Below are 1021257 nucleotides of genomic sequence, written 5' to 3'. Positions count from 1 at the left end.
TACCCTTTTGTTTCCACCGTCCTTGGTTTATTCTCAATCCATACTGAGTGCTCTTTAGAGTGTTCGTCACGTGTTCATTTAGTATCAGATCCTTTAATCAATAGATCCTAACTTTTGCTAAGGATACTAATGTCATCCGCGAATCTTATCACTGATATCGCTTCACACTGAATTTTAATCTCACCCTTGAATCTTTCATCTACTTCCGTTATTGCTTCTTCGATGTATACATTGAGCAATAGAAATAAAAGACTATATCTCTGTCTTATAACTTATGTAATCTGTGCACTTCCTCCTTGGCCTTCCATTCCTATTTTCGCTCTCGGAAAGTGTTCATATTGGTACCAGTATGTTCCAAAAAACCGCGCTAGAAAATCCGATTTTTCTGGAGTAGTGCCTCGGGTTCTGTTCATCACATACAGAAGCGGTCAAATGTTATGGACAGCACTTCGTCTAGTGGCCATTTTTATACCCACCGGAAGAATGGACACACTGTCGCTATCCTACAGTACAGAGTCCAGGAAAATTAAAGTGGTTGGTTCTTTCGCATTACATGTGGTCTAGGGTGAGCGTTAAGGAGCTTATAGGAGCGCATTTGTTCATGGGCGGTTTTTGAGAAAATCCCAAAAATTATTATTTTTGGGTACGAGAAGTACCAACTGTGAGGAGGACGGCTTCCCTAATTTTCTTCGAATTTTTACCACATATTGGTAACATGATGTTTCCTGGAAGCTTCGAAACTTTTCCGATATCTTTATCCGTTACCGTGATCCAGATGTTCAAAGCTACCGTACTTATGGAGATAACCGCAAAAACGGCTTTTATCCGTTTTTGTGCCGTGGGCTGTAACTACCTAAATGACTAACCACAGCATATGGTTCAAATTTCAAATGTAGACTCTTCAGGCATTTATCAAGGAACACCATTTCCTCATTTGCGAAAATCTATACCCATTGTAAGGATGCAACCGAAGAAACATGGCTTTTGAGTACCAAGCATGGGGATAGCCACTTCTGTAATTTGTGTTCACGGCAAATGGTCGAAATTTTTACGTTATTTTTTTTAAAATGATATTCTTGGGGAACTTTGAAACTTTTGTCGATATCATGATACGTTACCGAGATCCAGAGGTTCAAAGTTACCTTAACTATGTACGTAATATCTGCTCTGGGGCGTAAATGTGGTTTTAACTGACACAGTAAACACTTGGCAGAGGTTCTGATGTCATCGCAAGGGTTCTGAGGTAAACAAACTATGTTTTAGTCGCCATTTTTTCACCAATAAGACGTTACGAAGCTCTGATTCCGTGTAACGGGCACTTGACGCCAGTACAGGCTGCTTTGATCTCGAAATTATTCGATGGTGCAATCTGGCTGCGTAAGCACCTTACAAAAATTGATTTTTTATAAAGAAATTCTTTGTACTTGCAAATATTGTGGATTATGATGTAAAGTGAACCTCCTTTGGATGGGAGACGATTTTTTAAGGTTGTATTATGGGTGCATTTTACTGTTGTTTACATGTGATGATGATGATGTTTGGTTTGTGCAGCGCTTAACTGCGTGATCATCAGTGCCTCCGTAAGGTCCCAAGTTTTTCCGTCCAATTTCTTTTTCCGCAGACTAATCTAGCCACTGTTACGAACGATGAGGATATTGATGAAATGATGATAACACAAACACCCAGTCCCCGGGCAGAGAAAATCCCCAACCCCGCCGGGAATCGAACCCGCAACGCTAGCGTGTCCCAGTATTCCGTCGAAGTACATAAATAAACTGTCAAAACTTTACTGACCTACGGAATTCGTATTATGTAAACAGGACGTCCCTTCTTTTCCCTACGAGTCTTTATTCGCCTTTCTTTGGGCTCCCACAGGAGGGTTTTTCAGGCGGTTATATATTACTCGTATATCCCTGTAAGTTGCACCTATTTTTCTCAGAATTTTTGGCACCATGCATCATTTTAAAGGCCTGAGCTTTTCATAGGTCGATAAATCCAATGATATGTAGGAAAGAAAGGGTAAAGAGATCTCGCATAGTCTGCGTCAAGACAGGAGACTGGAGGAGGAAATTAGTGTTTAACGTCCTGTCGACAACGAGGTCATTAGAGACGGAGCGCAAGCTCGGGTGAGGGAAAGATGGGGAAGGAAATCGGCCGTGCCCTTTCAAAGGAACCATCCCGGCATTTGCCTGAAGCGATTTAGGGAAATCACGGAAAACCTAAATCAGGATGGCCGGAGACGGGATGGAGCCGTCGTCCTCCCGAATGCGAGTCCAGTGTGCTAACCACTGCGCCACCTCGCTCGGTGACAGGAGACTCAGCCAATCGTCGTTTAAAGCTTGCTTTGAAAGAGTCACTACTCTCTGGGTCTTTGAATTTATCAGGTCCTATCTCTCTTCAGTATTTATCTGCAGTTAGGATCAATAAATTATCGTGAGATTGCATCTCTGCCACTGAAATTTTTTTGAAATTGAAATCTTCGTAAGTGTCCAAGTCTCTGTCATATATACAACCTCTGTCGTGATCCGTAAACCAAGTGTTAGCAATGATTAAATCACTCTGTGTGCAAAATTCTAACCAGTGGCTTCCCATTTAGTTCTTCTTCCCTAGCTCTTGTTCTTCTAATACAGCACTCTCTCTTCTCCTCCCTTTCTTCTGTCTAATTACCATGTCCCAATACTTTAAATTTTTATCTCCCTTAACTAACTTAACGAGTTATGTTATTTCATCATACAGTTCTTCAGTCTCTTCATTCTTCTAATGCAGCACTCAGTGTCCCAATCCTTAAATTTTTATCTCCCTTAACTAATTTAAGGAATCATATTATTTCTTCATCAGAAGCGTAGTTAGTAGGAATATACACTGAGGTAAGAAAGTCGTGGGACAAGTCCTAATATCATGTAGGATCTCTTTTTTCCTTGTGTAGTGCAGCAGCTCGACGTGACATGGGCCCAACGCGTCGTCGGAAGTCACCTGCAGAAATAATGAGTCATGCTGTATCTGCAGCAGTCCATATTTGCGAAGCCCCTACAGACATACTGAGCCAAGCTGCCTTTACAACCGTCCACAATGTGAAAGTGTCGTCGCTGCAGGATTTTCTGCACAAACTTACCTTACGATTATGTCACAAATATGTTCAATGGAATTCATGTTGAGCGATCTGGGCGACCAAATCATTCTCTCGAATTGTCCACAGTTTTCGCGGATGTTAGTGGCTTGCTGACATCTCGCATTTCAACCAATAAGAATTCCATCGTTGTCTGGGGACCTGAAGTCGATGAATGGCTGCTAATGGTCTGCAAGTAGCCGAAGATAATACACTCCTGGAAATGGAAAAAAAACACATTGACACCGGTGTGTCAGACCCACCATACTTGCTCCGGACACTGCGAGAGGGCTGTACAAGCAATGATCACACGCACGGCACAGCGGACACACCAGGAACCGCGGTGTTGGCCGTCGAATGGCGCTAGCTGCGCAGCATTTGTGCACCGCCGCCGTCAGTGTCAGCCAGTTTGCCGTGGCATACGGAGCTCCATCGCAGTCTTTAACACTGGTAGCATGCCGCGACAGCGTGGACGTGAACCGAATGTGCAGTTGACGGACTTTGAGCGAGGGCGTATAGTGGGCATGCGGGAGGCCGGGTGGACGTACCGCCGAATTGCTCAACACGTGGGGCGTGAGGTCTCCACAGTACATCGATGTTGTCGCCAGTGGTCGGCGGAAGGTGCACGTGCCCGTCGACCTGGGACCGGACCGCAGCGACGCACGGATGCACGCCAAGACCGTAGGATCCTACGCAGTGCCGTAGGGGACCGCACCGCCACTTCCCAGCAAATTAGGGACACTGTTGCTCCTGGGGTATCGGCGAGGACCATTCGCAACCGTCTCCATGAAGCTGGGCTACGGTCCCGCACACCGTTAGGCCGTCTTCCACTCACGCCCCAACATCGTGCAGCCCGCCTCCAGTGGTGTCGCGACAGGCGTGAATGGAGGGACGAATGGAGACGTGTCGTCTTCAGCGATGAGAGTCGCTTCTGCCTTGGTGCCAATGATGGTCGTATGCGTGTTTGCCGCCGTGCAGGTGAGCGCCACAATCAGGACTGCATACGACCGAGGCACACAGGGCCAACACCCGGCATCATGGTGTGGGGAGCGATCTCCTACACTGGCCGTACACCACTGGTGATCGTCGAGGGGACACTGAATAGTGCACGGTACATCCAAACCGTCATCGAACCCATCGTTCTACCATTCCTAGACCGGTAAGGGAACTTGCTGTTCCAACAGGACAATGCACGTCCGCATGTATCCCGTGCCACCCAACGTGCTCTAGAAGGTGTAAGTCAACTACCCTGGCCAGCAAGATCTCCGGATCTGTCCCCCATTGAGCATGTTTGGGACTGGATGAAGCGTCGTCTCACGCGGTCTGCACGTCCAGCACGAACGCTGGTCCAACTGAGGCGCCAGGTGGAAATGGCACGGCAAGCCGTTCCACAGGACTACATCCAGCATCTCTACGATCGTCTCCATGGGAGAATAGCAGCCTGCATTGCTGCGAAAGGTGGATATACACTGTACTAGTGCCGACATTGTGCATGCTCTGTTGCCTGTGTCTATGTGCCTGTGGTTCTGTCAGTGTGATCATGTGATGTATCTGACCCCAGGAATGTGTCAATAAAGTTTCCCCTTCCTGGGACAATGAATTCACGGTGTTCTTATTTCAATTTCCAGGAGTGTAATTTCCTGTCTATGATCGGCTCAGCTAGATCGGAGGACACACTCCATTTGATGTAAACACACCTCACAAGGTAATGGAGCCACCTCCAGCTTCACTGAAAATCTGGGTCCATTGCTCTCCGGGGTCTGCACCACACTCGAATCTACCATAAGCTCTTGCAAACTGAGCTTGAAACATGACCAGGCCACGGTTGTCCTGGCGTCTAGGATCCAACCCAAATGGTCAGGTGTCCAGCAGAGGCACTGCAGCCGAAGTGCTGTTAGCAAAGGCACTCGCGTCAGTCGTCTGCTGCCATAGCCCATGAACGTCAGATGTCACCGCACTGTCCTAACGGATACGTTTGTCGTACTTTTCGCATTGATTCTTAAGGCTATTCCATGCAGTGTTGCTTGCCTTTTAGCACTGACATCTTCAGGCTGTTCTCGGTCGTTAAGTGACGGCCATCGGCCACTGCGTTGCCCGTGGTGAGAGCTAATGCCTGACATTTGGTATTCTCGGCAATCTCTGATACTGAATTTGCGAAATGGAATGTCTCCAACTGTAATTCCGAGATCAGGATCTTTCAGTTTTTGTCGTGCTGCCATAATCACATCACTAACCTTTTCACATGAATCACGTGAGTACAAATGATAGCTGCACCAATGCACTTCCCTTTTAAACCAAGTGTACACAATACTACCGCCATCTCTACGTAGAGAGCAAAGGCCGCAAGAGCCGGCCGCTGTGGCTGAGCGGTTCTAGGCGCTTCAGTCCGGAACCACGCAGTTGCTACGGTCGCAGGTTCGAATCCTGCCTCGGGCATGGATGTGTGTGATGTCTTTAGGTTAGTTAGGTTTACGTAGTTCTAAGTCTAGGGGACTGACGACCTGAGATCTTAAGTCCCATAATGCTTAGAGCCAATTGAACCATTTTGAAAGACCCCAAAGTTCGAGTTTCGGTCCGGCACACAGTTTTAATCTGCCAGGAAGTTTCGCCATCTCTACACGTATATACCGCAATCCCACGCCTCTGTCAGGTCAGGCCGGCCGCGGTGGTCTAGCGGTTCTAGGCGCTCAGTCCGGAACCGCGCGACTGCTACGGTCGCAGGTTCGAATCCTGCTTCGGGCATGGATGTGTGCGATGTCCTTAGTTAGGTTTAAGTAGTTCTAAGTTCTAGGGGACTGATGACCATAGATGTTAAGTCCCATAGTGCTCAGAGCCATTTGAACCATTTGTCAGGCCAGTGTACTACTTCAATACTGTGGGGGGTCTTGGCGTTGTGTCCGCGTTGGTTACGATTGTCCGTTCACTATGCTCGCCATAGCCGTTTACTAACATTATTATTTTCCTGCTTTCTGTTTCATGAAGAGCTAATTACGAGAAAGCTTCCTACAAGATAGGAGGCGCGTATGTTATGTGCTGACTAGAATCATATTTTTAAACGAAATTGCTTAAAATATGTGCATGGTATAAAAATTAAAAAATTCGCTTTCGTGCATCGAACTGATACTATTGATGAGACTTCCTACAATGTAGTCGAACATGAAAGACGGAGGCACTGTACCGAAACAGTCGATGTCGATTCCATCTCCTAGAAATCTGTGATGTGAAAGTAGTTCGTCTGTTTCCATTATCTTGCTGAGAGTAAAACAATAATTTGGGGATAATATGCATTCAAATGTCATTGCAGACGTGAAATTTCGCTTCCAAATGTTAAACTTAATTCGATAGAAAACTCCACCCATAAATCTGAACATTAATGATATCACGAATACTATAAATAAACACATCGTTACCAGTCACATAACTTCCACTTTTTCATCTTTAATTCTTTATTATTAGGTGGTGGGTTTGGTTTTTGGCTCATTAGCGTCGGTTTCATGTAAAAATTTCTATAAATGTTATAAATTTATTATTTTGATTGGTGTTGCATTATGAGTATTAACAAAATGAAACACTTTTTGTGCTAATGTTGCATATTTGCCGGCTTTTGCTCTCGAAATATTTTTCGCTGTTTCATTTGGATTCTGAATTATATTGTATACATTAAATTTGATTTTAATACTTTTAGTTGGGAAAATAGCTGTACTGGAAACGCTGTAATAAAATTAATTTCGGTCGACTGCATGGTGAGGTTTTAGGGTACAAACAAGTTTTGCTGCATTTCCTCATCACCTTTCTTTGTTTATAGGTTTTGGTTTCTATTGATATGTGATGTATCTAAAGTATTTAGCTCTATGTTGTTCGCTTGCGTACAGAGAAATACCAGTGCTTCATGCCAGGCTGATGTGTTTATCTCCATAGTTTTATCCCTCTCACGACAGCAGCCTATAAAATATGCTTCTGCGTTAGAGAAAAGAATTATTCTGTTTTTATGATATTTCTTTTTCCAGTAAGAGTTATAGTTTAAATACCAGAAATACTTAACATACTGCATAATTTATAGGTATAAGATAGGGAAAGTAATTAAACTATCCTCTATCAGACTCAACGTTTGTAAACACTTGAGTGAGAGAGAAATCGTTTCAGTACTATCTCAGAACACATATAATGTAGGAAGATGAGATATAAAATTATTAGACGTAGAGTTTTGCAACTAAGATGTGTTATCCACTGTCTTGTTTCATGTGGTCAGAAAAAAGTCATTGCATGTTAGTAGATGATCTAACTGCGTCGAAACATATGATCTTGCACGATTTTCAGAAGCTTTTACTCAAGCCTACCGTGTCATAAGAGGAATGATCGCCAAGAATCAAGCTTCCTGCCAGTTTATTGCTGACGGAAACATAATCGCTAACGCGATCAGTGCAGTGAGGTCATCAAGCTGTCAGAGGCCTGAATCAAACAAGCAGTCTCGGGTAATGTGGCGGAAGTTACTGTTGCTTGCCAGTCTGGCTCAGTGGACACTGCAGTAGCGCGAGCGCTGTTATAATTTATATTAGATCTGCAATGAACTTCGTTATGCCCGCAAGTTTCTATGAAGTGCGACACTCTTGCGTTTCAGGCGATGTATGCACGACTAGACTTGGAAACTGAAGTTAGTCAACGTGTGTTGAGAAATTTGTCAGCTGATTTTAAGCTTTTAAGGCGATGAAGGTATAAGGGACACCCAAATTAAAACGAAACATAGGGGAAAACAGTAAGTAAATTGTTTATCATTTCGAATGTTATCGCCATAACTGTTAATACATTTATTGCACTGTGAGAAAAGATGGTCAGTGGCTTCATGGGGAAACGTTTGCGGCAGCCTGCGGTACCATTACTGTACCCGGGTGTGGTGACCCTCCTGGTCCGAAGGAAACCGAGGGCCACAAATGTCCTTCTTCAGGGCTTCACGTACATGAAAATGGCGTGGGGAGAGAGACGGACATTATGGAAGACGTGTAAGGGCTTCCCAGCGAAACATCTGCAGCATAAACGAGGTAACCTTGGCACTGGAGCTCTGAAGAAACACTTTCGTGGTCGTCAATTTACTTTGGAATAAGAAGTGCACCCCTGGGTCTGATAATGGTTCCGTTGGCAACCGCAAACCTTTTCCCATGAAGACACCGGTCCCTGTCTCACAGTGGGTTAAATGTGTCAACAGTTACTGTGATTACTTTCTAAATAATAAACCGTTTATTTACTGTTTTTTCAATCTCTCTCCTCCTCTCTCTCTCTTGTAACTGATACGCGAAAAGATTAATTTTTCACTTTACTATAATCGTAAGTTCTACCACCACTGTCTCAGAAATGTGACTATCAGCTTGTGTGACATAAAAAGTAAGCTTGTATTCCAAGGTCGAGTAAATGGAGATAAACTGAGTTTGGCACAGGCTAATGAAACTTTCGTCACAACATCAGCTCTGCTGGTACCAGATAATGATAAGTTTCTGAGAGGGTACGTCTGGTGCACGGCAGTGTATGGAAGTGAAACAGAGAGGAACGGAAATCGGAGGACAAAAACCTGAAAGCATTTTAAATATGTCCTTTCGGAAAATTGTTCAAACTTATGTTGTCCCATAACGCATTAAGACAGGGAAAAAATTAGTGAAAGTGAAAAAAAGATGTTATCATTGAATACGAGGATCAGGCTGGAACATCATCGACAAAATTTCCCAAAACGAAAAGATGGGAATATAAGTTCAAACTAAGCAAAGTATCTGTGAGTGATCTCTACATATGACGTACATAACAAAGTTGAAAAGATGAAGATACATCAGTTAATGACCTTTCTTTGCCTGTATAAGAAATGGGGACGTTGATATATCGCTCAAAATGCAACGATATCATGAAGTATTTTCGGCCTCAGAAAATTGTTGCAGTTTTTATCTGGCAGGGGAATAGATCTAATTTCTGTCTATAAACTTTTTAAACGTATTTTATTTTAAAAAATTTATTATAAAAGCTTCTAACTTTATTTTCAGACGAAGTGGCTGCTGGCGAGTGGAATCAGGACTCTTTTTAAGAATGAAAATGTGCTTTTCTTTCATTATTTTTATTTTTTCGGCTGAAAAGATTCATTTTGTGGATTCTTGCAAGCGGCATTGTGACTTATTGTGATGGGTCTCTTCAATTCGTTGTTTTTCGTTTCCTTCCACTTCTGTGCATTAAGATAGTTGGCATAATTTTTCAGTTATTTACCTGCATCGAACTTGTCACCGATGATAGTAGTAAATTGTAACCGACGCTGCTGGTATAAGAGTGAGTAATAGGCATCAGCACAACTGTCACTTTTTTCTTTTTTCTTTTTTTGTCGTCAGTCTACTGACTGGTTTGATGCGGCCCGCCACGAATTCCTTCAACTCAGAGTAGCACTTGCAACCTACGTCCTCAATTATTTGCTTGACGTATTCCAATCTCTGTCTTCCTCTACAGTTTTTGACCTCTACAGCTCCCTCTAGTACCACGGAAGTCATTCCCTCATGTCTTAGCAGATGTCCTATCATCCTGTCCCTTCTCCTTATCAGTGTTTCCCACATATTCCTTTCCTCTCCGATTCTGCGTAGAACCTCCTCATTCCTTACCTTATCAGTCCACCTAATTTTCAACATTCTTCTATAGCACCACATCTCAAATGCTTTGATTCTCTTCTGTTACGGTTTTCCCACAGTCCATGTTTCACTACCATATAATGCTGTGCTCCAGACGTACATTCTCAGAAATTTCTTCCTCAAATTAAGGCCGGTATTTGATATTAGTAGACTTCTCTTGCCCAGAAAAGCCTTTATTGCCATAACGAGTCTGCTTTTGATGTCCTCCTAGCTCCGTCCGTCATTGGTTATTTTACTGCCTAGGTAGCAGAATTCCTTAACTTCATTGACTTGGTGACCATCAGTCCTGATGTTAAGTTTCTCGCTGTTCTCATTTCTACTACTTCTCATTACCTTCGTCTTTCTCCGATTTACTTTCAAACCATACTGTGTACTCATTAGACTGTTCATTCCGTTCAGCAGATCATTTAATTGTTCTTCACTTTCACTCAGGATAGCAATGTCATCAGCGAATCGTATCATTGATATCCTTTCACCTTGTATTTTAATTCCACTCCTGAACCTTTCTTTTATTTCCATCATTGCTTCCTCGATGTACAGATTGAAGAGTAGGGGCGAAAGGCTACAGCCTTGTCTTACACCCTTCTTAATACGAGCACTTCGTTCCTGATCGTCCACTCTTATTATTCCCTCTTGGTTGTTGTACATATTGTATATGACCCGTCTCTCCCTATAGCTTACCCCTACTTTTTTCAGAATCTCGTAGAGCTTGCATCATTTTATATTGTCGAACGCTTTTTCCAGGTCGACAAATCCTATGAAAGTGTCTTGATTTTTCTTTAGCCTTGCTTCCATTATTAGCCGTAACGTCAGAATTGCCTCTCTCGTCCCTTTACGTTTCCTAAAGCCAAACTGATCGTCACCTAGCGCATTCTCAATTTTCTTTTCCATTCTTCTGTATATTATTCTTGTAAGCAGCTTCGATGCATGAGCTGTTAAGCTGATTGTGCGATAATTCTCGCACTTGTCAGCTCTTGCCGTCTTCGGAATTGTGTGGATGAACTGTCACTTAAAAGGCAATAAAAAGTGTTTGGATCGAGTTTTCAGATTTTTTATTTGTTGTCAACCGATTTCGGCCCTTTCCTCGGACCATCCTCAGACTTACACTGCCATTACGGCTGCTGGCGGCGGCAGACAAAGCGATAGCCATAGAAGTACGGCTAAGATGTGACAACCATACTTCTATGGATCTCGCTTCGTCTGCCGCCGCCAGCAGCCATAATGGCTCTCAAATCCTGAAGATGGTCCGAGGAAAGGGCCGAAATCGTTTGCTAACAAACAAAAAAATCTGTAAACGCGATCGTGACTGTTTTTATTGCTTTTTAACATTTTATATCGATCTGTGTGGTCCAGTTAAGAATGCTTTCTAAAATTTTCAACCGTCACCGCTGAGAAACTGGATTTCACCTAACGAATACGAGGGGACTTGAGAAAGTGTGTTACATATTACTCTGACAGGAAAAGTGTAGTACACTTCAAAGAGAAACGAAAATTGAGAGTTCGTAGGAGGCATATAGACAGTCGTTTCCCCTTGCACTGTTTGCGAGTGGGACAGGAAAGGAGATGATTAGATACATGACTGTATCTCAAAATATTCACCAGGTCTGTGTAAACAACGATTGGAGGGGCACTGTACCAATCGTTCGCTTCCTCGTCGACAGATACGCGATGTTGGTCACGGAACAATCGGGACCAGCTAGGTGAAAGTCCTCATCGTCGGAATATCTGCGATTGCTGCTAATGTTCCTCCATTCCCTCGACATTGTTGTGTGTGATCTGATATCCCGACCAGTATCACTCTCGTGTGTGCTACCTTCATCAAATTGTTGCCAGCACATCACTATCGCTGGATGGGACAAAGCATTTCGTCCACACTGCGCCAGAATTCCACGACGAATTTGTGCGCTATTAAGACGATTTTTCCACAACAATCATCCAGTTTCAAGTACTTCAGCTTTGGATTACGTTTTGAGTTGCCGTGCCGTTTCACTCCCATTAATACCGCAGCATAACTGTCTGCAGGAAACCCAGAACCTACTCTCTCTTACACTACCTGCTGCACTTTCCGTGGCAGACATGTGCATGTTACTTCTTGAAGCCCACTCGAAATCGTTTGTCGTTTCTGGGCTCAAAATACTGAACTGAGCGTATGAACTTCACTGTGCCCTGACCGAAACAAAACTTTGCCTGTTGAGACGTCCGGTTGCCGAGAGAGAAGGAAACCCTTCCGCAGGTGGTCTGCTCTAGTCTCGCTAAGATTCTGAGTGACAGCGGCCATCGGTATCGATTCTCCTCGTGAATATTCACGAGCAGGTCCATCCCGGACCATGAGCCGAAAGACAGTGAGCGGAGGGAACCGAAATGAGGCAGGGGGAAGATAAATTGCTGGTCTACTATCTGGGTGCTCCTTCCTCCATCGCACTGGAGGAAGTACAAAATGAAGAAGCGGAAGGCAGGCACGGGAGAAGCAGAAGAAGAAAAAGAAGAAGTAGATAAAGGAGGAGAAGCGAAGGGCATTAAAAAGTTCGTTAGCCAGCGGGGGGTAGGGCTTCCCTCCATTACTTAATGGAGAGCGGGTGCACGCCCGTGATCGGATCGGACGCCAGAGTGGGGAGCCGCTAAGCCAGAAGGCGCAAAGTGCGATACCGGCTGCTCTCCCACAGCGGTAATAAACCTGAGAGCAAAGAGTAGCGACCGCTGCAAACTCATGGCGTGGTCCCGCTGTTTATTTGCTCAGCCAGCAGACCTGGCTGTTTGATGTGGTTGCAGAAGCGAGCTCCTAAGAGCAACAAGGGTTCACACCGAGCCAGTGTGGTGAATTATGTATGTCTGCACGTGCACACAGAGCCGCGGGACTACTTACAATCAATATTAATGATTTTCTGCCCTATTCCATTAGCATACCGAGCGAGAATAAATTATTATTCAAACAAAAACGAAATTTTAATTGACACAGGCTAAAAAGTATAAAATAAGAGGGCGTGCTGAAAAGTAGTGCCTCCGAATATTTTACGTGAAAACACTACAACTTTCTAAAATACAATAAACTTTATTAGCATTCTACATATTTATTCTTCACGTCTACATATCTGAGCCCTCTGTCGCTAGACGTCTCCGAACTGAGTAGCGTGTAACATGCCAGTGTATGAGGTGACTATATAGAAGGGTGAGAAACAGGGAGCTGTAATCTAGATTCGAAAAAAATGTTTCAAATGGCTGTAAGTACTATGGGACTTAACATCTGAGGTCATCAGGCCCCTAGACTTAGAACTACTTGAACCTAACTAACCTCAGGACATCACACATCCATACCCGAGGCAGGATTCGAACCTGCGACCGTAGCAGCAGCGCGGTTAAGGACTGAAGTGCCTAGAACCGCTCGGCCACAGCGGCCGGCTCGAGATTCGAATTCGACGTGTTCGTCCAGCGATGCAGCAGCCTTTTGTGCAGCATGACAGCGCCAAATCAGACACGAGACGTTTGCAACAGTCGCCTTGCGTTCACTGTCATCGATCATCCTTTATACAGTCCCGACTTGGCCCCGCACGATTTTCACCTTCAACTTAAAGAATACCTTCGAGGACTTCTCTTCGGCAGTGATGAAACGGTGTTAGCAGAAGTGGATAGTGGCTCCGTCAACAAAGTCAGACTTCTACAGTGACGGTGTAACAAAGTGTTCCCTCGTTGGGAGAAATGTGTTTGTCGCCGGGGTGACTATGATGAGAAATAAGAAAGCACACATCAAAAATAAAGGTGTAGACTGTTAATAACGCTAGTTTTATTACAAAAGATTTAAGGGGTTCACATAAAAAAATCGGAGGCATTAGCTTTTCAGCACGCCCTTGTAATTTCTCCTAGATCCACTCAGCTCCACCCCACACAGATAATCTTGAACTTACTTGTAAGGTTTAAAGCAAGAAACGTGGGGTATATGCCATACATAATTGATGCATTAATACCTCCTTACTATTATCTATTGCATGCCTCCCACGTTTCAGTCCTAAATATTGTTCAAATGTGTGAGTGATGACCTCAGCAGTTTGGTCCCATAAGATCTTGCCAGTGTCTTCATGTGTGTGAATTCCTAAGGAACCAAACTGTTGAGGTCATCGGTCCCTAGACTTACATACTAATTATAGTAACTTATGCTAAGAACAACAGACACACACCCATGTCCGAGGAAGGACTTGAACATCCGGTGGGAGGGGCCGAAATATTACTAATATTTAAATAACTGCCACAAGTTCACATGCACAATTTTTCATGAGTATCTGGTATGGAATTAGGAATTTGTATGGGGCTAGGAGAAATTGTTTTATATTTCTAGTAGGAGTTAAAAACGTGATATATTGAAAATTGATTCGTATTGAAAAAATTTTCTTCTTTTTAGTTGTGTGTATGGAATGTCTCAGTAGATTTCAGATATTTAGATTAGATTACAGCAGAGACATGAGGAAAATTTCGGGTTTATTTCGGTTACTCTTCACCTGAATCAACCAATATGTTCCTTTCTCCCACGTTTATCTCAGGAAAGGTCGTTAAGATATAAAACTACTGAGGTACGAGCCCACACTGATGCGTACTGCAATCGTTCTTCCCGCGAACCAGTCGCGACTGGAACAGGAAAAGGGAGAAAATGTCAGTGGAAACGAAGTACCCGCCACGTCACACGAGACAAGAAAGCGATTTAATACTGCACTGCCATCCAGTCCTGAGGTATGGTAAGAGTCTAAAGTCTCTAGGTCATCGGGAACATAAGCAACACATGGACGAACATAAAGTTCTGTTATGCGGTATTTGAGATTTAATAAAAAGCTCAATATTTTGTAGTAGTGTGCTGGAAAATCATTTGAAGGACCAGCGGAAGAATGCTCGTCTCGGAGCACACAACGACGAAAATGTATCTCATTAAAAGACTATTGGGAACCAGCTGCTACATTCCTCATCCTGTCTTCCTCACCAAAAATTTTTGCATTGGAAAATATTCGCACTCTTTTAACGTAGAACATTCTAAATCGTTTTACCAGGCTCTCTTTGCAGTTAAGCCTTCATACTCAGCGCCTCCTCTTACTGCCAATGTCTATATACTATGTCTTTCTCCCAATGTCTACCTCCTCTCTCATTAATTCGCAGTATACCTCACTTCCATTGCCTCCTCTTTCGTTTACACTGTCCTCTTTCACCTTTACTTTCCATTGCTACTGTCTCCACCATAACTCGGCTGTTCAAAAATTCTGAGGAGGACAGTGATTGGGTGAGGGGGGGGGGCGTTTGGGGGGGGGGGAGTGTGCTTAACATTTTCCCCTATATCCATGTGTTCAAAATATCAATCTGAAACGATCCATTCTCTGTACCTATGGGTTAAAGACTAACGGTTTGCGTGGGTCCAGACAAGTCATCCACTCACCTGTATTTTTGATTTGCACTGACTCCTCCTTTTGATCCTAATGCTTCTATCTCCACCCGTCTCTCTTTAATTTTTATTTCCTTTGTCTCTTAATGACCATCAATATTTCGTCCCTCTTTGGCTCCCACTGCTATTGTCTTCAAGCATCTCTCTTTGTATTTCGCTGCCAATTTCTATCTTTAGCCATCGCTAGCTTCGCTCATTCTCTCCCACTGAAGCTCTCTCCTCTTTCTTCCACCGCCACTGACTCTCTGCTACCCTCTTTCAGTTTCCATGCCAAAGGTTTGGTTAGAAAGGCGGATGAGCATTGGGGTAACTGGTTCTCCACTTTACTGTCAGGGTCCTTTAAAGAGAAATATATTCGCTTTTTCTGTTCTCCGGCAGGGAATTTTTCCGCTGTGGGCCTTCTTTTTCGGTTACAGCAGTGTATCTTGCATATTTTAAATGAATTCTACAGGCCACTAAAATTTTAAGACTTAAAGTTTGAGACCGAGGACTGTAATTGCTTTAAATTTATTTTGTAAACGGTCGCTGACTACGCAGCCATGTTTAAAACCTTAACATAAGTATGTATCATACAAAGTTAACACAAAATCATTTGCCTTACGCTTTTTACGATGCTTTGTTTATCGATCGCAGTTCATCGAAAAGGACTGGCTTATAACTTGTACCTTAGAGGAGTAAAGAAATTATGAGAAACACTTTACTGAATTTGCAGTCATTTCAGTTTCACACAATTTTTGGCACACATTTTAAATTCGTTGTAGACATGTTAAAGTCTTTTTAGCTTATTTTTGTCTTTACAGCACCACTTTGGGCATATTTGTATTGATGTGAAGGGCACATTATAGGATGACAGGTCGCCATAAAGTTATGTTTCTGACAAAACGCTCACTAAAAACACAGTTTGAACCCCTGCGATTATGTCTTCAGAGTAAGTAGGGTAACTTTGAACTCCTGGATCGCGGTAACGGAAAACGACATCGAAAAAATGTTTCGAGCTGCCTCGTGAAAATCAAGAACGTATGGCAACAATTTCGACGATTTGCCATGAATATAAACTATGGAAGTGATCATCCCTACAATTGATATCGCTTTAACTGGTACTTTCCGTATTCAAAAACCATGGTTTTTTGGGGTTTTCTTAGGAACCATAAAATAACAAAGGGTGCTCTTAAAAGCCACGCAAGGTACACCATGTACTACACCTAATGAAAAACATCCAACCGATTTCATCAAATTATTTGTGCTGGAGGAAGTATGTAATGTTTAAATTTAGATCCTGTGCAGCAGGACAGACGTAGTATGCCCGCTGTTCCAATGGATATACAAATGGCTGCTAGGCCAAGACCTACCCAAAATTCATGACCACTTACTTCTGTGATCAGTAGACCAGGGTTGCGTCCCCCGCCAACATCACATTTTCGCGCGCGGCATTTTAGACCACATTGGCACCGTGAACTGTCGTATACGGACCGGTATACACGTTTTCCTGTGGATATTCTACGTTGTATGACGTTGATGAACCACAGTGAGTTACTGCGGCATCATAATTTGTTGCACAGATAATAAATGATACCATAATTGCAGACATATATAATTTTAAGAATGAGATTTTCACTATGCAGCGGAGTGTGCGCTGTTATGAAACTTTCCTGGCAGATTAAAACTGTGTGCAGGACCGAGACTCGAACTCGGACCTTTTCTTTTCGCGGGCAAGTGCTCTACCATCTGAGCCACCCACTACCCGTCCTCACAGCTTTGCTTCCGCCAGTAACTTTCCAAATTTCACAGAAACTCGTCTGCGAATCTTCTCTCCTGGAAGAAAGGATATTGCGGAGACATGACTTAGCACAGCCTGGGGGATTTTTCTGCAGAGTGAAAATCTCATTCTGTAAAGCTGTGAGGACGGGGCGTGAGTCGTGATTGGGTAGTTCAGATGGTGGAGCACTTGCCCGCGAAAGGCAAAGTTCGCGAGTTCGAGTCTCGGTCCGGCACACAGTTTCAATCTCCCAGGAAACTTTCATATATAATTTTGCTAAATCTGTAATCTGCAATTACGCCCAGAGAACTGCGCTATGCAGACCAGCCCCCTGTCATCCTCTTCCAGATGATGTCATTTGGTTGCGGTTCGGAGAGGCATGAGGTCAGTAGATCGCACTTCCCAATTCACAGAGCCGCTACCTCTCAAGCAAGCAGCTTCTCAGCTGGCATCAAAAGGCAGAATGGACTCGTTCCCCTCCTACCATGGAGGGAAAAATCCCTGACAGCACCGGGAGGTGAACTGGCGTCCTCCGCATGGCAGTCAGACCTGTTAACCACTCAGCAATGAAGGCATATTGCACAGGTTCACTATGAATTCAAGTGTTTTTCGATTTACAATAAGGAAAAAAATCGTAGCAAGTATAAATTGCAGCATTTCATTCACGAAGAACACGTAAACGGTCATATAAACAAGAGCCTATTAAACTGGTACACCTGCCTAATATCGTCTAGGCCCCCCGCTAGCACGCAGAAGTGACGAAACATGACGTGGAATGGACTCGACCAATGCCTGAAGTAGTGCTAGAGGGAACTGACATCATGAATCCTGCAGGGCTGTCCATACATCCGTAAAAGTACGAGGCGATGGTGATCTCTTCTGAACAGCACGTTGCAAGGCATCCCATATATGCTCAGTAATGTTCATGTCTGAGGAGCTTAGTAGTCAGCGGAAGTGATTGAAATCAGAAAAGTGTCCCTGGAGCCACTCCGTAGAAATTCTGGACGTCAATTGTCTTGCATTGTCTTGCTGAAATTGCTAAAGTCCTTTGGAATGCATAATGGACATGAATGCATGGAGGTGATCAGACTGGATGCTTACGTACGTTTCACCTGTCAGAGTCGTGTCTAGACGTGTCAGGAGTCCCATATGACTCCAGCTGCACACGCCCCACATCATTACAGAGCATGCATCAGCTTGAACGGTCCCTTGCCGATATGCAAGGTCCATGGATTCATGAGGTTGTCTGCACACGCGTACACGTCCATCCGATCGATACAATTTGAAACGAGACTCTTCGACCAAGTAAAGCTATGGTCCGTACAGTCATTAAGGGTACGCAAGTGGGCCTTCCGCTCCGAAAGCACATATCGATGATGTTTCGTTGAATGGTTCGCACGCTGACACTTGATGGCCCATAACTGAAATGTGGAGCAATTTGCGGAAGGATTGTACTTTTGTCACGTTGAAAGATTCTCTTCAGTCGTCGTTTGTCCCATTCTTGTAGGATCTTATTCTGGCCGCAAATATGTCGGAGATTTGATGTTTTACCGGATTCCTGATGTTCACAGTACAATCGTGAAATGGTCGTACGGGAAAATACCCAGTTCATCGGTACCTCGGAGATGCTGTTCCCATCGCTCTTGCGACGACTATAACGCCACGTTCAAAGTCACTTAAATCTTGATAACCCCCCATTGTAGCAGCAGTAACCGATCTAATAACTACGCCAGACACTTGTCTTATATGAATGTAACGCACAGGGAAAGATAGATAATATATAATGTACGCGAGAACCAAGAAGGAACAATAATAATATAACACCAATAGAGAAGTATTCTGATTGAAAAATGAGTAATAAGGCGTAGCGGTCATCCCTCTCTCCTGTAAGATCTGTATGCAGAAGAAACAATTACGAAAATAAAAGTTCAAAAGTAGGACTAAAATTTATGGTGATTAGATTCACTCATGAAATAGCTGTCTTCTATGAGAGTGAGAAAGATTTCAAGGGCTGTTAAATGGACGAACAGCTAGTGCGTGCAGAACATTGGTCGTAACTATACTAAAGATAGACCGATACTTATTAGGAGCAACAGGAGGAGACTAGTAACAAACATCAAAATTGTGGACCACGTAGCGGAGTGAGAAAAGAAATTCTGCTTCCTTAGAAGAGAATGCATTCTTCTTAGTGGTAGCAAACACAGAAAAAGGGATTTGTAAGAGAACGCATATGTAGCGCAGCATTCTATGGAAGGAAATCAGGAACTGTAGGAAATTACACAAATTCATATTACGACGGCTTGCATGCTTTAAGTTCAAAAGACAATGAATATTGCTTATAAGTCAAAAAATTGTGTGAAGGTGTAGTTTTTGTGAAACGGGTGCACGGAGCGTTTACCTTCACCGTATTTCTACAACAAATAATATTAAATTGTTGTTGGCGTGTGCGCCGTCAAACAGTCCATTAATAAAAACGTTTTAAGGCAAAAATTTTAACTGTCGACAGTACTACGTATTTTAAGAGACGGAGAAATGAAATTCCAAGGAATAACAACGTCAGTGGTGCTGTGACGCATACGTATGGCACAGAGGTGAGACTTAATACAGCGATGACGAACGGTGTGGGATACGTCCTAATAACGCGTCGGTCCTCCTTTTGCTCGGCGTAGTGCAGCAACTCGACATGGCATGAACTGAACAAGTCGTTGGAAATCTCCTGCAGAAATGTTGAGCCAATTGCGAAAGTTTTGCCGATGAAGGATTTCTAACACGAGTTAATCTCTTGGTTATGTCCCATAAATGTTCGATGGGTTTCCTGTCGGGCGATCTCGGTGGCCAAATTTCCAGAATATTCTTCAAATCAACCGTGAAAAATTGTTGTCGGTGACATGTCGCATAAAAATCGCATCATTCTGTGGGAGCATGAAGTCTCTGGATGGCTACAAATGGTCTTCAAGTAGCCGAACATAACCATTTCCAGTCAGTGATCGGTTCCATTCCATGTAAACACAGCCAGCATCATTATGGAACCACTGCCAGCTTGTAAATTCCCTTGAAAATATTCTTCTCGGGTATGCAGCCGGATCATGACGTCTTCAAGACACAATATTTCTGCGGTCCAACTGGCCGCCATCATCAAGTGAGAGCGCTGGTGCACAATCTCGCCGGAACTGACTTCCCAGCGCAAGCGGCAGCCCGTATATAGGCCGCAGAAGACCCACAACGCGTGCGCGAGAAGGTGCCGTAGTTGCCCTCTAGTGCAGTAAACATGCCGCGCCGCCGGTGGTGGGAAGAGGCGAAATCGAGATATCGCTGTCAAAAATAAAAGAGATTTAAAAAAAAAAATTCTATTCCGACGATTGAGACGCAGACCGTTGTTTTTTAATGTCAGATAACACCGGGTCCCAAGTCTTACTTAAAAGATAACCCTTGTCTCTATTAATAAGATTGTCAGATAAACGAATCTCTATTGATTCTTTTAAAACACAGTCCCAATAGCGAGATGCAGGGGCAACCATTTGTGTCGCATCATATTGCATTCTGTGTCCCTCGGTGAGACAGTGCTCCGCCACTGCGGATTTCTCGGGTTGAGGCAGCCGTGTGTGCCGCTGATGCTCAACACATCGGTCCTGAATGGTCCGGATAGTCTGACCTATATATGCCTTCCCACAGTGGCAAGGGATCTTGTACACACCGGGCTTCCTCAAACCCAAGTCATCCTTAACAGAGCCAAGAAACGCTCTAAGCTTGGCCGGCGGACGAAAAATACTTTTGATGTGATATCTTTTTAGAATTCTTCCTATCTTCGAGGAAATGCTCCCAGCAAAAGGCAGAAAAGCCACCGATTTGCAGGTATCCTCTGGTGGTTCTGGCGATGGTCCAAACTGGAAAGCACGACGGATCTGTTTATCTGTATAGCCATTCTGCTTGAACACAACCTTAAGGTGGTCCAATTCTTGTGTCAAGCTTTCTCCATCTGAAATGGCATAAGCTCTTCTCGCCAACGTTCGCAGGACCCCCGTATGCTGGAACGATGGATGACAGCTAGAAGCATGCAGGTAACGGTCCGTGTGCGTACACTTTCGATAAACACTGTGTCCCAGTGTCCCATCATCCTTTCTGTACACCAGAACATCCAGAAACGGAAGCTTTCCATCACTCTCCACCTCCATGGTAAACTTGATGCTAGGATGCAGGGAATTAAAATGATCTAGGAGGCGGTCAAGAGCCTCTCTCCCATGAGGCCACACCATAAACGTGTCGTCAACGTACCTCCAGAAACAGGTTGGTTTTAAGGACGCCGTCTTCAGCGCCATGTCCTCCAAATCTTCCATAAAAAGGTTGGCGACTATTGGGGACAGTGGGCTCCCCATAGCCACTCCGTCAGTCTGTTCAAAATATTTGTCATTGAATAAAAAGTACGTCGACGTCAGCACGTGGCGACAAAGTCTGGTTGCGTCCTCATCCAGTTTCTCACCAATTAATTGCAAGGATTCTTCCAGAGGAACCCGGGTAAAACTGGTCCACGGTTTCGTTTGTACCACCCTCGAACATTACCGTCATCTCTTACGAACTGAGATCGGAACCCATCTGAACAAGCAACGGTTCTCCAGTCGTCGAGGGTCCAACCGATGTAGTCACAAGCGCAGGAGAGGCGCTGCAGGCGATGTCGTGCTTTTAGCAAAGACAGTCGCATCGGTCGATTGCTGCCACGGCCCATTAACATCAAATTTCGCCGCAATGTTCTAACGGATACGTTCTTCGTACATCCAACTTTGACTTCTGTGGTTATTTCAAGCAGTGTTGCTTGTCTGTTGGCACTGAAAACACCACGCAAACGCCTCAGCTCTCGGCCGTTAAGTGAAACCGTCGGCCACTGCTTCGTCGGTGGTGAGATGAAATGCCTGTAATTTGGTACTCTCGGCACGCTCTTGACGCTATGGATCTCGGAATGTAGAGTTCCCCAACGATTTCGGGAACATAATGTCCCACGAGTCTAACTACAATTCCGCGTCCAAAGCCAATTAATTCGCGTCGTGCAGCCGTAATGACATCGGAAACCTTTTGACAGGAATCACCTACTTGCAAATGACAGCCCCCCCCCCCCCCCCCCCAATGCATTGCTCTTCTACATCTTTTCTACCGCCATCTATATATGCGCATATGTCTTGCCCATGGCTTTCGTCACGCCACCCCAGTATACTGTTATTCTAAATGATGGACCCATTTTCAAAACTTCGTATTTATTCAAGTACAAATCCAAGAAGAAAAAGCTTTATACCAATGAAAGGAAGTTTCAAAGCTTTTTTCATAATGTTTGATATCAGTTTAATAATTTGTAATAATGTTTAATTATTTAGTTTTCTGTTGTCATTTAATAATCAGAAACGTAATAAATGTTATAAATGTTCAATGGCACCCACCGTTGGCTGCACGGCAAACATCGACGCCGTAGCCAAACTCGTCCTACACACGCGAAAGCGTATCTGCTGTTATTGAGTGCACGGCAGTAGTGCCCCGGTCCCGCAGATCGTTCAGACTGGTTGGTAGAGGCAGGACGTAAACAGCTTCCTTCACATTACCTCACAATAAACAGTTGCAGGGTGAGAGATGGAGATCTCGGCGGCCAGAAGTACAGAGCCAGGTTCTCAAGCCTCTGTTATCAATCCAGTGCTGAGGAAGGGAGTCATTCAAGAAGCCTCGTACATCACGGTGCCAATGGGGCGAAACTCCGTCCTGTTTGAAAATGAAGTCATAGGAATCTTCGATAACTTGAGGGAGCAGGTATTGTTCAAACATGTCCCGGTACGTGATTCCCGTTATAATTCCTGTTACAAAGAAACGTGGTCCATAAGCCGTTGTACGAGATACGGCACAGAACACGTTGATCTTCGGTGAGTCTCATTCGTGTTGCAATGGTGAATTTGGATTTTCCAATACCCATATGCCAACATTGTGCCTGTTGACTTTTCCACTAAAGTGGAACGTCGCTTCATCGCTAGAATTTACACGTTGTAGAAATGCGTCATCCTCCGTCTTTGCTAGCACGTAACCACAAAATGCGGGACGCTTCACCTTGTCATTGAGTTTGAGAGCCTGCACGAGTTGTAATCAGTAGGGCCTGTACAGCGAACGCCGTCTCGGAACTTTCCATACGGTTGATGGCGGTATTCCAAGTTGTCGACTGGCTCTATTGATAGACTTTCTGGAACTGCGCGCAAAACTTTTTTCAATCCTTCGGACATCATCCTCTGACTCGCACGGTCGGACTGTGCTTTTTCTTTTTCACACACTCCCAGTCTGTTTAAATTGCTTAAACCAACTGCTAATACGTCGAGTTGGTGGTCAAATACCGAATTTGTTACGAAATGCCCGCTGCACTGCAATTTGCGACTCACTTTTCGCGAACTCGGTAACACAGAAAACCTTCTGCTCCACAGTCGCCATCTCACTGACAACTGACAGTGACTGTCACCGCCTGCCCGCCGCCGCCCGCCAAAAGCTATGAAACTTCCTATTTTCATTGGTGTAAAACTTGTTCATTCTGGATTTGTACTTGAATACGTACGAATTTTTGAAAATGGGTCAGAATAGCCCTGTATATTAAGCCGCATACTGCTTTCGAATTAGATTCAGATGAATCATTTTAGCGTCAAACGTAGTATCTAGAGACTTAGGTTATTGCTACATTGTATTATGCTTATCCATTAAGGATTTTTAGAACCGTGACTGTATATTGAATGTGTGGTGTCACCGCCAGACACCACACTTGCTAGGTGGTAGCCTTTAAATCGGCCGCGGTCCGTTAGTATACGTCGGACCCGCGTGTCGCCACTATCAGTGATTGCAGACCGAGCTCCGCCACACGGCAGGTCTAGAGAGACTTCCGAGCACTCGTCCCAGTTTTACAGCCGACTTTGCTAGCGATGGTTCACTGACAAAATACGCTCTCATTTGCCGAGACGATAGTTAGCATAGCCTTCAGGTACGTCATTTGCTAAGACCTAGCAAGGCACCATTATCAGTTGCTATTGATATTGTAAAGAATGTACAGACAAGAGCTACGTTCAACATTAATGGATTAAAGTTAAGTATTCCACCAAGTACCACCTTTTCTCTGAAGTCTACATTCCTTGTCCTGTTCCAGACCTCACGCCAGCCTGCGTGAGCTTAAACGCGTGCCTTTTGGCTTCCTCCAAACTCCGTGGGTTGGCTCCTGCCAATCCACAACAGAATGCAAATAAGTTATACAAAACTGCAACTAGTCAATTTTTTGACTAATTATGTTTTATTCCATGAACCGCTTTTCGAAACTTTTCAGGCTCATCTTCAGATGGTTTCAGGCAGTTACACCATTATTGCTAGCATAATGGTGGGAGCCGGCTTGCGACAGTATATGCGGCTTTTTTAGGCTGGTATCCATCTGTCTGCCTCCATTTTGATGTTCAGTTGTTATATCACTACACAAACTATATTAATTTACACTCTGACAGCGAGACTTTTCCAGCATCCAGCATGCGCTTTACAACTGTAATGATACCAGAGCTCCTTCATTCCTCCTTGCGACAGTCAGATTACAAATGCTCTCCAGCTGGTAGATTTCACAACTGAGTAATACTTTCCCACAGCATGTGGCACGATGTTTACAATCTTACTGCGATCACACACATCTTTACTCTAACCTCTACATTTGACGTTCTGGTACATGCCCTTCCATGAATATGATGGATCACTACACAAGGTGGACATAAAAACATGACTGTCACTGGCAAAAAGTGCGTTCCTGGTCAAGAGAAATCTACTAGTATCAAACATAGCCATTAATTTGAGGAATAAATTTCTGAAAATTTACGTATGGAACACAGCGCTGTATGGTAGCGGAAAATGAACTGTGGGGAAACCGGAACAGAAGAGAATCACAGAATTTGAGAAGAGTGTTGAAAATAAGATGCACTCCTAAGGTAAGGAGGACGTTCTCTACAGAATCGGTGAGGAAAGAAATATATATGGAAAACACTGACAAGGAGAAGGAGAAGGGAGAGATGATAGGAATCTGTATTGGGTAAAAACTATAGAGCAAGACAGATACTGGAACGCATCCAGCAAATAATTGATGAGGTAGGTTGCAAGCGCTACTATGACATAAAGTTTGGTACATGAGAGGAACGCATCCAGCAAATAATTGATGAGGTAGGTTGCAAGCGCTACTATGACATAAAGTTTGGTACATGTGAGGTACTCGTGGAGGGCTGCATCAAATCAGTGACAAGAATTGCGACTCAAAGTAACAGTTCTCATTTTCGATTCAGAGACTTTAAAACCTGAAAATAATAACAGACACGTGTGTGTGTTAGGCACAAGGTGAGTCTTCATTCCACTAACGAAATGCATTCTCTCTGAGAAGCTCCATTACTTTGACCCAATAACCGTAAAAGTAACTAAAACAACTTAACAAGGAGCCTTACAAGCCGTACATTGGCTCGCATTCGTGTTGGGTGGGATTCATGTCCAGTTGGGAACTATTTGTGTGAACTAAGACAGATGCATAACATGTTCGTTGTTGAGTGCACTCTCTTCGAAGGTTAACCTCAACCAAGTTACCCCTTAGTCGTAGGCAGCTGGGCACACTTTGTATTGGTTGTGATCCGTACTTTCTGGGGGACACAACATTATTACTATTACTATTATTATTATTGTTGTTGTTGTGGTCTTCAGTCCTGAAGCTGGTTTGATGCAGCTCTCCATGCTACTCTATCCTGTGCAAGCCTCTTCATCTTCCAGTACCTGCTGCAGCCTACATCCTTCTGAATCTGCTTAGTGTATTCATCTCTTGGTCCCCCTCTACGATTTTTACCCTCCATGCTGCCCTCCGGTACTAAATTGGTGATCCCTTGATGCCTGAGAACATGTCCTATCAACCGATGCCACAAAACTCCTCTTCTTCCCAATTCTATTCAATACCTCCTCATTAGTTATGTGATCTACCCATCTAATCTTCAGCATTCTTCTGTAGCACCACATTTCCAAAGCTTCTATTCTCTTCTTGCTAAAATAATTATCGTCCATGTTTCACTTCCATACGTGGCTACACTCCATACAAATACTTTCAAAAACGACTTCATGACACTTAAATCAATACTCGATGTTAACAAATTTCTCTCCTTCAGAAACACTTTCCTTGCCATTGCCAGTCTACATTTTATATCCTCTCTACTTCTACCATCATCAGTTATTTTGCTCCCCAAATAGCAAAACTCCTTTACTACTTTAAGTGTCTCATTTCCTAATCTATGTCCCTCAGCATCACCCGACTTAATTCGACTACATTCCATTATCCTCGTTTTGCTTTTGTTGATGTTCATCTTATACCCTCCTTTCAAGACACTATCCATTCCGTTCTACTGGTCTTCCAAGACCTTTGCTGTCTCTGACAGAATTACGATGTCATCGGCGAACCTCAAGTTTTTTATTTCTTCTCCATGGATTTTAATACCTACTCCGAATTTTTCTTTCGTTTCCTTTACTGTTTGCTCAATATACAGATTGAATAGCATCGGGGAGAGGCTACAACCCTGTCTCACTCCCTTTCCAACCACTGCTTCCCCTTCATGTCCGTCGACTCTTATAACTGCCATCTAGTTTCTGTGCAAATTGTAAATAGCCTTTCGCTCCCTGTATTTTATCCCTGCCACCTTTAGAATTTGAAAGAGAGTATTCCAGTCAACATTGTCAAAAGCTTTCTCTAAGTCTACAAATGCTAGAAACTTAGATTTGCCTTTTCTTAGTCTTTCTTCTAAGATAAGGCGTAGGATCAGTATTGCCTCACGAGTTCCAACATTTCTACGGAATCCAAACTGATCTTCCCTGAGGTCGGTTTCTATCAGTTTTTCCATTCGTCTGTAAAGAATTCGCGTTAGTATTTTGCACCTGCGACTCATTAAACTGATAGTTCTGTAATTGTCACATCTGTCAACACCTGCACTTTGGGATTGGAATTACTATATTATTCTTGAAGTCTGAGGGTATTTCGCCTGTCTCATACATCTTGCTCACCAGATGGTAGAGTTTATTATTATTATTATTTCTTTACTTTCTCAGACTTTTTAGAAGTCTGGTTAAGAATGGAGTGACGCGGACCTTTATCAAGCGTCACTTCCTTTTTGCTGTACGGTACATGTTATATTGCATTTAGGAACTTTCGGGTATTTGAACATGTATCAATAATTACGGATTTCTGTAATTGTATATATATGTTTGGATGTAGCTGTATTGCATTGATGTATTGGTGGATATTGTGTAGTATGACTCCTGTAGTTGATAGTATAATTGGTATGATGTCAACTTTATCCTGATGCCACATGTCTTTGACTTCCTCAGCCAGTTGGATGTATTTTTCAATTTTTCCTCCTGTTTTCTTTTGTATATTTGTTGTATTGGGTATGGATATTTCGATTAATTGTGTTAATTTCTTCTTTTTATTGGTGAGTATGATGTCAGGTTTGTTATGTGGCGTTGTTTTATCTGTTATAATGGTTCTGTTCCAGTATAATTTGTATTCATCATTCTCCAGTACATTTTGTGGTGCATACTTGTATGTAGGAACGTGTTGTTTTATAAGTTTATGTTGTAAGGCAAGCTGTTGATGTATTATTTTTGCGACATTGTCATGTCTTCTGGGGTATTCTGTATTTGCTAGTATTGTACATCCGCTTGTGATGTGATCTACTGTTTCTATTTGTTGTTTACAAAGTCTGCATTTATCTGTTGTGGTATTGGGATCTTTAATAATATGCTTGCTGTAATACCTGGTGTTTATTGTTTGATCCTGTATTGCAATCATGAATCCTTCTGTCTCACTGTATATATTGCCTTTTCTTAGCCATGTGTTGGATGCGTCTTGATCGATGTGTGGCTGTGTTAGATGATACGGGTGCTTGCCATGTAGTGTTTTCTTTTTCCAATTTACTTTCTTCGTATTTGTTGATGTTATGTGATCTAAAGGGTTGTAGAAGTGGTTATGAAGTTGCAGTGGTGTAGCCGACGTATTTATATGAGTGATTGCCTTGTGTATTTTGCTAGTTTCTGCTCGTTCTAGAAAGAATTTTCTTAAATTGTCTACCTGTCCATAGTGTAGGTTTTTTATGTCGATAAATCCCCTTCCTCCTTCCTTTCTGCTTAATGTGAATCTTTCTGTTCCTGAATGTATGTGATGTATTCTATATTTGTGGCATTGTGATCGTGTAAGTGTATTGAGTGCTTCTAGGTCTGTGTTACTCCATATCACTACTCCAAATGAGTAGGTCAATATTGGTATGGCATAAGTATTTATAGCTTTTGTCTTGTTTCTTGCTGTCAATTCTGTTTTCAGTATTTTTGTTAGTCTTTGTCTATATTTTTCTTTTAGTTCTTCTTTAATGTTTGTATTATCTATTCCTATTTTTTGTCTGTATCCTAGATATTTATAGACATCTGTTTTTTCCATCGCTTCTATGCAGTCGCTGTGGTTAACCAATATGTAATCTTCTTGTTTAGTGTGTTTTCCCTTGACTATGCTATTTTTCTTACATTTGTCTGTTCCAAAAGCCATATTTATATCATTGCTGAATACTTCTGTTATCTTTAGTAATTGGTTGAGTTGTTGATTTGTTGCTGCCAGTAGTTTTAGATCATCCATGTATAGCAAATGTGTGATTTTGTGTGGGTATGTTCCAGTAATATTGTATCCATAATTTGTATTATTTAGCATGTTGGATAGTGGGTTCAGAGCAAGGCAGAACCAGAAAGGACTTAATGAGTCTCCTTGGTATATTCCACGCTTAATCTGTATTGGCTGTGATGTGATATTATCTGAATTTGTTTGGATATTAAGTGTGGTTTTCCAGTTTTTCATTACTATGTTTAGGAACTGTATCAATTTAGGATCTACTTTGTATATTTCCAATATTTGTAGTAACCATGAGTGGGGTACACTATCAAAAGCTTTTTGGTAATCAATGTATGCGTAGTGTAGAGACCTTTGTTTAGTTTTAGCTTGATATGTCACCTCTGCATCTATTATCAGTTGCTCTTTACATCCTCGTGCTCCTTTGCAGCAGCCTTTTTGTTCTTCATTTATAATTTTGTTCTGTGTTGTATGTGTCATTAATTTCTGTGTAATGACGGAAGTTAATATTTTGTAGATTGTTGGTAGGCATGTTATGGGGCGATATTTAGCTGGGTTTGCTGTGTCTGCTTGATCTTTAGGTTTCAGATAAGTTATTCCATGTGTAAGTGTATCAGGGAATATGTATGGGTCTGCAATGTAACTGTTAAATAATTTAGTTAGATGTGAATGTGTTGAGGTGAACTTCTTTAGCCAGAAATTTGCTATTTTATCATTTCCAGGGGCTTTCCAATTGTGCGTAGAATTAATTGCTCGGGTGACTTCATGTTGCAAAATTATCACTTCAGGCATTTGTGGTATCATCTTGTATGTATCTGTTTCTGCTTGTATCCACCGTGCATGCCTATTATGTTGTACCGGGTTTGACCATATGCTGCTCCAGAAGTGTTCCATGTCTCTTATGTTTGGTGGATTGTCTATTTTTATGTGTGTGTTATCTATTGTTTGGTAAAATTTCTTTTGGTTTGTGTTGAATGTTTGGTTTTGTTTCCTTCTATTTTCACTTTTTTTGTATCTTCTAAGTCGTTTCGCCAAAGCTTGTAATTTTTGCTTCTTTTCATCTAATTGCTCTATTGCTTCTTGTTGTGAGATTTTACCTAACCTTTTTCGTTTTTTGTCTGATATTTCATTTCTTATAAATTGTGTTAACTGTCCGATGTCTTTTCTCAGTTTTTCTATTCTGATCTGTAGCCTGTGTTGCCATGCTGGTTTTGTGGGTTTCTTCTGTGTGTTGGTTGGTTCTGATATCTGCCTAGTGTGTATATTTAGTGTAGTGAGTGCTCCTACATAAACCAGTAGTTGTAACTCTTCCATAGTTGTGTATTCATTTATTTTGTTGTGTATGATTGTGTTGATAGTTTTTATTGTTGTTTCGACTTGTGGGCTATTTGGTGGTCTATGCAAGAATGGTCTAATGTCTGTATTTGTGTCTTTGTATTCTATATATGTCAACTGAAATTTTTCTTCTATATCTAACATGTGTGTCACTTCGTGTTCTATTTGTGCTTGTGCTGGTGGCTGTCTTAAAATTTCATTTTCCTCTGATTGTTTAATTGATGCGTGTTGTTCTTTGTTTGTTTGCTCTGGGATGTTTGAGTCCATTACTGTATTTTCTTCTTCTTCTTCTTCTAATTGCACATTATTTTGTTCCAGTATTTGTTGTACTTGTTGTTTGATGTTTTCTAATTCTGACTGGGGTATCCTGTTATTTTTTATTATTACACGAATCTGATCAGCTAGACGTTGTTCTGTTAAAAATTTTAATTCTGGGTATCTGGTAATAAATGTTGTGTATACTTGTGATCTGTATCCAGTTGTGTTGGTTCCTAGGTTTGTTGCTTGGTAATAACAGAACATGAGGTGTCGATTAACTTCATCTGACCATCTCATCCTCTGTCTTTGTTTTCCTTCTAGGGTGGTTGCAGGAAGCATATCCTGCAAAACACCTCTATTTGGATTTAAATCATTTTCCAGTTGGCTAGCAGTGTCATTACCATTGTGGACGGGCATAGGGTTCAAGCGCCGTCCCCGACCATGACGGCGCTTGTCCGAGGCTTCTTTAGTTCTGTCCTGAACCAAGTAATCACACTAAAAGGGGGGTTAGCCCTATTAGTGGTTTGTTCTTTTCGTCGCCTTTTACGACTGGCAGAACATACCGGAGGCCTATTCTTTTCCCGGGCCTCCACGGGATATTATTATTATTATTATTACTGTTATTATTGTTGTTGTTGTTCCTTTTCGAAGAAACTGGGTTAGCAGAGGCGAGTAAAACTCTGAAACTCGATTTCTCGGAAATGCTTGACAGCAACATCACACTAGAGCAGCTCATAATGTTCAGTACTACAATCGCGTGAACGACGAACAAATGCGGTGACTCGTAGAATGTGTTGTTCCACCGTCAATGAGTGCCTGGCGCTAGACCGAGCGATGTTGTGGAGTTTCTCCTGAAGCAGCCACGGCCGTCGCTGCCTGCTTTTGCACAAGTTGCTGACGTCAGCAGCAAGGCCGACGTGGGGATCGGAAGCCGTGGAGTTGGCGTTACCGGCAGGGTGGGGAAAACACAGCCACCAGTCGTATAATGGCCGCGGCCGCATTGGCTGCTTCCCTCTCCCCTCGCTCCCCCCCCCCCCTCCTCTACCGTTCCCATGTCTGCTCCCCTCCGGAGTTCTTTTAGCCTTTAAGTCTCAGCAGCCTGCCCCTCCCTCTACTACTCTCAGTTTTCCACAAAGCAGAAATGTCTCTTCATTCTTCGTGCCCATTTCGCCTACTCACAGTGAAACGAAGCTATTCATTTGTAGCCCTTCCCTAAGCAGGAGGGATGAAAATACATTGAACATGCTTAAATTGTCTTTGTTGCGATGACTACGTTGTACTGCTTCCCGCAATCATCGTAGCACAATATCTGTGATAATAACAGTAACAGGTAACATGAATATTGCAGTGGATGCACAAGAGGCGACGGTTACGTTCCTTTTAGACTTCCAGAATTCATCGGAGCCTTTAACACTGTTGAATTCGACATTTTTCTAGTCGAACTTGAAAGCCTAAATTACTGGCTAAGTGCAGTGCAGTGATTTCGCTCATACCTGACGTCTCGCCAGCAGTGCGCCTTGCGCGGTGTCGGAAATTTACAATGGAATTAGAATTATATAATACCGTCAGCTGCGCACGGGCGTTGATATAGATCAACGGGGACAGGTGAAAATGTGCGCCCCGACCGGGACTCGAAAACGAGATCTCCTGTTTACATGGCAGATGCTCTATACAGCTGAGCCACCGAGGGCACAGAGGACAGTGAGACTGCAGGGACTGTCTCGCGCACGCCTCCCCATAAGAGTTCGGGGAATATGTGTGCATCCGCACAGAAGAAGAAGGTCATGGCCGGTATCGCCAGAACTATATATTTATATGGATATGGTGTCTATTCTTTCGGGGACTTCGAAGAATGTCTTCCACGAGTAATGAGTGTGTTGGGGTGGGATAATACGAATGTAGTGTGTGGACATACAAGGTGGGAATGTGAGACTCGCGGGAGGCGTGCGCGAGATAGTCCCTAAAGTCGCCCTATCACCTGTGCCCTCGGTGGCTCAGATGGCTAGAGCCTCTGCCATGTAAGCAGCAGATCCTGGATTAGAGTCCCGGCCGGGTCACACATTTTCACCTGTCCCCGTTGATCTACTGTATATCAACGCCCGTGCGCAGCTGACGGTATTAATATAAAACTTCCTGGCAGATTAAAACTGTGTGCCCGACCGAGACTCGAACTCGGGACCTTTGCCTTTCGCGGGCAAGTGCTCTACCATCTGAGCTACCGAAGCACGACTCATGCCCGGTCCTCACAGCTTTACTTCTGCCAGTATCTCGCCTCCTACGTTCCAAACTCCTTTCTTTCAGGAGTGCTAGTTCTGCAAGTTTCGCAGGAGAGCTTCTGTAAAGTTTGGAAGGTAGGAGACGAGATACTGGCAGAAGTAAAGCTGTGAGGACCGGGCGTGAGTCGTGCTTCGGTAGCTCAGATGATAGAGCACTTGCCTGCGAAAGGCAAAAGTCCCGAGTTCGAGTCTCGGTAGGGCACACAGTTTTAATCTGCCAGGAAGTTTCATATCAGCGCACACTCCGCTGCAGAGTGAAAATCTCATTCTGGTATTAATACAAATCTAATTTCGTTCTAGACGGCTGCTGGTCATCAATTGTGTCTGTTCTTTCGGACATGTCCGAGGCAGGCAGTAACAGTCGTCCCCAGTATTCAGTATTAAGTCCTATACTATCTTCATAATATGTCAATGATGTGTCATCAGTGTTTTCCTAATGAAAATACCACATGTACGCTGGAAACTTCCCTTGTATCTAAGTGCAGAACGAATAAACCTGAAGACGGCTGCAGACAATCTCAGTGCCGCCCTTTGTGTGCTGTCAAAACTGGCACACAATATAGGATTAAAGCTCAAACCATCCATAACCCAAGCAGTACTGGTTGGACGTTGTAGGCTGATTAGCTAGAAACATCGAGATCCTTACCAACTTTAAGTGGGACAATTATCAACTTTGTTCCTTCTCCAGAGAATCTAAGAGTGATAAAAGAGGAAAACCTAAATTTGCTCCAGGAGTAATAGCACACCATCTTTTTCTTTTCTCTTTATCTGACAAAACTATAGAATGGCGGACGTTGTGGTCACGTTTTTTGCAATAACCAATGAATAAATGAAAATAATAAAATACGCCTTTATTCCTTGCGGACATGCCAGAGAAGTAATTCAGCCAAATTTCAGGATGATATCGTTATTAGGTTGCCCATAATAAATTCTGTTAGCATGAAATACAAACTACATCTTTGTTTTAAATGTCCGCATTTTTATTATTTGGTCAAATTTCAAAAAACTTAGCTCTTAGTCCGTGCACAATATCATGTATACAACAAAAATTATTTTTCGATTTCATACAAGGTTTTCAGACTGCGGGACTTCCGTCACGAACACACCTCATTTTTAACAGAGCAGCTTTAACTCCTCGGATGATAACTGCATCTTTGGACAAAGATCGCAAAATGTTGTCCAAGAATCAATAAATGATATGCAAAAAGATTTACGTTGATTATTTCTTCAGTTTTTTTCCACAGAAATAGTAAAATTCTCTTATGTTGTATGCTCACTAAGGAAAATGGAGCCATCCTACCATCTTCTAAAACATTCATTTTTCCTGTTGAAAAAATTTATGTAACTAATTAATCGAAAAGAAAATCTTACAACTTAACAACAGTCACTGAACACTTGACGACGTTTCTGTATTTAGAAAGACTGAAAATTATCTCAACATGAAAAGCTAAACAAATAAAGAGGAGAGTTAAATGCTTCCAGTGCGCGTTTGGTAAGCTGAGCAGAATTTGCAATATCAGCCCGGTTTTGTGTGTGTGTGAGTGTGTCACCAGTTTCGACCTGTGGCGGCAAGAGACGTGGACTTTTAATTCGAAAACCACTAAAAGCTCAGTTTTACTCATTGCGCAAAGAATAGATGGGCGATGGAAATAACTATGAGAAACGAAAAACTAACACGGGAAGGAACGGACCTGTTCAGAATTTATAATTAGTATTTCCTACCTACACTGAGCCAAACTGCCGCTTACGCCGGACGCCACGGTTCTGTATGACAGTACGAACTTTGCAATAAGACAGATGTACGTTTGATGCTAGAAATAGAGAAATACGTGTTCCAAATATTGTAATTTCTGTATGTCGTTTATTGAGGACTTCCTTGCTCTTCATCTGTATGGAATCACAATCAAGGTAGAATGAGATTTTCACACTGCAGCGGAGTGTGCGATGATATGAAACTTCCTGGCAGATTAAAACTGTGGCCGGCCGCGGTGGTCGTGCGGTTCTGGCGCTGCAGTCCGGAACCGCGGGACTGCTACGGTCGCAGGTTCGAATCCTGCCTCGGGCATGGGTGTGTGTGATGTCCTTAGGTTAGTTAGGTTTAAATAGTTCTAAGTTCTAGGGGACTTATGACCTAAGATGTTGAGTCCCATAGTGCTCAGAGCCATTTGAACCATTTTTTAGTTTAAAACTGTGTGCCGGAACGAGACTCGTACTCCGGGACCTGTGCCTTTCGCCGGCAAGTGCTCTAGGAGGTACTGACGGAATTAAAGCTGTGAGGACGGGGCGAGAGTCGTGCTTGGGTAGCTCACACAGTAGAGTGCTTGCCCGCGAAAGGCAAAGGACCCCAGTCGAGTTTTAATCTGTCAGGAAGTTTGAGACTTGAGGTACCTAAACGGTTCCGAAGATTTTTAAGAGGAACAGGTACTGTGAATCACAAATTACGGAGTTTGCAACTGATTACCCGTTACAGACTTTGAGGTCAAGTTCCTTACACCAAGGAAGAGAAAAGTGTCTAGTAAAGACGAGTTCTAAAATGTATGCTTTAAGAGCTGTGAGAATTTACTCAAATTCGCTACTGTGAAACACATCTCTTCTGTTCAACCAGCACTCATAGATCTTAAGGTGTGTTTATTAGACCTTTTTTCTTATTTTGGTGTAGGGAACATGTCCTCGAAGTCTGTTAAGAGAATGTAGTTACACCCTGTATAAGAGACCATTTGTAACACTTTTCAGTTGCGACTAAATTTCCTAACGTGCAATTTTGGATACGTTTTCTTTAAATATTATGTACACAATTGGTAGTAGAAGCCCACAACATTCCCAGTTACTACCAAGGAACTATATTTTCATTTTCCCACACTCACGCAATTAATGTGGAGCCCCTACAAAACGGAACAAGCTGGCACATTACTAAGACACTAGACTCGCATTCGGTAGAACTTCGGTTCAGATCCCCGTACAGCCATTCAGATTGAGTTGTTACGTCTGTAATTTTTACTCTTCCATAGGTATGGTTTACATTCTAGCGATGCGTTGTCTCATGTCATCCTTGTACTGGGTTTTCACGTTAGACTGTAACTTACAGCATTATGACACGTGGCAGATATATTTCGATCCAATTCTTAACATTTTTAAATGTTTCTGTTGACCGTATACAGCTGCGTGGACACCACTACGTCTTTATATTTATCAGTTATTTGTTAGTTTCCAAGTTCATGATCTTTAGAGAAAAAGAGACGCTAATGTATTAAGATTTCTTGTTATAAATTTGGATGAAACTTATCGTAATGTACTTGTTGATTACTGCGCTGCTTAGACAAACGGTGATTATGTTTAATAGAGCTCTCTTCACAACACACAGGATCTCTGCATTTTGCACTATCAGTCAAATGGAAATAAAATATTTTCATCGAAGAACAGTTAAATAATTACAGTTCGCAATCGCTTTCCAATGAAGTTTATACAATTTTTCAAAAATATTTTTTGCTTCTTCAAAACTATAATCCACCGATTTATTTCAAAGATAAAAGATATTTTTGGTTATGCGCTTTAAAAAGTATCCACCATTACAAATCCATTTCTGTTCAGAGTCATAAATAGTAATATTACAATTCTTGTACTAATTTAAAAGAATCCACTACAGCAGTATTTTAAAATACTTCAATCTGGTTTATTTAATACCACATAATACAAAATAATGCCACGTAGTTAAAACGTTAGGTACAGTGAATACCTATTTGAGTACTATACTGCGACCAAACGTAAAATGGTTACGGCATTAAAATCGGAATTAAAGTTTTTTTTTCAAATTAACTTCGTTTTATTATTACTAATAGTAATCACAGAAAAGTGCCACAGCTTCGGGCTTCTCCTTGTGGTAAGCCGGCCGCGGTGGCCGAGCGGATCTAGGCGGAACCGCACGCCTGCTACGGTCGCAGGTTCAAATCCTGCCTCGGGCATGGATGTGTGTGATGTCCTTAGGTTAGTTAGGTTTCAGTAGTTCTAAGTTCTAGGGGACCTAGTGAGGATTTGATCCAGTGACGTGAAGTTCCTGTGCCACGTGAATAACAGTCATCAGCTCTCGCCCGATCTCTGCGGCGCTCACGCAACAACAAAACGCAGAGAAACACTTTGTAGTTTTATGTTAAATATTAAAGAAAAGTTACTAACATTTATACACGTCATGTTGCATTGCACATAGAGGGTGCGAGCGGTATAAGTGCAGACATTTTTATTGGTGACCGAGAAGAGGCTACAGAACAACATTATATTAGCATATACTTTTTTTGCACACTAATAATCATAGTTATTAGGTGCAGTACTTAGGTTGGTTAACACCTCCAAGCACATGTGGTAAAAGCAATTCACTAATACATATTTTCCTCTGGGGAGCAGACAAGAGGTTGAAGTGTGGACACGCGGGCGCTATACAGTTAGTTCATACCGAGCGGTGTGTTCTGCTTCACGGTGCAGTTACGACCGTGCAGCAAACATCGGGTAGTAATTATGTAGCTTATTTGCGGGAAGATGGGTAGACGCAGAGAAAACCCACTAACACACTGAAGTGGGTACATTGGAAGGTACCAATGATCACAGTACCGGCCCTTGGAATGTTATGTACTCTGATGCTTGCTTATGATGCTTTTATTGTGTGCAAATATATCTAATGCATCTGTGCTTCTAAATGGACCATGTATGTTGTATGAATAATCAACATCCATTAAGCAGAACCGGAGGAAGTAGTAAAATGAAATAATAAAATGACATAAATTACTGGGAGAATGTTTCCATTTCCAGTGGCTGTAAGCAGTTCTGAAGAAAGACATGCGTTACGCGAAAGAAACATCAGGACGAAGTAGTTTATGAATGCCATTCGCAGTGCTGTGTTTTCAGATCATCAATACATGGGTTTGCGACAAACGAAGAGCTGTTGGTGGCTTCAAGAAATGGAGACGCAGTGGTCGTGCCCGCCTGGATTCCTGGGCGGCGCGTCTTGCCTCATTAGTGGCGCCGAGCAGCCGAGGCGCGCGCAGATATTTCAATATAGGGCCCAGCGCGGGCCCGTCTTATTGCCTCTTCCAGCGCCTGCCAGCCAGCCGACAGGCAGCCCGCGTAACTCTGCAGCTGGCTTGGCTGCCGCAGTTGCCGGGGCAGGTTATGTTCGCCGCTCGCAATTTACCTACGGCTGGCGGTTTCGTATACTACACATCCAACACTTCATTACAGTTTATGTGCTACGTCAAACGAACGTATCGAATTGCAGAACCTAGTTACTTCTTCTGCTTCTGCGTCTTCTTCTTCTTCTTCTTCTTCTTCTTGCGGATAATGTATGGGTGGCGGCGCTTCTCCGCCCCCAGTCGACATCTTCTTCTGTCTTGACTTCCTCGACGTTCATATTCCTTTCTTCCATCGACTCCTACACATCAGTTTCTCAGCTGAATGGTGGGCGACCCCTTTCCTTCCGCTGTGATGGTATGCATCGTAGTATCCTATTTGGTATCCAGTCTTCGTTCATTCATTGAGATATTTGTAATATTTTGGCACTGACAACAATATTTATAATAGTATAAAAAACGGAACACTATTTCACTGCGGTACCATTTTCTTCGGAACCACTAATTGCACAGCTTGGAAAAAGAGTACAGACCACATTCACATAAGTGTTTTATGCCTCCAATTTCCTTCCCTGATGCTGTCCCAAATTTGCGAGTTTAACTTCAGTCATTTAGGAGAAAAGTGTACCTGAATGATGAAAATTCAAGTTTTCGGTAAATCGAAAAAGAATATTTACAGATTTATTAATTTACCACTATGCTGGTTTAGAACATTCCTGCTGCATACTCCAGCTGTTCTCCTATATCCTTATCCTCCATATTCCTTGCCTTCATTCTTTTCTTTATCCTTGAATCCTTGGTAGCGCCTTCTGCAGCTGTCTCTGCTTCGTTTACCCGCCAATTATCAATAGAAGTTAGAGCTGAAGCCATGTTCCTTCCCGTCTGGACGTTCAGTTTCTTCATAACATTGATCCTTGAAACTGCACCGTCATTGAATGTTATTATTGCATCCATTACACCAATCTTCAGCACTGTTAGCCCAATAAATACAGTTTTGGGTATTCTCCCTCATCCACAGCTGCTGAAGCTTTCATTTGCATTCTGAGAGAGACCATGCATGCATTTCCTAAGTAGATCTTTATTTGCCAGATCTCTATATATAGGCCTACTTACCTCCATTACGTCAAGTGGTAAGGAATGCTTGTGGGCATATGGTTTGCTTGTGGCATTGCTCAACCATTACTTGCACCACGAATCTTCCCCTTTTGGACACAAACTATGCTGTGGGGTTTGCTGACACTGTGAAACCATGTTGCCCAAACAGCTCGCCTCATGTTCTCCAAATCTCCTACATTTCTCGTTATTGCTATCCTATGAGTCAAAGAATCAATTTCACTTTTTGTAAGACGACATGGACCACCTATGTGTTTTCTGTCTGACAGTTCTTTTTCCACTGAAATCTTCACACAATATTCTCACCCGAGACCCCATTCTTTTTTGAACATACCCAACACATTCAAGCTTTTCTGTCAGAGTGTAACCATATGATCTTGACTAACAACAGTTGTGTGTCCTTTACAGTCTCCATCCTCAAGGTAGCCTACATACCTGACACCACGACTGACCTCTGTTTTTTAAAAAAATGTTTAGAACTTTCATTTCGATGTTTTCACTAGGGCCATGAAAGGTCTTTACACAAACAAGAGTGGCAATAAAATTGCTTGAACAACCCTGGCATTGCCTTGTTAGACATTCATAATCTAGTATCTTACCAGTATCAATAAATGTAGCAATTACAACCCTATTCAGAGAAGTATGACCTCTCTTCTGCCAAGATCCATCAAATGCTGCTACAACGTCTGTATTCTCAGACCAGGCTACAGCTTCTTTTGCTGCTCTTTTCATTGAATGTTCAATTACATCACATAAAGCATTGCATAATAATTTATTGTATCTGTCAAACCTCAGTTCAGGTGGAGACAAATCCATCACTGCACATAAAGTCTGGGCAGTTCTCCTACCCCCTTCCAATACATCGAATTGCATAAGCAAGCTGTATGTTTACACTGTAATGTCGACTCTCTGTTAATGGCGATGTCATAGTATCACTGTGCATCTAACACGAATTACAGGCAATCACTTACCGACTTGAAAGACCTCCCTTGCTGAAATGTCCTCCGAAACGTCAATACTATATTCACAACTGCAGTACTTACATTTCCCAGCAGTCTTCAAAAGTAATGACAACATATTTAGGTCCAAAATAACATTTCCGTCGTTATATGCTGCTGACAGTACTACTAGTCTTGTTCTTACTACATTCAAAAAGCGAAAGTTTACGTCTAGAATCATTGCCTGTAGACACAGTTTCCGCAGGGTACTTTTGAAACAACTGATGTGTATTATTCGATTGTATTTGGAACTGGTTGCCGCGAAACTTTCGTTTGAAGCTAAATTTCTTTACTCTCGGCATTTGTAGAACAGGAAAGACACACACAGAAACAAAACAACGCACAATAACTACAAAACCATATGCATATGAAATTCCGAAATCATATATTCTCAGATCTATGTTTACATTCGAATCATTGCCTTCTAGACGTGCCTGTACTTTGGTTCCGGCAGTTAATGCCTTCTAAAATACACCTGTGTTAACGATCCGCTACTAAAAACAGAAAAATCGGAAGAACAAAGTAATGCGTTACGCATTCTGATGCACTTCAAAGTTTCACATGGGCGTGGCCCCTGTACAACATTACATTCAACCTCAATTTTAGAACTAACGGAAAATGGTAATGCCCATAAACTATACATTTTTGAAATCTGCATTAAGTGCTCTTTTCTATAGACCAAGAAAACTTTTTTCAAATTTTTGGTCGTTTTCACGAGCATGTCCCATTAAGTAATCCACCTCATTGGCAAGCAGTTTATTCTTATTATTTTTCTAACTGTGCGTGGTGAGCAGTAGAAATGAGAGGATGAATGATTACTGAAACGCTTGGGTAAATCCACAGGACAGAATAGATAGTTGGAATTGCGTAAACGGGACAAAAATGAGCGGTTGTCAGTGACACTCGAACACATATAACTTTATTTCGTTGCCCAAACATTACAGCGCAAATTTCCGACCTTAAGTATTGACTGGTCACATAATCTTATGGCTTAAGGGCACAACCTCATTCATTTTTTAAAACGGCTGAAGGCACATGATTTAAAACACAACTACAATAAATTTTCAAAAGACAGAAAGCCCAAAGCATTACCCAAAAATATTTTAAATGAGGCTAAAGGCCCAAACAATCTAAGACTCAAGAAGTACCAAATTTGAATTTTAAGACGGCTGAATGCCCATGATTGAAAAACACAACTACAATGAATTTTCAAAAGGCAGAAGGCCCCAAGACTTTATCCAAAAAAATATTTTGAATGAAGCTGAAGGCCCAAACAATGCAAGACTTGACAAGTAAGGAACTTCAAATTTTAAAACGGCTGATGACCCATTATTTAAAACCCAACTAAAAGCATTCAGATTCAAACCATCGGCTATGCGCTACTAAAATACACAAACACCAATAAGCAAGGGCAGTACAGCCAGTGGCGCTCAGAAGTTTCCGGGGGTCGGTCTGCACTTGAAACATTAACGTTCACTTAGGGGAGACAGGTAGTCAGCCCAACTATATCCGATCCGCCGGCAACCCAACCAAGAGACAGTCAACAGACCCACCGACAAGACGACTTGCTTTCCACCAGACCAGTACTCCAGTGCCAAAACGTAAAAGGCGTAGCCGCCCACAACCAAGTACGCATAAGCTGTCAAAACTACAAATACGTGTTGGACAGCGACAACAAGATGAGGAAGGGACACTGCCTGAACTTTACGTCAGCGGCCAGGGCAGGTAACAGGAACGCTAACAGCTACAAGGCAGTAAATTCCGCTGGTGCTCTTCGACTTCAAATAACCAAAATACAGTTAAACTCCACCGGATGGTGGCCAACGTTTCGCCAACATGAACACTCGCTCTTGCTCACGGGAATATCCCCCCCCCCCCCCCAACAAACAACCCCGAAAACCAACGGCACAATGTGAACAGACTGGCTTCGGTAATTAAATCACCACTCAAATTTGATGTCCTGGGTCGGTGAGCGACGAACCTGGTAGCAATCGGAACAGCTCCCACACACCATGAAAACATTTTCTCTTTACATAATAACTATCATTATCATTACTAGTTGTGTTACTCTTATTGTTATTATTTCTTTACTTTCTCAGACTTTTTAGAAGTCTGGTTAAGAATGGAGTGACGCGGACCTTTATCAAGCGTCACTTCCTTTTTGCTGTACGGTACATGTTATATTGCATTTAGGAACTTTCGGGTAATTGAACATGTATCAATAATTACGGATTTCTGTAATTGTATATATATGTTTGGATGTAGCTGTATTGCATTGATGTATTGGTGGATATTGTGTGGTATGACTCCTGTAGTTGATAGTATAATTGGTATGATGTCAACTTTATCCTGATGCCACATGTCTTTGACTTCCTCAGCCAGTTGGATGTATTTTTCAATTTTTTCTCCTGTTTTCTTTTGTATATTTGTTGTATTGGGTATGGATATTTCGATTAATTGTGTTAATTTCTTCTTTTTATTGGTGAGTATGATGTCAGGTTTGTTATGTGGCGTTGTTTTATCTGTTATAATGGTTCTGTTCCAGTATAATTTGTATTCATCATTCTCCAGTACATTTTGTGGTGCATACTTGTATGTAGGAACGTGTTGCTTTATAAGTTTATGTTGTAAGGCAAGCTGTTGATGTATTATTTTTGCGACATTGTCATGTCTTCTGGGGTATTCTGTATTTGCTAGTATTGTACATCCGCTTGTGATGTGATCTACTGTTTCTATTTGTTGTTTACAAAGTCTGCATTTATCTGTTGTGGTATTGGGATCTTTAATAATATGCTTGCTGTAATACCTGGTGTTTATTGTTTGATCCTGTATTGCAATCATGAATCCTTCCGTCTCACTGTATATATTGCCTTTTCTTAGCCATGTGTTGGATGCGTCTTGATCGATGTGTGGCTGTGTTAGATGATACGGGTGCTTGCCATGTAGTGTTTTCTTTTTCCAATTTACTTTCTTCGTATTTGTTGATGTTATGTGATCTAAAGGGTTGTAGAAGTGGTTATGAAGTTGCAGTGGTGTAGCCGATGTATTTATATGAGTGATTGCCTTGTGTATTTTGCTAGTTTCTGCTCGTTCTAGAAAGAATTTTCTTAAATTGTCTACCTGTCCATAGTGTAGGTTTTTTATGTCGATAAATCCCCTTCCTCCTTCCTTTCTGCTTAATGTGAATCTTTCTGTTGCTGAATGTATGTGATGTATTCTATATTTGTGGCATTGTGATCGTGTAAGTGTATTGAGTGCTTCTAGGTCTGTGTTACTCCATTTCACTACTCCAAATGAGTAGGTCAATATTGGTATGGCATAAGTATTTATAGCTTTTGTCTTGTTTCTTGCTGTCAATTCTGTTTTCAGTATTTTTGTTAGTCTTTGTCTATATTTTTCTTTTAGTTCTTCTTTAATATTTGTATTATCTATTCCTATTTTTTGTCTGTATCCTAGATATTTATAGGCATCCGTTTTTTCCATCGCTTCTATGCAGTCGCTGTGGTTATCCAATATGTAATCTTCTTGTTTAGTGTGTTTTCCCTTGACTATGCTATTTTTCTTACATTTGTCTGTTCCAAAAGCCATACTTATATCATTGCTGAATACTTCTGTTATCTTTAGTAATTGGTTGAGTTGTTGATTTGTTGCTGCCAGTAGTTTTAGATCATCCATGTATAGCAAATGTGTGATTTTGTGTGGGTATGTTCCAGTAATATTGTATCCATAATTTGTATTATTTAGCATGTTGGATAGTGGGTTCAGAGCAAGGCAGAACCAGAAAGGACTTAATGAGTCTCCTTGGTATATTCCACGCTTAATCTGTATTGGCTGTGATGTGATATTATCTGAATTTGTTTGGATATTAAGTGTGGTTTTCCAGTTTTTCATTACTATGTTTAGGAACTGTATCAATTTAGGATCTACTTTGTATATTTCCAATATTTGTAGTAACCATGAGTGGGGTACACTATCAAAAGCTTTTTGGTAATCAATGTATGCGTAGTGTAGAGACCTTTGTTTAGTTTTAGCTTGATATGTCACCTCTGCATCTATTATCAGTTGCTCTTTACATCCTCGTGCTCCTTTGCAACAGCCTTTTTGTTCTTCATTTATAATTTTGTTCTGTGTTGTATGTGTCATTAATTTCTGTGTAATGACGGAAGTTAATATTTTGTAGATTGTTGGTAGGCATGTTATGGGGCGATATTTAGCTGGGTTTGCTGTGTCTGCTTGATCTTTAAGTTTCAGATAAGTTATTCCATGTGTAAGTGTATCAGGGAATATGTATGGGTCTGCAATGTAACTGTTAAATAATTTAGTTAGATGTGAATGTGTTGAGGTGAACTTCTTTAGCCAGAAATTTGCTATTTTATCATTTCCAGGGGCTTTCCAATTGTGCGTAGAATTAATTGCTCGGGTGACTTCATGTTGCAAAATTATCACTTCAGGCATTTGTGGTATCATCTTGTATGTATCTGTTTCTGCTTGTATCCACCGTGCATGCCTATTATGTTGTACTGGGTTTGACCATATGCTGCTCCAGAAGTGTTCCATGTCTCTTATGTTTGGTGGATTGTCTATTTTTATGTGTGTGTTATCTATTGTTTGGTAAAATTTCTTTTGGTTTGTGTTGAATGTTTGGTTTTGTTTCCTTCTATTTTCACTTTTTTTGTATCTTCTAAGTCGTTTCGCCAAAGCTTGTAATTTTTGCTTCTTTTCATCTAATTGCTCTATTGCTTCTTGTTGTGAGATTTTACCTAACCTTTTTCGTTTTTTGTCTGATATTTCATTTCTTATAAATTGTGTTAACTGTCCGATGTCTTTTCTCAGTTTTTCTATTCTGATCTGTAGCCTGTGTTGCCATGCTGGTTTTGTGGGTTTCTTCTGTGTGTTGGTTGGTTCTGATATCTGCCTAGTGTGTATATTTAGTGTAGTGAGTGCTCCTACATAAACCAGTAGTTGTAACTCTTCCATAGTTGTGTATTCATTTATTTTGTTGTGTATGATTGTGTTGATAGTTTTTATTGTTGTTTCGACTTGTGGGCTATTTGGTGGTCTATGCAAGAATGGTCTAATGTCTGTATTTGTGTCTTTGTATTCTATATATGTCAACTGAAATTTTTCTTCTATATCTAACATGTGTGTCACTTCGTGTTCTATTTGTGCTTGTGCTGGTGGCTGTCTTAAAATTTCATTTTCCTCTGATTGTTTAATTGATGCGTGTTGTTCTTTGTTTGTTTGCTCTGGGATGTTTGAGTCCATTACTGTATTTTCTTCTTCTTCTTCTTCTAATTGCACATTATTTTGTTCCAGTATTTGTTGTACTTGTTGTTTGATGTTTTCTAATTCTGACTGGGGTATCCTGTTATTTTTTATTATTACACGAATCTGATCAGCTAGACGTTGTTCTGTTAAAAATTTTAATTCTGGGTATCTGGTAATAAATGTTGTGTATACTTGTGATCTGTATCCAGTTGTGTTGGTTCCTAGGTTTGTTGCTTGGTAATAACAGAACATGAGGTGTCGATTAACTTCATCTGACCATCTCATCCTCTGTCTTTGTTTTCCTTCTAGGGTGGTTGCAGGAAGCATATCCTGCAAAACACCTCTATTTGGATTTAAATCATTTTCCAGTTGGCTAGCAGTGTCATTACCATTGTGGGCGGGCATAGGGTTCAAGCGCCGTCCCCGACCATGACGGCGCTTGTCCGAGGCTTCTTTAGTTCTGTCCTGAACCAAGTAATCACACTAAAAGGGGGGTTAGCCCTATTAGTGGTTTGTTCTTTTCGTCGCCTTTTACGACTGGCAGAACATACCGGAGGCCTATTCTTTTCCCAGGCCTCCACGGGGTTTATTATTATTATTATTATTATTATTATCATTATTACTATTATTATTATTATTAGTAGTAGTAGTAGTTGTAGTAGAAGTAGTCACATGTTACATCTTACATTAATTACTTCGTTTAATCTTCACTACCAAAGGAGCGGGTTAGTTATTGAGCCACATACCTAGCAACAGGTTACTTTTCAAAAAAATGGTTCAAATGGCTCTGAGCACTATGGGACTTAACATCTATGGTCATCAGTCCCCTAGAACTTAGAACTACTTAAACCTAACTAACCTAAGGACATCACACACATCCATGCCCGAGGCAGGATTCGAACCTGCGACCGTAGCGCCTAGAACCGCTAGACCACCGCGGTCGGCTTACTTTTCAACTGAGAACAATTGCCAGCATATTAGTAACATCAAACAGCTTACTTTCAAATTCTTTTCCGATCTGAAAAGTGATAGACAGCTCTGGATTGGAGATCATGAGGTCACAATGCTGCTAACGGTTATTGATGCCTCATGATGGAGGGATTAATATATCCTTCCTATGCCATCCATTTACTGAATTATAAAATTAGGAAGTCCGGTGGTAAAGCCATAACTGATAGTTATTCACGGTTACTTCTGGTCTGAAAAGACAAGGAAGATGTAATTCCTATATACCACTAAATCTGAGTGAAAAAATTCTTAATTAATGTCATTAACTTTATCTCCATCTTTAGATCGCATAATGCGAGGGCTTGCTGAAAATTAATGCCTCTGATTGTTTTTATTCTATTCTCAATATCAGCTGAGGCTTTTCATGTCATGCATATAGTTTCGTTGACGCCAGTTGCAATCCTATGCTGCTAGAGAGCTCCGTATTGTAGCGTGCAGCATGGATGTGTGTAACGCAATTAAATTGCTGCGTGAGAAGCAGCGTCCTGTAATCGAGTTTCTACACACAGAAAAGGTGCCTAAAATTGACATTAGTAGAAGAATGAAAGCGTTTTGAGCGTGAGGTCGATGAGTTCCTTAAAAACATTGCGAAAAGTAATGAAAGATGGTTTCACCATTTTAAACCTGAAAACAAGAGAGCATCTACAGAGCTCCGCCACAAATGATCACCGACGCCAAAAAGTCTTCAAAACCCTGCCACCAGCAGGCAAAATCATGCCCATAGTGTTCTGGGATCTTCAAGGTGCGGTGAATTTGGAATTCATGCCTAAAGCCGGCACCATACACTCTGTATGGTACTGCGAAACCCTCAGAGAATTGAAAACACGAATCTGAAGATTTCGTCCACAGATGGAGTACGCTATACTTGAGCGCGATAGTGCCAGACCACACACGAGTGCTGCGACATCTACAACAATCCGACGCCTTGCTTTCACTGCTATCGACCGTTCTCCACACTGTTCCGGACTTGGTTCCACCCGGATTTAATCTGCTTCCAAAACAAACAGAGCATTCAAGGACTTCTCTTTGATAGTGATGAAACGGTGCAAGCAGAGGTGACGTAGTAGCTCCCTCAAAAAAATCAAACTTTCTACAGCAGCGATATCAACAGACTGGTCTCTCTTTGGGAGAAATGTTATTCGTCAGGTCTACTACGTTGAGAATTAAATACGTATACACGTATAATAAAGTTGTAGAACGACAATACAAATATATTACTTACATTGCCTTAAGAGTTTTCATATAAAGAAATTCGGAGAAGCCACTTTTCTGTTCACACTCGTTAATTATTCGCCAGCATATCTCTGCTGTGACCTCTGACACTAACGCGCAGTTACTCCTAGTACTGCTGTTATCATCAATAAAACGCCGCACGCAAAAATGCACAGTTCATAACGTAATTCATTTATGAGTATTCAAAACTATTATGTCCTGAAAGTGTGTTTTGACACTACAAGTGGAAACTCATTATCTGAATATTCTTATTTTAAAGGTGTGCAGTAGACATCATCATGTTGCGGATAGGGGAACTGAAAACTCAGACGATTTTCTGAAAATGTTCTCAAAGTGATGCTGTAGCAGATTGTATTAGTACTGTGTCTACATTTGCTTCCTCCCGATCAGTTTCCAATGCATTATGTAACAACAAAATGGTTCAAATGTCTCTGAGCACTATGAAACTTAACATCTGAGGTCATCAGTCCCCTAGAACATAGAACTACTTAAACCTAGTTAACCTTAGAACATCACACTCATCCATGCCCGAGGCAGGATTCGAACCTGCGACCGTGGCGGTGGCGCGGTTCCAGACTGAAGCGCCTAGAACCGCTCGGCCACACCGGCCGGCTCTGTAACAGGAACAGGCACTGTAAAATGTGAGGTAAGCAGTTGTCACCACGTTTTCCTTGCACTACTCTAGTGCAGCGATAGCTGTCTGTTACCGTCGTGGAACGACGCTAAACAGTGGCTGCTGGAATTCTGGCTAGTCTTTGTTTATTTGATATTGTTGCAAACACGTGACGTTACACAAACCATTCCACTAAACTACACTCCCGGAAATTGAAATAAGAACACCGTGAATTCATTGTCCCAGGAAGGGGAAACTTTATTGACACATTCCTGGGGTCAGATACATCACATGATCACACTGACAGAACCACAGGCACATAGACACAGGCAACAGAGCATGCACAATGTTGGCACTAGTACAGTGTATATCCCCCTTTCGCAGCAATGCAGGCTGCTATTCTCCCATGGAGACGATCGTAGAGATGCTGGATGTAGTCCTGTGGAACGGCTTGCCATGCCATTTCCACCTGGCGCCTCAGTTGGACCAGCGTTCGTGCTGGACGTGCAGACCGCGTGAGACGACGCTTCATCCAGTCCCAAACATGCTCAATGGGGGACAGATCCGGAGATCTTGCTGGCCGGGGTAGTTGACATACACCTTCTAGAGCACGTTGGGTGGCACGGGATACATGCGGACGTGCATTGTCCTGTTGGAACAGCAAGTTCCCTTGCCGGTCTAGGAATGGTAGAACGATGGGTTCGATGACGGTTTGGATGTACCGTGCACTATTCAGTGTCCCCTCGACGATCACCAGTGGTGTACGGCCAGTGTATGAGATCGCTCCCCACACCATGATGCCGGGTGTTGGCCCTGTGTGCCTCGGTCGTATGCAGTCCTGATTGTGGCGCTCACCTGCACGGCGCCAAACACGCATACGACCATCATTGGCACCAAGGCAGAAGCGACTCTCATGGCTGAAGACGACACGTCTCCATTCGTCCCTCCATTCACGCCTGTCGCGACACCACTGGAGGCGGGCTGCACGATGTTGGGGCGTGAGCGGAAGACGGCCTAACGGTGTGCGGGACCGTAGCCCAGCTTCATGCAGACGGTTGCGAATGGTCCTCGCCGATACCCCAGGAGCAACAGTGTCCCTAATTTGCTGGGAAGTGGCGGTGCGGTCCCCTACGGCACTGCGTGGGATCCTACGGTCTTGGCGTGCATCCGTGCGTCGCTGCGGTCCGGTCCCAGGTCGACGGGCACGTGCACCTTCCGCCGACCACTGGCGACAACATCGATGTACTGTGGAGACCTCACGCCCCACGTGTTGAGCAATTCGGCGGTACGTCCACCCGGCCTCCCGCATGCCCACTATACGCCCTCGCTCAAAGTCCGTCAACTGCACATACGGTTCACGTCCACGCTGTCGCGGCATGCTACCAGTGTTAAAGACTGCGATGGAGCTCCGTATGCCACGGCAAACTGGCTGACACTGACGGCGGCGGTGCACAAATGCTAGCGCCATTCGACGGCCAACACCGCTGGTCCTGGTGGGTCCGCTGTGCCGTGCGTGTGATCATTGCTTGTACAGCCCTCTCGCAGTGTTCGGAGCGAGTATGGTGGGTCTGACACACCGGTGTCAATGTGTTCTTTTTTCCATTTCCAGGAGTGTATTTTTGAATAATTCTATCGAATGGGATCGCAGACTTCCGATATAAAAAAAATATTTTCAACGACGAGCAAACCTGATTTCTTTTTTCGATTGAGCTCTGTAGGAAACATGAAATGAATGGCATTTATCTAGTTTGATTCCACGCATTTATTGAAAATACGAAGTTGCCTTTATTAGCCGAAATTTAAGAAAAAAAGTAGATGTGGACTCTTGGGAGAGACACGAGGTAACAGGGCATGCAGAAAAAAAAAATAAAGCGGAGGAAGTAATATCATAACTCTGATGAAATGGTCTACGATAATGAAGAATACATGGTTTAGATATTGTATATGATCATAATAAATGGACAACTATTTCTGTATATTTATTAACATCTTCATATTAGAATGTTACCCTGCGAGGTTGATGCTTACGACAATTCAAGCTTTGGAATACATTATAGGAGATCATGTTCCACATAATGTCGCAAATCCTTACGCCGTCAGTCACCCTTATATTTTCTGCTGAAATTTATCACATTAAGAGGTAATAGTCACTGTGGTTGCACACTGACATTAGTGCCTCACTGTGATCATTTCGAGAATTTCTTATAGTATGTGAATTTAAGCATCCTTTAGCTTACCAGCGAAAATGCACAACCACCATTAATAGGAGTTAAGTAACACCTTTGTTACTTCCCAGAATGAGGTCTCAGAATAATTACTGCCATAGATTAACATAGACACAAATTCATATGGTGTAATTACTTCACTATACAACTCACTAAACGCAGTAATAATGTTCAATGCTTTCTAGCAGATTGAGCTGATGTTTTCTGGGAACTGTGATCAAGTGTTGGGTGAATATTCCCTCAAAAATTTTACTTGCTGTGCGAGGGCAAGTGCTGACCATACGGCATATGCGTAGCGTTCACAGTGGCAGTCTCAATGCGCTCTGAAAAATAAGTGTTGCCTCGTCGATGAAAGATGCCGCACGCCATGCAGAAATTGCTCAATCTCCAGGCCGATGAAGCGTATTTTGAATATGGCACGCTCGCTACAGCTAATACCAGTCAGCAAGGACTACAGCTTCCAGTGAAGATGGTACTTTTAAACTGCCTGTTAAGAGATTCTGTACACCTACTGAAATAATCTTCTGGCGATTATATTAGAGCGGTATGGCAAACTAAACGTCTAGAAAGGAAACTTACCAACCTATAGAATTCTGGATACTTTGGTGTGTGGAAAGCGGTGGGGGGAGTAGGCGAATGGTAATTGGTAATTTCAATCCAGTTCCCTGCGGCAACAGAGGCGGATTCCGTTAACGGTCTTCGTCAATTGGACCTGACCCCCTTAGAGAACAGACGTCCAGCTCAGTCACGAGTAGCCCATTTACCTCCACACGTTGAGCTCGGGTAGAGTGTTGGACGGAGGACTAACAGCTATGCAGCAGATGGTGTAAACTCATATTTTTATGGTAGGATTTGCTGATTTATTATATCGTGTCGTTGCTTTGTACACCTTTGAGATACAATATGTTGTGGCATTTCATTGGGATCTAACTTCACTAGAGATGCAACTGCACTGTCTAATCACATTAATGTGATCACCTATCTACATCTACATCCATACTCCGCAAGCCACCCTACGGTGTGTGGCGGAGGGTACCTTGAGCACCTCTATCGGTTCTCTCTTCTATTCCAGTCTCGTATCGTTCGTGGAAAGAAGGATTGTCAGTATGCCTCTGTGTGGGCTCTAATCTCTCTGATTTTATCCTCATGGTCTCTTTGCGAGATATACGTAGGAGGGAGCAATATACTGCTTGACTCCTCGGTGTAGGTATGTTCTGGAAACTTCAACAAAAGCCCGTACCGAGCTACTGAGCGTCTCTCCTGCAGAGTCTTCCACTGGAGTTTATCTATCATCTCCGTAACGCTTTCGCGCTGCTCTCCGTTGGATCTTCTCTATCTCCTCCATCAACCCCATCTGGTACGGATCCCACACTGCTGAGCAGTATTCAAGCAGTGGGCGAACAAGCGTACCGTAACCTACTTCCTTTGTTCTCGGATTGCATTTCCTTAGGATTTTTCCAATGAATGTCAGTCTGGCATATGCCTTACCGACGATCAACTTCATTTCATCATTCCATTTTAAATCACTCCTAATGCGTACTCCCAGATAATTTATGGAATTAACTGCTTCCAGTTGCTGACCTGCTATATTGTAGCTAAATGGTAAGGGATCTTTCTTTCTATGTATTCGTAGCACATTACACTTGTCTACATTGAGATTCAATTGCCATTCCCTGCACCATGTGTCAATTCCCTGCAGATCCTCCTGCATTTCAGTAGAATTTTCCATTGTTACAACCTCTCGATATACCACAGCATTATCTGCAAAAAGCCTCAGTGAACTTGCGATGTCATCCACAAGTTCATTTATGTATATTGTGAATAGCAACGGTCCTACGACACTCCCCTGCGGCACACCTGAAATCACTCTTAGTTCGGAGGACTTCTCTCCATTGAGAATGACATGCTGCGTTCTGTTGTCTAGGAACTCTTCAATCCAATCACACAATTGGTCTGAGAGTTCATATGCTCTTACTTTGTTCATTAAACGACTGTGTGGAACTGTATCGAACGCCTTCCGGAAGTCAAGAAATACGGCATCTACCTGGGAACCCGTGTCTATGGCCCTCTGAGTCTCGTGGACGAATAGCGGTAGCTGGGTTTCACACGTTCGTCTTTTTCGAAACCCATGCTGATTCCTACAGAGTGGATTTCTAGTCTCAAGAAAAGTCATTATACTCGAACATAATACGTTTCGAAAATTCTACAACTGATCGACGTTAGAGATGTAGGTCTATAGTTCTGCACATCTGTTCGACGTCCCTTCTTGAAAACGGGGATGACCTGTGCCCTTTTCCAATCCTTTGGAACGCTACGCTCTTCTAGAGACCTACGGTACACCGCTGCAAGAAGGGGGGCAAGTTCCTTCGCGTACTCTGTGTAATATCGAACTGGTATCCCATCAGGTCCAGCGGCCTTTCCTCTTTTGAGCGATTTTAATTGTTTCTCTATCCCTCTGTCGTCTGTTTCGATATCTACCATTTTGTCATTTTTAGATTAGATTAGATTAGTTTACGTTCCATAAATCCGTGCTGTGGAGATCCTCGTGGATGTGGAGAATGTCTTTTTTTTTTTTTAGCTGAAATAACAATACTAATAGTATGAATATATACATCATTTGTTTCTATTAAAAAATTCGCCAATGGAGTAGAAGGAGTTGGCCACTAGTAAGTCTTTCAGGCTCCTTTTAAACTGATCTTTATTTGTAACTAAATTTTTTATGTTTACTGGCAAATTATTGAAGATGAGTGTTCCTGAATAGTGGACCCCTTTTTGAACTAAAGTAAGTGCTTTTTAAGTCCTTGTGCATATCATTTTTGTTCCTGGTATTGTATGTATGAACTGAGCTGTTTGTTGGAAAAAGAGATATATTATTTAGGACAAATTTCATTAATGAGTAAATATACTGAGAGGCAGTAGTTAGTATACCCAGTTTTTGAAGAGGTTTCTACAGGACGTCCGTGAATTTACTCCACAAATAATATGTATTACACGCTTTTGGACTCTGAAAACTTTTGTTTGACTTGAAGAGTTACCCCAAAATATTATACCATATGACATTATGGAATGAAAGTAGGCAAAGTATGCTAGCTTTTTCATTTTTATGTCGCCTATGTCTGCTAACACTCGAATTGCAAATACAGATTTGTTAAGGCGTTTCTGCAGTTCTGTGGTGTGCTCTTCCCAACTGAATTTATTATCAAGTTGTAATCCCAGGAATTTAAGACTGTCAACCTCTTCTATCTGCTCTTCTTCGTATTTTATGCATATGCTGGGTGGAAACCTCTTACAGGTTCTAAATTGCATATAGTGAGTCTTTTCGAAGTTTAATGTCAGTGAGTTGGCTTTAAACCATTTATTAATATCCATGAAAATATCATTAGCAGATCTTTCTAGAACTACACTTGACATACTATTTATTGCAATACTTGTGTCATCTGCAAACAAAACGAACTCTGCTTCTGGTAGTGTAACTGATGAAAGATCATTAATGTACACAAGAAAAAGCAATGGCCCTAAGATGGATCCTTGTGGGACACCACATGCAGTTTCTCCCCATTCTGATGATGACTGATGACTTAATTCACTAGTCCCTTGCACTGACACCCTTTGTTTCCTGTTAGTGAGGTATGACTTGAACCATTTTGCAGCACTGCCTGTGACACCATAGAATTCTAATTTACTTAAAAGGATGTTGTGGTTCACACAATCAAATGCCTTTGACAAATCACAGAAAATACCTGCTGCTTGTAATTTGTTATTTAATGAATTAAGTAAATTTTCACTGTAGGTGTAAATAGCCTTCTCGATATCAGAACCCTTCAGAAATCCAAACTGTGTTCTTGATAATATGTTATTTGTGGTCAGATGGTTGAGCAGCTGCCTGTACATTCCTTTTTCTAAAATTTTTGAGAATGCTGGCAAAAGTGAAATCGGTCTGTAGTTTGATGGTATCTCTTTATCCCCTTTCTTGAATAGAGGCTTAACATATGCATATTTTAGCCAGTCAGGAAATGTCCCAGTTATAATTGACTGGTTACACAAGTAACTTAGAATTGTACTAAACTCACAAGAACATGCCGTAATTAACTTTGTTGATATTTCATCGTACCCACTAGAATGCTTTGTTTTTAAAGATTTTATTATGGACGTTATTTCTTTTGGTGAAGTGAGTGATATATTCATGTACTTGAAGCTATTTGTGAAGGCTAGTTTCAGATATTCAAGGGCATTATTTACCGATCCTGAAAGTCCCATTCTTTCAGTAACGGATATAAAGTACTTGTTAAATAGATTTGCCACACTATGCCCATCAGTTACTAATGTGTCATCTACCCTTAGTGCTTTTTGCTCCTGTTCCTTTCTGGTTCTACCAGTCTGCTCTTTCACTATATCCCATATTGTTTTTATTTTGTTCCCTGATATTGCTATCTTCTTCTCGTAGTGCATTTGTTTAGACGTCTGAAATACTTTTTTTAATGTTTTACAGTATTCCTTGTATTTAGCTAAATCATCAGCATTGGAGCTATTCTTGGTCGACAGATACATTTCCCTTTTTGTCTTACAGGAAATCTTTATTCCTTGTGTAATCCATGGTTTTATTATAGACTTCTGTTTAATTTGAGTAACTTTAAGAGGAAAACAGTTTTCAAACATGGTACTGATATTGTTCATGAATGTGTTATATTTTTGACTCATATCATGAGCACTATAAACATCTTTCCAGTTCATATCTTTGAGCAGTTTTCTAAAACACTCAATTTTTGGTTGATTGACTACTCTCCTGTACTCAGATTTAGCAGTCATGATAATCTGCTTAGAATTTACATCTAAAACAAGGAGCTGCATGTCATGATGTGATAGTCCATTTATAACAGGTTTTATGATATGATTTTGTTCCTTTGACTTGTCTATAATAATGTTATCAATGGCTGTCCTTGAGGATTTAGTGATCCTAGTTGGAAAGTTTACAGTGTGAGTTAGATTGAAAGACATTACTAACTGCAGTGAATGTTTACTGGAAGATTGAATCAGAAAATCTGTATTAAAGTCACCAGCAATCAAAATTTCTTTGTTTCTTCCTGTTAAATAACCCAAAAGAGCTTCTAGATGATCTAAGAATAGATTATAATTTCCTGCAGGTGCTCGGTAAATAGTTATTATTATATAGGATCTGTTATGGAACTCTTATTCTGTTGCACATGCTTCTAGATGCTGCTCTAAACAGAATTTATTAATGTCAATGTTCTTGAATTTATGGCAGTTTTTGATAAATGTGGCAACTCCTCCTCCATCCATATCTACTCTGCAGAAGTAGGAAGCTAGCTTAAATCCTGAAATGTCTGCGCGACAATCTAGAGAAGGAACTACAGTGCAGTCTTCCTCTGTGAAACAGCTTTGGAAAAAGACATTTAGTATTTCGGCCTTTAGTCTGTCATCCTCTGTTTCATTACCATTTTGGTCACAGAGTGTCTGGACATTTTGTTTTGATCCACCTACCGTTCTGACATAAGACCTGACTGACTACTTTCGGCAGTTCGGACCGCTGCCAGGCGCTCAGGAAGAGAGTCAGTGAGGTTCCGGAAGATACCGACAGGAATGTGGAGCCATGGCGAATCCTGTTCTGTGGGCAGCTGTTCAGGATCCACGGCGCCAACAACCCGATCGATGTTCCCCCACCGATTCTCGATCTGGTTTAAATCCAGGGAGTTTATTGGTCAGGGGAGTAAGTGAACTTATCCTGCTGCTCTTCAAACCACGCAGGTACACTGTGAGCTGTGCGACACGTTGCACTGTCCTCATGGTAGACGCTATTGTGCCGAGGAAATACAAAATGTTTGTAGGGTGGACATGGCTCCCCAAGATAAATGCATACTTGTGTTGATCCAGTGAGCCTTCCAGAATGGTTGGAGCACTGAGGGAAAACCACGAAAATGTTCTCTAGATGATAACGATCCGTCCTTTGGTCTGGACCCTTCCAACAATTGTTGCACAGTGTTTGCTTGCTGTCCTGTGGAGCATGAAACGTGATCCGTTTGAAAAGGCCACTCCTCGTCATTCAGTCGACGTCCAGTTGCGGTGATGGCTTTCCAATCCCACCCTAACCTAATAATTATTTGTTCTATCTATTTTGTGGTTGGAATCAAGTTAATGAAGCTTGCCAATAAACAAGATTTTATTGTAACCTTTGATTCCATTTCGTAGTTCGATGAAATCCCTTTCTCATTATGTTTATCCTAGTAATGGTACACGTATTTGATATGTAATAAACCCACCCTGTCGAAATTAAGCTCTTTCACATAATTTCTCATCATCTTATGGAGAGCAGTCTGTAAACTCTGGGTTGAGAGCTTGTTAGTGTCTCAGGGGTATGCAAAATGCTCAAACGTAGTCTCACACGTGACAACAGCAGCCTTATAGACAGCATGCTCCATCCTGCCCTAGAACTTTGAACGGTTCAAGTTTGCCGTCACCATGATTAATTTTAGTTTTACTTTCTGTCTTTCATTGGGATTTAATTAATTTAGTTTTCAATTTGGACGTAAAACACCACTGCGTGCAATTTATTTCACTTTCGACTGCGATGAAAGTGGTAACTGGTGTCCAGCAACTATCTTTTACTTATTCACTGAATTATTTCTTTAATAAAATTATTAAGTTATTCAAAAATCTTAAGCATATCTTTACCGATACTTTCAGAAAAGCAATGGCCCGCAGTTTGCTTGGTAACAATTCGTTTAGTTCAATTCTCTGATCGCGTCTGTATTGACTGTAACTGTATGAATCTTGTAGTTCGAAATGACGATCTCACTTCTGAACGAATGAAAGTGTTTGCAAGTTCTATCGTATTTAAGGAATAAAAATTAATACCGCCGTAATTGGCCACTGGAACTAAACGTTACACCATTTATCTTACGTTTTGTAATAGTTCTGAAGTTACATCTTTAAATAATTCCAAAGAAAAGTCTAGTTGATAAAATCAGGTTAAAATTAAACACTAATTCTTCCACACAACTATCTGCGAAATAAAGTGCGACAACTCAAGTTGCCAATGCCAATGCCAATGAAAATGGAATGTCCGATTTAGCCATTGTTTGTTCGTTTTACAGTAAGTACACGTAAGGATCTTTTTGTAGTTTTTCCTTTACTTTACAATGATCGTAGCGCAATGTTTATGATGGCCGCTAATCTTTATTCACATATTAATTATTATTTAATTTCATGTTAATTACAATTTTGATTATTTGCAGGAACAACATGAGGGAAAATGTTTTTCTAGTGTTGCTGTGATGCCATACAACTCCCCTAACTAAAATTGATGTGTGTTTGATTTAAACTGACTTGTACACATTTGCTTTAACGAAATCCTTTACACGACAGAAAAAAATAATGTTTTTATTTTTAAAAAAACTACAACTCGGTGCTGTAATAGTCCGCAGCTCTTGGTCGTGCGGTAGCGTTCTCGTTTCCCACACCCGGGTTCCCGGGCTCGATTCCCGGCGGGGTCAGGAATTTTCTCTGCCTCGTGATGACTGGGTGTTGTGTGCTGTCCTTAGGTTAGTTAGTTTTAAGTAGTTCTAAGTTCTAGGGGACTGATGACCATAGATGTTAAGTCCCATAGTGCTCGGAGCCATTTGAACCATTTTTTTGCTGTAACTCTCTGAATAATAAATAATTAATCTATGTTCATAGCTCCCTCGAAAGAGGAACATTTCTTTCCCTTACTCTTTTGTAAATTACGGAGAAATCGCCCCACCCTGTTTTGTAATCTACGGGGTAGGCCAATATAATGCAGCTAGCCCCAAGATCAGACGGAAAGCAAATTTTTGTAAACGAGACTGTAATATCGCAGAGCACCGTCAGCATGTTATTTCGGTGCTGGTGACACGCTATTTGCAGAAAACGTCACGTCCTACGCAGGCGAACAGTAACTCCAAAGGGAGAAACCGCCGAGCCAGCTCTAAAGTAATAAAAATGAAGGGTGCTCTGCAAATGCCGCAGCTCGTCTTAACGGCAGAGACATGGCGGGAGTAATTCTGCGAGCACTGGAGCCGAGCAACGCTGCCGTTATTAATTACGACCAGCCGAGAGCGAAGAACTCGGCTTGCTCAGGCAGCCTATATAGGACGGCGACCTCACTTTACTTACTTATTCGCAGAGGGGCATTTCAGTAAAGCCGGTATTTTACTCCTCATGCCGAATGGCTCCCCGGATCGAAAAGAAAACTGCTCTGTGCTGCAAGTGATAGCGAACTCGAAAAAGAAACAGCTAAAGTCAATCAGAAATGCGTAAAATTTTTACATGAAAGTTGTTGGCATTCCGAACAATATCATCATAATTATCATCAGGAGTAGCAGCAAATATCTGACATCCAAAGTAGGAAAAGTACTTCGTCTAGATGTATGCAGGCATTGCACGGTAACTGTCTTCAACTGTGAGGTGTATTTTATTTTCTTAAAGCCGCAATATTGTAGACTTAAAAGTAATTCCATTTTCGATTTTTGGAAAGAAAGCAAGTCACAAGGTGAACGGGGGGGCTGTTGAACAAAAAGATTGCCTTTCGAGGTCAAAACGCCGTGATGGAAGTGTCCCTGTGATACTAAGCGCTGTTATGATGCAGCAACCATTTGCTTCCTGTGACCGGTCTCACTCGTTTCACTCTTTACCTGAGCCCGTCAAGAACATCTTCATGAAACACTTGGTTGACTATAAACGTAGCCTTCGCCGGCCATTGTCACAGGCAATATAATTTTTCTTGGTTTGAGACCGCACTGTCAATATGTACGAGGGCTATTCGTAAATTAAGGAACGATAGGTCGCGAAATTTGAAACCACAGTGAAAACCAAAACTGTTTTATTTGCAACAGCTGCACCTTCCAGCTACTTCTCTACATAGTCGCCGCTCAGACTTAGACGTCGTAGCGTTGTACCAACTTTTCAATTCCCTCGTTATAGAAGACAGCCGCCAGTGCTTTCCGACAATTTTCTACTCTGGACTGCAGCTCGTTGTCTGTGTCAAAATATTGTCTTCATAGCCAGCTGTTCATCCGAGCAGAGATGAACCTCAGAGGTAGCCAATTACGGGCTGTATTGTGGGTGATCAAACACTTCCCATCGAAAACGCTGCAGGAGCATCTTCATTGTCCCTGCAGAGTGCGGCCGAGAACTGTCTTATAGAACGAACTGCTAGACAGTTGTAGTATGTAGCTTCAGGCGAAATCTTTCGCCAGGCACTTGTACTTGGCGGGAGACGCTAATTTATAGCCATCTTTACGTTCTCACTATGGGCTCAACTGAAAAAAGCCACATGATGTGATCGACGGACGTACTAGACACAGTGCCCAACGCATCTGTGCAAAGCTTCATCACACTGTATTTTCCATTTCGCGACCGATCGTTCCTTACCTTCCGAATAACCCTCGTAAAATTACGGATGTTTCGGTCACTGTTGCAAGTGACCTTCTTCATGGTGTTTTCTGTTACTGAGTGGGAAAACTTTGTTTCTTGTGTACCTCCAGGCGTGGCTGTTATTAAAGCAGTAATGCAAACACCAATCAAAAAGGCCAGGTTTCCACCAATTAAAAGAAATACACTCCTGGAAATGGAAAAAAGAACACATTGACTCCGGTGTGTCAGACCCACCATACTTGCTCCGGACACTGCGAGAGGGCTGTACAAGCAATGATCACACGCACGGCACAGCGGACACACCAGGAACCGCGGTGTTGGCCGTCGAATGGCGCTAGCTGCGCAGCATTTGTGCACCGCCGCCGTCAGTGTCAGCCAGTTTGCCGTGGCATACGGAGCTCCATCGCAGTCTTTAACACTGGTAGCATGCCGCGACAGCGTGGACGTGAACCGTATGTGCAGTTGACGGACTTTGAGCGAGGGCGTATAGTGGGCATGCGGGAGGCCGGGTGGACGTACCGCCGAATTGCTCAACACGTGGGGCGTGAGGTCTCCACAGTACATCGATGTTGTCGCCAGTGGTCGGCGGAAGGTGCACGTGCCCGTCGACCTGGGACCGGACCGCAGCGACGCACGGATGCACGCCAAGACCGTAGGATCCTACGCAGTGCCGTAGGGGACCGCACCGCCACTTCCCAGCAAATTAGGGACACTGTTGCTCCTGGGGTATCGGCGAGGACCATTCGCAACCGTCTGCATGAAGCTGGGCTACGGTCCCGCACACCGTTAGGCCGTCTTCCGCTCACGCCCCAACATCGTGCAGCCCGCCTCCAGTGGTGTCGCGACAGGCGTGAATGGAGGGACGAATGGAGACGTGTCGTCTTCAGCGATGAGAGTCGCTTCTGCCTTGGTGCCAATGATGGTCGTAAGCGTGTTTGTCGCCGTGCAGGTGAGCGCCACAATCAGGACTGCATACGACCGAGGCACACAGGGCCTACACCCGGCATCATGGTGTGGGGAGCGATCTCCTACACTGGCCGTACACCACTGGTGATCGTCGAGGGGACACTGAATAGTGCACGGTACATCCAAACCGTCATCGAACCCATCGTTCTACCATTCCTAGACCGGCAAGGGAACTTGCTGTTCCAACAGGACAATGCACGTCCGCATGTATCCCGTGCCACCCAACGTGCTCTAGAAGGTGTAAGTCAACTACCCTGGCCAGCAAGATCTCCGGATCTGTCCCCCATTGAGCATGTTTGGGACTGGATGAAGCGTCGTCTCACGCGGTCTGCACGTCCAGCACGAACGCTGGTCCAACTGAGGCGCCAGGTGGAAATGGCATGGCAAGCCGTTCCACAGGACTACATCCAGCATCTCTACGATCGTCTCCATGGGAGAATAGCAGCCTGCATTGCTGCGAAAGGTGGATATACACTGTACTAGTGCCGACATTGTGCATGCTCTGTTGCCTGTGTCTATGTGCCTGTGGTTCTGTCAGTGTGATCATGTGATGTATCTGACCCCAGGAATGTGTCAATAAAGTTTCCCCTTCCTGGGACAATGAATTCACGGTGTTCTTATTTCAATTTCCAGGAGTGTATTATAAACACCAATAAAGAACTAACATCCCTTTATCCTTAACAGCCTATCAGAATTAGATAACAGCAACGTCTGCAGGTATATAAGAAACAAAGTTTTCTCATCCAGCCTTAAACAAAACCAACCTGAAGAAGGTCACTTGCAACAGTGACCGAAGTGTCGGTACTTTGACACACTGACAATGCGGTGTTAAACCCATAAAATTTTTACTGACTTGGTTGACTGTTTCCTGGAGGAACAAATTCTGTATGCACGATACCCCTGCTGTCAAAAAAACAAATCAGAATTGTTTTGATTTGCTCATTCTAGCTTCTTTCGGTCCAGGAGAGGTCTCACTGTGCCACTCCCCACTTCGCTGCTTTGTCTCAGGATCATACTAAAAAATACACGATGCATCACCTGTGATCACATAACTCAACCATTCGTGGCTATTGGCAGTCCTCTGAAGAAGATCAACGCACACGTTCTTCGATTGCCCATCTGCTCAGCTGTGAGGGTTTTCCACACCGTTTTGGCACATGTGTAAAATTTCGGCCAAAATTTGATGTACGGTGGAAGTGTTTAACAGGTCACCTATCACCTTAGACGCATCCAACCTGCTTCTGTCTGTTTTCTGAGATCTACTCAGCTTCCATCAATGCAGCGTAGACATTTTTGGTCTACCTGGTATTAACTCGCCAGCATCCATTTCATGACCATTATAGCCATAATTATCCCTTCCTCTCCGCTCTCTACTCAGATCTACATGATTGTTTTCCTCATTCTCCTAGGTTTTTTCGTCAGCCTAACTGTTTTGATGCGGCCCGCCACGAATTCCTCTTCTCTGCCATCCTCTTCATGTCAGAGTAACATTTTCGCGCAACGTCCTCAATCAATCATTAAACATATACCAACATCTGTTCCGCCTATAGTTTTCATCCTCTACAGCTCCCTGTAGTACCATGGACGCCATTCCCTATTAACATATGCCCTATCATAGTTCCTTCTTCTTCTTACTGTTTTCCACATTTCTTCACATCTTCTGTGCTTAACCTCCTCCCTCTTTATTTTATGCCCACCTAATTTTCAACATCTTTCCGTAGTACCATGTGTACGCTTCGATTGTCTTCTTGTTCCGGTTTTGCAGTGTCCATGATTCACTAGTATATGTGCTGAGCACCAAACGTACATTTTCAGAACTGTATACGTCAAATTAAGAGCTAATGTTGATAGCAGTAGACTTCTTTTGGCCAGAAATGCTCTCTTCGACTGTGCTAGACTGCTACCCTTTGTCGCCTATACTTCCTGCATCGTAGGATTTTTGCATCTGAGATAGATGGTTCAAATGGCTCTGAGCACTATGGGACTCAACTGCTGAGGTCATAAGTCCCCTAGAACTTAGAACTACTTAAACCTAAATAACCTAAGGACATCACACACATCCATGCCCGAGGCAGGATTCGAACCTGCGACCGTAGCGGTCGCGCGGTTCCAGAATGTAGCGCCTAGAACCGCTCGACCACATCTGAGATAGAGTTCCTTACTTTCGTACGCTTCGTGGTCATGAGTCTTGATGTTAAGTCGATCGCTAATCTCATTCCTGCTACTCATTGCTTTCGTCTTTCTGCGATTTACTCCATATTCTGTGCTCGTTAGAATGTTCATTCAGTTCAACAATTTTCTATAAATTTTCTTCACTTTAAGACACGACAGCAATGTCATCTACTTATCTTATCGATCATATTATTTTTACCCAAAATTTTATTCCCACTTTTGAACATTTCTTTTATTACCATCATTGTTTCTTCAGTGTATAGATTGAACAGAAAAGGCGAAAGACTACATCCTAATTCAAGCACCTCGTTCTTGGTCTTACAATTCGGGTAACCCCTACCTATTCTGTAGCTTACTCCTTTTTTTCGCCGGATTTCCAACATCTTGCTGCATTTTATATTATCGAATGTATTTCCTATGCGCGCAAATCCTATGAATGTGGTTCTATTTTTATTAAGTCGTCGTTCCATTTTCAAACGCAACTTCAGACCTGCTTCTGCACAGCTTTCAACACTGTCTATTCTTGTCAGCAGCTTTAATAGATGAGCTGTTAAGCAGATTGTACGATAGTTCTCGCAACTTCTCTGGTCCTGCTGACTTCGGAATTGTGTGAATGGTGTTTTTCCTAGGCTCTGTGGGTTTGTCGCCACTTTCACAGATTCTACATGGCAGCTTGGACAGTACTTTGACTGCTACTTCCCCCAATGATTTTAGAAATTACAATGGTATTTTATCTGAACCTTCTACCTTATTTGATCTATAGCGATAATATATTTTCCAATTCCACTCTCTTTTCTTCTTCAGTCACGCGATCAGACATTTCTTCCAACTCGTACAGGCAATGTATGGCCTCTTTCCATCTATCTTCTCTCTGCTTTGCGTTTAACAGTGGCATTCTTCCTGCACTCCTAAGGTTGACACCCATCATTTTAATTTCATCGAAAGTAGTTCTGTCTTTTCTATATTCTGAATTAATACTTCCGGCAACGTTTACTCGATCGATTTTTTCACTATTTTCCAGCCTCCGTTTCGCTGTACACCTATTTATTTCATTCTTAGGTCACTTATTATGCTCTATTCTTGTCTTTTTTGTACGTTTTTGTACCTTCCCCTTTCGTTGACCAGTTACACATGGGTTCTTTGCAGCTACCGTCGTTGTAACGTTGTTTGTTTGTCCAACGCCAGTGATTAACACTTTTTGGAGATACATTCATTATCATAGTATCTACACTCTCAGAGAACTTGAAAATCATTTCATCTTCCTCATTACTTAAGCATTCCACTTGTTTTTACATAGATTGAATAGCCCTTGTCTTTGGGCCATTTCCTCCGCTTCAGATGGATGTGTTCGCCATTACTAGCTGAAATTTGCTACTAAACTCAAACTATATTTTCTCTTACAGCTACTACAAAGCCGACCTCCTCCCTTTACTACTGTCACTGGTGAGATCATTTGACACTTTTTCAATGACAGGCGACACCTCCTTTAGGTCCACATAACGTATTTGTAATACAGTGGTTTCTGCTGCTTTCCGCACCCTCATGCAAATAATCTTTGCTGATTCCATCCGCTACTACCCCGTTCAATTCCCCCATGATTATTTGATTTTTGTCTCCCTTTACACATCACATATTTGTTCCATCTCTTCATCTTCTGTTGTTTCCAATGAGAACGATAATGTCACTGAACAGTTCACTGTAATTGAATCCTTACTCTAAAGAACTCCACATCCGTTACACAATTATCCGTTGCTGTTGATATTACTCTATAGTTCTTACCTTCTTTCCATTTCACTTCACTGTTCCCCACTACACTGAGCCTCCATACTACATTCAAACTTCTGACGTTCCACTCCTAGACACATAGAATCTTTCGGTGGTTGTTCCATCTTTTTTTAATGGTCATCTCGCTCTTGGCAAACCTAACCCAGAGATACGAAAGAGGTACGGATCCGGAATCTATTGCCACTGGTGGAATTAATATGAAATTGCTTCAGTGACAGGCCACATATCCTGTGTGTACATATTTGTATCTTTAATACAATGTTTTCTGTTGCCTTCTGAACCCTGATGCCAGTAAACGAGAGTGCCCCGAACATCTATCCGTTCCTCCGCCTTCTGTAACGAGGTCACTGGCAGAGAAATGGTGACTCCGTAAATTAAGATCCTCCGACGCCTTAGTTGGTAATTTTTATTCAGACCTAAAGCTGTGGCTAGTTCTAACCCGAGACTTAAGACATTTCTACGCTGCCTCTAGTCCACTTGTACTGTCTGGCTATGCTTGATATACGGGAATTAAAATTTAGCGTAATAGGATGGTAGTAATAGGATTCGGGTATGACATTGCTATCCTCAATGACTGCGAGGGAGAATTACAGGACCTATTTTTAAATAAGTAAGGTACAGGAAAGGAATGGTGATTTTTCTTTAGCTTTGCTTTGCGATATCAGCTCGATGCTACCAATGATATCAGCGAATAATTTGGCACACTGATGTTTTAATGACATTGTTACATTCAAGATTTGCACCTATCATCATACAGAGAGGAGGGAACTGAGCCATGATAAAAATTGCTGTTTTGAAGAGCACGCCGCAGCGCGTAGTGTGAAGGAGTCGCCCTCCGTTTTTGGCGGTGGCGCCGCTGTGGCTATCGCAGCTTTGGTGTCTTCCTCTGGTGGTAAAGGCGGAAAGTTTGCCTGTTCACGTGCATTTAAGGGGCGCTATGAGCTCGCCAGGGGTCAGTCTGGGTCAGTCTCTCGTCCCCAGCTTGCTAGTCTGTCTCTCGTCCGAATTTTTGAGGCAGTTAGTGTCTGTCTGTCGTCCGGATAAATGAGAGTCTTTCCACTCCGCCAGTTAGAGAACTCAGCGAGTGGTCGTCCGGTCGGGGCTTAGTTCCTACATCTGAGTCTGCGCGTTAGGCCACCAGTCTCCTGGAGTCGCTCAGGCAATGGTCATTGGCGGTTGGATCGATCGGTTGGTCGGTCGGGCACTGAGACACAAGATGACTTGTGCGTCTTGAGCGTCGGCGCATGTGAGGTCGCCACGTGAGTCCAGTGGGCCGCGCCGTATAGCGAGGGGTACGATTTGGGGGTGCTGCGCCAGGTCTTCTCCAGAAATCGCAGTTTATTAGAAGTTAAGTGATTGGTGATATGTTGTTTCATTTACTTGTTAAATTCTAATTCTTTTTTTCGTGAGGTCACCAGCCGCTTTGTTTTGGGGTCGTCCCACCACTCATCTACGTTCGCCCACCCGCGGGAAGGTGGTTAATTATGAATTGGGTGGTAGGTTTTTCCCTTGTGGAGTAGGGGCGGGTCAGGGCAACCTGCGGTTCGGGTTGTTGGGTAATCTCCCTATAAATTTGCCGTACGTTAATAGCTGCCTCTGTCATGTTTGTCGGATTTGGTGTGTTAACGAATTTATTGCCTGGAGTGTAACGGCCTAATCCCTGAAATGTATTTTGATCTTGCCTATCATCTTGAGAGGCGGTATCTGTGTACTGTAGAGCATGTAAACTTGTTTGGCCAACCTTGTATAATTTTATATAAGATTGCATTTCATGGGCTTTTATTTAAATGGTCATTTTAGTATATAATGTTGCCACCCTTCCACCGTAAGGCTTTTCTTCGAAGTTAAAATCAAGTTGCACCTTCGGTGGGAAAGTTGATATTTTTATTTTAGTATTTTGTACCATTTCCATCCCTCCTACGCGGTTCATAGTTTGTGTGGTTGTGTGAATTGTAAAACTTTTAGTTTAAAGTAATCTGGTGTGCTGCAGATTTGCGCCAGTGTAGTCTTTCACAGGTTGTTGTGAGCGGTCGTAACTACGACCGTGTCAAAAGGGAGCGGCAAAATTCTCAGCCCGAAAGCTAATACATTCAAAAATTTCTTTCTTTCTGCCTCTGAATAAATTGTAACTTGATATTTAGAGGGTGCTTTTTGATTATAATTTTAAATCTGTTTCTTTTAAAAAATGCTTTAAGCACCATTAAAGTGAATAAATTACCATTTGTTAAAAAGGAATTTGCGTATGATTTCATCACTTACTCCCTGGCAACTACTTCCACGCTCACATAGTGTGATTAAATGTTTTATTGTTCTTGATGAATCGCGAGTAAATAAAATAAATTTTTAAGAATATTCCTTGAAAGTAAGTCAAGGTTCAGGAACCTTTTTAAACTTAGAAATGCACCAGCAGAGAAATCTACTTAATTCAAAGACATGAAGAAAATATTCAATAATATACTCGAAGAAACATTAATATTGTCATTAGGAAATTGAAATTATGTAATTTTTTTTAAATTACTGCTACCAGTCACAAACTTATGGGATTTTAGTGTTTTGAATGGCTGTAGTTAGGAAAAGTGTTGAACGTCGTTCGCTCCTCTTGACTGGCGGTTGTTAGCTCAGGAACTCGCTGGACATTGGCCACATACATTTCAAAACGCGACAGCCAAAAGGTCGTACACATAAGTCACCTCCCGTCCTTTAATGGTGAAACACGCGCCATGAAAATCAAGCTCCTGCAAACATACTGTGCGGCAGCCCGCTACCCTTTCTGTATAGCGTGTAGCAGCTACGGGGGCCGGCCACGGTGGTCTAGCGGTTCTAGGCGCTCAGTCCGGAACTGCGCGACTGCTACGGTCGCAGCTTCGAATCCTGCCTCGGGTATGGATGTGTGTGATGTACTTAGGTTAGTTAGGTTTAAGTAGTTCTCAGTTCTAGGGGACTGATGACCACATATGTTAAGTCCCATAGTGCTCAGAGCCATTTGAACCATTTTGAAGCTACGGGGGCTGTGTGTGTTGCAGGCCTCTCTGCGCATTGTTCGACTGTGTGCACGGGCTTCCTGCGTTTCCGCAGTTCGGTAACCGCCTTGAGTGATCCGTGACAATAGCCCACGTGGCCTGTGTGGCAGATGAAAACAGACGGGTAGCTGCACGTATGAAATTTGAAATTAATGTAATGGCTTGTTTTCTACTGGAAACATCATAACGTTTGTTCAGACGGTTAAATACAACCATTTACATTTTTTACATATGTGCATTAGGTAGCGGGTAGGAACTCGTGTGCCAGTGAAGGATAGTCCTATCTCAGTGATTTAGCGACCCTGCCTCCCACGCGAGTTCCTGGTTGCTCCTTAACCAGGATGAACAGTGACGTTACCGCTGACCCTAACCACTTCTACCTAGTCCTTTATATTTTACTCTATGTTTGCAACGGACAGGTGAAGGCAAATGCGTGCACAGTGCGTTTGTGGGCTCATTCATAGTATATTCTAGCCACAGGGGCTATGTATGTTCACAGAAAATTTACCATGGATTTGCCTCCTGTTAAACAGCCTGGAGGTATAAACAGTTCCCCACTCGGGTTTGCGGGAGGAGGGCGAGGAGGGGGGAAGGGGAGGGGGTAGGCGACAGTACGGGATAGCCGCATGCAAAACTATGAACATCCAAAGGAATATACACAAAATTGCGACTTCAAATATACCAGGATTATGCCAAGTTTGAAAGTTACAGATTGCAGAAAAGGATTACCAGAGAACTAAACTCTCTACATTATTATTAACAGAGACTCACTGGAAAGGCACTGGGCACTTTGAAACAGGTAACTGCAATACAGTATATTTTTCTGGTAGGTCAGATGACTCCATAAATGGCGTTGTTAGTACATAAGGAATGGAATGCCGCAGTGATTCAGTACAGGCCTGTCAGTGACTAAATAATACCAGAGATTGCAAGCTAAATGTAATACAGGTGTACGCACCAATTTCAACGGCTGCTGATGAAGATTTAGAAAAAAATTATGCGTCTCTTTGCAGCTGCCTACGGTCAGTATCCAGAAAGGAGTTACCGTACTGTAAGGAGATTTATACGCTAAGGCAGGGAAATGGGACTCGGCAAATGAAGTTCTTGGCTGTCACGGTTTGGGCAAAATCAATGATCGTGGAGATTAAGTGACTCATTTCTGTCAGGCGTTATAAACATCTGCTTCCAACACTATCCACGAATGTTTTACACCTGTATCACACCAGGTGGAACATATCGTATTCAGACAGACTGTTCATTGATTGGCTTAAGATGGAGATCGTCAGTAAAAAACATGAAGGCTGTTTCTGGTGCTGACTATGGTTCTAACCATCAGCTTCTAAGTTTTAAACTGAGAATGAAACTGTCGACATGTAAAGGGACAACTTCAAAAGCAAGATGATTAGGCCAACAGTCTGAAACAGAAATTATTAGGGATCTAGTCCAAGGGACACTTTCAACCCATCAGTGAGATAACACATCTGCAGAGAAATGCAATTTGGTAAAGGAGACACTAGTTATAACGGCTAATGAAGTAGTCAAGGATAGCAGAAAGATAAAGAATAAAAACAACGGGTTTATTAACCACGAAAATCATTGAGGACACGGAGGTACTCAAGATGAGAGGATTACTTGGAACTCAGCAGTATCGCAAGTTATTGGCATTAATACACAGAATCTGCGATGAGACAAAAATAATTCCGTCAGAAAAACGTGAGGGAGAATTGAGAAACTCAGAGACTGCAGTGAGACCAGATGCATATTAAACGAAATAAAGAGACTAACAAGATACTTCAAACCAAGAACGTGGGTTCCATAAGATGGACATGGCTCACCTCAAACGAACATAGAACTACCTGACGAGCAGTGGAGAACTTATAGCAACAAGTTTTACGTGGATAAAGAAAGAAAACTTGGACGTGCAAGTATACCAGCATAGAAGAAACCTAATATCTTAAAAATGAGAACCTAGAGCTAAATCGGAAGATAACAAAATACCTGGACCTGACCTTATTATTGCCAAAATGATCACATCTGGAGACTTTGGTTTGAAAATTATGCACGAAACATGAAAGAGCATATGGAATAACGGAACGTGGATAGAAGACTGGACTATATCGGTAATGATTCTGTTTCATGAGAAAGGAAATGAAAAGCGACGTGCAAACCATTCAACTGATTCCACGTACGAGCAAGTTTCTTCTAAAGAAAGAATTAGAGCTGTGAGGAAGAGGCGTGAGTAGTGCTTGGGTAGCTCAGTCGGTAGAGCAATTGCCCGCGAAAGGCATAGGTCCCGAGTTAGAGTCTCGGTCTGGTACACAGTTTTAATCTGCCAGGACGTTTCATATCGGCGCACCCTCCGCTGTAGAGTGAAAATCTCATTCTAGAAGTTTCTTCTAAATGTCATGCGTGAGAACCTATTTGTATAAACAAGCATCACCATAGCAAACTGGGTTTGTGCGTAATAAAATAACACGGGAGGTGGTTCTCAGCATCAGACAGCAAACTAAAAAATATAGGGGATTCAGTATCCAATTAGTTCTTGGTTCCGTGGACTATAGCAAGGCTTTCGACTGCGTTCGATAGAAAGAACTGTGGAACTTACTAGCAGAAACGGGCCTTCCTGATCGTCTTGTTACTCCCATCGGAAATCTCTGATAGCAAGCGAATTATTAGATTAAATAAAACCATTTCAAGAGCTTTCGAACCATCGCCGGTTCTATTTAACATCTATGTTACGAGAAAAAGTCTTCTGACTAGACTTGCGGGATCCGGATTGGAAGACGAAGAATGAATAATTTAAGATTGTCTGATGACACCACACTGTGCGCAGAATCACAAGTGAAAATGAAGGAGTTAATAGAGAAAACAAGAACCTTGGATTGTCAGTAATCAGAATATGAATAGGTTGATCACTTTGTCGAACTGGTCTTAATGGTTCAGAAAGAGGGTCTCTAAATAGGAAATAAGACGTAGGATTGTTGTGGGTGGGGATGCTGCATCGAAGTTACAGAGCCATAAAAAGACAAACTAAATTGAAAGTGCTGAAATCTCTGGTGATTTCAGTTTTCCTTTGTGGCACTGAAACACTGACAATAACTGAAGGGGACCGCAAAAGAATTGACGCTTTTGATATGTCGACATATAGGATGTTGCTGAGAATAATATGGAGGGCCAAACGGAGGCAACAAATCAATCCTTCAAGAAATGGAGAAGAGATTGTGCAGTATCTGTTTCCAGCGAATCTTACTGTTCCTTGGTCACTTAATTCAACTACACTAGGATAACTTGGGAAAGATGATCATCTAAGGCAAAAACGGAGTATATTGAAAGGAAGACCACTAAGACGATGGACAGGCCAGAGAAAGGAGAAAACAAACCACAATGGACCAGCTACGCCGAGATACAAAAGACTGGGACAAATAGGCACAGACTGTTGACTGTGTGATGGGTCACTAGCTTTCAACTATGAAAGACGAATAATATATTTTAAAAAATTTGAAACAAATGAACGAGGTGCAACTAGTCTGAGGACTAAACAAACGTCCGTCGACTGGTTGTACCTTGGGTTTCTTCTGTTTATTTCAGATAAACGTGTTTTGGAACGGAAGCTCCTTCATCAGGTTTGACAGCAATCACACGGGACTTTCCGTCATGACCGGGCGAAGCAGTCACACCTTAGAGACATTACGTGTATATAAAAACATGTAAGGGCCAGTAAAAGACACAACACAGTGCTTTAAATAACGGCATACTGAGATAATCTGCTTCACCGTTGGACCATGGCTATATTCATGAATTCATATAAACTGCTGACTTTCATTGCATGCTATTGTCAATAAACGAAGCCTTGAAAGCAATGAAAATAAACGTTCTATCTTACCAAAGTTATTTCCTTAAAGTATTTGGTTAAGGTCTCCTTAAAGGTTAAATCTAAAGTATATAGTTATTTTACACAATCTGTAAATCATCTAACTGTAATTTCTGATGCATTAAAGATTTATATCCGCTTCCTGCAGTAAACTTGCCATTACAGTATTAATTTCAATATTTTTCTCAGAGTTTTAATCTTTGTTGGCGGGACATTTTCGTGAACTTCTCCCAAAGTTTTCTTTTATGTTTTCATTTAGTTTTACCTGCAGCAAATTTAGAACAGGCCTATGTGACGTGGTTCAGATCTGAGCCGCCTTCCGTATTTTCACTGCGTGTATGAGAGTCTATCACTCCGATGCGGTAGAGGTGCTCAGGATAATACGGGCGCGCCAACTTTATTCGCATAATTGCTGTCACAAGTCTCCTCGTAAGATTACAGGAGGTGTACGTAAACTCTTTTCCTGCGGTGCTGTTCGCCATTGCTGTTCCAGTTGCAGATGTGCCTGATTTCTTGAAATTTGAAGAAAGTCTTAATACGAAAGCTGTGTAAGTATCGGTCTCTCGTGTTTGGTTCTGCTTTTTGTAATGCAATCTGCATCTTAGTTTTACCGAATTCCTGAGTGCTCATTAGTCACGTTCAATGAGCTGTTTATTTTTTCTGGACTTTCGTTATTAATCCCACCAAATATAAACACATATATTGATATATAACTTCTAGTTCCAAGTTTTCAATTGTGCAAAATAAATCACATAATTAAAAAGAATCAGAGAATCAGACATTTGCTCTGGTTTTGGATAAAAAATAAGTTGCTTCTTTAACTCCGGTTACCTTTTGCCGTATAAGGCCTATTTATAGTGGTAATTAATTCTGTTCACCGCGTGCAACCCAGGGCAATAATACACGTTGTGTACTTCTTTAGCATGTTAGAAATGTTTGGAGAGCATGCTAATTGGTAACCAGCTGAGTAAAAAAGAAATAAGGGCATCAACTGCAATGGGAAAGCAAATTTTCCATAAAAAGAAACGCTTATTATGTGCAAATTTGCACTAGAGTTAAGAAAAAGGTTGGTTAGATGTTTCGTGTCGAGTTTTTATTTATACGGCTGTGAAATCAGAACCTCGAAAAGGGCAGAAAGAGATAAGGGTGAAACATTGCAGTCATAGGTTTGGAGGAGAGCAGACAAAAAGAAATGAGTGAACCAGTGAAGTTGTGAAAGGTGAAGGAACCAAGAACACTCCCAAGTCTGGTTAACAAGAGGAAAGAGTGAGTAGGAATTCTAATAGCAGCTATCGAAGGTACAGAGATGGGTAGGAGGGAACAGGAATGAGAATAACAATGCTGTATGAAGTACAAAGAGGAAGATACCAGACTGCGAAGTGGCTAGCGTGGACTCGCATCGGGTAGAGACAACAATGTTCTCAGGAACCATCCAGAAGGCAGAACACATGTATCCTGTAGGCACAACACTTTTTAGTGTGAGTGTAAGGAGAGAAGATTTTGCCACCATACATGAATAATTTTGACAGTTCATATTTCATTTACTCAGTATGGGATCGCATTTTTAGGAGGGGTTGTCGAATTATTATTGTTTGATACTGGGTAGCCTCATACTAACATTTCTGTAGAGATGCATGCCTTGAGTGTAATTTCGTGCTAGCTACGGCAGCAGAACGACCGTGGGCCTTTGCGGCCCCTGTGATAGACACGGAACAAGGGCAGCAGTGATGACGGTTTTATGGTTCTGAAAAGAGAACGTCGGGCATTTGTTGCCTACGACCGCTGCCTGACCGTGATGCCGGCGCAAAGAGGCTTTTCACAACGGAGCTATAGGCGCTAAGAGGAGGGGAGCAGATGTTGCTGAAAGCATAAGATCGTAAACATAGCATCTTAAAAGCGCTCGGACCAGCATCTTTTTTAGCACGAGGAAAGCACGTGGACTGCCCGCTGTAGATACGTGCAAACCGTCGCAAAAGTTCTCACCCGTGACGCCAAGGCGTACTCCTGCCAAAAGACCCAGAAACGCACGTGGTTGGCTGAGCAGTGGACAGATGAGGGGTCACAGTTTCTCCTACGAGTTTCTGCCGCAGTGAGTATGACCTGAAGGCGACTGGCGGACAATTTCGTGACTTGTAGGTCGGGAGGGATACCGCTTGTAACTGGCGCAGTGACGGGCCGCAAGAGGAGTCCATGCTAAAGAGGCGAGGTTTGCTCTAAACCGGGCTTTTTACGGAGATGAAAACTCTGGAGGCTGTCGGTAGGACGCACTTAGCTGGATAGCGTTTTGAGACATTGCTGGCAAGGCGTCAGTGAACAGTCTTACCATTAGACTCGAAACTGCTTTCGCCACTAGCAGTGGCATTATTCGTGCCCATTTGAACAGAGAAACGAAACTGTGCTTCTTTTTGTAGACTGAGGCACTCTGCTTTTTTACGACTATGCACGTTGTATTCTCTTTCGCCGCTTTTATGTCGTTTTCTCTGCAGAGCTGAACCATGGGAAGCAAGAGGAGGAGGTTGGTTGCAGGTCGATATACTCCCTCTGTAACACAAAGCACTCCGTCTTGAGGCCACGAGTGGCCTACCGGGACCATTCGACCGCCGTGTCATCCTCAGAGGAGGATGCGGATAGGAGGGTCGTGGGGCCAGCACACCGCTCTCCCGGTCATTATGATGGTATTCTTGACCGAAACCGCTACTATTCGGTCGAGTAGCTCCTCAGTGCAAAATGGCTAAGCAGGGATGGCTAGAGGACAAATGTAAGCATGTATAGGCTTATCTCACTAGGGGTAAGATGGATATTGCCTACAAGAAAATTAAAGAGACCTTTGGAGAGAACCGCTTGTATGAATATCAAGAGCTCAGATGGCAACCCAGTTCTAAGCAAAGAAGGGAAGGCAGAAAGGTGGAAGGAGTATATAGAGGGTTTATACAAGGGCGATGTACTTGAGGACAATATTATGGAAATGGAAGAGGATGTAGATGAAGAGGAAATGGGAGATAAGATACTGCGTGAAGAGTTTGACAGAGCACTGAAAGACCTGAGTCGAAACAAGGCCCCGGGAGTAGACAACATTCCATTAGAACTACTGAAGGCCCTGGGAGAGCCAGTCGTGACAAAACTCTACCATCTGGTGATAAAGATGTATGAGATAGGTGAAATACCCTCAGACTTCAAGAAGAATATAATAATTCCAATCCCAAAGAAAGCAGGTGTTGACAGATGTGAAAATTACCGAACTATCAGTTTAATAAGTCACAGCTGCAAAATACTAACGCGAATCCCTTACAGACGAATGGAAAAACTGGTAGAAGCGGACCTCGGGGAGGATCAATTTGGATTCCGTAGAAATGTTGGAACACGTGAGGCAATACTAACCTTACGACTTATCTTAGAAGAAAGATTAAGAAAAGGTAAACCTACGTTTCTAGCATTTGTAGACTTAGAGAAAGCTTTTGACAATGTTAACTGGAATACTTTCTTTCCAATTCTGAAGGTGGCAAGGGTAAAATACAGGGAGCGAAAGGCTATTTACAATTTGTACAGAAACCAGGTGCCAGTTATAAGAGTCGAGGGGCACGAAAGGGAAGCAGTGGTTGGGAAAGGAGTGAGACAGTGTTGTAGCCTCTCCCCGATGTTATTCAATCTGTATATTGAGCAAGCAGTAAAGGAAACAAAAGAAAAATTCGGAGTAGGTATTAAAATTCATGGAGAAGAAGTAAAAACTTTGAGGTTCGCCGACGACACTGTAATTCTGTCAGAGACAGCAAAGGACTTGGAAGAGCTGTTGAACGGAATGGACAGTGTCTTGAAAGGAGGATATAAGATGAACATCAACAAAAGCAAAACGAGGATAATGGAATGTAGTCAAATTAAATCGGGTGATGCTGAGGGGATTATATTAGGAAATGAGACACTTAAAGTAGTAAAGGAGTTTTGCTATTTAGGGAGTAAAATAACTGATGATGGTCGAATTAGAGAGGATATAAAATGTAGACTGGCAATGGCAAGGAAATCGTTTCTGAAGAAGAGAAATTTGTTAACATCGAGTATAGATTTAAGCGTCAGGAAGTCGTTTCTGAAAGTATTAGTATGGAGTGTAGCCATGTATGGAAGTGAAACATGGACGGTAACTAGTTTGGACAAGAAGAGAATAGAAGCTTTCGAAATGTGGTGCTACAGAAGAATGCTGAAGATAAGGTGGGTAGATCACGTAACTAATGAGGAGGTATTGAATAGGATTGGGGAGAAGAGAAGTTTGTGGCACAACTTGACTAGAAGAAGGGATCGGTTGGTAGGACATGTTTTGAGGCATCAGGGGATCACAAATTTAGCATTGGAGGGCAGCGTGGAGGGTAAAAATCGTAGAGGGAGACCAAGAGATGAATACACTAAGCAGATTCAGAAGGATGTAGGTTGCAGTAAGTACTGGGAGATGGAGAAGCTTGCACAGGATAGAATAGCATGGAGAGCTGCATCAAACCAGTCTCAGGACTGAAGACCACAACAACAACAACAGCTCCTCACGAGGCTGAGCGCACCCCGAAAAATGGCAACAGCGCATGGCGGCTGGGTGGTCACCCATTCAAGTGACGGCCACGCCCAACAGCGCTTAACGTCGGTGATCTCACGGGAACCGGTGTATCCACTGCGGCAAGGCCGTTTCTGTTACACGAACTGCACCCAATTAATAACTAGGTTCTTTATTCATAAACAAAGACTTAATTTTCCATATGATGTGGTACAAACTCTCTTCTGTATAGTGCACGAAGCGTCAATGCTGTTGAAGTTCGCTATGTTCACTATAAGGTTGCTATTTGCTGCCTCTCTCTGTGCTAGAGGCTAAGTCTGCAGCTCCCCCTCAGTGGCACGCTGGGACTCCACCGCATACAGACTCAAACTATCTGATCTCACTCGAATGAACAGGCTGGGACTAACTGGCTAAACTGTTCCTTCAGTCTGCGGCGGCGATCCTAAGTACTGGCGAGTGAGAGGGCGTTGGCGGCGTGTTTCCAGCGAGTCTTGTCGTTGGTTTCTATCGAATCCCTCGAAACCTCTTTGACGCATGGTATGCTGACGCCAACGTAACTGCACCTGAGTGAAATCTCTGCTTCTGGTCTATGAGCAAGTAGAAATCCTGATTCTTGTCCCGTATTGTGCAGGATAGCTTCGAACCTGGGAGTTTGTAGACGGTCTTTCACGTCCTCTGTGTAGTCAGAAGTTTCAGCTATGCAGCGCACTTCGTCTCCACGACTGTCCGCAGCAGTGAGGAGGCCATCGCTGCAAAATTGCTCTTCATAGTACTCTAGTCAGTAACGCAGGCACCAGGAGTCGGCTAATAGAGGATCTTTAAGAGCAAATGCGTTCCATTGGTTTTATCGCAGAGCGTTTTACTGCCCTATCAATCAGGGCAGAGGCTTCCTTGGCATAGGAGTTTTGTCAATTTCAAATTTAGGTTAATAAATAGGAGCTAACTTTTCCTTTGCATATGTTTCTTAAGTAAAATACTTATAATAAAAATACAATCAGTGCCTAACTGTTCTACACTTCCAAGGATTAGACTCCAAGTACCAATTATGGTCAAGTTGGAGGGAAGTATTGTCACAACTTGAAGAATCAACCCACGCGTTACTCCTGATTGCAGGCTGTCAATGGCAGGGCTATCTTAACTAACTTTTTAATCGTGACAACCATCACACTTAAACTCACACAGTTAGAGTGTGTAGTGTTGTATAATGCAGCTTGATAATGGCCAAGGAGGTGAAATGATGTAAATTATAAGTGATGAAGTAGTGTGTTTATTTCAGTACTAGCTTCAGGCCCGCTGCTTTGCTCGCATAGATTGTATGCCCGGCTGATTTTTTTTTTTTACTTTTGAATACATTGTGGGAGTGAACAGGGATCAATGTGTTACAAATATTTACTATCAAAAACAGTCTTCATCACAGTTTATTTATTACGGTGACCAGTTTCGACCACTACTGTGGTCATCTTCAGACCAATGAGTGAGAACCTTCTGGTGGTAAATCACCAGTAGTGCTCGCAACGGGTCAGCATAATAAAGAAATCAAATAGGTGATCAAGACTGTGTCTTATATCAAATATTTGAGACTCTTTTTGTTTTTATTTATTCGAATTTTTACGTTGTTGACAAATTGCAACGCCTTCTAAACTTTTCAAGCTTATTCTCCGGATCTACTTCTGACAACAAAGCGATTCTGGTATCTGGAATCCAAGGTTTTTTTTTAACCATGCCTTCTGCGTCCTTGCGGCGATATTTTCATAGCAACTTTCATCCTCTAGCGAGCATATCTTCATATCTAACAGAGAAGTGAAATATCAATTTTCATAAATTTAGCATCAATATTTTTCTAATGTAACGAAATACTTTCTTAAAAATTTTCATCCTCTATTGCACTCCCTTAGGGGTTAAAATTCCAGAAATACTGAAACACGTATTTTCTTTTTTTTTTTTTTCGAGAAGTCAAATACCAATTGTCACAATTGTAGCTTAGAAAGCCCTTAGTAGTTCTTTAGTAATTATTTCTTTTCAAAACAACTTTCACTCACGCATGTGTTGAATTTCCGAATACAGTGACAAGCTCTATGTTTTATTTCTAAGAGAGAAGCCAAATACCACATTTCTTATAGTTAGCATCAAAAGTGCTTGCACACTAAATATTTTCATAACAAATTTCATCTCCGTTTGACCCCCATAGGCGCTGAATTCCCAAGAAATGGGAAATATATATTTCTTTATTTCCAACTGAAAAGCCAAACTTAAATTTCCATATACGTAGCTTTAAAAACGCTTTCGTAATAAAATATTTTAATAAAAATCTCATCCCCTGTTTCACCCCATTAGGCGGTCATTTCCTAAAACCACTAAAACACATTTCTTATTCGTGACCGGGAAGGAAAATACCAATGTTCATAGAAGCAGCTTTAAAAATAGTTTTCAAAAAAAGCTTTGACCACCATTTCACCCCTGTAGGGTTAAATTTTCGGAAATGCTGAAATACGTATTTCTTTATTTCTGATCGAGAAACCAAATACCAATTTTAGAAGTTCAAGCTTCAAAAAAGCCTTAATAGCGACATTTTTCAATTCTTCATACCGTCTTTCACCGATTAGGGTTGGCATTTCGAAAAATCCCTTCTTAAATGACGTCTACAATATAAGATCCACACCTTTTCTAAATTTCAAGTTTTTATCATTAGCGTATTGGGCTGGGCATGATGAGTCAGTCAGGATGTCATTATTGTTCGCAATATAATAATGAACCAGTGGTCAATGTCTGAACCTAGCCAGTTTGGGGCTGATGCGTAGTTGATTCCAGTTTTCTTTACATAATTTCGACGACCAAGATATTCATCGTCTTCAGATTTTGCGACCTGTGTTGTACGCGTAATCGCTTCCTCGATTCGAACGAAATTGTGGACTAACACCATTTGCAGCCGAGGTCGACTGCCGGGCCTCGCTACATCCTTTGACGATGGTCTGTTTTACCGAAATCAGTGTTACTATTCCGTGAAATGCTCCTTTTCTTATATTTTACAACTCTGGTGGCCGGTGAAGTTTGAATTCAATGGAAGCTAAGACCCCAGCGCTAATAAGACTACCGCGTCTACTCGTCACCACTGGTTTCGTCTGCAGGGCTTGGCCAAAAGCGAAAGTGACAGAAATGGGAGCTCTAGATGGCCAAGTGCTTAAGGGAATAGATGTATTCTTGGCGCGACTCGTGCTGCGTGTTAGCAATTTATATTAGCTTCGTATCCAGACAGCGGTTTGTGCAGTGGACTGCGTACAGAGCAGTAATACGAAGTTAGTGGGTCGAGTATCTGTGCGGAAACTCTTCTATCCATTTTTTTTTATTTTCAGTTTTTAAACCTAAACAATGTACAATATATTGTATTTGTTCAGCTCTTCATCAAGGGTACGAAAAGGAAAGACAAGCGAAAATTTGGGATTGCAAATCATTTCCAAGAAATACTTACAGCGTCCACGGGGACTCTGTAAATAACCTTCCAAGAAATGATTTATTAAAGCATCCAGGACTCCTGTTGGTTTCAGTCTGACCTTCGAATGTCCTGGCCAACAACACACGAAAAATAAGTTCCTCAGGTTTAAGGTGAGTATCACCGCAGCACGTGTAAATCATCAGCTTTAAAATAATGCAACACTCCAATTTTACATACGAAGTTCTCGTGTACACCTTGCGATCCCTTAATGGAAATTATTTGTAATCCCAAATTTTCATTTGCCTTTCCTTTTCATACCTATTACGAAAATAGTAGCTTAGATTCCACTACACTGCAATACCTTACGAACTTTCGACGTTAATTAAGGCCATAGAAACGTGGTTTCTTTCGAATGTACTTCTGACGAAATCTGCTTTCATAACCCTTAACTTGTGAGGTGACGTTTCTGTAATGTATACCACGAGGTGAAGTCTCTGTGAGCCGCTATGTTTAAACCGAGAATAAGGCAAAAATTATATGAAATTTTTAATTTTTGTTATATAACATTTACATTCACAATCATTTGAGTGTTGTTTAAATGTTTCTAGTTTATTTATAAATCATAGAGCGCAGCAATCAGTCGTCCTTTTTTTGTAGGTCGACTGACTGCTGCGCTCTATAATTTATAAATATTATCACAGTCGCTGAATGCACCAACTTTCCTAATGGAAGGTAAACTGATGCTTTTAGTTTATTTTATTGCACCAAACAAAGCCTGAAACATTTTACTATTTATCACACAAAATCACACAATTTCTAGTGCTTATTGTAAATAGCACACATACGTGAACTCTTAGGGTAGTGAATTTCACATTCTGAAAAATTATACAATCTCTGTACCAAATAAATTTCTATAGAGAACTGCAGGGTTCAAATTTGCGCATAAAGATTCCACCAGATAACTACAAAAAGAAACTCTGTCAAATTCACTTGGATTGGTGGGAACTACATTTTTCTTATCACCACACAGAACACATCCGATTTTAATAGACACTTCAAGTAATTCTTTGAAGAAACACACAGATCCCTATCACAACTTTCCTGAAGTTCTTCCTCTGAATGATACTTTTGAGAACTGTATCACTGGCTGTTGTATAATCTTCATCTTTTTCGTTTTCTTGATCTATACCACCGACACTTTCCACTGTAGAACGACTAACAATGTCATCTCGGGAAATGTAAAACTGACACATTCGTGTGAACACATTTTGAGCTGTACGGTACCGTACTGAAGAAAACAGGTACGCAGCTCACCAGGCGCGGTCTAGGAGACTCCAACACCTATCAGGAACACGTGTCAACAATAAACACGGAAATCGATAACGCAACCGACAGCAAAACATCGTAGGCTTGGCAATTTAAGGATGGTAGGGAGAGTATAGAAGCATTCCACCGCAATTGGCCTTGGAGAGTGAGTTCGAAAATTTTCGCGTCGTCTGAGAGACCACACCTCGTGAGTTAAGGGTCAATGAAACATGTCCTGGGAATTTCATCCCCCTGTGGGTTGTATTTTAACAGACACTGAAACGCGTATATTTATTTTTCTAACTGAGGAGCCAAATATCAATTTTCATACATTTAGCTTCAAAAACTTTTATAATTAAATGTATTCAGTAAACTTTTCATCCCCCATACGGGTGTGAAACTGTAAGACTGGAAACGCATAAGCAAACTTTGCTGCCTCCGCTCACGTTCAAATTTCGTCGAATGTTTTTGTACGGTAGCTGAATGTTTCTACCTGCACACGAGAGCAAAAATTCAGGTTGTGCTGCACTACAAAGGGACGTGATCACGTTCAACTATGTTGCATCCTGACAGTATCCTTAGAGAAGATTGGAAGCGTCCGGGAGTGTCAGCAGCATAAAGTTTGTGAACAACGTTATCCTGTTGTTCATCACACGGACAACTGTGGTTTCCAACAGCGAAATGTGTGGGTATCGTCATACCAATGTGAAGAAGTGGTTTTATTGACGCCCTTTGTGATACCCTCTGAGCACTTTTGTGTCAATTACGAGCGGTGGTGTTTCTGCAATCTTTTTTCTGGGAAACACATATGAAATCTACATTATTTCAACTTGGGGTGTCGCTGTTCTGACCTTCATCGCAAAGGTGCAAAAAGAAGCGATGAAATGTGGATAAAAGGGTGTGTGACGACCTGTGATTCTTCTGTTCCACAGTGTATTATCTGCCCCTGGAGTGTCGTAACACTCAGTTAAGCTGTGTGAACATGGTGCCTAAACAGGAGGACCGTGTACTCTGAATACCGACCGTGGTCCCCAGAAGTTGTCAGCAGAACTTGGGAGCTGGGGCAACCCTATGGATGCCATCACTTCCCTACAACTGCCTACCTCGCAAGGTAGCTTCGCTCTTGCGTTATGCTAAGTAACGTCCAATGCAGATGAGGCCACGACAACATATCACAGCAATAGATCGCAGGTACGCTATCCACCAACCATCTCTTCCATGTGGGCTTTGGAACTGCGCTGTATGCTGAACCTAAGAAATAAATCAGCTATTTCTACGCTGTAATTGGATGAGTGCCTGTTCCTGATACTGAATCCGCACAACTGAGATGATGTACTCGAATTGACTGCCCTGACAAGTCATCTTCTGACCTTTGCACTCTCAAATGGGGTCAATGCTAACCGGCTCTGCTGACGCTGTTGCATTTGGTAAATAGCTCATCAAATTCCCGCGTCCAGGAGGCCGGCGCGGTGCTTCGAGCCAGGTTTCGTAGTGGTAATGCGTGGTTTGTCTGGTACCGAGCGCCGCGGGTTTCGAATCCGCCCCAGACGGAATGGAACTCGATGACCACTAGAGGTGTCTGCAGCAGTCGCGCCGTAAGCTGTGACTGTGAGCGCTCCTGGTTCCGAGTCTAACGTGAGGTCGCCACTGTGGAGCACGTTTTTCCAGCGGCCAATAGCGACATACCCTGTCATGTATTTGCAGCTGCCTCTCACTCAGCGAGGTCCGCCCCGCCCAAATTCTGTAAGTCCCTCCATATCCTCGAGCGCCATATACTCCGCCTCGCCTTCCATATCCCCCTCCCGTCCCCCACACGGATCTTCTATGACATGATTCCTTTCCCCCACCTGTTCCTATTCCTCAAACATATCCTCTACACCTCCCGCCGCCTTGAACCCCCTCATCCCCTGCTTGCTCCTCTCCTCTCAACCCCCGCCCTCTGCCGCGCCTTCACTGTTGTGTCCCCGCTACCCTCCATCTCTCTCTCCTACCGAGCGAGGTGGCGCAGTGATTAGCACACTGGACTCGCATTCGGGAGGACGACGGTTCAATCCCGTCTCCGGCCATCCTGATTTAGGTTTTCTGTGATTTCCCTAAATCGCTTCAGGCAAATGCCAGGATGGTTCCTGTGAAAGGGCACGGCCGATTTCCTTCCCCATCCTTTCCTCACCCGAGCTTGCGCTCCGTCTCTAATGACCTCGTTGTCGACGGGACATTAAACACTACTCTCCTCCTCCTCCTCCTCCTCCTCCTCCACCTCTACACCATTCATCTCATTTCCCAAGGTGGCTTCCGTCAACTCACCCTCCTGGATCAAGCCCTCTCTCTCTCCATTTATACCTCCTTTTAACTCTTATCCTCACCTCCCCCTCCTTTCCTTTGTCCTTTACCTGGGCTCTCTCTTCCCCTCCCCCTCCCTTTCATCCTGTTTTTTCCCCACCTACCCTCTCTCTGCCACCCTTCTCTCCCCAAGTCCATTTGCGTTTCCTCCCTCTCCCTCTGCCTTTCCTCATTCCCTCTCACATCTGCCCTGCTCCCCCCTTCTCTCCCTTCGTCGGTCCCCCCCCCCCTGACTTCCGTTTTTCCTGTCCTCCCCCTCCCCCCCATCTACCCTTGGCCATGGTGTGTCATCTTCGTGCCGACTTTTTAGTGCAGTGTTTCCAGTGATTGTTAAGTGTTGTGCGTATTTTCCGAAGTGTTACGAACGGACATCATACTGAAGTTAAAATCTTCGGGGTTATTAGGCCGCGTCATGTTTCTTCTAAAATGATCAACGTTTCGACCCCACTGCTGGGATCTTCCTCCGTATCTTCTGGTGTCCACTACCACCGTCGCAGGGTGTGATTTACATATCTCTTGCGAACAGAATCCAGACTGTCACTGTGTTTTATAATTGTCTGTCTACTATTTTGCCCGTCTGCTTCCTGTGTGATCGCAGCCACTACTTCAAAACATGACACGTGGCTCAGAGCGGTGATCCAGTCCTGCTTTACAAACAAACTACAGCCATTTGATGTTGCTGCTCAGACAGTGTGAAGTGTCTTTCTGGAAGTGAATACCTGAAAAGAGCTGGCTGGCTGCTCTCGGCCAAGGAAGATACCAGTAACTGGAAGGGTCCCAGTTCCACCCTATGCCCACCTGAGCAGATGGTGATCCGAACGGTGGGTGGCCCCATAGAATGATGGACGGTGGTGACCACACCATTGGACTGTGATAGAGAAACATTGCTTTTTGGGCCAAGCGGCAGTACTCCTCTGCACAGCAGTTCATCGATTCGACATCTCTTCCCAGCTGGCTGCCCAGTCAGGGTCAGGCGTGTTGACATGCTGATGCCACAGGTATCACGTAGCTCCCATGTCGAAACACTGCTGGAGTGTCCTGGATTACGCAACACCATTGGTTTTACAGAGTGTAGTGTCTAGGAAGCCTGAATACTCGGGTCTCTAGACACACAATCAAACTAGACGTATTAATAAAATTACAATATAGTCAACACAGTGGTGAATGCGATCTGAAGGTCTCGGGAGCAAAACCAACGGACTTGCACATTGACTAGCTTCTATGGGAGCAATAGGTCCGCTACCTTGCAATTCTTTAAGTTCAGCAGCTACTTTGTCCTGTAATGCACTGGACCAGTTCTGGTCCATAGCATCGTGAGGGAGGAGGGGGGGGGGGAGGGAAGGGGAGGGGGAAGGAATGCTACAGCGGAAAGTCAAGTGCCGACACACAGAGGATCGACATGATGGCTAAATGTTGCACCACGTGGCCAGGGCCGGCGTCGATAAATATGGAACAATGTAATAGTAGTGGAGTAATGAACCATTCTTGTCTCTCTAATCCTTCGTGAGAGCGTATTAACGAAATTTCCAAATTCCTTAAATGAAAAAACAAAGTGTCGAGTCATCACAAGTTCGACTGGGTAGGTCTTCGTAGTATTTCACGGAAGATGAAACCAACGTTTTGGAAGGGAGCGAAACCGCACCGTTAAAATCGTCCTGCTTCGAGTCCAAATTGCCTCTCACGGCCCGCTGCTTTAGACTGATTTCTAAATTTAGTGAAGTAGAAGCGCGCCCAGACCGGCGTGTAAAGGTAGCCCCGGCTCTGTTAACGGGCGCTCCACAGGTAGCCGATAGCGAGGAGCGCAAAGTAGTTGGCCGGCGCTGTCACCGCCAGCTGACGGCGCGCCTGTCAGGCGCATTCGCACCACCGGCACGACTCGGCGCGCCCAGCTAATTATTATGCTTCATCGCCCAGATCCGGCGCACAGAACCAGGCAGACCCTCAAATTAAAGTCGCTTTGCCCTGCATGGCGTGGTCCATCATTCGCCAACTGGTTTTATACTCTGCCGGAACAAAATGCTACTCCCTCAGGTAGAAGTTCATTTTATTGACACTGAGGTGGTAAAAGTCATGGAATAGTGATGTGCACATACACAGACAGTGGTAGCATCACATACACAAGGTATAAAATGACAGTACATTGGCGGAGCTGTTATTTTACTAAAGCGTTTCATGTACAAAGTTTACGGACGCAATTATGGGGGCACGACGGTAATTAACAGTCTCTGAGCGCGGAATGGTAGCTGGAGTTAGACGCATGGCACATTCCATTTCAGAAATCGTTAGGGAATTTGAGATCCACATTATCAAGAAGGTACCGAGACTACCAAATTTCTGGCATTATCTCTCACCACGGACAACGCAGAGACGACAACATTCACTTAATTGGCTGAAAGCAGCGGCGTTTCGTACAGTTCTCAGCTCTAAAAGACAAAAAATACTGTTTGAAATAACCGCAGAAATCATCGTACGTATCCACTAGGGCAATGCGGCGAAGTTTTGCGTTGATGAGCTATGGCAGAAGACAACCGACGCGTGTGCCTTTGTTAACAGCACGACGTCGCCTTCAGCGCCTCTCCTGGGTTCGTCACCCTATCGCATGGACAATAGAGGACTAGTAATTCGTGGCCTCTTCAGGTGTCCCGATTTCAGTTGGTAATAGCTGATGGTACCAACTGCCTTGCCGCAGTGGATACACCGGTTCCCGTGAGATCACCAAAGTTAAGCGCTGTCGGGCGTGGTCGGCACGGATGGGTGACCATCCAGGATGCCATGCGCTGTTGCCATTTTTCGGGGTTCACTCAGCCTCGTGATGCCAATTGAGGAGCTACTCGACCGAAAAGTAGCGGCTTCGATCAAGAATATCATCTTACGACCGGGAGAGCGGTGTGCTGACCCCACGCCCCTCCTATCCGCATCGCATCCTCCTCCGAGGATGACACGGCGGTCGGATGGTCCCGGTAGGACACTCGTGACCTGAAGACGGAGAGCTAAAAAAAAAAAAAAAAAAAAAAAGCTGATGGTAGGGTAAGAGTGTGGCGGAGACCCAACGCAGCCATGTACACAAGTTGTCAACAAGACACTGTGCAAGCTAGTGATGGCCCCATCATGGTGGAGGCTGCGTTCTATTTGTACTGGATTCTTTGGCCCGATCATTGACTGGGAATGCTTACATTCGGCTGCTTGTAGCCCATTTGCAGCAATTCGTGGACTTCATATTGATGACAATGCGCCATGTTATGGGGCTACAATTGTTCGCGATTGGTTTGAAGAACATTCTGGGCAATTCGAGCGAATGATTGAGCACCCAGATCGCCCGACATGAATTTCATGGAAGATTTATGGCTTTCGCAGTTACGGACTGCTGGAGTCGCAGCATGGGTCAGTATTTCTGCAGGGCACTTCCAGCCACTTGTCGAGTCCATTCCACGTCGAGTTTCTTCACTACGCAAAAGGAGGTCGGACACGAAATTAGTAAGTATCCCATGACTTTTCACGTCAGTGTACAATTCGGGGAAAATACGATGATCTCAAGGAGAATGCCATTTTACTGACAAGTGAGGCCACAGGTAGTTCGTCGTCATAGCAGTAGTACGTGATAAGGAAATCAGACATGGCAGAGGAAAGGGTGCCTATAAAGTCTCATCAAAACACAGTGTACCTCTCTCTCGCAGTAATGCAGGAGTGTAAATTCGCGTGCAAACGATTATAAAGTGCCGAGTGGTATCGTGCGACAGATTTTCCCAAGGATTTCGCGCCTTTTGTTGAAATTCGGCGATGGTTCTTAAAGATCCTGGAGAACGAGTAACTTTCCGCTCCATCATATCCAGTAGATGTTCAGCTGGCGGAAGTTCTGTCAAACTCGTTGGGTAGGGCAGCTGTTGCACACCGCGTGGAGCACGTTGCGTCGCAACTCGTCAGCTGTGGACACCCTTTATCATGCAGAAGAGCGTCATCTTTCTACCGGAGACATGTCAGGAGCACGTAGACAAAGCCTGCGCAATGTAGCCGATTATTTTAAAAACAGAACTCCGTCCGACTAGGCCTTGAAGATCCAACGGTAGCGACCGACCACCGTGTCATCGTTACCTCGTAGGCGTCTCTGGTTTCTTTCCCCGAGTTGTACCTGACGGCCTTCCACGCCACGAACCCAGGGGCGGGTGAATGCGCTCTGGAATGGGCAGCTCATTGGGTCTACATGGGTTCATCCATCACTGGCAATCAAACAGAACCTACTTTCATCACTGAAGGCAACATAACTCAATTCCACTCCCCAGTCAACTCTTTCAAGAAATCTGAGTAGGTAGCTGGGCAGTATCGTGGTGTCATGGTAGCATGGCCTGAACAACACGCGACCTTAATCCTGATGCAAGCACACGGTTCCCAATGGTCCCTAACACAGCAGGTGCAAAGTGTGACCGTATTTCGTCCCTGGATGACGTTCGGTCACGACAACCGCTGCTCGTCCAGTGCATCGACCTTGCTGTGCGTATGTGCTACGTGGACATCCAGAACCTGGTCTACAGGTGCGAGAATGTTAGAAATACAACTGCTGAAAGCAGTGACACGCCATCGACACACAGTCCCCAACGTGTGCAGCAGTCAGTCGACATGTCCTTACTGCTTCCCGCAGGCCCTTCAGTGCGATCCTATTCAAATGGCTGAAGCTGTTCAACAGGAGTAGGTACTCGTCGATGGGGCATAGTTGTAAAGAATGAATGTTGCAAAGACTGTTCAACTTAACACAGCACACTTACTGCCTGCATAGTCAAAACAGAGGGTACAAAGACAAGCTTGCTGAGCGCCATTTGGTCGCCTATGACCGTGACAAATGAATCACTAACGTTACAACTTCTCAGTATCCACAAGCTATTTCCTGGGGCCACTAAACACTTTGAACGCCTTGCATTATTTTATTTTTAGTAGTGTATTTTGTTACCTCTAGGATGGCAAGATACTGAACATTAATTCTGTTCAAGAGTGTTATTCATAAAGTAACTTCCATTAGCGGCTAAAAATTAAGAAATGCTTGTAACTTCAGGGTGTGTGCTGGTTGGAAAAGGAGACATAGAAATATATATATTGCGTCAATATGTTTGGCTGGTCAACGTGTGAGCACCAAGTTGCTGAAGTGGACGGTGTTTCCACTTCTTCTGCCAGTTGCGAGGTACGTTCTGTCTTTCGCTTCCTGCAAGTGCAAGGAGTCAATGAAGCCGAGCTCCATCGTCCGATCGGTGCTATGACAGATGGTGTCGTGGTGTAATGACGCAGAAAATTCAACGCAGGCGTGCACGATGAGAACAGCCGTGGAAGACATTCAGATATAGCTGAACTTATGCAACACATTGACGAAATTGTGCGTATTAGTTGTCAGTCACAATTCCAGAATTTTCAGAAGATGTGCCTCAGATTTCAAGGACAGTCCTGTTTAACATTCTCGCTGAGAGATTTAGCTGCCATAAGTCTTGTGAATGGGGGACACCAAAATGTCTAACCGATGTTCAAAAAACCGAAAGAACATTACTTCCGTGTCACAATGAAGACAACAAGGAATTTCTGAACAAAATCTTGAGTGGGGATGAGATTGGGCGTAATACGTGAACTCCGAAACAGGGGAACAATCCATGTACACTCCTGGAAATTGAAATAAGAACACCGTGAATTCATTGTCCCAGGAAGGGGAAACTTTATTGACACATTCCTGGTGTCAGATACATCACATGATCACACTGACAGAACCACAGGCACATAGACACAGGCAACAGAGCATGCACAATGTCGGCACTACTACAGTGTATATCCACCTTTCGCAGCAATGCAGGCTGCTATTCTCCCATGGAGACGATCGTAGAGATGCTGGATGTAGTCCTGTGGAACGGCTTGCCATGCCATTTACACCTGGCGCCTCAGTTGGACCAGCGTTCGTGCCGGACGTGCAGACCGCGTGAGACGACGCTTCATCCAGTCCCAAACATGCTCAATGGGGGACAGATCCGGAGATCTTGCTGGCCAGGGTAGTTGACTTACACCTTCTAGAGCACGTTGGGTGGCACGGGATACATGCGGACGTGCATTGTCCTGTTGGAACAGCAAGTTCCCTTGCCGGTCTAGGAATGGTAGAACGATGGGTTCGATGACGGTTTGGATGTACCGTGGACTATTGAGTGTCCCCTCGACGATCACCAGTGGTGTACGGCCAGTGTAGGAGATCGCTCCCCACACCATGATGCCGGGTGTTGGCCCTGTGTGCCTCGGTCGTATGCAGTCCTGATTGTGGCGCTCACCTGCACGGCGCCAAACACGCATACGACCATCATTGGCACCAAGGCAGAAGCGACTCTCATCGCTGAAGACGACACGTCTCCATTCGTCCCTCCATTCACGCCTGTCGCGACACCACTGGAGGCGGGCTGCACGATGTTGGGGCGTGAGCGGAAGACGGCCTAACGGTGTGCGGGACCGTAGCCCAGCTTCATGGAGACGGTTGCGAATGGTCCTCGCCGATACCCCAGGAGCAACAGTGTCCCTAATTTGCTGGGAAGTGGCGGTGCGGTCCCCTACGGCACTGCGTAGGATCCTACGGTCTTGGCGTGCATCCGTGCGTCGCTGCGGTCCGGTCCCAGGTCGACGGGCACGTGCACCTTCCGCCGACCACTGGCGACAACATCGATGTACTGTGGAGACCTCCCGCCCCACGTGTTGAGCAATTCGGCGGTACGTCCACCCGGCCTCCCGCATGCCCACTATACGCCCTCGCTCAAAGTCCATCAGCTGCACATACGGTTCACGTCCACGCTGTCGCGGCATGCTACCAGTGTTAAAGACTGCGATGGAGCTCCGTATGCCACGGCAAACTGGCTGACACTGGCGGCGGCGGTGCACAAATGCTGCGCAGCTAGCGCCATTCGACGGCCAACACCGCGGTTCCTGGTGTGTCCGCTGTGCCGTGCGTGTGATCATTGCTTGTACAGCCCTCTCGCAGTGTCCGGAGCAAGTATGGTGGGTCTGACACACCGGTGTCAATGTGTTCTTTTTTCCATTTCCAGGAGTGTAGTTGCTGCGTACTCATTCTATCACGAAGCCCAAAAAATGAAGCAGGCGTTCTCAAAGCGCTAAATGATAGCTACAGTTATTTGTAAACGCACAAGATTTGGTACATAGATCATCCGCAACTGATAGGCATGATAATTTAGTGACATCAGTAAAACTCAAGCGTCTCTCTCTAAATCAATTATTTTTGCAGTCATAAATGAACCGTGATAAGAGATTTCATGAAAATACGGCGACTTCACAGGTTTATTGTAAGCCTTTTACGAAAGTTGGGAGATCAGTTAAAAACAAACGCTACGAGATATTTACCGCACACTGCAAATATAACGGAGAAGAAACTCGGAGATTTTGCTTGGAATAGTTTTCAACATGTTCCGTGTAGCCTGGAATTGACACTAAGCGACTTTCATTTCTACCTCAAGATGAAGGCGTGATTGGCCAATCAGCACTTTACGACCGACGATGAGGCCATGGACGCTGTCAAGCTTCAGATGAAGCACGGTAGGATAAATGCTTGAATTTCGGTGGAAAAGGTATTGAGAAGTAATGTCAACGTATAAGAATGGATTGTGACTCGTGCGCTGGTTGGGCATCAGCACGAAAGTGTGATATAACCTCTTTAGCTTAGTAGCTAAGTGAACACCTCCTTAGCAGTCCACCAGGGAGCACACTTAATGGTGTCCCGCACGTGTTCGCTCTTGTGGGTTACCTCCGATAAATGCACGATAGCCATACAAGGACAAGTACTGTCAGTTATGCGACATTTGGCTACTACACTCCTGGAAATTGAAATAAGAACACCGTGAATTCATTGTCCCAGGAAGGGGAAACTTTATTGACACATTCCTGGGGTCAGATACATCACATGATCACACTGACAGAACCACATGCACATAGACACAGGCAACAGAGCATGCACAATGTCGGCACTAGTACAGTGTATATCCACCTTTCGCAGCAATGCAGGCTGCTTTTCTCCCATGGAGACGATCGTAGAGATGCTGGATGTAGTCCTGTGGAACGGCTTGCCGTGCCATTTACACCTGGCGCCTCAGTTGGACCAGCGTTCGTGCTGGACGTGCAGACCGCGTGAGACGACGCTTCATCCAGTCCCAAACATGCTCAATGGGGGACAGATCCGGAGATCTTGCTGGCCAGGGTAGTTGACTTACACCTTCTAGAGCACGTTGGGTGGCACGGGATACATGCGGACGTGCATTGTCCTGTTGGAACAGCAAGTTCCCTTGCCGGTCTAGGAATGGTAGAACGATGGGTTCGATGACGGTTTGGATGTACCGTGCACTATTCAGTGTCCCCTCGACGATCACCAGTGGTGTACGGCCAGTGTAGGAGATCGCTCCCCACACCATGATGCCGGGTGTTGGCCCTGTGTGCCTCGGTCGTATGCAGTCCTGATTGTGGCGCTCACCTGCACGGCGCCAAACACGCATACGACCATCATTGGCACCAAGGCAGAAGCGACTCTCATCGCTGAAGACGACACGTCTCCATTCGTCCCTCCATTCACGCCTGTCGCGACACCACTGGAGGCGGGCTGCACGATGTTGGGGCGTGAGTGGAAGACGGCCTAACGGTGTGCGGGACCGTAGCCCAGCTTCATGGAGACGGTTGCGAATGGTCCTCGCCGATACCCCAGGAGCAACAGTGTCCCTAATTTGCTGGGAAGTGGCGGTGCGGTCCCCTACGGCACTGCGTAGGATCCTACGGTCTTGGCGTGCATCCGTGCGTCGCTGCGGTCCGGTCCCAGGTCGACGGGCACGTGCACCTTCCGCCGACCACTGGCGACAACATCGATGTACTGTGGAGACCTCCCGCCCCACGTGTTGAGCAATTCGGCGGTACGTCCACCCGGCCTCCCGCATGCCCACTATACGCCCTCGCTCAAAGTCCGTCAGCTGCACATACGGTTCACGTCCACGCTGTCGCGGCATGCTACCAGTGTTAAAGACTGAGATGGAGCTCCGTATGCCACGGCAAACTGGCTGACACTGGTGGCGGCGGTGCACAAATGCTGCGCAGCTAGCGCCATTCGACGGCCAACACCGCGGTTCCTGGTGTGTCCGCTGTGCCGTGCGTGTGATCATTGCTTGTACAGCCCTCTCGCAGTGTCCGGAGCAAGTATGGTGGGTCTGACACACCGGTGTCAATGTGTTCTTTTTTCCATTTCCAGGAGTGTATAAGCATGTGCCAAAGCTTTGTATGGCTTTGAGCGCCTGTGTGATTTTCTATTCTGTTATTGTACATGCCCGAGAAGCACGTCGCTCCGATTTAGCGTGAGGCGGCCTAAGAGTTTTGCCTGCTATTGGAGCAAGCAACTGGGATTAGTGAGCCTCTGACATAGACGCTTGTTGGACTTATTTGGTGAGCGTCTTAGTGTGTAGACCGTATGAATAGCTAAACACTGTGGCTCAATGTTCTTGAAACTGTTTGCGCTATGCTGTTTTAGAACTGAGTAAATCCCAGTTTGAGTAATTTACATTACTACAATTATTAACGTAGCAGTTATTCGGGGCAGGGTGTCTAGTTCACGTCTGTCGGATGTGAACCCTATTGATAACTTATGGATATTATTTGTGCTGATTATGTGTAATTTACTTTATTCTTAGGATTAATATTAGTTTAATTTTACTACCACCTGTTTTATTTTAAGCCATGTGGGCGTTGTTGTTTAAGTTTTATTCATTTCTCTTATTTGACTTACCACAACTTGAAACCTGTTTAAGTACATTGCTTCTTTCTGTCTTACTTGAGGTTTGCATTCTACCTAGTCACATGTTTGGTTATTTTCAGGCTATTTTTGGAGACAACGACTACACGTTTATGAAAGTTCAAACAGTGATATACATTGTTTTCATTCTTGCTCATTGCCTGTTGTAATCTGGTGTGTTTACAGGTATTAACTGGTGTGTTAACCAAATGTTTATTCATGCTTGATGTGTTATTTTCGGATCATATTTTTAAAAAATCTCTTATTTTTAATGTCCATTCTGAAGGTAATTTGTGAATAGCCTTCGGATTAACCATGAAATTATTTTCGACATGGCTTAGTTACAGGAAACAAAATGTTTATTAATGATTACAATATCTGTGCTAATACATGGATGTACGGATGTTTGAAAGAAATTATAATGTTAAGGTATAAACACAGACATTGAAACCATTCCTAATGTACCCATGCCTTGCCGGGCGAAAATGACGATTAAGTATTTGTCTCTCCCGGTCGACGTACGGAAGTTTAGATTAGTAGTGGAGGCGGCCTCAGGTAGCGAACTTTGTTATGGTGACAGCTCGCGATAAGCGGGAAATTCAATTTAGGCTTCCAGTGTCGCACAAATTTCATGTGTCGCAGATAGCTGACATCAATCCAAATCCTCAGAATTCGAGTCCGTTTCTAAATACAAGTATTGGCAGCTCCACGTGCATAAATGTGAATAGAGTACTCCTCCTTCGCCGTCTGCTGCTCCAGGGTAGCGTCTAGGCCACAATCAATTGCTACTTTAGGAAACTTTTGTGACGGCATACGAAGTCCATGCCATGTTCTATCCAATTTTCTCTCTACTGGATTGCGTTTTGTGCTATAGGTAGCATCAATAACTCTTCCTTCAGTACTTCATTTCTAACTTTTCTTCCCTAGTGCAGCCTTTCACAGAGCTTAGAAGCTTCATAGCTGATGCTTGCTGTTGTCGTAAATCTTTATTTCTCAGCGCCCAAATTTCCGCTCCATATAGTGAAGCGGGGGCTGCCATGATTTTATAAAATTTCAGTTCTGTATGTTTTGTTATTTTATTTGTGGTGTCACCGCCAGACACCACACTTGCTAGGTGGTAGCTTAAATCGGCCGCGGTCCATTAGTAGATGTCGGACCCGCGTGTCGCCACTGTCAGGATCGCAGACCGAGCGCCACCACAAGGCAGGTCTCGAGAGACGTACTAGCACTCGCCCCAGTTGTACGACGACATTGCTAGCGACTACACGTACGAAGCCTTTCTCTCATTTGCCGAGAGACAGTTAGAATAGCCTAGGCTACGACCTAGCAAGGCGCCATTTGTAACGTTACATGTACCTCAAGATAGAGTCTCACTTGTATCATCCAGAATGCTGTATACCAAAGGACAATATAAAAGTTAAGTGTTCTAGTAGCTACGTTCTTTTCTTTATCACATTCATTACGAATCCTGTTCCAGACTTAACGCCAGACGGCGTGAGCTGACGCGTGCCCTTTCGGCTACTTCACTGTGGACTGGCTGCCTTAACAGTCCACTACATTATTCTTAAGTGTACTTGTTGTGCCTCATGCACAAGGGTAACTAGTAGTTTTATTCCGTATATCTATACCTTATTCATACGATACGTCAGGCGCTAAATATTAGAAATGGGCTACTCGCTGTATCGATTTATTATTGAAGACCATTTTCGTTGTACTGCGGAGTACATAAAAAAGCCATGGTTTTAGTCTTTTTTATAAGATACAGTGAGATTCCATCTTTCTTTAGGTCCTTTTACCTTGTTTCTCTAATTGATCGTCGCTGTCTTGTATGATAACTTGATCTTACCCAAATAGCCGGCCGCTATGGGCGAGCGGTTCTAGGCGCTTCACTCTGGAACCGCGTTGCTGCTACAGTCACAGGTTCGAATCCAGCCTCGGGCATGGATGTATGTGATGTCCCTAGGTTAGTTAGTTTAAGTAGTTCTAACAAGGGAACCTCCCCATCGCACCCCCCCCCCCCCCCCCTCAGATTTAGTTATAAGTTGGCACAGTGGATAGGCCTTGAAAAGCTGAACACAGTTCAGTCGAGAAAACAGGAAGTAGTTGTGTGGAACTATGAAAAAAATAAGCAAAATATACAAACTGAGTAGTCCATGCGCAAGATAGGCAACATCAAGGATAGTGTGAGCTCAGGAGCGCCGTGGTCCCGTGGATAGCGTGAGCAACTGCCGAGCGAGAGATCTTTGGGTCAACCCTTCCCTCCAGTGAAAATTTTATTTTCGCAAAGTTATGATCCGTTCGTTCACTGACGTCTCTGTTCACTGTAATAAGTTTAGTGTCTGTGTTTTGCGACCACAAAGCAAAACCGTGCGATTAGTAGACGAATGGACGTGCCTCTCCAATGGGAACCGAAAACATTTGATCGCAAGGTCATAGGTCAACCGATTCCTCCACAGGAAAACACGTCTGATATATTTTATACGACAGGAATATGTTGTCGACCCACCTAACTAGTACACTTGGCGAATGGGTAAAAAGATTCTTCTACCTTGCTCGATTTAGGTTTTCTTGTGGTTGTGATTATCATAAATAAAATAAAATAAACTTTTCATTCGATAGAAGGCTTGAACCAACGACTTCTCGTTCCGCAGCTGCTCACGCTAACCACGGGACCACGGCGCTCCTTAGTTCATATTGTCCTTAATGTTGCTTATCTTGCGCATGGACTACTCAGTTTGTATATTTTGCTTATTTTTTTCATAGTTCCACGCAACTTCTTCCTGTTTTCTCGATTGATCTGTGTTCAGTTTTTCAAGGCCTATCCACTGTGCCAACTTATAACTAAATCTGAGGGGGGTGCGATGGGGAGGTTCCCTTGTAAGTCTAGGGGACTGATGACCTCAGATGTTAAGTCGCATAGTCTTCAGAACCATTTGAACCATACCCAAATAACCTCATGTTAATATACACGGAAGCACCAAAGAAAGTTGTATAAGCATGCGTATTCAAATACAGAGATATGTAAACAAACAGAATATGACGCTTTGGTCGGCAACTCCTATATTAGAGAACAAGTGTCTGGCGCAGTTTTTAGATCGGTTACTGCTGCTACAACGGCAGTATATCAAGATTTAAGTGGGTTTGAACGTGGTGTTACAGTCGGCGCACTAGCGATGAACCACAGCATCTGCGAGATGGCGATGGTGCCGGATGGTTCAAATGGCTCTGAGCACTATGAGACTTAACTGCTGAGGTCATCAGTCCCCTAGAACTCAGAACTACTTAACTAACCCAAGGACATCACACACATCCATGCCAGAGGCAGGATTCGAACCTGCGACCGCAGCGGTCGCGCTGTTCCAGACTGTAGCGCCTAGAACCGCTAGGCCACTTCGGCCTGCGAGATAGCAATGATGTGGGGGTTTTCCCGTATGACCAATTCAGGAGTGTACAGTGAATATCAGAAATCCGGTAAAACATCTCAGACATCGCTGCGGCTGGGAAATGATCCTGCAAGATCGGGACAAACGACGACTGAAGGGAATAGTTCAACGTAACAGAAGTAAACACTTCCTCAAATTGCTGCAGATTTCAGTGATGAGCCGACAGAAAATGTCTGGATGCAAATCATTCAGCGAACACTCATCGATATGGGTTTACGGAGCAGAGGGCCCGCCCTTGTACCCATGATGGCTGCACGACACAAAGCATTACGCCCCAACTCGGCCCGTCAACAATGACACTGAATTGTATATGACTGGAAACATGTTTCCTGGTCGGACGAGTCTCGTTTCAAAATGTATCGAGCGGATGGACGTGTACGGTTATGGAGACTGTTGTGTTGGCAGAAGAGCCAACACCGTGTTACGAATAGTGGCCGTAAGACACGCGTTTTAGCTCACGCAGGCTGGCGTGAAGAGGGAAGAACTATACTGACGTGAGGTCTGGAACATGACAAGGAATGAGAATTCAGAAAGCGGACATAATTAGTTTCATTAATGATGAACGTCGCTCTTGACGGTACATGATCCACAATATTAATATCAATAGTAATTGAAAATGCCGCCTTGCTAGGTCGTAGCAAATGACGTAGCTGAACTCTATGCTAAACTGTCGTCTCTGCAAATGAGAGCGTATGTAGCCAGTGAACCGTCGCTAGCAAAGTCGGCGGTACAACTGGGGCGCTCGGTCTGCAATCACTGATATTGGCGACACCTAGCAAGTGTGGTCTCTGGCGGTGACACCACGGAGACAACCACATCAATACATGGACTCTGCATGTCAGGAGGGAACTGAGCAAGCTGGTGAAAGCTTTGTGATAGAGTGGCGTGTGCGGTTGTAGAGATATGAGTCCCCTGATAGTCTAGATACGATGCATCCTGTCTGATCAACTGCATCCATTCATGTCCATTGTGTATTCCGATGGATTTGGACAATTCGAGCAGGACTGTGTGACACCCCACACGTCTAGAATTGCTACAGAGTGGCCACCAAACTCCCCATACATGGACATTATTGAGAATATCTGGGATGCCTTGCAACGTGCGGTCCAGAAGAGAACTCCAGCCTCACGTACCCTTACGGATTTATGGACAGCCCTGCAGGATTCATTGTGTCAGTTCCTTCCAGCACTACGTTACACATTAGTCGAGTCCATGCCAAGTCTTTTGCGTGCTCACGGGGGTCCTACACGGTATTAGACAAGTGTACCAGTTTATTTGGCTGTTCAGTGTATTGATTCAGTCCAGTACTTGTGCCTCATGGGTTTTTTTCTCTTTTCCATTCTCCGATCATGTCATCTACATACACTGAAGAGACAAAGAAACTGGTACACCTGCCAAATATCTTGTAGGGCTCCCGCTAGCCCGCAGAAGGACGTGGCATTGATCTGAGTTGTGCTGGAGGGAGATGACACTATGAATCCTGCAGAGCTGTCTATAAATCCATAAGAGTACGAGGTGGTGGATTAATTCTGAACAACACGTTGTAAGGCATCCCAGGTATGCTCTATAATGTTCATGTTTGGGATTTTGTGGGCAGCGGAAGTGTTAAAAGAAGAGTTTTCCAGGTGCCACTACGTAGCAATTCTGGACGTCTAGGGTGTCACATTGTCCTGTTCGAATTGCCCAAATCCGTCGGAATGCACAACGGACAAGAATCGATTCAGGTGATCAGACAGGATGCTTACGTACGTATCATTTGTCAGAGTCGTATCTAGACATATCTGGGGTCCTATACCACTCGAACTGCACGCGTCCCACACCATTACTGATCCTCCAACAGCCTGATCAGTCTCCTGCTGACATCCAGGGTCCATGAATTCATGTGGTTGTATCCATTCCCGTACACGTCCATCCGGTCTGTAAAATTTGAAACGTGTCTCGTCCGACAAAGCAACAAGTTTCTGTCATCAGCAATCCAGTGTCAGTACTGACTGGCCCAGGTGAGGCGAAAAGCTTTGTGTCGTGCAGTCACGAATGGATTCGCTGCACTGCCGAGAACGCAAACTGAATGATGGCTAAAACAATCTTTGATACTTTCTTTCCAAAAGTACTACTAAAAGGTTATTTTACCACTTCTCGCCCTCCTACCATCAGCAATAGCTTAAAATTCATCTCTTTACGCCTGAAATTAATATTTTAGCGGGGAATGTGACTGTTCCATTAAAGCCTGAGAATCAAATCAAATGCTACGACGCCCCCTAAATCTATTACAACAATCTACTGCAACAGTAGCATGGTGCTGACTGCAGAAAGTGGTGTAACAGGTGACATAGGCAGTTTTTCCATTACAGATATAACTAGCAGCAAAGGTATCGCTTAGGTGTCACCTCGTCAGTTCGAGTCATAACTGTATACACTGAACGGAGATGCAATACTCATCACTTTCGAAGTCCGGTGACTCCAGGGCATGCTACTCTCTCGTCTGAGACAAATGTAGTCCTGTCCCCGACGTGCACCAAGAAACGTCGTCTTTGAGGCCCTCGTGACGAAATGTGTCGGTCCAATGATACATACAGTCCTGGTGTTCCTGTCATCTATACGTCAAGTTGTGCAACAGTTTACTCCACTATCCAAGGAAACTATCCCACAGAAGTAATCGAAAGCGATGTGTAGAGAACAAGCACAAGCTCAGATTGGGCAAGGAAACCAGCGATGCCGTTTCAAGTGTACTAGCCAAGTGTTCACTTCAGTGATCTAGGGAAATGACAGAAAACGTTAAACTGGATGGTCGTTCAGTGATCTGAACTGCTGCCTTAACGCTCGCTCTACTCACTGTGGTATAAGAAACACGACGTCGACAACCCATTTTCGTTGCTGAGGAAAGAAGGCTAATAGGACATTGCAGTAATCTGTTCCTTTCATTGTATTCATTACGGACTGCCCGGCGTATGAATGCACCGGGGTTACTGCAGTTATAGCTTTTTAAGATCGTTAGGAATTTATTTCTACTAGGCCCAGTACCTGTAAAGTTTTATGGAATCAGTGATCGGTTGTTACTTTTTCTAATTAACTTTTATGAATACATTCACGATTTATTTTCAGTAACTTTGGGCAGAGTGCAGTTTTTAAATCTCTTCTAGAAGCTACGACAATCATTCGATCATTTTAATTAACATTTTGTGCTTTTTGCGTTCCTTTATGGGACTAAAAATTGTTAGTGTAGTCGGATACTAAAGCCTAGGGCCCTAGTTTTGTTTTTCGTACTAGTAACATACGACGGCTGATCATCAAAGACTGAGACAGATTTCTTTTTTCACAGATGTTAATACTCCATTTCAGTATTTACATTATCTTTTTTAAAGTACTCCAGTCCTACTTGAAGCACTTTTTATCGCGTTTCTGTCAGCCCTCGAACACATGGTGCAGGCCATTCTTTGTCAGGTCGTCGAGAATCGCCTCACTTTTCTTGAGTACAGCTTCACAGTTCTCGAATCGAATGCCTCGAAGCTCTGGTTTTTGTGATGGGAATAAATAAATCACAGTGCGTAACATAGGGGATAGAAGGTGGATGTGGTACAAAGGCACTGTTGAAGTGAGCCAGAAATTGCACGATTCAATATGCGACGCGAGGCTGCGCATTGCCATGATGAAGATGCCACCCTGTCCTGGTCATTTTCTTGCAATCTGTTTCCTCAGTTTAGCCAATACTGATGTGTCGTAACAGTAGTGTGAGGCAGAAATGCTTACTAGTAAATCATTCCTTGGGGGTCAAGAAATATGATCACAGTGACCTTCCATGCAGGTGAAACAACTTTCGTCCGCTTTAGTGTTTGGGAACTTGGCGATTCGCACACAGTGATGGCTCGTTTTCCTTCAGGATCATAACGCTACTAGTATGACTCATCAATGGTGATAATCGATTCCGGAAACGCATTCCCTCCATCAACAGACAGACACAGCACCTCACGGCAAGCCTCCAGCGCTAAAGACTTTGTTCGGGTGTCAACAAACGTGACACGCAACGGACACAAACACGGCTCTCGTGGAGATGGTAACGCAGGAACGTAAAGAGACTGCCACACGAAATTCTGTACACTTCACTGGGGTTACGTAACGTTATTCGCCGAAGCTCACTGACAATCACAGCAGGAGCCAAAACACTAGGTCTATCTTGCATTAACTCAGATTGACCTTCTTTGAAGTCCTTGAACCACCACAACACTGATGCACGAGGTTCTGCATCTTCACCGTACGCTTGCTGTAGGTTTTCTTAAGTTTCAGAGGCCGGGTAGTTTAAATGAACACAGAAGATTACTGCTCCTTACTGCTCCTCTAGCGTCACCTCCACTGCTTGGTATGCGAAATGCAAAGAGCGTCTACAAAACAGAGCATTACTATCAACCTACTAATAAGAAATTTCTGCTGCCTATGGACGTTATACACAAAAACCCAGTCTTTTTAAATATTTATGGTACAGACAGGAAATGCTAAAGGAAAAATCAGTATGAATCTTTGTAGACCAGTTCTCGTACTTTTCCCATTCGGTTTTCATTTAGACCTCTTACTGCGATGATTGTTGAGAAGAAACTTATGAAAAGAACATAGACGGGACGGTAGCTCTTCAAGATGCGAGACAACAGTAATTAACATTTAAACAGATTAAAAGCCGTCGGAAAAGGGTTGGCCACAAGGTTTACACATCTTCATGATCTCATAATTCTGGTGCTGATTATGCGATTGGATGGATGGTAAGATAAAATTCTACCTATAAGGTGAGACGAAAGCCGGGATGGTTCCTTTGAAAAACTTTCTGTATTCTTGTTCATTTGGAGCTCCTGCCCTGTCTCTAAGTACCTCTTTCTTCTCAGAAAGTTAATTCCTAATCTATCGCCCTCTTTTCTTCTACCGAGGTGTTTCGGAAGCCTAATTTATTTAGGTCAGTGTAGAAGTAACGTAACATACGTTGCACTTCGGTAATTCTGAGCATCACTAGGCAAATCGTTTGATGGGTGGGCATTTCTACATCTATACTCCGTGAAACGCTCTGAGTTGTTAGGCGGAGAGTATCTTTCATTGTAGCATCTATGACGATTTCTTTCTGTTTCTGCATCTCTGTTGATCTTTTCGTCCACAATGCGTTAAAACCTAAAACGCCATTCTCCCTTCCTTCCGTTCCTTTCCAGTGGAGAAAACAACAACTCGAACACTTTCGTGCGAGCAGTTACATATGTTGATGAACTCGACGTCCCACACACACACACACACACACACACACACACACATATATATATATATATATATATATATATATATATATATACAGGGTGTTTCAAAAAAGACCGGTATATTTGAAACGGCAATAAAAACTAAACGAGCAGCGATAGAAATACACCGTTTATTGCAATATGCTTGGGACAACAGTACATTTTCAGGCGGACAAACTTTCGAAATTACAGTAGTTACAATTTTCAACAACAGATGGCGCTGCAAGTGATGTGAAAGATATAGAAGACAACGCAGTCTGTGGGTGCACCATTCTGTACGTCGTCTTTCTGCTGTAAGCGTGTGCTGTTCACAACGTGCACGTGTGCTGTGGACAACATGGTTTATTCCTTAGAACAGAGGATTTATCTGGTGTTGGAATTCCACCGCCTAGAACACAGTGTTGTTGCAACAAGACGAAGTTTTCAACGGAGGTTTAATGTAACCAAAGGACCGAAAAGCGATACAATAAAGGATCTGTTTGAAAAATTTCAACGGACTGGGAACGTGACGGATGAACGTGCTGGAAAGGTAGGGCGACCGCGTACGGCAACCACAGAGGGCAAGGCGCAGCTAGTGCAGCAGGTGATCCAACAGCGGCCTCGGGTTTCCGTTCGCCGTGTTGCAGCTGCGGTCCAAATGACGCCAACGTCCACGTATCGTCTCATGCGCCAGAGTTAACACCTCTATCCATACAAAATTCAAACGCGGCAACCCCTCAGCGCCGCTACCATTGCTGCACGAGAGACATTCGCTAACGATATAGTGCACAGGATTGATGACGGCGATATGCATGTGGGCAGCATTTGGTTTACTGACGAAGCTTATTTTTACCTGGACGGCTTCGTCAATAAACAGAACTGGCGCATATGGGGAACCGAAAAGCCCCATGTTGCAGTCCCATCGTCCCTGCATCCTCAAAAAGTACTGGTCTGGGCCGCCATTTCTTCCAAAGGAATCATTGGCCCATTTTTCAGATCCGAAACGATTACTGCATCTCGCTATCTGGACATTCTTCGTGAATTTGTGGCGGTACAAACTGCCTTAGACGACACTGCGAACACCTCGTGGTTTATGCAAGATGGTGCCCGGCCACATCGCACGGCCGACATCTTTAATTTCCTGAATGAATATTTCGATGATCGTGTGATTGCTTTGGGCTATCCGAAACATACAGGAGGCGACGTGGATTGGCCTCCCTATTCGCCAGACATGAACCCCTGTGACTTCTTTCTGTGGGGACACGTGAAAGACCAGGTGTACCGCCAGAATCCAGAAACAATTGAACAGCGGAAGCAGTACATCTCATCTGCATGTGAAGCCATTCCGCCAGACACGTTGTCAAAGGTTTCGGGTAATTTCATTCAGAGACTACGCCATATTATTGCTACGCATGGTGGATATGTGGAAAATATCGTACTATAGAGTTTCCCAGACCGCAGCGCCATCTGTTGTTGACAATTGTAACTACTGTAATTTCGAAAGTTTGTCTGCCTGAAAATGTACTGTTGTCCCAAGCATATTGCAACAAACTGTGTATTTCTATCGCTGCTCCTTTAGTTTGTATTGCCGTTTCAAATATACCGGTCATTTTTGAAACACCCTATATATATATATATATATATATATATATATATATATATATATATATATATATATATTACGTCACACTCTCCAACAGTACGGATCGAGCAGTAGCTTTTTGGAGAAAGCTCTTTTGTAGGCAACGTTGAGAATCCTATAAATGAATGGAAGTCAGCAGTTTTCCTGTCTTACAACTGAATTAATATGATGGTTCAACTGCATATATCTCTACACATTGCAACTGCCGAACATATTTTTATAACACCCCGTATAATCGTATTCAGTTGTTACTCATCAATCTGCAGCAAAGGACTGATACAGTTATCTATAGATCGTGAATTTAGATTTCTTTAAGTTAAGAATTTATCACCACTCTTTTGTGTCATCGAGATCATCTGAGATTGCTGATACTACTATCCAACAACTCATCGATGTAAAACATGAAAAATATCTATTATAATTCCCCTGTATTTATTTATCTCTGCACCAATACTTGCACCTAAAATGTGCTTTATTTTCTTTCAGGTAAGCCACGGCGCAGCGATGAAGTCAGGTAGTCGACATTCCTGCGGGACCGATGGAATTGGTTGTGGCCATTCCACCAAAACTCCTTTCAAAACATATTACAGTATTCTGGTAAGTTGCTACTGGGCAAAATGCTAAAAATACAGCACGAGAAAGTATATTTAGGATCGAAATCCCTAGAGACGAAGCATAAGTTCGAATCTAACGAGTATGGGAAATGAAACCTAGTGTTGCGTTTTCGAAGGAATCATTCAAAAGATGGTAAAATCACTTTGGCTCATGCACTGACTTCCTACATACTGGGATTAGCGTTTTCAAGAGAATCATTCAAAAGATGGTAAAATCACTTTGGCTCATGCACTGACTTCCTACATACTGGGCAATCTTTCCAAACTATCAACTATCCTCGCTAGAAACATTTCACACGTTACCAGACACCTTATGAAACATAAGGATGCCCTTTTCAGGGCTGACGAAGCCTGCTACCTAAATTATTATGCGAACATACGCTCCCAGTCAAGATTTTTCGATCACCCATGAGAAAACCTATATACTTCACTTCTACGTACAAGCACATCGTACAAACTAAATTGACCATCGAAATAAATATTTAATCTCTCTGTCATTAAGTTGGTTCAAATGGCTCTGAGAACTATGGGACTTAACATCTGAGGTCATCAGTCCCCTAGAACTTAGAACTACTTAAACCTAACTAACCTAACGATGCCTAGACCTCGGCTCACATTTCACTCCCTGCTAACGCGCTGGCACAATCAAAAGTTTCTGCCCCATCATAAAGACATTCCAATAACTCTGAAACATGGAAACATTCGGCAGAACCTTTGACTCACTTACACATAAACAATTGTATTAATAACGTGCATGCTTTAAAAACGGCAACATAAAATCATTTGATTGCAAGAGACACAAAGCACTAGTAAAACCGAGAAAATTTTCAAATAACGGCCACCATTTAACTAGACCAACTGAGCTCTTCCACACCGTCTTAAGTCTCACCATAATAATAAAGTTTAAAATCTCTGAGTGCGTCGGTGAACAAACAATTACGACGAGTTACTCCATAACGGACACACAATACGAGGGAGCTGGGTCAACAGCTTTACCGCTTCCCTTCAAATTTTGTTCCCAGTGAAGTCACAGAACTTGTATCACCAAGCTGCCCATGTCGGCAAAACGCCCAACCAATTTCACACCACAGCATGTAACGGTCATCACGCTTGTTCGGCAGCCGTTGACACTCGTCTCCCCGCGAATGTCACGAAATCTCGAGGGTTACCCGTCGAAGGCTAACAACCAACTCGGTTCACCTGCCAAGTCTCAAGACTCGCGAAAAGTAAAGATAGCTTACCTCAACCACAGTCAATCTCAACGATACATGAACAAAATAAGACTGGCGCCAGCTCGCCACGGCTCAATTTCTATAAAAATCAAACAGCTTAGTCAGCTAATATGTAAATGCAAGGGAAGTGGGATGGTCTTTCCCTAATCTCTGTGCAAGTTAACTAGCTAGCATTAATCATTACTACCAATTAGGTGCGCAGTGCTGCAGTATTACCTCAAACTACTTCTCTTCAAAAACAATCACATTAACCAAATTTATATTCTTTTCACTTTTCATTGTCTACGTCATAATCCTCCTTGCTGTCCTTTCTTCATCTAACACATAAAATCACAAGAGCACACAGCACAACTACATGCGTCCATCACCTGCCACACTTCAACTAAGAATGAACCAGACTGCGCATAGGCAAAGACTGTGTCACCATAAGACCAAGGACTGTTTAACAGTAACGTAACTTTATTTCTCTCTCTCTCTCTCTCTCTCTCTCTCTCTCTCTCTCTTTCTGACGTACACATCGATAAAGTACAAAAACGAAACTGACATGACCACCTTACACACAGACAGTAGAAGGAAAGAGCCCCGGTCGAATGGAACCGTCTTGGAAAAGGCACGTACGTGTTGCCGTGAGTACTCATCAGCGCCTCTCTAGGCGAACAGTCAAATGTACAACATAGGTGGTTACTCTTTACATGTTTATACTAGTTATATTATTAGAATGGAGATATAATAGAATATTCAAAAAGTTGTAGCCCCTACTTGTGGGGCCGGCCCCGGGGGCCGAACGGTTCTAAGCGATTCAGTCCGGAACCGCGCTGCTGCTACGGTCGCAGGTTCGAATCCTGCCTCGGGCATGGATGTGTGTGATGTCCTTGGTTAGGTTTATGTACTTCTAAGTCTAGGGCATTGATGACCACAGATGTTAAGTCCCAAAGTGCTTAGGGTCATTTGAACCACTTTGAACCTCCTTCAGGGGGTCATTGAAAATTTTTGACCGGTAGCATAACTGCAGATGGCGGTCGCCAACCCACTGTGTTCTATACTACATACGAACAGGCCTCGGAAATCCAAAAGTTACCGATCGACCGCCGTGTCACCCTCAGCGTCTAGGCGACATTGGACGCGGATATGGAGAGTCAGTACACAGGAATCCTGGCCGTTGTCGGTTTGCGTCACCGCGGCCACTAAGTGTCGGTCAAGTAGCTTCTGAATCGACCTCACACGGGCTGAGTGAACCGAGCTTGGCAACAGCACTCGATAGACTCAAACGGTCGCCCATCCAAGTGCTGGCACAGGTCGACAGCGCTTAACTTCGGTGATCTGACAGGAACCTGTGTTACTACTGCGGCAAGGCCTTTAGCACAGCGTTCTAGTTAAGAGCCAATAGCTCTCCAGCGATCGACCTCGCTAGCTGCGTATTCGTGGAAAACGGACCAGGGCTGGAACATGTGTAGGGGGTTTTCCGGGGCAGCATGCGACGGCTGCATCGATTGGCAAGGCGCGATACTTTCCACACGGACGTCAGCAGACCGCGTGGCGCGTGGGAGGGCCCCACCGCCAACCACCTGTTGTCCCGGCAGCTGGTGGCCGACCAGGCGGCCCCGTACAGCTGACAGTGGCGCTCCGGGCCCGACTCCGCCACTCAACGTAACACCTGCCCACTCCCCTGCAGATGCAGCTCCGTGTCCATAGCCTAACTGACCAATCGCAATGTGACATCTACAGACCCAGCGCGGATTGATTTGGGAAAATGCAAGGTGGTCGTTGATGCTGCTGCTGTGAGCTGCGCTGAGAGAAGAGAATCGCAACACCGAAAAATAAACCCAGATAACCCTGACGTCCTTCTGGAAGGACGACGTAACTCACTGTTGAAATTATTTATTTTTGCGAATAACGCATTGTTGCAACGGACTGTGACGCATTGTTATATGAAGTAGGCATAGTCAGTTGCGCACTGCGACAGTCAGTTTGACGCTGTCGTTCATAGTGAGTGAGAAACTGTGTCTTGAAAATAGTGCCGATTTTACCATGGATGAACTAACTGACCTTGTCATCGATGGGTATGTATATTTTCTTTCATATTGCGTCAATAATTCTGAAACTTTTCATATAATATCTTAAAGAGTTAATCTATATTATTTATGGGCACATATTACGATTGAAAGTTTTCGTCAGTTGTAATTCAATAATGTTTTCAGCCGTCCTTCCAGAAGGACGTCAGGGTAATGTGTTGTCATTTTGTATTCACAGAAAACGATGTACACTTATGGAACGTTTGGACATGTTAGAATCAAAAGATGAGGAAATACCTAATACTGGTGTGAATGTAACATTACACCCTCCTCTAAATTCAACTGATGACGTAACAGATGAAGATTCGAGTGCTGAAGAAAATCCAAGTGTAGGTAAATTACCAGCAAGTCAGCTCAATGTACCGGCGCTACATGACCTAAAAAAGAGGGGCGTGGAAGCAACTGGAACAATAAGAGGAAACAGCGTTAAGAATTATACTCTATCATTTGTAGATAAAATGATAAAAGAAAATAGAGGATCATATGAAATTAGTTCTGACTCAGCATCCGGGATTTCCACTGTACGTTGGAATGACAACAATGTTGTTACTGTACTTTGACAGAGTGCAACCACTACGCTCTGTAGCAAGATTTTCCAGGGAACAAAAGAAAAGAATTAGCGTGCTTCAACCTAACTTATTACACTCCTACAATACTCATATGGGAGGCATAGATCGAACTGACCAAAATGAATCCCTATATAGATGCTCTATAAGAGGGAAAAACGGTATTTCCCGTTCACTGCACATTTTGTAGACATTGCAGAGCAAAATGCCTGGGGTCTTTACAAGCACAACGAATAACCCATAGATCATCTGACATTTCGTCGTCGAATTGTCACTGCAATTCTTGAAAGTAACAAAAGAGTCACTACCAGCAGAGGATGTCCTAGTAAGAGAGCAAAACTAGATTCTAGATTTGATGGAAGAGAACATTATGTTGCTGAATTACCAATTGACGAGATAACAAAAAAGAAGAAGCAGCTGAAATGTCGAAGTTGCCACAAAAAAACTACTACTATGTGCGTAAAAGGTGACGAACCACTTCATGTTTGTTGCTTTTTGTCTTATCATACTAGTGCATGAAATATGTGTATAGGTTATTTTCTTTGTTTTTTGAATTTATTAGCTGTTTTAGCCCATAATTCAAATTTATTTATGTTTATTTGAAAGTATAAAAACAAAAACAAGTTAATTGTGCAATGTCATATAGTTTAAAAACATGTTCCCTTATTGTCCTGACGTCCTTCTGGATGGACGCCCATTTTTGGAAATACTAAATAAAAATAAATACTCAAAATTGTTTTTACTTTCTTCCTTATAACCTTGTGAATGAATGTAGATAAGATATAAATCAATTTTGAAAAACAAATAATTCAGGACTATCTGGGTTAATGTAGAGTAATAAAATTTGAGAATGTGAAGTACTGGTATGTTAATAAATGGTACAACCACCAGAATGTTAAATTCAAGGATACAAATATGCATGCATTGTGTTGTACACGTGCCGGATGTCAGGATGTGGCATGGGTTCGTAAGTAGGCGAATGTAGGAACAGTTAATGCTGTTTGTGGATGATACTGTAGCCCAGTGATGTCCCATATGTGGTCGACCGGAGGGATATCTGGTGATGGAGCAGGACAAGGCAACATGTCGACACTCTGTGGAGCACGTTGGGCTACAACAGCCGTACGTGAGCAAACGTTATCCTGTTGGAAATCACATCGTGGAATGCTGTCGCCGGCCGCTGTGGCCTAGCGGCTCTAGGCGCTTCAGTCTGGAACTGCGCGCCTGCTATGGTCACAGGTTCGAATCCTGCCTCGGCCACCGATTTGTGTCATGTTCTTAAGGTCTTTAGGTTTATTTAGTTTCTAAGTGTAGGTGATTGATGACCTCAGATGTTGAGTCGCATACTGCTTAGAGCCATTTGAACCATTTGAATGCTGTTCATGAATGGCAGCAGAACTGGTGGTAGCAACAGATTTTTAGTCGGGGTGCGTGTGATAACCACTAGAGTGCTCCTGCTATCATACGAAATCGCTCCGAAGACCATAACACCAAGTGCAGATACGGTGTATCTAGGCCTCAGACAGGTTGGTTGCATGCCCTGAACTGGCCTCCTTCTAACAAACACACGGCCATTACTGGCACCGAGGCAGAACCAACTTTCATCAGAAGACGCAACAGACGTCCATCCTGCCTTCCAGTGAGCCCTCGAGTAACACCACTGAAGTTGCAAATGGCGGTGGTTTGCTGCTAGCGCAATGCACGCTACAGCGTCTCTGGCTCGGAGCTGCTCTCTAAGTAATCGATTTGTAACAATTCATCGTCCGTCCGCATCTCGTGGTCTTGCAGTAGCGTTCTCGCTTCCTGCGCACGGGGTCCCGGGTTCGGTTCCCGGCGGGGCTGAGGATTTTCTCTGCCTCGTGATGACTGGGTGTTGTGTGTCCTTCATCATCGTTTCATCATCAGAGTTGACTCGCAAGTCACCGAAGTAGTGTCAGCTAAGAAGAACTTACGATACGGCGGCCGAACTTTCCCGCATAGTGACTCCCGGCCAACAATGCCATACGATCATCATCATCATCATCATCATCATTTCATTGTCTCGCTGTGTGTGACAACTGCTTCTCAGCTTGCTGCTGCGGATGCATTACGGAGCGCCAGAGTCACAAGTCGACCACAGTGGTCTTTCCTCTCGGCAGTGCCGCGTGGCCATCCGGAGCACGGTCTTCTTGAGACCGTTCATTCTCGTGACCACCGCTACCAGCAATCATGCACAGTGGCTACATTCCTGCAAAGTTTTTCTGCAATATCGTAGAACGAACTTCTCGTTGCACTATTACACGACCTCGATCAAACTCAGTGAGTTCTTCATAATGGCGTCTTTGTCCCTTTAAACGCATTGTTGTCTCATCAACTCACCACGTTAAGTGTATTCGAAACTGCGAATAACGACACATCAACTGCAGAATGGAATGACGACAGTGAAAATCTATGCCTGAACGGGACTGTAACCCGGATATACTGCTTTTCACGACCGTCCGCCTTACCATTTGGCTATTCGGACACGACTCACGGCCAGACACAAATGCTTATATGTCGTCAAACACACTTCTACGACCTGTATTCGTACATCCATTATGTACACTACTGGCCATTAAAATTCCTACACCAAGAAGAAATGCAGATGATAAACGAGTATTCATTGGACAGATATATTATACCAGAACTGACATGTGACTACATTTTCACGCAATTTGGGTTCATAGATCCTGAGAAATGAGTACTCAGAATAACCGCCTCCAGCCGTAATAACGGCCTTGATACGCTTGTGCATTGAGTCAAACAGAGCTAGGATGGTGTGTACAGGTACAGCTGCCCATCCAGCTCCAACACAATACCACAGTTCATCAAGCGTAGTGACTGGCGTATTTTGACGAGCCAGCTGCTCGGCCACCATTCACCAGACGTTTTCAGTTGGTGACACATCTGGAGAATGTGCTGCCAGGGCAGCATTCGAACATTTTCCGTATCCAGAAAGGCCCGTATAGGACCTGCAACATGCGGTTGTGTATTATCCTGCTGTGATGTAGGGTTTCGTAGGGATCGAATGAAGGGTAGAGCCGCCGGTCGTAACACATCTGAAATGTAACGTCCACTGTTCAAAGTACCGTCAATGCGAACAAGAATTGACCGAGACGTGTAACCAATGGCACCCCATAGCATCACGCCGGGTGATACGCCAGTATGGCGATGACGAATACACGCTTCCAATGTGCGTTCACCGCGATGTCGCCAAACACGGATGCATCAATCATGATGCTGTAAACAGAACCTGGATTCATCCGAAAAAACGAAGTTTTGTCATTCGTGCACCCAGGATCGCCGTTGAGTACACCATCGCAGGCGCTCCTGTCTGTGATGCAGCGTCAAGGGTAACCGCAGCCATGGTCTCCGAGCTGATAGTCCATGCTTTTGCAAACGTCATCGAACTGTTCGTGCAGATCATTGTTGTCTTGCCAACGTCCCCCATGTGTTGACTCAGGGATCGAGACGCGGCTGCACTATCCGTTACAGCCATGTGCATAAGATGCCTGTCATCGCGACTGCTAGTGATACGAGGCCGTTGGGATCCAGCATGGCTTTCCGTGTTAGCCTCCTGAACCCACCTATTCCATATTCTGCTAACTGTCATTGTATCTCGACCAACGCGAGCAGCAATGTCGCGATACGACAAACCGCAATCGCGACAGGGTACATTCCGACCTTTATCAAAGTCGGAAACGTGACGGTACGCATTTCTCCTCCTTACACGAGGCATCACAACAACGTTTCACCAGACAACGCCGGCCAACTGCTGTTTGTGTCTGAGAAATCGGTTGGAAGCTTTCCTCATGCCAGCACGTTGTAGGTGTCATCACCGGCGCCAACCTTGTTTGAATGCTCTGAAAAGCTAATCATTTGCATATCACAGCGTCTGCTTCCTGTCGGTTAAATTTCGCGTCTGCAGCACGTCATCTTCATGGTGTAGCAATTTTAATGGCTAGTAGTGTATATTCCAGCACAGTTCAAACGTTGTACATAAAAATCGCCCGGCATCAGTATGTAAAAACGATGTTGCAGTGCATGTGTTATTCTGAATACGATGCAAAGTTCATTTGAATATGCGTTCATGTCGAAAGGAACTTTGAATCGTAATCAGAATAACACCGCAATATCGTATCAACTCTCCACATCCAGTCTCAAAGGAAAGTAACGCTAACGACCGTTAAAACGTGTATTTAAAACACACCAGATTTACATTCTCGTAGTGGCGCTGTCGGCGATATTCTAATTTAACTGGCGTGAATTTGAGCAGACATCATCTTTCAGTTGTAGAAACACGCCAGCTTTCGTGTATGCCCCACAACTCTTTCTCGGTGTTGCGATTTTCTTTCCGTCATTACATTAGGGACGATAGAGAAGGGCAAATGGGTATCAGAGTTGTATTTAGTTAGCTCCATTAATGTAATCTGTAATTAGCTAGTTTTCGCAGAATGGGAGATTTATATAATTTTATTGCAATAGTTATAATTAATTCTGCACTTGAGTGCGGTATTTGCTATTTATAACAAATATAACTGGCATTAGGAATGTCAATAGCGGTATTATTGTATTGCCGTACATCTCGTTGGTATGGGTAGAACACTGGAACCACAATATAACCGCTCTAAAATTAGGAGGGCACAGCGCTTAATCAATCAATTTTCAGCTAGTGAAAGCTTACAGGTCGACTATTCTTAGCCCACGTTTCCGTTAAATCAGTAGTGGCCAAGGGTTGCGCTCGCAGAGCGCACTCGGCTAACGTAGCCGTCCGTGTGTGCTCAGCACTCCGGCTTCCCCAGCCACTGCCCTATTCAGAGCAGGTGTGGCAGTGAGACGGCTGTATGCTAAAGGCTGCACACGCGGAATGCTTAAAATTCCGTATTTGCAACACAATGCGACTACATCTAAGAGGCGAATATTGCAGGATACTTTTATAGGCAGCGTTTTATCATGTGTGCTTCTCTTCAACATTTTATTTCTCAAAAAATGGTTCATATGGCTCTGACCACTATGCGACTTAACTTCTGAGGTCATCAGTCCCCTAGAACTTTATCTACTTAAACCTAACTAATCTAAGGACATCACACACATCCGTGCCCGAGGCAGGGTTCGAACCTGCGACCGTAGCGGTCGTGCGGTTCCAAACTGTAGGGCCTGGAACCACTCGGCCACTCCGGCGGGCCTTTTATTTCTCAGCTAAAACAATAACTTTTATTCTTCATGAAATAAATACGTTAGTTAGTGCTAATATGATAAGCAGAACTACAAAAGGCTGTCAATATACACTTTCTGGCAAAAAGAAGCAAACGAAGTTGAGAGGGTGTATGTGATGTTTTATACGTTTCAGGTTTAGAATACGTAATATATCTGGAACTATACAGGCCAGAGATTGCCCTTGGTGTAACATTTTGTAAAATTCTTGTAAATTTCTGGAGTGGAGAACAAGTCGCTGAGATGTGTCGCACGCATTGTGTCTATGGGTTGAAGTTAGGAGTAATGAGGTACGTTAGCAGCAAAAAGTGGGAGAGGTCTCACACTTACTTTACTTTTTCGTGTCCGGAGATTTGTTTCAAAGCCTTTCAGCCCAATGTCGGGCCAAGTCCAATGTTTCTCTCTTCTCAAGCCATAGTTTGTCAAGGGTATACCTTGTAGGGCAGATGGAACACTGTAGAAGGTGTTCCATATCCTGAACTTCACCACAGTCGCATTTGTTGTCTCCTTCGTCCTTGAAGCCCCATTTGACTAGGTTTGCTTTAACTGGTGCTACGCTTGTTCTGATGCGGTTCAGTGTTCTCCAAATCTTCCAGCTTGATGTACTGCCGCTGGGTATTTCTCGTGAGGCAGGGTAGTCCTTCGGAGGCTAGTTCAATTCACTAGTGAGAAATCTCTTGCGGGATCTAAGTCTGCTACGTCCACATGAAGAACCATGCAGCGGGTGGCTCTCGTCGAAAATCTGTTTAAATTTTCTGTATGTTCGTGCGCAATTCTTTGGGATTCAGGACATGTTTCATTAAGGACTGTAGTGAGTTTTTTGGCATGTGTGGATCGGGACCATGCAGGGCATGCATATTCTGCCGTGGAGAAGCAAAGTGCTTGAGCAGTTGTTCGTAATACAGTCGGACTAGCTCGCCATTTACTGTTCGTCAGTTTTCTTAAAATATTGTTCCTGGCAGCAACTTTTTGGCAGGTTTTTTCACAGTGATATCTGTACGTCAGTGATCTACCCATCACGACACCAAGGTATGTTGGTTTGTCCGTATGGTCCAACCTCGAAGCTATTTCCTTGCGCTGTAATGGCCAGATCATCGGCATACAAGAAATGGGTAGTACCTTCCGGTGTTGGTTGATCATTAGTGTATAGGTTAAATAGTAGGGGGGCCAGCACACTGCCCTGGGCGAGACCGTTCTTTTGTCGACGCCATCGGCTTTTATTTTTCCGTCCAGCATTACATAGAACTGTCTGTTTTTCAGTAGATATTCAATGATTTTTGTGAACTGATGATCCTTAAATGTACAGTACAGTTTTTCCATGAGCTTTCTGTGGTTGACGGTGTCGTATGCAGAACTTAAGTCCACCAATGCTACACCTGTTATTTGTTTGTTTTCAAACCCTTCCTCTATGTGTTCTGTAAGTGCTAGGATTTGACTGGTGCATGATTTCCCGGGTCTGAATCCAGCCTGTTGGGGAATGAGCTTTTGGTCTGCGATATTTGTTATGCGGTTTAGGATTATTCGTTGGTATAGTTTGTACAGATGGCACAGGAGTGCTATTTGGCGGTAGTTCTTCGGTTGACCTGCGTGTTTCCCAGGTTTTAGTAGCGCCACTACCTTTGATTTCCTCCACATCTTTGGGATCTAACACGTTTTTAAGCAATGATTAAAGAGCTGCAGGATCCATTGCTTGGCACTAGGTCCGAGCTGTTTGATCTGTTCCACGCATATATCGTCGGCTCCCGCTGCTTTCCCGCTTTTCATTGAGTTCATTCCATGAGTAAGATCTTTCATGGTAAATGGTATTTCGAACATGCTTGACACTGAATTCTGCTGATTTTTATTTTCTGACATTTATTTTTGAGTTTTCTATTTAGTAGGAGCTGATGGGCAATTTGACTGGGTGTTACTGAAGAGCATTGCGTAGCTGTCCCAAAGTCACAATTAAGTTTTTTTATTAAGTTCCAAGCGACTTTGCTGCTGTGGGTCATATACATTCATTCCAGAGTTTCGACCCATTTCCTTTGTCTTGATTCACTAATCATTTCCATTAGTGTTTCTCCACATTGGACTACTTCTTCACTGAAGGGGTCCTGTTCGTAAAGCATTTCGTACTCCCTTAGGATGTTCTTTGATTCATCAGAGAGACCTGGGATGAAATGCTCTCTGCAGCCTCGGGCTATGTGTCTTCGAGAAATCGTTTGGAGGGTCTCTACGAAAGTTTGATAATTTTCTGGAATTGGGTGTAGGTTTTTTATTTCTGCACCGAGTTCCACAGCATATTCTGTCCATTTAGCTTTTTTAAAGTTGAAGCGTCTGCGGAATGGTATTTTCGTTGTTCTCAAAGCAGCTTATATTTGGATTCCGATAGGTCGGTGTTGTGTTTTAGGAAGAGGTGCGTGTGCAGTTTTTAAGCATCGGTCTTCCACGTTTGCGCTTACAAAACAAATATCAGGATTGTATTCGCGCTTCCAGATTTTTCTGCTGAACGAGCATGGTAGCTTGGGGTCATGGATCAGGGATAAGTTACTTATTTCCGCCCACTGCTCTAATTTATGTCCATTGTCGTCTATATGTTTGTAGCTCCATGATGTGCTGTGGCAGTTGAAGTCTCCTAAGATGAACTGTGTTTTCTGGTTGTTGAAGTTTGGCGGCAAAGTCAAGTTGAACTTCTCTCCGGGCGGCTTGTATACTGACGTTACGGTGAAGGTGCTACACTTGACAGTCAGTAATTCTATGTTATTGTATGTACTTCTGTTAGTTGATATTATGGCCATCTCAGGTTTTGTGAAGACAGCGCTGCCATACTTAGGATGTGGATTTTCTATGGCTAATATCATTCCTTCTATTTCTGGTCTTATTGCCCCTTCTTTCTTGTGTGTTTCTCGTATACACAGTATGTCCCATTTGTGCGCGCAGCAAAGTTGTGATATGATTCGTTTTTTTGTTTTTGGTGATACCCTCTACGTTTAGGCTTGCAATCGTCAGAGTTGGCTCTGAGAAGAGCCCATTCTTTTTGCTTTTCCGGTGTTGGAAGGATTGGCCGTTGTCTTTTATTGCAACGTTTCCGGGGGACGCCGGCATTATCTGACAGATGATTCTCGGTCTCTTATCTCAGATAGTGCACGTCTTTAGTCGTGCAGTGTCTTCGAAATTCTTTGAGATATCGTAATGAAACGTTTCAATTACTGAAACGCAGTCAGTCGTGTTTGGTCCACAAATGACATCCTTGAATTACAGGAAAGTTTCTATGTCAGGAACATGAAGGTGACTTTTTTCATAGGATTAGCTGACTTTTTTCAACAGCATCAATCTTTTCCGCCATATCTGTTACAAAATGGTTGTCCTCTAGCATTAAGACTCTTAATGAATTCGAATAACTCGTGACGTCAATCATAAAATGTTTTGTTAGCACTATACTAACCGTTATCTCAGTTTTTTTCCAAATGTCCACCTTCCAGTTCGTCCAGCAATCACTGTCTTTCGTCAGAAACAAGTCCACCATTGTAATGACGCTCCAGTAAGTGTATTTCAAGCTCATAGTAGTGCGACACAATATTAAGAACTTCGTAAGGCCTTCAGCCGATACGAAAAAGTAACGTAATTGCCACTCGGCATTGGACAATGAGGCTTCGCCCCTTTCCTTTTATTTATTAATTTTTTTTTGACGAGTATATAGACGCCACAGTATTACAAACGCTGAACGTAAATTTGATTTAATGCAAACAGTGCTGTCAACAAACAACATGGCGTCTGACAACTCGACTGCTTTGCTCTAGCGACGTCCGGATGCAGCCTTCATTTTCCTGTTCCTCCTCATCCCTCAGACCCATTCTCCGCTGTGTTAGCAGCGCTACGCAGGAACACGCCCGGAGCGCTGTTTGGCCAATAAAGTCAGTAGGAAAGTCTGTAGCACTGCCCCAAAAGATAATTCCATAACATAACAGCGACTACATTTAGGTCAACATAAAGAGCTACTTTTAAGGGCAAATTTGTTTGTTGATTCCTCTTTACTTTGCAGTCCAGTTGGAACACAAATAATTATACAAATAATTGTTTCTAAAGTATGTTTTTGCCGCTGACAAGGTACTCTGCTAAAATAGCGAATAGCCTGTGTTCCAAATATAAAAGAGTAACAAGAGTAACAATAAAATATTTAACGAAGGTCGTTATGTCCTCTTAGGCTGTCAATATACACTTCCTGGCAAAAAGAAGCAAACGAAGTTGAGAGGGTGTATAATGTCATTCCACTGATTACAAAATGGAACAACTTGGTAATATGATCCCACTTATCACTATGACGTTGCATTCCTTCCGATCTGACTGTATACACTGTAAGTGTTGGGAAGGATATCATAAAATCGTTGTATTCTCTCCTGAGGCGAGATAGTTCATAACTATTGTTCCTGGTCCTCGAGAACGTGATGCCAATCCTGAGCGGTCCATTCGGCATGTTGTTGGGCCCATCTGTACCGCGCTGCATGGTGTTGTGGTTGTAATGATGGACCTCGCCACGCACTTCGGGAGTGAAGTTGCGCATCATGCAGCCTATTGCGCACAGTTTGAGTCGTAACACGACGTCCTGTGGCTGCACGAAAAGCATTATTCAACAAGGTGGCGTTGCTGTCAGGGTTCCTCCGAGCCATAATCCTTAGGTTGCGGTCATCCAGTAGTAGCCCTTAGGCGGCCTGAGCGAGGCATGTCATCGACAGTTCCTGTCTCTCTGTATCCATGTCCGAACAATATCGCTTTGGTGCACTCCGAGACGCCTGGACACTTCCCTTGTTGGGAGCCCTTTCTGGCACAAAGTAACAATGCGAACAGATCGAACCGCAGTATTGACCGTCAAGGCATGATTGAATTACATACGAGCCGTGTACCTCCTTCCTGGTGGAATGACTGAAACTGATCGGTTGTCTGACCCCCTCCGTATAATAGGGGCTGCTCATGCATGGTTGTTTACATATTTGGGCAGGTTTCAAAAAATGGTTCAAATGGCCCTGAGCATTATGGGACTTAACATCTATGGTCATCAGTCCCCTGGAACTTAGAGCTACCTAAACCTAACTAACCTAAGGAAACCACACAACACCCAGTCATCACGAGGCAGAGAAAATCCCTGACCCAGCCGGGAATCGAACCCGGGAACCCGGGCGCGGGAAGCGAGAGGCAGGTTTAGTGACATCTCTGAACAGTTAAAGGGACTGTGTCTGTGATACAATATCCACAGTCAGTGGAACAAGGGTGATGCAAAACTTTTTTTTATGTGTGTATAACGTGGATTACTTTTCACCAAGACAGAATAAGATACAATAAAAATTTGATAGTTGCACAAAATACTTTTTTGCAGATTTGTGACATTGCTTAAAAGTAAGAGCAGTACCACACTTGCGGAAAGAGGAGCAGCAGATTTGCGGTGTGAGCAAATGTAAGCGAAAAACTGCTTATCCATTAATATGAGTCACCGTAACCAATAAGAAAACGTAGCACCCTTATCATTTATGGTTGCAATTTGCGTCTGTTTATAGCGTAACACTGACATACACTGTTAGTATGATACACCTACTTCCATAAGCGTGCTTGGCGGATGCACGCTAAAGGTAACGGGTGGCCTATTTTTTAATGTTACACTGCGTACCATACGTTAGCCGTCATAGAGAAAACATTTCGAAAATTTTTTCTAAAGAAAATCGTCAGACAGTCGCATAAAAAGTGAACCGTTTTAATCCGTAATGGGGAATAACTCGGGAGGGAGATGAGCAATAGAAAAATGCTTTAGATGAAAGTTATAGGTGGCAAAGAGGGTCACACATAGCTATTAATGACTGTGACATTGAACATGATTTTCAGGGTAATTATTTTTTATAATAGGAACAATAATACGTGAAACAAGAGTGGCAAATTTTACGTAAAAAGTGATATACTGTTCAAGATCATGGCTAGGTCAATAAAGATCAAATACACAAATATGTTTTTAGTTCTAGTAGGGATTAATTTAGAACAGAGGGATACAGGAAAATACAATGCTAGACGCAAACTGGAAGGCGCATCCCGAGGAATGAGAGGCGAGGGGACTCATTCATCTACTCGTAAATTAGTTATCTACGTGTTATGTTTTCTCCGTCTTGTAAATGTCACAATCACTTTTATTCGCTGTGATGTATTTATTTTTCCCAATAAACACATTAATTAAAACAAAGTTCAAAACACTGTTTGCTCTTTCCAAATCCGACGTCACATAAAGGGCTTTCTATACATCAAAATTCAACCTTCGAATGACCTTCGATAGTTACATTTAAAATCATTATTATTGGTACAAAAATGGTTCAAATGGCTCTGAGCACTATGGGACTCAACTGCTGTGGTCATCAGTCCCCTAGAACTTAGAACTATTTAAACCTAACCAACCTAAGGACATCACACACATCCATACCCGAGGCAGGATTCGAACCTGCGACCGTAGCAGTCGCACGGTTCCGGACTGCGCGCCTAGAACCGCGAGACCACCACGGCCGGCAATTATTGGTACATATGTGACCCTTATGTACCTGCCAATCCGCATCTAACATTATATTTAACTGTATCGCTCTGTTCAGAGTTAATCCCTATTAGAAATAAAAACGTATTTGCTTATATTACCTTGACTGAACCGTACCACGACCTCGAATAATGTATCATTTTATAAGTGAAATTTCTTCAATCAAATACTAGGCTTCCCAAAAAAATCACTTTAACACCCAAATCATCTTCAAAATCACGTTGAAGTTAACGGCAATTAGTAGCAATGCATGACCGTCTTTACCATCTACAACTGTAAAACATTTTGCTATGTTTCAACGTTTCATTTCCATCGCGAGTTATTGCCCATCAGGGATTAAAATATTCCACACTGCATTGTGAGAAATTTCTTTATTCAGACTACTAGTTTGGGCATCTCAATAATCTTTTTTAAATGTTTCCTACAGAAGATTTTAAATATTTACTGTGATATTTTGATCGTAGTATGACGGGAGGATGACGGTACTTCGTACCAAACGTGTGGTCATTCGACAATATAAAATTGCGACTAAAGAATAAAACAAGTAATTTTTTTCCTGTGTGTATTGGTCTCTGTTACAACCGACTGTTTGTCGACAGTATGTTTCGCTTCTGTTAGACGTAAAGTAAACCGCAAATCTAAATTCATTAGCAGTGTTGTCAGAACGAACCACCAATTTTCGTGGGAATGATCGCTAAACCGTGTTCACAGCAGTGCGAACCACAAACTGTGTATAATGCGATATAGGCTGCTGATGCCAAAATGGAACTGCACTAGAGCGTAATGACGTGTGGTAACCCGCATCGTTATAAATGCTACGACGCACTCTTCCACAACTATGCCAGTCATTAATTTGGATATCAAATTGATTGGAAAATTATTCACTCTACTGTGAAAGATTGGCGGACCAGGGCATACGTTGCTATCTCATCGTGCATAGACTAGTAAATGTGTTTAGCACACGAAAGAAGACAGGAAAAATTAGTTTCGTGCAACATCTGATACGTCAAGAACACTAGTTTGACTCAGTGGGCCAAAGAGAACTAGTTACTCCTTTAGTTGTGACCTAGACGGGAAATTATCTTCACTGGCAAGAATTTTGGCCCTTGATTTGTAGTCGAAGTCCGTAAGTATACAAATGCTGCACCACATTGCATTTTTGGTAGACTATATTCAGAGAACAGGAACCGAATTAAACAGTAACGGCCACGAGGCAGTTTGAAACCTAAGGAAGGCAGGAATGGGTTATGACTGTGGACGGGGCCCGAATCAAATGGCACTATGGGACTTAACTTCTGGCCGGCCGGAGTGGCCGAGCGGTTAAAGGCGCTACAGTCTGGAACCGCACGACCGCTACGGTCGCAGGTTCGAATCCTGCCTCGGGCATGGCTGTGTGTGATGTCCTTAGGTTAGTTAGGTTTAAGTAGTTCTAAGTTCTAGGGGACTTATGACCACAGCAGTTGAGTCCCATAGTGCTCAGAGCCATTTGAACCATTTTGAACTTAACTTCTGAGGTCATCAGTCCCATAGAACTTAGAACTAATTAAACCTAACTAACCTAAGGACACCACACACATCCATGCCCGAGGCAGGATTCGAACCTGCGACCGCAGCGATCGCGCGGTTCCGGACTGTAGCGCCTAGAACCGCTCGGCCACCCGTGCCGGCAGGCCCGAATCAGTTGGTTTGCCTTGCACTTTCAATCATTTATTTCTAATAAATAATTTTTGGAAACAGGCCAATGAGGTCGCAATCAGAATTCTAAGGCAAGTAACCACAATCACGGCTGAAGGCCTTTAACGCGAAAAATCGCAATTATTTAAAATTTTACAAATTCTTAAAATACAGACAGTCAATAATTCTGAATACAGGCCAATGTGGTCGCGATCAGAATTTTAAGGCAAGTAACCACTAACACGGCTGAAGGCCTTTAACGCCCAGAATGGCAATTATTAAAAAATTTAACAAACATACATCAAATACAGACAGTAAATAATTTTTCAAAAATAATCCAATGTTGTCGCAATCAGAATTTTAAAGCAAGTAACCACAATCACGGCTGAAGACCTTTAACGCCAAAATGGTAATTATAAAAAAAATGAACAAATATACTGTCAAACGGCGAATGGCATTGCAAAAGTTAATTTTTAAAAAATCAATCAACAAGACACCAAACAAGTGAGAAAAATAATGATCACTTAATAATACAGTAATGAAATAAAACACAAGGGCCAGTGACAGACTGTGCACTAGGAATCGGCTTCTTAGTAGGTGACACCAAAAACACTCTTGCGAGCGAGTAGAAAGGCAGCCAAGAGTTGCATTCAGATCACAAGATGGTAACTCGAACTAGTGGCAGTCTAACGAGCAACTAATGATAATCTTTGTGAGGCTACCTGTCATCCAACAAAACAAGTGCAGGATGTAAAATTACCCCAAAGCCGGAACCGGCGGTCTGGGCTCCGCCCGAAGAATACTGTGCTTAGAGCGCCCGGAACATGAAGGAATGACTAGCACTAAGGTAGGAGAACGCCACCCAACCTGCAATCAAGAAGCTGTCAAACTTACACGCCTCACCGGACAGTGGTGGCAAGGCGAGGAAATGTACACTGCCGTTACACACACTAACCCCCAGGGCAGGTAACTGGGAAGTTAGCGGTTGAACTTAACAATGTAAGAAGCTGAAAATAACAAATAGTAATTAGAAGCTCAGGAAGGCTAATCAGATCCGCCCTCCCCAGGTACTCCACTCACTGCTTTTCGCCTCGGCGACACTACGAGCAGCGACACTAATCCAAATCAATGGAGTATCGTGAGATTTCACAATGGTGGAGGTTTATATACGCGAATCGCAATGCACTCAAACAGTCGGCCTATGTGGCCGAGCGGTTCTAGGCGCTTCAGTCCGGAACCGCGCGACCGCTATGGTCGCAGGTTCGAATCCTGCCTCGGGCATGGATGTGTGTGATGTCCTTAGGTTAGTTAGGTTTAGGTAGTTGTAAGCTCTAGGGGACTGATGACATCAGATGTTAAGTCCCATAATGCTCAGAGCCATTTGAACCATTTGAACCAACTTAAACATGCAGGATCCGTTTTCTACGAGGTCATGCACCCTCGTGACCACTGCCCTTCGAGCCGGAAGTCCATACACGCCGCCAACGGTTCCAGCGTGTTGCCGCTCTGCGCGGACCTCGCTGCTCCTGCGCCCCCAACCGAACTCCCCACTGACACCACACGGAAAAAGGCACGAGGTCGCTCCAATGATAGGGCAACAGAAATACATATCGATAAGCGCCGCTGCTGCCACTAGCGGACAGGCAACGCTTACGAAATCGAGTGGCGCCAGTGAACACGAGAAGAAGACAAACAACGCAACCATGCCAACTAAACGATACGGTCTGGCTGAAACCTACACACGGCACCAACGCGAGCCGCAGCACGGCTCACTGTTGATGGAGCGAAATATGGAAAGTATGAAATGCGCTGGAGTACTGAAATCGCAGGCCTCATCTTTGGTTGATCTCACTCGCACATTCTGTCTGCTTCAGTGCCGGGAAATTTACGTAAACGTGGAATGTGGGCGAAAGTGCACTTAACACTAAACTGCAGTTCCACCTTTCCTTACCACTAGCCCAAATCGTGTTGGTTGACACTTTCTGCTGGCTATTCATTACAGTTGAGGACGATATTTGAGAGCAGGGCATTAATTAACAACGACAATGATAAGCTGAAGAGAGGCTAGCATTAACACTCCGGTTATTAGCAATCTGGGATATATGCATTAGTGATTGTTTCGCAGTTCAATAGCCGCTATATGTCAGATAATTTCTCATGTTTGCACTGACGGAAGTACTTTAGAGATATTATTAAAATATGTGTCGGGAAGATACGCCAATAAATATATGACGAATGAAATGTGAAATATACATATTTGTCATATATGCTAAAATCTGCAATAGCGTCCCTAGTCCCTGATAATCTCACAATCACCGTCCAGTTACCAAACTATCCAACAGGTAGCTTCCACGATCCCTTGAGACAGACTTGACATACAAGGAAGCACTTGAGTGCGAGGCTGCAAAAGGCCAATGACGTTTACGGCATTCGACGCCCCACATATTGTGTACCATGCAACCACGATGTTGGCTGCTAATGGCAACACGGGGGTGGCCGGTGTGGCCGGTGTGGCCGATCGGTTCTAGGCGCTTCATTCTGGAAACGTGCGACCGCTACGGTCGCAGATTCGAATCCTGCCTCGAGGATGGATGTGTGTGATGTCCTTTGGTTAGTTAGGTTTAAGTAGTTCTAAGTTCTAGGGGACGACCTCAGATGTTAAGTCCGATAGTGATCAGAGCCATTTTTGTGCAACACGGGACGGGACTGGAGGTATCCATTGGTGAGAACAGCATGAGGCTGAGTAACGTAGTTGAACTGCTTAATCGACAAGTAACTCACAACATTGCTAGTGGTGTTGACACAGAGCAGAGAAATGCCAACGATAAACAGGAAAAAAAAGAAAAAACATTGCATTACATCTACTACAAGAATTGCCGAAGTTGGCATTTCCTCAGAAAGGAACCTAACGAATTTCACAGAGTGAAAAAAAAGTAGCAGATTAAATATTAGCGTTCCTACAAGGCGATTTAGTGAAATGTGTGGTGTCGTATATGCTAGACTGTGCGTACAATGATGATACGTGCTTAACAAGGCAAAGTGTTACTGAAACAGGTGTCGAGCCATGTATTTCGTTATTCTCGTCTGACAGGAAGCCAAATATCCCGTCTCCAGTGAAACGTAGTAAAGGACAATCGTTGTCCAAGGAGCGGATACTAAACGTAATTACGTACATAGAGATCATACACAGCATATTTTTAAAAAAATATGGATTTGGAATATGTTCCCAGCAATATGACCGTGTAGTGCATAAGAAAAAAATGCTGATATTCAGGGGAGGACAAGACGCGTTCGTTACAAAAACTGGTGTTTGCATGTTTCAAGGGAAGACTGCGATGGTCCGCATCTTCGGCACGAGCATTTCGGAAACTACTTGTTCGGTGTTCGAGGAGTGCTGTGGTAAAACCACGTCCAGACGTCGAAGTGTTGGGCAGTCACACCTCATTACGGATGTCGGACGTCGTAGGCTGGGCGGATCAGTGAAACAGGGCAGGTGGCGAACTGTGGCACAACTAACATCAGGCTTTGATGCTGGGTAGAGTGCAAGTGTGTCTGAACACACAGTGCACCGAACACTTGTAACGGGCATCCGCAGCCGACAACCCATCCGTGTGCCTTTGTTGACATCACATCGGCACGGGCACTTGAGCAACGGCATTGGGCGTTGGCGCAGTGGGATAGCGTTGCGTGGTCTGATGACACCAGACACCTTCTCTGTCATGCTGATGGAAGGGTGCCAATCTGGCGTCGTCCAGGGGAAGCGCAAGGAATATCGCAAACTGGACGCAGACTACGAAAACCCCTTCATGATGATCAGCGGCATTTGCAACAAGATAATGTGTCATGTCCCAATACCAGGAGTGTGTTGGAGTGGTCCTAGCAACATAGTGGCGAGTTCCAATTGATGCTCTGGCCCCCGAACTCGCCAGATCTGAGTCCGATCGGACACACCTTGGAAGTGATTCAACGTGGTATCAAGGCTCATCGCCCCTTTCCCTGGAATTTGCGGATATTAGGTGACTTGTGTGTTCAGATGTGGATCCAGCTTCCTCGAGCTACCTAACAAGGTCTCATTGCTTCCAGTACTCGTTGTTATCCGTGCGAAAGATGGACAGACCGGCTATTGGTTTGGTGGTCGTAATGTTCTTGCTGATCAGTGTACACACATCCATTTTTATAATGTGTGTGGATTTACACCATTAACAATTATCCTGCCTGAAACTGGTAATATTGTCAAAAGTTAACAGAACAGTTTCTAGGATAATGCGATATGTTTGTAACCGTACCCTAGGTGCCAACTTAGCTAATAAGCATTAAATCATCCAATAATGAAACTCTTTGGCTTGGCAGAACTCTAATAAGTAGGTGCGAGCAAGTACTTTGCACGGAGACGTGGGACGGGATATCGTCTCCTTGAATGCCAAACTGAGGTTAACCGCGCTGTCAGAACAATGTTTCGCGCCGCTATTATTGTGATGCTCTTTAGTCAGGTTCTGTATATCAGATCACTCTGAAATCCTCGCTTTAGACAGCCACAGAAAAAAAGTATATTGGTCAATTACACTCAAGCGCCAAAGAAACTAGTATAGACATGCGCAATCAAGTACAGAGATAAGTAAACAGGCAGAATTAGACGCTGCGGTCGGCAATGCCTATATAAGACAACAAGTTGTTAGAGCGGTTACTGCTGCTTCAATGGCGGGTTATCAAGATTTAAGTTAGTTAGAACGTGGTGCTGGTGCACGAGCGATTGGACACAGCATCTCCGAGGTAGCGAAGTGAGGACTTTCCCGTACGACCGTTTCAGGTGTATACCGTGATTATGAGGACTCCGATAAAACATCAAATCTCCTACACCGCAGCCGGAAAAAGATCCTACAAAAACGGGACCGACGACGACCGAAAAGTATTGTTCAATGTGACAAAAGTAACTGTTCCTCAAATTGCTACAGATTTCAATGCTGGACCATCAACAAGTGTCAGTGTGCGAAACATTCAACGAAACATTATCGATATGGGCTTTCGGAGCAGAAGGCCCATTGGTGTATCCTTGATGACTGCACGACACAATTCTTTACGCCTCGCCTGGGCCCATCAACACAGACAGTGGACTGATGATGACTGGCAACGTGTTGCCTAATCGGACGAGTCTCGTTTCAAATTGTATCGAGCGGATGGACGTGTACGAGTATGCAGATGACCTCATGAATCATGGACCCTGCATGTCAACAGGGGACTGCTCTAGCTGGTGGAGACTCTGTAATGGTGTGGGACGTGTGCATTAGGAGTGATATAGGACTCCTGATACCTCTAGAAACGACTCTTGACACGTACGTTAGCATCCTGTCTGATCTTCTGCATCCTCTCATGTCCATTGCGCATTCTGACGGAGATGGACAATTCCATCAGAAAAATGTGACACCCCACAGGTCCAGAATTGCTACAGAGTGGCTCTAGGAACACTCTTCTGAGTTTAAACACTTCCGCTGGCCAGCAGACTTCACACACATGAACATTATTGAGCATATCTGGGATGCCTTGCAAAGAGCTGTTCTGAAGAGATGTCCACCCCCTCGCACCATTACGAACGTGTGGCAGCCCTGCAAGATTCATGGTGTCAGCTGCTTCTAGCACTACTTCAAACATTAGTCGAGTCCATGCCACGTCGTGTTGCGGCACTTCTCCGTGCTTTATGGGGCCCTGCACGACATTAGGCGGGTGTACTAATTTCTTTTGTTCTTCAGTGCAAAAACCAATATCTCTTTCATAATTCGGCAGCTACAAACGTTAAAAAGTAACTGCGTATATCACAAGATTCGCTACGTAGTCCGATATCTCGTAAACGAAAATTTCACTCACAATATTTACTTGTTCTGTGTTTGAACTCGACTGTCTTAATTGAGACATCTAGTACGTCCCAATAGTTTCCCGCAACACAAGAAAGATGGTTGGTGAACCAGACGTCAGAGGAGAAACGCGTAGCAGGAAGGTTAGAGACGTCATCAAATTAGTGCATTATAAGCAGAAAGATAATTTGTGCAAGATATCAAGCTAAATACAACTACTGTGTAGGGAGACACCGCGTCCATCGATCGATTACACCGCAACACTCAGAAATTATACCTGAACAACGTCAGAAATTCTGCCCATGTAGTTCTGGTTTCCTCCGTACAGGATTTTGCATCCCATTATCTATTTTCTGGCCACGCCGTCAGCACAGCACTCAGAGTGGGAAGGGGGAAGGGGATGCACAAGTTCTGCGCTGCACAGCGGCGGCATTACCATAAATTCCGCCCACGCACTGCGGCGTTTGATCCACCCCCTTTTTTTATAGCTATTAATTCACCCTGGCCGACGTCATAGCTGCAATATCCTCGTTGTCAATTGGACGTTAAGCGCCCTACGCGTTAGTAGTTAATCTCATCAGGCAATCAAACGCCGGTCATAACAGCGGCACATTGAGAGAAACGGATGGCACACAATTCCTGTTAAGCCTGACGTAATAAACGGTCGTACCCCCTCCACCCCTTCATCCCCCCCCCCTTCCCACCTATTATGAGTCTGCATTTCCCCTCACCGATCGCAACCCACGCATTCCATTCATGCACACAATTTAGCGTGTACTAAAACGTCTCATGCTTGCATACATACACACACACACACACACACACACACACACACACACACACACACGAAGCAGAACAAAACTTTCCCTTGGTGTGATAAATAGCAATTTTGTTTTAAATGGTGGTAAATGCAAGGTAATTCCCATAACGAATGTAAAGGAAATCGATAGTATAGGATCTAAAATTTAGCAGCGACCATCTGCAGCGCATCACATCGTTTAAATTTTCAGGTTCAACCCGTAAAAATCCCAACCCCGATTCTTTAAAGAATCGAACACCCATTCATGATGCAGGTTCTGTGCTTCAAATTTTGGATGTTAAGCATGCAAGCGATAAATAAATATAGAAAAGGTTGGAAATTATGTTCAAAAATTTTTGGAAGCCGCGAAGTGCTGTCCTTGTCAAACTTTGTATAGCCTTTCTGAGTTGCGCTCTATTTTGTATTTCCACGCATCTCAATGTTCAAATGGTTCAAATGGCTCTGAGCACTATGCGACTTAACTTCTGAGGTCATCAGTCGCCTAGAACTTAGAACTAATTAAACCTAACTAACCTAAGGACATCACACACATCCATGCCCGAGGCAGGATTCGAACCTGCGACCGTAGCATCTCAATGTAATAACATCATATCCCCTGAACTATTTGTCCTACAATGATATAGTTTTCCAGGTACGTTAACTGGTACATGTGGCTACTGTCTGAGAAATGTATTGTGAGTCCAGTTAGCAGTAAAGAAATACTCTTAATACGTTACACCCGACGACGCAGTTTAGCTGCACGAACTGCGAAAATGTACTAAGCGATAAACTACTTCTCCTTCCATAGTTTTGTGGGTATGTTTCTGCGAGAAGCTATTCTAAAAGTTGGAAATTATGAGTACAGTTCGTTGAAAGACACTAAATGCTTTCAATCTCAAATAGTTTGCGTAATTTGTACGCCTTTAGTTACAGTGCCTGACGTTATGTATACCGTTTCTGACTGTTTTACTTGTTTTACTCCGAATAGGCTATGACAACATTTTACATTCTTACATTCGGTCAATAATTATATAAAATATACGAAATATGATTTTTGTGGCGACAGTCGCAATATTTGGAGCAAATATAACGTTTCCCTCACGAAACCATATTGATCTTACAATTAAATGTTTCCCTGAGAAATTTGTCTCTTTTTATTGTCTACGATAATGGTTAGCATTTTTGCCTAGCAAGCAAGAAGACCCGGGTTCAAGTCGCGGCCGCAGCACAAATTTTAATTCATTTCGTCTGCTTCGATCATTATCGTAGAAACCATATTGGATAAATTAGAGACACCGCATTTGTCATGCAAATAATGTTGCGACCATTATACATAACTCTGCAAAATTTAGGACGAAATAGATGAAATAACATAAGATATTAACTACTCAGTGGAAATGAATGAAAGTGCGGGAGCCTGAGGGCTCCCAATGATAAAAGTTGGAAGTCAGATGGCTTGACGTCCGCGCGATTATTGCGCCAAATGCAATTGGTCCCGCAAAATGACGCCGTTGAACGAGTGGTAAATGAGACTGTGTGTCAATAAACGAGCGCTTATAGTGCGTTGTAGTTATGTTACATGGACCGCAGAATGAAATTTTCACTCTGCAGCGGAGTGTCAGCTGATATGAAACTTTCTGGCATATTAAAACTATGTGCCTTGGAAGTTTCGCAGGAGAGCTACCGTGAAGATTCGAATGTAGGAGGTGAGGTACTGCCGAAAGTAAAGTTTTAAGGAGGGGGCGTGAGTCACGCATGGATAGCTCAGTTGGTAGAGCACTTTCCCGCGAAAGGTAAAGGTCGCGATTTCGAGTCTCGGTCCGTCACACAGTTTTAATCTGTCAGGAAGCTTCATGTAACTTACGGGTGATTTCTCAAGAGGAAGGATCTTCGTGAAACTGGAAGAAGGAAGAAATGTGACGAACGTAGCCCAGTAGTTTGCTGTTTCTAACAGCATTGTTTCACGTGCGTACGGAGTGTTCCGAACCACAGGTACTGCTGCTTGAAGGAGGATAGGCGGTCCACAGCAGCAAATGACTACTACACTGTGCCAAAAGAAAGAAGGGGCACAGGCCAAACAACAGGTGCAACTGCAATCACATTTAACAGGACTGCAGGACACGCAAATTCGCGCTCCACAGTGGCACGGCGACTGTGCGGGGGGTAGTCTCTGTACCCAACGACTAGTGTGTCAAATTTCATTGAAACCCGCGCGTTGGCGGAACCTATCGTGACAATAGAATATAAACTGGATCAGCTAGGAATGAGATCGTCTGTTCTTCTCGTATGACAGAAGATTGAGTCTGAGTAGTGATTCCGGACGTACAAAAAAATGGTTCAAATGGCTCTGAGCACTATGGGACTCAACTGCTGTGGTCATCAGTCCCCTAGAACTTAGAACTACTTAAACCTAACTAACCTAAGGACATCACACACATCCATGCTCGAGGCAGGATTCGAACCTGCGACCGCAGCAGTCGCACGGTTCCGGACTGCGCGCGTAGAACCGCGAGACCACCGCGGCCGGCTCCGGACTTACACTCTTACGGCGCGAGTTGGAAACACGTAATGGACCGAGGAAAATTGTCGATCCTGATTTGTTTGTTGGGCCCGGTATGAGAAGGCGTAATGTCAGATGGGCGTACTTACACCCAAATCTCTGAACACGGTACTCATTGTTGTGACACTGATTCTCTTCCTCTAGTACGTCAAGGGTGTTTCCGGCTCTCACTTCATTTTTTTTAACGACAATTTGCGACCGCATCGAACAGAGCAGCTAGAGGAGGTCTTGGAAGGTGACAATGGTCGGCGAACGGCCTGGCCTCGCCGCCATCGAGCAAGTTGTCAAGTGCGCAAGTGGAGGAATGGAACGCTCTGTCACAAGAACTCCTTAACAGTCTTGTTGCCAGCATGGAAAGTGTTCCGTCCGTGGTGATCACACACCCTATTAAGAACCATGTGCAGCCTTTTGTAATGTCCAGAGAAGCATTATATATCGTCCCGACATCAACGTCATTATCTTCTTTGAATACAGGTGTCATTTCTCTTCGTTTCATTGCCTATTTCCTTCAGTTACCTTTTTTTTACTGTACGGTTGCAGTTCTTTGTATGGCTGGTCCTGGTTCTATCGAGCTATGATACTTGGCGGTGACACATCATGCGAAAGGTACTTTCATCCTTAAATTTTGCAAATCGTTGTCTACCTCCAATGAGGATCATGATAGTAAGAGAACTTAGGACGCGTGCAGAAGTAAAAGGAGAGTCCGCTTCCCATCGCTCAGAAGGAGTGGAACATGTCGCAAAAGCACTAATACTGGTACGTAGTTCCTTGAATCACGAACCGTACAGTGGCTTACGAAATTTTATATAGGTTTTTCTTGTTATTGTTGCTGCACACGAAGGGTGAGAGTAAAGGATAATCAAACGAACAAGTGAACCTACTAAACATAGGTGGGGAAACCAATGATTTCCCTGATAGTACATGCCAATGTTACGATACTGTTTATGTCTAAGGCTACGTTTCATTCGAAACACCGTAAATGAGATATAAATTGGTCTCATTAGTTTTTATCGGCATTCCGAATATCTTTGCGCTGCTAGAAGGCGTTTCTATAACAAAACTATCGGTTGTGACTCACCAATGGCTTGACTTCGCAGGCCGCTGACCAGAACATGTTGATTATTTTTTTTTTTTTGGGGCGGGGGGGGGGGGATGGAGAATAGCTAAGAGCATCGTGTTTTCCTGTCTTTTCGATAGTGTCGATGAACTCGAGGAATGCATTGCGTGGGGTTGTCAATTCAGAACACGCCTGGAATTTTAGAACGTATATAGGCATCGACAAGAAGACATGATGAAGCCTACCTTCATATGAATGGCGACCATGCGGAAGAGCTATTGTAATTTGTTTGCTCTCAGATGCACATCTGCAATCTGGGTCCTCTGTTACAAGGTCTTCATTAACTCAGTAATAATACGCCATATCGGAGAAACCATTGGTACCCAGAGCTATGTTTATTAGCTTTATTTGCTTGTTGCATTGTACGCTACTCACCCTTTCGTTTATGACTATAACAGAAAATTAGCGTAGTACCTGTATGTGTGGACGTATGCGCAGGCACGCGCACGCACATGCACACGCACGCACACACACGCGCACACACACACACACACACACACACACACACACACACACACACACACACACGAGAGAGAGAGAGAGAGAGAGAGAGAGAGAGAGAGAGAGAGAAAGAGCAATAGTAAGTTAAGAACTAAAATCTGGCCTCAAAATACGACACCTCTCGGAATTTTCACATGAACAAAAGGAGAGGCAAGTGAAAAGTGAAAACTGTTGAGACCTCCTGGAGATCGAATCTAGGATACTAGAATTTGTATCCAGTCATAATGAGCCACTGAGCCTCAGTTTTTCATGATGTAGGTGAAAAATGTTACACTTGCTAAAAGTTGCATATTACCATCTGAATATCAGCTTACACACACTCGTTCATTCGACGAAACGGCCACGATTCGCAGAACTTTTAACATGCCCATTCCGTACTGTCGCTGTCTTTTGGATCCTCTCGTAAATGGAAACAACATAAAAATTCAGTAATACAATCACTGTTTATGAACACAGAGACCAATGTCTTATTTTCTCTTTGTGCAAATTGATGCCATTCAGAAATTCGAAAAAAAACTTCACAACATTTATTTATTATTGAGGAATTTAGTAACACAAGTAACAGAAAATAAGCTGCGTGCGAGTGTTGGAACCGAGGAATACCGAATGTCTCACGCAAAGACTTCTAAGCGTATTGCCGCTAAGTGAAGTGTTCGAGACTACATTTTGCTGAGTATTTCATTCCATGCTACGTAATTAAATCGCAGGCTGTCACGAATGGCGATCTGCTGTGTTAGGTCACGCTCTGTGTACCCTGGAAGTAGTCTACAGCAGAAATAACAACAAACAGTGGAAGCTGTAGAGGAGATACAAATCTATTCATGCCACCTTAGGTAAGAAAAATGTGGTTATTAATTCGTACCCTTCTTTTTCTGAAATACGGGAACATAAACGATGATAATGCAGAACACATTGACCTACTGCCTTAACGAATATCCACATATCTACAATACATGTGACGAATCCGCGGGAACGTGGTCTTTTTGGAAGGGGGACAGAAACACAAGGTACCATGCCTAATACGGCGTAGGAAAATCGTTGGCATTATAAATACCTTCCATTCGTCTCGGAATGGATAAATGTGGATCCTATGTCGTACGCAAAAGAACTTGTACTATTCGTGCTGTAAAATTCATTGCGCTAAGGAAAGGTATCACCGTTTCTAAATCGAGTATAATTTTAAAATTTGGCTGAAAGGTGGCTACAATCTCCCTGTAACGGTGTTAAAGCATGCCGCGCTGCGACGTCCCACTCCATGCTTCTAACAGCAAAGCGTAGAAAAATGCGAAAGAAGTCACAGCACCGAAGTTCATGCCACGTATAAGATTGGTTAATGATGTCACATTGTCACCAAATTTCACCACAATTCTGTCCAACGCCATCGTGCGACGTGTCACCACACGGTAGGATGGTAGCCACACCCGCTCTTGCCAACATTTCACTACTTTTGACGCCTTCTACACGGAGGTCAGAGCGGCAATACCCAACACTGAAATGACGCTGTTTCCTTACGGGTAGCCGGTTAGAACATTTCACACACCGTGGCTCCGAAACGACAGGAAAAGCCATTGGGGTAGCCCATGAAAGCACTCCAGACACCCCGTCGAATCGACACGAAAACCCCTCAGGGAGTTATAAAAGTTGTCAATGAAACCACCTCTTCCCCTGGGGCGTTGGTTCCCACCATTAAACGTTTAAACCTGTGGAAACGACAGTTCGCATTGCAATGAGCAACAGGCAATAGGACGACGCTCTTGACAACGATCGATGGTATTATTAACGTGGATGCGTATAGGAACTTCATGAAACTATAGGGGGTTGGAACGGGAATATGATGACCCACAACGAATTTCACATTATTCCAACCGAGACTGGCCGAGAAAGAATGTGTAGCATTACTTATTGAACGCCCGTCGCAACATACCACCGATTGAAGTCTTCAGGAAATTGTTAGTAAAATACTAGGTGGTTTATTAAAGAAGTTCAGCCTAGGGTAATTAATAAAGGAGCCGAGTTACGGAACAGAGTGCAACGAGTTTGCATCTTGCTGATTCCGAAAAAATTTTCAAGTTTCGCGTTTTCTACACTGTGCAACAATGAAACTGTAAATCGAATAAAAATAGCCAATTCCTATCAATTCTAATGTGCTGATCGCGAATTTCACAAAGACAATTCAAAATTAGCTCTAGTTTTCATTTTACACTGTTCTATTACGGTGAGACAATTATAAACGTATTTTTATGTCAAGTTTAAAATCAAATATTATAATGGCTTGTCAGAGACCTAATAACCAGCGACAATGGATTACATTATTGTCCCTGGTCTTACTTGTGCGCAATATTTTGGATATAAACATTTTGATACCAAATTTAGTGAACTTTTAGTCTCCCTCCTCTTCAACTTCAGTGACTTTATTAATGCATGTAATAAGTATTGCACATTTGTTTCCAGATTAACTACCAGTTGTTCAAATGGCTCTGAGCACTATGCGACTTAACTTCTGAGGTCATCAGTCACCTAGAACTAATTAAACCTAACTAACCTAAGAACATCACACACATCCATGCCCGAGGCAGGATTCGAACCTGCGACCGTAGCGGTCGCTCGCTTCCAGACTGTAGCGCCTAGAACCCCACGGCCACTCCCTGCCGGCTACCAGTTGTTCAAGTTGATTGCTATTGAAGTGAACAGAAATGCCACGAGTTTGTGTTAACAGTGCTGACACATTTTGCTATGTGTGTGGAGAAATGACATTTGCTTCACAAAAACAGCAAATTACTCCATTGATTAAAAAAGCTTACAATTGTAAATTTGGGTGCAAAATAGGTGATCAGGATAAACCCTGGGCTCCACATGTGATCTGCGAAATCTGTGCCAGCAACATCAGGAATTGGACGCATGGGAAAGGACGTTCAATGCCTTTAGCAGTGCCCATGATCTGGCGTGAGCCAACTAACCATGTCAGCGACTGCTACTTTTGTATCGTTCCTCCTATCAAGAAGGGAATAGCTCAGATGAAGAAGCGGACAGTGATCTAACCTAACATTCCATCTGCCATACATCCAGTTCTACAACGGGAAGCATTGATAATACCTCAACCACCGACAGAGTGCAAGATAACTTCTGATGGTTATTCTAAATGTCCTGAACCGTGTACATCACAAGATCCAGAGTTTTTTCCAAATATATCATCAACTGATGATCCACAAAAATTGTCTCAAAATGAGTTAAGTGATCTCATTAGAGATTTGGAACTCTCTAAAGCTAACGCTGAGATCTTAGCATCAAGATTGCAGCAGCGCAATTTTCTGGAAAGCGATGTAAATGTTTCATTCTACCACAGAAGAGAGCTACAATTCACTCCCTTTTTTTAACATGCAAGATAGTCTTGTGGCATGTGTAGATATAAGTGGTCTAATGAAGACTCTTAGAATTAATTACGACCGTGATGAATGGAGATTCTGTAATGATTAGTCGAAGTTGAGCTTAAAAGCAGTGCTTTTACATATTGGTAATGAGCTTCCTTCTATTCCAGTTTGGCATAGTGTGCATATGAAAGAGTCGTACCAAAACATGGAAATTTTACTAGTTGCCATCAAGTATAATGACTTTCAATGGCAACTTTAAAGTGACTGAACTGCTTTTAGGTATTCAGTTAGGGTACACTAAATATTGCTGCTTTCTCTGTAAATGGGATAGTCAAGCTCGTGCATCAGCTGATATCGCTACTGACTGGACATTAATATCTTCCTTTTTGAAATGAATTCACATATTTTTCTGCTCCTTCTTCATATATTAGACAAATTGCCCTTTACGGTACCTATCTCTTGCATGGTCTTGCTACATTTCTTTTCCAGTCCACTTATAATTTACAGCGTTTACTGGAAACCTTTCTCCACCCATACGGTCTACGTTTCCCTTTATTTTCCCCTATTTTCCTTTATTTAGTTTATGTATTCCTAAATCTTTTCTTATATTCCCTTTTCTTTTGCGACTTTCCGTTGTATATCTTTCCACTTTCTTAGAAATCTCCTTTATGGGCCTGTGTTCTATTTTCTTGGCGTCTTGTTGTTGCCCATGCTTCAGTTCCATAAGTAATGGTTAGTATTTTATAAGAATTCAGCTGAGTCTCTTTCCTGTCTTTATTTCGCAAACTTCTTACGACGGTTCCAAACGTGGAAGTAAATTTATTTCATTTTTGGTCCACGTCATCGTTATGTTCGTAAATGATGTAGCATCAAAAATATTTAAAATGTTTTACTTGATCCAAGATTTTATTCAATATCATTTACGATCTTACAGGTTGTCTGCCCTGAAATACCATCATTTTCGTTTTATCTATCGACAATGTTAGGTTATAATTTAAGGCTACCTGCTGCAGCCTTTAGACTCCCATCTGAAGGTAATTTTCATTCTCTGTAATCAGAGTCAGGTCGTCTGCATACAATATTACATTGTGTATAGTGTCACGAACTAGAAGAACTCCATTTACATTTAACATTTTCCGTTTGCTGAAAACATCTATATAAATACACATATTCAAGAGGGTTGGAGAAATACAGCATCTTTGTCGTACTCCTTTGTTTGTATTCATTGGCATTGTTGTTATATTTCCCATATCAGTAACAATTTTGGTGTTTGTGTGTACACTCTTAACAGCGTTTATGAGGTGAGATGGATAACCTCGTTCAGTCTTGATATTTCATAGCATATCAATATCCACATTATCGAAAGCTTTCTAAAAATCTACAAAAGCGAGGTAGGTTTCCCTATTGAACCCTCGTCTTTGTATTATAACTTATTTCAGTGTAAAATCATTGTCAATTTTTGATCGTCCTATTCTAAAACTCGAGTGTTCCTCAGATATCAACTATTCCGTGATAAATTTAAGTCTTGCATTCAGGATTTTGGCGTATGACTTATACGCTGAATCCAAGAGGCTTATATCTCGACAGTTAACACATTTACTTTTTTCGCCCTTTTTAAAAGACAGATATTACTTTTGCTCGCAGCCAGTCTTTTGGAACCTTCTTATTTCGCTAACATTGATCAAATGTGTAAAGCAGTCTTAGATGCAGGCATAACGCTCCATATTCCCACAGTTCCATACTAATACCTTCAGTGATCCGTTACCCCATTCAGGGAATCAATTAAAGTACTTTCAGTACTCATTTTACATATACTAAATACATATCAGCGTCTACTACTTGTGACAAATGAAAATTCGTGTCCGACCGGGACTCGAATCCTGATTTCCCGCTTGTCACTAGCGGCCACCTTACCAGCTTTAACTGTCAAAGCACATGCCCAATGCCGGTCCAAATGACCGTATGTAACGTAGTCGCAGTCCAGCTGCCCGCACTTCCGTGACAACTGGAGAACGCTACAGTCGCAAATCACGGTAAACAGCACGTCCCACGTGACGCGGCGCTGTCTCGTGAGGCTGGATTTCTCTCCCTGCCGAGGTCAACGTCAGCTGCCTAGTCCCATGCGAGGACGACTTTCAGGGTGCCTCCAGTGTCGCCGGAGGTGGCAGTGGCGTTGGCGGGGGCGTAGCGGGGAAGGGGTGCTAAACACGATTACGGAGGAAGCGGAGCGTGGGGGTAGCATCACCCTACTCCATCCCCGCCAACGAAAGCAGCCCGCACGACGCTTTTGCTGTCAGGGCGGTGGGACATCTCGTCGATATTTTCCACCCCGGCACCGTTTGACGCCGGAAGGGGGTTTAGGCCCCCCTAAGTCTCTTTCCTTTGCTGTATCGTTGTGACAGGCAGATGTAGGATGCTACGCGAGCAAGCGACGTACTACAATGGCGTGCACGTAAAAAGCCGTATGGGAGGGGGATGCTCAGCGCCATGAAGCAGCGTACCACTGGACGCTACAGCTAATAGCGTCATCGTGCCGCGTCAGTCTGTAGCGTGCGCCTCGGGTTGTGCATAAAATTTTGACGTTAGTTGTGGTATAGTGACAGTATGTAGCCAGTGCTCATTGTGGGTGACATAAAACAAACGTATAAAATACACTGAGGTGACAAAAGCCATACCATACCTCCTAATATGGTGTCGGACATCCTTCTACCCATAGTGCAGCAACTCGACGTGGCATGGACTCAACAAGTCGCAGAAATCCTGAGCCCCGCTACCTCTATAGTACTCCACAATTGCAGAAGTGTTGCCGGTACAGGATTTTGTGCACGAACATAAATGTTCTACGGGATTAATGTCGGGTGATCTGGGTGGCCAAATACGAGGGTCCCTCCAAAAGAAATTCACACTATCTTTGTAAAAATACAGTTTTCATTCTGCATGTGTGAAAGTTTTACAGTGTGTAGATACATCCTTCCCGCTTGTTTTCAAGCTGAGTTCAACCTGTTCCCGGGAGTGGCGCCGTCACAGCATGTCTTCAAGGTGGCTGCTACACTTGACGTTCGTCAGAAGCAACGTGCTGTCATAGAATACCTGTGCTGTGAAAACGAGACAGTGGGAAAGATCCATAAGAGGTTGGAAAAGGTGTATGGAGATGTTGCTGTCGATCGCAGTAAGTCGGTGGGCAAGCAGGTTACGTGATGAAAGCGGGCACGGCAATAAGGAGGATTGTCCTCGCAGCGGCCGGCCTCGTACTGCACACACTCCAGACAATGTGCAGGGAGTTAACGAATTGGTGACTGCTGACAGACGCATATGTGACGTCACTGAAGAAACTTCAAGCTCGTCTCAGTCGTGTTCCAATACATAGGCAAAAGCAGGATGTTTTGCTGTTGCACGACAATGCACGGCCACATGTCAAGTCAGAAAACATGGAAGCGATCACAAAATTCGGATGGACAACACTGAAACATCTGCCTTTCAGACCTGACGTGGCTCCATGTGATTATCATCTCTTTGGGAAACTGAAAGACTCTCTTCGTGGAACAAGGTTTGAAGATGATGACTCCCTTGTGCTCACTGCCAAACAGTGGCTCCAACAGGTTGGTCCAGAATTTTACCGTGCGGGTATACAGGGGCTGGTTCCAAGATGGCGTAAGGCAGTTGAGAGGGATGGAAATTATAAGGAGAAATGAACATATTGCTCCTAAGGGATGTATCTATACACGGTACGACTTTCAAACATGTAGAATAAAAGATGGATTAAAAAAAAATTGTGTGCATTTCTTTTGGAGTGACCCTCGTAGATTCGAATGGTCCAAAATGTTCTTCAAACTAATCGCGAACAGTTGTGCCGCACTGACACGACACCGTTGTTTGGAAGCATGTGGTCGAGCGGTTCTAGGCGCTAAAGTCTGGAACCGCGCGACCGCTATGGTCGCAGGTTCGAATCGTGCCCCGGGCATGGATGTGTGTGATGTCCTTAGGTTAGTTAGGTTTTAGGGGCCTGATGACCTCAGAGGTTAAGTCCCATAGTGCTCAGATCCATTTGCATTTTTTGGGAGCATGAAGTCCATGAATGGCTACAAATGTTCTCAAGTAACCGAACAATGATCGAATCGGTTTGACCAGAGGAACAAGTACATTCCTTGTAAATACAGCCCACACCTTTATGGAGCCACCACCAGCTTGCACAGTGCCTTGTTGACATTTTGGTACCATGGCTTCGTGTGGTCTGCGTCACACTTGAACCTTACCGTCAGCTCTTACCACCTGAAATCGGCACTCATCGAGCGAGGCCAGTCGTTTAGGGTCCAAAGGATATGGTGAGGATCCCAGGAGAGGCGCTGCAGGTGATGCCATGCAGCTATCACAGGCATTCGCGTCGGTCATCTGCTGCCGTCGCCCATTAACGCCAAATTTCGCTTCAGTTTCCTAATTGATACATTCATCGTACGTTCTGCAGGTATTTCACGCAGTGTCGATTGGGTGTTAGCACTGACAAATCTACACAAACCCCGATGCTCCCGCTAGTTATGTGAAGACCGGCGGTCACTGACTTGTCCGTGGTGAGAGGTAACGCTTGAAATTTGCTGTTCGTGATGCACTCTTCACCCTGTGTATTTCGTACTAGTGAATTCCCTAAGGTTTTCCGAAATGGAATATCCCATGCGTATAGCTCCAACCACCATTATCGTTCGAAGTATGTTGCTACCCGCCGTGTCGCCGTAATCACGTCGGGCACTTCGCCACACGAATCACCTGAGTAAAAATGACAGCTGCGCCTCTGTATTTTTTATACCCTGTGTGCGAGATGCTTCAGCCATCTGTATAATGGCATATTGCTATCCTATTAGTTTTGTCGCCTCAGTGTCTTAGGTTAAGTATTACGGAGAATGATCGACCTGAATTTGCTGTGAGAATTCTACGAAAGTGTCTCATCTGTAAAAGAAGGTATTTAAGGAACATTTGAACGATCGGTTTTTGAGTACTGCTCGACTGCTTGGGATCCACACTAGGTCGGATTATAGAAAGACGACGAAACAGTCAAGACGCAAGCAAGATGAGACAAGATATGTCTCGTACGGAAGCATATAGGCAACCACTCAATTTGCGATTAGAACAGGAAATGGAATGACAAGCACTGGTGCAAGGTACTCTGTGGCATGCATCCAGTGGTGGCTTGCGGAATACGTCGCCACAGAAGGTGGATAAAAACTTAGGAACACGAAAAACACAACACATTAAGCTGCATAAAACTGTGTAGGAAATCCGTTCGCATTCAAAACAGTTGTAGTCGTCTCGGAATGGATACGTGCAATCCTTGTACGGTTTTTAAGCGCATTTCATATCATTCTTCCTGTAAAATAGCGGCAAGTACAGGTACGCATCCTTCTGTGTCGACCCACATGGTTGATAGTCTGTTGGACTTACGTAAAAAAAGGAAACAGCTGCAGCCGTCGTTTTGATGTTATTTTATTTTATTGCAACCAGTTTCAGTGACCCAATACACCATCTTTAGGCCTTAATTGACGCTGAGGAGCTGAATTTCAATCGTATATTCGATCCCATCACGACCCAACATCTATGAAATGGCTTCCGTAGTATTCTGTAAAAGCGATGTTGTGCTTGCAACCAGCATGGTTCAATGCATCACCGTCAATTAAATTTGAAGTTGGCGTACTGAGTCAACGAAACTTGTTGCAACATAATAAAATAGCATAAAAACGACTGCATGTCCTTTCTTGCAAAATCAGATCTCGACGATGAGAGCTGTGTGAATAGGGGCCCCGAAATGTTGGAACACAGCATCGCCAATGGGGAACAAACGTTGTACCTTACGATGGGCCAGATCAGCCAAATTGGTCACATACTCCTTGGCAGTAATTGCAGAGTAACCATGGTACCCATGTAAAACAACGATATGTCAGAACTTCCAGCGAATCCAACCATCTTTCTATTCTTGGAGTGTAACTTCCGCCTGAAGTTTGAAACTGTGTGTAGCAAGACTCACTCGCCCAAATGATTTTCTTAGATTGCTCCAAAGTCGAGGTTTTATGGCTTTGGCACCAAGTTTACCTGTTGAAGGTTTTGGATCACTCAAGAGTGGTTTTGCATTCCAGCTCGCCCTCCAGTTCCCAGCTTCTGGAACTCATTTCGTGTTGCTTTAACAGTGTTCAAGAGTGCGATATTCAGTGCTACAGTGACTTTTGCAGCTGTAGCCCTCTTCTTTGTTTCATCACAGTTCTCTTCAATGACCGTCTGTCACGATCACTCAACACAAACATTCTCGTCGCCAGCCGCTGTGCCCGAGCTGTTCTAGGCGCTTCAGTCCGGACCCGCGCAGCTGCTACGGTCGCAGGTTCGAATCCTGCCTCGGGAATGGACGTGTGTGATGTCCTTAGCTTATTTATGTTTAAGTAGTTCTAAGTCTAGGGGACTGATGACCTCACATGTTAAGTCCCATAGTGCTTAGAGCTATTTGAACCATTTGAACCACACTCTCATCCACGGTTGATGTAAATGCGCTTTCCTCGTATGTGGTGTGTATCTTAGAAACGATGTCTCTTGAAACATCAAACACGTTCGAATTCACACAGCTCCGACATAACGCACTATCAACAACACAGAACACTTTTCAGAACACGACTGAGACTTGCGACGTATTGAGGCCATTGCACAGGTTTCGCGGTCAAACACAGCAGTGCAAAGGTAGGCTTAGCTACCATCTGTATTTATTTCCAAGCATCCACTTCTCCCAATGTTTCCATATTTCTATCGTGCCCCTGTAGACGCAAAGGGAGCTTTTGATGTTGCTAAGCAACAGTCACACAATAATTTTTAAAAGAACACATCGCAAATTTACTGTACTCTTGTTTATTGAATTACGACCCAGCTTTCGGCCTTATACACTATGTGATCAAAAGTATCCGGACACCTGGTTTAAAGTAACTTAGAAATTCGTGGAGCCCTCCAGCATTAGCTACAACTCAAACTCAATGTGCTGTTGATGATAGCTTCAGCTCTCGCAGGCATACGTTCAATCAGGTGCTGTAAGGTTTCTTGGGGAATGGCAGCCCATTCTTCACGGAGTGCTCCACTGAGAAGAGATATCGATGTCGGTCGGTGCGGCTTGGTACGAAGTCGGCGTTCCAAAACATCCCAAAGGTGTTTCATAGAATTCAGGTCAGGACTCTGTGCAGGCCAGTCCATTACAGGGATGTTATTGTCGTGTAACCACTCCGCTGTAGACCGTGCATTATGAGCAAGTGCTCGATCGTGTTGAAAGATGCAGTCGCCATCGCCAAACTGCCCTCCAACAGTGGGAAGTAAGAAGGCGCTTAAAAGATCAATGTAGACCTGTGCTGTGATAGTGCCACGTAAAACAACAAGGGCTGTAACCCCCTCCATAAAAACACGACCACACCATAACACCACTTCCTCCGAATTTTACTGTTAACACTACACACGCTGGCATATGACGTTCACCGGGCATTCGCCATTCGCACACCCTGCCATCGGATCGCCACTTTCTGTACCCTGATTTATCACTCCACACAACGTTTTTCCACTGATCAATCGTCCAATGTTTACGTTACTTACAAAAGCGAGGCGTCTTATGGCATTTACTGGCGTGATGTGTGGCTTATGAGCAGCCGCTCCATCATGGTATCCAAGTTTTCTCACCTCCCGCCTGTCATAGCACTTCCTGTGTGATGGCCTGGATAGATGTCTGCCTATTACACATTACGACTCTCTTCAACTGTCGGCGGTCTCTGTCAGTCAACAAACGAGGTTGGCCTGTACGTTTTTGTGCTGTACGTGTCCCTTCACGTTTCGAGTTCACTATCACATTGGAAACAGTGGACCTATTGATGTTTAAATGGCTCTGAGCACTATGGGACTCAACTGCTGCGGTCATTAGTCCCCTAGAACTTAGAACTAGTTAAACCTAACTAACCTAAGGACATCACAAACATCCATGCCCGAGGCAGGATTCGAACCTGCGACCATAGCGGTCTTGCGGTTCCAGACTGCAGCGCCTTTAACCGCACGGCCACTTCGGCCGGCTATTGATGTTTAGAACTGTGGAAATCTCACGTACATACGTATGACACAAGTGACACCCAATCACCTGATCACATTCGAAATCGGTGATTTCCACGGAGCGCCCATTCTACTCTGTTACAATGTCTAATTACTACTGAGATGGCTGATATGCAGTACCTGTCAGTAGGTGGTAGCACAATACACCTAATATGAAAAACGTATGTTTTTGGGGTGTCCGGAAAATGTCATTAACATATATTGTAGTACATCGATTTTCAGTTTGATGTCCTGCAATATATTTTACGTACATAAACTCAGTCACTTGAAAATGGCATAAAAGGCTGAAATCTGGGTCGTATTAAATAAAGAACAATACAGTCAAATTGTGGTATGTTCATTTAAAAAAATGTAAAGGAAGCGTCAGTGATAGTATCCTGTGCAAATAATGTTTTCTAATGTGACACGAATGCAGAAACTGTGGCGCTATGTGGTGTTTATCCTATCGTTGCCATTTACGAGGATGGCGTGTGGAAGGGGAAAGAGACAGAAAGCACATTGGCGTCACGCCGCCGCCTTGTTACGGTGCTTGCACACCACTAGAAGAGATGCAATTTACCTGCGCTGCAATGAAATGATGTTGAGCGTTGCATTCATTCACGGTTAGGCTGTAATGTCACGCTTTTTGCCCTTTCAGTGCTTCAGTGTCTTGCCACCGATGGATATAAGGTTTGGAAACACTTGTTACTGTAATATAATTTTACTGACTTCTCCACTCTTTTCGTAAATCAAAAAATAGATTGCGAGGATTTGATCTATTGCTTTAGAGAGAATCTACTTTGTTCGTCATAACTTAAATATCAACGAAATGAAAGTAGATTCTAAAGTAGTAGTTCCAAACTTACCTTTCTTTTACCATTGACCACTAGACTGAAGAAAATCGACTTGAATGAAAACTAGTAACACATACATAAAAAGTCAAAACTAACATGTATTAACAGCACTATTATAAAAGAAAAACGTTTTTAGTGGAATAAAAGTGGTTTGTATCAGTGTGATTTATGAAGGCGCATCTTCTGTTGAACTTCGTTAATCCTGGAACTAATATTATTTTCAATCCTACACGCATACCATCATTTATTGTCAGTCGATTCCTGGACATGTTTTAATTATCAGCAACGCAGAAATTATTTGTTCGCATAAATATGTTTTGGAGATAAGAATAGGATATCGCAAGGTGGTTTCTTGAATTTTAGTGTATGAAATTCCTTTCTTACTCAATCACTGCTGAAGAAAATCAAATCACAGCTTCACCGCATGCATTTGGCTTGTAATAATGACTCATCAGTATAGTTCACGCTAGCGCCGCGCGCACTTTCATGCTGTCTACGACATGGTCCCCCTCGGTCCCAATCAGTTTAATCGTAGATTACCGCTTTCAACGTACTTACCTCTTTGTATCTTGACGATGAGCGATAGGACTCAACTCGAAGCAGTTTTTTGAAATCTCTGACAGCTTCTTCTTACACCTAACATTTGAAGATGCACCTCTTTTTATTCGAAAGCGATAGTGACTTTTTAAGTAAAAGTATTTTAACAACCAGTGCGGAAGATTTTATCTACCATGTTGTTCGATGGAGGTTTTTCCTTCTTTTTCTTGTTGTGCGACACGTTTTCAATTGCGCTGTTAATTTCGATATCTCGAATGACATTAGTATTGTTTCCTAAAATAATGCAAATCTTGTACTTCTGGGCGTGATTTCAATTTTGTTTTCAGGTTATCTTTCCTACAAAGAATTCTGGTGGTACGTCAGATAGATTATAATGGGACGTTCCTAAGAAGCACTTTAAATTCGCCGGCTTCGAGGAATCATTTCCGCGAACGGTTCGGCGTATAACGCTCAGCGGGTTTATTAATAACCAAATTCAGCTCTTGCTAATTATTTATTGGGAACCAATAATCTGAAATAGCTTATCATATACGGTTATATACAAAATGTAAAATTATTCTTCCCTTTCCATATCAAACTTTCCTGTTGTATTACCTTAACGGTTTTTTCATGTAATTAAAGTTTTCGTATTTGGTTTCCCCTTTAGAAATTATCCCGGGCATTGTTAACATATACTGCAAGCCAGAACCATCTACACTACTGGCCATTAAATTGCTACACCACGAAGATCACGTGGTACAGACTGGAAATTTAGCCGTCAGGAAGAAGATGCTGTGATACGCAAATGATTAGCTTTTCAGAGCATTCAAACAAGGTTGGCGCCGGTGGCGATACCTACAACGTGCTGACATCCGCAAAGTTTCCAATCGATTTCTAATGCACAATCAGCAGTTGACCGGTGTTGCCTGGTGAAACGTTGTTGTGATGCGTCGTGTAAGGAGGAGAAATGCGTACCATCACGTTTCCGACTTTGATAAAGGTCGGATTGTAGCCTATCGCGATTAAGGTTTATCGTATCGCGACGTTGCAGCTCGCGTTGGTCGAGATCCAATGACTGTTCGCAGAATATGGAATCGGTGGATTCAGGAGGGTAATACAGAACCCCAACAGCCTCGTATCACTAGCAGTCGACGTGACACGCATCTTCTCTTCATGGCTGTAACGGAACGTGCAGCCACGTCTCGATCCCTGAGTCAACAGATATGACATTTGCAAGACAACAACGATCTGCACGAACAGTTCGATGACGTTTACAGCAGCAGGGTCTGTCAGCTCGGAGACCATGGCTGTGGTTACCTTTGACTCTGCATCACAGACAGGAACGCCTGCGATGTTGTACTCAACGACGAACCTGGGTGCACGAATGGCAAAACGTCATTTTCTCGGATGAACCCAGGTTCAGTTTATATCATCGTCATGGTCGCATCCGTTTTAGTGAAATCGCGGTGAACGCACATTGGAAGCGTGTATTCGTCATCGCCATACTGGCGTATTACCCGGCGTGATCGTATGGGGTGCCATTGGTTACACGTCCCGGTCACCTCTTGTTCGCATTGACGGCACTGAGTAGTGGACGTTACATTTCAGATGTGTTACGACCCGTGGCTCTACCCTTCATTCGATCCCTGCGAAATCCTGTATTTCAGCAGGATAATGCACGACCGCATGTTGCAGGTCCTGTACGGGCCTTTCTGGATACAGAAAATATCCGACTGCTGCCCTGGCCAGAACATTCTCCAGATCTCTCACCAATTGAAATCGTCTGGTCAATGGTGGCTTAGCAACTGGCTCGTCGCAATACGCCAGTCATTACTCTTGATGAACTGTGGTATCGTGTTGAAGCTGCATGGGCAGCTGTACCTGTACGCGTCATCCAAGCTCTGTTTGACTCAATGCGCAGGCGTATCTATGCCGTTATTACGGCCAGAGGTGGTTGTTCTGGGTACTGACTTCTCAGGATCTATCCACCCAAATTGCGTAAAAATGTAATCACATATCAGTTACAGTATAATATATTTGTCCAATGAATACCCGTTTATCATCTGCAATTCTTCTTGATATAGCAATTTTAATGGCCAGTAGTGTATAAGTGACAGTAATATAACAGGTTTTGTGTGGGATACTTTCCACGGACTAAAGCCGCAAAGCCTGATGTGAGTGCACTGTTCAACTTACTTTTCATCATACTGTTTATAAAAAAAAATTGAAGCAACTGATATACCATGGTCGATATATAAGGTCCAAATACTTCGAAATAAGTTGTTTGTTTCGCCCAAAATACGATTCTTTAATTACAATCAATTAACTACACCGCGATAAAGTATGAAACACTTTGCGTTAGCAGTTCCCTAGCCCAGATTTCTAAGCAAAGAATCAAATCGAATCTTTTGATGTACATATCAAGCACAGTGTTTCATTTTTATTTCGGTACTTCTGTAATTATCGTCTTTTTTAAGACCTTCTTCCCGACGTCAACATGGAATAATCAATGTCTTACGAACTAAAACTGATTTGCATGCAAACAGAACCGGTAATCTATGAACTGAAAATTCGCCTTCGGTGTTATGGGCAGTTGTATGTTATGGGAAACTGTACAAATGATCATCTGATTCAAAAGACATTTCTGATGGGTATCAACCGTCCATTCCACGGCGTATTTTATCGAAGTAGATGTGATTTCCCAGACACATCTGACGATGTAATACGACCAGTATGGGTAGCAGCCCATGCTAGCATTTTCACATGGGATAACACTAGACGCAGAGAGGCTAGGGTACACAAATCCCTTCGAAGATGGCGTGATGGGAGCAGGGGGGTGGGATGAGGTGGGGGAGGGGGGGGGTGACAGAAAGGGCATCTGGCCATACCCTACCACTAATATTGCTAAATGTGAAAATTAACGTGATGACCGAAGGCGTGAAGTCACGGCATAAAGGGCAGCAAAAAGGAATAAAGAAGGAAGATCTGATGATTTACACGTCATGGTTTTTTGGATTTGAGAGGCATCTGTTATAAACTACCAGTTAGTAAAATACTCAAGATGTCAGTAATCCTTTATTTAAAAATGTTGAGCAGTTTCGGCCCTTATGGTGGTCATCTTCAGATCTAACGTACTATATGGCTGCAGCCGGCAGTGCACGGGACGATTCCGTGAAATCACATTTGTTCAAACGAGTGTGATTTTACGCAACTACGGAACATCTGTGTGAAATCGCAGTCGTTTAAACGACTACGATTTAACGCATCATTTCCGTGCACTGCCAGCTGCCCGTAAGTTGCGTTAAGGCTGCAGGTGGCCAGCAGAAAGATTGAAACCGGTCATCACTTTAAAATATATGACAATTGCTATCTTGACAGTTTTATTAACTGAGATCTGATGATGAAATATGTATGTAGAAATCGAGCCTAATGTTGCGTGAATAATCAATATCCACACAGGATAGTCAAAGGAAGCCTGTGTTCTTTCACGAAATATAACACGGCTGCGTGACTGCGCGATGCGGTTGTCAGCAACGATTGCGAGATTTAAAATACTTTGGATCGATATGAAACGTAGATGTAGAAATGGTCCCCCCTAATAAAACTGCTGTTCGTGCCAGTTTGTCATTTTAATCTAATTTCACCCTCTCAAGAAGCTCTCAGGGGTTATCAGTGCTCACAACACGCTACGAAAAGTTTTTACTGCCTCCCAGCGAACAGCATCAGCAGCAGCAGACAAACTCGCAACTCTGCCTGCAATTTGTGCGAACCTAATGAGGTTATCTCGACGCACCGAATCCTTTTTCCTTCTTCCATCCTCCCGGTAGGGCGCGGCTGTCTGCGATGTACAATGACGCCGTTACTGCCGCAGTAACTCAGGTTGCGCCCACGCACGTGATTTCCCGACGGAGTCTCGATACCCCTGAGGCCGCCCGCCACTACCGGCGGTAAGTCGCAACTTCGTACTTCGTTAATTGCGGAATAATTAACTCACCTCCTGGAGTGGAATATTAACACCGTTTCCGCGAACTATTTCCAAGATGCAGCGTGAGAGCGTAATAAGATAAAAGTCATGTACGTCGGACAAAATCATCTTGTAACTTCCGGAGAAGAGAAGCGCAAGAACCGTTGCGTGGCAAATTACCTGCTATATCGCTACTGCAATGAGCTCGATCATTTTCGTCCAGTTGGGTTTTTGGTCCATCTCTCTTGTCATGACTCAGCGGTATGCAAACTGAAGGTGGAGAGGGGAAGAAAGGAAAGGAAAGGAAATGGAGGGAATCGCTGCTGTGAGCTGCATCAGGGCCTTACGTGGAATCAACGCACCGGAATTCGAACCCGGGATTCCCTGTTTACTAGGCAGGTGCGTTAACCACTGTGCCATTCGGGACGCAGCGTTATCGCGACTGCGCGTACTATCTCGGCGCGCCTCACTGTCAATCCACACTGCTATCGACTGCCACATATCTGCTGTCCCTGTCGACGTACTGCATGTTGGCTCACTGAGATTCTCATAGGAGGTCGGTCGTATAGGTGCATCCACACTGAAGATGGTGCATCTATTGCCCAGCTAGGCTAATCAGATTATATTTGTGTGGTGTTTGTTCTTTCCGACATGTGCATTTATCGTGACTCCAGTGTACAGGGTGATTCAAAAAGAATACCACAACTTTAAAAGTGTGTATTTAATGAAAGAAACATAATATAACCTTCTGTTATACATCATTACAAAGAGTATTTAAAATGTTTTTTTTTTCACTCAAAAACAAGTTCAGAGATGTTCAATATGGCCCCCTCCAGACACACGAGCAATATCAACCCGATACTCCAACTCGTTCCTCACTCTCTGTAGCATATCAGGCGTAACAGTTTGGATAGCTGATGTTGTTTCTCGTTTCAAATCATGAATGGTGGCTGGGAGAGGTGGCTGAAACACCATATCCTTAACATACCCCCATAAGAAAAAATCGCAGGGGGTAAGATCAGGGCTTCTTGGACGCCAGTGATGAAGTGCTCTGTCACGGGCTGCCTGGCGGCCGATCCATCGCCTCGGGTAGTTGACGTTCACGTAGTTACGGACAGATAAGTGCCAATGTGGTGGCGCTCCATCCTGCTGAAATATGAATTGTTGTGCTTCTTGTACGAGCTGAGGGAACAGCCAATTCTCTATCATCTCCAGATACTGTAGTCCAGTTACAGTAGCACCTCCGAAGAAAAAGGGACCAAAAACTTCATTGGCTGAAATGTCAACGTTTAATACACCACCTATCAGGAGGTTTAACACCATACTTCGTTCGAAATGCACGCTGAACAACTGTCGTCGATTCACTTCTGCCGTACTCAATAACACAAAAAGCTTTCTGTTGAGCGATCGCCATCTTACCATCAACTGACGCTGACGCCTAGTCAACAGCGCCTCAAGCGAACAAATGTACAACTGAATGAAACTTTATAGCTCCCTTAATTCGCCGACAGATAGTGCTTAGCTCTGCCTTTTGTCGTTGCAGAGTTTTAAATTCCTAAAGTTGTGGTATTCTTTTTGAATCACCCTGTATAATAAGGGTAAAAGAACGGACCCGCAAAATTACAAACCAATATCCCTAACGTTCGCTGCAGAATCCTTGACTATATTCTCAGTTCGAATATAATAAATTTTCTTGGGACTAAGATGCTTATGTCCACGAATCAGCATTGTCTTAGAAATCATCGCTCATGCGAAATTCAGCTTACCCCTCTTTTCATATGATATACGGCGAACTATGGTTGAAGGGCAACAGGCAGACTCCATATTTCTGGATTTCCGGAAAGAAATTGCCCCCGTGCCCCATTTCAGGCTGTTAATGAAGGTACCAGCAGTTCACAGATATGTGAGTGACTCCACGACATCTTAAATAATAGACCCAGTATGTTGTCCTTTATGGCGACTTCATCAGAGGCAAGGATATCGGCAGGAGTGCCCCAGGAAACTTTGACAGGACCCCTGGCCAGCAGTGGTGGTCGAGCGGTTCTAGGCGCTTCAGTCTGGAGCCGCGCGACCGCTACGGTCGCAGGTTAGAATCCTGCCTCGGGCATGGATGTGTGTGCGTGATGTCCTTAGGTTAGTTAGGTTTAAGTAGTTCTAAGTTCTATGGGACTGATGACCTCAGAAGTTAAGTCCCATAGTGCTCAGAGCCATTTGAACCATCTGGACAGGACCGCTGTTGTTCTTTACACACACAAATAATTTATCGGACAGGGTGGGCAGCAATCTGCGGTTCTTTGCTCATGATGCCGCGATTTACGGTAGGGTGTCGAAGTTGAGTGACTGTAGAAAGATACTATACAACTTGAACAAAATTTCGAGTTGGTGTGATAAGTGGCAACTAGACCTGAATGAGGAAACATGTAAGCTAATGCGGATGAATAGGAAGATCAAACCTGTAATGTTCGAATATAGTATTACTAGTGTCCTGCTTGACACAGTCAAGTCGTTTGAATATCTGGGAGTAACTTTGCAAAAGCCATATGAGATTTAACGAGCATATGAGAACTGTTGTAGGGACGGCGAAAGGTCGACTTCGGTTTATTGCGAGAATTTTAGAAAAGAGTGGTTCAGCTGTAAAGGAGACCGCATAAAGGTGCGACCTATTCTTGAGTACTGCTCGATTGTTCGGGATCCGTACCAGATCGGACTGAAGGAAGCCATCGAAGTAATTCAGAGGCAGGCTGCTAAATTTGTTACCGGTAGGTTTGAACTACAAGTAAAGAACTTGAATGGGAATCCCTAGTGGGAGGCAACATCCTTTTCGGGAAACAATACTGAGAAAATTTAGAGAACCAGCATTTGAAGCTGACTGAAGAACGATTCTGCTGCCGCCAACATACATCGCGCGTAAAGACTACGAAGGTATGAGAAATTAGGGCTCATTGGATGCATATAGATAGTCATTTTCCCTGCGCTCTGTTAGCGAGTGGAAAGGGAAAGGAAATGACTAGTAGTGGTGCAGGGTACCCTCTGCCACGCACCGCACGGTGGACTGCGGCGTATTTAAGTAAATGTAGATCCAGACATAGATCTAGAACAACAGACACCGCAAATTCATATAATTTCAGAGTGAGGCGGCGTACGTGTAATGTAATCAAGCCCATAACACACTCAAAGGTTTATACACTATATGAAATGCTAGTATACCACAGATTTTTTTCCATCAGAAACTTCGTGTCCCACGACTGTATTAATGAGATACAAGATCAGAGGAAGGGCAGCATCGCTCGTAAATATTTAATTTGTTTGTTGCAGATCGATTTCAGCTACTGTGTTGCTATCTCTAGTGCAGCTGCGTCCATCGCCGTGTCTTGTATACAATTGCACTGAAGATAGCTACACAATAGTTGAGATCGATCTACAATAAAGAGATTAAAGATGTACGGCTGATGCTGCTATTCCTGGGCGTCAGAGTTAGTTTGGTACATCAGCTCCTGGTGCATCTTTGACTGCAAATATATTCAAAATCGGAATATGGTCACTTCAGATATCTTTGCATACTGAAACACATTGTCTGCTTTCCAGAGAGTACGTTATTGAGAAAAGCGCTGGAAAGCTAGCAGGCAACAGTCGAGTCGAGTCGCAGCATGAGGTACTAATAACTGTGGAGTCGTGGAGAGAGGATGTTGGGTCATAGCGGAATGAGCAACTTCGATGGCGGAGGTGCTGCGCATTGATATGATTGGTTGGTTTAGGGGAGGGGAACAAACAGCGAGGTCATCGGTCCCATCGGATTAGGGAAGGCCGTTCCATTTTTAAGGAACCATCCCATCATTTGCCTAAAGTGATGTAGGGAAATCACGAAAAGCCTTATTCAGGATAGCCGTATGCGCGTTTCAACCGTCTCCCTCCCGAATGCGAGTCCGGTATGCTAACCAATGCTCCACCTCGCTCGGTGTACACTGATTTCTATCAGAGGTAATCCTCTATGTATAACTTAAGAATGAAGGATGATTTTTAAGATTATCATAAAAAAGAAGGCACTTTACGAAAAATTAACTCAGCTTGAGTTTGTTAGCTGCAAGCGCGACTTCAGTGAATACTGCTGTGCAAGGATTTCATTTTGTCCAGTAATGTATTCGTGCTGGTAATCAGTGAGAACTGTTAATCATGTGTTCAGTATTCTAATTCGCCCTCCCCCATTTAGTTTAGTTAAATAATAGAGTAATATTATTTACCTAAGTCAAGAAAACAAATTTTTGTAATAGAAGTCTTTGTAGAAGCAGATCTTACTAAGTATGACCATGTAGAGAAAGAAAATGCTGACTATTCATGTTAGTTGAAATTTACTTTTGTGTCATTAAAACGATTGAATGTCAAAGTACTTCGTTTTGTCATTTAGAAATGTATCAGAAAACACACCACCACTGTTCACAGAAACAAGTGATTCTCCACCACGGTTATTAGTCATGACAGGTGTTTATGTGCAAAATGATTCAACTGCCCCTACCACTGGGTTTTATGCAACCCACAATGCCTTCAAATTCCATGTGCAAAATGTTTGTATTCCTTCGTTTGGTACACGCAAACTATTAGCCCGGCAGGACATATTTGCAGGAGATCTAGTAGTTAAATTTTGTGTTGGTATGCGTTTTCCCTACGTGTAATAGTTTTCGAATTATTCAAGAAACCGTCAAACGCGTTTTTTTTTCCAAAAAACATGAAAACCGTGGCCTCCAGTGCTAATGCATCCCAGTACTAATATAACTGCATTAATTTTCCTACAGAAAAGTGTTGATCATTTTTTCTTACCGGTCTAAAAGTTGGCACGTAGCAACTGAGAGAACATGAAAATCATGTGCGTAATATTTGAAGGTATTGCTCGCTGCATAAAACCCAGCGGTAGGGGCAGACGAATCGCTCTGCGCGCCAGTCGGTATTATGAAAACAGCGTAGCCAGGTAGGTAGACATGGAGACGTGACAGGATTGCCTAAAACAGCAGTCCTGTTTGTATGTACCCGTCATCATACTGTGAACAAAGTTGCCCCATTTGTTGCTGTTCCAGCGCGAGCGGTTGAATATGTCTTGATATAAGGAGAGTGGTCACAAAAAGAGAAAAGACATTTACACTCTCAAAATCTTAAGGTGTCGAAATATTAGTAACAAAGATCCAGAATTTACTGCCCTCCAGGAAATTTCTCGCGCTCAAGCTGTTATCAAAACCGAGAGCTGGCTGAAAGTCGAAGTAGAAAGCTGTGACTTATTTAGAGTGTCATGGAACGTATATCGGAAGGGCAGGTCACACGTATAAGGAGGGGAGTATCCATGGCAATTGGCAAAATTTTGTCTCTATTGAGGTCGAAATTGAGAGCGACTTTGAAGTTATCTTGTTGTGTATCACAGGTCTAGGTGAAATGAAGTTAATTGAAAGTTTACATCCGCCTCTTGATTCCGCTGTGACAATTTTAGAGTCATTCAATGAAAGTCTACAGTGAGTAAAGGATGCAATATTAGCTGGAGGTGACTTTATCCTTCCCATTATAGTCTGGGTCATCTATGGATTCAATGCAGGGATGCAGAGGGTGCAGTCTTGTGAAGTACTTTTGAAAATGTTTACCGAAAACTATTTTGGGCAGCTAGTTCGACAGCCCGAATGCAGTCGAAATGTTCTACACCTTTTAACTTCAAACATGCTTCAACTTACCGACGGCCTCAGTACTTGGGGGAGGAGGAGATTATTGTTTAACGACCCGTTCACAACTAGGTCATTACAGACGAAACACAAGCTCGGAGTAGAGAAAGACGGAGAAGAAACTCGGCAGTGACCTTTCAAATGAACTATTCCGGAATAAGCATCAATCAATCAAGGGAAATCAGCGAAAACCTAAGTCTGGATGGGTGGACGCAGATTTGAACCGTTGTCGTCCCGAATGCGAGTCCAGTGTGCTAACCACTGTGCTACCCCGCTCGGTGTCAGTACAGAAACAGGAATTGGCGACCATTATCTCATCGCAGTGAGTATGGTTACCAAACTCAATAAATCACTCAGTGGGGTTAGGAACGTATTTCTGATAGAAAGAGGAGATAAGCATTTGTTAGAATCCCACTTATACATTGAAGGAAAGAAATTTTTTTTTAATTTCTTTATTTCCAAAAGCTTATTAATTATACAATATATCCCACTACCTTATGTGATTAGTGGGCCGAGGATACTTATACATTTATACAAGTTGCAGCTATTCTAAGTGTGATTTAGTAACTAGTTGGTAGGCAAGCTATATGGATACTGCAATGGGCAAATTAGTATGTTAATTGAATACTAAGTGGTAACCTAACTAACTATCTATAAACTAGTCACTAAAGCCTGCAGCGTTACAAATGTGTCAGCTGAAAATATAAACCTACTATAAGGCCTTGCTCATTGAGCTAGCCCCAATGAGCGTGCCCCTGACACTGGGCAGGCCATGGAGTTGGTCGCTGCAGGTTCCTAAGAATAGTATGAACTATGTCCTACAACTAAACTTATCCTAAGCCCAAATTAGGTGCGTTGTCTGGATCGGTGAAGTTGCACCCCACTCCCCCTGATCCCGAGGCACGGCGGATTCTAGACTGAAGAAGTCGGCCTTTCCGCGCCCAGGCGGTTTGGGAATAGGGTACTAGACTTTATCGGTATTTCAGTGGGTCTCTAATAGTTGCTAGTTTGGTTCTCTCAGGTAGTCTTTTAAGACTTTCTGTGATACCGCGTTAGCCAGTTTGTTAATAGTCTGAAAGGTGTCGTGATGTCTCAGTAGTCTATACGTGTCATTATGGGGTAGTTAAGGAAAGAAATTGCATCACCAAAAAGGAGTTGCATCACGTAGACAAAAGTTGGTAGGCGTGTATCTACGTGTGAAAGATGATGGCTATTCAGAATTCGCGATAGTCGCATAAGGGTGGTTCCAGTAGCTCAAATATGAGAATGAAAATCAGGTTTGCTTTAAATACACGCTGTAACGTCCGTGAGCGTAACTTTGATACTGGACGTGATGAGTTGATGTTCGTCAAGAATGCCTGTAAGGCGAAAAAAACGCCGAGTTTAAACTAGGTCATGTAATACGGATACGAGAAGCTGGATGTTCTTTCCGCTATATTGCATAAAAACTTGGAAGAAATGTAGCGACTATACATGACTGCTGGCAGCGGTGACCACGATGATTGCAAGACGACCGAGCTCCGGACGTTCGGCGTATTTCTCTGGCGCATCGTACTGCGCCTGCAGCAGTAGTTTCAGCAGTTGGCACTACTGAGACACAACGACCTGTTAAAAATCGAATACTTTAAGGACAGCGCCGAGCCACACGCACTGTAATGTGTATTCCACTGATCCAAACCACCGCCGTTTGCGGCATCAGCGATGTCAAGCAAGAGCTTATTGGATTGTGGTCTGAAGGTTTATTGTGTTTTCGATAAAGGCCGGATCTGCCTTGATGCCAGTGATGGCCGTGTGTTGGTGGAGGAGGCCAGGTGACCGACTGCGCTCAACCCGTCTGCGGCCTAGACAGACTAGAACTGCCCCTGGAGTTGTGGTCTGGGGTGCGATTCCGTGCCGGCCGCGGTGGTCTCGCGGTTCTAGGAGCGCAGTTCGGAACCGTGCGACTGCTACGGTCGCTGGTTCGAATCCTGCCTCGGGCATGGATGTGTGTGATGTCCTTAGGTTAGTTAGGTTTAAGTAGTTCTAAGTTCTAGGGGACTAATGACCACAGCAGTTGAGTCCCATAGTGCTCAGAGCCATTTGAACCATTTTTTTTTTGCGATTCCGTATGAAAGCAGGAGCACTCGTGGGTATCTCATGCACCCTGACTACAATTTGAACGTCAGTCTTTTATTCAACCTGTTGTGCTGCCATTCGTGAACGGCTTTCCAGGAGCTGTTCTTCAACAGGATAACGATCGCCCACATACTGCTGTTGTAACCCAACATAATCCACCTTGGCCGGAACAATCACCAAATCCGTGTCCAATCGAGCACATATGAGACATCTTCGGACGACAACTCCGGCGTCATCTACAAACAGCGTTAGCCGTCTCTGTACTGACCGCCGAAGTATAATAGGCATGGAATTCTGCAAAAATTAACGTCCGGCGCCTGTACAGCACAATTCATGCAAGAGTGCGTTCTTGCATTCGACACTGTGGCGGCTACACCGGCATTAATGTCCCAGTATTTCACATTTGCAACTGCTTATCACTTAAAAATATCACCTACACAAATGTATTCCTGAAATATAATTTGCCAACGTTAATTACCTTTTAGTGTAGCGATTTTTTTTCCCGCCAGTGTACAATGAATTGACGTAATTTAGTTTCCGTATTATGAATGTAGAGAAATTGTGAACAAAGTTTACAGGGATTGTGAATCGTTCTCTGGAGAAATATGTGCCGATTAAGCGAATTAAGGATGGAAAAGACACGCTGTGGTTTAACAATGAAATTCGGGAAATGGTGAAGAAGTAAAGGGTTTTTCACCAGCGGTACTAAAGGAAACGCGCAAAATGACGACAGGCAAACGTAAGTAGAGACCAGTACGTCTGTAAATCCAGTCACTCCATGTCCAGTCGGGTGTGGCAGTAGAATATAGCAAAAAGGAATCCGAAGTTTTAAATACAGAGTGTAAGGTATCGTTCACGTAGGAGAATCGTACGAACATACCGTCGCACAGATATCCGTAAGGAGAGCGTGGTAATAAGGATCCCTGGTGTAGAGAGACAACTGAAAGAGTTGAAAACAAACAAGGTGCCAGGTTCGCATGGAATCCTAATTCGGTTTTACAAAGAGTGCTTTACGCCATTGGCCCCTTATCTTTAATTTATCGCGAATCTCTCGCCGGTGCAAAGTGCCATACGATTGGAAAAATGAGCAGGTGACTCATGTATATAAGAAAGGTAAAAGGATGGATCCGCTGAATTACAGACAAGTATCCTTCTGTTTGATGCAGAATTGAACCTATTCTCGATTCAAATATGGTAAATTCCCTTGAGAGGAAAATCTTGCATCTACGAATCAGCACGGTTTTAGAAAAACCTCGCCCATGCGAAACTCAGTTTACTCTTTCGTCACAAGAGATCCTGCACACTATGAATAAAGGGCGACAGCCAGATTCTATGTTCCTAAATTCCCGTAATGCGTTTGACATGGCGCCCCACTGCAGAGCCTTCAGGGAGGTATGGGCATATCGAATACGTTCCGAGATATGTGACGTTATGTCACTAATGCAGTAGGTGAGTGGCTCGAAGACTTCTTAGATAAGAGTTCAGTACATAGTCCTCGATGTCGATTGTTCGTTAGAGACAAAGATATCGTATTATTTTCTGTATACGTAAAAGAGAGGGTGAGCAGCAGTCTGCAGCTGTTTCTTAATGTTGCTGTAGTGAACACAAAGCTGTCGTTGTTGTTGAGCGACTGTAGGAGGATACTAGATAGACAAAGTTTCCAGTTGGTGTGATGAATGGCAGCCAGCTCTAAATGTAGATAAATGTAAGCTAGTGCAGATGAATATGAAAAACAATCCCGTAATATTCCAATACAGAATTAGCAGTGTCCTGCTTTACACAGTTACGTCGATTATATGTTTGTGTTATGTAGCAAAGCGATATGAAATGGAACGAACTTGTAAGGATAGCAGGAGGGAACGCGAGTTGCCGACTTCGATTTATTGGGAGAATTTTATGAATGTGTGGTTCATCTGTGAAGGCAACCGCTTATAGGACTCTAGTGCGACTCATTCTTGAGTTTGGGATCCACACCAAGTCATACAACAACGACTACCGTAGCCCTACTCGTCACATGTTTCCTTACGTCGTGGCCCACATTCAGCCAGTACTTGCTTGTTCTCGCTCAGAGGTCCCCCATGCAAAAAACGACACGCATCCCATCGACCGCCACATCGACAGAGGAAGACGTGCCGACAGACGTTGTGGTCAAACAGTATCGACGTTTCGAAAAGTCGTTGTTTATGCCCTGCGTGCCAGAATCGAGCATGAAATACTGACATTATGACAAAGGCGGTGTGGTCGGGCTCGCTAGTAGCCGTCCTGTGATGCGGTGTGGGCAGCTACTGCAGTGGGGACGTAATTTTGCTCACCGGAGTGGGGAGAGTACCCAGCCAGATGGAGACGGATATACAGTTGACCGAACCACGCTACTGGGTGCGCGACCTGCAACCTCAATACAAAACACTACAGAAATGTACCCCCTCCGTCCCACTTCAAAATCTGGGATTCGACTTTAGCTATGAAACTGACAATTCGTTTTAATTATAGGTGCTAAAAATAACACATGGAACTTTAGTTAGAAGAAACTTACATTGATTTTCGAGTACAGTAACTTTCCCCTTCCAAAAGATACGAGGACATGCTGAAACGTTATGCATCTAATTTTATAGTGAAGATTTCTAAAGTTTTTTACATAAAACAAACGTTATTAACACTCTACATCTTTATTATTCATGTCTGCGTTTGCAGCTCTCTGCCGCTAGAGGACTCCGAACTGTACCGTGTAACAGGGCGACACGTGACGTAACTGTGACGTTGCTTGGGAAACAGCACGCTGTAGTCAAGTTTCGAATTGGAAGAGTTCGCCCACACACTGAGCACCCTCCTTTAGCATGACGCCGCCAGAGCACACACGAGCGCTGCGACATCTGCAACAGTACGACGGTCACCCTCTACCCTCCATATAGTCCTCACTTGGCCCCATTCGATTTTCACCTGTTTCCAAAATTTATAGAACATATTCGAGAAGTTCACTTTGGTAGTGATAAAGAAATGCGAGCAGAGATGAGGTTGTGGCTTCATCAACAAATCAAACATTCTATAGAGACGGTATCAACAACCTGGTCTCTCGTTGGGAGAAATGTGTTCATCGCCAGGGTGACTGTTTCGAGGAATAAATACAGGGTGTTTCAAAAATGACCGGTATATTTGAAACGGCAATAAAAACTAAACGAGCAGCGATAGAAATACACCGTTTGTTGCAATATGCTTGGGACAACAGTACGTTTTCAGGCGAACCAACTTTCGAAATTACAGTAGTTACAATTTTCAACTACAGATGGCGCTGCAAGTGATGTGAAAGATATAGAGGACAACGCAGTCTGTGGGTGCGCCATTCTGTACGTCGTCTTTCTGCTGTACGCGTGTGCTGTTCACAACGTGCAAGTGTGCTGTACACAACATGGTTTATTCCTTAGAACAGAGTATTTTTCTGGTGTTGGAATTCCACCGCCTAGAACACAGTGTTGTTGCAACAAGACGAAGTTTTCAACGGAGGTTTAATGGAACCAAAGGACCAAAAAGCGATACAATAAAGGATCTGTTTGAAAAATTTCAACGGACTGGGAACGTGACGGATGAACGTGCTGGAAAGGTAGGACGACCGCGTACGGCAACCACAGAGGGCAACGCGCAGCTAGTGCAGCAGGTGATCCAACAGCGGCCTCGGGTTTCCGTTCGCCGTGTTGCAGCTGCGGTCCAAATGACGCCAACGTCCACGTATCGTCTCATGCGCCAGAGTTTACACCTCTATCCATACAAAATTCAAACGCGGCAACCCCTCAGCGCCGCTACCATTGCTGCACGAGAGACATTCGCTAACGATATAGTGCACAGGATTGATGACGGCGATATGCATGTGGGCAGCATTTGGTTTACTGACGAAGCTTATTTTTACCTGGACGGCTTCGTCAATAAACAGAACTGGCGCATATGGGGAACCGAAAAGCCCCATGTTGCAGTCCCATCGTCCCTGCATCCTCAAAAAGTACTGGTCTGGGCCGCCATTTCTTCCAAAGGAATCATGGGCCCATTTTTCAGATCCGAAACGATTACTGCATCACGCTATCTGGACATTCTTCGTGAATTTGTGGCGGTACAAACTGCCTTAGACGACACTGCGAACACCTCGTGGTTTATGCAAGATGGTGCCCGGCCACATCGCACGGCCGACGTCTTTAATTTCCTGAATGAATATTTCGATGATCGTGTGATTGCTTTGGGCTATCCGAAACATACAGGAGGCGGCGTGGATTGGCCTCCCTATTCGCCAGACATGAACCCCTGTGACTTCTTTCTGTGGGGACACTTGAAAGACCAGCTGTACCGCCAGAATCCAGAAACAATTGAACAGCTGAAGCAGTACATCTGATCTGCATGTGAAGCCATTCCGCCAGACACGTTGTCAAAGGTTTCGGGTAATTTCATTCAGAGACTACGCCATATTATTGCTACGCATGGTGGATATGTGGAAAATATCGTACTATAGAGTTTCCCCGACCGCAGCGCCATCTGTTGTTGAAAATTGTAACTACTGTAATTTCGAAAGTTTGTCTGCCTGAAAATGTACTGTTGTCCCAAGCATATTGCAACAAACGGTGTATTTCTATCGCTGCTCGTTTAGTTTTTATTGCCGTTTCAAATATACCGGTCATTTTTGAAACACCCTGTACGTAGACATAAAGAATAAAGACGTTGAAAGTTAAGCCTCGCACGGCTCGTGTTCATCCCATTAATTGTTTGTCATCTTCTATTACTGTAGTGCAGCCTCGTTTTCTTATTCCATTTACTGCCTTAGTTGCCCGTGAGTGGCAGCAGCAGCATGTATCGATAAGCGCACTGTCGTACCATCTCTGGAGCGACCGATAGGATTTTCGGATTGTCGTGTGTCGGGTAGTGAGTGACTGGGAGACGCACCAGCAGTGCAGTCGCGACGGAGCAGCTGCCGCGGACGGACCTGCAGTCTAGTCGGACAGTTGGCGTGGAGCAGCAAGCAAGCAATCCCCAGTCGCGCAGAGTCGGGCTGGAGCTGCTGGCGGCGTGCACGAGCGGTTGGACTGTGAGGTGCTGCTTGCGAGTGCTACGGAGTTTGTCGCCCACCGATCTTGGACATTAAAGTTCATTCCTCACTTAACTTGCTATCGAGTCTCAACTGTTTACATTTCTTCGTGTGATCCTGGTTGTCGCCTTTGGGACATTGCCGCGAGCAACAACGTGTGTGTATTTAAGTCGGCTAAGATTCCAGCCATCTTCCTGTGAAATTTAACTTAATTTATTCCCTGTTAAGGAAGTTCACCAGCGGTATCTTCTGCCTTGTTGCCGTTGACGTTCCAGTTACCTGCCCTGGTAGTTAACGTAATTTTAGACAGGGTATTTTCCTCAACGTATTGTTGCTGTCGAGCGCGACGTGTAGTTAAGACAGCGTTGTTGGCCGTTGTGGGCGCCTATATTCTGTGTGTCGTGTATCGAAATCTTGTGGTCGTTTTGCTGGTTGCGTGGAGCGGAACTGATTTGGTTGATTGGTCGGTCGGATGTCTGTCGGTTGGGTGGCCTCCAGAGTAAGAAGTTGTTGGACAGGCTGCCATCCTCACCTAAACGGCCGATAGTGTTACAATCCCAGACTGACCCTTGGAAACTACTGAGCGCCGTTCCTTGTAGTAATTTCCCTGTTTGGATTTTAGTTATTTGATTGATGTGTGGCTTTCTGCCGTGCATCAGTATCTCTTAAATTAATGTCCTTGTCTTCCCCTTAAGGCATGAGATTGTTACTCTTTTATATGGAGCCTTCAGCCGAATTTTACTTGAGAGGTTTTAAGATAAGGCATTCTGCCTTTTAGATTGAAACTCTTTCTAGGTCTTAAGCCATTAAAAATATTTTGTTGACATGTGGCCTTCAGCCGAGTATTAATATCTCTTAAATTAAAGTCCTCGTCTTGCCCTTAAGGCATAAGATTGTTCTGCTTTTGAATGGGGCCTTCAGCCCAATTTGCATGAAATGTTTTAAGATAAGACCTACTGCCTTTTGATTTAAACGCCTCTTATTGCTTAATAAGCCGATTAGATTGAAGATTTAGAAAATATTCTCGGGTGAAACCTCCAGATGAACCTTGTATTTCAATTTTGCTTAAGCCTTGTGTCTTCGATTTTGAATGTGGCCTTCAGTTGATCTAATCAAAGGAGTTCGATTAAAGTTTTGAGCCTTTTGCATATTTGTTGTAATACTATGTGTTGATAAATAAAGTTTGTATGTTGAGTGCAACTGACAGGAACTCATTTTGGCCCCTTTCCACAACCAAATCCGCTCTGTCCCGCTGCCCCGGCATTTCAAATGTTAAAAACGTTACTATTATGCAAAAAGCTCCAAGGTTTTTCACGTAAAAGATTCGGACGCATTACCTTACAGCACACACTAATAGTTACTCGTCAATCAATTTGAAATTCCTATTAAATTCCTTAGAAAAACTTATAGTGCTGTTCAAGATTTTTTTCTGCATTCATCTGAGCAATAGTTTGGGTAGAAGAAGCTGAAGGTTTTTACTGTGGCTACCATTCACTGTGTTTTACTTCATCATCGTTATCATTATCATGATCTTCCATATGTAATGCGGCCTCTTTGAGTCGCCGTGCAATGTAGGACCCCTGTATGTTCTTCATTTCTGCCGATCTTGAGTTTCCCATTGCGTTCAATCTGGCTGTCTTTCTTAAGTGTCTGTCCCATCTGCCTGGATGTCTTCCGTTGGTCTTATTTGGTGCACTGAGCTTCAGTATGGTACTTGTTTTCACCAACTGCCACCTTTTCATCTAGGGCCATGACCAGCCCACTGCCATTTCAAGGTATTGACTCATTCCATTGTATCTCTGATCTTTGTTGTCTGTCTGAGATAAATTTCTTTCGCTCTGTCTTGTGTAGCCCAATATTGATCTTTCTATTCCTCTTTGGGCTACTATTAGTTTTCCGACAATGAACTCATTTAACACCCACGTTTCACAGCTATAAGTTATTACTGACAGTACACATTGGTCAAAATCTGTTACTTCAACGGTTGACATATTGGACTTCAGAACCGAGGAGTTTCTTAAGTTTCCTAGTCTAATTTGACACGTCAATACACGTCAATATATTTCTGGTTTTAGATCTCCTTTCATATTTAACGGTTGGCCCAGATGCACATATTCTGTGACCCTCTGAAGTTGAGTACTTCCAACAGATATATTGCCCTCCAGTGTCCATTCGTTCATAACGATTTGGTTTTATCATAGTTCATTTTTAGGCCAACTTCAGAAAAGACTGACGCAAGTTCACTAATCAGTATTTGAAGGTCTTCTGTACTATATGCACAGTACAATTTCATCAGCGAACCTCACGTTATTTAATCTCTTTTCCATAATTTTGATTCCCTTTGTTTCCCAATATAATTTAGACATTACTTTTTCGAGGACTGCTGAAAATAGATTTGGAGATATAAAGCCGCCTCGTTTTTCGTCCTTTTCGATCAGTATTTCATTGTTTTCTTCCATCTTATTCACAAACGCTGTGGAGGTTTTGTATATATTGTATAAAACTTCAATATACGCCTGTTCTGTTCCATGCACTATTATAGCGTCGAACACAGCTGGGTGACTGGTCGATCTGAATGTCTTTTAAAAACCTACGAAGGAAAGACAAAGAGGTAAATGGTACTCATTTGTTCAAATAATTGTTTCACCTAGATTGAGGATATGATCAGTTGTACTAAACTCTGCGTGGAACCCAGCTTGCTCAATGGTTTGGGCCAGAGCAAGTATAGTGCTCAATCTGGTAGTCAAAATTCTAATAAAAACTTTCTACAGTATGGGCAAGAGGCTGATAGGGCGATAGTTCTCTATAACTTTAGTGCTATCTTTGTAGGATTATTTTGGTTTTATTCCTATCTGTTGGTAGTTTTCCACAGTGTAAACAATTTCAAAATATTTTAGCTAAATGCTTTACAGAGTCGTCATCCATCAGCCTTTAAAATATCTACTGAGAGGTCACCACTATCTAAAACGGTTCCTTTTTTCATCTCGTGTATGGCATGTTTGACTTCCGAGGGAAGTATTTTTGGGATTTGGAAACAAAGGCACCCAATTCGTGTACGATTAAGATATCGTAACTGATTTTACTGTACAGTTCACTATAAAAATTCTCGATATATTCTAATATTTGTTTCTTATCCGTAATTCAACCTTCGTCTGTGTCTAATGCTATTAGTTGACTCTTTCCAGACATGAGCTTCCGCTCAGCTACCTTTAAACTAGATTTATTTTCAAGGCAGGCCTTTAGTGTATCTTCGTCATACTTCTCGCTGTCTTCTTTTAAGCTCTTTCTGAGAGCCTTGTACAGTTGTGTATATTCTGTCTTAGTTACGTCTCTATCTACTTTAATTTTTCTTCTCTTGTCCAACAACCTTCTCGTTCTATTTGTCATCTTCTTTGGTTAGTTTTGAGATTTTCACTACCAACCCATTTCTTCAGCTATTGTAGTTAGTATCTTTGTTACTGCTTCTGCTTTAAATTCTTTTAATTTTCTCTACATTCTTTCTTGAAATTCCTCTTTGAGTTCTTCCAGATTTGCGAAATTCAGGATTTTTATTTTTCCCTCAGTTGGTTTCAGTCTTTCATCTTTGTATTCATTTCAAATCTTGCTCTTATTAATCGATGGTTACTGTTTGAATTGAACCTGCTCAGAGACATCTTTAACGTTTTAAGGTCAGTTGGTAAGAATGAAGTCTATTCCATTTTTCAGTTCAAAGTTAGGGTCCCCTCCAAGTCAATTTCCGATTAGGATGCTTCTTGGAGAATGTACTCATAATAGATCTTTTCATGCATTTTGCATATTGGACCAGTCTCTCGCAGACGTCATTTCTTTTATGTGTTTCACATTTGCCAATAACTGTATCACCTCCCTTGTACTTTCCAACTTTGGTATTAAAGCCACCAATTATAAATTAATAAAAGCAATCTTTACCTTTTTCACATGTTTCTTTCAGGCACTCGTGGAAGGATTCTATTTCCTCATCCAAGTGAATAGAAGTGAGTGTAAATGCTTGAACTAGCTAGATATTATACCTTCCCGACATTTTGACGACGAAACGTGCAATTCTGCTTGAATTTCCTTCTTATACTGCTATCTTGTGTACTAAAATTTTGTTTACTAAAAACCCGACTCCATTTACTTTTCCATTTCGTTACCACGGTGATAGAAAAGACTTCCTAAATTCCGTAGAAGGCATTTTCACCTTAACGATGTACTTCACTGGAACCAACAGTGCTCCAGTTAATTTTTTTTTTCTAATTTATCTTCTGTTTCGGTCAAGCTGTCGTTTCCCACTAGCGAACGACAATTATGCGCGCACATTTGGAAGCATCGCTTCTCTCGTTTTGTGTACTTACGGTTTTGTGATACTAAAGCAGCTCCGACGCGGAGATCCGAATGTGGGGCTAATTTAACTCCGGAACATCTTACCTTTCTGTCTCACATCATGACTCGAAGGTAAAGTAAGAAGCTTAATTGCGATACTTGCTTCAGAACGGATCGGCCGTCCCTATCGTGGAGTCCAACCAGACGCCTTTGGTTGGCCGCTCCTCTGGAGTACAGACGCCGGTGATGCTGCTAGTTTTGGTCCACCCTGGCTATTTAATTTCCCCGGTGGCATCCATATGTGGAAGGCTTTCTCTGACACACATGGGGAAGAGTCCGATAGGGGACTGGCTAAATGATTCTTGTAATTAACTTCTGTGTGTGTGTGTGTGTGTGTGTGTGTGTGTGTGTGTGTGGAGGGGGGGAGAGGTACTTGCGAGTGTGTTTTAATGTGAACGACGAGTAACTATGCGAATGCGTGAGTGAATGAGTCGTGTTATTGTTGTTAATTCTATTGCTCAGAGCAGGTATTTAAATTGAAGCGACTGCGACAGTGCTGCTTTCATATACGCTACCTGGCGAAAATTATCCAGACACATATTAGTGGTCTCTAGCCTCTATGATGGCTAGAACACTATGCTGGGGTGACTTTCAGTGAGGTGTCCGAATGTCTGGAGGAATGGCGTACCATCCTTTCTGAAGAGGCGAAACCAGAGAGTGTACGGATGTTGGACGGTGACATGTGGATCGAAGACGACGTTCTGTCTCGTCCCAAACCTCTTCCATTTACAGTCTTCTGTCTCGTCCCAAACCTCTTCCATTTACAGTCTGGAAACGCGAGACCGCCACGGTCGCAATTTCGAATCATGCCTCGGGCATGGATGTGTGTGATGTCCTTAGGTTTAAGTAGTTCTATGTTCTAGGGGACTGATGACCTCAGAAGTTAATTTCAAATGGTTCAAATGGGTCTGAGCACTATGGGACTTAACTTCTGAGGTCATCAGTCCCCTAGAACGTAGAACTACTTAAACCTAAGGACATCACATACATCCATGCCCGAGGCAGGATTCGAACCTGCGACTGTAGCGGTCGCGCTGTTCCAGACTGTAGCGCCTAGAACCGCTCGGCCACACCGGCCGGCAGAAGTTAAGTCCCATAGTGCTCGGAGCCATTTGAACCTATTCCAATGGGTTAAGGTCGGGACTCCGGGCAGGCAAGCACATTTCGGAAATGTTATTGGGCACAGACCACTGCCTCACAGATTGTGCTTTCTAACAGGATACATCGTCACGCTGATATAGGCAATGGTCGTCTCCGAAATGTTCCTCTACTGTACACAGTACGCAATGCTGTAAAATGTGTTCAAATCCTTCTGCATTTAGTGTTTTCTTAAGTACTATATGGAGACAACTACCTAACTACGAAAAGCACCCCCATACTCAAAATGGTTCAAATGGCTCTCAGCGCTATGGGACTTAACATCTGTGGTCATCAGTCCCCTAGAACTTAGAACTACTTAAACCTAACTAACCTAAGGACGTCACACACATCCATGCCCGGGACAGGATTCGAACCTGCGACCGTAGCGGTCACGCAGTTCCAGACTGAAGCGCCTAGAACCTCACGGCCACACCGGCCGGCCCCATACTCAAGCATCACCTCTTCCGTACCTCACTGTTGGCACTAGACATGGGTCTTCACACATTGACCAAAGATACAGCTTTCCAAAGAGATGTAACAGAGTATAAGCTGAGTCATCACTCCAGACCACACGTTTCCAGTCATCAACTGTCTGCTGGCTTCGATCACTACACCACCTAATGTGTCGCGTAGCTTTACAAGACGAACGTGTTGTCATGATCAATGCTCCACTATTGCTCGACTTTTTAATTCCATAAGCACAATTATTGTGCTAGCTGGACGGCTGGTAGTACTTTCGAACTCACGATCGATTCCTTGCACTGATTTAATGCTATTATTTACAACCACCCTCCGCCATGCTCGATGGTCCCTCTCCGCCAATACAGGAGATTTGCCTGGTCTCGGTTTAGCCTTGGCTGTTATTTCGAGTTTCCGCTTCACAATCACATCATTAACAGTCGACCTGGCCAGCTCTAAATGGATTCAAATGTCTCAGAGGGTTCAGTTACTCAGCTGATATCCGATGACTAGTCCATGTTGGAATTCCCCCTTCCTGGAGTTACTGCTGCTGAACGCGACACAATACCCTCCGCCACCTTCTATACTAGCGGATCCACCTCTCCTGACATCTAGTGGAAAATGGCGCTTTACAAAGGGCGTGCAGAGACCTTTGATTGAGTGGCGTTGACTTCCTTTGCCTTTGAACGTTCTATGTGCTGTCCTCAGCGTTTTGGTATTATTGTGGTTGGGGAACTAAATTTACATATACAGTAATTCCGATACATGTTATCGTCCGTAACACTTTTAGCTACCGTAACAGCGAACAGCCTGATTGCCAACTATTAGAAATTACAGGCTCTTTGAGTGGTGGAATTGACGTTAAAGGGTGTCGCTGCTCTGCATAAACATTTTATTTTGATACACAGGTTGTGAGGACAGCTGCTCACAGGCCTACTACATTAAAGTTCTGCGTATTAATTTTCAACTGCTTTCTTTTTTTAAAATAAGTGCGAATGCCGTAGTTGGCAAGCAAATATTGGTACTGCAAATTTTGGTAGTATGTGTATTTCGAAAAGAGCACTCCCGGCGCAATGCTCCTAATTTGTAACAATAAAAAAATACAATGAAACGAAGAGTTAGGCTGTGTGTGCATGAGTTACGAGGTGATGCTTTGTTGAAAATTATAGCTGAAGGTATGATGAAAAAAAGAACTACAGGGGTAGGCCAAAACAGGAGTATAACAGTAAACCCACTGCCCGCCGCCATTTCTTTGAAGAAGAGAACTCTCATGTATAAAGCAGTAGTGTTTTAATAAAAGCTAACATTTAACGCATCTCAATATTTGCGACGTCATGTCGGCTGAACTGTGTAAAGAAGTAATAAGCTAAACTTCACCGCTGATGCTAATATTTCACTGCACGAATAGCCAAAATGTGGTAAGCGGTAAGTTTTTCTCTCCATACATTGTCTTGTAAGAGGAGAGGGTATATGAGCGAAGAAAAGTTTCGAAAAAGTTGGGAATTACGTGAAAAACGTATTGGAAATTCGTGATTGCTCTGATTCTCAAAATTGGGTAGTATAGCCTGGCTCATTAGCACATCATGAATTGTGCTGCCTCTAGACATTTATGCTGTTTCTTATAGTAACACTTGCCGGCCGCGGTGGTCTTGCGGTTCTAGGCGCTGCAGTCCGGAACCGCGGGACTGCTACGGTCGCAGGTTCGAATCCTGCCTCGGGCATGGATGTGTGTGATGTCCTAAGGTTAGTTAGGTGTAAGTAGTTCTAAGTTCTAGGGGACTGATGACCTAAGATGTTAAGTCCCATAGTGCTCAGAGCCATTTGAACCATTTTATAGTAACACTTGACATACTGGCCGGCCGCGGTGGTCTCGCGGTTCTAGGCGCGCAGTCCGGAACCGTGCGAATGGTACGGTCGCAGGTTCGAATCCTGCCTCGGGCATGGATGTGTGTGATGTCCTTAGGTTAGTTAGGTTTAAGTAGTTCTAAGTTCTAGGGGACTAATGACCACAGCAGTTGAGTCCCATAGTGCTCAGAGCCATTTGAACCATTCTTTTGAACTTGACATAGTGTCTTAAAATTTTAACGTAAGAATAGACCTCTTAATTTGTGTATTTTTAACATAACTTTAAATTTTTAAATTAGATAACTAATTGTTTAAAATATTGAGAGTCAAATTTTTGTTGCTCCTTGAAGCCGTTAAAAAGGCAGTCTGTAAGAGGTACCTGGCAAACGCTGCAGTTGTTTAGGGATACAGATAAGGCACATTATCGACAATGTGGGAAGCAGCAGTTAAGCTAAGACGAACAGGGAAGCCAGTAACAAAATGGTTCAAATGGCTGTATTCACTATGGGACTTTACATCTGAAGTCATCAGTCCCCTAGACTTAGAACTACTTAAACCTAACAAACCTAAGGACAGCACACACATCCATGCCCGAGGCAGGATTCGAACCTGTGACCTTAGCAGCAGCACAGTTCCGGACTGAAGCGCCTCGAACCGCTCGGCCACAGCGGCCGGCAGCCAGTAACAGCAGGGATGGTATGCTGCATCAAACCTCGTCTTCGGCTCACGAGCTGAACAGCAACGGTACCGCAGGGAACGAGACTTGGCGAACGCGCCCAAACGCCAGTGCAGGCAGACGAGGATGCTGTAGTCCGGCTGAGGCACGCGTGTTATCGCCGCCCGAGGTCGCAAGGTCGCCACGCGGAGCCGTGCTGTGCTGTTCTGTTTTGTCAGCCGGCAGCAGCCCACGGCGCACAGCGCGCAGCACGCCGGGCCTTGGACGTTATCCGGTCACAGAGTACGCGACGCGGCTAAGCGAGGAGGGGTCCAGTCCACGCGAGTCGCGTGTCAGTGCAGGCCGCTGGCGGCGCACACGGCTTCGCTATGCACCGGCTCGTCTACTACCGCCACCTCGAGCTGATCAGCGCTGCAGGGTGAGCTTACGCGGTCCTCCAGGGCAGAGCAGTGCGTCACATTATCAATATGACAGTGCCATTGTGACTATCATTTTAAACGTTTGTCTCACAGTGGAGACTCAGTGTTTCAGAAACGAAAACTGAATTAATGTAAGAGAGAAAGAGAGACTTAGCGAGTGTAACAATATTCGAGAGAGAGATTCATCGAGTGTAAGACTCTCTCTCTTTGTGTGTGTGTGTGTGTGTGTGTGTGTGTGTGTGTGTGTGTGTGTGAGTATATGTGTGTATTTGTGCGTGGGTGGATGGATGGGTGGGTGGGTGGGTTTGTGGTTGCGTGGATGCGAGGGTGGGCGGGTGAGTGGGAGACTGGGTGAAGCAAAGAGAGAGAGAGAGACACAGAGAGAGAAAGAGAGGTAGCGAGAGAGAGAGAGAGAGAGAGAGAGAGAGAGAGAGAGAGAGAGAGTGTGTGTGTGTGTGTGTGTGTGAGAGAGAGAGAGAGAGAGAGAGAGAGAGAGTGAGAGAGGGCTAGTGTAACAGAGTCATAGAGAGGGAGGAAAAGACTGAGCGAATGCAGTTCAGAGAGGAATTGACAGAATGAAAAATAAATTGGGTAAGAGTGAGTGACTGAACGAGTTTAAGATGGAAAATGAGAGGGGGAGTTCGTGATTGCGAGGATGGGTGAAGTAGGGAGGAGATTAGCTGAATGTATGAGGGATATGGAGGTTGAGGGATTGTATGAATTGAACAGAAATACAGAGAATAATATCATAAATGCACGTGCCGTGGAGGACGCATTGTAATCATCAAAACATAGGCATTGTAGTAACATAAGTGAATGTGACAAGAAAAGGTTTTTTCAACGAAAACGACGAGTCACTGATTTTATATCAACCCAGTTTTAGTACCTTCTTGACCTGTGAGACACGTGCACAGATAGCTGTTGAAAGATGAACATGTGGTCCAGCGAATCGTTTTGACCTTTCACTTTAGCGAACAGTCGTTTTTCCATCTTTTAGCGCGAGCGTAGTCTGCTACCTGTACGTGGAAATAATGAGTCAGGTCACATTACTAATGGACTATTTGTCGTGGCGTACTAGTGCGCAACTGAGGAAGTGCCTGCAGCAAGCGGTGCGAGTGACACGTCTTGTTTGTATCCGCATATAATCTATGAAACTGTTACTGCTGTCATTCTTTTTCTGTTAACACAGTACTGTGGCCATATGAGTACTGGAACTGTATATGATAAGTGGCAAACATTTGCAAAAAAATGTTTGTAACCAATGACAACCTTTTACATCGGTATGCACATGTCCGTGCAAGTCTTCATTTTAATAAGAGCGATTCAGCTCAACAGATTGTGGGATATTTAATGCTTGTTGCTTGATACGCACGAAAAAGAATAATAATTTTATGTTGTTCTGAAGATGGCTCGTCAATGAGCTGAAACTAGTTATCAATAAAGATATTTTTCACATCTTGAACTGGGTTTTTTAATCCATACATTCTAACATCGCTTGTCACCCTATTTGACAATGTGAAATAACAGCAAAATAAATGAGACTAGTTATGATTCTTTAATCCGGTATTCAAAAGATACCAGGGCTTTAAGTTTCGTTTAGTGCACTGCTTTGCAGCTCAATATTTTATGAGCAAGTTGTCAGTCTTTACATCGGACTGATATTTATTCGAGATGTAACATTATATTACTGGAAATTTTAAAGGATAGAAGCCGACCGCTTTGGCCTATCAGTTCTAGGCGCTTCAGTCCGGAATCACGCTGCTGCTACGGTTGTAGGTTCGAATCCTGCCTCGGGCATGGATGTGTGTGATTGCCTTAGGTTAGTTAGGTTTAAGTAGTTCTAAGTGTAGGGGACTGATGAACCTAGATGTTAAGTTCCATAGTGCTTAGAGCCGTTTGAACCATTTAAGACATAGACTTTACTTGTGCAATGTGGCGGACAAAATATTTCATCCACTTCAAGATAGGCAGCCCAAGTTACATCACCTGCCGCAGGTGCGGATGATGTAATGTGGGTTGCCTGTCTTAAGATACATGAAATATTTTTACAACCAGTTTTACTTTGTCCAAGCTGTTGGCAACAGATTTATCTGCGATAAGCTTCATATTGCAATTACTTCTATCCGACAAGTAATGAATAATATGAACACTCTGCTCGGGCACTCCAGGTATTCATGTCTCTTATGTGTTTGGTGAAAATCTTTTAGAAAGTCTGCATTTTTTCGTGTCCCAGCGTGGTGCGGCTACAGTGCTTCTTCAACGCCATTGGTTACTGTTGTGACTTGTCGATTATATAAATGGCAGCCGTTGCTGCAGTCGACGGCTTCTTGCCTTGTTGGCAGTAATCCGGAATCTTGGCGGGAACTGGGTCTGAGAGAAGCTGGCTCGGTCTTTGCGCCTTATAATACGTACGCCACGGCTGCAGCGGCGAAGTAAGTTCTCCGCAAAGTTGACAAAGAACCTTTTGTTCAAAGTTGAGCCGTCTTCGCCGTTCCCCACAAAAACGTCCCATGGTTCCTATTGCAGAACTCTGTGTCATTAATTGCTTTCAGCAGGATCGCTGTCAGAACTCAGGGTGCACTTACCATTCTGCGTGTCACCGGCACACACAGTTTTGATGCTGCTCTACGTGTACAACTTTTAACGGGTTTAAATAACGTCTATCCACTCTACAAACATTAACTCTCTTAGCGTCAAGCCCGTAGATTGTACGGGCCAGCGTATTTTGTTGACTAAAAGGCGCTGCACTTTGTCTTCATATCTCTGGCTGTCGATGTACGATATTTATACCGTTATTTATTAGTTTCGAGAATAGATGGCTTGAATGGGAGTCTTGTTTCCACCATATTTCGTTCGTTTTTCGTCATTGTTTTCGTATTCGGATAGAACTCATTATTGGTATTCTGTGTAAGAGAAATGGCCCGCCATGGTTTATCTGATGAAGAAATTGCCGATTTCTTAGTTTTTTGTCAGATAGATATTGAAGATAATTCCGGCGACACAGGTGTCTTTGAAAGGAACGGCAATACCATGTGTTCAGGCACAGAACTGTAAAACAATGGCGGAAACGGTATTTTCATTTGCTCTTACTAGGAGTATTGAATGCCTTTTGATTACAGCGTTCCTTTCAGACCAAGAAAATGATAATATCTGGTTTCATTACAAATTTTGCCAACAGCTCCAAATAACCAAAACGAACCTGTAGGCTGACTTACACAGAGACGTTTCCTGTAACATTTACCTCCCACAAGCAAAAAACCTGTCTCCAGTGTATGCTATGTTTATTCTTCAAAATCAATGTTATGTTCTTTCTTCAAAATCATAGAAAGAAAGTGGGAAAGCAAATAGACATGTTATTGGTGGGAACAGTGTTGTGTGGTGTTATGTATGGAACCCTGTTTTAAACCACTTTATACGAAAATGGGGTATCAATCTAAATAGAAAATGCTAATGTATTTAAATACGCTATTCATCACTGATCGTTATGTATTCATGAAGTCATTTTCTCTCTACATATGAATGTGCAACTTCTTTTAATTTTACGAAAACAATGTCATGTATAATAGTATAATTTGTCAATGTTATACCAGACATGGTTTTGTTCATAACTGCATATTAAAGAAGACAAAATGGGTTTAAAATAGTATTAATTTTGTGTTTATATATTCGATGTTTTCCAAGACATAAATTTTTGAACACAGCTAAAACTACCTGGGTTCTGCGGACATTGAGAAATATTGGGCGGCACTGAGAGCGTTATGCCGTCGAGTACTGCCTTTTCATACTTACGTAAAGTGCGCTTAACTTCCGTAAGTTGGCTACCACCACGTTCTGATGACACATGTGTGAAATATCGTCCAACACACAAACATATGACTCTTCACCAGTTCTATATGAACGCCGTAAGTTCATGTATAGTCCGTGACTGAGGTTACTCTTATCAGTTCCTGACTTTTTCCATTCGTGTGTAAGGAGACGAATAACTGACGTGTGTAGCTCCGAACGCGCCGTAATCCTCTTCTTTTCCTCATCACTCTCCGGCTCCCACCCCCATCTCCGCGTCTATTTCGGTAACTAGTTCCCTGACTTCGTAGCTGGTGCCTTCCACGACTTTCTCTCTTGCATAAACTCAGAGCAAAGCTCACACCCAACAGAAGCAACGTAATACCACTGTACGGCTGTCTGGTTGCGGAGTCTAACAGAAGTTCCCAGCGAACTGTTGACAATTCTGCTCTACACGGTACCTTCAGTAAGAGACTTACTACTATCAGTCTCGTTCGTTTCCATGAATGCCTCGTTGGCGCGTTGGCTGTGCTGTATTATGTTGAAAGCTACGTTTTCGGAGAATCTTACCCGGTGCTGTACTGTATATAGATTTTTGGGATATTAGCTTCGTTCACTCGCTTTTAGCAGGAACATGGAGTCATTTGGTTTGGTGTATGGAGTGCATACGAATAGCCGTTTTACATAAAATTATCAATAAGCCGTTTCTCGCTTTCTGCATTCGTATGCTTCAACGTGTGGTCTCTGTGACATGGGAATAAGTAGTATATTCATATTTAAACTGACAGCTTATTAGTTTCTGCACAGCTTTGAATCTTCTACGTTCTCTACGAAAACATTGTTTCCAAGACATTCAAAAAATGTATAACGTATCATACGTTAATGAGGTGCATATACTTGTAAATACGTTTTATAATCTCAAGAAATTATATCTAAATTTGATAGTGTCATGTGAAGGAAAAGAAACTTGTACCAGTTTTTCAGTGTAATTGCTGATTAGTGCACCAAGTGGCCATAAAGATTTTTTTTTTTAGCCATCTACAGCGGAACTGCCGTTATAGATGATATTCGAATAAAACGGTTCCGCCATTTCAGAAGCGGCCACTTTAGCACGTTAATAAATACTTTTGAACGTTTTTAGGAACGCTGTTACTGCCTTCGAGAGGAGAAGGTAGTAGTCTGTCCATAACTTAAATTTCTTTGTTTCTCGAAAACAATCTTACGCACAAGTTGTCTACCTGGAGTAGCGACCCACTGATTAATCTTGTGCTTCATCAACAGATAAGAAAACAAGAAGCCAGAATATTTTAAATGGCGTCAAAGAACTCTCTTAAAAGTTGGTGACCGAGACACAGACATTTAAGGAACTTTCTAATAGTAAACAAAATAGTTTTACACCGATAATTCTCATTAAAAATAAATAAGTTATGCAGTACTGGGCCTGGAGAATATTAACTCTTTCGTGGTTGATGGGTCATATATGTCCCACTAACTTTTAGCGCCAATACTAATGTCGGGATATATGTTATCCAGCTCTGCACAGCGCTGCCATCTAGGGACGACTATACCGTACATGAGAAAAAATTGGGACTGGACTGCACAGGCGGTAGAGAAATCTTTGACTACTTTTGCTAATTGGTGCGTTCATATGGCCGCTGGAACACCACTGATTTGTATCATTCGACAATTTTCATCATTTCTCACTATTCAGAGATGTCTGACGTATTCGTCTTGTGCCGGCCGGAGTGGCCGTGCGGTTCTGGGCGCTACAGTCTGGAACCGAGCGACCGCTACGGTCGCAGGATCGAATCCTGCCTCGGGCATGGATGTGTGTGATGTCCTTAGGTTAGTTAGGTTTAATTAGTTCTAAGTTCTAGGCGAATGATGACCTCAGAAGTTAAGACGCATAGTGCTCAGAGCCATTTGAACCATTTTTTTTTTTCGTCTTGTTGTTAAAGTTATAATAATTTCTTAGTACAAATATATTGTCGATCGTACTTATCAGAGACTGTATTATTTTATACTCGAAATAAAATTAGGGGTACACAGGTATTGACTGGCTCTGAGCACTATGGGACTTAACTTCTGAGGTCATCAGTCCACTAGAACTCAAAACTACTGAAACCTAATTAACCTAAGGACATCACACACATCCTTTCCCGAGTCAGGATTCGGACCCGCGACCGTAGCGGTCACGCAGTTCCAGACTGTAGCGCCTAGAACCGCTCGGCACTCCAGCCGGGCACAGGTATTCCAGCAGGCTTTATTTGTAAAATTATTTATTGGTTTGAAATATAATCAACCCTTTCATAGATAAAACGGATTTTTTTTTTGCAGATTTTTAAAATATGAAGGTGATACTTTCTTTTCAACCTCATTATTATACTTGCAACGAGAAAATATCTTTTAGTTCTCCATTTTTTCACAATAGGAAGTCGGACACATGTCCCACGAACGAGTTACCCTTTCTGTTGACTGATTACCTAATTTTATTTTTTAGACATAAACAGGCTTTTGTTGAGAATAAAATAACTACAAATTATACATTCATTTAATCTTTTATTTGTTTAATGCTGGCGTAAAAAATATTATTACATTTGAGTTTTCATGAAAGATGATCAAAACTTACAGAACCTTATACGCCATGAAACGTGGAAAAACATGGAGTGGCAGAAAATGGTACGCCACAATCGGTGCAAACAACTTTTGTTCTATTCTCTTTAGATTTTGTGCTGCAGAATCTGCATCGCTTCCTAGTGTCACTCAAATAGCTCTGAGTATTATGGGATTTAACATCTGAGGTCATCAATCCCCTAGAACTTAGGGACATCACACACATCCATGCCCCAGGCAGGATTCGAAACTGCGACCGTAGCGGTATCGCGGTTCCAGACTGAAGCACCTAGAAGTGCTCGGCCATAGCGGCTTGCCTAGTATCACTGTCTGTCGGTACATGTTTGCCTACGCTCCCGAGTCGGACATAATATGGCACAGTAGAAATTCCTATCTTTGCTGGAAAGAATGTGGGCACTGAACCGCTCTTTTTGCTGGATGAAACCCGTTAATCAGTTGTCTTGTTATCGGAGGCGAAAGGTTAATTGAGCACACTCGAACAAGAAATGAACTCAAGAAACAATGTGCAGTAGCAAGTTATGATTTTCTAAAACACCAAAAGATGCTTTAAACAACAGATAAAAGTTTCTTAGACTAAGCACTAAACACCAGCCGTTAACACTTGCCTCTGCAGTTGAATTACAGAATGATCTAACTTCACTTCCTCATTAGTTACAAAACAGGGAAAGTAATGCATTCATCATCTGCTTCAATAAAATGTGGGACTTAACTGCTGAGGTCATCAGTCCCCTATAACTTTAACTACTTAAACGTAACTAACCTAAGGACATCACACAAATCCATGCCCGAGGCAGGATTCGACCTGCTATCGTTGGGGTCGCGCGGCTCTAGACTGTAGTGCCCAGAACCGCACGGCCACTCCGGCCGGCGAATGGGACGGAAATTGGTAGATGTTATGTACGTGTACAGACAAACAAATGATCACAATTTCAGAAAAATGAATGATTTACTGAAGGGAAAGAGCTTCACAACTTTAGAAAGTCAATAACGTGACGGTCTCCTCTGGAAATGGAAATGAGCGTTTGGAGCCATTGGCTGGGAGGCCCCTTACGTAACAGGTCCGGCCACCTTGGTGCAGGTCTTCGACGTCACATTGGGCGACCTGTGCACTGAATGGGGATGGAATGATGATGAAGGCTCTGAGCACTATGGGACTCAACTGCTGAGGTCATCAGTCCCCTAGAACTTAGAACTACTTAAACCTAACTAACCTAAGGACAACACACACATCCATGCCCGAGGCAGGATTCGAACCTGCGACCGTAGCGGTCGCGCGGTTCCAGACTGTAGCGCCAGAACCGCTCGGCCACCAGCGGCCGGCAATGATGATGAAGGCAACACAACACGCAGTCCTTGAGCAGAGAAAATCTCCGGCCCAGCCGGGAATCGAATCCGGGTCCGTAGGACAGCAATCGGTCACGCTGACCACTGAGCTATCGGGGCGGACTTGGTCCCCTCCGCTCCTTATGCAAGTAGTCATTCGGCTTGGCACTGATTGACAGAGCAATTGGATTTCCTCCTAAGGGATACCGTGCCAAATTCAGGCCAACTGACGCATTACATCGTCAAAATTCCCAGATGTTCCAAACGCTCTCCATTGCGGAGAGATATGACGACCTTGCTGAGCAAGGTGTGGTTTCACAATCACAAAAATGAGCAGTAGAAACTCTCGACGCGTGCGGGTAGGCATTATCTTACCGAAATGTATGCCCAGGATGGCTTGTCATGGAGGGCAACAGAACAGTGTGTAGAATATTGTCGACGTGCCGCTGTGCTCCAAGGTTAGCGTGCTTGATAATCAACACTTCTGGCTGTCGGCCCGCAAGGCTGACGGTTCTCAGGTTGCTACCCCATCGCTATCCGGAACGTGTCCAGTCACTTCTTCTGCCTGGAATCTCATTGACTAGAGAAGATTTGTCTCCAGTGAAGACTCCCGCTTCGAATTGAGCCCCGAAAACTTGCGAAGACCTGTCTGGAGATGCTCCGGGCAGCAGTGGGATACGAACCTGACTGACACCCGACATATGGCCTGACAACCAGGAGGAAAAGTCTGCGGTGCCGTTTCTTTTCGTAGCGGGACCCACTTGGCTGTAATCCGCGGCATCCTTACAGCTGAGCGGTACCTCGACGACTTTCTACGCTCCATTTTGTTGTTCATGACGACCCATCCTGGGATTACATTTCAAGAAGATAATGCACGCTTGCATACAGCGATTATTTCTGCTTCTTTTCTTCGTGTTTACCAAATCCTACCTCTTCCAGCAATGGCGCCGAATCCTCCGCAATTGAGATTCGGATCATTATGTGCAGGGCTCTCCAACTAGTTCTGGGTTTTGATGGTCTGGCGCGACAGTTGGACAGAATTGGACTCGATATTCCTCAGGAGGGCATAAAACAACTCTGTCAATCAATGTCAAGCCGATTAATGTTTGCATGGAAGTCAGAGGTCCACCAACGCATTACTGACTTGTTCAATTTGTGATGCTCTTTCTCTTGAATACGTTATCCAATGTTATTGAAATTGTAATCACTTGTTTGTGTCTACATGTACATCACATCTACAGATTTCCGTCCATTTCGGATAATTCCTTCGTGGTACGTCGCCCCCCCCCCCTTTTTTTTAAGAGTACCATTTACAGTTTGTACAGAAACCAGATGGCAGTTACAAGAAACGAGGGGCATGAAAGGGGGATACCCCATCCCCGATGTTATTCAGTCTGTACATTGAGCAAGCAGTAAAGGAAACAAAACAAAAATTCGGAATAGGAATTAAAATCCATGGAGAAGAACTAAAAACTTTGAGGTTCGCCGATGACATTGTAATTCTGCCAAAGACAGTAAAGGACCTGGAAGAGCAGTTGAACGGAATGGACAGTTTTTGGACAACATTGTTGTGGAGAAACAGCGATAGCTAAAAATTATCTCAGTATTATGAAAACAGTCTTAATCGCGATATTTTTTATTTTATTGTTTGTTTATTTATTAATAAAAATCGGGATTAAGACTGTTTTCTTAATACTCCCCCGTCGGGTAGACCGTTCGCCTGGTGCAGGCCTTTCGAATTGACGCCACTTCTGCGACCTGCACGTCGATGAGGATCAAATGATGATGATTACGACAACACAGCACCCAGTCCCTGAGCGGAGAAAATCTTCGACCCAGCCGGGAATCGAACCCGGGCCCGTAGGATTGACAGTCTGTCACGCTGACCATTTTTTTAAATTTATTTTTTATTTTTTTTAGGACGTGAGTAAATATAACTTTCTTGTAATTATCTACAAAAAGATCAAGACTAGTATTGGCGAACTATCAACGAATGTCGCGCCAAGCGTCAGAGATTGGGCCGGGCACAATCTAATACCTCCTTGCATTTTTTTTCCTACCCCCCCCCCTCTTTTTTTTTTTTTTGTCAGGTAGTGGGCTGGCGGAGGCAAGGTGGGCAGGGGTCGCGACCCGTGGCCTGTCCACGATGTCTCCCCCCTCCCATCCTGGGGATGTGAAGTGGTACAAAGGATGCAGTTGGTGTATTATTGTGATTTTTGTTTCTTTTATTTATTCATTTATGTATTTTTAATTTTTAATTTTTTTATTCTTTTTTTATTTTATTTTTTTAACAGTAAGGAACTGAAAACTAGTAAGTGCACTCTTTGCGTCGAGTTGGGGACGCACATAACTAAAACCATGCTAATAGTTGTAGAAAAAGGCATAAAGAAAGAGAGCAAAGTGCAGGGCGAAGGAAACCATGAAACGAAACTGAAGGATGGAATCCATACCACCATTAACCAGTGCTACATCTTGCACCGGATGGGAAAACTAAAACTGCGAAGACCTTTTCGCACCGGGGACAAAGAGAGGAAATGGGGCAAATACTGCTACAGAGTGTGAGGGTTCACAACGAAACTCTCCATCTGCTGTATCATCCAGGTATGACTTCTCGTAATGATGAAAGTAGATCCCACGTTGTACCGTGTAGTGTTCTATCATCGTATTGTAATTTTAGCTTCTCTTACCCGTGATGTTCCAGCTACGTGGAGGGTCGTGGAACGCACTCCACAAAATATTGGAAAAATACTGTCGATACTTAGGGTTACGGAGGATCTTGCAATGTCGTTCCTGCAAATAGTTCCAAAAGTCTAAAGTGTTCTTAGTGCCGTCTTGAAACAAATAATGCACTGCATGTCCACGAAGCCACGTCATTGCATTAGTTTTAGTGCGTGGGTAATACGTTTCATCTGGGAATAAATCTTGGGGTCGATATGATTCGGCGTTACCCGAAGGAAGTATGCTGACATTTGCCTCACTAAGTGCCACACTGCCGTAGACTCGCCACAGCTAAGACGGTGTTCGTCGTCGTCTTGAACGCCACAGCTCGTGCACGTGGGTGAGTCTACCGTGTGGATCGCATGTAGCCTTGATCTGGTAACCTGCTTAGCGTTGACAGTGATATACCACACCGCCGTGACGTCAGTGTCCAGGGTTACGTGGTGAATTGTCCTCCACACTACTCGCCAGTTGACGTTCGGGTGCTTCCTCTCCACGACGTTATCGGGTCGTCCACGTTGCAGGACCCTATAAACCGTCTTTGCCGTCGCCAGTTGAGTCGCTGGTAAGGCAAGTCGAACGTAACTGAGTTCGAGGTAAAAGACACCGATGTAGAAGAGCGAGGAGGGGACGTGGTGTATCGGCACAGGCGGCAACAGGGAGGGCGGTGCTAGTTCTTCTATTAACAAACTGGTCAGACTGTCCGGACGGCGGTGCCATAGTTTGACTAATGTGCTCACAAATAGGGCGACCGCTCTGTCATAAACGTGATAAAGGCCAAGCCCTCCCCGATCCGGGGGAAGGGTGAGAGTCTCATATTTGATCTTGAAAAGCATTCCTGAACTCACGAAGGACCCAAAAGCCGCAAGTATACGGCGAGCTAACATCACCGGTATAGGTAATATCTGGGCGATGTGCGGAATGCGTGACGCTAAATGTGTGTTAACATACTGGGTCCGTTGGACGATATCCAGGGCTCGTAGGTGGTTGTTGGCAATGCCTGTCCGAACATTCCGTAAAAGCCGTCGAAAGTTGTGAGCAGCGGTCCGTCGTATAGCGTCTGTAAATTCAATGCCGAGACATTTCAAACTATCTCTGAGCTGTAAGGGGGTGACACTGTTCTCAGACAATCCGACCCCGACGTTCATCGCCACCGATTTTGCGACGTTGATACGACTACCAGTGGCCATGCCATATTTCGTTATCCAATTTAGTGCGCTAGCGGTGTCGTCACCGCTGCGGATGACAATCACCAGGTCGTCAGCGTACGCTTTACACCGGAAAGTGTGGCCTCGTAACGTCATACCCGTTAGTCGTTGGCGCAGGCCGCAGAGGAGAGGTTCCATGGCCACAGCGTAAAGTAAAGTGGACAGAGGGCAGCCTTGGCGTAGCGATCGAGAAATGGTGAGGGGCTGCGAAGGTCGGCCGTTGACGATCACCTTGGACGTCGCGCCACGGAGTAGTCGCATGACGACAGTGACGAATGGCTATGGGTACCGCATATGTTGGAGGACCGCTTCCAAATAGTTGTGGTCCACTCGGTCGAAAGCTTGACTAAAATCGATTGCCGCCAGTGCACCCTTCAGACGACATGCCCTCTCCAGTGAGATCAAGTAACGATATTCACTGAGTGCTGTTTGAATATTATTGTCGCCTCCTAATGACGTTTGATCGGGTGAGATAACATTTCGTAGGGTCTGGCGTATCCGCGCCGCCAACAGTCGAGAAAAGATCTTAAAGTCGCAGTTCAATAGCGTCAACGGGCGGTAGTCCTGCAGTCGTGAGCCACCGGACGGTTTGTGAATAGGAATAATCATCCCTTCCACAAGGGCCGCAGGGAGCGGCACGTCCGAGGATAGGAGTTCGCGACAGATGTCCGTCCATCGCGAGGCTAATAAATATTGAAAAGTCCGGTAAAATTCCAAGGGGAGGCCATCAGGACCCGGAGACTTGTTGACAGCTCCTTTTCCAATGGCGTCGATCACTTCTTCTTCTGTAATTTCTTCCATCAAGGCCGCTTCCATTGCCGGGGTGACGGTGCCGTAAATCGTCTGAGAGACGTCCTCCAGTGCTGTCGGATCAGGGGTCTGAGCGGAATAGTGTTGGGAATAATGATTGTAGAACGCTGTGTTTATGTCTTGTTGCGTGGTGAGGCGATGACCGTCCTCCGTGTCGATGAAGCGTATCAGCGCTCGTTGGCGTCGTTTACGTTCACGAAGGATGTGGAACATTGACGGGCGTTCGCTAGGTATCCGATCCTGCGTCCTCGAGCGGATGACTACCCCCTCTAGGTGGCGTCGCACATGAGCGAGGATCTGAGCCTTAGCACGGTGGACCGCCGTTTGTCGTTCCGGAGACGGCGCCATAGCATCGCAGTCGCGCAGGACCCGGAAGTAAAAGTCGAGTGTATGTCTTCGCCAAGTAGCGTGGTCACGACCGTAGGTTATCAACGTTCGCCTCAGTGCCGGTTTGGCGCAGTCCAACCACCAGCGGATCGTTGTGGGATATGCACGGAGGCGATTTTCACACGAATGCCACGTATCCTCAACGGCTTGGCGGCAATCCGGGTACGACAGGTGAGCGATGTTTAATTTCCACGGGCTGCGGCTTCTCCACACTTGTTGCCGCCGCAGGGTGACGGCACAAATGTAAGCTGAGTGGTCCGAGAATGCTGCAGGCCACAGTTCCGCATCCTGTGTTCCAGTGGCGAGAGAGCGTGAGACATAAATCCGATCGATACGACTGGAAGAGTGACTTGTGAAGTGCGTGAATCCCGGTCGGTGGCCGTGAAGATGTTCCCAAGTGTCCACCATCTGCAGGTCTCGAATTAGCGTCCCGAGTTCCGGGCACAGATTATGTCGTGGGAGTTGGTCTCTGGGCGCCAGTACGCAATTGTAGTCACCTCCAAACACCAGATGGTCGTGGCGGCCTGAGAAGAGCGGGGCGACGTCCTCCGCAAAGAATCGTGAAAGTTCGCGACGTTTGTCCGTCCCGGAAGGTGCGTAGATATTGATAAGGCGGACACCCAGTACTGTGAGTGCCATTCCTCTTGCCCCAGGCAGAAACAGAATATCGTCCGCCACTATCCCTTCCCGAAGAAGTACAGCGACACCGCTGCCTGTTGGGGAAGCTGGAGAGACGCAAGCATCGTAACCGTACATGCCTGGGAAGTCGTCGACGTACACTTCCTGGAGAAGGGCTATGTCGATGGAAGCAGAGTTCAACATATCCTATAGCAAGGATAACTTAGCGCGCGTCCGTATAGTGTTGATGTTTATAGTTGCAACGCGATAAGTTTGAGGTCTATCCACAGCTTCCGTGTTGGCCATCAATACCCTGGTAAGGCTGTCTCGTCACTGTAACTGACGGCGGGAAAAGATCAACAATGGTAGGCTAAATTTCCCCCCGTGTCGTCCGACACGATGGGCAAGGAGTGTTCTTCACAGTCGTCCGCCCAGTCGCCATGAAACACCATCGGCTGTTGGTGGCTGTTAGTGGCTGCTGCGGCACTCGGCGCTGACTCCATCGGCTCTGCTGGCTGGGAATCGGCAGCGGTTGCCTGCTTGTGATCCTGCTGTGCTGTGGGGTCTGAGGGGCTGAAGCCGTCACCACGGCGATCTGTTGAGTGTGAAGTTACAGCGGCCTCTGTACCGCCGGTACCGTCGTCGGAATTTCCACAGTCCATGTAAGACGATCGCTGCAAACACTCGTCCGATGGAGCACGCCGCCGTCTCTTGTGTTTTCGCGGGGAACGCTGTTTACGGACGTGTGTTTCAGTATCTGAATGTGGGTGGATTTCGTCAGCTGCTCCGGTGTCTGGAAGAAAAGCCGCTGTCGGCACAACCCGTGGGTCAATGTCCATCCTGGCATCCACGCCTTCTTGCAAGGTCGATCGGTGATTATCTTCAGGTGGGGGCGCCGTTGTAGAGGCCGGATCCTGTACTGCAGAAGCCATTTTGGTCTCTCCATCGGGGGCGGCTATCGGACTAATGTCGTCAGCATCGGAAAAGGTTGCTGCCCGTGTAACTTCGGCGTAATTGAGAGGAAGGGTCGCCACCGTAGAAGGAGTCATAGATTCACCTGTCGGGATTTGAGTAAGCCGTCGTCGGAGACAATCCGACCGGACGTGCCCTACTTGGCCACAACCAGAGCAAGTGCGTGGCTGACCGTCATACATAATGATCGCCCTACATCCGCCGATGACAAGATATGACGGAACATGTTTGGTCAGTTCAATTTTAATCTGTCGTACCCCGTTAAGAACGGGGAACGTTGTAAAGGTGGTCCATTTTTCGGCCATATGGCTGATCACTTTGCCGTAGGGCTGGAAAGCCGCGGTGACTACGTCCGGTGGTACTTCGAAAGGGAGTTCGAAGACGCGTATCGTACGGAGGCCAAGACCCGCGTGATCGATAGAGACCGCCCCAATATGGCCATCAGAATGTTTGAATTTAAGATCGTTCGCATGTGCGCTCACGATTCTGTTGCACACCTCGTCACTTACTAGCTTGACGTAGACAACACTGCTCGTGATAGAGAGATGGATACCAATTATGTCTCGCGGGTCAATTTTAACGTCGTCACGTAGAAAACGTTCCACTTCAAAAGCTCGCGGTCGTGCATGATCGGTTTGAAAACTGATCTTGATGGTGGTTTGTCTGTATGAATGTGCCATGTTGCGTCGGTAGTGATGGACTCTAAACTAGCGACAACGCAGTAGTAAACAACTACGGGCACTCGCGACCGCGCGGACGGGACGTAAACAAGACGTCCTCGCCGCAGCGCTGCGGAAAGCAGACTGCGTCCATTCAGCTACCGGGAGCGGACTTTCTTAATACTGAGGAATGGACAGTGTCTTGAAAGGAGGACATAAGAGGAACATCAACAAAAGCAAAAAGAGGATATTGGAATGTAGCCAAATTAAGTCTGGTGATGCTGAGGGAATTAGATTAGGTAATGAGACAAAGTACTAAATGAGTTTTGCTATTTGGGGAGCAAAATAACTTCATATTGTGGGCAAGCGGAATGAGGGCGTGGCCGTTTCCTTGACTCTGATGATGGTCGAAAAAGAGAGGATATAAAATGCAGGCTGGCAATGGCAAGGAAAGCGTTTCTGAAGAAGAGAAATTTGTTAACATCGAGTATAGATTTAAGTGTCAGGAAGTCGTTTCTGAGAGTGGTTGTATGGTAGTCACATATGCAAGTGAAACATGGACGATAAATAGTTTGGCCAACAAGAGAATAGAAACTCTCGAAATGTGGTGTTACAAAAGAATGCTGAAGATTAGATGGGTAGATCACATAAGTAATGAGGAGATATTGAATAGAATTGGGGAGAAGAGGATTTTGTGGCACAACTTGACCAGAAGAGGGGATCGGTTGGTAGGACATGTTCTGAGGCATCAAGGGATCACCAATTTTGTATTGGAGGGCAGCATGGAGGGTAAAAGTCGTAGAGGGAAATCAAGAGATGAATGCACTAAGCAGATTTAGAAGGAAGTAGGTTGCAGTACGTACAGGGAGTACAGGGAGATGAGGAAGCTTGCAGAAGGTAGGGTAGCATGGAGAGCTGCATCATACCAGTCTCTTGACTGAAGACCACAACAACAACAACCATTTTACTACATCTCTCTTCTTTCACAGAAACTCTGTAAAGCCAAAGCTCGATCAAAAAGTAAAATGCTGCAACGAGAAACGTTTTATCCAGGAAATGAAACTGATACACACTACTAAGATATTGGTACGTAATTATTTTCTACGCGATCATCGTTGTAGTCAAAAGATTTGTTCCAGCGGCAAACCAAATTTTCGGGAAAGGCATAAAACGAAACAGGATGCGGGTTTGGTTGTCCCCTCAAAGCATCCTGCTGAATATCAGCATAATTTCTTAAGGAACACAAGTCTAGTACATTCTTAATGGTCTGAGAAAATGAAAATCGCTTGATGCGAGATCCGAGGTGTGTGCAGGGTGTTCTAAGGCAGCCGGACCAGATCATGTATGACCGATTCCGTATGCAGCCTGATATTATCGAGCAAAAAGACGGTACTTTTCGAAACCAACACCGGTCGTTTCCGCCGATTCGCCTTCAGCTACTATCATAGTGTGACACAATCTGTGGCCGAGCAAATCATCCACCAGCACACCCTGCGTGCCCCGAAAGGCTGTGGTCGTAACTTTCTTCGCGGGTGCCGTCGTTTTGAACTTCTTATGGTGGATAAGACGAATGAGAACGTGGTCGTTCCCTTGACTCGGAGGCTTTCTTCGCCTTATAGGTCGAAGTGCGTCTCCTCTTCGTCAATTTTCGGAGGGATCAAGGAGGTTAGCGTGGGTTAGATTACAATCTTTTCTATCAAGGAAGTTAGATAGAGTTTACTTTAACCTACTTGTACAGGATGGATGGCACGACACCTCTGTCCTTGGAGACGGATAATGAACTGTGGCTTTTGCTATCAAAAAAACGCCAAATGCAGGTGAAAAGCTGTATTGTCTCAAAATAAGAAAATCGTGACGAGTTCTGTACGCTCTTTTCTCAGTTTTTGGAATAAGCAAACTAGTTTTACGAATATGTGAGACGAAAATAGAAACGTTCCATCACATATCCCAGATTTTTCGTGCTGACAGTGAGAAGCAAGACTACAAATACTCCGCATAAACTCAAATAAATTCAGCAAAACAGATGTGTGTCAGTTAACTTTCAATGACTGTCTTTAAACATATTTGTGGAAGACAAACAGAAATTTTAGAATAAGGTACTCTGAACACCTGAAACACTGAAAAGTGGAAATACATACTCCACATTTGCAAGCCAACTCATGTAATGGTATCACCGCCCTTCTGCCATAAAAATATGCTACAGGTGGTAATAATAATTCGTGTAGAGCTAACGTCCGCCTATCAAAAGCTCAAGAAAAGATCTACAACAGTAACTTTAACCATATGATTCGTCACCCTTCTCATTTGAATGAACTATTTTGGAGGATATAATTGACGCCTAAAACTTCCGATAAGAATTTTGCCCACTTGGAGTTTCCAGTGAGGCTGCGATTTTAGTCCATATCCCAATTATGATATGTTTCATCCTCAGAATGCCGCAAAAACACCTTCTGTATTGCACTAAACACATCAGTCTCTCGAGGGTGATATTTCGTGTGTGATAACGTCAGCCGATTCGACAGAAGAAAACAAAATGAGTTAAATATCAACGGTTCTCGTCTGATGCCTGTAAATTCAGTCGATAAGATCGGCTGCGCTGTGAACGGTCTGAAGAGAACGGCTGCCTTCGAACCATGTCGATCGCGGGCGAAACCCACCGAAGTCGATACCACTGTGACCACAGTCTAAGGTTTCGTAAAACAAGACCATGTTTCGTTTCCTCTGACTATACTGTACAGGAATATAACAACACCAATCCGATAGTTCGCTAATAGCTGGAGAGGTAACATCACTCACTTGGCTTTATTCTCGTGTGACATGGAGACACACGAACGTGTCAAATTTTAAGGAGAAAAAGCAAACTTGAAGGATATCAGCCCCAGCAGTAATTCCCGCCAGAAAATTTGAGCCATAATTCTGACGTTAAGCAGTTCAGACCCTCTGAATATACACCTTTTCAACTTTCAAAAGTACCATATGTTTGTCACTCTCTCCGCCCCACTGTAACCGAATAATACCCTAGGCGAAGTACTGTACAGTCGAGTGACGACCAGAGCCCATCTATTTACGGATGTTGAAGGCGAGGCAAGAGGACACGATGGAGGTGGACGTGTCTTGCAGGATTAAGGTGGCGTATCTATCCAGTATGACGCGACATCGTGTTCGACAACAGTTGTTATTCACACGAAAAATAGTAAATCATATGACAACGTAATTTGTGAGTTTAAAGCTCATATAAATTTTGTATTGTTTTAGCAATGTCCCCTATTGATATTATGCAGCCATGAAATACAAATGAATAAAGCAGAGTAACTTGTACACTACTTAGCTATCGGGCATAAGCGGCTGTAGGGGGGTGAAGTGACAAACAACCGCTAAGTGCGAAAGTTTAAATGCCGTACTTTCAAAAGATCATAACTGCTTAGTGTCAGAATTATGCCCCAAATTTTCACACGGGCTGGGTTTCTGTGGCTGATATCTTGCACGTGTGCCTTTTTGTCCTTAATATACGAGATCAAGTTGGTGATGTTTCCTTCTGACAGTTGCCGGAGTACCCTGCCGATAGCCACTACACTATCAATAGACATACTGGATCCGTGTGCAATCTGCACCACATGAGTGCTACAATTAGCTTTGATCATTCATTCTAAAGGGGAAATGTTCTCCTCTGAGATAGAAGTGCTTTGACGTCCTGATACTGGCACGTCTGACACATCCACGCAGGTCCGCCTCGGTAACTGTGGGGTCAGCGCGGCGGATTGTTAACCAAAGGGGCCCGGGTTCGATTCCCGACGGGGGCAGATATTTGTTCTACGGGGTGTTCTGTCGTCATTGCGTTAGTATTGCCGATATTGACGAGAAAATCGCCTCAAACACGCTGTCGCATCGTCTTTCCACTATTAAAATGACTGGACGGGCAAGAAACGAAAGCAAATAAATTGAAATACAAAGAAATTTTTTCTGCGTTTATCAAATTCCTGACACAAAAACCATGATGTTTTCGTGACATTGCATTCGCTCTGTAAACTTCCACTAGCTGGCAATGAATTGCAGTCGAGAAAGCCGACCTTGTGGCCGAGCGGTTCTAGGCGCATCAGTCCGGAACCGCGCTGCTGCTACGGTCGCAGGTCCGTATCTTGCCTCGGGCAAGGATGTGTGTGATATCCTTAGGTTAGTTAGGTTTAAGTAGTTCTAAGTCTATGGGACTGATGGCCTCAAATGTTAAGTCCCATAGAGCTTAGAGCCATTTTTGAGCAGTCGAGAACGTCTACTTTAAGCGCAAGAATCTTATTACACTTAACACTTCTCTCACCAATCACGATCCGTCAACAACTCTATCTTGGAACAGAAAGCTGTTTCTACCTGAGACATTCGAAAACTGTTTCTGTTCTTTTTTATTTTTCCTTCATATCTTTCTTCTGATGTGGATAGACTTCACAGTGTCTAGCAAGAAAATTAGGATTATGTCAGTATATTCGCATTGTGAAGGGACAGATCAAGATAAGATGGATAGTTTGTATGAGGCACTCAGTGATGTAGTTGTTAGAGTAAAGGACAAGGACAGTGTTCTGCTCATGGGTGATTTTAACGCCAGGATTGGAAATCGAACAGAAGGGTATGAAAAGGTTATGGGTAAATTTGGAGAGGATATGGAGGCCAATAGGAATGGGAAACAACTCTTGGATTTCTGTGCCAGTATGGGCTTAGTAATCACAAACTCCTTTTTTAAACACAAGAACATTCACTGGTATACTTGGGAAGGCCGGGGAACCAGATCTGTCATTGACTATATAATAACAGATCAGGAATTCAGGAAGGCTGTGAGGGACACACGTGTATTCAGGGGTTTCTTTGATGACACTGATCATTATTTAATCTGCAGTGAAATTGGGATTGTGAGGCCGAAAGTGCAGGAGGTCAGGTCCATATGTAGGAGGATAAGAGTGGAGAAACTTCAGGATAAGGAAATCAGGCACAAGTAGATAACAGCGATCTCAGAATGGTACCAGTTAGTTGAATGTAGTCAATTACAGTCATTGGAAAAGGAATGGAGAAGGTACAGGGACACAGTACTAGAAGTGGCTAAAGAATGTCTTGGAACAGTAGTGTGTAAAAGTAGGATGAAGCAAACAGCTTGGTGGAATGACACAGTCAAGGCAGCCTGTAAAAGGAAAAAGAAGGCGTATCAAAAATGGCTACATACTAGAACTCAGGTAGACAGAGAAAGTTATGTTGAAGAAAGAAACAAAGCCAAACAGGTAATTGCAGCATCCAAGAAGAAATCTTCGGAAGACTTTGAAAACAGGTTGGAGACTATGGGTCAAGCTGCTGGAAAACCATTCTGGAGTGTAATTAGCAGTCTTCGAAAGGGAGGTAAGAAGGAAGTGACAAGTATTTTGGACAGGTCAGGAAAACTGCTGGTGAATCCTGAGGATGCCTTGGGCAGATGGAGGGAATATTTTGAAGAGTTGCTCAATGTAGGTGAAAATACGATCAGTAATGTTTCAGATTTCGAGGTAGAATGGGAAATATGATCACTTTTGAGGAAGTGGAGAAAATGGTCAGTCGACTGCAGTACAATAAAGCAGCTGGGGTGGATGAAATTAAGTCGGAACTTATCAAATACAGTGGAATGTCAGGTCTTAAATGGCTACACAGGATAATTGAAATGGCCTGGGAGTCGGGACAGGTTCCATCAGACTGCACAAAAGCAGTAATCACACCAATCTTTAAAAATGGAAACAGAAAAGATTGTAACAACTACAGAGGCATCTCTTTAATCAGGTATTGTTGAAAGGAAAGTGCGAGTATTAGTTGAGGACCAATTGGATGAAAATCAGTGTGGGTTTAGGCCTCTTAGAGGTTGTCAGGACCAGATCTTTAGCTTACGGCAAATAATGGAGAAGGGTTATGAGTGGAACAGGGAATTGTATCTATGCTTTATAGATCTAGAAAAGGCATATGACCGGGTTCCTAGGAGGAAGTTATTGTCTGTACTACGAGATTATGGAATAGGAGGCAAACTTCTGCAAGCAGTTAAAGGTCTTTACATGGATAGTTAGGCAGCAGTTAGAGTTCACGGTAAATTGAGTTCATGGATCAGAGTAGTTTCAGGGGTAAGACAAGGCTGCAACCTGTCTCCACTGTTGTTCATATTATTTATGGATCATATGTTGAAAACAATAGACTTGCTGGGTGAGATTAAGATATGTGAACACAAAATAAGCAGTCTTGCATATGCGGATGACTTAGTTGTGATGGCAGATTCGATTGAAAGTTTGCAAAGTAATATTTCAGAGCTAGATCAGAAATGTAAGGACTATGGTATGAAGATTAGCATCTCCAAAACGAAAGTAATGTCAGTGGGAAAGAAATATAAACGGATTGAGTGCCAAATAGGAGGAACAAAGTTAGAACAGGTGGACGGTTTCAAGTACTTAGGATACATATTCTCACAGGATGGCAACATAGTGAAAGAACTGGAAGCGAGGTGTAGCAAAGCTAATGCAGTGAGCGCTCAGCTACGATCTACCCTCTTCTGCAAGAAGGAAGTCAGTACCAAGATTAAGTAATCTGTGCACCGTTCAATCTTTCGACCAACTTTGTTGTATGGGAGCGAAAGCTGGGTGGATTCTGGTTACCTTATCAACAAGGTTAAGGTTACGGATATGAAAGTAGCTAGGATGATTGCAGGTACTAGTAGATGGAAACAATGGCAGGAGGGTGTCCACAATGAGGAAATCAAAGAAAAACTGGGAATGAACTCTATATATGTAGCAGTCAGGGCGAACAGGCTTAGATAGTGGGGTCATGTTACACGCATGGGAGAAGCAAGGTTACCCAAGAGACTCATGGGTTCAGCGGTAGAGGGTAGGAGTCGGGGCAGACCAAGGAGAAGGTACCTGGATTCGGTTAAGAATGATTTTGAAGTAATAGGTTTAACATCAGAAGAGGCACCAATGTTAGCACTGAATAGGGGATGTTGTTGTTGTTGTGGTCTTCAGTCCTGAGACTGGTTTGATGCAGCTCTCCATGCTACTCTTTCCTGTGCAAGCTTCTTCATCTCCCAGTACCTACTGCAACCTACATCCTTCTGAATCTGCTAGGTTTATTCATCTCTTGGTCTCCCCCTACGATTTTTACCCTCCACGCTGCCCTCCAATACTAAATTGGTGATCCCTTGATGCCTCAGAACATGTCCTACCAACCGATCCCTTCTTCTGGTCAAGTTGTGCCACAAACTCCTCCCCAATCCTATTCAGTACCTCCTCATTAGTTATGTGATCTACCCATCTAATCTTCAGCATTCTTCTGTAGCACCACATTTCGAAAGCTTCTATTCTCTTCTTGTCCAAACTATTTACCGTCCATGTTTCACTTCCATACATGGCTACACTCCATACAAATACTTTCAGAAACGACTTCCTGACACTTAAATCTATACTCGATGTTAACAAATTCCTCTTCTTCAGAAACGCTTTCCTTGCCATTGCCAGTCTACATTTTATATCCTCTCTACTTCGACCATCATCAGTTATTTTGCTCCCCAAATAGCAAAACTCATTTACTACTTTAAGTGTCTCATTTCCTAATCTAATACCCTCAACATCACCCGACATAATTCGACTACATTCCATTATCCTCGTTTTGCTTTTGTTGATGTTCATCTTATATCCTCCCTTCAAGACACCATCCATTCCGTTCAACTGCTCTCCCAAGTATTTTGCTGTCTCTGACAGAATTACAATGTCATCGGCAAACCTCAAAGTTTTTATTTCTTCTCCATGGATCTTAATACCTACTCCGATTTTTTTCTTTTGTTTCCTTTACTGGTTGCTCAATATACAGATTGAATAACATCGGGGAGAGGCTACAACCCTGTCTTACTCCCTTCCCAACCATTTCTTCCCTTTCATGTCCCTCGACTCTTATAACTGTCATCTGGTTTCTGTACAAATTGTAAATAGCCTTTCGCTCCCTGTATTTTACCCCTGCCACCTTTAGAATTTGAAAGGGAGTATTCCAGTTAACATTGTCAAAAGCTTTCTCTAAGTCTACAAATGCTAGAAACGTAGGTTTGCCTTTCCTTAATCTTTCTTCTAAGATAAGTCGTAAGGTCAGTATTGCCTCACGTGTTCCAGTATTTCTACGGAATCCAAACTGATCTTCCCCGAGGTCGGCTTCTACTAGTTTTTCCATTCGTCTGTAAAGAATTCGCGTTAGTATTTTGCAGCCGTGGCTTATTAAACTGATAGTTCGGTAATTTTCACATCTGTCAACACCTGCTTTCTTTGGGAGTGGAATTATTATATTCTTCTTGAAGTCTGAGGGTATTTCGCCTGTTTCATACATCTTGCTCACCAGATGGTAGAGTTTTGTCAGGACTGGCTCTCCCAAGGCCATCAGTAGTTCCAATGGAATGTTGTCTACTCCAGGGGCCTTGTTTCGATTCAGGTCTTTCAGTGCTCTGTCAAACTCTTCACGCAGTATCGTATCTCCCATTTCATCTTCATCTACATCCTCTTCCATTTCCATAATATTGTCCTCAAGTACATCGCCCTTGTATAGACCCTCTATATACTCCTTCCACCTTTCTGCCTTCCCTTCTTGGCTTAGAACAGGTTTTCCATCTGAGCTCTTGATATTCATACAAGTGGTTCTCTTATCTCCAAAGGTCTCTTTAATTTTCCTGTAGGCAGTATCTGTCTTACCCCTAGTAAGATAAGCCTCTACATCCTTACATTTGTCCTCTAGCCATCCCTGCTTAGCCATTTTGCACTTCCTGTCGATCTCATTTTTGAGACATTTGTATTCCTTTTTGGCTGCTTCATTTACTGCATTTTTATATTTTCTCCTTTCATCAATTAAATTCAATATTTCTTCTGTTACCCAAGGATTTCTACTAGCCCTCGTCTTTTTACCTATTTGATCCTCTGCTGCCTTCACTACTTCATCCCTCAAAGCTACCCATTCTTCTTCTACTGTATTCCTTTCCCCCATTCCTGTCAATTGTCCCCTTATGCTCTCCCTGAAACTCTGTACAACCTCTGGTTCTTTTAGTTTATCCAGGTACCATCTCCGTAAATTCCCACCTTTTTGCAGTTTCTTCAGTTTCAATCTGCAGTTCATAACCAATAGATTGTGGTCAGAATCCACATCTGCCCCTGGAAATGTCTTACAATTTAAAACCTGGTTCCTAAATCTCTGTCTTACCATTATATAATCTCTCTGATACCTATTAGTATCTCCAGGATTCTTCGAGGTATACAACCTTCTTTTATGATTCTTAAACCATGTGTTAGCAATGATTAAGTTGTGCTCTGTGCAAAATTCTACCAGGCGGCTTCCTCTTTCATTTCATAGCCCCAATCCATATTCACCTACTACGTTTCCTTCTCTCCCTTTTCCTACACTCGAATTCCAGTCACCCATGACTATTAAATTTTCGTCTCCCTTCACTATCTGAATAATTTCTTTTATTTCATCATACATTTCTTCAATTTCTTCGTCATCTGCAGAGCTAGTTGGCATATAAACTTGTACTACTGTAGTAGGTGTGGGCTTCGTATCTATCTTGGCCACAATAATGCGTTCACTAAGCTGTTTGTAGTAGCTTACCCGCGTTCCTATTTTCCTATTCATTATTAAACCTACTCCTGCATTACCCCTATTTGACTTTGTGTTTATAACCCTGTAGTCACCTGACCAGAGGTCTTGTTCCTCCTGCCACCGAACTTCACTAATTCCCACTATATCTAACTTTAACCTATCCATTTCCCTTTTCAAATTTTCTAACCTACCTGCCCGATTAAGGGACCTGACATTCCACGCTCCGATCCGTAGAACGCCAGTTTTCTTTCTCCTGATAACGACATCCTCTTGAGTAGTCCCCGCCCGGAGATCCAAATGGGGGACTATTTTACCTCCGGAATATTTTACCCAAGAGGACGCCATCATCATTTAATCATACAGTAAATCTGCATGCCCTCGGTAAAAATTACGGCCGAAGTTTCCCCTTGCTTTCAGCCGTTCGCAGTACCAGCACAGCAAGGCCGTTTTAGTTATTGTTACAAGGCCAGATCAGTCAATCATCCGGACTGTTGCCCTTGCAACTACTGAAAAGGCTGCTGCCCCTCTTCAGGAACCACACGTTTGTCTGGCCTCTCAACAGATACCCCTCCGTTGTGGTTGTACCTACGGTACGGCTATCTGTATCGCTGAGGCACGCAAGCCTCCCCACCAACGGCAAGGTCCATGGTTCATGTGGGGTGGGGGGGGGGGGGGGAAATAGGGGATCATGGATGAATTTTATAAGGGGGCTATGATCCAGACTGAACGCTGAAAGGCATAATCAGTCTTAAATGATGATGATGATGATCTTTCTTCCCCCACCTTGAAAGTTGGGTGGGCTGTCACAAAACAAAATTTGTTCGAGGGAATTCCGTGTGTTTGCTTGGCAGCCGAGAATTAATATTAGCTACCGAACTCACAGCAGCTTTATTAGATACAACAGAAACAATGAAATCGTTATGACATATACACATCAAGAGGCACTTTCTCCTTTGTGAGGCGAAATGAATAGGACCTTTTCCGTCTTTCTCCATTCATTTCCTCTTTTGAAGGGGGTAATCTTGGGTGACACGAGTTTCTCTCTGTCACAATGCCCCGAAGACCTCGTTCTGCCGGCCGTTGTGGCCGTGCGGTTCTAGGCGCTTCCGTCTGGAACCGCGTGTCCGCTATGTTCGCAGTTTCGAATCCTGTCTCGGGCATGGATGTGTGTGATGTCCTTAGTTAGGTTTAAGTAGTTCTAAGTTCTAGGGGACTGATTACCACAGATGTTAAGTTCCATAGTGCTCAGAGGCAATTGAACCATTTGGCCTCGTTCTCTCAGAAAAATTAACAAACAAGTTGCCATGGTTATCGGCTGTACTTCTGGATGCCTGATCCAGTCGTCGACAACTACTGAACGATATGAAATGAAACTGTTATGACTTCTGAATGGTTGCGTTATGACGTTAGGACGTGCAAACTGCACGGTTGGCCTCTGGACATGATGGGAATTTGTATGCATTGAATGGTTTGGTTTAGTGATGATAGCCATTTTCATTTGGATGGGTTGGTCAATAACCAAAATTGACATATTTGGGGGACTGAGAATCCGCATTTCACGATCGAAGTCTCTTCGCCCTTAACAGGTGACTGTGGCGTGCAACTTCCAGTCACGAAATAATCGGTGCGATATTCCATGGTGGCATGGTGACTAGCGAACGGTACGTGAGGGTTTTGGAAGATGATTTCATGCCCTTTATCCCAAGCAACCCTGATCGACAGGATGTGGTTCATGCAAGACGGAGCTCGAACCCATGGAAATACTAGAGTATTGTCCAAGAGGAGCAGTTGGGGGACGACATCTGGCTCTGGGGTACCCAGAGGCCACTGGCATGGGCCTCGATTAGCCGCCATATTCTCCGGATCTGAACACATGCGACTGTTTTTGTAGTGGTATATTTAAAGACAAGATCTGCAGCAATAACCCCAAAAACTTTACTGAGCTAAAACAAACAATTCAGGAGGTCATCGACAGTCGATGTTCCGGCACTTCAGCGTGTCATGCAGAATTTCGCTATTCGTCTACGCCAATGTTGGCAGACAGGTACATCGAACATATCATAACCTAAATCCGAATATCTGTAGTGACGTTTACATGTTGAATAAAGTGTATGCACTCTGTAGTTTGCATATAGTTCAATAAGTGTTATCCTGTATTTCGGCGAACAACCGTTCTGCCACATCAGGTGCTGATGGTTCAGAGTTCGGGCCTCGGTGGCCCCCTTGCCGTGCTCGGAGGTTGTGGTGGTGGAGGCACGCCGGAGGATTGTAGTTGTGATAGTGCGTTTAAACCTGTGCGCCTTGAAGCTAGTCGCAGTGCGACTGTTCTTACCTCACACGCGTCCACAGCTCGTGGTCGTGCGGTAGCGTTCTCGCTTCCAGCGCCCGGGTTCCCGGGTTCGATTCCCGGCGGGGTCAGGGATTTTCTCTGCCTCGTGATGACTGGGTGTTGTGTGATGTCCTTAGGTTAGGTTTAAGTAGTTCTAAGTTCTAGAGGACTGATGACCATAGATGTTAAGTCCCATAGTGCTCAGAGCCATTTGAACCATTTTACCTCACACGCAAGTAGAGGCACCTGTGTTGATTTCATGCCTTTTCCTCAACATGTGCATGAGAGTGATTCCTTTCACACCTGGGTGCTTATACTTTCGTGTGAGGTCAGCTACAGCCTCAAGACGACTAGCCGCGAGGCCCACGGGTGTAAAATCACCTTGTGTTTGTTTGTGTGTGTGTGTGGGGGGGGGGGGGAGGGGTGGACTCGGTTACCTTCCACCCGCCGTCTGTCGCATCTCGCGTTCGGATGTCGTGCTCTGCTTTGATGGAGTTATGGAGTTTTGTACCGGCTCCCATCTCCCATGCCTAACCCAGCTGCAAGCGCGTGTTCCTATTGATTAAATTATCAGTCACACGGATTTCAATTGTTTCTCTGAAAATGCAGTTCCCGCAGTTTATTGGTGGTAGCCAGAAGTTTCGTTTGCCGAGAATTCATTTCATGTCCAATTTGGGTGCAGTGCGTTGTTCCGCTGTTGCAGACCTGTTGGGCTGCAGTAAGCGAGTGTGGTGCTCACGTTCTGTACATAGATCTTCAACTTGCGGATCGTTTATGCAATACGAAACTTGGTACAGCCCGGTTTTCTGAGATAGAGGTCGTTTTTCGCTGTCTGTAATGAAGCTCATATACTGGCTGGCGGGTGGAAAACTGGCATTATTTGGTGTTTTCTCAATATTTTTCCAATTTTTGACGATACATTGCCAGCAAACGGCAGAAAAGCGATCTTATCAGCTCATTCCTTGATTTCGTCCTCCGTGAAGGTCTTGGGGCTCTTCCGCAGCTACTGCCGTGGAAGATGGATTCTCGGTGCCGCAGCTCTGCCGCCAGACTTTATCTCTTCCGCAAGAGATGATGGCAGCTGTAGGCATGGACATACAAAACTGTATGCGTTGGCTTGCGGTATGCCCTATGGGTCAGAGAGCTGTCGTGCTGCCTAAATTAGAACGTCGAGGAAAGGATGTTGGACATTTCCTTTTTGAGTGGTAAACTGAATGATTTCATCGATGAAAATTTTCGGTAGTTTTTTGGGTCCATGTGGCATGGAACAAAGGTTTCGTCGAAATGCCGAAAGAAAGATACAGGTTTTAGTTTAGCGGTTTCTAGTGCTCCGTTCTCGAAGCACTCTAAGATCAAATTTGCTACAGATGGCAAGAGGGGCTGCAGATGGCTATGTCATCGGTTTTCTCATAGTATTGCCCATTGAAAACAAAATAGGTAGATATCAGAAAATGTCTAAAAAATCTGTGAGCTCTTGACTGAACTTCTCGTTGATTCGTTTTATGGAGTCTTCCTAGGGGACTAGAATGAAAATGGAGACGAAGCTGTAAATAACGTCGGACACACTCTCGTCTTAGCCCCTTCAGACAGCCGATGAAATCACCCGAGTTTCGTGTATGTACACTTAGCGACATGAGGGCTTAACAGATAATCCGTATGCTTCTTCAGTGGACGTGTTGGCGCTGGAATGTTTCTCACTATTGATCGCAAGGCTTCCTTTTTGGCCTTTGGCAGGCCGTATAATCAAAGTTGTACAGCAGTGCGCCCCGTTCATTAACATGGCGGAGGTGCCTAGCTGCACTTCCTTCGTTGGATCGGCTTCATCTTTCGCCTTTCTGCTTGGCAGACATTGCTTCGTGGTGGAGCCGAATTGGTGAGAATTCAGCAGCTTCCCCGACGAATTGGCTTCTTAAGTAATAGAACCCAGTACGTTGTCCTCGATGGTGAGTGGTCATCGGAGGTGAGGGTATCATCTGGAGTGCCCCAGGGAAGTGTGGTAGGTCCGCTGTAGTTTTCAATCTACATAAATGATCTTTTGGATAGGGTGGATAGCAATGTGCGGCTGTTTGCTGATGATGCTGTGGTGTACGGGAAGGTGTCGTCGTTGAGTGTCTGTAGGACGATACAAGATGACTTGGACAGGATTTGTGATTTGTGATTGGTGTAAAGAATGGCAGCTAACTCTAAATATAGATAAGTGTAAATTAATGCAGATGATTAGGAAAAAGAATCCCGTAATGTTTGAATGCTCCATTAGTAGTGTAGCGCTTGACACAGTCACTTCGATTAAATATTTTGGCGTAACATTACAGAGCGATATAAAGTAGAACAAGCATGTAATGGCAGTTGTGGGGAAGGCGGAGAGTCGTCTTCGGTTCATTGGTTGAATTTTGGGAAGATGTGGTTCATCTGTAAAGGAGACCGCTTATAAAACACTAATACGTCCTATTCTTGAGTACTGCTCGAGCGTTTTGGATCCCTATCAGGTCGGATTGAGGGAGGACATAGAAGCAATTAAGAGGCCGGCTGCTAGGTTTGTTACTGGTAGGTTTGATCATCACGCGAGTGTTACGGAAATGCTTCAGGAACTCGGGTGGGAGTCTCTAGAGGAAAGGAGGCTTCCTTTTCGTGAATCGCTACTGAGGAAATTTAGAGAACCAGCATTTGAGGCTGACTGCAGTACAATTTTACTCCCGCCAACTTACATTTCGTGGAAAGACCACAAAGATAAGATAAGATAAGAGAGATTAGGGCTCGTACAGAGGCATATAGGCAGTAATTTTACCCTCGTTCTATTTGGGAGTGGAACAGGGAGAGAAGATGCTAGTTGTGGTACGAGGTACCCTCCGCCACGCACCGTATGGTGGATTGCGGAGTATGTATGTAGATGTAGAATTCCCTCTGCAGTAGATCCTTGTACTCCCCGTATAGCCTGCTCCACAGCACTCACAACCTCGACGGTTGGAAGACATGTAAGCGTCGGCGCGTTTACCCCTTTCTGCAGTGCTGCCGTCGCTACGTCGTGCAGTGGTTTTTCCCGTAAGTTTCATCGCATCTTCTTGCGACCGATGAAATGGAAATAGAGAAGGGTTGGCGATTTCTCTCTGTTGGTTTCTTGTACGTCCAATCCAACAAGGCCAAAGTGACTCCGCCCTCCCATTTCCATGAATCTGCAGGATGAATAGAGGATATCCGGAGATGAAGCGTTAAGAGTTCTCTGCCGTTAACATCGAGTTGTCCATAAATCATGCGGATCCTTTTCTTTGTCAGCGCCACGATGGCTCTTCGTTAGATGCGATTAGCTGCAGGGGTGCTGATGTTATGTACCATTTTGATGAACGTAGATATAGCACTATCATCCCGACACCTTAGTAAAAGTAAACAAGTAGTCAACATACAAAAAAGTTACCAAATGCTGTCATTAACACATCTATGTAACGCTGCAAAAGTTGCCTATGTCCTTGCGATACAAATTGTGTTGTATAAATTTCAATGAGTGACATGTGATCATTTGTGCAGTAAGGAACGATTTACTGTTGGTGTATCTGATGTTGTTTTAATTGTTTAATTGTTATGCCTACCACATATTCACTGTGTGTCGAGGTTGTCTGTAGAGAAAAAATGTTAAAATTCAACTGCCAACTGTTCCCAATAGTAGACTGCTTCTCACAACTATTAACACCAGACTGGGAGAACAGATGGTCAAAAATCCTTAAGTAATCATAACACCATTATGAAAGTTCACTGTTGTCTAAGACATCAGTAAAAGTCCAGTCCTGTCACGTATAACACTAACATAGGCACCAATGGGTTGCCGAACCCCCTCGTACTTTGCTTCTTCCCTAACAACGAACGCCAAATTTTGACAAATAATTTGTTACTTGCGCTTCTTTACTTTATTTGTAACAATTCTGAGATGCATGATAATGATTGGCGACTACGTTCATAGAAAAGGTTTGTCGTCAATCACTGCGCATTTGGTACTCTTGAGTGATCTGTGTAACTTGAGTCACTTTTCATAGGAAAAATTTCAAGATTGCGTTAATAATTGTCCCTCGGTGTAATCAAATAAAGTTGGTAAGAATACTAAAAAAGGACATTTGTAATAAACCTTTCGGAATATGTATCACCGGTTCCTGCAGTTAAATTCTACACACACTTACGCTTGAGCGGATAAAAAGTCTTACGAACTGTAATGTGTTGGCAGAGTAATATGCAGAGTGTTATAAAACTATAGCATCAAACTTCGATGTGGTTGTGGGGGGTATCGTGAGGAACGAATTCAGGATAGCAAAACGTCATCCAACGACGCTACAAAGCTTCGAAGCTATAGAAACCCTGTAAAATCTGCAGTGTTTTTCGGGATGCAAGAGAAAATACGGATGGGAACCTGCGTCCAGAACCGCCACCCACCAAGGCCACAGACCATCGTATTCATAAGAGACAAAGACTGTCCACGCAGCAAGTACCTTCATCTTCTCCACTCGCAATCATGGCGATCAGAGTTTATCGCGGAATAACAAACAACATTGCGACATGTTCCGCCTATGGTCCATCAGCGTAAAAAGTTAAGTTTGCTGCCTAGCAGCAGGTGCCGTAGCCTACAGATTCCACGCTCTATAGCGTCGCTAGGTGAAGTTTCCGGACACTGGTTCTCCTTTTGTTCCTCAAGACACCCTCTATGTCTCATCCAAGTATGGTGGTACCGTTTTTGACATCCTTCATGTTTCGAGTGTTTGGGCGTTGCGAGCTAACATCACAAAGATGTTCGGGCGGTTCCTCTTGTCGAAATGCCTTGGCTCAAACTCGTCTAGAGGTTGAACCGCCCTAAATTAGACACTTGTGACCCTTTGGTGAAATTTGCTGTGTGATGGCAACTTTGCAAAATACAAAGTTTACTTAACAAATAATAACAGAAATTATAATATCGTAAACTAAATTAACGACCCATCAATGATGTAGGCCACACAGTTGCAATTTGGTTAGAATAATGCTTATTCAGAAAGCAAACTAATAGCGGAAGTGGTCGTATTTAGAATTACTATTACACTCTAGCGCACATATATTTGACACAGTCCGATCACTCACAGTCTCATCGCGCAACACAAGTCCAATACTCCACATCGATATTTACACGAAAAGTTCACACCAGGCGCGCGGCTGCTCACCGCTGAGAGACTAAATCCTGCGATAACACACAACGCGGAAGTTTCTAAGTCGTTTCTCTTCGTAGCTGCCTAAAGACCGACTGTCCGCTTTCGCGTCTCAATCCGAACTGTCCCTTTGGTGTTTCCATCCCAACTGCTCATTTTCGCGTCTCCATCCAAACTGTCCCCTTTGGTGTCTCGAGCTGAACTGTCCATTTTCGCGTCTGCACCAGCACTGTCCGTCCTCGGCCGCGTTTCCCACGTGCGAATGTCCTCGCTCAACTGACTAGCGCAGTTCCCTTTCCTGAAGGAGTGCATCTGATTGGCTATAGCTTATTCTACATTATTTTACATTTCATCATATTTAAATAATCAAATCTTGACCACTTTCACGTTCTAAATACAGTAACAGTAATATCCATTACATAATAAACGTTAAATTTTTTACATAAAACCAATACAGCTTTCTTGTTGACTTTGAATGTCACGGCCAATAGCTTTGCACCAATGTGCTTCCAGATAAATAAATAAATAAAGAACAAAAGTAACTATTATGCACTAAACTTTACAACAAATATTCTATTACCTAAGCATTCAATAAAATGTCATGCTGCCATCGTTCAATGTGTTTGTGTGGAGAAAATGGTGATCTGATGTTGAACTGAAAATACTGCTAATTTAAATTTACTATATCTTTTAAACAAATAAAATTAAAGAGTTGATATTTACAATGTTTGTCATTTTAATGATGTGGTTCTATGTGAAATGTCACTCGTTAAGATAGACCAAAGCGTTCAGATTTTAGCGATCAGGTCTTTGTTACAATACTTCTTAATTTCACTGTAACTGTAAATCCTAAACTGTTATAGATGAATATTCAAGTTTTCTTGGGGTCAACATGAAAAATTATGGAGGATGGCAGATTAAAATTACTGTGTCTTGATTCCCTGCATTTCTACAGAATTAAATAGTTTTCATAAATTTTTTCCTTTATGGCCGATTTTTAGGTCCGCCATATTTAACACTGCTACGTCCCCTTGGGAACAAACGATTTCTACTGGTTTCTCTATGACGTAGGTTCTCGTCTGTCTCACTTGCACACTACAGCGCTTAGGCCTCCGCAGACAATAGATGCCTGTGAGTTTCCCCATCTCGTGGTGAATCTGCGCCCTTTGTGGCATGCGGTCCTGGACGAGAGCGTTCGTTTCATAATTGCTGAAGGCTGACTCTTTCGGCCATATATTTAAATGAGAGTACGATGCTCATTAACTCACAGCGTATGCCATCTGATATATTCAGCGGCAACCCCAGAAGCTCAAGCATAAACTAAATCACTTGCAATATTGAATAGTTGAGGTAGCGAACAGTGGATTTCAATAATAAAGTATTGAAGGCAATGACAGAGCCGCTTAGGTGGAGTTTGAGTCTTCAGTACGCTCGAAAGCTCCTTAAGCAGTACACAGGGTCACAGATAGTGGATGATCTACGCGGGCGAAGTACACCAGATTCCACTACGTCGTTTGGAACATATCTCTGCTTCGAGGCAAATTAAAGCGTGTAGATAGCCAAGGCTGTTGACAACACTTACTAGCACCACAGCTGCGGAACAAAATCAAGGGCTCGGGAAACAATGTAAAGAAGCAGTTCGCGACCGACATTGTAAAATTACTTCAGTGAATTAATGAATGTAAGGGCATTATACATAACGCCATGATTAAACTGGAAAGTTGATAACATTGCTGCCGTGTCCTACTCTCGCTATAGGAAGTGGTATATGATTTCAATTTACAAGTGTAATGTATGTTCTTACTTGGCCTTGGCGAGAGAAGAGGCTGAACCATGTCTTGTATGATCGTGCGCTACAGCGGCGTGAATATATTCAGACTCATTTTCAATGCCTTTGCCGCAGTTTAAACTTTCAGTTCAGTACATATGTTGGTCCAAACAGATTCTGGTGGTATGTAAACTATGCAAGCATCAAGAATAATCAATACCTACACTACGTGTTGACAGCTGTAATGTTACCGACGACTGTGCGAGTAAAGCGGAGTTACTACACATGGTTTTCCGAAATTAATTCACCAAAGGAGACGCAATATATATACAGAATTCTGTTGAAGAATAGCTGATTAAATGTAATTGTGTTGTAGATCCCCTCAGTGTAACGAAGCAAATTACTCATTAAAGTCTTTTAGTCAATTTGTTATCGGATAGGTTCCTTTGGCACCATATTAATCAAAAAGCTCCAGTTTAGCAGTCATATACATCCACTTCCTAGACGAAGATCCGTACCAAAACCCTGAAAAAGTACAAAGGTAATACCAACAGACAAGTAGGGATATAAAAGTAATTATAGACAAATTATAGATATATCGTCGACATTGTTCTGCAAAAGTATTTTGGAATGTGTGCTGTGTTCCATCATTAGGAAACCACTGGAAGAAAACTGTTATGGTCGTACAACCAACATCCAGAAAATATAGTTGTTAAATACCTGGCTCTTTGTTCAAGTAGATTCCAAATTCCTTGATAAATCCATAAAAACGGTTTAGGAGAAATTTGAGCCGGCCTCTAAGATATTTTGCAGATGGCGATGTCGATTTCCATCTAGTAACATCATCAGAAGATCATAATGAATTGCAGAATTATTTGGACACGACGTCTGTATGGTGCGAAAAGTTGCATTTGACCCCCCAAAAAAGAAATTTTAAGATTCTCCAAATAGGTAGTGAAATTCCGTTAAATTCATTCAGATGATTCTGCAGGTCTTCGTAGTAGAGATCTGAATCTTTCTTCTTTCTCTGTCAGATCTCTTCTATCAAACTTCAGCCTCACTGTGATCTTGACTGGAGACCTAAATGCAAGAATAGGTAAAGAACCCATACACCAGTTGATCAGAAGCAATGGACAAGATGCCATTAATAACAACTGAATAAATTTGAGAAAATTTGTTAGTTTCAACGAATTTATTTAGTAATTTAACCACAATAGTCCACGAACGTAATTCTGACTGAGGAGAAATCATGTATGGGGTTTCCCAAGGCTAAGTCTTAGGTCCACTATTGTTCGCATATAAATAAACGTTCTTCCCTCTAATATTCAATATAAATTAGTTCTTTTGCAGATGACACTATTATTTCAATCAATCCAAGCATACATACAGAAACAGAAGAAATGGTAAGCAAAATTCGGAAAAGAATCGTTGACTGGTTTTCAGTGAACGGACTCACCCTCAATTTTAAAAAGACAGAACATATTCAGTTCTGCACATCTAGGGGTACTACACCAGTGATAAGTGCAACATATGGTAAGGAAGTAATAAACATTGCGTGAACTTAAAATTGCTTAGACATTCATATTGATGACTATTTAAACGGGAGAAAGCACATTTTGGATGTTGTGTCGCTTCCCTAAAGTCTCGACACAATGAGTGGCTAGAAGCACGCGAAACTAACGCAGACGGGCGTAAATTCTGAAACAGGAGACTGGATGAAAAACTATAAAGAAAAGAAGAGAGATTTTAATATACTTAACTTTAATGTAGTCTTGTTCTTGTTGAAATACATCTCTTGCATAGTAGTAAGCAATTAGCAATGATACACATGGCGCCTTGCTAGGTAGTAGCGATGGACTAGCTGAAGGCTATTTAATCTGTCTCTCGGCAAATGAGAGGAATACTTGGTAGGTCTAGTCGCAAGCTATGTCGTCCGTACAACTGGGGCGAGGTCAAGTCCGTGTCTTGTGACCTGCCCTGTGGTGGCGCTACGTTTGCGATTACATAGTGGCGACACGCGGGTCCGACATGTACTACAGGACCGCGGCCGATTTAAGTTACCACCTAGCAAGTGTGGTGTCTAGCGGTGACACCACATTCCTCCCCCGCAAATCGGCGAACGGTCGTGAGATAAGGTTTCCGCCCGCCGTGGGGAGGACCCCATGTTGACGTATGCGATGAGGTGGGGAGCCTAACAACAGGCGAGGCTGTGCCACCCGCACCCGGCCATTCGGTCCGAGGGGAGCTAGGAAACGCCTGCAAACCTAGTCCAGGGTGCACGTCAACATGAGGTGTATGCGCACGTAATGAGACAGAAGGGTCGACCTCCATGTGGTCGGAGCACCCGACGGGCGAAGACGACATCTGGTCCGGAGCGGGCAAGAGGTCCATGGCGGAGGACGGCTGGTCACGGGAAGCAAGCGGCGGCGCGTGACCCAGGGAGGCGCGAGGCGGCTGCAGCGAAGCGTCCGCTGCTGGCGGCGCCGGCGGCGGCTGCGGCGGCGCGACGCCATGAGGCAAAATGGAAGGCATCGTCGGTAACACCTGGGGATGAGGCGAGCCAGTAGATGGGTCCCCAGGGCGCTGACCTGACGGCTCCGTCGCTGAAAGCAGACGGGGAGCGGCAGAACCCAGGCGACGACAGAGGCGCAGCTGATTGAGATGCCGACGCACCTCACCAGAGGCCCCCAAAACCAAATACATCGCGCGGCCAAGGCAGCGAAGAATGCGCCCTGCGAGCCAACGCCGTGAACCGCGATAGTTGCGATAAGAGACAACGTCGCCAGGAGCAAAAGCAGGAGTCTGCCGCTGCACAGGAACCTGATGTGGCGGATGCAGCAAAGACATCAGAGTTCGATGAGGACGACCATGGAGCAACTCAGCCGGCGTGCGACCATCGCGGGGCTGAGAGCGATATGAGGACAAAAAGAGCAACAAAGCGTCCTCCCGAGAATGCGACTCTTTCAACTTCAACATCTGTGACTTGAAAGTCCGGACCAATCGTTCCGCGGCACCGTTTGACTGAGGCGAAAACGGCGCGGATGTCAGATGTTGAATACCATTGGCCTTGCAGAACGACTGAAATTCTGCGGACATGAATTGTGGGCCATTGTCGGAAACAATAGTCTGCGGAAGACCTTCAATGCAAAAGATAGCGGATAAGGCTTGGATGGTGGCAGAAGACGTCGCGGAAGACATCCGGACAACAAAAGGAAAATTACTGAAAGCATCGACCACAACCAACCATCGAGCATTCCAGAAAGGACCAGCAAAATCGATGTGCAAGCGTTGCCAAGGGGAAGTGGCTTTCGGCCATGCAAAGAATTTCCGCGGCGGTGCGGATTGTTGTTCGGCACACGCCACGCAAGAGGAGCACATATTCGTAATCGCAGCATCGATTCCGAACCAAGTACAGTGCTGACGAGCAAGCTGTTTCGTACGCACGATACCCCAATGTCCTTGGTGAAGAAGCCGTAAGACAGAGGACTGTAACGAACGTGGGACCACGACTCGGGATTGATCATTATCGGAACGCAACAACAAAACACCACGGCGGACAAAAAGTCTCTCCTTGTGAGCAAAAAAACGGCGAACCAAAGGATCTTCGATCCGTGACTTTGACAAGGGCCATTGCGTAGCAACAAAACGCAAAACGGGAGCAAGGACAGGGTCAGCAGCTGTGGCTGTAGCTACACGACGAAAATCAATCGGAAACGATGCGACCACGTCATCGGCTTCCGAATCAATGAACATGCAAGCAAGTTCGGAAGAATCGAATGCTTTATCCTCAGCAACAGGCAAACGGGACAACGCATCAGCGTTTCCGTGCTTAGCAGTGGACCGATACAAGATATCGTAGCGGTACTGCGAGAGAAAAAGTGACCAGCGAATGAATTTCTGCGCTGTACGTGGAGGTACAGGCTTGTTCGGATGAAAAAGCGATGTCAAAGGCTTGTGGTCCGTGATGATGGTAAAGTGACGACCATACAAGAAATCGTGAAACTTTGTTACACCAAACACAAGAGCCAAAGCTTCCTTCTCTATTTGGGAATAATTTCTTTGCGCAGATGAGAGCAATTTTGACGCAAAGGCAATAGGGCGATCATGCGAACCATCTTTGTGCGCAAGCACAGCACCGATCCCGAAATCCGATGCATCTACCATCAACAAAAGGGGTTTTCGGGGATCGAATGGCGTAAGGCAAGTATTTGAAAGTAACGCCGATTTCAACTGGCGAAAGGCGCGTTCGCATTCCGTCGTCCAGACGAACGGAACACCTTTACGGCGCAAGCGATGAAGCGGAGCTGAAATGGAAGAAGCATTGCGCACAAACCGATGATAATAATTTACCTTACCCAGCACACTCTGTAGCTGTTTTAAGTTCTGCGGTGACGGCAAGTCCTGAATGGCACGAAGGTGCTCTGGACTCGGATGTATACCTTGGGCATTTATGACATGCCCCAGGTACGGTAAATCACGAGCAAAAAACACACATTTGTCCTTCCTCAAGCGAAGACCATTCTGACGCAATACCTGAAATAATGTTCGGAGATTCTGCAAATGTTCGGCTTCTGTCTTTCCTGAGATTACAATATCGTCCAGATAGTTCGCAGCAGTAGGGACCGACGCACAAATAGTTTGTAAATATTGCTGAAATAAAGCAGGGGCGGATGCACACCCGAATGGCAGTCTTTTGAAGCGATACAAGCCAAGATGCGTGTTAACCACTAAGACGCGCTGGGATTCTTCGTCCACAGGTATTTGCAAGTACGCATCTGCTAGGTCCAATTTTGAAAAATATTTTCCCGGGCACAGTTTGTCAAAAAGATCTTCCGGGCGGGGCAAAGGAAAAGTAGCAGTCACAAGTTGTGGATTCACAGTTGCCTTGAAGTCCACGCAAAGTCTCAATTTTCCGGAAGGTTTGGGCAAAATTACTAAGGGTGAGGCCCAGAGAGAAGCCTGCACTCGTTCAATGACACCGTGAGATTCTAATTCGGCTAATGTTCGTGCGACCTCATCACGCAATGCGTGGGGAACATTGCGCGCTCTGAAAAATTTCGGTTGCGCGTTGTCTTTCAGTTCCAAATGCGCTTCATAGTTCTTAGCGCAACCAAGGCCCGGTGCAAAAATGTCTGCAAATTCTTCACAAAGACTAGAAACACTGGCGGAAGGCACAGTCTGATTCACTGATAGGACCTGATTCACTATAGACAAATTAAACAATTGAAACAAATCTAAACCAAACAAGTTCACGGCACTAGAGGAACGAAGAACATAAAATGACACAAGTTTTGTTTGTCCCTTGTATGTGGCAATAAGGCTGCACTGCCCTAACACAGGTATATGCTGTCCCGAGTAATTAGTTAACTTAACATTTGCGGCACGCAATGGCGGGGCGCCCAGTTGTTTGTACGTGTCGTGATTGAGCAATGAAACTGCAGCTCCGGTATCGAGCTGGAATGGTATCACTTTTCCTGCAAAGTCTAAGTCCACAAAAAGTTTATTGTCTTGTTGACGACAAGAGCGACTGTCTCGCGCAATTTGAACTGATACAGGTCCAGAAGCACTTGCAACTTTACGGGATTTCCGGCGACGTCGACGCACACGTTGGGTGGGACGAACACAGTCACTGTTAGCTAAAGTGTCACTGGACGGGTGGGAATGAACGACATGAATGTCCATGGGCGAAGGTCCACGAGCCTGATTGTCCTGGGTTCGATGCCGGCGCGAAGCAAAAGGCCTGGAATTATTGCGAGTGTCTGATCTAAGCTTTTTCTGGCAAACACTTTGTACATGTCCTTTCTTTTGACAGTAAAAGCATATAGCTTGGCGTGACGGGCAATTTTCACGCGAATGTCTAGTTGCACACCGCGGGCAAGATTTCACTGCATTTGCTTGCTTACGCGGCGCACGTGGTTGCAAGCTAGGCGGCCGCAGCGAAGTCGGGCGCGAGGGCCGCTTAGCGTCCCGTGCAGCGGGCCGGGCGGGCCGATTAATGTGACACACTGCTGGCGAAGTTTCAAATGATGCCTGAGCAAAGTCAAGTGTGTCTTGCCTGTCCAATATGTCTATCACTTGTTGCAGGGAGGGATTAACTAGCTTCAAAATCTGTTCCCTTATGCGAACATCAGAAACGTTCTGTGCAATTGCATCACGCACCATAGTATCTGAATATGGGAGGCCACATTCACAGGCAAACGCGCAGTCTCTAGTAAGGCCTTGCAAAGTTGCAACCCACTCCCTATTAGTCTGACCGGCCGTACGTTTTGTACGAAAAAACGTATACCGTTTTGCAACTACATTTACTGTTTCTTTGAAATAGGCATCTAAAGCCGACAAAATTTCCTCGTAGGTCAGAGTTGCTACGTCGCGTCGGGGAAACAATTTCACTATCACACGGTAGGTAGACACACCGACACAAGAAAGCAAAAACGGCTGCCGCTCTTTACCTTGAATTCCATAAGCAGTGAGGTGGAAGTTGAACTGATCGGCCCACTCAGTCCAGCTTTCGGTTGTGGCCTCAAAGGGCCTAAATGGCGGTGCGACAGCGTTGTGTGGCTGCGGTAGCGAAGAAGCGGCTGCCGCCGCATCGGTTTGCAGCGCACGTTGACCCTGGACGAGCTGTCCAAGGGCTTCCAATAACGCCTGCGTCTGCTGATTCTGCAAGCGAAAAAATTCGGACAGTACATCTGGAGAATGCGGCGAAGCCATGACACAAGCAAATTAGAGCAAGTATAACACAAAGACTGCAACGTGGGCGCGGCATCCCATCCTCGTCGCCAAAATATTGTTGTGTCGCTTCCCTAAAGTCTCGACACAATGAGTGGCTAGAAGCACGCGAAACTAACGCAGACGGGCGTAAATTCTGAAACAGGAGACTGGATGAAAAACTATAAAGAAAAGAAGAGAGATTTTAATATACTTAACTTTAATGTAGTCTTGTTCTTGTTGAAATACATCTCTTGCATAGTAGTAAGCAATTAGCAATGATACACATGGCGCCTTGCTAGGTAGTAGCGATGGACTAGCTGAAGGCTATTTAATCTGTCTCTCGGCAAATGAGAGGAATACTTGGTAGGTCTAGTCGCAAGCTATGTCGTCCGTACAACTGGGGCGAGGTCAAGTCCGTGTCTTGTGACCTGCCCTGTGGTGGCGCTACGTTTGCGATTACATAGTGGCGACACGCGGGTCCGACATGTACTACAGGACCGCGGCCGATTTAAGTTACCACCTAGCAAGTGTGGTGTCTAGCGGTGACACCACATTGGAACTCCTAAAACAACTCATTTCAGCCACAGTAACACTTAGGATCATAGCACATCCAGGAGAGAGACATGTACGTAAGTGGGCAATTTTTTTGTTTTCAGTCAATGTGGTGCCCACCCACGATCATCCTATAGACATCTGTTTAAGGAGTTGGGGATTCTGAGTACTGCTTCAAAGTATATTTATATCCTCACGGAGGTTATTGTAAATAATCTGTTACAGTTCAAAAGAATCAATGAGGTGCAAATTACAATAGCAGAAGGAAAAACTATTTTCATTATTAGGATTGTCTTTAGCACAAAAATTGGTGCACAATGATACAACATAAATTTTTGATCACTTACCCCGCGAGATAAAATGTTTCACACACAGCAAAGTAAAATTTGAAAACAAACTGTGAAAGTTTCCCATTGACAACTCTTTCTGTTCCGCAGAAAAATTCCTATCATTGCAGTGTGTGAAAGCTGGTGCAGTGTTGATGTGAATTGACTCATTACGATCTATAGTTCAAAATAACCCATGAAACATGTAAGTTACTAACACTTCTAGAATTTAGAATGCTCCGTCTACACAACATTTGTTGGCATATGGACTACATACCAGAAGAATGGAGGTGCGCTAAGGTTATTTCACCGTTTAGAAAAGGAGATAGATGTTCTGCCACGATGAACAAGTTTTCTGAAGCCATCACGGAAGACGTTCACTCTGTTTCCGCAACCACTGTCTCACAATTCTCTCAACGTCTTCATCAGAAGCATAATGATGTCCCTGCAGATCGTCTTTCATCATCGGAAACAGATGGAGGTCAGACGGTGCTAAATCTAGACTGTGTAGAGGATGCCGTACGGTGGTGAGATTCAGTCTCTGAAGTTCTGCAGTGGTGGCACTTGAAGTGTGCAGCAATAATGTGACACACGCGTTCTTGTCAAATGCCGATTGTGCTTGATGTTTCTCTCTGTGTGATACGACGATCGTCCTGAATCAATCTGTCAACATTTTGCTTGTGAAACTCGGTGATTGCTGTTACAGGACGTCCAACACTTTATTTGTCACGTAGGCCAGATGTTCCCGCCTCGCCATCTTTAAGATTACTTGCCCAACGACGCACAGTACTCACATCAACGCAATCACCATAAACTGCTTTTATTCTCTGATGAATCTCCTTTCGGGTGACACCTTCTGCCTTAAAGAATTCAATGACTGCACGTTGCTTAAATCGCACTGACCGACCGTGTGCTCAGGGTACCATACTTTACACTGTAGCAACCCAACGTTTCTATGCTAAGGCTTCCCGCCAACTGGAGCTATAAAGAAGAGGATACGGAACAAGCCAGTACCTGCCGCATACCAATGCTGCCAACAGTTGAAGAGTTACGAAGGAAAAGGCATTTCTTTTCAGTCAACCCTCGAAATTAATGAAAAGCTTCGAAGAATTTCTGATTTAATTTTCTTTGAGCAGCAAGCAGGCTTCCGGAGAGGAAGATCTTGTGCTGACTATGGTTTCACTCTCGAACAAATTATACAAAAACACGAGATTTCAATGTGCAAAAAAGACGAGAATTCGAATTGAAGAGAAGTGTAGCATTTATTGACTTTGAGGACGCATTTAATCACATGTACAGAAAAACGCTCTGTGTAGTAATGGAGAAAAGAGGTTACCCCAGATACCCCATAAAAGTATGCCAAGATTTATACAAAAAAACACCGAAATAAGAATTGATTCCGGTAAAGAGCTGGAACGAAACGTACGGATAAACCAGGGAGTAAAGTAATGTAGTGCGTCACCTACACTGTTTAACATGAACTACCTGGTCAGGGATTGGATGATGGACGGAATACCTCAAGGTTTAAGAATTACGTCAGGGAAATTTCTAAATATAATGCTTTTTGCCGACTATCAGGAAATCATACAGGACAGTAAAGGGGTACTTGGATTAAACAATACAAGCCTAAGCTATAATCTAAAGATATTAACAACAGAAACAATCACCTTTGTAGAAAGGTATAAAAAGAGCACTCCGTCTGCAAGCCACAAGTGGCCCATCGGGACCATCCGACCGCCGTGTCATCCTCAGATGAGAATGCAGATAGGAGGGGCGTGTGAACAACACACCGCTCTCCCGGTCGTTATGATGGTTTTCTGTGACCGGAGCCGCTACTGTTAGGTCGAGTAGCTCCTCAGTTGGCATCACGAGGCTGAGTGCACCCCGAAAAATGGCAACAGCACATGGCGGCACGGATGGTCTCCCATCCAAGTGCCGGCCACGCCCGACAGCACTTAACTTCGGTAATCTGACGGGAACCGGTGTATCCACTGCGGCAAGACCGTTGCCCAAAGTACTCTATAAGGACTAACATAATCATCAATAAGATAATATAGAACAGGTTTCCCATTTCCGTCATCTACGATATGATGTAACTATTGAGGAAGAGAAAGATGTAAATAAGAAAATTAATACCTATCGACTTACATGTGGCACGATAAGATGAATGTTAAAGGATAAAACTAGAAGAGGAACCCAAGGGAAATATTATAAAGTCATCATACTACGTACAGTACTATATGAAGCAGAAAGCTGTACCTTAAGAGCAAAAGATCTAAGACAACTTGGAACATCAGAAATGAAATATCCTAGATCATTGAAACGTTGCACAATAGAAGACAGAATAGACAGAATAAGAAATATAATGAAAGAACTGGGGGCACTGGCAAAGTAATCCAACGAAAGCATGTTTCAAAAGCGCGTGTATTGCATATGTCTTCTCAGAGAGTCCCTCGACAAACAATGGAATACCGTCCTGCACGAAGAAAAAGCGGGGGAAGGTCGAGGAAGAGATGGTGATTCTGGATCAGGCTCAGATGGTTCAAATGGTTCTGAGCACTATGGGACTTAACTTCTGAGGTCATAAGTCCCCTAGAACCTAGAACTACTTAAACCTAACTAACCTAAGGACATCACACACATCCATTCCCGAGTCAGGATTCGAACTTGCGACCGTAGCGTTCACGCGGGTCCAGACTGTAGCGCCTAGAACCGCTCAGCCACTCCGGTCGGCTCTGGTTCAGGAGTTAATGATGACACCTAATCCTCGATTGGCAGAAGGAGACGAAGAATAATAAGAAGAATAATTCCGTCTAATTTTGGTTACAAAGAAAATTATTACGCCGAAGTCAACACGATTGATGATGGCCATTGGACACTATAAAAGGGGAGACATGGTTCTTAATAGGATGTATGACCACCACGGACGGCATTGCATGCTATCCAACGTAATCACACGCTGAGCAGAGGGGTTCGTATGCAATTGTTGTGGTAAGTAGTTCGTCGCGCGGGATTAGCCGAGCGGTCTAGGGCGCTGCAGTCATGGACTGTGCGGCTGGTGCCGGCGGAGGTTCAAGTCCTCCCTCGGGCATGGGTGTGTGTGTTTGTCCTTAGGATAATTTATGTTAAGTGGTGTGTAAGCTTAGGGACTGATGACCTTAGCAGTTAAGTCCCATCAGATTTCACACACATTTGAACATTTTTTTTGGTAAGGAGTTCCATTCTAACAAAGCGGCTGGGAACTGATAAATAGTCGTTGGTGAATGTGGACGTGTTACAGTACCTCTTCCCATCGCATCCCAAAAGTGCTCGATGGGATTTAAATCGTGGAAACATACAGGGAAGCCCATTCGCCTAATCTCCTGGACTACCAAAACGATGATATTCGGCAATGTTCCTGGGTGCATTACGTACACTCATATGGCCAGAGCTAGGAACTCGTAATGCACGCGGGAACATTTCCGGAAACGATCATGTTGGTGGTGAAGCTGTTCTAGAGTGAGCAGGCATAATGTTACGTAGGCGTTCTGACCTCCAAATCTTTAAAAAAGGTTGACTGACCGATCAACGTTATTGTGACACTATACTCCTTCCCCATGTGCCTGTTTGCAGGGGTGAATTCGGGCCCGACTTTATTTTTATGGATGGCGATGCGCAATCACAAGTGGATGATGTCTAGGAACGAGAGGATATTAAACCAATGGACTAGCCTTCCAGTTCCCCCGAATTGAACAGCATCTAGTATGCGTCAAATGCATTGTGGAGATGTATTCCAGCATGTCCATATGCTCCAATGATCACCACCAGTTGTCGAACGCGCTGGTGCAGGAATGATACGCCCTAATACAAGTCCTTCTGACCAATAGCACCGTATTGAGAACCATGTCCTTCCTTTTATAGTGTTTGGGGAAATATTATAAATCGCAGTGACATCAGTCTAATTATTATCTTCGATAAAAGTGTCATTACTATTGATGTCATGGCGTACTTTTTCAGTTACCTATTGTACTATATTGGAGCAGTTCTTTCTATCTATGGTCCACGTTCTGTCGAACTATTTTACTTGGCAGTGACACATGATGCGAAAGTGACTTCGATCCGTAAGTTTTCACAGAAGCGTAGATTTTACAAATAATTCTGTTTCCTTGTTTTTTGCTACCACCTGTCGAAGTGGCTTATGAGGGTCTGAAAATAAGCAAACTTTACTCTAAAAGTAGACCGCTTAGTCTGTGCACATACATTTATGGAACACTGCTATAAAGTATTTTTGGAACACATTAAAGTTTAGAGCCCAGTGACGTGTGGTTTAAAATGCTTAACTGATGAACGACCACAGGCAGTTAAAGCCGATTTATGAACCTCCGTTGATGTTTTACTGCTGCCTCAGACGTGTCTAGGGAAGGATACCGCCAGCAGATCACCTATTATGCTAGTCTTTGGCACTACTGTAGTACATACAGGGTGTTTCAAAAATGACCGGTATATTTGAAACGGCAAAAAAAAACTAAACGAGCAGCGATAGAAATACACCGTTTGTTGCAATATGCTTGGGACAACAGTACATTTTCAGGCAGACAAACTTTCGAAATTACAGTAGTTACAATTTTCAACAACAGATGGCGCTGCGGTCGGGGAAACTCTATAGTACGATATTTTCCACATATCCACCATGCGTAGCAATAATATGGCGTAGTCTCTGAATGAAATTACCCGAAACCTTTGACAACGTGTCTGGCGGAATGGCTTCACATGCAGATGAGATGTACTGCTTCAGCTGTTCAATTGTTTCTGGATTCTGGCGGTACACCTGGTCTTTCAAGTGTCCCCACAGAAAGACGTCACAAGGGTTCATGTCTGGCGAATAGGGAGGCCAATCCACGCCGCCTCCTGTATGTTTCGGATAGCCCAAAGCAATCACACGATCATCGAAATATTCATTCAGGAAATTAAAGACGTCGGCCGTGCGATGTGGCCGGGCACCATCTTGCATAAACCATGAGGTGTTCGCAGTGTCGTCTAAGGCAGTTTGTACCGCCACAAATTCACGAAGAATGTCCAGATAGCGTGATGCAGTAATCGTTTCGGATCTGAAAAATGGGCCAATGATTCCTTTGAAAGAAATGGCGGCCCAGACCAGTACTTTTTGAGGATGCAGGGACGATGGGACTGCAACATGGGGCTTTTCGGTTCCCCATATGCGCCAGTTCTGTTTATTGACGAAGCCGTCCAGGTAAAAATAAGCTTCGTCAGTAAACCAAATGCTGCCCACATGCATATCGCCGTCATCAATCCTGTGCACTATATCGTTAGCGAATGTCTCTCGTGCAGCAATGGTAGCGGCGCTGAGGGGTTGCCGCGTTTGAATTTTGTATGGATAGAGGTGTAAACTCTGGCGCATGAGACGATACGTGGACGTTGGCGTCATTTGAACCGCAGCTGCAACACGGCGAACGGAAACCCGAGGCCGCTGTTGGATCACCTGCAGCACTAGCTGCGCGTTGCCCTCTGTGGTTGCCGTACGCGGTCGCCCTACCTTTCCAGCACGTTCATCCGTCACGTTCCCAGTCCGTTGAAATTTTTCAAACAGATCCTTTATTGTATCGCTTTTCGGTCCTTTGGTTACATTAAACCTCCGTTGAAAACGTAGTCTTGTTGCAACAACACTGTGTTCTAGGCGGTGGAATTCCAACACCAGAAAAATCCTCTGTTCTAAGGAATAAACCATGTTGTCTACAGCACACTTGCACGTTGTGAACAGCACACGCTTACAGCAGAAAGACGACGTACAGAATGGCGCACCCACAAACTGCGTTGTCTTCTATATCTTTCACATCACTTACAGCGCCATCTGTTGTTGAAAATTGTAACTACTGTAATTTCGAAAGTTTGTCCGCCTGAAAATGTACTGTTGTCCCAAGCATATTGCAACAAACGGTGTATTTCTATCGCTGCTCGTTTAGTTTTTATTGCCGTTTCAAATATACCGGTCATTTTTGAAACACCCTGTACTTAGGTCTAAGAAATAGTTTAACAAGCCTGTAGAATACCATGCGATAGCGCCACTAGTCGAGCGGCGGCGTTAGTGGAACTGGCTAAGGCGACAGAATAAAAGTCTATCCGTATTTCGTTGGAATCTCTTCATTCCACATCTTTATCACTACTCTGCAATTCGCACTTCAGTGCCTTGTACAAGGTTACTTAGAGCCACCTACAGAAAATTTCTCTACCATTCCACTCTCTAACAGGGCGTCAGAAAAAATGAACATTTAAATCTTCCTGTACAAGTGGGATACGAAAGTACTAAGGAATGACGAGATACGCTTGATGTTTTCTAAGGCTATAGATACAGCAATAAGGAATAGCTCAGTATTCAGTACAGTTAAAGAGGAATGGACAACCCTAAAAAGAGCCACGACAGAAGTCTTGAAGGAAAACATAGGTACAAGGAAGGTAACTGCGGAGAAATTGATCGATGAAAAGAAGAAGTACAAAAATGTTCGGGGAACTGAGGAATACAGAAATACAAGACGCTGAGGAATGAAATAAGGGAAGTGCAGGGAAGCTAAGCTGCAGGAAAAATGTGAAGGCATGGAAAAAGAAATGATTATCGGAAGGACAGACTCAGCATACAGGAAAGTCAAAACAACATTCGGTGACAGTAAGAGCAAGGGTGGTAACATTAAGGGCGCCACGGGAATTCCACTGTTAAATTCAGAGGAGAGAGCGGATAGGTGGAAAGAATACATTGAAAGGCTCTATCAGGGGAAGATTTGTCTTATGTGATAGAAGAAACAGGAGTCGATTTAGAAGAGATAGGGGATTCAGTATTAGAATTTAAAAGAGCTTTGGAGGACTTAAGTTCAGATAAGGCAGAAGGGATAGATAACTTTCCACCAGAATTTCTAAAATCATTGGGGGGAGTGGCAACAAATCGGCTATTCACGTTGGTGTGTAAAGTGTGTATGAGCCTGGCGACATACCACCTGACTTTCGGAAAGGCGTCATACGCACAATTCAGAAGACGACAAGAGCTGACAAGTGCGAGAATTATCGCACAATCAGTTGGACAGCTCATGCAGTCAAGTTGTTTACAATCCCGCGTCCGGCCATCCTGATTTAGGTTTTCCGTGATTTCCCTAAATCACTCCAGGCAAATGCCGGGTTGGTTCCTCTGAAAGGGTACTGCCGACTTCCTTCCCCATCCGTCGCTAATCCGATGAGACCGATGACCACGCTGTCTGGTCTCCTTCCCCAACCAACCAACCAACCAAGTTGTTTACAAGAATAATACACAGAAGAATGGAAAAGAAAATTGAGGATGCGCCAGATGACGATCAGTTTGGCTTTAGGAAAAGTAAAGGCACGAGAGAGGCAATTCTGACGTTGCAGTTAATAATTTAAGCAGGACTAAAGAAAAATCAAGACACGTTCGTAGGATTTGTCGATGTGGAAAAAGCGTTCGACAATGTAAAATGGGGGAAGATGTTCGAAATTCTGAAATATGTCGGGGTAAGCTATAAGGAGAGACAGGTCATATACAATATCTAAAACAGCCAAGAGGGAATAATAAGAGTGGACGACCAAGTGCTCGTATTAAAAAGCGTGTAAGACAAGGATGTAGCCTTTCGCTCCTATTGTTCGGTCGGCCCCAAGGTGTCATATTGTTGCAAATGTGACAGCGCTCGTGTGTGGTCTGGCATTGTGGTGCTGAAGGAGAAGTTACTTCATGTGTGGACGAACTCCTTGAATTCTTAATCCCATAACAGCTCGTTGTTCCTGACGCACCAACATAGTTACGTTAGACATCGTCATGTTATACGCTACAATTCGGAGCCCTCTGGCGACAGCAGGCTGCAAATATATAGACATGAGAATAAAGATGTAGAATGTTAATAACGTTTATTTTATTTTAAAAGTTTTAAAAGTTTTCATGTAAAAAATTCGGAAGCATTACTTTTCAGTATGCACTCGTACAATAAAAGGGAACATCCCAGCAAAAGCAAGAATTACACAGGCTCAATGTGGTATCGAGTGATTCGTAACCTTCAGACTGGCATCGATACAGTCAGAGTAGAAGAGAGAAGAGAGAAAATCTCCCGAGTCATGCGTCGGTGGGTGGATGAGTGGCAGGAAATGACTGACAATAAGCTCCGTTTAGCCAAGCCCATGAAGCGTGTGTGGTGTGCTTCCTTCCAACCACGTAGATGGGACGAGGGTCTCCTTACTCGTCTTCGGATAGGCCACAGACCTATGACACATGGCTTTCTGCTCCGGCGAGAGGACCCTTCGTTGTGAGGTGCTTGTGGCGTCCAGGTCACTGTGCACCACGTTTTATTGGACTGCATTTTATTTTCTGACCAGTTGGCCGTGGCTGACTTGCCGGCGGATCTCAAACGAATGTGGTTAAAGTTTTAAAGTTCTCTGACTTGTCCAATGTTTTTACAAAAATTTTAGGGAGAGAGTCGTAATTTGTTCACAGGGTGACTGGCTCGCCCATATTTTACGTAAGTGGCCAGGCAGTGACAATTCCCAGTGGCATCGGTGACGCTCCTTTCTCGTTTACCTACGTTTCCCGCTTTATTTGCGTGTATGTTTCCATTTTATTATATTTGTGCACATTCGTTTCTTAATGCGAGTCAGGGCGCTGATGACCCCGATGTTGAGCGATCGTACACACACACACACACACACATAAATATATACAGGGTGTTACAAAAAGGTACGGCCAAACTTTCAGGAAACGTTCCTCACACACAAATAAAGAAAAGATGTTATGTGGACATGTGTCTGGAAGCGCTTAATTTCCATGTTACAGCTCATTTTAGTTTCGTCAGTATGTTCTTCCACCTACGCTCAATGGAGCACGTTATCATGATTTCATATGGGATACTCTACCTGTACTGTTAGAACATGTGCCTTTACAAGTACGACACAACATGTGGTTCATACACGTTGGAGCTCCTGCACATTTCAGTCGAAGTGTTCGTACGCTTCTCAACAACACATTCGGTGACCGATGGATTGGTAGAGGCGGACCAATTCCATGGCCTCCACGCTCTCCTGACCTCAACCCTCTTGACTTTCATTTATGGGGCATTTGAAAGCTCTTGTCTACGCAACCCCGGTACCAAATGTAGAGACTCTTCGTGCTCGTATTGTGGACGGCTGTGATACAATACGCCATTCTCCAGGGCTGCATCAGCACATCAGGGATTCCATGCGACGGAGGGTGGATGCATGTATCCTCGCTAACGGAGAACATTTTGAACATTTCCTGTAACAAAGTGTTTGAAGTCACGCTGGTACGTTCTGTTGCTGTGTGTTTCCGATCCATGATTAATGTGGTTTGAAGAAAAGTAATAAAATGAGCTCTAACATGGAAAGTAAGCGTTTCCGGACACATGTCCACATAACATATTTTCTTCTTTTGTGTGTCAGGAATGTTTCCTGAAAGTCTGGCCGTACCTTTCTGTAACACCTTGTATATACAGGAAAATCCTTTTTTGGGACATTCTACAACTAGCTTGAATATCGCTTATGCAGCCAGAGGGTTGACCCTTCGTGTGGATTTCTGCATTTTGTCGTATTGTGATAGTTTCGTACTGAGAACACCAAACCTCGTCACCCGTAATGATTTTTTCCAGAAAAAAAATTTACCGAGTTTTGTATTTCAGGAAAGCCGCGGCAGGCATCCACGCTTCGTTGTTTCTGTTCGGTAGGCAAAGTGTGCGGGGCAAACTCTGAACACACTTTTTTTCCTCTTCAAACCATTCTGCAGAATGTCTTGACCGCCCTTATTTAGGGATGTTACTCCATTGTGATTCCTGATACAACAATGTTGACACACTACGGTCACACGTTCACTACCTGAGACTGCCTGCTCGCAGGTAACTGGTCGTATGTTCATTTATTGTGTACGTTTGTATGAGTTACGAGTTCGAGCTGTCACCGCAGTTACTCTGCTGACGTCGCTTACACACCAGGAATAAAATAATTCTCGGAACTTTTTGGACGGATGGGTTATACTCGGAAAACCATTGTACAGTGTACAGCGGAGGGAATGTCACATCAATAGTGTAGATTATCTTGAGGACGGTGCATGATCGTAGCTGTGAGCAAATAAATACCACCAGAGCTGCAAAACATTGACGACACTGGTGATCGTGATCTTTGGACGATGGGGTATTCCAAAATAAAAACATTTATTACTTCTTCTGTAGCAGGAGAGTAGACGCCTCCGTGGTCTAGTAATTAGCTTATTGGTTTCTCCACAATTGGAAGATGCTGATTTTATGATTGTGGTAGATTTATTGTAAATTGGCTACATTTGCTTAATTAGGACTTCATTAAGTCCACATGGCCGGTTTTCGGCCTTAGTATTTGTTCTTTATCAAGTGTAAAGCTGCCAAATATTAATACATAATATGATGGGCATGTAGATACTATTTTAATAGTGGAAGATGACATAAAATGCTCATATTTGTACAGTACATGTGCAAAAGGAATATACAGCTCGCACAACTTGCGCTATGCTGTACAGAATCAACATCAAATGATAAAAATATGTCAGGTGAATTTAAAAAGTTTGACGTCCAATTACGCGATGAGAGAAATGAGCGTGCTGTAATTATAAAACTTTTACAATACGATACATTAAAACTGTTCACATGGTTTAACATAAAAAGAGTTTTCTGACGTGTTTCAGATAAACTGCTAAATGTAAGCGATAAAAAAGTAAAAGCTAAATGAGTAACGTCACTAGCCACAGATATTGAATCCCATGTTCGGTATCTGGCGGCCATCTCGCCCTTTTCTGTGGTGGAATCATGTAGAATTGGATCTACTCAACCCCCGAAGGCCAAATGAGAAGCCGCTTTATGATGTAACTAACAAAAAATAGAACTCAAGCCGATGAAGTGGCGCGAAGAAGAAAGGGCCACAAGTACATTACTTTATTTAGATGAAGTGTGTTAAGTGTAGTGGAACCGGGAGCGTATTGCCGCGCTGGAGTGAGAGGTGACGAGATCAGGAGAGTAAATTAATGAAACCGGTATTTGTCGAAATGAATCGCTGGCGATTTTCAATGTTTTATGTATTTCACTCCCAACATGTTAACTAAAACATTTATGACTAAGAACTTAGATAATTTCAGAGTCGAAAATAATATTTACTCTTGGATACTGAGTATCGTGCTGAAACCACAAGTGCTTCATTTCAAAATCTCGACCAACAAATCGTTGTTAATAAGGAACAGTACGTGTGAATAAATATATTATCCATCTCAGTTGCGTGGATTCAGATGTAAGTGACACTTACTTTAAATCACTTACTGGTCCGCCTTGTTTACTCTGTACAGAGACTACCCCAGAATACTGTAGCGAACTATTACGAACAAAAGTATGCGAAACACTGTCAGACGAAGAAAATTAACTACCCAGAAGCGGAGAAGGAAACGAAAGGAAACTTCATGGCGTGAGAGGATATGAGATTTCATTTCGGAGGTTCCAATTTATGACCAACTTGGTAATATAAACCCACTTATGGGTATTAAGTGGCACCTCCTCTATCCTGGAATTTTGCCCTGTTTCTGTTGGGAAGACATCATAAAGCCGTTGTATTCTCTCCTGAGGTAATCTGGCCCACAAAGGTTCTAACTGGGTCTTGATATCCTTGATGCTGACGCTGAGACGGAGTTGACGTCAGAGCTGTCCCACAAATGTTCAGCTGGTGACAGACCTGGGGATACTTCAACATGAGGCAGACAGTTCATAGAGACACATGCGTTTGTGAAAGAGAATTATTCTATTAAAAAAAAAATGACGCCGTGGTATTGTCGCATGAGAGATAGCACGTGAGAACAAAGGATGTGCGTGACGTGCCTTTGTGCCGTCAGTGTTCCCCTCAGTCAACATCAGCTGTAACCTGAAATCATACCCGGTTCTCCCCCACACTATGACGCATGGAGTGAGGCCGCTGTGCCTCACTAAAGAATTGGAAGAAGGGGCCTCTCCCCTGTAGCCCCAAGTTCGTCGACGATGATTGTCCAGGACAGAGCAGAATCGCTGTTCATCGTTGAACATAAAACTGACACTCTTTATCAGCAGTCCATGCTTCGCATTCAGAGCACTACTCTAAATGCAGCCGTTTGTGTCGTGATGTTAACGCAGCTCACGTTGTTGTTGTTGTGGTCTTCAGTCCTGAGACTGGTTTGATGCAGCTCTCCATGCTACTCTATCCTGTGCAAGCTTCTTCATCTCCCAGTACCTACTGCAACCTACATCCTTCTGAATCTGCATAGTGTATTCATCTCTTGGTCTCCCTCTACGATTTTTACCCTCCACGCTGCCCTCCAATGCTAAATTTGTGATCCCTTGATGCCTCAGAACATGTCCTACCAACCGATCCCTTCTTCTAGTCAAGTTGTGCCACAAACTTCTCTTCTCCCCAATCCTATTCAATACCTCCTCATTAGTTACGTGATCTACCCACCTTATCTTCAGCATTCTTCTGTAGCACCACATTTCGAAAGCTTCTATTCTCTTCTTGTCCAAACTGGTTATCGTCCATGTTTCACTTCCATAGATGGCTACACTCCATACAAATACTTTCAGAAACGCCTTCCTGACACTTAAATCTATACTCGATGTCAACAAATTTCTCTTCTTCAGAAACGATTTCCTTGCCATTGCCAGGCTACATTTTATATCCTCTCTACTTCGACCATCATCAGTTGTTTTACTCCCTAAATAGCAAAACTCCTTTACTACTTTAAGTGTCTCATTTCCTAATCTAATCCCCTCAGCATCACCCGATTTAATTTGACTACATTCCATTATCCTCGTTTTGCTTTTGTTGATGTTCATCTTACATCCTCCTTTCAAGACACTGTCCATTCCGTTCAACTGCTCTTCCAAGTCCTTTGCTGTCTCTGACAGAATTACAATGTCATCGGCGAACTTCAATGTTTTTACTTCTTCTCCATGAATTTTAATACCTACTCCGAATTTTTCTTTTGTTTTCTTTACTGCTTGTTCAATATACAGATTGAATAACATCGGGGAGAGGCTACAACCCTGTGTCACTCCTTTCCCAACCACTGCTTCACTTTCATGTCCCTCGACTTTTATAACTGCCATCTGGTTTCTGTACAAATTGTAAATAGCCTTTCGCTCCCTGTATTTTACCCCTGCCACCTTCAGAATTTGAAAGAGAGTATTCCAGTAAACGTTGTCAAAAGCTTTCTCTAAGTCTACAAATGCTAGAAACGTAGGTTTGCCTTTTCTTAATCTTTCTTCTAAGATAAGTCGTAAGGTTAGTATTGCCTCACGTATTTCAATATTTCTACGGAATCCAAACTGATCTTCCCCGAGGTCCGCTTCTACCAGTTTTTCCATTCGTCTGTAAAGAATTCGCGTTAGTATTTTGCAGCTGTGACGTATTAAACTGATAGTTCGGTAATTTTCACATCTGTCAACACCTGCTTTCTTTGGGATTGGAATTATTATATTCTTCTTGAAGTCTGTGGGTATGGGACGGTAATATCCAAAACCGGCAGGTGCTGGTCTCCAACAACTAGTTCCGCTAGACAGAATGTTGTAGGGAGTCCATAACTGGTCCCACGTTGACAGGCGAAAATGTGAAGGGCTCATGATATGCCTTGTGAACAATTTGACGATCGTTCACTGGGGCCCACCAGAATCTCGACAAGGAGTATGCCTACCCTCATCTTTTCATGTACTCCAGCATTCGATCACAGTCACATTCTAACGCACCACAAATCTGTATATTATACGATTCAACCAGCCCGCCAAATGTCACCTTTACAGCTCTGGCATCTGCTTATACTGCTTTCTCACACTACTTCCTAGCGTCCTTTACTCTTTGGTCACTCAACCTCTGGCGCTGTTCAAATCCACTTCTAAACCCTACCGCGCCTGCCAACAACACGAAACACGAATAATACTAATTTATTCTGACGACCGTTCTTAGCGTCACAGAGAATTGCAGCTCTTATAATTTTTATACCTGTCGATGATGTGCGAAGTTTCATTGACGTCCGATCACCTCTTCTGAGTGTTTCACTTTTGTTGCCAGGGAATATTATTTGCGTTTTGGAAAATGAAGAAACCGTAGGATAATTGTTAATTCACAACATTTTATTGTGTGCAGAGGACCAGTTTCGGAACAGCTAAAGATCCATCATCTGTTCTAAAAACTAAAATCTCTTAATCAAAAATGTTCAAATGTGTGTGAAATCTTATGGGACTTAACTGCTAAGGTCATCAGTCTCTAAGCTTACACACTACTTAACCTAAATTATCCTAAGGACAAACACACACACCCAGCCGCACAATCCATGATCTCTTAATCAATTCAGGCCATTCTCACCTCAATGTTGGCATGGAACCGAAGGTTCCGTGTCGGAAGGGTCATAGCGATTTAATACCATAACAACCGTTATGACATGGAACCTTTAATTCCATGAGAATATCCTCAGTCGATTAAGTGGTATTAGTTTTTACACCAGATTATGGACCTTCCGATAAAAGATTGTGGATTAAGCAACTGTCCTGCGGTTTCACTATTTTTCAGAATCGAATTGCAGACTCTTTCAGTATTCTTTGCCTCTTCACTTTATTCCTAAAGTGAGGTTTTATTTCTCTGGTAATGTTCCTAAACCAAGACAATCCACGAGATCGATAGTATCATAGTCTCCGTTTTACGTTGTCCTATACATCTACATGTACACTGAAGAAACTGGTACACCTGCCTACCATCGTGTAGGGTCCCCGTCAGCACGCAGTAGTGCTGCAACACGACGTAGCAAGAATTCGACTAATGTTTGAAGTAGTACTGGAGGGAACTGACACCATGAATCCTGCAGAGCTGTCCACAAATCCGTAACGGTATGAGGGGATTAGATCTCTTCTGAAGAGCACGTTACAACGCATTCCAAATATGCTCATGTATGGGGAATTTGGTGGCCAGCGGATGTGTTTAACTCGGTGTTCCTGGAGCCAGTATGTAGCAATTATGGGCGTGTAGGGTGTCGCATTGTCATGCTGGAATTCTCCAAGTCCGTCGGAATGCGCTGTGGAGACGAATGGATGCGGGTGATCAGACCGGATCCTTATTTCATCACCATCATCACTCGTGACAGTCGCTAGATTGGATGTGGCAAAAAAAACCTGACTGTGTAACAATTGGGACTTGGTACGGACCCTGATGACCGCGCAGTTGAGCACGCCACAAAGCAAATACCATCAACACCTGCCAGAGTCGTATCTAGACGTATCTAACTGCACACGCCCCACTCCATTAAAGAGCTTTCACCAACTTGAACAGTCCCCTGCTGACATGCAGGAACCAGGGATTCATGAGGTTCTCTCCATACCCATATACGCCCATCTTCTCGACACAATTTGAAACGAGACTCGTCCGAGTAGGCAACATGTTTCCGGTCATCAACAGTCCAATGTCGGTGTTGGCGGGCCCAGTCGAGGCGTAAGGCTTTGTACCGTGCTGTCATCAAGGGTACACGAGTGGGCCGTGGGCTCCGAAAGCCCATATCGATGATGTTTCGTTGAGTGGTTCGCATGCTGAGACCTGTTGATGACCTAGCATTGAAACCTGCAGCAATTTGCGGAAGGATCCCATATGTGTCACGTTGAATGATTCTCTTCAGTCGCCGTTAGTTCTGTTCTTGCAGGATCTTTTTCCGGTGGCCGAGATGTTGGACATTTGATGTTTTAGTGGATTCCTGATATTCATGGTACACTCTCGAAATGGCCGTACGAGAAAATCCCCACTTCTCTGAGATGCTGTGTCCCATAGCTCGTGCGCCGACTATAATAGCTCGTTAAGACTCACTTAAATCTTGATAACCCGCCATTGTAGCAGCAGTAACCGGTGTAACAACTGCCCCAGACACTTGTTGTCTTATAAAAGCGTTGCCGACCGCAGCTCCGTATTCTGCCTGTTACGTATCTCTGTATTTGAATAGGCATGTCTATACCAGTTTCTTTGGCGCTTCGGTGTATGTCTAAGTCAGTACATCGTATTCCACCATACGGTGTGTGGCGAAGGATACATCATGTACCTATATCACTCCTCCTCTTTGCTGTCCCAATCGCGAATGCTGCGCGGCAGAAACAACTGTTGAGGGAGCTCCGTACGGATTACAATCTCTCTACTCGCGAGATATACATATAAAGAACCAATACGTTTATTGACTCTTATAGAAAGTATGATCTCGTAATTTTAATCTGCTCTGTGACTCAGAACGCCTTTCTTTTCGCGTCTGCTACTGAGTTGGATGATCATCTTCGTGACTCCTCAGCTCCTACTAATTGAACCGGTGACAAAAGTCACTCCTTTTCTTCGGATGTTTGTTATTTCTTGTATTTTAAATCGAAGATCTTAGACAGCGTCGCAGTACTGTAGTATTGGTTGAACGAAGGTTTCGTAAGCTACCTGCTTCGTGGATGGGATAACTCTGCCTGAGGAGGCTTCCAGTGAATCATAATGTGCCGTCTCCCATCCCTTTGATTAATTTTATGTAATCATTCCACTATAAATCACTCCGTACGCATAGTCTGAGAAATGTAAAGAATGTTTCTATTAGCAGTGATTGTTCGACGATCGTCTAATAAAACAATGACATGAGTCTCTGCTGGTATCTTAAATTTGCACAATAAAGCTTAAAATCAGCCTCATTAACAGAGTCTCGTGATAAACGTACATTCTGAAAGAGGTAGGTAACAGCTTTCAAAAGTGGTCGTTTACTTGTTTCGTCCTTCGATGTGTGTGTTCGGGCTGCTCTGGAATTGTACAGCGAGGAGTTAGTTCCACTGGACACATGGCAGTACAAAGTTAGCACGCTGAGGCGCGTTACTGTCGCTCTAAGGGCGCCATAATCGTGGTGTGGGCAAAGTTCTGCTGCTACAGTAGAGCGTGAGTGCGGTCGAGATGCTTCTCTCAGGGAGATTACAGCACAAGTTACCGAACCATAGCTGAACTTCAGCGCAGAGGACGCGAAGCGAGTGAGTCTGGAAGGGGATGAGGCACCATGAAACCCGAGTGGTGGTGTCGCAGATGGATGGTTCCCTGCCGCAAGCCGGCGTGTGTGGTTGACACATAACAGGAGACGTCAGCATGTAGAACAATATCAAGGGAGAAGTATCCTTAACTATCTTCCAGAATGTCTCAGATTGTGTGCTTCTATCCTTCTGTTTTATATCAGCGCAAAAATAATAATTTCCAGTAAAAACCCGCTGGTACAGTGATAGGATAAGCTTAAATAATTCTCAGTACCTTGAGAAACAGAAGTGAGATAGATGAAAATATCTCAAAATGTGTAATAGCTATTTTCTGTTTAGCTACATTTTTTTTTCGTAGGTTACTCGTTCTTTCTCGTTGGCACACCATATCTTGCGGTATGGTATTTCCGGCATTTAGCAGTAAATTTGGAGTCTTGTTTGGTTATACATTTTACACGTCCTTTTGTATAGAATTTGCCAATTGTAATAAACTTCTCAAAATACGTCGAACCGAAATATCTTAGTTCATTCCATCAGCCACGCCAATCTCAAATTCGAGATATCTTTCTACTCTCTTTACTCTGCACAACACGTGCCCACAATTTTGGCCAAAGATGCACTAAGCTACACAGAAATATTACTCGAGACTATCATCGATGGTAACACATTACGATAACTTCGTGTGTAAATAATGATTTCGATCTGGTTATTTTAAATGCACAATATTCATGCTGTTAGTAATGATTGTGAAAATAGTAATAATAATAATAATAATAATAATAAAAAGAATAGGCCTCCGGTATGTTCTGCCAGTCGTAAAAGGCGACGAAAAGAACAAACCACTTATAGGGCCAACCCCCCTTTTAGTGTGATTATTTGGTTCAGGACCGAACTAAAGAAGCCTCGGACAAGCGCCGTCATGGTCGGGGACGACGCTTGAACCCTATGCCCGCCCACAATGGTAACGACACTGCTAGCCAACTGGAAAATGATTTAAATCCAAATAGAGGTGTTTTGCAATATATGCTTCCAGCAACCACCCTAGAAGGAAAACAAAGACAGAGGATGAGATGGTCAGATGAAGTTAATCGACACCTCATGTTCTGTTATTACCAAGCAACAAACCTAGGAACCAACACAACTGGATACAGATCACAAGTATACACAACATTTATTACCAGATACCCAGAATTAAAATTTTTAACAGAACGACGACTAGCTGATCAGATCCGTGTGATAATCAAAAATAACAGGATACCCCAGTCAGAATTAGAAAACATCAGACAACAAGTACAACAAATACTGGAACAAAATAATGTGCAATCAGAAGAAGAAGAAAATACAGTAATGGACTCAAACATCCCAGAGCAAACAAACAAAGAACAACACGCACCAATTAAACAATCAGAGGAAAACGAAATCGTAAGACAGCCACCAGAACAAGCACAAATAGAACACGAAGTGACACAGATGTTAGATATAGAAGAAAAATTTCAGCTAACATATATAGAATACAAAGACACAAATACAGACATTAGACCATTCTTGCATAGACCACCAAATAACCCACAAGTCGAAACAACAATAAAAACTATCAACACAATCATACACAACAAAATACACTCCTGGAAATGGAAAAAAGAACACATTGACACCGGTGTGTCAGACCCACCATACTTGCTCCGGACACTGCGAGAGGGCTGTACAAGCAATGATCACACGCACGGAACAGCGGACACACCAGGAACCGCGGTGTTGGCCGTCGAATGGCGCTAGCTGCGCAGCATTTGTGCACCGCCGCCGTCAGTGTCAGCCAGTTTGCCGTGGCATACGGAGCTCCATCGCAGTCTTTAACACTGGTAGCATACCGCGACAGCGTGGACGTGAACCGTATGTGCAGTTGACGGACTTTGAGCGAGGGCGTATAGTGGGCATGCGGGAGGCCGGGTGGACGTACCGCCGAATTGCTCAACACGTGGGGCGTGAGGTCTCCACAGTACATCGATGTTGTCGCCAGTGGTCGGCGGAAGGTGCGCGTGCCCGTCGACCTGGGACCGGACCGCAGCGACGCACGGACGCACGCCAAGACCGTAGGATCCTACGCAGTGCCGTAGGGGACCGCACCGCCACCTCCCAGCAAATTAGGGACACTGTTGCTCCTGGGGTATCGGCGAGGACCATTCGCAACCGTCTCCATGAAGCTGGGCTACGGTCCCGCACACCGTTAGGCGTCTTCCGCTCACGCCCCAACATCGTGCAGCCCGCCTCCAGTGGTGTCGCGACAGGCGTGAATGGAGGGACGAATGGAGACGTGTCGTCTTCAGCGATGAGAGTCGATTCTGCTTTGGTGCCAATGATGGTCGTATGCGTGTTTGGCGCCGTGCAGGTGAGCGCCACAATCAGGACTGCATACGACCGAGGCACACAGGGCCAACACCCGGCATCATGGTGTGGGGAGCGATCTCCTACACTGGCCGTACACCACTGGTGATCGTCGAGGGGACACTGAATAGTGCACGGTACATCCAAACCGTCATCGAACCCATCGTTCTACCATTCCTAGACCGCCAAGGGAACTTGCTGTTCCAACAGGACAATGCACGTCCGCATGTATCCCGTGCCACCCAACGTGCTCTAGAAGGTGTAAGTCAACTACCCTGGCCAGCAAGATCTCCGGATCTGTCCCCCATTGAGCATGTTTGGGACTGGATGAAGCGTCGTCTCACGCGGTCTGCACGTCCAGCACGAACGCTGGTCCAACTGAGGCGCCAGGTGGAAATGGCATGGCAAGCCGTTCCACAGGACTACATCCAGCATCTCTACGATCGTCTCCATTGGAGAATAGCAGCCTGCATCGCTGCGAAAGGTGGATATACACTGTACTAGTGCTGACATTGTGCATGCTCTGTTGCCTGTGTCTATGTGCCTGTGGTTCTGTCAGTGTGATCATGTGATGTATCTGACCCCAGGAATGTGTCAATAAAGTTTCCCCATCCTGGGACAATGAATTCACGGTGTTCTTATTTCAATTTCCAGGAGTGTAAATGAAAACACAACTATGGAAGAGTTACAACTACTGGTTTATATAGGAGCACTCACTACACTTAATGTACACACTAGGCAGAGATCAGAACCAACCAACACACAGAAGAAACCCACAAAACCAGCATGGCAACACAGGCTACAGATCAAAATAGAAAAACTGAGAAAAGACATCGGACAGCTAACACAATTTATAAGAAATGAAAACTCGGAAAAAAACCAAAAAGGTTGGGTAAAATCTCACAACAAGAAGCGACAGAGCAATTAGACGAAAAGAAGCAGAAATTACAAGCATTAGCCAAACGACTCAGAAGATACAAAAAGAGTGAAAATAGAAGGAAACAAAACCAAACATTCAACACAAACCAAAAGAAATTTTACCAGACAATAGATACACACACATTAAAATAATCAATCCACCAAACATAACAGACATGGAACACTTATGGAGCAACATATGGTCAAACCCGGTACAACATAATAGGCATGCACGGTGGATACAAGCAGAAACAGACACATACAAGATGATACCACAAATGCCTGAAGTGATAATTTTGCAACATGAAGTCACCCAAGCAATTAATTCTACTCACAATTGGAAAGCCCCTGGAAAAGATAAAATAGCAAATTTCTGGTTAAAGTAGTTCACCTCAACACATTCACATCTAACTAAATTCTTTAACAGTTACAGTGCAGCCCCATATACAGTCCCTGATACACTTACACATGGAATAACGTATCTGAAACCTAAAGATCAAGCAGACACAGCAAACTCAGCTAAATATCGCCCCATAACATGCCTACCAACAATATACAAAATATTAACTTCAGTCATTACACAGAAATTATTGACGCATACAACACAGAACAAAATTATAAATGAAGAACTAAAAGCCTGCTGCAAAGGAGCACGAGGATGTAAAGAGCAACTGATAATAGATGCAGAGGTGACATATCAAGCTAAAACTAAACAAAAGTCGCTACACTACGCATACATTGATTACCAAAAAGCTTTTGATAGTGTACCCCACTCATGGTTACTACAAATAATGGAAATATACAAAGTAGATCCTAAATTGATACAGTTCCTAAACATAGTAATGAAAAATTGGAAAACCACACTTAATATCCAAACAAATTCAAGTAATATCAAATCACCGCCAATACAGATTAGCGTGGAATATACCAAGGAGACTCATTAAGTCCTTTCTGGTTCTGCCTTGCTCTGAACCCACTATGCAACATGCTAAATAATACAAATTATGGATACAATATTACTGGAACATACCCTTACAAAATCACACATTTGCTATACATGGATGATCGAAAACTACTGGCAGCAACAAATCAACAACTTAACCAATTACTAAAGATAACAGAAGTATTCAGCAATAATATAAATATGGCTTTTGGAACAGACAAATGTAAGAAAAATAGCGTAGTCAAGGGAAAACACACTAAACAAGAAGATTACATATTGGATAACCACAGTGACTGCATAGAAGCGATGGAAAAAGCAGATACCTATAAATATCTAGGATACAGACAAAAAATAGGAATAGATAATACAAATATTAAAGAAGAACTAAAAGAAAAATATAGACAAAGACTAACAAAAATACTGGAAACAGAACTGACAGCAAGAAACAAGACAAAAGCTATAAATACTTATCCTATACCAATATTGACCTACTCATTTGGAGTAGTGAAATGGAGTAACACAGACCTAGAAGTACTCAGTACACTTACACGATCGCAATGCCACAAATATAGAATACGTCACATACATTCAGCAACAGAAAGATTTACATTCAGCAGAAAGGAAGGAGGAAGGGGATTTATCGACATAAAAAACCTACATTATGGTCTGGTAGACAATTCAAGAAAATTCTTTCTAGAACGAGCAGAAACTAGCAAAATGCACAAAGCAATCACTCATATAAATAAATTGGCTACACCACTGCAATTTCATAACCACTTCTACAACCCTTTAGATCACATAACATCAACAGATACGAAGAAAGTAAATTGGAAAAAGAAAACACTACATGGCAAGCACCCATATCATCTAACACAGCTACACATCGATCAAGACGCATCCAACACATGGCTAAGAAAAGGCAATATATACAGTGAGACGGAAGGATTCATGATTGCAATACAGGATCAAACAATAGACACCAGATGATCCCAATACCACAACAGATAAATGTAGACTTTGCAAACAACAAAGAGAAACAGTAGATCGCATCACAAGCGGATATACAATACTAGCAAATACAGAATACCCCAGAAAACATGACAATGTAGCAAAAATAATACATCAACAGCTTGCCTTACAACATAAACTTATAAAACAACACATTCCCACATACAAGTGTGCACCACAAAATGTACTGGAGAATGATGAATACAAATTACACTGGAACAGAACCATTATAACAGATAAAACAACACCACATAACAAACCTGACATCATACTCACCATTATAAAAAAGAAATTAACACAACTAATCGAAATATCCATACCCAATACAACAAATATACAGAACAAAACAGGAGAAAAAATTGAAAAATACATCCAACTGGCTGAGGAAGTCAAGGACATGTGGCATCAGGATAAAGTTGACATTATACCAATTATACTATCAACTACAGGAGTCATACCACACAATATCCACCAGTACATCAACGCAATACAGCTACATCCAAATGTATATATATATACAACTACAGAAATCCGTAATTATTGATACATGTTCAATTACCCGAAAGTTCCTAAATGTGATATAACGTATACCGTACAGTTAAACGGAAGTCACGCTTGATCAAGGTCTGCGTCACTTTCCATTTTTAACCAGACATAACGTCTGAGACAGGAAAGAGAAAGAATAGTAATAACAGACACTGGTAGCCAGAGAATTTGGTGTAAAGTCTAAATCACCAAATCTAATTCGTGAAACACTTACATACACAGTATGGAAAGTGAGATTGATGGAGGAAACATCTCATTACGAAATAAATTCGCATATTGCGACCGTGAATTGACGTCAGGTGACATGAAAATTTTTACCGGGACGTGGCTGGAACCTGGATTTCCCGATCATTAGGAGCAGTCACCTTAACCACTTCGGCTAACCGAGCACACCTCCATGACTGGTCCAAACTCCCGTATGTCACGATGTCACAACACGCATTCTCTTACAGTTCGTCATTCCCGCACAGGACAGGAAAAGCGCAGGTGACTCCTGTACATAAGAACGGAAAAAGAACGGACCCAAGAAATTAAATACGTGTATGCCTAGCACCGGTTTGCAGCAGAGTTCTTGAATACATTCTCAGTTCACATATTATTAATTTTCTTGAGACTGGAAATCTTACTTTCACGAATCAGCACAGGTTTACAGAGCGCTGCTCGTGCGACACTGAGCTTAACATTTTCTCACGTGATATACTGCGAACTGTGGATTAAGGGCAAAATGCGGATTTCATATTTATAGATTTCCGGAAAGCATCTGACACTGTGCCCCGTTGCAGGTTGTTAACGAAGGTACGAGCATATGGAATAAGTTCACAGATACGTGAGTGGCTCGAAAACTTCTTAAGTAATAGTACCCAGTACCAGGTGCATTCAAGTTCTAAGGCCTCCGATTTGTCTTCTAATTAACTACTCACCCGAAATCGATGAAACTGGCGTTACTTCTCGACGTAATCGCCCTGCAGACGTTCACATTTTTCACAACGCTGACGCCATGATTCCATGGCAGCGGCGAAGGCTTCTTTAGGAGTCTGTTTTGACCACTGGAAAATCGCTGAGGCAATAGCAGCACGGCTGGTGAATGTGCGGCCACGGAGAGTGTCTTTCATTGTTGGAAAAAGCCAAAAGTCACTAGGAGTCAGGTCAGGTGAGTAGGGAGCATGAGGAATCACTTCAAAGTTGTCTCGGTGAAACAGTATACGTGCAGCCCTTCCTGGACGTTTTTGTTGCAGTACAGGAAGGAATTTGTTGTTCAAAACATTTTCGTAGGATGCACCGGTTTACCGTAGTGCCCTTTGGAACGCAATGGGTAAGGATTACGCCCTCGCTGTCCCAGAACATGGACACCATCATTTTTTCAGCACTGGCGGCTACCCGAAATTTTTTTGGTGGCGGTGAATCTGTGTACTTCCATTGAGCTGACTGGCGCTTTGTTTCTGGATTGAAAAATGGCATCCACGTCTCATCCATTGTCACAACCGACGAAAAGAAAGTCCCATTCATGCAGTCGTTGCGCGTCAACATTGCTTGGCAACTTGCCACACGGGCAGCCGTGTGGTCTTCCGTCAGCATTCGTGGCACCCACCTGGATGACACTTTTCGCATTTTCAGGTCGTCATGCAGGATTGTGTGCACAGAACCCACAGAAATGCCAACTCTTGAGGCGATCTGTTCAACAGTCATTCGGCGATCCCCCAAAACAATTCTCTCCACTTTCTCGATCATGTCGTCAGACCGGCTTGTGCGAGCCCGAGGTTGTTTCGGTTTGTTGTCACACGATGTTCTGCCTTCATTAAACTGTCGCACCCACGAACGCACTTTCTACACGTCCATAACTCCATCACCACATGTCTCCTTCAACTGTCGATGAATTTCAATTGGTTTCACACCACGCAAATTCAGAAAATGAATGATTGCACGCTGTTTAAGTAAGGAAACGTCGCCATTTTAAGTATTTAAAACGGTTCTCATTCTCGTCGCTAGCGGTAAAATTCCATCTGCCGTACGGTGCTGCCATCTCTGGGACGTATTGACAATTAACGCGGCCTCATTTTAAAACAATGCGCATGTTTCTATCTCTTTCCAGTGTGGAGAAAAAAAATCGGAGGCCTTAGAAAATGAATGCACCTCGTATGTTGTCCTCGGCTGGAAGTGTTCAGAGGCATGGGTACCGTCAGTAGTGCCCAGGGAAGTGTGATAGGATAGCTGTTACTCTCTATATACATAACTTATTGGCGGAGAGGTTGGGCAGCAGTCTGCGGTTGTTTGCTGACGATGCTGTGGTGTATGGTAAGGGGTCGAACTTGAGTAACTGTACAAGGATACAAGATGAGTTAGACCAAATCTCTGTTTGACGTGATGAATGGCAGCTAGCTCTAAATGTAGAAAAATGTAGTTAAAGCTAATGGGTGGGAAAAACAGACTCGTAATGTTCGGATACAGAATTATTAGCGTTCTGCTTGACACAGTCACATCGTTTAAATATCTTGGCGTGACATTCCAAAACGATTTGAAATGGAACAAACATATCAGGATTGTTGCAGGGAAGGCAAATGGTCGACTTAGATATATTGAGAGAATTCTAGGAAAGTGTGGTTCATCTGTAATGGATACCGCATATAGGACGCTAGTGTGATCCATTCCTGAGTACTGCTCGAGTGTTTGGGATCCGTACCAGCTGGGATTAAAGGAAGAAATCGACGAAATTCTCGCCTAGATTTGTTATTGGTAGGTCCGAACAACACGCACGTGTTACGGAGATGCTTCAGGAACTCAAGTATGAATCCCTGAAGGGAAGGCGACGTTCTTTTCGATGAACAATATAGAGAAAAATAGAGAACCGGAATTTCAACGACGCTAGAACTTCCAACAAACATTGCGCGTAACGACCACGAAGATAAGATACGTGTAAATAGGGTTACACGGAGGCATATAGCTACTCGCTTTTCGCTCTCTATTTGCGAATGGGACAGGAAAGAAAATGATTACTAGTGGTAGTCGAGATACTCTCCGCCACGCTCTGTACGGTGGATTGGGGATTATTTATGTAGATGCAGATGTAGATGAGTAATATATTGTCATTTTAGCCAGTCGAGGAATGAATACATCACTGATGGTTGCAATGTCTTTGTTTGTACAGTGTCTGTGTCTTCAGAATACAATGTCCTTCAAACGTGCATACATGCCCTTCTGTTTCCTGCGGACGTTGTCTTGCCTTTATAAACATTTTAAAGGAAGAGTCATTCAGTGCACAACAATATTCTAGCGACAGTATCTGTAGAACGTGTCCAATGAATTGTTCATGTATACTGAGAACTTGAGGATTTCTGCTGCACTTCCTTCGGGTACATGCTAAGTATGTTATTCTCGTTTCTGTTCCCTCTAGAATAACGTACAATGTTCTGCATTTCAAAATTAATCTAGCTCATCACATATTTGAGATTTGAGAATATACTCCACACGGTGACGTCCTAAGCACACTCAAGTCAAAATCCGGAAGCAGGATTGTGACATGCAACAGTTGTCACTGGAAGTACGTTTGCTACGAGCATAAAAGTACAGCCATAACAAAATTGAATTCTTGGACAGAAATTGCTGTTAGTCATGCAAATGCTGAATGTTCCATAATGCTGGTGTTTATACAGACATCGAATATTACACCATATACAAATTTTACAAACATAAGGTAGTGCAAGAACCTTCGAGAAATGACAGATGCTGAACCAGTAATCGCTGGTTTGACTGACGACCTGCAGCGCTACAGGCAGCTACGCTAACCACTAGGCCGCACTGCAAGCGCCAGAGCTCGCTGAGATGTATCTAGATCTTCAGCCATAGTACGATACACTTGATAGGTTCGCGCTATACTTAAACTTGCCTTTGCAAGCATTAGGTTGATATCTGAGAAACTGGTAAAACTTATTTTGATAAGGAATTATGTAAATTTCTGTGCAGGGCAATAGCACTGCGTGAAAATTAAATTTTGGATGGAAATATGCGGAGCACACTTTACACGATGCGAAATGTAACCGCTACATGAAGGATCTCGTCTGCGAAAAAGCAATCGGTTTTCAATGAAATTTACATATGCCATCTGACTGCAAAACAAAATGAGTCAGATTAAAATGTTCGCCGTGAATATTTCTGATCCTTATATTTAGTCTTGCGAACAATCACTATATCAGAACTGCTATTGTAATCTGACATTCTGATCACACTGCTTGAAAATTTACAAGGTAGCACATTACTGAATTCTTGTACTGGTATTAAGCCTCTGAATATTAAGCCTGTGAACTTCTACTGATATTTTGACAAATACTCTCTCAAAATCACTATACCTTGCAGTGGACATGAATTTTGATGATAACTAAATTCGTTTCTGTCCGCCCCTCGTGGTCTCGCGGTAGCGTTCTCGCTTCCTGAGCACAGGGTCCCGGGTTTGATTCCCGGCGGGGTCACGGATTTTTCCTGCCTCGAGATGACTGGGTGTTGTTGTGCCGTCTTCATCATCATCATCATTCATCCCCATTACGGTCGGAGGAAGGCAACGGCAAACCACCTCCATTAGGACCTTGCCTAGTAAGGCGGTGCGGGTCTCCCACATCGTTCCCCTAAGCTCTGTAAAGAAGCATGGGACCTCATTTCATTTCATTTCAAATTCGTTTCTACACCTGTGCGCACGGAACGCCACTAGGATATAGTGATGAGACTGAGATAACTCAGATTTCATTTGCCGTACTTGCGATGTGCAATGCAAGACGGTATTTACCAATTTTTATAAAAATGCTTCTCAGTATACAACTGTCGATGTGCAGTGCGAGTACGCGAAGACAATCATGAAAATAAAGAATGAAAAATGAGAAACTAAACTTAACGACAATGAGAACAAAGACTCCAGGTACAAATATGCTTCACTAAGCAATAACAGCAATACACCTTTCCATAAAGTTCTCTCACCTAGACAAATTAGCAAAAATATTTCTTAATAATTTTCTTGTGCAGAGTTGCTTTCCTTGACACTTGTTTCAGCTATCCATTTGCTTCACTATAAAATTTCTGCAGCAAACTTTAATCTTACTCAATGCTGTATCAACAACAAACTACACAGTTACAAATATAAAAAGCTTGGACTACCTTAAAAATTGGCTTTCTCATTCTTGTCCTCGTATCATCTCATTTCCTCAGAACATAAAATGGTTGAAATGGCTCTGAGCACTATGGGACTCAACTGCTGAGGTCATTAGTCCCCTACAACTTAGAACTAGTTCAACCTAACTAACCTAAGGACATCACAAACATCCATGCCCGAGGCAGGATTCGAACCTGCGACCGTAGTGGTCCTGCGGTTCCAGACTGCAGCGCCTTTAACCGCACGGCCACTTCGGCCGGCTCCTCAGAACATATTGTTACAAAAGTAATGCTTCGTGCACTGCAAGGAAGGCTTCAATTCTTTTCAAACAAAGTAAATTGGTTGAAAATGGCTCTCAGCACTACGAGACTTAACATCTGAGGTCATCAGTCCCTGGACTTAGAACTATTTGAACCTAACTAACCTAAGGGCATCACACACATCCACGCCCAAGGCAGGATTCGAACATGCGAGGTTCGATCCCGCGTCCGGCCATCCTGATTTAGGTTTTCCGTGATTTCCCTAAATCGTTCCAGGCAAATGCCGGGATGGTTCCTTTGAAAGGGCACGGCCGACCCTTCCCTAATCCGATGAGACCGATGACCTCGCAGTTTGGTCTCTTCCCCCAAACAACGCAACCCAACCCTGAACAAGCGACCGTAGCAGGCGCGCAATTCCAGACTGAAGCGTCTAGAACCGCTCGGTCATATAGGTCGGCAAACCAAGTAAATTGACAGACTGTCCAACACACACGGATACTCTCTTAAAAGAGATAATCACTGTGATCAACATGTGTGGTCACAAAAACAAATTCACAGAGAATATGAGTCTATCGATGCAACAGGGGTCGAGCACGCTTATGAAATTCACAGCTTCATTCACATTTATGACCAAAACTAGCTGAAAATAGTCATGGCAAATAGGACAGTCTCCTTTCACACTGTCGAATGTAATCCGGAAATCTAGGCAGAGGAAAGTTATCGAAAATAGCTATTACAATTGTTTGATGCTACATACAGCGAAATTTTCTTTTCATTGCGGATGAAAGGAGATAAACATTAATAGGCACGTTCTATTGATGGGACATAACGGCACTGCGGAGTTACTGCGGTGCACGTTTTAGTCGCTGGGTGACGTTTTCGGCCGTACATGTCCCCCGCGCCGCTGCTGCTGGCCCGGCCGCATCCTCCCCCGCCTCTAACAGCCTGCTCCAGCGCTCCATCGCTCCAGCGCTCCGGCTGTCCCCTTTGACAAATGGCGCGGCATCACGTGACCGCCACGTGGCGCCTCCCAACACACAGCCCGTCACGCTAAGCCGTCGTTGGGCGATTTGGCTCCATCGGTGTGACAGCCGCAGCAGCCGTTGCCCAGCAGCGCCGCTATTGATCTGATCGTGCAAACATTTGGTTCGTACGGAACAGCAATTCCCTGTTTTATTAAAATTATGTGAACCGTGAATTTACTTTCAAAATGTTTTCTTAAAGAACTAGGTGCCATGAAGTAACTGATGGAAAATTGCCTTTAACAAATGTGGATTTATTTCTAAAGGCTTTTTCAATACAAATTTAAAATTGTAAGCAGAAAAGCACACTCCAAATATCATGTTACAGTTTTATTTCGAGGCAAGAACACTATTAACAGTAGGAGCCTTCGGGCTGAGAAGCTTGCCTGCTCCCTCTCAACATGGCCGTAGTCATGACCGCTCACAACAACCTCTGAAAGAGTACACTGGTGCAAATCTGCAACACACCAGATTACTTTAAACAAAATTTTAACAACTCATACAAACATGTAAACTATGCTCCCCGTAAGAGGAATGGAAATGGTACAACCCTCAAATTATTTTCCACCGAAAGTGCATTTTTTTAATTTTTTTAAAGGGCTCTTACGATGGAAGGGTGGCAAGCTTATAACCTAAAATGACTAAATAAAACCCATAAAATGCAGACTTACATAAAATGTACAACATGCTCTACATTACACATATACGACCTCGCAAGATGATAAACAAGATAGAAACATATTTCAAGAATTCGGCCTTTAAGCAATAAATTCGTTAACACCGAATCCGACAAACATGACAGAGGCAGCTATTAACGTATGTCAGATTGACGGGGGGGTTGCTAAACAACCAGAACCGCAGATTGCTGTAAACCTCCCCAATTTCACAAGGGAAAAACGGACCACACAATTCACAATAACCAGCTTCCCACGGGTGGGCAAACGGAGAAAAATAGTGGGACGACCCCAAAACAAAGCGGCTGGTGACTTCACCAAGAAAGCAAGTAGAATTTAACAAGTAAATGAAACAACGTATCTCCAATCAGTTAACTTCTAATACACTGCGATTTCTGACAAAGACCTGGCGCAGCACCCCCAACGCTCTCCCGACCCGTCCGCTGCCATCCGCTTCAACGGACGCAGGAAGGCGCGCCGATCTCCCGTCGCACGGCGTCGCAGCTCGCCTCGGCCAGCCCGATGTCGTGGTTCCGCTCCTGTTGCTCTCTTGTGAACCGCGGAACCGCGAAGCCACTACCCTTTTCTATATGGCGCTTCCCACTGGACTCACGTGGGGACCTCACATGCGCCGACGCTCAAGGCGGTCAAATCATCTCGTGTCTCAGTGCGCGACCAACCAACCGACCAATCCAACCGCCAAAGTAGACTGGCGGCCTAACGCGCAGACTCAGATGCAGGAACTCAGCCCCGACCGGGCGTCCACTAGCTGAGTTCTGTTACTGGCGGAGTGGCAAGACTCTCATTTTCTGGCTTAAGCTTTGATCCAAACGACAGACATACTCGCAAACCGACGACTGACAGACACTGACTGCCCCACACTGAGCCGACTTACCAACTGACTAGACTCGCCTCGACTGACCCTACAGAGCTCATAGTGCCCCTTAAATGCACGTGAACAGGCAACCTTTCCGCTTTCCCACCAGAGAGAGACACCAAAGCTGCGATTACCACAGCGGCGCCACCGCCAGAAACGGACGGCTTCACATAACTCGCTGCGGCGCGCTCTTCAAAAGAGGAAGTTCTTTACCACGGTTCAGTATGTACTGTGGAAGGCATGCAATGGGAATCTATTCACATATGTTGGACGAATGATATGAAAACAAACACTCCAAACGGACATTTCACGTAAGTCACATCGAGTGAAAATATGTCTGCATGTAATAATGTGTATTTATATTTTACGACAATTATTCTGTAAAAAAACGCAACATATGTTGAAAGGAAAGCATGTAAACCATCTGAAGGTGAACCATAACGATTCGAAACCGGTAACGGTACCCTTTGAATAAAGGAACTGAAAGTAAATTTGTGGCTGGTTGCTGTCCTAACACTACCAACATTTGTCGTCAAATAACGGCCACGGTCTCCAACCATGTCATCGTATGACAAAATTCCAACACAGACATTGCTCTTTCGTATTTATTAGCCAATACCAGACCATGGGCAATAAATACATCCTTTCTGGGCGGAACAAGTGCACTTCGCCAGCATGGACGACGACATATGGAACTTTGGGTCTGGGCGTGATTCGCGCACGGATCGCCGAAGCGTTTCAGGCGACTGCACGCGTAAAGATGGAAATCTGGTTTCAAGACCTAGTCCGACGCAAATTTTCACTGTCATAATTCCACTATACAGCCGATGGACTTCAGCCTACTCTTCATCACTACTATATTGTGATCTGAGTCTATATCTGCTCCTGGGTACGCCTTACAGTCCAGTGATTTCGGAATCTCTGTCTGACCATGATGTAATCTAATTGAAATCTTCCCGTATCTCCCGGCCTTTTCCAAGTATACCTCCTCCTCATGTGATTCTTGAACAGGGTATTCGCTATTACCAGCTGAAACTTGTTACAGAACTCAATTAGTCTTTCTCCTCTTTCATTCCTCGTCCCAAGCCCATACTCTCCTGTAACATTTTCTTCTACTCCTTCCCCTACAACTGCATTCCAGTCGCCCATGACTATTAGATTTTCGTCCCCCTTTACATGCATACTGCATTACCCTTTCAATATCCTTATACTCTTTCTCTATCTGTTCATCTTCAGCTTGCGACGTCGGCATGTATACCTTAACTATCATTGTCGGTGTTGGTCTGCTGTCGATTCTGATTAGAACAACCCGGTCACTGAACTGTTCACAGTAACACACCCTCTGCCCTACCTTCCTATTCATAACGAATCCTACACCTGTTATACCATTTTCTGCTGCTGTTGATGCTCAGAGATCTGCTGCTGTTGATATTACCCGATACTCATCTGACCAGAAATCCTTGCCTTCCTTCCACTTCACTTCACTGACCCCTACTATATCTAGATTGAGCCTTTCCATTTCCCTTTCCAGATTTTCTAGTTTCCCTACCACGTTCATGCACGTAGCTGCGAAGAAACCATGGGTAACAGAGGAAATACTTCAGTTGATTGATGAAAGGAGGAAGTACAAACATGTTCCGGGAAAATCAGGAATACAGAAATACAAGTCGCTGAGGAATGAAATAAATAGAAGTGTAGGGAAGCTAAGATGAAATGGCTGCAGGAAAAATGTGAAGCCATCGAAAAAGATGTGATTGTTGGAAGGACAGACTCAGCATACAGGAAAGTCAAAACAACCTTTGGTGACATTAAAAGCAACGCTCGTAACATTAAGAGTGCAACGGGAATTCCACGGTTAAATGCAGAGGAGAGAGCAGATAGGTGGAAAGAATACATTGAGAGCCTCGATGTGGGTGAAGATTTGTCTGATGTGATAGAAGAAGAAACAGGAGTCGATTTAGAAGAGATAGGGGATCCAGTATTAGAATCGGAATTTAAAAGAGCTTTGGAGGACTTACGATCAAATAAGGCAGAAGGGATAGATAAAATTCCATCAGAATTTCTAAAATCATTGGGGGAAGTGGCAACAAAACGACTATTCACGTTGGTGTGTAGAATATATGAGTCTGCCGACATGCCATCTGACTTTCGGAAAAGCATCATCAACACAATTCCGAAGACGGCAAGAGCTGACAAGTGCGAGAATTATCGCACAATCAGCTTACCAGCTCATGCATCGAAGCTGCTTACAAGAATAATATACAGAAGAATGGAAAAGAAAATTGAGAATGCGCTAGGTGACGATCAGTTTGGCTTTAGGAAAAGTAAAGGGACGAGAGAGGCAATTCTGACGTTACGGCTAATAATGGAAGAAAGGCTAAAGAAAAATCAAGACACTTTCGTAGGATTTGTCAACCTGGAAAAAGCGTTCGACAATATAAAATGGTGCAAGCTGTTCGAGATTCTGAAAGAAGTAGGGGTAAGCTATAGGGAGAGACGGGTCATATACAATATGTACAACAACCAAGAGGGAATAATAAGAGTGGACGATCAAGAACGAAGTGTTCGTATTAAGAAGGGTGTAAGACAAGGCTGTAGAATTTCGCCCCTACTCTTCAATCTGTACATCGATTGAATATGATGGAAATAAAAGAAAGGTTCAGGAGTGGAATTAAAATACAAGGTGAAAGGATCTCAATGATACGATTCGCTGATGATAGTGCTATCCTGAGTGAAAGTGAAGAAGAATTAAATGATCTGCTGAACGGAATGAACAGTTTAATGAGTACACAGTATGGTTTGAGAGTAAATCGGAGTAAGACGAATGTAATGAGAAGTAGTAGAAATGAGAACAGCGAGAAAGTTAACATCAGGATTGGTGGTCACGAAGTCAGTGAAGTTAAGGAATGCTGCTACCTAGGCAGTAAAATAACAAATAGCAAGAAGGACATCAAAAGCAGACTCGCTATGGCAAAAAAGGCATTTCTGGCCAAGAGAAGTCTACTAATATCAAATACCGGCCTTAATTTGAGGAAGAAATTTCTGAGGATGTACGTCTGGAGTACAGCATTGTATGGTAGTGAAACATGGACTGTGGGAAAAACGGAACAGAAGAGAATCGAAGCATTTGAGATGTGGTGCTATAGACGAATGTTGAAAATTAGGTGGACTGATAAGGTAAGGAATGAGGAGGTTCTATGCAGAATCGGAGAGGAAAGGAATATGTGGAAAACACTGATAAGGAGAAGGGACAGGATTATGGGCCATCTGCTAGGACATGGAGGAATGACTTCCATGGTACTAGAGGTAGCTGTAGAGGGCAAAAACTGTAGAGGAAGACAGAGATTGGAATACGTCAAGCAAATAATTGAGGACGTAGGTTGCAAGTTCTACTCTGAGATGAAGAGGTTAGCACAGGAAAGGAATTCGTGGCGGGCCGCATCAAACCAGTCAGTAGACTGATGACAAAAAAAAAAAAAAAAAAAAAAAACCGATGGTGGGTGATGTACGCAGTTGCAAATACATTTCTTGTACCCTTTGGTTCAATTGACATTCAAGAATGACAACCGAAAAATTACCGTGCGACTCCTTGGCGATCAGGATGCTAGCTGTATGAATAAAGTGGCTGAAGATATCAAAAGAGATACGGTAAGATGCAAAGCGACTATTGCAGCATTGTTAGATTTCACTAAGTTTATCGACACTTTCAAACTGGATATGCTGTATATGAAGGTGAAACGAATTCATTAGTAATTTCCAGTCCTTGTCTTTTAGGATGTTATCACGACCACTATTTTTCAATTGTGCTGTGTGGCTGTGAGTGATGCATCATTCCTTGTAGACACTATGAAAAATCCGTGTTGACACAGCAACAAATCGTGCAACTTCTTTCACCGTGTGGTCACGTGTGCGTCCAGGCATGTCAGTACCTTTCTGCGTTGATTCGAAACAGCCGTCTGGTGCATACACACCGCATCCTGCTACGAATTACGTCAGCGGTGGAGGGATATATGACTGGTACCATTTCTGTGTCATGTAGTGAACAGCGCAACGAGCAGAGTAACTACATTTTATCGGGAGGGCTTAATATTCCGCAGTAATATACGTATATACAGGGAGAGAAGCAACGACTGGAGGTCTGAACAGTCAGTCGATACATCTGAGATCACATGATTCAGATATGATTTCATCTAACAGGTGAATCATTGATATCTGTTTTCAGGTAGCAGTAATTAATGTAGCTTTGAAATGAGACGATATGTCATTTAGTGAGGACTTTCCTACAATTCATCTGGATGAAAACAGAAATACCATTTGTCAAACGCTTCTGGAAACATCTGACGTGAACTGTTTCTTTGAATCACGATATTAATAAGTCACCACCGGTTTAGACCACTTTAAGAAACACACCTAGACTGCAAACAGCAACTACGTGTATAACGAGAGTCTAGTGAGCATCCTTAAAAGCTGGGATTTTGAAACGGATCGCCGGTCTCTGTGACCGAGCTGTTCTAGGCGCTTCAGTCTGGAACCCCGCAGCTGCTACGGTCGCAGATTCGAATCCTGCTTCGGGCATGGACGTGTGTGATGTCCTTAGGTTAGGGTTAAGTAGGTCTAAGTCTAGGGGACTGATGATCTCAGATGTTAACTCCCATAGAGCAATTTGAACCATTTCTCTGAAACGGATCTCATCGTAAAACTTATTTAGATCAAAAAGGTACATTTTCAGACTCGAAATTCTAATCAACACTTTTTCGCTAAATTCCTCTATATACCCATTAAAAGCCTGTAACTATCCATGTTTACCACTATTGTGGCTGAAACAAGAGAGCTCGAAACCAATTTTGCCTTATACTAAAAAAAAAAAAAATGTTCGATGACTAACTGCGGATTACGTTGTGCAATTGAACTTACTTTGTCGAAGTGTATTCCACAGTACGGTGGTGTATTCCAAGTTGAGAGCTGTCAGTTTCTTTTGCTGGAAAACCAGTGTGTCCCAGGCATTGATGGGCGCTTTCAGAATGTCTACGGAGGCCTGGCAGTGAACAAAAGCACGGTGGGTCGTTGGTCGAGGAGTCCTGTCATCATTGTAACAACGTCGGGCTAACCTGTCCGATCTCCCACGTACCGACCGGCTGCACACAGCTGTGGCTCCTGCAATGTTGGAATGCACGGAACCTCTCATTCGAGGTGATCGATGTATCATATCAAATACCCCGCTGCACCCTCTGTTGATAATGCTGACGCACTCATCCACCAGTTGCGGTAGTGAAAGGAGTGTGACCGCTGGGTTCCTCGCCGGCTAACAGAAAATTATAAAGAGCAACGAAAGGACGTCTGTGCGGAATTGCTTGCGCGGTACGACGCTGATGGTGAAAATTATTCGTTGGGCATCATCGCAGGTGATGAAACATTGGTTCATCATTTAGAACTGGAAGCAAAACAGCAGTACGTGGAATCATGGCACACCACCTCTCCTCCGAAGAAAAAGTTCAAAACTGCATGGTCAACCAGTAACGTCAATGCGACGTTCTTCTGGGACCTTCAAGGGGTTATCCTGTTTGATGTCTTCCCTCGTGGTGCGACGATGTACTTTGTGCTACCATCAGCAAATTCGAGAATCCAGTTCAAGGTTGATATCCCCCGCTATGCCCGCAGGAGAGGACAGATAGTTTAATTTGTGGAAAGAGGCCAAAATGAGTGGCTGTCAGTTGCACTCGAACATACTACTTTATTCATTTGACGAAAATTACAAGAGTTAAGAAAACATTAAAAACAAAGCAAGCCAAACATTAATTTTAGAACTTAATTCCCGGCTAAATGCACCATTCAGTCTCACTCCTCAAGGGCAAAACAACTTTAATTTAAATTCGGCTGAAGGCCAACAACTTAAGGCTCAAATCAGGAATTTGCATTTTAAAAGGCAGAAGGCCTAACCCTAATATTTCTTTAAATCAAAGGATCAAACAATTTCACGCCTTAAGGGCAAAACAACTTTAATTTAAAATCGGCTAGAAGCCATAAATAAACAAATACCAAGGGCAAATAAGAAAAGCCAGCATATCAAAAGGCGCTCAGAAGTTTCCAAGGGTCGGCCTGGAATACAAACACTAACGCTCGCTTAGGTGAGACAGGCCGTCGACCCAACAATTCTCAATCTGATGCCAACCCAACTGACAGACAGTCAACGCTCTACCCGACCAGCACACAACAGGGAATTCAACGAAACAACGCAGAAGGTATCGGCGCCCATAACTAATTACAAATTCAGCTGTCAAACTACATGCCGCGCTGGACACCCACAACACGACGAGGAAAATGGCTCAGAGCACTTTGTGACTTAACATCTATGGTCATCAGTCCCCTATAACTTAGAACTACTTAAACCTAACTAACCCAAGGACATCACACAACACCCAGTCATCACGAGGCAGAGAAAATCCCTGACCACGCCGGGAATCGAACCCGGGAACCCGGGCGTGGGAAGCGAGAACGCTACCGCACGACCACGAGCTGCGGACGAAGCGACGAGGAAGATACATTGCCTGAATTTACGTCAACGACCAGGGTAGGTAAACGGAACGTTAACGGCCACAAGGCAGACGAAACCGCTGGCGAATTTCAATTCGAAAACAATCAAGTTTAGTTAAACTCCACAGGAGGGCGGCTAGAGCTTCTCCAATTTGAAAACACACGTTGTTGCTCACGGGAATGTCCCAACAGATCAATAGCTTTGAGCACTAAGTGACTTAACTTCTCAGTTCATCAGTCCCCTATAACTCATAACAAACCTAACTAACCGAAGGACATCACACACAACCATGCCCGAGTCAGGATTCGAACCTGCGACAGTAGCGGTCCTGACAGAAGCACCTAGAACCGCTCGGTCATAACGGCCGGCGCCTACAGGAATGTACAGGAATATTACTTGTGCGTCGGGTCTCCTTATTTGTCACCCACAGCTGAAGCGTATACTTTGGTACCGAATTCCAGTCAGCAGTCTACGTCAACTGATAAAACTAGTGTTTCATGCAGTGCCAGATATTCCACAAGATGGTACCGGAGACTTCGTTTCTATGGTATCACGAATACAAGATTATATTCGTACTTGCGGGGGTACAACTCATAGTAATATTCATGACTGACGAATGCAATTAAAGTTTAGTCCTTAAACGACAATGTAAGCTCCCCACTACGTGTCTGTGTGAAATTTAGTCCAAATATACCTGTCACCGATAAAAGTATATTTACTACCAAACCTATGTACCCACAAACTGTTCCCAAGCTTAAACTCGTATGCTAACCTTAGACTAAACAGAACCTAATTTGAACTGAACTGTAACTGGTCTGAAAACAGTTTGTCTTTATATTATATGCTCAATTCAAATAAAACAATTATCTGGCCCTAATCAAACTTTACACTTACCTTGCGTCTTGAAAATATCGTTGCAGATTTCTCGAAAGCACAGCAGCAAAGAGCAAGCAGACAGCGGATAAGCTAGATTTCTATTTCAAGATATTCAAACTGTTGTATAGTGCACCATCCAATGTAGTAAGGCGTAATGATGGGCTTTCTTTAAACATAGAAAAGGGGAGAGTAACTATTCCTATGAAATTATATCCCAAGACAACGATTTTAGAATGAACTGTGTATTCAAACACACACAGTAAAATTTCGCTTGATCTTCACACACGGCAGTGGTCTGAACAATACTATCCTTAGCAAAGTGAACATCTGTTTGAAGAGGGAACAAAGTTAACAAAACGTTTCTATAAATCCAAACAGCTTAATTAACTGGTATTTTGATATTTTAATGCGCTGCTCAGGGAAGTTTGTTGGCCTTCCTCTCAGCCCTGAGAAAGTTAACTAGCTGACAATAATTAACCACCAAATTATCTGCGCAGTTCCGCAGTCTTAACTGAAACTTCTTCTCTTCACAAATAATAACATTATCCAAATGTGTATCCTTTATGCCTTCCACTATATATATCTTATTCATCTTTGCTGTTCATTACTATAAATCTTTCTTCATATAAGAGATACAATCAGAAGTGAACACAGGACTACTGAATACGTCCATCACCAACCACATTTAAACTAAGAATGTATCAGACTGCACAGAGGTGAGGACTGTGCCAGAACAAGGCCAAATATAGTTCAACAGAAACATAACTTGCTCTCTCTCTCTGACGTGCACATCAGTAACTTAGAAAAATCAAAATGGCATACCCATCTTACAACAGCTACAAGATGAACATCGCAATAAAGTGCAGTACATATCGGAGTGGTGGTTCGTCCACAGCTCGTGGTCGTGCGGTAGCGTTCTCGCTTCCCGCGCCCGGGTTGGATTCCCGGCGGGGTCAGGGATTTTCTCTGCCTCGTGATGACTGGGTATTGTGTGATGTCCTTTGGTTAGTTAGGTTTAAGTCGTTCTAAGTTCTATGGGACTGATGACCATAGATGTTAAGTCCCATAGTGCTCGGAGCCATTTTTTGGACTGGTGGTTCATGGTGTAAAACTTCCACCACAGGCCTTTGCGGGCCCAACAGTATTTAAAATTTTTTAAGTAGATTTTATTTGTTGTACCTTTTGTATCGGGGTTTACCAAAATTTTAGTATTTATATTACTTGTCTCGATTTCTGAACGACCGCTGTGCTATCCTGCGCAAGTCTCGTCATTGAGTGCGCTTTGGGGTGGTGTGGAGTCAGCACACCGCACTGCTGATACTCGGGAAAGTAGCTCTTCTACTGGCAGCACGAGAGTGACTGCACCCCCATCCCGTCCTTCCGACAAGGAAACGTACCCGACTGTACCGGGAATCGAACCAGTGCCCCCCGCATAGCCGTCAACCTCGCTGAACACTGAGTTACACAGGCGAACGCTTCATAATGTAGCAGTCGCCATCCCTCACAGCGTACTGAAACATTGCTATCGGCAGTCATTTGTCATCTTAACGTGGCATAAGATATTTAAAATCGATCTGTTTAAGGATAAGAATTGTTGTAGACGATCGTGAATACCTTCTTCTTTCGTGTGTTAAAGAATTTTCTACTAGTCGATAAAAAATAACGATGGCTGCAGTACTAGATTGGAGCCATCATCTATTTCGCTTCCATTCCCACCTTTGCATAAAGTTTGTCTCGCTGGTACGGTGCTGAATATTAGTTGCAGTAGACCGAATCCCCACTTCAGTATAGCACCTCTTTCGAGTGTTCCTCCAGCCGTACTTTATGAGGATCTCTTTTGTCTTTTCATTCCTCCTCCACCATTTATAGACTTCGTTTCCTCTCTACGTGGGATGGTGGTGGCAAAAGTTAATTCCAAGTCTCTGTCTCGGCACAAAATTAAGATTTTATACCGTTATATCCTCGGAATAAAGTCTTGGCCCCTAGGCGCCCATCAGTGGCAGAAACTACTCTCACACAGAAGGTGGGATAAAATGACAGCAGTGCGGACAAAAAGGCGCATTTATTTTTATTCGGGGAGTTTCATTATACGGAGTATAATCACAGCACAACTCATCCAACTTCCACAAACTGAAGCGTTATTTAAATTCTCATTTTCTCCTCCCCCGCCGACCGCTGTGCGTCTCCCTGGAGCTGCAGAAGTCGCTTTTATTTCCCTGCCACGTCACATCGTGTTTTAGAGTACCCCACAAATATCCGAGGTAAGGTACGTTCTGATATTTCTCATACAAGTAAGCATCGGTCGTTCTGTTTTGATACTAATGATATCACAATCGCTGCCAAGAATCCGATAATTTCATAATATCGTAAGAAACATCAGTAGTATTGGTCGCAGAAGTATGTACTTATGTTGGGTGAAACATTAATATTTTTCAACTACTTTCAAGAGAGTTACATTGTATGCAGCGCACGTTTAGTACAAAGGAAACACAACTGTAGTAGTAAAACCTATGAACCATGTGCGTAGTATGTAATAAAGTTAGCAAATTTGGGAGTCAGCCCGCATCTCGTGGTCGTGCGGTAGCGTTCTCGCTTCCCACGCCCGGGTTCCCGGGTTCGATTCCCGGCGGGGTCAGGGATTTTCTCTGCCTCGTGATGGCTGGGTGTTGTGTGCTGTCCTAAGGTTAGTTAGGTTTAAGTAGTTCTAAGTTCTAGGGGACTTATGACCACAGCAGTTGAGTCCCATAGTGCTCAGAGCCATTTGAACCAAATTTGGGAGTCACATACCAATAATATTAACTCTGTACCACAATGGAAAATTTTTGTTCGAGCATAGTTCCAATAATTTGCCTCGTTTTCTAAATGAGGGCTTTTGTATTAAAAAGAAGCTTATTGTACGAGAGGTCATACAGCTATTATTATCATTTGCCTGCATTGACCTCGCACAACTATGACATTTGCGCTGCGGCTGAAAACGAATTACTGCATGATAGTTGCTTCATTTTATTATGGCTTCCTGGTGGTGTGTTGCGGAATTGTAGTTGGGGTGGGGGCTTTCATTTATTTACTACAGAATTAATTACGTACCTTTACTTTTTCTAGATAATGATTAAAACCTGAAAAATGAAATCTTGTCTCTTAACGAAAGATTTCTTATGATTTATTACTAGCGCGTATATTAAGGGTCCAAAGCCTTATTTTTGGCGACATTCTTAGTTTAGGGCTAGTGATCCTGAAACGTCCTTGAACCCGGGTTCGAACGCAGCACATCCTAAATTTTTAATAAAAATCATCAGTAAAGGCGGCCGAAGACTTCCGGTGTACGCAGTACCCTCGTTCTCTCAAAGGTCTTATTAAAGAGAGCGGAGGTGCGGACTTAGTTTCAAAGCAACCTCTAGGTTCTGGGGCGGTAATTGGCTCCTCAAGTGGTACAAATGGCTGAAGATCAGTAATCAGCCTAGGTGGGGAACCCGAATCACTTTCGGAGTGGACACGGGCTGGGAATGGATATTGGCCTCGTTCTTTTTCAAGGATCCATCCTAGTATTTGCCTTAACCGATTTAAGGACTACGAAGTTCGTAAATAACAGTGGCTGGAGTGAGAACTGACTACTGTTCCTCCATAATGAGCGTCAAGTGTTTGAATTACTGTGTGACTTTGTTTGAAATCAAAATATATTTCTTATCATACATTCGGAAAGTATTCGGCTGAGTGGGGAATGAAAACTACTTTAGTGTACCTGATCCTCTGAGGACTTAGTGATTGATCATCACAAAGATAATATGATCTATCCAAGCGGCAGTTAATCACGAAATTCTCTTGTAATTTTGCATTTCAAATGGTTCAAATGGCTCTGAGCGCTGTGGGACTTAACTTCTGAGGTCATCAGTCCCCTAGAACTTAGAACTACTTGAACCTAACTAACATAAGGACATCACACACATCCATGCCCGAGGCAGGATTCGAACCTGCGACCGTAGCGGTCGCGCGGTTCCAGACTGTAGCTCCTAGAACCGCTCGGCCACTCCGGCCGGCAATTTCGCAGTACTCTTAGGATGATGTACATCTATAAATACACATCGGAAGTCACTGTATGATTCCTGGAAGGACATACTTGGTACCAACAGTATCGTTTCTTTCTGTCCTACACCACTTTCAAATTTAGCGGCAAAAAATGACTGTCTGTATGACTCTGTAGGAGCCAAAAATGTATCTTTATCTCTTTCGTCCACAGATTTATACTTAAGTTTCCAGGAAATCTCTGTTATACTTCGTATAGGTTACAGTGCCATGTTACAAACCAAGCTGACGCCTGTTAATTGCTTATAATCATTTTTGTTTCATGTGAACTCTAGCTACTGATTCATTTCATGTAGTATAGTTTCACAATATTATTTCTAATAAATGTAATGTTATTTCACAGTAAAGTATTTAACAAGGTTCAAAAGTAATCACTAAAGTTGTCATCGAATACTGTTCGAGTTTTTCTCATTCATACGGATGTATGTCATTCATTATGTCACAAATCGTACACTCTGTGTGTGTGTGTGTGTGTGTGTGTGTGTGTGTGTGTGTGTGTGTGTGTGTGTGTGCGCGCGCGAGGGGGGGGGGGGGAGAGAGAGAGAGAGAGAGAGAGAGAGAGAGAGAGAAAACAAGCACTCACTTTTGCCTTGCAGAAAAAGTGACTTTCATTTGTTGAAGTTCCTGAATTGTATTCCTTTTTGTCTTGCATTGCTGTGAGTTTGAAATGTGTGCGAAATAAAATGTTGCAACAGTCCCTCTTTGTGTGTGTTTCAGGTAAGAGCCGGGCGCCGCTGTGTATGCCACTTCAGCACGCAGCAGAACTAGCCGTGAGTGACATTTACCTACGGCGGTCTGACATTTCCAACCCTGGAGGAGTTTCCTGCGCCTGCGTTTTAACCGCTGTCCGGTCCTGCACTGCCCCACAGCCGTAAAGGCTGCTGACACTGTCTCATTCCTCAGCTCAGTTTTACTACATTCGCGTTCTGCTACGACGTAACGAGTCCACTCTCGATGTTATCTTGTATACTCCGTAATCCACGGTACAATGCATGACGGAGTCAGTTTCGTAGTCATATTAACGATTTTCGTACCTCCTCCATTCTCTTATTGACACGAGGGAAAAATATCGTTTATACGCCTCTCCATGAACCCAAATCCCTTCTTTTCTCATGGATCGTACGCGGTGATTATGAAATTTTTCTGTAGTTACAGAAATTTATTTCTAACACGCTGTAGAGCTGTACTATACAGGGTGGTCCACTGATCGTGACCGGGCCAATTATCTCACGAAATAAGCGTCTAACGAAAAAACTTCTAAGTACGGAACTTGTCTAGCTTGAAGGGGGAAATCAGATGGCGCTCTGGTTGGCCCGCTAGATGGCGATGCCATAGGTCAAAGTGACATGAACTGCGTTTTTTTAAATAGAGACCCCTATTTTTATTACATATTCGTGTAGTACGTCAGGAAATATGAATGTTTTAGTTGGACCACTTTTTTCGCTTTGTTATACATGGCACTGTAATAATCACAAACACATGGCTCACAATCTTAGACAAACAGTTGGTAACATGTAGGTTTTTTAAATTGAAATACAGAACTAGGTACTTTTGAACATTTTATTTCGGTTGTTACAATGTGATACATGTACCTTTGCGAACTTAGCATTTCTGAGAACGGATGCTGTTACAGCGTGATTACCTGTAAATACCACATTAATGCAATAAATGCTCAAAATGATGTCCGTCAACCTCAATGCATTTGGCAACACGTGTAACGACATTCCTCTCAACAGCGAGTAGTTCGCCTTCGTAATGTTAGCACATGCATTGACAATGCGCTGACGCATGTTTTCAGGCGTTGTCGGTGGATCACGATAGCAAATATCCTTCAACTTTCCCCACAGAAAGAAATCCGGGGACGTCAGATCTGGTGAACGCGCAGGTCATTGTATGGTGCTTCGACGACCAATCCACCTGTCATGAAATATGCTATTCAATATCGCTTCAACCGCACGCGAGCTACGTGCCGGACATCCATCATGTTGGAATTACATCGCCATTCTGTCATGCATTGAAACATCTTGTAGTAACTTCGGTAGAGCATTACGTAGGAAGTCGCTATACATTGCACCATTTAGACTGCCATCGATAAAATGGGGGCCAATTATCCTTCATCCCATAATCCCGCACCATACATTAACCCGCCAAGGTCGGTGATGTTCCATTTGTCGCAGCCATCGTGGATTTTCCGTTGCCCAATAGTGCTTATTATGCCGGTTCACGTTTCCGCTGTTGGTGAATGACGCTTCGTCGCTAAATAGAACGCGTACAAAAAATCTGTCATCGTCCCGTAATTTCTCTTGTGCCCAGTGGCAGAACTGTACACGACGTTCAAAGTCGTTGCCATGCAATTCCTGGTGCATAGAAATATGGTACGGATGCAATCGATGTTGAGTAGCATTCTCAGCACCGACGTTTTTGAAATTCCCGATTCTCGCGCAATTTGTCTGCTACTGATGTGCGGATTAGCCGCTACAGCAGCTAAAACACCTACTTGGGCAACATCATTTGCGCCATGTGCTTTCCCCCATCAAGGTAGACGAGTTTCGTTTTTTGTAGTTTTTTCGTTTGATGCTTATTTCGCGAGATATTTGGGCCGGTCACTATCAATGGATCACCCTGTATACAGCTACGTTGTTTGTTAGAAACTGTAACCTAACTCAAAAAACGTTTTTTGTGGACGCACTCCTACAAGTGCTCCATTCTTCTGCCTGTAGTACGTCAATATTCAGTTTCTGTCGCTGTATTTGTCGACATCTCATCCTTCACCGCCTCTGCAACGTATCGTATGTTTACCGTAATAGTTTCCAGTTCAGAAACTGGTGAACTGAACACTCTATCCCGCACGCAGTCACACAAGAAAGACTGTGGGGATGATGTATGATAAACGTGGCGACCATGATTTTCCTCAGCTGTTACCTACTTTGCGTAACAGCCTGTGCGGTGAGCGCAAAATGCTCTGCAGTAACCTTGTCTCAGCAATCGAATATCTCGGAGTAGCAACATCAGCGACGACTTACCCTGTTTACTGTAAACTTGTTTTTCACATTAAAACTGAACAGAGGATGCCTGTACAATGTAATCTTGAAATACAGTTTCAGTCGTGAGCAAGAAAAGTATCTCCCCTTGAAAGGGACTGAAAATTCCCATATGCATGCAGGTCCACGTCGTTGAAATCGGTTGTACCGAGAAAAGGTGCAAGTTAATGAATTCATGAGATCTGACTGCAAGCGATATACAACATAATTTCCAAAAAGACAAACTACACATTTTTTGCCGGATTGGCGATGGATGAACGTCGAGTATGAGTAGTTAACATACGCTCCGGAACAACGTTTCAAATTCAGAATCAAATAATATTACAAAACCCGTGAAGATTAGGAGATAAATATAAAGTGGCACCAGTAAGGGACTTCGGTTTACGAGTCCCTGATTCGAAGACGGTTTCAGATCAGCACGTGTTCTAAATCAAACAGAATCTGACTAAAATGGTTCAAATGGCTCTGAGCACTATGGGACTTAACATCTGAGGTCATCAGTCCCCTAGAACTACTTAACCCGAACTAACCTAAGGACTTCACACACATCCATGCCCGAGGCAGGATTCGAATCTGCGAACGTTGCGGTCGCGCGGTTACAGACTGAAACTCCTAGAACCACTCGGCCACACCGGCCGGCTATACGAGACTACGGCACAGAATTTAATACACTAGAATCGCCATAGCACTGGTAAATAAGGGGTCACTTTAATACCGATTGTGATTTCTCTATATGTGTTAGATGATATATATTTATATATTACATGAACTAAAAAGTATCTATCCTACGTCTGTAAATCAGCCAATAACTTCTCGAGATTTTTGAAACCGGCATTTCCCCTTCATGTAATTCTGTATTATGTTGTTGTTGTTGTGGTCTTCAGTCCTGAGACTGGTTTGATGCAGCTCTCCACGCTACTCTATCCTGTGCAAGCTTCTTCATCTCCCAGTACCTACTGCAACCTACATCCTTCTGAATTTGCTTAGTGTATGCATCTCTTGGTCTCCCCCTACGATTTTTACCCTCCACGCTGCCCTCCAATACTAAATTGGTGATCCCTTGATGCCTCAGAACATGTCCTACCAACCGATCCCTTCTTCTGGTCAAGTTGTGCCACAAACTCCTCTTCTCCCCAATCCTGTTCAGTACCTCCTCATTAGTTATGTGATCTACCCATCTAATCTTCAGCATTCTTCTGTAGCACCACATTTCGAAAGCTTCTATTCTCTTCTTGTCCAAACTATTTATCGTCCATGTTTCACTTCCATACATGGCTACACTCCATACAAATACTTTCAGAAAAGACTTCCTGACACTTAAATCTATACTCGATGTTAACAAATTTCTCTTCTTCAGAAACGCTTTCCTTGCCATTGCCAGATACAGCCTCTGTCCATCTGAATGTTTGTTAGAGCACCGTTTAGAAATCTGAAGAAAATGAGTAAAGGACCTTTGGAAGTTTTTGGAAATAACTTTAAACAACATCTTGTCTTTATATAATAGCATACGTTACAGTCATGCAATTAAATCATCCCTCATTTTCATGCCACGTGCTTGGTGAGGGTTATCCATATTTAATTCTTTCAATGAGTAGCATTTTAATCATTTGCATCTCCTTACGTAATTTTGTAAATATCAAAGAATAGAATGCACAGGGAAACAAGTATTACGAAAGAAATTATGTTGGTGTGATAAATGACTGTACAGTGAAGGTTGAAAACCAAGGAAGGTAAAATAATCTTTCGTCTGCCAGCTATGCAGCTTGTCGATGATGGCGACGGGCCCCTAATATTCCTGTGGATGCGCTGGTGCAGTGGCATGTAAGCGCTCCTTCAAGACGAGAACAATGAGCCTCAATACTGTCTGACATTTTGCAAAATTATCTCTGTGTTAGAGGCCATAATTTAATATCGCCATCATGTTAATAGTTATTTGCACGTACATCAATTCTCGCTGACGCTAGGAGCTAGTCCGGTCTCTGCGGTGTCACCATTCTGTAAGTATACATCAACCTTTCTGCTCCTTTTTGAGTTATGACTTGGTGGGAGTAGCTAGATAATCTGTAAATCGGCAACTAAAAACAGCAATAGAAAGGGAAGAAAATGGAACGGAAATACAGTTTCTCATGTAGCAGAGCTGAATAACGCAATGATGCATACGTGTACTGGATAATCTCTGTTCTTTTCAATCGGCAAGTTTATTTCAGCGCTGTGCACATAACCGTCTAAAAAATTTAATAGTAGCCTCGGGGGGATTTGCAGAACACACTGTGACGGAATTATTACACTGGTTATTTTTCGTGGTTTAATGCTAATCCATTTGCTGTTTGTTCTGAACGTTATTGCTTAAAAAAGAAAATAGGGGGGAGAGAGAGAGAGAAAGCAAGTGCTATGAATCAGTTTCTGTTGCTGATGCCGATACAAACCGCATTCAAACGTAGGTTTATGTAGCTCATATTTGCAGCAGAAATTTAAAACTCTTCGTTCCGTGTTTGTCAGTTATGGAGGAAGCGATAACTTCAATTACATTTTCTAAAAGAAATTGTATTATTATATACAAAATATATGGCCTGGTGCATAATTATCTGTGGTTCAAACTGAAAATTTATCGTATGTGTGGACTGTCATATGGGTTTTGTGCCACTCATCGCCTTTATGGCGGCTTTAGTTCTGCTGCGGACGGTGGAATCTGAAGCGAAGTCGACGTTCTAACTCGTCTCCAAGATGTTTCGTTTAGTTCGGGAATTTGTGCAGACTAGAGCATTTCACGCACGTTACTGTCCACAAACCATTGCCTCACAGATGGCGCTATTGTCATGCCGATAAACAATCATCGTCTCCGAATTGTTCCTCTACTATATGCAGTACACAACACTGTAAAAATGTTTTCATATCCTTCTTCATTTTGCGTTGACTTAAGCGTAGCTGTTGGCACTACACATGATATCATATACCGTTTTCCAGGTAATCGCCGAATCCAAACTATTCCTTCGGATTGCCACAGTGTGCATCGTGATTCAACACTCGCTTCCAGTCATCCGCTAGCGGTGTTCATTACACCACATCAAGTGTCGCGCTCTCTTTTTTTTTTTTTTTTTTTTTTTTTTTTTTTTTTTTTACGGTTGCTCTCCGTGACGCTGAACGCTCCCTGTCCGTCAGTACACGAGGCCTGCACTGTCTTAGTTTAACTGTGGTTATTCTTTCGCGTTTCCACTTCGCAATCACACCACCACTAGTCGACGACCGAGCGAGGTGGCGCAGTGGTAAGACACTGGACTCGCATTCGGGAGGACGACGGTTCAATCCCGCGTCCGGCCATCCTGATTTAGGTTTTCCGTGATTTCCCTAAATCACTCCAGGCAAATGCCGGGATGGTTCCTCTGAAAGGGCACGGCCGACTTCCTTCCCCATCCTTCCCTAATCCGATGAGACCGATGACCAAGCTGTCTGGTCTCCTTCCCCAAAACCAACCAACCAACTAGTCGACTTGCGTAGTTTTAGAAGGTTCTAATGGCCCTGGTGGATTTGTTACTGAGGTGACATCCATGATTAGCCCACGTTCGAGGTCAGTGAACTCTCCTGACCGAACCCTTCTACTGTTACTGTTTCTCAGCCGAAAATGCAATATTTTATACTTCCTTCTATTCAGGCGGGTCCGCCTCTTGTGACATAGGGCCTACAGTGGTCCGGATCAGGTGCGTGCTGGAAGCACCTCGTCAGTATCGATGGTAATTTCAGGGGTTTGTAGTGTTGGAGCAATATCTTCCAACTTGTCGTCTAGTCCACTTGTCAGCATTTTGACTAAACGTTCTTCCGACAAGACGATAACGGACCAGAACACTGCACCGTCCTCGTCAACACTTTCCTCCAGGGGGCGGATATTGACCAAATTTAATGCCACGCGATGTCTGCTTACACGAACCCGATTCTGCCTGAGACCAGCTGAGACTTGCGGCGTGTCTTAGAACAGCAGCAACGTCTCGACCAGCTCAATACAGTACGCAGAGGAGGATACAAATAGTGTCGAGTAAAAAAGGTGCAGCGATAGGATACTGAACGTTGTCTAGCAACACTATCGAACAGACAACCTATATTTTAATTATTATCTTGGTTTTATTCCACTGCAACCATTTTCTTGTTGCGAATACCTTATTCTTTCATCTCCTGCTCCGTTTGAGCAGATGAACAGCATGTTTCAGAACTACTTTTACAAACTTTGAGCACAGGACCCTTACACAAAGATAGGAAAAACAGTTGAAATATACCCTACGTCCGAAAATTCTTCGTTTTCCAGTTATTAATGAAAGTTTACGACTTAGGTAAAAGTTCCTGGTAGATTGAAACGGTGTGCCGGACCGAGACTCGAACTCGGGACCTTTCCCTTTCGCGGGTAAGTACTCTACCAACTGAGCTACCTAATCACGACACGACTCGTCCTCACTACTCTACTTCCCTCACAAGGGAACCTCCCCATCGCACCCCCCTCAGATTTATTTATAAGTTGGCACAGTGGATAGGCCTTGAAAAACTGAACACAGATCAATCGAGAAAACACGAAGAAGTAGTGTGGAACTATGAAAAAACTAAGCAAAATATGCAAACTGAGTAGTCCATGTGTAAGATAGGCAACATCTAGGAGAGTCAAAGTTCAGGAGCGCACTCTCTGTGTAGTGTAATAAGTTTAGTGTCTGTGTTTTGCGACCGCCCCGCAAAACTGTGCGATTAGTAGCCGAAAGGACGTGCCTGTCCAACGGAAACCGAAAACATTTGATTGCAAGGTCATAGGTCAACCGATTCCCCCACAGGAAAACACGTCTGATATATTCTATACGACAATGGTCACGGCATGTGCGTCACATGACAGGAATATGTTGTCGACCCACCTAATTTGTACACTTGGTGAATGGGTAAAAAGATTCTTCTACCTTGCCCAATTTACGTTTTCTTGTGGAAGTGATAATTACTCCCAAAAAAGTGTGAAAACATAAGAGTTTGTCACATAAACTGCAACAAATGAATGCAACAGTTTCACAGTGGCACAGTTTTGTCTGTGCTCTGTCAAAACATATGTTTTTAACGTTTTCAAATTTTTCCGTGTGTAGACCGTCAAATCCTGCATATGTCCAAGCAAATCTTAACATGTCCTGGAATTTTGGAGAGCGAAGTTGATTATATGTGAGTGCCTGAACTTTGATAATTGTCTGAAAATAAAAAATTAAAATTTTCTCCCGAGGGAAGACTTGAACAAAGGACCTATCATTCCGCAGCTGCACACGCTAACCACGGGACCACGGCGCTCATGGGTTTATACCCACCTGGATCTTGCCTATCATACACATGGACTACTCAGTTTGTATATTTTGGTTATTTCTTCATAGTTCCACACAACTTCTTCCTGTTTTCTCGATTGATCTGTGTTCAGTTTTTCAAAGCCTATCCGCTGTACCAACTTATAACTAATTCTGAAGGGGGTGCGATGGGGAGGTTCCCTTGTCAGTACCTCGTCTCCTACCTTCCACACTTCACAGAAGCTCTCCTGCGAAATTTGCAGAAGTAGCACTCTTGGAAGAAAGGATATCTGCCAGGAAGTTTCGTATCAGCGCACACTCCGCTGCAGAGTGAAAATTTCATTCTGGAAACATCCTACAGGCTGTGGCAAAGCCATGTCTCCGCAATATCCTTTCTTCCAGGAGTGCTAGTTCTGCAAGGTTCGCATAAGAGCTTCTGTGAAGTTTGGAAGGCAGGAGACAAGGTACTGGTGGAGGAGGTGTGCGGACGGGTCGTGAGTGCTGCTCAGTTAGTAGAGCACTTGCCGGCGAAAAGTAAAGATCCCGAGTTCGAGTCTCGGTCCGGCACACAGTTTTAATCTACTAGGAAGTTTCATATCAGCGCACACTCCGCTAGAGAGTGAAAATTTCATTCTTACGACTTAGGTAATTGGAGGTCATCAACAAACAAACTTATTATAAATATTCGAAATGTGATCCTCCTGCTTCCAAACACGTATGCGCTCGTCGTATCATGGAGTGTCGCAGCCTTTCAAATAATTCCTGACGGTTTCGAATGGTTTCACAGGCTTCCTTGACATGCTGATTAAGAGTTTCAGAATCCAGATGAACTGCTGCATAGAACAAATATTTAAGTTCCCCCAGAGATAATAATCCAAAGAACTGTGATCGGAGAAACGCGGGCCATGGAACTGGTCCTCTTCTATCGATCCGTCGTGCTAGATATCAGCCAATGCATCTGGAACATTGAGATAGAAACGTGCTGGAGCTTTATATGCATAAACCACGTGTTTCATCTTATTTTCAGTAGGTCATGGATGGCGGTCTGAATTAAGTCTCTCTTACAGCACCTGTAAGATGTGCTGGGAGAACTTCAGTCAGCTGTAAGTCCAGCCCACACATTAATCTTAAATATTGATGTCTAGCCCCTACTGTAGCATGGGGACTACAATCGGTCCATACGTGTTGGTTGTAAAATTTGTTATTCTATCTCTTCCATACGTTGCCTCGTCTGTAAACAAAAACTGAAGAGACAGGGATTGACAGTTTATGCAACAAACCACTAGCAAAAGCTCCCACATGGTGAGTGATCGGTTGGCGTAAGGCCCAGCACCGAGTTGAAGACGGTACGGGTACAAGGGGTGCGCATGAAGTATCCTGCTTGCTGAACTTGGCGATTTATCACATGTCGGAGCCATGTGTTTTACGCTGATACCTGGCTCTTCTTCGACACCCCACGGAATGCGCTCTCCCATGCCAGGCGTAGGAGCTACACGTTGTCTTCTTCGTTCATTATTCTGTGGTGCTACAGATCCTGCCTACACAAATCGACGAAACACAGCACCAAAGTTTGATGACTCGGCTGCCTTCGGACTAGAAACGCAGAGATGCAGCCTCGTGTCTATTGCATTCTCGCGGCCGCACATAAAAATCGTGTCTACCTGCTCACGAAATGAATAGCCTGCCATGTTTGAAAGGAGCACTTTCAGTTAACTGTCTGTAGCATATGTACACGATGGACATACTGAATACGTACAGAAGACGAGTATAAATAAGTTGCCGTGGTAATGCAACGCCATCACGGATACAATGAGTCAAACAGGAGCATAAATAAGAGAACTTGGTGGATTGTACCTGGAAAGTGGTTAAACTCCAACTTTCATTAATAACCAGAAAACGAAGTGTTTTTGGACACATATTTATATGAGCTGTTTTTCTTGTTTTGATGTAAGGAACCTTCTGCCAGAATCTGTAAAAGTATTCTTGAAACACAGGATGTTATGGGTGTAACTGTAGATAGTTTTAGATGTATCACGTTAATATGTACACATATCACTTTGTCGGTTGGTATTTTTTCTTTTTCCTCTGCATTGAAGTCACAAAATTGCAACCTGATATTTTCTGCTCAGTTGTAACATGCTCTGTGATCTGCACCACTAAGCGGACAACGCCTGTCAGTATAGACTTTCCATTTTGCATCCATGCGTCCATATTTCAGTACCTGACCTGCTGTCCAGGGGAAAATAGACATTAATGGCTTCCTTGTGTCACTTGTATGCGGAGGTGCTACACAATCTAATAATATACGACTTGTAATAGCTATAAGTATTAGTCTACAAATGACTTAAATGTAATGTTGTTCAGTATACCGCCCTCATTCACCAATAGAGGTATCAGCACTTCTACGCGTTACGCCCTGTACTTATGATGAAAACTTTCTTGAAAAGTTTATATTTACATGTAATGTAAAGCATATTAGTATTATTAGTATGTGAACTGTCTCAAAGGGTAGTTATCAGTAAGCGCCCGAAGTTTGATTATAAATTGTCTGTCTGCAAAATACCTATCTGTTGGTACCATAACCTGTGGCTCAATAATTTTCTTACATCAGGGATAGGGAAGAAATCAGGGGGAGTGCCAAATCTGTTAAAATAGAAGACATTTCAATAATTACTTTTCACATTCCTCATTCTAACCACCATTGTGGATAGTTTTCAATGGACACCCCTTATAACATATTTGTCTTCCGTGTTACCTGCTGAATAATCCTTTATATACCAGTAAACACTGTCCGTAGTCTTCAGTTCCTCAACCTCTTTAAAAAAAATTGTTTTCACGTCTAATTCGGCCACAATTCAATAAAAGCAACATCCATATGACGAAACGTTCTCTGGTAATTCTCTACGTATTCTTCCTCCATTGATGCGTATGAAGTGAGATATTTCACGTCATTTAATCGCTGACCACCCATTACCAAGTTTTACAGATTTTCGATGCTTCCATCTGTGTTCGATGTTTGGAATATTTTTAACGTGGATCATTTTCACGGTAAGTAGGGTCACGTTTGAAGTTTAGTACTCTCTGTCGGTTGAGTAAGCCCTCTGTGATATTCACACCATACGTAACATAACTAGAATGATTTTGAAATCTAACAGACTCATCGAAATTGGCTTTCTCGCCGAGATGATACGTGCAGATAAAGAAGCATTCGACAACTTTGCTTACGTTCATTGAAATTACATATATTATGTCAGTAGGACACTGATTAATTTCATGAAGTGGTTAGTATGGATGTGTGGAGAGCGAAATCTGTGGAAAGAGACTTGGATAAATGAGCCTGCGATTGTCCACAACTGCGATGTCTCAGAGATGCTGGAAGAGCAGTAAGCATAAAAAAATCGATTTGTTTCATTCATAAGAAATTCGTAATTACGGATTATGTGATTTCGATGCAATTCGCTTGTAATCCCAACAGTCTGTGTTTTATTTGTAGGAAGTAAAGATTCTAGATGTGACGCAGTATAAGGTAATAATTAATTCAGTGTGAGCGTGTGGACCGCCGAATTAGTCGAAGGTCACTGAATCGCAAACATGCGTGTTCGGAGTAAATTACTGTTTGAATGATTTAGCATGCACAGTATTTTCCTGTGTGTGATGTTTGAACAGAAATTATCAACTGACCGCACAGCACGGTCGAATGGATATTTTACAGGGAACAGTAATGTTGTCGTTGGCGTTAGCGGTTAATGCTACACGTTAATGTAAAAAATGCCTAAGCTGTCAGTAGCATCAAATTTTTATTCCTTTTTAGGTCCTAATGTAGCTGTTCTGGGCTGAAACCTGTATGGTTTATTTACCTGAATTATAAGACAATTAACACGTAGTGTTTTGTAGGTTTACGATGATTAATACATTGCGTCTAATATTTAATTCTGTGTGTACGAGGAAGAGTGAAATGAAAATTACAAGTTTGTAATTAAGAAGCGTAAAATAAGGGAATGCAGACTGACTTCAACTTGGTAAGCATGTTCTTAGCAGTGTGAAAAATGTTCGCCAAATGCCACTATCGTGTAGATGCACTTAAAAGCTCTGTATTGATAAAGTATGGCAGTCTTTTCATCTCCAGTCGCCGCCACCTGTAGTTCGTGATTGGCTGAAGTTGCGTCACGTTACAGTTTCTATCATACTGATCTCTTGGGCTACACGTGTGGCGTACGATGTGTTACGTTTCTTCAGGAGTTTCGAGTGGGATAACACTACTCTACTAGGCTGTCCGCTGCACGTCTTGGGTCCAGAAGGGAAGGGAAGTTAATACGAGGCCTGTTCAGAAAGTAAGCTCCGATTGTTTGCCAAATTGAAACCACAGTGAACATCAGAAATGTTTTACTTGTAACAATTAGCTACACCTTTCAGCTACTTCTCTACGTAGTCGCCGTTCTGACTTAGACTTTTGTCATAGCGTTGTACCAACTTTTCAATAGCCTCATCATAGAAGGCAGCCGCCAGTGCTTTCCGCCAATTCTCCACGCTGGCCTACACCTCGTTGTCTGTGTCAAAATGTTGTCTTAAAAGACAGCGGTTCATGTGACCAGAGATGAAACTCAGGGGGAGACAACTGCGGACTGTATTGTGGGTAATCTCACATTTCCATTTGAAAACGATGCAGGAGCATCTTCATTGCCCCTGCAGAATGCGGCTGAGAATTGTCTTGAAGACGAAACAGCACGACAGTTATGTAATGTTAGCTGCATAGCTTCAGGCGAAATTTCTCACCAGGCCCTCGTACTTGGCGGCAGACACTATTTTCTAGACATCTTTACGCACTCACTGCGAGCTCAGAAATGAGAAGAGCGACGTGATGCTAACTGGGGTTATACTAGAGACACTACCCAACACATCTGTGCAAAGCTTTATCGGATTTTCATAGTCGTTTCCATTTCGCGACCGATCGGAGCTTACTTTCTGAACGCCCCTCGTATATTCCTGCTGAAAGGAGACATGGAACGGGAGGAATTGTTATATATTAACTTAAATCGTCTTAATACTTCGGATTCTCCGATGAGTTTAACATGTAATAAAGAGCTGCGCTGTTTTAACAGAGTAGTTCCGTAACGACGTGTGCTTAAATTATTATATCAGCTATGTTTTCTGTCTGCAAATAATTGAATTGGGTCAGATTAGTACGTAGTTGATCTTCAATTCTTGAACATTACTGCATGCTTTTCTTACTCTTTTACTTGTTACGGAAAAGCACGTGCTCGGAAACCGAAACGTCATGCGATCGGACTACGAATATTTTTAGTCAGCCTCCACCTCTCAACGATTTGAGGAGTTGACAGAAACGACAGGTGGTTCGGATTGCCAATTACCAGGAAGGGTAGGGGTTCGATTGTTTTTGGGGAAAGAGACCGAACTGCGAAGTCATCCGTCTCATAGGATTAGGGAAGGACGGCGAAGGAAGTCGGCCGTGCCCTTTCAAAGGAGTCATCCCCGCATTTGCCTGGAGCGATTTAGGGAAATCACGGAAAAACTAAATAAGGATGACCGGACGCGGGATTGAACCTTCGTCTTCCCGAATGCGGGTCCAGTGTGCTAACCACTGCGCCACCTCACTCGGTTACCACGAAGGCATTTGCGTTTTGCACAGCAATATGTTTCACTAGAAATTCAATTTTGTAAATATGACAATATTATTTCACACGTAGTATATACTATTCTGTGATTATCTGTAATAAATAAGATCTTACTACATCATTGCTAAAGGAAATTTTAACTAAGAAAAACTTTGCATCTAATGAACTTCTCGTGGTCGGGGTTCACAATCATGTAGAATTTTTTAAAGGACATCATATCCACCGTTGACTGTAGAGATTATTTATTTCTCTGTGGCACTTTCGAGCTTTGTGCCATTTTCAACTGGTACTGCAAAAGCTAAACAGTAGTACATTACAAAAAAGGTGAAAATAATATATTTTACATATTTCAAAACATAAGTGATGTATTAGTTTTACCATTTTTGTAATGTACTGCTGTCTGAATGACATGCTTGTGTAGTTCTGCGCTATTCTTTTAGCTTTTGCACCACCACTTGCAAATGGCTTAAAGGCCGAAACTGCAATAGTGAAATACATAATTTCTACAGTCAACGGCGAATAAGATGTCCCAGTCAAACTTTTAATCTGTTGTTTTAAATTCTCTTACGCCTTGCCGCTGCAGGAGTACGGTTTCTGTAATGATGAATTGTTTGTTCCAGTCAGTTTCTTTTAAATTTCTCGTACAAAAGTTGCTCCAGAATTTTTCCAAGTGGAACTGAACCTGCCATTGGTACTGCATAATGTGACTGATAAACATGTTACGTAATAGGGAATGAAAAACAGAGCTTAGATACGTACAGTATCACAGAATGAATATATTATTTACATTACGCTTTAGAGAAACAACGTGAACTTTATATATATATATATATATATATATATATATATATATATATATATATATATATATATATATATATATATAGTCTTCCCGTTATTTTCTTGAATATTTATCATTCCTCCTGGGATACCCTTTATTTCCGACAACAAACGCAATGTGTGTGATGAATTACTCAATTCAGTACTTGCTAAGCATTTCATTTTACCCCAAAATAGAGAGTTCTCATTGTTGAACAGTTTATATCCAGTCGTTGGTATGTAGATTTCCCGCGGAAAGTACTCAACCGCTACAGAACCGAACATCTGAACAACACCGCGATTAATCGCCCGCTTCCGGAAATGCGGGTCTGTTGCAGACAAGAAGAGAACAGTGTCACCGGCCGTTTTCACGGATGTTTAACTGTCACAAGTGAGGCATGTGATGCTGCCTTCGCCTTGAAAATTTTTAATGAGATTATCTGTTCAGTCTCACAATACGGTAGAGCTCAGAAGATCATACAAAGGGCAAAATATTTGCGTATCGGGTGTGTAGTGTGCAGAATATAAGGGCGCCGAGTAAAGACAAGTGTTAGCGTGCTAAACATTGTTTCTTACAATTTTTTAACATCCGTAGTATCATGGAAATGAACCATGTTTTCTTCACTGAAGAGATGTGGTTTCACAGCAGTGGATACATGAATAGTCAAAACTTAAGAATCTGGTAAACCGAAAATCCACATGTATTTCGAGAAAACTTGGACTGTCATTTTTGAAGTGTGCTGTGCCTTATCGAGTCTTCAAATAGCTAATTCTCCTTCTTGGAACTTCAGTGGAGAGTTGTGTACCGATACATAATTATATAATACATGGAATGAAAACAGGCACCACTTGAGGAAAGTAGTGGTGAGAATGTCTTGACATAGGTTTCAACCCGTATAAATGTGTCTTCTTCAGACCATGATAGGCCCCCAATAGGTTTAGTCATAATTAAAACTGACAATCGTAAAAACAGCCGTCAATTTTACTTCTGAGTATTGGTCAGCACGTAAAACGTAATAAGACTTCGGAAGAGGCCATTTATACGGGGTTGAAACCTAGGTCAATAACTTTTTATTAGTACCTTCCCGTAATTGGTGGCTGTTTTATCCATTGTATTACATTTTCACAGTTGCTGCTGCAGCCATCCTTAAGATTCTATCATTATGTATGGAATAAAACAGCTACCAATTGCGGAAGGTATCAGCCAAAAGCCAAATGATAAAACACTTTATAGGAGACTTTTTTGATAATCTACTAATCTGTAAAACGTTTGGGCCCTTACGTTCTCTCGATTTAACAACGTCTCCAGACCTCTTCCTGTGATATGAATTAAGGGCCTGAAAAACAGGCATCAGAAAGTGGTGGACCTATAGGTTAACGTAACAAAATCCGTATCAACGTGCGCCTTAAATTGACCTGAACGAGATAACGATTTTGAGCACATATTATAAACAGTGTGTGAGAGTTCGTGTGAGAGGGTGGCCGGAAGTTTTTCCTCTATTCCCCTCCTCCAACCCCCTCCCCTCCCTCTAGGTGCAGAAATTGGGAATACTATCTGTGTCCGCATAGTATTGTTCATACGAAAATGGGATGGTAGGAGCGGTAGGGAGGTTATAATGTGCGAAGCACTTCATAGAGATACCTTAAAACGGATTTATTGTTATTCTCTTCAGAACTTTAAACGCTTGAACACAGACGGCCAGTTCAGAAAACTTTAAACAAAGTGTAATAGTCAGCATAAAGAACATTATTAACTTTACAATTCTGATTACTGACTTGCAGACACTTCAGATTAGAAGTATCTATCCCACCAATGCAAAAAATAGAACATGTCCTTATGAAATAATTCCGGATCAACAGCAGTGCAGACTGTTTAAGCCAGTTACTCGTATTCCTCACGCAATCAGCAAGCCAGCTGTTGGTTTACATATATCTCCTTGTTTTACGGGAACTAACAGGGTTAGCTCACTGAATCATACAAGAATTATAGACACTCACCCAGGAAATGTTTACGTAATAAGTAAGTAAAAGGAACTCCCTTTAAAGCACAAAATATCTAAAGTACGGCAAAACAACAAGAATAGCACACGTTAGCTCTTTAAATGTGAACACCATACTAAATAGTAAATTACAGCCAACTAAAATTAAATCATTTCTTAACGGGCGAAAGAAACTTGAATAGTAAAACGTGCGCAAATTATTAACATAAAATCACTTAGGTCAACCAGCTGTTTCATAACATACACTCCTGGAAATGGAAAAAAGAACACATTGACACCGGTGTGTCAGACCCACCATACTTGCTCCGGACACCGCGAGAGGGCTGTACAAGCAATGATCACACGCACGGCACAGCGGACACACCAGGAACCGCGGTGTTGGCCGTCGAATGGCGCTAGCTGCGCAACATTTGTGCACCGCCACCGTCAGTGTCAGCCAGTTTGCCGTGGCATACGGAGCTCCATCGCAGTCTTTAACACTGGTAGCATGCCGCGACAGCGTGGACGTGAACCGTATGTGCAGTTGACGGACTTTGAGCGAGGGCGTATAGTGGGCATGCGGGAGGCCGGGTGGACGTACCGCCGAATTGCTCAACACGTGGGGCGTGAGGTCTCCACAGTACATCGATGTTGTCGCCAGTGGTCGGCGGAAGGTGCACGTGCCCGTCGACCTGGGACCGGACCGCAGCGAAGCACGGATGCACGCCAAGACCGTAGGATCCTACGCAGTGCCGTATGGGACCGCACCGCCACTTCCCAGCAAATTAGGGACACTGTTGCTCCTGGGGTATCGGCGAGGACCATTCGCAACCGTCTCCATGAAGCTGGGCTACGGTCCCGCACACCGTTAGGCCGTCTTCCGCTCACGCCCCAACATCGTGCAGCCCGCCTCCAGTGGTGTCGCGACAGGCGTGAATGGAGGGACGAATGGAGACGTGTCGTCTTCAGCGATGAGAGTCGCTTCTGCCTTGATGCCAATGATGGTCGTATGCGTGTTTGGCGCCGTGCAGATGAGCGCCACAATCAGGACTGCATACGACCGAGGCACACAGGGCCAACACCCGGCATCATGGTGTGGGGAGCGATCTCCTACACTGGCCGTACACCGCTAGTGATCGTCGAGGGGACACTGAATAGTGCACGGTACATCCAAACCGTCATCGAACCCATCGTTCTACCATTCCTAGACCGGCAAGGGAACTTGCTGTTCCAACAGGACAATGCATGTCCGTATGTATCCCGTGCCACCCAACGTGCTCTAGAAGGTGTAAGCCAACTACCCTGGCCAGCAAGATCTCCGGATCTGTCCCCCATTGAGCATATTTGGGACTGGATGAAGCGTCGTCTCACGCGGTCTGCACGTCCAGCACGAACGCTGGTCCAACTGAGGCGCCAGGTGGAAATGGCATGGCAAGCCGTTCCACAGGACTACATCCAGCATCTCTACGATCGTCTCCATGGGAGAATAGCAGCCTGCATTGTTGCGAAAGGTGGATATACACTGTACTAGTGCGACATTGTGCATGCTCTGTTTCCTGTGTCTATGTGCCTGTGGTTCTGTCAGTGTGATCATGTGATGCATCTGACCCCAGGAATGTGTCAATAAAGTTTCCCCTTCCTGGGACAATGAATTCACGGTGTTCTTATTTCAATTTCCAGGAGTGTATATACTCAGTAGTGCAATCAGTACACACGATAGTACTCATACTTCTGCTGTAACCACGCTATGGCATACACTAATGCTTTAAAGAGCCTTCAGCCACCAAACTAACAGTCACCGCCGTTTGTGAACACCAGTGCAAACTGGCCCCTCGGACACTATTACAGTACTCCCGTCGGACTCTCACTCAGCGACCAAGCCGGTTCTGCACAGTCGCAGCGGACAACACAGCCCTCACTCTGCCAGCTGCCTCGTAACCAGCCACCTCCTGAAGAATCGTCGCCCCGGCGCGGAACCAAACTCTAAGGACTCGAGAGAGTGTTTAAATAACCTCCCATTCAATGACCCTAAGATCAGCGTCTGTGATCAGAAGCCTAAACGACGGACCACCATCGATAACCAGGGAGGCTACACTCTACCCGCGAAGCAGTGCGCACGGCTCAGATAGTGCACGACAATTTCCTAAATGATTCTGCCGGATATCAGCGGCGTTCTCGAACGGTACTTCGACAACGTGGTTCATCATCGTCAGGTGATGGAGATAACGAGTCACGTTGTCGAAATATCTTGCAAGAGCTACACTGATATCCGGCAGGATACGCGACACCGCAAGATGTCGACAGATCGCCTTGGTGTCTGAAGAATTACGTTTTGTAAAGGGCTGCGAACTATATAACTAGGTAGGGACGTGGGTACCAGCCCAATACTCATCTAGTCGTATATGGAAAACAGGAGGATCGGATAGAGGTTCAGGGCACTCTCTTGTCCTAGGGGTGGGAAATTACCCCTAAAGGCGGAAGAATCAGCAATGATCAACGACATGAGGATGCAGAAGGCAATGGAAACCACTGCATTAAAGACACGTAACGTGTATCCATAGGACATGTGGCCTGTAATTGAAGAAGTGTCATGATGATCTCTCCATTGGCAAAAGATTCCGGAATAGTCACCCATTCGGATCTCCGGGAGGGGACTGCCAAGGGGGAGGTTACCATGAGAAAATGATTGAATAATCAACGAAAGGATAACGTTCTACGAGTCGGGGCGTGGAATGTCAGAAGCTTGAACGTGGTAGGGAAACTAGAAAATCGGAAAAGGGAAATGCAAAGGCTCAATCTAGATATAGTAGGCGTCAGTGAAGTGAAGTGGAAGGAAGACAAGTATTTCTGGTCAGATGAGTATCGGGTAATATCAACAGCAGCAGAAAATGGTATAACAGGTGTAGGATTCGTTATGAATAGGAAGGTAGGGCAGAGGGTGTGTTACTGTGAACAGCTCAGTGACCGGGTTGTTATAATCAGAATCGACAGCAGACCAACACCGACAACGATAGTTCAGTTATACATGCCGACGTCGCAAGCTGAAGATGAACAGATGGAGAAAGTGTATGAGGATATTGAAAGGGTAATGCAGTATGTAAAGGGGGACGAAAATCGAAGTCATGGGCGACTGGAATGCAGTTGTAGGGGAAGGAGTAGAAGAAAAGGTTACAGGAGAATATGGGCTTGGGACAAGGAATGAAAGAGGAGAAAGACTAATTGAGTTCTGTAACAAGTTTCAGCTATTAATAGCGAATACCCTGTTTAAGAATCAAAAGAGGAGGAGGTATACTTGGAAAAGGACGGGAGATACGGGAAGATTTCAATTAGATTACATCATGGTCAGACAGAGATACCGAAATCAGATACTGGATTGTAAGGCGTACCTAGGAGCAGATATAGACTCAGATCACAATATAGTAGTGATGAAGAGTAGGCTGAAGTTCAAGACTTTAGTCGGGAAGAATCAATACGCAAAGAAGTGGGATACGGAAGTACTAAGGAATGACGAGATACGTTTGAAGTTCTCTAACGCTATAGATACAGCAATAAGGAATAGCGCAGTAGGCAGTACAGTTGAAGAGGAATGGACATCTCTAAAAAGGGCCATCACAGAAGTTGGGAAGGAAAACATAGGTACAAAGAAGGTAGCTGCGAAGAAACCATGGATAACGGAAGAAACACTTCAGTTTATTGATGAAAGGAGAAAGTACAAACATGTTCCGGGAAAATCAGGAATACAGAAATACAAGTCGCAGAGGAATGAAATAAATAGGAAGTGGAGGGAAGCTAAGACGAAATGGCTGCAGGAAAAATGTGAAGACATCGAAAATGATATGATTGTCGGAAGGACAGACTCAGCATACAGGAAAGTCAAATCAACCTTTGGTGATATTAAAATCAACGCTGGCAACATTAAGAGTGCAACGGGATTTCAACTGTTAAATGCAGAGGAGAGATCAGATAGGTGGAAAGAATACATTGAAAGCCTCTATGAGGGTGAAGATTTGTCTGATGTGATAGAAGAAGAAACAGGAGTCGATGTAGAAGAGATAGGGGATCCAGTATTAGAATCGGAATTTAAAAGAGCTTTGGAGGACTTACGGTCACAGAGATAGATAACATTCCATCAGAATTTCTAAAATCATTTGGGAAAGTTGCAACAAAACGACTATTCACGTTGGTGTGTAGAATATATGAGTCTGGCGATATACCATCTGACTTTCGGAAAAACATCATCCACACAATTCCGAAGACGGCAAGAGCTGACAAGTGCGACAATTATCGCACAATCAGCTTAACAGCTCATGCATCGAAGCTGCTTACAAGAATGATATACAGAAGAATGGAAAAGAAAATTGAGAATGCGCTAGGTGACGATCAGTTTGGCTTTAGGAAAAGTAAAGGGACGAGAGAGGCAATTCTGACGTTACGGCTAATAATGGAAGCAAGGCTAAAGAAAAATCAAGACACTTTCATAGGATTTGTCGACCTGGAAAAAGCGTTCGACAATATAAAATGGTGCAAGCTGTTCGAGATTCTGAAAAAAGTAGGGGTAAGCTATAGGGAGAGACGGGTCATATACAATATGTACAACAACCAAGAGGGAATAATAAGAATTGACGATCAAGAACGAAGTGCTCGTAGCCTTTCGCCCCTACTCTTCAATCTGTACATCGATTGAATATGATGGAAATAAAAGAAAGGTTCAGGAGTGGAATTAAAATACAAGGTGATAGGATATCAATGATACGATTCGCTGATGACATTGCTATCCTGAGTGAAAGTGAAGAAGAATTAAATGATCTGCTGAACGGAATGAACAGTCTAATGAGTACACAGTATGGTTTGAGAGTAAATCGGAGAAAGACGAAGGTAATGAGAAGTGGTAGAAACGAGAACAGCGAGAAACTTAACATCAGGATTGATGGTCACGAAGTCAATGACGTTAAGGAATTCTGCTACCTAGGCAGTAAAATAACCAATGACGGACGGAGCAAGGAGGACATCAAAAGCAGACTCGCTATGGCAAAAAAGGCATTTCTGGCCAAGAGAAGTCTACTAATATCAAATACCGGCCTTAATTTGAGGAAGAAATTTCTGAGGATGTACGTCTGGAGTACAGCATTGTATGGTAGTGAAACATGGACTGTGGGAAAACCGGAACAGAAGAAAATCGAAGCATTTGAGATGTGGTGCTATAGACGAATGTTGAAAATTACGTGGACTGATAAGGTAAGGAATGACGAGGTTCTACGCAGAATAGGAGAGGAAAGGAATGTGTGGAAAACACTGAGGGAGGAAGGACAGGATGATAGGACATCTGCTAAGACATGAGGGAATGACTTCCATGGTACTAGAGGGAGCTGTAGAGGGCAAAAACTGTAGAGGAAGACAGAGATTGGAATACGTCAAGCAAATAATTGAGGACGTAGATTGCAAGTGCTACTCTGAGATGAAGAGGTTAGCACAGGAAAGGTATTCGTGGCGGGCCGCATCAAGCCAGTGAGTAGACTGATGACCAAAAAAAAAAAAAAAAATGGATAACAGCCACAAAACCACATCCAAGCTTGCAGCACACCAGCCGTCGACCTTAATGCTGGCCTGCTGCATATCTCGGAAGCGGCGTGCTGACACTCGTGGCTATACCGGGGGAGGGGGCGGAGGAGGAGGTGATGGTACCACAAACAGTATGTGCCCTACAGATACTTGAAAAGGAGTTTTATTTCAGAGCCAACGATATCTGCAGACGAACTGAAATTTTATTAACTACCGGTTTCGATAAACTGATCACATTTAGGCACCTCAAAATTATTTACTGCAGCCTGTGTTGCCTGTATAGCCAAATAAAAGTAATAATCATCCTACTTCACTGTCGTCAATAGTGAAATGCTTTTGTACAAATATTGCGCTTTACTGTTGAGAAAAGTGACGCAGAATGGTTTTTAAAACGGAATAACCACTCACGAATTTGGTCTTAGGCTTGTTCCGACTTGCTGGCTGCCTAGAAGGGGGCTCGAGAGCCTACGTCTGATCGTGGGACAACGTGAAGTGCATGACCCTCCAGCTGTTATTGTCAGAAGATGAATCCTAGTGTAGAAGCTGCTTCTTTATTCAAGTGCCTCCACATTTGGTCCTACGAGGTTGAATGGTCCCCATTACAGACCTTCCTGCCTCAGAAAAAGTAGCTACGAGGAATCGAACCCAGGTCGTTCAGCACCGAGGGCAGCGACGCTAAACAGTGGGCTATAGAGAAGGTCGAAAATGTTTTTTCACACAGGAGTAAGAACTTTGCCATATTCCTGCCATATTCCTGCAAATAAACTTATGATATCTGAAGGTCATCATATTATTGAATACGGTAGCTAATAAAGTTTTATTGCCGCGCGGGATTAGCCGAGCGGTCTCGGGCGCTGCAGTTCTGGACTGTGCAGCTGGTCCAGGCGGAAGTTCGAGTCCTCCCTCAGGTATGGGTGTGTGTGTTTGTCCTTAGGATAATTTAGGTTAAGTAGTGTGTAAGCTTAGGGACTGATGACCTTAGCAGTTAAGTCCCATAAGATTTCACACACGCAATAAAGCTTTATTGCATCAGGAGGTCTTAGCGATTCTGAAATGTGACGCAAAAAACAATATTCCTGCACTCTTTATCAGCCCTATATGGATGGGATGTACATTGCTATCAGATATTTGAAATCGAACTGACATGAGGGGATCCAACTTCAGGCTTTGAATGTAAAGTTAAGAAAGTCCATTTTTTGTTCTTGAACTTTCGTGTCACGAACCAGATCAAGTTTCGCCCGCGTCTTCTAAGACTAAGCCGGCCAGCATGCGATCCGTCGTTGCATGGCGGGGGTGGGCATGGCAGCACGCGAAGTCGTTACGTACTGGCGGGCAGCTGCCTCCAGGGGTAATCACCCACTGCCGGGCTACTTCGTTGCTCCCCTGCGATCTGTCCTCAACAGGGTAGCCATCACGCGCGCCTCGAGACCTCAAGGTTAATGCGAATATCACGTGCGATACAGTGAGGTCATGTAACAAGCCATTTCGTTTTCATTCGACATCTGTATATGATTCAAAAGACGAAAAATGTGAAATTAAGGGGGTGTCTAATAATTCAGGTGACAAGAGCTGTCACACGTGTATCAATATCTTGTGAGAAATAAATTACATTTCCAGATAGAAGAGACAAAACAAAGTTTTCAAACGCCGACAGAGGATAGGGATAGCGGTCTGTTGCACTTCGAACCACAGTTTCAGGATGGAGGGATTGAAAGATACATGGTCGCCGATTGACGTATAACATGTAGTAAGATTTGGTATTTAAAGAGAAAGTCCCAATGACGATTCATCGTCAACTAGTGGAAATTTACTACGTACGTCCAGTGTCACGAATACAGGTGTGGTTTAGTAACCAGAAATTTGATAAAGGCAGAACAGACGAGCGAGCTGAGCAAAGGTCAGAACGATCAAGGTCGGCCACCTCAGTTGACAACGGCTGCCGTGTCAAAAGATTAATTGAAGTTGATCGTCGGGCTTATGCATAGCCAATTTAAGGAACGTCGTGAGGAGCGTGTTTGACTAACGGGATTGCTGGGTACCGCAACAGTTATCTGACGAAAATAAAGCCAAGCTAACGGGATTGTCACGCCAGCAGTTAATGAGGTATCTGATGGAGGGTGTTCCACTCCAACACTGTGCCCTCACCGGGGAAGAAACCGGAGTGCATTGTGTGGTATCCGACGTGAAGATAACATCGTTTTCATAGAGGCAACCCTCCCTCCCCGTCACCCTTCCATAAGAAGTATCCGCCAACAACGTTATGGCAGCCGTCTTTTGGGGCACGCAGAGTATGCTACTTGTTGATTTCGTCACCTCTGCCTAAGGGATAGACAAATGGAAAGGAGATAGAGAGAAAAATGGGAAAAAAGTCACTCATTATCATTTCAAAGATAATCCTCATAACTTAATACTTTTTTCCCCACTTTAGACACGACGGTCAGTGTTTTTAATGGAAAATGTTTGCGGTTCAGGTCCGAAGCAGATAGAGGGCCACGAATGTCTTTCTTCAGGGCTCCAAAAATATGGAAATCGCACGGAAAGGGATCACTGTATGGACTTCCCATTTAAACTTCTACAGCGTGGTCGAAACAACCTTGTCAACATGTGGGTCCGCCCGTAAACACATTCCATTCGTGGCGACGATTTGATTCGGATAAAGAGATGCACGCCTGTGTATATTCATAATTCCGTAGGCAACCGTAAACTTTTCCACTTATCACCTTGTCTCACATCGGAGTAAATGTATTACTCTTATGACGATTACTCTTGAAATAATAAATAATTTACTTACCTTTTTCCTTCTGCCTCGCTTTCATTTAACTGCCCTGTTGCTAGTTATTGATACATGCTGGAAGAGCTGCACGACCCAATTTAGAGGAAGCGACCGGCATTGTGTCCGAAAGGGGCAGTGTAGTTGCACGACCACGTTCGATCGCATATTGTATCTCTTATTCATGAATTCTGCCAACATTCCCGTGTTGGAATAACCTCTGTACAGTTGATTTCGATAGACTGATTATGAACGAAAGAAATGTTTGAACATAGTCACTGAGTGTAAAGCAATCTATACCATTTTTTTATTAAAAATGAAATTCCTCCAGCTGTATTTAAGATTTTTTTATTTACTTCGCTACTAGTTTTGACGTTGCGTCAACGCCATCTTCAGGCCTGAAAGCGTTGACGCAACGTCGAAACTAGTAGCGAAGTAAATAAAAAAAATCTTAAATACAGCTGGAGGAATTTCATTTTTAATAAAAATTATATCAGCTGTGTCCCACCTTCATCCAGTTTAAATATGGATATACAAATCAGTCTATACCTGTACTTCAGAGTATTTCTCTAACTTCAGGAACAAACCTTTTATCGCAGACTGCTTGTCACTATACTTATTGAACTGACGTCTGAGTGGCGATTTATTTGAGACTAATACGCAACCAGTCGAATTTTTGAGTTTCTGCTACGTGTTATTTGCTGTATCATCAATTAGATTTCAAGCCACTGTAGTATCACCATCAGATGGACGTACTACAGGAACATTATATTCCTGATCATGTGCAGCAATACACTGTGGTCTTGGTGCTGGCGAAAACAACGGAAATTTAGTTACTAATAACTAGAAGTTTATGAAATGAAGAAATTTTTTGTTTCAGAATACGTACAGCCTCGTGGTACCCACGCCAGTTTTATTCTGATAATGTGTATTTTGGGGGTTAAACACACACACATACACAGTTTTTCCTTGTGGGCCCAAACTGAATCAGCACAGTTTTTTTTTCAAGACTTTCCAAGCAATCCTGGCACCAAAAAAATCTTCAAAAAGCCAGTCATAAGATATATTAATCACCCAGCATAAATTATTATTCTCATATTCACGCAACAACTGAGGCACTCAGTTTCCTTACTCATTACTATTTTGAACTTTTTTATTTATGATACCATGGTTCAAAAAAGAAAAGCTCTGTGACATATAATAGCAACTCATCCTCTCTTCAAAGGACACGGCCGACTTCCTTCCCCGCCCTTCCCCAATCCGATGAGACCGATGACCTCGCTGTCTGGTCTCCTTCCCCAAACAATCCTCATCCTCTCTTCAACTATGTAGTAAATATTATATATATTTAACATGTTAATCCATACAGCATGGCCGCGCCGGGTAGCCGCGCGGTCCGAGGCGTCTTGTGACGGTCCGTGCGGCTCCCCACGCCGGAGCTTCGAGTCCTCCCTCGGGCATGAGTGTGTGTGTTGTCTATAGCGTAAGTTAGTTTAGGTTAGATTAAGTAATGTCCTTAGGGACCGATGACCTCAGCAGTTTGGTCCCATAAAACCTTACCACAAATTTCCAAAATTTCCAAACTTTCCATGCATCAAGTACATTGTCAGCTTATCAGCATATCTGTAGGTTGTAACGTTCACCTACAGCCACCATCTCTTCTTGTAAACAAATATTCTGTAACGCAATGCATCTTAAGTCGAAACATACGATGCGGCAAAGGGTGGTATGTACCATATCGACATTCTTTGCGCTTAAGTTCAGGGTTTACTTACCATGAATGAGTGTGACGCCAAATGCTTCTAAATAAAGTGAACCTGTATGTATAACCTGCAAAACGTACGTTATCAAAATGAATTTGCCACGGAGACCACGAGGCAGTGCAATGTATGTATCCTAAAGCGTAGCAATCTTTTCAGTTCATAAACTTTTCATAACCTGCAATTAAATTTCCTGCAATTAAATTACCTGCAATTAAATCTTGCATTTCGAAAGAGCAGCAACATACTATCAATGCGCCAGTATTATTATCACCATGTTGTTGTTGTGGTCTTCAGTCCTGAGACTGGTTTGATGCAGCTCTCCATGCTACTCTATCCTGTGCAAGTTTCTTCATCTCCCAGTACCTACTGCAACCTACATCCTTCTGAATCTGCTTAGTGTATTCATCTCTTGGTCTCCCTCTACGATTTTTACCCCCCCCCCCCCCCCCCACTCTGCGCTCCAGTACTAAATTGGTGATCCCTTGATGCCTCAGAATATGTCCTACCAACCGGTCCCTTCTCCCTTTGCTCAAGTTGTGCCACAAACTCCGCTTCTCCCCAATTCTATTCAATACCTCGTTATTAGTTATGTGATCTACCCATCTAATCTTCAGCATTCTTCTGTAGCACCACATTTCGAAAGCTTCTATTCTCTTCGTGTCTAAACTATTTATCGTCCATGCTTCACTTCCAAATAGGGCTACACTCCATACAAATACTTTCAGAAACAACTTCCTGACACCTAAATCTATACTCGATGTTAACAAATTTCTCTTCTTCAGAAGCGCTTTCCTTTCCATTGCCAGTCTACATTTTGTATCCTCTTTACTTCGACCATCATCAGTTATTTTGCTCCCCAAATAGCAAAACTCCTTTAGTACTTGAAGTGTCTCATTTCCTAATCTAATTCCCTCAGCATCACCCGACTTAATTCGACTACATTCCATTATCCTTGTTTTGCTTTTGTTGATGTTCATCTTACACCCTCCTTTCAAGACACTCTCCATTCCGTTCAACTGCTCTTCCAAGTCCTTTGCTGTCTCTGACAGAATTACAATGTCAATTATGCAAATCATTTTTAGACGTATATCATAGGCTTCCAGCGCCATATACGTTTCAATAATTGACTGCTTCATTGATGACTAATAGGTAAAAACTGTTTTTCTACCAGCTCTAGCAATCCCCCCCCCCCCCCCAACCCACACGACACTTTGCGCAAATATAAACTCTCGATAAATCCTCTGTTATTTACTATGACGTGTCCGCATATTGTAATTATGCCTCGGGCTTATGGGTATTGCTAGGATCTGAGTGTAGGAATCGTACGTCCTACTCGAATCTCTCGGTTAAATGCTGGAAACAACTGCTCTACGTCCACGGTAACGTACCTGCTGAGGAGAACACTCTTCACAGACACTGACCTGAAACACGGGCTTCTGAAGTCCGTTGTTTGCGACGACAAATAAAATGCGACGTTGCGTGTCGGCCAGCGATATCCCAGCATGCATAAACAAGAACGACCACTCGGTATCGTTACGCGGTGTGCTTTGCGCAAAGTGGATGACCAGCGAGGGGAGAGAGTGGTGCTTGCTGGAGGCCCTCGTGCAGAGAGCCAGACGGCCCGTAATGGCGCGCCTGAGGCATTGATCTGGCCGGTCCGCCCCCAGTCTTGGCTTTCAGCCAACCATCCGGAAGACCTGAGCTGAGCCGGCTGCTGCCGCCTGCTCCAGACGTACCGGGAGGTGGAGTTCGCGGGTGGTGGGGGGGGGGGAGGGGATGCTGAGAGAAGGCGTGCGCCCTGTCTCCCTGATCTGGGCGCCGCGCCACCCCTCAGCTTTGCAAACGACTTGCTCTTGTGCACGCCTCACTTTACCGTTGGACACCGTCCTCTTTCCAACCTGTATCAGGAGCTTTCTGCGCTGTGAACTCATCCTGAAACGTTAGATTGCGCCTCAGTCCTGTAACCAACAATGCAAACGCAACAAAAAATATGAAATCATCAAAAACATAAGATATCACCATGCTTTAAATGTATAAAACCCAAGACGTTCCAGACAGCTCCCACTCGTCCTGGGACGGTGAAATACAGTTCTTGTACGGTTCTGGTTGGGATACCATTCTTCCTCCAAAATAATGGCAAGTTCAGGTGAGTATTATGTAGAGAGTTATCACGCACCCTTCTCTCTAAAATCACTCCTCGTGCTCCTGCTTCTCCTCCTCTTCCTCCTCCTCCGTCCTATAGGCCTTGGATAGCCCAATGGCACCGCCATGTATCCTCAGCAGATAAGCGTCACTGGATGCGGATATGGAGGGGCACGTGGTCAGATCATCACTCTCCCAGCCGCTGTCAGTCTTCGTGACCAGAGCCTCTACTTCTCAGTCAGGTAGCTCTTCAACACAAGGGCTGAGCCACTCTGCTTACCAAATGCGCTTGAGAAACCCGGACGGCCGGCCGGTGTGGCCGTGCGGTTGTAGGCGCTACAGTCTGGAACCGCGTGACTGCTACGGTCGCAGGATCGAATCCTGCCTCGGGCATGGATGTGTGTGGTGTTCTTAGTTAGGTTTAAGTAGTTCTAAGTTATAGGGGACTGATAACCACAGCAGTTAAGTCCCATAGTGCTCAGAGCCATTTGAACCAACCAAAACCAGGACTGTCACCCATCCAAACGCTAGCCAAGCCCGACAGTGCCTGACTTCGATGACCACCGTATTACCTCTGCGTCAAGGCAGTTGGCAAAGTAACCACTAAGATCTGATGATTGTGAGGATCCAGGGGACGTACACTTCATTCCCGTGTACGTAAAAACAGTCCAGGACCTTGTGACACGCGCAGACAGAGGACCTGTAGTCTCAGAATACAGCATCACCGTTGGGGAACACTGTACCACGGGTTGGACCTAGACAGCCAAAATTTAAGTAAAGCGAACTTGCATAGTAACCATTGGAGCCGGCTGCTGTGGTCGAGCGGTTCTAGGCGCTTCAGTCCGGAACCACGGGGCTGCTACGGTCGGAGGTTCGAATCCTGCCTCGGGCATAGATGTGTGTGACGTCCTTAGTTAGGTTTAAGCAGCTCCAAGTCTAGGGGCCATGTTCAATTATGTTCAGATGTGTGTGAAATCTTATGGGACTTAACTGCTAAGGTCATCAGTCACTAAGCTTGCACACTACTTAACCTAAATTATCCTAAGGACAAACACACACACCCATGCCCGAGGAGGGACTCGAACCTCCGCCGGGACCAGCCGCACAGTCCATGACTGCAGCGCCCCAGACCGCTCGGCTAATCCCGCGCGGCCATGGGGCCATGGAATACCGCGTTACGGCTGCACGAATCACCACAGAAATCACACGATCTTTCACTCTTGGGACGTAAATTCAGCCAGAATCTGCAAACAGTTTGTTTGAAAATTCATCCACCCAAATGACTTTCCTCTAGAGTTGAAAAACTACCTTAGACTACTGTAGAGTATAGCAAATAATCGTAGCCCAAGATAGTTTTCGCAGTAACCTTGGCCAATTAAGATCGTAACCGCGTCACCTGTACGTTTGTTCTGTACCTATCAGGCTTGACGTCATTTCGATTGCTTTGTATACGTATGACATGATTCCCCTAGAAACCGGAACCGGTGAACCGTCTAGAAATTGAGTGAGAATATACAAAGGGCCTTAACCTACGGAACATTTTCGTTCTATGTATTTATCCTCCTGTTAATCCAAAATAAAGAGTATTTGTAGCAAAATTGAAACAGTCAACATTTAATTCGGCGAAAATTTTTGATTCATAACGTGAAGCAGAGGGATGTAGTTGTAAAAATAGTAATAAAAAACACAGAGCTAACATGCGGAGCCAGAAAACGCAACTTCCCCAGAGTAGAGTAAAATTAAAAAAGATGCAAAGCAAAAGCATTTCAAACATCGTTCCAATTCTTCGTCGACCTTGTATAAATCATGTTTCTGTTATTCAGAAACTATTTTCGCACTTATCAATAACAAGAAGATAGACCTGCCTTTGATAATGATGAAGAACGATAGAAAACAATAATATAAACTGTGCAGAGGTTACGCGATCATCGAAATTTTTTTACTTCTGAAATGAAATTTATGTTTTGTAAGGATACGGAACACACAGTGGACGAGCACTGCACGATTTACGGTTCAAATTATATGCAAAACAAACAGAAAGAAATCTTCGTCCCCCACTTTCTCTCTCTCTCTCTCTCTCTCTCTCTCTCTCTCTCTCTCACACACACACACACACACACACACACATATATATATATATATATATATATATATATATATATATATATATATATATATATATATATATATTGTAAAAAAGCGACCGAACCATAGTTTTGGTATAGCACAGTTCCACTTTCTTCCATTGCTCCATACTCCCTGTTTTACAGCTTCGCCGTCGTAAGATAGCGTTCTCGCTTCCCGCGCCCGGGTTCCCGGGTTCGATTCCCGGCGGGGTCAGGGATTTTATCTGCCTCGTGATGACTGTGTGTTGTGTGATGTCCTTAGGTTAGTTAGGTTTAAGTAGTTCTAAGTTCTAGGGGACTTATGACCATAGATGTTAAGTCCCATAGTGCTCAGAGCCATTTGAATCATTTACAGCTTCGTCACCCGTTTTTCCGGTTTCGAGCCTTTGCACCACGAGTGGTTTTTGAATTCCTCCTCGCTCTGCAATTTTCTGCGTATGGTACTTCCTTCGTGTTTAGTGTTGACAGGGTTCACGGATTCGACATTCAGTTGTGCAATGACTTTTCCAGCTGTTGCCCTCTTAAATGTAATCACAATTGTCCTAAATGACCTGTTGTTACGATCACTCAACACAAGCATTCGCCTGTGTTGCGATTTAGCGGACGACTTTTTTCCGCTTTCCGTTTATGCCGCATAAAGCCATGATACGGTGACATCAAACACTATTGTTACTATGGTTACGGACGCACCTACCAAAAAGTTTATAGTTACCAGATTATCATCTCCTTTCACATACTGAGTTACCCGTTCTCTGCCCTTATATCAAAAGTATCCGGACATCCCCAGAAACATACGTTTCTCACATTAGGGGCATTGTGCTGACACCTACTGCCAGGCACTCTATATCCGCGACGTCTGTAGTCATTAGACATCGTGAGAGAGCAGAATTGGGCGCTCCACGGAACTCACAGACTTCAAACGTGGTCATGTGACTGAGTGTCACTTTTGTCATACGTCTGTATGCGAGATTTCCACACTCCTAAACATACCTAGGTCCCGTATTTCCGATGTGATACTGAAGCGGAAACGTGAAGAGACACGTACAGCGCAAAAGCATACAGGCCGACCTCGTCTGTTGACTGACTGAGACCGCCGTCAGTTGAAGAGGATCACAAAGAGTAATAGGCAGACATCTATCCCGACCATCACACAGGAATTACAAACTGCATCAGGATCCACTGCAGGTACTATGACAGTTAGGCGGGAGGTGAGAAAACTTGAATTTCGTGGCTGCCAAACAACGCCTCGCTTCGTGTAAGGAGCGTAAATATTGGACGATTAAACAGTGGAAAAACGTTGTGTGAAGTGACGAATCACGGTACACAATGTGGCGATACGATGGCAGGGTGTGGGTATGGCGAACGCCCGCTAAATGTCTTCTGCCATGTGTAGTGCGAACAGTGAAATTCGTAGCTGGTGGTGTTATAGTATGGTCGTGTATTTCATGGAGGGGCTTGCACCCCACCCCCTTGTGGTTTTACGTGGCACTATTACAGCACAGGCCTACATTGATGCTTTAAGCACCTTCTTGCTTCCCAATGTTGAAGAGCAATTCGGGGAAGGCCACTACACAGAGTCCTGACATGAATCCTATAGAACACCTTTGGGATGTTTTGGAACGCCGACTTCGTGCCAGGCCTCACCGACCGACATCGATATCTCTCCTCAGTGCAGCACTCCGTGAAGAACGGGCTGCCATTCCCCAAGAAACCTTCAACACCTGGTTGAACGTATGCCTACGAGAGAGGAAGCTGTCATCAAGGCTAAGGGTGAGCCAACACGATACTGAATTGGAGCATTACCGATAAAGGGCGCCACGAACTTGTAAGTCATTTTCAGTCCGGTGTTGGGATACTTTTGATCACATAGTGTACGAGGGGCGTCCAGTAAGTGAGTTTCCCTATTTTATAAAAAAAAAGCATTACACAGAGTTTGTCATGTTGAAATGAATTATTGCCATTGTACAACGCTCATGTTACTTTTCTACAAACCAGTGTTGTACTAGGTCGGCTCCCGTGTTAGTCACCAGCTGTTCACTGTTGATATTACTTCATCATCGGTGTTACAGTGCTTTCCTTCAAGATGACCTTTGAGTTGGGAAAACTAGTGGAAATCACTGAGGGAAAGTTCTGGTGAGTATGGAGAATGCGAGAACATTTCCAGGTTGAATCTTCCGACCTATTCCTGGGTAGTTTGAGCAGTATGAATCCGATCATTGTCACCTAGAAAGAGAACTTTGCGAGACAGAAGTTCAGCACGCTTTCATTTGATAGAAGCTCGTAAATTCCTCAAGACGTTACAGTATATATCGGCATTGATTGTGATGTTGCGAGGCATGTAGTCAATGAAATATGGTTGCTATACCTTTCTCCCTTTTTCTGAGGGCGCTTTCTCCAGGTTTCTTCAATGCTTTGCCCTGAAGTTTTGTCTTAAGAGTCGATGATGGGCCCAAGTCTCATTCCCGGTGATAACCGTTTGAAGAGTATACCTCCCTCTGTATGACACATTTCCAGACACATTCTGCACGAATACATCCGTTTCTGCTTGTAGATATCAGTCAGCAAATGTGGCACCTATCTTGCACAGTATTTGCGGAAGTGGGCGGTCTGTCACGATCTTTGTGACGACTGGGCGTCCAATTGTCACTCCAGAAGGTAGCCGCATTAGGGTTCCGTTACTGGTAACGCGACGATCTTCATTCACGACATGGTGAATTCAATAATAGCATCATCGCGTGTCGCTATATTTGGCGTTCCTGTGCGCCGTCCGCCACGTACATTTTCGCGCCGTTGCACAAACTGTACACGACAACGTCGAACCATTCGAACGGTTGTACAGCGTTCCCTATACACAAAGGTTAACACTCGATGGAGATCAACGGCGGAGCGCATCTCACGAGCCGAGCGGACACACTCTGTAGTGGTTGCTCCATAATGACTGGCACCATACTGACAAGATACTGCTGTATGCATTGTCAGTACATACAAGTAGAAATCACCAGTCCTCACATTTCATGGGCACATTAACTTGTGCATAGAAATAAAATAACGAAATTTACTTATTGGACGACCCTCGAACTTTCTACTTCTCTTCACCTCCTGCTTGTGACGTCGACACGTATGCCTAAACTTTTGTTGTAACTCGCTGGTTTGCCATCGATTCCGATGAGAAAGATCTTCAGTAAATTGTTCGTAGTAACTATCTGTCTTCCCATTCATAATTTATCCTCGAAGCTACTACCAACTATAGAAAATGTCTGGAAGGAATACGACCTCAAAGGAAGTTCCAAAGGCTTCAAAAGCGCTCCGTCTGTGTTCTGCTCCTTCCACATCTGAAGTGAGAGGAGAGCAAACCGGGCGTCGTGAGTACGGAGAAACTGTGCTGTATTTGTTCTCCTGGTGTCATTACTCCACCTGGGAGCTCCAGTACAAGATCCGGAACTCTGAACTCACCTCCAGCTCGCCATCTTAGCCCCCAAAATGGGCAACAAAAGTTAGTCCCTTTATATTTCCACAATGTCTTCTCCTAGCAATTACATTCTTTTGAGTTTGGGCACTAATTAAAATATACAGCATGCTTAATATTTCAGTAATGTGCAGACATATTCGCTTATTTATTATAAGAATGGAGTTGTAAGACGTGTGAATTTTGCTCACATTGCTACGCAACCGTTTGTTGGGTTTTAGTTGCACCTACTTCATCTTATTTGAGTAATAAACCAAACGCATGCACTGTCGATCTACAAACAAACGTATTTCCTATTCAGCTTAAACGAAGTTCGTACTATTACTAATACTCCCAATTCTTGATTACAGTGATGCTATTTTTTAAGGAAGTTCATACGAGAGTTTACGCCGGATGCCAATGGCATACATTGTGTCGTTCGTTTTGTTGACAACATTTCTCCTGCCTACGTTCAGATAAACGTAGCAACTTTCGTACTCTACTAGTTCTACCACTCTCTCAACCATTTCTGTCTTTCTCAATTACTTTCGTCTCATACACTTCCTGGTTGAACAGCACAACGGGAACACCCAGTCTGGAGCAGGATCTTCTCTACCTCACTACGTAATACAGCCGCTTTCTTAGAAACCTTTTGAGAAATTTCACTGCTGTCCAGTTTCAGGAGACAGGTAATGGTATCCGTTTTATCATAATAGCTGTCTTTTACATATAATCCCCCCCCACCCTCCCTCGTGCCACGCCACTCACCATTTAACTTCAGTTCCCTCCTAATTACAGACGCCTTCCCTTTGTTAACAATGAACACAACTGTTACTTCACTCTTCTCCGTCTTCATTACTCCTGTTTCTAATTGTATTAAACGTGACTATAAATGTACTAACCAAATAAACTTTGTTACTGCAAATGTTTGTTGTTATTGTTATTACACTGGATGGGAACTTCAAGGACGAAAGTAACTTTCGCATGATATGTCACTCCCACATCTCGATGAAATTTGGACAATACATGCAAATAAGTGCTACAGAATAGTTCTGTACTGTGCAGGAGGTAAGTGAAAGATATACGCAGTGAGGCGAACTGAAGTGACACTTTTCTTCAAAGACAATAATCACATTCAAGTCACCGCAATTCATGAGGGTCCACTGCCACATTACGAGCTGCTTGACATGGCTTATAATAAGCTGCGAGAACCACGGACGGCAGTGCATGCTCAGCAACGAGCTCCCATGCTGGTCACAAGATTAATAAGCTTGCCTTAAGGCGTCCCATTCCTCCATCAGTGTTTGACAATTGATGGATATTCGTTGGCACAAGTGGAGGTGCTTCAGTACGTCTCCCCAACGCATTGCACACGTGAGCTGTTTAAGTACGGGCAACGGGCACACCACTCCATTCATCGAACCTCTTCTCGTTCCTAACTTGCGCTGTTCGAAGCGGTCGCGGATTGTCATACTTAAAAAAATGTAGTCAGAGCCAAATACACCCATGAAAAGACACGTATTGGAAGGAGCACAATGTCATAATATAGTTAATCGCTGTGGGTGACTTGTTCAAAGTTTAGGAGGTTGTGCCACCTCACACCTGCAACAGCAAGACGATCGTTTTCGACAATGTTCCTCGTTACAGTACATTCCTACCTCTCATCATATGAGGATACGTCCGACATTGTCAAACACGACGGTTTTGATGGTGCAGATGTTGTGGTGTGGTTCAAAAAATGGTTCAAATGGCTCTGAGCACTATGGGACTTACATCTATGGTCATCAGTCCCCTAGAACTTAGAACTACTTAAACCTAACTAACCTAAGTACATCACACAACACCCAGTCATCACGAGGCAGAGGAAATCCCTGACCCCGCCGGGAATCGAACCCGGGAACCCGGGCGTGGGAAGCGAGAACGCTACCGCACGACCACGAGCTGCGGACTGGTGTGGTTCAAATGGTTCAAATGGCCCTGAGTACTATGTGACTTAACTTCAGAGGTCATCAGTCCCCTAGAACTAAGAACTACTTAAACCTAACCAACCTAAGGACATCACACACATCCATGCCCCAGCCAGGATTCCAACATGTGACCGTGGCGGTCTCGCGGTTCCAGACTGTAGCGCCTTGAACCGCTCGGCCACTCCGGCCGGCTGTTGTGGTGTCGGAAGGCATAATATTGCATGGGCGTAATGACCCCAAATCTTTGAACAAGGCACACCCACCGTTCATTGTCGCTCACACTCTACTGCTTTTCCGTGTGCGCCTTTTAGGGGTGTGTTCCGCCCTGACGTCATTTTTAGGGTTCCGTACCTCATTCGGCAAAAAAGTATACTTTATGGGATCACTTAATTGTCCATCCGTCTGTCCGACTGTTAGTACCACTTTTTCGTAGGAATGGGTAGACGTATCAAGTTGAAAGTTATGTCACATACTAAGATCTACGATGCCTTAAGCTTCTAAGTAGATGAAATCAAAAGATATGGCGATTTTTTTAATACTCATTACAATCTAGAGGGTACTTCTCGCTGACGTAGGATCATTAAATTTGGCAAGAAGCTAGGTTTCACAGTACAACTACAGGAAAAGTCCTAAAATGATTAATTTGTCTATTCTATCACTTTTTTGCCATTACAAACTTACATTGCTTGCTTGTTTTGTCACAAATCTGGGACTCACTGTAGGGGCTTTATCTGCTTTTCAGTAATAGGTAGAGTTATTCACGAGGTAGGTTCGTGTATAGAATTTTCAAGTGTTTCGTGCTAATTGGCTGAGATAAAATGAGGTGTAGTCCCCTGCCATCGTGAAAACGATCCCTTTGCCATCTAGCGGTGATAGGCATGGAAATGGAAATGCCGTGTGGCTAGGGCCTCCCGTAGGGTGAACCGTTCGCCTGGTGCAAGTGTATCTAGTTGACGCCACTTCGGCGACTTGCTTGTCGATGGGGATGAAATGATGATAAGGACAACACAATACCCAGTTCCTGAGAGGACAAAGTCTCCGACCCAGGCGGGAGTCGAACTCGGGCCTTTAGGTATGGCATTCTGTCGCGCTGACCACTCAGCTACCAAGGGCGGACGGTGATGGGCATAAGGCCGCCTGATTACCGCACCACACTGGCACTAGTATCAGTAATGTTTCAAAGCAAAGCAATACTGATAATTCGTTTCATGATTGCACTTCCATTATTTGGATGAGGTTCCGATATCCCATAAAATACTCGTTGAAGTGTTCAACAAAACAATTCGACATTTTCATAACAATAATAGCCCAGTGGGCGCCTGTACCGTCTTCTTCACCGGAGACTTCCGTCAAATTTTACCACTAATCGCAACAGGGACGGGTGCAGACGAAGTCAACGAATCTGCAATGGCCAGTTTGCGCAGCGTGATAATATAGCTTCAAAATTTAATAAATTAAATGAAAAGTTAGAATAGTGAATGCGAAATTACACAAGAAGTTTAAACTTAAAACTTGAAATTAAAACATGTTCCCAAATATTGGAATTCCTGGTGCTCTTATTTTGCCAGTGTCGAAACCGATAACAGGTAAAAATTATCAAGATTCTCGATTCCAGGGTTGTTAGAACTCGGCATGTACATAATTAAGTTTCTATTAAGCTCGCAGCACGAGTCCTATCCTCACTAGTTCAGTTCGTGATTACGGCAATCCGCGACCGCTTCGTACATCGGAGTATTTCTTGGAACGAAAGGATATTCGGCGGATGAATTGGTCTCCCCGTCTTCTCGACATAAATCCCATCGAGAACGTGCTGTATGCGTTGGCAAGACGTTTCGAAGCACATCCATATGCACCAACGACCACGCACCAGTTGTCAGCCTCACTGGTGGACGAATGGAACGCCTTACCGTAAGAGGTCCCTATCAACCGTGTGGCCAGTACAGGAGTACAGTCCAGAGCACTCATCTCTGTCCGTGACGACCACACACCCTATTTAAGAACCATGTCCCCTCTTTCTAATGTCCAGGGTGTTGTGTCTAGGAATCCTGCATACACGTTTCACTAGACAAACAATTAAGCACCTCCTATTAATGAATTTTATTACAAGTACAAATACTTAACTTTGATCTGAGAATCCTTGTAGTCCTTTATACATGATCATCAACAAGTGCAGTTACACAGATTTGTTGCAAGCAAAGGGCGACATACAAAAGAATGAGCCTTCTTCAGAATAGACACACACAAGTAGCACTTCTGGTCCTAGCGACCGCTTCTAACAAAAGTCTGTCAACTGAACTGACTGCTGTTCTCTAACTATGCTACGTAGAGATTACTAATGATAGAGGCGACGATGCATTGGCTAACGAAATGGCTAACGTTGAAGCTGCTATCGGAGTGGTTGCCAGCAGTCGGGTGCAGCGCTTATATCGTCTTCACCTAGGGAGCACTGTTGTAGCGTTGTCGTCCTGGAAGGAGGTCGGTCAGTGTGCGATTGGCTGACGTCTTCTCACAGCCTTTTCTTCTCACTCGTTCCCGACTGGTGTGCCGGTGCGGCCTTTACGCCATAACACAGTGGACCAGCATTAATTGGTGCGTCTTTAGTGTAATTGTTTTCCACGAATGAAAGTGTTATTTCTATTCGACTCATGCGTATTTCTTTCAGGTTCTGTGTTATACTGTAACAGTTCTTTCTATGTATGGTCCACGTTTCACAGAGCTGTGTTGCTTGGCAGTGACATACGATGCGACACTTGCTCTCGCCCATACGTTCGCATATCAGTCTATAATAATAATCATAATTATAATTATTAGTATTGCTACTATTATTCGTGTTAATGCTCTATTTGACCACAGATATCGGCTTTTTAAGTTTTGTCTTAGCTTTCCTCTGTGCCATTTATTTTCATTCTCTCATAAAGGGCTCGTTTGCTATCCTCAAACTTAGTTGTCTCTTCTATATTTTTCTATTTCTTACTTTTCATTCATTTATTTCTGTTTTTAGTCAGACCTACTGCGCAGTTATGAATTATGCACGTAAACGTTTTTTTGTCTGGTTTGTGAAGTGGTGTTCTTTTACATCTACTGCGACTTACTTACAGTCTTACAATCAGTCTAGTTAATCTGGTTGGTTATATTCTCTTAATATTCCCGCATAATCATTGCACGTTCACGCTGAACGTTGGAGGTGGTCACATTAATGTGACTCGACTGTGTATAATCTCACAATATAGGCTTAACCCTCTAGCGGAAGTATTACAGTAAGAAACTATGCGTATGTCTTATGACATCTGGGCAACGGCCTTTCCGCAGTGGATACACCGGTTCCCGTCAGATCACCGAAGTTAAACGCTGCCGGGCGTGGCCGACACTTGGATGGGTGACCATCCGGGCTGCCATGTGCTGTTGCCATTTTTCGGGGCGCACTCAGCCTCGTGATGCCAACTGAGGAACTACTCGACCGAACAGTAGCGGATCCGGTCAAAGAAAACCATCGTAACGACCGGGAGAGCGGTGTGCTGACAACACGCCCCTCCTATCCGCATCCTCAACTGAGGATGACACGGCGGTCGAATGGTCCCGATGGGCCACTCGTGGCCTGATGACGGAGTGCCTTATGACAGCTATTCTTGGGTACCATGTGCACACCTACATGTAGTTTGTTTTCCTCGGCAAGATGGCATCTACAAGGAAGACAATGCTGTGTGTCACACAAATCGCATTTATACAGCAATCTATTGCGAAAGATCATTAGAAAAGTAAAATACATAAATGACGGTGCATGGGTCTTATGAAAAATAAAATTCCACAGGTCACGCACAGAAATGACGGAATGGAGAATTGTTACTTCAGGGAATAATGTCAATTACCTGTATGTAAAATGGTTCAAATAGGGAGTAAATTATATGGAATAGGTTATTATATTCAAGCAATACAAATCCGTTAAAATGTTGCGATGGCGCTACTCTAGTTGCCCACTGAGGATATGCACTGGCAGACGCTTTTTCGAGTGTATTGAGATTCAGGATCTTGATACGTTTTGCTCTTGTTTAAGTCGAGAAGTCATCGGAGATCGATGTGCACCTATACAGATGGCTGTAGGATATACCTTTTCTAAAGGGCAGTACGTTGGCGGAGCTGTCATTTGTACTCAGTATTTCATGTTAAGAGGCTTCCGACATGAATACGGTCGCATCATGATAGTTAAGACTTTGAACGCCAAATGGTAGGTGAAGCTAGACACACGGTACATTCTGTTTCCGAGATCCAAAGTGTCACGAATGTGCCGACAGCACCAGATTTCAGGCAATACTTTGCGCCACAGACAACGCAGTGGCTGATGACCTTCGCTTAGTGACGAAGAGCAACAGCGTTTGCGTAGAATTGTTAACATCTACATCTACATCTACATGACTACTCTGCAATTCACATTTAAGTGCTTGGCAGAGGGTTCATCGAACCACAATCATACTATGTTTCTACCATTCCACTCCCGAACAGCGCGCGGGAAAAACGAACACCTAAACCTTTCTGTTCGAGCTCTGATTTCTCTTATTTCATTTTGATGATCATTCCTATCTATGTAGGTTGGGCTCAACAAAATATTTTCGCATACGGAAGAGAAAGTTGGTGACTGGTATTTCGTAAATAGATCTCGCCGCGACGAAAACGTTTTTGTTTTGATGACTTCCATCCCAACTCGCTTATCATATCTGCCACACTCTCTCCCCTATTACGTGATAACACAAAACGAGCTGCCCTTTTTTGCACCCTTTCGATGTCCTCTCACCTGGTAAGGATTCCACACCGCGCAGCAATATTCTAACAGAGGACGAACGAGTGTAGTGTAAGCTGTCTCTTTAGTGGACCTGTTGCATCTTCTAAGTGTCCTGCCAATGAAACGCAACCTTTGGCTCGCCTTCCCCACAGTATTATCTATGTGGTCTTTCCAACTGAAGTTGTTCGTAATTTTAACACCCAGGTGCTTAGTTGAATTGAAAACCTTGAGAATTGTACTATTTATCGAGTAATCGAATTCCAACGGATTTCTTTTGGAACTCATGTGGATCACCTCACACTTTTCGTTATTTAGCGTCAACTGCCACCTGCCACACCATACAGCAATCTTTTCTAAATCGCTTTGCAATTGATACTAGTCTTCGGATGACCTTACTAGACGGTAAATTACAGCATCATCTGCGAACAACCTAAGAGAACTGCTCAGATTGTCACCCAGGTCATTTATATAAATGAGAACCAGCAGACGTCTCAGGACGCTTCCCTGGGGAACACCTGATATCACTTCAGTTTTACTCGATGATTTGCCGTCTGTTACTACGAACTGCGACCTTCCTGACAGGAAATCACGAATCCAGGCGCACAACTGAGACGATACCCCATAGGCCTGCAGCTTGATTAGAAGTCGCTTGTGAGGAACGGTGTCAAAAGCTTTCCGGAAATCCAGAAATACGGAATCAACCTGAGATACCCTGTCTATAGCGGCCATTACTTCGTGAGAATAAAGAGCTAACTGCGTTGCACAAGAACGATGTTTTCTGAAACCATGCTGATTACGTATCAATAGATCGTTCCCTTCGAGGTGATTCATAATGTTTGAATACAGTATATGCTCCAAAACCCTACTGCAAACCGACGTCAATGATATAGGTCTGTAGTTCGATGGATTACTCCTACTACCCTTCTTAAACACTGGTGCGACCTGCGCAATTTTCCAATCTGTAGGTACAGATCTATCGGTGAGCGAGCGGTTGTATATGATTGATAAGTAGGGAGCTATTGCATCAGCGTAATCTGAAAGGAACCTAATCGGTATACAATCTGGACCTGAAGACATGCCCGTATCAAGCGATTTGAGTTGCTTCGCAACCCCAAAGGTATCTACTTCTAAGAAACTCATGCTAGCAGCTGTTCGTGTTTCAAATTCTGGAATATTCCATTCGTCTTCCCTGGTGAAGGAATTTCGGAAAACTGCGTTCAATAACTCCGCTTTAGCGGCACAGTCGTCGGTAACACTACCATCGGCACTGCGCAGCGAAGGTATTGACTGCGTCTTGCCGCTTGTGTACTTTACATACGACCAGAATTTCTTCGGATTTTCTACCAAATTTCGAGACAATGTTTCGTTGTGGAACCTATTAAAGGCATCTCGCATTGAAGTCCGTGCCAAATTTCGCGCGTCTGTAAATTTTAGCCAATCTTCGGGGTCAGTGCTAACAGACAAGCAACACAGCACGAAATAACCGCAGAAATCAAGGTGGGACGTACGAAGAACGTTTCGGTTAGGACAGTGCAGCGAAATTTAGCGTTAGTGGGCTATGGCCGCAACCACCGCTGTGAGCGCTTTTTTTCAGCGACACGACATCGTCTGCAGCGCCTCGACTCGTGACCATTTCGGTTGGACCCTAAACGACTGCAAAACCGTGACCTGGTCAGATGTGTCCCGATTTCAGTTGATAAGTACCGATGACAGGGTTCGAGTGTGGCGCAGACCACACAAAGCTACATACCCAAGTCGTCAACAAGGCAGGTGGTGGCTCCATAATGGTGTGAGTGTTGCTTACATGAAATGGACTGAGTCCTCGTTATATTGAGCTACTTGGAGACAATTTGCCACCATTCAGGAACTTCATGTTCCCAAAGGACAACGGAATTTTTATGGATGAAAATGCGCCATGTCATTGGGCCACAGTTGTTCATGGTTGGTTCCAAGAGCATTCCGGACAATTCGAGCGAATGATTTGGCCACCCATATCGCTCGACATGAAACTCATCGAACTTTACGGGACATAATGGAGAGGTCGGATTTTGCACAAAATACTGGACCGGCAGCACTTTCGCAATTGTGGCTCAGTATCTCTGCGGGGTACTTCCAACGACTTGTTGAGTGCATACCACGTCGCGTTTGAGCACTACGCTAGGAAGAACAATGTCCGACACTGTATTAGGTAACAGAAAGTCATGGAATATATATATATATATATATATATATATATATATATATATATATGTGTGTGTGTGTGTGTGTGTGTGTGTGTGTGTGTGTGTGTGTGTGTGTGTGTGTATGGATCTATCCCTGAAGTTATGGCTCTAGCGCCACGAATTAGTTGAACGATAAATAGTTGAAACGATCTTTTTCATCATGATGTTCCTTTCTTGGATTTATTCACTGTCTCTGTTTCTATTTAAAATGAGTATTTCTGCGCCATAATATGCATTCTGATTTAGTAACTGTGTTCTAGTTTTATTAATTTAAAAAATTAAAGAAATAAAGTGAAAAGTAAAACTGCATCGTTGCAACATCAAAGGACAGGTGCTGTACGAGTAGTTACAGAACAGAGCCACACTGCACCAGCTCCAGTAAACGATGGGGCCGCTTCCCTACGTAGCCGCTCTTCTGGCGTCACGCTTCTGCCGCTGCCTCTGTCCCCGTTAGGCTGCGCAGGCCGCGTATCGGAAAATGAAAGCGCTTCGCACATACTGATTAATCAGCTAGTTAATTAAACTTGACTAATGGACTGAAGCTGTTCCTGCGTGAAACAAGCGCACATATTATTCCTCGCTAACATGTGTGTAGATAATTTTTTCCCTGCTACCTCCAACCTCGTCGAACTTGAAACCGTATTTCTGTAACAATTTGTGTGTTCAGTAAAAATCAGATTCCAGCAAAAACGAGAGAACGGTTTCATGCTACAAACTGCCGGTAGGACGTGCTGGAGATATTCGCCACGCAGTATCATCCCACCTGAGGTACTTAGAGCGTGATCACTTGGCGAGATCCCGCCAGGGTCTGGAAACGAACTAGAGATTAATTGATTTATTGACTCAGTATCATAACTTTGGTGGTTCAAATGGCTGATGATCATGTAATTCGAACTGCATTCCCCATGCTTTGCTGTGGCTCGGACTGCTTAAATAGGAAAGAAAGAAAAGACTAAGCACATGTTTCGAATATGTACACTCCTGGAAATTGAAATAAGAACAACGTGAATTCATTGTCCCAGGAAGGGGAAACTTTATTGGCACATTCCTGGGGTCAGATACATCACATGATCACACTGACAGAACCACAGGCACATAGACACAGGCAACAGAGCATGCACAATGTCGGCACTAGTACAGTGTATTTCCACCTTTCGCAGCAATGTAGGCTGCTATTCTCCCATGGAGACGATCGTAGAGATGCTGGATGTAGTCCTGTGGAACGGCTTGCCATGCCATTTCCACCTGGCGCCTCAGTTGGACCAGCGTTCGTGCTGGACGTGCAGACCGCGTGAGACGACGCTTCATCCAGTCCCAAACATGCTCAATGGGGGACAGATCCGGAGATCTTGCTGGCCAGGGTAGTTGACTTACACCTTCTAGAACACGTTGGGTGGCACGGGATACATGCGGACGTGCATTGTCCTGTTGGAACAGCAAGTTCCCTTGCCGGTCTAGGAATGGTAGAACGATGGGTTCGATGACGGTTTGGATGTACCGTGCACTATTCAGTGTCCCCTCGACGATCACCAGTGGTGTACGGACAGTGTAGGAGATCGCTCCCCACACCATGATGCCGGGTGTTGGCCCTGTGTGCCTCGGGCGTATGCAGTCCTGATTGTGGCGCTCACCTGCACGGCGCCAAACACGCATGCGACCATCATTGGCACCAAGGCAGAAGCGACTCTCATCGCTGAAGACGACACGTCTCCATTCGTCCCTCCACTCACGCCTGTCGCGACACCACTGGAGGCGGGCTGCACGATGTTGGGGCGTGAGCGGAAGACGGCCTAACGGTGTGCGGGACCGTAGCCCAGCTTCATGGAGACGGTAGCGAATGGTCCTCGCCGATACCCCAGGAGCAACAGTGTCCCTAATTTGCTGGTAAGTGGCGGTGCGGTCCCCTACGGCACTGCGTAGGATCCTACGGTCTTGGCGTGCATCCGTGCGTCGCTGCGGTCCGGTCCCAGGTCGACGGGCACGTGCACCTTCCGCCGACCACTGGCGACAACATCGATGTACTGTGGAGACCTCACGCCCCACGTGTTGAGCAATTCGGCGGTACGTCCACCCGGCCTCCCGCATGCCCACTATACGCCCTCGCTCAAAGTCCGTCAACTGCACATACGGTTCACGTCCACGCTGTCGCGGCATGCTACCAGTGTTAAAGACTGCGATGGAGCTCCGTATGCCACGGCAAACTGGCTGACACTGACGGCGGCGGTGCACAAATGCTGCGCAGCTAGCGCCATTCGACGGCCAACACCGCGGTTCCTGGTGTGTCCGCTGTGCCGTGCGTGTGATCATTGCTTGTACAGCCCTCTCGCAGTGTCCGGAGCAAGTATGGTGGGTCTGACACACCGGTGTCAATGTGTTCTTTTTTCCATTTCCAGGAGTGTATTTGAATTGGATATACGTCCTCGTCTCCTTCTCCTGCCTGTCTCTGTCCGTTCCCCCCTTCCCCTTTATTTGTCCCTCTCTTCTTACTTCCCTCTTTCTCTGTCCATCTTCTCCTGCCGCGTCTTTCTGCCCATATCCTAGTTCCCGTTTTCTGCGTCCATTTGCTCCCACCCCTGTGTAACGTTTATTACAGTAACATATCATGTAAAAATTTGAAGTAAATTTGAAAGGTCGGTCTTGAGAATTTTGGTAACAACTTTTTGCTTTCGTATACTACATAGAAATGTATTTGTGTTTCACATGTATTAAAATATTCATATATTACAGAAATAGGTATCTAAAAACATGCTCGTATTGGAATTCAACGTTGTGTCAAAATATCATAGCAATCGGTCAAGAACTCTCGGAGATTAACAGTTTTGAAAAAACCAATATTCGATTTTCTAATGTTTCACTTTTTATATCATATATATTACATATTATATTACATATATACCAGATGGCGTTCCAGTAGGTACCAAAGACAACTGAGAACTCGAATGCAACGTTATTCCAAAATTTCAAACTAATCTTTCGAGAACTTTCGAAGGTTTGAGATTGTGAAGAAACGAACATGAACGATTGTACTTGTGTAGAGAACTTAGATGTTCCTAATTACAAATCCCCGAAAGTTTCTTACTGAAACCTTTGAAATTTTGTCACAACGTACCACTGGAATACACAAGAGTTTTATATATCTGTTTTTAACATATATACAGGGTGAGTCATCTAACGTTACCGCTGGATATATTTCGTAAACCACATCAAATACTGACGAACCGATTCCACAGACCGGACGTGAGGAGAGGGGCTAGTGTAATTGTTTAATACAAACCAAACAAAAATGCACGGAAGTATGTTTTTTAACACAAACCTACGTTTTTTTAAAATGGAACCACGTTAGTTTTGTTAGCACATCTGAAGATATAAACAAATACGTAATCAGTGCCGTTTGTTGCATTGTAAAATGTTAATTGCATCCGGAGATATTGTAACCTAAAGTTGACGCTTGAAACCTCCGACGTTCAGTTGCGTGTTGTAACAAACACGGGCCACGAGCAGCATCTGCAGGGACATGTTTACCATGAAGACCGTGTTTACGAGTGTGGCTGTAGTGCAGTGTTGTGGTTTGGTCTAGCTGTCGCAGTGTCCGCGTGTAGCGCTTGCTGCTGTTGTTATTCTGCATTCGTCTCCCCACACTGACCAACTGTAGTACACCGTTTTACCAGACGTCTGTGATAGTGTAGTGTTGTAGGAACTGTGACCATGGTGTATTCGAACTCTGAAAAGGCGGAGATGATACTCATCTATGGCGAGTGACGACGAAATGCAGCTGAAGCCTGCAGGGTGTATGCAGAACGGTACCCGGACAGAGAACATCCAACGTGCCGCACATTGGAAAACATCTACCGCCAACTGTATGCAACAGGTATGGTCGTAGCACGCAGACGGGTCCGTAACAGGCCTGTCACAGGAGAAGCGGGTGCAGTTGGTGTTCAAAAATGGTTCAAATGGTTCTGAGCACTATGGGACTTAACATCTGTGGTCATCAGTCCCCTAGAACTTAGAACTACTTAAACCTAACTAACCTAAGGACATCACACACATCCATGCCCGAGGCAGGATTCGAACCTGCGACCGTAGCAGTCGCGCGGTTCCGGACTGCGCGCCTAGAACCGCTAGACCACCGCGGCCGGCGCAGTTGGTGTGTTAGCTGCTTTTGCCATGAACCCACACATGAGTACACGGGACATTGCGAGAGCCGGTGGACTGAGTCAAAGTAGTGTCATGCGCATACTGCATCGTCACCGCTTTCACCCGTTTCATGTGTCGCTACATCGGCAATTACATGGTGATGACTTTAATCATCGAGTGCAATTCTTTATTATCTATGTGCTCTTTCAAACTGAAGTTGTTCGTAATTTTAACACCCAGGTACTTAGTTGAATTGAAAACCTTGAGAATTGTTCTATTTATCGAGTAATCGAATTCCAACGGATTTCTTTGGGAACTCATGTGGATCACCTCACACTTTTCGTTATTTAGCGTCAACTGCCACTTGCCACACCATACAGCAACCTTTTCTAAATTGCTTTGCATTTGATACTAGTCTTCGGATGGCCTTACTAGACGGTAAATTACAGCATCATCTGCGAACAACCTAAGAGAACTGCTCAGATTGTCACCCAGGTCATTTATATAAATCAGGAACAGCAGACGTCCCAGGACGCTTCCCTGGGGAACACCTGATATCACTTCAGTTTTACTCGATGATTTGCCGTCTGTTACTACGAACTGCGACCTTCCTGACAGGAAATCACGAATCCAGGCGCACAACTGAGACGATACCCCATAGGCCCGCAGCTTGATTAGAAGTCGCTTGTGAGGAACGGTGTCAAAAGCTTTCCGGAACTCTAGAAATACGGAATCAACTTGAGATCCTCTGTCGATAGCGGCCATTAATTCGTGCGAATAAAGAGCTAGCTGCGTTGCACAAGAACGATGTTTTCTGAAACCATGCTGATTACGTATCAATAGATCGTTCCCTTCGAGGTGATTCATAATGTTTGAATACAGTATATGCTCCAAAACCCTACTGCAAACCGACGTCAATGATATAGGTCTTTAGTTAGATGGATTACTCCTACTACCCTTCTTAAACACTGGTGCGACCTGCGCAATTTTCCAATCTGTAGGTACAGATCTATCGGTGAGCGAGCGGTTGTATATGAGTGCTAAGTAGGGAGCTATTGTATCAGCGTAATCTGAAAGGAACCTAATCGGTATACAATCTGGACCTGAAGACTTGCCCGTATCAAGGGATTTGAGTTGCTTCGCAACCCCAAAGGTATCTACTTCTAAGAACCTCATGCTAGCAGCTGTTCGTGTTTCAAATTCTGGAATATTCCATTCGTCTTCCCTGGTGAAGGAATTTCGGAAAACTGCGTTCAATAACTCCGCTTTAGCGGCACAGTCGTCGGTAACACTACCATCGGCACTGCGCAGCGAAGGTATTGACTGCGTCTTGCCGCTTGTGTACTTTACATACGACCAGAATTTCTTCGGATTTTCTACCAAATTTCGAGACAATGTTTCGTTGTGGAACCTATTAAAGGCATCTCGCATTGAAGTCCGTGCCAAATTTCGCGCGTCTGTAAATTGTAGCCAATCTTCGGGGTCAGTGCTAACAGACAAGCAACACAGCACGAAATAACCGCAGAAATCAAGGTGGGACGTACGAAGAACGTTTCGGTTAGGACAGTGCAGCGAAATTTAGCGTTAGTGGGCTATGGCCGCAACCACCGCTGTGAGCGCTTTTTTTCAGCGACACGACATCGTCTGCAGCGCCTCGACTCGTGACCATTTCGGTTGGACCCTAAACGACTGCAAAACCGTGACCTGGTCAGATGTGTCCCGATTTCAGTTGATAAGTACCGATGACAGGGTTCGAGTGTGGCGCAGACCACACGAAGCTACATACCCAAGTCGTCAACAAGGCAGGTGGTGGCTCCATAATGGTGTGAGTGTTGCTTACATGAAATGGACTGAGTCCTCGTTATATTGAGCTACTTGGAGACAATTTGCCACCATTCAGGAACTTCATGTTCCCAAAGGACAATGGAATTTTTATGGATGAAAATGCGCCATGTCATTGAGCCACAGTTGTTCATGGTTGGTTCCAAGAGCATTCCGGACAGTTCGAGCGAATGATTTGGCCACCCATATCGCTCGACACGAAACTCATCGAACTCTACGGGACATAATGGAGAGGTCAGTTTTTGCATAAAATACTGCACCGGCAGCACCTTCGCAATTGTGGAAGGCTATAGAGCAAGCGTGGCTCAGCATCTCTGCGGGGTACTTCAAACGACTTGTTGAGTCCATACCACGTCGCGTTTGAGCACTACGCTAGGAAGAACAATGTCCGACACTGTATTAGGTGCCATTCCATGACTTTCTGTTACCTATATATATATATATATATATATATATATATATATATATATATATATATATATATACAGGGTGTTTCAAAAATGACCGGTATATTTGAAACGGCAATAAAACCTAAACGAGCAGCGATAGAAATACACCGTTTGTTGCAATATGCTTGGGACAACAGTACATTTGCAGGCGGACAAACTTTCGAAATTACAGTAGTTACAATTTTCAACAACAGATGGCGCTGCAAGTGATGTGAAAGATATAGAAGACAACGCAGTCTGTGGGTGCGCCATTCTGTACGTCGTCTTTCTGCTGTAAGCGTGTGCTGTTCACAACGTGCAAGTGTGCTGTAGACAACATGGTTTATTCCTTAGAACAGAGGATTTTTCTGGTGTTGCAATTCCACCGCCTAGAACACAGTGTTGTTGCAACAAGACGAAGTTTTCAACGGAGGTTTAATGTAACCAAAGGACCGAAAAGCGATACAATAAAGGATCTGTTTGCAAAATTTCAACGGACTGGGAACGTGACGGATGAAAGTGCTGGAAAGGTAGGGCGACCGCGTACGGCAACCACAGAGGGCAACGCGCAGCTAGTGCAGCAGGTGATCCAACAGCGGCCTCGGGTTTCCGTTCGCCGTGTTGCAGCTGCGGTCCAAATGACGCCAACGTCCACGTATCGTCTCATGCGCCAGAGTTTACACCTCTATCCATACAAAATTCAAACGCGGCAACCCCTCAGCGCCGCTATCATTGCTGCACGAGAGACATTCGCTAACGATGTAGTGCACAGGATTGATGACGGCGATATGCATGTGGGCAGCATTTCGTTTACTGACGAAGCTTATTTTTACCTGGACGGCTTCGTCAATAAACAGAACTGGCGCATATGGGGAACCGAAAAGCCCCATGTTGCAGTCCCATCGTCCCTGCATCCTCAAAAAGTACTGGTCTGGGCCGCCATTTCTTCCAAAGGAATCATTGGCCGCTTTTTCAGATCCGAAACGATTACTGCATCACGCTATCTGGACATTCTTCGTGAATTTGTGGCGGTACAAACTGCCTTAGACGACACTGCGAACACCTCGTGGTTTATGCAAGATGGTGCCCTTCCACATCGCACGGCCGACGTCTTTAATTTCCTGAATGAATATTTCGATGATCGTGTGATTGCTTTGGGCTATCCGAAACATACAGGAGGCGGCGTGGATTGGCCTCCCTATTCGCCAGACATGAACCCCTGTGACTTCTTTCTGTGGGGACACTTGAAAGACCAGGTGTACCGCCAGAATCCAGAAACAATAGAACAGCTGAAGCAGTACATCTCATCTGCATGTGAAGCCATTCCGCCAGACACGTTGTCAAAGGTTTCGGGTAATTTCATTCAGAGACTACGCCATATTATTGCTACGCAAGGTGGATATGTGGAAAATATCGTACTATAGAGTTTCCCAGACCGCATCGCCATCTGTTGTTGAAAATTGTAACTACTGTAATTTCGAAAGTTTGTCTGCCTGAAAATGTACTGTTGTCCCAAGCATATTGCAACAAACGGTGTATTTCTATCGCTGCTCGTTTAGTTTTTATTGCCGTTTCAAATATACCGGTCATTTTTGAAACACCCTATATATATATATATATATATATATATATATATATATATATATATATATGTGTGTGTGTGTGTGTGTGTGTGTGTGTGTGTGTGTGTGTGTGTGGATCTATCCCTGAAGTTATGGCTCTAGCGCCACGAATTAGTTGAACGATAAATAGTTGAAACGATCTTTTTCATCATGATGTTCCTTTTTTGGATTTATTCACTGTCTCTGTTTCTATTTAAAATGAGTATTTCTGCGCCATAATATGCATTCTGATTTAGTAACTGTGTTCTATTTTTATTAATTTAAACAATTAAAGAAATAAAGTGAAAAGTAAAACTGCATCGTTGCAGCATCAAAGGACAGGTGCTGTACGAGTAGTTACAGAACAGAGCCACACTGCACCAGCTCCAGTAAACGGTGGGGCGGCTTCCCTACGTAGCCGCTCTTCTGGCGTCACGCTTCTGCCGCTGCCTCTATACCCGTTAGACTGCGCAGGCCGCATATCGGAAAATGAAAGCGCTTCGCACATACTCATTAATCAGCTAGTTAATTAAACTTGACTTATGGACTGAAGCTGTTTCTGCGTGAAACAAGCGCACATATTATTCCCCGCTAACATGTGTGTAGATAATTTTTTCCCTGCTACCTCCAACCTCGTCGAACTTGAAACCGTATTTCTGTTACAATTTGTGTGTTCAGTAAAAATCAGATTCCAGCAAGAACGAGAGAACGGTTTCATGCTACAAACTGCCGGTAGGACGTGCTGGAAATATTCGCCACGCAGTATCATTCCGCCTGAGGTACTTGGAGCGTGATCACTTGGCGAGATCCTGCCAGGGTCTGGAAACGAACTAGAGATTAATTGATTTATTGACTCAGTATCATAACTTTGGTGATTCAAATGGCTGATGATCATGTAATTCTAACTGCATTCCCCATGCTCTGCTGTGGCTCGGACGGCTTAAATAGGAAAGAAAGAAAAGACTACGCACACGTTTCGAATATGTATTTGAATTGGATATACGTCCTCGTCTCCTTCTCTTCCCTGTCTCTGTCCGTTCCCCCCTCCCCCTTTATTTGTCCCTCTCTTCTTACTTCCCTCTTTCTCTGTCCATCTTGTCCTGCCGCCTCTTTCTGCCCATATCCTAGTTCCCGTTTTCTGCGTCCATTTGCTCCCACCCCTGTGTAACGTTTATTACAGTAACATATCCTGTAAAAATTAGAAGTAAATTTGAAAGGTCGGTCTTGAAAATTTTGGTAACAACTTTTTGCTTTCGTATATTACATAGAAATGTATTTGTGTTTCACATGTATTAAAATATTCATATATTACAGAAATAGGTATCTAAAAACATGCTCGTATTGGAATTCAACGTTGTGTCAAAATATCAAAGCAATCGGTCAAGAAGTCTCGGAGATTAACAGTTTTGAACAAAACAATATTCGATTTTCTAATGTTTCACTTTTTATATCATATATATTACATATTATATTACATATATACCAGATGGCGTTCCAGTAGGTACCAAAGACAACTGAGAACTCGAATGCAACGTTATTCCAAAATTTCAAACTAATTGTGGTGTCACCGCTAGACACCACACTTGCTAGGTGGTAGCTTTAAATCGGCCGCGGTCCATTAGTACATGTCGGACCCGCGTGTCGCCACTGAGTGATCGTAGACCGAGCGCCACCACACGGCAGGTCTAGAGAGACGGACTAGCACTCGCCCCAGTTGTACGGACGACATTGCTAGCGACTACACGTACGAAGCCTTTCTCTCAATTGCCGAGAGACAGAATAGCCTTCAGCTAAGTCCATGGCTACGACCTAGCACGAGTTGAGCGCGCGATGCCGAAGAGTGCGGACAACGGAACGCGCGCGTCCGAGCCAGCCGGCTCGGTCGCGTCGGGGCCGGCCGCTGGCCGGTCGGTGGGGCCTGCCCCGCCGGCCGTCCCGGCGGCCGCTCCCCACAGGACGGATACAACGGTGACGACCCCTGCAACGACAACGGATTCTGACAGGCAAGATAATGACAGGACCACGACGAGCGATATGCGAATGCAGAGCGGAGGACACCGTACGTCAAACCCCTGTGACGAGAGAAATCAGCTAACACAGAACGATCGGCAACAACGGGAACTAAGACGTGAAATACAGCACATGATTCTGCAAAGTCAGGAAGTATACGACAACCGGACTAGTACGGTTCCCACTTCACAGCCTGAAGAACAAGTAGGCGACGTGGAACAATTTTCTCCACCGGAAGACGACGACGAAATGGAGGGAGTCTCCTCTGGAGAAGTTTGGACCATGCAGCCCACCGACGGAGAGGGCGATTTTACACTAGTTCGCCAAAGAAAACGACTCAACGCTTCTCCTAAGCAGAACAACTCTCGGAAGCGACAACGTCCAGAAGAACTGAAAACTTCCAACCGTTATGCGGCTATTGCGACGGAAGATACTACGGATGCTCCAGAGCGTATGGACCAGACGCGTGGCGTCAATCTCCAAGCAGATAAAGAGGGGACAGATGGCTCTGGCCGTAACTTACTACGCAAAGTCCCGCCCGTTACTATTTACCATACCAAGAACTACATGGAACTCAACAAGGCGCTGAAAGCGAATATTGACGGCAGTATTAAGGCCATCTACCAACGAGACAGGATCGAATATCATTTTGACTCCTACGAAGATCAACGGCGGGCCATCAATTTCTTTGTGTCGAATGACATCCACTTTTTTACACATCAGGCCGCAGAGGACAAGGACCTCAAAGTGGTTGTCAAACGTCTACCTGCCGAAGTTACGGAAGAAGAACTGAAAGACGCACTGATAGAGAAGGGTTTAGCTGTCATCAACGTCCACCAGTTTAAAAATCGAGACGACAACACGAAGGAATTACGACCTCAAGATGCTTACTGTGTCACGTTGCCAGCCCAAAAGGTAAACTACAAGATTTTAGACATCAAATACCTTCTATATACTAAAGTCGTTATTGAAACCTACAACAGACAGGAAGGACCTGTTCAATGTCGCCACTGCCAGCGATTCGAACATACGGCTAATTATTGCAGCTTGCTGCTCGCTGCGTTCGCTGTGGAGGTCAACACCGATCTTCAGCCTGTACTCATCCCCGAGGGGCTCCGCCTAAATGTGCTAACTGTGAAAAGGACCATCCTGCCACATGGCGTGGCTGCCAGAAGTACCAGGAACGTCTCAGGAAATACAGACAACGGTCTTCCCCGCAGCCCTCTCAACGGAGGACTCGTGTAATACGAAACTCCAACCTGACGCCACACCCTCCGCCCCATCGTCAGCAACCGCCACAAGAACAGCCGGCGGCGACTCGGCAGCCAGTAACACAGCCTCCTCCTGAAGCACTTCCACCTCGACAGCACCATCAGCATTATTCATACGCCCACGCAGCATCACCACGCCGACCGGAACCGGAAACCTACGTCTCACCAGCTCATTTGATGGAATCCATAGCTCCAGCGCTCTCTGATGTCGCGAAACTTCTCACCGCCGTGCAGCAACAACTAGTGGGGATACTTTCTTTAATCGAAAGTGTATTGACGGCCTTTGGAACACCTTAAGATGGATCGCCTGGGACCACGAGAAACCTGAAAATCTGTATATGGAACGCCAACGGAATGAAACACAAGAAAACAGAATTCACAGAATTTTTACAACGTCACAAAATCGACATCGCACTTGTATCGGAGACGCACCTTCGTCCAACAACTGAGCTCAAATTTCGTAACATGTACGTCTATAGAACGGACAGACAAGGCCAACGAGGTGGAGGGACCGCAGTTCTGCTTAAAAGGGAACTGCGGCACCATCATGAAACACTACCACACCTCCAACATCTGGAGGCAACAGCAGTAACGGTTCGATCGGCGACAGGCAACATCACTTTCATTGCGGCGTACAACAGCCCCGGTAAAAACCTGGTGCCAGACGACCTAAGGAGTATCTTCACCAATTTTGACAAAATATTCCTCGGAGGTGACCTCAACAGCAAGCACGTCGCTTGGAATTCCCGACGTACGAACCCTCGTGGACGAACTTTGATTGCCATGGAAGAAGAACTGGGCATCACAGTCCATGGCCCACGAGAGCCGACACGGATTCCTTACGTCGATCGGCAAGAAGCAGACGTCCTCGATATTGCTATCATCAAAAATATTGAGACGAACCTCAAGCTCCGCACCGTCGACGATCTTTCGTCTGACCACCGACCTGTTATCGGCCTAGTGGAACACGCAACGGCCAACCTTCCGCCCCCAACCTCACAAACTCTGAACTAGGGTCAATTTCGGACATATCTTGACAACAATATCTGCCCGACGCAGGACGTTTCAACACCGGAAGCCATCGACATCGCGGTACAAACTTTGACGCAGAAGATAAAGGCAGCCAAACGGAGGGCAACTACTCACACGGTCTACCCTTTAGTAGCTTTCGATGAGTTCCCGCCTCTACTCCAAGAACTGGAGACACAGAGAAACAGGAGTAGGCGACGTTGGCTCCGCTATAGAAACCCGATCGATCGACGAGAAACACACGTCTTAACACGAGAACTGCACAGGAGAGTGGCCGAGTGGCGACAGCAGGTCTGGGAAGATAAGATGGATGAGTTCTTACTTCTAACCAAGAACGAATGGCAGGTAGTCAAGAACATACGACACCAGCGGCCACCTAAACGAGCCATCAGAGGACGGCCTCCTCTATGACGAACTCGCCCAGGCGGAGCTATATGCTACGACTTACCAAGAACAGATGTCTACACCAGCGACCCCCATGAACGACGTCCGCCTGCAAGAACAGGAAGCCGTCGTTACAGCAGAATGGACTGCTTTTCGTGCTGCGCCTGTGCAGAGCCGCCCACAACTCACCACACCAGCAGAGATCCGTAAAATTATCCGGAAGACTCGGAATAATGCGCCGGGCAACGACTCCATAAGCAACACCGATTTGAAACAGTTGCCCAGGAAGCCAACTGTGCTCCGTACCCGAATTCTCAACAGCTGTCTTCTGCAGGGATATTTTCCTACGGCATGGAAGACGGCTCGAGTAGTACCAGTACCCAAGCCAGGTAAAGACCCAGCAGAACCCAACAGTTACCGGCCAATTAGCCTCTTGCCGACCCTTGGCAAGGTGCTCGAGAGAGTGCTGCTGAAGAGGCTCCATGACACGCTTACAGCGCATGATGTTATACGACCCGAACAATTCGGTTTCAAGGACAAGTTATCTGCCGAACTTCAACTTTTACGGATCACCGAACGGATACAAGAAGGATACAACAAGCAGCACTTCACGATTGGTGTCTTCCTTGACATCGAAAAAGCTTACGATAAGGTGTGGCGGCCCAACCTTATCGTCAAACTGCATCGCACTACCCCTATTGCGGATTGTTACATTAGACTCATAGACAGCATTCTGCAGGACAGGAAACTGTATGTCCGAGTCGACGACACAAACTCCGAAATGAAACTGATCTCCGCAGGAATTCCGCAGAGCTCTGTCATTTCGCCTCTGCTTTTCAACTTATATATAAATGACATCCCAACAGTCCCCCTTGCTACGGCGAGTTTTTATGCGGACGATACGGCTTTTCTGACAACTGGACGACACTTGGACCAGCTAATCGCTAGGATGCAACGGCAACTTGCTGTAATGGAACGCTGGGCGCTGCAAAATAAGATAACGATCAACCCGACGAAGACGGCAGCCGTTCTGTTCACACGGAGGAAACCAGTTCTGAACGACAGACTCCAAATGGCTAACCAATTTATCCCATGGTCGCCGGGAGTGAAGTATCTCGGTGTCTACCTTGACAAAAAATTACTCTTTACGCAGCATATTGACGACAAGAAGACGGCAGCCCAGAAGATGGCCAGGTCATTGATTCCGTTCCTGAAGAGTAAGGATCTCAACCCTAAGACTAAACTCCAATTGTATAAGGCAACAGTGGAACCCACAATGTTGTATGGCTCCACCTCGTGGGGAACTACATGCGTCTCCAACTACAACAAACTCCAAGCGCTGCAAAACATTTGCTATCGATGGATCACAGGAGCTCCATGGTGGACAAGAAACGTCGACATCCGCACCGCACTCCACGATACCACTATACAAGAGAAGGTCCATGACAAGGCTCTACGAGTTTTTGACAAGATCGATGCCCTTAGGGACGAAGTTCGACAATTAGAATCGGTAGCAACGGTAAACCCTGCAAGATGGCACAAGTATCGAGTACCGAAGTCAATAACGTTTCACCCCCCCATAGGCAATCTGTCATAACACGAGGAAGCAGTCACACATAACAGCCTTGACACATTTCACCCTCCACAGGAGATAGACATCACCAAAGACAGCAGGCTAAAGGACCCATTGCGTGCCCAAGCCTAACTGAATGTGTAATAAATAGTTTTCCTTTTATCCTTACATCCCATCCTAGAAGAATAAGTCATCAAGGATGATCTCTTCAGTCCACACCACACACTATATTAAAAAAAAAAAAAAAAACGACCTAGCAAGGCGCATTAACCATATCTGGAGAGAGTCTCACTTGTATTATCAAGAGATATGTACCACAAGGAAATTAAAGTTAAGTATCCGAGAAGCTCCGTTCTTTTCTTTATAGCTTTCATCACGTATCCTGTTTCAGACTTAACGCAAGACGGCGAGAGTTGACGCGCGCCCTTCCGGCTACTTCTCAGTGTGGCGTAGCTAGCTTGTTACGCCACAACACTAATCTTTCGAGAAATTTCGAAGGTTTGAGATTGTGATGAAACGAACATGAACGATTGTACTTGTATACAGAACTTAGATGTTCCTAATCACAAATACCCGAAAGTTTTTCACTGAAACCTTTGAAATTTTGTCACAACGTACCACTGGAATACACAAGAGTTTTATATATCTGTTTTTAATATACACTCCTGGAAATGGAAAAAAGAACACATTGACACCGGTGTGTCAGACCCACCATACTTGCTCCAGACACTGCGAGAGGGCTGTACAAGCAATGATCACACGCACGGCACAGCGGACACACCAGGAACCGCGGTGTTGGCCGTCGAATGGCGCTAGCTGCGCAGCATTTGTGCACCGCCGCCGTCAGTGTCAGCCAGTTGCCGTGGCATACGGAGCTCCATCGCAGTCTTTAGCACTGGTAGCATGCCGCGACAGCGTGGACGTGAACCGTATGTGCAGTTGACGGACTTTGAGCGAGGGCGTATAGTGGGCATGCGGGAGGCCGGGTGGACGTACCGCCGAATTGCTCAACACGTGGGGCGTGAGGTCTCCACAGTACATCGATGTTGTCGCCAGTGGTCGGCGGAAGGTGCACGTGCCCGTCGACCTGGGACCGGACCGCAGCGACGCACGGATGCACGCCAAGACCGTAGGATCCTACGCAGTGCCGTAGGGGACCGCACCGCCACTTCCCAGCAAATTAGGGACACTGTTGCTCCTGGGGTATCGGCGAGGACCATTCGCAACCGTCTCCATGAAGCTGGGCTACGGTCCCGCACACCGTTAGGCCGTCTTCCGCTCACGCCCCAACATCATGCAGCCCGCCTCCAGTGGTGTCGCGACAGGCGTGAATGGAGGGACGAATGGAGACGTGTCGTCTTCAGCGATGAGAGTCGCTTCTGCCTTGGTGCCAATGATGGTCGTATGCGTGTTTGGCGCCGTGCAGGTGAGCGCCACAATCAGGACTGCATACGACCGAGGCACACAGGGCCAACACCCGGCATCATGGTGTGGGGAGCGATCTCCTACACTGGCCGTACACCACTGGTGATCGTCGAGGGGACACTGAATAGTGCACGGTACATCCAAACCGTCATCGAACCCATCGTTCTACCATTCCTAGACCGGCAAGGGAACTTGCTGTTCCAACAGGACAATGCACGTCCGCATGTATCCCGTGCCACCCAACGTGCTCTAGAAGGTGTAAGTCAACTACCCTGGCCAGCAAGATCTCCGGATCTGTCCCCCATTGAGCATGTTTGGGACTGGATGAAGCGTCGTCTCACGCGGTCTGCACGTCCAGCACGAACGCTGGTCCAACTGAGGCGCCAGGTGGAAATGGCATGGCAAGCCGTTCCACAGGACTACATCCAGCATCTCTACGATCGTCTCCATGGGAGAATAGCAGCCTGCATTGCTGCGAAAGGTGGATATACACTGTACTAGTGCCGACATTGTGCATGCTCTGTTGCCTGTGTCTATGTGCCTGTGGTTCTGTCAGTGTGATCATGTGATGTATCTGACCCCAGGAATGTGTCAATAAAGTTTCCCCTTCCTGGGACAATGAATTCACGGTGTTCTTATTTCAATTTCCAGGAGTGTATATACAGGGTGAGTCACCTAACGTTACCGCTGGATATATTTCGTAAACCACATCAAATACTGACGAACCGATTCCACAGACCGAACGTGAGGAGAGGGGCTAGTGTAATTGTTTAATACAAACCAAACAAAAATCCACGGAAGTATGTTTTTTAACACAAACCTACGTTTTGTTAAATGGAACCACGTTAGTTTTGTTAGCACATCTGAAGATATAAATAAATACGTAATCAGTGCCGTTTGTTGCACTGTAAAATGTTAATTACATCCGGAGATATTGTAACCTAAAGTTGACGCTTGAAACCTCCGATGTTTAGTTGCGTGTTGTAACAAACACGGGCCACGGTCGGCGAGCAGCATCTGCAGGGACATGTTTACGATGACGACCGTGTTTACGAGTGTGGCTGTAGTGCACTGTTGTGGTTTGGTCTAGCTGTCGCAGTGTCCGCATGTAGCGCTTGCTGCTATTGTTATTCTGCATTCGTCTCCGCACGCAGACCAACTGTAGTACACCGTGTTACCAGACGTCTGTGATAGTGTAGTGTTGTAGGAACTGTGACCATGGTGTATTCGAACTCTGAAAAGGCGGAGATGATACTCATCTATGGCGAGTGTCGACGAAATGCAGCTGAGGCCTGCAGGGTGTATTCAGAACGGTACCCGGACAGAGGACATCCAACGTGCCGCACATTGCAAAACATCTACCGCCAACTGTATGCAACAGGTATGGTCGTAGCACGCAAACGGGTCCGTAACAGGCCTGTCACAGGAGAAGCGGGTGTAGTTGGTGTGTTAGCTGCTTTTGCCATGAACCCACACGTGAGTACAAGGGACATTGCGAGAGCCGGTGGACTGAGTCAAAGTAGTGTCATGCGCATACTGCATCGTCACCGCTTTCAACCGTTTCATGTGTCGCTACATCAGCAATTACATGGTGATGACTTTAATCATCGAGTGCAATTCTGTCAATGGGCATTAACAGAGAATGCGTTGCAGTTTTACCTGTTTACCGATGAAGCGGGTTTCACAAACCACGGTGCAGTGAATCTACGGAACATGCATTACTGGTCCGTGGACAATCCACGCTGGCTGAGACAGGTAGAGCGACAGCGACCGTGGACTGTAAATGTATGGTGCGGAAACATTGGCGACCACCTCATTGGTCCTCACTTCATTGCAGGGGCTCAAACAGCTGCAACTTACATCGCGTTTCTACAGAATGATCTGCCAACGTTGCTCGAGAATGTCCCAGTGGAAACGCGTCGACGTATGTGGTATCAGCATGATGGTGCACCTGCACATTCCGAAATTAACACTAGGCTGACCCTTGACAGGATGTTCGACGGACGTTTCATAGGACGTGGAGGACGCATAAATTGGCCAGCCCGTTCTCCTGATCTTACACCTCTGGACTTCTTTCTGTGGGGTACGTTAAAGGAGAATGTGTACCGTGATGTGCCTACAACCCCAGAGGATATGAAACAACGTATTGTGGTAGCCTGCGGCGACATTACACCAGATGTACTGCGGCGTGTACGACATTCATTACGCCAGAGATTGCAATTGTGTGCAGCAAATGATGGCCACCACATTGAACATCTATTGGCCTGACATGTCGGGACACACACTATTCCACTCCGTAATTGAAAACGGAAACCACGTGTGTACGTGTACTTCGCCCCTCATGGTAATGTACATGTGCGCCAGTGAAAAAGACCAATAAAAATGTGTTAGCATGTGGACTTAATGTGCTGTTCCAGTCTCTTCTGTGCCTAAAGTCCATCACCGTTCCCTTTGGATCCCTACGTAATTCGGTGCTCTCCGATACACACGATCGAACAGCGGAGGAGTGGTACTCAAGCGTCAACTTTAGGTTACAATATCTCCGGATGTAATTAACATTTTACAATGCAACAAACGGCACTGATTACGTATTTGTTTATATCTTCAGACGTGCTAACAAAACTAACGGGTTTACATTGAAAAAAAAACGTAGGTTTGTGTTAAAAAACATACTTCCGTGCATTTTTGTATGGTTTTTATTAACCAATTACACTAGCCCCTTTCCTCACGTTCGGTCTGTGGAATCGATTCGTCAGTATTTGATGTGGTTTACGAAATATATCCAGCGGTAATGTTAGGTGACTCACCCTGTATATATATATATATATATATATATATATATATATATATATATATATATATATATATATATATATATATATATATAAACGTTGGTGCGCATGATAGTAAGCTCACTGGGCAACAAATTAGCCACACCTAGAGAAATCATTGTAAGCATCATTTAATATCGTGTTATTCTTCCCCTGGACTTTTGGATTTCATAATCTACTGGATTCGATTTTGAAGTGTGTCCATAAAGTTATGCAGATACGTGACGTACAGATTAAGCCATTAGTTAAGGATTTCATTGTGCAATTACAACAAACTGCGGGGACGTTGAGGTCGGCATTTTACCCGCTATTCCAACGTGTCCCACATATTTTCTATGGCGTGTCAAATCAGGTAATGTTGCAGGCCAATCAGATGTAATAGAATGCAGGAGGCGGGGGGGGGGGGGTGTTAAGAAAACCAATTACATATTCTTCTTGCCCGATGAACTCTGCTGTTGTCTTGAAAAATAAGAGTATCAACAGCGCACACATCATACAGATGTTGAGTGAAAGACATCATCCGATCATACAGAATGTTTAAACGGTGGTACATTAATGAGCTAGCCTCCTAATTAATGATAAAAAATACCCTGAAACATCAATGTCTGACCCCCAGCTTGAACCTGCTCTTGCACACATTCAGTATCAAATTGTTCATTTGGCCATCGGTGAGCTCGACGACATGCACCATTTTAATTTATGATTCGTCAGACCACTTTACTTTCCGGGAGTCAGCTTTGCGTGCCTGTATGGGCAATGGCCTCTTGTGAGATGACCGACCCCAAATGTTGATTGCCCTCAGTTACCGTTGCAAAATTTTGTCGCTGACAGGGTGAGGGATGGACTTTCACACACTGCCTACAGCAATCACTTTGGGGTTTAAAAGCGATTTTCATTCACAAGCCGTGAAACGCGTCTCCTGTCCCTCTTAGTCCAGATACTTTTTTAGACAACAATTTGACGTCGTGTATTGTAATTACTGTTGTTACACCACTACTTGTAGACACGCTGAACAGTCCGTCTAGAAACACCAACACATCCTGCAACGTCATACACCGTATAGCCATGTGTGTGGCCAAATATAATTGCACCTTTCTATAGTCCGCCCCTGGTAGCTGAGTGGTGAGTGCGACGGAATGTCATGCCAAACTGCCTGGGTTCGATTCCCACCCAGTGGTAACCGTTTCTGACTTTGACAGTCCTCCTCATTTTGTCGCATATCGTTATGCGGTCTACGGACACAGTTTCGTTTGGTGAAATAGATGTAAACAGATGACGTTAGCTCGTGGGATAGTTCACCAGACCGGATACAGTGGGAATTACGAACTTAACTTGCACGACCCAAAACGAAGCGAATAGTAGGTGTAAATACCGCAGCAAAGGGCGGGGGGAAGGGGAGGAGGGGGGTGCAGAGAACAGAGAGCGTTATTCACGGAGTCTGCACCTGTTTGTTTTAAACGTCCGTGTCAATACTGCTCAGCTGCTAACACTGCGGAGAGTTATCGCGCGATTTTGGTGGACCACCATTAAATTTGCTCAAAATCCATCACGAGCGCTTCTCCCTGCACTGTGACGTCATTGCTAACTTGTAACATTATGTTATGCGCCACCGTTGTTCATTCCAGTTGAGTACTAGAATGTGAGAGGGAGCTAACACACACAGACAAGGGACTGTATTTTTCTTTCTTTTTAGTTCTTCTGTTTCCGCTTAAACGTGTTTCAGTATTTTCCCTTTATTTTTGTGTGGAATAGCGAGTAAAGAGTTGCGCGATATAACATATAGTTTTGGAATTGTGTCATTATATTCATAATATCGTAAATATACAGGTTGATTCACAGTTCCTAATACAGTCTTAAAGGCGTTGTAGATGGGATCTAGTACAATAAGTTTTTGTAAGGAAATCGTGCCCAGAGATGTACCGTTTGAATTTAAAATAAGTTTGAAGGTCGGATGACTTCCTTATCTCGCACTTTACATTTCGCACTCCAGTTGGGAAGAGGACGTTGTCGTCAGTTCCTGTTGTAATTATGACACCACGTACAAATTTTGTGAGTGTACAACAACGTTAGTGAGGAAACGGTACGTTCGTAAGTAGGGGAATGGACTGTGGTGATCCATGAAAGCGCTGCACTGTCCAATTTGAAGCGGACGTCTATCGTCGTGTAGCGGAGAACCCGATAATGAGTACTTCAAATAACGCGCATGTCACAGGCTTCTGTATTGTACACAGAGATAAGAGTCGTTTGTCACCGCTGTATATGTACGACGAAGCGGGAGATTTGAAAGTCATACGATATTCAAACTTATTTTCCATCCAAACAATATGTTTCTCGACATGCCTTCCTTATCAAAATGTTCATATCCTCTTTGTAAAGTATTCGGTCGACAGTCTGTCCTGCAGGGACAATTTCTTTATGCAATATACACTACAGTGAAGAAAGCGAATCAGCATTATTTTAGTCTTTGATTTCCTGATTCGAGCCTTTTTTTCGGCCGAGGATATATCCTCATTTTGTCGCTTTGTTTCAGGATCGTACTCAAAAATCCAGGATTCATCACCTGTGGTCACATACAGTGGATAGGAAAAATGATGTGAACAGTGGTAGTAATGGGATGGTTGTGTCTGACGGCCCACAACGCAGGTAAGGCACGTGTCGAGCTGGATTGTGCTTGATCCGTACGGATTAGGGGTCAGTGAAGATTGTTTACGAGTAGGGCACACTTCGTATTTGCATTCAGAGGCCAAGGTCGATGTGCCATGAAAAACTTAACAGACTTCCAGAGAGGGCAATTGTGGAGTACCGATCAGCTGGAGCATCAGTAACCAAAGCACTCGATCCGGGTTTACGTCCGGAGAACGCCAAAAGAAGCCTACAATCCTGACTGATTCATTGCAACGGTTAAGAATGAAGATGGAAGTATGATGATGCGGGCAGGCATATCTCGGTATTCTCCCGGTCTCATAAGCCGTTACAGCCAACGATTACGTGAAGTACAGGATGATAAAAAAGTCAATATAAATTTGAAGACTTAATAAACCACGGAATAATGTAGATAGAAAGGAAAAATTGACACACATGCTTGGCATGACATGGGGTTTTATTAGAACAAAAAAAGTTTACAAAATGTCCGACAGATGGCGCTGGACAGCAAAACTGCTACCGCGACGGGTGAGAGGTACGCCGATATGTTACAGAATCGCATCATTTCCAGCTTGGCTGATAAACACCTGCTCGAACGTACGATGTTTATGCAGGATGGCGCTTCACCCCATATTGCTAGTCGCGTGAAAGATCTCTTGCGTGCGTCGTTTCGTGATGATCGTGTGCTTAGCCGCCACTTTCGTCATGCTTGGCCTCACAGGTCCCCACACCTCAGTCCGTGCGATTATTGGCTTTGGGGTTACCTGAAGTCGCAAGTGTATCGTGATCGACCGACATCTCTAGGGATGCTGAAAGACAACATCCGACGCCAATTCCTCACCATAACCCCGGACATGCTTTGCAGTGCTGTTCACAACATTATTCCTCGACTACAGATATTGGTGAGGAATGATGGTGGACATATTCAGCATTTCCTGTAAAGAGCATCATCTTTGCTTTGTCGTACTTTGTCATGCTATATGTTGCTATTCTGATCAGATGAAGCGCCATCTGTCGGACATTTTTTTAACTTTTGTATTTTTTTTTTGTTCTAATAAAACCCCATGTCATTCCAAGCATGTGTGTCAATTTGTACCTATCTACATTATTCCGTGGTTTATTCAGTTTTGAAATTTATACTGACTTTTTTATCACCCTGTATTTAGGTGACCAGGTACACCCCATGATTCAAATGTTGTTCCCCAACAATAATCCCGTATTTCAGGACGATAATGCACCCATTCACACAGCCAGGACATTACAATAATGGTATGAGGAGCATCTATCTGAACTGCAGCGTCTTCCCTAGCTAGCACAGTCCCAAAGTCCTGGGACGTTATCGAAACCTTGTGGGCGGTGTTGGAGCGCAAACTCCGGAGCAGATTTACACCTCCCACGTCAGCAGACTTCCACCTCCCCGGTCACTACAGGAGTTAGAAGAGTGGCATAACATTCCGCTGGAGACTATAGAATCATTATATGCCGATATTACAAGAAGAATCACAGGTGCATTACGGACAAAAGGGGGATCCAATCCCTTATTAATAAAACCATTCCCAAGTAAGTACAGGTATCCACATTCTTTTGACTATCTCCTGTAACTGAATCCTTCAGTGTCATTAGCAATCGTCCCAAGAAAATGAACGCACACTTTACTTCGAGTGCCCACGCTCTGAGTTGCGAGATTCCTCGGCATCATGTTGTCACAAAGTTTTCGCATGTGCAAATCTTTGGTCAAAATCTGGCAGGTCACCTATCAGCCTTATTGTCTGTCGTTGGTCTGGACTCGCCACAGCACGCTTAATTTCAACGTTTCCTCACTTTTTGAAGCTGAAGGTCTCCATGAGCGAGGTTCATCTCCAACGTGTTCTCGGCCTTCCAAAACATTTTTGTGCCAGAGGAAAACTAGGCCTACTCAAAGGTCACACTCACGGAGGATTTCCCAAGTTTAACACAACAATTGATTCCATAACGTTGCTTTAAATTTCGCTCTTCCATTTCCGACACATAACAAAAACATCACTAAAGGCTCTCTCAAAAATCACGTGATGACTGCACGGAACTGAATTCGGTATGAGCATCTGGAAGGGATGAAGACAACGGTCTACACAAGTAGATCGGCACACATTTTTAAGTCTCATTGCTTTTCTCGTTTGACTCTAATAGTTCTGAAAAAGGGCACACTAGAGGCCATTGAAACATCCAAATAATCTTAATACACACATACGGAGACCAATGGTTTCCCCGATGCGTCGTATTAAAACAGAGCAGATGGACAGTTGGACACCTTGTAACTGAGTCCCTGGGGATCCAAACTCCAGATACGAGGTGTGGCTAGAAGAAAACCGGACTAGTACTGGTGAAACAATAAAACGAATGCAATAAGGCTGAAAGTCGCGTGGCCTGTCACGTATCTCTCGCTCCGCCTACTGCTCGAGTTTCATCTGCATCCTGCACTCAGTCTGCCCGTGACGTCTGTTTTAAGTAGTTGACGTTTCGTCTGTGCGTCGGAAAATGTTGAGTGTACAGAAAGAACAGCGTGTTAACATCAAATTTTGTTTCACACTAGGAAAATCTGCAAGTGAAACGTTTGTAATGTTACAACAAGTGTACGGCGATGATTGTTTATCGCGAACACAAGTGTTTGAGTGGTTTAAACGATTTAAAGATGGCCGCGAAGACACCAGTGATGACACTCGCACTGGCAGACCATTGTCAGCAAAAACTGATGCAAACATTGAAAAAATCGGTAAACTTGTTCGACAAGATCGCCGTTTAACAATCAGAGCAGTGTCTGAGTTAACAGGAGTTGACAAGGAAAGTGTTAGGCAGATTCTTCATGAAAGTTTCAACATGAACAAAGTGTGTTCAAAAATGGTTCCAAAGTGTCTCACAATTGAACAGAAGGAACGCCGAAGAATGATTTGTTCTGACATCCTGGAAAACATTGAAAGTGATCCCACCTTCTTACAAAATGTTATTACTTGCGATGAATCGTGGTTTTTTACTTACGATCCCGAAACTAAACGCCAATCGATGCATTGGAAAACTCCTGGTTCTCCACGACAAAAAAAAGCACGAATGTCAAAATCGAAATTCAAGGCAATGATGATTGTTTTTTTTTTGACATCAAAGGGATTGTGCACATTGATTGGGTACCAGAGGGACAAACAGTGAATCAGCATTACTACATTAGCGTCCTGGCTACCCTACGTGAGCGAGTACGGAGAAAACGGAACGATTTGTGGAGAAAAAAGTCATGGATCCTTCACCAAGACAATGCCCCAGCTCACAGTGCGTTGTCAGTGAAGACGTTTTTGGCAAAACACAACATTCCCATCTTAGATCATCCACCCTACTCACCTGATTTGGCCCCCTGTGACTTTTTTCTTTTCCCTAAAGTCAAGTCAGCTTTGAAAGGAACTATATTTGAGACTGTTGAAGCAGTAAAAGAAAAAGTGACGGAAGTAATGTATGGACTTACCGAAAATGATCTGCAGCATTGCTATGAACAGTGGAAAATTCATATGGAGCGGTGTAGAGACGGAGGAGGAGAGTACATTGAAGGAGATAACATGAAATTGTAAATAATTGTAAATAAATGTTTTTTCCAGCATCAGTCCGGTTTCTTTTCTAGCCGCACCTCGTATGGGGACAAATACGTTACAAGTCTTCCAGATGGCTATTAGCTTGCCTCCTCACAGATACACACAAATTCACAAATCTCAGGCGCGTTCCGAATGGACTGATAACCTTCCAGAATGGTATCCCAGAGTTCATCGACACCATCAATAGGTGTAGAATACAACAAAACTTATGAGTATCCTCAGACAACATGCGGGGCCGTGAATTCGCGAAGCACGAACGATACACTTGTTGCCGAAGATTTGTCACACACTCCCGAACAGCTACGTAGAAGTGTGTCTGTGCACCATCATGCATGTATCGCAAAATGGTTCAAATGGCTCTGAGCACTATGCGACTTAACTTCTGAGGTCATCAGTCGCCTAGAAATCCTCGCTGACGTGCTGTTTCAATAGTAGGATTTGGTTTCTCCTAAGCACAAATGTATGTGTTGTGGATGTTCAGAATACCGTCTCAAAAAAAGCAGGCTTCATCTCTAAAGAACACTTGCATGAGGAATTGCGGAATGTGCCCAAATTGTGTAAAGATTCCTTGGCAGAAGTTATCCCGGGCTGGAAAGTCAACTACAGTAGGGCTAGCACAGTTTGTGCATTGTATGGGTACAACTGTCCCTCTCGTAATTTAGGGAAACTACTTCCTTATAATTTTAAGCAGTAGCTATGTTCGTTTAAACCTCCTTGTACTAGGTAATTTCTTCGTTACTGCTCTATCACTAACCAGGGTCCCGGGCCTTTGTCCAGTGGCTGATTGTTTCTTGAAATTACACGACGTCTTCTCATTCTTCCTCTTCGTTGCTCACATGAGCTTATTTATTGTGTATTAACCTTTTTCCAGGTTTTACAACATCTCTTTGCCCTTTTGGCTCGATTTTTAAAACTTTATTTTCGCTCTCATGGCATTCTCTACAGCTGTACATCCCATCTTCTTCCATTGCGTCCAACTTTTCTAGAATTTAATTCCCTCTGTTATTTCCTCTTTTGAACCCTCGAGTTCTAATTAGACATCCACGACTCCGAAAATGTTGCTAGCGTTAATTTCGCAGCTGGTGCTTCTGTCGTTTAATTTGGCTACACTGCGTTACGGCAGGCACCCCATAGAGATTTCTTTTTTCCTCTCTCTAAGTTGTGGGAGCGTTCGTCAGGATTCTGTGGAGCGAGAGTTTCATCACACATATTTGCGCTGGGGCTCAAAAGCGATTCGCCCCAGGACCTACTAATGCGTTGTTATTAAACGAAATAGCCGGGGCCACGGGTCAGTGGCTCTGTGGACACGACAAATATTGACGGTTCTTTTGAAGTGCCACTGAATAGGAAGTCGATTGTACGTTTACTGACGTAGCGAACGCCGCGGACTGTGTTTTGAAACAATTCGAAATACTCTGCCGGCAGATGAAGTCCGCCATGGCTTCTCTGTGTCCATGCAGTAACCTGAGGAAAGCGAGACCAGGGTGTAATGTCCCGTTGACGTCGACGTAGTTAGAGACGGAGCACCATCTCGGACTGGGAGAGCGATTTGGAAGACAATAAACAACGTCTTATCCAAAGGAAATTTCTCGGTATTTTCCTTAAGGGGCTCCGGAACGCCCTATACTTGCAATGTTAAAATAACGCTTATAAATTACATCTTTCCTCACAAAGTATTTGAGGTAGGAAGTTTAACGTTTTACAGATTATTTATTGGAATATGGGCTACAACTTAACACAGGGATTTTACAAAATTTTAGTTCAGTTATTAAAGATGATTTTTTTTCAATTGTAATGAAAATTCACAACATTTTTTTGCAATTTTTTATTTATATATTCAAAAATATACAGTTTTTTGGAAAAAGGCTGTGTTAAATTATGCAGATGGTACTGTGTAACATTTACTGAAAGTTTGAAACAAGTATGTTTGGAAGATCCTTAGAAAACATGTAATTAGTATGAGAAAATAAAAGTTTTGCGAATCGAGCGACAAAGATTGGATTAACTTTTTAGTGCATTCCAGGTCCATAGGATGGATTATCTTCATCCTCTGCAAACTCCTCCTCCAGCTTCCTCTTGTTCCTCCTCCTGTTTACTCTTGCGTGCATTTCTAGACTCTTTACAGCCCTGTCTGCAGCCCGAAGGCGTTCCTTGTCTAAAGCAAGCATCGCTCGTACCATGTTAGAACCTATCTTCATTCCCATATTTCTAAATACCTTTGGCTTTCCAACATTTCTCCTTTTCTTAAAAGCCTTCAGAGGATTTCTAATAACTTTACTTTTACTCATTATTATACTTCAACAAAACAGAGACTCAAGAAACAGAATTAATTACGAATATTTTCGAGATAACGACAGAGTAAATAAACATGAAACAATCGACAATCACACCAGCGATATATATTGAACCATCAAAGGTTAGCCACAACACATACTTTATCTCACATCACTAAAATGTACCAGCAGTTTAACAGCGCCACAGTGGGTCACGCCCATGTAGAACACATTTCAAAAAAAATTTAAAAATAGTTGTAGTCTTCGGAATTGAATAAATTATATATCTATTAAAAGGTAATAGTCTGCAGATTCAGAAAACGCAAAAAAGTAAAAATTGAACTTTTCATGATTTTGAGCCTTTTCGGAGTCCGTTAAGCGATTTAGGAAATCCGTGTTTGGTGTGATGGATGTATATTTGAATCGGGGTCCTCTTTCCAAGCGCCTATGCAGTGTTTTGTCACTGGGCCCTATTACTACTGCTTCAGTGGTCAAAACGGCTGGGACGTTTGCTAAAATTAAATTTCGTATCTCAAGAGCTGCAGGGCGTAAAACTAGGAGATAATTACGTAATTTTCCTTGTTTGTGGTCGAGGACAATCCGTCGACGTCCATGGAAACCCACTGCGACGAAGCAGAGCTGCGCAGTACCTCGCCTTGATGTTGGATCCTGGCTTAACATGGCGCCGACACATTCAAGAGAAACTGGGCAGGGCGCAACGCAAGCGTCTCCACCCGTTACTAAGAATGTGTCAACTTACCGCAAAGTTCTACACAAGTCGCTCCTCGACCGGCATTTTTATTTATTTGTGTAGTCTGCTATTAGATCATACTGACCACACAGCCATCTATGTATTGTCATATTTATTTACATCAATACAAGAAGTTTCAGGAGAGATACTAAACACCAGAGGACAACCGAATCTTTAAACTATCGAACTCTTATGTATAAAACAGCCTCAAACTTCTGATTACAAATGAATAAATCTGTTAAATATGCAACATTCAGCATGTAAGCGAGAAAAAGTTTAGAAAATTTGTGAAATCATGCTTAAAGTTTATTGGATTTTGGTAAGTGGTCCCATTAAGAAACACTGGATGAATATAAACGCTCCATTTTAGGCAAAAGGTAGTTTTTCACGTATGTCGATGTTTATGACGTCTTATATCCTGAACTATGTTCGCATAATGACACAATTTTGCTTGTACATTCAGTGGTACATGTAGAAACAGCCTCCAAAGTGTGTTGCAAGTAGTGTTAGCAGTAACAAAGTAATACATTGTGACGTCAAGCCCAATGTTGAAATTTTATTGAATGAACGGTGAAAATGTAGTAAACGATAAACTTGTATTGTATTGTATTGTATTGTACGTTAGCCGGTAGCATAGAAACGACGGAGAGGCTCCGTCGCCGCCGCAGCCGCAGTTATTCCACAACCCCACGACGACTACTGCAGTCCACTTCACCCCTCCGCCGCCCCACAACGAACCACTCTTTCAGGGTTATAGTGCGGTTCGGCCCCCGGTGGACCCCCCCCCCCCCCAGGCAACGTCTCACACCAGACGAGTGTAACCCCTATGTTTGCGTGGTAGAGTAATGGTGGTGAACGCGTACGTGGAGAACTTGTTTGCGCAGCAATCGCCGACATAGTGTAGCTGAGGCGGAATAAGGGGAACCAGCCCGCATTCGCCGAGGCAGATTGAAAACCGCCTAAAAACCATCCACAGACTGGCCGGCTCACCGGATCTCGACACAAGTCCGCCGGGCGGATTCGTGCCGGGGACCAGGCGCTCCTTCCTAATCCTGAAAGCCGTGCGTTAGACCGCACGTCTAACCATGCGGGCAGCGATAAACTTACTTCCTTTCTATCATATTGTGGGGGAGATGGGGGGCGGGAGGTGTTATCGATAAAAAGTTTCGTGAAAGTTTGAAAGTATGTGTAAAGATTGTTGGGTGCTGACATGCTCAAATACTGGATGAATAAAGTCAGTGTATTTGCGCGCAGTCAGTTAGGCTGCCTCAAGAGGAACAAACAGTTTGTGGCTGTAATACTTATATCATTGTACTAAATTTCTAAAATTAAATTATACTTCTTACGGAGTAGATAAAGACAGGATTTTAAATTAGGTCAATAACTACGAGAAATATTAAAAAAATCAGATGTTTCTTGCCCCTGGAAACGCTATACACGAAACTTGCTAATAGCACTGGGTTACCAATTCCGAAATAGCGATGTAGATTTTAGGGTGTTATAGTGCAGATTATTTCGAATAAAACCTTCATATGATATATGTCTGATTTTCATTGATTACAGATATGCAGTTGGTCGTAAAGTTGTGATTCAGTTTACATAATTGAATTTTTCAACTGTTTTTATGATACTGATTTGGTGCTCAGTTCCTCTGTGTGGTTTAAGCACGCCGAACATACAGGGAGGTTCCAATTTAACTTTCATTACTTCAACCAGTGTAGAGGAAAACTCTTTACCGTATGTTGGTACCCAACTTCGTAGCGATGATGCACTGTGCGCTGTAGAATTTGCGTTGTTTGTAGCGTTAGTATCACGATTTGCCGTCAGGCGTATTGACTGGCGAAGTAGGGTGAAACACAGGCTCAGTGTGCATTACGGCTACTACAGCTGAAGACAGTCAATATGGTCCTGGACAAGGTGAGAAGGGCTCTACTCGTAAAGCTGTTTATCAAAACAACAGAAAGAGTGCTATAGCTCCGCCCGAGTGTTTTAAAGGAATGTGGAGAGATTATTCTTCCGCATCGGGGTTGATGAACATGTTTCTGAAGTTCGATTTAATTAGCCAGCCGTTGTGACCGAGCGGTTCTAGGTGCTCCAGTCCTCCTGCTGCTGCTGCTGTCGCAGGTTGGAATCCTGCCTCGGGCATGGATGTGTGTGATGCCCTTAGGTTAGTTACGTTTAAGTAGTTCTAAGTCTAGGGGACTGATGACCTCAGATGTTAAGTCCCATAGTGCTTAGAGCCATTTGAACCATTTTTTTTTTTTTTTTTTTTTTTGCTCCTTCAAGCTCGAACCAGAGGAGGCTCTTGCAGTAATGCTAGAAACCAGGTTTCAAAGAAGTCTAGCTAACGGGTTCGTGTAAGATGGTGCGGAAACGCAATAGGTGAATCTGCTCTCTATCATGCCACATCACACATTTACAGGTAAGAGTAACTGAAAATTAGCACTCTTCTTTAGCACTCTTCTATAGACTTGCTTCATAGAGTATGGTTTGGTGTATCACCGAGTCACACACCTGCTTACCAGCAGACTTATCACTTTCATGATAAAGTTGGTTATGCCCTCTTCCACATATTTCAATATGTACTTGTTAGTGGAATCTGTACGGTATATTACACTAGACTCATAGTTTAGTCCATTTAAAATGTTTTACTAAGTATGTGGTAGCTTATGAAGCTGTGCGTGGTCGATTACATTCGTGTGACCGACATTTTGGCGGATTCCTTTTAATGCTCATGTGAACTACACTCCTGGAAATGGAAAAAAGAACACATTGACACCGGTGTGTCAGACCCACCATACTTGCTCCGGACACTGCGAGAGGGCTGTACAAGCAATGATCACACGCACGGCACAGCGGACACAACAGGAACCGCGGTGTTGGCCGTCGAATGGCGCTAGCTGCGCAGCATTTGTGCACCGCCGCCGTCAGTGTCAGCCAGTTTGCCGTGGCATACGGAGCTCCATCGCAGTCTTTAACACTGGTAGCATGCCGCGACAGCGTGGACGTGAACCGTATGTGCAGTTGACGGACTTTGAGCGAGGGCGTATAGTGGGCATGCGGGAGGCCGGGTGGACGTACCGCCGAATTGCTCAACACGTGGGGCGTGAGGTCTCCACAGTACATCGATGTTGTCGCCAGTGGTCGGCGGAAGGTGCACGTGCCCGTCGACTTGGGACCGGACCGCAGCGACGCACGGATGCACGCCAAGACCGTAGGATCCTACGCAGTGCCGTAGGGGACCGCACCGCCACTTCCCAGCAAATTAGGGACACTGTTGCTCCTGGGGTATCGGCGAGGACCATTCGCAACCGTCTCCATGAAGCTGGGCTACGGTCCCGCACACCGTTAGGCCGTCTTCCGCTCACGCCCCAACATCGTGCAGCCCGCCTCCAGTGGTGTCGCGACAGGCGTGAATGGAGGGACGAATGGAGACGTGTCGTCTTCAGCGATGAGAGTCGCTTCTGCCTTGGTGCCAATGATGGTCGTATGCGTGTTTGGCGCCGTGCAGGTGAGCGCCACAATCAGGACTGCACACGACCGAGGCACACAGGGCCAACACCCGGCATCATGGTGTGGGGAGCGATCTCCTACACTGGCCGTACACCACTGGTGATCGTCGAGGGGACACTGAATAGTGCACGGTACATCCAAACCGCCATCGAACCCATCGTTCTACCATTCCTAGACCGGCAAGGGAACTTGCTGTTCCGACAATGCACGTCCGCATGTATCCCGTGCCACCCAACGTGCTCTAGAAGGTGTAAGTCAACTACCCTGGCCAGCAAGATCTCCGGATCTGTCCCCCATTGAGCATGTTTGGGACTGGATGAAGCGTCGTCTCACGCGGTCTGCACGTCCAGCACGAACGCTGGTCCAACTGAGGCGCCAGGTGGAAATGGCATGGCAAGCCGTTCCACAGGACTACATCCAGCATGTCTACGATCGTCTCCATGGGAGAATAGCAGCCTGCATTGCTGCGAAAGGTGGATATACACTGTACTAGTGCCGACATTGTGCATGCTCTGTTGCCTGTGTCTATGTGCCTGTGGTTCTGTCAGTGTGATCATGTGATGTATCTGACCCCAGGAATGTGTCAATAAAGTTTCCCCTTCCTGGGACAATGAATTCACGGTGTTCTTATTTCCAGGAGTGTACTTCACACTCTCCGTTATTTGGAGTCAGTTGTCATTTTTAGCACCGTATAGACATCTAGTACCAATTATTTTGCTATTTGTTTTGATCATCTGATGATTATAAGACAAACTACAGCATAATCTGCAAACAATCGAACTGCTTACATTATCTTCAAAATAGTTTATGAAGTTCAGGAAGAGCAAAGAGTCCATAACACTTCCTTAAGGAACGCCAGGTATTACTTCTGTTTCACTCGACGACCTTCCGTCAATTACTACGAACTGTGATATTTCTGACACGAAATTACGAATCCAGTCATACGACTGAGGCGATGTTCTACAGCACGCAATTTAATTAGAAGTCTGGCTCGCCAGGAACGGTGTAGAAAGCCTTCTGGAAACCTGAAAGTATTGTTTGAATTATGCGTCTCCTACCGATAGTACTCATTAACTTGTAAGACTAATGAGCTAGTTGTGTTTGACAAAAACGATATTTTCTGAATACGTGTTACATATTTGTCAGTAAATAGTTTCCTTCGAGGCAGTTCATAATGTTCGAGCACAGTACATGTCCCAAAATCGTTCTGAAAATCAACATTAGTGATATGGGTCTGTAATTCAGCGGATTACTACTAATTACATTCTTGGGTATTAGATTGACTTGTGCAGCTTTCCACTCTTTAGGTGCGAATGTTTCGAAGAACGAGCAACTGTATATGACTGCTAAGTATGGAGCTCTTCTAATGGCATACACTAAAGCTATTGTATCAGCATACTCTGAAAGGAACCTGACTGGTATACAATCTGGTCCTGAGGTCCTTATTCATTAATTTAAGCTGCTCCGCTACGCCAAGGATAACTACTTTTATGTTATTCATGTTTTCAGTTGTTCTAGACTCGAATTCTGGAATATTTACTTCATCTCCTCTGATGATGGAATTTTGGAAAACCGTGTTTAGTAATGCTGCTTCAGTGACACTATCATCATTGTTATCGCGCAATGAAGGCACTTATTGCCTCTTGCTGCTGGTGTACTTTTCATGTGTCCAGAATCTCTTTGTGTTTTCGGTCAGATTTCGAGACAGGGTTGCCCCTACAGAGTTTCGCCCGTAGAGGTGGTTGAAACAGGGAATTTACAAATAACAGATAAACACAAGAGATTAATAGATGGTTAGGATTCTAACTCGTGTTGTCCTCGTAGAGAAACCATGAGACGACCTTAGAGGAGCAACACGGGTTGTAGGGAAGCAGCCTACTCACGCTGTAGTAAATTCACATCAGTCTTTCCATTGTGTGCCAGCCAGTTCGCTGTAACTAGCTCTGACGTCATAAATGTTGCGCAATACTTTAAAAATCAAGCAAATAACCTAAAATGTTTCTAGCATGTCAGGAGTAATACTAAATCAACGTGAGTTGAATATCAGTTCGATAACTCTAACCATTTTCGAAATTTGGACGTTTTTCTGTAAAAATCATTGGCGCAACAGAAAAGAGCTAGAGACTTAAAAATTTATATTTAGATTCCTTTTCCATAATAATTTAATAGAAACAGTACTTTGGATCTCACAAATTAAGATTTTAGTTGAAATTCATAATTTTCTGGTTTTTGTCTTAAAAATTAAGGAAGCAAGATAGATTAAGTAGGCTAATAAATAAGGCTAGGATGTTTATATTTAAGTAGAATGGAGATCCGCTATAACCATAAAGATGTGAGAAGTTTCATTTGAATAACTATAAAACTATAGCGATAGCGTATCCCCAAAGGGCAAGTTCAGAGCTCGTCTACTGCGTGCAGTGTAATGAAATTAATTCTCTCGCCCAAAATATTTAACTTAGCCGCGTCAAACTTTTATTATGATTACTTACCTGTGTGCTGAATGCACATTTAAATTGAGAGCTTCATTTGCCGTCAGCAAAAGAAGCTATGATTTATTCAATAACTTAATGTGGTGCATTACTAGCCCAGCGGCTAGTCGGGAGAGCCGATTTGATCAGGCGTTCCCTTAGCCGTCCGCACCGCGGCTTTATATATAAGAACGCTGCGAGGGAAAGCAAGGTCCCAGTTCTCTCCAGACGCTGAATAGCATACCATGTGTGTCGGGAGTCGCGTCGCGTCGGTATCATTGCTATAAACAGCCTCGGATGCCGTATTAAGTTACTCGGGATATGCGTAACCATGAAATCATTTTCGAGTGAAGTGTTAATTCTGGGATGACTTTAATGATCGATCTTCAGTTTGCGTATGTCGTATTTTCACGTGCTGTTGCGGGACAGACATTCCACCATTATTTGGCATTCACTTAAACATTTAATTTGGACAGTTTTAGTTGCATCAGCGCATTACTCTGAACTGCTCTGTTAGTCAGATTGTATGGATTCTTCTTTTTTTTTTTTTTCATCTGAGACTTTCATAATACAGAGAACGTTTTTACACGATCGTGTTTTGATTATGAATCCCAGACAATCTCCTAATTCCTCAGAGCTATAAGCTGTAGCTATAAGTGTATTTCTCAGATGAAGTGGGCACTAGGAATTGTAATTACAGGCTTCACGTTTTGCTAATCACTTTCTGGTTGCCAAAATTGTAGTTAGAGAGCCAGTGTTGAGAATGGCGAAAGACAGCATAAATAACATTCAAACATTTTATATAATAACATTATTCCCACCCGCCGCCCTTCATATGGTGCATCGGCCGGGAAGTGTTTCTACATTACATTCTACATTTAAATAAATAACATTATTTTCCACCCGCCGCCCCACAGGGTCAGAGTGGAGCCAACTCTAAAATTATTCATTTGCCTTTGCTTAACGGCTTCCATGAGTGTTCGTTTGGGTTATATTCTCGGAACAGCTATCTCTGTAGCCAGTAAAAATTGGACACACTTTATTTGAAATGTTTTATTCGTGTCAGTCTATACCACCATCTAAACTATTTGCTATTTCTCCTTCAACCACCTTAATTTTACAGAATGCTTCTTTTATACTTGTACAACAGTTTCGTTTAAATGAATACGTCAGATTCATAGAATAATTCATTTCCTTCGTGGTTAACAAACAGTCAACGGCAGTTGGTAGCTGTCTGCCATGTTCTATTAAAAAGGTAAGCAATTCTTTCTAGTGTGTGTCATGCCGTTTGCGAAAACAACATGCTTCAAGTCGCCTGTAAATACTCCATCACATTCTCAATATGGCGACCAAAAACACTTGATGCAATGCATATGAATAGGAAGTGAAATATTGTTCAATCTCATTCTTATCAACGTTGTTGTATGAGTTTTTGTTTCTTTTAAACGAAGATTTTCAGGGACTGCCAATACGTACATAGGTATAACGAAGACCTCCTGTTATTTTACACTGATTCGATTGGCAAACTCGTGGTCTTTGGTAACATAATTTCAATTCGTGACCGTCTAAAGTCAAGTGCTTGTGGTACGTTCGTACCCTCTTTTACTAATCTCACCGCATTCTTATTAAATATTATTCCTGAGTGGAGTCTTATCCACATAAATTACGCCTGTACTTTTTTCTCGAATCTTTTATTACACTGGAGTGTACACAAAGAGTGAAGGACATTTTTACCGCACATAGACTAGGAGAGTCGCAGATGAGTAGAAACTTGTTAGGTGAGTACCTTCTATCATAAAACACTGTTTCTGTGGTGAAGACAGTTGTAACTTTGAGGAATTCCATGAGATAGTAGCAACTATGGAGAGAACATTCAGATGCGCAAAATAGAGTTGTTGCTAACGTACTTTGGCAGTTACACGACTATGATGCGACTTAACAAATCCATAAGCGTCCTGCAGCTTTGTAATGCCAGTTAATTGCTAATACAGACAGATCCCGACCAAAAATATTGGTGGTTTTGTAGATGGCTTCACAGGAAGCCTGAAATTTTGCATTCGATGTGGGCGACAAACCTAGGTTACAGCTCTGAAAAGAGAAACGCAAGGGAATTTTGCTTCTTTGTTACGAGTTTCACAGTTCAGATGTCGCTACTTGTTTTTGTTGTAGGGATAGAGGTACAGCCACCGCTATTTTGTTGGTTTCGCACTGGACGTTATCGTATTGCAGAGTCTCTGTTTTAATTAATTAGAGCGCGGTGGCATGCGAAGGCTTCCTAGTACACCAAGTACAAATTATCTTGTAAAACTTCGCATTTCGAGCTATGACAGGCAGCAAATTAGAGCATTGTCATACTTTAAATATATTTTTTTTACGAACTAGGTTATTTGGTCTTTTAAATATACAGTACGATCATTTTAATCATAGGAACAATTACTACTGTAAAATAAGTCAAATGCTTTGAAATTGAATAAAACGAAAGTACTCAAACTGTAGTGTACAAATCTTATCTAAAGGTGAAATGTGTATATTTGCACCGAAGTGACCTGCAACACAGTCCCACATTACTCAATTTATCCAGCACTATTTATTTTTCGCACAAGAAGCGAAATTTAACAGACTCTTTTTGTCATTCTGCAAGACAATTGAATTTCTGTGTATCGTGTTGTAGATTTACAGTTGCGTGAGCCAGTTACATGTACACTACCCCATCACATGTATCAGAACAATTACTGGTGGCTGGCGTGAACTCTACTGGAGACACTGTCAGTGAGGGTGTCTGAATGTCTGTGAAGGAACGGCAGCCCATCCCTGCTCAAGAACCAAAGCAGAGAGGGTAGTAATGTTGGACACTTTGGGTCTGGAGCGAAGTCGATATTGTACTTAACCCAACGGTACTCCACTGGCTTAATGTTGGGACCCTGGGAGGGACACTTCTGTCCTGGAATGTCACTGTCCACAAACCATTGCCTGACAAGTGTTGCTTTAGGACGGATGCGACGCTAGAGGTGTTGCAAAGTGCGAAGCCACTGGAAAGTCGATGATTGGAAGAGAGTGATCTGGAATGCCGAATTACGATATACCCTGTGGCATTGCGAAGAATGGGTTAGGGTTTGACGAATGCCTGGAGAACGTTACCTGTTAACATGTGACGTGTGTAGTGGCAACAGTGACCTACAGAGGATATAGTGCTGCAGTATGGGGGTATTTCTAGTATTTAGTGTTATGTCCCCTTGTTTTGGTTAAGAAAACACAAAATGTACGAACTCATTTTATTGTGCACTGTGAACAGTAGAGGAAGAATTTGGAACGGTGATTGATTTTACCAGCATAAAAACGCACCCTGTTATATAGCTGCATCAGTGAGGCAATACTCTCTAGCCAGTAACGTTCCCAAAGTGGACTGGCATGCCTACAGTCTCGATTATAATCCAATGGAACGACTTTGTTCAGTCAACAGTGTCCAACATTACTACCCTCTCTGGTTTCTACTCTTCAGGTAATGGGTCTCTTCAAAGACATCAGACAACGCATTGAAAGTGTCCCGGGTAGAATTCAAGCCGTTGTAAAGACGAAGGGTGGACCTACCATACATTGATAGCTGCCAATAGTTGTCCGGATACTTTTGACCAGATGTTGTTAATTGTCGTGACAACATTTAATTCTTGTCTTACTAAGCAAGGTATATGAAATATAATCGATATTAAATTATGATTGTAAGAAATACGAGATAATGGGCAAAATGTAGCGTCGTTCGTAGCAGACGTAGCAACGAAAAGCAAAATGATGCGACTATTTTCGTTTGGTGTTAGCGTTATTCGTAATACGCTATGCTTCGTAATCTATGAGGTGTGGTGTCACCGCCAGACACCACACTTGCTAGGTGGTAGCTTTAAATCGGCCGCGGTCCATTAGTACATGTCGGACCCGCGTGTCGCCACTGACAGTGATCGCAGACCGAGCGCCACCACACGGCAGGTCTCGAGAGACGGACTAGCACTCGCCCAGTTGTACGGACGACGTAGCTAGCGATGCACACTGACGAAGCCTCGCTCATTTGCAGAGCAGATAGTTAGAATAGCCTTCAGCTAAGTCAATGGCTACGACCTAGCAAGGCGCCATTAGCCTTACATAGCTTGTATCTAAAGAGTCTCACTTGTATCGTCAAGAGCGATGTACCACAAGGATGGATTAAAGTTAAGTATTCCAGGAGCTACGTACTTTTCTTTATAGCATTCATTACGTATCCTGTTTCAGACCTATCTCTAGCCTGCGTGAGTTAGCGCGTGCCTTTCGGCTCCTTCCGAGTGGCGTGGCTGTCTTGTTACGCCACAACATGAGGAATGCGCCAGACGCTACGTCCAGATGATACAATGTGTCCAGAATCATGTAGTGTGGTTGGTACACCGGTTTGGTACCCCTGCCTAACGCCGAGGGGGGTATTGTCGAGCAATCAGAGATGCTAAGGCACCCTAACGACAGAATCGAAATGGGCGTCCATCAGAGTAACATGTTACCTCGGCGGAACCACTGAAGCCATCACCAGTAAACAGGTGGGCGTAGCGGCACTAAAGCACAAGCAGTCGAAAGTACGAAAAGTACTTTGCGAATACATAGAAAGAAGGATCCTTTATTGTATGATTATATGATAGCGGAACAAACACTGGTAGCAGTTACTTCTGTAAAATATCTGGGAGTATGCGTGCGGAACGATTTGAAGTGGAATGATCATATAAAATTAATTGTTGGTAAGGCGGGTACCAGGTTGAGATTCATTGGGAGAGTGCTTAGAAAATGTAGTCCATCAACAAAGGAGGTGGCTTACAAAACACTCGTTCGACCTATACTTGAGTATTGCTCATCAGTGTGGGATCCGTACCAGATCGGGTTGACGGAGGAGATAGAGAAGATCCAAAGAAGAGCGGCGCGTTTCGTCACAGGGTTATTTGGTAACCGTGCTAGGGTTACGGAGATGTTTAATAAACTCAAGTGGCAGACTCTGCAAGAGAGGCGCTCTGCATCGCGGTGTAGCTTGCTCACCAGGTTTCGAGAGGGTGCGTTTCTGGATGAGGTATCGAGTATATTGCTTCCCCCTACTTATACCTCCCGAGGAGATCACGAATGTAAAATTAGAGAGATTAGAGCGCGCACGGAGGCTTTCAGACAGTCGTTCTTCCCGCGAACCATACGCGACTGGAACAGGAAAGGGAGGTAATGACAGTGGCACGTAAAGTGCCCTCCGCCACACACCGTTGGGTGGCTTGCGGAGTATGAATGTAGATGTAGATGTAGATGTAGATGTACTTAACCAAGAGTTTAGAGGCACGACTTTAGAGTCTGAACGCCAAGGAGAATCGGGGAACCATTTACACCACCTGCAACAGCAGTAGATGGCACTACTCTTGGTTATGTTATTACCTGGAATTCATTTTGGTCACCTATGGTTACGCTTAGCTAACGACTATTTATGCTTTGTCCACGGTTTAGGTGAACGTTTCGCTCACGTTCTGCAACTGCCAAAGCTCGAGCTTTCTTATCTTGTGCGGCACTAGTCTACTCCTCGGTTACCCTTGGTATGATCGAGCATGGTTTGCAAGTTTCTTACTCTCTGTATAGTCCCGCACCATTGGTCTAACAGCAGGCGAACCTGGGCTTTGCCCTTGCATGAGTAAGCCGCCGTCAACGCAACAACACAAACAACGGAAACTCCACATAGCACCCCTCTCAGATTTAGTGGTAAGGTGGCACATTTCATAGTCCGTCGAAAACTGAACACAGATCAAGCATGAAAACAGTAACGAGGTTCACTGAACTGTGAAAAAAGACGTGCAATATCGAGAGACTTTGGAAAGCCACGGCGTCGTGATTATGTAGCTACGGTGTTGGACTGCGAAAGAGGAGATACGTGTTCGAATTTCCCCCTGCCCAAAGTTTTCCTCACAAAGTAATGAACTGTCCGTCCGGTCACTAACGTGTCTGTTCGCTTTATTCAAATTTGTGCCTTTGTGGTCGTTTAATATCCGTTTCCAACATCGAGGTGCAAGGAAGGAACCCCAGACGTACGTACTTATTTGTTCTACACAAATACCTCGAGTTATGACTATTTCGTTTCGTTTTGGAAGTTTTGACAAATTTCTTTGTTGAACCATAGGTCTAACCCGTTAATTTGTTGTTTCCATTTTTGTGAGCGCTCTATGTGGCATCTCGCCTGTCCTACTATTCATCACATTTGTTTGTGTTGTGTACATAGTTCCGCATAGTCAGCGCGTACACAACTTTCCCACTAGAGCGCGCCCCGCTAAGCACAACAGCGCAGGCGCAGCGCTCGTCCGTCTCCGCACTACGAGATGGCGCTGTCTTAAAGACGGACCAAATTCTGCTTCCGCCGATCCGCGTATTAATATGTAACGCAGTCAATGAGATTGCTGCTAACGTAGAACCTTTTCTCCTCGCGGATCACACAAGCACAGTGATACATGAACGCGCGAGGTATTATAACGAGTGTACAGACCTCCGATTAGTCAGTCTGCATTTGTCTGCACCAGCCTGTACCAGTCTGCATTAGTCTGTACCAGTCTATAGTCAAGTTCAGTCTGCGCCTATTAAGATTATCATATTCCTGTACATAGCCATGAAGAGAAATGTATAGACACTTTGTCAAGTATCAGAGATATGTGAGAATAAGGTTAACGTACCAAGACCAAAGGAACTTCAGATTGTCAATTGTAAACAGCATCCTGAATCAAGTTACGTAATATCTATGATTGTTATTATTTTAATAAATGTGTGTGAAAATTAATCAAGTTCTGTTTAAAGTTGGTCACCGTCAATCTGCTACTCTAAGCGTGCAAGTGGCATTTCTATCGTCTGACCTAACGGCAGAAGATAAACACGCCACGATAAGACCACGAGACATATTGCTGACACTCGCCTACTTCGTTAGAGCGACAAGTCAAATAATCTGATGGTGTGTGTACCGAAGGTCCTACAGTACGCACACCACAGTTTTCGACGGTAATATATTCTTATCACCTCACACCTGTATTCTATAACCAGTTTATTGTATGACAACTTCCAGGCGTATAGAAGGAGAAGAGACACGTCACTGACCAGACGAGCAGTTCATAACTTCGTGTGAAGAAAACAAAATTGGGGCCCGATGGCGATTTCAACACGGATGCACCACTCTGGAGTCCAACACCTTGACCACAACCAAGTCGCCGCGGTTTTTCGTGTTCACTCGATGTTTTCAACACTTGAGCTTGGACCGTTCACTGTTTCTATTTTGAATCTTTTACGCAGTTGAGTACACGTTCTTCCTGTTTTCATGCTTGATCTGTGTGCAGTTTTAGACGGACTATCCACTGGAGCATCTTACCACTAAATCTGAACGAGGAGCGATGAGGAACTGGCTCTGAGCACTATGGGACTTAACATCGGTGGTCATCAGTCCCCTAGAACTTAGAACTATTAAACCTAACTAACCTAAGAACATCACTCACATCCATGCGAGAGGCAGGATTCGAACCTGCGACCGTAGCTGTCACGCGGTTCCCGACTGAAGGGCCTATCCACCTTGCGGCAGCCACATGACACTTGACAGACGCCTGCATTTTGGAGGTAATCAGGTGCATCCCTTTTCCGTCGGAAAAAGTCTTTTCATTCGTTTTGACTAAAGAAAGGTGTCTGAATACCATTTTTCTTTAAAATTCCGCTTATGCGGTCAGTAAACAGTCGCCTTAGTAGATCTGTTACTTTATCTAAGTGTTCCGCTAGTAAAACGCAGTCTTTCGTTTGCCTTCTCTACATTTTCTAAGCGATCTTTCCAAATTATGTTGTTCGTAATTGTAATTCCCAGATAGTTAGTTGAATTTACGGCCTTTAGGTTTGACTGATTTATGATGTAACATTTTAGCACTCATGTGGATGATCTCACACTTTAAATTCAGAATTACAAAAGTTTAGCAGTATTCCCCGCACATTTAGGTAAAAACTGCAGAATTTACATCAGACCTCTTCTGCCGGCGTGTCATCGAAATTTAAAAATACACTACTTGCCATTAAAATTGCTACACCAAGAAGAAATGCAGATGATAAACGGGTATTCATTGGACAAATATATTGTACTAGAACTGACATGTGATTACATTTTCACGCTATTTGGGAGCATAGAGCCTGAGAAATCAGTACTCAGAACAACCACCTCTACCCTTAATAACGGTCATGATACGCCTTGTTATTGACTCAACCAGAGCTTGGATGGCGTGTACAGGTACAGCTGCCCATGCAGCTTCAACACGATACAACAGTTCATCAAGACTAGTGACTGGCGTATTGTGACGAGCCAGTTGCTCGGCCACCATTTATCAGACGTTTTCAATTGGTGAGGGGTCTGGAGAATGTGCTGGCCAGGGCAGCAGTAGAACATTTTCTGTATCCAGAAAGGCCCGTACACGACCTGCAACACGCGGTCGTGCATTATCCTGCTGAGATGTAGGGTTTCGCAGGGATCGAATGAATGGTAGAGCCACGGGTTGTAACACATTTGAAATGTAACGTCCACTGTTCAAAGTTCCGCCCGTGGCAAAAAAGGTGACCGAGACGTGTAGCCAATGGCACCCCATACCATCACGCCATCACGCCAATATGGCGATGAAGAATACACGCTTGCAATGTGCGTTCACCGCGATGTCGCCAAGCACGGATGCGACCGTCATGATGCTGTAAACAGAACCTGTCATCCGAAAAAATTACGTTTTGCAATTCGTGCACCCAGGTTCGTCGTCGAGTACACCATCGCAGGCGCTCCTGTCTGTAATGCAGCGTCAAGGGTAACCGCAGCCATGGTCTCCGAGTTGGTAGTCCATGCTGCTCCAAACGTCGTCGAACTGTTTTTGCTGATGGTTGTTGCCTTGCAAACGTCCCCATCTGTTGACTCAGGGATCGAGACTTGGCTGCACGATCCGTTACAGCCATGCGGATAGGATGCCTGTAATCTCGACTGCTAGTGATACGAGGCCGTTGGGATCCAGCACGGCGTTCCGTATTACCCTCCTGAACCCACCGATTCCATGTTCTGCTAACAGTCATTGGATCTCGACCAACGCGAGCAGCAATGTCGCGATACGACAAACCTTAATCGCGATAGGCTACAATCCGACCTTTATCAAAGTCGGAAACGTGATGGTACGCATTTCTCCTCCTTACACAAGGCATCACAAAAACGTTTCACTAGGCAACGCCGGTCAACTGCTGTTTGTGTATGAGAAATCGGTTGGAAACTTTCAGCACGTCGCAGGTGTCGCCACCGTCTCCAACCTTGTGTGAATGCTCTGAAAAGCTGATCACCATCTTCCTGTAGGTTAAATTTCGCGTCTGTAGCACGTCATCTTCGTGGTGTAGCAATTTTAATGGTCAGTAGTGTACTTCTGCATTATAGTGTTGATTATGTTAACATATTAACGGTATTAAAATCGCCACAGCAAGAAGGAATTATCGACATAAACGGAAGTTCATCTTAAAGATGATGTTTATTCTAATTTCGTGCCTGTCGCGTAAGAGTGGCGCTAGTAGCATCACTGTCAGGATACAAGTCAGGTTAGTTTTAAATACACGCTGTAACGATCGTGAGCGTTAGTTACATTTGACATTAGACGTGGTGAGCCGATGTTAGTCAATAGTGCCTTTGAGACGAAGATGCCATTATCAACACCTCACTGAGTTTGAACGACGTCGTGAAATAGGGCTACGAGAAGCTGGATGTTCCTTCTCTGATACTGCAGGAGCACTTTGAAGGAATGTAGCCACTGCACGCGACTGCTGGCAGCGATGGCAACGAGAATGTATGGTCGCAAGATGTCCACGCTCCGGACGCCCACGCGTCACTGCTAAGAGGGAAAGTCATCGTTTCGGCGTCCGGTTCTGGCGCATCGTAATGCATCTGTAGCCGCAATTTCAGCAGCAGTTGACTCCACAATGACAGAGTGAAATGTTACCCATTGGTTACTTGAAGGACACTTCCAGAACAGTCGCCTTCTATAGTTCGTTTTACCGGCCCCAAAACACAGCTATTAGCTACTTGAGTGGTGCCAAGCGAGGGCTCATTGGAGGGCTGGTTGGAGGTCTGTTGTGTTTTCTGATGGAAACTGGTTCTGCTTCGTTGGCGTTGATTGCCGTGTATTGGTTAAGGGGAGGCCATTTGAAGGCCTGCAACCAGTCTGCGTTCTAGCCACAGTGGACCTGCACCTGGAATTACGGTCTGAGGTGCGGTTTCGTTTGTCAGCAGGAGCATTCCCGTGGTTATCCCACGCACCGAACAGCATAATTTTTTACCTCACTCTGGTGATTATACGTGTTGTGCTGCCATTCATGATCAGCATTCTAGGGGGTGTTTTCCAACAGGATAACGCTAGCTTGTAATGCTATTGCATGTATAATACTGCCATTAATCTGTATATTTTAAAATTTTTTGTTCCGTAATAATTTTGAAATTATTAAGTAAATACTATAACTAGAGTAAGCTTTTGTTAAGTGTAGTTTATCTGTTTAAATTAACCTCTTTGAGGTAGGTGGAATAAATGTATTAAAACATATTTTGTAAATAATTATGTAATATTTCAAGTACAACTGTAATTAATAATATCAATTTTGTATGTATATGCCGTTATACAATTGTAGATGGTTCATACTTAGGTTTTTTGTAAGCAGAAGTGTAAATTGAAAAGGTGTAGGGATCATAGGTATAACGGAACTCCGTTCTGTGGTGGAATGGAAAAGGTGGTGGGGCGCGCGAGTGAGATTTTGGCGCGCAAGTGGCTGATACAGGCTGTAGCTGCCCTGCAAGTGGTGAACACGCATTACATTGGTCAAGCACTAGAGGCCCCGAATTTACTTGAAAGACTGGGTTCTTGGCCTCGGACGTGTTCTACATGATTGGCGCAGTACGGCAATAAATTAATAGCTCAGAAATTTGTAATCTTATCGTCGCCACCAAGAGGAAGACAGAGCTATGTACATCAAGAGCCGTACCTGCGCAATGTTACTACGCAGCACCGCCTCACGCCACCTTCGACATCAGTAACAGGCAAAGTACTTTATTTAGAGGTGTATCACAGTATGAACCATCCATCTTCAATCAGTGGAATATGTGTTAAACGTACCTTTGTGTTTAACCGTGATTTTCCTATGCCATTTACCTCAGTAGGGTCCTTACCTAAACGAATTTATTCCCAGTATCCTGATGTTTATTGAAGCTCGAATAATAGTAAATTACTGGCAAGAATACTGTTTTGGTAGTAAATTCTGAAAATCATTATTAAATACTAAAGTTTGCACGTACCAGTTTAAGGGCCACCGCTTTGCGTGACCATGAGGATAAGTTTTCAATAGCATTTCTGAAAGTAAAGTAACATAATTGTTTAACTGCAACAATCTTAACAGTAATTGTTCGTATTGCTTCTCCATATCAAAGAAAGCTAGACAAATATTGGTGTTAGTAAAATGTTAACAAATAACAGTCCTAAGGAAATGAAATTTAGTCGTGTTAAATAATAGTTTTGGTCATATTAACGATAGCTATAAGTATAATATTTTTTTTTGTATTCTTCTTGAAACATATGTGTGTCTTCGTTAAATAATTACTGAAGTATAGTGATAAATTCCATAAGTAACAGAAAGTGGGGTTAATAATACTTACTGCCAAGTGACCATAGTAAGTGAAAGTATTTATTCAGTGTCGAAAATTGACTTCATCTTTTTGTGTACACACTGTGCCCGATTTGTGCTGGCGACCGTTTTATTAAGCGAAACACTTTATTGTTATAACAGGCTTTGTCTTATAAAAGGTTTCCAAAAGTAATTATTCTCACTGCTTTTCCCCCATACTGTATGATTCGGAGAAAAATAGTTCGATACTTTACCATTGGGTTGAACACAGTTAAAATCTCTCTCCGAGAGTCGATGGTTTGGAGTGTTATTGCTGCGTAATTTTGAGGTGGTGTTTTTGCCGCTATTTACTGCACAGTTCTGACATTCCGAACGCGAAAGTACTGTTGCATGCTCACATACCGCTGTTGTTACCCAACATGATCTACAGAGAGTCGTCACGTTGTCTTGGCCTTCTCGATTATCAAATTTGTCTCCAGTCGAGCACATGTGAGACACTATCGGACTACAGCTCCAGTGTCATCCACAAGCATCGTTAACCGTCCCTGTACTGACGGACCAAGTGCAACAGGCGTGGAACTCCATCCCACAAATTGACAATCGTCACCTGTACAACACAACGCACGCATGTTTGAATGCCTGGATTCAGCATTCTGTGGTTACACCAGTTATTAATGTACCAGCATTTCATATTTGCATTGGCTCGCCTAGCGTTTACATTAACCTGTTGTTGTGTACATAGTTCCGCGTAGTCAGCGCGTACACAACTTTCCCACTAGAGCGCGCCCCGCTAAGCACAACAGCGAAGGCGCAGCGCTCGTCCGTCTCCGCACTATGAGATGGCGCTGCCTTAGGGGCGGACCAAATTCTGCTTCCGCCGATCCGCGTATTAATATGTAACGCAGCCAATGAGATTGCTGCTAACGTAGAACCTTTTCTCCTTGCGGATCACACTCGCGTAGTGATACCTGAACGCGCGAGGTATTATAACGAGTGTACAGACCTCCGATTAGTCAGTCTGCATTTGTCTGCACCAGTCTGTACCAGTCTGCATTAGTCTGTACCAGTCTATAGTCAAGTTCAGTCTGCGCCTAATAAGATTATCATATTCCTGTACATAGCCATGGAGAGAAATGTATAGACACTTTATCAAGTATCAGAGATATGTGAGATTAAGATTAACGTACCATGACCAAAGGAACTTCAGATTGTCAATTGTAAATAGCATCCAGAATCAAGTTACGTAAGGTTTATGCTTGTTACTATTTTAATAAATGTGTGTCACATCCAATCTGCTACTCTAAGCATGCAAGTGGCATTTCTATCGTCTGACCTAACGGCAGAAGATATACACGCCACGATAAGACCACGAGACATATTGCTGACACTCGCCTACTTCGTTAGAGCGACAAGTCAAATAATCTGATGGTGCGTGTACCGAAGGTCTTACAGTACACACACCACACCTGTCATCGCGCTATGTTAATAGCTTAAGTAGGTTACGCAGACAAATGTATTTCCGAATATTCATTGTTCTACATTAATTATTTTTTGGTGTTGCGATTTTTTTCAGTCAGTTAATATACTCAGAAATTGGTCGTCAGCATAGGATTCTTATTTATTATTAACTTTTCGGATGTAATTTCAAGTACCAACTCGTTCCATGACCATAGGGACCGCCTCCTCATTATCGGTCAATAGAACTAGGCGTGTGAAACACAATGAAAAAGTAAATAACAAACACACCGTAAAGACTTCTGGAGTCGACGATCTAAAATTACATAAAGTTCTTTCTAATGAACTTTTGCCACTTATAGTACTTTCCGAATTAAGCCAACACTTCCTAAAGGTAATGAAGAATATTTAGAAGAGGATGAGGAGGAGTTTAACGTCTTGTCGACAGAAACGTCAAATGGTTCAAATGGCTCTGAGCACTGTGGGACTTAACGTCTGAGAACGTCAGTCCCCTAGACTTAGAGCTACTTAAACCTAACTAAGCTACGGACATCACACACATCCATGCCCGAGGCAGGATTTGAACCTGCGACCGTAGCAGCAACGCGGTTTGGAAGCACCTAGGACTGCTCGGCCACAACGGCCGGCTTGGAACTCATTAAAATGGCTCTAAGCACTAAGAGACTTAACTTCTGAGGTCGTCAGTCCCCTAGACTTAGAACAACTTAAACCTAACTAACCTAAGGACATCACACACATCCATGCCCCAGGCAGGATTCGAACCTGCGACCGTAGCAGCAGCGCGGTTCCCGGCTGAAGCGCGTAAAACCACTCAGCCACAGCGGCCGGCTAGAAAGGTCATTAGAGACGAAGCATAAGCTCGGCGTGGGGAAGGGTGGGGAAAGAAATCGGCCATGCCTTTTGAAAGGAACCATAATGGTGTTTACCTAGAGTGATCTAGGCAAATCACGGAAAACTTGCCGCGCGCGATTAGCCGTGCGATTTGGGGCGCTGCATTCATGGACTGTGCGGCTGGTCCCGGCGGAGGTTCGAGTCCTCCCTCGGGCATGGGTGTGTATGTTTGTCCTTAGGATGATTTAGGTTAAGTAGTGAGTAAGATTAGGGACTGATCACCTTAGCAGTTAAGTCCCATAAGATTTCACACACATTTGAACATTTTTATCACGGAAAACTTAAATTAGGGTGGCCAGAAGCAGGTCTGAACCGTCAACCTCCCGGTGCCTGCTAACCATTACGCCACCTCGCTCGGTAGCAATATTTACAAAAAAATGTCGGTATTTTTACGACAGGATTCGGTTTTGGATCATAATGAAGGAAACATTTTACTTCCATAGAACTAGTGGAGGAACGAGACGTCACCAGCTGGTGAGCGTGTGTGCCAGCGGGCAGCAGAGGTCGAGTGATAGACAAGCCACGTATCTGAGAGGTCAGCCGCCGCGATATCTCGTGTCACACTCGGCCGATCGATGGCGCTGACTGATGGAACGCGACCGCCAATATCTGGCGCCGGCCTATCTGTGTAACGGCCGGAAATCAGATGCGACGCCGAGGCCGGCCTCCCATTTGTCACTGCGAACTTCCGCAGCGGCGCCGATGTTTCAGGTAGCGCAGCGACGCATAGCAGCCGCTCTGCCTCACTTGTTCCAGAAATGTGTCCGGGCTGCTGTTTGTACGGCGCGGTTGCGTACCTGTAGCCGCGATCATGTTTCGATGTCCCTCACGGTAGCTGGGCTGTCAGCCCAACGGACGGCTTAGCGGAGGGGACCGGGTTCGATTACTAGCCGGGTCCAGGATTTTCTCTGCTCGGGGACTGGGCGTTGTGTTGTTGTCCTTACGCTCGTATCCTCATAACTGATTACATTGTTGATATGGATAAATGGGCATTGCCCGAAAACTAAAGAATTGAAAAAAAGTATAACCCATTTTAAGGTCAGTCCACACTTCTGCGGCAGTCGTATGGGGAGTATCGTGTATACGACAAATCGCCGCGTTTGCCATACTTTTATCCTATTGCTGTCGATCACTTCCCAGTCTGTTACAACGTATCCGTACGAACTTCCCTTCACCGGAATGAGATTTTCACTCTGCAGCGGGGTGTGCGCCGATATGAAACTTCCTGGCAGATTAAAATTGTGTGCCGGACCGAGACTCGAACTCGGGACCTTTGCCTTTCGCCGGCAAGTGCTCTACCAACAGAGCTACCCAAGCGCGACTCACGCCCCGTCCTCACAGCTTTACTTCTGCCAGTACCTCATCTCCTACCTTCCTTCGAGTCTCGGTCAGGCACACAGTTTTAATCTGCCAGGAAGTTTCATATCAGCGCACACTCCGCTGCAGAGTGAAAATCTCATTCTGGAAACATCCCCCAGGCTGTGGCTAAGCCATGTCTCCGCAATATCCTTTCTTTCAGTTGTGCTAGTTCTGCAAGGTTCGCAGGAGAGCTTCTGTAAAGTTTGGGAGGTAGGAGACGAGGTACTCGCAGAAGTAAAGCTGTGAGAATGGAGCGTGAGTCGTGCTTGAGTAGCGCAGTTGGTAGAGCACTTGCCGGCGAAAGGCAAAGGTCCCGAGTTCGAGCTCGGTCCGGCACACAGTTTTAATCTGCCAGGAAGTTTCCCTTCACCGATTTAATTCGTCCTGACAGGGAGTGTAGGGAACCACTAGGACCTCAATTTTTGCAAATAGGGAGACGCAACACTCAATCGATTTTGAGATAATCAAGTTTGAATATTATAGGCGTGTTCATGCTCTGTACCTCGTAGGGTTGCTAGTGTTCACGGAATCCGGAGCCGAAAACTTTGCGCTTCGTTTCATAAGTGCGAGGTCTCTGGATCGAATCTCGCTGGTGGTACAACTATTTCTGTGGATTATTTGCTGTATTCTTGGACACCGTGAAATTGGGTGAGACGTAGAACCACTTATGAAGATAAACGAAGTTCGGTTTACAATAGATCTTCTGAAAAAAAAAAGACATGGACATGCAAAATTTCTGCCTTTGTTACATATGCTGTAAATCGCGATTATTATTGTTATTATCCATGCTTCTACGATCAGTATCATCCTGATTCGTGCAGTGATGCATATGTTACAGATTTTACTTGTCATTAATGTAGATTTTTTGGGGGTTCATCAGTTTTCTGATTGTTCTGATGCGGCCCGTCATGAATTCCTCTCCTTTGCCAACCACTTCATATCAGAGTAGCACTTGAAGCCTACGTCCTCAATTGTTTTCTGGATGTATTCTAATCGCTGTCTTCCTCTACAGTTTTTGCCCTCAATAGGTCCCTATAATATCATGGAAGTTACTCCCCGATGTCAGTTTTTCCCACACATTCCTTTCCTCTCCGATTATGCGAAGAGCTTCCTCATTCCTTACCTTATCAGTCCACCTAATTTTCAACATTCTTCCCCAGCACTGCATCTCAAATGCTTAGATTTTCTTCTGATTCGGTTTTCAGACAGTCCATGTTACACTACCAAACAATGCTGTGCTCAAGAAGTACTTTCCCAAAAATTTCTTCGTCCAATTAAGGCCCATTTTTAGTACTTGAAGACATCTCTCGACCAGGAATGTATTTTTTGCCAGTGCTTGTCTTCTTATGATATCCTCCTTGTTCCATCCTTTATTCGCTATTTTGTTGTCTAGGTAGCAAAAGAATGGTTAAAATGGCTCTGACAAGGGAACCTCCCCATCGCAACCCCCTCAGATTTAGTTATAAATTGACACAGTGGATAGGCCTTGAAAAACTGAACACAGATCAATCGAGAAAACAGGAAGAAGTTGTGTGGAACTATGAAAAAAATAAGCAAAATATACAAACTGAGTAGTCCAAGTGTAAGATATGCAACACAAGGACTATGTACGCTGAAGAGCGCCGTGGTCCCGTGGTTAGAGTGAGTAACTGCGGGACGAGAGGCAGTCGGCTCTCAGCCGTGGCAGCGTGCGGACGGCCCCGCGCGCCGGCCAGTGCTCCGCTGCAGGCGTTGTTTACTTCCGCGTCGTAGCTTTAAGGCTTGCGTCCGTCCACCGTGAACAACATGTCGAGCGCTTACCGCCGTGCGACCCTTAAAGTTTCCTTCCCAGCTGAACATGCGCGACCTCGTGCACATGAAGTTGAAACGTTCATACGTGAAGAAGTTCGTTTAGATCCTAACCACGTTATCGGAATCCATTTTTCGATCACGAGTAGTGTCGTTCATATTAAAATGACAAACACCGAGGTGTGTGAAGATGTTATTCGCCGCCATGCCAATGGACTTAAGTTCAAATACTCTGATGGTCACGTCGGAGCTGTAACACTTGCACTCGCAGAGTACGGTCAACGCACGATTAGGGTGTTTGAACTACCTTTTGAAGTGCCGAAGGACGAAGTTGTCTCTGCGTTACAACCATACGGTAACGTCATCGGTTACGTAGAGGAAAAATGGCAAACCTTCACGACCTACTATGTCCTTAATGGTTTGCGTCAGGTCAAAATTGAACTGAAAAAACATATTCCATCATACCTGACCATTGGCGGGGTGCGAGCCATTGTCATGTACGACGGCCAACCCCGAACATGTGCGGGTTGTGGACAAGAAGGCCACGTCCGATCCGCCTGCATGCGACGCCGCCTGATCCAGACGCCGGTCAGCGAGGAAGCGTCCCCAGCGGTGATCACTCAGATCCCTGTCACATACGCCAAGGTTGCCCAGGAAGGTAGCACGTCAACACAGAGTCTTCCTGCTCCATTGACGTCGTCTGATCAGGTAGCTGCAACCGCTCCTGAGATTCCTTCTGAGGTGCCCCAGACGCCAGATCCTAACCTGCCGAATCATCGCAGCACTGTGACTGAAAATGCTACTGAGATGGACGTTGATCCGGGAGTGGTACCTACTTCTGCTTTCCTTCAGACTGGTCCAGAGTCAGACGAAAGCCACCCGCAATCGGACTCTGATGTTAGAACACAAGGGTCGACACGAAAGAGAAAGAAACGTAGCCGTACACCCCCTGATGAATCCACTCTACGGATGGATACCAGGGATGCAGACCCGAAGATGGACGACAAACCGCTCTTTGATGACCAAAAGTCTGATGCGAAAGACCCGCCACAGGCGGCCACTGGCAACGAACACCCCTCCTTACTGACGCCGTCGCCCCCACAGGTCGACGTTGAAGAGAGCCTATCCGATGAGACGGAAACTACGTCTCCTCTCCACGCGGATGACGTGCACAGCCGATGCCCTACCGCAGTATCAGTCTCCTGGGCAGACGACGTGGAGATCGAAGGGACTGGGATGGACGCTGCTGATGATGGGGCACCCCCATCGCTTGCGCCCGCGCCCGCAAACTCTCCACAATAGCAGCCTCTTCAGCGGACCGGCATCCTGAAGAAGAAGCCCCACCTGTGCCTGTGGGACTCCAACACCAGCATTATCGTGTCGCAACGATTAACCTCGCGACCATTCGTGCGCCCCACAAACTAGCGCTGCTCCGCGATATGATTTATGATGCGGACATAGATATTGCGCTTTTTCAGGAAGTGCATGTCGCCGATTTTTCACCACCACATGGCTTCACGGTGCATCTTTCTCCCGCTTCGGACACCGGTAGTGGTGTTGCCATAATCTTACGCGAAGGTCTTCCTGCCGAAGATGTACTATACCTCCCCAGCGGCAGAGGTATGGCCCTTACTCTCTTTGGTGTACGCATCGTCAACATTTATGCGCCGTCGGGCTCCAGCTACCGTCGTGAACGCAATGCCTTCTTCGCGAATGAAGTCACACCCCTTTTTATGGGACCACACTATGACTGGGTCATGGGTGGAGACTTCAACTGCACCCAGCGACCTCAGGATCAATTGCCGCGTCACTCACCATGCGCAGCTCTGGAAACAGTCGTCACGCGGCTACAATTTGTCGACACGTGGAGACATGTTCACGGTGATCTTTTGGGCTTTACGTACTACACTGCGCACTCCTCTAGCCGACTGGATCGCATCTACATCTCGCGATCCCTACTTCAACACACTCGACAGGCTGAAATCTGGCCTGTTGCTTTCTCAGACCATGAGGCTTACTTCTGTGATGTTGTTCTCACAAGACAGGCAGTATGGCACGGACGTGGTTTATGGAAACTGAACACAGCACTTCTTAATTCACCTGACTGTCGACTTCTAATAGAAGATACTTGGATTACATGTAATAGACGCCGACCCACGTATCCGTCTACCATATCCTGGTGGATCCAGTGTGCAAAACCTGCTCTTCGAAAAACTTTAATCCGGTATGGCAAAGATGTTGTCGCCTGGAGGAAGAGCACTATGGACTTTTACTACAGGATCCTACGAGAATGCTCCACGATGCCAGCCTCCCCTGAGCGCCATACAAGGATGAACCAAGCTAAGGCCCAAATCTCCAATCTCATGCGACGGCATTTTGAAGGAGCGATAGTACGATCTCGTACTGCTGATCGCATGCCTCATGAACATCCGTCGATGTACCATATCATCCAAGAACGACAAAATCGACGCCGAAAATTGATTCACGTCCTAACGGATCAAGAAGGGCGTCGCTACGTAACCCAATCTGCAATAGGGAATGTGCTTCACGCCCACTACCGGCATCTCTACGCCGCAATTCCACATTCCCCAGAGTTGATCGAGGAAGTATCACAGCTCAACTTCGGTGGTATCCCAGGAGATGCGGCGGTTGACTTGATGTCGGAGGTGACTGATGAGGAAGTCCGCGATGCGATCTGGGCAGGAACCATCAATCGCTCCCCAGGACCCGACGGTCTTCCCCTCGAATTTTATCGCACCTTCCGTGATTTGTTAGAGTCCACCTTCACCTCCATCTGTCGGGAACTGATGTCTCCGGAAGTACCCGTACCGGACGCTTTCATGGAAGGAATTATTATTCCTGTACATAAACCGCACGGTGGCAACAATATCAGTGATTATCGGCCCCTCACCCTCCTTAACAGTGATATGAAAATCTTCACTCGCCTTTTGGCAGCACGACTTAAAAACGTTGCCCGATATGTTGTGTCGCCAGACCAAGCATCTTTGGGAGGAGATAATAATATTCGCACGGCTTTATGCCGCTACAGGAATATGATCGCCGCTACCCAGGCACAACGCATCTCTGGGGCACTTGCGTCTTTGGACTTTAGTCAAGCTTTTGATAGGGTTGACCATTCGTTCCTTACGGCCGTTCTCCACCATATGGGTTTCCCAGTCGCCGTTATCACAGTAGTGATGCGCCTTCTGCGGGGTGCCTCATCCAGGATTATGTACAATGGCAGACTCACTCCACCGATAATAATAGGTCGATCCGTACGTCAAGGTTGCCCTCTATCAGCAATTTTGTACGCCTTTTCCTTGGAATCCTTGCTATGTGGACTAAGACAACGTTTGGTAGGGTTGTCCATAGATCGCTACCGATTCTGTTGCACGGCCTATGCTGACGATGTAGTCATCTGTTTACGTCATGCCGACGAGGTTCGAGCTGTTTTGACGTGGGTAGCGACTTATGGTGAGGCGTCGGGTAGCTCTTTAAACGTACGTAAGTCACAAGTTATGTTCATTGGCACGGGACTTCCCGTGGAGTGCGTTACACCTCTCACCATCGTTGATACCATTCGTTGTTTGGGAATAGATTTTTCATCTGATCTCCGGCGTTCAGCCACCATCAACTGCCGACGCCTCCTTTTAATGATCAGAGCAGGTCTTATGGACCATCGCCTTCGATCCCTAGATATTCTCCAACGAGCTCGATATGTCAATACATATATCGCATCCCGAGTTCCCCATGTAGCGCAAGTTCTACCTTTCCCGCTTACTGTGGCACGTCGCATGTTGGCAGCGATGGCATCTTTCGTCAGCTCTGGGATGTTGTTCAAAGTTAACTATGCAACCCTTACTCTTCCCCGTGAACGAGGTGGGATAGGTCTGTTTCACGTGCCGGATAGAGCTCGCGCCCTATTTATCAGCTCCCAGATGACGGTATGGACACGTTGCCCAACGAGCCTCACTGGTCTCCTCCTGTCGGCATACTCGCCGGTCTCACTGTCAGCCCAGTGATGATCTCGGATGTTCCGGGCCAGTTCCATTATATCCGGTACTTCTTTCTGGAACTCAGTTATCTACGCCTCACCTTACCAAGACAGCATTTACTCAAGACAAAGGCAGTATACAATGACCTCCAATTAGGTCGTCCACCCAATTGAAGTTCCCCCAGGTTGACTGGCGTCATGTATGGCGCGCGGTGTTCGCCTGTTACCTTGACACGAATGTTCAATCTGTCTGGTACCTAACTGTCAATGGTAAGCAAATCAACCAATTTCGCCTTCATCGTATCCACCTCGCCCAATCACCTCTATGTTCCACGTGTGGAGTGCCAGACAATGATGAACATCGGTTTGTTTGCGGACCGGCGGCGGAGGTTTGGCACTTGGTTCGACGTATGGTGGCTTTTCTAACGCGGGACATTCCGGATCGGATTACTCCCCTTTCATTATTATTTCCGGAACGTGACTATTTTCCTCGGGCAAAGACCAATGCTGTGAATTGGATTCGCGGACATGCCATTCACTACTTATTTGGACAAAATGTAGACTCTGTACTCGATTTTTGGACATACCTCAATGACCGTCATTATGTCGCTGTCCGTCACCCAAAATACAGACAATTTTTCTCGAACTTCCTTGGGAGTGCTTTCCACGAGCCGCCTCGCAGCTGGAATGTATTAAGCCAAGAGAGAAGAAGGTTTCCTGTTTGAACCAATGAACATTTCTGAACAATTGAACGGAACACATCAATTTCGAGAAGACGTGACTCAACATATTACCAGCGGGGCGCAGAAGGCCTCTGATCAATTACACAAAAAGAAATACAAAAAAAATACCAAAAAATTAAGTAAATAAATATAAAACAAAAAAAATTAAAATAAAATTCAGAAAAAGGAAGATTTTGTTTTGTTTGTAAGGATAGCCCTAACCTTGATTTCCCATGTTTCCCCTTGTATATAGGCAGCTCTCTGGGGTAGGTTTAGTCAGGAGCCAACGCCTGAAGTGGCCCAGATTTTTTTGTTATAGGATTAAAAGTGGCGGTGGCACTTGTTTTTTTTTAGTTAAAAAAAAAGAGGTCCTTGGTTCGAGTCTCTCCCTCGAGTAAAAATTTTACTTACTTTATTTTCGCAAAGTTACGATCTGACCGTTCATTCATTGACGTCTCTGTTCACTGTAATAAGTTTAGTGTCTGTGTTTTGCGACCGCACCGCAAAACCGTGCGATTAGTAGACGAAAGGACGTGCCTCTCCAATAGGAACCGAAAACATTTGATCGCAAATTCATAAGTCAACCGATTCCTCCACAGGAAAACACGTCTGAAATATTCTATACGACACTGGTGACGGCATGTGCGTCACATTACAGGAATATGTTGTCGACCCACCTAACTTGCACACTTGGCGAATGGGTAAAAAGATTCTTCTACCTTGCCCGATTTAGGTTTTCTTGTGGATGTGATAATCACTCCCAAAAAAGTGATGAAAACATAAGAGTTTGTCACATAAACGGCAACAAATGAATGCAACAGTTTCACATTCGCACAGTTTTCCCTGTGCTCTGTCAAAACATACGTTTTTAACGTTTTCAAGTTTTTCCGTGTGTAGACCGTCAAATCCTGCATGTGTCCAAGCAAATCTGAACATGTCCTGGAATTTTGGAGAGCGAAGTTGATCATGTCTGAGTGCATGAACTTTCATAATTGTCTGAAAATAAAAAATTAAAACTTTTCACTCGAGGGAGGATTGAACCAGGGACCTTCCGTTCCGTAGCTGCTCACGGTAACCTCGGGACCACGGTGCTCCTCAGTGTACACGTACCTTGATGTGGCTTATCTTGCACACGAACTACTCAGTTTGTATATTTTGTTTATTTTTTCATAGTTACATACAACTTCTTCCTGTTTTCTCGATTGATCTGTGTTCAGTTTTTCATGGCCTATCCCTGTGCCATCTTATAACTAAATCTGAGGGGGGTGCGATGGGGAGGTTCCCTTGTGAGCACTATGGGACTAAACATCTATGGTCATCAGTCCCCTAGAACTTAGAACTACTTAAACCTAACTAACCTAAGGACATCACACAACACCCAGCCATCACGAGGCAGAGAAAATCCCTGACCCCGCCGGGAATCGAACCCGGGAACCCGAGCGTGGGAAGCGAGCACGCTACCGCACGACCACGAGATGCGGGCTCCTAGGTAGTAGAATTCCTTAACTCCATCTACTTCATGACCGTCAATCCTGATCTTAAGTTCCTCGTTGTCCTCATTTTTTGCTGCTTCTCATTACTTTCACCTTTCTTCGACTTGCTCTCAATCCATTATTCTCGTCAGACTGTTCATTCCATTCAGAAAATCATGTAATTCTTCCTCATTTTCACCCAGGCTAGCAACGTCATCAGCGAATCCTATCATTGATATCCTTTCAGCTTGAATTTTAGTGCCACTCCTGAACTTAAACTTTATTTCCATTATTGCTTCTTCTATGTATAGATTGAACAGCAGAGTGGAAAGGCTACATCCCTGTCTTACACCCTTTGTGTACCGAGCGCTTCGTCCTTGGCCAACTACCCGTATTATTCCCTCTTGTCTCTTGTAGGCTACATGTTGTATATTACCCATAGCTTACGGCTAATTCTCTCAGAATTTCGGACATCTTGCACCATTTCAAGGCCGCGCGGGATTAGCCGATCTGTCTGAGGCGCTGCAGTCATGGACTGTGCAGCTGGTCCCGGCGGAGGTTCGAGTCCTCCCTCGGGCATGGGTGAGTGTGTTTGTCCTTAGGATAATTTAGGTTAAGTAGTGTGTAAGCTTAGGGACTGATGACCTTAGTAGTTAAGTCCCATAAGATTTCACACACATTTTAATATTTTTGAATCATTTCACGTCGTCGAACGCTTTTAACAGGTCGACCGGTCCGATGAACGTGTCTTGATTTTTCCTTAGTTTTGCTTCCATTATCAACCGCAATGTAATAATTGCCTCTCTGATACCTTTACCTTTCCTAAAGTCAAACTGATATTCATCCAACACATCCACTTTTTTCTTTTCCAATCTTTGGTATATTATTCTTGTCAGCAACTTGGATGCATGAGCTGATAAGCTGGTAGTACCATAATTCTCGCACTTGTCAACTCTTGCACTCTTCGGAACTATGTGGGTGATATTTTACCGAAAGTCAGATGGCATGTCGCTAGACTCATACACTCTACACACCAAAGTGAATACAGCCCGCATCTCCTGGTCGTGCGGTAGCGTTCTCGCTTCCCACGCCCGGGTTCCCGGGTTCGATTCCCGGCGGGGTCAGGGATTTTCTCTGCCTCGTGATGGCTGGGTGTTGTGTGATGTCCTTAGGTTAGTTAGATTTAAGTAGTTCTAAGTTCTAGGGGACTGATGACCATAGATGTTAAGTCCCATAGTGCTCAGAGCCATTTTTGAACCAAAGTGAAGAGTCGTTATGTTGTCATTTCCCCCCAATGATTTTAGAAATTCAAATGGAATTTTATACATCCCTCCTGCCCTATTTCATCTTAAGTGCTCCAAAGGTGTCTTAAATGTAGATGCAATGATATAATTAAATGACTATACTGATTTGATTGAAAGTTCTCGTGTATCCTTTCATTTCCAGCGAAAAGTAAATTAAAAAGTTCTTTCAATTTAATTCGTGTTACTGATTAGGAAAATGTAAATGAATCATCAAAAAAAAAGTCTTCGAACTTTTCATGGTCATACTAAATCAGTCAGAATTGCGCGAGAATGAAAAAGATTACCAGCAGTGACATTCGAACCATAGACGTCGCTCTTATTAAATTAAGCCCTCTGTCTGTGATCAGTAGTGGCCCAAAAAAGCATACAGCGTAAACACGCCTATAACTTTCAAGTTCGTTTGTCCTCAAAAAATATTGACAGTTGCGTCTTCCTGTTCAGGTGCGCTAAACTCTTGGCCATGTCCTACACCCCATGTCAGTATGAAACAAATCGGTGAGCAGAGTGAATGTTCTGTTAGCACAGGTTCAGCGAAATGGAAGGTGGACAGACACTAGCATGGGTTATAGTTTATCGTCCCTTACAAAAAAAGAAACAGAGTACATTAGATTTCTCCAATTAATTTAAAAAAGAAGAAATGCGGGGGTTTCGCACCTTAGTTAAAGAGCCTGCTACAGATTTTGAAAAGTTCTTCCACTGTATCAAGATTCGACGGCGTACGTGGATGACAAAAGAATTTTTTACAGCACAAGAACCCCTTCTTCAAGGAATCATTTCAGCCCTCACAAATATTAGCTCTCGCCATCAGGTAAATGAAATAAAAATATTACTTCAGTGTACGGCAAGGTCTTAATAATTTGTACGCGCCACATCATATTTCATAAGATAACTAACTAGTGTAGGAATAGAGGAGTGAAGAAATAGGTTACTTAAAAGCAATTTGTTCAGTTATTTCATTTAAGGTCGAGTAAAAATTCTTCAAATATGTTTGAACTTGGTCCACGACTTTCCTTAAGACATTGTAAACGCCTGTGTCGTTTTACGTAACTTCGTGCCTGACGTACAAGTGCAGGCAAACAGCCACGTACACTGTAAGACAAAAAAAAGAAAGACGCACTATGGATCAAGTATCCGAACTGGACGGATATCCGGAGAGGTAGTTTACATGTACGTACAAACGACTGCTTTTCCAGGAAATTTGGAAGATTCATTCAAGAGAAATAACTTCATAAATTGAGCATGTCACTTATGTGTTAGTCACCCTCTGGTCCCTATGTGAGCAGTTATTCGGCTTGGCATTGATTTATAGTTTTTGGATGTCCTCCTAAGGGATATCGTGCCAGGTTCTCTCGAACTGACGCGTTAGATCATGAAATACTAGATATAGTTGGCGAGTCCTGCCCATAATGCTACAAACGTTTTCAATTGGAGAGAGATTTGGCGACCCTGCTGGCCAAGATAGGGCTTGGCAATCACGAAGACAAGCAGCAGAAACTCTCGCCGTGTGCGGGCGGGTATTATCTTGCTGAAATGTAAGCCCAGCATGGCTTGCCATGAAGGGCAACAATATGGGGCGTAGATCGGCGTACCGCTGTACTGTGAGGGTCCTGCGGATGGGAACCAAAGGGGTGCTGCTATAAAAAGAAATTACATCCCTGACCATTATTCCTGGTTCTCCGGCCGTATGGCAGGCGACACGTCTTCACTTGTCATCGGGGCTTCTTCTACCACTTCATCAGATGAGTCCTTCCCCTGATACTGGCCCTCAATACACTCTTTCCATCTATCTGTTCTCTCCTATGCATTTTGTGGTGTCACAGCCAGACACCACACGTCCTAGGTGGTAGCTTAAATCGGCCGCGGTCCTGTAGTACATGTCGGACCCGCGTGTCGCCACTGTGTGATCGCAAACCTAGCGCCACCACGAGGCAGGTCTCGAGAGACTGTCTCGAACTCATCCCAGTTGTACGGACGACAGAGCTAGCGACTAGACGTACGAAGCCTTTCTCTCTCATTATTAGCCGAGAGACAGAATAGCCTTCAGCTAAGTTAATGGCTACGAACTAGCAAGGCATGGATTGCCTCCCAGCTGATGTATCAGGCTCCCTTTTCGTGGACGATTTTACCATCTATTGCAGCGCGCAGTGTCCACGTGTCTTGGAGCGCTGTCTTCAGCGTTCTCTTGACCGTCTTTACTCCTGGAGTGTCGCCAATGGCTTCCGTTTTTCTGCCGAGAAGACGGTCTGTATTAACTTCTGGCGCTACAAAGAGTTTCTCCCACCGTCCTTACGACTCGGTCCCGTTGCTCTCCCACTCGTGGAGACAATCAAATTTTTAGGCCTTACCTTTGACAGGAAACTTAGCTGGTCTCCACATGTGTCATATTTGGCCGCCCGTTGTACCCGTTCTTTAAATGTCCTCCGTGTTCTCAGTGGTATGTCGTGGGGAGCGGATCGAACCGTCCTACTTCGTCTATATCGGTCGATCGTCCGCTCCAAGCTGGATTATGGGAGCTTCGTATACTCCTCTGCACGGCCATCCATCTTACGCCGCCTCAACTCCATACAACATCGGGGTTTACGACTTGCGATCGGAGCATTTTATACCAGTCCCGTCTTCATGCTGACGCTGGCGAATTGCCACTCACCTACCGGCGCGATATACTGCTTTGTCGGTATGCCTGTCGGCTACTGTCAATGCCCGACCATCCTTCTTATCGTTCCTTTTTTGACGACTCTCTTGACCTTCAATACGGGTTGTATGTCTCTGCCTTGCTACCCCCTGGAGTTCGCTTTCGTCGCCTCCTTCAACACCTTCATTTTTCACTCCCTGCAACCTTTCGAGTGGGCGAGAGCCGCACGCCACCTTGGCTCCAGGCTCAGGTCCGCGTTCACCTCGACCTCAGCTCGCTCCCAAAAGAGGTCACCCCCGGTTCGGTCTACCACTCCCGTTTTTTGGAACTTCGTTCGAAGTTCAACAACATGACTTTCATTTATACAGATGGCTCTAAGACCAATGACGGGGTCGGGTGTTCCTTTATTGTCGGGGCACAAAGTTTCCAATACCGGCTCCATGGCCATTGTTCGGTCTTCACAGCTGAGCTCTTTGCCCTCTACCAGGCTGTTCTGTACATCTGCCGCCACCGACATTCTGCTTATGTCATCTGCTCAGATTCCCTGAGCGCCATCCAGAGCCTCAGTGATCCGTACCCGGTTCACCCTTTCGTACACCGGATCCAACGCTCTCTTCAGCAGCTGGTGGACGTCGGTACGCCGGTTAGCTTTATGTGGGTTCCTGGCCATGTCGGTATCCCTGGGAACGAAGCTGCAGATGCCGCGGCCAAGGCTGCGGTCCTCCAGCCTCGGACAGCTTCTTGTTGTGTCCCTTCGTCCGATTTTAGCAGGGTCATTTGTCGGCGCGTTGTGTCGCTGTGGCATGCCGATTGGGCTGCACTTACCGACAACAAGCTTCGGGCCTTAAAACCTCTTCCCGTGGCTTGGACGTCCTCCTCACGCCCTTCTCGGCGGGAGGAGGTCGTTTTAGCAAGGTTAAGAATTGGACACTGCCGGTTCAGCCATCGCCATCTGCTGACGGCTGCGCCGGCGCCGTTCTGCCCATGTGGGCACTTGCTGACAGTTCGTCACATTTTAATGTCCTGTCCCGATCTTAAAACACTGCGCCTCGATCTTAACCTGCCTACTACTTTAGATGCCATTTTAGCGGATGACCCACGAGCAGCTGCTCGTGTTCTTTGTTTTATCAATTTGACAAACCTCGCTAAGGACATTTGATGTTTTTTAATCCTATGCCTGTCAGTCTGTCTTTTATTGTGTTTTCCCTTTTAGTTGTTGTTGTCAACTTGTGCCTCGCGGTGCATTCTTAGAGTAGTCAGGGCGCTAATGACCATTGAAGTTGTGCGCCCGAAAACCACAAAAAAAAAAAAAAAAAAAAAAAAAAAACTAGCAAGGCGCCATTAGCCTTACAGTGATTGTAATTAGAGTCTCACTTGTGTTCACCATAGCGATGTACAAGAAGAAATTAAAGATAAGTATATGAGAAGCTCCGTTATTTTTTTCATAGCATTAATTACGTATCCTGTTCCAGTACTTCACGCCCGTCTGCGTTAGTCTCGCGTGCCTTTTTAAGCCACCTCTATCTACAAGGTGTTGGCCCAGCTGCCGACACATCACATTTAAAAGTGAAATTTCTATTGCACTCTTAATGTTACCACCCTTTCTTTTTTAATTTCACCGAAGGTTGTTTCCACTTTTTTGTACGCTGAGTCAGTCCTTCCGACAGTCATTTATTTTTAGTTTTCTTTCAATTTTTCATGAAGCCATCTCACCTTAGCTTCCATGTACTTCCTGTATGTTTCATTTCTGAGGGGCTTGTATTTCTGTTTTCCTGAAATTCCCTGAACACTTTTGTACTTCTTTCGTCGATCAATTGAAGTATTTATTATAGTACCCATAGTTTTTCGCAGTAATCTTACATGCACCCATGTTATTCTCTCCATATTCTGTGATTCCCCTTGTAGAGATTTTCATTCCTCCCCAGCTCAACTGGCTACAAAGCAGTTCCTTACCGTAATATCTATAGCCCCAGAGAACTTCAAGCATACCTCTTCATTCATTTGTACCTCCATATCTCACTACTTTGCGCACTGACTTTTCGTGAGTAATCTCTTACACTTCAGCCTACTCTTCATCACTACTAAATTATTATCCGTGCCTGTATCTGTTCCTAGGTACGCGATTTCAATTGAAACGAGAGGCGGTCTCGCATTCAGCTCGAAGACGTTGAGGACCACAATGAATTCTTCAAACCTCATGTATTCCTTAACTCCATCACTTCTACAGTTGGATTATCGTTTTAAATGCATGCACATCAAGTAATATATCTATCGTTTCTTACCTTGCAGTGTCTTACTGTGATCAGAGGGCAGTAAAGTCCACTTAAAATGCAAGGCCTTCTATCCGTTCCAGATGCTCTAATTTTGGTTCCTGCGCTCCTTTTCCCTTTATAAATCCAACAATAACACGTTTTAAATCCAAAAGTCTTTTCAGGCATGCTCCTACACATAACCAACATACTTTATAGTAATACATAAATTCTCCATACGCTTTAATTCCATCGAAAACTGTTGCAGCAGACACTGGAATAACGCCTACCACCAAACTATACACGTACTCCATACTAGCAAATTTATCACAAACTGAATCTGCACATAACAATGAATCTGTCTATCTCTGTAATATTTTGCTCTCCCAGTGTCAACTAAATCTTTAAATTTTTTCTGCGTGATATTGTATTGTCATTTCATAGCAAATCTGTAGTACCCATAGATTATGTGACCACATAATAGGTACTGAGAATTCTGATCCCTCTGTCCTGCTTGTGGTGATAAATCGCGAGACTGTCTTATTTTGTGCAAACAGCCGCTGCAGCTGTAGACGTCCGTCATGCAGCGAACAAGTAGCGAAGGGGAAACTCCGCTGACACCACGATTCCGCCGAAGTGGAGGGAGCTGTGCCGACCGCAAAATGCCACACCGCAATAATAATGAAATGTCGCGCAGTACAAGGTACTTCCGAGAAGCAACGAGCAAAGCCGAGATTGGCCGAGCCTCGGTCAATCGGCGGCTCGGACACCCGGCGCGCGTGTGGTAGGGCAGCAGCGGCCGGCGCTGGTTTACCCCATCCCTGCTTGTGATGCACACTTACGGTAAGTTCAGTGCACATTTTTTCCCTTTATTCCAGAGAAGTCAGTTAAAGCACCGTCTGCAGGTCGTGGTCTATCATCTACTTGATGCGGTCACTGCAGCTCAGCGCATTTGCTCAGGGGCTGGTCATCGTGATCGTTTTATTTTATTTTATTTTTATTTTTTTGGAAAAAAATGTTCGAGTTGGGCACAGCTCCCTTCACATTTTTTTAAAGAAAAAGGGTCGGTGAGAACAGTCCAGTGTATTCGAACCTGGAGGAATAACAAATTTATCAATGACACTTCAACCCTTCTGCGTCTGTCGACTGTTAGTACTGTGATTGTGAAGCGGAAAAGCGATGGAACAACAGGTAAACCAAGCTCAGCAGGCAGTCGTCGTGAAATGACGAACAGGGACCGTCGAAATTGCGGAGATTTGGTATTGACCAACGAGTCGATCACTTCTGCTATTGAAATGAAGCGGTCCACAATACCGCAGCCAGAGCGAGAGCACCAGCAGCAGCGAGTACTGTTTGTATAAAGCGTTTATTTTGCATTTTGTTTACGACCTTCCACTAAGGAAGGGATTCTATTAGTGTTTATCTGCTCTGCATAGTAACTAACAGTTCTTGATAAAACTTTACGTAGTTTTCGTGTTAGATTTCTTAGTGTTTTCTTGATCGTTTAGAACAGAAAGCGCCCTAAAACCGTCTTTTGTTTGTTTCGCGGCCGTTAGCCACTAGTCACTTGAATCAGCAGTTGTCTTGTGACAGCCAGAGCGAGAGCACCAGCAGCAGCGAGTACTGTTTGTATAAAGCGTTTATTTTGCATTTTGTTTACGACCTTCCACTAAGGAAGGGATTCTATTTGTGTTTATCTGCTCTGCATAGAAACTATCAGTTCTTGATCGTTAGGAGATAAATTTATTTTGTACTTATTTGCTGCGCTTAGCTTTTAAATAGTTTTTCTGGGAAAACCTAGCGTAGTTTTCGCGTCTCGTATTTCAGTGAGTGTTTCTTGATTATCAGAGTAGCTCATCAGAAGATTATCTTGGGAATTTGTCACCGTATAGAGTAGGGTAAACATAGTCATGTGTAGGGACTGTGGTTGTTGTGAGCGGACGCAAGGAGAATTGGCCACTCTTCGGGGGCAGGTGGAGGCTTTGTCTGTTAGGCTCATCGAGCTCGAGGCGCAGGCGTCGGCTCGTAGTGGCGTTGGGGCAACTGTGGTGAGATCTATGCCTACTTCGGTGGCCTTGGAATCACATGGAACCCCTGATGTCGCTGCGTCTTCCGGCAGTGAGCATCTTACCGGTCAGCCATCACTCCAGGGTGAATGGCGGACAGTGGTGGGCTCGCGCGTGCCTGGCCGAAAGGCGAAGGTGGGATCTGGCCGCGTGGCAGCTGCCTTACCCCTTTCCAACAGGTACGGGGTGCTTCCTAGTGGTGATGACATCGTTTCCGAGCCACCACAGGATGCCTCGCCTGTTGGGCCAGTGGCCGATTCTCCGGCAAGGTCCCGACAGTCACAGAGGGCGGGCCTATTAGTTATAGGGAGCTCCAACGTTAGGCCGGTTATGGAGCCCCTCAGGAAAATAGCGGGTAGGTCGGGGAAGAATGCCAGTGTGCACTCGGTGTGCTTGCCGGGGGGTCTCGTCCGTAATGTGGAGGAGGCCCTTCCGGCAGCTATTGAACGCACTGGGTGTGACCGGCTGCAGATAGTAGCACATGTCGGAACGAATGACGCCTGCCGCTTGGGTTCTGAGGCCATCCTTGGTTCCTTCCGGCGGCTGGCTGATTTGGTGAAGACAACCAGCATCGCACGCGGAGTGCAAGCTGAGCTTAATATCTGCAGCATAGTGCCCAGAGCCGATCGCGGTCCTCTGGTTTGGAGCCGTGTGGAGGGTCTAAACCAGAGGCTCAGACGACTCTGCGACTATAATGGTTGCAAATTCATCGACCTCCGTTATTGGGTGGAGAACTGTAGGGCCCCCCTAGACAGGTCAGGCGTGCACTACACACCGGAAGCAGCTACTAGGGTAGCAGAGTACGTGTGGCGTGCACACGGGGGTTTTTTAGGTTAGAGGGACCCCCCCTTGGGCGAAACGATAAAATACCTGACGGCTTACCAGAGAGAACATCAGCATCGTTGATAAAGAACGTCCGTCCTCAGAGACCAAAAACAGGAAAAGTTAACGTAATATTGGTAAACTGCAGGAGTATCCAGGGCAAGGTTCCTGAATTAGTATCGCTTATTGAAGGAAATAGTGCGCATATAGTATTAGGAACGGAAAGTTGGTTAAAACCGGAAGTGAACAGTAACGAAATCCTAGACACAGAATGGAATATATACCGCAAGGATAGGATAAACGCCAATGGTGGAGGAGTATTTATAGCAGTAAAGAATTCAATAATATCCAGTGAAGTTATTAGCGAATGCGAATGTGAAATAATCTGGGTTAAGTTAAGTATCAAAGGTGGGTCAGATATGATAGTCGGATGCTTCTATAGACCACCTGCATCAGCAACCGTAGTAGTTGAGCGCCTCAGAGAGAACCTGCAGAACGTCGTGAAGAAGTTTCGTGATCATACTATTGTAATAGGGGGAGACTTCAATCTACCAGGTATAGAATGGGATAGTCACACAATCAGAACTGGAGCCAGGGACAGAGACTCTTGTGACATTATCCTGACTGCCTTGTCCGAGAATTACTTCGAGCAGATAGTTAGAGAACCAACTCGTGAAGCTAACGTTTTAGACCTCATAGCAACAAATAGACCGGAACTTTTCGACTCCGTGAATGTAGAAGAGGGTATCAGTGATCATAAGTCAGTGGTTGCATCAATGACTACAAGTGTAATAAGAAATGCCAAGAAAGAAAGGAAAATATATTTGCTTAACAAGAGAGATAGGGCACAAATCGCAGAATATCTGAGTGACCACCATCAAACGTTCATTTCTGAGGAAGAGGATGTGGAACAAAAATGGAAAAAATTCAGAAACATCGTCCAGTACGCCTTAGATAAGTTCGTACCGACTAAGGTCCAAAGCGAGGGGAAAGATCCACCGTGGTATAACAATCATGTACGAAAGGTACTACGGAAACAAAGAAAGCTTCATCATAGGTTTAAGAGTAGTCGAATCATAGCTGATAAGGAAAAGCTGAACGAAGCGAAAAAGAGCGTAAAGAGAGCAATGAGAGAAGCATTCAACGAATTCGAACATAAAACATTGGCAAACAATCTAAACAAGAACCCTAAAAAGTTTTGGTCATATGTAAAATCGGTAAGCGGATCTAAATCCCCTATTCAGTCACTCGTTGACCATGATGGCACCGAAACAGAGGACGACCGAAGAAAGGCAGAAATACTGAATTCAGTGTTCCGAAACTGTTTCACTGCGGAAAATCGTAACACGGTCCCTGACTTCAGCCGTCGCACGGACGCCAAAATGGAAAATATTGAAATAAACGATATCGGAATTGAAAAACAACTGCTATCACTTAGTAGCGGAAAAGCATCCGGACCAGACGAGATACCCGTAAGATTCTACAGTGATTATGCTAAAGAACTTGCCCCCTTTCTATCAGCAATTTATCGTAGATCTCTGGAAGAACGTAAAGTACCTAGCGACTGGAAGAAAGCGCAGGTCGTTCCCATTTTCAAGAAGGGTCATAAATCAGATGCGAATAATTATAGGCCTATTTCGCTTACGTCAATCTGTTGTAGAATAATGGAACATGTTTTATGTTCTCGTATTATGACGTTCTTAGATAATACAAATCTCCTTCATCATAACCAACATGGATTCCGCAAACAGAGATCATGTGAAACTCAGCTCGCCCTATTTGTCCAAGAAATTCACAGTGCCGTAGACACTGGCGAGCAGATTGATGCCGTATTCCTGGACTTCAGGAAGGCATTTGATACGGTTCCGCACTTACGTTTAGTGAAAAAAATACGAGCTTACGGAATATCGGACCAGGTTTGTGATTGGATTCAGGATTTCCTAGAAGAAAGAACACAACATGTCATTCTTAACGGTTCAAAATCTGCAGATGTAGAGGTAATTTCGGGAGTACCGCAAGGAAGCGTGATAGGACCTTTATTGTTTACAATATACATAAATGACTTAGTTGACAACATCGGTAGCTCCGTGAGGCTATTTGCAGATGACACGGTTGTCTACAAGAAAGTAGCAACATCAGAAGACTCGTACGTACTCCAGGAAGACCTGCAGAGGATTAATGAATGGTGCGACAGCTGGCAGCTTTCCCTAAACGTAGATAAATGTAATATAATGCGCATACATAGGGGCAGAAATCCATTCCAGTACGATTATGCCATAGGTGGTAAATCATTGGAAGCGGTAACGACCGTAAAATACTTAGGAGTTACTATCCGGAGCGATCTGAAGTGGAATGATCACATAAAACAAATAGTGGGAAAAGCAGGCGCCAGGTTGAGATTCATAGGAAGAATTCTAAGAAAATGTGACTCATCGACGAAAGAAGTAGCTTACAAAACGCTTGTTCGTCCGATTCTTGAGTATTGCTCATCAGTATGGGACCCTTACCAGGTTGGATTAATAGAAGAGATAGACATGATCCAGCGAAAAGCAGCGCGATTCGTCATGGGGACATTTAGTCAGCGCGAGAGCGTTACGGAGATGCTCAAGCTCCAGTGGCGGACACTTCAAGAAAGGCGTTACGCAATACGGAGAGGTTTATTATCGAAATTACGAGAGAGCACATTCCGGGAAGAGATGGGCAACATATTACTACCGCCCACATATATCTCGCGTAATGATCACAACGAAAAGATCCGAGAAATTAGAGCAAATACGGAGACTTACAAGCAGTCGTTCTTCCCACGCACAATTCGTGAATGGAACAGGGAAGGGGGGATCAGATAGTGGTACAATAAGTACCCTCCGCCACACACCGTAAGGTGGCTCGCGGAGTATAGATGTAGATGTAGATACCAGTCCATTCCACGAATAGGGGACACGGGTGCTTTCTATTGATGCTCTAAAGGAAGTACAAACAGAGTGGACAAGACAACATTTTATGAGAAACGGCCGTTGTTGGGTACTGGCTGAAAGAAATTCAACGGAGACAAGCGAAAGTTTGTGCCTGACTGATAATCGAACCGCGGTTTCCCTCTTTACGCGAACAGTCGCCCTAACTGCCTCGCAGTCCAGACAGGTTTCCGGACATGTTAGACACAAGTCACCACACACGTATATATACAGTAGTGTCTATGAGCATAGATTGGTTACGGTAGTTTCATTGCGGATGCACACTACGTGCGAACTCCTTCACGACTCAGCCAAAAGGTGCCATCAAAGATGTAAAGTTGTGAATGGACAGTGGACGTTACTGGGTTTGGGTCGGATGGGAAGCATGTTCTGATGGACGAGGCTGTTAAGCGACCACTCGCGTAGAGCAGGAAATCCAGGCTTGAATCCCGGTGCGACACAAATCTTCACTTTTCACCACTGAATTTATTTCAGTGCCCAGTTGCGGACGAGTTATTCGTTTCGCTTAAAATCTTACACACAGCAGTTGCATCAGAAATTTCGCAGCTAGACTGAACAAACGCCACACGTATCTATACCGGATGGTTATAATCAAAGTGCAGTTGCTCACAGAGGTCCAGGGTTGGTTGTAAATATCGTATAGCAGCGAAAAATATATTCTTATGTAGTAGTATATATACTCTTATGAATTAGTAAATATTCTTATGCATTAATGAAGAAACCGTTTACTATGGAAGAAATTAGTTCCAGTTTTGGCCATCAGGTGCAAATCTGGCGGTCGCGCGGTTCCAGACTGAAGCGCCTAGAATCGCTCGGCCACTCCGGCCGGCCTGGAGGGTTTGATTTTAAGGAATTTCCCTGTGGGTACACTGACATGGCGTTTAGAGCACATTCAAGGTTGTGTTTTCCTTTTTGAAAACTCTTTCTGCGGCTGGTCCCGACGGAGGTTCGAGTCCTCCCTTGATCATGGGTGTGTGTGTTTGTCCTTAGGATAATTTAGGTTAAGTAGTGTGTAAGCTTAGGGACTGATGACCTTAGCAGTTAAGTCCCATAAGATTTCACACACATTTGAACATTTGAAAACTCTTTCCTTGAGCTCGGTGGCCAAACTGACGGCCAGAGCAACTGGGGTCGTGTAGTCTTGTATTCGTTGGGATACAAATTGGATAGGAAAGGGGCCAGCAGACAACCCCGGATCAGCCCGTTCCAGAAATATTTATGGGGTGAATTGTTACCCGCCATATGTAATGAAGCTGCTGTCGGTAAATATTTTCCCAAATAGTCCAAGCAGTGCCTGGAATACTAATGCTGTGTGTTCCTGGTGACGAGAATTTATATCGATCGGTCTCAGTAGACAGACTCTGCAGTGAATGCCCGTCTCGCGTGGCCGTAATGAGCTGCAGTGTGTAAACGTCCGTCGCCGCTTGCGTTTCTAAATTGCTGCCAGCTGCAGCTGAGCGTTACATTGTGGCTCTGGCTTCCGCTCAGCCGTAGCTGGCACATATGTTTACCCGTTGTTTGCACTCCTAGCTCGAAGGGCTTTCTCTATTACAACACAGTCGTCAAGCGCAGTCCAGAGTTTGACTAGCCTCTTGAGTAACGCATGTAAGCGTTAGGTATCGATGAGTGGCTTTAGGGCATCAGACTAATGCTGTAGACGAGATGTCAGCCCTGCGGAATTCGAGTCTCTTCATTTATTTATTCTTTTTCTATTTTTCCACAAATCACTTCAATCAATGCTGTTATTAACTGCTGCTAATACAATTCGTTCAGTTAGACCACCGGAGATGTCAACGACGTGCTTTAGAGCTCCAGATTTGCACCTGATGGCCAAAATTTAATTTTTTTCCAGCGTTAATGGGTTCTGCACAAATGCACTAGAATATTTACTGTTTCGCTGCTATACGATATCAACGACTCTTGTTTCTCTGCAGCGGAAGAATAACGACACTCCTGGAAATTGAAATAAGAACACCGTGAATTCATTGTCCCAGGAAGGGGAAACTTTATTGACACATTCCTGGGGTCAGATACATCACATGATCACACTGACAGAACCACAGGCACATAGACACAGGCAACAGAGCATGCACAATGTCGGCACTAGTACAGTGTATATCCACCTTTCGCAGCAATGCAGGCTGCTATTCTCCCATGGAGACGATCGTAGAGATGCTGGATGTAGTCCTGTGGAACGGCTTGCCATGCCATTTCCACCTGACGCCTCAGTTGGACCAGCGTTCGTGCTGGACGTGCAGACCGCGTGAGACGACGCTTCATCCAGTCCCAAACATGCTCAATGGGGGACAGATCCGGAGATCTTGCTGGCCAGGGTAGTTGACTTACACCTTCTAGAGCACGTTGGGTGGCACGGGATACATGCGGACGCGCATTGTCCTGTTGGAACAGCAAGTTCCCTTGCCGGTCTAGGAATGGTAGAACGATGGGTTCGATGACGGTTTGGATGTACCGTGCACTATTCAGTGTCCCCTCGACGATCACCAGTGGTGTACGGCCAGTGTAGGAGATCGCTCCCCACACCATGATGCCGGGTGTTGGCCCTGTGTGCCTCGGTCGTATGCAGTCCTGATTGTGGCGCTCACCTGCACGGTGCCAAACACGCATACGACCATCATTGACACCAAGACAGAAGTGACTCTCATCGCTCAAGACGACACGTCTCCATTCGTCCCTCCATTCACGCCTGTCGCGACACCACTGGAGGCGGGCTGCACGATGTTGGGGCGTGAGCGGAAGACGGCCTAACGGTGTGCGGGACCGTAGCCCAGCTTCATGGAGACGGTTGCGAATAGTCCTCGCCGATACCCCAGGAGCAACAGTGTCCCTAATTTGCTGGGAAGTGGCGGTGCGGTCCCCTACGGCACTGCGTAGGATCCTACGGTCTTGGCGTGCATCCGTGCGTCGCTGCGGTCCGGACCCAGGTCGACGGGCACGTGCACCTTCCGCCGACCACTGGCGACAACATCGATGTACTGTGGAGACCTCACGCCCCACGTGTTGAGCAATTCGGCGGTACGTCCACCCGGCCTCCCGCATGCCCACTATACGCCCTCGCTCAAAGTCCGTCAACTGCACATACGGTTCACGTCCACGCTGTCGCGGCATGCTACCAGTGTTAAAGACTGCGATGGAGCTCCGTATGCCACGGCAAACTGGCTGACACTGACGGCGGCGGTGCACAAATGCTGCGCAGCTAGCGCCATTCGACGGCCAACACCGCGGTTCCTGGTGTGTCCGCTGTGCCGTGCGTGTGATCATTGCTTGTACAGCCGTCTCGCAGTGTCCGGAGCAAGTATGGTGGGTCTGACACACCGGTGTCAATGTGTTCTTTTTTCCATTTCCAGGAGTGTATAACGATAATCACAGTGGTACAATTGAGGCAAGGTATATTAAGCAGTCGTAACGACATGAATATGTATTTATTTATCGACACATTCTTTGTAGCAACCCAAGTCACACATACTTCGAATAGTGTACTCTGTTTCTTCTCAGTGGTTATAATTAACGTGCAGCTAATGTGTGTGAATTCCCAAGGGACCAAACTGCTGAGATCATCGGTCCATAAACTTACACACTACTTAAACTAACTGAAACTAACTTATGGTAAGAACAACCCAGACGCGCACACACACACACACACACACACACACACACACACACACACACACACACAGGCCCGAGGGAGGACGCGAACCTCCGGCGGGAGGGGCCGCACAAACCGTGACATGACGTCTCAAACCATGCTGCCATGCAGCTAATCACAGAGGTGCAGCGTAAGCGGCAATTAAAGTGTCGCAGCGAAACTAGGTAGATATTCTAATACGTTTATGCGGAAGCGATTTACGTTGGGAAATCGTTTCCAATTATGACCACGAGGTGCAAATGTGGCGCTGTGAATGCAAGAAAGATTTATAGAAACGTTTCCGGGTGCAGTGGATCAGGAAAGGGACGTGGGCAGAAAAGTTGAAACAAGTGAGAAAGGCATAATGTTAACGCTGCAATGAACTGCTGCTAATACAGTTCGTTCAATTTGACTATCGGAGGCGTCAACGGCCGCAGGTTCGAATCCTGCCTCGGGCATGGATGTGTGTGATGTCCTTAGGTTAGTTAGGTTTAAGTACTTCCAAGTTCTAGGGGACTGATGACCTCAGACGTTAAGTCCCATAGTGCTCAGAGCCATTTGAACCATTTTGAAACCCTCCAGACACACAAGTCATCATCTTCCATCTTCACTCAAAGCAAGCAAATCAAAAGCCGTATATTACATGGTATGCCGTCACTGGAAAACACACTCTCGAACAGCGCGCAGGAAAAACGAATGCTTAAATCTTTCCGTGTAAACTCTGATTTTTCTTATTTTATTACGATGTTCATCCTTTCTACGTAGCACCGAGCGAGGTGGCGCAGTGGTTAGTACACTGGACTCGCATTCGGGACGACGACGGTTCAATCCCACGTCCGGCCATCCTGATTTAGGTTTTCCGTGATTTCCCTAAATCACTCCAGTCAAATGCCGGCATGGTTCCTTTGAAAGGGCACGGCCGACTTCCTTCCCCGCCCTTCCCTGATCCGACGAGACCGATGACCTCGCAGTTTGGTCTCTTCCCACAAAACAACCCAACCCTCTTCCTACGTAGGTGAGCGCCAGAACAATGTTTTAACACTCTGAGGAGGTAGCGGCCGATTAAAATTTCATGATAATATCCTGCAACAACGGGAGACGCTTTTGTTTCAATGAATGCAACCGCAATCGGCATATCATATCCGTGGCACTACCCCCCTTTTTTCACGATATCACAAAACGAGATTCCCTCCTTTGAACTTTTTTGATGCCCTCCATCAATCCTAACTGATGGCGGCCCCCACAACGCACAACAGTACTTCGGAAGTGGGGGGACAAGCGTAATGTGAGCAGTCTCCTTAGTAGACCCATTGCATTATCTTGTATGGATATGGTGTCTATTCTTTCGGACATGTCCGAAAGGACAGAAAACATATCTACATAAGTATAGAGTTCTGGCATTACCGGCCATGACCTCCTCCTTCTGTGCGGTTGCACACATATTACGCGAACTCTTACAAGAATTGGTAAGAATGTCTTCCACGAGTAATGAGTGTGTTGACGTGGAACACTACGAATGTAGTGTGTTGACATACATGGTGAGAATGTGGGTCTCGCAGGAGGCGTGCGCGACGTAGTCCCTGTGGTCGCACTATCCTCTGTGCCCTCGGTGGCTCAGATGGATAGAGCGTTTGCGATGTAAGGAGGAGACCCTGGCCGGCCGCGGTGGTCTCATGGTTCTAGGCGCGCAGTCCGGAACCGTGCGACTGCTACGGTCGCAGGTTCGAATCCTGCCTCGGGCATGGATGTGTGTGATGTCCTTAGGTTAGTTAGGTTTAAGTAGTTCTAAGTTCTAGGGAACTAATGACCACAGCAGTTGAGTCCCATAGTGCTCAGAGCCATTTTTTTGAGGAGATCCTGGTCGGGACACATATTTTCACCTGACCCCGTTGATATATATCAACGCCCTTCAGAAGCTGAAGGTATGACTATAGAGTTCTAATTATTGCATTATCTGTGTGTTCTGCTAATAAATCGCAGTCTTTGGTCTGCGTTCCCCACGGCATTCCCTACGTGATCTTTAGAGTTTAAATTATTTGTAATTGTAATCCGTAAGTAATTAGTGGAATTGACAGCCTTTAAATTCGTGGTATTTATCGTGTGCCAAAAATTTAGTGGATTCCTTCTGGCATTCATGTGGATGACCTCACACTTTTTCCTTAGGCCTATTTAGAGTTAACAGTGACTTTTCGCACCTCACAGATATTTCTTCTAAATAATTTTTCACTTGGATCTGATCATCTGATGACTTTACAAGACGGTAAATGACAGCATCAGCTGCAATCTAAGTGGGTTGCTCAGATTGCCTCCAAAGTAGTTCATGTAGATTAGGAACAGCGGAGGGTCCGTAACACTTCATTGGCCAATGCTTCATATTACTTCTGTATTAATCGATGACTTTCCGCCAGCTACTACGAACTGTGACCTCTTTGACAGGCAGCAACAAATCGAGATAAATCGACATAACCGGGTGTTGTACTGAATCGGTCACTGAAGTACAAACATCATGTGAGAAGACCCGTCATCAAGTCGCATCGAAGAAAAATTTACTGGTTGGCAGCAATTGGTGGAGATAGACGAAAGGTGCTAAGAACCACACTGTACTTCTCAATGGCAGACCATGCTCGCGCTGTAGGGCTCAGATACGTTCATGCCAAACACGTCAACGTAAGCTTTAATTAAACATGTAACTAATAACACGTTGCATGAAACCCATGCCACTTTCTGACCCATACAAAGCGGTCAGGCTTACGAAAACTAGCTCACGAAGAGCTAATAATGAACGTACTGAGAAACACACTGTCGATGAACGCCAAACCTCATTTGGAGTTTATTGTTAACCCGGAAGCCTTCAGTTCCGCTACAGTTTCCTGAAAATAGAACTCAGTGAGGTTCCAAACGATTACCCACCACTACTGGTCACAGCCAGCGACGAGACACTGAGATGCAAGGTTTGGGGGAAACTAAACCGCATAATAAGGGCGTAGTACCAGTGGAAGCAGAACGGATAAATCGTTGCCATATCGGTGAATAACAAGAAAGATGTGATTTTAGCGAATATCAGGGTACGGAACTTTTCCTGACCTATCCTGACTGTACCAGCAAATGCACTGTCGATGAATTATGGTGGCCCGAAGGCTGGTTTGATGTAGCTCTCCACGATAGCCATTTTCTTTTTTTGAGTCATCAGTCTTCTGACTTGTTTGGAACGGCCCGCTACGAACTCTTCCCCTGTGCCTACTTTTCTTCTCAGAGTAGCACCTGGAACCTATGTCCTCAATTATTTGCTGGATGTATTCCAATGTCTGTTTTCCTATACAGTTTTTACCCTCTGCAGTCATTCCCTGTTGTCTTAACCCGATGTCCTATCATTCTGTCCCTTCTCCTTACCAGTGTTTTCCACATTTTCCTTTCCCCTCCGATTCTGCGCAGAACCGTGTTCCTTACCTTATCAGTGCAGTCCACCTAGTTCTCAACATTCGGCTGTAGCACCCTATCTCAAATGCTTCGATTCTCTTCTCTTCCGGTTTCCCCACAGTCCATGTTTCATTACCATACAATGCTGTGCTCCAGAGGTGAATTCACAGGAATTTGTCCTACAAATTAATGTCTATGAGTGACACTAATAGACTTCTCTCTGCCAAGGAATGCCCTTTTTGCCAGTGCTAGTCTCCTTTTGATGTCCTCCTTGCTCCGACCATTATGGGTTACTTTGCTGCCTAGGTTGCAGAATTCCTAAACTACATGTACTTCGTGACCATCAATACTGATGTTAAGTTTCTCGCTGTTTTCATTTCTGCTACTTCTGGTTAGTGTCGCCTTTTCTTGGTTTACTATCAGTCCCTATTCTGTACTCATTAGACTGTTCATTCCATTCACCTGATCCTGTAATTCTTCACTTTCATTCAGTATACTAATGTCATGAGCAAATCCTATCTTTGATATCCTTTCACCTTGAGTTTAATTCCGCTCTTGAACCTTTATTTTAATTTCTATCATCACTTCTTCTATGTACAAACTGAACAATAGAGGCGGAAGACTGCATCCATGTCTCCATCCTTTTTACCTGAGCACTTCGTCTTGGTCATCCATTCTTATTGTTGCCCCTTGCCTCTTTTACACAACTGCACATTGAATTACCATTGTTCATTATTTACACGAAATGGAACCTTTAATTAACTTGGATAGACTCCATGCGTTGTGGTACAGGCTCATCAGTAATAGTTCTCTTGCAGATTGATCTAAAGTACAGTTCTGGGTGGCGTAAATTGGTCCCGCTATAGTCACTAATCTCGTCACTGTGCTCTGCCGTAGCCTGTGATGAGCTAAACCCACTATGCTAGTGAACAGACTCCAACTGGATGAATGATTGAGTGAGTGAGTCAGGCCCTACGGTCAGCGGCGACATACACGCTGTTGGAGGCTTATTGTTTGTGGGTGTCTCTGGCCTCTCTCGCTCGATCCAGTGCCTAATGATCGAACTTAGCACTTCATCCTTGCCGACCGGAGTGCTGGCGATAGCCTACGCCAGCAAAAGTTTTGTTAGGAGACATTTACCGACAGCAAAAATGGCTGGATCTGTGTCAGTTTGTCTCAGATGGATTTTATCACTTTATCTTCCCTAAATTTTCTCTAGAGTCTACCCCAGGAATTGGAACATATGAGAACTGTATTTCGAAAAAATGGATACTCAGAGTGGCAGATTCAACGTGCTCTCCGCCCAACCACTGCAGCACAACCTGTTGAGATGGACGAAGTCACGAGGGAGGAGGTAGGTACTGCATTTATTCCATACACAGGCGCACTCTCGGGGAAAATCGCCCGCATTCTGAAGAAACACCTGGTCGGAACTGTGTTTTGTCCTCCGAATAAAACCCGTGCACTGGTGGGGAGCGCCCAAGACGACCTCGGTTTGAGGAGTGCCGGCGTGTGCCAGATTCCGTGTCAATGTGGCGAGTCGTATATTAGTCAGACGATGCGTACCGTCGAGGATCGATGCCGTGAACACCAGAGGCACACTCGACTGATGTATCCGAGCAAGTCGGCGGTCGCTGAACATTGTTTGTCGGAAAATCACGCTCTGGAGTATGACCGCACGAGGATTCTGGTACAGACGTCGAGATACTGGGACAGCGTTGTTAGAGAGGCCATCGAAATTCGCACCAATGACGACCCCATAAACCGTGACTGTGGCTATGAACTTAGCAAGGCGTGGGAACCAGCGATTGGGTTAATCAAGAGTAAATCGAGCAAACGTATATTTGTGACGACCACGGCAGACAGAGCCATCACACCGACGTCATCTCAGACGCCGTCGCAATCTGTTCCACCGCGCGACCGTGGCGCGGGGCGCGGACGGCGGAGGGAGCGCGCCGCGGGCGGAGGGTATTTAAATCGGCCGCCGCCGCGGCCGAACCCAGTTCCCTCTGAGCAGCCATAGCGTACGGATCTCCGTGCCGGCACGTTCACAGGAGCTCAGTCCGTCAGTTCACCTGATGATGGCGACATGTATGATCGCGGAAATATTGTACCCGTTGGACACTATAGACCGGCGGCACACCGGTGGATATTTTGACTATGTTGTTGTTGTTGTGGTCTTCAGTCCTGAGACTGGTTTGATGCAGCTCTCCATGCTACTCTATCCTGTACAAGCCTCTTCATCTCCCAGTACCTACCGCAACCCACATCCTTCTGAATCTGCTTAGTGTATTCATCTCTTGGTCTCCCTCTACGATTTTTACCCTCCACGCTGCCCTCCAATACTAAATTGGTGATCCCTTGATGCCTCAGAACATGTCCTACCAACCGATCCCTTCTTCTGGTCAAGCTGTGCCACAAATTTCTCTTCTCCCCAATCCTATTCAATACCTCCTCATTAGTTATGTGATCTACCCATTTAATCTTCAGCATTCTTCTGTAGCACTATACTATACCGGAATTCCGCCTCCAGTGACGTCAACGACGATCTTCGAATGTTTTCTAGCATTCCCTCTGTTTGGTCAGCATCACGATAGAAATCTTTTTTCTAGCATTGTAGCTAATATCTCTCCATCATATAGATCGCACACCCTCAGTAATGGGAAGTGCTGTCTGCTACTCCGAAAATTTATCAATCGTACCAGCAAAAAAGTTACTAAGTCTCCTCAGAATTCACCCGATACGGATCTTCTTAGAAGACAGAACCCAACATTCGGAGAACCATGAAGGTTCGGTGCCATCGGTAGTATTACCGGATACTTTTTTGTTACGATGTCAGGTTTTTGGATGTAAATGTCAAGATTTGTAACTTCCTGTTTACGTTCTCCCAGTTAATTGTTCTATTAATCCCCACGGTCGTAGTAAAAAATTTCTGTAAACTGAATAACTGGTGTATAAGTTTGTATCGTTTTCCCGTAAGTTTAATAAACACCAACAGAAGAGAGACTTCATTCATCAATAATATATTCTCCTTCACTGTCCATAACAGTCTCACAGCGATGGAGTAGCTATTCAATTCCATGACGATAGAAATCACGTGATTTCCAGGCGAAAAATTCGACGAACCATGTTCGTAGCCCATTTTCATCCGGAAAGGAAGTCCCTTAAAGATTGTTCGATAGAGAGCGGAAAATATGAAAACCTATGGGTGCAAGACCAGGTGAATGAATCGGGTGCGGAATGACTACCTCACTCAACTCCTGTATACTGGTTTTTGTCAGTGTAGCATATCGTGGGCGGGTGTTATCGTGTAACAGCATCACTTCAAATGGTTCAAATGGCTCTGAGCACTATGGGACTCAACTTCTGAGGTCATCAGTTCCCTAGAACTTAGAACTACATAAACATAACTAACCTAAGGACATCACACACATCCATGCCCGAGGCAGAATTCGAAACTGCGACCGCAGCGGTCGCGTGGCGCCAGACTGTAGCGCCTAGAACCGCTCGGCCACCCCGGCCGACAGCATCACTTCATGCAGTGTTCCTGATCGTCGTTCTTCGATTACATTTGTTGACAATTAGCAGTGATGTCTGTACTTCGATGATGCAATTCTTAGTACACCAGACGGTCGCACTTTCACCAGGTGCGTAACATTATCTTTTCTGGATGCGCGCAGGTATTTGTACGGAGAGTCGCTGCGTTCGCGCTCAACTACTGCTCTCTTTTCGTTGTTGTAGAATAAAAACGCCATTTCTCGTCACCAGTAACGATACAGGACAGGAATGGTCGGTTTTTCTCACGCGCCAATTGGTGCTGAGCATGCAGAGGTGTACATATGGCCACCCGCTGATTTTTGTAGTGTTGGCTTACAGCATGGGGTATCCATACACCAGATTCTAAAACCTCCCGCACCCCACCCTGCATGAAAACCTTACAAAAACCTTTGCTATTTCTTGAGTAGACTGACGTGCATCATTGTGGATTAATGGTTTCAACGATCTCTATCAATCGCTGACATTCTACCTGAACGTGGAGGGGGCCTAATGTAAAAACCATCCTCCTCGAAACGAGAAAATCTTTTTCTTGTTGAGCCTTGTCCAATGACATTTTTACCATACACGGCACAAATGTTTCTGGCTTCCTCCGCGACTGTCACGCCTCTATTAAACTCACACAGAAGATTAAGTCGGAAATGTTCCGATCTCTCCCCTTGGCACTCCATTTTCTATCATCCACAGATCCATTCCCTATCTGCAAATGACAAATACACCCATAGCAATCGGAATATAAACAAGCAAAACAGAAAAGCTACGAACTTCTACGAACTTATGTACCACTGTTATGCAAATTCCTTTCAACTGGTAATCTATTCGCAGTATCTGACTAGTGGGTTCTGTTTGTCATTGTGAGAGTGTTTACAGGAAAGAGGGCTCAGAGGGAAGTAGGAGGCAGAGAGAGAGAGAGAGAGAGAGAGAGAGAGAGAGAGAGAGAGAGGCGCAGCTTTCAGACAGGAAATGAAGCGCAGTTAAATCTCTTATACATTGTTCAGTGACAGGCTGCAGTTGCCTCTGAAATGCTGGAAACGGATGGAATATCGTATAATCGGCAACCGTACCGGAAAAGCGTAGACCGTACGATTTTTAAAGCAGATGTGAAGGAACTCCCATTCCGGACTGCGCTGGCTTTCGAAATTATCATTATACGCGGGATACCGCTTGAGAGTGGTGAGGTGCGTTTAATCCCGTGTAATGGGAAATATGTACCGTTATGTAATGTATAGAATGAGTGAGACCTAACAAAGACTGCCAGTGAGATATTTATTTCATACCACGCCAAAGTATTACGCGCTAAACGCCTTTGTTTTACCCGTCACTATAAAATATTTTCTAAAGCGTAATTTTTGAAATTCAAGATCACTGAATGACTGTGACTGCACTATTGAAGCAAGATTAAACGGACTTCCGTGTGTCACTGCTGTGTCATAGTATCAAATAGTCATCACGATAAACCTTACCCAGTCGCTGTTGTGCATATTGCTTATTCTTCAAAGTTTGCTGTCACTAACAGTAACTACCATTTAACCGATTACCGATTCACAATAATCTGTTGACACTCCGTCGACTGGTCGCTTAAAAGCCCACGTTAATCGAAAGAATACAGGTGTGAGGCCCAAAAAGATGATTTCCACTAAGACGAGGTGCACACGTTAAATACTTTGCGCAGTCACGTTGTGTCCACGTATCAGAAGGATGAAGAACCAATATCTGCAGCGTGGACTGCTGCTACACGTGTAGAGAGAGAGAGTCAGTGAGCTTCTGAAGATACCACAAGAATATGGACCCACGCTATGATGGCCAACGGCCTTGCCACAGTGGTAACACCGGTTCCCGTCAGATCACCGAAGTTAACGCGCCGTCGGGCTGGGCTAGCACTTGGTCGGGTGACCATCCGGTCTGCCGAGCGCTGTTGGCACGCGGGATGTCCTCAGCCCTTGTGAGGCATACTGAGGAACTACGTGGTTGAGACGTAGCGGCTCCGTCTCGGAAACTGACATACGGCCGGGAGAGCGGTGTGCTGGCCACATGCTCCTACATATCCGCATCCAGTGACGCCTGTGGGCTGAGGATGACACGGCGGCCAGTCGGTACCTTTGGGCCTTCATGGCCTGTTTAGGAGGAGTTTGAATATCATGCCATGTCCAACTGCGCTAGATTTCTCGGCTGAGGACTCAAGGCTCTGTCAGCCCAGATTCTAAATTGGAATGCAATCGGAGGTGTTTGGTGGTCATAGGTGTATGGTAAACTCATCCTGGTGCTCTTACAAGGGAACCTCCCCATCCCACCCCCCTCAGGTTTAGTTATAAGTTGGCACAGTGGATAGGGCTTGAAAAACTGAATACAGATCAATCGAGAAAACAGGAAGAAGTTGTGTGGAACTATGAAAAAAATAAGCAAAATATACAAACTGAGTAGTCCATGCTCAAGATAGGCAACATCAAGGATAATGTGAGCTCAGCAGCGCCATGGTCCCGTGGTTAGCGTGAGCAGCTGCGGAACGAGAGGCCCTTAGTTAAAGTCCTCGCTCGAGTGAAAAGTTTACTTTCTTTATTTTCGCAAAGTTATGATCCGTCCGTTCGTTCATTGACGTCTCTGCTCACTGTAAGAAGTTTAGTTTCTGTGTTTTGCGACCGCACCGCAAAACCGTGCGATTAGTAGACGAAAGGACGTGCCTCTCGAATGGGAAACGAAAACATTTGATCGCAAGGTTATAGGTTAACCGATTCCTCCACAGGAAAACACGTATGATATATTCTGTACGACACTGGTGACGGCATGTGCGTCACATGACAGGAATATGTTGTCGACCCACCTAACTTGTACACTTGGCGAATGGGTAAAAAGGTTCTTCTACCTTGCCCGATTTAGGTTATCTTGTGGATGTGATAATCACTCCCAAAAAAGTGATCGCATCGGACGGACAGATAATAATTCTCTTAAAATAAAAAATTAAACGTTTCACTCGAGGGAAGACTTCAACCAAGTACCTCTCGTTACCAACTGCTCACACTAACCAGGGGACGACGGCGCTCCTGAGCTAACAGAATCCTTGATGTTGCCTATCTCTCACATGGACTACTCAGTTTGTATATTTTGCTTATTTTTTTCGTAGTTCCACACAACTTCTTCCTGTTTTCTCGGTTGATCTGTGTTCAGTTTTTTAAGGCCTATCCACTGTGCCAACTTATAACTAAATCTGAGGGGGGTGCGATGGGGAGGTTCCATTGTTAGAAGAACGCACGTACACTGCGTGCTGTGAAACACATTGATCCGATTTTAAATGCGATCGTGCCAGAAAAACGGACTGCATGTAGGAGGTAGACATGGACCCCGAGGGTAGATGAGTACTTGAGTAAATCCACTGTAAATTCATTGTACCCTCCAGAATGACGCGATCACTCAGGGAGTGCCATGACGGTCCCTCCTCCGGCCTACACCATCCCAACGATACAACGGCCATCTGCACAATGAGACAGAAAACGTGATTCATCTGTAGCTACTCATCGGTAGCTGCTCAGTGGACTTCCAGTTGCGGTACTGGCGTGCAAATTCCAGCCGTCGTCACGGACGAAAAGTAGTCGGCAGTGGAGCCCGATACAGGCGCCTGCTGCAGAGGCTCAAACGCAACGTTCACTGAACGGTCATTGAGGAGACAATGTTGGCACCCCCTTGGTTCATCTGTGTGGTCAATTGCTCAACAGTTGCTTGTCTATTCACCCGCTCACATCTCCGCAGACATCGCTGACCTGTGCCATCTTTGGCCCCGCACCACAGTTGCCTCGGCACCGGTTTTGGACAGCGCCATTCTGTTTAGCAAGGTATACTTTATTCACGGTGGCACCCGAATAGCTTACAAACTTAGCCGTTTCGGAAATGCTTCCACCTCTGGTCCAAAAGCCAATGCTCATGCTCTCATCGACGTCAATGAATCGCCCCATTTCCGCCTTTAGACAACGACTGAATTGAGAATGAGATTTTCACTCTGCAGCGGAGTGTGCGCTGATATGAAACTCCTGGCAGATTAAAACTGTGTGCCCGACCGAGACTCGAACTCGGGACCTTTGCCTTTCGCGGGCAGGTGCTCTACCAACTGAGCTACCGAAGCACGACTCACGCCCGGTACTCACAGCTTTACTTCTGCCAGTACCTCGTCTCCTACCTTCCAAACTTTACAGAAGCTCTCCTGCGAACCTTGCAGAACTAGCACTCCTGAAAGAAAGGATATTGCGGAGACATGGCTTAGCCACAGCCTGGGGGATATTTCCAGAATGAGATTTTCATTCTGCAGCGGAGTGTGCGCTGATATGGCAGAAGTAAAGCTGTGAGTACCGGGCGTGAGTCGTGCTTCGGTAGCTCAGTTGGTAGAGCACTTTCCCGCGAAAGGCAAAGGTCCCGAGTTCGAGTCTCGGTCGGGCACACAGTTTTAATCTGCCGGGAAGTTTCAACGACTGAATTGGTTCCCCCTTTCCCTCGACATACTTCATATGCCATCCGCTGTTAGTGCTGCTTGTCATCGGTTATTGCGTGTTAAGGTCGAACATAGGTGGCAGTTACATTGTGACTTGGCGGTGTATGAGCAGTCTTTATGTGGATTTACTATATCCCACAAATTACAGAAACGGTATTGAAAAATCGGGGACAGCAGACAAAAGAAACTGAACGTCATTTAGTTGATAGAGATCTTAACTCTCTGATGCAAGCAAACAGTGCACATAAATGAATATTACGCGTGGTCAGACGCCTTGAATGGGAAAAACTTGTGAAGGACTTGGCTGTGCTTTCGGGTGTTGGTTGGTTGGTTCGGGGGAAGGAGCCACACAGCGAGGTCATCGGTCTCATTGGATGAGGGAGGGATGGGGAAGGAAGTCGGCCGTGCTCTTGCAACGGAACCATCCCTGCATTTGCCTGAAGCGATTTAGTGAAATCACAGAAAACCTAAATCAGGATGGCCGGATGCGGGTTTGAATCGTCATCCTCTCGAATGCGAGTCCAGTGTGCTAACCACTGCGCCACCTCGCTTGGTCTTCTGGGTGTTCACCCAAGTTTTTGCTTCCATTTAATGCACAAGATTTCGACGACTGACGGAATCAGCGTCTTCAGATGCTACGAGCTATGCTGTTATGCGTACTTGTGGCCTGGGCTCCAACCAGACTATGAAGTATGAGTGGTTATTTATTTATCCACTCCGGGAAACACTGAAACATAAAATAATACACTCTAATAATAATAACTGGGAGAATTTAGCGTCTTGCTAGTCCGATGTTCTGCAGTCACATGGTATTGTCCTACACTGCAGACGGACGGCCGCTGTGGCCGATCGGTTCTAGGCGCTTCAGTCCGGAACCGTGCTGCTGCGTAGTGCAGCAGCAGTGCAGTAGGGAGTCGCATATTTAGCTTTCATATTTGTTTTGTAGTTTGATTCTTAATTTCTTTCCGAGTGTTGTGCGCTTGCATATTTGATTACATAAAATCCTTGCATATTCTCGTATTTGATAGGAGTTATATTGCTTATTGATAGCTGTAAAGTATAAATTCGCGGAGTCGTTAGTCGTTTATTTTGGACAGCGAATGCTTTCTGTTTATTTAGTAGGTTCAGTTAGCAGCAGACAGAGGCCAGTGCAGTTTCATCTGTGCTTGCAGAGTGACATGTGCGAGCAGCAGTAGCAGAAACTAGTCGTATATTCAGTTTTTCGTATTAGTTCCGCAGGCTTAATTCAAATTACTTCGTGTGTTCGTGTGTTTGTGTGCTTGCGTGGTGAAATTTTTCGGACCTTTGCTTATTTTCGAGTTATAAAGGGGTAGTATCAAATTTTAATAACGGTAGAGTGTAACATCGAGTAGGCGGTTGTCATTTGTACTAAGACAGGTGTAGGATCGCATTGTAATATCTGTATAATGGCGTAGTCGTGGTCATTTGATTGCTTAGTTGGTAAGTAATTGTTTATATATCGCAGCTCAATCTGGCGTTGGTGACGCAAATGTGCAGTCGCATATTGCTGTTTTATCTGTCGCAACTCTATACGTCCAGATACTAGCAGTAGGATGGATAGGGTGTGTGCGTGCTGTGTGCGGGTGCAGGAGGAACTGGCGCGGTTCGCGAGCAGCTGAGCGTGCTGTTGGCCACGGTCAGCCGCCTTCAGGCTGCTGCCTCGAGGTGCAGCGACGGCGGAGGGTCTGCCGCGTGGCTTGAGACACCCCAGGTGTCGCTTGCTGCGTCCGCTGACTCAGCCGCCGAGGCACCTTCTAGTGTACCCGGCGCATTGCGGCCGTCCACACCTCAGGGTGAGGGGCGGACTGCAACGCGTCCGCGTCGCTCGAGGCGGCGGGCCAATGTGGAGGCTGGCCGGCTGGCCTCGCCCGTTCATCCTGTCAGTGGGCAGGTGGCCACTCCTTCAGCAGGGCCCGAGCAGGCACACGGGGGCAAAGGCTTGCTGGTTATTGGGAGCTCCAACGTTAGGCGGGTGATGGAGCAACTTAGGGAAATAGCGTACAGGGCTGGAAAGAATTCCGACATGCACTCGGTTTGTCTGCCGGGGGGTCTCATCCAAGATGTGGAGGAGGCCTTGCCTGCGGCTATCGAGCGTACGGGGTGCAGTCGTCTGCAAGTAGTTGCACACGTCGGCACCAATTATGCCTGTCGTTTGGGTTCTGAGGCGATCTTCAGTTCGTACGGGCAGCTGGCGGATTTGGTGAAGACCGCTGGCCTGGCACGCAGGTTGCAAGCAGAGCTCTCTATTTGCAGCATCGTTCCCAGAGTGGATCGGCGTCCTCTGGAGTCGAGTGGAGGGTCTCAACCAGAGGCTTCTTCGACTCTGTGACGGTCTTGGCTGCAGATTTCTAGACTTGCGCTATTAGGTGGGGAATTGTAGGACGCCCCTAGATAGGTCAGGGGTGCACTACACAAAGGAAGCGGCTACTCGGGTAGAGAGTACTTGTGGCGTGCACGTGGTCGTTTTTAGGCTAGGCAGTAGTGTGAGGTGTCCTGATGAACACTCACCAGTCGACGAGCAGGCAGGGAAATCAGGACGCACTTAGTGTAAAGACACTTCAGCTATCGAGATATTAGCAGTAAATTTTCAGAGTGTTCGGAATAAGGTTCCTGAATTTACTACCCTCCATTAAGCGTGTGGCGTGCAAATTATTCTCGGACTGAGACCTGCCTGAACCCTGAGATAGGAAGTTCTGAAATATTTAGTGAGGGTTGGAGTATGTGACAAGCAAGATCGTAAGAGTTGGAAAAGAGCCACCGTGGTACAATAACCGAGTTAGAAAAATGCTACGGAAGCAAAGGGAACTTCAAAGTAAACATAAATATAGCCAAAGCCTAGCAGACAAACAGAAATTACGCGAAACGAAATGTAGTGTGAGGAGGGCTATGCGAGAGACGTTCAATGAATTCGAAAGTAAAGTACTATGTACTGACTTGGCAGAAAATCCTAAGAAATTTTGGTCATATGTCAAAGCGGTAGGCGGATCAAAACAAAATGTCCAGACACTCTGTGACAAAAATGGTACTGAAACAGACAGAGACAGACTAAAAGCCGAAATACTAAATGTCTTTTTCCAAAGCTGTTTCACAGAGGAAGACTGCACTGTAGTTCCTTCTCTAGATTGTCACACAGATGACAAAATGGTAGATATCGAAACAGACGACAGAGGGATAGAGAAACAATTAAAATCGCTCAAAACAGGAAAGGCCGCTGGACCTGATGGGATATCATTTCGATTTTACACAGAGTACGCGAAGGAACTTGCCCCCTTCTTGCAGCGGTGAACCGCAGGTCTCTAGAAGAGCGTAGCGTTCCAAAGGATTTGAAAAGAGCACAGGTCATCCCCGTTTTCAAGAAAGGACGTCGAACAGATGTGCAGAACTATAGACCTATATCTCTGACGTTGATCAGTTGTAGAATTTTGGAACACGTGTTATGTTCGAGTATAATGACTTTTCTGGAGACTAGAAATCTGCTCTGTAGGAATCAGCATGAGTTTCGAAAAAGACGATCGTGTGAAACCCAGCTCGCGCTATTCGTCCACGAGACTCAGAGGGCCATAGACACGGGTTCACAGGTAGATGCCCTGTTTCTTGACTTCCGCAAGGCGTTCGATACAGTTCCCTACAGTCGTTTAATGAACAAAGTAAGAGCATATGGACTATCAGACCAATTATGTGATTGGATTGAACAGTTCCTAGATAACAGAACGCAGCATGTCATTCTCAATGCAGAGAAGTCTTCCGAAATAAGAGTGATTTCAGGTGTGCCGCAGGGGAGTGTCGTACGACCGTTGCTATTCACAATATACATAAATGACCTTGTGGATAACATCGGAAGTTCACTGAGGCTTTTTGCGGATGATGCTGTGGTATAACGTGGGGTTGTAGCAATGGAAAATTGTACTGAAATGCAGGAGGATCTGCAGCGAATTGACGCATGGTGCAGGGAATGACAATTGAATCTCAATGTAGACAGGTGTAATGTGCTGCGAATACATAGAAAGATAGATCCCTCATCATTTACCTACCACATAGCAGGTCAGCAACTGGAGGCAGTTAATTCCATAAATTATCTGGGAGTAGGCATTAGGAGTGATTTAAAATGGAATGATCATATAAAGTTGATCGTCGGTAAAGCAGATGCCAGACAGATTCATTGAAAGAATCCTAAGGAAATGCAATCCGAAAACAAAGAAAGTAGGTCACAGTACACTTGTTCGCCCACTGCTTGAATACAGCTCACCAGTGTGGAATCCGTACCAGACAGGGTTGATAGAAGAGATAGAGACGATCCAATGGAGAGCAGCGGGCTTCGTTACAGGATCACTTAGTAATCGCGAAAGCGTTACGGAAATAATAGATAAACTCCAGTGGAAGACTCTGCAGGAGAGACGCTCAGTAGCTCCGTACGGGCTTTTGTTGAAGTTCCGAGAACATACCTTCACCGAGGAGTCAAGCAGTATATCGCTCCCTTCTACGTATATCTCGCGAAGAGACCATGAGAATAAATCAGAGAGATTAGAGCCCACACAGAGGCATACCGATAATCCTTCTTTCCACGAACAATACGAGACTGGAATAGAAGGGAGAACCGATAGAGGTACTCAAAGTACCCTCCGCCACACACCGTCAGGTGGCTTGCGGAGTATGGACGTAGATGTAGATGTAGAACGTGTATCGGGAAGACAGATTAGACACCGTAAGAGGTGGTGTCTTCATTGCAGTTGACAAAAATATTGTGTCTACTGAGGTCGAAGTAGAGTGTGATCGTGTAGTTATCTGGACACGTTTAACAGGGCTAGGAGAAAAAGTTAATTCTTGGGTGTTATTACCGGCCGCCAGGTTCCACCGTGACAGTTCTAGAATCATTCAAAGGGAGTCTACACTCTGTATCGCAGAAGTACCAGGATCATGCTATATTAGTCGGAGGCGACTTCAACCTACCTAGTATAGACTGGGATGTCTTTGGAATCATTACAGGAGGTACAGACAAGCAGTCGTGTTAGTTACTATCCGAAAACTGTCTTTAGAAGCTAAATCGACAGCCAACGCGCAATGGAAATATTTTAGATCTGGTTGCCACGAACAGTCCAGAACTCATCGATGGTGTCAGTGTTGAGACAGGGATTAGTGGACATGATGTTGTCATTACGACTATGGTTACGAAAGTTAAAAAGTCGGTCAAAAAGGCTAGGAGACCATTCTTACTAGAAAGAGCAGAGAAGCAGTTGTTGGCATTCCACTTAGTTCAAAATGGTTCAAATGGCTCTGAGCACTATGGGACTCAACTGCTGAGGTCATTAGTCCCCTAGAACTTAGAACTAGTTAAACCTAACTAACCTAAGGACATCACAAACATCCATGCCCGAGGCAGGATTCGAACCTGCGACCGTAGCGGTCTTGCGGTTCCAGACTGCAGCGCCTTTAACCGCACGGCCACTTCGGCCGGCCATTCCACTTAGTAAATTGAATCGACTTCATTTACTTCCGGTACAATGGACGTGGAAGAATTATGGGCAAATTTTAAACACACTGTAAATCACGCATTGGAGATGTATGTGCCGAAAAAAGTGGATTACGGACGGAAAAGACACACCGTGGTTTAACAGCGCAATTCGGAGAATGCTCAGGAAGCAAAGGCAGTTGCACTCGCGGTACAAGAAAGATCGGGAGAATGAGGACAGGCAAAAGTTAGGAGAGATTCGTGCTGCTGTAAAAAGAACGATGCTCGAAGCATACAACCACTACCACCGTCATACCTAAGCAAAAGATCTTGCTGGAAACTGAAGGAAATTCTGGTCTTACGTAAAAGCGGTAAGCGGGTCGAAGGCTTCCATCCAGTCACTCACTGATCAGTCTGGCCTGGCAACGGAAGACAGCAAAACGAAAGCTGAAATTTTAAATTTAGCATTTGAGAAATATTTCACGCAGGAGGATCGTACAAACATACCGGCATTTGAGTATCGTACAGATTCCCGTATGGAGGACATAATGATAGACATCCCTGGGGTTGTGAAGCAACTGAATGGGTTGAAAATAAATAAATCGCCAGGTCCTGATGGGATTCCAATTCGGTTTTACAGAGTACTCTACTGCAATGGTTCCTTACTTGGCTTGCATTTATCGCGAATCTCTTGCCCAACGTAAAATCCAGAGCGACTGGAAAAAAGTGTAGGTAACGCCTGTTTATAATAGGGGTAGAAGGACGGATCCTCAAAATTACAGACCAATATCCTTAATATCGGTTTGTTGCAGGATTCTCGAACATATTCTCAGTTCGAATATAATGAATTTCCTTGAGACAGAGAAGTCTCTGTCCATGCGTTAGCACGGCTTTAGAAAGCATCGCTCGTGCTAAATGCAACTCGCCCTTTTTTCATCATGGATGAAGGGTATCAGACGGATGCCATATTCCTTGACTTCCGCAAAGCGTTCGACTCGGTGCCCCACTGCAGACTCCTAACTAAGGTACGAGCATATGGGATTGGTTCCCAAGTATGTGAGTGGCTCGAAGACTTCTTAAGTAACAGAACGCAGTACGTTGTCCTCGATGGTGAGTGTTCATCGAAGGTGAGGGTATCATCTGGAGTGCCCCAGGGAAGTGTGGTAGGTCCGCTGTTGTTTTCGATCTACATAAATGATCTTTTGGATAGGGTGGATAGGAATGTGCGGCTGTTTGCTGATGATGCTGTCGTGTACGGGAAGGTGTCGTCGTTGAGTGACTGTAGGAGGATACAAGATGACTTGGACAGGATTTGTGATTGGTGTAAAGGATGGCAGCTAACTCTAAATATAGATAAACGTAAATTAATGCAGATGAATAGGAAAAAGAATGCCATAATGTTTGAATACTCTATTAGTAGTGTAGCGCTTGACACAGTCACGTCGATTAAATATTTGGGCGTAACATTGCGGAGTGATATGGAGTGGGACAAGAATGTAATGGCAGTTGTGGGGAAGGCGGATAGTCGTCTTCGGTTCATTGGTAGAATTTTGGGAAGATGTTGTTAATCTGTAAAGGAGACCGCTTATAAAACACTAATACAACCTATTCCTGAGTACTGCTCGAGCATTTGGGATCCCTATCAGGTCGGATTGAAGGAGGACATAGAAGCAATTCAGAGGCGGGCTGCTAGATTTGTTACTGGTAGGTTTGATCATCACGCGAGTAATACGGAAATGCTTCAGGAACTCGGGTGGGAGTCTCTAGAGGAAAGGAGGCGTGAATCGCTACTGAGGAAATTTAGAGAACCAGCATTTGAGGCTGACTGCAGTACAATTTTACTGCCACCAACTTATATCAGCTTATATTTCGGGAAAAGACCACAAGATTAAGAGAGATTAGGGCTCATACAGAGGCATATAGGCAGTCATTTTTCCCTCGTTCTGTTTTGGAGTGGAACGGAGAGAGAAGATTTTAGTTGTGGTACGAGGTACCCTCCGCCACGCACCGTATGGTGGATTGCGGAGTATGTATGTAGATGTAGATGTAGATGCTCCGATCGCAGGTTGGAACCCCGCCTCGGGTATGGGTATGTGTGATGTCCTTAGGTTAGTTAGTTTTAAGTAGATCTACGTCTAGGGGACTGATGATCTCAGATGTTAAGTGTTATAGTGCTTAGTCATTTGAACCATTTTGAACACTGTAGACAAGAGTTCCATGTCACAGGTTTCACTCAGATTACTGCAAATTAAAAAGTGTTCAGTGTCCTTTCTTGTCACTCAGTCACACCAGGTTCATCGTCACTGATATCCCAGTACTTCAAATTAATTCTATATCTCCTCACTCCTCAATCTGTTGAGAGTTTTCCCAGTCCTGTATTGGAGACGGTAGCGTGATGGCAGCTTCTCTTTTGATCACAGAATGAAGTCTTTCACGACTGGATGACATAGTTGCTGGTAACCCTTTCGGAATGTCAGGTCGTGGTCCAAGAAACCCTTCTGTTCCTGACGTTTCGTCCAGCACCGCGCTGGACATCCTCAGAGGCGCTTCTTCGCTGAGTCTTGCCGACTTCTCTTTTGCTGTCCATAATACTCCAGGTGACCTGTCTTTTGCTGAAGATGGTATCGGAGTAGTTGTCAGAAGAAATCTGTTTCAGGATTTCAGTGGTGATGGGTCCACACGAGTTCCAAACAATGGAAGCTTTGGGTGTGTTTCTTGGTTTTGCTACTCAGTTTTTTGCTACTGCCGTTCTTGTTATATTTGGAGGTGCTACTCCAATGAATAGAAAGACCTTATCGACTTGCACATCTTGTGGTTGTGCGGCTTGTCACGTGAAAAGCCGCATCAGCGTGATTAGCATGTGGAGATTTCCTCCAGGCTGGAGCTACGTGCTTCGCAGGAAAGAGACGCAGAGCAAGAATGAATGTGCGGAGGAAGCTAGACTGTGCTCTCCACATATCTGTCAGTCTGTGGCCAACAAAGCATTGTTTGTTAAGTTAATGGCAAGGTCATATTCTATCCGGAGACATTTTGGTTGAACACAGTGATTTAAAATACTTACATTCCAGATAATAAGCAGCATCCTTCTTGCCTCAGTGACTGAATGATACACCACCAAAAACGATTCTACTACACTGCTTTGCAAAACGTAAGGACGAGCTAGGTAAAGAAACATGTAGTCTATATGAAGTTGGTATCTGTCCCCGAAAGAACATATACCATCGATGACAGTGCAGCTTCTCTAGAATGAAATTATAATTAAATCGAAACCCTTAGGTGCCGACAGGTACACCTATGGGGACAGCTGACAATGTGTGCCCCGACCGGGACTCGAACCCTGGATCTCCTGCTTACATGGCAGACCCTCTATCCATCCTTTTCTTATCTCATTTTACTCTATATTGTTCGTTGAATTTGCTCATGACGGACGTCCGATGACACCCATTCAGGTTCTTTGTTGAGCCGTTCACTCAGTTATTTTTATTACAGAGAGTAGCTAACCCTCTGACCGAGTCGCGATCTGAGACCTCTTGTCACGGGTCGCGCGGGTTCCCCCGTCCGAGGTTCAAGTCCTCCCTTCCCTCGGGCATGGGTGCGTGTGTTCTCCTTAGCGTAAGTTAGTTTAAGCTAGATAAAGTAGCGCGTAAGCGTAGGGACTGATGACCTTAGCAGTTTACTCCCATAGGAACTTACCACAAATTTCCAAATTTTCCAAAGTCGGCATATAATCATCAGCGAATTCACAGTCTATGGTCAGTTCATTAGATTTCAATCGCGGTGAAAATGTATTTTGTTGAACATATCCATTCGTAAATTTACTGAGCACTCCGTCTTCAGGCCACAAGTGGCCCATCGGGAGCATCCGACCGCCGTGTCATCCTCAGCTGAGGATGCGGATAGGAGGGGCGTGTGCTGAGCAAACCGCTCCCCCGGTCGTTATGATGGCTTTCTTTGAGCAGAGCCGCTACTATTCGGTCGAGTAGCTCCTCAATTGGCATTACGAGGCTGAGTGCGCTCCGAAAAATGGCAACAACGCATGGCGGCCCAGATGGTCACACATCCAAGTTCTGGCCACGCCCGACAGCGCTTAACTTCGGTGATCTGACGGGAACTGGCGTATCCACTGTGGCAAGGCCGTTGCCCATATTTACTGAAACTTCGTGTAAATGGTGTTACGTGTACTACTAGTTGAAACTAAATGAAAATGTTGGACCATGTTGCCAAAGGTCTCACATATCACATGTTGTCAGTGTGACTAGAGCGCCAAATGGAGCGAGCCCTGCAACATGAGGCAGGTGAATGTACTGGTAAAGACAGCGTGTGTCAACCAGCAAGCAGTTTCGGTTCACAGTGGTGGCGTTCTTCATTACAATATGGTCCGGAGACATTTGGATGCCTTCCCCCGAGCAAAAATTGGCTCTGAGCACTATGGGACTCAACTTCTGAGGTCCCCTAGAACTTAGACCTAAGGACATCACACATATCCATGCCCGAGGCAGGATTCGAACCTGCGACCGTAGCGGTCTCGCAGTTCCAGACTACAGCGCGTAGAACCGCACGACCACTTCGGCCGGCGCCCCCGAGCAAGAACCATCGGGAAACTGGAAGAAGAATGTAACAGGTGTTTGGTATTACTCACAAAATTATTTTGCTTGCATGGGGAGCGTTCCGAACCACGTTGATCGCTCTCTGAAGGACAGAAGGATGTCGATCACGATAAAGTAGAACATCAGATGACCTCAACATTGTGCAACAGCCACGTCAAACAGTGGGTGGAATTGTTACCACATTTTCACAGGACTGGGCACGCAGTCACACGCTCCACAGTGAAACAGCGACTGCAAGTGAGTGGTCTCCTTGCACGACGACCAGTACGTAGCGTTCCGTTGTCACAATGGCAAATTGACTGGCCTCCCCGTTCCTTCGAAATAAATCTTGCAGAGAACGAGTGTAAGGCGTTGAAAAGACCTACTGCAGCACGTCAACATTCGCCAACGTCCATCCAGCACTTGTCAACCATGATAGCAGAGAAAAGGAGCCGGCCACAGTGGTTCTAGGCGCTTCAGTCTGGAACCGCGCCACCGCTACGGTCGCTGGCTCGAATCCTTCCACGGGCATGGAGAAGAGGAACGGCCTGCCACAAAAACTGCTTATCAATCTTGTGCCCAGTATGGGAGCATGTTACAGAGTATGCCTTGCTATCCGTGGTGATCACACAGGCTTTTAATCAACATGTCCCGTCTTTGGAATGTTCATAAATTGCAATAACACAAGTGTAACTAATATCTTTGCGTAAAAGTGTTATATCTGTTCCTCGCTTTGCAGATTTCTTACATCTCCCTTTTGCTTTACACTAGAGCCCATCTTCCTATGTATGGTCCACATTTGCTCGAGCTATGTTACTTGGCAGTGAAACGTCATACGAATGTTACTTTCGTCTTTAGATTTTACACGCCAGTGTACAATAGTATTATTGGTGTTATGCCTCTATTCGTAACTGACTTTTCCTTCCGGCGCCCTTCAGGCCGTTGATGCTTGTTTTCCGGAGCCGTAATTGGCAGCATTTTCCAGTTGGCCGGCGAGATCTTAATAAATTGAGTGCTGTTTCTACAGACACCCTAATTAAGCTGTTTAACGCTCGGCGGAACACACGAAAGCACAGAATTAATCAGATTCGCCGAGAAAACCTGGCAGATCATGTGACGAATCTGTTTGCTTACTGCTTGCAGTTAATAACAAACAACACCCAGTCTCATCGATGTTGGTGGCACAGTGTTGAAAAACAACAGCGTAATCTGTCATGTGTACTCGATGGACTTATCTACTGTTTACAGTTCTTATCAGGTTGTCAAGGGCGGTGCATTACGTATTACAGCACCCTGTAGACATGTATCCAGCTTGTCAAGGGCGGTGCATTACGTATTACAGCACCCTGTAGACATGTATCTAGTTTGTGATTGAATGTACTGTGCGGAAATCACAACGAGTGTGTGGAGAAAAGTTCCGCGAAAGGCGCCATCGTAACTAGAAGATATTCAGGGCCACGAATGGAAACTTTCTAGAAACTGATTCCTTAAAGTCACAGAGAGAAGGAAGGTTCTTTACAAAGAACTATTCGTACACTACAATTTAAGAAGATCATATTGCATCGTGTGGGGAAAGGTTTAGAAGTAAGCAACCGCAAACTGGCGTCGTGCAACTTCACTTGAACTGCTATGGTAAACAAGGCGTCCCTAGGCTTAAGGGATTTTTTAACCTTGGATTCAGTTCTATGAAAGCATTATGTTGTATGGAACGTCCTAAGACTGGCAGGCAGTATTCGGTGCAGCTGTTATGACTCTGGAAATTTTTGATAGAAGATTTAAATCGGTTATGCCAATAAAAAGCTATATATTTACAGCCAGTCATTGTGTAACTTACAGACATGTTTCGTGTAACAGTGCCTCGTCGAATATCTTCATTAATAATACTGCTATGATTACTGAATGTTATAAACAGTTTTTAGGTATTGTATGCAACACAGCAGAATATACTTTTTGTTCTGTTAATATTTGTAAGCACTAAGTTCAGTTTCGATTTTCAGCGTTTTAGAATTTATGAGCATCATTATCGTAACATAAAGCGGTAAACTACACCACTTAGAAGAAGTTTCAGTACGTTTACAAGTGGAAATTACCAACAAAATAAAGATACACCTTCGCGACGCTTGAAACCTATTGAACTGATAATAGATTGTGCATTGGCTGGTTATATATTGTTTCTGGACTTTACTTGTTGACTACGTGGAGCTAACTGAATGACACATAGGTTAGCCACGACTAACTATGACTTTGTGCAAGAAGACAATTATAGACGCGTGTATTACAGAAGTCGCAAAATGGTAAAATACAGGACTATTATATTCTGCATGTTATTGTAAAAGGTAGAAAAAGTGAAAAACACACAGATTCAGTACGCGCTGAAGCAAATTTATTTTGTCAGAAGCTTTATAATTAGAAAATGGCAAAATAATAGATATTACTTTGTTATAGGGAAGACTGAACGTGCTAGAGAATTCCCAAAGTTCACCAACAGTATTCGAGACAGTGATATTTTATACTTGGAACGGTTAACAAACTAACATGTTATTTTAGTAAAAGTACGAAATTTTGGAAAAAGAAAAAACCGATTTACAAGATTATAACGCTGGATTTTGGAAAGAATTAAGTCTAAATATTGGAACATTCTGGAAGAAGAAAGTATTGAATACCAGTAACTTCTGAAGCATTACATTTTCAGAAATAGCAAAGCGTTTGCTTGAAAGAGAGAAATGAAAGTTTTTAAAGGCTACGTTAATCTTCAAACACACACTTTTTAGCAAGGTAGAATTCTGACACGTCAGTGGTTTATTAGTGTTGTAAAGTACGAACTATATACGTTATTGCTCGAACAGTCCACCGGTATACTGCCAGTTCATAGTGTCCAACGTGCACAATATTTCGGCGATCAGACATGTCGCCATCGTCAAGTGTGCTGACGAACTGAGTTCCTGAGGGCGGGCGGCCGATTTAAATCCCCTCCCCCCGCGGGCCGCTCTGTCCGCCATCTGCGCCTGCGCGCCGGCGGTCGCGAAGATGTGGGCGTCGGAATCTGTCGTAGCGTCGATGTGCTTGCTACGTCCGCCCTGGTCGCCAGTTCGTACTTCTTGCTGAGAGTCTTCTTAATTACATTCATTGCCGGGTCCCAAGCCTTGCTGAGACTGTAGCCGCAATCTCGGTTGATAAGATCTTACCTGCTGCGAATTTCGATAACCTCCCTTATAACGCTGTCCCATTATTTAGAGGTCTGACCCAGGATCTCGGTACGCTCATAATCCATCTCGTGTTTCTCGGTCAAACAGCGCTCTGCTACCGCCGACTTATTTAGATATTTCAGTCGAGTGTGCCTTTGATGTTCTCGGCAACGATCTTCGATGGTGCGTACTGTTTGTCTTCCCACACTCACAGAGAATTTGGTATATGCCGGCCTTCCTCAAACCGAGGTCATCTTTCACACTTCCCAGTAATTCCCCTGTTTTATTGGGGGGGGGGGGAAGACGGTTTTATCTCGGTGTTTCTTTAATATACGGCCGATTTCCCCGATAGTGCGCCATTGTACGGAATAAAGGCAGTGGCTACCTCTTCTTCTGTGACTTCATCCGTCTCCACAGGTTGTGCTGTGGTGGTAGGACGGAGAGCGCGTCTAATCTGCCATTCTGAGTACCCGTTTTTTCGGAACACGGTTTTGAGGTGTTCCGATTCCTGGGGCAGATTCTCTGCGTCTGAGATGCTGCGCGCACGTGTACTGGTGTTTTTAGTACTCCATTCCTCTGAGAAGACTGGTGGCAGCTGTCTGCACGCAGGTACAGGTCAGTATGCGTTTTCTTCCTGTACACACCGTGGCTCAGGGTACCATCAGCTCTTCTCTTGACCATGACGCCCAGGAATGGTAATCTTCCTTCTGCCTCGGTCTCCATAGTGAATTTGATGTCTGGATGTATGGAGTTCAGGTGTGTAAGGAAATCCAGGAGCTTGTCCCTACCATGGGACCAGATGACGAACGTGTCATCGACATAAAGGAAGAAACAAGTAGGTTTCCAATTGGATGACGCCAAGGCTTCCTCCTCGAAGTACTCCATGTACAAATTCGCGACCACCGGCGAGGGTGGGCTGCCCATAGCGACTCCATCCGTTTGCTCATAGTATTCCCCATTAAACAAAAAAAACGTTGAGGTCAAGACATGCCTAAAGAGTTCAGTGGTCTTCTCGTAGAGGCACCCTGGTGAATAGTGAAACCACGTCGAAGCTCACTAGGATATCACTGTCTTTCAGTCTGAAGTTGTCGAGACGTTTCACGAAATCCACGGAATTACGGATATGGTGAGGGGATTTACCTAGATAGGGGCTAAGTAATTCAGCCCGCCCTCAGGAGCTCAGTTAGTGAGCGCACCTGACGATGGCGACATATTTGATCGCCGAAATGTTGGACACTATGAACAGGCAGTATACCCGTGGACTGTTCGAGCAACAAATACGCCGGGAGAAACTGAAGAATCACATATACGTTATTGTCATGAGCCTGTAAATTACAAGATGAATAATAACATTTAGTGAAATAATGCGTGTCTAAGAATTTGGAAATTTTGTGTAGTACATACGAGCTCTTCGCCCAGGCTGTAAAGGCGGAAAGGATACCGACCGGCCGTCATGTCACCATCTGCCTTGCGACTTCATGCGGATACAGTGTTGCGGGGAGGGGTTGGGGGAGGCATGTGGTTGGCACACCGCTGCACCAGCCATTTCGCCGACTTCTCAGACCATGGCGCCGGTACTACTCCATCAAGTGACTCTCAGTTCGCATCACGAGGCTGAGTGCTGAGTACCAATGCTCCCACCAAATAAAAATCACAGGCTGCAGTGGGAATCGAACACACGCGGCACCCATCTGCACGAGTCACTTAGCCACGGAAGAAGCACTTATAGTATATGCATTACTAATGAAAAGGAAGAAAAAGTTATGTTAGCGTCAGGACTGGTATAAGAACAATTGCACCACTGCAATTAGTTTCTTTTTCTCAAAGTACTCAGAGTAGGATGCTTATCCAGTGAACTTTTCTGAACTGAATGTCAGAATAGACTAGGAAGTACGATTAAGTGCAGTAAGAGCCCTTAAAAGTAGCGGTGGCTGTTCTCCTTCTTCTAATTCTAATGAAATTGCGACATTTCAGTAGTGAGACAAGACTCCTCTTCCAAGCTTTACGCTACATTCGTTCCAGATAACGAATAAAAATTGACATTCCCATGAACAGCGCGTTCAAAATCTGATTTGCTAATAGTGATCAAATGACGCTGAAAATCCGCAGAGTACTTACGGGGCCGGCCAGTGTGGCCGAGCGGTTCTAGCCGCTTCACTCTGGAACCGCGGGACAGCTACGGTCGCAGGTTCGAATCCTGCCTCGAGAATGGATGTATGTGATGTCCTTAGGTTAGGTGTAACTAGTTCTACGTTCTAGGGGACTGATGACCTCAGATGTTAAGTCCCATAGTGCTCAGATTCATTTGAACCATTTTTTGAGTACTTACGGGGACACCTTGAGTCGTCCCGAAGTCACACACCCTGAAAAATAACGTACACAGTCCGTGCCAAACGACAGATGACGGATTTTATACTCGCGTAACTGCTAATTCCATCTGTGATGTTTTTAAATTTCACAGCGGTAGCACCACAAACCGCTCGAAATAAAAAAAAAAAATACTTAAAAGTTTGTTTGAACTTCTGTCCTGGAAGGAGCAGTGGAGCAACATGTGAACTTTGATTTATGTAGGTTAAAAGTGCAACTTTTCAAATGATACACACTCTTTACGGCAATGAAGCAGTGCACCGTAAAAACATTTCTAAGCTGTATTCAAGGTTTAGTGATGCTAGATGGAGCACTGCAGACAATCCACATCCGTCAGCATCATGACAGTTACATTCAAAGTAACTGTTCAAAAAGTGGCTGAAATTCTGCGAAGATCGTTATGCATCTACCAGGTTAACTGAGGAGCTAACTACAATTCCAAAACAACGGTGCGTAGGGTTTCCACTGAAAATTTATACAGAAAGAGGATTTATTGTCGCTTTTTGTTCGACATTCACTCACAGATGATCGAAAAGAATGCAGAGTAGAACACAGTAAGAGACATGAAGAGATAGGTCGCTAGGGACCCAGATTTCAGGTTTTTCATCGTAAAAGGTGTTGCAACATAGTTTTTTGAATGCAAGCCACTTACAAAGGGCCAATGCTCAAAATGGAAAGGTCCATAATCTCCGAGACAGAGAAAAGTGCGCATGCAGGAAAGTGTCGCTGTTTTCTTTGATTCGAAGGAAATTATCCATAAAGAATTCGCTCTAGAAAGTCAAATGATGAATAAAGATTAGTACTTCGGCTATCCCTCAGGTTTTAAATCGTTTATCGGCAATGATCTTTGGCATTAGACGTGAATACCCGAATCAAGGAACGTGGTGGGTGCTGCATGAAAGTGCACTCGCTCTCACAAGCAAGATCGTACACGGTTTCTTGGCTCAAAAATGTATCGTGGCGCGTGAACACCCTCCTTATACGCCTGATTTGTCTACGTGTGACTCCTAATTATTTCCACTACTGACAACGGCAACGATCATGTTAACCAGGCAACTTCAAAGGTTGAATATATGTAATGTTTCGAATAACTCCTCCACGGCTTCCAGTTCAGTATTGACACACAAGGAGAGTATTTTGGATCCAAAGTCATGCATACTAAAAATAAAAAGAGCCTCTTGTATTTTATTTCACGTCAGCCACCTATCCTGCGCGTCGGACTGTGTATGTTCACGATGAAAACTCTGTTTATGGTTTCTAAATATTCATTGCAGATAGCGCTCTCTCTCTCTCTCTCTCTCTTGTTTTACAAAATTCCGTTTACCTGTATTTTTAGGTAATATTACTACAAAAGGCTAGACTTGAAAGACTCACAGACTAGCTCAAAACTTTAATCTTCCATATGTTTCTCCTACAGTGCTATAGTATTGCACATAATCAGTTAAAACGAATGCTTGTAGAAAAGTTAATATGCCGTAATACGTGATAAATTAATCAGAGAAATATATTTTTTCATCTTTTATTACTTCCCATGTGACCTGCTTATGTATTCCTTTCTCCCTTTCTAATTTAATTATTCCGTATCTTTTGTCAACGTGCATTTTATTTCCATTTTATTTCTTTTCGAATGAGAAGTATTCCACAACCGCTTTGCCTGGATAAGAAAACCAGCTATTCAGTTGCGCGAGACTGAATTAATTTATTGCGTTAGGAACCAGGTGCACGTTCTATCCGAAACGAAATTCAAACTCGCAGCGGCAGATATGGCCAATGTTTTTAAATGAAGGAACGAGGGAGTTAACACACCCATGGGACACCATCCGTTTTCGCGAATTCGTGCTCTACCTATAGATTTCAGACCGGTCGAAGGTGGTCCGCACTGAAACACAAATGAAAATTTATTTTAATGAAACAGGCAAAATAAAAGTGACCCTACACGTTTCTTTCGCAGCGTCCAGAAATGTCTATATACCTGCGTAGGGGCGGGGCGTCGGGGACATAATAGCCTATTGTGTCGTTATCATGGAACAACATAGGGCTCTTACGTTACTTCCACAGAAATGTTCGTCACTGAAGCAGTACCGCTTTTCTTTTTTCTGTTTCTTCTTCTTTTACTTAAGAGTATTAGCCTTCATCTATATCAATAATCAGTCAACGTGTGTTTTTATTCAGCTTCAGTTTAAAGTATCTATCAATAAGACAACGTGCTCTGTTTGCAGGAGTGTCTTCTTTCCATCTAGAACTCTAATAGGATCATTGTCGGGCTATATTTCTAGTGATCTTTTCTCTTCAGAGTGTGTCAACATAAGCTGAGTATGTAAGAGAAAATCACTCTAAAATGGCAGTTGAGAAAATCCGTCTCCACAGTCGTGAAATAAACGTTTGTATTGGTGTTCTTGTCTACGTACTTGTCAGTGTGAGGGAGTAAGAGAAGTAAAGGTCTGCTTCAGGGATGCATTTATTCATTGCTTACTTCAGCGAGTTTACAGACGACCGCTAAAGATATCTGGCAACTTAATCACAATGCTGCCAACGCAAAAGTACTTCTCTTAATACTCACTAACACAAATTTGTCCCGTGAAAATAGCAGCGATGCTTCAAGTACTTTGTAGCACTGCCTTAAATTAACTGCGACATATCAGTTTTTCAATTGATACTAGCAAGATCTCGAAGGGGTTATACTGGTTGTGGATATGGCAAAATTAATCATCCCACTATTTTAGACCTATTGCAATATTATAAGTCATCTTTCCTAGATAAGAATACCATTCCACACTTATCCTGGAGCAGAAGTCTTTGCAGGTGAGTGATCAAATCCCATACGTTTCTTGCAGAGATCCCGTGTTTGATGTCGTGTCAGGCAGAAGTTTGTTTGCTGCAAGACTCTGATACTGCTGCCCGGAGAACACTCCCCCATTCTAAGGACAACCAGTTGACGTCATTTACCTATTATGTGAAGCTCGTCATTCATTACAATGATTGTATTTTAATTTTATTTGCTTCAGTTATTTTAAGAAATAGTTTTAATATACTTAATTTTATAAGTTATCAACTTTACTGTTGATTTATTATTACTTCATGACGTTTTTTAGTAATTAGGATTAGTAGAATTTACGCAATTTCTACATCAAAGATTAAAAATGTTCTGGCGGTTAGGAAAAAACGAAGAGAGCACGTAACCCGGTGTTCGTGACATCTTACGAGCAAAGTGTACCACACTTTTCCCGCAACCGTCTCTCGTTTAAAATACTGGCTCGAAGAAGAAGCGACTGCAGTTTCTCGAAACATACTTAACTTAGAATTTCAGATTTTGCACAAAAAGGCGTTAGAAAATATACTTCGAACTGGAATACAGTTTTTGGTGTGATCTTCAGAACACAAATGGAAAAATACCGCTCTCATCAAAGTAGGTAATGACACACTATGTGCAGGGAAAACACCATTAAATGTGTTTACCCTCTATTTTATTCGTGTACTTCCGGTTAGTTTAAATGTTCTACTTTCCTTGTGTAATACTAAATCCTTACTCTGCAACATTACAGTTTAAAATAAATGAATGAATCTCTTCCATCACCTGCTTGAGATTGACGCTGGATAAAATCCTCCCCCAGACACTTCCTTTCGACGCAGTCCTCAGCTTAAGACATATATTTTGACCTACATGTCTTCTATTGTCATCTGTCCACATTTCATTATGTTGCCATCTTGGTCTTTTCTTCTGTCTTGGAATCTACGTTCATTTAACAATTATACGCCTCGCTATATATCACGCCAAACTCTACGCTGCATCTTTACCCTTATCTGTAACCTGATGCATTAGTTTGTTTTCCTGTCTCTGCTACTAATTTCCATTAGGCATCCTTCAATTGCTTGCTTAGAAACCCTCAGCTTTTGAATGGCTGTCGCATTAAACGTTCCTGTCTCACTGCTGTAAGTCATAACAGATAGTAGACCTTGGCCTTGCCTCGCGGGGTAGCCGCGCGCTTTCAGGCGCCCGGTCACGGTCCGTGCGGCTCACCCCGTCGCAGGTTCGAGTCCTCCCTCGGGCATGGGTGCGTGTGTTGTCCTTGGCTAAGTTAGTTTAAGTTATATTAAGTAGTGTGTAAACTTAGGGACCGATGACCTCAGCAGGTTGCTCCCATAACATCTTACCACAAGTTTCCAAAAAATTTTACATTGACTTTCTCTCTTTTCCAGACACACAGGTGGCTTAATTTGAAAATTCTCTTTAGTTTACCAAAAGCACTGCCTTTTTTTACACTTATTTTTCCTTTACTGCCCATCCGGACGTCACCTCAAGTTGCCATAAACAAAGCGGATAAACAACCATTTCTACAAATCCCCTGTTAAACTGCGCTACTTTACATTTGGTGTAATGCTTATTAATTATTCCAGTCTTATTATAATTGATTTTCAGGCACGCTTCGGACTCGTTCTATTAGAGTTTTCGGTTGTTATTGAAGTCTGTCCGCCCGCATCTCGTGGTCGTGCGGTAGCGTTCTCGCTTCCCACGCCCGGGTTCCCGGGTTCGATTCCCGGCGGGGTCAGGGATTTTCTCTGCCTCGTGATGGCTGGGTGTTGTGTGCTGTCCTTAGGTTAGTTAGGTTTAAGTAGTTCTAAGTTCTAGGGGACTGATGACCATAGATGTTAAGTCCCATAGTGCTCAGAGCCATTTGAACCATTTTTTTGAAGTCTATCCAGCCAAATAGTATACGTCATCAGCAAAACGAAGGTCACTGATGTTTGTTCCACTATTTGTATTCTATTGTATGTTAAATCGGGACCTAGAAACGTCGGAGAGGCTCCGTCCCCGCCGCAACCGCAGTGGTCCACAACTCCACGACGACTACGGCAGTCCACTTGACCGCTCAGCCGCCCACACCGAACCCAGGGTTATTGTGCGGTTCGGCCACCGGTGGAACCCCCAGGGAACGTCTCACACCAGACGAGTGTAATCCCTACGTTTGCGTGGTAGAGTAATGGTGGTGTATGCGTACGTGGAGAACTTGTTTGCGCAGCAATCGCTGACATAGTGTAACTGAGGCGGAATAAGGGAAACCAGCCCGCATTCGCCGAGGCAGATGTAAAACCGCCTAAAAACCATCCACAGACAGGGCGGTTCACCGGACCTCGACACAAATCCGCCGGGCGGATTCGTGCCGGGGACCAGGCGCTCCTTCTCGCCCGGAAAGCCGTGCGTTAGACCGCACGGCCAACCGGGCGGGGTTGTTCTACTAACACATTTATATTTTCCCAAGTTTATGAAATCTTCCTTTAAGATTGCTGGGAATAGCATGTACCTAGTATCATTATCTCCTCTTACAGACGTCAGATTTTCATTATCTGGATGAAGTCTAATGTAAGCTGTGGTGTCACCGCCAGACAAAACACTTGCTACGTGGTAGCTTTAAATCGGCCGCGGTCCATTAGTACATGTCGGACCCGCGTGTCGCCACTGTCAGTGATCGCAGACCGAGCGCCACCACACGGCAGGTCTCGAGAGACGGACTAGCACTCGCCCCAGTTGTACGGACGACGTAGCTAGCGATGCACACTGTCGAAGCCTCGCTCATTTGCAGAGCAGATAGAATAGCCTTCAGCTAAGTCCATGGCTACGACCTAGCATGGCGCAATTGCCATGTATCTACAGAGTCTCACTTGTATTGTCAAGAGCGATGTACAACAAGGATGGATTAAAGTTAAGTATTCCAGAAGCTACGTACTTTTCTTTATAGCATTCATTACGTATCCTGTTTCAGACCTCTCTAGCCTGCGTGAGTTTAAGCGCGTGCCTTTCGGTTACCCGTCACTGTGGACTGGCTGTCTTGTCGGTTCACAACATAAGCAATGGCGCTGAAGTACATATTCTGTAGTATTCTGAAATATTCTAACATACAGGGTGATCAGAAAGTCAGTATAAATTTGGAAACAAAATAAACCACGGAATAATGTAGATAGAGAGGTAAAAATTGACATACATACTTGGAATGTCATGGGGTATTATTAGAACAAAAAAAAAAGTTCACAAAATGTCCGACAGATGGTGCTGGACAGCAAAACGTCAGTGACTGCGCATGACAATCGTCTATAAAATGAGCTGTAATGAGAAAATCAGACGCGCCAGCAGTCGCAGCATGTTGACGTTACCTGAAAAAGCGCTTTTAGTGAAGCTGTATTATCAGAATGGGGAATGTGCTAGTTCAGCGTTACGATCCTATCGCCATAGGAAGGGGATTCGGCCAGCCTTGGTTGCCGAGCGGTTCTAGGCGCTTGAGTCCGGAACCGCGCGACTGCTACGGTCGCAGGTTCGAATCCTCCCTAGGGCATGGTTGTGTGTGATGTCCTTAGGTTAGTTAAGTTTAAGTAGTTCTAAGTTCTAGGGGACTGATGATCTCAGATGTTAAGTCCCATAGTGCTCAGAGCCATCTGAAGGGGATTCGAACGGGTAAACGTCCGTTGACAAACGTAGCTGTGGCGAGAAGTTCGAAGCCCCGGGTTGTTTAGACGATAGACCCCGTAGTGGCCGACCGAGCACAAGGCGTAATGCTGCTGAGACCTTACCATCTACACGGCTGTAGGAAGAAATGGAGACTGTAGCGGGTTCGTCTATGCACGGGGAAGTCAGCGCTCGTGCAGTCGCACGTCGCACCGGCATTACATACACCACTATTTGGTTGGCACTTAGGCGTACCCTCCTATGCTACCCGTACAAACTCCATCGGCATCATGAACTGTTACCTGGCGATTTAGTGAAGCGGAGGGCATTTGCGGTGTGGGCGTTTCAAAATATGGTGGAAGATGACGATTGGTTGAGTAACGTGTTGTGGGTAGACGAAGCTCATTTCACGCCCCGAGGGTCTGTCAGCGTCCACAACTGCAGAATTTAGGCTACCGAAAATCCTGGAACTGTCGTGGAAACTCCATTGCATGACGAGAAAGTCACGGTATGGGTTGGATTTACCGCATCTACCGTTATCGGGGCTTTTTTCTTCTAGGAAATGCGTGATTGTGGTTTTGTAACTGGTACCGTGACGAGTGAGAGGTACGCCGATATGTAACAGAATCGCATCATCCCCAGCCTGGCTGATGAACACCAGCTGGAACGTACGATGTTTATGCAGGATGGCGCTCCACCCCATATTGCTAGACGCGTGAAAGATTTCTTGCGCGCGTCGTTTGGTGATGATCGTGTGCTCAGCCGCCACTTTCGTCTTGCTTGGCCTCCCAGGTCCCCAGACCTCAGTCCATGCGATAATTGGCTTTGGGGTTATCTGAAGTCGCAAGCGTATCGTGATCGACCGACATCTCCAGGGATACTGAAAGACAACATCCGACGCCAATTCCTCATCATAACTCCGGACATGCTTTACAGTGCTGTTCACAACATTATTCCTCGACTACAGCTAGCCGGCCGAAGTGGCCGCGCGGTTCTGGCGCTGCAGTCTGGAACCGCGAGACCGCTACGGTCGCAGGTTCGAATCCTGCCTCGGGCATGGATGTGTGTGATGTCCTTAGGTTAGTTAGGTTTAATTAGTTCTAAGTTCTAGGGGACTAATGACCTTAGCAGTTGAGTCCCATAGTGCTCAGAGCCATTTGAACCATTTGAACGACTACAGCTATTGGTGAGGAATGATGGTGGACACATTGAGCATTTCCTGCAAAGAACGTCATCTTTGTCCTAATTATTGCTATTCTGATCAGATGAAGCGCCATCTGTTGGACATTTTTGAATTTTTTTTTGTTCTAATAAAACCCCATGTCATTCCAAGCATGTGTGTCAATTTGTACCTCTCTATCTACATTATTCCGTGATTTATTTATTTTTCAAATTAATACTGACTTTTTGATCACCCGGTATATTCGATCGGTACTCGACATCTACACGGCTGTATAGCGCCGCCTCTTTTTCTCGGCGCAACTGAGTAAAACAGCGCCGCTGCCACGCCTGTTGCCAAAAGTCTTGGGAGCGGACGAGCGCAGAGTAGACCAAAACACCACTGCTACGGTGTACAGTTGCTGTGTTGCTCAGTAACACGATGCAAGGTTTCCTCGGACACGCATCCATGTGCGAAGGAATAGGCATTGCGGCTACCGCAGTCGTTATGAAATTCACTAAATGTATTCGCTTTTGCGAACATGGACAACCATCAGCCGTACAATGGAATATCGCTTCTTTTGTGGAACAGAAATGCAGATTAAACAAAAATCTTTATTCTTGCAATGGTGCCCTTCTAGGGGTAAACAAGTTAACTAACAAAAAATTTAAAGAACAATTAGAACGTAAAGGCCGCCCTTCTGTTGGAACCAAAATCAGACACGACACCCACAGCTACCACCGATCAACATGTTCATTGATCCTTCTAACCATCATTCAGGCCGGACAATTCTTCACGAACAAAGGGTTCATACGATTCTGTTAGTTTTTCTGGTCCATTCCCTGGAATTATCTTGCACATAAGATCAACTTTTCATACCCGGCATACACCAACTGTGAGGAAGGATCAAGAAGACACAACCAAGGCCGGCCTGAGTGGCCGCGCGGTTCTAGGCGCTACAGTCTGGAACCGCGCGACCGCTACGGTCGCAGGTTCGAATCCTGCCTCGGGTATGGATGTGTGTGATGTCCTTAGGTTGGTTAGGTTTAAGTAGTTCTCTGTTCTAGGGGACTGATGACCTCAGAAGTTAAGTCCCATAGTGCTTAGAGCCATTTGAACCATTTGAACACAACCCAGATAATTAGCAAAGTAATGGCGGTAACGCGGTTGACGTCGTAGAAGAGTGAATCATTCCAGTAGAAAGGTCCGAAAATCGAAAAATTGTTTTGTCATCATCACAGTAAAGATTAATTATGCTCAGGCCCTTGATCCATATCACTGTATTCATCTTAGTATGTGGATAACACTTCATATCTGGGATAAGAAGGGATGTCGAGGTCAGTGCTGTAGGGGTCGTTCGCTGAATGAGGGCCAACATCAGTCTCATCAACCTCCACGCCTCCACGGCGGACCCACATTCCATATGTGTTTATCTGTATCACGTAGATGAAGCTGGGGAGATTGAGAAGAATCAGCCATACATATGGAATGGAGTCTCTGGTGATTCATAAATTTGAGGTTGACCACCAAATAACAGACCGCTCCTGCATCGGAGTCGAGAAGAGCGCCATGCAATCTACGTCAAACCATCAGCTTTGTAACCAAGGGTAGACAGCTTTCAGTTGGATTTCGGGGATGGCCTCACATCATATGGCAGTACACAGACTGCAACGCTTCGCCCAGCGCAGCACGAATGACGGCCAGATCCAAAAGTCCATATGTCGTTGTCTATTTGTCGCAGTATTTGTCGCAGTCTGCTCTCGAACGTAACGTATATTGCCGTTAAGGAAGGACATATTCATTGACAGTTGGAGTACTGGTATTGGTGAGTAAATACGAAATAGCAGTGACTGCGTGGGTGTCCGAAGCATCATTTCACCTCACGTCTTAATTTAGACTAGATTAAACTGAGTTTTCGTTCCATAGACCCAAAAATGAGATGATTCTTGTGAGTGTGTAACATGTCAGAAAGTACAACGTAAAAAACGTAAAATATTTGAATATAATATTCACTACTCTGATCATCTGTGAACAGATTGCCAAAATATGTAAATAAATTACAGTAAACAGGAACTGTTAATATCTACAGAATTAATATACTGTCAGTATCAAACACAGTTACACACTTTTAATAAATTTATCACACACAAAATACTTGATCTTAACTTGTGACTAAGTGCTGTCAGAACTGAAATCCAGCAGACATTTTTAATTAAGCTGCTATAACAGCCCCTGTTAAGTTATTCGTCTATAGAATTGAAGGAGTTTTCTATCACAAACCCTTTCGAACACTGTTCAAACTATGAGTTATCCGAAATCATCTTTTTAGTGATTACGTGAAATTTATTGAAAATATGTGTTCCTGAATTTTGTACCGCTTTTTGGACCAAGGTAAGTGATTTTGGGGTTCTTATGTAGATTGCTCTTATTGCTCCCCATGAAACTTGGACCTTGCCGTTGGTGGGGACGCTTGCGTGCTTCAGCGATACAGATGGCCGTAGGTGTAACCACAACGGAGAGGTATCTGTTGAGAGGCCAGACAAACGTGTGGTTCCTGAAGAGGAGCAGCAGCCTTTTCAGTAGTTGCAGGGGCAACAGTCTAGTTGATTGACTGATCTGGCCTTGTAACACTAACCAAAACGGCCTTGCTGTGCTGGTACTGCGAGCGGCTGAAAGCGAGGGGAAACTATAGCCGTAATTTTTCCCGAGGGCATGCAGCTTTACTGTATGGTTAAATCATGATGGCGTCGTCTTGGGTAAAATATTCCGGAGGTAAAATAGTCCCCCATTCGGATTTACGGGCGGGGACTACTCAGGAGGACGTCGTTACCAGGAGAAAGAAAACTGGCGTTTTACGGATCGAAGGGTGGAAAGTGAGGACTCTAAATTGGGCAGGTAGGTTAGAAAATTTAGAAATGGAAATGGATAAGTTAAAGTTAGATATAGTGCGAATTAGTGAAGTTCGGTGGCAGGAGAAACAAGACTTTTGGTCAGGTGAATACAGGATTATAAATACAAAATCAAATAAGGGTAATGCAGGAGTAGGTTTAATAATGAATAGAAAAATAGGACTTCGGGTAAGCTACTACAAACAGCATAGTGAACGAATTATTGCGGCCAAGATAGATACAAAGCTCACGCCCACCACAGTAGTACAAGTTTATATGCCAACTAGCTCTGCAGATGATGAAGAAACTGATGAAATGTATGATGAAATACAAGAAATTATTCAGATGGTGAAGGGAGACGAACATTTAATAGTCATGGGTGACTGGAATTCGAGAGTAGGAAAAGAGAGGGAAGGAAACATAATAGGTGAATATGGATTGGGGGTAAGAAATGAAAGAGGAAGCCATCTGGTAGAATTTTGCGCAGAGCTAACACTTGGTTCAAGAATCATGAAAGAAGGTTGTATACATGGAAGAATCCTGGAGATAGATTATATAATGGTAAGACAGAGATTTAGGAACGAGGTTTTAAGATGTAAGACATTTCCAGGGGAAGATGTGGACTCTGACCACAATCTATTGGTTATGAACTGTAAATTAAAACTGAAGGAACTGCAAAAAGGTGGGAATTTAAGGAGATGGGACCTGGATAAACCGACTAAACCAGAGGTTGTACAGAGTTTCCGGGAGACCATAGGGGAACAATTGACAGGAATGGGGGAAAGAAGTACAGTAGAAGAAGAATGGGTAGCTCTGAGGGATGAAGTAGTGAAGGCAGCAGAGGATCAAGTAGGTAAAAAGACGAGTGCTAGTTGAAATCCTTGGGTAACAGAAGAAATAATGAATTTAATTAATGAAAGGAGAAAATATAAATATTCAGTAAATGAAGCAGGCAGAAAGGAATACAAACGTCTCAAAAATGAGATCGGCAGGAAGTGCAAAATGACTAAGCAGGGATGGCTAGAGGGCAAATGTAAGGATGCAGAGGCTTATCTCACTAGGGGTAAGATAGATACTGCCTACAGGAAAATTAAAGAAACCTTTGGAGAAAAGAGAACCACTTGCATGAATATCAAGAGCGCAGATGGAAACCCAGTGCTAAGCAAAGAAGGGAAGCAGAAAGGTGGAGGGAGTATATAGAGGGTCTATTACAAGGGCGATGTACTTGATGACAATATTATGGAAATGGAAGAGAGTGTAGATGAAGATGAAATGGGAGATACGATACTGCGTGAAGAGTTTGACAGAGCACTTAAAGACCTGAGTCGAAACAAGGCCCCAGGAATAGACAACATTCCATTAGAACTACTGATGGCCTTGGGAGAGCCAGTCCTGACAAAACTCTACCATATGGTGAGCAAGATGTGTGAGACAGCGAAATACCCTCAGACTTCAAGAATAATATAATAATTCCAATCCCAAAGAAAGCAGCTGTTGACAGATGTGAAAATTACCGAACTATCAGTTTAATAAGTCACAGCTGCAAAATACTAACGCGAATTCTTTACAGACGAAGAACTGGTAGAAGCCGCCCTCGGGGAAGATCAGTTTGGTTTCCGTAGAAATGTTGGAACACGAGAGGCAATACTGTCCTTACGACTTATCTTAGAAGAAAGATTAAGGAAAGGCAAACCTACGTACCTAGCATTCGTAGACTTACGGAAAGTTTTTGACAATGTTGACTGGAATACTCTCTTTCAAATTCTACAGGTGGCAGGAGTAAAATACAGGGAGCGAAAGGCTTTTTACAATTTGTACAGAAACCAAATGCCAGTTATAAGATTCGAGGGGCATGAAAGGGAAGCAGTGGTTAGGAAGGGAGTGAGACAGGATTGTAGCCTCTCCACGATGTTATTCAATCTGTATATTGAGCAAGCAGTAAAGGAATCAAAAGAAAAATTCTGAATAGGCATTAAAATCCATGGAGAAGAAATAAAAACCTTGAGGTTTGCCGATGACATTGTAATTCTGGAAAAGCAGTTGAACGGAATGGACAGTGTCTTGAAAGGAGGATATAAGATGAACATCAACAAAAGCAAAACGATGATAATGGAATGTAGTGAATTAAGTCGGGTGATGCTGAGGGAATCGGATTAGGAAATGAGGCACTTAAAGTAGTAACGGAGTTTTGCTATTTGGGGAGCAAAATAACTGATGATAGTCGAAGTAGAGACGATATAAAATGTAGACCGGCAACGGCAAGGAAAGCGATTCTGAAGGAGAGAAATTTGTTAACATCGAGCATTGATTTGTCAGGAAGTCGTTTCTGGAAGTATTTGTATGGAGTGTAGCCATGTATGGAAGTGAAACATGGACGATAAATACTGTGGACAAGAAGAGAATAGAAGCTTTCGAAATGTGGTGCTACAGAAGAATGCTGAAGATTAGATGCGTAAATCTCATAACTAATGGGGAGGTATTGAATAGAATTGGGGGAAGAGGAGTTTGTGGCACAGCTTGACCAGAAGAAGCGACCGGTTGGTAGGACATGTTCTGAGGCATCAAGGGATCACAAATTTAGCATTGGAGGGCAGCGTGGAGGGTAAAAGTCGTAGAGGGAGACCAAGAGATGAATACACTAAGCAGATTCAGAAGGGTGTAGGTTGCAGTAAGTACTGGGAGATGAAGATGCTTGCACAAGATAGAGTATCATGGAGAGCTGCATCAAACCAGTCTCAGGATTGAAGACCACAACGACAACAGCTCTTATTCCTTGTACGGGTACTATGTATTTAGCTGTTGGTTGGAAATAGGGGAATATTACTTGCAACAAATTTCATTAAGGAATGAATATACTGACAAGCAGTGGTTAGAATACAAAGTTCCTTAAACGGGTTCCTACACGATGTTCTCGAATTTACACCAGAAGTTATTCTTATTACACGCTTTTGCACGCTAAAACCTTTTGGTCGGTTTGACGAGTTACCCGAGAAAGTGGTCCCAAATGACATAACAGAATGAAAGTAAGCAAAGTATGCAAATTCTTTTTTATATTTATATCTCCTACATCTGACATTATTCTCACTGCAAAAACAGGCTTGTTTAGGAGCTTCAGCAATTCTGTGGTATGCCGTTCCTAACAAGATTTACCATCGAGTTGTGATCGCAGACATTTAACTGTCAATCTCTCCAGTCTGCATGTCTTCACAAGTTATACACATGCTGGAAGAAAATCTCTTGCAGTTTCTGAACTGCATATTTTCCTTCTTTTCACAGTTTAATGGCAGTGAATTAATCATGTATTAATATAAGTGAAAATTTGATTAGCTGCCATTTCTATATCTGTGCGTGCCTTGCTACTTATTGCGATTTTTAAATGAACACATCGCGATGTAACTGTATTGTTGTTTATTCAATTGGGACCCAGTTGTCGGCCTTTGATGCCAATCTCAAGTGATTGAGTTTATGGCATTAATTTATATTGCGGGACATCAAACTCAAAACTGGTTTGAGTTTGATGTCCTGCAATATATGTTAATGATATAATCTCAATCACATGGAAAGGGCGCAAAAGGCCGAAACCTGCGTCGTAATGAAATAAACAACAATACAGTCAAATAGAGATGTGTTTATTTCAAAATCATTTTGGTTCAAAAATGGCTCTGAGCACTATGGGACTTAACATCAGTCCCCTAGAACTTAGAACTACTTAAACCTAACTAACCTAAGGACAGCACACAACACCCAGCCATCACGAGGCAGAGAAAATCCCTGACCCCGCCGGGAATCGAACCGGGGAACCCGGGCGTGGGAAACGAGAACGCTACCGCACGACCACGAGATGCGGGCTCAAAATCATTTTATGACTTGCTCAGCACCATCAAAAACTGTTTACTTATTGCAATATTTGTATCATCTGCAAACAAAACAGATTTAGCATCTGGCAGTGTAACAGACGAGAGGACATTAAAGTACATAAGAAAGACCAACTGACCCAAGATGGAAACTTGAGGAACACCATATGTGATTAATTTACAGTCAGGTGAAGACTATATGCTTACTGCACAGGTATTTCGCAACGACACCCTTTGTTTCCTGTTAGTTAGATAAGTCTTAAATCATTTCGCAGCTGCTCATGCATGATTGTTTACATCTGTGGGCGGGTTTACTGACATCTCTGAACAGTCAAATGGTTCTAATGGCTCTGAGCGCTATGGGACTTAACATCTGAGTTCGTCAGTCCCCTAGAGCTTAGAACTAAAACCTAACTAACCTAAGGACATCACACACATCCATGCCTGAGGCAGGATTCGAACCTGCGACCGTACCGGTCGCGCGGTTCCAGACTGAAGCGCCTAGAACCGCTCGGGCACTACGGCCGGCTCTGAACAGTCAAAGGAACTGTGTCTGTGATACTCTATCCACAGTCAAAGTCTATCTTCAGTAGTTCTGGGAACCGGGGCCATTCAAATCTTTATTTGATGTGTGTATTACTTGCAGTCCGATGCTTAAGAAGATGCTTGAACAAAACCGTTTCAAATCGTTTTTTAAAATGTCCGGCAAAAGTGAAATTGGTGTCATGTCAAGAAACTTTACTTCAGCATATTTGAGTCAGTCTGGAAATTTTTTGCTGGTAAGAGATTGACTACACAGATAGCTCAACTCACATAAGCACTCTTTGGTTAACTTAATTGATATGTTATCATAACCACTAGAATATTTTGATTTTAATGATTGTATGATGGATGTTACTTCTTTGGGAGACCTGGATGTCATCTCCACTTTACGAAAGTTATTTGTAAATCCATTGCACCATTTAGCAAACCTGATAATCCGAAGCTGTCAGTAACAGAAACAAAGTGCTTGTTTAAGAGGTTTGCAACACTACATGCTCTTGTTACGAATGTCTCATTTATTTTTAGAGCCATCTGTTCCCCTTTCTTTTTGACCCCACCTACCTCTGTCTTCATTATATCCCGTACAGTTTTTATTTTGATACCTGTATGGGATGTAGTGAGGACACTAAATTTTCGCCGAAGTTTGGAACTGGCTGTGATTCGTGCACGGATGTCCCAAGCGGTTAAAATGACCACTCGCGTAAAGCGGGAATCCTGGCTTCGAGTCCCAGTGCGGTACAAATGTAGCCTCACTTAAATCGTCCCACATTCTGCACGTAAAGACACGACAACACTGTTTGTATTACAGTATTTAAATGATGTTGTCATAGAAAGTCTTCAAGCGTCTCAGAAGCTGTAAGAGACAGGTGACGCTGAGCGGCTGAAATGTGAAGATCTTGTGACGACGTTACGGTGGATGAATAGATTCAACACGTTGAGGATTGTATAAGCTCTGTATTCAGGACGTTGAATAGTGTTATGCAGAACACATCTGACAATAAAAGCATTTTGACAAACACAATAAAGTTCAGAAGTCAAAGAATAAATAAATTTTTATTGTTCCATATTTCGCGTTATATTCTTAAAATCAAAAAATATCTTTTAGTACACACATTATAGAGGATCCTGTGCTCTTAGCGTTCAAGCTATCTTCATCTGAAATTTTATCAGCATCGGTTTAGCTGTTTAGTCGTGAAAGCGTAACGGACTGTCCGTTTTTTTCATTTACAGCAGTACTCGTAGTATAGATTCTTCTTTTCTAGGCTGCCTATCCACAGTACGCAAAAATTCTGTATGTGCTGTCTTTCCTGACGATGCAGTTTTGGCAGCACAAAATTTCACACCGAACCTTACCTCGCCTGAACTGCATATACGGGCCGTCCCACCTAACTCTGCCACCTCATGTATTTCCGAAACGGAACGAAATCGATGGGCAGGAATGCACAATCCCCAAAAGTAACACACATCACTTTGAAGACAAAGCTTTTTTTTTTTGTGCGGAGATGAAAACTAGAGGTACGGCAGACTTGTTTTCACTGTTCTAATACTCATGCCATCTGAAAGACATAAATTTTAAAGGATGGCAACGTCGCCGCAGTTTCTGTTATAATGTGCAAGGCGAGGGTTGCCTGCAACAGGCTTCAGGACAAAGCAGGCAATCCGCATTAAGAGTAATACAGCATTACGGCAGAAACGTGGCACCGGTTCCCATTATTTAAAGTATAAGTATTTCAGAAAGTATGAGATTTAGAACAGTGACACCAAGTCTGCTCTCACTAACTGTCCCTCCAGTTTCCATTTCGGTAGTAGCACATGTGCCATAAAAAAATCGTAACGTTGTATTGAAAGTAATACTTGTTTACTTGTAGGGATTGTATATTTCTACACACTGTGTGATCCCCTGACATAGGTGCATCTGTGAGAATTTGCATTTTTCACATTTTGTTTCATTTCATAACTACACTCCAGGAAATGGAAAAAAGAACACATTGACACCGGTGTGTCAGACCCACCATACTTGCTCCGGACACTGCGAGAGGGCTGTACAAGCAATGATCACACGCACGGCACAGCGGACACACCAGGAACCGCGGTGTTGGCCGTCGAATGGCGCTAGCTGCGCAGCATTTGTGCACCGCCGCCGTCAGTGTCAGCCAGTTTGCCGTGGCATACGGAGCTCCATCGCAGTCTTTAACACTGGTAGCATGCCGCGACAGCGTGGACGTGAACCGTATGTGCAGTTGACGGACTTTGAGCGAGGGCGTATAGTGGGCATGCGGGAGGCCGGGTGGACGTACCGCCGAATTGCTCAACACGTGGGGCATGAGGTCTCCACAGTACATCGATGTTGTCGCCAGTGGTCGGCGGAAGGTGCACGTGCCCGTCGACCTGGGACCGGACCGCAGCGACGCACGGATGCACGCCAAGACCGTAGGATCCTACGCAGTGCCGTAGGGGACCGCACCGCCACTTCCCAGCAAATTAGGGACACTGTTGCTCCTGGGGTATCGGCGAGAACCATTCGCAAACGTCTCCATGAAGCTGGGCTACGGTCCCGCACACCGTTAGGCCGTCTTCCGCTCACGCCCCAACATCGTGCAGCCCGCCTCCAGTGGTGTCGCGACAGGCGTGAATGGAGGGACAAATGGAGACGTGTCGTCTTCAGCGATGAGTCGCTTCTGCCTTGGTGCCAATGATGGTCGTATGCGTGTTTGGCGCCGTGCAGGTGAGCGCCACAATCAGGACTGCATACGACCGAGGCACACAGGGCCACCACCCGGCATCATGGTGTGGGGAGCGATCTCCTACACTGGCCGTACACCACTGGTGATCGTCGAGGGGACACTGAATAGTGCACGGTACATCCAAACCGTCATCGAACCCATCGTTCTACCATTCCTAGACCGGCAAGGGAACTTGCTGTTCCAACAGGACAATGCACGTCCGCATGTATCCCGTGCCACCCAACGTGCTCTAGAAGGTGTAAGTCAACTACCCTGGCCAGCAAGATCTCCGGATCTCTCCCCCATTGAGCACGTTTGGGACTGGATGAAGCGTCGTCTCACGCGGTCTGCACGTCCAGCACGAACGCTGGTCCAACAGAGGCGCCAGGTGGAAATGGCATGGCACGCCGTTCCACAGGACTACATCCAGCATCTCTACGATCGTCTCCATGGGAGAATAGCAGCCTGCATTGCTGCGAAAGGTGGATATACACTGTACTAGTGCCGACATTGTGCATGCTCTGTTGCCTGTGTCTATGTGCCTGTGGTTCTGTCAGTGTGATCATGTGATGTATCTGACCCCAGGAATGTGTCAATAAAGTTTCCCCTTCCTGGGACAATGAATTCACGGTGTTCTTATTTCAATTTCCAGGAGTGTATATGAAGTGGTAAAGTTAGATGGGACACCGTGTACAGGAAACGCTAAATGTCAGTATAAAGCGGCTGTTCTCCGTACACCTCTAGTGAGGTGGCGAAGCTAAAAAGCGAATCCTGGAACGCAACAGCAGCAGGTGAGGGAGTGAATTGTGGCAAAGGCAACACCCAGCGCTTTGCGCTCTGCGTGGTAGCTTTGTGCGCTTTGCGCGCTTTTGTGTTTCCGGGCGAAGCCTGGTGCTATTTCCTACGTGTGCTATTACAAAAGGGTGGCAGAATCGACGCCTTGTGTGTAACCCAAGCGCTCCATTGTGAGACCAGTATTCCAGCTGACACTCTGAAAACATTGACACGTCAAAGGCACACCGAGAGCGCCTGCAGTTTCACGCACCTGGACTGAAGGAATAATTACACAACAGCGTCGCTGTATCACCCTCAGTGACAGATATCTTGTTTTATGATTTTGCAAAACAAAGGGCAATGTAAATCGCGTTTTTTATTGATACGGCCAGTTTCTGCTGTAATAAATGACCTTCAGGTCCGAGAGTAAAATGGGCGAGCGATTATACTCTGCTGAACCCCAACTTAATGGCCACTGCTCACCGCGAGACGCAGAGTGCCTGGTATCGTTGCAGGAGTATTGCGATGTAAGGGAAGTACACTCATGCTCATAAATTAAGGATAATTGCAGAATGTGGTGCCACACAACGTGGTACTACACAAAACTGGTGTTAATGGCATAGGCACATAGGGAACCCACACGACACAGGTCTGTAAGTCCACGGTATTGGTGATAAGTTGAGGAAACCGTCCCGAAACACATGTGCTACAAAACGCCACTGTTTCCTGCGCATGTACCCTGACATCAATATGTGATATGGTCACCATGCACACACACACACAGGTCGCACAACGGGTCGGCATCCTCGGGATCAGGTGGTCGAGCAGCTGCTGGGTTATAGCCTCCCGTTCTTGCACCAGTGCCTGTCGGAACTCCTGAAGTCTCGTAGGGGTTTGAAGTCGTGCAGCAATACACCGACTGAGAGCATCCCAGACGTGCTCGATGGCGTTTAGGTCTGGAGAACAGGCAGGCCACTCCATTCGCCTGATATCTTCTGTTTCAAGGTACTCCTCCAGGATGGCAGCTCGGTGGGGCCGTGCGTTATCATCTATCACGAGGAAAGTGGGACCCAATGCACCACTGAAAAGGCGGATATACCGGTGCAAAATGACGTCCCGATACACCTCATCTGTTACAGTCACTTTGTCAAAGACATGCAGGGGTGTAGTGCACCAAACACTCCACACCATCAAACCACGGCCTCCATACAGGTCCCTTTCAAGAAAATTAAGGGGTTGGTTTCTGGTACATGGTTCACGCAAGATGAAAACCCAGTGAGAATCACCGTTCAGACTTTACCTGGACTTCTCTGTGAACATAACCTGGGAGCACTGTTCCAATGACCATGTACTGTGTTCTTGACACCAGGCTTCACGGGCTCTCCTGTGACAAGGGGTCAGTGGAATGCACCTTGCAGGTCTCCGGGTGAATAAACCATGTTTGTTCAGTAGTTTGTAGACTGTGTGTCTGGAGACATCTGTTCCAGTGGCTGCAGTAAGGTCCCGAGCAAGGCTACCAGCAGTATTCCGTGGCCGTCTGCGGGCACTGATGCTGAGATATGGGGTCTTCTTGTGGTGTTGTATTCTGTGGACGTCCAGTACTGTAGCGCCTGGACACGTTTAGTATCTGCTGGAATCCTTGCCAAAATCATGGGATCACACTTTGTGGCACACGGATGGCTGTGTTTGATCAGCCTCCAGTCGCCCTAGTATTCTACCCCTCATAACGTCATCAGTATGTGTTGTTTGAGCCATTTTCAACACTCAGTCACCACTAACACGTCTGAAAACGTCTGCACACTTACTCGCTGCACCGTAGTGTGACATGCACCAAGACACCTCTACGTATGTGGACTGCTGCCAGCGCCACCGTGCGACGACAGCAGGTCAAATGCACCGCATGATCATACCCCGAGGTGATTTAAAGCCGCAAACCGCCTACCAGAGCGTCGTTTCACCATGTATAAGCGTTATCTTTAATTTATGAGTATGAGTGTATTACTCGGTAAAGCGAAGTGGTAACCTCGCCAATTTGGCTTCACCGTCTTGTTTATCCCCGAGAAACAGGGAGACGGAAGTAGAGCAGGATGCATGTATGTCTGTATATGTTAAACTGGGGAACTAGAAACGACAGAGAGGTTTCGCCTCGCCGTAGCCCTCTGTGGTTCACAACCAGACGACAGGCCACAGCAGTCCACCTACCCAACCGCCTACCTACACCGAACCCAGTATTATTGTGCGGTTCGGCGTCCAGCGGACCCCACCAGGAACGTCTCATACCAAACGAGTGTAACCTCAGATGTTTACGTAGTATAGTAATTATGGTGTACGCGTAAGAGGAAACGGTGTTTGCGCAGCGATCGCCGACACAGTGTGACAGGCGGAATAAGGGGAACCAGCCAGAATTCGCCAAGGTAGACGGAAAACCGCTTCAAAAACCATCCACAGGCTGGCCGGCACACCGGACATCGACACTAATCCGCCGGGTGGATTCGAGCCGGGGACCGGGGCGTCTTCTTGCTCGATAAACAGCGCGTAAGACCGCGCGGCTTGCCAAGAGGCCTAGGGCAGTAGGTACAGGCGTACACTCCCCTGTTCCTAAAAAGCAGGCCGGTGTCACACTGCCCGTCTGTCACCACGTTATCACGCAACACAACTTGTGGATGACGAAAAACTATTACAATTTCGAAATTCGAATGAGACGTTCCCTGTCGTATTTACATGTTTGGCATGTATCCACTTTGCTTACCCGATCACATATCGGTTTTCGAGTGTCATCTGCCTAACACGAGCGGAGTATGTAAACATGCTGTTCCGATTTAGTGAACCTTGTGGAGTGAGATTGTCAAGGTCTTCGTAGTATTTTTATGTTGTACAGACAGGATATTGTTCAAGAAGACATGTTTAAAAACCTTATCCGTGCGAGACTGTAGTATTACTCCATCCACATCGTGTGCATTATGTAAAATAACTGCAAAGTGATCACTGGTTGAACATTATTTTAATCAAACATTTTGTACACGAGCCTAGATATATATGGAATGGCTAAAGGCATTGCGAGTAAGCATCAAGACTAACTTCTTGAAACTCTAGACCCCAAAGCATTAAAGCCAATAGTGTTCTTCTGAGTAGCATATACGTAACAAGCATATACATGAAAAGCAAAAGTTGTGAGTTCGATTCTCTTCAGCTGCTTTGCAACTTCTTATTTTTAAACTTTTGTCAAAATGACTACTCGTAATTTTTATTTAATTAATTACATTCATTTTATTTCTAATACTTTTCCAAGTGATTTCACCATCGTATTAACTTATTTACGAGCGTATTTGCGCACGACCATCTAGAACGTTTTAAACAGTTGATCCCCCCTCCCGTTGTAAGTTATCGAATATTTTTTCATCAGCAAATGATTGCCCCCTTGTGTTTCGGCCAGCAAGAGAAAGTGGGTACAATAATTTACAATACAGTCTGTTACGAAGGATAATACAGTTATCACCATTTACTTTTGTTTTGCTAATTTAGAAAATAGTTCAGCATTTGTGTCTCTTGCTGTCTCCAAGATAAAATACGACAACCCTCAATTAAATAAAGAAAAATTTCATGGTCTATTTCTGGGTGAGAATCAGAGTCACATATGAGAATTGAACACTTAATGACAAACAATTAAACGCTGACTGGCAGTTTCATCCGACAATACTCCTCAATCACTGTCACTTTCCAACACTTATTTACAGTGTAACCTGTTAGAATCGATGTTTCACCAAAGTAATCAGTGGCCTCTTTGCTTTTGATGCTTCATTCGTTCGTAAAATCCTAACGCAGTATGCAGGTTTTTGCAAGTATGTCCTCTTGTTCGCACATAACGAGTTTATTTTGTCAGTTAATAACACAAAATTTCATGGACGGAACAGTTTTTCTCTAAGAGCCTCCTTGCTAGCGTTGAAACTCGGCTGTATGTGACAACATATATCGCAAAAGTTGGTATTTTTTTATATTGCTGGTAATTGTTGTAACCTGTTGTGACCGCGACCGGAACGGTGGCGGGGTGGCCGAGAAAGCGCGGCGGGACCAAACGAAGAGCGGCCCGTGCACAAACAAACGAACGGAAGGAACGGACACGAAACAACGACGGTCGATCGAGAAAGACCTTACGACGACAACACGCAAGACGCGACGGAGTGACAGAGACAACCAAACGAATCCGAGACGTCCACGATTAACGAGATCAAAGTACGATAAACACGCTGTCTTGGCGAGGTGATGTGTCGAGACTCACGCAATGATTAGACTCTCTGACAGAGCTTCTTTTTATTGTGATTTTGCACCTCATACAAGGTGGGCTGTCACCAGTTAATTTTACTCCGCTCTTCAGCCACAAGTAGTATAATAAGCGAAAAAACCAATGAGGACATAAAATTAACATAATGGTGGTTAAAAATCAGTAGATACCGTAATTAAAAAAAAATGAAGCCGTTCACACTCGACGGAAAACAAGAAAATTGGCGGCACTGTGCACAAACACTCATGATGTAGATGATACATGTGAACGAAGGAACGTGGATGGCGAAAAACACTGAATCACAAACACGACGGCACACACAATAGACCGATGGCGATGATCTACGGCGCGCGAATGTCCACTTAACGTGTGCGAGTCCGGGGACCTGCCAAGAGGTGGAGAAGGTGGTTGGGGAGGGAGAGGGGACAGCAGAGACGCCAATGGCAGAGGAGATGAGGGGAGGAATGAAGGTATGGGGGGTAGGGGAAGCCCGGTGGATGAGGGGGAGGAAGGGAGAGAGGGTGCCCTGAGGAAAAAACATAGGAAGTGGGAGGGGAGGATCAAAGTTGATAGGAGGGTTAGATGGAGGGGAGGAGGGCATCATCAGGGAGGGGGAGCTGGCGGAAGCCACATTGGGAGAGGGTAAGGAGGGTGGAGAGATGGAGAGCAGGTGTGACGTGGGAATACAGGTGTGGCAGCGGATGGGGTGGGAGAAGATGGGAGAGACAAGGGGGTGAGGGGGATCTAGTTTACGGGAGGTGTAGAGGATCCGTTCGAGGACGGAATAAGGTCGTACAGGATCCGCGTGGGGGAGGGGAGACGGATGCGATAGGCGAGGCGAAGAGCATGGCGTTCGAGGATTTGAAGGTATTTGTAAAAGGTAGGAGGGGCGTAGATCCAGGCAGGGTGGGCGTAGTAGATGATAGGGCAGATGAGGGATTTATAGGTGTGGAGGATGGTGGAGGGGTCCAGACCCCATGTACAGCCAGAAACGAGCTGCTGGCAAAGCTAGAGGCCGGCTCTTAAATTGGGGGCACAGCTATTGGCCGCTGGAACCACGTGTTCCACTGTGGCGCCCTCACACTACATGCAGGACAGTACGCGCGCGCCGCCACAGCTTACGGCGCGATCATGCAGAGACCTCTAGAGGTCTTCGACGTCCATGACGTCTGGCGGGGATTCAAATTCCGCGGCGCGCGGTAACAGAGTAATGGCGTAGAAATTTCTGCCTGTTACTACATTTATCCTTGTCGCCAATGCAATACCTATTGCTTGCATGTTTTTTGTTATATAGACTTTAATTCCACTCTACTCAGCTTCGTATCACTCCTTCCGTGATTCCCAAAGCATCTTGCTGATCAACTTTAATATTTTCGCTGCACGTTTCATCGCATTCTCTGCCGGCACTATAAATCCCTTATATATCTCTCATCGTCAACAAATTTAAGGACGTCAACCGCAAGCCGTCGCGCTGGTCCGCGAAGACATTTCCCGCCCCCATCTCCCGTGCTTGTACAACGACATAACAATGCGCACTTATGCAGTGTGCTAGCATATACAGCGACCAGCAAGAACGTTATTGCTACCTACATAATAGCCGGTACGTCCACTCTTGGCACGGATAAGAGAAGCGACGCGTCGTTGCATGAGGACTTGTAAGTCGCTGGAGGGTGTTGGCACCACATCTGCACGCGCAACTCTCCTACTTTCCGTAAATGCTGGGAGGGGGCCGTCAGTTCTGACGCCACGTTCAATCACAGTGTGTTCGATTGGGTTCAGATCTGACGAGCCAGGGGCCAGCACATCAATTGGACCTGGCCACTGTGTTCCTCGAACCTTTCCATCACACTCAAGCTGTTGTCACATGACGCATTACGTTGTTGAAAAATGCCACTGCCGTCAGGAAGCATGAGCGTCAGGAGGGGTGTACGTGGTCTGCAACCTGTGTATAATTCTCCTTGCCCGTCATGGTACCTTACGCAAGGTCCACTGGGCCCATGGACGTCAACGTGTTGTTCCCCAGAGCACACTGGAGCCGCCACCAGTCTGTCTCACTCCCCTAGTACAGGGGTCAAGGAGCTGGTAATCTTACCCTCCCACACATCACTATTAAAATTCTCTGTCTTTGCACAAATTTTGAAAGCTTTGAGAGGCGTAAGATATACAAAACTTTTTACTTATCTTTATTATCTCGATGTTGTTGTTGGGGCGTAAAAGTTTTGTCTAGGACTTCATTCTTGCAGATGAAATTTCGATTTTGCAGTTTCTTCCCTGTATTATTCTTGAATTTTATTGTTTGTCACATCTTTCAACATCACACCGTTTTTACATTTTCCACATTCAGAAGAACCACTAATTACATAGTCGGTGACAAAACGTATACTTCCATCAGAGGCAAGCCCACCAATGCTTACATTCTGCGGTACTCACCTTATTCCAAAGAGTTTACAAAGCAAAAGAGGACACCGAATTTCTTTACCAAAGAAGACTCTTCACCAAATCAGATCATTATTTTATAAATACATTCAGAAATAAATTTTATAATTACAGTTAGATTGTACAATTAATAATATGAATTTTAAGTACACCAGAAATTTCGTGCCAACGGCCTTGCCGCAGTGGTATCACCGATTCCCGTCAGATCACCGAGGCGCTGTCTGGTTCAAAAATGGCTCTGAGCGCTATGGGACTCAACATCTTAGGTCATAAGTCCCCTAGAACTTAGAACTACTTAAACCTAACTAACCTAAGGACATCACACACACCCATGCCCGAGGCAGGATTCGAACCTGCGACCGTAGCAGACCCGCGTTTCCGGACTGCAGCGCCAGAACCGCTAGACCACCGCGGCCGGCTCGCTGTCTGGCTGGGCTAGCATTTGGGTGGGTGACCATGCTGTCTGCCGAGCGCTGTTGGCAAGCGGGGTGCACTCAGCCCTTGTGAGGCAACCAGAGGAGCTACTTGACTGAGAACTAGCGGCTCCAGCCTCGTAAACTGACATGCGGCCAGGAGCGCGGTGTGCTGACCACATGCCTCTCCGCATACGGATCCAGAGACGCCTGTGGGCTGAGGATGACTCGGCGGCCGGTCGGTACAGTTGGGCCTTCACGGCCTGTTAGGGCCGAGAGAAATTTTGTAGTTTCAAATAATTTTTTAAAAGAAAAGTAATTTTAACTGTTAGTGCATATCGATTGTAAAACATTTATTTTTTATACATTTTATCCTGAAATATAATACATCGTATACAAAATCATGTGAATACTTTTAGCGAAACAGTTGAGATAATTTTAACCTATATAAGAATCGATAGTATATGTGGTACCGGTTATCTCTATTAAAAAAATATAATGTAAAAATGGTTCAATTGGCTCTGAGCACTATGGGACTCAACTGCTGTGGTCATAAGTCCCCTAGAACTCAGAAATACTTAAACCTAACTAACCTAAGGACATCACACACATCCATGCCCGAGGCAGGATTCGAACTTGCGACCGTAGCGAAATATAATGTAGAGGAGGGTGATTCATTATAAGCTGTTCCCGTGTTCGCGCCCTTCCATCAGCATGATAACGTAAGTATCGGGATTTATCAGACAAAGCAAAGCTCTGCCAACGTCCAGTGTCCATTTCAGTCGTACTTGCCGATGTCGTGGTATTAATATTGCCACATGCGTGGGTCGTCGGCTGCGGAGGCCCAATGTTAGGAGCGTTCGGTGTACTTTGTGTTCAGACACACTTGCTCTTTGCCCAGCATCAAAGTCTGATGTTATTTCCGCCACAGTTCGCCTGCTATCCTTTTTGACCAGCCTACGACGTCCGACATTTCTAATGAAGTAGGCCGCCTAACCCCACGACGTCTGCAGGTGGTGTCACCTTGGTTTCGCCATATACTGAAGACACCGCAGCACTCCTCGAACGCCCGACAAGTCGTGTAGTTTCCAAAATGCTCGTGCCAAGCGTCGGGGCTAATACAATCCACCCTTGGTCAAACTCAGATAGGTCACGCGTCTTTCACAGTCTACACACGGACAGCACGCTCACTGACACTACACGCGCCGTGGGTGTGTCTGACCAGAAGTTATTCTTTGCCAGGTGTCGCTACTATCGCCTAGACGGGTACATATCGATGGTAGGACAGTGTTCTGGCTGGTCTTCAACAAGATCGACAATTTCTGGACAGCCTTTGTAGCAAATCGGCTGCATAGGACTCTTCCACCAACTTTAGAGCCAGATATATATACATATTTCAGAATAAATTTTGGATTTTAAGTTTCATGTGACGCAAACTGATAAGCTCGGCACAATATGGAATGCTGGGTGACCCGGGAAACGAAACTGTTGAATGCACAGCGTATGAAAGGTAGCGTGCGCTGCATGATTCGTTCAGTGTTCGCGTCGCTCGCCTGGTCCTCGGGCGCGTGACCGTGGCCCGCCGCTCTGTCGGCGCCTCCGGCCAAAGCCGACTCCTCCGCTGGTCCAGAGCCACCAGACCGAGGTTTTGGCTCCGCCCTGCTAACGCCGGTAATCTGCTTTCCTCCGGGCGCAATGCGGAAGCTAAGGGTGGGAAAGGGAGGGCAAGGGGGGTGAAGGGACGTGGCCGCTGCTGCCGTGCGCGCTACTCTCAATAGGGAACTGAGGGCAGCTGTGCAAAGGCGGGGCCACGCTGATGACGTAGTGTTACTTGGAGGCTTCCCATACATGTCACTTGATGTTTACCGTCTTCTACTAATGTAAACTCCTTCAACAACGAATCAAGGAGTGATAACAGATGAAATTGTGAAAGCCGGCCGAAGTGGCCGCGCGGTTCTGGGGCTGCAGTCTGGAACCGCGAGACCGCTACGGTCGCAGGTTCGAATCCTGCCTCGGGCATGGATATGTGTGATGTCCTTAGGTTAGTTAGGTTTAACTAGTTCTAAGTTCTAGGGGACTAATGACCTCAGCAGTTGAGTCCCATAGTGCTCAGAGCCATTTTTTTTTGAAATTGTGAATTGTCTGATCATGTAACAAAATGAGCAAAAAAGTATCAACATGTCTCCATGCCCTACAAAAATATAGAAGTCTCTTCCTCCTTGACCTGAAATAGAAACATGTACAAACACTGGTACTTCCAATTATTGCTTACAACTATGTTGTCCGGTAATGACTTTCACAGGAAAGCTGATGGGGCCTGGAACTTGGTATGAATGCCTGTGTTCGTCATTCCTGTGATATTCGATTTTCTGGTCATATTTCACAATCATGTGCACGTCTATCCTGTCTGAGTGGAGCCAAGTGCAAAGATTTTCATAACCTCTGTCTCCTCTACTGTCTTATCAAGAAGCACTGTATCCTATCTGCCCTCGGCCTTAACGCTCTTGTACGAACATGGCAGAAACACCCGTTCTCACCAGAGTAAAATCTGTTCTGCCTCAATCCATCGTTCAGCCACTTCCTCGAAGTCCTACTCAGTAGCAGGAACCCGACTCTGGAACGAATGGCTCTGAGCACTATGGGACTTAACATCTGTGGTCATCAGTCCCCTAGAACTTAGAACTTCTTAAACCTAACTAACCCTAGGACATCACACACATCCATGCTCGAGGCAGGATTCGAACCTGCGACCGTAGCAGTCGCGCGGTTCCGGACTGAGCGCCTAGAACCGCTAGACCACCACGGCCGGCACTCTGGAACGAACCACCCGCATTATATTATAGAAATGAATAACATATGCTACTCTAGAAGGCGGTTGATGACATATATATTAAAGCAACAATAATGATTACCATCGTACCTGTACGCACTCGTTATCCTTGTACATTCTTTGCTCCATCCAGATCTTCTTCATTTCCCAGTACTCTTAGCTAGTGGATTCTCCTTACGATTCCTTTCCCCAGAGTTCGCTATATCAGAAAAAATCTATCTTGTACATCTGTCTTTTGTCTTTAGCTATCACTATTGTTATTGATGCTACTGTTATTATTGAGACGTCGTACTTACTGGAATTAAGGAAAACGGGGAAGGGAGGATCCACCAATATAACTTTATTTTCACACTCCCTGTTTATTTGACAATATACAACTTTTTTTACAAAATGAACAACTTAGCAAAATTTACGAGACGGCAGGACCTGCAGCCCGCCCGTTATCGGGTCAAACAGCGGTGTTTACTATCGCGCTGGACACAGTCTCTCTTATTAAATGCCCTTCTGCACACAAAACTATATAAGCACCATTGATGACAAGAGTGATTTAGTTACTCAAAACAGATAACGTAACTTTTAATTTGAAAGCTCTATGTCCGAAAAGTTCGAGGTTAAGATGCGCATCTGTGCTTAAAGATTAAACAGATTAGGAGAGAATATGACAATGATAAGGCTTATTTCTAAGCAATCAACTTCTTAATTCCAATCGACAAGCAAGGTGCGACTGGATCCAAACGCGTCCCTTTTGACAGGCTTATTTTTACTAAAGCCCTGGTGACAGTAGGCTGTTAATATTATCAACGTTAAACTGACTGTCAGTTTTTAAGACCGCTCTGTAGGAACGACTTACAACATTATTTCCGAACACTTATTACAAGAGGACTCATTCGGCGGAACCACAAGATGCAGCTAAAATACACCAATAATGACCCGGTCTTTCAAATACAGCAACGCAATGCTTGGTGCAACAGGTTGTTCAGATTATAGCTAATGAATGAAAAATGTAATTACAATCAAAGAATTGAACCGGTTAACATCGAAATCTAAACACAAGGCCCCTCTTTTGTTTAACGCCAACCTGTGTCTTAGTACAATTGTTCCGGCAGTATTTACGACCGGGAGATGATTCATTAGAACATTAATGATCGGGTACAAACCATAAAGGAAAGGCAGTATAATAGCGAGACAAATTTTCAAACGACAGCTAGCTAGTATCTCAGGACAATACTACGGTCTATATTTACCAACAAATAGCCGACAGAGTAAAACTCTGAGGGTCGGTTACAAAGCAGAAAATAATAAGGAGGGCAGGTAGACAATTACACAGATCACCACGAGGATTACAGATTGTTACTCCACTTTAGGAGCAAGCAGTTCCATGGATCCACGATGCGTCGCAGCGGTTACTGAGTGGTGCCGATGAACGCCGGGTAGAAGAGGTCAGCCAGGCCACGAGAGGTCGTCCGACACGAATGTTGCCAACCAGCCGACGGGATGTCGGCCTGCTGCTTGTAGTCGACGCTAACCCCGGTGAAGTAATAAGGTGTCTTCACTGTGCGTAGGACGCCCTTGCGCAGCTCGTCGCTTCGACTGCTCGGACCTCTTATCTCGACGCTACCGCCAATCCCCAAACTTCGTGCCTACTCTCGGGCCAACGAACCCCGTTTACAAAGTGGTCCATTGATAGTGACCGGGCCAGATATCTCACGAAATAAGCATCAAACGAAATAACTACAAAGAACGAAACTCGCTATGGTTGGCCCACTAGGTGGCGCTGTTATAGGTCAAACGGATATCAACTGCGTGTTTTTTAAATAGGAACCCACATTTTTATTACATATTCGTCTAGTACGTAAAGAAATATGAATATTTTAGTTGGACTACTTTTTTCGCTTTGTGATAGATGGCACTGTAGTAGTCACAAACGTATAAGTACGTGGTATCATGTAACATTCCGCCAGTGCGGACGGTGTTTGCTTCGTGATACATTACCCGTGTTGAAATGGACCGTTTACCAATTGCGGAAAAGGTCGATATCGTGTTGATGTATGGCTATTGTGATCAAAATGCCCGACGGGCGTGTGCTATGTATGCTGCTCGGTAACCTGGACGACATCATCCAAGTGTCCGGACCATTCGCCGGATAGTTACGTTATTTAAGGAAACAGGAACTGTTCAGCCACATGTGTAAGGTCAACCACGACCTGCAACAAATGATGATGCCCAAGTAGGTGTTTTAGCTGCTGCCGTGGCTAATCCGCACATCAGTAGCAGAAGAATTGCGCGAGAATCTTGCGCGAGAATCGGGAATCTCGAAAACGTCGGTGTTGAGACTGCTACATCAACATCGATTGCACCCGTACCATATTTCTATGCACCAGGAATTGCATGGACAGATAAGTTTTAGATTCTGACGATAATTTATGGATTTCTAGTTTTACCTTGATGTCGACTATGGACAAACGATAGATACTGTTATTCTGGAGAAGGTTGGGTCATCCCGACTGAAATCCAGGTAAATTTCTAGGTATACGGTACAACTGAGGCTGTTCCTTATTAAAATTAAATTACTTTTGAATACATTATGGGCACAACAGTGATCAATGTCTTATAAATAATTACTATTAAAAACAGTCTTGATCACAATTTATTTAACAAGGTGACCGGTTTCAACCACTACTGTGGTCATCTTCAGACCATTGAGTAGGAACCTCTTTCCTTGAAGAAGAGGTTCCTACTCAATGGTCTGAAGATGACCACAGTAGTGGTTGAAACCGGTCACCTTGTTAAATAAATTGTGATCAAGACTGTTTTTAATAGTAATTATTAAAATTAAAATTAATATTTATACATTTGCTGACAGGGCCGCAAAATGTTGAAGATATTTTAGTAGTTGTAAATGTCTGACTCGTGTCCTCCTGGGGGCTTCTAAGATCATCTTTCAACACTTGTTTCTTAAGGTCCGAATTCGCTGGAGGGTTGAGTTGTAGATGGTGTCTCATGAGGGACGACCATATAGTATTGCTGGCAGATCATTGCTTGATATAAGTGCTATTTTGTGTGAGTGTTGATATGTGTGGCCCAATAGCCAGTGATCATTCCCCCTAAAAATCGCTCTCTTTCGGCATTGTAGCATCTACTGCACTGTTTTCTGTGTGACCCCAACACACTTCATATAACACATAATGCTAGTGCTGCCACCTGCGGTCTGTGAGTGATTATTTCACGTCGGTATCGAACATAGGCGATGGTCACAATAATGTGGCTGGACCGTTTAGAAACCCAGTTGACGAGTTTTGCCTTAGTTTTTGTAATAAGCATGTTTTATTGTCATTATGATTACCGCAGTGGCAGTAGCTAGTTGTTCTAATGGACAGTTTCGGCTAATAACGAAGTCAGAGTTGAGCTGGGGCGCCACATAAAACCGCGCCAGAGTCCGGCCACACTGTGGACGGGATGCACACCATTCCTCCCCTCCCCGCGCCACGGCCGGTAACGAAGCGCCTAATGACAGGCGGCGCGAGCAAACACGACCATAGCCAGGTTAATGAGGGGCTGACGGGGCGCCGACCATGACGCACGGCAGGCGGGGACAAGCTACGCCAGCAGTCCGGACACATCTCTGCCAAACCTAAGTGGCCATAGCACGCCCTTTCGTTCTGCTTTATAAACTCCCTGTATTGCTTACTTTCGTTAAGAGATGACTGCAGTTAAATGACAATATTCAGACACAATATGTCCAAGAAATCACTATTCACAGCCTACCGAAGATCATGTGATTTTAACATGAACAATTCTACAGTCCAAAAATGCCTGGGGAACAGTCGGTGTTTGGCTCCACATGTGGGAAAATTTCCAAACTCCACCTTCACGATCCTTACCGTACGATCCCGGAAAGTGTCGAAGCTGTTCAGCATATTAGCTGGCTGCAGTCTGACTAAGATATGCGATTATACAAGGTAGAAGGGAAAGATAACACTCCTTCGGAATTTCTAAACTACTATTATACGAAGTGGCAACCAAAAGACTAAGGTTGTGTATAGGATGTCGAAGACTGCAAATATGCCACTGTTCTTTCAGAAGAATATCATTCACTTTTACCTGAAAAATAACAATATGCCGAAGAATCATCCTTTATCCCGATATAGTGTTAATCACAGACTTGAGTCCGGCCAGAGTGGCCGAGCGGTTCTGGGCGCTACAGTCTGGAACCGCGTGACCGCTACGGTTGCAGGTTCGAATCCTGCCTCGGGCGTGAATGTGTTTGATGTCCTTAGGTTAGTTAGGTTTAAGTAGTTCTAAGTTCTAGGGCACTGATGACCTCAGAAGTTAAGTCCCATAGTGCTCACAGCCATTTGAACAGACTTGACGCTGGGCACTTGACAGAAACGGTCTGTGAGTAAATATACATAAACACAGCTTCTGGTGGTTTCATGACGGCCTTCTTGATTTAACACGTTTGGTGTGGATAATTTTAACTTATTTATGGTAGTTAACAGTCTACGCTGTACCCGTCAATACCCGATTCTTTAAAGAATCGAACCCTTCTGTAGAAAACAGATTCAACCTTCAGTTACTTTACAAATGAATTAATGTGTTAAGCATTAAACATGTAGGCGATGAAAGTTTTGAAATGGTGTCTTAAGTTTGTTGGTGATCCCTAAGTGCTCTCGGTTCGAACAGAGGATGAATATGGACGAGTATTGTACCTGCAACATAGTGTGTAGTCTACTAGGAACACACTTTCGTGGTCGGTGGCTCAACCTAGTGACAAGTTTTTGAATGTCATGAAGTAAAGCGCAATAGAAACCGCCATAAGCTGTTTCCAGCATTTCGCACTGTTTTTATTGTTATGAGACATGATGTTGCGTTATCTGAAGCGTTTGTAAATATTGCGAGTTCAGCATATTTAAGTGCAATTTAATGTACAAGTATTAAAGCTACTTTCAGGTACTGTTAATTCCTCAGCTGCAGTATTTTATGGTGAATAAAATCCGTTACATTTTTAAAATTGCCTACGTAACGTGCTGACGGTTAAGACATTCTTCGTCGATCTTGTACCATCTTGCACCCTGAAAGATAATATCACTTTACCACCGAAGATGTGAAACTCGCAAATGGCGTTCTGTTTTAATGTGTTTTAACTTTTAACTGGTTTTTGATAATACTTCTTCATTTTAATTTCCTTACCGATTATTAGTATATAATAGAGTAACAATGTTATAGATAGAGAGTTAAACACAATATTCACCACATTTTCGTTATTGCAACGGTTTTAAATTTGAAGAGAATATTTGATCCTAGATATGACTATTATTTTCCAATAGTTTTGTACAATTGTGAAAACCTTAACTTTCCAGAGTAATTGTTGCAATTTCAGACAAAGCACAGAGATAGTGAATGCTAGCATTTACAAATGGAATAAGAAAATATATTAAAATTCTGTTGTGTGGTTATCTAGAGGCAAAAGTCTGAAAATGTCCTGAGGTACAACACTCCCCCCTATACCTGACAATATTTTCGTCCTATTTTAAGAAAAGATAATTTTTAATGCTTCTCAATATTTATGCCTGTATCTTCCGAACTATGTGTAGTACAGTGATATAATTTGGCAGGTACATTCAATGGTACATTTGGATTCAGTCTACAAAATCTGTTGCTAACAGATTTAGAAGTAAAGAACTAATAAAATAAAACGTAATACCTGATGCTGCTATTGCACTGCATGAGCAGCGAAAATGTAGTACGCGATAAAATTCTTTTCTTTTATCACTTTGTGGGGAGGGGGGGGGGGTCAGCAAGAAAAAGTTTCTTGAAGGTCTGCTATTATGTTTAAAGTTTCTTGCAAGTCGCTATGTTTTCTCTTTGTCAGACACTGGTTGAATACATTCTGAGGAATTTTCGCACCGTGAGTTACCCTGTTTTAAAACACATAAACAGGTTTTCATTTTAATATTTATTTGTGAGCTCTTACCGTAAGATCCCACCTGTTAGTGAGTAGATTATGAAAGTATTTTAAATTTTTAATTTTGGTTCATAATGATATAAGCTACTGCAAGTTTATTTATTTTTTTTTCCTCTAAGCTGTTAGATAGGGAACCTGCAACTTAGACCGTCCATTTTGAAGCAAATTAACTGCTTCGTAACATCGATATTATCCACGCAATCCAGAAAATATCAGTGCACTAAAGAACTTTCCTTTAACTTAGTGTAATGTTTATCTTTGACTAGAAAACGGCAATTGACCCAAACCGGTCGCCTGTGAATAAATATATGTGCAAGGTGGCTATAATTTAGCACCTTACTAGCACTCATACACATACTTCGCCGTGAACTACAACCACAATTAGGTACCATTTGATAAGTTATACGTCGTATATATGAATAATTAAAGGAGACTGGCATTGTCACGTATGCCTTGTAAATAATTGTTAACGCTTATTGCATGAAAGGTGTCGGAGTGTCTTTATTAACAGAACGGTGTAATGAATGATTGCCTATACTAGTAGAGGTTGGAACGTCAGTGGAGATGAAACGACAGGCAGAACCCAAACTCCGGGTGGAAGGCCCTCACAGGTGTTGGTCCTGCTTAAAAACAGGAAGTAGCTAGACGGACGTCGTGGCACCTGAGCTCTGGAGCACAATAGGGTGACAGCTGGCCGCTATTGTAGCAGGACCGGAAGAATAACCGGGAACTCTGCAAATCTTGGACGCAGGTGAGAGGAACGAAGAAGTGGCACGTCGGAAACCACGCAGGCTCGGCTATTACCAAGGATTTTTACTCAGAAGCGCACCATTGTACGAGTATAGCCTTTTCCTCGCAAACTTTCCGCGCTGGACAACAAAAGACTAATATAAGGTTGGTCAGCGCTAATACTCCGTTGTTTCAGGAATGTGATTCGTTTTCGGAATTACGAGAGTGGGGAGCCGAGCCTTGCTGGGAAGCCAGCAGTGAAGAGATGAGGACTTCCGCTGTGAGTGCCTGTGTGTGGTGGTCGCTCGATACATATGGACATGCTCTTTTTGCTTTCAGGAGAGTTTATAGTTAGAACAGTTAGGCACTGTACTGTTGCGAACCTATAAGATTCTGGACTTCACTTCCGGGTTGGAAGTCGTCATTGAGTAAGCAGCGTTTATTAATTGAGAGCACTTCTTCTGCCTATACTTACATTGAGACGTTATCTGAACTCCGTCCTTGTGGCTGGGAGTTTGCAATTTTAGCCTGTAGAACACAGGGAGAAGAAGACAGTATTGGAGTACATTAGAGGACCGCCTTCTGGGGTCCTAATGTTTGAAAGCGTTTATCTGTGGCTGGAGTTCTTGTATCGTCGCAGGCGAGTACGAGAACCATCACTTCAACGCACCGGACGTAGTACATACGGTGATATCGCAAATTTCTTCGGCTTATTATGTCTATAAAGTTAAATAGATGTGATCACGCTAGTTTGTTTCCACTGAGGTTCCACACCACCGAAGATCATCTTTGAAAGTAGTGTCTTCTAGTGTTTGGTACGTAGTGATGTCACTCATTTCGCGTTAGTAATACACTCCTGGAAATTGAAATAAGAACACCGTGAATTCATTGTCCCAGGAAGGGGAAACTTTATTGACACATTCCTGGGGTCAGATACATGATCACACTGACAGAACCACAGGCACATAGACACAGGCAACAGAGCATGCACAATGTCGGCACTAGTACAGTGTATATCCACCTTTCGCAGCAATGCAGGCTGCTATTCTCCCATGGAGACGATCGTAGAGATGCTGGATGTAGTCCTGTGGAACGGCTTGCCATGCCATTTCCACCTGGCGCCTCAGTTGGACCAGCGTTCGTGCTGGACGTGCAGACCGCGTGAGACGACGCTTCATCCAGTCCCAAACATGCTCAATGGGGGACAGATCCGGAGATCTTGCTGGCCAGGGTAGTTGACTTACACCTTCTAGAGCACGTTGGGTGGCACGGGATACATGCGGACGTGCATTGTCCTGTTGGAACAGCAAGTTCCCTTGCCGGTCTAGGAATGGTAGAACGATGGGTTCGATGACGGTTTGGTTGTACCGTGCACTATTCAGTGTCCCCTCGACGATCACCAGTGGTGTACGGCCAGTGTAGGAGATCGCTCCCCACACCTGTGTGCCTCGGTCGTATGCAGTCCTGATTGTGGCGCTCACCTGCACGGCGCCAAACACGCATACGACCATCATTGGCACCAAGGCAGAAGCGACTCTCATCGCTGAAGACGACACGTCTCCATTCGTCCCTCCATTCACGCCTGTCGCGACACCACTGGAGGCGGGCTGCACGATGTTGGGGCGTGAGCGGAAGACGGCCTAACGGTGTGCGGGACCGTAGCCCAGCTTCATAGAGACGGTTGCGAATGGTCCTCGCCGATACCCCAGGAGCAACAGTGTCCCTAATTTGCTGGGAAGTGGCGGTGCGGTCCCCTACGGCACTGCGTAGGATCCTACGGTCTTGGCGTGCATCCGTGCGTCGCTGCGGTCCGGTCCCAGGTCGACGGGCACGTGCACCTTCCGCCGACCACTGGCGACAACATCGATGTACTGTGGAGACCTCACGCCCCACGTGTTGAGCAATTCGGCGGTACGTCCACCCGGCCTCCCGCATGCCCACTATACGCCCTCGCTCAAAGTCCGTCAACTGCACATACGGTTCACGTCCACGCTGTCGCGGCATGCTACCAGTGCTAAAGACTGCGATGGAGCTCCGTATGCCACGGCAAACTGGCTGACACTGACGGCGGCGGTGCACAAATGCTGCGCAGCTAGCGCCATTCGACGGCCAACACCGCGGTTCCTGGTGTGTCCGCTGTGCCGTGCGTGTGATCATTGCTTGTACAGCCCTCTCGCAGTGTCCGGAGCAAGTATGGTGGGTCTGACACACCGGTGTCAATGTGTTCTTTTTTCCATTTCCAGCAGTGTATTAGACCGCGCAATTAGCTAGGAAATATAGACTGTTGTACTTAAAGAGTTGATTGTAATATGATCCTAAGAGCTGCTTCAGCGGGTAGTCAGACAAGGCCAAATTATTTTCCGTTGCGCACATTCATTTTTACACCCGCCTGGAGTAGCATCTTCGACACGTTAAAACAGATTTTCGTCGTTCATGATGTTCTTCAATCAATATGTTCCTGGAACTTACTACATGGTTGGAATGGCCGGTTCTAACCTATTACTCGTAGTTAAGAGCTTAGCCAGCTCCATACTGCAGGGCACCCCCCCCCCCTTATCGACTGCAGCCCTACTGGTCAACAGCCGTGTCTCTGCCCCACCAGGCATGCCGCCGTGGAGGAGCCTGACGACCCGGCCGTGGTGCCGCCCACGCCATCGCCTCCGCCCCCGGCCACAGCCGCTCCCAACACCGCCCCCGCCGCCGCCACTGCTGCCTCCGTGTCCGCCTCCGCAGCGGCGCGTGCACGACTTAACGGCCACGCTGGAGAGGACGACGAAGCCAACCGGGTGAGTACAGTAGCACTTGCCTGCCCCGCCGTATTTCTGTGATAACAGATGGCGTCAAAAAGCTCCACATATACACTACAGGCCATTAAAATTGCTACTCCAAGAAGAAATGCAGATGATAAACGGGTATTCATTGGACAAATGTATTATACTAGAACTGACATATGATTACATTTTCACGCAATATGGGTGCATAGATCCTGAGAAATCAGTATCCAGAACTACCACCTCTGGCCGTAATAATGGCCTTGACACGCCTGGGCATTGAGTCAAACAGAGCTTGGATGGCATGTTAAGGTACAGCTGCCCATGCATCTTCAACACGATACCACAGTTCATCAAGAGTAGTGACCGTCGTATTGTGACGAGCCAGTTGCTCGGACACCATTGACCAGACGTTTTCAATTGGTGAGGAATCTGGAGAATGTGTTGGCCAGGGCAGCAGTCGAACATTTTCTCTATCCAGAAACGCCAGTACAGGACCTGCAACATGCGGTCGTACATTATCCTGCTGAAATGTAGGGTTGCTCTGGGATCGAATGAAGTGTAGAGCCACGGGTAGTAGCACATCTGACATGTAACGTCCACTGTCCGAAGTGCCGTCAATGCGAACAAGAGGTGACCGAGACGTGTAACCAATGGCATCCCATACTATCACGCCGGGTGATACGCCAGTATGGCGATGACGAATACACGCTTCCAATGTGCATTCACCGCGATGTCGCCAAACACGGATGCGACCTTCATGATACCGTAAACAGAACCTGGATTCATTCGAAAAAATCACGTTTTCCTATTCGTGCAGCCAGGTTCCTCGTTGAGTACACCATCGCAGGCGCTCCTGTCTGTGAAGCAGCGTCAAGGGTATCCGCAGCCATGGTCTCCGAGCTGATAGTCCATGCTGCTGCAAACGTCGTCGAACTGTTCGTGCAGATGGTTGTTGTCTTGCAAACGTCCCCATCTATTGACGCAGGGATCGAGACGTGGCTGCACGATCCGTTACAGCCATGCGGGTGAGATGCCTGTCATCTCGACTGCTAGTGATACGAGGCTCTTGGGATCCAGCACGGCGTTCCGTATTACCCTCCTGAACCCACCGATTCCATATTCTGCTAACAGTCATTGGATTTCGACCAACGCGAGCAGCAGTGTCGCGATACAATAAACCGCAATCGCGATAGGCTACAATCCGACCTTTATCAAAGTTGGAAACGTGATGGTACGCATTTCTCCTCCTTACACGAGCATCACAAAAACGTTTCACCAGGCAATGCCGGTCAACTGCTGTTTGTGTATGAGAAATCGGTTGGAAACTTCCCTCATGTCAGCACGTTGTAGGTGTCGCCACAAGCGCCACCCTTGTGTGAATGCTCTGAAAAGCTAATCATTTGCATATCACAGCATCTTCTTCCTGGCGGTTAAATTTCGCTTCTCTAGCACGTCATCTTCGTGGTGTAGCAATTTTAATGGCCAGTAGTGTACATCTAGAACTAACTTACAGTTCCACACATTTAACGCCCAGTATCTGCGCTAGTAACCTTTACATGGCAATACCATGAAAGCAGCGTGCAATAAACGCATGAAGTGTACTGCATGTTAGATTATGCAAACGATCTGCACTATTTCACTTCTCAAGGCTGTAGTTCACAGTCGTGCATTAATTTTTAAAAGACATCTTAGTCGCAGTTTATTTCAGTATTGGCATTTTGGCTTTAAGGCCATTATGAACTGGAGGACTGCAAAAGGCTGTGCTTCAGCACATGTCAAATTTTAAAAATCTTCCGACACTTACTCATGCTATCGTCGTGTCTAAGACTATCCACAACGTTACTATCTACAGCATAAATCACAACAAACCGCTGTTCTTGTGCACAATTTACATGATACGTCTTTTAAAAAGATTAGCATTTTGGTGTAATCGCACAGTTTAGGTAAGAATAACGTCATTTAATGTTTGCATATAAAGCGAGATCAAACAGCGGTTTCTCACGCAAAAACGTACATTGATTGTTTGTGAGAAGCAAACCGTCTGCCGCCGTACGCACAAGTTTCGACACTGACAGGATCGTAGACTGTTGAGACAGCGATATATTTATCTGGGCTGGTTCGCCTTCACTTGGATCACTCGAATGTCATGAGAATATGGCATCATTGCGCTCAGAGCTCCATAGTCAATGCGAAGCAGGAGCTCAACGGCCCCGTGGGATTAGCGCCCGAGAAGATAGACATATTGTTCACTTAGCTGTGCAAGAATGTACAGCCACCTCACGCAACCTTAGTCTGGGAATGGTCTTGTTTCCCGTAATATTATCATTCACACGTAAACTTTTTTACAATTTATACACACATCAAAAAAAGTTTAGCACCACCTCGGTCCGAGAGTTCCGGAACCTGTACAGAAAATAAGAATAGAGATTAACATAAACATCATTTCCGACCTTTTTAGTGCTCATGAAAACCACATATTACACATATACAGCGAGATCTTCAGAGATGGTGATCCGGATTGCTGTACACACCGGTACCCCTAATACCTCTTGCATGCCTGTATTCGTCGTGGCATGCGGTTCATCAAGGCGCTGTCGGTCCAGATTGTCCCACTCCTCAACGGCGATTCGGCGTAGATCACTCAGAGTGGTTGGTGGGTCACGTCGTCTATAAACAGACCTTTCCAATCCATCCCGGACATGTTCGATAGGGTAAATATCTGGAGAACATGCTGGCCACTCTAGTCGAGCGATGTCGTTATCCTGGAGGAAGTCATTCATAAGATGTGCACGATGGGGGCGCCAATTGCATTCCATGATGACGAATGCCTCACCAATATGCTGCCGATTTGGTTGCATTGTCAGTCGGACGATGGCATACAAGTAACGTACAGCCGTTACGGCGCCTTCCATGACCACCAGCTGAGCACGTCGGCCCCGCATAATGCCACCCCAAAAACAGCAGGAAACCTCCACCTTGCTGCACTCGCAATACAGTGTGTCTGTGGCGTTCAGCCTAACCGGGTTGCCTCCGAACACGTTTCCGACGATTGTCTGGTTGGAGGCATATGCGACAATCATCGGTGAAGGGAACGTGATGCCAGTCCTGAGCGGCCTATTCGGCATGTTGTTGGGCCCATCTGTATCGGGATGCGTGGTTTGTGGCTGTAAAGACGGTTCTCGCCATGGCCGTTGGGAGCGAAGTTGCGCAGCATGCAGCCTATTGCGCACAGTCTAAGTTGTAACACGACGTCCTGTGGCTGCACGAAAAGCTTTATTCAATATGGTGGCTTTGCTGTCAGGGTTCCTCCGAGCCGTAATCAGTAGATAGCTGTCATCCACTGCAGTACTAGCCCTTGGGCGGTCTGAGCGAGGCATGTCATCGACAGTTCCTGTCTCTCTGTATCTTCTCCATGTCCGACCAACATCGCTTTGGTTCACTCCGAGACATCTGGACACCTCCGTTGTTGAGAGACCTTCCTGGCACAAAGTAACAAAATTGTTCAAATGGCTCTGAGCACTATGGGACTTATCATCATCAGTCCCCTAGAACATAGAACTACTTAAACTTAACTAACCTAAGGACATCACTCACATTCATGCCCGAGGCAGGATTCGAACCTGCGACCGTATCGGTCGCGCGGTTCCAGACGCGTCTAGAACCGCTTGGCCACACCGGCCGGCACAAAGTAACAATGCGGACCCTTTCGAACAGCGGTATTGACCGTCTAGGCATGGTTGAACTGCAAGACAACACGAGCCGCGTACCTCCTTCCTGGTGGAATGACTGGAACTCATCGGCTGCCGGACCCCTCCGTGTAATAGGCGCTGCTCGTGCATGGTTGTTTACATCTTTCGGAGGATTTAGCGCATCTCTGAACAGTCAAAGGGACTGTGTCTGTGATACAATATCCACAGTCAACGTCTATCTTAAGGAGTTCTGGGAACCCTTGTGACGCAAAACTTTTTTCGATGTGTGTAGTAATTTGCCTGAATAATGTTTAAATGGTCCCTAAAATATTATTACAATAAAGTACACTTTATAGTTATCTACTTTGCAATGCTGTTAGGTACATTAGCTGTTTTACAATGCATGTTTGAATTTGCAGCCAGTCTGTTGATACGATAATTTAGTTATTGATAGTTCGTAGCGTACAGACATATATCTAAATGAATTTCAAGGTTATCACTACTCTGGGGAGACAGACCGGTAGAGCTAGGAAGAAAACTTCCCATTTTTCAGTATCTTTTACATTCCCTGATCACTATATCTGCCTACTACTAGATACACAATGCAGCTGCTTTCAGTACAGCTGCTTTGTGACACTTATGAGGATGTTATTAGTTAATAACGACTACTGGCCTGTTAAAGTCAAACTCAAAGTGCACTCATCGCCCTGTTGTGCAGACCGGTGACATCAACCGGTGAGGTATCTGTATCGCGTCCACGGCCGAGTCGAAGATTATGCTGAAGTTACGTATTCAAAAAGTCGTTCCATGCTGTAAAGAACGCTGAATTGCAGAGTTAATTTAAAATTATGGAGGGAGCCTGATCTCTAAGCCCGGCCGCCACTTCTCATAGTATAAGAGCCTGGAGGAAATGATGAACAGTTGCATATGAGAGTGAAGGGCTACTTTTTACCATACTTCACCACCTTATGCCCATCTTCTCTGGCTACATGCAGACAAGCTCAGCAATTCACACATTCATTTCTTTACTATCAAGTCAGTCTGATGACATGCTTAGCCTGCCGCCCAGATGTAACAGTCGCCTGACGTTCGAACCGCACCCCTTCACAGGCCAACCATCTCTACCTACCCACCCACCCTGAATGGGTCGCCGACCCATCTGACTGTGTGTGGGCAAGCTGCGACCTGTGTAGTGGGACCTACTGTGCCCAGTTGCGTGGCAGTTTTCACGTTGCCAAAACAGAAGAGAAGAGGACGGCCTGTGGTGTCTTGTTACTAGGATGTTGTTAGAATAAAAGTAACATTAATACTTACCGTCCACACACAATAAACAGGTCAGGGCTCATTACCATAATCTATAGAGGAACGCATTAAAGGCTGTGGGTCACATACTCCAATATGAGATTCCGGGTTGTCACATTACACGTCATTTGTGTGAATACGGCTAAAAGCATGAGATCCACATCATAGTCCTTGTCTGGCACAAATTGTTACTAGTTATATGATATATTCATTACATTGCGCTTTGAGCATTTTTTTCCGGGTTTCGTTAATACGATGTTATTTAAGGTATTTTCACTGATTTCATCCGCATCCATAATTTACTTCAGAAAATTTAATTGCATTCATTAGTGAAGAAGTATCTCATTCCACGTTAGAAAAACCAGTTACATGAGCACAGATGATGTCTATCTGACGATCTCATTTTTGCCTCCACCCCCCCCCCCTCGAGTGATGTACTTGTTACGTCGTTGTTGAAGTAAAAAAGTAAAAAAGATATCATGTGTTTAGATAGTCGAATCAGCTCTCAGTAGGATTTTTGCCACTTTCAGTGTTGTCAAAATAACGACTGAGGAATCTTCAACGGTACTTCGTCACAGGTGAATGCAGGAGATGGTCCAGCAATTAGAAATACAGGATTTTCGATTGGGCAGCCACAACTTGGGAAATGCACCATGGTACGACAAAACGATCCCTTGATGAACTTCCGCGGCGTTTTGTCAAACTGCCCACTTCAGCCGATGAATAAGGCTGGTCCGGTACAATAAAGTTGTACGGCAGTCTTGAGGTAGGTATTACACCAGCACGATAAGGTCTCTCTCCAACAAACTGAAGCTATAACATTTTTGGATGATTTCTAGACACGGAACTTCTACGTTCGCAGTGAACCTGTGTGGCAGCGTTCCGTCGACTGTTCCTTGGTTTTAAGACTATAAATGTGGAGTCAGGTTTTTATGCTCAGTTACTAATTTAGCCAAAATATCTTTTGTAGTATCATAATGGTTCAAAACCAGTTCTGATGTCTCCATTCGTTCCTTTTTCTTGTCACTTTTCAAACATTTCGGCATCTATTTTGCTGAATTCATGTCAAAATGGTTCAAATGGCTCTGAGCACTATGGGACTCAACATCTTAGGTCATAAGTCCCCTAGAACTTAGAACTACTTAAACCTAACTAACCTAAGGACATCACACACACCCATGCCCGAGGCAGGATTCGAACCTGCGACCGTAGCAGCCTCGCGGTTCCAGACTGCAGCGCCAGAACCGCACGGCCACCGCGGCCGGCCGAATTCATGTCATGTTACCGCCTACGTCAGTAGGCGCCCACAAGATATCTTCGTTGGCTATCTTTATGTCGGTTAATCGCTGGCCCTCAATAATCGACTTTGCTCGTTCGTGTGTCTTTCCACGTAGTAGTTCACCCACTGCGGCGTTCGTCTTCAAACAACTATTCAGAGCCTTCTCGTTCTGTAGCTGTGTTTCGCGCTATGTTATTTTCCACCAAATATTTGTGCCTAATACCGACACTTACAATAGCCCACAGATACACGTCTGAGAAGCTGTGGAGAAGTGGGAGGAAGAGTGTGTAATCTCCAGTTGTAATACTGAGACTATACACGTTGATAATATTTTTTGCTTTTTGCCGTTTTTCTGTATTGACAGTTCCATATTATGTGCTACATGACAAGTTCGTAGTGCCATTTATTGGGTGTGTATGTAACTTGTTGCGACATGTAAGTTTTAAATTTTGTAAATTGTCATATTCAGATTTGGTTTGTCTGTTATACTTGTGCAATCCCTTGTCATGAAAGTATAATAACGCAATAAAAGGTTTGTAAAGTACTTACTTTTCAAGTGGTCAGAAGGTCATTATAACACTTTTGAAATACGTAACTGTTTGATGCGAGATGGAGGAGGTGCAATAGGAGTGTGGCTACCTACGAATGCGAGCTGTTATGTGAAGATGTAATGCTGATATTCGGTAAATTTGCAATATCGAGGAAATTACCTGTGTGTACAACATGCACATACCATTTATCGAAGAGATGCAGTGCAATTAAGCAAGCGTGGATTTGTTAACTGACGAAGCTGGAGGAGCTAGCAATATCTCTCTTCATGTCAACAGCCGCTGTATCTGAGTTTCGTAGACTGATCACTCAGTAACTTTATGCATGTTCTAACTGAGAATACAGTTTCTTATATTGACTTTAGCTGTGTGTTTTTCCGCATGTACACACCTCAAAAATAGTTCCAAAAATCATAGTGTTCACTACCTCTTATCATACTGCCAATGAGGTTCGTACAATACATTATTAACAAAACGTAATCGCTAAAATATTTCAGGGTTTGTGACCGCATTGTCAATATGTAAAATTACCGACGTTTTAGTCGCTGTTGCAAGTGACCTCTTCCATGCTGGAAAACTAGATATGGATGGCTGGGAGAAGGTCGACATGGTAACCTTTCAAGAGGCCACAAGGTCGAGCGATAGTACCGCCATCTATCAGACGTGGAAGATCGACAAACTGCAGCAGAAAACCACCGAGAAAGGACAGATGCTGGACACTCGACGGGCGGTAGTTAACCTTTCCAGCCACATCTTAAGCCAGGGGTGGGCAGGAATCCTGCACGTGTGCGGTGCACTTGCCGTGTGCAGTTAACAGTTGTTCTGCGTGCACACAGGGGCAAGCTGGCCACCCGCTTCTCTCCCCTCCCCACCATACCGTCTCTCCGTTTCTTCCCCTGTAACGCGTTTTGTTTTCTGGCCTGCTTTATTGAATGAGGGTTCAAATGGCTCTGAGCACTATGAGACTTAACATCTTAGGTCATCAGTCCCCTAGAACTTAGAACTACTTAAACCTAACTAACCTAAGGACATCACACACATTCATGCCCGAGGCAGGATTCGAACCTGCGACCGTAGCAGTCCCGCGGTTCCGGACTGCAGCGCCTAGAACCGCAAGACCACCGCGGCCGGCTATTGAATGAGGGAATAAGGTAAGTAGGAGTGCTTGAAAGAAATCATGGTTTGAAAGAGTACCTATTACCTACGATACGTTTTATTTGTCAAAGGTGGCGTTTACAATGCGTTTAATGTCTGGCACAAAATTCCTACATACAGGCAAACGCAAACAGTTACGTAAATTTTCATTACTGATGTTTGCTCTTAACCGAGACTTATTAATTTTCATAACAGAAAAAAATCTCTCACAAACGTATGTCGAGCCAAACATTGACATTATCTTCGCGGCTTCACGATGGAGACCAGGAAACTCTTGCTGTGGAAAGTCGTGATAAAAATCTACTGTGCGTCTTGCCAAAGGGAACTTGTCTCTCAGACGAGAATTACGCTGTAGAGTGTAGATCTATTAATTCCATTTGCAAACTGGGATGAGTAACATATAAAGAAACAGCAAATTGTCTCGAGAACTATTCAAAACCTTGGGATAAGTATGATATATCCCCAAATCGCTTGAGAAATTCCTGTTTTATTACACTAAGTTACGGGAACGTATTGAAATTTATTATAATGGCGTTCAATATTAAACTTCCGCTGACCAGCGAGAATACTGTCACATATTATACATTTCGAATTTTCACCTTTTTGCACAATGAAAAAATGATTCTCCCATTCCTTTTTAAAAGATAGCAAATCTCCACTTCTCCGTTTCCTTGATTCACTCTGCATTTTCCGGTTCTTGAAATACAACGTTCACTACGTAGTGGTCGCTTCGCTTCAACGTCCGCAGCTTAGCCTGGCACTACACTGCTGCAACCTGCCGGCTGTCGCCGCTGCCCCGTTCGACGATTGCACGCGAGCAGCACACGTGCAGCGCTGTGTGCTCATGAGCCGCGTGCAACGTTTGCCCGCCCCTGTCTTAAGCGATGCTGCACCACAAATTCTGGCTGAATGGATGAATTTCGCAGTCGCACCGAAATGAGTTCCGAAAGAAGACATAATCGAATCTGTCGTGGCTTCGATTCGTCATCTACCACAATCTGAGGCGGACAAGATTAGATAAGAAACGATAATGGGTCCTGACTCACGCAATATCTCCGAAACAAAATATCAGCAAGGACAAACTTCTTGCTATCGCAGAAGTGAAGAACAGTTCTCATTCAGTAATAACATGAGCAGAAAAGGGAAATGCGACCGTTGTGTTGAACACTTAAGATTATAACAAACGAATGGATCATCTTCTGAGTGAACCCATTTACAAGAAGCTTAAGGGAAATCTGATGGCCAAGGTAATCAAATCGTCGCAAGCACTGCTGAAGCAAACTAGTATGAATTTGGACACGGCCAGAAGACTCATCCCACAAGTTCAAAAATTGCTCTGAGCACTATGGGACTTAACAGCTATGGTCGTGAGTCCCCTAGAACTTGGAACTACTTAAACCTAACTAACCTAAGGACAGCACACAACACCCAGTTATCACGAGGCAGAGAAAATCCCTGACCCCGCCGGGAATCGAACCCGGGACCCCGTGCTCGGGAAGCGAGAACGCTACTGCGAGACCACGAGCTGCGGACCCCACAAGTTCCCCAGGTACCATGGGTACATGGTGTACCAAAAATCCATAAAGAGGCCTTTCCTTTACGATCGATTGTGAGTGCCATTAATTCATCGACGTACTGTTTAGCAAAGGAACTGCCTCCAAAACTCTGACATTTGGTGAGCCATACAAATTCGTACGTTAAGGACTCCATCTATTTCGTGGAACTGCTAAAAGAAAAGTATATCTCGGCCATGGACCTGATGGTTAGCTTCGCCGTGAAGTCTTTATTTACGAATGTACCAATACAAGGCACCATGAACATCTTAGAGGAAAGAATGGCACCCGATTTCTGCGAGATGGCCGGCCGATGTAGCCGAGCGATTCTAGCCGCTTCAGTCTGGAACTGCGGGACCGCTACGGTCGCAGGTTCGAATCCTGCGTCGGGCATGGATGTGTGTGATGCCATTAGGTTAGTTAGGTTTAAGTAGTTCTAAGTTCTAGAGGACTGATGACCTAAGATGTTAAGTCCCATGGTGCTCAGAGGCATTTTTTTGATTTATGCGAGCTTGTGCGCCTCTATTTAACGACCACCTATTTCAGGTGGAAAGGGGGGATTCTATGAACAGACAGATGGTATAGCTATAGGCTCTCTCGCCTATTGCATCATGGAAGCATTTGAAGAAACATTGCTCCAGTCCGTACCATTACGCCCAGAATGTTGACTCCGAATGTCGATGATACCTTCGTTATCTGGCCACATGGGGAGGAAGAGCTACGAAATTTCCACCAACACATCAACCAGCAGCACAACAGAATCTAATTCAGTATGGAGATAGAAAAGAATGGGTGGTGCCTTTCCTCGACGTGGAAGTTTACAGAAAGCCTGATGGTAAACTGGGCCGTAGAATACATAGGAAACCAACCAGTACTGACAGGTATCTACACGCCTACGCTCATCATCACCCTACGCAGAAAAAATCCGCCCTGCACACTTTAACTAACAGGGCTCACAGGATCAGCGATAAGGAACATCAAAATGGTGAAATACAAAACCTCCATTTTTGGTGCTAATGGGTCTGGATGAAACTAATAGATAAAACTATGGTGACAATGAATGAAGGCAATAAAGGAGAGCAGAAGGAAGCACAAAACATTGCTCTATTACCGTATGCTCAAGGTGTCACTGCACGGGTGAGCAAAATTCTCCGCCGAGCAGGAATCAAGCCGATTTTCCGAAGCAGCAAGAGAATAAAAGATGTTCTTCGCACTACGAAATCTGCAGTTGACAAACTACATGCTGCTGTAGTTTACGAAATCAGGTGCGAATGTGGATTAGTGTATGTAAGCGAGACGCGACGACCAATCAGCACACGCATATCTGAACACGAAAGATATATCCGACTAAACAATACACCAAGTGAGCGGTAGCGGAACACCAGGATGAGTGCAGCAAACAGATTGATTTTGGTGCAGCTAGGGTACTGTTGAAACAGCCTCTTACTTTCAAGATAAAGATTAGAGAGACAATAGAAATAGCCAAGTGATCCGCCAACAAGAAGACAGGTATCGACTTCCGACGTCTTGGCTGCCAGCAATAATAGCGTTACGGGACGACAGCTCGCGTGAAGCAAGACATATAGGCCCATGAGAGAGCACAGCGGCCGCAGATACATAGAGTGCTGGTGTGCCTCAGCCGGCGCTAGAAAGCAGGAAAACAACGCCACGTCACAGTTGCCGCCTAGTTTTCCATTCAACGATTTTCACCAATCACAAGCACTAATGCAAACACCAATCAAAACATAGTAAAACAACAATAAAGAACTTCTGATATCCTTTTCCTTCATCCTTAACAACCCATCAGAATTAGATAACAGCCACGTCTGGAGATACATAAGGAACAAAGTTTCCTCATTCAGCTGTAAACAAAAAAAAAAATACCTGAAGAAGGTCACTTGCAACAGTGACCGAAACGTCGGTAATTTTACATATTGACAATGCGATCACAAACCCAGAAAAATTTAATTGATTGTGACAATGGCCGCAAAAGCTTACGTTTATATTCAAACATGTGTTGGCAGAAGAGCCAACACCGTGTTGCTAGAGGAGACCGAAATGCACGCGTTTAAACTCACGCAGATTGGCGTGAGGTCTGGAACAAGGTAAAGTAATTATCCTATGAAGAAAAGAACGTAGTTGATTGAATACTTAACTTTAATCCATAATTGGAGAACATCGCTCTTGATGATACATTAATTACAATCTCAATATAAACTGGTAATGGCGCCTTGCTAGGTCGAAGCAAATGACGTAGCTGAAGGCTATGCTAACTATCGTCTCGGCAAATGAGAGCGTTGTTTGTCAGTGTCGCATCGCTAGCAAAGTCGGCTGTACAACTGGGGCGAGTGCTAGGATATCTCTCTAGACCTGCCGTGTGGCGGCGCTCGGTCTGCAATCACTGACAGTGGCGACACGCGGGTCCAACGTATACTAACGGACCGCGGCCGATTTAAAGGCTACCACCTAGCAAGTGTGGTGTCTGGCGCTGATACCACACAAACAAACATAATTCCTTCTGAAAACAAGAACGACTTTGGTTAGTTACACAAAACAAAACATCTTCAAAATAAAAACAGTGAAAATGATGATTATCAGCCTTTAATAGTGAGTATGTTCTTTCAATCCGCGAGGCACGCTCTGGATCAGACCATCAAGTTTATCTTGGGCTATGAGGTCCCACTTCTCAATGGCAGCTTCAGTGATGCCCTCAGGCCGGCCATTGTAGCCGAGCGCTTCTAGGCGCTTCAGTCTGGAACTGCGCGACCACTACGGTCGCAGGTTCCAATCCTGCCTCGGGCATGGATGTGTGTGATGTCCTTAGGTTCGTTAGGTTTAAGTAGTTCTAGGGGGACCGATGACCTCAGATGTTAAGTACCATAGTGCTCAGAGCCATTTGAACCATTTGATGCCCTAAAGATAGCCAGGTGAATTCGGAAGCTGTGCAATGACCACCTTCAACAGGTCCCATACATGCTCAGTTCCATTCATGTCTGAGGACTGTGCTGGTCGATGCATTCGGTTGATGTTGCATCTTTGAAGATACCGAGACCTTGCCTTGTCAGCGACTTCACGTCTGTAGGGCCTTACAATCGTTTGTAGGACATCTTAAGGTGTCGGGAACCAGTGAAATTGTCATTGATGGGAGTGAGAGGGGCCTGCCGTTCCATCACTATTGCTGCCCAGAACATTACAGTTCCACTAGCAAACGGATGGCCTTCCTGAACATATTGGCGTTCCTGGTGTCGCCTAACACTTCCCCAAACCCTAACACGTAAAGTGTCCATTAGCAGACCAATCCTAGTCTCGTCAGCAAACATGACGTTACTCCATTTTGCAATGGTCCAATGTTGATTTGCAAGAGCCCAGCTCCTTCGATTGCGTCGTTCGGCTGGTTCGGTGTAAAACTCGTTGGTCTTCTGGAATGAAGAACACCCTGATGCAATTTTCTAAGCGCTGTTTGGTCTGAGATACGAATCCCTGTTGTCCGCAAGAAGTCGTTTCCAGTCTTTCTGGCAGTCGATGTTAGGCGCCTGCCAGCCGATGGTTGAAGGAAACGGTCCTACTGTGGAGTGGTACAAGAACGTTGTCTATCGTTCAGTTTTTCCGTCTCTCTGCACTTACAACATACCTTAGACAAACCACTACCCGTGCGGTCTTAGACGCCTTGCCACGATTCGCGCGGCTGCCCCCGTCGGAGGTTCGAATCCTCTCTTGGGTTTGTGTGTTGACCTTATCGTAAGTCAGTTTAAGTTAGATTAAGTATTGTGTAAGCCAAGGGACCGATGACCTCAGCAGCTTAGTACCATAGGAAATTACCACAAAATTAAATTTCAAAACAAGCCATTCTGACTGACATGTAACCGATCGGCAACATCTTGCTATGTATGACCTGTAGAAAGTAAAGTCACTGTCCTGACTCTATCAAAGTGTTGCATGCCTCTACGTGCTATTTTACTGCTTGATGAACACGAACTGAATGACGCTGTTGTTAATACTGGACTGCTCGCGTTGTGCCGCTGGGGCAGCGGTATGTTTACGTGACTGGGAAACGGCCACAAACCATCCCAGTAGTAAACACCATCTAGTTTATGGGTTCTAACTGGATAATTCGTTGGTTGGTTGGTTGGTTGGTTTGGGGAAGGAGACCAGACAGCGTGGTCATCGGTCTCATCTTTAGGGAAGGATGGGGAAGGAAGCCGGCCGTGCCCTTTCAGAGGAACCATCCCGGCAGTTGCCTGGAGTGATTTAGGGAAATCACGGAAAACCTAAATCAGGATGGCCGGACGCGGGATTGAACCGTCGTCCTTCCGAATGCGAGTCCAGTGTCTAACCACTGCGCCACCTCGCTCGGTGGATAATTCGTGAAGTGCCTAGGTCAATGAGACTTCTAGCATAGCAGACTACATGTTACGCTAGTATTCTAAATTGTTTGAACAGTGTATTGTATCCTAGACTGCCGGCCGCTGTGGCCGAGCGGTTCTAGGCGCTCCAGTCCGGAACCGCGCGACTGATACGGTCGCAGGTTCGAATCTTGCCTCGGGCATGGATGTGTGTGATGTCCTTAGGAAAGTTAGGTTTAAGCAGTTCTAAGTTCCAGGGGACTGATAACCTCAGATGTTAAGTCCCATAGTGCTCAGAGCCATTTGACCCATATCGTAGACAGAAATTTGTGCCTCTGTCTTGTATTATAGTCATAAACATGTACCATTATGAACCATTATCGTTTCATTAATCCCTTGAATTAAATAAAGTCCATTCAAATAGTGACTGCCACAAAGTTTTATGAAATGGTTATCTTGCATTGCAGCGGGCAACTTGGGCAGTGAAATTACGACATTTTTTGTCACTACATGGAACTTAAAGTAGATAACATTGCTCTAATTATTTATGATCAATGTAGCATCGTTGCCAGCACATGAATACTTTGTAGGTATCCTGAAGCGAGTGGAGAAGCAAATGTGTTTCTGTTTGCTGTCTTACTGCTACACTTCATTTGGTGCGATAATGCAGTGCTCTGACAAGGGAACCTCCCCATCGCACCCCCCTCAGATTTGGTTATAAGTTAGCACAGTGGATAGGCCTTGAAAAACTGAACACAGATCAATCGAGAAAACAGGAATAAGTTGTGTGGAACTTTGAAAAAATAAGCAAAATATACAAACTGAGTAGTCCATGTGCAAGATAGGCAACTTCTTGAATAACATTATCTCCGGACGCCGTGGTCTCGTGGTTAGCGCGAGCAGCTGTGGAACGAGGGTCCTTGGTTCAAGTCTTCCCTCAAGTGAAAAGTTTAATTTTTTATTTTCAGTTTATGTGACAAAGTCTTATGTTTTCACCACTTTTTGGGAGTGATTATCACATCCACAAGAAAACCTAAATCGGGCAAGGAAGAAGAATCTTTTTACCAATTCGCTAAGTGTACCCGTTAGGTGGGTCGACAACATATTCCTGTCATGTGACGCACATGCCGTCTACAGTGTCGTATAGAATATATCAGAGGTATTTTCCTATGGAGGAATCGGTTGACCTATGACCTTGCGATCAAATGTTTTCGGTTCCCATTGGTGAGGCACGTCCTTTCGTCTACTAATCGCACGGTTTTGCGGTGCGGTCGCAAAACACAGACACTAAACTTATTACAGTGAACAGAGACGTCAATGAACGAACGGACAGATCATAACTTTGCGAAAATAAAGAAATAAAAAATTTCACTCGAGGGAAGGCTTGAACCAAGGACCTCTCGCTCCGCAGCTGCTCACGCTAACCACAGGACCACTGCGCTCTTGAGCTAAAATCATCATTGATGTCACATATCTTGCACATGGACACTCAGTCTGTATATTTTGCTTATTTTTTTCATAGTTCTACACAACTTCTTCCTGTTTTCTCGATTGAAGTGTGTTCAGCTTTTCAAGGCCTATCCACTGTGCCAACTTATAACTAAATCTGAGGGGGGTGCGATGGGGAGGTTCCCTGGTGAGTAAATCGGCGTTGCGAAGGTTTGTGCTCACTTAAATTACATTTTATGAACAGTGTTTTAGAAAATGTGTTTGCTTTGTTTCATATGGTTTTGTGGACGTTAATTTCTATGGAGTGTTTTATACAAGTTTGCGGCTTGTGTGATTATGCACTGATGAAATTCGTGGCCACACTTAGTCCAGATAATGGCCTGAATGCATTCCGTAATCAACTTTTTGGGTCAAAAATAAAATCAAACATATGTTGCTCAACCGCACAAACTGGGATTCTTGAGAAACAAATATTGACAACAGCACACGACTTACAATTTTGAGTGAGTGTAGCGTTACTTTAACACGGTCTTCCTTTAGTTGTGCGAACTGCGTGTTAAGACAGTTTTCAACAGAAGTTTAGTAATTAAATCGCATAGTACTTTATGCATTGTTCGAGATCTGTTCCGCCTCACAGTGTAGCGTTTCTGTTCGTCAGCAACGGTATTTTTATGCCTTACTGGAAACCTGTCGCTTTCACTGTGGAGACGATAACAGCGCTTGGAGAATGGAATGCGCGGCGAATTCAGCAGGCGCCAGACAAGGAGGAGATCTTAATTAAATACCGAGCTTCCGACGGACAGAAATGCCCTTGTGCTTCACTTATTGGCTTTTCAGTGCTGTTACCGTTACACAAGTTCTGTGCCGGCGATTATTCTAATCAGGGAGAAAAAAAGGTTATTCTGCTTGTGCCCCGAAATCGGAAACACTAAATTTTTTTGAATTTTTTTATTGTTTACTTCATCCTCTAGTTATACAATGTGTCAAGTCATCACCAAATAATCTGTTTAAAAAGAGAAATACGTGCACTATAGGATAGTAGGAAAGTAAATTACAATTCAGAGTTCTGTATACAGGGTGGTCGGAAATTCCCGTTACAGACTTCTAGGACTTGTAGAGGGGAGTGAGTACATTTTATTTTGAATAGGAACCCACGTCCTGAAACGTCATCCAACGAGACTACAGAGCGTCAAAGTTATAGACGCGGGCGTCTGTAAATGTGCGTATACACGGGATGATTCCGTGATGATGTTACAGACTTTCTAGGATGACGGAGAACGATAAATGTATTAATTTGAAGTAAGGATTCCTGTACCGAAAACGAACGACTCGAAAATTATAAACGAAAACCGTTCTGATACCTCTGACACTTGCTCAGCAGAGGAGATGTGTTTCATATTAGCGAAGATGAACGAATGGTCACAGCTCCTCAGGTATGCAGTTTAGAGCCCACGTTTATTGGACATTTTTTCTCGTTTTTGTCCACGCTACCACCGCCGAAAGTTATCAACCCTACACTCTTCGCAACACAAGAACCGGTACATTTATTCAACTGTCAGAGGTATCAGAACAGTTTTCGTTTATAACTTTCGACTCGTTCGTTTCCGGTACAGGGATCCTCACATCAAATTAATACATATATAGTTCTCCATCGTCCTAGAAAGTCTTTAACATCGTCACGGAATCATCCCGTGTATACGTACATTTACAGACGCTCGCGCCTATAACTTTGACGCTCTGTAGTCTCGTTGGATGACGTTTACGGACATGGGTTCCTATTCAAAATACGATCTACTCACTACCCTCGTCCTAGAAATCTGTAACGGGAATTTCCGACCACCCTGTATATTTTAGTACTCTGTATAGTAACTCACTCGCTGAAGGCATCCGGATAGGCGCTCACTATGTAATATTAAAACGTTGGTAACTTAACTGATGGCCAATGGCCTTGCCGCAGTGGTAACACCGCTTCCTGTCAGATAACCGAAGTTAAGCGTTGCCGGGATGGGCTAACACTTGGATGGGTGACCATCCGGTCTGCCGAGCGCTGTTGGCAAGCGGGGTGCATTCAGCCCTTGTGAGGCAAACTGAGGAGCTACTTGATTCAGAAGTAGCGGCTCCGGTTTCTAAAACTGACATACGGCCGGGAGAGCGGTGTGCTGACCACATTGCCCCTCCATATCCGCATCCAGTGAAGCCTGTGGGCTGAAGATGAAACGACGGCCGGTCGGTACCGTTGGGCCTTCATGGCCTGTTCGGGAGGAGTTAAGGTGTTTTATTTTTATTTTTTAACTTAACTGATGATGGCCAACATGGAGAGAATATAGAAGCAGACTGGCAACAGCGAGGCAAGAATTTCTGGAAATGAGGAACAAATTAACATCGACGATAAATTTGAGTGTTCTTTGAAGGTGTCTGCCTAGAAGTATACTGAAGGAGGTACCGAATTTAACTCAAAGGTAAAGAAATTTATAGCACAGATTGGCTAAGAGAAAGAATCGGTTGATAGGACACAGACGGAGGCATCAAGGGCTTATAGAACTCTTAAGCTTGTTCGAACACCGCAGTGCTTTACTAGGCTGGATCCTACTTTAGGTGGAATGCCCTTGCCTTCCTGGTGCCTTTGAACTGACTTACTCAGCAATTGAAGTGGAACCTGCATTTTAACCTGGACTCAGAGCGGAGGCACAACTTGGGTATTTTCACATAATTGCCAGATATGAAAGGAGCTCTCTATAACAAACAGTCGTAGAAATCATCAGAATTTGGAATCTTTGGCTTTGTACTCCGCAACTGAGCCACATTGGAAGTTCGATCAGGATGAGCGTCTTTCTACGAAGAGAAGTTGACGTTTATCTACTGTTCACCATCCTCATCATCATCATCTTCTTCTTCTTCTTTTTCTGCTTCTTCCTCGTCCTCGTCCTTCTCCTCCTCAGCGGTTTTCCCGCAGTGCAGTCATCCACTTGACGGGATCTTCTGTTTGGTCAGAGTGCAGACCAGCTACCGTGACACTGTACGTACGAATTTAGCCAACGTAGACTCAGTTGCCTAATACGTCTTTTACCACCGATTTTCAACGAAACTTCTCGTTTTGCTATACCTTCTTGTTTTCCTAGAAATACTTGTCCACACCACAATATATGGCCCTTCCCTCATCATTCGAACGATATGTGCTGCTCTTTAGCGCCATTGAATAATTTTGGTTTCCATTATGTAAGGGGTGCAGGCTCGGTCTATATACACTCATATGTATACACAATGGTGGAAAACAGTGTAAAGACAGGGTTCCACGAAAGTTTTAGTACGGTGTCTGAAGTACACACGTATGGAATTTATTACGGAAGTAGTAGATACATATAAGAATAAACAGTCATAACAAATTACATAGTTTCTTTCATAACACGAGTAACAAAATAAGGCGTTTGCATTTCCTGCACGGAAATTAGTATAAAGGCACTGACAGTCCTATTACGGTATTGCAGTTCTTCTTAATGACCTCAAAAATTCTCTTCGGCATTGATTCTGTTAGGATTTGCACTTCTTGAAGTGACATTGTCGCCCACTCTTTTCGTATCGCTCTTTTCACTCCACATACGACCTGGATTTGCCTTCCACTGCGGTAAGCACGCCTTGGAAGTATTCCCTAAAGATTTTCGATGGTTTTCAAAACTGAGCTACGTGCAGCCTAGGGCAAGACATCGATAACTTCGTTTTCAGACAACTTTGTTGTTGTAGCAGAAACCTGCGCAGGTACATTATCTAGATGAAATATTAGACTTTCGTTCCCCTATGTCCTTATAGTAATCAATACTGTCTCTATAATCTTTGTGTACATGTCAGATTTCATTCTAGTGTTCAGCCAAGCAATGCGTGACTCACCTTTAGCGCAGAAGGCTGTCCTAAATCGTAACACTTCCATCATAAAAATTTCTTATCTGCTGCTCTGTTCTCAGATCATGGCAATGATACTGAAATCCACCCTGTCCATCTAAATCAAACTTCTTCTCATCACTGAAGATCATTTTATCCCATTCTGAAGTCCAACTCGAATCTGGCCTGCTTTATGTCTGAAAGTTAGAAAGTGTTTCTGCATTAATTTCTTCAATGCAAGATGTTTCATCAGGTGACAAAATTTGTCGTACACGTTTGGCCGTTGTGAATTAGAAACAAGCTGAGAAGAATAACAGTTTGCTGACCTTGCTTTACGCGAAAGCAATCATTTCTATGCCTCAGATAATTTTCCACTTTGTCCATACCGTGCGCACAGTCTAACGCAATTATCAGTCCCTGTAGCTGAATAGTTAAACTTCTTGCCGCTTTGATAGTTAGAGAGTCCTATTTCTTTGTACGCACCGATTTTTGCTTTTCCGACGCATGATAACGTTTTTCAGTGTGGCATTGTCACAATCGTGGTTTATGTACACAACAAGCACTGTCGCTAAAGGTGTTTGTTTCCTAACTGCAGTAAAGGCACGAATGCGCACACTAACACTGCACAGAGGTGACTGTCTAAACCGAATCCCAGTCTCTACCACCTGAATCGCTGATGTCTTGTTATATACTGTACGACCGACGTCAGATTTCTCTTGTCCATATACTGGGTTTCATACTACTGCATATACATTGTGCAAAAGTATTACAATCGACAATGTTAATTTTCCTGCAAATATCCAAACATTTATACTGATCTCCACTACTGTAGTAGGAATAAAACCGATCCCAAAATATGCTTAGATATATATCTGAGATGCACTTGTGACAAATATTAGACATGAAAAGAATTATTAACTGATTGGTTCAAGTTAGTTTTATGAACTGTGGAAATAACAACTACATACAACAGAGAATTGGGAAAATAGATTTTGTTCCAGTATTACCTTAATTAGTGAAGGGGAAATGAGATGTTCCATGTGTCTAGCTGCAACTTTCATTCCGCGTTAAAGTCTCTTAATTCCCCTCTTGCGGCCCTAGTCACGTGGTTAACCTTTCGACATGAATCACCTGAGTAATGACTGCTCCGCCAATGCACTGCCCTTTCATGCCTTTTGCACGCGATACTGCCGCCATCTCTATATATATGTGTATCCATTCCATGACTTTTGTCAACTCAGTCTAGATCAGTAGGACAGGAAGATGGTAAAAGCACACTGGGCAACACACTTAACACAAGTTTTCTGAGTATAGATTCAGGAGAGACCGGAGAAAATTGACGAATGGGGAAAGGTGACTGATGACTCACTTAAAGTCGATACATTCAACATACGCTCTTCTGGAATAGCTGATAAGATACTTTTTTATCCTTAACTACACGTGTCTACCTTAAGAAATATTCGTCTCACATTCGCTATTTACTAATCCCTCATTCATATTAATCCTATTCCAAAAATCACACACTTTTAACACGGTCGACTGTAGCAACTTGACCACTCCGTCATATACTGAGCACTGCTTACGTCAAAGCAGCTATGGTCAGTGGTTTTAAAGACTGTGGGATCGAACCACGTGTTCGCCCTTTGCTTACGGACCATGATTCTGCTGCAGCAAAACCAAAGACCGTGTTATTATTTAGGGCCATCGCCAAATTCAAAATACTCCTCCCGAAGTTGCAGCACCTGAAGGTTAATGCACAGAAAACCATAATCCGTCTTCAAATGTTGAACATAATTAAGGGCCAAGCTAAAACCGCTGATTCTATTAAGTCAAAGTGGTATCGAAGTATTATCGATTTAAAGCCATTGCCGAAAGTTAGGCAACGAGTGAGAAAACGAAAAAGTCACAATATGCAAGCGGTAGATGTTTTTACTAGTTCACATAAAATCGATGTCGACTGATAAGGAAGCACACACGATGGAACACAGTTTAAAAGACTTCGAAAGGAAGTACAACTTGGTTGTTTTTTTTTTTTTTTTTTTTCCACAGACCCACTCTTGAATCCGCCACACGGTTTCTGCCCACATCTGTCACACCTACGTTTCTCGCAACCTAGCGCGCTGAACTGTGTAGGAGTCTTAAATATTACTGAATAAATTGTCAGTTTAGAGAAATAGCTGCTTAGCGTCGCAGTTGACTTTTCAAAAATTAAGTTCGTAATAAATATTTGAGAGCAACAGTCGCGCAGCTTTTTACACGCGTGCCACATGATGCTTCGCTGCCTCCACTCTTCTCCCAACGAAGTAGTCTGGCCCCTGCCCGACAAGGGCGAATTTAATTAAAATTCATGGTCCCTTGGTTCTGTCGGTGTTTTCCTCACGCCCCCTCCCCATCACGGCGTTTTATTTTTTTAATTTTCATACGGCAGCAGAAAGGGCGCAACTTTAAATTGGTGCCCCCCAGCAGTCCAGCGGCCGGTTCTGGTCAAGCGTGGGCAGGCTGTGACGTCACAGACAGTGGTCCGCGCCACAGAACACCAAAATGTAAGAAGTGCAAAGCCCGCGTTACGACACGGAAATGGAGAACGACAGCAGTGCTCCCAGAGCCCTGTCAGTGAACTCTGAATATGAGAAAAAATATTGCGCGCAAATCCGCATTTTTTTTTATTCGAAAAAAGCGATTTATATGAGACTCTTTTTCATTCATTCTTTCTTTCTGAGTGGAGCTCGTAGCCTAGCAGCAAAGTTTGTGCCCGAAAACCGAACGATTTTTGTGACCTTTCAAAGTAATATAGTCAAGAAGTCCCAATCAGAAAGTAGGGTTAGCTTCTCGTAGCTGAGATTCACAGCCTTGTAAGATTTTTGAAATGACATCATACTCGATTTTTGATTGCAAAATTGTTTATTCGTAAAACCAATATTGCTATTTCAACAGTGTGGCCAGTATTAAGCCGAAATAATTGGGACTTTGCACATGACAAAACTTAAAACTCATTTAACATGACATGTCGGAGCAGTTGGTTTGCTCACATTATGTTGCTGATTACGACTTCTTGTGTGTACTGGTATTGCACTTTCTATATCACATTGTCAATATCGTAAACCGGATATACTTTGACCTCCGTCATTACTTTGACTACTCACACACCAAAAGTTATACAGCTCTCTGCTGGCTCTCACCCGAATGTTTAGTATATACTATTTGGTGGTAAAATTCCATCAATATACGCTAAATGGCGCCATGTAGTGACTATTTTCTTGCGCAAAAGTTGGTGAACCTATTTCAAGTTACAGTTGTTTCATAAAACAATACATTAAACTCAGGTTGTGCAAAATCTACCGATATCATTTAACTGCAAAGCGATCGGTGTTTTCAGTTAAACAAAGTATGGTACTCGATTAATTTTCAAATAGACCATTGATTAGTTTTTTGTTCGCATGTATATATCTGCCACTCTATTACCATTTCTGAGGTCATCTGCATGATTTCTCTGTTTCGGGGCTACTTTTACCACTGGTCATTATTATTCCATGAGTATAGATACACAATTTATTAATGTCAACGACTGTGTGGAACTAAGGAATACATACATTCACCACTGGTATAATGACGAAGGCTCAGTTGTAGTAGTTAATGAGCCTACAACTAACAAAACCAATTGTCAGTCATTAGGAGATAATATGATACGAATCTTATCAGGTATATATTCGTATCATATTATCTCCTAATTAGACGGAAGCAGGAGACTGGAATTGAAAAACGTGCTGTACTTGTACCTCTGTATCAGGAATGATATTCTAGTAAGACAACTTCAAACAACTTTGGCACATCCCAAACTACAAGAGTCTATACGTTACGGCGTTTCAAGCAAACTGGTGCCAATGCAAGCGTTTCGCGATCTGGAAGACAGTGTAGCAATCATTTCTCTTTCGTTTACAGTTCACATGTGCACAGAGTAACCATCAAAAGATTCGTAATGCATCCGAGATTCTCGAGGAAGTAAGTAGTATGCGAGCAGCTCCAATCTCTGTATTAACAGCACAATGCCACTTTTGTGAAGAAAGTTTTAAGGTGTCTACATCTGCCAAAAAGCATTTATTGTGCAAAAAAAAAAATCAGATGAAACATTTGTAGTGGGCTCAGCAACATAAAAACTTAAGCATACATCAATGGTCCAAGGTATCATTCATAGACGAATAAAAGATTCAACTTATGACGACAACGGTGAAGCATGGTGGAGTTTCGGTCATGGTGTGAGGACGTTTAACGGGCGATAAGGTCTGTCACGTAGAAAGAATTTATGGAACATTACAGAAAAAACGGTATCACGGGATATTGATCAACAATGCATTTCCATCTGGCAAGAGACTTACCAGGAGTGAGTTCATTCTACAGCAGGACAATGATCCCTAACATGCTTCTACATTGTACAGAGAGTCAGTCACCCGACTAGAACGGCACTGAGCTATTATCGTAAAAAAATTGTGATATGGTCTTATTGGATCAAACTGCTGAAGTATCTGGAAACCACCGTCCCTGAGCTTACGCACTACTTAATCTAACTTAAACTAACGCTAAGAACAACATACACACACACACACACACACACACACACACACACACACATGCACCATGACCGCGCGGGGTAGTGCAGCTATTAAGGGATAAGCTGACTAGTCTCTTAAACTTGAGCATAACTTTTCTCATTAGTGAATTGTGATCTGAGACTGTATCTGATCCTCGGTACGCCTAACAATACATTATCTGATTTCAGCGTGTCTACCTGACCATGACGGAATCTATTCATTCTCTCAGCGACCACACCGGCACCGAAACGGAAGATAACAGAGAGAAGGCCAAAATACTGAATCCGGTCTTCCGAAGTCGTTTCACTGCTGAAGATCGTAACACTGTCCCTCCTTTCAGTCGTCGCAGAATTGAAAAGCAGCTACAATCGCTTACTAGTGGAAAGGCTTCGGGACCATATGAGATGCCTATAAGATTCTATAAAGATTATGCGAAAGACTTTCCTCTCCTTCTTACAAAAAATTATTGTAGATCGCTGGAGCAACGAAATGTACCTAACGACTCGAATAAAGGGCAGGTCATTCCCGTTTTTAAGGAAAACCATAAGACAGATCCACACAACTATAGCCCCATATCCTTGACGCCAATTTGTTGTAGAATTATGAAACATGTTTTATGCTCAAGAACTAGGACGTTTTTGTAAAATGAACGTCTTCTCTATAAAAATCAATATGGTTTCTGTGGTGTCACCGCCAGACACCACACTTGCTAGGTGGTAGCCTTTAAATCGGCCGATGAATGGAGCAGACTGTCAGTTGGCCCTGAACGTAAATAAATGTAACATATTGCGCATACATAGGAAGAGCAGCTACACTATTGATGACAAACAGCTGGAGACAGCGCTTGTCGTAAAATATTTAGGCGTAATTATCCAGAGCGATCATAAGTGGAATGACCATATAAAACAGATGGAAAGGCAGACACCAGACTCACATTCATCGGAAGAATCTTAAGGAAATGTCACTCATCCACGAAGGAAGTGGCTTATAAGGCGCTTGTTCGCCCGATTCCTGAGTATTGTTTATCTATCTGGGATCCCTACCAGGAAGCACTGACAAAGGAGATAGAGAAGATCCAACGCAACGAAAAGCGGCGCTTTTCCATACGGCATCGTTTAGCTGGCGAGAGAGCATTACGGTGATGCTATAAACTCCACTGGCAGACATTACAAGAGAGGTTTTGTGCATCACGGAGAGATTTACAATTGAAATTTCGGGACAGCACTTTTCAGGAGGAGTCGGACAACATATTACTTCCCCCCACATAAATCTCGTGTTCTTTATTTACTTACACGTCAAGTTCCTTAGGACCAAATTGAGGAGCAAATCTCCAAGGTCATAGAACGTGTCAGTACATGAAATTACAATATAAAAGTAATAACAGATAAATATGAAATGTCTGTGAAGCCGTAGAAAGTCAGTCCATAAGTTTAAGTAAACGCAATCAGTACAGCAAGAATCAGCTTACTTTTTCAAGGAACTCCTCGACACAGTAGGAGTGACCCATGAGGAATCTCTTCAGTTTCGATTTGAAAGCACGTGGATTACTGCTAAGATTTTTTAACTCGAGTTGTAGCTTATTGAAAATGGATGCAGCATACGGCACACCTTTCTGCACAAGAGTTAAGGAAGTCCGACCAAATGCAGGTTTGATTTCTGCCGAGTATTAACTGAGTGAAAGAGATTATTCTTTGGAATAAGCTTATATTGTTAACAAATGACAGTAAGTAATATATATGTTGAGAGGTCAATATCAAAATACCCAGACTCGTGAACAGGGGTCGACAAGAGGTTCGTGGACTTCCACCACTTATTGCCCGAACCGCCCGTTTCTGAGCCGAAAATATAATTTTTGAATGGGAAGAGATACCCCAAAACATAATACCATACGACATACGTGAATGAAAATAAGCAAAGTTGACTAATTTTCATATCGAACGATCACTCACTTCAGATACCGTTCGAATAGTAAAAATGGCAGTATTAAGTGTTTGAACAAGATCGTGACCGTGGGCTTCCCACGACAGCTTACTACCTATCTGAACATCTAGAAATTGGAACTGTTCAGTTTCACTAGTCATATGCCCATTCTGTGAAATTAAAACTTCAGGTCTGGTTGAATTGTTTGTTAGAAACTGTAACAACTGAGTCACTGTGATTTAACATTAGTTTATTTTCTACAAGCCATGAAATTAGATCATGAGCTGCACTAACTGAAACCGAGCCAATGTTGCGCACAACATCCCTTACTACCAAGCTAGTGTCATCAGCAAACAGAAATATTTTCGAGTTACCGATAATACTAGAGGGCATATCATTTATATAAATTAGGAACAGGATTGGCCGCAACACAGATCTCTGTGGCACGCCCCCCCCCCCCCCCCCACCCGTAACTTCACCGTACCCCACTCAGACCTCACACCACAGCCATTCTCAACATTGTGAATAATGACCTTTTGTTGTCTGTTGCTAAAGTAATACATGAACCAATTGTGAGCTACTCCCCGTATTCTGTGATGGTCCAACTGTTGGAGTAATATTTTGTGATCGACACAATCAAACGCTTTAGTTAAATCAAAAAATATGCCTAGCTATCGAAACCTTTTGTTTAACACATCCAGTACCTAACAGAGAAAAGAGAATATAGCATTTTCAGTTATTAAGCGACTTCTAAAGCCGAATTGTACATTTTATAGCAAATCGTGTGATATAAAATGATCAATTATCCTTACATACACAGCCTTTTCAATAACTGTAGCAAACACAGATGGCATAGAAATAGGTTTAAAATTGTCTACATTAACCCATCTCCCATTTTATAAATCGGCTCTACTACTGAGTACTTTAATCGTTCAGGAAACTGACCATTCCTAAAGGAAAAAATTACAAATATGGCTAAATACATGTACAGCACTGTACTTTACTATTCTGCTAGGCACTCCATCATAACCATGAGAGTCTTTAGTCTTCATTGGTTTAATTATTGACTCTTTCTCCCCCTTGTCTGTATCACACAGGAGTATTTCAGACATCAATCTCGGAAAGTCATTTGCCAAGAGAGTTACATTTTTTCCTGTAGAAGCTAAATTTTTATTTAATTCACAAGCAATGCTCAGAAGATGATTGTTAAATATTGTACACATACCTGATTTATCAGTAACAAAAATATTTTTACTGTGTACTGACTTTATATCGTCGACCAGACACTTCCTTCACAAGTGACCATATGGTTTTAAATTTATCCTGTGAATTAGCTATTCCATTTGCATACCATATAATCTTTGCCTTCCTAATAACATTTTTAAGCACCTTGCAATACTGTTTGTAATGGCCAACTGCAGCTTGATTGTGATTACTTCTAACATTTTGATATAATTCCCGCTTTGTTCTACATGATATCCTTATCACACTGGCTGCCTATTACTGCTAGTACCCCGTTTAGATCGTTCTAATATAAAGCAACTCTCACCTCGAGTATAAAATTCGGAAATTAGAGCCAAACACAGGCTACCGACAAGCATTCTTCCCACGCACTATTCGCGAGTGGAACAGCGTTGGAGGGATCACATAGTGATACCGAAAATACCCTTCACCGCACACCATTAGGTGGCTTGCGGAGTATGATGTAGATGTAACAGGAATCTTCCCCCATCTCCCGGCCTTTTCAAAGTCTACGTCCTCCACTTTTGATTCTTGAACAGACTATTTGCTATTACTTGCTGAAATGTGTTGCAGAACTCACTTAGTCTTTGTCTTCTCTCATTCTGACTACCAGGCCCTATTCTCCTGTAACCCTTTCCTCTGCTCCCTCCCCACTACCAAATTCCAATATCCCATGATAATTAGATTTTCAACTCCCTTTAAGTGCTGAATTACCCGTTCAATATCCTTATATACTTTCCCTATCTCTTCATACTCTGCTTGCGACGTCGATATGTGTACCTGAACTACTGTGTGAATGTTGGTATGTTGTGGATTCTTATGAGAACAACCCTATCACTGAACTGAACTGTGGCAGTAATTTATTCTTTGCCCTACCTTCCTGGCCGGCCGGAGTGGCCGAGCGGTTCTAGGGGCTTCAGTCGGGAACCGCCCTACCGCTACGTTCGCAGGTTCGAAACCTGCCTCGAGCATGGATGTTTGTGATGTCCATAGGTTAGTTAGGTTTAAGTAGTTCTAAGTTCTCGGGGACTGATGACCTCAGATGTCAAGTCCCATAGTGCTCAGAGCCATTTCAACCTACCTTCCTATTGATAAAGAATCCTACTCCCAGAATACCTTTTCCTCTAGTCGTTTATATTACACTGTATGCATCTATCCATAAATCCTTCTTTCCATTTAACTACACTGACCCCCACCATATCTAGATTGAGCCTTTGTATTTCCCTTTCCAGATTTTCTAATTTTCCTACGACATTCAATGATGTGACCTTTCACGGTCCGACTCATAGAATGTTATCCCTTCTGTTGTGTATGACATCGTACACAATGGTAAGGAGAGGTGGGCTGCTGAGTGGTACGGAAACCGTCGTACCAGAAAAGCTGGACAGGAGGAGAAATTATTAGAGAACAAGTTAACAGAACAAACAGAGGATTTACTTAACTTTTTTTTCAAGCATATGAAGACTCATTACAATTAATGAGTCCAGCTATCGAGGTCAGCAAGGAAGAGGCTGGCTGTACTAAGCACGAACGATGGTGTCTTAGCGATGACGGTCCACGTGGGGTGAGTGGCTGCCTCTGGCCATCCTATATTGTGGAGGTAGAGAGCGCTCGTAGTGCAGAGCCGCTGGAAGCATGGCTCAGCAGGTGTGCACCACTGGGTCCACCACATCCCCCACGACTGCTGCTGGTATCTGATGTAAACTTGCAACTCCATTGCCAACTGTATGATACCTGTGGGATTGTCTTGATATGCGATACCACAACTTTGTTAGTTATTCCATAATTCTCTCATGGTCACACCCCCTTGGCAGTCCCCTTCCTGAGATATGATTGGGGGAATAGTGCGGATCCTTTTTACGATCGAGAGAATTACAAGCTACGTGTCCAGTGGATACAGATTGTATGTCTTTAATGCAGTGGTTTCCATTGCCTTCTGCATCGCTGCTGATTGCTGATTCTTCCTCCTCTTAAGGCAGTTTCCCACCCCATGGACCAGAGAATGCCCTGAGCTCTGGCCGCTGATCTCTCTGCCTTCATTGACAAGGCCATCAGCAGAACTAGATCGACTTCTTATGCCAGAAAACTTCAGCCGCCATTTCTGATAATTTTTATTCAAAATTTAAGCAGTGTCGAGGTTCGGAACTCAGCACGTTTTGATTACTGGTCGGAGACGTTACCCCCTTCTCTTTATTTATCGACCTCCCGATTTCCATGCATATGTTTTATCGATTTGTTGGGCTCCACCTCACTTTTTACTTATCAGCATCTTCCAAAAACCTTCGCATATAATTTCAAACATTTTCAAAAAGAATTTCTTCGCTGACAGTCCGCACAAGATAATGAAAGGGTAAAAGTTTACCTCTTACTATAATTGCGCTGTTCGTACGGTAAAACTTCGTCATCAGACATGACGTTTTAAATCATTACTTGTTCATTTCCGCCTCTATTCGCAACACAGTTTGCATTCAGTATCCACATAAACCACTAAATATACCTGCATACTTCTATCGTTGTAGGACACGTAGTTCTGCGAAAGTGACTTCATAGACATTTATATGCGTGAAAAACAAGCTTCTACCTAAAATGGTGCAGAGAAAAATTTGAACTACTGGCATGACGTTTTACTATTTTACTTCTTTAGTACTGACTCACACCGCAATACATTTTGCAGACAGTATCCACATATATCGCCGAAAGTATCTGAAAAAATATATCATTGTACAACAGAAATAAAAAACAGGTTCAAGAATGCAATTAAAATTCAGGTTTAAAAGATATAAATGATAAGATCGGCTGATGTCATTGCTATCCTCGAAAACGCAGAAGAATTACAGGACTTGTTGAGTAGAATGAATACGGTAATGACTATAGAATATGTATTGCCAGTAAATCGAAGAAAGACGAAAGTCATGAGAAGTAACATAAACGGGATTATTGGTAAACTTAACATCAAAATTGGGAACCGTGAAGTAAGCGAAGATAAGGAATTCTCCTAGCTACGAATAGACAAATAACATATGAGATTCGAATCATAGAGGAAATAGAAAACAGCACAGACAAAGGAGGCATTCCTGGCAAAGTGCACAATGATGTTAATCTAAGGAAGAGATTTCAGAGAATATGTAAAATGAAAGTGGAGGGAAAAATTTCACTGCTGGCTCGGCATTTCCAGTCAGTTTGTCACACGAGAGCGTATAAAACATCTGATACAAAGGCTGTGTGCTCGCGACCGTAATTTTTACTGCCGGAAACTTTAATAACTGGATCTGCTGTGTTTGCACCTGTTTTCCGTGAAACAAGCATGCAGTCTGACAAAAAGCGCATATCACGCCGCGGCCAGACAGTGGAGGCTAAATGTCACCAGCGTCAGCCAAATGTCACCCCGAGCCCGTGACGTCACCTCTTTATTTACCCTCTGCACATCCATCACTTTGTCGACATGTTCCATCAAATATGTACCACGTACAGCACTACAGAGGCTTCCCTGTTTTCAAACACATTGTCAGACACTGAAGGTGTCTTCTGAGGTATTACGTACGACTATGTTGCTCGTTAATAAATTATTTACAGATGCAGGTATGGTTTGGTGGAACATTCATAACTTTTATTCAGCACTATTATTACTGCATTTTTGTAACGGCTTCTTTGCCGGTCTGACAAGGGGGTTAAGGTCTTTGAGATATCTGAACACTGTGCACTGCACTGAGATGTGCACTAAACAAACTATGACCATATATATATATATATATATATATATATATATATATATATATATATATTTCAGGTACCAAAGTCATAGAATAGCGATACGCACATGTACAGAAAGTGCTAGTTTCGCGTACACAGGATATAGAAGGGTAGTGCATTTACCGAACTGTCTTTTGCACTCACGTGATTCGTGTGAGAACAAGGGTGACGTGATTACGGCCAGACGACAGGAATCGACAGACTTTGGACGCGGAATGGTGGTTGGAGCTAGACTCATAGGACATTCGGTGTAGGAAATCGTTAGGAAATTCAATATTCCGAGATCCACTGTGTGCCGAGAATACCAAACTTCAGATATTACCTCTCACCAAGGACAACTCCGTGCCCGACCAACTCACTTAATGACCGAGATCAGTGGCGATTGCGTACAGTTGTCAGTACTACCAGACAAGCAACGCTGCGTGAAATAACCGCAGGAATCAATGTGGAACGTACGATGAATGTATCCTTTACGACAGAAAGGCGCAATTTGCTGTAAATGGGCTATGGCAGCAGACTGTGGACGAGGGTGCCGTTGCTGACAGCACGACATCGCCTGCAGCTCCTCTCCTGAGCTCATGGCCCTAGACGACTGGATAACCGTGGCCTGTTCAGATGAGTCCCTATATCAGTTGGTAAAAGCTGACGGTGGGGTTCGAGTGTGGAGCAGACCCCACGAAGCAATGGACCCAATCCGTCAAGAAGGCACTGTGCAAGTTGGTGGTGGCTCCATAATGGTGTGGGCTGAGTTTACATAGAATGCGCTGGGTCCTCCTATCGGACTGAACCTATCATTAACTCTAAATGGTTGTGTTCGGCTGCTTGGAGACCATTTGTAGCCGTTTATGGACTTCCTATTCCTAATCAACTATGTCATGTCCCCGGGACACAACCGTTCGCAATTGGTTTGAAGAATGTTCTGGACTTTTCAAGCATATGATTTAGCCAACCATATCGCCCGACGTGAATCCCATAGACCATTATTGGGAGATAACATAGAGGTCAGTACGTGCACAAAATCCTGCACCGGCAATTTAGCTATTATGGATGCTATAGAAGCAGATGGCTCAATATTTCTGTAGAGAACTTCCAACGGCTTGTTGGGTGCTTGCCACGTCGAGTTACTGCACTATGCCGGGAAAAAGGAGGTCCGACAGAATTTTAGGATCTACTTCCACGATATTTGTCACCCCATTGTACTTTGGGCGGACGACACTGTAGCCGAACTTCGGTCTAACTCTACAGTTCCTAACTAACCCCCAAGCTCCCACGCCCACCATCGACACACCTCCACCCCCCCCCCCCCCCCCGACACATATCCGTGCATTATCAAAGGATGATTCCTTGATGCCACAGAAAATGTCTTATCAACCGATCCCCTCTTTTATAGAGTGTATTCCATAAATGTCTTTTTCCCAGATTCTACTGAGTAACTCCTCCTTATCCAAAATAAATACTAAAAGTATTTATGGAATTTTCATAACGTCCACCCCAGGACACTCAATGAAAATAACACGGGGTTCCAACGGAAAAAGCGTGTGGACGTTTTAGCTTGACAGTCACAAATATGAGTCACGCCATTCGAAATGACCTTCCCCACGGGTGAAAACCTGTTCAAAGTAAAACTAAGAGCAGATCCACGTGATAGCATTGAAAACAGATTGATTCGAAGGAGCGAAGTTAAGTTGGCCCTAATTACCAGATCCACCAAGTCATGATTCACCTAAGAATAAATACTGTGAACCGATTCGACTTCGCTTCCAGTCACCAAGAAAAACAGTTTCGCATATATCTCGGGCAATCACTAAGTTTCACAAGCAAAATGTTAACAGATTGATTCAAGACGATCGTCGTATCGCTCAGAGAGAAATTGCAAGCACAATTGGCATTTCACAAGAACGTGTGGGTCAATTATTGCTTTTCTTGGCTATTGGAAGATCTGTGCATGACATTGCCAAACCACGCACTTCACGCGCCACCACAGCAGAACTTCAAAGACTGCATCTCACCACCATACGGCATCCTCCATACAGTCCAGATTTATAACCGTCTGACTTCCATCTGTTCCCGATAATGATGACGATCTGCGGGGACATGACGTTGAGAGAACTGTGAGACTGAGGTTGCGAAAACAGTCTGTCGACTTCTTCCGTGACGGCTTCAGAAAACTTGTTCATCGTTGGCAGAAATGAACCAATTGGATGTACCGTCTCTGCACAGGAGCATCGGACGGTGGCGGCCCAATAACTTAAGTACGAGCCCACCAATACCTCAATATGGCGTAAATGGGTAAGGTTCGGAAACGTTGCCTTCCAATCTGGGCCGCAGAGAGGCCTTCTTGCAAGGAGACGCTTACGCAACCTGAGCGCCAGGAGTTCTTCACGCTCCTCCGTCCGAGAAGCCACAGAAACCATTACGGATATAACACTCCAGGCAGCCAGGCAGTGGTAGCCCGGATGAAACGGCCGAAATGTTGAGCAGTCGGTTTAGTCAGCCAGCTTTAGCAGCCAGCGGATGGTCGGACGTTACCGATCACCGAGCGAGATGGACGAGGAAGATGCTGTAATTGTTTACTTTCGTCTCATAAGAAACGCAAAGACACTTTATTCTTAATCGTTCAAATGGCTCTAAGCACTATAGGACTTAACATCTGAGGTCATCAGACCCCTAGACATAGAATTACTTAAACCTAACTAACCTAAGGACATCACACACATCCATGCCCAAGGTCAGATTCGAGCCTGTGACCGTAGCAGTAGCGCGGTTCCGGACTGGATCGCCTACAACCGCTCTGTCACAGCTGCCGGCTACACATTATTCAGCTTCACTTTGCTAAAATAGTAAATGTTATTTTTTTTCATCATTTTGCTTGCTTCATGCGACGCGGATTCTATATAGGCGTTGGAACATACGGAAATTCTTGTGTTTGATCTATTTTTAAGCAATTAATTTGGCATGTAAAGCTTATCAATAAAAATGTATGAATCCAGGAGAAAAGCGCCTCGTCAAAGAATAGAATACCCTAATGAGAGAAGCTTATGTCACTACTGTAGGTAAAGATGAGACTCAAATTTCTCAAAAAGTAAAGTACGGATGCCGTACGTCGTTGCCTGAGGCGAGACACTTCGCATATCTGAAAATGTAATACGTCCGTATGGAGGAAGGTTTTGACAAACAGAAGAATCTTTAACCAGCTATTGTCTCGGACTGGGTGGTTTTGTGGAATGTACTTCAGGCATTGTCGAAATTAAACTGGAAATTGTCCATCGCCCAAATGCACTGATAAACCAAAACACAGCGATGTTGGATGCCACCTGATGGCGTTGCAGGCAAGTGACGCCGTGACGAAAAAGCGGAGTAGACATGGACAGGGGATTTTCTTAGCGGAGATATGGGCTGCAAATGGGAAGATACATCGAGATAAGCGACTTGGACAGATTACTATTACACAGATCCTGTGAACAAGTATCTACAAGTATCTCGAAGCTGGTCGAATGTTCATATGCTACTGTCGTCAGCCATTACGCAAAGAGATAGAAAGACCGTGAGCCGTGAGACCACAACTGGCGCTAAATGGTTGGACGTCCACGACTCTTCACAAAACGGTGGGTTCGTAGGCTCGTCTGTTCGTAGTACATTGTAGAACATGGAGCTCCGAAGCAGACCGCCCTTCGTGTTCACATGTTGGCCCAACGATATCGTCAAATACGATTGCAGTGGGCATGGGACCATCGGGATTCGACCCTGCTCAATGGAAGTTCCGCGGTTCTTCAGGTAAATCATATTTTTCCTTCAATAGGTCGATGATCGTCTCCCCAACTTCCCTCATCGAGGTGAAAGGCGTCTCTAAAGATGAAGCGCGATACGGACTCAGGCTGGGAGGAGCATTATTACGATATGGGAGACATTCTCCTGCGCTTGAATGGGACGTGTGGTAGCAAACAAAGAAACGCTGACAGCTGCGAGCCACCTGCGTCCTTTAAGGTGTGATGTCTTCCCCGACACCGAGCGAGGTGGCGCAGTGGTTAGACACTGGACTCGCATTCGGGAGGACGAAGTTCAATCCCGCGTCCGGCCATCCTGATTTAGGTTTTCCGTGATTTCCCTAAATCACTCCAGGCAAATGCCGGGATGGTTCCTCTGAAAGGGCACGGCCGACTTCCTTCCCCATACTTCCTAATCCGATGAGACCGATGACCACGCTGTCTGGTCTCCTTCCCCAAACCAACCAACCAACCAACCAACCAACCTTCCCCGACGGTGATGTCAGCTTTCAGCAGTATAACTGTCCGTGTCTCGGAGCCAGAACCGTGCTACAGTGGCTTGAGGACCATTGTAGTGAACCCACGTTGATGTCTCAGCGACCAAATTCACCTGATGTAAATCTTATGGAACTCATCTGGGTCGCGCCATCACCGCGTACGTAAATATGTGGCCCATTATTTACGCGACCTACACGACATGTCCGGAGACATCTAATGCCACATACCTCTACAACCCAATCAACAAACTGTCGCATCATTTACGAGGTGCGACGATAAAGTAATGCGACTGATTTTCTTTGCAAGATGTGGCAACGCTGCAGGCTTGGGTAGGCACAATTTCTTTGACCTTGGTCTGTAAGCTGCTTATAGTGTAAGTGGCACATCGATGCAACTGCTCAGTCATGAGTTGTGCTGTAATAAGTTAACACGTGTTTGCGTCTCTCGTTACGGAAATGGAACCGCGTAATATTGCGCAACGGTATGCCATTCCTTTTTGCGTTAAATTGGGTGAAAACGTGAAGACAGCTAGCGGTAAGCTTCAGAAGGCTTTTGGAGAGGAGATTATGTCAAGAACTCATGTTTTTCATTGGTATAAAATGTTTAGTGAAGGCAGAACGAACGTTGAAGATGAAGACTGCAGTGGACGACCATCAACCTCACGGACGGAACTCAGCTTGGCCAGGGTGCGTGAACTCGTACGATCTGATCGAAGATTATCCGTGAAAATGATTGCAGAAGAACTGAACATCAGTCGAGAAACGGTTCGTCTAACATTAACTGAAGATCTAGGTATGAGAAAGATTTGTGCAAAAATGGTCCCCAAAAATCTCACACCACAACAGCGAGAAACACGGAAAAATGTTAGAGCAAACAGAAATCAACCCAGAATTGTTGAGCCGTGTTATCACTGGTGATGAAAGTTGGTTTTTTCAGTGAGATCCAGAGACAAAACGCCAAAGTTTGCAATGGTGCTCAGAGGGATCACCCAGACTAAAAAATGCTCGTATGTCAAAATCAAAGTTAAATGCATGCTTGTGTGCTTCTTTGATTCCAAGGGAATTGTTGATAAAAAGTGGGTGCCTCCCGGACAAACAGTTAACCAACATCACTTCAAAGAAATTTTATAAAGACTTCATAAAAGAGTTCTTCGTGTCCGTTCCAACATTGCTGATAATTGGGTTCTGCATCACGATAATGCGCCATCCCATACTGTTCTGTCGGTACAGCAATTTTTAACCTCAAAACAAATTTCGGTACTACCACAGCCACCTTATTCACCAGATATCACTCTGTGCGACTATTTCTATTTCCAAGAGTCAAAACGGCGGTCAAGCGACACCATTTTTAAACCACACAAGGTGTCCAAAAAGCTGTCACGAGGGTTTTGGAGGATATTACAGAATATGAGTTCCAGAAATGTTACCATCAATGGCTGGAAAAAGTGTGTGCAATCAGAAGGGCACTACTTTGAAGGAGACAACACTAAACTTGACTAAAACTGTAAGCAACATTTTTTTTCACATCAGTTTCATTACTTTATTGTCGCACCTCGTATACGCAGAATCAGTGATGTATTTCGTTCCAAGGGCGGGCAAACAAGCTATCAAGCAGGTCTCACCATATTTTGGCTCATCACTGTATGTGCGAGAAAGAGATGGCTATAAATTTGAAGACAGACATTACGTCCCTTCATAACTGGAAATTCGCAAGATGCTACAAGCAATCGACAGTCGTCGTGAATTTTGTTTTAGGAATCCAGGCAAGGTCTAGCTCAGGGCCGCACAAGGTGCATGCACCGGTGCATCGCACAGTGCAGAGTGCAGAACACGGCTGCGCTATGTTGACGACGCTGCAGACCCCCCACTCCTCGGCTTTGCGCAACAGCGCTGCCCCTCACTTCCTTAGCTTGTGTCGCTCGCGCCGCCTGTCTCGACCTGTTTCAAAGCTTTTACCCTGTTGTCTTCGTCATTGCCAAATACTAATGTACACTAGGTGGAGAGCTTAGTTCGGTGTACCGGTACAAAAGAGATTTATATAATAACTGTAATGGTAACAATTTTAAATTTGGTTTCAACACAAATGTATCTTCCTATGTGCTCTTTATTTTATTTGCAATTATGCTGCTAGGATCTGGAACAAGAGATTGGCTGACAGAAATTCTGAGAGAATTTTTTAAATTACGATTAGAAATACTCGCACGCAATCTAGTTTTTGTACAAGACAAAACAGAAAAAAACTTATCACATACACAAGTGGAACCAAACATAGAAATAATCTTCGCTGCTTCTCTTGGGAAATTCTTCCTTCGGCAAGTTCTGGTAGAATTGGAGCAAACCTTTTGTATTGTAAAACACATCCTTTCGGTGAACATCGCTTTGCAAATCAATTAGTTCGAAATGTAAATCTGAAGGCGCACTTTCAATACCCATCGAAAAAGGTTTCACAAAAACATCGAAAATTGGCTGCAGGTATGTAATTTCCTGAAACAATAACAATGCCAATGTTAATAAATGAAAGTAATGTAAGCCGTTGTTTCGAAGTACTAAAATGCGATAGATTTTAATAAACATGTAATGTGTACTATTGGTTTTAATGTAATGTTACACTTGCATATGTAACGCAATCTTCTTTATTTAGCTGCATGTCATATACCGGCGCATTACCTGGAATCGGTCGTTACACGCATTTTCAAGGGATTGTAGCACCTCGACGTATTTTTAAAAGCGCGCTCCTTCCTGCACAGATGCTGTCAAACAAAAACATAGTACCGTTTTGATTAGAGCGGTTATAAAAATCAGGCTATTTTAATAAAGGTACAATTTATATCTCGCTTACCTAGTTCGGCAAAGTGTTGCGTATTTTTCTCTGAAAGGTTGTTTTTGAGGAGCTTCAGTTTATACTGGTCAGCGTTTATTTTGCTGATCATATCGTTGATGAGACTGTTTTCTTTTTGGAGTTTCAGACTTAAATCATTTAGGAGAGCCATAATGTCTGCTAAAATTCCTAAATCAGCCACCCATTCAGGGTCATGAAAAAGTGGCTCCGGACGTCCTTTGCTCTTCAAAAACTGAGCCACAGTGTGGCGTAGTCGAAAAATTCGGGAAATCACTTTCCCTTTGCTCAGCCAGCGCACCTCAGCTGGTAGGGAATATCTGGATATTCCTCTTCAAAGGAAATCAAAAATTATTTGAATTGACGATGAGTGAGTCCATGAGAACGAATGTAGTTCATGATACGCACCACTACCTTCATCACATCTTGAAGACCGATAACTTTCGCACAAAGAGCCTCTTTTTGTGCAAAACAATGAACGGAAGGTAAATTCGGCATGTTAAATTTTATTATGCAGTAGGCCAATAAACCCTTTTGCTTTACCGCACATTGCTGGTACGGAAAACAGCTTTTCCCAAGGGACTCCTATTCCTTCAGCTGCCATTTCAACAGCTGCTAAAATATCCGGCCCTGTAACAGTGTCCTTCAACGAAATCATATCCAGGAGCTCTTCCGTTACCTGTAGGTCGTCGTCCACGCCACGCAAAAATATTGCTAACTGAGCCGTGTCGTTAATATCCGTGGACTCATCAAGTGCGATGGAGTACGCTAGGAAGTTTTCAATTTTGGCTGCCAGTCGTTCATGCAAATTCCCAGCAATGACGTTGATTCTCCGACGTATTTTCATTCTGGAAAGTGGAATTCTGCTGTACGCGGGAGCTAATGTGGGATTCATTGTCTCTACTACGTCCAAATAATGTTTTTTATTAATGGCCCATCCATAAATGGCCTCCCAGCTCTTGCTATACGTAGAGCAACTTTGTAACTAGCTCTGAGATCCTTTCGCAACACCCCTCATCTTCTTCACCCTAAAGTAGAGAAAAAAGATATGTTAGAAATAATTTATGCGAAAACGAAAACTAAGGAATTTAAACAAATGTTATTTCGTTTCGCATAACCTTTAACCAAAATATACATGCTAAAGTACTTGCAACAAACCTCGTTTGTAGATACAGAATTCTCTTCTGCAAGAGTTTGCAACTTCCGTAATTCTTCCTCTCTGGCATCCCCTGTTATATCACTATACTTTTCTGAATGCAATTTGCTGTAACGCCTTTTCTGACACGCGTAATTAGTGTATCGCAGATTAGACATTTGACTTTATCGTCACAACGCACAAAAAAGTAGGAGAGTTCCCATTCCGGTTTAAATTGACTTTCGGCAATTTTCCCTTTTTTTGGAGCAGATGGTTCCATTATTCCGGTAATTGTCTTCCGCTTACGTATTCCAATGTTGACTAAGCCGTCTGGCAGCGCATTCGGCAGCTCACAGCGTCGGCCGCACCCAGCAAGCCGAGTTGAGGCGAAGTATGCCGAGTTGAACCGATGCACTGTGCAGGCACTCGCTGCACCTCGCTTTGCACGCGTGCGGTTTTCCGTGTTTGTGCGGCCCTGGTCTAGCTGTTTCGGTTAGTGTGCGGAGGCTGTCCTCATGCCACATGAGGACAGCCACATACGTTTTCTACGAGATACTTTGCTCACAGTTGGCTTTGCGGATCCAACTGGCTGCCGTGCAGTCCAATGTATTTTAATGGGTGCAGCAACCAGAAAACCGTAGCTGCCTAGTGCGTAGGCTGCAATGAACCATCGTTGTGTTATGGGCTGCCAGAGCCAGGCTGTCGCAGCCAGCGTACCTTTTGCGTTACAGCCCTGAACAGGTAGCCTGCATTACTCTGGAACAAATCTCCTTGCAAGCTGGCTACACCGCTTAACTCGTTTCACTAAATTAAATTTTCTAGGAACTGAACCATTGCTTATTCCTTGACTTAAGTTTTTCTTGTGTTATTTACATATACTACAGAAGAGTGGCTTCTTGACGAGTGATCCAAAATTGTGGATGGATGCCGTCCCTTGCTGTGCCAAGGCTATCTCGCATTTAATCCGTTTTTTATTGTCAATATGCACAGATTACTTGCGTTGGCTGATCCCCTTTTATTCCCCCTGTCTCTTATGTCACTTATTCCGGCAACAGAAATACCCGTAGTGAGATAGGGGTCCGATGTCTCAACGATCAGTGGACAGTAAGACTTGCAGGTAAAATCTCCCTTGCTGTTAACAAGGAACCAGCATCAGACAGCACAGCTAATTCATTTACATTTCTTCAAAATACATGCACTACACACTGTCCCAAACAAGCCAGTTAGCAAATAAGGAACCTTTTTGTTTATCGATCACGGGGTCCTGGGCTCGATTCCCGGCCGTGTCGGGCATTTTCTTCGCCCAGGGACTGAGTTTTGTTGATCTCATCATTTCACCTTCATTCTGGAAAGTGGCGAGACTGGACTGTGCAACGATATGGGATTTGCAAGGGCGCTGGTAACCACGCAGTTGAGAGCTCCATCAAACAAATATCATCACCACCATACTGTTTAACATGAATTCCGAACCATCGCGCAGCTTGGCATTCTTCACATTGGTAAACCACTGCCACAGATCAAAGCGGTAAGGGACAAAGAAACATCCTCGGGCTGACTGAGCACTGTAACCCACTTACCAACTGAGATATTTTCCCAGATTTTAATAAATCAGTTACAGCACCCTAATACACAATGTAGACGATGTTCAAATAGATATTATGTAAAATACCTACTCTTTTCAGCTTCCATTCCAAGTAAAAAAATACAATCTATTCTTGCACTTTTTTTTTTATTTTCGTGTGACAAGGGTTTTATCGACCTCACGCCTACTCTACGAGGCTCTTCCACTTTTTCCTTTCGAGTGTAAAATGGTTCAAATGACTCTCAGCACTATGCGACTTAATTTCTCAGGTCATCAGTCCCCTAGAACTTAGAACTACTTAAACCTACCTAACCTAAGGACATCGCACACATCCATGCCCGAGGCAGGATTCGAACCTGCGACCGTAGCGATCGTGCGGTTCCGGACTGTAGGGTCTAGAACCGCTCGGCCACACCGGCCGGCTTCTTTCGAGTGCACGGTTTGTCCATCAGTGTTGATGTTCACTCTAGCTATGTGTTCCGTGATGTTATCTTGCCACAAAACGCTGGTCTTCCTCTCGTTCAACATACTGTCCTGCCGAACGCTATTTCACGAGTGTATCTTCCGTCATTCTTGCTACATGATGTGCCCAGTTCAATGTTCTCTTCTTTAACACGTCGACGATGTTGCCGTGTTTGTACAGCTCCCCTAACACTTTCTCTTATTCTCCATTGCATTTTCATCGTATACCACTTTCTCTTCATCTTTCTTTCTAAATACCGCGTGGTTATTATTAAACTTTCCATATATACCACGTGATAACACACGGAAACTAATTACTTACGAGTACCAAACTTGGTAGCATTAATGTTTATAGTATGGGGTGAATGATTTCCATGCGTCACAGCGCCACCGTCCAGTTCCAACTATGGCCTCCAGGTGCGTCATCAGTCATCGTGATTCATACTCTCACAAACCTGATTGACCAGTTGTAGTGCACTTGTTGACGTGTCAACTTGATCTTGGACAAAAGAAGCAGGACGTTGTTGTTGAAGCTCTATTATCAAAACATCAGTAATGCTGCAGCTGCACTTCGTGAATATCGCCGACTGAAAGGATTACGAAAGTGTCCTCTCTCTCCACCTGTTGTTCGGATCAACTGGAGATATGTTCTTCGCTACGGGAAGAGGCCGATGACTGGTTGCACCGCAGGTGGTTGATCAATTCACTGCCGCTGTGGCAGACAACGCTGCGCACAATTCCCGATCGCCAGGCAGTGCACGTGCTGTGTGACGACAGTAGAACATCCCGTGGTCCACTGTACGGAAGGTGCTTAGAACCATTCTCAAATGGTATCCGTACAAGATCCATATCCTACAACAGCTTGCACCACAGGACGCACAACGACGCCTTGACTTCGCTCTCCACTTTCTCGCAATGATTGAAGTTGACGAGAGCTGGCCCCGGCCCATCATATGGACATCTACATCTACATACATACTCCGCAATCCACCATACAGTCCGTGGCGGAGGGTACCTCGTACCACAACTAGAATCTTCTCTCTCCGTTCCACTCCCAAACAGAACGAGGGAAAAATGACTGCCTATATGCCTCTTTACGAGCCCTAATCTCTCTTATCTTACCTTTGTGGTCTTTCCGCGAAAAGTAAGTTGGCGGCAGTAAAATTGTACTGCAGTCAGACTCAAATGCTGGTACTCTAAATTTCCTCAGTAGCGATTCACGAAAAGAACGCCTCCTCTAGAGACTCCCACCCGAGTTCCTGAAGCACTTCCGTGACATTCGCGTGATGATCAAATCTACCAGTAACAAATCTAGCAGCCCGCCTCTGAATTGCTTCTATGTCCTCCCTCAATCCGACCTGATAGGGATCCCAAATGCTCGAGCAGTACTCAAGAATAGGTCGTATTAGTGTTTTATAAGCGGTCTCCTTTACACACGAACCACATCTTCCCAAAATTCTACCAATGAACCTAAGATGACTATCCGCCTTCCCCACAACTGCCATTACATGCTTGTCCCACTTCATATCGCTCTGCAATGTTACGCCCAAATATTTAATCAACGTGACTGTGTCAAGCGCTACACTACTAATGGAGTATTCAAATATTACAGGATTATTTTTCCTATACATCTGCATTAATTTACGTTTATCTATATTTAGAGTTAGCTGCCATTCTTTACACCAATCACAAATCCTGTCCAAGTCATCTTGTATCCTCCTACAGTCACTCAACGACGACATCTTCCCGTACACCACAGCATCATCAGCAAACAGCCGCACATTGCTATCCACCCTATCCAAAAGATCATTTATGTAGATTGAAAACAACAGCGGACCTACCACACTTCCCTGGGGCACTCCAGATGATACCCTCACCTCCAATGAACACTCACCATCGAGGACAACGTACTGAGTTTTATTACTTAAGAAGTCTTCGAGCCACTCACATTCTTGGGAACCAATCCCATATGCTCGTACCTTAGTTAGGAGTCTGCAGTGGGTCACCGAGTCAAACGCTTTCCGGAAGTCAAGGAATATGGCATCTGTCTGATACCCTTCACCCATGGTTCGCAAGATATCATGTGAAAAAAGGGCAAGTTGCGTTTGGCAGGAGTGATGCTTTCTAAAGCCGTGCTGATGCATGGACAGCAACTTCTCTGTCTCAAGGAAATTCATTATATTCGAACTGAGGATATGTTCGAGAATCCTGCAACAAACCGATGTTAGGGATATTGGTCTGTAATTTTGAGGATACGTCCTTCTACCCTTCTTATATACAGGCGTCACCTGCGCTTTTTTCCAGTCGCTCGGGACATTACATTGGGCAAGAGATTCGCGGTAATGCAAGCTAAGTAAGGAGCCAATGCAGTAGAGTACTCTCTGTAAAACCGAATTAGAATCCCATCAGGACCTGGCGATTTATTTATTTTCAACCCATTCAGTTGCTTCACAACCCCAGGGATGTCTATGACTATGTCCTCCATACGGGAATCTGTGCGAGACTCAAATGGCGGTATGTTTGTCCGATCCTCCTGCGTGAAAGGTTTCTCAAATGCTAAGTTTAAAATTTCAGCTTTCGGTTTGCTGTCTTCTGTTGCCAGGCCAGACTGATCAGTGAGTGACTGGATGGAAGCCTTCGACCCACTTACCGATTTTACGTAAGACCAGAATTTCCTTGGGTTTTCAGCAAGATCTTTTGCTAAGGTATGACGGTGGTATTGGTTGAATGCTTCGCGCATCACTCTTTTTACAGCAGCACGAATCTGTACTAACTTTTACCTGTCCTCATTCTCCCGATCTTTCTTGTACCGCGAGTGCAACTGCCTTTGCTTCCTGACCATTCTCCGAATAGCTCTGTTAAACCGCGGTGGGTCTTTTCCGTCCGTAACCCACTTTTTCGGTACATACGTGTCCAATGCGTGATTTACAATGAGTTTAAAATTTGCCCATAATTCTTCCACGTCCATCGTACCGGAAGTAAATGAAGTCGATTCATTTACTAAGTGGGATGCTAACAACTGCTTATCTGCTCGTTCTAGTAAGAATACTCGCCTAGCCTTCTTGACCGACTTTTTAACTTTCGTAACCATAGTCGTAATGACAACATCATGTCCACTAATCCCTGTCTCAACACTGACACCGTCGATGAGGTCTGGTCTGCTCGTGGACAGACGAAGCTCACTTTTCTCTGACGGGTGAGGTGAACACACGGAATTGCCGACGGTGGAGATCTTCACCTCCAGCCACTTTGCATGGAATTCCACTGTATGGTGAACGTGTCGCCGTATGGTGTGGCTTCATGACTACGTTCATCATCGGCCCATTCTTTTCTAAACAGGTTGGTGCTCAAGGACCAAAGACGTGCAGTGTCACTGGCTAGCGTTACTGATATATGCTTCGCCAGCGTGTCATACCTGTCCTACAGAAGAGAGACGCATTGAACTCAACAGGTTTCATGCATGATGGGGCCCCACCAGACGTAGCCCGTGAAGGTCACCTGCTTCTCCGAAAGACATTTGGAAACGATCGAATTATCAGCCGATGGTTTCCAAATGCTTCGCTAGCACGGTCACCTGATCTCACACCGCGTGATTTCTGGTTGTGGGGCTACCTGTAGGACAGGGTTTACCAGATGAACATTCACACATTAGCTGATCTGAAGTGCAGCATTCCAGGAGAGGTAGCCAGTATACCTATGGACATGCTTCTTTCTGCTGTAACGAATGAAATCCTGGCTTTCAGACTATTCTGGACACTTATGTGCGCCATATTGAGCCCCTTTCGTAGCAGTAATGTTACCGTTATGTAATTATACGATGTCCCGTAGTAGGACATTGAAAGTGTTTCAGTTGAATTTATTCTGCATTACTTCTCTCCCCCATGTTCTTGACATTAATGCAACCAAGTTTGGTACTCTTACGGTAGTTAGTTTCCGTGATAAAACGTGTTAAATAGGGGATGTTTAATTATAACCATCCAGTATTAATGCTTCACAGCCTTGTAATGTTACACGCACATACTCGATTGATATAAGCGGGTTTTGAAGTTAGTACTAGGTGATCTTTTCTTTAGGATTTTGATGAAAATAAAAAGTGCTTTGTTCGCTGTTTCTATACAGATGTCTACTTCTATATCTGTTCTGTTCTTGTTACTAAAAAGACCCCATAAGCACTTGATATAGTCAACTGTGTTGAAAGTGAATCCATCTCACTTACGGCCAGATGATCTGTCTCTTCTTCATTAACATGCGATCCTGTTTTCTCCGCGATTATGTAATAATTTTGCATCATTCTGATTAATTCCGCTTTGGAACTACTTATTAATACCACATCAATAGCGTACGCAAGTCTGATAATGTTCACCTTCTCCATTTGAATCTCTTATGGAGTAGTTTCACATCTATCGATCTTCTCGAAGACGAGGTTAAGTAGAGTAGGTGAAGTGGCGTCCCCTTGTCTGACTCCAGTGAACACCTTAAAATTTTCAGTCTCTCCTACAGCTGCCTTTATGCGACATAAAAGTTTCGTCAGCACAGATTTAAACTAATCTGATTAGCTTTGATAGTGTTTCAGATTCCCTCGTTATATTTAGGAGTGTCTGTCGGTGTATGCTACCGTGACCCTTTTTGAAATCTAGAAATAATATGTGGGCATCTAGGTTGAAATCCCACGCCCTCTCGGTTTTTTGTCTTAGAATGGATAAATGATCTTCTGTGGGTCTATTCCTGTGGAAACCACTTGGATGGTCGCCAATTAGTTCTTCAGTTAATAGGATGAGTCTGTTTTATAGACACATCGATTTATTAGGTGACATCCAATGGAGCGATTCGTATGTAGTTACTGCACACAAGCGGATCAGTCTTCTTAAATATGAGCTACATAACTGCTGTTTTCCAGCCTGCTAGTATAATTTCCGTCTTCCAGATTGTTTCCTTTAAGGACTGTAGTTCTAATTCCAGCAGCAGTCTTCCATTCTACAATAATTCAACTTATATCTGGTCTTCACCAAAAGCACTGTTTTTCAATACTTTCGTCATTTACTGATGGAATGGTGACCTGTACATGTGCTTTCATTATTTCCATTTGTTTAATCTCTTCCACCGTGGGTTGGTAACACCAGCGCAGTTTCCCATTTATGAACGACGCGACCGTGTGTCAGATTAAACACACATACGCACACGCACACACACACACACACACACACACACACACACACACACAGGTGACTTGCAGTTTCAGCCCGGCGTGTGCTGCCGGTATTCAGAGGCGGATACGCCACGCTTACCAACTACCCGCCGTCAGCAGGGTTTCCCCTACCTCGCCTGTAGCGCTTACTTGTTAACAGCTAATGCTGCCCTCCGCTTTTCACTCCCATTATCCTCACCGTTCAGTGACGAGGGCGCTGGTATTACAGGAGGATTGCCGTCGGAAGCGCTCCAATAGAGCCAAAAATCGACCTGCCACGGCTATCTGCGAGCCATCCACCAGCTAAAGCACACAATATAAACGCGAAATTGTGTGGCACGGTCTTCTTTCGAGGGGAGTGGGGAGGAGAGTGGCAAGAACTAAGCGGAATTAACCGTGGGCACCTATCTGATGAGCGCCATTTGATGCTTGAAATATGACTAGCGCGATGACAATGAGCGAACGGCAAACCGACACATTTAAAAAAAATGAATGCATATTTATCCATGATGTCATTGTCGTCGTTGTTGTTGTCCACGTGAAACGTCCCCTTAGAACATTTATACAAGACTGTGCTTTAACTGGCGCACAATATTTTTAGCGCAACGCAATCTGACTTTCAATAATCTCTACAAGAGAATGGCCCTGACTAACATTAACCTGTACTTTTCACAAATCACTTACCTCACAAAAATCTTCGTTACTCCCACTACTGCAATACAGCAAGCGCCACTACTGCTAGCTAAATAAAAGATTCAAACTATGGAAGGCACTAACTACTAATAGGGATAGTTAGCAAATGAAAGATATTAATAGAGAACAAACAATGTATTTACCTTGATATCATCATATATAAATATAGCAGTTCATGACAAATTTCAAAACTCCGCCATCTCTCTCCCCACATCCACCACTGCTGGCGGCTCACCTCCAACTGCGCAACGCTACGCGCTGTTCACAGCCAGCTGCCTAACACTACAATGGCGAGTATTACAACAATGCAAAGCATCCACAGACTGCACACAGCACAGCCAGTGATTTTCATACAGAGGCGGCGTTACCTATAAAAAACCTAAACAGCCTACTTACATAGCCCCCATGCTCCCCACAAAAAATTTTAAAAATTGTTTTGGGCACTGGGCAATACAAATTTGTTAAAATTTTTCATAATCGTAATTACAATAACAAAGAAATCAAATGCACACACTTATTGATACAATGTTGGTCAAAAGCGAAATGTTCTCACAGTCCATAAAGACAGTCCTGATCATTCATCACATTGCAGTGTTTTTCTCAAGGTCTGAGCAGCAAAAGAAAATGCACACGGAAGTAGTGGATTTCCATGCAATCTTGAAGAAGTAGTGTTGTCCTTCCAACGGAAAGACAGTGCTGACTCTTGACATGCAGACAGGTATTGGTCCACATCAGAGCAAACCCACAGCAGAGTCAGTCGAAATTTTGAAGAGTATTGGTGGGTAGGTCATCACAGAGCAGACCAACTGTAGTCCTGGTAGAGATTACGGTATTGGTGGGCCACCAGAGGTGCAGACCCACTGCAGTCCTTGTAGAAATAATGGTATTGATGGATCATCAAAGATGTAGACCCACTGTAGTCCTTGTAGAGATAATGGTACTGGTGGGTCATCAAAGATGCAGACCACTGTAGTCCTTGTAGAGACGGCCAACAGTCATCTGTTGCGACTGTGCAGGTGCAAATCACCATCAAAGAGTCTTGTGGAGAATATAGCAAGTCCATAACCACCACTTGTGCACTCACAAAGTTTTTGGAATTGTCCTTAGAACCAGCAATGCTGTTATCCAGTCCCTTGCTGAATTATTAACACACGTGCAAACACTAACAGTCCCTACGTGTCACATATCGTCCATATAGTATGACCAACAGAAACGTGTGCAGTGAAATGGAACTTACAAGTTACTTAATTTGATGAACTGCTGTCAATTACAATTTTATAACATAAGAATACAATTACAAAGGTACAAAATACATCATTAAAGAACATAACAATACAGATAACATTTGTAGTACAGGTTTTACAATAGAATAGAAATAAACATATACATCAGTGTTACAAAAATAATGACATAAGTACACACATAAAGATCAGAATAAATTTTGAAACATCAACTTCACACATGAGCATTAAAACAAAACAGAATAAATAATGTCTAAACATCTTTACAAAGAAAATAACATATTATTAATGCAAATTATATGTGAGGATAACAGTATTCCTCATCGTAGTGAATGTAGCTTAGTATTAGAAGAGAAAAAAAAATTCTATGAAACAGTACACAGAGATAGGAAGAAAACAAATACACATGGGTACACAAACACATAGTGGGATAACACAAGGAAAGGACAGGGTTTCTTTTACTGCAGTATTTTGCAAACAAAACTTTCTTTACTTCTCGGAGATTTCCCTTCGTTCCTCATTATTTCCAAAAAGTCCTATCAATACCTGCTTTCTCTACTCTGTTCATATTTCTTTCAAAATAATTACGGATCATTGTACAGAGCCAGCCAGCGCACGCAGCTGCCTGCTGTGCGAGTCATTGTCTGCCTCTTTGTTGGCGCGCATCGTTATTGGGATTTGGAGACCTAACTTCTACAAATTCGCCTTGCCGAGAGGGCCCAGCTCTGTTTGAAGCTCGCCAGTTCTGATGGAATTCAGGTCTGTCGTTTTGTTGGTAGTTCACATAGTTTCTTGTTTGTCGGTCATGTGGTGCAGAATTTCTCCCGGAATCGTAACTGCGCGCTGAACTGTTGCGTCTGAAGTTATTTTGTCTCCCTTGATAATAACTGTTTTGGTTTCCATATTGTCTGTTTCTCTGATTGTCTCTGTAATAGTCATTACCGCGGAGAGGTGATCTTTCCCTGTAATTATTATTACTCTGCCAATGGTTGTCATACGGGTGGTGTCTGTTTTGGTCACGATTTACGTTATAAGAATAGCCTTGTCGTGTATTATTTCTGTCATCGCGGAATTGCGACGGATGTGATCTGTAATTGTTGTGCTCCTGCGTTCCTCGATTGTCAGTGTCAATTTCCAGTTCTTGTAACAGTCCCTGAAAAGCTTCAATGTCGTCTTTGCAACGTCCTGCCAAAATAATATGTCGTAAATGTTCAGGTAATTTGATTAAGCAAATTCGGATGAGTTCTGAGGGGCTGTATGGGTTTGAAAGATACTGATTCTTATGCAACATGTCTTCAAAATATTTCACAAGACTGGAAAATTCAGATTGTTCGCAATGTTTCATCATTATGATGCCATGTTTTACTCGGTCTTGTGTGGCTTGAGACCAATATGCTGAGAGGAAGGCATGGTAAAATTCTCCTTCACTGTGGCAATCGTGAATGACCGATCGCATTCTTACAGCTGGTTCATTCTCTAAGTAGCCACACATGAATTCTAATCAGTGTTCTAACGACCAGTTGGGAGGAAAACAATGAGAGAATTGATGGAGCCATGCTTCTGGATGAATGTCGTTGGCAGAATTCTTAAATGTTTTAAATTTACGTGTAGTAATGAACAGCTTATAGTCAAAATCATCATGTCGGCGAGTCGCATAGCGGTCATTGTTACGTCGTGTCGGCGGTTCCATCTCAAAATTCGGTGTGCCTTGCCAATTTCTTTCATAATTTCCGAAGTGTCCTGTGTTATTATTTTGTGGTTGTTCCGTATTTCTATGTCCCTCTTCCCGTGTTGGAGCGCGAGTGTCCTCTGAAATACGTAATTCTTGTATTACCTGTGTCAGCTGATCTTGTACTTCCCGGATTTCTACTTGGTGTTGCGTATTAATTTGATTCAGATTTTGTTTCAGTTTCCTAATTTGTTCGCTCTCTTCTGTGTCATTAAAGACTACCGGTTTTGTGTCATTCAGATTATCATCTACCTTCGTAGATAAATTATTTAGCTGATCCGAAAGTTCAACTACTTTCTCTGATAATGTACTAATTTCCTCCATGTGTCTTTCTACTGTGTCCTTTAAGTTTTCCTGGGTTTTTGCAAGTTGCGGAACCGAATCGGTAGATGCAACTGAGTCAATTTTAGCTTGCAAGGTCTCATGATTTTCATGAACAATAATTTGCAGTTCTTTTATGGCTGCTTCGTGACTCTGTAATGCATTTTCATGCCGCGAAAAAATAGGTTGAAAATGCTCACAAATTTGTGTTTTTACATCATTACAGACTTTTTGACATTTCGATTCAATGTTATGTAACTCGGTAGTTAAATCTTCATGTGTTTGTTCAAGCTTATTTTCCACTGAGTCTAACTTTTGAAGCTTTTGTTCCAATGTGTCTAATTTTTGAAGCTTTTGTTGTGTTTGTCTCTGATTTTGTTCCATTGTGTCTAACTTTTTAAGATTTTGTTCCACTGTGTCTAACTTTCGAAGATTTTGTTCCATTGTGTCTAACTTTTGAAGCTTTTGTTGTGTTTGTCCCATTTGTTGTATTAATTGTAATAACAATGCACTGGTGTCTGGAACATGTTCCTCAGTGCTTTTCGGCAGTGAATTTGCACCGAAAACATTCACATTTTGACAAGCAGAAAATGTGTCTTGACTTATTTGAGAAAACGGTGAGGATCCAAAACCTGAATCTACAGTATTTGCGAGATCGTGTCGTGTCATTTCGGATTCCTGAGCCGAGCTATTGCCGACCGATCGATCGATAATGCTTCCCTGCTCACTAATTGTTTCACTGCCTACGCCATTGTTTGCCGCCCGCTCCATTTCCCTATGCACAATTACCAAATTACTACTTTGAACATCAGTTAATTCATTACTCGGTGGCGCTAACACACTGCTTTCATTTTCACTGTCATTTCTCAGTTTACTTTGGAGCCTAGTATTACGTTCTTCACACGCCGTTATTGTCACAGTATTTCACACGACAACACAGAAAAACACAATTTGACGAACAAAAATAAGGGAACACATTAACATAGCACTGAAAATAATATCTAGTTAATTGCAGCTGCGAAATACTTGGTGCAAATCTACATGCATACCACAACTGTTTTACTGTACAACAATGAAAGACTGCAACTACAAAGGAGATTTTCTCTACAATTACGCGCTAGCAATAAACAAAAGCTACACTAATTACACAAACTACAAGAAAAAATCAGAAGATTCCAGTGAGGTATCCTCGGCTAAGGGTCGACATATGAAACGTCCCCTTAGAACATTTATACAAGACTGTGCTTTAATTGGCGCACAATATTTTTAGCGCAACGCAATCTGACTTTCAATAATCTCTACAAGAGAATGGCCCTGACTAACATTAACCTGTACTTTTCACAAATCACTTACCTCACAAAAATCTTCGTTACTCCCACTACTGCAATACAGCAAGCGCCACTACTGCTAGCTAAATAAAAGATTCAAACTATGGAAGGCACTAACTACTAATAGGGATAGTTAGCAAATGAAAGATATTAATAGAGAACAAACAATGTATTTACCTTGATATCATCATATATAAATATAGCAGTTCATGACAAATTTCAAAACTCCGCCATCTCTCTCCCCACATCCACCACTGCTGGCGGCTCATCTCCAACTGCGCAACGCTACGCGCTGTTCACAGCCAGCTGCCTAACACTACAATGGCGAGTATTACAACAATGCAAAGCATCCACAGACTGCACACAGCACAGCCAGTGATTTTCATACAGAGGCGGCGTTACCAATAAAAAAACCTAAACAGCCTACTTACACACGCTAGTCTATTCTTTGCCACTTGTGGGTATGAGAAGTTATAATGTCGTTTCTGCGACTATGGATCATGGGATTCTAAATTACTTTGACGAGCATACAGAAAGTGAAAGACATTTTTAAGGTTTTTAATTTCTGATAGTGAAGGGAGACGAAATTTAATAGTCTTGGGGGACTGAAATTCGATAGTAGGAAAAGGGAGGGACGGAAACGTAGTAGGTGAATCTGGAATGGGACTAAGGACTGAAAGAGGAAGTCGCCTGGTAGAATTTTGCACAGAGCATAACTTAATCATAGCTAACATTTGGTTCAAGAACCATGGAAGAAGCCTGGAGATACTCGAAAGTTTCAGACAGATTATATAATGGTAAGACAGAGATTCAGGAACCAGGTTTTAAATTGTAAGACATTTCCAGGGGCAGATGTGGACTCTGACCACAATCTATTGGTTATGAACTGTAGATTAAAACTGAAGAAACTGTATAAAGGGGGGAATTTGAGGAGATGGGACCTGGATAAACTGAAAGAAGCAGAGGTTGTAGAGAGTTTCCAGGAGAGCATTAGGGAACGATTGACAAGAATGGGGGAAAGAAATACAGTAGAAGAAGAATGGGTATCTTTGAGAGATGAAATAGAGAAGGCAGCAGAGGATCACATAGGTAAAAAGACGAGGGCTAATAGAAATCCTTGGATAACAGAAGAGATACTGAATTTAATTGATGAAAGGAGAAAATACAAAAATGCAGTAAATGAAGCAGGCAGAAAGGAATATAAACGTCTCAAAAATGAGATCGACAGGAAGTGCAAAATGGCTAAGCAGGGATGGCTAGAGGACAAATGTAAGGATGTATAGGCGCATAGCACTCGGGGTAAGATGGATACTGCCTACACGAAAATTAAAGAAACCTTTGGAGAAAACAGAACCACTTGCATGAATATCAAGAGCTCAGATGGAAACCCAGTTATAAGCAAAGAAGGGGAAGCAGAAAGGTGGAAGGAGTATATAGAGGGTGTATACAAGGCCGATGTGCTTGAGGACAAAATTATGGAAATGGAAGAGAATGTAGATGAAGATGAAATAGGAGATATGATACTGCGTGAAGAGTTTGACAGAGCACTGAAAGACCTTAGTCGAAAGAAGGCGCCGGGAGTAGACAAAATTCCACTAGAACTACTGATAGCGTTGGGAGAGCCGGACCGAACAAATGTCTACCATCTAGTAAGTAAGATGTATGAGACTGGCGAAATACCCTCAGACTTCAAGAAGAATATCATAAGTCCAATCCCAAAGAAAGCAGGTGTTGACAGATGTGAACATTACCGAACAATCAGTTTAATGAGCCACGGCTGCAAAGTTCTAACGCGAATTCTTTACAGACGAATGGAAAAACTGGTAGAAACCGACCTCGGGGAGATCAGTTTGGATTCGATAGAAATGGAACATGTGAGACAATACTGACTCTACGACTTATCTTAGAAAATAGATTAAGGAAAGGCAAACCTACGTTTATAGCATTTGTAGACTTAGAGAAAGCTTTTGACAATGTTGACTGGAATATTCTCTTTCAAATTCTGAAGTAGACAGGGATAAAATTTACAATTTGTACAGAAACCAGAAGGCAGTTACAAGAGTCGAGGGGTTTAAAAGGGAAGCAGTGGTTGGGAAGGGAGTGAGACAGGGTTGTACCCTATCCCCGATGTTATTCAATCTGTATATTGAGCAAGCTGTGAAGGAAACGAAAGAAAAATTCGGAGTAGGAATTAAAATCCATGGAGAAGAAATAAAAACTTTGAGGTTCGCCGATGACATCGTAATTCTGTCAGGGACAGGAAAGGACATGGAAGAGCTGTTGAACGGAATGAACAGTGTCTTGACAGGAGGATATAAGATGAACATCAACAAAAGCAAAACGATGGTAATGGAATGTAGTCGAATTAAATCGGGTAATGCTGCGGGAATTTGATTAGGAAATGAGATGCTTAAAGTGGTAAATGAGTTTTGCTATATGGGCAGCAAAATAACTGATGATGGTCGAAGTATGTAGGATATAAAATGTAGACTGGAAATGGCAAGGAAAGCGTTTCTGAAGAAGAGAAATTTGTTAACATCGAGTATTGACTTAAGTGTCAGGAAGTCGTTTCTGAAAGTCTTTGTATGGAGTGTAGCCATGTATGGAAGTGAAACGTAGTGATAAATACTTTAGACAAGAAGAGAATAGAAGCTTTCGAGATGTGGTGCTACAGAAGAATGCTGAAGATTAGATTAGATGGGTGGATCACACAACTAATGAGGAGGCATTGAATGGAATTGGAGAGAAGAGAAATTTGTGGCACATCTTGACAAGAAATTCGGTAACTGTGCGACACACTGACAATAACAACGGACATACAACAATGAAATATCCGGCAGTTACATAACACTTAACTCACGAGGTGTGGTCTCTAAGACAGCGCGAAAATTTTCGAACTCGCTCCCTTCGGCCAGTTGTGGTGGAATGCTTCTATACTTCTCCTACCCTACTTAAATTGCCAAACCTACGATGTTTTGCCGTCGGTTGCGTTGTCTCCTTCTGTGTTGATTGCTGACACGTGTCACCGATAGGTGCTGGAGTCTCCTACACCGCGCCTCGTGAACTACCTATCTGTTTTCTTCAGTACGGTACCGTACAGCTCAAAATGTGTTTCCACGAATGTGTAAGTTTTAACTTTCCCGAGTCTGATGAGATTGTTAGTCGGTCTATGGAGGAAGCTGTCAGTGAAACAGATCAAGAAATAAACGAAAAAGACGACGATTTTAGATTAGCCAGTGATCTGGTATGGAACAGTATCATTCAGAGGAAGAGCTTAAGGAAAAAATGTATTTCCCAGCAATGAATTTCAGTTTGACAGAATTCTTTTTGTACCTATCGGGTGGAAATTTTATGAGCAAATTTAAACCCTGGAATTTAGTTTTATTTCGAAATATATTTGCTACAGAAATTGTATAATTTTTCAGAATGTAAAATTCAGTCCTCTAACCATTTATCCGTACTATCTAAAACAATCACAAAAAATTATGTGCTTTTGTATGATAAATAGTAAAATTGTGCAGGTTTTGTTTAGTACAATAAAATAAACTAGAAGCATTTAAACAGCACTTAAATATCTGTAAAAATAAATGTTATATACCATAAATTAAAATTTTCAAATGATTTTTGCCTTAAATCTCGGTTTAAACAGTCACCTCGACAGTTAAGGGTTAAACACATACGTGTGCAGGGATACCAGCCGTATTTCCCTCGGACAAACCATTGGCGTGAAATAACGAATGTTCCGGAATTTTTTGAACAGAGCTCTTATACTCTGACAAGTACCCGACTGTTGCAAATGGCTTGCAGGCCAGAAATTGACCAATCGTGCGAACTTTGGTAAAGGGTATGCTTGTAGAAACACTCGAGGCGGAAGGTTTTCAAAATTGTCTTTTAACAAAACAAGGGTGTGGTTCCCTACATGAAGAAAATGTTCCAAAAAGTAGCCTAGGACCTGATACTCGCCATTTACATTTGATTTGAGCATATTTAAGCTCACCTGAACTAAAAAATAAAGTCATATTCCGTACTTTTTAAGGAGTAAGGATATAAGGGTGATAAACCACCTGTCACTGATAGCTTGCGTACCGTCAACTGTTGATAACAAAATTCAGCTGCGAGAATACGTAGTGGAATCTAAATGCGAGAATTCTAAGAAAATCATGTCGTATCTGAAACTTATTGTTATCACATAATCTGACCATCAACTTTGATGAAAAAAAGGCCATGCAAACTGCTTTCGTAGCTACAGCGCATCTCAGTAACAGAGCTACAAACTCGTAACTACTGAGATACGCAAAGATGCAATATATTCTCTAAAACCATTGCTATCATTCTTCGTCCATAATTTTTGACAACAGTTTAAATAACTTGAAAATTAATTGAGTCTTGGGATGTGGACAATGACTCTGGGTTAAATGGACTCAATAGCGGTCTCATATCATTTCATTTAATGACTTTTAATAAAACTTTAATAACAGTTAAGCTTTCTCTGAAATCACGTAGCTGTAATCCAAGGATTACAAAAATTAAACTTAACTTTTACATCATTTCGTTAAACAAAATTCCAAAATCTAATTCCATTTATCTCACAATGGTCGGTAAGTACTAACAAAAAAATGAAAAGAAAGATATGCCTTATTTTGATGTTTGATGAGCTAAGAATTCTGCATTATCTGACCTCTGCTCTAAATAAAACAAACTTAATCATTACCTGTAATCCATTTTTCGCAAAGAGTCTAATCGTACCAATGTAATAATCAGTTCTTTCTTTCTCCACAATATATTTGCCATCAGTTCAGATACATCGAGACTATCACCGTTATGGCCCTTCTTCTACTAACATCCTGACAAGACCCAATTTTGTCCAGATTTTCCAAATACCGATTCAAGTTTGGCTCAAGTAATGAAGTAACGCCATCTGTTAGTGCAACTTTTAAATGCAGCCTCAGCTAGTTTTATTCATGTCAACAACTTTATCTTGACGGTACATTTCGTGGAGACAATACCAGGGTGCGGCCAGAGGAATATGTTTCACCAAATTAAAAAGAAGTAGCAAAAAATGTAGAAGCAACTGGATGCCCTGGCCATATTCTCCACAATACCATGTATAGGGCATATCAGAAAGAATCATACGTATTGGCACGTCTGCATTTCTGAAACTACTAAAAATATACAATGAATTTTGTTTCCTGATGAACGGAAAACTCAAAGATTTTTCACTACCTTTTCATAGGTGTTCAGTACATCCCCTTTGAGATGCGTGGCATACGTCAATGCGGTATTAAAATTGTTCTCCAATTGCAGAGAGCATATCTTGAGTTACAGCTTCCACAGCTGCTGTTATGGAATGTCTTAGTTCATTTGTTGTTGTTGGGAATGGAGACACATAAATAGAATCTTTTATAAACCCCACACAAGAAGTAATAGCATTCAGGCAGGTCCGATGACCTTGGAGACCATTAACGTAAGAATGAAGCATTTGGTCCAGCGCGACCGATCCATCATTTGATTTAAACATCCCGTACTTCCAGACGCCGGTGTGGCTGCCTCCATCCTGTTCGACTCAGTCTCCAACTGTGGCAAAAGAAAGTTCTCAAGCATACCGAGCTATGTGCCTCCTGTAACACTATTCTCGGCAAAGAGAAATGGACCATATACCTTTTCCCGTGAAACTCCACAAAAGATGTTAATTTTTGGTGAGTCCCTCTCATATTGTACAACTTGATGTAGTTGTTCCGTTCCACAATTTCTCACATTATAAAGGATCACCTTTCCATTTAAATAGTGTTGCCTCGTCACTAAACACTAAGCGTGGACGAAAACTGTCATCCGCCATCTTGCCAAAAACGAAATTAAGAACCCCACACGTTTTTGTTGGTCACCTTCGTATGATTTAATGTGTAAACGTCGACGCAGCACACACCAGACAGACATCGCGGGCATGTTGAGCTGTCGAGCTGCTCGGCGAAGGGATTTCTGCGGACTCCTTGTGAAACTATAGCGAATGCTTTCGACGTCTGTGTCAGACATACGAGGAAGGCTTGGCGATTTGCCTTTACACAAACAAACGGTTTCTCAGAATTGTCCATGCTCTAGGAGGATCCACACCATACCCAGTACGAAAGTCACGCTGAACGGTTATTACTGACCCGCATTGCGCAAAACGTATAATACAGAGCTCTTTCTGTTGCCCCGAAACCATTTTTGCTGGAACTGAAGTGAGCGCACACTGCTGCTACGTAGCGAGAACCGTGTTACTCGAGAGATGGCTCATTCCATCAGTACGTGGTTCACGCACAAACCTCAAATAACATAATAGTTATGCTTTTTTTTTTTAATCGGACGATTATTTTTGATGCGCCATGTATATCAAGCGCTTCTGAAGTCTTCACCATCGACACTGAAATAATCGTCATGAAAATATTCAATTACTTGTCAATATACTCGGTAAGAACAGAGGAGCTGAAAGGGTTTTGCTTATACGTCGATGTCAATCATGAGACTCTTCTATCTCGCTCACAGGCTGTTAATTCTCGCAGTTAGTAGAATTCTTAAACTTTGGATCCCATTAAAACGCCGAAGGGAGGTATTCTAAAATAATATAAGATTTTATCAGTAGTCCGATCAGTGTAATTGACTTCATGGTTCTCCAATCAAACTTGGCTATGTCTGTAAAATATATAAAAACATTGGAGAAGAATTAAAGTCTCCATAGTTGAAAAAAGAAATCATTAATCGACACTCAAAGATGTCTGAATAACGGGAAGACTGCCGATTTTATTGACACGCAAACCAAGATGAATTTGAACAAGTTAGAGAATGAGGACCCTAAGCAAGAAATAATTAATTTGATTTCGAGCATTTAGGAAGAAACAATGACTTTCTATACCATAGCATTTGATTAATTAGAAAACTGGGCTGTATCTTTTAATAAATATCAAGTATTTTAATGGATGACGCTATCTGAAACTGCACATTGCGTAATGATTGAAAACACTATTATATACGTGGCTAAAAATGCTGTGAAGATCTCAGGCGACAATTTTTGTCATGAATATCTGTATCTGAAAAGACTGCAGGTATCGACTGATGCCTGGGACCGTGGATTCTATCCTGCAGTGCCGGTTTAACCAAGCTGACTTGCATGGAATTTTATAAATACGTGAAAGGGAAAGAAGACTTGCTGAAAAAGATGAAATCTTCCCAGAAATGTGTAGTACCAACTACTTCTGCCGCAACAAGTTTTATATAATTATGTTATAAATAAAGATTAATTACATTACATAAATTTTTTACTTCATTTCTATACCCCCATCTCAGAGTATCCCGACGAAGTCCCAGCTAGATATGTCCCAGCTCGATATGGCAACTCTATTCCACAATAAATAATCCATTAATCCGTAATATAATTCCCAAAAATCTCCATTGTTTGCTGCTTACTGCTACTAAACCAAAACTTTTCTCTCCTCTCTTCTGCCCTCCTCGCGATCAGCAGGTAAATCTGGCGCAGAGCAAAGATCAGCTTTAACTCATCTCTGTTTTGCATCGCTGCTTCTCTGCCGAGGCTGCAAGCACACGTCCAAGCAATTTAAGCCTCACGTGCGCGATTCCAGACATCCAAAACAAGAATATTTTTTCCCACTGGAAACTGAGGCGTACATTTTTGGATGCTCAACCTTTTCATATGCACAAGTGCTGCCAACTGTTGGGCATCACTATGAAAGCACCAGTAAAGCAGTGGAGTAGTGCACAGCAGTTTGTGACCACCAAAATGCACGAATGTGGTTGATTCACTATATTCCACTACACAATTGAATACAGTTATTATTACGACCATTTTACAATAATCATTTTACAATAGAGAATATTTCATAATTAGTGATTTTAGTCCATAAAATGGAGCCAACTATAGAAAGTATGTTTTGAAAACAGGTACACATTTTTATACAGATCTCGCCTCTAAAATCACTAAAGCATTAACATAAAGGAAAAACTTTCCTTCTTCCAGAAAAAATTCAGGTCTGGAAAGGTTAAATCGTACTCAGTAGTGTGTCATACTTAATTTCCGTAGCTGTGCCAGACGTGCAGGAGCCTCGCCGTGTAGTGACGGTGGTCTTTGCTGCTTTGCAGCTATGCGTGAGCCTAGAGGAGCGCCTGCGGCTGTCGCCGTCCCCCGAGGCGAGCCGCTCTCCGTCGCCGGTGCACCAGGCCGGCCCTGTCCCTGGCTCAGGCGCTGCTCCTGCTGCTGCTGGCCCCGGTGGCGGCGGCGGCGGTGGCTCTGGTGGTGGCGAGCCGAGGCCCATCTACCCCAACTTCCCGTTCAGCCCCTACGGCAGTCCACGGGCAGCCAGAAGGCGCGCGCCACTCAAGGAGTCCCGGCGCGTCTCCATCGACAAGAGCGGCCGCTACCTGCAGCTCAACCAGTACCGTCTCATGGACTCCATAGGACAGGTCAGCCCGTAGACATTTCTGTAGTCGTAGTAGTAATACAGTTCATCTAAACTCCGTTTTACTTTTACCCCACTTCTCTCTTGCGTGTTGTACATACTCCACAGGAATTAGAAATTTAGATTTTCTTGTCATGAAATAGTATGTGCCAGAGAGCGACTGTCAACAAATTTCCTCAAAATATTTGGTTTGATTACATTCAAAAAAATCTGAGCTTTCCAAGATATGATATGATAATTGATTGGACACCCTATCTGCAAACTGGCGCCGCACGAGATTAGCCGAGCGGTCTCGGGCGCTGCAGTCATGGACTGTACGGCTGATCCCAGCGGAGGCTCGAGTCGTCCCTCGGGCATGGGTGTGTGGGTTTGTCCTTAGGATAATTTAGGTTAAGTAGTGTGTAAGCTTAGGGACTGATGACCTTAGCAGTTAAGTCCCATAAGATTTCACACACGTCTGAACATTTTTTGCAAACCGGCGTTGATATACTTCATTAGGGACATGTTGAAAATGTGTGCCCCAACCGGGACTCGAACCAAGGATCTCCTCCTTACATGGCAGACTCTCTATCCATCTAAGCCACCGAGGGCACAGAGAATAGTGCGCCTGCAGGGACTTATCGCTTGCACTTATCCCTTGCATGATGGGCAAACATCTATTAGGCGGACTACGAATGTAGTGGTGTGGACCTGTTGGGAATATGGGTCTCACGGGGAGCGTGCAAGGGATAAGTCCCTGCAGGCGCACTATTCTCTGTGCCCTCGAAGGCTCAGATGGATAGAGCGTCTGCCATGTAAGCAGGACATTTTCAACATGTCCCCAATTAAGTATATCAACGCCGGTTTGCAGCCAGGGTGTCAAATTTATTATCATTTCATTTCTAGCAAAGCTGCATGGTCATCAACGGTAACTGTTCTTTCTGGAACAGATACTACCGTCATATATAGTTCCCAAGATATCTTTGTTCCACGTTTCGTCTCCTCCACACTTTCTTTACACTCCACATACTTCTCTAAATTCCCTGTTCTTTCTTTCTTCCTCCTAGTCCCATTTTTAAAACTCCACATTTGCTAAATCCTCCTACTGCACCTTCCTTTGGTTTTTCTTCATCTCCCTCTCACTCTTCTTTCTAATACATCTCCCCCCTTTTCATCCTCCTGTTCTTCCTTCTCTCCTTCTGCTCACACTTTTGCGTATATTCCCTTCTCTTATGCTCCTCGTGTTTCTTCACATAATATTGCGCCGGCCGTTGTGGTCGAGCGGTTCTAGGCACTTCAGTCCGGAACCGCGCTGCTGCTACGGTCGCAGGTTTGAATCCTGCCTCGGGCATGGATGTGTGGGATGTTCTTAGGCTAGTTAGGTTTAAGTAGTTCTAAGTCTAGGGAACTGATGACCTCAGATGTTAAGTCCCATAGTGCTCAGAGCCATTTTTGAACATCCAAAGGAACGGTGCCTCGTTATTCGGAATTCCATGGGCACTACAGTATCGTACATATCCTCCGAACCCGGGCAAATGACTGTCGAGTAAAATGTCTCCCAGTACGGGAATATACATAATGCATCTACGAGTACAGGTTGTAGACCCATGTTTGACGACATTTGGAAGTTTCGATCTGGCACTGAGTCGTGCTCTGATAGCGAAGTGTTTAGGCGGTCGTCGAGATAGCGAGAAATCCGGGTTCGAAGCCCGGTCCGGCACGAATTTTCTCTGTCATTCCATCATACAGCAGATGGTTGTCCATATTCGCTACTGGGAATAGATTTCGTGTATCGTCTGTAATTGTCATGTCCCCTTGTTTTCTGCCCTATGGGTCATCTCTTACGATCAACTGAACCGTGAATTTACTTTTTTTTTAAGAATTTACTGTATTTACTAGCGATTCATCAAGAACATTAACACATTTAATCACGCTATGTGAGAGTGGATGTAGTTGCCAGTGGGGAACTGATGAAAACACATTAAATTTCTTTCAACAAATGGAAATCTGGAAATTTTATTCCTAAAAGCCCTCTTTTTTTTGAAGACAGATTTACAATTATAATCAGAAAGCACCATAAAAATATCAAGTTACAATTTATTCAGAGGCAGAAAGAACAAATTTTGACAGTATGAGCTTTCGGGGTGAGAACCTTGCCGCCCTCTTTTGACACGACCGTAGTCACGACCGCTCACAACAACCTCTGAAAGACTACACTGGTGCAAATCTGCAACACACCAGATTACTTTAAACTAAAACTTTTAACAACTCACACAAGCACAGAAACTATGAGAGCGATAGAAATGGTACAAAACACGAACATTAAAAAAATTAACTTGCCACCGAAGGTGCAACTTGATTTATAAAAAAGACTCTTACGGTGGAAGGGTGGCAACTTTATATACTAAAATGACCATTTAAATAAAAAAAAATGAAATGCAGTCTTACATAAAATATACAAACATGCTCTACATTACACATATACCGCCTCTTAAGATGACAGGTAAGATAAAAACATATTTCAGGAATTCGGCCTTTACACTTCAAGCAATAAATTCGTTAACACCGAATCCGACAAACGTGAGAGAGGCAGCTATTAACGTATGGCAGATTGACATGAAGATTACTGAACAACCCGAACCGCAGGTTGCTCTAACTCGCCCCTTCTCCACAAGGGAAAAACGGACCACACAAATCATCAGTAACCACCTTCCCGCGGGTGGGTAAACGGAGAAGAATGGTGGGACGACCCCAAAACAAAGCAGCTCGTGACCTCACCAAGAAAACAAGTAGAATTTAACAAGTAAATGAAACAACATAATTCCAATCACTTAATTTCTAATAAACTGCGATTTCTGGTGAAGACCTGGCTCAGCACCCCCAACGCTCTCCCGAACCATCCGCTGCCAGCCACTTCAATGGACGCAGGAAGGCGCGCCGATCTCCCGTCTCACGGCTCGCACCGGCCAGCCCGATGTCGTGGGTTGACTCCTGTTGCTCTCGTGTCGACCGCGAAGCCACAACACCTCGCTGTACGGCGCGGCCCACTGGACTCACGTGGCGACCTCACATGCGCCGACGCTCAAGGCGGACAAGTCATCTTGGGCCTCAGTGCGCGACCGACCAACCGATCGATCCAACCGCCAATGACCGTTGTCCGAGCAGCTTGAGCAGACTGGCGGCCTAACGCGCAGACTCAGATGCAGGAACTCAGCCCCGACCGGGCAACAACTAGCTGAGTTCTGTTACTGGTGGAATGGCAAGACTCATTTTCCGGTTTTAAAGTTTGATCCAAACGACAGACATACTAGCACTCCGACGACAGACAGACACTGCCGCACAAATACGAACGAGAGACAGACCAGCAACTGGTGACGCGAGACTGACCCAGACTCACTCGGACTGACCAACCGCCGCTGGAGAGCTCATCGCGCCCTTAAATGCGCGTCAACAGGCAACCTTTTCCCTTTCCCACCAGAGAGAGACACCAAAGCTGCGATTGCCACAGCGGTGCCACCGACAGAAACGGAGGGCGACTGCTTCACACAACGCGCTGCGACGCGCTCTTCAAAACAGCAATTTTTTCCATGGCTCATCAACCATTTTCATTCTCTGTACTTTTTTCTGTTATTTTGCCTCCATTATGCCAACTCCTCTTTCGTACTGCTCTCCATACTTCTGCACCTCATCATCTTCCTCCTACCCCTCCTCCTCAACCAACAACTGCTGTTGGTGCTATTACTACTACTACTACTACTACTAGTAATAGTAGTAGTACCAACGCCTCCACCACCACCATCACCACCACCAACACCTCACCAACTTCCTCCTCACTCTCCTCAACCAACAACTGCTGCTGGTGCTGTTACTACTACTACTAGTAATAGTAGTAGTACCAACGCCTCCACCACCACCATCACCACCGCCAACACCTCACCAACTTCCTCCTCACTCTCCTCAACCAACAACTGCTGCTGGTGCTATTACTACTACTACTAGTAATAGTAGTAGTACCAACGCCTCCGTCGCCACCATCACCACCACCAACACCTCACCAACTTCCTCCTCACTCTCCTCAACCAACAACTGCTGCTGGTGCTATTACTACTACTACTAGTAATAGTAGTAGTACCAACGCCCCCGCCACCACCATCACCACCACCAACACCTCACCAACTTCCTCCTCACTCTCCTCAACAAACAACTGCTGCTGGTGCTATTACTACTACTACTAGTAACAGTAGTAGTACCAACGCCTCCGCCACCACCATCACCACCACCAACACCAACTTCCTCCTCACTCTCCTCAACCAACAACTGCTGCTGGTGCTATTACTACTACTACTAGTAATAGTAGTAGTACCAACGCCTCCGCCACCACCATCACCACCACCAACACCTCACCAACTTCCTCCTCACTCTCCTCAACCAACAACTGCTGCTGGTGCTATTACTACTACTACTAGTAATAGTAGTAGTACCAACGCCTCCGCCACCACCATCACCACCACCAACACCTCACCAACTTCCTCCTCACTCTCCTCAAACAACGACTGCTGCTGCTGCTGCTGCTGCTGCTACTACTACTACTACTACTACTACTACTACTATTTATACCACCATCACCACCACTGCACGACTAGTATTGCATGCTATTTGGGAATTAAAGAATACTGCATTTACTTGTCTGCCTTGAGCCATGTCTTTCAGGACATCGTGTGAGAAGAACGCGATGTATGCCTCATGCAATAGTTGTTTTCAGAATCCTTGCTGGCTGACATGTCGAAATCATTGAGCTTGCGATATCTCAAAATACCTTTGCTTATGAGAGATTACACCGCAACAGCGAATTCCGATCATGTTACTTTTCAAGGTCAGCACATTCCTCTGTTACTTTCACGAAAAGTTTCAACTTAAACAATCATTATATCATTGTAGACGTCTTTTGAAGAGCTTTAGAATGCCATTAGAAAGCACATCGTCTCACTAAAAAAGTATTTGCTGAATATCCATGTTTATACAAAAACTATGGGTACTTGCTACTCATAGGCCGTAATGAAAATTGCTTCAGCTTCTGCGGACTGATGCCCACTGAAAATCTCGTTCCGATATTTTGAACCACTCACGAAGTAAAATGGGTTTTAGGTGACTGACTTTGTACATGCATATGTTAGTTTGTTAGTTTGCTTGTTCGATAGCTCAGATTAACTATGAAATTTATGATGGGGAATATGTTAGCAGAACAAACGTAGAACACTCAGTGAATATACAATGATATGAAGAACAATATTTAGATGGTTGCATGCTGACCATTTACAGATTTTTTTCTTTAATGACGAATTATCTCTACTCAAGACTTCTGTGGAATAGAAGGAATTGTTAAGGAAAAATCTACATGTGAAAATACTTCTGCTATCTGTCCGAATTTTTATTTCATCGGTAGACTGTCAAAGAATTTTTAGTTGCATATTTCCTCTTTTTCTGCGCCAAAGTTAGATTCATTAAAGAATAATGCAAATGATTTTTCCTTTTAGTGTCGTACTTCTGAACATCTGTGTTACTCTCAAACTTAAATAGTTTATTGACAACAAGTTCATAAGTGAATAAATATATTGTGATACTGTGGTTAATGGTCGTAGCTGCTTAAAGAGATACCTGCAACGTGTCTGTGTGTGACTTCCACACATAATTATAGTTACTTTTTTTGTGCAGTGAATACTTTCCGAGAAACGAGGATTTACCCCAGAATATTGTCCCATTAGACATCGATAAATGCAACCATGCAAATTATGTTAACTTTATCCCCAACATTGGCCATTATCCTTACGATAAAAGTAGCGGACCTAATTGTTTTAGCAGGTGTTCTATAAGGTTTTCCATTTTAAGTTTACATTAGTATGTACATCTAAGAAATTATACTTTTCTACACTGTTTGCTTTCTTGTTGGTATACTACATAGACGGGGGTAGTACTAGTAGTAGTAGCAGATATTCTGCCGTACGGTAGGTCTTGGTTCAAATGGCTCAGAGCACTATGGGAATTAACATCTGTGGTCATCAGTCCCCTAGAACTTAGAACTAGTTAAACCTAACAACCTAACGACATCAAACACGTCCATGACCGAAGCAGGATTCGAACCTGTCACCGCTACGGTCGCAGGTTCGAATCCTGCATCGGGCATGGATGTGTGTGATGTCCTTAGGTTAGTTAGGTTTAAGTAGTTATAAGTTCTAGAGGACTGATGACCTCAACTGTTAAGTCCCATAGTGCTCTGAGCCATTTGAACCATTTGAACCATATCTCCCCCCTCCATGAACCATGGACCTTCCCGTTGGCGGGGAGGCTTGCGTGCCTCAGCGATACAGATAGCCGTACCGTAGGTGCAACCACAACGGAGGGGTACCTGTTGAGAGGCCAGACAAACATGTGGTTCCTGAAGAGGGACAGCAGCCTTTTCAGTAGTTGCAGGGGCAACAGTCTGGATGATTGACTGATCTGGCCTTGTAACACTAACCAAAACAGCCTTCCTGTGCTATTACTGCGAACGGTTGAAAGCAAGGGGAAACTACAGCCGTAATTTTTCCCGAGGGCATGCAGCTTTACTGTATGGTTAATGATGATGGCGCCCTCTTGGGTAAAATATTCCGGAGGTAAAATAGTCCCCCATTCGGATCTCCGGGCGGGACTACTCAGGAGGAAGTCGTTATCAGGAGAAAGAAAACAGGCGTTCTATGGATCGGAGCGTGGAATGTCAGATCCCTTAATCGGGCAGGTAGGTTAGAAAATTTAAAAAGGGAAATGGATAGGTTAAAGTTAGATGTAGTGGGAATTAGCGAAGTTCGGTGGCAGGAGGAACAAGACTTTTGGTCAGGCGAATACAGGGCTATAAATACAAAGACAAATAGGGGTAATGCAGGAGTAGGTTTAATAATGAATAAAAAATAGGAATGCGGGTAAGCTACTACAAACAGCATAGTGAACGCATTATTGTGGCCAAGATAGACACGAAGCCCACGCCTACTACAGTTGTACAGGTTTATATGCCAACTACCTCTGCAGATGAAAAAAATGAAGAAATGTATGACGAAATAAAAGAAATTATTCAGATAGTGAAGGGAGTCGAAACTTTAATAGTCATGGGCGACTGGAATTCGGTAGTAGGATAACGGAGAGAAGGAAACGTAGTAGGTGAATATGGATTGGGGCTAAGAAATAAAAGAGGAAGCCGCCGGGTAGAATTTTGCTCAGAGCACACTTTATCATAGCTAACAAATGGATCACGAATCATAAAAGAAGGTTGTATACATGGAAGAAGCCTGGAGATACTGACAGATTTCAGATAGTTTATATAATGGTAAGACAGAGATTTAGGAACCAGGTTTTAAATAGTAAGACATTTCCAAAGATGTGGACTCTGACAACAATCTATTGGTTGTGTGCTGTAGATTAAAACTGAAGAAACTTCAAAAAGGTGGGAATTTAAGGAGATGGGACCTGGATAAAATGACTAAACCAGAGGTTGTACAGAGTTTCAGGGAGAGCGTAATGGAACAAATGGCAGGAATGGGGGAAATAAATACACTAGAAGAAGAATGGGTAGCTTTGAGGGATGAAGTAGTGAAGGCAGCAGAGTATCAAGTAGGTAAAAAGACGAGGGCTAGTAGAAATCCTTGAGTAACAGAAGAAACATTGAATTTAATTGATAAAAGGAGAAAATATAAAAATGCTGTAAATGAAGCAGGCAAAAAGGAATACAAAATGAGATCGACAGGAAGTGCAAAATGGCTAAGCAGGGATGGCTAGAGGACAAATGTAAGGCTGCAGAGGCTTATCTCACTAGGGGTAAGATAGATACTGCCTACAGGAAAATTAAAGAGACATTTGGAGAAAAGAGTACCACTTGTATGAATATTAAGAGCTCAGATGGAAACCCATTTCTAAGCAAAGAAGGGAAAGCAGAAAGGTGGAAGGAGTATATAGAGGATCTATACAAGGGCGATGTAGTTGAGGACAGTATTATGGAAATGGAAGAGGATGTAGATGAAGATGAAATGGGAGATATGATACTGCGTGAAGAGTTTGACAGAGCACAGGAAGACCTGAGTCGAAACAAGGCCCCGGGAGTAGACAACATTCCATTAGAACTACTGACTGCCTTGGGAGAGCCAGTCCTGACAAAACTCTACCATCTGGTGAGCAAGATGTATGAGACAGGCTAAATACCCTCAGACCTCAAGAAGAATATAATCATTCCAATCCCAAATAAAGCAGGTGTTGACAGACGTGAAAATTACCGAACTATCAGTTTAATAAGTCACGGCTGCAAAGTACTAACGCGAATTCTTTACAGACGAATGGAAAAACTAGTAGAAGCCAACCTAGGGGAGAACCAGTTTGGATTCCGTAGAAATATTGGAACACGTGAGGCAATACTGATCCTATGACTTATCTTAGAAGGTAGATTAAGGAAAGGCAAACCTACGTTACTGGTATTTGTTGACTTAGAGAAAGCTTTTGACAATGTTGACTGGAATACTCTCTTTCAAATTCTGAAGGTGGCAGGGGTAAAATACAGGGAGCGAAAGGCTATTTACAATTTGTACAGAAACCAAATGGCAGTTATAAGAGTCGAGGGACATGAAAGGGAAGCAGCGGTTGGGAAGGGAGTGAGACAGGGTTGTAGCCTCCCCCCGATGTTATTCAATCTGTATATCGAGCAAGCAGTGAAGGAAACAACAGAAAAATTCGGGGTAGGTATTAAAATCCATGGAGAAGAAGTAAAAACTTTGAGGTTCGCCGATGACATTGTGATTCTGTCAGAGACGGCGAAGGACTTTGAAGAGTAGTTAAACGGAATGGATAGTGTCTTGAAAGGAGGATATAAGTTGAACATCAACAAAAGCAAAATGAGGATAATGGAATGTAGTAGAATTAAGTCGGGTGATGCTGAGGGAATTAGATTAGGAAATGAGACACTTAAAGCAGTAAAGGAGTTTTGCTATATGGGGAGCAAAATTACTGATGATGGTCGAAGTAGAGACGATATAAAATGTAGACTGGCAATGGCAAGGTAAGCGTTTCTGAAGAAGAGAAATGTTTTAACATCGAGTATAGATTTAAATGTCAGGATGTCGTTTCTGAAGGTATTTGTATCGAGTGTAGCCATGTATGGAAGTGAAACATGGACGATAAATAGTTTAGGCAAGAAGAGAATAGAAGCTTTCGAAATGTGGTGCTACAGAAGAATGCTGAAGATTCGATGGGTAGATCACATAACTAATGAGGAGGTACTGAATAGGATTGTGAAGAGGAGCTTGTGGCACAACTTGACTAGAAGAAGGGATCTGTTGGTAGGACATGTTCTGAGGCATCAAGGGATCACCAATTTAGCATTGGAGGGCAGCGTGGAGGGTAAAAATCGTAGAGGGAGACCAAGAGATGAATACACCAAGCAGATTCAGAAGGATGCAGTAGGTACTAGGAGATGAAGAAGCTTGCACAGGATACAGTAGCATGGAGAGCTGCATCAAACCAGTCTCAGGATTGAAGACCACAACAACAACAACAACTTTTTGCACCTCCCCTTTTTCTCTCCACCATTTCTTCAATTCTATCCTTCAATAAACCGTCCCTTCTCAGACAATGTCCAATCCCGTTTCGTTTATTCTTTCTAATGAGTTTCAGCATGTTTCTTTCTTCTCCAACCCTTCTTCATTCCTTACTCGGCGTTCACAATTCACTTTTTCAATTGTTATACATATCCACATCTCTAGTAGCTAGAATATTCTGCATCTTCCTTCCTCAACGTCCAGGTCTCCGCACCATACAAGGCAACGCTGCTGATGTAACACTTGGCAAGCCTTTTCCTCATATCTTTGTTTAGTGGTCCGCAAAGTAAAGTCTGTTTCCTCTTGAATCCTTGTTTTGTCATTGCGGTTTTTTTCTGGTTTCTGTTGTGCAATACATATCATCCATTATTACACTTCTCAAATAAGTGAAGTTATTCACTTGCTCTATCTCGTCTCCACCTATGTTCATACAGCACCTTCTCTCCGTTCCTCTAATTACCATACTTTTCGTTGTCTTCTTGTTAATCTCCTTTCCATATTCTTATAATTTTGTGTTTAGATCATCTAACATTTGTTCCATCTATCTTGCACTCTCTGCCATCACAACCACGTCGTTTGCAAATCTTATACACTCCACTCTCCGACCCCCTATACCTACTCCTCTCCTTCCATCAAAACTTTCATTAATAATTTCTTCCAGCTAGATTTCCCGACGCAGGGGGGGGGGTTATTTTTTACAGTAGGAAAATGGGTGAACTGCGTTTTATTTCGAAAGTTTAAAGCTAACTCGTTTGTGCAGAAGTATTCGGTAACTGTCACGAAAGTCTCACTTACTACCCTGCCGATGCTTCTACGCTCAACTAATACAGCCTCCTGATTCAAGTAAAAGATCATTAACAATGAAGCAAGAACAGCAATCAGCCCATGATCGAATCCTGTGGGAGATTCCCATTGTAATTATGTAGCTCATATCAATGAGCTCGTGAATGTTGTTTTTTAATGAGGAATGAGAGAAGAAACGGGCGAGCAGATAGCCTGCAGCCTCGGGCTCGACACGCCAGAGGACAGCGGCGCGAAACCCAGCCTCTAGCGCAGAGTGCTCCGGTATTGACGTCAGGTTCCGGTTTCTGGAAACACGGCCGGCTCGCTTCCCGACTGGAGCTGGAGTGGCCCATCGACACCGGAGTCGCTGCCGCCTCAGTCTCCGTGCACCGCGCCACTTTCCGGAGCAGCCAGCGATACGCAGCGTCGTGTCCCTCGCTGGTATCGAGGGCTGCCAGAAGCAGCAGCAAGTTCCTCGCTGTTGGTTCGTCTGACGCACGTGCGAGCGCCAGAGGTCGATATGCAGGGCGTGGGAAGTGCGGGGGCGGTAGAGGCTGCTCAACGTCTGCTCTGTTATGCACCCCGCAGCTCAGTACTGTGTGTGTGTGTGTGTGTGTGTGTGTGTGTGTGTGTGTGTGTGCGCGCGCGTGCGTGTTTGTTTTGGTTGCGAGGCACCGGCGGTGGCGGATGCCTATGCACACGGAAGGCACGGCAGTTTCATATACACTTTATCGTAAGTAGATGTAACACACAAGCGTCCCAAGTTGCAAGCTTTCACCTAACAATTTCGATCGTTTTATGCTCTACAGCTTATTTATGATTATGTTAATGTAACTAAGAAACACCGTAGCTGTTCTGAAGGTACGTTTATTACATCACTTCTGAGTATTACCAACTCCCTCGCAGGCCGGAGTGGCCGAGCGGTTCTAGGCACTACAGTCTGGAGCCGCGCGATCGCTACGGTCGAAGGTTCGAATCCTCCATCGGGCATGGATGTGTGTGATTTCCTTAGGTTAGTTAGGTTTAAGTAGTTCGAAGTTCTAGGGGACTGATGACCTCGGAAGTTAAGTCTCATAGTGTTCAGAGCCATTTGAACCAACTCCCTCAAACAAAACTCGTGACGACACAATTTAGCGCTTTCCACATCCGCTCAACACAGAAAACAGGAAGCTCAGCGTCTCCATGGAATGACAGCAACGTGGAACATGCAGACAAAACACCATAGAGTTGAAACTTCGTGGCAGATTAAAACTGTGTGCTGGACCGAGACTCAAACTCGGGACCTTTGCCTTTCGCGAGCAAGTGCTCTGCCATCTGAGTTACCCAAGCACGACTCACGCCCCATCTTCACAGCTTTACTTCCGCCAGTACCTCGTCTTCTACTATCCAAACTTCACAGAAGCCCTCTTGCGAACTTTTATTACAGGAGTGCTAGTTCTGCAAGGTTCGCAGGGAAGATTGTGTGAAGTTTGGAAAGTTAGAGACGAGGTACTGGTGGAAGTAAAGCTGTGAGGACGGGGCGTGAGTCGTCCTTGGTTAGCTCGGATGGTAGAGCACTTGCCCGCCCAAGGCAAAGGTCCCGAGTTCGAGTCTCGGTCCGGCATACAGTTTTAATCTGCCAGAAAGTTTCATATCAGGGCACATTCGGGCGCAGAGTGAAAATCTCATCCTGGAACCATAGAGTTGGTTGGCAAAAATTTGGAAAAAGCGGCAAATGCGATCTTCAAATACACGCAAACTGTTAAACATCTATGACAATGCAGACTGAAGCTACGAATGAAAATTTTTGCCAAGTCTGGGATTAAACCCGCATCCTCTGCTCACTAGGCAGATCCGCCAACCACTACGCCACCCTGTCACAGTGGCTTTGCAAACCTGCACAGACTACCGTAACACGCCACCCTCCTCATTCGAAATTCTGATTCACACCTCAGGCCACTTGGTATTACCCCTAAACTCGAACAACTTTTAAATGCTAGCCAAATCTCAAACCTGCATGTTGTGCTGCTGCATTTGACCACGAACGGCACCTTTGAAATGTCCTCAATACGTAGTAGTTGTCAGTCGTGGTGTTTGTAGCTAAGTGCATTATGTCGGAGCTGAGTTAAATCGAACGTGGGAACAGTGTTAGTGCTCATACGGCGAGGGCTCCTGTAATCATGGGAGCCAAGTTGTTAGGTGTTTCCAGTGGCATCGTTAAGTTACACCGCATGCAGAGAAAGCGGAAAAACATCATCCTCTAAGTCACAGCAAGGACGAAAGTCTGTATTGAGTGATCGTGACAAAAATGTGTGTGAAATCTTATGGGACTTAACTGCTAAGGTCATCAGTCCCTAAGATTACACCCTACTGAACCTAAATAATTCTAAGGACAAACACACATACCCATGCCCGAGGGAGGACTCGAACCTCCGCCGGGATCAGCCGCACAGTCCGTGACTGCAGCGCCTGAGACCGCTCGGCTAATCCCGCGCGGCGAGTGATCGTGACAGAAGGTCGTTGAAGAGGATCGTGACTAAACGTAAGATGTCTCAGAAGAACATAATGTAGCATTCGCGAACACTGTCAGCACGAAATCAACACTAAGGGAGCTCCATAAGAAAGGAATTGCTCGTCGAGCTGAAATTCCAAAACGACTCGTCACTCATGAAAATTGTCGTAACAGGAAAACGTCGTGCCGAAGCCAAAACACCTAGATATGGAGCCGTGGAACTACTTACTTCCGTCGACTGAGTCTTTTTCGCACACTGTTTTGAACTTCTTCCACTTCTAGCCAAGTTCACGTCATTAGAGTGAAACATTGTGGGCGTTCAGTGATGATTTGGGCAGACTTATCATGGTACTCCATGGACCCGTGGGCACTCTCCAAAGTCACATTACTACCGGCGTATGTGACTATTGTGTATGATCAAGTCCATCTGCTCATACAATATTTGTTATCCATTGGCGACGTTGTGTTCCTAGGTAACAAGGCCCCCGTTCACAGAGCTCTCATCGTGCAGTATCAGTTTTTGTGAGCACGGAGATGAATTTTGCACCTCCCCTGTACACCACAGGCACCACATCGCCGTATTATTCAGCCTTTACGGCCTAGTTTAGAGAGGAGGCTGCGTGATTGCTATCCGACTACACTGCCGTTACCTAAAATTGCTATTATTTTGTTGGGACACTGGTATGATATTCCCTTGAAAACGATATAGGACGTGTATTTATCCATTCCGAAACGTCTGGAAGCTGTTTTGAATGTTTGTTTCTTTTCACACCGCACTAGCCATGGTGCTGTGGCTTTGGTATTACCATATTTTAATCAGTGTCGTGCTGGATAGATCACTGACATACAAATAGCATAGCGAGTACTCCCGCCAAAAGAATACAGCGAGGAGCCTTGAGGAAACTAGCGAATAGTAAATGAGGAGCGAGACCAATTGCAGCAAGAACAGCTAACCAAGCCCTTTGATTTTCCACCGCGTAATGTGAATGCCTAGTACACTCCAGATGCACACTTTCTGGAAATGTCAGTGTATGTCAAAATGACACATGCACACTGCTATGGTGCTCAGGGGCACCAACCGCTGCACACATGACGATCATAACGCGCGAGTCACGGAAAGCAATGCTTGCGCACTCCATAACAGTCACGATGGATTTTCAAGTATGCCACCAGGTCGTCAGGGGGCGGAGCGCGAGCTATGGAACACCATGTACCTCGCCGGTCAACAGCAAGAGGTTGCTGGCCGTATCGCAAGACCACGCCTAATTCCGGTCGGGGAGCGGTGGGAGGGGGGGGGGGCGGGGGGAAAGAGTTCAGCACGTCTCTTCCCGTAGAAATTTCACAGTTTGCCGATGATATGGCTTTTCTCATCAGCGGCAGACGTATTCACTCCAACATTCGACGCCTTCAGTTTGAACTAGATGCCACAGCCGCTTGGTTTAAGATCAATAAAGTCAAACTAAATTCCGCCAAGACGACAGCCGTCTATTTCAGCAAGAAACGCCCCTCGATGTCTACCAACTTGAGACTCCATGGACGGGATATCCCCTGGAGGCAACCGTGACTTACCTGGGGCTCAATGTGGACAACCACATCATTCTCCATAAACGTTTTCACTTTTCGGTATGGCCAAAAAACACCTTTTTTCAGGAGTACTGACCTCAGTACCACAACAAAACTTCGATTATATAAGATACTGTATGGCAGCTCGGTTTGGGGTCTTGCCAGTCCAACACAAATTGGTCGTTTACAAATCTTATAAAATATGGTAGGCAGGTGGATACTTCGTGCCAGCAGCTATATCCGCATCTTTGACTTTCACGCTGCCTTTCATATGGATAGGCCGGCCCGAGTGGCCGGGCGGTTCTAGGCACTACAGTCTGGAACTGCGCTACCGCTACGATCGCAGGTTCGAATCCTGCCTCGGTCATGGATGTGTGTGATGTCCTTACGTTAGTTTGGTTTAAGTAGTTCTAATTTCTAGGGGATTAATGACCTAAAAAGTTAAGTCCCATAGTGCTTAGAGCCATTTGAGCCATATGGATACAGTACCAGAAGCAGTTCGCAAAAGGACCTTACACGACAAATTAGAGACTTAGCGTAACTCGGTGTACCACATAAGAACTGTGGGCAGCACACTCCCACGGCATCGACTTCAGGTACCACGTTCCTTGCCACTATAACATCGTAACCCATACCACCAACTGGCGGTATCTTACGGACCGATATACAGGGCCTAAGAAGTTGACCCCAACAGTCTATTCATAATAAATTCAACCCAAGCACCGAATTACATTCCACCATGAATTCTGGATCATCATCAGCGATGGCACTTCAATTTAAAGCGTGTCAAAGAAAAACTGTGAGATGTTCCCGTCGACGAGAGATGGTAGACTGATGCGACGACTGCTCGCAGTCCCTCAATTAAGCTCCCGTCGACGTGCGATCGGTGACGACAGCGGAACGCTGAGAAATAGGCTTCTACGCTGGAAAAGTGTTTAGTTCTCAACAAATGTGTGTGAAATCTTATGAGGCTTAACTACTAACGTCACCAGTCCCTAAGCTTACACAATACTTAACCTAAATTATCCTTAGGGCAAACACACACACACACACACCCATGCCCGAGGGAGGACTCGAACCTCCGCCGTACGTTTAGTTCTGGCTCCAGAGAGTTAGATGGAGCCAAATCCAAAGATCCGTAGTTTGTTTGGAACCGCAGGAGAGGAGGAGTTAATTTGGAATTATAAAGTGTGACGAATGGATTTTTGGTTTTCGGGAGAACAATAAAGAAGCCATTGTACCCCTGCTGCGACTCTTTCAACTAGGAAAAATAGACAAATTTTGCACAGATCAACAACAGGATGAAAGAAACACACACCATCCGGGACGCTACATAAAGCGGTCGGATTCTCAGATCCAGAATCCCGAAGAACTGCACATGAAAAAAACTTGAACAGACTGAAGATGAGCACCACCCTTTACACGGTGCTTCATGCTGACCTGGTGAGAGAGTTCTCACTACTGAGCTAAGTTAACGACCGAAAGACTACCCTGCCTTACAAGAGAAGCCCAGTCATAACACACCAGGCTGAAAGATTTGAAGAATATGGAACCGCTGCCTTGCCGAAAGGACGTGCAGCAGAGCAGCAGCAGCACTTGTCTGTCTGACAAACTGTAAATTAATTTTAGTCTTGGTTTTCTTTCACGTGCTTCTGCAAAGAAGGGAACTTAACGTGTGTAGTTTACTGTGCAGACCAGTGGTTAGAAAATTAATCGCAGTTTTGGTTTTTGCGTAAGTCTTATGAATATCCTTGTGTGGGGGAGCTTCCTAGAGTAAATTTTCCCGTTTCCGGAAACACCGTCACTCCACTAAGTTTTAATTTTGTACTAGTAGATAGCACACAGTTTAGATCAGTGCTTTCTACTTTGAATATTTATCTCCTGCAGTAAACAGGATTTCTAATAATAGGTGTCTGTAAATACATCAACTTCTGTAGAGAAATGTATTTCTTTTTAATAGCTTGCGGTCTCAGAGTACAGTGAGAAGTCTTCAGAGTAACTTTTAATGTTACTTTATTCTCCTTCGGTATATTTTCAAACTCAGTAGCGCCATTTGACATCTTATATCTATTTTATACGCAGTACGATATGTCTAGGGACTGTGCCTGTTGTGAGCGGATACAAGAAGAGTTGGCTGCTGTCAACAAGCTTCTGACTAATGCTGAAAGTTGCGGTGACGTCGGGGCGCCAGTGACGAGACTTGCGACACCCTTGGTGCCACTGGAATCCCCTGGTGACCCGGACATCGCTGCGGCTTCTGATATGCAACTTCTGACCGATCCGTCCACACTCCAGAGTGGGTGGCAGACAGTGGTGGGTTCGCGTGTCACTGGGCGGAAGGCGAAAGAGGGAGCAGGCCGTGCGGCTGGCTCCCTACGTCTTAGCAACAGGTACGAGGTGCTTCCCAGTGTTCATGATTGAGCCAGCATAGGATGCCTCTCCTGTTGGGCCAGCGGTCGATTTTTCTGCTCAGTCCAGACAAGTACAGAGGGTGGGTATCCTTGTCATTGGGAGTTCCAATGTTACGCGGTTTACGGGGCCCCACAGGGAGATAGCTGGCATGGCGGGAAAGAATTTCAGTGTGCATTCGGTATGTTTGCCTGGAGGTCTCATCCGTGATGTAGAGGAAGCCCGGCCGGCGGCTGTCGAGCGCACTGGGTTCAACCGGCTGCATGTAGTGGCACGTGTCGGCACGAATGACGCCTACCTCTTGGGTTCTGAGGCCGTCCTCGGCTCCTTTCGTCGGCTGGCTGATTTGCTGAAGATAACTAGCAATGTACGCGGGGTGCAGGCTAAGCTGTCTATTTGTAGCATCGTACCCAGGGTTGATCGCGGTCCTCTGGTTTGGAGCAGAGTGGAATGTCTAAACCAGAGGCTCAGACGACTCTACGACGGTATCGTATGTGAATCTCTCGACCTCTGTTGTCGGGTGCACAATTGTAGGGTTCCCCTTAATAGGTCAGGCATCCTCTACACGCAGGAAGCGGCTACTAGGGTAGCGGAGTACGTGTGGCGTGCACATGAGGCTTTTTTATGTTAGAGAACCCCTCCCTTGGAATCAAAGACGATTTGCCTGTTAAATCAGCCACAGCGACCTCAGAGAATCTTGCTAATCCCAGATCAGATATAGAAAAGATTAATACGAGTTTAGTAAACTGCAGGAGGTGGTGGTGGTTGGTGGTGGTTAGTGTTTAACGTCCCGTCGACAACGAGGTCATTAGAGACGGAGCTCATGCTCAGGTTAGGGAAGGATTGGGAAGGAAATCGGCCGTGCCCTTTCAAAGGAACCATCCCGGCATTTGCCTGAAGAGATTTAGGGAAATCACGGAAAACCTAAATCAGGATGGCTGGAGACGGGATTGAACCGTCGTCCTCCCGAATGCGAGTCCAGTGTGCTAACCACTGCGCCACCTCGCTCGGTAAACTGCAGGAGCGTCCAAAGAAATGTCCCAGAAAAAGTATCGCTTACTGAAGGTTATAATGCACAAACAGTGTTGGGAAAAGAAAGCTGGTTGAAACCCGACGTCAGTTAGAACGAAATCCTAAGTTCAGATTCGAATGTTTATCGTAAGTATAGATTAGTCACCAATGGTGGCGGAGTGTTTATTGCAGTAAAAATTTCGATAAAACCTAGCGATGTTATCACCGAGTCCGAATGTGAATTAATATGGGTGAAATTGAGTATCAACTAACGGTCAAAAATAGTGATTGGATGCTTTTATAGACCACCTGGATCAGAAGCTGTAGAGCGCTTCAGACAGAACTTGCAGAATATCATTAGTAATTCTCCTCATCATGCCGTTGTTATAGGGGGTGACTTAAACTTGCCACGTATAGACTGGGAGTGTTATGCCAGCAAACCTGGTGCCAGAGACAGGGACTCGTGAAGCATTGTTCTAGACGTCTTGTCCGAAAATAACCTTGAGCAGATAGTTTGAGAACCAACTGGTGAGGGTAACGTCTTAGACCTCCTAGCAACAAACAGACCTGAACTTATCGAATCAGTTAACGTAGAGGAAGGCATCAGTGATCATAAGGCTGTGACAGGATCTATGACGACGGGTCCCACAAGGAATGTTAAGAAAGGTAGGAAGATATATTTTCTCAGCAAGGAAGACAGCATACAAACTTTAGAATACCTCAGCAGTCAGTATCAAATATTCAGTGATGAGGACGAAGATGTGGAGAACAAATGAAAAAAATTCAAAGGCATCGTTCAATATCCCAGTAAGGTTTTAAGGGGCGGGAAAGATCCACAATGGTTTTATAGCCGTGTTAGAAAATCGCTAAGTAAACAAAAAGCACTTCATCTCAGATTCAAGAGAAATAAAATCCTAGCTGCCAAACAAAAGCTGAACGAAGCGAAAATGAGCGTAAGGAGAGCAATGAGAAAAGCGTTCAATGATTTTGAAAGTAAGGGATTTTCAACCGCCGTGAGTAAAAACTCTAAGAGATTTTGGTCGTATGTAAAATCAGTAAGTGGGTCGCAATCATCTATCTAATCATTCTCCCAGCGACCACACCGGCATCGACACCGAAGATAACAGAGAGAAGGCCGAAATACTGAATTCGGTCTTCCGAAGTCGTTTCACCGCGGAGGATCGTAAAACTGTCCCTCCTTTCAATAGTCGTACGAACATCGAAATGGCAGGTATTGAGATGACCGACTGTGGAACTGAAAAGCAGCTACAATCCCTTTGTAGGGAAAGGCTTCAGGACCAGATGAGATACCTATAAGATTCTATAAAGATTATGCAAAAGATCTTGTTCCCCTTCTAGCAGAAATTTATCGTAGATCGCTTGAGCAACGAAAGGTACCTAACGACTGGAAAAAAGCGCAGGTTATTCTCGTTCTTAAGAAAGTCCGTAATGCAGATCAAGACAATAGTAGACCTATATCGTTGCCATTATTCTGTTGTAGAATTTGGAACACGTTTTATGCTCAATAATTATGACGTTTTGGAAAATGAACAACTCCTCCATAAAAATCAACATGGATTCCGCAAACAGAGATCCTGCGAAACTCTACTCGTTCTGTTCCACCATGAGATCCACACCGCAGAGGGCAACGGCGCTCAGGCTGATGCCGAGTTTCTTCATTTCAGTAGGGCATTTGACGCCGTCCCGCATTGCCGCTTAATGAAAAAAAATACGACCTTACGGAGTATCGGAGCAGACCTGCGACTGGAGTCAAGACTTTCTTGCAGATAGAACCCAACACGTCGCTCTTAACGGAACTACATCGACAGATATAAAGGTAATATCCTGACTACCACAGGGACGTGTGATAGGACCGTTGCTGTTTACAATATGCTCTTTAAGGCTATTCGCAGATGATGCAGTTGTTTATACCAAAGTAACAACGGTAGTAATAATTTGCAGAACGACCTGCAGAGAGGATTGATGAATTGTGCAGACTTGGCAGTTGACCCTGAACGTAAATAAATGTAACATATTGCGCATACATAGGAAACGAAATACACTACTGTACAGCTACACTACTGATGACAAACATCTGGAGACAGCGTGTACCGTAAAATATCTAGGCGTAACTATCCAGAGCGACCTTAAGTGGAATGACCATATAAAACAGATAGTGGGAAAAGCAGACACAAGACTCGGATTCATCGGAAGAATCTTAAGGACATGTAACTCATCCACGAAAAAAGTGGACTATAAGGCGCTGGTTCGCCCGATTCTTGAGTATTGTTCATCTATTTGGCATCCCTATCAGGTAGGACTGATAGAGGACATAGAGAAGGTACAACGAAGAACGGCGAGTTTCGTCACGGGAACGTTTAACTAGCGAGAGAGCGTTATGGAGATGCTAAACAAACTTCACTGGCAGTCGTTGGAAGAGATACATCGTGCATTACGGAGAGATTTACTTCTGAAATTTCGGGACATACACTCCTGGAAACTGATATAAGAACACCGTGAATTCATTGTCCCAGGAAGGGGAAACTTTATTGACACATTCCTGGGGTCAGATACATCACATGATCACACTGACAGAAACACAGGCAACAGAGCATGCACAATGTCGGCACTAGTACAGTGTATATCCACCTTTCGCAGTAATGCAGGCTGCTATTCTCCCATGGAGACGATCGTAGAGATGCTGGATGTAGTCCTGTGGAACGGCTTGCCAAGCCATTTCCACCTGGCGCCTCAGTTGGACCAGCGTTCGTGCTGGACGTGCAGACCGCGTGAGACGACGCTTCATCCAGTCCCAAACATGCTCAATGGGGGACAGATCCGGAGATCTTGCTGGCCAGGGTAGTTGACTTACACCTTCTAGAGCACGTTGGGTGGCACGGGATACATGCGGACATGCATTGTCCTGTTGGAACAGCAAGTTCCCTTGCCGGTCTAGGAATGGTAGAACGATGGGTTCGATGACGGTCTGGATGTACCGTGCACTATTCAGTGTCCCCTCGACGATCACCAGTGGTGTACGGCCAGTGTAGGAGATCGCTCCCCACACCATGATGCCGGGTGTTGGCCCTGTGTGCCTCGGTCGTATGCAGTCCTGATTGTGGCGCTCACCTGCTCGGCGCCAAACACGGATACGACTATCATTGGCACCAAGACAGAAGCGACTCTCATCGCTGAAGACGACACGTCTCCATTCGTCCCTCCATTCACGCCTGTCGCGACACCACTGGAGGCGGGCTGCACGATGTTGGGGCGTGAGCGGAAGACGGCCTAACGGTGTGCGGGACCGTAGCCCAGCTTCATGGAGACGGTTGCGAATGGTCCTCGCCGATACCCCAGGAGCAACAGTGTCCCTAATTTGCTGGGAAGTGGCGGTGCGGTCCCCTACGGCACTGCGTAGGATCCTACGGCCTTGGCGTGCATCCGTGCATCGCTGCGGTCCGGTCCCAGGTCGACGGGCACGTGCACGTTCCGCCGACCACTGGCGACAACATCGATGTACTGTGGAGACCTCACGCCCCACGTGTTGAGCAATTCGGCGGTACGTCCACCCGGCCTCCCGCATGCCCACTATATGCCCTCGCTCAAAGTCCGTCAACTGCACATACGGTTCACGTCCACGCTGTCGCGGCATGCTACCAGTGTTAAAGACTGCGATGGAGCTCCGTATGCCACGGCAAACTGGCTGACACTGACGGCGGCGGTGCACAAATGCTGCGCAGCTAGCGCCATTCGACGGCCAACACCGCGGTTCCTGGTGTGTCCGCTGTGCCGTGCGTGTGATCATTGCTTGTACAGCCCTCTCGCAGTGTCCGGAGCAAGTATGGTGGGTCTGACACACCGGTGTCAATGTGTTCTTTTTTCCATTTCCAGGAGTGTAATTTTTCAGGAGTCGGACAACATATTATTTCCCTCCCCCCTCCCCCTCCCCTACATACATCTCCTGTATTGGTACCGAGGAGAAAATTCGAGAGGTTACAGCCAATACAGAGACTTACCGACAGTCATTCTTCCCACGCACTATTCGCGAGTGGAACAGGGTTGGTGGGATCACGCGCTTGCGGAGTATGATGTAGATAATGAAGATGTAGATGCATCAGAAAGGGTGTAGCTACAGTTAAAACAAATAAAATCAGATTGGGCCTCTAAGACGAAACAGGCAGTAAATGTGACTTTGATAAAGTCCAGGACATGGAGCATCTTCTGTATTGTCACAAATACCACACGAGATGAAGCCTTGACGATCTATGGCATGACAAGAAAGAAGCACCGATATTGCGCTGAAACACTCTAAGGAAATTTGCCGGACACAATCGTTTTCGTTCAGTTAACATCACCAGGTGAGCTGCAGTTCAATAAAAACAAAGGTTAGGCTAAAAGTTACGGAAAAATATACGTAATAAATTATGTGCAACTCATGTTTAAAGTTCACCTACAGACATCTAACGGATTCTTACAGAATTGGGTCGATAACGTGACTGAAGAAATCTAACCGTCTTTCGTAACGTTAAAGGCACGTTCTGGAACTTTGGGATCACACGCAAATACTCCGCAGTCCAACTGCCACAAGGCCATCCAGGAGTGAGTGCAGGCAACATAACATGCTCTGACCAGACGGGGCTCCTCAACGAAAGATGTAAAAATCCAGTGATCCTGCCTGGCATCCCTCGGGCGCGAAAAATCGATTGTAGGATATCACAATCGTTTCGAATAAAGATAATGAGCTTAAATTCAGGAATGGCATTCACGTAGAAATGACAGCGTACAGTTATTTACATACAAAATCACAATTCCCTCTGTGCAACTACTAGAAAATACGTAATTTATGTCACCATACTATCAAAAATCTTTAAATATATTATATAATAAAGAATTCTTCTCTCTCTCTCTCTCTCTCCCTCTCTCTCTCTCCCTCCCTCTCTCTCATACACTTCAACCCCTTTTCTCCCTCTCATTACTAACTCAGTCTCTATTCTCCTACTTTTAATTCACTGTTCAGTACTTTTACCCGTATTTAAATTGTCAGACATCACACTGCTCATCCATTTATTGACACACGTATTAATATAATTAAAACGACATAACACACATATGACATGTTTAACGTGACACTTCGCGTCTGCAATTTTGTTGTCATAGACCATGAGTTAGCACATGTGTTGTGAAGCTTCAGGCTTGTCATAAGTGCTTGATAATGACTAACGGTCGAAATTGATAGCACGGCAAGAATCAGATTACAGATGCCTGAAACATGTTTTTGTTCTTTAAACATACCGAGTCTGTGGATCCGACCACCTCCCCCTCGCCCCCCCCCCTCCCCTTCCACAAGAACAAACATTACATTTGACTGCAGAGGTTAGCAGTGATTGTTCACGTTTGTTGGCTAGACCGATTTATATACTTATTCTCAGTAGCCCGTATTATTCCTTAGTCGATGACTGCATCGGTAAGTAGTAGAAGCAGTGATCTCTTCAGATTTCCTTGTAGAGGAGGAGGAGAACTGAAAAGATGCCCGTTCCTACTACACACTGACGGAACCATTGGCTTAAGAGTAATATGGGCTACTGAGAATGAAACAAGTGTTTAAATCGGCCTAGCCAACAAGCAGTATACGTCAGCAATGACCATTAATTCGTTCAAGTTGCCAGTTGATGGTTGGAGAGAAGACATCGTAGTTACAGTCGCGCTTAAACCAATTGCTGGCCACTGAGGCGTGGACCGTGATAACCACTTCAGTGTCAACTATGACCTGAAGATGGTGCACTGAAACGTCGAAACTGGTAGTTACACAATAAATATCACCAAAAGCACGGCTGTAGGTGCTTCATTCTCTTACAGCAGTAGAGCAGTCCCTGGTGCCGATCCAGGGTGTCGTGGACGCAGATGTTCGTCACACTGAGCAACCTGGAACGTCAACATGGAACGCAATCAACAAATGGTACCCTCTCATGTGAAAACTAGAATTTGTTTCTTTCAATGGTTTATTTGTTATTTCTCTTCTGCATGTCTTTACAAATATTTCCACGAAGTCTTATTGTCCTACGATCACTGGTCTTTCATGGGGGCCGTCCCAAGAAGCGAATGTTTCACTGTATCAGTCCTGCAGGTAAGTTAGCGCATCGAGACGAAAATCCAAGTTAAATGGCAGACCTTTGAAAACTATTTGAAAGCCTTAGCCACGACTTGGGTTCAAACGGAAATGAGCGTAGCGGAAGAGAATTTTATTGTCTTCTCTTTCTTTTCGTGGTTTTAATGGAGAGACAAATTCACTTTTTGCCGAGTGCATAATCTCACTTTTGTTTCTTTTAGCAGTGGATCTTTCTGTTTCTCAGTGGACGAAGAGCCTCTTCTGTTATTTGCGATGTAAGTACTCTAACACAATCAAAAGATCTAACAGAATTAATCTTTTCAAAACAAGAGGAATATTCAGTAGTGAGGTTTCATCTTTTCATTTCTACTTAACTACACGTTTGCCTGCGGAAAAGCGTAGTAACAAGATAAATCGATCATAACTGTGAATCTGCAGAACTAAGGCGATTTTGTGTGTGTGTGTGTGTGTGTGTGTGTGTGTGTGTGTGTGTGTGTGTGAGAGAGAGAGAGAGAGAGAGAGAGAGAGAGAGAGAGAGAAATGATTGCCAATTTAACATTTGCGCGGTCTCGCTCTACTCACTGGAAATCGTCTCGAATCCCAGCACTAGAATAAATTTTGACTGCTAATCTCTGGCAACCAGCGAGAAGCGGTAACAGCAGTGTTCTGTCGTAGGAGAGGTGTAGAGATTGTGGACCATACGCCAATTCTCACTGTTAAATTCCAAACCTCTCCGTAGTGCGCAGTGGAGCGACATCGGGTGCTATTGGTGGTGATCTGCCTGCCTTATGGGTCGCTAAAATCGGAGACCCTCTTACTGCTGTTCGAGAGCAACAGACTCTTTCTCCTGCCTCTTCGTCATGAAGCTTAAGACTAAGGTCTACACGCAGTCATAAGTTTGCGCCTGACGATCTCTCTCGTCACACAAAAATATGTGAAAAAGTTTTGATGTTTCTCTGATTCTAGCATTTCCATCATTTTCATCACTTAGCTGGTAGTTGTGAAGAAAGAAACTGGAGGGTTGTTGTTGTTGTTGTTGTGCTCTGCATTCCAAATCCTAGTTCGATTCAGCACTCCATGCTAGTCTGTCCTGCGCGAGCCTATTCATCTCCGAATAACTACTGCAACCAGCATCCATATGAACCTTCCCACTGTATTCGAGCACTGGTCTCCCTCTACAACTTTCACGCCCCCATTGACAATTTCTTGAAGCCTTAGGATGAGTCCTATCAAGCAAAGCTTTCTTTTTCCCAGTTCGATTCTGTATTTCATTTGTTATTAGATTTACAAGTGTATAGTACAACATCCCAAAAGCTTCTATTCAGTTCTTGTCAGAACTGCTTATCGTCCATATTTCAATTCCATGCAAGGCTACACGCCGGACAAATATATTCAAAAAACTTCGTAACACTTAAACCGATATTAGGTGTTAACAAGTTCCTCTTTCGTTTTTATATCGACATCTTCATCTACATGTATATCTGCACACGTACGTCGCAACACACCATGCGGTGCACGGCGGAAGGTACCTTTTATCACTATTAGATATTCCCTCTTCTGCTCTATTGATGATATAGCGGGGATAAGACGACTGCCTGTACGTCTTCGTACGATCGATAATTTTTCTTATCTCCGCGGTTCTTTGGCGAAATGTACATTAGCGGCAATAATTCGTCCTGCTCTCAGCCGCAAATGCTGGTTATCTAGTTATTTTTCAATAGTGTTACGCCAAATGAACGTCATTTTCCTTCCATGGTTTCCCAAAATGAGGTCGTGAATGTTATCCTTAATACTCACGTGTTGATCGGACTTACCGGTAACAAATTTAGCAGTACCCCACCGAATTCCTCCGACGTCTTCTTTTAATCCGACTTGGCAGGAATCCACAATACTTTAAGAGTACTCAAGAATGGGTCGCACTAGTGTTCTAGACGCGGCCACCTTTACAGAAGAGCTGCACTTTACTGAAATTATCACAATAAACTGATGTTGACCTTTCGCCATCCCTAATACCGAGCTTACATGCAGTTTCCGTCTCATTTCACTTTGCGACGTTAAGCCTATATATTTAATCGACGTGGCTATGTCAAGCTGCACACAACTAATGCTTTATGTGAACATTTTCCTATTCATCTGCATTAACTCAGCCGGCAGGGGTGGTCGAGCGGTTCTAGGCGCTACAGTCGAACCGCGCGACCGCTACGGTCGCAGGTTCGAATCCTGCCTCGGGCATGGATGTGTGAGATGTCCTTAGGTTAGTTAGGTTTAAGTAGGTCCAAGTTCTAGGGGACTGATGACCTCAGAAATTAAGTCCCATAGTGCTCAGAGCCAGTTGAACCATTTTTTTGCATTGACTCATATTTTTCTACATTTAGAACAAGCTGACATTCATTACAACAAATAGAAATTTCGTCTGTGTCATCCTGTAGGCTCCTAAAGTCACTCAAAGACGACACTTTCCCCTACTCTGCAGCATCATGAGCAGTTAGTGGCAGATTGCTGGTAACCCTTTCAGTTACGTGTGTGAGAACAACAACGGTCCTATAACACATCCTTGGGACACTCCTCACCATACCTTCGTCTCTGGTGAACTCACCGTCGAAGACAACATACTGGGCGGTTTTACGTGATAGGTCTTCGAGTCACTCGCGTATCTGGGAACCTATTCTGTACGCTTGTGCCTTCGTTACCAGTTTGCAATTGGGCACCGTGTCAGACTCAAGGAATATGGAATCTGTATGGTGCTCTTCATCAATGGTTCGCTTTATACACACCTGGAAATGGAAAAAAGAACACATTGACACCGGTGTGTCAGACCCACCATACTTGCTCCGGACTCTGCGAGAGGGCTGTACAAGCAATGATCACACGCACGGCACAGCGGACACACCAGCAACCGCGGTGTTGGCCGTCGAATGGCGCTAGCTGCGCAGCATTTGTGCACCGCCGCCGTCAGTGTCAGCCAGTTTGCCGTGGCATACGGAGCTCCATCGCAGTCTTTAACACTGGTAGCATGCCGCGACAGCGTGGACGTGAACCGTATGTGCAGTTGACGGACTTTGAGCGAGGGCGTATAGTGGGCATGCGGGAGGCCGGGTGGACGTACCGCCGAATTGCTCAACACGTGGGGCGTGAGGTCTCCACAGTACATCGATGTTGTCGCCAGTGGTCGGCGGAAGGTGCACGTGCCCGTCGACCTGGGACCGGACCGCAGCGACGCACGGATGCACGCCAAGACCGTAGGATCTTACGCAGTGCCGTAGGGGACCGCACCGCCACTTCCCAGCAAATTAGGGACACTGTTGCTCCTGGGGTATCGGCGAGGACCATTCGCAACCGTCTCCATGAAGCTGGGCTACGGTCCCGCACACCGTTAGGCCGTCTTCCGCTCACGCCCCAACATCGTGCAGCCCGCCTCCAGTGGTGTCGCGACAGGCGTGAATGGAGGGACGAATGGAGACGTGTCGTCTTCAGCGATGAGAGTCGCTTCTGCCTTGGTGCCAATGATGGTCGTATGCGTGTTTGGCGCCGTGCAGGTGAGCGCCACAATCAGGACTGCATACGACCGAGGCACACAGGGCCAACACCCGGCATCATGGTGTGGGGAGCGATCTCCTACACTGGCCGTACACCACTGGTGATCGTCGAGGGGACACTGAATAGTGCACGGTACATCCAAACCGTCATCGAACCCATCGTTCTACCATTCCTAGACCGGCAAGGGAACTTGCTGTTCCAACAGGACAATGCACGTCCGCATGTATCCCGTGCCACCCAACGTGCTCTAGAAGGTGTAAGTCAACTACCCTGGCCAGCAAGATCTCCGGATCTGTCCCCCATTGAGCATGTTTGGGACTGGATGAAGCGTCGTCTCACGCGGTCTGCACGTCCAGCACGAACGCTGGTCCAACTGAGGCGCCAGGTGGAAATGGCATTGCAAGCCGTTCCACAGGACTACATCCAGCATCTCTACGATCGTCTCCATGGGAGAATAGCAGCCTGCATTGCTGCGAAAGGTGGATATACACTGTACTAGTGCCGACATTGTGCATGCTCTGTTGCCTGTGTCTATGTGCCTGTGGTTCTGTCAGTGTGATCATGTGATGTATCTGACCCCAGGAATGTGTCAATAAAGTTTCCCCTTCCTGGGACAATGAATTCACGGTGTTCTTATTTCAATTTCCAGGAGTGTATTACGCGAGAAAAGCGCAGGTTAGTTTCGCACGAGCGATGCTTTCTAAGTCCGTACTGATTTGTGAACAAAAGCTTTCCTGTCTCAAATAGATTTATTATATTTGAATTTAGAATCAGCTTCAGAATTCCACAGCAAACCGATATTCAAGATATTAGTCTGTTCGCGGGTTTGTTCTTGTACCCTTGTTATACGAAGAAGTTATTTGCGCTCTTTTCCAGCCGCTTGTGACTTTGCTCTGGGCGACGGATTCGAGATAAATGGAAGCTAATTACGAGGCCAATAAAACAGAATACTCTTTGTGAACCCTAATTAGGATCCCATAGGGACCTGTCGATTTACTTGTTTTCAACTAATTGCTTCTCAGTTACAGCAATGCCTGTTTCTATGTCCTCCACATGTGAATTTGTGCGTCGGTCGAACGATGGTCTGTCTGTCCCATCGTCCTGGGTGAATGTTTCATTAAATGCGAAATTTACAACTTTCGTTTTACTGCCTTCTATTGCAGTAGCAGACTAACCGTCAATGGGCTGGATGGAAACCTTCGACCCACTTAATTACGTAGAATTTTTTCGGGTTCTCGGCAAGGTCTTTTGCTAAAGTCTGACGGTGCAAGACGTGCATGTCGCCATGGTTCTTTTTATACATACTTACTAGGTTGGCCACACAAACTGAAGTCCGTTTTTGGCCTCGCCAATCAGCCTCCGCGGTCCATGCATTATTCTCCAGCTAATCCCATCTTACACGTATCCTCTCTGACGCCGTCAGTCCATCTCAACTTTGGTCCTCCCCTCCGTCTGTTGCCCCTGATGTCTTCTTCTACCAGCTGCCTAGTGATCTAGCCATCTCGCCGCATTACGTCTCCGTAGCACCTCAGTCCCCTCTTTGTAATGATAGTCACTATGTCCAGCGACTTGTACAATTCGTTCATGACTTTTCCTTTTTCTCCAGTCGTCGCCATCCTTCGCTAGCCCAAAAATCTGTCTCAGAACAATATTCCCAAATATCAGGAGTTTCCTTTCTATTTTTGTGTCATAATGGACTACAGAGTATATTAGTAATTTTTGTGGATCTCTATAGAAGCTGCGACTTCTGTAGCTTTCAGGGTGCAAACCTTCACCTGTCTCCTGCCAGGATTCTTGCAATTATTATTCTTATTATTATTTACTGGTCTGTCTCATTCCTTTCACTGAGTACTGCCCAAAGATATTTGAATTTTACCCTTCCAAAGATTTTACCATCTACATCTAAATGTCCGTCATCGTTATTTCTGTTCATAACGAGCTATTGGTAAAGTCCATATTTAGCTTCAGGTCTGTTCTCATTGCCTCTTCCGTTAATACGAGGGTGAGTCAAATGAAAACCTTAAACATTTTTTAAAATATTATTTATTGTGCAGAAGTGGTGCAAAGCTGTATCACTTTTCAATATAATCTCCACCACGCACAATGCAAGTCCTCCAGCGCTTACAAAGTGCATAAATTCCTTTAGAAAAAAATTCTTTTGGTAGTTCGCGTAACCACTCATGCACCGCGAGGCGTACCTCTTCATCAGAACGGAACCTCTTTCCTCCCATTGCGTCTTTGAGTGGTCCAAACATATGGTCCGTCACTATGGCTTCAACTGCTTCAATGTTCTGTGGAGTCACAGCTCGTTGTGCCTGACATGGACGAGGAGCATCTTCTACTGAAGTGACACCATTTGCGAACTTCCTACTCCATTCGTAGACTTGCTGCTGTGACAAACATGCATCACCGTACTGAACCTTCATCCGTCGATGAATTTCAATAGGTTTCACACGTTCACAACGCAAAAACCGAATAACAGAACGTTGTTCTTCCCTGGTGCTGTCTCTCTCCACGCTGCGAGGCTTTCTAATGCTGCGACGTCCTTCTGTATGTCATCTTCCCACTGTGTGTGAGATCAGCTCAATGGTATTGTTGTTTGGAGAGTGCTCCCAAGTGTCTTCTCAGGAATTCTGTTGGTTTCTATTGTAGTCACATGCCCAGCCCAATGCAGTCGCCTATTTTTTAATTTTTGGGCGATAATCGGTTGCTTCATTAACTGATAAATTTCAGTATTCTTTCGAACTCTCCATATGCCTTTCTCCAATGCAGGTCCTCATCACTTTTCTTTCGAAAACATTCCTTTCTTGATAAGGCTCCAGCGTTCCGAACCATACAGTACTACTGGGCAGCTGATTGCGTTATATTTCTTCATCTTAGTGGTGACTGACCAACGTACACTTTTGAGTGGGATGCTTGAGCTTTCAGACATCTTGATCCTGTGGCTATTTCCTCGTTTATGTCCAGAGTTATGATATTTTTATTACTGAAGCGCGATCCATGGTATTTAAACCGAAGAACTTTCTGAATCTAGAATAGTGGTCAATTTCAAAGTGTGTATTTAGGTTTGTGACTCGACCTGTTTCCATATATTCGGTGTTTTCTTGGTTTATCAAAAGTCCCATTTTGCTGACACTGTGCCGGAGAGATCTGTACATGTCTTTCGGCTTTTCTTCTGTTTCTGTGAGTAACACTATATCATACGCATATGCCAGGAGTTTTACTTCACTGTGTTCGAATCGGAGACCATTGAATAGCTGTAAATTACTCTCTCAAACCACTTTATCTAATGCAAGCTCGAAGAGAACACATGAAAGAGAATCTCCCTTTCGTAAGCCTGTTTTGACTGGGAAGTTAGGGGATATGATCCTCTGAACTTCACTACTGCCTGTGAGCCATCCATGCACAGTTGCGATAAAAATGTTCAGCCTTCAAGAGGTTGGTACTCCAAGCTAAAATAATATAGATTTCAGGAAACAACATCCCGATACAGGAAATAACGATGAAACGATAAACTAGATGGATGTAGAAGTATAAAACAATGATAGGCGCAGGTGATGATACCTATGTTCACCTGCAAAGGTAAAATAAATCTCATAAAGTAGAGCCTGTACAAATGTGCGATAGGCAACGAAGGTGAAGTGTAAGTAAAATGCTGCTTACGAAAATGAACCATCATTAGACAAATGAAGGATTGGGAAAAGGGAAAATTAAATTATTATATAAACTTACTAATGTCGTAACATTGTCGTGACGACTGAGGCACTGTGTGACCGCAGAAACTGGAACTGATCTACAGACATACACTACCAGACGGGAAACACGATATACAGTATCACTGGCGACACTGATAGAACAGCAATACGGCGGCAAGGGCAAATGACGTGTAAAATACTGTTCATTCACTGATAAAGCACTGGTAAGAAATGGGAATAAACTGATACAACTACGTTATCTTTAGAGTTTTGTCATAAAGGTCAATATATGCGTCGTCTTGAGTTGTCGTTTTTCGTGCAACAACGGAATGTGAAAGAACAGAACATGTCTCGTTGGAATCATATGTGGAAACATCTCTTGTGTTTTTGCTTTTGTGCTGTATGTAAGCCTAAATACATTACAGTTTGTCTTATCCGAAATGCAGGCAGTATTTAAATAGTAGGATGTGAGGTCCGCCAGTTATGCAAAACACCCTTTGTTTCTCAGCTACCCAAACATGTTTCAGCATCACTGTGCCATCATCAGTGGGTTTCCGTTTTATTTAATCTTTTACTTGGTGCGCATGATGTTTCAGGACCACTTGTACGTTATTTATTACAGGTAGCTTGTCATGTTTTCGTGTGGTCCTGAAAACTCAAGCACACCAAGTGTGAAGATTAAATAAAACGGAAACTCACTGATGATGGTACAGCGGTGCTGAAACATGTTTGGGTACTTGAGAATAAAACGGTGTTTTGCATAACTGGCGGACCTCACATCCTTCAGATTTAACTGCAGACACGGGAAACACAAGGAGCTGAAAACCCAAATGATGAGTATTTAAATACTTTGTGCATATTTTAGGGGGTTTAATAATCTAGTATTAACAGACGTAGGTTAATTATGTGCTTTAATTTCGATTCTTCTTCTAATATTATGATCTATACGAAGGTGCGCCTACAAGTAGTACGTGCCATTTGTCGTTGTTAACAAGTGTCTCTATTCATTCGAGTGTTCTTACAAAAACTAAACTCTACTGCAGGGGCGGGCAAACGCTGCACGCGGCTCATGAGCGCACAGCGCTGCACGTGTGCTGCTCGCGCGCAGGCGTCGACCGGGGCTGTGGCGACAGCCGGCAGGTTGCGGCAGTGTAGTGCCAGGCTAAGCTGCGGACGTTGATGCGAAGCGAGCACTATGTAGTGAACGTTGTATTTCAAGAAACGGAAAAGTGGAGATTTGCTATCTTTTAAAAAGTAATGGGAGTATCATTTTTTCTTTGTGCAAAAACGTGAAAATTCGAAATGTTTAATATGTGGCAGTATTCTCGCTGGTCAACGGAAGTTTAGTATTGAAGGCCATTATAATAAATTTCACAAGGACGAGTACAATTTATTGTCGGATTCTGAGCGGATGGGGAATTGACTGAGCTTAAGAAGAGCGATCTGACGATACCAGATGAATCTGTCGTAGTTGGCCGGCCGGAGTGGCCGAGCGGTTCTAGGCACTACAGTCTGGACCCGCGCGACCGCTATGGTCGCAGGTTCGAATCCTGCCTCGGGCATGGATGTGTGTGATGTCCTTAGGTTAGTTAGGTTTAAGTAGATCTAAGTGACTGATGACCACAGCAGTTAAGTCCCATAGTGCTCAGAGCCATTTGAATTTGTCGTAGTTTCTGTTGTCACGAGAGATCTGCGACTTTCTCTCGTCATGTCCCTCATCTAACTGATTTAACATTTTATGTAGCACTGTTTTCAAGTTTTCAGGACGACAACAATAATAGCCCAGCGGTATGTGCAAGTTATAAGACTGCGCTTAATATAGCGAGAGCTGGAAAACCATTTGCTGAATTAATAAGTCTCGGTTAAGAGCAAACATCAGTGATGAAAATTTACGTAACTGTTTGTGTTTGTCTGTATGTAGAAATTTTGTTCCAGATACTAAACGTATTGTAAACTCCACCTGTGATAATTAAATAAAACGTATCGTAGGTAATAGGTACTCTTTCAAACCATGATTTCTTTCAAGCACTCCTACTAACCTTATTGATTCACTCAATAAAGCAAGCTAGGAAACAAAACGCATTACAGAGGAAGGAGCGGACAGAAGGTATGGTGGGGATGGGGGATAAGCGGGTGGCCAGCTTGCCCCTGTGTGCACGCGGAACACCTGTTAACTGCACGCGTGCAAGTGCACCGCACATGTGCAGGATTCCTGCCCGCCCCTGCTCTACTGTAAAGGCGTATATATGTAACTTGATGCTCTTTTTGTAACACGATTTTACACTGAATGTGTTAAACTTAACTAGTACGCAAATATTTCCTTAACTGCAGAAATTCTTTAAACCACCTCGATAAAGCTTAAAATGCCATTCGGTTTCATAAAATCGTGTTAGTACCACATACAAACTTCTTGACGACGCCATCTCAACTCACTGCTTTGCCAGTCTAGTAATGTAAATCTGTGAACTGATCTCAGCTGGGGTGGGGGCCGAAGAGAGACACGGATGCATGTGCCTAAGAACGTATGCAACGAGAGACGAAATAGGAACTCAATCATAAACAGTGACAGGGAAGGTTGGGTAAAATCTTTACATGTAATTTTGGAAGTGAAAGGTAGAGGAACCCGAGATACAACTATACATTTATTTTCAAAATTCACCTTGCCAGATGAAAGTAGGTTTCATCACCTGTACATATCATTGTTTTATTCTTTCACACTCAACTAATTTAGCTTTTTATCCTTACTTCCTGTATCAACATGATGATTCCTGCATTCTGCCGCAATTTATCATGTACTGACCTCTTGACGGCTGAACATTTTTGTCACAATTCGCAGATAATGATGGCTCATCTACAGGTTATCTCTAGAGCTAAACCTTGAGATAAATGTAAATACATAATTTTCCTATATAGTTTCGTGTGCTGTTGAACTACGTTTTAACCGAAACATGATCTTTATACTTTTTGCTGTGTTTATATATATTGCACATAGAAAATCCTCGCCCGCATCTCGTGGTCGTGCGGTAGCGTTCTCGCTTCCCACGCCCGGGTTCCCGGGTTCGACTCCCGGCGGGGTCAGGGATTTTCTCTGCCTCGTGATGGCTGGGTGTTGTGTGCTGTCCTTAGGTTAGTTAGGTTTAAGTAGTTCTAAGTTCTAGGGGACTTATGACCGCAGCAGTTGAGTCCCATAGTGCTCAGAGCCATTTGAACCATAGAAAATCCTCATTCCTTACTTTATAAGTCCACCTAATTTTCAAATTCTGCGACTCTCTTCTGTCCCGTTTTTCCCAAAGTGTATATTTCACGACCATACAATTCTGTGCTCTAAATGTACATTCTCAGAAATATCTTCCTCAAATGAAGGCCTATGTTTGACATTAGCAGAATTCTCTTGGCGAGGAATGCCCTTTCTGCCAGAGTTGTCTGCTCTTTCTGTCTTTGTTGCATCGTCCACCGTGAATTATTTTGCTGCAAAGGTAGCAGAGATCCTTAACTTCGTCTAGTTCATGATCAACAATTCAGCTATTATGCTTCTTGCTGTTCTCATTTCTGCTACTTCTCATTACTTTCTTCTTTCCTCGATGTGCTGTCAAATGTGTGTGAAATCTTATGGGACTTAACTGCTAAGGTCATCAGTCCCTAAGCTTACACACTACTTAACCTAATTATTCTAAGGACAAACACACACACACACACCCATGCCCTAGGGAGCACTCGAACCTCCGCCGGGACCAGCCGCACAGTCTATGACTGCAGCGCCCGAGACCGCTCGGCTAATCCCGCGCGGAGATGTACTGTCAATCCATATTCTGTGGTCATTAGACTGTTCAATGCACTCAGCAGGTCTGGCAATTCTTGTTCACTTCCACTGAGGCTAGCATCTCAACACTGATATCTTTTCATCTTGAATTTTTAATTTCACTCTTGAATATTTCATTTATTCCGTCATTACTGCTTCGTTTCATAGATTGAACACTAGGAGCGAAAGGTCCGTATCATATACCCATTTTGGTTCGAGTTCTTCGTCCTTGGTCTTCCACTCTCACTGTTACCTCTTGGCTCTTGTGCGTATTGTATATTTCCCATCTTTCACTACGGGCTACCCCAATTCTTCTCAGAATTTCGAAAATCTTGCACTTTGTTACGTTATCGAACGCTTTTTTCAGTTCGGTAAATCCTATGAAAATGTCTTTATTTTTCTCCAGTCTTCCTTCCACTGTCAACTGCAAAGTCATAACTGTCTCACCGGTAACTTTACCTTTTCTAAAGTAAAACTGATAGTCATCTGACAGACCTTCAGTTTCCTCTTTCACTCTTCTGTATATTACTCATGTCAGCAACTTGGATGCATAAACTTATAATCTGATTGTGGGATTGTTCTCGCACTTTTCCGCTCCTGCTATCTTCGGAATTGTGTGGATGATGTTTTCCCGAAAGTCTGATGGTATAATGGTAGTCTCATACATTCTACGCGACATCAGTTTGCGTCCTGTTGACACTTCTCCCAACGATTTTAAAAATCCCAGTGAGTTGTTAGCAATCCCTTCTGCCATCTTAGACCTTAACTATTCCAAAGCTCTCCTAAATTCTTATTCCAATACTGAATCCCCTTCTCTTCCCTGTCAACTCCTGTTTCTTCTTCCATCACGTCGCCGGCCAAGTCCTCCTCATAGAAGGGCTCAGTGTACACTTTCCACCTATCCGCTCTCTCCTCTGCATTTAACAGTAGGATTACCATTGCGGTCTTAACGTCACCGCTCTCTGTAACACATCATGTTACGACCACTGCCAAGAATGCAAATGCCGTGACGAGCACGTGGGCGGCCGCACCATGCCAAAAGGAAAGAATGAGTCGAGAGGTCATTAATGAACGTGAAATCTAGTGGCAGTTTCTGGTTCTTTTAAAGAGAAACAGACCACTATTCTATCCATAATCTGCATACAAATTTTATTTCGAAATATCTTAAGGTTCATCCGCGAACTAAAACACCTTACTAATTACAGAAACGAAAGAAACTTTGCAGATCTAGCTTCCTCTGTACGTGGGGAGTTATTGTTACAAACAGATTTCGGTTGCCCTCATTTTGAGTAGAGTTAATAAATTTTTCAATATGGCAGAGCCGTTAAAAAGGTTAAAGTTCTTGGTCCTGAACCGCGCGCGAAGGAACAAAAGCCTACCATCGCAAGGGCCGAGACTGCGCCACGTTAGCAAGCATCTCATGCAAAAAGGGTGCGGCGATTTCTGTGACGGAGTAGGCGACAGCTAGCCGCTTCACCAACCAGCAAGCTGGTAGCAAAATCACTCTTTTCATGGGTGGGCGCACTGGTGTGAGGTGCCGACCAGCTAAAAAAAAACCCTGGGCATCGCCTTTCCGGTTCATTATGCAGCGCAGCGTCTTCTTGGAAGATCCACAAGCACACTCGCTTTCGCGCCTTGTCGACGGGCACGCTCTGCCATGCTGCGGTAAAGTTGTAGCCGTTCGTTACTGCAAGCGCAATCTAATCGAATTCAAATGTCTCTAAGCGCTATGGGACTTAACATCTGAGGTCATCAGTCCCCTAGACTTAGAACTACATAAACCTAACTAACCTAAGGACATCACACACATCCATGCCCGAGGCTGGATTCGAACCTGCGACCGTAGCAACCGCGTGGTTCCGGATTGAAGCTCGTAGAACCATAATCGGATTCGATCGCTGTTTCGGTAATTTGGCAATCGAGAGTAAGTATTTAGAGATACTGATGAAGAGCAGCAGCGTCAGCCGTGCCGTAAGGTTCACCAAAATCTGTCACCCACTTTATGTTTCCATAACCTAGTTTTTATGATTTACTATTCTCTCTCCGGATTGTTCTCGAGTGAAGCTTGTGTATTTGTAGATCGGCGCTTTCTCCGTACATCGATTCTATGATGGTGTGCGTCTCAGTGGAGTCTGAAGTCCATTAACAGTGCGTTGTTCTGTGATAATTTCAGAATATATCTTTTTGCGTTAGTTTCTGAATCCTTTGTATTGCGACTTCTACAATCCTTCCCCCGGTATCCATTCAGATCAATGGCTCCTTAGAAGTACGATCGCAGTCCCTACCTCTCCACGATATGATCCTGGATGTTGTTGTTGTTATTGTGGTCTTCAGTCCTGAGACTGGTTTGATGCAGCTCTCCATGCTACTCTATCCTGTGCAAGCTTCTTCATCCCCCAGAATCTACTGCAGCCTACATCCTTCTGAATCTGCTTAGTGAATTCATCTCTTGGTCTCCCTCTACGATTTTTACCCTCCACGTTGCCCTCCAATACTAAATTGGTGATACCTCGATGTCTCAGAACATGTCCTACCAACCGATCCCTTCTTCTCGTCAAGTTGTGCCACAAGCTCCTCTTCTCCCCAATTCTATTCAATACCTCCTCATTAGTTACTTGATCTACCCATCTAATCTTCAGCATTCTTCTGTAGCACCACATTTCGAAAGCTTCTATTCTCTTCTTGTCTAAACTATTTATCGTCCACGTTTCACTGCCATACATGGCTACACTCCATACAATTACTTTCAGAAACGACTTCCTGACATTTAAACCTATACTCGATGTTAACAAATTTTCCTTCTTCAGAAACGCTTTCCTTGCCATTGCCAGTCTACATTTTATATCCGCTCTACTTCGACCATCATCAGTTATTTTGCTCCCCAAATATCAAAACTACTTTAAGTGTCTCATTTCCTAATCTACTTCCCTCAGCATCACCTGACTTAATTCAACTACATTCCATTATCCTCGCTTTGCTTTTGTTGATGTTCATCTTATATCCTCCTTTCAAAACACTATCCATTCCGTTCAACTTCTCTTCCAAGTCCTTTGCTTTCTCTTACAGAATTACAATGTCATCGGCGAACCTCAAAGTTTTTATTTCTTCTCCATGGATTTTAATACCTACTCCGAACTTTTCTTTTGTTTTCTTTATTGCTTGCTCAATATACAGATTGAATAACATCGGGGATAGGCTACAACCCTGTCTCACTCCCTTCCCAACCACCGCTTCCCTTTTCGGTACAAATTGTAAATAGCGTTTCGCTCCCTGTATTTTACCCCTGCCATCTTCAGAATTTGAAAGAGACTATTCCAATCAACATTGTCAAAAGCTTTCTCTAAGTCTACAATGATACTGGATAGAATAACAAAATAAGATCCCGATGGCCTACCAATATTTATCTCGGCCACTAACTGGAGCAACTGTGCTGAGTCAGTCCTTCCGACAATCATTTATTTTTCAGTTTCTTCTCATATTTCCTGCAGCCATTTCGCCTTAGCTGCTCAGCACCTCTTATTTATTTCGTTCCTAAGCGACTTATTTTTATGTTCCTGAATTTCCCTGAACATTTTTGTTGTTAATTCCTTTGTCGATCACCTATACATTTCTTTTTTTAGCCATGGTTTCTTCAGAGTTACCTTCCTGGCACGTATGTTATCCTTTCCAACTCCTGTTATTGCCCATTTTAGAAGTGCGTACTTTGCTCTTCCTTATGGAAGTATCTGTAGACTCAGAGAGCTTCACGCTTATCGCTTCATACCTTGTAACTCACCCTCTGCCCCATCTTCTTATTCTTAACGAACTCTACTCTGGTAATGCGGTTTTCGGCTGCTGCTGATGATATTACTCTTTATTCGCCTGAACCAGAAATCCTTTGTCTCTTTCAGTTTCACTTCACTGACCGCCCTACATCTAGACTGAACCTTTCCATTTCCCTTTTCAAATTTCATAACATCCCTACCACGTTTAAACTACTGACATTTCACGCCCCAGCTCGTAGAACGTTACCATTTCGTTGGCTGTTTAAACTATTTCTACTTGTCACCACCCTTTTGGCAGTTCCCTTCCGGAAATCCGATGGGATACTAGTCCGAAATCTTTGTGGGTGATCATAAATACACTTTTGTTAATTACAGGGTACATGTTCTGTGTAAACACATTACGTGTCTTTAATGCGCTGGTTTTCACTGCCTTCTGCATTACCATACCGTTGATCATTGCTGATTCTTCCACCTTTTAGAGGCAGTTTCCTAGTTCACGTGCAAGAGTGTGCCCTCTGTCCTCTTCGACAACACTGACTTCTTATGACACCGCCAATGCTGAAGACTTTTATTCAGAATATAAGTAGTGGTGAGGTTCGAACCTACGACTCAGGATGTTTTATTAGTGACCAATGACGCAACCTCCTTTTTATTCCCTTCATGTTGTTCGTTATTGTTCGTTTTATTTGGTCTTGATGGTCGCCACATGACACCCGTTCAAATTCATTGTTCATCCTTTCAGTTTTTTAATAGGGAGATAAGCTAGCTGGTTATGCATCTCCGTAGATGAGTGGTCAGCATTGCCGACTGCCATGTAGGGGGACACGGGTTCAATTCCCTGCATTGCCAGAGATTTTTCGACGGTGGGAGGACTGGTACGGTGTTCACACAGCTCCATGAGGGCATTTAAGGAGCTACCAGACCAATTAGTAATCCAAGCACAAGAAGCTCGACAACGGTTGGGAGAGCTATACGGGGTGCTTTTGTGATGATGTTACAAACGTGCAGGGTGAAAAATGGTAACTATATCAATCTGAAGTAATGGACCTGCTCGATAAACGACCGGGTGGGAGGACTGGTACGGTGTTCACACAGCTCCATGAGGGCATTTAAGGAGCTACCAGACCAATTAGTAATCCAAGCACAAGAAGCTCGACAACGGTTGGGAGAGCTATACGGGGTGCTTTTGTGATGATGTTACAAACGTGCAGGGTGAAAAATGGTAACTATATCAATCTGAAGTAATGGACCTGCTCGATAAACGACCGGGTCGAGAGCTGTAGGGGAAAATCGTTGTGTTTTATCTGACAGTGTAACAATTTTACCGGTACTGTTGTTGCTAATAGAGTAAAGTCGAAAACTTTCAGAGGTGTTAGTACGTACCAAAACAAGATAAAATTGTCTAGTAAACATTGGCTTCGGTCGTCTCCGGACCAGGGTCCCTTACCTCAGATTGATACATTTATCCGTCATCCCCGAGAGCCTGTAACATCAATCAGCGAATAGAATTTGTAAGCATTGCGTGTAGTATACAATTCTCAGAGGATCAGAGGTTCAAATTCGAAGTGAACAGAATTTTTCGTGTCATCACATGCGTATATTAATCGAGTTGCGATGTCCTCATTGTTTTCACACGAAGTTTATTCATTTGCTACGGATATATTTCTTGTACGATATTGTGATGTTTATTCCTTCGCATGACTCTACAACACTCACGGCTTCACTATGATTTCGAGCACAACACACTTCTGGACGTTACCCCGCCGCCTCGCCTACCCCTCGCTCGTTTCAGACGTCCCCGTTTCATGTGCAGTCGTTATTCTCGATCTTCGCTTCTCTTTACATACCACTGACTCCCATAAGCACGCCCCAAACTTTTTTATGAGAACGATGCCAGTCGTAAGGCGTGCTGCCTTCGAAATGGGTCTACTGCCCCAGTCTCTGTGGCCCTGATGTCCTTCCCGGCAGCTGTTTACAGCTTTGCAGTGCGCGAGACATGTTTTCCGTGTCGCATTGTCGCCTTTATGGCACTGCCTGGCCCCTCTTCTTTTACGGCTTCACTTACTTCACATTGCCAAGAACAAACACCGGAAACGAAAAGTACGTAGTTGTCTCCGTCGTTCCTTGTTTGTAACAACAGTTAAGTAGGCTACATCTGGTACATTTATTTCCTCCAAAGGGTGTAAAGTGCAAGGAAAGCTGACTCGAATAACTTTCAGACACAAAATCACGGACTGTCATTAACGCTTTAGTTAGATCTTCTCAAGTTTGACCAGCGTAAAGCGTAGAAATTCTTGTCATCTTTTCTCGACCCTTCTCAACTGTTAGCTGAGTGCCGCGTGATTGAAAGCCACATCTCTATACTATCCTCCACAGGTCAGAATTACACGGACAGAAGACGACCTTAGGTTGAGTTTTCTGCGATAAGGGAATAGTGGCCGAAAATGAGGATTTCAGGCGAAACGAGGCATTGAATGAGCAAAGAAAGATGATAGATTGGTAAGACAATAGAATGGCATTCCAGAATCCAGATCTAGAATATCCGGAAGTTTCCCCAAAATATTAAAGGCGAATTCCGGGATGATTCACTCTGAAAGGACACGACCCATTTCGTTTCTCGTCTTTTCTCAACTCGAACCTATGTTCTGTTTCGAGCCCAACGTCGATGAATGTCAAACCCTAGTATTCCTTCTTCGGGTCAGCAAAGCGCCTAAGACACGTATTTGGAAACTGTCTGTGTTTCGTAAGAAGTACTTTTCGCGCTAACCACAGCCTGGTCCACAGTCACAACAATCTTGCTCATTTCTGTTGTACGACTTTACCACGATATTACTGCTCTTGGTCTCTCGTGGCCGTTACCGGAAACACGCGGCGACGTTACATTAATCAAGTACAGTGGTGGCCAAGGAAAATGCATCGCACTGTGAATGATATCAAGATAGATATCCTTATACTATCGATTGTTCCAGCGTGTACATGTGAAATATCACGATAAAAATTCACAATAAGTCGACCGAAGCGCCCTCAATCTCAGATGCAAGAAATTATATCGTATTCGACAAATACACAGCTTCGTTTATATTAGCTTGTAATATTATTTGTACAAAAGGCAACGTACTCAGCGCAATAAACTGTAGCTATAGCGAAACGAGCTCACAACCTTTGCCATTCCCCACGTTCCCTAACGACCACAAGAGGTATGAAAGAAGAACATCACGATACTGTTTAGTTATGATTTTCTTCTATACTACAGATGTTTGAGGAAGAATGACATGTCTTTTAACAATAAGATCAGTAAACGTCAGAAGACATGATGAATTACAGAAAAAAGCGGTAATGAGACACGATAACGTAAGGTCTTGTTTAGTTAACTTTGAAAGAAACCAGTTCATGGATGTCCAAAGTAGGAAATGTATGGAATTAACGTACCAGATACGACACTATAACTTGTACACCTAAAGAAAAAACTACGCACAGCCGTAATAAATAAAAGGGCTCACTCAAAAAAAAAAAAAAAAAAAAAAAGCAATGCGCAATTGTTGCTACAGCAGAGCAACAAATATCAGATTCCTTCAGCATGGTTATCTTTCGAGTAACACGTACATAATGAAGAAATAAAGGGATACAGACGCAGTCAAGAAATCAGTACGTCCTCGGTGTCGGTTTCGAACCTCGCCACTGTTTAAATATTGAATAAAAAACCATCAGCAATGGCTGCCGATGACTTCCGACATAAGAGATCACCCTCTTTCTGCCAATGTCCTTGTCAAAGAGGGCGGAGGTGAGGGCAGAAGTTTAGGGCAGGAGCCCTAGAAGGCGGAAGGATCAGCAACGATCGGCGACACGGCAATGAAGTAGCCAATGGAAAACACTGTGTAACCTCCCCCTCACTTATCGACCTTAATGACAGTGAAAAATTAAACCGCGTGTACCTAATGGAAATTTGGGAAAAGCAATCGTCACCGAGGTTAATTTGTCGGTAAAGAGGGAGGAAAGGGTTCCATCTAAATGAAAGGAAAAATGCTAATGAAACTGGTGGAAATTAATTTTGAAATAGGGGTAAAGTTAATAAAGAAAGTAAATGTGCGGCCGTTACGTTAACAATCAACTAGCGGTAATTAGATATTTGAGATTTGGGGGAAATTACGGTCGCCAGTCCTAAGGACAATTACTATAGTAACTGAAAAAGAAAGATTATTGCACATATAATTAGCACTAGAAGCGTGGCAACTGAAGGTTGACAAGTGTAGTGTGAAAACTGAAAGTTTGTCAGAAGTAATAAATTTCGCTACACTTAATTTAGCAAAAGAATTAATAAAACTGGAAAATCGAAAGTTAATTTAGTGACTGAAGTTAATAGTGAGCTTTCTTTCTGAAGCACATCGAAATTCAGTAAAATACGGTTAGTCTTGGACTACCTCAACAATCATTTCAAAAGCTACTTGAACCTACGCAATTTAGAAATAACAGATTTAACTTTGAACTTGAATTAAATGATTCTGAACAATTAACAATAGTAAAATTTAGTACGTACCAAGCTGAGCTGCAGTCACAGGTAAGCTAAAATATGGTAACAAAACTAGCACTCTTAATTTGTGCTTGTTTAATCTAAGTATTGTAGCCAGCTATGAATACTTTAACTGAACTTTGAAATTAAAGCAGTGAAATGGAATTATGCTGGCGTTTGAATTTCAACGACACTCGGGTTCATTTCGGAAAAGGAAGGGACCCTGCTTGGTAATGCAATTGGGACAATGAGCAACAAAGGTTCATGCTAAGTAGCTGTAATTTTGTGATGCAACAATTTTAAAAGTTTGAAAAGCTGAGTTCTGCCATACAGTTCTAAAACTTTACGTGCTTCCAGTCTTCCTTGTTGGTTGATTGAAGGTTTGAAGCCGTCGATCGAGGATGTGGCGACAGTCACTCATTGTCGGCCATCGCTGTTGCAGAAACTGGATGTTGGCGCGCCTTCTTCTCGACACGGTCACCAGACGAAACGGGCTCTTGATGTGCGCCAGCTAATGTTTCCCGTCCACGACACCATGTCAGAAACTATCATCGCAAGTCGAGCGCAATTACATGCTGCCAAACCCCGAAAGCGCGGCAACTCGCGAGAGCTTCACACCACCTGCTCCACTCGCTACTCCCGCCAGACTCTCCCATGCTCTGCCCGCGCTCCACGCGGCAGAGTTAACACTACCAAAGATCCTAAACACTTTGGTTCTCCACACGACCTATCGATGTATTCGTTCGATAGCATAGTTTTCCCTAGGCCAGACCCAGCGTATAAATACAAATAATATTCACAAAACAAAACCAACATAAATGCATGAATATATATATATATATATATATATATATATATATATATATATATATATACAAACAGTAAAACAATTACGATATATAAAGAGACAGAAACGTCATATCTTGAGGTAACTAACCAAGGAAAAAAAATTATAGTACAATAGATGGAAATAGGAGGATATGCATTTCCGGCGTTACAACTGGACTAAACAAGTAATGTACATCTACAGGACATTACAGGACATATGGTCTAACTTGAATAAATTGTCGTGATGATGTCTCCACTGGCAAAAGATACCGGAATTTTCCTCCACTGAGATCTCCGGGAGGGGACTGCAAGAAGAGAGGTGACCCTGGGAAAAGATTGAATAATCAACGAAAGGGTAATGTTCTGCGAGTTGGAGCGTGGAATGACAGACGTTTTGACGAGGTAAGGCAGTTATAAAATCTGAAAAATTCTCAATCTAGATATAGTGTGGGACAATGAAGCGAAATGGAAAGAAGAAAGCGATTTCTGGTCAGATAAGTACAGAGTAATATCAACAGCACCAGAAAATGGTATAACGGAAGAGGGATTCGTTGTCAGTGGGAAGGTAGTGCAGAGAATGAGTTACTGTGAACGTTTCAGTGACAGGGTTGTTACCAGAATCGACAGGAAACCAACACCGACAACAGTACTTCAGGTATATATGACGACATCGCAAGCTGAAGATGAAGAGTTACAGAAAGTATATAAGGATACTTACGAGTAATTCAGTACGTAGAGAGAGATCAAAATATAACAGTCATGGAGTTGTACTGGAGGGCGTAGAAGAAAGGGAGACTGTGGAATATGGGCCTGGTATTAGTAATGAGAGAGGAGAAAAATTGAGTTAAGCAATAAAATTCAGCAATTGGTAGTGAATACTCTATTCATGGACCGCAAGAGGAGGGTGTATACTTGGGAAAGGATAGGGGAAGATTCCAGTTGGATTACGTCAAGGTCAGCCAGAGATTCTGAAATCCGATATTGGATAGGATGGTGCACCTAGGAGCAGATATAGTAACATCTACATCTACATCTACATCTATACTCCGCGAGCCACCTTACGGTGTGTGGCGGAGGGTACTTATTGTACCACTATCTGATCCCCCCTTCCCTGTTCCATTCACGAATTGTGCGTGGGAAGAACGACTGCTTGTAAGTCTCCGTATTTGCTCTAATTTCTCGGATCTTTTCGTTGTGATCATTACGCGAGATATATGTGGGCGGTAGTAATATGTTGCCCATCTCTTCCCGGAATGTGCTCTCTCGTAATTTCGATAATAAACCTCTCCGTATTGCGTAACGCCTTTCTTGAAGTGTCCGCCATTGGAGCTTGTTCAGCATCTCCGTAACGCTCTCGCGCTGACTAAATGTCCCCATGACGAATCGCGCTGCTTTTCGCTGGATCATGTCTATCTCTTCTATTAATCCAACCTGGTAAGGGTCCCATACTGATGAGCAATACTCAAGAATCGGACGAACAAGCGTTTTGTAAGCTACTTCTTTCGTCGATGAGTCACATTTTCTTAGAATTCTTCCTATGAATCTCAACCTGGCGCCTGCTTTTCCCACTATTTGTTTTATGTGATCATTCCACTTCAGATCGCTCCGGATAGTAACTCCTAAGTATTTTACGGTCGTTACCGCTTCCAATGATTTACCACCTATGGCATAATCGTACTGGAATGGATTTCTGCCCCTATGTATGCGCATTATATTACATTTATCTACGTTTAGGGAAAGCTGCCAGCTGTCGCACCATGCATTAATCCTCTGCAGGTCCTCCTGGAGTACGTACGAGTCTTCTGATGTTGCTACTTTCTTGTAGACAACCGTGTCATCTGCAAATAGCCTCACGGAGCTACCGATGTTGTCAACTAAGTCATTTATGTAAATTGTAAACAATAAAGGTCCTATCACGCTTCCCTGCGGTACTCCCGAAATTACCTCTACATCTGCAGATTTTGAACCGTTAAGAATGACATGTTGTGTTCTTTCTTCTAGGAAATCCTGAATCCAATCACAAACCTGGTCCGATATTCCGTAAGCTCGTATTTTTTTCACTAAACGTAAGTGCGGAACCGTATCAAATGCCTTCCTGAAGTCCAGGAATACGGCATCAATCTGCTCGCCAGTGTCTACGGCACTGTGAATTTCTTGGGCAAATAGGGCGAGCTGAGTTTCACATGATCTCTGTTTGCGGAATCCATGTTGGTTATGATGAAGGAGATTTGTATTATCTAAGAACGTCATAATACGAGAACACAAAACATGTTCCATTATTCTACAACAGATTGACGTAAGCGAAATAGGCCTATAATTATTCGCATCTGATTTATGACCCCTCTTGAAAATGGGAACGACCTGCGCTTTCTTCCAGTCGCTAGGTACTTTACGTTCTTCCAGCGATCTACGATAAATTGCTGATAGAAAGGGGGCAAGTTCTTTAGCATAATCACTGTAGAATCTTAAGGGTATCTCGTCTGGTCCGGATGCTTTTCCGCTACTAAGTGATAGCAGTTGTTTTTCAATTCCGATATCGTTTATTTCAATATTTTCCATTTTGGCGTCCGTGCGACGGCTGAAGTCAGGGACCGTGTTACGATTTTCCGCAGTGAAACAGTTTCGGAACACTGAATTCAGTATTTCTGCCTTTCTTCGGTCGTCCTCTGTTTCGGTGCCATCGTGGTCAACGAGTGACTGAATAGGGGATTTAGATCCGCTTACCGATTTTACATATGACCAAAACTTTTTAGGGTTCTTGTTTAGATTGTTTGCCAATGTTTTATGTTCGAATTCGTTGAATGCTTCTCTCATTGCTCTCTTTACGCTCTTTTTCGCTTCGTTCAGCTTTTCCTTATCAGCTATGATTCGACTACTCTTAAACCTATGATGAAGCTTTCTTTGTTTCCGTAGTACCTTTCGTACATGATTGTTATACCACGGTGGATCTTTCCCCTCGCTTTGGACCTTAGTCGGTACGAACTTATCTAAGGCGTACTGGACGATGTTTCTGAATTTTTTCCATTTTTGTTCCACATCCTCTTCCTCAGAAATGAACGTTTGATGGTGGTCACTCAGATATTCTGCGATTTGTGCCCTATCACTCTTGTTAAGCAAATATATTTTCCTTCCTTTCTTGGCATTTCTTATTACACTTGTAGTCATTGATGCAACCACTGACTTATGATCACTGATACCCTCTTCTACATTCACGGAGTCGAAAAGTTCCGGTCTATTTGTTGCTATGAGGTCTAAAACGTTAGCTTCACGAGTTGGTTCTCTAACTATCTGCTCGAAGTAATTCTCGGACAAGGCAGTCAGGATAATGTCACAAGAGTCTCTGTCCCTGGCTCCAGTTCTGATTGTGTGACTATCCCATTCTATACCTGGTAGATTGAAGTCTCCCCCTATTACAATAGTATGATCACGAAACTTCTTCACGACGTTCTGCAGGTTCTCTCTGAGGCGTTCAACTACTACGGTTGCTGATGCAGGTGGTCTATAGAAGCATCCGACTATCATATCTGACCCACCTTTGATACTTAACTTAACCCAGATTATTTCACATTCGCATTCGCTAATAACTTCACTGGATATTATTGAATTCTTTACTGCTATAAATACTCCTCCACCATTGGCGTTTATCCTATCCTTGCGGTATATATTCCATTCTGTGTCTAGGATTTCGTTACTGTTCACTTCCGGTTTTAACCAACTTTCCGTTCCTAATACTATATGCGCACTATTTCCTTCAATAAGAGATACTAATTCAGGAACCTTGCCCTGGATACTCCTGCAGTTTACCAATATTACGTTGACTTTTCCTGTTTTTGGTCTCTGAGGACGGACGTTCTTTATCAACGATGATGATGTCCTCTCTGGTAAGCCGTCAGGTATTTTATCGTTTCGCCCAAGGGGGGGTCCCTCTAACCTAAAAAACCCCCGTGTGCACGCCACACGTACTCTGCTACCCTAGTAGCTGCTTCCGGTGTGTAGTGCACGCCTGACCTGTCTAGGGGGGCCCTACAGTTCTCCACCCAATAACGGAGGTCGATGAATTTGCAACCATTATAGTCGCAGAGTCGTCTGAGCCTCTGGTTTAGACCCTCCACACGGCTCCAAACCAGAGGACCGCGATCGACTCTGGGCACTATGCTGCAGATATTAAGCTCAGCTTGCACTCCGCGTGCGATGCTGGTTGTCTTCACCAAATCAGCCAGATGAAGAGTGGGCGGAAATCTCACTAGTCATCAAAAATCAGTGCCCAAAGAAGTGGAGTACGGGAGGGCTAATGTGAAGACGCAAGCTTGAAGTTCCCCGAAGATCTCCAGTATCTATAGATACTGAGTAGGCAGTTCAGTTGAAGAGGAACAGACACATCTAAAAACCGGTAATCACAGAAATTGGAAAGAAAACGTAGGTACAAGGAACTTACCTTGGAGGAAACCATCGATAACACATACTTTAGTCGACCGACGAAATATGGACGTAGAAAAGTGTTAAGGAAATACAGGAACAACATTACAACTCACTTAAGAACAAAATAAATGGGAAGGAAAGTTAAAGCAAAATGGCTACATGAAAAATGTGAAGAAATCGAAAAAGAAATGACTGTGGGAAGACCGAGTCAGCATTAGAGAAGTCAAACAGCCTTCGGTGAAATTAAAAGCAAAGTTGTAACATTAAGATAGCAATGGGAATTCCACCGTTAAATACAAAGAGGAGAGCGGATGTGTGGCAAGAGTATATTGAAGGCTTCTATGAGGGGGAAGACTTGTCTGAAGATGTGATAGGAGGAGAATCAGGACTTCATGTGGAAGAGATAGGGGATCCTGTATCTGAATCAAAAATTAATAGCAATTTGGACGATATAAGGTCAAATAAGGCAGAAGGAACAGATAACATTTCACTGGAATTTCTAAAATCATAGGGGAGTGGAAAAAAATGTTCATATGTGTGTGATATCATATGGGACTTAACTGCTAAGGTCATCAGTCCCTAAGCTTACACATTACTTAACCTAAATTATCCTAAAGACAAACACAAACACCCATGCCCGGGGGGAGTGGACACAAAACTGCTATTCACGTTGATATGTACAATCGATGACATCTCATGCATCCAAGTTGCTGGCAAGAATAATATAAAGAAGTATGGGAAATAAAATCGAGGTTGCACTACATGACTATCAGCTTGGCTTTAGGAAAGGTAAAGGGCATAAAGGCAATTCTGATGTTGCGGTTGATAACGGAAGCAAGACTCAAGAAAAATCGAAACACGTCCATAGGATTTACAGACCTGGAAAAAAAATTCGACAATGTGAAATGGAGCAAGAGGTTCGAAATTCTGAAAAAAGTAAGTGTAAGCTATAGGTGAATACGGGAAAATACAGCTTGTACAAAACACAAGAGCGAATAATAACAGTGGAAGACAAAGAAGGAAGTGCTCGTATTAAAAAGGGTGGAAAACAAAGATGTAGTCTTTCGCCCCTAATATTCAGTCTATGCATCGAAGAAGTAATGAGAGTAAAGAAAGGAGGTTTGAAGTAGATGATTAAAATTCGAAATATGTCTATGATAATATTCGCAGATGACGTTGTTATCCGCAGGGAAAGTGAAGAAGAATTACAGGACATGCTGAATGGAACAAACAGTCTAATGAGTACACAATATGGATTGAGAGTAAATCGAGGAAAGACGAAGGTAATGTAGCAGGGATGAGAACAGCGATAAATTTAACTTTAGCATTGGGGATCGGAATTAAGAAATTCTGCTGCCTAGGCAGCAAAATAACTCATGAAGGACAGACCAAGGAAGACATAAAAAGCAGATTGGCACCGGTGAAAAGGGCATCTTCAGTGAAGATAAGTCTCCTGGTATCAAACATAGGTCCTCATATGAGGAAGAAATTTCTGAGAATGCACGTTCGGAGCACCGCATTGTATAGCAGTGACACATTGACTGTGGGGAAACCACAGCAGAAGAGAATCGAAGTCTTTGATCAAATATGGCTTTGAGCACCATGGGCCTCAACATCTGAGGTCATCAGTCCCCTAGAACTGAGAACTACTTAAACCTAACTAACCTAAGGACATCACACACATCCATACCCGAGGCAGGATTCGAACCTGCGACCGTAGCGGTCACGCGGTTCCAAACTGAAGCGCCTAGAACCCCACTGCCACATAAGGCGGGGGAGTCTTTGAGACGTTATGCTACAGAAGAAATTGATTTGCAAAGTTCGGTCGTGATCACACAAATTTTACAATTCACTATTACCGGTTTCGGCTACTGCTATCTGCAGATTTGTTACAAATAGAAAAACTGCGCTGTAACCAGCTACGTTCTGTTAGCTGAACCGAACTCTATAACACACCTGGTGATACATAAGAAAAATAAAAACATAAATGTTTTACATGATTAACAGCCATTCACACGAGCTATGCATATCATAAAATATTCTGATGTATATATCGACGTCAAGAAACGAGGATTGGAACTTTAATAGTGACAACTATTTATTTACAGTTCGTACAAAATAGATACGTGTTTCAAAGTTTTACTGGCCTTCAAAGTCGTCACCAGCTTTGTGTATAACCGTTGCCAGCGACGTGGAAGTCGTGGGATACTCTTAGCAGTGCCAGATGTGTCGACAGTTCGAGTGGCGCGGTCTATTGCCCGACGAATTTGTAGCAGTTCTGAAGCGAATGCCGTGAAGTGTTTGCTTCAGTTCAGAAATCGAGGGTTTAATTCAGGGAAGTGCAGTAGGTGGTATAGCACTTAGCAGCCCCATCAGTCAAACAAATCAGTAACAGCTTGCACTGTACGTACTCGAGCACTCTCCTGCAAAATGAAGGTCAGGTCCTGCAGAAAGTGTCATCACTTCTGCCTCTACGCTGGTCGTAGGTTGTGTTCCAAAAATGAACAGCATAAAGACAGAAGTGAGTTCAACTCGATTTCTAAACTGAAGGAAACACTTCACGGCAGCTGGCCTCTGTGGCCGAGTGGTTCAAGGCGCTTCAGTCCGGAAACGCGCTGCTGCTACGGTCGCAGGTTCGAATCCTGCCTCGGTCATGGATGTATGTGATGTCCTTAGGTTAGTCAGGTTTACGTAGTTCTAAGTCTAGTGAACTGATGACCTCAGATGTTAAGTCCCATAGGGGTTAGAGCCATCTGAACCACTGAACTTCACGGCATTCCCTTTTGAACTTCTACAAATTCGTCGGTCAATAGACCGCGCCAAATGGCTCTGAGCACTATGGGGCTTAAAATCTGAGGTCATCAGTCCCCTAGAACTTAGAACTACTTAAAACTAACCAACCTAAGGACACCACACACATCCATGCCCGAGGCAGGATCCGAACCTGCGACTGTAGTAGTCGCGCGGTTCCGGACTGAACCGCCTAGAACCGCTCGGCCACAACAAACCGCGCCGCTCGAACTGTCAACACAACTATCACTGCTAAGAGTATTCTACAACTTCCACATCGCTGGCAACAGGTTATACAAAATTCTGGTGACGACTTCGAAGGTCAGTAAAACTTTGAAACACGTTTCTATTCTGTACGAGTTCTAAATAAATAGTTACCACTATTAAGGTTCCAACCCTCGTATAGATATGTAGGTACACAGTAAGCGTTGTAATGGGCTGGATGAATCTCGTATTTATACAAATAACTGAGGCCAGGGAACATGAGTAACCAATATCGTAATAGTTAAATGCAGCACGCGTAGTCATTAATTAAAATTACTTCACATGGCAAAATGAACGTCTGACAATAAAACGTGCACTGACGTTCGATACGTGAAATGAGATTCATAATTAAAATCCGCATAAAAGGTGTAAACAAAAAATTTCGAAGCTCCTAGTCGGCAAAATAAATAACGTACAGCTGTATAAAAAGCAGAATATAAAGATTAAAAATAACATCACATCTATATATCAAAAAATTTCAGTATGACAAAACAATTAAACCATGACCATAACCGTAATTGTAGGGCAATTAACAAAACAGTGACTATTAATTAGAAACTCGATAGCCGATAGCACATTCGAAGTGGGATCTAAATGGCGTCGCCTTGTGGCTTCTTTATGTGAAGTTCTTGTCTTCCCGTGGCGGTATTTGAGGAAGAAGCTCCAGTCTCCTAGCCGCTGCTGCGGTATCATTAGGTCTGGTACAGATTTAGTTTCAGCCAACTGAACTTAGTTGATTACACGTGTTTTTATCTGTAACAGATCTGAAAATGGCAGTAACTGAAACCGGTAATAACGAATTGTAAAACTTGTGTGATTAAGGCGGACTTTTACAAATGAAGTGCCGATATGACCGCGGATTCATTTACAGACTTTGTCATCAAATAATAAATTACAGCAGAATTTTGAGAATTAGGTGGACTGATAAGGTGAGGAATGAGGAAGGGACAGTGTAATAGGACACCTGTTAAGACGCCGGGGAATAACTTCCACGGTACTAAAGGGAGCTGTATAGGGTCAAAACTGCCGACGAAAGATTTGGATACATCCAGGAAATAAGTGAGTACGCAGATTGCAGCCGGCCGCTGTGGAAGAGCGGTTCTACGCGCCTCAGTCCGAAACCGCGCTGCTGCTACGATCGCAGGTTCGAATCCTGCCTCGGGCATGGATGAGTGTGATGTCCTTAGGTTAGTTAGGTTTAAGTAGATCTAAGTGTAGGGGACTGATGACCTCAGATGTTAAGTCCCACAGTGCTCAGAGCCATTTGAACCATTTTGAACGTAGATTGCAGCTGCTACTGTGAGATGAAAAGGTTGGCGCAGGAGAGGAATTCTGGGTGGGCCGCATCAAACTAGTCAGAAGACTGATGACTCAAATGTCAGGCGGTTGCAACATTCGGAGTAGTGCGTTTCACGATTATATGAGGATGTGCTTACAAGTAATGCCTGCCAGTTTTGTATATGACAGCTCTTAAAACTTTTTAAATAAAACAAACATTATTAACAGTCTACACCTTTATTCATTATTTCCACATATTTGAAGCCCTCTGCCACTAGAAAGCTCCGAACTCTAGGGTGTAACACGGCAGTGTGTCACGTAAGTAAGTCGGCGCGTGGGAAAGTGTGCTGTAATCAAGTTTTGAATTCAAAGGATTCGTTCATACGAGCGTTGTCCAGAGAGTAAGTTCCGGACGGTAGCAAAATGGAAACCACAGTGAAAACAAGAAACGTTTTATTCGCAACAGTTAAGCACACCATCCACCTACCTCTCTACATAGTCGCTGCTCTGACTTTGAGTGTTGTCGTAGTGTTGTACCAACTTTCCAATATCGTCATAGAAAACAGCCGCCTGTGCTTTCGGCCAGTTATCTGCACTGGTCTGTAGCTCGTTGTCTGTGGAAAAATTTTGTCTTCATAGGCAGCGGTTCTTGTGAGCAGAGATGAGAATCAGGGGGAGCCAGTTACGGGCTCTATTGTGGGTGATCAAACACTTCTCACAAGGGAACCTCCCCATCGCACCCCCCTCAGATTTAGTTATAAGTTGGCACAGTGGATAGGCCTTGAAAAGCTGAACACAGTTCAGTCGAGAAAACAGGAAGAAGTTGTGTGGAACTATGAAAAAAATAAGCAAAATATACAAACTGAGTAGTCCATGCGCAAGATAGGCAACATCAAGGATAGTGTGAGCTCAGGAGCGCCGTGGTCCCGTGGATAGCGTGAGCAACTGACGAGCGTAAGGTCTTTGGGTCAACCCTTCCCTCCAGTGAAAATTTTATTTTCGCAAAGTTATGATCTGTCCGTTCGTTCACTGACGTCTCTATTCACTGTAATAAGTTTAGTGTCTGTGTTTTGCGACCACACAGCAAAACCGTGCGATTAGTAGACGAAAGGACGTGCCTCTCCAATGGGAACCGAAAACATTTGATCGCAAGGTCATAGGTCAACCGATTCCTCCACAGGAAAACACGTCTGATATATTCTATACGACAGGAATATGTTGTCGACCCACCTAACTAGTACACTTGGCGAATGGGTAAAAAGATTCTTCTACCTTGCCCGATTTAGGTTTTCTTGTGGTTGTGATTATCATAAATAAAATAAAATAAACTTTTCATTCGACAGAAGGCTTGAACCACCGACTTCTCGTTCCGCAGCTGCTCACGCTAACCACGGGACCACGGCGCTCCTTAGTTCATATTGTCATTAATGTTGCTTATCTTGCGCATGGACTACTCAGTTTGTATATTTTGCATATTTTTTTCATAGTTCCACACAACTTCTTCCTGTTTTCTCGATTGATCTGTGTTCAGTTTTTCAAGGCCTATCCACTGTGCCAACTTATAACTAAATCTGAGGGGGGTGCGATGGGGAGGTTCCCTTGTCAGCGGAAACGCTGCAGGAGCGTCTTCATTGCCCCTGCAGTGTGCGGCCGAGAATTGGCATGGAGAAGGAACTGCTCGGCCGTTGTGTTATGTGGGCTGCATGACACAGGCGAAATCTCAAACCAGGCCCTAATACTGGGCAGGAGGTGCTATTCTCTACGCATGTTTATGCTCACTGTTCACTCAAAACTGAAAGCGACGCTACACGATCGACTGGCATACTAGAGACACTTCCCAGCACATCTCTGCAAAGCTTTAAAGGATTATCCCAGTGGTTTCAATTTCGCGACCGATCGGAACTTCCTTTCTGGAAAACCCTCGTATATGGAGCATTCTCTCCTTCAACATGACAATGCGAGACCATACACGAGCGCAGCAGTATCTGCTGCAATCCGACGCATTGGGTTCACGTGATGGATCGTCCGTCAGTCCCGATTTGGCCCCATCCGATTTACTTCTGTTTCTTACACTTAAATAACAGCTTCGAAGACTTCACTTTGATAGCGATGAAGCGGTGCAAGCAAGCAGAGGTGAGGCTCTGGCCCCACCATCTCAAGCACACAGTATGAAAAAACTGGTCTGTCGTTGGGTGAAATGTGTTCGTTGCCAGAGTGACTATGTTGACGAATAAATATGTATACATGAAGAATAAAGGTGTAGAATGTCAATTACATTTGATTTTTGTTGTGTGCATAGTTCCGCGTAGTCAGCGCGTACACAACTTTCCCACTAGCGCGCGCCCCGCTAAGCACAACAGCGCAGGCGCAGCGCTCGTCCGTCTCTGCACTACGAGATGGCGCTGCCATAAAGACGGACCAAATTCTGCTTCCGCCGATCCGCGTATTAATGTGTAACACAGCCAATGAGATTGCTGCTAACGTAGAACCTTTTCTCCTCGCGGATCACACCCGCGCATTGATACCTGAACGCTCGAGGTATTATAACAAGTGTGCTAAGCTGCTGCCGGTCCGCCCCCTTCGGGGGGAATTGAAATTCAATATAGGAAAAAAAAAGAAACAAGTGTACAGACTTCCGATTACTCAGTCTGCATTAGTCTGTAGTCAAGTTTCAGTCTGCGCCTAGTAAGATTATCATATTCCTGTACATAGCCATGAAGAGAAATGTATAAACACTTTGTCAAGTATCAGAGAGATCTGAGAATAAGATTAACGTACCAAGACCAAAGGAACTTCAGATTGTCACTTGTAAACAGCATCCAGAACCACGTAAAGTTATTTTATGCTTGTTATTATTTTATTAAAGTGTGTGAAAAGTAATCAAGTTGAGTTTAAAGTTGGTCACCGTCAATCTGCCACTCTAAGCGTGGAAGTGGCATTTCTATCGTCTGACCTAACGGCAGAAGATAAACACGCCACGATAAGACCACGAGACATATTGCTGTCACTCGCCCACTTCGTTAGAGCGACAAGTCAAATAATCTGATGGTGTGTGTACCGAAGGTCGTACAGTACGCACATCACAATTTCTTTCAAAGGTTTAAAGAGTTACCACATAAAACATTCTAAGGCATTACTTTTCAGCATAGCCTAGTAATTATGTGTTGGACTGTGTCGCTACCTACAGAAAGAACAGGCAATCGTGTGTGATATGCCCGCAGTATTTATCACTGTTTCCAGTTCATTAGTGATTCCGAAAATGAAATATTAGATGTTTCACAGACCTACAGGCAAGCATTTAATACAGGATAGAAATTATCGCTCTATTAGACAGCTACGAGAACTCCCTGGCACATTAAAACTGTGCCGGGCCGAAACTCGAATCTGGGATCTTTTCCTTTCACGAGCAACCGCTCTTCTGACTGCGCTAGCCAACCTGTGGTTAAATCTCCGCAGCGTCCTTTCTTCTAGGAGCGCTAGTTCCGCACCTTCTATGAAGTTACGAAGGTAGGAGAAGTACTGGCGGAAATATAGCTGTGAGTCGTGCTTGACCAATTCAGTCGATAGAGTACGAAACCTGGAAAACCAAAGATCCCGTTTTTGAGTCCAGGTCCAGCAAACAGTCTTAATCTTCCACGAATCTTCGATGTTGACAATGCTACAGAAAGCTAGTCAAGATTGTCCCATAGCAGAATTACGCAGACGGTGCTGGATCATGTGAGAGAAGAATCATCGATAACCACTAGTCAAATTGTTTTTGGGATGCTCACTTTGAAGAATACTTTGTGGAGTGTACTGGTGGAGTGGTAAATAAATCTGAATAATAAATAATTTGTGCAAGCAAAGGCATTAAATTAATTTGAATTCAGGGTTCAGTTCAGTTAGTAACGAACGTTCTACAATTATGTAGTGTTCCCGAATGAGATCCACGTCAGAAATCATGATGTTTTCAGCCGCCGCAATAGCCGCCTCCGTAACGGTGAGAAACCATACGCTGAGATGACGGTCAATTATTCTGTTTTAACTTGTGAGCTCGAATTGTACATGGTCGATAGAGAGCACCAATGTTGCTGAATGGAAGATAAACCTCTTGTAAAAAAGTGTTTGCACAATTCCTAAAGACTGTACCTCTTCTTGTCCTCTAGAAAGTGTGAGTTCAAGCACGAGGGTGAACCATTACCATTCCGGTTTCGATATGAAATTCCGAAGCACCTAAACAACGGATATCCTAATGTTTGGGTTGGAAAGGAAGGTCCTGCGTATAGTTGCCATGATCCTACACATTTTTTCGAAAAGGTAGTATATTAGAAATCTCACGAGGAACTGATTTTTTTTTTGTCGTTGGACCTACTGAGCACTACATGAATTAACTTATGCCTTCTTTCTTTTCTCATTTCTTTCTCTCCAGTACTTTCTCATTATTTCCTTGAGTTGTTCTTTTTTATTTTGGCCATATTGCATTCTTCATTTCCTGGAAGCCCTTGTAAATTCTTACTTTTACCCTGAACTTTTCCCTTTCTCATATTTTATCCTGCGTTATTCCCCATGGGTCTGCTATAACTACTTTGATCCACGTTGTTCATGTTTTTGGGTTTCTTTCAAAAAGGTTAAAAATTATTTTCTTACCTTCTTTTTCTCTAGCCCCCTTAGTTACTATACACTTTCATAAAATTGTTTATTACATATTAATTACCATTTCGCAGTGTTACATTTTGGTCGCAAGATTTTTCTTACTGTTTTTCTTCCTTTATTTCCTATTGCATCTAATTGCTTGGTTTTATTTAACGGGAGAATGTCTGAAGCATAAAGGTGATCTGGTGTAGTGACAGCGTCGTAGTGAATGAGTTTCACATTTATAGACAGAGTTCTTGTTACAACGTTTTTACCGATTGAAATGCTACCTCCACTCTCCTTGCTCTTTTTAAGTTAATTTATTGTCCAAGGCATACAGTTGTGTTGTTTCACTTAGGTGTTTAAATTTTGTAACTTTTTCATTCTTCAATAATCATGTCATATATTCTGATCATTTTCAAATATATACTCTACGTAGTCCTGATCTCGAAGCTGCTTCTTGTGCAAAGTTTATCTGCATTGTTGCACATTCTATATACCGCGTTAATATGGCAAGTTCGTCTGCAGAAGCCATAGAATATATTCTCAGTTTATCCCCCTTTTCTTCAAATTAGGTTTTTTTAAATTCCTTTTTCTGTTCGTTTCCCCCATTCCTTAATTACCTTTTCTAGTAAACATATGAACAGAAATGGGGTCACCATTCTCCAAAGGTTCTGAGGTTTCACCCAGAATTTTAATTTTGCTTTTTGTATTTGTTAGTGTGTCTTTTATGATTGCAACTAAGTTCTTGTCAGCTCCATATTCTGTAAAGGTACTGATTTTTTTCTCTGTCAGTTAAACAACATGTTTTTTTGTAGTCGGAAAATGCTTTTGGCTCTCAGTTTTCTGTTTCTAAATTTATGTTTACTGGGATGTACCATTCCCACTACAAACATTACCATTACGCCCACGACACTGGCCCCATCTGTGACAAAACTGCCGTCCGTGTGGGGATATAATTTGGATCTGAACCCACCAGAAAAGATCGCAGAGTTCTGCGAACTCTATTGATTTTGCGTCTTCACTCCAAGCAGCTGTTTCAACGCAGCGCAAATCGAGGCACCGGTTCCCGAACATGCTTCTTTACACAAAGATGACTCATAATACGTATATTAGTGTTATTACCTGTCAAAAGCCTGAATAAGCACCTTTCGCAGCGCGGATCACTGCGAGAGACGCTGGAACAATGTCAACGACATTTTGGAAGATACCGACAAGAATGTTGTGCCACGCCAACTCCACTGTCTTGGATAGCTGCGCTAGGTTTCTCGGTTGAGGATCAATGGCGCGAACAGTCACGTCAAGGTGATCCCACAGATCTCAATGGTTCAATGGCTCTGAGCACTATGGGACTTACCTTCTGAGGTCATCAGTCCCCTAGAACTTAGAACTACTTAAACCTAACTAACCTAAGGACATCACACACATCCATGCCCGAGGCAGGATTCGAACCTGCGACCGTAGCGGTCGCACGGTTCCAGACTGTAGCGCCTAGAATCTCTCGGCCACCCCGGCCGGCCCCACAGATCTCGATTGGGTATGAATTCGGGGAGTTTGGTGGCCAGAGGACTAGGTCAGACTAATCCTGGTGCTCTTCGAACCACGCACATACACTGCGAGGTGGACACGGATCCCAAGGATAGTCGCATACTTGTGTTGATCGATTGTGCATTCCAGAATGATGAGAACAACCAGGAAATGCTACGAAAACATTCCCCAGACCATAATGCTCCTTTCTTCGACCAGTATCCTTCCGGTGATCCAATGGGCATCAATCCTAAGGAGTTTAAAATGTGATTCATCTGAAGAAGCCACCTGCCGCCACTCACTTGACATGCAGTTGCGGTATTTCTGTACGAATTCCAGCTGACGTCACCTATCGCCCGTGGTGCACCAGAGTCTCCTCGGAATTGGTTTCGAATAAAGCCATCTTGTCATGCATGTTATAGTGTAGCTACGGTGGCACACGAACAGTTTACAAACGTAGCTGTTTCAGAAATGCTTCCACCCTTAGTTCGAGAGGCAATGATGACATACCTTAGGACGCCAGATAAATATCCCTGTTTCTGTCATACGACAACGATTGCACTGTTTATCGCGTCCCCATGACACGCTTTACATACCTTCCACTGCTAGTACTGCCATCTGCCGTTTGTGAGTGGTAATAGCACGTTGACGTCGAACAGCGGCGATGGTCCCATTAATGTGACTGAACGGTGTATATGTGTCTTGGGTATTAATTCTCAGTCAGAATATTGGGTAGTACAAATTTCAAACGGGATGCCAAATATTTTAGTCATAACATCGTGTGCGTACATCGATAAGCGACTTACAAATGCACACGCAAAATAATCCACACAGTAGCTGTGTTTTTCAAAGACAAATGAGTAATAAATTTCATGTCATTGCCGTAGTCGTGCTGGTGTTCAGCCACTGCAGATTTGCTGTGTTGTCCTAGACGAATGCAGAGCTCTTGTTCCCGTATGCGCGTTGCTGGACACAGAGTATATCGGAATACACATACGGCCATGTATCTGCATGCCCAATCCACCCGCCACTGAGCGCATAAAAACTAAGTTGTTTGTTCTTGGCACTGGCAGGCAGCGCCTAAGTGATGCTACAAACATAAGGCTGCGCACAAGGTTCTTCATCAGTGACGACAACCATAAATCGATCCACACAGCCATGGCAATGAACAAACGAAAGTTAATAAATCGACAAACTGCAGCCAGCAAAGCACGTACCCCATGGGAAAAATGTCGCTAATCAGATCGGTAAGCACCTTCCCCCAGTTGAAATCCCGCCTCTCTTCTACAGTAGACGCAAGATCCATGATGTACTAGGCACCACCAAGGGCAAGGTAAATGCTTCATACACTGCAGACGTGTACAAGGAGCAATGTCAGTGTGGAGAAGTATGACAAGAGTCAAAAGGACTTTACAACTTTGGAATGATATGGGAATTTATTGACATAACTTACAGGATCGTTAGCTACGTCATTTTCTAGCAAATACCCTCAAGTTACACATCAAAATTCAAGTGTCATTTTGGTTCGCTGTGACTAGTCTTTGTCGTTCGGCAAATATCAATTTCTTCCCTGCAAATCGGGCGAATTTGTGCAGCGGCACCGTAGATCCGGTTTCTCAGTTCGGCTGATTTTTTTTTATTGGTGGAGGAACATACACACTGTCTTTAATGAAAATCCAGACAAATAAATCAGGTGGTGTCAAGTTTGGGGATCGAGGTGGCAATGGAACTGGCCATTCACGGTCCAATCACCGACCTGAGAAGCGATTATCGAGGAAATCTCGAACTTGCGCAAGGAAATGAAGTGGTGCACTATGTTGAGGGTAGTAAACCCTCCTTTCTCCGTCACTTCATTAAAAAGTTTTCTAGCATATCCAAATACACAGCGAACGCGCTCTGCATCTGTGGAGGTAGCAGTTTTGACTATGCACTAGGGTAGCACTCTTGGAGGTGGAATGGGATACAGCCGGCAGGTGTGACCGAGCGGTTCTAGGCACTTCAGTCTGGAACCGCGCGACCGCTACGGTCGCAGGTTCGAATCCTGCCTCGGGCATGGTTGTGTGTGATCTCCTTAGGGTAGTTACGTTTAAGTACTTGTAAGTTCTAGCGGACTGATGACCTCAGCTGTTACGTCCAATAGTGCTCAGAGCCATTTGAACTGTTTGAATGGGATACAGATGCACTACGTGAATCACCACTGAGGTAGTTTGCTACAAAATGACACATCTACCGATTTTGTAAGTTATCACAATAAATTCTATATCATTCCAAAGTTGTAAAGTCCTTTTTGGCTCACTCTGTATACACCGGTGAGACCAGCAAGCCAATAGCAAGGTGCATCCGTGAAACCGATTGCTACATTCGTCTAGGGCAATACAGCAAATCTGCAGTTGCCGAACACCAGCAAGACCGCGGGAAGAAAATGAAATTGAACGAAACCAGCGACCTCGCCAATCAGCCATTTGGTCAAACGCAAGATCAGGGAAGTCATGAAAAATTAAAACACCGTAGCAACATGAGTAGAAGATGGAATCAGGCTTGCCTCATCCTGGCTGCCAGCCTTCAGTAGTTCATCAGGCCGCACCAGCAACACGAGACGATAGCAAAAAAAAAAAAAAAATGGTTCAAATGGCTCTGAGCACTATGGGACTCAACATCTTACGTCATAAGTCCCCTAGAACTTAGAACTACTTAAACCTAACTAACCGAAGGACATCAAACACACCCATGCCCGAGGCAGGATTCGAACCTGCGACTGTAGCAGTTCCCCGATTCCGGACTGCAGCGCCAGAACCGCACGGCCACCGCGGCCGGCGAGAGACGATAGCACTGCCTGCATCCGACAGAAGGAAAACTGGAGCCCTCACCACGTTCGCCGGGGACTACCTGTTGTAGCACACAATCTAAGAAGCAATAGACAACGGTAGATCCCCGCTCCCTACATCTTAATAACCTACTACAATAAAGTTTCCACACCTTCCGCCTCAAGAGACCAATTAGATCAAATATATTTTTTTTTTAATTCTGACGTAATGTCATCTCACTGAGCAGCAGCGACAAAGCACAGCTGAAACACACCAAGAGTCCCAGAAGAATTCCACTGTAACACTGGCATAAATGTTGGTTTCTCCAGTACAGTTTATACATTGTGATGTGGTATCATACTCAGAAAACTTTTATGTCAATCTTTCATATGTTTCAAATACTATTGTCAGATATTTTACTTTAGTACCACTTTATATCTCATCGATAATAGATGCTATACACTTCTGCAAATTTCTATTTGACATCTTATGTAACAAATAATAAGTATTAAAGTTATAAATTCTGGTGCTCAACCAGAGCCCCAGTAGCCAATGAAAAAAAAAATTTCGAGTGACTGGGGTCACCCGTTTGGTAGACCGGTCGCCTGGTGCAAGTCTTTTTAGTTGACGCCACTTCGGCGACTTGAATGTCAATGGGGATGAGACGATGATGAAGACAACACAGATAATCTGTGAGTGGAGAAAATCCCCGACCCACCCGGGAATCAAACCCGGGCTCCTTTGCATGGCATTCTGCAGCGTTGACCACTCAGCTATCGAGGCGGACAGTAGCCAATCAGAGAGGAGAATTGTTTCGCCGGTGCCACGTCAGCTAAGTAAATGAGTCTATCGAATTACGATGCCGTGTGCAAATATACAAGTGTATCGTTTCATGGTCGCATACACCAATCAATATTTTCTAATGACGTCAGCTTCCTGGAACATTGAAGAGGATGCTTTGATTCATAGTAAACTAATCAAGAGTGCAAGAGCCAGAAATGTAAAGCTACAAGGATATTTCACGATGTGCGAAAAAAAAAGTGTGTGTGTCTGTCCTACTGCTTGATTGAGAAAGGTGGTCCATCACTTTGAACACTAAATATCAACTAAAGATGCTGCTATACAGTGTAAGCTGTCTGTCTCCAAAAAAGCTAAATATTCACTTACAATCATTAATTTATTACCTCCGAGTTCTCATTATATCTCTACCCATCTCCAAACGTTTCTTTCTAATAGCTTGGGACACAGTTTAATAGGCAATGTTTCCATATCGCTCACTTGCACTGAGCTGCAAGCCAACTTTTTTCTTGTGATCGTTTTACGGTATTCTGACCTCAGTCGCATCTTCCATTAAGCAATGTAAAAATCATCTGTACTCGTGGTGCCAGAGGTGCCAACTAACGTTATTTTTATTGAAGTTCTTAACGCATATTTCCGTCACGATTTCTCGAAGTGGTGTAGAGTGTTCTAGTAATGTTTTTATTCAGTACCGACTTTTTCCTAGAAGCGTAAAGACTCTTCTAGTGCATTGTCTGCTACGGAGTCGGCTAAGTTAGTCTGCAATGAGCAGCGCACTATTTCTTCGTCAATGGTGTTCTTCTTTTCGACCCCTACTGAATAGCCCCCGATATGTAACAGACAGTAATGTTTTTCCAGAACATTTAGTTCTTGTGAAAAGTTTATGGCCTCTTTGAGACGGCTGTTACTCGATGTACTAGGACGAGGGAATCTACCTTTTCGCCTACTTCCTATATTTGCAAGGTACATGAGCTCTAAGCTGTGTTTCACACAAATTATGTCTCCAGATTCCGTGCAGATTTTTTGCAGATGCTTCAGAGTTTTAAGGAACCTTACTGTATTTATACTTATAAAATGTTCTATGATTGTGTAACAGACAGACTTTATGGACGCTGGTGTATAATTTTGCACATCTGTTGTTATAACCTTCTTAACAGGAGCATACATTGCTGCTTCTTTGTGATGTAGAAAACTTTCCTGGAGCCGAATTTGCCACATACGTGGGCTAAGTAAGGGCCTAACTACCAAGCGTAATTCAGATAAGCTGTCAACTTCAGATATTTTCTGAACAGTTTAAGAATCGTAATGCTGTAGTAATTTACTTCTGTTGCTACTATCGTAGTTCTAAAAGAGACAAATTTGGTGGCGTTTCACCCTTCAACAATATCCTCATAAACATGTTCCTAAAATTTCATTTATCACGTCAACTGTTCGAAATTGCCACCGTCTATATCAAATTATGCTATTTATATATTTTATTTAACCTGATGTGTTAAGGCCCTCTGGCTGTTGTATTGGACCAGAATTTCACACAGTTTACTAAGAAATAAAATTTTTAATACGACAAATAGTTTTAAAATGATTTGAGTATCTGAAGCGTGAGTAAATAATACTAACTATGAACGAATAAAATTTATTCTGGTAGTACTTGTATGACTGCAGTTCCTGCCACTAACATGATAATAGTAATAACAATAACAATAATAAACAAAAATGAAATCACAAAGAATATCCTTATAAACACTTTCCTAAAATTTTATTTGTCACATCTACTGTTCGAAATTGCCACCGTCTATGTCAAAAGACCATTACAGCCGCTGATGCAAGGACTACTGGACAGACTGAAAAGATTCCATCGCTATCATTGAACAGACTACACGAATGCTGTTTCAAGTCCTCTTGGAGCGGACCTCGTCTTTGAGTTTAACCCAGAAAAGAAAGTTCCAGAGGTGACAAATCACAGAATGTGCAGGACAATTGATAACGCCTTTGCATACCATGCAACGACCAGAAAAGGGATAGTTGAGTCTTTCCTAGCAACAAACGGTTAGTGATGCAGGCACCACATAAAGCTAAGTACTTCAACTGACACTTTGTCTAGGACAGCGATTAGTGTTTCTTCAGTGACGTAAGGACCACTCACGTGGTCTCCAATACTCCTGTACCACATATTCACCCTCCACTGCCCCTGACGTTCAACCTGTCTTAGCCAGTGCAAATATTCAGCGGTACGTATTTCTTATGTTCAGTTTTCCATGACTTTCATCGGTAAAGAGAATTCTTTGAAGAGAGAACTTATGGTGTGCATCATCTGCAGTCTCACTGGTTAATATGCTGGTGGAGCGATACATGATACGAACGGGGAGTGGTTTGTGCGCAAAATATGAACGATGCTGTGCTGACTTATTCCGGAGGCACTTGCAATTTTTCTGGAGCTGGCATGTTCATTACGAGCAGCAGCTGCCAAAACATCCATTTTCTTCCTTCCCTAGTTGCAAGCATAGTATTCCTTTGCCCTTCCAAAAATGGTTTCTTTTTTTTCATATTCACTGAATCGTCTTTCTTGTTGGGCACCGTCTGTCGGGATATCTTTGTGCGTACAACTGCGCTCTTTGCATTCTAGCTGCATTCTCTGTAAAGAAATGACGTACCTACCTTCTCTTGATTTGTGGAAGACATTTATGTTTTCGAACTAACCTCCATTCGACAAGCTACATTTCTTCTGTGCTATTCTATATCGGTATCACGGCAGTGTAACACAGGCTTTCCACCTTATGCGACGTGAGGTATTTCCCTAGTGAAATTTGATACCACAGATTAAAGATAGGCATCGGTTAGTCATGGAGCAAATTGTTTTGTATACAGGGATCCTTGAGCAGAAAGCCACAAACCTCTTATTAAATATTTGTTTTGGCAAAGACACAAGACTAATATTTTGCGTACTAGAACGACCATCCCACTGGTCATTAACATATTCAAAACAAAGCCTATAACGGGATTTTGCCCTCAAACAGTTAATAAGTTAATAGTTGTAAACAAACTTTTAAAACAATCTTAAGAAGGAATACCGGGGTTTGGTCCTTATCAGCTGAGAATTTAAACAGCTATGAAATTAACAAAAGATCTCAACAAATGAGGCAAGCAATTAGAAGGCTCTTGGGTTCAAAATGGTTCAAATGGCTCTGAGCACTATGGGACTTAACCCTAGCATTACCAACGTATTTTTTGTTACATGTAATACCAACGGGGGCCCATAAAGAATACCACAATTTATTTTATCATAAATCAAGTTTATTTACTTCTGATACCTCTAATAACAATTGAAAATGCTTAGACATTGTTTTTGTATACTGGATAATAAAAGATGTTATTATAATAGGAATAAAATGAACAAATCACGAGATTCAGTTTATATATTTTTTGGAATAATGTTTCAAAATAGTGTTTTCTTATAAAAACGACTTTTTTAATTCGATACACTACATGAAGCAAACAAAATTTACTGTCTCATTCTGCAACGCATTTTTCACACAACACTGTCTTCCTGCAGTGTTTCCCACAGACGTGTTTGTGGCACTGAGAGCAGGTAACAGTTGACTTTCCCAGCTTGTTGTACTTGATCTTTTTAGATGCAGCTTCTTGGCAGCATAGGTGGCACCGTCCACGTGTTCCTGGTTCTGCTGTTGAGGATGATGGTTCTACAGAGCAGCTGAGCTTCCGTTGTGTGATGCTTTCCATTGCCATTATTACTGGCTTCTGAAGTCCATACAAATTTTGTGCCCGTTTATCTACTTGAGATCTTATTAGTTCGAGACCTAAGTTAGTGATAAAAACTCTTCTGCGGTTTAGCAAATTCTTTTTCCAATTCGGAAAGTTGAGGAGGAAGAGTGAATATGCATTTATTGCTGCTATGTCAATGAGTGTGTAGAAGAGGGACAAAGGCCATCTTCTTGTTCCTCTCTTTGTGCTGTAGTGTCTTGCCATCTGGTCTATGGTGTCCACGCCTCCCTTTGTAGAATTATAAAAAAGATTTATGTTAGTCTTTTTTGAGTCTTCATTCAACACCCCTTCTGAGTGATAAGTTGAAAGCATCAACAGCAGTCGTTTTGGCTTCTCGCGGACTAGCGTTGATGCAAGAGTAACTGGTGGCCTCTGTGTCTGAGGGTCAGTATAAGCAAAGATGGAAGAGTGTAAACTGCGGCCAGTTGTAGTCTTCAGCTCTTCAGGTATGTGTCGTCTGTTAGACTGTAGGGTGCCAACAAGTGTGAGGTGAAAATCATTCCATAGAGTCTCAGCAAGCTCCACTGAAGTATAGTACCGATCTGTGGTAACATTACGGCCTGATTTTTCAATAGGTTTTATTAGTCTCTTTACAATTTCCATCGGTCCATTTGAATGCTGTGTATTTCCTGACTTGCCTGTATAGGTGTCCATGCTGATCACATATCTAGTCTCAGAATCAGACAGCATTCGAATTAGAATGCCGTATTTTCCAGGTTTTTCTTTTAGAAACACCTTGAATGGACAGCGACCACGGAACAAAGACAACATCTCATCCACTGTTGTATGTAGACCAGGAATGAAATACAATGGAAGTGAAGAATTGAAGCGGGCGGCCGAAGTGGCCGTGCGGTTAAAGGCGCTGCAGTCTGGAACCGCAGGACCGCTACGGTCGCAGGTTCGAATCCTGCCTCGGGCATGGATGTTTGTGATGTCCTTAGGTTAGTTAGGTTTAACTAGTTCTAAGTTCTAGGGGACTAATGACCTCAGCAGTTGAGTCCCATAGTGCTCAGAGCCATTTGAACCATTTTGAAGAATTGCAGCTTTCAAAAATTTCCCTCATTGGAGCAAACTTGTCAGTCTGGCGACGAATTTCTCTTGTGTTCTTATCATCAAACCTCAATATTTTAGTCAATTCGAAAAATCGGGTCCGACTCATTGATCCATAGTACACTTGTCGGCCCTGAAGCAAAGACCATAAATCTTGGACAGGTATCTTATTGTCATGATTTGAACCCATGATTAGCAAGAGTCCTATATAACAAAATAACTCATCTTCATCTGTGTGCTGAATACCTAGTCGAGAAGCCTCTTCATTTGAGTGTAGTTTTATTAGATTCATAATTTGAGGTGTAAAAAAGAGCTCTATAGCCTCTTTCGGAGACGCAATTCTTCCTTGTTGTCCTAGCCCCATTCTTTCTCGCACTATATTTTGTACAGAACGCCGATATTGTCGAGATGGCTTCGTAATATACTCTCGTCCACTTTTTGCAACGAATTTATCACATTCCGTATCATTATCATCTGGTGGATTGGCTTCAACCTCATCTTCATTCTCAGACGATGAATCAGTTCTAATTTCTTCCACATCATCATCCACTTCACTTTCCTCTAAATCTGGTTCGTTCAAAACTTCTTCTAGCACTCTTTCAATCACGTAAACGATGTCTACTCATGTTGCTGGTTCAACAGCAGCAGAAACACTGAAAATAACAATGGTCCGCTTCATAATAATATGTCTGAAGGCAACAATGCCAAAATTCGTTTCATGGTAAGAATTTGAAACGAGAGACTCAACCTCGTAAATCTTTCCTTGCTATTACCAACGGGTGGGCTTCTAAGGCCCACAGAGAATTAAATCAAGTAAATGAATTTTAATTACATTTTTATTCCGAAATTCTGTAATGACTCAATAGTACATTCAATAACGAACAATTACCTTTGCTTTCAAGTTCATATATCAAAGGGTGTGGATACAACATAGAAAAACTGAGTCAGTGGGCCTACGAGGCCCCCCCGTTGGTAATGCTAGGGTTAACATCTGTGGTCATCAGTCCCCTAGAACTTAGAACTACTTAAACCTAACTAACCTAAGGACATCACACACATCCATGCCCGAGGCAGGATTCGAACCTGCGACCGTAGCAGCCGCGCGGATCCGGACTGAGCGCCTAGAACCGTTAGACCACCGCGGGCGGCTAGGCTCTTTTGTACGTTAGGTAAATATTCAGTTATTTGAATTGCAGCTGAAGAGGTATGCTGTTACTTTTAATCAAAACACAAACTTTGAAGTAACATAAGGAAATAGTGCACGGCACATAGTCACTATTTGCTTTCTCCTATTTAACAAATTTTTCCCAGTTAACAGATTAAATATTAATCCAAAGCTCCAAACAATATTAATAAAAAATACTGTGTACACGATAGTAAAAATGTTCACGAATACAATCTTTTGCTGAAATTACATCCGACACTGTGTTATACCAAGCTGTACAAATTTTCATTCACAGGCAAACGTTCGGGAAAATGGTGTCTGCTTCGTCAAGCATGGCCGAAGTAACAGTTTCCGACAACAACATGTGTCGTCCACCAGTGTGTCACAACCCACGCCAAATTAATTTAATGCTCACAAATACTAGAGAGCTTCTGCAACAGAGAGAGCAACGCAATTAATTACACGTAGTAAAACAAGTTAATTGCACAAGGATTGACACTATCGGCTCGCCCAGGCAAGCAAATGGCTGCAGTTGGCAGTCAGCGGGACAGACAGTTAAACAAATCACGACCGCATTGGTCAACAGCTCATCAGAACCAATAGAATGAGTATTTACAGTTCAGTACAGACAGAGCGCACGCTGGTACCTAAATATTTGCTGAGCGCAACGTGCAAGATTGTGCTTTAATCAAATTCGCCAAATAACGGCCTATCGTTCGTCGGTAACATCCCACACACTAGTCACAAAATAAATTTAAGAGTTCAATGTAGCTGAAGAAACTTGACTTTAGTGCATAGCAAATTCCTTCCGTTAACCAGACGTCGGAAAAGAGAACGAAATTTCATCTTTCAGCCAATTGCGGCTTACGCACCTTGCTTTATTTGTAAAGGACCGTCTTCATCCCATGAATCGTACAATTCACAATTACTGGTTCCGTCTATTGCCATCTAGAGATCTGTTACAAATATAAAAACAGTGCTGTAAACAACTAAGTTCAGTTAGCTCATGAAAATCTATAACAGGCCTACTGATACATAAGAAAAACAAGAATATTAACATGATTAAGAACCATGCAAACCAGCCACATATACCGTAAAGTATATGCTGTAGGTTCAAATAGCTCTGAGCACTATGGAACTTAACTTCTGAGGTCATCAGTCCCCAAGAACTTAGAACTACTTAAACCTAACTAACCTAAGGACATCACACACATCCATGCCCGAGGCAGGATTCGAACCTGCGACCGTAGCGGTCGCTCGGTTCCAGACTGTAGCGCCCAGAACCGCACGGCCACATGGGCCGGCTTGAAGGTATCCATATCGATGAAGTATCTATTAACATAGAAGTTACGAAGTCGTTATCTGAATGTACATGAGAGAAAAACCTTTGATAATTTAATGAAGTGAGTTGCCGAATCTGCACGTTTATGATAGCTGAATAAATATTAAATAAATAACTTGGCCATATTTAACTGTTGCCCAACGGATAGCAGTAGGACGTAAAGCAGACATTTGGATGGCAATACGTAAGCATGCACTCTGTAAAAATATCACTTTTAGTCAACAACAACTGAACAAACTAACAGGTCTAAGCTAAACAACTAATAAATGAATGAAGGTTACAGTTCTTCATAAAACTCTCGGAATCACATTTACAACTACGTCTTAGAGACCCCCAGCACGATTTATAATTAATTATGGAAGAGTCAGAGGAACCTTTCAGTGGCGGTATTCACGCATAAATACACATGTAATATATATTTAGGACAAACATAAGAACAAAGAAAAACATCACCAGTATGCAAGTCGTTGGCAAACCGTCGTTCCCTTGGTTTGAGTGCATGAAGCAAGTGAACAAGAATTCATCGATGAGAATAAACTGTTAATAGTTGCACCATAGAAGAGGTTCTGAAACTAATCTGGAAGTTTCCGCCAACACATGGTAGTCAAAAACAGAAATTCTGCACAAAATGAGAGCTAAAATTGAAAACAGGAAAGCAAATCGGAAAGGATATGTTACTATGAGACACGATCTGCGAACTTAAGGCTCTGAGATCCGTACTTAAAATGTGCTGAGACAAAGACACGTGGAAACTAGATTACGAGATTACGAAATGAAATCGAGATTAGCGAAGTCTCAGAAACTGTTCAATTAAACTATACACGTCAATCAACAACTAACTAAATTTTACTGAACTGAGACGATGCATCACGCGTCAAAGTATTTGAACAAGAGTAAACTCCAATCACGCTTTTCATTCATCAGGTGAGAAGAGGGACGGATGTAAAAACTGACATACAGCACATAGATGTATTGAATATTCGTGTGGGGCTCCGATAATTACCAAAAATATTACTAAAATGAAGGTTATATCCCTTGTGGCGACTATAAACACAATCAGCTGCACTGTCTTTCTTTTTTTTTCCCTCTTTGCGTAGTTTAAAGTTTGCGCCCAGAATTGAGGTGCCATATGTGGGTACATGGAAAACGTTAATGATTGACCAGTATTTTAAAATCAGAAGTGCCAACGACCTTACCGCAGTAGTAACACCACCAGTTCCCGTCAGATCACCGCATTTAAGCTCTGTCGGTCTGGGCTAGCATTTGGTTGGGTGACCATCCGGTCTGCCGAGCGCTTTTGGGAAGCGGGATGCACTCAGCCCTTGTGAGGTAATCTGAGGAGCTACTTGACTGAGAAGTAGCGGCTACTGTCTCGTAAACTGACATTTGGCCGGGAGAGCGGTGTGTAGACCACATGGCCCTTCCATATCCACATCCAGTGACGTCTTCGGGCTAAGGATGACACTGCGGCCGGTCGGTTCCGTTGGGCCTTCATGGCCTCTTCGGGCGAAATTTAGTTCTGTTTTTAAAATCAGCTGTTATAATTCAGTATGCATAGTCATTCATTACAATTACTTCATATTGTAACATTGGCGTCTGACAGTAAAACATGAACTGACATACAAAACGTGGGAATAAATCCATATTTAAAATCCACACCACATAAAACTTTTAAACGCTAACAATACGAAACTCCTTGGGTGGCAAAGTAAATAGGCAATAATTGAGTAAAAGTCAGAATAAAATAAAAGTAACATTGCATCTATAAATCGAGATCTTTCACCATGGCGAAAAACTAAATGATTCAAATGGCTCTGAGCACTATGGGAATATCTGAGGTCATCAGTCCCCTAGACTTAGAACTACTTAAACCTAACGTAAGGACATCATACACATCCATGCCCGAGGCAGGGTTGGAACCTGCGACAGTAGCAGCAGCGCGGTTCCCGACTGAAGCGCCTAGAACCGCTCGGTCATAACGGCCGGCCGAAAAACTAAACGTAATTGTAAGTGTAAGATAATTAGCAAGACAGTGAATTTTGAAATCCGTCTGGTCGGTGACACATTCGGAGTGGAATCTCAGTGGCGCCCCTTGTGACTTTTTTTGTAAGAAGTTTTTGCTTTCCTGCGGGCGAACTTGCGGAACAAAACACAATCTCCTCGCCTCTGTTGCTGCGGTTTATAGCTATTAAACTGATTCAGCGATATTTGTTACTGTTGTCCTCCCTTGCAGTCTTCGGTACATTGTGGATGATATTTTTCCGAAAGTCAGATGATATGTCGCCAGACATGTACATTCTAAGCATCGATGTGAATAGTAGTTTTTACCAACTCCCCCCCCCCTCCAACCCCCATCATTTTAGAAATTCTGATGGAATATCATCTATCTCTTTTGCTTTATTTTATGTTATGTCCTCCAAAACTCGCTTAAATTCTGATTCTAAAACTGGATTTCCTATCTCTTCTAAATCGACTCATGTTTCTTCTTCTATCAAATCATCCATATCTTCCCCTCATAGAAGCATTTAATGTACTCTTTCCATCAATCCGCTCTCCCCTCTTCATTTAACAGTGCAATTCCCGTTGCACTCTTAATGTTAACACCCTTGCTTTTAATTTCACCGAAGGTTATTTTGATTTCTCTAGTGCTGAGTCCGTCCTCCGACATTTCTTTTTCAATTTCTTCATTTTTTATGCAACCATTCCGTCTTAGTTTCCCGGCACTTCCTATTTATTTCATTCCTCATCGACTTGTATTTCTCTATTACTGAATTTCTCTAAAAACTTTTGTACTTAATTCTTTCATCGATCAGCTGATGTGTTTCTTCATTTAGCTATGGTTTCTTCGCTATAACCTTGATTTATGTTTTTCTTTCTAACTTACGTGAATGTCCTCTTTAGAGATGACTATTCCTCTTCCACTGTACTGCTTACTGAGCAATTCCTTGTTGCTGTATCTGTAACCTTAGAGAACTTCAAGAATATCTCGTTATCTCTTACTATTCTCGTATGCCACTTCTTTGCATACTGATTCTTCCCGACTTATCTCTTGAACTTCAGCCTACTCTACCTCACTACTACATTGTGATCTGCGTCAATACCTGCTCCTGGATACCTATGTCTCACCACGTTGTAATCTAACTGAAATAGTCCTGTATAACCGGCCTTTTCCACGTGTACCTTCTCCTCTTGTGATTCTTGAACAGATTATTCGCTATTATTATCTGAAATTTACTACAGAACACGATTAGTCTTTCCCCTCTCTCATTCGTTGTCCAAAGCCTATATTCTCCTGCAACATTTTCTTCTACTCCTTCCCCTACAATCGCATGTAAATTATCGGATATAAATTTCAAGGCCATAAAATGCCCTCTTTCTTTCATCTTCAGCCTTGATACCTATGGTAGACAGCATTTCAACAATACGTGTACCTGCTGTGGCTCTCTAATACCATAACCTTCCAGCTCCCCCGACTTGAACCGTTGTATTATTACGTGCGCGCGCGCAGATTGCTAGGCTACAGATGATGATGGACCAACGTTCTGTACACAAATAATACATATACTTGGTGGAATAAAACGCTGACGCTTCTTCAGATGCGACAAAAGGCTCACGAATTATCTTTCGAGCCGAGTGAGGGCATCGTCAGTAGGCCCGCAACACAATCGACACCGAATGCTCAATATCATTAGCATCGTTTGTGCTTTACATTCCTTTAGTTTCAAATGGAAGCGGCCGCACACTCCTAAAACATACCTTACGGAGTCTATACAAGCAGATCAAGAAAACCGGAAAATGTTTCAGGTCGCCCTAAATGAACGTTACTTACTCACAGCACCGAATACCACATACTTGCAACATACTGTATGTGAGAATGAAGGAACTGACGTACCGACAACGCCAAGGTCACGGAACATAAGGGATAATGCAGGTTGGTACAGGCAGCTATGCAGGATGAATCACCTAACATTACCGCTGGATGTATTTCGTAAACCACATCAAATACTGGCGAATCGATTCCATAGACCGAACGTGAGGAGAGGGGTTAGTGTAATTGGTTAATACAAACCATAAAAAAATGCACGGAAGTATGTTTTCAACACAAACCTACGTTTTTTAAATGGAACCCCGTTAGTTTTGTTAGCACATCTGAACATATAAACAAATACGTAATCAGTGCCGTTTGTTGCATTGTAAAATGTTGATTACATCCGGAGATATTGTAACCTAAAGTTGACGCTTGAGTACCACTCCTCCGCTGTTCGATCGTGTGTATCGGAGAGCACCGAATTACGTAGGGATCCAAAGGGAACGGTGATGGACCTTAGGTACAGAAGAGACTGGAACAGCACATTACGTTCACATGCTAACAGCTTTTTATTGGTCTTTTCACTGACGCACATGTACATTACCATGAGGGGTAAGGTACACGTACACACGTGGTTTCCGTTTTCAGTTACGGAGTGGAATAGAGTGTGTCCCGACATGTCAGGCCAATAGATGTTGAATGTGGTGGCAATCATTTGCTGCACACAATTGCAATCTCTGGCGTAATGAATGTCGTACACGCCGCAGTACATCTGGTGTAATGCCGCCGCAGGCTGCCACAATATGTTGTTTCATATCCTCTGGGGTTGTAGGCACATCACGGTACACATTCTCCTTTAATGTACCCCACAGAAAGAAGTCCAGAGGTGTAAGATCAGGAGAACGGGCTGGCCAATTTATGCGTCCTCCACGTCCTATGAAACGCCCGTCGAACATCCTGTCAAGGGCCAGTCTAGTGTTAATTGCGGAATGTTCAGGTGCACCATCATGCTCATACCACATACGTCGACACGTTTCCAGTGGGACATTTTCGAGCAACGTTGGCAGATCATTCTGTAGAAACGCGATGTATGTTGCAGCTGTTTGGGCCCCTGCAATGAAGTGAGGACCAATGAGGTAGTCGCCAATGATTCCGCACCATACATTTACAGTCCACGGGCGCTGTCGCTCTACCTGTCTGAGCCAGCGAGGATTGTCCACGGACCAGCAATGCATGTTCCGTAGATTCACTACCCCGTGGTTTGTGAAACCCGCTTCATCGGTAAACAGGTAGAAATGCAACGCATTCTCTGTTAATGCCCATTGACAGAATTGCACTCGATGATTAAAGTCATCATCATGTAATTGCTGATGTAGCGACACATGAAGCGGGTGAATGCGGTGACGATGCAGTATGCGCATGACACTACTTTGACTCAGTCCACCGGCTCTCTAAATGTCCCGTGTACTCATGTGTGGGTTCATGGCAACAGCAGCTAACACACTAACTGCACCCGCTTCTCCTGTGACGGGCCTGTTACGGACCCGTTTGTGTGCTACGACCATACCTGTTGCATACAGTTGGCGGTAGATGTTTTGCAATGTGCGGCACGTTGGACGTTCTCTGTCCGGGTACCGTTCTGCATACACCCTGCAGGCTTCAGCTGCATTTCGTCGACACTCACCGTAGATGAGTATCATCTCCGCCTTTTCAGAGTTCGAATACACCATGGTCACAGTTCCTACAACACTACACTATCACAGACGTCTGAAAACACGGTGTACTACAGTTAGTCTGCGTGCGGAGACGAATGCAGAATAACAACAGCAGCAAGCGCTACATGCGGACACTGCGACAGCTAGACCAAACCGCAACACTGCACTACAGCCACATTCGTAAACACGGTCGTCATGGTAAACATGTCCCTGCAGATGCTGCTCGCCGACCGTGGCCCGTGTTTGTTACAACACGCAACTGAACGTCGGAGGTGTCAAGCGTCAACTTTAGGTTACAATATCTCCAGATGTAATTAACATTTTACAATGCAACAAACGGCACTGATTACGTATTTGTTTATATGTTCAGATGTGCTAACAAAACTAACGTGGTTCCATTTTTAAAAAAGTAGGTTTGTGTTAAAAAACATACTTCCGTGCATTTTTGTATGGTTTGTATTAAACAATTACACTAGCCCCTCTCCTCACGTTCGGTCTGTGGAATCGGTTCGTCAGTATTTGATGTGGTTTACGAAATATATCCAGCGGTAACGTTAGGTGACTCACCCTGTATGGTCAGTGTCTTGGCAGGTTGTATAAAATTAGGACGCAGGCATTTCGGTGGATTTCAATGACGAAATCTTCTCGGGTTATCAGCCGCGTCGTAGCGCCGTGTGTCCTATCCGTCACCTTCAGGCGAACTATTGGTTTCATGTCCAGTTCTATCCTTTATAAGTACTGGACAACACATTTCTCTGCTGAGCCGTCCTGAAGAGAACTCACCGCCGGTGGCAGGAGCTGTTTCCTGGGCATAGTCATGGTGTTGCCTGTCTGTGAAAATATGTGTGTCACTCCTCAACACTCGAGAATTGTACAAGGATACAGTCAGAATGCTATTCCCCATCGAAAATACACAGAGAAGGAGTTCCTTTACGTCCCCTAGTTAACACTATAAATTCGACGACATATTCCATGTCTACGTATCCTTGTCCACACTACGTAAGGAAGTCGATATAGTTTGTGAAAGTGCTTGACGTGATACATCTGGAAGTGATCTTGCCAGATTCGATGTTACATCCCAATCCACAAGGGTATCGCTAGAAGATTCCATGATATTAGAAGAGAGTGACTTCGACAGGGATACTGTTAAACTATTTCTACACCCTCTCACCACCACCTGCCTCCCATACGTGGAATTTTTTTATGAACAGACAGAACCATCATGGGAACCCCCCCTCCCCCCTCCCCCAAATGACAGGCATCGCTAACTTTTATAAGTGAAGTGACAGGAAGTTCGTTGGGCAGCCGTAAGGTGTTGGGACCACAAAATAAAATATACTTAAAATTTAGTATCAGAGGCAATAAAGAACTTTACAGTGAGAAAGCACGCTATTAAATACAATCCTTGGGATGCGTGGGATGATAATTAAGAAAAGAACAACCAAGATCGCACCTTGTTGTTGAGCCAAAATATATTATCAGAATATTTTAAGTCCTAACCAATTTCAACCAAATTATTCATTTCCATATGGCGTTGCTCATTAAGACACTTACAGGACAAGAACATTAGTAAATGAAGGAAAAAACTATAGTTAGCAACTGCACAAACGACTTAATGACCAATGATACTGCAACGAAGCCGAAATAACTTAATATTTTAAGTACTTGCAGAAAATAAACAGACAATTACAGAAAAACTACGTCGACTAATCAGACAAATAACAACTACACTTAACAACTTCACAAATAGACTTAAGGTCCAATGATAAACTTCTGCCATTGCAAAGCCACTTCAAATTATATAATTTCATATGAGATTTCACTAAGAAACACGATGCCTCAGCCATAAAGATCAGTTAAAGGCAACACTGACCAGTCTTAAATGAACAGAATTTCACTGCAAGGAACTTTAATAGAACAAAGGAAGGTATAGGATAAATGAAGTAATGGTCAGTGGCAAAGCAAAGAAGCTTTAATATAGGTAAAAATGCTCCAGGATGTACAGAAAAGTTTGTTAAAATACAGGACATCCACCATTGTCAGAGACCTTAAGCTTACGTCTGAACACGCTGTCACGGTCAGGCAGGTTATAGGTCTTATAAACACAGTGACTTTCCTTTGCAATGGCCAACCTAAACATTAGGCTTAACTTCTACTAAATACCCCCTGCAAACTTATACTGGAGTTAAAAGGAATCAGATGCTTTAAGTCATATACAAATGAAATATAAAACACCAAAGCGATGAGTAACTGGTACACAATAACGGCAGTAACTGACAAAATATATAGATGGAATGAGTTAAGCCTTGAAGATAAATATAAAATACTATAACACAGACGGCTAGTTCGGAAAACAGCTAATGACCATATTCAGCAGGTCAGCTATCATACCAAAACAGATGTACGAGGAATTTACAAAATGATATTGTGAATGCCACACCAAAGTATACAGAGAGACCCCTTTCTGGGTTCGCCCCATTGTCCGATAAATAATCTCGGCTAATGTATCCTGTAACAGAGACGTAAGAGCAGATTTTTAACACTATTCTAATAAAATAAGAAACAAATGAATAAAACAAGGTCGACAGTCACTGAATGCAAGTAGCTTATAGTTAACGTTAACAGTTATGTGTGTAAAACACTACTCTAATAAAAAGCAGACACATAAATACACTAAAGAAGGCTGGCACGCATTCAGTAAATACTCCAGACAGGTAGCTTGCAATTAGAATTGAGAGAGAGCGTAGTCTTGCATACACAAACTACGCAGCTACACTATCCAGTGACGTGGCGAGTAGACAACAAAAATAAAATTATAATCCACGTTCGCATCAGATCGTGAATACCTGTCTGTAAGAATCGGCTAAACACAGTCTGGCAGAAAAATACAAACGAGCGCCTTCTTTCAGAACAGGAAATCGGACGAACGACCACAAGTACTAGCTAGACTTGAAAGCAACCAGTGGGTTACACATCAACAAAGCACATAATTTCTGCCCTTTCCAAAAGGCCTCACCATACAGGTGCGTAATGGTTCCTCGAGCAGGCTCGCTTCCTCCAACACCAGAGTACCTGACAGTTAAAATCCAGCCGGTGTGATGGTGACAATAACACTCCACAGGGCTTCCAGCTATGTTTGGCTTAACAGTGTGCTCCCCCACACTCGGAAAATCCGGACCTGTAACTGTGCGCGCCACTTCTAGCAAGTCACTTCTATTCTGCATGCGGTGCTTGCCCCTGTATTGCAGTCCGGCTCTATTTACGCGCCATTTCAATGGCCGGCATTGTCTAGTCCCACAGAAAAGGGGCAAATACAGGGTGTTTCAAAAATGACCGGTATATTTGAAACGGCAATAAAAACTAAACGAGCAGCGATAGAAATACACCGTTTGTTGCAATATGCTTGGGACAACAGTACATTTTCAGGCAGACAAACTTTCGAAATTACAGTAGTTACAATTTTCAACAACAGATGGCGCTGCGGTCGGGGAAACTCTATAGTACGATATTTTCCACATATCCACCATGCGTAGCAATAATATGGCGTAGTCTCTGAATGAAATTACCCGAAACCTTTGACAACGTGTCTGGCGGAATGGCTTCACATGCAGATGAGATGTACTGCTTCAGCTGTTCAATTGTTTCTGGATTCTGGCGGTACACCTGGTCTTTCAACTGTCCCCACAGAAAGAAGTCACAGGGGTTCATGTCTGGCGAATAGGGAGGCCAATCCACGCCGCCTCCTGTATGTTTCGGATAGCCCAAAACAATCACACGATCATCGAAATATTCATTCAGGAAATTAAAGACGTCGGCCGTGCGATGTGGCCGGGCACCATCTTGCATAAACCACGAGGTGTTCGCAGTGTCGTCTAAGGCTGTTTGTACCGCCACAAATTCACGAAGAATGTCCAGATAGCGTGATGCAGTAATCGTTTCGGATCTGAAAAATGGGCCAATGATTCCTTTGGAAGAAATGGCGGCCCAGACCAGTACTTTTTGAGGATTCAGGGACGATGGGACTGCAACATGGGGCTTTTCGGTTCCCCATATGCGCCAGTTCTGTTTATTGACGAAGCCGTCCAGGTAAAAATAAACTTCGTCAGTAAACAAAATGCTGCCCACATGCATATCGCCGTCATCAATCCTGTGCACTATATCGTTAGCGAATGTCTCTCGTGCAGCAATGGTAGCGGCGCTGAAGGTTTGCCGCGTTTGAATTTTGTATGGATAGAGGTGTAAACTCTGGCGCATGAGACGATACGTGGACGTTGGCGTCATTTGGACCGCAGCTGCAACACGGCGAACGGAAACCCGAGGCCGCTGTTGGATCACCTGCTGCACTAGCTGCGCGTTGCCCTCTGTGGTTGCCGTACGCGGTCGCCCTACCTTTCCAGCACGTTCATCCGTCACGTTCCCAGTCCGTTGAAATTTTTCAAACAGATCCTTTATTGTATCGCTTTTCGGTCCTTTGGTTACATTAAACCTCCGTTGAAAACTTCGTCTTGTTGCAACAACGCTGTGTTCTAGGTGGTGGAATTCCAACACCAGAAAAATCCTCTGTTCTAAGGAATAAACCATGTTGTCTACAGCACATTTGCACGTTGTGAACAGCACACGCTTACAGCAGAAAGACGACGTACAGAATGGCGCACCCACAGACTGCGTTGTCTTCTATATCTTTCACATCACTTGCAGCGCCATCTGTTGTTGAAAATTGTAACTACTGTAATTTCGAAAGTTTGTCTGCCTGAAAATGTACTGTTGTCCCAAGCATATTGCAACAAACGGTGTATTTCTATCGCTGCTCGTTTAGTTTTTATTGCCGTTTCAAATATACCGGTCATTTTTGAAACACCCTGTACATACACAGGGGAGGTACAATCGATTACTGTGCGCCAAAAATGTCACACGCACACGGCACTATATGGAACGCTTCAAAGAAACTGATCTGGAAACCGCATGACTGAAAACGAAGATTTTCTACATATATGTGAACAACACGTTCGTGGTTTGGTCGCTTGGTGAAGGAAACCTACAAGAATTATTGTGCCATCATAAAATCACACGCGACAGTATCCGGTTCTTCATGGAGGTGGAAAGCAAGGAGTCCATCACCCCTAGACATTCTAATGAAGAAGAACCCTGATGGCATGCTGCGACATTCCGCCTACTGGAAAAAGACACGCGGACCTGTACCTAAACGGCAATAACTGCCACCAACCAGCGCAACGAAGATCTGTGCTTACAACCCAGGTACACAGGAAAGGAAGTCTGTTTAGCCGGCCGGTGTGGCCGTGCGGTTCTAGGCGCTTCAGTTTGGAACTGCGTGACCGCTACGGTAGCAGGTTCGAATCCTGCCTCGGGCTTGGATGTGTGTGATGTCCTTAGGTTTAAATAGGTCTAAGTTCTATGGGACTGATGACCTCAGAAGTTAAGTCCCATAGTGCTCAGAGCCATTTGAACCATTTGAAGTCTGTTTATCGGCTTACACCATCTGCGTGAAAATATTTCGCCAATATAGCTACTCTGAGAGACAAATAATACGCAGTCTACAGCCGAGCAAGAAGAAGAAAGATATAAATAGAGAGAATGAAACCAAGTGCCTAGCTTTTCTTTCGTACGCAGGGCCGGCCACAGCTCAGATTGCCAGAATAATAGAGGAGCAAAAGATAAACTTCTTTCACTCATTGGTTACAATTTCAATATTCTTTGGTCGGTCAGAGATCAGCTAGGGTTACGGGCTCCTTGCGTTCACAGCATCAGTTGCGAGTGTGACAGCCAGTACATTGACCAGATGCAGCGGTGCATCTCGCAATGCTGATCAGAAAATGTGAGGAGCGTTCGCCAAGCAGTACTTTTTTTTTTAAAAAAAAAAAAAAAACAGACACCGGTAACTTGTCACGCCAATGGGTTCTAGGACTTGTCTGTGAAAGAGGTATTGGAGGTAAGAGTACATAAAAATCTAGTAAACTGAGACAGTAGTTCCGAAATGAACTCCGCATGGGTTATGACGTTAGCAGATTTACTTCATTAACATTCTGATATGAAAGTGGTGGAGGCATTGGATGGAAAAGATGGGCAGCACCAGCACTCCACGCAACCGAACCCACTCTACTCTGCTGGGGTAGCAGGGGAGGGGTGGGGGGGTCGTGGGGGGGAGGGCATGGCATCTCTTCCAGAGTATGCATTTGCCCACGTCTTAGCCCCAAGACGACAAGAGGAAACTCATTGAAGCCTTGCAACAACACAACTTCTTGATAGCTGATGGCTGGACAGGATCAAATTTTCTGTTGTATGTATAAAGCAGAGTTTATGTGTGTACATCTGGGATCTCCTTTCAAACCCGTCAATAGATTTCAACCAAATTTGGCACAGAAACCGCGGGCCTCGTATCAGCACTGTGGGGTTTATATTATCCTAACTCCAATAGGAGTTCAGTCGTGAAAGCGGCGTGATTGGACTGAGCAGAGGTTGGTAATTTGTATGGGCGCTGATTACCGCGCGGTTGACCACAAAAAAAACATCGTCGTCATCATCATCATCATCATCATCATCATCATCATCATCATCATCCAATAGGAGCAGCTGTTTTCGAGCCCCTGGCGTATATGATGCTCTTTATGACAAGCACATTTGGGAGTAGTATCGGCCTACCAAATCTACCTACAGTGCTTGACAGCTTTCACATCAGAGACAGAAAAAAACATGTAGTTTGCCCTGCATGACAGTCTAGTTCTTTCTCTTACTTTCAGCAGAATAAGCTGCAAATATAGACATATTCTTGGATGTGTTGTAACTTATGTTATTGAATCAGTGTGAATCGGCTGTTTTTATATGTATTTCACGATAATTCACGTCTCTTGCTAATTTATTAATGCACGGAACGCAAAAGTATAATAACTATTCCGTTAATTAAATATAAATAATTAAAAATAAGCATTATTATTACGACGCATGTGACTGTCTGCTTTCTCATCGCTTGGGGCGTTAGTGTCGCTCCAGCAGTCAAACTGTAACAGCTTTCGCATTAGAGTGTGTCGTGACTGTAAGATTGTGTGTACTCACAAACATCAGTAGAATTCATATATACAGTCCAAAACGATAACATCAATACACCATAATATCCTAAGTCTATGACAGCAACTGTAACCGTACAAACATCCATGGTCAACTGTCACAGCTATCAAATCTGACGATAAAACATAGTTATAAAAATGAGCAAAAACTGAAAACCACAAAACAGCTCATAACATAAGTGTCCTAAATCTCCACCACACTGTAATAGAATACAAAGTGACAGAAACTATTGATGATGTATGGACGTAAGAACAGAATTTGTATAACTGAAAACACGGTAGCGAACATTACAATAATATAAAATAAAAATATTATGTAACTTTCGCAGATGATCTGCAGGTGACAGTCTAGCCGAGGTGGATCAATAGTAATGAAAACACTACACTACTGAAGCAGCAATGTGGATTTTGTTACTTAATGTCTCTGTACTGATTTGCAGACAAACCGTTCCCAACGCAAGGACTAGTGGCTTGTGCTGCCTTAGTCGGACAGGTGGTTCGCGCCCTATCACTTCGAGACCTGCTGTCCTGGAGGCACAGTGGGGAGGAGAGAGAGAGAAAGAGAGAGAGAGGCAGAGGGAGACAGAGAGAGCGAGAGGACGCTGCTGGATGGAGATAAGGCACGCGGCGGCCCGGGCGCTGCTCTGGCCGAGATAAGCGCCGAGCTACGAGGCGACGGAAGCACAAATTAAGGCAGCGCTGGCCGCGATTCTGTTAATGAGCAAACTGCACTCGGCATTGCTGCGGCTCTGGGAAAACACGGAAAAAAAGGAAAACGGGTGGAAACAGAGCACTCTGACGTGTAATCTCGCAGGGAGACTTTTCATATCCGCGCTCAGCATTGCTGTTCCTGGTTTAGCATTTCCGAAGAATTTTTCGCTTCACATCTACTCGTGACTGTAAACTCTGTGAGCCACAGCACAGCGACTGGATACCGGATGACCCTTGGTAGCAATAGTAGAGCTAAGCATAAGTAAGTGTAACGCGCGACTATGGATACCAGCGGAAAAGTGCTCCTATAGGAACACAAAAAAGGGGAAAATGCTCCTGTTTAAAAGACTGAGTAGAAAGTAGGTTGCCACCCGCCCCATTCTACCTTCCTCAGCGCCTTCAAATATTTTCTCAAAAATTATGGCATGAGAACATATTCGCACTCCTTTTAACATACGACTCCTCTTCTCACTCCCCCAAACTCCCACTCATTCATTCATCCCCACAGCTGCTGTCTCTTCACACTGTCACAATCTCACACTTCCTTGTTGTAATTGTCATAGACTCTGTCTCTCATTAACACTTTGTCTTACACACTTCCACATTCTCCTTCTCTTTATTCCTCTTCCATTGGAACTATTTACTTCACTCTTTTCCTAGCATTGTTTTGTTACTGTCTGGTATGTTCAATTGCCACTGTGTCCCTCTCTTTCTCTCATACTGCCATTGACTCCACCGATCCTTCTATATCACAACCACTACTATGTTCCGGCGTTTTTTACACCTCTTTCCCGTTCCCGTTATCTCCTTCTCTCTCAGAGTAAAACAGCACGAATATGTCAGCTGCCAAAATTTTTGTTACAGTTTTTAAAGATGCTGAGGAAGGTAGAATGAGGCAGCTGATACCCAAATGCTGAGTCAGAGATTTTTAAATATAAGCATATTTTCACTTTTTTTCGTCTGGTAAGAGCATTTTTCTGTTGTTTCCCTTATTTTCCTTGTCACTAGTATGAAAAGAACTTTATTTCCAGTAAAATATTGTTATTTTATTTTTGTGATATTTAAATAACCCTAAACAAATAATTTTATACCTCGTACCGTATTTTACGTCCACAAAGTTTTTGTATGTGCTTCAGTAAAACCACATTTTGTTCCCACAATCCTTCTAATGATAATAGAGGAACTTAACAGCATATTTCTCCGTGCTATGTCACTTGATAAACTACGTATTTGGCTCACATCGGATTTGACGCGCTTTTTTCTTGTACAAGTAAGGTAGCTTTGAACGTCTGTATCTCAGAAACAGATAAATGTAGGAAAAAAATTTTCATGTTTATTTGTGGTCTGGATCTTAGCAATATTTCGTAGATATTAGAGCCGTTTGTTGTTTATAGCCGTCTTGGAATCCGCGGCTAGGTTGTGGCACAAAAAAACCATGTTTTTGGAGTTTCTCTCAATGACGGATGAATATTTTTGAAAATGGGAAGATGACACTTCTAGATAGATGCATAGAGAACATCACATTAAAATTTGAGTTATTTGATGTAGTTATTTAGATATCTGCTGCTGACGGCCAAAACATGGTTGAAAACGGTTTTTTTTCTGTTCGTGTTTTCTCAGGAACACTCCATGTATTAATGGTGACACCATAAGCCCCTTAAGGTGCACGGTAGACTACATCTAATGAAGGGAAAAAAGTTACCAACAGATCTGGTTCGTTTCCTAAGTTGGAGGAAGTCTGTAATATTCAAACTTCGTCGCTGTACTGTAGGATAGTAACAGTAAGGCGATCCTTCTGTTGGGTATACATATAGCCTCTAGTCCAAGGTTGTCCAAATGACCTGAGCCTATCTTTCTATCACCAATAGCACCCGACGTATGAGGCCCGGAAAAATCCCGTTTTATGCTGTGCGTTTTGGAACGTATTGGTAAGCATGGTGTCGCATGCGTACCAATAATGATCCGACATCGCCTGACTATTTAATAACGCTTGATTACTTAGTATCACCCTACTAATTGCTGTTTTCACAAGGGATATCTTAATGTCAACAAGAATGGAAGACCCAGAGACGGATCACAGGTCCGCAGTCTTTCTCCTCAACAGTTTAACGTCCATATTGAAGAAGACAGAAAAGAAAGCTTTGGAAGTGAACTCATAGTTAAGAGTGAAATTACACCAATGATAAGAGAGAAAATCCTGACGGCCTGCATCAAACCTGTCAGAAGACTGACGATCGGAAAAAGAGCTTTCAAATTTTACACCGTTGGACTTTAGCAGAACGCTTGCCTAATTTGAACCCAAAATTTCCGACCTAGGAAGATGACAAAGTAGTTAAAGTGCTGGGATAAAACTCACTGCTTTCTGTAAAGCTTTTAAGGCAAATGCTGTTGTGATTCCTATGAAAAGGACGCCACCAGCATATTCCGCTCCCCTCCCCCTCCCCCCGCCCAATCCGAGAAGCCAAGTTGTGTCTCCTATCACCGCGTGGTTAACGATATGTTTAATCTGAAACCTACATTTTTTAATGATCGGATTACTATATAATTTTGTCGTATAATGCTGAGATATAGACGGTCTGAGGGCATGGATTCGAATTCTTGTGGGGAACTAAAATTGTTGGCCGTCAACAGGAAATGCGATACGTTACAACTCTATTCATCACCCCAGTGTTTTCTGTTAAATTGCACTCGCCTGGATAATTTCTCGTGGTGTGAGGGCATGTGAAGCTATGGAGAGATCTGTCCATTGGTACGGACGTTTTGTTCGGAGGTTCTCTGTCTATGGTCTATCTTTCGATTTCTCCATTCCATTCATTCTGTATTCTCCTGTAAAATGCTGACTTTAACATTAAACTACAATAACCAATGACTCATCTCAATCATGCAACACATACACAAACTAGAGATGTAATTGGAGTCGGAGGATATGAACAATGAACCACTTCCACTACGGGTTCCACAAAACAGCAAGCAGCGATTCCTGCATTGTCTTCAATCCATCGGAATTTGCCTTTCGAGGCCCGTTGTTTCCCGCCACTGAGTACGTGTAATTATATCTAGGCACAGTCTGATGGTAGGAACATTTTCGAGCTCTAACAGTACGAAACGACTTACAGATGTTCTCTTGTGTTCACAGGGATCGTTTGGCATCGTAAAGCTGGCCTACAACCAGGAAGACGATACGCACTATGTGAGTACCATACTTTTTACATCATCCACAAGACACTCGGGTTCAAGGCAGAGATACTGAATACAGAGTGATTTTGTGTTGTTAAAATACTACAGTACTGTGTGATATGAGGTTTCCCCGACGCAGGAAGATTTTGAACAGAAGGACTCGAGAATTGACGCTGACAAAGACAAGGGTCTTATTCCCAGACTACCAGCCTCTCCTAGAATTTACGGTGTTCCAAAGATACATAAGGAAATTTATCCTTTGAGGCCAATAGTGAATGGGATCAATTCGCCTACTTACAATTTGAAAAAGTATCTAGTCAGCAAATTAAGACGTCTATTTGGCAAGAAGGACTCTTGTGTGAAGAACTCGACGCACTTTGTAACCTCCCCCTCACTTATCGACCTTAATGACAGTGAAAAATTAAACCGCGTGTACCTAATGGAAATTTGGGAAAAGCAATCGTCACCGAAGTTAATCTGTCGCTAAAGAGGGAGGAAAGGGTTACATCTAAATGAAAGGAAAAATGCAAATAAAACTGGTGGAAATTAAGTTTGAAAAAGGGTAAAGTTAATAAAGAAAGTAAATGTGCGGTCGTTACGTTAACAATTAACTAGCGGTAATTAGATATTTGAGATTTGGGGGAAATTACGGTCGCCAGTCCTATGGACAATTAATATAATAACTGAAAAAGAAAGGTTATTACACATACAATTAGCACTAGAAGCGTGGCAACTGAAGGTTGACACGTGTAGTGTGAAAACTGAAAGTTTGTCAGAAGTAATAAATTTCGCTGCACTCTGACTTAATTTAGCAAAAGAATTAATAAAACCGAAAATTTGAAGTTAATTTAGTGACTGAAATTAATTGTGAGCTTTCTTTCTGAAGCACATCGAAATTCAGTAAAATACGGTTAGTCATGGACTACCTCAACAATCATTTCAAAAGCTACTTGAATCTACGCAATTTAGAAATAAGAGATTTAACTTTGAACTTGAATTAAATGATTCTGAACAATTAACAATAGTAAAATTTAGTACATACCAAGCTGAGCTGCAGTCACAGTTAAGCTAAAATACGGTAACAAAACTCGCACTCTTAATTTGTGCTTGTATAATCTAAATATTGTAGCCAGCTATGAATACCTTAACTGAACTTTGACATTAAAGCAGTGAAATCTAATGATGCTGGCGTTTGAATTTCAACGACACTCGGGCTCATTTCGGAAAAGGAAGAGACCCTGCTTGGCAATGCAATTGGGACAATGAGCAACAAAGTTTCATGCTAAGTTGCTGTAATTTTGTGATGCAACAATTTTAAAAGTTTGAAAATCTGTCTGCCATACAGTTCCAAAACTTTACGTGCTTCCAGTCTTCCTTGTTGGCTGATTGAAGGTTTGAAGCCGTCGATCGAGGAGGTGGCGACAGTCACTCATTGTCGGCCGTCGCTGTTGCAGAAGCTGGATGCTGGCGCGCCTCCTTCTCGACACGGTCACCAGGCGAAACGGGCTCTTGATGTGCGCCAGCTAATGCTTCCCGTCCGTGACACCGTGTCAGAAACTATCATAGCAAGTCGAGCGCAATTACATGCTGCCAAACCCCGAAAGCACGGCAACTCGCGGGAGCGTCACAAAACACACCTGCTCCACTGCACTACCCCAGCCAGACTCTCTCTGCCCGCGCTCCACGCGACAGAGTTAACACTACCAAAGATCCTAAACACTTTAGTTCTCCACACGACCTATCGATGTATTCGTTCGATAGCACAGTTTTCCCTATGCCAGACCCAGCGTTAAAATACAAATAATATTTACAAAACAAACTAATTATGCATCGACATAAATGCATATATATATATATATATATATATATATATATATATATATATATATAAATAGTAAAACAATTACAATATATAAAGACACAGAAATGTCATATGTTCAGGTAACAAAAGTAAGGGAAACAAATTTATAGTACAATAGATGGAAATAGGAGGATATGCATTTCCGGCGTTACACGTGCCCCACATTGTCTGAGGATGTTCGTGTAACCTAAACAGACTCAGAAAATGACCCAAAAAAGAAACAGCGGAAATGCATATTCTCAAATCATCAACAATATTTAGCATTCATCTAATTAACCATAAACCAATTTTTAGACCATAATAATTGAGTGGAGACACTCCTAATCTTATTCCACTCTGTCATCTTACACAAAAGGAAGCGGGTTGACAACATATTAAAATTCATAGAAAACATAGAAAATCGATTAGCTATCCTAAAATCATCAAAATTCCTAACAGTATCAAGAAATGGAATACTATTTACAAAATTAATCAGAGTACATGGTCAAAAAAAACAGATATATCAAAACAGGCAAATTAATAATTAATTGCATAGAGTACACATTTTATATAACCTTTTCATAATTAATATTCTCGTCATGAGAATCCACTTAATGCTAAACAAGAGAATAATATACAGCAGATCGACAAAACATAAATATTGACAGCAGAATTCTTTCACATCAGCTGTCCGGGAAGAAAAACAACTCCGCCTTTCGTACCCCCAAGTACAAAGAATGCAGAGAGCGGCACAAGAGCCGACATCGGCTCCGCCTCGCCAGTATTGTTGCGCCCGCCTGTGCGGCACGCTTGATCTCACTCGCCCTTGTAACGGCATTTCCAGAACGTCCGTTTCACTGAATTCTTTCGGAAAAACTCACTCCCGAGTAATCTCAAGGAGTCCATTAACACTATCACAGTGGATAACTCAACACTGTCCATCATCATATGCATGTACTAGCTTGAAACTTAAAACTGCGTCTAAGTACATCGACAATGACTAGTAAAACACACATCCATGAAATCTTACAGCTAGTTACAAAATCATATTTACATTCCTTAATCTACAGTGACTCAGCTGAAAACTTAAACTAGCAGCTTGGATTTTTCAAATGATTACTAATCAATTCCTCTTAAATCATTCAGTCAAAACTAATTACTTATTAATTACCACTTCTTTAATGTCCTCTTGGCCAGGCAAAAGCATGGCAATCTAGCAGACCTTAAATCTTACACTCTATATTTACATACTGTACAAATTACCCATTGTGTGGTATTAATCGATCCAAGGTTGGTACAATTTCAAGTATACAATGTTCCGTATACCTAATAGTTTTCCAGAGCTTGGATACTCTAAGCAATAAGCATTTGTGTGAGGTGTACCAATGACTTTATATGGTCCATTATAAACAAACTTAAATTTAGAGATTTCATTGTCTATCTCGCTAGATTTCTCATGAGCTTTTACAAGTACTAAGTCTCCGATTGCAAACTTAGCAAAACGCGCTTTAGCGTCATGACGACGTATGCGAGCATCGGCTTTTAGCTTCATTACTTCTCGCAAACGATCTTTTTTCACACCAATACAAATGTCAATTCATGGAGGGAATTTGATTATCTCTTCCACTAAACTTCTGTCACCCAACAGGATTTCCTCTGGAGAAAATCCCGTAGATTCATGTGTCAAGGTGTTCATAATTCTCTCAAATACTGCTACATATTTGCCCCATCCCCTATGGTTGTGATGGCAATAGGTACGGCAAAGTCGGCCTAGCTCGCGCATATACCTCCCAGCGGGATTCCCAGCCGGACAATAAGCTGAAATATGGATCACCTCGACCCCATTACTTTTCCATGCCTTTATTCCACAACTTAGAAGTAAATTGTGCCCCATTGTCTGATAGAATCGCCTTGGGCTTACCAATATGAACAAAATAATCGTTAACAAGCTTGCTATAGACCGCTTTAGCTGTAGCTTTCCTAATCGGGTATAGTTTGATGAACTTGGAAAAAGCTTCTAGCACTACTAAAATGTAGGCAAAGTTGACTTGGGCAAAGGTCCATACAAGTCCACGCACAGTAATGCAAAGGTGTCGTTAGGCCTTATACTTTGCATAGGACCACGACTCGTACAGTTGGTAACCTTCACCTTCTGACATAAATCGCAAGTTTTCACTCTGTCAGTAACGCGTTTTAACATGTTGTTAAAATGCACTACTTCACTCAGCTTTTCCGTACATTTCTTTGGTCCACAGTGACCATACGCCAAATGGTAGTAGTCTATTATTTCCGTGACGTATTTGGTGGGCCAGCATACCCGCCAAATATTACAATCTTCATCCTTACGTATGTACAAGATATGATCGTATATTTTGTAATACTTCCTTAATTTCTCTCCTTCTGGACTCCTTTCGTCATATCGGGTTTTCACCATATTTAAACAACCATCCTCGTTCCGATGACGACGTAGATTCTTACAGATGTTCACTATTAATTTGCGTCCCTCAACTTCTTTAAATAGTATAATTTGACCACCCCATCTGACTCATGTTTCAATAGATCTTGATTAGACTCGGGCAACCGCGACAGCGCATCCGCAACGCAATTGTCGGTCCTTTACGTAACAGATGTCATAGTTAAATTGCTGTAAATACAGCGACCACCTAGTCAGTCTTTCGTGAAGTAGTTTACAGTCCTTCAGATAAGTGAGCGCCTTATGGTCCGTATGAATAATCACTTTACGGTCTCATAGGTAACCCTTGAGCTTCTTGAATCCCCACACGATAGCGAGACACTCTTTCTCAGAAATCGTGTAGTTTCGCTCACTTTTTGATAAAGTTCGACTCGCGAACGCTATCGTCCGGTGTTCCTTATCCTCTCCTTTACCAACTTCTTGGAACAGTTCTACCGCCACCCCGTAATTCGACGAATCCGTTCCCAGATGGAAGGGTAGCGATAAATCAGGATGAAATAGTATGTTAGATCTTAACAACTCGTCTTTTAATCTCTCGAAAGCGGCCTGACACCCGTCAGTCCACACAAACGGAACATTTTTGCGTAAGAGGTTATTCAAATTTTCATCATTAAACACTTGTCCTTCTACAAATTTATGGTAAAATCCTGTGAGCCCTAGAAAACTATTTAACTGTTTCCTAGACGTGGGTGGAGGACAACTCCTTATTGCCTCTAGTTTCTCTGGGTCTTTCGTAATACCAGCGGTGGTAATTACATGCCCTAAAAATTTCAGTTCCTGCTTCACAAATTCGCATTTCTTTAGCTTTAGAGTCATTCCGCCATGGCGCAATGCTCTAAAAACTTCATCTAACAGGTCACAATGGTCATGCCAAGTGGCATTGGCCAACAATAGGTCGTCAACATATACAGTTAATCTTGAACTCAAAGCAGTCCTAGCACTTTATCTAGGGCCCTGATGAATACGGACACAGATATATTAAGTCCAAACGGCAGTACTCTATACTGATAACACCTGCCCGCAAACAAGAAGGCGGTGTATGGCCTAGATTCTTCTTCGAGTTCTATTTGCCAGTAACTAGCCGTCAGATCGAGGCTAGTCATGAACTTAACGTCATGAAAACGTTGCAAAATCTCCTCCATACTCTCTGATCTGTCTGTTTCACCTTGAACGACCCTATCCACCGTGCGTGCGTCAATCACAATACGCACACTACCATCCCGTTTTGCTACAATGACCAAACCGTTACTGTGTGGACTCGTACTTCTTTCAATCAATCCCCATTCGATCATCTTATCTATCTCCCGTTGCACTGCTTCCTTTTTGGACAGCGGTATAGCATACGGTCTCACGAAGAATGGTTCGTGCGGAATTACATGCAACTTGCATTTATATCCTTCCACAAGTCCCGATTTGTCTGAAAACACACTCTTATTCCTCATTATTACTTCATACAGGCCTCGTCTTTGTTCGTGTGTTACGTTTGACACACCGTCTACAATACTTTCCAATTCACTTTCTACACTATTGTCAATGCCGAGATTCCTCACATTACAGTAGTTCAAATTCATACCTACGTCAATAGCATCCGGCCAGTTAACAATGTGTATAGGCTGGTATTGCCTATGCACACCGTCTCCTACCTCGTCAAAACTAACTACTACTGTTTTATCTTGTGACGTACATGTCAAAGTTGTGCTTTCGCAATTAATCACTGCACGGTACTTTAATAGCCAATCTAACCCGATAATTACTTCCGTAGTTAAGTCTGGCACGACGACAAACTCTTGTTCGTATATTGCCCCACATATCTCGAAGTTGACAAAAATCTGTTTTGTGACCGGTTTACTGGCCTTCCCAGTAGCACCGATAATTTTCACTCTTGTTACTGGCATAACTACGATGCCGGGTCTGTCTTTCAGTAACTCAAATATTTTCCCAGATACAGCACGCAATTCTGCACCGGTGTCAATCAACACGTTTAGTTGTAGGTCGTGCATATTAACAGACACTACTATCTGTCTACACTTGTCCTCGACTGTTTCTTTATTTTCCCACAGTAAATCCTCGTCTATATCCAGGTCATTCCAGAAAAAACCATCCGGCTTTGATCCTAAATCCGGCGGCTTTTTCAGCCTCTGTTCGCATACAGTTTTAATTTCAACCCGTTTGTCCTGAGGATTAGTCTGTAGCTTCGCCTCCAATACCGAAACCTTTTCCTGTAACTCGTCAACTAGTGAGTGTTGCTTTGCTATCAATTCACTAATTGTCACCTTCGTTGATTCCACTTTGGTCAGATTGATCTCATCTGCCAATCTACCTGGAGGAATGTGCCCAGTAGTATCTGCAATTACTTCCTCTGGATCTGCGCAACTCACACTGCAACCGTCTGACTGTATAACGTCAGCTGTAACCTCATACACGCTGTAATCTACGTGCTTTTCTACCAATCGTGTCCGGCTATCACTAAAATTTTCGTAATCTGTGTCCTTAATACTCTCGCAATGTTTAAACTGGAGGTTTGCGTCGGACGGGTCGGCTACTTCTACCACTACAACTTTCGGTAAGGTCTGCCGGTTAGGGCCAGAACTTTCCGTTACTACTTCAACATCTAACTCCTGCGGGACGAAACACGACGAATCTTGCTCGTGCTCCCCATTAACATCAACTGTTTCTAGTAAAGTCTGCCGGTTAGGGCCAGAACTTTCCGTTACTACTTCAACATCTAACTCCTGCGGGACGAAACACGACGAATCTTGCTCGTGCTCCCCATTAACATCAACTGTTTCTAGTAAAGTCTGCCGGTTAGGGCCAGAACTTTCTATCACTTCACAACTACTATCTTCCTGTGGGACGAGACGCGGCAAATCCTGCCCGCGCTCCCTATAAACACTCCTCCCGTACAGGCCCCTACAATCTCTTAGTTCGTCGTATAAGCAACCAAACTGCCTTAACCAGACCTCATCCCTCTATGCATCCCCTCGCTCAATGACGGACGTGTTATCCGACATCTGATCTTCTCTCAACAATTGCGAATCATTCTTAAACTCAATCTTCATTTCCGCTGTGGGTGTTACAGCTGCCACTTTATAATCGTTTTCCGGAACACTACTTAAATTGTTCTCACTGACAGTGAATGTATTTTCTACCGCCGTGTCTACAGCTGATCTACTACTTGTGGCCGCACTCCTTTCTCCTAACACTGGCACACTCTCCCGCCGTTGAATATTCCATACGGAATATTCATAACGACGACACCTGGGCTTTCTCTTGTTATTGGGCCTCCAAAATTTCTCCACGCCCAGTCGGCCCCTCACCGGCGCGGCTAATGGTTTCCCTGTCTCGTCTCAGCAGATACGCTCCCCGGATGCTGCTGAGGCGGCTGATCACACCGTCTGGCGTTATTACTATTCTGCGAAGCCCGTATCACGCTAGTATGATACTGGTTTCCGTCATTCCCGTTATTATTTGCATTGTACCGATTGTCATTACGGCCCGAACCACTATTGTTATTGCTGCCAAGATTGCGGTATGCATTATTCCCATAGTTATCGTTGTTGTGGTTGCTGTGGTACCCGTTGTTGTTACCACGGACTCTACCACTGTCGCGACTATTGCGCCAATAGTCCTCGTCCTCAACACTTTCCAGGAAATCATTGATTGTCCTGTAATTGCTTCCTACGTAGCGTTTTGTATCATCTGGAAGCTTCTTGTAGAGTTCCCAGACTATTTCGGATTCCGTGCGGCGATCACGCAAATATTCCAACTTGCGGATCCAACCCTCACAAAACTCCTTCATCGAGCCGCGCGAATTCGCATCGAAAGGCCTCGATACGACAAATTCGCGCCAGACACTTTGCTGTTTTTGCTCTGACCAGTATTCAGCCAGAAACAAATTTTTAAACTCGTCAAAAGTCAGGTTCGTAATGTTGAGGTTTAAGCCCCAACGCTTGGCATCACCAGCCAACACATCAATAACCGCATTAATTTTTCTCTCATTAGTCCATGATCTGGGTAAAACTCTTTCACAGTTTTTAATGAAATCCGTCGCGTGTATACCGCCTTTTTTCAAGGGGTCGAACCGCTCCTCTTTCGTCAACAATTCCGAACTATGTGCACAGATTGGCACATAGCTCTGTTTTTCGTCAAGTTTCTTTTCTAATTCCGACACTCTCATAATTACTTGGCAAGTGGTTGTCGCAAGCGTTTCTACTTCCCTTTTTTTCTCTTCGCAGGTATTAGCCTGCTTCGTCACTTTGGTATCTACTTCGGATACTAAAGCCTTTAAAGTTTCCACCGCCGGCCGCTGGTGGCCGAGCGGTTCTGGCGCTACAGTCTGGAACCGCGCGACCGCTACGGTCGCAGGTTCGATTCCTGCCTCGGGCATGGATGTGTGTGTTGTCCTTAGGTTAGTTAGGTTTAAGTAGTTCTAGGGGACTTATGACCTCAGCAGTTGAGTCCCATAGTGCTCAGAGCCAAAGTTTCCACCTTCTTTTGATCCTCCTTTTTCACTAATTGAATTTGTTCCGTCACCTTATTCTCGATGATCGGAGCAACTGCTTCTCCTACACTTTTCTCGATTCTGCTAATTTCGGAATTAAAACGAGTATTTATGCTCGCAATTTCCGCCTGTACGCCTTTCATTTCCTGTTTAAGATTACCGATTTCGGTATTAATCACAACAATATCTTCTTTGATTTTATCAACTTTTGTGTTAACAACTCCAACATTGTTCTTAACAACTTTAATAGCTTTGTTCTGATGTCTAGCTTTCGTTCAATTTTTTCAGACTGAGCTTCTAGCTTGGCAGCCTGAGCTTCTTGCTTGGCATCATGAGCTTCTTGCTTGGCAGTCTGATCTTCTTGCTTGGCAGACAGAGCTTTAATTTCTGCCGATTGACTCTTGATTTCGTTAGTCAAAACATTCAATAAATCAGTTAAATTCCCGGAAACTACCGGTTTTACTTCCGTAGCGGCTTCCTCTTTAATTGTCCCCCCGTATTCGTCAGCAAGAGATTCAGATTTGATTTTCACTTCCGATTCCGAAACATTTTCTAAAGTTTGGAATTCCATTTCTGCTCTTTGTTGCGATTCGGCGGTCGCGTCTTTCATGCTAGCCGCCTGCCCCTGAACAATGGGTACCGCGGTGCGCGTTTCCCACTGTTCGACCGATTGTTCCGTATCCAAGTCTACCAAATTTTGGCAATTGTTGCCTTCACTCATTTTAATAATTTTCAATATAAATGCCAAATCTCAAATCTAATTAGGATTCCTCACACTAATATTCTCGCTGACGTATCGAACATTTCGTAACCAGTACTTTGTTACGAGATTTGCACAATGCAAAATTCGTGTCCAGAACAACCTCAAATCTGAAGATTGTCCTGTCACCAGGTCGCCACGTGTAACCTCCCCCTCACTTATCGACCTTAATGACAGTGAAAAATTAAACCGCGTGTACCTAATGGAAATTTGGGAAAAGCAATCGTCACCGAAGTTAATCTGTCGCTAAAGAGGGAGGAAAGGGTTACATCTAAATGAAAGGAAAAATGCAAATAAAACTGGTGGAAATTAAGTTTGAAAAAGGGTAAAGTTAATAAAGAAAGTAAATGTGCGGTCGTTACGTTAACAATTAACTAGCGGTAATTAGATATTTGAGATTTGGGGGAAATTACGGTCGCCAGTCCTATGGACAATTAATATAATAACTGAAAAAGAAAGGTTATTACACATACAATTAGCACTAGAAGCGTGGCAACTGAAGGTTGACACGTGTAGTGTGAAAACTGAAAGTTTGTCAGAAGTAATAAATTTCGCTGCACTCTGACTTAATTTAGCAAAAGAATTAATAAAACCGAAAATTTGAAGTTAATTTAGTGACTGAAATTAATTGTGAGCTTTCTTTCTGAAGCACATCGAAATTCAGTAAAATACGGTTAGTCATGGACTACCTCAACAATCATTTCAAAAGCTACTTGAATCTACGCAATTTAGAAATAAGAGATTTAACTTTGAACTTGAATTAAATGATTCTGAACAATTAACAATAGTAAAATTTAGTACATACCAAGCTGAGCTGCAGTCACAGTTAAGCTAAAATACGGTAACAAAACTCGCACTCTTAATTTGTGCTTGTGTAATCTAAATATTGTAGCCAGCTATGAATACCTTAACTGAACTTTGAAATTAAAGCAGTGAAATCTAATGATGCTGGCGTTTGAATTTCAACGACACTCGGGCTCACTTCGGAAAAGGAAGGGACCCTGCTTGGCAATGCAATTGGGACAATGAGCAACAAAGTTTCATGCTAAGTTGCTGTAATTTTGTGATGCAACAATTTTAAAAGTTTGAAAATCTGTCTGCCATACAGTTCCAAAACTTTACGTGCTTCCAGTCTTCCTTGTTGGCTGATTGAAGGTTTGAAGCCGTCGATCGAGGAGGTGGCGACAGTCACTCATTGTCGGCCGTCGCTGTTGCAGAAGCTGGATGTTGGCGCGCCTCCTTCTCGACACGGTCACCAGGCGAAACGGGCTCTTGATGTGCGCCAGCTAATGCTTCCCGTCCGCGACACCGTGTCAGAAACTATCATAGCAAGTCGAGCGCAATTACATGCTGCCAAACCCCGAAAGCACGGCAACTCGCGGGAGCGTCACACAACACACCTGCTCCACTGCACTACCCCAGCCAGACTCTCTCTGCCCGCGCTCCACGCGACAGAGTTAACACTACCAAAGATCCTAAACACTTTAGTTCTCCACACGACCTATCGATGTATTCGTTCGATAGCACAGTTTTCCCTAGGCCAGACCCAGCGTAAAAATACAAATAATATTTACAAAACAAACGAATTATACATCGACATAAATGCATATACACACACACACACACACACACACACACACATATATATATATATATATATATATATATATATATATATATATATATATATATAGTAAAACAATTACAATATATAAAGACACAGAAATGTCATATATTCAGGTAACAAAAATAAGGGAAACAAATTTATAGTACAATAGATGGAAATAGGAGGATATGCATTTCCGGCGTTACAACTTTATACACTCATGCTCATAGATTAAGGATAATTGCAGAATGTGTTGCCACACAACGTGGCACTACACATAATGGCGCTAATAGCATAGGCACATTGGGAACACACACGACACAGATCTGTAAGTCCATGGTATGGGTGATAAGCTGAGAAAGCCGTCCCAAAACACATGTGCTACAAAACTCCACTCTTTCTTGCCCATGTACCCCGGCATCAATATGTGATAAGATCACCATGCACACGTACACAGGCCGCACAACGGGTTGGCATACTCTGGATTAGGTGGTCGAGTAGCTGCTGGGGTATATCTTTCCATTATTGCACCATTGCCTGCCGGAGCTCCTGAAGTGTGCTATGGGTTTGAAGACGTGCACCGATACGTCGACCGAGAGCATCCCAGACGTGCTCGATGGCGTTTAGGTCTGGAGAACTGGCAGGCCACTACATTCGCCTGATATCTTCTGTTTCAAGGTACTCCTCCACGATGGCAGCTCGGTGGGGCCGTGCGTTATCATCCATCAGGAGGAAGGTGGGACCCTCTGCATCCTTGAAAAAGCGGACATACTGGTGCATAATGATGTCCCAATGCACCTGACCTGTTACAGTTCCTCTGTCAAATACATGCAGGGGTGTATGTGCAGCAATCATAATCCCACCTCAAACCATGAAACCACGATTTCCATACAGGTACCTTTCATGGACATAAAGGGGTTGATATCTGGTTCCTAGATCACGCCAGATGGGAACCCGGCGGAATATACCTTGAGTCGTCCGTGAACATAACCTGGGACCACTGTTCCAATGACCACGTACTGAGTTCTTCACACCAGTCTTTACGGGCTCTCCTCTGACCAGGGATCAGTGGAATGTACCTTGCAGGTCTCCAGGCGAATAAACCATGTCTGTTCAGTCATCTCTAGACTGTGTGGAGACAACTGTTCCAGTGGCTGAGGTAAGGACCAGAGCAAGGCTACCTGCAATATTCCGTGGCCTTCTGCGGACACTGATGGTGAGATATCGGTCTTCTTGTGGTGTTGTACAATGTGGACGTCCCGTACTGTAGCGCCTGGACGCGTTTCCTGTCTGCTGGAATCGTTGCCATAATCTTGACAACACACTTTGTGGCACACAGAGGGCTCGCGCTACGACCTTGCTGTGATTGACCAGCCACCAGTCGCCGTAGTATTCTACCCCTAATAACGTCATCAATATGTATTCTTTGAGCCATTTTCAACACACAGTCAACATTAGCACAAAACGTCTGCACACTTGCTCGCTTCAACGTACTCTGACATGCACCAACACACCTCTGCGTATGTGGACTGCTGCCAGCGCCACCGTGCGACGACCGCAAGTCAAATTCACCGCATGGTCATACCCAGAGATGAGTTAAACCAGCCAACCGCCCACCAAAGCGTTGTTCCACCATATATCAGCATTATCCTTAATTTATGAGCGTGAGTGTAGAACGCCTAAACGGAGAAACAATTTTACCTACGGACATCATGGTCAGCTTTGAAGTGAAGTCACTGTTTACGAACGTGCCAATAGATGAAACTATCCGCATCCTTCAGGAGCATGTTCCGCCAGACATATGCTACCTGGCCGGCCAGAGTGGCCGAGCGGTTCTAGGCGCTACAGTCTGGAACTGATCGATAGCCACGGTCGCAGATTCAAGTCCTGCCTCGGCATGGATGTGTGTGATGTCCTTAGGTTAGTTAGGTTTAAGTAGTTCTAAGTTCTAGGGGACTCATAGAAGTTAAGTCCCATAGTTCTCAGAGCCATTTTTTTGTGCTTTGCTGTCCATGGTGGTTATTAAGAACTACGGTCCACCAATAGTAATTTCCAGCGGGCCATCATGAACAGCGGTGACCTACTGTCTTTGAATAAAATTGTTATTTGAGTTCGTCTCATTTCGTATTTCTTGCAGTTGCCTTCTGTACTACAGTGAATCAGTTCTTTCTACGTATGGATTCAGTTTCAAAGAGGTATGTACTTGGCAGGGAAACACCAATCGAATGATACTTTCGTCTACACAACCGTTTATGTAACAGAGATGTGAAGAAAATAGGTGTCATTCATGGTCAGTGAGAAAGTATTGCTGACAATAGAGGTGCATGGCGGATGGCTGTATGAAATGTAATTCAGGCAGCAGAGGAGAAAGTAAGTAACGAACTCACTGTATAAAGAGTAAAGTGGAGAAAGAGAGCAGTTTCAGTCAAAGCGCCTTCAAACTTTGTTTAAACTGTGCGAAGAGCTACCCTCCAGAGTAGGTTCTAATTAGCCACTCCCGGGAATTTACCAATTAAATCTTAGTCTGAAGACGGACGGATCCCTAGTTGCCTTGAAGTCTTTTTTTATTATTTTTCTTTCTGCTATGAAGGTGGTGAAATGGTATGTGACGCACTCCTGTCGACAGCGTTGGATGTGAAACTGTTGGAGCCCAACTGTTAAGCTACTCAAAACGGAGAATCTGACGAAAGAAGAACGAAAGGGGTTGGTTTTAGAAATACACTATGTAAATTTCTTCCGATTTCACGGTCTGTAAGACGTCAGGCTATGCTGTGGAATGTATATGACAGAAGGCATAATGACCTAACATGATATTCGTGTTCTCCGCCAGAATGAGTCACCGGGTCACCAGAGAGGATTGTGAGTGTTGGTCTAAATATGTTGTCCCCAAGCTTTCTGAGACCTTACCACTGAGTGCGAACAGATTTCCATCATCAGCACTGGGGCCCAGCTAAACCTTGATATAAAAAAGATTTGTCTTTGAACACTTGCATTTTTAATCTGACTAAAATAAATAAGATTTAGTTTTTGAAAGATTTGTTAAACACCTCCTGCGGGTCCAGGGATTAGAATAGGCCTGAGGTATTCCTGCCTGCCGTAAGAGGTGACTAAAAAGAGTCTCACACGTTTTGGACTTTATGTGATGGTCCCCTGTCAGGTTTGACCACAATCTTTCTAAATTTATCCGAAGAGCGAGCCAACTGAGGAAAGACACCTTTTAAGGTGCATCAAGTCGATCATGCATTGAGATCTATAGCCCATTTTCTCGTCGTCGCATTGCAGTCCCACCAATTCTCCATCTCTTGGGCGAGGACACCTTCCTCGGTGCCTTTTCCACCATGGACTATGCAGTGTCGCTTTCTGCGCCTACGATGACCATGGACTTCTTGGGACCTCACATCCAGCACGGTAGGCAGTCCCTTGTGGTGGGGCCACCATGTACCCCGTTGGTTGTAGCCCCTGACAATACATGATTGCTCTGCTGATGCCTGCGCCGTTAAATCCCCACGTATGCCATGGAGTAGATGCCCATCCCCCTGGGGCACTGGGACTCCCAGCAATGACCATCCTGCCAGGTGGCCCTTGCTGAGTCTGGGTGGTGCCTGTCGAGAGGGCCCCTGGTCAAAGTGGGTGGCATCGGGGCGGATGACACGACGTGAAGAGTAGTACTTCATTTCTTGCTGGTGGTCCACTGCTAGCATTCTCTAAGCAGGCAAAGTCTAACTTCAATTGTAAGCAGTATGACCCCAAATCGCCAAGCTAAGGATGGCAGAGAAGCTTATTCACCCCTGTACCTCGTATGTACGAGAGTTGAGGGGAATCTGTCATGTCCATGAAGCCTCGGATTTTGGTGGAGCATTTGAAGGACAAGTTTGGGGAGGTGAAGGGCTTGTCCAAAATGCGCTCTGCGTCAGTCTTGATAAAAACAGCATCCTCTGCCCAGTCACGTTCATTACACCTTGTGACAAGTTAGGGGATGTTTCTGTTACCGTCACACTCCATAAGAGCTTAAATATAGTCCAGGGTATTATATTCCTCAGAGACCTTCTTTTGCAGTCTGAGGACGAGCTGCTCGCCAATTTAGAGCGGCGAGGTGTTTATTTCGTCTGGCGCGTCCATCAGGGTCCAAGGGATAACCAGGTTGCCACCAGTGCATCTTGGCCTTCGAGGGTGACACATTGACCGAGAAGGTCAAGGTGATAGTCTACTGCTGTGATGTCAAGCCATGTATCCCTCCCTCAATTCAGTGCTTTATGTGCTTGAAGTTAGGCCATATGTCTTCCCACTGTACTTACAGTGTCACATGTCGAGATCGTGGACCTCCATCACATCCCAGTACTCCATGTCCCCCACCACCTCCCATCTGTGTCAACTGCAGACAGCATCATTCATCTGGCTCACCAGAATGCAGGATTTTAAAGGAAGAGAGGAAAATTTTGGAGTATAAGACCCTGGACCGACTGACCCACACTGAGGCTAAGAGGAAATTTGAGCGCCTACATCCTGTGGCTGTGACCTCCACATACACTGCCATTACGAGAACAGTTCTCACCCCATCACTTCCTCGCATTCCTGTCGCCTCTCAGAACCAGAAGCCTACACCTGCCCCTTGATGACGGGGGACTCTTCCCTCCCTGTTGCTCCCACACCACCTACTTTGGGAGCAACACCCTCTCAATGATTGGGAATATCAGTCCCCACTTCTGAGCCAGAGAAGCGTAAGTCTTCTTTGGCTCCACTCGCTAGGAAGGGGTCCCTTGTGACACTCCCTTCCCAGGTTTCTGATAGTGGGAAAGATGACACCCACCAGTGGCTGAAGAGTGCAAGAGCAGGTGGTCGTTGGGCTTCATGATCATCGTCAGTCTCAGAGACTGAATCAATGAAGTCCTTCCAGCCACGGAAACCCAAGGAGCAGTGAGAGAAATCCAAAAAGAAGGTCCCCAAGACCAAGGGAAGTGCGGTGGCGTCCACATCACCGCTACCTACCCGCTCTGTGTCTGCAGATGAGGTGGAGATTCTGGCGTCTGCTGAGTACCTAGATCTCGCTGGATCCCCAAACACAATGGATATAGTCTGTGCAGGCAAAAAGTCGGTGGCAGCAGGTGACCATGAGGCGTAAATTGCCTCATTGAATGTTCCATGCCTTCTCAGTCTCACGATGACGTCATCCTCCAGTGGAATTGAGGCGTTTTTTTTTTCCACCGCCTGGCTAGGCTACGGTAACTGTTAAGCTTTACACCTGCTTCCAGACCCCCAGGAAACCTGGTTGCTTGTAATGTGGACCCCGGCCCTCCGCAGCTATAAGGGATACTACAGGAACTGTAGGGACTGTAGGGACTATAATAGAGTTTCAGGTGGAGTTCGCGTTTATGTCCTAAACTCTGTCTATAGTGAAACTGTGCCCCTTCAAACCACTCTTGAAGATGTGGCTGTCAGAATAAGTACGATGCAGGAAATAACTGTCTGCAATGTATATATTCCTCCAGATGGTGCAGTATCCCTGAATGTATTAACTGCACTAATTGATCAACTTCCTAAACCTGTTCTAATTTTTGGGAGATTTTAATGCCCATAACCCCTTGTGGAGTGGCATAATACTTACCGGCTGAGGCAGAGATGTCGAAACTTTACCATCTCAGCTCGACGTCTGCCTCTTAAATACTGGGGCCGCCATACATTTCAGTGTGGCTCAAGGTAGTTACTCGGCCACTGATTTATCAGTTTGCAGCCCAGGACTTCTCCCATCTATCCATTGGAGAGCACATGGTGACCTGTGTGACAGCGACCACTTCCCCATCTTCCTGTCACTACCCCTCCTCAAACAAACGGACGCCCAGATGGGCTTTAAACAAGGCGGACTGGGAAACTTTCACCTCTGCTGTCACCATTGAATCTCCCCCACACGGTACCACCGATGGGATGGTTGAGCAGGTGACTACAACAATCCCATCGCCGGTATTGCCAAAACTTTTTACTTATGTGGATATGATGTCTGTTGTTTCGGACATGACCTTCTTATGTGCCGATGCACACATATTGCCCGAACTCTTACTGGACTAGTAATATTTCCTTTAATGTGTGTAAAACTTAGTTAAATCCCTGGCTACTTTATTGAAGTTGTGATTTACATTACAAATAGACTATCTAAACTGCACATGCCGCACTGTGTCTCTAAGAAATGACCTCATACCTAGCAAATATTTGAAATAGTAAGGAGCATTGGATGAAAATATAAGATGAACCTTATGTACAAAACACCAATATTTTTTATTACAGTGGTCATTATGGTCAGAAAACATCTACATGTAGGAGGAATTATGCAATATTATATGCCAGATACAAGGTAAAGTTAACAAGAGGAGCAACAAATGGTCATGAAAATCTACACGAAAAACTAGTATGCACACAATAATAGAAAATGCTCGTTACTCATAAGTAACAACTGATTTGTTAAACATAGGAACAGATGTAATAAAAAAAATTACATGAAAAGCATAAACGCAACTTAAGAGGAAGAAGGTACATGCACCAAAGGTGGAGGACAAACAAACAAATGTATCGTGCCAGAATGAGATTTTCCCTCTGCAGCGGAGTGTGCGCTGATATGAAACTTCCTGGCAGATTAAAACTGTGTGCCGAACCGAGACTCGAACTCGGGACCTTTGCCTTTCGCGGGCAAGTGCTCTACCAACTGAGCTACCCCAGCAAGACTCACGCCCCGTCCTCACAGCTTTACTTCTGCCAGTACCTCGACTCCTACCTTCCAAACTTTACAGAAGCTCTCCTGCGAACCTCGCGGAACTAGCACTCCTGAAAGAAAGGATATTGCGAAGACATGGCTTAGCCACAGCCTGGGGGATGTTTCCAGAATGAGATTTTCGCTCTGCCGCGGAGTGTGCGCTGATATGAAAGTTTGGCTCCAGTGCTCAGTTATACAGCGCGTCGTATGTTCACTGTCTTGTGTGTAAATGCATTTTTGTACAAGGAAATAATCACCAAAGTAGACCATATGAAAATATTTGCAATGGTAACTGTCACCTTTCTGTATCCACAAAATTTCTTTCGTATGCCACGAAGCCCGTTCATGTTGCAGTTGCGAGTAGAAACTATATTCTCGCTGAAAATCACCTAATTGCTTTGAATACATACCAACACAGATAGTGGCAAAATATATAGAAGAGTGGCCAAAATCATCGCACTTAAATTTCCTTTCACTACTTGTTAGCTGATCGTCTATAAGCTGTTCCAAAGCTTTAAATTTGTCTGTATGTGCGGAACAAACTAATAAAATGTTATCTGAGTTTCTGCTTCTGTTATTTGAAATGATATGTATTTGTTCGTGTTCTTCACGGTTTGGAATATCAAGATATTCGACTTTTTTCTCTCCATGAGCTGTGTTGGTACAGGATATTACTGTGTTTTCTTTGGACAATTGTTCTGCTTTACCACTGCGTGAATTTGTGTCACAGTTTAAACTTGTGTCGGTTAATTTTGTGTTAGTATTTACTTCACGTTATCGTTGTATAGTTTTTAAGTTATTTTGTTCAGTATCAAGGCTGCATAGCGTGGCCTTAAGCCTCCTAATTGATTTTGTGTATTGCCTATTACGTGCTGTCTTCCTTCTTTCTTTGTCGTCTTTTCCCGTAGTTGCAGACATACAACTTGTTTTGTCCATTTTCTGTAATTGTTCTGTTCTAGTGTTTTGTCTATTTTCTGAAGCTGTTCAAGTGATGTTTTTCATTTTTAGTAGCAACTCTAACAAAGCTAAATTATTGATTTCCGCGTTCATGTTTACTGGGTTTTCAACGACTGTGTGTGTACTGTCAGTAACAGATACTGCCTCGTGTAACGCTTGATTAAGAGAAAAGGAAGCAAAACCTGAATCAACTGTTTCAGTAAGTGAAATTTCTTGTTCACTGTTGGAAATATGTTCTCTGGCATTTCGTAATAAAGAACCCATCTGTGTTGGACAGTTATTTGCATTCTCTGAAATCTCAAATAAATTATTCTGTGTAACGGCTGTTGTGCTTCTTCTGTTTCGTTAAAATTCCGTCATTACTTCGTGATATGGTCTGAGATCTACAGTAGTAGCACGACAAAATATTGTGTTGCTAGCCATAATGTTCAAATGTAGAAACTGAATTACCAAACAAAATTTCTATTTGTAGCTAAATAAACGAAAGTAACAAATTACTTTACGTAGCAGAAATACCTGCGAAAAATCTAGCTCACACTGAAACAGTTCACACAGCTTGAACTATTGTCTCCATAACACAAAGAAAAAATCCTCGCGCCCAATATTTTTGCAGAAAGAGCAGAAAAAGTTCACACACAAAAAAATTCAAATGGCTCTGAGCACTATGGGACTCAACTGCTGTGGTCATAAGTCCCCTAGAACTTAGAACTACTTAAACCTAACTAACCTAAGGACAGCACACAACACCCAGCCATCACGAGGCAGAGAAAATCCCTGACCCCGCCGGGAATCGAACCCGGGAAAAGTTCACACACAATCACACACAAATATGATCATGTAATTGCAGTAACTCAAACAGAAAATACAAATGTTAGTACATACAGACGTAGCGCTAATTAGCTTTAGAGAACCTGAGTTGATATCTAACTACGTGATCACAGAAAAACCAGAGGACTATCCTAGGTGAAACCGGTCGGCATGTGTAAGCTTGCTGTTACAATTCATGACTGTATGTGAAAGAACTGAATACACTGATTTCAAAATCTTTCCCGTCATGCAAGACAACGTATTAAAGTGCTGAACAAGACTGAGTGTTGGTTGGCCCTGTCTTGACGTGAAATAAATTTTTTGAGCTTCTTGGAATGCAAAATAAAGAAAACGAATCCAACTTAATGCCAAAGTAAAGTAATTGAGTGCTCAATGAAAACTGTATAACTATAATTCAGTGCCGAAGCGCGTTGTGAACGAAGCGTAATGTGAAGTGCAGTTTTAGACTAAGAATATCCACAAAAAATAAATTACTGCTCTACTCGGAAAAAATAATTATTTGAAATTATCAACACTCTTCACTGAAAATCAATGTACTTACTAGCACGACGCCTGACAATTCTGAGTACACGCTTCTTGCACAAGAATGCAAGGTTAGATAGGCCCTTCAATAAAAGTGACTTGCTTCGTGCTGTTTTTGTGTGTGGAGCACTGACGTTCTCGAAAGCAAATACAAATCAGTAGATGGAGCAGTTAGAGGTAAATAATCTACTCTTACTTCGCGTGGCGTAAGGTGCATTGTATACACGATAAAAATTCTAGCCTTTGCTATGAGTCATGGAGGTGGGTTTTACTTTAACGAAAATCTTGTCTCTAAAATAAAACTCTGATCATAGGAAAAAGGACTGAACATCATAAGAAGAATATAATTACAAAATTCTCTCTTTACAAAGACACTGTGCGAGACGCCTGTAGAACATCTTTGAATGCACAGAGAAGCGCAGTATTATTCTGTAGCGACGAGGGCACGGACAACCTGCTTTACTCTTTGATTTCTATGACCTTTGTATTATTTAGATGTTTCAGTCGATTGGTGTTTGAGTTTAAAGAAATAAAAAGTTACTGCCTGATTACTTCGTTGCATCACTTTTGCAGACAGAGATAGGCGGTACTTCGCTAAAGACAACAAACAGACCGTTAAAATTCGTCCAAGACATTCTCAATCAATAACATGAACAAGGAAGTATTAAATGAATTTTTATCTCCATCATAAAGTATTACAGATAGCTTCTCTCAGATTCACAATGACAGATGTCATTCCTTGAAAAACTCAACTGCTCGCTGCTATGCCTAAAATAAGAATGTCTTAGTGCTGCACACTGGCCCTTTAATAAGTCAATCACAGATAAAACTGAACACAGACTCGAGAATCTCATTCACTACTCCTACAGTGTAATCATTCATCTTTGTCCTATAACAGTAAATGTGAATTACACTCGTACTAATAAATTAGGACAATGCTGATACATGGTGAAACAATGGTCTGGTGGGCACTTTGCGGGTTTAAATCACCTTGGGGTAAGACCATGCGGTGCATTTGACTTGCGGTCGTCGCACCTTGGCGCTGGCAGCAGTCCACATACGCAGAGTTGAGTCGGTACATGTCAGAGTACGGTGCAGCGAGTAAGTGTGCAGACGTTTTCAGACGTGCTAATGGTGACTGTGTTGAAAATGGCACAAATAACACATATTGATGACGTTATGAGGGGTAGAATACTACGACGACTAGAGGCTGGTCACACACAGAGGTCGAAGCACGGGCCCTCCTTGTGCAAAAAATAACTGGTTCAAATGGCTCTGAGTACTATGGGACTTAACATCTGTGGTCATCAGTCCCCTAGAACTTAGAACTACTTAAACCTAACTAACCTAATGACATCACACACATCCATGCCCGAGGCAGGATTCGAACCTGCGACCGCGGCGGTCACGCGGTTCCAGACTGAAGCCCGTAGCCTCCGTGTGCCACAAAGTGTGATCTCAAGATTATGGCAACGATTCCAGCTGACATGAAACGAATCCAGGCGCTACAGTATGGGACGTCCTCAGTGTACAACACCACAAGAAGACCGAGATCTCACCATCAGTGCCCGCAGATGGCCACGGAGTACTGCAGGTAGCATTGCTCGGGACCTTACCGCAGCCACTGGAACAGTTGTCTCTAGACACACAGTGTACGACTGAACAGACATGGTTTATTCGCCTGGAGACCTGTAAGGTGCATTCCACTGACCCCTGGACACAGGAGAGCCCGTAAAGCCTGGTGTCAATAACACGGTACATGGTCAATGGAACTGTGGTCTCAAGTTATGTTCACGGACGAGTCCGAGTATAGTCTGAACAGTGATTCTCGCCGGGTTTTCTTGTGGCGTGAACCAGGAACTAGGTACCAACCCCGTAATGTCCTTGCAAGAGACCTGTATGGAGGTCGTGGTTTGATGGTGTTGGGTGGGATTTTGATTGGTGCACGAACACCCCTGCATGTCTTTGACAGAGGAACTGCAACAGATCAGGTGTATCGGGATATCATTTTGCACCAGTATGTCCGCCTTTTCAGGGGTGCAGTGGGTCCCACCTTCCTCCTGATGGATGATAACGCACGGCCCCATCGAGCTGCCATCGTGGAGGAGTACCTTCAAACAGAAGACATCAGGCGAATGGAGTGGCCTGCCTGTTCTCCAGAACCCCATCGAGCATGGCTGGGATGCTCTCGGTCGACGTATCGGTCCACGTCTTCAAACCCCTACGACACTTCAGGAGCTCCGATAGGCACTGGTGCAAGAATGGGAGGCTATACCCCAGCTGCTGCTCGACCATTTCATCCAGAATATGCCAAGCCTTGTGCGGCCTGTGTACGTGTGCATGGTGATCATATCCCATATTGATGTCGGGGTACATGCGCAGGAAACAGCGGCATTTTGTAGCACATGTGTTTCGGGACGGTTTTCTCAAATTATAACCAATACTGTGGACTTACAGATCTGTGTTGTGTGTGTTCCGTATGTGCCTATGCTATTGGCGCCAGTTTTGTGTAGTGCCATGTTGTGTGGCACCACATTCTGCAGTTGTCCTTAATTTATGAGCATGAGTGTATTTAAAATTGCAGAAAGCGTATGCGAACCTTAGAATGTTACCAAATACACCTTTATCTTACTCAAATTAAGCACAAAAAACACATCATCATATTGTCTACCGTTTGCATAAAAAGAACCAAAATGTCGGACATGAAAACAAGCATCCTGGGGACTTTTGATTCCGCTTTGAGAGCTTCAATAACGCGTGCGCCCTCTATGACCGCTTGAAACCTACGTGGTATGCTCCCTATAAGTATACAGAGATGATCCCGTTGTATCGGTTCCCATTTACGAATAGCCCATTACAGACCTTGGAGAGTCTGGAGTAACACGACGACCACGATCACATGTAAGCCTGTGCTACACATGCACGAGCGGGTCGGGAATCATCGCCGACCATTCCAGTACTTAAATTTCCAGGCTTCGTACGACATACCTGCCGGTGCCTGCCACATAGGCCCTGGCACGAGAAGGTATTCTGCGGCACCACTGTATGCGGCAGGCATCACATGGTCCAACAGGATCTGCCCGATGTGCAGCCGGACTGTAAGGTAAACTTGGACAATAACAAGATCCGTAAGGCTGTTAACACTGAAGCCTCCCGCAATGTCATAGAATCTCAGAAATTTGTCGATTTCCTGGACAACATTTGCCAAGTGCCGCTGACCACGGGTCTCTGCACACGAGCACGGACACGTTTCGCCAGTAACGAGGATGCCAATTGACATGGCAGAACTGAAGGCCAGCTGCAAGATGATATCGTGTCAGAGAACTCGAACAGGCCCTTTCCTGTAACCTGTTCATTACAGTGTGATCGGACACCGCGGCTCAAGTGGTCATTCTGAGGTCGTCTTGCAGTGCTCTAACCCGGAGACACCAGATATCGGTCTTCACATGGAGCTTCAATGGGTCGCCGCCCTTATCCAACTTGCCTCATGTACTGATTTGTCTCCCTGTAGCGAGTCCACAACCTGTGGATGGCATATAGAGAGGCATTGGCATCTGTAGCAATGGTCGAATGTCCTTCCTTTTCGAATCCAACAAAATGCCCTTGCAACTTGCACTGCATTAAGATGTCGAATTGCATGGTTGAACACAAAGTCCACAAATAATAACTGCTATCTGCCTACCTTACTAGAAAACACTGGGACACCGATACTCATTCCTGCTGAGGGCTCACCTGACACTGTAATACATAACAGTGCCAACAGATTGCTAATAATTTCAATAGTTGCGCACATTGAAAGCGAAGACCACAAGCCGTAAGTAAGACCACAGCTACGGCCTGTATCAAATACATATAACATGCCAGACGTTGATACACATGCTCCCTTAATTCTTTTGAACAGTTTACTTTCTTCAGCACTTCACATACTTATAACGCTGCCATTCAGATTTCAGTCCCCAGCGGGTGGTGATCAAAATGGTTTGGCTCGGACAGTACTTTAACGAAACGTGGCAGTCTTAAGTAACAGCGGGTATGACATTAGCGGTAAACTTTACTACATCTTTTCCAATTTAAAAGTTAAGGATGTCATGGGATTCCAAAACTTCCTGGCTGATTAAAATTGAATGCTGGACCGGGACTGAAACTTGGGACAGTGTTACCATGGGAACTAAATCACGCAAGGCAAGGAGGCTTTAAGAATCAGACTGGCACAGGAAAAGAAAGCATTCCTCGACAACAGAATGGATAAATACACTAGCACAACCAACTCTGACAAAGAGCTGAGTGTTTGTACCCCGCCCAATGTAACGGGCATCTCAGAAACGACGAAGTGCGTTGTTCGCGTTCTATTTTATTGAAGATATGTGGAAGGCGGTTTAACGACTGTGCAACCAGAAACGGCGGGCAAAGAGCTGGATTTTCACTCCTCATCACAGAAAAACGGGGATCGGAGGCTTGCCATCTCTGTTAAAGCAGGATAGACGGCAGTCTGTGGCAAATGTGACGACAGAGTCAATTTAGTCCAGGCATGAGGGTTTCGGAGCACACAGTTCAACGCAAGTACTGGCACTAACTTGGAGGGGGATTGAGAGGGGCATGGATTGTGGGAAAAGCGAATAAGATAAGAATTCTCGTAGCTCAGAGGTGAAATTTTTTAATTACTTTTGAATACATTATGAGAGTAGCAGTGATCAATGAGTTACAAATATTTACTATTAAAAACAGTCTTGATCAAGATTTATTTATTAAGGTGACCGGTTTCGACCACTACTGTGGTCATCTTCAGACCATTGAGTAGGAACCTCTTTCTGCTGGGGAATCACTCCAGCAGAAAGACGTTCCTACTCAAGGGTCTGAAGATGACCACAGTAGTCGTCGAAACCGGTCACCTTAATAAATAAATCGTGATCAAGACTGTTTTTAATAGTAAATAAAAAGTAGAAATTTTTTAATTTTGAAAAAATGTTGTGATACTCGGGAGAACTGGCAGAGATATGAATACGCGGAAACACCAGCTGGAAGAAGGGACACGATAAAACATACACATCAAGATGCCAGGTAATAAATTCTATGACTTTAGAGAGACAGGCAGAGGGACAGAGAGAGACCACAAAATATAGAACAAATCAATTAGGATGCTGTTTTTGAATGAAGCTACTAGCACGGAACAGGAAATCATGAATTAGATTTCACGAAGAATAGCGGCGGCCCATAGAGACAACGGGAAATTTCTGCTATTGTCTTCCGTAAAAGGAGCCGTTTTCGCTCGGCCCAGAAGTAGTGCGTCGGTCTCGCAGAAGTTTCCGTCGCTGCGACCCGACGCTCCGGTTCCCTTTGTTCGTTTCGTCGGGTGCGGCGCTTCGCCACTGGAGCTGGGGGGGGGGGGGGGGCGAGGAGAGTGAGTGGGAGTGGAATTTATGAGGTTCTGCAATTGGACGAATGGCTCCCAGTGGACGGTGAGAAATAATCGAGTCAAAACGTGCACAGACGTTCCGGCTTGGCGGCTGGAATTCTGTTCTAGCAAACCAGGAGAGAGTGAACTGTCCGGAAAGAAAGAAGGGTAGATTAGGGATTAGCGTCCTGTTGACGACGAAGGCATTAGAGACAAGGTGTAAACTTAGATTGGCGATAAGGAGGAAATGAAATAGGCCATATGGTTTTCAAAAGAACATTTATCTTACGCGGTTTAGGATAGACACAAAAAATCTGAGTCGGGTAGGACTGATGGAATTTGAACCGGTGTTCTCCAGAATGTATGTTGAGTGCATCGTATCTCCAAGTGTAATTGGAAAATGGTTCTGGGCTGGTACATATGTTGTCTGATGAGATATCTACTTAACCTCTTCAGTGCTGGTGATGAAATTAATAAGGAAAATATTTTCATCGTGTGTTTTGTTGTTAAACATAATTACATTCTCAATTATCACTGTTTTCATTTTTATTTTTTATACTTTGTAATATATTTAAGGTACACACATGTGTATACTTCGTGTATTAAACAGTAAAAAAAGCATATTGCGTACCGAATAATAACATTATTCTTTTGTTGGCTGCTAAAGGACAAACACTGGTAGATATCTGAGGACGAAGAATGTACAAGGAACAGCATGCTTCTAGGAAACCACTGTTGTGGAATGGTGCGCCAATTCTGTGCTGGTCGCAGTTCGACACAAGGCGTCGGTCAACCTGGGAGGCCAGCCTTATCCATGACAGACAAGAGGCTCGAGCGCAGCCCTGCAGTCCTCATCTCTCCCCACGCGATTATCATGCCTTCAGTCCCTTAAAAAATTCCTCAACAACACCACACGTCTAGGACAGGAAAGGACAAACATACTATTCACTCGAACATTTAGGACCGTACGGCCAAGTCACGATTCGTTAGTGATGAAACAGGCTTGGTCGCCCGAAGACAAGTATCCACACGGACGATGAGGCAACGTATGGAACACCATGGATCGTCAGCGAGGCAACCATTGTTGCAGCTTCCCTTGAGGCACGTCCTCAGTCGTTCACCGAACGAGAACACTAAAAGAGGAGTGTCACCACGTTGATTATACAGACGTGTCCTAGTTCTGTACCGAGTGGGGTGGTGCAGTGATTAGCACACTGGACACACATCCGGGAAGACAACGGTTCAGACGCGTTTGGCCATCCTGATTTACGTTTCCATGCACTGCAGGCAAATGCTGGGTTGGTTCTCTCAGGAGCTGAAAACGTCTGGTCATGAGCCAAGAGACTCGCATAGTTCCACACGCCGGTCACTAAGACTGTTCATCTGTGGCATAGAGTTGAATAAGCATGGAATGATACATATGTGTCTTCCGTTGAAGCTCAGTTCGACTTGATGGTCAGCCAGGTTAAAGTCATTATCGCTGCCAGTCTTTATAGTCCCCAATCATCTGTAGATTTAACCATGTATCCTTTCTACTGTGCTTCATATGCACAGTAAGATAAATTTTATTTTTTCTATCTTTTATGGTATAATAATTGTAATGGCCAGTTCAGTAAATTTTTGGGCACACATATTTCCCACTAGTTCATTAACCCTCCACTGTGGAAATGTATGGTATGGCATGTAATGTCACCCTTGAGTTTTATTTTGCAATTCACTGCAACATTACAAAACTTGTTAAGTGAAAATTGGTCCAGTGTTATGTGTTAACATTCTTATTAACATATTAACACTTAGAGAAATTTAATAACGATTACTAGAACAATTGTGCTTTATGAGAAACAAGATATACGACTTTCTTTTCTATGATAAAATTCTCTGGGGCTTCCAGTCACGTTAAGTTGTTTAAAATCCACGAGCTTTCGGCCGAGTAGCCCTCGGTCATTGTCAAGTCTTTTGATTGCTGCTACCGTCTTTACGCATCCGCACACGCTTCTTAGACGCCGCTGGTACTAGATCCGGCGCCATATAAGGCAACGTTTTCGTTACGCGCCCGGATCGCTCGCTTCAGCCCTCCAATGGTTGAGTCACAAGTTGTGCATAGCTTCAGGCCGCCGTATTTACTGAGAATGTTGCCACTAATGTTGATCTCGATCGCTTCTTTTATGACACTGTCGCAGAAATTATTAGTCCCTGTAGAAACAGGTGTCTCGTCGAATCCAATACGATATGTCTTTTCTAGAACATGCTCTGCTACCGCTGATTTCTCAGGGTATCAGAAGCGAAAAAATATCCCGTGTTCTACACAGGGCTGTTCAATAGCATGCACAGTCTATCCGATATAAAACAGTCCACAACGACACGGCATTGCATATACGCCTGGCGTCCTGAGGCCTACACCGTCTTTCGCAGACCTCGTGGGTTGTTGAATTTTTGCTGGAGCCCTGAAGACCTTTGAAAGACGATGCAGGCCTCAGAAGGCCAGGAGTATATAAAACACCGTCTGGGGGTGGACAGTTTTATGGTGGACGGACTGCGCGTGCTACTGCGTATAACACAAAAGAAATATGATGACAAAATCATAAGCAAGGTAGCTAAAACCAAAGGGAGCAGAACACGAGAAGAAGACAAAGAAGCCAAGCTTCCACTGGTACACTTACCATACGTAAAAGGCTGCAGTGAACGGCTAGGCAACGTCCTTCGCCGACGAGGTTTCAAACCGATTTTTCGAAGTAATCACAGGATCCACGAAACGATAGGTTCCACCAAGGATGTAATCAACAATCTAAACACTGCAGGTGGTTACGTACTACGGTGTGAGTGCGGAGCGGCCTACATTGGAGAAACAGGGAGACCTGTCAGCTTACGAGTAGCAGAACACGAACGCTATGTACGATTACAACAGCATAATAAATCGGCGATAATGGAACACCACCGTGACTTTGGACAACCTATCAGGTTCCAAGGAATCTCGAGTACTGGCGAAAGAATCGTGGATGTTAGAACGCAAAATACGGGAGGCGATCGAAATTATTAAACAGCCTGAGAACATCAACAGAGAAGATGGCTACAAACTCCCGGCGTCCTGGCTGCCGGCCATCCCAGTCCAACGGTCCGCGGGTCAGAAGCTACACGGGACACTGACGTATCTGCACAAACAGCTGTAGAGCAACTGTCAGTCCACTTCCGCGCACACCAGGAGGAAAACTTGCCGACCAGAAGCCGAACGCTGATTGGCGGACAGCTACCAATCGTTGACGACATGGACATCCACAAATAGCCTCTTTCTTTCCATCTACCCTTACGTCATGACTACCCAATCAAATTACAGGGCCGATTAAAAGTTTTACAACAGTGACGTCAGACATCGATAGTCTGTAATAAATAGAGGCACCTATCCCATGCAAAACCAGTCGTGCCCTGAGGAAGGCCGTTGCAATTCGGCCGAAACGTCGGTTTTAGTTTATTATTGTTGTTAGTTTTTAGCAATGTCGTGGCATAATACCCAGAAGAATTTTAATCACTATAACACAAAAGAGGTTTTCGCCTTCGGTACTCTGAGATATCAGCGGCAGCAGAGCATGCTCTAGAAAATGGACATTGTATTGCTTTGACAAGACATCTGTTATGACCGAACTAATAGATTCTCGGGCAGCGTCATAAAAGAAGCGATCAAGACAAAAATTTTTGACGGCGTCCTCAATAAAGACGGTGGCCTGCAGGTAAGCACGGCTTGAGTCCCGGCCATCGGAAGTTCTGAACGGGGCGCGCGACGAAAACATTACCTTATAACGGCGCTGTAGCCGGCACCAATGACTTCACAGAAGGCAGCATGGCTAGCTAAGGACGGTAGCAACAACCCAAAGACGCTGACAGGGTGGCTGGGATAAAATAAATGACTTCACAGAAGGCAGCATGGCTAGCTAAGGACGGTAGCAACAACCCAAAGACGCTGACAGGGTGGCGGGGATAAAATAAAAATTAAGAAAAAAAATCCAAAAGGCAGTCACAAGTGGCCGAGGGATACTCGGCCGAAAGCTCATGGATTTTAAACCTCTTGACGCAGATGCAACCCGAAGCGAGTTTTATAAGTACGTATCACCGCGAAACCCCTAACGTTCCTTTTGTATGGTCACTGCATGCAGGCCAACCACATTTCACACAAGCTGTTTTCACTTCTATGTCTGTGTCTCTAGTCCGGATTAGCGCTGCTTCTACAGTCGCAGGTTCGAATCCTGCCTCGGGCATGAATGTGTGTGATGTCCTTAGGTTATTTAGGTTTAAGTAGTTCTAAATCTAGGGGACTGATGACCTCAGATGTTAAGTCCCATAGTGCTCGGAGCCATTTGATTTTTGTGTGTCTCTCGAGCACAAATGAGAAGTTGCTTGTTTATGCAGTTATGTGGGCCTTTGTTCTTTCTCTTGGGGATCCTTTGATCTCTTCGTTCCCAGAATTAATGTTACACTCACCGACTGGTCCAAGTGGCAAATTTTTCTGTAGGCGCCGTTGCATGTGTGCTGAAGCTGAAGCTGATGCAATTGAGGAAAGAATAAAACTATTTATCGCTGTCTAGTCCAAAATTCTATAAAACATGTGAAGTGGCCAGCATCGTGTACTCCTTGGAACAGAGTATGCTATATTATTTCCTGAAACACGTTCTGCTCTGATGCTATTAAAAAATTCTACGATCTCTGGTTTCTTCATCGTCTGATCAATACCAGGTGCAGTGGTGCTCATTCCATGAAACGAAGGGCATGAATCAAATGGTTCAAATGGCTCTCAGCACTATTGGACTTAACTGCTGAGGTCATCAGTCCTCTATAACTTAGAACTACTTAAACCTAACTAACCTAAGGACATCACACACATCCATGCCCGAGGCAGGATTCGAACCTGCGACCGTAGCGGTCGAGCGGCTCCAGACTGTAGCGCCTAGAACCGCTCGGCCACCATGGCCGGCGGGCATGAATCATTTCTTTACATTTTACTCAGGAATAATTATATCATTCATTTACCTTGGTGTACACTTAAATCTGTTTCCGAGTACAGTATTATATGTAATACTGTTGTACTGTCGTATGTTTTAACGTTATAATTCTTGCAGTGCGTTCGAAGATCTTCTCAGGAAAATAAACAATAAGCAATAACAGCTTACCAAGAATCACTTTGTAATACACGTAGCATTTCTGTTGTATTCCGACAGTCTAGCGCGACAACTTCGTTGATGTACCGTCAGTAGCGTTGCGCTGTTTTTCCGAAGCACCTCGGAGGAACCCGACTCCATTCGGATCTACGCAACGAGTTTTCTCAAGCAATTCCAGCGTTTGCAGTTATCGGCAGCTGTGTGAATAATCTTTACTTTTGTGGGTTTTCATTACCAAAGAACTAGAGTAATATTCCGCAAGCTTAAAATACATAAAACTATCAGTTAATATAAATATGTAATTAAACCACGACTTGGCTGGAAGTTAATTCTATCTATTTAGTCGTAGCCGCTCAGAAGCGGGGAGGAAATGAACGGCCATGTTTCGTTCTGCAAATGAAGGTGACTGCCACCGAGAAAAGCAAGACCAATGCTGCAAGAGTGCGGAAGCATATTAGACATTCTTCTTATCCGGGCTTTTGGAACGCAGTCCTTTGAAGAGAAGAAAAAGATACTGGCCCGCGGAAGATCGCCTTCTCCATTGCCAAATACAAAAATGATAACAAAAAGATATGGTCGACTTTTCAATGCCGAATACTATAATAAAATAAAGTGGTCATCTGGAAGTATAAAGAAGTCAAAATTATATTGTTGGCCATGCATGCTCTTTTCTTCTTTCAAACGAAAATAGTGAACGATCCTCCTTAGGATTCGACGACTTGAATAACCTTATAAAAGGTGCAAATAGTCCTGAGCAGGCACAGTCGCATGTAAAGGAAGAAATTTTTTTCATTCGTTTTGGTACCGCAATAACTGATTTCCAATTGGATCAGCTGAGGATGGTAGACATCCTTGAACACAACGTAATTGTAATGCAAATCAGGAAAGTAATCCAATGTTTCATTGACGTAGTTATCTGTATCGCTCAGAAAGAACTTCCATTACAGGGTCACGCAGAAAATGAACATTCCACAAATCGTGGAAACTATGTTGAATTGGTTTTCTTGTTAAGAAAGTACTACTAAACGTTGGCGCCACCGTCTACAGATGGCAAGAGTGTTCTCTGAACTATCCAGCCACATTCAAAATGACCTAATAGATTCAAATGCTACAGCTCTACCGAAAGAAATTAAGAAAGAGATAAGTAATGCACACTTCATGGCTATCATTGGGGATGAAACCAGCGACGTATCGAAGCACTCTCAACTTTTTACTGTACTGTTGTATGTGTATGTTAGTGGTGAAGTTCAAGAAAGATTTGTTGGTTTCACTGATACTGGTGTAAGCCGTAGCCCAACTGCTCTGGAAAAATCATGTCTAGCTTACAATCAAAAACTATGAATGTGGTTCAGAACTAATAGTACGTACCAAGATAATAATGGCATCCGTCCATCCTTGAGGGATGGTAGTGTAGCATGCTTGGTTCAGAGTCTGCAGCGTCTGCTGTGGCTAAAGCGTCCCACTCGAGAGTGGCAGTCCCTACTGCAGTTTGGACATGTGAAATTTGAGGGACTTCCAACATAAGCCGCTCTTTCTCTTCGCTTTGTCCTCTTCCTGATTTGTTCCTGTGTGCGTTCGTCCTCTGAGAGCTTGACGCCGTTCCGCTCAGTTACTCGCCACTTGACACGGTCGTCTGCAATGCTTTCCCAGCGACTTGGATTGATTCTGGTCTTGGTCAGGTCTCTCTTGCAGACATCCTTGAAACGAAGATGCGGTCGTCCCACTGGCCTCACACCCTCCTGAAGTTCTCCGTACAGCAGCTGTTTCGGTATCCGTTCAGGATCCATGCGCCTAACATGTCCCAACCTTCTTAGACGTCGATGACTCAGGAGTGCAAAGATGCTGGTTGTGCTTGCACGATGAAAGACTTCCGTGTTGGGTACTCTATCTCTCCAAGCGATCTGAAGGATCTTCCGGAGACAGCGAAGATGGAAACTGTTGAGTCGAGATTCATGCCTAGAAAGAGTTGTCCATGTCTCACAGCTATAGAGAAGGGTGCTTATAACACAAGCGTTGTAGACTTTTAATTTAGTTTTTGTGGTAAGCAGTCATTTGTTCCATACTCTGTTTTCCAATCTAGCCATGACAGATGATGCCTTTGCGATTCTGTTAGTAATTTCAGTATCCATGGACAAGTTGCTACATATTGTGGATCCCAAGTAGGTAAAGTCATCAACTACCTGGAGAGGATTGCCATCAATGCTGATAGATGGAAGGTTGATAGTGATCTGCGCCATGATCTTAGTCTTTTGAAGGCTGATGAATAGACCAAATTTTTCACAGGCATTTGATAATTTGTTGATTATATACTGCAGCTCATCTTCTGTGTTCGCTACTAGAGTTGCATCGTCCGCATATAACAACTCACGGATAACAACTGTATTTACTTTTGTCTTGGCCTTGAGGCGAGCAATGTTGAAAAGATTTCCATCAGACTTCGTATGTAGATACACTCCCTCCTCACAGTCTTCAAAGGCAAATCTGAGCAGAAGGGAAAAGAAAATCCCAAATAATATAGGAGCTAACACACACACACACACACACACACACACCCCTGTTTCACACCGCTATTGACAGGGAATGCTTCTGATGTTTTACCGTTGAAGCAGATTGTTGCTTGTGTTTTCTCATGGAAAGAGACAATTATCTGTAGTAGTTTAGGTGGGTATCCAATCTTCTGCAACAGTTTGAAAAGCCCATTTCTGCTCACTAAATCAAACGCTTTAACAAGCTCAATGAAAGCAATATAAAGTGGCCTCTGCTGCTCACGACATTTCTCTTGTAGCTGTCTTAAGGAGAAGATCATATCTACGGTTGATCGGCCGGGCCTGAAGCCATACTGAGATTCTGGGTAGATTCTGGAAGCTAAGATTTGTAATCGCATTAGGATGACTCTTGCATAAGCTTTCCCGGCTACACTTAGTAATGAAATGCCTCGGTAATTGTTACAGTCACTTCTGTTCCCTTTCTGTTTATATAGAGTAACTATCCTCGAATTCCGCATACTCATCGGGACATAACCTTCTTCCCAGCTGGTTGTGATAATTAAATATAAATGTTTGAGAAGAACAGAGGTGTTATATTTAATAACCTCTGCAGGGATCCCATCTTCACCTGCGGCCTTTCCGTTAGCAAGAGAATCTATTTCTCTACTAAGTTCTTCCATAGTAGGCATTGCATCTAGTTCTTCCATAACTGGCATTTGTTTGATGGCGTCACATGCATCCTTGCTAACTTCATTCTCGGCTGCATACAACTGGAGGTAGTGTTCAACCCAGCGTTCCATTTGTTTGCCTTCATCAGTAATGACCACCCGTCTTGGACTTCAGAGGAGCTGTTTTTCTGACAGTTGCTCAAATTGATTTCTCCGTGTGGGCGGGAGAGTTTGTGTGCTCCAAGGAACCTTGCCGGGCAGGTCTCAGCAGAGGAGCCAGACAAAGTGTGCCTCACAACGACCCGTCTTATATCCTATATATCCTATATTTCCTATTCCCTACCCTCTCCTCAGTTACCATTCCTTCTCTTTCTCTAATTACCTTAACACACCACTGCCTTGTGGTTGGTCTCGGGAGGGATGAAGGCTAAGGGAGAAAACCCTGAAAGAAAATCCGGAGTGGGGCCCCAAAGGCGGTAGGAAGGCGCACTACGTCCCCTTCCGGCAGCTCCTGCAACCGAAGTGATACCAGACGTATTGGCTTGCCTTTCCTCTGGATATTAAGTCGAGAGGGAGACCGTGATGATTGGGCAACTCACGTGTCTTCATATTTATCGCTCAGGCTTGTAGCATCCTTGAGAGGACACCAAGATAATACCGCTGTGTTAACGGGAGAACTGAATGGCCTTCAGAAGACAGCAAAGACAAATAACCTGACGCAACGTTCGTGCACTCTCTTGCTGCTCATAGGTTAATGGTAGAGCTTTCTCACCCCGTATCCTTTACACAGGAATGCAAAATATTTTCATGAGACTAAGTAGTTTTACTGCGTTTTTCTCTGATTCCACATAGAAAACTGCTGCTCTGGACAGGATTGTTAAAAAAAAAAATATTTCCGAAAGTGCGCCTCACACATAAAAACTATGATGGACGGGTATTCGAAACAGTAAAATAACATAGTCTCGACCCTTTAAATCTGTTCGATAGCATTCTTGATAATCTCGATCCGTACTACGGAGATCGAAGTTTCAGTAATGTTCTTCTAGAATATGAGTTTCAGTTCTTATCACGAAGTCCTCGGACCATGGGTCATTCACCTTTACAGATTCCGTACTTTAAAGGCCAATGAACGCTAGTAAAGAAATCTCAACTACGTAAGCGGTAACAGGGGTGATATCTAACGCAAAACATTATTCAGTCTCAGGTAGGGCCTGAAGGAAATTGATTAACGGAACGACTGACCAATTATTTATTTACGCAACGATGACAAAGGAATAGATAGGCGAGAAAGGAAAGTAAAACCATTGTATCCAGCGTTAGAGAGGAAACAAAGTATCGCTGGAGCGAGCATCACCCTTTTTACTCGAACCATTGGAGGGTTAAGAATACAGACGTAGTTCACAGCTGGGTAGAAGTAAAGAAATGAACGACACAAACTGCCCTGGACGAATATTGTCGAGGATAGTTGATGGAGAAAAGCAGTTCACCTCAGACCCATGGGTCTCACGCGGAATTAGTCGGAGCAGCAGGAGCACAAATCAGAAACAGCAACTGAAAGCGATGTTGACTTTCATCAACAGGCGAGGTGATCAATATTTGGCTTCCAGCTTCATCTGCGTTAAGCTCGTGTTCGCCTTTCGTGTTTGACGTAAACAGGAAGCAGCTACACCGTCGTCGCGCATGTGTGTCTAACTCGGTAGATGTGTTTCGATCCGCTGCAAATAAGCTCCGCAATGCCAAATGCCGCTTCACCGATTTTATTGCGTTAATTGCGTCGGCCGAGGCGCTCTGTTCACTTTCCGCGTGCGTCGTCCGCGATTTTCAGGCCACAGACAGATATATGCCGCTCCTGCATTAATTTGATTGCGCAGTGACATTGTCTGGGTAACGAGGCTGTGACCCACATTCGCAGCCGCGCTTCCATTGTTCTGTGTCCGCCCGGAGCAATGTGGTACTCTGAAATTGCGACACGGAAGAGATCGCTGTACCGTGAGGTAATCCAGTAAAAGGAGAGTGACCGCGAGAGCTCCAAGCACGTATCTTCACCGCACTGACGGAAATAGGCATGTTACACCATGAAATACCATTTACCAAACTTCGTCGAGTTGTTTATCACATGATAAGTACTAAATGAATCAGCTTTCATTCCATTCGGAATTAATTTTCTTCATAAACATCGGCATCAATTGCATTCCCCATATGTAAGGGAACAAACAGTTTAGGAATGTTGTCTAGAAAATTTCTTGCCAAGTTTGAAACACAAGCTGTGTCAGTTCGTGAAGGCTAATGGCTACAGCCTAGTATGACAGTAATAAATATGTCTTCCCATCACGTCCCAGGCGTGCTCTCTGGATGACAAATCAGGGGACTGGGCAAATATGTCAGGAATCCGTACATTGATCTAGACTTTTTCGTGTGAACTGAAGTGTGTAGTCATGCAGTATGTTGCTGCTATATGCCGTTTGGTACACTGATTATGAATGATATGGCAGCAAATCAAAGCGACAAGCGGCAATTGTTTAATGTGCTCAGCATTGAGTGTGACCACCTCTGGCAGCAATAAACGCTTGGCAACGACGGGACATGCTTTGAGTGATGTCATCGGTCTCATGTTGAGGCAATAAAGCCCATTTCTCCGGCAGAGCTGTCCGCAAGTCTTGGAGAATGGTTGGTGGATGCTAACGTGATGCAGACTGTCTCCCTAGTGCATTCGAAGCATGATCTATGGCCTTAAAATCCGAAGAGCGAGCAGGGCTCGCCGTGCATGCATTATCCTCCGTTTTCAAGAAAACATCAATCACCTGTGCTTTATGACGTCGAGCATTATCGTCCATCAATAGGAATTCTGGACCCACACCACCTCGCGACGACCGCGCATTAAGTCCCAAGATCTCATCAAGATACCTGACAGCAGTTAAACCTTGCCGATTTACCGGTACAATTTCATGAAGAGGTGTTCGAATGGTCAACATAATCCCTGCCCGCACCATTAATGGTCCTTCTCTAAACCAGTCTCTTTCCACAATGTTTGGATTCCGAAATTGTGTCCTGTGGTCCTCCAAATGCGAATCCGTCGAGAATCACTCTCCAGACCAAATCGGGACTCACCTGCGAAATGAATATCGACCCAGTATTCGATTGTCCACGTGGAATGTGGACGACTGTACACGTTCCATTCTGTGAAGATGCATCAAAGGTACACATACAGAAGGTCTCCGACGATAAAGGCTACTCTACCGAAGCCTTCTCTACACCGTGTGTCTCGATACGACACGTCCAATGGATGCTAAGAGGTCAAATGTCAGTCGCCGTGCAGTAATAAGGCGGTACCGTCGTGCCGTTAGTGTCAAATAACGCTCCTCTTTTATTGATATCACGCGTGGTCGGCCCTGCCCTGGTCTTCGGGATACAGTTTCGGTCTCGATAAGTTGTCACTACCTCAGAGAAACAACAGAACGATTCACATTAAGCCATCGGGCCGTGTCAGTTTGCTACTGTCCTGCTTTCGTTTTTCTCTTGGCCCTCCACCGCATAGAATTTGGTAGGTGTCTTCTTTCTACCATACTGCACCGCCTGTGACTGTGTACATATCAATTGTGGATATGGCACTAGCCGGCAAACACTACCCCGTTTGATAGGTGCCGTGACGTCATCGTTGACGTGGTTGTCAGTTTACCGGAATGCCATCTTCCGTGCAAAACACGACTGTACGGACATCTGTTGACATTTTGAATGATTATACCGTGAATTAGACAGTAGACAAGCAAATAGCGGTTTCTTGTTTTAATTTTGGACACCAGTTTATATACCGCCGGACGTTTAGGCTGCCTTCAACAGTTACAAAATCTGTCCCGTTGTTATCCAGTAGTTTCCCTACATCCTGCGACCTTTCAAGAGAGCAGAGACTTTAAATTGGGTTTCTTTCGCAATTTTGGGCAAAAATATATGGTTTGGAAAACATTTGGAGAAAAAAGAACCTCAGGGAACTTTTTGGGCAAACACATTTCGATATCGGGAAATCTGCCTACTAGTGCCATTTCTGATTTTTTAGCTCAAACAACACGTACCTAGTTTTCTAGACATTCATTCCCTCTCCCTCCTCAAAGCAGTCTATACACTTTTCCTTTTGTCGTCTCTGGTCTTGGCTGCATATCGCTGGATGCAAGATATCAGAATACCCGTCGCACGTATCGAAGTCACGTCGTGTTCTGAGTTTGTTAACCGAAGCTGGCAGTCCATGCAATACCTAATACAAAACTTTACTTCTCTCTTACCGAACCAAAGAGAGATTTGTGTTTCTGTTATTTATAGTTTTGTGGGCGTAAACAATAGTAAGCATTGATTTCGGCCAACATTAGACAAGTGATTGTCATTTCACCAAACTTAATTACAAAAACGTAAGGCTTCAGTATTGCACACTGCGTCCATTTCTGGTTCTTCTCTTACATTCATCACAGAAGTAAACTGTTACGAACACAGTTGCCGTAACTTGCGGGTATGGATGTTCGTTTTGTGGTGATTCTTTTGTGGGTGTTTTGTTTATTGTGGAGTCGGCGTGTTTTTGTCTTTTTTATGGTGTACTGACTGAAAGTGATGAAGTACACATCTGTTAACCAAATTAATGATAATGTAAAGATTTCGGCTGCATGGAAGTGGAACGAAAACTTTTTGGTAAGTTTCTAAATTTACGCGGTTTCTAGTCGCTTTATTAGATGCAAACTGGAGTTTGTCTTATCTAAACTAAATCTAAAATGTGCAAATAAACGATTCTCATTTACTTTTTAGAATGAATACAATTATGGCGAACCATGCCGTATGAAATCATACCATTGCGATACCTACTCCTTGAATGACATCAGTGACTACTTATTAGAGTGATAAAACATCTAAGGTGGTTTTGGCTGTCGGTTTGTGTTTTTGTTTATGTTGAGTTGGCTGTGAGGCTTTTCGTGTTTGTCTGTGTACCATTAAAATTAAAAGTGACTCGGCGTATTAGTGGAAATAGCATTGCTGGTGTTGTGGTTTTATTTCCGTTTTGGTGGAACAATAGCTGCCTTATCTATTTCTAAAGTTAGCATACAGTCTAATAATAAATCTATAGAACAATGAAAACAGCATAAAGAAATCAAGTGTGGCGCCCCTATAGCAGGGTTCTTTTTCTTATTTTTCTCGTCGTCAGTCTGTGTGTTTCCACCTACAAATCAAAACTTTTCGTCTGTGTACCACAACTTTTGATATGCAAGATAATTTTACGGTCCTGATTGCATGTCTGCTGTGGTGAATTTAGAATCCTCAATCTGTAAACGAGTACATCAACGTCTGTCTGGACGCCACAAACAGAATCGAGACCAAAAACGTAAACGAGACCACGGAAATAATCGAGACTTATCTGTCAACACCACAGAATGGCACCTAGTGACCCAGCTGACTCCGAGATTCAAGTTTTCGTTTTTGATTTCCGTTTCAGAAACTCAACATTTAGTTATTTATTTGTGTGTAGTTGATTAATAATCACTGAAACTATTTTAAATCCGCCTTTGTAACTATAAGAAAGTGCGTATTTTTGAAACGCGTTTCGTTTCATTTAAATAACATAAAATCAGTTGTGGTATTTTATGTCTGATTTTCGATTATATCAGGACGCGTTGTCAGTTTGCAAGGTTTTGAGGTATTCCTTCATTTGGCATTGTTGACTGTGGTCTAACGTCATATTGCTTTGCAGAACTATGCATGCATTGATGTGAAACCCCACACAATATTTTCGTGAAATATAGCTCGAAACAGAAATAGCAGAAGGAAAAATGTCTGTGTTTCCCTGAAGTACTGCCAGTGTGGAGATATTGTTTCCCCTTAAATGCTTTGAGAATTATGTTACTTGTATATGAATATCTTACGATTTCACATTGACAGTTAACTTCATTTAAATATTTCTTAGATGGGATCTTATGATGGCAGTAGCCAAGCTATGAGATAAAATGTAAAGATGAACTATAAATTATTAGACCAGCTAGACTATATTTTTGGCCAAAGTTCTTACTGACTGCAGACAAATTGCAGGAATTTATTCCCTTTCTTAATCATTTCAGAGACATACCTCTAAGAATAGGCTCTTTCATTCCTGCATACAGAAGAAATTTATATCCTCCGCGAAGATGTGTCCTTCCAGTAAATCTAGAATCTGCCTTTTTCTATGTATCACTTTTCATTTTTTTCCATATAATTTTCTTACCCATGTTTTGAATAGAATTCATTAGCAAAGTTTCTCTACCGTCCAGTATATACTTAATTAAATATTATCTGACATATAACAGACTTTTCAGGATATCTTGCCACATTTTGCTTCTCTCGACACGTTAATGGCAAAACTTTCTAACCATTTTACACAGTCTCTGTGTTGTACAATCTTATCATGGTTCTATTTCTGTTGTAGGCAATGAAGATCCTATCCAAGAAGAAGCTGCTGAAGAAAGCTGGCATGTTTGGTGAGTCCACAGACTACATGCTACTCTTGCTTTTTTCTGCTCGTTTTGTTAAACTTTGCTTTCTGCACAACACCTCTTTTGTGAAACCTGCATGTTTTGATATTTGTAAGGACAACTTCGAGTACACCCACCGATTGTTAAAGCAAGTAGAAAAAATTACTTCTTTCATCTAGACACGTGAACTGGGTTCATCGGGTACGCACTTCGTTTTCACTGATGTTTAGTTTCTGGTGGATCATGTTTCACCCACAGTTGCAAATCAGCGCATGTGAAAATTAGTTCGTAATTTTCTAATGTCCCAAACATTTCAAAGAAATTTGTTTTGACATATTCGTGTAGTCTACATTCAGAAAATGAATCACTTATCTTACACGAAGCTTTCTCTTATTTAATTCCTCGCGTGAAATGCTCTCTCATATTATCTTCAATTATCCCATTCTCGAGAGTCGAGCTTGGACAGCTGAGGGCCAAATCTAGCACTGTTTGCATGACAACTGTCGTATCATTGGAACTACTCCACACCAAGCCTTCCAAGTAATTTAATTACCGAATCAATAATGCAGGACGAAAAACCGTCAAGGCACACAAGGGCTCTCACAAGATACCCCTTGAGTGCGAGGTCGCAAAAGGTCAGTAACTTTTACGGCATTCGACACCCCACATGTCTGCCATGCAAACCACAAATATTGTCTGCTAATAGCAACAGGGGACGGGACTGGAGGTATGCAATGGCGAGCCATAATAAGGCTACAGAGTGTAGTTGAACTGCTTAGTCGACGATTAACTCACAACAGTGCTAAAGTGCTAGTGGTATTGATACAAAGCACAAAAATGGCAACGATAAACAAAGTAAACATTGCATTATATTTACGACAACAGTGACCGAAGTTGACATTTCGTCATAAAGGAATCCAACGAATTTCTCAGACTGAGAAAGAAATGGCAGATGAAATATTAGTGTTACTGCAAGGTCAGTCAGTGGAATATGTTGTGTCGCATACGATCGACTAAGCGGACAATATACACTCCTGGCAATGGAAAAAAGAACACATTGACACCGGTGTGTCAGACCCACCATACTTGCTCCGGACACTGCGAGAGGGCTGTACAAGCAATGATCACACGCACGGCACAGCGGACACACCAGGAACCGCGGTGTTGGCCGTCGAATGGCGCTAGCTGCGCAGCATTTGTGCACCGCCGCCGTCAGTGTCAGCCAGTTTGCCGTGGCATACGGAGCTCCATCGCAGTCTTTAACACTGGTAGCATGCCGCGACAGCGTGGACGTGAACCGTATGTGCAGTTGACGGACTTTGAGCGAGGGCGTATAGTGGGCATGCGGGAGGCTGGGTGGACGTACCGCCGAATTGCTCAACATGTGGGGCGTGAGGTCTCCACAGTACATCGATGTTGTCGCCAGTGGTCGGCGGAAGGTGCATGTGCCCGTCGACCTGGGACCGGACCGCAGCGACGCACGGATGCACGCCAAGACCGTAGGATCCTACGCAGTGCCGTAGGGGACCGCACCGCCACTTCCCAGCAAATTAGGGACACTGTTGCTCCTGGGGTATCGGCGAGGACCATTCGCAACCGTCTCCATGAAGCTGGGCTACGGTCCCGCATACCGTTAGGCCGTCTTCCGCTCACGCCCCAACATCGTGCAGCCCGCCTCCAGTGGTGTCGCGACAGGCGTGAATGGAGGGACGAATGGAGACGTGTCGTCTTCAGCGATGAGAGTCGCTTCTGCCTTGGTGCCAATGATGGTCGTATGCGTGTCTGGCGCCGTGCAGGTGAGCGCCACAATCAGGACTGCATACGACCGAGGCACACAGGGCCAACACCCGGCATCATGGTGTGGGGAGCGATCTCCTACACTGGCCGTACACCACTGGTGATCGTCGAGGGGACACTGAATAGTGCACGGTACATCCAAACCGTCATCGAACCCATCGTTCTACCATTCCTAGACCGGCAAGGGAACTTGCTGTTCCAACAGGACAATGCACGTCCGCATGTATCCCGTGCCACCCAACGTGCTCTAGAAGGTGTAAGTCAACTACCCTGGCCAGCAAGATCTCCGGATCTGTGCCCCATTGAGCATGTTTGGGACTGGATGAAGCGTCGTCTCACGCGGTCTGCACGTCCAGCACGAACGCTGGTCCAACTGAGGCGCCAGGTGGAAATGGCATGGCAAGCCGTTCCACAGGACTACATCCAGCATCTCTACGATCGTCTCCATGGGAGAATAGCAGTCTGCATTGCTGCGAAAGGTGGATATACACTGTACTAGTGCCGACATTGTGCATGCTCTGTTGCCTGTGTCTATGTGCCTGTGGTTCTGTCAGTGTGATCATGTGATGTATCTGACCCAAGGAATGTGTCAATAAAGTTTCCCCTTCCTGGGACAATGAATTCACGGTGTTCTTATTTCAATTTCCAGGAGTGTATGTGAGAAGTACAGTGACATTGGTATGTGCTTAAAAGGAAGCGTAGTGTTGAAACATGTGTCGAGCCGTGTAGTTCCTCATCCTCGCTGGACAGGGAGCCAGAAATTCCATCTATAATGAAACGTAGTAAAGGCAATCGTTGTCCAAGTAGTGGGTAATAACGTACGCGTAAGATAATCCGCAGCATATCAGAAGAGATTATAAACAAATTTCCGCAGCAATATGACCGTGTAGTGCATAAGAAAAACTACGGATATTCAAGGGAGGACAAGCCACTCTTGTTACAAAACATGCTCTTTGCGAGTTTCGAGGTTGCACGATACAGGTTATAGGATTTGCATGATAGTGACTTATTAGGTTATGCATATCAAACCGCGCGCCATGTAGATTACGGTGATTTGAATTGAATCAGTAGATGGGTGAATAACTTCAAACAGCGCTGCAAAATTGGAAGACGTAAGATAAAGAAATTTCAAACAAAGCATCTACTTGTTGACGCACAGCAAACTGTGGAAGGACCCATCATTCAGTAAGGATTTTTTTTTTTCAATTCCAACCAGCTGGGATTTAAAGAGGAAATGCGTATGAAAGGAAACTTGAAAATTAGAAGTACCAAGAAAGCTGTATCAAGATCAGCTACTATCAATGTCTTAACGCGTTCGTATGCAGTTTTGTCGACTGTTAATCTGGATGATAAACTGGCTGTGAAGTTATTTATTGCGCTGTGAGAAGTTGAAGGAGCTGTGCCCCTACGATTCTTTCTCATGTGCGTGAGCTTGCAAAGGCGGTAGGGAATATTTACGTCATAGTAAGCAAGAATGGGAAAATGGGTTTATGAGAACTAATACTAGTGTATGATCACTGCTTATATGAGCACTGCTTATAGTCAATAGCTGCTCAAAATAACTTTCTGTTAGCTTGATTCCTGGTCTACGTATAAAAATCATACTCGTTTAGAGCAAACTATCCCTCGTGAAAAGCGTGAAATTGCATTTCATACCACCTGCAACCAGTGGACAAATTCAGCTTCTGGATGTTTATTTTCTCAGTGCCTACAAAACATCGTACCACACAGTTTGCAACTATGCCTTAAAGGAGAGCCAGTTTCACGATAAACTCCACGACAGACTTTTGCATTCGCTTGCTTCCCATTACAGTCTATCAGTTCTCATCATCCCTTTACATCATTATGATTCAATATGCCTTCTTTAAGAATGGATACCTAACTGAACGTACTGCACGGTTTGTAATTCCAAAGGAGCTCGCCTTCATTCTTGATGGGGAGAATCTTTGTGATTACTGTAATGCGTCATTTTTCATTTCGTGTTCGTGGTGCAAGTTAATGGTTTATTTCGAACATTTCTTGAATGTCGACGATGTCCATTTTGTGAAGTGTAATGCATAGATCACATAGACAGTTGATCTTAGCATCCCCCGGACAATCATTTTGTATTGCCCTCCAATTCCGCATGGTGAGTTATTAGCAGCTAATATTTTTCCTGTCGTAACTGTTAGCTCAACACTTTCAATGAGCCTTCCTAGATCTTACTTACGACCTCGCACTCGCGGAGTTCCTTTCGGCTGCTACCTGCAACACTTCAGCCTTAGCTATAAAATCAGAACGACACAAATAAATAAAATTATGTAGTGCATACAACTACAGAACCCATATAAACTTAAAATAAACATATGATCTTAAATTTGAAACCAATCTTGCTTAATATGCACGAGCAATAGACCAGCTGGAGTGCTCGCTTGGTATGACACAGAGTAGTGATGGGAACAACCGAATGGAAACAATCAATTCAGCCAGGTCTTAATACAGTCGACTCATTCGGTTGTAATTCTTTCGAGTGTCGTCAGTCTGTGGGGGCAACCGACTGAAAACAGGCAACGCAGCCCGGCCCATTCACTTATGAGCAAAAATAGAGGGTGGTTATAAGTAAACTTTTGCTAATTGAGCCAGAGAAAACGGAAAACTATTTACCGTATAGGTACTCAATTTATAAGAATGTGTTCAGACTGTGCACTACAGGATTTGCGTTAATAGTAGCGTGTGTCGTAACTTATCGTTAGGTGTTGGTTCTGGTATGGTGACATAGTATTGAAACAGAAGCATCAGTGTGCGCTACTGTTGCAGACATTCAACATGGGTCTGGACAACATCACCAGAGCTTCACTCGTAAAGCTGTTTTATCAAAACAACAGCAATAGTGCTGCAGCTTTGCGTGAGTATCAACGCTCTGGAAGAATACGCAGAGGTTCTCTTTTCACAAGATGGATTGAGAAACATGGTTCGAAAGTTCGACGTAACTGTCGAGATAGGAATGATGTAAACTGAAGGTTGAGGAGGAGAAAGGAGGGGAAAGGAAACTAACTATTACCGGCCGAAGTGGCCGCGCGGTTCTGGCGCTGCAGTCTGGAACCGCGAGACCGCTACGGTCGCAGGTTCGAATCCTGCCTCGGGCATGGATGTGTGTGATGTCCTTAGGTTAGTTAGGTTTAACTAGTTCTAAGTTCTAGGGGACTAATGACCTCAGCAGTTGAGTCCCATAGTGCTCAGAGCCATTTTTTTTTTTAAACTAACTATTGATGTCGGCTGTGCAGGCCACTCCATTAAAGGGATGTTAATGTCGTGTGACCATTCCGCCTCAGGCCGTGCTTTATTAACAGGTGCTCGATCTTGTTCAAACATGCAGTCGCCTTCCATGAAGCAAGAAGATGCTTAAAATATCAACGTAGGCCTGTGCTGTGATAGTGCCACACAAAACAACAAGGGGTGCAAGCCCCCTCCATGATAAACTCGACCACACCATACCACCGCCACCTCCGAACTTTACTGTTAACACTACATATGCTGGCAGAGGACGTTAACTGGGAATTCACCATACCCACACCCTGCCATCAGATCGCCACATTGTGTACCGTTATTCGTCACTCCACACAACGTTTTGCCACTGTCCAATCGTCCAATCTTTACGCTCCTTACACCAAACCAGACGTCGTTTAGCGTTTACCGGCGTGATGTGTGGCTTATGAGCAGCTGCTCGGCTATGAAATCCAAGTTTTCTCACCTCCCGCCTGTCATAGCACTTGCGGCGGATCTCGATGCGGTTTGGAATTCCTGTATGATGGTCTGGATAGATTTCTGCCTATTACACATTACGACCCTCTTCAACTGTCGGCGGTGGCGGCCGAAGTGGCCGTGCGGTTAAAGGCGCTGCAGTCTGGAACCGCAAGACCGCTACGGTCGCAGGTTCGAATCCTGCCTCGGGCATGGATGTGTGTGATGTCCTTAGGTTAGTTAGGTTTAACTAGTTCTAAGTTCTAGGGGACTAATGACCTCAGCAGTTGAGTCCCATAGTGCTCAGAGCCATTTTTTTTTTTTAAACTAACTATTGATGTCGGCTGTGCAGGCCACTCCATTAAAGGGATGTTAATGTCGTGTGACCATTCCGCCTCAGGCCGTGCTTTATTAACAGGTGCTCGATCGTGTTCAAACATGCAGTCGCCTTCCATGAAGCAAGAAGATGCTTAAAATATCAACGTAGGCCTGTGCTGTGATAGTGCCACACAAAACAACAAGGGGTGCAAGCCCCCTCCATGATAAACTCGACCACACCATACCACCGCCACCTCCGAACTTTACTGTTAACACTACATATGCTGGCAGAGGACGTTAACTGGGAATTCACCATACCCACACCCTGCCATCAGATCGCCACATTGTGTACCGTTATTCGTCACTCCACACAACGTTTTGCCACTGTCCAATCGTCCAATCTTTACGCTCCTTACACCAAACCAGACGTCGTTTAGCGTTTACCGGCGTGATGTGTGGCTTATGAGCAGCTGCTCGGCTATGAAATCCAAGTTTTCTCACCTCCCGCCTGTCATAGCACTTGCGGCGGATCTCGATGCGGTTTGGAATTCCTGTATGATGGTCTGGATAGATTTCTGCCTATTACACATTACGACCCTCTTCAACTGTCGGCGGTGGCGGCCGAAGTGGCCGTGCGGTTAAAGGCGCTGCAGTCTGGAACCGCAAGACCGCTACGGTCGCCGGTTCGAATCCTGCCTCGGGCATGGATGTTTGTGATGTCCTTAGGTTAGTTAGGTTTAACTAGTTCTAAGTTCTAGGGGACTAATGACCTCAGCAGTTGAGTCCCATAGTGCTCAGAGACATTTGAACCATTTGAACCAACTGTCGGCGGTCTCTGTCAGTCAATAGACAAGGTCGGCCTGTATGCTTTTGATCTGTACGTGTCCCATGACGTTTCCACAGTAACCGTGAAATAACCAAAGTTTTACAATATTTTTGGTAATTTTATGGTTACTTAAGCTACAAGTGTTTTTTTCTTTCTCAGTTAGGGTGCTAAGTTTTTGCTACTGAAAGTGTCTTCCTGTTCAGGTGTATTTGTACTTCTGATGAAGGTATATTTAGAAATACCGAAACCGTGGTCAAGGATTTCAATAATTCATTATCCTGCAACTGTTTCAGCCATGTTTAAAATCTTGTGACTTTATGACTGTTGGAGAGCAGAGTTATGTGGCAAATACTTGTAGGTTCCACGAAATAACGTCTTTCTTTACGTGTACCTTGTACATATAAGAAGTCCCTGAGGAATAATTTCTACGAGAGCTTCCCTAAAAAACTAACTAAATAATGCACTATTACGAGATTTGCTACCACAGAATACCTGCCGACTTCTGTAACGGTAACATCTTAGCAGAACTCAGAGGTACAGGTGCGTAATGAAGCGTACATATTGCTGTGTGCGATTGTGTTCTAATAATAAATATCATTGTAACAGCGTTGGCATTAAGACAACTTCTCAGATGTCCACAAATAAAACAACTGAATAGTTTTTCGAAGTTATTAATAGGTTATTGCGGATCTGTAACCGTGATCTTCGTTAGGGAGGACAGCAGGTGCAGAGTCTATCACAAAGTGAGCAGTAAAGCTGTTATGCGGATTATATTACGTTATTACAGTCTCTGGCGTCCGCACGATAGGATTCTTAGTAACGTTCCTAATATTTAAATATTAAATTATGCATACTACACAATAATTTCCGTGTTTAATGTATCCGCTTCATTAAGTGCCTGCGAACCAGTCCCTCCACCCACCCATACATTTTTCCTTTTTTTGTTACGAATAATGAACTTTGGATAAATGCTTGAAACATATTTAAAGTTTCTAAACGTGAGTCAACACAGAAGAATGACCGTGAGGGGCAGGCTAACAACTGCAGGGCAAGAGATACCTCTTCAGCTGCGTGAGCCGCAGTGGTCTGATACAAGTTTTCCTACAGCACGCCGCTTCAGCGACTTCCGTGTTCCTAATGTACCGCAGTTATCTAGCTGTTTAAAGGGGACCTTTAGCTCAATGAGGGATCCGAACCATGTTTCTTTCCAGGCGAATCCTCAAATCGTTGAGAGGTGGAGGCAACACTGAAAGTAGACTGAAAGTCTTCATGGTCTGACTGGGATTCGATCCCTCGAAATTGCGGTTTCCAGGCAGTGATTTACTGGTAGACCACCAGTCCCGACTTTCAGTTGGCTAAAGATGTATGCACAAAATCTATCTCCTCTCAAGCAATTACAGCACTGGTCAAAGTGACTCGAGGAAATCAGATGCGATCTGAAAGAGTATGAAACTGTGAACAGACACACGTTTCAAGAGTATTTTATATATCCCCATCTGCAGAGAAAACCAAAAAAGGAAAGTATAGCAAAGTTGCCAGAAGTCGGAAACAGCAGCACTGTGATTTAATGAAAAATTATTTCAATAACCCTAAATTAAATCGGAAGGAGTTACTTACATAGTCCATGGAAACCCAAACCGATTAAAAAAAGTTCATAGAAATTGACTAAAAAACCATATCGCATTACTCTAAGAGGCGTAACTGTAGAATTTATCGCCGGCCGTGGTGGCCAAGCGGTTCTAGGCGCTTCAGTCCGGAACCACGCGGCTGCTACGGTCGCAGGTTCAAATCCTGCCTCGGGCATGGATGTGTTTGATGTCCGTAGGAGTTAGGTTAAAGTCGTTCTAAGTTTAGGGGACTGATGACCTCAGATGTTAAGTCCCATAGTGCTTAGAGCCATCTTTTTTTTTTGTAAAATTTATCGAAGTAAGTAGCCATTGACGATTGTAGACATACATGAGAAGACAGATTTTCACTCTACCTGTAATACCTCGACGTCTACCTACTGTTACGTTTAGTATTGTTGACAACACAAAGGGAACGCTACATCATTATACTGATCGCGTTTCGTGCTCCGACGATGAACTTTGTGATCCATGACGTCGACGTAGAGCTTTCGACCACAGATATTTTAGCCGCAGCTTTTCCGAACGTCAAAGAAAAGCGCAACAATACCAAGGCTCCGAACCGGTTGATGTTACCCGTGGCTTTACAGGCCATTTTGTAATAAGAACATCCCTTGACATTTCATTCAAATAAAATACGGAAGATTTAATTTCTGCGATTCAAACGAACAGAAATGGTATTTGTGTTTTGCTTGTCAAAAATATTTGGCTATTCATTTCCGAATATTGCTTTTTCTTAGCTTATAGTTAGGCAGGAACTCAATAATAACTCTTAAAGTGGAATGAGCAGTAATACCGGTACTTAGATTCCCGGCGGGGTCAGGGATTTTCTCTGCCTCGTGATGACTGGGTGTTGTGTGATGTCCTTAGGTTAGTTAGGTTAAAGTAGTTCTAAGTTCTAGGGGACTGATGACCATAGAAGTTGTCCCATAGTGCTCAGAGCCAATACAGGTACACACACCTCTATTTCGAGTTCGATTGGAACCATAACGGAAGGGGAGGCTCTGGTCGGAAATGCCACTGTGCACATCTGGTTGGTCGGAAGTGCCATGTTACCTGCGGCACCGACGGGTCGAAAACGCCGCGGTCGGAAGGAGCTGTAGACAGTTACTTAGCAGATTTTATAAAATCCATAATGTTTTTTATCTCCTCGCATTATCTACTGACAGTGTGAAAATGAATACTGCCTGGTAGAGACAGTTTACGGCATTGTAAAACGCTCATCTGAGCATAAAATATACAAAATAAAACAAAGAAATCCCTTGATCTCCATGGACAGTGTGCCATTTGTTTCCAGTTTTGATGTTATTCTAGTCGTTATTCTCCTATCTACAATACTCCATCATCTTCTTCTTTACACTGTTTATCTTCCAGAAATAATCCTTGCTAAAAAGTCGTCTTTTCCTTTCAAAAGTTATGCCTGTCCTAGAAATGGCCGTAGAGTGCACACTTACGTGAATCTTAGGATTGATTATTACTGCTAATTTTTTGACTGAAAAGTTTTACATTCTAACTGATGGGGATGCTTAGACCCAAAAGAGTCAGCCAACCCGGACTTGGGGTGAGTTTTGCTGATGACTGCTGCACGTGTGTCTGTAGGTCGTGTGGCGCCGCAGCGGAAGTCGTCTACGGGGAAGCTTGTGAACCCGGCGGAGCGAGACCCGCTGCAGAGGGTCTACCGGGAGATCGCCATCCTCAAGAAGCTCGACCATCCCAACGTCGTGAAGCTGGTCGAGGTGCTCGACGACCCCATGGAGGACCACCTCTACCTCGGTAAGTAGGCCTGCCTATCATCACAGTCTAATCGCTCCCGTACACTGTCAAACATATTTGTCAAATTCTCCCTTATTTATCCGCGGGTTGGTCAAACAAACCCGTACAACATCCAACAATTTTGCTAATCTAACCTCATTTTTGAAGAAGACCTTGTTCATGTATGCAGTATTTTTAAACCATTCTTAGTTACTTTATGTTCTGCCTTACGGCAGCTCTTGTCATGGGGGAAGCCTCGTCAGAGAGGTCCACCGCATGAGCTTCTAGGCAAGTGATTCCAGTGGTGGTTTCCCGTTGCCTTCCACTGATGATGATGAAGAAATGATAATGAGGACAACACCCAGTCCCTGAGTGGAGAAAATCTCCGACCCAGCCGGGAATCGAACCCGGGCCCCTCGCCGTGACAGACCGCCGCGCTGACCACTTTTTTTAATTAAACATATAAACACAGAAGCACAAAAACAAAATAATGAAGTACTGGAACTGTTTCAACACGAGTTGTATCCTATAATAGACTGAAGAACACATGTCAATATAGTGCCATTTTTAAGCTTACAAAACATAACAAAAATTTTAAAGTGACAACAGCACCGTCAGTCCAGACAGAGACATAGAACCAAAACGCAAACATATTAAAAACTGACTGTCTTAACTAGAATTGCAGTTCTGTCAATTGATACACAACCGTCCAAATTCTTCACAGAAAGTCATTTGGAGCATACAAACTAATAACAAAGACATGCACAGGCAACATAAATTAAGAAAAACGTCAAATGAAGTTAATAACATCGTTGAGAAGTCGGGAGCAGTCCTGGGAACAGGTGTAATCCCTTATTCGTTGTGTATTGTGTCCGCTGCATCGTCGTGTATGTGATTTGTGTCCTTACCGGCGTCGAGAATTACCCTACGCCTTGTTTTTCAAAAATTATGTCTTAACATGTTACCAAACCTCGTCCTGAAATTTGGGTAACGTTTCATTTTCCAACGTGCCGTTCTCATATAAGCCTCGAAACTATTATCTTCACTATTGTGGATGATGGTATACGTCCCACACCGTCCTAACAGCCACATCACCGTATTGTTCTTTGTAGCGGGAAAATGTTTAATGCCCGGCCAGAGCAGGATGTCGGTACAGTGGCTGGCTGGGGTGCTGCGGGTAATTAGGCCTAGCCTCTGCTGCACCCATTTCCAGTTAATGAGATGACCGCCACAAGTGAAGCGATGGCGTTAGGTGTTGACCAGATCACAGCGGACGCATTTATCACTGTCGCATAAGCTGTTTCTATACAACCTTTCATTAGTGGGTACAACGTCGTTTACCACTTTATACCGTGTGGACGCCACCTCAGCAGTGTGGACGGTTAGACTTATATTGTCCCAAACTGCGTTCCAATGAACGCTCGGGTATTTAAGTTCAATGGGACTCAGGACTATTGGAGATGTCCATCTTTTTAATAACAGGTGCGTCGTCGGTAAATCCTGCGTTAGATAGTTTCCATCAATATAGCTTACTTCAAGAAAAAACTGCTTGACATGTCGTAGTTTGTAATGCATATTACCTACTTCAGTAGGTGGGTGCATATCGGTGGGTTGTAAGGTTCGTAAGAGCCAACTGGTTACGCTGAGAGGTTACTTGTCCAAGAAGTGGGTGATTCGTTTAATATACAGGGTGTTACAAAAAGGTACGGCCAAACTTTCAGGAAACATTCCTCACACACAAATAAAGAAAAGATGTTATGTGGACATGTGTCCGGAAACGCTTAATTTCCATGTTAGAGCTCATTTTAGTTTCGTCAGTATGTACTGTACTTCCTCGATTCACCGCCAGTTGGCCCAATTGAAGGAAGGTAATGTTGACTTCGGTGCTTGTGTTGACATGCGACTCATTGCTCTACAGTACTAGCATCAAGCACATCAGTACGTAGCATCAACAGGTTAGTGTTCATCACGAACGTGGTTTTGCAGTCAGTGCAATGTTTACAAATGCAGAGTTGGCAGATGCCCATTTGAGGTATGGATTAACACGGGGCAATAGCCGTGGCGCGGTACGTTTGTATCGAGACAGATTTCCAGAACGAAGATGTCCCGACAGGAAGACGTTCGAAGCAATTGATCGGCGTCTTAGGGAGCACGGAACATTCCAGCCTATGACTCGCGACTGGGGAAGACCTAGAACGACGAGGACACCTGCAATGGACGAGGCAATTCTTGGTGCAGTTGACGATAACCCTAATGTGAGCGTCAGAGAAGTTGCTGCTGTACAAGGTAACGTTGACCACGTCACTGTATGGAGAGTGCTACGGGAGAACCAGTTGTTTCCGTACCATGTACAGCGTGTGCAGGCATTATCAGCAGCTGATTGGCCTCCACGGATACACTTCTGCGAATGGTTCATCCAACAACGTGTCAATCCTCATTTCAGTGCAAATGTTCTCTTTACGGATGAGGCGTCATTCCAATGTGATCAAATTGTAAATTTTCACAATCAACATGTGTGGGCTGACGAGAATCCGCACGCAGTTATGCAATCACGTCATCAACACAGATTTTCTGTGAACGTTTGTGCAGGCATTGTTGGTGATGTCTTGATTGGGCCCCATGTTCTTCCACCTACGCTCAATGGAGCACGTTATCATGATTTCATACGGGATACTCTACCTGTGCTGCTAGAACATGTGCCTTAACAAGTACGACACAACATGTGGTTCATGCACGATGGAGCTCCTGCACATTTCAGTCGAAGTGTTCGCACGCTTCTCAGCAACAGATTCGGAGGCCGATGGATTGGTAGAGGCGGACCAATTCCATGGCCTCCATGCTCTCCTAACCTCAACCCTCTTGACTTTCATTTATGGGGGCATTTGAAAGCTCTTGTCTACGCAACCCCGGTACCAAATGTAGAGACTCTTCGTGCTCGTATTGTGGACGGCTGTGATACAATACTTCTCCAGGGCTGCATCAGCGCATCAGGGATTCCATGCGACGGAGGGTGGATGCATGTATCCTCGCTAACGTAGGACATTTTGAACATTTCCTGTAATAAAGTGTTTGAAGTCACGCTGGTACGTTCTGTTGCTGTGTGTTTCCATTCCATGATTAATGTGATTTGAAGAGAAGTAATAAAATGAGCTCTAACATAGAAAGTAAGCGTTTCCGGACACATGTCCACATAACATATTTTCTTTCTTTGTGTGTGAGGAATGTTTCCTGAAAGTTTTGAATGTCAACGGACCGCCAATTATTTTCATAGATGGCACCTTGCATTTTATTGGTGACCTGCTTGCAACTTTATGCATTCATTTTTAGCGGGCATTTGTCGCTAATCATCCCCATAGTGGTGTGGGCTTCGACACACTTCGCCCAAGGCACAACAACTGCGTCGAATCCTCGAATGTTGACGAAGGTGCATTTATCGGCGTTGATTTTAGCACCGGAAGCACGACAGTATTCGTCTACCGCGGTCTTGAGGGTTGATACGTCTCCGTCGTTGCGCAGTAACACTCCGACGTCGTCGGCGTAAGCATTACATCATGGACAGAGATTCCGATATCAGATACTGGATTTTAAGGTGTACCCAGCAGCAGACATAGACTCTGATCACAATTTAGTAGTGATGAAGAGTAGGCTGAAGTTCAAGACATTAGGAAGAATCAGTGCGCAAAGAAGTGGGATACGGAAGTACTAAGGAATGACGAGATACGGTTGAAGTTCTGTAAGGCTATAGATACAACAATAAGGAATAGCGCAGTAGGCAGTACAGTTGAAGAGGAATGGACATCTCTAAAAAGGGCCATCACAGACGTTGCGAAGCAAAACATAGGTACAAAGAAGGTAACTGCGAAGAAACCGTGGTCAACAGAAGAAATACTTCAACTGATGGATGAAATGATGATGATGAGGTCCCATACTCCGAGGAGCGTGGGGAACGATGCGGGAGACCCGCACCGCCGACTAGACAAGGTCCTAGCGTAGGTGGTTTGCCATTGCCTTCCTCAGACCGTAATGGGGATGAATGATGATGATAAAGACAACACAACAACATCCAATAACCTCGAGTCAGGGAAAATTCCTGACCCCGCCGGGAATCGATCCCGGGACCTCGTGCGCGGGAAGCGAAGCGAGAGCGCTACCGCAAGACCACGAGCTGCGGACGATGGATGAAACGAGGAAATAAAAAATTAATCCAGGAATTCACAAACAGAGAAATACAAGGCGCTGAGGAATGAAATAAATAGTAAGTGCAGGGAAGGTCAGACGAAATGGCTGCAGGAAAAATGTGAAGACATCGAAAAAGAAATGATTGTCCGAAGGACAGACTCACCATACGGGAAAGTGAAAACAATCTTCGGTGACATTAAAATCTATAGTTATAACATTAAGAGTGCAACGGGAATTCGACTGGTAAATGCATTGGAGAGAGTGGAGAGAAAACACTGAAAGCCTCTATGAGGGGGAATATTTGTCTGATGTGATAGAAGAAGAAACAGGAGTCGATTTAGAAGAGATAGGGGATCCAGTATTAGAATCAGAATTTAAAAGAGCTTTCGCGGACTGAAGATCAAATAAAGCAGAATGGATAGATAACAGTCCATCAGAGTTTCTAATATTATTGGGGGAAGTGACAACAAAACGACTATTCATGTTGGTGTGCAGAATGTATGATTCTGGCGACATACCATCTGACTTTCGGAAAAGCTTCATCCACACAATTCCGAAGACGGCAAGAGCTGACAAGAGCGAGAATTGTCGCACAGTCAGTTGCTCATGAGAATAATATACAGAAGAATGGAAAATAAAATTGAAGATGTGCTAGATGACTATCAGTTTGGCTTGAGGAAAGGTAAAGGCACGAGAGGCAATTCTGACGTTGCGATTAATAATGGAAGTACGACTAAACAAAAATCAAGACACGTTCATTGGATTTTTCGAACCGGGAAAAAGCGTTCGACAATGTAAAATAGTGCAAGATGTTCGAAATTCTGAAAAAATTATGGATAGGCGATAGGGAGTGACGGGTCATATACAATAGGTACAATAGCCAAAAGAGAATAATGAGAGTGGACGACCAAAAACGAAGTGCTCCTATTAAAAAGGGTGTAAGACAATGATGTAGCCTTTCACCCCTACTGTTCAACCTGTACATCGAGGAAATAATGATGGAAATAAAAATGAAAGTTCAGGAGTAGAATTAAAATTAATGGTGAAAAGATATCAATGATACGATGACAGCAGATGTCATTGCTGTCCCGAGTGAAAGTGAAGAAGAATTAAATGATCTGCTGAACGGAATGAACAGTGTAATGAGTACACAAGTATGGACAGAGAGTAAATCGAAGAAAGACAAAGACAATGAGAAGTAGTAGAAATGAGAACAGAGAGAAACTTAACATCAAGATTGATGATCACGAAGTATATGAAGTTAAGGAATTCTGCTACACAGGAGGTAAAATAACCAATGATGGACGGAGCAAGGAGGACATCAAAAGCAGACTATCAATGGCAAAAAGGGCATTCCTGGTAAGGAGAAGTCTAGTAATATCAAATATCGGCCTTAATTTGAGGAACAAATTTCTGAGAATGTACGTCTGGAGTACAGTATTGTATAGTAGGGAAACATGGACTGTTGGAAGACCGGAACAGATGAGAATCGAAGCATTTGCGATGTGGTGCTACAGACGGATGTTGACTATTAGGTGGACTGATAACGTAGGGAATGAGGAGGTTCCGCGCAGCATCTGAGAGGAACGGAACATCTGGGAAACACTGACAAGGAAAAGGGACAGGATGATAGGACATCTATTAATACTTGAGGGAATGACCTCCATGGTACTAGAGGGAGCTGTAGGAGGCAAGAACTGTAGATTGTCAAACATCCAGCAGATGATAGAGGACGTAGGTTGCAAGTGCTACTCTGAGATGAAGAGGTTAGTACAAGAGAGGAATTCGTGGCGGGTCGCATCAAACCAGTCAGAAGACTGATGACAAAAAAAAAAAAAAAAAAAAAAAAAAAAAAAAAAAAATCTCCTGTCTAGGTGAACAGATTGACAGCTTGACCAGCCAGCCGGGTAGTCGAGCGGTTATAGGCGCTTCAGTCTGGAACCGCGCGACCGCTACGGTCGCAGGTTCGAATTCTTCCTCGGGCATGGATGTGTGTGATGTCCTTAGGTTAGTTAGGTTTAAGTAGTTCTAAGTTCTAGGGGACTTATGACCTCAGTGCTCAGAGCCATTTGAGCCACAGCTTTACCCAGTCTGCCATGGTAGCTACGACGTGACGTGTGACGGAATGGTTTAGTGAAGTTGTCTTTCAGCTTACTATTGAGCTCACTATTCGAAGTCTTCCGATTTCTTCGGACCAACAAGGGAAGGGTATGCCCAAGAGTCAATGATTTTGTTCGTCTTTTGCTCTATTGTAGTACAGGGGATGATCAAAAAATGAAAACAGCGCAAGAAATGGGTTCTTGAACATAAATTAAGAAACTAGCCAAGCCCTTAGGTTGCACTGTTATATTTGACTACAAACGGCACCTATGCAATGACTTCAATAAGAAGCAAGTGTCGGTGGTGATCAGTACAGTAGTTGTCAGTGCCTTATGTTGGAACCCAGTGCAGTCGAACGCGGACAAATTATTGGTGCTCGTATGCGGAATGTTACCGTAATAGGGCTGTTATTTTTTTCAGCAATTTTCGGTAAAAGTTTGAAATTATTCTTTTGTAATTGTAGTAAAAGGTGTGAAGGAGTCGTACTACTTCCTAAGCTTTCAACATCATGTCCATTGTTTCTCTTTGACTGTGTAAAGCAAGTACAGGTGGCGCAAAAGAAGAAGGCGATTGCAATGGGTGGAGGGGGCGATGTGACTGGAATAAAATTTTTTAACACAACTGGCGGCTATTACTTCATAATGGCATTCTTTACAAACAGTTTCTGAAAATGATGAACAAAAATCTAAATGACAAATTGGTCTTTGCGGTGGTAGGAGACGTGAGAGGGGGAAATTCTGACGTAATCGGCGCTCTGCGCTGCCGACACACAGCAACGTCTATCTTCGCCATGCAGTTTTGACACTGCAAAAAGTCGACAAGAAGTGTTCCAGAGATATCCGACATGTGACGAGACCGACGGACCCATCGAACACCTTTTATTGTAGCAGTGCCATTGTTAGCAAAGTGTTTATCGCCAAGCGTCAACGTGCATCGTTTTCCTTTCAGTTCTTGCTCTAAGGAGGATAAGCAGGCTGCTAACTTGTTGATGTACGGTATAGCTAATAATAAATCAATACTTAAACGTACAGCTCTAAGACCTGCAGTATATTTGCTTTGTGCAGCCGATATTTTTTAACTCCCCTGTCGATATATCGAAGCCTTTTTCGATATATCGGGCGGCGGCAACGGTGTATCGGAATCCGGATATTTTTAAAAAATATCAACAGTGCTGTACCGTAACCAAGGTAGCGTAAGTGTTTGGTGTCTCAATACGCACATATCGAAGGTTTATGCTGCATATAGGGAAAGAAGAGAAACAACACCCACTACGTTACAATATGGACAAAAGTTTGTGTAATTGTAACGGACGCTCATTAAAGAGAATTGTGACAAAAAGTAAGGGGACTGCAGCTACAAAAGTCACTGCATAGTTGCATGTTACACTCGCGAACCCTGTCAGCACCAGAACAACGCGAAGCTCCCTGCAGATGTAGAGAACTGCAGGTCGAAACGGAACTCCGAAAACACTCATCAGTGATGTAAACGATCGTAACGAGAAACGTGGCGCGAAAGCTGTAAAATCTGGACTATGGAGTAATGGCCGTAATGGCCGGCTAGAAACCGGGAGCGGTTTCTAGCCGAGTTTACGCCCCAAGCGTGAAACATTGGCGACGGTTCGGTGACGACTGGGGCAGCCATGTCGAGGTATTCCATTGCCGCCCGGTTACTCTGCAAAGTCACTTGCTGCCAAGAATTGTGAACCGTGATTTATTTTCAAATAATATTGTTAATAATTTTTACTAGCAATTCATCATGAACATTAACACATTTAATCACACTATGTAAGCGTGGAAATAGTTGCCAGGGAGTAACTGATGAAATCATAAACAAATTCCTTTTAATAATGGGAATTTTATTCACTGTAATAGTGCCTAAAAGCATTTTTTTAAGGAAACAGATTTAAAATCTTCTAAGAAAAGTCTTACGGTGAAAGGGTGGCAACTTTATATACCAAAATGAGCATTTAAATACAAGCCCATGAAATGCAATCAAATATAAAATCCTACAATGTTGGCCAAACAATAGTTAAGATGCTCTACAGTACACAGATACCGCCTATCAAGATCATAGGAAATAATATCAAAGTTTCTAAAGATCAAAACATATTTCAGGTATTAGGCCGATACACTCCAAGCAATAAATTCGTTAACACACCAAATTCGACAAACATGACAGAGGCAGCTACTAACGTACAGTAGATTGATAGGAAGATTACCGAACAACCCGAACCGCAGGTTGCTCTAACCCACTCCTACACCAGAAGGGAAAAACGGACCATCCAATTTATAAATAACCACCTTCCCGCGGGTGGGCAAACGGAGAAGAATGGTGGGACGACCCCAAAGCAAAACGGCTGGTGACCTCACCAAGAAAACAAGTAGAATTTAACAAGAGTAAATCAAAAAAGATATCACCAATCACTTAACTTCTAATAAACTGCGATTTCTCGAGAAGACCTGGTGCAGCACCCCCAAATCGCTCTACCGAACCGTCCGCTGCCAGACGCTTCAACGGATGCAGGAAGGCGCGCCGATCTCCCATCTCATGCCGTCGCAGCTCGCACCAGCCAGACTGATGTTTTGGGTTGACTCCTGTTGCTCTCGTGTCGACCGCGAAGTCACTACCCCTCGCTATACGCCGCGGTCCACTGGACTCACGTGGCGACCTCACATGCGCCGACGCTCAAGACGGACAAGTCATCTTGTGTCTCAATGCGCGACCGACCAGCCGATCGATACAACCGCCAATGACCGTTGCCCGAGTAACTCTAGCAGACTGGCGGCCTAACGCGCAGACTCAGATGCAGAAACTAGGCCCCGACCGGGCGACCACTCGCTGAGTTCTCTTGCTGGCGAAGTGGAAAGACTCTCATTTTGCCGGCTTTAAAGGTTGATCTGAACGACAGACATCCTAGCACTGCGAACGACAGACAGACACTAACTGCCTAACAATTGCGGACGAGAGACAGACTAGCAAGCTGGGACGAGAGACTAACCCAGGCTGACCCCTAGTGAGTTCTTTTTTTTTATTATTGTTATTGTCAAACCCGTACAAACAGGCAGGCTGTCAGCAGCATGTTACGCCGCTCTTCAGCCATAGAATAGATAAATAAACAACAGAATGAATACACATAAGTGACTTTTTTTTTTTTGGTCATGTCTACTGACTTTGATGCGGCACTCTTAATGTTACCACCGTTGCTTTTAATGTCACCAAACGTTGTTTTGACTTTCCTGTATGCTGAGTCTGTCCTTCCGACAATCATATCTTTTTCGATGTCTTCACATTTTTCCAGCAGCCATTTCGTCTTAGCTTCCCTCCACTTCCTATTTATTTCATTCCTCAGCGACTTGTATTTCTGTATTCCTGATTTTCCCGGAACATGTTTGTACTTCCTCCTTTCATCAATCAACTGAAGTATTTATTCTGTTACCCATGGTTTCTTTGCAGCTACCTTCTTTGTACCTATGTTTTCCTTCCCAACTTCTGTGATGGCCCTTTTTAGAGATGTCCACTCCTCTTCAACTGTACTGCCTACTGCGCTATTACTTATTGCTGTATCTATAGCGTTAGAGAACTTCAAACGTATCTCGTCATTCCTTAGTACTTCCGTATCCCACCTCTTGGCGCACTGATTCTTCCTGACTAATGTCTTGAACTTCAGCCTACTCTTCATCACTACTATATTGTGATCTGAGTCTATATCTGCTCCTGGGTATGCCTTACAATCCAGTATCTGATTTCGGAATCTCTGTCTGACCATGATGTAATCTAATTGAAATCTTCCCGTATCTCCCGGCCTTTTCCAAGTATACCTCCTCCTCTTGTGATTCTTGAACAGGGTATTCGCTATTACTAGCTGAAACTTGTTACAGAACTCAATTAGTCTTTCTCCTCTTTCATTCCTCGTCCCAAGCCCATATTCTCCTGTAACCTTCTACTCCTTCCCCTACAACTGCATTCCAGTCGCCCATGACTATTAGATTTTCGTCCCCCTTTACATACTGCATTACCCTTTCAATATCCTCATACACTTTCTCTATCTGTTCATCTTCAGCTTGCGACGTCGGCATGTATACCTGAACTGTCGTTGTCGGTGTTGGTCTGCTGTCAATTCTGATTAGAACAACCCGGTCACTGAACTGTTCACAGTAACACACCCTCTGCCCTACCTTCCTATTCATAACGAATCCTACACCTGTTATACCATTTTCTGCTGCTGTTGATATTACCCGATACTCATCTGACCAGAAATCCTTGTCTTCCTTCCACTTCACTTCACTGACCCATACTATATCTAGATTGAGCCTTTGCATTTCCCTTTTCAGATTTGTAGTTTCCCCTACCACGTTCAAGCTTCTGACATTCCACGCCCCGACTCGTAGAACATTATCCTTTCGTTGATTATTCAATCTTTTTCTCATGGTAACCTCCCCCTTGGCAGTCCCCTCCCGGAGATCCGAATGGGGGACTATCCCGGAATCTTTTGCCAATGGAGAGATCATCATGAAACTTCTTCAATTACAGGCCACATGTCCTGGGGATACACGTTGCGTGTCTTTAATGCAGTGGTTTCCATTGCCTTCTGCATCCTCATGTCGTTGATCATTGCTGATTCTTCCGCCTTTAGGGACAATTTCCCACCCCTAGGACAAGAGAGTGCCCTGAACCTCTATCCGCTCCTCCGCCCTCTTTGACAAGGCCGTTGGCAGAATGAGGCTGACTTCTTATGCCGGAAGTCATCGGCCGCCAATGCTGATTATTCATCAAAATTTAGGCAGTGGCGGGGATCGAACCCGGGACCGAAGACGTTTTGATTATGAATCAAAGACGCTACCCCTTTTCTTTTTTTTATTATTATTGTTTTGCGCCAAGTAGTAAACAGAAATTTTTATGGTGCACAAAAGACTATCACTTCATAGTTGAAGGAAAGTTGCTCCGCTGCTCTGCGAGAGAAGGGAAATGTGAAAAAACGAAAATGGGAAAGAAAAAAATGCCTTCTGCATTGGTGAGCATCTGAATACTATTGTAAAATTCCGACAAGAACTAAAGTCCCAGGAAGCAAATAGGATTCATACCTACAGGTAACTGGCAAAACTCTGCTATCCGAAATATTATATTTGAAGCATTTAACCGTTAATTATGATTTTCAGCATATTTCCAAATATCCTCCTGTAGTCACAATGTTGTCTCATTTTAAAGTGTTCAATTTCTATGTAATAGTCGAGGAAAGTAGCATGCCTATTCTGCATCATAAACGATGCTGTGTGGCCCATGATCCACGTTGCAGCGTTGTTTTTTGCTCGTTGTGGCTGAACGATCTCTAAAAGGTCTACACCACAGGGCGTCGTACGGTCTATCACCGACAATCGTTGACGAAGAAATGTAGTAATTTCTTCTACAAGTCCGCACGTGAACCTATGAAGAAGCGTATCGACTCTTCCGCATGCGTCACAGTTGGGCGTTGGATGAAGGCCAATTTTATGTAGCTTTTCATTCGTTGCTACTTTATCGTTGACTGTTAGATACCAGTCGGCTATGACGCGTGACGGTAACACGTCACTGTGCACATTTCGCCATACTATACTCCAATGTGTATGTGGATGTTTTTCTTCGAGACGATTCCTGTGGTTTGTTGTCATGAGAAGGCCATAAAGCTTCCTGTTCGTCAGGCTTCCGCTATCGACGATGTTGTGTCGAATGTAGCTCATTTCCATGTAGTACAGTCGCACATGTCGGTAAGAAAGTGGAATGCCGGCGATATTAACGGGTGGGTCAAGGCTATGAGGCTTCCACCGCTGAATGAGGTTTGCGATGATTCTGGTCCTCCGGGTACGGAACTCCTTCCTGATGCGATTTAGGAGCAGGGTGGCACATTTTTTGTGTACTTTAATGAGTTTAAGGCCACCTTTGAACGAAGGTAAGGTTAAGGTATCAAATTGAACTTTGAAAATGTGCCCCCTAAAAAGAAACCAACATAACGCTTGTTGTATACTCTTGGCTAGATGGTCGGAGAGTGGAAGAATTTGCGCCAAATAATTCATCTTGCTCGTAATGGCGATCTCGATGGTCTTAACTTTCTGTAGTATGTTCAAATCACGGTCGGAGTGAAGTATCGAAGCAGCACGTAATTTATTAAGCATGTGTGACCAGTTCTTCTTTGGCCTCAAAGGTAACACCGAGGGTTGTGTGATAATCCTTGACCTTGCACCAGGTAATATGGGATATGTCTCCGATACCGCCACAGATCTGCAAAGCTGTGGTTTTAGTTCTATTTAGTATTGCTCCTGAAAGAAATGTGAATGTTTGTAAAAGAGTTTCCGCTGACAGAAGTTGTTGCGATGATGAGACAGTTACGCATACATCTTCAGCATACGCAATGCAAGGGATAGTGACTGACTCGACGCTAATCCCGATCCCGCTATGCGCTAAGTTGTAAAGTAGCGGCTTTACTGCAATGGCGTTCAAAATCATTGACAGAGAACAGCCTTGGCGGATGGATTGCTCAATGGAAACTTCTTTTGTAAAATGACCATTAATGAGAATCCGTGGCGTTTGTAGTAATTTTGCGAATTAATTATATGAGATGAGGTCCAAATCCTAGTTTCTTCATGCTTTTAATGAGGAAGTCATGACGTAAACGGTCATAAGCCTTCTCAAAATCTAGAAATATCAGAGCGCCCTGTCCTTTGGTTTCAGCATATGAACAGATGATGTCCCTCAAATCGCAGGCAGCTGAGATTGCACTTCGGCCTGGCACTGCACTGTACTGGTAACTGCCCAAAACCTTGTACATAACGGTTTTGCATCCTTAGCTTAATCGATCTGGTGATTTTGAAATCGGCATTCAGGAGTGTGATGGATCGCATGATTTCGACCTTCCTGCTGCTCCCTTTTTTCGGTAAGGGCAGGATGATACCTTCCGTAAATGCCTTGGGTATAACGTCCAGGTGCCAGAGTTCATTCGCTATCTCGAGGAGTGTCGGACCGAGGAGGTTCCAGTAACGCTGGTAAAACTCAGCGCTGAGACCGTCGGGTCCTGGGGACTTCCCTTTCTTTGCACTGTGGACCGCCAGTCGGATTTCGTCCTCTGTGAAAAGAGATGCCAGATTTGCATTATCCTGTTGTGACAAGCGACAGCTCAAGGACCTAAGAAAATCGTCGCACGAGTGTTCATCAACGTATTGCTTCTTGTAAAGTTGACTGTAATAGTCGTAGACGTGCGAGATGATGTCACGTTGCTTCGTGATGGCATTCTCAGCGTCATCAACGACGGCTTCAATCAACATGGCTTTACACCGTTTCGTCGTTCTCAGGATGTGGTACAGAGAGGCCCGTTCTTCGGCGGCAACGTCCTTGGGATGGGCTCGCACGATGATGCCTTGCATTCGTTGGCGTTGTATCGCCGTGATTTTCGCTTTATATCGTTTGATTTTTACGTCGATATCGCGAGAAGGATTGTTAGAGCGACTGTACAGTTCTCTCAAACAGCGATAATAAAACTCAATAGTCTGTTTCTGCCAATAGCTTTATTGTCGGGCGTAGCTCATAAGGGTGAGGCGTAATGTAGGCTCAGCACACTGAATCCACCACTGGAGAACGCTATCGTAACGACGTCGTTGCCGCTGGAGTTGTTGCCACGTTATGTTCACCTCCTCTTCAAGTTGGGCATCCTGCAGAAGGCTGACATTCAATTTCCAGTAGCCTTTCCCGCGGTATATTTGCTGGCGTTGTAGGTTAAGGTAACACTGATACGCACAATGGTCGGAGATGTTGACAGGAGCTATGTCACAGTTCACAGTGTGTCGCTGGAGGGCATCGGACACACAGATCCTATCCAGCCGCCTGGCAGAATGACTGGTTACGAAGGTGTACGTTACCCGTTCACCGTGCAGTTGTTGCCATGTATCGTGAAGACGCGTGCCATACATCTGTTCGTATTATGAGTTTGGTCTCTGTCGTTAAGCACACAATTGAAGTCACCACCGAGGATGAGATGTGCACGATAAGCGCTAAGAAGAATGGGAACCTCGTTTTTATAAAATTTTGAACGATCTCTCTTATGAGTGCTACCTGAGAGGGCGTACACGTTAACAATCTGCACACCATTCACTCGAAGAGAAATGCCACGACCACTAGGCAGCCGCTGCACATCCGTAAATGGGATACCGTCGCGCAGAAGTATGGCAGTGCCTACAGCATCCTGGAGATTGATGTTATCAATGAGAACGTAACCGGGCACTTCTAAGTGACTACCTCCTGTAGGAGGGCAATGTCAACGCTGGTACCATACAAGAAATCAGTTAGCGAACGGAGTTTCACCGCACTTTGAATTCTATTGACGTTAAGTGTGGTAACGTTGTAGGTTTGGCTATCGCACATGATGGTTCAAAGGACAATGAGCTCGGAGTGTTGGATCGTCCTTCTCGACGGCTTTGAACAAAAACTCGTCGGGAACGTCTGGTGTACGAAACGAAATGTCAAAACCAATAACGGGTCAGGGAGTGGAAATGTCGCAGCGCGATGGTCATACGCGAGAGCAGCTACTGCTGCATCTCCTCGTTCTGCTGCCACCACGGCTCATTGCTGTCGGGGTGCTTCGCGGTGCGCGCGCCGCCCTGCCCGCCACCGCCGGCTGAGTCTGTCAACGTGGTCGCGTCCGCCTGGCCACCACGCGGGGCTGCCACTGACGTCACCGAATTCCTGCGGGAGCGCTGCTGCAGCTGCTCGCTACTCTGTTCGCTCTTCCTCTTAGCCGTTACGGTGCTCTGTTCCCTCTCAGCGCTCAGTAGTGCCTTCAGGTGTTTGGTTTGTTCACGGATGCGGTCTTGCCTCGCGGTGTCCTCGCAGCGCACGGAGCAAGAAGATTGAGGTTCAGTCTCGCTGCCACTTTCTGACATGTGTACGGGTCTCAAATCATCCGACTTTTCCTCTTTGCTACTATTCCCTTTGCTTCTCTTTCGGCGGCCTTTCTTCGTTTCTGCTGCAGTCTCTACCGATAGGGGTGGTTCAGGCAAACTGATCTGCACCCACTCCTGTATCTCACACGGCTTAGTTTCAGACGTGGCTGGCTCATCGTTGCTATCCAGCGGTAACTGCCCCGGTGAGGATGACGGTGCCGAATCGACGTCCGTCCTACCGCGAATGTCTTTGGCACTGCATTCCACCTGAACTGGCATCTCCGCCTCGCTAACACGTTCCGGCTGCCGGGGTGGTTGCACAGTCCCCGCGACTACCTCACTCAATAGCGGAACAAGGTTTTCAGTACCGTCCGAAGGACGTTCCCGCGGAAGTTGAAATGGACGTCGACGTGTACAGTTCATCCGCAGATGTTCTGTTGAATGGCAGATCGAACAGGTAGGGGGTTGTCCAATGTAAGTTACCTGTGCACGACAGCCGCCAATGGTAACATACGAAGGTATATGCTTTTTTAAGTCTACACGTACACTTCGCACCCCGCTGTTAACTTGGTAGCGACATGCACTCGACCATTTTTCATTTGTAACTGACAAAACAGCGCCGTACAGCGACAGAGAACGGGCAATCAGGTCATTAGGGCACTCAGGTGGCACATTAAATACCCTGACGGTTCTCACTCCGTATCCCGAAGGCACGATTTGGACATTACTAATACTGCCATCATTATAACGAAATGGTCTCACACCAGCATGCTCCTCAACGAATTTCTCATAAGTGTCACTCGAAATAAATTTGATAAATAACGAGTACTGCACAAAGTCCAACTGGAACGTGTCGACTATATCTTCAGGCAATTTCAGATCCTCAAAGATCCACTCATGAATGTCAAAAGCCGTCGGTCGCAAGGCAGCGCGATCGAAAACACACTGAACGCTGTTCGCTCTGTTAATTGTCGACATCTTACTTACAACAGTTATACAGAGAGAAACGTTAACAGCGCTCGCACTCGCTGCTCAGCTCTCCACTTCAACACTGCTCGCGACGTAAACACTGGCCCGCGCGACCGCCCGTCACCGCGCGATGTGCACTGGCCGAGTGCCGGAACACGACTGCCCCTAGACCACGGCTCTCCTTATAAGTGACATAACGGTGGCTAATAAAACAGTAGACACAGAAAGACAAACACGGAGCCGTTCACACTCGACGATAATCTCTCGGTGTACATGCCGCACCAATTCAGGATAAAACTCCAAGCTTTCGACCACTACCTCCATGGTCGTCGTCAGGGCTAAAACTGTCGTGAACTAGCGAGGTTCCCACTTTTATATGCAAAGGACGGCTTCTAATTGGCTGGAATACGTCAGCGATATGGCGCGTAGTGAAGTGGTGCCCTCTACTTCCGTAGATGTAGTTGCTATCCCGCGTTGCTTGCAGCGCCATCCCTTGAATCAGGAGGTAATTTCGACTGCTTCCCGGCTCACAGAGTCCCAGTAATTCGAAATTAGACTTAGCGATAATAACTTTAATAGAGACAACGGCTATTCACTTAGCAACACTTGGAAGAGTGCACTGCATAAAGAAAAAAATCGCAGAGAAAAACTTCTCGCACTTTACCTCCTGATTCAAGGGATGGCGCTGCAAGCAAAGCGGGATAGCAACTACATCTATAGAAGTAGAGGGCACCACTTCACTACGCGCCATATCGCTGAAGTATTCCAGCCAATCAGAAGCCGTCCTTTGCATATAAAAGTGGGAACCTCGCTAGTTCACGACAGTCAGTTTTAGCCCTTACGACGACCATGGAGGTAGTGGTCGAAAGCTTGGAGTTTTATCCTGAATTGGCGCGGCATGTACATCAAGAGATTTTTACTCAAGAAATACGTTGCGAAAGACTTCGTAGCCACACTACAAACTGTTGACACGACGCACAAACACTGAAGATGGCGATGGCACAGGTGAACGATGGAGTGCGACGGTGAACACTGAACACTAATCACGACGGCACACACGAGACACTGATCGCGATGATCTCCGGTGCCCGAATGTCCACGTGGAGTGTGCGAGTCCGGGGACCTGCCAAGAGGGGAAGAAGGGTGAGGGGGGGAGAGGGGAGAACAAAGATGCCAATGGCTGAGGAGATGGGGGAGGAGTAGAGGGACAGGGGAGGGGAAGCCCGGAGGAGGAGTGGGGAGAAATGGACAGACGGAAGAGAGAGAGAGAAGGGAGGTAGGGTGCCCAATAGAGCAAACACAGGAAGAGGGAGGGAGGATCAAAGTTGGTAGGAGGGGTAGATGTAGGGGAGGAGGGCATCATCAGGGAGGGAGCTGGCGGAAGCCACCGTGGGAGAGGGTAAGGAGGGTGGAGTGGTGGAGACCGAGTGGGACGTGGGAATACAGGTGTGGCAGCGGGTGGGGGTGGCAGAGGATGGGGGAGACAAGTGGGTGAAGAGGATCGAGTTTTCAGGAGGTGTACAGGATCCGTATCCATTCAAGGAAAAGGAGGAGGTGCGGGAACGGAATGTCGTACAGGATCCGCGTGGTGGAGGGGAGACGGATGCGATAGTCGAGGCGGAGAGTATGGCGTTCAAGGATCTGAAGGGATTTATAAAAGGTAGGGGGGGGGCGGAGATCCAGGCAGGATGGGCATAGCAGAGGATAGGGCGGATGAGGGATTTATAGGTGTCGAGGATGGTGGAGGGGTCTAGACCCCACGTACGGCCAAAAAGGAGCTTGAGGAGACGGAGTCGGGAACGTGCCTTGGCTTGGATTGTCCGGAAATGGGGGGTCCAGGAGAGGTGACAGTTGAGGGTGACGCCAAGGTACTTAAGAGTGGGGGTGAGGGCGATAGGACGGCCATAGATGGTGAGATAGAAATCAAGGAGGCGGAAGGAAGGGGTGGTTCAAATGGTTCAAATGGCTCTGAGCACTAAGGGACTCAACTGCTGAGGTCATAAGTCCCCTAGAACTTACAACTACTTAAACCTAACTAACCTAAGGACAACACACACGTCCATGCCCGAAGCAGGATTTGAACCTGCGACCATAACGGTCACGCAGTTCCAGACTGTAGCGCCAGAACCGCTCGGCCACCAGCGGCCATCGAAGGGGTGGTTTTGCCTACAATGATCACCTGGGTTTTGGAGGGATTGACCTTGAGCAACCACTGGTTGCACCAAGCAGTGAACCGGTCAAGATGGGATTGGAGAAGGTGTTGGGAACGCTGCAGGGTGGGGACGAGGGCAAGGAAGGCGGTGTCATCGGCGAACTGGAGAAGGTGGACGGGGGGTGGCAGTGGCGGCATGTCCGCCTTATACAAAAGGTACAGAAGTGGGGAGAGGACGGAGCCTTAGGGCACACCAGCCGAGGGAAAACCCCTGGCGAGCTCATAGCGCCCCTTAAACGCACGTGAACAGGCAACTTTTCCCCTTTCCCCCCTGGGGGGCACAAAAGCTGCGATTGCCACAGCGGCGCAACCGCCAGAAACGGAGGGCGACTGCTTCACACTACGCGCTGCGGCGCGCTCTTCAAAACAGCAATTTTTACCACGGCTCAGATTTTGTGACGACTTTGGCGAATCAGGTCCATCCCATGGAATAATATTTGTACTCCAATGGTGATGTTCTGTTCCAAGACGACACGGCACCTATTCACACAGCTCGCATCACGCAGGACAGTTTTTGTGAGCACAAGGATGCACTACAGCACCTCGCCTGGACATCAGTTAACAAATATTCGTATCACTGTGTCTTTATGGCCTATTTTGCAAAGAAGGCTTCGTGATAGCTATCTACCTACTGTACTGTCACCTGAACATGCCAACATTTTGCAGTAAGAATTGTTTAAGATTCCCTTGAATACCACACAGGACCTCTGTTTATCCATTCCGAGGTGACTGGGAGCAGTTTCGAACACCAACCGTTTTCTACAGATTTTTAGGCTTGGTAACGTGTTGTGTTCGTGGTGTCCATATTTTTGTCCACCTCTTTCACTACTTCAGTATAGATTTGTGCACATGCTGGGTATCTCCATATATCTAGTTAAATAAATCGATATTAGATTTTTCATTTCGTGTTCACGATCTTCCGTGTTTTGTACTTATAAATATTCTGTGACAAGTTGCATTGCTAGTGTCCGAGCAAGCTACCCCTCTACAACAACGACATTTTTGTGGTTGAAGGTTCACTTTCTGTTTCTAGTATAGTCGGTGCCAGACTTGCTTTGTGGAGTTGAATATAGTACCTACTTGCACCAGGCACATTTAATGATTGTCTCTTCCTGACATAAATATTTTGAGCCGTGATAAAAATTGCTGTTTTGAAGAGCGCTCCGCAGCGCGTAATATGAAGCAGACGCCCTCTGTTTCTGGCGGTGGCGCCGCAGCGGCAATCAGTAATTAACCGTGAATTTACTTTCAAAACTTTTTCTTAAGAATTTACTTTATTTACTAGCGATTCATCAAGAACATTAACACATTTAATCATACTATGTGAGCGTGGAAGTAGTTGCCAGGGAGTAACTGATGAAACCAAAATGAAATTGCTTTTAACAAATGGGAATTTTATTCCTAAAAGCTTTTTTTTTTTTTTTGAGAAACAGATTTAAAATTATAAGCATAAAGCACTCTCTAAATATCAAGTTACAATTTATTCACAGGCAGAAAGACACAAATTTCTTAATGTATGAGCTTTCGGGATGAGAACCTTGCCGCTCCCTTTTGACACGGCCGTAGTCACGACCGCTAACAACAACCTCTGAAAGATTACACAGTTGCAAATCTGCAACACACCACATTACTTTAAACTAAAAGTTTTAACAATTAACACAAGCACACAAATTATGCGCCCCATAGGAGGGATGGAAATGGTACAAAACACTAAAATTTAAAAAAAATTAACTTTGCCACCGAAGGTGTAACTTGATTTTAACTTCTAAGAAAAATATTACGGTGGAAGGGTGGCAACTTTATATGCTAAAATGACCATTTAAATAAAAGCCCATAAAATGCAATCTTATATAAAATCCTACAAGTTAAGATGCTCTACAGTACACAGATGCCGCCTCTCAAGATAATAGGCAAGATCAAAACATATTTCAGCAATTAGGCCGTTAAACTCCAAACAATAAATTCGGTAACACGCCAAATCCGACAAACATGACAGAGGCAGCTCCGAACAACAGACAGACACTAACTGCCTAACAAATGCAGACGAGAGACAGACGAGCGAGCTGGGGATGAGAGACTGTCCAAGAAAACAAGTAAAATTTAACAAGTGTAAATCAAAGAACATATCACCAATCACTTAACTTCTAATAAACTGCGATACCTCGAGAAGACCTGCGCACATTTCACTTTTACTAATAATAATGCAAATGTTTACATAAGTAATTTTCGTATCATCACATTCTCCAATTAAACTTCACAAAAATTATACTTCTGTAAGTCGAGAGATTTTGCTTTATTTTCATATCCAACTAAATTCAGAAGAGAAAATGTACTCGCAAAACACTGACGTGAGTACTTGTTTCATATATGAGAACCTCGTCAGGATGGTTCAAATGGCTCTGAGTACTGTGGGACTTAACATCTGAGTTCAACAGTCTCCAAGAACTTAGATATACTTAAACCTAACTGAACTAAGGACATCACACACATCCATGCCCGAGGCAGGATTCGAACCTGCGACCTTAGTGGTCGCGTGGCTCCGTACTGAAGCCCTAGAACCGCTCGGCCACAACAGCCGGCTACCTTGTCAGGAGGGCAGTGAACAGTCGAGCAGTAAACTATTTTAGCTTTGCACTTTTGCGGATCTGTTAATTAAATGTAATGGAAAATCTTACGTCTGTGTACAAAAGATGGAAAAATCTATTCTGTTATCGTTATTATATAGAAAAATTTCTGAAACATCGCTTACTTTGTGTCTCTTGATACATTTTAAATCTAACCAGCTGTAACTCTCTAAAAAATGCTTCCACACACCCTGGAGGGCATACTGGTACCAATCGGCCGTTGCGTCATCCTTTGCCAATAGCGTCATTGGGTGCGCCATGGAAGGCCGTCTGGTCAACACACCGCTCTTCCGGCCGTTGTCAGTTTTCGTGACCTGGAGCCGCTGCTGCTCGGCGAAGTAGCTACTCAGCTGCCATCAGGAGGCTGAAGTGCAGCCCGTTTCAGTCCTCCCACCAAAGAAAAATCTCTGGCTTTACTAGGACTCGAACATGTGTCCTCCACTTGGTATGGTTCAAATGGCTCTGAGCACTATGGGACTTAACATCTGATCAGTCCCCTAGAACTTAGAACTACTTAAACCTAACTAACCTAAGGACATCACACACATCCATGCCCGAGGCAGGATTCGAACCCGCGACCGTAGCGGTCGCGCGGTTTCGGGACTGAAGCGCCTAGAATCGCTCGGTCATCACGGCCGTCTTGAATCAGTGTGATTCGGCTGTTTTATATGTATTTCACGATAATTCGTGTCTCTTGGTAATTTGTTAATGCACGGAAAGCAAAAGTATAGTAACTATGCCGTTAATTAAATAGAACATAATTAAAAATGAACATTATTCTGACGACGCATGTGAGTGTCTGCTTTCTCATCGCTTGGGGCGCTAGTGTCGCTCCAGCATTGAAACGGTAACAGCTTTCGCATCAGAGACTGTCGTGACTGCGTTTGTTAGACTGTGTACCCACAGATATGAGTAGAGTTCATATATACAGTCCAAAACGATAACATCAATACACCATAATAACCACAGTCTATGAAAGCAACTGTAACAGTACAAACATTCTTGGTCAACTGACGATAAAACGTAGTTATGAAAATGAGCAAAAGCATAGAACAACAAAACAGCTTATAACATATGAGTTCTAAATCTACACCACACTGTAATAGAATACAAAGTGACAGAGACAATTGATGATGTATGGACGTAAGTACAGAACTTAGAACTACTTAAACCTAACTAACCTAAGGACATCACACACATCCATGCCCGAGGGAGGATTCGAACCTGCGATCGCAGCGGTCGCGCATTTCCGCACTGAAGCGCGCAGAGCTGCTCGGCCACAGTGGCCGGCTCCACTTGATAGTCAGTCGCTCTGACCACTCAGCTCTGCAGTTGTGCAACTGGCTACAAACAAAGAAATAAAAGTTTTTTTTTAACATTACTATGAATCACTCAACAGTTATAGGTATTAACATTTTGCATATAAGGAGATTATGAAAGAAAAAATCAGGAACATTTTCCTCTCAGGAAATCCATGTTCGTGTCTCGGTCTGGACCGACTGTCGTTTGTCGTGACGCACACGTTAAATTATGGTTCAAAAATGTTCAAATGTGTGTGAAATCTTATGGGACTTAACTGGAAAGGTCATCAGTCCCTAAGCTTACACACTACTTAACCTAAATTATCCTAAGGAGAAACACACACACAAACACACACACACACACACACCCATGCCCGAGGGAGGACTCAAACCTCCGCCGGGACCAGCCGCACAGTCCAGGACTGCAGCGCCTAAGACTGAAATTATAGTAGGTTTGATGTAACATGATCGAAAGCACCACTGATGGTATATCTGTAAGAAAGATTGCAGTTTAATACTATTGTTAATAGCCAACCGGACGTGTAATGGCTGTGGTTAGAGTAATATTGGTGACAGTAATAATATTGTGCTGATCAATGGAACAGAAAAAAAAAGAATCGGTTCTGGCAGCACAGGAACGATCCATCTGAACTAATGATATTAAAGCCAGTCTTGAGAAAACACTATGAGATACGAAATATATATCTTACAAATCAGTTAATAAAACAATAGCCAACAACATGAGCTGTTGCAAAATAATAGCATAAACAGATCAGATGCTACGATGAGGCGCATGTCGAGATGTCCCCAAGATTTGAGTTAGGGGGAGAGAGTGGGGGATGGGGAAGGGGGACAACCGTATTTTCGCGGTGAATGGCGATATGGTTTTGATATTACATGACAAATGGCTCTGAGTTGATTTGCCACTACAGTCCAATTTATGAACGCTGGCGGTTCGCGCAGATCGAGACACGCACGGGGTCCTTGTTGTTGCCGGTTCAAATGGTTCTGAGCACTATGGGACTTAACGTCTGAGGTCATCAATCCCCTAGAACTTAGAATTACTTAAACCTAACTACCCTAAGCACATCACACACATACATGCCCGAGGCAGGATTCGAACCTACGACCGTAGCGGTCGCTCGGTTCCAAACTGAAGCGTCTAGAACCGCTCGGCCACACCGGCCGGCTATTACCGGTTGCAACCGACAGTTGCGTTACGAGCGTACACGTTATCGATGAGAAAAATTGACAGCTTAAAACTGATATCGGTATTTTAATTCTGCATAACCGGTATTTTTCGGTATTTGTTTCACCTCGGTTGCAACAGGTACTTTTTTATTTCTGATAATAACCAAGCAAAAAAATTAAATATAAACTAGCCCTAACACCAGTCCTAAACTTTTTCGTTTCCAAACAAACCTTAATCATTTTTATTCGTAAAATGTACATTGGTTTGAAATACTGCGTTATTATAGAAAATTCGAAAAGTGATCAGTCCTATTTAAATAACAATGCCGACAGCAATGAGCAAGAAAGAAGAACGGGCCCAGTGGATCCTGATACTGTGGATTAACGTATGCGTGTACTTGCCGTGTGCACCTAGTCCATACGGTAGTTTCTCGCTATCGTGACCCGACATCCATTGTAATGCACAATGACACTAACTCTAGTTCGGAGATATTTCTACGAAGTGACGCAGCAATGAAGTACAATGCTTCATTAGCTTTAAAACATTAAAGAGATGTCTTCCATTTCTACGAAAGAGGAAGTAAGTTAGGGTTACTGTAATTAATGAAAATTTTAACGATGATTCATTCATAGCATACAATAAAAGTAAAAAGTAGCTGATATGTTGCCTATGTCTACGTAATATGCCTTTATCTGTTTGTAGGCCTCGAAAACAGACAAATCAACACGAAAAACAGAGTAATTCAACCTCAGTTTTCACCCATTAGCACTGACTATTCATAATGTCAAAACGGTGGTATGATCCGTGATAACAACATGACTTTTGAGCTGAGTTCTGAACATTGCAATTGTTAGGACAATACTCTTCATTTTTTTTAGTATGCAACAATTTATCAATTTTTGAGAAAAGCTGCTCAAAATTGCTCAAATGACTCTAAGCACTATGGGAGTTAACATCCGAGGTCATCAGTCCCCTAGACTTAGAACTACTTAAACCTAACTAACCTAGGGACGTCACAAACATCCATGCCCAAGGCAGGATTCGAACCTGCGACCGTAGCTGCAGCGCGGTTCCGGACTGAAGCGCCCAGAACCTCTCTGCCACAACGGCCGAGAGAAAAGCTGCGAGTGGTGGACGGACGTAAGTTTCCTTTTATTTGCCTTGGGAGAGAGAGTCAAAATTTTTCAAGCTTTGTTAGATTCCTACATTTAATGCACGAAATGATAGGAATGAATAGCTGAAAACTATTAATTTCAGAAACCAGTTATTTGGAGCAAGCAGTCAGTTTGAACTAGCAAGGGGAAAAGAAACGATATAACCGAAACCGACGTTTCAGCGATAGCCGCCATACCTAGTTTACAAGCGCTTTGCGCCTGAACAAAGCATGAAACCTGCTAATTAAGCCTCTCGCTTGCTTATGTAGATTTTGTCTCTTACCATCATCATCATCGATGGGAGCTCCCAACAAATGGAATAAAAACAATTAACTCGCTATGATCACGTTTGCATTGGCTGCGACTTTTACAGTGCCCAGGACACTAATGAACGCTCACTGGTTATCGGAGAATATGTGGCGCAGGCGCGCAGAACAAGCTGTAGCGTTTATAAAAAAAAAATGAAAATGTTTCCTTACTTGATTCCGTTAACGGAGGTGTGAAACAAGAAATTCATTGATAAATACCAGTATATTAACTGTAACAATAAATAAAAAATCCCAAGTACTTCAGCATGGTTTAAATCAATCACTGCAATCAAGATAAATGAACATGTGTGAAAGTAAAGGCTATTTATTTCAATAATAAAGTTTGCGAATATGTAATACTGCCGCTTTTACCGTCACTGGTGATCTATTCTCGCAGCTGCGTAATTCCAGAGATCCTGAAACGCCACAACATATTTGAGCAGAAAAACGGTTCACATTTTCAAGTGATGAAGGTCTGGGCTAACTACCAAATATGTTGGCGGAACATTAATCTTTTACGTTTTAATTGATTCCTAGATGAGGATTTTCATACAATTATGTTATCACGACGATCGCTATGTCTTCTTTTGCGTATCTTCTTATGATATCGTAAATAACAGATATAATTTACAAAGGATGGCCCTAAAGTCATTTTAAAACCCTCAATATTTATTTTACAAAAGCTATAGAGCTTCCACATTTTTAGTTTGTCGCAAATGAACGAATAAATCACCAGGTGTTTGTGACAATGTCACGTGCCTCGTTTGTTGTTCCAAGAATGTCTAATCGATATTCGATTTCAAGCCATACGTTTGACCACTTGCCTTGTAAAATACTAGCAAGAGCAACTGTTACCCTTTTCCTTAAATTATCCAAATCAACTACTTATGTAACGTAGATCTTGTTCTTTATGTAACCCCACGAAAAGAAACTTAAAGGCTTTATGCCTGGTTATCTCACAGGCCAGCCAGTGGGACCATCGCGCCCAGTCCACATGCCAGAAAATGTTTCGTTAAGAAAATTCCTTACAGGCTGGTGCACCATTTTGTTGGAAAATCACATCAGGATGCAAGTCTCTCAGATGCGGTTCCTCAAACTGTTGTAGTATATCTAGATATATTGTCAGCTGTTGCCTGTTTTTCGAAAAAAACGAGAGCGCCAATAACTTTGTTGTGCATTAAATTTCGGCAGGCATCGTTTTAAGGGAATGATCTAGGGCAACGTGTAGACTTCCCGAACGCCATATCCTCACAGTGCACTGGTTAACTTTATGTGGTATGTGGGAATTAGCTTCCCCTGAACAACAAATTCGTTGAAGGTAATCGTTACTGGCGTCCATTCGTGCCAGTTATCCCAGTAGCAAAAGCTGCTCAACGAGTTCCATCATATGGCTGTGACTCGTCTCTTATCTGGACTTGATGTGCGTGCAGGTGCCATATGTTGCGGCACAATTCTTTGAACTGTGGTCCTCCAAATCCATAATTCACGAGGTGCGTCTCGAGTATATATGGAAGGCTTTGTAAGACCGCCTGTTGCACAGCTCCGACACTTTCTTCACTGGCCGAAGGCCTCCTCTCTTCGCTGCCGGTCTGTTTAAATTTAATTACCAGGTAACAATACTTCCTCTATTAGTTGCTCATCTTCCGTTTTGTCTTCGAAAATTTCTCTTGCACAGTAATGCGAGATTTTATCTTGTGATATCACAGAACGCACTGCGCCATCTCCTCGCCTGACGCCATTTACAACAGGGTCTGCAGTGTTCTCTACTCATAGTCTACCTGCAACAAAGATGCAAATAAACTTGATGATTTATTCTCATTTGTGGTAAACGACAGATTTGTAAGTTGTTTCTTTTTTTTAGAAGATAAATATTGATAGTCGTATTGACCTAACGGCCACCCTGAATAAAGTTTCCAAACTGGTACAGAGTATCCAATGAGAGACAATGTAAGAAAACTATGGTTAAAAGTTTGGATGGTAGGAGACGAGATACTGGCAGAAGTAAAGCTGTGAGACCGGGCGTGAGTCGTGCTTCGGTAGCTCAGATGGTAGAGCACTTGCCCGCGAAAGGCAAAGGTCCCGAGTTCGAGTCTCGGTCGGGCACACAGTTTTAATCTGCCAGGAAGTTTCATATAAGCGCACGCTCCGCTGCAGAGTGAAATTCTCATTCTGGAAACTATCGTTACTTACAAAAAAAAATCTGAATGTTCTTGATAAAACAAAACACTAGTGACATTCAGTCAACGATTTCGGCTCAGTAAGTCGTTATACGAGTACTTACAGACCACTGGAAAAAAGTGCGAGGGAGAGTCAAATAAAAACCGTAACGTGTAATCAAAAATGGACATTTGGTGCTAGCCGGCCGCGGTGGCCGAGCGGTTCTACGCGTTTCAGTCCGGAACCACGGGACTGCTACGGTCGCAGGTTCCAATCCTGCCTTGGGCATGGATGTGTGTGATGTCCTTAGGTTAGTTAGGTTTAAGTAGTTCTAAGTTCTAGGGGACTGATGACCTCAGATGTTATGTCTCATAGTGCTCAGAGCCATTTGAACTATTTTGAACCATTTCGTGCTATAGTTCTGTACGTTGGCAGCACTGTTACCATTGATGTAGGGAATGCCCTACAGGCGGCAGCACACTACAGGAAAGCGAAAAGTGCTCATAACATCGGTTCAAAATGGCTAACCCACTTGTGACGTGTACCAAGGAGGAACAGCGTTCTGTCATACGTTATCTGAGCAGTGATGGTACGAAACCTATTGCTGTCCATTGGCGGATGAAGTTCTAGTACGTTGATGGATGTCTTTAATAGCAGAAAGTGTGTGAGTAGGTTAATAAGTTCGGGAATGGCGTGACTTCTGTGATGGACGCTCAGCACAACGCGTTGTGACACCAGTCTACTGCACCAGTGAAGCCACTGTGGTGGAAAATCGCTGTGTGACGATGTATGAAACAGAAGTTGATTTGAACATTAGTCACGGCACAGTACATCACATCATTAAAGAAGTGCTTAAATTTCGCAGTGTGTCAGCAAGATGGGTGTTACGGCACCTCACTCCAGAACTGAAAGAGCGATATGTTGATGTCTGTGAAGAATTTTTTTGCACTTTGAAGCAGAAGGATATCGCACTGAGTGATTACTACACGTCTGGTCCATTCAAAGAGATGGTACGAAGTTTAGTTCTGATAAAGAGGTGCAGCAGATGGTGCTCGAGTGTCTGCACACACCAACAATTTTTTTTCTTTTTTTTCAGAGGGATCCGTGCACTTCCAAGGTGCTGATAAAAAGAAATTCGTTGAACGACTGGGAGACTACGTCGAAAAATAATACAGTTATATTCGAATTTCGTTCGATAAAAAAAAATTAAAAAAATGTTAAGTTTTTCACTTGACACCTCCATGTAATAATATTGGCTTCATTTCATTTTGCGAAGCCCTATAATCTCCAGGGTTCCCACTATATTCAACATTTTTTACATTTTCTGTCCTTCAAACTGGGACACATGATGTCTGGCAGTTTAGGAGTAGAGTACGGTTTGCGTGGTACTTTACTTTGTTATTTTTTTCCTTCTAAGTTAAAGGTGAAGTGGGGGTCTGCTGCCCATCCCTTGTCCTCGTCAGATATGCTGTTGGCAAATTCTACACTGAAAACTAGACCAGGTGCATCATCTCCTAGTAGCAAAGAGATGGGGGATCATAAACCAGAAAAACGGGTCACAAATGGTCAAGAGAAACTACTGCGGGCTTATGGCTTCAGAACATTCGAATACTGCAACACAACATGCCTGACATCGCAACTGTGAAGAAAAATAAAATTTGGTCCTTCGATGTGACTGTTGCAGGCTACAGCAGAATCAATAATAAACATTTGGAAAATCTTGCAAAATACGAAGACATTAATTGTCGAACCACAGCGACTCAGGCAGAAATTAGTGAGAGAGATCCCCATGGTTCGTTGCACAATGGGTGAAGTATAATATCTACCTGCCAACTATAAAAGTTATTCTTACGGGGCATGCCCGCATTATCCTTCCATGCATGACTCATGTGTAGGTTCTTGAGAATAGTCCTATCAACCGATCCCTTCTTCTAGTCAAGTTGTGCCACAAATTTCTATTCTCCACAATTCTATTGAACAGTAATAATAATAACAATAATAATAATAATAACAATAAACCCTGTGGAGGCCCGGGAAAAGAATAGGCTCCAGTATGTTCTGCCAGTCGTAAAAGGCGACGAAAAGCACAAACCACTAAAGGGCTAACCCCCATTTTAGTACGATTAGTTGGTTCAGGACAGTACTAATGAAGCCTCGGACAAGCGCCGTCATGGTCGGGGACGACGCTTGAACCCTATGCCCGTCCACAATGGTAACGACACTGCTAGCCACACGGAAAATGATTTAAATCCAAATAGAGGTGTTTTGCAGGATATTCTTCCTGCAACCACTCTAGAAGGAAAACAGAGACAAAGGATGAGATGGTCAGATGAAGTTAACAGACACCTCATGTTCTGTTATTACCAAGCAACAAACTTAGGAACCAACACAACTGGATACAGATCACAAGCATACACAACATTTATTTCTAGATACCCAGAATTAAAATTTTTAACAGAACAACGACTAGCTGATTAGATCCGTGTAATAATCAAAAATAACAGGATACTCCAGTCAGAATTAGAAAACATCAAACAATAAGTACAACAAATACTGGAACAAAATAATGTGCAATCAGAAGAAGAAGAAAATACAGTAATGGACTCAAACATCCCAGAGCAAACAATCAAAGAACAGCACGCATCAATTAAACAATCAGAGGAAAACTAAATCTTAAGACAGCCACCAGAACAAGCACAAATAGAATAGGAAGTGACACACATGTTACATATAGTGTACCCCACTCATGGTTATTAAAAATATTGGAAATATACAAAGTAGATCCTAAATTGATACAGTTCCTAAACATAGTAAAGAAAAATTGGAAAACCACACTTAATATCCAAACAAATTCAAATAATATCACATCAAAGCCAGTACAGATTAAGCGTGGAATATACCAAGGAGACTTATTAAGTCCTTTCTGGTTCTGCCTTGCTCTGAACCCACTATCCAACATGCTAAATAATACAAATTATGGATATAATATTACAGGAACATACCAACACAAAATCACACATTTGCTACACGTGGATGATCTAATACTATTGGCAGCAACAAATCAACAACTCAACCAATTACTAAAGATAACAGAAGTATTCAGCAATGATATAAATATGGCTTTTGGAACAGACAAATGTAAGAAAAATAGCATAGTGAAGGAAAAACACACTAAACAAGATGATTACATATTGGATAACCACAGCGACTGCATAGAAGCGATGGAAAAAACAGATGCCTGTAAATATCTAGGATACAGACAAAAAATTGGAATAGATAATACAAATATTAAAGAAGAACTAAAAGAAAAATATAGACAAAGACTAAAAAAAAAATACTGAAAACAAATTGACAGCAAGAAACAAGACAAAAGCTATAAATACTTATGCTATATCAATATTGATCTATTCATTTGGAATAGTGAAATGGAGTAACACAGAACTCGAAGCACTCAATACACTTACACGATCACAATGCCACAAATATAGAATACATCACATACATTCAGCAACAGAAAGATTCACATTCAGCAGAAAGGAAGGAGGAAGGGGATTTATCGACATAAAAAACCTACATTATGGACAGGTAGACAATTCAAGAAAATTCTTTATAGAACGAGCAGAAACTAGCAAAATACACTAAGCAATCACTCATATAAATACATCGGCTACAACATTGCAATTTCACAACCACAGATACGAAGAAAGTAAATTAAAAAAAGAAGACACTACATGGCAAGCACCCGTATCATCTAACACAGCCACACATCGATCAAGACGCATCCAACACATGGCTAAGAAAAGGCAATACATACAGTGAGATGGAAGGATTCATGATTGCAATACAGAATCAAACAATAAACACCAGATATTACAACAAGCATATTATTAAAGATCCTAATACCACAACAGATAAATGCAGACTTTGAAAACAACAAATAGGCACAGTAGATCACATCACAAGCAGATGTGCAATACTAGCAAATACAGAATACACCAGAAAATATGACAATGTAGCAAAAATAATGCACCAACAACTTGCCATACAACATAAACTAATAAAACAACACGTTCCCACATACAAGTATGCACCACAAAATGTACTGGAGAATGATGAATACAAATTATACTGGAACAGAACCATTATAACAGATAAAACAACACCACATAACAAACCTGACATCATACTCACCACTAAAAAGAAGAAAATAACACAACGTATTGAAATCTCCATACCCAATACAACCAATATACAGAAGAAAAGAGGAGAAAAAATTGAAAAATACATCCAACTGGCTGAGGAAGTCAAGGACATGTGGCATCAACATAAAGTTGACATTATATCAATTATACTATCAACTACAGGAGTCATACCACACAATATCCATCAGTACATAACGCAATACAGCTACATCCAATCGTATATATACAACTATAGAAATCTGTAATTATTGATACATGTTGAATTACCCGAAAGTTCGTAAATGCAATGTAACATATACCATACAGTTAAAAGGAAGTCGTGCTTGATCAAGGTCCGCGTCACTTTCCATTTTTAACCAGACATACCGTCTGAGAAAGGAAAGAAATAATAATAATGGATGTCAAATAACAAGAAGGAAAAGACAGTAATAGAGACAAGAGTGTGTAAAATCGAGAGGGCCTTTCAGGCAACAAGAAACATGTATATTAAAAAATCTTTGTCCTGGAACACAAAACTGAGACAGTATGAAACAGTGGTAAGACCAGAAACGCTCTTTGCTGCAGAAACTCTTAAACTAACCGCGATGGGAGAGATTGAAAAATTATAAAAATTTGAAAGAAAACTCCTCAAGAAAATACGAGGACGCGCAGATTAGGAACCAATACAGAAGCATGTATGAAAGTTGAAAAGGCAACGCATGTAATGAGATTCTAAGAGATCAGATTATCTGGGCACATATGCAGGATTAATAATCACAGAATAAATAAACAAGTCTTTCAGTTACCAAGCAATTGCAAATCTAAAATTACGTAACTGAGAGATACAGGGATACGGAAAATGGAGGAGTCAATTTGGACGCAATGACAAACGGAACAGTTTTTATGGAATCGACAGGATCTCAGGACAGAAAAATATCAAGAATTGGAAGCAATTGGACACAAGAAGAAACAACAACATCTAACAACGAAAGAAGTATGTGCCCAAAGGAAGTTCCTGTTGAAAGCAAAGAAGCAGAAACAATAATGATTTATCGTGCCCTCCAAAAAGGATATTTGAAATAAAGAATAACAATACTCAGTGGAGGAAGGAGCTACACAAATTCTTGGAACGAATGTTTTGCAGATAATGCTTCCAACTGAATACAATACGCGGCTGTAAATTTTGCACGAAATAGTCATTTGGAGTAGTAGTGTTGGTGCTGCATTCTATTTGTAACTGTCGCTCAAAGCGCATGTTACATATAGTCTCGTTCCGACGGTCACTTAACCTTACTTCCACTAGTATTGATTCGTCAAACTAGCAGCAATGCTATCTTAAACGACTTTTTATTTAAGTAGGAAATAGAATTCCTTTAAGCACTGATTTAGAGGATTTATTTTCTTTCTTAGTATATGCCTTCAGCAATTGCACAATTTAAAGTAACTTCACGCCGAACGTCACGAAGTTACTTTTGAACACATAATACTGTAGCAGTGTGATTTCAGCAGCAATTGAGGAACGTGAATAAGAGCTACGACTTAACAAACAAAGTTAGGCGTGATTTACGGCTCTAGCATTTAATAAGACTTGCTGCAAGTAATAAAAGTTTCTGATTAGCTTTAGAACCCTAAAAGCATTCTTGGGTACCGCAACAAAAAGTACACTGCTACACTGGAAGTTTGCATGTTACCTTCAGCTGATACTGTGACCGTATAGAAAGGATAGAAAATAGTTCACGAATATGGGACGTTAATACCGTTGGGGGCGTTACAGCCTTTTACAGCCTAGATGCTGATGCTTGTGAAATAGCAATTACCCAACTTACGTTCCTAAAAGAGCAAGAACTTCGATGATTGTGATGTCTCCCAAATTTCTTTCGAATTCATAGCATCGCACCTGTTGTGAAAAATGTAAAAAAAGAAACACAGTTACGACTTACCGATTTCTTCTCCATGTATTGCTAGTGAGATTTGACAGTTGCTGAGTGGAGATGTTGTAAACTGTGTGCGTTCGTTAATGAGTAACAGATATGCCATTAACCTCAAAGTAGCGATTCTATGCTAACAAACACGTTTACTTTACGGGTGTTTGAAGTTGATGAATCATCGATTTCAACGAAGATATCTAAATACTGATGACCGATAATAACCGATCTTAAAATGTTGATTTTGCTTCCAGTTTAGGTTCAGTTAGGAACTGGCTTATAGATCAACACATCACTTACAAATGATACAGTATTCATTAACGAGTAATTACAGCACTATTAAGTATTACATATACTTTCCTATTTACTTTAACCCGAAGAAGTATGGTGAAGATTTTGTTGAACTACTTGTATGTTAGGATCATCTAGACCCAAGTTAAATGGTTCAAATGGCTCTGAGCACTATGGGACTCAACATCTGTGGTCATAAGTCCCCTAGAACTTAGAACTACTTAAACCTAACTAACCTAAGGACATCACACACATCCATGCCCGAGGCAGGATTCGAACCTGCGACCGTAGCAGTCGCGCGGTTCCTGACTGAGCGCCTAGAACCGCTAGACCACCGCGGCCGGCCCCCAAGTTAAAAATAAAATAAACTCCTTCATGGAATATTTCGTCGTTACTTCAACGAACATGTACATATTAAAAACTTAAATACACGGTATTGATTCACCACAGTAATTATTATTTTTTAGTTCGTTATGAGCTGGCTTTCGGGCCTACTCAGATAACTTAAGACTAAACAGATAGTCTACATAACTTCAGCGAGGGTTCATAACTGTATAAAGATTGTTTTTACAAAAATATTTGATCTTTTACAACTATATACCTATACAGAAACACAAACATAACATAGCTCACTAAGAAGCTATAAACATAAAAATATTAAATTACTTTATACTCAGAGATTAAAAGTATGTGAATGTATAAGCCAAAAACGTTTACAAGTCAGTAGACTGCTGTGCTATATATACAAAATAAGTGGTGGTGGTGGTGGTTAGTGTTTAACGTCCCGTCGACAACGAGGTCATTAGAGACGGAGCGCAAGCTCGGGTGAGGGAAGGATGGGGAAGGACATCGGCCGTGCCCTTTCAAAGGAACCATCCCGGCATTTGCCTGAAGCGATTTAGGGAAATCACGGAAAACCTAAATCAGGATGGCCGGAGACGGGATTGAACCGTCGTCCTCCCGAATGCGAGTCCAGTGTACAAAATAAGTGGTGAATATGATGAACAGGTCGAAAAAGTGCGGGAGAGTGAGGTGGAGGAAGGCAAAGAGGAGAAAGAAGCGTGTAGAATGTGGGTGTGAAACAATATAATGATGAGAAAGCATATTAACTGGCTGCTGCAACTTTAGTAAGGCTGAACGATAAAACTATCTTTAGTCATTAAGGGTTAGATCAAAATTCTTTGATTGGTATTTATTAATATCCAGAATTTCGAGTAAAGTTAGTTTTCTGCTTTTAGCTCTTCTATGGAGAACATCACATGTAATTAGAGAGACATTGATTCAGGGCATATTCAGCAAACTTGGAATATTTCTTTCAGTCTCCAACTCCTTTTATGCACAGCCGTCTAATAGTTATACCTGACTGACTAACATACGATTTGCTGCACAGATTACAATTTCACTCAGTTCTAAGTGATGGAATATTTTCTTTACTGTGGAACAGAATGTGGGCAATAGTATTCCCAGTCAAATGAAACCGTATTGTTCCAGAGAACTTTTCAAGTCTCCAGTGTAGACTGAATCGACGAATGAAAATTTGTACCATGGCCGGGATTCGAACCCGGGTCTCCTAATCAGTAGGCATATATGTGCTAACCACAACGCCACCCTTTTCGAGTTTAGGAGGAATACCAAGTGAGCTGAAGAGTGAATGGGAATTTCGACTGAAGAGGGAGGCATGCTACAGTAGTGGAAAATTGAAAATTTGTGGTAAGTTCCTATTGGACCAAAGTGCTGAGTTCATCGGTCCCTAGGCTTACACTCTACTTAAACTAACTTAGCTCGAGGGAGGATTCGAACCTCCGACGGGGGTCAGCCGCGCGAACCGTGGCAAGGCGACCACGCGCGGCCCAGCTTGCTACAGTAGTCTGTGCAGTTGTGCAGAACTATTGTGCCATTGTGTCGTAGTGATTGGTGCATCTGCCCAGATCCAGGTTCATATCCCAGCCTCGGTATAAATTTTCATTCGTCGGTACAGTCTGCATACACTCAGTATTCCGAGTGTAACAAGGTGGAGCATGTATTCTGGATGTTAATTTGTTGTTTTAGGCGGCGGTCAAATGAAAAAGAGACAGACGGGTAAAAGTAAGTTACGCGTGCATTATTTCTGAAGAAAGCGTCGTAAGTGTTAATACAGTTACTCAATTTACCAGACGAGACGGTCAATGCCTTCATGGAAAAAAGTCTCCTGCAACCTACGGAATCATGACTGTATCCAGGCGTGTGCACGTCTTCGGACGAAGTAAATCGACCGTCTTTCTTCAATGCTCGAAAAATATGGAAATCGTATGGGGAGAGACCAGGACTGTATGGAGGATATGTAAGGGCTTCGCAACGACACTTCCAAAGTGTAGTCGAAACAACCCTGGTAACATGTTTTCCGGCAAGCCACAGTACACAGATGAGCTCTGCCCACCGCGACGCTGAATGCCGCTCGGCACGTAACGCGGTAACAAAAGTGTGTAAGCGGAACAGACACGGATGGAGTATCACCCTAGCAAAGATATGGACTGCAAATGGGAAAATCCATTGCGATACTTTGACAAAGAGCGGATTACCATTACGCAGAAGCTGTGAACGAGTCCCTCGAAAACGGTGAAGCTGGTCGAATGTTCACGTGCTGCTGTAGCGAGCATCTATGGAAAGCTAAATGGTTGAACTCCCACGACTCTATACAGAACGTGGGGCTCAGAGGCGTTTCTGCTCTGTAAAGTAGAATAGATGGCGATCAGCAGCATCTGTGCCGAAAGAGCACAGTGCTGGAGCACGCGCGCACATTGGTCATTGTACGTTGTTGAACAGCGAGCACTGCAGCAGACCCCTACGTGTTCACGTGTCGATCTAACTACATCATCAATTGCGAATGCAATGGACACAGAACCATGTGGATTCGACCGTAGATCAATGGAAATGTGTCGGGTACTCGGGTGTATCACATTTCTGCTACGAGTCAGTATTGGCATAGACTGCTGTCTTATACATACAAAATCAATGGTGAATGTGATGAACAGGCCGAAAAAGTGCGGACAGTGGGGGTGAGGCTGGAGGAAGGAGGGTAAAGGGAGAAAGAAGTGTGTAGAATGCCTGATGGTCGTTTCCACAAAGGCCGTCATCGAGGTGAACGACGGCTCAAAACACACAGCGCGCCTCGGACGCAAGCTGATGGGAGCTGTGTTATGCTGCGCTTGCATGGGACCTGCGGTAGTAATCGAAGACATGCTGACAGCTGAGAACCACGTGCACCCACCCCTTCATGCTTGATGTCTTCCACGATGGCGACGTCATCTTTCAGCAGTATATTTGTCCGCGTCTCGGGACGATAACCGTGTTACAGTGCTTCGAAGAACGTTATAGTGAACTCACGTTGATGTTTCGGCGACCACATTCGCCTGATGTAAATCATGTGAAACCCTTATAGGTCGCCGGCCGAAGTGGCCGTGCGGTTAAAGGCGCTGCAGTCTGGAACCACAAGACCGCTACGGTCGCAGGTTCGAATCCTGCCTCGGGCATGGATGTTTGTGATGTCCTTAGGTTAGTTAGGTTTAACTAGTTCTAAGTTCTAGGGGACTAATAACCTCAGCAGTTGAGTCCCATAGTGCTCAGAGCCATTTGAACCATTTGAACCTTATAGGTCGCTATAAGGCGCCGGCACCGCGTGCGCATATCAGCGGTCCGTTATTTACGCGAATGACATGACCTGTGTGCAGACAGCTGACGCCACACACCTCCACAAATCTACCAACAAATTGTCGGATCCCTGATATGCATAAGCAGTGGTGAAGTTTGTCCCAAACAAGCAAGCTATTAAGGCGCTCCGGAAAGGCTCAAAATCATGAAAAGTTCAATTTTTACTTTTTTGCGTTTTCTGAATCTGCAGACTATTACCTTTTAATAGATATATAATTTATTCGATTCCGAAGACTACAACTATTTTGAAATTTTTTTTTGAAATGTGTTCTACATGGGCGTGACCCACTGTGGCGCTGTTAAACTGCTGTCAAATGGTGTTATTATTAACGTCCGTGTTCATCAGGTACATTTTAGTGATGTGAGATAAAGTATGTGTTGTGGCTAACCTGTGATGGTTCAATATATATCGCTGGTGTGATTGTCGATTGTTTCATGTTTATTTACTCTGTCGTTATCTCGAAAATATTCGTAATTAATTCTGTTTCTTGAGTCTCTGTTTTGTTGAAGTATAATAATGAGTAAAAGTAAAGTTATTAGAAATCCTCTGAAGGCTTTTAAGAAAAGGAGAAATGTTGGAAAGCCAAAGGTATTTAGAAATATGGGAATGAAGATAGGTTCTAACATGGTACGAGCGATGCTTGATTTAGACAAGGAACGCCTTCGCGCTGCAGACAGGGCTGTAAAGAGTCTAGAAATACAAGCAAGAGTAAACAGGAGGAGGAACAAGAGGAAGCTGGAGGAGGAGTTTGCAGAGGATGCAGATAATCCATCCTATGGACCTGGAATGCACTAAAAAGTTAATCCAATCTTTGTCGCTCGATTCCCAAAACTTTTATTTTCACATACTAATTACATGTTTTCTAAGGATCTTCCAAACATATTTGCTTCAAACTTTCAATAAATGTTACACAGTACCTTCTGCATAATCTAACACAGCCTTTTTCCAAAAAACTGTATATTTTTTAATATATAAATAAAAAATTGCAAAAAAATGTTGTGAATTTTCATTACAATTGAAAAAAATCATCTTTAATAACTGAACTAAAATTTTGTAAAATCCCTGTGTTAAGTTGTAGCCCATATTCCAATAAATAATCTGTAAAAATTTCAACTTCCTACCTCAAATACTGTGTGAGGAAAGATGTAATTTATAAGCGTTATTTTAACATTGCAAGTATAGGGCGTTCCGGAGCCCCTTAAGCTGATTAATAACTTTTTGGGCCACCAGCGGATGTCGCATGGCTAAGTACATCTTGTACCAACGCTAGTCGTTTCATTTCCTGTTCCATTCGAAAATGGAGCGAGGGGAAAACGACTGTCTACATGCTTCCGTATGAGCTGTTGTTTCTCTTGTCACAGTACCCTCAAACTTCAAACTTAATGGCCAGCCGCTGTGGACGAGCAGCTCTAGGCGCTTCAGTCTGGAACCGCACTGCTGCTACGGTCTCAGGTTCGAATCCTGCCTCGGGCGTGGATGTGTGTGATGTCCTTAGGTTAGTTAGGTTTAAGTAGTTCTAAGTTCTGGGGGACTGATGACCTCAGAAGTTAAGTCACATAGTGCTCAGAGCCATTTGAACCATTTTTTTCGAATTGGCAGCATCACTACTCAACATTTCCCAGCGGTAGGGAATCAAGCGTCTGTAAGTAAACACTGCTTCACCATTGCTGAAAGCTGACTGATTTTGGTAAAGCTTGTTACATCGCAACACAGGCGCTGTCTTTCTTCTCAGCGACTAGCTCTATTGTGTTGAGCACATGCAACCTCTTCTTTGTCGAAAGAGTTTTCGTTGTTAGGCTAACTTTACCCAAAATGCAGTTATAATGTGGAGCCAGGAGTCCTAGTTGGCTCACTTTCATGCGAAACCTCCTTTGTACGATGAAATCAAGAATACTGACGAGCACGTCAATCAGTATCAATAATCAAAAGTGAGCAGAAATTTAAAGAAGTTCACGGACACTGAACTGTTTAAAATAATAAGAGTTTGTTCATCGTAGTCAGCAGTTCAATAAATACAGTGAACAGGATGCTGATTAAGTACTTATGCAAATAAATATGTTAAATATGCTGATAATAACAAAGGAATTCCACCTTCAGCATTACCGACAAAAGTTAAGCAGCTTCCTCACACAGTTACGTTCTCTACTTCACACGTAACTAGGCCAAGGTCCATCACTTACAGTATGTGCTGAAATATGACCTACTCTGCTCTGCTGTATTACTCTAAATGTCGCAGTGTTCTACAAACATTATAGTTCCGACTGACGACAAACTATTCACGCTAGTAATTCAGCAATAGCTCCACAAAAATCAGTGTCACCACGGATAATGCAGATTTCTGTGTCCAGCACTACCGCTATGCAGAAAAGGATTCAGAGTCCAAACTGACCTGACGAATTCTGTCCGCACGATAACTTCTGGCGAACTTACTACGCCTATGTCAGAAACGTCGCTTCTGACTCAGCCTAGAGGGTAATGATTTCCAACGACAGCCTGCCATTTCTTTTCCTCGTTTCATCTTCGTGGCTCAGTGACATTCAATAATGGCTCTCCATGTTTTCCTACAACAAAAGCAACTTCTTTATTTAGCGGGCCGATCTTTTACTGTGAAGCTCCATCAGAAGCGCTCTGACGATTTCAGTAAACGTATGATTCTCGGTCCCTTTGTAACTTCATAGTTTTAAAGTTACATTAAAATGACGAAACAATTTACTACAAAAATAATAAATATTTTATTGAGAAATTTATGTCACAAACCGTATTTACTATAGCAAGTACATACACGAGTCGTTAGTAATGTTTACCCTGCTTTCCGTTGAGGCGTAAATATTTAGTATACAATAAACAGTATACCTAGTAATTGCTAATTGGTGCATCATTCACTCCGAACGGATAAAACCCTTTGACGATGATTAAAATGAATCATATAAATAAAATAAACATGTCACACTGTATGGTTTGGTTAGTTTTGCCGCTCAGTGTTTAATTTGCTCTTAATTGACAAATTAAGTAAAAATGTATTGCTTTCATATTACAATTCAGATTTACGGGTAGATACCGTCGGCAGGTGCCTCCAGCTTGTTGCATTGCTTTTTCCCTTTTAAACTACGCCTCGTACATTTATGTAAAAAATTAATACAATAGTGAAAATTAATTAAAATGATATGAATTACATTTTAAAACACATTGTACAAAGTGTGGGTTACTCTTGAAATACAAGGGCATGCTGAAAAGTAATGTCACCAAATCTTTTATATGAAAACTCTTAAAGCTTTTAAAGCTTTTTAAATAAAACAAGCATTATCAACATTCTACATCTTTATTCTTCGTGTGTACGCGCTTATTTCTCAACGTGATCACCATGGAGAAGCACATATTTCTCTCAAGGAGAGAGGAGTTTTTTGATACCGCTACTGTAGAATTTTATTTTATTTTTCCTTGCGGAGCCACAACCTCACCTCTGCTTGCACCACTTCATCACTATCACAGTGAAGTCCTCGAAGGCGTTGCTTGAGTTTTGGAAGCAGACGAAAATCGAATGGTGCCAAGCGGGGACTGCATGGAGGATAATCGATGACAGGGATCCCAAGGTGGCGGATTGTTGCACATGTCGCAGCTCGCATCTGTGGCCTCGCACTCTGAGGGTTCCGCACAAACTTAATTGTGTATGGACAGCTTACCCATCCAGGGAACCGAAAATAACGACGATTTTTTCCTGTTCTCGACATTCATAGGGGCAAGATAATGGTTCCTGGAATTACAAGACTTTCCAGTGTGTTTTAATTGTAAGTCTGAACTCGGCTAACGAAGAAAAACAACTTTTTTCGTGTGATATTATTAGAAATTAACAATTTTTTCCTTATGTTTTCCTTTACTTGTACCGCTAAATCCTGCTTCTTCCAAATTTCAGGGTTGTAGATCGACGAAAAGTACTCTAAGAATGAGTTTTCGAGTATCAATATACGTGACTTAAATAGGGGTATCTTTTGATTACATTGACTTAAAAGCTTCAGTTTTTTACACCGCCAAGGGACCGTAGACCTTATTACGTGACACAAATTTGAAGCTGATACGTTTATCCTCTCATGAGGAAACAGAGTTTTTAACAGTCGGACAGACAGACAGACGGGCAAAAACTGATGCTATAATAGTGCCGCTTTTACCGACTGGGTTACGGAATCCTAGGAAAGTCACAGAATTCGCCAGCCATCTTCGTAAAGCTATGTTCCCCTGTCTGCTTGCAGACATGGGCTGTGCTCCCTAGTGTGTGGTGTTTTCTGACGACAGATTTTCGTTTTTGTTTGCACAGTGTTCGAGTTGCTGGAGCGCGGAGAGGTGCTGCCTGTGCCCACGGAGAACCCACTCAGCGAGGCGGAGGCGTGGCGCTGCTTCCGGGACGTCGTGCTCGGCGTGGAATACCGTGAGTACACAGTCAGCTCTGCCTTCCCTGCTGCTCCTGCCCTTGGAACACTTACCCAGCATAAAGCGCGTACCCACTGACCTACATCTCGTGAAGCAGACTGGGCGAGCGTGCGTTGCAAGGTTGTTTAAAAACGCTTACAAAGTACTTAATCGATACATATTATAAAAACGGACGTACGTATTTATGTATGTAATTTGCACATTTGATGCTAAATCACTGGCGCGATTTAAACAACACTTGCGTCACATATCACTTATTCTCTTGAATGAACCACTGTGTGGGATGGGAGTAGGGCAGAAAAAGCTGTGTAGCCCACGGCACGCGAATACCCATGGTGCAGTCATCTAGTATTTGGAAACGAGGTCACTTAGTGACTTGCAACGGACTTACACAAAATTTCAAACCTATGCAAAACATTTCCTCGGCGACAGCCCCCACAAAAATGTTCGTCGCTTACTACGTTTCCGCTGCCGTATGGTAACGGGATAACGGTGGTAATGCCGCCCCCCCCCCCTCCCTCCTTTGTGGTCGGGACAGCGCCGTAGCGAAAGTGCAGATTCACAGCTTAAGCCTTCACACAAACGCCTGTCTCCCATAACTACAGCTAGCGAGTCTGCAAAAGATCATATCGACAGGTTACCCCAGTACGCCAAATAATTCGACAAGTTGTAAGTAGGCTGTTTGCTATGTAAGTAGGCTGTTTAGGTTTTTATGCTGGTAACATCACGTAGCGCTCTGTATGAAAATCACTGACTGTGCTCTGTCCAGTCTGTGGCTGGTTTGCATTGTTGGAATATTTTCTATTGTAGTGTTGCGCAGTTGGATGTGAACAGCGCGTAGCTTTGCGCAGTTGGAGGTGAGCCGCCAGCAGTGGTGGATGTGGGGAGAGAGATGGCGGAGTTTTGAGAGCGGATGTTCTGGGCTTGTGTCCATCAGAAAGAGTAAATTTGTAAGACTGGATATCATGAACTGATATGTATATTATGACTTTTAAACACTATTGAGGTAAATACATTGTTTGTTCTCTATCAACATCTTTTATTTGCTAAGTATGCCTATCAGTAGTTAGTGCCTTCAGTAGTTAGAATCTTTTATTTAGCTGGCAGTATTGGCGCTCGCTGTATTGCTGTAGTTCGAGTAACGAAGATTTTTGTGAGATAACTGATTCATGAAAGGTATAGGTTATTGTTAGTCAGGGCCAATCCTTTGTAGGGATTATTGAAAGTCAGATTACGTTGCGCTAAAAATATTGTGTGTCACTTTAGTGATGATCAGAATAAGTAAAGAGAGAAATGTCTGAATACGTTCAGTTTAGCTCATCTGTTTGAAAATCAAATAACGTAAGAGGTTTATCAGCACAATAATTCATTAATTTTTCTAAGGGGTCGTTTCAAAGTGAAGTGTTTATTACAGTACTGCAAATGATTCAAATGGCTCTGAGCACTATGGTACTTAACATCCGAGGTTAATCAGTCCCCTAGGACTTAGCATTACTTAAACCTAACTAACCTAAGGACATCACACACATCCATCCTCGAGGCAGCATTCGAACTTGCGACCGTAGTGGTCGCGCGGCTCCGCACTGAACCGCCTAGAAGCACTCGGCCACCGCAGCCGGCTACGGCGCTACAAACGCAATGGTTGCAACATTACACTGAGATGGCAATAGACGGAACGATTTATTTTCACCACGCCAGTCTTATACACCTTTCTTTCCTTTCTCTTTTTGTCGTGTTACAATTAACTTCTTCTGCCGACACACAGAAGGGTTTACACAGTTTCGCCTCACTAACACGCTAATACAGTTGCAGTTGCGACAGACTCGTGAAACAGTCTATTACTAATCGGACAACTGCGGAGAAGTTAGGTCATCTGCTGACGAAAAGCTCACGTTCGATGTAAAAATAAAAGTGTAATTGATTCATATACTTTTTTACAAACCCATACTAACTTCATCGGATCTTAAAGAATTACATTATTTCATTAAAAAACTGTAGTTCGTCGCAGCAGAAAATAAAATGTCGGTTGCTAGCTACGTGACTGAACACTCTCCATTTTGCACAAAGCTCGCAGTTCAGTGTGCGACAGGCAACTGAGGCGGCCGTCTCTTCGGAACAGAGTGCTGCACTCACCCAGCACTGACAAGGGAACCTCCCCATCGCACCCCCACCAGATTTAGTTATAAGTTGGCATAGTGGATAGGCCATGAAAAACTGAACACAGATCAATCGAGAAAACAGGAAGAAGTTGTGTGGAACTATGGAAAAATAAGCAAAATATAGAAACTGAGTAGTCCATGCGCAATGTATACAACATTTAGGAAAGTGGCAGCTTACGAGCGCCGTGGTCCCGTGGTTAGCGTGAGCAGCTGCGGAATGCGAGGTCCTCGGTTCTAATCTTCTTCGAGGAAAAAGTTTAATTTTTTATTTTCAGACAATTATCAAAGTTCAGGCTCTCACACATAATCAACTTCGCTCTCCAAAATTCCAGGGCATGTTCAGATTTGCTTGGACATATGCACAATTTTACGGTCTACACACGGAAACATTTGAAAACGTAAAAAACATATGTTTTGACAGAGCACATGGAAAACTGTGCGACTGTGAAACTGTTGCATTATTTGTTGCAGTTTATGTGACAAACTCTTGTGTTTTCATCACTTTTTTGGGAGTGATTATCACATCCACAAGAAAACCTAAATCGGGCAAGGTAGAAGAATCTTTTTACCCATTCAGCTAGTGTACAAGTTAGGTGGGTCGACAACACATTCCTGTCATGTGACGCACATGCCGTCACCAGTGTCGTATCAGACGTGTTTTCCTGTGGAGGAATCGGTTGACCTATGAACTTGCGATCAAATGTTTTCGGTTCCCATTGAAGAGGCACGTCCTTTCGTCTACTAATCGCACGGTTTTGCGTTGCGGTCGCAAAACACAGACACTAAACTTATTACAGTGAACAGAGACGTCAATGAACGAACGGTCAGATCGTAACTTTGCGAAAATACAGAAAGTAAAATTTTCACTTGAGGGAGGACTCGAACCCAAGACCTCTCATTCCGCAGTTGCTCACTCTAACCACGGGACCACGGCGCTCCTCAGCTTACATTCTCCTTAATGTTGCATATCTTGCGCATGGACTACTCAGTTTGTATATTTTGCTTACTTTTTCATAGTTCCACACAACTTCTTCCTGTTTTCTCTATTGATCTGTGTTCAGTTTTTCAAGGCCTATCCACTGTGTCAATTTATAACTAAAGTTGAGGGGGGGTGCGATGGGGAGGTTCCCTTGTGAGAATGAGAATACGCTTTGGCGAACGGGCCAGGTAATCTTGCGCGAGCAGAACGCCGCACTCAGTGAATTGTGGCATTTCAGCTGAAACTAAAGCACCATTAGGGACGCATTAAAGATGGCTGTGGAACAGTAGAGTAACACTACGAAGGACAATCACGACCAGTGATCGGGTCCACATCATCACTTTATGAGCAGAAGCAAGCTTGTCTACCAGGGAAGTTGCTCGATGTGTGCACACAAGTCAGAGATGTCGTGTAGACAGGCAACCGTTTTCAATTCAAAGGCTGTGAAGAGGACTTACACTGAACAGGCCTCCCACTTTCATGACTTTTGTGTCAAAGGAACCTGGGCGGATTTCTTCGGAACTGAACTAGGCATCCGAAGAGACTGCGGGATGTCATGTATCCCATCAAACTGTTACGAGACGATTGCGTGATGCGAATCTTCATTCCTGATTATGGTGGTGGTGATGAAAATGATGAGCATCACGTCGTCCATCACAACACTGTGCCATCCCTTACAGATGGTAGAGAAATGCTGCAGACTGCAAACCCCAAGACTGGCATTGGGTGTTGTTTACAGGCGAAACACAGATCTGTTTGTACCCTGATAATCGCAATCAGAGCGTCTGGAGACAACTTGGTAATATCAAATGCCTCCAGCAACATGTCCAACATGTGCAAGAAGATGGTGCAGCAGACATATTCTGGGGTGGCATTGCATGGGGCCACCATACACCTGTCGTGGTTGTTGGGGACTACCTCGCTGCCAAGCTTTTGGTGGAAGTTTCATCTTGGTCAATAATTAACTCTCGTGATCATCGTGCTATTCTCGTGAACACCTCCCTTCGGTGATCTGAGATCAGCGCAAAGGAGTGGCCTATCTGTTCCTTGGACGTGAACCCCATCGAACATATGTGGGATCCGTTGAAGCAGGCTATTTCTAGACGTAGGCAACGACTACATACTCTATGGTACGAAGAATCGCCATTGAAGTTTGGGATAACTGGGACTAGTCCTGCCGTGGCAATCTCGTCTTTGGTATGCCACGTCAAATTCATGCCTGCAACCGAATAATCAAACGTTTCACCACGCATTGACTTAGCTCAGCAGTGCTGCCAACCCCCTTACCGCGCCCTCTCTGTCCCTCCACCTTCCCATGGGAAACAATATTTTGTCGTTACACACGTTTCCTTTTTTTATTTGATGGTATGGACACAACGCAGTGAATATTGATAAATATATACACATGCCTCAGACCTAGCTTTTGTTTCAGGTGCAATGAATTCAGAAATAAACGGGTGACGAAAAACATTTGTCGATGTTGTATATAGCGATAACTTCATGTCCAAAGGCCATGAGCCTAAAAGTAATTAAATGATTTTAAAAAATATCTCTGTTGATGTTAGTTGCCGTTGCAACCAACTTACTGATGTGCACACCGTTTTGTGATGAAGTTACGTGCAATACGTCAGAGCAACCATGCAGTAATCGGTCGCAAACAAAACATCTAATGAAAGAGAGAAAATGAAATTCAACTAACCTCTTGTCTTGCTGGGAAGTTCCGCCAATACAATTTGTAGAAATGACCATAAAAATTAGTAGAAATTTCCGACATACATTGCGTTCATTACATTGTATTACCTTGGTTACAATAAACTTCTGATGGAATAAATTTAGAACTGTTTTTCATCTTTTAGTACCTCTAGACGAAAATATGCTTATAGTCGTCTTGTCTAGTCGCGTTTTAGTGCACGGGTAACTAATTGCAAAATGGTTAAGAATCCAAAAACAAAAAATTAATTTCCACTCTAATAACATCAAAAATATTTTTAATTGAAAGAATCTACTCATATGTTACAAAATGACTGTCACCAACCGCCGGTTGCAGGTAGCCTACATATAGGCTTCCACGAGTAAAAAAAAAATTTATTGTAATTATTTCGTATAATTATTGACCAACTTTAAAAACAGAAAATGCCGCCATACTCTACTCAGTAAGATACTAATCTTACGCTCTATGTTTGACACAGTAAGACAAGCATTCAAATCTCATTCTGGAGACAAGCATTCAGTTTGAATCTGTGTTTATGCCTTGAGGCTGCGTAACTGACCGCGCACTTATATTCATCCAATATTTGGGAATGTGACCACTTAGTGACCTCCAAGAAACCTTACACATAACAAACTTTTTCTCACTGACAGCCCTTGTAATATAAGGAATGGAAACAAGTTTATCCTCTATTACATTTTCACTTTCATGCAGTAGAACTATCACATTGCCCATGACGTTTTAACTTATTCCTTCATTACCACCAAATCTATTCACAACAAAGTGTATCCTCATAGACCACTGAATGTACCTGCCAAATTATGTCATCACATGACACATAGTTCAGGAGATTTGATGTCATAAACATTGGCACGAGTGAAAAATTGAATTTTGGCTTAAACTGGAGATCACAGTGCCCAGACTATACTGATCTTGTGTTTAATAATGAGAGCACTTAGCGACTTCCAACTCTCCTTAAACATAATTTCGAACAACTAAAATTTTTCTAGCTTATGTTCTTGACGCCAAGTAGTTAACACGGTAACTCATTTAAAAAGTTATCAGCAGTTCGAAGCTGCTTTGTAAATGGGATTTCGATTATTTAAAGAATCTGCGAGGGTAAGAGAAGGAGGTGGGCGGAGTTGAGGTGTTATGGGTGATAAATATGAGGAGATTCCTCAGCTACAGTAAAACTCCAATACTCATGATGATACAAATTATCTTTCAGTTATACATGAATTTTCTTACAACGTCCCATTTAACATATTTGCTAATATCATTCACCTTAATATATACAGTAATTACAGTCAGTACAAATAATCTCTACTTTCTTACAATTCTTATCCTGTAGAAATCTCACAAACAAAAGAGAGGCTTTTGAAAAACCCCATTTTAAAAACTGCTATTCAACGATGATATTTTACAAAAATTGCTAATCACTCAGTCAGTGATACTGATGGTTCTTCTCTGAGATTTTTTCCTTCTTAAACGAGACAGTTGTCGCTGGTCAATTTTTACCACTTGACATCTGGCGACAGAAAACATATTGGCGGGTTCCTTGCAGCGCCGCTAGAATGCGCCATCGTTTGATTGTTTATGTTGTTATACATGAAAGTGAAAGACGTTGCAACAGAATCAGCAGATGTTGCTAGCAGCTCATATCCAGCTTTAAATTTAATTTAACTCCAACAAAAAGTCTCTGTTCCAGATGTTTTGGATAGTCAAAGAGCACACATATAAGATCAATTACAAAACCCAAAAAATGATACACAAATGAGGTCAAATGAAGGTGCTATACCAGTGGACAAAAATGTACTTTACAGTGCGTGGATCTTAAGTATGATACGTTTATACATATATACGTAGCCCTACACGTGAGAGCACTTCATACACAGGTCAATGAAGAAAGACAATGTAATGTGTATTGGAAGGAATTAGTGAACAAACGAATTGGCTAGTGGCATCTCCATGTCTTTAATCGTGCTTACCTAACATCTTGTGCTGTTCATGCCCTTTTTATGCCCTACCACTTCTGGTAACAAGTTTAAACACGAACAACATTAACGAGCTCTGATGACTGCTCTTCCTCTGAAACACAATCTCATTCGCATATCCCCTGATTGTGGTATACGTGAACTATTCTACATTGACAGCGAACCATGTCTTCTGGGTGCTTCACTTTCATTGTGAGGCACTGTATAACACCACGCGAAATAAGGTAAAGTAGCTCTCGCATTCCAGTGTCAGAGACAGTGGAGCACGTTTTTATTGTGATGAAAGCAGGAGTCGTTTTCCACATAGGATCTTGAACGTCATACTTCCAAGTAAACCTTCTACTTTGAACTCAATCCTCACATCATGACGTTATGGAAAAATGTCTGTTTTTGTGCTTGACTCTAGTTCTGATATAACGAAAATACGAGAGACGAAGCAGGCTTCACCCATATAGCAAAATGATCAGTTGTCAGCGTCGCAAAATTTGGTACATTTTGCTTCTAGAGTTCATTGAGCTGTAGAATCTAAATAAATGATGGGGCAGTGATTAGAATGCTGATCAACAGGAAGGGACAGCATTTTATATGATAGAAAGTACAATTCCAAATTCGACCAAAGGAAAAATCTACATCTCCTGCATGATATGGGTGCAGCAGTACAGCTCAAACATCTTATGTATATAAAGCCAGCCATCCTCCCAAAGACCTGGATTGAGTTCAGCCAAATTTGGCACAGAAACAACAGGAATCACTGTGGGGTTTATAAACTCCTAGATGCAGTAGGAGCAGAGATCTGGGCAAAAGCATGGTTTTTCAGTCCCTGGCATGTAAGCTATGCTGCATGAGAGCCATGTTGTTAGGGAAAAGTATTGGCCTGCCATATCAACCTGATGTACAGGGCAGCCTAAATGTCAGTGACTAGAAATGGTTTTTTGGGCTCTCACGAGTAGGTTGCCCTGCATGACAGGTGTGTGGTGGGAGTAGTATTGGCCTGCTTTAAGGAATTGTATTGAAGGGGCTACATGTCCCAATGAGCATATCTGGGGCCAAGTTGAGATCGATAAAGGAGGGGATGGAAAAAGTGAGAGGGAAGAGGAAATTGATAGAGAGAGGGGAGGATGGGGAGATGAATAAGGCAGGTGGAAGGTGTAGAGGGGTAGTGCACACGAGGAATAGGAAAAAGAGAGACAGAGATGGAAAGAGAGAGGGGGTGAAGGATATGGTCAGAGGAAACGAAGACATGGGCAGAGAGAGGGCTGAGGGAAATGAAAAGGAGAGGGAGAGGAGAACGTGAAGATATAGGATGGGGAGGAGATGATACATAGAAGAGGGAGGAAGAGATGGACACAGAGATGGGGAGGAGATGTGTTTAGTATATATTTCAAATGTATAATAGGATAAAACCCTGGGGGAAAAGACTAGTTGAGCAATAAATTGCAGTTGAGGTGGGAGTGGGTGCGTAGGAGAGTGGTGAATTGTAACTGAATCTGTGTATGTCACTTTATTAAAAAAAGGCAGTTTCAGTATTCATATATACGCTCAATCTGACAATAACTGTTGACCCAGGTTATCAACTAGTTTGTGTGTGTGTGTGTGTGTGTGTGTGTGTGTGTGTGTGTGTGTGTGTGTGTGTGCGAGAGAGAGAGAGAGAGAGAGAGAGAGAGAGAGAGAGAGAGAGAGAGAGGTTGAACGTAAGTATAAATATGTGTAAGTAAAATTAGTTTAACACAGTCATGAGAATAGTCAAAATATTCCAATATTTTTTATTAGACATTGTACCAAAGTTGTAAAACTGATTAGTTCCAAATCATAGAAAGACTTTTTTTTCAGTTATCACTCTTTTGACTGGTTTCATGCGGCTCATCACGAAGATTTCCTCCCCTGTGCCATTGCAGCCACCGTCGTCAATTACTCGCTGGATGTATTCCAATCTCTGTCTTCCTCTACAGCTTTTTCCCTCAATAGTTCCCTCTAGTACCATGGAAGACATTGCCTGATGTCTTAACAGATATCCTATCTCCTGTCTCTTCTCCTTGTCAGTGTTTTCCACACATTCCTTTCTTCTCCGAGTCTGCGCAGAACCTCGTCATTCCTTACCTTATCAGTCCACCTAATTTCCAATATTCGTCTGTAGCACCACATCTCAAATGCTTCGATTCTCTTCAGCTCCTGTTTTCCCATAGTCCATGTTCCACAGCCATACAATGCTGTACTCCAAACGTACATTCTCAGACATGTAATCCTCAAATTAAGGCCTATGTTTGTAACTAGTGGACTTCTTTTGGCCAGGAATGTCCTTTTCTGACAGTGGAAGACTGATATTGGTGTCCTCCTTGCTCCGTCCATCATTGGTTATTTTCCTTCCTAGTGGCAGAATTCATCTACTTCGTGACCATTAAGTCTCTCGTTGTTCTCATTTCTGCTACTTCTCATTACTTTCATCTTTCTTCGATTTACTCTAAATTCATATTCTGTACCCATTAGACTATTCATTCCATTCAGCAGATCCTGTAGTTATTCTTTACTTACATTGAAGATAGCAATGTCTTCAGCGAATCATTGATAGCCTTTCACCTTGAATTTTAATTCCACTCGTAATAATAAGACTCCTGTTTCTTCTTCTATCACATGAGACAAATCTTCCCCCTCATAGAGGTCTTCTGTGTACTCTTTCCACCTACATGCTCTCTCCTCGCATTTAAGAGCGGAATTCCAGTTGCGTTCTTAATGTTACCACCCTTGCTTTTAATTTCACCAAAGGTTATTTTGAATTTCCTATACGCAGAGTCAGTCCTTCCGATAGTCATTTCTTTTTCGATTTCTTCACATTTTTCATGCAACCATTTCATCATTGCATCCCTGCGTTTCCTATTTATTTCAATCCTCAGCGATTTGTATTTCTGTGTTCCTGAATTTCCCTGAATATTTTTGTACTTCCTTCTTCCGTCGTTCAGCTGAAGTATTTCTTCTGTTGGCCATGGTTTCTTCGCAGTTTGTATCTATGTTTTTCTTTCCAACTTCATGATTGCCTTTTTTAGGGATATCCATTGTTCTTCAACTGTACTGCTATTGGGTCATTTCCTATTGCTGTATCAATTGCCTTAGAGAACTTCAAGCGTATCTCGTCATTGCTTAGTACTTCCATATCCCACTTCTTTGTGTATTGATTCTTCGTGACTAATCTCTTAAACTTCAGCCCACTCTTCATCACTACTACATTGTGATCCTGGGTACTACTTTCAATCCAGTATCGGATTTCGGCGGAAACTTTGTCTGATCATTATAAAATCTAACTGAACTTTTCGTCTATCACCCGGCCTTTTACAAGTATACTTCCTCCTTTTCTGATTCTTGAACAGAGTATTCGCTATTATTAGCTGAAATTTATTACAGAACCCATTTACTCTTTCTCCTCTCTCATTCCTTGTCCCAAGCCCATATTCTCTCGTAAACTTCCCTTCTACTCATTCCCCTACAACTGCATTCCAGTCCCTCATAACTGTTAGGGTTTCATTTCCCTTTACGTACTGTTTTCGATATTCTCATATACTTTCTCTATCTCTTCATCTTCAGCTTGCGACGTCGGCATGTATACCTGAACTGTGGTTGTTGGTGTTTATTTGCTGTCGACTCTGATAAGAACAGCCATATCACTGAACTGTTCACAGTAACACACTCTCTGCCCTACGTTCCTATTCATAACGAATCCTGCTCCCGTTATAGCGTTTTCTGCTGCTGTTGATATCACCCTTATCAGAAATCCTTGTCTTCTTTCCATTTCACTTCACTGACCCCTATTATATCTAGATTGAGCCTTTGCATTTCCCTTTTCTGGTTTTCTAGTATCCTTACCACGTTCAAGTTTCTGACATTCCACCGCCCGACTCGTACAATGTTATCCTTTCGTTGGATTTTCAACATTTTTGTCGTTACCACTTCCCCCTTGAAATAATAATGATATTCCATGAAACATGCACATAACTGATCAAAACTGCTCTCAGAAATAATGGTCCTCAAGTGAAAAGCTGCACAGTGCTTTTTTCGTCACAAAAAGATGTCGGATTAAGCCTCCTTTCGTATCATCGGGAAGACTGACAAAAGAGGAAGTGATCATGAGATAAAGATGAACCGGAAGAGTAGCTAGAAAGCCTGAGAAGCGAAATGAAGATGCTGAATGTAACATAGTAGGGACAAGTGAAGTGAAATGGATTTTTTCAGCCGAATGTACGGTAATATTAATTTCATCAGAAAATGGCACAACAGGAGTAGGATTCGTTATAAAAATGAATGATATGAAAGAGTGATTTAGTGTCAACAGTTTTCATCCTGTAAGATGTCTCTAGTACTATAGACGTTATTTTCTGTTGTCCCAAACAACATCCTGCTACCGTTTTCCACAAGGACCACCATTCTCCCCTCATTGTCTTTCCTTGCGCTCACCAAAGGTGCCTTCGTCGGCGAGTTTGAGTGCTTCAGTTAAATTAAAAAGTAAATATCATGTTCCGACAAAGGGTGATCCATCATCTTTTCTCCTTTGTAGCAAGGAAGAACGTAATAGAGAAATAAGTGGCATGAAATAAAATTATAATTGCTCCTCAGAGTTCATGTGCCGTGACGGGAATTCCTTTTTGAGGACTGAAACCTTCATTATGTGTAGCAGGAATAGAATGTGGTTTCTTCATAATGCAAATTTAGATACAAATATCTTGACGTACTGTTCTTCTTAACGCAAAATAACAGAACGAAGGACAGAACGCAGTTGCCAGCAGATGGTTGAACTAACAGTCCGTCATTAGAGTTTAAAGCCTGGAGTTACTTGGGTTCAGACGGAAAAATAAAATATTCATTAGACGCTGTACAAAAATTGTAATCGTTATCCAAGCACTTCGTCGGAAACATTTTACTGTGGATAGCAACATAATTATTAGAATTATATATTAACACCTTCAGCTGCTGACGGGCGTTCATATGTGTCCACGGGGACAGGTGAAAATGTGTGCACCGATCGGGACTCGAACCCGCGATCTCCCACTTACATGACAGACGCTCTATCCATTTTTTTTTAAATCTCATTTTCTTCGCTTTTGTTCGTTGCATCTTCTCGGGGCGGACGTCGTAAGACATCCGTTTAAGTTCGTTGTTGATCGATTAACTCAGTTTTATGTTATTGCAGAGGACAGCTAACCCTCTGACCGAACACGCTGAGCTACCATGCCGGCAGTCCATCTGAGCCACCGAGGGCACAGAGTGACTTTTTCTTTAGAGAGTATTTTTCTCTTTACTTCTGCCAGTCTCCCTCTTAAACCCACCTTATTTCGTCCGCCAAGCATTATTTTGTTGGCCATCAGTGCTCAATTCGAAGCGGTACTTGTCACTGAAGACAATTCCTTTCCAGTCAATGAGATTCCGGGCCGAAGACATATCTGGAGATGCTCCAGGCAGCGGTGGGATATCACCCTGGTTGCCAGCCGCGGTGGTCGAGCGGTTCTAGGCGCTTCAGTTCGGAACCGCGCGACTGCTAGGTCGCAGGTTCGGATCCTGCCTCAGGCATGGATGTACGTAACGTCCTTATGTTAGTTAGGTTTAAGTAGTTCCAAGTTCTAGGGGACTGATGACCTCAGATGTTAAGTCCCATAGTGCTCAGAGCCATTTGAACCATTTTTGACCCAGTCTCCCGCCATACGGCCTGACAACCAGAACTGGGATGCCATTTCATTTCACAGCATGATCTTTGGTTGTCATCCACGGAGGCCTTACAGCAAGGTGGGAAACGACAGCTGCTATCTTCACAATAATAATGTGCTCCACTGTCTCTGACACTGGAATGCGAAAGCTACTTTACCTTATTTCGGGTGATGTTATATACTGCCTCACAAAAAAAGTGAAGCACCCAGAGGATTATGGTCTGCTATAAATGTAGAATAGTTCACGTATACCACAATCAGGGGGTATGCGAATGCAATTGTGTGTGAGAGGTAGAGTAGTCAACACAGCGCATTAATGTTGTTTTTGTAGGGCATAAAAAGGGCATGAACAGCACAAGATGTTAGGTAATCCCCATTGCCACTAGCCAATTTGCCAGCTGGAGTGGCTGGTAAATCCACAACGACTCTTTCGAATTTTTTTTCTTTATTGTGATTTCATTCCCCTTCCCCATATGGGTCAGGGGAGGGCTGTCAGCGGCACAATCCGCCGCTCTTCAGCCGAGTGACACGACAACTAAAACAAGAATAAAATGATACATACAAAAGGAGTTAAAAAAGGGAACATAAAACAGAGTAAGGGGAGAAAATGGAGTTAAAAATACACTAACATGGAGACGTTAATGGGGGACAGTTAAAAAAGTCACCAGAAAGTTAAAAAACACAGTTGGCGATTCTTAAAACACAGAGAAGACACTGAATGCGCATGCACAGATTAAAAGTTGGCCACAGTATTAAAAACACTCTGAAACAACACACTTAAAACCCACTTGGAGCACACATGACGAAGAATAAAACTACCAGTTGGGACCTGCTGAGGGAAAGGTCAGAGAGGATGGAAAAGGAGGGGAGAGCATGGAGCAGCTGGGGAAGCAGCGGGATGAAGAGAGGAGGGGCAACCTACGAAGAGGTAGAAATGTGGGGCGGGAGAGGAAGAAGGAAGACAGGGCAGGAGGGAGCGCAGAGACACTGAAAGGAGGCACAAGAGATGGATGGGGAGTAGGAGGGGGAAGCCGCTCAGGGGGAGGGAGGGGGAGGAGAGGGAGCCCTGAGGAGGGGGCAGGAAGAGGGGATTAGAGTTGGTAGGAAGGGTAGATGTCAGGGTAAAGCTCATCATCCGGGAGGGGTAGATGGTGGAAGTTGTTTTGGGAAAGGAGATGGTGTGGAGATGGAGAGAGGGAGGGACACAACGTTACCGTTGTTACCTTTACAGGCGTGGCAACTGGTTAGGGGTGGAGAGGAAGGGAGTCACCAGGGGGTGAGGGGGATCAAGGCGGCGGACAATATATAGTGCGCGGATGTGTTCAAGGAAAAGGAGAAGGTGAGGTCGTGGAGGATGCGCGTGGGGGACGGAAGGCAGATGCGGAAGGTGATGCGGAGCACATGGCATTCGAGGATTTGGAGGGCTATATAGAACCGGGGAGGGGCGGAAATCCAAGCGTCGCTGGCATAAAGGATGGGGCGGATCATGGATTTGTAGGTGTGAAGGATTGTGGAAGGATGCAGACCCCACGTCCGGCCAGACAGGAGTTTCAGGAGGCGGAGGCGGTTGTGAGCTTTGTTTTGGATGGTAAGGAGATGGGGAGTCCAGGTGAGGTGGCGGTCGAGTGTGAAGCCAAGGTATTTGAGGGTAGGAGTGAGGTGGATAGGACGGCCTTAAATGGTGAGGTAGAAACCATGGAGGCGGAAGGAGTGGGTGGTGTGGCCTATGATGATCGCCTGGGTCTTGGAGGGATTAACACGGAGGAACCACTGGTTGCACTAAGCGGTGAATTGGTGAAGGTGGGTTTGGAGGGTACGTTGGGACCATTGAAGGGTAGGATAAAGAGCTAGGAAGGCAGTGTCATCAGCGAACTGGAGAAGATGAACAGGAGGGGGAGGTTTGGGCATATCAGCAGGGTACAGGAGATAGAGGAGAGGGGAAAGGACAGAACCTTGGGGCACGCCGGCAGAGGGGTAGAAAGTACAGGAGTTGGAAGTGTGGATATTCACATAGGAGGGACGATGGGAGAGGAAGGAAGCAACGAGACGGACGAAGTTGATGGTCTGGAGTTTGAAACTCTTTCGAAAAATTTTACCGACTATTTGAACATTTTGTCCGATCCGGACTGCCGATGACGCTCATGGACGTGGATCATCTTCAGTGATCTCTCTGCCCTCAGGGAACTTCGCATACCACTTAAAAGCATTATCATAAACCGTTTGTAACACTTCAAAGTGTCTGTGGAACTTTTGCCCAATTTAAAACAAAAGTTATTGTTTGCGTGTTGTTCCTTTGCTCTCTTCGCGGCTGATATTCAAAACATGCTGTTGTTACGAGCAGTCTGTGATGCCAGCGCTGTTAAATCTAAAACGAGAGGTAGTCGAAACTCCACGCTGGTGAATTCATGTTTCCGTTCACAGATGGCGTTAGTAGTTACGCCAATGTAAAATACGGGCTGTGAGCAATCGCCTGGCATTCATGGTCATGACCTCCGTCAACGGTGGAGAACCATGTAACGGCTTGGTACCGATTCAATAACTTTGCAAAATGGACCAGTATGATCTCATAAGAGAGTGCCTAATATATAATCTGATGAGCTTAAAATCTTCGCATGTTGTTGCTTTTGAGGGTGAGTGACGTCACGGAGGCTGAAGGGCAGGTCGATGTTGCAGTGCACTACCAGCGCATCGTGCACCGCGACATCAAGCCGTCCAACCTGCTGCTGGGCGAGGACGGGCGCGTGCAGATCGGCGACCTGGGCGTCTGCAACGAGTTCGACGGCGCCGACGCGTCGCTCAGCAGCACTGCTGGCACGCCAGCCTTCATGGCGCCAGAGGCCATCACTGGCGCCAGTTTCAGCGGCAAGGTACAGTACGCTGTTGCAAGGGTCCACACAGAGTGCCGGGAAGGTCTTTCCCAACGCTTCCTTAAACTACTCATGATTTGTGTTATTGGGGCCCGAAAAATATTGCCTTACCAGTAATACAAAGGTGGGCACGAATGTAGCTTTCGCATGATTTGTCACAGCCAGGTCACATTGTTGGATGAAATTTAAACCACACATAGAGCAGCTACAGGACAGTACTGAAGATTACTGAAAAAGAAATACACAACTAGACAGACAGAAATGGCAATTTTTAAGATTCAGATTAAAACGGGGCGTCGAACCGAGTACTGAACTCGGTACTTTCGCCTTAAGTAGGCTAGTGCACTACCAACTGAGCAACACAAGCACAGCTCACGATCTGCCCTTCCAGCTTTACATTCGCCAGAAGCTCGTATCCCACCTTCCACATCAGCGCACACTCCGCTGCAGAGGGAAATTTTTTATTGTAAGATAATAATTACTTTGAAGTCACAAACTTTACAATGGTCCTCCGGGCATTACAGTGGACGGGACTTGATTCTTAAAGGGCCTTGTGGTCACCACCGACAGCGGTGCGTGCTCTGAGATGGTGAGGAGTTCCTCCACCTGCACAGTTCACAACTGCTTGTTGTTGGTGTATGTAGACTTGCTGCAAAAGGTCCCCCCAACGCATCCCACACTTTCTCGCTGGGGTTTAAGTCAGGGAAATGGCAGGCTAGGCCATTCACCAGACATTCCCTGGTTCCAACAGCATCTCCACCGCGCATTTCGATACGGTCGCCCATTGTCTTACACAAATTGAAGTCATACCCAAAGGCACCTCCGGAAAAGCGTGTATGTAGGAGGAGGACAGTGTCACAATAACCCTGGCTGGTGAGGGTACCGTGTTCAAACATTTGGAGGTCAGTAGGCCCATGAAATATTATACGAGGGTCACGCCAAAAGAAATGCACACCATTTTTGTAAAAACACAGTTTTCATTCTGCATGTGTGAAAGTTTTACAGTGTGTAGATACATCCTTCCCGCTTGTTTTCAAACTTAGTTCAACCTGTTCCCATGAGTGGCGCCGTCACAGCATGTCTTCAAGTTTGCTGCTACACTTGACGTTCGTCAGAAGCAACGTGAAGTCATACAATTCCTGTGCTGTGAAAACGAGACAGTGGGAAACATCCACAAGAGGTTGAAAAAGGTGTATGGAGAAGCTGCTGTCAATCGGAGTACAGTTTTAATCTGGTGGGCAGGCAGGTTACGTGATGAAAGCGGGCACGGAAATATTGAGGATTGTCCTCGCAGCGGCTGGCCTCGTACTGCACACACTCCAGACCATGTGGAGAGAGTTAACGAATTGGTGACTGCTGACAGAGGCATCACAGTGAACGAATTGTCACGCTACGTTGGGATAGGGGACGGAAGTGTTTGCAGAATACTGAAAGCGTTGGCGTTAAAAAAGGTTTGTGCCAGGTGGGTTCCCAGGATGTTACCAGTGACTCACAAAGAAACAAGAAAAACGGTATGCAGCGAACTTTCGGAACAGTACGAGAATGGTGGAGATGAATTTCTTGGAAGAATTGTGACAGGTGATGAAACGTGGCTCCATAATTTTTCACCATAGACGAAGAGGCAATCAATGGAGTGGCATCATGCAAATTCACCCAATTCAAAACCACACCTTCTGCTGGAAAAGTTATGGCTAAGGTGTTTTTCGATTCCGAAGGACTCTTGCTTGTGGACATCATGCCAAGTGGAACCATCGTAAATTCTGATACATACATGACGGCACTGAAGAAACTTCAAGCTTGACTGGGTCGTGTTCGACCACATAGGCAAAACCAGAATGTTTTGCTGTTGCACGACAATGCAAAAAACCATGGAAGCGATCACAAAACTCGGATGGACAACACTGAAACCCCCGCCTTACAGTCCTGACCTGGCTCCATGCGACTATCATCTCTTTGGGAAACTGAAAGACTCTCTTCGTGGAACAAGGTTTGAGGATGATTACTCCATTGTGAAGGCTGCCAAACAGAGGCTCCAACAGTCTGGTCCAGAATTTCACCATGCGAGTATACAGGCGCTGGTTCCAAGATGGCGTAAGGCAGTTGAGAGGGATGGAAATTATGTGGAGAAATGAAAATATTGTTTCTAAAGGACGTATCTACACACTCTGAAACTTTCAAAAATGTAGAGTAAAAGATAGGTTATAAAAATATAGTGTGCATTTCTTTTGAAGTGACCCTCGTACATCCCCAGACTATGATACCTGTTCCACCACAACGATCGTGATCCACAATGCTGGACTTCCCGTCGTATAGCGAGAGGTGGCAACATGTAATGCACCCAGGAACATTGTTGAACATGGTAGTTCTGGTGGTCCAGGTATTACGGGGTGGACAAGAACAGTGTTGCATGGGAGTACTAACTTCGAGATCATTGAACACGGTGCACTCAACGTTACTGTGACTGTACTCCTCCCTCATGTGAGGCTTTTCAGAGGTGCGTTGTACACTGACTTACTTTTTATGGGCGACGACGCGGTCACCCCAGGTGGAGCAGCTGTTGGAACGAGAGGATATTCGGTAAATGGATTGACCTCCCCATCACCCCCGACTTAAATCTCATTGATCACGTGTGGGATGCGTTGGGGAGAAGCATTGCGTCACGTCCACATCCACCAATGGCCATGCAGCAGTTGTCACTGCGTTGGTGGAGAAATGGAACGCCGCACCACGAGAACTGGTTATCAACTTTGTGGACAGTCTGGAAGGACACTGCAAAGCACGCGGTGTCGTCCGTGGAGACCGCACTCCATATTGAGAGCCTATTCCCACCTTTTGTAATGTCCAAGGGGCCATTATAAATCGTGGTGGCTGCAGCGCAATTATTGTCTTTGAATAAAAGTGTCATTCCTGTTCGTCTCATTGCGGTTTTATTTCAGTTACCTTATGTACTTCACTGTGGCAGCTCTTTCTGTGTATAGTCCGTTACAACAAGCAGTGTTGCTTGGCAGTGACTCGTCATACGAAGTTACATTCATCTTTTAGTGTTGCGCACCTCGTGGTATTTCTTTCTTCGCATTTTATAGTGTAACCATGTTGTTGTTGTGGTCTTCAGTCCTGAGACTGGTTTGATGCAGCTCTCCATGCTACTCTGTCCTGTGCAAGCTTCTTCATCTCCCAGGACCTACTGCAACCTACATCCTTCTGAATCTGCTTAGTGTATTCATCTCTTGGTCTCCCTCTACGATTTTTACCCTCCACGCTGCCCTCCAATGCTAAATTTGTGATCCCTTGATGCCTCAAAACATGTCCTACCAACCGATCCCTTCTTCTAGTCAAGTTGTGCCACAAACTTCTCTTCTTCCCAATCCTATTCAATACCTCCTCATTAGTTATGTGATCCACCCATCTAATCTTCAGCATTCTTCTGTACCACCACACTTCGAAAGCTTATATTCTCTTCTTGTCCATACTAGTTATCGTCCATGTTTCACTTCCATACATGGCTACACTCCATACAAATACATTCAGAAACGACTTCCTGACACTTAAATCTATACTCGATGTTAACAAATTTCTCTTCTTCAGAAACGCTTTCCTTGCCATTGCCAGTCTACACTTTATATCCTCTCTACTTCGACCATCCTCAGTTATTTTGCTCCCCAAACAGCAAAACTCATTTACTACTTTAAGCGTCTCATTTCCTAATATAATTCCCTCAGCATCAGCCGACTTAATTCGACTACATTCCATTATCCTCGTTTTGCTTTTGTTCATATTCATCTTATATCCTCCTTTCAAGACACTGTCCATTCCGTTCAACTGCTCTTCCAAGACCTTTGCTTTCTCTGACAGAATTACAATGTCATCGGCGAACCTCAAAGTTTTTATTTCTTCTCCATGGATTTTAATACCTACTCAGAATTTTTCTTTTGTTTCCTTCACTGCTTGCTCAATATACAGACTGAGTAACATCGGGGAGAGGCTACAACGCTGTCTCACTCCCTTCCCAACCACTGCTTCCCTTTCATGCCCCTCGACTCTTATAACTGCCATCTGGTTTCTGTACAAGTTGTAAATAGCCTTTCGCTCCCTGTATTTTATCCCTGCCACCTTTAGAATTTGAAAGAGAGTATTCCAGTCAACATTGTCAAAAGCTTTCTCTAAGCCTACAAATGCTAGAAACGTAGGTTTGCCTTTTATTAATATATTTTCTAAGATAAGTCGTAGGGTCAGTATTGCCTCACGTGTTCCACCATTTCTATGGAATCCGAACTGATCTTCCCCGAGGTCGGCTTCTACCAGTTTTTCCATTCGTCTGTAAAAAATTCGAGTTATTATTTTCCAGCCGTGACTTATTAAACTGATAGTTTGGTAATTTTCACATCTCTCAACACCTGCTTCTTTGGGATTGGAATTATTATATTCTTCTTGAAGTCTGAGGGTATCTCGCCTGTCTCATACGTCTTGCTCACCAAATGGTAGAGTTTTGTCAGGACTGGTTCTCTCAAGGCTGTCTGTAGTTGTGTAACCACAAAGTTTTAAGTATCGCATCGAAAAATTAGAGTCAAGTAATTTTTTTGTTGATTGAAGGTAAGTGTCCTCAGTCCTGGTAGGCTTTGCAATCGTCGCCACCACAGTACCTTAGCAAACCACTAGAGCAACCAAAACAAAACGGCGTAGCGTTGATCGAGTAGAGTATCCTGTCGTAATTCGTTTTCTGCGGTTAGAGAATTGTTGCAGCGGCGTGCTACGGTACTGTGGTAGTGACAGTTGCAATGTGTACCAGGGCTGCAGACCTGTACGATAGGATTTCAGGAAGTAAGTGTGGTGCATTGAGATACCACACAAGAAGACTATGCGACAGTTGGTACCAGACGTACCGTGGATGTCCGTGCACAGCAGGAACATCGTTGAGCACAAACCCATCACGCTGCCCGCGAGACTCATTCCCCCTGGAGCGGCAGCGCCACCGGGAAGAGCGAGGCGCGTTTAAGTAACCATGTAACAGCAGAAGGGTCAGTTGCAAGTTGTAAGTTGGTCCAAGTCTTTCTTGGGAGCTCATGCAGAACGTTCGTCCCATCTTCAAGTCAAGTCTTGGAGTGAGATAGAAGCAGTAGCCGATAAAGAGACAGTGGCTGGTCTCCAGTAGAAACAGAACAATGAACAGAATGATCATGTATGAGCAGAGACCGCCTGCCTACACATTTAAGTGAGTACCGCTAGTTTGGAACTGTTGTTCGAAGCGTACATCAAGACAAAAGATTTGTTTTCTTCCTACTTATTTCAGAGACCATTATTAAGTTTGTTTCGTTGAACTGTAGTTGACGCTGGAACAGGTAGGCTGACCATGGATTCTACAACTGTTGTAGCTAGCGTTACCAAAGTTGAGTACTATATTTTACTACTCGCTATTCTGTGTTTCTTTCATTGTGTGTTTGCTGCCCCAGAGTCCACGCATCCGCATTTTAGAAGCCCGATAGTGCGTTGCATGCCTTTGTAATACTGACTTTCAAATCGTTTTTTGAAAGAAAAACACCTGAATACAGTATATTTTCGTTACCTTAGAGCTAGTGGGATGGGGGAGGAGGGGCAGTGCCCCCTCCTTCCCCCTTGCCCATAGGTATGAGGGTCGGATTTCAGCTGAATTACAGCAACAGTATCACACACGATGGAGATGTTTACTATAGGATGTCCAACACGACGACGTCACGACGGTTTAATGCCTACAAGTGAACCGATTTTCTCAAATTTAGCTATATCTCATCACAGTTGACTTATTCGCCGCATACGATGATCAGACCCAGACGGTATCCCCGTAAGATTTTATGTTGACAATGCTACAAATGTAGCACCATTCTTATCCGTCATCTATCAGAGATCATTGGAACGGCGGAAAGTTCCACGGAAGAAGGCCCAGGTCATAGCAATCTATAAAAAGGGTAGAAAATCGAATGCACATAATTACCGGCCAATTTCACTGATATCGATTTCTTGTAGAATCATGGAACATATTTTGAGTTCAGACATAATGACCTTTCTAGACTCTGAGAAGCTCATCTGCAGAAACCAGCACGGTTTTAGGAAACAGCGGTCTTGCGATACACAGCTGGCCCTCTTTGTGTATGATATAGAACAGGCTCCAGATACCGGCTCCCAGGTTGATGCCATATTTCTCGACTTTCGAAAGGCGTTCGACTCAGTTCCGCACTGTCGCTTACTACAAAAAGTGCGCGCTTACGGTCCGTCCAATGACATATGCGATGGGATAGAAAGTTTTCTAACAGACAGGGAGCAGTATGTCGTCCTGAACGGGGTAACTTCAACAGAAATAAGAGTAACTTCAGGTGTGCCCCAGGGCAGCGTAATAGGTCCTCTGCTTTTTACGATTTACATAAACGATCAGGTTGATGGTATTGACAGCGGCCTTAGGCTGTTTGCCGATGATTCTGCAGTCTACAGAAAAGTAGTATCACACGAAAGTTTTGAACAAATCAATGAGGATTTGCAGAAAATAAATGCGTGGTGTAATGACTGGCAGTTATCTCTCAATATTAGTAAGTGCAACCTACTGCGTATAACAAGACGAAAAATGATCAGTCTTTGGAAGCGGTAACATCAGTCAAGTACCTGGGTGTGACTATTCGAAATGATCTCAAATGGAATGATCAGATTACAGAAGTAACGGGTAAGGCGAACTCTAGATTGCGGTTTATTGGTACAATCCTGAAGCGATGCAGTCCTTCAACACAGGAAACAGCTTACAATACGTTAGTTCGTCCAGTCTTAGAGTATTGTTCGTCTGTATGGGACCCTTACGAGTTGGGTCTGATTCAAGAGATTGAGAAGGTCCAAAGAAGAGCGGCAAGATTCGTCACTGGTACATTTAGCCATCGCGAGAGCGTTACGAAACACATAGAAAGTTTGAAGTGGGACACACTTGCAGATAGACGACGCGCTAAACTGAAGGAGCTGCTCACTAAATTCCGAAATCCAATCTTCGCCGAGGATGTAGAGCATATATTATAACCACCAACTTTCAAATCGCGTAATGATCATCATTCAAAGATAAGAGAAATAAGAGCTCGCACTGAGGCGTTCAGACAGTCGTTTTTCCCTCGCGCGATCCGTGAGTGGAACGGTGGTGGGGGGTGGGGGGGGGAGGAATAATATGACTTTGGCGCGAATTCTTCCCTCCGCCACACATAGCTTGGTGGCTAGCGGAGTATATATGTAGATGTAGACATTCCCCAGAGTTTGTAAAAACAGTCTCTGCACAACATTCACCATATTTGTAATAAGTTTTCACCACGGAAATATACTGATCCGTCGAGGAACGCTCCATTACTAACTGCAGAGATGCAACTTGTACAATGTTCAGTGTTGCCAAAGTACTAGAACAGAAATGGCGGGCGCTTCAATAGTTGCATTGTTCATGGGACACCTTTTAATTTCAGAAAGACTCCCAGATCTGACCACTAGATTAGAAAACGTAGACCGGTCAAGAAATCGGTGCGTCTGTAGGGTCTGGATCTGGATGAGATGGTGGCGTTGAGCTTTGCCACAGTGTACAGTGTTGGCGGTGGTGGTGTTGCAGGCGGTGGACATCTGGTCGATGGGTGTGACGCTGTACGCGTTTGTGTTCGGCGACGTGCCTTGGCGGGACGACAACGTGGTGGCGCTCTACCGCAAGATCCAGACGGAGCCCGTCCGCCTACCGCCCAGGCCGGCCATAAGCCACGACCTGGCCGACCTCATCCGCCGCATGCTGCACAAGGACCCCGAGCAGCGCATCACCCTGCCACAGATCAAGGTGAGGACTCTGCCCAACGCTCCCATACCTCTCATCCTCTCGGCCTCCCTCCCCCCTCCCTGTCCTTCTCTCTCTCTCTCTCTCTCTCTCTCTCTCTCTCTCTCATTTATAGCATTTATTCACTTTTGCTGACAGGTTCCCTGCAAACAAGCTACTAACCTCACTGCAATTGTTTGGATATTAGTTCCTTTCTACAGCGCCACTTGTCTTTGGTATTATTTTATTTACCTTTGGGTTTTTATATAGGTTATTACTTACAATGCTGCTTACATCCACTTACATTTTCGTTTATGCCTCATGACAATCATAGTTGTGTAAGGTTTCGTTGCATTTATATTTCGTACTTTTCCTGCAGCATGAGACAAATGCATGTCTTTAGCTAATTAGCTCCAGTTCTGGAATGATGTCTACATGTGTTGCTTTGCTTCCTTGTACATCGCTTTTGTACAGGTGCTATGAATCATATGTGAGCATTTGCGAGCTCTCTATCTGTTAATGGCTTCTATATTGTATTACATATTGTTATTGTATTTTCTTAAGACCACAACAATGTGCTTCATACATCTTATTTTTGACTTTCACAAATAATGCAATAGTTACAGGCACGTACAATTTTTTATCTTAATTTTTTTCAAATTTAACTTTTCATTCTGAAATCTTAATAGTCTTATCTGACCTGTACTTATTTGAGGTATATTTTTCTGTATAGATTTCTGGAGAACGGCACAAAATGCCTGTAACCAGTTAAGGAAATGAAATTTCTTTTATGCAACTAGTGGCTGATTATTTCAATAAATATTACTACAGTTGCTGAAGATGGACAAAATACTAAATGTATACATTGCTTGACAAAAAAGGTAAAGTGCCCAGAGAATGAGAAAGAAACGAAATGTGACTTCATGGGTTGAGACAATATGTGATTGTATTTAGTGATTACAAAATTGAGTCAAAGTTACAAAGACCATGTCAGTACTAGCCCACTTTTCATGATGTTGGTTCCCCCGGCATGAATCCATGGTCTGATTCAGTTGGGAATGGTGTCATAAAGACATTGTATACTCTCTTGAGGAAAACTGGCTAGTAAGTGTTGTAATCGGTCTGTTATATCATGGAAACTGGCAATGTGATAGTTTTGATGTCTTGCTGGTCACACACATGTTCTATTAGGAACAGCTGTGGATTGCTTGTTAGTCATGGGAGTACCTCAGCATCAGCAGACAGTTCATAGAGACATGTGCCATTTGTGAATCAGTGTTGTGTTGAAACATGTCACCACAATACTCCTGCATGAGAAGTAACATAAGGGAATACAGTTTGTCTGTGGCATGCCTCTGCGCCATTAGAATTCCCCTGTCACTAGCAGCTGTGACCAGAAATAATAGCTCATGGCTCCCCACACCATGATGCTGAGAGGAACACTGCTCCATGTCACAATCATGCTCATCAATGATCATCATCCAGAGTACATGAATACAACATGCTGCCATTCACCAGTGGTCCATTCTTCCTGGTTTCAGCACAACTTCAAACATAGTCATTTTGTGTTGTGGCATTAATGGCAGCCTACACATGGGGTGGTAATTTCTATTCGAGCTGTTGCTAGATTCCAACCAACAGTTAAGGATGACACAGAATGTTGCCAGGAGTCCATTTCTTGTTCTCAGATGGCTGGTGCAGATGTGAATGTGTTATGGTGCGCTCAGTCACTGCGCGGTATGGTGATATGGTGATTCCCCCTTTTTGGTTAAACATGATTGACTGGAACATTGACACCAAGTATGCCTGCCCTCACATTCCCTTGCAGTCCAATATCAAGCCATTGTCACATCTGAATGACCCATAAATCTGGGTATTGCAGGACTCAACCAGTTGGCCAAATGTAAATCCACAATGAGACCTTTGTCAAACTCTGTCAGGTGCTGGTAAAGATGTCTCAGACAAATATGTGTCATCTCCATGTCCATCATAGTGATCACTCAACATCTTATGCTCTTCACATCCTTTTTATGCCCTATCACATTTGATAAGAACACAAAACAAGTACAACAGAAATAAATTCTGGTGGCTGTTCTACGTGTCACAGAGAATGGCAGATCTAATTATTTACATATCCACATGTTCATGTGTACTACATTGCCCTGACATGTGTTCATGTTTTCTGGGTGCTTCACTTATTTAGCCAGGCAGTGTAATTAGTGTTGCCTCTTAAAGTACAGTGAAAAACTTTCAACACAAAAATGCTTAACAATGCTGTCATTCTTGCAAAATACTACCCATAAAAAATGAATGACCTGAAAGGAAGACAAGTGATGAAATTTTACTGACTGTGCATACACAACCAAGTAGCAACAGTACAAAATTATACAGGACAAGAAATTTAGTACATAGAGCTGCTACATCTGGCAGCCTCTAACCCAGTTGGGCATGGAGCTGAACTGAACTTGGGTGTCACATATGGATATGACATTCCATGCAGCTTCAATTCCACACAAGAGTGTATAGTGGCCATCGATTGTTGGTGTGCCAGTATCATGGCAGTCCATGACCAGATTTCAGTGTGTGAGAAATCTGGAGAATGTTCTGTGTAAATTACAAGCAATAATAACCAGAGTCGATAGTGTTGTGTACCCAGAGGCACTCCTATACTATCACACAAATATTTCACTCTGTATGACAATAACGAGTCCTGTTGCCAACATTTGTTCTTCTGGCAGCCTTGGCACATGGATATGTTTATTATGATGCTGTTTGCAGAACCAGGACTCATATGAGAAGATAGTGTGTTACTACTCCTGTGTCCAATGTTGTCATTGAGTCTGGCATCCTGCATTGCTTGTCATGCCTGAAACATGTGGCGCGTCTGTTGGTGAATATCGTTGGTCAGAAGCTGGTATGAAAGTTTATCTTCCCAATGTCATATCCCAGACATGCTGTATGAGCGATAAATCAGGGGACCAAACAGACCAGTCAAGGATTCTACATACTGTCAGTGCAACTCCCTTTGCTTCTGTGTCAAAGGAAATCACTGCATTACTCACCATGCTGACAGTCCTTGTTGATCCAAATGTCATCACATTATTGTGAGCACTTCTTCATATTCTTTTTATTTAGTATAAAACCCTAAGTTTCATTTGCAGCAACACACCATTCTGCTCTTCTGCCTGCCTTCCTCTTTGTTTCCAGATACGTAGAATATTCCAAATCACTCATCATTTAATACATTTATGACATCCTCATCAGTAGCACCAAACGTCCAGGGCTTCTAGTCATTTCCTCTTTTCTTTCCCTATTGTCCATATCACACACACTTAGAAAACCACACTTGAAATGCTTTCATGGTCTGTTTCCTTATTTCCAGACCGGTGCTCCAACTAGTGAGTAAAATCTTTCTAAAATAAAATGATAAATCATCTGCTGTGTTCTACTCACAATTTATTTTTGGCTACTATCATCTCTTTTTATCTTGCTTCACAAATCTTTATTCTCTTGCTTCACAAATCTTTATTCTCATACTGTATCAATTACAGAAAATTGTTTCCATTGTGCTGAGGACCTTTCCTAAATCGTCTTTCATCTCTGTGACTCTCCAGTACCTTATTCAGTAGCGGGATCCTGACCAGTGCGAAGAGCAATATTGTGGAATGATGAACCAGTCTTGATTAGTCACAGTAACTTTGTTGTCAAATTTTGATCCATGCGTCTGCACATTTCTCCTTCTTCTCACAAATTAACAACATTTAAATACAATTTCTGAATGAGAAACTTGTTATGCAATCTTACCGTATGTGTATGTCATTACATCTGCCTACTTTGTCCAAAATTGCTACATATAGTCACTTGTTTTCTGCAAACAAATTAGATCTCACAGTACTTTCCTATCAGGTATATGTGGGAAAGAGTTGATAGACTTAAGAAAACAAATTAGTATTGAATCGTCTGTAAATACAGGCCAAGAAAAGGAATGTGAGAGTGTTAAAAAGTGTTTGAAGTGAAGCTAATCAAGTTTTACCAACTATGATATCAGTAATAGATTTGTTGCAATTGATGTTGCTTACAGTAATTTCACAATAATATGTGATTAATATCTACAACAACTATGAAACTGGTTTATTTTACTGCAGCTTACTCAACAAAACCTTATGCTTTACAAATACAAATGCTTCATTCACCTTTGAGGATATTTACCCAAAATCAGTGTCATCAAAGCTAAAAAAATAAATACATAAGTAATTAAAAATAGTTAGGCAAGTATCACTGTGTCCAAGGAAGGATCAATTGATTGTAGGGTAATAATCTGTAAGGATGCAGTTCTTATGGATGTGAAGGGCTATCCTTATCTTTTATTGAGAAAGGTTTAAAACCTCAATGTTTTACATAATGAGGTGCTAACAGCTCAGGAGACAGTGGATTTACATTCACTTAGTAAAGACTTCATGAAGGAATACATCCTGATATCCTGATTGTGATGGGTAGGCCAGACAATAATATTGACACAGATCCTGGGTTCACTGTAAAGCATGGCCTCCTAAAGACAGCATCAGCAGCAAGACGTACCAGTGTTGAGTTTGTATCTTTTTAAGATGCCATGACCAATCTCTTTAAGATGCCATGACCAACCTCATTTCAACTCTTCTGTCAGGAGAGTTAATTTGGAGTTGGAACAACTGCTTATGTCGGATTCAGGGTCAGAGCAGTCTGACCAGAGTGACCAGAAATAGTGGTTGTGTGTGCATGAGTCATGCCTACATGTGTCAATGTTGTTCTTTCTTTTCTGAAGATGGTTTTGGCCAAGAGCTCAGTGTATGACAATCGATTTTTTGGGCCGGTCTGCAACTCAGCATATCTTTGTGCTGAGTAGCAATCTATCCTTTTCACAATTGTTAATATTCTGACCTGGACTGTCCATTCCTTAAATCTACATTTATTTATTAGTATGCATTGGAGGGCAGCAAAAGGAGTCCTTTATTACCTCAAGTGTACTATGAATTAGGCATTGTGTTCAACAAAGAAGATTTTAAAGATTGGCTTGTTACTGATTTTATTGACTCAAATTTTGCAGATGCTTTAACTACTAGGTTGTTACAATAGCGGAGTCCTCATCAATTGGAGAAAATAATTTTTTTTTTTCATAACCAGAGTTCTGTTACCCTGCTTACAAAGTCTTGTGGTATATTCTAGATCAAAATGTGTTCATGCTGAAGCACATTTTATTACTGAATGTGTCCAAACAAATGGGCCTGTTGTTAAGCACTTGCACTAAAAGGGAACACCTGCTGAGATATTAGTTAAACCACTTGCTAGGGAACAAGGAATGTAACTTATTGACAAGTTGAAATTGTCACCAGGTTATGTAGTAGTGTTGCTACATTGGTAATCCGGCAGCTTATTTCATCTCTGATGTAACTATATACAAGTTGCTAGACCTTTTTTTTTTAGTTCATTTGTCATCTGTTTAAATGATGTAATGTTGATGTGTGAGTATAAGTATAATGAATTACATAATCATTGTTTATCCACACCATAATAAACACCAGCACATTCTAACAAACTGTCATGAGTGGTGAACACCATTAGTTACATCTGTCAGAGCAGCATCTTGTTTTAGGGTAGGGAGAAGAGAAAAAATAAAGTTTTGAGAGAGGCTAGGATTGAAACAAATCTTCAGTTTGAGAAAGAAACTAAACAGAGTAATTCCAAAACACTGCATTGGCACAATAGAGCACTTTCTGTCATGTGCCTCAATATAAAATGCTAAATGGTTTTGAGACATGTCTAGTGCAGTTGAGCTTTAGTGAATTTTTGGAAAGCTGGAATTGCTGAAAGAAACTGTAAACATTCTGGATCTGTCAGCTTCTGTAGAAGCTTGGGCTGCAACTTTAGCTGTTGTCTCCAGAGCTTGAAACCCCTTGTCATTCCTTGTTGGAAGTCTCAGCAAAGTAGCCTGACAAGTACTAGTCCAGCACAGGGTGGAATGCAGTTCCAGAAAAGTCCTTATTGTCACTGTTGTAAGTGTTCTTCTTCCACAACAGAGATTTTATTGAGCACAAATTATGTACAAATAAATCACAGAAAGTAATAACTCCTGACTATAAGGGAAATAATGAACATGAAACTTATGGAAGTGGAGACCTCTCATCCAACACAGTACTCTGGAAGTATGTTGAATAGCTCACAAATTAGTGCAGGAGAATACTGATGGTAGGTTCAATTGATGAGCATTCACATATGAGCCACACTCTCAGTTCACCCATATATCTTCAGTTTGTTCTCTGAAAACACAGCTTTTGATTGCACAGTAAGTGAAAGCAGTTCTGCATTATGCAGGTAGCAAGTGTGTGCTAGCCAGACACTGACACTAGATAAAAACAATGTCCAAATAACAGTCCAGGAGAAAACTGGACATGACAGGTTCATCATCAATAGGTACACAAGAGAGCTTGCAGTTAACTTCAGCTGGTTGTGGCAAGTTCTGCCAAATGACTTGGTACCACATGATGTATCCTTCCATGCCACCTTATCAGATGTATGCGTAATTATGTTGACAAATTTATTCATATGGCCAGCGGGATTACAAGAAATATGGTAAGCCTCCTGTACTTTCTATTTATGACCTGATTTTAACTTGTAGCCTTGATGTAACAGGAGCACCCCTGGGTGACAGCACATGGGAAGAGCCCCCTTCCAACTGAGGAGGAGAACTGTCAGCTGGTCGAGGTCACCGAGGAGGATGTACTGCGTGTCGTGCAGTCCATCCCCAGGCTCGACACACTCATCCTTGTCAAGACTATGCTCAAGAAGCACTCCTTCCAGGCAAGTATGCCTTCCATTCTTTTATGGCTTCCTTATTGAGTCTGAATAACAGAAAAGGCTATAGGAATGTTGTATGAGCCACTGCCCATCAGGCCAACATTAGTGAATGACAGAATGAGTTTTCCAAAAAAAAAAAAAATGCTTCTAAGCTATGTATATAGCTCAAATTGAATTCGCAAAAATCTTGTGTTGGAGAGGGTGAGCGGCACTTGATAGTAAACCCTTTAACTGCTCTGGACGCGTTAATGCATGTGCCTTTGTACCTGTCCCTGTGTGCTCTGAACATGTTTACACGCACCACCAGTCCTTCTGCCTGGTACTCTGAACATGTCTACACAGGTAGAAAGACTGGTGGCACGTTCAGAGCACACAGGGACAGGTACAAAGGCATGCGCGTTAACACACCCAGAGTAGTTAAACCATTAAATGATGTTTTCAAATATGAAAATCTGAGCCGTAATCTGTGTAGAAGTTGTTACCACATGCTTGAATGATTGACTGTCATTAGCATGCACTATCAAGTCTGATGTGAGTTCAGCAGTACAGCTTCTGTCTCTGTCCAAGAAAATGAGCAAACACAAAATACTTAATTTAGTTCTTGATATTCATTGTAAGCCAAACTGCATAGTTAGAAACTTCAGGCTCACAGACTCATCTTTGCAGGAGATCACACAATGCATTTAATTGCTATAAAAACACTGGCCATTAGTTTCAATAGTCTTTGTGATGCATTGAGGTTATTTGCTCCACATACATCTTTGAAACTTTAAAGTTACTTCACAAGTGCCAACATTGAAAATCATAACAACTAATGTGGACTCTAAAAATATGTCTGCCTTCTTAAACATCCAATAAATATTTCATTGTTATTTAAACAAATTGTACTTAGTCCAATGTCAATACAAGTTTTACTTTTTACCTTCTCAATGTAAGTTGGATTTATGTTAAATATTGAACAGATGCATGACATCTGACATTTCCACTTATTTGAAGTGATGATACCCCATAAAACTATAATTTAGAATTCCTGTTTTCATCAGTTCAAGGAATATGATCTTGGCAGTGGCTGATACATATAAAACTGTCCGACTACAAATCTGAAAGTCTTCTTCTGACTCCATTTGAGTGTAAATTATCTATCGTAGCTTGTTGATTCTTTCATCTATGGCTCATTAATATGAAAAACGCCAAGTTTCACCATGATTTAGAGACCATATTAAATTCTAGGTCCAACTATAACTGGCTGGGTAAGTCAAGCCTTAGGACAGGGAAAAGAACTAAGTGTACTTTCTCCAGTAACACCATGCCTAGTAAAGCACTGCAACATTCAAACCATCCTCTGGAATCGAGGACAGTATTACATTTTTTTAAGAGAAGTTAATGGTTTTTTGTAGGATGCATTCCAACTCACAAACTACACCTGACTACCTTCATAATGATTCACTAACAGCATTGACTGGGGGAAGCATGGTGGATATATGATGTATATAACTTTATGAAAAGATCAGCTTTATGAGTGCCATTTTATAATCAGTCTCTGAGGTGGATTCACAAATTTTCAGATGTGTTGCATATGTTATTTCACATTCCCAAAATAAACTGAAATTTATGCTTCTCTACTAACATTAATCTCAGTCATGTTCAGTAAATTTCATAGTGACAGAAAGCTGAAACCTACAAATATAACAGCTTAGCAAGTAAAATCTTACAAATATAATAGTTTAGCAAGTAAATTGTTCTTACTTACATGTCAGAAGCCTTAAAAGCCTTGTTGTTAACTTACAGAATCCATTTGGTCGTGGAGGTCTTCGGAGAGGAGGTGCTTCTGTGGGAGCTGCTGGTTCAGACAAATCAGACAAATTCCAGAGGTCAGGACGGTCACATTCTGCACCAGGCTCCTATGATGTTGCAGCTGAAAGGTTAGTTTTGGTTTTCTTTTGGTAGATATCAGTAGTTAGATATATCTGTACACAGACCTGCTCACTGCCATCAACAGAAATGGGACGTGTTATACCATGATGGGACGTGTTATACCATGGAGTGCCAATCAGATATTTACAAAAATTTGTGCAATTTTTATAGCGCAGCACATGTAAACACCAAATGTTGATTTTACCTGAAGTTATGTATTCATAAACAGGTTACGGGGCTTTTTATAACCCCCCACCTCTCCCCCTGTGTGCATTAGTTCACTCTTTTATTTATTTTGACATGGAAGAAAACTTCTACAAATTTCATGTTAAGGAATTTCTTGGCCTCTCTGAAACACACACTACAGCAGTTCATGAAGTTTTAGCTGCTGTGCAAAAAACAGTCTCTTGTCAACTGGTGAAATGAAATACAAAATCCTTGTATAACTTGTAAGAGGAGACAAAACTTGGATACATTGACACAAGCCAGAAACTTAGGCATTGTCACTGTTTGGATGTTGCAAGATGAACTGAAACCAACAAAAGTGATTCATTTATGAAGCATATCCAAGAAAGATACAACTTACATTTTAGATTACACTGGACATGTCATGACCACTGTTTTAGAATAATGAAGTGTAGTTAGTGGTGAATGGAGACAACTATTTGCTTGCCACAAGTCAGTTGTGTAATCAGGAAAAACCACTAAAAACGGTGCATAATTCTTCATCACGAAAATTCACATCAAACAATTGGCTCTATGGCAGAGAAAAACATCAAACTAATGTCTGATTGCCTTCATTCACTTAATTTTTCATATAACAATTTCTATTCATACCATAATTTCAAACAATGTATATAGACAGTGATTTTCATCATGTCAAGAAACTGCCAAATCCTTCAAAAACCACTAAAATATGAGGTACCGACATTAGAGCAGAAAAAATGTTTACATAGTTAATATCAGATGTAAAAGTGTATAAATTTTTTTGAGAAAAATTAAACAATTCATACCAAAATAATACCTTTCTTTTACATTTTGAGCGAGAACTTCACTGGTGCCTTTCATAGTAATGAAAATTTCCCTGGAGTGGGAGTCTTGTGAAACTGTATTCCATTAACAATAATAATTTTTGTGAAGTTACTTCAGTGTAATGCTTATAGATTGATGTTCTTCCTGCAGGAAACTTGTTTGTCAGGAAGCTCCTCTTCTGCCTTCACTTAAAGAGTCAGTGGTACCGCCAGAGACCACTCCCCCTTCAGTGCCCCAGAGTACACATGATGAGCAGAAGAGGTGAGGTCTGGGCTGAGGCAGCTGATGCCAGCTGCCTGGCCCTTCCTGACCATTCTCCTTGCAGCTGCCAAGTCTTGGCTGTGAGGAAGACCTCACAATGGTGTGGCACATTTAATCCTGGTAACCCCATGGTGTTTTCAACAAGGAATTGTCTTTTTTGACATGTTAATTGATATCTGTACTAATAAAATTATTTTTCTGCACTTGTGATACCCATCAAGTATTTTATACAATTGTCTAATTTGCAACAAAACTTACAATACATATAGTTGATGGAACTATAATGTCAGCTGCCAGATGATGTATTTCATTCAGTACAATACTGATAGGTGATCAGAACCAGATTACGTTATGAACCACTTTTGTCATATATTTAGATTCTGATGCGGTGAAGTATGTACCATGCAATAGACAGATGTTTCCTAAGCTGCAACTTAACAGTGAAATGTATTTTGACTATATAGCTTTTTGCTGTCAATATTTGCTTCACAGAAAGAGTGTGTGGTCTAGATCATTTTCCCAACAAGTTGCAGAATCATAGGAGAACAGTAAACTGTGTGAAATGGGCTGCTTCCATCTTCAATTTTGTGAGAAAGAAATTAATGTAAGTTAAAATTCTCAAGAAAGAGAGAGGTAAAGGGCTGCAGTGGCTGAAAAGGAGGCTCTTGAAAAGGACATGGCTTAGAACTGACATTAGATAGATCATTTCATTAAAAATGAGCTGGTTCTTAATATATGCACTGATACCCTAAAAAGATGCAAATTTATTTCCTTTTTTCACCACAAATCTCTCCTATATTACTTCCTGTCCATTGTGTTTATTATTTGGTATTCTATATCTCAGAATGTTTTCAGCACAAATTATGATGTTTGGACATTTACATACTTTTATGGTGCATCACAATTCACCCTTATAAGAGACATCTTCAAGATGTAACTTGTTCCTCTTTGGTATTGGGAGAATGGGAGGTGATCTATCTTCATGGAAATTTAACTACAGCAATCCTTGTAGGAAAATCTTGAGTTGATTTCAAAATGTTCTGCCATGTGCTAAAATTTGATCTGAATCCTTTTCAGTCAGAATGGGTGTGCAGTGCCTTGCTGTAATGAATCTGATGTCAGAATCACAAATAAAATAATTGCCATCAAAAGTAACAAGAGTTCATTGACATTTCAAAATTACTATATGCAGACACTATGCAAGCTACAATGTTCTTAGTTGAGCCCATGGGTGCTTGGAAATTTTCTTACCAACTATAGGTGAAGGCGAGTTGACATTGTGAAGCACAGCTAAAGCTATTGCTGGGTGGAAATTGTACACTCGAGCAGAAAACAGATGTCTTAAATCTCATGTATATTTTCTGTCATGTTTACTTTTCTGTACAACAAATTCTCATTTCCACAATAATGCACCAATTACAACCTTTACATTTATGTTGACAATGAAACAAATCAGCGGTGCCAAATCACTAACTGATTTAAATCTAAAATTTAGCTAATATGGTTGTCCATAAGCAGGTCTTCACGGTATATTTGTAGACACTTACTGTGGTTTTTTATATTTTTAAAACTGATCCAAAGGAAAGTATGTAATATAATTGAATTTCTTAGTTTTTGTCTTGGATCATGCAGCTGTTAATGGCAAGAAGGAATGAAAATCATAAATTGTTAATGGGACCCCCACAGAGACTTTATACTGCTGTGATAAAGTTATATAAAAATGGTAGTTTGCAGTATTTGAAACTGGAACTGTTGAGCAGCTCTGGTGCTTGTGTTATGTTAGCAATAAACAACAGACATTTATCTAAGGATCCAAACTTGCTGAAATATAATCAGTGGTATATTATGTGCTCATTGTTGTTCTACTGACAAGTAAAAATAACATGGAATTGAAATTAATATCGAAGCATACAAGCTATATGGAACAATTTTTTAATGTTTGCAAAAAATAAATAAAACTGGTGGTATTAATTGGGGACCAGAATATAAGAACATTATACAAAAGTTATAAGGCTCTGAAATGAAATAAAGGTATATTGCATGCTGCTAAAAGCCTTTGTCAGTGGTATTTCCAGTGTTGATCTTCCATTTCTATTGTTAATACTGAAGTTATAAGCAGTTAGAAATTGTTACGCACATTTCAATTTATCCATATTGTTGGAAGGCATAACAAGAGTCAAACTGCACATAAAAGGTACGAGGTGTGTTTTAAAAACATAAGGACCAAGGTAGAAATTTTATTTTGAATGATAGATGTGTCTGAATTTCAGTGCAATCCTACAGCACTAAATATGTGATTGGTATCTGAGAGACTATAACAATATGCTTTTCATCTTGCAGACACAGAGGTGATAGATACAAATTTAATCTTAGAAGACTTTTCTACAGGTTTGTTAATAGGGAAAGAATGATACAGAGATCTGGTTTTATGTGAAACAGTAAGCCTCTTGTTAATTCTTCTCATAATTTTCCCATTAATATGTGCTTTTATAAAATTTGACTCATTAAGGATTGTTAAATAAGCACGGAATTAATCTTTGCACTTTAGAACAGTTTATATTTATTTTTAAGTACACGCACAATTGAATGTTTTCAGTGGTGAATGCATTTCAAGCAAGAGCAAATTAACTTTTAAAATATATATATTTTCAACATGTTCTGTAATGTAGCCACAAACTGGCATTTTTTTAAAAATAAAGGTGCTTTCAATTTCTAAAGTGTTATCTCATACCTGCAGCAGATAAACCAAGCAAATATTTTAAAATTTCTCTGTTTGTCACCATTATTTCTTTTAGTGTAAACTGATTATTTTACTACATCTGCATAACTCAAAGCATGCATTGTATATGTAACCACATCTCATTCGAATTGGTAAATATTCTTGTGATGTCTCAGCTTATCTCAAAAACTTTATATTTGCCTCTGAAATAACAACTTCTGTCATTGTTTAAATGTGCTACTATGTCTTTCAGTCCTGTGATTAATGATGTCAGTGGCTGCCTCACACACCTTCTTGTTCTTGTTCATAATTAGGTACAAAATAAAATGTAACTGTTTTGTGGAGTGTGCCACTGGAGAAAGGAAACAATGATTCTCAGCTACATGTATTGCTCTCACTTCTTATGTCTTTTGGACTTTAAGCAGTATCTGTGTACATAAATGTTCGTGCACTGTTCTTTTTTCATGCACATATTTCTAATAAACTTCTGTAATATTAGACAATCACTGTCTAGATGTTTTATAGCATTTTTTATCCTAGTCATCAATAAATGTTTACAACATTTTGCATATTTATAAAAATCAATAAATATCTCTGCATTTTCATTGTTAATAATTCTGTGCATTTTCCAATTTCCTTCTTGATACACAGTGAAACAACTTCATGGACAAATTGAACTTTCCTCAGCTTCATTTTAAGCCCAGATGAGCTTATCAGTAACTCAAATGTAAGACAGTTTATGGGAAACAGTTTAAAATAAATGACAGATTCAAATATGCACTAATAATACCAAGTTGAAGATTACCACATTTTTAGTGTGATCAAAACTTGGGTTTGTTGGTGGAAGACATAGGTACCTACACAAGCACAAACACTGGATTCATTTAACTATGGAGTTATTAAAATACCCAGACTCACCACCATTTTGTGAACAGACATCTGAAGATCCTACAGCTTATATTGAATGAAACATACTACATTTGCTAACATATACCTACATAGAGCCACTGCACTACAAATTACTCTGATCATGACATCATACCTGCAGAAATATAAGTATACTACTTGTCAACAACTACAACACATAGTCAACAAAATTGCCATACTCTACTCTCACTACTGTAGAAAAAAGATTTCAGTTTAATAAGTCAATGTGATCATGAATATAATGATGATGATGATGATGATGATAGAGAGAGAGAGAGAGAGAGAGAGAGAGAGAGAGAGAGAGAGAGATAGACAGTAGAGAATAATAGGTATCTTGAATACTTTTACGCTCCTACTACTTGTACAGGAGAAGATGAAGTAAATATTTGCTGTCACCACTTGACAAGCAAGGAGGGGTGGAAGACCAAGAGACAAATGACAAACCTCAGATTAGGCATGGAGAGTGATGGGAATCAAACATAACATTTTGAAGGAACCATTCATACATTTGTCTGGAGCAATTTAGGGACATTGCTGAAAAACCAAATCTGGATGACCAGATGGGATCTGAACTGTCATCTTCCTGAATGGAAATCCAGTGTACTAACCATTGTGTCATATGCCCACTATCCACTAAATAGCAGAGGGCTTCCATTTTGTGTATTGAAAACTGAATGAGCCAATTGAGAAAGAGTGGAAAGTGTCATTTTTCTTTTTGGATGTTTGTCTCCTTTTCTCAACTAATTAATCGATTAATATTGGAGGTTTGCAGATATCATGCATTATTCTTTGACAAGTTCTGAGCAGATATACCTGTTGCCATTTTTGTTACACCATTATACAATATGTTAAATTAGTAATCATGTAGTGTGTGTGTGTGTGTGTGTGTGTGTGTGTGTGTGTGTGTGTGTGTGTGTGTGTGTGTGTCATGTGATGGTAGTGAGTACTTATAAAATTTAGTATTGTGTTTTTTCTGTATGAATGAGAGGATTCAGGATAGTGTATCATGATGCAAGCAAATATCTTCCTGTTCTTATAGAGAACCATCCACTGTACAATTACCATCTACAGTGCTCAGGAACAAAATGTAAAGAGGTTTAATTTATTTTTAAATTCAAGACATTGATGCACAGTCTAATGAGCAAAGCAAAAGCATTTGCCTTCCACTCACATGGAAATGGTCAGACTTTTTACACCAGAACCTGCAAAGTGTGCCCTTTTCTCTAATGTGGTTAACATCAGTTAAATCCACATGCTAAATTTTATCTGCTAATTTGCACTAATACTGGTGTTTATTTTAAGAAGAGCCATACATACCTGATCAGATTTAGAAACTAATAAGTTTAAAACTGACAGTTTACTAGTGATTTAAACTGAAGGAGAGTAAAACTGGCAGTTTACGATTGATTTCAACTTGAGAATATCATTGTGATGCTAGACTGGAAACTGCAGTGATCTGTTCATTAATAAAATTGTTCTCCTTTATTGTTTTTTAAGATGCCTTCAACTAATGAAATATTCTGCATTTAATGACTGGAGTACATTTTTCACACTAGGAGGAATCTGAGGTATCCCTAATTCTGTTATGTCCTGACCAAAAGAAGAAGCAAGAATTTGTTCCTGCAGAGCAGAAGGGAAGTGTGGAAAATCAAAAAGTACACTATCCTCATTCATCATTTTCCCTGATTTTGAAGATACTACAACAATACAGTCTATGTAAAACATTGACCAATTTGCACATGGTCCAAAATGTTTGGTCAATATTGCACAGTTAACAGTTAACCACGCAGATTGATTACAGGCATTATTCTGCGTGAATGTCTTAGTACAATCACAGACTGAACAGCTGCCTCTGTATGGTTTAACCCCTTTTCATTTAAAGCAGCCTTTCAGCTTGCATTCCTTTTGCTGCATGGTCTGATCTATGTTGTGAATTCAAGAGTCATTAAAACTAGGTATGTTATGCTTTGTTTTTGTAGTAAAGTCATTCATCTCTTCAGTATCAGTGTTCACGAAGATAACAACATGTAACCACTGTCAAATTAGTCATAATGCAATGTAAACGCTAACTTATCATGAACAAACTGTATCACACATTATTTACAAGCTGATCATCCCAATATTATGTGTGTCAGCAAATATGGAAAGCTCTCAAAGTAACCACTGCAGTTTTGCTGTCATCATTTCAAGACTGTCACTAAACCAAATTACAAGAAGGTGCCAGACACTACAAGAGCAACTATCAGAATCCATTCAGCCAACTACAGCTTATCTCTGTCTGCTAAAGAGAGCCAATGAACTATGACACAAGAAAATTTTTAGCTCAAACATGAATCATCTGAAAAATCTAAGTCAATACAAAGAATACTAATAATTTTCTGACCTGTTTCTCAATAAAAATTGTTATTTTTCTTGATGTAAATGCATAAAATATTTTAATCCAACAATTAGAAGTTTCATCTTCTGCTTGTGATATTTTATTGTTCACAGAGTAATTGCATGAATACTGATGCTTATAGCTCAACAAATCCATTTAAAAATAATTTTTATGAGAATATTTCCATAATTCACAGACTGGTGCTAACACATGTAGATAGAATGTGGAATGAGAAAATCAGTGGCTCTGACTGAAGCAACACTTACAAAAGCAATTAGGTTCAGTCTTTTCAGTACACATTTTAATTTTTCAAAAACTGCCATGTTTCAAAAGCTACCCATAATAAAAGGTCTCATTTTACAGAATATTCAATTTTTAACTGGTCATTATTTTCAAAATTCTATTGTAGCCCTAATTTTTCTGATCGCAAAAATTGTATCTCTAAAATGTATTTTTTGTAGTGGGACCTAGGTTACTGTTTCCTGGTTTTGTTTTGTTTTATGTATTACCATAAATTCTGGTCAAAAGCTTGTAAAATTGACACGTTCCATATCCTGTGATAGTGTCACAACATGGATCACCGGAACAAGAGATAAATAAGTAAATAAATAAATCCCACTTTCATTTGAAAATAGTGTTAGTTTGCTTAAGTCTAGCAAATTCCATATGTTACCCATTTTTGGTGGAAATTGTGAATCCCTGTAGGAGTATACATATTGTTCATAATATAGTCCATTGTCAATTCTCCATTTATCCAAATCATAGTTAAAACTGATTACTCCTTGTGTCACTGTAATTCTGTATCCACTAATGTGTACCCACACATGTAAAGCAAAAGCCGGCCGGAGTGGCTGAGCGATTCTAGGCGCTGCAGTCTGGAACCGCGCGACCGCTACGGTCGCAGGTTCGAATCCTGCCTCGGGCATGGATGTGTGTGATGTCCTTAGGTTAGTTAGGTTTAAGTAGTTCTAAGTTCTAGGGGACTGATGACCTCAGAAGTTGAGTCCCATAGTGCTCAGAGCCATTTGAACCATTTTGTAAAGCAAAACATAATAACAAATTTCAAATTGTATTCATATGCTTTCCTATAAATAGTTGTGGAGGGCAATATCTCAGTCAGGTTGCACCTGATAATCAAACTGTGAACAATAATGTGATATCAAAGCATAAATATTTTTATAAATTTCTTTGAGTTGATCCATAGTTTGCATTCATTTCATTAACATCATGTAACATGTTAGTCAGTAGGTATCACTGAGAAACTTCTTTGTGTTTGCCCTTAATTCATCTTCAGGAAGATAACAACATGCAGCCACTGTCAAATTAGTCATAATGCAATGTAAATGCTACCTTGTCATGAATAAACTGTATGAAACATTATTTACAAGCTGACATCCCAACATTATGTGTGTCAACAAATACGGAGAGCTCTCAAAGTAATCACTGCAGTTTTGCTGTCAATATTTCAAAACTGTCATTAAACCAAATTACAAAATGGTGCTAGACACTAGAAGAGCAACTACCAGATCCCAGAAGACTGGTTAATCACTTAGCCAACTACAGCTTATCTCTGTCTGCTAAAGACATCCAATGAAGTAGTCAGGCAATAAGTTTTTTAGCTCAAACACCAATCATGTGAAAAATCTAAGTCAATACAAAGAACAGTAATAAAAATCAAATAGGAAAGAAGCCTGTTCTTGCACTTGTCACCACAGAATAGTGCTGCACCTCATTGTGCACTCACAGATGTTCTTCTGGTGACCCCACATAGAACACTCTCCCCCAAGCAGAGTGGAGATCTGGGAATGAAGGGTATTTATGTTTCACCTGACGTTCAGCTCTCATGTGTACTGGAGGCATTGCTTGAACTTCTCCAGCCTCTTGTGTTGGCAGCGATGGTACACTTTCTCTTGTGGTGCCAAGATAGCATCGTCCATATCCAGTAGTGTGGAAGGTGACACTTTGCATTCAGCGTGTATGTCCTCTTCAGTCAGTAACATATGAGTAGGTTTGACCCATTCCAATGATACCACTTAGCTCTTCCAATTTTGATGTATATGCAAGGTATGTTTGTCCCAGGGGAGTGTTCTGTAGGGCACAGAATATGGCATCTCTAATGGTGACTTGACAGTGTCTGTCCATAGCATCACATGTGCACATGACCATAGATCTTTGTGTATGAACATAGCTACTGCCCCATGTCTCAAGACAGCAATTGGGTGAAGTCTGTCCATATCCTCATACACCGTTTACAGTACGTCAGGCAATTTGGTCTGTCATTGATCAGTAAAGAATTCTGTGGGCAACCATAAAGGTTCACCGAAATGAGTTCTACAGTGGATGCTGCTAAATTCACTTTTAATACTGTGCAAAGGCCTGACAAAACCAGTGGCAAAGCTGACAACAAAGACTGTGCATGGCACATTAGTGCAGCTTGTAACGTACTATGTTAGCATTCCATCATTCCATTGCCTGTTGGGTGATAATATGTGGTGTGATGATGGTGAAAACCACAGAGGTTGGCCATTTCTGAGAACAGTGTAGATTTGAGTTGATGCCCCTGCTGATGTATAAAGGGCAGCTGAAACATGCAATCAATGATGAAAGAAACACCCATGCCACAATTTACACAGAAATGTCCAATAATGGAATTGTCTCTGTGCATCTGGTGAAGTGGTCCAGTGCATTGAGGAGATAACAATATCCTTCCGATGGGAGTAGAGGTCTAATGATGTCCTACTGCTTTGTGCACTTGTCATCAAACTTTGGCACACTGACAATCTAAGCACATTTTTGCACAACTATAGTAGTTCTTCTTTATGTTATGCCACACAACTCTGTCTGTCATCAGTTTGATGCTGGCATTTGTTCTCAGATGAGCCAGCCCAAGCTTGCTGTCAAATAATTATTCGCAATTACTCAGGTACAAAAAGTCTTGATTTTCCCTGTGATACATGCCACAAAACTCAGAAAGGTTCACCAGCAGCCTGTATTTGCTGCAGACATAACCTAAAGTGCTCTCGCAATGGAATTCAGTGAGTTGTTGGTCTGTCTCTTGCACAGAATCTAACTCCTTGTAGTCAACAGTCTGAGAGATCAATTCTAAGGAAATTAGCCACAATGTTCTCATCTCCTTTCATATGCTGCAGGCCTTTTGTGAACCATGCAATGAATTCAAGTTGTCTAAATTGTTGCAGTGAGCAGCCATCCTTGTATCTATTGAAGGAAAAAGTAATTGACTTGTGGTCTGCGAAAACCATAAATGATCTGGCTTTCACTTTTGGCCATAAGTATCTGACAGCTTCATAAATCTCCAACAATTCCCTATCATAAGCATTCTATTTAATTTGTGATGATATAAGCTTATAAGAATCCCAGGTGCTGCCAGGTGGCCTTCAACATACTGGTGTAGAGTTGCCCCAATGGCTTGCTAGCTAGCATCCACAGCAATTGCCAGTCACATCTGAGCAACCGTGTATGCCAACATGGTTGCCTGATGTATGCATGTCTTGACGTTATCAAATGCCATCAACATCTATGGTGTCTACTGCAAAGGTCGTTTGTTCACTGTGTCCTTGGTGGATAGTGCTGATGTTAATGGTGCCTGGATGGCCACCACATTAGGCAGATGTCTGTAGAAATTAACTGCTCCAAGAAACTGGTGTAATTGGTGATAATCAATGAGGTGTGCCATCTCTTCGATAACAGCATGTTTATCTTGCAGTGGGCTGATATCAGCTCCTGTCACTGAGTAGCCCAGGAATGGCACCTGCATTTGTCAAAGTAAACATTTTTGATTCATTGACCAAAATGCCATATTCATCAGTGCATTGTTATACAGTCTTTAGGTGCAGTTCATTCAACTTCTCAGATACCAAAAAGATGAGGATGTTGTCAAGGTATGTGAAGCAGTACAGTAAACCTCTGAGTACTTCATCGAGAAACCATTGCTAAATTTTCGCTGCATTTTTCAAACCAAACTGCATATGGAGGTATTTGAATAAGCTACATGGTGTCATGACAGCTGTCTTCTGTGTATCAGCAGGTGTGGCCAGTATCCCATGATATGCCCTCTCACACTTAAAATGGTCGCACTTGCCAGTGTGTGCATAAAATCTCTAATATACGGTATTGGATAATGATCAGGAATGGTGTGGGTATTGAGTGCCCAGTGGTCTCCAAGTCCTATCTTTCTTCTTTATTAGATGAAGTGTTGATGACCATGGGCTACTGGATCTACAGGTGATTCCCGAATGCAATAGTTCTTTGAATTCTGCCTTTGCTGTGGTGAAACAATGAGGAGTTAACAAATGCAGGTTCTAAGACTGTAGTTGACTGGGTGTAGTCCTGATGTGATGGACTGTGTTGTGCTTAGCTTTCTGTGCACATGGCACTGATTCACAGTTTTCTATGTGTGGCATCACCCACGGTCTGTCATCGAATGCAGGCCAAGAACATCATCCAAGGTTGCCTTCACTGCACTGTGTACCCTGGTTGATGCTCAACGAACCTGTAACTACTTCAACTGCATAATGAAACAAGAAATCCACAACCAGTATTGCATCTGACACATTGAAAATTATGGAACTCCATTGTGAATGTTCTTGGAAATAAAGGTCTACATCTATTTGGCATTTTCAATAAGTCATTATTGAAATTTGGTTTCCTGCTGTGAGCAGCTTTACATCACAGCTTGTAACGAGCAATGCAGTGATATCCAAACCTGAGTCAAATAGATAAGAGGGTCTGGGTTTAATGTCTGTGACAAAAAGCTAATGGGACAATTGGGGGTAAAGATGAAGGGTTACTCACCCATCATCGCTCTCACCTCACTGTGGTAGACACTGGTGCTCAGACTGATGACTGACGGAACCTGTCACTGGCTGCTATTGCCATTTGGGCGAGTGCAGGGTGATGTCCACCATGTCACCTTATTTCTGAAGTGGTGGTGGTACCAGCAGATACACTCATGCATTTCCATATTGTGCTCTTCTTGTATTTTCCTACCTTGCCTCTGAGCAATGTTGATATCTGTTGCTGCAAGCCATCAATATTATTTTGTAGCTCATCCAGTTGTTGAGTAACACATATTTGTTGGCATTTTTGTATTGCTAAAGCTTCCTGGAGCTACGTACTGCTGCATTTGAATGTCACAGATGACCTACACCCTGCTTCTAATGAGGTATTAAGCTTGTCAGCTAGTGAGAGCAATGTTAGAATATTGCATGCATCGGAAAGTACCACAGCTGTTGTAACTGCCTCTCACAGCTGAACATACCATACATGTTGCAGTGTCATGTCTGGCAACTCAGTGTCATTGACTAAGCTTTGTAGGTGCCCCAAAATTCCAAAGGTGACTTATATCCCCTCTTTTCACTATGTAGGGCTTGTTGGATACATTGTTTCACTGGCCAACATAGCTGCTCAAGGAGTAACTGTTTAAAATGTGTATAATTCTGCATGTCGGGTGGGCTGGGTATTATATCTGCACTGATCATGGCTGTCTTATTGTCAAATGCACTAATGGTGATCATAAATTTGGTATCTTTGTTTACAGTGCCATGGTGCTGGAAAGTCAGATCAAGCATTGCAAGCCTTAATTCAGGTTTATCAGGAGTAAACTATGGTGGGTGTATCTTTATCTTGCTACTGTTATGAATGGCCATTCCTTGATGCAATAGAAAAGTTCTACACAGAATTTTCCTGCTTTTCAATGTCATATTGTAAATCTGTTATGTGCTTCAACAATGCATTATGCCGATCTGTAGTACTCTGTGTGTCACGTTGAGGTGCCAACTCTGCATCGGGCAATACTAGAGCACTTGCCCATGAAAGGCCAAGGTTCCGAGTTTGCGTCTTGGTCTGGCACACAGTTTTAATCTGCCAGGAAGTTTCAGTACTAAAAAGAGCTGCCTTTGTTCATCTACAATGGGATTCAGTATACAGGGTCACCATTTTAGCCAGCTACAGCTTATCTCTGTCTGCTAAAAAGATATGACAAAGTAGTCAGGCAATAACCTTTTATTTTTTTTAGCTCAAATGTCAATTGACTGAAAAATCTCAATCAATACAAAGAATAATAATGAAAATCAAAGATTTAAGAAGATTGTCCAAGTACTCATCACCATGGAACAATGCTGCACTACACTGTGCATTCACAAATGCTCACTCCTCTGGTGACTCTCACAATCATGTCACACCTACAATAGGACAAATGTAAAATAGAGAAAGAGATTTAAAACAAACATTCAAAAACATTAGAAAAGTAGCATAATATTGTAGCAAGTGAACATTTTGAGACATTAATACTTTCACAGTACCATCATAACTATATGTCCAGCAATATGAACCATGCATTAGCCTTTGAGAAAACCTACATGAAATTGCACCACTCTCTATGAAATCTATTTTAATGTGAACTCTGAATAATGCCATCTATTATTTGCTGCAATGTGCACAGTCACATTAGAGGGCAGTGTGCAATCCCTCTTTAATAAAAGGATGTTCTGCATATCATAATGTAGTTGAGGTGGCTGCATATTTATCTTAAAGACTGCATAATTGTAGATGATACAATTATTTCAATCTGAATTGCCCAGCCTAATTCAGAAAACAGTTTCAAATTCAATATCCAGCACTCTTCTGATTGGCAAGGAGAGCTTGGTGAAGATGGCTGAGATCTCACACATGCTTTTTAACTGTAAATCTTGTCTGAAGAAGGTTGGAAAAATTCCATTGATTGGAGAGTTTCTAGGAACTAACCTACTGTATATTTTGCCTCATTGCCAGTCCACTGGCTGTTGTCTTCTAAGTTCTGATGGTGCTATGTCAGATAAGACATTATGTCATGGAACTGGTGTTGATTCCAGCACACTAGTGACAATTCTGATTGTATCATTTAGCCAGACATCAATCCTGGTGACATGACTGCTTTTAGCGCACACAGGAGCATTGTATTCAGTAACAGAATACACAAACAATTGTGCTCCTACTTGTGCTCCCTTAAGTAGTGTGTGGTGCATAGATGTCCTTCACGGCGATACCCTCCAGACAATGTTCTGCAAGGAAAGAGCAGCTAAAAGTGAACACAAATGGTCACCAAACAACATACCATGTTTCATCTGGTCAAAGAAAGCTACAGAAAACCAGGAAAGGACACTATCGATGCAACCAATTCTACAGAAACGTTCCATGTTTGGAGTCTTTATTACACAGACATGGAAACAGACAACAAGCAATTTCTAGTCCTTGGTAGGTTTCTGGCAGGATGTGACACCACATGTCTATGTACAGGTCATGTAATTATAGTAAATTACAGGCTGGTGCCCAGTAGCACCCCAGATGAGATCCATCAGGTTCAGAGAAGCAAACTTGTGATCAAAGCATCAACACGAGTCCACCATCACACTCCTCAAACCTCATTAGCAAGATTCCATTCTTGTGAGACAGACAGCTATCATTTATTTATTTATTTAATTTTTTTGCATAGAGTCAACAAAAATGATGACTATTACAAATGTCATCACTCTGGAAGATGCCATCTCTATTGGGGAGTACATCAAGAACAAAGGAATGTGGGTTGTCAGCAACAATGTTCATGCACTCCACAGCTGTCATGGTGCCTTTTATTGCTCCCACAGGTTCATGGAAGGCCATGTGGATGACCTGCATCACAGTCACAATTCAAGCAGCCATTTGCCTGGATGTTGCATATGCAGACATGATCATCAGTCTTTTGTGACAAGAAGTGTGACTCATTCAAGCAACCAACATATTTTTATTAATCTATTGTCCAGCCTTGATGTTCTGTGCCCACCACAATCATAGCTGACAGTGTCACTGGTTCAACACAGTAACATGTGGGGGTTGTCTGCTGTTCAACATTGTGTGGTGAATGGTGCACTCTGAGAAGCTTATGCCTGCACCAGGATTGTGCCCTGTCATTAGATCTGACACAGATACTTTCCTGTCCCACTTAACAGAGTAAGCAGATTTCCATGTTTTTTGATGGAGTGTGGATGTCTGAAACCTTATTTCATACTCAGTGTTCCACTATCATTCAACCACATTCTGAGGATGCTCATGGCTGTAGCACAAGAACAGTGAAAAATCTGTGCTGGTGCTGAAATGGTTTCTAGGTGCTGGACCATAACATCTACTTTTTAGTGAATTCACTTATGTTAGTAGATTTCAAAGTTTTTGGTCTGTACCTTGCTAGAAAATTGCCCATTGGTCTACACCCAACTTTGTTTACTGTGTCACCTGAGCCACAACACCAGCAGGTGACATTCAATCTCATCATGAACAGCGATCATAATGTTTTATTTCCTCAATGTTCATCTCACATAGGGATCTTGAGAATAAGATAACAGAGATTAAGATGCATACATAGGCATATAGATAGTCATTTTTCACTTGCTCAAATGCAAATGTAATATGATTGAAAACAGATAACAATGGCATGAAGTATACTCTGCCGTGCACTGTACAATTGCTTATGGAGTGTGTATGTAAATGTAGAATTTTTATTTTGGTGCCATATGCTTTTCAAAGACATACAGTGTGTAATATGAAGAATTAAAACTAATTCCATTTCATACTAACATTTTAAATATAACCTAGTATCAACAGGAACATAATATGTGTCTATGTGTCTATGATGCACTCCATGAGGTTCCTGAAGAGTAAGATACATAGTCTTTATATCCTCATTTTTTAGCTGTAGAACTATTGAATACTACATATTGTTCCTTTTTTATGCTCTTAAAATAATGAAGTGGAAGATGTTCATAGTGACATGGTTGAGTGCTTCCTAGGGAAAAAGTCATTTCTTCTCAATGACCTGCAGTTTTTTTTTTTTTTTTGCAACCTGTTGGTCCTCCTTCACATTTTGTCAGACTTTCCTCATCCAGAAAATAAATTTTGTCTCTTGCATTTACTTTTTCCTCTGAATGTCACACAATTTACTTGTGTCTCTTCTTACAGGGTTAGAATTTTTGCTTCTTCTCTACAGAAGTTGAATATTCATTTGAAACATTTTATGGAATTACTTATCAGTTTCAAGATGAAGTGATATGGCATGAATTTCTGTATTATATTTGTAATCGGTCATAGTTCTCTAAACAATATCGGATTTTTTGTCTCCCATCTAAATGAGTGAGTTGCTTCACACAAACCTGGGGTGGAATTCTTCTCTTCTTATCTTCTTAAAAATATGCCTAAGTGCAAATTTTTATCCTGGAAGACTCCTTCTGCGTTTCTTTGGTTATGTATAGAAGTTAAATTGTACTGGATCTACCAGGAGAACCTGGACTCCACCAACAAAATTTTTAAGGTCATTCAGGAATATTTTTGAAGTGTTTTGATATAAGGAATCCATGGCCTCTGGCAGCTCATTATATAGTAATAATATAATTATTTACCTAACTGGGCTTACTGCTTTTGGCAAACAAAGGGACTGTCTCTTAATTTTTCTTATTATACATTACAGCCTCAGGTCATACAAATGGTATCATTTCTGGCTTTGACTTATTATCAAGTCATCACCAGATCTGTTTAAAAAAGAAATAAAAAGGGGCCAGTACAATACCAGGAAACTAAATTACAAAACCAAACTAACTTCTAAACACAACTACACAGTTTTGAAAACAGTACATAATAACTCTCTAATTTAACAGGCCTGGAAAAATGCTCATATTGTAAACATACCTGCACTCTGATCATTGGAACTGATGGCTGCAGTTGGCTGCATAAGAGTATGAAACTAATAAGTCTTAAATCTGAAATATAAGATTAAAAATATTCACAATATGTAAAGATTTGTAAGAAAAAGCATTATAGAAACTAAAACTAGTAAATCATTACTTGACTAATGGTATAGATAAGCTAGACATGCACTAGAAGCGGTACAGATAATGCTGCATTAAGCAGTGAATGGCAAAGTAGCAGCTGGTGATCACAGGTGTTCCCTAACTCAGTGTAGTGCCCTGATTCTAACAATTAATATTATTTTCACATTGTTATTTTGCATTGTCAAATGGGAAGTAGGAATCTGTTATGTTAAAATATGTGGCTAAAAATCCTAAGTCAAGATTGCTAAAATTCCTTTATTGATTACTAGTTTGAGCTCATTGACAAATAATCTTCAGATCAAGAAATATTATTAATTCATTCATTGTGTATGAGCCACTAGGTATTACACATCAGCACAATCCAATCTGTGCTGAATCTCTCTTGTTGTCATGTACACATTAAAGTAAGTCATCATGGTAACTGTCAACATTTGCTTATGGAAAAAAAATTGCCCAGTACAAAAGGATTTACACAAAGTGACTAATAAACTCACCTAAAAACTCTGAAAGACCAGAATGGCGTGAGGTTTCAGAGCATGTCATACATCTGAAACAAAACTCGATGCATAAGAAGACCAGTGTCATTGCAAAATTGGGGGGCACATTTTTAATACCACTGCACAAGGAGCTTGTGATACACCTGTTTTGTTGCTTTTATAATTACTTGATCCATGGTGTGAAGTTTGCATCTCCCTCCTGCATAACTATTCTGCACAGCCACTGCCTTTCTCTGAGGCATCACTCACCCTTCCTCAACCCTCACTCCCAACACCTGCCACCATTTTTTTCTCTCTACCTTCCCCTCCCATCCTCTTCCCTCCTCAACAATATCCCTCAACTGTACTGCAGCTCCATTGTGTTTAGAGAGAGAGAGAGAGAGAGAGAGAGAGAGAGAGAGAGAGAGAGACTATTTTAAAATCAGAGATGTCCTTTCTCACATTGAGCAGTTCTCATGATTTAAAGACTTTATCCAATATATGAAATCAGCTGGTCATAACTGCCAAGTATATTTGAAAATAAACTTTTTTTGACATATAAAAAAAAAATGGTTCAAATGGCTGTGAGCACTATGGGACTTAACTTCTTTGGTCATCAGTCCCCTAGAACTTAGAACTACTTAAACCTACCTAACCTAAGGACATCACACACATCCATGCCCGAGGCAGGATTCGAACCTGCGACCGTAGCGGTCGTGCGGTTCCAGACTGTAGTGCCTAGAACCGCTCGGCCACACCAGCCGGCTTTGACATATCAGATTCAGATTCACTGCAACTGGGTTTGTTTTCATCACAGATTCGAATATCATGCAACATATTAAAAATCTTATCTCATATAATAAAACAGAACTTGATTTTAGTGTGACCAAAAAGAGAGTGTACACAGTATTAATTATATTCTTTATATTTAATCTGTTTCCTTTAGTCCATTGTATAATGTTAACTGCCATAGGACATGTGGTGTATGGCTGTCAACCAAGTGAGTATTGAATCTGACAATCTGATAATCCTGTGCCATGTGAAGGACAGCCTCCAACACTTCCCAGATGCCCATGACATAAGTGTAACAGAAGAAAGGATTAACAGACTCTCTGGAATTCTTAATTAAAGAAATATTAATTTGTTAAATCATTATATTGTTTGTGTACTGTACCATATATCACCTAAGTGGAGAACTTCTTGGTGAGGTTGCACACTTTTTGTATCACCACAATCCGCACCTGCTTTTGGAAGCTAAACAATACAATATTGTCCTGGATGCAAGGGTGCCCATACATGAGCTTGCAGATGAGGCGTAGACCTGGGATATGGAATATTTTTAGTTTTGAAAGTAGCCACAGAAAATTCCAGTTCAGACATTGTTAAAAACCTACATGATACCAACATTTAAACCATTTTCTTGAAAGAAAAAAATCTGACTAAGCAATGTTTTTTCCTCTCCTTGAGAGATATGGGCAAGCAGGGAGGGGGGGAGGTGCCACTGTCTTCTATCTTTGTGATGTCATTGATATAATGAAAAAGCTGTTTCACAATATCATTTTATGTTTATGTATTGTTGCATCCTATACATGGGATTGCTGGTTTCCAAAAAGACTGCCATATCCGAGTGTAAAACAGGCTTCATATTTCTACAATAGATTGATGCCAATGATATGCCTATAGTAATGTGGGTGTATTGCATGACCTTCTTGGAACTGTGCACTTTTGCCAATCATTTGAAGCATTTTGTTGGTTCAGCATACTGTGATAAACACGGGAGCCAGGTCATTCACGTAATGTGAAATGTAATTATACAGATATCTAAGCAAGTCAAGTCACTATCCTCTGTTCAGCAAGTGTACTTAATTTTTTTGTATTCCGTGATTACTCACCTCAGTATCTTTTATTTCAGCATTTGTATGTTAACTGACAGGAGGAGTCACGGGATGATCTTTCTTAGAGAACAATTTTGTATGACAGGATTCTGTATTTTTATTTTCCCATTGTCATCCTCTATTTCAGTGCCTGTGTTATCACCAAGTTGATAGTGGACTTTGACGCAATTACTGACTTCACATAATACCAAACCCTCTTAGGTCTTTTTGTCACATCAACAGAGAGGACTTTACTTTCAAGTTCTTCAAATGTTTCTCACACTGCTCTCCTTCACACTCTTTTTGGCTTCATACAGGTACTGCTTTTATTCATCAGTCTGCTATTTTTACATCTGTGATGAGACACCCTGCTTTTGCAGAAACTTTCTGACACAGTAACTGCATTACAGCATGCCTTTTCCATCCCTCATAATATTCCTCGCTACATACATACCTAAATCATTTTGTACAATGCTCTCAAATTTTATTCATTGATTCTCCATATTTTTATCTCCAAAGGCAATTTGTTTGATGTCCACTGTTCAGATAATTTGCAATTTTTACCTTATTGCACTTGCTTGCCAGAAATATTGTCCTACATTTCTTAAAATTCCTCTTAACACCTATAGTTGCTAATGTTATAACAGCATTATGATCACTGATTCCCTACTCTACGTTAACTGAACTGAAAACTTTTGATCTGTTTGTGATCAGGAGATCAAGGGCCTTATGCTTACAGTCGGCCATATGTTAACAGTCAGATCTCTACCTATCTGCTCATGGCAGTTTGTAGATAAGCAGTTACTTCCATCACAGGAGAATTCAGTTAAGAAACTATTAAAGTACAAGTAAGTGGAATGTCTGACCAGTACATTGCTTCAGGAGGTGAAGTTTCAAGTACTGCCCATAGAAACATTGGAAAAAATACTATCCAAGTTTTCAGAATTTTATTTTCTTTCAGGATAGAAGAGAAAATGGATTGATAGGGAAAAATTAGAACAGAGGGAGCAAATCATTCAGATCCCTTGAAGTGGACCCACCTTCAAAGATTATCTGCCCTTCATTTCAACCCTTCCTGGCCAATCCCCGTCTCCTCCCTAAGAGTATCAGATAACTCACACTCAACTTCAGGTTTGATTGATATACCCCTCCTTTCCAACCTTCCCCAATTAATCCCTTTATCTTCCATCATGAAAGAGCTTAAAGGTTCTAAAAGCTTTGAATATTTTTCTACTTTTTAGTGTTTTTATTGGCAGTGCTTGGAATTTTGCCTTCTAAAGAGAGGTTCTTCTCCTGCCCACAAGGAAAGTTACAGCTGCAATATTGCTGTTAATAAATGGGATTAATAGGGTGAATATGTATAATTTTTAAGTAACTAGCTATTGTAGCTGGCATCTTGTTGTTGGTCATAGAGGTGTGGATCTTAACACATATAGGTACTATCAAACAAAACATCAAATAATCTTGGAAAGACATCATATTCACCCTTGAATGCAGAAAATTATATCACTACTGCAATTTTGGCTTTTGAAAGCTGAAAAATGTACATGAAATGAAGCCCAGAGTCATACAAACATGCCACCAGACAGTAGTACATTACAAAAAAATAGTGAAAAAAACACGTTACTTATATTTTGCTTCAGTATGTCATGCTTTAAAAATCCTCTGACATATGTACATATCATCACCAAAACTAAGCCCTTTCCCCGTAGGAATACAGCAACATCAAACAAGTGCAAAATTCTGTTGATTGTGAAATTATGTAAAAAAGTGAACATCCTTAACACAAGTTGCTATAAATCAATGTTCTAACACACCATTTACATATGAAAAGAGACTGTTGACATGGAAAACTTTCACAAATCATATTTTCTTTGCACTTATAAGATATATTACATTCCAGCAATAATGATTATGAACATCATATCATAATGTCATTTTAGATCTGTTGATAATATACAACCTTCTATGCAATGACAAACTCATAAGCCACAAGCAGACATGATATAAAAACTTATTTACAATAGACAGGCTTGAAAATATATATATCTGTCCTAAAGGTCTTACAGTGACTTTAGTGCTCATACAGAACATGCTTGTAATGTTATACTTTGTAGAATGATAATTAAAAGATCAACCACCACGTGAGATGGCTCAGTGGTTAGCACATTGAACTTGCATTCACGAGGATGATGGTTCAAACCCACATCCGGCTATCCTGATTTAGGTTTTCCTTGATTTCCCTAAATTGCTTCAGGTAAATTCCAGGATAGTCCCTTTGAAAGGGCATGGTCAACTGCCTTCCCCATGTTTCCCTCATCTTATGGGGCTGATGACCTCGCTGTTTGGTCTTCTCCCCTGAATCAACCAACCAAAGATTAACCAGTATATGTCATTGCACCTACCATATTTCAGCTAGCATACCTCCTGTGGTGCCCCTGCATGGAACACAATGTGCCTCCAGACAACCATGGCAGCATCAAAACAGAGGATGGCAGCAACATCATGCAATCACCATTTAGAACAGTAGTAAATAATACACCAGTACAATGAGCCCTACAACTGGCCACACAAGGCAGGAGTGCACAAAACTTAAACTACCGTATTCTGGACCTCCTGACCAGAACCCTGGTTCCTGCATGTGGAAAGCATTTTTTTGTCAACCCAACATGAAAAGCGACACACTGCAAAGCCACTGCATTTTAACTCACCTCAGTGATGCTCAAACAATCATAGCAGAGAATGCCATAGGCACACATAGCTATGCAGTGCTTGAAATCTGCCTCTTTAAACAATGAAAGGATAATGTTCTGTGAGTCAGGGCATGGAATGCCAAAACTTTGAATGCATTAGCGAAGCTAGAAAATCTGGAAGAGGAAATACTAAGGCTCAAGCTATGTGTAGTAAGTGTTAATGAAGTGAAATGGAAAGAAGATAAAGATTTCTTTCATATAAGAATAGAGTAATATCAATAACAGCAGAAAATGGTATAACAGGAGAGGCATTTGTTATGAATAGGAAAGTAGGACAGAGGGTGAGTTACTGTGAACAGTTCAGTGATAGGGTTGTTTTCATCAGAATCGACAACAAACCAACACTAATATCAGTATTTCTGCTGTACATGCCACCATTGCAAGCAGAAGATAAAGAGATGGAGAAAGTATTCAAAGATATTGAACAAGTAATTCAGTATGTGAAGGGAAGTGTAAATCTAATAGTCATGGGGGATTGGAATATGGTTGTAGGAGAAGGAATAGAAGAAAGGGTTATGGGAGCATGTGGGCTTGGTAGTAGGAACGAGAGAGGAGAAAGACTAATTGAGTTCTGCAATAAACTTCAGATGGTAACAGTGGATACTCTTTTAAAGCATCATGAAAGGAGAAAATATACTGGAAAAAGGCAAGGAGATACAGAAAGTTTTCAGTTAGATGACTTCACAGTCAGAGAGAGGTTCTGAAATCAAGTATTGGACTGTAAGGTGTACCCAGAGGCAGATACAGACTCAGACAACAATTTGGTAAGGATGAAGAGTAGGCTGAAGCTTAGAAGATGAGTCAGGAAGAATCAAGACACAAAGAAGTGGAATGAAGAAGTACTAAGGAAGGAAGAAATACACTGAACGTTCTCTGTGGTTATTCATACTGTGATAATGAATAGCTCAGTAGGCAGTTGAGCTGAAGAGGAATGGGCATCTCTAAAAAGAACAATCACAAAAGTTGGAGAGGAAAACATAAGTCCAATGAAGGTAATTGTGAAGGAATCATGTAACAGAAGAAATACTTCAGCTGACTGGTGAAAGAAGGAAGTATAAATATGTTCAGTGAAATTCAGAAATACAGAAATACAAGTCACTTAGGAATGAAATGAATAGTAAGTGCAGGGACGCTAGCGTAAAAGGGTTACATGCATGAAAATTGTGGAGAAATTGAAAAAGGAATGATTGCCAGCAGGACTGACTCAATATGCAGAAAAGTCAAAACGACCTTCAGTGGTATTAAAGGCAAGGGCAATAACATTAAGATTACGATGGGAACTCTACTGGTAAATGCAGAGGAAAGAACAGATCAGTTAGTTAGTTAGTTGGTTGGTTGCATGTTCCATTGATCAATTACATGGTACGGAAGCCGTTAAGATGTGGAGCGCACAAGAAATGCACATATGATTCAAGATTTTTTTAAATATATATATATTAATAATATCATTCGCCCCATTCCCTTAAATGGTACAACATGCATATACTATATTAATAAATTTATTCATTCCTATTCAAGAATTCATCTATGGTATGGAAGGAGTTGTCAAGAAGATATGATTTCAATTTATCTTTGAAGCTATTACTGCTGTCTGTCCGACATATTATTTCATCTGGTAATTTGTCAAAAATTTTTATAGCAACATATTTTAACCCTTTCTGTGTCAAAGTCTTTCTTTTTTCTGGTTTTATGATCATGAACATCACTGTTGTTTTTAAACTGGTCCATGTTTTTGAGAAGAAATTTCATTAGTGAGTATATGTACTGTGAGGTTGTTGTAAGAATTTGCAATCTTTTAAAAGGATGTGACTATGAACCCTACACAGTATTCTAACCACTTTCTTTTGAGAAGTGAATACTTTTTGTCTAAGTGTTGAGTTACCCCAAAATATTATTCTGTATGACATCAGAGAGTGAAATCATGCAAGGTATGTTAGCTTACTAATTTCTATATCCTTAAAATTGTCAATTATTCGGACTGCAAAAGTTGCTGAACCTATGAAACTTCCTGGCAGATTAAAACTATGTGCAGGACCGAGACTCGAACTTGGGACCTTTGCCTTTCGTGGGCAAGTGCTCCACCAACTGAGCTACCCAAGCACGACTCATACCCCATCCTCACAGCTTTACTTCTGCCAGTACCTCGTCCCCTACCTTCCAAACTTTACAGAAGCTCTCCTGCGAACCTTGCAGAACTAGCACTCCTGAAAGAAAGGATATTGCTTAGACATGGATTAGCCACAGCCTGGGGGATGTTTCCAGAATGAGATTTTCACTCTGCAGTGGAGTGTGTGCTGATATGAAACTTCCTGGCAGATTAAAACTGTGTGCCGGACCGAGACTCGAACTCGGGACCTTTGACTAGTCGCTTTAAAAGATACAAAACACAAATTTTACAATTAAGATTCTCATCTATATGTACACCCAAAAACTTAGTATGCTCTACTGTGTCTATTGACTTCTGTTGATGTGTTATGTTTATTGAAGGAACTGTACTTTTTTCACCAGAAAATTGGATGTACTGTGTTTTCCCAAAGTTTAGAGCAAGGCCATTTGCAGAAAACCTGTTAAAGACTTTTCCAAAGACCTTATTTGTATAATTTTTATTTTGAGTTTCTTTTACTGGATTAATAATGATGCTTGTATCATCAGAAAACAGTGTCAGTTCAGCTTCTTGTTTCAGATAAGAAGGGAGGTCATTCACATATATCAAGAACAGAAGGGGACCCATGATTGAACCCCATGGAAGACCTAATGTAATTTCACCCCAGTTAGATGAAGTGGCAAACTTATTTAAATCACTTGACCCATAGAAAGAAACTTTTTGTTTCCTGTTCCTTTGTATGACTTAATGCTATGACTCATATGCTATTCCATTTATAGGATAGAATTGTAATTTGTGTAACATAATGTCATGGTTTACACAATCAAATGCTTTGGACAAGTCACAGAAAACTCTTATTGGTGACATTTTACTATTTAAAGTCTCTGTTATGTGGACAGTGAAATCGTATATTGCTGTCTCAGTGGAACAGCATTTTTGAAATCCGAACTGTGATTTACCAAGTAACCCATTACTGTTGAGATGGCTAACCACTCTTGAGTACATTATTTTGTCAAAGAGTTTTGAAAATGCTCTAAGCAAGGATACTGGCTGATAATTATTGACATCAGTGGTGTCCCCCATGTTGTGGAGAGGCCTGACAATGACATATTTTAACCTTGAGTTAGTGATACATTACGTATGTAACTCAGAACATCAGCTGTAATTGCTCCACATTGTTTTAATATCTTATTAGAGATGTCATCTACTCCAATAGAACATTTATTTTTCAAAGATTTAATAATTTTACTTATTTCACAAGAAGTTGTTAGGTGAAAGTTAACATGACTAAAATTTTTCAAAACTCTCTCTTCCATATACTGCCTGGCATTTTCTTTTGAACTATTCTCTTCAGTTTTTTTTTTTCAACACTTAATAGGTGCAAACAGTGCACTGAGAGCCTCTATGTGTGGGAGGCTTACCTAATAATGAGAAAGAAGAAGAAATAGGAGTCAATAGGGAAGAGATAGAGGATCCAGTATTAGAACAGGAATTTAGAAGAGCTTTGGAAGATTTGAAATCGAACAGGGCAGAAAGGATTGATAGTATTCCATTAGAATTTCTAAGATCCATGGGGGAAGTGGCAACAAAATTATTAGACATGCTGGTGTGTAGAATGTACAAGACTGGCGCGATACACCTTCAGCCTTTCATGAAAATCTTATAAACACAATTCCCAAGATTGCGAGAGGTGACAAGTGTGAAAACTGTCACACAATCAGCTTAAAAGCACATGCTTCAAAGATGGTGACAAAAATAATGTAGAGAAGCATGGAAAAGAAAACCGAGGCACTGTTACATGACAATCACTTTGGCTTTAGGAAAGGTAAAGGCACCAAAGACAGTTCAGACATTGCAGTTGATAATGGAAGCAAGTTTGAAGAATAATCAAGACACAGTCATGGGATCTGTCAATCAGGGAAAAGCATTTGACAGTGTATAATGTTTGAAATCCCAAGAAAAGTAGGGGTCAAATATAAAGAAAGACATGTAATACACAATCTGTACAAGAGACAAGAGGGAACAATAAGAGTAGTTGATCAAGAATGAAGTGCATAGATTAACATAAATTAAAAAGTGTGTAAGACAGGTATGCATGTAGTCTTTCATCCCTGCTGTTCATTCCATATGTTGAAGAAGCTATGATGAAAATACAAGAAAGATTCTAGAAAGGGATTAAAATACATTGTGAAGGATACCTATGTTAAGATTCACTGATGACATTGGTATCTTCATTGAAAGTGAAGACTTACAGGACCTGTTGAATGAAATGAGTAGTGCAATGAGTACAGAATAAGGACTGAGAACAAATCAGACAAAGACAAATGTAATGAGAAGTATCAGAAATGACAACAGCAAGAAACTTAACTTCAGAGTTGGTGAACACAAGTAGATGTATGCAGCAAAATAACTACAATGAATGGAGCAAGGAGGATGTAAAAGCAGACTAGCATTTGAAAAAAGGGCATTCCTGGCCAAGAGGAGTCTATTAGCATCAAACTATTTTAATTTGAGGAATAAATATCTTAGAATGCACATCTGGAGCAAAGCATTGTATGGCAGTGAGACATTGACTTTGGGAAACCATGAGCTGAATAAATTTGAAGAATTTGAGATGCTGTGCTACAGAAGAGTGTTGAAAATATGGTGGACTGATAATGAAAGATATGAGGAGGTTCTCTGCAGAATTGGAGAGGAAAAGAACATTAGAAAACATTGACAAGTGGAAGGGACAGGATGATAGGACAGCTGTTAAGACATCAGAGACTAAGTTCCATGGTACTAGAAGGAACTGTAGAGGGTAAAAACTGTAGAGGAAGACAGAGACTGGGATACATCCAGCACATAACTGAGGATGTAGGTCACAAGTGCTACTCTGAGACAAAAAGGTTGGCACAGGAGAGAAATTCCTGGTGCGTCACATCAAACCAGTCATAAAACTGATGACTTAAAAAAGAAATGGTGCCTGATTACAAGCTCCACAGATTAATTGCACACAATAAATTAGGAAACATTGTCACCAATCCAGCTACTACATAACCTCTGCTCACTGGTGAGACCCAATTTAATTTCTGAGCAGACTGTCTATATAATATGGTTCAGCCGACTTCTAGAGAACATGAGGCTTATACTAGCAATGGATAAAAATGCTTCATTACGAGTGCTGGCAGACAAAGATGAAAACATGACCGCTTACATTAAAGAACAATGTAATAGCATTAATTCAGCCAACAGCCCCAGACAGAGCATATCAGCAGTGGTGGCAAACACCTGCCCTAAAGTGAGCTTTCTGGGGGAAACACCTCACTCTTCCCAGCATAATTAGTCTTAGAAGTATAACGACTTGCAGCACAGGTGGCATCAATAAACAGAGTGCAGCACTCAGCAGAAAAATGCCAAGGCTGGCAGGAAGACTATGAGGAGTTAGCCAGTGGATGGCAATAGAACAAGAAGAGTGGTTGGTGATGCTATCACCACTGGTTCATCAATGAGGCTGGCACTTTCTCCCCTCCATGACACTTCCCAAATGTCCTGACTGCTAATAAAAATCATGGATTGCCACCAAGCATGAGTAACAAGACTCACTCCCCATGCTGCAACTGCCATGCTGGGTTATAAGGAATTACCTGCTCATGTCTGTGTCCACAGCATGGGCCTGGCCACACAACCTGCCAAGATGTCCATGTTAACATTGGCTCCATAGCCCTGACTCACAGAAATGACATCTTGTATACATGTGCTCCCAGTAAGAGGTTACCCAATCCACAATGAACAAGAGCATTGAGTTGACACTCAAACAGCATTTTTCAGTCGATACCAGGCACAGACATAATACATGTGCACTGAAATTACATTGTTATTATGACAAGTAAAGTTGCTGCTCACCATATAGCAGAGATGCTGTCACAGATAGGCACAACAAAACAAGGAGACTTTCACAATTAAATCTTTTTGCCATTAAAGCCTTCATCATCAATAGGCGCGCGCGCGCACACACACACACACACACACACACACACACACACACACACACACACACACACACACACACACACAACTCACACACACATCAATAGGCGCGCGCGCACACACACACACACACACACACACACACACACACACACACACACACACACACACACAACTCACACACACGCGATTGAGTGGGGGAAGGAGGAGGCTGGGGCAGGGATGGGGAGGGATAGTATGGAGGGGTGGCAGATAGTGAAGTGCTGCAGATTAAAAAGTGGGCAGAGGAGAGCTGGGTAGGGTGGAGGAGGGCAAGTAGTGGAAAAGGGGAGAAATAAAAAGACTTGTGGTGAAATGACGGGTGTGTAGTGCTGGAATGGGAACAGGGAAGGGGCTGGATTGGCGAGGACAGTGACTAATGAAGGCTGAGGTCAGTAGGGCTATAGGAACTTAGGATGTATTGCAGGGAAAGTTCCCACCTGCATGGTTCAGAAAAACCAGTGCTGGTGGGAAGGATCCATATGGCACAGGCTGTGAAACAGTCATTGAAATGAAGGATATCATGTTTTCCAGCATGCTCAGCAACAGGGTGGTCCATTTGTTTCTTGGCTACAGCTTGTTGGAGGCCATTCATGTGGACAGACAGCACATTAGTTGTCATGCCTACATAGAATGCAGCACAGTGGTTGCAGCTCATCTTGTACACCACATGACTGGCTCCACAGGTAGCCCTGCCTTTGATGGGATAGGCAACTTTAGTGACTGGGCTAGAGTAGGTGGTGGTGGGAGGATGTATGGGACAGGTCTTGCATCTATTACAGGGGTATGAGCCATGAGGTAAGAGATTGGGAGCAGGGGTTGTGTAAGGGTGGACGAGTATATTGTGTAGGTTCAGTGGATGGCAGAATACCACTGTGCGAGGGGTGGGAAGGATAGTGGGCAGGATACTTCTCATTTCAGGTCATAACAAGAGGTAATCAAAACCCTGGCAGAGAATGTAGTTCAGTTGCTCCAGTCCTGAGTGTTACTGAGTTACGGAGGGAGTGCTCTTCTGTGGCCAGATGGTGCGACTTTGGAAGGTGGTGGGAGACTGGTAAGGTATAGTATGGGAGATTTGCTTTAGTACAAGGTTGGCAGGATAATTGCAGTCAGTGAAGGCTTCAGTGAGACCCTCGGTATGTTTCTAGAGGCTACTCATCCCTGCAGATGCAATGACCATGGGTGGCTAGGTTCTAAAAATGGGACTTCTTGGTATGGAATGGGTGACAGTTGTCGGAGGTATTGCTAGTTGTTAGTAGGTTTGATACTGACAGAGGTACTGATGTAGCTATCTTTGAGGTGCAGGTCGACATCTAGGAAAGTGGCTTGTTAGGTTGAGTAGGACCAGGTGAAGCAAATAGGGGAGGAAGTTGACATTCTAGAGGAATGTGGATAAGGTGTTCTCACCTTTGATCCAGATAGCAAAGATGTCATCAATGAATCTCATCCAGGTGAGTGGTTTAGGATTCTGGCTTTTTAAGACTTCTTAAAGACCTTGTCTCCTTCTCCTGGTCTCTGCAGTGGAAACACTTTTTCGTCACCAACCCTACCAATCAGACTCAACCAAAGGCCAATACTGAATGTTGCCTAACTAATTTCACTCCTCCATCCAACCATGATCCACCCCACTGCCAACATACCACCCCCGTTTACTTTCCAGAATTTCTTAACCCCAAACCTTACCTCACCATTATTCCCCAAAAGCCTCACCCCAACAGATCAGGCAGGTGAATTTCAATTCCTACTTAACCATTGATGTTCATCACATGGGTGACAGTAAGAGCACTGTCACCAACTATTTATCCAATGGTAGGGTGGGACCACATTGCTCAAGTACAAATACTGGACAAGGAATTGGATACACTATGGGAGTAATGAAGCTCAAGTCTACTATTTTGATGAGTCAAATCAGCACAGGAAAATGTCATTCTGTTGTATGACATGGCACACAGCAACACATGTGCTTACATTCCACATGACTTTCAGAGAACTGTTTGTACTTCCTCCCATGACCCTGCACTTCCTGGAGTACAAGCTATGGTTAAGACTGGTGAAGAGTAAAGAGTAAGATAGTGTGATCTGGGTCTAACAGAGATCGTCATTTTACCTGATGGCTGGAGGCCATCCAGTTGCAGGCACCATTGCAACTACCACTGTGAAGACAATTCTAGGTGGTTCAGTAGCAAGGTTCAGCATACCATCTTCAAAGACAGACAGTTTATGGCATCTATGTTCCAGGAAACCCTACATACACACAACCAGCTATCATTCAGACAGTACTGGTATGGTAGAGAGGTTCCGTCATACCTTGAAGATGACACTGATGCATGCTGGCACTAGGGGTTGGGTGCACTCCCATTCATCCTCTTAGGTTTGTAATCAGCAGTCAAGGAAAACCTGCAGTATTTAATGGGGGACAGGTGGTGTACCATGAAGAGTTACGTCTACTGGTGGAACTATTTACAGACAGGCCAACTGACCTTCCTTCTCCAGCCTTCCTGGCTACCACCTGCAGGACACAATGGCTCAAATACTACCCCCCTCCCCCACCCACCCTTCTGCACTGCAGTCTCATGGGAGATTAGTAAGTCTTCATACACAAGGACCTATACAGCTTGCCTTTTGTCTGGCTGAGAGATGACTCAGTCAAACCACCCTTTGTACTGCCATACAGTGGCCCATATAATGTCTTACAGGAAGGACCACACACTTTTAAATTTCAACACTACAGGAAAGATGAGATGGTTTCTGTGGAATAATTGAAACTGCCATGCTTGGATCTGAAAGTGACAAAGGACACCATGCCAGTACCTCCCACTGCACAACTGACCACCCCTGCTCAATGCTCCTGGGCAGACTATCACCAGCATGAAACATGCCAGAACAGGCACTGAAGACTACAAGATCTGGACAAACTGTAAAATGCCAGATTCCCAACATACCTTGGGCTCTATGTTTTTTTTTTTAAATGGGGGGGGAGGGGGGGGGTGTGCTGGTGGAAATGATCTAGCAACACAGGATGAAAACAAGCAATAGCCCAAAGACAATGCATAATAACCTCGATAGAAGTACAATGGTCTTATCCTCTTGATGCAATGTTGCTTACTTTTAATGTTCTCCAATGTAGAGTGATGTATAAAGTAAAGTAATAGAAAGATCATCAAGTGTACATCTATGCATTCACCATACTTCTAGTATCCCTACAAGACCTTTTGGACAGATAAAATAATCATTTTCAAGCCACTCTGTTGTAAATAAATTATTCTATCCTGCCCCCTTGTACCTTATGACTATGTCATCACACAGAAAGTTGTATGTTGTCAACAAATTTAAAATGATGCTTTAATATGAAGCTTACCATTGCTACAACTGGAATGTACTATCTCTAATATATAAACAGAAAATATTACTTATGAATTTATTTTTGTGCCAATGGCCCCAGCTCACTTGTAAACAGCTTGTTATAACATTGGTTTGTAGTGATTAGTGTTAAGGATGTTAACATTAATAACAGTTCACCTAGTCCACAGCTCATGGTCTAGTGGCTAGTGTTGCTGCCTCTGGATCATGGGGTCCCAGGTTCAATTCCTGTCTGGGCTGGGGATCTTCTCTGCCCAGAGACTAGGTGTTTGTGTTGTCCTCATCATCTCATCATCATTCATGAAATTGACTAGAATGTACTGTGTGAAGGTTGGGACATTGTATATTTACTGATGGCCACACAGTTGAGCACCACACAAACCAAACATCATTATCATCATCAACAGTTCATTTACTTTTTATCATTTTGTGATCTACAGAACCTTGTGCATTTCTTATGTTACTGTATTACAACATTTAAAAGGTTTAGTTCTGAAGATGATATGTATACATTCAGAGGATTTTAAAGGTCTGAAGTGTGCTAAGACAAAACGTAAGTTGTATGTTATTTTTACATTTTTTGTAATGCATTATTGTCTGATTGCATATTTGTGTAATGCTGTGTTTCATTTTTTGTATATTTTTAGCTTTTGCAGTACTACCTGATAATTCCCTAAAGCCCAAAATTGCAGAAGTGAAATAAACAGTTTTCCACAGTCTATGACAAACATGATGATTGGCACAGGCCCTTACGTACATAAAGAACATATTGTATACATTCTTGCTGCTTTTGCAGTTACAGATTTATAATGAAGAAGTAAATACTCAAAAAGTTATAAGTATGTCAACAAGATCTGCATAAACAAAGAAAACATCTGAAATATTTATTTTTACAGTGAATTTAAAGCCTCTCTATACAAAAGACATGAAACTTTATGCTTACACTATCACCTTTGAAATAAGAAAACTATATATGTAATATTTAAGTAATGGAGTTTGTTACATTTAAAAAAAATGTATTGATGAATGTATAACCAATTAAAACACAAAAGTGATCCAAGTAACATAAAATATGACTTTGTTCATAAACTCCTGAACAATAACCAAAATGTTCCTGTCATGACTCCACATGTAACAAGGCAAAAAAATCACACAGAAAGCGCAACATAAGCAATACACAGAATAATTGATGTGAGTGGTAGAAACTAAAAGAATATAATGAGAGTTGAGTCAGTATTGCTCCATGCATATGTAGGTGCGAATTGGTGGTAGCTGGAGCAGCAGAGACTGTGCCATGTGCACGCTTCATACAGGTGGTCTCTAGTAGCTGGGCTGTGCTGATACAGTTTGCAGTTGATTTAAGTACACATGCACTGTTACACTACACTAGGTGCACTCACATGCACTAGTAGCACGATACAGCACACCTGTCACTCCCAGGCTACAGATGAGATGCTGACAGCCTGATGATAGCTTATCCATCAGATCCTGAGCAGTGGAAGCCAGTGCTAATGGTGGGGTAGGACAATGCACCAGAGCACAGGGCTGGAATGCACAGAGATGCAAGCTTGCTTGAGGGTAGTGGTCCTGTGCAGTAACCAATGACAGGACTTGGAAGGTGGGTGCCATCACCATCTCTGCATCATTGTCAGTAAGCAGGTCCCATTGCAGAGGAGATGGGGCTGGACCCAATGGCAACAATGGCTGAGGCAATGAAGGTGAAGGGGCCATTTGAGGCAACCCAAACAGGATCGCAGGCTTCAGCAATGGACCAAAGGCCAAAGATGGATCGATGCCTGGCACCAGGAAGCATGGATCCCAGGGAGCCACATGAGGTGGAGGCAGCCATTTTGATGGAGGTGCCTACACAGCAGAGAATGATAGGTTTGAGATGGAGGCTGGTGGGGTGTGTCTTGGCAATGGCCATGAGGGTGTCGCAGAGATGACATCCCAAGTAGCCAGTATCCACTTGGGCCAGTGACCAAAACCTCATGTGCACACTGGTGATCCCAGCCCAAAGTGGCCAGATGAACCTGACTGTGGCAGATACAGCACAGGCTGCAGAAGGTGGAAGAGTATTAGGGCCTGCCAACCATGAAGCAACTCAGACAGGATCTTCTCCCCAAAGGCATGAAGCAATAGGTGCTCAGGAAATGGAAAAGTGTGTTGTCCAGTGAAGAACCAACAACTAACTTTTTCATTTGGGATTTGTATTCACTAGTTATTCCACCTTGCCATTTTGTTGAGGGTGGAATGGTGGAGCTGTAACAGGACAAATGCTGTGATGGGAACAAAACAGCTTGAAGGTGTGTGAAATGAACTGGGGCCCATTATTGGAAACAAAAGTAATAGAAAAAATTCTCAGAAGCATATGAATTGTGAACTCAACTGAAGTCAACACACACAAGAAAGGAGGAAAAAGTATCCACAACCAGGAGCCAATATGAATTCAAGAAGGGGCCTACAAAGTCTTCATGAACGCATTTCCATGGCTGACATGGAGCAGTTCAGTTTATGAAACTCCACAATGGGCCTGGTGGAGAAGGCATAGATCCATGTACCTTAACATGGCAGAAATGACTATTCTGGGAGAGAGATCTTCCATGTACAATAGAAAAACACCACCAACAACATAGAGGTAATACGACAAGGAAAAATAGTTGTACAGAGGGTCTGAAATCCAACCCTGAGGTTTATCTGGCCAGCCCTGTTGAACAAAGCAAAACACCTGGCAGAGAACTGGGCCACTACTTTGCGTGATCTCATATTTGGGAAACCCTCGACTGTGGACTGCATTTCAATATCAAGATGGAAGCTAAGCAATTTTTCATGATCAAACCTAGGATCAGGATGCACAGGAAGATGTGATAAGGCATGTTTAGATGTAGGTCAAAAACAGATTTTAATTTTAAAAAGGTACTGGCCACCTGGTATTTTCACTGGCCACACAATATTTTCACCAACAGTTCCTCCTGGCATGGGAGAGGATACAGTAGTACTGAAGTCACAGAGGTGAAATTTTGCCAACTGCTTCCAAAATACTACCAGTGGAAACAACCATCCACTAGCCATAACCGGTTGCATCACCACTAGAGACTGAAGTCTGTCGAATTCTGCTTTCACTTCATATTTGACTGCAAAAAGAATAGGATTCACATGACAAAAATGAGGAATAGTCATGGATTTCAACGAAACAAGAGTAGAAAAATCCATAGCACACCCTATACCTTCCAAAAACAAGTTCAAAAACTCATTACACAATGTTTTCCATTGAGAATATGTTTCCTGATCAGACACAAGTTGAGCTATATCAATGACAGAAAATTCAAATGTCTGAAATGTGTCCGTATTGAACCAGTGAACCAGTTGTCAACACAAGCATCATAAACCCCCAAAACCATAATGGAATGAACCACTGACTCAATAATGTTGCTGCAGTGCCTGTGTTGACCTGTAGCTGGAGCACTTGGGAGGGGAGAAAGAGAGAGAGAGAGAGAGAGAGAGAGAGAGAGAGAGAGAGAGAGAGAGAGAGAAGAAGAAGAAGAAGAAGAAGAAGAAGAACACTTTATAAATTTTACTGTAGATAATGGTCATCTTCAGATCTGTAGTAAAATTACATAAGTGCTACAAAGTGTTATAAAAATAATGCAGCATTCACCCATAGAAGAACAGCATGACAACATACCTTTATGAAGGTTTTTACAAACTTCTTGTACCAGCTACACACAAAATCTCTATATCCAATTTACAGGTACATAAAACACGAAATAAGTGATGTGTTGGCATGTCAAAGTTAAAATTACTATGTACATCACTATTCACCAAAACATAACACAACATGCCTACAAGGGTGCCACAAGACTAAATGTCAATAGACAATGCATAAGACGAACTGACCAGAAGCGCAACAGGTGCTGCCGCAGTAGTACATAGATTCTATCCATAAAAGTAAAAAATGTAACATGAAAAACAACCATGATTCTGAAATGTTAATAAAATAATTTTGATGAATTCTTCATGACAGAATGCTGCTAAGAAACCTAACCCACCATATTTACAATCCTTTTATTATATCATTACAAAACTGCAAGTGCTTCTTTTGACAGTGTTACTAAGTAAGCAACAAAAATGGTTACAAAAGGAAAATAAAATTTCTTAAACTTTATTATAAGAACCAGAAGTTTGACTCTATGCTAAAAAAATTTTACTACCTTATGAAAATCAAAATACACCAGTATTCAAACCAGTATCTTAACCTAGCACAACCAGTTGTGAGAATTATATCCTTAGAGAGGAGTGCATCATGTTTAGTGCACCAAGAAATTAGCAAAGTTATAGCCTATATCAGGACTATGAATACTATGTAGGATACCAACAGAAAACCATAAAAAATATTACAATCTGCATCTTAGATTGAGTGCATGGACGTTTGTAGCCAAAGAATACTGAAACCAAAAATGCAGTCCTGACTCAAAAACCTTAGAAAGTTCATTCATTGGATTATACTAATAAAGTTACAGACAAATATGTAACTAAATGCCTAGGGAGACAGGAATGTATCCAACCATCTTCTTTCATACATCAACCTACATAAAGGCTATCCGATATGGATGGAAACTTGGATAACCCATAGGATACCCCACAGACCAGTAAAAACCCAAAATTATTAATAAAAGAATATTCAGATGCTTCTGTTAATAAAATGTTTTATTACAAAACCATAGTTTAAGCTCTACGTGCAGCAGCATAGAACTGAAAGTACTAAAGAACTAACACGTCATCTGGCCATCAAACTCCCCAGATATGAACATGATTGTGTATATCTGGGTTGCCTTGCAACATACCTTTCAGAAGAGGTCTCCACCCCCTCATAATCTTACAGATGTATGGACAGCCCTGCAGGATTCATGGTGTCAGTTCCATCCAGCACTACGTCAGGCATTAGTCAAGCCCATGCAATATCATGTTGCAGCACTTCTGCATGCTCGTGGGGCCCCCACATGATATTTTTATTTATTTATTTATTGTTCTGTGGGACTAAATTAAGGAAAAGTCTCCATGGTCATGGAATGAGTCAATACATGAAATTATAACACAACAGTAGAAACAGATAAAATGAAATACAAGAAACATATTCAGGCGACAATTCGTAAGTTTAAATAAAGAAAATCGACAATGTAACACTGGAAATTGATTAATTTTTCAGGTCTTCCAGGAGCTCCTTCACAGAATAGAAGGAGTGAGCCATGAGGAAACTCTTCAGTTTAGACTTAAAAGCGTTTGGGCTATGGCTAAGATTTTTAAGTACTTGTGGTAGCTTATTGAAAATGGATGCAGCAGAATAGTGCACTCCTTTCTGCACAAGAGTCAAGGAAGTGCATTCCAGATGCAGATTTGATTTCTGCCTAGTATTAACTGAGTAAAAGCTGCTAACTCTTGGGAATAAGCTAATATTGCTAACAACAAATGACATTAAAGAAAATATATACTGTGAGGGCAATGTCAGAATTCCCAGACAATTGAATAGGGGTCAACAAGAGGTTCTCGAACTTACACCACATATAGCTCAAACAGCCCGTTTTTGAGCCAAAAATACCCTTTTTGAATCAAAATAATTATCCCAAAAAATAAGACCATATGACATAAGCGTATGAAAATATGCGAAGTAGACTACTTTTCGTGTTGAACTGTCACTTATTTCAGATACTGTTCTAATGGTAAATAAAGCAGCATTTAGTTTCTCAACAAGATCCTGAACATGGGCTTTCCACAACAACTTACTATCTATCCGAATGCCTAGGAACTTGAACTGTTCCGTCTCACTTTTAATATACCCATTCTGTCTGATCAAAATATCAGTTCTTGTTGAATTGTGAGTTAGAAATTGCAAAAACTGAGTCTTACTGTGATTTAGCATCAAATTATTTTCCACAAGCCATGAACTTATTTCAAGAACTACATTATTTGATAATGTTTCAATATTACACACAAGATCCTTCACTACCAAGCTGGTGTCATCAGCAAACAGAAATATTTTTGAATCACCTGTAATACTAGAAGGCATATCATTTATATAAATAAGAAACAGCAGTGGCCCCAGCACTGACCCTTGGGGAACGCCCCACTTAACAGTGCCCCATTGGGACGGAACATCACTACCACTCTCAATACTGCGGAGAATTACCTTCTGTTTTCTGTTCTTAAAGTAAGAGGCAAATCAATTGTAAGCTACTCCCCTTACTCCATAATGGTCCAACTTCTGCAGTAATATTTTGTGGTCAACACAGTCAAAAGCCTTCGTTAAATCAAAGAAAACACCTTGCATTCACAACCTTTTATTTAATTCATCCAAAACCTCACAGAGAAAAGAGAATGTAGCATTTTCAGTTGTTAAACAATTTCTAAAACCAAACTGTACATTTGACAGTAAATTATGTGAATTTAAATGCTCCAGTAACCTTGTATATACAAATTTCTCGATTACTTTATCAAACACCGATGGCATAGAAATAGGTCTATAATTGTCAACATTATCCCTGTCTCCCCTTTTATAAAGTGACTTCACTACCGAGTACTTTAATTGGACAGGAAACCGACCACTCCTAAAGGGAAAGTTACAGATATGGCTAAGTACTGGGCTAACATACATAGAACAATACTTCAGTATTCTGCTCAATACCCCATCATATCCATGAGAGTTCTTGGTCTTTAACGATTTAATTATTAACTCAATCTCCTTCTTGTCAGTATCATGGAGGAGCATTTCAGGTAACAGTCTCGGAACACTTTTTTCTATGAGCGCTATATGATTCCCTGTTGGGACTAGGTTTCTATTTAGTTCACCTGCTATATTCAGAAAGTGATTATTAAATACTGTACATATATGTAACTTATCAGTAACACGGACATTCCCACTATGCACTGATTCTATATTCTCTACCTGTCTCTGCAGACCAGCCACTTCCTTTACGACTGACCATATGGTTTTAATTTTATCCTGAGACTTAGCTATTCTATCTGCATACCACATACTTTTTGCCTTCGTAATAACCTTTTTAAGCACCTTACAATACTGTTTGTAATGGGCTGCTGCATTTAGATTTTGAATGTTTCTAACGTTTTCATGTAATTGCCACTTTGTTCTACAGGATATTCTTATCCCTCTGGTCAACCACCCAGGCTGCCTGTTTGTGCTAGTACCCTGTTTTGAATGTTCTAATGGAAAGCAACTTTCAAAGAGCATGAGAAACGTCTTGAGGAAAGCATTATATTTATTATCTACTGTATCAGCACTATAAACATCTTGCCACTCTTGTTCCTTGATAAGGTTTACAGAGGTCTCTACAGCAACTGGATCAGCTTTCCTAAAAAGTTGATAACTATATTTAACATGTGTTGCAGCACAAAAATCTTTTAGAGCTGAAATTTGTGCATCATGATCTAAAAGGCCATTCACTTTTTTGCTAACAGAATGCCCTTGTATTAATGAGGAATGAACAAAAATGTTGTCTATTGTTGTTCTACTGCTTCCTTGCACTCTCGTTGGAAAGAATACGGTTTGCATAAGATTATATGAATTAAGGAGGTCTACCAGCATCCTTTTCCTTGCACAATCACTTACACAATTAATATGGAAGTCACCACATGTAACTAACTTTTTGTATTTCATATAAAGTGAACCAAGAACCTCCTCTAGCTTTAGCAAAAATGTTGTGAAATCAGAGTCTGGAGATCTATAAAGAACAACAGTTAGAAGTTTAACTCCACTAAATTTAACCACACCTGCACAACATTCAAACACCTTTTCAGTGCAATACTTTGAAACATCAATTGACTCAAATGGGATACCATTTTTCACGTACATGGCTACTCCCCCACACCACAAAGAACTCCTAGAAAAGCTGCCAGCCAACATGTATCCTGGTAAAGGAAGCCTCTGAATTATCTCCTTATTTAAGAAGTGTTCAGGTATACCAATAATTTCAGAGTCAACATCTATAAGCAGTTCACTAACTTTATCTCTAATACCTTGTATATTTTGATGAAATATACTAATTTCCTCATTACTGAGATACCTGAGCTTTGTCGAAAGTGGTTTCTTTGTTAGAGAGACTTCCCTTAAGCAGGAATACCTATCAGCTGACTTCAATCTAAAACAGGTGCAGCTCTAACACCCACTAGTACAGGAATTTTCCCATGAGTGGTCCCACCACCCCCACCTATGCTGTCACCTATAAGGTTTGCCAACCTCCCCTTTCCATACCTGTTGAGGTGCAGGCCATGTCTAGTGAAACCCGTCCTGCTGATAGACTCCACCAACACCACTGAAATGTGACTCATGCCTTTTGTCATCAGTGCACCCCCAAGTCTCATGTTATTACGCTTGATGGCTGTATTAAGATGAGGCCGATCGTGACACTGAAACAGTTCCATGAAATGCACATTCGTGTTGCCAGTCTGAGTGGCTATCTTTTCCAGGTCACCATGTATGTCATACTCCCCATCCCTAACAAAACTATTACCAGCCCCACCCACAATCACTACCTGATCCTCTTTAGTAAAATCCCTACATAACCCCCCTATGTTAACAGTCACCTGAGCCAAACCTGCATTAGGCTTCACAATGCTGGTGACCTGGTACTCACTCCCCAACACTTCTTGCAACTGCTGGCCTACACCTCTACTATGAGAACTACCTAACAGCAGAACATTCTTCTTTCTCTTAGGCTTTGCAACTGTCCTAGCCACCGTAACTGCTGAGGTCTGCTGCATACTTCCTACATCTACAGCTACTAGAGATTCCTCTCCACTGGACTCTGACAGTTGGTCATATCTATTGCAAACACCAATAGTAAAACTATCTGAAAATCTCCTTCTCCTAGCAGATCTTTTGCCAATAGCCAGCTACCATTCCCCAACCCCCTTCTCCCTCCTCATCCTATCTAGCTCCTCCTGTGCATTTTTCAACTGCACCTGAAGGGCACAGATCTTACGCTCCTGCTCCTCTATCAACTTACTCTTGCTACATAACCTGCAGTTCCAGGAGAGGATCTCACCAGAATGCTCACTGGCTTCCCCACTGCATTCCCCCCAGTGAAAATACTTCGAACAAGTCTCACATCGCAATCCACTACTCACAAACCTACGGCAAAGCCCACACTTCTCACTCATGGTAAAATTTTACAGTTATTGAAACAAGAAAACTACTTTATCTAAGTTCTGCTAGTACAATAAGAAGATGTTAAAAAACTGACTACAATAATCACAAACTTACTCTAAAAGGGAAGTAACTACTATTATTAACAGTATTAATCAACAGCAAATGAGAATATAACAAAAGACTAACACAGAAAGAAAATCAGTAACGAAACTAAAAACAGTTCCCAAAAATTTCTTCTGAAATTATTTCACCATAAAACACAAAGAACACCGGATGAAGGCTACTAAAGTTCCTAAATAAACCACTATACACAGAACAGTTAATTAGTACTTAGCTTTTGATGCGCCGCCACAGCTGCAACTGGTCAGCGCGGAATGTAAACACAGGTAAGAGGTTAAGTTGCTCGATATGAAACACACAAATATCAGGTCACAACACAAGAAAGGTGGAGGTGAATAAAGAAACCACTTATAAGTCACTTATATAGTAAATATTATCACAAAAACCGTTAAAATATGTATCTGAAATCTAAAAATATATGAAAACATAGAGAGCGATCTCACATGCAGGTGTATTAGTTTCTTTGGCTATTCAGTGTATTTCAGGATAAGTGATGGACTCTAACTTTTAAAAACTGTCGTGCAGTCAGCTTTGAAGGTAATCTAGAATATATAAGTTCATAATCATGGAATTTTGACGTTTCGTCCTGAAGGAACCATAACTATTTTTTGTGGATTTTTGGTAGTACAACTGAATGCTTGATGTTGGTTAGCCTGTTTAAACTCCACACAGACTGATATTATTCCAATAATAAACAGTTGTGAAATGTGAGAAGTGATACTTGATTTTCCGCAAATAAATTGAGATTGTAGAAAATCAAAACTCATTGAGAAATGAACATTAATTCACCACAACTTCCTGCCTATATGTATTAAATTTATGAATGACTTTATTTAGGATGAATTTAAGACATGTGTTGACTGGTTCCTGGATAGAAATGTAGCCAACATTTTGAAATCCAGTCACACATTGCAGAGGCCCTACAAACAGTAATCTTCTTGCTTTTCAGTTCTTTATTCATGCTAGTGCACATGGGGGCTCATGAGTCACTATTTGGCAGAAATCACAGTGTTTAACTTCAACCTTAGATTATTATTTGTCCATCAGAGTCGCCATGAAGAACTCATCACCATTAACTTTCATCATATATCCACTTGGAAGGTCAGAACCATTTGTCGATCATTCTGTAAACTGTAACTGGCTTCTGTCATTGCTGCCTTCTTGTAAACAACTGCATCAATTGTGAAAACCCTCAAATAACTTCCAGTGCATTCTACTAGTCCATTATATAAATTGTAAACAGCAACGCTCCTAACACACTTCCTTGAGATACTCTGAAATTACCTTCATGTCTGTCAATTTCTTTCCATTACCAGTGTTGTGTTGAAGTCTGTCTCCAAGGAAATCTTGAATCCAGTCACAAATCTGATCCAATGCTTGGTAAGCTCATACTTTATTTACTAAATGGCACTGATGGACAGTGTCAAATACCTTCCTGAAGCCAAGGAACATGGCATTAACCTGAGCCTCATTGTCTACAAGACTGTGGATCTCATGCAGGAATTGAGAGAGCTGAGTTTTGCAAGCTCTCTGTGAAATCCACATTGATATTTATAGATGAGATTTTCATTCCCTAAAGAAATGTCATAACACATGAACATAAAACATTCAGTAACTATACAACAGGGTGATATCAATGATATAGGGCTGTAATTATGTGAGAAGTGATACTTGATTTTCCGCAAATAAATTGAGATTGTAGACTTTCCAGTCACCAGATACCCTTGTTGTTCCAGAAGCCTATGATAAACTGCTGCTAGGAGGGGAGCAAGCTCTTTCACATAATCTCTGTAGAATCTTACAGGTTTGTCATCTGGTCCTGATGCCTTTCCATTACAAAGTGATTGTAGTTGGTTCCTGTTTTGCAGTTGTATCTCTCAGTATCTGTCATTTTGAAGTTGATACAGTGATTCAAAGCGGGGACTATATTATGATCTTCTGTGGTGAAACAGTTTCTGAATACCAAATTCTGTTTTTTTGGTCTTCTTTCTGTCTCTTTCCTTTTTGGTGACATTATGGCCACTGAGTGACTGAAACATATTATTTAGGATTGCTTGCCAATTTTTTCTGCAGTTGTATTTCTCAGTATCTGTCATTTTGAAGTTCATACAGTGATTCAAAGCAGAGACTATATTATGATCTTCTGTGGTGAAACAGTTTCTGAAGACCAAAATCTGTTTTTTTTTTTTTTTTTGTCTTCTTTCCGTCTTTTTCCTTTTTGGTGCCATTATGGCCACTGAGTGACTGAAACACATTATTTAGGATTGCTTGCCAATTTTACATAAGACCAGAACCTCTGAGGGTTTTTAGTCAAACTGGTTGGCAAAATTTTAGTTTCAAAGTCATTGAACATTTCTGTCATTGCTCTCCTTACACTAATTTTCACTTTGTTCACCTTTTGTTTGTCAGAAATATTATGACTTCTCTTGCATCTATGATGAAGCTTTCTTTGTTTATGGAACAGTTTTGTGACACAGCTATTAAATCACAGTGTGTCTTTCCCATCCCTTAAGACCTTGCTTGGAACATACTCATCCAAGGCATACTGAATGATGCTTTCAACTTTTTTTTCCATTTGTGCTCCACATCTTCATCCTAAGCACTAGATATTGGCTATTGACTACTCAGATACTCTGCAGTTTACATTGTATTACTCTTGTTAAGTGCAAATTTGTTCCTACCCTTCTTAAAATTCCTTGTAATACCTGCAGTCACAGATGCTATCACAACCTTATGATCCCTCTTCATTAATCGATTCAAGGTGTTCAGGTCTGTTTGTTGGTTGAAGGCCCAAGACATTACCTTCATGAATTGGTTCTTTCAATATTTGCTCAAAGTGCTTTAAAATTCATGCTTCTTATCTAATGGCAACTTGTTACAGACTTTTGTGCCAGAGTGTAAAACAACTTTCTGTAGGCTAAAGATAGGTACTGAGTCTACATGAAAATTATTTTTACTTCTAGTATTGTGGCTGTGAATTGCAGACTTTATTCCAAATTGATTCTTGTTATGAACCACAAATATCATCAAGAAATATAAAGTGTTGGTATGTATGTGTAAGGATGCAAGATCACACTGTGTTCTTACTGCACATTTCTATAGCTATGTTGTCCCAGAAGATAATGCCTTAGAACAGCACTGAGTAGGAGTATGTAGAAGATGCTTACTAACACTCTCATTTCTAGATTGACACAGAGAGAAAGATTTTTAAGTGTGAAATAAGCACCACCAAACTTTTAGGTTAACTTACTCTTACGCTGGTGCATCCTGAGTTTAATACCCATCTGGATGCCTAGGAACTTCACACATGGAGCTGACTCCAGTGTATGCCCATTGAGTTCTACTTTTTTTACTGGTTGCTTGTTTATTCGTTATTTATTAACCCTCATTTAGGGAAGGATATCTTAAATAACCAGCTGCACATTAGCAGTTCAAGAATAGTTGCGCTTGATTAATACCTACTCATAATGATGATATTATAGCAGGTGTCTGACAGTGTTACATTAGTTGACTAACATAATAATGAATCACAAAATATAAATTATTATAAACCATGTCCATACTAGGAAATGGCAAACAGGTGTTATACTACTATTAAGACTAGTACACACACACTCACCCCCACCCCCACACATACTCTCACACTCACATGCACCCCCCACACACTCACACTCACACACTCACTCACACACACTCTCACTCACACACACTCTCACACTCACTCACACACTCTCTCACACTCACTCACACACTCTCTCTCTCTCTCTCTCTCACACACACACACACACACTCACACACACACACACACACACACACACTCACTCACTCACACACACACACTCACACACACACACACACACACACACACACACACACACACACACACACACTCACACTCACACTCACTCTCTCTCTCTCTCTCACACTCTCCCTCTCTCTCTCTCACACACACACTGTCTCTCTCACACACTCACTCTCTCTCTCTCTCTCTCTCTCACAATCTCTCTCTCTCTCTCACACACACACACTGTCTCTCTCTCTCTCTCTCTCTCTCTCTCTCACTCTTCCTCTCTCTCTCTCTCTCTCTCTCTCTCTCCCCCTCTCTAAAAAGACTAGTGCCGCAACACATCCAAAGGTAACTGACACTACATGTTATCAATGGAAAAATTACTAAACAGTTGGTGAGACAGCATTAACTCTGGCCCTCTGTTTTTGACAAGGGAGAGAGAAGGAATCCGTACACAAATCAAGCAAAAGCCTCCATCTCTATTTATGGGGTTTTACTTGCAAGATTAATTTTAACTGCTTCCTTAATAACACTATCCCAATGACTGGAGGTACATGCCAGAAACCTCACGTTGCTATATTCCATAGGATCACCAATGCCAAGGCAACAGTCTGCAATAGATGATTTGCTCAGCTGTTGTTAGAGTGTGTGACATTATGTCAGTACTCTAGACCTCCTTGATCCTGATAGTCTAATCAATATATGACATGCCATGACTGCAAGGAATATGACAGACACCCACCTTGCACAAATCAAGATTATCCATAGGGGAACCTAAGAGGACCCGGCAAAAGGGATATCCTCCTCCAGCTTTATTTTTCCTCAACATTAGTAGTAGATACCAGAAATATTATGTGAATTTTGGACCGGTCAGTATTATCTCAGTTGTTTTCTTGAAAAACTTAATATAATTTTTACATAATATGTTGTATTTCAAGCCAAAATCTATGAAAAGGAATTACTTGGTTTTTGTTGTTACAATCAATATATACTAGCTCTGAATGTACAGTTAAAATGTTTTAGAAACATTTGAAATTACAAAATATTTGACACACTTAAAATTTCTATTATTAATTATGCAATCTAGTGCTGTTTGTTATGTTTATTTCCAGATTCATTTACAAAATAATAATCTAAACTAACAGAAATTCATTTGTAAGGAAAAATTGTAAACCCTTTGGAACATTGTTATTACTGCAGAGTGTTTTGTATTTTGGACAACAAAATAATTTTGGCTTTGTTAAAGAGGAATTTCAAAAAAAAATTATGGTATAGTAAAATATGAGACATTAAATCATCATGAAAACAAAAATCCTGCAAAGATATTCTTCAAAATTATTTAGACCAATTGAATCATGAGAACCTAAAATCTGAGAATTTCAGCTTCAAGAATCAGACTCCTAGACATGAAAAATTGGAGTCAGCTGTGTGAGAAAAGATAAAAAAAGAGAGAGAAATGATGGAGGCTGACCAACAAAGCAAATCATACCAACAGTGATGATGTACTACCAGTAATGATGGACTGTATCAAATGAAAGAGGACTTTACAACTACAACCAGAGACATAAAAATGGAAACATAAGGACAATCTATTCCTGAAGTTAATTTGTTTGTGGACTCATGTGCCTGTTAGCAAAATGAATAGGGATGAGGGTAAGCGTGAGGCAGAAATGAAAAATGCAGGATTCAGTCAGGGCATGTCTTAGCTGAGTGAAATCATAGTCAGTAAAGAAACAGTAAAAACTGATATTTTGCAGTTCATTTTGGCAAAATTAAAGTATATGAAGACAGATATCAATAGTAAGTTAGAAAGAGTACAAAATCAGATGGATCAGCTTAGTAATGAAGTTTCAGAGTTAAGAAATAGGTTGTCAGAGGGATTGAAAAGTGTGAATGAAAAAGTTGATGTTGTAGAAAATAAATGTATTGTTTTGGAAAATCAGTTTGTAGCTGAGTCAGAAAAACAATCAAAGAATGTTGATGACATCAGAGTTGAACAGAAGGCTGTAGCAGAAAAAATGGGACAAGATGTCGCCAGGTTAAACCAAAAAATTTTTGATGTTGAAAACTATAAGCAAACTAATGTAACTGTTTTAGATGAGCAAATTTCTGCAGTTCAGGAAATTTGTCTCAACCAAAATCTGTGTGCAAACAATGGTATTGCATGGTCCAACTCTCCAATCAAAAGTTTTCCATCAAACAATTTACATCCAGTAGATTTTCTGCACCACTGCAGAGATAGTTTTGTGTCAGGCATGAATGAAAAAAAAAATTAAGTTTGTTTAAAGATGCATTGAATGTGAAGCTCTGTATTGGGTAGATTTAAGTCAGTGGGAAACATATCAGAGTTTTGAGAAAGGTTTTCTAAATAAATTTTGGTCTGATGCTGAACAGGATAGAATCAAAAATGAATTTTTGAATGGTCCTAATTATAGAAATAGGAATAGCACTTTGAAAGAGTTTTGCAAGAACCAACTTAAAAAATTAGCATACTTTCAGAAACAATTTGATGAAATGACCTTGATTTTTGCTCTTAAAAAAAGAGATTACCGGAAAGATTGCAGTGGGATTTAGCACACGGACCTGACGATCATCCTGATAAATTTTTACGATATTTTGACTGGCTGGATAGGGCAGTAGAAAGAAGTATCTTCCATACGAATCAGAATGCTAGAAATCACAAAGGGAGTAATTACAGAAACAGAGATAATCATAACTTATATCAAGATCAAAGTGTTAACACAGAGAGAAATTTTGCACATCAGCAGGATAGGTTTAATGGGGATAACCATGGACATTTGAAAAGTTTTGTGTAGTACAGAGGACTCTTCAAGGACTTCAGAGGATGTGATATTTCTCTTCTTGCTCTATTTACTGTTCCTGCAATGGAGATTGATTTTTCTTTCAATTTTTTGGCTAGTTTGAGTGAAGTAATTGTAGTGACATTTCTGACCCTGCCCAGAAATGGTTCCATAAGACGCATCACTACATAATCTGAAACACTTTCATCTTGGGATAATGCATTATCTGTACCAAGATAATGGAAACCATTGTGTATATACTGGCTTTCAACATCTACAGCTAACCAGTATTTTTGCCCAATATCTGTCAGAGTTTGAAACCATGAATTGTGTGAATAGGCACCTAGTTTTACTTGGGAAGCGCTGCTCATCTATTGTTATGTCACTCCTAAGTTTGTAACACCTTGTGCAGTATTCTATGAATTTGTTCCAGACAGCAGAAACCAATGAAAACTTATCATTCTGTAATTGTACAGAGCATGTAGACTTCTTGTCGAACCTCAGGAATCTCATAATATCACAGAGTCTACTTCTACTCTTGGTTTCCACACAAAATGGTAGACCCCAGGAATCTGACCATAAGCTGTGAAGGTCTGTACTTTAGCAACCACGCACACCATGAACATAAATTTTTGCAATAAATGATTCTAGTTCTTCTGTGGTCATTGACCAGCTGTCATTTCCTAGTACTCTGTGTGCCTCTCTTATAGTACATTTCAAGATATATTTGATTATATAATTGTCTATGAACAAATGCCAAGCACTTGATACCAGTTCATCACTTACATTTCTTTTTGCATGTGGAGTAGTGTAATGCAGCAAGGTATTACGAGATAACATTTGTTGCATTAAGGCAAGCAGCTGTCTGCTTATTTTTTTTTTTCCCCCTCACTCTGTTCATAGCACAGCACAGCTGACACAGCCTGCCATGAGAACTGCATTCAGTTGATACAAAGACTCAAACCCTCTATGAATCTACATAATGATTTTGTTCAAATTTGGTACACAGCCTTTTGTTATTAATAAAATGATGCTGTCAAAATTTTTTTTATTACAGTTCCAGAGATAAGCAGAATTACCTAAAAGTCCTAAAACCTATGCTTGTTTTTCCAACACCAAATTAGGAACAATAACAGATTGACTTTCATTACTATTTGAAGACATTAAAAAGTTGTCAGTGCATAAAAATCAGTTAATTAGAATTTTCTTTTTAAAAATTTAATCACTTTGTATTATGCAGAACAACACTCAGTCAAAATTATTATTTGATTATATTTTGGTGAGTGGGGGCATGAGAATGATTGAGAGAGTGTATGTGGGACATATGTTAAAATTTAATATTTCATTTTACATAAACCTTGTACAAACAAACTATGGGAAACTTATGTTGCAACCAGGACTCAGGTGATGTATGTCTGTGTGAGTATGCTTTTGTATAAAACCAGCCAGAATGGAATTTAGAGACAGAATAAGTTTATTAATCAATTTGAAGAATATATTGCACTTTGCTTATTTTGATTAGACATGATACAAGGAATGTAAATTTTGCTGATGTTAATTACTATCAAATTAGTGACTGGATAACGCAAGATTTGCTGCAAGAATGATCAGAAAGGAAAGTTCTGATTGGTCATTTAGTTCAACGGCCAATCAGAACTAAGTGGTTCACCCACAAATAGAGTAGTGTGCAGAGAGGAGAGTTCCTCTAGAGAGTCGTTTGCTAGCCAGCCTATGGATAACACGATGTTAGATTGCTCCTTAGAAATACTCCATAAAATGAGGAAATAGTGAGCTAATTTTGGTTTGAACATATCATGACTGAAGCAACTTGAGTTACAAATATTTTAATGAAAGTTTGGTGTTTCCAAGTTAAATACTTTAAGAGATATGAGCGTGTGAACTTTCTGGTCGTAGTAACCATTCCTGTGGCGTGAATCTATATACATAAAAAACAGAGTTAATCTAATTTTAAATGCTTTTCTGCAAGTAGACTGTATATCCTGAACGCCTGATTTTTTAGTCATGAACTTTCAGGAACTGACTTTCAACTAGAGTTACGCGGCCTGTGTGTGGTAGGTATTAGGTAGTGGTTTCATCAACACTGCTTGACACTACCTAGCACATATCTGTTACCTGAGAGTGAAGGGACAACAGCAAGAATCCCATTGAGGTAGGTGGACTGAATTACAGCATTACCAACAACACAGACAACCGACACCACCCCTCCATGCTAGGTCCAGGAGATTCTCTCCAAATATTGTGATTAGGTAAATGCCCACCTTGTGAATTAGGCACTGGTTCTACCCAGACTGTTCCATCAGGAGCAACTTCTTTATGTCTTTCATCAGATGATGAAGAAGCAGTCACTTGTTCTACACTCTGAGGAAATGGATTATCTCCTCCTCTGTTAGATGATTCTTCTTGATCAATAGAGCATGAATAATAGAACAAATGTAAGAAGACTACCATAAAATATGAATTAAGTACAGTAACGTTATATGCAGATAAGAATAAGATGATTATGAATTAGCTGCAATAATAATAATATACTGGGTGATCAAACAGTCAGTATAAATTTGAAAACTTAATAAACCACAGAATAACATAGATAGAGAGGTAAAAATTGACACACATGCTTGGAATGACATGGGGTTTTATTAGAACCAACCACATCTACCATTATCATTACTTTTTTCTTCGAGGAAATCCATGATTCTGGTTTCGTAACTGCTACAGTGACGGGTGAGAGGTATGCCGATATGTTACAGAATCGCATCATCCCTAACCTGGCTGATAAACACCTGCTGGAATGTACAGTGTTTATGCTGGATGGCGCTCCACCCCATATTGCTAGACGCGTGAAAGATCTCTTGCGCGTGTCGTTTGGTGATGATCGTGTGCTCAGCTGCCACTTTCGTCATGCCTTGCCTCCCTGGTCCCCAGACCTCAGTCCATGCGATTATTGGCTTCAGGGTTACCTGAAATCGCAAGTGTATCGTGATCGACCGACATCTCTATGGATGCTGCAAGACAACATCTGACGCCAATGCCTCACCATAGCTCCGGACATGCTTTACAGTGCTGTTCACAATATTATTGCTCGACTACAGCTATTGTTGACTTATGATGGTGGACATATTGAGCATTTCCTGTAAAGAACTTCATCTTTGCTTTGTCTTACTTAGTTATGCTAGTTATTGCTATTCTGATCAGATGAAGCGCCATCTGTCGGACATTTTTTGAATGTTTGTATTTTTTTGGTTGTGATAAAACCCCGTGTCATTCCAAGCATATGTGTCAATTTGTATCTCCCTATCTTCATTATTCCGTGATTTATACAGTTTTCAAATTTATACTGACTTATTGATCACATGGTACTTACTGGACTATAAACTTCCATTATCTGTATCTGAAGAATCAGAATCATTGGTATTAGATGATTCATCTTCTCTCAATGTTTGTGGTAAAAACTCTTCTTCTGAATCATCAGTAAAAATTTCTCCACTATCTAAATCACACCCCATAACTCTTTGTAACTCTGCAATAATCTCTTCATCTCGTAAATAATCTTTCTGATTCATTTCAATCTTCAGCTCACAATTACCTTTGAAAGACTGGTTCTTACAAGAGAATAATGAACAATGATGAACTGAGTTCATTGTTGTCATTTCATGTGGCTATAATATGAATGAAAGTAAATTATTGTGCTACAGAATAAGGTAGCCGAGGGTTGAGAATGCATGAGATAAACGTATAGCATAACTATAAACAGAATTATAGCTTTTTCCTAATGGGGTCAATGTGATCCCTCTGAGTGTTTTAGGTAAAACTGGAAAAACTGATAATCAATTACGTGAAATGCACAGTTTTTTAATATAATGAAAGCACATGCCAAATAAATAAATGTCACAAAAGTAAAAGTTCCCTGAATCATTCTGCAAAACATAGCTAGCACTTAAAAACTGAAAATGGTCATTTTGACCCATCTGGGCATTCGAGTGTTGAAGAAACAATCACAGAAGTAACAATGCGGCAAATGGCAGTTTCCCTCAATGAAGGTCCACAGTTCTGGGGCAAGGATACATAAGAAGCACAGGACCCCCAGGTTACATGTACAATTAGAAAAAAATAACAGAGTCAATGATATGGCACATGTACCTGAAATTGAACAGAAGGAATATCAGATTTCTCATTTACATTTTGCTCAATAGCTTTGGGATACTATGGGTAATTATAGTGATGTATGTGTTAATCACAAACCAAAATGTGAGAGTAGTTACAACTTTGTTGTGGTGCATACTAATGATTTCTTCTCTTGGTCAGAAAGCAGTGTTGTTGATGTGTGTAAATCAGGTAATGACTATATTGGATCTGAACTAAGTGATATTTTGGAATACCAGTCCAATCAAAGCAGTTCTCATTAATGTCATGCAGAGTAATGATCCAAATGGTAAAGGTGAGGTATCTGTGAGCATAGAGAATAAAAGTAAAAACTTTTTGAAGTTTGTTTGGGACCAGATGGATGATAACATAGATAAATGTGCATACTGGCATAACTTAGCCATGGTTAGTGAGAATTTGTCTATCAACTGGTGAAATGAAGTGGAAGAAGATCTAAATAGGAAGTATAATTTTGACAGTAATGTATTTTGTGTTCCTTCTGTAACAAGTGATGTTAGTTGTGCCATGGAATCTATTCACTGTGTTCAATCTTTACCCAACAACATGAGTGACCAAAGTAATGCTATGATACCAGTAAAGTTGATAAAACCCTGCAAAGACAGTGTGATTGTAGCATTTGATGAAACTGGAAGTGATCTTTTGTGTGAAACATCTGACAACAGAGAAGATGATTCAGATTTTGTGTGTCCTTACATTAAAATTAAGATTGATCAATGGGAAGGTAACTGGTTGACTGATACAGGCAGCCCAATTTTTGGTACATCTGAACAATTTAGGGACAAAATCAAGTATAGTAAGTATTTTGTGAAAATGCCCATCGTAGGTGTAAAAAGCATAAGAAGATCTAAAGGTAATCAAAGTAAATTGATAAAATCTAAGATACTTTTAACTTTTAGTATAGGAGACAAGACCTTTGAACATGGATGCTTAGTGATCCCTAATCTGGAAGAAAATATAATTCTCAATATGGATTGGATAGTGAAAGTTGAGGCTTGTTTTGAATGGAATTCTAAAGTATTGTTTATTTTGGAACATAAAAGTAATATTTATATGAAAACTAATTTCTTTATTTTAAATTGTGGGGAAAGTTGTAACTATTTGCAAAACATTGTGAACCAAGGTGAGTACCAGGTCTTTGATGATGATATAAATTTTGATGAGACTGAGGACCAGGATTTTGAAAGTGGAGTAGGTTCTAAAGTGAGTGAAGCTACAACTCTTAATTACCAACAAAAGGAACAACATGGGAATTTGTTATTGAAGTTTACAAATGTGTTCAGTGGAAGACTGAGGAAACTGAAAGGCTGTCAGTGCATGCTTTACCTTAGAGATTATCAACCTTTCTTTCTCAAGCCATATAATACACTATTTTCAAAAAGGAAAGATGTTGAGAAAGAAATTCAGAAAACGGAAATGTGGGGGGTAATTGAGAGAAGTAGTAGTGCTCACAATAATCCTTTAGTTGTAGTAATTAAGAGAAATGGTGGAGTGAGAATTATTTTGGATTTGTAGGCATTGCAATCAGTTCCTTATGAGAGACAATGACTGTCCTGAGAACATGGATGAGCTGTTATACAAATTTGATTATGTAAAATACATGAGTAGTTTGAACTTGACCTCTGGATTTCACCAGAGCCCACTTGAAATTCATTCTAGAAAGTATACTGCATTTTATGTGGACTTAGGTGTTTTAAATACTGTGTGGTGCACAGCTGAATTTGTAAGAGCTCTGGATTCTGTTGTGGGAAGCGATGTGAGTTCAGAATTAATTGTGTATGTTGATGGAATCTTGGTCACTGAAAAGACTTGGGAACAACATTTGGATCTGTTAAGAGATGTTTTTTTTTTCATAATTGGAATCAGTAGTATGACTTTGAAAATAGGTAAGTGTAAATTTGGTGTGGAAGAAGTTAAATGTTTAGGACATGTTATATCTGGGAAAGGAATTGCACCTGATAAAGAGAAACTTGATGCTATTGCTAATTTTCCTACTGCTTGCAACAAGAAACAGCTTAAATCTTTTTTTGGGTTAACTGGATTCTATATAAAATCTTACAGCAGCCAAGCTTTGAATGTTTCATGCGATGTGAACTTTTGAAGGAGAATACTGTTTGGAATTGGAATCAGGATTGTCAGGATGCTTTCAATGAGATCAATGGACAGTTGTGTCAAAGTCAGTTATTGTTGAGACAGGATTTGTCTCTTCCTTTTTGTATTATGACAGATAGTAGCGATGTCAGTTTGGATGTTCATTTATTTTACAAGGTTGGACTTGAACATGTTATTGAACATAGATCTCTTGCATTTGCTAGTAAAGTATTGCAGAAGCATGAAAAGACATGCACTGTAACCAAGGAAAAACTTTAGGTTGTACATTGGGCATTCAACCACTTTAAAAATTATTTACTAAGTCACAAAGTCATCATCTATACTGATCACAAAGCATTATGTTATCTCCAGGTGTGTAAGCTGTACTATAATAGAATTACTCTTTGGGCCTTGTTTTTACTGCAGTTCAATTATGAAATCAGACATTAAGGGCACAGATGCTGTAGTTGCTGATGCTTTGTCTAGGTTACCTTTAGGGAGTGAATCATCTAACAACTTTGGAGAAGGAGAGAAAGAGTTTAAAATTATGTACTTGAGAGGTATGAAAGAGGAAAAAGAGATCTTAAAAATTTGCGAAGAGTTCAGCAGGTGACAAAATCATGATCAAAATTCGAAACTGGTTAATAGCAAGTTGCATAAGAAAGGAGGAGAAAAGACAGAGCAATATTATGAGGTACACAAGGGTATTTTATTCTGGAGACATATTACTGACTCAGATGATTGGAAACTATGTTGGCTGGAGCAAACTGTTGATACTTTAGTTACTTGCACACATGGGAGTTTTGGTCATTGTGGATCAACAAAATGTACACAATAGATTCAGGAAAACAGCCATTTTTATAACGTAGGAATGAGTCAAAAAGAATGTTGTCAATTGCAACAGATATGAAAGGGTGAAGGTAAGTAACCAAACAATTTGAGGCCAAATGCAAAACATACTGAATAAAAGTAACCTAGATCTCAAGTCTGTGGACATTTATGGACATTTGCCTGAGTCTAAGAATGGATTTTGTTATGTTTTTGTGCCAGTTGATGTATTTTCAATGTTCATAAAGCTGTTTCCTCTTAAGAAAGATACCAGTAAACAAATCATTTCTAAATTTGAAAACACATATTTTCATCAGGTGGGTGTTCCTAAAACAATTTTATCTGACAATGGTTCTCAGTTTATGTCACAAGCTTGGAAAGATTTTGTTCATCATACAAAAATAAGACATATTCTAAGTCTGTGTACCATCTGTTGAGTAATCCTGCAGAAAGATATATGAGAGAAATTGGAAGGCTGTTTAGAATGTATTGGAGAAATACCAATTTAATAGACTATATCATCGATTTTGAGGATGTTATGAACAGCTTACAACATCCTTCAATGGAGTTGTCATGATTTGAAACCATGTTTAACTACAGACCAGCTAAATGTATTTCTGAGAATGTTGAGTTTTCACCATGTAAAATTCTGTCAGCATAAGAGAGAGAAGATGAAAAAGGAGGGGGATAGGAAAAAGTAGAGCCTTGATGGTAAAGTCAGATTTTCTAAATTTGAGGTAGGAGATCTTGTATTGGTGAAAGCCAAAGAGAAATCTAAAGTGTTGACATCTGAGATAAAGAAATTTTATGATATTTATATAGGACCATTCAAAATTCTTGAAAATCCACAGTTTAATGCATACAGACTTGTGTATCCTCAATCTAAGAAGTTGTTTGGATTATGCAAGATCACTGAACTGAAAGCTTATAGATATGATCGATAAGTATGTATATTTTTTTTTTGTTTCCTTTTCTTTCTCCACTGTCAGAAATTTAGCATGTATGATGATGTGATTTCTCAAGTTCAGTCTTATCTCTTGACTGAGTTTAAATCTATGCCACACTATATTTGCAGGTTCATACAACTATATAGTTATGTTTTGTGATAGATTTGTGGTTTATAATTTGATACATGTATGCTGTGAGACTATATGAGTAGATTCTTTTACAATTTTGAAATGGGATGATGTCATTAAATATCTAGTGATAAATTTTCTTAACTTAGAATACTATTACTGTTAAATATTATGATTATTCCTAAGTACTCTGCAGAGAATAATTAAATTTGTCATGAACTCTTTTGAGTAAAGTCGTAGGTGTTGTGATAAATTCAGTGAAGACTTGTTTTATTCGTATTTACTATAAAAATTAATAATAGTATCTTAGTATATCTGCGTATACCACCTTACCATCTCATTTTTTCATTGCATTTAGATATGTGTGTTAAATTCTCATACGTGAACACTTTTTAATCCATTCTGATGTAACCCCTGTATACTAGTTTTTTCAGTATAAGTAGGAAGAGCGTACGCCATGTGCTGTGAGGGAGGTGTTGAACAGCATACTCAGTACACAAAACAGTGTTTCAGGATTTGATGTGAAAGCTATACAGGAAGTAACCTATCTACTGGTGTGTGTGAGATGAGAAATCTAGGGAGGAAACTGAAAGATGTGGGTAGATCCACTCCCACACATCTGTATGGCTGCACCCCTTGCTATTCCAGTCAACTTACAAGATATCATAGGTGCTGAGTAACGTACTCAAGCATCTGCCAACTACATCAGTGTTGTAACTGACACTTGTAAATCTGAAATTTGTAAACTGTTAACCAAGAAATTATCCTATGTGAAGAATTCATGGAACTATTTGTTTAAGAAAGTTGACACTGCCATGGACACTGTTATTGCACACAACTGTATATTTTTTTCAAGTAAGGGGATTAACTTTCCTATACATTATGCAACTTGAAATAATGCTGTGAAATACTGATGTTCTATGACTGATAATTTGTTATGCAAAAATTTAAAGAAGTTCAAGAGTGCATTCTATGAACCATGTTGTAAATAATTATCAGAATCTTATAAAATTAAGCATTATTAGGTTAGTAGTCATACATTTGAATGATTTTCATATCTCAGCACTCAGTTTATATGTTTTTATCAATTGCAAAGTTTCATATCAGCACACACTCCACTGCAGAGTGAAAATCTCATTCTGGAAACATCCCCCAGGCTGTGGCTAAGTCATGTATCTGCAATATCTTTTCTTTCAGGTGTGCTAGTTCTGCAAGGCTTACAGGAGAGCTTCTGTAAAGTTTGGAAGGTAGGAGAGAGGTACTGGCAGAAGTAAAGCTGTGAGGATGGGGTGTGAGTCATGCTTGGGTAGCTCAGATGGTAGAGCACTTGCCTGCGAAAGGCAAAGGTCCCGAGTTCTAATCTCGGTCCGGCACACAGTTTTAATCTTCCGGGAAGTTTCATATCAGCGCACACTACACTGCAGAGTGAAAATCTCATTCTGGAAACAAAAAGTTTCTCAAAATTATAGCTTTCAGCCATTAAAGCCTTTGTCAACGATAGACACACACACACATGCAAACACAACTCACACACACAGCTGTTGTCTCAGGTAACTGAGTGTGGTTTCAGTTGCCTGAGACTGCAGTCTTTTGTGCAAGTTGCATTTGAATGACTCTGTGTGTGTGTGTGTGTGTGTGTGTGTGTGTGTGTGTGTGTGTGTGTGTGTGTGGATCTTTTTGTTGTGCCTATTCAGCATCTCCGCTATATGGTGAGTAACAACTTTCCTTCCCTAATATTGTTACAGTCCATCTTGGATTTTCCATTGATTAAAATTAGCACCTCCATTCGTATGCCAAGTGGTAGTGTCAGAGCTTAATTTATTCTGTGGATTGTACTAGTGTCATAACAAACAAATAATTACAGTTAAAATAAGTAGAATGGTACCTACACTTAAACAGTAAACATTTGTTTGACAGAAGGCATGTATTCTAAGTGAATGGACCAAGAATACATCTCTGATCATTTTATATAGTAAAGTAATTTAAAGTGACATTGGCAGAGAATATTTGTACTTCTAAAAGGTCTCAACACTAAAACAGTTGGGTTTTATATGGGTTTACAGAGGTGAGTAACTCAGTTTTAGTATAAGTAGCCCAAATCAATAGGATTCTGCCACACAATGTGCTAAAGAGCTAAAATATCTACTAATGAACAGTGATTGTACATGTCTATTAATTAAGTGAGATTCTTGCAGGCGGAGTGCATACTTATGACCAATAATTCTCAATGAGTGAAGGAATGAAAATATATTGAGTTTACCAGTCTTGTGGTGTGATTTGATACTAACTACATTTATTGAGATTGTATGAGCTATGTATACTTGAATGTTAAACAATGTTATTTTTTATTATGTGGTACCAGTCATGGATCAGGTGACAAATATCAATAAAACACAGTAATTCTCTTTTCTGGAGAAAAGAAACAATGTATGACAGTACTATTCATTAGTGAATATACATTTAGAAAAGAGGGTGTGTAATCCAATCTTAGGGGGCATAATTCTTGAATGATGAATAAGTAAACAATCACAATAAGAAAAGAGTTGTTGTAACCAAGGAAACATCAAAAGACTTACTTTCTGAATATGTTGTGACTAGGTTTTCTTTGATATTAAAATAGCAATAAAGTTTGTCTCATCATATATTTAAGATGATGTACCTAAGTTAGTTATTGATCACCTTAGATGAAACAGTAGAATGCAAACTTCTAGTCTAGCAACTGTGTGTAAATTATGGGTCAAGGAATAATAAATTTCATCCTAAATTTTTCTTTAGTTTAGGTGATGTACTCATATAAAGGGTGGTCTGACACAGTCTGAAAAGCTTGTAAGGGTGTTGTATATCAGGTTATACTGAAAAATAATTGTTGAGAAACAAATTTGATATGTTGCCATTTCTGAGTTAATTAGCATTGAAATTAGCCAATGAGGCCATTGCATGTGCAAATTTCTTGAGCATCACAATAGCTGCTGTTGCCAAATGTGTTATTTGTTTGGTTTCCTAAAACTGAACAAGAGAGCGATATAAAAATTAGACACTGGATGTTAGCAGGCGTCAAACCTGAACCAAAGGCTGAATAGCCTTATGCACAGTTACATAGACTATGAGAACAACTGTCACTAATTATATCTGGTGGGCCTCTTGAATTTGTGTGCAATGGCTTGACACACTACATTCAATGCTAATTACCTTGGTTATGATGCAACATATTGAATTTTTTTCTTAAGAACTTTTTCTCAGCACAATGTACCCTGCAACACTTTTACCAGATTTTTAGACTGTTTCTGAGTACACTGTATACACATGTGTAAATGTGGGGACCTTGGGGGTTGACACCAAGCTATGCCTGGGATGAGCATGCCCATATAGTTGTTCAAGCGTACTTGAGTAATAAAGAATTGTCCTGTCTACAGACTGTCTTTATGCAACCACCCTCTATGGACTCCTGTCTCCCTTGAGAGAGGTATAAACCCGAGACATCAAACAGGAGTTGAAAGCCTCCTAACAAACAAGAAGATGGCTCTCACCACCACATAGTGGTCATTCCACCCATGAATCAGCACAGTTCTGTGGGCAAAGTTTTACATCCCTTGCAGTTTTTTCTTGAATTTCTGCAAAGCTAAGATTGTACTTCCAACTGTAGTGAACTGAACATTGTCATGGCAATTATTGGAAAGATTTCACTTGGTTCTACCTGTTGATAACTTGGTGAATTTTTATCTCTCCCTTTTGAGTGTTTATCTGTATCTCTCAACACTTTCTGAAATGACTTAGGTCTTTAGTTGTCATGGATGTGATATCATTTCTGCCCTCTTTTGCAGTAATAGCTCATCCTTGTAGCCTGATGAATGACACCATAGGTGTAGTCTATAGGCAGCAGACTGTGGAATAGAACATGGTGTATAGTTACTAGATATTTGTCTGTAACTACTCTCATCAATATCATCAGGAAATGTAATACATGTGACAGATTCTTACATACATTCTCAGTTTTTCTGCTTGAGGAAAGTTTGTATTCGATTGCAAAAACCAGTGAGTCTACAGTTTCTACATAGTGTTGTCATGTATTTCTGTTCAGGCTACATGTTGTACACTGAGCATTTCTTCCATTTATTTTCATTTTATTCAAGATGAACCATTCCTTGTCTTTCACAAATAGCACAAGTAATACCATAATTGCCTTGGTAGAGTTATTTCCTTTGGCAATAAGAGCAGTGTCATTGGCCATTGTAGTGCATGACCATCTTGGTTTTGATCATTTACAAGGATGAGAAAGAGGAAATGGACTAAGTCAGAAGACTTTGGCAAATAACTTCAGCTCCTGAGATATTGGCCCTTGGACTGAAACAATTTGCTGTCTGTGTTCTAAGTAATGCTGATGGGTATCTTGTACAGCACATCACACACCACAGTATTATTGCTTTTTGAGTAAGGTTTTGTTGGGGATGCTGTCAAACACTTTGCTATCACACAGTGTGAATGGCACAGTCTCTCCTCAAATGCCAGCATTGTTTTTGTTAATAAGTCCAGCAGAGCAGTATTTATCTTTAAAAAATCATGTTGTGTACCACAGGAGATATTTTCTTTCCTCAAAGTAATGCATAATCTGATTTTTCATGACAGATCCCATTACTTTAGCTAGAACTAAAATGATTGAGATTGGTCTATAAAGTACACTAAACACAGGTGTCCTTTTTTGTAAATTAGTTGTCCATGCCATTTCAAGAAGTCTGGGAAGACTCCTATGGATAAGTAATTGTTTATTGCTATGGCTAATACCTTAGTGATTGCAAAGACTCTTTTCTGAAGAGTGGTACAGGGCATCATTATTGTTCACTTTTTCCAGTTTTCCATTTTGCATTGTGTTTTATTTGTTAAGTTAATGACAGGATCCACACCCAGGTCCGGTATTTAACATACAGTGTTTTTATATAACTTTAATAAAAAAGCTCTTAAAAGAATTGGAGCTGCAAACATTTAAGGGGGAGGTGGGCTCTTTCCTATGCTTATTCCCTGGAGCTCAGGCTGTTTTGCAAGCATTATTGACTTCTTTTATAAATCTATAATTCTTCTTCCTTGCTTTGTCTACTTCTTTTTGTACAGATTTTTAGCATGTAAGTAATTACAGTGAAGTATGATGATGGTTTCAAAGTCTGTGGCTGCTATAAAATTGTAATTTAAGATTAGAACATTGCTTTTTAAACCTTTACCTACCATCGGGCCTCAGAAATATCTTCTCTATTAGTAACTATAAATTTTATTTCAATGAGACTTTATGACATTTTCCAATTTGTCAGGTCGTTCATAATTTTGGAAAAAAATTATAAAGTTTTGCTATGGCTCTGTGTTAAAGTATTGGGGCACATTTCCCCCATTGTGGGCCTCACAGGCCCACACAGTTAGAAGCAATTTTTGAACAACCAGATATCTCTCTGCACTGCATCTGTTATGTTATTTGCCATTGTTGACTCACACTGGTGTTCTTTTGATGATTAACATCCTTCGCTGTGATAAGCCCACGTTTATTTTGGTGCATTATGTCACGACAGTTACCTGGTCTACAATCTGAAAGTGTTGAAAAAGTGACAGAGAAGAGGAGATAAGGGAACTGTTGGAGCATCTTCTGATTCTGATAACCCACCTACAGAATGTGAATCTTCCAATGATGATGATAATGAGGTACATGTTGCTGAAATCTGAGAACTACATAAAGATGGATGATTATGAAGCATCCCTTTACAAGCATGGAGAACAACAATTTAGTGCAAATTCTACTGAATGTGACTTACTATTTCTTTGTAATGAAAATAAAACATGGACAACAGCCCCTCAAAATGGAATTTGTGATAGGCAAAGCAAAAACCGTTCAATGAAGTTATGTCTTGCAACTTCTTCCATGCTCTTGTGAGGGTGTTGTACTTTGACAGTGCAGCAGCCTTACATGAACATAGATGAAACCAATAGAGATGTTTTCGGGAAATGGGAAATTACTCTTAGGGATGCCTACATTCCTGGATGGTGCATCACTGTTGATGAACAGTTAGTCACATTTCAAGATCACTGCTTTTGCAGCAATACATCCCATTAAAACCTGGTAGATATGAAATAAAGTTCTGGGCACTTTGAGAAAATGCAAAAAGCTACTGCTGGAAGATGAAATTGTACTTGGGGAAGGACAAGGAAACCAGAGCTGTGTGACTTGAAGAGAATTTTGTGAAAACTTTGGTGATTGACGTTGAAATGCCTGGATAACTGTTTACATCTCTCAATTCATCTCTTTATTTGCTATCAAAAGATCTGACATTAGTCACTGCTGCAAAAAAATGAAAATAAAAACTGAAGGTGAACAACCTGCCAGGCTACCAATAAAGAAATGAGACATCTGACTTTCATCATAAATTTGGGAAAACAACTGGTGGGGATAAAGAAATCAATGAATTCATTAGTAGCACCAGATCCATTAAGGGCAATGAAACCACCAGCTAAAAACAGGAGCCAATGCAGATATTGTGTAGAGAAGAAAGATAGAAAAAGTCAAATTATGTGTTATCAGTGCACCAAACCTGTATGGTCAGAAAATTCTGCTTTTGTCTGCAGACCCTGTGCAAATCTGCATTAAGAATAAAAGTCAACACCAAAATTACAAAAAAAAATGTGTTTTAAAAACGAAAACTTTAAATAAATTAAATTATTATTTATAATTTGGCTGTCATTTATTTGACCACTGATATCTCATAGTCTTCATCTGTCACTCCATAATTAATGTATGTTATCTGCTAACACTGAATCAACTACTTTTACTTTTTAATCCCAGCTGTTTATGTTTGTGATAATTGTGTCCAGACAGGCATCATCTGTTGGTGGAAGTTTATTTGCTACAAAAAGCCCACAACCATTTGCTAAATTCTAGAAGACTCCATCTTTTGCACTTCTGTCACTTGTGTGTACATGAAAAGTGCTGCACAATACTACAGTTGATATAAAATGTGTTAGGTGAAATAAACCACATTCCACTTATGTGATAAAGTTTTCAAAATTTCCATTTGCAGAATGGTACACTATAAATACAGCAGAAACTACTAAATCCAAATTGAGAAAAAATCCCGTAAGTCTACATCTGGTGTTGACACACCCAGACATGCCACCATGGATAATAGTTTCTCAGTGTCATGAACTCTCCATGTGAATGTATTCAGTATATCTGTAGTACTTGTCCTTTTCCTTAGCTAGTCACCATTCACATACATGTAACACAGCAGACCTAATGTTTTCTGCAAACAATAGTAACAGATAACATTTAATTCTCAGGCACTGCACATTAACAATTGCTTTAAATATGGGCTCATTATTTTGGTGAAAGTCTTGTCAATCTCTTCTTAGTGTATATGCACTGAATACTCTTCAGAATCAAAAATACCACAATATTGTTGTGTCATATAGGTTCATTATTTCACCTTTTAGTTTAAAATTAACACTAATCTTGAAGCTGCTATTTAGCCTTTTTGTGCCTAGTTTCTCTAGTTCAGACTTATTGTGGCCTGAAAAAGAATTTAACTGTGAACAGTTTGCGTTTTCTTTTTTGATATCACATCTAAATTTCCTCATATAGAAGGCTACTCACTCACTCACTCCCCCCCCCCCCCCCCCCCCATCCCCTACGTGGCACTCCTTGTTCTCTACCAGTATTTATTATGCTTGTTATAGTCTTTTTAACTCTGAATCTTCATGTTAGAGGCATTGCAGATGTTTTAGGGGTGGCATTTTCAGTGTTTCCACTTTGTTTGGGGTTCTGAAGTGCATTTTTATAATACTGTTTGTTCTCAGCGACTGTTACAATTTCACAATTCTGAATGAGGACAATGCAAATGGTAAATATGAATAGAGCTACGATCCTATGTAAGTTGTTGTAAGTAAATGTTTTGGTAAATTTAGATAGTGCTATGCTGTTCTGAAAGGTGCTGTACTTAAGTATTAATGTAAATATTAATGGCGCTATAATGTTATGAAAGTTTTTAATCAAATACTTTTGTGGCCTATGTCCAATGATGAAGTCTCACTAATTTTCAATCTTTTTGTAAAAGGAGTTTCAATGTGCAAACTTTTTGGGAAACACTCATAATTTGTGTACAATTTTATGCACAGCTGTATATAATGTCATCCTAAAGGTAAAAAAGAAGAAAAAGCTGATAATGCCATGATGGGCCTGTTTTGGCCATCATTTCCAAAATCTCCCATATGTTTAGTTCAAAATCCTAGGAAATCTACTCCTGCATATTACTCAGTTTTAGAAAAGTGAAGTTGCTGTGATCATTTTATAAATGCCACCCATGCTGAAATCTTGTTGTACACATACATGTGCATGTTATATGTTGGCTACCTTGTACATGTTGTGTTATTTTGCTCACAAAACTTGTGTTGCTGACTTCATTATGGTACTTCCCGATAGAGGATCTCTATGGAATGACAACAAGAGGGGATGGGTGTGTGTGTTGTGGGAGTTGCAGATTCACTGAACTTAAGACTATAGAAGCAGTTGGCTGGTTGTATTTGGACATGTGGTTTAATACATCTAGTATATAATTAAGTGCAGTGTTGAAGGCAGCTATAGCTTAGGTTAAATATACAGAGAAAATACATCTTTCACCCATCATTAGTTTATAAATACAGTACCATATACTGATAGCTACCTGTCAAAATCTGAGCATCAGAGTGCATGAAAAACTAATTTCTAATGTACATGAGGCACTTTGCCAATACAACGGCTGAGGTGGTACCTTTTATTTTTCCTGATACATATCATACGCTGAAGTCCCTCATCCATGCAATAATATCCATAAATACAACAGCCAATGTTTGAGCAGGCACTTTTGGTTAATGCAAGGGCCCGTTTTTCAGATATCCAAAGGGCACCCGTGATCTGCTGTGTGCACCTCATGTTAGTTTCACAGGAGTGGGATGGCTGGAAAACACAGTTACTTTCAAAATAAAACACAAAACTGTTGAAAAAATTTTGTTTATTCATCACCAAAAATACAAGTTATAATTGGTACATAGTACCTGCAGTGTACTTAAATGACAGCCTAAAAGTAAGCTTTCAGAACCCAGAGTCTTCAGGAATTTTCAGTCAGAACAACAAAAGCCAAGAGAGTATCCAGGGAAAGGTGGGGTAGGACAGCCTTTCCCCCCATCACCCCCTTCTCCTTCGTCCCCTTCCCAGAAAACAAAAAGATATTTGTGAACTCTCATGCCTGCTTTCCATGTAGATTGCTGTTTTAATTCAATATGAATCTGAGGAAAGAAAAACTCTAATGGGTTTTGACTAGTAGCAAGGATAGAGATATCTCAAAACTATTTCACTGTTCACTGCTACTCTCCTTGCAAGTCAAAAATACTAATTTATTTATTTGTAGTTCTGTTTCTTGTCCATTTCCATTTTCTTCTGAGAGCATTGTTCCTCATTATACAAAAATACACCTCATTGAAAATCTGATCCTCCAATATCCATCCTGTTCTCTGTAACTTTGTTCATGGCATTATTTTTCATCACGTTTTGTTGAAAATCTTCTTCTAGTCTCTTGAACCATTGAATACAGCTTTCACACCACCTCCATGTTCTTAATGAAGTTTCACCAAAAGAAGTAATTAAACTAAATCAAGACAATCAATTGCATGGGCATCTACACAGATTTGTCCATGGTTTGGGGGAGGGGGGGGGGCAAAGGGAGAGGGATGGTACTGTGACCAGAATATGAAATATCTGAGTTCATCAGTTACAAGATGTTTCATGCAAAAAGTACTAAGGTTCCTAGGTGGAAAAAAAAAAACCTTTATTACGTCCAAAAGAACAGATGATTATCTGTTCACTTCTAGAAGTGTATGACAAGTGCCCTCTAGGAGATACCTGGAATGGACTATCTTTTCTTCAGCAAATACCATAAGTATTCAGGTAACACAAGCTGAGGCAAGAAACTGAACAGAAATTAAAGACAAATTGCTTGTTCATCCATATCTCGCAGTATTTTTTAACTGCTGATGTAGCACTTTCAAGGAACTCCATTAGCAGTTCTCTAAACACACTCCATCTAAGATATTGTCTTTGATTAGTACTCAAAATGCAGCTGGTACCAGGTTCAAATCGCTTCACCACTTAAATTTTAAATAAAAATCATTAGCAATGGAGACTGAAGACTTCTGGCATAAGACATCACTCTCATTCAGCCAACAGCCTTGTCAATTGGGATGGAAGAACAGAGAGAGGTTCAGGGCACTATCTTGTCCTTGGGTGGGAATCTTCCACTAAAAAGTAGAAGACACAGCAATGACTGATGGCTTGAGGATGCAGAAGACAATAGAAATCACTGTACTGGTTGGTTTGTGGGGGTTGAAGGGATCAGACTACAAAGGCCATTGGTCATCACTGCATTGAAGATACATAATGAGTTTCACAGGTTATGGGGAAACAGGGGCTTGGTACTAGGAATGAGAAGACTGGGAGATGCCAGATGGTTTCTCTTAAATTACATCATGGTCAAACAGAGGAATAGACATCACTGACAGAGGGCAATCACAGAGTTTGTAAACAAAAACATTGGTACAAGGAAGGTAGCTGGAAAGAAAGACATACTCAGTTGATCAATGAAAGAAGGAAGTGTAAAATATTCAGGGGAAATTCAGGAATACAGAAATACAAGCCTCTTAGGAATGAAATAAATAGGAAGTGCAGGGAGCTAAGGTGAAATGGCTGCATGGAAAATGCAAATAAATCGAAAAGGGAATGATCGACAGAAGGAGTGGCTCAGCATACAGAAAAGTCAGACCAACTTTCGGTGAAATTAAAAGTAAGTGCGGTGATATTAAGAATGAGTGGGAATTCAATTGTTAAATGCAGAGAAGAGAGCGAATAGCTGGAAAGAGTATGTTGAAACCCTCTATGAGAGGTAGGGCTTGTCTGATAACATGATAAAAGAAGGAACAGGAGTCGACAGGTAAGAGACAGGGGGCCCAGTATTAGAAACAAAATTTAAAAGAGCTTTGGGAGACTTAAGACTGAATAAGGCAGAAGTGGTCAATAACATTCCATCAGAATTACTAAGGTCATTTGGGGGGAGTGGCAACAAAACGACTACTAGAATGAGATTTTCACTCTGCAGTGGAGTGTGCGCTGACATAGAAGATTAAAACCAGTCTCGGTCCGGCACACAGTTTTACTCTGCGAGGAAATTTCCAAAGGACTACTGTTGTTCACTTTGGTGTGTAAAACATGTGAGACTGGCAATATAGGCCACCAACAACTTTCGGAAAAACATTATCCACACAATTCCAAAGATTGCAAGAACCGGCAAGTGGGAGAATTATCACAGTTCATGCAACTGAGTTGGTAACAAGAATAGTATGGACGAGAAAGGAAAAGAAAACTGAGGGTCTGTTAGGTGATAGTCAGTTGGTAACAAGAATAGTATGGACGAGAAATGAAAAGAAAACTGAGGGTCTGTTAGGTGATAGTCAGTTTGGCTTTAGGAAAGGTATGGTAAAGGCGCCAGAGAGACAGTTCTGACTGTGGTTGATGATGGAAGCAAGGCTAAAGAAAACTCAAAAGACACCTTTGTAGAATTTGACAGCCTTGACATAGGGTTCGACGATATAAAATGGTGCAAGATGATCGAAAATCTGACTACAGTAGGGAGAAGCTATAGGGAACGGCAGACAATATACAATATGCACAAGAACCAAAAGGTAAGAAGAAGAATGGGAAACCAAGAACGAAGTGATTGGTTTAAAATGGGTGTAAGACAGAGATGTAGTGTTTTGCCTCTACTGTGTAGAGAAGAAGCAATGCCAGAAATAAAGGAAAGGTTGCGGAGTGGAATTAATGATATCAGTGATAACATTCAGTGGTGGCACTACTATCCTCAGTGAAAGTGAAAGTGAAGAAGAATTACATGATCTGCTGAATGTAATGAACTGTCTGATGAGTACAGAATACGAACTGAGGGTAAATTGAAAAAAGACGAATGTAACAAGAAGTAGTAGAAATGAGAATAATGAGGTACTTATCAACAGGACTGGTGAACACAAAGTACATGAGGTTAAGGAATTCCGCCATCTAGGCAACAGAAAAACCGATGATGGACAGAGGAAGCAGAACATGAAAAGCAGACTAGCATTGACAAAAAGAGCATTCCTGGCCAAGAGAAGTCTACATATGCCTTAACTTGAGGAAGAAACTTCTAAGAATGTATATTTGGTGTACAGCAGTGTATGGATGTGAAACATGGACTGCAGGAAAACCAGAACAGAAGAGAATCGAAGCATTTGGGATGTGGCGTTACATAAGAGCGTTGAAAATTAGATGAACTGGTAAGAAAGGGACTGAGACAGTTCTCCACAGAATCATTGAGGACAGAATATATGACAACCAGTGACAAGAAGGATGGTAGGACATATGTCAATACATCAGGGAATAACTTCCACGGTACTGGAGAGATTTGTAGAGGGTAAAAACTGTAGAGGAAGACACAGATTGGAATACATCTAGCAAATAATTGAGGACGTAGGTTAGTGCTACTCTGAGATGAAGATATTGACACAGGGGAGGAATTCGTGGTGGCCTGGATAACATCAGTCAGAAGACTAATGACTCAATAATAAAAAAAACTGTGCAGAACTGGTAACAGGTGTTCATGTGACGTCCAAGCTCTGGTTGCAGCTATGGCAGTGAAGTGGTGTGTATGGAATCAATACAGAAATATAGGTGGTATAGAGATGTGATAGAATGGCTGAACAGAGCTGTTATGTTTGGATGTACCCATGACCATACCGTACATGAAGTGTCCCCGATTTGTTTCTATATCAACAAGGACTATCCAGGACATCTGCAAGGAATGCTGTAGCAGCTACAGTCATCTTACACAGTGTAAGCATAATGGTTGTAAGAGGGTTCGAAGTGAGAGAGACTGGATACCAGTGACAACTGAATTCCTACTGTCTGTGAACGCAGATCCCGCCCAACCAGTTTCCCAGTGACCAGTGTGAAGGGAACTAAAAAAAAGGTTCAATTGGGTCTGAGCACTATGGGAGTTAACTTCTAAGGTCATCGCTCCCTTAGAACTACTTAAACCTAACTAACCTAAGGAGGACATGACACACATCCATGCCCGCGGCAGGATTCGAACCTGAGACCGTAGCGGTCACGCGGTTCCAGACTGTAGCGCCTAGCCCGGCTGGCAGGGAACTCCATGCAGTGGACATCTGGGGAGGGATACCTCACAAAAGACCATTTCTCAGAGTGGCACATTCAGCTGCACGTCGTCAGTGGCCTAAAAACGCAGGAAATGTGTGGAGGAATGTAATATAGTCCAACGAGTAGTGATTTTGACTCTTTTTAAGTTGTGCAAGTCACTGGCTGCACTGGACGTCCAATGAGTCATTTAAGTCACAGTATTTGGAGGTCGAAATTCACGCTGGAGTTGACGTTTCCTGAGTGTTTTTCGTATCATGACTTGAGCCCACTCTCGAGGTTACCAAGACACAAACCGAGATCTTCATTGCAACATTCACTATGACAAGGTGTTGTCCTTTCTTATGTACAGGGTGTTGGGGTTACAAGTGCTAATATTGTGATAAGTGGCACCTTAATATGTACCGACTTCAGTCTCTTAGTTGATTTTCCTCTGCGTCTAATGGTATTCCCACAAACACATCACAAATCTTACGTCCTGATGTCGGTCGTAACTGAACCGTGAAGTGGACTTCTCCTGTCAGTATAGACATTTTGTATTGCGTCCAAGTGCCCACACTTAAATAACTGACATACTGTCATCCTTACTTGGAGGTAATAACCAACCTGAAAACGTACGACCTGTAATAGCTGTAATTATTTTTCCGAAAATGAAGTAAACATTTATCTAATGGTGTTCATCACACTGTCCTCAGTCGTCAATAGAAATATGTGCACTTGTAACCCCAACACCCTGTATCTTTATGAAGAGTGTGCTGCGATCGCTCTCGTTTTCCAAGATGATAAATGTTATGTTCACAGTTCAGTGCACATATGAGGTGCGACAGCGAAGTAATGGAACTAATTTTCTTTCCTCCCTAGAGCGGCAATCCTGCACCCTGCTACCGGAGACAGTGTATGTCTTTTCCCATCACAACTGCAAGTGGCGTGCATCTTCTGTATTTCATTCAAGAGTTACAGCTTGAAGAATGAAGTCCTGTGTTTACTCGTCGCGACAGCAATGGATTCTCGAAATATTTTGCAGCGGTGTGCATTTCTTGCTGAGTGAAACTCGGCGAGACTGCCGCAGTAACAAACGGGAAGCTTCAACAGGCTTAAGGAAACGAGCTTTTATTAACGTTGCAGGCGTTTCACTGGCTCAAAATGTTTCCCGAGAATAGAACCAATGTCGAAGACAAACGTTTGTAGACGACCAGAACTGCACGAACAGATGACAACACAGCCAGGTTGAATGAACTTGTGCGAGTGAAATGATTGCAAACGAACTGTATATTAATTGGGAAACTGTTGGTCTAATACTGACTGAAAACTTGGAATAAGAACATTCTGCTCCAAAATGATTCCAAAAAATCTCACACAGCAACTAAAACGTCAACAGAGGACTTTGGCTGCTGATCTGTTGGAACAAGTGGAAATGAATCCAGATTTACTGAACCAAGTTATCATTGGTTACGAAGGTTGATGTTTCTAGTATGATCCCAATACGAAACATCAACTTGCGCAATGGAGTTCGAAGGAGTCGCCAAGACCAAAGAAAGTGAAGTTGACCTAGTCAAAGGTGAAATGCGTGCTTCTCTGTTTCCTTGACTTGGGTACGTATGGTACAAGAAGAGTGGTTGCCTACAGATCAGATAGTAGACCAGTACTACCACCGAGAAACTCTCGAAACAATTCAAAAACTGGCCTCTTGTGTTCTTCCATTATGGTTACTGCATCAGGATAATGCATACTGCATGTATGTTATCCAATTTCTGGCGCCTCTGTCCAACGCGTTAAACCGTAGTCTCGGGGTAGCGTATTCGAATAGTAAGCAGAACGTCCTCGGTCCTGCCGCCGCTTAAATTTTGATTAATAATCAGCATTGGCGGCCGAAGACTTTCGTCATAAGTCGCCCACATTCTGCCAACGGCCTTGTCAAAGAGGGCGGAGGAGCGGACAGATGTCCAGGACACTCTTTTCATTGGGGTAGGAAACTGCCCCTAAAGGCGGAAGAATCAGAAATGATCAACGGCATGAATATGCAGGAGGCAAAGAGGCAGTGCATTATAGACACATAACGTCTATCCACAGGACATGTGTCCCGTAACTGAAAAAGGGTCACGATGATCTCTCCATTGGCAAAAGATTCCGGAATAGTCAAAGAAAGAATAACGTTCTATGAGTTGGGGCGTGAAATGTCAGAAGCTTGAATGTGGTACGGAAATGCAAAGGCTTGATCTAGATACAGTAGCGGTCAGTGAAGTGAATGGAAAGAAGACATGGATTTCTGATCCGATGAATATAGGGTAATATCACCTGCAGCAGAAAATGTTATAAAGGGTGTTCAAAGTGGTTCAAATGGCTCTGAGCACTATGGGACTCAACTGCTGTGGTCATAAGTCCCCTAGAACTTAGAACTACTTAAACCTAACTAACCTAAGGACAGCACACAACACCCAGCCATCACGAGGCAGAGAAAATCCCTGACCCCGCCGGGAATCGAACCCGGGAACCCGGGCGTGGGAAGCGAGAACGCTACCGCACGACCACGAGATGCGGGCTATAAAGGGTGTAGGGTTCGTTATGAATAGAAACGTGGGGCAAAGAATGTGTTACAGTGAACAGTTCAGTGATAGGGTTGCTCTTGTCAGAATTGAAAGCAAACTACCACCGACAATGATAGTTCACGTATACGTGCCGATGCCGCAAGCTGAAGATGAAGAGATGGAGAAAGTATATGAGGATATTTAAAGGGTAATACAGTACATGAAGATCAAAATCCAACAGTCATGGGTGGCTGGAATACAGTTGGAGGGAAAGCAATAGGAGAAAAGGTTACAGGAGAATATGGGCTTGGGACAAGGAATGAGAGAGGAGAAAGATTAATGAAGTTCTGTAATAAATTTCAGCTAGTAATAGGGAATAAGCTGTTCAAGATTCACAAGAGAAGGAGGTGTACTTGGAAAAGACCGGGAGATATGGGAAGATTTCAGTTAGATTACGTCATGGTGAGACAGAGATTCTGAAAACAGATACTGGATTGTAAGGCTTACCCAGGAGCAGATGTGGACTCAGATCACAATGTAGTAGTGATGGAAATTAGGCTGAAATTTAAGAGATTAGTCAGGAAGAATCAATACGCAAAGAAGTGGGCTACAGAAGTACTAAGGGATAACGAGACACGCTTGAAGTTCTGTAAGGCTATTGATACGGCAATAAGGAATCGCTCAGTAGACAGTGCAGTTGAAGAGAAATGGACATCTCTAAAATGGATAATCACAAAAGTTGGAGAGAAAGACGTAAGTACAAAGAAGGTAACTGTGAAGAAACCATGGGTAACAGAAGAAATACTTCAATAGGTCGATGAAAGAAGGAAGTACTAAAACGTCCAGGGAAATTCAGAAATACAGAAATATAACTCGCCAAGAAATGAAGGAAATGGCTGCATGATAAATGTGAAGAAATCGGAAAAGAGATGACTGTCGGAAGGACCGGCTGAGCATACAGGAAAGTCAAAATAATCTTAAGAGCAAGGGTGGTAACATTAAGAGTGCAATGGGAATTCCACTTTCAAATGCCGAGGAGAGAGTACGTTGATGGCCTATATGAGGGGGAAGACTTGTCTGATGTGGTAGAAGAAGAGACAGGAGTCGATTTAGACGAGATAGGGGATCCAGAACTAGAATCAGAATTTAAGAGAGCTTTGGAGAACTTCAGATCAAATAAGGCAGAGGAGGTGGATAACATTCAACTAGAAAACTAATATCATTGTGGGAAATGGCGACAAAACGACTATTCACGTTGGCATGTTGAATGTATGAGTCTGGCAACACACCATCTAACTTTCTGAAAAATATCACCAACACAATTCCAAAAACTGTATGAGCTAACAAGCGGTACAATCAGCTTAAGATCTCATGCATCCAAGTTGTTGACAAGAACAATGCGCAGAACGTGTTAGATGATGATCAGTTTGGATTTAGATAAAGTAATGGCACAAAACAGGTAATTCTGACGTTTCGGTTGATAATGGAAGCAAGACTAAAGAAAAATCAAGACACGTTCATAGGATCTGTCGACCTGGAAAAAATGTTCGACAATGTAAAATGGTGCAAGATGTTCGAAATTCTGATAAAAACAGTGGTAAGCTCTAGGGAGAGACAGGTAACGTACAATAGAGGGAATAATAAGAGTAGACGACCAAGAACGAAGCGCTCGAATTAAAAGGGTGTAAAACAGGGATGTAGTCTTTCCCCTTAATGTGTAACCTGAACATCGAAGAAGGAATGATGGAAATAAACGAAAGGTTGAGAAGTGGAATTAAGATTCAAGGTGAAACGATGTAAATGATACGATTCGCTGATGACATTGCTACCCTGAGTGGATGTGAAGAAGAATTACTTGATATGCTGAATGGAATGAACTATCTAATGAGTACAGAACACGGACTGAGAGAAAATCGAAGAAAGGCGAGAGTAATGTGAAATAGCACAAATGAGAACAATGAGAACTTAACATCGGCATTGACGGTCCCGAAGTAGATGAAGTTAAACGAATTCTCTCACGCCGGACGGAACAAGGAGGACATTAAAAGCAGACTAGCACTGGCAGAAACTGCATTCCTGGCCAAGAGAAGTCTACTAGTGTAAAACATAGACATACATTTCTGAGAATGTATGCCTGAGGCACAGCATTATGTGATAGCAAGACATGGACTGTGGGAAAACCGGAACAAAGGAGAAGCGAAGCATTTGATATGTAGTGCTAGACGACTGTTGATAATTAAGTGGACCGATAAAGCAAGGAGTGAGGAGGTTCTGACAACGAAAAGGGACAGGACGATAGGACATCTGTTTAGAGATCTGTGAATGACTTCCATGGTACTAGAGGGAGCTGTAGAGGGAAAAAACTTAGAGGAACATAGAGAGTGGAAAACATCCAGTAAATAACTGAGAACGTAGGTTGCAAGTGCTACTCATAGATTTTGGCACCGGAGAGGGACTCGTGGCGGGCTGATCACCGAAAGAAAAGTCTAAAGTCTATTGCAGTGCTACCACAAACTTCCCATTCACTCGACATGGACTGGTGTGATTTTTTAATCTCAGAAGTTGTCAGTCGCTAAAGGACACCATTTTGCAACAGTGCAAGACACCCAAACAACTGTGGAAGGGCCTTATTTCTATGCCAGAAGATGAGTTAAAGATCCTAACAAGAATGGAAGCACCGATGGAGTAAACGTGTGCAGGCACATGAGACTTACTTTGTGGGTGGTACCAGTGCAGATGGTTAAAATGCAAGTAAAGTTATTTTTCTAAAGGCTCTGCTTACTTAATCGCCACGTCTCATATATTTATGGTTTGATGAAGATTCAGTCACCTTATCGCTACTCGAGTGGCTTGGAAATTACCTGATCTCAATCCCATGCAAAACACCTGGGACTATTGGGAACCGTGCGTGAAACATAGAAGCCAAAATCACAGCAAACTTATTGCTCTTTGGGGGCTAATCAACACTGAAGGCTACAGCTGAATATGGCGTTGCAGAAAAAGACTTGTGGGCATTCTCCTTTATCGTACTGACGCCTTAAAAGGCTAGAAGGGTTCAAATGGCTCTGGGCACTATGGGACTCAACTGCTGAGGTCATTAGTCCCCTAGAACTTAGAACTAGTTAAACCTAACTAACCTAAGGACATCACAAACATCCATGCCCGAGGCAGGATTCGAACCTGCGACCGTAGCGGTCTTGCGGTTCCAGACTGCAGCGCCTTTAACCGCACGGCCACTTCGGCCGGCGGCTAGAAGGGAAACGGCGGAACGCCTACATGAAAAACGTGAAGAAAGCGAAAAGAAATGATGTTGGAGACACAGACTCATCATGTAAAAAAATGATTCGGTGAAATTAAAAGCAAGGGCGGTAACATTAAGAATACAGTGGGAATTCCACTGTTAAATGCAGAGGAGAGGGCGGAACTATAATAGGGGGAGATTTTATCTCATGACATGATACAAGAAGAAACAGGGGATCCAGAATTAGAATCAGAATTTAGACTTAAAACCAAGTAAGGCAGTAGGCATGTATAGCATTCCGTATGAATTTCTAAAATCATTGGGAGAAATGGCAACAACACAATTATTTACGTTGATGTGTCGAGTGTACGAGACTGGCGATGTATCATCAGACATTCGGTACACACAGTTTACAAGATAGCAAGTGTAGGCAAGTGCGAGAATTATAGTACAATCAGCTTAACAGCTGATGCAACCAAGTTGCTGACAAGCATAATATACAGAAGAATGGAAAGGAAGACTGAGGGTCTGTTAGATGACGATTAGTTTGGCTTTAGGATAGGTACCAAAGACGCATTTCTGACGTTGCGGTTGATAATGGAAGCAAGACTGAGGAAAACTCAAGACACGTTCATAGGATTTGTCGAGCTGGAAAAGCGTTCGACGATGTAACATGGTGCTAGAGGTTCGAAATCCTGAAAAAAAAAACGGCGGAGAAAGACGGGTAATATGCAATGTGTATAAGAGTCAAGAGGGAAAAGTAAGAGTGGAAGTCCAGCGCAATGAGGCACTCGGATTAAAAAGGGTGTAAGACAGGGATGCAAGCTTTCGGCCCTGTTGTTAAGTTAAAGAAGCAGTGATGGAAATAAAAGAAAGGTTAAATAGTGGGATTAAAACTCAAGGTTAAATGATATCAGTGTTAAAATTTGCTGATGATATTGCTATCCTCAGTGAACGTGAAGAATTACAGGATCTGTTGATAGGAATGGACACAATATGGACTGAGATTGAATCGAAGAAAGGCGAAAGCAATGAAAAGTAGCAGAAATTAGCCGAGCAGTCTAAGACGCTGCAGTCATGGACTGTGCGGCTGGTCCCGGCGGAGGTTCGAGTCCTCCCTCGGGCATGGTTGTGTGTGTTTGTCCTTAGGATAAGTTAGGTTAAGTAGTGTGTAAGCTTAGGGACTGATGACCTTAGCAGTTAAGTCCCATAAGATTTCACACACATTTGAACATTTTTTGAGTAGCAAAAATGAGAACAGCGAGGAACTTAAGATCAGGATTGATGGTCACAAGTAGATGAAGTTGAGGGCTTCTAATACCTAGGCAGCAAAATAATCCGTGGCGGAAAGAGCAAAGATGACATAAAAAGCAGACTAGCAATGGCAAAAGGGGAATTCCTAGCCAAGAGATCTCTTACAGCATTGAACACAGATCTTAATTTGAGGAAGAAATTTCTTATAAAGTTGGTTTGGTAGTGAAACATGGATTGTGGGAAAACCGGAACAGAAGAGGATAGAAGCATTTGAGATCTGTCGCTACAGAAGACTGTTGAAAATTATTCGGTCTGATAAGGTAAGGAACGTTGGAGGTTCTTCGTAGAGTCGGCGAGGAAAGGAATATAATTATGGAAAACACTGACGAGAAGAAGAGACAGGATAGGATAGCTGCTAAGACAAGAGGGACTGTCTTCCATGGTACTAGAAGGACCTGCAAAGGCTAAGATCTGTAGTGGTAGAGGGAGATAGTGGTACATCCAGCAAATAATTGAGGACGTAGTTTGCCAGTGTTGCTCTGAGATGAGAAGACTGGGAAAGGAAAGGAATTCGCGTTGACATAAGAGAGGAATTCGTGGCGGGCCTCATCTAAACAGTAAGCAGAGTGATTCTTTTTCTAAGGTTGTTTTAGACGGCATTAGGGTGATGGCTCCTGATGGTCGACTGACCTTTTACTCAGTGAGATTGTTAGCAGTCACTCTTAGCGCACTTCGTACGGTAGCACTTTACAAGCCGTTTAAAGATAAGTAGCATTGAATACTCGTAGGTGGAAGGCTACGTATGTTGTAGATGTTGAAGTGTAACCAGGAACTTCACGTAGTTCACATGACATTCAGCTGCTGATGAGAATCAACTCGCCCATCGTCGCTGGTGGTCGTGGTTAAGCCAGCCAGCTGGCTGGCCGGACCACCTCCGTGTCGTCCGGCAAGCGGCGGAAGCCCGGCTCCTGGCGGCAGTAGAGCTGGAAGGCCCACAGGCTGAGGGCCAAAACCTCCAGCAGCGTCAGCACGTTCACCACCACTGCGGAAGAGAAGGCGGGGTGTAGCTGCAGTTGTGGCACGGCAGGGCAGGGGGACCAGCCGCGATAACAAGCCGCACCAAATGGCGCCGCCTATATTTACACTCTGTGGGGTGCGTACTGTAAGACCTTCGGTTCACACACCATCAGATTATTTGACTTGTCGCTCTAACGAAGTAGGCGAGTGTCAGCATCACGTCTCGTGGTCTTATCGTGGCGTGTTTATCTTCTGCCGTTAGGTCAGACGATAGAAATGCCACTTGCACGCTTAGAGTAGCAGGTTGACGGTGACCAACTTTAAACAGAACTTGATTAATTTTCACACACATTTATTAAAATAAATACAATCATAAACCTTACTTAACTTGATTCCGGATGCTATTTACAGTTGACAATCTGAAGTTCCTTTGGTCTTGGTATGTTAATCTTATCCTCACATATCTCTGATACTTGACAAAGTGTCTATACATTTTTTCTCTTCATGGCTATGTACATGAATATGATAATCTTATTAGGCGCAGACTGAAACTTGACTACAGACAAATGCAGACTAATGCAGACTGGTGCAGACTAATGCAGACTGACTAATCGGATTTTTTTTTCTTTATTGAATTTCAATTCCCCCCGAAGGGAGCGGGCTGGCAGCAGCTTACTACGCTGCTCTACAGCCTACAGACTTTTTTTAAATAAAGGAAGAAGAAAGAAACAAGGTAAAACAGGCGATAAAATGGTGATTTAAAGTGTAAAATGGCGTAAAAGTGCGGAAAGTTAAAACAGAAAGCAAAAGGGGTTGGCAATGTAGATAAAATACACAGGAATCAGACAAGTAACATAGTAGACACACAATTAAAAAAACACGGCGACAGTCTGGTTTCTGTTCGCAAGAGATAAAAGGCACACCCAGCGACAGTATGATGGCCGTTCGCAACAAGTCCCAAAAAACACAACACGGAACACTCACTGTAAAACACGCACTGTAGAACACTCACTGGAGAACACTGCACGAAAGTGGCAGCACAAAGATGACACTCCCGAGCCAAAGGCAGATGGGGGGACTAATCGGAGGTCGGTACACTCGTTATAATACCTCGAGCGTTCAGGTATCACTGCGCGAGTGTGATCCGCGAGGAGAAAAGGTTCTACGTTAGCAGCAATCTCATTGGCTGCGTTACATATTAATACGCGCATCGGCGGAAGCAGAATTTGGTCCGTCTTTATGGCAGCGCCATCTCGTAGAGCGGAGACGGACGAGCGCTGTGCCTGCGCTGTTGTGCTTAGCGGGGCGCGCTCTAGTGGGAAAGTTGTGTACGCGCTGACTACACGGAACTATGTACACAACACACTCATATCTACGGCTACTACACTTTGTAAACGAATGGGAAACGCATGACACAGCCTACTGCCCACTGTATCATTTATTAAAATTTCTTGATGTTCCGTTCGCGCTTGGAACGTGGCGACTTAAATGCCTCTGGACGCGCTGCAATCAATCTAATAAAGAACGATAGGAACATAGCAGTTAGCTGCAATCCCATTTTTAAAACATTATTGCATATCCAGATTTCAGCTGTAGCCATCTGCATTGCATTTGAGTGACTTATAATCCAACAAACTTGCTGCAGTACGTGTCACCAGATGACTTGCCTGGTATACAGGCTGGTCCATTGATCGTAATGGCAGTTGTAGGGAAGGCGGACAGTCGTCTTCGATTCATTGGTAGAATTTTGGGAAGATGTGGTTCATCTGTTTAGGAGACCGTTTATAAAACACTAACACGACCTATTCTTGAGTATTGCTCCAGCGTTTGGGATCCCTGTCAGGTCGGATTGAGAAAGGACATAGAAGCAATTCAGAGGCGGGCTGCTAGATTGGTTACTGGTAGGTTTGATCATCACGCGAGTGTTACGGAAATGCTTCAGGAACTCGGGTGGGAGTCTCTGGAGAAAAGGAGGCGTTCTTTTCGTGAATCGCTACTGAGGAAATTTAGAGAACCAGCATTTGAGACTGACTGCTGTACAGTTTTACTGCAGCCAACTTACATTTCGCGGGAAGATAAGATAAGAGAGATTAGGGTTTTTTTTTTCCTTTATTGTATTTCAATTCCCCATCGGGGCGGGCTGGCAGCAGCATAAGCGCTGCTCTTCAGCCGAAAGACATAGAACAAAACAATAGAAGACATTTAAAAACAGCAAAGGAGAGAATAAGGTGAACATAGATATAAAAAAGGGGAACATAATGGAAGGCAATAGACAAAAAACGGGGTGACCGTAAAATGGAGATAAAAAACCGTTTAAAAGTAGCACACACTAAAAGCCACACACTGCGACGGTTAAAAGAACACAAGGCACAGTATGACTGGAGCATAAATGTAGCGACGGATGGCATAGCACATAACGTAACACTGACGGCGGACCTCAAGGCAGGACACAATTAAAAGCACACCTCTTGACGCACACGAAAAACAGCACTAAAAAACACTGATGTGGCACACTGATGAAGAGCAATATAGAGGATCTGCCAGGCGCTAGGAGATGAGGGAGACCTGGAGAAGGGAGGGAGGGGAAGAGATGAGGGAGGTGAGCGGGGGGAGCGCGGAAGAGGGACAGGTAGGGAGGGATGCGGGAAGGAGAGAGGCAAGTATGGGGTGCAGGGTCTCAGGGGAGGGGGGGGGGAGAGATACAGAGGCATATAGGCACACATTTTTCCCTCGTTCTGTTTGGGAGTGGAACAAGGAGAGAAGATGCTAGTTGTGGTACGAGGTACCCTCCGCCACGAACCGTATGGTGGATTGCGAAGTATGTATGTAGATGTAGCTGTAGATCGTGACCGGGCCAAAAATATCACGAAATAAGCGTCAAACGAAAAAACTACAAAGAACGAAACTTGTCTAGCTTGAAGGGGGAACCCGGCGGCGCTATGGTGGTCCCGCTAGATGGCGCTGCCATAGGTCAAGCGGATATCAACTGCGTTTTTTTTTTAAATAGGAACCCCCATTTTTTATTACATATTCGTGTAGTATGTAAATAAATATGAATGTCTTAGTTGGACGACTTTTTTAACTTTGTCACAGGTGGCTCTGTAATAGTCACAAACATGTGGCTCACAATTTTAGACGAACAGTTGGTAACAGGTAGATTTTTTAAATTAAAATACAGAACATAAGTACGTTTGAACATTTTATTTCGGTTATTCCAATGTGATAGATGTACCTTTATGAACTTATCATTTCTGAGAACTCATGCTGTTACAGCGTGATTACCTGTAAATACCACATTAATGCAATAAACGCTCAAAATGATGTCCGTCAACGTCAATGCATTTGGCAATACATGTAACGACATTCCTCTCAACAGCGAGTAGTTCGCCTTCCGTAATGTTCGCACATGCATTGAGAATGCGCTGACGCACGTTGTCAGGCGTTGTCGGTGGATGACGGTAGCAAATATCCTTCAACTTTCCCCACAGAAAGAAATCCGGGGACGTCAGATCCGGTGAACGTGCGGGCCATGGTATGGTGCTTCGACGACCAATCCACCTGTCATGAAATATGCTACTCAATACCGCTTCAACCGCACGCGAGCTGCGTGCCGGACATCCATCATGTTGGAAGTACATCGCCATCCTGTCATGCAGTTAAACATCTTGTAGTAACATCTGTATAACATTACGTAGGAAGACAGCATATATTGCACCATTAAGATTGCCATCGATAAAATGGGGGCAAATTATCGTTCCACCAATAATGCCGCACCATACATTAACTTGTCGCAGCCATCGTGCATTTTCCGTTGCCCAATAGTGCATATTACGCCGGTTTACTTTACCGATGTTGGTGAATGACGTTTCGTCGCTAAATAGTACGCCTGCAAAAAAATCTGTCATCGTCCCGTAATTTCTCTTGTGCCCAGTGGCAGAACTGTACACTTCGTTCAAAGTCGTCGCCATGCAATGCCTGGTGCATAGAAATATGGTACGGGTGCAATCGATGTTTGTGTAGCATTCTCAACACCGACGTTTTTGAGATTCCCGATTCTCCGGCAATTTGTCTGCTACTGATGTGAGGATCAGCCGCGACAACAGCTGAAACACCTACTTGGGCATCATCATTTGTTGCAGGTCGTGGTTGACGTTTCACTCGTGGCTGAACACTTCCTGTTTCTTTAAATAACGTAACTATCCGGAGAACGGTCCGGACACTTGGATGATGTCGTCCAGGATACCGAGCAGTATACATAGCACACGCCCGTTGGGCATTTTGATCACAATAGCCATACATCTACACGATATCGACCTTTTCCGCAATTGGTAAACGGTCCATTTTCACACGGGTAATGTAATACGAAGCAAATACCGTCCGCACTAGCGGAATGTTACGTGATACCATGTACTTATATGTTTGACACTATTACAGCGCCATCTATCACAAAGCGAAAAAAGTGGTCCGACTAAAACATTCATATTTCTTTACGTACTACACGAATATGTAATAAAAAATGCGGGTTCCTATTTTTAAACAACGCAGTTGATATCCGTTTAACCTATGGCAGTGTCATCTAGCGGGCCACCATAGCGCCATCTTGTTTCCCCCTTCAAGCTAGACGAGTTTTGTTGCTTGTAGTTTTTTTCGTTTGACGCTTATTTCGTGAGATATTCGGCCCGGTCACGATCAATGGACCACCCTGTGTAGGCAGTACAGTATTAAATAATATTTTTCTAGATTTAGAACTAGTTCCTATTCATCACACCAACCAGAAATTCAGTTTAAGTCATCTTGTGTCCTCCTACAGTCACTCATCGTCGACAGTTCCCCATACACAAACAACATCACCAGCCAGCTGCTGGAGATTGCTGCTCACCCTATCCATCAGATGATTTATGTACATAAATAATAATAGCGATCATACCGTACGTCCCTGGGCCATTCCTGACGATACTCTTGTCTCTGATGAAGACTCGCGGTCAAGGACAACGTTTTGAGTTCTACCATTTAAGAAGCCTTCGAGCTAGTCATATATCTACTAACCAACTCCGTATGCTCACATCTTCGTTAACAGTTTGAAGTGGGCCACTGTGTTAAACGCTTTTCCGAATTGTAGGAATGTGGAATCTGCTTGTTGTCCTCCATCCATGGATCGCAGGATATCATCTGAGAAAAGGGCAAGCAGAATTTCGCCTGTGCGATTATTTCTAAATCAGTGCTGATTTGTGGGTGAAAGCTTTCTCGCTTCAAGGAAATTTATTGTAATCGAACGAAGAATATGTTTAGGAAGTCTGAAGGAAAGTGAAGTTAAGGATATTGGCCTGTAATTTTTCGGGTCCGTTCTTTCACCCTTCTTATACACAGAAGTCAGCTCCGCCTTTTTCCATCGTTTGGGACTTTGCGCTGGAAGCCTTTGTCGTAGACTACTCTTTGTTCAACCGAATTGGGTTTCAGTCCGAACCTGGCGATTAATTCGTTTTCAACTGTTTCAACTGTTTTTCTATACGAGGGACAACTATTACTATTTCCTCCATATCGGAGTCTGCGCGAAAGTCAAACAGCAGTACGTTGTATGATCCTCATGCGCGAACGGTATCTTAAACGCTAAAGTAAAACCTTCACCTTTCTTATTGCTGTCTTCTATTGCTACACCAGTGACTGGATAGAAGCCTTCGCCCCGTTTAGCGATTTTGCCAAGAAACAAGAATTTCCTCTGATTCTCAGTAAGATCCTTTGCCAAGGTATGACAGCGGTACTCGTATGCTTCGCGAATTGATCTTTCTACAGACACACTAATCTCTATTAATGTTTGTCTATCGTCATTTGGGTGTTCGCTTTTGAACCGGGAGTACAACAACCTTTGCTTCCTCAGCATTTTCCGAATGTTGTAAGTAGACCACGGTGGGTCTTTCCCGTTCTTAATCCATTTATTCGACACATACTTCTCCAGAACGCGATTTACAGTCCGTATCAAAGTTAATTACTTCCATAGATATTGGCTCTACATTGGTATCAGCATTTCCAGTTGAGCTATATAGGTCAGGTGACATTTTCGATAGGGCATTTCGTTATTCATAGCAATTTTTGACTTTGTATATATTCATATTACATTTTGGCTTTCTGTATTGGCATCGACGTATTAAGTTTAACTATACAGCTTACATCGTGTTTTCGATACCACCTTTTCTTAGTTTTAGAGATTTTTCCCATTGTGTATACATACCGTCTTTTGGATTTTTGTAATACCTTCGGTATTTGGCTTCTTGTGTTGGTATCAGTGTTTTAACTTGAGGCATGACGTTTTATACCGCTTTCCGTTAGCTTTCCCAAATTTTTTTTTCCATGTGAGTTGGTGTTGCCTTTTTGTAATGCTTTCGGTATTTGGATTTTTGTATAAGAAATAGCGCTGGAAGTAGTGCTATATAGCTCATCTGCTGTTTTCGATGCCGCCTTTCGTTATTTTGTGCGATATTTTGCTATGCATATGGGTTTCTTTATTGGTATCCGTCTCTTGGCTTTTTGTATTAGCATCGGTCTGAAGGTATAATGTCAACCGATGCTTTCGATACAAGCTGAAGCTGGTTTGCATCGATATGGAGTTTTCTGCATTTTTTAAAAACTAATCCTATATCGTCTCTGATTGTTTCGTTTTGTATATTGTACTATTACTGTGATTTTCTGGTTGGTATTTTAGATTATAGTTTGTCCCGGCCCAAAAACCGAACTGTTCGGTAAGTGTCAAAATTTATTATTAAGAATTTGTATGAGTCTGCATTTCATGCTTATATTTTTGCAAAATGGAACGTGTAATAATATCGAGAGCCATTTTCTAATTAAGATTTTGTAGCACCTTAAGACTTGATATATCTTTAGTGAAAGTCAAAGTTTGATATCGAACGCTCTGGTTTATCCTTTAACTGTGGTTTCTGTTTCGTATACAATTTCCTATGACTTAGCATAGGTTGTGAAGAGAGACCAGTAACCGCCCGTAGCTGACTTGGACGTGGGTGGGATCACTACATTGCGAGACCACTCCCGTTATTTCAATATTTGTTAAGTGTAATTTTGTCTCAATACAAAGATTATCAAGCACTACTATTAACTGTTGGTCACCCCATAGCTGTGTGGTCAGCTTAGGTGTCTGCCGTGTCCAGAATCCAGGCTTGATTCCTGATAATACCAAGGAATCTCCCTCGGAGGGAGGACTGCTAAAGGATACACTCAGCCTTTTGATGCCAACTGAGCAGCTACTTCACCGAGTAGTGGCTGCTCCACAGTCTGGAGAGCTGGGAGATCATTCTACTGACCACATGCCCCTCCATACCACATCCGCATAACGACGCAAGGCAGGGAATTACATGGTGGCTGGTAGACATCCCTTGGACGTTCACGGTCTGGAGAGGAGCTCGTTTCACTAGTAACTGTGTTTCAACCTCTACACTACATCCCACCACACGTGACACATTTATTTACATAACGAAGAACTGTGAGGAACGTAGAGACACAGTCTTCACCTGGTCCCACTCCTTTGGCTTCTCCTAGCCTATTTCGAAATAGACAGGGAAGTATTCTTGTTATTTCATTCATCACCTGTGATATCTTACTAGACTCTGCGAAAGGAGATCCCTACAGCTGCAGTGGGCTAGGCACAGTTGCCTCGTGTGCCTGCCTCAACCACAGGTAATGTAATAATGTACACTTCTCTATGGCAACGCCTCAACATTGTCGCAACTGTGTAGACGACTATTGTTTTCGCATGCAGTCATTTGCACTTCACAGCTGAAAGCTAGCAACAGCGCCGTGAGCTGCCAGGGATTCTCTTTCGCCGAATCTGCTACAGTCTCGGTTACAGTTGTTGAGTCACCATTCTCAAGACGTAGTCCAAAACATGATGGCCATGGTATATAGAGCTGCAGATGTCTACCTGTCTTGATTGAGTGTAGCTTTCCCTTTGCTGAAAATGCGTGCATTCTTCACTCAGCACACAACACTTTATTTTGCTATCTCGTTCTGCAGAGCATTTCTCAAGTAATCTGCACTGTCTATCAGATTAATATGACCACGTATCAAAAGCTAGAAAAACTACCTTTCACAGAGCGAGACGTGTAGGAAGAGGATCAGTGAGGTTCTAGGAGGTACTGATGGAGATGTGGAGCCATGTCGGAAGCAGTGCTGTTGCCAGCTGCGCTAGGCTCCTCCGAAGACTATCCAAGGCACGAACATTCCGATGGAGGTGCTCCCACTGATTCTCGATTGGGCTGAAATCCAGGAAATTTGGTAACCAGGGGAGTACGTTAAGCTCACCCTAGTAGTCTTCGAACCACGCATGTACTCTGCGAGCTGTGTGACATGTTGCATTGTCCTGCTGGAAGATGCCACCATGCCGAGGAAAAACAGCATAGACGGATGGACATGGTACACAAAGATAGATGCATACTTGTCTTGATCCACTGGACCTTCCAGAACGACTTGATAAGCCAAGGAATGCCACGAAAACATTCCCCAGACCAGAACACAATCTCTTGATTGCAGAGTCTTTGCTTTCAGTTTTCTCACTCTGTACGTGCCAATGACAATTTGTCTGATGGAGCATAAAACGTGGTTCGTCTGGAAAGGCTACCTGTCGTCACTCAATGGTTGTTCGGTTGCGGTACTGGCGTGTAAATTCCAGCCTTCGTCGGCAACGACCAGCAGTCAGCATGCGTGCACGAACCTGGCACTTGGTGTGAGGCCCACAAGCAGCAGGGTTTGTCGAGGAGACACTGTTGGTGCCCTCTGGTCATATGCTCAACAATTCCACGTCTATTCGCCCGTGCAGATCTCTGCAACCGTCGTTCGACGCTGTCCTCCATAGCAGATAATGCACCACAGTTGCTTCGGAACGAGGTGCGGACAGCGCAGATTTTCCGTGCACGGTATACTTTAACTACGGTAGCATGTAAATACTTTACAGGGTTAGCCGTTTCGGAAACACTTTCGCCTTTGGCCCGAAAGCCACTGGTTAAGACCTTTTGGACGTCCGTTCCACGTTACGACAACGTCTTTTTTCGCGACACACCGACACACTTTATATACAGGGTGTTTCAAAAATGACCGGTATATTTGAAACTGCAATACAAACTAAACGAGCAGCGATAGAAATACACCGTTTGTTGCAATATGCTTGGGACAACAGTACATTTTCAGGCAGACAAACTTTCGAAATTACAGTAGTTACAATTGTCAACAACAGATGGCGCTGCGGTCTGGGAAACTCTATAGTACGATATTTTCCACATATCCACCATGCGTAGCAATAATATGGCGTAGTCTCTGAATGAAATTACCCGAAACCTTTGACAACGTGTCTGGTGGAATGGCTTCACATGCAGATGAGATGTACTGCTTCAGCTGTTCAATTGTTTCTGGATTCTGGCGGTACACCTGGTCTTTCAAGTGTCCCCACAGAAAGAAGTCACAGGGGTTCATGTCTGGCGAATAGGGAGGCCAATCCACGCCGCCTCCTGTATGTTTCGGATAGCCCAAAGCAATCACACGATCATCGAAATATTCATTCAGGAAATTAAAGACGTCGGCCGTGCGATGTGGCCGGGCACCATCTTGCATAAACCACGAGGTGTTCGCAGTGTCGTCTAAGGCAGTTTGTACCGCCACAAATTCACGAAGAATGTCCAGATAGCGTGATGCAGTAATCGTTTCGGATCTGAAAAATGGGCCAATGATTCCTTTGGAAGAAATGGCGGCCCAGACCAGTACTTTTTGAGGATGCAGAGACGATGGGACTGCAACATGGGGCTTTTCGGTTCCCATATGCGCCAGTTCTGTTTATTGACGAAGCCGTCCAGGTAAAAATAAGCTTCGTTAGTAAACCAAATGCTGCCCACATGCATATCGCCGTCATCAATCCTGTGCACTATATCGTTAGCGAATGTCTCTCGTGCAGCAATGGTAGCGGCGCTGAGGGGTTGCCGCGTTTGAATTTTGTATGGATAGAGGTGTAAACTCTGGCGCATGAGACGATACGTGGACGTTGGCGTCATTTGGACCGCAGCTGCAACACGGTGAACGGAAACCCGAGGCCGCTGTTGGATCACCTGCTGCACTAGCTGCGCGTTGCCCTCTGTGGTTGCCGTACGCGGTCGCCCTACCTTTCCAGCACGTTCATCCGTCACGTTCCCAGTCCGTTGAAATTTTTCAAACAGATCCTTTATTGTATCGCTTTTCGGTCCTTTGGTTACATTAAACCTCCGTTGAAAAGTTCGACTTGTTGCAACAACACTGTGTTCTAGGCGGTGGAATTCCAAAACCAGAAAAATCCTCTGTTCTAAGGAATAAACCATGTTGTCCACAGCACACTTGCACGTTGTGAACAGCACACGCTTACAGCAGAAAGACGACGTACAGAATGGCGCACACACAGACTGCGTTGTCGTCTATATCTTTCATATCACTTGCAGCGCCATCTGTTGTTGAAAATTGTAACTACTGTAATTTCGAAAGTTTGTCCGCCTGAAAATGTACTGTTGTCCCAAGCATATTGCAACAAACGGTGTATTTCTATCGCTGCTCGTTTAGTTTTTATTGCCGTTTCAAATATACCGGTAATTTTTGAAACACCCTGTACCTGCCACTACTAATACTGCCACCTGGCGTTTGTGAGCTGTTGTTACACGTTCGCTCCGAACGTTGGCAGTGGCAACATTAATGTGGCTCTACTGTGTAGCTGCTTGTGATATAGTTTCTAGTAGCTCCATCTGTTCTGCAACACGAGTTAATTAGTTGACAATTTGCGTGGTCGAAACCCACCTCTGTTCTCCGACAACTTCTGCATAAGAAAGACCCTGGAAGGTAAAAAGCTACTGAATGCCCACCTCATACACCTATTCACATTCCAGGGTTAGCATTTTCCGTATCTGTTACAAATCCTCGTATATTTCATGTTATCCATGACCTGATAAAAAGTGTAAAAGTCCTTTAGTCGACTGAATATATTTAATTTTCGATCTCTCTCTTACCGAGGGAATTGTACTGTTAATTCTACTTGGTGATGTAGATTCTTCCCGTTCTCGTTGTCATAAATCCATTGTATGATATTTGATATTTTGATAACTGGTGTCCATTATGTCTTCTACTTTCATAAATTCATGTGAATTTAGCAACCAAATGGTAGTCCTCTAACGACTAAGTCAATCGGACAATAATGTAGGATCCGCAGCTGAAAGTATGCAATCTTCAAAAATAAACTGCAAAGAGCTATAATACGTTCTTTCAATAGCAGTACCGGTTTCACAACATCAGAGTTGCATATTTAGGTACATCTAAATAAAGAATAGTGTATGAGGGATTTATAAATAAAAAAAAGAAGAAAAAAGGAACTGTTAAGAATCCAGAGGAATTTGATATTTTCATAAATGGCGTCCATTATTTTTTATACTTTCATAAATGTCAGTTTAGCAACCAAATGGTAGTCCTCTAACGACTAAACTAAATCAATCGGACCAACAGCCAATTTTATAATATAGCCATCCGCAGCTTAAAGCGTGCGTTCTTGAAAAGTAAGCTGCGAAGAGCTGTTCTAAGTTCCTTCAATAGTGCCACCGGTTTCACAACGTTAGAAATGCATCTTTAGGTACATCTAAATAAAGCAGAATAGCGTACGAGGGATAAAAAAAAAAAAAAAAGGAACTGGCAACAATCCAGGGATACTGGAAATTTTCAGATCTTTCACATGAGAAGTTTGAATGCACTGGACGTCCCATCGTTCTCAGTAATGTTATAATCAATTCGTCGAAATAGTGGTGAAAGCCAAAATTTAAAACAGGCGGAATGAAGAGAATGGTTATAAAAGCAAGTCAGCTTCGAAAGGCCAATAAAGCTGTAAAAGGGGCTTGACAATGAACAATTATATTAAATAGTAGTTGTGACCATAAGACAGGAAATAGTGAAAACCACGAAAAAAGGTCATGAAAGTAAAACTGGAATGGATAAAAGAACGGCAAAGAGATGTAGAACAAATAAACAAGTCTTACCGGAAACCCACGCGTTCAGTATTCTGCTTGCAGCTGCCGTGACGGTTCTTGCTAACATGCATTAGATCCGTTCCGGTAAGACTAGTTTGTTTTTCACCTCTTTACCGTTCTTTTATCCGTTCTAATGTTATTCTATGGCCCTATTTTGATGCTTTCCACTGCGTCATACCTTATGATCACGACCACTTTTTAATATAATTGTTCATCGATAAGTCCCTTTTCCTTGCAACTTCGTGGCAGATTAAACTATGTGTCAGACAGACTCGAACTCGGGACCTTTACCTTTCGCGGGCAAGTGCTCTACCATCGATCCAAGCACGGCTCACGACCCGTCCCGACAGCTTCAATAATGCCAGTACCTTGTCTCGTAACTCAAACTTCACAGAAGCTCTTCTGTGAACCTTGCAGAACCAGCACTCCTGGAAGAAAGGATATTGCGGAGAAATGGCTTAGCCACAGTCTGGGGGATGTTTCCAGAACGATACATTCACTCTGCAGACTCGAACTCGGGCTTTATTGTCCTTTAAGAGCTGATCTTCTTTCATGGTCTTCTTTCTGAACATTTTGAATTTTGACTTTTGTCTCTGTTTAGACAAATTTATTGTATACTGACTGAGAGTGATGGGACGCGCAATGAGCTGTACTTTTTCATATAAATGATTCGAAGACATGTAAGGTGACTACTGTACATAAATGTGTTTTGTAAGCTGTGTGTCATATATCGTTTTATCCAATGAGGTGACGAAAGTCGTGGAATACCTCCTAAGACCGTGTCGGACTTCCTTTTGCCCGGCGTAGTGCAGCAACACTATGTTGCATGGTCTCAACAAGTCGTTGGCAGTCCCCTGAAGAAATATTCAGCCATGCTTCCTTTATCGCCTCCCATAAATGCGAAAGTGTTGCAAGCAGAGGAGTTCCCGCACGAACTAACCTCTCGATTAAGTCCTATAAACGTTCAATGGGATTCATGTCTAACGATCTTGGTGGCCAAATCATTCGCTCGAACTGTTCAGAATGTTCTGCAAACCATGGCGAAGAGTTGTGGCCAGATGACGTGACACAATCGTTGTTTGGGAATATGAAGTCCACGAATGGCTGTAAATAGTCTCCAAGTAGCGGAATATAGCCATTTCCAGTAATTGATCGGCTAACAAGGGGAGGCCACCAATTGTGAAATTCAGATTCGATTCATACTGCGCATAATAAAAGCTCATGGCTAGAGGTGTAATGTGGCAAAGCACGAAGATGCACTTCTCAGCCGTTGTCGAGAAAATCGACAGTTAAAATAAACCGTTGCGGTGAAATACTCTCTACGGTTAACAGTGTCCTACAGCGCAGTGGCGCAGCGGTTAGCGCTCGGTTTCGTAATCTGAAGGTTACCGGGTCGAATCTCACGCCTGTACCAAAGCTCTCACGTCCGCACTGATTTTCGACGGTGTTATAAGTTGCGCTAGGGACCGCATCTACCTTCTTTCGAAGTTAGCAGGCAACTACGCTGTTATGCGGCGGCTCGTTTCGGCCCATTCAACATCTGTCCTTCAAGTGTAACGAGCGATTAACGGAGTTTATATTTATTACCTGCCACAGCAAATTTGTGTTCGTGGGGTTTCTATTCTAATTCGAACATTTGACTTACGCTATACGTATTCGTTTCGGAATATCGTTTCTACGTCTTCCGTTAACTATACGTGGTTAACATTATGAAGACAATTAATAACATTTGTGAAATACAACTTTGTTTGCGGAAAACATAATGATGTTCGAAGTCGCCAGTTTTTCCACGACAAACGACTTTCAACAACTTATTATATGCATAATTGTTGCAACCTGTTGCCGGGAATATATATATATATATATATATATATATATATATATATATATGTGTGTGTGTGTGTGTGTGTGTGTGTGTGTGTGTGTGTGTGCGTGTGCGTGTGCGTGTGCGTGTGCGTGTGTGTGTGTTTATACACACATTTGAATTACAAAAAACAAATACTAAAAAAAAAAAAAGTTGCATGACGCGAGATTCGATCCGCCGACCTTCGGATTACGACCCCGAGCGCTTACCGCTGCGCCACGGCGCTGTAGAAAATTATTAATCGTAGAGAGTATTTCACCGCAACGGTTTATTTTAACTGTCGAGTTTCATGACAACGGCTGAGAAGTGCATCTTGATGCTTTGCCACATTACACCTCTGGCCATGAGCTTTTATTACGCGCAGTATGAATCGAATCTGAATTTCACAATTGGCGGCCTCCCCTTGTAAGTTGGACCACAGGGCACAGTCCATTTCATGTAAACAAATCACACACCATCATGGAGCTACCACCATCTCGCACAGTGGCTTGGTGACAACTTGGGTCCATGGCTTCCTGAGATCTGCACCACACTCGAACGCTGTCATCAGCTTTTGCCAATCGAAATCGGGACTCATCTGACCAGGCCACGGTTTTCCAGTCGTCTGGGGTCCAACCGATATGGTGACGAGCCTAGGAGAGGCTCTGCGGGCGATGTCGTGGTGTTAGCAAAGGTGCTCACATCGGTCCTCTGCTGCCATAGCCCCTTAACGCCAAATTTCGCCGCACTGTCCTAACGGATACGTTAGTAGTACGTTCCAAATCGATTTATGCGGTTATTTCACGCACTATTGTTTGTCTGTTGGGATTCCCAACTCTACGCAAACGCCGCTGCTCTCGGTCCTTAAATGAATGCCGTCGAGCCACTGCGTTGTCCCTGGTGTTGTGTAACGCCTGAAATTTGGTGTGCTCGTCACAGTCTTGACACTGTGGATCTCCGAATATTGAATCCCTCAAAGATTTCCGAAAAAAAATGTGTCATGCGTCGAGCTCCTACTACCATTCCGCGTTCAAAGTCTGTTAGTTCCCGTCGTGAGGCCATAATTGAATCTTACACATTTTGAGATAAATCTCCTCAGTACAAAGAACAGCTCCGCCAGTGCACTGCCTTTTCGTACCGTGTGTACGCGATACTGTCCCATTTGCATATGTGCATATCACAATCCCCAGACTTTTGTCACCTCAGCGTATTTTTTTTCTCCCTATATCCTTGCCGTATCTATGTCTTTTTTATTGTAAATCCCTCAGCCGGCGGGTGTGGCCGAGCGGTTCTAAGCGCTACAGTCTGGAACCGCGCGACCGCTACGGTCGCAGATTCGAATCCTGCCTCGGGCATGGATGTGTGTGATGTCATTAGGTTAGTTAGGTTTAAATAGTTCTAAGTTTCAGGGACTGATGACCTCAGAAGTTAAGTCCCATAGTGCTCAGAGCCATTTGAACCATTTAAATCCCTCGTGTCCAGTTCTTCTTTATTTATATGTACCTGAAAATGCAGCTCTAACGTTTCGCGCGAGGGTATGTGTATGTGTATAAGCGCGCGCGCGGTCGCACGCGCGCGCACGCGCGCGCGCGCGTCTGTGTGTGTGTGTGTGTGTGTGTGTGTGTGTGTGTGTGTGTGTGAGAGAGAGAGAGAGAGAGAGAGAGAGAGAGAGAGAGAGAGAGAGATATGGGACTTACGGTTGGCCCAGAAGACGGGAGTGAAGGGCGCGGAGCAGAGGAAGAAGCTGGCGGCGTACCCGGCCACGAGGTACTGCAGCTGCGGCAGCAGCACAGTCAGCTGCAGCGCCAGGAACTTGTGGGTGGCGTGGGCCACGACCAGCGCCGAGGACAGCCCGCGGGCCACTGACAGCGTGCCCCACGTCGCCAGCACCAGCGACACCAGCTGCACCGCCACCAGGTACGGGTAGGCCGCGTCCAGCAGCGCCTGTCCACCACAGGTACAGATACAAGGGGTGGACGAAAATAGGGAAACACCAACAAGTGCAGGTCTGCAACATTACTGCTGTTGGTGGTCTGCAGACGATACATTTGTGTGGTGGCTCCATGGAGTAAAGACGTTATCTACACTACTGGCCATTAAAATTGCTACACCACGAAGATGACGTGCAACAGACGCGAAATTTAACCGACAGGAAGAAGATGCTGTGATATGCAAATGATTGGCTTTTCAGAGCATTCACACAAGGCTGACATGAGGAAAGTTTCCAACCGATTTGTCATACACAAACACCAGTTGCCGGCGTTGCCTGGTGAAACATTGTTATGATGCCTCGTGTAAGGAGGAGGAATGCGTACCATCACGTTTCCGACTTTGATAAAGGTCGGATTGTAGCCTATCGCGATTGTGGTTTATCGTATCGCGACATTGTTGCTCGCGTTGGTCGAATCCAATGACTGTTAGCAGAATATGGAATAGATGGGTTCAGGAGGGTAATACGGAACGCCGTGCTGGACCCAACTGCCTCGTATCGCTATCAGTCAAGATGACACCCATCTTATCCACATGGTTGTAACGGATCGTGCACACATCTCGACCCCTGAGTCAACAGATGGGGACGTTTACAAGACAACAACCATCTGCACTAACAGTTCGACGACGTTTGCAGCAGCATGGACAACAGCTCGGAGAACATGGCTGCGGTTACCCTTGACGCTCCATTACAGACAGGAGCGCCTGCGATGGTGTACTCAACGACGAGCCTAGTTGCACGAATGCCAAAACGTCATTTTTTTTTTCAGATGAATCCAGGTTCTGTTTACAGCATCATGATGGTCGCATCCGTGTTTGGCGACATCGCGGTGAACACACATTGCAAGCGTGTACTCGTCATCGCCATACTGGCGTATCAACCGGCATGATGGTATGGGGTGCCATTGGTTACACGTCTAGGTCACCTCCTGCTCGCATTGACGGCACTTTGAACAGTGGACGTTACAGTTCACATGTGTTACGACCCGTGGCTCTACCATTCATTCGATCGCTGCGAAACCCTACATTTCAGCAGGATAACGCACGACCGATTGTTGCAGGTCCTGTACGGGCCTTTCTGGATGCAGAAAATGTTCGACTGCTGACTGGCCAACACATTCTCCAGATCTCTCACCAATTGAAAACGTCTGGTCAATGGTGGCCGAGCAAGTGGCTCGTCACAATACGCCAGTCACTACTCTTGATGAACTGTGGAATCGTGTTGAAGCTGCATGGGCAGCTGTAACTGTACACGCCATCCAAGCTCTGTTTGACTCAATGCCCAGGAGTATCAAGGCCGTTATTACGGCCTGAGGTACTGATTTCAGGATCTATACACCCAAATTGCGTCAAAATGGAAGCACATGTCAGTTCTAGTTGTCCAATGAATACCCGTTTATCATCTGCATTTCTTCTCGGTGTAGCAATTTTAATAGCCAGCACTGTATGTTTCTTCGGCATATGCTCTCCATTCGAAGTTTCACCATGGAAGTGGAAAGGGGTGCCACCTTACCGATCCTTGTTTTCACTGTTAGAAAACGCTGGGACAAACACTATGTGATCAAAAGTATCTGGACACCGCCAAAAACATACATTTTTCGTATTAGGTGCATTGTGCTGCCATCTACTGCCAGGTACTCCGTATCAGTGACCTCAGTAGTCATTAGAGATTGTGAGAGAGCAGAGTGGGCACTCTGCGGAATCACGGACTTCGAACGTGGCCAGGTGATTCGGTGTAACTTGTGTCGTACGTCTGTAATAGAGATTTCGTCACTCCTAAACATCCCTAGCTCCACTGTTTCCGATATGATAGCAAAGTGAAAACGTCGAGGGACACGTGCAGCACAAAAGCATATAGGCCAATCTCTTCTGTTGACTGACAGAGACCGCCGACAGTTGAAGAAGGTCGTAATGTGTAATAGACATTTATTCAGACCATTGCACAGTAATTCCAAACTGCATCAGGATCCACTGCAAACACTGTGAAGTTAGGCCGAAAATGAGAAAACAGATATCATGGTCAAGCGGCTGCTCATAAGCCAGACATCTCGCCGATAAATGCCAAACATCGCCTCGCTAGGTGTAAGGTGCGTAAACATTGGACGATTGAACGGTGGAAAAACGTTTTGTGGAGTGACGAATCACGGTACACGACGTGGCGATCCGATGGCAGGTTGTGGGTATGGCGAATGACCGGTGAACGTCATCTGCCAGCGTGTGTAGTGTCAACATTAAAATTCGCGGTCATGTTTTCATGGAGGGGTTTGCACCCCTTGTTGTTTAGCGCGGTATTATCACACCACAGCCCTACATTGATGTTTTAAGCACCTTCTTGCTTCTCATTGTTGAAGAACAATTCTGGGATGGCGATTGCATGTTTCAACGCGATCGAGTGCTTGTTCGCAATGCATGGCCTGTGGCGGAATGGTTACACGACAATGACATCACTGTTATGGACTGACCTGCTCAGAATCCTAACCTCAATCGTATGGAACACCTTTGGGATGTTTTGGAACGTCGACTTCGTGCCAGGCCTCACCGACCGACATCGATACCCCTCCTCATTCAGCGCTATGTGAGGAATGGGCTGCCATTCCCCAAAAATTCTTCCAGCGCCTGATTAAACGTATGCCTGCGAGAGTGTAAGCTATCATCTAGCCTAAGAGTGGGCCAACACCATACTGAATTCCAACATTGCCGATGGAGGGCGTTACGAAGTGATTTTCAGCCAGGTGTCCGGATACTTTTGATCACTTATTGTAGTGTTTTCTGCAAAGCAGCCCACACAGAATTATTTTTTCAGGCCACATGTTGTCATCATTCTGCACAATGCGGTAGTGTCTTACGCTTTCTGGTACATAGAGTATATGTGGTCTCAGATAGTTTGCCTGGCGAGCTACAACACCAAAGAACAGTTTTCAAACAGAATGATAATTCTTAAATACAGATACAAAATGAATTCCATTTCAAGCAAGATCAATACACAGATGTATATGAAGATGCAGAGGCACCGATCACAATGGCTTTCTTCCGTATTTTCGCGTCATGCCTACGAGAACAGAAGGAATCCTCTAGACACATCAACTGTGTTTTTGGTACACCAGCAAAGTTGAGGAATTCGCTGTGTTCGATCAGAAACGATCTTGGCCTTAGGAAACGTGGCGTACATGAGATCCTTTGCCAATGTGAGAATTCTCATATTCGGCATATATATCGAACCGTCCAAAAATTCTATGCTGAACATCATCGTCGTACACGCCTTGGCCACCCTGATAAATCAGCACTACCGGAGCATTGCCTGAACACTGAGCATCACGCGTTTTACAACAAGACTGAAATTTTATCCTCAGCGTCATCATTCTGGGACCTTGTTTCTAAGGAAGCCTTGCACATCCCTGCGGCGGGTAATGTTAGCAACAGCGATGCAGGTATTCAGTTAGGCGCCGCCTTGAATCCAACACTGGCTGACATTCAATTAAAAGAGCAGAAACAAGAACTGACGATTTACGACCGGACGCAGGGCACTGTAGAGACTTAATTTAGCTTTTAACCACAGGAGTAACCGACAGTTCAGCCATTGCCCACAGAGCACGAGTGGAATGCCTTTCTGAGGCTTCCGGCAGGGGGTCACAACGATAGCGCTTTCATCCAACTGCGAGCGCCCTCTCGCGTACGCGTATTTTCTTCCCGTTCCTGGCCTGATAAATTCCGACGGCGTCGCACGATTATCATCGGTAGGGTCTTGCAGCTATGACGTCAGAAACTACCATTACCTTAAGATGTAGAACAGTTGCAAGGATGAAATATTTTGGTTTTTGCACAATACTATCCGGCGGTAAACCCGAAAAGCGTATTTGCAAAAACACAACACATTGCCAGGCCTAAAACGGTATAGCAAACTTGCTGCCATTCAATATAGCTTCCAGTTGTTTACGAATGGATAAATACAGGTCCTGTACAATACTCATGGGAATCTTACGCCATTCTTCGTACAAAATACAGTAAAGGCAAGTTCAAATGACGATGAGAACGTGGATTCCGATCGCTCGATATTCTCTTCACACTTGATCAGAAAGCTCAATAATATTGAGATCTGGTAACTGTGATGGCCCGAGTAGATGCAACAATTCATCCTCGTCCTCGCAGAACCAGTCCTGGACGATGCGAACTGTTATTAATAGGGGGCCTATGATCTTGGAGCACAGAATCACTATTGGGGGACAAATGGTGCGCCATGAGATGGACTTGTCCAGTCAAAATGGTCGCCTAATCATTCGCAGAAATGCGACCTTGCAGAGTAACCCTGCAGCCTGTGGAACACCATGATGTGGCCGTTCAAAGTATCACCGAAACTAGTTTCCCTAGGACGTAAACTCGGCCAGAAGTTGGAAACAGTGAAACAAGACTCATCCGACCAATGACATTTTTCAGTTGCTCCACACTTCAGGTTTTATTGCTTCGGTAACATTCTTTAGTTTTGCGGGAATTTGTATCACTGGTTAGAAATTCCAGCTCGGCTTGCAATTCCCTGCTTATGGAACTGAATTCGTGTTATTTTGGCCCTCATTCAGTTCACGCGTGCGACTTTCATTCCTGCAGTGACATTTGCGGCAGTCGTCCTCGTAATTCTCGTCACAGTCCTCTTCAATGACCGACCGTCACCGTCATTCAACACACACTTTCGTCCGTGTTGTGATACAGCGCATGATGTACACTACTGGCCATTAAAATTGCTACCAAGAAGAAAAGCAGATGATAAACAGGTATTCATTGGACAAATATATTATACTAGAACTGACATGTGATTACATTTTCACGCAATTTGGGTGCATAGATCCTGAGAAATCAGAACAACCACCTCTGGCCGTCATAACGGCCTAGATACGCCTAGCCATTGAGTCAAACAGAGCATGGATGGCGTGTACAGGTACAGCTGCCTATGCAGCTTCAACACGATACCACAGTTCATCAAGAGTAGTGACTGGCGTATTGTGACGAGCCAGTTGCTCGGTCACCATTGACCAGTCGTTTTCAATTGGTGAGAGATTTGGAGAATGTTTTGGCCAGGGCAGCAGTCTAACATTTTCTGTATCCAGAAAGGCCCGTACAGGACCTGCAACAAGCGGTCGTGCATTATCCTGCTGAAATGTAGGGTTTCGCAGGACTCTAATAAAGGGTAGAGCCCCGTGTCGTAACACATCTGAAATGTAACGTCCACTGTTCAAAGTGCCGTCAATGCGAACAAGAGGTGACCTAAACGTGTAACCAATGGCACCCCATACCATCACGCCGGGTGATACGCCAGTATGACGATGACGAATACACGCTTCCAACGTCCGTTCACCGCGATGTCGCCAAACACGGATGCGACCATCGTGATGCTGTAAACAGAACCTGGATTCATCCGAAATAATGACGTTTTGCCATTCGTGCACCCAGGTTCGTCGTTGAGTACACCAGCGCAGGCGCTCCTGTCTGTGATGGAGCGTCAAGGATAACTGCAGCCATGGTCTCCGAGCTGATAGTCCAGGCTGCTGCAAACGTCGTCGAACTGTTAGTGCAGATGGTTGTTGTCTTGCAAACGTCCCCATCTGTTGACTCAGGGATCGAGACGCGGCTGCACGATCCGTTACATCCATGCGGGTAAGATGCCCATCATCTCGACTGCTAGTGGTACGAGGCCGTTGGGATCCAGCACAGTGTTCCGTATTACCCTCCTGAACCCACCGATTCCATATTCTGCTAACATTCATTGGATCTCGGCCAACGCGAGCAGCAATGTCGCGATACGACAAACCGCAATCGCGATGGGCTACAATCCGACCTTTATCAAAATCGGAAACGTGTTGGTACGCATTTCTCCTTCTTACACGAGGCATCACAACAACGTTTCACCAGGCAACGCCGCTCAACTACTGTTTGTGTATGGGACATGGGTTGGAAACTGTCCTCATGTCAGCACGTTGTAGGCGTCGCCACCGGCGCCAACCTTGTGTGAATGCTCTGAAAAGCTAATCATTTGCATATCACACCATCTTCGTATTGTCAGCTAAATTTCGCGTCTGTAGCACGTCATCTTCAAGGTATAGCAATTTTAATGGCCTGTAGTGTATTTCCACTTACTGTGTATGCGCTAAATATCTTCCATACAGTGCCTCTTGCCACATCTATGGTCATCAGTCTACAAATATGTTATTCTATGTATACTGCCTTCCGCTACAAGGGTTCATCTCTCTCCCTTATGTGGTAAAATGCTCCGAATGCTCGTTTTCGAAGCACTCGGAATAGTTTTCATATAACGTGGCTTAAAATTTTAATTCCTTACTGAACCAAGTCGTTAGCGAAATTTATTTGCCTGCCTTGTTATTATTCTTCGTTAATTTGATTACTTTGTTAGCCCTCTTATTCCTACCAATTTAGAAAAAGAAAAAAGAAATAAATGAACGTACTTGAGAATCGAACACAGTTTCTCTGCTCCCAAGCCAAATGCGGCGCTTTCATTGCACAGGGTTGATCTTACGGGTACATAATTGCCAGTCAAAAAATTATTTTTCATCGATTTCTGGTAAATGACGCGTTCGCGGATCCCATATATTATGATGAAAAGCGCTGAGTTTCCAATTTTCTACTGATCTTGTCAAATTTGAGCCGAGTGCTTTTCATGAACTTTATGTTTGTTTTTCTCAAAAAGCGGGGGAGAGGGTAGGTATTGAGCCTAACTACCTTACAGTCTTTCATTTCAGGTTGTTCGCAAGCGAACTACGAAATGTGAGAAATATGAGTCGAATCGTTTCGCCGTGTCTGAATCCTTCCTCTTGCTAGTAACCATGCTAAACCTATGGAGAATTCAAACTGCCCACTGTATCCATGCACCCCGCATACTAGCCCCACACCATCGTGGGTGAACCACTGTGGATCTAGGCCTATGGGCATGTGTCTGTGGCTAGTGCAGCATTCGTGTTGTCTGTGAACTGCGCACGGGCAGTCCCGTTGATGCCACACTGCTCACGATAAAATGTGGTTCAGATTCGAATCTCAGTGCGGTACAACATGGCATGTACCACGAAAAAGAGGAGAAGTGCCTTAGATCATTAGCGAGATTATTTGGACTGCATTTTAAGAAGAGTCACCTAGGATCATACGGTGCGGATGGGATGACGACGATCACATTCGCCTAGTGGATGGGGAAAGAAAAGTTTAGAGAACTGACGTAAGGGATATTTGTCACTGTGGATGTCTTGACATGGAGTTGTATACGGTGCAAACATGATGGGGAGGACGTTCATGTTGGTGTTGGTGCGGCAAAGCCTGTGTGGTGGATAGAGTTTTAGAGACGATGTAATTCCACCAACTTTTCTGGGGTCATATGATGCAGGACGTTTTGGAGTGAAGGAAAATATGTAAATATTGGAGAAAGCACATAGTAGAAGGTCGAATGTAGTTAAAGGAAATGGGTAATTTTGAGTAGTGTGGTGACAGGATGATTATCTGCCGGCTGGGGTGGCCAAGCGGTTCTAGGCGCTACAGTCTGGAACCGCGCGACCGCAACGGTCGCAGGTTCGAATCCTGCCTCGGGCATGGATGTGTGTGATGTCCTTAGGTTAGTTAGGTTTAAGTAAATCTAAGTTCTAGGGGACTGATGACCTTAGAAGTTAAGTCCCATAGTGCTCAGAGCCATTTGAACCATTTTTGATGATTATCTATTTTGTACAATGGAGTATGCAAGTATTTTTCACATGTTGCACAGTTAATGTATGGAATGACTAAGTGGGCTACTTCTGGCTACAGAAGGCCGTGGTAGTGTTGTATTTGCTCACCTCGTCTTCAGACCAGAGGGCGTAGCAGACGCCGTACATGATCCACAGCACCACTGGCATCTGTAGCACGGCCAGCCGCAGTTTCAGTAGCGACCTCCTGGAACAAACACAGTAAAAGATTGAGTGTCGGATTTCGTGGGAAAGATATTTACTTCAACGGAAAACGACTTCCACACATAAACCAGCGATAGCAATAAATGAGTATACAACTGGCTTGCAGAGGTCAATAATAAAAAGATCACACAGGGACGGTCCCTAACTTTTCATTACAAGCGACCACTAGATGGCACTACTGCAATTTAAAATTAATAATAGTAGTGTGGCTGTGGAGGTTTTGGCTCACTTTGGCCGACATTGGACCACTGTTGTCACTTGCGCAGCTCAGTGCCCCATCTATGATGTGCCAAGCCAAGCCCCTTCTACCTAGGACATCATCATCGCCATGTGAAAACCGCACCCAGTCTTGTCTATGATGTTGTTCACAATCATATTTCTTCAAAAATGGTTCAAATGGCTCTGAGCACTATGGGACTCAACATCTGTGGTCATAAGTCCCCTAGAACTTAGAACTACTTAAACCTAACTAACCTAAGGACATCACACACATCCATGCCCGAGGCAGGATTCGAACCTGCGACCGTAGCGGTCGCGCGGTTCCGGACTGAGCGCCTAGAACCGAATCATATTTCTTGATGACGGTCATTAAAACAGCCAGTCATTTACGATATTGCAGTGCATGTGTTGTGCGTGCATCTCCATATGAACATAGCATCGTTCTTCTTAAGAATACAGACACTCCTGTATCTTAATTATCCGCCGATACCAGGCAGCAACTTTCAATCAAAATATCCTCCCCTGTACGGGAATCATATAATGTGTGTACGAGTACAGGTTGTGACACAGGGACGACGATATGTGGAAGTTTGGGTCTAGCTGTAAGCCGCGCGCGGATAGCCAAAGCCGTTAAGGAGGTCGCTCACGTAAAGCGGGAAATATGGGTTCGAGTCCCGATCAGGCACAAATTTTCAGTGTCGTCATTACCTCATACAGCCGATGATTGTTCCTATTCGCAACTGCGTATATATTTCATGTAATCCAATCATATCTCAGTGTTTTAATGGCTGTTAAAACGAAACTCGCAATGTATCCCCAGAGATTCCATTTTCAACATGTTTAAAAGTATCCTAATAATCTGAATTTTTTGTGCCATGTTTAAAATTATTTGACTGTTTATCAAAACTACAGTATTATATTGACAGTAACCGCGTATCTTGGCACTGGTTGTCTAATCTATAGATTAAGCAGCATCTGTCAATGAGCTCAGTTCAATTAATGTACCAAATTTGGTGTAAGGCATAATGTACCCTCAAGTTAAATATACTACTGGCCATTAAAATAGCTACACCAAGAAGAAATGCAGATGATAAACGGGTATTCATTGGACAAATATATTATACTAGAACTGACATGTCATTACATTTTCACGCAATTTGGGTGCATAGATCCTGAGAAATCAGTACCAAGAACAACCACCTCTGGCCGTAATAACGCTCTTCATACGCCTGGGCATTGAGTCAAACAGAGCTTGGATGGCGTGTACAGGTACAGCTGCCCATGCAGCTTCAACACCGTACCACAGTTCATCGAGAGTAGTGACTGGCGTATTGTAACGATGCAGTTTCTCGGCCACCATTGATCAGACATTTTCAACTGGTGTGACATCTGGAGAATGTGATGACCAGGGCAGCAGTCGAACATTTTCTGTATCCAGAAAGGCCCGTACAGGACCTGCAACATGCCGTCGTTCATTACCCTACTGGAATGTAGGGTTTCGGAGGGACCGAATGAAGGGTACAGCCACGGGTCGTAACACATTTGAAATGTATCGTCCACTGTTCAAAAGTGCCGTCAGTGCGAGCAAGAGGTGACCGAGACGTGTAACTAATGGCACTCCATACCACCACGCCGGGTGATACACCAGAATGACGATGACGAATACACGCTTCCAACGTGCGTTCACCGCGATGTCGCCAAACACGGATGCGACCATCACGTTGATATAAACAGGACCTGGATTCATCCAAAGAAATGACGTTTTGCGATTCGTGCACCCAGGTTCCTCGTTGAGTACACCATCGCAGGCGCTACTTTCTGTGATGCAGCGTCAAGGGTAACCGCAGGCATGGTCTCGGAACTGATAGTCCATGCTGCTGCAACCGTCGTCGAACTGTTCGTGCAGATGGTTGTTGTCGTGCAAACGTCCCCATCTGTTGACTCGGGGATCGAGACGTGGCTGCACGATCCGTTACAGACACGCGCATGAGATGCCTGTCATCTCGACTGCTAGTGATGGGAGGCCGTTGGGATCCAGCACGGCGTTCCGTATTACCCTCCTGAACCCACCGATTCCATATTCTGCTAACAGTCATTGGATCTCGACCAACGCGAGCAGCAATGTCGCGATACGATAAATCGCAATCGCGATGGGCTACAATCCATCCTTTACCAAAGTCGGAAACGTGAAGATACGCATTTCTCCTCCTTACATGAAGCATCAGAACAACGTTTCACCAAGCAACGCCGGTCAACTGCTATCTATGTATGAGAAATCGGTTGGAAACTTTCATCATGTCAGCACGTTTTAGGTGTCGCCACCGGCGCCAACCTTGTGTGAATGCTCTGAAAAGCTTATCATTCGCATAACACAGCATGTTCTTCCTGTCGGTTAAATTTCGCGTTTGTAGCACGTCGTCTTCGTAGTGTTGCAGTTTTAATGGCCGGTAGTGTATTTCCAGATGTAAAATGTCTGTCGAAGAACATAGAGGATGAAATATAAAGTGTTTTGACGTCTAAATTGTTCTATGACTATACAAAACATACGTGCTCTGCCAAAGTCGCGTTGTGTAGCCGCGCGGTCTTAGGCACCTTGTCACGGTCCGTGTGGTCCCCCGTCGGAGGTTCGAGTCCTCCCTCGGGAATGGGTGAATGTGTTAGATTTAGATTAAGAAGTGTGTAGGCTTAGGGAACGATGACCTCAGCGGTTTGGTCCCATAAGACCTTATCACAAACTTAAAAAAAAAAAGAGAAAAAAAATTGCTCTGCCAAAATAACATGTTAAATAGGCAGCCGACATTTCGTCCTACATGTAAATGAGACTTTTCCAGCTATGAAACTGACCAAGCACCATTTTAGGTGGCTAAAAATTAATGCAACATGATCTGCACTAGGAAAATATTGTCGATTTTATTGACAAGTTAATGTATTTTTTCTGTTACGTACTTGTGGTAGCATGTTTATTCACCAAAATTACGTTTTCTGACACTTTAACATAACAAACCATACTAAATATCGTTTTGACGGGATGTAGCTGGCATTAACAAACAGGCAGTCTGAGTTACTGTTCTGTTGGCGTGTTAGAAAGTTCTCTTTTTGTAGTACGAAAATATATAGTTGAAGTGATACAATGCATTAAGGATCTTTTCAAAATGCATCATTTTAAGTATGATTTCTTGTACTAAAATGTTGCAAAGTCAACATCGGTTGATAAACATGCCACCACAGGTATATCCGAGATCAAATGTGATTAAAAACTTATATTAGTCAGTAACGTCGATTACATTTTGCTATGGTAGAAGATGATGCATATGTTCTCCCCCCCCCCCCCCCCCCCCCCCGGTGCTTGATGAGGTGAACCATTACTGAAGAATATCACAATTTGATCTTTGTGCTACTAGTACATAGCTTCAAGTATGCCTAATTTCGAAATGCGAATGTCTTCATGTATCTTACATACAATGGCGTCAAGGAATTAGAATTGTGACATTAAATTACAGAACCCAGTCATGTTTAAGGCATCCGTTGAACTGTAGTAATGACACTATGACACATGGTATAAACATTGGACGTATTGCTACTGCATTTTTGCCAAATATTTCCGACATAGAACAACTTTTTAGAGAGTCTTTTTCTGCACAGTTTCGATCGGTAAATGTTGCGGCATTCCTAGAAAATCAATTTTGAGGCACCGGCATAACGTAATTTAGGGCAAAAAACGAAACACATCAGTTATATTTTTGAAGTGTAGACCATGACACAGTATCTTCTTCCCTCCAGAAATAGCGTTTGGTAAGAGTAGTGTCCGTATATAGTCCGATTTTGACCTAGGATGAAATGTCGGCTGCCTGCTCAGCATGTTATTTTACCAAAGCACATGTGCTCTGTATAGCTATAAAACAATTTAGGTGTGGAAATACTGTAATTTATACTCTTTATGTATTTTGACAGATATTTTAGATATGGAAATATTTAATCTGATTGTCCATTGCACCTTACACCAATTGTGTTACATTAATCGCACATAAACATTGACTGTGTTGCTACTGTATTTGAGACAGAAAAAAAGCAGAAGACTGGGGTTTAACATCCCGATAACATTAGGAAAGCACAAACTGAGATTGATTCAATGATAGAGCACGAAATCCACCGTGTCCTTTCAAAAGAAAAAAATGGTTCAAATGGCTCTGAGCACTATGGGACTCAACTGCTGTGGTTATCAGTCCCCTAGAACTTAGAACTACTTAAACCTAACTAACCTAAGGACATCACACACATCCATGCCCGAGGCAGGATTGGAACCTGCGACCGTAGCAGTCGCACGGCTCCGGACTGCGCGCCTAGAACCGCGAGACCACCGCGGCCGTCCTTTCAAAAGAAATATCCTTGCATTTGCTTGAAGCGATTTACGGATCATCTGAATTTTTATTTTACAGATCCGTCTTGATCACACAAACTTTCACACTTCACTATTATCGGTTTCGGCTACTGCCATCTTCAGATCTGTTACAAATAAAAACAGTGTGTAACCAACTAGGTTCAGTTTTCTGACGCTAAATCTACAAAAGTCCTGGTGCTACATAAGAAAGATAAAGTGTTTACATGATTGACAGCCATGTATACCAGCCACACATATTATAAAATATTCTGACTTAGTATCAACGTCAGACTAAGCACGTAGGCACATAGTAAGTGCTGGTGATGATCAGAATGCGTCTGGTATTTATACAAGGAATCTGAGCCCAGGAGAGGGCACTATAGCTATCTATGGTACATGATTAACCAGTATCGCAAATGTAATGGTTAAAATGCGGTATGCGTAGTCATTAGTTAAAATTACTTCAGATGTCAAAAACTAGCGTCTGAAAATAAATTATGTACTGACATACTATACCTGGAATTGTATCCATACTTAAAATCCACACAAAAAGTGCAAAATACTAAAAATGTGAAGCTCCTGGTCTGGCAAGGTGAAACATACAGTTGTATAAAGCCTTGTATAAATATCAGACGCATTCTGATCATCAGCAGCACTTACTTTGTGCCTACATGTTTAGTTTGACATTGATACTACATCAGAATATTTCATGGTGTGTATGGCTCGTATACATGCCTGTTAATCATGTAAACACTTTTTACCTTTCTTTATCTTTCTTATGTATCACCAGGGCTTCTATAGATTTAGCGTGAGCAAACTGAACTTAGTTGGTTACACACTGTTTTTGTTTATGACTGGTCTGAGAATGACAGCAGCCGAAACCGGTAATAGTGAAGTGTAAAAGTTTGTGTGATCACTGTAAAATAAAGTGCCAAAAAAATGATCACGGACTCATTTTCAGACTAAAACCTAAATCCAAATGGGTGCATGTGGATCTGAATCAGCATTCTCATGGATGCGAGTCCATTGTGCTAACCACGGCCCCTATTCCCTTGGTAAGTTCAATGAAAAATGCTGCTTAACGTTTAGGTTAGACCACCAGTGCCAAGGTACATAGGTGCTGTCAATATTCACATATCCATACATGTAAAAATGTATCTATGTATTTATGTACGTCTGCATGTTCCATACATCCTCCTAAAGCACAGAACCGATTTTAACCAAACTTGGCATACATATCGCTTTTAGTCTGGAAACAATTTGTGGATAAGAACCAACTGTCTCTTACAGGGGTGGGCATGGGGTTGAAAACGCAGTGCAGTCCACGAGGTGGGAAAAGCCACATTTTATTCACAAAATGTTGGAGAATGAAGCATTTAGTGACTTGCAGCAAACTTTACACATAATTTCAAACCTTAACGAAACTTCTTCTCGATCATGACCCCCAACAAAATGACGCAAGAAACAAAGTTTGTCGCTAACTTCATTTTCACTGTTCATGCAGTGTAACTGGCACATACATTTATTACTTTTTATTGCTGCGGGCCGCGGTGGTCTAGCGGTTCAGGCGCTCGGTCCGGAACCGCGGGACTGCTACGGTCGCAGGTTCGAATCCTGCCTCGGGCATGGATGTGTGTGATGTCCTTAGGTTAAGTAGGTTTAAGTAGTTCTAAGTTCTAGGGGACTGATGACCACAGATGTTAAGTCCCATAGTGCTCAGAGCCATTTGAACCATTTTACTGCTAATTGTATGTGCGTGACATTTTCCAGACGATATTTACCACCAAAATTATATCATTGTGTGACACATAGATCAGGAGAAATAGAGTCATAAACACTGAGATGCGTGAGAAATTGCCACATGATACATACCGTTTTAATTTATTACTAACTAATTCAGCAACACATTTCGCTGACAGTAGCAGCTTATACCACTTGATGTAGCCACAAAATTATATCGTCGATAGTTTATCAGATGTGTCATAACAATTTGAGCTGCGTGGAAATGAAACAGCTGGGATAAATTCTCTAGAGATACGTGTTAAATATGTGTAAAAATACGAATGACACATGCATACATGTGCGTACACAGGCAAAGCCATAGGTAAAAAGCTCCTCCTAAACTCGTGGACAGGTTCCAGCTAAATTTGCTATACACATTGCTGGCTGTAAGGAAAGAAATGTAAAGGGGGGGTGTAAGAACCAGCAACCTTCTACTGGCTTGGGGGTGATAACGTGGAGAGGGAAGGGGGGAGGAGGAGATGAACAGACAGAGAGTGTGAAGGTGGAGATGGACGCAGATAGGAGATAGAAGGAGAAGGACAGAGAGAAGGAGACGGGTAAATGGACAGAGAAAGGGAAAAGATGGACAGAGAGAGGGGAGAGGACAGAGTGATGGGGGAGGAGGAGGTGGACAGAGAGAGGGGAGAGGAGACGATGGACATAGAATGGAAAGTGAAGGAGATGGACCGTGAGAGGAGAGAAAAGGAGTTTAACAGCGAGAAGGGTAGGACGATATGAACAGGGAGAGTGGGAGGAGGAAGGGAGCATATGGTAATAGGAAGAGGTAGGAGCAGATGGACAGAGAGAGGACTAAGAGAAGATTGGCAGAGAGTGGAGGGTGGAAGGATTAGGCAGACAGAGGCGCAAGAGGAGATGGGCAGAGAGGTAGGAGGTGAAGAGAGAGAGGAGAAAGGAGATGAAGTAATAGAAGATTGTACAAGTACATACCCGGAAAGTGCTGAACACTTAACTAGGTTTTGATAAATAATCGTAAACTTTTGAAAAATGGCTCAAACAATGCAGATAGGTAGGATAATTTAGAACATGAGCATTATGGCAGCTTTTTTTTTTTTTTTTTAAATGGCGAGCTTATCGAGAGCTGGAGCAGATTTTGGAATGGATTGAACACAACACGTCGCTCTTAACGGAACAGTATCGATAGATGTAAAGGTGATTTCCGGACTACCCCAAGGAAGTATAGTAGGATCGTTACTGTTTACGATATTTATAAATGATCTAGGAAAAAGCATCGGTTGCTCTTTGAGGTTGTTCGTAGGTGATGCACTTGACTATAATAAAGTAGTAACGTCAGAAGCTAGTAGCGACTTGCAGAATGACCTCCAGAGAATTGCTGAATGGTGCAGGCTCTGGCAATTGACTGTGAATGTAAGAAAATGGAGTATATTGCGCCTACATAGGAAAAGAAATCCACTTCTGTACAGCTGTACTAGTGATGAAAAACCGCTTGACACAGTATTTACCATAAAATAGCTAGGAGTAACCATCCAGAGTGATTTTAAATGGAATGACAACAAAAACAAATAGCGGGAAAAGCAGATGCCGGACTCACACTCTTAGGAAGAATCTTAAGGAAACGTAACTCATCCACAAAGGCGCTTGTTCGACTGAGTCTTGAGTATTGCTCATTTTTCTGGGATCCCTACCAGGTAGGAATTATAGCAGAGAACATCCAACGAAGAGCGGCGCGTTTCGTCGTGGGATCGTTTAGCCGGAGCGAGAGCGTTACGGAGATGCTCTAAAGAACTCCATTGGCAGCTGTTACAAGAGAGGCGCTGTGCACCACGGAGACATTTACTATTGAAATTTCTAGAGAGCACTTTCGCCGAAGGGTCGGACAACGTGAACGTGTAACTTCCCTCCCACATACGACTCGCGTAATGACCACGAGCAGAAAATTCGAGAAATTAGAGCCAATACAGAGGTTTAATGACTATCATTATTTTTTAATCTGCAGATTAAGTTTTAATCTGCGAGGAAGTTTCATATCAGCGCACCCTCCGCTGCAGAGCGAAAATGTCATTCTGGAAACATCCCCCAGGCTGTGGCTAAGCCATTTCTCCCCATATCCTTTCTTCCAGGAGTGCTAGTTCTGCATGGTTTGCAGAAGAGCTTCTCTGAAGTTTGGAAGGTAGGAGACGAGGTACTGACGGAATTAAAGCTGTGGGGAAGGGTCGTGAGTCGTGTTTGTGTAGCTCAGATTGTAGAGCACTTGCCCGCCAAAGGCAAAGCTCCCGAGTTCTAGTCTCGGTATGGCATAAAGTTTTAATCTGCCAGGACGTTTTAACTAAAATTGTTTAAAAAATTCTCATTTCTTATTGTTTAAACAATGGCAGCCTAGTAGTTTGTTTACAGGAAGCATTGAAAGGAACTGCGTTGTGAAAATTTGGAAATTTCATGTGAAAGTTTCGGTTGGTAATTTTTTATGATTTTCGTAATGAATAAATCAACTACAATGACTCTAATCGCTTACTTTTTAGTAATCAGTCATATTCAGTGAAGACCTTGGAACAGCTTTTCAATTCGTTGTTCTCGTGCTTCCGGCAGCGCTGCATTTCGTGAAGCTCAACGACAAATGGTTCCCAAGCTCTTCGATATTGTGAGCAAGATGGCTAAAGAGCTTCGTCACGGCATAAAGGCATTCTTCCGGCTACCGAAGACTGTGTAGCACATGCAGTTTTGCAAGAATATTCAGTTGTGAAAAAGATCTGTCTCCGATTGATTCTTCTCTGTTTAACTGAAGCTCAAAAGAGGATCATGTTAATTGCGGAAAGAAAATGTTTACACGCCTTCACATCCGAGGTCGCAAACGTACGGCCATTCGGTAGTGCTCAACTCAGAGGTATGCCGGTTCGAATCCTGGTGGTGGATAGCATTTTAACTGCCAGTATTTGGCCGCCAACGTAGGCCAGTAGTGCTAGTGACAATGTTAAAAATGTTCAAATGTGTGTGACATCTGCTAAGGTCATCAGTCCCTAAGCTTACACACTACTTAACCTAAATTATCCTAAGGACAAACACACACACTCATGTCCGAGGGAGGATTATGTTCTCTGCAGTGACTCTAGAAGTGGGACCATGTGACACTCTTGACGTTGATCCTTTTTCTGATGGGGATGCTAAACTTGGCGGTCCCGTTAGCTCTTCGAGCGGTGTAGGCTAAATGCCAGCACCGGATCTTACCTTCTCCTTTCTGTCATCATCATATAATGTAAACATAATAATGCACTTTACACCTATGTTTTACATTCAACAACTCGAACGCATATACGACAGAACTTTTACGTGTCCACAAGAATGCAGAGTTCTTGACCATGTTCTGAATTCGAATGTAGTAAATTTCTTTAAGACATAAAAGCTTCTGCCCACAAATCTGTCCACATGCGAAACTCAGCTTGTCGTTTTCTCGCGTGACAGTGGATGAAGGGCAACAGGCAGAGGCCATATTCCTAGATTTTCGGGAAAGCTTTTGACATGGTGCCCAGCTGCAGACTATTAGCGAAGACACGCGTATGCGGAATATGTTCTCAGATATGTAAATGGCTCGAAGATTTCTTAAGTAACTCAACTCACCATGCTGTTCTCGAAGGCAAGTGTTTATCAAAGACAAGGTTATCGTCAGGAGGTCCTCAGAGAAATGTGATAGGACTGCTCTTTTTCTCTATACGAGGTGCGGCTAGAAAAAAACCGGACTGATGCTGGAAAAAACATTTATTTACAATTATTTACAATTTCATGTTATCTCCTTCAATGTACTCTTCTCCTCGGTCTCTACACCGCTCCATACGAATTTTCCACTGTTCATAGCAATGCTGCAGATCATTTTCGGTAAGTCCATACATTACTTCCGTCGCTTTTTCTTTTACTGCTTCAACAGTCTCAAATCTAGTTCCTTTCAAAGCTGACTTTAGGGAAAAGAAAAATGTCACAGGGGACCAAATCAGGTGAGTAGGGTGGATGATCTAAGATGGGAATGTTGTGTTTTGCCAAAAACGTCTTCACTGACAACGCACTGTGAGCTGGGGCATTGTCTTGGTGAAGGATCCATGACTTTTTTCTCCACAAATCGTTCCGTTTTCTCCGTACTCGCTCACGTAGGGTAGCCAGGACGCTAATGTAGTAATGCTGATTCACTGTTTGTCCCTCTGGTACCCAATCAATGTGCATAATCCCTTTGATGTCAAAAAAAACAATCATCGTTGCCTTGAATTTCGATTTTGACATTCGTGCTTTTTTTTGTCGTGGAGAACCAAGAGTTTTCCAATGCATCGATTGGCGTTTAGTTTCGGGATCGTAAGTAAAAAACCACGATTCATCGCAAGTAATAACATTTTGTAGGAAGGTGGGATCACTTTCAATGTTTTCCAGGATTTCAGAACAAATCATTCTTCGGCGTTCCTTCTGTTCAATTGTGAGACACTTTGGAACCATTTTTGAACACACTTTGTTCATGTTGAAACTTTCATGAAGAATCTGCCTAACACTTTCCTTGTCAACTCCTGTTAACTCAGACACTGCTCTTATTGTTAAACGGCGATCTTGTCGAACAAGTTTACCGATTTTTTCAATGTTTGCATCAGTTTTTGCTGACAATGGTCTGCCAGTGCGAGTGTCATCACTGGTGTCTTCGCGGCCATCTTTGAATCGTTTAAACCACTTAAACACTTGTGTTCGCGATAAACAATCATCGCCGTACACTTGTTGTAACATTACAAACGTTTCACTTGCAGATTTTCCTAGTTTGAAACAAAATTTGATGTTAACACGCTGTTATTTCTGTACACTCAACATTTTCCGACGCACAGACAAAACGTCAACTACTTAAAACAGACGCCACGGGCAGACTGAGTGCAGGAAGGAGATGAAACTCGAGCAGTAAACGGAGCGAGAGTCACGTGACAGGCCACGCGACTTTCAGCCTTATTGCATTCGTTTTATTGTTTCACTAGTACTAGTCCAGTTTTTTTCTAGCCACACCTCGTATAGTGATCTCACGGCCGGGGTGCACCAATCTGCGACTGCTTGCTGATAACACTGTGGTGTATGGAAAGGTCTCGTCGTCAAGTGACTGTAGAGGATACGTGATGACTTAGACAAACTTTATAGTTAGTGTGATGGGCGGCAGCTTGCTTCAAATGTAGGAGGGTGTAATTTAATGCAAATGAGTAAGAAAAACAAACTAGTGTTGTTCAAAATGGTTCAAATGGCTCTGAGCTCTATGGGACTTAACATCTGAGGTCATCAGCTCACTAGAACTCAGAACTATGTAAACCTAACTAACCTAAGGACATCACTCACATCCATGCCCGAGGCAGGATTCGAACCTGCCACTATAGCAGTCGCGCGGTTCCGGACTGAAGCGCCTAGAACCGCTCGGCCACCGCAGCCGGCTACTTTTGTTGTTCGAATATAGCATTAGCAGTGCGCTGCTGAACACGATCGCGTCGATTATACAGCTAGCTGTAACGTTGGAAGCGCCACGAAATGGAACGGCCACATAAGGAAGGTACTAGGGAAGGCGAATGGTCGACGTCACTTTGTTGGGAGAATTTTGAGGAACAGTAGCTCATCTATAAAAGAGACACCGTATGGAACGCTAGTACAGCCCATACTTGAGTGTGTGAGTTCCGCACCAGGTGGGATTAAAGGAAGACATCGAAGCATTTCAAAGGCGTACTGCTACATTTGTTACTGACGGGTTATATCAGCACGTAAGTGTTATGGAGATGCTGCGGGAACTCAAATGGGAATCCCTGGACAGAAGACAACGCTTGTTTCGCGAGACACTATTGAGAAAATTTAGAGACTGACTCCGGAACTATTCTAGTGCCACCGATGTACATTTCGCGCAAGGACCACAAGATAAGATAGCAGAAATTAGGGACCGCACAGAGGGATACAGAAGAGTCGTTTTTCTCTTACTCCATTTACGAGTATGAGTGAAGTCGCTAGTAGTTGTACCCTCCACCCCGCATTGTATGTTGGTTTGCGGAGTATGTATGTAAACGCAGCTGTGGATGTAGACGTAGAAATAGGTCAATGTGCGTGGAGGAAGATGAATCATTCCGGCAAGCGGCTCACCTAGATTCGTGGGACATCCCAGCTATACGACTCTTTTTACGGAAATGGTGCGCCAGTTTCAATGCTGGTCGCTGTTTGACACAACACCTCAGTCGATCTAATAGGCCAGCCTCAACGTTTACAGACAAGTGAGATAGATTCGAGCAAGCATCCTGTAGTCCTGCTCGAATGAGATTATCACACACCTCGGTCCCTCATCAAAGACCTTGAAGGGCAGACGATTCCTGTCAGGTGAGGATGTGCAGTAAGTGGCTACAGACTTCTTCACGGAGCAACACACAGTGTTCTACCAGACAGGTAACTTCAACCTGGTGCATCAATGAGATGAGTGCTTCCGTACTGACACAGATTTTGCCTCATTGACGTACCGATTCAGGAGAGTATGGCCAACTGGAAACTCTTTGATCGCTCCTTACACAATCCATTTTCTCTATTTTGGAGACAGATGCAGATCTTGTTTCAAGTTTAAAGAAAAATTGAATGTGTTAGCTACATTTCGCATCCAGCAAAACGTGATATAACATGGACCACACACAATCTCATAGCGACCCCTATTCTTTATTGCAAACTATTCTAATTTCGTACAGAACTTTACTAAATATAGGAATGTGGCTTCGTATGACTTCAAACACAACAGTAACGAGATGTGAGTTACGAGTGGTACGGCAACTGCCGTCATAGAACGGCTGGTTGGTCAGCTTAGAAATAAGTTAACATAATAAACAAAAGATTTACTCAACTTATGTTTTCCTAGAGGCACGAAGACTCATTACAGAGAATGCAGCAAGAGACAGAGTCTAGCTATCACAAGGTCAACAAAGAAGAGGCAAGGAGTACTAAGGACGAACGATTGTATTGTAGCCAAGTGGCTATAGGTATAAGTAAGCTGTCTGGGTCCCGGTGACCTTCCTATATTTCCAGCAGCAGAGGGCACTTGTGGTACAGGGCTATTGGAAAATGGCTCAGTGGTCGTGTACCATTGGCTCTGCCAGATACCAAGTGAACCCTATTGTCATATAAAAGAGACTTGCAATCCCATTGCTAACTTCGCGACGTGTGTGGGGTGGTATTGATACAAGACACCAAAAACATCACAATAACGAAATTATAGGCAGTTCTTCATAAGGCTGACGATTGAGGCTATGAGCCGCGTGAGAATCATTTATTTTACCGAATAGTTTCTTTAAAATCACTTGAGAAAGGCTGCGTGCAACTGGTATGTACAGACCTCCATTCCTGCAATGTGTCTGAGGTGGACAGGGAGAGTTTCATTTGTAACGGATGAAGCAAACAGCTCAGTATGCGACAGGCAACTGAGGTAGCTGCGCCTTTGGCACAGAGGGGTGGACTCCTCCAGAACTGAGAACAAGAATGCTTTTCTGCACACAGGTGAAGTAATCTTGTATGAGCCCTATAGTAGCCGTTAGGAAGTGATTGTTAAGCTCTACCTTGTCAAACCAGTAGAAAGCACGTGTGTAATGTAAGAACATTGTGATAAAGGCTCCTTCCATCCTCACGGCCAATCTCTCTGCAGCTGATACTACGTTGTGCTTTGGTAGGCAGGACTTGCTTCCTCCGCTTCTTGCACATCCCTGAAAGCTCAGCCAGTAAGTTGTGGACAAACTATAAACACTCTGAATGGCTAACACAGTACAGATGATTAGCAGACATGTTGATCAGCAAAACAACAAAAAAATCGTGTAATCTGACTCTTTGACATTAGACAATTTTTGAACACGTCATAGCAAGGTGGAGTCAAGCGGAAAACGGTCATTAGGATCGTCTGAAAATGTCGAAATATCGCACCATTTGTACGACTTTGTCAACATGAGTGCCCGAGAACATTACAAATCTGTGTTAGGTGTCAAAGAGCTGGCAGGTACCTGGTAAAGCTCATGGGGTGACAACAGCTGCGACGGAAGCGCAGCCTCCAGAAGGCCCCACAGCCGGTGGCAGCGTGGGTGGGGGCGGCCAGCCCCCCAGGGCCGACGCCCTGCTGCTCGCAGTAGACCACCAGCAGGCAGAACATCTGGTACACCGAGATGGCGAACAGGTCCTGCTCCAGCGCCGCCATCAGGTAGAACGAGCGTGGTAGCATCACCGACATGAACGCCACCACCGACGCCACCTGGAATCACCAGCTAACCAGCTGACTGATGGCTTAGTTCCCATGGTGCTCGGCGGATGCATCCCAACAGGATCAGAGAAAATAATACATCCAGCTATAAAACTGAGACATCTGGAAGGAATTATCACTAAATTTGTCATTTTCGACTTTGTGACCTCCCCAGCTTCAATAAATTTGAAGAAGATCATTATTCCACCTCGTTGTTTCTAAAATTATTTTGTTTGCGCTACTATTTAAGAAACTGCCCATTCTTAAGAGCATCTAAACAACATACACTCTATAAAAAGGAGAGCTGGCAGATTAAAACTGTGTGCCCGACCGAGACTCGAACTCGGGACCTTTGCCTTTCGCGGGCAAGTGCTCTACCATCTGAGCTACCGAAGCACGACTCACGCCCGGTACTCACAGCTTTACTTCTGCCAGTATCTCGTCTCCTACCTTCCAAACTTTACAGAAGCTCTCCTGCGAACCTTGCAGAACCAGCACTCCTGAAAGAAAGGATATAGCGGAGACATGGCTTAGCCACAGGCTGGGGGATGTTTCCAGAATGATATTTTCACTCTGCAGCGGAGTGTGCGCTGATATGAAACTTCCTGGCAGATTAAAACTGTGTGCCCGACCGAGACTCGAACTCGGGACCTTTGCCTTTCGCGGGCAAGTGCTCTACCATCTTTTTTTTTTTAATTTATTCAGCTAAAGCTCTTTTTTTTATCTCATTTTGTTCTGCACTGTTCGGTGAATTTGTTCGGGGCGGACGTCCGATGACACTCGTTCATGTTCTTTGTTGATCCATTCACTCAGTTTTTTTATTACAGAGGGTAGCTAACCTTGTGACCGAGCACGCTGAGCTACCGTGCCGGCAACCATCTGAGCTACCGAAGCACGATTCACGCCCGGTACTCACAGCTTTAATTCTGCCAGTATCTCGTCTCCTACCTTCCAAACTTTACAGAAGCTCTCCTGCGAACCTTGCAGAACTAGCACTCCTGAAAGAAAGGATATAGCGGCTGTGGCTAAGCCATGTCTCTGCTATATCCTTTCTTTCAGGAGTGCTAGTTCTGCAAGGTTCGCAGGAGAGCTGCTGTAAAGTTTGGAAGGTAGGGGACGAGATACTGGCAGAAGTAAAGCTGTGAGTACCGGGCGTGAGTCGTGCTTCGGTAGCTCAGATGGTAGAGCACTTGCCCGCGAAAGGCAAAGGTCCCGAGTTCGAGTCTCGGTCGGGCACACAGTTTTAATCTGCCAGGAAGTTTCATATCAGCGCACACTCCGCTGCAGAGTGAAAATCTCATTCTGGAAACATCCCCCAGGCCGTGGCTAAGCCATGTCTCCGCTATATCCTTTCTTTCAGGAGTGCTAGTTCTGCAAGGTTCGCAGGAGAGCTTCTGTAAAGTTTGGAAGGTAGGAGACGAGATACTGGCAGAAGTAAAGCTGTGAGTACCGGGCGTGAGTCGTGCTTCGGTAGCTCAGATGGTAGAGCACTTGCCCGCGAAAGGCAAAGGTCCCGAGTTCGAGTCTCGGTCGGGCACACAGTTTTAATCTGCGAGGAAGTTTCATATCAGCGCACACTCCGCTGCAGAGTGAAAATCTCATTCTGAAAAGGAGAGCTGATTGAACGTTGCCTGCGAGAGTGGAAGCTGTCACCAAGCCTAAGGGTGGGCCAACACCATACTGAATTCCAGCATTACCGATGGAGGGCGCCACGACCTTGTAAGTCATTTTCAGCTAGGTGTCCGGATACTTTTGATCACATAGTGTAGCTGCCCCTTCGGCGCAGAGGGGTGAACTTCTCCAGAATTGAGGACAAGAATGCTTTTCTGCACAAATTTGAAGCAATCTTATACCAGCAGCTGTTATTAAGTGATTGTCTGGAGTTACAGTGGATACAGCGCTATACAAACACATTAGTTACCTATAGTAACTGCCAAGCATAACTGTGCACAGAACGGTCGTCAGCAGTCCTCATCTAAAATATAAGGTGCTTTACATGATATTGTTTACGAGAACAATAGCATTACTATTAAAATACTACATCCTGTCAGAAGCAACAAGAAAACAAACCTTGTAATGTGTACTACAAATCACGTGCAATTGCCATATGTGCATGACTGTGTCGGAAAATTCTGAAGTTTCGTAGAATGTAAGTGCAAGAATCCAGCTGCACTATCTATACAATTTCAGAGTTTATGTCTCTCTTGTACTAACAATTGTATGGGAGACATTGGTACTTACATACACGAATCATGCTTTTAAGACAATTGTCAACACTTATTTCATGGGTGAAACATAAGTATTTATACGATATATAATTGATAAAATATTAGTAGGTGATCCACGAGTATATATTGTCAAATCGCAAAACTAATATCTCGGTACATGAGGCTGAAGAATGGGTGATATTATACCTACTTCTTTATTGTAAAACTACATCACAGGGAACCCGATAACAGCAGCACAGCACATCACAGTATGGGGAACAGACATCAGAAATGAAGTGCAGGCAAAACGAACATCTTAACCACATACTAACCAGTGCCAACATAGAGAATAATGAAGATAAAATGAAGGGTTTATTTCAATAGTGGTACAAGTCCATTACCTCTACTTTCCTGTCTATAATGCTTCTGACATTAATGGTCCAAACAAACAGAAAGAAAGGTTTATCTCTAGCAAGAAGCCATATGCTAGAATATTTCTGGTATCTCTTCTTCTTCTTAAGTTGCCAATCCTAAGATTGATTTGCAGCAGCTCTCCATTCAGTGCGATTGTCGGCCAGCCTCTTCAATTCCGTGAAACTTCCGCATCCTAGGTCCTGCATTATCTGGCTTATGTACTTTCTTCTAGGTCTGCCTCTTGCCCTTTTGCCCTCCACAAGGCCTTCCGTTATAGTGTGGAGAAGAATTTCATGTCTCAGAATGTGTCCCATCCATATATCTCTCCTCTTCTTGACCGTCTTCCAAAGAAGAACTTCCTCCGCTCTCTGCAGGACTTCTTCATTTGTCATCCTGGCCGTCCATGGAATTTTTAACATCCTTCGCAGACACCACATTTAGAATCCTTCAATCCTCCTTCTTTCGTCCTCTCCAAGTGTCCAGGTTTCGCTGCCGTAGAGAAGCACACTCCCAACAAAGGTCTTTATTAACCGCTTCGTTAACGACAGACTTATCATATTTGATGTGAGGAGTCCTTTCCTTTTATAGAATGCAGTCTTTGCCTGATTTATTCTACTTATTATTATTATCTGGTATCTCAACTGCAGATTTTTCGGCGCTCATTTAACTTTAGGACTCTGTATCTCAGAATGAACAAAAATGGACTTGTAACACTATTGAAATAATCCCTTCAAACAATAGCAATGAATCTAAGGTGAAACAAATAGGTGTGACACCGATTTGTGTATATAAGTCTGCATATATCCCACATCTCAAATATAAATTTCAGTACGACAGAGAGATATACTCTGAAATTATATCGACAGAACAGTAAGATTCTTGTATTTTTATTCTCTGACTGACAGTCAAAAATTTTCTTACGCAATCGTGCACATGAAGGCATATGTAGTGTGATCTGAAGTAGACATTACAATGTTAGTTTTCCTAGTGCTTCTGTCTGGGTATGGTATTTTAATAACGAAGTAATACTATTGTTTTTCTAAAGACTGTCGTGCCTCGTATTGTGGATGAGGATCATTGACGAAGAAATCTCCACCCCACCAAATTTCTAAAAGGTTCCATCAAATCCTCAAACGCTATGCGCTTCTTCTCGCTTATGCTCTAGTTTACCGTCCCCCACATGGGTCATCTACCATGTCATCAAATTCCTACACTTTTTTACCCACATCGAACACCTCCGCATCTCCTATACTACCAACAAACTATGTTCTAACAAACCCATTGTTTCCCCTCTGATCACCAACCGTGGTATGCTGGGGCACCTTTATAAACAACATCCTACGCCTACACATACTCCACATCATATACCAACGCAACTTTAACCAGGTCCCTCTCCCAGGTAATGAAACCCGCTCCGATATTTATCCATCCTACCAACTATAGCTTTTTCCATCTGTTTCCATTGCACTTTAGGGCTCCCTCTTCTTTCCTCCCTCCCCATTTCACTCCCTCCCTTCGCCTCCTCATACTATGGCCCTGCCCACCCATCGAACTCATCCTTTCTATTTTTGCCGCTATCCGCCTTACAGCCTACCCTTTTTCCGCAGATGTGTACTCACAACCACACTAACGTTTAATCTTCTCGCAACGTCTTCACCCAGTGCAGGTCCTTCAGCTTTTTAGTGAAAGTATAGTGCTTCTCTTTAACGAACGTTGCTGTTTCATTTTAATGTTTTTAAACGTCTATTTCGTCTTTTTACCTTTATCTGCCACATTTTTTATTTCCTTTTTAAACTTTAAACCAAGAAAACATCACTGTGTATTTATAATCAGCACTATATTATATTTTACAACCTTTACAATTTTGCATCCATAGACATGTTTTGTCATTTCTTCATTTATTTTCTGTAAATGGATAATCTGAAGAGCGGGATACTGCACCACTAGCCGCCCAAAAGGGGCGAGGAGGTTGAAATGACAATAAGAACAGTTGACGACCGCTGTGCACAAATAAGCCTAGTACGTGATTTTTTGATGAAACGAGGACGATTGATCCCTATGTGTTCCTATAGGTAATTAATATGTTTGTATAACACCACATCCACTATATGACTTTCATATTTTAGCTCTGCTTTCTATGGTGTGTCATGGTTTTTAGATGCAGTTGAGAATGATTAGCGTCAGAAACTAGTAGTGCAAATACAATAATTTAAAACAGCCTGATGGAACAATGTCCTTCTTCAAACAATGTTTGCGTTGTATGCATAGGCTGCACTTTGAAGCCTCTATAATTCTCCGTCATGCATAAGTTACTTCATCTGTTTACAACTTGTGCAACTTATCTCCAACATAGCCTGCTCATTGTTATTAGCCTTTTCCTCTCTTTACGGTTTTTACCTACTACGTCAATCCGGCACTAAACGGACTCTTTCTTTCTGCTTCAGATGTGTTCTACAAACATATCCTTTTTTATTTAAGTTCTGTCACATAGTTTGTCCCTGATTAGATATAGTACCTCTTCATCTGTTAACGCATCTACCCATCAAATGGTCACCAATCTTCTGCATCACCACATTCTAAAACATTCTGTTCTCCTCTTGTCTTTACTGTTTACCACAAATGGCTCACTTTCATCTACGCATGTCCGAAGGAACTTTGCATCGTAATTCGGAATAACACAAGCACTGCAATATCGTATCATATCGTACGTTATTATCTTGTCCCGTTTCTGTTCTGAGGATTTCGTTCTTAGTCATTCTTATTTTGCCCTCTTGGTTCTTGTACATATTATTTTTTAATCACCTTTACCTACAGCATACCGTACACCTATCGCGCCCCAGTTTACATTGTAGAACATTTTTCTATGTTGACGAATCCGATGAATACGTCCTGATTTTTCTTGCATTATCAAGCACAACGTCAGAACTGTCTCTTTGGCATCTTTACCGTTTCTAAATCCAATATGATCGTCATAGAATGGATTCTCAATTATCCTCTCCATTCTACTCTATGTTATTCTCATTAGCAACATGAATTCATGAGCTGTTAAGCTGGTTGTCTACCATCGGAATTATGTGGATGAAGCTTTTTTCAAAATTCGTATGGTACGTCTATAGTTTCATAAAATTTGCACATCAGCTTGAATAATCGTTTAGTTGTCATTTCCCTCATGATTTTAGAGCTCCCTGGAGTATGTTATCAATGCCTTTTTGACGGCAAGTCTTCCAAAACAAACAGATTCCTATTTCTTCTCGCATCACGCCATCAGTCAGCTTCTCTCCCGTGTTGCAGCAATTGATGTACTTTGTCCACCTGTCTGCTCTCTTCTCTGCTTTTAACAGTACCATTTCTCTTGCACCTTAATGATGATACGTCTACTTTTAATTTCATCGAATGGTCGGTAAAATTCTTCAGGGGGTACGACTGCATTATCGGTGTGTAAAATTCAGCGACGTTTCGGTCACTGTAGTGAATTTTCTTTCCACAGGATGTTTTTTGCTAACTACTGAATGAGAAAACCTTGAGTTCAAATGGTTCAAATGGCTCTGAGCACGATGGGACTAAACTTCTGAGGTCACCAGTCCCCTAGAACGTAGAACTACTTAAACCTAACTAACCTAAGGACAGCACAAACATCCATGCCCGAGGGAGGATTCGAACCTGCGACCGTAGCGGTCGCGCGGTTCCAGACTGTAGCGCCTACAACCGCTCGGCCACTCCAGCCGGCCGTTGAGTTCGTATATGTTGACGGAAGAGGCCGTAATCATAATCTGATAGGGTGATGAGAATGAGGAAGAAGTGTGTTACAAGTCCTTTATCGATAATCGCTATATATCTTGTGACTGGTGGATACAGACCTTCTTAACTGGTGTTGGCTTAATTGGTTGCCAGTGGTTGGTGGAAATAAGCGAAGGAGAAACGGGCGGCAGTTGTACTGCTGTTTACTTGTTACCTAGTGCCTAGTGGCCACCTCTGTGTATTGCTTCATATGAGCTGGCGCTCCGTAGCGCTGCCAAGAAGACGGAAGTCGGTACCCGCCCTGTTTCCATGTTTACTTGTCACTTGGCTATTTCTGACTTTGCCCTTGATGGTAAGAGGTTGTTTCACCAATACCCAGGCTTCTCGAAATTCTATCTATTTGCCGCTGTTATCCTGGCGTCCTATCAAAGCTGACTTGGTGTACATGAACCAACCAAGGACATCTGCTGCCTTTTTCTGATTTTCATGCTTCATTGCTTCGTAAATGAACTGAAGTATTTCTTTAATTACCGAATGCTTCTTCGCAGTTATCTTGTACCTGTATTTTCGTACCCCACTTCTTTCCAAATTTATTTTTCCGGGCGATTTTCTTCAGTCTAATCTTGTTGTTGTTGTTGTTGTTGTTGTTGTGGTCTTCAGTCCTGAGACTGGTTTGATGCAGCTCTCCACGCGACTTCATCACTAATAAATTGTGGGGTTGGGTTGGGTTGTTTGTGGAAGGAGACCAGACAGCGAGGTCATCGGTCTCATCGGATTAGGGAAGGATGGAGAAGGAAGTCGGCCGTGCCCTTTCAAAGGAACCATCCCGGCATTTGCCTGGAGCGATTTAGGGAAATCACGGAAAACCTAAATCAGGATGGCCGGACGCGGGATTGAACCGTCGTCCTCCAGAATGCGAGTCCAGTGTGCTAGCCACTGCGCCATCTCACTCGGTAATAAATTGTGATCCGAGCCCATATCTGCTTCTGGGTACACATGATAATCCCGTATATGATTTGAATATATTTCTTACTATCATGTAACCCTGATAGTACGTTCCCGCGTCTCCAAGATTTTCCCCATTTACATCTCATGTGAATTTTTATCAATTTATTCTCCGTTACCAGCCGAAGTTAATCGAGGAACTCATTTCATCTCTCATTCCACATTTTCCCGTAGCTATGGAAACGTTTCCGTTCAAAGCGCCACACTAAATTTTTGCCTACGTGTTGGTGCTTATAAGCCCGTGTCGAAGTCGTGCTGGATTCCATATACGCTGCAGTGACGCAATCAAACGGAAAGTTTTTGATCGTCCCATATACTTTCTGAATGACCCGTTTAACGTGCTTAAATACTTTGTCTATACAAGACAAGCAACCTCTGACCTACCGGGTATATGCTGATCACATAGACGGTAGGTCCCGTGAGCTTGGACGCAGGCCCAGACAGGACATGCCGCAGGCTGAGGATGTACACCCCCATCGTGGAGAAAAACGCCACGGTGGAAATCACTATAGCCGACACCAGCAATGGACCGAGAGCTGCAACAAAACACTCTTGGGGCTGTTGAACTGCAATCGCATATTTTACATCAAACATGGCCAAAAAGTTTTATCAATAAAGCAAATAAAATCCGGTGTGAGCCCACGTTCATTGTGAATATTTTAAGAATAAATATTTCAAGATTGCTAAAAAATAGTCTTTATTTTCTACGACGTTTCACCGTCTGGCATCATCAAAAATGGTTCAAATGGCTCTGAGCACTATGGGACTCAACTGCTGTGGTCATAAGTCCCCTAGAACTTAGAACTACTTAAACCTAACTAACCTAAGGACAGCACACAACACCCAGCCATCACGAGGCAGAGAAAATCCCTGACCCCGCCGGGAATAGAACCCGGGAACCCGGGCGTGGGAAGCGAGAACGCTACCGCACGACCACGAGATGCGGGCTGGCATCATCAGATATCTGGACAAGATAAAAGGCATGTAAAGAGTGACATGCGTTTGTTGTACAACATCATTCTCCAAAAATTAAAAAAAGTAATAAACATTTTTAAAATTTTCAGTCTCTAAAAATCTTCTGAATTGTGAAACGAGATCAAAATCTATACTTATCTGGGCGTCAACTAACAACTAATTTTAAAATTAGACAAAGATATAAGTTTTAACCGACAGGTGACGCTAGTGGTACGGGGAGGGAGAGTCGGGGGATCACCTTCCCTTCAAATTTTACTTTAATTTTATTATCATCCTAAAAGGTAGACAGATTGGAGAATTGCGCAGGTCGCACCAGTGTTTAAGAAGGGTAGTAGGAGTAATCCATCGAACTACAGACCTATATCATTGACGTCGGTTTGCAGTAGAATTTTGGAGCATATACTGTATTCAAACATTATGAATCACCTCGAAGGGAACGATCTATTGATAGACAGTCAGCATGGTTTCAGAAAACCTCGTTCTTGTGCAACGCAGCTAGCTCTTTATTCGCACGAAGTAATGGCCGCTATCGACAGGGGATCTCAAGCTGATTCCGTATTTCTAGATTTCCGGAAAGCTTTTGACACCGATCCTCACAAGCGACTTCTAATCAAGCTGCGGGCCTATGGGGTATCGTCTCAGTAGTGCGAATGGATTCGTGATTTCCAGTCAGGAAGGTCGCAGTTCGTAGTAATAGACGGCAAATCATCGAGTAAAACTGAAGTGATATCAGGTGTTCCCCAGGGAAGCGTCCTGGGACCTCTGTTGTTCCTGATCTATATAAATGACCTGGGTGACAATCTGAGCAGTTCTCTTGGGTTGTTCGCAGATGATGCTGTAATTTACCGTCTAGTAAGGTCATCCGAAGACCATTATCAGTTGCAAAGCGATTTAGAAAAGATTGCTGTATGGTGTGGCAGGTGGCAGTTGACGCTAAATAACGAAAAGTGTGAGGTGATCCACATGAGTTCCAAAAGAAATCCGTTGGAATTCGATTACTCAATAAATAATTCTCAAGGCTGTCAATTAAACTATGTACCTGGGTGTAAAAATTACGAACAACTTCAGTTGGAAAGACCATATAGATAATATTGTGGGGAAGGCGAGCCAAAGGTTGCTTTTCATTGGCAGGACACTTAGAAGATGCAACAAGTCCACTAAAGAGACAGCTTACACTACACTCGTTCGTCCTCTGTTAGAATATTGCTGCGCGGTGTGGGATCCTTACCAGGTGGGATTGACGGAGGACATCGAAAGGGTGCAAAAAAAGGGCAGCTCGTTTTGTATTATCACGTATTAGGGGAGAGAGTGTGGCAGATATGATACGCGAGTTGGGATGGAAGTCATTGAAGGAAAGACGTTTTTCGTAGCGGCGAGATCTATTTACGAAATTTCAGTAAGCAACTTCCGAATGCGAAAATATTTTGTTAAGCCCAACCTACATAGGTAGGAATGATCATCAAAATAAGAGAAATCAGAGCTCGAACAGAAAGGTTTAGGTGTTCGTTTTCCCGCGCTCTGTTCGGGAGTGGAATGGTAGAGAGATAGTATGACTGTGGTTCGATGAACCCTCTGCCAAGCACTTAAATGTGAACTGCAGAGTAATCATGTAGATGTAGATGTAGACATACCTCGAATTACAAAGATGCGGATTCCAACTATAAAACTAGTTTAAATGAATTTAACTACTCATTAATGACATTTCAGATGCGGGCATTCAGTTCATGTGGAATAGAGTTAAATGTGACAAGTATTCGTTGAATCTGTTAATAATGTCTAGACAGCAACAGAATTCCTCATTAACGGCAAACTGGGTGGCAGATGGACACACTGACCCCAGAGCTATGGAAGCGCACCCTTACTAATAAACACAATAAATGTTCTGGCCCATCAGTAAAGGAAACATTACTAAAAAGGTTGGCATCGGTTAAAAGCAATGACAAGGAAAGATGTCATTGGACTCTGTTAAAAAATGCCGATCTTCTGTATAATGGCTATGTCACGGTCAAATAAAATTTATGCTTGTATTGAGACCATTGCGCAGGAAAAGTAAGGGCTACAGTGGCAAGTTGATGAGCGGGACAAAGTGACTTTTCACGTGATGTAACTTCATTCTTTTCAGTAACTTCATCATACGCATACTACTGACAAATTGCGCGATGTGAAATTAAAAATTCAAACAGTGAAGCCGCTGTCACTAGTGTCTGTTAGATAACTGTCGTGCAAGTCGCCTGTTTTCTTGTGATTTTCAAAGTATTCAGCATAAACTCTTTTGTCTATAGCGGACGTATTCACTTAGAGAGAATTCAGCAAATGTGTTGATATTTAAAAATTTATGCATCGTTCCGTCTCATTTACCCTTGTTTTTCCCAAATGACTAGATTCGGTCACTATTCATCTTCAGATCTATGTAGTTGCTTGAGAAATCTGTCTTGTCGGTGCAGGAATTACACATCAGAATACTGTATTAAGTGATTAAATAGATTGCATGATAATATTGTTATAGAAATTTGCCGTAGTTAAAGTGCGACTGAGACGGAAAATTAAACGATATGTAAAGTTTTGATTAAAGTCTCTCAATTATAATACCTAAGAATTTGGTTATTGTTTGCTATATACGACTATAGTAATATGAGTTCCACAACCACTATCTTAAGTGTGAAACTGCCAAACATTCTAAGTGCCATATTTTCACAAAAAGCGCTTTCAGTGCTATTGTGTTTTGATATTCTGTTTCATTTACCTAGACTTGTTCCAAATACCAGATCACGGAGGAGATGTTTGAAACATTCATTACTGGATGGTGCATGGTCCTGTTGCCTGTTGGTACTCCGCGTTGGATTTCGAAGTGCTATGCGTCAAGGTCTCCTCCATTTCAGCTGATGGACAACTCGTTCTATTAAGCAGAGTGCATGTAACCTTCTATATGTATAAAAAAGAAAATTATTTGTAATTCGAGGAGGTAATTTGGGTTTGAAAACAGTAAAACAAGTTGGAGAACTGAACAGACAAAGCTTCACGCCTCTTGTAAACGCTATGAAAAGCCATTTCTTCCTTAACAGCACAAGATGTGCTGATCTCAAGAATGCAACTGTGTAAGAAACAGAAGTTAATATGGAAATAAATTTTCCTTCCACTTTGTTATTCCGTTTTAGGAATTTCAAAGCATATGAGAGATGAATTACGTTGACTACAATTCTGCTAGTTACAATATTACTGCCCCACTGTTTTTGCACTAGCATAAATAAAACGTAGTGACTCAGTATTAGTGGCAGATGAAATAAAAACCTTAGAACCAGCCAGTTTACCGGTATGGTACCCAGAACATTCATCATAAATTATTTGTTTTGTAATTTGTCCCACTATTTATTGCAGTGATGATGTTAGCAGCGTAGTTCTATGCTACCAGAGTACCATCTCAATTTTTTTTGATACAGTTATGCCATACACAATAAATAATGAGTAATTTTTTTCTGTTAGCAAGTTGGTTTTATTCAGACTTCCAGTTCAGTATTTTTTTCCCCACTCTTTTGGCTGCAAAACCCTGTTTTTCAACATACCTAATTTCAGTGCGAAGGCTTTATGCCGCCATAATGGAAGGGCCTGCATGATAACATTCTACTAGTTGACGCCGGAGCTAACGTACTGCTGCATTAATAATCGACATATCATCCACGTACAGTACTGGACATTAAAATTGCTACACCGCGTAGATGACGTGCTACAGACGCGAAACTTAACCGACAGGAAGAAGATGCTGTGATATGCAAATGATTAGCTTTTCAGAGCATTCACACAAGGTTGGTGGCGGTGGCGACACCTACAACGTGCTGATTTCTCATACAAAACAGCAGTTGACCGGCGTTGCCCGGTGAAACGTTGTTGTGATCCCTCGTGTAAGGAGGAGAAATGCTTACCATCACGTTTCCGACTTTGATAAAGGTCGGATTGTAGCCTATCGCGATTGCGGTTTAGCATATCGCGACATTGCTGCTCGCGTTGGTCGAGATCCTATGACTGTTAGCAGAATATGGAATCGGTGGGCTCAGGAGTGTAATACGGAATGCCGTGCTGGATCCCAACGGCTTCGTATCACTAGCAGTCGAATTGACAGGCATCTTATCCGCATGGCTGTATTGGATCGTGCAGCCACGTCTCGATCCCTGAGTCAACAGATGGGGACATTTGCAAGACAACAACCATTTGCACGAACAGATCGCTGACGTTTCCAGCAGCATGCACTATGAGCTCGGAGACCATGGCTGAGGTTACCCTTGACGCTGCATCACAGACAGGAGCGCCTGAAAAGGTGTACTCAACGACGAACCTGGGTGCACGAATGGCAAAACGTCATTTTTCCGGATGAATCCAGGTTCTGTTTACAGCATAATGATGGTCGCATCCGTGTTTGGCGACATGGCGGTGAACGCACATTGGAAGCATCTATTCGTCTTCGCCATACTGGCGTATCACACGGCGTGATGGTATGGGGTTGCATTGGTTACACGTCTCGGTCACCTCTTGTTCGCATTGACGGCGCTTTGAACAGTGGGCGTTACATTTCAGATGCGTTACGACTCGTGGCTCTATCCTCCATTCGTTCCCTGCGAAACCCTACATTTGAGCAGGATAATGCACGACCGCATGTTGCAGGTCCTGTACGGGCCTTTCTAGATACAGAAAATGTTCGACTGCTGTCCTGGCCAGCACATTCTCCAGATATCTCACCAATTGAAAACGTCTGGTCAATGGTGGCCGAGCAACTGGCTCGTCACAATACGCCAGTCACTACTCTTGATGAACTGTGGTATCGTTTTGACGCTACATGGGCAGCTGTACCTGTACACGCCATCGAAGCTCTGTTTGACTCAATGCCAAGGCGTATCAAGGCCGTTATTACGGCCAGAGGTGGTTGTTCTGGGTACTGATTTCTCAGGATCTATGCACCCATATTGAGTGAAAATGTAGTCACATGTCAGTTCTAGTATATTTGTCCCATTAATACCCGTTTATCATCTGCATTTCTACTTGGTGCAGCAATTTTAATGGCTAGTATTGTATGATCACTCATTGGGACAAACAGACGAAATTCTGAGGTGCGCCATCCGGGATGTAGGTTGGATGAAGAATAATCTTTTGAAATTTTGTGAGTCTATATCGGCTGCGCAGGCTTGCGTAAGGCCTTGCGTTGTCACGGAGAAGTAGTTGGTTTGCTTTTATAGCGACGATCCCGCTGAAGTCGTTTCTTCAATTTTCTGAGGGTAGCACAATACACTTCCACGCTGACCGTTGCACCTTGGTGGAGAACATAAATCGGAATAACCCCTTCAGGCTCTCAGGATACTTTCGCAATGACTTTATCTGCTTAGGATGAGGCTTTGAACTTTTTCTTCGGGGGAGAGGTGGTATGACTCCATTCCGTCGATTGCCGTTTCGTTCCCAGTTCGAAGAGATGAATTCATGTTTCATCGCCTTGGACGATGTTCGAGAAAAATTTGTCACTAGCTGGCACGCAACGCGCAAGCAATCCTGCACAGATTTTCTTTGCTCTTTTGATGAACCATATGTTAGTATGATCTCTCCACAGATGGTTGCACCTACGATACAGCTATCTGTAACTCACCCACAAGAATCCTGGCTTGTGGAAATGCATAGCTATAGTTAATTAGTTATTGTACTGTATTACGCCTCATAAGAACAAAAGTGTATTTAACTTTTATCATTGTCATACAGAATTACCTTGAAATTTTCAAAATAATAAGAATTTTTATATAATGTAAAAATTCATACTGTGAGGGGCCATTTAGTTTCATTTTTTCTTGAAACTACAGGATGAAGGGAAATTTTATCGTTTGCAAACAAGTTGTGGGTGAGCATACAGAAGCTGATGATGCTTACTTGTTCTTCCTTCAAATTCTTTTTTGAGTAGTAAATGTGACAGAAATAAACATAAACGTGTGTAGTTTTTGTGTGCCTTACGTGACGAGAAATGACTAGAGGAATTACCATTCGTCAAGTCACTGATGCAGGCTGTCATAGCAAAAATCCGCTGAGTGAGATCGGAGTACCCCTGATGGCAGCATTAAGATGACAGCATTGAGACGAACGATGACAACAATAGAAGTGTTAAGCTGTAGTTTATGGTCTAAAACGGAAAACCTACAAAACTTTTGTATTATATGCTATAGTAGTAAAATCGAATTCCGCGGAAGAAGACACACAGGTGGAGGGTACTTTGATATGAGGTTCTGAGTACACAAGATTGGTTGCTGACGCAACTACTTGATGTGAAGGTGATCCGGAGTGACCGATCTAATTAAAAACATGCAACAGAGGAGGAACAAAGAACGAGAATTATCTTAAATATCACTACAGTTGGAGAGGATGTTGGTTACAGTGGATATGTGGGTATGTTGGCAGACCTGCGTAGAAGTCGCTAGCCGAGGGCAGCTTGCTAAGCGTGCAGTTGGTGGCGTTGCCCGACAGTTCTCCCAGCAGCCGCTCGCTGGCGGTCCAGAAGAACTGGAACACCGGCTGGTACTCCCTGATCATGGCCGCGCCCTCACAACTCAAGGACAGCGCTGTACCCCGCCGCAGGCCGTGGCATCAAGGAAGCGGTGCGCAACAAACCGTCTCAGCTGACCTGCTGTGTCCACTTGTTTGCTGTTAGCGGGAAACCTAAAGGGAAAGAGAAACGAGTCTCAAACATTTTTTTGTACAAGTCGAGCTGTAAATATCTGTAGACACCATTCCAAAATTTGTGGCCATTATGCTGACGGGAGAACATCCTGAACAGTGAGTTTTTTTGTAGATGTCTGATGTCGAACTCCGAGGCTGTTATTCAACTGAAGGCTGTTGGGGGTGACCGCAGTCAGCCACAAATACTTTTAAGAAGCTTTATTTTTTTTGAGTGACTGTTTCCGGTTAATCTCCAAATTATTGCAATTGTTTTAGTATGGTGCTAGAATAGCTAGTAGTATATCATCAGCTCGTGTACTGCATAAAATAACTTTACTCAAAATTAGATAGCACCGCTTTACGTGCAGTATGTGTGGTGTCATCGCTAGACACCACACTTGCTAGGTGGTAACTTAAATCGGCCGCGGTCCTGTAGTACATGTCGGACCCGCGTGTCGCCACTGTGTACTCGCAATCCTAGCGCCACCACATGGCAGGTCAGAATACACGGACTTGACCTCGTCCCAGTTGTACGGACGACATAGCTTGCGACCACACGTATCACGTCTTCCTCTCATTTGCCGAGAGACAGATTAAATAGCCTTCAGCTAGTCCATCGCTACTACCTAGCAAGGCGCCATGTGTATCATTGCTAATTGCTTACTACTATGCAAGAGATGTATTTCAACAAGAACAAGACTACATTAAAGTTAAGTATATTAAAATCTCTCTTCTTTTCTTTATAGTTTTCATCCAGTCTCCTGTTTCAGAATTTACGCCCGTCTGCGTTAGTTTCGCGTGCACCTAGCCACTCATTGTGTCGAGACCTTAGGGAATCGACACAACAATATTTTGGCGCCGAGGAGTGGTGCCGCGCCCACGTTGCAGTCTTTGTGTTCTATTTGCTCTAATTTGCTTGTGTCATGGCTTCGCCGCATTCTCCAGATGTACTGTCCGAATTTTTTCGCTTGCAGAATCAGCAGACGCAGGCGTTATTGGAAGCCCTTGGACAGCTCGTCCAGGGTCAACGTGCGCTGCAAACCGATGCGGCGGCAGCCGCTTCTTCGCTACCGCAGCCACACAACGCTGTCGCACCGCCATTTAGGCCCTTTGAGGCCACAACCGAAAGCTGGACTGAGTGGGCCGATCAGTTCAACTTCCACCTCACTGCTTATGGAATTCAAGGTAAAGAGCGGCAGCCGTTTTTGCTTTCTTGTGTCGGTGTGTCTACCTACCGTGTGATAGTGAAATTGTTTCCCCGACGCGACGTCGCAACTCTGTCCTACGAAGAAATTTTGTCTGCTTTAGATGCCTATTTCAAAGAAACAGTTAATGTAGTTGCTAAACGGTATACGTTTTTTCGTACAAAACGTACGGCCGGTCAGACTAACAGGGAGTGGGTAGCAACTTTGCAAGGACTTACTAGAGACTGCGCGTTTGCCTGTGAATGTGGCCTCCCATATTCAGATACTATGGTGCGTGATGCAATTGCACAGAACGTTTCTGATGTTCGCATAAGGGAACAGATTTTGAAGCTAGTTAATCCCTCCCTGCAACAAGTGATAGACATATTGGACAGGCAAGACACACTTGACTTTGCTCAGGAATCATTTGAAACTTCGCCAGCAGTGTGTCACGTTAATCGGCCCGCCCGGCCCGCTGCACGGGACGCTGAGCGGCCCTCGCGCCCGACTTCGCAGCGGCCGCCTAGCTTGCAACCACGTGCGCCGCGTAAGCAAGCAAATGCAGTGAAATCTTGCCCGCGGTGTGCAATTAGACATTCGCGTGAAAATTGCCCGTCACGCCAAGCTATTTGCTTTTACTGTCAAAAGAAAGGACATGTACAAAGTGTTTGCCAGAAAAAGCTTAGGTCAGACAATCACACAAATTCCAGGCCCTTTGCTTCGCGCCGGAATCGAACCCAGGACAATCAGGCTCGTGGACCTTCGCCCATGGACATTCATGTAGTTCATTCCCACCCGTCCAGTGACACTTTAGCTAACAGTGACTGTGTTCGTCCCACCCAAAGTGTGCGTCGACGTCGCCGGCAATCCCGTAAAGTTGCAAGTGCTTCTGTACCTGTCTCAGTTCAAATTGCACGAGACAGTCGCTCTTGTCGTCAACAAGACAATAAACTTTTTGTGGACTTAGACTTTGCAGGAAAAGTGATACCATTCCAGCTCGATACCGGAGCTGCAGTTTCATTGCTCAATCACGACACGTACAAACAACTGGGCGCCCCGCCATTGCGTGCCGCAAATGTTACGTTAACTAGTTACTCAGGACAGCATATACCTGTGTTAGGACAGTGCAGCCTTCTTGCAACATACAAGGGACAGACAAAACTTGTGTCATTTTATGTTCTTCGTTCCTCTAGTGCAGTGAACTTGTTTGGTTTAGATTTGTTTCAATTGTTTAATTTGTCTATAGTGAATCAGGTCCTATCAGTGAATCAGACTGTGCCTTCCGCCAGTGTTTCTAGTCTTTGTGAAGAATTTGCAGACATTTTTGCACCGGGCCTTGGTTGCGCTAAGAACTATGAAGCGCATTTAGAACTGAAAGACAACGCGCAACCGAAATTTTTCAGAGCGCGCAATGTTCCCCACGCATTGCGTGATGAGGTCGCAAGAACATTGGCCGAGTTAGAATCTCAAGGTGTAATTGAACGTGTGCAGGCTTCTCTCTGGGCCTCACCCTTAGTAATTTTGCCAAAACCTTCCGGAAAATTGAGACTTTGCGTGGACTTCAAGGCAACTGTGAATCCACACCTTGTGACTGCTACTTTTCCTTTGCCCCGCCCGGAAGATCTTTTTGACAAACTGTGCCCGGGAAAATATTTTTCAAAATTGGACCTAGCAGATGCGTACTTGCAAATACCTGTGGACGAAGACTCCCAGCGCGTCTTGGTGGTAAACACGCATCTTGGCTTGTATCGCTTCAAAAGACTGCCATTCGGGTGTGCATCCGCCCCTGCTTTATTTCAGCAATATTTACAAACTATTTGTGCGTCGGTCCCTACGGCTGCGAACTATCTGGACGATATTGTGCTCTCAGGAAAGACAGAAGCCGAACATTTGCAGAATCTCCGGACATTATTTCAGGTCTTGCGTCAGAATGGTCTTCGCTTGAGGAAGGACAAATGTGTTTTTTTTGCTCGGGACTTACCCTACCTGGGGCATGTCATAAATGCCCAAGGTATACATCCGAGTCCAGAGCACCTTCGTGCCATTCAGGACTTGCCGTCACCGCAGAACTTAAAACAGCTACAGAGTGTGCTGGGTAAGGTAAATTATTCTCATAGGTTTGTGCGCAATGCTTCTTCCATTTCAGCTCCGCTTCATCGCTTACGCCGTAAAGGTGTTCCGTTCGTCTGGACGACGGAATGCGAACGCGCCTTTCGCCAGTTGAAATCGGCGTTACTTTCGAATACTTGCCTTACGCCATTCGATCCCCGAAAACCCCTTTTGTTGATGGTAGATGCATCGGATTTCGGGATCGGTGCTGTGCTTGCGCACAAGGATGGCTCGCATGATCGCCCTATTGCCTTTGCGTCCAAATTGCTCTCATCTGCGCAAAGAAATTATTCACAGATAGAGAAAGAAGCTTTAGCTCTCGTGTTTGGTGTTTCAAAGTTCCATGATTTCTTGTATGGTCGTCACTTTACCATCATCACGGACCACAAGCCTTTGACATCGCTTTTTCATCCGAACAAGCCTGTACCTCCACGTACAGCGCAGAAATTCATTCGCTGGTCTCTTTTTCTCTCGCAGTACCGCTACGATATCTTGTATCGGTCCACTGCTAAGCACGGCAACGCTGATGCGTTGTCCCGTTTGCCTGTTGCTGAGGATAAAGCATTCGATTCTTCCGAACTTGCTTGCATGTTCATTGATTCGGAAGCCGATGACGTGGTCGCATCGTTTCCGATTGATTTTCGTCGTGTAGCTACAGCCACAGCTGCTGACCCTGTCCTTGCTCCTGTTTTGCGTTTTGTTGCTACGCAATGGCCCTTGTCAAAGTCACGGATCGAGGATCCTTTGGTTCGCCGATTTTTTGCCCACAAGGAGAGACTTTTTGTCCGACGTGGTGTTTTGTTGTTGCGTTCCGATAATGATCAATCCCGAGTCGTGGTCCCACGTTCGTTACAGTCCTCTGTCTTAAAGCTTCTTCACCAAGGACATTGGGGTATAGTGCGAACGAAACAACTTGCTCGACAGCACTGTACTTGGTTCGGAATCGATGCTGCGATTACGAATATGTGCTCCTCTTGCGTGGCGTGTGCCGAACAACAATCCGCACCGCCGCGGAAATTCTTTGCATGGCCGAAAGCTACTTCCCCTTGGCAACGCTTGCACATCGATTTTGCTGGTCCATTCTGGAATGCTCGATGGTTGGTTGTGGTCGATGCTTTCAGTAATTTTCCTTTTGTTGTCCGGATGTCTTCCACGACGTCTTCTGCCACCATCCAAGCCTTGTCTGCTATCTTTTGCATTGAAGGTCTTCCGCAGACTATTGTTTCCGACAATGGCCCACAATTCATGTCCGCAGAATTTCAGTCGTTCTGCAAGGCCAATGGTATTCAACATCTGACATCCGCGCCGTTTTCGCCTCAGTCCAACGGTGCCGCGGAACGATTGGTCCGGACTTTCAAGTCACAGATGTTGAAATTGAAAGAATCGCATTCTCGGGAGGACGCTTTGTTACTCTTTTTGTCCTCATATCGCTCTCAGCCCCGCGAGGGTCGCTCGCCGGCTGCGTTGCTCCATGGTCGTACTCATCGAACTCTGATGTCTTTGCTGCATCCGCCACATCAGGTTCCTGTGCAGCGGCAGACTCCTGCTTTTGCTCCTGGCGACGTTGTCTATTATCGCAACTATCGCGGTTCACAGCGTTGGCTCGCAGGGCGCATTCTTCGCTGCCTCGGCCGCGCGATGTATTTGGTTTTGGGGGCCTCTGGTGAGGTGCGTCGGCATCTCAATCAGCTGCGCCTCTGTCGTCGCCTGGGTTCTGCCGCTCCCCGTCTGCTTTCAGCGACGGAGCCGTCAGGTCAGCGCCCTGGGGACCCATCTACTGGCTCGCCTCATCCCCAGGTGTTCCCGACGCTGCCTTCCCTTTTGCCTCATGGCGTCGCGCCGCCGCAGCCGCCGCCGGCGCCGCCAGCAGCGGACGCTTCGCTGCAGCCGCCTCGCGCCTCCCTGGGTCACGCGCCGCCGCTTGCTTCCCGTGACCAGCCGTCCTCCGCCATGGACCTCTTGCCCGCTCCGGACCAGATGTCGTCTTCGCCCGTCGGGTGCTCCGACCACATGGAGGTCGACCCTTCTGTCTCATTACGTGCGCATACACCTCATGTTGACGTGCACCCTGGACTAGGTTTGCAGGCGTTTCCTAGCTCCCCTCGGACCGAATGGCCGGGTGCGGGTGGCACAGCCTCGCCTGTTGTTAGGCTCCCCACCTCATCGCATACGTCAACATGGGGTCCTCCCCACGGCGGGCGGAAGCCTTATCTCACGACCGTTCGCCGATTTGCGGGGGAGGAATGTGGTGTCATCGCTAGACACCACACTTGCTAGGTGGTAACTTAAATCGGCCGCGGTCCTGTAGTACATGTCGGACCCGCGTGTCGCCACTGTGTACTCGCAATCCTAGCGCCACCACATGGCAGGTCAGAATACACGGACTTGACCTCGTCCCAGTTGTACGGACGACATAGCTTGCGACCACACGTATCACGTCTTCCTCTCATTTGCCGAGAGACAGATTAAATAGCCTTCAGCTAGTCCATCGCTACTACCTAGCAAGGCGCCATGTGTATCATTGCTAATTGCTTACTACTATGCAAGAGATGTATTTCAACAAGAACAAGACTACATTAAAGTTAAGTATATTAAAATCTCTCTTCTTTTCTTTATAGTTTTCATCCAGTCTCCTGTTTCAGAATTTACGCCCGTCTGCGTTAGTTTCGCGCGCACCTAGCCACTCATTGTGTCGAGACCTTAGGGAATCGACACAACAGTATGCATGAATTTTTTAATATAGAAAACTAAGTTAAAAACGAGACAAACGGAAAAAGTAAGTAAACTGTTTATCATTTGAAAAGTTCTCATCATAGTTGTTAATACGTGTATCCACTGGGAGACAAGACGATCAATGCACTCAGGGAAAAAGTTTGTGGTTACCTTGGGAGCTATGATTGTACCCAGACGTGCAACATTTCGTTCGAAACTAATTGACGGTCACGAAAGTCTTTCTTCAGGGCTTCAAAAATATGGAATTCGCATGACGAGAAATGGAGACTCTATGGAGGATATGAAAGGGGTTGCCAGCTAAACTTCTGCAGCGTAGTCGAATAAACCTTGGATACATGTGGACAGCTCTTTACACATTTTCTGTGCAATACTGATCTTCTCCCAAGCGATTTCTGTAACTTTGAAGTCCTGAGGAAAGACATTCCTTACCGTTGATTTATTCGGCCAAAGTGGTCTACGACTTTCATTGTTTTAATATCAGAGATTGAAACACAATTATCCGACATGCTATACTACTAATCTACTTTGATATTGTTTATGTTTGATTAAGAAATCTACACTATTTTATGCACATTTACAAGGCTTGTCCAGAAAGTAAGTTCCGATCAGTCGCGAAATGGAAACTACTTTGAAAACCAGGAATGTTTTATTTGCGACAGTTGGCTTCACTTTGCAGCTACTTCTCTACTTAGTCGCCGCTCCAGTTAGGACATCTGTCGAAACGTTATACTAACTTTCCAGTACCCTCGTCATAGAAGGCAGCCGCTTGTGCTTCCCGCCAATTATCTAGGCTGGCCCATTGTCTGTGCGAAAATGTTGTCTTCATAGCCACTAGTTAATGTGAGCTGAGATGAAACACAGATAGAGCCAATTGCCGTCTGTAGTGCTAGCGGTCAAACACTCTCCATCGATAACGCAGCAGGAGCATTTTCATTGCCCCTGCAGATTGCGACCGAGAATTGTCACGAAGTAGGAACCGTATGACAGTTCTGTAATGCGGGCAGCATAACATCAGGCGAAATCTCTCACCAGGACCTCATACTTCGCGGGAGACACTATTTTCTACGCCTCTTTGTGTGCTCACCAAGCGCTCAGCACTGAAAAGAGTGAAGTGATGCAGGGACACTAGAGGCACTGTCGAACAGATATGTCCAAAGCTTTATGAGATTTTCACAGTGGTTTCCATTTCTAGACCGATCGGAACTTAATTTCCGAATATCCCTTGTATATCGTGATTCCATAGGCAGTCGCCAACGTTTTTCCATGAGTGCATTGACCATCTTGTCTCATTGTGGGATAAATGTATTAACAGATATGGGGATCATTTTTGAAATAACACATTACTTAAATATTTCCATTTTTTCGTTTTCATTTGACAGACCCTTATACACACAGTGCAGTCACATTAATGTGACCACCGCCTCTGTGAGGCGTCAATGTGTAATAACCACTCAAAGACAGCAGGTGGCAGTTCTAGCAGTAAGGGGTACGTAAAGCATCTCCGGGGATCGCGGAAAACAGTTCAGTCACTGTCATAATGTGGAAACGGAGTGATTTATCTAACGTCCAAAAGGGAATCATAATTGGCTTTCGTAACAGGAGTAGAGGCACTTCCGGAACGGCTAATTTTAAACTATTTGCATGCCATCGTGGTTGAAGTACACAGTGCATGGCAAAATGGCGCTATATAAAACCTGCGCCAAGGCAGCAGTGGTACAACATGAGCCAAAGATACCAGGGGTGGACGATAACTTGCGGAGATGTGTACGGACGAATAGACGTGTAAGCGTTAAGCAGCTGACCGCTCAGATGAAACAAGGCGCTATCAACTGTGTCTCAGTATCATCCGTTCTTCAATTGTTTTAACATCAGATGTTCAAACACAGGTATCCAAACTTTTCACAATGTTATATTTGCGTGTCTGACATCGCCATCTCTATTACTGATCTTGATTCATACTGTTTATGTCTGATTAAAAAATCAATGCTTTTATTCTTATTAGCTCTTCACTATTTTACGTACATTTATATTTTACCTGACATGTGTCATGTGAAACTTAAGATTAATGCCACCCCCTGTTTTCATCCTCCCACCCCCTACCGTCTCTGGAAGATTATATACTTTGTTTTTTTTATGGCTTGCTTTACACTAGATTTTCAGGGTTACATCTTATTTATTGTAAATCTTTAATTTATTTTCTTCTAAATTATATCACCGTAGCTCAGACATCGATAGAAAAGCTATCTGGCCTTAATTTAAATCGACAGAACGTTTTACCTGGTATATTTGTTTATATAAAATTTTCTTCGTAATTAACACTTTGTTCTTTCTTTACTATACAGATGATATTTTAAAAATTGTATTTAGTGTATGCAGTTGTAATTTATCTTTTAGGTTTGTGTTTTAACATAAAGAAAAAACATTTGACGGACTGTATTAGCCCAAATGAACAGAAGTATCTACAGCAAATATTTAGGTGGCCAGTACTCCTTACGCAAATGTATAACCATTTGTGTCTACGCAGTAGATGAATAATACAGATATACACATAATTATTTTACGAATGTGCTAATGGGGATTTGTTTACCAATAAGTATGTAGATATATATCTTTCCACTGTTAATATTTCATTTACCTCATCACGACGCAGATCGATGCAGCCCGCACATTCATAGGAAATTTAAAACTGACGGAACAGTCATGCCTGAATAAAATTAAAGATCCGTTGTTCTATATGCTATACGAGGCACATGGTATTCCATGTAATGCTTAACTCACGTTTTTGAATCGTTATTGGATCACTTGTTTCTATTTGGAATGTAAAATATTTTGAAATTGCAATTAAATCAATACCATTAAACGCTGACAGGCGTTGGTATACATCAACGGGTACAGTTAAAATGTGTGCCCAGACCGGGACTCGAAACCGGGATCTCCAGCTTATATTGCAGATGCTCTATCCATATCTTTTTTGTTTGATATTGTTCGTTGCATTTGTTCGGTGCTGATGTCCCACGACACCCGTTCAAGTTCAGTGTTGAGCCCTTGACGCAGTTTTTTATTACAGAGGGCAGCTAACCCTCTGACCGAACACGCTGAGCTACCGCACCGGCATCTGAGCCACCAAGGGCACAGAGGATAGTGAGACTGAAGGGATTTATCGCCGGCATGCTCCTCGTGAGACCCACACTCTCAACTTATAGTCCACACACTACGTTGGTAGTGCCCCTGCCGTTATACCCATTACTCGTGGCAGACAATACACGAAGTCCCGAAAAAGTTCAGGCAATTCGTGTGCATCCGCAATGAAGAAGGTCGTTAGCCGGTTAGCCTTAACTACATGAAGATGGCATCTGTTCTTTCGGACATGTCGGAAAAAACAGATGCCATCTTTATATATGTAAAATATTTTGCTCTTTTCTGGCGCGCCAGCATCGATACTTATGCTCTCTGGCAAGCCGTAATCGATAGCAGTCAACATCATGTATGAAGGAAGTCTTTGACAACATTAACAGCTGATCGTAACTGTCAGTTTACATACCGAGTGGCTACAGCTTACGGGCACTGCCATGTGTTTATGCAGACGGAATGACATCCTTTCATTTACGTGTAATATTGGATATTGGCTACTTAAAATGTGGCTTCATGTACCGCACATAAATTTTAATTACGCGCCACATCTTCAGTGATGTGTCATATGATGCTTATCTACGAGTACGTAGAGATATAAGTTTATATCATGTCTGTATCCAGACTGTTATTATTCTTCCATAATAAGATTTTCACTCTGCTACAGAATTAGTGCTGATGTGAAACATCCTGGTAGACTGACACTGTGAGCCAGACCTATACTCGAACTCGGGACCTATGGCTGTCTCGGAAAAATGTTGTACCGATTCAGCAACCAAAGCCTACCACAAAGCTTAGTACTTTCCCTCAAAAGGCAAAGATCCCGAGATGGAATCTCGGTCCGGCAAATAGTTTTCGCTTCGGAGTGAAAATCTCTATCTGGAAACATACCCCAGGCTTCGGCTCCGCAGTACCATTTCTTCCAGGAGTGCTAGTCTTGAAAGTTTCGCAGGAGACCTTCTGTGAAGCTTAAAAGGTAGAAGATGGGGTAGTAGTAGAAGTAAAGATGTGAGGAGGGGACATGAGACGTCGAAAGGTTCAAGTCCCGAGCTCGAGTCTCGTTCCGACAGTTGTAATCTTTTTTACGAGATCTCATTGTTATTATGTATTGTAGGTTTTTTTAAAAGCATGTACTGATATCATATGTTATAAGTTGGTATGGTTCAAATGGTTCAAATGGCTCTGAGCACTATGGGACTTAACATCAATTAGAACGTAGAACTACTTAAACCTAACTAACCTGAGGATATCACACACATCCATGTCCGAGGCAGGATTCGAATCTGTGACCGTAGCAGTCGCGCGGTTCCGGACTGAAGCACATAGAACCGCTCGGCCACTGCGGCCGGCTATAAGTTGGTATGTTTCATTTTAAGTTTTTGATTATGACGTAATTGTCAAAATCGGCCCATAGTACAGCTAATATAAAATAACAAAAGACTACAGCGGAGCATGCTCTTCTTCATAAAGAGAAACATGAGCGTGAAGTTACGGTGCATGTGCTGATGTTCAAGTGGACAGAGGCTTAAGCAGCTCACTACCCTCAAGGGCTCTGGAGAGAAATATTTTTTCCACTGGGTCAGTGCCGACAGCACACACACGCTGTTTACTGCCTGCATCTGTGCTACAGATTGCGAACCTTTAAATGACCTTTGGTGCCATGTTATAGCTTTGCATGTGATACTGAAAGTCGCTGTCGGCACATGCAATGTCAAGGAAGGGGAGGGCAGGGGCGGTGAGGAAGGTGGGGTGAAAGGGAGATGGAGAGGTTGTACTGTGTGCATCGAGCACCATCCCACTCCCCCATTGCTGTCATCCATAGGAATCATTCAAGATCTGTGCCCTGCGATGGGACGACCTTCCAGTCAATTTAAAAAAAAAAAAAAAAATCATCCAGTATACCGGAGGGATTCGTCGCAATACCAGCGTGACTTGCAATGCCAGCACCGATGCTGACGCTGAAATCGAAGCCGTAATTATGCAACGCGAAGCGGATAAGCAAGTTTTCCGGAGTGCCGACGGTGTCTGTCGTGTCACGACTCCGAAGTTTCCCCTGGCCTCACCTCGCACACACATGTTACGGTTTTTCTGCGACTGTGGTACCGCGCGATTTTTGCGAGCACACCGAGATGATGTCCTTGGCGTCGCTATGCTGGTGCATGCCAGCTGACAGCCATTATATGCGGAGTAATGGAGATTATTAAAAAAACTTAACCGGATTATCGAGAAGTATTTCATTTACCTTGCCTGGAAGCCACAGATCGACATTCTGATAATGAACACCGTTTGCATTATCGCCACCGGAATAACCGACTCCAGCCACTACCCGAAGTAGAGCACGTAATTGTTCAATATCAAGTAACATTAATGTGACCACATGACAAAAGTCTGAATAACTAGCTTTTACAGTGCGTACCCCTGCGAGACCATGTCAATATAACAAATATACCCCTATAACAATTTGCTAATGAACAGTTACAGAGCATACAGATAATTCTGTAACTGTTCATTTACACTTTGTTATACGAATATATTTGTTATCTTGACATGGGTCTTATATTTTGAGGAAAACCATTTTGACTATCTGGATGATTTGAAAATGGCTCTCTGCCCATAACTAGTATCGAGTAGCCGGCCGGAGTGGCCGTGCGGTTCTAGGCGCTACTGTCTGGAACCGAGCGACCGCTACGGTCGCAGATTCGAATCCTGCCTCGGGCATGAATGTGAGTGATGTCCTTAGGTTAGTTAGGTTTAATTAGTTCTAAGTTATAGGCGACTGATGACCTCAGAAGTAAAGTCGCATGGTGCTCAGAGCCACTTTTGAAGTATCGAGTAAACAAAACTGCAATTTACAACCTTCTCTGGTTTCGGCTACACTATGTGAGCAAAAGTATCCGGACACCTCCAAAAACATACGTTTTTCATATTAGGTTCATTGTGCTGCCACCTACTACCAGGTACTCAATATCGAGGACCACAGTAGTCATTAGAGATGGTGAGAGAGCAGAATTGAGCGCTCTGAGGAAATCACGGACTTCGTACGTGGTCGGGTGATTGGTAGTCACTTGTGTCATACGTCTGTACCCAAGATTTAAACACTCCCAAACATCCCTAGGTCCACTGTTTCCGATCTGATACTGAAGTGGAAACGTGAAGAGACACGTACAGCACAAAAGCATACAGGCAGACCTGGTCTGTTGACTGACAGAGACCTCCGATAATTGAAGAGGTTGGTAATGTGTAATAGGCAGACACCTATCCAGATAATCACACAGGAATTCCAAACTGCATCAGGATCCACTGCAAGTACTGTAACAGTTAGGCGGGAGGTGAGAAAACTTGGATTTCTCGGTCAAGCGGCTGCTCATAAGCCACATATCACGCAGGTAAATGCCAAAGGACACCTCGCTTGGTGTAAGGAGCACAAACATTGGACGATTGAACTGTGGAAAAACGTTGTGTGGAGTGACGAATCACGGTACACAATGTGACGATCCGACGGCAGGGTATGGGTATAGCGAATGTCCGGTGAACGTCATCTGCCAGCGTGTGTAGTGCCAACAGTAAAATTCGGAGGCGGTGGTGCTATGGTGTGGTCGTGCTTTTCATGGATGGGGCTTGCAATCCTTGATGTTTTGCTTGGCACTACCAAAGCACAGGTCTACACTAATGTTTGAAAAACCTTCTTGCTTCCCACATTTGAAGAGAAATTCGGGGAAGGCGATTGCATCTTTCAACACGATCGCGCACCTGTTCATAATGCACGGCCTGTTACGGACTGGTTACATGAGAATATCATCCCTGTAATGGACTGGCCTGCACAGAGGCCTGACCTGAATCCTATAGAACATCTTTGGGATGTTTTGGAACGCCGACTTCGTGCCAGGCCTAACCGACCGACATCGATACCTCTCTTCAGTGCAGCACTCCGTGAAGAATGGGCTGCCGTTCCCTAAGAAATCTTCCAGCACCTCATTGAACATATGCCTGCGAGGGTGGAAGCTGTCGTCAAGGAAAACACCATATTGAATTCCAGCATTACCGATGAACGGCGCCACGAAATGTAAATCATTTTCAGCCAAGTGTCCGGATACTTCTGATCACATAGTGTATAATGATTAACACAAGTTGCTGCCCTGCAATAAGTCCAGCATGCTGGCAGTTCGCGTAAGCGTCTGTAAACGCGTCAGCACCGTGAGTTTCATCCAGCTGCATGAAATGCAAGTCGAAAGTCTCCACCATGAACAGTCTACTACGTAAACTGGCGGGAGCACTGTGATGTAGTCAACCTGAAACAATCCGAACATCTGCAATGGCACTATGCTATTTATCGGGAGAGTATGTCTGTCCTGCTTGGTATGATAAAACTCATGCCAAACAGGTGGATGTAGCTCTCAAGGAAACCTGCAGGATTAGAACAGGTTGCTTGAAACCCACTCCAGCCGACTGGCTTTACTACCTCAAACCAATAGCACCACCACCTGTTCGAATAGAGATAGCTGCGAATAAGGCAGTGGAACAGGAAATTACACATCCTCCGTATGGACATGAACCGCATTCGCAACGAATGAAGTCAAGGAAGAGTTTCCTCAGGACATCAAAGGAACTGAGAACCACTGCTGAAAATACAAGGTTACAACTATGGAGGGCTAAGACGTACTTTCCACCTTGTTGGAAAAGAGTTGAAGCTTTACTTCCAGGCCATGACAGGGAATGGATAACTTCCTGAATTGGCTGAGACCCGGAGTTGGAAGATCAAAAGTTAATCTGGCAAAATGGGGGTACCCTGATCCAAATGATATTCGGCGTGACTGTGGAGAAGAACAGACAGTCCGGCACATGCTCCGGTGTCGACTGTGTCTAGTCTCCTGCACAGAAGATGACCTTCAACAGGCAACAGAAAATGCTCTGGAAGATTCCAAGGTTTGGTCAAAAGTAATTTAATCATAACTGTGTAAGATGTATGTACATGTACCTGTATATTTCTGACTCGAGAATAATAATAATAATTAGAAAATCTGCGTTATAGTGACATTGAAGGATTATCGTTAGATGAGTGCGATGTGTTTTGTAATGGATCAGTGCAGAGAGTGGTTTATTCCATGTAAGCATTCTCTCTCCCTATGTGATACTTGTCCAGACCCATGTTGACTGTGCACAAGTATTTTACAGTATTGAAAAATAAACAGTCTGAACACCATTCGTTAAAAGTTTTTCTTTTGTTATTTTTTCGTCTACTCTACCTACAGTATCGGATGTTCACTTATAACCATCTTATGAAAACTGCTGTGAAACACTATCATCAGGAGAATACTGAAAGTAAGGATTTGTGTTAGCGGACTGATCTGCGAGACCCCACTATCACCTATTCCTGAGATCGAGGATTCACTAGAATACCTTAAAAAGAGTAAAGACACATTGTAGCTGCAATACTGATGAGCGCACTGACATTCATGAAACAAACCTAGTGTCTGCTGTGAGTATGTCTGTGGTACATTGTAAGTCCCTGAAGTACAACATTGTTGAAGTAACGTAATTATATTTCAATAAAAGAGCATGAGCCGTGTTGCGACTCGCGTTTCTCATTTTCTTCTTGTGTTTACTGGCGCCACTACGTTTGCTAGCGTTGTCTGTCCACAAGTGGCAGCAGCAGCGGTTATCGATAACTAGTAGGGTGGTACTATCTTTGGAGGGACGTCCAGTTTTCCGGGTCGGAGTGTGTGGGGCAGTTCGGTTGGGATGGAGCAGCAGTGAAGTCCGAGTCCGATGGCGGCATGCAGGCACTGCCGGATCGAGAGGCTGTAGTTGCGAGAGTCACATCCTCGTTGTCCACCGGACCCGGGACGTCTGAGCTGAGTGAACATTAACCCAGCAGTGAAACCTCCACTATTCTGGGAACAGAATAGTGGAGGGTTGCTGCTCGCAGGGTCGCTGAGACGAAGAGCAACGAGTGGAATGTTTGGAGTTGGCGAAATTAGTTAGCCGTCTGCCACTTCTTATTATTAATCATTGAATTCCTTGTGTTATTATTGGTGAAGTTCAACCAGCGCTATTTTTGTGCCTAGTGGCCGCTAACGCCCCAATTACCTACCCTGGAGGTTAGCGTATTTTCGCGGCAGTGTACCTTTCCTCGTCTTGCCGCTGCTGTCCAGTAAGGCGTGAAGTTCGACAGCCTCCTCGACTGTGGTCGAGATATTTTCTTTCTTTTGGACTACATTGGTTGTAGGGTTCCTTCTGCTTCTGGATGTTCTAAACACCCAATTCTGAAGACGCAGTGCTGTCCGTCGGTTCCGCCTTGCCTGGGTTATTCCATAGTTGTTATCAGGCCCTAGGTAGATTTTGCAAGAGTGTTGGTCTGTGTTAAACTGTCACTGGGTTGAATTTCCATCCGGTTAAGTGACTACAACTCTTGGCTGAGTGTCTCATCGCTTACGTAGTTGAGCGTCTTTCCCGGGTCGATCCTTGCAGCACTGTCTGAGGCTCACTTCTCTCTTGATTTAGTCAGATTGTGATGATTGTTTTTTTTTTTTAATTTTAATTTTGAATTATTACTGTTGGGGTCTTCAGCCGACTAAGAGTTTGAATTTCTTTTTAATAAAACCTTCAGCTGTGAGTGTAACTTGTATTAATAAATTTTAGTTAGATAGAATAAATTAAAACTGAAATGTAGATGAGTTTTCTTTAAAATATTTTAGTATGTCTCGAAGAAGTTTAAATGCTTCTTCAAAATTTGTTATCTGGGCCTTCAGCCGTCCAACTATCCCTATTGTACAATGCCAACATACCAACGGCACCAACGAGAGCCGCAACACGGCTCAGAGCAGCTGTCAAGTCACCGAAGGCATAATCATCAATCAATTTTTTTTAGAAATTTGTGTAAATGGAGGAATAATTCACCAAATTCACTTGCAGGTAGAGAGCGTTACAATCGTCGGTGTCGTGAAAATGGCGCAATGTGTTCTGTGCTACTTTGAGGCAATAAGGAACGAATATTGTCGGTATACGAAGTTTAACCAGGCCGGAAGTATGATGATTCTTCTGTAAATAAAGTGTCAGGCGTCCTACCGGATGTACTCGACGTGCCTCTCTCATGAATTAGATGATGATGATGTTTGGTCTGTGGGGCGCTCAACTGCGGCGTTATCAGCGCCCATACAAATTACCAACATTTTCTCAGTCCAATCTCGCCTCTTTCATGAATGATGATGAAATGAGGAGGACAACAGAAACACCCAGTCATCTGGAGGCAGGTGAAAATCCCTGACCCCGCCGGGAATCGAATCCGGAGGGAAGCGAGAACTCGACCGCGAGACCACGAGCTGCGGACTCATGAATTAGAGGCTCCTAGGACCAGGTCTACATGATGGAAAGTGTCGAACAGCGTTTTTTGCAGCTGAGACATTGGCGCCAGTGTTGAGCATCGTGCACCGTGGGCGCGATGGCCTTCGTTATTCTATACGCGCGCCACCAACATCTGATTGACACAATCAGCAACCGTCCCATCTTCCGTCAGCAGCAATACGGTGAGCCAGAGAAAGAAAAAACATCTTTCGAAAAAATAAAGCGTCAGAGTAGTCCAGTTATTTGTTTGAACCAACGCACTCCGCTTGGAATACCGTCTTAATGCTTTTCTGCTAAATAACAATAATAATACGCGATCGTAATTTCTCACCAGACGCTCCACACTGTGTGTTTTTGTGTGTGTCTGTGATGAGACGACACGAGATGGGACTTTTTTTCATTTCCTTACGCAGCCTATAGACGCATATATATACAACTTTTGGCCGTAAAACAAGGGGGTTACATATACAGTGTAGATAATTCCAATTCTCATTCGCTGTTCTTACATGTTCTCAATTGACGAGCCACATGGGTCGAGAAGGGACTGTAACAAGTGTTTTTCCTGCAAGCGTCCCTCACGGGAATACATTAACAGTCATTTTAATCAATTCTATAAAGACATGATAGTGGGAGAGCGTGTGGCAGTTTATTCGGATTACCCAGCAACCAGGTGATGAGCTGTGTGACTATTGTTCAGCAAATAGCTGCAGTGCATCAGAAAGGTATGGAAGGTGGCTTCCCGAGACAATGGGCTGTATTTGCTGGAATTGTATACCTTTTCTGAAATCACTACTCCTCTCCCACCACTCAACAATCTGTGGTGAACACATTGAGAACGGAAAGACATGACGATATGTAAGTCTGCAGGCTTTCGTGGCAGTTCTCACTATAGTTAAGATCTTCTGAGTTGCTAGCCCGCGTCATAGTTCTTCAAACAATCGGGATTTGGACACGTCTACTGCGATCTTCTTCTGGACGTTGTTGCGTCTACTGTAGATCGAAGAAATATGTCGCGGCCTATAAACCCAAAGGATTTTAGCTTCAATATTGGTGATAGTTTACTCGGGTTAGCCAGCAATCGACAATGAGGGATGTTTCTATGGGACCAAAGCGCTGCGGCATCGCTCCCTAGACTTACACACTACTTAATCAAACTTAAACTAACTAAAGCTAAGGACAACACACACCCCATGCCCGAGGGAGGACTCGAACCTTCGGCGGGGGAGCCGCGCGAACCATGACAAGGTGCCTATGACCACGTGGCTATTCCGCGAGGCTAGCCAGCAATCAAACCAATCGAACGACATACGTGTGCGGGGATACAGGTCTGACAATGGAATCAGGCCGTGTAGTGGCACAACAGCTGTTTCCAGCATCACGACTTTTTTCTAAAGATGATGGTACTGCCGTCGATGTAAGGTTTTACTGACGTATCAAGAACAATATTTACATACAAAATTGTATTCCCCTCAACCTCAACCTATAAATAGTAGCTCCAATTCTTTATGAACGATGGTTCAATATGCATAAAAAATGTTTCCTCTTTTTCTTTCCTAACCTCGTCATACGGACCTTTCATAAGCACATCTTTCCGCCGTGAATTCTGTTCCTTTTGTCATCTTTGTTAAAATATAACAATTGGCCCTGATGTGTTTCGTTTGATGAGACAAGTTCTTTTTTTTATTTTTTGTTTAAAATTTATTTCTTGTCAGTGGTAAATTAAATGATAAGGAAAATTTGTCATGTCATGTAACCGAAAAGGTAATAATACAGTAAAGTCCCTTGTGATTACATATTCCTTCACTCTTAAAATGTAAATTACGCTTCTTCTGAAATCCTTCATGTGTCCTAAAAATGAAATTTATGCTTTTTTGTAAGTACATGAATTCTGATTTTTTTTAGAAATCCAAACATTCCGACATCTACAGAAAGTGATGTTCTTTTTTCTTATTAATGGAAAAAAAATAAAATTCTCCTCCTTCGTTGGAAAATTTATTTTTTTACCGCCTTTATCCCACCTCCAATGCATAAGTTGCATTCAAAGTAGGTAACATAATGGATAAAAGTAGCAATATAAAATAAAAACTGGAGGAGCCAACAGTCAGTACACTGGTCGTAATATCTCAGATGTAATTTGTAAAATTGTTACGATAATTCCGTTTTTTCTGCAGTTTACGATGTAGTGTATTTAGTCTACTCTTATGTTCTTTTGAATTAGCTCTTATTTTACGACGTGGGGTATGAATTGGCCCGATAGCCAGGTTATCATACTCTTTTCTGGCCTTGGCCTCGCTTTTATTCTGGTGTCATCTTGTAGCATTTTGTCACATCACATTGCCATTCTCAGAAGTGTTGCAAGGTTTTGTTGCGTCAGTTCCCAGATGCAGCGTGCAGGATGACATGTGAGTCCGTGTATAAGTGTGTCCTCTTTATTACATTTGTTATAATTGGGTGAATCCGTATGGTGGATACAGTATGTGTGCACTGGAATCGTTTCATTGAAAGCTTCTTATACAACGTTATCCTAAAACCCCTAGACCACTTACGTCTTTCCAGATAAGCTCATACAGAGGTTTACCAACAGTGTGGCTCCTGAACACCATTCATGACTCGAACAAGGGACGGCGGAAATGAAAATGTTATCAGAAATACCATCCAAAAATGGTTCAAATGGCTCTGAGCACTATGGGACTCAACTGCTGTGGTCATCAGTCCCCTAGAACTTAGAACTAATTAAACCTAACTAACCTAAGGACATCACACACATCCATGCCCGAGGCAGGATTCGAACCTGCGACCGTAGCAGCAGCGCGGCTCCGGGCTGGAGCGCCTAGAACCGCACGGCCACTAAATATTCATTTCTGAACGTTATTCACGGCCACTAAATATTCATTTCTGAACAATATTCTTTTTATCTCAGTGTAATGAGTTTAGGAATTCCAGCTGCCTATACGATTTGCATCATAAAATTTTCGAAATCCCTTTATGCTGGGAGGTGATGCTATAATTTAACACATTGTGAAAAAAAAATTTGATGCAGTGTGTTTGGTTAGTGGGGCGCTCAACTGCGCGGTCATCAGCGCCCGTACAGAGTCCCAGTATGACCCCAGTCCAATTTTTTCACAATCCAATCTAGCCACTGTCACGAATGATGATGATGATGACGACAATACAGACACCCAGTCTCCGGGCACAGAATATCCCCGGCTGGGAATAGAGCCCGTGACCCCGTGATCCAGAGGCAGCGTGCTAGCCACTGGACAACGAGCTGCGGACTTGATGCATTGTGATTCGTGTATAACAGGGGTGTCAAACTAGAGTGTCATCACCTAGGTGATGATGATGGTCGTGATGATCAAACTCGCGGTTATTTTTTCGGCTGACTCCGCCAATACCGTGGAATGTAAATATCTTGTCTCCTTACATTTAGGAACATAAAAGCCGACTGGCGGCGAATATTTTGATAGGCGACGACCACACGCCAGACCCAAGGAGTATAAAAAGAGATCTACCCAGGTGCTTTGCGAACTCCCCCATTCAGAGAAACACAAGAATGAGAAGCGGTGGTGCTCGAATATTACGTCTAATCGGAGTTGACAGCTAAACACCCGAAACATTTTACTAAAGGTGATTTCATAAAAAGCGTACTGAATAAAAACTGCAGAAATCGTTTCTCCGTGAAATGCGAAGGATTTTCAAATAATCCTTTTTGTCACAAAGTGCAGTTGCAGCAGGAGTCGCTGATTTGCCCGACTGTTTAAGTATTCATATAAAAACCAATGTTACGAGTATTTAGTTACAAAGCTTTTTCCATTGACTGTGATGAGAGTAAAGACGTTGGGTGTGTACCTCAGCTAGCTGTTTTGTTTCCGTCCTTGTGATATACATTCCAACATTTTTTTCCGAGTTATTAGAATTAGTTCCAACGTAGAACACTGTTACAGGGCCGGATGCTGTGGCCGAGCAGTTCTAGGCGCTTCAGTCCGGAACCGCGCTGCTGCTACGGTCGCAGGTTCGAATCCTGCCTCGGCCATGGATGTGTGTGGTGTCCTTAGCTTAGTTAGGTTTAAGTAGCTCTAAACTAGGGGACTGATGACCTCATATGTTAAGTCCCATAGTGCTTAGAGCCATTTTGAACTGGTACGGGGAAAGATATATTTCATTGTGTCTTTGAAGTCCTGCAAGAACATGAATTGCTCCTGACAAAATTAAATTTTGTCCTTATACATGGAGCTCTTACGATGACTGGGAAAAACAGTGGGTATCGATACTTTACTGGAAAAAACCAAGGAAAATTTGTGATGCATACTTGATCTTACGCAATGCATTCCATACCAAGAAGTATAAAAAAAACACTAATTTCACGAAACTTTGAAACTGGAATCGATGACAGTTCTCTGTTTTCTTACATGAAGTAAACTACGATCATTTGGACTTACCACGTAATATCCAGGATGATCTCTATGCACCATAGCTCTTAAACAGTACACCATTCTTAAACAATATACCATTATACCAAAATCAAAATACGAGGGTGAGTCAAATGAAAACCTTAAACATTTTTTAAACATTATTTATTGTGCAGAATTGGTACAAACCTGTATCGCTTTTCAACATAATCTCCCCCACGCTCAATGCAAGTCCTCCAGCTCTTACAAAGTGCATAAATTCCTTTAGGAAAAAATTCTTTTGGTGGTCCGTGCAACCACTCATGCACTGCGTGGCGTACCTCTTCAGCAGAATGGAACTTCTGTCCCCCCGTTGCGTCTTTGTGTGGTCCAAACATATGGAAATCACTTGGGACAAGGTCTGGTGAGTATGGTGGATGAGGAAGACTCTCAAAATGCAGGTCTGTGATTGTTGCAACTGTTGTACGGGCAGTGTGGGGCCTTGCATTGTCATGTTGCAAAAGGACACCTGCTGACAGAAATCCACGGTGGTTTGATTTGACTGCAGGCCGTAAATGATTTTTTAGGAGATCTGTGTATGATGCACTGGTGACAGTGGTCCCTCTAGGCATGTAATGCTCCAAAATGACACCTTTTTCGTCCCAAAAGAGAGTCAGCATAATCTTTCCTGCTGATGGTTCTGTTCGAAACATCTTTGGTTTTCGTAATGAGGCATGGCGCCATTACTTCCTCGCCCTCTGTTTCCGGTTGGTGGAAGTGAACCCAGGTTTCGTCCCCAGTAACGATTCTTGCAAGTAAGCCATCACCTTCTCGTTCAAAGCGCCGAAGAAGTTCTTCACAAGCATCAATACGTCGTTCTCTCATTTCAGGAGTCACCTGCCTTGGACCACATCTTGCAGACACTTTGTGAAACTGGAGCACATCATGCGCAATGACCCGTGACTAACCTGTAAACATGCTGCAATGTCATTCAGTGTCACTGGGCGGTTTTCCTTCACGACGGCCTCAACTGCTGCAATGTTCTGTGGAGTCACAACTCGTTGTGCCTGACATGGAGGAGGAGCAGCTTCCACTGAAGTCACACCATTTGCGAACTTCCTACTCCATTCGTAGACTTGCTGCTGTGACAAACATGCATCACCTTACTGAACCTTCATTCATCGATGAACTTCAGAGGTTTTACACCTTCACTACGCGAAAACCGAATAACAGAACGCTGTTCTTCCCTGGTGCAAGTCGCAAGTGGGGCGGCCATCTTTATACTGATAGTGCGACGGTATGTGTGCATCTGCACTATGCTGCCACCTACAGGCCATTCTGCAGGCTGTTTGTAGCACGCTTACCAACTTAGTGGATAACGGCGCGAAATTTCGCTTTATTATTACAAATTTAAGGTTTTCATTTGACTCACCCTCGTACAAGACTGTTAATTGACAGAACAAGACTACAAGACTTATCCTTAATGGGTGATACAACAAAATATTGTACGATTTGAATCTGAAACTTCAAGATAAAGCTCACATCACCACTAACATGTCGTATCAGTTTAAAAAACTCAAATGTAAGCTATTTACATGGGAGAAGTATCTAAAGAAAGGGGCCATAACGGATTTTCCGACATACGATATGAGTAATTCTATTTCGGGTGAAAGAATGTCACTAAAATATTAAAAAAAAGAACAATGAAAATCCTGAGATTCAGAAAAGAGTCTGAATCAAGGTTTGCAGATTTTAAATTATTGGAAAAAAATTCTTAATCTTTTCGGCTTCAACAACAAATATCGAACAGTACCTAAATATAAATGAAGATAATTGATGTTTGCTGCGATTCAGATTTAAAGACAAAATTAATGAATCTGTTCTACCGGACTTTACAGATATTTGTCGCCAGGTTTGAATATATTCGAAAAAATTGCATACGAAATTATTCATGTTAGGAAGTACTTACCTATGTGAGCAACTGTTTTTCTAGGAAATAAATCTCCTGTCAGATCCAAAATTTCAAACATTTAGCTCGGGTCCGTTTTGAAAATAGTTGCTGTGTATACATTTTCTCCAGAAACACAAAAGATAATAGCAGAAAATAGATATAAGTGCCAAGTGTTAGGGAGAAAACATCAATATTATCGTTGTTCTTGTACTTTGTATTATACTCTTCTAAATACATTTACATTTTATGAAAACTGAGTATGAAGTATTTTTTTTTTTTTTTTTTGTGCAGCCAATCTAAACTTTTGTTTGTATGACCAATTTCCGTTTTTGAGTTTGACACTCTTGGTGTACAACATTGCTCCGAAGAGTACCTAACTATGCTATCTCTTCATAACGTTCTACTAGTCGGGGCGTGGAATGCCAGAAGTTTGAACGTCGTAGGGAAGCTAGAAAATATGAAAAGGTAAATGCTAAGACTCAGTCTAGATATAGTGTGGGTCAGTGAAGTGAAATGGAAAGAAGGCAAGAATTTCTGCTTGGGCTACTACAGAGTAATATCAACAGCAGAGGAAAATGGTATAATGGAAGTAGGATTCGTTTTGAATAGAAGGGTGGGGCAAGGAGTGAGTTACTGCGAGCATTTCACTGATAGGGTGCTTCTCATCAGAATCGACAGCAAGCCAGCAACGACAACGACAGTTCAGGTTTATATGCCGACGTCACAGACAGAAGATGAAAAGACAGAGTATATCAGGATACTGAAAGCGTAATTCAACCTACTGAAGGGAGATGGAAATATTAGTCATGGGTGACTGGAATCTGGCTGTGGGGGGAAGGAGTGAAAGAAAGGTTCACGAGAGAATATGGGCTTGCTACCAGAAATGAGAGAGGATGCAATCAATTTACACCTAATGATGCGGAATACCCCATTCCAGAATCACAAAGACGAGGAGATATACTTGGAAAAGCCTAGGAGTTAGGGAAGAATTCAGTTAGATTATATCATCGCCAGACAGAGATTCCGAAATCAGATACAGCATTGTAAGGCGTATCTAGAAACAGATATAGACTCAGACCACAATATAGTAGCGATGAAGAATAGGTTGAAGTTTAAGAGACAAATCAGATAGAATCACGGCTCAAAGAAGTGGCGCGCGGAAGTACTAAGGAATGAATAAGGCTATGAACACTATGATAAGAAATAGCTCAGTAGGCAGTTCAACTGAAGAGGAGTGGTCACCTCTAAAAACGACAATCACAGACTTTGGGAAGAAAAACATAGGTGCAAAGAAGGTATCTGTGAAGAAATCATGGGTAATAGAAGAAATACATTAGTTGATTGATGAACGAAGGAAGTTCAAAAATGTTCAGTGGAAATGAGGAATACTGAAATAAAAGTTACTGAGGAATAAACTATATAGGAAGTGCAGGGAACCGAGAGCAAAATCGTTACATGAACAGTGAAGAAATCGAAAAAGAAATGATTGTCGGAAGGACTGACGATCCATATAAAGAAGCCAAAACAGTTTCGGTGAAATTAAATCAAGGGTGGTATCATTAGGAGTGCAATGGGAATTTCACTGTCAGCTGTAGAGAAGAGAGCAGATAGGTAGAAAAGCACACTGAAAGCTTCTCTGAGGGTGAAGACTGATTTGATGACATGATAGAAGACGAAACAGGACACTTCACAGAAGAGATAGTGGATCTAGCATTTGAAGAAGCATTTAAAAGAGCTTTGGAAGACTTGCTATCAAATAAGGCAGAAGGGATGAACAACATTCCATCGGAATTTCTAAAATCACTGAGTGGAAGTGGCAAAAAAGTCATTATTCAGTATGACGTTTGTATTTATGAGCCTGGTCATATACCAAACGATATTCGCAAAAATATCATCCACACATCTTCGAAGATAGCAAGAATCGAGAATTGCGAGAACTATCGCACAGTCAGCTTTACAGCTCATGCATTCAAGTTTCTGACAAGAATAATACACAGAACAATGGAGAAGAAAATTGAGGATGTGTCAGATGATTTATCAGTGTGGCTTTAGGAAAGGTAAAGACACCAGAGAGGCAGTTCTTACGTATTACGTTTCGGTTGGTAATGGAAGCACGATTAATGAAAAAACAAGACAAGTTAGTACGATTTGTCGACCTGAATAAAGCCTTCAACAACGCCAAATGGTTCAAGACGTTCGAGATTCTGCTGAAAACAGGGGTTAGCTATGAGGAAATACGAGTACAGTACAACAGCCCGCCTGGCTAGCCATGCGGTCTAACGCGTTGCTTCCTGAGCGGGAATGCGTCCAGCGGATTAGTGACTAGGGTCGGTGTGCTGGCCAGCCTTTGGATGTCTTTTAAGGCGGTTTTACATCTGCCTCGCCGAATGCGGTATGGTTCCCCTTTTTCTGCCTCAGTTACACCATGTCGGCGATTGCTGCACAAACACGGTCTTCACGTACGCATACACCATGAATACTCTAACACGCAAACATTTGGGGCTACACTTGTATGGTATGAGTTGTTCCCGGGGGAGAGGGGGCTACTGGGGGCCGAACCGCACAATACCCTGGTTTCGGTGTGGGGCGGCGGTGGGGTGGGTCGACTGCTGTGCCCTGTTGTGGGCTTGTGAACCACTGAGGGCTACGGCGGGACGAAGCCTTTGCGTCGTTTCTAGGTCCCCAGTTCAGCATACAACACACACACACACACACACACACACACACACACACACACACACACGCACATCCCGAATGGGAAAACCAAGAATGTAATGTCAGACTGACTGACTGACTTTCTGATTATGAAGTAGCGGCTCCAAGATCATGGACAGTCGACGATGACCCTACGCTCTCCCATGTCGCATCAAGTGGTGCGGATGACACGGTGATCGGTCGGTCACGATTGGTCTGTCAGCGCGAAAAGCAGAATTTTCCTTCTTTGTAAAGTCCTCAAGCTAATTCCATGTAACACCGTCTCTAACCTTGATAATGTGCTTGAGAGACGCAGTGTATTCACGTATGCTGTATCTGGTTGCTCGTTGATCGTTAGGTTAGATGACCCAGAATTTTAAAAATAATTTACCCAGGCACAAGATGTAGTCTTCCTCCCCTACTGTTCAAGATATACATCGAAGGAATAACGATGAAAAAAAAAAGGAAAAGTTCAAGGGTGCAATCAAAATTCGGTGGGAAAGACTATCAATGATAAGATTCGCTGATGTAATTGCTATTTTAAGTGAAAGTGAAGAAGAATTACAGCATTGCTGAATGGAATGAATAGTCTACTACGTACAGAAGATAGACTGAGAGTAAATCGAACAACGACGAAAGTAATGAGAAGTAGCAGGGATGAGAACACCGAGAAACTTAACAGCAGGATTGGTAATCACGAAGCAGATGAAGTAAAATAATTTTGCTACATAGTTCATAAAATAAACGAAGACGGGCGGACCAAGGTGGACATGAAAAGCAGACTAGAACTGGCAAAAATGTCATTTCTGGTCAAGAGAAGTCTGCTAGTATCAAACATAGACCTTAATTTGAGGAAAAAAATTCTGACAGTGTTCGTTTGGAGCACAGCATTTTATGGTAGCGAAATATGGACTCTATGAAAACCGAAACAGAAGAGAATCGAAGAATTCGAGATGCAGTGCTACAGAAGAAAGTTGAAAATAAAGTGGACTGATGAGATATGCAATGGGGAGGTTCTCCGTAGCGTCGATGAGGTAAGGAATATATGGAAAACACTGAAAGAAGAAGGGACAGGATAATAGGACATCTGTTAAGACATTACGGAATAGCTTCCACGGTACTAGAGGGAAATGTAGAGGGTAAAAACTGTAAAGAATGAGATTGGAATGGATCCAGCAAATAATTGAGGACTTAGGCTGAAAGTGCTGTTCTGAATGAAGAGTCTGGCACAGGAGAGGAATTCGATTCGTGGCTGGCCGCATCAAACCAATCTGATGACAAAAAAAAAAAAAATTATTGTTGTGTTGTTCCAAATATACCGTTCGTGGTTTAACGACGACAGTGATTCATCGTGACGTAGTAAGCAGTGAGAACAGTGCTATTAATGACCGGCCCCAAGTCACAGATTTGATATAGCGAGTAATTTCGTGTACGTCGATTATTGTCGTTTTGACGCAGCGAAAAGTCATTCAGTATCAGGTGTAGTAGAACCTCAGCTGCGTCAGGGTCATCAACGCAACTGTGTGAAAGCGCACTTTTCAGATGACCTCAGTAGGTCTGGGGTGAAATGTCATCGCAGGTTCAAAATTACATAGCTCTGTGACATTTTGCGAGCGATTAGGTGAACGTTGCCTCTATTTAGGTCTCTGGGAGTGTAAGGTACACCAGAGGAATCAACGGATGCGATATGACCGTTATGTCAAATGGTTCACATAGTGGACAATTCTTATAAAATATTTTATTAAAAGCATTCGTAATGGAACCTGTAACTACTGATTACCAATTAAAGTTTGTTAGTTAAGGAATCTTTGGGCGTGTTTAGAGTCCATTGATGAACTAGCTATGACAAATCGTGTCCTTCTGATACTAATATTTTTGTGGTAGTGCCTGTCATGAACATTAGTATCAGGAAGCGATCCCAGTTGCATTGAGTGTTTATATTTTTGTTTCTGTTTATTTGGCTTTGGTTTATTGAACTATGCAGAAAACAGATTGATAGAGATATAAAACATGTATACAAAGAAATCATAATACGAAAAGTTTGAAAAACGATTTAAAATTATGTTTCAATGTTATATAGGCGGAATAAGTGCAGATAAGGAAACCTGAATTATTAACTTGGGACAAAACGGAAAATAAGAACTCAACAGAGACTCGGAAGCATACACCAGGAGATTAGAGTGTTAATGCCATCACAAACGGATCAAACTCGTTTACATACGTTACAATCAAACAGAAACCAAAAAATGGCTTTGTGTATTTGAGGACTTTCACAACATAATAAAACCAGTCTGCATGGATGTATGAACCAGGTGAAAGCGGCGGAGGCCCATACGCAGCAACGTTCGCTGAAATGTCGTTGAGGAGACACTGTTTTGTTGGCCCTTGCTTCATCTGGGACGTGAGTTGCTCAACAGCTGCACATCTATTTGGCCACACATGTTTTCGCAAGCTTTGTTCATCCCTGTGGTGCAACAGAGTATCTCGGCTCCGGTTTTGGATGGCACTATTTTCCCGTGCACGGCGTACTTTAACCAATGTGGCACGCGAAGAGTTTACAAACTTAGCCATTTCGGAGATACTTCCACCTATATCTCGAAGGTCAATGATCATGCCCTTTTGGATGTCAGATAAATCGCTTGGTTTCCATATTACGACAATGAGTGTGCGGTATTGTGCGTCACCCCGACACGTTTTATTTACCCACGACTGTTAGCGTTGCCACCTGTCGTCCGTGAATGGTTATGCACGTTGACGCCGAACAAAGGCGGTGGTCACATTAATATGACTGTGTTGTGTATGCGTCTGGTATGTTTTTATTTAATGCCTCCTTGCCATTGGTTTACTTCACAGTTGTTCTGCTTGTCTTTCTTAGTGGCATACACTATTATGTGATCCAAGCTTAGTATGAAGACTATATTTCTGACGGTAACCTTTCTGTTAGGCCGCTTATAAAATGTCGATGTACAAAGGAAAATAATTGCCTGTGAGCACGACAACCCACTCAACTTCCCTGTTCTGCCAGTAGTCTCGATTCAGAAGCCGGATCTCCTGCTAGCTGCATTGCCGCTTGTGACACAAGCGCAGTGCACAGAAAATTAGTCACCCCACTTATTCATCAAGCTCGCCTCCGTTGCCCACTGTTGAGCGTGTCGGGCTGCGATGTGGGGGACCCTGGTTCGATGCTCGACAGAGATTTTTCCCTTGATTGGAGGACTGGACCGGAGTGCACTCAGCCTAGTGACGCAAGCTGAGAAGCAACTTTCTGATTATGAAGTAGCGGCTCCAAGATCATGGACAGCCGACGATGACCCCACGCTCTCCCATGTCGCATCAAGTGGTGCGGATGACACGGTGATCGGTCGGTCACGATTGGTCTGTCAGCGCGAAAAGCAGAATTTTCCTTCTTTGTGAAGTCCTCAAGCTAATTCCATGTAACACCGTCTCCAACCTCGATAATGTGCTTGAGAGACGCAGTGTATTCACGTATGCCGTATCTGGTTGCTCGTTGATCGTTAGGTTAAATGATCCAGAATTTTAAAAATACACTCCTGGAAATGGAAAAAAGAACACATTGACACCGGTGTGTCAGACCCACCATACTTGCTCCGGACACTGCGAGAGGGCTGTACAAGCAATGATTACACGCACGGCACAGCGGACACACCAGGAACCGCGGTGTTGGCCGTCGAATGGCGCTAGCTGCGCAGCATTTGTGCACCGCCGCCGTCAGTGTCAGCCAGTTTGCCGTGGCATACGGAGCTCCATCGCAGTCTTTAACACTGGTAGCATGCCGCGACAGCGTGGACGTGAACCGTATGTGCAGTTGACGGACTTTGAGCGAGGGCGTATAGTGGGCATGCGGGAGGCCGAATTGCTCAACACGTGGGGCGTGAGGTCTCCACAGTACATCGATGTTGTCGCCAGTGGTCGGCGGAAGGTGCACGTGCCCGTCGACCTGGGACCGGACCGCAGCGACGCACGGATGCACGCCAAGACCGTAGGATCCTACGCAGTGCCGTAGGGGACCGCACCGCCACTTCCCAGCAAATTAGGGACACTGTTGCTCCTGGGGTATCGGCGAGGACCAATCGCAACCGTCTCCATGAAGCTGGGCTACGGTCCCGCACATCTTTAGGCCGTCTCCCGCTCACGCCTCAACATCGTGCAGCCCGCCTCCAGTGGTGTCGCGACAGGCGTGAATGGAGGGACGAATGGAGACGTGTCGTCTTCAGCGATGAGAGTCGCTTCTACCTTGGTGCCAATGATGGTCGTATGCGTGTTTGGCGCCGTGCAGGTGAGCGCCACAATCAGGACTGCATACGACCGAGGCACACAGGGCCAACACCCGGCTTCATGGTGTGGGGAGCGATCTCCTACACTGGCCGTACACCACTGGTGATCGTCGAGGGGACACTGAATAGTGCACGGTACATCCAAACTGTCATCGAACCCATCGTTCTACCATTCCTAGACCGGCAAGGGAACTTGCTGTTCCAACAGGACAATGCACGTCCGCATGTATCCCGTGCCACCTAACGTGCTCTAGAAGGTGTAAGTCAACTACCCTGGCCAGCAAGATCTCCGGATCTGTCCCCCATTGAGCATGTTTGGGACTGGATGAAGCGTCGTCTCACGCGGTATGCACGTCCAGCACGAACGCTGGTCCAACTGAGGCGCCAGGTGGAAATGGCATGGCAAGCCGTTCCACAGGACTACATCCAGCATCTCTACGATCGTCTCCATGGGAGAATAGCAGCCTGCATTGCTGCGAAAGGTGGATATACACTGTACTAGTGCCGACATTGTGCATGCTCTGTTGCCTGTGTCTATGTGCCTGTGGTTCTGTCAGTGTGATCATGTGATGTATCTGACCCCAGGAATGTGTCAATAAAGTTTCCCCTTCCTGGGACACTGAATTCACGGTGTTCTTATTTCAATTTCCAGGAGTGTAATTTACCCAGGCACAAGACGATCGGGAGATCTTAAAGGATAGAGTTTATAGAGTTGCTACGCCTTCTCTCTCTGAAAATAACTACCTCCCATCTAAAAATAAATTTTGTCTATCGAAAAATGGGCTAGCAATTTAGAAGAGAACGTTTCAAGATCTGAAGGTCCTTTAATGGAAAAGATACTATACTATGAAGACGACAAGTTATTACTGGTAGATGGAAATTGAGATGACACTGATATAACAGTACGTTTGTAATAATCGTATACAGTTTTTGGAACCTTAGGTAATGGGCTTGAGACAAACTATATGACCTTAAGATCTTGCGAAGTGAACATCAACAGATGTTATTCCTCGCCAATCATGCCACCGAAAAATTATAAAGAAGCTGCGTTTGGAAATTAGTGCACAGAGCCATCAGTGAATCAACAAGTGCAGCAGATACACTAAATAAACCACGGATATGATGTAAGTATGGAGAACCGTCTTGTCTACAGGTGGAAGCAAGCCGGGTGCGGTGGCCTAGCGATTCTAGGCGCTCCAGTTCGGTACCGCGCGACTACTACGGTCGCAGATTCGAATCCTGCTTCGGGTATGGTTGTGTGTGATGTCCTTAGGTTAGTTAGGTTAAAGTAGTTCTAAGTTCTAGAGGACTAATGAACTCAGATGTTAAGTCCCATAGTGCTCAGCGCCATTTGAACCATTCTTGGAGGAAGCAAAAACAAAAAGCTAAGGACAAAAAGATCGTTACTGTGCCACATTTTGCCAAAATGTAAGAGAAATAATCGAATATACACTCATGAGCCAAAACATTATGACCACCGACATATAGCTTGTATTCCGTCTTTGAAACGAATTACATCATTTATTCTGCATATCAGGGATCCTACAGTTTGGTGGTATGTTTGTGGAGGTATACGGCATTAAATGTCTACACACAGGTCACGTAATTCGCGTACGTGACGATGGACTCTAAACACGCCCAAAGATTCCTTAACTAACAAGCTTTAATTAGTAATCAGTAGTTACAGGTTCCATTACGAGTGCTTTTAATAAAATATTTTATTTGAATTGTCCACTATGTGAACCATTTGACATAAGGGTCATATCGCATCCGTTGATTCCTCAAGTGTACCTTACACTCTCAGAGACCTAAAAAGAAGCAACGTTCACCTAATCGCTCGCAAAATGTCACAGAGCCATGTAATTTTGAACCTGCGATGACATTTCACCCCAGACCTACTGAGGTCATCTGAAAAGTGCGCTTTCACACAGTTGCGTTGATGACCCTGTCTCGGCTGAGGTTTTACTACACCTGACACTGAATGCCTTTTCGCTACGTCAAAACGATAATAATCGACCTAACGAAATTACTCGCTATATCAAATCTGTGACTTGGGGGCGGTCATTAATAGCACTGTTCTCACTGCTTACTACATCACGATGAATCACTGTCGTCATTAAACCACGAACACGATATTTGGAATAACACAACAATCAATTTTTTTTTTGTCATCAGATTGGTTTGACGCGGCCAGCCACGAATCGAATTCCTCTCCTGTGCCAGACTCTTCATTCAGAACAGCACTTTCAGCTTAAGTCCTCAATTATTTGCTGGATCCATTCCAATCTCTTTCTTCCTCTACAGATTTTACCCTCTACACCTCCCTCTAGTACCGTGCAAGCTATTCCGTAATGTCTTAACAGATGTCCTATTATCCCGTCCCTTCTTCCTTCAGTGTTAGCCATATATTTCTTACCTCATCGACGCTACTGAGAACCTCCCCAATGCATATCTCATCAGTCCACTTTATTTTCAACTTTCTTCTGTAGCACTGCAACTCGAATTCTTCGATTCTCTTCTGTTTCGGTTTTCATAGAGTCCATATTTCGCTAGCATAAAATGCTGTGCCCCAAACGAACACTGTCAGAAATTTTTTCCTCAAATTAAGGTATATGTTTGATACTAGCAGACTTCTCTTGACCAGGAATGACATTTTTGCCAGTTCTAGTCTGCCTTTCATGTCCACCTTGGTCCGCCCGTCTTCGTTTATTTTTATAACTATGTAGAAAAATTATTTTACTTAATCTGCTTCGTGATACCAAAAAAATGGTTCAAATCTCTCTGAGCACTATGGGACTTAAGATCTGAGGTCATCAGTCCCCTAGAACTTAGAACTACTTAAACCTAACTAACCTAAGGGCATCACACACATCCATGCCCGAGGCAGGATTCGAACCTGCGACCGTAGCGGTCGCGCGGTTCCAGACTGTAGCGCCTAGAACCGCTAGGCCACTGCGGCCGGCTCGTGATTACCAATCCTGCTGTTAAGTTTCTCGGTGTTCTCATCCCTGCTACTTCTCATTACTTTCGTCTTTGTTCGATTTACTCTCAGTCTATCTTCTGTACTTAGTAGACTATTCAATCCATTCAGCAATGCTGTAATTCTTCTTCACTTTCACTTAAAATAGCAATTATATCAGCGAATCTTATCATTGATAGTCTTCCCCACCGAATTTTGACTGCACCCTTGAACTTTTTCTTTATTTTCATCGTTATTCCTTCGATGTATAGCTTGAACAGTAGGGGAGGAAGACTACATCTCTGTCGTACACCCTTTTCACTCTGACATTACATTCTTGGTTTTCCCTTTCGGGATGTGTGTGTGTGTGTGTGTGTGTGTGTGTGTGTGTGTGTGTGTGTGTGTGTGCGTGTTGTATGCTGAACTGGGGATCTACAAACGACGCAAAGGTTTCGTCCCGCCGTAGCCCTCAGTGGTTCAGAACCCCACAACAGGGAACAGCAGTCCACCCACCCCACTGCCGCCCCACACCGAAACCAGGGTATTGTGCGGTTCGGCCCCCAGTAGCCCCCTCTACCCCGGAAACAACTCATACCATACTAGCCCCAAATGTTTGCGTGGTAGAGTAATCATGGTTTATGCGTACGTGAATACCGTGTTTGTGCAGCAATCGCCGACATGGTGTAACTGAGGCAGTAAAAGGGGAACCATACCGCATTCGACGAGGCAGATGTAAAACCGCCTTAAAAGACATCCGAAGGCTGGCCAGCACACCGACCCTAGTCACTAATCCGCTGGACGCATTCCCGCTCAGGAAGCAACGCGTTAGACCGCATGGCTAGCCAGGCGGGCTGTTGTAGTGTACTCGTCTTTCCTCATAGCTTACCCCTGTTTTCAGCAGTATCTCGAACGTCTTGAACCATTTGGCGTTGTTGAAGGCTTTATTCAGGTCGACAAATCGTACTAACTTGTCTTGTTTTTTCATTAATCGTGCTTCCATTACCAACCGAAACGTAAGACGTAAGAACTGCCTCTCTGGTGTCTTTACCTTTCCTAAAGCCACACTATAAGTCATCTGATACGAAAATTATAAAGAAGCTGCGTTTGGAAATTAGTGCACAGAGCCATCAGTGAATCAACAAGTGCAGCAGATACACTAAATAAACCACGGGTATGATGTAAGTATGGAGAACCGTCTTGTCTACAGGTGGAAGCAAGCCGGGTGCGGTGGCCTTGCGATTCTAGGCGCTCCAGTGGGGATGATTTTTGCGAAAATCGTGTGGTATATGACCAGGCTCGATCTAGCTAGTGCTCGCGAAGGCAGCTGGTGCGAGGTGAAGCGGGTACGATTGGTGTTACCGCTGCAGGTGGGAAGTACTTTGGTGAATGGGCGTAGAGTGAAGAATCAAAACAGAGAATCAGGAGTAGCCGATTTTGAAGTACGACGAGGACATACGTATGATGAGTTGAATACAAACAGCCAAACGATGGGAGTGACAGCCGAAACGCGTAATTGTGGATAAGATTCCTCACATTTGTGTGTTGTATGCTAAATAATGATAATGATTAATATCGTGTGATTTACTAGGCCAGTCTGGATGTGATAGGCTGCCTGAGTGTTCGTCGAAACAGGTACATATGCGTGCAGAACTGTAAACACTCCTGTTTTGATCTTGGAAGAAGAGAATGTCCACAACATACCCCTGATGATTTAAAAATTTGCAACACGTGGTCAACGAGACTTTCGAAAAAACTTACAGATTCGTGTTCAGGATAATCCGACTAGGTGGGTCAAAGTCATGTTAAGTGAAATACCCCTAAAGCGTCGGATAATCAGCTCTAGTCTGAAGCGCAATCTATAAACACTGCAGGTTAAACGCCTTATTGGGTCACCGCTGCACACATTTTAAAAGATACAAAATCGTGTATTGTTAGATCACACGACACCCCACCAGCTACTATCTGGTTTCTGTGTCCTTTGCCGCATTGAAAATGTGCAGCGTTGTGTCCAACTGTGGCCAAAAGCTATTTTTCGAGGTGGCTGTCTACAGATGTCCGTTACAAGCATCTCAGGTCGCAATGTTCACTCGGAAACTGATTAAGATGGACCTGTATTCATTTGCATCAGCAATCGCCGTCATGTATGAAGCCAATTGTCACTAACAAAGCGTGGCAGTCGTCTTCAGTCATCTGTGATTAAGATTTTCTTGTGAGCAGCATTTTTACACTGCGTTACAGGTTTTCGTATGGAATACCATTTCTTGTAGACACGTGGGACAGTTCGAGTAGTTACACCAACAAATATGTGTTGTCATGAGAACATGCAAATAGTGTACCCCCTATCTGCCACGTCTCCATACAACAATCATTTCACTGCCGTGGTTTACGTTAGCGGTTGCAGGTCACAGGACAGCTTGCTACTAGTCCTTTACCCTTTCATCTTTGTTTTTAGGAAACATCTAATATTCTTTAAACTTTCATTCCATACATGTATCTGTTTTCTTATGTGGACTGTATCTAACTATATGTCCATTAGTAGGGGAGGCGACCATGAGAAAAAAAAAATGTAATAATCATCGACGCGATAACATTCTACGAGTCGGAACATGGAATGTCAGAAGTTTGTACATAGGGACGGAAGCTAGAAACCTGAGAAGGGAAATGCAAAGGCTCAATGTAAATATAGTGGGATCAGGGAAATGAAATTGAGAGAAGATAAGGATTTCTGGTCAGACGAGTATAGAGTAATATCTACATCAGCAGAAAATGGTATAACGGGAGTAGGATTCGTTATGAACAGGAAAGTAGGGTAGAGAGTGAGCTCCTGTGAATGTTGAGTGATAGGGTTGTTCTCATCAGTTTCGACAGCAACGCCGACAACGATAATTCACATATATGTGGCAACATTGCAAACAGTAGATGAAGAAATAAGGAAAGTACATGAAGATATTCAACAGATAATTCAGTACGTAAAGCAAGATGAAAATATAATAATAATGGAGGATGGGAACGAGGTTTTCGGGGAAGGAATAGAAGAAAGGCTTACTGGAGAGCGTGGGTTAGCAGTAAGAATGAGAAGGGAGATAGACTGCTTCAGTTTTGCAATAAATTTCGGATAGTAATAGCAAATCAGAAGTGCAGGAGGTATACTTGAAGAAGACCAGGAGATACAGGGAGATTTTAATTACAAACAATGGAGGAACATTCGCAACTGAGCATTATTCCAGAGATTCTTTTATTATCACACGACCGGTTTCGGTCTCTTGTATGTCCATCTTCAGGTGTCGCACTGAAAATATCAATATTTTTTGTACGTAGCAATACACATAAAAACAAAAAGTTTCATTAAAAAATTTAAGAACATTTCAAAACCGCCATTCGGGCTAGGTGCTGTGAAACCTACGGTAGTGCGAAAGTGACATCAGACAATGCCACAGACAAAAAATTTCATAAAAAATTTAAGAACACAAATATCGTCGAATTTGATCTTCTCTACCCACCACGGCGCTCGGGGGTCACAGCACCAAGTGCAGTGATATCCTGCCACTGGAAAAAGTAAATACAAACATGGTGTTCATATTTGAAGATGTTGCTCTAGAAAACCAATATCAAATTCGACGATATTTATGTTTTGGTCGCCATATGGCTGTGAATGTATTTTGTTTGAGTCAAACATATTCCAGAACCCCGAAACGGCTGGTGAGGGATAATGCGAGCCTAATTACGGCATTCAAACAGGGCAGTCTGAAGTTAAAACACTTTTCCAGGCTCATGTGGGAACTGATATATCGTTTAATGATTGTGTGAAGGTATGGGCAGATTGCTGGAATCATTCACGGCATGCGTTTCTAGTTATTAATAAAAGAAGAAAATTGAGTAACGGCAGCCACAGACAAAACTTCCAGGAGAACATATATATATATATATACGGGGTGAGTCACCTAACGTTACCGCTGGATATATTTCGTAAGCCACATCAAATACTGACGAACCGATTCCACAGACCGAACGTGAGGAGAGGGGCTAGTGTAATTGTTTAATACAAACCATACAAAAATGCACGGAAGTATGATTTTTAACACAAACCTACGTTTTTTTTAAATGGAACCCCGTTAGTTTTGTTAGCAAATCTGAACATATAAACAAATACGTAATCAGTGCCGTTTGTTGCATTGTAAAATGTTAATTACATCCGGAGATATTGTAACCTAAAGTTGACGCTTGAGTACCACTCCTCCGCTGTGCGATCGTGTGCATCGGAGAGCACCGAATTACGTAGGGATCCAAAGGGAACGGTGATGGACCTTAGGTACAGAAGAGACTGGAACAGCACATTACGTTCACATGCTAACACCTTTTTATTGGTCTTTTACACTGACGCACATGTATTTTACCATGAGAGGTGAGGTACACGTACACACGTGGTTTCCGTTTTCACTTACGGAGTGGAACAGTGTGTCCCGACATGTCAGGCCAATAGATGTTGAATGTGGTGGCAATCATTTGCTGCACACAATTGCAATCTCTGGCGTAATGAATGTCGTACACGCCGCAGTACATCTCGTGTAATGTCGCCGCAGGCTGCCACAATACGTTGTTTCATATCCTCTGGAGTTGTAGGCACATCAGGGTACACATTATCCTTTAACGTACCCCACAGAAAGAAGTCCAGAGGTGTAAGATCAGGAGAACGGGCTGGCCAATTTATGCGTCCTCCACGTCCTATGAAACGCCCGTCGAACATCCTGTCAAGCGTCAGCCTAGTGTTAATTGCGGAATGTGGAGGTGCACCATCATGCTGATACCACATACTTCGACGCGTTTCCAGTGGGACATTTTCGAGCAACGTTGGCAGATCATTCTGTAGAAACGCGATGTATGTTGCAGTGCTCTCCGATATACACGATCGAACAGCGGAGGAGTGGTACTCAAGCGTCAATATCTCCGGATGTAATTAACATTTTGCAATGCAACAAACGGCACTGATTACGTATTTGTTTATATGTTCAGATGTGCTAACAAAACTAACGGGGTTCCATTTAAAAAAACGTAGGTTTGTGTTAAAAAACATACTTCCGTGCAGTTTTGTATGGTTTGTATTAACCAATTACACTAGCCCCTCTCCTCACGTTCGGTCTGTGGAATCGGTTCGTCAGTATTTGATGTGGTTTACGAAATATATCCAGCGGTAACGTTAGGTGACTCACCCTGTATATATATATAGCCATGGAAAGAGGTGAGTACATCAGTATAGTCAACACCGTGGATAAATTCACATACGTGCCGGGAGGTCAAACAGGATGGGTCTGCATAGAGGAAACATTCGCTTGTACGTGGACGCGAAAATTCCAACTCCCAAATGTAAAGTTGAAGACGTATGCGAGGGACTAGGAATGTACTGTCATGCCGTTCTGAGACTGAACAGTACACTGAAAGATCGGATTAATGCAATGGAAAAGCAAGTAAATGACGTAACTGAAGAGGAAACAGCTGCTATTAAGAAGGGGACATTGTGTGAACGGGTTAATGCAATTAAAATGAAAGTAAGGGATTTAACTGAGGGGAAAATTCCTCTTACTGAAAAGGGGGAGCAGCGTAAGAAGAAGAAGAGCGGATGTAGAAAGTCTCATGCTGCACAGAAGTCCGATTAGTATACAACGACTAAACATAAAGTCATCCAGGCATGGAAGGCCATTAGGGAGAAATTATGGCTGCTGCGATTAGGACATCTTAAGCGGGAGCAAACACTAAGAGAAATCTTTAAGCCAGTTACAAAATCTCTCAGTCGATTCTCAGTAGAATTACGCTATTGTCATTTCATTAATCATTACAGTGATGCTAGGTTAGACAAAATATTCAGTATCACCAGAGTAAAACAAAGCATGTTGGGATGCAGCCTGTAAGTTTAACTGAGAACACAATAGAGATCAGTGATGGACAGTTTGAGAGAACACTTGGTCTGCTGAATTTACTTTCCAATGAGCCATAAAAAATGAAAATTATTCACCTAAGGATCTGGAAATGTGTCGTGAAATATTGCATTGGACCGATCCGCATAAGAACGCGAAAAGCCAAAGCAATGTGAAATAAAAATCTATTGCAAAATCTATAATTGGTTGGTGAAAATAATTGGCGTGGTGATCGTATTGAAATTCAGCATAAAGAATGAGCATATGTATCATGACAACCCCACTGAGCTAATAGATCGGCTATGACTGCTCATTACATCAGCTACCACTGGCAATACACCTCATGTGAATGAAGTTGTTTCAGTAATTTCTGAACTTAGAGAGAGAGGTATCACGGGACAAGTTTGGAGACTGTAGTTCGATAACTGCACAAACCAGTGCGCAAAGCATATCCTCGTAGATATGTTACAATTAAAGGTTTGTACGACCTGTCAAGGCGGATATTGTTGATATAAGGGAATATTCATTTTTGACTAATGGCTTCAAATATATTTTGATGGTCGTTGATACTTATTCCAAATTTGCCTGGGAACAAAACCGAGGAAGGATGTCGCACGTGTGTTTGAGTGATTGCTGCAGATGTGGACGAATGACAGCCCAGGCAGCTTCCAAACAGATCATGGTGGTGAGTTATACAAAAGATATTTCTAGCTCGTGATGGAGCGGTATGGAAACATCAGTACTCGACATTCACCTGCCCGAAGGGGAGTGTCGTGGGAAGTCCGAACAGAACAGTAAAAGCCCAAATGTGGATGTGTTTCAATCTTTGTGGCTCACACAAAGGGACTGATATCCTCCCACAAATAATAGCACAGTATAAGTGAACTAAAAATGGCACAATAAAAATGAGAACAATCGATCTTAGTGATAATAGACTTCTAGATACAGTATACAAGTGTAAAAATGCTAGATCCATGCAAACAGCAATTTAATGTAGGTGATTTAGTACATATTTCAAGACGCAAGACTACATTTGAGAAGTCATAGATGTCAAACTGGGTGCCCGAAATATTCACGGTTTCCAAAGTGCAAAGAACGAATCCTAGAATCTAACTCTTAAAGGACAGCAGTGGTACTGAAATAGTAGGATGCTTCTCCACATAAGAGTTACAGAGGAGGTCGGAACCACACGTATATCTCGTCGAGAGAACACAGCGTTAGTTAAATGGCGTGGTTTTCCTGCATCACAAATAGCTGGACTGACGCTGGAGATTTGCAACCACCGCAGTGACGTAACATGTGTGATAGGAGACGCATTGGAAGAGGAGGGAGTATTCTCGACAAACTAGCAGTCGAAGCACACATTCCTGGATATAGCTACCGTGGACCTGAAACAACACAAACGATTGGCACATGGTAATAAGGGCATAATTCCGCTCGTCGATGCATGAATGGAACACGATGTCACATACGTAGCAAATAAAGATCGTCCACACTGCAGATCGAACTGCAGGTCGTAAAGCTAAGGCAATATGTGTGAGTAGGGATATTGGTATAAGTAAACGCACTGCAGCATTTTCAGTTGGAAAAATTATCCGTAGTAAAGTTAAATTGGGCTTTGGTGTGAAAACGTTCAGCCAAGTTATGGGCGCAGCACGTTGAACACTAAAGAACAAGACAACCGGAGGGTGCTTGAGAAACTGTACCCTGACAGCGATGTATGCGGCTAAAAGCACCCTAAAGCAGAAAGGTTCAAGAAAAGAATCGATTTAACCACCCAGGGCCAATACCTAAGACACAGGGTGGAATTATTCCCTACCTCATTTCTGCCCTGTCCGGTCTCTCGGTGATGGGTTCCATGGCTGGGTGCTGCGGCTATTGCCAGGGCAGTCAAGAATGCACAAAACTCTCAGGAGCAACTGCAGGAGGCACAAAGATATAACTGCGTGACGGAGGCAGCAGCCATCGGAAAAGGACTATACTTAAAACCTTACAAGAGTTCTCTTCATAAATAGAAGAAGAAAGCCCCTAGCATTCCTACCAGGCAGGGCACTTACAAATACAGATCTGCTTAAGGTTATTAAAAGTAAATTCAACATTCCTAGATTCCAAGGTGCGTTTTGGGGAATACATTACTGAGGACTATTTGAAAATCAAAAGAATGTAGAATTATGAATCTAGATGTTGCAGCAAGAAATCTAGATGTTAAAGTAAGAAATACAAATAACGTCTACTGTTTCGATTCATTCGGTGACCTGCAACCTCCAGAAGAATTACATCGATACTTCACCGGTAGGAGATATGTGTTCTACAATTTTTGACGCTACCGAGACTTTAATACATTCCTGTGTGCTCACCTATGTATCATGTTCCTCCTGACGTTTACGGATGATATGTAAGGTCGGGCGTAAGCACCCATTCACCACTTGAGGTTTAGATCCAATGTACTATCCATATCGTTATCGTCGATATTCAGCAGGATTTTAGAACATATATTGTGTTCGAACATAATGAATTACCTCTAAGAAAATGGTCTATTGACACACAGTCAACATGGGTTTAGAAAACATCGTTCTCGTGAAACACAATTAGCTCTTTATTCACATGAAGTGCTAAGTGCTACTGACAAGGGATTTCAGATCGATTCCGTATTTCTGCATTTCCGGAAGGCTTTTGACACTGTACTACACAAGCGGCTCGTAGTGAAATTGCGTGCTTATGGAATATCGTCTCAGTTATGTGACTGTGTCTGTTATTTCCTGTCAGAGAGGTCACAGTTGATAGTAACTGACGGAAAGTCATCCAGAAAAACGGAAACGATTTCTGGCGCTCCCCAAGGTAGTGTTATAGGCCCTCTGCTGTTCCTTATCTATATAAACGATTTGAGAGGCAATTGAGCAGCCGTCTTCGGTTGTTTGCAGATGACGCAGTCGTTTATCGACTAATAAAGTCATCTGAAGTTCAAAACAAACAGCAAAGCGATTTAGAAGAAATATCGGAATGGTGCGAAAAATGGCAGTTGACCTTAAATAACGAAAAGTATGAGGTCATCCACATGAGTGCTAAAAGGAACTCAATAAACTTCAGTTACACGATAAATAAGTCTAATCTAAAAGCCGTAAATTCAACTAAATACCTAGGTATTACAATTACAAAAAACTTAAATTGGAAGGAACACACAGAAAATATTGTGGGGAAGGCTAACCAAAGACTGCGTTTTATTGGAAGGACACTTAGAAAATGTAACAGACCTACTAAGGAGAATGCCTACCCTACGCTTGTCCGTCCTCTTTTACAATACTGCTGCGCGGTGTGGAATCCTTACCAGATAGGACTGACGGAGAACATCGAAAAAGTTCAAAGAAAGGCAGCACGCTTTGTTTTATCGCGAAATATGGGAGAGAGTGTCACAAAAATGATACAGTATTTGAGATGGACATATTAAAAGAAACGCGTTTTTCGTTGGGACGGAATCTTCTCATGAAGTTCCAATCACCAACTTTCTCCTCGGAATGCGAAAATATTTTGTTGACAGCGACTTATATGGGGAGGAACGATCAGCAAGATAAAAAAAGGGAAATAAGAGCTCATTCGGAAAGATATAGGTGTTCATTCTTTCCGCGCGCTGTACGAGATTGGAATAATAGAGAATTGTGAAGGTGGTTCGATGAACCCTCTGCCAGGCACTTAAATGTGATTTGCAGAGTATCCATGTAGATATAGATGTATAATCTAACTTTAAAACAACGATCGTTTGTATTATGTGCAAATTACTTAGCATGAATTTATTTAAGCGTTGGAGATTGGAATATCGCTCTGAATGGACTGTAGACATACAACACTATCCCAAATGTCACAAAGGCTAACATTAAACTGCATCTGGAAATTGATGGTAAAAACGAAATTGTGGAAATTGGACCTGGTGGTTGCGATACTGACGATTTAAACAGAGTTTTTAAACAGTGTGGAAAAGGTATTGAGCTCCATGCACACGTCAGTACACTTAAATCTGAAATAAGGACGGTGAATACATCGACTGACTTTATGCAGAAAGGTTCAATAGGCCCATTACAGGGCTTCACAGAGGGACCGGTTTAGAAGATGGATATCAGTAAATTTTACAAATCTGATCAGTGGATATTCTCCCTCTCAGTACAATCCGTGTCGAGTGTAACACTACAACGTACTCATATCTGAACGATAGATTGTTTCATTCAATTTAACGATTTTTCCCATCAGTTGGAACAGGGTATAAGATTGCTGAGACTCCTACCGATGCTATACGTCATCCAGTCACAATTCAGACATTGGGCTTCCTGGAGTTGGGTACTGTGGACCAGAGTAATCAACTTGTTGACTTTCATGGTGAGGAAATCATTGTACGAGTACACCTAAGACAGGAAGGGCGTAAAGTATAAAACTATGGCACACAACGCACAGCATAACGCTTCGCAGCAGAAAGCCAGGGTGGTAACACGTAATTACTACGAGTTTCTTAAATCAGTATGCTCGAAACCATGCAATGACGTCGTCGCTTAACATATCTCACTCAGTGGAATATAATGAGCAAATCATACGCCAGGAATAATTCTCGCATAAACCATATGCTTCAATGACATTCATCAGGCAGGATTGTCTCCAGCACCAGGACGCTTTAACTCTTCCATGCAACAGTTTCATATATTTGGATGGCTCATTTCAGAAAAAAGGATGGTAGTCATAGAGTGGGGACAAAGCTTACACGTAATGCTGTCCCAGGAAATACGATATAAATTTAATGGGGCTGAGATTGATCATATACACAATGCGGGCATAGCATCAACCCTTAAAACGTATGTCTCATCATCGTCCTCGGATTTGAATGGTTTAGAAGATGCAGGATCGTTCGTAGACGAGCTTGTGAGCAGAACAGCAGAAGAGTACCGCCGATTTACTGCTTTCATATCTCTGAAAATACCTATGGGGTACTTTGAGGACATGCAGCGAATTACTATAAATGCTAAACAGGAACTTATTCTGGTATGGAGTACAATAGATAGCAACTCATACAGTCGAGAAGCTTGAAAGGAAAATCAGATCATCATCAATAAAATTATATGGAGAATGCCACACATCACTGTGGCAGACGAGGAGCGTTTGAAGCTTTAAGAAGTTCTGTCCTAAAAAATGCAAATTAAGTCTTTTGTCATGCATAACTCCCAAATTTCTATCCTCTGAGGTTTTTTTTATTTCTGCAAGCTCTCCCCGCTTTATAAGCAATTTCCATCAACAGTTTCCGTTAATATTACATCCACTGAATTGCCAACTGAATTTTATTGCAAAAATTCGAAATTTCGGTGGAATTCCATTTTACCACGAAAATTCAAAATTCCAACCAAAATTCGAAATTCTCGCCAACAGGGCAGGTGAGGGAGTGAGAGGCAATGGGAGGGGATGGGAGATGGAAGGAGTGGGGAGGGATAATTTAGATGATTAAATTGATTAATTTGTATAATTAAATTGGGACTTTGGCGCATCTGCCACTACAATTCTGTACCAGGCTGGGGGAGGCGGAAATTTGGCAACAATGCAAAGTATGCTTGTATCGGATTTACCCTCCTATTTAAGAAAACTGTACAGAAGAACCAACGTGGAAAGAAGTGGGATACTGAAATACTGGGGAATAATGAGATACATTCGAAGTTCTCTTAGGATGTAGATACTGCGATAAGCAATACCAGAGTAGGCATTACATTGAAGTGGACGTCTCTAAAATGGGCAGTCACAGAACTTGGAAAGAAGGACATAGGTAACTGCGAAGAAAGCATATATAACACAAGAAGTACTTCAACGTTTTCAAGAATGTACAAAAATGTTAAGGGACAGACAGAAATAGAGCAATATGAATCACTCAGGAATAAAATAAATAGGTAGTGCAGGACACCCAAAATGAAATCGCTGCAGGAGAGATGTGAAGGAATCTAAAAAGAAACGGTTGTGGAAAGGACTGACTCAGCATGTAGAAAAGTCAAAACAACCTTCGGTGAAACTAAAAGCAAGGTCACTAACTTTAAGAGCACAATGGGGATTCCACTGTTGAATGCAGAGGAGAAAGCGGGTAGTTGGAATGAGTACATTTAAGCCCTATGTGAAAGAGACGCCTTGTCTGATGATGTGATAGAAGAAAATATTGAAGTCCATATGGATGGCATAGTGGATTCAGTATTAGAATTTGAAAGAGCTCTGGAAGAAATGAGAACAAATAATGCAAAAGCGATAGATAAAATTCCATAGGAATGCTTTCGTGTTGAACGCGAAATACAACAAACGCTGCGCATATCTAACAACAACAGAACGGCTATTCAAATTGGTTTCTAGAATCTATGAGATGGGTGACGTGCCGTCAGACGTGCAGAAAAATATCATGCACACAATTCGGAAGATATGAAGGGCACGTAAGTGCGAGAACAACTGCAAAATCAGCTTAACAGCTCATGCATCAAAATCTCTGACAAGAATAATATATAGAAGAATGGAAAAGGGAAATAGCATGAATTAGATGGCAATCAGATACGGTTGAGAAAAGGTAATTCCGAGGTTGTGCTTCATAATGAACGCAAGAGTGAAGAAAATTAATGCACGTTCATTGGATGTGCCGATCTAGAAAGAAACGATCGATAATGACAAATGGTTCAAGATTTTCAAAAGTCTGAGAAAAATAGGAGTAAGATACAGGAAAAGACAGGTAATACACAATAAGTACAAGAACTATGACGGAACAAAAAGACTGAAAGAGCAAGAACGAAGTGCTCAGATTGAAAATGGTGTAAGACGGAGATGCAGTCTGTGGCATCTACTGTTCAGTCTATACACTGCAGAAGCAATGACTGAAATAAAAGAAAGCTTGAGAAGTGCAATTAAAACTCAGGAAGGATAAAAATGATAAGATTCGCTGAAGACATTGCACTCGTCAGTGAAAGTGAAGAAAAATTACAGGATGTATTGGGTAGAGTGAACCGTCTATTTAATAGAGAATTTGGATTGAGAGTAAAGAGAGAAAGGACAAAGGTAATGTGATGTAGCCGAAATGACAATAGCGAAAAACTTTACAAAAAAATTGGTGATAATGAAGTAGACGAATTTAAACAGTTCTGCTACCTAGGAAACCTAACAGCCCATGACGAACGAAGCTAGGAGGACATAAAAAGCAGACGAGCACAGGTAAAGAGGGCATTTCTAGCCAAGAGAACTCTACTAGTACTAAACGTGGACCTTAATTTGGGGAACAAATTTCTGTCAATGTCCGTATGGAGCACAGCATTGTATGCTAGCGAAACGACTGTGGGAAAGCCAGAACAGAAGAGAATCGAAGCTTTTAGATGTAATGCTACAGAAGAATGTCGAAAACTGGTGGACTGGTAAGGAATTAGAAGTTTATGAGTAGAATCGGCGAAGAAAGGAGCATATGGAAAAACAGACAAGAAGGGACAGGATGATAGGACATGTGTTAAGATATCAAGAAATAACCTCCATGGTACTAGAGGGAGTCATAGATGATTAAAATTGTATGGGGAAGGCAGGGGTTCGAATATATCCAACAAATAAATGAAGATGAGAGGTGTAAGTGCTACTCTGAAATGAAGAGGTCTGCGCAGGAGAGGAAATTGTGGGTGGCGGCATCAAGCCAGTCCGAAACCTACGCTTCAAAAAATAAATAAATAAATGAAGCACGGGAGTGAGTTATTCCTCGGTACACTTTTCAGATCTTCACTTCTAGCCATATTTCCTTGTTCCATTTTTTTAATGATGGCATTAACTCCTTTATGTCTTGCAGTCGTTTTCTGAAATTACAAAAATTTCTCTGGAAAATTAAAGTTTCTCCAAATGAGAAGACATGTTCCAAGACACAACATGGTCATGTACCTAGGAACTACTATTCGACTGAAGTTTAAAACCATTACAATGGGGAATATATTGTCAGTACAGGATTTACTAGTCTGCCTGTTACATTATTGCTCTATTCCAGACAAATAATCAGTACGCGCAATCAAATTAAGCAGAAAAATTATAAAAAGTCGGTTACATGTTAAATATATTTTGAAACACAAGCTTTTGGAAACAAACACAAATTCAATTTTCAAGACAGGTAAAATTATTAAGACACTAACACAGTTCATATTCAGGCATCAAATGTTCCATAGTAAAATACGCTCTTCTGTTTCAAGGTACAAGTTGATGCACGACCGACAAAGTATTGCTTATCAATCCACATATTATATAAATAGTTCCTAAAAGTATATAGCTATCTACTCACTATGAAAATCTGTACCTGTAGGAATAGGTGACAGGTTCGTTTGACTGATAGAGATGCTGAAGAAGTGAACTGGCAGACTCTTAAAGATATAAACTGTCCCGAGAAAGTCTACTTACAAAGTTGCAAGAACCTGCTTTAAATTATGAGTCTTGGAATACTCTCCTACGTATCGCTCACATAGGGAACATGAGGACAAGAACAGAATAATCACAATGCGCGCAGGAGTATTCAAACAATTATTCTTGCTGCGCTCCATATGTGACTGGAACGGAAAGAAAGAATAATAAGTAGTACAATGTGACGTACCTTGTGCCATGCACTTCACGGTGATTTTGCAGAGTATAAATGTAGATGTACATTGTCCTCTAAGTACATCTTTCTTCCCTACCGCAAGTAGCAATAAAGTTGTCTTGGTCCGACGTTACACACGAATGAAGAACGTTGGATAATGGAGACAAATGGTCTGTGCACTGTGAATCAGCATGAAATGCTGCAGAAAGGGTGGCAGCTGCCAAGATGTTCATCACATTTTGTTTGTGTGGTGTCAGGAAAGAACTAGTAAGAGATAGTTACGCGTCAGACGCAGGTAGCATGCCTCAATAGCTTCAACTCACGTGCGAACGCCTCACAGAGCTGATGGACGCCAGGACAGTGACTCCCGGGTAGTGACGTCAAATGAACAGGTCCCCGCCACTGTTTGCAAGTATCTGGCGTCGGTCCGCTCAGCAGGACCAGCCACTGCCGGTGTAATGCCTCCGTCCTGTGTTTGCCTCCGTTATCTGCCACGATGCGGCCTTTAGCTGCTATTCCAGTTCTGCGATAAGCATCTGAGAAAAGTGCTACTCCTTCAGTCGGTACCGACAAAATTTGAGCACATGACGCTGTGCTGAAACAGAGTACACATTGTTGTCTTCGTTTAAACGGTTTTAAACAATAACAAACATCACTTTTCTATGTTCTTAAAAAGTGAAGGAGTCAGTGTGAAAGTCGTAGTAGGTGATTCAGTCATTCTTGCAGCACATCTGTGGTCTTGATTGTAGGTACTTGACGAAAAACTGTAATAATTTCTTTCTTCTTATACATAAATAAAGCACAACAATAACCCACTACTTAATTAGTTTTTAATGCCTGGAGAGAAATTTCCACCCTCGGATGTTATACAATTTTTATTTATTTATTTAAACCTAGTGCATTCAGATTCTCTCTCTGACCGGACCAGGGTTTCACACATACAATAGTTTTACCTTAAAGTTACTTAGAGTGTGATAATATTTCCAGTACTATAGATAGTAATTATAATCGCAGTAACTGAATGTACCTCAGTGTTCGAGTGCATATCTTACAACTAGCCACCACTTCATCGATTTGCGTATTCCTAACCTGTTCCAGTTAACCAATCAGGGAGTGGGGACCTACAGTCGTTCCTGGTGACTTTTCACATCGTTGAGAGGTGTAGGTTAGACTAAAAGTAGAATGAAAATTTCCATGGTCCGGTGAGGATTCTATTATTCTATGTGATCAAAAGTATCTGGACATCCCCAAAATTATACGTTTTCCATATTACGTGCATTGTGCTGCTACCAACTGCCAGGTACTCCATGTGAGCAACCTCAGTAGTCATTACACAACGCGGAACTAACGGACTTCGAATGTGGTCAGATGATTGGGTGTCACTTGTGTCATACGTCTGCACGCGACATTTCCACACCCCTAAACATCCCTAGGTCCACTGTTTCCTATATGATAGTGAAGTGGAAACGTGAAGGGACACGTACAGCACAAAAGTGTTCAGGCTGACCTCATCTGTTGACTGACAGAGACCTCCGGCAGCTGAAGCGGGTCGTAATGTGTAATAGGCAGACATCTATCCAGACTATCACACTGGAATCCCAAACTGCATCAGGATCCACAGCAAGTACGATTACAGTTAGGCGGGACATGAGAATTGGTTTTCATGGTCGAGCGGCTGCTCATAAGTCACACATTTCGCCGGTAAATGCCAACGACGCCTCGCTTGGTGTAAGGACCGTAAACATTTGATGACTGAACAGTGGAAAAACGTTGTGTGGAGTGACGAATCACGGTAAACAATGTGGCAATCCGATGGCAAAGTGTGGGTATGGTGAATGCCCGACGGACGTCATCTGCCAGCGTGTGTAGTGCCAACGGTAAAGTTCGGAGGCGGTGGTGTTATGGTATGGTCGTGTTTTTCACAAAGGGGCTACATTGATGTTTTAAGTACCTTCTTACTCCCCATTCCTGAAGAGCAATTCGGGTATGACGATTCATTTTTCAACACGATCGACCACCTGTTCATAATGCACGGCCTGTGGCAGAGTGGTTACACGACAATAACATCCCTGTAATGGACAGGCCTGCACATAGTCCTGACCTGAATCCAATAAAACACCTTTGGGATGTTTTGGAACGCCGACTTCGTGCCAGGCCTCACCGACCGACATCGATACCTCTCCTCAGTGCCGCACTCTGTGAAGAATGGGCTGCCATTCCCCAAGAAACCTTCTAGCACCTGATAAAACGGATGACTGCGAGTGTGGAAGATGTCATCAAGGCTAAAGGTGGGCCAACACCATATTGAATTCCAGCATTACCTATGGAGGGCGCCACGAACTTGTAAGTCATTTTCAGCGAGGCGTCTGGATACTTATGATCACATAGTTTGTATACTGAGTTTATCTTATGCCATCTGGATTAATCCTACTAAGGACTAATAACAATAATACAGCGCTTGACAGTTGCTAAGGAACAACTGACACATGCTAAGAAAAAAGTGCTAGTTGCTACGGAACGCCAGCTGTTGTGGCCGAGCGGTTCGAGGCGCTTCAGTCTGGCACTACGCGACCACTTCGCTCGCAGGTTCGAATCCTGCCTCGGGCATGGATGTGTGTGATGTCCTTAGGTTAGTTAGGTTTAAGTAGTTCTGGGGACTGATGACCTCAGATGTTAAGTCGCATAGTGCTCAGAGCCATTTGAGCCACGGAACAACCGACAATTGCTGCGGAACAGGAAATGTAGAGAGCGGTAGGTGATAACTGTAGCGAAGCCTGTGCACGAACGCTCTGTATGCGTTCGACAGTTCGCACAGTACGGTGTTTGCCACATGTTGTTGTGGATCCGATTAGTATGCCATGGTGTTTGGTACGGCGACATGCCAGCAGGACACCATTCGAGTGCTTACGAATGTGGTTGAACAGTTGGACGGCTCTACTGTGGCCACAGTAATGGTTGTGCTCAAAAGTGCCATCTCGCAATTAAAAAAGGCCACTGAAACTGGAAATGCTAAAATGCCATAAGAAAACATGCTGCTGTTGATTGTAGACGGACCACCACACAGCAAGAGGGTCGATATGTAGCCCCGTATAGGATAAGAAAGAGACATCTCACTCCTATGCAGGTCGCTGCGGTCCTAGCAACCGCTACCAGTATAAGTGGCTCTACCAGGCTCATTTCATGACAAATAAGTCAGGATAGTCTGTATGCTCCAAATAATGTTAAATGCACCCCACTTCGACCACGCCGTCATAGAGAAAGAGTTCGTTGGTGTGGGGAAGATGGTTGGGGTCAGCAACAGTGGTCCAGAGCGAAGTTCTCCAACAAATACTGCTTCACCGTGTAAAGTGATTCTGTCTACCAGTTAGTGTGGAGGGAGAGAGAGAGAGAGACAGAAACACGTTATATACCACAGAATGCTCATGAACGTCTTTGGTATGGCCAAGGCGTTATGGTATGGGCAGGCATAATGCACAACCGCCCAACAAGCTGCATATCTTTGCGTGAAGTAGCGTTACAACACAGAGGTATTGCAGGTAGATTTCCAGCATTTTGGCCATCTGTTTAGGGGTACGGTAGATCATGTCTTTCTGTTTGTGGACGACAATGTCTGTCGACTAGGGGCCGCTGAGGTGTTGGACGCACTGGGAAGTGAAGATATTGAACGTACGGCATGTCCTGCATACTCCCCTGGCATAAACCCTATAGAGAATGCCAGGGATGCCCTCGGCAGACGTGTTTCTCGATCCATCCATGAACTGAAAACCGCCTTGAGAGAGGAGTGGGCAATATCTCCCAATAATTCTTCAGCAATTTGGTAGCTAGCGTGAATAACAGTTGTAAAACATGCATTAGTGCCCGAGAAGAGCGTATTCCCTACTGACCTTTATGTTTTTGTGTGATTTGTGGCAAACATTATTTATGCCTATTATTTTGCTTTTCCACTTTATGAAATCTATACCATTCTTTGTTATAAATATACCGCTCCATCTTTAGTAAGTATATACTGTATTTAATGTATTCCATTTTTGCCTGTGACTGACATCCAGTGACAGGTTCAGGATAGGAAAGGATCAAACGTCAACACGTGGAAGGGAGACCCATCAGATAGTTCATCGTTTTCACCAAATTAGCATTCATTTAAGAATAACATACTGACCATGAAAACCATCAGAATTACAGCAACGTATAAAGTGACAGACTACTGAAATTGGCCAATATAAGCAAAAGGAAACATTATTCAATGAACACAAAGGATCTGAGTAAGTATGAAATTTGAATCGCAATTTACAAAGTATATGAGTTAATCCCAAACTCCACAGCCTACAACCCTGGTGGTAGTAGCTCACCCTAGGTATAGCTCCAAGGAACAAGACAACTACTCAACTTTTGCTAGGCATGACAGACGACCCGTGAAAGCGCTTCCTAGGCAATAACTTAGACCTAGGGCGTTGGGCAGGATGCTGCCAAGGTAGCGGCCCAGAAGTCACGGCTGAAAGCACCAAAGTACACTCGTGTGTTTCGCAATCAATGGTATTACTACTTCGATCCATAACATCGCAGCGCAAGCGGGCGCAAACAAGCGGGCAAACAAGCGGTTTATCGATTAACAGAAACACGTGACTTAAAAAAGGACTCAGTAACAACCATTGGCCACTCTCAAGCCAAGGCACATTCCTTTCCAAATAACGGAAGGAGGTCCCCATCACCAGAGCTCCAGAGCGCGACCTTCGTCACCTTCTTTGGCGGCTGCTCAAGATTCGACAAGTCGCCGGGCGGTCCGGCTGGGTACATTCGTTGTCAAACCCACATCGGCCGAACCAAACCCCACCACCAGACTGCTGCTCCAGCCCTCCTCCTTCCGTCACGTGCCGTTCACAACCCACTCCTCCGCGCCGAGCCTCCACACCTCAACCAGCAAAACCAAAGATAAGTCACAAAGGAGGTGACTATCGATACTGGTGCCACAGGTAGTTGGGCTATCAAACCAGGGCGCCACGGCTCAACCTCCATCTCCCAAACCGAAATACTCTGTCATCCCTCCCCCTCCCCCCCTCCCCCCCAACCATCACTCGTATTCTTCTTTTCTTCCGAGGGAGTTTGTAGGGCAGTACTTAGTTCGCAAGTTTCACCTGACTCAAATGGACCCTGAAGGTCTTCCCATAACCATCTCCCTGACCCTAAGATTGACCGGGCTCAAGTTTAACTACGATACACAGGCGCCGAAACCGCGGAGACAGTTTACCGATACCTCTCTAATCCTTCCCCACCCGGCCCACAAAATTGTTAATGAAAACTTTATCGCCAACCCTGCCCTGGAAAGGTCTCCTACCCTGATCATAATGACGGGCATGCCGCTGGTGAGCCAGTTGGACTTTCCTTCTGGCACGCTCCCAATTCATCCTAACTACACCAGGAGTAATCGATATACGGATATGTTCTTCCGGACATGTCCGAAAGAACAGACACCATATCCATATAAGTATATAGTTCTGGCAATATCGGCATGACAATCCTCTTCTGTGCGGATGCACACATCTTGCCCGAACTCTGACGGGTCTTGGTAAGAATGTCTTCCACTAGTAATGAGTGTGTTGGGGTGGGACACTACGAATGTGGTGTGTGGACATACAAGGTGAGAATGTGGGTCTTGCAGGAGGCGTGCGCTAGATAGTCCCTGCAGTCGCACTATCCTGTGTGTCCTCGGTGGTGCAGATGGATAGAGCGTCTGCCGTGTAAGCAGAGTCCCAGTCGAGGGACACATTTTCACCTGTCCTCGTTGGTATATATCAACGCCCGTCAGCAACTGAACGTATTAATACAAATCTAATTTCGTAGGAGTAATCGAGGTTGGCAACTGATGTTGATAATCTATAAATTATAAAGGGGTGAGTTAAGGGGGTAGGGGAACATGAGGGTGGCAGGGACTGCTCCGGTGGCCTCATGTTGGGCGGAATTAAACGCTGTATTAAGCCTAGGGAAGGTAGTGTCCCATTTAGTACGAGCCCTAGCGTGGTAAATTGTCAAGGCTACCTTGAGATTTCTATTTACCCTTACAGAGAAGGATGCCTGCGGATAATATGGGGTGACATGCTTTATAGCCTGATTAAAGAGAAAAACCTTTAAACCGCTTATATGAAGGCTGGGGCGTTATCCAGCAATATCTGTGTTCCTTAGAAATTGTCAAGTAGCGTAGTAGCAATGATACTACTACTAAATAAAAGTTTTGATGACTGCATCCTTGCATAAAATCTTCTCGTCAGACCGCATGAGATCTCTAGATTTCGAAGATTACACTCTTCGTCAGGAAGTAACTGCCTGCGAAGAGTGAAGTCTGCGTCCTTTATACTGGCATTCAGGATTGTGACTGGATGGGTGACGTCACTTGGAAGTTATATTGGTGGTGAGGTTATTTGTAGGGCAGGATTCGTATGTGGAAACATAGGAAACCGGTAACACCTCGGTATTCCCCCTGCCGCACCGGAACGCGGCTGATTGAATGAAGGGGAACGGAGACTGCACCCAGCATCGCTTCTCCTGATAAGAGATAATTTTTGGTTCATTTCTTTGAAGGTGCTCCTTCTGAAGTGTTCGTCTCCAGGTACCACTCGGCTTATAATTTCAGTTCCCGTTAAAATTGTTACTGCATATGTGAACCTCTACCGCACGTTTATTACGGAATCCCTGAAGGTCGACACGTGGGAGAGAACTTTGGTTTTCTCATATTCGATCTTGTACCCTTCCATAAGGCTGCGTTCCGCTGTCGCTGATTTCACAACATTTCTTTACTTGATGTGCTGTTAGTTTTCCGTGCAGTGCTCGGTTACGGTGAGTTTTGTGTGCCCTGTGTAATATTCGCCACATTCACATGGCACACTGTACACACCAGGTCCTCCCGAATAGAGGCTGTCTTTCACTGGACGCAGCAAAACCGTAATTTTCTGCTGTTAACGGAAAACTAGTCTACACCATATTCACTTAACATGCGTTCAATTTTGCATGACATCACTTCCCAGAATGTAAAGAGTGCTGCGGATTTGTCTGCTTTCGTTGGCTGGGTGCGTCCGTTCCACCTTCACCAGCAAATGTAGTTAGAATTTGATGTGGTTTGTATCCGTAATATATAAATACATCCCTTGTTTCAGTTCAGATCCAGGTGATCATGGTCTGTATCTGTCTGTGCTCCGTTTAATAAGCTGCTCAGGACAGAATGCTTTTGAGCTGGATGGTGGAACCTACGCTCATTTAAATACTGGTTTATTTGTATCAGCCTCCTGTGCACAGAATGATCCAATTTACGTCCAAACACGCAAGTTGCCTGTCGTTCCTTCTTCCACAGTCTGTTCCTCATGGTGTTCACGTGCTCCAAATTCTGATACAATTCACAAATTCCGTGAGGTCGGATTAAGGGGCTCCGGAACGCCCTATACTTGCAATGTTAAAATAACGCTTATAAATTACATGTTTCCTCACAAAGTATTTGAGATAGGAAGTTGAACTTTTTACAGATTATTTATTGGAATATGGGCTACAACTTAACACAGGGATTTTACAGAATTTTAGTTCAGTTATTAAAGATGATTTTTTTCAATTGTAATGAAAATTCACAACATTTTTTTGCAATTTTTTATTTATATATTCAAAAATATACAGTTTTTTGGAAAAAGGCTGTGTTAAATTATGCAGAAGGTACTGTGTAACATTTACTGAAAGTTTGAAACAAATATGTTTGGAAGATCCTTAGAAAACATGTAATTAGTATGAGAAAATAAAAGTTTTGGGAATCGAGCGACAAAGATTGGATTAACTTTTTAGTGCATTCCAGGTCCATAGGATGGATTATCTTCATCCTCTGCAAACTCCTCCTCCAGCTTCCTCTTGTTCCTCCTCCTGTTTACTCTTGCTTGTATTTCTAGACTCTTTACAGCCATGTCTGCAGCCCGAAGGCGTTCCTTGTCTAAAGCAAGCATCGCTCGTACCATGTTAGAACCTATCTTCATTCCCATATTTCTAAATACCGTTGGCTTTCCAACATTTTCCTTTTCTTAAAAGCCTTCAGAGGATTTCTAATAACTTTACTTTTACTCATTATTATACTTCAACAAAACAGAGACTCAAGAAACAGAATTAATTACGAATATTTTCGAGATAACAGAGTAAATAAACATGAAACAATCGACAATCACACCAGTGATATATATTGAACCATCACAGGTTAGCCACAACACATACTTTATCTCACATCACTAAAATGTACCTGATGAACTCGGACGTTAATAATAACACCATTTGACAGCAGTTTAACAGTGCTACAGTGGGTCACGCCCATGTAGAACACATTTCAAAAAAAATTTAAAAATAGTTGTAGTCTTCGGAATTGAATAAATTATATATCTATTAAAAGGTAATAGTCTGCAGATTCAGAAAACGCAAAAAAGTAAAAATTGAACTTATCATGATTTTGAGCCTTTCCGGAGCCCCTTAAGAACGTGTCATTTACCTATAAAAATAAGTTGGTCGGAGAGAATGAAGCGTTCCTCCTCCTCTTTCTCTAAAGACTCCGATATCTCAATAACAAAAATTTCGGAGAAGGTCGCGATATAGAGGGCCTGTGAATTTGAAGAAATTATGCCTAACTCGAATACAGTGACAAGAAATACGGAGCTCCAATAACAAAGAACAGAAGTTCATCTTTCTTTCTCTCTTTTCTTTTGCTACTGCCTTTATCCCGCACTGTGCGCAGGGTCGGCAGGGTTAAGTACGGATTTGGCATGGTGAATGTTAAGGGGTGGCCGGATGCCCTTCCTGTCGCCAACCCATACCCCCTGGGACGGAATTAATGTACCCCAGCTGTCTGCGTCTAGTGTAAATCGTCAAATAGTGTGAATGTGTTTCAATGTCTGCGAGTTGTGTAACTGAGGCGGGACGTGGGGACCAGCCCGGTATTCACCTAGGAGGATGTGGAAAACCGCCTAAAAACCACATCCAGGCTTGCCAGCACACCGGCCATCGTTGTTAATGGAAGCAGAGCATTAGCGCTCTCGGCTATCCTGGCGGGTAACAGAAGTTCATCTCTTTCTAGACAAAATTCCGCAAAATCTTGAATGATGATAAGTCGGCATGCTTTTATGAAATAAGTCGTCAAAAGAAAATCTTGAGTCGGGATACATCAGACCACTGAGGCGACTGATGGCGTCATTGCTCGGTGAACGATGAGCGATCAGTTTAACAAAATTCTTACGTAAAAATGTACGGGAGAATGAGGAAACGATAGGGAAATAAATCTCGGAATAATTATGCTTCGTAATAAGAAATGTATAACAAAAACACCTTACGTCTCCTGTCGATGTGGCCAATGAAACAACACAAATAAGCAAGATGTTCATTACACAGGAAACGAGGAAGGTAATGTTTTTTAAACAAATCCAATTTGTGTCAAGATTACGATATAATCTATTTAGATCTAGTACAGGACAATGCCGGGATCAAAAAGAGACAAAACGCGGATATGCGAAAGAAAAAAAAAGTAGGTAACTACACGGACCGTGTTTGCAATTCAAGCGAAAGTTGTTAGGTGCGTTTTTGCATGTGAACGTTTCGCTCGAGAAGCTTAAGAGCGGCGCTAGTAGCGCCATTATCAGGGTGGCAATGAGGCTTGCTTTAAGTACACGCTGTAACGGTAGTGGGCGTTAGCTACCTTTGCGATCTGACGTGGTGAGTTGATGTTAGTCAAGAATGCCAACAAGGCGACAAAGACGAGGTCGTGAAATAGGGCTACAAGAAGCTAGATGTCGTTCTGCGATACTGCTGAAAGGCTTGGCAGGAATGTAGCAGCTATACATGATTGCTGTCAGCAAGAAGGTGCGGTCGGAGAAACACAGGGCTCCGGACGGCCAAGTGATACAATCGAGAGGGAAGTCCGTTGTGTTCGGCGTATGACTGGCGCATCGTATCAGCTATCTGAACAGCAGTTGGCACCATAGTGAGACAACCAACTGTTACAAATCGGTTACTTTAAGGACAGCTCTGAGCCAGACGCCTGTAGCGCGCATTGCACTGATCCCAAGCCACCACCATTTGCGGCTTCAGTCGTGCCAAGCGAGAGCGCATTGGAGGGCGGGGTAGAGGTCTGTTGCGATTTCTGTTGCAAACTGGTTCCACCCAGGTGCCAGAGATGGTCGCCTGTCCATTAGAAGAACGGCCGTTGAGGGCTTGCAGCCATCCTGGAGTTATGGTCTGGGGCAGGATTTGGTATGACAAATGGAGCATTTCCGTGGGTATCCCACGCACCGTTACCACTAATTTGTACGCCAATCTTGTGATTCGACCTGTTGTGCTGCAATTCATGAACAGCATTCCAGGGTTTTTACAAAAGGATAACGCTCGCCGACACACAGCTGTTACAATCCAGCATGGTTTACAGAGTTGTTGCACTGGCCAGCTCGATTACCAGATGTGTCTCCAGTCGAGCACAAATGGGACATCATCGGACAGCAGCACCATTGTCACGCACAAACAGCATTAACTGTCCGTGTACTGACCGGCCGAGTGCAACAGGTATGCAACTTCATCCCACAAACTGATATCTAGTACCTATAAGAGGAAATGAACGCACGTTTGCATGTTTCCATTCAACATTCTGGCAGTTACACTGGTTATAATACACCAGAATTTCTCATTTTCTGATTCTTGTACTTCAGTTACGTTGACCTGTGATCTTGCAGTGTTAGTCATTTAAATACACTGGTGTCCGAAATTAAAACAACAAACGGAAACTTCGCAAAGTTGCATTTATTTTGCCACAAAACAGTATAAACAGGTGACGGAAAAGTAGAAACAATGTAAAGAATACAAAACGTAAACAACTGCAACATGCATAACAGTAGATAAAAATGTCCGTTTTTTTCCGAACTTAATGGATTTACACACACATTCCGAAAACTGGTTAAAGGGCTCAGTATGGGGAGTGACAACCTCTGTCAGCAATACAGGCCTGACGACGACGGGACATGCTGTGAATGATATTGTAAGACTCAAGTTGAGGCAATAATGCTCATTTTTCCTGCAGAGCTGCTCACAAGCTTGGAGAGCTATTGGTGGATGCTGTCGTCATGCAAACCGTCTACCTAGTGCATCTCAGACGTCCATTGAGGCTGCTCAAATCGGGAGAGCGAGCGGGCGACGGAATGCGTGCAATACGTTCCGTTTCCTAGAAAACATCAAACACGCGTGCTCTATGACGTCGAGCATTATCGTCCATCATTACGAAGTCTGGGCCCTCAGCACCTCGTTACAATCGCAAATGAGGTGCCAACATCTCGTCAAGGTGCCTGACAGCAGTTAAACCTTGCCGATTCACCCGTTAAATTTCATGAAGAGTGGTAAGCATAATCCCTGCCCACAACATTAGGGATCCTCCGCAATATCGTCTCTTTTCACAATATTTAGGTTCCGGAATCGTTTCAGGGAGAGCATAAGGGAACAATTGACAGGAATGGGGGAAAGAAATACAGTAGAAGAAGAATGGGTAGCTTTGAGGGATGAAGTAGCGAAGGCAGCAGAGGATCAAGTAGGTAAAAAGACGAGGGCTAGTAGAAATCCTTGGGTAACAGAAGAAATATTGAATTTAATTGATGAAAGGAGAAAATATAAAAATGCAGTAAATGAAGCAGCCAAAAAGGAATACAAATGTCTCAAAAATGAGATCGACAGGAAGTGCAAAATGGCTAAGCAGGGATGGCTAGAGGACAAATGTAAGAATGTAGAGGCTTATCTCACTAGGGGTAAGATAGATACTGCCTACAGGAAAATTAAAGAGACCTTTGGAGATAAGAGAACCACTTGTATGAACATCAAGAGTTCAGATGTAAACCCAGTTCTAAGCAAAGAAGGGAAAGCAGAAAGGTGGAAGGAGTATATAGAGGGTCTATACAAGGGCGATGTACTTGAGGACAATATTATGGACATGGAAGAGGATGTAGATGAAGCTGAAATGGGAGATACGATACTGCGTGAAGAGTTTGACAGAGCACTGAAAGACCTGAGTCGAAACAAGGCCCCCGGAGTAGACAACATTCCATTGGAACTACTGACGGCCTTGGGAGAGCCAGTCCTGACAAACCTCTACCATCTGGTGAGCAAGATGTATGAAACAGGCGAAATACCCTCAGACTTCAAGAAGAATATAATAATTCCAATCCCAAAGAAAGCAGGTGTTGACAGATGTGAGAATTACCGAACAATCAGTTTAATAAGCCACAGCTGCAAAATACTAACACGAATTCTTTACAGACGAATGGAAAAACTAGTAGAAGCCGACCTCGGGGAAGATCAGTTTGGATTCCGTAGAAATGCTGGAACACGTGAGGCAATACTGACCTTACGACTTATCTTAGAAGAAAGATTAAGGAAAGGCAAACCTACGTTTCTAGCATTTGTGGACTTAGAGAAAGCTTTTGACAATGTTGACTGGAATACTCTCTTTCAAATTCTAAAGGTGGCAGGGGTAAAATACAGGGAGCGAAAGGCTATTTACAATTTACAGAAACCAGATGGCAGTTATAAGAGTCGAGGGACATGAAAGGGAAGCAGTGGTTGGGAAGGGAGTAAGACAGGGTTGTAGCCTCTCCCCGATGTTATTCAATCTGTATATTGAGCAAGCAGTAAAGGAAACAAAAGAAAAATTCGGAGTAGGTATTAAAATCCATGGAGAAGAAATAAAAACTTTGAGGTTCGCCGATGACATTGTAATTCTGACAGAGACAGCAAAGAACTTGGAAGAGCAGTTGAACGGAATGGATGGTGTCTTGAAGGGAGGATATAAGATGAACATCAACAAAAGCAAAACGAGGATAATGGAATGTAGTCGAATAAAGTCGGGTGATGTTGAGGGTATTAGTTTAGGAAATGAGACACTTAAAGTAGTAAAGGAGTTTTGCTATTTGGGGAGCAAAATAACTGATGATGGTCGAAGTAGAGAGGATATAAAATGTAGACTGGCAATGGCAAGGAAAGCGTTTCTGAAGAAGAGAAATTTGTTAACATCGAGTTAGATTTAAGTGTCAGGAAGTCATTTCTGAAAGTATTTGTATGGAGTGTAGCCATGTATGGAAGTGAAACATGAATAGTTTGGACAAAAAGATAATAGAAGCTTTCGAAATGTGGTGCTACAGAAATGCTGAAGATTAGATGGGTAGATCACATAACTAATGAGGAGGTACTGAATAGGATTGGGGAGAAGAGGAGTTTGTGGCACAACTTGACCAGAAGAAGGGATCGGTTGGTAGGACATGTTCTGAGGCATCAAGGGATCACCAATTTAGTATTGGAGGGCAGCGTGGAGGGTAAAAATCGTTGCGGGAGACCAAGAGATGAATACATTAAGCAGATTCAGAAGGATGTAGGTTGCAGTAGGTACTGGGAGATGAAGAAGCTTGCACAGGATAGAGTAGCATGGAGAGCTGCATCAAACCAGTCTCAGGACTGAAGACCACAACAACAACAATCGTGTTCCACGTTTCCTCCAGATGTGAGTCCCTCGAGGATCTCCAGACTACATCGGGACTCATCAGTGAAAAGTACAGTGGCCCACTGTTCAACAGTCCAGGTCGCATGTCGGTGACTCCGCTCTAGAGGTTCCCTTCTGTGAAGACGCGTTAGAGGTAGACATACAGCAGGTCTCAGACAATTAAGGGCACTCTGATGAATCTTTCTGCAAACCTTTTGCCTCGATACGAGATATCCAGTGGATGCTGCGAGCTCACATGCCAGTTCCCGTTCAGTACTAAGGCGGTACCGTTGGCCCCTTACAGCCAAATAATGGTCCTGTAGTGACACGTGGTCGGCTCTGGCCTGATCTTCAGGATAAAGTTACAGTCTCTGTAAACTGTCGCCACGTCCGAGAAAGTACAGGACGATTCACATTAAGCCATGGGACCACATCAGTTTGCGACTGCTCTGCTTTCTTTCTTTCTATGGCCTTGAGTATGCTAGGCATATTTTCTGTTGCATACCGCTCCCTCTGTGACTGTATGACTACCCGGGAAACACTATCTCGTTTCGTAGATGCCCTGACGTTGTTGGCATGGTTCTCTGTTGACCGGTATGACGTTTTTCCTACAGAACCCGATCTTACGAACTTCTGTTTAACAGTTTATGTGATTATATCGTGAATCAGACACAGGACGGGGAAATAGCGGTTTGTTGCTTAAAAGTTTCTTACCCGGACAAATGCATTCCCAAAATTTCATTACTCTACACCAATTATTTTTGGGTTTGGCCATATTTTCCGTCAGTGTAGTTTCCTATGTTAAAACAAATGACAGGACCACTTCTCTATACTTATAATGCTGTGGATCGATAATTACAGTCTCTGACCAATATATTACATAGTCATTCCTCTGAAAACTTTTATTATTTAGGAAGATAAAACAAAGAAAAATACAATATATCGAAATAAATGTACAGCCATACAGCTTATCGGAATGCCTGATTCGTATATTTCCCATTAAAACACACCTTGTGTTTTAAGGACCAGAATGTAAACTGTATTCTTCATTATCTTCGACGAAGTAGTTAGCAGTAACTGCTGATACTTTAGAGCCCATACTCATGTGATCAGTTACTTCGTAATTTTTCCCGTTATTCAGAAAGTATGTGGTCGTCAACACATGTTTATAAAGTTTAGTGATGCCAGATGGAAAAGTTCCAACGCATCTGTTACCGGCACTGTCGTAAATAGAGACGCAACACAACGTGCCATGTGAATTTTCCGAAAATTACCTCGGGCAGACAATCCGCATCGTAGAAGAGTGCTGCAGTGAGCATCAGGTACAAAAATATTGAGAAATCAGCGACAGCGGAACACAACCCTACGGAAAGGCAAAAGATAGGGTTCTGAGAACGAAAGTTCTCCCCCAAGCGTCAAGTTACCAAGATTCAGTAAGAAAAGAAGCGGTAGAAATTCACATGACCAGTAATGATTTTAGCAGAGACGGAAGTCATAATTTCGAGATGGAGCGCCTAGAAGTCCAATAAAAAATCGCAACTCTTAAGGTCAGAGCTGACGCTGTGAGTGGTTTCCGTTCCCCTTCCTCCCCTCAACCGTAGCCTAGTGTGGCTGGTTAGGGGGGGGGGGGGTGAGGGACATACCGCCGCAATGTCGATTTTCTGCATTTGCTCATCCGTCACTGCCAAAGGAGCTTAGAATTTCAAGCGATGTCACTGGAATAATCACAATCGTGAACACCTCTATAAAGGAAGCAGACTTCGCCCCTGGCACTACCTCCTGTAGAAGAAAATGGTATTAATCTTCCAAAGCTCGAGTTTTAATTCCGCTTTGGCGCAGTTTGATCACCGAGAAATTTTATATGGAGATAAGAAAGTAAAAGTATTTATGGGTGTGCAAAACTGTGTTTGTATGATATTGGGAGCTCTGAGGAGAGAAGAGTAGACTGCTCTAGCTGGAGGCTTTGGGAAACGAGAAGGTCTGATGGGAATGCAGAATACTTTGTTATGGTGAGGTAAGTGGTGTGTGCAGAAGAATAACAGACAGTACTGTTGACATTAGCTGTCTTTTGATGCTACAGATGTCATTTGGTTCTGTGATATAGTGAGTTCGATCAGTCTGAGTCGGGTTCTCGCTAGTGAGAAGGCGACTGAGTGAAGGAACTGGACAGAAAGGATTTTACTGTGATGAGTTGTTCAAAGGCCAACGGCCTTGCAGCAGTGGTAACACCGGTTCCCGTCAGATCACCGAAGTTAAGCGCTGTCGGGCTGGAGTAGCACTTGGATGGGTGACCATCCGGTCTGCCGAACGTTGTTGGTAAGCGGGGTGCACTCAGCCCTTGTGAGGCAAACTGAGGAGCTACTTGATTGAGAAGTAGCGGCTCCGGTCTCGGAAACTGACATACGACCATGAGAGCGGTGTGCTGACCACATGTCCCTCCATACCCGCATCCAGTGACACCTATGAGCTGAGGATGACCCTGCGGCCGGTCAGTACCGTTGGGCCTTCATGTTCGGAAGGAGTTTAATTTAGTTGTAGTTTTAGTGTTGTCTAAAAAGAGCGTTAAGGTCAAGGTTTGATATGGTAGACTGCAGACATTCATAAGAGGGTCAGGTAGAGTGTGTGGAAATATGTACACTTGGTGCTGAAGTATGGCGAAAGGTCAAACGTCACAAATGTATTTTATGCAGGCTTTCGTCCCCAACGTCAAGAGCCTTGAGATTTCCTGAGAATTATCATGCAGGATAACATTCGGCATTCGGAAATACGAGACGTATGTACAAATTTCTTTTTCAGGTCAAAAGGAAAAACCGTTTTATATTTTGTAGGACCTGGAGATGGTGATTCTTTCTGGGAAACTGTAGATACATGCTCAGCTCCGTTTAAATTTTCATTTATTATGAAACATAGTCACTTTGTTGATGGAAAGAAATATATATTTTTTCCTAATTTAGAATTAAAATAATAATGATTCCAGGAATTTTTGGCTGATGAACCTAGAATGACCAATCATAACCGACTGGGGTTTGGGTGAATTGAACTATGTATGCTGTGCCAGTTTTAATAATACACAAAAGTCAACACTGGCATTTCGGATAGCTGTCCTCATGGTAACTGAACCTTGGAATGATTTCTGCTTGAGCAGCTTCATAATTATAAATGAAAATCACAGAATTGTGGATGTTGTACAGTAGAACATACATAATTTTGCGCTTTTCAGTTATAAGTGTGGACGTTTATCTACAAAGAACAAGCAGAAGACTGAGTTAAGATGATGAAATGTGCCACAATACCAGATTTATCCGTTATGCCACCGTAGCACAATTATCTATCTTTTACAGTAGACAATTGAAACAGAAACAAAGTCAACACATCACATTTATTTTAACAAACGGTCTTTGAAACGCAAAATTACGTCCAACTACGTCACCATGAAGGGAACAGGAACGACTGCCACTGCAAGAAATAACACCATCCTTACGCTAATGGTTTTCTTATTTACATTTAACTAGAGACCATAGGCATACATTGTGTGCTGGCGTAAGCTGTCGCCAGCATACCGGTCGGCAAGGATGTAGCAAGAAGATCGATTGTAGACGCTGGATCAAGTGGACCTGAGAGGCAAAGACAGACTAGCAAGCAATAGGCCGCCAACGCCCTCTCGACTGCAGGTATTTAGATCGCCGCCGCGGAATGGAGGGCTCTGTCAGTCTCAGTCACTATTCTAGTTGGCATTTCTCATTCATCGTACACTGAGACTTGCACTTCATCAGCAGTAAGGCTAACATGGACTAATATTGAAGAGCTTGTACCACAACACATGGACTCTTAACGATAAGCAGCTTCCTGGTTCTGTAAATAAAGAATCCTTTAATACATGTGTGCAGTCGTGTTGCAGAAACAGGATACTGGCTACCAAACAACATCCTTTCCCTTGATTTCTATGGCACAAGATATAACAGTGGGCATGAGAACACTACACACAAGGTATTTACAGTATGGCAGAGCTCATGACACACCACTGATGTACAATAAGGAGAATACCAGATCTAATTTCAGACCCAGGATATCGTCAACCCTCGTCAGTTCTGTTGCTCGCTGCATGGTATTTCGATGGGGGCTTTGAAGAAATGAATAAGATAGATAAAACATTTTAAAGAAGGAATTTTATAGTGCATTGGAAAGATCTAACAGGTCTAATGTTCTGTTTCCAATACAAATGCTTTTGGACAGGGTCCACCTTTAGCAAAACACAATTTTGTTTTTTAACCCAAACATGTTTCACTGCAGTTGCTGCATCTTCAGCAGGCTTTTATTTTTCATCTGTTAAACATAAATAGTGTTCTTTGCTGTTTGTATACATGTAGCTACTAGTTTTTAAATCGTAATTACAGATATTTGAAAAAACACCTTCAACTGTTCCACTGTCAGCCATCTTTTTTTTTTCACCTTCAATTGTTCCTCTGCCAGTCATGTTTGTTTTTACAGCTGGTAAAGCAGTGAAATAGTTACATTGACACTGACAGTGACAACTAAATATATAGTGTTTGACAGTGATGAAGATGTTTAAAAGGAAAATGTAAGTGAAAATAGACACACACACAGAATTAAATAATTTCAGGCATAGAAGTAACAAGTTTTCAAATCGTAGTTTTATCTTAAACAATTTATCTACTTATCAATTCGTAATTTATGTGTTTTTTCAAATATCTGTAATTACAATTTAAAAACTAATAGTTACATGTATACAAACAGCAAAGAACACTCTTAATCTTTAACAGCTGAAAAATAAAAGCCCACTGAAGGTGCAGCAACTGCAGTGAAACTTGTTTTGGCCGGCCGAAGTGGCCGAGCGGTTCTAAGCGCTACAGTTTGGAACCGCGCGACCGCTACGGTCGCAGGTTCGAATCCTGCCTCGGGCATGGATGTGTGTGATGTGCTTAGGTTAGTTAGGTTTAAGTAGTTCTAAGTTCTAGGGGACTGATGACCTCAGCAGTTAAGTCCCATAGTGCTCAGAGCCATTTGAACCATTTTGGAAACTTGTTTGGGTTAAAAAACAAAATTGTGTTTTGCTGAAGGTGGACCCTATCCAAAAACATACGTATTTTAAAGCAAACACGGAAGAAAAGATCTTCAACCACAAGATGATTATTTTCTGTTTCCAGTTGACCCTACTATACTTAAGTTAATTGTAACTTCTCTCAAGTAAATAAATACCTACAAATATTCCCGAAGGTGTTTGTATATCGATGTGTCCTGTGGTACTTTTAGCTTTTCTTTCATATGATAGATTTCATATTGTCCGTGTAGCAGGTATTATTGATTCACAAAAAAAATTATTGTCAACTTACGTTTTCAGACATCAGAACATGCAAGTTTATCAGTGTTACAAGTAACGCTGTTATCATACAACTGAGAAAATAATGAAAAACAGTAAAAAAATTTTCCTGTCTCTCGACTATAATGTATGAAAAGTAACAGAAAAGAATAAACTAAGACTTCAGAATAGATAAAATGTAACATAAGGCAAAATAGTGAAATAAAACGAACAAAAACACGGAATAAGAGGAGACTTAATTGAATGGAGACTGAGAGGTTACCGAAAATTCTATATATTCCAAGGAAACAGGACGTAGAGGCAATGGAGGAATGAATAGCAGATAAAAGGATATAGACTTATTTCTGTAAGAAGCCGGAACTGCTAAAGTCTAATTCATACATAACAAGAAGAAAACCCGTTGCATAAATTATGAAATGTCTCTGTATGAACATACAAACACGAGTTGAACGCTGGGTATAGAAGAATGAACTAAATTACATGACATATATATTTATTAATACACTACTGACCATTAATATTGCTACACCACAAAGATGACGTGCTACATACGCGAAATTTAACCGACAGGAAGAAGATGCTGTGATATGCAAATGATTAGCTTTTCAGAGCATTCACGCAAGGTGGGCGACGGGGGCGACACCTACAACGTGCTGACATGAGGAAAGTTTCCAACCGATTTCTCATACACAAACAGCAGTTGACCAGCGTAGCCTGGTGAAACGTTATTGTGATGCCTCGTGTAAGGAGGAGAAATGCGTACTATCACGTTTCCGACTTTGATAAAGGTCAGATTGTAGCCTATCGCGATTGCGGTTTATCGTAACGCGACATTAATGCTCGCGTTGGTCGAGATCCAATGACTGTTAGCAGAATATGGAATCGGTGGGTTCAGGAGGGTAATACGGAACGCCGTGCTGGATCCCAGCGGTCTCGTGTCACTAGCAGTCTAGATGACAAGCATCTTATCCGCGTGGCTGTAACAGATCGTGCAGCCACGTCTCGAACCCTGAGTCAACAGATGGGGACGTTTGCAAGACAACAACCATCTGCACGAACAGTTCGACGACGTTTGCAGCAGCATGGACTATCAGCTCGGAGACCATGGCTGCGGTTACCCTTGACGTTGCATCACAGACAGGTGCGCCTGGGATGGTGTACTCAACGACGAACCTGGGTGCACGAATGGAAAAACGTCATTTTTTCGGATGAATCCGGGTTCTGTTTACAGCATAATGATGGTCGCATCCGTGTTTGGCGGCATGGCGTAGAACGCACTTTGGAAGCGTGTATTCGTCATCGCCATACTGGCTTATCACCCGGCGTGATGGTATGCGGTGCCATTGGTTACACGTCTCTGTCACCTCTTATTCGCATTGACGGCACTTTGAACAGTGGATGTTACATTTCAGATGTGTTAACGACCAGTGGCTCTACCCTCCAATCGATCCCTGCGAAACCCTACATTTCAGCAGGATACTGCACGACCGCATGTTGCAGGTCCTGTACGGGCCTTTCTGGATACAGAAATTGTTCGACTGCTGCCCTGGCCAGCACATTCTCCAGATCTCTCACCAATTGAAAACGTCTGGTCAATGGTAGGCGAGCAACTGGCTCGTCACAATACGCCAGTCACTACTCGTGATGAACTGTGGTATCGTGTTGAAGCTGCATGGGCAGCTGTACCAGTACACGCCATCCTTGCCCTGTTTGACTCAATGCCCAGGCGTATCAAGGCCGTTATTACGGCCAGAGGTGGTTGTTCTGGGTACTGATGTTTCAGGATCTATGGACCCAAATTATGTGAAAATGTAATGACATGTCCAATGAATATCCGTTTATTATCTGCATTTCTTCTTGGTGTAGCAATTTTATTGGCCCACTGTTCGACCGTCCAGGTGGCATGTCGATGACTCCACTCTAGATGTTCGATTCTGTGAAGACGCGTTAGAGGTAGACATACAGCAGGTTTTCGACAATTAAGGCCACTCTACTGAATCTTTCTGCATACCGTTTGCCTCGCTACGACATTTCCAGTGGATGCTGCGAGCTCCCATGCCAGTTCCCGTGCAGTACTAAGGCGGTACCGTTGGCCCCTTGCAGCCATATAACGGTCTTCTGTTCTGTAGTGACACGTGGTCGGCTCTGGCATGATCTTCAGGATAAAGCTACAGTCTCTGTAAACTGTCGCCACGTCCGAGAAAGTACAGACCGATCCACATTAAACCATCGGACCACATAAGTTTGGGACTGTTCTGATTTCTTTCTTTCTATGGCCTAGAGTCTGCTAGGCATTTTCTCTGTGGCATAATGCACCTTCTGTGACTGTGTAGGGCTACCCGGGAAACACTATCTCGTTTCATAGATGCCCTGACGTTATCGTTGGCATGGTTGTCCGTTGACCGCGGTGACGTCTTTCCTACAGAACACGATCTTACGAACATCTGGTTAACAGTTTATGTGATTATATCGTGAATTAGATACAGGGCGGGGAAATAGCGGTTTGTTGCTTTAATTTTGGACACCAGTGTTTGTTACCCGGAGAAATGCACTCCGGAAATTTCGTTACTGTACACCAATTATTTTTTGGTGTGGCGGTTTTTTTCCGGCAGTGTAATTTCATATGTTAAAACAAATGCTAGGTATATAGGAATGAACTAAATTACGTGATAGATATATTTATTAATATTTATGAGTGAGTTTTGTAAGACATTGCTTCTCCTTACACGAGACGTAAAAAAATCTTCTCAAAAACAATCAACAATAAAATACGATTTCTAAATAAGCGGTTCTTATCTACAGAGTGTAGAGGGCGTTAGTCCTCCCAAGTTTATGAAGTTGTGCTGAAAAGCTAATCATTTGCAAAATCGAAGCAGGTAGTACAGTGCGTTCACTACGGCGAGGCAGTCGGCCATGAGGACTTTCACAGTTCAAATGGAGAGTAAGGTTGTGGGGGAAAAACGCCCCACGTCTCTCTTTCACGGCTAGCAGGCGACACCCGCGTTCTGTGCTTTTGCGAACGCAGAACTGACGCATTGTCATAGCGACCATCCATTTCCTCTGGTTTTGTGGAAGCCGTCCTTAATCCTCCTGATGGACCACTCAGTAATTATAAGATATGAAAATAAAGCAATGAGTAAAACTTGGGAGTTCAAACACGAGCTCTGTTGGTATCTCACGTCACCATAGTTCAAGGCGCCTCCCCCCCCCCCCCTCTCCCCACCCACATCTAAAACGCCAACTCAAACGTTAAAGTGTGCGCCAGTTAGCCTTCATGCTTTTGTAATTCTAACGGCTAGCAGTGTACAGTCTTCGTTATTTATCTTCTTTTTGACAACGATCTTACAATTTGCGTTTCATCAGTTTTCAAATAAATCGAATGACTTGTCCTCGACGCCTAAACTCGGAATGGAAGAAGGTAGTGGAATAAATATAAGAGAATTCTTTTCTAAATGTACATAAGTTCTCCGCGAGCCGCATGACAGTGTATGGCGGAGTTTATTTCTGGTGTTGCTAATTGATCGGCATCTTCCCCGTTTCACTTGCGGATGGGGGCCTAGGAAGAACGATTGTCATAAGTCTCTATATTGACACTAACTTCTCGAATTTCGCGGAGAATACTCTCTCGAAATTTCACTAGTAAACCTCCTGGTGACACACAACGCTTCTCTTGTAGAGTCTGCCATTGGAGCATTTCTGTAATGTTCTCGCGCTAACTAAACGATCCCGTGACGAAACGCGCCGCTCTTCGTTGGATCGTCTGTCGGTCCTACCTGGTAAGGGTCCCAAATTGACGAACAATACTCAACAATCGGTCCAACAACTGTCTTGTAAGCCACTTCTTTCCTTAAGATTCTTCCTATGGATGTCAATCTGACATCTGCTTTTCCTGCTATTTGTTTTACATGATAGTTCAACGTAAGGTCGCTCCGTGTAGAATCTATACTGTAGATACTCCCAGATGTGTTACGGTGGTCACTGTTCGCAGCAACGTTTCATCTGTAGTGTGTTAGCCCAGTAATGAGTTTCTTTTCCTATATACGTGCATTATGTTACATATACTAACTGGCAGTCCCTGTGCCATTCATTAATCCTCTGAACGTCCTACTGAAAAAGTTTTGGGACGCTGCTACCTCGTTATAAACAACCGAATTTACTGCAAACAGCCTTAAACAGCTTTCCACGCACTCTGCTAGATCACTTATATACATTGTAAACAGTAACGGTCCTATCGTACTTGCTTGCGGTATCCCCGAAATTACCTTGAAATATGTCCATTTTGTTCCGTTAAGGAACACATGATGTGTTCTGTCTAGAAGAAAGGAGTCCAGTCGCAAATCTGGTCAGGTACTCGACAAGCTCGGTACTGTATTCACTTAACGGCAGGGCGGGACAGCATCAAATGCCTTCCTGAGGCCGAGAAACGTGCATGAACATGAGCGCTGATGTCCTCCCATGGAGGAAAAAAAACGAACTGAGTTTCACAGGATCTCTCTTTCCAGAGTCCAACTTGATATTTGTAGAGGAGATTTTTGTTCTCTAAAAGCTTCATCTTTAACATAAAAAAATGTTCCATAGCTCTGCGACGTCTACGGAACAGACGCATAATTATGTACTTCTGACCTATGACCCGGCTTGAATACTGGAATAACGTGCGCTTTTTTCCAGTCACTAGGTATCCTTCGTAGCTCCAGTGAACTGCGATAAACTGCCGAAGAAACGAGAACATGGGCTCTTGTAAAATCTTTGTAGAATCTTACAGGCGTCTTCTGATCTTGCTGCTGTACCACTACTAAGTGATTGTAATTGTTTTTCTATTTCACGAACCGTTATCTCAACTTCTGCCATTTTGACGTTCGTACGAGGCACTGAAGGAGGGACCGTATTACGACCTTCCGCGGTAAAACAATTTCGGAAGACAGGATTCAATATTTCGGCCTTCCCTCTGTTATCTTCCGTTTCGGAGCCGGTGTCATTAGTCGGTAGCTGAATAGATGACTTAGAATCTGTTACTGACTCTAAGTAAGACCAAAACGTCTTAAGCCCTTAGGGTTTTTTGTCAGAATAGTTGAAAAAATTTTAATTTCGTAGTGAGTGAAAACTTGTGTCATTGCTCTTTTTACCCTAATTTTGTTTGTCGGCTAGGTTTTGACTATTCTTGATGCTCTTGCTGTTTACGCAGCAGTTTCCTAGCTTGGCTACTAAATCGTGTGAGTCTCAAAAATGTTCAAATGTGTGTGAAATCTTATGGGATTTAACTTATAAGGTCATCAGTCCCTAAGCTTACACACTACTTAACCTAAATTATCCTATGGACAAACACACACACCCATGCCCGAGGGAGGACTCGAACCTCCGCCGGGACGAGCCGCACAGCCCATGACTACAGCGCGGTGAGTCTTTCCCATCCCATACCTTGTACGGAACGTATTTGTGTAAGACGTACAGAACAATGCTTTCGAGTTTTTTACATTTGTGCTCCACATCTTCGTCCCCAGCACCAAATATTTAATGTAACTACTGAGATATTTTGCAATTTGTATCCTGTCCTCTTGTTAAGGAAAAATATGTTCCTACCAACATCTAAAATCCATATATTTGATATCACAGTTTCATGGTGAGCGATCTTTTCCTCTACTTTAAGTGTTTAGAGAAGTTCAGGTCTTTTGGTTGCTAGGAGGGCTAAGACGTTGACGCAAGAGTTGGTTCTCTAATTATCTGCTCGAAGTAATTTTAGCACACGATATTTAGAATAATATCAAACAACCCCTGTTCCTGGCAACAGCGTTGCTCTCACAGTCTACACATGGCAAGTTGAAATCATCCCCTATGACAACGGCATGGTCAGGAAAGTTACTAACGATATTCTGTAAATTCTTTCTGAAGCACTGCACCACTGCAGCTCCTGACTAAGGTGGTCTTTAAAAACATCCGAGTATCATTTTTGACAGATCTCAGGTTGATCCGCATTTGTATCTCGCTAGATATTACTGGATTCTTTACTGCAATAAATACGTCACCTCTATTGCCCGCTAACCGATCCTTACGATACATATTCCAAATTGAACTTAGGATTTCGTTAGTACTTACTTCCGGTTTCAACCATTTTTATGTACCTAACAGTGTCCGGGCATTATAAACTCCAATAAGGTAGACTAATTCTGAGACCTTTCCTTGGATGTTCCTGCAATTTACTAACATGATATTAAACTTTTATGTATCCGATCTGACAGTATGAGATTCTCTGAGAATACTGTGGCTAATGTATCCATCGCTGTGGCAGGCAATTGGTCTCTGATCCCAAATGGGTTCCTCTGACCTAGGAAAACCCGATGCGCACGCCACACGTGCTCGACTACGCTATGCAAGCGTAGTGCACACCTGACCTACTCGTATTAAGGGGAACCTACAATCATCCACAGGATAGTTGAGGTCTAGAAATTCGCATCCGATGTCGTCTGGAGATTCGTCTGAGCATGTTATTTAGACCTTCCACTGCAAACCAGTGGGCCGCTGTCGACCCTGGTTACGATGCTACAAAGGAACCATCCCGTATTCAGCCTTAAGTGATTTAGGTTGGTTAGTTGATTCGGGGGAGGGGACCAAACAGCGGGGAATTAGGGAAGGATGGGGAAGGGTGTCGGCCGTGCTCTTTCAAAGGAACCATCCTGCCATCCCGCGTTTGCCTGAAGCGATTTAGGGAAACCACGGAAAACCTAAACCAGGATTATCGGACGCGGGTTTGAACCGCCGTCCTCTCGAATACGAGTCCAATGTGCTAACCACTGTAACATCTCGCTCGGTAGTGATTTAGGGAAAACACGCAAAACTAAAGTCTAATTCTCCAGATGGAGATTTTAACCATCGTCTTCCCAAATACGGATTCATCTACATCTACATCTACATCTGCATCTACATATATACTCCTCAATCCACCATACGGTGCGTGGCGGTACCTCGTACCACAACTATCATCTTCTCTCCCTGTTCGACTCCCAAACAGAACGAGGGAAAAATGACTGCCTTTATGCCTCTGTACGAGCCCTAATCTCTCTTATCTTTGTGGTCTTTCCGGGAAATATTAGTTGGCGGCAGTAAAATTGTACTGCAGTCAGCCTCAAATGCTAGTTCTCTAAATTTCCTCGGCAGCGATTCACGAAAAGGACACCTCCTTTCCTCCAGAGGCTCCCACCCGAGTTCCTGAAGCATTTCCGTAACACTCGCGTGATGATCAAACCTACCAGTAACAAATCTAGCAGCCCGCCTCTGAATTGCTTCTATGTCCTCCCTCAATCCGACCAGACATGGATCCCAAACGCTCGAGCAGTACTCAAGAATAGGTCGTATTAGTGTTTTATAAGCTGTCTCTTTTACAGATGAACCACATCTTCCGAAAATTCTTCCAATGAACCGAACACGACTATCCGCCGTCCCCAAAATTGCCATTACAAGCTTGTCCCGCTTCATAGCGCTCTGCAATGTTACGCCCAAATACACTCCTGGAAATTGAAATAAGAACACCGTGAACTCATTGTCCCAGAAGGGGAAACTTTATTGACACATTCCTGGGGTAAGATACATCACATGATCACACTGACAGAACCACAGGCACATAGACACAGGCAACAGAGCATGCACAATGTCGGCACTAGTACAGTGTATATCCGCCTTTCGCAGCAATGCAGGCTGCTATTCTCCCATGGAGACGATCGTAGAGACGCTGGATGTAGTCCTGTGGAACGGCTTGCCATGCCATTTCCACCTGGCGCCTCAGTTGGACCAGCGTTCGTGCTGGACGTAACGTACAGACCGCGTGAGACGACGCTTCATCCAGTCCCAAACATGCTCAATGGGGGCAGATCCGGAGATCTTGCTGGCCAGGGTAGTTGACTTACACCTTCTAGAGCACGTTGGGTGGCACGGGATACATGCGGACGTGCATTGTCCTGTTGGAACAGCACGTTCCCTTGCCGGTCTAGGAATGGTAGAACGATGGGTTCGATGACGGTTTAGATGTACCGTGCACTATTCAGTGTCCCCTCGACGATTACCAGTGGTGTACGGCCAGTGTAGGAGATCGCTCCCCACACCATGATGCCGGGTGTTGGCCCTGTGTGCCTCGGTCGTATGCAGTCCTGATTGTGGCGCTCACCTGCACGGCGCCAAACACGCATACGACCATCATTGGCACCAAGGCAGAAGCGACTCTCATCGCTGAAGACGACACGTCTCCATTCGTCCCTCCATTCACGCCTGTCGCGACACCACTGGAGGCGGGCTGCACGATGTTGGGGCGTGAGCGGAAGACGGCCTAACGGTGTGCGGGACCGTAGCCCAGCTTCATGGAGACGGTTGCGAATGGTCCTCGCCGATACCCCAGGAGCAACAGTGTCCCTAATTTGCTGGGAAGTGGCGGTGCGGTCCCCTACGGCACTGCGTAGGATCCTACGGTCTTGGCGTGCATCCGTGCGTCGCTGCGGTCCGGTCCCAGGTCGACGGGCACGTGCACCTTCCGCCGACCACTGGCGACAACATCGATGTACTGTGGAGACCTCACGCCCCACGTGTTGAGCAATTCGGCGGTACGTCCACCCGGCCTCCCACATGCCCACTATACGCCCTCGCTCAAAGTCCGTCAATTGCACATACGGTTCACGTCCACGCTGTCGCGGCATGCTACCAGTGTTAAAGACTGCGATGGAGCTCCGTATGCCACAGCAAACTGGCTGACACTGACGGCGGCGGTGCACAAATGCTGCGCAGCTAGCGCCATTCGACGGCCAACACCGCGGTTCCTGGTGTGTCCGCTGTGCCGTGCGTGTGATCATTGCTTGTACAGCCCTCTCGCAGTGTCCAGAGCAAGTATGGTGGGTCTGACACACCGGTGTCAATGTGTTCTTTTTTCCATTTCCAGGAGTGTATTTAATCGGCGTGACTGTGTCAAGCGCCACACTACTAATGAAGTATTCAAACATTACGGGATTCTTTTTCCTATTCATCTGCATTAATTTACACTTATCTGTACTTAGAGTTAGCTGCCATTCTTTACACCAGTCACAAATCCTGTCGAATTCATCTTGTATCCTCCTACAGCCACTCAACGACGACACCTTCCCGTACACCACAGTATCATCATCAAACAGCCGCACATTGCTATCCGCCCTATCCAAAAGATCATTTATGTAGATAGAAAACAACAGCGGACCTATCACACTTCCCTGGGGCACTCCAGATGATACCCTCGCCTCCGATGAACACTCACCATCGAGGACAACGCTGCAGAGTCTTAAACGCTGCTCCATCTCTGCAGGTGTGGAGTTAAGGTAATATAGCTTGACATTTTTTTTTTGACGTGTAATTGAAAGGAAGTCAAATTAATGAAAGCACACTTCTGATAGCACAGTTAGTTTGGATGTGAGAAGAGACACAAATACCATGGCAATAATATAATGTTTAAGATGTGTTGGATAAAATGTAATATACTGAAGAATACATATGCATGGTGTCTCACAATTCCTATTAGAGCCTTCTGGGAATTGTAGACGGGACGTCGTGGATAAAACTTTGATATGGAACTCATGTCCGGAAATCTGTTTGGATGTGAAATAAGTTTGAAGGTCATACCAATTTGAAATCTCCTGCTTCACGGTTCAAATACAACAGGGACACCGAGCTCTGGCCTGTGTGTACCGTTGCCAGTTTCTCCTCTACGTGAGTAAATACGTCCTCTTCAAATTCGAGAGTGCAGAGCGTCTATGGAGCACCACCGTCAACCATCCAAGCTGCGAACGTACCAGCCATTGTTGTAACTGAACGAGGGAGGCATGTGATGGTGGTAGCCGGTTATAATGTGTTAATGTGCTAGAGCACACTGTAAATATCACCCTACAACCATGCCCCATCGCTTCAAGTGCGGGCCAGTAATCACACTAAAATTATGCATTTTCCCTTCGAATTAGTACTGATATGAAAATAAGATAAATGAAAAAAATCTTCTGTAGTGATCTCTGAATGATAACTAGAAACAATTTTCGAGTGCTGAAATGATGATCGACACAGAGAAGGGACGCGGCTGTCTGTTTTCGACTGTGCATGGTCTGATGTGACTTTATTCCCTTCAGACACGGTGAGTACTACGTAGCTTTCTTTGCAAGTACGTGTAATCCGTTGTGAAAGTGTAGAGAATGAGAAATTTTAGAGGACCAGTTGATATAATGGCTCTGTGGCCGAGATTTACCAAGAACAAGTTACATAAATTGTTACGTATATACAATTAACAAATGAAATCTGACGCAGAAATCTCAGGTGACTTTGTGGAGGAATTACGTTTTTAGTTCCAAAAAACTCACTCTGTCTATCCATCGTATACCTTAGACCCATAATTTTGATGAATAGTGACTGTAAGATCATGGCTTGTATATTAACTCGAAGGCTCAAGAATGAAATGCATATGGTAATTGGTCGTTACTAGGCCAGCGTGGACATCGATAGAACGATTACACAGGCCCTATACGATTATTGCGATATAATAGCCATAGCAGATGCTCTCAGATGAAAATGAGCTATAATGTCACTAGACTTTCAAAAAGCTTTTGACAGAGTAATCCATCATTATTTATTCGAAACGATGAATGCAGTGCGTTTCCCACAATGCTTTACCAAATTAACACTCAATGTGTTAGGCCAAGTATCTTCCAGAATCCTATTACACGGTCAGCTAACGAGAACATTTAACTGCAATAGTGTGGTAAGACAAAAATGTCCAATATCCATGGCTCTGTTAGCCATCGCAATAGAACCTCTGCTAGCCACTCTCTAACAGTAAATACTCGAAATGTCTTATATAGGACATATACTGATGACATTGGTCTCATGGTTACCAATGAAAAGGGTGTAGAGAAGCCCCTACAAATCATTCGCCAGTACTTGTTGATCCTATGAGCAAAGCTAAATAAAACGAAAATATCATGAACACTGGACTCGAAATACGTATGCAAAACACAGGAAGTAAAAAATAAATGTCGTGTGGCTAGGACCTCCCATCGGGTAGACCGTCCGCCGGGTGCAACTCTTTCGATTTGACGCCACTTCGGCGACTTGCGCGTCGATGGGGATGAATTGATGATGATTAGGACAACACCCAGTCCCTGAGCGGAGAAAATCTCCGACCAAGCCGGGAAGCGAACCCGGGCCCGTAGGATTGAAATTTTGTCGCGCTGACCGCTCAGCCACCGGGGGCGGACGACATAGGAAGTTAAATGTCGTAAAAATATTAAGTAACCATCACAGATCCAACATGAAACACACCATCGCTGCTAATTGCAAAAAAATACTCGAAAGCGCATGAGCAAGTGTAAAAGAGTATAGGATGACGAATCTCTACGAATTCCAGAGGGCATCCCTGTCATATCGTTGCAAACGTCAGCTATGTGGTGCAAGTGATACCAATCCATAGAGACACGGCTACCAGAATTATATCGGCCTTAGGTCAATTTGTAACCCGTGGAAACATATTTAAAGTTAAATTTGATTAACTCTTCTGGAGAACGTAGTGGAATAGATCTCAGGGATGTTAGCATAAAGTCTAAAGCCTGTATGTACAACGTAGAAATTATGGAAATGGTCATTCAACAGCTTAACATCTCACTTGCTCAATGAAGCTACTACAATGAGCGTGAAGCCACCTAAACGTGCAACATGTCCCAATCGGATTTTTGATCGAATTCAGTTAAACACTGATAAACATTCTGAAGAAGAATATGACGAAGACAATGAAGAATGAAGAATCTTAAAAGGACAGAAAACAAAAGAAAAAATGCGATAGAATTAAAATTTCCATTCTATGATTTGAAAAACCATGAAGAAAAATTTCAGTTGTCGGAATCTACCATGTGAACGCAACTTGGTATAAACCGCTTAACAGAAAAGTATCGATCAACTAACAGACCACATAGCAGACTCATCATTGTGTCCGTCTTGTAATTTGACAGCGAAGAACACGCATTTGTGTGTAAAAAAGTAACTGAAATTTGGCAAGTTTTAAGACAGAAGATGCCGAGTACAAAAGGAAGAGCTCTCAAACGCCAGCCGATTTTCAAAACCCAGACGATGTTCTGTACACAAACACAAAACGGCTTCGAGCTGGATCAAAGGACAAATTACACACTACAATGTGACAGAAGAAAATACAAGCAAGAAAGGAATCTGACTGTATCTCATTACACAGGATCACGACCTAAGGAAAACCAAAAAATGTAAGGGAAAGTTCGCAAATTTCTTAAAACTTACTGATCTAGAAAGAAGAAAACTAAATGAAAGTTACTTTGAAAGTTTCAACAGATGAGCACAAATTTGACAGTTCACCGCCAACGAATGTACATTAAAAGTTGATGATATTTTACACTCACAGGCTTCGATGAAATTATCAGAAAAGTGTATTCCCACAGCTATTCATACTTAAAACTCAAGTATCTTACTTTGCAATGCGCACAACAATTAATAATCTGATTATTTCGTTCATATGTACTTGTGTAACGTTATTTTGTTAAAGAAAGATCTGAAAAAAAATGTGGTTAAGCACATTGAGTAGCAATCGCCGGCTCGGTTTCGAGTCCCACTAATATCATTTTAATTATAAAATTTAAATATGTATAATCAGTTCCATTTGTACACGTAAAATTAATATATTTAATTTAGTTACAATTACTACCCATGTAAGTCAAAAGGCTATAGCTGGCGATAAAAAAAAGCGACTGCATAAAGGAATTTAGTATGAGAGTGTTTTCTGTAGATGGTCAGCTGAAAAGACCCTTTTGCAGTATATCTTTCCGGGAGAAAGAGAGATTAAAAGAGTTAGTGAGATCTATTCCAAACGTAAATAAAACAACAGGAGGTTGTGGGAAAGGGCTCAGCGATCTGGCTCAAACTATGTGAGTAGAAACCGGTAGAACTCTCTTCACGTTTTAAAATTTATTTCGCCTGAGCGGCAGCATTTCACACATCGGTGCGGTAACTAACTGGTCAAGGGCACGCAGTTGGCCTGTACTCAATGGAGTGCTTGAATTTCGTATTGAGCTTCGAAAACACCTACATTCATATGCGTCCATCGGTGGGCGCCGCTAAATCGTCATATATACACTCCTGGAAATGGAAAAAAGAACACATTGACACCGGTGTGTCAGACCCACCACACTTGCTCCGGACACTGCGAGAGGGCTGTACAAGCAATGATCACACGCACGGCACAGCGGACACACCAGGAACCGCGGTGTTGGCCGTCGAATGGCGCTAGCTGCGCAGCATTTGTGCACCGCCGCCGTCAGTGTCAGCCAGTTTGCCGTGGCATACGGAGCTCCATCGCAGTCTTTAACACTGGTAGCATGCCGCGACAGCGTGGACGTGAACCGTATGTGAAGTTGACGGACTTTGAGCGAGGGCGTATAGTGGGCATGCGGGAGGCCGGGTGGACGTACCGCCGAATTGCTCAACACGTGGGGCGTGAGGTCTCCACAGTACATCGATGTTGTCGCCAGTGGTCGGCGGAAGGTGCACGTGCCCGTCGATCTGGGACCGGACCGCAGCGACGCACGGATGCACGCCAAGACCGTAGGATCCTACGCAGTGCCGTAGCGGACCGCACCGCCACTTCCCAGCAAATTAGGGACACTGTTGCTCCTGGGGTATCGGCGAGGACCATTCGCAACCGTCTCCATGAAGCTGGGCTACGGTCCCGCACACCGTTAGGCCGTCTTCCGCTCACGCCCCAACATCGTGCAGCCCGCCTCCAGTGGTGTCGCGACAGGCGTGAATGGAGGGACGAATGGAGACGTGTCGTCTTCAGCGATGAGAGTCGCTTCTGCCTTGGTGCCAATGATGGTCGTATGCGTGTTTGGCGCCGTGCAGGTGAGCGCCACAATCAGGACTGCATACGACCGAGGCACACAGGGCCAACACCCGGCATCATGGTGTGGGGAGCGATCTCCTACACTGGCCGTACACCACTGGTGATCGTCGAGGGGACACTGAATAGTGCACGGTACATCCAAACCGTCATCGAACCCATCGTTCTACCATTCCTAGACCGGCAAGGGAACTTGCTGTTCCAACAGGACAATGCACGTCCGCATGTATCCCGTGCCACCCAACGTGCTCTAGAAGGTGTAAGTCAACTACCCTGGCCAGCAAGATCTCCGGATCTGTCCCCCATTGAGCATGTTTGGGACTGGATGAAGCGTCGTCTCACGCGGTCTGCACGTCCAGCACAAACGCTGGTCCAACTGAGGCGCCAGGTGGAAATGGCATGGCAAGCCATTCCACAGGACTACATCCAGCATCTCTACGATCGTCTCCATGGGAGAATAGCAGCCTGCATTGCTGCGAAAGGTGGATATACACTGTACTAGTGCCGACATTGTGCATGCTCTGTTGCCTGTGTCTATGTGCCTGTGGTTCTGTCAGTGTGATCATGTGATGTATCTGACCCCAGGAATGTGTCAATAAAGTTTCCCCTTCCTGGGACAATGAATTCACGGTGTTCTTATTTCAATTTCCAGGAGTGTATGACGGACAACCGAGGACCTGCTCCAGTTGCAGACAAGGGCATGTTCACTCGGACTGCCTTCAGAGACGTTTCGTGCAGGTACTTCTGGAGAACTGCCACTGAGTGGAAGCGTTGAGGAACGATGTGAATACCGACCAAGCTGGCCCTTTTATCAGGAGACCGTCAGTTTTGCCCCTGATCCTACACTGAAGCAGTCACATTTGATCCATCAACCTCTCCATCCCGTCACCCCACCGGGGTCAGGACCAAATGACGGCACAGTCGACTCTTCACGAGCATAATACACCCTCAATCCCAGTGCGGAGACTCGCCAATGTAAACAGAATTTCCCTAAACGCAGTACAGAAGAAGGGGTGCAAGAGGGAAGTGCGCCACAGGAGGACGAGGGAGATCCCCCCACCTCGCTGCCAGCTGGATTAGATGCAACCGCCCCTTCACATAGCTACCACAGGCCGACCTGGAGCACACAACGCATGGCGGTGACACGAAGACCTCTATGCAGCAGGATGATGCCACGGTTGTGTGGACTCGGGCAGTCGACGGAATCCGTCCCACAGTACTCATTGGGAGACTGGGCTAATGATGTAGAAGTGAACAATGTGAAGCAGCAGACAGATGATCAACCGATGCCCCTCGCCGACGCTGCGAAGGGCGGGTCCCGCACACAAGGTGCCTTTAATTTGCGTATCGGCAGCCCTGGTGACGGGATGACTATCAGCTATCAGTCTAAGGCCACGGCAGTGCCATGATTATTCCCAGCCCACCTAATTAACTGCTATGTCACAAGTCTACCGCATAGATCACTGCATTAGCACACTGGTAAATGTTAAGGGATACTCTGCGAGCGCGGACATGGAGCCGGCGGGAGTGGCTGAGCGGTTCTAGGCGCTACAGTCTGGAATCGCGCGACCGCTACTGTCGCAGGTTCGAATCCTGTCGCGGGCATGGATGTGTGTGATGTCCTTAGGTTAGTTAGGTTTAAGTAGTTCTAAGTTCTAGGCGACTTAGCAGTTGAGTCCCGTAGTGCTCAGAGCCATTTGAACCATTCGGACATGGATATTGTTTTCATAAAAGAGGTGCGACCTGACATAAGATTGGACTTTTACGGATACGATCCTTATAATTTACCAACTGGCGAGGGTAGTGGTGATACGGATATGTACTGTTAAGGGAAGGGATTGAGTCTTCGGCCGGACGCGACTTACCTCCCAACGGTGCACGGATGACCGGTACAAACCGTTTGGTGAACGTTTATGCGCCATCAGGCAATTCGAAGAGCCAAGAAAGAATCGTTTTCTACACGGAGGAGATGACCTTACTGTTTCAAGGAAATGTGGAGCATTACATAGTGGGGAGCGATATCAGCTGGGTTCTGCGACCCGAGGACCAATAACCGCACTTCGTCCCCTGCCAAACGCTGAACGTACTGGTATGGGACTTCACGCTACAAAACACCTGGACCCTACAACACGGCTATATCGCGGGTAAACATACCTTATTAGCCACTGTGCCAGCCTAGGTCTCCACGCCGAGATATGGCCAATGGCTTTTAATGACCACCAAACTTATATCTGCGCCGTTGCTTTGCCTCCCAACAGACAAGATATAGCAAGGGAACGTGAAAACTGAACGTTTCCAGTCTTCGCGATGAGGCCTGACGCCGTGAGACTGAACACACTTGGTGCCGACCCCAATGGCGCCAGCGAGGTTACAGTTCCACATTGACGTCATAGTTTAGTTGGGTCAGACCTGCCATACGCCGAGCATTTGTCGGCTATGGTATCATGATCCCTGACCCTGAACCTAGTGGCGGGCGGCGCCACACTAGTCTCGACCCCTGACTTTGTTAAACGCCGACTATAAGCTTTTTACTCGCATCCTCCGTGCCCGTCCGCAGTCAGTTGTCAAGGTTACAATACATGTAGACCAAACGTGCCTTGGTGGAAAGATCAATGTCCACGCCGCTCTGGGATCGTACACGGACGTAATCGCACTGACGTCAGCCTGCAACCTCCAGGGTACCCTTTTCGATGTTGATTTCGAACACACATTCAACGGCGTCGATCATAGTTTTCTGTCTACCCTCGTGGAATGCATAGGTCTCTCACGCGTTTTTTCGATGTAGTCCTGCGCTTGATTCACCGAGCACATTCGAGGGTAATGGGAACGGTTATCGATCAGAACCCATTCCTATCAAACGTTCTGCCAGGCAGGGACGCCACTTGTCCGCCGTTCTATTTGCAGTAGCCGTCGAGCCAGCCCTGTATGGCCTTCGTCGATACTTGGAAGGGATCTGTTTACGGACCGCGAGGTTCCGACGTTGTGCATAAGCCGACGACGTCGTATTCCTGGCCAGCTCGGGGGATGACGTACAGACGGTGCCGCTATGGCTTCAACAGTACGGTACCGTGGCGGGCAGTATCATCAATATGAAGCCGAAGTATACGGATGTGGGCAGGGAGCTGCCCTGCGAACGAAGGTGCCCATCACTAAAGTGTCCGCTCTGAAATTTTAAGGGTACTCTTTCAAAGCCATATTCAGCGTACTGCAGCGGTCACATATCCTCGGCTGTATCGTCGGCTGTTACAACAAATACAAAGTACCTGCTCACTGGTACGATGGACATGTTCCAGCGTACAGAGTGCGTTAATGTCTTTCTGGCTCCAACATTAAATCAATTCGCCCATGTTTTATCGATGCCCATCACGATTGCTACGAGGCTACAAAATGCATTTGGACATATTGCGTATGCTGAACTTGTTTTTAAAATTCGTTACGACACCTAGACATTGCACTCACTTGAAAGTGGCGTCGGTCTGATTAATGTCAGAAAGAGAACGTGGGCACTGTTTTTTTGAATGACGCTCCGACTTTAGCATTGTGAGCAAGTAAGTGTGGCAGACACTGTGATCGATGAAGGGGTGCCACTCTCGCTGCACACTCCAGTCCCTGTTGCTCATATTTCGCCGCCGTTCAATCACAGTAGACGATCTTCGTGCACTATAGTTATTTGTTGGATAACCTGAGTTCTACACGATAGCCCACGACGAAGAATTATTACCGCCAGTTGCAAAGACGACATCTTGCCATCGTTGAACGACGCTACACAGCCGTACGATGGGAGAATCCTGCTATCCATCTGTCATTTCTCGTCACGAATATTCGCGCTTCGCTAATCGCCAACGCATGCACTCCATTCATCAGGTCGACGCGCTTTCGAGTTCACATTGCACAGTAACTGATTCTGACGCACATCGGACGACATGAGGTACAGCAGCTACACATTGGCTGCTCACACAACAATGTTAACCCCACTATTACGACAGCCACCCGCGTCGGCTGACTCTGAAGATCTATTCCATCCGGATGCCGTCTACTACCCAGCCATCCGGACAAATGCAGTCAATTGGATTAAAGGCACTGCGCTGTACTGTTTCTTCTGCGACAGAGACCTGTTTATTTGTCCTTCCTGCTCGACAAAATGGTTCAAATGGCTCTAATCACTATGGAAAACATCTGAGGTCATCAGTCCCCTAGAACTTAGAACTACTTAAACCTAACTAACATCACATAAATCGATGCCCGAGGCAGGTATCGAACCTGCAACCGTAGCGGTCGCGCGGTTCCAGACTGAAGGGCCTAGAACCGCACGGCCACTGCAGCCGGCTGCTGGACAAAGACGCGGAATTATTATGACGCGAGACATGCCGATCCTGTTTTGCCAACAATCTGGGTTCGTTGTTCATGCACCCTACAGCTAGCTGGCGTGTTCGAGTGCGAGAAGAGGTAGATGATCGAGCTCCACGATTCAAAATCGCTTTCAGGGACCAGTATTCCTCATCATAGTAGAAGACGACATACTCCATAATCAGCTGGTGTAGTTAGTGTGGTATTTACTTTGTCATTAGACCACTACGGTCGCAGGTTCGAATCCTGCCTCGGGCATGGATGTTTGTGATGTCCTTAGGTTAGTTAGGTTTACCTAGTTCTAAGTTCTAGGGGACTAATGACCTCAGCAGTTGAGTCCCATAGTGCTCAGAGCCATTTGAACCTTTTTTACTTTGTCATTAAAACAAGAAAAGGGAAGAAAATGAAAAATAAAAAAGAGGAAAAACCCACTGATTCGCAGTTTGTCGAGTAGGGTCCGGCTCCTGTTGCAACTATCATTTTTAACTTTTTAATTTATTTCTCGTAATGTCAGATGATTGGTTACAAAATTTAGATGTATTCAAACAGTTCAGTTTATATACATATGATTAATGTACTCATTTTAGCTGCGATTAGTTCCCTCGTAATTTAAAAGCTTATACGTCACCACATTGTAAAACATTGGTGAAATTTTTTACGAGCCACCACTGGTATGTGATATACACTCCTGGAAATGGAAAAAAGAACACATTGACACCGGTGTGTCAGACCCACCATACTTGCTCCGGACACTGCGAGAGGGCTGTACAAGCAATGATCACACGCACGGCACAGCGGACACACCAGGAACCACGGTATTGGCCGTCGAATGGCGCTAGCTGCGCAGTATTTGTGCACCGCCGCCGTCAGTGTCAGCCAGTTTGCCGTGGCATACGGAGCTCCATCGCAGTCTTTAACACTGGTAGCATGCCGCGACAGCGTGGACGTGAACCGTATGTGCAGTTGACGGACTTTGAGCGAGGGCGTATAGTGGGCATGCGGGAGGCCGGGTGGACGTACCGCCGAATTGCTCAACACGTGGGGCGTGGGGTCTCCACAGTACATCGATGTTGTCGCCAGTGGTCGGCGGAAGGTGCACGTGCTCGTCGACCTGGGACCGGACCGCAGCGACGCACGGATGCACGCCAAGACCGTAGGATCCTACGCAGTGCCGTAGGGGACCGCACCGCCACTTCCCAGCAAATTAGGGACACTGTTGCTCCTGGGGTATCGGCGAGGACCATTCGCAACCGTCTCCATGAAGCTGGGCTACGGTCCCGCACACCGTTAGGCCGTCTTCCGCTGACGCCCCAACATCGTGCAGCCCGCCTCCAGTGGTGTCGCGACAGGCGTGAATGGAGGGACGAATGGAGACGTGTCGTCTTCAGCGATGAGAGTCGCTTCTGCCTTGGTGCCAATGATGGTCGTATGCATGTTTGGCGCCGTGCAGGTGAGCGCCACAATCAGGACTGCATACGACCGAGGCACACAGGGCCAACACCCGGCATCATGGTGTGGGGAGCGATCTCCTACACTGGCCGTACACCACTGGTGATCGTCGAGGGGACACTGAATAGTGCACGGTACATCCAAACCGTCATCGAACCCATCGTTCTACCATTCCTAGACCGGCAAGGGAACTTGCTGTTCCAACAGGACATTGCACGTCCGCATGTATCCCGTGCCACCCAACGTGCTCTAGAAGGTGTAAGTCAACTACCCAGGCCAGCAAGATCTCCGGATCTGTCCCCCATTGAGCATGTTTGGGACTGGATGAAGCGTCGTCTCACGCGGTCTGCACGTCCAGCACGAACGCTGGTCCAACTGAGGCGCCAGGTGGAAATGGCATGGCAAGCCGTTCCACAGGACTACATCCAGCATCTCTACGATCGTCTCCATGGGAGAATAGCAGCCTGCATTGCTGCGAAAGGTGGATATACACTGTACTAGTGCCGACATTGTGCATGCTCTGTTGCCTGTGTCTATGTGCCTGTGGTTCTGTCAGTGTGATCATGTGATGTATCTGACCCCAGGAATGTGTCAATAAAGTTTCCCCTTCCTGGGACAATGAATTCACGGTGTTCTTATTTCAATTTCCAGGAGTGTATTTACAACAGGGGCTGGTGACGACGCCATATTCTCAGTTTGTGTGTGTACCGTGAAGCGGAGGATTTGAAACTCATCCAATTTTCAAACTTACTTGCTACCATATAGCATATTTTAGGACTTTTATTTCTTACCGCAACTTTATCACCCAAGTTCTCTCTAAAACTTCCAGAAGCGTGTAATAGCAACTGTGAAGCACCTTGTAAATATAAGTCGAATGAGATTTTCTGCAAATGATAGCACGCTGGGGGACTCTATGCTTTGTTAGATGGTTAATCCTCTTAACTCTTGTATCAGTCCAGATACTGAAGCAGTTACTTTTTTCTTAAATGGAACGATACAGTTACTTAATTGGACTAGGATGTTCTTGAAAATAATAGAACAACTTGTGAACTTTTTATAACACTATCTGAGATATATGCTGAAGCAGAAAGTCGACAACCAGAAAGGATATTGCGATGTAAACACAGCCAAGTGTCACGTCACGCCGTGCGCAGAATGGAGATAACTCTGTGTTCGCAAGGCAGATAAAACGTAATTCTTCTTGGCTTTACATTATACGTCTCATATATAGGTCAGCAAAGATTTTTGTAAATGCTAATACATGCCAACTTCTGGCGCATCAGAAAGAGGTTAGGAAACTACAGAGGTGTGCAAGACTTAAGATGAAAGTAAATTTTTCATGATGCACCACTGCCAAGTAACACAGCTAGATGAAACTCAGACCGCACATAGAACTGCCACAATATAGGACAGAAGGTAACTGAAAGAAATACGCATTGAGACGAAAAGCAGTGACACTTTGAACAAAGACAGCAATTATGCTGAACTCACGCGGTTTATAATGGCACCCCGGACATTACCAACTGTGGTACATGGTTCTCAATAGCACCACGAACGGCAATGCATGCTCTGCAAAGTGCCCCCATGCTGACCACAAGCCTGGTAAAGAGTTCTCGTGGTAGGGTGTTGCATTCCTTCGTCAGCGCGCTTGACAATCGTTGGATGGTCTTTGGTGCATCGGGGCGTGCTTCAATTCTTCTCCCCAACACATCCCACACGCAATCGGTGGGATTTAGGTCGGGGAAACGAGCAGGGAAATCCATTCGCCGAATTTCTCCTTCCAAGAGCTTCTACACCTACCCTTTACTGTATGACTCGGGCACTGCTTTCCATAAAAGTAAAGGCAGGGCCGAATGCACATCTCAAAAGATACACTTGGGGAAGGAGTACAGTGTCACAATGACGCCGATGGTGAGTGTAGCGTGTTTAGATTTGGAGGTCAGTACGACCATTAAACATTATTTCGCCCCACAACGTAACACTGGACCACCAAACTACCACGCGCGACATTGCTGGAAGTACCCTCAAACGGCGAGAGGTGGCAACACGTGATACACCCAGAAACATTATCCAGCATTGTTCGAACAGTCCACGGGGGTACTGCCGATCCATAGTGTCCAACGGGCACAATATTTCGACCATCAGACATGTCGGCATCGTCAGGTGCGCTGACGAACTGAGCTCCTGAGGGTAGGCGGCCGTCTTAAATCCCGTCCCCACGCGAGTCGTTCTCTCTGCGGTCAGCGCCCGCGCGTCAGCGGTCGGTGGTGTCGTCGGTGTAACTGCCTCGTTCGCACTAGTCGCCCGTTCGTTTCCTTTGCTGAGCATCTTTTTAATTAGACACAAAGCTGGTTGGCTGTAGCCGCAATCTCGGTGGATGAGTCCGTCCCTGGTACTAATTTCGATAGCTTCTCTAACAAAACTGTCCCAGTATTTAGATGTCTGTGCCAGGACTCTGTTATGTTGGTAGTCCATTTCGTGATTTTCGGAAAACAGTGCTCTGCGGCCGCCGGCTTGTTGGGGTACCCAAGTTTAGTGTGCCTCTGATGTTCTCGGCAACGATCTTCGATGGTGCGCAATGTCTGTCCAATATGTCTTCCCACATTGACACGGAATCTGGTATATGCCGGCATTCCGCAAACCGAGATCGTCTTTGACACTTCCCAATAATGCTCGCGTTTTATTTGGTGGGCAAAAGACAGATCCTACTCGGTGTTTCCTCAATATTCGTCCTATTTTCCCCGATAGTGCGCCAGTGTACGGTATATAGGCAGTGGTTATCGCTTTCTCCGTGACTTCTTCCGTCTCCATACGCTGTACTGTAGAGGTGGGGCGGAGAGCGCGTCAGATCTGTCATTCCGAGTACCCGTTTTTCCGAAATACAGTTTTGAGATGTTTCAGCTATAGAGGCAGACTCTCTGCGTCAGAGATGGTGCGCGCCCTGTGCACCAGTGCTTTTAGCACCCCAATCCTTCACGCTGGGTGGTGGCAGCTATCCACTTGCAAAGGTCGGTGTGCGTTTTCTTCCTGTATACCCCGTGGCCCACGGTGCCATCCTCTCTTCTTTTGACTATGACGTCCGGGAACGGTAATCTATCCTCTGCTTCGGTCTGCATAGTGAATTTGATGTTCGGATGTATGGAGTTCAGGTGTGTAAGGAAGTCTAGGAGCTTGTCCCTTCCATGGGGCCAGATCACAAACGTGTCATCCACATAACGTAGATGTTGTTCAAATGTGTGTGAAATCTTATGGCACTTAACTACTAAGGTCATCAGTCCCCACGCTTACACACTACTTAACCTAAATTATCCTAAGGACAGACACACCCATGCCCCAGGGAGGACTCGAACTTCTGCCGGGACCAGCCGTACAGTCCATGACTGCAGCGCCCCAGACCGCTCGGCTAATCCCGCGCTGCCATAACGTAGAAAACAAGTAGGTTTCGATTTGGATAATCCAGCATGATCATTTTGGTAGTCGATTTGTGGGGAGGCATAATGTTGCATAGGTGATGTAACGGGACATCCTACTCTAGCATTTCTTTCCTAAACGGTAGTTGTCGATAGCAGTATTATTTTTCGAATTTTGGGCAGGTCAATATTATGTCAGTTGCTTTTCTGGAACCTGTCAAATAATGTTATACACAGTATGTTAAATTTCAAGCAAAAATTTCTGAAAAGGAATTACTTTATTAAATATTTTAGTTTCGATGTTATAATCGATAAGTAATAGTTCTGAATTATACTCAAAATAATTTTCTTTTAGAAACATTTGAAATTACCAATTATTTGCACAGTTAAAATCTACATTATTAATGACTCAGTCCCGTACTGTTTATTTATTTATTTATGTATTTATTTAACCTGATCAGATTAGGGCCATCAGGCCCTCTCTTACATCAGACCAGTGTTCCACACATGCAGCATTTCACACATCAGAGTTACATCATGACCATAGTTTAAATGAGGAAATTAGCTTACTCTAGTGACCATATGAATAAAGAGTAGTGACTAGGACCTAATAAAGTAAATGCGGCAGTATTTTTACAACAGGTGCTATACATATAGATTATGATAAAAGCAATAATAATAACAGTAAAAAAAATCAAATAATAATGATAAACATGACTAAGACCTAATAAAGTAAATGCTGGCAGGATTTTTACAACAGGTGCTATACATACAGATTATGATAAAAGCAATAATAATAACAGTAAAAAAAATCAAATAATAATGACAAACATGAGAAGGATTGGCAATAGTAATGAAGGTTTGAGCAGATGTACATAATATCTTGTTGTGTAAAGTAGATGTTTACTAGTATAGCGAGTTTTGGGGAAGGGAGATTTAAGGAGGGGGAAAGAGGGAAGTAATGAGGTGAAGTGCATTCATGTACAGAGGAAGGCATTACTGTTGCTTAAGTACATGCGTCATTAACTGTTATTTGAAGCCGGACATGTTTTTAAGTTCTCTAACATAACGAGGGAGGTTATTCCAGAGTCGGGTTCCCGCTACTGTGAAGGACTTGGTGACTGAGCGATGGAGTGGAACGGAGAGGATTTTATTATAATGGGAACGTGTGTTTCTGTCATGTTGTTCAGACATGAGCGTTAGGGACGAGGAGAGATATGAGGGACAGTGTACATTTATAAGGCAGTAGATGAGACAGAGTGTATGGAAATCTCTGCCTTTGTCTGCACAAAGCCAGGACAATTTTGCATATGCTGGTGAAATGTGATCAAAAAGTCGAACGTCACAGATATATCGGACGCAGGCATTCATGACCAGTTCTAGACGTCGGGAATTTTCCTGAGAGACGCCTTGTAGGATAATATCGCTGTAGTCAATGATTGGGAGTATAAGCGTTTGTACTAATTTCTTTTTCAGATCGAAAGGGAAGAGTTTTTTATATTTTTGTAGGACATGAAGGTTACGTGCTCTGTCCAATTTAGATTTTCATCTATTATTACTCCCAAAGTCTTTGCTGAGGGAGAGAAGTTAATATTTGTTCCATTTAGGATTAGAGGTGGTACGGATTCCCGATGTTTTGTGCTAATGAGCTTAGAGTGACCAACAAGTACCGCTTGGGATTTAGATGGGTTTAGTTTTAGACCTATGTCCTGTGCCCATTTTGACAGTTCATCGAGGTCAGTATTGAAATTTTCAATAGCTTTCTTGAGACTTCTTGGTTTCGCACTTAGATACAACTGAAGGTCATCAGCATACATATGGTATTTGCAGTAGGTCAGAACCGATGACACATCATTGACATACAGAGAGAAGAGTATAGGTCCTAATACTGAGCCTTGGGGAACGCCTGACACTATCTGCCGCCATTGTGATTTTATATTCCCAGACAGGACGCGTTGCTGACGAGACGTCATGTATGAGCGAAACCATTGCACTGCACTTGGTGAGAAATTTAGACCTCTAAGTTTGGCCAGTAAGATGTCGAAGTCGACAGTATCAAATGCTTTGCTGAAATTTAAGAAGCAAATGATAGTCGCTTCTTGTCTGTCCATGGCAAGTTTCAGGTCATCTGTCACCTTTATCAGAGCGGATGTTGTGCTTCGATGTTTACGGAAACCTGATTGGTATTCGTCTAGTTGATGTTAGTAGTTAGGTAGTTGGTGAGCTGGTCATGAACTATATATTCAAAGGCCTTTGATAGTGCAGGAAGAAGGCAGATGGGGCGGTAGTCAGAGGGTGCTGTGGCGATGTCCTTTTTAGGCAGTGGCTTAATTTGTCCCAGTTTCCAGGCTTCAGGGAAAACACTTGTGATTAATGAATCGTTGAAAATGTCTGTTATAGAGGGCAGTAGTTGGTCAATAATAAGTTTTACCATCTGGATAGTGATACCATCATGCCCAGTAGATGCTTATCTAATCCGCATTATGGCTTTCTTGACAGTACTGCAAGTGGCGTGCTGTAGATAGAATTTTTCTTTGCTACAGTCGTTCATCCCCATGAAGTAATCAATGATTCTCTGTTTTTTTGCGTTTCAATTTTGGTTGTAGCTAATGTGAAGAATCGGTTTAGTTCTTCAGCTGGGACCATGTGATTTTCTGCAACTTTATTTTGCCTAAACCGAGACTACGGAGATTTTTCCACAGGATAGCTGGTCTACATCTATTGTCAGCTAATGTACGGGCATTTCTGAGCTTGGCGTTTCTCGCCGCTTGACTGACTTTGTTTCGTTTCTGCTTGTATACAGCATGATTTTCAGGTGTAGGGTGTATCTTGTATGCTCGATGTGCAGCATCTCTGAGATTCATGAGCTGTTTTAGTTCATCAGTCAGCCAAGGTGCAGGTTGCCTTTTTACTTTTCTGGTCTTTATTGGAGCATATTTGTCATATAGTTGAGTAATTTTGTTAGTGAAATCCTGGATTTTGTCGTTTATGTCCATGAGGGGAGTAGAGGTCATCCCCCAAACTATTTCTTGTGCCTCAGTTTCGAGTTCAGGCAAATTTATGCGTTTCAGGTCTCGGTATGTAGACAGTTTTTGTTTCTTTCTAGGACATTCTAGTGAATACGTCATGGAAATGATGTCATGGGCAGACATGCCAGGCGCAGATATTTGAGAGGTGCGGATTATTCTGTTCGGAGATTTCGTTGCGAATATATCTATGAAAGTGTGGCTGGTAGTCGTGTGATGAGTAGGAGCCAGCTGAAGTAGCGTCATATTTGAGGAAGAAAGCATCCTCTTAAATTTCCCAGTGGAAGGACTATTGCACAGAAAATTGATGTTAGTGTCACCTGCTATAATTACATGTTCATATGACGATTCGAGACTAGAGAGGGCAGTTTCGAAGCACGCGAACCCACCTACTTTAGGAGGTTTGTAAAGGACACATATTAAGCACTTGCTGTTAAGTGATTTGATCTCTATGAACATATATTCCACTTGTTTATCTAAATTGTTGTCGGATGTGTGCAGTACTGTAGGTGACAAATCAGAGCGTATATACGCCCCTACTCCGCCCCCTCGTCTGTTGCATCTGTCGTGCCTGAGAAAGATATAGCCAGCTAGGTTTACGGAAGTTGTAGGAATACTTGGTTTGAGCCAAGTCTCTGACAAAAGTATTATGTGTATATCAGCAGTTTGAAATATATATTTGAACTCGTCGAAGTGAGCTGGCAGAGACTGGACATTTGCATGTGCAATATGCATCTTGGTGCGTTCGGGTGTTGATTGCCCGAGGAGGCTGCCGACCGATGTTTGCAGGTCGTGGTTGGCGGTGACAAGAGGGTCTGGCATGAAGAATGCGGAAGGCGTCTGAAGGAGAGGGGGGTGAGGGAGTGTCCTCCCAGTTCTGTGCAGTTAAAGCGGCCGGGTGGGGGAGGGGGTAGGTCCCCGGGGAGGCAATGGGATCTGCGGCCAAGGTCAGCGAGGTCTGCAACGGTTCTGGAAGTAGCCGTGGGCTGGCAGGGGAAAGAATTTCGCTAAACACGACGGGAGTAATCTGCACGTTACGACAGAGTGTGATATTAATTTCACTTATGAGGATTACAACTAAAGTATGATGGTGGGTTGCTAATTAAGCATGGAAGTGAGACTACCTTATGTAGTAATTAACAAAATTACATGAGAAAAACAATTAAAGATGAAAATAATTATGTGGAGAAACGAAAAGTTGATAATATAAATAATAAGAAAAATGACACGAGAAAAAATAATTAGAGATAAAAAAAATAGTTATGTAGAGAAACGAACAATTTGATAATACATTAGTTAAGATATGATTGACAGTGTAAACAATATAAACATGCAGGTTTAGTGGCAGCAAGATTAGACATGATTTAGCTTCTAAAGCACAGGCTTTCGAGTTAACACTGCAAATTGTTTTCTTTCCGTTTGCGGTCTTAACCATTATCCTGCCGTCATTTGTCCATACGTTCTGTAATCCAAATTTCGAAATCGCGCTCTTCAAAATTTCTAGTCTTTCAGAGGTCAGATCCTCGCGTACTGTCATACCCGACTTCGCGAGATTCTTCTTTGCTCTGAAGATTTCAGATCTTGTCCTATACGACATAAATTTCACTATTATAGGTCTTGGTTTTGTAGAACCTGGCGACTTACGACCCACTCTAAGACTTCTGTCAATGTCACTCATTGTCACGTGCACGCCTAGCTTTTCTTGGACAAGGTTTATCACAAGTTCATCTGTGTTCTCTCTGCTGCTCTCTGGAATGCCGTACAAAAAAAATGGCTCTGAGCACTATGGGACTTAACTTCTAAAAAAATGGTTCAAATAGCTCTGAGCACTATGGGACTCAACTGCTGTGGTCATTAGTCCCCTAGAACTTAGAACTACTTAAACCTAACTAACCTAAGGACATCACACACATCCATGCCCGAGGCAGGATTCGAACCTGCGACCGTAGCAGTCGCAGGGTTCCGGACTGCGCGCCTAGAACCGCGAGACCACCGCGGCCGGCTGCACTTAACTTCTAAGGTCATCAGTCCCCTAGAACTTAGAACTACTTAAACCTAACTAACCTAAGGACATCACACACATCCATGCCCGAGGCAGGATTCGAACCTGCGACCGTAGCGGTCGCGCGGTTCCAGACTGAGGCGCCTAGAACCGCTCGGCCACACTGGCCGGCGGAATGCCGAACAGTCTGAGATTATTGCGTCTCTGATATTGTTCGAGCTAATCCGTCTTCTCGATCAATTTCTGTTCGAGCAGTCGTGCTTTCTCCTCACTTGCTTTTAACGATGTGTCCAGTGCACGGATCTCGCCCGCATTCGCCTCCAGAGTTTTCTGTATTTTGCCCGTCACTGCTGCAGTGACGGCATCAATGATGGTCTGAACAACGAGCCCGAGCGTCTCCTTAGCCTGCAGCGCAGCACTCACCTCAGCCTTCACGAGTGCGCCGATGTCAGCGATGCCGGGCGGAGCGGCCGCAACTCCGGGTGTGAACTCCACGCCTGCGCTGTCGCCGGCCTGGTGTAGTGGGACGCGAAATTGAAGCGTCACTCATCCATCAGTGTCAGCCCAGTTTGCAGGTGAATGTAAGTTTAATTTAGTTTTGTTTATGTATTTTTTGCAATATTTTTAATGGTTGTGAATTGTCTAAAGTTTGTATTTATTTTTTATGTTTCATGTACGGAGAGGGCGGCGCAACGAACGGAGATAGCATCTTCACTGCCGGGACCAGAGAGAAAATTGCTGGCCACTATACGTCGCGGGTCAATAGCCAAAGAGCAACAGAAGATCCTGAAACCGAGTTGTTGCGTCGTGCTTCTAAAAATTGAAAAAAAGAGTTTGTAATATTTGTACAACAATGACGTCATAGAAAGTTTAATCATGTTGTAAATGTTCAGTCCTATCTTGTCAAGGCTCAGGTTCACGTCTATATGTAGGAAGATAATAAACTAGTGTATACTACAAAAGTTTAAATACGTGTTCCGAGAGTTTATTTATGAAGATTTATGTTAAGTAATTTATTTGACAAGATTATTAATTTTTGACAGCGTTCATCGCAAGTGTGATTTTTGAAAGTTTATTCAATGTGGTTCTAACATTTACTAGAGCAGATCACTTGCATTAATATAATTTCTGAGGAGAAACAAACGACTTCTAAATTGAAAAAGTTTGCGCAAACCAATTGGACTGAGTGACGTAATTCAGCGCATACGACTCAAATGATGATGTTTTAATTACAGTTTCGTTCAAGAACCATTCAGAGACAATTTTAAAAAGAATTAAAATAATTTTGAAGTGTGTTGTAACTGACGTAGGTGACGAAGTCTGCACATGATGATATGTCAAAAGAAAATCATTTATACAAAACTTACGTCGTTACACTACACAGGCCGTTGGCTGCACTGCGCGTTGTTCGGCGATTTTCCATTTTAAGTGAGATTTCGTGTAATTGGTGCTCAGTATGTGATGTAAAATACGACACTGGGCAGTAGATATACGGCTTTAGTATATGTAGACTAGCCTAACTGCTTAAAACACCTCCAGATTTCACGTAAACTTGCGAGCCAAGCTAACGCACGTCACTCACTCGCCGCCATGTCTTTTGTTTTACTATGATTATTTCTGGATTTATATATGAAATAATAATCGAAATTAATAATGTAAGGAAAACTAGTTGGAATTCATTTGTTAAGAAAAACTGTAAACCCTTTGGAATATTTCCGCAGACTGTGTGAGTCGTAAGCTTGCCTCTGATGTGATCGGACGTATTTTTGTATAATAGGTGCGAACAGTGTAATTTCGGCTTTATTAGTACGAAAAATCAAAATACTGTATGATATATTAAAATGTGAGAAAATCAGTGGAAAGCATATTTAGTAAAAGAAAATTCTGCCACAACAATGTTCCAAATTATTTAATTCAAACCAACCGTGAGGACCTGATGTTAGATTTTCAGCTTCAAGAATCAGACCCATAGACAAGAAAAACTAGAGCCATCTCAACATGACAAGCTAAGTAAACTTGAAAGTTTATTATAATCTTCGCTCCTCTCAAATCTTCGTAAGACTTTGCTTCTTAATTACTTGGCCTGGACATTGTATAACGTGGAAAATAGATGGAAGAAGAAAGGAGGGAGGAATTGCAGCGTCCTACCCTGCAGATCTATGAATACGGCACACTCACCGGCCAGTGTTATTGTGGTACGCTACACTTCCCCATTGTAACAACCAAAGGGCGATTTTCTATTTCCCAGATTGATCTGATCGATACCGGTCTCACTGTTAATGAATTATCCGATAGCACTTATGATCAATGTTTGCGTGATTCTCGGTTTTTGCTGGGTAGCTGGTTTCTTGAATCGTATTTATCCATTATTCCTGTTCCTTTATCGTCTTGGATGAAAGTATTCGATATGTTTTTATACAAAAATATGTTTACAGTTAACTTAAACAAAATAGAAAAAAGATACACTCCAAGATAAAAAATAAAAAGGAAATTGAACGACGCACCTCAAAGGAATTATCGAAATGGAGCGGAAATTGTTGGTATCTGACTACTGTCCAGGGTGTCTCAAGAAACGTCTCCCGACGAATGGCCGGTCGATGTGGCCGAGCGGTTCTAGGCGCTTCAGTCTGGAACCGCGCAACCGCAACGGTCGCAGGTTCGAATCCTGCCTTGGGTATGGATGTGTGTGATGCCCTTAGGTTAGTTAGGTTTAAGTAGATCTAAGTCTAGGGAACTTATGACATCAGATGTTAAGTCCCATAGTGCTCAGAGACATTTGAACCATTTGAACCTGTCCAGCGGGGGGACACGATTCTGACTGTCGCTCACCTTGCGGCAAAACATCCACGAGTGACAGTCTGGGGGCGTCTTTCATTTCATAGCAGGTCCCCCTCTGTTGTCGTCCGCGGCATAATTACAGCACAATGGTAAGTCGAAAATCTGAAGAGCTATGTAAAGGAAAGAAGTACTCCGTGATAAAAAGTGTGGCAAGAATTGTGTTTCCATTCAAGAAAATGGCGAAGTAAAACCGCAAAAGCAAACAACTACTGTTCAGTCATTTACAAAGCGTGTCCTTGATCTCCATACTCCAAAGTTTTGATACATGGATTTTTATCCCGTGGACCACTGAAGCCACCCAAAAGCTAATTATAGATTGATGTTTTGTATAACTACCACTCAATGGCCCATTTTTATTTGCCAAGAATATGGTGATCCTCTAAATTGCATGATACATAGCTTTTCGATTACTGTCAGTAACACTACTAGAAGCTAACTACATCATGTGCTACTTTTCAGGGGTGCGTTCGGCCCTGACTTAATCTTTATGGATGATGGATCACAATGGAGGTTGAGAAACTCTTGGAACGAGTCGATACTTGAAGAATTGACTTGTATTCCCGTTCCACCGGCTTACATCCCACCGAGCACATGTGGGATGCGTTGGGGAGACCTCCACATAGACCTACGACCATCATGCAGGCTTGTGACCAGCATGGGAGCACGATGCAGAGCATGCAGTGCCGTCTGTGGTTATCACACACACTATTAAGGACCACGCTCCGCAGTTTGTAATGCCCATGGGACCGTCCTAAATCGCGGTGACTTCAGTGCACTTATTGTCTGTTAAGAAAAGTGTCATTTCTGTTTGTCTCATTACGTAATTTTTTCACCTGGGTCAGTTCCATTACGAATCGTGGCTCTTATCGAGTGCGAAATGATTATAATTAGGGATAGCAATTTGTATTTTTTTGCATGTCTAGCTACCTTTCAGCTACAGTGTAGCTATTATCAGTAGTTTAGTAGCGATACATACAGACCCATAATGTGTATAGTGAAGTCGTCAAAATGATCTTAGGCTGCCCATAGCTCAGTTCACACACTGATGTTGGCTGTATATTTGTGGAATGAATACTCGTTTATCATCAGCATTTCTTCTTGGTGTAGCATTTTTAATGTCCAGTAGTGTAATTACGTTGACATTTCGATTCTCACTTAACACTTGCAAGCGCAGTAGTTTCGTAGTTAGAAGGCCAAACGAATACAACGCTGTACTTACTTATTTAATGCTTTAAAAATTCACAAAATTGTTAGGTAAAATTTACACAAACAGCAGTTGTATAATTTCTAAGAGCCCGACTGGGATAATAAGAAACGACAGTGAACATCAAAAAAGGTCGAATGTGGGAAACAGTGTGGTCTCAAATTCTTCTTCGGTGGGAGGGGGCCGTGCCATGAACAACATATTAGAAATCCTGACTGGTTGGGCTGTGTGAAAGAGAGTTTTCTACGTTTTTCTTGAGTAACTCCAAAACTACGGCCTCTAGCGAAAACGTATTCCAGTACAGTATTTAAATACTTTAAATTTCCTCAAAAATGTACTGTTCATTTTTCTCTGCAGAACTAACCGTTCGTGCGTAGCAAGCGAGAGAATATGAAACTATCTTGCATGGTTTGTGAAGGCCAGGTATAACATTTCGAGTTGCAGAAAATGTCATTGGTAGGGGCAGCTGAATCGCGCTGTATATATGACTGAGGGAGGAGAAGATCGGTATGTTAAAGTGACTTAGTATGAAGTTGACGATACCTCTAAAATTACTCAACGTCAATCACTGGTTTTTCTGACGTGTTATTCTTTGTGTACTTTGATGGTTGTGCCTTGGTAGCTGTTATGGTTACGCAGATATGAGTGTTTGAAATGATCGCCACTGCACAGTGAGGGTCATCAGGACATCTTCTGTCCCTTTCGCATCAATGTACTATTTACGGGAAAAAAGTCGAGGTTGTTCTATAATGTTCTCTAGCTTTCATCAATATTGTTCAATGTTAGTGAATGTTTTCAAGTATTCTGTAGTATTCTCTAACATTCCAGAATATAGCTTGAAAACAGCATATTTCCCTTCGAGCCGCAGTCCAGCCAAATCATCTTAAACGAAGAGTTACGTAACGCTGTAAAGATAGTGGACAACTCATCTAAAAAGTTTATCTGCTTGTACAGGAAAACTATATAAACAAGGAACAGTTGTATGAGCGAACACTCCCACACTAATCCCTCATCAGCATTGTCTGTAGCACTGTCTGCTACCACTGCAGCAACAAAAAACACATCATCAAACAAGTTAGCGAATACCGAATATGATACTAGAGGAAGAAAATAATTTAAACCCATTAATACAATGGTGAAACAAACCGAAAGCATACACTGTCCAACATAATTCGTATATTCATTTAAATTTGCGTTGAACCCTCACAAAAACTCTTCTAAACATCATCAAAGAAACGGAAATATGAACCGAGAAGTAAACGGCAAGTCACAATTCATAAGACGTACACCATTCATTTCGATTAACTTGACACTGAGCTTTAAAAGGCACAGATATCCGGTTAATATTAAACTATAACATGACTATCAATAAAGCACGAAGACAACCATTCGAATTTTGCAGTGTGAATTTTAAACTGCCGTGTTTCTCCCATGGACAACCATACATAGGATGTTGCGTGTCGGACAACGACAAGACTTACTCGTATTTGCACCCGAACACAAAAACCAAGAGTATTTATAACAATATAAGCTCACCGGACAACAATTTAGTCACCCCTAGAGAAATCATTACGCGTGCTATTTAATATCGTTGAATTCCACCCCTAGACTTGGTAACCTCCTGGATTCGGCTAGTAAGTGAGCCTACAAGGTTGTGCAGGTACGTCGTATCCAGCTTAAGCTACTCGCTGAGGATTTCATTGAGCAGTTACACCAAAACTGTTCGAACATGTTTCGCTCGATTAACTCAGCGGGTAAAATGTGTTTCTAAATCTGTTATTTCGCAGCTGGGCGTGTACGTACTAACGAAAATTGCATCTTCTACTATAATCTGCTATTATGAAGTCTAACTGATTACTAGTCGTACAACACCATTTAAAATCAATTTTCGACATAAATGGTATAACGACTTGTTTATAGCATTTAGTCACTTCTGCGTAACAGTTGTCTATTCATAGATGATGTGGTGCCTTATGCAACTGATAATCATTTATTGGCAGGATTTTAATTGTATTGTACCCCAGTACAGCTGTAAAAATTATTAGTAGGCCTATGGACGTCCTATCAGTATGGGACTAATAACAGTAAGATTCCTTAAAAGTGTTACCAGCAGAAGATGCAATTCTCGTTTGTACATACACACCTAGTTACCAGTTAACAGGTGTAGAAACGCAGTGTGTGTGCTGAGTTGAGCGAGCTTGGCCTATCTTCGTGACGTACGCGCCGCGGCCTGTCTTTCTAGAAGGCCTCGGTTTTCGGCGAGTGACGCGTATCTAAAACAGCGGAATTTCAAATGTGACATGTTCTTCTTAATTGTCGCTTTGTCTTGGGAGACCGTATGGGATCTTTATAGTCCTCTACTAGTCATGAAAGGGACGCAGTGGTTGGGAAGGGAGTGAGACAGGGTTGTAGCCTCTCCCCGATGTTATTCAATCTGTATATTGAGCAAGCAGTAAAGGAAACAAAAGAAAAATTCGGAGTAGGTATTAAAATCCATGGAGAAGAAATAAAAACTTTGAGGTTCGCCGATGACATTGTAATTCTGTCAGAGACAGCAAAGGACATGGAAGAGCAGTTGAACGGAATAGATAGTGTCTTGAAGGGAGGATATAAGATGAACATCAACAAAAGCAAAACGAAGATAATGGAATGTAGTCGAATTAAGTCGGGTGATGTTGAGGGTATTAGGTTAGGAAATGAGACACTTAAAGTAGTAAAGGAGTTTTGCTATTTGGGCAGCAAAATAACTGATGATGGTCGAAGTAGAGAGGATATAAAATGTAGACTAGAAATGGGAAGGAAAGCGTTTCTGAAGAAGAGAAATTTGTTAACATCGAGTATAGATTTAAGTGTCAGGAAGTCGTTTCTGAAAGTATTTGTATGGAGTGTAGTCATGTATGGAAGTGAAACATGGACGATAACCAGTTTGGACAAGAAGAGAATAGAAGCTTTCGAAATGTGGTGCTACAGAAGAATGCTGAAGATTAGATGGGTAGATCAAATAACTAATGAGGAGGTGTTGAATAAGATTGGGGAGAAGAGAAGTTTCTGGCACAACTTGACTAGAAGAAGGGATCGGTTGGTAGGACATGTTCTGAGGCATCAAGGGATCACCAATTTAGTATTGGAGGGCAGCGTGGAGGGTAAAAATCGTAGAGGGAGACCAAGAGATGAATGCACCAAGCAGATTCAGAAGGATGTAGGTTGCAGTAGGAACTGGGAGATGGAGAAGCTTGCGCAGGATAGAGTAGCATGGAGAGCTGCATCAAACCAGTCTCAGGACTGAAGACCACCACAACAACAAGTAGTCATTACCGTTCATGGCTTTCGTTATCCATTCTTCCATTCTCCTCTTCCCTGCTCCAATGCCTCCGTATCCCTGTGACCTGCAGTGTGGTTTCTTAATACCGCAAACAGGAGTTTCTGGTAAAAAAGAACCTCGTCTAATTTGGGTTATCTGCGTTTTCGGTTGTCCCGCTGTCTGTGGTCCGCATCAACCTGGAAAATCTGGAAGTTGCTGCAGTGGAACTTCTATAGAATGTAGTTTGTATTCTAAATTGTTTCCTATCTTCATATATACTACAAGAGATTAGCTATACGAATGACTTTTCGAAGCCAACAAAAGCACAATGGACGTCATACTAGGATAAGGAATAGCACGGAGATCAGCTTTTGCAACTAATACTTTTCTTCGCTTTTCTGTGTCATTATGAATTCAAGAATATTTTGCTCGATAACGCTGAAATTAGAACAACCACCAAAATTATATTACACTGATTATATACAACAACATTACCACAATGAAAATGTTGAACCTGACTTTGAATGGGCAAATCTTCTTACTCGAACTCTCTTGTCACGTTTGTGCGTGGAATCGGTACGTTTCAGCTGCTACCTACCACTGCTACAGGGCTACGAATGATTTCACATATCTTTGGTCTTCCCCCTGTAGCAAAACCATCATACTATCTTTTCTATGCAGTACGAGATAAAAAGAAAACGTATAAACGAAAAAATTCGTCTGCGTCGAAAGGATATTACTATGAAAAATTATGGGTCGTCGCAAGATGCATGTACAAAGTGATCTGTAGACCATTACTGAGAATAACAGAACAATTATCGGAACTTGTTTACCCTGACAGCCGAATACTGATGCGATAAGTGGCGATGACTGTGATATTAGCTTATTACCTACAAAAATTCCCAGGAATACGGGAGGTTCTCAGCAGAGCGGTAGTAGCTCGACCTTGATGAAGCACCGTCTAAAGTACATCCCGTCTCTATCAGATAGGCTGCAAACTCGGAAGTTCGTAATCATGGGATGTAACGCACATCAGACTAGGTGCATGATGGAACGTGGGAAACGCAGGGGAATGCAGCTGAGCTCAGCTTATATTTCTGTGGTTCACAGGTTCCTTGCTGTGCTACAGCGCGACATAGTTTACTGCGCGGTTGTATCGTAGTTGCAGTGAAAACAGAAGGAAAGGTCTTCGAAGCAGATCACTTATGGTATTGTATGATACCTATTATTGTTACAACATAAAACGCAAATAAAGACACTTCAGGGCACTACTGCAGAGGATATGAATATGCGAGGGTTGGAAATTTAATAGTAGCAATTATTTATTTACAACTTATACATAATTGAGATATCTCGAAATTACCACAAGGTAGAGCATTCAGTCCGGTAGTGGAAGAGGTCAAACGCGCATGCCGAGAAAAATATACAGTATTCAACAAAATTTTATTGTATCAAATAACGAATAAAAACGATCAGGTTAAAAAAATTAAATCCGATCATAAACGCCAAAGGCTATAAAGGGTAACACTTATTTTTCTTTAATAAATGTACAATGTAAACATTAAATTGAATACAATTCATTTGTAGAAACCAACTGATTATAACAGCATCAAAATAACCACCGGATCCAGCCTCCCAAAAATTCAGTGGGCTGTCTCATACAGGTTAATGGTGATGCATAGAGAATCACTCTCTACAGTAATCTAAAACACACGTAAGAAACAATTACAGTACATGTCTTAAAACGAAACAAGGCAGTGTGTGTCCCAAACCCTAAAGAAAGGTGAACACGTTCTTGGGTAATGTGATCTGAAAACCAAGTTTTTTTTAGAGTCATCAGTTATCTGACTCATTTTATGCGGCCAGACACGATTTCTCTCGTGTGCCAAACTTTCATCCCTGATCAGCACTTGCAATGTACGTCTTCAATTATTTGCTGCATGTATTCCACTATTTGTCTTACTCTACAGTTCTTACCCTCTACGGCTCCGTGAAAGACATTCCCTGATGTCTTAGCAGATGTCCTATTATCCTGTCCCTTCTCTTTGTTAGTGTCTGTAAGTAACAGAACTAAAACAAATCTTCAATCAGGGCTCCAAATGGATAAAATGATTGTCTTAACCATGAGCTAAATAACAAGCTTTTACCAATGCGTGACAAATATCAGGTATTAAAACGTTAAAACAATTTTGCCACAATATGAGTTTCCTGGCATGAATTACAGTTTAGCCAAACTCTCTCTCTCTCTCTCTCTCTCTCTCTCTCTCTCTCTCTCTCTCTCTGGGGGAAAAAACAGATCAGTAATATTAACCAGGAGCAGAGCTACAAAACGTATTTTTAAAACTATTTAAAGGAGAAACAGTAAGGCAAGGTTCCAGCTCCTATACGTATATTTCTTGTACAAAGACTAGGCCAATAAATATTAGTATTAGAACACAAAACTTTGCGGCACTCGGTCGAAACAAAAATGCAAAAATTTGTTAACTGAATGGGCATACAGTGCACGGATCACAATGTAGAACCTAATGCTCTGAAACACCGCGAGACTCGTAAACAAAGAGTAATCGATGACACATTAATGGGACACGATTCTGAACGGGCTTTATTTTTACCATTATCTTCACCCTCATAGTGTAACTGATCCATAAATGAGAGACAGCTCAAAATTCTTACACCCAGTTAGGGTAATTAGTCGAAGCATTTCCCAATAAATCATTGAGATACTTATTATATTTTGGTACTGACAACAGTATTTCTAATAGTATAAAAAACGGAACGGTATTTCACTGCAGTACCATTTTCTTTGGAACCGCTGATTTCACAGCTTGGGAAAAGAGTCAGAGTACAGACAACAAGTGTTTTATGCCTCCAATTTCCTTCCCTGATGCTGAGTAATTTATTTTATTACAACAAAAATATTTAAAAATGTAGTTCAAGTATCACCGACATCATCATTATGTTATAAATTTTTCAGGAAATAGTAGACAAGGGAGATAGAGGAGGTCATTCTAAATATCTGTAACAATTTTCGTGAATTTAACTTCAGTCATTTAGGAGAAAAGTGTACGTGAATGATGAAAATTCAAGATTTCGGTAAATCACAAAAGAAGATTCACAAGTTTATTAACTAACAACTATGCTCGTATAGAACATTCCAGCTGCGTTCTCCAGTTGTCGTCCTGTTTCCTTATCCTCCATACTCTTTCTCTTCATTCTTTTCGTTATCCTTGACTCCTTGGTAGCAGCTTCTGCAGCTGTCTCTGCTTCGGTTACCCGCCGCTTATCAATAGCAGTCAGAGATGAAGCCTTTTTCCTTCCCTTCTGGATGTTCAATTTCTTCATAACATTGATCCTTGAAACTGCACCATCATTGAATGTTATTATTGCATGTATTACACCAATCTTCAGCACTGTCAGCTCAACAAATACAGTTTTGGGTATTCTCTCCCATATACAGCTTTTGAAGCTTTCATTTCCATTCTGAGATAGACCATGCATACATTTCCTAAGTAGATTTTTATTTGCCAGATCCCTATATCTAGGCCTAATTGCTTCCATTACAGCAAGTGGTACGAAGTGCTTGTGGATGTATCTTATGCCTGTAGCATTGCTCAACCAGTACTTGCACCACGAATCCTCCCCTTTCGGACACAAACCATGCTGCGGGGTTTCATCTGTTGACACTTTGTGAAACCATGTTGCCCAAATAGCTCATCTCATGTTCTCCTTATCTGTTACGTTTATCCTTATTGCTAGTTCCATAATATTGAGTCAAAAAATCAATTTTTTTTGTAAGATGATCTGGACCACCCATGTGTTTTCTGTGTGACAGTATTTTTCCACTGAAGTCTTTACATAATTTTCTCAGCCGAACTCCCATTCTTTTTTGTACATGCCCAACATATTCAACCAACATATGTCAGAATGTCCCCAGATGGTCTGTCATCAACAACAGTAGTGTGTCCTTTTCTGTCTCCATCCCAAGGTAGCCTACACATCTCACGCCATGAGTCACCTCTGATCTTCTAAAAATGTTTAGAACTCCTTTCGTTTCCATGTTTCCACTTGGGCCATCAAAGTTCTTTACACAAACATGGGTGCCAATAAATTTGCTTGAACAACCCTGGCAATGCTTTGTTAGATATTCATAATCTAGTATCTTACCCAGTTTCAATAAATGTGGCAGTTACATCACCATTCAGAGAAGTATGACCTCTCTTCTGCCAAGATCCATCAAATTCTGCTACAATCTGTATTCTCAGACAAGGCTACTGCTCCTTCTGCTGCTCCTTTCATTGAATGTTCACTGACACCGCATAAAGCATTATGTATTTATTTATTGTATCTGTCAATCATCAGTGGAGGTGGAGGTAAATCCATCACTGCACAAAAAGCCTGGGCAGCTCTCCTTACCCATCTAATACATCGCATTGTATAAGCAAGATGGCCGGCCGTGGTGGCCAAGCGGTTAAAGGCGCTACAGTCTGGAACCGCGCGGCCGCTACGGTCGCAGGTTCGAATCCTGCCTCGGGCATGGATGTGTGTGATGTCCTTAGGTTAAGTTAGGTTTAATTAGTTCTAAGTTCTAGGCGACTCATGACCGCAGAAGTTAAGTCGCATAGTGCTCAGAGCCATTTTTGTATAAGCAAGATGAATACTTACACTCCAATGTCGACTATCAGTTACTAAAGATGTCATAGTATCACTGTGCACCTTACACGACTTACAGGCAATCACTAACCGATCTGAAAGATCCTTTCTTTCTGAAACGTAAATTCTATCTTCACAATTGCAGTACTTTCTTTTCACAGCACTCTTCAAACGTCATGACAGCATATTTAGGTTCACAATAACATCCGTCGTTATTGCTGTTCACAATACTAATAGACTTGTTCTTATTACATTCAGAATTCGAAAGTTTACGTCTAGAAGTACTGCCTGTAGACAGTTTCCACGGGCGACTTTTGAAGCAACTGATGTGTATTATTCGGTAGTTTTTGGAAGTTGTTACCACCAAACTTCCGTTTGGGGCTAAATTTCTTTACTTTCGGTATTTGTAGGTCAGGAAACGCACACACAGAAACAAAACAGCACACAATAACTGAAAAACCACACGCATATGAACTTCCGAAATCGTATATTCTCAGATCTTTATTTACCTTCGAATCATAGCCTTCAAAACATGCCTGTACTTTGGATCCGGGACTCAGTGCTTTCTAGAATACACCTGTTTTAACGATGCGTAACTAACGACGGAAAGAAGAACAAAATAATGCATCATTTATTCTGACGCACTTCAAACTGACTGATGGGTGTGGTCCCAGTGCAACATTACATTCAGCCTCAGTTTTAGAACGAACGGAAAATGGTAATGCCCATAAACTATACATTTTTGAAATCAGCATGAAATGCTCTATTCTATAGACCCAGAATTTTTTTTCAAAGCCTTGGCCATTTTTACGAGCATGTTCCCTTAATACCAAAGCTGACAAATGTTAGCGTATCAAATTGTAACGCTCACCATTTATTCGTTTGCGATGTCTATCTTTTCCTTTCCCACTATGAAAGTCCACAGACAATACGGCGACATTCGGCCAAATTACCATTCTACACAAACCGCACTCATCGCGCCTGCTTTGCCTTAACTGAAAGAGGCAGCCCCATTGAACCGCTCACACACTCGCTGTCTCGATTCTGAATAGGCCCGATCGGCCAGCACAGAATCTTTCTGTCGATGCTCAGTTTCAACTCCAAGTCGGACTCCATTACACGGGCAGGTGACCCTGTCAACATCTATAATGGGTGTTCAAAAAGAAACGAGCCAGAGGCATAATTATAGAAACCAGTTGCTGTATGTTAGAAGTATTGACCCTGGCTATTGAGACACTTGTCGCACTGTGACACAAGGCAATGAATGGCTGTCTCATAAAAGTCCCGGGACTGCGATGTTAAGCAGTTCTGCATGTACAGCTGGACGTCGTGTCCGAGGTGAATCGTTTGCCCCTCAGAGCCTTTTTAAGAAGACCAGAATTGGTGTAATCACAGGGAGAGACTTCCGGACTGTATAGAGGGGGCCGAGAACCTCCCATTTGAATTTCTGTAGGAGTGCCACGACTGTGTTGGCTGTATGAGGCTTTGCTTTGTTGTGGAGCAGAGTAGCTGAACGGGTGAGATTGCTTGGTTGTTTTGATTTGATCGCGTGGCGAAGGGTGGTCAAGGTTTGTGAGTAATGTTGGACATTCACTGTTGTCCCATGCTGCAGTAAGTGAATCAGAAGAGGACCATTAGTGGTCCCCTTAAAAAGGCCCTGAGTAGCAAACGATTCAACTCTGACGACAACGTCCAGCTGTAAGTGCGGAACTGGTTAACATTGCAGTCCCGGGAATTTTATGAGACCGCCATTCACCGCCTTGTGTCACAGCGGGACAAGTGTCTCAACAGCCAAGGGCAATACTTCTAACATACAGGTACTGGTTTCTGTAATTATACCTCCGGTTCCTTTTTGAACGCCCCTTATGCTATAAATGCTGCCGCCGATCTTCCGCCCAAGGTAACAGTGTGGCAACCCCATGGTGTCAACACACGTGAATAGCTGCCTGCTCTCCCAGCAGGCTCACCTGCTCTTGAATTCATCGGAGGTGACAAGACCATCAGCCGATGCGAATAGCCGGCCGGTGTAGCCGAGTGGTTCCAGGTGCTTCAGTCTGGAACCGCGGGACCGCTACGCTCGCAGGTTCGAATCCTGCCTTGGGCATGGATGTGAGTGATGTCCTTAGGTTGGTTAGGTTTAAGTAGTTCTAAGTTCTAGGAGACTGATGACCTCAGATGTTGTGTCCCGTAGTGCTCAAAGCCATTTGAACCATTTTGAACCGATGCGAATACAGCACTTTAGAGCCTCACCGTATGACTCCGCTACTGCCGGTCGGGACGCTGGGGAAGGCGATACCAAGAGACGTGACCTTGATTTCTTTTGAATATCGATAGCGGACCAGCTGAAAAATAGCAAATGTTTCAAGGTTTTGCTGTTCTTCAGAAAAAACACCAGAATTGTGTGTAGCCCGTTGCCAGTGAAGTGGAAGTCGTAACATACCCTTAGCTGCTGCACTTGACAATTCAGTGGAGCGGTCTACCGATCGATGAATGTAAGAATTCTGAAGAGAATGCCATCAAGTGCTTCCTTTAATTCACGAATGTAGTTCACGTCACAAGGGCCTAGTTCGGTCTCCATCGATGGAGCAAATCAGTCATAACTTGCAGGCATATGTGCCCGAGCATTGTCCTACCAGATGATAGGTAGATGCTGTGGGCAGGTCCTGCAGAAAGTCTCGCCGTTTCTTTCCCTCAGGTGATCTCACGCTGTGCTCCGAAAATAACACCTTAAACAAAGAAGTGGCGACACTGCAGAATCCGTCCGACATTTTGCAGACCAATACTCGGGCAACTTGAAACTTATTTGTTCGATCGATGGGACTGTTAAGTGCTGTGCTACTCACCACACTCTCCAGAATTAAGAACGTGTGACTTCAACGTCATTCCTAAATTGAGGTGAGAATTTCATAGCACTCTCTTCAGAACTGTTACAGAAGTTCGTCAGCCAATAGACAGCTGCACTCGAAATATCAACACTATCGGCGTTGCTAAGGATATTCTACAAATTAGATGCCGTTTGCAGCTGGTTACAGACAATGCTGGTGGCTAATCTGAGGGAAACTGAAATTTTGAAACATGTATCTCGCTGTTGCTAAGATCGCAGGTTCGAATCCTGCCTCGGGCATGGATGTGTGTTAGGTTAGTTTGCTTTCAGTAGTTCTAAGTCTAGGAGGCTCATGTCCTCAGATGTTAAGTCCCATAGTGTTTAGAGCCATTTGAACGATTTGAAACATGTATCTCCTGACAGTTGTTGCCAGCTCGAGACGTAGTTATTTGGTTTAGTAACTGAACTGGACTTGCGTAGGCAGAATCGAGATTGAACAGAACAACTAATTTAAAACGTTACCCCCTAGAATGACATAATACAAGGGTGTAGGAACAACCCATGTGAAATGTGGTTAAAACGACACTAGTTAGTTACTAATCAAATATAAATGCATCTGTCAATGACAATCATGTCCCCGCTGGTTTATCTGCAAGCTCAAAGACTTTAATCACCGATACAATGTTTTCTTCCTGCACAGACTTAACTGCATCCCATTTCTGATCCACCCAAAGATTTATATTGCACGTGGACACAGCTCCCTGAATTTACCTTAATTATGCTGAAAATTACAAAATAATACTGTGTCTTTCTGTTGCTGGAGTTTGTAGTACCAAGAGAACTGCACAATAAATTAAAGTTTTAAGAGTGCTCGGGGCCTGGAAGTAGGCTTAAAATAGCCTCTGGCAGCAGATGAAGAGGATGATTTCAGGAAAATCAATTGGGACCAAAAATAGGTTGCGCGTATCATTTTATTTAAAGAAGAAGTTACATTCACAGGCAGTAAAGGCAGGATCCCTCACATCCCTCCCCATATGGAAGTCCATGACAGGATGGTGGTTCTCTTCCTGAATATGCAACTCAAGCTGTGTAGGACTTGCCTACAGAGTCTGACTGTTCTCCGCTTTGGAATCGTATAAGCCACCTTTTCTCGCACTCTCAATAAGGACAGAAAACTTACCCGCCTCGTTATATCATCTAAGCTATTTTTACATCGAATTTGCCTCGCTGCGCCACCAAGGCGTCGTACGAGACGCAGAACGTTTATACTGTTCTCCAACGGGGTGGACTCTCGAACCTCATAGAAGGGAAACACCTACACATACAAAGGAAGGTCGCGTGGAAAATTATACGGACGGACTTGATAGGCATTGATGTTCGTTCTACGTGGTATGTAACAGTCAACTGCAAACAGGTGACACAATCAAGACTTCATGGGATCATTATAGCAGACCCACCCAATTGCACAGGCTGTATAACGCCAGACACAGATGCACGTCGTCTTTGCTGTGGAAAGGCAGATGACATTTGGCACTTGGTTCGATAATTCCTGACCTACTTTCTCCTATCACGAATTATTTACAGACGAATGGAAAAACTGGTATAAGCCGACCTCGGGGAAGATCAGTTTGGATTCCGTAGAAATACTGGAACACGTGAGGCAGTACTGACCCTATGATTTATCTTAGGAGCTAGATTAAGAAAAGGCAACCCTACGTTTCTAGCACTTGTAGACTTAGAGAAAGCTTTTGACAATGTTGACTGGAATACTTTCTTTCATATTCTCAAGGTGGCAGGGGTAAGATACAGGGAACGAAAGGCTATTTACAATTTTTACAGAAACCATATGGGAGTTATAAGAGTCGAAGGGCATGAAAGGGAAGCAGTGGTTGGGAAGGGAGTGAGACAGGGCTGTAGCCTCTCCCCAATGTTATTCAAACTGTATATTGAGCAAGCAATAAAGGAAACAAAAGAAAAATTCGGAGTAGGTATTAAAATCCATGGAGAAGAAATAAAAACTTTAAGGTTCGCCGATGACATTGTAATTCTGTCAGAGACAGCATAGGACTTGGAAGAGTAGATGAAGAAGAGAATACAAGCTTTCGAAATGAGGTGCTACAGAAGAATACTGAAGATTAGATGCGCAGATCACATAACTAACGTGGAGGTATTGAACAGAATTGGGGAGGAGTTTCTGGCACAATTTGACTAGAAGAAGGGATCGGTTGGTAGGACATGTTCTGAGGCATCAAGGGATCACCAATTTATTGTTGCAAGGCAGCGTGGAGGGTAAAAATCGTAGAGGGTAAAAATCGTAGAGGGAGACCAAGAGATGAATACACTAAGCAGATTAAGAAGGATGTAGGCTGCAGTACGTACTGGAAGATGAAGCAGCTTGCACAGGATAGAGCAGCATGGAGAGCTGGATCAAACCAGACTCAGGACTGAAGACTACCACAACAACAACACCAACCAAAGATGTTTTGAGCTTTTGGACTTGCTTACATGAGAGGCATACCAAAACTGTTCGCAGCCCGATGTATCTGCTGTTCTTTTCTAACTATGTTGGTGCAGCTTTCAAAAATGGTTCAAATGGCTCTGAGCACTGTTTGTCTTAACATCTGTGTTCATCAGTCCCGTAGAACTTAGAACTACTTAAACCTAACTCACCTAAGGACATCACACACATCCATGCCCGATGCAGGATTCGAACCTGCGACCGTAGTGGTCACGTGGTTCCAGACTGATGCGCCTAGAACTGCACGGCTACACCGGCCGGCTGGTGCAACTTTCAGTGGCCCTCTGTGCAGATGGAAAGTCCTGGTAGGTTACGAGACCTTTCCGTGAACTATAGACTCCCACCACGCAGAACCACACCCTGGGAAACATAGATCTTCCTGTGAAGACGTACTGATGTGTCCAGACAGGATGCGCGATGCGGCAGAAATTGCTAAGCGCTGCAGCATTTCTCCCCCCTGGAGAGGTTTTATTTGCGTATTTCCTACACTTTCTTTTTCATTGTCGATCCACTTATCTTTCTCCGTTAAGAAAATTATTTCTTTATATTTTCAACGCGTTTTACACTTTACTCACTCCCAAAGTAAGTCCTGGCAGTTGGAGGTGTAGGGGAGATCTGCCCACTCTACCCCACAAACCCACGTCTGTTATTTAATAAAAATAATAAAAAAGAAGCAAAGTGATGTTGAAACATTATACTTAGTTACGTTTTCGTTAAATGATGAACATCGTACTGTATTTTGAGACAGTAGATACTTAATAAAAAAGCGGGAACTTCTTTAACTTTTTACTTTTAAAAAGAAGAAAAAGACTTGGTAAAACAGTGTAGGCAGGAGACCCAAGTTCGAATCCCAGCTATGGTGCAAATTTTAACTCATTACTTAGGTCTACATCATTATCGTAGAAATGGGTGACTCAATATGTCTTAGGAACATCAACTGCATGTAATTAATATATAACCTATGCCAGAGGTGCAGGCGGGATTAAATCCACTTCGCTCTTTGCTGAGATGCCATTCCAATAGTGGAGAGCCTGGGCAATACCGATGCGAGTTTAAAATGGGAATAGCAATGACCTGAGGCGTGAGTTGGAATTTTTGTCATAAAGGGAGACGCACTAGATGATTCCGTGTTGGTTGGGTGGCTGTCGTGTTAGTGTCGAATAACGGCTGGTACTCATGCATAGTGAGTAGGAGATCAATGCTACAATCCCGTTGCTGCTACATATTTTAATTGGTAGTATCGTCATTATTCCAAATACAGGCGAGAATCAATATATCCCCAAAACATCAACTGTTTATGTAAAATTTAAATGTTAAGTATTTTCTGAAGGTATTTTTTCACATCGACGTAGCCTCTTGCGGAAGAGGAATGTGTACAATACATACTTCCAACAAGAAGAAAGTAGAAGACCGCTGAAGATTAGAGCGATAGGTGACCTTATTAATAAAGAGGTTGTTAAATCACACAGCCAGATATAGCTTTCTATACTTACGCAGGGATAAAGAGGCTTGCACAGTGCTGATTGGTGTGAAGAACTGCATCAGAAGAGTATTTGGACTGAAAACCAATGACAGCAACTACCAAAATTTATACGGACGTGCTGCTCTTTTAGGTCATTCATCGTAAAACAACGAGCACAGGGAAACCAGATAATGTAATACGCTCCCAAACAGTCAACCAAAGCGGTCAGCTCGCAGCTACGGCACTTGCCAGACTGATTCAGGAAAGATATATGGTTTAACCTTCCGGTGTACTTGTAACCATTCGCATGCAAATTAAAATTTCCGGTTCCTTTTGGTACCACCTAGTACTTCACCGCTAACCCACGAACGTTTTACTATTGGTAAAGGTTTCACTTCTGCCTGCGGAAAGAAGATGTTTGTTGTAGAGACTTTACAAATGCTTCTGATTGTTGGAGGGCATGTTTTACTTACCGGGTAAGGTTCTGCCCGTTAAGCCATCCTCTCACGGGACGAGTTAGCTGACACTGACAGAGAGCTGCATGACTTTTATTATGTCACTTCCTGCTACTTTGATGAACCATTTCATCACGTTAAGTGCAAAGTAGGTTCCGCGACATTTTATCAACGTGCCACATAAAACACAACCGATAATAAGCAAGAACACTCTGTTCGTCATAATAGGAGCTTCTGAAACACCATACTGTGTTATTGGTTTCAGCTGAAGCCCGGGGCGGCTCGTGAGTATCCGTTTTGGGTGGTTGCAAATATTTAGAATCAGATCAGCCTGAATGTGCGAAATAGCATCTGATGTGTAACAATTATGATCATGAACAAATTTATACAAGTGCAGGCAGTGTCAGTAACAATAATAATAAAAATAATAATAGTAATGATAATTGTTAACAGTAGAAATAATAACAGTAATAATAATAATAATAATAATAATAATAATGTAAAGAGCAACTGATAATAGATGCAGAGGTGACATATCAAGCTAAAACTAAACAGAGGTCGCTACACTACGGATACATTGATTACCAAAAAGCTTTTGATAGTGTACCCCACTCATGGTTACTACAAATATTGGAAATATACAAAGTAGATCCTAAATTGATACAGTTCCTAAACATAGTAATGAAAAATTGGAAAACCACACTTAATATCCAAACAAATTCAAATAATATCACATCACAGCCAATACAGATTAAGCGTGGAATATACCAAGGAGACTCATTAAGTCCTTTCTGGTTCTGCCTCGCTCTGAACCCACTATCCAACATGCTAAATAATACAAATTATGGATACAATATTACTGGAACATACCCACACAAAATCACACATTTGCTATACATGGATGATCTAAAACTACTGGCAGCAACAAATCAACAACTCAACCAATTACTAAAGATAACAGAAGTATTCAGCAATGATATAAATATGGCTTTTGGAACAGACAAATGTAAGAAAAATAGCATAGTCAAGGGAAAACACACTAAACAAGAAGATTACATATTGGATAACCACAGCGACTGCAGAGAAGCGATGGAAAAAACGGATGCCTATAAATATCTAGGATACAGACAAAAAATAGGAATAGATAATACAAATATTAAAGAACTAAAAGAAAAATATAGACAAAGACTAACAAAACTACTGAAAACAGAATTGACAGCAAGAAACAAGACAAAAGCTAAAAATACTTATGCCATACCAATATTGACCTACTCATTTGGAGTAGTGAAATGGAGTAACACAGACCTAGAAGCACTCAATACACTTACACGATCACAATGCCACAAATATAGAAAACATCACATACATTCAGCAACAGAATGATTCACATTAAGCAGAAAGGAAGGAGGAAGGGGATTTATCGACATAAAAAACCTACATTATGGACAGGTAGACAATTTAAGAAAATTCTTTCTAGAACGAGCAGAAACTAGCAAAATACACAAGGCAATCACTCATATAAATACTTCGGCTACACCACTGCAATTTCATAACCACTTCTACAACCCTTTAGATCACATAACATCAACAGATACGAAGAAAGTAAATTGGAAAAAGAAAACACTTCATGGCAAGCACCCGTATCATCTAACACAGCCACACATCGATCAAGACGCATCCAACACATGGCTAAGAAAAGGCAATATATACAGTGAGACAGAAGGATTCATGATTGCAATACAGGATCAAACAATAAACACCAGGTATTACAGCAAGCATATTATTAAAGATCCCAATACCACAACAGATAAATGCAGACTTTGTAAACAACAAATAGAAACAGTAGATCACATCACAAGCGGATGTACAATACTAGCAAATACAGAATACCCCAGAAGACATGACAATGTCGCAAAAATAATACATCAACAGCTTGCCTTACAACATAAGCTTTTAAAACAACAAGTTCCTACATACAAGTATGCACCACAAAATGTACTGGAGAATGATGAATACAAATTATACTGGAACAGAACCATTATAACAGATAAAACAACGCCACATAACAAACCTGACATCATACTCACCAATAAAAAGAAGAAATTAACACAACTAATCGAAATATCCATACCCAATACAACAAATATACAAAAGAAAACAGGAGAAAAAATTGAAAAATACATCCAACTGGCTGAGGAAGTCAAAGACATGTGGCATCAGGGTAAAGTTGACATCATACCAATTATACTATCAACTACAGGAGTCATACCACACAATATCCACCAGTACATCAATGCAATACAGCTACATCCAACCATATATATACAGCTACAGAAATCCGTAATTATTGATACATGTTCAATTACCCGAAAGTTCCTAAATGCAATATAACACATACCGTACAGTTAATAGGAAGTGACGCTTGATCAAGGTCCACGTCACTTTCCATTCTTAACCAGACTTAACGTCTGAGAAAGTAAAGAAATAATAATAATAATGATATGTATAACTTCTCTGACGAAAGGAAGACTTGCTTTACTGAAATTTTGTTGATTTGTGCGTAATTAAGTAGATTTTAGGGCAAGAACGAAGTAATGTATAAGCTTTCTTTAATATTTTCAACATTACGGTGCCCTGTCAGCAACTGTGTAAATATTAATTTAATAACCAACAGACTCAGTTGCACCGTTTACCTGGAATTAACCTAGGTTTCAGCCACTCGTGTCTGCCGCATCGCGGTCGCGAAGTGGGGCCGAGGCAGTTTCAGATAAATTTTTACAATCTGACGGTAATTTATGGATTTGTAGTTTTAGCTTGACGATGTCCACTATGGACAAACGGTTTTTACTTTCATTCTGAAGAAAGTTGGGTTATCCCGACTGGAACTTAGGTAAATTCTAGGTAAACGGCGCGACTGAGGCTGTTGGTTATTAAAATTAAAATTAGTATAAGCTTTCACTACTCTTCGTCTCGTCAGCCAAATATTAATATTACTACGGTTTTATCACTCACCAAGCATCAGTTTCTAAAGTAGGAAACGGCATAATCTCTATTTACGAAATGTCCTATCCTTCTGTATAGTCTACACAAAAATTAATATTAATACACATTACATTGCACAGTAGGTACACAATACAGAAAACTACCCTGCAACCTGACTGACATTGGCCACTTATGAAGAAAATCTATGCGGCTGTTTCTCAGTTGGGCAGATGTCTCGATCACTCTATGACTGAAATCTTAAGAAGAATTCACAAACTTTTTTTTCTGTTGCAAGCACTGCCAATGCCAAAAGCTTGTTCTCGATCATTGTGTTTCGCTGAAACGTTTATGTCCTTTTCATCTTTGAGAAATAACGTTCACGTTCAACTGTTGTAACATGGTTCAAATGGCTCTGAGCAATATGGGACTTAACTTCTGAGGTCATCAGTCCCCTGGAATTTAGAACTACTTAAACCTAACTAAGGACATCACACACATCCATGCCCGAGGCAAGATTCGAACCTGCGACCTTAGCGGTCGCGCGGTTACAGACTGTAGCGCGTAGAACCGCTCGGCCACTCCCGACCGTTGTAAGAGGAGCTGTTACAATTAACCTCGTAAGTTCACAAAACTGCGGAAATGTATCTAGACCGAAGTTGTTGCGTAGTAGAACCTGCAGCATTGGAACAACTAAGTTGAAATTCTTTTCTGCTGTGCAGCAGTCCTAGCTCTGTTCTCGGTTGCGCCTTCGATAACCATGGGTACGTTTCAACAGTAATGTCAAGTTCTTTGTCTGGAATGTTTGTCGAAAATAGAGAAAATATGTTCACATGTTACAGTTCTGATGTCACAAGGCGATCAGGGAATGAAAATCTTTTATTCATATGTCTTACCATGGCGTCACAAATTTTAATCGCATCTGCTACTTTATTTTTTGATTTTCTTTTCTTCTGGAATTGTTCTGAACAGGATGAAGAAATTTCTTCTAATTCCTGTAATTACATATTCAAAAAATATTGTGTAGCGATTGTTGCTTTAAGATTTCGATGTTGTAGTTTCCTGAAAAGTGTGTGTGCATGTAATATAATATGAAAACATTCTAGCCAAAATAAGAACTCGGGATCTTTCTAATTAGAGAACATGCCGTAACATTCTCGTCTGATTTTATCATTTGCACGTAACACAGAGGATAATTTATTCTTGACACTGGATCACACTTTCCTTCTTCTCTTTAACTGTGTTGACTATATTAATGTTGAACAATCATCTTGTATCTGCTATCCCTGGTAGTCTAGTTTGCACAACTCTGTCAAGCATACTTGTTCCGTGTGACGACCGCGCAAAATTAGCTGGAAAGCATGACAGATTAGAAATAGCGGGTTTGTTTATAGATGCAGCTTTTTGCAGGACCAGATAAAATTGATGATCATAGCAGTGAACATAATATGCCCTACGACATACTTGCTTAATCCCTGCCTGAACACCGTTAATGCCTCCGCTCGTAACAAGAGTACCATCAGAGCACTGTGCGGTCACCTTTTCCTTCTTTCCATCTGCAAGCTTTTACAGTACTGAATTTATCGTCTTAAATAACGTGTCCTTTACGTCAGGATGAATGAAACCTAAAAATCTCTCCACAACAGAGCCATGAAATTCTTATCTACATACAATCACCGACAGTTGCATGGCAGGCACATCACATTTTTTCGTTGGCCATTATAGCCAAATAATGCACACTTAAAACTTATTGCGTTATTATTTTTCTGCGTACATTTAGCATACAACCCAGAAGTTCATTTTGAGCTCTTTTGAATGTACCTTTAAACACAGTTGCAGTTTCTAAGTGTTCCTACATAGAGCCATCAATAGCACTTACTAAATTTACAATACCACGAAACGCTCCTGGGCTTTCTGAATCTTCCCTTTCACAGTGATCACGTAAACCTAACTCAAACGCACCGCAAAATTTTATGCAGTCTAATAAAAAGGAAGGGATATGTCTATTGGTCGGCCGTGGTGGCCGAGCGGTTCTAGGCGCTTCAGTCCGGAACCGCTCGACTGCTACGGTCGCAGGTTCGAATCCTGCCTCGGGCATGGGTGTGTGTGATGTCCTTAGGTTAGTTAGGTTTAAGTAGTTCTAAGTTCTAGGGGCTGATGTCCTCAGATGTTAAGTCCCATAGTGCTCAGAGCCATTTGAACCATTTTTGATATGTCTAGTACTGTCCACTTGCTCGTTATATTTCCTGGCAGACTCTCTGTATACGCTGTCAAGCTGAGTACGGATGTTCACTTTACCAAGCACAGAGAGTCCAATGTTGGCATTTTTGTGTAGCTGGGAGTTTTCGTTCTTTCTCAATTTTTTTTTCAAATTTACAAGATCCCTAACACAACGAAGTAACTTCAGGACTGAAAATCAGACATGGGAAACAACACAGTGCCTGTCTTACGCTGCACCCACAAAGAAACTTACGCTTACTGTTTTTCTTTGTTAAACGATCTCTGGTAGTCACGCTTATTTGATTTTGTCACGTTCTCAGTCATCAGATATGGACTGGAGGGCCCTAGTTCCTTTGTGATTAACTTGTCCTGCTAATTTAGTTTTCTGTTAGTTCTTAAAATCGATTCAATGGAGTTTATCTTGACACTGCACACGAAAGCCGACTCAGTGTTTCGTGCCTTTACTGTCACCCACACATTACCCAACCAACATCAACACAAACTGCTATTTATGGAAGTGATTAAATTCATTTAGTAACGCCTTAATGTCTACCAGGATAGTCACCTAACTACAGATAAATGAAACCAACTAAACTGGTGCACTCTCCTGTTAGTAATACAAAAGGATTACTGCATGATAAAATCCAAAACATAATATACTCTAACTCATTTAGAAATCCACAAAAAGATTTTTCTGTCAGTACAACATATACCGACGTCTGATTTAATTTTATTACATATCGAGTGAATCGGCATATCTGACGAGTGTGCTACCACCTAACTGGATATACGCCAGTTTCCAAGTGAACAGAAATAAAGGTCTGTCGTAGTGTGCTACTATCTAGTGACACTGATGTAGGCTTGTAGTTTATTGGTAAGGCCTAGCTGTGCACGCCACGAACGCATGCACATTATTTATCTGATCCGCACGTATTTGACCCATAAGGCAGTTACATCATGACAGTCACGCATGTACAGAAGCTAATTAAAAACGTGCAAAACTGAAGGTGTGCTCGCTACCCAGACGCCAAGTTTCACGGAAGCTAGAAGGGTAGCAATGTGGAATAGCGAGGCAGATTGAAGTGTCGTATATTTCACATTACGTTTAAGAGCATTCAAAGAAAAATAACCAATAAATCCGCAAGGTGTCAAAAGTTTGGGTACTAACTTGTTCTTGTGCTCTTACGCAGCAGCAGCTGCTTTTTGAAGCCCACATCCTATGAACATATGCTATTTCTAACCACCATCACATTGAGTATCTCATGGCACAATTTGTTGTAATAAAAGAATGAGACGCATATTTTCCTAATGCTCTTTCCTCCTTTCTTTTGAATTTCTTCAATTACCTCTACATCTATTTAAAATTAAAGTTTCTGCTTCATAAAGACAATTAGGTTTCATTACAGTGCTGTAATACTTAACTTTACTGAATTTAGAAAGTGTTTTTTATTATAAATATTTTGTGTTATTCTGAATACAGCTGCCATTTTTTGACACTGAACTTCAGGTGCAGCTTTTTCCAGACCGTTTCATTCTATGATTTTCTCCAAGTATTTAAACTGGGAAGCCCTTTTTATTTTTCCATATTTCTTGTTCAAAAACTTTGGTGTTTATTTGTTGCATATCATGTATTCCGTTTTTCCGAATCATATTTGTAGTCCTACTTTTCTGCAACTTCTTTAAGAATTTCAATTTGTTCTTGAGCTGTGGTAATATCCCTAGTTAAAATTGCCTGATCACCTCAAAGGTGAGTCAATCTACTCTAATATTACTTCTACTTAACTTGATTTATTGATCTTCATTTTGACTTCCTTTTTGCTCTCGCCATTTTGTAATTAACTTTTCCAAAACACAAACAGTAATGGGGAGAGTCCATCTCCCTGTCGATCACCAGTCTTTATATCAAATGGGTCAGTAATTCCTCATATGAATTTAACTTTAGAGCTAGTCTCGGTTAATGTTTCCTTAACTGGTTTTATAATCTAGCCCTTGTTCCTTCCAAATTTTGAAAAGAGATCCATGAACAACTGAGTCTAGGCCTTTTAAAATCCACAAATGTATACAATATTGTTACTAGAAATCCTTTGCTTGCCTAAAGATTTGTTTCAAATTAAGAATCTTTTCTGGACAGAATCCGTTTGGCCTAAAGCCTGCTTGGAATTCATCAATTTTAGGTTGTAACTGTTCTTGGCTCGATCAAGTAAACATTACGAGAGAATTTTGTATGTCACTGGGAGAAGACAGATTCCTCGGTAATGGTTCTATCTGGTTTTTCATGCCGTGGACGAATTAGGACAATTTTTCAGGCCTCAGGTATTTTTTCAGTTTGCCAGATATATCTCATTACTTGAGTGATCTATTTTATAGTGTTAGAGCCAGCCGATTTTAGTAGTAGTGCAATTATACCATCCTTTCTGGATGCTTTATTATTTTTAAGTTTCTTAATTTGTTTAGTTATTTCGATTTCGTCAGGTTCTTTGGAGTTAGCGTTGGTGTTATTAGGTATCTGTGGTTGGAATGTATTCGCTGGTTCTAGACGGTTTAATAGTTTTTTTAAAATAATTAGCAAGTACGTTATAATTTTCGTGGTTGTTATGAGCCAAACTGCCATTTCCATTTTTGAAGTAAAGACTCTGAAGTTGGTAACCGGTTAGTTTTGTTTTGAATGTTTTATAAGTTCTTTTGGAAGTCTTTTTCGGTTTCTAAAAGTAGGAAATTTGCGAAGTTTCTTTTACTTTGTCGGACTGAGTTAGATGTTTCTTTTCTTAGAGTTAGAAAGATGTTGTAATTATTTTCAGTGTAGTTACTACTGCAGTTATTGAATGCCTCGTGCCTAGACTTAATTGCTGTTTCACAATCCGCATTCCACCAAGTGTGTTTATTTCGAAACGGAATTAAATTGTATGTTATTTTGTTGAACTATTTTTCCAGGCTTTGCCATTTGTTGGATTGTTTTTTGTCAAGTCCGCTTGTTAGAATTGAGGTTATTTTTGTAGTGTCAAATTTTGGGATAACATTTTTTGTTTTGAAGAGTTTTTGATGTTTAAATTTTACTTTTATTTTCTTTGAATAATGGTCAGAATCAATATAAGCCCCCTTCCTAACTTGGACGTTTAAAATTTCCTTGTAGTTAGCATACGAAATTGCTGCATGATCGATTTGAATTTCACCAATAAATGTCTCGGGTGCCCGCCAAGTTTTTTGTTTAGAAGAGTTCTTTTTGAAAAATGTTGACATGATTTAAAGGTTAAAATATTTGCATATTTCAACACGTCTTTGACTGCTTTGGTTTGTCCATTTGTGCACAGAAAATCCACACACCCATTTTTTTTCTCTTTACATAATTAAACGTTAAAATCACCCAATAAAATTTTAACATGGTTTCAGGGAATTTTCGAAATGATGCATCCTAACGTTTTCCAAGCTTCAATGACTTCTTCAGGATTTTTCTGTTATATGGTATATGTTTTCTGGTATATGTTCACCGATTAAAGTGAATGCTTTATTTGCGTTTTTAAGAGAAACTATCGTTAGTCTGTTATTAATGGATTTTACCTTCTTCATTGAATTTAAAAGATTTTTGGAGTAATTAACAGACGTGGTGTACTATTAAGTATTCTTTTATCAGTTTTACCTTTAAAAAGACGATAATTGCCGAAATCCATGGTGTTATTATCCGTCATTCGTGTTTCTTGAAGTACTAAAATTAAAATATTCTGTTCTTTTGATTTTTGTTTTAAGTTGGCCAGAGGACTCCGATTTCCTCTATTTAATCACATTGCATTTTAACCTGGCCGCCCCGGAATCCGAAAGACCAGTTGTGTCTGTAATACTAAATGGTTCAAATGGCTCTGAGCACTATGGGACTCAACTGCTGTGGTCATAAGTCCCCTAGAACTTAGAACTACTTAAACCTAACCTAAGGACAGCACACAACACCCAGCCATCACGAGGCAGAGAAAATCCCTGACCCCGCCGGGAATCGAACCCGGGAACCCGGGCGTGGGAAGCGAGAACGCTACCGCACGACCACGAGATGCGGGCTGTCTGTAATACTGGCGGTGGATTGTGCTTATCAAAATTCTCCATGACGATTGCGCCTGGAATCAGGTCAGGTTAGTTCCAGAATATAAATTTCAGCCGCACCGTTGGTGAAAAGACGCTGACCACTTTGCCACTTGCTGCAAGACAGACGCAAAGTGGATTTGGTTTTGTTTTGCCTCGGTCCGCGACTGCTTATTCTGTATTCGCAGTTGTTCACTATATCTGATTAAAGTTCACTATCCGCCACGTGAGACCCGTCCAATATCCTAGGCAAAGTCGGCTTCTTACACTTTTAGTTACACAATCTTGAAGCCTGGACTTGGTATGATTTGTTGCAATTAAAACTCATTTAATAAAAGTCTTGAGAACATCGTAATATTAAAGAAAAGGTAATATTTCTACATTATAGAGCACCTGCGTAGCATAGATGGTAGTGACGCCGAGGTACAGAATAATGTGTAGCAAGTTCATGTCCCTCTGTATCTACACTTTTTCACCTTCGCGTTTTCTAAAAGGTTTCCACGTTAAATTAATGGTACTATTGTTGGTAATATTCAGCATTACGGTAAAACGTTGACGGTAAAAAGAATCACAATACCATGAGGGATTTGTGCGACCGCCAGTTGGTAGGCGTGTTTTTGCGTCTGGAAGATGTCTTTCGTGCGACAAAGACACTATTATCAACACCTGACTGAGTTTGAACGTGTTCGTGTAATGGGGTTACGAGAAGCCGGATGTTTCTTCTGCAATGCTGCAGGAAGTCTTGACAGGAATGTAGCCACTGTACGTGATTCCTGCAGCAGTGGTGTCGAGAAAGTACGGTCGCAAGATGACCATATTCCGGAGGGACACTTGGCACTAACGAGAAGAAGAACCATCGTGTTCGGCGTATGGCTCTGCCGCATCGTAATGCATCTGCAGCTACAGTCTGGAACCGCGCGACGGCTTCGGTCGCAGGTTCGATTCCTGCCTCGGGCATGGGTGTGTGTGACGTCCTTAGGTTAGTTAGGTTTAAGTAGTTCTAAGTTCTAGGGGACTGATGATCTCAGAAATTAAGTCCCATAGTGCTCAGAGCCATTTGAACCATTTTTTTTTTTTTTTTTTGCATCTGCAGCGGCAGTCTGAGGAGCAATTAGCGCTGTTACAAATCGGTTACTTCAGGGACAGCCTCAGCTCATTGAAGGGCAGGGTGTAGGTCTGTTGTTTTCTGATGAAAGTTGGTTCTGCCTCAGTGTCAGTGAAGGCCTGTGTTGGTTGGGAGGCCAGCTAAGCTTCCGCAACCTACCTGTCTGCGTGCTAAACACAGTGGTTCTATACCTGGATTTATGGTCTGGGGTGCTATTTTGTATGACAACAGAAACACTCTACTGTTTATCTCATACGTATACCCTGACTGCAGATTTGTGCGTGTTCCTGGTGGTTCGACCTGTTGTACTGCCTTCCATAAACAGCATTTCAAGCGATGGTTTCCAACAGGATAACGCTGGCCCACATACCGCTGTTGTGATCCAACAAGCTCTACAGAGTGACGACATGTTGCCTTGGCATGCTCGATCACGATATCTGTCTCCAATCAAGAACATGTGGGACATCATCAGACGACAACTCCAGAGTTATCCATAAACAGCTTTAACTATCCCTTTATTGACTAACCAAATTCAACGAGCATTGTACTCCATCCCGCCAACTGACATCTGGCACCTGTACAACACAACGCATGCCATTTCTAAGCTTGTATTAAACATTGTGGCGGTTACACCGGTTATCAATGTACCAGCACTTCACATTTACACTTCCAAAATTATTTTAATGCATAGACAAATTGTTAAAATTAGCATTTAAAGTCGATAATTAATTGGAGTCTATTTTATTTCCTCTTTTAAAACTCTCAAAATCCTTACTTAACCGATTACGGTTTTTCAACACTAACATAATCGTATCAACAGGCTGGTTATTAATTTGCAGATCAGATTCATGGGAAGCATTGTCCAAATCCTTCAAGTGAAATGTCATCAGTTTCTAAGTGTACATTTGATGTTTGATTGTCTGCGTGAATATCATTTTGACACAGAAGATAGCCAACTAAAATACGTACCTCAGTTTCAGAGTTCGACTCTGGTTCAACCTTAGAAACGTGAGAATTTTCTATATACATAGTGCCAAGTTACTTTGCCCAGCATTGATCTCAACACTATTCTTATCGTGCGAAGCTATCTTGTTGACTTTTCTTAACTCACCACAACGTTTTTAATGGCTGGGATACAGCAACCGTACGTTATTTAATTACAGGCTGTATATGCATCCTGTAACTATATATTCAATAAAGTAATTTTGAAAAATTTTGTAACAAGCCAAGGCTTGAAAAAGTATCAATAGAATTAAGCTGAGAATAAATAGTGGCTAGCAAAAGCAATTTCTTTCAGGGCGCACACTGTGAATTTTTCCATTTGCCATTACACGTAAGTTAAGGAAAGAGCAGCTGTCTTGTGGCACATAGCTCATTAATGAGTTACACATACAGTTAAACTTTCTCATGAGACACTGGTCAAGCAGAATTCCATTAAACATAGGAGAAAATGACGTAAAATTTAACACTTCCTGACTCATTATCGCCATTTATAACAGCATTGACAGAAGAAATATGATTACCGTTATTATAAGGAAAACGAGACATTCTGACAAAGAAGATGACGTAGTCGGTGTCACGTGTTTTTGTGGTCAGTCATTAATTGGGTGATGCTAGACTCCGTATTAGTAATAACTACATGCGTCGACAGTGTTGGTATGCATAACAGAGCGTACAAAAATTGTAATTGGACATCGTAAATCATGAAACGATAGTGAAGACAGGTTCTGTGACTGATCATGCAAATTAGCATGTAGGCTGTTGCAATGGCCACCGGTTAATAGCATCACCTTACCAAGACTTCCATTTTGTCTTGTCTAATTCTGAAATAGAGAAATGTTCGTTAGGACAGGGAATATATGATAACTTTCTTAAATAAGAATATTTCCTAGTTTAACATATATACATTTTCATAAAAGATACAAACGTGATACAATATCGCACCTCTTCTCAAAGTGTGCGTCTATGCTAGAGGAAAAGATGGGAGAACAACGAAATGAGTGACGAAGACAAGATCACTCGGTAAGGAAGCTACAGTCGTTCGTTTCACAGATTGTTTTTAAATATATCACATCGTTCCATTTGCAGAGTGATCGACTGTCCAATTAACTTAGGAAAAAAGTGGTATCACAGTACACAGCCAAAGCCATGGGTCAAAAGTTCATAGTAAATCTCCTGCAATGCTCTCCACCAAATTTAGTACACTATTAGTTGTCACCTGGAAAGAAACAGAGTGGGGTAAGAACCCCCAGCATCACACTTGGGTGGGGTGAGCTTGAAAATGGCCAGAGATGCGAGGGAGGAACAGATGTACAAAGAGAGGGGAGAGGAGTAGATGTACAGACAGGGGGTGAAGGATGAGATGGGCAGGTGAGGGGGGAAGGAGGAGTTGTACTAATAGCTGAATGGAACATGTAAATGCTGATTACTAGCTAGTACATAAATAAAAGCTTCAGTATCTACGAACATTTTATGAGACAATAGGGGAAGTTCCATGTCCAATCATTAAGACCATCAGCTTATAGAACTTCACAAAATCCGACAAATTCCCTGCCGAGAGACAGAGCACTTATACAATGACGAAAAAAAACCATCAGCAATAAATGGCTATGTAGAGTAATAAAATTTCGGGAATCCATTTGTCTAGCTAACCTATTTAAGTCATTAACATTGGAAGATCGCATGTTAAAAGGGTAATGTTAGTGTTGAAAAACCATAATCTGTTAAGTAAGGATTTGAGAGTTTTAAAAGAGAAAATAAAATAGACTCAATTAATTTGCGACTTTAAATGCTAATTTTAACAATTTGTCCATGCATTAAAATAATTTTGGAAGTGGGGTGTCACAGGTGAAAACAGCTTATCATGACATTTTGGATGCTATATCAGTTTTGATGAAACAGCAGAAACAAAATACATGGTACCATAAAACAATTACAGACTAAAGTAAATACTTCTGTCGATGTGCAGGGGGTGAAAGTAGAAAAACATTACAAAGTAATTGTTGACGATTTTTCGCAATAGCTGACAAAGGTAACTATAGAAATCAATGATAAACTAAATTCCGAGCTGAAACGAGTTGTGAGCGAAGTGGTCAATGCTGCTATGCCAAATTGTGGTTATCATGATGAATCTGCCAAAACAGAGTATGAATGCATTAAAAAACTATAAGTAAACTAACCAGAATAGCGTTGCCAGATGACTACACAGAGTGCTAGCGTGCAGCAAGATATAATTGCAGTCAATGATTTAGTTCAAGGTGCAAGTGTTAACTGTATTGTTATTCCAACATCGCACAGTAATACTATCACTTCTAGTGGTTTTTTAGGGTGCAGACAGAAAGAAAGCGGGCGACCTGTGCAAGGGGGCCAAGCGGGAGAAGGCTTGACCCAGTGCAGAAAATATCCCCAGCAGCCCACGATGGCAGCTGGTTGGCGGCACCGACAGGCGCTGCTCCGCGCTCGCCGGCGAGCCGGAATGAAGAAGATATTCTCTACCCGATTTGGCGCGCTGGTTGGCGATGCATGCGCTGACAGAATCAAAGCACACTCCCTGCAATTTTTCTCCAACGATTTTACAGAAACTTATCGGTTAAAAAAATTATTTTCCTGTTACTCCTATCTTCATATGACATCCTCATGGTGAAGTGCCCAAAATTTCGATAACGCACACACTTACTGTGATATTCTGATTGAAGTATGTAGCTTGCCGTAATTCGAAGAAATTGCAAGAAAAATACGGGTCGCTACGATTTTGTGTTGGTACATGGTACACCATATGTTGCTGTGAATGAAATTTAACAAAGATACTCAATTTTTCTTTGGACATCACTATGTCTCCAACCCTGAGAAAATGGAATTTATGTAGTGTGTACACTTCCGATCCCATGGGCGTGAGAATGCAATATTCATAACATACCTCATACCTCCTAAACTGTTCAAGATACGGATACGAGATTTTTGCAAGCGATACCATGCAAAGATGAGAGTATCTTGCTACGAGGTTGACATACCGAACTTTCTACAACGATGTAGCAGATTTTGTGGTTTTAGTTTATTTTTTTTTCAATCCAGTACTATACTTTCTAAGAGCCTCCAACAGCTATTGAAAAAATAATTTGCTATAGTGGAAATAAACATGCCATTTACTATTATATTACAGCAATCCGACATAGTGAGCTTTTCAGTAAAGTATTCATCATCCTGGTCGCCTGCTACTTGTTTAATAAGACGCACTGTTTCAAGATTCTGGCGCAACAGATATTGCAAGGTGAGTTTGAGTAATTTATACTGTGTTCTGGCAAAAATACAAAATTAAATCTGTCAAAAAGAGAAATGTAGCCATTTCTCATAACTGATGAAGATTATTCTAAAGAGAAATGGTTAACAAGTCAGACAATGATAAATGGACAATTGTGCTGAATTTTGGCTGAATCCAGTAAGCCACCATATTTTATTAGTGAACGACTGGAATGGAAACTTACCAAAGGATTTTTCCCTGTTTTCCATCTGATAAATATGTGAATAATCCATACTTTTCATTGCCAATTTTTTAGAATTTTGTGCAGTGACTTACTTCATTGAGAAAGTGTGCACTTCACTATGAATCTGATATATAGAGCTACTTGTAACATATAAATTAAATTTTATGGTGAATAATAACTGTAAAATGGTGTGAGAAAGGCTACAGAGGTAACGGAACGTGCATGACGCTATGCCCATAATGGCGCTGCTGCAGCTTGTCTAGAGGCTACCCACAATTCTCTGCGTTCACCAGTAGGCGCGTGTAGCTGCGCTGGATAGCGCGGTGAGTCGGCACGCTGAGTACAGGCATTCTTTCTGTCCTTAAAGTTACCGAGCAACGTACCGTGTGAAACATCGGTAACATCTATGCTGCACAATGTCTTGTTAGCAGAGAGCCTACTCAAACATAGACAATTCCAGCCTTATATAACGGAAAAGAATACTCCACACCTGGCTACACTCTTCAAGGCCTTTAAATGCGTGTTACCGCCATCCTGGGGAAGTACCAAAGGTACGCTTCACGATAGGACATCTATATGGAGATGAAGCGCTGCGGGCGACACAAACGAGTACTATCAGACTTATGAACAATTTGAAGGAGCCTCTTTGCCAAAATATTGGTCTGATACACATCAGGAAAAACTTAGAAAACACGTTTTTAGCCCACAGCAATTCAGTTGTAAGCAAGGCGCTCTGCGCTGCTACTTCGAAACGTTTTTAAACAAGATACATTACTGGGATGAATCTAGCCGGCCGGGGTGGCCGAGCGGTACTAGACGCTAGAGTCTGGAACCGCGTGACCGCTATGGTCGCAGGTTCGAATCCTGCCTCGGGCATGGGTGTGTGTGATGTCGCGAGGTTAGTTAGGTTTAAGTAGTTCTAAGTTCTAGGGCACTGACGACCTCAGAAGTTAAGAAGTACCATAGTGCTAAGAGCCATTTTTTTTTTGGATGAATCTACGTGACACTAAGACTTGCTGAGCTTTTGAAAGGCAAAACTGCCGTTAGATATTCGCGAAAAGTTAGTACATGTACCGGAAGGTGACGAACGCTTTATTTCGGTTCTACATTCGAGTATCCTTTTTCCCGAGGATTTGAAAGGTAGTAAAATTTACAATAACGGCTACAATAGCGCCCACAGCCGAACCAGCCGCGCGCGCAGCAACGCGGAGCGACGGCCGGTCGAATGGTTTCCGCGCTCCTCCATTGGCGTCACAGCCAACGTCACGCTGGTACCATTCAAGCCGATCCGATCATCGGCCGCCGAATACGAATAATAATACGAGGTAACAGTAATAATGGGTATTAACCCACGTCAAACTTCAAGATACAGATTAAATTGGAAATTTGTGGTAATGTCTATGGGACCAAACTGCTGAGGTCATCGGTCCCTTGGCTTAAACACTACTTAATCTAACTAAGTTACGCTAAGGACGATACACACACCCATGGCCGTCTAAGGACTCGAACCTACGAGGAGGGGAGCCGCGTGGACCGCGACATGGCGCCCAAGACCGAGCGGCTACCCCGCGCGACAAGATACAGGCTAGAATAGGAAAAGAATAGCATGGAAGGGTGGGTCCACAATATTTGCATCACTCGTCCTTTGAATGATCAAATGTATAAACAGTGCGCATTATAACACACAATAAAATACAGTAATCAACAAATACCGCAGAAGACGCTCGTATATGAAAATAAGCCCTTTTAAATTTTAACTACAGATTGACATGACTAAGCTTTCAATTCTTGCTATCCCAAAGAATCAGAGCCAGCACCAAATTAAAAAAATATATATCATAAAAAAATCTCTCTTAACCAATAAGTAAGTAATACGTAACTCTCGCATAATCTTCTTGAACAGTCACAGTTATTAATAACTGGAGGTTTAGAAGAAAAAAAGCCAAGGATACCAGATCTGACACCGAGCGAGGTGGCGCAGTGGTAACACACTGGACTCGCATTCGGAAGGACGACGGTTCAATCCCGCGTCCGGCCATCCTGATTTAGGTTTTCCGTGATTTCCCTAAATCGCTCCAGGCAAATGCTGGGATGGTTCCTTTCAAAGGGCACGGCCGACTTCCTTCCCTAATCCGATGAGACCGATGACCTCGCTGTCTGGTCTCTTCCCCCAAAACAACCCAACCCAACCAGATCTGACAAAATTTCTTACATCCATAGAACGTATTTTTTTAGTCATCAGTTTTTCGACTGGTTTAATGAGGCTCGCCACGAATTCCTTTCCTGTGTCAACCTCTTCATCTCAGAACAGCACTTGCAATCTACGTCCTCAACTATTTGCTGGATGTAAACTATTCTCTGTCTTCCTCTGCAGTTTTTAACCTCAACAGCTCTCTCTAGTACCACGGACGTCATTCCTCATGTCTACCATTTTCTTCTGCTCCTGTTTTCCCACAGACTATATTTCACTGCCATACAGTGGTGTGCTCCAAATGTACGTTCTCAGAAATTTCTTCCTCAAACGAGCCCTCTGTTTGATATTAGTAGACTTCTCTTAGCCAAGAATGACATTTTTGCCAGTGCTAGTCTGCTTTTGATGTTCTTCTTGCTCCGTCCGTCATTGGCTACTTTGCAGTCGAGGTAGTAGAGGGGCAACAGCCTTTTCAGTAGTTTCAGGGGAAGAGTCTATCTGATTGACTGATCTGGCCTTGTAACATCAACCAAAACGGCCTTCCTGTGCTGGTACTGCGAACGGCTGAAAGCAAGGGGAAACTACAGCCGTAATTTTTCCCGGGGGCATACAGCTTTACTGTATGTTTAAATAATGATGTCGTCCTCTTGGGTAAAATATTCCGGATAAAATAGTCCCCGATTAGGATCTCTGGCTGGGGACTACTCAGGAGAAAGACGCTATCAGGAGGAAGGAAACTGGCAGTCTACGGATCGGAGCGTGTAATTTCAGATCCACTTCATTGGGCAGGTAGGTTACAAAATTTAAAAAGGGGTAGGTTTAAGTTACGTATAGTGGAAATGAGTGAAGTTCAGTGAAAGGAGGAACAAGAATTCTGGTCAGGTGAATGCAGGATTATAAATACAAAATAAAGCAATGGTAATGCAGGAGTAGTGTTAGTAATGAATAAAAAAGTAGGAACGCGGATAACCTACTACAAACAGCATAGTGAATGCATTATTGTAGCCAAGATAGACACGAAGCCCACGCCTACCATAGCATTACAAGTTCATACGCCTACTCCGCAGATGATGAAGAGATTGAATAAATGTATGATGAGATAAAGGAATTTATTCAGATAGTTACGGGAGACGAAAATTTAATGGTCATGGGTGGCTGGGAATTGATAGTAGGAAAAGGAAGAGAAGGAAACGTAGTAGTTGAATATGGAATGGGAGTAAGGAATGAAAGAGGAAGCTACCGGGTAGAATTTTGCACAGAGCATAACTTACTTATAGCTAACACTTGGTTTAAGAATCACGAAGGAATGTCGTATGTGTGGAAGAGGCCTGGAGACACTGGAATGTTTCAGATAGATTATACACGGTGGAGAAAATTTTGTCACGAAATTTTGAACCCTGGGTAGCTAATGCCATTGAGAACCAAAATTACTGATGTTGTGTCGCTCAACAACGCACCATTTTTAAACTACGGAAATATGGCGCCACGCTCTCTGATTGGCCGCGGGGTTAGCCTGTTGCCATAGCGCTGCCCGTTTACCGCCGAACGAAAACAGGGCAATCCCATGGCTAATTGGAGCGAGTGGCGACGAATTTCTGTAGTTTATGTTGTAGACCCACACAACATTTGTAATATTGGTTCCTACTAGCATCAGCTATCCAGGGTTAAAATGTTGTGACAATTTTTTTCCATCCTGTATAACGGTAAGACAGATATTTAGGAAACAGGTTTTAAATTGTAAGACATTTCCAGGGGCAGATGTGGACTCTGACCATAATCTATTGGTTACGAACTGTAGATTGAAACTGAAGAAACTGCAAAAAGGTAGGAATGAGATTGGACATCGATAAACTAAAAGAACCAGAGGTTGTAGAGAGTTTCAGAGAGAGCATTAGGCAACGATTGAGAAGAACAGGCGAAAGAAATGCAGAAGAAGGAGAATAGATAGCTGCGAGAAAAGAAATACTGAAGACAGCAGAGGATCAAGTAAGTACAAAGACGAGGGCTAGTAGAAATCCTTGGGTGACAGAAGATACATTGAAGTTATTTGACGAAAGAATAAAATATAAAAATGCAGTAAATGAAGCAGGCGAAAAGGAATACAACCGTCTAAGAAATGTGATCGACAGTATGTGCAAAATGGCTAAGCAGGGATGGCTAGAGGACAAATGTAAGGACGTAGAAGCATATATCACTAGGGGTATGACATACTGCCTACAGGAAAATTAAAGATGCCTTTGGAGAAAAGAGAACCACCTGTATGACTATCAAGAGCTCAGATGTAAAACCAGTTCTAAGCAAAAAAGGGAAAGCAGAAAGGTGGAAGGAGTACATAGAGGGCTATACAAGGATGATTCACTTCAGGGCAGTATTATGGAAATGAAAGTGTATGTAGAATAAAACGAAATGAGAGATACGATACTGCGTGAAGAATTTGACAGAGCACTGAAAGACCTAAGTGGAAACAAAGCGTCGGAGTGGACAAAATTCCATTCGAACTTGATAGCCTTGGGAGAGCCAACCATGACAAAACTCTTCCATCTAGTGACCACGATGTATGCGACAGCAGAAATACCGGCAGACTCCAAGAGGAGTATAGTAATTCCAATCCCAAGGAAAGCAGGTGTTGACAGGTGTGAAAATTACCGAACTATCAGTTTAATAAGTCATGGTTGCAAAATACTAACACGAATTCTTTACAAACGAATGGAAAAACTGATAGAGACCAACCTCGGTGAAGATCAGTTTGGATTCCGGAGAAATGTTGGAACACGTGAGGCAATACTGACCCTACGACTTATCTTAGAAGACAGGTTAAGGAAAGGCGAACATACATTTCAAGCATTTGTAGACTTAGAAAAAGCTTTTGACAATGTTGACTGGAATACTTTCTTTCAAATTCTGTAGGTGGCAGGGTTAAAATACGGGAAGCGAAAGACTATTTACAATTTTTACAGAAACCAGATGGCAGTTATTAGAGTCGAGCAGCATGAAAGGGAAGCAGTGATTGAGAAGGGAGTGAGACAGGGTTGTAGTTTATCCCTAATGTTATTAAATTTATATATTGAGCAAGCAGTAAAGGAAACAGAAGAAAAATGTTTAGTGGGAGTTAAAATCCATGGAAAGGAAATAAAAATTTTAGGCTTGCCGATGACGTAATTGTCAGAAACGGCAAAGGACCTAGAAGAGCAGTTGAATGGAATGGACAGTTTCTTTAAAGGAGGAAATAAGATAAACACCAACACAAGCAAAACGAGGATAATGGAACGTAATCGAATTAGATCAGGTGATGCCGAGGGAATTAGATAATGGAATGTGGTTTGCTGTTTGGGGAGCAAAATAACTGATGATGTTTCGAGCAGGGAGGATATAAAATGTAGACTGGCTACAGGAAGGAAACCGTTTCTGAAGAAGAGAAATTAATTAACATCGAGTATAGATTTAAGTGTCAGGACGTCTTTTCTGGAAGTAGTTGTAGGGAGTGTAGCCATCCATGTATGGAAGTGAAACATGGACGATAAACTGTGTAGACAAGAAGAGAATAGAAGCTTTCGAAATGTGGTGCTACAGAATTATGCTGAAGATTGGATGGGTAGATCGCGTAACTAATGAGGAGGTACCGAATAGAATTGAGGAGAAGAGGAATTTGTGGCATAACTTGACTAGAAGAAGGGATCGGTTGGCAGGACACGTTCTGAGGCACAAAGACATCACCTATTTAGTATTGGAGGGATGCACGGAGGTTAGAAATCGTAGAGGAAGACCAAGAGATGAATACACTAAGCAGATTCAGAAGGATGTAGGTTGTAGTAGTTATTCGGAGATTATGAGGCTTGTACAGGATTGAGTAGCATCAAACCAGTCTCTGGACTGAAGACCACCACCACAACAGGTAGTAGAATTCCTTAACTTCGTCTAGTTTGTCACCACTAATCCTGATAAGGTCGTCACCGTTCTCACTTCTGCTATTTCTCATTAATTTCGTCTTTCTTCGATTAACTCTGAGTTCATATTCTGTAGTCATCAGACTGTTCATTCCATTCAGCAGATCATGTAATTCTTCCTTCCAGTACATCTCTTTCACTGAGGATAGCAATGTCACCAGCGAATCTTTCACCTTGAACTTTAACTGAACTAAGTCGTTCTTTTATTTCCATCATTGCCTCTTCGACGTACAGATTTAACAGTAAGGGCAACAGACTACATACCTGTCTTACATACTTTTAATTCTAGCATTTCGTTCTTGTCCGTCCAGTCTTATTATTGCCTCTTGGCTCTAGGACATATTGTGTATTATGCGTCTCTCCCATTAGCTCACCCACATTTTTCTTAGAATTTCAAACACGTTGCGCCATCTGACATTGTCGAACGCTTAATTCAGGTCGACAAATCGTATGAACGTGTCTTGATTTTTCTTTAGTCTTGCTTCCATTATTAACCTCAACGTCAGAATTGCCTCTGTGGTGCCTTTACCGTTCCTAATACCTAATTCATCTTCATCTAACACTTCCTCAGTTTTACTTTTCCTTCTTCTGTACATTGTTCTTGTCAACAACTTGAATGCATGAGCTGTTATGTGGATTGTGCGATAATTCTCGCGCTTGTCACCTCTTGCAGTCTTCGGAACTGGGTGGATGATATTTTTCCGAAAGTCATATGGTATGACTTCTTCTACCACATCAGACAAGTCTTCCCCCTCATAGAGATCTTCAATGTACTCTTCCCACCCATCCGCTCCCTACCTTGCATTTAACAACAGAATTCTCGTTTTAGTCTTAATGTTACTACACTCGCTTTTTATTTCACCGAAGGTTGTTTTGACTATCCTATATACTGACTCAGTCCTTCCGACAATGATTACTTTTTAGATTTCTTCACATTTATCATTCATCCATTTCGTCTTAGCTTCCCTGCACTTCTTACTTAATTTCTCAGCGACTTGTATTTCTGTATTCCTGAATTTCATTGAATACTTTTGTACTTCCTTCTTTCATCTATCAACTTAAGTGTTTTTTCTGTTACCCATGATTTTAGCGCAGTTACCTTCTTTGTACCTATGCTTTCTTTCCAACATCTGTGAAGGCCCTTTTTAGAGATTTCCATTCCTCTGCAACTGTATTGCCTACTGAGCTATTCCTTATTGGTATACCTATAATAGCCTTAGATCCCGTCATTCGTAAGTACTTCTGTATTCGACGTCTTTGCGTATTGATTCTTGCTGTCCAATATCGTGAATTTCAGTCTAACAGTGCACTGAGTCTATGTCTGGTGCTGGGTACACCTTACGATCCAGTATGTGATTTCGGAATCTCTGTATGACCATGCTGTTATATAACTGAAATCTTCCCCTATCCTGCGACCTTTTCCAAGCATACATCCTCCTTTTGTGATTCTTGAAGAGAGTGTTCGATATTACTAGCTGAAATTTATTACAGAACTTAATTAGTCTTTCTCCTCTCTCATTCCTTGTCCCAAGCCCATATTCCTCTACTTCGTATCCTGCAACTGCATTTCAGTCCCCGTGAATATCAGATTTTCATCTCCCTTTAAGCACTGTACGCTCTCAGTATCCTCATACAGTTTCTCTCTCTAATCCATTAAATTTCGGGCATGCAGCCGCGCATCCTACTAACAAGGTGACAATAAGGACTGCTGCCTTGCTGAACGCTTCATCACTACCGAAGGAAGTCATAAGAAGTTTAAAAGTACGAGGTGCAGTACCACCGAGATTTTATGGTCTTCCTAAAGTTCACAAGATGGGTAAGGATGAGCGTCTAGAGGACTTACCTATGAGACCTATAACGAGCACTATTGGTTCACCAACATATTTTTCTGCCAAATATTTAGCTTCCTTATTAAAACCATTGGTAGGAAAATGTAGTCACCATATTCGTAATTCTATGGATTTTATTCAGAGACTTAGCAATGTCAGGCTAAATAGTATGGATGTTCTTGTTAGTTTTGACGTAGTATCATTATACACCAAGGTACCTTTAAAGGACTCTTTAGCTCTTATCAACCAACATTTTGATAAGAACATTACGGCCTTATTTGAACATGTGCTTTTATCATCTTATTTTCAGTTTAATGGTGAATTTTATGAGCAAATTGACGGTGTTGCCATGGGAAACCCCCTCTCCCCTCTGGTAGCTAATTTATTCATGGAAGACTTCGAGGACAAGGCACTGGACTCAGCATGTTTTAAACCCACGGTCTTCTGGAGGTACGTGGACGACACATCCGTGGTATGGCCCCATGGTATGGATGAATTACATCGATTTCTTCAGCATTTGAATTCTATCCATGCTAGCATTAAATTTACCATGGAAATAGAAAAAGACGGGTGCCTCCCCTTTCTGGATGTTGTCGTTCGCCGTAAAAGTGATGGCACATTAGGACATGCCGTACATCGGAAACCAACGCATACAAATCTATACCTTCATGCCAGTAGCTGCCATCACCCTTCTCAGAGCATGGGTGTCCTTAAGACCTTAGTGCATCGGGCGCACTGTGTATCCGATGAAGACAATTTACAAGGAGAGCTAACATACCTCAAGAGTATTTTTAAATCGAATGGATATTCTCCGCAACAAATTCGTAGAGCATTCGATGTAAAACCTAAAAAGAAGGTATACGATGCGGAAGAAGATAGTAATTTCTTCAGATCTAGGGCGTTTCTGCCTTATGTGGGTGCTCTTTCTTCAAAGATAGGCCGTATTCTAGAAAAACACAGTGTTAAGGTGATCTTCCGGCCCCCCACGAAGATTGCGGCTTTACTCGGCTCTGTAAAGGACGATTTATTGCTTCGTAAGGCAGGTGTGTACCAGATTCCTTGCGGAAATTGTGAGCAGTCATACATAGGTCAAACAACACGCACCGTTCATGAAAGGTGTGTGGAGCACCGAAGATACACACGCCTATTACAACCAGACAAGTCAGCTGTGGCCGAACATTGTATTGATACGGGTCATTCGATGAATTACAGTGATGTGAAGATTTTAACATCCACTTCTTCTTTTTGGGATTCTGTATTCAAGGAAGCCATAGAAATTCGATTAGCCAACAATTTAATAAACAGAGATAAAGGTTTCAATTTGGACAAAGCATGGAATCCGGCTCTTGGACTAATTAAATTGCAGAGAAGTCGTCACCGTGTCATCGCCGCCGATCAAACATCGATAAGCACATCGAACGTCCGTACGCTTTCGCCACAGGCGGCGCAGCATCTGTGACCCGCATGCGCAGTACCGCCGCGGTGGAGCATATAAGGCCGCGCTTGGCACCTTGTCATCAGTCTTGTGACTCGCTCTGAAGATGGCCGGACGATACGCGGCCGAAATATCAGTAGAAGAAATTTTATTTGCGCGGCTGCATGCCCGAAATTTAATGGATTATTCATTACGCCGCGAGAAGTTGAAAATGCACATCAGTTTCTCTCTCTCTTTATCTTCAGCTTGCGACGTCAGAATGTTTACCTGCACTATAGTTGTCGGTGTTGACTTGCTGTCGATTGTGATAAGAACAACTCTATCGCTAAACTGTTCATAGTAACACGGTTTCTGTCCTACCTTTCTATTCATAACGAATCCTACTCCCGTTGTAAAATTTTCTACTGCTGTTGATATTACGCTATACTCATACGACCAGAAATCCTTGCCTTTCCATTTCACTTCAGTGATCCCTACTATATCTAAATTGAGCCTTTGCATTTTCCTTTTCAGATTTTACTGCTTCCCTACAATCAGAACGGAAATTCCATTAAAATTTTCCTGAACACACCAAGTATACAGTCAAGAATTTAGACAGACATAGGAACGACCTCAAATTTAATTACAACATCGCTCACATACAGGCCTTTAAGGAGAATATTTTGAAGTTAAAGCAGTTACATCAGATCCTTAAGTCCGCTGAGTAGCTGAGTAGTCAGCATGACGGATTGGCGTCCTACGGGCCCGGGTTCGATTCCTGGCTAAGTCGGGGATTTTCTCCGTTCAGGGACTGGGTTCTATGTTGTCTTCATCTGCATCCGGCGCGCAGGTCGGCGAATGTGGCGTCGAATGTAATAAGACCTGCACGAAGGCTGCCGGACCTGCCCCGCAAGGGGCCTCCCGGCCAATGACGCCAAACGCTCATTTCCATTTTTATCAGATCCTTAAGAAGGGAAAGGCGAAACTTAAAGAAGGCAAGCGGCTAAGGCGAACAGTTCCACTATGGCAAGATCGGAAACGTCTTAAACACGGTCGGAAGGCGCGTGCTGGGACACAGCAGCAACGGGCCCTTGCCGGAGTCAGCCGCTTTATTATCGGGATCGCACTTCACGAGGCTGCAAACTAACACCACGTGGGCTGGATACAGGCTACAGAAACACAAATTACGTGAACAACAATGGCCACCTTCTTAAGAGATTACGGATATAGGCAAAAAAAGTGATAGCAAATATTACTCCCAAGAAAACTGCTAAAAGGAAGTAGATCATAAATCAATGGTAAGGGAGTATAAAAATGTAACACATAACGTCTCCCCTAACAATATGTAAACGTTATACTAAAACTGCACTGCCAGGCGCCTACTTGAATCAAACAGACAGAACAAATAAACGATTAAGCTTACCCCTCCAAGGGAATTCTTATTGACTAGGTATTACAAACAGTGTTTCGTTCAGTCAGTCCTCAGGCTTGGCTGTCATCTAGCATCTAGTATCAAAACACGTATATTAAGACAGGAAATTCCCCTTAAAATAAAAGGGAAAATTACAAACCTTACAAGACGTCAAAAGAACTGAAACTCAGTGAACAGGAATTATGCCAGACGGCTCGTGACCAAATTAATAAAACTGAGTAAAGAACGTCATTAAACACCAAAGCTCAAATAACAAGTTTCCGTACGCATGTGAGAAAGTTAAGTTTCACTGACAAACCACTGAATCTGAAAGTGCTGCACGGCTTATGGCCTTGGTAATCCACAACAGGTGAAGGTCTCAATGCTGCACTGTACCGCCAGCCTAGAGACAGTCTTTAATTAAAAACCAAAAATTTTCGCCTACGAAATAGATGCAAAGGTAGGACATTGTTGCGGCAAAGATTAGTCACAATAAACTAAAATGTTCCAGTGATCCATAAGGCACCAATATAAGAGGCACAGATATGAGAGCGGGAGCATTAATTACCGCAAATTTTCTCCACTAATGGTCCTTACATACGCGGAAAAGATGAGCGCAATATTGCAGGCTCTAAGGTCCGCACAGCTTGGGTAAAAAGGAATGAGGATATTCACTGAAGGCTGTAGGAAGACACTGTCGGGACAGCAATGTGGTTGGTACTACCCAAATGAGTGACAGGTTGATACCGGCACGAACAGAACTAACGGCCACTGGAACCGTGGTGCACGAAAACCCACGCGTGATACACTTCGTTGCACCCCTCCTGCCTGTTCTCACCTCACAACCCACCGTCGGCCGGTTTCAAAAATCTCTCTGAACCGGCGATCATCTACGAAAACTGCATATTAAATTCGCGCCGCCTATGGGGGCACCAGTGAAAGAGGGCACTGGGAAGACAAAATGAAATGGAGCCGCCACGGCTCGCCAAGTATCTAGGAAATAACGGTGGACGAAATTACAGAAACGATAAAAATAGTTACTAGCACGCACACAATGCAAACCAGAACCAGACAAATGAAAATAGTACTTACCAGCAACATACGTATCACCCGTTCAGCATGATAGCAGCTGGTCGAATCAAGCTCATTTTTTGAATATCTTTGAAGTAACGAATGAACCACCGCCCGCTGTTCGTGTTGAAGGTTCAACAAACTAGATTAAGCCATTTGATATTGGTCGTATCACATGGTGGGGACAATGTTGGCAGTCACGTTAACACTAGACGGACCAGGGATTTCGATCTACCTAGAAGCACCAACACGTCATTTTCACGGGTACAGTTTCATTTGCCCTTTTTAAAAAACTAAAGAGATTTTAACATACATCAGTTTATTTCAGACAAGTTACACAGGATACAGTTCTACATTTTTCTGTAGAATTACATGGTAAAATGAATATTTTATACCCAAGAATTAATCAAACATTATGTAACAAAATGTGGAATGCATAACTTTTCGTAGAAAAGAAAACCATGAGGTTTAACACAAATATTTAAGAAGCACAACATATTCTAGAGAAAACATTTACAACTCTGCTTTTACTAATTTAAAACCAACTGCTGCGTTGTGACACCTCACAGAGGTGTATTAAGCATTGCCTAAACATGGTCCGCAAACATACTTGCCACACTTTATACATAAAGACTTGCTTCAGTTCTTGCCTCTACACTCTCCGATTCGAGAAGTCTTCCGAATGTTGCAATGATGCGATACTGTATTAGGAAGAGTATTTTGTACCCTTGTGGCTTTATGTACTGAAGCCAACTCTTCTCCCGATTTGTGTATAATCTGACGTCTGCTTCATTTTTCCCCTGTTTCTTCCTGCTAGAGTACCCAATCATTTATAGCTGTTAAGTCCAAGATATTGAAGAAAACGTGCGTGGGCCATCTGCGGCATCCATACTTCACAGTGTAAAGCCGAGCCATTAGATCGATTACGTCAACGCCATACTTGGTGTTATTGTAGCAGGCCACTGACTCTGGTAGCTTTATAGGATGTCGTTCATCGATAGTTACTGTGTCATGCACTGAACGCAAAATAAGCACAATTTTTGTTCATTTTTCCCCTGATAGCATATTAGAGTCATGTCACCTGGCTTATGAAGAATAGTTGTGTGCAAATCTGCTACAGCAGATTTTGCTGATCGAGGTGTTTCCCTTCTAGATTTCTTCACTGTGCCTACAATTTTCTGCAAGGCATTTAGTTGAGAAAAAATTGTTGCAAGTTACGTTTCTTCCTGCGGAAACAAAGGGCTCCATAAGACACGTTACAACATGCTCTGCAAGGGGAAATACCTGTGGGACGCAGTTCATCTTTGCCTAGGTAAGGAAGCCCTTTCACCAGATGCTTAGATTTTCGTATCAACGGCAAGCCAAAACTTTATTCCACATTTGTCTGGTCTATTGCTCGATAATTGAACGAAAGAGCGTCTAGCCTTGTATGGAAACATTTGCTCATCCCCAGTGATATTTTCACCTGGACTATAACACAGCAAGGAACTGGCAGTGAAAGGATTCCACACAGGGGTAACAGGTGCAAAACGACCTGTCCTTAGTCTATGTGAACTTTTGCTCTTTTCGTCAAATCGCAAAACCGCAAAATTTCGGTGAACTTATTTCTGATCATTGTGTGCCAGAAAAATGCTCGTCCCCATGTATTCGACCACAACAGCTTCAACGGAAAGTATTTAGCTCAATATACACCCCGTAAATACAGTACATACGTGACATGGCGGCATCTATTGCATCGACGCTAATGGTCCAGTCATCATCATGTAGCTCCTGGCGTGCTCTATTTTTTGTACATTTCTTTATATTTTGAAGGAAGCTGTCATCAGTTAGCAGTCACCATGCACTAGGATATATACCTTTCCTGAGAAACTTCTTCGCATAGCCTGTAGGTCCTGGTGCTACCTTCAAGATGTTCTGCTGTGGACGTCTTCCAGGAACAGCTTTCGTAAATGTAACAGTCCATGTTGTCCCGTCATTAGTTGTCTCACTACTCCCATGGAGGGATTTTCTTCCATCTTAATATTTCCTTTCACTCTGCCACAATCGCCTCTAGTGCTGTTAGCTGGGGTTAACGCGCACTGTTGTTTGACGCCCCTGAATATACAGTATATAATAGAATAATTCAGTTACAACAAAAACAATGAATTTCAAATTATAATGTTATATTGCTAGAGAAGGCCGAAATGCACGCTATAAGCTCACGCAGGATGGCGTGAGGTCTGAAACAGGATACGTAATGAATGCTATAAAGAAAAGTACGTAGCTGCTGGAATACTTAACTTTAATCCATCATTTGTATACAGCGTTCTTGATGATACAAGTGAGACTCTAGAAATGGTTAATGGCGCCTTGCTAGGTCGTAGCCATGGACTTAGCTGAAGGCTATTCTAACTATCTTCTCTGCAAATAAGCGAGGCTTCGTCAGTGTTGCATCGCTAGCAACGTCGGCTGTACAACTGGGGCGAGTGCTAGTATGTCTCTCGAGACCTGCCGTGTGGTGGCGCTCGGTCTGCTATCACTGACAGTGGCGACACGCGGGTCCGACATGTACTAATGGACCGCGGCCGATTTAGAGCTACCACCTAGCAAGTGTGGTGTCTGGCGGTAACACCACATTCCTCTCCCGCAAATCGGCGAACGGTCGTGTTATAAGGCTTCCGCCCGCCGTGGGGAGGACCCCATGTTGGCGTATGCGATGAGGTGGGGAGCCTAACAACAGGCGAGGCTGTGCCAACCGCACCCGGCCATTCGGTCCGAGGGGAGCTAGGAAACGCCTGAAAACCTAGTCCAGGGTGCACGCCAACATGCGATGTATGCGCCTGGAAAGAGACAGGAGCGGCCGAAGGGTCTACCTCCATCGTGTCGGGGTACCCGACGCGCGAAGACGCCATGTGGTCCGGAGCGGGCAAGAGGTCCATGGCGGAGGACAGCTGGTCACGGGAAGCGATCGGCGGCGCGTGACCCAGGGAGGCGCCAGGCGGTTGCAGCGAAGCGTCCACTGCGGGCGGTGCCGGCGGGAGAACAGCCGGCGGCGGCGGCGCGTCGCTATGGGTCAAAATGGAAGGCAGCGTCGGTAACACCTGGGGATGAGGCGAGCCAGTAGATGGGTCCCCAGGGCGCTGACCGGACGGCACCGTCGCTGAAAGCAGACGGGGAGCGGCAGAACCCGTGCAACGACAGAGGCGCAGCTGATTGAGATGCTGACGCACCTCACCAGAGGCCCCCAAAACCAGATACATAGCGCGGCCGAGGCAGCGAAGAATGCGCCCTGCGAGCCAACGCCGTGAACCTCGATAGTTGGGATAGTATACAACGTCGCCTGGAGCAAAAGCAGGCGTCTGCCGCTGCACAGGAACCTGATGCGGCGGATGCAGCAAAGACATCAAAGTGCGATGAGGACGACCGTGGAGCAACTCAGTTGGCGAGCGACCATCTCGGGGCTGAGAGCGATACGAAGACAAAAAGAGCAACAACGCGTCCTCCCGAGAATGCGACGCTTTCAACATCTGTGACTTGAAAGTCCGGACCAATCGTTCAGCGGCACCGTTTGAGGCGAAAACGGCGCGGATGTCAGATGTTGAATACCATTGGCCTTGCAGAATGAAAAATTCTGCGGACATGAATTGTGGGCCATTGTCGGAAACAATAGTCTGTGGAAAACCTTCAATGCAAAAGATAGCAGATAACGCTTGGATGGTGGCAGATGACGTCGTGGAAGACATCCGGACAACAAAAGGAAAATTACTGAAAGAATCGACCACAACCAACCATCGAGCATTCCAGAATGGACCAGCAAAATCTATGTGTAAGCGTTGCCAAGGGGAAGTGGCTTTCGGCCAAGCAAAGAATTTCCGCGGCGGTGTGGATTGTTGTTCGGCACACGCCATGCAAGAAGTGCACATGTTCGTAATCGCAGCATCGATTCCGAACCAAGTACAGTGCCGACGAGCAAGTTGTTTAGTTCGCACTATACCCCAATGTCCTTGGTGGAGAAGCCGTAAGACAGAGGACTGTAACGAACGTGGGACCACGACTCTGGACTGATCATTATCAGAACGCACAGCAAAACACCACGTCGTACAAAAAGTCTCTCCCTGTGAGCAAAAAATCGGCGAACCAACGGATCCTCGATCCGTGACTTTGACGAAGGCCATTGCGTAGCAACAAAACGCAAAACGGTAGCAAGGACAGGGTCAGCAGCTGTGGCTGTAGCTACACGACGAAAATCAATCGGAAACGATTCGACCACGTCATCGGTTTCCGCATCAATGAACATGCAAGGAAGTTCGGAAGAATCGAACGCTCTATCCTCAGCAAGAGGCAAACGGGACAACGCATCGGCGTTTCCGTGCTTAGCAGTGGACCGATACAAGATATTGTAGCGGTACTGCGAGAGGAAAATAGACCAGCGAATGAATTTCTGCGCTGTACGTGGAGGTACAGGCTTGTTCGGATGAAAAAGCGATTTCAAAGGTTTGTGGTCTGTGATGATGGTAAAGTGACGACCATACAAGAAATCGCGAAACTTTTGTAACACCAAACACGAGAGCCAAAGCTTCCTTCTCGATCTGCGAATAATTTCCTTGCGCTGACGAGAGCAATTTGGACGCAAAGGCAATAGGGCGATCATGCGAACCATCTTTGTGCGCAAGCACAGCACCGATCCCGAAATCAGATGCATCTACCATCAACAAAAGGGGTTTCTGGGGATCGAATGGCGTAAGGCAAGGATTTGAAAGCAACGCCGATTTCAACTGGCGAAAGGCGCGTTCGCATTCCGTCGTCCAGACAAACGGAACACCTTTACGGCGTAAGCGATGAAGCGGAGCTGAAATGGAAGAGGCATTGCGCAGAAAGCGATGATAATAGTTGAGTTTTCCCAGCACACTCTGTAGCTGCGTCAAATTCTGCGGCGAAGGCAAGTGTTGTATGGCACGGAGGTGCTCTGGACTCGGATGTATGCCTTGGGTATTGATTACGTGTCCCAAATATGGTAAGTCACGAGCAAAAAACACACATTTGTCCTTCCGCAAGCGAAGACCATTTTGTCGCAAGACCTGAAATAATGTTCTGAGACTGGCTAAATGTTCGTCTTCTGTCTTTCCGGAAATCACAATATCGTCCAGATAGTTTGCTGCAGTAGGGACCGACGCACAAATAGTTTGTAAATATTGCTGAAACAACGCAGGGGCGGACGCACACCCGAAAGGTAGTCTTTTGAATCGGTACAAACCAAGATGCGTGTTAACCACCAAGACGCGCTGGGATTCTGCGTCCACTGGTATTTGCAAGTACGCCTCTGCTAGGTCCAACTTAGAAAAATATTTACCCGGGCACAGTTTGTCAAAAAGATCTTCCGTGTGGGGTAAAGGAAAAGTTGCAATCACTAGTTGTGGATTCACTGTTGCCTTGAAGTCCACATAAAGTCTCAATTTTCCGGAAGGTTTCGGCAAAATTACTAAGGTTGAGGCCCAGAGAGAAGCCTGCACACGTTCAACTACACCTTGTGATTCTAAATCGTTTAATGTTCTTGCTACCTCATCACGCAATGCGTGGGGAACATTGCGCGCTCTGAAAAATTTTGGTTGCGCATTTACTTTCAGTTCCAAATGTGCTTTATAGTTCTTAGCGCAACCAAGGCCCGGTGCAAGAATGTCTGCAAATTCTTCACATAGCCGAGAAACACTGGCTGAAGGCACAGTCGGGTTCACTGATAGGACCTGATTGACTATTGACAAGTTAAACAACTGAAATAAATCTAAACCAAACAAGTTCACTGCAGAAGAAGAACGAAGAACGTAAAATTACAGAAGTTTTGTTTGTCCCTTGTATGTTGCAAGAAGGCTGCACTGTCCTAACACAGGGAGAAGCTGTCCTGAATAACTACGTAACTTAACATTTGCGGCACGCAACGGAGGGTTGCCCAGTTGCTTGTACGTGTCTTTATTGATTAGTGAAACTGCAGCTCCGGTATCGAGCTGGAATGGGATCACGTTGCCATTAATGTCCAAGTCTACAAAAAGTTTATTGTCCTGCTGACGACAAGAGCGACTGTTGTGTGCAACGTGAACAGACACTGGTACAGAATCACTTGCGACGTGACGTGATTTCCGTCGATGTCGACGCACACTTTTTGTGGGACGAACACAGTCACTGTTAGAGAGAGAGTGGCACTGGGCGGAGTGGAATGAACTACATGAATGTCCATGGGCGAAGGTTCACGAGCCCGAGTATTCTTGGTTCGATTCCGGCGCGAAGCAACGGGTCTGGAATGGTTGTGAGTGTCCGTTCTGAGCTTTTTCTGGCAAACACTTTGAACATGGCCTTTTTTTTTACAGAAAAAGCAAAGAGCTTGGCGTGACTTGCAATTCTCACGCTAATGTCTAGTAGCACACCGCGGGCATGATTTCACTGCATGTGCATGCTGGCGCGGGACACGTAGCTGCGCGGACGTGCGCGAGGGCTGTTTACAGTTCCGTGCATCTCGCCCGGCGGGCCGGGTAATGTGACACACAGCTGGCGAAGTTTCCTGAGCAAAGTCAAGTGTGTCTTGCCTATCCAATATGTCTATCACTTGTTGAAGGGAGGGATTGACTAGTTTCAAAATTTGCTCCCATATACGAACATCAGAAACGTTCTGTGCAATTGCATCACGCACCATAGTATCTGAATAAGGGAGTCCACAGTCACACTCAAAAGCACAATCCCTAGTAAGGCCTTGCAAAGTTGCAACCCACTCCCGATTAGTCTGACCGGCCGTACGTTTTGTACGAAAGAACGTATATCTTTTTGCAACTACATTGACTGTTTCTTTGAAGTATGCATCTAATGCCGACAAAATTTCGTCGTAGAACAGAGTTGCTACGTCGCGTCGGGGAAATAATTTCACTATCACACGGTACGTTAGCACCCCTACACACGCCAATAAATGAGGCTGCCGCTTGTTACCTTGAATTCTGTAGGCGGCGAGATGAAATCCAAATTGGCGTGACCACTCCGTCCAGCTTTCCAGGGCCACATCGAAGCGTCTAAAAGATGTTGCAACCGCATGTAGTGGCTGCGGTAGCGGAGAAGCGGCGGCTGCCGCATCTGTTTGCATTGCACGCTGACCCTGGACGAGCTGTCCAAGGGCATCCAATAACGCCTGCGTCTGCTGATTCTGCAAGCGATAAAATTCGGACAGTACATCTGGAGATTGTGGCGAAGCCATGACACAAGTAAATTAGAGCAATACGAACGCGAAATCCTCTTTTAAGTCTCGTCGCCACTTGATATGTTGCTTGAGAAGGCCGAAATGCACGCTATAAGCTCACGCAGGATGGCGTGAGGTCTGAAACAGGATACGTAATGAATGCTATTAAGAAAAGTACGTAGCTGCTGGAATACTTAACTTTAATCCATCATTTGTATACATCGTTCTTGATGAGACATGCTTCATACGATAACTATCAATTGCTATGGCGCCTTGCTAGGTCGTAGCCATGGACTTAGCTGAAGGCTATTCTAACTATCTCTCTGCAAATAAGCGAGGCTTCGTCAGTGTTGCATCGCTAGCTAAGTCGTCCGTACAACTGGGGCGAGTGCTAGTATGTCTCTCGAGACCTCCCGTGATGTGGCGCTCGGTCTGCGATCACTGACAGTGGCGACACGCGGGTCCGACATGTACTAATGGACCGCGGCCGATTTAAAGCTACCACCTAGCAAGTGTGGTGTCTGGCGGTGACATCACATATAATACAGCAAAATAGAAAATATTTATAATGCTTGCTGATATCAGTTGCTATAAAATATGAAACAACAATACAAGGGCTATATAAACGTACCTGCTACAGGGAAAGCAACATTGGTTGGCAACTTCTCGGTTTGCTCTTGTGCAATAGTTGCATCATCGCTGTCTGAAGAGTCACTGATTTAATTAATGGGAGGGATATATTCCTCATCATCAACAGCGCTTGCAGCGTCATCTTCTCATAATTCATCAGCTTCACAAACATCACGAGGATCTTCTCCTTCGGATTTACCATCTGACACTGACACCAAATGTTTTAAAATTTTTTCATCTAACCGCATCTTTCAATCACCATTACAAAACAACTGAGATGTGAACAACACAAAAGGCGCCACTTGAGGAACAAAGCTTCGTTGCTCATCGACAATGGGTCTGTAGAAGACAGTGATCAAATTAGGGTGGTAAACAATAATAGCTTTGGAAATGTCCGAATTCTATTGTTCACATTTCTGTACCTGTCACAATGGCGGATTTCGGTCCTTGCAGTAGGAGTAGTTTTGGACACTTTTCAGAAAGGTGCTCTGTCTAAATTCTTTGGAGACATCTACCTAACAAATATTTATGATAAGTCATAGTAAATGGGACCAGTAGATGAATCCCTTTAGGATAAATAAGTCTACAGAAGTAGAATATCGTCAAAATGACGGGTGTTGTCGTTCTAGTGTTAACATGTCGTGCTGCAATGAAGGTACTGATATTAGGGGAAAACTGTGCGCCGTGCGGGATTAGCCGAGCGGTCTCAGGCGCTACAGTCATGGGTTGTGCGGTTGATCCCGACAGAGGTTCGAGTCCTCCCTCGGGCATGGGTGTGTGTGCTTGTCCTTAGGATAATTTAGGTTAAGTAGTGTGTAAGCTTAGGGACTGATGACCTTAGCAGTTAAGTCCCATAAGATTTTTTAAAACTGTCCAAACAGCTATTAAAGCTATTGAAGGAACCATGCCTACCACGATTATTCTAGATATTAGTGCCTCTGCGAATGTTATGTCACAAAATCTGTTTAATAAAATTAAAGAAGTAAAGAACGTACCAATATACCGGCACAGAATTGTCGGGTAACAGGAGCTTATGGTGCTAGGTCGCAGCATCTAAAATGGAAAACTCAAGTAAATTTTTAAATATGTAATCAAATGACTTTATGTCCGTTCCTAATTGTAAAGGATCTTGTAGTTCACTGTCCGATTGGTATTAAATTGTTAAGGGACAAGAATGCAAAAATATAATTCTCATTAGGTAAGTGCTACTTATGCATCGACAATGAAGATTTTCAAAGCGACGTAATAAGAGTTCCAATTAAACTCCTATCGAGTAATAAAAGTATTGTTTATGCAGGTTAAAATTTGCAGGTACATCGTCTTGCTATAGTAAGGATACTGCTGGTAACGCTAGTATGCTTGATTGTGTACTTGATTCACCACATCTTGATGAGCAACAATGACAACAATTAAAAGAGTCACTATTGACACAAGTACATATTTTAATGAAAAACCTGAAGCAACAATCGCTCACGTCTCTCACATGGACGTGGCCCCACATGATACTTTTTGTAGGAAGTCATTTCCCATCCCATGGTCGAAACGTGAGACTGTAGGTCGTGATATTAACAGAATCTTATTATGGAATGTTATCGAGTCTTCACTCTCCCCAGAACATACAAACCTGAGAATTTGGAAGAGCAAGTGCAAAAGTTCCATAGCGTACACTATTTATTTACCCATGATATGAGATATTCCTTTTGGCAGATCCCATTAACAGTTGGGTCTAGAAAATACGCAGTTTTTGTTCACACTGCCAGGAGCTATCAGTACTGTATTTTGCCCTTCTGTCTAAATGTGAGCTCTGGTGCACTTATTACAGAACTCGATGTTGTGCACCGACCTGATTTGATAGATGATTTAACATTATATGTTGACGAAATTGTAATTGCTACTGTTACATGAAACAAAAGCAATATGGACTTGTTACATAGCGTTTTGTGCAAACTTTCATAGAGCAGAGTGACAGCTAATCTGCAAAAGTCAAAGTTTGGCACAGAAAAACTTTAAGTTTCTAGGTAATATTACTTCTCCGTGAGACCTAGTACTTGAACTTGAAAAAAAAAGATGCAGTGAATAATTTTCCTGCACCAAGTATTTATTGCTTTATGATCATTCTTTCGCCGGTTTGTATTCAATCAGCTACTGAACAACACGTCACTCTTAAGATTGATCACATAGTTTAACATAGAGTTTGATGCTACTGAAGATGCACTTGTGAATTCCGATATTCTACATTACCGTAACATCAGGTTAGACTTCCCTATTGTCAATGAAGCATCCTTTTCAGGAACCAGAGCATATCTGTTTCAGATACTAGAAAGAGATGGTAAAATTGAGATTGACATGATCGGTTTTAAAAGTAGAACGTGGATATTCAGCTACTGAGCTCGAAGCTTTAGCTGTCATTTGAGCTTTTATGAAATACAATTATGAGGTATATTGTAAACATACTGAAGTATATGACCGCCGTGTCTTCCTCAACTGAGAATGCGAAAAGGAGTGGCATGCGGTCAGCACACCGCTCTCCCAGTCGTTGTGACGATTCTCTTTGACCGGAGCCACTATGCTCAAGTAGCTCCTCAGTCGGCATCACGAGGCTGAGTGCACCCCGAAAAATGGCAACAACGCATGGCGGCCCGGATGGTCACCCATCCAACTACCGGCCACGCCCGACAGCGCTTCGGTGACCTGACGGGAACCGGTGTATCCACTACGGTAAAGCCGTTGACCGCTACTATTTAGACATGTGTAAAAATATGGCAGGTTACCTGCCTGAGGAAATTCAACAACAAGGTTCACAATGACGTATTGTTGAATCGACGTAACGTTCAAAATGGTTCAAATGGCTCTGGTCATCAGTCCCCTAGAACTTAGAACTACTTAAACCTAACTAACCTAAGAACATCACACACATCCATGCCCGAGGCAGGATTTGAACCTGCGACCGTTGCGGTCACGCGGTTCCAAACTGACGCGCTTAGAACCGCACGGCCACACCGGCCGGCCGACGTAACGTTAATAGGAGGCGTGTTTTTCAAGTAAGGACCGTTTTGAAATTAAAAAAAGACGTGCTAAGATATCTAAATAATTTTATTTTTACATGAAAGCCTGTACCTTAATCTACTTTTCTACATAATTTCCGTCAATATTGAGGCACTTGTCATAACGTTGTACCAGTTTTTGAATACCCTCCTCATAGAAGCCTGCCGCCTGACTTGTTAACCACTGCATCACCACTGTTTTGACTTTTTCATCGTCTTGAAGACGCTGACCGCCCAGGTGTTTCTTCAAGTGCAGGAACAGAGGGTAGTCACTGGGCGCAAGGTCGGGGCTGTACGGAGGATGACCTAGAGTTTCCCATCGAAAAGATGTGATGATATCTTTGGTCTGATTCGCCACATGCGGACGGGCATTGTCTTGCATCAAAACGATGCCCTCGTTTAACTTCCATGGACTGTTGCTTTGATTCTGGTGTGACGTAGGCCACCCATGTTTCATCGCCCGTAACAATTTGGCTTAAGAAATCATCACCGTCGTTGTGGCACCGCTCAAGGAAAGTCAATGCACTGTCTAAACGTTTGGTTTTGTGCACATCCGTCAACATTTTCGGTACCAACATTAGGAAAGTCATCACGCAACGAGGAAATCGTAAAGCGTCTGTTTTCTCTCGCCTTATTGTCCACTTCCTGCAACAAACTTTCATTAACGACGGAAGGACGCCCACTCCGTTGTTCATCATGCACATTTGTGCGGCCATCTTTAAATGCTCTCACCTACTTTCTTACCATTCCATTTTTCATAATGTTTTCTCCGTAAACTGCACAGATCTCACGATGAAAATCGATCGCTTTTAGGCCTTGAGCACTACGAAATCTTATAACAGCCCGTACTTCACATTCGGCGGGACTCACGATTGTCGGAGGCATCTTAAACACTCAGTACACAACGTAAACAAGGAAGAATCACACTGCAATGGCGTCAGTGCGTAGATTAAAGTACAGGCTATCATGTAAAAATAAAATTATTGAGGTATCTTAGCAAGTCTTTTTTTAATTTCAAAATGGTACTTACTTAAACACTTCTCGTAGTAATAACTGATGTTTATGTATCCCTAGTTCATGTAGAAAATCTTTAGTCTGTCCTACTCACTATGTTTGGGACCAGTATGGTGCTATTAAATGCTTATACTGCTGTTTCCCAAAGCCGCGCAGATACACTGAACAGCTTTTAAAAACTTGTCTCGTGCGTCACAAGGCTAAATCAACAAACAAATGCCTTAATATTGAATTACATGCAATGCTGCCAACACAAAAGAGGTATTTGGTATCTGTCGATACAACTGGGCCAGGGCCTACTGCAAGAGGTGGTGTCAAATATTTACTAGCTTTCTATGAACTTTTCTCTAAATATGTTGAACTCTATGCCTTGAAGTCACAGCAACATCTGCTGTAATAAGAGGAATTCACAATCAGTGCGCAACCATGGTTGGCAAACCTGTTGCATTCCTTGCAGACAATGCATGAACTTTACATGCAGGAAGTGGAAAGTTTTTCAGAAAGGCAATGACATTAAGCATGTTTTGGTAACCCGCCCTCAATTGCAAAGAAATCCTGTCGGACTTATTTTTAGGGAATTTAACCGATTTATAAGAATATATGCAAATACACCACATACACGTTGGGTAGAGTTTATAGAACCTTTTGAACAAGTAGTAAATAACCTGCCAATTTACACCACGCAACATACACCTGCTGAATTACTAAGCAACAACTAGGAAATCCACATCTGCCGAAGGAAGATATCACTATACAAGAACATGCAAGAGACACGCTACTCATACTGACAGGACACGCCAGAATTCGGAAGAAAACACATGATAAAAAATGGTTCAAATGGCTCTGAGCACTATGGGACTTAACATCTATGGTTATCAGTCCCCTAGAACTTAGAACTACTTAAACCTAACTAACCTAAGGACAGCACACAACACCCAGCCATCACGAGGCAGAGAAAATCCCTGACCCCACGACCACGAGATGCGGGCTCATGACAAAAGGTTAGGACGTGTTCAGACAGACGCTCTTAGAGAAACAGTTTGGCTAAGATCACATTCGAAATCATCTGCGCTGCATAAAAGCATTAGTAAATGGCAATTTCTTACACCAGCCTGCAAAAAAATTCTTAGTATACCTAATGCCGGCAGTTATCTTTCGCTTTATCCAAGATAAGAGAAAATTAAAGGTTGATATGCCCATCAGGATATGAAATGGTATTTACATAACTAGCCACAAAGTTCTCAGATCACCAAAAAATTCCCATTTACTGTCTGTAAACCGTGAAATGTCACGACGGATTTAATTTTTCTACATGTAGCGACATTCTGTAAAAAGTCATTAATGTCGGTATACTGAGTGTATTCGACTCAAGAATTATTTGCATAAAAGAATAAAAATCAGTCTGTTATCCAAACATCTATGCTGTATTTCTGTTATTTAGTTTAGCATGGAAAGACAAGCATTTCTGTTCTGGGATAGTAATTTCCCTTTAACTGCTAATTTACGTTAGAAAGAGTGTAGCTGTGGAGAGAAGCAAGATTTTTATGTGAGAAAGATATATTGTGTCCGTTATACTAATGTATAACCACTGTGAACACTTCCAGCAAGACCATTTATCTGAATAATTGGTGACTCGTGTAATAGTAAGCGGCACGAGCTGTACCGCTTTTAGTGGCTACTGTGTACATACTGGTTTATACACTTTTCTATGCAGCGTAGTGATGACTAAACGGCTATACGCTCATGAGTACATATGGCATGAACTTTTGTGGCGAGCGCCGAAGAAATTTTCTTTATATGAATGTTTTAGACTGAAACAATACTCTACATGTATTTATTTTGTTCTTACGGTGATTTATATAGAATAATTCGAAGCCTGTTTAAGGTATTCGTCTGATAGCTCCTGTAGAATAAGAAACTAGTAGTTTCTAGTAGACGAATATGTTAGTGAAGTTGATTGTATGTACACTGTTCAACGATGCTCCATGTTTGAGCTTTTCTTTGCTTTGACGTAGCTCAAGTGTGATTTCTTCACATTTTCGGTTTTTCTTTCTCTGCCGTGTGCAATTGTAGGGTGTGGCTGATGTCACAATCTGAAATGGGGGTAGCATTTTTGTGGTAGCATCTAGAAAGTCAGATGGGCCTCACTGCTATTTACTCGCCTTTATTTGATGCAATGGGTTACAAATTAAATACTTTTGTAAAGCATAAAACTAGACTCATATATGCAAAGAAAATTATTAATGTTCTAAGTATAATGTACAGAGTAAGTAAATCTATTTCTTTCAGAGATCTGCAGACACTAAATCTGAACAGTTACTGTGGCTTTTAAAACACTATAAGAAACTACAAAGTGAAAGTACTACAATATGTGGCAACTAGAGTGAAATCTATAGTAAACTACTTTGCGAGTGTGCGTCTGCCGTGACGCGTTCGAGGAAATAAATACGCGTGTATAAACATGGACAGGAGCGAGAGTAAGTTGCTGCCTGCGATCGAGCTACACTGACGGAAACAAAATAGCAGCATCAAAAAATAGTTAATATAGGGTTAAGATGTATTAGGAATACATTTGTATAGGTAACACTGCAAGATTACAGGTTTATGGGATGTAATTCTGTGACTGTTGCTCTTGGTCGTTCAATACAGGAACGGTTAATACTGTTTATGGATGGCGCCGGAGTTGTTACTAAGTGATGCCCCAAGACAACTTGTCGACACTCTGTAGAGCATATTGGGTTAAAACAGCAGTATGTGATCAAGCATTACCCTGTTAGAAAACACCTCCTGGAAAGCTGTTCATGAATGACAGCACAACATGTCTAATTACCAGACTGACATACAAATTTGTTGTCAGTTTGCGTGGGATAACCACGAAAGTGCTCTTGCTCTCATTAGAATTCGAACCCCAAACCAGATATTGGTCCAGCGTGTCTAGCACGAAGACAGGTTGGTCGCATGCCCTCAACTGATCTTGTTCTAACCAAGACCGAGCGAGGTGGCGCAGTGGCTAGCACACTTGACTCGCATTCGGGAGGACGACGGTTCAATCTCCTGTCCGGCCATCCTGATTTAGGATTTCAGTGATTTCATCGCTCCAGGCAAATTCCGGGATGGCTCCTACGAAAAGGGCACGGCCGACTTCCTTCCCCGTCCTTTCCTAATCCGATTAGACCGATGACCTCGCTGTCTGGTCTCCTCCCCCAAAACAACCCAACCAACCAATCTAACCAAGATACTGCCATCACCGGCACAGAGGCAGAACCATTTGTCATCAGGAAATACAACAGACTTGCACCCTACTCTCCAATGAACTCTTGCTTGACACAACTTTTTTTTTTTTTTTTTTTGGTCATCAGTCTACTGACTGGATTGATGCGGCCCGCCACGAATTCCTTTCCTGAGCTAACCTCTTCATCTCAGAGTAGCACTTGCAACCTACGCCCTCAATTATTTGCTTGACGTATTCCAATCTCTGTCTTCAAATGGTTCAAATGGCTCTGAGCACTATGGGACTTAACTTCTATGGTCATCAGTCCCCTAGATCTTAGAACTACTTAAACCTAACCTAAGGACATCACACACATCCATGCCCGAGGCAGGATTCGAACCTGCGACCGTAGCAGTCCCGCGGTTCCGGACTGCGCGCCTAGAACCACTAGACTACCGCGGCCGGCTCTCTGTCTTCCTCTACAGTTTTTGCCCTCTACAGCTCCCTCTAGTGCCATGGAAGCCATTCCCTCATGTCTTAGCAGATGTCCTATCATCCTGTCCCTTCCCCTTATCAGTGTTTTCCACATATTCCTTTTCTCTCCGATTCTGCGGAGAACCTCCTCATTCCTTACCTTATCAGTACACCTAATTTTCAACATTCGTCTATAGCACCACATCTCAAATGCTTCGATTCTCTTCTGTTCCGGTTTTTCAACAGTACATGTTTCACTACCATACAATGCTGTACTCCAGACGTACATCCTCAGAAATTTCTTCCTCAAATTAAGGCCGGTATTTGATGTTAATAAACTTCTCTTGGCCAGAAATGCCTTTTTTTGCCATAGCGAGTCCGCTTTTGACGTCCTCCTTGCTCCGTCCGTCATTGGTTATTTTACTGCCTAGGTAGCAGAATTCCTTAACTTCATTGACTTCGTGACCATCAATCTTGATGTTAACTTTCTCGCTGTTCTCATTTCTACTACTTCTCATTACCTTCGTCTTTCTCCGATTTACTCTCAAACCATACTGTGTACGCATTAGACTGTTAATTCCGTTCAGCAGATCATTTAATTCTTCTTCACTTTCACTTAGGATACCAATGTCATCAGCAAATCGTATCATTGATATCCTTTCACCTTATATTTTAATTCCACTCCTGAACCTTTCTTTTATTTCCATCATTGCTTCCTCGATGTACAGATTGAAGAGTAGGGGCGAAAGGCTACAGCCTTGTCTTACACCCTTCTTAATACGAGCACTTCGTTCTTGGTCGTCCACTCTTATTATTCCCTCTTGGTTGTTGTACATATTGTATATGACCCGTCTCTCCCTATAGCTTACCCCTACTTTTTTCAGAATCTCTAACAGCTTGCACCATTTTATATTGTCGAACGCTTTTTCCAGGTCGACAAATCCTATGAAAGTGCCTTGATTTTTCTTTAGCCTTGCTTCCATTATTAGCCGTAACGTCAGAATTGCCCATCTCGTCCCTTACTTTTCCTAAAGCCGAACTGATCGTCACCTAGCACATTCTCAATTTTCTTTTCCATTCTTGTGTATATTATTCTTGTAAGCAGCTTCGATGCATGAGCTGTTAAGCTGATTGTGCGATAATTCTCGCACTTGTCAGCTCTTGCTGTCTTCGGAATTGTGTGGATGATGCTTTCCGAAAGTCAGATGGTATATCGCCAGACTCATATATTCTGCACACCAACGTGAATAGTCGTTTTGTTGCCACTTCCCCCAATATTTTAGAAATTCTGATGGAATGTTATCTATCCCATCTGCCTTATTTCACCGTAAGTCCTCCAAAGCTCTTTTAAATTCCGATTCTAGTACTGGATCCCCTAGAGACTAGAGTCTCAAATGGCGGTGGTTTGGGGTCAATAGGATGCACGCTGCTGGTCGTCTGACTCGGAGTTATCCATGAAATAGCCGATTTGTAACGGTTCGTTGCCTCACTGTGGTACCCATTGCTGCTCAAATGGCTGCTGCAGATGCAATACCATGCACCAGAGTCATATGCCGAATACGACAGTCTTCCCCTCTGTAGTGCCAATTGGCCGCCCGGAGCCCGGTCTTCTTCCGAGCGTACATTCTCGTGATCGCAACTGCCAGTTGCTGCATTCCTGCCAAGTCTTCCTGCAGTATCGCAGAAGATACATCCAGCTTCTTGCAGGCCTATTATACGATGTTGTTCAATCTCAGTGAGGTGTTGATAATGGGCTCTTTGCCGCCTTAAAGATGTTCTTGACTAACATTAACTCACCACATCCAATCTCAAAGGTACCTAACGCTCACGACCTTTACAGCAAGTATTTAAAGAAAACCTGATTTAAATCCTCATTGAAGTGCTACCCTTATGCGGCTGGTGCGAAACCTGCATAGACATCATCTTTCAGATGTAGAAAAGCGCCTACCATCTTCCGTTCGCAGAATTCCTTCTTGGTGTTGTGATTTTTTTCCGTCAATGTCTTTAGGCGACATTTATATGTTTCGCTTACCTGAACTAAAATCCTGTGAGCGGTTGAATACTTGTGGTTTATGGGGTGAGATTCTGGGTGCCCATAGACTCTTCATAGCGGTATCACCTTCACAATTCTCGTAGCGGTGCCTGTTACACACTCTATGGCTGCACTCAATTGACTGCCTCAACACGTGTGCACGCCCAGCGATGATCCAGACTACGTACTATTGTCGAGCCGACTGCTGCGCAGAAAGAGCGACGCAGAATTTCAGATGGCGTACAGTCACAATCAAAGTATAGAGAATAAATGAGGTAGTGCGTATTATAACATTTATGGTGAACCGAGATGATTAAGACTGCGTTGTGTTGTATCGAAATAGCAGGAATTGCGTGGTTACACCGTAACGAAAGGTGTAACCAAAATAAGACAGAAAAATCTTTAAGAAAGTCTGTGTTCCTTGGCAGAAAACTTAGCGTATCTCGAAAATATTTTTATGTCTTTTTTTTGTGCACACACATCGTGCTTTTGCCGAGGCATTGCTGGTTCAATTATTTGATTTTCTAGGATTCCTGAACTGCAAGAGCACCTGAGACCTATCTGAATGATATCCTGGCCATCCTATATTACCATGTGCCACGTCAAACAGACAATCCTATTCCCTGGGCTGGTAGACTCGTCATCCTGTGTCGTCATCCGTCAGACGTGCTATCTATCCTGACAACGGTTCTACGAGTGGACACATAGCATATTGTGATGCAGTATTAGTGAAGGATATAAAACTGCCACCTTCATTCCTTACGTACACCCTTCTTTTCGTTAACAGTGACACGGCTTTGTAGAATCTGCTATAGCTAAAGAATATGTACGTCGAGAACGTTATATTCAAAAGAAAAAGACACTGCAGGTCCAAAATTAGCAAAGGCAATACCCTAGTAAAGAAAAATACCAGTTGTTATTTATGATCTTGTATATGTATAAAGTGAAACTCTGTGCAGTGTAAATACGAATATGTCAACGTGGAGCCGTGGTGCGCCTTTTCTGGCACACTAGCTCTCTGGCACATCGATTACCCGGCTGTACTACGATCTTTGCCCCTGTTGTGATCTGGCGGCGGGTATTTACGGTCGGAGAGCTGGTCGTGGGACTCGCTACGAGGCGCTAGGACGTGCTTAAGGGGACGAAGGAGCAAAACACGGGGCTCGGCCAGCAGCGGCGATGCCGGTCTACCTTGCAGGACGGTCGCGAGTATCTCGTGGACCTGCCTGATGTCAACTCCGGGCGCTGCTCGCCGCCTTGCTTTGGTGCCTGTTTTCTCGGACAAGACCCATTCCTCGAGACCATCTCGAACAAGGCTCTCCATCGGTTTTGGTGCCTTCGTTTCATGGAACCATTTGCGTTGTAGCGACTGTCACTTGTTGGTTGGTTGGTTGCCCTAATGTATGTGTTGTTGAAGTAAGAGCAAACGGCAAGATGTGTGATCGCAAGGAGTCCAGCAGTCACTAATTCCTTTAAGGAAATCAGCGTCCCCAAAAGATACAGCAACTGTAAGCAATTGAAGATATTAGGTCATAGTCTAGTTGTAATTTTCTGCATACCAAACTTACACTACTGGCAGTTACATTGAAGACCTATGTAAGGAAATTAAAGTTCACAAAACCTAGTTTGTGCTGAAGTTGAGTATTTGAATAACGTAATATTATCTTGAAATTATTTCCATTTCATCTTTGTACACATTGTCGGCCTTAATGATATGTCCAAATATGCTTTGTCTAACTATGAGAGTGTAAAAGTCTGATATTTAAGTCTTTTATTTAAAGCACTTATTGGTTTTTAAAAATTATGTTATTATTTATTGGTTCTTAGATTAATTAATGTTTTCTTGGTGTTTGCCGTGTTTTCTGCGGTCTGTTTTCTGCGAGTTGTGGTGCGTGGGAGCGGAGCCACGTTCTGCGTCGGTGCACAGAAGCTGTGACGTGTCGTCTAATGGGAAGTGACTCCCGGTTGGGCCCCGGCGTTTAGGTGTTGTTTGGACGGCTGATCTGCTGCTTCCCGCATTTTAAGTTATCTTGCCCAGGACAGCCTGGCGTCACTGCCTGTTTGGTAGTTATTGAAACAATTTATACATATCTGTAAAATAAAGGGGTTTAATTGCTTGAGAATCAATTGCATTAATTATCTTGTTGTGCTCCTTGTGTTATTTGGGTTCGTTACGAACTGGTGTGCCTTGTAAATCATTTTCATATTATTGGTTTTTGCCTTTTTTTAAAAAAAAAGGGGGAACGTATGTGCTATCTTGTAAAATCACTTTCAGATTGTAATTTGTTTCTTATATATTAAAATCTCCAGTAAGTTGTTGTTATTGTACATTTTGATATTGTACATTTTGATATTGTACATTTTGATATTGTGTTAAGAACGGCCACGTGTTGATTGCCTCTGTTTTATAAAGGCTTGTTTGAATAAATTGTTATTAATTGATGTGCTAGTTGTTGTATTACGGAGTGACTTAGTAGGGGCCTGGCCCTTGCTAAGTATTCCCCTCATCCCGGCTTCCTAAGTTACAAATGCCATTGAAGGATTCCGTGTGATACCCCTTATTTCTAAATTATTTAGACAATCGACATCTGCACAGATGGAACAACGCTCCTTACTTAAAAACAGTCAGTGAAACAAACGATTGTAACGTCTTTAATAAGGGATCTTGTCTACCCCTTTCATTTCATTCTCCTGTCTTAGCCTCCTGCATACATGCAGGCTTTGAGTGGAGATGTGAAACTTTCTCACGTTCGTTTTTAAGACAATACGTACGTTGAACATGGAACTTATTATTTTAGAAAGTTATCTATCTTGCCCTGACAGGCATTTCTCTGATTCAGAATTTATCAAGCGAGGCAATGTGGAGTCTTGGTAAGGCGAAGCAGTTGATCGGCGGTCATTGTAGCAGTCTGTATGGAAATTTGCATGAACAATCATAGAAGCTGCCTTCATCATCTTTTCATGATTTACGAAATCTGTTTACAATTTCTTGTACGCATTTTTATGCACGCTAGCGCTAGTATTGGTGACACAAATCTTTATTACCCACATACGGTCTAGCATCACTCTCTTAATGACAGTCCACAAAAACCAGCTACGCCGATCATTTCATTTTATTTGGCACAAGGTTTGTCATCTTTATAATAATATTGCTGCTCACATTAATTCTATTGTTTTTATGAATGGGTGGTGACTGTTTGAGCCGTGCTGTTTGCAGCCGGCCGGTGTGGCCGAGCGGTTCTAGGCGCTTCAGTTTCGAACCGCGGGACCGCTACGGTCGCAGGTTCGAATCCTGCCTCGGGCATGCATGTGTGTGATGTCTTAAGGTTAGTTAGGTTTAAGTAGTTCTAAGTTCTAGGGGACTGATGGCTACAGATGTTAAGTCCCATAGAGCTCAGAGCCATTTGAACAATTTTTTGCTGTTTGCAGATTTCCGCCCTCTGTTACAGGCCAGACAGTATCGTTTAGTTGGCATTGTTGCGGCTGTTTGTCTTCTTCTCGTGTTGTCTGGCGCCACTCAGTTTCGCAAGCGTTGCATGTCCGCTAGTGGCAGCAGCGGCGGTTATCGATATGTAGTAACTGTTGCCCTATATTTGGGGCGACGTCGTTGTTTTTCCGGGTTGTATGAGTGTGCTAGTTCGATTGGGGAGTCAGGAGGAGCCAGGTCCACACAGTGCATGAACACTCCGGAACCGGTGGCGGCGCGCATGGACTGCCGGATGAAAGGGCTGTGGTCACGAGTGTGCACGACCTCGTCGTAAGCCAGATCCTGCAGGCTTTAAGATGAGTGCATTTCAATCCAAGTAGAGAAACCTCCACCACTGTGACATCTCGCGATTCTCCAGTGACTTGGCTTCATTTTGCTGCTCGTACTGTCGCCGAGGCGAAGAGCAGCGTGTGGAGTGTTTGGGGAAAGCGGATCTGATTAGCTTTTCTCGACTGCTTATTACTATTTACTGCATTCGGCTTGTTACAATTTGTTAAGTTCAACCAGCGGTATTTTTCCTGCCTAGTGGCCGCTGACGCCCCAGTTATCTGCCCTGGGGGTTAGGGTATGTAATGGCAGTGTACGTTTCCTCCCTCACCTTGCCGTTGCTGTCCAATATGGCATGTAATTTTGACAGCTTACTTGTTTGTAGGCCGTTTGTGATTCTTCTACTCTGGTGGTAATGATTCCTTTCTCGTTCTGGGTGCTTTAAGCACTGTATTCTGGGGGAGTAGTGCAGTCCGCCTGTTCCGGCTTTGGCGTGTTGTTTCATTCTTGTATTTGGTTTACTGGACCTCAGGTAGCTTCAATAAGGTTAGCATTAGTCATTCGTTAGACTGTGACTGAGTTACCATCTTATGATGTGAATGCAACTCTTTGCTGCCTATCTCATCGCTCGCGAAAGTGTTTGTTAGTAGACCTTCTCAGAGGTCGATTCCTGGAGCACTGTCCGTGACTGGTCCTAGTGTTTGATTATTGTATCACTTATTACCATACGTTGTAATGCCTTCATTAAAGGTTATATATGTCTAGTTAATAGTTCGGGTCGCCTTCTGGAATAAATCTAGCAGTGTAAGGGTTGTGTTACAAGGTTACCATCTCATTTCACCCGTTTGGTGGTGATTTGCTTGTTTCTGTTAATTAACCTTTGCTTGTATTTGCTGTTTTAGAGCAGGTTTCTAAATTTTTTATATAATTACCGTTCCTGGTGTGTAAGGCCTTCAGCCGCGATTGTGATCATTTGCCTTAAAAAATAATTCGATATTTGTATTTTAGCAGTAGGCCTAACATTTACTGCCATTCCTGGCGTCTGATACATTCTGCTGTGTTTGTGGCCACTTACTTTTTAATATTTCAGTACCTGTAAGCTGTAATTGCAGCGAGTTCTTAAGCATTCTTCATTTATTGCCATTCTTGGCGTTTAAGGCCTTCAACTGTGGTCACAGTGGCTTGTGTGTTTCTGAAACATTATCTGTATCTGTATTTTATAGTGATATGCTAAACTGTAACGAACTGAGAACATTATTGTTTACACAGTTGTTTAATCCTTCATTAATAACGCGTGGTATTTTTTATTTATTGTTTAGTCTGGAATTACTGTTTTAAAAATAAATGTGTGTAACTGTAAAAGGAAACCAGTAGCAACTGATTACGTCCCCGTCCACAATCGTAACCGAATCCTGCCTTCCCTTGACTATCAGGTTCCACTGTTCTGTAAGATACGTCCGAAACAACAGACGCCACCAAGAATCCGCAGCTGTTATGGATTATATGTACATCGAAGGTGGATAAGGGGAGAAAATAAAGGATAGGAAAGGAAGGTGATGACTGCTCTCAGCTGCATGGAGACATAACGCGGAAATGTGTACCAGGGGATGTCCTGCTTACAAGGCAGGTGCGTCAAGCACTGCGCCATGCGGGACATAGCGTTATCGTAAATGCACGGACGGTGTCAATACGCCTCACGCCTTTCGGACATGTCTGGAAGAACAGACGCTTCGTTTTCATATAATTACTTGAGCCTAGCTGGACAACGGATCCACTTTCTTCTGTCCGGATGCACAAAAATGTCGGACATCCTGAGAGAATCTGAGAGTACCGAGCTTGGAGAAATGGATAGGAACTGCGGATAGGTGGTCCTCGATGGGAGTGTGCATCGGCCGTGAGGCGCGCCGAGACAGTTGCTGTAACACTGTTTTCCCGATGACACAGTGGTTAACGCACATGCCTTATAAGCACATTTTCACCCGTCGCCGCTGATTCCGCGTAATATCCAGATGCAACTGACAGCAGTCATCACCTCCATTTCCTTTCCTTTCTGTCCCTATTCCCCTTCAGTTTACCTATAATCCTATTGAAAAGAATATTTTAATAATAATTATTATTACAATTGTAGTAAGCACGTGTCAAAGATATTTTACATATTTAAAATACTTCGCACGAATTTATACATATATTTCATATGAATCTCTAGTGAATTTCACCCTGCAACTTTATTTACACGTAACTTAATGTTTATGACTTCGTACTTCCTTAAGTATGTGCTGAACACTGACGTAATTTTACAGGTTCATCCAGTCGCAGATGTGGCTAACGTCTGCGAAATGTTTAGTGAATGCACTAATAAGTTGAAACCTAATCTATGACACGGCTGTTTTTCACGCATCTCAGAGTTCATGACGTCCTATCTTATGAAGTACTACTTGTAAACTGATATATTTTGCTAGGTACACTGAGCGGAACACGTAAATGTTGTCTGCGAAATGTGTTATGAATAGAATTATTAGTAAAGAAGTAACACACTAAAACGTCAAGAGTCATGCGACCGTTTTAATGCATGAACCACGAAAATATATTAAGCGATTAATTTTTTTCACCTCAGTATTTAAAATTATGAGTAGAGTTTGTTCCTAGTCACTAAGTGCTCTTACTGGTTGCAGCTATTCACGCGTCGCGGCGCGGACTACCTTCCTTTTACACTCCTCCCCCCCCCCCCCCGCCCCCCCTCCTCACGCCACGTAGACAAATGGTGTTCACCTCAGTAGCGATTATTTCCATGCAGAAAGTGACATATCTACCAAGTTTGGCTGAATTCGTTTCAGTGATTTAGGAGAAGATGTGGAACATACACACATAATTACAGGTACATATACACCCGTTTTTGTAATGTGTACGGATACTAGAGAGAGTAGAATCATTTTAATAGATCGAACTTAGGAATTTTACGCATGTACATTGTAAACAATCTGCGTGGTGTGCGCAAAATAAAGGCAAACAGCCGTTGGTGAGTGCAAAATCATTTAACCAGCTCGTCCCATGTGCTGATGGCGCTGTGTCCAGTGTAGGCTGACTTTCCCGTCCGCACCCACGTCAACATTAGCTACCTTGCTCCTCATTTGAGAAAAACTTTTGGCGGCAGCAGTAAAGGCTCGCTCCGTCCCTTGCAATTGTGTTGTCTGAGTACAACTGCCGTGATCCGCCAATTCGTCAACCCGCCTGACCTACTATCACAGCAGTCTCTGCGTCGTATCGATGACAGAGAAATCCGGCTATCCTTCGGAAAAACCGGTACGGGACAGCAGGTAGAACAAGGCTTACACAAATTGTGTAACGGTGCCGGCTGAAGCAGTGTTCCCAGACTAGTAAGGCAAAACACTACTACTTCCTCGTACATAGCGAAATGATGGTGACGGGAAAGTCGGAAGTCTAATGGAAGTTTCTCAACAATTGTTATTCATAAGCACAATCTTAATATGTTTATTTTGGAGGTATACTAGCTCACTTGAATTTGTAGATTTCCAAATCAACAACTTTATTGCATTTACATATCTTTTTAACTTCGTCGTTCTAATCTCATTTGCAGGCCTTTTCTTCTACATTTACAATGCCGGAAAAAGATGCAATACCGTCAAGGTCCAAGTCATTGTATAAAGAATTGAGAGGCAGGCAGTTTATCATTATAGGAGTATTTAATGACAAATTTAGGCCACATGAAACATACTTGTCACAGTAAAGGGTGCCCAGGCGCATCAATACACGGTGTACTCCAAAAATGTTCAAATGTGTGTGAAATTTTATGGGACTTTACTGCTAAGGTCATCAGTCCGTAAGCTTACACACTACTTAACCTAAATTATCCTAAGGACAACCACACACACACCCATGCCCGAGGGAGGACTCGAACTTTCGTCGGGACCAGGTGTACCCCCTGTAAAGGCAACGCAACGTGTATTTTCGAGTGCAAACCATCTTAAAGGTGCCGAATGGCATCTTACGACAGACTGTCCCATGCATCTCGCACCTTTTGTTACAATTCGGCGATCGTTCTTCCTGACACTGGACAACGAGTTCAATTGGCAACCGATCTATCTTTCCGACCGTGGGTTTAGGTGATTCAGATCGTCTTAATCCTTGACGACATTTCGCTCCTCTCGGGTACATCCATATAAACGAACACACACGATTCACATTCACATTTTCTTAATCCTTGGCTGAGACAAAGAGTTCAACAAAGGACGAAATCAAAACATTTTCGAAACCCCGGTTGCGACCAAGATTTTTGGGAGGCCTCCCTCGGTTATAATGCGAATACCTGAACTGGTAAGTCCCCTCCTAAATATTCACAACCGTGATCTCCTTTGCCGCACTATCGCCTCGCCTGGTATTTGGCGGAACAGTCCCTGACTCTTGGACGGGTCATTACTCTAACAGCCCGCTGACAGTTGAGTAGCACTCCACGAAGAGCACGTTGAGTCGCTGTAGCCGTAAGCGGACATGTCCTGTGCTGCTGTAAAACCGCACCTTCCTTCCAAGAAATGGCACTAGCACGGTGGTTGCAATCTGCACAATGTAAGAGGCACTGGTTACTCTACCGTACAGAAGTACCAAATGTGACAGAGTTGTAACTCGTGGCCAAGATGAGAAACACGGAAGTAGATATCCTCGGTGCAGCAAAGCAGCTTAAATCACTTAGCAAAGACAAGGCCTCCAGTCCAGATTGTATGCCAGTCAGGTTCCTTTCGGAGTATGCTGCTACAATATCTATATGGTGCGAAAAGTGGCAATTGACCCTGAATAAAGAAGTTATTCACACGAGTACTAAAAGAAATCCCCTAAATTTTGATTACGCGATAAGTCACACAAATGTTAAGGATGTAAATTCAACTAAAAACCTAGGGACTACAATTACAAATAACCTACATTGGAACGAACACATAGATAATGTTGTGGGTAGAGAAAATCAAAAACTGCGCTTCATTGGTATAACAGAAGTCTACTGAAGAGACTGCTTACAGCACACATGTCCGCCCTGTTTTGGAGTATAGCTGTGCGGTGTGGGCTCCGCATCAGGTGGGACTGACGGATGACATCGAAAAAGTACAAAGAAGGACGGCTCGCTTTGTATTATCGCGAAATAGGGGAGATAGTGCCACAGACATGGCACGTGAATTTGAGGTTCAGTCATTAGAACAAAGGCGTTTTTCGTTGCGCGGTATCTTCTCATGAAATTTCAATCGCCAATTTCCTCCTTCGATTGCGAAAACATTCTGTTGGCATCCACCTACATAGGGAGAAACGGTCATCACGATAAAATAGGAGAAATTAGGGCTCGCACAGAAAAACTTAAGTGCTCGTTTTTCCGGCGCGCCGTTCGAGAGTGGTACACTAGAGAGACAGCTTGAAGGTGGTTCATTGAACCCTCTGCCAGGCGCTTTATTGTGAATAACATAGTAATCACGTAGATGTAGAAGAAAATGTAGATGGCCCTCTACACCGTGAAGTACGGGATGGGACCTGTACGCCGTGGGTGAATGTACTCCCGATTAGTCAGTTCACCTGGTGTACACATGTGAACCTCCATCACTCGCACACAGACAGAATTTACTCTCATCACTGAAGACGACAGAGCGCCATCCCTCTCTCCAGTCAACACTTTCACGACACCAGAGTAGCCGTGCCCGGCGGTGTCATAGTGTCAGAACTAGCCTGACCATAGGTGCAAGTGACCTTAATCCTGCTGCAAGCAGACAGTTCCCAATGGCTCCTGATGAGACAGCAGTTGCAACATATATTCAGTTTTAATCTCTGGATGATGTTCCGTCGACCATTGCTACTCGCACAGTGTGTCGATCTTGATGCTCGTCTGTTGTATGCGGACGTCCACAACTCCATCTATAGGTGTAGCAGAACGTTCAACAGATCACTGTTGAAAGCAGTGGACGCACCTCAGGTAGACTGTGTCCAACACCGGCAGAAATATTTTCTTAAGTCCATCCAGCTCCCTACAGGCCCAGAATACGACCTCATCGAAATGGCTGAAGCTGTTAATGTACCCTAGAAGCCGGCCGCGGTGGTCTAGCGGTTCTGGCGCTGCAGTCCGGAACCGCGGGACCGCTACAGTCGCAGGTTCGAATCCTGCCTCGGGCAGTTAGGTTTAAGTAGTTCTAAGTTCTAGGGGACTTATGACCTAAGATGTTGAGTCCCATAGTGCTCAGAGCCATTTGAACCATTTTTGTACCCTAGAATGCTTGTTGTTAACGCTGTTCACCTCTGGACTCAGCGTAGTTACTGCCAGCAAAGCAGATGGTGCACAGACAAGCCTCTTGAGCCCCAACTGGTCGCCGATGACAGCGACGAATGAACTAGCGAGTACAACCCCTCGGTGCGGACCAATGATGCCATTGAACAAAGTCTTTCAGGGCACTACACTTTATACCCTGTAGTGTAAGAATGTATGCGACCTGTTCCTGGACCAATTTCGTGAACAGTGCGTGGGAAGATGTTGGGTATACCTTCGTATAAGATCTAATTCAGCTGATTTTTTTTTTTTTTTTTTTTTTTTTTTGCTGCAGTCATTTCGCGAGTCTTAAGTGGGGGACATGATATATTACCAGATTGTTTTTTGAACGTACACTCTCGAAACGTCGACGGTAAACATGTCCGTGAGGCACAACGGCTCTCTTTTGGGGTCTGCCAGTGGAGTCGAGCATCTCCATTACACGACCGTTGTTACAACCAAACGATCTTATGACGAAATGCGCCTTTCTGCGTTGCTCTTCATAGAATGTTCTCTTCTACTAATCCAACCCGGCTAAGGATTCCAGACTGATGAACAGTACCGAAGAGTCGACGAACAAATAATTTATGAGCCACTTTTTTGTGAACGAACTACATTTCCTTAAGATGCTTCCAACAAGCGCTAGCCTGGCATCTTCTTTTCCTAGAGTTTATCTATTCATCCCGCTTTAGGTCACTCCCAGTGATTACTCCCAGGTATTATACAGTTGTAACTCTTCCCAGTATGCTACGGTCGCAGGTTCGCATCCTGCCTCGGGCATGGATGTGTGTGATGTCCTTAGGTTAGTTAGGTTTAAGTTCTAAGTTCTCAGATGTCGTCCCATAGTGCTCAGAGCCATTTTTGAACAGCAGGTGTGTATTATTGTATTCTTCCTACAGACAACAGCATATTCATAGAATTGCTTTAAAGACCCGCTTCCAACGTCATTCAAGAGGTAATTTATATAATTTGTGCATAGTAACGGCCTTACAACAAACCTGTGTGGTGCTCCTCAAATTACCTTCACGGCTGTCGATTTTGTCCCGTTAAGAACAAGTTCTTTAGTTCTGTCTGCTAGTAAGCCCAGAAGCCAGTCTGTCATTTCATTGTGTTTCTTTCCTCGATACCTTTGCTCCTCCTGGCCTTGGTGTCTTAAGATGTATGCGAATAATTACCTGCTTTTTACCTGTAATTATTGTTTTATCATTTCTTAAGATTAATCTCTCTCTTATGTTAAAAGCAGGTTATCAGTTCGAAAGGCCGTGTGGTTCTAGGCGCTTCACTCCGGAACCCCGCGACTGCTACGGTTGCAGGTTCGAATCCTGCATCGGGCATGTGTGTGATATCCTTAGGTTAGTTAGGTTTAAGTTCTAAGTTCTAGGGGACTGATGACCTCATATTTTAAGTCCCATAGTGTTCAGAGCCATTTGAACCATTTGGAATCAGTTCGAAAACTGGCTGAATGTTGTTGAATAAACCGCAATAGTCGGCTTGGGAGAACTTTGCATAGACGCCATTGCGGCCATATCACTGAGATAACTATGAATTGTCTTGCTCTTCATTTAGATATTGAGTCCTAGTATTTTCCTATCCGTAGACCTCTGGTAAATATAACTCCACCATCTCTTACGAATGTGAGTTAAATCCTACGGCAGTGCTGTTAGAAAGAAACTATTTGTTTCCCATAATCTCCATAGAACCTCACACGTACTTCATCCAGTCCAGATCCATTTGCACTGCTGAGTGATTTTAATTGATTTCTGATTCCGTGATCACTCACCTGAACATCTGCTATTGTGGCGTTCGTTCGACTTTTAGGCAGAGGTATCGTGCTATGATGTTTTTGGGGTGAAACTATTTCGGAAAACCAAATCCAGTTTCTCTGTTTTCTTGCGTTTTGTTGCCACTGTGGTCCTATGACAATGAATAAATTATTTAGATCCGTTTAATGTCTTTACAGGGAATTAATGTGATTCTGCAAGAACTAAAATTATGCGCGAGTGGCCACAGTAATAATGTCGTGTGGGGGATTGAATGGTGTTCAAAACTAAGGCAGCAAAATGTTATTTCCCCGTCCTGTATCTAATTCACGATACAATTTACAAACTGTCAACTGACGTCGTTTCGATCGTGTTCTGCACGGAATGTGGCATTCCTTTCAACGGACAACCAGACTAAACATGACATGAGGGCACGTATAAACCGGGGTAGTACACTCCTGGAAATTGAAATAAGAACACCGTGAATTCATTGTCCCAGGAAGGGGAAACTTTATTGACACATTCCTGGGGTCAGATAAATCACATGATCACACTGACAGAACCGCAGGCACATAGACACAGGCAACAGAGCATGCACAATGTCGGCACTAGTACAGTGTATATCCACCTTTCGCAGCAATGCAGGCTGCTATTCTCCCATGGAGACGATCGTAGAGATGCTGGATGTAGTCCTGTGGAACGGCTTGCCATGCCGTTTCCACCTGGCGCCTCAGTTGGACCAGCGTTCGTGCTGGACGTGCAGACCGCGTGAGACGACGCTTCATCCAGTCCCAAACATGCTCAATGGGGGACAGATCCGGAGATCTTGCTGGCCAGGGTAGTTGACTTACACCTTGTAGAGCACGTTGGGTGGCACGGGATACATGCGGACGTGCATTGTCCTGTTGGAACAGCAAGTTCCCTTGCCGGTCTAGGAATGGTAGAACGATGGGTTCGATGACGGTTTGGATGTACCGTGCACTATTCAGTGTCCCCTCGACGATCACCAGTGGTGTACGGCCAGTGTAGGAGATCGCTCCCCACACCATGATGCCGGGTGTTGGCCCTGTGTGCCCCGGTCGTATGCAGTCCTGATTGTGGCGCTCACCTGCACGGCGCCAAACACGCATACGACCATCATTGGCACCAAGGCAGAAGCGACTCTCATCGCTGAAGACGACACGTCTCCATTCGTCCCTCCATTCACGCCTGTCGCGACACCACTGGAGGCGGGCTGCACGATGTTGGGGCGTGAGCGGAAGACGGCCTAACGGTGTGCGGGACCGTAGCCCAGCTTCATGGAGACGGTTGCGAATGGTCCTCGCCGATACCCCAGGAGCAACAGTGTCCCTAATTTGCTGGGAAGTGGCGGTGCGGTCCCCTACGGCACTGCGTAGGATCCTACGGTCTTGGCGTGCATCCGTGCGTCGCTGCGGTCCGGTCCCAGGTCGACGGGCACGTGCACCTTCCGCCGACCACTGGCGACAACATCGATGTACTGTGGAGACCTCACGCCCCACGTGTTGAGCAATTCGGCGGTACGTCCACCCGGCCTCCCGCATGCCCACTATACGCCCTCGCTCAAAGTCCGTCAACTGCACATGCGGTTCACGTCCACGCTGTCGCGGCATGCTACCAGTGTTAAAGACTGCGATGGAGCTCCGTATGCCACGGCAAACTGGCTGACACTAACGGCGGCGGTGCACAAATGCTGCGCAGCTAGCGCCATTCGACGGCCAACACCGCGGTTGCCGGTGTGTCCGCTGTGCCGTGCGTGTGATCATTGCTTGTACAGCCCTCTCGCAGTGTCCGGAGCAAGTATGGTGGGCCTGACACACCGGTGTCAATGTGTTCTTTTTTCCATTTCCAGGAGTGTATTTTCAGGGTAGTCCCACATCCACAATCGCTGTGTACACAGCCACAGACGGTGCAGTATGAAGCAGTGAAAATGCCTGAAGACTCTCTGCTGTGGAGGGCCATAGGAAGAATGGAAGCAGGAGAGTCGCAAACTGATGTGGCTCGATAGCTTAAAATAAATCGTTCTGTTGGTTCTCGGATGTGACGGGTTTATAGCGACTGAAACTGTATCCCGGAAACTAGGACAGGGCCGAGCACGTGTGACATCAGAAAGATTGGATCGTTATTGGGCTGTAAGGCCACGATGGCACTGAATTAGTCCAGCACTGCAACTAGCATCTGACCTCACAGCATCCCCTGCATGTGCTTTATCGAGGCAAACGGCATACAGAAAGCTTCGCTAGAGGGGCCTCTATTGTCGGAAACCCGCTATACTACGTCTGATGCGTGTTCACAAAAGGGAACGTCTGGAATGGAGTTGTCAACATGCCACCTGGACGGTCCAACAGTGCGCCAAAGTTGTTTTTGTAGATGAGTCCTCACCGGCCGCTGTGACCGAGCGGTTCGAGGCGCTTCAGTCCGGAACTGCGCGACAGCTACGGTCGCAGGTTCGAATCCCGCCTCGGGCATGGATGTGTGTGATGTCCTTAGGTAAGTTAGGTTTCAGTAGTTCTAAGTTCTAGGGGACTGATGACCTCAGATATTGAGTCCCATAGTGCTCAGAGCCATTTGAATCATTTTAGATGAATCCCCATTTGGCCTGGAGAGTGGTTCTCGACGGATTCGCATCTGGAGGGCACGTGGAACATAATTTCCGGGCCAAAACATTATGAAAGCGACCGATATTGAGGAGAATCCCTAACGATGTGGGCAAGGATTATGTTGAGCACTCGAACATCTGTTCATGATATTTTACTGGTGATTCAGCAAGATTTAACTGCTATCACGTACAGCGCCGTTTTTGCGAGATTCGTATTGATGGGTGATGATGCTCGATAACATAGAGCACGGATGGATGATGTTTTATGGGAGTGGAAGATATTGCACGCATGGCATGGCCTGCTCGCTCGATTTGAATCCCACAGGACATGTCTGGGATGCACTAGGGAGACGGGTTGCATCACGTCAGCACCCACCAGCCATTCTCCAGGACTTGTGAGCAGTTCTGCAGGAATAATGGGCGTTATTGGCTCAACACGAGATTGATGACGTCATTCACAGCATGTCCCGTCGTTGTTAGGCCTGTGTTGGTGCCAGAGGTGGTCACACCCCATACTGAGCACACTAACCAGTTGTCAAAATGTGTGCAAATCCGTTAAGTTGGGCAAAAAAAAAAAAAAAAAAAACACACACACAGAGCACTTTTGTCTGCCGTTATGCATGTTGCAATTGATTATGTTCTTCACATTGTTTCTACTTTACTATCAAAAAATGGTTCAAATGGCTCTGAGCACGATGGGACTTAACTGCTGAGGTCATCAGTCCCCTAGAACTTAGAACTACTTAAACCAGCTAACCTAAGGACATCACACACATCCATGCCCCAGGCAGGATTCGAACCTGCGACCGTAGCGGTCGCGCGTTTCCAGACTATAGCTCCTAGAACCGCCCGGCCACTCCGCCCGGCAGCTTTACTATCACCTGTTTGTACTGTTTTGAGGCAAAACAAAAGCAACCTTGGTGAATTTCCGTTCGTTGCATTAATTTTGGACACCAGTGTATGTAGTATTTTGCAAGTGCTAACGCAATGGAGGAAAATTGTAGTTGCTTCCAGCCAGAATTTATGCAGCGCAAGTAGAAATCAAAGTATTACTTCACGGAAATTGATGTACTCAATTAACATGCAACAAAGCCGCTGGAAGAATTTTTAGACACGAACAGCAAACTGACTTTAAACTTCGGAATTTAGAAAGCTCTCTCTCGGAAAAATTTACGAAGTGATTCATTTTCTTTTTAACTGAATTTCGCAAATGAGCATTTTTTTATAAATGTGATTTTACGCTAACTGAGCTGAATGTTAGCGTACTTACCATCGTCCCAGTTCTCGTGTATTACATTATCTTGTAACCCACAATCCCGTCACTTTACATAATTTTATATGAAACACATTATTTGAAAAAGTTCTTCAGTTTGTATCTATGGGAAATGTTTTGTTGGCTGAATCATTGCTGAGCTGAGACTTTTGTAGTGGGGGAAGTTCCAAGTAATAATTTTTGTTGAAATAGTAGAGGATAAGTAAATGTGGTATCTACAACTTTTTCTTGAATAGGTAAGAAATAAATAAATAAATTCTTATAAGCTCACAATGAATAACATATTTTCATAGGTAAGATTAAATTAAATATCTTACATTATCCTCTGTACATTTCATCGATCCTTATATTTTTACTATCAAAGATACCAATAACATCATCGTAGAAGGCGGGGCTTTGGGGCAAAATTGCGAGCATACACATTTCAGTCCTGAGAACAGATAGTGAATAACGTCTCTCCTGACCTTGTGTATTCGAAGACAGGATTTAATCCTCTTCATTGTTGAGAATGACCTCTCAGTAGACGAACTAGATGCTGGCACGGTAACTACTAAAATGACAAGTTCATGTGGTTCTGAAAATACAGACACCAATCCCGCTTCTGTCACGTGTTCTTATGCATTTCAAGTCTTTTAATAACACACAAAAAGCACTTCTCAAATTTAGAAAATATAAGAAAAGTCAGTCAGACTCCGATTTAAACTGAAAAACCCCCTCTTCTGGAAAATGTTTTGAAAGATCTATAAAGCTCGCTGAGCTTAAAATACTAAGGAATCTGAATTTTTCCAGTTCAGCGAATCTGGAATCAATATGTATCTTCATTACTGCAATAAGTTCCAAGAATAGACTCTTAGAAGAAGTTGATATATTTTCCACTACTACAGAATCTACTCTAAGTCTTTTGTTACAGCGAGGTATTTCCATGAGATCCGATACTTTGCCCCAGATGCATTCATAATCATCTTAGAGTTTCGTAAGAGCCACTGAAAATTTTGTCGACCCGTTCACTGCAAAATTAAATATTAAAAGTCTACTTTTCGACGACTTGAAACAATACGTATGTCAGCCCGAGGGAATATACAATAGAACACATGAAGAAGGTAATGTTGAAGAAGAAAATATTGTGCACCATGTAGTGTTTCTTGATCCGAGTACTGAATTTAGCAGGTTTTCTATATCTTGTTTGTATTCGTTCACATTTGTAATACTGTGTTACCATAATTATATATACTTGGAGCTAATTTTGGAAATCTCTTATTTATCTCACAGCCGAGTGCTCCCGTTCGCTTTGTACATTTAGCACAGAAAATACCAAACCCAGAAAATGATGTAAAAATATTTTACATTACTTAACAAAGCTCACAGATTGTGACAAAACTAAATTGGGTTTATGTGCATAGCAATACACAATTACAATTGTGTACAGTTGTTTCTTACTGTCATCCATTGTCTTCCCCTGACGTCACAGCTTCCCCGTCAGATGTTTGTAACACCAATATTTTTTCACAGTTAAACTCTTAACATCAAACATGTGATCTGCTAAAGAGCTTGTTGTTCTATCGGCACTGACACCTCTGAAACCATCAAACATTTCTTCAGTACTTTTTCTATGATAGATAGTTGCGATTTCGCTGTAATATCTGTTGTCTCATACATATTTCCTTAACTATTTGGTTTGTCATCAGTTCCGAAACAGCATAGATAATAAATACCATTCACATCAAAACCTCATAATTCCTTCAACATTTCATTATAACTTCGTCTCTCCAAAAGTCTTAGAACTTGGCATGTCCTCGAAAGACAAGTTCCTGCTCTCCCAACACCATTGCTCTTCTGTAATGTGAGCCGGAATTTTTCAGTTATAAGCGATTCAAACTGTGTTTTTCCGAAATGCGTAAATTGTTTGAGACAAACAGTATGATTTTGCGTTCCTTGGTGCTTTTCCCGAGCGTTGTGTAATTTATTTAAATCGTCAAATTGTGCGTATCTCCAAGTGCCTTTTTTCCTCGCGAAAATAGCAAGCACTGCCAGTAGAACAATTTTCGCAACCATGTAACCATGGAATTGTATCATAAATATTTTGATTAAAGTGGTGCTTAAATACAGGGTGATTCAAAAAGAATACCACAACTTTAGGAATTTAAAACTCTGCAACGACAAAAGGCAGAGCTAAGCACTATCTGTCGGCGAATTAAGGGAGCTATAAAGTTTCATTTAGTTGTACATTTGTTCGCTTGAGGCGCTGTTGACTAGGCGTCAGCGTCAGTTGATGCTAAGATGGCGACTGCTCAACAGAAAGCTTTTTGTGTTATTGAGTACGGCAGAAGTTAATCGACGACAGTTGTTCAGCGTGCATTTCGAACGAAGTATTGTGTTAAACCTCCTGAGAGGTGGTGTATTAAACGTTGGTATAAACAGTTTACAGAGAATGGGTGTTTGTGCAAAGGGAAAAGTTCTGGACGGCCGAGAACGAGTGATGAAAATGTAGCACGCATCCAGCAAGCATTTGTTCGCAGCCCAGGAAAATCGACTCGCAGAGCTAGCAGAGAGTTGCAAATTCCACAATCAACTGTATGGAGAGTCCTACGAAAAAGGTTAGTTATGAAACCTGAACGTCAACTACCCGAGGCGATGGATCGGCCGCCAGGCAGCCCGTGACAGAGCACTTCATCACTGGCCTCCAAGAAGCCCTGATCTTACCCCCGGCGATTTTTTCTTATGGGGGTATGTTAAGGATATGGTGTTTCGTCCACCTCTCCCAGCCACCATTGATGATTTGAAACGAGAAATAACAGCAGCTATCCAAACTGTTACGCCTGATATGCTACAGAGAGTGTGGAACGAGTTGGAGTATCGGGTTGATATTGCTCGTGTGTCTGGAGGGGGCCATATTGAACATCTCTGAACTTGTTTTTGAGTGAAAAAAAACCTTTTTAAATACTCTTTGTAATGATGTATAACAGAAGGTTATATTATGTTTCTTTCATTAAATACACATTTTTAAAGTTGTGGTATTCTTTTTGAATCACCCTGTATTTTAACACCTTTACATTCCGATATCATTATTAAGAAGTGTTTTCGCCCAGTTACTTTTAATTATCAATAGAACAAAAACGAGTCCCATTTCCAAATACTTTATTTTTCATTCGATTACTAGTTTCGGGCAGAGACCCCATTTTCAAATCAACCTACAGGGCAGAAAACCAAATTTACTCTCATGCATAAAACAGTTACTAACAAATTCTTAAGCATATGCCAAAGATACAGAACACATCGTTTCAAACTTACATAACATAGTCGAAAATGGCATTTCCGAAGATATCGAAAATGTGCAACGGAAATTTACAGTGCATACAGGTAACTGGCAGTTGAATCCTTCCGCTGTGGTAACGAAACCTTGGGAAGGGGGTGCCCTATCAGGATATAGGAAATCTTTTTTATTTATCAAAATGATCCCCAACTATGAAAAATACAACAATTCATACAATAATCATACAAATAAATAAAATTAATACTTTTTAAAATCAGTACCAAAAACAGTCAAATATTTAAAATCACTGACCAGTAATATACAGCAGCGCCACGTAAGGTAGACATTACGAAGATGAACGCCTTGTTTGCACGTAAATACATTACAGGTGAAACTATGCAAGTCAAAATTAAAATTATTAATTTTTAAATCCTTCACCAAAAACAATCAACTATTTAAAACCAGTGAACAGAGAAACACAGCAGTACCACCTACGGCTCGTATTGCAAAGTTGTACACCATGTTGGCACGTAAAAATCATTAAAACTGAACAGCAACATTAGTATTAAAAGAAAACAATATGAGATTAAAAATCTTCATAATTTCCGACAATTTACAGGCATAAAAACTTTACTACATCAAAGTTCACAAAATTACGTGAAGATTAAACAACTTTTATATGTCTCACGTAAAAACAAACATTAAACCACAAAGTTGTCTTTTGTAAAAAGCACCAAGAATGTACTTTCCATCCTGTGGAAGACAGAGTAGGGTGGAAGTTTGGTTGTAGGGAGAGGGGGAGGGGACGGGAGAGAGGGGAGAGGACGGAGGGCTTGAAAACTGGGAGAGGGAGGAGCATGGAGATGAAGGAGCTAAAAAAGAAGGAGGTGAAATGGACAACATGGCAAGAATGTTAATGTATTATCGGTAGAAACAAGAGAAAATTACTCAAAATTGGACCAGAAACGACTATTCGCCATTTCTTTACAATCAAATAATAAGAACCACCATGTTCAACAGAGAAACCGTATGTTACTCAGGAGTAATCGTACAATAATGTATGCTAACAAAAAGGAATCCAAACATTTTTTTTAAATTATTTAGTGGTGAAGACCACATACTCAACCAGTAAGCCGAACTTCATAATCTGTCGTACACATCATACTACAAGCAGCGTAAGGACACAATAAACCCAGAAACCTTTTTATCCAACCAGCAGAAGCTTACAGGCAGCACAGACAATAGTGCATACTTAAAACAAGAGTTGTCCTCCGCGGTGCATCAACAACAGAATATAATAACGATGTAAGTACGGAACCACATACTGTAAAATATGCAACACATTGTTATGAATTGAGGAAAGAATGTGGAAGGAGAGGCGTGGCGGGAAAAAGCACGAGCTGCAAGCATTAGCCAGATAGATTGAAAAAACTGGAAACTGAACTGAGTACATGACGATGAACCTAGGGAGCAAAATGCCGCTACGAGAATATTAGAAAATGAGTGGAAAAGGGCTGGGGGGCGGAAATTGAGGAAGGAAATGGGGTGAAAGAAACAGGGTCGGCGGGCGAAGCCCCGGTGTACAGATGTTCGTGGTCCAGAGGTTGGTGGAAGTAACAAGGGGTTGCTAGTACGGGGAGAGAGTATAAAATATACACCATTTTGGAACAGAGCAAAGAACCGGCTAAGCCGAAAATCGATTCGTTCGTTCAACAATTTATATGGCTCCATTACTTTGCTCTTAGGCGGTTTCATCTTCCAAAAATGAATCAGCTGTGTAGCTGGTGAATAGAGAAAAATTTACAAAATCAAGAAGCTGCCCAAGAAGTAGTGTAAAAACTGCTTACGTTGGAAAATACCGTACATGAAACAACGCCACTCCGCAGTTAAAAACAGCTAAAGCTAACTAAACTGTAAGGAGTAAATTTATTTTACCAAATAGCTGATTGATTTGCTCACAAATTGTCATAATTTTTGTCAGACTGTAAAAGCATTATGCAAATGGGCAAAATCTCTTTCAAATCTTAAAGGAAATACATAGTACTGGGTGATCAAAAGGTCAGTATAAATTTGAAAATTTAATAAACCACGGAGTAATGTAGATAGAGAGGTAAACATTGACACACATGCTTGGAATAACATGGGGTTTTATTAGAACAAAAAAGAAAAAAAACAAAATTCACAAAATGTCCGACAGATGGCGCTGGACAGCAAAACGTCAGTGACTGCGCATAACAGTCGTGTATAAAAGAAGCTGTAGTGAGAGAGAGAATTAGATGTGCCAGCAGTCGCACATGTTGACGTTTCCTGAAAAGGCGCTTTTAGTGAAGCTGTATTATCAGAATGGGGAGTGTGCCAGTTCAGCGTTACGATCCTATTGCCATAGGAAGGGGATTCGAACGGGTTAAGGTCCGTTGACAAATGCAGCTGTGGCGAGAATGATTTCGAAGCCACGGGTTATTTAGACGATAGACCCCGTAGCGGCCGACCGAGCACTAGGCGTAATGCTGCTGAGACAGTTCAGGAAGAAATGGAGACTGTAGCGGGTTCGTCTATGCACGGGGAAGTCGTGCAGTCGCACGTCGCAGCAGCATTCCATACACTTCTGTTTGGTTGGCACTGAGGCGTACCCTCCGATGCTATCCGTACAAGATCCATCGGCATCATGAACTGTTACCTGGCGATTTAGTGAAGCGAAGGGTATTTGCGATGTGGGCGTTTCAAAAGATGGCGGAAGATGACGATTGGTTGAGTAACGTGTTGTGGCCCGACGAAGCTCATTTCACGCTCCGAGGGACTGTCAATGCCCACAACTGCAGAATTTGGGCTACCGAAAATCTTAGAACTGTCGTGGAAACTCCATTGCACAACGAGAAAGTCACGGTATGGGTTGGATTTACATCTACCGTTCTCGGGCCTTTTTTCTTTCTAGGAAATGTGTGATTGTGGTTTTGTAACTGCTGCCGTGACGGGTGAGAGGTACGCCGATATGTTACAGAATCGCAGCCTGACTGATAAACACCTGCTGGAACGTACGATGTTTCTGCAGGATGGCGCTCCACCCCATATTGCTAGACGGGTGAAAGGTCGCATGCGTGCGTCGTTTAATGATGATCGTGTGCTCAGCCGCCACTTTCGTCATGCTTGGCCTCCTAGGTCCCCAGACCTCAGTCCGTGCAATTATTGGCTTTGGGGTTACCTGAAGTCGCAAGTGTATCGTGATCGACCGAAATCTCTAGGGATGCTGAAAGACAACATCCGACGCCAATGCCTCACCACAACTCCGGACATGCTTTACAGTGCTGTTCACAACATTATTCCTCGACTACAGCTACTGTTAAGGAATGATGGTGGACATATTGAGCATTTCCTGTAAAGAACATCATCTTTGCTTTGTCTTACTTTGTTATGCTAATTATTGCTCTTCTGATCAGATGAAGCACCATCTGTAGGAAATTTTTTGAACTTTTGTATTTTTTTTTGTTCTAATAAAACACCATGTCATTCCAAGCAGGTGTTTCAATTTTTTCCTCTCTATCTACATTATTCCGTGATTTATTCAGTCTTCAAATTTATACTGACCTTTTGATGACCCGGTATGTAAGGATCGGTTGGTTACCAAAACGTAAATGAAGCCCAAATGACGTCAAACTGAAACGCATCTGACGTCCTTAACAATATCTATATGTAATTCAGAGTGAAAGTGAAGAAGCATTAAATGATCTGCTGAACGGAATGAACAGTATAATGAGTACACAGTATGGTTTGAGAGTAAATCAGAGAAAGACGAATGTAATGAGAAGTAGTAGAAATGACAACAGCGAGAAACTTAACATCAGGATTGATGGTCACGAAGTTAATGAAGTTATTCTGCTACCTAGGCAGTAAAATAACCAATGACGGACGGAGCAAGGAGGACATCAAAAGCAGACTCGCTATGGCAAAAAAGGCATTTCTGGCCAAGAGAAGTCTACTAATATCAAATAGCGGCCTTAATTTGAAGAAGAAATTTCTGAGAATGTAGGTCTGGAGTACAGCATTGTATGGTAGTGAAACATGGACTGTGGGAAAACCGGAACAGAAGAGAATCGAAGCATTTGAGATGTGGTGCTATAGACGAATGTTGAAAATTAGGTGTACTGATAAGGTAAGGAATGAGGAGGTTCTCCGCAGAATCGGAGAGGAAAAGAATATGTGGAAAACACTGATAAGGAGAAGGGACAGGATGATAGGTCATCCGATAAGACATGAGGGAATCACTTCCATGGTACTAGAGGGAGCTGTAGAGTGCAAAAACTGTAGAGGAAGACAGAGATTGGAATACGTCAAGCAAATAATTGAGGACGTAGGTTGCAAGTGCTACTCTGAGATGAAGAGGTTAGCACAGGAAAGGAATTCGTGGCGGGCCACATCAAACCAGTCAGTAGACTGATGACCAAAAAAAAAAATTCAGAGGCGTGAACCCAAGTCACACAGCGAGTACTCGTAATACAATGTATACTGACCAGGCTGAGGTACACACGGTACATACAGGTACACTAACTTACAATATTTGCAGATTTTGATCCAGCAGAGAACAACCCCGTCTTACAACACACTCACTCACGAAATCTCGGTGTCTCCAGATTCTGTTTCAGCAAAGACCAGCCAGCTAACAGGAAGCAGAATCTGCGTGGCACAAGTGTCCAGTCAGCGCACTCTTTCCGCTGTCCCACCTCGGCAGCCACGGCGTGCAGTCAGTTCTAACGGCCGTTTCCTCTCTTCGTATCAGCCCACTGCTCGCTGCTCGTTCTTTCTTCAAAACAAGACTCCACTTCCTCCTCCGCTTCACCAGAAGTTCGTCACGGTGACGCTTGTGTTGTTATGGATGTGGCACATCCCTGGCGCGGATTCTGATGGGCCTCGGCTACGTGAGATCTTTGGCGTACAGGACCATGGGATACGTTCACCAGAAGAAGGGACCTCAACTACGACTTCGAGGAACGGTTCTCAGCCCACTGGAGGCTGCACTATCTGACGTTATTAGTGTATAGACTTGTGGCCGCCTGGAGTAGGTACGAGGTGGGGTGAATGTGCTCGTGCGGCCGAGCGCTGGCGGACAGCCTCAGGGCTGCAGAGACTGCTCCAGCCGATGAAAGGTGAAAAGCCGTCAGCGAAGGGCTGCAGATGGGTAAACAGCAAAACTGGGAATTTTCGTTGACGGATGATCGCTTAAGAGGGGCCAGTGATGGCAGAGTGTCACTAAAGTTGAAAACTGGCTTCTTATACTTCTTTGAAATTCGACAATCACAGTTACATAATACACTCCTGGAAACTGAAATAAGAACACCGTGAATTCACTGTCCCAGGAAGGAGAAACTTTATTGACACATTCCTGGGGTCAGATACATCACATGATCACACTGACAGAACCACAGGCACATAGACACAGGCAACAGAGCATGCACAATATCGGCACTAGTACAGTGTATATCCACCTTTCGCAGCAATGCAGGCTGCTATTCTCCCATGGAGTCGATCGTAGAGATGCTGGATGTAGTCCTGTGGAACGGCTTGCCATGCCATTTCCACCTGGCGCCTCAGTTGGACCAGCGTTCGTGCTGGACGTGCAGACCGCGTGAGACGACGCTTCATCCAGTCCCAAACATGCTCAATGGGGGACGGATCCGGAGATCTTGCTGGCCAGGGTAGTTGACTTACACCTTCTAGAGCACGTTGGGTGGCACGGGATACATGCGGACGTGCATTGTCCTGTTGGAACAGCAAGTTCCCTTGCCGGTCTAGGAATGGTAGAACGATGGGTTCGATGACGGTTTGGCTGTACCGTGCACTATTCAGTGTCCCCTCGACGATCACCAGTGGTGTACGGCCAGTGTAGGAGATCGCTCCCCACACCATGATGCCGGGTGTTGGCCCTGTGTGCCTCGGTCGTATGCAGTCCTGATTGTGGCGCTCACCTGCACGGCGCCAAACACGCATACGACCATCATTGGCACCAAGGCAGAAGCGACTCTCATCGCTGAAGACGACACGTCTCCATTCGTCCCTCCATTCACGCCTGTCGCGACACCACTGGAGGCGGGCTGCACGATGTTGGGGCGTGAGCGGAAGACGGCCTAACGGTGTGCGGGACCGTAGCCCAGCTTCACGGAGACGGTTGCGAATGGTCCTCGCCGATACCCCAGGAGCAACAGTGTCCCTAATTTGCTGGGAAGTGGCGGTGCGGTCCCCTACGGCACTGCGTAGGATCCTACGGTCTTGGCGTGCATCCGTGCGTCGCTGCGGTCCGGTCCCAGGTCGACGGGCACGTGCACCTTCCGCCGACCACTGGCGACAACATCGATGTACTGTGGAGACCTCACGCCCCACGTGTTGAGCAATTCGGCGGTACGTCCACCCGGCCTCCCGCATGCCCACTATACGCCCTCGCTCAAAGTCCGTCAACTGCACATACGGTTCACGTCCACGCTGTCGCGGCATGCTACCAGTGTTAAAGACTGCGATAGAGCTCCGTATGCCACGGCAAACTGGCTGACACTGACGGCGGCGGTGCACAAATGCTGCGCAGCTAGCGCCATTCGACGGCCAACGCCGCGGTTCCTGGTGTGTCCGCTGTGCCGTGCGTGTGATCATTGCTTGTACAGCCCTCGCGCAGTGTCCGGAGCAAGTATGGTGGGTCTGACACACCGGTGTCAATGTGTTCTTTTTTCCATTTCCAGGAGTGTATATTAGCTATAGGGAAACATAGGTATTTAAATCATGTACAAGGACCGAGGCGAGGCAGTAAGAAAGGAGAATAAAAAAGGAAGTGTTCAGGTTCAATATGGCGTAAAACTGGGATTCAGTCTTTCTCCCCTACCGTTCGGTTTGTACATCCAAGAAGCAATGACAGAAATGAACGGTTCATGAGTGGAATTAAAATTCAGGGTGCAAGAAAATGACGGAAATGAACGGTAAAGGAGTGGGATTAAAATTCAGAATGAAAGAATGTCAACGATAAGGTTCCCTCAGTAAAATTCTATCCTCAGTGAAAGTGAGGGGAATTACGGAACCTGTCGAATGGAAAGAGCAGTCTAATGAGCACAGCATTCGGACTGAGAATAGAACTAAGAGAGACGAAAATAATGAGATGCAGGAAAGAGATTAACGATAAACTTAACACAAGAGTATGAAGCCATGAAATAAACGAAGTGATGGAATTCTTCTACGGTGGAATCAAAATTGAATATGATGGACAAAGCAGACTGTCACTGGCTAAGAGGGTATTCGTCGCTAATTTGAAGAAGATATTTATGAGAATGTACATCTCGAGCACAAAATTGTATAAAAATAAATCTCGGACTGTGAGAAAACCGAAAAAAATAGAATAGAAGCATTAAATCTGATGTTGAAAAAGGGTTTTTAAAACTAAGGGAGGCGGTACAATACGAAATAAGGAACTTCTCCGCAGAAACACACTAGGAGGGAAATCGTGGAAAAATGGTTCAAATGGCTCTGAGCACTATGGGACTTAACCTCTGAGGTCATCAGTCCCCTATAACTTAGAACTACTTAAACCTAACTAACCTAAGGACATCACACACACCCATGCCCGGGCCAGGATTCGAAACTGCGACCGTAGCGGTCGCGCGGTTCAAGACTGTAGAACCTAGAACCGCTGGGCCACTCCGGCCGGCCGAAATCGTGGAAAGCACTGGCAATAATAAGGGACAGATGATAGGACACGTGTTAAGATTTCATGAAATAGCTTCTATTCTACCACAATCAGCTGTACATGGTAGAAACTGCGGGGGTTGACAGAAATTGACATACATCCAGCAGTTTCCCGGAGCTGAAGAGATGAGTGCAGCTGAGGAATTCCTATAAGTCGCTGCAAAGCAGTCATAAGAAAGATGACTCAGATGCTGTGGTTATCACTGATTACGTTTCACAGTTATTTCGACAAGGGCTATTTTATAAGCATTACAAAAGTTGTGTACATAGTTCCGCGTAGTCAGAGCGTACACAACTTTCCCACTAGAGCGCGCCCCGCTAAGCACAACAGCGCAGGTGCAGCGCTCGTCCGTCTCCGCTCTACGAGATGGCGCTGTCAGAGACGGACCAAATTCTGCTTCCACCGATCCGCGTATAAATATGTAACGCAGCCAATGAGATTGCTGCTAACGTAGAACCTTCTCTCCTCGCGGATCACACTCGCGCAGTTATACCTGAACGCGCGAGGTATTATAACGAGTGTACAGACCTCCGATTAGTCAGTCTGCATTAGTCTACATTAGTCTGTAGTCAAGTTTCAGTCCGCGCCTAATAAGATTATCATATTCCTGTACATAGCCATGAAGAGAAATGTATAGAGACTTAGTCAATTATCAGAGATATGTGAGAATAAGATTAACGTACCAAGACCAAAGGAA

General features: G+C 43.3%; 2 protein-coding genes and 3 pseudogenes across 2 annotated transcripts; 2 read left to right on the top strand and 3 right to left on the bottom strand.

Annotated features, from left to right (window-relative positions):
• Positions 1-170138: 170138 nt before the first annotated feature.
• Positions 170139-710182, top strand: LOC126203054 (calcium/calmodulin-dependent protein kinase kinase 1). The gene is made up of 12 exons (XM_049937293.1): positions 170139-170300; positions 435198-435381; positions 494962-495282; positions 581636-581689; positions 622023-622074; positions 631954-632127; positions 673600-673710; positions 688910-689103; positions 696698-696913; positions 703556-703723; positions 705509-705642; positions 706817-710182. Exons 1-12 carry the CDS (start codon positions 170251-170253, stop codon positions 706929-706931), a joined length of 1773 nt encoding a protein of 590 aa, XP_049793250.1. The 5' UTR covers positions 170139-170250; the 3' UTR covers positions 706932-710182.
• LOC126204615 (5S ribosomal RNA) lies at positions 213754-213871 on the bottom strand (annotated as a pseudogene).
• Positions 293972-294089, top strand: LOC126204881 (5S ribosomal RNA; annotated as a pseudogene).
• LOC126204585 (5S ribosomal RNA) lies at positions 391453-391570 on the bottom strand (annotated as a pseudogene).
• A 72395-nt stretch (positions 710183-782577) lies between the features above and the next one.
• LOC126204294 (organic solute transporter alpha-like protein) lies at positions 782578-835963 on the bottom strand. Its single transcript, XM_049938682.1, has 6 exons — positions 835834-835963; positions 828821-828972; positions 820840-821084; positions 806365-806461; positions 798256-798502; positions 782578-782717 (listed from the first exon to the last, which is right to left on the bottom strand). The coding sequence occupies exons 1-6, from the start codon at positions 835961-835963 to the stop codon at positions 782578-782580; spliced, it is 1011 nt and encodes a 336-aa protein (XP_049794639.1).
• Positions 835964-1021257: the final 185294 nt, after the last annotated feature.

This window comes from Schistocerca nitens, chromosome 9, assembly GCF_023898315.1.
Source record: "Schistocerca nitens isolate TAMUIC-IGC-003100 chromosome 9, iqSchNite1.1, whole genome shotgun sequence".
NCBI lineage: Eukaryota > Metazoa > Arthropoda > Insecta > Orthoptera > Acrididae > Schistocerca > Schistocerca nitens.
The sequence above is the reverse complement of the archived record's forward strand: the minus strand, read 5'-3'. Positions and strand labels throughout refer to the sequence as shown.

Excerpts from the sequence above, each read along its gene's own strand:
- LOC126203054 (XM_049937293.1), top strand. The coding sequence starts at position 170,251 with ATGCACCGGCTCGTCTACTACCGCCACCTCGAGCTGATCAGCGCTGCA. Across the intron at positions 435,382-494,961 it reads AGGACGACGAAGCCAACCGG|CTATGCGTGAGCCTAGAGGA; the intron begins GTGAGTACAGTA and ends GCTGCTTTGCAG. Across the intron at positions 673,711-688,909 it reads CGTGCTCGGCGTGGAATACC|TGCACTACCAGCGCATCGTG; the intron begins GTGAGTACACAG and ends TCGATGTTGCAG.
- LOC126204294 (XM_049938682.1), bottom strand. The coding sequence starts at position 835,963 with ATGATCAGGGAGTACCAGCCGGTGTTCCAGTTCTTCTGGACCGCCAGC. Across the intron at positions 821,085-828,820 it reads ATGTGATCAGCATATACCCG|GTGGCGTCGGTGGTGGCGTT; the intron begins GTAGGTCAGAGG and ends TGGTGATTCCAG. Across the intron at positions 798,503-806,364 it reads CCCTCTGGTCTGAAGACGAG|GCGCTGCTGGACGCGGCCTA; the intron begins GTGAGCAAATAC and ends TGTGGTGGACAG.